The sequence below is a fragment of the Plecotus auritus genome (assembly GCF_963455305.1).
Source record: "Plecotus auritus genome assembly, chromosome: 1".
Classification (NCBI taxonomy): domain Eukaryota; kingdom Metazoa; phylum Chordata; class Mammalia; order Chiroptera; family Vespertilionidae; genus Plecotus; species Plecotus auritus.
Genome location: NC_137770.1, coordinates 165,393,307 through 166,536,524, shown reverse-complemented (window position 1 = coordinate 166,536,524; position 1,143,218 = coordinate 165,393,307). Strand labels below are relative to the sequence as shown.

Here is a 1,143,218-nt window from a genome sequence, read left to right as displayed (position 1 = left end):
TGTTCTAGACTATAATAGAGGATATGATTTTCAGAAGGCCAGAAAAGAGAGGGAGAAGTGAAAAGATAAAAATAGGGACCAGACAGTTCTTAATCACTCACCAAGAAGTGAGCTTGAGTGGGAAACATAGACTTCATGTGGATTTAAGCAAAGATTTCATTATCAAAACTAGGGAAAGCTGAAGAGATATATCCTGATCAAAAAGCCCTTTCCAAGGTAAGTAAATTTTGGATTGTCTACTTGGTACCCGTGTGATTGTCTTGGTAGAAATTAAATACTCCACACTGCCGGAAGGATTATGTCCAATAGGAAGGGCCTGAGTATGTGTTGCTGATACTATGAGGAGAAATGAGCAAAGAAAGAGCTATATTTATACTGCTATAGAATCCCCCAAATCCTCAGAGGAGCCAATGGGGGAAGCTGCAACCATAGCCCCTTTAGCCTTGTTCTTTCCAATATTTTCTACTTAGGCCCACAGGTTTAAGTTAGCAGGCTCTTGTTTTTAAGGCCTGAAAAAAATAGGAAGTATATCAATTTAGGGCAAATTTTATAAGATCCATCAAATGGCTATATCTGTGGCCATGGCCCTAGGCAGTGCTTCTGAACATGTGAACCTCATATATAAGACATATGCCCAAACACAACCTCTAACACTAGATGTACTGCATGCACTTCACTCCTAAAAGGCATATAAACATGGGAAAGTGAGAGTGATGTTATCATAGAGATAACCTTGAGACTATTCTAAATATATTTTTATTATTTTTTAAATATATCCTTATTGATTTCAGAGAGGAAGGAAGAGGGAGAGAGAGAGAGAAGCATCAATGATGAGAGAGAATCATGGATTGGCTGCCTCCTGCACACCCCCTACTGGGGATCAAGCTCGCAACCCGGGCATGTGTCCTTGACCTGAATCGAACTCAGGACCCTTTAGTCTGCAGGCCAACGCTCTATCCACTGAGCCAAACCAGCTAGGGCCTAAATATATTTTTAAATGTTAATTATTTGCAAGCATCAGTACTTTAACTGGGTTTGGTAACAAACACAACAGCCTCATTTCCAATCTGAGTCACAGCACTTTGATTGAGTAGTACTGTTTCATGACACTTCCCAAGAACAAAATTTTCCCAAAGTATACAAGTCCATTTAATATTGACTATGGCCACAATACTATTAACCACCCCCAAGAATACTTTGATAAAGGTGGGGTATTTTGTTTATAATTATTTTACTTTATTTTTTCCATCACCTTTTATCCCCTCTATGCCCTCCTCTACCTCCACCCATCCGACTGCATTCCCCCGCAATCACCACACTGCTGTCTGTGTCCATGAGTTACCTTACTTTTTTTTTTCTAGCTCAATCCCTACACACACACAGATACACACACACACATACACCAATTCCCTCTGAGCTCTCTGCCTGCTCTCTATCTATGAGTCTGTCTCTATTTTGCTGGCAGAGAACTGCATTTTTAAGGTTGATTTGTGTTCATGACATATGTTGTTGTACTTCCCAGGCTTATACTCTGAGCTGACCAAGACACTCATCAGTTTATTCAGCAGTTCATTCCTTCTCAAAATATGAAGCTCACATGATGAGAACCACTGGCCTAGTCTAACAGACCACAATTACAGACTTCCACTGCATTTCAGTCAACCAATAAGAAATAAGATCCCGCTCTTTGCCAGGTGCAGCTTTCAGGGTAAAGATGAACAGGCAAAGCCCTGGCCCTCTTGGAGCTCACAGTTGGTGGGGACAACAGACAAATAAAATAATTTCAATGTATTTTATATATATATATATATATATATATATATATATATATATATATATATATATATTGAGAGAGAGAGAGAGAGAGAGAGAGAGAGAGAGAGAGAGAGAGACAGAGAGAGAATATGCAAATTAGCCAGGACGCCATAACAGTCACGACCACTCAGGAGGAGGCTGCGCATGCCTTTGGGCGGGAGGGGACTGCTGGGTGGCAAGCAGGCCCACAGAGAGCAGGGCAGAGCAGGGCCCGCAGAGAGCAGGGAGCAGGGCCTGCCTGCCAGCTGCCGCCGCAGCGAGCGGGCCCACAGAGAACAGGGCCTGCCAGCCAGGGCACACCAGCAGACTTGCCTCTGTGTGTGAGCTGCAGAGGAAACACCTTTTCTGACGGCTCATTGGCTAAGCTCCCAGTACACCACTTGCAGTGTTCTTGATAACTTGCATAATAAGAATCCAAGAAGGTGATCTAGGGTTTTTCCACCTCACTCCTGGAGGAAAAAAAGAAGGTCTGCTGCTGGAGGGGCTGAAAAATGTCATATTCTTCCCTAGCCAGTTTTGCTCAGTGGATAGAGCCTCAGCCTGCCAACCGCAGGGTCCAGGTTTGATTCTGGTCAAGGGCATATACCTAGGTTCCAGGCTCCTCCCTGGTTGGGGCCCAGGTCAGGGCTCATGCAGGAGGCAACCAACCAAAGTGTCCCTCTCACATTGATGTTTCTCTCTGTCTTTCAGTCTCTCTTCCACACTCTCTAAAAATCAATGGAAAAATATCCTTAGGTGAGGATTAAAAAACAGAAAGAAATGTCATATCTTATGAAAGAGACATCTTGAAAATGCCTGAAGAAAGTTGTCATTTTTTCATGGTGAAGGGACTGGACTCCATGTTGATGAAAACACCTTGGCAGCTGCTGCGGCCAGCTGTGGCAGCAGCAGCGGAGTGATGGGGGCAGCACCTTCCCCTGATCAGCCTGGTCGCCTCCTGCAGAGGGAGGCCAGACTGCGGCTTAGGCCCACTCCCCATATTAACAGCAATACCCTATGAAGAATGACCACAAACTCTTGTCCCACGGAGACTCACACTCTTGTCATGTGTTGCTTATTGGACTTCCTTTAGTTCTATAAGAACCTCCTCAGTTTCCCTCCGCTTAGGCTGGCCAGAGTCAGATCTTATCCTTCACATATGTCACCTGTCCATGTAGTCACTCAAGTCCTGTACTTAGTCTAGTTGTATGTCACTCTGAAGAAACAATTTGCTGAGAGATTAGTAGCCCATAAAGCTTAATATGTTATCTACCCTCCAGAGAGGTAGTAGTTCGGGGGGACTTGTGGAGATACAATGTTGTAATCAGAGAATTTACTCTACTGCAGGGATGGGAGGTTGAGAACCTACTGAACAATAATAACCCATCAAAGGAGATATTTGGGCATGTGGACAATTATCATTAATACCCCTCAGATTCCACTTCCCAAGAACAAAATTTGGAACCTAAGATATGGTTCCAAATCTTAGGTCTGTCTTTCTGTAACCAAGCTAGTAAATGACAGAGCTAAAATTTGAAATCTAGCCTGGCTATTTAAAAACCTCACACAATTTTCATACCACAGATGTATTTATTAATGCCTCTTTTTATTTTTTCATTAAATCAATTGTTCTCAATTTGGAGCAATTCTCCCTATACACCTCCCTGCCCCCCTCCCCCCTCCCCCAGAAGACTTTGGGCAATGTTGACCAATTCTCACACCAACTCTGCTAGTCAGTTCTAAAGTTTCCCTTCCAGTTCTAGCCATGGGCAATCCTAAATTCCAACAAAATCAAAATTAGGTGGTGATGGGTATGAGAAAATTGTTTGACATCAGATTTTTGTTCAATGATGAATTACTTTCTATCATAAGCAACAGTTTGTCTAATATGCTACTCCTCAAGCTACAGCTTATATTTCTTAACTACTCTTCTATCTCTGAAATTATATCTTACTCATGTTATCTATCCATTGATGTCCACAGGCTTAAGTTTAAAGCTATTTTTCCCCTAGGTGGACAAGCATGTCGTCTGTAACGAAGACTCGTAGGGTGTCTTTGCAGACATTCTGTCTGCCGCATTTCTCATCGCAGATGTCCATTCTGTAATAGGTCCTCCTGACAATCCCTGTTGACAGAGTATGAACCCTTGATGAAATTAAGTTATCACTCCATGCACAAGAATCTCTGGCTGTAACTCTGGAAACCAAATCATGGAACACTAAAAATGAAAACAAAAATCATTTCACATGCTGTACATGACATGCAAAATAGAGCATTTATTTCTAGTTGAAATAAAAAATTTCCCTTCACTTAGTCAATGCCAATTAGTTATGGTTAAGTCATAGTCTTTTGTGGCATGGCACATGTCTCTCAAGAAAAAGAAAATCATATCATAAAGCCTACATCTCAACTGTGGCATGATGTCTAGGCTCTGATATGCCTCAAGATGGCAAATACACCTCTCCCTAAACAAAGAGTAATGCCACATGCCACAAAGGTCATAGACCCTGAGGGCTTGCTTACTCACAGTTTTCTGAAACTAAAAATTACCATTATCAAAGTTATCTATACTAATAAAAGGGTAATATGCTAATTAGACTGGGAGACCCTCCGGACATCCTTCCAGACAAAGCCATAGTGGAGGGCCAAGGCAGAGGTGGTTAGGGGTGATCAGGCCAGGAGGGCAGGGCAGTTGGGGGTAAGCAGGCCGGCAGAGGGGGTCAATTGGGGTCGAGCAGGTCAGCAGGGGGGGCAGTTGGGGGCAATCAGGCTGGCAGGGGGGAAGTTGGGAGCGAGCAGGCCGGCAAGGGGGGGACAGTTGGGGGCAAGAAGACTGGCAGGGAAGCAGTTGGGTACAAGCAGGCTGGCAGGCAGAGTGGTTAGGTGCAATCAGGCAGGCAGGCAGGCAGGTGAGCAGTTAGGAGCCAGTGGTCCTGGATTGCAAGAGGGATGTCCGACTGCCGGTTGTGGGATCGGGCCTAAACCGGCAGTTGGACATCTCCCGAGGAGTCCCAGATTGGAGAGGGTGCAGGCCGGGCTGAGGGACACCACCCCCCTCCACCCCCCATGCACGAATTTCATTCACTGGGCCACTAGTATGTTATAAAAATGTATCTTTATTTAATTTTTAAAAAGGCATTCATAGCAACTTATTCAACACAGGAAAAATTCAAAACAACTGCTATTCCTTCAACTACTGTGACATTTTTATTTTTAAACCTCAGGTAACATGTCCCTGATGTAAAATGCTGCAGCTACCCAGATATCTTCAGGCTTTAGACTAAATGTCTACAGAAGTGATCCTCAAATTTGTCTTCACATTGGAATCACCTGGGAGCTTCTAGAACTCCTGATACCTACATTCCATCCCAGAGATTGCAAATTAATTGGTCCTGGTGTGGCCTGAGCTTTGGAATTTATCCAATTTTTAATATACCTTCAGGTGATTCTAATATGCAGTCAAGTTTGGAAACCACTGGTCTACAGAAATATTAATTAATATACCACCATGTGGGCATTAGATAAATATTTACTAGCATGCCATTGTTACCTGACAAGGTCAGAAAATGGTATTCAGACCAAGTAACCTTACTAGTAATTGTTACCAGATATTTAAAATGCTAAACTCTGCACCAACATTATATATAATTCTCACAATATTCTTTCAAGGTAGGTATCATTATTTGCACTTCATATATAGGGAAACTAGAGGTCAGGAGTCTAGATTGTTTACCCAAAGTTGCCAAATAATAAATGGTGAAGCTGATATTCAAACCCAAGTCTGTTTAATGGTAAAATACCTTTTCATCCAACCTCCCATTCATTTTCTTCCTTTTTCTACATTTGCCAACCTATTTATTTTTTAATTGAATGTATTGGGTGACATTGGTTAATAAAATCATATAGGTTTTAGGTGTGCAATTCCATAATACAACATATGTACATTGTATTGTGTGTTCACCACCCAAGGTCAAGTCACCTGCCATCTCCATTTATGGTCCCTTTACCCTCTTCTACCTCCACCCAACCCCCTTTTTCTCTGGTAATCACCATACTGCTGTCTGTGTCTATGAGAGGTTGTTGGTGGGTTTGGGGGATTTTTTTTTTTTTTTTTTGCTTAATCTTTTCACCTTATTTACCCAGCTCCCTAGCTCCCTTCTCCTCTCACAGCTGTCAGTCTGTTCTTTGTATCTGTGAGTCTCTTTCAATTTTGTTTGTTAATTTATTTTGTTCACTAAATTGCACATATAAGTGAAATCATGTGGTAATTATCTTTCTAGGACTGGCTTATTACACTTAGCATAATACTCTCTGGGTCTATCCATGCTGTCACAAGAACCCCAAAGATTCTACCAAAAACTTTTTCTAGAACTGATAAACAAATTCAGTAAAGTAACAGGATATAAAATGAATATCCAGAATCAGTTGCATTTTTATATATCAGTAATGAACTATCATAAAGGGAAACTAAGAAAACAATTTCTTTACAATGTCATAAAAAACACGTAGGAATAAATGTAACCTAGGATGTAGAAGACCTATACGTGGAAAATTATAAGACACTGAAGAAAGAAACTGAAGAGGACACAAATAAGTGGAAGCATACACTGTGTTCATGGATAGGAAGAATTAACATCATTAAAATATCCATACTCCCCAAAGCAATCTATAGATTCAATGCAATTTCTGTCAATATACCAATGGTGTATTTCACAGAAGTAGAACAAATATTCCAAAAATTTCTATGGAACCTCAAAAGACCCTGAATAGCTACAGCAACCTTGAGAGAGAAGAACACAATTGGAAGAATCATGCCACCTGATATCAAACTATACTACAATGCCTTGTATACATCATATATATGAGTCTTATTTTCTGATCCATTCAGCTACCCTATGTCTTTTGATTGGAGTATTTGAGCCATTTACATTTAAAGTGATTATTAATATGTATATATTTATTGCCATTTTATTCTTTTAACTATGAACCTCTTTCTTTTATTCTTTTTAATATCTTTCTTCTTCTCAATAGTGATTGATTTTAGAGGGAGAGAGAAAAGGAGGGGGAGAGAGAGAGAAACATTGGTTTGTTGTTCCAGTTATTTATGCATTCATTGGTTGATTCTTGTATGTGTTATGACCAGAGATCAAACCCGCAACTTTGGCATATCAAAACAGTACCTTAACCAACTGAGCTACCTGGCCAGGTCTTTATTCTTCCTTTTCTTAAAGAAGGCCCTTTAACATTTTTAGTAATAATGGCCTGGTGGTAACGAACTCCTTCAGTCTTTTCTTATTTGGGGAGCTTTTATTTTTATTTCCATTTTAAATGATAACCTTGCTGAGTAAAGTATTCTTGGTTGTACATTCTGCCTTTACATCACTTTGAATATTTTGTGCCAATCTCTTTTGACCTGGAATGTTTATGTTGATAAATCAGCCATCAGTCTTATGGGAGCTCCATTGTAAATAACTGTCTTCCTCTTGCTGCTTTTAAGGTTCTCTCTTAGTCTTTAACTTTTGCCATTTTAATTAGAATATGTCTTGTTGTAGGCCTCTTTGGGTTCATCTTGTTTGGGACTTTCTGCACTTCTTGGATTTGTGTGTCTTTTTTCTTCACCAGGTTAGGAAAGTTTTCAGTCATTATTTCTTTTTTTTTTTTTATTAATCTTTTTTCTCTTTTCTTTTTAATTCTCATCCAAGGTTATTTTTCCATTGATTTTTAGAGAAAGACAGAGGGAAATATCAATGTGAGAGAAACACATTGATTGGTTGCCTCCTGCATGTGCCCCCACCAGGGCCCAGGTAAGGGAGGAACCTACAACCAAGGTACATGCCCTTGACCAGAATTGAACCTTGGACCCTTTGGTCCATGGGCCAATGCTCTATCCACTGAACCACACTGGCTAGGGCTTCAGTCATTATTTCTTCAAATTGATTCTCAATCCCTTGCTCTCTGTTTTCTCTTTCTGATAACTCTGTGACTTGTATGTTGTTATGCTTCATGTTATCTCTTAAACTATCTTCTTTTCTTTTTTCTTTTTAAATTGTTTTTGCTGCCGTGATTGGGTATTTTTTCTACCTTATCTTCCAAATTGCTAATTGGATCCCCTGCTTCATCCAACCTACTGTTTATTCCTCCCAGCATATTCTTCTTTTCAGTTATTGTGCTCTTCATTTCTGACTGGTCCTTTTATAGGGTTTCTATGTCCTTTTTCATGCTGCTGTAATTCTAACTAAGTTCCTTATAATTCTCACTAAGTTCCTTGGGTATCCTTAAACCATTTCTTTGAACTCTATATCTAATTAATTGCTTGCATCAATTTTATTTAGCTCTTTTTCTGGATATAGCTCCTGTTCTTTTATTTGAGGCATGTTTCTTTGACTCCCCATTTTGGCTGCCTATTTGTGTTTGTTTCCATGTAATAGATAGATTTGCTATGACTCCAAGTCTTCATGGGGTGACCTTATGTAGTCTGGTGAGGGTCTAGTGGCATGGTCTCCTTGATCACCTAAAATGGGTGCTCCAGGAATGTATCTTGTACGGGTTATGTGGACCTTCCTGTTGCAATTCAGTACTGATTGCTATTGGCCTGTTCATATGTGGTGTCAACCCTCAGGATGGCTGACTGTGAGAATCAACCCCTACCACAGTGTATAAACTCCTGTGTAGGTGCTGAGCATACAAAGCAAAATTCACTTCAGCAGGGTTTGGTGCCTGCCAAAATCTTCCTTTGGATATGCCACTTGTGAAGCTAATTGAATCCTTCTCTGATGTTGTCTGAAGTTGGCTTCTGGGAATGTTGGTTCTGGAGCCCCTTAGGAGGGACTCTGGTGCAGGCCAATGCCAGTCGCTGCTTGTGACTGGCCATGGGCAACGTGTTTGGAGCTACAAAGAGATACACTTTTTGTGGCTGCCTCTGCTGAGCCTTGGTGTGCACAGGAAAGACCAAGCTTCACATTAAGGCTGGCTTACCCACACCAGACCCAGAGACAGGTCAGCAAAAGTCCCAAGGCACTCCAAAATCCACCTCTGCCTGCTTCCACCTGCCAGCTGCTTGTTAGGCTCAGTCACCGAAAAAGCCTCTGCCAGTACTTGAGTTGCATGACGTAGATTCTCAGTGAGTCACTAGGTTGGGACAAGTGGTGTTCACCAGATTGATACAGACTTGGTGCCAGTGCTGGGTCTAAGAAGGCCACTCAGCAAATGTTCCAAGTCTAACTGTCACCTGCTGGGTGCTTGCACACCTTTGTGTTGGGGCTGGGGTATCAGGGAGTTGACAGGGTGAGGCCAGCAGAGTTTATCAGGCCCAAACAGACCGAGATTTGGGTGTGTGAAAGGAGGGCTCTGCACCGGTTGAGCATGCAAGAGAAGAATGTCCTTTGTCCTAGAGCCACACAACTCAGTCTGTCCCAGAGTCTGCCCAGATCCTGATCTCAACAGTGCAGAGCTGCCGAAAATTTGGAGGGTGGGGCTAGTGGATCTCCCATGAGAGGGAGATGCCCATCAAGTTTGGGAAACAATGGGGAGTTGCCCCCACCCCTGAGCCATACAACTCAGTCTGTCCCAGATCCTTCCTAGACCTTGGCAGTGAATAACCACAGGAATTGGGAGGGTGGGGTTGCTGGTAGCCCAGAGTATGGAGCTAACATATCTCCAGTGAGGGACAGGCACCTGTCAGGTTCACAGGAAAGTGGTGGAATGGCCCCCACCCACAGCTACACAACTCAGTCACTGACATCTCATGAGTCTGTCAAGATCTCTACACCCCAACCCAGGCAGCTGACTCCTCAGCAGGGAGAAAGCTCTATAGGGTGGGGTGACAGGGAAATCATCAGGCGGTGCTTTTGGATTCCCCCAGGCTGATGCTGCACAGAGGGGAGTGCTCCACCTGGGAAAGATGGTGTCTGTGGTGTGGAAGAATGACGCAGCACAGGAATCCTGGCAGCGCTCCCTTCAGTTCTCTCCTCAGCATCACAAACCTCAGTCTCCCCTTCTGTGACCCTAGTTTGCTCCACCCTTTCTCTTTCTCCCAGGGTGAGTGACTGTGAATGAAATTTTGTGTGTTGACCCTTTAAGAAGGTGACTGTTTCTCTAACAGACTCTTGTCTGTCTGTCCCTGGCAGAAAAAAATCCCTGCTTATCTTCACAGCCAGATATTAGTTGGGCTCCTCTTCCTGGCTCTGGCAGTCTAGGCTGGGGAGCCTGGTTTGGGGTTGAGACCCCACTCTTCTCAGAGGGACTGTTTGGAGCTAAGATATCCCTCCGGAATCTCAGCTGCCGCCCATGGGAGTGGGCCAACCCTTTTCACATCTCTACCCTTCCTGCCAGTCTCAATGTGGCTTCTTCGTAAACCCTTAGTTATAGGATTTCTCTTCAGCTAGTCTTCAGATGGTTATTCAGGGTGATTGTTCTACACTTTAATTTGGTCCTGGGAAGAGGTATGTGTAACATCCACCTACTTCCCCGCCATCTTGGATCTCTCTGTCATACATTTTCAATGAGGGCCATATTACCTCCAAGTGAAAATTAGTTCTGCAAGATCAAAAAATTATTATCTATTACAATGGTTTGTGGCCTCAAAAGTTCAACCCTGCTGACAAAATCTTATTCTTTAAATATTTAATTTATCTCATTGGAGAAAATTTAAGTTTAATTTTATTTTTCTACTTAGGAAAACAGTTTGAGAACACTGCACTATATCATGTTCTGTTGTTTCTATCTACTTGGTTAATAATGAATTAACATACATACTACTTGCACACCACATACATATTATCTATTATGCAGAATACCTGCACAGAAAATGGCTCTCTTCTCAATTTTATAATTCCCAAGTTTTACTTAGAGTTGTAAATAATTACAGTATAAATACAACTCTTTATGTCAAAGGTCTTGAGAATTCTAATGATAGGAGAAGTAGTAAGGCCAAAGAGTATTATCAAAATGTGTTTATGAATGTCTATTGTATTGCTACTAAAGCATCATAGCAGGAGGTAGGTTCACCAACTCAGAAGTTTCCCAGGAGCTCTCTGATACTGGCCCCCATACACAGACAACAATCATAGAGCAAAGAAAGAAGCATAGCATGCCAGTGGTGGTTTAATAAAGCAATGGACCATACATGGGAGGCTTGTCTTAGGCACCATAGGTCTCCACACTCACCTGCTAGATCTTAAAAGTTTACATAGAGGCCTTAACGAGGTTCAGCCACGTATAATGTCCAGATGGTCTCAGGAACACATTACTACCTCAAGGCTGTGTCTTTGAGGCAACTTGTAGTTTAAGGAAGGCAGGTGGATCGCGCATTCCAAGAACAAAGAAAGGGTAAGGAGCCTCCAATTACCTGGGACCAGCTCATGGGTCAACTGGGGGCCATGTCCTCTCAATAACTTCCTCCAACTTAAGTAAATACTAGAGCAAGCTTTCAGTGATCTGACAAAGTTATATGTCAAAATATCTCAAAGTTTTAAACATCTGGAGACAAGAATCAAGTCATTCAACTTTTAATCTTTTACAGCACTGGGCCTCCTATAACCTAGGCAGTCAATAAATGTGTGGGAAATAAAAATTTAAAAAAAAAGAATTTCCATTACCATATAGAGGTTATCATTTGCATAATCAAATACACACAATAATAATATAATTCTATGCAAATTTTAATTAAGCATTGATTCAAAAGATGTTTTTCTATTTTTAGAATATTTTAAACAGTTTTTATTCTATAACAGAGGAAAGTACAGCACAAAATAAGCATCAATTTTAACCTAATGTCTTCTCTAGAAAACCGCTCATTTGATTTACCAAGATGCTACTACCACTGTCCTCTGAAGGAACACATGAAGAGGCATTTGGGTTACTGACAAGTGTTCAAATGCCTGAGCTCAGACTTGGGCTGAAGGCAGTGATAAAGCCCACCCACAGCAGCCTGAGAGGACAGCAAGAAAACCTAGAAACAAACGGAAGTGATAATCACAAACATAGTGTCACAAAGTGTATGTGCCCAAGGCAAGACTAGAGGGTTTTAAACAATTTCCTCAAAGAAGTTGTTGCTTTGAAAAGTTTGACAATCCAACAAACAAGAATTCTATTGTGAGCAGCATTCCAGAAAAAGAAAACAAAAACCTGAGGTTTCTAGCTACTGTACAAATCATTGAAAATGTTCCTGAGGGCCAATGACACAGAGAGAGGAGTCATTGTAAGCTGTGCTGGGCATTGCTACCCATATGTGGGACAGTGAGCTCCACAGAGGTAGAGAGGTGACCTAGAAGAGGAGCATGCAAGAGGAGCTGCCACTCTTGAAGGTGACTGCCATGGGAGTTGCAATAGTGTCTATGGGGAAGAAACGTCATTGCATGGAGGACTCTGCTACTTTCCCAGGGGTCCTCAAACTATGGCCCGCCGAGGACATTTATCAGGCCCACCAGGTGCCGCTGCCTGTCCTGCTTAGCAGCCGACTCATCCCGGGCCTGCAGTGCACATAGGAATTTGTTCATAGTTTTTTTTTTAAACTATAGTTCGGCCCTCCAACGGTCTGAGGGACAGTGAACTGGCCCCTGTTTATAAAGTTTGAGGACCCCTGCTAGCCTTTCCATGCACCTAGAGTACCTACCCCGACTAAGTTCCTTTTGTTTTTCTCACTGAGGAGAAATTTAGGTCCACCAGAAAAAAACTAGTTCAGTTTGCATTGCAGAACTTAAGTCCATATTGAGACTCAGAAGGGTAGAGTGGACAATGCCCTCCGTGGTCCCAGATCTGTCTCTTCTTCAACAGTGTTTGGACGGAACAGACCCAGGGACGCCCCTTCTTCCAGCCTCCGACCACTCTCCTGCGTCTTAACCAGTCACCACCTTCAGAAACACCTCCGGGACCAGCCAACACACCATTTTTGGTGGGTTTTTTTCCTACCTTAACTCCTTTTTGCTGAACAACCATGAGCTCCCAAATTTGTCAGAATTATTCCACAGAGGTGGAGGCTGCTGTCAACCGCCTGGCCAACCTGCATCTGTGGGCCTCCCACACCTGCCTCTCTCTGGGCTACTATTTTGATGACAATAATGTGGCTCTCGAGGGTGTGGGCCACTTCTTCCAAGAGTTGGCGGAGAAGAAGCACAAGGACACTGAGCATCTCTTAAAGTTGTAAAACAAGCGTGGCAGCTGCATTCTCTTCCAAGGATGTGCTGAAACCTTCCCAAGATGAGTGGACAAAACTCAGGATGCCGGGGAAGCCGCCCTGGCCTTGGAGAGGAACCTGAACCAGGCCCTTTTGGAGCTGCATGCCCTGGGTTCTACCCGCACAGACCTTCATCTTTGTGACTTTCTGGAGAACCACTTCCTGGATGAGGAGGTAAAACTGATCAAGAAGATGGGTGACCACCTGACTAACATCCGCAGGCCGGCCGGCCCCCAGGCTGTGCTGGGCGAGTGTCTCTTCGAAAGGCTCACCCTCAAGCACGACTAGGAGCCTTTGGAGCCCAGAGGCCTTTCAGAGGCGCCTCCGCATCCCCCTGGTGTCTCTGGCTTTTACCTGAGCCTCTTCCCGAAACTACCAGTCATTCTTTTCACCGCCCTGGAGCCCTCTCCCATGCATTGGACCAAATGAAACAATAAAGATTTTTGCAGCAAAAAAAAAAAAAGAAGAAGAAGAAGGGTAAGGTATCTAGGTTACTGGCCTAGAGGGAGTCTGCCTTCAAAGAACCTGTATGAGGCAGTAATAATAATAATGATGATATAGCAACAACAACAATAGCAAATATTTATTGAACATTTGCTACATGTCAGTCACCATGTTAGGTGTTTCATATTCATTCTGTCATGTGAAGCTTTCAAAAATCTTACAAGAATTTTTTTCTTATACTAGTATACAAAGAAAGCTAGAGAGTTTGGGTGAGTAGAACGGAATGTGGACAGAAAAAAAAGGCCACATGCTGACCTGACAAGCTCATGGGAGGCCTGCATGACAGTTTTGCAAACTCAGAGACCTAAAGTAACCACAAAGGATGGTCTGAAATTAAACTTTAACTAAAGCAGTTTATAGTGGGTAGTTATGTTCTAGACCAGTATCTTCCCTGATAAAGGCAATCTTTACCTTTACTGAGCCTATTGTCTTTTTTCATCTAAGATAACATCCTTGTGAAATGGCAGGGTAACTTGTAACTTCCCATTTTCCGGACCCCTCAGGACACAACCAAATGTGCCTGGGCACCAGGACAGAGACCATAAATTCCTTCATTGTTATTGTTATCATGTTGATTGGTTACTAACCGCACCCACCTAAGTAAAAGAAGCATGTATCTATCATTTTACTTTTTATCCCAGAGGTTCCCCCCCTTTGCTTTCTCCCGCCTACCTAGTCTATCACCAGTGGATTTCATGTAACCCACTTCCGTCTCCTTCTTTGATTATAATGTGTAAAACAAGGTGAAGAACTGCCACTCTCCGGAGCATTGTCCCAACCCGCTGAGATTCTGCTTCCCGGCAATTGCCAACAGTTTGGCTCAAATAAACTGACCAAACTTCTTTATAGGTTTGAATGTTTTTACGTTAACAGGAAAATGACAGAATTTACTCTGATTTTCTTACGTTATAAGCTAGTATTTGAACTTATAAGCAACCCTCCTTTTCTTACATCTGTTGGTGTCCTGCGGGATCTTCACTTCCTTGGTGAGAGGTGGGCACTTAACTCAAACCTAGCAAAGCAGAAAGCACATTTTATGAGCTCATATCACCAAAACCACATGCAGGTTCAGGCACTGGATCTCTCTCTTGCCTTTCCTCCTCTTTGAGCACTAATGACTTTCCTCCGCATCGTGTGCAGGTGTCCTCCACTCGGTGGGAAAATAGCCATTGACGATTGCAAGTTTTCCTCTTTCCAGGTTCATGACTTCAGAGGCAAAAACGACTTCTCCTTCCAACTTCAGAGTAAAGAAGCACAGGGGAAGACCAAGGTAGATCCCATGTGGCCCCCTGACCTATCATGGTGGCTTGAATGTCCAGACCTGAATTAACTGCTCATCTCTATAGCCAAAAAGCCAGGTCTCTGCAATAGCAGCCCCACCAGAAACACCATTAAAGGCTGAAAGGAACGGTTATTTTAAGATGGGGGTGGGAAGCATTGTTAGTGGATTAAGGAATACAGAGCAGACAAAATAGCAGGTGTCCACTTCACCAATGACATGTATGCAAATAATTGAGCTTGTTAAAATGTGGATTGTGGTTCAGAAGGCCTGGGGCAGGTCCTATACATCTAAACATTTGCTTTCCAATGCCACAGCCCCTGCGCTAAGTAGCAAGGCACTAACCTTTCCATGCATTGCCCACAACTATCTAATGTGGTCGATGCTCTAAAGCCCCGGGCTCACCAACAGGGACAGACGCAATCTCACATGCTTGTCTGAGTGCGGTGCCCTCTCAGGGCCGGCTGTGTCCCGTCACAACACTGAAATAGCAGAGGTGTTGCACGTCAGGATCGAGACATAATGGCAGAACTTTGTGATAAAAACACTTTACAATTTCATAGCACCTTCCATTCCAAAGTGTTTCAGAAGCTATATACATTCAGCACCACAGAAAGATGATAGAGGCAGGTTTGGGAGGGGGAGGGAGAAGGAGGTGATGAGGGATGGAGTGGGGGTGGAGGCATATAAGCCAAGGATAGTGGGGCATTTCTCTGTTAACGACAACACAACACTAAAAGTATTTTTAAAAAGAAAAGAAAGGAAAGAGAACTAAAATCTTTAAGGTTCGTGCTTAAACAAAGATACTGCATAGTTGGATGTTCAGAACTGTTTTTTCAGTAAGTTGCCACTGGTTATAGGTACTCTGAGCACAGAGAAAAAGGAAAGAGAATCCGAAATGAGCTAAACAAACAAAAAGATTAAAAATATTACCAGGAAATTTATAAAGCCTGAATCTACTAGTAGTAACTCCAGCTTATACAGGCTATGTCGGTCTTCTTAATTAAACAATTAAGTCTTAAAACCTTAAAGGGCCGCTTTCCATCACATGCTCTCTGGCATGGGAAATAGCTTTTTGTTTGCAAAGCATTTAGCAAAAGAACTGACTTTTCTAAGCATGACAGAATGTGAACATCTAACTTAACCTTACTACACCTGATGACAGTATGGGTAGTTCATATATATTCTGAGGTGGGGGAAAAAGTTACTTTATGACAGAGCTTAGAAATGGAAACTTATCATGACTCCTAGAGTGTTTGCCTTTTTTTAAAAAAAAAAAATCCATTTTCTAGCGTTGCTGTTTCCCATTTGTTACCAGGGACTCCTGGGAGCTTCCATGAACTTGGAAGGAGTTCTAAGTTCACTTCTTCTGACTCCATGCAGCTGATAAATGAAGACCCACGAGCTCCCACAAGACAGTTTCAAAGAGTCCGTGCTCCAGGCAGTATGTGGCCACCTGCCAGGGAAGCACATACCAAATTAAAAGGGCAAGGAGAGAAATCTTTTGGCTATTTCATATCTCTTGGGCTTTCCAATGAACTCATTGCATTTGTCTCCTTTGTGAAATGTTTTAGTAAATGAGCTTATTTATGAACATTCACAAAACCCTCAAGATAACAAGGAAAAAGAGAGCAGGGATTCTTAGACCAGAAATCCATCTTTCCGCTTCTTTTTATTCACTATCCTGGTGTTTCTCCTCCCACTTTCACTTGAGACAGGGTGGTGAGAACTTCCTCAGCCAGCAGATAACTGGCTACTCCATCAGGAGCATGTAATCTTCAACCACGTTATTACTGCTTTATCAGAGAGGAAATCGTGCTACTCATAAAGCCCACAAAGGTGTTTCCCAGAGTACATATTTTCTTTATAATGGAAATCCTCATTTTCATGAGAAAATACATTCGAATGACCTGTCACTCTTGTGCCTTTACTCTGTAATTTTGGGCTCCTGGCAAAGTTTTGCTCAAAAGCCTATTTTTATAAATGGTGGGAAGTAACCGATGCACCTGGTTATCTCTCAGGATTCTGTCAGTTTCACAACTGGAAATGCTGCTGCCACGATCACTCCAAAGGAAGGTGGTGGTGACGTGTAGGCTTCAGATAAGGATTTTCACCGAGAGGCCAGCTCCAGAGACAACGCAAAAGATTATGGGCAGGAAACAGGCAAGGGGAAGGTACAGTCATAAAATTAGAGTTATTGCAATCTTGAAGATAAATGACTATGTTCCATTTTAGTCTGCTGCACATTCAATAATAGCACGGGAACAAGACTGAATATATACCTTGTGAATGGTAATAATCTAATATGCTAGCTTGGAATGAACAACATAAAAAGAAAGGAAAGCTACTAGTTAAATGGAGTATTTTAAGCAATGGAGTGTTTGGAATTCTACCTTCCTTTGACTCATCATTTGAATTACTGATAGTTTGTTTGCTTCTCAAAAGATATGAGGTGGCTCAACATTTAACTAATGTCAACCACATAAATATGAATCTGGGCACAGTTCTGGGAATCAGGGATTCGGAGTAATCAAAACAAGTATGCCTCTACTTCTTGACCTTACTGTCTAACACCATTCTCTAGTGTAACATGGAGAACAGACTATTGAAACTAGAATAGTACTATTCAGACCTGTATGGCCATTGCATCATCAACCACCTTGTAAACACTATTTATTGAGTGGAGGTGATTCACTTTAATACAAAAGTTACCACGCCCATCTTTCTATTCTAACAAGTTTACTTCTGCTGTCTGAGTCCACATTCTTCAAAGACACTTTAACACAAATAATAAAATATTTTAAGAGCTCAGATGAACAGTAACTGCAAGTCAATTTAACCTGATAAACATACACTGATTGTCCTGGAGTGTAAAGCACATCTTGTTGTTCCCCAAAGCTGATGAAGACATAGCACCCACTCTTGGGTTGTTTGTAATTGCATTCAAGAGATATTGACAGAAGAACAAGAATAGAAGCAGAGTTCTGGCCAGTTTTTCTCAGGGGTTAGAGCATTGGTCCTGGGACCGCAGGGTCACAGGTTCGATTCCCAGTCAAGGGCATGTACCTCAGGTGCAGACTTGATCTTCAGCCCTGGTCGGGGTGTGAATGGGAGGCAACTAATCAATATGTCTCTCTCAAATAGGTGTTTCTCTCTTCTCCCCCGCCCCTTTCTCTAAGAAAAATCAATGAAAAAAATATCCTAAGGTGAGGATTAATTTTTTTAAAATAGAAAGCAGAATAAGGTAGACAGTGCATAGAGGTTTAAACTTAGCTCTAGGTGCATGTGGGTTCAAAAGGCTAACTTTAGCAGGACAGCTGGAGAACATACCTGCACAAGTTGAAGTTTCAAGAATGCCATGAAGAATGAATGGATCTTATCAGTCGTGTTGGGTGAGGGCAGAAGAGTGCAACAGTTAACTGACAATACAAAATGATGGTCAGAATTCTGGCACTCTCTCTTACTAACTGCAAAACTATGAGTGAATAACAAAAGTTTCTCATTTGTGAGTGGGACTAATAAGAGTACATCATAGAGATGCTATGAGTATTAAATAATTCATGTGAAGTATTTTACTGTGCCTGTTACATAGTATTCAATAAGTATTAGTTTCTATTATTATTATGCAGTAAGAGTGGAGGAAGGAAAGCTGGGAAGCCTATATTATGTTCAAGGAATAGCTGAAGGAGTGCACAGGGCTTATTGAAAAGGGAGGTTAAAGGATAGACTGTTAAGAGCCTCAAAATACAAGAAATGTAATATAGTCTTTATTATATAAGAAACAAGAGTCTTGGCCAGTGTGACTCAATTGGTTGGAGCATCATCCTATATATCAAAAGATCACGGGTTCAATTCCCAGTCAGGGCACATACCCAGGTTGCAGTTTCGATCTCTGGTCAGAGTGCCTATCTGGGTGCATTCGAGAGGCAGCCAACTGATGCTTCTCTCTCACATTGATGTTTCTCTCTCTCTCTCTCTCTCTCTCTCTCTCTCTCTCTCTCTCTCTCTCTCTCTCTCTCTCTCTCCCCCTCTCTCCCTCTCCCTTCCTCCTCTCTGTAAAATCGATTTTAAAAAACATCCTTGGATAAAGATTTAAAAAATTGTTTTTAATTTTTAAAAAAAGAAAGCATTCAAGGGTTTGAAATAAGGGAGCAAGTGACCTAACCGGGTCATAATTAAACTGTTTCTCCCTTACCAGTTTTAAGAGAGCAAAGTAAAATACATGTCACTTTTCAATGCCCATTTTCTGTTTACTTTTAAAAAAATAATATTATATCAGATTATGAAAAAATTAAATTACCATCTAAGGAAATATTATATGTTCCCAATAACTGATAAAATGGACAGTGAGGGTATCTTAATCAGAGTATATTATAAAAATAAAAAACTATTAAGAGTAAACATTTATTAAGTACTATTGTGAGCTGGGCTCAGCTATAACAGTTTTATATGTACTAAGTTCTATAGCACTCAAACAACCCTATGTAGTAGGTATTTCATTATCATATTTTACAGAAAAGGAAACTAAAGCACAGGAAGATTAAGTAATTTGCTCAAAATCACAAAGCTGATACGTGGGAGAGGTGAGACTTGAAAACCCAGGAAACATGGTTCCAGAACCACCTACCATAATATATCTCCAAAATTTAATAACACCAACTTTTTATCATATTATATTTTATACCAGATTTATTACCTATTCCCTTTATGTGAACATATTCTAAATTTTTAGCATTTTTCAAGTGAGCAAGCCTTAAACTAAACACAAGCTCCAGACTGTCAGCTATCATGCATTAAATTTGTGTAGCATCCATTGCCATTTTTCCTTTTCCTAATGTTGCTCCAATTTTCCTTCACGCATACATCTCATCCTCCCCACAGCCCATATACATAAAAGGGTATGAATCACATCAGGCTAATCTGATTGGTTTAAAGGAAATCCCAACATGCATGCCATCAAGATTGGGTCAGGAATACAGGCATAAGCCAATCAGCACAGGGCATTACAAGGATTAATTCAAGAATGGACATGTGATCTAATTTAGACCAATAAAATGTGAAGAAAGATTTACAAAGAACTCCTGGGAAATAATTTTCTCACTCTCAATAAAAATCCACCAGAAAAAAAAAAAAAAGTTCTCATTTCTTTTGAAAGTCATGAAACAGGACTAGGAAGCCTAAAATAATCAGTCACTTTGCCTCCATGAAGAAGTCGGTCTGAAAATGAAACCAATACAAAGAGGAGGGACAGCTGGGCAAACAGAGAACCAGCCAGGGTGGCTGGCCCAAGCCAGGCTGCAGCTCGCCTCCTCTCGGTTTTTGAGCATCGGAGGTAATACTTATTTGTTTGTTCAGGCTAGTTTAATTTTGTTTTCTGTCACAAACACATAAAATCAGACTCCCGCTAGTGATTTGTTCTGTTTTGTCCCTTCAACAAACACCTGCACAAAAAACATACTCTCTTGATACATATAGGACGTTCCTTATTCATGTGGAGTGGGACATCAATAACTTTTCTCTGAGATTTGTGGTTGTCAGTCTGTATTTTTCATTTGCAGAAATATTAACTGCCTTACTTCATTATTTTTCATCATAGTTCATCCCAGGCTTTCTCACAGTTTCTTCCTGGGTATCATGTCATAACAGAGATTGGTAGAAGGCAGTTCATAACAACCTGGAGATTGTTTTGAGTGTTTCATTACTATACTCCCTGAGTCATCACTCACATTGGACTCTCGGGCAATGACTGAGGTTCACTCAGAAAGTCACTGAAGGATGAAATAAAGTTGGACAAGTTGAGCATTTAGAGCAGGGAAATCTCACATATTAAAAAACAGGGAGTATCCAACAATTGGCAAATGAATTAATAAATTATACTCGAGGCACACGAAGAAATATGCAGTTATGCAGTTTTTTTTAAATTATGATTTTAGAGACTATGAAAAAACTTAGCTATTATCCTAAGTAGAAAAAAAGATACTAAATTATATACAAAATAGGTGCAACTACATAATAATCACAAATCAAAAAGGAAAAAAAAGAACAGAATTTTTAAAAAATCTGAAACAACTGGAAAAAAATATAAACAAAATAAACACCAAAACTGTATTAACAATGGTTTCACTGGGGACTATAGAAAATTTTCCTATTTTTTTCTTTTACTATTTTTAATAAGCATAGATTATGTCATAAAGGAAATTTTTAATGTTTTAACATAGGAACATTAACATATGTAATTTCCATTAACTACATCTCTAAATCGACAGATTTGTTTGAGCCATACAAAGTTAAGAAAGTTACGAAGGGGCCCAGCCAGCATGGCTCAGTGGTTGGGCGTCCGTCCATGAACCAGGAGGTTGGGATTCCAGGTCACGGCATGTGCCCAGGGTGCCACCTGGATCCCCAGTAGGGGGTGTGCAGGAGGCAGCCAATCTATGGTTCTCTCTCATCATTGATGTTTCCATCTCTGTCCCTCCTCCTCCCTCTCTCAAATCAATAAAAACATTTTTTTTAAAAAAAAGGAAGTTATGAAGGGAACATTTAGATTTGCATAGCTTGATGATCACAGTGTCCACTTTCCCAAAGAGGTTTTCTAGGTCAAAGGAGAGGCATAGTATCCAAAGTAAGACCTCACACTACATAAAATTTAAATACTTTCCCTTAGGTGGTAAGAAACAAAAGACCATCAGCCAGATCTTCTGGGTCACTCCTCCAAAACAGTAATACCATTCAAGAAATAGTGTAGCTGGGGAGGAGCAGAAGGAGGGAAGGCAAGAGTTGTGAATCAGTTCAGCTTAGTCAGACTCTGCACAGGGAAAGAGTGGGAGAGGCCAGGGACTAGATAACACCAGACTGAAATCTGTATACATCATTACCTTCCAAAAGTGAAGCTCAGAGTAAGAAGTTTAAATGAAAAAGAGACATGAGGAAGATAAGGTGAAAGGAGAAAGAACTGGAAAGATAGATGCCAGACATATGTGTATAGAAGGACACACAATAAACGCAGAATTGTGGAAAGAGATACAGGAGTTAATAGAAAGGACAGAGAGAAAGTGAACAGGCAACCACAGGCGAAAGGATAGTCCCAGTGGTGTCAGACTCTGACGGTGGAGATTCCGGCGAGGCCCTGGGAAGGGAAGGTGGGGGTGAATGACAAATGTTGAGCATCAAAATAAATCATCTTTTCTAGATCTTCTGCAGAACAAATTTTCCAGAGATTTGGATTTGGTAAACAGACCAAGCTGGATCACAGCGAGGAACTTACAGGGGATTTGAGATGTCAAACACACAGAAGCCAAGGTTTGCCTGCAATGTTGAGACTAACACCACGTGTGGCCTTTCAGTATCGGGTCCCTTTCAAATAACTGTGGCTCAGAGAGACTGACAATATATTAGCTTTTCTTTAGCTGTAAGATATAGAAATAATCACTTTTACTCAATTTATATAGCTGGTTAGTTTTCCTCAGACTTGAAAACTATGTATTGTATCCGTGCCATATTTTGTATTATGTAACACTAGAGGCCCAATGCACAAAATTCGTGCAAGAGTAGGCCTTCCTTCCCCGGCTGCTGGCACCAGCTTCCCTCTGGCACCCGGGACCCGGGCTTCCCTCACAGCCCCGGCTTCATCCAGAAGGTCGTCCAGAAGGATGTCTGGTCTAATTAGCATATTATGCTTTTATTATTATAGATGCCTATGTTTAGTATTTGAGATCAAATCATTATTTATTAGTTACAATGTGATAGAATTGTCACACTGAAAGGAAAGGACATTTAAAAATAATCTATATTTTCTGATTTTTAAAATTAACTTCTTCAAGCATAAACTGTTAACTGAGAGAGAACTTTGTGCTTGAAGTTGCTTTATTAATTTTCAGACCCAGACAGACCTTAATTAAATGGTGACTAAGTAAATGAGCTTTAGAGTGAGAGAGACCAAATAGGTCCAGGATCTACAATTTGTCAACATGTTAAACCAGTTTCCCAGCTCTCCGATTTTGAATCTCCTTGTCTTTGGGATGGCGATATCAGTACCTGCCTCATATGGTTATTTGGAGGATAAAATAATACATATGATTGTTGGGAGCGACCTCAGTTGACAAAGTCCTGAGAGGGCAGGTTTCACAAAGTGGCCTGCCTGTTCCCAAGGTTAGTCATGCATCCTGCCCCCTCTTAGGCTTAGAGACCCTTTAGCACAATAGTTTAGTAATCACACATTCTGCCCCCTAGAGCTTAGTTAATCTTCAAGCACAGTTGATTTATAAGCGTAATTATCCTTAAGCAAGAAGCATAGCTAGACTATCTCATGGAAAGGAACTTAGGTGGCGCCGGAGGTGTATGTGCAGGTATAGCCATTGGAATCTTAGCCAAGATAAGGAGCTTTGTGTAAAGGTCAGTAGGAAACCTGAAACAAAGGGGTATAATTATGTTTACCACATAATAGGAATGATGTATTGTATGGAATGTAACTGACCCTGTATAAATGTATGGTGAGAAATAAACTCGGGACTGTAAGCGGGAAGTGCTACAGTCCTCCCGATCCCATTCTGTTTTCTGTCTGTCTTTTCTCATCCTCTCCCCCCCTTGCAGGTACTGTTCGACTGATGCCGGCAGGCTCCGGCATTTTCTGGCGCCCGAACAGGAGACCTGATATAGGGGGAAACGGAGAAGGACACTGCAATTTAAGAAGAAGGTGCACCGAGTAAGGTAAGTGGAGCAGTGAGTTTATAGTCGGGAGAGATAAATTATGGGACAAAGTAATAGTAAAGAGTTGTTTGTACATGTGCTTAAAAATATGCTTCGCGCTCGGGGAACTAGGGTAGGGCATAAACAGCTTGAGCGCTTTCTGGTTTTTGTGGTAGAAGTTTGTCCTTGGTTTCCAGAAGAAGGGACTGTGAATCTTGAGACTTGGATTAGGGTTGGAAAAAGGATACAAGATTATTATTCTGCTCATGGCCCGAAGAAGGTGCCTGTGGATACATTTTCTTTGTGGAATCTTATTCGGGATTGTCTTGACCCCCGCCATGAAGGGAAAAGGTGGAATGAGGGAATGAGGCAAAGAAGTCCATCATGTCCTAGTCTAGAGAGGCTGTCTTTAAAAGACAAGAACCTTTCATGCCCCAGCCTAGAAAAGTTATCCCTTCCTGAGGGGTTTAATAAATCTCCTGAGCCTTCAGCACCGCTAGAACGGCCGCTGTCTGAAAACCCTCACTTAAAATCAGAGAATAAAGAGCAGGAAGTGCTGCTAGCACAGAAAGAGGAAAACCCGTATGAGGACGAGCCTTGGGATCTTCTTCCTCCTGAGGAAGAAGAGGCTTTAGAAGATGCAGCCGCTCATTATCATGATAATGATAACGGTTGGCTCTTCATTCAGAGGGTGTTGGCAACAGTAACTGAACCAGCCCCCAGTCGTATGGAGAAAATGGAGGAGGAATTAGCTGAGATAAAAAGGGAATTAACACGGCTAAACTGTTCAGAGAAATTGGGAGAAGAGGTAGAAATGAAAGAGGGACTTAGAGGAATTAAGGAAGAACTGTTACGACTGGCCTCCAAGCTAAAGAATTGTGAGCTAATGTCACCACCTGAGGAAAAAACAATTAAGCTGCATAGTAGATGTTTTATGCCTTCCTCTGGCAGAGGAACGCCTCAGGAGCCCTCCATCCTAAAAGTAGAAAAACTGGATGAAGGGGAACCGCGCCCAATACGGGTCCCTCCGTCAGAAAATAAAGAGCTATCCTGGGGACCTAGCAAGCTAGGTTTAAATTCCCCTCTGCAGCAGACGTTGCAGAGAGCAGCAGAAAAGGATGAGGACACAGGAGGATTTCATATGGCGTTTCCCATACTGGAACGGCCAGATGATCAGGGACAAATGCAGAGATATCACTCTCCCATTCCATTTAAACAACTAAAAGAACTTAAAGTAGCTTGTTCCCAGTATGGGCCAACAGCACCTTTTACTGAGGCGCTGCTGGACACTTTAGCTACGGATGCTCTGCCTCCTAATGATTGGAAGAACATGGCAAGAGCTTGCTTGGGAGGAGGAGATTATCTGTTGTGGAAATCAGAATTTATAGAACAGTGTCAAGCTACAGCAGAAATAAACAGAGGCCAAAATATTCCTTTTACTTTTGAGATGCTAGCAGGAGAAGGACCTTATGGAGGACTGAACAACCAACTTCAGTATCCTCCTGGGGCTTATGCTCAGGTCAATACAGCTGCCACTAAGGCATGGAGAAAATTGCCTTCCACAGGAAGGCAAACAGAAGATTTATCTAAAATCAGGCAAGGACCTGATGAGCCTTTTCAGGATTTTGTATCCCGCCTGCTGCAAACAGCAGGACGGCTCATTGGTGATGGAGAATCAGGAATGTTACTGGTAAAACAACTGGCATTTGAGAATGCTAACACGGCCTGCCAGGCTGCGATAAGACCTTTTAGGAAGAAAGGGAATTTATCAGATTACATCCGGTTGTGCTCAGACATAGGACCATCCTATGTTCAAGGCTTAACTATAGCCGCAGCACTCCAAGGAAAAACTTTAAAGGATGTCCTCTTCCAACAAGGAAAGGCAGGGAGTCGTAATGCTCCCGGTAAAAAGGGAAGTTGTTTTGGATGTGGACAAATGGGCCATCAAGTTAAACAGTGCCCTCAGAGGCAAGGGAATTTCAGACAGCCAGGTTTATGTCCCAGGTGTAAAAGAGGAAATCATTGGGCCAAGGAATGCAAATCTATTCAAGGGAACATGCTGCCTCCCCAGCAGGGAAACGGGAGGTGGGGCCAGCCCCAGGCCCCTCAACAATGCTTTGGGGCACTGCAGAGCGGACCCAACCAACAACAGGGAAATCCGTTCAGGACTTATACAGAGCAACCTCAGGGAGCGCAGGACTGGACCTCTGTGCCGCCTCCTACACAGTATTAACACCTGAAATGGGAGTACAGGCTCTGCCTACAGGGGTTCATGGGCCTTTACCTCCGGGTACTATGGGACTAATTCTGGGACGCAGTAGCTCTACTATAACGGGTTTATTCATAGCACCTGGAGTCATAGATGAAGACTATACAGGAGAAATAAAAATCATGACTCATTCACCATCTACTATTTCTGTGATACAATCTGGACAAAGGATTGCTCAATTAATTCTATTGCCCTATGTCAGGACAGGTCATACAGCCACTAGCACCCAGAGAGGAACAAAGGGTTTCGGATCCTCTGACTTATACTGGGTTCAAGCTATTAAAGCTCAACGCCCAGAGTTAACACTTACAGTAAATGGAAGAAAATTAACAGGGGTACTGGATACCGGAGCAGATGTTTCGGTTATTACTCAAGAACAATGGCCTTTATCCTGGCCAAAGCAGCCTGCTCTTACACAACTTCAAGGCATTGGCCAAGCTACTAGTCCAGAACAAAGTAGTAATCAATTACATTGGCAGGATAATGAAGGTCACAAGGGAATATTTCAACCATATGTTATTCCTAAGCTCCCTGTGAACTTATGGGGTAGAGATGTTATGCAAGAAATGGGAGTTTATATTTATAGTCCCAGCGCCCCAGTAACTAAGCAAATGTTTAATCAAGGACTGCTGCCAGGCCAGGGGTTAGGAAAAGAGGGCCAAGGAAGAATAGAACCAATCATGCCAGAGCCCAGACCTCTTAGAGCAGGGTTAGGGTATTTCTAGGGGGGGCCTTTGATTATCCTGCAACCCATGCAGATCCAATTCAATGGAAATCAGATAATCCAGTATGGGTTGATCAATGGCCCCTAGCATCTGAAAAGATACAGGCCGCCAAGCAGCTGGTGCAGGAACAGCTGGACAAAGGCCATATAGCACCCTCTAACTCCCCCTGGAATTCTCCTATATTTGTCATCAAGAAAAAATCAGGAAAGTGGAGATTACTACAGGACTTAAGAAAGGTTAATGAGACAATGGAACTTATGGGAGCCTTACAACCAGGACTTCCCTCACCTTCTGCCATTCCAGCAGGTACTTACAAAATAATTCTTGATCTTAAGGACTGTTTTTATACTATTCCCCTAGCACCTCAAGATTGTAAAAGATTTGCTTTTAGTATACCATCCACTAATTTTCAGGAACCTATGAGGAGATATCATTGGCTAGTTCTCCCTCAAGGGATGGCCAATAGTCCCATGTTATGTCAAAAGTTTGTTGCTCAAGCTCTTATTAGTACTAGAAAGAAATTTCCTCAAGTTTATATTATACATTATATGGATGATATTCTGTTAGCTTATCAGAATGAAGGCATATTGCTAGCTGCATATGCTCAACTACAAGAAGGGCTTAAAGAAAAGGGACTGGTCATTGCCCCTGAGAAAGTACAGGGACAGTCTCCTTTCTCTTACTTAGGATATACTTTATATCAGAATTGTATTACCCCTCAGAAAATACAGCTAAGAAAGGATGGGTTAAAAACACTTAATGATTTTCAGAAACTGCTAGGAGACATTAATTGGCTAAGACCTTATCTTAAAATCACCACAGGACAACTTAAGCCTCTTTTTGAAGTCCTCAAGGGAGATTCTAATCCTAACTCTCCCAGAGAGCTATCAGAAGAAGCCAGACAGGCTTTACAGATAGTAGAAACAGCTATTGGTCAACAGCAGGTTTCATATTTAGACTATTCTCAGCCATGGGGAGCTTACATTCTTGCTACTCAACACACCCCCACGGCAGTATTATGGCAGGAAGGTCCTTTATTATGGATTCACCTGCCTGTATCGCCTGCAAAAGTACTTACACCTTACTATGATCAAGTAGCTACTCTTATCCACATGGTAAGGACTGAAGCTTGCAAATTAATTGGACGTGAGCCGCCTTATATCTGTCTTCCTTACTCTAAACAGCAAGTAGATTGGTTGTTACAACATAGTGACAACTGGGGAGCGGCTATGGCTAATTACCCTGGTCAAACAGATAATCATTACCCTCACAATAAACTTTTGCAGTTTGCAAGCCAGCATGCTTTTGTATTTCCCAAAATAGTACAAAAAGAACCTATTACAGAGGCTTTGTTAATTTTTACTGATGGTTCATCTAATGGTAATACAGCCTACAGTATTCAGGGTAAAGTAAGAACTTTTCAAACTACCTATACATCTGCGCAGGTAGTAGAACTGTGTGCCATCTTAGCAGTATTACAATGTGTTCCAAATCAAGCATTTAACCTGTATTCAGACAGTCAGTATGTAATAAAAGCAATGGAAGTAATTGAAACTGTTCCCTTTATTGGGACAACTAATTCCATAGTACAAAGTATGTTTAGAGACATACAACGCGCCCTACAGCAGCGCATCCAGCCATGTTTCTTTGGTCATCTCAGAGCTCATACTGGACTGCCTGGACCATTATCAAAAGGGAATGAACAGGTAGACATTGCAACTAGAATAATATTATATACCCAGGAACAATTGGCTGAGCAATCTCACGCGCTGCATCATCAAAATAGTAATAGTCTCAGGCAGCAATTTAAAATTACCAGGGAAGCTACCAGACAAATAGTAAAACAATGTACAAATTGTCCTACTACTCAATCAGTGCCTCATTATGGGGTTAACCCAAGGGGACTAAAAGCTAATCATTTGTGGCAAATGGATGTGACTCATATCTCCAGTTTTGGGCAGGTAAAGTATGTACATGTCACTATAGATACTTTTCTGGCTTTATTATGGCTACAGCTCAGACTGGTGAAGCAAGTAAGCACTGTATAGCCCACTGTTTAAAGTGTTTTGCAGTTATGGGACAGCCAAAATGTATTAAAACTGACAATGGCACAGGCTATACTGGAAAAAGTTTTCAACAGTTTTGCCAGAAGCTAAATATTACCCATAAAACAGGAATTCCATACAATCCCCAAGGACAGGGGATAGTAGAAAGAGCTCATAGCACTCTAAAGCTACAATTACAAAAAATAAAAAGGGGGGAGTTATATCCCCTGACACCACAGAACTTATTACATCATACTCTATTTATTCTTAATTTTTTAATTTTGGATGTGCATGGGCGATCAGCTGCACAGCGTTTCTGGAATACAGGAACTGCATCCACCTATGCTCAGGTCAGGTGGAAGGACCCTTTAACCGGACAATGGCATGGACCAGACCCCGTGCTCATTTGGGGACGAGGGCATGTTTGTGTTTTTCCTCAGGATGCCGAAAGTGCGAGGTGGCTTCCGGAGAGGCTTGTGCGCTTCGCAGGAGATGGGCGAGCTGGTCAAGGGAGTTCGACAACTGACTCTCCAAGAGCAACCCTACAACCTGGCTCAGACAACGCGGACAGCAGCGGTGCCCACCTGGGGACAGATGAAGAAGTTGGCGGTTGAAGCAGAACAGACGCTGATACAGACTTCTACTCCAAAGACAGGAGTCTCAATGTTCCTGGCAATGATGGCTGTCCTAAGCTGCCAAGTACCGAGCGTCCGAGGAGACATCCACTGGGCCTACGTTCCTGACCCTCCTTTACTTCATCCAGCTGAATGGGGCGGACCGTCAGTTCCGGTATATGTGAATGACACTCACACCCTGGGGATACCTTCTAATGGACATATAAGACCAGAACTACATATGGGTTTTGACTATTTTGGACAAGGGAATGGAATGCCTATTTGTTTGTCACTAGAGGGTGATGTAACGGGATGTCTACAAATGGACTCTGTAGCAATGGCATCTCCCGGCTGGACAGTGTTTCTTAAAGGACTGAGCGGGAAAGAAGGGAAAGGTAATCAACATCACTCCACCCCAGGACTTGCCCCCTTGTGAAAAAGAATCCCTGACTGCCACGTACGCTGTGCCATGGAAACGCTGTCATGGTACTCAGGCAGGACAGTATGTACTCCCAGGAACTAATTTTTCCATTTATGACTGGTCTCAACCCAATAGGACAGACTCCTTAGAACTGGGAATGTATAAGGGAATATGGGGATTAAGTAATGGGAAATTCCAATATGGGTTATGGAAATTAGGAGCAAGTATGGGTACTCCTCTGGTTCAGAAAGATAATAAGGACATCTCTCGCCTTGGACCAGAGTCATTACTTTATACTAATCTGCCTGAAAAAAGACCTGTCATTGCCTGTGTGCCTGAACCTTATGCTCTATTAGTAGGAAGGATTAATGTCACATTTTCTGGAGATAGATACCAGTTACAGTGTGTCCAATGCAATTTGACCAACTGTGTCAAGAATTTAAAAAATGGGAAACAAGTTGCTGTGGTACACCAACCATCCTTTGTAATGGTGCCTGTCAATCTTACGGGCCCCTGGTATTCAGACAAGGGGTTACAGGTTTGGCATGAGATCACAGGGGCACTATCCAGGCCAAGGAGATTCATTGGCTTACTGATAGCAGGTATCACAGCCCTCATCACCTTGATTGCCTCTGCTACTGCAGCGGCAGTGGCATTAACTCAGCAAGTACAAACAGCGCATTTTGTTAATAACTTGTCAAAAAATGTCTCCCAGGCATTGGGCACTCAGGAAAATATTGATAGGAAAATAGAGGAGAAACTGAATGCTTTACATGACATGGTACTGTACCTAGGAGAAAAGGTACAGAGTCTCCAAATAAGATCTAGATTGGACTGTCACGCAGATTATAGTTGGATCTGTGTTACTTCTAAGAAATATAATAAGAGTGTGCATACCTGGAATAGAGTGAAGAACCACTTAGAAGGCATATGGCATAGTGCGGATGATTCTTTAGACTTATTAGCTTTGCATAAAGAGATTCAAGTTTTGCAAGAAGCAGGACCCTTGCGTTTTGATGCCAGTGATACTGCTAGAAATTTTCTTGATCAATTTCTTAAGATTGTTCCCTCTGTAGGAGATTTTCAGCATTTAGCTCTAGGAATTTCTGGATTAGGAGGTTTAGTTCTGATACTGTTTTGTTTATTTCCTATCTTAATGCGTAGAGTAGGTAAAGGCATTCTTGCACTGCGCACTAGGCTACATGAACTAAAATTAAAAGCCCAACCTACTTAATTTTTAAGGAGGGGGGAATTGTTGGGAGCGACCTCAGTTGACAAAGTCCTGAGAGGGCAGGTTTCACAAAGTGGCCTGCCTGTTCCCAAGGTTAGTCATGCATCCTGCCCCCTCTTAGGCTTAGAGACCCTTTAGCACAATAGTTTAGTAATCACACATTCTGCCCCCTAGAGCTTAGTTAATCTTCAAGCACAGTTGATTTATAAGCGTAATTATCCTTAAGCAAGAAGCATAGCTAGACTATCTCATGGAAAGGAACTTAGGTGGCGCCGGAGGTGTATGTGCAGGTATAGCCATTGGAATCTTAGCCAAGATAAGGAGCTTTGTGTAAAGGTCAGTAGGAAACCTGAAACAAAGGGGTATAATTATGTTTACCACATAATAGGAATGATGTATTGTATGGAATGTAACTGACCCTGTATAAATGTATGGTGAGAAATAAACTCGGGACTGTAAGCGGGAAGTGCTACAGTCCTCCCGATCCCATTCTGTTTTCTGTCTGTCTTTTCTCATCCTCTCCCCCCCTTGCAGGTACTGTTCGACTGATGCCGGCAGGCTCCGGCATATGATGTACTTAGCACAACACCTGGCACATAATACATATTCAGAAAATGCTGTCCATTCTAAAAGTCACCATAATTGTTGTCAATTTCATTGTCAATATTATTGCCAATATTGTTGTAAATGAGAGTGGAAATTTTATTAGGAGAGAAAACAGCATTTCTGACTTAGTTGTGCACTATATGTCAGACATTTTGAGGTCCCTGATCTTGTGTGTATGATTTCCTCTGCCTGAATCATAGTCCCTGCCTCGTCCGCCATCCCTGCCTCCTCCATACCCTCCTTGACTGGCTACTCCCACCCATCCTGACTTTCCACTGAAACATAGCCCCTCCTAGAAGTTGCCCTTCTCTGACACTGGAGGATGGAGTTGGTAGCTAGCAGCCTGCTCTCCCACTATGCTCTTTTCATCACATCACACTGTAATTCAATGTTTATTTTATTGATCTGTGTTTCCCCTCATATTTTACACACACACACACACACACACACACACACACACACACACACACACACAATATTAAGCTCCATGAAAATATACAAATCTATCTGGTTGCCTTCATTTCTAACTCAAACACATAGTCAAAGTGTGCTTGCCATATACTAAGTTCCTAATAAATGTACTTTTTTAATAAATAAAAGACACTAAGCAAATAGATATTAAGAAGTTTTACAAACACCATGTGTTAGGCTGAATCATAAACTATCTACTAACCAGAAGCATCCCATAACTACTGAACTACTAACTTCATTAATTACTTGCCAAGAGTCTTCTAACTAAAGTAACTTGACAATAAATAAAGTACCTTGATACATCTGTGTAGATCTTTGAAATAGTCAGCTAAAGAAAGCAATTCAAATAATATGCCCTCAAGCAAGTTTTTACAAAATTGCCCAGCTATTTTAGTAGCTCCTTGAATAGAAATTATATTTATATGAAGTCTTAAAAAAATAGCTATCAGAATGCATAAAAAATTTAACTAGTAAATATTTATGAGTACCTCCTTTCCTTTCAATAGGTTGAAAGTCTAAGTGACATCAATAACAGAGAATATTTGCCCTGGCCAGTTTGGCTTAGTGGATAGAGCATCAGCCTGCAGACCAAAGGATCCCTGGTTCGATTTTAGTACAAGGGCATGTACCTTGATTGCAGGCTTCTGCCTGGCCTGGGCCCTGGTCAGGGCTCATGCAGGAAGCAACCAATCAATGTGTTTTTCTCACATCAATGTTTCTCCCTGTCTTTCCCTCTCTCTTCCACTCTCCCTAAGAATCAATGGAAAAATATCCTTGGGTGGGGATTAACAAAAAAAATAATAATAACAGAATTTTTGTCTGACCAGTGTTGCTCAATGGTTAAGCATCAGCCCATGAACCAGAAGGTCATGGTCCCATTCCCTGTCAGGGCACATGCCCCAGTTGCAGGCTCAATCCCCAGTGGGGGAGGAGTGGGTGCAGGAGCAGCTGATCGATGTTTCTCTCTCATCAATGTTTCTATTTCTCTCCCTCTCCCTGCCTTTCTCTAAAATTAATAAAAATATTTTTTAATAATAGAGAATTTTTCCTCCCGCCAAATTTATTAGTAAATTACACTTATTTGTAGATTCTATACATTTATTTCATTTTTAATCTAATAAAGATCATTATTAAACATACATATGTACATTTATTTCCTTTGTAAATGATATGAATTGGTATTTTTGAGATAAATTAAGCATGCCTGGTGATATCACAACTTCATGATTAATTCAGTCTTTTGAAAATAAACCAATTTCTCCAAGAGCACATGTTCATAACATCCATCAAATAGACAAGATGATTTGTATATAGCTTCTGAAATTTTACCCACAGCATCTAATTATTTTTCCTTTTGGCGAAAGCTTCTGAACACCTGTTGAAGTCATTACTGTACTGTCCTTTGGGGGCAATAGGAGATCAGCTCCCTCACACACTCCATTTTTCTCAAGATTCACTTCATAGACTTGCTGCAGCACAAACCATTTAACAGGTGGCTGGGCCTGCTTCTCCTCCCCACCATTTTCACCCCAAGAATGATATACTAAATTATTTTTTCATTTCTTTCCCCTTATGCAAATATCCCAAGTAGTAGGGACATTCTCAAGAGCAGACAGAATTTAATTCAGATTAATTTCAAGAACCCGCATGGAACAATAGTTTTGCTTATGAAACAAGAGGTGGGTGGGTCTTTTCCTTTCCTCAAACCTAAGAAAAATAGATGAGAACTGTAAAGGTGTGAGTCCTTCTATAATATGATAGGTCAATAAAGAAAAAAATCATCTCAAAAAATGTCTACTAAAAGGTTTACTAGAAAGACACTGTGATATCTTAATTTGTTCTTACACATTTGCTTCCTCTCAAAAAAACAAACAAAAAAAAAAACAGTGGCACTTAGGCTGTTTATGTGTATAAGGAAAGCTTTTGTTTTGATGTGTTAAGGGACTAGGGTGAAGGGGTTCCCATCCAGCTATTGAGTATTGCCATTCTTCCTTCCTGCAATGCAGTTCATTCTCAATTAGTGACAGTCTTATTTCAAATTCTGAGACTGTGGTACTATTTTCCATAATCCTAAAACCTGTTATTGTATCCTTCAGTATCCTGGTAGGAAACAGATTCACTCCAAATCATCTAATCAAGAGACTCCAATAAAGCCAGCCAAAGACTTCAACAGTGAGAAGCCATTACCACCAGGAGTGTTGAAGGAAAAGGAGAGAAACGTGCTCCAGGAGCCCAGAGAGATTGGACACTGAGGAGGAGAGACCGTGTGGTAGGAGCTACAGCCCTAGGAAACATAATGGGAGGGAGAGGAAGTAAATACTCTGGCCTGTCTCTCATCTCATCCTCCCATTGATCTCCTATTGCCCAAATCCAACTGGAGGTTAGAAATTAGCCACAGGAATCCAGGAGACAGAATCTTTAGGGAAGAGCCTCATGTAAATACAACACAGGATAGAGAAAGACAAAGAATAGATCTTAGATTAAAACAATATATAAAGAAAAAAAAAGTACAGACACAACCAGATGGAACTTATTGACAAGTTACCAAACTAGTTCAGCCATGTTTACCCCTAGTGGTCTAAATAAGGGAAATGCTGAGAGTTCTCCAGGGGAAGACTTTGTGTGTAAATAGCACTGCCTCATTCCCCACCTCCTGATCTCTTCTCAAGCTAAATAAAGGATCCTCAAGAAAACTACTCAGAAAGATTAAAAAGATGCTCTCCAGAAGGGCAGACTCTCTGGCAATATTCTTGCTGAAGGACCAAAAGCTCATAGGCCAACTCTATATTAAAGTGTGAGCCTTTGTCCTCAAGAGTTTGGGGGCATAGATCCCGATATCTGACATCATTTGAAGAAATAAAGACAGGCTGCTGGCTTCAGAACATCCACAATAGCCGGTTAAAGAGAGAGAAAATTGGTGGGATCATGCCAAGTTCTCATGGATTAGGATGACATTGAGGAAGATGAATGAGCATGAAGCAAGGAGGAAAACATTGCCCAAGATGGCTACTTTCCAGGACCATGGGATACCAGCACATAAAGGCTCTATGAGGCGGTGAGGAGGCAGGCACTGAAGAGGGGTGGTGTAGTGTCAAAGTCTCTGCAAAGGGAGCTCCAAAGCACCCATAAAATTGGCTCCCAAGACAGAGCAAGCACTTGGACTCCTGCCAGGACAAGTGCAGGACAGCCAAGATAGAACTCCTAACATCCATGTTAAATTACAAGGGCCTTTCCTCTCATCCTTGATTCCTCTCTCCTTTTTCCCCCACCTTAAACAAACCTGAAGCAAGAGGAGAGGCAGGAGCAAGAAGAATAGGACAATATTTCACCAGATCCCACTAGCCCACTGCTGGTCACTGAGCCACTGGACAGAGAAAGGGGAGAAGCTTTGCTCTGGATGAGAGATTGAGAAGAGTTTTCCTTTGGATTGTACTGGGTCATTGAATACCTAAAAGACTGGAATCATATGCCTGAAAATGACTATACAGAAGACAGCATGATCTCAGAAAGACGCAGAAATTGAGAAATCAGGTTCCTCTAAATTGTAAGGTGACGTTTGGGGATGAAAACAGTTATATGAAAAGTCTCTATAATAAAAAGTCAGATCTCCAGATTTCTTTCATATATTCTGTCCAAGTCAGTGACTTCTCCCTGATCCCAGGAGAAGACTGAGTAACAGCCCTCATAGAGAGTCTTTTAAGATAACACAGCTACGAGTGGGAGTGAGGTATCATAGTGAACAGAGGGAATTAAATAACAGTTGGCTTACCTAACACTGGAAACCTTTAGCCCCTTTGCCCACCTGGGTCCCAGACTCTGGCAACCAGATTTATACACTTCCCAGCAGGAGACTAGGATTCTTGTAGAGGATACTTACCTGTCCAAAAGAGAAGACCTTGGTGCTGAGAAATTGGATGGCAGGTGTCAAGCGAGGAAGGAAGGCTCACTTTTCACTGAATATCTTTTTATTGTTTGAATGGTTTGCCATGTGCATGTATTGTCTATTACAAATAATAAATGCATGAATATTTACACATGGACATTCTAATATATAAACAATTAAACTGTGATGAATGTCTCAAAGAAACATAAAAAGATATTGAGTTGCCCAGCCCACATGGCTGGGTGGTTGAATGTTGACATATGAACCAGGAGTTTACAGTTCAATTCCTGGTCAGGACATATGCCAGGGTTACCAGCTCGATCTCCAGTAGGGGGCGTGCAGAAGGTAGCCAATCAGTGATTCTCTCTTATCATTGATGTTTCTATCTCTCTCTCCCTCCCTATCCCTTCCTTTCTGAAATCAATAAAAATGTATTTTTTAAAAAGATATTGAGTCTGTGAAACAAGAAAGGGATGCTACTACAAAAGAAAAATTCTAAGACCAAAAGGAGCTGTTGAAGATAAAAGCATGATCACAGAAGTAAGATGTAATAAGATAAAAGTTTTCAGAGAGAAAAAGCAAATGAGAGTAGAAATCAAGAAAAAGACATGATTCAAGAAAACAGGAGCCCCAACATAGGAGAAAGATAAGGCCTCTCTAATGGTGTTGATAAAGGGCAATTTGAACCTAGAAAGCAATTAGTCAAGTGTGAAGCAAGAGGACGGAAGGCTCCATAAAGGATGTACCCATGGGGAAAAAAAGGAAAACAGAAAGACATACAGGAAGGAAGGAAGGAAGGAAGGAAGGAAAGAAGGAAAGAATGAAAGAAGGAAGGGAGAGAGGGAGAGAGGAAGGGAGGGAGGAAGGGAGGGAGGGAGGGAGGGAGGGAGGGAGGGAGGGAGGGAGGGAGGGAGAAAGAGAAAGAGAAAAGAAGGGGAGGAGGGAGCAAAACAGAAAGGAAAGATATATTTGACTAAATTGAAAGGAAATTTATGATTTTCAGAAAATTGGAAAATAAATTAGTAAAAGTCTCTAAAAATCATAAGAAAGTGAGAGGCAGTTATTAACTCCAAGAAACAATGTAATTAGAGTAAACAACATGGCTCAACTGTGAAAAATAATTTCTTAGTTGTAACACTGGACATTAATTTAACCAAAACCTATACTGGGAGATGGGTGAGGGTGGGGGATAGGTGGACAGGGAATAAGAATGTTTCAGGTTAAAAGCTAAATCCTCATCTTCTGCAATAGTTAATCTAAAACTTCAAGGAATAGGATTCTAAGGATGTGGTTTTCAAATATAAAGGAAAATAGGAGAACAATTAGCTAAAAGAACTAGAAGTGATATCTTTAAGAGTGGGAATTGGGGAATAGTTGGGGTAGGGACTGGTCAGAAATTTTTGTTATTATAAGCTTAATGGTATTATTTCAAATCAAACTATACATATAATGATATTATATATAATTATATATATATATATAATTATATAGCATATAATTATATATTATATACTAGAGGCCTGGTGCATGAAAATTCATGCATTGGAGGGGTGTCCCTCAGCCCAGCCTGCCCCCTCTCAGTCTGGAAGCCCTCAGGGGCAGGAGGCAACCCGGCGATCAGGGGAAGGCGATGCTCCATCACACCTCTGCTGCTGCCACTGCTGGCAGCGCAAGCCTCAGTCAGCCCTAGTTACCTGAGCCTTGGCTGGCCCTGGGAGGCTTGGCAGCCACCATCCGAGGCTTGTCTAAGCCTCAGACCAGCCCTGGGTGGCTGGGGGGGCTGAGGGGACTGGGCGCCACCATCTTTGAGGGCAGGGCAGTCAATTAGCATATTCCCTCCTTATTGGCTGTGGGCGCTGCCATCTTTGAAGGCTTGGCAGTCAATTAGCATATTCCCTCCTTATTGGCTATGGGTGTCACCATCTTTATGATGGTGTGAGGGTCAATTAGCATACTCCCTCTTTATTAGATAGGATATATAGCTTTGAGAGATTGAAATTTAAATTAAAAATTAAAGGATCAGCAGTAAGTACACGTTTACACTTTACAAGAGTAAAGAGACCAGTTGAACAATGCAGAGTAGTCAGAACTCCACATGTGGGTCTAATAGAAGACCATTTAACCCACAAAGGAAAGGAAATCCCCAAAGGTCACTACTAGAAACAATGTCAGGTATAAAAACAATGTAATACCAGTGAGAGAGTTTCCATCTCTGGCTGGAGTGCTTAACTGTGCCTCAAATCAGATACACTCTGGAATACTTATAGTTTCAATCAATCAACTTTCACATAATACTTTGGCCCTTCCTTATGCATGAGAAGGGTTAAACACCATTGACTTATCATTTGTACAGAAAACGGAATGCAAAATCAATGAAGTCTCTATAGCTCTTTGAAGATGTGATGTAAATTAAGGATATAGGGTTTTTGTTGTTTTTATTGTTTAAAGTATTACAAATAGTAGTACATATGTCTCCTTTTTTTTTCCCCATTGACCTTCCCCCGGCCTCCCCTACCCCCCAGTACATGCCTTTACCTGCCACCCCCCAGTGTCTTGTATCCTTATATGCTTATATGCATGTGTACAAGTCCTTCGGTTGATCTCTTACAGCCCCCACCCCCCAAACCTCCCCTGCCTTCCCGCTGTAGTTTGACAGTCTGTTCAATGCTTCTTTGCCTCTGTATCTATTTTTTCCCCATTTCTTTCCTTTAAAAAATCTTGCCTCTGCAGACTAGAAATAGACATATAATAACAAAAAATGTTTGAGTCCCAATTTCAATGTCCAACAGTTCTGAGTCCCCGTTTCAATGTCAAACAGTTTCTTATGTGTACATGTCAGCAATGATATCTAGATGGTGGGCACATGGTGGCAATGCAGGTCCGACCCTCTCTGGTTTGGTCCTAGGCAACCTGCTGCGATGCACAGCTGCTGACTGCTAGCGTGGCAAGGCGTCATCAGCGTCTTCCATCTCTGGACTGTTTCTCCTCTTGTCTTCGTGGTTGGAGCAGACCTGTCAATTCCTCTCTGTTGTAGGAATCCACATGGTCTTGGAGTTGTTTTCTGAAAATATACAAACATATTCTCGACCAAAAGTTAATAAAGGAATATTTTCTATATAATTGATTTGGGATCCTTTTTATTTTTGCCCAAACAATTTTCCTTTGTCTTATTTAGACACCATGTGTGTTTTTCATGGGAGTCTTGCTGTTAGCATTAAAAATGAAAATTAATTTTGTAAAGTAAAAATTTTCTAGATGTAATTTACTTATAGGATATTTTTACTTACATGGTATTACCCTACTATCCACCCTTTTTTGATTAATGGAGGCTTTTTAATATGCTCCCAAAGGTATAAGCCAACCAACCAGGACAGAGTCAAGGTGATTGGAGGTAGAGGAGTAGCTAGTCACAGCAAAGGCATGGAACAGAGCCGCCCCTTCCAGTATCCAGATGGGAAGACTAGAAAGACAATATAAATTTTCCTATTCTTTTGCTACATATCAGAAATGTCCCAGAATGTGTTTTAAACTATGCACATTTTTTTCCTAGTTGCAAATAGTTTTGTCAACTGTAGTTAACAAAATAGAGAATGTTGAAAAGTATTCAAGACAAAACAGATCTGTGTTTACTTAAGCTTTATGGAGTGCTAGAATTATAAGCAGCCTTTTCTAGGATTTTTTAAGTACTGGCACTTGTTTCAATTATATTCTGATAAATCTCTAAGGCAAAATAAAGGGGACATTTCTGCAACAAGTTCAGAGACACTTTATTTTCCAAACTAGTTATTAGCAAAAAGAACATAGAATTTGTCCCCACAAGCGTGGCTCAGTAGTTGAGCATTGACCTATGAACTAGGAGGTCATGGTTTGATTCCCAGTAAAGGCACATGCCTGGGTTGTGGGCTCGATCCCCAATGGGGGACATGCAGGAGGCAGCCAATCAATGATTCTCTCTCATCATTGATGTTTCTATCTCTCCCTTCCTCTCTGAAAACAATAAAAATATATATTTTAACTTTAATATTGTTAATATTGTGCTAATATTACAAACTTCAAAAGATTCTTAATAATTAGAGATAATTTATGTGAACAGTCCAGCATGTAATATATACATAATGTTTTTATTATCATTATCCCTAAAATAGCTTAGATTTTGCTCAGATGTTGCATACACAATTTCTATCAAGCTGTTTCACAGATAAGGAACAATAGTGGAGAAGAAAAAGTGTTAAATATTTTATGGCTACATTAATGCCAAGAATTAGACAAGAACAGGACCCTTGTCCTAAGGTATGGTAGCAATTGGTGCTATTTACCAGTTATTACCCATTTTGGGCCCCTTCTAAGCATATTGTTGGGAGAGAGGGCTTTAAATTATTTTTGGACCATGTGTTGTAAGTAGGAAATTGAGTGAATCATCTGGGCCAAGTATTTAATTGCAAAGAAAGATGATCCAAAGCTCTCTTTTGCACCTGGCCTGGTGACCAGCAATGCTCAAAGTAGCGGCCTCTCTCAGCCCAGGTCCCTGAGTGACTACATTGTACAGAGCCTCCCTGTGACCCGTAATTAACATGTAGTGTTACCAAGAAATAAAACTTGCTGTAGATTTTTTAGCTTCTTTGGTACTAGCCTAACCTAAATGATAAGTAAAGGAAATTTTTAAAGTAGCAACCTATCAGATTCAATCTCTCTGTGTCTCTCACCCACCCCCTCTAGCTTTCTTACTCCTTCCTTCTCACTATTTTCTATTTGATCTAAAATAAATAATAATTATATGGCACCAGGTGCTCAACTGAAAGCATGGCATCAGGAATGGTCCTGTGTATGCTAATGAGTCCATATAGAAAGACAGTCTACAGAGAAAATCAGAATAAACTGTGTGTCTGTTCACATAGAGATAACACCCTCATGGAGGTGAGCCAAAGGTGACTAAATGGCAATTCTATGGTTCCTCTGAGCGGGAATGTAGTTCCTATATTTTATTTCTAAGAGAAGCCATTATTTTCTCTCAGCAAAGACTAAAAAAAGCAAGAATTTTTATTGGTTAAGCTAGTTTGAATAGGTTTTTGGTCCTTGCAATAAAGAGGACACATTAAAACTGGGCCTTGGACCAGGGCAAGGCACAAAGTGCCCGGTACCAGTACAGGAAGCATGTGCCTACGAAGGGGAACAGGTAACGATTAAAGCGATCATCACTTGCTCCCTAGCCCAGCCATTAAGTCAAACAGTGCAGTTGCCAATGGCACACTCAGCAAGCCCACAGATAAGCCTCCATGAGGATGTGATATCATAAGGAATGTTCATTGCCTGCTTGATCACATAGGAAAGAAACTCATCCTCCAAATTAAACATATACTTGTAGTCTATGGAGAAAATGTCTATATAAAGTATGTCATCAATGAAAAATGTACATGCAGAGATCTTAACTCAAGGAAACCATTAGGCCCAATTGTAGTTCATCTGGTAGGAACCAGTGCTGCAGGGAAAACTGAAGCACCTGCATGAGCATTTGATTACTTAACCAGGCCTTTTGTCTAGCACAGTGGTCGGCAAACTCATTAGTCAACAGAGCCAAATATCAACAGTACAACGATTTAAATTTCTTTTGAGAGCCGAAAACCGACTTCTGCGCATGGGCCAGGAAGTTTCAATCGCACTGTACGTGTGTGCCCGTACGTGGTATTTTGTGGAAGAGCCACACTCAAGGGGGCCAAAGAGCCGCATGTGGTTTGCCGACCACTGGTCTCGTCTGTCAAATCCCTCTGTTAGAGAGCCCTCTTTCTGACACAATAACAGGAGAAGCGGTTTGCCCCTGCAACTTTCACTGATTTGTTTAACTAGCAGTGAAATGTGATTTACATGGCTGCCTCCTAAGGTGGTCTTCTCTAAAAACCACAGCAGAACGATCATCTCTGCAAGCTGAGCCTGTGGTAAATGAAACCAGCTCCCTTCTTGTTTAAAGTGGAAGGTCTAATCCTACCGTCTTGATTGCTCTACTAATCACAGACTCCAACCATTGCCACACTGCTCGTTGGGGGCAAGAAGTGTGTAACCGGTCACATAGCTTATCCTCATCATGAACCTCCTCATTTAAATCCAATACAGAGCAAACTCAAATCCACATGGTTGCAGGTATTGAAAACTTCATTCAATTCCCCTTTCCATTTGTTTTTCTTTCTCCCCACTATACCTTTATCTTTCTCGGTATTGTGTCACCAGAAAAATATGGTTGTTTCTTTCAATTAATTTTTTTAAAAAAAAGAGCCCTAGCTGGTTTGGCTCAGTGGATAGAGCATCAGCCTGCAGACTGAAGTGTCCCAGGTTTGATTCCAGTCAAGGGTACATGCCTGGGCTTCAGGCTCGATCCCCTGTGTGGGGTGAGCAGGAAGCAGCCGATCAATTATTCTCTCTCATCACTGATGTTTCTATCCTCTCTTCCTCTCTGAAATCAATAAAAATATATTTAAAAGAAAAGAAAACCTAGTCCAACAGACTAGTATCATGACCTTGAATAGAATATTGAGGAACAGCAAAACAACCTGGGTCCTAAAATCACAAGAGACTTAATCTTCTCAGCTCATTTCTCAAATATAGGATTAAAGACAAGGAAGGTATGCATCACAAGCAGATTCCCCCAATTTGGCTGGAGAGTAGACAGATACAATTCTACCAAGAATATGAGTCTTATAATAAAATGAGAGATGCAGGCAACTCTTCCCAGAAGAAAAAAATCACAGAAAAACGTAAGTATATCCCAGAAGACCTCATCTTAAGGAAACACTGGCTTCCATCTGCCCACACTCTTCCTCCTGACCATATGAAAAACTCACATTCCCATGCAGATACGCCTTGATCCAAGGCACTACAGCAACTCAAATCTAAGAGGAAGAACAGGGGGGAAAGTTAACTGAAACCTAGATATTTAATTTAGTACTTTGTATTTCACTAACACCTCTTATTCAATATGTTTAAAGTGCTTTGCAAGTATGAAGTTTTATTATTCTCCTTTTCAGAAAACAGAAAAGCAAATTGAGGTAGAAGAATGGACCTAAGTCTAAACTCAGCCAGCAAGGCAGTAAGAAGTAGAGGGAGAAGCTCATGAGCCCTTACTCTGAACTGGGCCACATGCTGTGTGTCACCTAGCTCTGAACACATCCCAACCTCAAGGAACAAGGAGATACAGCTACTTCTGCAGAGGATTACGAAGGTGACAGCACGGGTCTCAGCAGTGAAGAGGTCATGATCCACCAGCCCACCTTGGAGATTAAGGAAGCAGGGAGGGAGAAGCCCTATCAGCTCCCTGCCCAGCCCACTCCCATCCTTGCCCCCACAGAAGGCCTATTGTTTCTCTGAATAGCAATAGCAACATTATGATGCTAACTCAGCTGGTCTAGACAAAGAAGTCATCTTTTGGGGCTAAATAGTGAGGTTTAATTTCTGTAATTACTAACTCTGGCAAGAAATTATCCACATACCCATTTTTTTCTCCAAAAAGGGGAGTGCAAATAAAGTAAACAGTTATAATTTTATTTCTATTCTCTCCAACTACCTCTACAGTTGGTTATTATATATTCAAGGTATTTTCAATGACAAAAAAAATACTGTAAACAAGGGACACATATTTTAAGATAGAGAAATTATAAAATGTCAACAGTAATAATAATGGTTAAGTTATTCCTCTCTTCATCCTGGCAGGTTTCTCACTCTCTGTCCCAACAAAGTGCACTAAACTGTTCGGTGCATGGAGCCTTAATGAAGCCACACAGAAGCAGGAACTCAGTAGCACCCACTTTCAGAGAATATATCTATTTATCTTACATCCTAGCTAATTTGCTAGGAAAAACTTTTATTTTTGAGAACCAGTAATTGGCTAATCTACCCAATATCAGTCATGATCAAATTTCACCTGATGGGACATATTAGAAAGATCAGGCATATTTGACTGATTTATTTTCAAAGTCTTTATTGTCCAAATCATTACCCACTTTCATATCCTATCTAATAAAAGAGTAATATGCAAATTAACCGTCACTCAGTGACAAAAATGGCGGCGCCCATAGACACAAGTTGGCGGCGCCCAGTCCTCTCAGGCCCGCCGGAGTTCCCCAGTCCCAGGGAGGGCTGCCACTGAGAGCAGGCAGCTTGCGGCCCGGGCTGTCAGCCTGGGAGGCGCCTGTGCACCCCCAGTGCGATCTGCTCCCAGCTGTGACCCGGGCCCTTGGCCTGGGAGGCGGCCACCCCCTCCACCCCACCCCCACCCCACCCCCCCGGCATGATCCATTCCCAGCCGCGGCCTGGGCTGTGGGCCTGGGAGGTGCCCACACGGCCTATCCCCCCCCCCCCAAGCAATCAGCTCCCATCTGCAGCCAGGGGGTATAGGCCTGGGAGGCAGCTGCACCCCCAGAGCTATCCCCTCCCAGTGGCAGCCTGGGGTGTCAACCTCCAAAGGGCCTGTGCCCCCATGGAGTGATCCCCCACAACCACACTTATAGCCTTGGAACTTCCCTTGTTCCCAGCCAAGTGATTGGAGATGGGGGGTGATATCTGGGCGATGCTGCCCAGCAAACCTCTCCCATTGGGTAGAAACTTCTGACCAGGTTAGGGAGGTAAATGGGTTTTGTTTAAAATCTTTAGAAACCGCAAAGGAAATGTCTGAGGTAAGGTTTCACATTGGAAGTAACTTACAACTAATTTCTGAAGGCAAAAGGGGACATTGCAGTTACATTACTGGAGAGTACCCCGAGGTCCGGAGGTTGGCTCCTCAAGGGCGGTGGCGGGTGCTCCCCACCCTGGTTCCTCAGCACCTTGGGAGCTTGAGCCCACCCAGGAAGGCCTTTTTCCCTACAGTTTTCACCAAGGCAGGGAGGTTTTGTAGACATGAATAAGAAGTGCCCACGCACAAGTCCTGAAGATGCCGGGGCCGGCAGAAATGACAAACTGGGAAAAGAGCAAAACCAGAAACACCACCAATCCCAACATAGATCATCTTTTTCTCCAGATGACGGTGTGTTTCCCTCTTCTTCTTCTTCTGGAAGCAAGACAGATTCAAGTGCTGACGAGTCTACCAATGGAAAAGTTAAGAGAAAGAGAGGACAGAAAAGGAATAAAAGGAGAAAAGAAAGGACAAAAGATGAAACATCAAGAAAAAGAAAGAGAAGGAAGAAATGAAGAAACAACCACATGATATCACCTTTCCAAGGTCTCATGCAATTCCTGTTTAAGGAGTTTATTTTATGACACTTTTAGTTTGAGTTTACATTTTTACTGGTTTGTCAAGACCACGGCAGGCACAGTGTCCAATATGCTAAAGAAAAAACCCTATCTAATAAAGAGGGAGTATCCAGGGGAGGGCATTTGGGGGTGACCGGGCTGTCAGGGGAGGGCAGTTGGGGACAATCGGGCCAGCAGGGGAACAGTTAGGTGTCGATCAGGCTGGCAGGGGAGTGGTTAGGGGGTGATCAGGCTGGCAGGCAGAAGCGGTTAGGGGCAATCAGGCAGGCAGGTGAGCAGTTGGGAGCCAGCAGTCCCGGATTGTGAAAGGGATGTCCCGGATTGTGAAAGGGATGTCCGACTGCCTGTTTAGGCCCGATCCCTGGGATCAGGCCTAAACAGGCAGTCGGACATCCTCCAAGGGGCCCCAGATTGGATAGGGTGCAGGTTGGGCTGAGGGACACCCCCCCCCAGTGCACAAATTTCATGCACCGGGCCTCTAGTATATATCTATATATATATCTATATCTATATATCTATATCTATCTATCTATCTATCTATCTAAATATATATATATATGTATGTATGTGTGTATATATATATATACACACACATACACATATATATATATATTATGAACAAGAGACTATACAGGAGTATATAATTTAATCTTATTATCAAGACATTCTAAAATGTTTATATTGTACCACTTTTTAATTAAACATTTCATAGTTCTGAGCATCACACACATTCATTTAAGTTGAGCTACTAATATGATTTCCAGGAAACTGAGTCAACAAAAGACAGGTTAGATTGTCCTTCACAGTTAAGAGACTACTGTTGACAGTATTAAGAGAGACGAGACAACAGAGCAAGTCAGTTACTGTGCTGGATTAAACCTCAAGTTCTCCTAGCTTTATGCTTAATCAAGGAACTACCTTGTCATTCCCTTAAGGTCATAGAAATGTTTAAATTTTTTATAACATCACTGACTTTAAAGGAGTCCTATCTTTATTCAGTTGACCCTTTATCTTGGTCCTTCCTATTTCAGATCAGCTGTCTGCATATTTCCATGTTTTGAGTATACTCAAGAGCAAGATTGTAAAGAATACAAAAATAAAACAGTCCACAAAGATTATCAGCCCGAATGCCACTAGGAGACAAAAGAAACTGCCACAAGGAACAAGGGAAATTAACATTCTTTCCTGTCCACCTGGCAAGAATTGACATCAAACTGAACTTGTCGGCAAGCTCTGTTGACATGGAAGCATTAGGAGAGGAGAGGTTCCCGTAAAATATTCTGGAGCTACTAATACTGAGGCTTCCAAGGGCCTTTTCATCATTCTCCCCCACTAGCAGCATGTTTTGTGAGATGCTCCTTGTCAGACTGCTTCGAATTATTTCTGAAAAAAATAAGAAATAAATTAATGGTTGGATGAATAGTATAAAATGTAAAAGTTTTATAATCAGACAGACCTTGGCATTGAATACCACCTTTGACATTTAGCATTAGGTGAGTGACATTGAATAAGTTACTTAGTCTCTCAGAACCACAATGTTCTCATTTTAAAATGGATAATAATGCCTTCTCTTATTATAATTAAAAGAGAATGTATGTATAGCACTTATAAAGCACTTGACACATTTAGTAATTGGTCACTATTAATTAAACCTTCTATTCATCCTGAATTACCATAAAACCATTCTGTATCAAGAGAGAGAGAGAGAGAGAGAGAGAGAGAGAGAGAGAGAGAGACTACCTTTATCACATACAAATAATTTCTATTTAGATATTTTGGAATTGTTTGCAAGTCCCTACTTATTGCTTCTAAAATTAAATGGGCCTGAAGGGACTACCAATAGATCAAATCAATGTTGATATTCTTTACCTCTCTGTGCAAAGAACAATGCATTTCATCAATGTCTTTGGAAAAGAATAATGAAGTTCAAAATTTCCTTAATCTGATGCTCAGAGCCTACTCTGCTATTTAATGTAATATTTAATCTTAAATTTTAGTTACTGTGAAGTTTTTAGAAAATAATTTAAAATTCCTCTATTAGAATGTGATTTTCTAGATTCAGCCACTGAAGTTATGTGACAAGCATGCCATAGAAGAGCTTTGAGCTATCATTACTCACATGTCTAATGAAAAAGTTGAAGTGGGTTTCTAGTTGAATTGTTTCCTTTTACCACATCATACATTTTGTGCATTAAAGATGGGCAGCAGTGGATAGGGAAAACTATTGAAGTGGAAGAGAAAAACAGGAAAAAAAACCCTGTTATTGTCCATCAAAATTGAAATATGGTATCGAGGTCATGCATTTAGGTTTTAAAATTCTATCGTTTTCAGATGACAAGGATAGTATCATATGTGTCTTTTTATCTCTTTCTCACTCCATTTCAACGTAATACTTTCCTTATACTAAATATTGGATAATATGTGTCAATGAAGAGACAAACACATAAACTTTGTTTTACACTTAAGTATCATCATCTAATGCTCAAGGAATTATCCAGGGCTGTGCTCTTCTTCCATACTTCAATTCAAAAGCAAGCACATCTGACAACCATGATTCATCCCTGGAAACATCCGCAGGGTCACCTCATGAGAATAGAGGACTCTAGAGTGAGTGGAGCAGCATGCAGTGTGAGAGGACCTCCAGGTCTCTCCCCTTGAAGTTACTACAAGCGGCGCAGCCATTCAGCAAAGGGTTCCCTGCTCAACACATAAATCAGAGACATCAGGCACTGAGACCCGAAGGTGGGCGTGTCTGAGCCAGCAGCAGAGATGGGGTAGGGAGGGGAAGGACAGAGACAAAGCCCAGGGCAGTCCTGCACCGCCCCAGGACCCTGCATATGTGATAGCAGTGAAGGGTTAAATTGCAATCCCCACGGGGTGGACCAATGGGGCAGAGACAGCAATGGGGCCTGGGTGGCTGGCACACATTGATAATGGGTCCGGGGCAGGGGCAGAGAAGTAGCACATAAAAAAATCACAGCACTCCACAGCCTGCCAGCACCAGACAAAGAATTCCACAGATGCAGGAATCCTCCCACCCCATCCCCCTGTGTCCTGCCAGGCAGAAAAATCTTCACTTAGCAGATCTCAAAAGAGCTGAAAAAAACTTTCCACCCTAAGTGGTCTGTGCTTATTATGGCTAAACCCACAAGGAAAAGCAGAATCACACACCCACAAACCCGCTTCCTCCTGCCCATCACTCCCCCATCCATTATAGCACAGCCTGGTAGAGACAGCTGGGTCAACCCAGACAGAGCAGCTGTGCCAGCAGCTTCTGGCTATGGGAAGTTGGCACCAGAAACATACAAAAGACACATAATATATATTAAAAATAAAAATAGGAAATGGAGGGGGGAAATCATTTACAAAACTAAAATAACAGACAAAAACACAAGGGAAAAGAAACAATAGAGATACAGAACTACCATAAAAAAATGACAAAATGAATATAGAGAATCCTCTTATATCAATAATAACCCTAAATGTAAATGGAATGAATTCACCAATTAAAAGGCACCAAAGTAGAAGGTTGGAACAAAAAATAAAATAAAATTATATGCTGCCTTCTGGAGACACAGCTAAGCTTCAAGGACAAACATAGACTCAAAGTGAAGGAGTAGAAAATGATACTCCAAGCAAATGGCATCCAGAAAAAAAAAATGGATGTAGCCATATTTATATCTGACAGAACAGATTTCAAGATAACAAAGGTAACAAGAGAGAAAAATGGACATTTTATAAGAATAAAATGAATAATACATCAAGAAGACATAATACTTATTAACACATATGCATCCAACCAGGGAGATCACAATATATAAACTAGTAATAGGCTTAAAGGGTGAAATTCACAAAAATACCCCATTGATAGCAATGGATAGATTACTCAAACAAAAAACTAATAAGGAAATATTGGTGTTAAATAACACAATAGACTAATAATGGACATAATCAATATTTACACAGCTTTTCATTTCAGAACATTAGAATACCCATTCTTCTCTAGTGCAATAGAACATTCTCAAGAATAGACCATATTTTGGGACACAAATTAGTCTCAACAAATTTAGGAAAATTTAAATAATACCAAGCATATTCTTCAACTACAGTGCTTTGAAATTAAAAATCAACTACAAAAAGAAAGCAGGAAAAACCACAAATATGTGGAGATTAAGCAACATGCTAATAAACAACAAGTGGGTTGCAGAAGAAATAAAAGACAAGATCAAAATATATGTAGACACAAATGAGAACAATAATACAACATATCAAAATTTTGGAGATGCAGCAAAAGGGATAAGAGGGAAGTTTATAGCATTACAGGCCTACCTCAAAAAAGAAAGAAAAGAAAAATCTCAAATAAACAACCTAACATTTCATCTTAAATAACTAGAAAGAGGAGAATAAACGAAGCCCAAAGTTGGTAGAAAAAAGGGAATAATAAAAAATAAGAGCAGAATTAAACAAAATAGAGATCAAAAAGACAATAAAAATAAGTAATGCAACAAAGAGATGGTTCTTTGAAAAGCTTAATGAAATCAGCAATCCTCTGGCTGATATCACTAAAGAAAAAAGCAGAAAAGACTCAAATAGACAAAATCAGAAATTAAAGAGGAGAGGCTGCCCTGGCTGGTTTGGCTCAGTGGATAGAGCATCAACCTGCAGACTGAAGGATCCCAGTTCGATTCTGGTCAAAAGCACATGCCTTGGTTTGATCCCTAGCAGGGGGCGTGCAGGAGGCAGCCGATCAATGATTCTCTCTCATCATTGATGTTTCTATCTCTCTCTCTCTCCCTCTCTCTTCCACTCTGAAATCAATAATTTTTTTTTAAGAGGATAGGCTAAAAGGAACACCACAGAAATACAAAGGACTGTACAAGGATACTATGAACAGCTATATGCTACCCAATTTTATAACCTAGAAGAAAAAGACAAGTTCTTAGAAATATATAACTTTCCTAGGCTGAATCATAAAGAACTGGAAAATCTAAATAGACAAACCAACATTAAGGAAATTGAAACAGTCTTAAAACCTCTCAAGAAGTAAAAGTTCAGGACAGATGACTTCACTAATGAATTCTGCCAAACATTTTTAAAAGATTTAATATCAATCCTTCTCAAACTTTTCCAAAAAATTGAAGAGTCATAATCCCTAACTTAATTTATGAGGCCAACATTACCCTGACACCATTGGCAAGTACAATGACAACACACACAAAAAAAGTAACATACCTATATCTCTGATAAATATAGATGCAAAAATACAAAACAAAATATTAGCAAATCAAATACAACAATATGTTAAAGAGATAATGGATGACAAGTTGAGTTCATTCCAGGAGCACACGGATGGTTTTACAAACACAAATTGACCAATGTGATACACCACATTAACAAGTAAAGGGTAAAAATCATATGAACATATCAATAGATGCAGGAAAAGCATTTCACAAGATACAACATGCATTTATGATTAAAACACTCAATAAAATGGGCACAGAAGAAAAGTATCTTTTTTTTTTTAATATATTTTATTGATTTTTTTACAGAGAGGAAGGGAGAGGGATAGAGAGTTAGAAACATCGATGAGAGAGAAACATCGATCAGCTGCCTCCTGCACACCCCCCACTGGGGACATGCCCGCAACCAAGGTACATGCCCTTGACCGGAATCGAACCTGGGACCCTTCAGTCCGCAGGCCGACGCTCTACCACTGAGCCAAACCGGTTTCGGCAAGAAAAGTATCTTGAGAGAGGGAATAATGGCGGCGGAACAGACAGACGTGTTCCGAGCCTTGTCCCGGAGCAGAAAGAAAGAACAGCTGAGGGTCGCACAAGGAGTGTTTGTTGGCTGGTTGGGAGACAGCTGAATTCCAGAAGGAGGTGGGGGACTGCTGAACGGGGTTCCCCTGACCTGGCAGCACCAACTGTGGCTGGGTCCCCTCCCGGAGCTGCGGGGTTGGACGCGGAGTCTGCGCCATCTTGATCCGGAAAGTGGAGCTTATCTGAAGCCTGAGAATCCACAACGGCGGCACCCCAGGAACAGCTGGGAGCCCCAGAACAACGCTCCCCAACTGGCGCAAGCACACGGGTTCAGAGGAGCTCTACACTCCACCACGGAAAGGTCAGATTTCGCCTGGGATAAGGTGAGGTCTCTGGTCCCGGCGGGAGAGAGGAACGCGCGTTTTGCGGGAGCTGGAGGACCAGGGAAGTCTGTGCCTAGAAAAATCCGTGGCTGTAGGGGCTGGCGTGATCTGTGAATGTGGAAAGGGGTCCTCAGAGCTGCTAAGAGAAGGGCACTCTAAAAAGCAACCCATTTTGATCTGAAGTGCAGGGACACCCTAAGAATTTCAGGCAGTCCAGACTTACGCGCAGCCCCTGCGTTCCCTGGGTGCCTGGGCTTACGCGGAGTCCCGGAGTACGCACAACTGGGCTTTTTCCTCTTGAAATTCTTGCTTCTGATTACTAAGCCCAATACATAGGATCACCCAGTTGGGGACACCCTGGGAGACTGCAGGGGAAGGTTGTTTTTCTGGAACCTGGGGATCGGAGCGGGGAGTGACCATCAGAGAGTCAGCTCTGAAGCAGACCACTCCCACAGGCTGGTGACGAGTGCCACAGAGAAAGAAGGCTCTAACACTGCCTAGAGAGGCCATAGATAGACCCGGAAGTTAATCCAGAAACACTGCCACCCAGGGGCTGAATCACAAATCGACTCTTGTGTAATCAAAAATAAAGGAATATGAGAAATTAAGACACACCGCCTGCTTAAAATCAGGACTGGCTTACAACACTGAAGAGCAGTGGATCGCAGGGAACTGCAATACTGTCTGGACTGAGAAACAGGCGTGCCAAACAGAAAAACAGAGGAAGTGAATGACCTTCACTACTTCACATTTTATTTTTACCTTTTATTTTTTAATTTTTTTAATTTTTTTTTATTTTCATTTTTTGCATCTTTTAATCAAGAAACTTTTTTTTTCTTTTTTCATCACTTGATTTTACCTTTTTAATGATTACATTTTTATTTTCAATCCGTATTATTACTACTGCTATTTTATCTTTTTTTTTTTTTTTAAGTGTCATTTTATTTTCTCTTCATTTTATTTTGGGATTAGGGTTCTACATTCTATTTTTATCTTTCCTTTAGCATCGTTTTACTCTATCTCAACTCTACCTTTAGGCCATCACTCTCTTCCTAACCTCCCCCTTTTCAGTGTCCTGTTTATATTACCCTTTTACTGCTTTAGATTTTCCCTATTCTTTCTGTTTACCCCTTGTTAAAATTTCACCCTACTTACATATCTAATCTCCAATCCTCTGCTCCAAGTCCACATACACCTCTCCCTTTGCTGTCTGAGCTATCCATAAACTTGTCCTTCTCTCTGTCCTTTTGTTGTTGTTTGCTTGAATGTAGATTATATCCAATTTTTATGCTTTTTTGTGAGATTGTTTTGCTTATTCTTCTTTTGTTTTTTTTTTGTTTTGTTTTGTGCTTCAGCTTTCCCTTGCCTCACTCCATATTAGTTGGTGTGGTAGTTTGTACTAATCCCCAGGCACTTGTTGCTGGCATTTTCTGGGATTAGTGATTGTTCTATTGGAGTTTTATCCCCAATATATATAGTCTGTTCCCCTTTCTCTCTTAGTCACTTTCTTGTCTCTCTTACTTTTTTTTTTCTCTTTACTTTCCCTTTTCCCAATTTCATATTCACACTCCTTTTTTCTTTCTTTCTTTCTTTCTTTCTTTCTTTCTTTCTTTCTTTCTTTCTTTCCTTTTTCCTCTTCTTCTTTCTCTCCTATCACCTAATTTGCCTTTCTCTGGTGGTCACCTTTATTGGAGGTTATTAATATCGTGAATACATTCCTGTTCAGTGCCTTGTGAGTTGTACCTGGTAGTGCTGTATTTTGTGCCTTTAAATCAACCCAGGAGAGAGAGAACTACATAACCAGACACCCAGAGAAGAGAGACCATGGGGAGACAAAGAAGCAGCCCGCATATGAAAGAAAAGCAGGCATCACCAGAAAAGGAAGTAAACGAAATGGAGGCAAGCAACCTTCCAGAAAAAGAATTCAGAGAAATGGTCATAAGGTGGCTGAAAAGAATGGAAGACAAATTCGACAATATGAGCAAGAACCAAGAGGAAATGAAGAAGAACCAAGAAGAAATGAAAAATGACATCGCTGCTGTAAAAAACTCAATAGAAAGCATCAAGAGTAGACTAGAAGAAGCAGAGGACCGCATCAGTGAGCTAGAAGACAAGATGGAAAAAAATACCCAAGAAAAGCAACTTCTAGAAAAAAAAATTAAAAGGCAGGAGGAGAGTCTAAGGGAACTTTGGGACAACACGAAACAAAACAACATCTGCATAATAGGGGTTCCAGAAGGAAAGGAAGCTGAGCAAGGAATAGAAAACCTCTTTGAAGAAATAATGACAGAAAATTTCCCAGATATAGGGAAGAAAAAACACACACAAATCCAAGAAGCTCACAGAGTCCCAAGCAAAATGAACCCCAAAAGACCGACACCAAGGCACATTATAATTAAATTGGCAAACACCAATGACAAAGTAAGAATCTTAAAAGCAGCAAGAGAGAGACAGAAAGTTACATACAAAGGAACCCCCATCAGACTAGCAACTGATTTCTCAACAGAAACTCATCAGGCCAGAAGGGAATGGAATGAAATATACAAAGTCATGCAAAGGAAGGGTCTGAATCCAAGAATACTGTACCCAGCAAGGCTGTCAATCAAAATTGAAGGTGAAATCAGGAGCTTCACAGACAAAAAAGGACTAAGGGAATTTATTACCACCAAACCAGCAATGCAAGAAATGCTAAAGGGTCTGCTGTAAAAAAAAAAAAGAGAAAGAAAGAAAGAAACAGGAAGCGAAGAAGTAACACAGGGGTAAAGAATAGGAATGGCGACAAATAAGTACCTATCAATAATAACTTTAAATGTAAATGGATTAAATGCCCCAATCAAAAGACATAGGGTAACGGATTGGATAAGAAAACACGACCCATATATCTGCTGTCTACAAGAAACCCACCTCAGAAAAAAAGACGCACACAGACTGAGGGTGAAGGGATGGAAAAAGGTTTTCCAGGCAAATGGAACTGAAAAAAAAGCTGGGGTAGCAATACTTATTTCTGACAAATTAGATCTCAAACTGAAGGACATAACAAGAGATAAGGAAGGCCATTTCATAATACTAAAGGGAGCAATCCAACAAGAAGAAATAACTCTGGTAAACATATATGCACCCAATACAGGAGCACCCAAATACATAAAAAAACTCCTGGAGGATATCAAGGGAGAGATTGACAGCAATACAATCATAGTAGGGGACTTTAATACCCCACTATCACCACTGGACAAATCCTCTAAACAAAACATCAGCAAAGAAACATCAATCCTAAATGACTCACTAGACCAGATGGAATTAATTGACATCTTCAGAACATTTCACCCCAAAGCCACAGAATATACATTCTTCTCAAGTGCACATGGGTCATTTTCAAAGATAGACCATATGTTGGGACATAGGCAAAGTCTCTTCAAATTCAAGAAGATAGAAATCATATCAAGCATCTTCTCAGACCACAGTGGCATAAAACTGGAAATCAACTACAATAAAAACAACCCAAAGAAATCAAACACATGGAGACTAAACAGCATGCTATTAAACCATGACTGGGTTACCAGAGAGATCAAAGAAGAAATAAAAAACATCATGACAACAAATGACAATGAAAACACTACAATCCAAAATCTATGGGACACAGCGAAAGCAGTCCTGAGAGGGAAGTTCATAGCTCTACAAGCCTACTGCAAAAAACAAGAAACAGGGGTAATAAATTACCTAACCCAACAACTCAAAGAGTTAGAAAAAGAGCAACAAGAAAAGCCCAGTGTAAGCAGAAGGAAGGAAATAATAAAGATCAGAGCACAGATAAACGACATAGAGACCAAAGAAACAATACAAAAGATCAACAAAACCAAGAGCTGGTTCTTTGAAAGGATAAACAAGATTGATGAACCTCTAGCCAGGCTCACCAAGAAGCAAAGAGAGAGGACCCAAATAAACAAGATCAAAAATGAAAGAGGTGAAATAACAACAGATCCCGCCGAAATACAAAGGATTGTTAAAAAATACTACGAACAACTCTATTCCAACAAACTGGACAACCTGGAGGAAATGGACATATTCCTAGAAAAATATAACCTTCCAAAACTCAATCAGGAAGAATCTAAACATCTCAACATGCCAGTAACTATGGAAGAAATTGAAGCAGTCATCAAAGAGCTTCCAGCAAACAAAAGCCCGGGGCCAGACGGCTTCACAGGAGAGTTCTACCAAACATTCAAGGAAGAACTAAAACCTATCCTCCTCAGACTATTCCAAAAAATTCAAGAGGAAGGAACACTTCCAAGCTCCTTCTATGAAGCCAGCATCACCCTAATACCAAAACCAGATAAAGACAACACAATGAAGGAGAATTACAGGCCAATATCCCTCATGAATGTAGATGCCAAAATCCTCAATAAAATTCTAGCAAATAGGATCCAGCAGTACATCAGAAAGATCATACACCATGACCAAGTAGGATTTATCCCAGGAATGCAAGGATGGTTCAATATCCGCAAATCAATAAATGTGATACATCACATAAACAAATTGAGAGATAAAAATCACATAGTCATATCAATTGATGCAGAAAAAGCATTTGACAAAATCCAACACCCTTTCTTGATAAAAACTCTCAACAAGGTGGGAATAGAAGGATCATACCTCAACATAATAAAAGCTATATATGATAAACCCACAGCTAACATCATACTCAATGGGCAAAAAATAAAACCATTTCCCCTAAGAACAGGAACAAGACAGGGATGCCCACTCTCACCACTCCTGTTTGACATAGTACTGGAAGTATTAGCCATTGCAATTAGACAAGAAGAAGAAATAAAAGGCATCCAAATTGGAAAAGAAGAAGTAAAGCTGTCCTTATTTGCAGATGACATGATATTGTACATAAAAAACCCGAAAGACTCCATCAAAAAACTAACAGACTTAATAAATGAATTCGGCAATGTAGCAGGATACAAAATTAACACCAAGAAATCTATGGCATTTCTATACACCAACAGTGAACTTACAGAAAGAGAGACTAAAAAAGCAATCCCATTTTCCATCGCACCAAAAAAATTAAGATACTTAGGAATAAACCTAACCAAGGAGGTAAAAGACCTATATGCGGAAAACTACAGGACACTGAAAAAAGAGATAGAGGAAGATGTAAACAGATGGAAGAACATACCATGTTCATGGATTGGTAGAATCAACATCATTAAAATGTCCATACTACCCAAAGCAATCTATAGATTCAATGCACTCCCCATTAAAATACCAACGGCGTATTTCACAGACCTAGAAAGAACTCTCCAAAAATTCATCTGGAATAAAAAAAGACCCCGAATAGCCACAGCAATCCTGAGAAAGAAGAATAAAGTAGGAGGGATCTCAATACCAGATTTCAAGCTGTATTACAAAGCCACTGTCCTCAAAACAGCCTGGTACTGGCACAAGAACAGACATATAGATCAATGGAACAGAATAGAGAATCCAGATATCGACCCAAACCAATATGCACATTTAATATTTGACAAAGGAGGCATGAGCATACAATGGAGTCAAGAAAGTCTCTTTAATAAATGGTGTTGGGAAAATTGGACAGATACATGCAAAAAAATGAAACTAGATCACCAACTTACACCATACACAAAAATAAACTCAAAATGGGTACAGGACTTAAATATAAGACGGGAAACCATAAAAATACTAGAGGAATCCACAGGCAGCAAAATCTCAGACATATGCCAAAAGAACTTTTTCAGTGATACTGCCCCTAGGGCAATGGAAGCCAAACAGAAAATAAACAAATGGGACTACATCAAAATAAAAAGCTTTTGCACAGCAAAAGAAACCATCAACAAAACAACAAGAAACCCCACTGTATGGGAGAACATATTTGCAAATGGTATCACTGATAAAGGTTTAATTTCCAACATCTACAGGCAGCTTATACAACTTAATAAAAGGAAGATAAAGGATCCAATAAAAAAATGGGCAACGGACCTAAATAGAATCTTTTCGAAAGAAGACAGAAGGAAGGCCAAGAAACACATGAAAACATGCTCAAAGTCACTAATTATCCGAGAGATGCAAATCAAAACAACAATGCGATACCATCTCACACCTGTCAGAATGGCTATCATCAACAAATCAACAAACGACAAGTGTTGGCGAGGATGCGGAGAAAAAGGAACCCTCGTGCACTGCTGGTGGGAATGCAGACTGGTGCAGCCACTGTGGAGAACAGTATGGAGTTTCCTCAAAAAACTGAAAATGGAACTCCCATTTGACCCAGTAATCCCACTCCTAGGAATATATCCTAAGAAACCAGAAACACCAATCAGAACGGATATATGCACCCCTATGTTCATAGCAGCACAATTTACAATAGCTAAGATTTGGAAACAGCCTAGGTGCCCATCAGCAGATGACTGGATCAGAAAACTATGGTACATCTACACAATGGAATACTATGCTGCCGTAAAAAAGAAGGAATTACTACCATTTGTAGGCACTTGGATGGAATTAGAGAACATTATGCTAAGTGAAATAAGCCAGTCAATGAAAGAAAAATACCACATGATCCCACTCATTTGGGGATAATGAAAAACATTATAAACTGATGAACAAAAAGATAGTTACAGAGGCAGTAAAGCATCAAACAGACTGTCAAATTACAGGGGTAAGGTTAGGGAGAGGTGGGGGAAATAAGAGATCAACTGAAGGACTTATATGCATGTATATAAGAGTAACCAACGGATGCAAAACATTGGGGTGTGAGGGCATGTATGGGAGTGGGGTGGGGGTGGGGGGCAATGGTAAGATATGTACACATATAATACCTTAATAAAAATTTGAAAAGAAAAAAAAAAATAAGATTCAGTGCCAAAAAAAAAAAAAAAGAAAAGAAAAGTATCTTGATATAATAAAGGCCAGATATGGTATAAATAAATAAATAAATAAATAAATAAATAAATAAATAAGAGCTTTTCTTCTAAAATCAGGTGCAAGACCAGGGTGCACACTCTCACCACTGCTATTCAACATAGTACTGGAAGTCCTTACCAGAGCCATCACACAAGAAAAAAATATAAAGGCATCCAAATTGGTAATGAAGAAGTAAAATAGTCACTATTTGTAGGTGATATTATTCTACATATTGAAAATAGAAAAATAAATACAATAAAGTTGTAGGATGCAAAATCAATGCACAAAAATCTATTGTGTTCCTATATGCTAACAATGAAAAAGAAATGAAGAAAGCAATCCTATTTACAATTGCAACAAAAAGGATAAAAATATGTAGAAATAAACTTAACAAAGAAAGTAAAGAATCAGTACAATGAACATTACAAGACACTGTTGAAGGAAATAGAAAGATATTTGATGTTCATGGGTTGGAAGAATTAACATTGTTAAAATGGTCATATTAAAGCAATATACATATTTAATGCAATCCCAATGGCATTTTTCACACAAATAGAACCAAATATCAACAGGTTTGTATGGAACCACAAAAGACACCAAATTGCCAAAATAATCCTGAGGAAAAAAAGAACAAAGCTAGAAGTATTATACTTCCTGACTTCAAATTACACTACAAAGCTGCAATAATCAAAACAATATGGTACTGGCAGAAAAACAGACACATAAACTGACGGTCCCAAAATAAACCTACATATATATGGGCAACTCATTTTTTATAAAGGAGGCAAAACATTCAATGGAAAACAGAATGCCTCTGCAATAATGGTGCTGGGAAAATTGGAAAGCCACAAGCTATCTGACACCATCCACAAAAATTAACTCTAAATGAATCAAACACCTAAATATAAGACCTGAAACAATGAAATACATGCAAGAAAACAGATACTAAACTTATAGAGAGGATTGTACTAATTTGACCCCAAAGACAAGGGAATAAAAGCAAAAATAAATGAATGGGACTATTTCAAACTAAAGAGCTTCTGCACAGCAAAAGAAATTATCAGCAACAATGACAACAAAAGACAACCAACCAATGGGAGAAGATTTTTGTAAACAATATCTCCACTAAGTGGCTAATAGCAAAAATATATAAAGAACTAATGCAACTCAATATCAAAACAACAAACAATCCTATTAAAAAATTGACAGAGCCCTAGCTGGTTTGGCTCAGTGGATAGAGTGTCAGCCTGTGGACTGAAGGGTCCCAGGTTCGATTCTGGTCAAGGGCACATGCCCGGGTTGCAGGCTCAATCCCCAGTAGGGGGCTTGCAAGAGACATGATTCTCTCTCATCATTGGTGTTTCTATCTCTCTCTTCCTCTCCCTTCCTCTCTGAGATCAATAAAAATATATTTTTTTTAAAAAATGGACAGAGGACCAGAATGCACACTTTTCTCAAGAAGACATACAAATGACCAACAGATATATGAAAAGATTCTCAACTTCACTAGCTAAAGGGAAAATGCAAATCAAAATCATAAGGACATACCACCTCTCACCTGTTAGAATGAATATATATATATATATATATATATATATATATATATATATATATATATATATATATTAAAGGCATCCAAATTGGTAATGAAGCGATCAGAACAGCGTAATGACTGGAACAACTGGAACAACCAGAATGACCAGAACGACAGGTTGCTATAATGTGCTCTGCAGCGGCCAACCAGCCCAATCAGGACCCCAATCCCCCCCCCCCCCCCGCAACCTCCTGCACTCCCTCCCCCTGGCCAGCCCTGCCCCTGATTGCCCCCCCACCCTGATCATGGATGGGGCCAGCCTACCAACTGCCTGCGGCCCCTCCCCCAGCTGGCCCCACCCCGATCAGAACCCCTCACCCTGGACCCCACCTGTGCACGAATTCATGCACCGGGCCTCTAGTTATTAATAAGACAAGAGATAACAGTGCTAGAGAGGATGTGGAGAAAAAGAAACCCTCATACACTGCTGGTAGGAATAAAATTGCTACAGCCACTATACATAACAGTACGGAGGTTTGCCGGAGGCCAATCATTCTACCGCTGATGGAAGGATGTGGACAGGAAACTGGGAAGGCTGGTCAACAACCTTAATTGTTTTGATCACTCACTGTTTAGTTGAAACATTGTTAGCTGAAGCAGCCTCCACCTATTTCTCCTATGTAAATTTCTGTTATTGGAATTTCCTGCCTAAAGGTTATGGGCGTATCCCATAGTCTCAATAAAAGGGATTGCAAGGCCAGAGCAAAGGGTAGTCCTTCCACTAGAGTTGGGCTCCCGCCTGGCCCCCAATATTTCCAAATTAATACTTTTCTAAGTCTCTTTTCATTTGTGTGCGGCCTTCTCCAGAACCCGAACCCTGAACCGGAACCCTGAACCACGCGGGACGTGAAAAGGGGTTCCCACAGAGGTTCCTCAAAAATTTAAAAATAGAGCTACCAAATGACCCAGAAACCCATTTTCTGGGTATCTAACCAAAAAACTTGAAAACATTTATTCCTAAGAATAGGTGTACCACTATGTTCATTGCAGCATTATTTACAATAGCCAAGACATGGAAACAACCTATATGTCCTTCGATGGATGATTAACTAACAAAGATGTGATACAGATCTACAATGGAATACTACTCAACCATAAGCAAAGATAAAATATTGGATGAATCTTGAGAGTATCATGCTAAGTAAAATAAGTAAGATGAAAAAGAACAAGAACCATACAATTTCATTCATATGTGTGATATAAAACAGGAAGTAACAAATGAACAAACAAATCAAACAAAAAAAAATGCTTATAGACACAGACAACAGTATAATGGTGACCAGAGGGCTAAACGGGTGAAGGCAGGTTAAACAGGGTAAAGGGTTTCAAATCTATAGTGATGAAAGGAGACTAGACTTTGGGTGGTGAGCACATAATGCAATATGCAGATGATGTATTACAGAAATGTACACTTGAAGTATGTAATCTTATTGACTGTCAGCCCAATAAATTTAATTTTCAAAAAAAAAGCACTTTTATATCTTCTCTCTGACTTCCACCATGTTAAAAAGTTTACACAACATTCCAGGTTATGAAAGTCTTGAGATTTTTTTTTTCTCATGAAAAGCTTAATTTGAAATTCTTAAATTTCCTCTACCAGTTTGTTGATCAAATAAATTAACATAACTTTAAGTTTATAAAATTGCAAAATTATGTGTTCAACTAAATTACTTTGATCATATGTAATGTTATTATAGAAAGATTAACTTTTATAACATAATAAATGGCTTAATGTGTCAACTCAAATTGTAATTTTTAGATCCTTAGTTAATTTTTAGACCTTAGGCTAGTATAAATTTGAGTTAATTAATAAATAATCTTGAACAATATTTAAAAAAGAAAATAGTGGTTATGCTGTTTGAGCACAAAATGAAAGAAATGCTAAAATTTATTATAAAAAGAAAGCAAATGACATTTTATGAGTATCTATTTCAAATGAAAAGGCAGTGGAACAATCAGCAAAATGCCAAGGAAATTAATTCAATATGATGGAAGATAGAACACCAATCAGCTTCAGAAATCCATGTAAGCCATGTGGTAGGAACTCAACTAGTAAAAAAAAACAGGGACTTCTGTTTTAGTTTTACACCTACTTCAAGTAAAGCCACAAACTTTGCAAACCATGTGATAGATACTCTCTGCTAGATGTTTTTAATTTGATTGAATTGTTCTTGACAGTTCCTTTACCACATCATGCATTATGCACATTAATGATGGGCAGTGGATAGGCAAAACTATTCCAGTGGGAAAGAGAAACAAAAAATATATATATAATTCCTTTAGAATTGAAATAAGCTATTCAGATTATGCTAGGCTGTATGATTTTACATACAAAAAAAGAAATAAAGTTGGCAAAAATTATATTTAGTGTTGAGAGTGCTAGCTTAATTATCTTTTGAATAATTCAAGAGATCATCACACCTACACTGAATATAAACTTTTAAAGTATGTTAAATTAGTATTCAAATTTTACTTAGAAATTAAGGTAATGCTTTACTGAAGACTTCATTTAAGTAAGCTACATTTCACTGTGGGATTGGAATGAGGTTTATTAACATGTTTATACTTCACAATTCTGTCACCTTTCCCACCTCCTCACTCTCTACCTCTAAGGAAAGTATTGTCTTGCCCCACTCAGATTCATCTTCTCTCCTACTTCTAAGGAGAGTTTCATCTTCCAATTCAATGTCACTGCTCATCTTTTCTGGGATTCTCTCAGAGTTACCTGAATATCCCCTGGGCCCCATTAGCTAGGGGTACCAGGGAATATGAATATCTCACTAGTTGACCCTAGGAGGATAGAGACCATTGACCAATGACATAATAATCAAACCAGCTGCTTGCAGTTCTGAATACATCCATTAACTTATCTAGTATGCTCTCTTGAATAGGCCAACATGTGCTGTAAGTGGCCCATCTAAGTCTTGACTCTAACCCTAATAATACCTCCTGTTAAAATAGATAGGATATCAAGGCAAGCTAGGATTCTAAACCCAAAATATGTTACTAGAGTTGACCAGTAAATAATCCTATATAATAAAAGAGTAATATGCAAATTAACCATCACTCTGCTACACCCACAAGCCATGCCCACAAGCCACGCCCACCAGCCAATCAGGAACGAATATGCAAATAAACCCAACCAAGATGGCTACGGCCACAGAGAGCAGGAGGGAGGATTGCGTTTCCCCAGCAATGGAGGAAGCCAAGCTTTCCGCCTGCCATTGCCGGCCTAGGCCTCTACTCAAGGCTACAAAGTTTCAATGATAGAAGGTACATAAACCCAAACAGAAATGGCGGCAGCCATGGAGCTGGAAAGAGCAGGAGGCTATGGTTGCCCCTGATGATGGAGGAAGCCAAGCTTTCTGCACACTCTGGCCGGCCCAGGCCTCAGCTTAAGGCTACAAAGTTTCAATTATAGAAGATACATAAATCCAAAAAAAATGGCTGCCGCCACAGAGCAAGCAGAAGGCTTGGCTCCGCTCCAGGCTACAAATTTTCAATTGTAGAAGATAAATAAACCCCAGATACCAGGGCCTCCCCTTGGGTCGCCAGGGGGTGTGGCCAGCCTGCAAACCACCACAGGCCCCTCGCCCAGGCCGCTCTACGCCCCAAGGGAACCCCCACCCTGATCTGGGACACCCTTCAGGGCAAACCAGCTGGCGCCCACCCATGCACTAGGCCTCTATCCTATCTAATAAAAGAGTAATATACAGATTGACCATCACTCCAACACACAAGATGGCTGCCCCCATGTGGTCAAAGATCCTGCCCCCATGTGGACACAAGATGGCCACCACAATATGGCCAGCAGGGGAAGGCAGTTGGGAGGGACCAGGCCTGCAAGGGAGGGCAGTTGGGGGCGATCAAAGCCGTCAGAGAAGGGAAGTTGGGGGTGACCAGGCCTGCAGGGAAAGGCAGTTGGGAGGGACCCAGGCCTGCAGGGGAGAGCAGTTGGGGGAGACCAGGCCTGCAGGGGAGGGCAGTTGGGGGGGGACCAGTTCTGCAGGGGAGGGCAGTTAGGGGTGACTAGGCTGGCAGGGGAGGGCAGTTAGACTGGCAGAAGAGCAGTTAGGCGTCGATCAGATGGCAGGGGAGTGGTTAGGGGGTGATCAGGATGGCAAGCAAAAGCAGTTAGGAGCAATCAGGCAGGCAGGCAGGCGAGCAGTTGGGAGCCAGCAGTCCTGGATTGTGAGAGGGATCTCCGACTGCCTGTTTAGGCCCGATCCCACCAGAATCGGGCCTAAAGGGGCAGTCAAACATCCCTCGAGGGGTCCCAGATTGGAGAGGGTGCAGGCTGGGCTGAGGGACACACACCCCCCTGTACACAAATTTCATGCACCAGGCCTCTAGTCTCTATAATAAAGAGCCAGGGTGTAACACCCTTACAACCAGAGCTCAACCAGACTGCTTTTGCTGCAGGTGCAGTGCCCCAGCACTGACTGCTGAGGGGGCTGCGAATCAGGGCCAGATAGAGGTCTGAAGAGAGAAGCAGGGACTGATCCATTGCCTCTGTAGCAGCTTTTTACCAGCACTTGCCTCTCTCTTTCTCTCCCAGTCTGGCCAGCAGCCATGCCTCCATTTCTCTCTAAGACTCCACCGGGGCTGCTGATCAGCCCACCTTTCTGATCAGGCCCTGTTGATAGGCCCAAAGACGCTGACTGGCATAGAAACTGACCAATCAGAACCAAATCTGGTGGCTTAGTGGTGTTTCTGTCCAAGGAGAGCTGTCAATCCCGAGGCTGGCTCCAGCAATGGCCTAGCAAATCTACAGAAAGTGCCCATCAGTGACAGCCTAGACCAGCTGTGGGCAAACTATGGCCCGCGGGCCGGATCCAGCCCGTTCGGCTGTTATATCCGGCCCGCGGTGCCGAAAGAGCGGAGGGTTCTCTTGCTCTCCCCTCCGCTCCTTTACTTTGAATTTATATTAGTTCACACAAACACTCCATCCATGCTTTTGTTCCGGCCCTCCGGTCCAGTTTAAGAACCCATTGTGGCCCTCGAGTCAAAAAGTTTGCCCACCCCTGGCCTAGACCCTTGCTGCCAGAAGATCCTACAAGATGGAGGGCTGCAGGTGGTGGAGAAGCAGAACCTGAACAAAGAGGAGTTGATAGCTGAGCTGCAGGACTGCAAAGGCCTTATCCTCCCTCGGCCACCAAGGTGACCACGGATGTCATCAACACAGCAGAGAAGCTCCAGATGGTGGGCAGGGCAGGCACCGGCATGGACAATGAGGTCTCCATGAGGAAGGGCATCCTGGTCATGAACACTCCCAATGGGAACAGTCTTAGTGCTGCAGAGCTCACCTGTGGGATGATCATGTGTCTGGCCAGGCAGGTTCCCCAGGTGAGGGCTTCGATGAAGGATGGCAAATGGGACCCGAAAGAAGTTCATGGGAACCGAGTTGAATGGAAAGACCCTGGGAATTCTTGGCCTGGGGAAGATCGGGAGAGAGGTGGCAGTCTGGATGCAGTCTTTCAGGTTGAAGACTGTAGGGTATGACCCCATCATCTCACCAGAGGTCTCGGCCTCCTTCAGCATTCAACAGCTGCTCCTGGAGGAGATCTGGCCCCTCTGTGACTTCATCACTGTGCACAACCCTCTCCTGCCCTCCACGACAGGCCTGCTGAATGACAGCACCTTTGCCCTGTGCAAGAAGGGCGTGTGGGTGGTGAACTGTGCCCACAGAGAGATCGTGGACGAGGGCACCCTGCTCTGGGCCCTGCAGTTGGGGCAGTGTGCGGGTGCAGTGCTGGACATGTTCATGGAGGACCCACCTCGAGACCATGCCTTGGTGGACCAAGAGAACATCATCAGCTGCCCCCACCTGGGCACCAGCACCAAGGAGGCCCAGAGCCGCTGCAGGGAGGAGATCACTGTCCAGTTCGTGGACATGGTGAAGGAGAGAGCCCTCACGGGGGTCATGAATGCCCAGGCCCTTACCAGCACCTTCTCTCCACACACCAAACCTTGGATCGGTCTGGCAAAAGCTCTGGGGACTCTGATACGAGCCTGGGCAGGGTCCCCCAAAGGGACCATCCAGGTGGTAACACAGAACTTATCCCTGAAGAATGCTGGGAACTGCCTGAGCCCTGCAGTCATTGTCGGCCCCCTCAAAGACACTTCTAATCATGCAGATGTGAACTTGGTGAACACCAAGCTGCTGGTGAAGGAGGCCAGCCTCACTGTAACCACCTCCCATAACCACACTGTGCCAGGAGAGCAAGGATGAGGGGAAGGCCTCCTGAGCGTTGCCCTGGCAGGTGCCCCCTACCAGGCTGTGGGCTTTGTCCAGGGCACCACACCCATGCTGTAGGCACTCAACAGAGCTGCCTTCATACAAAAAGTGCCTCTCCACAGGGGTCTGTCCCTGCTCCTGTTCTAGGCTCAGCCCTCCAACCCTGCCATGCTGCCTACTATGATTGGGCTCCTGGCAGAGGCAGGCATGCAGCTGCTGTCCTACCAGACCTTGGTGATGTCCAATGGGGAGACCTGGCATGTCATGGGCATCTCCTCCCTGCTGCCCAGCCTAGACGCCTGGAAGCAGCAAGTGACTGAGGCCTTTCAGTTTCATTTCTGACCTTGGGGCTCACCAGGACCAGGTTTGGGGGCTTTGTGATCAACATTGACAGGTCACATTCCTGGGGCTGACACCACTTATCTGGTCTGACCCCTGTAATAACCACTTAATAAACAGCCCACCCTCCCCCCCAAAAAAATAAAACAAAATAAAGAAAAAAGAACCAAATCTGGGTCAACTGTGAGGAGCCAATGGCTGCCTAGGAGGCAGAGCTTTTGATGCTGACTGGCATAGAAACCAACCGATCAGAACCAAATTGGCCAGCAGAGGAGGGCAGTTGGGGGCAACCAGGCCTGCAGGGGAGGGCAGTTGGGGGCGAGATCAGGCCAGCAGGGGAGGTCAGTTGGGGGCAAGATCAGGCTGGCAGGGGAGGGCAGTTGGAGGCGAGATCAGGCCGGCAGGGGAGGGCAGTTAGGGGTGAGATCAGGCCAGCAGGGGAGGGCAGTTAGGGGTGATCAGGTAGGCAGAGGGGTTAGGGGCAATCAGGCAGGCAGGCAGAGCCAGTTAGGGGTGATCAGGCAGGCATGCAGGTGAGCGGTTAGGAGCCAGCAGTCCCAGATTGTGGGATCAGGCCTAAACCGGCAGTCAGACATCCCCTAAGGGGTCCCCAGTTGAAGCTGGGCTGAGGGAATGCCCCACCCATGCACGAAGTTTGTGCACTAGTACTCAATAAAAGTTTGGGCCACTAGTACTCAATAAAAGTTGTTTGAAAATTGGACAGATACTTGCAAAAGAAATGAAACTACACCACTTTCTTAGACCATACAAAAGAATGAACTCAAAATGGATTAAAGGTTTAAATGTTAGACTTGAAACTATAAAATCCTATAAGAAAACAGAAGTAGTAAAATCACAGACATTTCTCATACCAATATTTTTTCTGATAAATTTCCTCAGTCAAGGGAAACAAAAGAGGGAAAAAAAACTTATAACTAAAAAATTCTTGCACAGCAAAGAAAACTATGAACAAAATGAAAAGACAACACATTGAATGGAAGAACATACTCAACAATTATAGATCTGACTAGAGGGCCAGTGCACGAAATTCGTGCACGGGGTGTGTGTCCCTCAGCCCAGCCTGCACCCTCTCCAATCTGGGACCCCTCGAGGGATGTCCAACTGCCCATTTAGGCCCGATCCCAGTACAATCGGGCCTAAACAGGCAGACGGACATCCCTCTCACAATCCAGGACTGCTGGCTCCCAACTGCTCGCCTGCCTGCCTTCCTGATTGCCCCTAACCACTTCTGCCTGCCAGCCTGATCACACCCCAACCACTCCCCTGACAGCCTGATTGATGCCTAACTGCTCCCCTGCCAGCCTGATTGCCCCTAACTGCCCTCCCCTGCAGGCCTGGTCCTCCCCAACTGCCCTTCCCTGCAGGCCTGGTCGCCCCCAGCTTCCCTCCTCTGCCAGCCTGGTCACCCCTAACTGCCCTCCCCTGCAGGCCTGATCACCCGCAACTGCCCTCCCTTGCAGGCCTGGTCCCTCCCAACTGCCCTCCCCTGCTGGCCATCTTGTGGCAACCATCTTGTGTCCACATGGGGGCAGACATCTTGTGTGTTGGAGTGATGGTCAATTTGCATATTACTCTTTCATTATATAGGATAGAGGCCTGGTGCATGCATGGGGGCCAGCTGGTTTGCCCTGAAGGGTGTCCCAGATCAGGGTGGGGGTTCCCTTGGGGCATGGAGCGGCCTGGGCGAGGGGCCTGTGGTGGTTTGCAGGTTGGCCATGCCCCCCGGCAACCCAAACGGAGGCCCTGGTATCTGGGATTTATTTATCTTCTATAATTGAAACTTTGTAGCCTTGAGCAGAGCCAAGCCTCCTGCTTTCTCCAACTCCGTGGCCGCAGCCATTTTTGTTGGGATTTATTTATCTCCTATAATTGAAACTTTGTAGCCTTGAGTGGAGGCCTGAGCCTGCCAGGGTGTGCGGAAAGCTTGGCTTCCTCCTTTGCCGGGGAAACCCAAGCCTCCTGCTCTCTCCGCGGCCGCAGCCATCTTGGTTGGATTAATTTGCATACTTGCTCATAATTGGCTGGTAGGCATGGCTTGTGGGTGTAGCAGAGTGATGGTTAATTTGCATATTACTGTTTTATTAGATAGGATACTTATAAAGAACTTATAAAACTCAACAATAAAAAAAACCGACAATCCAATTGAAAAATGAGCAAAGGACCTGAATAGACACTTCTCTAAAGAGGACATACACATGACCAGTAGACATATGAAAATGAAAAAGCAATACCACTTTCCTCCTCTATAGTTATTTTTCATTAAAAATATGTTCTATGTGTTAGCATGTAATGAATTTATTCTTATTTTTAATGAAGTAACAAATAAACATGCCAAAATTATCTTCAGTTAAATTTCTACAGTGGTAAATATCAATCAGTATACCACATGTTAAAAAAAAATGTTCTTTAGGAACCTCAGTGCTTTTTAAAAGTATAAACAGGCCCTGATACCAACAGTTTGATAACTACTATCTTACAGACCTTTTCCTCCTTATCCCCCTTCCCCTCCCCATACTCCTTCCCTTACCTTTTATCTCCTTCTTCTTCACCATAATTAAACTCTGTCTGATAATTTCTAACCGTCCCTGACTGACAATAATAAGAATTTATAAGATAACTCTGAATTCTTATAGAAAGTGATCCGTAGCCCCATAGGTATGGGTCAGTGGTTGAGCTTGGACCTGTGAACCAGGAGGTCACTGTTCAATTCCCCAGGTTTCAGGCTTGATCCCCAGTAGGGGGTGTGCAAGAGGAAGCCAATCTATGATTGTCTCTCATCATTGATGTTTCTATCTCTCTCTCCCTTCCTCTCTGAAATCAATAAAATATCTTTTTTTTAAATAAAAGAAATTGAACCATAACTTCAAAAAGCTATCAAGGTCATTCATTTTATAAAATCACCTTTACAGTTACTGCTTTGTCAAAACTAATATTTCCATTGAAAAAAATATTCAGAGATATTTTCTAATTAGTTTTTGGAGTATATTTCCTTGAAAGCCATCTCCTTTTTAGCTATGCTAAATCTGTCCTCTCTTCACTTAGGTTTCACAAATACTGGGGAGTGTTATCAGACCCACTTCATCTTCACTTAACTGAACACATTAGCTGCCTTCACCTCTGCTAACAAATCAATTATTTAGTGTCTTGATCACTATTATTTCTCATTTCTGGATCTCCGCCAATGTTTTTTTCTAAAAGTTTACAAAACAGCACATTGAATTCCAGGTATGATCTCTCCGTCACCTACGGATGGAGTGATATGTTTCCTGCTCTCCTCACGCAAAGTCCAAAATAGTTCTGGATTTCTCAGCCATCACTGCCAGACTTTATCTTCACACTCCCCCCCGCCTCCAACCCCAGTTACCTTGAGATGTCATTAGTTTCCAGATTATTCTTTCCTACTGACTTTCTGAACTGCAGATCAATTTCCCACATTTTAAGTGAAGTACCTGTAAAAATGATCTTACTGACACGTTCAGTTCCATCAGATTACAAGAGGGGCTGTGATGAAAAGAAAGTTTAGTATAAACAAGAATAGCACTCAACCACAATGCAGGTATACCTAGTTTTATTGCACTTTACAAATGTTGCATTTTTCTACAAATTAAAGGCAAGACCCTCCATCAGCAGAAAGATTACAACTTGCTTTATTACGATACTTTACTCTAGTAGTCTGGAACCAAATACACAATATCTCTGAAATATGCCTATAATTATATGCATACTAGAGGCCCGATGCATGAAAATTCATGCAAGAGTAGGCCTTCCTTCCCCCAGCTACCAGCACCATCTTCCCTCTGTGACCTGGGACCCGGGCTTCCCTCCTCCGGCCGCCCATTGGCACCTGGGACCTGGGCTGCTTCCCTTTTTTGGCCGCCCGCAGGCACCCAGGATCCAGGATCCGGGCTGGCTTCCCTCCAGCCTTGGCTTCATCAGGAAGATGTCAGAATGACGTCCAGACAATGTCTGGTCTAATTAGCATATTATCCTTTTATTATTATAGATGTCTGGATACAGGTTAAGAGTTATAAAAGATAATTATTTTTGTCACATAGATTTGACCATCAAAAAATAACCTATAACTTTGTTCAAATACCTGAGTTTCCTGACATTAGGGGCATATCAAAGTCTTTCCAGAATTTCATTATATTCCTTTATCATTCATTGCTAATGTGTTTTCTTAGCAAAGCAGGGGGAAAAAAACACATATTTTAGAAATTCTTTTATAGGAAAATATCACTTATGCTATGTGAATTTTTTTCTTTCACATAGTAGGGACTCAGAATATATCCTTATATGCTTAGCACTTTTCCATCTACTAGGCAGTGAGATTTAAAAATTCTCAGCCTCTTGGGAGAAGCAATAACTATTAAGCAGAAATAAGCCAGATTAAAAAAACTACTGGGTAATTGATGGAATAGGATATGCATTTATAGACCTTTTCTGAAGACACCATTCAAGAAAATACTATAGGAGAAAATTTAGTGTAAGTGTAACCAGTATTCCTCTAATTATTTGGGGGATGCAGATTTTAAAATGCTTGTTTGAGAAGAAATAAACTGGAAATTAGAATGGAAAGATTACAAATAAACATTGTATTTGATGTTGATGTTCTCCTCAACAAAGAAAAATTACTCCAACTGTAGTTGATATATATTTCTGTTTTCCAACACCAGTCAGTCAAATGCATTGGGTTCATTATGATCTGCACACTTTTCTAAGTTCCATGAAAAATAAAGTTATTTTTTAAAAGCTATTATTTATATATTTACCTTGTAAAGTTAATGTTGTTAAAAATTAGAAGCAAAATAAAATATAATTTTTATGTATTCTAAATTCCTTTTTAAGGAACTAGGACACAAGAAAATTAAAGAGATTCTGATTTTAAATATTCACTATTCATATTGAAAATTCTAAGAAATTATGCTTTTATTTTTAAGCAACTACCTTTACTAGTAAAGAGTTGTAAAAATCCATTTCTTTAAAAAAAATTGATGGCTGTTATTTAGTGAAGTTATTAGTCTTTAAGTTTTTTGTTTGTAGGAAAAAATCAATCTTTCTAACCTTGGTTTTGAGCCAAGTCTCAATGAGTATGGGGAAACTGCTCAAATAAGCATAATTTAGCTCCTCTTAACTTTTAAAATAAAAATAATACTATACAACTTTGATATTTTCTTAGTCAAACAAACCGAAGATTTTTGTAGTTTATTATAAAAAATTCCATTTAGAAAATTCATAGAGCAAAATAATTTGTTCCTTTACCAGAGTTGATCCATAACATCAAATTTCTAATGACATTTTCAACATAACAATCAAAAATGATCTCACTATCTTTGCACAATATTTCCATCAAGTTCCTCTATCCAAAATAAGTAGGTGTTGCTTTTTTACTGTGGTTAATCCACAAAGTTTTCCTAGCAATTTTTTGTTTTGCCTGGATCTGAGTCCTATTGTCAAATCCCTACAATGCAACATATATTTAATGAGATCTTCAAGTGTGCAAAGCTCTGGGTTTAGCTCTATTAAATCCCTGAGTCCTACTATAAAATCCTGTTTGCCTGCATCAATGATTCCATTTGAGAGGGTAAATAACTCCAATAACCTTCTAACTGGTCTCCATACTTCAATTTATCCCTCCTTTAATACCATCTGAAAATTACAGCCAGATGAATTGTAAAATAGAAATTTAATGCTTTTGGAAAAAGCACAAAATGCTTCACCTTTCTAAAGAAAGTTCGCATATTGTTTTTAGCTGTTAAACTCTCAAACAAAAGATTTGAAAAAGCCCAACACACCAAAGATATGAAGGCAGAGATTCTTGGGTTAAGGTAGAGAAGGGGGATCAAAGACCACAGGTTCAAAGAGTAATGTTTAGACTTCTTGCCTTATATTGAAGGTGTTCCACAAAATAACTTGTGTTCTTTCATCACTGTCTTCCTCACACCATATCCATTCCTGAAACTTCTGGATCAAGCAAACATTTTGATCGTTTTCTCTCAAATACACTCTAACCAATGCTACCTCTGTCACCTTAGTTTATGCTATTTATTCTACCTGAAATTCACCTTCCTCCCACCACTTAGAGCACACGTAAGCAGTTTCTAACCATTATTCAAGGCTTAGTAAAAGCCTGCCTGCTTTCATACATTCTCTAATGCCATGAAAAGTAGTGAAAATTTCCTCCTATGTGTATCACACTGCCATTTAGCCTTGTGAGGTAATTACTAGTATGTTACAGTAGCTTTTATATTGTTTAAGGTGGTTTTCCCAAGTTTTCCTCATTGATTTATAAATATCCTTCCAGTTACATGACTTCTAGGCAAACATTCTTACAATCCAGATTTCCTGTGAAGATTGGTCAACCATCACCAATAGCTATGTCTTAGTCTCTTAGTATTTATTACTATGTAACGATTTACCACAAACCTAGCAACTTAAAACAGCACACACTTATTATTTCACAATTTCTATAGATCAACTTAGCTCAGTCCTCTATTCAGGGTCTCACACGGTTGCTATACGGCATTGGCCAGGGCTGTAGTCTCATCTGAAGCTTGGCTGATGAAGAATCTGCTTCCAAGCTCACATGGTTATTTTCAGTTGTTGGACCAAAGGCCCTCATTTCATGCAGGCTCTGAGTCAGAGGCCACACTAGCTTCCTGCCACATGTCCTCTACAAGGCAGTTTGCTTCATCAAAACCAGCAAGGGAGAGTCTCCTTGCAAGACATTATAATATCATGTAACATAATCACATATACATAATCATGAACATCCTGTCACCTTTGCCACAGTAGACTTGGCTGAAAGCAAGTCACAGGTCCTGCTCACACTTCAGTGTAATCCTGAAGGAGACAAGGTTTATTCGTGTCTGTTATTTTACTTCATCTTTGACTAAATGCTGTATAATCAGTATTAGTAGCCATCACTTAGCAGATAGAAAAACAGACTCAGAAAAGTAAAGTTACATGTCCAAAGTAACACAAATGGAAGTGGAGTTACTAGTTAGTTTGTTCCATTCGTTGCAATTTTATGTGCTTGGCATCATTTTAAGTACCCATATGATAAAGATCGCCTGTACCCATTTCATGTCAGCCTGAATCCCCTTCTCTTGGATTTTTATCAAATGTCCCCTTTGCAGGTAAAAGCAGGGCGAGCCAAGAAACACTGAGCAACATCAGAGCCACAAATTTTCTGGAAAGGCTGGCAGTGCTCTGTCAAACCACTCAACATTGGCAAGAGCGCCTGCCCTCCGTTAATGAAGATTCTGGGAAAGACCTCACTGTGATAGTCCACGTTATCCCAGCTTCTAATTAGCACATTGTCGATCTAAAGAAGAAAGACTAATTGTTTGTTAAGCACTGCTTACATGTGAAGACCTCAAACCTAAGGCAAGAATGAAGAAAGAGTTAAAGTGTTTTCACAGTGACTGCAAGATAGTCAACAATTAATGTTATCTTAATGAATTAGTTAAATAATTGTCAACTTAGTCAAATATAGGTTTTCTCAAAGGCTAATTTTACTAATAGTATTCTTCTTTCACCTTTATCATAAATTTAGGTGTGTTTTTTGGAACACGGATCAAAGGGGAAAAGAACAAACTTCTTTTTAAACTGTGGCAATAACTGGAAACTAAAAAGAACTAAGATTCGTTCAAATGTAACCCAGGATGTCCCAAGTTCTCTCAATTCTTATGTCAGCCTGCTCTTTCTTTCTTTCTTTCTTTCTTTCTTTCTTTCTTTCTTTCTTTCTTCCTTCTTTCCTTCCTTCCTTTCATTCTTCCTTCCTTCCTTCCTTCCTTCCTTTCTTTCTTTCTTTCTTTTTTTAATATATTTTTATTGCTTTCATAGAGAAAGGGAGAGGGAGAGGGAGAGAGAGAGAGAAATTTCAATGATGAGAGATAGTCATTGATTAGCTGCCTCCTGCACACACCCCTGCTGGGGATTGAGCCCACAACCCAGTAACCGGGGCATGTTACCTTGACCAGAATCGAACCCGGGACCCTTCGGTCTGCAGGCTGACGCTCTATCCACTGAGCCAAACCAGCTAGGGCAGCCTGCTCTTTCTTTGAATGTTTCTTCCACTTAGGATAAGAAATTCAGAGTCCATCCTTCTATTTCTCTTCAGGCTGAGAGAGTGTATTATGTTGATTCTAATCACCTCTGTTTCCCAGTTACTGCTTTGTCATAATTCTCTAACTTTAATACATGTAAGTTTTTCCTAATTTTTGCCCTTTCGAGAAATACCCTGGTCCAAATACCCTGGTACCAACAAAATTCAAACAAGGCTTTATTGAAGGTTTAGGGTAAACGAACACAGCACAGCAACATTAAAAACTAAACATTAAAGACCTTATTATTTGGGGTTTTGTTGAGCTTTATAAAAATGCTATCATTTAGTATGTAATCCTCTGAAGTTTGCTTTTCTTCATGTTTCTAAAATGCACCCATACAATTTTGCGGTTTCAACAAAATGAATGTTCTGCTTCTCTGGCTGGGTGGTGAGTGCCCAAGTATTTATTTCATTATGATGCTTCAAAAATTAAAAAGCACTGTATATTTCTGTTATATGTATCAAGTATTACATTTTAAAGACATTTTAACTAAGTATTAGCCACCTCAATTCTGACAGCTCTTAGCACCTCCTGGAACCCCTCCTGATCATTCATCCTATGGTGCTCATTCGAAGACCACTGGACTCCAACTCCTTCCTTTCTCCCTCCTCTCCATGGCTTTCTTCTAATTGCAGCTCTTGATCCTTGGATTCCTGATCCTGACTTTTCTAACCATATTATTCAACATGAATTTCTAATAAGCAACCCCAACCCCAATATCACAGTGGCTTAACATAATAATACATATTCTTGGTCACGTAAATACCAGAGCTGAAGTTGCCAGCTGGGAGATCTCCTGGGAAGCTCTTCCAAGTGGTCACTCAGGAGTCAGGCTATTTCCATCGTGTGTTCCCTCATCTCAAAGTCCTTTCCTTTCTGCTGTGTGGTTGGGAGGAAAGAGCAAAAAAGATCACACAGAAATTTTTTATGGTAGGGCCTGGAAGTGGCATGCATCGCTTCTATTCACTTTCCATTCATAGAACTCAGGGACAAGGTCAACCTAGACACAAGGGGCTGTGGGGAAATATATATCTTCCTTTGTACCCAGGAGAAAAATAAAAACGTCTGGTAAACTCATAATATTGTCTCTGGTTTTCTTTTGCTTCAGGCCATTATGGAAGATAGGGAGGCAAAGGATAGAAAGTGGTTGTGTGAGTATATATATATATATATATATATACTAGAGGCCTGGTGCACAAAATTTGTGCATGGGGGGAGGGGGGGGTGTCCCTCAGCCCAGCCTGCACCATCTCCAATCTAGGACCCTTCGAGGAATGTCCGACTGCCCATTTAGGCCCGATCCCAGTAGGATCGGGCCTAAATGGGCAGTCAGACATCCCTCTCACAATCCAGGACTGCTGGCTCCCACTGCTTGCCTGCCTGCCTTCCTGATTGCCCCTAACTGCCTCTGCCTTCCAGCCTGATCACCCCCTAACCACTCCCCTGCCAGCCTGTTTACCCCTAACTGCCCTCTCCTGCAGGCCCGGTCACCACTAGCTGCCCTCTCCTGCAGGCCTGGTCACCCCTAACTGCCCTCCCCTGCAGGCCTGGTCCCCCCCAACTGCTCTCCACTGCAAGCCTGGGTCCCCCCCAACTGCCCTTCCCTGCAGGCCCCGTCGCCCCCAACTTCCCTCCTCTGTTGACCTGGTCACCCCTAACTGCCCTCCCCTGCAGACTTGATCGCCCCCAACTGCCCTCCCTTGCAGGCCTGGTCCCTCCCAACTGCTTTCCCCTACGTCTTGTGTCCACATGGGGGCAGCCATCTTTGACCACATGGAGGCAGCCATCTTGTGTATTGGAGTGATGGTCAATTTGCATATTACTCTTTTATTAGATAGGATAGAGGCCTGATGCATGGGTGGGGGCCAGCTGGTTTGCCCTGAAGCATGTCCCAGATCAGGGTGGAGGTTCCCTTGGGGCATGGGGCAGCCTGGACGATGGGCCTGTGGTGGTTTGCAGGCCGGCAACGTCCCCTGGTGACCCAAGCGGAGGCCCTGGTATCTGAGATTTATTTATCTTCTATAATTGAAACTTTGTAGCCTGGAGTGGAGCCAAGCCTCCTGCTTTCTCTGTGGCCACAGCCATTTTTGTTGGGATTTATTTATCTTCTATAATTGAAACTTTGTAGTGGAGGCCAAGGCAGGCCAGGGCTGCAGAAGCTTGGCTTCCTCCATCGTTGGGGGCAAATCAAGCCTCCTGCTCTCTCCAGCTCTGTGGCTGCCACCATTTTTGTTGGGATTTATGTATCTTCTACCATTGAAACTTTGTAGCCTTGAGTGGAGGCCTGGGGTGGCCAGAGTGTGCGGAAAGCTTGGCTTCCTCCATTGCCAGGGAAACCCAAGCCTCCTGCTCTCTCCGTGGCTGCAGCCATCTTGGTTGGGTTAATTTGCATACTCACTCCTGATTGGCTGGGGACGTGGCTTGTGTATAGCAGAGTGATGGTTAATTTACATATTACTTTTTCATTAGATAGGATATCTTTATACACAGATAAAATACCAGGCTTTTTTTTTCTGAATGAAACCAGACTCTTCATATTTATGGATCAGCTACAACCATATAATGGGGATGGAGGGCATTTTGAGATAATAACAGGAGATTTCCTTAACAACACTTTTTTGTTAACAACATTCTTTGTCATAAGAAAGGAGAAGATCATGCCTGGCTGGTGTGGCTCAGTGTTTGAGTGTCAACCTATAAACCAGGAGGTCACAGATCACGGTTCGATTCCCAGTCAGGGTACTTGCCCTGGTTGTGGGCTCCATCCCCAATGTGGGGTATGCAAGAGGCAGCCGATTGATGATTCTCTCTCATTATTGATGTTTCCATCTTTCTCTCCCTCTCCTTTCCTCTCTAAAATCAATAAAAATATTTTTTTGAAAAAAAGAAAGGAGAAGATCAGAATGAAGAAATCAACAGAAGTTCTAAATCCACTTATTTTTCAATTTGTCTCAGAATTAGTTGTCTTGAAAACCAAGAGAGAAGGGTATCTTGAATTGCAAAAAGGTTGGTTTTGCACATAAAGAGTCACAGCCTGGAGGACTAGTATCATGGAGTTTATGCCATAAATCTTAGAATAGGGAAAATTTAATCATGAAGGCAAAGAAGTTTCCCCATCTCAAAAGGAGATTATATACCAGCCAGTGGGTGGGAAAGGAGAAATTGAAAATGACTTACTGTCATTTAAATACTGGTAGCTACTTGAGAAAATGTCTAATGTTCCATCTCCTTAGGCTAGATAATGGTTGATAAGAATGACAGAAGGGAAGGAGGCATCTCTGAATATACTTATCTATCTGAGATAAGTTTTAAGAGATCCCAGAACAGAAGGATTATTGCCTGGCTATAAAGAGTATAACCAGGAGCCACATAGAGAAATCCTCCATCCAATCCTTCATGCAAATTGGGCATGTTACCTAGGCAACTGGATCTGAAATAGCAGTGGCTGAGGGGGGATGCCCAGGAGGATGGGCCCGAGAGCTTCCCCATAAAAGCCTTCACACTCCATAACAATGTGGATGCAGCAGCCAAGAGTTCCCTAGCGATCTTAGCAGAGTATAGACAAGATTAAAAGTCCATAGTCCAAATAAGGCCTTGCAATGAGGTGTGATTTCAGCATCAGAGGCAACACCCAAAACCAGGATAAAAGAATGACACCTTAGTGGGGGCCATAGGGAATACAGGATGTCCAGCAGACCAGTTGGCTGGCTTCTAATGCCAGAAAGAAGCATAAGATTACCACCATCAGCACCCCCAAAGGGGCCAGATTACAGAATCATAATTAAGTTGTTACCTAGAAGAGACTTAAAGTTTAACTGAAAGTGCTAATTACTTTTTTTTAAATATATTTTATTGACTTCAGAGAGGAAGGGAAAGGGAGAGAGAGAGATAAACATCAATGATGAGAGAAAATCATTGATTGGCTGCCTCCTGCACACCCCCTACTGGGGATCGAGCCCACAACCCAGGCATGTGTCCTTGATCAGAATCGAACTTGGGACCCTTCAGTCTGCAGTCGGACGCTCTATCCACTGAGCCAAGCCAGCTAGGGTGCTAATTATTTTAAATTGGCAATAATGAATAAGTTGGCCATGTCATCCAAAGGTCAACATTACCAATTCAACATCAACAGGAGTCCTCAATTTGGAATGCAGTGAGAGAAAAACTATTTAGTATGAAACAGCTTGGCTGTGAGTCATCTCAATCATGAAAGAGTGCAGCTGTGGAACAACACAGCTATGAGCCAGCCCAGGTGAGGTGTCCTGGCCTAGGAGACCCCAGTGTTACAGCTCAGCTTTGATGTGACAGCTCCAGCTGGGGAAATGCAATTTTTAATGGAAACTGAAAGTTCACTTCACTGTGAAGCTGGCTTATATAGAGAAGAGCTCCCACCCTGGTCCCTGATTGGTACATTCTCATGTAATTGAGGACTCCAAAACACAGTTTGATTCATCCAAAACGCACTATCCTGACTGGTTGAAATGGAGTTGCTCTGATTGGTCACTAAAAATGCAAATGAGGATGTAGCTGCACAAACTTTCCCCAGTGAAATGGGGAAAGTCTCAATCCTACTGGTCAAATTTCAGTCCAAGGAGCTCTCGAATACGGGTCAACTCAGACAGCAGGAGCACAGTGCAGGAGGCAGGCAGCTCAGTGCAGCTTTTCCCTGAGCACAAAGAGCAGGAGAGGCCCCTGTTCAGCAATGATTACTAGACTCTGTTTATAAATTTAAGCCCAGTTAGTCATCAGGAGTTCATCTTCACAGGCACTTTCATTTTGGGGTCAACAACCCTCATCAACAAAAATGGGGACTTGAATAAGCTTATCCTATATAATAAAAGGCCAGCGACCATAAGCATAACAACCGGAAACGACTGCTTGACCAGTCACCATGAGGTGCATTGACCACCTCTTGGTCCCTCCCCAACACCCCCCGGCCTGCAGGCTCCAATCAATTGCAGCATGGCAAACGGGGAACCACAGTGAACTGAGGTGAGTGGCGGTGGGGCAGGACTGGCAAGTGGGTGGGATGGCCAACCTCTTGGTCCCTCCCCTGGCCCTCAGGCTCCTGGGAACTGGAGCCATGCTACGATCGGAGAACCACAGCAAACCGGGGGTGGCATGGGGCAGAACTGGGAACTGGTGAGCGGGCAGGCCTAAGGACCCTACCCGTGCACGATTTTGTGCGCTGGGCCTCTAGTGTTGATTATAAGAACACAAAAAATATTGCTGTTTTTGCAAATAAGTTGTAACTTGTATTCATTTACAACTTTATCACTTCTCTAAACAATATTTTATTGATGGCATGTTGTGCTTTAGGTGTTAAGTTTGCAAATATTAATAACTCTAAGCTCCAGAACTCTTTTTATAGTCTTCTAGTGGAGTTGGCTTATTACCAAGGCAATAGGACCTGGTGTATCTGAGTATTTGTATTAGTCTGTAAATATCGTAAACAATGAAGAAGTTTACCTTTTGAACACAACAGTCTGATGTAAGCATTCAGAGTGATATGGCAGCTCCACAGTGTCAGGGACACAGGCCTCTTCTGCCTATTGCTCTGCCATCCCAGGGCATTGCCCATATCTGCATAGTCAAAAATAGTTCACTATACCCATGTTGCAGTCAGTGGATAGGATGGCAAAAGGGGTAAGGGAAGGGTATATCTTTTACTTTAAAGAGCTTGTCTCAGAAGTTGCACACACCATTCTGTACACAAAGCATTGGAAAAGACCCCAGTCACATGGCCACACATACTGCAAGGGAGGCTGGGTACTTTAGTTCTCATTTGAGCAGCCATATGCCTGATTACATCATTTTAATGCATACGGACACACCAGAAACTGCAGCATCTGCTTTAGACTGCTCCTCTGCTTTCTCAAATATGCACAATATGTGCTTCGACAAAGGAAAGAAACTAACTTCTGGAAGAAAGATAGAGGAAAGTACAAAGGGAAGAGACAGCATGCTGATCAAGGAGGCCTTCAGAGAAGAACTGAAGCTCATACAGTAAGCAGAAGTTCATGAAGATGACTGAGCTCCACAAAGGCATTTGGGGTGAAGAAAATGAAAGCATGTTCAGTTTCATGGAAGTGTAAGCTTTGCTGTTGCAGTTAGGGAATTGCAAATGGTTCTGTGAAGCCAAAGCACATGGAGGAATCGACGGAGATGAAATTGGCTAGTTAGGAAAAAAAGCAGATCATAAACAACCTTCTATGGCCAGCTAGAAATTTGATCATTGTTCTGCAGGTAAAAAGGAAATGGCTGATTAATTTTAAGTAGGAAAGTGACATAACTGTATTCAGAGAATAAATGAGCGTGAAGACAGATAAGACTTAGGAGGCTATTGCAATTTACAAAAACAGGATTACAAGGCTATTGCTTATAACAATACCCATAAGAAATAGAGCTTCAGGTGACAGATTCTGTAGGACTTGGAATTAACTGACAGTAAAAATCAAGGGACAGAAAGGTTATTGAATATCTGAGAAGTATGAGAGATACTAAGAAACACCTGAGTGAAAGTGACCAATATTCACATAAAATAAGGATCTGAGATTCAAGAGCAGGTCTAAAATGGAAATGTATATTTGGAAGTCATCAGTGTGTGATGTGGTGGTTAAACCATTTGACATTAATCACTGAAAATATATAGCTTGAGAAGAGAAGACATCTGAGAATGAAACATTGCTTAGCATGCAGTGCCAAGTAATATCACAGACTTCCAAATGTAAAGCATTTTGGAAGTCCAATTTCAAAGTTCTGATCCACTTAGGCAGTTATTGTATTCAAATACATCAAAAGTCACTGTAATTGGGAGCTGACAGGGAATCAATAAGAAGAAGGGATTCTGTTGCTTTCAGTAGAACAAGAGGTGCAGAACTTTAAAATAACTGCTATAATAGAGTGTAAATTAAAAGATGGATGCAAATCCCAGGTCTGTCTCTTATTGACCTTGGGCACAGAAGAAACAGATCTTCAAAGAGAAAGAAAAATAATGTGCAGAGAGAAGCAAGGACAGGAAATTGAAAGAAAATGCTGCCTATATTTCCATGATTTCTGATCTCCTTGAAATTCTTCCTTCCTACCTTTGAGTTCCATAAAACGCCATTGTAATTTATAATAGTTTTCCTTATTTTCCTCTAGTCCAGAGTAAATTGATTTGTTTCTTACAGCAGTAAGGTCCTAATATGAAGATGCAACATCCTTTTAGAAGGAGAAATGTTATCCTCTCCAAATTGGAATGTGTGGGGGTTTTTTAGTTCGAGGCTGACCTTTTGGATTCAAGGCAAGAGAAAAGGAAATATGAGGAGGAAAGAGAGTAGGAAAAAGTAACTCTAACTCTAGCAGAGATGGTTAGTTACCATCCCATATACATTACCCTCTTTCCTCCATAAGAGAAATGACATTTTAATTGATAATTGGTGAAAAGCACTTTGGAATCTCCCTTATAGCCAGGCATGACATGTGACAAAATTCTGGATGAGATGTAAGTGTAAAATGATATGAAACTTCCTAGAAGACTGCTGAAAAAAAACACTAACTCGTTTAGAAAATATATGGTTGTCCTTTCTCCCTTCCTCCCTCCAGCATTCCGGACAGCTGACACGAGGGCAGGAGTGCCAGCATACATCTTGGACCAAGAGGTGACCTTGAGAATGACAGCCATCCACAGGATGATGGAATCAGATGGCAGAAGGAACCTGAGTTTCTGATGACCATAGAGCCACCAGGAGAGCCTGTACTCTCTTCTTTGTTCCTTTCATATGAAAGAGAAATAAACTTTTAACTTATTTAAGACATTTAATATGGATTTGCTGGTATATGAAGCTAAACCTAATTGTAGCACATACTTTTAAATATCAATATGCCTTTGAAATAATTATTACAACTTAAATTCCTAATATTACTACTACATTTATCATAGTATTTCTTAATTTAAAAAATATTTATGAACTCTTCTTTTTTACATTTTTTAAAGATTTTTTGTTGACTTTTAGAGTGAGAACAAATGGGAGAGAAAGAAACATCACTTTACTGATCGCACACCCCTTGCCAGCAACCTGGGCATGTGCCCTGACCAGGAATCAGACCAGCAACCTTTTGGTGCACAGGACAATACCCAAACAACTAAGCCACACAGGCCAGGGCCCTTTCTTACATTTATTTGTAGGAATTCTGCAGGGAGGAAACAGCCGTAAAATTAAGAAACCTGTTTTCAGATGCCAGTTATAACACTTTATGAAGTACTAGAACTTCAGGGACTTTTTTTATATCTTAAAATGAAGGATTTGAACTAAATGATCTCTAAGGTCTCTTTCAACTGCAAAATCTTCTCTTATCCTGTATGTCTTGTTTTCATCACATGGTTATTGAAAAGATCAAACCTGGAACTATTAGTTAGCAAACACATAACACTGAGCCAGGCACTTATTAATTTAACCATCATAAAGACCTATGAGATAGGTGTCACCCATTTTACAAATAAAAAAACTGAGGTGTACAGAGGTTAAATAATTTGCCTAAGTCACACAGCTTATACTTGGCAGAACCTGGATTCAAACCTAGGAAGTCTGACTGGGTCTCTGATCTTAACCAGTACCCTGTCCTGCCTCAATAAACAGAGCAGTAAATTAGCTCCCCTTAACCAGAGGCTCTAGTCACTCCAGTACAAATGACTCAAAGAGCCTAACAGGATCCATTAATTTTATTTATAATATATTTGTAGCCCTAGCCAGTTTGGCTCAGTGAATAGAGCGTTGGCCTGTGGACTGAATGGTCCTGGGTTCGATTCCAGTCAAGGGCACATGCCTGGGTTGTAGGCACGATCTCCAGTAGGGGGTGTGCAGGAAGCAGCAGCCGATAATGATTTTCTCTCATCATTGATGTTTCTATCTTTATCCCTCTCCCTTCCACTCTGAAATCAATATATATACTAGAGGCCGGGTGCACTAAAATTCATGCACTCGGGGCTGGGGGGTTCCTCAGCTCGGCCTGCACCCTCTCACTGTCCAGGAGTCCTCAGGGGTTGTCCTACTGACAGCTTAGGCCCACAACCGGACGGGCAATCAGGGGCCGGCACCGCCCCCATCACCCCATTACCATCCCCTCCCTCTGCTCATTGGCATACGCCTTGGCTGGCCTGATGCCTTCTGCTCCCTGGCCCCGCCCCCCGCTGACTGGTCGTTCCGCTGTTCGGTGGATTTCCATATTATGCTTTTATTATATAGGATATTTCTAAAGGTGATTTCTCCCAACCCTTTAACTCAGCATTGGTGGGAATCTCGTAGTGCAAAGGAGCTTCGGAAAGGCACCTGTGCTGTGCTGTGGGCTAGATGGATGCAGTTTCCCTGAGAAGCAGGACTGAAGAAATTTTTTCAGAATAGTTTGGGGAAGGAAGCTATTTCTAATTTTTGAATAATTAGGTAAATGAATAGATAAACCATTGCCCATCCTTTCTCAGGCTGGGTGCACCAGTGATCTCGCCACTGCCCTGCTGCAACGGGCTAAGCTCTGGCATGCCTGATGTTGAACTTCCGCATCACAGCTCTGGCTGCTGTTCCTCCTCACTTCCCTGGCATGTGGCTATTGGGTTTTACATAGAAATGCGGAAAATGCCTTTTAGCTAATTTCTACATGAAATACAATATATTTGCCAGATAAGCTGGACCCTCATAGTATCCATAAATCAATTATGTTTATCCTTAGCCAAGAATGTACTAAAATGCTCTTTCCTCATTTTGAAACCCAATCCGATATTCACAGTAATTATGCTGCCCTTCATATGAATCATTGTCTCATACCTTAGTTGTTAGTGCTGTGGCTGATTCATTTTCTGCTTTATAGTATTTGAAATGATCATTTCACTTGTGGTAGGATTTGGGGAGTTATTGAAATAAATCCTTTTATTCACTAGACTTTTCTCTTTTTTTATCTCATCTTCAGTCTTTTGTTCAGATTTTATACCAAAGTTTTCTGAAAGCTGTAGCAAGTAGGGAAAGGACAAACTGTTAAATCCCACTGAAGCCAGCAAAGCCATACAAATGGATGGCGAAGCCTCTCTCGCCACGACTATTCCTTGACCTTGCCTTTCTTAACAGAGTCACACCACACCTGTCCTATTATTTCCCCCTTTCATCCCTCTGAAATACATGCATGTTCATATTATGTGCTAAAACACTTTTAAAATATCAAAGTCTTTATTGCTGGTCACTATCCAGATACACACAAAAAAAATATGAGTTATTTTTTAGGTATCATATATATACATCATCATTTTGGAAGAGCCACATTTAAAGACAGATGGCTGCTGCCCTCATACCTCCAATATCATATTATTTTGTGCATATGAAGACGGTGTCATTGGATCATCTCTGGCTTAGACGCTTTGGAATGTTTAGTTTGGGGATTATGACCTGCTGCTCTGTCCACATTAAATGCTCCACTGTCAGAATTAGTGGAAATAGGTGGCCAGCAGAAGGAAGGCCATCTGACTCGGACTGCCAAAGCCCAAGTGGAATGTAAGGAGATGGAAAAGCAGGAGTCTTTTGGACACTGTCATCACTATAAGAAAATGTAATAATAAAAGGGGGGATGTGCCACTGCAGATATTGATGAGGATCACTTCAGCAAGAAATTCCTTTCGTGACCACAGTCACAAGTAAATTCTACTTCAACATCCATGATAGCTTTACTTTAGGAAGAGATGTTTATATTATATTCTGGTTATGGGGCTATTTCTTGCCTTAAAAACTGACAAAGGCCTATTCTCTCTTTACATTTAAGGTATTGAGCTTTTCATTTTAAAATTTTAGGCATGAAATTCCATCTTCATAATGACTTTCTGAATGCTTGCAATGTGCAGTACACTGTGCTAAGACCTTTTTGTCAAAATCCTATCTGAACCTTAAAACAATCCTTTGTTGTATTACCAACTCTTCCTTATACATGAAGATATAAAACATCACATAACTATTAAAGGCAAGATCACGTCAAATCCCAGGCTTTGGATACTTCAAAACCCATGTTTTTAACTACTAACTCATGCTTTATTGTCTTTGCTCTCAGACATAGAGTGCCCAAGAGCTATGCTGTTTTACCCCCCAGCTTTCCATTAGCCACTATGTCTTGCTGAAATCAGTTGGTTTTTAGAAACTTCCTTTTTGCTTCCCATTTTCAATGCTCACAGGATCATGTGTTAGAGTGAACACAGAACAATGACATTATCCAAAAGCAGAATTTGTTTTAAATGGTTTCAACCATTTTCTTCTCTATCAGCAAATTTATTCTAAAAACTACATTTAAAAGGGCCAGAACTAGCTGCATTTTTATATTGGCTGAAGATGATTCTGCATTTTGTAAAATGACTGGTTTTATAAGACATAGGATGACACACCTCTCTGCAAGAGCAGCTGGTCTTACAATGGGCAATTCAGCCGGCAACCCTTCTTCACCCTGGGCTTCTCATATGGAGCTGCCGAGACATCTAGTGGCCAAAGGTTAGGGAAGACATTCTTTATCCATAAAGCATACAGGAGTTCGGATTTAGAAGCATATTTACAAGCTTATGCAGCTAATGAAATTTGAAATTTACACAGTACTTTATCATTTATAACTCACTTTTGTATCAATTATTGATATGTGGACTTGAAGACAATATCTTTCCTATTTTGTTCATATTTTTTAAATATTTATTATCATTGTTACACCAAAGTAATGGTTTGTTCTGAGTTTATTCTACAAGAATAAAATGTAGGCCTTAGCCAGTTCTGCTCAGTGGTTAGAGTTGTCAGCCCTTGGACTGAAGGGTCCCAGGTTCTATTCCCGTCTAGGGCACACAGCTCAGTTGCAGTCTCAATCCCAGGCCCTGGTTGGGGCACATGCAGAAGACAACCAATCATTGTGTTTCTCTTATCTCACTCTATGTTTCTCTCTTTCTGTCTCTCTCCCTCCCTTCCACACTCTAAAAAAAAAAGAGTGAAATGTAGGATTTGATTCTTTGTGTTTCACTTCTACAAGAGTAACAAATCTTTACATGAAATGCAGATGATCAAACTTACATTCTTAGCAGTCTAAGCAAACAAGTAATGAATTTGTATTAACTCAATTAAATTACAGTTAAATAATAATTAATATACATATAAATTTTCTATGTCTGTTGCTGAGTTAATTGAATGGTAACTTTTGCTAAATTTTTAAAAAATATTTAATGCTTTTAGAGGAAGTAATAGATGACCAGAAATTGGTTTTTAAAAATCAAAAACAATAATTAAAAATTAACAGCTTGGGATCTTTTTCAGCAGATTTTTAATTTTAAAAGTCTATTCTCTAGTAATTAAGTTTTCTGTAATTTAAGCTCAAATAAATCACCATATGCAAATGACCAGGAAAAAGTTTTTAAATGTTTTTTTTCTGATGTAATGTCTCAGCTTATGAAACTCCAAAAGCGGAGTCTGAGAGAATGTCTGGTGCATATGTTATTTATTTAAAATTCCAATTGCAAGAGCAAGAGTGAGGGACAGGACGGACCAGGAAGGATAAGAGAAGATACAGTGGAGAGGATCCAAGATGGCGGCATAGGTAAACACCTAAACTGCTGCCTCACACAACAATTTCAAAACTACAACTAAAAGACAAAACGTCTATCACCCAGAACCACGGGAAAGCTGGCTGAGTGGAAGTTCTACAACTAGAAGGAAAGAGAAAACAGCAGTGAGACATGCACAAGCACTGGAAAGCTGAGGTACGGAGGAGCGCGTATTGGGCTGGCGGCGGGCGACTGGGAGCACTGCTTTTTTCAGCCCGAAGGGAGACAAGCTCCCGATTACTCTGAACTCCAGTTTCTGGGGAGACGCGGGGGACCCAAATTCCTACGGGGAGAAGCTGGACTGTCTGCCATCGGGTCGGGAAGTGAGGGAGGCTTGCTTGCAGGGCTGCGCGCAGGAATAATTGTTTACTGTGCTGGGGCGTGGAACGCGGGGACGCAGTCAGAGACGCAGAGCCAGCTAACTGGCAGCCATCGCTGTTTGCCATGCCCTAGCCTAGTGAGGCCCTGAGACCCCACCCCGCACAATCTACAAATCCACCCAAGCTCCAAGCAGCGGCTTTAGCATATGAATGGCCTGCCCTATCGCACCTTAACCTAGCAAACTTGCAGCCCAGGTCAGACAGCTCCAAAACCTCCAAACCCTAAGCAAAGAGGAGAAAACTGTAGTTCTCGCTGTAGCTCCTGCTGGGTGGCCTCAGACAGTAGCTGACCTGCACCCCATTCGAGATCCAGAAGCCAGTGTACCTAGTGGTCAGTGTGAGACAACAGATTTCAACTCCTCACATCCATAAGTGACACATTCAAGAGGCAGACTCAGTGAGCACCAAAGCCCCACTGAAACAAGTCCTGCACCATAAGCGTGTCTCCAGCACAGCAGTTCTTCCATTATAGACACAGCGGGTCCTCACAGCCAATTGGCCTGGAGGTCAATTCCTCCCAGTGTACCAACAGCAATCAAGGCTTAACTACACCAAGACTTTGCACTCAGCCCACAAGGGGGTGTACCAAGAGCGTCCATCTCAGGTGATTGGGGAGGCTGAGCTACTTGCCCCTATAGGTCACCTATCACACAAAGCCACTCCATCAACACAGGGAAGCAGCAAAATGTGGAGACAAAGAAACATGTCACAAATGAAAGAAATGGAGGAAAGCAAACTACTGGACGACATAGAGTTCAGAAGAACCACATTTATAAGGTTACTCAAGAATCTTCTAAAAACCACCGAGAAACTTGATGAGACCTCCGAGGAGCTTAGTGAGACCTTCAAGGACCTTAATGAGAATGCCAAAAAAATGGAAAAGGAGCAGTCAGAAATTAAGCATACACTGTCTGAAATAAAGAATATACAGAAACTCAACTGTAGATCAACGTACCCCAAGAATCAAACCAAAGATCTGAAATATGAGAAAACAAAAAACACCCAACCAGAAAAACAAAAAGAAAAAAAGAATCCAAAAATATGAAGATAATGTAAGGAGCCTCTGGGACAACTTTAAGCGTACCAACATCCGAATTTTTGGGGTGCCAGAAGAAGAGAGAGAGCAAAATATTGAAAACCTATTAGAAGAAATAATGACAGAAAACTTTCCCTACCTGGTGAAAGAAATAGACTTACAAGTTCAGGAAGTGCACAGAACCCCGTACAAGAGGAATCCAAAGAGGACCACACCAAGACACATCATAATTAAAATGCCAAGAGCAAAAGACAAAGAGAGAATCTTGAAAGCAGCAAGAGAAAAACTGTTAGTTACCTACAAGGGAGCACCCATACGACTGTCAGCTGATTTCTCGGCAGAAACTATGCAGGCCAGAAGGGAGTGGCAAGAAATATTCAAAGTGATGCATAGCAAGAACCTACAACCAAGATTACTCTACCCAGCAAAGCTATCATTCAGAGTTGAAGGTCAGATAAAGAGCTTCACAGACAAGAAAAAGCTAAAGGAGTTCATCACCACCAAACCAGGATTACATGAAATGCTGAAGGGTATTCTTTAAGAAGAGGAAGAAGAAGAAAAAGGTAAAGGTAAAAATTATGAACAACAAAATGACATCAAATACATACCTACCAACAAGTGAATCTAAAAATCAAGTGAATAAAAAATCTGAAGAACAGAATGGACTGGTGAATATAATAGAATCAGGGACATAGAAAAGGAGCAGACTGACAATTCTCATGGAGAAGGAGGTGTGAGGGGTGCGGGAAGAGATTGGACAAAAATCTTACACCTATGGATGAAGACAGTGTTGGGGGGGGAGGGGTAAGGGCATGGGGTGGGGGGTGGAATCAGGTGGAGGAGAGCTATGGGGGGGGGGGGGAAAGAGGAACACCTGTAATAATCTGAACAATAAAGATTTATTTTTTTTTAAAAAAAAAGAGTAGATACAGTGGGAGGAAGAGCTAATATAAAAGTAGAATATGGAATTGGCTACTCTTGGGTACAGGTGGGTGCTAGATCTGAGGGACCTTCTGAAAAGACTTACTGAATGTACTATACCTCTAAATCATCCACTGGAAGGATGAAAGTATAGAGCATTTATCTGTCAGCTCACATTCCCATTGGTCAAGATTTGTCACATGGGTCACAAATTCTCCCACATTTCCATGTATGTTCAAGCATCCCAGGCTGCAGATGTCAAAGAAGGCTCATATTGGACTGAGGCAAGGCCATTCTGCTTGCACTTATATAAAACAGGTCAACATGTGTGCAGACCTGTTCTCTGCAATCATGATTAGAAAGAAAATGAGGCCAAGTGGATCTACAGTGGTAAGTAAAAGAGATGTCCACTACCTGTGTATATTACCTGTGTTATCTTCATAATAAATAGGTCACTTAAGTTCATTAATAGGGGTACTTTTATATTTTATGGACATTACTAAATATATTGATTGATTGATGTAATCATCACTCTGTCCAATACATAATAGAGGACAAAATTCAAAAGAGATCTTGAATCAGCAGTGAAATTCATTCATCTTGAATGGCAATTATTTTGTCAGTGTTAGTCCAAATAATGTTCACAATAGAAATTATGTGGAAATATTCACTGTTGTAAAAATTCAACATTTAAAACCAATTATCTCTATATGAAATCCTGATATGGTAGAAATAGCAGGCTGCTAATTACAAAATAGAATATGGACAATGCTTTTCAACTTTTTGCTGTCATAGATCATGAGAGGTTTTATACAGTCCACAATAAATGTGGCTCAGTGAGTCACTGATTCTCATAGGTGAGGGAAAGCATAGTTCCCAATTATGAACCATTGATATAGGATATAAAGACATACATAAAGATATATATAAATAAAAATATACACACATGTATATATATGTGCATATGTACATATACAGGGTAGGGCAAAAGTAGGTTAAAGTTGCTGATATGGAAAAGAATACAGTAATTAATAATACAAGAATAACCTCTGTGGTTCACATACTCACAACCGTAAACCCTTGTCTCACCCTGGATACATATGTATGTGTATATGTGTGCATATTTGCCAAAGATATCTAAATGCATCTCCACAAAAGCTTGAATAATTAATATTGGCCTGGATAATAGTACTGAGAACTACTTATAGTTCCCTCTTTGTATTTTCTATTTTATTTGAATTTTCTATATCGTTATATATTGTCTATCAAACTAGAAAATAAAATAAAGCTATTTTTATCTGGAAAAAGAATGAATGCCTTTGATATGTTATTCTTAAGCTGATAAAAACAATCTTTCTGTTTCCTTGCAGGTAATGTAAGTTGTGAACACCTATGACCAGATTTCATTTATTTCATCTGCTATGTTACTGCCATATTTGTGGACCATTAAACAAGGACCAATATATATAAAGTCCATGCTTTCTTTATAGATGACACTCTTAAATATTAAGATAGAAGGAAGAAATGTTAACCTGCTTTGTGAATTTCAAAGAGCCCACTTCCTCCTCCCGCAAGAGGTAACTCCTCACATTCCTTGAGGCTTTAGCAGATCCCTATTCCCTGGGGGAGAAGCAGAGTGCACCAAACTTCAGGAGCCAATGCCTCCCTTATACATTAAGAAGTCAATAACTCACTTCTACCAGGATTAGATCATTGATTCCAACATGATCTTAACAGAAGTATTTAATGCCAGCTCCCTCCCTGCTAAACCTCTTAGAATAGTTTGTTCTTAGGACATATCCTCCCAAGAGAGCAGCCGGGTAGATTCAAGCTAAGAAAGCTAAATCAACTCATCTTGGCCAGTAGCTTAGCTATATTGCTACTGAAAAAAAGTCTGTTACAAAATGGGAAATCCTGTACCCTGAACCATTCACCACTTCCTACTGAGCCTAATAGAAGCTGTAAAGCTCCTGGTGTTCGATTAGGAATTAGCAATCATGTACCATATAAATACACTTCATGCTATAATAAATTCAATGAAAATCCAAAGCAGATTGTTCTTAAAAATCATCTAGTTTTTCTCTTAAAAATATGCAGTTTACACACACACAAACATACATTGATAAAATAACAATGGCAAATAAATGTGAAAGTAAAATACTTCTAAAATTAAGGACAATCTCCTTTACAGAAAGCTATACATAGCCCAGCCTATGTGGCTCAGTGGTTGAGTGTCGACTTATGAACCAGAAGGTCACGGTTTGATTCCCAGTCAGGGCTCAATCCCCAAAGTGGGGCATGCAGGAGGCAGCCAATCAATAATTCTCTCTCATCATTGATGTTTCTATCTCTCTCTCCCTCTCCCTTCCTCTCTGAAATCATTAAAAATATAATTTTTTTTAAAAAGTCAGTTGGGGTTTTAAAAAAAACCAGAAAGTTATACATAATTCAACAGAGTTTAGTAAGGATAGAAATATTAATTAAATAATTTATCCTCATGTAGACAAAAGTTCAATTGCAACATAACTACTTATTAAACATACTTATACTCTACACATAAATATATCATTTAGTGTTTAAAATGAATGATTTAGAAATAAGTGTGACTGAAGAGATTTAATTTTAAATCCAGGTCAGATTTTAGGTGTGACTTCATGATGTACAGCTATTCTGGGTAACAGGTATTATTCATAGCAATTTTGTAGATAAAGAAATTAAGGCCAATACATATTAATTCTGTTGCTCAGAGTCAAATAGTACTAGTATGTAAATGGAAGGACTGGGATAGTGCCTAGATCTTAACTTGTAAGTCCAAAATATGTGTTTTTTTCTGCATCATGCTTCCTCCTTGACATTACAAAGAGAAATTTATTGTTCAGGGTAGCTGAGAAAGAGTCAGTTATTCTTTTAACTTAAAAATCTATAAAAACACAATGTATAATTTATTTAAGAGAGAAATAATATGAGTAGGTTGGGAATATATTTCATTAATAGGATGTTGTTGATGCCCTTTGAATGAGTTTAATTACTAAAGTAGTAAAAAGACCTTTATGAGTTGATTCATCTACATAAATCCTGAGGATAGCAAAGCAGCTACCTGGCTCAGGTTCCCGATTGGAGCATTAGCTGAAGATGAAGAATGGCACAGGCCCTAGCTGGTTTGGCTCAATGGATAGAGTGTCAGCTTGCGGATTGAAGGGTCCCGGGTTTGATTTCGTTCAAGGGCACAGGCCCGGGGTTGTGGGCTCGATTCCCAGAAGGGGGCATGCGTGAGGCAGCCAATCAATGATTCTCTCTCATCATTGATGTCTCTATTTCACTCTCCCTCTCCCTTTCTCTCTGAAATCAATAAAAATATATATTTAAAAAAAAAAAAGAAGAATGGCACAGGACTACCAGTCTTACCTCAGGGAGGTCCCAAGTTAACTAAAGATAGAGTGAATGTGTGAGTCAAATACAAGCTTTCTAACACATCTGCCTTTTAAAGGAGAGGGGAGTGTGATCTGTCTATTAAAATTATTGGGGGGGGGATAAAATAAAATAAAATAAAATCATTGGAAGGATGGTGGGAAAGGAGCCTACTCAGTAACCATAAAGAACAATGCTTGGGAAAGAAATGAGGACCACTCAGGCTTGTAGGAGAGATATTGCAATATCCACCGGCCTCAGAGCTACATCAAGTCCTATAAATGGAAGACATGGCAGAACATCAGAACTAAAGCCAGAGCAAAAAGACTGACTCAGACCCCTGCAAAGGAGAGATTACAGTGGCAACTGAGAAGAGTTGTGAGACATCCTTAGATCTGCTGAGGAGAGAGCGCGACTTGAACAAATAAGAAGTCTAATAATTAAGCTGCTGGTACTCATAGCCAAAGCTTAGAGTGAAGGTTATATGATGTAAGAACCAAGTCTAAAATCATGGTACTCAAGGTTGACATGTGTGTGTAATCCACATGGTCCAGGAACCATGTTTCTCCCACCCACCCTGCTACTTCACTGTCCTCTAAGGCAGTGGTCAGCAAACTCATTAGTCAACAGAGCGGCAAACCGCAGCTCGCGAGCCGCATGTGGCTCGCGAGCGGCGGTTTGCCAACCACTACTCTAGGGCACTTTCCTCTTCTGCCTTGGGTGCAACTGGCCTACAGACACATGTTTTCAGCTCATTAGACATGTTTTAAGACCCAGATCCAGAAGTGTTACACCTAATTTCTCACATATATTTGGTAAGAATTTAAGCACATGGAAACTCCTAGCTCTAAGGAAGACTTGGACATGCCATCCCTAACTTATCTAGTGTTGTATAGTCTTTAACTTACCTTAGCTATAATTCTATAATTATGGAGGGAGAGAACAAATATCTGTGAACAACCAACACTCTTTCCCTATCAATAGTAATCTATCCTCTGTCTTAATTTTTATTCACTTGCCATTGATTGTACCCCTCCCTCCAGAAAGCTAGACATTTAGAAAGGGGTGTAATTCTTTATATGTATGTTTATGATTCCTACAGCCTTTATGTAGGTAGTATATAATCCACAGTGCAAGTTCATTTTTTCCCTCAATAAATTGCTTTGTTATATTTATAAAATTCCAAGTTAGAAGAAATCCATAAGATATTATTTGGATGAAGTGTCTGAACCAATGCCCAGAACAGCAAGAAGCACCCCTCACATAACAGAATCTAAACTTTAACATAAAACATATTGCTGCAGTGTATCTTTTAAGTTTCTTACCTTTAGTAATTAGCTTTTATGTATCTATAAAAATCTGTGGGAACACATTAAAAGCACAGATTATCTTGATAACTGGGCTTTTCTTTTTATATAAGAAAGAGATTCAAAGAATCCCTAATTATACAGAATATCTGGTTGAAAAGTTTCAGTAAATCTGGCATGTAGCTGCATTACTAAATTCAACCATTAGAATATTATTAAACTCATTCAAATAAGTTATGTGTACAGTATATCATAGAAAAATAAATATTTATAGATCCTGTTAATGGCCTACAAATTGGAATTTTGATGCTTAAAGTTTCACATTTTTAATACTTAAATTTGACATCATTTAATTAATTAAATTTATTAAAATAATTTTAAATTATTGCTTAACATTAAAGGATTTCATTTTTCAACCAGTTAATTACAGTAACATTAAAATTACATTTTAATGAAATAATTTTAATCAACATGATTAAATAATTTTGAGGTTATGTTAGGTAAAGAAACAAATCTGAACAGACAGGGATTCTAATAATTAAGCTGCAGGTACTCAGAGCCAAAGATAGGATAGAGTGAAGGTTTCCCAGTTTGTTTTCTCGAGAAAAGCAAACATATGATAATAAAAGAATGTCTGTCTCAACCCACAAGCAAAATACCAAGTACATAAAATGGAAAACAATCTTTAGAAGTCAATGAAGTATCTGAATATAATACTAAGCATCTACTTCAATTATCATTGAATGTAAGATTTTTTTTTAATTGTTTTAGAGTTTTATATTTCTGAAAGGTGTTTCCACATGCAAAACAGACCAGTTTGGTGAATTACATATACTTCTATTTATCCACAGAAAAAGATAATCATCAGGCCAGCAGCAAGACAGGCTCAAAGCACACAGTGCCAGCAAATCATTGATCTCAAATTTAAGGAGAGAAGAAACAGACTCAGAGACGGTTGTTAAGGCATTCTGGCAGAAATTCTTCAAAGAGAAAAGTTAATAGCAGTAATAAATGACCCAGGGCACTGGTAGGAACAAATTATATAAATAAACTTAAGAAGAAGTTACACAAAAAACTTGGGCCCAAACAAATGTGAACCTGTAATTTACCAGTGCAAACTCAGGATGGCAAGGACTGTAAAAAGCCATCTGACCTGCCGCTCCTCTGCTGTTTTATCAGTTATAGGAGCATCCTCTTAAGCTGTCACTTTTACAAATGTAAGCAAAATAATTTTATAAAGAGATGTGTCTTTTTTTTAAAACCCCAATTGACTTTTTTTAAAAAACTTATTAAACACTGTCTCCAATACACAGTCTAGATTTCCCTCTTAGCTTGAAGGAAAAGTGAGTGAATATTGGAGCATAAGGTTTATTTTAGAGTTCTTTTTTCTTTTCTTTTCTTTTTAATATTGGGCAAGTTGCAAGACAATCGTGTGATGTCATTTTTTTTAATTTTTATTGAATTTATTGGGGTGACCTTGGTGAATAAAATTATATAGGTTTCAGGTGTACAATTCTATAATATATCATCTGTATATTACATTGTGTATTCATCACCCCAAGTCAAGTCTCCTTCCATCCCTTGTTTATGCCCCCTTTATCCTCTTCTACCTCCACCCAATCCCTTTTTTCTCTGGTAATCACCATACTGTTGTTTGTGTCTATGAGGGGTTGTTGGGGGTTTTTTGCCTAATCTTTTCACCTTTTTCATGCAGCCACCCCAACTCGCTTCTTCTCTGAAAGCTATCAGTCTATTCTCTGGATCTATGAGTCTATTTCTATGTTGTTAGTTTATTTTGTTCATTAGATTGCACATATAAGTGAAATCATATGGCACTGTCTTTCTCCTGCTGGCTTATTTCACTTAGCACAATACTCTCCAGATCTATCCATGCTGTCACAAAAGGTAAAATTTTCTTCATTTTTATGGCCAAGTAGAATTCTATTATGTAAATACTAGAGGCCCAGTGTGCAAAATCGTGTGAGACCCAGACCCCCTGCGCCACGGGACCCCAGACTCCCACCATGGCCGCTGTGGGACCCAGAAGTCTTGCCCTCCTCAGCTGCTGTGGGACCCATCAATGCACCTCCTGGTGAGTCTGGTTGTTGGTTGTTACAGTGTTACGACCACTGGGTTTTTATTATATAGATGTACCACAGCTTTTGTATCCACTCATCTACTGATAGGCATTTGCGCTATTGTAAATAACATTGCAATTAACATAAAGGTGCATATATTCTTTCAAATTAGTATTTCAGGTTTCTTCAGATATATTCCCAGCAATGGAATCACTGAGTCACAAGGAAGTTCCATTTTTAATTTTTTGAGATAACTCCATACTGCTTTCCACAGTGGCTGCACCAATCTGCATTCCCACCAACAGTGCACGAGGGTTCTTTTTCTCCACATCCATACTGACAGGTGTGAGGTGATATCTCATTGTGGTTTTAATTCACATTTCTCTGATGATTAGTGATGTTGAGCATCTTTTCAAATGTCTATTGGCCATCTATATGTCCTCTTTGGAGAAGTGTCTATTCAAGTTCTTTGCCCATTTCTTAATTAGGTTGTTTGTTTTTTTTGAGTTTTATAAGATCTTTATAAATTTTGGATAGTAATTCCTTATCTGATGCATCATTGATGAGTATCTTCTCCCATTCAGTGTATTATCTTTTCATTTTGTTGATGGTTTCCTTTGCTGTGCAAAAATTTTAGTTTGATTTTTTTTCTTTTGTTTCCCTTGCTCAAGGAGATATAGCAGGAAAAAAATATTGCTATGAGAAATGTCTGAGATTTTTCTGCCTATGTTTTTTTCTATGATTTTTATGGTTTTAAGTCTAACATTTAAGTCTTTAATTCAATTTGAGCTCATTCTTGTGTATGGTGTAAGGAGGTGGTCTAGTTTTACTTTTTGCATGCATCTTTCCAATTTTCCCAACACTATTTATTGAGTAGACTATCTTTATCCCGTTGTATGATCTTGCCTCCTTTGTCACATATTAATTAACCTAAAAGCATGGGTTTATTTCTGGTCTCTCTAGTCTGTTCCATTGATCTACATGTCTGTTTTTATTATAGAGTTTTTATTTAAATTATCATACCATGGGCTGTTAAATTACCCAATGATTAGTTTGCTTTGCAAACCTAAAACAGAACTTTTTAAGATAAACTTTAACTCACTACAAATCATAAAATTATTTCCATGAAAAAGTCTGTTTATTAAATGTGTTAAACTGTTTTTATAGTCCCTTTAAATTTATGGAAAAACAAAGAATTACCTGGCAGGAATACCTGCAAAGGCAATATACATCTTTCCAAAAAAATCACTTCTCTACTCTAAAATAGACAGGACACAAGGAATATCTGAAATATCCAAGACTAGGAATTGAATTACTAAGTCTAACATGAGCCAAGATGATCTCATTTTATGTGGAGCCATCCTTAAGACAGAGATTACAGTCCTAAATTTTGTCTAGTAGGCTTTCAGTATTTTGGCTAATTCTGAGAGGAAACCTTTCAGACTTCTTCATCTCCTGATTGCAAGAAATGTGATAACTGATCGGGAGTTCCCCATTTTTGGATGCAAACAAATTCCTGAAAAAGATATGGTTACAAATTACTATAGCTCCCAGCAAAAAAGCATAAGGTTAATATTTTAGCACCTCTGGAATATACCTGTTAATTGTCGAGACTTTAGTTGTAGACACAATCATAGCCCTCCCTGAAAGAAACTATATCCAGTTTAGTTTTGTAATGCCTCACAACTGGCACAGTTAGCTATTAGGAAAATTATTAGCAACAAATATCCTGCTTCTGTCCAACCACAAAGATTTCCTGAACTATAAAGTTGCACTACTGAATCAACAACTAGACTTTTTTTTTTTTCCTATGATAAGCTCAGTAGGAATTAACAACAGTAGAAACTCTGTGAAGCATCAGGGCTCCAAGGGGAAGCTGGCCAATTCTAGAAAGGCTTCTTCCTGAATGACTATCTGTAACCTCTATTCACTCTTTGGTTACCATACAGATAAACCATTTGTGCATTTCTCCATGACTCCACTTTATTGGAGCACATCAGCGGGCTACCCAGTTTCAAAGAAAATATTACATCAGAATATTTTGATGTTAGCCTGTGAATCTGTGGTGATTAGGCATTGATTTTCTTTCCTTATTTTCATAAGCACTAGTGAAAGTAAAATTGTTCTGAACCCCGTGCTACTCCCCAAGCGAAATGCCCATGAACATACACAACTCAGAGAACCAGCAGTCTAGCCATCTAAAATGCTTTCTTGCAAACAGATTTGCCACCTTAATTTCTTAGGAAGTTGTGGTCAAAATTAAGCTCTTATACGTCTCTAAAGAATCCTTATCATTTGGGATCCAAAAATGACCCAACATGTGATATATCTAAAATATCTCCCGTTTGAGTCATACAAGTTACATAGGAGAGAAAGACAACATTACACATGACTGTTTTGAGGCAGAGATTGGTTCCTTCATTGCCAGTGAGGAACGAGGCAAATATATTTGTAACGGTCTTTCACCTGGAGTTTACAGGGCCTACGGTCTATTATTCTGAACAAAACTTCTCATGGAAGCAGTTAGATTTCTCTCATCGCTTTCACTTTCACAGGTGTGGCATGATACTGCTAAAATATATATTTAAGTGAAGTAAAGCAAGAATATATATTTAAGTGAAGTAATACAAGAAAAATCATGAGGTATATAGTTTGTATTTTACAAACCCAAATTCATTTGAAATGTATGTGCTCTTACCATCAAGACCCTAAAAGGAGAATAAAATGCAATGTAAAGCTTATTAAATTAACACACTTTCATTTGTTCTATAATTTAATCCCCAGAAATAATTATCTGATATAGGTATTATTATCCTTATTCTCCAGTAGGTTGACTGAAACTCAGATGTTGGGTGATTTGTGCACGGTTATAAAGCTAGTAAGTGATGGAATCTGATTTTGAATCCAAGATTTAAGAGAGCAAATCCAATCTTTTTTTCATTCGGCCATGTTGCATCCTTACGAAGAACTCAATATTCTTTTTGGCTGAAGGACAATACTGAGAAAAGCTCAGCATATGACTCAACATACGATTCGGAGGTACCTGTGTAGATTTCCAACTTATGAGGTTCTCTGAGAGATAAGGAAGCAGCCAGAAGAACAGCAATAAATTCCTGTGTCTTTCAACAGATAACACCCAGAGCATTCATTTTAACCTTGGCAAAGGTACACTGACTTTTAGGTTATTTTCTTTTTCTGGATTTCATTAAGGTGGTGCATGTGTAAATCAAATATAGAAGGATGAAAATTGGTAAAAGAAAAATAACTCAGTGTATAAAGAAGACCAGTATTTATTTTATAAATATAATACTCTATAAAACAGATTATCTCTAACACTTTTTATTTAATTTATGTAAATTAAATTTTGTTTTAAGTTTCTTGAAGGAAATAATTACTCAAAAGAACACTTTAATATAAATTTAATATAAATTAAGCAAACATTAATCTTGAACATATCTGTCTGTAAGTAACACAGCACAATGCCTATCAGGAGGGACTTGAGAGCCAGACTTCCCCAGGATTTAATTCTGACTCCTCCATTTAACAGCCCTGTAGCCTTGAGCAAGTTACTTAACTTCTTAGCATATCAACTTTATCCTTTGTAAAATAGGAGGCTCATAAAAATAATGTCCTCCTCAAGAGTTATTGTAGGAGTTAAATAAAATATATATATTAAGTACTTGGAGCTGTTACAAATTGCTGCTTATTTGGGATCTAAATAAACATGATGATGATGATGATGATGATGATGATGATGATGATGATGATGATGATATAAAATTACCATAACTACATTAACTATATTATTGACCTCTATAGTGTATAGTACTTTGGTTATAAGCCAAATCTCTACAACTAAAAACACTGTTAAGCCAGTTCTCAGATGCATGGGAAAGAGTTATTGAGTAATCAGAACTATGAACTTAAATAGATAGGTGACAATAGATAATGATAGATAGATAGATAGATGATAGATAGATAGATAGATAGATAGGTAGATATTATATACTTACAGAGATAAAGATACATACAATAGGTACACACACCCAAATATGACAATCATATAGAAACAAACTTGATCAGTGAAGTGAAATGACAGTTTACTTACCTTAACATATAAAGATTTTTATCATTATTATTGATTTGAGAGAGAGAAACATCAATTTGCTGTTCCATTTATTTATGCATTCATTGGTTGATTCTTGTATGTTCCCTGACTGGGGATCGAAATTGCAACCTCAGTGTATTGGGATGATGCTATAACCAACTTAGCTACCCAACCAGGGTACACAAGATCTTGATGCTTTAAAAATTGTTCTGGCCCAGATGCCAAAAAGTCTGAAGTTCTGCTATTAAATGACTCACTTTATTAAATGAACTTTCCTCTTTTTTTTTTTTTTAACAAAATTGCTCCTAAGAGGGCTTAGTCACACATAATAAATTTAATCAAGTATGTGATCTATAAGATTCTCTCTCCCAGAAAAATGAAGAAGCACAGGGAAGAAGAGTTCAATCTTAAGTATTCTTCTTGGGAGAGGAAGAAAGGACAGACATAGAAAGGAATAAAATGTGTTGGGGATCCACTAAAAAAGCATAGAACTAGCTTGATTTTCTTCATTTCATATCCTCTAGACTCTGCATGGTGAACTTTTTCTGTTAAGGGTCAGAGACTAAATATTTTAAGCTCTGCAGGCTTTACATTCTCTGTCACAACTACTCAACTCTATCACTAAAGCACAAAAGCAGCACCAGATAACACTTAAACAAATGAGAGTGGTCTGTGCTCCGATAGAACTCTATTTGCAAATACAGTCCTGGGTCCAGATTTGGCCTCGAGATGTAAGTCCCCTGCTCTAGACCAGTAGCCACTTGAGTTTCCTGATAAAACCCTTGCCATATTGCCCCACAATAAATATAATTAGTAATAATTAGTAATAAAACTTATGAAAAAAGTATTTAAGAAAAAAAGAGTAAACAAATACATTCACATGTTTAAACTTTTAGTCCAAGTAAAATGCAAAGTAAACCCAAAGCTCCATTATATATATTTATTTAATGCTGATGTAAGAATACCCAAACCTATAGAGAACTTTTATAACAATTTATTTGTGAAAACAGAGGATATGCTGGAAGGCAAGATCTCAACAGCCTGAGAAAGATGCTTCAGGAAATAACAGTTTGCAGTTGCTTTTATGCATTTGAGATTAAGGAGGTAATGAACCAAGATTGCCTGAAGGTGGAAGAGAGCAAGGTGCTGATTGGATTACAGATTAGTTGAGATTATGTACTCTTGACAGTGGTCAGGCTTTAGGAGGGGTTTGAAAAAGTGGTCATGTATTACAAGGAAGGGTCATGCACCGGGCCTCTAGTCTATATATATAAAAGCCTAAGTGACTGTTACAGTGGAACGACCATAATCTCTCCAACCGCATCAGAAGGGACCTTATCAGGTATTACTAACTAATCCATGTGCAGTTAAACATAAAGAATTTAACTCATGGATTAACATTTCTCATCTAAAAAAGGCACCTATCCACAAATGAACATCTACTCAGTCTCTGACACTTGCCTGTGTCTACAATGTTGGTTCACTGTTTCAACCTCACAGGGTGACCTGATCATAAATTCCTAACTGGGCAAGTCATGGGAGATAGTCACATCCCCAACATACAACATTTTTAGTAAAAGGCTTATCTTTGTCTCTAGCAAGCCTGTCCATTGTTTCTGTGCATGTAGGCTAACAAACCTTGAAATGCCCCTTTCAGACCCTTCCTTGTAATGCATGATCAACCCTTTCAAACCACTCATTCTAAAGCATGATCACCTTCAAGAAAACACATAGCCTTAACTATCCTGTAATTTGATCCCTGCATAACCACCCTCAAGAGAGCACATAGTGCCCTGGCTGGGTAGCTCAATTGGTTAGAGAAAGCATGTGCTGATACCCCAGGGTTGTGGGTTTGATTCCCGGTCAGGGCACATGCAAGAATCAACCAATGAATGAATAAATAAGTGAAACAACAAAAGTGCCTTTTTTCCCTTTCTCCCTCTCTCTCCCTCTCTCTAAAGTTAATAAATAAGTAGGAGAAACCAAGATGGCGGCATAGGTAAGCACCTAAACTGCTGCCTCGCACAACAATTTCAAAACTACAACTAAAAGACAGAACGGACACCATCCAGAACCACAGGAAAGCTGGCTGAGTGAAAATTCTACAACTAGAAGGAAAGAGAAAAGCTCACAGAGAATTGGAGGTACGGCAAAGGGTCTTTGTGCGCGCAGAGAGGAAGGGTGGCTGAAGGCCTGGCTGACTTTCTCTGGCGGAAGGGGGAAGGAAGTCCCCGACCGCACTGAACCCCAGTTCTGACTGCACTGAACCCCAGTTCCGGGCGAGCCCCTGGGGACCCACGCTCTTACGGGGGGAGTCTGGACTCTCGGGCGGAGACTCGGGAGCCGGGGAAGGCAGAGGACTGAAAGCGCGCGCGCGCCAGTGCGCACAAAGGCTGCGGAGGTTGCCACAGGCTTTCCCTAGTGGAAGGGAGTCGGAGGTTCCTGACTGCACTGGGCCCCAGTTCTGACTGCACTGAACCCCGGTTCCAGGCGAGCCCCTGGGGACCCACACTCTTGTGGGGGGAGTCTGGACTCTCGGGCGGAGACTCAGGAGCCAGGGAAGGCGGAGGTCTGAAGGCGCGCACGTGCGTGCAAGGGTAAGGCTGACGGGAAGCCAAGACTGAGACTCCACCCCATCCAAGCTGAGCACAGAGGCTATTGCAATTTGGCAAGTCTAATCCTATAAGGCTGTCTCCAGCACTGAACTTCTCCCAGCATAGACACAGCTGATCCTTACAGCCAACTGGCCTGGAGGTCAATTCTTCCCAGTGATACCAACAACAATCAAGACTTAATTACAACAAGGCTGTACACACAGTCCACAAAGGGGTGCACCAAGAGTGTCCACCTCAGGTTAACTGGGGAGGCAGACCCACTGGGCCATATTGGAAACCTAGCACACAAATCTACCTTACCAACTCAGGGAAGCAGTGAAAATGCGGCGTCAAAGAATCAGATCACAAACGAAAGAAATGGAGGAAAACAAACGACTGGATATAGAATTCAAAACCACGGTTATAAGGCTTTTCAAGAATATCCTAGAAAAGGCCGGTAAATATAATGAGACCCTCGAAGATATGAAAAAGGACCAACTAGAAATTAAACATACACTGACTGAAATAAAAAATATTATACAGAGACCCAAAAACAGACAAGAGGAACACAAAAATCAAGTCAAAGAATTGAAATACAAAGAAGCAAGAAACACTCAACCGAAAAAGCAAAAAGCAAAAAAAAAAATCCAAAAAGTTGAAGATAGTGTAAGAAGACTCTGGGACAACTTCAAGCATACCAACATCAGAATTATGGGGGTGCCAGAAGAAGAGAGAGAGCAAGATACTGAAAACCTATTGGAAGAAATAATGACTGAAAACTTCCACCACCTGGTGAAAGAAATAGACTTACAAGTCCAGGAAGCGCACAGAACCCCAAACAAAGGAATCCAAAGAGGACCACACCAAGACACATCATAATTAAAATGCCAAGAGCAAAAGACAAAGAGAGAATATTAAAAGCAGCAAGAGAAAAACAGTTAATTACCTACAAGGGAGCACCCATACGACTGTCAGCTGATTTCTCAACAGAAACTATGCAGGCCAGACGGGAGTGGCAAGAAATTTTCAATGTGATGAATAGCAAGAACCTACAACCAAGATTACTCTACCCAGCAAAGCTATCATTCAGAATGGAAGGGCAGATAAAGAGCTTCACAGATAAGAAAAAGCTGAAGGAGTTCATCACCACCAAACCAGTATTATATGAAATGCTGAAAGGTATTCTTAAAGAAGAGGAAGAAGAAAAAAGTAAAGAGAAAAATTATGAACAACAAATACATATCTATCAACAAGTGAACCTAAAAATCAAGTGAATTAAAAACCCGAGGAACAGAATAATCTGGTGAATATAATAGAATCAGGGGCATAGAAAGGGAGTGGACTGATAATTCTCAGGGGGAAAGGGGTATGGGGGGGTTCATGAAGTTACTGGACAAAAATCATACATCTATGGATGAGGACAGTGGGGGGGAGGTAAGGGCAGAGGTGGGGTTGGAACTGGGTGGAGGGGAGCTAAGGGGGGGGAAAGGAGAAATAATTGTAATAATCTGAATAAAGATTTATTTAAAAAAATAAAAAAAATAAAAAAATAAAAAATAAATAAAGTTAATAAATAAGTAAATAAAATTTTAATTTTTTAAAAAGAGTATGTAGTCTTGCCCTAACCAGTTTGGCTCAGTGGATAGGGCGTCGGCCTGTGGACTCAAGGGTCCCAGGTTCAATTCCAGTCAAGGGCATGTACCTTGGTTGTGGGCACATCCCCAGTAGGGGGTGTGCAGGAGGCAGCTGATTGATGTTTCTCTCTCATCTATGTTTCTAACTCTCTATTCCTCTCCCTGCCTCTCTGTAAAAAAATCAATAAAATATATATATTTTTAAAAAGAGTACGTAGTCCTAGCTATCCTATAATCTGATTCCCCCTGCCCTGATTCATGTTATCTTGTGCTCCCTCCTTAATCTCAAATGGATAAAAGAAACTGCAAATTTTTATTTCCCAAAGCATTTATCTTAGTCCATTGAGGTTTTGCTTCCAGGTGTATCCTCTGTTTGACTCAAATAAATTTTTATTAAAAATCCCTACCAGAAAAAATGGGTTTGGACATTCTTATATCAACAAAACAAACTTAAAAGTGTTAAGGAACCCCAAGTTAGGATGGCAAATGGCAGAACCTGCATTGAAACCCAGATTGTCTGACTCCAAAGCCCATGATGAAAAAGAACTGACATTTCCATCACTGGAAAGTGGTCTTCCCTAGAGCCCATAAGGGACACTGACAGCATAAGAACCAGTTGCAGGGAAAGCAGGGTTATTGCAGCAGAGTGTTCTTTCACGCTGGAGGTTCTTGATAAGCATTCTATAATAGTTACTGCTGGGCATTTCAAGAAAATGTAGACTATATATACTCCACCTAAATTTTTGTTACTCTCTATCAAGGGTGGGGAAACTTTTTTATGCCAAGGACCATTTGAATATTTATAACATCATTTGCTTAATGTAATTTACTTAATATAAATTTATGTTGCCATGAAAAAAGTTTTTAGATTTATTGAACTACTCATCCCACCTGCGGTCTCCTTGGTGAAGCCAGACCAAATTATTTTGCGGGCCTTATACAGCCCACTGGCCAGATGTTCCCCACCCCTGCTCCATATAATTCCATTTCTTTGGAAGTCCTCAGGCATAACTTGACTGCTTTTCAGAGTAAGATATGTTAACATTTATTTTAAAGCTATACATTAATAAATATGTGTCCTAGAAGACGAAGGAAAAAAATGTATTAGAAAGAATAAAAAAAAAGAGAGAAAAATTTTTATTTAAATTTTGCTAAAGACGGGGGGGGGGCTGGAAGGGGGGAGTGATTGATAAATCTAATTCAAAGCACTTATTGGTCTCTTACTCAAATAACATTACACATGTATATAAATAAAATGTTTGGGAAATTTTTATAATGGAAATTTTAAAAGAATAATCAGGAAAGACAGATGGGCTTCAAAGTAAAGAACTGGTTCTCACAAAAGAGCCACTTGTGATAATTCACGCAGTGAAACATATGACATCACAGTGTACATTTTATTTATAAGGGATTAGTTGGTTCTATCCTGAGAATAAGAGCAATGCACTCCAGATTTTCCTTAGGCTGCTGAGATTATATTATGACATTGATTTCTGTATCTGTCATCATATTGAAACCTTAAAATGTATTTCTGAGCGAGGATAGACTACCTCAGGTCTTTGAGTAGGGCTATTGTATCACTAAGATTCCAAAAGGATCATGACCGAAAAAAGCGCAATTTATTATTACCGTAATTCTGAAAAACAATTTCAATTTTATATCATTTCTCCTGTGATTTTCAGGTAGCATCTAATGACTATATCAAGCACACTCTAAAAACATCATTGTAGGAATCCAGTGATGACAAAGGAGGCAATTTGGACAAATGCTCAGCTAGAAAAGCTTAACAAAATATTAAAAACATATTCTCCAAAGCATCAGAAGGCCAAAAGATAGTAAGGAATTACAGACCAAGATCTGGGGAGGTTGAGGATCGAGGAGATGGGCCTGGCGTTTGAAACTTCTTACTCTCTTGGGGGATTTGACAAACACAGAAGGGGCGACTCCGTGGCTAAAAAGCTAAATAGTGCTGCTGACAGTATCATCCAGCTATAAGGAAAGGGGTTGGAGTCCATGGGTTTTTCTTTCGGTTAGTGTGGGTATGGCATAACTGGGTTTAACCCCAAATTAACTAGTATTTACATTAAGTGAAAAACAAACTCAATCCTAATTAAGAGAAAAAGCTTGTCAGCATGAATTTTTTAAAAACATTATATTGCCTGGCAGGTGTGGCTCAGTTGGTTATGCATTATCCCATGTACCAGGAGATCACAGGTTCCATTCCTAGTCAGGGCACATGCCCAGGTTTCAGGCTTGATCTCCATCAGGGGGCATGCAGGAGACAGCCATTTGATGTTTCTCTTTCATCAATGTTTTTAGCTCTCTCTTCTTCTCCCTTCCTCTCTCTGAAATCAATAAAAACATATTTTTTAAATATTATATTCTATAATAGACACACCTAAAGCGAAATGATACAGAAAGTTGAAAGTAAAAGAATGATAAATGTTATGTCATATAACTCTAACAAAAGAAGCATAGTGTGACTATATTAATATAAAACACAGACAATAGGGTGGTGAAGGCCTGGGGCAGGGTAGGAACTGGTTGGAGGTGGGCAATGGGAGAAAAAAGGGGAATATCTGTAATATTTTCAACAGCAAAGATTTAAAATGAAAATAAATAAATAGATAGATAGATAGATAGATAGATAGATAGATAGATAAAACACAGTAGATTTCAAGGCAAAGTCATATTTTGTAATAATAAAAGTTCAATTCACCAGGATATAATAATAAATTTGTATACAATTTACAGCATAGTGTCAAATATATAAAACAAAAGTTGGCAGTACTACAAGAACTAGATAAATCTATAATCATAATGGAAGATTCTAATATCTCTTTCAGTAAATATTATAATAAACAAACTATCAATGATAATTTAGAAAATTTGAACAGTATAATTAACAAGTTTGAACTAATTGACAGGCACAGAACACTGCACTAAACAAGTGTAGAATATTCATCCTTTTTAAGCACATACAACTCATTTATAAAAATTGACCTTCTTTTAAATCATAAAGCGAATTTCAATAAACTTTAACAGACTAAAATCTACAATATGTTTTCTGACCAATTAAGTTACAATAAATATTAAATTTTTAGATAAACATCCTACATTGGAAATTAATTAGTACAGTCCCAAACCATTTATAGATTTGATGCAATCCCAATAAAAAAATCTTAGCAGATATTTTGTGTTATTGAATTTGACAACATGATTCTACATGTATATGAAAATAATGAAGCCCAAAATTATCCTGACATCAAGATCTATATAAAACCACAGTAATTAAAACAATATGGCATTGTCACAAGGATGGATAAATAGACCTACGGAATAAAGCATAGATTCAAGAAACATTCACCAACCTGTGGGCAGTTGACAAATAAGGCACTGCAGAAGAGCAAGAAAAGGATGAACTTTTCCACAATTTGTGCTAAGACAATTGGATGCCTATGTGGGGACAAAGTAAAAATTGACCTTTACCTCCTGCCATGGACAAAAATATGAAAAGCAAGTTATGATAGCTTGTAGAAGGTAATATTAGAGAATATATTTATGACCTTGGGATAGGGAAAGACTTCTTTAACAGAACAGAAAAATCATTTTTAAAAAGGTGAATTAAGTGGACTACATTAAATCCTATCTAATCATAGAAGGTTATGAAAAAAAGTGTTCAAAATTGGACTACATTCTTTTTTTCCCATTGATTTTTTTTATTGATTAGGGTATTACATATGAGTCCTTATCCCCCTATTGCCCCGCACCCATTGATTTTTATTTTTTTAAAATAAATCTTTATTCAGATTATTACAATTGTTTCTCCTTTCCCCCTCCCCATAGCTCCCCTCCACCCGGTTCCCACCCCACCTTCTACCCTTACCTCCCCCCCACTGTCCTCATCCATGGGTGTGTGATTTTTGTCCAGTCTCTTCCTGAACCCCCCCATACCCCTTTCCCCCTGAGAATTATCAGTCCACTCCCTTTCTATGCCCCTGATTCTATTATATTCACCAGATTATTCTGTTCCTCAGGTTTTTAATTCACTTGATTTTTAGGTTCACTTGTTGATAGATATGTATTTGTTGTTCATAATTTTTCTCTTTACTTTTTTCTTCTTCCTCTTCTTTAAGAATACCTTTCAGCATTTCATATAAAACTGGTTTGGTGGTGATGAACTCTAGCTTTTTCTTATCTGTGAAGCTCTTTATCTGCCCTTCAATTCTGAATGATAGCTTTGCTGGGTAGAGTGATCTTGGTTGTAGGTTCTTGCTATTCATCACTTTGAATATTTCTTGCCACTCCCATCTGGCCTGCATAGTTTCTGTTGAGAAATCAGCTGACAATCGTATGGGTGCTCCCTTGTAGGTAATTAACTGTTTTTCTCTTGCTGCTTTTAATATTCTCTCTTTGTCTTTTGTCCTTGACATTTTAATTATGATGTGTCTTGGTGTGGTCCTCTTTGGATTCCTTTTGTTTGGGGTTCTGTGCACTTCCTGGACTTGTAAGTCTATTTCTTTCACCAGGTGGGGGAAGTTTTCGGTCATTATTTCTTCCAATAGGTTTTCAGTATCTTGCTCTCTCTCTTCTTCTGGCACCCCCATAATTCTGATGTTGGTACGCTTGAAGTTGTCCCAGAGGCTTCTTACACTATCTTCAACTTTTTGGATTTTTTTTTCTTTTTGCTTTTTCGGTTGAGTGTTTTTTGCTTCTTTGTATTTCAATTCTTTGACTTGATTCTTGTGTTCCTCTAGTCTGTTTTTGGGTCTCTGTATAATATTTTTTATTTCAGTCAGTGTATGTTTAATTTCTAGTTGGTCCCTTTTCATATCTTCGAGGGTCTCATTATACTTATCGGCCTTTTCTAGGATATTCTTGAAAAGCCTTATAACCGTGGTTTTGAATTCTATATCCAGTCGTTTGTTTTCCTCCATTTCTTTTGTTTGTGATCTGTTTCTTTGACGCCGCATTTTCACTGCTTCCCTGAGTTGGTAGGGTAGATTTGTGTGCTAGGTTTCCGATATGGCCCAGTGGGTCAGCCTCCCCAGTTAACCTGAGGTGGACACTCTTGGTGCACCCCTTTGTGGACTGTGTGTACAGCCTTGTTGTAGTTAAGTCTTGATTGTTGTTGGTATCACTGAGAGGAATTGACCTCCAGGCCAGTTGGCTGTAAGGATCAGCTGTGTCTACGCTGAGAGTTCGGTGCTGGAGACAGCCTTATAGGATTAGACTTGCCAAATTGCAATAGCCTCTGTGCTCAGCTTGGATGGGGTGGAGTCTCAGGGCGGAGCAGACAGTCTTGGCTTCCAGTCAGCCTTGCCCTTGCGTGCGCGCGCCTCCAGACCTCTGCCTTCCCGGGCTCCCGAGTCTCCGCCCGAGAGTCCAGATTCCACCCCTCCCCCCGTAAGAGCATGGGTCCCAGGGGCTCGCCTGGAACTGGGGTTCAGTGCAGTCAGAACTGGGGTTCAGTGCAGTCAGGAGCTTCTGACTCCCTTTTGCTAGGGAAAGCCTGTGGCAACCTCCGCAGCCTTTGTGCACACTGGCCCGCGCGCCTCCAGACCCCTGCCTGCCAGGGCTCCCCCAGGTCTCCCCCAGGTCTCCGAGTCTCCGGGTGCCTTTCTCTCTACCTGACAGTCCAGACTCCCCCTGTATGAGCCTGGGTCCACAAGGTTTCGCCCCGGACTGGGGTTTAGTGCAGTCAGAACTGGAGTTCAGTGCAGTCAGGGGCTTCCTTCCCCCTTCCGCCAGAGAAAGTCGGCCAGGCTCTCAGCCACCCTTCCTCTCTGCGTGCACAAAGACCCTTTGCCGTACCTCCAATTCTCTGTGAGCTTTTCTCTTTCCTTCTAGTTGTAGAATTTTCACTCAGCCAGCTTTCCTGTGGTTCTGGATGGTGTCCGTTCTGTCTTTTAGTTGTAGTTTTGAAATTGTTGTGCAAGGCAGCAGTTTAGGTGCTTACCTATGCCGCCATCTTGGTTTCTCAAAATTGGACTACATTAAAGTTCAAAACTTCTGTTTTCCAAAAGTCATCATGAAGAGAGTTAAAATCAAGCCACAAATTGGAGAAGATAATCCTATCTAATAAAGAGGGAATATGTAAATTGACCGTCACACTGTCACAAAGATGGCTGCGCACATGGCCACAAGATGGCGGCGCCCAGTCCCCTCAGCCCCACCGGAGTCCCCCAGTCCTTACAGCCCAGCCTTTGACGCGGGGGGGGGGGGGTGGTGGCAGGCACACGTTGCGGCCGGACCTGCCCTCAGCCCCCCAGCTGCCCAGGGCCAGCCCAAGGCTCAGGTAACCAGGGCCAGCCAAGGCTTGCGCTGCCGGCAGTGGCAGCAGCAGAGGTGTGATGGGGGCGTTGCCTTCCCCTGATTGCTGGGTCACCTCCCACCCCTGAGGGGTCCCGGACTGTGAGAGGGGTTAGGCCAGGCTGACGGACCCCCCCCCTCCACTGCATGAATTTTCATGCACCAGGCCTCTAGTTAACTATAATATTGAAACAAGCAGTAGACTCAGATCCTCAACAAATTAGTGAGAAGTCAATGCAATCGTCATATCAGAAAGAAACTTGAACAAGTGCTTTACAAAAAAAATATCTAAATGGCCCATAAATGTGAACAGTATTCAACATCATCTATATATATAAAAGCCTAAGCAACCGAACAACCAGAACAACCGGTCACTATGATGCGCACTGACCATCATGGGGCAGATGCTCAATGTAGGAGCTAGCCCCTGGTGGTCAGTGCACTCTCACAGCCACTCAGCTGACTGACCCATCCCGGCGGCCCAGCCTGGCGGCAGCCACTCACTCCCCCAGTAGTCCTGCAGGCCCAGTCTCCAGAGAATGGGTCAGGCACCAATGGACCGGCATTGCCAGCACGATCCCAACAGCACCACCAGCCTCCTCGGGCACTGTGGCTGCTTCCCCTCCCTAGGTGCTCCACAAGGAAGAAACAATATAAAAGTGGCCACCAGGTGGCTCCCAACAACCAGTGCGAATGTCAGCAGAATGGATCCAGATCCCGGGCTGGCAAGGGCATCCTGCCGCCAGCCCAGAGGGCCGATTGCATCCTGCCCCCCCTCCTCAGGACCCCACCCATGCACAAATTCATGCACCAGGCTTCTAGTAAATAATAAGGGGAATGAAAATTAAAGCCACCATGATATAGCACAATATCCCACCAGAATGGCCAGAATAAAAATATCTGATAATATTAGTACTTGAAAACGTGTGGAACAGTGGGAATTCTAATACTGATGGCACGAGTAACATTAACAATACTATGGAAAACAGTTTAGAACTATCTTTTAAATTTAAAGATAAATATGACCTAACATTTCCATTCTTGGTATGTAACTAGCAATAAATATGTGCACATGTGCTTCAAGAGACATGTTCAAGAATGTTCATGGCAATCTATATATATAAAAGCCTAAGCGACCGTTACTACAGGACAACCAGACAACCAGCCAGTAGCTATGACGTGCACTAACCACCCGGGGGCAGATGCTCAATGCAGGAGCTGTCCCAAGGTGGTCAGTGCACTCCCACATCCAACCTCCTGTGGCCAGCCAACCTCCCACAGTCCTTCCCCACAGCCAGCCAGCCCCGATCAGCCTCAATCGCCAGCCAGGCCAAGGGACCCCACCTCAACACAAATTCATGCATTGGTTATCTAGTATCATTTATAATATCAAAAAGTTGGAGACAGTGCAAGTGCCAATCAATGGATATGATAAATTATGGTATATTCATGTAATGGAACTCTATGCAACAATGAAAATGAATGAACTACACACAGACAACAGCACGGATGATTCTTATGAACAAATCCATTGAGATAAAGTCAGATACAGAAGAATGTAGGTCAGTTTAATTTACATAAAGCTTTTTAAATAGACAAAACTAAACTACAGGGATTATGGATATGTGCTTGAGTACATCTATAAAGAAAAGTAAAGAAATAATTATAATTTTAGTCAATATATTAACTAACTTTAGGAGAGATAAAGGGGGTAATGATTGGGTGGGAGTGTGGAAGGGAGCTTCTGTGGAGATGACAATGTACCTTTTTTTTTTTTTTTAGGTGTAGAAATGGAATATATTTTCTTTAAATTAAAAACTGAGAAGAAAATGCCACTTAACCTTGGTATGTCAGTGTAGGCCAGCAGGAAAAAACACTGTATAAGCTTGTCTCTTTGATATCAAGAAGATATTCTAGTCCGAGCTTTAATATGTTTCCATGTTTCCTACTAAATGCTTCTTTTCTGCTGCTTTTCATTCTTTTCCATATTTCATAGCAGAGGTTTGGTACCACCTTTAAAACTTCATTATCAGGAACAAATCCAGTATCCACAGATTTCTTCTCAAAAGGCACGCTAACCCATCAGATAGCCCGGCAGTTTCATTCTCATGAATACTCTAGCCATGAAAAAACTCAATAGGACACAAATGAATCCAATGAATAGAAGAAGAAATCCATTGAGTTTTGGAATGTTTGGAGCATTGGATCGGTCTAGGATTATGAAACCTAAACCTCTCATTGTAAACAGGAAGCTGGATGCGAGTCCTTCCATAAGATATTGTCCATTTACTCTGTATGCCAAGAAAGCTACTGGTCTTTGGTGCCCATGTTCATCGGTCATGGAGCCGACATTTGGAGTTTCAACAATAACATCATAAATTATTCCTCCGGTGATGGGGAAGTAAGACACCACCACCAGAGCGTACACCGTCATGGCCGAGGGCATGTGCACCCAGGGCGGCTTCTTCAGCTTCAGGTTGGGGCATTCCAGCACTAAGAATGGGACTCGGTACAAACTCTCCATGTTGGTGGTGGCGAGAGCAGCTCTGTCTCAAGCCCCACACGCCACCCGGAAACGGACCAGTCCCTGTACTGTGTCTTGACCTGAATGGGTTACTAGTATATAGGTATTCACTTTGCAATAAGTCATTAAGCTGTATTTTTATTTTGCATGGTATTCTGCATGTGTCTTATTTGTCACAATTTAAAAGTATTTTTTAATTACCTTCCGGCCCTGGCTGGTGTGGCTCAGTTGGTTGAGCATTGTCCCATGCGTCAAAAGGTCATCATCAGTTTGATTCCCAGTCAGGACACATGCCCAGGTTGCAGGCTCTATCCCCAATGGGGACGTGGGAGGCAGCCAATTGATGTTTCTCTCTCCCTCTCCATTCCTCTCTCTCTAAAATCAATGAAACTATATTTTTTTAAAATGTCTTAATTACCTTCTCCATTAGGACTGAAATTAAAATTCAAAATGTTATTTTGATATCTATCTCATATTGTAATGATATACTTGAAAATGAGTAAAATATACTGACATTGCAGAAAAATATTCACCAATGATTGAGCCAAGCTAATAATAGAAATAACAACAAATTTAATATTGATAATGGCTGAGAAATACAGCACTTAGTATGTGTCAGGCACTATTCTAAGCACTTATGTATATTAAATCACTTGATCTGGCAAGCACTATAAAACATATAGAACAGACATATCTGAATATATATCCTCCCTTCTAATCTGAATCATAGTAATACTATTTGTGAAGAAATGCACAACACAAGGAAAACAGCTCTGGGTATTATAGCCACCACTGTTCCCATGGTGTATCCTTTTCCAAAGTCACAGGTTATAGCAAACAAAATCACTTGTCAAGGAGTTTATCTCAGTAGTCAAGAGATTAGAACCACCTTCTTACACCATATACAAGAATAAGCTCAAGCGGATTAAAGACTTAACTGTAAGACTTGAAACCGTTAAAACTCCTAGAAGAAAACATAAGTATTAAACTCACTGACATTTCTTTTAGCAATATTTTTTTCTAATATGGTATCTCCTTGGGCAAAGGAAACAGAAGAAAAAATAAATAAATGGGACTACATCAAACTAAAAAGTTTTGGGGCAGCAAAAGAAACCATCAACAAATGAAAAGACAATCTACTGAATGGAAGAAAATATTTGCCAATGATACATCTGATAAGGATATTAATAATATCCAAAATGTACCTCACACCTGTCAGAATGACTATCATCAATATATCAAAAACAAACAAGTGTTGGCAAGGATGTGGAGAAAAGTGAACCCTTGGACACTGTTGGTGAAAATGAAAATTGGTGTAACCACGATGGAAAATAATATAGAGGTTCCTCAAAAAATAAAAATAAAAATGGGATTGCCTATGACCCAGCAATTCCACTTCTGGCTATATATCTGAAACCCAAAACACTAATTTGAAAATATATATGTACCTAGAGAGTATTATGCTACATGAAATAAGTTAGACAGTGAAAGACAAATACCACCTGATTTCACTTATATGTGGACTCTAAAGAACAAACAAAAAAATGAACAAACCAAACAGAAATAAACCCATAGATATAGAAAACAAACTGATAATTATCAGAGGGGAGGAGGGTTAGAGGGCTGGTTGAACAAGGTGAAGGAATTAAGAAATACAACTTGGTAGTTACAAAACAGTCACAGGGATAAAAAGTACAGCATAGGGAATATAGTCAATAATCTATAATAATAAAAGGGTAATATGCTAGTTAGACAGAACGTCCTTCTGGGCGTCATTCTGGATGAAGCTGGGGCTGTAGCGAAGCCTGGGTCCCGGGTGCCTAGCTGCGGCGGCCAAAGGGAAGCAACCCGGGTCCTGGGTGCCTACCGGTGGCAGCCGAAGCGAAGCCCCAGCCCCAGGTGCCAGAGGGAAGCTGGTGCCAGCAGCCAGGGGAAGGAAGGCCTACTCTTGCATGAATTTTCGTGCATCGGGCCTCTAGTATTGTAATAACTATGTATGGTACCAGGTAGGTACTTAAAATATCGGGGGGATTACTTTGTAAATTATGTAATTGTCCAACCACTGTTCTGTACACCTGAAGCTAATATAAAATATAAAGTTGACTGAATGTCAACTTTAATTGAAAAATAATTTTTTTAAAAAAAAGAAGAGAGTAGATATTTTTAAAAAGATCAAGTCTGTCCATTAGCTATGGTTGGAGCCAGTTGGAAAGCATCTATAATAATAAAAGTATAATATGCTAATTAGACAGGACATCCTTCTGGACGGCCTTCCTTCCAGACAAAGCCACAGCAGGCGGGGGCCACAGCAGAGGTGACAGAGGCCCCCGGCCACAGCAGTGGGGCTGGGGCCAAGGCACTTGCACAAGTTTTGTGCATCGGGCCTCTAGTTGTAAATAAATGAGTGAATTTAGCAGAAGATTTTTTAAATCCAGGTTGTCTAACTAATTCAGCCATTTTTAGACATCTCTTCTCTTGCCTTCAAATCCTCCTCAATAGAAGACTATGATAAGAAATATTTCTCTATTTAATTTTTAATATACAAATATAATGTTGAAATAACTTTTTCTTATATCAGCTAATTTCCCAAATAAAATTAAGCTGACCTCACAGGGTAGTAATGAGAAACAGCCACCAAATGCACCATGGTTGGAAGGATGTATTCGACCAAGTAGAACACAGTTAAATATGTAAACACTACAGTATCTTTGAGGTGTTATGAATATATTTTGATCCTTTTTTAATTCTGAGATTAAAAGCTAACTGAGGATTGTGTTTTAGCTTATGAAAACTTAGATAGCCAGTCTACTATTTGGTGAAATAAAATCAGTTTCTTTAGATACACAGAATGGCATGGCCAACTAACTTGGTGTTGAATATTTTACTTTCAGTTCTCCATTTATATTTGGTATAGATACACTGATTGTTTGAGCTCCTTTGCTCTCTCATTAATACCCTATAAGGTCAGCTTAATTTTACATAAAATAGCTGCAGATGTAAAAAAAATCATTCTTCCTATAACTTTGATCAAAAAATATCATTGTGGGCCTTTGGCATGGTGATGACACTTGTAGAGCAGAATACTACATAGCTATCAATATATGGAAAAGGCTGTTCTGATAGCTTTAAAAGTTCAGTGGAGAACAGTCTGTTTTACCTGGACTTACTGAAACATTAACGCAATATTATCAAGCTGTGATGATGAACATACATACAAGATAAAATCTTGTTGTTTTTTTAATTTACATTAGGAAGTACTAATTTTCTTTCTGTTGTTGTTCCCTTTACAAATAGTCACCCCTATAAATTTAATTTTTTAAAAAGAATGTTTGTGCTGGGCTGTGTGGCTTGGTTGGTTGGAGCATCGACTCATGCACCAATACGTGGCGGTACAATTCCTGGTCAGGGCACATACCCAGGGTGCAGGTTCAGTCCCCAGTTGTGATGCATATGGGAGGCAATCAATAAAAATAAAGAATGTTCAACTATGCAAATATAAAATATAGTAATACAACCATTTCACAATATAAATATTACAGAGATATGGTAAAAACCATTTTTAAGGCTACCAAGGTATAAAACTGTATCTCTGTCACAATCAGGATGCTGTAAAGTATGATGCGGATTTTTAGTAATAATAGACTTAATTTTTTAAATTAAATTTATTGGGGTGACATCAGTCAATAGAATCATATCGGTTTCAGGTGTAGATTTATATGATACAAAAACTGTGTTATTTCACTGTGTGTCTGCCACCCAAAGTCAAATCTTCAGTCACCATCTATTAATTAGACTTAAATAGGAAGGTTTAATATACAATCCTGAGTGTGCATTCATTAATTCAGCACTGAGATACCTTTTGTAACCCTTATTATATTTTTGATTAATCTTTTATTTTATCTCAAAATAATTATAGATCGCATGCAGTTGTAAGAAATAATATAGAGAGGTCGGATATTTAACTCACCTTGTGATTGCTCAAGACAAGCCTTATTAATAAGTTCTTTTGCTTATTAAACCTCCACCTACTTAAAAATAATACTAATAATAGGGAGATATCTCATATAACACTTACATACCTTCCCCCAATGGAAATATCTTGCAAATATCACAACCAGGATAGTGACATTAATATAGTGAAAATACAGGCAATTTCTATCACCACAGGTATTTCTTGAGTTGCCCTTGTATAGCCACACCCACCTCTCCTCTGATCTTCCTTTATCCCACATCAGTGACAACTAATATATTCATCTCTACCATTTTGTCAATCAGAATATATATAATTGTAGTACATAGCATTTCAGGATGGGCTTTTTATTATTATTATTCAGCATAATTCTCTGAAGATTCATCTAAGTTGTTGGCTGTAACAATAGTTTGTTCTTATTGTTGAGTAGTGTGGTATGGATGTATTGTGGTTTGTTTAACCATTTACCTGTTGAAGGACGTCTGATTTGTCACTAGTTTGGGGCTATTCTACACAAAGCTGCTATAAACATTTCGTACAGGTTTTTGTGGGAACATACTTCTTTTGTTTTTTCTTTTTTTATTGACCAATTCATTTGGTGCTCTGACCGAGAATCAAACCCACATACACAAGAGACAACACTCCAACCAACTGAGCCACACAGGCCAGGGCAAACATAAGTTTTTATTTCTCTGGAATAAATGCCAGAAGTGTAATCACTGGGTCATATTACAGCTGGGTGGGGTTTTAAACTGTTTTCCAAAGTGGCTGTACCATTTTCACATTACCACCAGCAATGTGTAAGTGCTCCAGGTTTTTTACATCCTGACCAGCATTTGGTGAACCCTTCTATAATTTTTTTATTGATTGATTTTAGAGAGAGAAGAAGAGGAGAAAGAGAGAGAGAAAAAGAGAGAGAGACATCGAGTTGTTGTTCCACTTATTAATGTATTCATTAGTTGGGATTGAAGCCATAATCTTGGCTATTGGGTCAATGCTCTAACCAACTGAGCTACCTGGCCAGGGCAACCGTACTGTAATTTTTTATGTCAGCATATTCCTGGGACATAAATATTAAGACAATGTATTTGTATAAGTAATTCCATTTTCTTGTGAAATGATTTGTTCAATTACATATAAATGAAAGATGGCCAGTTAAAAAGAATTAAGAATAAAAGTTGAAACCAATAAACTAGGCAACAACTACATATTGTATTTTACTTCATAAGTTTCTCTAATATAATTTTTATAAGCCAATGACTTATCCTCCATAAGAATAAGCTCTTGACAAGCTCAACTTTACCAATCGCCTCTTAAGTTTACAGCTTTAGCAACAATTTGTTGTGTTTGGGGAGTTTTTTTGGTCAAAATTCAGTAAAGAAAAAAATAACTTATCAGCATAAATAAATAACCTAAAAACAGAGTATTATCACATGTATTCACTTCATTTTCTATTCTTTCATTTTCTATTTCTTTTTTTTTTCAGATTTACTTTCCTCTTTCTTCATATTATTTATCTAAGCCAATTGCTACCTCTCAAACACAATTGTCCACAGAAGTATTGCTAATCATTTGAAGAGACTCAGAAAACAAAGTCATAATCCATCTAGACTCAACTCACCACCTCAAGAAATCCACAGGATTATATACCTATTCAGTTATTCAGGGAGTTAAACCCAGGCTTAGGTATAATAAAAGCTTGCTAAAATGTCTTTTGTCCTTTTACTGGAATACACAGTCTCACATGCAAAACAGAGAAGCAGGAAGCGATCACAGGAAGAGGAAAGATAGCACTACAGACTGAGAATAACCAGAACATGTTCTCTTGTGTTTTAAGTTAGCCTCTGCTTTCCATACCTTGAGAAGCATCAAATTAAAAGAATGTGACTTGAGAGGGCAAAAAAAGAGAGAGAGAGAGTAACCACATAGATTTACAGGCATGCTCATAAGTCCATGTAGTTGCACAGCTCCAGGCAGAAGGTTTATGTTCATTGGAGAGTGGAAAATGTTTAAGTTTTTCCAGAAGCACCATCTGTTTCTACGGCTGGTCTGGGTTTGAATTATTTATTACAATAATCTCAGATTTATCAGGTTAACCTTTGGATTGCCTCTTAAAAATAACTATGGAATATTTAGAATTTTTTGAGTAATGTGGTAGAATACAGGAATTAATTTTACCATTTTATTGAGAGGACTTTAAAGTCTTTATCATAACAAAATTGGCCAAAAAAAATTGTGCTGTTTATGACATTTAATAGGTTTGCTTTTTACAGATATACAGAATAAGTCCACAAGATGGCGCTAAGGTAATTAAAAATTTTAAAGGATTATGGGTTGTGCAACTTCAAATAACTAAAAAAACAAACAAAAAAAATTTCCCACCATGGTTATCATAAGATAGCTGCCTTATTGGTCTCTTAATGAAAAATGGAGACGAGGAAAAGAAAACAGTTTCCAAAATCAAAGCCAGGGTTTTAAAAGCTGACAAATGGCTTTCTATGAATCTTTATGATCTGGTAAGTCTCAGTATCTTAAGAAAAATATAAGTGACTTCCTATAAGCAAAGTTAAAGATAAATGGAATGCTATGAAAGGATTAAATATAGAAACATTGAGGGAAAAATGCATTTCCAAAAGACAGCATAGCTTTCCTCAGTGCAAAATTACATTAATCTCAATGAGAGTTATTTTTACGAAATGGAGGGAGAAAATAACAATTTTTCACATATTTGTTGATGTAAGAAACATCCAAAACTATAGAGAATTTTCTTAAGAGTTTATTTGAGCCAAACTGACAACAATTGCCAGGAGGCAAGATCTCAAATGCTCTAGAACAGCGATTTTCAACCAGTGTGCCGCAAGAATTTTTAACATATGCAATACCTGACTATTTAGTCAGGGGCACTGACCTCTTTTCCCTTAGACTGTCAAATAAAATAAAAATTACAACAGCCAACACAACAATAGCCATCTGGTATGAATGAACCAACATTATACCTATTTTTTGTCAGATCAGCAAAAAATATATTTTTGTGTGTGCCGCAGAATTTTAGTAATTAGTTCATGTGAGCCATGAGATGAAAAAAGTTGAAAATAACTGCTCTCCGAAGACAGTTTTTCAGTTTCTTTTATGCATTAAATTAAGGAGGAAACATAAGGAAAATTACATGAAGGTGGGAGAAAGTAAGGCAGAGACCTAATTATAGGATAGTTAAGATTATGTGCTCTCTTGCTTTAGAAGGAGGGGTCTGAAAAGAGGCATTTCAAGGGTGTCTTAATATAGATGTGCTGAAACAATGGACAAGGCTTGCTAAAGGCAAAGATAAGCTTTTTACTAAAGAAGTTATATGCCTCGGACATGACTATTCACCATGACCTACTCAGTTAACAACTTATGATTAGGTACCCTTGTGAGGTTACTTTCCATGGAACCCCTTTTTTGTCCACATATTTAAGAACTCCACTTATAGCTTCTTGGGTTTTGTAGACTGGGACAACAAATGTTCAGTTAAAAATAGACAAATTTTTAAAAATCAGTTAAGAGCCTAATTACCACACCAAATTGACCAGTCCATTTCCATTCTCTTGAACTAAGTCATGAAGCTTGCAGACCATTAACATAGTTGGTCTAATTCAACTGCATTTTCCCAAGGTTTGGCTTCAAGACAGCATCTAACTGGTTGATAGCATTGGAAAGCACTAGAGGGTACAGGCTACAATTCCTTCTATATGAAAGTATCAGCCTTCTTTTCTGTGTTTCTTTTGGTTTTGTTGATGCTGTATTATTTTTTTGGCTTAACATTTTCCCTCACTCATACCTAATTCATTTTTACTCTTTGGGACCAGGAAGAACTGAGAAGCAATTATTCCTCGTTTTTCTTGCTTTAAAAGTGTCATTTTATTGATTATTAGCCATTTTTGAATAGTGTGGATAAATTTTTAAGTTTGTTAGCACAAAGTTACACATGAAAAAATAAAATATAAAAGCTGGGGTCCTGGTGGTTTTTGAAAGCATAAAACACAACTTAGAAAAGAAGTTCTAGTCCCATAAGATCAATGTTTTTCTTAATGAAAAACATTTCAGACTATGAGTCATGTGTAACTTAGCTAGGAGTTTTAAATCTTTAAATCTTAATCCTTTGAAGCTTTATGGAGGCAAGCTCTTAAATGGAAAGCATCCCATACCTAACTTCTAAATGGCCTCTTTAAGATTAAAGTATAGCATCAATTATGCATGGCCATACTGAAATCCTGTTACTGAGCAAATTTTTCAAAATTCATTTCTTAATTATCAAATTAATAGTCAATGGAGGAAAAAAATATATCCTCTTCCTGGGTTCACCTTCAGTTTAGTGGCTATTCAGTGATATTCATAGCCAAAGGGAAGAGGAAATAATTGCAGTGTAGCCTTTCCATTATTATCTCTTTGTTTACTAAACACTATCGAGTCCCTAGGATATGTTGATAACAAATGAACCCAGACAGAAAACAGAAGCCCAGAGTTCACTGCCCCAACATCCATGGCTGAAGAAAAACCCTGCCAAGAACATTAGCTCGGGAAGACAGAAAGCATGACATGGACAAGAACACGCAAACGCAGTTAAATGTGACAGACACTGTGAATTTTAGTCACTGTGTATTCAAGGATGAATAAGACACCATTCTTGTCCTCATAGACTTCATAGCCCAGTTAAGAGACAGGCATTTATACAAATAATCACAATAGCTGCTGTCACTGTACAGATCATCACACCACTAGGAGGCAGGTTTGAGTTGCATTGGCTGTAAGACCCTACACCCAGAGGAGACCTGTTTAGAACAGCTTCCTGAGCATTGCCTGAATGCAATGTGTAGCACCAAAATGGCATGAGATCCTTACAATGTCCTTATACTCAAGTTGTTACCTTTCTAGCTTAGGCAAGAAAATTAATATACAAAAAAAAACTGAACACAGCTCTAACAAAGATGTAAATCCAACTAATATTGCAGTCTAGCAACTGTAAAGTCTATATTTGTGTTTCCTTTCCAACATTCTCAACCCTGCCTGACTTTAAATCATAGATGCTCAAAGGGTAAGAATCTGTTTGAACAGCAGTGATCTAAAAAGGAAGTTTGGAAAGAGGCAATTTGACTTCTATTCTCCCTACTCTATAGAAGCTGCACTTTTCAGGGTTTACAATGAATTCTTAGTTGAAGGTTCAAACATTATTGTAGAATCATATCATGGTTTATGTGTTCCGTCATTCTTTTTCCATCTCCCTCACCATACCCAGCCAGTTGCCAAACCTTGTAGTTACCACCAATGTCTCTCACATCCATCCCCTTTCCCATTCACACTAACTGTATTAATCCTAGTCCCCTCTCCCCGCAGCCCCGACAAATCTCATGCACACTTAAAGAATTAACTGAAGAACATTGAATAAAGGGACTATTTACAGAGGTGTAAAAGGTAGTGAAGCTCCCAGGGACTTATAACAGCTGGAAGCCATCACCACCTTGAGTCCTGAAGGAGCAAGATGAGGAAGTTGTGTTACTGAAACCCAAAGAGAGCTGTACTTCTAAGAAAGGGGCCACCTGTTAGAGAATGTGGCTTCAAGGAAAAGGAAGGCAACATCATGGCCCAGAGCTGTAGGGAATTTGCAGTAAGGAGTAAATACTCCAGCCTCTTTCTCCTCTGACACCCCAATCTCCTGTTTTTTGTCTCCAATTGGCCAAGCCTAGTTAAAAGCCAGATGCAAAGGAGTCCCGGTGACTAGTCCACAAGGCTCATAAGGGCAGAAACTAGACCTCCAGGGACAAAGAAAGAACAGCGCACTCTCCTCAGGAAGCTCAAAGCCCAGGATATCTCACCTAGACTTTGTAACTACCTAACTGTTCTCTCCCTTCTGTGGTTCCATGTATTGGTTCCATAAATAGTTTTTAAATTTTTTTAGTTGGAGTTACACATCACAAAAGCATTCTCTACCTTCTACTTCCTTTCTAGCTCTGTTTCGTTATTTTCTCAGCAGTTATATTTCTCTGAAATTATTATGTTCATTTTTTATGTTCATCGCTCCTCGTCTGCTTCCCCAAATAGAATTAAGCTGCCTGAGAGCATTGGACTGTGCCTAGTACAGAGTGGGCACTCATTTATTAAGGAATAAAGGCATACACATGAATGACCACGGTATGTTGAACAATATGACTGATGCAAAATGAATCAGTTACAAAACCTGAACCCAAGGACGTAGAAATTAATTCATCTTTTTAATGCCCAGCATCTTTGAGTGCAGTTCCCGAAGACATATATTATTGTCAGGATGCACAATCCTCATCTTTTATTACAAGAGCAAAAGGGTAGAAATCACCTGTTTCTCTGCCCAATGGCAGCCAAGACATGGGCATATGACCCATACCTTGCCAATCAAATGCTCCACTTTGAACATTGGAGGAGTGGCAAACAGAAATATGTTCCAATTATATCACTTCTTGTCTTAAGAATTCATCAGTGATGCTGTTTCAAGTATTTCCAGTTAAGTATAAATTTCTTGGGCTGATTTACAGATTTTCCAGGTCCTTCTTATGTACCATTAGATTAATTAAAAGCTAGAATTAGAGTTCAAGATCAGGTCTGTCCAACAACAACAACAAAAAACCATGTACTGTCTTTTCAAATGTTACCTCTGGCATCAAATGAATGAATCAGTCAGAAAAGAATTAGTGAGTTGGGCAGATGTGTTTTTATTTTACCTTACAAATCACAGAACTTTATAGTTAGAAGATGTAACTTTTAAATTTTCTAAACATTCCTTTCAAATGAGAATTTATTCTCATTCATTGTGAAGGAGTCATGGCCACTTTTAACATTAAGAAGCTGTTTCTTTTCGTCTCTTACAAAGAAAGCAACTAGAAAAATCAACTGCAATAAAGAAGTCATGTACTTGTCTAAACTGTTTCATGAAATTGATTTTGGTTTTTATCAAAGTCTTAAAATCACAAAGTATAAAGAGTATATATAAATGTCAAATGTTTTATTTGAACTGTTTTCTTGAAAATTCACCACTAATTCATTAAAGGAGAAGAAAGAAAGCCTAAAATCAGAATTTAAAAGGGTGTTTAGAGAATGGTAACAATTATTTCTAACCCAAAACCACAGTTCAATTCAATCAGGTAAATATAAAAATATACATTACTATTGGCTGGTCAGTCCTTCAATGTACATCTGACCTCAGACACCATTCTTGCAAATAGAAGAGAACAATGAAGCTACAGAGGGAAAGAATACTGAGAGGGAAAGCTTATATTTTGGTGAGCTATATCTTACATTAATGATGGTATAAATAAAATAATAATTATAACTCACCATTTATAGGTCCTGTTAGTCTTATATTAGCCTTTGGTTAAGAGCCTGATTCTAGGTCCAATATTGGCAATTAAGGGATTAATTATTTAGTAGATGATTTTAAAGATATTTTTTTCTTGATAGAGAGTGATTACAGAAGTTAGATAGATTGTGGATAGAAAGAGATAAATGATAGATATAGATAGATGATAGGTAGGTAGATAGATAGATAGATAGATAGATAGATAGATAGATAGACAGCTGATAGGTGATATTCAGATAAATTGAAAGCTTTCTGATATGATATTGAAAATAACAATTTTCCTGGATGTAGTTATCAGTATATAAACACTGGTTAAAGTTGAGACATATTTCAATATACAATTTTGCAATTTCACTCAAGGCAACAGGAAACCACTGAATAGTCCCCAGTATTAGGAGAGCTTAAGTCATGTCATTACTTATTAAGGTTATATAAAGCACATGTCAACTACACCAGTAATACTGGTATTGGTTTATGACACTCCAGGATTTCTCTACTTATCTTGAAGAGTGGTATAAAATTATCAAAACAAAATTAACATTCTTAATTTTTTTAAATATGTCTTAAGAGTCTGCAAAAGAACTCAATGAATATAACCAAATAAGTAATAAAATATTTCACTTCAAAGTTGCAGGAAATCAACAGTCTTTACCTAATAAGCTAAGCAAGATTATGGCTAAAAGTCAGAGAAATTACTCAGATCTGTGGAAACATTATTTGCCTGATGCTATACCTCCACCCAGTGGCAGTTAATGCTAACTGGACTAGGGGGACTCCAGCCAGAGAAGAGCAAAGGAAAGAACAAAGATGCTCACGGCTGTAAAGAGCTTCTGCAAAAGGCCAGGTTCCAACAACACTAGAACTGCCTTATACAAACCACATCCATTATTTCAAAGCATTCAGAGTCTCAAAGCTGCAAGACCATTTAGAATGAGGAAACTAAATCATTCGACACCACAGTTATGCCTACAATATGAAAAACAAACAAACAAACAAAAAAACATGAAAAGTGGAAAATTAGGTCAATTGTCCAGGTATTTGATGCTACATAATTAATAACCCTAGGGCTGACTTTTCCACTGTATATTCTTAGGTAACATTTGTATACTCTGACATTAGAATTTGAGCATTTTGCCTTCATTGGGTTTTCTCTGATTTCCACGACATTTCTTGTGAAATGCTATTCCCTTCAGCATGTAAATTCAATGAAAGAACAATCTGTCTGGTTCATAGCTGAAGCCCAACCTTAAAACAATGCCTGTCCCATATTATGTTCTCAATACATATTTATCGATTTAATGAAGAAATATGATTCCTCCTATAATAATTGAGATATGTAGTCTTTTATTCTCAAATTCCTTTGAGAATCTGAAAAAAAGCAATAAATCCTTTCTCCCAAGATATACATATATAATTATGCACACAGTTTCATTGGACTCAATCACTCATGTTTATGGACTAAAGATGAAAAGTTCTACTCTAAAAATAACATTAAGACCAAACTTCAAAATTGGGAAATTGAGATGATTAATTGCATACATTATTTTTGCCCACCTTGCTTCAGCCGTTATTATCTCAGATCATGACCTGACAATAAAATGAAAACTAATGGAGGGAAAAATCAGTTATATTTGAAAATCATGCAAAATATCAAAAAATATATATATATGAGAAGAACACAAGAAAAAAAGATTAATCTGAGAACACCAAACACTCGGTCTACTATTGTTCCCATTCTCTTCTTTACAGGGTTGTGCCCAGAGTGGTCATAGTGATCAGCAGTCTGAGAAGAATGAGATTCGCCAGGTCCAAATGCCCCCAAAGAAGGCACGCCTGGGGTTTTACCCCTATTCTGCAATAAGGGCCAAGCCAGTGCTCAGAAGTTTTCCCATAAGTCCATAAATCTATTGCTCAAAATGAATTTGACACCAGGCAATAAATCTATTGCTCAAAATAATTTGACACTAAGATAGTGTCCTAGCTCTGGGCTCTGAAATCCTTGTTGCACCAGTAGTTGTACAACCACCCTTTTTTATGTCAGGTTTTGCAACCTTTCCTTTCCTGCATTTTTACAGTAGAACATAAGACTTTTTCAACTGTTCTCCAAGAGCATTTCTATGGGGACATCTGGTGCTGGTTTGTAATTTCTTGGTTTGCAACCTCGGGAGTTCCCCAGGTGTAATTTGGCACTGGCCCCATACATGAAAGGCAGGGAGATACTAAAAAAAGAGGCAAACCATTCCAGATTGGTAGGTGACAGGTTTAATAAACAAGAAAATGTAATATATATGAGACTTGTCTTGGGCAGTGATAAGACAGTATCTCTGCACCCTCACACCAGAATCTTAAAAGTTTATATAGAGGCCTTATTTTTAAATATTTTCCATGATTACAGTCCAGATGGTCTCAACAACACAGTGCTCTCTCAAGGCTGCATCCTTGAAGTGACTGTCTGTATGAGAATAGTAGGCAGAACCTGCATTCTAAGGACAGGGGAAAGGGGAGGAGCCTCTGATTGCCCAGGTTCAGCTCTCAAGTCAGCAGGTAGTCACATCCTCTTAATGACTTCCTCCAACAACTGGCCATAACCCATGACAGCCATCTACTTTAATTTAATTGAACTATTATTTGCTGATAACTCCTACGTCCCAGACTCTCTATCAAACATTGTGGGGATGGAAAAACAAAACAAAAACAAAAACAGCAATTCCACTCCTATGAATGCTCCTGAGAGAATTAAAAACATATGCTTATACAAAAGTTGTCCATAGCAGTATTATTCATAATACCCAAAAAGTGGAAACAACCCAGATGGTCATCAAGTGATGACAAGCTAAATAAAATGTGGTATATTTATACAACGCAATACTTATTAAGTCATCAATAGAATTAAAGTCGTGAGGCATGCTCCAACATGATTGAATCTTAAAAACATGCTAAGTGAAAGAAGCAAAACACAGAGGACCACATAATGTTTGATAATATTTATATGAAATGTCTAGAATGGACAAATCCACAGAGACAGAAAGGAGAGCAGTGGTTGCCAAATAGTGTGGGATTGTAGGAATTGAGATTAACTGCTAATATATACAAAGAATTTTTTTGGTCCAGGGAGATGGAAAAGTTCTGGAATTAGATAGTGATGATGGTTACACATCATAGTAAACATACTAAAAAGAACTGAAGTGTACACTTTAAAGTGGTGACTATTACGCTGTGTGAAATATATCGCAGCAACAGAAAATACTAATAAAAAAAGTCAAGAGCGTCCATATTTCTGGAAAGGATAGTAATTAGCAAGGGGCACACAAGGACTTTGGGGGAGCTAGCAGCATTTTATTTCTTGATTTGGTTGGTAGTTACAGAAGTGTTTGCTTTAACTTATTAAGCCATATATTTATGTTTTATGCACAATTCTGAATGTATGTTTCACAGTAGAAATTTTTTAAGAGAAAGAAGGTGTGAGATAGTACATTAATATCAATATGGTATTGTTTCCAAAAAGAAACTAAAGTAACACAATTAACAAGGAATCTCAATTTTTTGGAAATGAGACAAATGAATATACATTTAAGGCAATAAAATTTTTACATATTATATGTGTTGGTATCGTTACATATTCTTATATCTCAAATCAGTATCTTAAAAGATGTGCATTTGGGGGGGAAAGAATTACTGTATTTAAAACTGAAGCAAAATCAGAAAAATAAAGATCACATACAAATAGGAAACACTGAGCTTAAAAATTTACAAATGATAAAAAGGTAATTATATTTTTCCATAAAAAGTCAATGACAAATTAATCTATAACTAAAACAAGTTTGGTGAACTGAAAAAATCCAAAATCTAGATACTTTTTTAAAAAAAATAAACACTTAGAAATTACCTGTAATATATGCAACTTGTGTTCTTTGCCCATTCACCTCTCTTCTTTCCTCCTCTTTTTCCTCCTCCTTCTCTTTTTCCACTTCCTCTTCCTCCTTTTCCTTTCACCATTTCATACTAAATGGGTTTTAAAAAGAGAAGCAAAATAATGTTGAATAAAGAAAACTCTTGTAAATCAAATAACTTTTAAATATTTTGGAAAAGTAGCAACATAAGAACATTTAAAAATGATATGTATGATATGTCACCCTAGCCCAGGGGTGGGCAAACTTTTTGACTCGAGGGCCACAATGGGTTCTTAAACTGGACCAGAGGGCCGGAACAAAAGCATGGATGGAGTGTTTGTGTGAACTAATATAAATTCAAAGTAAAGGAGCGGAGGGGAGAGCAAGAGAACCCTTCGCTCTTTCGGCTCCGCGGGCCGGATAGAACAGCCAAACAGGCCGGATCCGGCCCGCGGGCTGTAGTTTGCCCACGGCTGCCCTAGCCTGTTTGGCTCAGTGAATAGAGTGTCGACCTGAGGACTGAAGAGTCACAGGTTCCATTCTGGTTAAGGGCACATTCCTGGGTTGTGGCTCGGTCCCCAGTGGGGAATGTGCAGGAGGCAGCCAATCAATGATTCCCTCTCATCATTGATGTTTCTATCTCTCCCTCTCTCTCTTCCTCTCTAAAAACAATAAAAATATATATTTTTTAAAAATGATGTGTCTCCCTCTCTGCAGAGAGAGTTTTACATAATAAAATTTCAGCACATGCTCAGTAGAGGTAATAATATATATTAATTGATATATTATAAATCTTTCTCTAGGAAGTCTACCATTTCTACAAATGTATTTTAAAAAAATTCTTTCTACCTAAGATCCTCCTTCCAAACAAAAAAACAAACCAAGAAAAAAATGTCATTTAAATCCAAACCCATTTACTTAGGTTTTACGGTACCAATATACACTGAATGGCCAGATTATTATGATCTCTGAACGCATAATAACCTGGTCACTCAGTGTGTATATGAATATATAAGAGGCCTGGTGCATGAATTTGTGCATGGGTGGGGTCCGGCCAGCCTGGCCAGGGGGAGGGGATATGGGTGGTTGTGCCTGCTGGTCGAACTCCTGGTTGAGGGGACAATTTGCATATTAGCCTTTTATTATATAGGATATACACTGAGTAGCCAGATTATTATGCGTTCAGAGATCATAATAACCTGGCCACTCAGTATATTAGAAGCTATAAATATGCCAGGCTTTGTCCATGCAGAACATCATATTTTATCTGTCAGCTACTGACATTGATAGAACTGCAAAAAAAGGAAGTGGAAATTACTCCTTTTACTCCTGCATGGTAACAAAAGCATTCTTTCTCCCTCCTCACTTCTATACCCAACTCTTTTGTATGCCTCCTACTCATCATCCTTCAAACCTCAGTTTCAATATCTCTTCCTCAGGGAACAAGTTACAGCCTCACATTATTGCCTCATAGTCTATTCTTCTCCTTCACAGCACTTGGCACAATTGAAGTTAATGATTTGCACAGTGTTTGTTTGATTCTTCTTACACCCACTAGCTTGTAAGCCCCATGAAAATAGAAAGCATAAATATCTGAGTTGCTATTGTATCCCAGCATCTAACCTGGTATATGGCAATAAATAAATAAACAGGAATTTTATATTTTTATTCCCTTGAATTCCCTTAAGTTAAAATTCAAAAAAAAGTATGATGAATTTAAATATCAAATAAGACACGTGATATACATACTTAGCCTAGGACAGTGCCAAACTCCATTTAAATTTATTGTTTAATAAATATTGAACATTATTATGAGTCAATACCAGGCCATAAAGTCAGACATTTACTATAAATTGATATGATTCTTAATCTCTCCTGAAATCTTCCTATTAAATTTCTATAAATAAAAGGGAAACTTAAATGTAAGTTCTCTATTTTAATATCTGTGGCATTTAATTAAAACATAAATCTGTATAGCCCATATTACTGGTTTGGAATATATGTTTGGTCTCATCTTGTATTTTCTACTGTATATCTCTTTCCACCTACCTGGCTTTATTAATAGAAGGTTGATTATCTCTCTCTTCTGACCTACCCTTTTTCTTTCTGAGCCCAAAGGCTTATTCATTCAAAATGCCTGGCTGATGGTGAAAACAAGAAAGGTTCCTTGCCTCGCACAGCTGTTGTTTCTTTCACTGTCACAAGATGTCACTGCTGAAAACCAGCCTTCGCAATCTAACAGACACATACATGTCTTCTCTAATCTGCAGCAAAATCCTTTCTAATCCCAGTTCCTGCAAAACTCTACCCTTGAATGTAAGTTTATAGCTCTTTAATTTTCTACACAGATGCTCAGTCTTTTATTTATTTTATTTTTTTCTAAAGCATCACACTTAGGCCAGAGTGGCTGAGTCCACAGGAGTTTACAGCCTGCTTCATACTGTGCCAGAACTTGCAAGTCAGGGGCCCCTGGTTTAAAAATTTCTCTTTGATATGTTTTGTTTATCCACACTCTTAAAAGTCACATAAAGTTTTTGCAGAAAATAACTGAATTTCTAGTTTCTCTCGAATAATGTTGCAATACTAAATTTGTATCTGACAACAGCAACAACCTTCTGGAGCTGAGTTGCAGGCACTTCCTTCTGCCTCCTACATCAGATCGCACAAGGCAGGCACTTCTCTACAGTCTTCTTCCACTCCACACGCTTTAATGTTGGCTGCTACTTGACTTTAAGCAATTGAGTGTATGTTCATTCTAGGCCCTAATGCTTATCCAAGGTCAAGAATCCAGAGTCTGTCTTTTTTCACAAACTTTCCTGTGTGGACCCAGGGGTCCTCACCTGCCATGAAACATTAATCAAGGCCACTTATGTTCATTAGAGAGGTCTCTGGGACCTCTCCTCCCAAAGACTCATTGACCCCCAACCAACCAGTAACAGGTTCTACAGACAAGGCCAACCATATAATTTGCAAGGCACAGTACAAAATGAAAATGTGGGAATCTCTTATTCAAAAAGCCAAAGAAGTGTCAGTGACAGTACTACAATATAAAACTTTTCCTTTTTTATGGTCCCTCTCTCTAAACATGTCAAGATGGTGTTTTTATTTACTATTTAATAAAGTAGTGGAAACCGCTCATGTATAGCTGGTTGGTCAGAAGTACAGGTAACAACCTGGGATTTTCATTGGCATCTGAGGTAGAGGATAGCCTTGTAGCACTAAACCCTTAACCTGTGGAATCTGACATTATCTCCAGGTAGATAGTGTTGAGTTGAATTGGAGGACACCAGCTGATGTCAAAGAACTGCCACACATTATTATTGGTGACCAGAATTGTTACAAAGCATGTTTTACTATAAGAAGTTATCAAATCATAGTAGCCAAAGTTCTGAAGATCACCAAGTAACAAATATTAAAGCAATCATTAATGAGGATGCTCAGCTTTCCCTTCTCAATTAAATACAACTTAGTAAGGAGCAGAGAGAATTATTTTGTTTCCTTTGCCTCATCTCCTTTTCCTTTCCATCTATGTACATTACATCGTGTACTATGTAATAGATCATACTTCCACAGTGACCTTTATTCCTGAATATAATTTCTTATACTATGTCACAGAAAAAGTTTTCTTTACCAGAAGAAAGCTTAGCCAGCCCAATTTCAATTGCACATTAAAATGCGGACTTCAATAATTTAATTTAATTTCTCTGATAAAAGGATGATAAATATGTTGTAAAAATATGATGATAGTGCCCATTTCTAGTGGGGAATTTTAACAATCTATTAATAATCAATTTTCCATGCATTTTTTGTTTTTCTTTTTCCCAGAAGATATGGTTTTAGTTTTTTCCCACAGAAATTTAAATATTTGTCTCTTTCAGTACTCTTCTAATCCCATCATACATCTTCCATCAAACTGTCTGCCTTGGGTTTGTCTAAAATAAAGGATAAGAAAATTAAAAACTAACACTTAAAAATATTTTACTTCAAGTTTACCAAAATGAAATCCCCATCAAAAATAATATATACCTCTCCCTCTCTTATTTACTTTTTTCTTATATGAGTACTAAGTTGTAGGCCTGGTTGGCCCTCCAAAAATTCTACCATAGAACAAATTTAAATTAAATTCCTAAGATTCAGTTAAATTCATCTGATATTCTCATTTCTAAAAATGCCACTATGTGGAAAGATGCTCTAAACTGATAATAATGTAAACCTGAAGGAAAACATTCAGTTGAACATTTGTAACTGGATTTTAGACAAAGTGTTGAATTATGCTTTATGAAAGTAATGCTACTAAGCAAAAAATACAGAGCCCTCTTTCAAGTCTTCTTACTTCTTCTCTCAAGAGACCATGTTAGGTGTCATGTCCAGACTGATAAGGCTTCCTAATGACATTTAGCAAGGATGCTGACTATAAGAAAAGAGACATACCTCACTCAGCAAACTGTTTAGGTTGTAAATGTTTAGGGAATTAAACAGATTATAAAGGTTATTAAGATAAAGAGATGCATAGCTAAGGAAATGGAAAATAAAACAGGAGCTGTTGATGTTTTTCAAAGTATATAGGGTGTCCTAAAAAATGTATACATACATTTTGAATAACTATAAAGGCAGTGTTTATTAAAATACATTTCATTTTCAAAATTGAACTATCAGCTGTTATATACACACTTTGGCATATAGAGTGTGTATACATTTTGGGGGGACACTCTGTATATGCCAAAGAATGTTGTTTGTGAGAAACCAAGATGGTGGCATAGGTAAACACCTAAACTGCTGCCTCGCACAACAATATCAAAACTACAACTAAAAGACAAAACGGACACCATCCAGAACCACAGGAAAGCTGACTGAGTGGAAATTCTACAACTAGAAGGAAAACGGAAAGCACATTGAGAATCAAAGGAGCTGCAAAAGGCTGAGGTACGGAGACGCATGAATGCACAGAGAGGATGGGCGCCTGAATGCACAGGAGGCTGAGTGCATGGCTGGCTTTCTAAAGCGGGAGGGAGACGGAAGCTCCCAACTGTGCTGAACTCCAGTTCCGGGTGAGTTTCTGGGAACCCAGACTCATTCGGGGAGAAACTGGACTATCAAGAAAAGAGAAAGAACACTGAGACTCAGGGAAGCTGCGGAGGCAGAGGTCTGGAGGCACACGCACCCAGAGAGGACGGGCGGCTGAGTGCACAGGCGGCTGAGTGCGTGCCTAGCTTTCTAAAGCGTGAGGAAGACGGAAGCTCCTGCCTGCACTGAACTCCAGTTTCAGGCAAGTTTCTGGGAACCCAGACTCATTCGGGGAGAAACTGGACTGTCTGGCAGCGGGCAAAACTCAAGGGTGGCTATCTCTCAGAGGTGCTTACAGTGATTACTGAGGGACACTGAGACCCAGGGGCCTCATAGAGCAGGGCTGATGGGAAGCCAAGGCTGTCTGCTCCGCCCTGAGACTCCGCCCCATCCAAGCTGAGCACAGAGGCTTTTGCAATTTTGCAAGTCTTGTCTCATAAGAGTGTCTCCAGCACAGAAGTTCTCCCGGCGTAGACACAGCTGATCCTCACAGACAACTGGCCTGGAGGTCAATTCCTCCCAGTGATACCAACAACAATCAAGACTTAAATACAACAAGGCTGTACACACAGTCCACAAAGGGGTGCACAAAGAGTGTCCACCTCAGGTAACTGGGGAGGCTGAGCCACTGGGCCCTATAGGACACCTAGCACACAAAGCTACTCTACCAACTCAGGGAAGCAGCAAAAATGCGGAGACAAAGAAAAAAGTCACAAATGAAAGAAATGGAGGAAAGCAAATGACTGGATATAGAGTTCAAAACCACAGTTATAAGGTTTTTCAAGAATATCCTAGAAAAGGCCAATAAATTTAGCGATACCCTTGAGGATATGAAAAAGGACGAACTAGAAATTAAGCATACACTGACTGAAATAAAAAATATTATACAGAGACCCAACAGCAGACTAGAGGACCTCAAGAATCAAGTCAAAGATTTGAAATACAAAGAAGCAAAAAACACTCAACGGAAAAAGGAAAAAGAAAAAAAAATCCAAAAATTTGAAGATAGTGTAAGGAGCCTCTGGGACAACTTCAAGCGTACCAACATCAGAATTATTGGGGTCCCAGAAGAAGAGAGAGAGCAAGATACTGAAAACCTATTGGAAGAAATAATGACTGAAAACTTCCCCCACCTGGTGAAAGAAATAGACTTACAAGTCCAGGAAGTGCACAGAACCCCAAACAAAAGGAATCCAAAGAGGACCACACCAAGACACATCATAATTAAAATGCCAAGAGCAAAAGACAAAGAGAGAATATTAAAAGCAGCAAGAGAAAAACAGTTAATTACCTATAAGGGAGCACCCATACGATTGTCAGCTGATTTCTCAACAGAAACTATGCAGGCCAGATGGGAGTGGCAACAAATATTCAAAGTGATGAAAAGCAAGAACCTACAACCAAGATTACTCTACCCAGCAAAGCTATCATTCAGAATTGAAGGTCAGATAAATAGCTTCACAGATAAGAAAAAGCTAAAGGAGTTCATCAACACCAAGCCAGTATTACATGAAATACTGAAAGGTAGAAGAGGAAGAAGAAGAAAAAGGTAAATATAAAAATTATGAACAACAAATACATATCTATCAACATGTGAATCTACCGTGTTTCCCCGAAAATAAAACATCCTCCGAAAATAAGACCTACTTACAGGTTTCCTTCTGAGTGAAATATAAGGCATCCCCCGAAAATAAGGCCCCCGGGCTCTGTCTCAGAATGAAAATTAATTTACCGTAAACTGGTCGCTAGGGCCGCCCTGACTGGCGTCTAGCTACCAGTGACGTTACGCGTAGTCCTGACGTCACTGCTGTGTGGAGGCGGAACGGAGGTTGGAGTGAGCAGTGAGTACGGGGCGGGAGAGAGGAGGAGACTTTCGCAGATGCGTGTAGAAGAACAGGAGGATTAGAGCTGACGGGACGCGGCGAAGGTGGTGAGTGCTGGTCTGTCTCTGGTGACACTACCTGATGCTCGCGGCCGCCTTCATGATGACTGAAGGTTCTCGGTCAGTGGCAGACCCTGCTCCAGCCCAGATCCAGGCCCCAGCAAGCCCAGTGACAGTTCCCAGGCAGGCCCCAGGTGGTAAATGTCTGATAAAGGGGTAGGGGGGATGTCTGGTGAAGGTGTTCAGTGGCACAGGGGTGGGGGGAGGGGGATCACTTAAAATGACACAGGAGGATCAGAAGGGGCAATCAAAATGACACAGGAGGATCAGAGGGGACAATCAAAATGACACAGGAGGATCAAAAGGGATTACTAAACTGGTAATCCCACCTCTGATTCTCCTGTGCCATTTTTGTTTTGTTTGTTTCTTTGTTTGTTTTTTTCATGACCATATATTTTATTTTATTAAGGTATTATATGTGTACATATCTTACCATTGCCCCCCCACACCCCACTCCCATACCTGCCCTCACCCCCCAATGTTTTGCATCCGTTGGTTACTCTTATATGCATGCATATAAGTCCTTCAGTTGATCTCTTATTTCCCCCACCTCTCCCTAAACTTACCGCCGTAGTCTGACAGTCTGTTTGATGCTTTACTGCCTCTGTATCTATCTTTTTGTTCATCAGTTTATAATGTTTTTCATTATCCCCAAATGAGTGAGATCATGTGGTATTTTTCTTTCATTAACTGGCTTATTTCACTTAGCATAATGTTCTCTGATTCCATACAGGTGCCTACAAATGGTAGTAATTCCTTCTTTTTTATGGCAGCATAGTATTCCATTGTATAGATGTACCATAGTTTTCTGATCCAGTCATCTGCTGACAGGCACTTAGGCTGTTTCCAAATCTTAGCTATTGTAAATTGTGCTGCTATAAACATAGGGGTGCATATCTCCTTTCTGATTGGTGTTTCTAGTTTCTTAGGATATATTCCTAGGAGTGGGATTACTGGGTCAAATGGGAGTTCCATTTTCAGTTTTTTGAGGAAACTCCATACTGTTCTCCACAGTGGCTGCACCAGTCTGCATTCCCACCAGCAGTGCACGAGGGTTCCTTTTTCTCCACATCCTCGCCAACACTTGTCGTTTCTTGATTTGTTGATGATAGCCATTCTGACAGGTGTGAGATGGTATCGCATTGTCGTTTTGATTTGCATCTCTCGGATAATTAGTGACTTTGAGCATGTTTTCATGTGTCTCTTGGCCTTCTTTCTGTCTTCTTTCGAAAAGATTCTATTTAGGTCCGTTGCCCATTTTTTTATTGGATCATTTATCTTCCTTTTATTAAGTTGTATAAGCTGCCTGTTGATGTTGGAGATTAAACCTTTATCAGTGATAACATTTGCAAATATGTTCTCCCATACAGTGGGGTTTCTTGTTGTTTTGTTGATGGTTTCTTTTGCTGTGCAAAAGCTATTTATTTTGATGTAGTCCCATTTGTTTATTTTCTCTTTGGCTTCCATTGCCCTAGGGGCAGTATCACTGAAAAAATTTTTTTGGCATATGTCTGAGATTTTGCTGCCTGTGGATTCCTCTAGTATTTTTATGGTTTCCTGTCTTATATTTAAGTCCTGTAACCATTTTGAGTTTATTTTTGTGTATGGTGTAAGTTGGTGATCTAGTTTCATTTTTTTGCATGTATCTGTCCAATTTTCCCAACACCATTTATTGAAGAGACTGTCTTGACTCCATTGTATGCTCATGCCTCCTTTGTCAAATATTAATTGCGCATATTGGTTTGGGTCGATATCTGGATTCTCTATTCTATTCCATTGATCTATGTGTCTGTTCTTGTGCCAGTACAAAGCTGTTTTGAGAACAGTGGCTTTGTAATACAGCTTGAAATCTGGTATTGAGATCCCTCCTACTTTATTCTTTTTTCTCAGGATTGCTGTGGCTATTCGGGGTCTTTTTTTATTCTAGATGAATTTTTGGAGAGTTCTTTCTAGGTCTGTGAAATATGCCGTTGGTATTTTAATGGGGAGTGCATTGAATCTATAGATTGCTTTGGGTAGTATGGACATTTTAATGATGTTGATTCTACCAATCCATGAACATGGTATGTTCTTCCATCTGTTTACATCTTCCTCTATCTCTTTATTCAGTGTCCTGTAGTTTTCCGCGTATAGGTCTTTTACCTCCTTGGTTAGGTTTATTCCTAAATATCTTAATTTTTTTGGTGCGATGGAAAATGGGATTGCTTTTTTAGTCTCTCTTTCTGTAAGTTCACTGTTGGTGTATAGAAATGCCATAGATTTCTTGGCATTAATTTTGTATCCTGCTACATTGCCAAATTCATTTATTAAGTCTGTTAGTTTTTTGATGGAGTCCTTCGGGTTTTTTATGTACAATATCATGTCATCTGCAAATAAGGACAGCTTTACTTCTTCTTTTCCAATTTGGATGCCTTTTATTTCTTCTTCTTGTCTAATTGCAGTGGCTAATACTTCCAGTACTATGTCAAACAGGAGTGGTGAGAGTGGGCATCCCTGTTTTGTTCCTGTTCTTAGGGGAAATTGTTTTATTTTTTGCCCATTGAGTATGATGTTAGCTGTGGGTTTATCATATATAGCTTTTATTATGTTGAGATATGATCCTTCTATTCCCACCTTGTTGAGAGTTTTTATAAAGAAAGGGTGTTGGATTTTGTCAAATGCTTTTTCTGCATCAATTGATATGACTATGTGATTTTTATCTCTCAATTTGTTTATGTGATGTATCACATTTATTGATTTGCGATATTGTACCATCATTGCATTCCTAGGATAAACCCTACTTGGTCATGGTGTATGATCTTTCTGATGTACTGCTGGATCCGATTTGCTAGAATTTTGTTGAGGATTTGGCATCTACATTCATGAGGGATATTGGCCTGTAATTCTCCTTCATTGTGTTGTCTTTATCTGGATTTGGTCTTAGGGTGATGCTGGCTTCATAGAAGGAGCTTGGAAGTGTTCCTTCCTCTTGAATTTTTTGGAATAGTCTGAGGAGGATAGGTTTTAGTTCTTCCTTGAATATTTGGTAAAACTCTCCTGTGAAGCCGTCTGGCCCCAGGCTTTTGTTTGCCAGAAGCTTTTTGATGACTGCTTCAATTTATTCCATAGTTACTGGCATGTTGAGCTGTTTAGAATCTTCCTGATTGAGTTTTGGAAGGTTATATTTTTCTAGGAATATGTCCATTTCCTCCAGGTTGTCCAGTTTGTTGGAATAGAGTAGTTCGTAGTATTTTTTAACAATCCTTTGTATTTCAGCAGGATCTGTTGTTATTTCACCTCTTTCATTTCTGATTTTGTTTATTTGGGTCCTCTCTCTTTGCTTCTTGGTGAGCCTGGCTAGAGGTTCATCAATCTTGTTTATCCTTTCAAAGAACCAGCTCTTGGTTTTGTTGATCTTTTGTATTGTTTCTTTGGTCTCTATGTCGTTTATCTCTGCTCTGATCTTTATTATTTCCTTCCTTCTGCTTACACTGGGCTTTTCTTGTTGCTCTTTTTCTAACTCTTTGAGTTGTTGGGTTAGGTAATTTATTACCATTGTTTCTTCTTTTTTGCAGTAGGCTTGTAGAGCTATGAACTTCCCTCTCAAGACTGCTTTCGCTGTGTCCCATAGATTTTGGATTGTAGTGTTTTCATTGTCATTTGCTGCCAGGATGTTTTTTATTTCTTCTTTGATCTCTCTGGTAACCCAGTCATGGTTTAATAGCATGCTGTTTAGTCTCCATGTGTTTGATTTCTTTGGGTTGTTTTTATTGTAGTTGATTTCCAGTTTTATGCCACTGTGGTCTGAGAAGATGCTTGATATGATTTCTATCTTCTTGAATTTGAAGAGACTTTGCCTATGTCCCAACATATGGTCTATCTTTGAAAATGACCCATGTGCACTTGAGAAGAATGTATATTCTGTGGCTTTGGGGTGAAATGTTCTGAAGATGTCAATTAATTCCATCTGGTCTAGTGAGTCATTTAGGATTGATGTTTCTTTGCTGATTTTTTGTTTAGAGGATTTGTCCAATGGTGATAGTGGGGTATTAAAGTCTCCTACTATGATTGTATTGCTGTCAATCTCTCCCTTGATATCCTCCAGGAGTTTTTTATGTATTTGGGTGCTCCTGTATTGGGTGCATATATGTTTACCAGAGTTATTTCTTCTTGTTGGATTGCTCCCTTTAGTATTATGAAGTGGCCTTCCTTATCTCTTGTTATGTCCTTCACTTTGAGATCTAATTTGTCAGATACAAGTATTGCTACCCTAGCTTTTTTTTTCATTTCCATTCGCCTGGAAGACCTTTTTCCATCCCTTCACCCCCAGTATGTGTGTACCTCTTTTTCTGAGGTGGGTTTCTTGTAGACAGCAGATATATGGGTCTTGTTTTCTTATCCAATCCGTTACCCTATGTCTTTTGATTGGGGCATTTAATCAATTTACAATTAAAGTTATTATTGACAGGTACTTATTTGTCGCCATTCCTATTCTTTACCCCTGTGTTTTTTCTTCACTTCCTATTTCTTTTTTTTTTTACAGCAGACCCTTTAGCATTTCTTGCATTGCTGGTTTGGTGGTAATAAATTCACTTAGTGCTTTTTTGTTTGTGAAGCTCCTGATTTCACCTTCAATTTTGATTGATAGCCTTGCTGGTTACAGTATTCTTGGATTCAGACCCTTCCTTTGCATGGCTTTGTATGTTTCATTCCATTCCCTTCTGGCCTGATGAGTTTCTGTTGAGAAATCAGTTGCTAGTCTGATGGGGGTTCCTTTGTATGTAACTTTCTGTCTCTCTCTTGCCGCTTTTAAGATTCTTACTTTGTCGTTGGTGTTTGCCAATTTAATTATAATGTGCCTTGGCATCGGTCTTTTGGGGTTCATTTTGCTTGGGACTCTGTGAGCTTCTTGGATTTGTGTGGGTTTTTTCTTCCCTATATCAGGGAAATTTTCTGTCATTATTTCTTCAAACAGGTTTTCTATTCCTTGCTCAGCTTCCTTTCCTTCTGGAACCCCTATTATGCGGATGTTGTTTTGTTTCGTGTTGTCCCAAAGTTCCCTTAGGCTCTCCTCCTGCCTTTTAATTTGTTTTCTAGAAGTTGCTCTACTTGGGTATTTTTTCCCATCTAGTCTTCTAGCTCACTGATGCGGTCCTCTGCTTCTTCTAGTCTACTCTTGATCCTTTCTATTAAGTCCTTTACAGCAGCGATGTCATTTTTCATTTCTTCTTGGTTCTTCTTCATTTCCTCTTGGTTCTTGCTCATATTGTCAAATTTGTCTTCCATTCTTTTCAGCCACCTTATGACCATTTCTCTGAATTCTTTTTCTGGAAGGTTGCTTGCCTCCATTTCTTTTACTTCCTTTTCTGGTGATGCCTGCTTTTCTTTCTTATGCAGGCTGTTTCTTTGTCTCCCCATGGTCTCTCTTCTCTGGGTGTCTGGTTATGTAGTTCTCTCTCTCCTGCGTTGATTTAAAGGCACAAAATACAGCACTACCAGGTACAACACACAAGGCACTGAACAGAAATGTATTCACGGTATTAATAACCTCCAATAAAGGTGACCACCAGAGAAATGCAAATTAGGGGATAGGAGATAAAGAAGAAGAGGAAAAAGAAAGAAAGAAGAAGAAGAAGAAAAAAGGAGTGTCAAAATGAAATTGGGAAAAGGGGAAAAAAATGTAAGAGAGACAAGAAAGAGACTAAGAGAGAAAGGGGAACAGACTATATATATTGGGGATAAAACTCCAATAGAACAATCACTAATCCCAGCAAATGCCAGCAACAGGTTCCTGGGGATTAATACAAACTACAACACCAACTAATATTGAGTGAGGCAAGGGAAAGCTGAAGCACAAAACAAACAAAAAAATAAACAAAAGAAGAATAAGCAAAACAATCTCACAAAAAAGCATAAAAATTCGATATAATCTATATTCAAGCGAACAACAACAAAAGGACAGAGAGAAAAACAATTTTTTGGATAGTTAAGACAGCAAAGAGAGAGGTGTGTATGGACTTGGAGCAGGGGATTGGAGATCAGATATGTAAGTAGGGTGAAATTTTAACAAGGGGTAAACAGAAAGAATAGGGAAAATCTAAAGCAGGAAAGGGGTAAGATAAACAGGACACCGAAAAGAGGAAGGTTAGGAAGAGAGTGATGGCATAAAGGTAAGAGTTGACATAGAGTAAAACGATGCTAGAGGAAAGATAAAAATAGAATGTAGAACACTAATCCCAAAATAAAATGAAGAGAAAATAAAATGACACTTTAAAAAAAAAAGATAAAATAGCAGTAGTAATAATACAGTTTGAAAATAAAAATGTAATAATTAAAAAGGTAAAATCAAGTGATGAAAAAAGAAAAAAAAAGTTAGTTTCTTGAGTAAAAGATGCAAAAAATGAAAATAAAAAAATAAAAAGTAAAAATAAAATGTGGAGTAGTGAAGGTCATTCACTTCCTCTGTTGTTCTGTTTCTCAGTCCGGACAGTATTGCAGTTCCCTGCGTTCCACTGCTCTTCAGTGTTGTAAGCCAGTCCTGATTTTAAGCAGGTGGTGTGTCTTAATTTCTCATATTCCTTTATTTTTGATTACACAAGAGTCAATTTGTGATTCAGCCCCTGGGTGGCAGTGTTTCTGGATTGACTTCCGGGTCTATCTATGGCCTCTCTAAGCAGTGTTAGAGCCTTCTTTCCCTGTGGCACTCACTACCGGTTTGTGGGAGTGGGCTGCATCAGAGCTGGCTCTCTGATGGTCACTCCCCACTCCGATCCCCAGGTTCCAGAAAAACAACTTTCCCCTGCAGTCTCCCAGGGTGTCCCCAACTGGGTGATCCTATGTATTGGGCTTAGTAATCAGAAGCAAGAATTTCAAGAGGAAAAAGCCCAAGTGTGCGAACTCCCGGGCTGCATGTAAGTCTAGGCACCCTGCGAACTCCGGGGCTGCGCGTAAGTCTAGGCAGCCTGAAATTCTTAGGGTGTCCCTGCACTTCAGATCAAAATGGTTTGCTTTTTAGAGAGCCCTTCTGTTAGCAGCTCTGAGGACCCCTTTCCACATTCACAGATAACTCCAGCCCCAACAGCCACGGATTTTTCTAAGCAGACTTCCCTGGTCCTCCAGCTCCTGCAAGACGCGCGTTCCTCTCTCCCGCCGGGACCAGAGACCTCACCTTATCCCAGGCGAAATCTGACCTTTCCGTGGTGGAGTGTAGAGCTCCTCTGAACCCGTGTGTTTGCGTCAATTGGGGAGCTTTGTTCTGGGGCTCGCAGCTGTTCCGTGGGTGCCACAGTTGTGGATTCTCAGGCTTCCGATAAGCTCCACTTTCCGGTTCAAAATGGTGCAGACTCCGCATCCAAGCCGGCAGCTCCAGGAGGGGACCCAGCCGCAGTTGGGGCTGCCCGGTCAGGGGAATCCATCTAGCAGTCCCCCACCTTCTTCTGGAGTTCAGCTGTCCCCCAACTTGCCAACAAACACTCCTCGTGCGACCCTCAGCTGTTCTTTCTTTCTGCTCCGGGACAAGGCTCGGACTCCTGTGCCATTTTGATTCCCCCCTCTGATCCCCCCCTGTGTCATTTTGAGTGATCCCCCTCCCCCCACCTTGATACCCCAATTTCTTTTTTTTTACCCCTAGAAATGAGCACAAAAAGAAAAAGCTACTCCGTGGAGTACAAGAAAGGAATCGTGGAAGACTCTTGGGGCCAAAATCTTACTGCTTTCTGCAAAGAGAAGATGTTGAGTATCTGATTGGTCCGAAAATGACAAGCAGAGTATGGTAACCTCATTGAACAAGTGGACAAGGGAAATGCTAAAAAGTGCAAGTGTGGATCAGGTCGGCAACCATTATATTCCGAGCTGGAAGATCTGATCTGTGAATGGGTTGTTGACAGGAGAGCAAAGGCTTTGGTTGTGAATAGGGCTCAGATTCAAGAATTTGCCCTTGCAATGGCACCACAGTTTGACATAGCCCCTGAAGACTTCAAAGCATCACAACACTGGCTGGATAATTTCCTTCAGCGAAGTGAATTGTCTTTAAGAAGATCTACAACATTGTTTAGGTTGGAAGATACTCAAGTTATTAAGCGAGCACTTGCATTCAAGTCCTTTATTGATGATGCTGACTTCTCTAAATACAATCTTTCCAACATGATTGCTATGGATGAAACTGCAGTGTTTATTTTATTTTTTTTTTAAATAAATATTTATTGTTCAGATTATTACAGGTGTTCCTCTTTTTTTCCCCCATAGCTTCCCTCCACCTGATTCCCAACCCCACCCCATGCCCTTACCCCCCTCCACTGTCTTCATCCATAGGTGTAAGCTTTTTGTCCAATCTCTTCCCACACCCCTCACACCCCCTCCCCCCTGAGAATTGTCAGTCCACTCCCTTTCTATGTCCCTGATTCTATTATATTCACCAGTCCATTCTGTTCTTCAGATTTTTTATTCACTTGATTTTTAGATTCACTTGTTGGTAGGTATGTATTTGATGTCATTTTGTTGTTCATAATTTTTATCTTTACCTTTTTCTTCTTCTTCCTCTTCTTAAAGAACACCCTTCAGCATTTCATGTAATCCTGGTTTGGTGGTGATGAACTCCTTTAGCTTTTTCTTGTCTGTGAAGCTCTTTATCTGACCTTCAACTCTGAATGATAGCTTTGCTGGGTAGAGTAATCTTGGTTGTAGGTTCTTGCTGTTCATCACTTTGAATATTTGTTGCCACTCCCTTCTGGCCTGCATAGTTTCTGCCGAGAAATCAGCTGACAGTCGTATGGGTGCTCCCTTGTAGGTAACTAACTGTTTTTCTCTTGCTGCTTTCAAGATTCTCTCTTTGTCTTTTGCCCTTGGCATTTTAATTATGATGTGTCTTGGTGTGGTCCTCTTTGGATTCCTCTTGTATGGGGTTCTGTGTGCTTCCTGAACTTGTAAGTCTATTTCTTTCACCAGGTAGGGAAAGTTTTCTGTCATTATTTCTTCTAATAGGTTTTCAATATTTTGCTCTTTCTCTTCTTCTGGCACCCCAAAAATTCGGATGTTGGTACGCTTAAAGTTGTCCCAGAGGCTCCTTACACTATCTTCATATTTTTGGATTTTTTCTTTTTGTTTTTCTGGTTGGGTGTTTTTTGTTTCCTCATATTTCAGATCTTTGGTTTGATTCTTGGGGTACGTTGATCTACAGTTGAGTTTCTGTATATTCTTTATTTCAGACAGTGTATGCTTAATTTCTGACTGGTCCTTTTCCATTTTTTTGGTATTCTCATTAAGATCCTTAAAGGTCTCACTAAGATCCTCAGCGGTTTTTAGAAGATTCTTGAGTAACCTTATAAATGTGGTTCTGAACTCTATGTCGTCGAGTAGTTTGCTTTCTTCCATTTCTCTCATTCGTGACATGTTTCTTGGTCTCCGCATTTTGCTGCTTCCTTGTGTTGATGGAGTGGCTTTGTGTGATAGGTGACCTATAGGGGCCAGTAGCTCAGCCTCCACAATCACTTGAGGTGGACGCCTTTGGTACACCCCTTTGTGGGCTGAGTGCAAAGTCTTGGTGTAGTTAAGCCTTGATTGCTGTTGGTACACTGGGAGGAATTGACCTCCAGGCCAATTGGCTGTGAGGATCCGCTGTGTCTATAATGGAAGAACTGCTGCGCTGGAGACACGCTTATGGTGCAGGACTTGTTTCAGTGGGGCTTTGGTGCTCACTGAGTCTGCCTCTTGAATGTGTCACTTATGGATGTGAGGAGTTGAAATCTGGTGTCTCACACTGACCACTAGGTACACTGGCTTCTGGATCTCCAATGGGGTGCAGGTCAGCTACTGTCCGAGGCCACCCAGCAGGCGCTACAGCGAGAACTGCAGTTTTCTCCTCTTTGCTTGGGGTTTGGAGGTTTTGGAGCTCTCTGACCTGGGCTGCAAGTTTGCTAGGTTAAGCTGCAATAGGGCAGACCATTCATATGCTAAAGCCGCTGCTTGGAGCTTGGGTGGGTTCGTAGGTTGTGCAGGGCGGGGTCTCAGGGTGTGACTAGGCTAGGGCGTGGCAAACAGCGATGGCTGCCGGTAAGCTGGCTCTGTGGCTCTGAGTCTCCGACCGTGTCCCTGCGTCCCGCGCCCAGCACAGTAAACAATTATTCCTGCATACAGCCCTGCAAGCAAGCCTCCCTCACTTTCCGACCCCACGGCAGACAGTCCAGCTTCTCCCCGTAGGAGTTTGGGTCCCCACGTTTCCCCAGAAACTGGAGTTCGGAGTAATCGGGAGCTTATCTCCCTTCGGGTTGAAAACAGCAGTGCTCCTGATTGGCGCGTCTCCGTACCTCAGCTTTTCCGCGCTTGTGCACCCCTCAATGCTGTTTGCTCTTTCCTTCTAGTTGTAGAACTTCCACTCAGCCAGCTTTCCCGTGGTTCTGGGTGATAGACGTTTTGTCTTTTAGTTGTAGTTTTGAAATTGTTGTGCGAGGCAGCAGTTTAGGTGTTTACCTACGCCGCCATCTTGGCTCCTCCCGAAACTGCAGTGTTTATGGGCCAATCATCTCAAACAACAATTGAACAGCGGGGTGCCTCCTGAGCGTACATTCCCTCCACTGCTTACGAAAGTGCACGTGTTTCCTGTATTTTGGCAATTCGTCTGGATGGCACTAAAATCCCACCTTTAATCATTTCAAAGGGCAGGAAGGAAAAGATTGAACGTGTTTTGGGCATTTTTATTCTTGAAACTGAAAAAGCCTGGGCCACACAAGCAGTTATAAGGAAGTGGGTCGATTTAATGCTGCCGCTTGTTATGCGAGGGAGCCAAAAAGGTCTGCTAGTCTGGGATGCAGCCAGCACTCACCGCGCTAAAGACATGAAGACATTTCTTCACGAAAGAAAAATAGATCAGATAATGATTCCCGCAGGAATGACGGCCTATCTCCAGACTCTTGATATTGCAATAAACAAGCCATTCAAAGACAGTTTGCGCATGGAAATTAATGACTACATTGAAAATAGAATGGAGAGAAATCAGCGTGGAAACTTTGTGAAACCTAAACTGCAAGAAGTTGTGACTTGGGTGAAGAATTCATGGGAGAAAATCACTGACAGTTGCATTGCAAATGCACTGCGAGCAGGCTACCTTGACAAGAAGTACTCATTTAAAGACAGTGTTATTGCTAAACATGAGAGATTTGGTCCACTGATTCTGAAAGAAATGGAGTCACAAGAAATTCACCAGGAAATTCAGGGATTGGATTGTTATGATGATGTTCCAGAAGATGATGACATGATTGTCATTGAATAAATGAGTAAATTCTTGATACTGTAGGATTCACAGTTTGTCTGGTTTGTGTTGACAACGTACCATATACAGGTAATAAATTTCCTTTATTTTCATTTAACAATAAATGTGTACCATATTCTTCTTCATGGAAAAATAAGACATCCCCTGAAAATAAGACCTAGCGTGTCTTTGGGGGCAAAAATTAATATAAGACACTGTCTTATTTTCGGGGAAACGCGGTAAAAATCAAGTGAATAAAAAAATCTGATGAACAGAATAAACTGGTGAATATAATAGAATCAGGGGCATAGAAAGGGAGTGGACTGACAATTGTCAGAGGGAAAGGGGAGTGGGGGGTGTGGGAAGAGACTGGACAAAAATCGTACACCTATGGATGAGGACAGTAGAGGGGGAGGTAAGGGCAGAGGGTGGGGTAGGAACCGGGTGGAGGGGAGCTATGGGGGGAAAAAAGAGGAACAATTGTAATAATCTGAACAATAAAGCTTTATTAAATTTTTTTAAAAAGGCAAAAAACAAACAAAACAGAATGTTGTTTGTGGTGAGGCCAACATTAAAATAAGCTCAGAGTGTTGGAACAAACACTTTTCAAGGGTAGCTATACACCACTAAGCTACTAATAAAGGCACTAACCTCGACTTGTATTGGGACTTACTTTTGCCCCACCTTGTATATTCTTTAGAATTAGTGTCTTGGATTTCTTTGGATAAATACCCAGAAGTGTAATCACTGGGTCATAAGGCAGTTCTATTTTAAATTTTTCCCTTCGTAGTGTTTTCAGTAATGGCTGCACCAATCTGCATATTCATCAACAGTGCACAAGGATTCCCTTTTCTCCACATTCTCACCCACACTTGTTGTTTGTGGATTTATTGATGATAGCCATTCTGATAGTGAGAGGTGATATCTCATTGTGGTTTTAATTTGCATTTCTCAGCTGATTAGTGATGTTGAGCATCTTTTCACATATCTATTGGCCATCTGTATGTCCTCTTTGGAAAAATGTTTATTCAAATCCTTTACGCATATCTTAATTGGATGGTTTGGTGTTTCTTGGTGCTAAGATGTATGACTTCTTTATAAATTTTGAATATTAACCCCTTATGGGATATATCATTGGTGAGTATCTTCTTCCCTTCAGTAGACAGTGTTTTATTGATAGTTTCCTTTTGCTATGCAAAAAAAAAAATTTTATTTCAATGTAGTCCCATTTGTTTATTTTTTCTTTTGTGTCTCTTGACAGAGAAGATATATCAGGAAAAAAAGCAGCACTACTAAGAGCAATGTCAGAGTTTACTGCCTATGCTTTCTAAGAGTTTTATGAAAATTTCTTCTTAAACTTAGGATTCTGACATTTCCTAAGGCTGGGGAATTTTCAGGTTTTTTAAGGAGATCTATGGTTTAATAAGTAAATAAGATGTTGCTCATAGCATATTTTCTTTTACCTAATTTTTTTCATTGGGAAATCTGATTAAGAACAAATCAATGTTACAAAAAAGGTAAGCACTAGTACCACTACTATTAATTGCAACATATAACTGAAGCCAACCCCTAGGTCTGGGTGCTGATAAAGTTGTGAATACTCTGACCTCCTGGCATATGTCTTACTGATTAATGTAGTTCATAGAGAGACTGCCACTTCAGGTGATGTCTTGAATTTCTGCTATTGATAGAGCAAGGATTCTCAAACTTTAATGGACAGAAGAGATTCACTCACATTGTTTTACCAATTACAAACAGTATTCCCCAGTTTATGATTCAATACATCTGGGAAAGAAATCTTTCATTGATCACACACCGAAGATGATTCTGAGGCAGGACCATGGACCATGTTTTAAATATCATTTGCTACCTAAGTTTCCTCTGTCATAAATATCTGGATTCAGGCTGTGAATCTAACAATGTGATAATGGGCTCTTACTGATGTATAGTGGCACAGATGAGAAACTAATTTTGCTCAATGAAAAGGGAAGGCAGAGAGAGTTAAAGAGATTCCCAAAGAATAGGTATATTTAATCTGGGATTTTAAAGATGAGAAGAAATTTTCTAGCTAGGGCTACCTTATGCAGAGCGTTGTATCCTCAGAGGAGCATAGTTTATCTGTGGATTGGTTGTTTCCAAACACAACAGCTGCACCAGAAAGCTCCTGAGCTACTTATTAAAATGTAGATTCCCAAGCCCTCCACCACATTGAACTGAATCAAAGCCCATGGAGAGACCTGGGTATCTGTACTCTTAATTAACAAGGGTCCCGGGGATTCTGATAAGCAGCCAGTATGGGAACTGCTGGTAGACCAAGGGTTGTCCATCCTGAGAGTCTAGGTCCTTAAGAAGATACAGATATGAGAGGGGGTCTCCAGGCCATATCTGATGGTGTGGCCTGGTGTCAGCGTTAATAACCCTCCCTCTGGGCAGTGCACTGTCCACAGCCCAATGGCCTCTGTAACCGGTTCTGCAAGACCAGTATCTGGGAAAGAGGTAATGACTTAATTATAGGTTATCAGGAATGTACACTGAGCTTGCTGGCTTGGATTCAGATCACTAGCCTCCAAATATCAGGGTTACATTGGAATTAGTCTTTTTAGCCTTCTCAGACCCATATCTGAAGGCTTATTTATTGTGCAAATAAATATTACTCAGAATTTTATGCTCTACATTAGTTTTAACTTATGACCAATAAATTGCATAACCCAGCCAGGAATGAAACGGATCACCAAACCCACAAACATAAAAACTCTGAAGCATTTCTAATATGGTTATCAGTTAAGAAGTGTTTTTTTCCTGTAAAGCTAACTACTTTCAGTGTGTTATAACTTTTGTGGGCTTGGGGCACTTTTCTTTTCATAGGCTCCTTCCCTCATAAAATACTGTATATATACATATAAATTGTTTTTTATTACTGCTTTGGCATAACAACAAATGTACTCCAGGCCTGATTAATTATAAAATGTTATTGTTATATTCAGTTTTTCCTCTTAATTTAAAATAATTCTGTGGCCCCCTAAAAGTATCATGGGCCCTATACACTGTGCCTATTATGCTTAATAGACAAGTCCATCCTGGCTACATAAGGTTATCCTAAGAAATGAAACATAAATAGAAAGTAAAACTAGAGAGAGAATGAGGATGAAGAAGACTGTAGCCCAAGTTGTCCATGGCAAACGTAAAATTCCTTGGAACCTGCATGCATTATCTTAAGATTATATTCAAATATTGCCAAAAAAAATGTTTCAAATTACTTCTCATGACGACTTGGGCTTTATCTTTTAAAGGAGTTATAGAAAGCATGAGAGGAGAATTATACAAGTAGGTTTTCATTTTCGAATGGCTCCTTCACCACACAGCAGAGTAAATTAGAGCAAACAGGTGAGCATTTGGATTATAAAGATCACCCACCACGCCTCTCACCGTTTCTTCTTACAAACTTCTCTCAAAATGTCATGCAACCTCCATTGGCTTTGAAATACTTCTGAAAATCCTTCCTCTAAACTTGGGTAAGCCAAAACACAGCTCTGGGGAAGTGGCATTTCTGCTTGATTAATCTTGGCTGAAGGGTAGCAAGATATTAATTAAGACTTTTTGTCTTGGAGTTTCACCAGTGACCCCAAAGTCTAAGGACAATGTCTAAATTGAGTTGCTAGCCCACTGAAGCAATACATCCTAAGGACTGCGAAACTGATTCTATCAACATCGCTCAGTCTCCCACCTCCATTTCCATGAATGTTAAAACCAAGGAATGTCTTTGGAAAGAATTCTGGGAACTATAGAAGGGATGGGACCCAGTAAGGAAGGTAAAATATTCTCCACACCTTAATCCAGGAGAGAAGGGCTTTTATGAGTTTCTCAAAGAACTTGGCCTACAGCCTCTGAAGATTGGGAGACCAAGGTTGGACTCTCTATCGCTGCTGCAAGAAGTCTAAAGATGCAAAGGTGTGACTAGGGTTGGTTGCACTGGACAAGATCTACACTTCCAGCGATGGTGTACAAAGGTGTTTGTCTCCTAGGGGGATGTGAGAGGTCAACCAGAAGAAGCCAAAGACCCAGAGTGAGAGGTATATTGTCAGAAACTTGTGGCTAAAGGGGGACTCAAAGGCAGCCAGATATGTGAGCATTACTTGCTTAATGCAGTCATAGCTCCTTTTGCAGAAGGATCTCCCAGGAGAAAAAAGCACCCCCAGAAGGAAAAAAGAGCCAATAATTGTATATATGTCATCATTCAGACACCTGTCTTTGTCACCTGCCCTTGACCGGTATGGGTGTGAGTCTCTTTTAATCAGTAAAATGAGGAAGAAGTGACATTGCAAGACTTTGAGGCTAGGTCAGAAAATGCAATGTAGCTCTCACTTTGTTGCCAGATACAACTAAATCAGTCAAATAAAACCTTTCTTATGTCTTACCATTCTTCTTCAGAGAAACGGGAAATTATACTGAGGAGTGGAAGAGGAGGTAGAATTAGGAAATCATGAAAAGGCAAAGCATTCCTAGGCAGGCCTAAACTGAAGGACTATAGAATCCTAAATTAGATTATAATCCTAAATTTTTATATTAAACTAGAGACCCAGTGCACGAAATTCATGCACTGGAGGGGGGAGGGGGTTCAGGCCTAAGCCAGCAGTCGGACATTCCTCTTGCAGTTTGAGACCCCTCACTCCTTACTGCCTGCCTGCTCACTGTTCCTTACCACTCAGCTTGCTGCTCCTTAGCTCTGCCATGGAGGCAGGAGAGGGTCCTGCCACCACCGCTGTGCTTGCCAGCCATGAGCCCGGCTTCTGGCCGAGTGGCGCTCCCTCAGTGGGAGCACACTGACCACCAGGGGGCAGCTCCTGCATTGAGCATCTGCCCCCTGGTGGTCAGTGCGCATCATAGCGACCCGTCATTCTGGTTCCACCTTAATGGTCACTTAGGCTTTTATTATATAGATTTGGTAAGAATTTTTTTTTCCTGAAATGAGACTTTTTTGTGATCAAAGAAACCAGAATGCTATTTAACCTGCCAATTATTTTTTCAGGGCAGAAAAGAGTACGTCCAAAAGCAAGTTTGAAAGAAAAGAATAAAAAATAATTCACATCTGGCCAGGCGTGGCTCAGTGGTTGAGCATCGACTTATGAACCAGGAGGTCATGATTTGATTTCCAATCAGGGCACATGCCTGGGTTGTGGGTTCAATCCCCAGTGGGGGACATGCAGGAGGCAGCTGATCAATGATTCTCCCTCATCATTGATGTTTCTGTCTCTCTCTTTCTCCCTTCCTCCCTAAAACCAATAAAAACATATTTTTAAAAATAATTACATAGTATAGTTTAATTTGTTTGATAAATTATTACACAATTTATAATGTATTTTGATGCAGATATAAGAATCAACAGAGAGCTGGAATTATATAGAAAGTGGCGGTCATCTAGTGATTATAACCAGGCCAGTTAAAACCCTGGCCTACTGAGGGTTAGGATTTTATATAAAATAAATAAACTAGCTAGTGCAATCATAAGATGAGCAAAAAAAAAAGACAGAACAAGGAATAACTGGGTTATACTTGCCCAACTTTATTTTATGCTGGACTCAGTATAAAGGTGACCCTGCTAGCGGTTCTCAACCTGTGGGTCAAAATTACAGTTATGAAGTAGCAACGAAAATCATTTTATGGTTGGGGGTCACCACAACATGAAGAACTGTATTAAAGGGTCGCGGCATTAGAAAGGTTGAGAACCACTGCACCAGGCGACTGCCGCTGTAAGAAAGTCTCCCATGGAAGGATAAACTGGTGCTGGGTTGGATTAGAGCATTAGGCTTCGGCCAGTTGCAAGTCAAAGCCCAGCCATTGACTAAATGAGTTCTTGGGTCCCTGCCCAGCTCCGAAGATCAAAGAGGCAATTTTCCCTTCGGTCCGGGATTCTCAGATGTTCTTATGTGAGTAAGAGCCACAGCGGAGGTGCTAGGAGAGAATCTCTCCATGGCTTCAATAGGGTTTTAACAACACATGTAATTAAATTCTGACCTGTCCAGGGGATGCATGCAAGAGTTGGTCACCCAGCATCCTGGGTCCTGGTGGCTGTCTTAGACAGCTGGGAGAGAAACTGAGACACAGTTCCAAGAACAGCACATATCTGACCCATTACATATGTCCACTCCCCTGGCCCAGATCCCAAGCAGGTTTTATTTGGAGAATCATCTGCCTTTTATTCTGCTTTCTTTCTCAGTCAGATCAAATAGTATCCAGCCAAGACCGCTGCCTCTGCGGTCCAGGACCCACTAAGTTTAAGATCCTAAGTCATCATTTGTGTAGGCCTTTATGGTAAGGGTCCTGGGAAAAATTTGCTAGGCAAGAGTTAAGAAAGGAAGAGCCAGCTAACTGTTTTCCACCCCTGTAGAAGTTTTGGCCTTTCAGAGAATTCAGCATTAAAGCCAGACATAGCTGTTTAGTTATCTCATTAATTACTGGGTAATTCGCCTCTCACCTTCATTGTGATTCTGTAAAATGGTCACACACTCTCAAGAGCATTCTTAAAAGTCTGATTTTTGCCACGTTTTACTTCCCAGTCCATTTGAAATTTGGAAAGGTGATGCATTCCTCATATATTACGGGATGCTTCTGGGACTTTTCTATATCCGTGTAGAGCAGCCGTGGGCAAACTACGGCCCGCGGGCCGGATCCGGCCCGTTCAGCTGTTCTATCCGGCCCGCGGAGCCGAAAGAGTGGAGGGTTCTCCTGCTCTCCCCTCCGCTCCTTCACCAGCAGCAGTGTTAACATGGCAACGTCGGGAAACACGGCCGCAGCTCCTTCTTCTGAGTGGGCGGATTTATATCCGCCCATTCAGTAGAAGGAACAACCTCTCAATCTTCCAGAGGCTCCTTGTAATGCCCGCAGACGCGTCCCCCGACATCACCCTGGGAATGCATAGACACGTTATCGTGGTGATGTAGGGAGACACGCCCCTGGAAAGCACAGTATCAGAGCATTAGCTAAAAAGGAGACCAACAACACTGTTCCCACTGAAGTTGATGTTTTAAAGACCAAAAACCTTTCAACCCAGTCTACATTGCCATCTACATCTACGTCCCGGGCATAATTTGGAAGTTGCACTAAAGAAAATGTTTAATTTACTGTTTACACATTTTGTTCTTTTCTATTTGTTTTAGTTTTAAATTATTTTATTATATTTAAGTTTAATTTGAAAGGCTTTTGTACCTTTCCTTTGTTAGGCAATTTTATTTTGCCTTTGCCATCTTCAATATAAGGTATGTTATTGTGCTATGATTCCTCCATTTTTTGAAGTTTCAAATTATAATAGTGTTTACATTCTTCTTGTTATGTTTGAAATGAATAAAACTATTGAAATAAAAAAAAAGACCGTACCCTTTTATGTAATGATGTTTACTTTGAATTTATATTAGTTCACACAAACACTCCATCCATGCTTTTGTTCCGGCCCTCCGGTCCAGTTTAAGAACCCATTTGTAACGGAGCGCGTCCCCCGGAGATAGACCACCGAGACCAATTGGATCAAACAGGGAAAAGTTTATTGCAGATTCGAATCTGGGCCCCGTCGTAGCTGACGCAGCAGCAGGCAAGTGCCGTGGCGAGAGCGCCGTTGAAAGGGGCAGTCCCTTCCTTTATACCCCTTCCCTCTATAACCGTTGGCCTGGCATTCCCTGATTGGCCCCTTTGAATGACCCGCGAATGTGGGACCCCTTTGTCCTGGACTTTTCCTAATATGGTTCGCTCGCGCAGTGAGGAAGTTCTACACCGGACCTTTCCCTATATGGGTTGTTTGTTACAGAGACAGCTCTGTAATGCCTCTGGCAGGTAGGGGAGTGGTGGTCAGGCAGAAACTATTTCTTTTATTTATGGAACGGGGAGTTCTATAGTGCCTGCGGGGGGGTGACCTTTCCAAGTGGTTGTTTTAAATTTTTCTACTCTGACTCTAGACCCTGAGGTCTAGTCCCTTCCTGCCCTCCACACCATTGTGGCCCTCAAGTCAAAAAGTTTGCCCACCCCTGGTCTAGAGAAAAGGCTAGTTCAAGGGGAGGCGCCCCACCTGACTTTAGCTGGCCCTTGGCCTAAGCCCACCTCTTCATGGATGCTGTAGAATATCTCTGAGATGGTTTTTCTTTGAAAAATGACAAAAGGAGAATGCAAGACAATCGGGCGAGCCACATGGCCAAAATGGTCCATTGGAAAATGCTAAGGTTCTGGGGAGGGCCAGTCCCAAACCCAGGACGAGAGACATTGCTTTTAATGGAGTGCTTTGTGAAGTGTCTGTGGATTGTGCACACTTGTAAATATTGTGTCTGAGAGTGTTTATGTTAATGTTTCCTGTTGATGTATGATTAAGTCTGTTTGAAGATAGGGAACGTCCCAATTTGCCAGGACTCAGCTGCTTGTGGACAGGAGGAACACGTGGCCGGGTTTGAATCTTGAGAGTCTCTGTCTGTGATAGTACCTAGGTTACTGATTGCTCGCTTGGTTTGCTCTTCGCCGTCTTTGTGAAGATAGAAGGCACTCTGTCTCTGTCCTGTGTAGGCTTTGTGTGTCACTCAGAACCAGAGGTTGTTCTGCTAGGTTAAGATTTTAAGATTCTGAAGCTAATTTTAAAGTGTAAATTTGTGAAGGTTACATATATGTTAACCCAGGGAAGTTTACATAAAGACCACTAGCTAAAGTTGTATGATTGTCTTTCCCACCTGGGGCGAAGCAGGAAATGGAAAAAAAAGACCTTTTACTCAGACAAGCAGCCCAATTCAGAGTAAAATGTGTTAAATCTTGGTCTATAGGACAACCTATTCTACCACTACCACCAACCAAAACCACTTCCTCAGGCATTGGTTTATACTGTTTTATTATTACTCGTCTTTAACCATTGCTTGTTATAGTCTCCCATTTAGAAGCCCTAAAGCTGCAACTGGTCCTCTGCATGGAACAGCAAATGGAGGCCACTACATCCATCTTCCGTGGACCCTTAGACCACCCACTTCTGACAGGACTCTGACTGCCGCCCCAAACCACGACCCCTTCGCCAGCAGGAAGCAGCCAGAAAGACGCAGCGTCCATTGTCCCCCACGGCAGTTGGGGTTTCCTAATGGGAGGGAGGACTGAAGTAGGAAGTTTAGGGGGACATAGGCAGGCTTAGGGTTTTTTTAGAATTGGGGTCCATGAAAAAAACAGAGCCACAGACTGGGAGAAGGTACATTTCCATAACACAAGGAAGCCAGGTGCAGCAACGGGTATATTTCCATAAGACAAGGGAACTGGAAGTAGCCAAGAAAGGTCCATATTTACAAAATAAAGAGAAGGAAACCCTTCATTCAGAAGGAGAGGAAGAAAGCCCAAAGGGAATAGGGAAACAATAAGGAAGGAGTGGTAGGGGGGGGGCGGGTGGAAAGAACCTCACACGTCCCTTGTGAGGTTCAACCTTTGAGCCTAGGAGTTACTATAGTAACCAACTTGAAGGGGATATTGACCAATCGGAGGGGATATCAGGCACCAGGATCTGCAGCCTTTATAAGCCATGGGGAAAAATAACCCAGTGGGACTCTTTTCCCCCTCCCCATGTGGGAGTCAGTTCTGTGGGACTCTTCCCTTTTCCCACGTGGGAGTCTGTACTTGTTCTTCAATAAATCTCCATCTTTGCCATACCACTTTCTGTCCGTGAATTCATTCTTTGATTCCGGCAGACAAAGAATCTGAGTTCCAGTCCTAAAATTCGGTATCATAATCAAATACCTGTAACCTTGGATGAACAAACACTTGGCAGAATATGTGAATTAATATAGTGTATCAGCCCCTTTAGATGGCTAGCTTGCAAGGTCAGACAGTTAAGTTTATCTTTTCTATTATTCAAGCTAAAAAACAAAGTTATAGAATAAGACTCTAAAAATAACAGAGTAGTTCAAACAGGAGTTTTAAACAGCAGTTTTCCAAAGGAGGGACCACCATGCTTCAATGCCATACGAAGGGGATTACATGAGGTTGCCATATTTTTAGGAAGCCCAGGCAACATGGAGAGGCCATGTGGAAGTGTTCCATTGACACCGCTATTGACTTAACTGACAAATGAAGGAAGACGCCTGCAAATGATACCAGCCTCTAGTCTTTGAGTCAACCCAGCCCTCATGTCTTCCCAACCGAGGACCCCAACTATGAGCAGAGACAAACCATTTGAACTATGCCTCATCCAAATCCCTGGTTCACAGAATCTTTGGGCATAATAAGTGATTATTTTAAAGCACCAATTTTGGGTGAATTTGTTGCACAAATAACATCAGATTCCACAGGTTGAGTTCAGCCCTATATAAGACTTCCTTCTGCCAACACATACACTCTTCAAATGCCAGCCACAAACCCAGACTATGCTTCTGATCAACTGACTACAAATTGGACGTTCCAACAACTCCCTTCAACTCAGAATGCCATTGTTGTTACCTATACTTCTAACTGACTGGCTGTAAATCAGAAGTTTCCCCAACCCCTTCCTTGGGTTCAATTAATTTGCCAGAATGGCTCACAGAAAACAGAGAAACATGTTACTTACTAGATCACTGATTTATTGTGAAAGGTTTATTGGTTTATTGTATTCAGGAACAGCCAGGATGGGGAAGAGCTGCATAGGGTGAGTTATGTGGAGAGAGGAATGACACTTCCAGCCCTCCCCAGGCAAGCCAGGCTCCCAGATTCTCCATGAGTTCCCCAACCCAGAAGTTCTCTGCACCCCATCCTCTTGGGTCTTTATGGAAAATTCACTACATAGGCATAATTGATTAAATCACTGGACATTGATAATTGATTTCAATCTCCAAACCCTCTCCCCACCCTGGGAAGTGATTGTTTTGGAGTGAGACTAATAGTTCCAACCCTCTAGTCACAAGGTTGGGTCTCTTGGCAATCAGTTCCCACTGAGGTGCTTTCCAAAAGTCACTTCATTAACATGATAAAAGATACCATTTTCACTCTCTTCACTTAGGAAATTTCAAGAGACTGGGAGCTGGAAGCCAGGAATTGTGTACTAAGACTAAACATATTTCTTCTAAGTCACAATGGTTCCATGTCCCGTCACCACCATGACTATTCTTCCATGAATTTGAGTCCATTTATGCCCAAACAAGAAACTTCCTATAATAAAAAATATTCAATAATGCCACAGACTATCTTATAAGGTGAGTTTACTGTCACTGAGAGACTAGCTTTAAAGACTCACTCAGGGATGTTGTAGAGAGATTACTAAATCAGAGTGTAACAGAATGAAATGCTCAGTCTCTCTTTGACTCAATCTTGTTCAAGGCTGCTTTGTTCCCATAACCTTCAGGCTAATAGTTGAGTCTTGCATATAGACATGCTAATCATGAGTGGAATTTGGCTTGAGTTTTACAAAAACAGCCCCTTCCCATTTCCCCTACCCCTGACCTAAAAGAAGCCTGAACTCTGTACTTTCTTAACATGGATTTAAGGCACCACCAGGGCTCCCATCTTCTCCTTTGGTGCCTTCTCCATCAGTAAACCTTTCCTCACTTCAAACTCTGCCATGTTGAGTTTTGGCTTCCAAAGAATCAGGAACGTGGACTTTGGACCAGTGACAAGAGAAAATACCAGACTGTCTGTCCTCAAGGAAACTTTTTTATTTTAGATTTTACAACATATTTGGGACCTCAGATTCTCTCATAAACAGAGTAATAAATGAAGTACAGAGGGGGCACATAATAAAAATTCTGATGATAGTATTGAAATAGGAAATTTAGGGGGATATAGGCAGGTTTAGGAAATTTTTAAAAAATGAAAGAGGTCCATGGAAAAAACACAAGGTTACAGACTGGGAGAAGTTACATTTCCTTAAGATCAGGGAGCAGAAAGCCAGTAGAAGTTACATTTCCATAAGATAAGGAAACTGGGAGTAACAAAAGGTCTATATTTACAAAATAAAGGAGGAGAAAGCCCAGAGGGAATAGGAGAACAATGAGGGAGGAGGGCCTCACAGGTCCCTGTGAGATTTGACCTTTGAGCTCAGGAGTAGCTATAGTGACCAAATCAAAAGGGGGATAGTGGCCAATCAGAGGGGATATCAGGACATACACGGACTTGCAGCCTTTATAAACTGTGGAAGAAGGGACTAGGTGGGACTCTTTCCCCCACCCCACGTGGGAGTCTGTGCTGTGAGATTCCTTCCCCTTCCCCATGTGGGAGTTTGTACTTCTTCAATAAATTTCCACCTTTGCTATCCCACCTTCCATTCTTCTACTCCAACGGACAAAGAATCTGGGGAACCATCCTGCCCAGGAGGACACCACATGTTCCAGTCCAAAAGTCCCATATCAAAATACTTTAGTAAGTCTTCACAAAGGAAGAAAACTGCAAAAAAGAAAAGAGCCTTTTGAGTAATAAACAACAAACTAGTTACTTGTCATAGTATCTCATTTACCTTCCCTTTGGGTAAACTAGGATTTAATCCTTCTACCACAGATGCTCACGGGAACATTTTTACAAAAGCAAGTCTTATGGAATTCGATCTAATTGCATGATTTTTTAAATCTGCATTGAAATAAAAAGGCTAGGAGGAAGATTTCTTCACGTGGTTAGCCCTATGGCATTTCGTACAAATTTATCTACAGATCAATCTCTGAAATATGGTTCATTTTAGTAAAACATATTTGAACAAAACTTCCATCTTTGAATAAATAATTAAAAGGTTAAAAGGGAATTTTTTGACCCTGACCCAATGCACAGTGAGGTTGTATTTCTAAGCTGTCCAGCTAGTTTCTTTAACTGAGATGCTGACCAAGAGAACTTATCTACAGACTGAAAATGCCTAGTCTTATTCTACTCATAGACTTAAAAGGAGCTTCAACTATGACACTTGTGATAAAACAACAAATACAGAATATCAAACCCTCAGGAGACCGAAATTTCAGTCATGGTCTTATCCTCACTCTGGAGATAGGGGCACTTCCTAATGTGTAAGATCTTCACTCTGAAATTCTACAGAGAGGAGCAGGGTTGCCTAAGGGCAGCGAAGGGGACTTTGGTCCCCTGTTGAATTACCCCAAAAAAGTGGCTTTACCCTTTACCCCAAAATAAATTTAGGTTTAAGACCAAAGATTTAAATGAAACAAAACAAACCAAAAACCGAAAAATATCCAGAAAAACATGAGGGATTATTTTTTAATCTTGAAAGGAGAATAGCTGTTATAAATGTTATGCCCAGATTTTGTGATCCCCAAAGACCACCAGGGAGCCGAGTCCGATGCAAAAGCAAAGAGCCTTTAATCGAGCTAGCTCGAGCTCAGTCACACACACACACACACACACACACACACACACACACACACACACACACACACGTTATGCCCAGATTTAGTGTGGCCTCCGCTGATTGGTCGGGGTCAGGTTGCACATGGGGGCAGGGCGCGGCTTACTTTCCTCTTGCATTTCTATTGGCTAATTCAAAAGTGTGGGTTGGGCTCTTGGAGAGGTTCTAGGGCAGGAACCTGACTCCACGAGGTGGAGGACATGGAACAAAGGGAACATGGAGTCGGTCTCTCCCCGCCCTTTCAATAAACATAACCTCAAACATGAAAGCTATAAAAGTGAACTAAGTCTAACTTCATAAAATGTTAAACTCTCTTAGTGGTGTTAAATAAACAAACAAACAAAGCAAAACCATTGACAACAGGATAAGAACAGACCATTCACAGAAATAAATATGAACAACAAACATGAAAAATGCTTAATTTCCTTCAAAAGTTAAAAATGGAAATCAAAGTGAGGAAACTGCATATTTTACCTATCAGATTAGCATTCCTTTAAAAAATAAAGCCAAGCATGAGTGGAAGAAAATAGGCCTTCTCATACACTGTAAACAAAAGAGTAAGTTGCTAAAACTTTTTAAATTGACTTTTTAGAGGAAGAGAGAGGCAGGGAGAGAGGGAGAGAGGGAGGGAGGGAGGGAGGGGGGGAGAGAGAGAGAGAGAGAGAGAGAGAGAGAGAGAGAGAGAGAGAGAGAGAGAAAGGGATTTGCTCTTCCATTTATTTATGCATTCATTGGTTGATTCTTGTATGTGCCTTAACCAGAGATTGAACCCACAACCTTGGAGTGTTGGGTGTTGCTTTAACAACTGAGCAACGCAGCCAGGGCACAACATTTTTAAGGGTTCATTGTGGAGAGACCATGGCTAGATTGGCCCCTTCACTAGGTTTTAATTTAACTTTTTTTTTATTGGCAAGAGTGAGGCCACTGCCTGGACTCCATTTAATCCCCAGGATCTTAGACTAAAATAATGCCTAAATTGAAACCTCAAAGAAGAAAGCTAAAAGCAAAAGCAAAAAAGATCTTTAAAATAAAAGAAAAAAGAAAGCCTCCCACTTTCAGTCCAAGCTAATCACACCTCCCCCTGCACCACCCTCAGAAGAAAGAGTGGTTATTTCTTCAATAGATACACCACTTGGCAGACGCTGGCTAAGGTCATCCTGGAACTGCAATGTCCCAGCATCAAGGATGCAATAAGGCTAGCTCTCCACATCAGCCGGCGTCTTTCCCTTCCTCCTCCTATCCTCCCAGGCACATCACCCTCGCCTTTCTCACTCCCAGGCTCCGAGGGCCCTTCTTTTGCTTCTGTAACTTGTTTCATGAGCCTATGCAGCCCAGGCTCACTTCTATCTCTGTAACTTTCTAAATAAACTTCCTCGTAATTTGGGGGAGGGCGGGAGGTACAGTAAAACTTTGGACAGAAGATGGTCTACCTGCAACCGGTGCCAGCACTGCATAGCCCAGAGTTTAGAAATATTGAAAGATACCATCTTTCCATCCCATTTCTGCCACCAAGAACTTTATAGTCTTTAAAAAACAACAACAAAAAAAAACGGTTTGCATTTATAAAATGAATTATGCAAGCTCCAGAAAGTGCTGAAGACCTACTCAGAAAATTCTTCCTGTGCAACCTGTGGTCAAACCTGTTACACGACTGGTAAACTTACAAGTGTGCCTTCCTGTGCTCTAACCACCCCTGGAGAATCCTGAGCTGCACTTCCTCCCACGCAGCCACAGCCAGCCTGCCCCACCCCCTCCACCTTCTCCTCTGCCTCACCTCCACCACCCATTGCACCTTTGCTGCTCAGAAAACCCAACCTCACTAAAGCACTTAGTCTGGATCGTTAAAAAAAAAAAGATGCTCATGCAGAAAACAGTTAAAGATCTGCTGACTGTAAAATTTTAAAAATACAATTTTGAGGAAAGGATAAAGCTTGTTCCATCACCAAAGGTATGGAATTCATTAGTTGCGTCTCTGACCTACAACAGGTTACCCTGAAGCCCAACTCCTAAGTGTTATCAACTCGAGTTACAAATGCCTTCATTCCTCCTGGTAAAAGGCAGATCGATCTGCAGAAACTGCTTAGAAAAGTCGATGCAGAGAAGAGGCCGGTGGAACTCCAATTCCCAATAAAGAAAATATGGAAACAGAAACTGGACGGACTCCAGCAATGAGCCGGGTCTTCAGGAGAAAGTTTCAGCCGGCTCACCCACTCCGCAAGCAGCTTTGATGAACAAAACTGGTGCCAACTCTGCCCGACTCTACGTGATGATTCATAAAATATATAGATATCACCGCAATCCTTTCTTTTAAACGTAATAGTTATGTACTAGTATATAGTAGATAATTATTCTAATATATAATTTTATTTAAATAATTAAAGTACAGTATGTACGGAGCCCATAAATACTGTGGGTATCTGGATAACTTCTAGTTTGCATGATCAATAAGAGAACAAACGGAAAATGCAAATCCCAACATGATGTTTATCCTGTAATTACTCAATTGGAGAAGTTTTTCAAATTTAACTAGATAACTCTAATTTGTATTCTATAGGTGCAGTTATGACATTAAGATAATAACCTAGTTTCCATTCATCTGGGGTAATTGAAAAGAAAAGTATTTCAGCCTGCAAAGCTCAATCATTCATTAAGTGCTACAAACTAGATCAATAAAAGGCACTCTTTAGATTTCATTTCTGTTCACTATAAACAGTCAAGAAGTAAACCCGTCCTCATCCAAACCCAACTGCTTTCCAAAAGGACTGGAAACAAAATATCCAGTGTGGCCTTAAAAATAAGAATGTATCATTTCTAGCATCTTTTGTAGGTAGGTAGTTACATCCAGCTCACTGAAGTCTGAGATATTCGTTCTTTGACGTCTGCTGTCCTCATTCATACAGCTAAATATAAATCTCATGAAGTCTTCAACACGAACCTTTTATATTCTGCAGTGCCCTGCGAAGGATGCTCTGAGATCCTCCGCAGATTCACTGTAAGACCTGATTCCTAGTCCTCAACAGCCTGTTGATTCAATAACAGTACATGCACACCTAACTGGATTTTTGTTCTTTCCTGCCAGTCCAGGGCTGCCAGATCCGGCAAATATAAATGTGATGCCCAGTAAGATTTGAATTTCAGATAAACAACAAATAACTCTTTAAAAGTTGTTTTTTCCTTTTTTAAATTTTTGAGTATAAAAATGTCCCATTAAACAGTAACATTTTTTAGTATAACTATGTACCAACTATTGCATGGGACATATTTATACTGAAACAAAAATGCATTGTTTGCCTGAAGTTCAAATTTAACTGAGCATCCTATATTTTATTTGGCAACCCTATCAGTCAGTCTCCTACAAAGTTGCCAAGTATTTCTGGGAGCCCACAGTTTGTAAGACATGGGTACTTAGCAGTGGACACTAGTATAGCTCCAACAAGGATCCTCATCACTAATGTTCTAAGAATCATGGAGGAAGGGACATTCTCATTAGGTGAGTGTGACTGAAGGTGCAGGATGAGCTTAGATGCTGAAACATCCACTGCAGTTCCAGAAATAAGGAGAGCAGTTCTTCATGGATAGGAACCCAGGGGTTTCACATCTTCCCTGTACTTTTTAGCCTGAGAGGAAGCAGCTACATAGATGATATTCTTGAAATGTCCCCTGGTTAGCTTAGGCCAGTGGTCGGCAAACTCATTAGTCAACAGAGCCAAATATCAACAGTACAACGATTGAAATTTCTTTTGAGAGCCAAATTTTTTAAACTTAAACTTCTTCTAACGCCACTTCTTCAAAATAGACTCGCCCAGGCCTTGGTATTTTGTGGAAGAGCCACACTCAAGGGGCCAAAGAGCCGCAGTTTGCAGACCACGGGCTTAGGCTAAAAAGATACTTTAGCATTTTCCCAGAAATGCCTGTATTTCCACAGATAAATAGTGCTTTGAGGTGCCAAATAGTGTTGTGAAAGTCGCCAGACTAGACAGCAGACTTAAGAACCTTTTGTTTTCATGAGATCCACATTTATGTTTACAGCACATTTATGGATAAAAATTCAACAGATAATGAAGTTAAGAAACTTAGGTGCTTCTAATAAAAGTCCTTTTTTAACTTGCTAACTACATTTTTTTTATATTACGCTTGAATAAAGGGAATAATCCCTGAGAATAAAGCAGTTGAGTGTTTGTTTCATGAGGCATTTATGACGTTTCTAATATTAATAAACCACTGTGTATTATATCAAATTAATGTAAATGATTTGATGATTCTCATGGAATAAAAGTTCATAAAAATATTATAGAAAGTCTATAATACATATAGCAAAAGTGACCCTGAAGTGCAGTGAGAAAATGATATTCCTTTCAATGATTTACTGGGTCCATTTGATTTTTTTTTTAATTTAATTTTTTAAATTGATTTCAGAGAGGAATAGAGAGATAGAAATGTCAATGATGAGAGAGAATCGTTGATTGGCTGCCTCCTGCACATCCTCCACTGGGGATGGAGCCCGCAACCCGGGCATGTTCCCTTGACCAGAATCGAACCTGGGACCTTCTGTCCACAGGCCAACACTCTATTCCCTGAACCAAACCAGCTAGGGCTGATTTCTTTCTTTCTTTCTTTTTTTTTTTTTTAATGTGTTTTGACCACTATTTCATACCATATACAAAATAAATTCCAGATGGATTGCCAATTTGAATGTTAAACTAGTAAGGGGGCGGGAGGGTTGTTACAGAAAAACATGGGAGAATATCTTTGTAACCTTTTTTCCCCAGCTTTATTGAGGTATGATTGACAAGTGAAAGTTATATGTGTTTAAGTTGTACAACATGATTTTTTAAGCTGTACAACATAATGATTTAATATATACTGTGAACTGATTACCACAATCAAGTTATTAACATATCCATCACATAACATAGTTATCAATTTTTGATGTGCTTAAGATGTACTCTTTTAGCAAAGTTCAAATAATACAATACAAAATTAATAACTATAGTCACCATACTGTGCATTCAGTCCCCAAAACACATACATCTTATAACTTAAGATTTGACCAACATTCTCCATTTCCCCCACCACTCTAGCAGTCACTATTCTACTCTCTGGTTCTATGAGTTCAGCTTTTTTAAATTGTACATATAGGCCTAGCAGGTGTGGCTCAGTGGTTGAGGGTCAACCTATGAAGTAGGAGGTCACGGTTCCATTACCAGTCAGGGCACATGCCCAGATTTAGGACTCTATCCCCAGTAGGGAGCATGCAGGAGGCATCTGATGGATGATTCTCATCACTGATGTTTCATCTCTCTCTCTCTCTCTCTCTCTCTCTCTCTCTCCCTTTCTCTCTGAAATCTGAAGCCATTACATATGTCCCCTTCTTTCCCCCATTGACCTCTGAACTTATTATCTTTCTATCACCTTAATGCCCCCTTTTGTATTTTCAGTCCTCAAATGCCTAATCCACCATTTCTTTATCTTAAATTCTCTCCTTTGAAATAACTAATATTTTGATAGTCCATCAAAATATTAGTTACTAGTGGCCTGGTACACGAAATCTTGCACTGGGGGGGGGGGGGGGGGGTAGGGCGGATGTCCCTCAGCCTGGCCTGTGCCCTCTTGCAGTCCGGGAGCCAGCTGGAAATAGCAGGAGATACCCTGCCACAGAGGCGGGAGAGGCTCCCACCACCGCCGCTGTGCTCGCCAGCCATGAGCCTGGCTTCTGGCTGAGTGCGCTCCCCCTGTGGGAGCGCACTGACCACCAGGGGGCAGCTCCTGTGTTGAGCATCTGCCCTCTGTGGGCAGTGTTCGTCATAACGACGGTCGTTTCGCCATTGGGCCGAAACCAGCTCTCTGACATCCCCCGAGGGATCCCAGATTGGGAGAGGGTGCAGGCCAGGCTGAGGGACCCCACCAGTGCACAATCAGGGCCAGGGAGGGATGTGGGAGGTTGGCCAGCCACGGAGGGACCGCGGGAGGGCTCCAGGGCATGTACAGCCCATCTTGCTCAATCCCGATTGGTCGGACTCCAGCAGCAAGCTAAGCTACTGGTCGAAGTGTCTGCCCCCTGGTGGTCAGTGCACATCGTAGAGAGCAGTTGAGCAGCTTTAGCATATCATTAGCATATTACGCTTTAATTGGTTGAATGGCCAACTGGACAACTGGTCACTTAGCATAGTAGGCTTTTATTATATAGGATTGTGGTGGTGTTGGCTAGTGGTTTGGGAGCATAAGAAGGACTTCTGCTGTGCTGGTAATGTTGTGCCTTGAGCTAAGGTTCTTGGCACAGCAGTGTTTAGTTTATGAAAATTCACTGAGTTTTACAATTATAATATGGCCACTTTTCTGTATGCTTATCATACATCCAGAGAATATCCAACCAATAATGTAGCAATCATTGTAAGCTAGTATTTGCCGTCCAAATGGGCACTGTCAGCAACTTTCTTTATGTCATAAAAATATTTTATATAGTCAAAAATGTGGTAAAATCATGAGCAATTCATATTTTTTAAATTAAAATATACAAAAGCAGAAACAGTACTTTTTCTTAATAGATTTTTTATATAATGTATCACATTTGTTTTTGTACTCTTGTCCCATTTCTTTTATAAAATGTAGTTTAGTATTAGTCACTTCTTTAGCACACTCAAGCTAGTTTTATCAACATGGTTTTATAAGGATAAGAAAAACTGGAAATGATTTTTTAAGTGAATCATAAATTTATTCTTAAAAACCTGACAACACTTGAGATCTTGGTTTTTATTTCCTTTTCAGGGTATAGACCCTAATAGCTACTAAAAATCTACAACTGCTTTTTATCTGCTTCAGTTCTAGCTTTTTATATTCCTTTCCCACACTCCATCTGCTTGACAATACATAGTACATCTTTAATCTCCCTGATGCAACTCACAATATTGATCTGGACTGTTTGTCTTCTGTATACCGCGATCCTATTGCTGGCCACACTTTCCCACAGCATTCCTGAAGACTTATCCATTCAATTTATTCCCCATCCCTATCCCTATTGCCAAGTCCTGACCCTTCCTGAGGTTCCAGGTCCTGACCTCTCATAAGAAACATCCAAAAATAGAATTTTCACAAACTGAACATACCTATAAAATGAAAGCCCAAAGAAAGACACAGAACATTATGAGCATGCCTCATGGTGGAGTTTGCTCAAAGTCTAGATGAGAAGCTGTTAAAATCATTTATTCATTCTATTGATATTTATAGCACATCTACAATGCCAGTCCACTTCCAGCTACCCTGGAAATTTATGAGGCCACATTTTTAGTGCCATTTTCTAGCTATTTCATCTTAAATGCATTACTTAATATTTCTAAGCCTCAATTTCTTTACATGTATAAATGTATTCAAATATTTCTAAGGTTTCATAATTATCTAAAGATAAGCCTTACTGGAAAAATATGGGTTAAAAGGGGAAAGGCATAGATTTCCAGTTTACTAGAGTTAACTGAGCATGCTTCTATTTCCTCTCTCTCATAAATTCCACAAAAATTAACAAAACAAAAAAAGAGAAGAACTAAAAGGAGATAAAGTACAAGAAGAAGAAAAAAAGAATGGACAACAGCAAACGAGAAATATTTCAAGAAATTTAGTGGAAAAGGAGGTGGAGCAGGGTAACTAATGTAGCAGTGTAACTAACCTATATGTCTTTAGAGAGGCATACCAGTAAACAAGCCAGTTCTTTTCTAGAGGCTCTGGGCTAAGATATAAGTTCCATGGAAAAGGGGTAGGGATGACTTCTGCTAAAACCAGGACCCAGTTGAAAATCTGTATGTTTGCATGTGAAGCAGCTAGAAGTCTAGGTCCCCATCCCACCTCACCTGTGGTGGGCGAGAAACTGACTCAGAGAAGTACTTGACTGATGAAACTGAAGAGTATGGGGATGGAAAATGAAAATAGGATTAAGTGAACATTTGAATACTGAAAACTGAGACTTTCTGTCCCTTTCTTCTACCCTATTTTCAGAACAGCAGCCAGACATTCACACCAACCTGTCACATTTACTCCTCCCCCCATTCATGGTGCATTAAATAGTCAAAATACTATTGTCAGGTGTGTGGCAAAGACATAATATTTGTAAAAAAAAAAAAAAAAAAAAAAAAAGGAAGAGAATCTTAGCAAACCCAGCAAATGAAAAGATGAGAGAATTATTAACTGCAGAAAAAAGTATAGGAGAAAAAGGTGGGATGTGGCACACTGTGTGGCTTGGGGGTAACATTTGCACAGGCATAATAATGGAAACACTGAGAAGTGATTTAGCCTGAAATAGTCATGTAGCTACATTGGGGGGTGAGAGTGTGTTAGATATGATTGTTGGGTCTTACCCCTTCTATGTACTCCTTAATCACCAGTGCTGGGGAGCTAAAAATGGCCACATTTCCCAAAAGGTCTTGAAGCTACAGCTCTGGATACACTTTAAGTTATGTCATAAAATTCAGTGGCTTATGAAAGGCAGAAGTGAGACAAAGGCCATTTCCTTGTGGCTGTGGCTGCTGGGGAATAGGTTGGGCCGATAAGAGTGTTTACAGTGGGCAGATTTCACATTCCACTGCCTATTCAGGCCTCTAGGGGTGTGCCATTCGCTCTGCACGGGTTGCCACAGAATACAATTGTCCTGCAGTGGCCCTCGCCTCTCACCCTGTTGTTGCCTTCTCCACTCCCACAGTTTGGTAATTGCCTCATTCCCTGCTCTGAATCCCTAGAATGGTTGCCAAGAAAAACAAATCTAAAAGAACAAATTGAGAAACAGCAGTATGAGCACATTATTTAGAAATCTAGAATTTCTTACCATGAGTGTCATATCAGAGCGAGAGTGCGTATCCTTGGAGAGCAGGCCTGGGGATACATAGAAGTGAGTATAATTTATAAATTATACTCAGGTGTCCTAGGAATATGATCTGGATCTGGCCTCATTTATCTAATATTGTTGTTCCAAGAGTAAAGGTATTATTACTGTAGAGTAGTTTTAAACACCTACACATATGCCAATTTTATTCTCTCAAGTTTCTTGTGTCAAGTTTATAGTATTCATACAGCCAAAGGAAGAAATAGCAATCCACAATTTGTCTCACCATTACGTCTCTTAGGATCAGACCCATAGAGAGCAGGCAGACAGCTCTGGGGTGTGTGTATTGGGGGTGGGGTGGGGGTCAGGGGTAAGGTAGCAGGAAAGGGATTAAGAAAAAAAAGGGGAGTGAAAACTCATGGACACTGGACAACAATGTGGTGATTGCCGGGGGCAGGGGAGTAGGTTTATGTTAGTTTTTTATTATCTTTTTGTGGTTGTGTGATACATCTTCACTCATTGCCTCTCTCAGGAGTACATAAAATATGATTAGGTAAAGACCTCCAAAGTTATCCTTGAAAATAAATTCCTGTGTGTGTTTAATTGTTTTAATTTCTGTCTTTATATCACTAAACTTTTTTCTGCTTTGGCAAACATGCCATCATCAATATCAATTTTTTTGTGATATTTAACTTCCACATAAGGAGTCATTGGATTATAACATAACTTGAAAACATTTTTATTCAGTAGATAGTTTCTGAAACTGCAGACCGGTAAATATATTTTTCTTTAGAAAAGTACACGTATTCAATGTTTCTTTTCCTCACTAAATATGGAAGCCAGGGAGAAACCAAGATGGTGGCATAGGTAAACACCTGAACTTGCCGCCTCACACAACAACTTCAAAACTACAACTAAAAGACAAAACGGACATCATCCAGAACCACAGGAAGACTGGCTGAGTGGAAATTCTACAACTAGAAGGAAAGAGAAAAGCACACTGAGACTCAGAGGAGCTGCAGAAGGCAGAGGTACTGAGACGCGCGCACGGAGAGGACTGGCAACTGAGTGCACGGCTGGCTTTTTCAAGCCGGAGGGAGACACAAGCTCCCGACTGCTCTGAATTCCAGTTCTGGGTGAGACTCTGGGGACCCAGACTCATACGGGGAGAAACGGGACTGTCTGGCAGCGGGTGGAACTCAAGGGCAGCTTTCTCTCAGCGATCACCACAGGACACTGAGACACAGGGGCCTCTTAGGGCAGGGCTGACGGGAAGCCGTTGCTGATTGCTCCACCCTGAGACTCTGCCCCATCCAAGCTGTGCGCAGAGGCTTTTGCATATGAATGGCCTGGTCCTTTGAAATCTAAACTTACCTATCAAACTGAAGCTGAGTTAGAGAGACCCAGAACATCCAAAAGAAGGCCCAAGGCCCCACAGTAGCTTGCATTGTTTCACAGCTGGGCCTCATCTGGGCACCTCCAAAACCCAAACAAAGAAGAGGAATCTGCAGATCTCTCCGTAGCTCCTGCTGGGTGGCCTCAGGCAGAGGCTAAATTAGCACCTCCTTGGAGATCCAAAAGCCAGTGTACCCAGGGGTCAGAGTAGGACTATCCAGATTACAACTCCTCAGATCCATAAGGGACACACTCAGGGGGCAGACTCAGTGAGCATCAAAGCCCCAATGAAGCAAGTCTTGTCTCATAAGGGTGTCTCCAGCACAGAAGTTCTCCCAGCGTAGACATAGCTGATCCTCACAGCCAATTGGCCTGGAGGTCAATTCCTCCCAGTGATACCAACAGCAATCAAGGCTTAACTACAACAAGACTGTGCACACAGCCCACAAAGGGTTGCACCAAGAGTGTTCACCTCAGATAACTAAGGAGGCTGAGCCACTGGGCCCTATAGGACACCTAGCACACAAAGCCACTCTGTCAACTCAGGAAAGCAGCCAAAATGCGGAGACAAAGAAATAGGTCACAAATGAAAGAAATGGAGGAAAGCAAACGACTGGATATAGAGTTCAAAACCACGGTTATAAGGTTTTTCAAGAATTTCCTAGAAAAGGCCGATAAATTTAGCGAGACCCTCAAGGATATGAAAAAGGACCAACTAGAAATTAAGCATACACTGACTGAAATAAAATATAATATACAGAGATCCAACAGCAGACTAGAGGAACGCAAGAATCAAGTCAAAGATTTGAAATACAAAGAAGCAAAAAACAATCAACCAGAAAAGCAAAAAGAAAAAAGAATCCAAAAAGTTGAATATAGTGTAAGGAGCCTCTGGGAAAACTTCAAGCGTACCAACATCCGAATTATTGGGGTGCCAGAAGAAGAGAGAGAGCAAGATACTGAAAACCTATTTGAAGAAATAATGACTGAAAACTTCCCCCACCTGGTGAAAGAAATAGACTTACAAGTCCAGGAAGTGCACAGAACCCCAAACAAAAGGAATCCAAAGAGGACCACACCAAGACACATCATAATTAAAATGCCAAAAGCAAAAGACAATGAGAGAATATTAAAAGCAGCAAGAGAAAAACAGGTAATTACCTACAAGAAAGCACCCATACGATTGTCAGCTGATTTCTCAACATAAACTATGCAGGCTAGATGGGAGTGGCAAGAAATATTCAAAGTGATGAATAGCAAGAACCTACAACCAAGATTACTCTACCCAGCAAAGCTATCATTCAGAATGGAAGGTCAGATAAAGAGCTTCACAGATACGAAAAAGTTAAAGGAGTTCATCAACACCAAACCAGTATTATATGAAATGCTGAAAGGTATTCTTTAAGAAGAGGAAGAAGAAGAAAAAGGTAAAGATAAAAATTATGAACAACAAATACATATCTATCAACAAGTGAATCTAAAAATCAAGTGAATAATAAAATCTGCTGAACAGAATAAACTGGTGAATATAATAGAATCAGGGGCATAGAAAGGGAGTGGACTGACAATTCTCAGGGGGAAAGGGGTGTGGGGGATACGGGAAGAGACTGGACAAAAATCGTACACCTATGGATGAGGATAGTGGGGGGTGGGGTAAGGGCATGGGGTGGAGTGGGGTGGGAACCAGGTGGAGAAGAGCAATGAGGGGGAAAAGAGGAACAATTGTAATAATCTGAACAATTTATTTTAACTTTAATTTATTAAATTAAAAAAAAGAATTATTACATTATGATAACTGAGTGTGTATAAACAAGTATAAGGAAACTACATGGTATCCTCTGGATGAGGGAGAGTAGCCAAGGGAGAACAAAGTTGCAAGGGGGTCCCCTCCCCAAGGCTGGGGTTCAGACCTCAGGAAAGAATATAGTTCAGCTCCCTGGAAAACAAAATAGCTTACTGGTTTGTTCTTGTGAGAGCTGATTGGAGTTGCTGGGAGAGCAGGGTTCTCCCCTCTAGAATGCAGCATAAAGAAAACTGATCAGCAACAAGAGGTTTGGGTGTGCATAAGGGCTGGGGCTCCTGGGAGCAGGCAGGCCGCGGAGGCTGGAAGAGGAAATAATGGCTCTTGAAAACCCTCCAGGCTTCTTGCAGTCTACATGTGAGCCTGCACAGGGAATGAGGGCAGTGACATGGACAGCAAGCCTTCAGGACACCAGTTGCTGTGTGGAGGAGGGGTTGCGTGGGAAGCTTACTGCCAGGCTAGGTTGAGGCTGCAAGGTCACCTAGTGACCACACATTTCGAGCATGTGGCTGAAGCAGAGCTCCAGCAAATGTTCTAACACCCACTCCACCAGCTGGAAATAGCAGGAGATTCCCTTCCAACAGCCTCTTCTGAGAGAATTTGGCATCATCCTCACTGTAAAGAGGAGGTACTTAAAAGAGTTCTGTCCATTATCAAAGAGCATACTTGAAGATCAAATTTGGAGTTGAGAGGCAATAAGTTGATAATTGACACATTTGTGTTATTCCTAGACTGTTTTCTTTTAAGATTAAGGAGTGGGCTTCATCTTTGTAGTCTCTGTGTTATCTAGTTGTTTTTTGTTTTGTTTTGTTATATATATTTCAGAGAGGAATGGAGAGGGAGAGAGAGATAGAAACATCAATGATGAGAATCATCAAGCGGCTACCTCCTGCATGCCCCTCGCTGGGGATCGAGCCTACAACCCGGCACGTCCCCTGACTGGGAATCAACTGTGACTTATTGGTTCATAGGTCCACGCTCAACCACTGAGCCATGATAGCTGCACTGTGGTGTCTAGTTTTTATAACAAACTATTGCTTCAATAAATATTGAGAATTCCTAGCTGTCTTTTTCTTTTTTTCAGAAGTTGACAGGTTGATCTTAAAATTTATATGAAGCCCTAGCCGGTTTGGCTCAGTAGATAGAGTGTCGGCCTGCTGACTAAAGGGTCCCAGGTCTGATTCCGGCCAAGGGCACGCCTGGGTTGCAGGCTTGATCCCTGCCTCCCCCAGTAGGTGGCATGCAGGAGGCAACCAATCAATGATTCTCTCTGATCATTGATGTTTCTATCTCTCTATCTCTCTCCTTTCCTCTCTGAAATCAATAAAAAATATATTTAAAAATTCATATGGAAATATGAAAGACCCAAGAACAGACCAAACACTCTTGAAAACAAAAAATTGAAGGACTTACAATTCCTAATTTCAAAATTTACTATAAAGCTATAGTAATCAATACAATGTGGTATTACCATATATAAACTAATGGAAAAAATTGAGAGTCCAGAAATAAACCATTAAATTTATGGTCAATTGATTTTTTATATAGGTGCTCAGATTATTCAATTGAGAAGAATATCTTTTCAATAAATCATACGGAGCAACTGAATATTCACAGGCAAAAGAATAAATTTGAAATCCTACGTTATATACAAAAATTCACTCTAAATAAATAATAGATCTAAATGTAAAACTTTTAGAAGAAAAGATAGGAGTAAATCTTCATGACTTTGGATTAGGCGATGATTTCTTAGAGATGACAACAAAAGCACATGACAAAATAAAAAATAAATTGGATCTCATCAAAATCCAAAACCTTTGTACTTCAAAGGACATCATTAAGAAAGTAAAAGACAGCCCACAAAATGGGAGAATATTTTGCAACTCATATATATGATAACGGACTTGTATCCGGATTATATAAAAAACTTTTATAAATCAACAACAATAACAAAATAATGCAATATTAAAACTAGGCAAAGGATTCAAATAGACATTTCTCCAAAGGAGATATACAAATGTCCAATAAGCATAAGAAAAAAGGTTCAATATCATTAGTCATTAAAGAAATGCATATCAAAATAACAATGATCTACCACCTCACACCTACTAGGATGGTAATAATAAAAATGGCAAGTGCTGGGGAAGACATGAAGAACTTGGAATGCTCATGCATTGCTGATAGGAATGTAAAATAGTGCAGTCACATTGGAAAGTAGTCTGATAGTTTCTCAACATGTTATACATAGAGCACCATATGACCATCAGTTCCATTCCTACACCAAGAAAAATGAAAACATATATCCTCACCAAAAAAAACAGTACACAAATGTTTATAGTAGCATTATTCACAATAGCCAAGAAATGGAAACAATTCAAATGTCCATTAACTGATGACTAGCTAAAATAATATGCTATAACTATCCAATGTAATACTTACGCTGCCATTAAAAGGAATAAAGTATTGATACATGCTAAAACCTGGATAAACCTTGAAAACATTATTCTAAATAAAAGAAGCCACAATCAAAAGGTTATGTGTGATTTTTCTCTACAGTGACAGAGAGTAGATTAGTGGTTGTCAGGGACTTGGGGGGGAGGGAGAAAGGGGAATGACTGCTAATGGGTATGAATGAGATTTTGCTTGGGAGAGATGAAAATGTTCTAGAATTAGATAGCAATGATATATTCACAATATAGTGCACATAATGAAAACCATTAAACTGTACACTTTAGAATGAACTTTATGCTATGTAAGCCATATCTTAATAAACCGTATCTCAATATTTATTTTGAAAACTAAGATTTTAATATTTACTTCCATCTTCTTCTTTCATTACCATGTACAGAAATATATCCAAAGAACCTGAATTGAAAAACATTTTTTTCTTTCCCTTTTCTGGAATAATTAAGATATATGGAAAATTGGGATGTAATAATCAATGATTTCAATTTCATACATTCTTATAAAACTGTCTAATTACAACTATTGGTTGCCATGAATTTTGAAAACAAGTGTGATGGTGGAAAGGCTATGGGGTTAAATAACCAATGGAAGAGAAGACTTGTGGCAAGCCACCTAGTCTCTCTTGGAACCCAAATTCCTCAACTGTGCAATAGGAAAGCTGGGATAGGCAACCTCCAGCATCTGCATGCTGCCATCATTTGCCCTAGAGAATTAGCTTTAGAATCAAGTTTTCAAATGCCTTTAATGTTTAATAAATTAAATAGTAATAAGAATTCTTTTCTAACAAAAATGATTATTAAATGGGGGTAGAAGTATATGCTTTCCTTTTTCTCTTGATGGGGCCTGTGTCTTTTTATCACAAGGCTAAAAAAATATGTAATTCTAACCCTCTGTGTATTTATTTAATACTATTTAAATTTTTATGTATTCTTTGAAGGAGTCTATCCACTTAACAACGTAGGCCTTCTAACTGGTTACATAGATTTCATTTTTCTCTGTGCAGAGTTAAAATACAGGCAGCTAATAAGAAGCATAAGCTATTTCTGCCAGCCCTCTCCAGGGACTCTGTTCCCAAGTTAGGCAGCTATTTAAAACTGAGCAGTTGTACTTTCTGTTTCTCTAATGGTTATCATTTTTAAAAATCATGGCACTTAAAACAAACAAACAACAACAACCAAGAATAAAGCAAAACTTCAACTGGTCAGTGTGCTCCCTTGAAACACAGCAATACTCTTTTATCTATATTTGGATTTTAAAATATATTTAGACTCTTTATCCTAGGGGGCTGAGTGCTTTGCACTCTGAAAGCATGTGCTCATCTTAAGAAACCACTTTTCCCCTTCCTACTTAAAAAAAAAAAGTATGAGGCTGGGGAGAAAAATAATTTGATCAAGAGCTGGAGGGAGAATAACCAGTAAGAAAAAACTAGGGCAAATAAAATTCCTCAAGGCTATGTCCACCCACAGAGATCACTACATGCTTACCACACTCTTTTTGGTGCCTGCAGTCACAATTTTCCCTGCCTTTTCTCTGTGTACCCACAGAGTGTTACTTGAGACTATGCTTAATGCTTATTTTATTCTGTTGCGCATTATATTAAATATGCCTCCCCCATCAGAATCATATTTTTTTAGTATTGTGTCAGAATACCACTAAGTCACATTGGATAAAAACCTAGTCATTTCCCAATTAAAGCTACTCCAAATTCTTCTAAAATGGAGAAGGATGCCTAATTGATATTTATATTTCTTTACTAGCTCCTTAAAAAGTGGATTCTTAACACAGTTCATTGAATTGAACTTACTTGAGATACCATTTAGTTAAAACATATGAAATGTCCATTTTCTCAGGTCAAAAGTTGATAAGAATTCCATCACCCTAGCTCAGATGAATTTCAGAAACCCAGACTTTAGTGTTAGCTTCTTCCCTCCCCGTAAATGGGCTCTCCTATCAGGCACTTCATATTCAAGTGATTTTGTCAACATTTCATATGGCTCAATTTAATAATTTTCTCTAAAGAATTTTTAATTTATAGAAGTGTATTAATTATAAAAGCATTATATCAACTTAATTTCCTCCTGTCTGTTAAAAATTTTATATTTAAACACTATAGCAAGGCATCAAGGGCCAGTAACTTGTAAGTGAAATGTTGGAGTAATGATTCTTATGCCTTTGAGGTATTATAGAAACTTTGAGAATCTGACAGAAAATATGGACACCCTTCCTAGAAAAATGTGTATGTAAACACACACACACACACCGTTTTGCATATAGTTCCAACAAGGCAATAGATCTCTTTATTCCTACTAAGCTATTAACTCCTCTTCCAGAGGACAACACTCAGAAGATGAAGAAAGTGTTGTCCAATAATTCCAGCCATTTTCCAATTTTTTTTTTTTTTTTTTTTTTTTTTTTTTTTTTTTTAGAATTCAAAACCACGGTTATAAGACTTTTTTTTTTTTTTTTTTTTTTTTTTTTTTTTTTCATTTTCCAATTTTTGAACCAAAAAAAAATGTTGTCTATTTTATGATCTATCCAGTTCACAAATTACCAGATGGTTGCTACTGTTACCATTAGATCACCATCACCAATTCAATGCCAATAGGAGGCCCAACTTGAGGTGTGGTGGTGGGGAGAGATTTTATTCACTGAAAACATCTCAATTGTGATATAGCTCAGTTGTGGAAAAACATGGCTTCCAGCTCATTCCTGAAACAGCACAGTTCTGAAGTGACTCAGGAGAAGCAGCCTACCGAGGAAGTCTTGATTTTACAGCCCAGGAAATACAGTCTTCAATGGAAACTGAAAGTGTGCTCCACTGAGACAGAAGTGAGTTGGCTTATATAGAGGAGTTTGCACTCCTGGTCCCTGATTGGTCCATTCTCATGTAAATGAGGGCTCCAAATCCTCACCTTTGATTGGTCTAAAAAGCACTGTCCTGCTAGGATTGGTTGGCAAAGATGCAAATGAGGATATAACTGTGAAGCTATGATTGGACAGGGAAAGTCTCAGTCCTATTGGTCCAATTTTGATCCTGGGAGCTCTCTTTATAAGGCTCTACTCAGCTGACAGGAACACAGCGCAGGAGGCTTGGCAGCCCATTCTGTAGTCTTTCACCGAAATGCAGTGTGCATTAGAGACCTCTGTAAACAATGGCTGTGAGACTCTGGTTATGAATTTGAGCCCAATTAACCATGAGGAGTCCTTTTTGGCAGGTATATTCCTTTCATAGTCCACATTCCTCTGCCTGTATTAAAACAATTAAACTGGAAAAGCATCTTACCTAATAACAGACAAGCATGTAAATTGACCGTACCTCCGCTATGCCAGAAGCCAATCAGGAGTGATATGCAAATTAACCCAACAAAGATGGCTGTTAATTTGCATACATAGGCACCGAGTGAGGGGGCAAGATGCAGGCGTTCTGCCCCACCCCCGGTTTCTCAGGGCCTCTGGGAAGCGTGGGAAGGTAGGGCCGGAGCGGAAAGAGGCAGCTCCTGGAGTGGAAAGAGGCAGCTCCGGGGCCTGAGTGGAAAGGGGCTGGGCTGGAGTGGAAAGGCACCGGCAAAGGTGGTGCCGGCAGCCAGGGAAAGGAAAGCCCATTCTAGCACGAATCTTCATGCATCGGGCTTCTAGTAAAATATATTGTCTAAACTGAGACACTTTTGAGGGTGAAAGGGGCATTAATAATTACACCAAGACAACAGAACCATGATCTATTAAAAAGAAAATATCTTCATTGAATATTTGTAGCATTTATTTTTTTAAATGTATCAGACTTCTATTGTCCAGATGACCATCCCATTTCTCTGCTTTCCATAAGGGACTAATGTCCATGACCATAAAAAAACCAACAGCCAAATTTACAGCTTTTTCTTCCTCTTACATTTCAATTAGAGTAAGTCAGTTAAATTCTATAGGACTCAGTCTCCTCACCAATAAATTCATAGGTGGAATATAAGGTTTTTAAAAAGTTTCAAGCTCCATCATCCTACAAATCCAATTCAAACATGATTTTTATCAGAAATGCTTCCAAGTAAAAATTTCCTAAGCCTCCTGCTTAGAAAAAAAACAGAGTTTTAAAATCAAAGTATATTTGTAAAAGACGAATAAACTTAATTGATTAAAAATCACTAATAGGGGACCCTTCCCCCCCCCCACATGGGAGTCCATTCTGTGGGACTCTTCCCCTCTCCCCACATGGGAGTCTGTAATTGTTCTTCAATAAATCTCCCCCATTGCTATGCAACCCTCTGTCCGTGGATTCCTTCTTCGACTTTGGTGGACAAAGAGTCTGGGTTCCAATCCAAAAATTCCGCTTCACTACCCTGGTGTCTTCCACCTGGTTTGCATCCCTGCTCACCCACCCCTACCACCTCTCCACACTCTGCTTGCCTACAAGCCATCCAGCAGGAGGTGGGAGTTCTGGGAAGATGGAGAACCTGGAGACCCTCTTACAGAGCTGATATGCAGAGAGGCTGCCCTGCGAGCCCAGAGCTGGGATGGAGCATCCTGAGGAGCAGCCAGCCAAAGACTGGGGAGCCCAGGGACCAATTGACTAGATTGGTTTATAGCTCTCTGCTCATTGGTGTAGACTGTGGGGAGAAATGACAATCTTTGCTGCTTCAAATGACTTGGCTATAAACAGTCCTGGGGACTGAGCCCTCTAAAAGCAGCTACCCTTGCTCTGCTGGTGCCTGTGACATTGTCGGATGCCCTCAGCCCCCTGTGACCTCACCACCTGGACAGCTCAGCCCAGCAGGGCCACCACTACTCCCTCAAGCAGCACACGTAACGGAAGGCCTAGATGACCACTGCCCCCTCGGGAGAGGCCGGCATCCCCACGCACAGTGACGGCAGGTCTTCAGACAGCCCTGCAGTGGGATCCCAAAGTCAGGTCTCCCTCCCTGCAGATGGCCCCGTGGCTAGCGGTGCAGCGTCAACTGAACAGCAGGATATAGATCAGGCCTCCATCAAGCCAGCTGCCTCCAAGGCCATGGCAGTGTCTGGGGATGAGAACCATCATGAAGATGAAGCTGATGCAGGGCACAGGCAGGAGCCCAAGGAGGCCACGGCCCAGCTGGCCCACCCGGCCCCAGATGCCCTGCAAACATCCTTGAGTCTCCAGAACCTAGTGTGGGCTGGGCCGGTGCAAGATTCGAGGAGGACACAGAGTCTTCGGATTTCCCAAAGTGACTCCCGGGTTAAGGAAGAGACACCACAAACAGCGGGTGTCCCAGATAGGGAGCAAGACTTAGACCCATCTACCCCTAGGGCTGAAGTACAGTTCCCCCCACATGTGCCTGCCGTGGGCACTGCAGATGCAGAAAGCCAGCTTGACACCATTGAAGCTGTTGAGAAATCTGAGGGTCTGGAGGCCGTGAACCCTGACACTGAAGCTTTGCCATTGGCTGAGTCCCAGGCAGTGACCGAGGGGGATTTGATAGACTGACTGCTCAAGAGACCTGCAGGCTCCACCGGTCCCTCCCTCCTCAGGAAGCAATGTGCCCTGCTTGCCTGGCGCCCCCACAGTGGCCCTGGGGAGAAGGCCTCTGGATTCCAGTCTGTACATAGTCTGTGAGGAGAACTACATGCGCTCCATGACCAGCTTGCTGGGAGGGGCCGAGGGGTCCATCAGCTCCTTGGCAGACATCCTGGTCTGGTCTGAGGCCACCATGAACATGGCCACTGGCCTCCTGGCCTCGGGACACAGCTCCGTGACAGACCTGCTGCACAGCTGCACAGCCTAGGGCCCAGCCTCTGCTCGGTCTCCAGCATCCTGGGGAATACGCTAGGTCAGCCATCTCCTCCTGGCTGGTAGCTGGGACCCGCTCGGTCCTTTGCTCTGTATCACATGCTGGAGAGGATGGAGCTGAGGACTGTAGAAGGCATCCGCTCAGCCGTGCATATTACATGACCAGCCAACTCACACCTCTCTGGTCCCAACTATGACTAGACCCTGCACCGCAAGCCCCAAAGGACTGGCTCAGCAGCCTCCTGAGACTCTGGGACACTCATGCCCTACCCTCTTGCCCCTGCCAGCCTGGGATGGCTCTCCCCAGACCAAGCAATAAATCCCCAGCAGCATTTATTTTCTAAAAAAAAAAAAGGCACTACTAGCTTACAATATATCATATAATCAGTGTGTAATTTTGAAGTGTAAATTGATAAAATGTATTATTATTGATAAACATATAACTAACTTTTATAGAATATTCTCTATGTGACAAGCAATGCTAACTAAGCACATCGTGTATTTTCTCACGTAATTATCACAATGAGGTTGGTACCTTAGTCCCACTCTACAGACAAGGAAAACAGAACTTAGATACTTAACTGAGATTACATGGCTAGTCAATGAGAGAATCAAGGTTAAAACAGTCTGCTGAGCCTAAGTTCCTCACTGCTGAACTCAGCTAATGAATTTACCAAATAATGTCCCTGCTTTGAACTTAGCTGTCATTCTACTTATAGCCCTGACATAAAAAAATACCACATTTTCTAGATGTCATAACAGATATCTCTTGCATAATCACTTAATTGCTTATTATCACAATAAGTGGTAATAGTCACTCTCATCGTCTTTGAGACCAACTATCTAAGGAATATTTCATAAGAGACTATGTCCTTGAACATGAAATAGCTGCAATTGTGAGGGATATGACCCCACCTGAAAGATGTTTTTAAATATATTTTATTGATTTTTTACAGAGAGGAAGGGAGAGGGATAGAGAGTTAGAAACATTGATGAGAGGGAAACATCGATCAGCCACCTCCTGCACACCCCCTACTGGGGATGTGCCCGCAAACAAGGTACATGGCCTTGACCAGAATTGAACCTGCGACCCTTCAGTCTGCAGGCCAACGCTCTATCCACTGAGCCAAACCGGTTAGGGCCTGGAAGAATTTTTAAATGACAAACCAAAAACTACGCTGCATTTGTTACATGTGGTACTTAAAACCAACTTCCATAAAGTTTTTTTTTAATCTTAATATATGATTTAAATATATATAATACATATTTATATAAAATTGTCCATTTCCTTCAGAATTGAGAAAATACATCAGCACAATATATACTACTATTATTTTAAAACATAAAACTACTACCACTTTAAAAGACACCACCTTATATTACCTAAATACTATCTTGGAGAAAGTCACAGGCCTTTATGGATTTCTAAACCTAACGAATGATAAGTTTAATTGTCTTAATCTTGAAACCTAATATTGTAAGTTAACATGCACGATTACAATGCACATTTTCCTGGAGATATAATGAAAAGCCAAGCAAAATTTGCAATTAACAAATGTAAACTATCATAGAGTATCCACCTGTAGTTGCCTTCCTGTCCTTACATGAATCAACCAATTGTGGTGTAAGAAAAGGCAGAGAGAAGATTCTGGTGTTGTTGTTGGTTGTTGTTTTTTTCCAGAATCGAAATCTTCGAAGACCCTACAAATGTTCCATTGACTTTTTTAAAAATATATATTTGTTAATGATTTCAGAGAGAGGAAGGGAGATGGAGAGATAGAAACATCAATGATGAGAGAATCATTGATGGGCTGCCTCCTCCACACACCCCCAACTGGGGATCGAGCCAGCAACCCGAGCATGTACCCTGACTGGGAATCGAACTATGACCTCCTGGTTCATAAGTCGACGCTCAACCACTGAGCCACCACGGCCAGGCTCCACTGACTTATTTTGACATTTTCTCAACTCCAGAACATGTATTCTTAGTTGTGTAAATGCTCTGTATCCCCTATTAGATTTTAAGCACTCAACAATATGGAGAATCTGTTAAGCAAATATGTGCTGCTATCTACCAAAACAACAAAAATAATAGTAACATCAGATGTCCATGTTAAATTAGTCTGTTTTCTTGGTGACCTGAAAGCTATAAATTTTAGGAAATATTTTAGAAAAAAAAACAAGTATTTTGTGCCTTTCACCTAGAATGTAACTTAAGTTCACATAAATCTTAAATATTCACATAAATTATAACCAATTTGTTATACAATTAAGCTGAAAGTAATATAAACTTCCCTTAAGAGAACACTAGATTTGTACCAAATTACATAATTAAAACTAAAAATAATAAATATTTGCATAAAGTGTACCTAATAGAAAACCAAAACTGGGAATAAACTATCTCATAAAATACATCAAAATATAAGTACAAAACCAAGGACAATCTTTAAATACAGGCCAGAAACCCTATTAAATCAAAGGCAAAACTTGCAGATTGTTTTCGCTCTATTATCTAGGAACTTAAAGCCAGCTGGATAAAAACAGAAGGAGGTTTCTTCCAAGCTACCCACACAGTAGCTGTTTTTCTGCTCCCAGATCTGCCCATGACGATCAGCTTCCTGCTCCAGCATGGGGAGCACACGTGTATGTGGAAAACTGTGGAGCCAAATTCCCACCAATATCAGTTCCTCTCCTGGAGAAGGGAGCAAAATATATTTAAAAATAGTCACACAAAGAAAACTGAGAAATTAAATCCATTTCAAAGGGGTTATGAAAGCAAGAAAATAAATTGCTTCATATAAATAAAAATTAAAACTTTGTCTCTCTAGAAACATTAGTGAATGAACTGTGATATGCAGAGTTTTCTGGAGAGCTGGAAATTTTAACTAAGACACTTTTAAAACAAAGCCTTCTTGAATGCAAATCTTTCTAAAAATGTGATACATTATTTTGATTCTTAAATGTGATTATTTTTTAAGGCTCATGATAAGACACATTGTCCAATGATTTACTAGCCCTAGCCTGATGTTAGGTGCTAGGTTGATGCATGAATCACCTGGGGCCTGGCTGGCATGGCTCAATGGTTGAGCAGTGACCTATGAACCAGGAGGTCACGGTTCAATTCCCAGTCAGGGCACATGCCCGGGTTGTGGGCTCAGGTGTGGGGCATGCAAGAGGCAGCCCATCAATGATTCTGTCTCATCATTGATATTTCTCTCTCTCTCTCTCCCTCTCCCTTCCTCTCTTAAATCAATAAAAACGTACTTTTTTAAAAAAGAATTACATGGGAAACCTCACAAAAATATAGAGAATAGATTCTGATTTACTATAGCAGAAGTGAAGCCCAGAAATCTATGATTTCAAAAAATTTCCCAGGGGATGCTCATTCATGGCCAGTTTTATGAACCAGGAGTATAAGAGGAAGAACATTTGCCTGACCATTAGTATTCAGGTAGCTTTATTTCCTACTAGAGGCCTGGTGCACAAAATTATTGCAGTGGGGGAGAGGGGGTCCTCAGCCTGGCCTGCACCCTCTCACAGTCCGGGACCCTTCGGAGGATGTCCGACTGCAGGCTTAGGCCCAGTCCCCACAGGGAGAGGGCCTAAGCTGTCAGTTGGACATCCTTAGCGCTGCCACAATGGCAGGAGAGGCTCCCACCACGGCCGCTGCACTCGCCAGCCATGAGCCCAGCTTCTGGCTGAGCAGCACTCCCCCTGTGGGAGCGCACTGACCACCAGGGGGCAGCTCCTGCTTTGAGTGTCTGCCTCCTGATGATCAGTGCACATCACAGTGAGCAGTTGAGTGGCCTTAACATATCATTAGCATATTACACTTTGATTGGTTGAACGGCCAACTGGCCAACTGGACACTTAGCATGTTAGTCTTTTATTATATAGGATAGTACAATGAGTCAATTCAATAGAATGCAGTGAAAATCTATCACTGGACAGTAAAAGACCTCCTTTCTTAGCCTGGGCTTCCTGAAGGAGATGGCATTTGAGGTGAATCCTAAAGGTTGAGATACTAGCTAAGTGAATTTGAATAAGTTATAATAAGAGGGAAGGAGGCAATATGCCAAGCCCCACCCCCCCAACATTATTCATACAGTATCAGGAGTTCATGGTATGAAGCGGGGAAGGAAGGGCTGGATAGGGGTTCAAAGTTCATCTTGCAAGCAATGGAAAGCTGTTACAGCATAAAGTCAGTGAGTGTCACTATCAGATTTGCATTTCAGCCAGGTGTTTCTGGCTGGATAAGTGGCACATAGATTTAAGAGTAATAAGAAATGGAAAGAGAAAGATGAGTTAGAAATCCAGGGAAGAATTTCCAGGCAGGAGATCTTGAAGGTCTGACATAAGGCAGTAAAAAATTGAGACTTAAAAAAGGGAATATAAATTTGAGGAAAATAAAAGAAAAATATAAGGTAATTGATTACTTGGGATGGCAATTTGGGAGGATGGAAAAGGTAAAGGAAAGAGAAAAAAGAAGTCAGAGATGACCCCCCAGACTGTCCAAAGCAAGTGACTTACCCTTTCCAAATGTCATTAATAAAATTCACAGCCTAGCTGGCATTTAAGAGAACTTTGAATTCTAAAAGTCTATGACTCGGAGGGAGAAACCAAGATGGCGGCATAGGTAAGCACCTAAACTGCTGCCTCGCACAACAATTTCAAAACTACAACTAAAAGACAGAATGGACATCATCCAGAACCACAGGAAGGCTGGCTGAGTGGAAATTCTACAACCAGAAGGAAAGAGGAAAGCTCACAGAGAATCAGAGGAGCAGCAAAGGAGGGCTGAGGTACGGAGACATGCGCAGAGAGGAAGGGCGACTAAGTGCCTGGCTGACTTTCTCTGGCAGGAGTGGGGAAGGAAGCCCCCGACTGCACTGAACCCCAGTTCCAACTGCACTGAAACCCAGTTCCAGGTGAAACCTCGTGGACCCAGACTCATACAGGTGGAGTCTGGACTGTCAGGTAGAGAGAAAGGCACAGGGAGACTCGGAGACCCAGGGGAGTCGCGGTGGGTCTGGAGGTGCGCGCCCGCATGTGAGTGCTCGCAGAGAAAGCTGAATGGAGAGGTTGCCGCAGGCATTCCCTAGCAGAAGGGAGTCGGAAGCTCCTGACTGCACTGAACCCTAGTTCCAACTGCACTGAACCCCAGTTCCAGGCGAGCCCCTGGGGACCCACGCTCTTACAGAGGGAATCTGGACTATCAGGCGGAAACTCAGGGGAGTCACAGAAGGCAGAGGTCTGGAGGTGCGTGCGCAAGGGCAGGGCTGACAGGAAGCCAAAACTGTCTGCTCCCCCCTGAGACTTTGCCCCATCCAAGCTGAGCGCAGAGGCTTATGCAATTTTGCAAGTCTAATCCTATAAGGCTGTCCCCAGCACCGAAGTTCTCCCATTGTAGACAGAGCTGATCCTCACAGCCAACTGGCCTGGAGGTCTATTCCTCCCAGTGATACCAACAACAATCAAGACTTACTATAACAAGGCTGTACACACAGTCCACAAAGGGGTGCACCAAGAGTGTCCACCTCAGGTTAACTGGGGAGGCCAACCCACTGGGCCATATAGGACACCTAGCACACAAAGCTACCATACCAACTCAGGGAAGCAGCAAAAATGCGGAGGCAAAGAAACAGATCACAAACAAAAGAAATGGAGGAAAACAAACAACTGGATATAGAATTCAAAACCACAGTTATAAGGCTTTTCAAGAATATCCTAGAAAAGGCCGATAAATTTAGCGAGACCCTCAAGGATATGAAAAAGGACCAACTAGAAATTAAACATACACTGACTGAAATAAAAAATATTATACAGAGACCCAACAGCAGACTAGAGGATTGCAAGAATCAAATCAAATATTTGAAAAACAAAGAAGCAAAAAACACTCAACCAGAAAAGCAAAAAAAAAAAAAAAAAGAATCCAAAAAGTTGAAGATAGTGTAAGAAGCCTCTGGGACAACTTCAAGCATACCAACATCAGAATTATGGGGGTGCCAGAAGAAGAGAGAGAGCAAGATACTGAAAACCTATTTGAAGAAATAATGACTGAAAACTTCCCCTACCTGGTGAAAGAAATAGACTTACAAGTCCAGGAAGTGCACAGAACCCCAAACAAAAGGAATCCAAAGAGGACCACACCAAGACACATCATAATTAAAATGCCAAGGGCAAAAGACAAAGAGAGAATATTAAAAGCAGCAAGAGAAAAACAGGTAATTACCTACAAGGGAGCACCCATACGATTGTCAGCTGATTTCTCAACAGAAACTATGCAGGCCAGATGGGAGTGGCAAGAAATATTCAAAGTGATGAATAGCAAGAACCTACAACCAAGATTACTCTACCCAGCAAAGCTATCATTCAGAATTGAAGGGCAGATAAAGAGCTTCACAGATAAGAAAAAGCTAAAGGAGTTCATCAACACCAAACCAGTATTATATGAAATGCTGAAGGTATTCTTTAAGAAGAGGAAGAAGAAAAAAGTAAAGATAAAAATTATGAACAACAACATATCTATCAACAAGTGAACCTAAAAATCAAGTGAATTAAAAATCTGAGGAACAAAATAAACTGGTGAATTTAATAGAATTAGGGGCATAGAAAGGGATTGGACTGATAATTCTCATGGGGAAAGGGTATGGGGGGTGCAGGAAGAGACTGGACAAAAATCGTACACGTATGGATGAGGACAGTGCGGGGGAGGTAAGGGCAGAGGGTGTGGTGGGAACCGGGTGGAGGGGAGCTATGGGGGGAAAAAGGAGAAACAATTGTAATAATCTGAACAATAAAGATTTATTAAATTAAAAAATAAAATAAAAGTCTATGACTCATTATAATACTGATTACTGTATTATTCAATGATGTCCTCAAAACCTATTAAAGTTGACCTTACACTAAGTGACTCCTGGATATTTTAAGTTCACAATACCGGCTTTCTAAAATATTGCTAAATTCTCTGTTGGTGTTAACTATCAGCTGTAATAGTAGCTGCCTACTTGTAGCCGTTCTTCCCTCTTCTAAATTTGCTATTTCAGATGAATACTGTAGGTATAGAAGTTAGGTAACTATGTAATCTCCCCCTCTTCTGAACTACATAGCACTTCATTTTTAATTCCCTATGACACTCTCCTCATTCTACATGTCTTTACTCTAAGCTGTGTAAATGCTTTATAGTGCCTTATTAAGGTTTAAGTGCCTGAGAATAAGAAGGAACTCAATATTCTTTGTGTCTCTTGACATTAATCTCCCCATACACAATCATCTTGCTTACAGAACTTAAACAATACATAGGTGTCTTTTTGCACCAAGATTGTTAGAATTGTGAATAGAGTATGAATAAATGGACTCTGAATGAGGACTCAAACAGCATTTGTGTTTTCTGAGTGGAGGAACTATAAGGCTCGGCTGGTTTCACAGTTTTTCAGAAGGCTTTTTGCTCAGTTTCTTATTCTTATTTATGTTCTAGATAGATACGGTTATTAAAAGGCAGAGACACAAAATAGCAAGACATCATTAAACCAGAAAAAACTGAAGATACTCAGGTACAATTTGAGAAAAGCGGCAACTATTGAAGAAAATAAATAGAGGTAGTCCCCTACTTTTACATAGAATGGATTTCTGAAAATCTATGTGAGGGCTGAATGTACTTTCTCAGAAGGCTAAAAACTATTTGAAAATCCTTTAAAGGATTTGAAGCTATATGAAGATATAAACTATTTGAAGATATATCTCTAGCAATTTGTGTCAACTCTATTTTATTTTTCCTGACAATTAAATTTCTCAGATGAACTGAACAAGTTAAATCTAAATAGTGTATTTATGATGCCAAAATTATTCCATTAGGGGTATGCCTAATGGTTTTTACCTTTGTTCACTGCAATTACATTTAAAATTTCAGCAGAACTTTTCTTTTTCAAGCACACTGCCTCTTGTAACTATAAAAATGTTATGTCAAAATTCAATTGAGTAGCTGAATGGTCACTTTTGTTCAGAAAAAGAAGGCTGTGGGGTCAAAACTGAGCTCTTGACCCTCTTCCTCTCATGGCTCAGAATAATCACTCTCCAGCCTCCGAATCCAACAGAAAACATTTCATTTATGAGAGTCAGTTAATGTGCAAACTGCAAGTTGGACAAAATCTCCGGAATTATGATTAAGGACAGCCTTTAACTTAAATTTTATAGATAAGGAATCATAGAATTTTTATTTTGTTCTTGAGGTCTTAATAAATACTTTGTCTAATGAGTTTCAGAAGCGGAAAGGATTGGTTAGTATTCACAGAAGGCCTAAAATTTGCTTCTCTGGGGTCTCCCAAGTCTCCATTTCCTACCTGAATTCTGTCCTACGTGAACTCTTTGGAAAGGTTTTGCAATCAGGGGTTTATTGCTACTTTTATACAACAATTGAAGTTTGGTAAACATATTTTTGCTCTTAGTTTACTTAACACAAGATGATAACTTATAAAGGATATTTTAATAGAAAACTAAGCAAAGAAGAGACCTCAAAATAAGCATAAAAATGCGGTGAGTTTCATAGGGTAAGGACTTTCAACTCAAACCTCATCAAAATTTAGATATAGCTCAATCAGCTCAAACACTGATTATGCACCTACTGTGCAAAGCACAAAGGATAATAGTGGATCTTCCCTCTGGAAACTTACAGGCCCCATTGGAGAGAGGAACACATAAACAAAGAAGTTACTACCATGTGGTAAATGTGGGGACAGATATAGACACATTATTGGTTTACTAACAGGTCTGATGGAATACTTCATTTCCATCTACAATTTCTTTTTTTCTCTGCTCAGTCTTAACAGTATTTACTAGCCAGTTGTCAAGTTCACTCCCCGTCCCTGAAATTTGCTTTCTTTGTCTTTCACATCTAGATCAGAAATAACAAATACATGGCATTTGTGCTATTGCTCAGCTCTCCCAGGCCATAGCAGCCATTCTTTCCCCAAAGTTCGCACAAGGTATTTTATACAGTGTACCAGGCAGCCACTGAGAGTAACTGGCGCATGAGATGAAACCATCTGCTTCTCTTACCTATGTTTCGTTGCAGGAGCACCGTAGTGGCAGATGCTATTTGAAACTTTCAGCATGGGGTCTGATCTCTTGCACAGCCAAAAACACATATCTTTAAATTTCACTTCAGATTTCTGCATTCTCTTTTGGTCCAAGCACTAATTTGTTTCCTATGTGAGAAAACTCAAGATCCAAGCTCATTTGCAGAGCAGAGATAACTAAAGCTTCCCATATGCAATGACAAATCACACATTTCATGTGAGCTCCACTCACATAATATTAACACTAAGTAGCATGTTTTGAGTCTGAAATTAAGTGCCAATAATACCCATATTTTGCAAATATGAAAACTGAAGATAAGAGTGAGTCAGGATTAGAATTCAGGGGAAGTTAACACTCTAGATTGTTAACCTCTACCCTGTACTATCTCCATTTCTCTAGGTCCTTCTAAATGTTCCCAGGTAAGGGTAGCCTCCTCTGAGCAGTCTTTAGTTTTCTTAATATAAGCTCTCTTAACACATTGAGAGTAATAGACTTACTCAGGAAAAGATACACAGGAAAGCAAGTACAACAAAATATTAACAACTGGCCAATCTAGGTGAAAGCTCTGTTGGTGTACTATTTCTGAAACCTTTCTGAAGGTTTCAAATCTTTCGAATAAAAAGTTGGAGCCCTGGCGGGTGTTGCTAAGTGGTTAGAGTGTCGAACTGCAAACCAAAGGGTCGTAGGTTGCGGGTTCACTCCCTGGCCCTGGTCAGGGTGCATGCAGGAGGCAACCAGTCTGTGTGTCTCTCTCATATCAATGTTCCTTCCCCACTCCTGCCTGCCCCCCGCCCCCGCAACCCTTCCACACTCTCTCTCAATGGAAAAAAAATATCCTTGGGTGAGGATTAACAAAAAAACAAAAAAGAAAAAAGTTGGAGACAAAAGAGTAAAAGACCTAATTTTCACCGACTAAAATGGGTTATTTCATGCCATAGTCTTAAAATTATAGATGCCTTGTAATTATAATAGGACAGTTTATATGTTCATTAGAATATTTTTGGATTGGAGTGGTCAAAAAGGAAAATGCAGCATAGGAAAATTGCTTCCATCCTTTTGCTTTGGGGAATTAATCTGTCCAATAAGAACAACTTGGCCAATTGGAATAAAAGGAAAGGACAGCAGTCAAGACAGTTAGGTTAGAACTGAAGGTAAAGTCATATAGAAATCATAGAATTTTAAAGCAGGAACAGTTTTCTGTAATTGTCTACCTCACCCTGCTCTTTTTACTAATGATGAAATTCAATACCAAAGACTTTAATGACCTTCTCAAATTTTTTTATTCTGACACTAGCAGAATAACTCATTTCTTCTGCACTAATTCAGAACTTGTACCATTCTAACTCCTTAGATATAATCGAATCAGCTATAAATGAACATATAAATTGTCCTATCCTATCTAATAAAGAGGGAATATGCTAATTGACCCTCGCGTCATCGCAAAGAAGGCGGTGCCCACAGCCAATAAGGAGAGAATATGCTAATTGACTGCCCCACCCTCAAAGATGGCGGCACCCACAGCCAATAAGGAGGAAATATGCTAATTGACTGCCACGCCCTCAAAGATGGTGGTGCCAACAGCCACAACGTGGCAGCGCCCAGTCCCCTCAGGCCTACTGGGATGGCAGGCGTGCAGCAAGGCTGGGCCACTCTGTGCGCCTGCCTCTGGAGTCCCCCAGTCCTCTCAGCCCCCCAGCTGCCCAGGGCCAGCCCAAGGCACAGGCAAGCCTCGGATGGAGGCTGCCCAGCTGCCCAGGGCCACCTGAGGCTCAGGTAACCAGGGCCAGCTGAGGCTTGCGCTGCCAGCAGTGGCAGCAGCAGAGGTGTGATGGGGCGTCACCTTCCCCTGATTGCCAGGCCGCCTCCTGCCCCTGAGGGCTCCTGGACTGTGAGAAGGGGCAGGCCAGGCTGAGGGACCCCCCCCTCCAGTGCATGAAAATTCATGCACCAGGCCTCTAAAGAGAAATATGCAAATTAACCATCACTCCACCACACCCACTAGCCACGCCCACTAGCCAATCAGGAGCGAGTATGCAAATTAACCTAACCAAGATGGCAGCCAGCCATGGAGTTGGAGAGAGCAGGAGGTTTGGGTTGCCCCGGGCGATGGAGGAAGCCAAGCTTCCCACCCACCCTGGCCGACCCTGGCCTCCGCTCAAGGCTACAAAGTTTCAATTATAGCAGATAAATAAATCCTAGATACTTGCTTCCAGCCGGCCCTGGCCTCTGCTCAAGGAGGCGCTGGGAAAAAAAAAAAAAGAAAGAAAAAAAGAAGGGTTTGGGACCTTGGGTTGCTGATGGGTGATCAGGCCAGGATGGGATGGCAGGAGCTGTTGGGGGTAAGCAGACCAGCAGGGGGGCCAGTTGGGGGTGAGCAGGCCATCAGTGGGGGTCAGTTGGCGGTGATCAGGACAGCGGAGGGGGCAGTTTGGAGTGAGCAGGCCAGCAGGGGGGCAGTTGGGGGTGAGCAGGCCAGTGGGGAGGGAAAGTGGGGGTGAGCAGGCCAGGAGGGGAGGCAGTTGGGGGTGAGCAGGTCAGCAGCGGGGGGCAGTTGGGGGCGAGCAGGCCGGCAGGCAAAGTGGTTAGGGGCAATCAGGCAGGCAGGCAGGCAGGTGAGTGGCTGGAGCCAGCAGTCCTGGATTGTGAGAGGGATGTCCGACTGCCGGTTTAGGCCCGATCCCTGTAAACCGGAAGTAGGACAACCTTTGAGGGGTCCCAGATTGGAGAGGGTACAGGCCGGGCTGAGGAACACCCCCCACCCCATGCACGAATTTCGTGCACCAGGCCACTAGTCCTATATAATAAAAGAGAAACATGTAAATTGACCATATCTCTGCTACGCTCACCAGCCAATCAGGAGTGAGTATGCAAATTAACCCAACAAAGTTGGCGGGTTAATTTGCATACACAGGTTCTGGGAGGAGAGCAGAGCGGGAGAGCCGGTGGAGAGTGGAGCAGCTTGGGGAACTTGACTCCCCAAGCCGCCAGATGGAGAACAGAGAGGGAGAGCTGGCAGCTTAGAGGACTTGGCAGAGCAGGAGGCCTTGGGGTGGAGACAGAGCAGGAAGGGAAAACCAAGAGTGCGGGGAGCACCAGGAATTCTGGGAATAGTAGTTCTGGTGGCAGACGGATCTCCCAGACACTAAAGCAAAGTGAGCCTGGAGCAAGTTACTGTTGAGGTGGGGGATGGAGGGAAAGCAAAGGTGAGAGACGTAAGTAAAATCAGAGTGTCTAAGAAAAATTAAAGGGAAGATATACTAAAATTTCCAGGAAATCTCTACCAATGAAGCAAAGAAAAAAAATGCTTCTATTATTCTGTGAGCAACAAACCAAACAGGGTTGGGGTCTCAGACAATTTGCTCATATGATTGCAAAGACAGACAGAAACTCCTGGATTGGAGAGTGCTCCCCTGAGGGCTCCCAGATTGGAGAGGGTGCAGGTCAGGCTGAGGGACCCACCCCCTGTGCATGAATCTTCATGCACCAGGGCCCTAGCTATAACTATAAGTGATTAAAAACCAACCCAACGTGGCTTATGAGGAGAAAGAGAGGAGTGGGGTAGAGAAGAGACAGGATTATGGTGATATACTAAAAAAGGACACACAGGGTAGCTTAACTTTTGGAGTAGTTGGCTAAAAAAGTTCATCTCTCTGTCATGTATTCTTCTGGGTTTTCATTCTTAGACCCTATAAGGTGGTTCTCCTGTAGTTAGTTCCAAGCTCATATCACACACCAATTCTATAGACAAGACTTTGCTTTTCCTATAATACAAACAAAAGTCACACAACTGAGTTTTATTGGCCCTGATTGGCCTGACCTGGGTCATGTGCCCATCCTTGAATCAATCACTATGGCCCACTGAGAGAGGTAGAGAAGGTAAAATGCATTTGATTTACTTAATAAAGGTCATATCCTTTCCTCCTGGACTCAGGAATAGTTATCTCCACTGAAATCACAGACTGAGAGTGGGAGAGAGTTGGATCAATAACAAAAAGCTGGGATACTGTTAACACAAGATGTTGACACAGATAACAAATGGCAAAATCCACAAATTCTACAACATCTATCCATAAATAACAGTTGAAAGAATAAAAGTTAATAAAAAAAGACAAAAAATTGCTTTGTAAAAAATATCCAAAAAGACTGTCTTGCGGGAGAAAAAGATTAATCTGTTTTCTTGTACTTCAGAAAAGAATGAGGACCAATAGGCAGAGGAGATAAGGATAAAGATTCAATCCAGTAGATGCAAAGAACTTTCTAACCATTAGAAATATCCAGTCATTGAACAGGTGGCATCATGAAGTAATGAGTTTCCCATAGTTGGAAGCCTTCAAGCAGAAGGAGGGTGATCATCTGTCAGGAATGTCATACAAAAGATCCCTACAATGGTTGGAAGGTTGCTTTAAACTGACTCTCAGATTCTAAATTATTTTGAACAGCATGGATAAAAGATACAAATCCTGCCCTAGCCAGTTTGGCTCAGTGGATGGAGCATCGGCCTGTGGACTGAAGGGTCCCAGATTCGATTCTGGTGAAGGTCACACGCCCAGGTTGAGGGCTCGATTCCCGGTAGGGGGAATGCAGGAGGCAGCGATCAATGATTCTCTCTCATCGTTGATGTTTCTATCTTTCTCTCCCTCTCCCTTCCTCTCTGAAATCAATAAAAAATAAAATAAAAAGACCCAAATCCTGTCAAGAACTAAATTATTCAATGAAAGGTTATAGAACTTTATCTATGAAGTTGAATCAACCAGACTTTGTTTGCCAGCTGTCTAGTTTTTACAAGGAAAACAGATATAAGTATTTAAAATCATTATTTTTAAGTTATAACATTAAAATTAATTTTACAAGGAAATACAGCATCCAGACATTTTTAAACATACATTCTGAATTTGTTCAATATGTTCACATAATTTTACTTTTGTCACACTTATACCCAAATAAGTCTGTATTACTCTTTTTATCTTCCTAGTTCCTAGGATACAGGATAACTAAGTGACTCTGTTGACTCTGCTACTATCAAGCTGTATTTTTTCTCACTTAAAATTAAATGTTTATCACATCCATACATAATCTTCATCATTACCATTTATGTACTTACACGTTTAATTGCATTGGTATACCATAGTTTACTCAGCCATTTCCTCCTGGAGGGCATTTAAGCTTCTTTCAACTTTTCACCATAGTTTTGCCTTGAACATCTTTATACAAACAGCTTTTCCTCCTAGGTCTGGGGTTACTGGGCCAAAGGGTATGAATATTTTGGGTATGATTTTCTAAATATGTACTGACAGAAGAATGTCATCAGTTTGCAGCGCTACTGGCAATAACTGACTTTAACCATTTCTCTAAGGCATTGTCCAAGTTGGGTTTTATTCAACATTTTAAAAATTGCTAACATATATTAAGTGGTACTTTATAATTGTTTACATTTCTACATTCTCTCTCTCTCTCTCACTCTCTCTCTCCCCCCACCACCCCCAAGTGAGTCAGAATCATCTGTGTAACTCTTTTTTTTTCTTTTTTTTTTTTTTTTTTAACTAAAACACAACTCAATCTACATTCCTACCAGAGGAAGCGAACTCAGCAGTGCATAAGGATACAAGGAAGTCACACCAGAGAGAAAGGGAATAAAACAGTGTTAAAGTGACTGGACGAGGCTCAAAATGGAGTCACTCATGGTAAACCCCACGTTAACAACTCAAAACTTAACGAAGTTTCTATGCTAGCTCTCCCAAAAAGGGATGGCCCGAGTCAACCAATCAGTGCTTGCCTAAATGAACACAAGTTACCCAGCTCCAAGACTTCCCTTGCTCCATATAAGGGATGTAACCCTGCTTTAACCAATCAGCAAATATCCAGTAAAACTTACTTCTTCCTGCTGACTTTGGCCTAAAAAAAAACACACTTGGAATTATATAATTCTTTGGCGCTCCTTTCTGTTAGATTGCATCCTGCTCACTTCATGAATTGCTTACTAAAGCCAATAAGATCCTTATAATTTACTCACAGAGAGGACAGAAATTAACTCCAAGAAGGCAGGCAAATTTCTACTTCTCTGAATCGGAATGGACTCTCCGGAAAGGCCAGAGAACACTGAGCAAGTATTGGTTCAACATCTCTCTGATATAGCTTCTTGAAACAGAAGGAATGCTAAAGGAAGTAAAGGTTCTCCAATTAAGTTCCTTTTCCTTTAGAAATCACGTTATTCAGAAACCATACTTTTTCCTGGGATTTTTATTAAGATTCTAAATATCTCAAAAAATAATGTTCCATACCAACAGCTCTGCTAAACAGATAAGACAAAAAGATTTTTAAAAATCCCATTGATACGGGATTTTTTTACTGAAACACGAGGTGTTCCCCTCGGCAGGATGGTTCCCAGGCTCTTTGTCCGTCGGAGTCCAGGAGTCCAAGAATGAATACACGGATGGAAGATGGGATAGCAAAAGTGGAAATTTATTGAAGAACAAGTACAGACTCCACGTGGGGGGTTGAGAGGAAGAGTCCCATCAAGTTCCTTTTTTCCAGATTTATAAAGGTGCAGTTTTTTTTGTGCCTCGATATCCCCTCTGATTGGCCGATATTCCCGATTTGGTCACTATAGCAACTCCTGAGCTCAAAGGTCAAATCTCACATGGGACGTGTGAGGCCCTCCTTCTTTATTTCGTAAATATAGACCTTTGGCTATTCCCAGTTCTCTTACCTTATGGAAATGTAACTGCTGCCTCCCCCAACTTTCTTGTCTTATGGAAATGTAACTTCTGCTGGCTCCCTGCTCCCTGTCTTATGGAAATGTAACCTTTTCCAACTCTGTAGCCCTGTGTTTTTTTCATGGACCCCCTTAATTTTAAAAATTCCCTAAACCTGCCTTTTTCATCCCTAAAAATTCCTATTTCACCATAAGAAGCAAAAATTAAAGCACAGGAATCATATAATAAAATAACATCATAATATGTCAAAAAGCAAACTGAAAAAATGAAGTTTGACATAGTTCCCACAAATAACTGCATTTGTTTTTCTAAGATTATATTACTAAATAAGCACAGATCACTCTGATTTGTTCATTTTTTTCCCTCTGGGAAGATCCTATATAATAAAAGGCTAATATGCAAGTAGACCAAACGGCAGAACAACCGAACAACTGGTTGCGATAACATGCGCTGACCACTAGGGGGAGCACGTGGAACATGGTGGGCATCAGCAGCAGGCTGCAGAGCACGGAACACAGTGGGCGTCAACTGCGGTGGGACGGTGGAGCAGGTGAGCGGGGGTGCCAGACCAAGCCAGACACTGTCATTGGGATGAGCCTCTGGTGGTTACTGAAAATTCTTTGTTCCTGCATGCCGTGGTACCGCCCAGCGCTTGCACCTGCTGCCGGTGTCAGCCCCACTCGCACCCGCTGCTGGCACCCAGCTCAGGCTCCGCTTGCCCCTCAGGGCTTCTCCACCTCCCTCTGCTCCTAAGGGGCGATCAGGGCAGCAGCTGTCCTTCGCACCCGCTGACGGTGCCAGCCCAGCTCGCACCCGCTGCTGGTGCCGGCCCCAATCTCTGTGCAGTCAGTGGGTGCCAGCGGGGCCGGTGCTGTCAGCACGTAGGAGCCATGGCGGCAGGAGTGGGGCTGCCAGCAGACAGGGGACCAGGGGCTGCGGCGGGAGGGGCCGGGCCAGGGTGCAGAGGATGGGCTAGGACCCACCCCTGTGCCCACCATAGCCTCACAGCCCACAGTTCAAGGTGCACGAATTTATGCACTGGGACCCCAGTGTACAAATAAAAGTGGTTGAAATTTAAAATAAGATATTAAAGGTGTAAAAATGAAAGATTAAAAGTCTTGGTTCTCACAGCTACTGCAAATGAGCCATTTGCATTCAAAGACCACTCCTTATATTTTCATCTGTTTCTTGCCCCTTATTATTCCTGGGAAAACACAAGGCAAATATACTAATAAAATTACAACTAAACAACACACAGTTTGATACCAATGTGTTACAGTTGCCTAGGTAATAACAATCCTATATTTCCCATAGGAAACTGGCAGTAATAGCTTTATGTGTATATTATTCATATTGTGCAGCAGAGTGAAAACAGCCCTCTCCTCCCTTAAGGTGTGCTTGAAATTGTGTTACCTGGCATATAAATAATGGTGTGGTTTTTTTTGTGCAGAGTGCTGCAGTTAGATTTTTTTAAAGAGGTGATTCCCTAAATCTCCAGGAAAGACCAAAGTTCTGTGAACAAAAGAATAACAATTCAAAGAGAAACTTATTCACGAAATAAAAGGTAGATAATACTAAGAAAACGAAAAGGCTCTGACATTTGCCCTAGGATGGGATCAAAGGATTCTGGTCACTCTTGGGTGAAAGTTTTTGGTTTTTGCCAAGAGAAGCAAAACAAAATTCAATAGAGAATGAAATGGAAGCTTCATGAGACTAGGGACCTAGATCTAGGTCAGATGCCTACTGCTGTTCAATAATTACGTACCTGCTAAATAACTGAATAAATACACTTCTCACACTATCAGGAGGAAGCCTGAATTGCCAAAAGGCCATACAGTGTAGACAAAAGAACTTCTGAAAGATTTGTCCCCTAAGTTGAAGAAAGCTAAGGTCTATATACTCCTTCTACCTGCTCGCTCATATATATTCTGTGTCTTCTGAGTTCTTATGTACACAAGGAGTTTCTGTTTACTCTCTAGCCTGACTGAAGAGTGCACAGCTTCTTGATTACCAAGTTATCACACACAAGCCAAAAGAGGGAGAACTTCAAATGTGCCTTAAAAAAAAAAAAAGAAAAACAAACAAATGGGACTATATCAACCTAAAAATTTTTGCTACATCAAACTTAAAAGTTTTTGCACAGCAAAGGAAACCATCAGCAAAACAAAAAGACAGTCTACTAAATGGAAGACAATATTTCCTAATGATACATCCTATAAGGGGTTAATATCCAAAATTTATAAAGAAGTCACACATCTTAACACCAAATATATATATATATATATATATATATATATATATCTCCAATTAAAAAAATAGGCAGAGGACCTGAATACACACTTCTCCAAAGAGGACATACAGATGGCCAATAGACAAATGAAAAGATGCTCAATGTCACTAATCATCTGAGAAATGCAAATTAAAACCACAATGAGCTATCACCTCACATCTGTCAGAATGGCTATCATCAATAAATCCACAAACAAGTGTTGGTGAAGATATGAAAAAAAAGGGGGCCCTTGATACTGTACACAACAGGTCTGAGGTTGCCTGTCACTCCTTGAGCCAAATTACACAGAGGCAGGGTTGAATCATATATGAGTGTTTATTCCAATCATGTCAGCAGAATGGGGAGAGCAGGGGTCACCTTGGAAAGCCTGCTCTGACCCCCTGCCAATTGGCTGATTATATATGGCAAGGGAGAAGATAACTACATGCAGCTGTGAGCTCCAAGTGTAACATGGAAAGGGGAGGGGAGGGTCTGTAGTCCAGCCTCAGGAGCTCCAAGTCCCATAACAAGGTGGCTAATCTTCTGTGATGTTACTAACAGCTCAGCCCATTCCTGGGACCGGAAAATGGTCAGCGTTCTGAGGCAAACTCCCAGAGGGGGTCAGGGTCTGGACACAGCAACCAAATCAAAGAGTGTCCTTCCTTGGTCTGTTCTCAAAATGTAATAAACTCAGAGAAACATTTACTTACTTTTACCAGTTTATTCTAAAGGCTATGATAAACAACGCAGATGAACAGCCAGATGAAGAGGTAGAGGGTGAGGTATGTGGAATGGGGCACAGCTTCTTGGGTGTCTCTGGGAGTGCCAGTCTCCCCACATCTCCACGTGTTCACCAACCCATGAGTTCTCCAAACCCAGGTCCTTTGGCTTTCTATGGAGTCGTCATTACACAGACATGATTGATTGAATCATTGCCTATAGGTGATTGATTCAACTGCCAGCTCCTCTCTCCCACTCCCCAGAGGTCAGGAGGTGGGACTGAAAGTTTCAACCCTCTAATCGGGTGGTTGGTTCTCCCATCCTTATATTGCCGAGGGGCTTTTCAAAAGTCACCTCATTAATATAACAAAAAGCGCCTTTACCACTCTCCTCACTTAGGAAATTCCAAGGTTTCTGTGCCAGAAATGGGGATGAAGAGCAAATATATACTTATTATAAACCACAATATCACAGGTAGTAAGAAAAGGAATTATAAATTGGTTGTATCCCCCTTATCACCCACTGAGCGATACATATTCTTACCCTTTCATAAAAATACACACAAAGGCAGACAGCTACACCGCCACATGCTCCCAAGGCTCCAACAACCAACAAACCCTAGGGAAGCACGCAAAAGAGAAACAAAAAGATACTGGAGAGGAGACAAAAGGAACAAAACAGAGAAAAGTATTACTTGGAAAGGTTGGGACAGCTACTCCGCCTGTCAGCCAGCAGCACATCCCCCTCTCGGACCCTCCCACCCCCAGTCCCGGTGGGGACCCCACTGGATTGTAACTGTGTTTCTCTCTCTCTCACACTCACACACACACACACACACACACACGTGATCTCTCAGTCTCTTACACAATCTCTCACACTTTTTTATGTACAGGCAGCCTCTTATCATACACTCTCACACACAGTCTTCTAATGTAGACAGTCGCTCTCACAAACGCGCGAAAACACGCACCCTAGCTCTGCTCTCCCACTCGCCCCGTGGACCCCGCCCCCGCGTGGCCACACCCCCGGGGCTCCGCCTGGCGGCCGGGGGCGGGGCCCCGGGCGGTGAAGCGGGGGCGGGGCGGGCAGGCGGTGAAGCACGGGCGGGACAGAGCTGCTACTCCCCGCTCGGGCCGGCGGCCGCAGGGGGGACACCGCTGTCAGCAGCGAGCACTTTGGGTGTCGGCGGGTCCCCTCCGGTGGTGGCGCCGCCTCGCGCTTCGCTGCCTGGCCCCTCCGGCGGCCGTCCTGGCGGCGGGATGTGCTCGGCCCGGCAGCTCCTCGGAGGTGGCAGCGACTGCAGCGGTGACGGTGGGGCGCGCGGCGAGGACGGAGACGCGCTGGCCGAGCAGGCGGCGGCGGGGACCGAAGGGGAGCCCGGGGCGAGCCCGCGGCGGAGCGGGCGGCGGCCGCAGGAGGAGCGCGGGCAGGTGAGCGGGCGGCGGGGCCGGTTCCGAGCGCCCCCGACGGAGGGCGTGGCCGGCGGGCGCGTGGCCCGGAAAAGCGGTTGGACCGACGCGGGGCCGAGTGCGAGGCCTGGTGCGGGCAGGTCCGCACGGCCCTTCGCCGGCCCGGGCTCCGTGGGGGTGCCCTTCTCAGTGCTCACTGCCCCGAAGCCTCCTCGTAAACACTTCTTTTTCAACTTGGTGCGAGTCGGTCCCCTGCGCTGGTCTCAGGGCCGCACCCACCCCTCCCCCCCCATCCTGGCGTCGGGCGCACACCTAGGTCGCCGGGAGGTGTGGGCGGGTTTCTCCAGACGCTCAGCCGGTGTCTGAGGCGCGGGTAGGAGCGATATTACTGTCAAGGTTTTGACAGGGACTTTCCGAGAGCAAGACCTTCACGTGAACACGAGCTAAACTTCATTTTAAAAGTAAAAGAACCAGGAAATTTGCTTCCAGTGGGTACCAAAGGCATTATAACACATCAGATATGTTCAACATTAGGCCAGGAATTTAATCAAAGAAATTGAATTACATGTGTGGGATGAATTTTCACCAGCAAATACAATTAGACGTTCACAAATATGAGAAATAAGCCAACCTTCAGAATCGCATTAAGGAACAGGAATTCAAATCATTATTTGCCTTTACTGCAGCCTATACTGTTGGGAGAATCCACACCTGTCTCCTCTCATTTTCCTTCTCCATCTGTCCTTTTCGTAACGTTTCAAAAACTCCAGTATCATTAAATACACTAAGAGATTAAGTATAACTTCCAGTATGTCAATATTTTACTTAGGAAACAAATAACAGTGCGTGGCACACACAGAATATGTCTTAGCATTAGGCTTGCCATACGGAAGTGTAAGTTTTCATCTTTATGACAATACTAGAGGCCCGGTGCACGAATTCATACACGGGTGGGGTCCCTCGGCCTGGCCAGCGATGGGCAGATTGGGGCCAGTTGGCTGGGGGGGAGGGACTAGGGGAGGTTGTCTGGCTGCCCCAATTGGGAAGTTGGCCAGCCCTAGGAGGTTGGCTGTGGGAGCACACTGACCACCAGGGAGCAGCTCCTGCATTAAGTGTCTTCCCCCTGGTGGTCAGTGCGCGTCATAGCTACTGGCTGGTCGTCCAGTTGTCTGGTCCTAACCGTCACTTAGGCTTTTATATATATAGATAAGAGATGGTGACTAAAGCAAAACATTGGTAGCCAGATCTTCCTGAGTCTCTCCCTGGTAGTTTTCCCCATTAATTGCACCATAACTCAGTAGCAAAAGGGCTTAGTTTCCCCTTACCTCAGTTGTTGAACTGGAAAAGTGAAGAAAAGGGCCACAGGAAGGTAGGGGAAGGGGAGTGGGGGAAGTAGGGGTTTGTGGTGCATTTGAGCTGAGGTTCCCAAAGTAAATTTTAAAATGCTTGTAAGAGAGCATGTAAAATACTTCATTTAGGCCAGCCAGTGTGGCTCAGTGATTGAGTGTCAACCTATGAACCAGGAGGTCACGGTTTGATCCCGGGTCAGGCCCATGCCTGGGTTGCTGGCTCAATCCCCAGTAAGGGGTAGCCGATCAATGATTTTCTCTCATCATTAATGTTTCTATCTTTCTCTCCCTCTCCCTTCCTCTCTCTGAAATCAATAAAAATAAAAATACGTGATGTAAGCTTTTGTGGATATAACATTATCAGTTGCTCTGGTCTTGCCAGAGCTGCTTATGGTACAAAGAGAAAGAATGAAACATATATTCTAGAAAACATATATCACTTGGCATACCTGCTTCTTTCGTTGCATGTCATGGAAATTCATTTTCCTGTACTCCTTCGAAAATGTTATTTTTATTTTTATCACAGAATTGATTTATGTATTCTAAGCCTACATACACGGTAATTGAAAATAATGCCTGAGATATGCATTTCCTCCTCTATTAGCACCAAAGAAGAATTTCTTATCAAGAAGTCAAAAATAACAACAAACTTGGTTTAACCCAACCCACTGGTGCAAGGAGTAAGCTTTTGTGATAAGTCATTTTTGGTAATATTATTACAAAGACTTATTTTCTAGCTTTATTTTAGCTCCTGTAAATGAAATTTAAAATTTTGTATGCACTGCCTTGCATTAATGATAGAGGTAGCTACAAATATGAAGATATTTGAGGGAAAGAGAAATGAAATTAACAACTATAAAACATACCCTAGGGCAGTGTTCGGCAAACTGCGGCTCGCGAGCCACATGCGGCTCTTTGGCCCCTTGAGTGTGGCTCTTCCACAAAATACCACGGCCTGGGCGAGTCTATTTTGAAGAAGTGGAGTTAGAAGAAGTTTAAGTTTAAAAAAATTGGCTCTCAAAAGAAATTTCAATCGTTGTACTGTTGATATTTGGCTCTGTTGACTAACGAGTTTGCCGACCACTGCCCTAGGGAGTTGTTTTATTTAGCTTTTATTTAGGGAGATGATGTGTGTGTTTTTGATTTAAGGACACACTGACTTTATATTACAAATGGAATATCTTTGAAAACTTGGTTTGTAAACTAGTTATTTAGAACTTAAGTGAACTTTTCCATAGAAACAATGATATAAACAGAAACAGAATCACAACTAATTAGCTGGAAATGAGGCAGAGACGGTTTTCTTCCTGTCCTTTCTGCTTAGCTCAATCACTTGGCATCCCAGAGTCTTTGTGGCCCCGTGGACATTGGGAGAGAACTGGCTGCAGTGGTGGCAGCAGCAGGAGCAGCAGCAGTGGCAGCTCCTTTATATCTGGGTCAGGGCTATGCTGGGGTGCGCTTTACCGCAGTGGCTCCGGAAGGCACCTGCCTTTTGCCCCTCCAGCTCTTCAGTGGTTTTTGTCAGCCCCTTCACAGAGTTTTGCTTTTATCTGATAATTTGATGAAGTGGGTTTCTTCTCCAGGCTGAAGGCTCCTCTACATACATCCTTTCCTTCACTGATTTTTCTTTCCTTTTTTTTCTGAAAGGCTCATACCCTTCCCTCAACCTGGAAGCCTCTTGGATCATATTTGACTACACAAAGTCCATCTTTGGCTTATTGTTATTATGATACCAGATTGAAGTGTCTATGTAGTTTGGTGTTTACTTCATGTAATACGGAAATGTTGGTATTAATATAGGTGTTTTAGTAACTGAGATATTGTCAGCTTCGGTTTTTTTACAATTTGTCATTAGATGCCACTCCATCTGAGAGAAATCTAAGGCTCCTCTGCCCTTTTGGCCTAGGTCTTTCCAGGTAGGATGGTTGACAAAGGAAGCCTGATTAAAATCAAGTATCCTAGGAAAGAAGGACTTTAAAGAATGGACCAAGACTCTAGATGAAGTAGGAGTCAGGCCTCTCGGAGAAGTAAGCTAGGGAGAGGGGCAAAATGCCCAAGGAACTGAAGGGACAGGGCACAGTTATCCTACATGTGTGTTGGTAATTGTGTGCATGAGAGATGACCTAAATATGTTTATAACTGAGAGAGCCATGTTGTACAAGAGTCTCTGCCCTGTTGCACAGCTGGAAGGCTAACCTTCTCCAGTCCACTTATTATACGTCTGTAATGTGAGTGGCATCTACTTAGATGCAGCAGTTCACAGCCTGAAAAACCTAAGACAGCCTTGCTTACCTAGAACATAGAGAGGTCCCATTATCCTTAGATTGATCTTTAGCTTTAAGGTCTTTATGATTAGAAAAGTAATGTGTACTTCAGAAAATGTAAAAATATAGAAAGATCTAAAGAAGAAAACAAAAGCATTTGAAATCCCACACTGAGGAATATTTTGTTGTAAAATATAAAAATTTGGTACTACTACATTAATATATCTTTATATATGTGCATATGTGTATATATACACAGAGATATATTTTTAACGTTTTGATGTAGTGTTTGAATTTGGTATCTTGTTTTATCTACTTAGCATATTTTGTCATTTTTTCCATGTTATCAAAAATTCTTTTTAAAAATTATATCTAGGGCTGCCTAATAGTTTATTCCTCCAATACTGCACACTGAAGTTGCTTTAAATTTCCTTTTATAAATAACTAGTGACCTGGTGCACGAAATTTGTGCACATTAAAAGGGGATTAATTAGAGGGAATAATTTAATATTGCTATTTGCCCTTTCTCTATAATAGAAGTGTCAGAGAGGAAAGAAAATTAGTAAAATGTATATGAAAACCTTCCTCCTGTCAGAGTCTGGGGCTCACCATGGGACCCAGAGTCAAGTCCCCACCCACCCACATGCACCTCAAAATTGCATGAAACCCAAACCCAGCAGCTCCCATCCCCCCATTGGGCTAGATCCAGACCCGGCCAGTCCCACCCTTGTCAAACCCTGCCGGGCAGGGGGCATAGCCTCAGGTCCCCTGGCCTGGCGCCAGGACGGGGGGGCGTGGCCTGAGGTCTCCCAGCCCAGACCGGGGCGGGGGGCGTGCCTTGAGTCCTTCGTCAACCCCCGCCAGGTGGGGACACGGCCTGAGGTCCCCTGTCAAGCCCAGCTAGGCAGGGGGGGCGCAGCCTCAGGTCCCCTGGCCCCGTGCTGGGGCGGGGGGCGCAGCCTGAGTTCCCCTGTCAAGCCCTGCTGGGCGGGGGGTGCGATCTGAGGTCCCCCAGCCTGGTGCCGGGGTGGAGGGCACAGCCTGGAGTCCCCTGTCAAGCCCCACATGGTGGGGGGCACAGTCTGAGGTCCCCGGCCTGGCGGGAAGCGTACCTTGAGGTCCCCGGTCAAGCCCTGCCGGGTGGGGGGCATGGCCTTAAGTCCCCTGGCCTGGCACTGGGGCTGGGTGCGTGGCCTGAGGTCCCCCAGCCTGACACCGGGGCAGGGGGCACGGCCTGAGTTCCCCTGTCAAGCCCCACGGGGGCGGGGGAGGGCATAGCCTCAGGTCCCTGCTGATTGCTCGTTAAGGCTCCTTATGGGAACTTGGCCTCAGCTGTGGGTGCAGCCATCTTTGTGACAGAATGATGGTCAATTAGCATACTCCCTCTTTATTAGATAGGATGCTGTCATGAAAGTCTTTGCTTGTAAATCCTCACAGTTCTACTTCAGAATAGATTCCTAGAAGTGGAAGAACTAGGTCAATGAGTCAAACTCTGAAGCCTCTCAAAACATCCTAAAACATTGCATTCAAGAAAGGTTACAGCAATGTATACTTCTTTCATTGCCATATTTGAGTGCTGATTGGAAACCATCCATGCCAGCAAAGAACAGTATAATTTATAAATTAATCTTTGCCAATTTACTAGGCAAAAATTATCTTACTGTTGTAAGACATTGCTGCAGAGGTTTTCTAAACCATGTACAGTGATGGTCATAAGTAGGATTACAGTTTATATAGAAAAAGACAAATACAAAAACAATAATACAATAATAAATAAATAATAAGATAACTCACAACTATAAACCTACTTTTGCCCACCCCTGTGTGTGTATATACACACATTTGTATTTCATATATACATATAAACATTTGTATTTCCTTTTTTATATGTTTTTATTGATTTTAGAGACAGGAAGGGAGAGGAAGAGAGAGAGATAGAAGCATTGATGAAAAACACTAATCATCCGCCTCCCACATGCCCTCCCATACATCCTCCCACATGCTCTCCTCCCTCCTCCCCAACTCCTGCTGTCCGTCCCCCCTCCCTAGGATAGAATGCACAACCTGGCCATGTGCGCTGATTGGGAATCAAACCAGTGACCTCTTGTTATATAGGTCGATGCTCAACCACTGAGCCACACTGATAATATTCTTTGACCATTTTCCTTTTAGCATTATATTTATCCCTTATTTCACATTGATTATAAATATTTTTCCTGCTTGCTGTTTACTTGATAACTTTGTTTATGTTGTTTTGGATTTAGATATCCTATACACTTTTATTAGCTAAAGGAATTTTTTTGGTAATTTCATACACATCACCCACATTCACATCTAAACACAGTACTCTCCATTTATATACAAGGTATCTATACTAATAAAAGGGTAATATGCTAATTAGACTGGATCAACCGGCCATCTTCCAGACATCCGACTTCCTTCCGCACAAAGCCATGGTCGTGGGGGCTGAGGCAGAGGCAGTTAGGGGCGATCAGGCCAGCAGGGGAGGGCAGTTGGGGGTGATATCAGGCTGGCAAGGGAGGGCAGTTGGGGGCGACCAGGCCCGCAGGGATTGGGCCTAAACCGGCAGTCGGACATCCCCCGAGGGGTCCCAGATTGGAGAGGTTGTAGGCCAGGCTGAGGGACACCACCCACCTCGTGCATGAATTTCATGCACCAGGCCTCTAGTCTATATATATTTGTTTAGAGCTGCGGTTTGCCACTCTGTTGACTAATGAGTTTGCCGACCACTGACCTAGACTCTCGATTCCAATAATTACAGGCTGTTGTTGTTCCTTGTGATTAAGCCCCTATCCCAGTGGTCAGCAAACTCATTAGTCAACAGAGTAGCAAACCATGGCTCACGAGCCGCATGTGGCTCACGAGCCGCAGTTTGCCAACCACTGGTTTAGAGCATTCTTTTTAATTCTACAGTTAGTTAAATATCCACTAATTTTCTCTGTGTGTGTGTGTGTTTATGTTTTTTTGTTTTCTTTTACCCTATGCATATAATCATTTTAGAATGATTAATGTATAATGTGAGGTATGGAGCTAATCTATTTTTTTTCCTAATCATTGAATAATCCACTTTCTCCCTGGCTTTCTAATCCTTTAAAATAATTATGAATACTAAAGTCTGTATTAAATTTTTATATTTTTGTTGATATTATGAAAGGGATTTTTTTCCCCACATGATGATTTTGCTCCTGGTTTCTAGCTATTGGTTCTCATATAGTTTTTAACTAGCTACCTTTCTGAATTCTTTTATTAATTTTAATGCTAATAAATACTATTAGCTCTTAGATTTGACTTTTTGCATCTTCTAGGTATATAATCATCCAGTGTATAAACAAGGTTGATTTTGTTTCCTTTCAAATGATAATGCTTCATTTCTGTGTTTTTTTGTTTGTTTGTTTGTTTGTTTGTTTGTTTTGCTTTTTACAATGCCTGGAACTCTCAGATCAATGCTGGCTCATAAATATTTAAGCAAGTTAACATTTCAGCCTTCAATTTCTTCATCTATACAAAGGGACTCATAGTTGTATGAACATCAGGATTGTTGGGAGAATTACATGAGTTAATAATATATGTAAAATGCTTACAGCAGCCCCTAACACATAATTAGCATGTAAATTAGCTTTTGGACCCAATTTTCAACCAGAACTCCAGCTGAAAGAAACCTGAAAACCCTCTTAGGTTTTGCAGACTCTGCAGTTAGAAAGTCACCCTAGCAGGAAGGTGGAATAGAACAGTTCTCCTCAGCTTTAATTTGCATACAAATCATCTCTTGTTAAATGCAGATTGTGATTTCATTGGTCTGGGGTGAGGCCTTAGATTTTGCATCTCTAACAAGCTCCTAAGGATGGTGATGCTGTTTATGCCTATGGACCACACTTAATGGCAAGGGACTAAAGGACAAGCAAGACAAGCCACTGTGTTCATCGTACTATCTGTAAAGATATATAGATATAAGTGATATAGATACAGAGATAGAGATAGAGGTAGAGGCAGAGATAGAGGTAGTACAGATAGAGATAGAAACAGAGATAGAGATCTACTATAGACTTGTTCTAGGTTCTACAGCTAAGTGGTACTAAAGCAGACAAGAATGCAGGTCTCCAATCTCCAAAGACAGTGTTTTTTCATATATAGAAAGAGCCCTCCTACATGATGGGTGAACAGTCACTGACAAATCTCCTGCTCTCCCTTAAAATGTGTAGTTCAAAACTAGATACCCTTCCTTTTAATGCAGCTTGCAAGCAATACTGTACCAAGAGCTATGAATTTAGATGAATTCGGCCCTAAACTTAATCTCATATTGTTCTCAAGGATGTCCAATCACTAGAGTAATTTTGCATATGGTAGGCATTTTTTGTTCATTTTTTTAATCATTATATCCGTGGTTCTTAACTGGGGCAATTTAGCTCATAGGGGACATTTGGCAATGTCTGAAGCAGTTTTTGATTGTTAAGACTGCTGGGGTGGCACTGGCATCTAATAGGTAAGGTAGGGATACTGCTAAACATCCTATAATGCACACAACATTCCCTTCAACAAAGCATTATCTAGCTCAAAATGTTAATAATGCCAAAGTTGAGAAACCCTGTTCAAAGTGTACTAGGGTTACAGTGCTTTCACTTGTCAAGAATAATTACTCTGCTAATAGATATTCCAATGCATATGTAAAAATTGTGTATTTTCTTGAAGCCTACATTCCAAAGACGTAGTCTCCCAAGTGATCTTTTTTCGCATCCCATCTTCTAGCAGCTCCTCACACGCAACGTTCTCTATTTTACTCTCTCTCAAATCTTTTTCTGCCCCTTTCTTGCTGCTCATCTCCTTTTTATCTCTATTGAGTGTCTCATTCTCTCTTTGTCTTTTATTCTTCTCAGCCACTTTCTCTTTTTCTCCATGCATCTCCTCCTCCCCACTACATCCTCTCCTCTGAAGAAGCGGAGAATTATGGGACAATGAAAAAGGTTATGGAGTATGACAATTTCAAGTTTGAATCCTGGCTTTACTATTTTATTAGCCTTGTCATACTAATTACTTAATCCCTTTGAGCAGTAATTTTCAATCTTTTCCATCTCATGGCACATGTAAACTAATTACTAAAATTCTGCAACCAAAAAAAGTTTTTTTTGGCCCATCTGTCAAAAAAAAAAAAAAAATAGGTATGATTTGACAAAGGGAAAAGAGATCAGTGCCCCTGGCTAAATAGTCAGGTATTGCATATTTTAAAAATTCTTGTGTCATACCAGTTGAAAATCACTGCCTTAGAGACTCAATGTTATCATTGTAATAGGTATAATGCTACTCGCTTCTTAAAGTTCTTATGCGAATTCAGTGACATTTTGTATACAAAATGCCAGCATATAGTAGGCCCTCAATGAATATGAGACATACTGTATTTTTCCATGTATAAGACGCTATTTTTTCCCCCTAAAATCATTAGACTGAAAATCAAAGAGCATTTTATATACGGAAGTCAGCGGAGGAGGGAGCAGTGCTGGTGCATAGCTGCCCATACCTTGTCAAACAGGCTTCCTCCAATCATGAGCCTTATTGTTACTGACTTCAGCTGATGCCGTAATTGGAGGTGGAGGTGGAGAATATGCAGATGCAACAGGGACCCGAGCATTCTGAGCCATAAAGCTGTCAAAAAATAAAAAGGTAAATACTGATAAGCAGTTGTCTTACTCTGCAAAATTCAAACTGAATGTAATCAGCTATGCAAAAGAGCATGGAAGTTGAGCTGCAGAGAGACAATTTGGACCTCCTCCCACTGAGTATATGATCAGGCAGTGGGGAAAACAGGAAGAACAACTCCTTACGATGCCAAAAGAGAAGGCCTTAAGAGGAAAACCAGAAAAATGTTGAAAATATTGATTTTTTTAAAATATATTTTATTGATATTTTACAGAGAGGAAGGGAGAGGGATAGAGAGCTAGAAACATCGATGAGAGAGAAACATCGATCAGCTGCCTCCTGCACACCCCCCACTGGGGATGTGCCCGCAACCACAGTACATGCCCTTGACCGGAATCGAACCTGGGACCCTTGAGTCCGCAGGCCGACGCTCTATCCACTGAGCCAAACCGGTTTCGGCTAAAATATTGATTTCTTAATTTGGGGTTGGAAAAGTGGGGGGGGGCGTCTTATACATGGGGGCATCTTATACACAGAAAAATATGGTATTTCACCCTCATCTTATCCCCTGGTTCCCTTCTTATTCCTATCAACCAACCACATGATAGTACTGAATTTTGTAGATGTAACACTATCCAAACTGGTAGAGAATTTTTATAGTAACTTATTTGAGCCAAACAGAGAATATACCTAGAAGCAAGATCTTAACAGAAAAAAACGCTTCTGAGAAAAAGTTTGCAGTTTCTTTTTTGTTTTTTTTTAAATATATTTTATTGATATTTTACAGAGAGGAAGGGAGAGGGACAGAGAGCTAGAAACATCGATGAGAGAGAAACATCGATCAGCTGCCTCCTGCACACCTCCCACTGGGGATGTGCCCGCAACCAAGGTACATGCCCTTGACCGGAATCGAACCCGGGACCCTTCAGTCCGCAGGCTGACGCTCTATCCACTGAGCCAAACCAGTTTTGGCTGCAGTTTCTTTTATGCATTTGAGATTAAGGAGGAAATGTAAAACATGAAGATGGAAGAAAGGCAGGGATCAAATTACAGAATAGCTAAACTCTTGAGTGTGTTCACACATGGATTGGATTGCAGGTTCTCTCTTTCAGTGGTCATTGCTTTAGAAGGAGGGGTCTAAAAAGGTGGTCATGTATTAGAAGGAGGGATCTGAAAGTGGGTATTCCAAAGGTGTGATAACCTAGATGCACAAAAACTGGACAGGGCTTGCTTTAGGCAAAAATAAAGAAGTTATATGCCTGGGGCATGACTACCCACCATGACCTTCCCAGTTAGGAATTTATGATGAGATCACCCTGTGAGATTGTTTTTCATTGAACCCCCTTTTTTGTCCATAATTTTAATATATGTAATTTTCAGATTTCAAGAATGAATATTTATTTACTAAAAAATACATTAAGATTTCCTAATCTAAAAATTATATGATATTTTAAATTTATCTAAAAAAATTTAACCTGCCTTGGCCAGGTGGCTCAGTTGGTTGGAGCATCACTCCATACACTAAAAGGTTGTGGGTTCAACACCCAGTCAGGGCACATATATAGATTGCAGGTTTGATCCTGGTTGGGGCTCATATAGGAGGCAGCCAATCGATGTTTCTCTCTCTCAAAATCAATTAAAAAAATAAAAACATACCCTCAAGTGAGAAAAAATTAAAAATTAACAATTAACCTGCCAACCTACATTACGTTGCTTTTTGTGTAGATTTTCAGTTGATTTTTTTTGTTGTAGGTCACTGATCCTTGCTAGGAAAAAGAATACCCACCCTCTGTCCAATTTATTTTTAATTTCTTATTCAAAATAAGTGTGAAAGCAATGTTAAAGGGAAAACTAAATGTACCATGACATTAGCTTTGCCCTAAGAGGCCTAAGTAGAAACTCTATATCCTTATTCAAGTCTTCTTTAAGCCTTTGCCACAGTGTCTTTAGTTTCTGTCTTCTCTGTAGTTACAGTCTTATCTTGCAGTAGCAGCCACATATCTTCAAAAACCTTGAGTCCCAACTAGTCATGTTTTGGTTCATTAAGTGTGTGTGTGTGTGTGTGTGTGTGTGTGTGTGTGTGTGTGTGTGTGTAAGGGAATTGATAAGACAAGGATTAGTTTTATTTGAGCAGAGAAATTGAATTTCTAATAAACTTGAAACAAAAGATACTTTCTCTAATCTAATCTTTTCCCATATCCAGTGTTTTTTTCCATTTAACCTCATTGGTAGCTTTGCCTTATCTTGGCATAGAAAGAAGTGATTGGCTTTATTTGTTGTTGCTAGTCTCTTATGGCAACAACTATAGTTTATCAAAATTCTGAGCAAAGAGAAATCATGGTGAATATGTTTTGAACTTTTTGGAAAATAAAGGATAAAATTATTAAGACAATATGTGAACAGATGTTAAAATTAAATTTCATTTGTGATTTTTTTACTATACTGCCTTTGGTATAATTTTTCTCTAACATCTGTGTTTCACATTTTTTATTCCCTTTTCTAGTTAATGTGAAATAAATTTTTCTTTTTTATTCTCTTGATCAAAATTTTACTTAGATACATGCAGATCATCTACAGAGGCAGGGAATTTAAGTTCGATTTTTCGTGACTGGCAAATTTCATCAGGCTGATTGCAATCAGAGTTCCCTATTCCATGATTTTCAGAGGTAATTACATACAAAAGAGGCTCTTGTCACTGCTAGAAGATGAAAATTGAGAAGGAGAGTTATTTTTCAGGAAAGATGTTTGATTTGACTACTTTCAATAGACAAGCTATTCCATCTTTAGGTAGCTTACAGTAGTTCCCCCTTATCCATGGTTTCAGTTATCTTCAGTCAAGTGCAGTCCAAAAATATTAAATGGAAAATTCCAGAAATAAACAATTCATAGGTTTTAAGTGGCACACTGTTGTGAGTAGTAGTATGAAATATCTCGAAGACTTGCTTCCTTTCTGCCTGGGACATAAATCATCCCTTTGACCGGCGTCCCCACACTGTACAAACTACCTGCCATTAGTCATGTTGTAGCTATCTGGGACATCAGATCCACTGTCAAGGTATCACAGTGCTTGTGTTCAAGTTTCCCTATACGTAGTCTTAACACTTTGTCACAGTGCCCAAGTCATTCACCTCAGTTCATCTCATCACATAGGCATTGTATCATGTCACATCACAGAAAAAGGAGTGAGTATAGTACAATAAGATACTTTAAGAGACTGATCATATTCACATAACTTTTATTACAGTATGTTGTTCAATTATTATTAGTTATTGTTCATCTCTTACTGCATCTAATTTATAAATTAAATTTTATCACAGGTATGTATGTATAGGAAAAAACATGGTATATATAGGGTACTATCCCTGGTTTCCAGCATCCATTGGGGATCTTGGCACATAATCCTCCTCAGATAAGGGGGGATTGCTGTACTGCCCTGTATTATCCGAGGCACTTGATAATGTCACCAGAGGCTTAATTTCTTAAAAACAAGTAGTATGTTGTTCAAGTATGTGTGTGTGTGTGTGTATATATGTGTGTGTGTGTGTGTGTGTGTGTGTGTGTGTGTGTGTATATATATATATATATATATATATATATATATATATATATATGGCTAATATGCAAAGTTTCCCCTTGGGAGTTCAACCGGGAGACTGGGAGTTTGATCGCTTGCTATGACGTCCACTGACCACCAGGGGGGCAGCACGGAATGATGGAAGGCCCTGGCCAGCAGACAGGGAAGGAATGCCCTGGCCGGCAGCCGGAAGGCCCCGATCGGCCCTGATCACCAGTCAGGCCTAGGGATCCTAACCATGCAAGAATTTCATGCACTGAGCCTCCAGTATAATTAAAAACTAGAGGCCCAGTGCACAAATTCATGCACCAGTGGGGTCCCTCGGCCTGGCCTGTGCCCTCTTGCAATCCAGGACCCCTTAGAGGTTTCTGTCCTATCCCCGCAGGCCAGGCTGAGGGACCCCACCAGTGCACAAATCCATGCATCGGGCCTCTAGTAAGCATATAAGATCTTTGGTTAATCTCTTCCTGCTCTCCCCCCAGCAGCAACCTAACCTATGGCCACTTCCTTGAGGAATCTGGCTCCCTCCTCCCTCCTTTCTGAGTCCGGGGTGCGGGTGAAGCAGATTCAGGGCCGACAGTGCCCCAGCAGCAACCTAACCCACAGTCAATTCCGCGAGGAATCGGGCTCCCTCCTCTACTGGTTGAAGCGTCTGCCCCCTGGTGATCATTGTGCCTCATAGCTGCCAGGCAAACGGTCGGACAGTCACTTAGGCTTTTATATATATAGATGGCATAGTCTTCCACTACAATAGGCAACTCTTTTAATATGTTTGATAGATACGGCTGATATTGGATGTATCTTTTTGAAAACTTGGTTGTTTCATTTGTCTATATTTGCAACTATGATTTAAAGTATTGAATCCTTTTAGTTAAAATGAAAATGAATACAAATTTTAATATTGTTTGGTTTATACTAATTTCAAAGACTAATTCAAGAACTAGCTGATATTCTCATTAATTTTTTATCCATCTCCTCAAAAAGTTCTTTTTTTTTCTTTATTGGTTCTATGTAGTTTAATGGGAAATAGTATAAATGGATGCTATAACTTTGCATTGAAACAAGTTCTAAATGTAATAGTAAACATGTTATAAATTATGTAATATATAATGCTGTGGTTAGGTGAAGATTTATATAATTATAAATTTTTATTTAACATATTTTTGCACATTGTGTTGTAAATGAAACTGCAACTACATTTAGTATCCAATAAGCAGGAAAACATGTCAGTCTCACTAGAAATAAAAAAAATGCAAATTAAAACTATTAGGAATGATTTTTCACCTACCAAGTTGTTAAAGATTAAAAAGATGAATAGTGTGGGTTTAGAGAAACAGTATATGAAATAAGAATACACTAAAGTTAGAAGTATAAATTGGTTTAGTCTTTCTGAAGGGAAATCAGATGTCAAACCTCATGAGTAGATACTTTATTGCCCCACTTTAACGATGTAAAAACTATAGCACAGCAAGGTTATATAACACTGAAAGTATCACAGCTAGTAAATTGCAGAGTTTAGATTTAAACCCTTGCTTAAAGCCTGAGTTCTTAACCACCAAGCTAGTGTTGGGGCATGAAATCAACATAGTAGATTGTGGATAGCATAGGAGAGGATAGAAATTGTTCAAATGTATCACAGATGGTATGAGTGTCGTGCCATGGAACTTTAGTTTATATGGGTCCAGAAATAAAATATATCTAATTGTGGATCACAATCACTGCACAAGGCAAGCCAGCTCAGTTCTGTCTCAGGACTTCTTCCCCATATTTTTCCTATGCAGCACATCAGATCATCAGCTTCCTCTCTTCTACTACTCTGTTTTATTTTCCTTATAGCTCTCACACTATTTGAAATTATTTATTTGTTAACATGTTTATTCTCTGCCACTTCTCATTCACCCCTTCACAGGTTCACACTAAACCACAATCTCCATGAAAGTAGAGATCACATTATGCTCTCCAGACAATTAATCTGGTATCTCTGAGGTAGTACAGAGCCTGTAAAAACTTCTATCCAAAGTGATATTGTTGGTAAAAACTCAATTGATGTTTTTGCTGAAGCAATGTGGCAAAAAATGATTATGACAGAAATTAGAGAGTGGACTTTATATAAAACAGGAGCATATTCTATTATCAGAATCAACAACAAAGAAACTAGTGGTTTTAGTTGCCATTGAACTAATGAGCCCTGTAAGACATTTGTAAGAATTTAGGCAAGGATTGTGTTCCTAGATATGTTGCATTTAAAAACCACCATAATATCAAGAAGGTGAAATGCTAATGAACAGGGTTGTGGAATACTGTTAATAATTTACGTAATTACTCTAAATTTGCAGTTTTGTTTTCAACTGTTCTTGAAGTGAATATAGGAAGATAATAAATGAAACCCAGAGATAACATAAGTTAAAATGCAGATTAGCCATTTTTAATAATGGCGATTATAAAGGATTATTTGCAAAAAGAGGTAATGTTATAGCTCTTATTACATGTAAAATGAACATGCATTAAGGATTTTATTTAACTCATTATTAATGAGGGACCCAGCAAATATTACATCTGATTCAAAGAAAAAAATCAAAGAAACAAAAACAAGTATATGGAGAAAATATATGTTGAAATGAACTTACACGTGGACATGAAACTTACTGGCTCTTTCCATAGGCAGGGGAGAGAACCTTCCCTGGAACAGAATTTGTTTACATGTGGATAGATAAGAATTATTTTGCATTGCTGTCAGTTTTCTACAGACCTGCAAAATAGCTCAAAAGCCATGAAGGCTATATAATATTCTAAACAATGCATCATTGTTCATGAGACACCCCATATTTTTTATTTTTTGCTTATTCTTAATTTCCTTATAGTAATAAAGAAGGTAATTTATAAAAATCACCACACAAAGTAGATTAATTTGTGGATAGAGGGTACTCCGTTTCTTACTTTATAATGTCTCATGCTACTAGAAAATATTAACTCTATTCCAATCTCCTTTCATGGTAATATTGTACATATACGTTTAATGTGTATGTGACTTATATGCATGTGAAAAGCAAGGATTGATTTCTATTGAAGTTCTTTCTGATGAGTTATAGATCTAAAATTAACCTGATACTAAAAGAACTACCAAAAAACAAAGCATTGCTGCTCCAAGGATTCCATAGCTATGTCTACTTTTTATTAGCACACAAATCCCAATTTCTTGTTCATATAATTCTAGCATATTTTATCCATATGTTGAATGGTTATTGGTTTCAGAGACAACTTCATCTATTCAAGAGTTTCACAGAAGTGAAGAAGCACTTTAGTTTAAGCTTTTAAATTTAAAGTAGGTTGAGAATGAAGTGATTTCTTCATAGAGAATTTAACTATTTTAGCATGACCAACTGTGTAGAACAATTGATAATAAATATATGAAGAAAATTTAAAGAAAATACCATACTTATTTCTTCATTATTCAGTATGTATGCATACATAGTTTAATAGTAATATAATGAAAAGGCTATAATGATTCAGCCATATTTGGATGATAATATTTTCCCTTTGGAGTTTAAATTATTAACTATTTGGAAATCAGTATTTGTGTATTCTATCCTTGGCTACTAATTTTAGAATTCATTTGTGCTAACCATCGGGCCATATGCTGAAGATATTTTCTTTCTCCATTTGTATTATATTGAATATGAATTGCTTTAACAACTAATTATAGTCATTGTATTATAGACATTTTCTATATTAATTATTTGTTCCTTATTTTTTGTATAGCATCTACATATACCCTTGATAGCTTCTCATTCATGCATTGAAAAATGTTATTGAGGGGTAAGGGGGTTGGGGGAGGATGAAGAGAGTAAAGGAAGTCAAATATATCTTTGATGGAGGAAGACTAGACTTTGGGTGGTGAGCACAGAATGCAATATGTAGATGATTATATAATTGTATACTTGAATCTTATGTTATTAAACAATGCCACCCCAATAAATTTAATTTATAAAAAATTTATTGAGCTCCTACTGTTTTCCAGGCACTGCTCTAGGCAGCGGGGACACAAAGACACAAACAGAAACAGGCACAAATCTCTCCCCTCATTAATCTTGCACTGTACTAGGGAGAAGAGAAACAGTGAATAAATGAGCAAAACATCCATGGGTTATTTTTTTTGGAAAAAGAATAAAAGTAGGCAAGGTAGATAGGGAGTATGGGTATGGGGTAGGATTGTTGTTTTAAACAAGGCAGTCATGAAAGGCTCGCTGAGCTGATACTTGCACAGGCCTAAAGGAAGTGAGAAGTACTTACTTGCCTGTGTTTCTCCTTTTGCTTTGACTCCCTAGGAAGGGAGAGCCAAATGTAAGGCTCAGTCTTAGTAACTGTGTTAACAACGTATCTTTCCCCAGTCAAGTTTTTCAGTTCTTTCTCACCTATCCCCTCTTCCAGTTGTTTATTTTTTATTACTATTTTATTTATTTGTTCCTACTGCAAGGAAATTCAAATCCTTTGTGGAAAGATGAGAGGAAAAAATAAATTGAATTATGGACTTACTTCCGTTAGCAAATTTATCATTTACATTTCTTAAGGAGTATCTATCATGTATCACACCTCATAAGGAATTTGTTTAAATATATTGCTTTCTTTTTAATACCTGGTTCATTTCCTTTGCACTAAGGGATTTACGGGTTTGAAGAGCAGTTTATTGGAAAGAGCTTAGAATTTATAGTCAGAAGATTCCTGAGTTCAAATCCTGGCTGGATGACTGATTTTGGGAAATTGCTTCACCCCCAGAGTATAATAACATCTGCCTTACGGCGTTTTTGTGATGAGCAAATGCTTGGAATGTGTGTGTTTAATAAGTTTATTTGAATAAATGGAATAGTCTGGGGGATTTCACTTAAAAATGGGGGGGAATAAAATTAAAACTATAGGGATATTTTTTCTAAGGAGATTAAATATATTTCACCAATAATGTTTTTCTTGGCCAGAGTGGGATTTAAAAAATGAAAGTCTAACCCTGCGCATGTGGTTCAGGGGTTGAGCGTCGACCCATGAACCAGAGATCACGGTTCAATTCCTGGTTAGGGCAGGTGCCCAGGTTGCAGGTTCAATCTCCAGTAGAGGATGTGCGGGAGGCAACCAATCCGTGATTCTTTCTCATTGGTGTTTCTATCTCTCTCACTCTCCCTCTCCCTTCCTCTCTGAAATCAATAAAAACATAAAAATTTATTAATTAAAAATGAAAGTCTTCAGCATATAAATCATAGAAACACTAATAAAATCTCCATCAGGAGAGATATAAAGAAGAAAAGCTGGCCTACAGATAAGTCCCTGAGGAGTTCCAACACAAACTCAGAGGGAAATGAGCTAGCAAAAGTTGAGCCAAAAGGACAAAGGTGATAAAGACATATAGAGTGACTAGCAGGCTTCTCGCTTGCACTTCTGGGTCATGCCATTCACTGAGGTAGGGGACCCTGAAGGAAGAGCAAGTTTAGGGTAAATGATTATGAGTTTGGTACAGAGCATGTTGAGTTTGAGGTTCCTGTAAGACATCTCTGAGGAAATGCTGAATAAACAGTTGACCGTACAAGTCTAGAAATCTGAAAGGTTTCCTGAGCTGAGAAGTAATGCTCAGGAAGATAAAACTATGAATCTTGTATAAAAGTACAGATGATTTTTACTAGTAAGGGAGTGTGCAGACATGTTTTAATATAGTGATTTGAGTACATACTAGTATCTTTTCCTATATATTAAGCAACTTTCCTATATATTAAGCAACTCAGGGAGTATGGATTATTTATTTTGCATGCCCCACAGCACCTACCTTGCTCATGGTATGCATTCAATTATTATTTATTGAATTGAACTAAGTTAACTAAAGGGTTTACTTTGCAAGCCAGACTGTTCTGTGAGTCAAGAACTGTGAATTCTTAGAGTTGGAGTTTTCAGTAATCAAGGATCAGTGGTTCTCTGAGAGGACACAACACATACTAAGAACCAGAGGGTGGTTTCCTGGAAGTAAGCAGCTGTCAGTCTGGCAAACCAGTCAGGACTGAGCAGGCTTGCCACAGGTAGTGCACAACACATTTTGGATAAAATGCAGGTGCAAACATGCTGAGAGGAGAGAATAATGTAACTACAGGCTATTACAATAGGCAGAATATTTGTAGTCATTTTCACTGTATCACCATTCACCTAAAATTAAAAAAAACTAATATACTTCATTATAAAACAAGGTGGCTTTATATAGATACTAGAGGCCCGGTACACGAAATTCATGCACGGGGAGGGCGGGGGTGGTATCCCTCAGCCCAGCCTGCACCCTCTCCAATCTGGGACCCCTCGAGGGATGTCCGACTGCCTGTTTAGGCCCGATCCCACCTGGCAGCCGGACATCCCTCTCACAATCCAGGACTGCTGGCTCCCAACTGCTCGCCTGCCAGCCTTCCTGATTGCCCCTAACTGCTTCTGCCTGCCAGCCTGATCACCCCCTAACCACTCCCCTGCCAGCCTGATAGATGCCTCACTGCTCCCCTGCCAGCCTGTTTGCCCCCAACTGCCCTCCCCTGCCGGCCTGGTCACCCCTAACTGTCCTCCCCTACAGGCCTGGTTGCCCCCAACTGCCCTCCCTTGCAGGCCTGGTCCCCCCTAACTGCCCCCTCCCTGCCAGCCTGGTTGCTCCTAACTGCCCCCCCCCCCCCGCTGGCCTGGTCGCCCCCAACTACCCACCTCTGCCAGCCTAGTCACCCCTCATTGCCCCCCCCCGCCAGCCTAATCGCCCCCAACTGCCCCCCCCCACCGGCCTGGTTGCCTCTTACTGCCCCCCCTGCTGGCCTGGTCACCCCCAACTGCCCTCCCCTGCAGGCCTGGTTCCCCCCAACTGCCCTCCCTTTCAGGCCTGATCACCCCCAACTGCCCTCCCATGCTGGCCATCTTGTGGTGGCCATTTTGTGTCCACATGGGGGCGGCCATCTTTGACCACATGGGGGCAGCCATCTTGTGTGTTGGAGTGATGGTCAATTTGCATATCACCTCTTTATTATATAGGATTATACTGTACTTTTTTTATCATTTAGAGTGTATTCTTTATACTTATATAAAAAAAATAGTATGCCTGTGTTACACCGGCAGCAGCCTCATATATCTTGTGTTTGCTATATCTCTTGCATGCATCATTTTCTCTCGTGCTTGATATAATCTCATGTTGTTTTGTTCATCATGGGTCCTAATCCTACAAAATCCACTGCTAATGTTGCCACTAAGAAGCCATGTCCAGTGATTGACCTGGAAACGAAATTGAAAGTGATTATAGACTACGATGGTAGAAAGTCCATGATGGGCCAAAGCTGGTTTGGCTCAGTGGATAGAGCGTCAGCCTGCGGACTGAAGGGTCCCAGGTTCAATTCCGGTCAAGGGCATGTACCTTGGTTGCGGGCACATCCCCAGTAGGGGGTGTGCAAGAGGCAGCTGATCGATGTTTCTAACTCTCTATCCCTCTTCCTTTCTCTCTGTAAAAAATCAATCACTAAAAATTAAAAAAAAAAAAAAGTCCATGATGGTTATTGCTCACAAGTCAGGCATGTTCCTTTCACCACAACTGTGATTTTAAAGAACAAGAACTAAGTGGCTTAAGCTGTTAAAGTATCAGCTTCTTTGAAGACAAGGAGACTAACAAAAAGTCAAGCAGAGAAACTTCTAATGACATGGATTAAAGGGCAAACATAGAAGCTATCCCACTCAGTCCCGTGGCAATCACAGCCAAAGCAAAAAGTTTGTGGTGTTGAAAGAAAGGGCTGTCATTCAATACAATGTTGAATTTTTACTAGCTGTGGGTGATTTAAACAATTCAAGAATCGTTATACATTGCATAATGTGAAAGTCGTAAATCTGCAAGTGTCGGTAAGAAGGCAGCTGGATAATTTTTGGGTATCTCAGAATTTTTCTCTTGTCATGTATAATTGGGTACAAATGGACATTTTCTGCGGAACGGACTTGACTTCTAGGTGAACTTTTGGGCTTATCGTACAAAATTATTTCAATTTGTAAACTATGTATTTCTCTCTATGAGTTTAATAAGAGGCATTTAAGACATTTGTAGAATTTAGACAGGGAACTATGCAAGGGCCTATGCTGAAGTCTCCTTAGTTGAGAGGCAAAGGCTGGAAGATCATAGCAGTAATGACTAAGGATTGCTCAATAGTAGCAGCAAGACATGCTCCAATCATCTGAGGCTAGGTTCAAAGTCTCAGTGTCAAAGGAACACACTAAAAAAAAAGCTTACTTACAAATCCAGGGCCCTGCCTCAAAAAAGAAGATTGCTGGGAAAGGACTGTTCTGAAATCATGGCCACTGATAAGAGCAGTACAAACACGGCTCTTCATGTAAGCAGCTAGCTGTCTTTGTGCAATTCCAGGAAACTAGAGAATGAATGGAAATTAATCAGGTCCTTCCTTCATCTTGTGAATCAGTGTTCTGGTAGTCGAAGGTCCAGTCAATGCTGATTTTCACAGAAAATAAATCAGTGCTTTCTACATTCTTAAAAGGTGAGCACAGACACAGTTCTATATGTCAATCAAAAGGAACATTCCAAGTATTTATTGAATGATTATCAGAAGTATAATTCTTACTTCCAGTACTTTCGAAGATAAAGAAGAATTATGAGGTAGCCTTTATTCTTAAAAACCTTCACCTATTTCTCATTTTCATGTTTATGTTTTGTTTTGTCTGTTTGTCTTTAAAGAATTGTGAAGAGTCACAGAACCACGCTGGCGATCCTGTTGGAGATGACTACAAAAAGATGGGAACACTTTTTGGTGAGCTGAACAAAAACCTCATCAACATGGGCTTTACGAGGATGTACCTTGGAGAACGGATTGTGGAACCAGTGATCATCATTTTCTTTTGGGTTATGCTGTGGTTCCTTGGCCTACAAGCCTTTGGACTAGTTGCTGTTCTTTGCCTTGTCATTATTTATGTACAACATTAAAATATGGCCGAATGAGCTATTGATTGATATTTGGTAGCCATCTATATATAATTAGTGAAGTTATATATTTCACTACATGAAAGCCAAAAAGCTTGCCTTGTTTCAAATTGTGTGCTGTTTTATAATATAATTATAAGTGAATATTGTTTAAAATAAAACTCAACTCTTGATTATAACAGGGTTCAATATACATCTTGTAGCTTATTCAAAATTCTTGTGTTAATACTATAATCTGTGCCCATTTTTAAATATCCCTATTCCCATGCCAAATCTTAACACCACCAAGTGAGCAGGGAAAATAACAGGATATGCAGTTCAAATTGGGCAATATAAGTCTTATAAAGAGCTCCAGTAAAATGTTTTAGAAGAAAAATGATGAAACAATACGCTAAAAATAAGTTGTACTTGAATTTCTCCCCACCCACTCCCACCAAATAACCCCATATTATTTAGGAAATAATTTGGACTTTTATTGCCCCTGCTCAGCCCAAACCATTGTATATGATAATTACTATACACTACCTTAACGTTTTGTTGAAAATCAGTAAAGTTAGCACATCTTCTACAGATTGACAATAGTATATTTATTATTGCTTGGGAAACTTCCCAAGGTAAATATAACTTTTTTATAATGAAACATGTGGGCCTGGAATCATTTCAGTATATCATTTGGAGTTTTAGATAATTTTGGTGCTAATTACTTTTTGTGAGTTTTTAAAGTCTCATAAGCCAGATCCATAGTTAGTAGTTGTACCCCATAGTAATGCTATATTTTCTTGTACCTAACAAGTTGTATATTTTTTCCAAGAGAGACATTTGCAGTGTTGTTTTTCAAAATTTATATTTTATAGTTCTTTTATAAAAATTATTCTAAGACTTTAAAAATCACTTTATCTTGGAATGAATTACTTTTTCCCCCAAAATTTGATTTGTATTATAGCTGAAATATTTACCTATTGTTTTGAGGGAGGGAGGTCAGTTCATTTCTTTGATATATGTATTAGAAATTACAGTATTACAGGATAAAAAAACAAATGCTTAAATGGAATTTAACAGCCAATTGTAATAATATTCCTCTAAGGCTAAAGTAGAATTATTAATGTGTCTTCCTTCAGCACTTTGGGATTTTATATTGAAATAAACATTTCTTTAAATACACTTTGAAAATGGAAAATGGCTTAGTGACATTTTGGATTTTTGTCAGAGAACCTAAAATTTTCACACTTTTGTCTCAAAGAGTTTCTATATATACAAAGGAGAGGTAGTTAAGATGATTATCTAAAAATTCAAGTTAAATAAGAGAAAAGTGGAACATTGGGGCATTTTTACCTTTGGCAGGGCAATAACTAAAGCATGTAAAGTGTTTACTAGTCCACTTGGTGAAGTTTTTGCCCAATCCTGTTTTTTAAATTTACTCTATAAGTTCTCGATGTTTTCTATTCTGAAGCAGAAAATTAATGAAAAATATTCAAGCTAGATTTCTAAAATCAGATAATCCTGAACAAAATACCAGTCATAGGGTACTAAAACATATTGTACATTTGTATAAATATAGGCCTTTTAAAGTTTGACTTTAAAAAAGACTTTATACTATACCATTGTGTTTTTATTGGGCTTGCAGTATTTTTATGGTCACTTTTATAAACTCGGCAAAGTGTAAGTTATTTGAAAAGTTGTCTTCATTTGTGCACAGTGGAATTGTGAAGTTTCTAATAGAAGCCATGAGATTTTTATACCTGCATTAAATATTAAAAAATGCGTTCTCCTCTATGCGACCAGAAATTTTAATTTCCCTTTGGAATGTGAAAAAGACATAGTATGCATAATAACAGCTCTGGTTCCACCAGTGCCTGATGTTGAAAGTATTTTAAAAGTAAGTTTTAATAGTAATTATTTAGTATACTAACAATACTATGTTTCTGCACAATGTGTTAATAGTGTATATGTAAAATTATATAAAGAAATTAGATATTTTGCTGCTATTTTTTCTGCATATATTATTCGTTACATCATTATACAAGTGTTTGCTTTGATAGGGAAAAGGCAAACTTTGCTTATTTGATGGAAATAAAATATTTTCTTTTATTAAATATATTAGAATGCAAAGTATTCTGATACCCCAAAATGAAAAGAAACCAGTCATTTCTTTGGTTCATGGTATAAAGAAGTAGATTGAAAATGATTCTCAATAGATTCTATTTCATATACAAATCAATTTTAAAAACTTAACATTTATAAAAAATATATATAAGTTGACAAATGCTAAGTTATTGATACATTACTCATACCACCAGCTTTCAATTCAAAGGCAAAAGATCTACAAATAAACTGAATATAGGTGAATGAATCAATTTTCATTAGAATAAAAATTCAGTATTAGAATTTATTCCTCTCATATCTTAAACTGTTACTAGGTGTATCAGTTAATACAGATTTTGTAATCAAAGAAAACACGATAATTTCAAGAGAAACATCAAAAGTGCTTTATTCAAAGTATTGTCCATTGCTAGCTACACATTTCCCCCATCTTTCAGGTAATTTGTGGATAATGTCCCAATAGAACTTTCCTTGTTTTGAGACAAACCATTCAGAGACCCAATTTTCCACTTCTTCATATGTTTTTAAGTGCTGCTCAGAAAGTGGGTGTACCATCGATCGGAACAAGCGGTAATATGAAGGAGCAAGGTCTGGTGAATACAGCGGGTGGGTTAATATTTCCCAGGCAATAACGTGTTTTTTAACGTGTCTTCAACTGGTTTTGAAGTGTGTGATGGTGCATCATCATGAAGCAAAAGTATTGCCGTGTCTTCTGGCACATTCTGGTCGTTTCACGATCAAAGTGTGGTTCAAATTGATTATTTGTTGTCAGTAGCGATCAGTATTAACAGTTTCACCTGGTTTTGGAAGCTCATGATACACCACACATTCCTGATCCCACCAAACGCAGAGCATTGTCTTCTTTCCAAAGTGATTTGGCCTTGCAGTTGATGTTGATGGTTGACCTGGATCAACCCATGATTTTGTGCATTTGGGATTCTCAAAATAAATCCACTTTTCATCACCAGTCACAATTTGATGCAAAAAAGACTTTCTTTTGTGCCATTGAAGCAACATTTTACTGATGACTTCGGTTTTCCATTTGTCTTTTATTCAATTGATGTGGCACCCATTTTCCTTCCTTTAAAATCTTTCCCATTGCTTGAAAACGATCAGAAATTGTTTGCTGAGCAACGTTTAATCTTTCTGCAAGTTGTTTTTGAGTTTGACACGCATCTTCATCCAATAATGCTTGTAATTGTTGGTCTTCAAACTTTTTCAGTTGACCTGGACGTTTTTTGTCTTTCACATCGAAATCATCACTTTTAAAGCATTTAAACCAGCGTTCACATAAGAGAGATGGAGCACATTCACCATATGCTTCCCGAAGTATACAATAACTTTTTCTTTAAAATAAAGTAATGAATTAAAACTTCCCGTAAATGCTCTTTTTTTGCCACGAAATTCAACATTTTTAAGTGTAAAAATATCTATGATGTTAACACCTTCAGAAAATTTGACATATGAAGTTTTGAAGCTTATCAATACAACAAAATAGCATACATATCAAATCGCATATATATCAACATATGTGTAACTCCATCTATTGAAAAAAATCCTCATTATTAACCGGTACACCTAGTATATACAAGGTAATTTCCCATTCCTGGCCACCAATCAGATCATTTCTTGGTCCAGTAATGTGCTGGAGCTAGCTCACACTGGCTTGCCAAAGCTAACTGTGTACATTTCCCCCTACTCTGTTTTCAGTGACATTGATTGCCGGTGGTGGTGGTGGTGTTTATACTTTAAAAATTGGCAAACACAACAAATCAGGGTTCTCTTTTCCTGGCTAGCCAATTGTTAAACATATCCGCACACCAGTGATTCGCCACTCTGGAGGCCACATTCCCATTTCTACTCCCACAGATATAAAAGGAAGGATATTGAGGCAAATCCCCCTGGGCCCATCCAAAAATGTATTTGGATCTTTTCCATGTGGAAATTATGGACCAGGGTCATCTCTTGACAGACATATTTCTGTTTACTCAGACGTTTTGATCAGAGAAAATCTCTCCTGTCACTGAGCTGCAAATCCATTAAAGATACTCAGGAAATAAGAAACAGTCACAGAACTGATGGAGGGCAAATTGCAGCATGAGTAAAGGTTTGTTGTAGAGTAGATGGTTCAGCATAGCCAAACTAGGTATTGAGCAACCAAGGGATGTTTGTTTGGCTTATAGATTAAGTTTAAATGTTTTCATTGCCAATTTATGGTTTTGCAAGGTAAAAGAAGGGCAAAAATCAAATAAGACTTTCATAGCTGTTAGTACTTCTGGTAATAGAGTTGGCCAAGGAGAATATAAAATAATGTACAAATTATGGCTTCAAAATTATTGCTGGACTGAGAGCTCCTATTTCTCTCCTTAACTTTGGTGCTCCTTAGGGTTTCTTCCAACAGCCTGTTCTCTCATCACTGCACGTTGCCTTGGACAACATCACCACTCCCATGGCTTTAGTTACCATTTCTTACTGAGAACTCTCCAGTGTGCATCTCCAGTAAAGAGCATTGCACAGAGTATCAGATCTAAACATTCTCTTGCTTACCCAACATTTGTACTTGCTTTTCCCTTAGTACCTCAAATTCAGTATGTTCAAAAAAGGAACTTAGTATCCTTCTCCTAAACCCTTTCTTCTTTCTGTTTCCAATCTCAGCAAATGACAGAATCCCCTCCCACCCTGTCCATATATAAAATCAGTTACCAAGTCCTGCCTATTTTACTTCCTAAAATGGTACTCTTTTCACTTCTCACCATTCCCACTATACGATCATCATCACATCACCTAGATTGCTGTCTCAGAATTCTCTATGGTCTCTCTGCCTTCATTTTTTCAGTTGATAGAATAATCTTTCAAACAATAACTTTGATCTCCATGGCCTAAATCTTTTCAATGGCTTCCTATTGCCGTATGATAAAGTCCTTACTCCTTAATATGTTTTACAAGGCCCTTCGTGAACTGGTTCTTTCATATTTCCTCTCCTTATATTACCACACTTCCTTTCCAAGACTCAGCAATACTGAATTTATTTTTCAGTTCCATGAGCGAGAATGCTTTCTCACTCAGAATTCTATACATGCTTTACCTGTATAGAATTTTAACCCCTCCCCAGCAACAGGTCCACAGCTTTAATGTCTCCACAAGACATCATGTCCTCCAGGAGAGTGACTCTGACTCCTTCAGATCCAGAGAGCCCTGCACTTTCCCATGAGCATTTGTCATGCTATGTTGCAGTAGCTTATGTGGCAGCTGCTTCTATTAAACAGTCGGCTTCACAAGGGCAGAAAGCATGTCTGTCTTGTTCATAATGGCATTGCCTAACACAATGCCTAGCATAGAATATGTGTTCAAATTATCTGTCAAGTAAACAAATCAACTTCATGTATTCTTGCTCTCCCTATAGTGCATCAGCAAAGAAGATCTAGAGCTGGTTGTACATTAGTGTTATTTGACTCCAAAAATATACATATTGTGCATAAAGAAAATGAATAAATGCATATGTTACCATTTATAATGTTTATTCATTTTGATGGAAGAATATTGCTGTTATTTGCATATATGCATATATGCTACTATACACTTAAATTTTTTAGGAGAAAATGTATTCTCTTTTGAAAAAAATTTTCTAATTTTCCACTTACAGTTAATGTACAATATTGTATTAGTTTCAGGTGTTCAAAATATGGATTAGACATTTACATACTTATGGAGTGATCACCTTGATACCCATTTGGCACCATACATAGTTATTACAATATAATTGACTTTATATCCCCGTGACTGTTTTTATAACTGCTAGTTTGTGCTTCTTAATCCCTTCTCCTTGATAAAATGTATTTTCAATGTTGTACTTGATGGAATCACTATTTCTCCAGAAAGGGATCATTTAGAATTCTTATGGTCACTGATGCTACCTAAATTTCATATTTTTCCAGTATTTTTAATAGACCTTTATCTACTAAATTTTAATATTTTAAAAAACTTAGAAGTTGTGAGCAAGGATTCTCAAATAAGTTTGCTATTTTAGTATCCAGAATAAACTCACTACTACAATGTGTTAGTAGCCCAGATAATATATGCTAAATAACATGTACATAAAGTACTTTGTTATTCTCTCTAATAAATAATATTCTTTCAGAACTCTGCATTCTGAGTCTCTCTTCTGACTGCATATATCATATTCTACTTATCAGTTAATTGCTGCCACATCAAATTTGGAAATTGCCAGAGCAGCAACACACCTTGAGAGTGAACAGAGCTTATTTATTTTCCTCATCCCTGCTGCTGGAGCAGAAAGCCAAGGCTGATGTGTGGGTGGCTTCCCAGGCAATAGTGTAGTAGGAACAGCCAGACTGAAATCAAACTCTGAATCCAAGCTGCATTTCTTCTCGACTGCTGTGTGAGTTAGAATTATTAAGTGAGCTCTTCAGGAGCCTGCTAAAATCCAGAACATGAGCTAAATCTTATCGTTTAACCTTTTCACAACTTAGTGAGTTGGAAATTTCCTTGCTAGTACAGAATACAGTAGCTTTTATCATAAGACCATTAACCTTTTTTGTTATTGGCTTACCTTTGTATTACAAGAGGCTAGTTAATTGATGGTATATTTTTAAATGTAAGAACTTTTAAAACAGAGGAATGAAAACTCTATATACAATTTATTTATTTATTTATGCCCTAGTCAGTGGTCTGCAAACTGCGGCTCTGTTGACTAATGAGTTGCCAACCACTCAGATAGGGGCTTAATCACAGGAACAACAACAGCCTGTAATTATTGGAATCGAGAGTCTAGGTCAGTGGTCGGCAAACTCATTAGTCAACAGAGCGGCAAACAGCGGCTCACGAGCCACATGTGGCTCGTGAGCCGCAGTTTGCCGACCACTGCCCTAGTTAGTTTAAGACAAACTCTTGAGAAGAATTTGGGGGCGCAGATCAGGTAGGATTGAATAAAATATTTGAGAATATGTGCCATTTACTGAAGGCCCTTCTCTGGTCTGTCATGATTGCTTCTGTCATATATGTTACTGGTTTCACTTATGTAATATCAAAAATACTCGTGCCTGGCCGGTATGGCTCCATAGTTGAGCATCTGCCTATGAACCAGGAGGTCATGGTTCGATTCCCAGTCAGGGCACATACCTAGGTTGTGGGCTCAATCCCCAGTGTGGGGCATGCAGGAGGCAGCCAATCAATGATTCTCTCCCATCATTAATGTTTCTATCTCTCCCTCTCCCTTCCTCTCTGAAATCAATAAAAATATTTTTAAACATACTCTTGAGTTTATTATTTAATGGATTTCATCTTTAAAAATCACATGAGTATATGTGTAAACACAAACAAAAGGGCTAAGAAGAAACAATTGCATAGAAAGAACACACTCCTTAGGTGTTGATTTGGAACAATTAACTTAAATAAATTGGCCATGCACAAAACCATAATAATAATTTTTCATATTGTGAGACCAGTGACTTTCAAAGTTTAATTTGCTTTAAGTATAATCTTACATGACTGTCCAATATGTATGAAAGATAAAAGCAGCCCTAGCTGGTTGGGCTCAGTGGATAGAGTGTCAGCCTGCGGACCAAAGGTCCCGGGTTTGATTCCGGTCAAGGGCACGTACCACGGTTGCAGGCTCCTCCCCGGTCTGAGCCCTGATGGGGTTGTGTGCAGGAGGCTACCAATCGATGTGTTTCTCTCACCTCGATGTTTCTCTCTGTGTTCCCCTCTCTCTTCCACTCTCTCTTAAAGATCAATGGAAAAATACCCTCGGGTGAGGATTAACCAAAAATAGATGATGATAGATATGAGATAGATAGATGATAGATAGATAGATAGATGATAGGTAGAAGCATGGATGGATGGATGGATGGATAGATAGATAGATAGATAGATAGATAGATAGATAGATAGATAGATAGAATAAAAGGTAAAAGAGCGGCTATGATTTTGCTTTAGGTCCAGTTCCCTGGGGTTGAATCTGAGAAAATATTAGCATGCAGGACGTTCATTAGGGAGAGCTGTGGAATCAGCACCTGTGAAGGAAGTAAAAGAAGCAAGATTGGGCATCGGGAGTTATGCAAACAGTCACAGCAAGGCCTCAGTGACTCTATCCCAAACTCACATGGGACCTATAGTGGGACAAGGGTGCTCTCCCGCCATAAGTTCCCAAGAGGGCTGACAGGTGGGGAGCAGCACTCTGAATAAATCCTTTCATTCTCAGGGGATCTGAGCGCACAACACAGCATCCACTATATTCTCTATTCTTTTTTCTCCTGAGTCACCTCCATAAAATCCACTTCAGAGTACAGTTGAAGAAGACTAATTTAAATCATAAACTCATTTGTTAAGATGGATTTAAAAATTAGGGTACAGCATTTAGTCATATTGCCTGCTTCTATTATGAGTCTTCAATTATGATAAAGCTTTAGTTGACTAAACAGTATGCCCAGGGTTTAACAAAGGCTTGGAGGTATTAGGAACAGGTGACAGAAAATACCATTATTTAAAATGAGGAGTAGGAAATTCATGAGACCTATATAAGTAAACTGCTTAGTCCAACATTTAACCAGTTAACTGCCACGATATTTTGAATTTAATTGAAAAAGGTCCTCCAGTTGCGTCTATAGACACTTATGGCGTACAAATAGTTTTAAGCTAATAAGTCCCTCAAATAGCACCCCAAAGGACATCAGGGCAAACCATCGTCATGGTGTGTCTGAGAAGCTGAGTAAGTTTAAGTGGAGCTGTAGGTAAGTCTGCTTCCTGCTCTCTTGCCCCTTTCCCAAGTTCCAAAGCAGCTGGAATCCTCAAACTTTTGGAGCGTGTTTAAAATAAAATTTTTAATGGGAGAGCTGAATTCACTTGGACAATTGCAACTGATTTATGATTTGGAGATTTGGCCCTAATTGTGACTTTCCCATTGTTAATATAAGAAATGTTCAAACATGTAGAGAATTTTTGTGAGTCTATGTGAGTCAAACTTGACAACAGTTGCCGGGAAGTAAAACCTCAACAAATTGAGAAAATGCTCAAGAAAATGGCAGTTCTTAAAAATAGATACAGAGGCAAAGAAGCATCGAACAGACTGTCAAACTATAGCGGGAAGGCACGGGAGGGTGGCGGTGGGGGGTGGTAAGAGACCAACTGAAGGACTTGTATGCATGCATATAAGCATAACCAATGGACACAAGACACTGGAGAGGGGGTGAGGGCATGTGCAGTGGCGGGGGGGGGGGGGAGGAAGGGAGGTAGGGGGGAGGTAAATGGGGGGGAAAAAAGGAGACATATGTACCACTATTTGTAATACTTTAAACAATTAAATAAATAAATAAAACAAATTATTACAAAAAGAAAGAAAATGGCAGTTCTGCACCCTGCTTTATACCTTACAATCAAAAGGGAAGACATAAGCTGGTTACATGAAATCTATTGGTGATAGATTAGGGAGGTGGGAGAAAGCAACGTGAGGGTCTCTCTGGGATTGGATAAAAAGTAAAATGATGGCCCCATACCTCTTTTACATAGGTAGGCATAGGATAGTTAACAGTCAGCAAGTAACATGATAACAGTGATAATGAGGTGATTTGTAGTCTCTGCTGTTTGAGGGGTCGGAAAAGGGGAAATTTATTTATTTTTTACAAAGGCAAGTATGTTACCCTAGATGCAAAAAGACAACAGACAGGCTTAATTAAGGTAAAGATTGACCTTTGTTAGGGAAAAAAATAACTGCCTTAGGACATGACAACCACCATGGACCATATTTTTTTTTAAGTTTTAATTTCAGACCATCCTATGTGTTTGTTTGGTCTCTGAGTTTGTAAGGCTGCCACGTAGGCCTCCCTGAACTTGTCAAGTTTAGTATGTTGCCCCTTTTTGTCCACACCATTTCTTTTTAGCACAAAAGATCTTAAAGGCCAGATTTGGTAATTCAGTAGGACGATGGGCCTGGTACAGAAACTCACCAGGATGGAAAGCCCCAGATGCCTAGCAAGGGGCAAAACTGGGAAAATAAAGGATAGGTCACCCCAGGGTAACCTATCCTTCCCTAACATCGCTGGTCATGCCGTTTGGGCCCCCTGACTTTTTATTTGGCTAGTCATATGGCTTAGACTCCCCCTGACCTTTCCCTCCCTAAAGGTAACATCTAGGTCCCAGTTGTAGTTCAGCTCCAGGCACAGAAAAGCAGCAAAACCAGACAAGTGATGCCATGTCTACCTCAGGACCAGCTACATTGACTAACAACTCCAGCTCTGGCACCAACCAATCAGTGGAGACCACGACCCTGAAAGAGCACACCTGGAAAGATGATGCATATTCTGTTGAGACATTCTCCTGAGACCTTTCCTATGACTTCCACCTGCAAGAGAGAGATAAATACACTCAGGATGAAGGATCTAGGTACGCCCTCCCGCAGAGGAGCACGCCCGCACCATTCCCTTCCTCCCCAGGAGACTTGCAACTAGGGGAGCAATGGGCAGCAGCAACTTGTCCTGGGCAAACCCCCTGAACCTGTCTCCAAGGCCCCCTTTTCTCTGACGTAGTGAACTAAAGCAGCCCCACCTAGGCTACCCTGTTGCTTCTTCTATGCCCTTCCTTGTGTCACTGTCCTAAGTATATTTTTGCTGTGGCCAATAAATTCTTACTTAACTTTGCTATACTTTGTCTCTTGTGAAATCTTTCCTTCAAGAAGACAAGAATCAAGGTTGCATTGTCTCCCCAGTAACACTTTGCCTTGGTAAGCTTAGGTGCAGAATTATAATCACCAATGTATACAGAATTCTGCTATGGGTTTGAACAATTTACTACATAAAATCAACAATGAAAAAATTTTCTAAGTTTCAATCCATTGAATTGACCAAGAGTATTATGTTATATTTATAGAATTGCAAACAGTCTCTGGCTTTGATTCCAAAGTGAAATTTCAGACTAATCTGTTGGTCTATGTATATTACATTTTTAGTATACACCAACATGAATGTAATAGTACACTTGTACTCTCACACAAAAAAATCCAGTACATGCTAATACATTGGATCCATTCTGTAAACAGGTAGATAGTATAAGCCAATAGAGATTATTAATTTGTTGTGTTTAGTGTTTAAAGAGTATTATTAATACACTAGAGGCCCAGTGCACAAAATTTATGCACTGGGGGTGGAGGGTTGTCCCTCAGCCCAGCCTGCATCCTCTCCAATCTGGGACCCCTCAGGGGATGTCCAACTGCCGGTTTAGGCCCAATCCCTCGGGCAGTCGGACATCCCTCTCACAATCTGGGACTGCTGGCTCCCAACCACTCACCTGGCTGCCAGCTGGATCATCCCCTAACCACTCCCCTGCCAGCCTTATCGACGCCTAACTGCCCCCCTGCTGGTCCAGTCACCCCCAACTGCCCTCCCCTGCTGGCCCAGTCACCCCAACTGCCCTCCCCTGCTGACCTGGTCTCCCCCAACTACCCTCCCCTGCTGGCCTGATCGCCCACAACTACCCTCCCCTGTTGGCTGTCTTGTGCGACGGCATGAGGGTCCATTCACACATTACCTCTTTATTATATAGGATTCATAATACATTCAAGATCTGTGAAAACATGCCAAAGGCATATTGTGATAAAGAAACATTGTTATCACAGAGTTGCGAACCATTTCACTAAACATTGCAGAATGGGCATCAGTTCCATTCAAGGAAAGAATACTGTGCTGAACGTAATTTGCAAGTAGCTTATTAGAAACATCTTTTTCTTTTAAAAAATGTTTTTTATTGGTTTTAGGGAGAGAGGAAGGGAAAGGGAGAGAGAGAAACAGTGATGTGAGAGATCATTGGTCGGCTGCTTCCTACATGACCCTTACTGGAGATGGAGCCTGCAACCTGGGCATGGATCCGCGGTGGAGATTTCACCCCCAGGTCTCTACTCCGTCTTTCCTCAGGAAGCCCTCTGCCCCTCACAAGCTGGCTGGAGCCAGAAATCATCTCCAGGACTCACCTCGCCCACCTTTTCCCAGGACCACCTCTGCCAAGGGTGGCACAGGCATGCATAGGTAAGAGCCAGGCAAGACGGGAGTTGATGGTGGGGCAAGCTCTGCATCAGGGTTCACCTTGAGAACTCCACGTTCCGGTGGGCAGCTTCCAGGGCACAGCTGATCATATCTGTGGCACGGCCCTAAATCACATTTCTTCCTCATGGGCTCAGAAGCGTTTGGAAAGAAAAGTGTTTTTCCTGGTGACCTCCACTCAGTTGTTATTCATAAGATGCACACTAGATGGCAGCAGTGACCTTTGATGTTATTCCCAAAATGACCACTAGATGACAACAGAGAAGATCTTTTCCTAGTGACTTCCACTTCGGTGTTATTCCCAAGATGCACACAAGATGGCAGCAGAGAAGAGCATTTCCTTGCCTTAGTGTGCTCTGCCCATTCTGCATTAAAATGAGAACCCAGGGCATGGGCGGGCTAGCCGGGGTCAATGGAGAGGGGGCGGAGGTTGGGGGGAGCATTAGTAAGACTTTCAACAATAAAGATTTTTTTAAAATAAAGTTAGAATCCAGACCCCTGATACTAAGCTCATTTTGAGATAAATCTTGTTTTAGGCCCTTCACCTACTGCTCCCATTTGCCAGATAAAGTAGGGACAATTATTACCTCCATTTTACAGGTATTTATACTGAAGACTGATTCTAACAGAGTTCTCAGTACAGAACACTGGCCTAAATGGGCCAAGATGGGCCAGAAAAGCATGCACACATAGAATCCTGGACAAATAGAGTAATCCAAATAATTCTTGCAGCTTTGGTCATTCAATTTAAAGAAAATCTGCACATAACCTAATGGTTGAGCTTTTATATACTCATCCAAACTGCTTTTTGGGGTGGGACTTGGGAAAGCAGCTGGGGATGAGAACAGGTGGGGAGGCAGGAGGTGGCCTGGCCCTTCACAGTACAACCAGCACCAGATCCTTATAACAATGACTGCCCTGCTTCTACAACCTGCCTGTCCTCTGTCCTTTTAAAAATCTCTTCTTCTTCAGTCCAGGCCAGCGGTGTACTTCTGCCCATGCTCCCTTCCTCTGAGGTCTCAACTGACAAAAGCTTCGTAGCTGCCCAGAATGAAGTCCAGGGGGGAGTTTCCTTTGGGGGAATGCCTGAGCCTCAGACAAGCAGAGAGCTTACTTCTGGCCCCACCACCTGCTAGCTGTATGACTTCAAGCAAAGAAATGAAAATTCAGTCTCCTCATCTCTCAGATGGAGATAACCACTCCCTCCCAGGATGGCTGTGAGAATTCCGTGAACTAGTGCATGTTAGCTTCTGCCCAACAAGTGATCAGCACTCACTCTCCCTCCCTCTTTCCTTCTTAGTCCTTGCTTTACCTTCCATGGGCCAGATAAATGAATGAGCAGATATATTCCTGTCTCTTCCTATGCATAAGAACCTCCAACAGCTTCCCCCAATCCTACAGAATAAAGTTTCTATCATCATCACAGTGTCCAAACTCCTGTATTAATGTTTTAAATAATTTTTTATTTTTAAATTACAGTTGATGTTCAATATTATGTTTCAGGTGTACAGTCCAAATTATATAACTTAGTAGAGGCCCAATGCACGAAATTCGTGCAAGGGGCTCAGCCCCTACCACCGTGGCTTCATCGGAGGGACGTCCAGTCTAATTAGCATACTATACTTTTTATTATTATAGACTAGTGACCCAGTGCACGAAATTCATGCATATTAAAAGGGGATTAATTAGAGGAAATAATTTACTATTGCTATTTGCCCTCTCCCTATAATAGAAGTGTCAGAGATGAAAGAAAATTAGTAAAATGTATATGAAAACCTTCCTCCTGTCAGAGTCTGGGGCTCACCATGGGACCCAGAGTCAATTCCCCGCCCATCCACATGCACCTCAAAATCGCATGAGACCCACACCTGGCCGGCCCGCCTCATTGGGCTAGATCCAGACCCTGCCCGTCCCACCCTTGTCAAACCCTGCCGGGCAGGGGGTGTAGCCTCAGGTCTCCTGACCCGGTGCCAGGACAGGGGGTGTGGCCTGAGGTCCCCCAGCCCAGACCGGGGCGGGGTGTGTGCCTTGAGGTCCTCCATCAAGCCCCGCCAGGTGGGGGACACGGCCTGAGATCCCCTGTCAAGCCCCACTGGGTGGGGGGCGCAGCCTCAGGTCCCCCTGGCCCAGCACCGGGAGGGGGGCGCAGCCTCAGGTTCCCCATCCAGCCCCACCAGGAGGGGGGTGCAGCCTGAGGTCCCCTGTCAAGCCCTGCTGGGCTGGGGCGCGACCTGAGTTCCCCCGACCCAGCACTGGGGGTGCACCTTGAGGTCTCCCATCAAGCCCCGCTGGGTGGGGGGCACAGCCTGAGGTCCCCCGTCAAGCCCAGCCAGGCAGGGGGGCACAGCGCCAGGTCCCCTGGCCCAGTGCTGGGGCAGGGGGCGTGGCCTGAGGTCCCCTGTCAAGCCCCACCTGGTGGGGGGCGTGGCCTGAGGTCCCCCGGCCTGGCACTGGGGCAGGGGGAGCAGCCTGAGGTCCCTTATCCCAGTACCAGGACGGGAAGCGCACCTTGAGGTCCCCCATCAAGCCCTGTCGGGTGGGGGGTGCGGCCTGAGGTCCCCTGTCAAGCCCTGCCAGGTGGGGGGCACAGCCTGAGGTCCCCTGGCCTGGCGCTGGGGTAGGGGGAGCAGCCTGAGGTCCCCTAGCCCAGCACCAGGACAGGAAGCGCACCTTGACGTCCCCTGTCAAACCCTGCTGGTTGCAGGGTGCAGTCTGAGATCCCCTGTCAAGTCCTGCTGGGTGGGGGACACAGCCTGAGGTCCCTTGTCAAGCCCCACAGCGGCATGGGAGGGCGTAGCCTCAGGTCCCTGCTGATTGCTCGTTAAGACTCCTTATGGGAACTTGGCCTCAGCTGTGGGTACAGCCATCTTTGTGATGGAGTGATGGTCAATTAGCATATTCCCTCTTTATTAGATAGGATTAAGTGACAGCCCCAATAAGTCTACTACCCACCTGATACCATACATAGTTATTAAAATACTTTTGTCTTTTCCTTATGCTGTACTCCATTCCTGTGACTATTTTGTAAATACCAATGTATGCTTCTTAATCCCTTCACCTTTTTCATCCAGCCCTCTAACCTGCCTCCCCTCTGGCAATGGTCAAAATGTTCTCTGTATCTATGAGAAATGTTCTGTTTTGTTTGTTCCTTTATTTTGTTTTTTAGATTTGACATATAAATGAAATCACATGGTATTTGTCTTTCTCTGTCTGACTTATTTCACTTAGTATACCCTCTAGATCAGCCTTGGGCAAACTACGGCCCGTGGGCCGGATCCGGCTATTCTATCCGGTTCTCTTGCTCTCCCCTCCGCTCCTTTACTTTGAATTTATATTAGTTTACACAAACACTCCATCCATGCTTTTGTTCCGGCCCTCCAGTCCAGTTTAAGAACCCATTGTGGTCCTTGAGTCAAAAAGTTTGCCGACCCCTGCTCTAGATCCATCCATGTGGTTGCAAATGGCAACATTTTTTTTCTTTTTTATGGCCCAGTAATATTTCATTGTATATATGTACCACTTCTTCTTTATCCATTTGTCTATTGATGGGTACTTAGGTTGCTTCTGTATCTTGGCTATTGTAAATAATGCTACAATGAACATATGGATGGATACATCTTTTTGATTTAGTGTTTTGGGTTTCTTCAGATAAATACACAGAAGTGGAATTGCTGGATCCTGCTTTGTCTTTTGTTATAGCCTTCTTTTTAAAAAAAATTTTTTAAATTTCTTTATTGATTAAGGTGTTACATATGTGTTCTTATTCCCCCATTACCCCCCTAATCCCCCACTCATGCCCTGACCCTCCCCCCTGTTGTCTGTGTCCATTGGTTAGGCCCATATGCATGCATACAAGTCCTTTGGCTGATCTCTCCCCCTTATCCCCACCCTCTCCTACCTTCCCTCTGAGGTTTGATGGTCTGATCGATGTTTCTCTGTCTCTGGATCTGTTTTTGTTCATCAGTTTATGTTGTCCATTACATTCCATAAATGAGTGAGATCATGTGATATTTACCTTTCTCTAACTGAGTTATTTCACTTAGCATAATGCTCTCCAGTTCCATCCATGCTGTTGCAAATGGTAAGAACTCCTTCTGATTTACCGCAGCATAGTATTCCATTGTGTAGACATACCACAGTTTTCTGATTCACTCATCTGCTGATGGGCACTTAGGCTGTTTCCAAATCTTAGCTATTGTAAATTGTGCTGCTATGAACATAGGGGTGCATATATCCTTTCTGATTGGTGTTTCTAGTTTCTTGGGATATATTCCAAGAAGTGAGATCACTGGGTCAAATGCGAGTTCCATTTTTAGTTTTTTGAGGAAACTCCATACTGTTCTCCACAGTGGCTGCACCAGTCTGCATTCCCACCAGCAGTGCATGTGGGTTCCTTTTTCTCCACATCCTCTCCAGCACTTGTCCTTTGTTGATTTGTTGATTATAGCCATTCTGACAGGTGTGAGATGGTACCGCATTGTTGTTTTGATTTGCATCTCTCGGATGATTAGTGACTTTGAGCATGTTTTCATATGTCTCTTGACCTTCCTTCTGTCTTCTTTCAAAAAGTATCTATTTAGGTCCATTGCCCATTTTTTGATTGGGTTGTTTATCTTCCTTTTGTTGAGTTGTATGAATTCCCTGTAAATGTTAGAGATTAAACCCTTATCAGTGATAACATTGGCAAATATGTTCTCCTGTGCAGTGGGCTTTCTTGTTGTTTTGTTGATGGTTTCCTTTGCTGTGCAAAAGCTTTTTATTTTTATGTAGTCCCATTTGTTTATTTTCTCTTTAGTTTCCATTGCCCTAGGAGCAGTATCAGTGAAGATATTGCTTCAGCATATGTCTGAGATTTCTCTGCCTGTGGATTCCTCTAGTATTTTTATGGTTTCCCGTCTTATGTTTAAGTCCTGTATCCATTTTGAGTTTATTTTTGTGTATGGTGTAAGTTGGTGGTCTACTTTCATTTTTTTGCATGTGTCTGTCCAATTTTCCCAACACCATTTATTGAAGAGACTGTTTTGACTCCATTGTATGTTCATGCCTCCTTTGTCAAATATTAATTGAGCATAGTGGCTTGGGTCAATTTCTGGGTTCTCTATTCTATTCCATTGATCTATATGTCTGTTCTTGTGCCAGTACCAGGCTGTTTTGAGAACAGTGGCTTTGTAATACAGCTTGAAATCTGGTATTGAGATCCCACCTACTTTGTTCTTCTTTCTCAGGATTGCTGCAGCTATTCAGGGTCTTTTTTCATTCCAGATGAATTTTTGGAAAGTTTGTTCTAGGTCTGCAAAAGATGCCATTGGTATTTTAATGGGGAGTGCATTGAATCTATAGATTGTTTTGGGTAGAATGGACATTTTGATGATGTTGATTCTACCAGTCCATGAACATGATATGTTCTTCCACCTGTTTATGTCTTCCTCTATCTCTTTTTTCAGTGTCCTGCAGTTTTCTGTGTATGTTATAGCCTTTTTTAAGTCTATTTTGTGTAGCATAAGTACTACCACAGCTTTTTTTTTTTTTTCATGATATACTATTCTCCATTCCTTTACTATCAGTCTGTGTATGTCTTCCATCTGAAGTGAGTCTCTTCTGGACAACATATATAAAGGTCTTGTTTTCTTACCCATTCAGCCACCCTGTGTGTTTTGATTGAGCATTTAATCCATTTGCATTTAAAGTAATTGTTGATAGATTTGTATTTATTGCCATTTTATTATTCATATTTATGATCTTTTTTCTAGTTCTTCTTAAAGAACACTCTTTAACAAACCTTTTTGTAATACTGGTTTGGTGGTGATGAACTTATTTAGCTTTTTCTTGTCTGGGAAGATCTTTATCTGTCTTCTGCTATAAATGATAGCTTTACTGGTAAGAGTATTCTTAGTTGTAGGTCCTTGCTTTTCATCACTTTGAATATTTCTTGCCACTCCTTTCTGGCCTGTGGAGTTTCTGTTGAGAAATCAGCTGACTGTCTTATGGGAGGTCCCTTTTAGGTAACTTTTCTTTTGCTGCTTTTAAGAGTTTGTCTTTCATCTTTGGCATTTTCATTATGATATGTCTTGGTATGGGTCTCTTTGGGTTTGAAACTCTCTGAACTTTCTGGGCTTATTATTCTATTTTCTTCACCAGTTTAGGGAAGTTTTCAGTCATTATTTCTTCATATAGGTTTTCAATTTGTTGCTCTCTCTCTTCTTCTTCTGGCACCCCCATGATGTGAATGTTAGTATGCTTGAAGTTGTCCCAGAGTCTCCTTACACTATCCTTTTTTTTTTTTTTTCCTGTTCTAATTGGATGTTTTCTGCTTTCTTATTCTCTAAATTGCTGATTGGATCTACTGATTTTTCTAATCTACTATTGATTCCCTGTAATGTATTCTTTATTTGAGTTATTGTATTCTTTGTTTCTGACTGGTCCATTTTAGTTTTCAATTTTCATTTTTATGTTTTCTACCTTTTTGTTGAAGTTCTCACTAAGTCATTTACTCTTCCCATAAGTCCATTGAACATCCCTATAACCAGTGTTTTGAAATCTGCATCTGGTAGATTGCTTGTCTTCATTTTATTTAGTTATTTTTCTGGAGGTTTGTTCTGTTCTTTCATTTCGGACACATTTCTTTGTCTCCTCATTTTGGCTACCTCCCTGTGTTTCTTTCTATTTATTAAGTAGAGCTTCTATGTCTCCTGAGCTTGGTAGAGTGGCCTTATGTAGCAGGTCTCCTGTGGGTCCCAGTGGCACAGCCTCCCTGGTCACCCAAGCTGGGCATTCCAGGTGCACCCTCCATGTGGGCTGTGTGCACCCTTCTGTTGTAGTTGAGCCTTGATTGCTGTTGGCATGTTAATGGGAGGGTTGACCCCCAGGCCAGTTGGCTGGTCATCCCACAAAGTAAGACTTGCTTCAGCATGCCTCTACTACACTGAGTCTGTCCCTTGAGTGTGTTGCTTGTGGAGATGGTTGGATGATACTTTGACTAGTCTGAAGCTGTCCACTGGGTGTACTGGCTCCTGGACTCCTGGGAGGTGCAGGCAAAGGTCAGCCACTGCCTGTGCCCTATTCAGTGCAACTGAGCATCAGCCACAAAGCAATCTGCTTATGACTGCTACTTGTGGTAAGCCTGGAGGTCCCCGGGAGAGATCAAGCCATTACATTAACTGAGGCTGACTGCTGTTACCACTGGGCTTGGGCTGCTTAGTAAGAAGTGCCAGGCATGCGGAGGCCAGATGCTGCTTATTTGAGGTTTGTGGACCTTTGAGAGATTTTAGAAAGTCCACAGCATTAGCCAAGACAGACGATTGTATGGAAAAGCCATGGAAATGGCTTGGGTGAACCTATAAGTTGGTTGGGGAGGGAAATTGGGGAATTGCCAGGGCAGGGCAAATAGTGTTAGCCAGGTTGATGGAGACTCAGATATGGCAATCATCTGCTGGCTCTGTGAGGGAGGGCTCAGCAAAGAAACAATGGCCTGTGCCAGCACTTTTGTCTGAGAGAAAGCTGTCCCTCCAGCCCTCACTCTGAAGCGAGACAACTCAGTTCTTCCCAGATGCCCCTAGTGCCTTTTAAACTGCTGCTCCAGCACTGGAACTCAGAGTGAGTGAGTCTGAGTAAGTCTGTGTGTGGGCCCTTTAAGAGGAATGCCTGGGTCTTTAGCAGCGCTTTGTCTCACTCAGCAGACATTTCTACTGGTTTCACAGCCAGAAGTTACAGGAACTTCTCTTCCCTGCACTGGACACCTGGGCTGGAGTGCTTGAGGGAGTGCTGAGACCCCTCACTCCTCCAGCGGAGGACCTCTGCAGCCAAGATATCCCTCCCAATGTTATCTGCCACACATGAGAACGGAATCAGCTCATTCCACGTCTTTGTCCTTCCTACCAGTCTTGATGGCTTCTGTATATCCTTAGTTATAGGACTTCTGTTCAGCTAAACTGGGTCATTCTCAATGATGGTTGTTTTATAGTTTAATTGTAATTTTGATGTGAGTATCACATTTATCTATGCTGCCACCTTTACCACGAGCCTTGACACTTTATCAGGCCCCAATTTCTTCACCTGGTCTCATTTCCTATCATGCCAACCCAATCCAGCTGCCAGGCACCCCAGCTGTCAGCACTAACCTCTCTGATTGGATGATCTGTGAGGGCTTTAGCAGATCGAGGCACTGGAACTAAAACAGAACCTTGACTGTGGGAACCTGAATAAAATATAGACTTTATCCTATCTAATAAAAGAGTAATATGCAAATTGACCATCACTCCAACACACAAGTGGCTGCCTCCATGTAGACACAAGATGGCCACCACAAGATGGCCAGCAGGGGAGGGCAGATGGGAGGGACCAGGTCTGCAAGGGAGGGCAGTGTGGGCGATCAGGCCAGCAGGGGAGGGCAGTTGGGAGGGACCAGGCCTGCAAGGGAGGGCAGTTGGGGGTGATCAAGCCTGCAGGGGAGGGCAGTTAGGGGTGACCAGGCTGGCAGAGGAGAGAAGTTGGGGGCGACCGGGCCTGCAGGGAAGGGCAGTTGGGGGGAACCCAGGCCTGCAGGGGAGAGCAGTTAGGCATCAATCTGGATGGCAGGGGAGTGGTTAGGGGGTGATCAGGCTGGCAGGCAGAAGTGGTTAGGGGCAATCAGGAAGGCAGGCAGGCGAGCAATTGGTAGCCAGCAGTCCTGGATTGTGAGAGGGATGTCCGACTGCCCATTTAGGCCTGATCCTACCGGGATCGGGTCTAAACTGGCAGTTGGACATCCCTCGAGGGGTCCCAGATTGGAGAGGGTGCAGGCTGGGCTGAGTGACACTCCCCCCCCCCACCCCCCGTGCACAAATTTCGTGCACCGGGCCTCTAGTTTCATAATAATGAATCAATATTTACTCATTCATTATAACAATTCTGTAAACACCTGAGAAAGAGAGGGAAAATGAAAGTAAAATAACAGAAACCTATTGCATCAAAATTGAAGCCTAGAGGAAATGGGTAATCTCCTAGTAAAAATAAGCATTAATAAAATAGACCCTAAAAGTAAGGAAAATATAAACAGATAAATTACCCATCCAAGGACCTCTCCCCCCTGCTGGTTTTCCTCTCCTTGTTCTGAGGTTTTTCTCTCCCAGAACAGACAAGGAACAGGGACAGAGCTGATTTGCAGCTGCCCTAAGATCTGACCCCACCTTGTGTCTTCATCTCCCCAGCTAAGTCCTGCCCAGTAAGGACACCATGCAGAGGGAGTCTTGGGGATTATTGATTCTGATGTGTCAGCCAGGACTTATTTGATTGCAAGAGACTGGACACACTTACTAAAGTAAAATAAATTGGTTAAATGGTAGGGATAAATTAACAGGCAAGCTAAAGGATGGGTTTGGACCTGGCAGGTCCAGGTTCTCCCACTTGCAGTGGGACCTGGTCCCTCTCCAACCTTTTGTCCTGCCAAGTGTCTTTGGGCTGCTCCATTCACAGGCACAATCTCGCTCCTTTATCAGGTGCCATCAACAGTGCCAGGCTGACCCCCTTCACCATCCATTTTATTCATTTATTTATTTAAATACATTTCTTTTTAATACACACAACACACACACACACACACACACACACACACACACACACACACACACACTGAGTAGCCAGATTATTATGTGTTCAGAGAACATAATAATCTGGCCACTCAGTATATATATACTATATGCATATATATATATATATATATATATATATATATATATGTTATTGATTTCAGAGAGGAAGGGAGAGGGAGAAAGAGATAGAAATATCAATGTTGAGAGAGGATCATTGATTGGCTGCCTCCTACAAGACCCCCTGCTGGGGATCAAGCCCGCAACCAGGGCATGTGCCCTGATGGGGAATCGAACCATGACCTTCTGGTTCATAGGTCAACACTCAACCACTGAGCCACGCCGGCCGGGCTCACCATCCACTTTAATGGGAAAAGTCTTCTTCCCTTAGGTTCCATGAAAAGTCACAGGTTTAAATGCCTTGACCTGGATTAAGTCACTTCCTCATTCTAGATCTCCTCAGAGCACCCAGAAGATGGAACATGGATTTGGTTAGACGTGGCATCAGCCCTCAAGACTGTTTGGACTGGAAGCAGGGAGGGTGAGTTCCCAACAGAGAGCTGAGGTGCTGGGCTTTGGCAGAACAGATTCTGGTTGGGGAGAGCGGCAGATTCCACGCCCCTGACGGCCCACTGCACAGCTGTGGGAGGGTTTCCCCTAGGGTCCGGGGCTGCAGCCACCATCCAGTGCTCTTGCTATCTTCCCACAATGGCAGGAAGCAATTCCACTTACTTAAAAAATCATTTCTACTTGTGGTAAACTCCAGGCTCCTGTCTTGGGCATCAGGGTCCTCACGTCCTTTGGAAGGTACACAGACCTCAGCGTGCCTGGGAGGTAGGGACACAGGAGGATGGAAAAGAAAGTATTGGGGAAAAATGGGAGCTATCTGTAATACTATCAACTATAAAACATATATTTAAAGAAAGAAAAAATAAAAATTATTTGCACACAACTCCAGGGAATTAAAAGAATTAAAAAGGAGAGGAAATTGTTCTAATTATTTATTTAATGTTGTGGCATAATATTTTCAAAACAACTTTTACAGTTATCATCAGTTATCTACACTACCTACTTTTCCAAACTTTCAGGAAAATGTTAATTTTTAGAAGCCTGCTTTTGAGGTTAATTCCTCATAGCACAAACATGTTTTCTATTCACACAGTATTTCTAAGCATCCATGGCCACACAACCCTGTAACTCTCTCATTCCGGGTCCTCCAAGTTTCCAAGAACGGCCCTTCTAGACACATGGTATCAGATGAAATCTTATCTCTGGTCTCTGCCCTCTTTCCTAAACTTGGCAATCGTGTGTTTACTGTAAACATTCTCTCCATAAAACTTCAAGTGGGTAATGAATTTCTTATTTTGTCTGTGGAAATATTTTCCTTTTTATGCCTTGAAAAATTGAATCTGAAGAAGCACTTTATCTTGAACCACACATTTAGGAGAGAGTGGCAGTTTTAAACTAAGGTTTACATGAAGACATAAATAGTTACAGTGGCTTCACATTAAGTGATAGATACCTCAAAGTGATTGTTCGATGTGCAATGCACAAATAGGTGGTCCTTCAATACCACTGCTCTTTGTATTGTGTGCACGTCATACAGCAAGTACTGATGCTGACCTGCGGCACTTGACAGAAAGTACATCAATAGCTGCTTTCCTGGAGCTTCAGTCCCCACATCATTTACAAAGACCATCACTGTTTCATGGCCTAATGGTCTTACTCAAAACATGTTGGCTATGTTTAGGTGCTCTATCTAAATAAGAAATTCTGTACACACTATATACTAAACATCCATCTTTTCACTCCTTTATTCACGGAGACATAAATTTGGTATTTACTGTTTGCCAGACAAAAAAGAGAAGACTAGGATAACGTCTTTGTCTTGAGATCATAGACTCAACATAGAGACAGGCATATAAATGAATAAATTTTTTAATTTAATAAATCTTTATTGTTCAGATTATTACAATTGTTTCTCCTTTTTCCCCCCATAGCTCCCCTCCACCCGGTTCCCACCCCACCCTCTGCCCTTATCTCCCCCGCACTGTCCTCATCCATAGGTGTACGATTTTTGTCCAGTCTCTTCCTGCACCCCCCATACCCTTTCCCCCTGAGAATTATCAGTCCACTCCCTTTCTATGCCCCTAATTCTATTATATTCACCAGTTTATTCTGTTCCTCAGATTTTTAATTCACTTGATTTTTAGGTTCACTTGTTGATAGATATGTATTTGTTGTTCATAATTTTTATCTTTACTTTTTTCTTCTTCCTCTTCTTAAAGAATACCTTTCAGCATTTCATATAATACTGGTTTGGTGGTGATGAACTCCTTTACCTTTTTCTTATCTGTGAAGCTCTTTATCTGACCTTCAATTCTGAATGATAACTTTGCTGGGTAGAGTAATCTTGGTTGTAGGTTCTTGATATTCATCACTTTGAATATTTCTTGCCACTCCTGTCTGGCCTGCATAGTTTCTGTTGAGAAATCAGCTGACAATCATATAGGTGCTCCCTTGTAGGTAATTAACTGTTTTTCTCTTGTTGCTTTTAATGTTCTCTCTTTGTCTTTTGCCCTTGGCATTTTAATTATGATGTGTCTTGGTGTGGTCCTCTTTGGATTCCTTTTGTTTGGGGTTCTGTGTGCTTCCTAGACTTGTATTCTATTTCTTTCACCAGGTGGGGGAAGTTTTCAGTCATTATTTCTTCCAATAGGTTTTCAGTATCTTGCTCTCTCTCTTCTTCTGGCACCCCCATAATTCTGATGTTGGTACGCTTGAAGTTGTCCCAGAGGTTCCTTACACTATCTTCAACTTTTTGGATTCTTTTTTCTTTTTGCTTTTCTGGTTGAGTATTTTTTGCTTCTTTGTATTTCAAATCTTTGACTTGATTCTTGCGTTCCTCTAGTCTGCTGTTGGGTCTCTGTATAATATTTTTTATTTCAGTCAGTGTATGTTTAATTTCTAGTTGGTCCTTTTTCATATCCTCGAGGGTCTCGCTAAATTTATCGGCCTTTTCTAGGAAATTCTTGAAAAACCTTATAACCGTGGTTTTGAATTCTATATCCAGTCATTTGTTTTCCTCCATTTCTTTCGTTTGTGATCTGTTTCTTTGTCTCCGCATTTTCGCTGCTTCCCTGAGTTGGTAGGGTAGTTTTGTGTGCTAGGTTTCTTATATGGCCCAGTGGGTCGGCCTCCCCAGTTACCTGAGGTGGACACTCTTGGTGCACCCCTTTGCAGACTGTGTGTACAGCCTTGTTGTAGTTAAGTCTTGATTGTTGTTGGTGTCACTGGGAGGAATTGACCTCCAGGCCAATTGGCTGTGAGTATCAGCTGTGTCTACGCTGGGAGACCTTCTGTGCTGGAGACAGCATTATAGGACCAGACTTGCAAAATTGCAAAAGCCTCTGTGCTCAGCTTGGATGGGGCGGAGTCTCAGGGCTGAGCAGACAGTCTTGGCTTCCCGTCAGCCCTGCCCTTGCACGCGCGCCTCCAGACTTCTGCCTTCCGCGGCTCCCCTGAGTTTCTGCCTGACAGTCCAGATTCCCCCCGTAAGAGCATGGGTCCCCAGGGGCTCGCCCAGAACTGGGGTTCAGTGCAGTCAGGAGCTTCCAACTCCCTTCTGCTAGGGAAAGCCTGTGGCAACTTCCGCAGTCAGTCTTCTCTGCATGCACTCACGCCTCCAGACCCCTGCCCGCCGCAGCTCCCCTAGTCTCTGAGTCTCCGTGTGCCTTTCTCTCTACCTGACAGTCCAGACTTCCCCTGTATGAGCCTGGGTCCACGGAGTTTTGCCTGGAATTGGGGTTCAGTGCAGTCGGAACTGGGATTCAGTGCAGTCGGGGGCTTCCTTTCCCCTCCTGCCAGAGAAAGCCAGCCAGGCACTCAGCCGCCCTTCCTCTCTGAGCGCGTCTCCGTACCTCAGCCCTTTGCCACTCCTCTGATTCTCCGTGAGCTTTTCTCTTTCATTCTAGTTGTAGAATTTCCACTCATCCAGCTTTCCTGTGGTTCTGGATGATGTCCGTTCTGTCTTTTAGTTGTAGTTTTGAAATTGTTGTGTGAGGCAGCTGTTTAGGTGCTTACCTATGCTGCCATCTTGGTTTCTCCTAAATAAATAATCTTAAGACAATAATTAAAGTTGTGTCCTGGGCTCATAAAATGTATCTTCTACCTGAACTGATTGAGTCAGCTCACTGTTTTGTGATTTCACAGGTGTTTCTTGTCATCCATCCTTCTCAAACATCTCATTCAATTGTATTGTATTACAAAAAGAACCCATTAATTGACAGATTAATTCAACAAACATGTTACATGGCATCTATAAGTTCCTTGGTTTAGGGAGTTTTGAATAATACAGTATTTGATTATAGTCACCATAAACTTCTAATAACAAATGCTATCCAAAATGCTCCAAGGACAGGCCAACTGCACCATTTTCTTTTCTTCCAGGTGTTCTATAGCCAAGAAAACATTGAATTTCTTAGTATTATTCTGTCATATTAAATACTCAGTAACTGATCTTACTATAGTTGCAAAAACATACCTGCCTGAGGAATCAGAACTCTTTTTTCCCGGAAAACAATGTGGCAACTTAAGGAGAAACATGGATTCAAAATGCTTTTGATTTCTCAGAGAATTGTTAATGGATAGTTTATAATGTAGTACTGTAACATAAATATTACATACATATTTGGATGTATAGACCATATATTATGCCACAAAATAAGTTTCAATAGATTTAAAAATATAGATATGATGCAAAGTATCTTTTCTGTCCATAATGAGATAAAGTAGAAATAAAAAACAAAAGTTTAAAAAAAGATATTTTGTGGAAATTATGCAATATACTTTTAACCACCTAATGGATCAAAACAAGGCACAAGGAAAAAATATTTAGAGAATAGTGAAGCAAAAAACAACTTATGAGACACAGTGAAAATGGTGCTGGGAAAAATGTATAGCTATAAACATTTACATTAAGAAACAAGAAAAAAAATCTCAAACAATCTAACTTCACAACCTAAGAAACTCAAAAAAGAACTAAACCCAAAGCTACCAAAAGGAAGGAAATAATAAAGATTACAAAAGATAAACATAAAATAGAGAATAGAAAAGGCAATAGAGAAAATAAATGAAACCAAAGGGTGGTTCTTAGAAAAGCTAAAAAAAAAAAAAAAAAAAAAAGACAATGGACTAAGAAAAAAGGAGAAGACTCAAATTACTAAAATCTTTTTTTTAAAATATATTTTATTGATTTTTTTACAGAGAGGAAGGAAGAGGGATAGAGAGTTAGAAACATCGATGAGAGAAAAACATCGATCAGCTGCCTCCTGCACACCTCCCACTGGGGATGTGCCCGCAACCAAGGTACATGCCCTTGACCGGAATCGAACCCAGGACCCCTCAGTCCGCAGGCCAACGCTCTATCCACTGAGCCAAACCGGTCTCGGCCAAATTACTAAAATCTTAAATGAGAGTGAAGACATTACAATGGATTCTACAGAAATAAAAAGGATTATAAGATTGTATGCCAAGAAATTGGATAACCTAGATGAAATGAAGAAATTGAACAAATTCCTAGAATCACAAAATCTATGAAGAAAAGTCATGCCTGGCCAGTGTGGCTAAGTGGTTGAGCTTCAACCTGTGAAACAGAAGATCATGGTTTGATTCCTGATTAGGGCACATATGAGCTTCATTCCCAGTATGGGGCATGCAGGAAGCAGCCAATCAACAATTTTTTCTCATCATTGATGTTTCTATCTCTTGCTCTCTCTCCCTTCCTCTCTGAAATCAATAAAAAGATATATATTTTTTAAAAAACACCATAAAAAAAGAAAAAATGAATCAACCTATAACTAGTCAGGAGATTGAATCAATAATCAAAATCTCCCAACAACAAAAAGCCCTGGACATGATGACTTCATGGGTAAATTCTACCAAACTTTGAAAGAACTGATACCAAATCTTCTCAAACCTTTCCAAAATATTGAAGAGGAAGAAATACTTCCCAACTAATTCAATGAGACCAGTGTAACTTTCATACCAAAGAAAACCATATTATTGATTATATTCCTGTGCTGCACAATACATCCCTGCAGCTTATTTTATAACTGAAGGTTTTTACCTGTTATGTTAACTAGATTATTGAGGTGATCATATCATAAGGTATATAAATGTCATACCACTTTGTTTTACACCTAAACTAAAATAATGTTGTATGCCAATTATACTTTAATAAAATTTTTTAAATGGAAAAAAGCAAAGAAAACTATAGACCAACATCCCTTATGAACATCAATGCAAAATTGATCAACATAATACACCACCTTAACAAAATGAAGTGAAAAAAAACCCACATGATCATCTCAATTGATGCAGAAAAGAACTGACAAAATTCAAAGCCTTTCATGATAAAAACACTCAATAAAATAAGAATTAAAGAAAACTAGTTACATATGATAAAATCATATATGAAAAATCAACAACATGAACATTATACTCAGTGGTGAAAGACTGTAGCTTTTCCGATGTAATAAATGATTTCTCTATAGGACAACAGCTGAATATAATTAGTAAGATTGACAATACCTAGTAGGTCTTTAAAAAAAGAAACTCATTTCAAATGATAAGAGCAAATGATAAAATCTGTTAACTCATGAAGAATTGATGGAGTATGAAATATATGCATGTCTTACCAAACTGCTAAGCTAGCAACTTCTAAAAGTCATATCCTATCTAATAAAAGAGTAATATGCAAATTGACTGTACCTCCGCTACACACATAAGCCACGCCCACCAGCCAATCAGGAGCAAGTATGCAAATTAACCCAACCATGATGGCTGCAGCCACGGAGAGAGCAGGAGGCTTGGGTTTCCCCGGCAATAGAGGAAGCCAAGCCTTCCACACACCCTGGCTGGCCCTGGACTCCACTCAAGGCTACAAAGTTTCAGATTATAGAAGATAAATAAATCACAACAAAAATGGTGGCAGCCACAGAGCTGGAGAGAGCAGGATGCTTGAGTTGCCCCCGGCGATGGAGGAAGCCAAGCTTCTGCAGCCCTGGCCAGCCCAGGCCTCCACTCAAGTCTACAAAGTTTCAATTATAGAAGATAAATAAATCCCAACAAAAATGGCTGCGGCCACGGAGCAAGCAGGAGGCTTGGCTCCGCTCAAGGCTACAAAGTTTCAATTATAGAAGATAAATAAATCCCAGAAACCAGGGCCTCCATTTGGGTCGCTGGAGGGCGTGGTTGGCCTGCAAACCACCACAGGCCCCTTGCCCAGGCCGCCCCACGCCCCAAGGGAACCCCCACCCTGATCCAGGACACCTTCAGGGCAAACCAGCTGGCCACCACCCATGCACCAGGCCTCTATACTATCTAATAAAAGAGTAATATGCAAATTGACCGTCACTCCAACACACAAAATGGCTGCCCCCATGTGGACACAAGATGGGAGGGCAGTTCGGAGGGACCGGGTCTGCAATGGAGGGCAGTTGGGGGCGATCAAGCCTGCAGGGGAGGGCAGTTAGGGGTGACCAGGCCAGCAGAAGAGGGAAATTTGGGGCAACCGGGTCTGCAGGAAAGGGCAGTTGAGGGGGACCCACCCTGCAGGGGAGAGCAGTTGGGGGGGACCAGGCCTGCAGGGGAGGGCAGTTAGGGGCAAACAGGCTGGCAGGAAAGCAGTTAGGCATCAATCAGGCTGGCAGGGGAGTGGTCAGGGGGTGATCAGGCTGGCAGGCAGAAGTGGTTAGGGGCAATCAGGAAGGCAGGCAGGTGAGCAGTTGGGAGCCAGCAGTCCTGGATTGTGAGAGGGATGTCTGACTGACCGTTAAGGCCCAATCCTACTGGGATCGGGCCTAAAGGGGCAGTCGGACATCCCTCGAGGGGCCCCAGGTTGGAGAGGGTGCAGGCTGGGCTGAGGGACACCCCCCTGGTGCATGAATTTTGTGCACTGGGCCTCTAGTGTAAAATAAATAACAGCAGGTTAGCTAGACAGATTACTTTTTATTTATAATAAATATCAGGAATATAAAGATACATCATTCTATTATAACATAATAATGATTAAATCACTTGTATCGCAAGGTATATTCTATGGAGTATATGTTTGCTTAAAATTTTTCTATTCCGGGTGGGGTGGGGGGCAATGGTAAGATATGTACACATATAATACCTTAATAAAAAAATTTTTTTCTATTCCTATCATACTTAGGTACAAGAAGTTTTTAAGTTTACATCAAGTTATCTATATATATAAAGAGGTAATATGCAAATTAGCTGGGATGCCTTAAGGCATCACAACTGGCTCAGGAGGAGCTGTGTGCATAGATGGGCGAGAGGGGACTGCGTGCCATCCCCGTTCCCAGCGGCCACAGTGAGGCTGGGTCTGGGGGTGGGCCGGAGCAGAGACACAACACCAGGGGTGGAGGTGTGCTCTGAGTGGCATGGCTTGGAGCATGCCCCCACCCCAGCAGACACACACCAGGGGGCCCTCTGCATGTGAGCTGCAGAGGAAACACCTTTTCTGACCTCTCATTGGCTAAGCTCCCAGTATGCCACCCCTCACAGCGTTCTTGGTAACTTGGGTAATAAGAATCCAAGAAGGTGATCTAAGGTTTTTCCACCTCACTCCTGGAGGAAAAAACAAAGGTCCACTGCTGGAAGGGCTAAGAAATGTCATATCCTGCCCTAGCAATTTGGCTCAGTGGATAGAGCCTCCCTCGGCCTGCAGACTGCAGGTCCGGGTTCAATTCTGATCAAGGGCATGTACCTAGGTTGCAGGCTCTTCCCTGGCTGGGGCCCAGGTCAGGGCTCATGCAGAAGGCAACCAATCAAAGTGTTCCTCTCACTTTGATGTTTCTCTCTGTCTTTCCCTCTCTCTTCCCCACTCTCTAAAAATCAATGGAAACATATCCTCAGGTGAGGATAAAAAAAAGAAAGAAATGTCATATCTTATGAAAGACACATCTTGAAAATGCCTAAAGAAAGTTGTCATTTTTTCGTGGTGAAGGGACTGGAGTCCGTGTTGATGAAAACACCTTGGCAGCTGCGGCAGCCAGCAGTTGCAACAGCAGCGGGGTGATGGGGGTGATCAGTCCAGTCACCTCCCAGAGAGGGAGGGCAGATTGTGGCTTAGACCTGCTCCCCCCAGACATCCCCTGAGGGCTCCCAGACTGTGAGAGGGGGCAGGCTGGGCTGAGGGACCCCCCCCCCCAGTGCACGAATTTCATGCACCAGGCCTCTAGTCCTATATAATAAAGAGCTAATATGCAAATGGTCATCACACCCTCACACCGTCACATGGTAACGGCTCAGACACTCAACACTGGGGAGAGAGGATTGGGGACCAGCCAGGCACAAATGCACTCACGAGAGAGGAATGGGGACCAGCCAGGCTGCGGCCCAGGAGAGGGACAAGCTGCACACCCCGTGGTCCCAGGGACCAGCGGCTGCTCCTGCACCTGTGGCCTGGCCCAGAAGAGGGACAAGCAGCCTGCCCCGCGATCCCGGGCGCCAGTTCCTGCAGCAGTGGCCTGGGAGAAGCCAACCACCCATGGTGCCCTGTGGCTGCGGCCGGCCCAGGTAAAGCTGGCCTGGGTCCTGGGTGCCTGCAGCCAGCCAAAGGGAAGGAAGGCCAGGTCCTGGGTGCCTGCGACCAGCCAAAGGAGGGAATCCTAGGTCCTGGATGCAGGGCAAGGCAGAGGCGGTTAGGGGCGATCAGGCCAGCAGGGGAGTGGATAAGGGCAATCAGGCCAGTAGGGGAACAATTAGGGGCAATCAGGCCAGCAGGGGAGTGGTTACGGGCAATCACGCCCATAGGGGAGCAGTTAGGGGCCATCAGGCAGGTAGCCAGGTGAGCAGTTAGGAGCCAGCAGTCCTGGATTGCGAGAGGCAGTCGGACATCCCCTGAGAGGTCCCGGCTTGGAGATGGTGCAGGCCAGGCTGAGGGATTCCACCCCCCCCCCCAGCCCCCGTGCATGAATTTCATGCACCCGGGCCTCTAGTTAAACTATATAAATATTAAGGAAAAATTTGTTACATTTTAATAACTGCTTAAATTACCCTTCTTCATTTTGGGACAAGAATTATAATCTCTTAAAAAAAAACTGTTTCTGAGGAGAACAATATTTCCTTAACTGGCCAGAGGTAAGCAACTATAAGAGTATATTATCCAAATGGCAACCACTAATCCTTTAAATTAAATGAAATAAAGATTCAGTCCATCAATTGCTCTTGGCCATATGTCAAGTGCTTGACAGCCACATGTGGCTGGTGGCTACCACACCAAATGGCACAGACACAGGACATTTCCATCACTGCAGAGAGTTCTTTTGGCCTTTGCTGCTGTGAGGAGAAGCCTCCAAACATAGAGGAAGATAGGTAGATTTAAAACCAGTTTTTTGGCACTATTGGGGAAGAACTAGATGAATGGTTTTCTCTCTTTCAGAGTTTGAAAGAAGTGTTGCTTGCCCTGTGCTGAGCTCAATCCAAAAAATTGGATTATGCTGCCTGACTCTCACATTTCAGTTGTAGTCCCATAAGCCTCAAACAGATACAGTTTTCAGTTATCTCAAATAACTAATTCTAAACTAACAAGGGTAAAAGGAATCTAGTTGTAAGAGAAAACTATGCCCTTGACAACCTGGGAGAAGTCTAATTTAACATTTTAGTGGTCTCTTAAATATCTATGGCCCTTCTAACAAAAAGCATCAATGAACTCTATGAGCCTTCTAAGGCCTCTGCATGACAGATGTGGCTGTTTTTAAACTGCTGCTCTGCAAGTTCAAATAGGCACAAAAATTTTGAAAAAGAGAGGGGGAGGGTTGTTTCAGTTGAAAACTTTAGTACCTAAAGGAGACAAATGTATTTGCGCTAAAATATAGCCGGAACAGAGAGAGAAAAACACCTGTTGCAGAGGAATTGATGTAGAACCTTTAATAATTTTATGCAGAAGGATTTGTACTTTGGCCAGAAGATTGATTTTATTTTTCTACAATTGCTAGATAAACAGGGATGTGTGTTTTCATCACAAAAGTACTTTGCTTGAATTTTAAAAAAGTTACTCAAATCATTTAGTGAAGTATAAAATTCCCTTGAGAGCTTGTGTTTGTATAGATGGATGGGTACATTTTTATATGTGAATGATAGTGCCAAGAGAAGGCAAACATCAGTGGGAATCTGCAGATTTCTTAATAAATGCTCCACCCTGTATCACCTCATCTCTTGAAGAGATTCAACAGCAAAGCAAAAAATCATAGAGCCACAAAGAAGTGAGAGAACAAAATAACAAAATTTAAAAAACAGAAAGCAACCGCATAAAACTGGAGCGCAGTCAAGAAAAGAACAGATGCATATAGTAAGAAAAAAGCAAAAATCGTATTTCTGGGTGGAAAAGAAAAATAAAGATGAAATTAAATTTCCACCCCTTTTCCTCTTAATAATAATCTATACTAATAAAAGCCTAGGTGGCCCTCATGCGATGCCCTCACGTCATCACAAGATGGCTGTCCCCACGTCATCACAAGATTGCCGCCCCCCATGTCACCATAAGATGGCTGCCACAAAATGGCCACCACAAGATGGCTGGCAGGGGAGGACAGTTGGGGGCCATCAGATCTGTAGGGGAGGGCAGTTGGGGGCCATCAGGCCAACAGGGGAGGGGAGTTGGGAGAGACCAGGCCAGCAGGGAGGGCAGTTGGGGGCCATCAGGTTAGCAGGGGAGGGCAGTTGGGGGCCATCAGGCTGGCAGGGAGGGCAGTTGGGGACGATCGGTCCTGCAGGGGAGCAGTTAGGTGTTGATCAGGCTGGCAGGGGAGCAGTTAGGGGCATCAGGCAGGCAGGCAGGTGAGTAGTTAGGAGCCAGCAGTCCCGGATTGTGAGAGGGATGTCCCAGATTGGAGAGGGTCCAGGCTGGGCTGAGGGACACCCCCCACCTCCAGTGCACAAATTTCATGCAATGATCCTTTCCATGCCCACTGGGAAATGACATAGTTCTTGTACATAAATATATAATTAGTTTTCTTGCTTATTTGGTATAACCAGTATAGTACATATTGAATTAAATATATACCCTCCTTTAGCTAAAGAAAAGGCATCTACCCCCACTATCCGTCAATATCTCTGAAAATCAGCATCCAGCAGCAAGGGCACTGATTAGAGTACCTCTTTACCAGAATTAGTACTGTGGACATTTTAAGGATGTCGGCTATTAATTTTCCTTGATCATTTTTAACTTTCCTTCTAATTTACCAGAAGCATATTGTCTTGAGAGAGATCTGATTCAAGCGTATTTTCTGACCAGACCACGTTGGAGACTCCTTCCCCACAGGTTATGTGGACCCACGCCTGAGTGGGACTGACTCCATCCCTCCCGCGTACCCTTCCCCTGCCTGTTAGCCCTGCACTTCTGCTGGCCCCAGATTTGTTCAGACAATGTGCTCATTTCTACTGGAGAAAGCTCCAGGGCAGTCAAGGGGGCAGAGAGGCTTCAGGCAAATACTTTACTCAGGAGTAATATTTCAGCACAAAATTCAGGGCCAGGTCTCACTGATTCATGTAAACTGGTTGGTTTGACTTTCCTGGAAATGTGATCGGAACAGAACAACATAAAGCCTTGTGGATGTGCTCCTATATTCTTCTCTTCTTTCAAAAGATAGGAAGAGCCCTAACCGGTTTGGCTCAGTGGATAGAGCGTCAGCCTGCAGACTGAACAGTCCTGGGTTAGATTCCGGTCAAGGGCACATTTTTCAGTATCTCTGTTGAAGGCGCATGTGGGAGTCAACCCATCCATGTTTCTTCTCTCTGTCTTTCCCCCTCCCTTCCACTGTCTCTAAAAATCAATGGGAACATATCCTGGAGTAAGGATTTAAAAAAAAAAAAAAAAAGATAGAAGGAGGAAAGGAAGTAAGAAAGGCAGGCAGGCAAAGCTGCTGTGAGTGCTGTCCCTGCGACTGTGCATTTGTGATAACTGAAGCTTGGCCCCATAGGAATACAGGGTGTTTGTAAGGGCGAGCTACCAGTTCTGTACATGTGACACCTAAGAAACTATTTTGGCCACATGGCTTGCCAAGGGGTATATTCATTCAAAACCAAAACAGGCATAGCTAATCCACTCTCCCAGCAACCACACAGCAGGCCACAGTGACTATGGGGCCATTATATCCTCCAGCCAGGCATAAAAATACAGGCTGAGTACACAAGGAGGTTTGTTTAATGGTCACAATTGGAGCCCACGTAACCAAGACCCACAGAGAATCAAAAGAGGGAATTCTTTACGGCATGTGGAGATAGTGCCTTCTGGGAGAGAAAACTCCTAATGTGCTGTCAATATATGCAGAGATTTTACTACTGAGTTCATTTCCAGGGTTAAGCAGATCTGCTAAACACTCTTTGATGAGGACTTAAAATGTAACTTTACCCAAGTATATCAGCAGACATGATAAGCACATTTACTTATTTCTAAAACACATTTATTGACAAGAATATGTTTCAGTAGAGAAACGCTTCCCAGTTCTCTTTGGCAAACATTGCACTCTGCTTCCCTGTCCAGGAGCTGTGGGGGAGGGGTCTCGCTGGCCCTAAAGAAATGGAACTGAGCCATACACTGATAAAAGGACAGTAATCTATCAAACTCTTACAGAAGGTGTGAAGGAAAACACCGGATGAAGTGGACAAAGAACAATCACAAACAGCTTTGAAAGGGCAGCTTCTAATTTGATCTCTTCTGACAGAAGAATAAGAAAAAACTTCTTTATCAGAATAGAGTTCGTTTAAATACGGGGATTTATTTCTATTTCATGTTGTTACATTGTCAAATTCTTAGAAAATAGTCCCTAGACCTGAACAAAGACTGTCTCTGTGTTTCATAACCACTGGACTTCTAGCACCAGTGCTTCCTCTAGAGAAATGGCACAAGTGAAATGTTCCTCAATTGAAATAGGTTTGTGGGTGAATGTTGGATGGAGGAAGTGCTTTACCTTTCTGAAATTAGTAAAATATACTGCATAACCTTAGGTTAGTTTTGATACTTCGTCAGTCATGCTATGCTAACCTATTTCTAAGTAATCTAAGTTCAGTTATTAGAATTATTACTTTATAGAATAATGTTATTTTAGTTTTAAACCTATAGAGAATTACGTAACTTTATATATCAAATTTTAAAAATTTTGTGATAATGTCCGCTAATGCCATTTTTGCTATTATTATTCCAATGAAAATAATTGAAATTCTACATTGTCTGTGGAAGAAACAAGCACTACAATATTTCACTGACTTTAGTGATCATGCAAACTAGGGATTATACTGTTTTTAAAGTACTTTTAAAAATATATATTTTTTTATTGATTTCAGAGAGAAAGGGAGAGGGAGAGAGGGATAGAAACATCAATGGTGAGAGAGAATCACTGATCAGCCGTCTTCTGCACTCCCCACACTGGGGATCAAGCCTTTCACCCAGGCATGTGCCCTGACCGGGAATCGAACCATTATCTCCTGGTTCACAGGTCAACCACTGAGCCCCGTCAGCCGGGCTAAAGTACTTTTTAAATACTTCCTATCACACTATCATATAGATTTAAATAGTGGTACTTTAAATTTTAAATCACCAATAAATTGCCTTGGTAAAAATTAATAGACATTAACCTCATGTCTGAATATGGGTTTTATTTTGTGAGATATCTTCCGATCCAAATGAGGACAAGATTGCTGACACTGTGAAGAAAGCCCGCCCTTGCTGGGAGTAGCAACATTTTTCTCAGTGGACTGTCTCTTCATCCATGGGGATGTGGTCATCAGTCTCATTTCTCTGGGAAACTCAGTGTGAAGGAAGGACTAAAAGGAGGATGAACATTTTATAAAACCCAGTCCTTCAGAGGACAAATGCAGAGGGTGCATTAATGACCATGGAACTAAATAACTGTCTCACTCCTGGTCAGATTCTGTAATTTTTACATCTATAGCATAATCCTGAGGCCTTTAAGAAAGTGCAATGTCTTATGAAAGTGGGATTATAGGTGTGAGCAGTTTCAGTTACAGTGAGGGAAAGATAGTTTAAAGAAAAAAATATTTTCTCCTCTCATTTTACATGAAGGATGCAATATGGAATTTTATTAATTTTCTTAGATTTTAATAGGCACTTTGTGTACTTCCTAAGATTGAGGTTGAGGAAACTTGATAAGTGAATAGGGTGCTCTGAGCGAGCATCCCTGGAAGTGGTATCCAGGGACCCTGCTCATGGCTGTGTGCTGGGTACAGCATGGAATCATGGGCACATCTCTTGTGACCCAGTAAATCTCCTTGGACATTCACACACCCTCTCTGCACACCCTGCTCACCCTCATTAGACAAGTCCTTCACAGATCCCCCTTGTCCCCAGCATCCCAGATCTTGTGCTGAAGGCCAACAGCCATGGAATCAAATTGAATACAAAAATAAATTGTCTATTAAACTTCACTATTGTTTTTTAAAAATTACAAATTATTACACACATATTCTAAACAATTTATCTTTTAGAAACTTTAACTATATTACATAAATTCTACAAAGACTTACTACTTTCTCATTGGTGTTCTCACCAAAATCAAAGCATACTTTGTAGGTTGACACACAAAGTGGTAGAAATTTTTGAAGTAATTAATAATAGGCACTTAAGAATTTAAAGTATTTAAAAGGCAAATAAATTCCATGAGGTCAGTCATTGAAAGATGACATGTTACTAATTTGAAATGCAAAGAAATGAAAGAGTAATTCCATATGAAAATAAACCCTAAAAATTGGAGAGGAATTCCCTTATTAACAGACTCCAATAATGAAATGCAGCATTATCAGAATAAAATCTCTAAAACAAGTATCAGAAGTAATGGGACACTAGAAAACAACCCTTCATCAAACGTCATGACCAATGCACCACCACCACCTGCGTTATAAACTGAGTGGATACGAGTGAGCACATTTTTAGCATTTCTCTTGATACTTAGAGGATAGAATAGTCAGCATGCAACCCTCTATACTGGTAAAGTTTCCAAAATCATTGTTTTTATTTTTTAGGTCAATTTAACGCACTGAAATGAAACTCTAAAGTTTAGGAGATTCTCCCACATAATTTGAATGAAGTCGTTGTGAGTTTAGAGTTACTAAACTATTAGGTAAGTATCTCTCTGCAGTTGTAGTACTAGGCACATCCATTTTATGTGTTTTAGTTTTATTGAGACATAGGAGGCATTAACCAACTATGTTAAGAATTTTAATCAGAAATCCGGAAAGAAAAATGCCAGGCTTAGAGCAGCTGGAAAACGACACCCGTAGGCATTTTGTTTAATTTAGCAGAAATGTGGCTCCTGTGTCTTATGAAGTGCTTTTGTGGGTTTTTTTTTTTGTTTTTGTTTTTTAACATGAGGGCAAAAGCACCTTGGGAACGATGCTCCTCAAGGGAAGAAGCATTAAACACTGAAAACTCCTTCCTCGTGCTCTCTCATTTTCAACAAGTCAAACCACTAGCAATCCCTGCTGAGTGCTCTTTTTGCAAAGGATGGGAAAAAATCACTTATGTTGTATTTTGAATTAATTTAAGCAAGGTGAAAATTGCATTTTGCTGTGTCTGGTATGCTAATGTTTAACCTGACTTCGCCTTAAGAGGTTTGCCTCTGTATTAATTACAGAGTGACATGGAATTTAATGCAAAGAAATCTCCTTTCCTCCCAGTCTTTCCCACGTCCCATAAAAGTGGTTGCAGCTAAAGACCTTCGTTATTTCAGAAATTTATAGATATTAATAATGAAATATCATTTGTCTATCATTTTTAAATGAATAAATTTTTATTAAGCACTTATTATTTACCCAGTAATCCCAAAAGTTTCTGTTTATTGGGTACCTAGTTTGTGTCAGTACATACACCAAATACAAGTTATATATTCAAGTTATCCATATAGTTATGTCATACCAGGAGTGTGTACTTTACTCCCACATACATAATAATATGACATGGTATGTTTTGAATTATAATTTGAATGACACTTCTTCAGATTAGTGCCTAAATCGAACTTGGATATTGATTTCTCAAAGTCTGTACAAGCTCAAATTGGCATTTCAAAAAGAAATGTCAGGAAATATTTTAAAATATTTTGAAATAGATGAGAATAAAAAGACAACTTATCAAAATTTGTGGGTTGCAGCAAAAGCAGAGCTTAAAGGGAAATTGATAGTGTTGGGTACATAAATTACAAAAGATGTTCTAAAATCAATCATCTAAGTCAGGGGTCCTCAAACTTTTTAAACAGGGGGCCAGTTCACTGTCCCTCCGACTGTTGGAGGGCTGGACTATAGTTTAAAAAAACAACTATGGCCTAAACCGGTTTGGCTCAGTGGATAGAGCGTTGGCCTGCGGACTGAAGGGTCCCGGGTTCGATTCCGGTCAAGGGCATGTACCTTGGTTGCGGGCACATCCCCAGTGGGAGGTGTGCAGGAGGCAGCTGATCGATGTTTCTCTCTCATCGATGTTTCTAGCTCTCTATCCCTCTCCCTTCCTCTCTGTAAAATATCAATAAAATATATTTAAAACAAACAAACAAACAAACAAACAAAAACAACTATGAACAAATTCCTATACGCACTGCAGGCCCGGGACAAGTCGGCTGCTAAGCAGGACAGGCAGCGGCACCCAGCGGGCCGGATAAAAGTCCTCGGCGGGCTGCACGTGGCCCATGGGCCGCAGTTTGAGGATGCCTGATCTAAGTTTTTATCTTAGGAAACTAAACTCATGAATACAAAAACACAAATTTTATGTTGGTTTTGAGATCTAAGTGTTATATATACAGATCCTGTGAAGAAATAATATATACTTCTCTATAAATGTATTATTGATATATATTAAATACCAGAGGCCCGGTGCACGAATTCGTGCATCAGTGGCGTCCCTCGGCCTGGCCTGTGGGATCGGGCTGAAACTGGTTCTCTGACATCCGCTGAGGGGTCCAGGATTGTGAGAGGGTGCAGGCCAGGCCAAGGGACTCCACTGGTGCACGATCGGGCCTGGGAGGGATGCGAGAGGTTGGCCAGCTAGGGAGGGACCACGGGATGGCTCCAGGGCATGTCCAGCCCGTTTCATTCAGTCCTCATCAGCAGGACCCCAGAAGCAAGCTAACCTACCAGTGGCCCCTGGTGGTCAGTGCATGTCATAGCAACTGGTTGACCAGTCGATGCCTGCCCCCTGGTGGTCAGTGCACGCCATAGGGAGTGGTTGAGCAGCTTTAGCATATCATTAGCATATTACGCTTTGATTGGTTGAACAGATGACCGGACGACAGACACTTAGCACATTAGGCTTTTATTATATAGTATATTTTTATATAATTGCTATCTCAATTATACTTCAGTGAATGGCAAGAGATATTATTTTCTATTGTTTCCAATAATGGAGGAGAGCAGACATATGAATAAAACAAAATTGGATATTAGAAGTAATGGTAAAATAAATGGAATGTTACTTTCTTTTAACTGTGGTTTTATTTGCAGAATATAAAAATATTAACTTGAAACAGCTCAGGAACAGAGTCCTGAGTCCCCTGGACAAAAACATTTCTCTATAATTTAGTAGCCCTGTTGACAATAAATTACTCACAAATATATTGACCTTTTTCTCTCAAATTTCATTTCTGAAGTAAGGAACATAATAATAATTACTGAACTCACACCAAATTGACTTCACTCACTCCAACAGTGAAAATGTTTGCATGAAGGTCACCAATAAACTCTAAATGTTCCATCTGCTTCTCACCAACTTTTAGCCAACGACATCATGCTCTATGATCAAAACATTTTCTTCTTTTGCTTCTATGACACCACACTGAACTGTTTCCTCCTACACGAACCAACTTCTTGGTTTCCTTTGGTGACTCTTCCTATAGCTCTAACAGGACTTTTATTTGGGCATCTTTCTTTTCCCTTATTGCCTCAATTCAAGACAATAAGAAAGCTGGTCAGTTCAACTTTGTAAATATATTTCAAAACAGTTGATTCCCATCCTGCTCCAGCTTCTGAGCAACTCCAGGGATGGGTATTTCAGACTCTGTGATGTCATCAAAGACCCCATTTTCTTTAATCCTTCCAGGGGTCAAAGGACAGAGTTCTGGACCAATAGATGTTTACCTCTATTGTGCATGATGTTAATTGCCAGATTGTATGTTTCTGACTTGTATTTTAGAAATACTTATTATGGGAAGATCACAATGGTCTAGCTAGTTTAAAGGGAGTATGAACTCCACAGACAGGAAGAAGGAATAGATTCACATGAGGTAAAAGGAAGAAAGAGAAAGAGGAAGGGAAGTAAGAAAGGAGGTAGAGTAGACAAATCTATATAGTTTTAGCATATTTTGTAAAATCCAAATATCAAGTGGAAGTACCCTTCATATTTTGCTACGTGAGTAGGAGCAGTACACTTATACAACTTGTAAGAATACTGTAAGATTCTTGTAAGAATCTAGTACCATAAGATAAAGTTTAAAAGATGAAGAAAATGTGATATTGATGAATTTCCTTAGTTAGGTTATGTATGATGTGTACTAAGTTGTTTCTGACTTCATATTTAATTTTAAAATTAGCTTCTTTTATTGCTTTTTTTTGTCATTGATTTTAGAAAGAGAGGAAGGGAGAGGGATAGAAACATCAATGATGAGAGAGAAACTTTGATCAGTTGCCTCCTGCATGTCCCTTACTGAGGATTAAGCCTGCAACCCAAGCATGTGCCCTGACCAGGAATCGAACCATTAACCTCTTGGTTCATGGGCTGATGCTCAACCACTGAGCCACACCAGCTGGGTGCTTTTATTCCCAAATTTAACAAATCTTTTCATTATATATAGCATAGTGAAAGCAATTGGCAAACTGTAGAGTTAAATCTGAACCAAATTGTCTAGCATGTAAATGAGATTGCCACAGAGTCACACACAAAGGTGAATGTGATTTTATAAAAGAACAATAATAAAATATTTCAATTTAAATTTCAATTTAAAACTTTTCATCCAGGCTAAATTTTTACTGTTTTGGTAAAAGTATTATTATCATTAAAAGAACATAATAGCTATAATTCTCACACCTGACCTTAACTTTGAAATTCCTTCTCTTTATCTGTCATCATCAACCTAATCTTGCCAGAGGAGAATTTGAGCATGTTAAATGTCTTAAAGGAAATAAACAAAATAACCAAGATGGACCCAATGGCAAAGTCTATGGTTCTAAACTGTAAGTGATCAGAGGGAAAGGTTTTTTTCCACCTTGGGTGACTCACTTAAATTCAATATTTTGGGTTTCTTTTGCTTTGTTTGTTTTAGAGTTTTTCACGTAGCCTTTGTTTAGTGAACGTGCATCTTTTATTTCATTTTAAAATGTCATTATTTTGTTCTAATTAAAAGAATGGAAATTTTAGTACAAGACAGGGAGGTTTCTTGTGTGTGTGTGTCAATATATGTGAATTATCTTAGCTATCAGGAATAGCCCAGACTTCAGATTCTGTCAGTAGGTAATCTTGGATTCAAGTCTGAGTTCGGTCACTTGCCAGCTCAGAACCTAGGCAAGATATTTCATCTTTCTAAATCTCAGTTTCCTTACGAGTAAAATATGAGTAAAGAAGTTCTAAGTTGTTAAGGATGAAATGAACTCCTGTCATGGAGGGCAGCTCCCTCCCTACCACAGGGAGCTCCAAACATTTTATTATGAATAAAGGTCTTTATTGTGAAGGGGTTTAATGATTGAAAGTACATTTATAGAAAAAATGAACTGTCTAACTACAACTCCTCACTATATCATTCAGAGAATTTTTTACCTTCATGAGCTGTATCAGTTCAACATCACTATGATTTTCAATTAAGTGAACTATTGTATTGATTTCTAGAAGATAAGTTTGAGGGGAAACTTACATGAAATGCTATGAGCACTTCCTTTCGTTGGAATCCAGCTTATTCTATTGGATTACCATTTTCCTAAAGAACAAACAAACATGTCTGGCTTCACTTTTACTTTTATTTTTCAAAACATCCCACTCAGCCCTAGCCAGTGTGACTTGGTTGGTTCCATGCACCAAGAGGTCGAGCAAAATTTCATTCAAGGTCAGGGCACTTGCCTGGGTTGTAGGCTCAATCCCCAGTAGGGGGTGTGCTGGAGGCAGCCAATCCAATCTATGTTTCTCCCTCTCCCTCCCTCTCTCTAAAATGAATTTTTAAAAAACCCAACATATTAAGCCCAGCCAAAGTGACTCAGTGGTTGAGCGTCGAACTATGAACCCGGAGGTCACGGTTCAGTTCCTGGTAAGGGCACATGCCTGGGTTGCAGGCTTGATCCCCAGTAGAGGGGGCATGCAGGAAACAGCCAATGATTCTCTCTCATCATTCAAGTTTCTATCTCTCCCTCTTCCTTCCTCTCTGAAATCAATTAAAAAATATATATTTTAAAAGGATTTGTGATTAAAAAAAAAAAAAATCCCACTAGTGGAATCTGAAGATCAATACTGGTAAGTTGAACAATATGAAAGTGTCAATATTCAATTTATTTGACTTAAAAACTGGCTTTAATTAAATACTACTATGAACAGTAGATTTGTTTCTCATTTAACAGAGTACGTAAATGTTTTCATAGATATTTTAACTGAAAATAAAATTTCTAATAACTGTATTGTATGCTGCTTTTGAGGCATAGTCTCATTACTATTGAATACCAATATTTTATTTTAAGAATAACTTTTATAATCATAAAATGAATATAAGATCAAAAAATAATATAAAAAAGGAAAAATAAATCACACATGGTTTTATTTGCCAGACATAAATATATTTAATATTTTATCATATTTCCTTTTTGTCTTATTTCTATTAATATGTATGGTTATTTTTATATATGATCATTTCTCTAATGCATATTGTAGTTTTTTTACTTAACAGAAAAATAACCATCAACAACTTATTTGTTACATAAATCATAATTTTTAAAAAATATATTTTTGATTTCAGAGAGGAAGAGAGAAGGAGAGACAGACAGAAACATCAATGATGAGAGAGCCTCATTGATCGGCTGCTTCCTGCATGACCCCTACTGGGGATCAAGCCCACAACCAAGGCATGTGCCCTTGACTGGAATCTAACCTGTGACCCTTCAGTCCACAAGCTAATGCTCTATCCACTGAACCAAACCGGTTAGGACACATAAATCATAACTTACTTAGCCATGTTGCTATTGTGTGTGTGAGTGGGGGGGGGGGGGGCGCAGGGGGAGGGGAAGAGGTGGGAGTGTAAGAACTTGCTGACATAATGGGCAGTTTATATAAAGGATTCCAAAATGTGTTTAATTTATAACAACCAAGCACCTCTAATAGAAACTCTTGGTTAAATAGTAAATAGAAATAAATACATATGCATTTAAAATAAATAGCAAGAGTTTATTTTAGTTATAAACTTACCTAGAATGGAGGCACACACTAAAACAGTTTTATAATTAGCATTTGGTATATTCGTAAATATATAAGAAATTCTATACTTACTCCTAAATCTTATAATCTATAGATTCAACTACTTTCTCTTTCAGTAACAGTCCTTAAAAAAATATATTGATTTTTAAAAAAGTGTCCTAAGATTCACTTTTTCTTTTACCTTTCCCCTATTCTGGAATAATTTTCAAAATAGAAATAACAAAATGAGAAATGAATGCAAACAAGAAAGGACATCCACCCTGAATGGCATTGTGTGTGAAAGTTAACTAGCTTACCCAATGAGGAGGGAGGCAGAAAAAGTCTCAGCTACAAGAGGCAGCAAACCAACCAGGGTCAGAAACAAAAAAATGCATTCATTGCTTTTTATATATAGCTGTTGAGGAAGCAGAACTTCCTGTTTGAAATTTGTAGTATACTTAAATAAAAAGAAAAAGGAAGTTATGCTTTCAGCCTAGAGTGCCCAGCTCAGATGATTGGGGAGGCTGAGTAACTGGGCCCTACAGGAAACCTACTACACAAGGACACTCTACCAATTCCAATAGCAGCTCTACCTAATACATAGAAACAAACAAAGGGAAGCAGCCAAAATGCAGAGACAAAGAAACATGTCACAAATGAAAGAAATGGAAGCAAGAAAACTACAGGATACAGAGTTCAAGACAATGGGTATAAGGTTACTCAAGGATCTTGATTAGAGGTTAAAGGGACTCAAAGAGAGCTTCAAGGAACTTAGTGAGACTTTCAAGGATCTTAGAGAAAATGTCAAATACATGAAAAAGGACCAGTCAGAAATTAAGCATATACTAACTAAAATAAAGAATCATTTACAGGGATTGAACAGTAAAGTAGAGGATTCTAAGAATCAAATTAGTGATTTGGAATATGAGGAAGCAAAAACAAAAACAAACAAACAAAAAAAACCGCACACACACACACACACACAAAACAATCAGAAGAGCAAAAAGTAAAAAGAATCCAAAAATATGAAGATAGTGTAAGGAGCCTCTGGGACAACTTTAAGCATATAAACATTTGCATTATGGGGGTGCCAGAAGAAAAAGAAAGAGAGCAAGATATTGAAAACCTATTTGAAGAAATAATGACAGAAAACTTCCCCTCCCTGGTGAAAGAAATAGACTTACAAGTCCAGGAAGTACAGAGAACCCCAAACATGAGGAACCCAAAGAGGACCACACCAAGACACATCATAATTAAAATGCCAAGGGTTAAAGACAAAGAGAGAATATTAAAAGCAGTAAGAGAAAAGCAGTTAGTTACCTACAAGGAAGCACCCATACGACTGTCAGCTGATTTCTCAACAGAAAACTTTGCAGGCCAGAAAGGAGTGGCAAGAAATATTCAAAGTGATGAATAGCAAGGACCTACAATTAAGTTTACTCTACCCAGCAAAGGTCTTTATCTGACCTTCAATTCTATCACTTAGAAAAAGATAAAGAAGTTCATCACCACCAAACCAGTTTTACATGGAATGTTGAAGGTTGTTCTTTAAGAAGAAGAAGAAGGAAAAAAATATAGAAAATATAAACATTAAAATGGCAATAAATACATATCTATCAACAATTGAATCTATAAATCAAATGAACAAGAAATCTAATGAACAAAATAAACTGGTGAGTAAAATAGAATCAGAGGCATGGGAACATGGAACAGATTGATGAATCTCAGAGGGAAGAAAGAGATTAGCCAAAGATCTTACATGCATATATGCATTACCTATGGACACAGACAGTAGGGTGAAGGCCTGGGGCAGGGTGGGAACCAGGTGGAGGGAAGCAATGGGGGGAAAAAGAGGACATCTGTAATACCCTCAACAATAAAGATGAATAAAATAAAATGTTTTATATCTTTTTTTAGCTATTTCACTGGGCAATTCAGTGAGATAAATGTATTTCCTTCAAACAGAGAGAAAGTAAGAATACAAAAAGATATTTTATATTTACTTCTGTAAGGCAATTTTCTCACAAACTATTTATTTAGAACTGTTACCTGTAATGTTCCTGTCCCCTAAGGCTTTTTAAAATTTCTCTCAACTCTATTGGTATTACAAACCTGAAACTCACATAAAGAATGTTACCTTTAATTTTATGTCAATTATCCAAATCTGGAAGAAATCTTCTCTAAATATTTGAAAATAGAGGATCTTTTAAAAAATACATTTTTTTTATTGATTTCAGAGAGTAAGAGAGAGAGAAAAAAAATATCAATGAAGAAAGAGAACCATTGATCGGCTGCCTCCTGCACACCCCCTACTGGGGATCGAGCTTGAAACCCGGGCATGTGCCCTTGACTGGAATCAAACCTGGGGCCCTGTATTTCGTACCCACTGAGTCAAACCAGCTAGGGCAGAAGATAGAGGATCTTTCAGAACAAGAGTCAATTCCAAGGTCACTGGTAGAAGATTGATGTTTTTGTAAATATGAACTTGTGCAGGAAGGAACATAACCAATCATGAAGCTGAAGGAGGAGAATAAAAAAAAAATCTTAAATACCATATTCCACAGTACTGGATTTGAAAGAAGCTCAGAATGTTTACCACAGGTTCTCATTTGTTACTACACTAGGTGGCAATGAGAGAAAAGAATTTCTGTAAAACGTAGCATGGAGAAGGGCCTCTCTCTGTTAACAGTGGCATGTGATCAGACGTGTTCATCGCCATCACTGAGAGAGTAAACCTTAGTAACAAGTGGTAATGCTGGTGTCTCCTCTATTGATATAAACTTCCTACATGAAATCCTTCATAAGATTGTCCTGTGTGTAGAATGTGACTAAATTTTGTCCTCCCTAAAAAGTGACAATATGTTGAAAAGGTATCCCAGATGAGAGGTTGGGGGATGTATATAAAAAGGAAAACGTGCATTTTCTGGTGTTTTAAATCTTTAAATGAAGACGAGGGCGAGAGGAATCTACCCTCAGCCAATCAGTCTGAGGATGCCTTCGCAGAGGCCAGGAGTTATTTAAACCCAAGCAAACAAACCACCAGAAAGGGAAAAGAAAGAAGAAAAACTAGGGGTACAGAAAAATAAGGGTGAATGAAGCAGAAAGAATATCTGATAAGAGTTTTCACAGAGGACCTTAGGACAGGTTAAGTCAGAACAGGCAGAGACAACAGGATTCCAGGAACAGGTGTGAGAACAGCCCTGGAGTTCCTACTACTTGAGCGCTCAGGGAGCCTTAAAGCGCAGTTAGTAAACCTCCCTCACGTACAAAAGAGAAAACTGAAGCCTGGAGAGGTTGCCTTTTGCCAAAAGTTGTATGACTAGTTAGAAGCAGTGTTTGGGAAAGTGGCTGCTGGGGTCCACACAGACGGATATTTAAATTTCTTCTGTCCAGGATGGTAATTAGGTCAGAGTTGGATGCGAAACAGCTGTAACCCCTGGATCTGTCCTGGGGCTTGGTTGTTGGACCTGAAAGGATGAAGAGGGATGCGGAGGTGAGTGACTCACCTACACATCCTTTTTTCTTCAGGTTTCCTGCTTTTATTGTCTTGTGCACTGGGCTTGAGGTTGTGGTGAAAAGGGAGCACATTTTACAGTCTTCAGCTCACTTAATACTTATGTTCAACAATAACATAACAAAATGGGTATTATTGTCCCCATTTTACAGATGATAATAGCAACTGGAGCTGTTAATTATTGAACAGTTATTTCGGTCAGGCATTATTATGAGAATTATACATGCATTTTGTCATTTAATCTTAACAATGACTATGAAATAGGTCATTCCTACTTTAAAGATGAAGAAACTGAGACAAATTGGTAAATAACTTGTTCAAGGTCAAGCTAGAGAATGTTGGAGTTGGATTTCTAATCCAAGCAGTCTGATGTCAAAAATCCATGCTCTTGACAGTTGGGGAAGTTGAGGCTCATAAGGTGCAATCACTTACTCAAGGTCTCACAGTGAGCTGGAGTTTGAACTCAGATGCTCTATGCCAAAGCCCCTGCTCTTTCTGCTGTGTTGTGCTACAGAAGAGAGACAGAGAGAAGAGCAGGATCCCATTTTGGAGGGAAAAAGACACACATGCACCAACACCCTTTTCGTCTTGTACAACGAGTCTCTTTCCTTTCAATGTTCTGAAGCATATTACCAGGTGTGGTAGGTCCTCCTTCCCGTAGGTACTGTACATTCACAGACAACACTAGGAGCGAGTTGAAGGAGTCACAGACAACACCAGGAGCGAGTTGAAGGAGTCCCAGGCAGGGAGAGCTAAAGAAACGCCTGGTCTGGGCAGGAGGAGCAGGCCTGCCTCATGAGCACTGTCCAAAGGAGCCACGCAGGCAGTGGGGGAGTGGCGCCTGCCTCCTGTGCCTCCTGCCCAGGCCCAGGCATTTCTCCAGCACTCCCTTAAAAGAGAGCTCCTACTTTATACTGGAAGCTTTTTTTAAATTAAAATATGCCACAGTGCATGCTTCAGGCTTAGCCACAAAGGATCGCAGCTTCGGTGAATGGTAATTGACATTACAAGGTTTGGTCCACAACTTTCTTCAACACATGATTTTTCATCATCCACAGGTGACTTGACACTTGGAAACTAAGCAACACTAGCTAAACTCATTAATAGCAATTTAATACCAGAATAGCAATTTATCTTTAGGGAAAATAGGGGGGAACTATATTCATATCTAAAATACCGATATCTAATACAAAAGATTATGGGAAATCCAATCAGAAGTCAAAAAGGTATGGAATAAAATCAAAGGAAATTTGTAAAACAGAAGTGCAGTCCTGGGAAACATTTTATCGACCCCTGAGGCATTAACACTCTGCACTCTGTAGTGACTGCTCACTTCAGTCTCTTTCTTTTATTAAATAGGGGTTTTTATTCTGTGTGTGTGTGTGTGCATGTGTGTGTGTAAGGGGGGGGGCTGTCACATAAGTAAGAGAGGACATTCACACTAGGCCACACATCCCCATGGATATGAGTTTTGATTCCCTCCTGCTCTCTCACATCAGGAAACACCTTTGAAAGTGAATGAGTGAAGAAGATGCCCCTGAATGTGAGTGTAAATCCACAGGGGCACCTTTGGATTTACACTCACCTACAGTCATTTGCAACAGCCTGCTGCACTTACTAGTAACTAAGTGCTTGTGGTAATATCTTACAGCACAAAACTATGTGTTTTATAGTATTGCACACAGACACATCTTTACTTCTTGATCCTCCTGTTTTGGAATGGTGAATTCCAGAGTGGGTGCTACGGAGCCCTGGGTTTCTCCGAGATCACAGGCGCTGTCTCTGAAGGACACTCCTTTGATCTTTATCTGTTTTGTACAAGGAGTATACAGATAAGATTTTGTTGCTTGTTTTTGTGACAATATAGTGAATGTAAGGTAATAATTACTTAAATTCACTTTACATGACAGTAGTTTATCCTTATTGATAAGTAATACATTTGTAAACTGTGTGTGTGTGTGTGTGTGTGTGTGTGTGTGTTGAGCTGCTTCTATGACAACTACCCACATATAGCTTACATTTATTTTTATTAGCTTTGATTGCCCAAAAGTTATATTTTGGGGCTTTTTATATAAATTTTGGGATGTGAACTATTTATAGATTGCAGTCATAAATCTCTATATATATCAAATAAAGAAATCATTGGAAAATAAGATTCTATATAACTTAATTTTATAGTTATATATTCCTTCAAGAAAGGGATACCTACCTGGTACCATTCTGTATACGGGGAACAACCAGTCTTGTAGGCTAGTTACTAGTAATCTTTTACCTGATTATGAACAAAGATTTTTTTTTTTTAAAAATATATTTTATTGATATTTTACAGAGAGGAAGGGAGAGGGATAGAGAGCTAGAAACATCGATGAGAGAGAAACATCGATCAGCTGCCTCCTACACACCCCCCACTGGGGATGTGCCCGCAACCAAGGTACATGCCCCTGACCGGAATCGAACCTGGGACCCTTCAGTCCGCAGGCCGACGCTCTATCCACTGAGCCAAACCGGTTTCGGCTGAACAAAGATTTTTTAAAAAAAGAAAATGCCTGTAACCCAAAGAAATATACATTGTTGTCGTTTTCTTCCTTCTAATATTTAACAAAATGGAAATCATATGCATATGTAATTTAATATTCCTTTTCAACTGTCAGTCTCTAATGTTGGATTTTTATCTTATTTTCATTTGATTTTATTGATATTACATAAAATTGTGATGAGCAGCATTCGTTAATTCATCAACTAGTTCTGAATGCCAAATATTTCTGAGTTCCAAGTATTTGGCAAAAGTGCCTAACCATGGGTAGTTACATACCCCACTACCAGCTTTCTGCCTCCTTTCTTCCTTAATTTCATCCCCAGTCCTGATCCTGGGTGCTGAAGTTCAGTGGTCTGCTTCACCAGACCTGTTTCTAAATATGTTGAAAATGAAAAAGAAAATAATTTAGAGAATTGTGTTATCTCTCAACAAAGCCATGTTTGCAATCCAATTGTCTTGCAGATTAAAATTTCCTATTCGGAGTGTCAGCACCTTAATATTAACTTTCCTTCTATGTACATTCTTGCTCTGACCATCCTAATGCCCTCCAAGGTACATGAATGCCTTAGGGACTTCATGCATGGATATGCAAAGGAGAAAAGTGTACTAATGTGCTTCAAAACGCTCAGGTATATATACCTCTTCTGTTTTATGAACACACCCACACACATGCACCCAGTGAGCAGGAAGAACATTACATGGCTTCTCCCAGGGTTTGGGGGAACTGCATTTATAAGATCCTTTACTCCAAAGTCTTGAACTATTAGCCTAACTATAACATCATCTAATTAACATGTGGTTTTAATTAATATGCATTTAGAAGGACTACAATGCTTGAGTGACAGAACTACGGGTATTAAGTTATTTAAGAGCAAAACACTAATATCTAGAGACAGTGCTCTGTCAAGTACAATGAGACCACCAATTTTATCTGTGGCATTTAACACATTTATTGGAAGCCTGGATATGCTATGCAGAACAAACCCTCCCATCAGTTTCTAAACACTAAAGTAAACATATCATTACAAACAATTTTGTGTTATGGAGAAAAATAGAGGGCCAATTTACATTGGGGGCTCACAAAGGTCCTTTTTGGAAAAAAGTAACAATTGACAGAAACTGAAGAATGAGTAGGGGAAATGTGTGCTGGAAGGAGGGGACAAACTTTGCATCTTCCTGAGATAGTTATGCAGTCACTTCTTTCCTAAAAGGTAAGCTTTCTTTTATACATATATGATGTTGCCACAGTGAAATAATGTGGAGCCATACAGTCTTGTTTTATAGATGACTTTAAAAAAGGGTGATGTGCTTAAAGCTGTTTATTGTTAGAATTCCTGGTCCAGCACTCAAACTAGGTCTGGCTTGATTTTATGTGAAACCCTTTAACCCATCTGCTGCATTTTATTTATCTGAAAAAATAAAATAAGTTAAAATTATTTTGTGATGTTCCTTGAGATAACCAAAAACTCTTTGTGATGTATCAGAACTAGGGCTATCGATGGCTGAATAATTGCTCTTTTGACTGGTGTACATCATGGAACACCTATTCAAATATCACCCATTTATTTCTAATTTCTGAGTCTTAGAGACCAGTGTTAAAAAAAACACAACAGATCGATAAACTGGATTATAATCCCAAAATTACTTGGACAGACTCTTCCCAATGATTTTCAGGTACCTATGTCCAATGAGAATCAGAGCAAGAAATTTTGGTTGATAGGCTTTCCATCCAAACTCCTAGTGGAGAAAGAAAGGTTTTGTTGTTTTTTTTTGGAAAATATGTAGAACCTGTAAAAGTAGGCTTATCTTTGAGACTTTCTTAAACCATATATTGGGATCTTCTCTGGTTAGATCTAGAATGACAAACTAAGAAAGATAACCTCGTTCTCTTTGCACAAATTTGTAGTGTTTTTGTCTAATTGACAATGGGTGGTCCTGTTCTTTTTCGAAGTCCTATGTGTGTATGTATAGAATGAGGAATTAGCATAGCCCTGCAATTCTCTTTGAGGACAGAATTAAAAAGATACTAAAACCACTTTCCCAATTTGGTTAACGTAAAAATGAACGCTTCGCAAAGGCTCTGCAATTTGCCTCGCTGCACGCGATAAAATAAGTCCCTCGGACCGGAGACGGACGCGGGCGGGCGGGCGCCAGCCCCGCGGGCCGCGCGCGGAACAATGCGGGCCGGGACCTTTGTGCGCCGCTCCGCGCCCGCGCGCCGGCACGTACGTCGCTTCCACGTGTGGGGCTGCGAAGTGCATGTGCGGCGATGTGAGAATATGCTGGAACAAATTCGGGTAGAGGCGCCGCGGACAGGACGGAGGGAAGGTGGGTGTGGGCGTGCACCGCGCCGGCCGCCGGGAGGGAGCCCGAGCCCAGCGCGCTGCGCGGCCGGCGCCGCACAATAAAGTCCGGGGGCGGGCGGAGGTGGAGGAGGCGGCCCGCGAGCGGCCGCCCGCGCACACACCGCCATGTGAACAGCGCCGCGTCCTCGCAGGACGGAAACTTTCCCGGCGGCGGCGCCCCAACTTCCCGCCCCGCCCGGGCCCGCCGCTCGGCAAAGAGACCCCGTAAGTCCTGCGGCGGGGCCTCCGCGTCCCTGGCCTTGCCGGCCCCCCGGCCGCCGTGCTTTCCTGGCCGGGCTCGCGCTCGCCGAGGTGCGGGCTGTAAACATGGCGCCCTGAAGCGCTGAGCGGCCGGGGGCGGCGGGAGACGCCGGGGAGAGCGTGCGGCCCGGCCCAGGGAACCGAGGAGGAGGGCGGCGGGGAGACTCCAGGGAGGCCTGGCCCGTGGAGCCAGGGAGACACCGTGGAGAGGGGAAGGCCGGGCGCGCGGAAAGAGGGCGGCGGGGAGAGCCGGAGGATGGGCCTGCGGAGCCGGAGAGGAGGGTGGTGGAGAGCCGGGAGGGCGAGCCCGCGGGGGCGGAGGCTGAGGCCGGCGCCCCCCCCCCCCCTCGCCCGCGGCCCAGACCCGGGGGGAGGCGGCGCGGCGGCGGGGCCGGGCGCGGAGGGGAGGGCGGGCACCGCGGCGGAGGCCAGGACCGGAGCATAATGGTAGGAAGGCTGTGCGGCAGGCATGGGGGCGCGGGCGGGGGCGTCGTGGCTGGCGCGTCCGTGGCGTTGGCGCCGAGCTTTGTGGAACCCGGGCTGGGCTGCAACCTCTCAGGGCTCCGAGCGGGTGTGACCGCCGCTCGCCCTCTCGCGAATGGCCCTGAGTTGCTCGCGGAGCTTTGTGTGCGGCGGGCCCGGGCTTGCGGGGGTCCCGTCGGCGCCCCCTCGCCTGCGGTGGGCCGGGAGGGAAGGCCCGGAGGGGGGAGACGGCTCGGGGCCTACTCGGGCGGGGAAGCCGGGGTGTCGCGTGAGCATCGCACGCCAGGTCCGCCCTCCTCGCGCGGCCAGGCCTTGGGGCCCGCGGACGCGCTTTGAGGTCCTCCGGAACGCGGCCCTGTGAGTGTGAGGAGGGCGGGAGGGGGCGTTTGCAGTCGCGGTTCGTTTTTTGGGAGCCATGACCGAGGCTGGGCTGGCGGTCCCCAGAGATCCAGGCGAGGCTGGGTCCGCGTCCCCCGCGGTTGGGGTCAGCGCGGCTTTCGCCTCCTCAGCAGGCCCTTCAGGCCCCGGGACTGCTTGCGGGGGCCACCACTTCCACGGGGCGTCCAGAGAGCCTCTGCCGGGCGGGGGGCTCCTGGAGCGTCCCGGGGACCCAAGTTCCACGTGGACTGCCCCTCACGCCTCTCCTGGGCCAGCTGTGAAGGCGCTTTACGGTGTGGGCCTGGTTCCGGGGGTGTGCCTGGTGTTTATGCGTGTGGGCATGAACTCAGTGTCCCCGATTGTGCATGGCGCTTGGTGTTATATACACGCCTTGCTCGTGATACCCGGTGTGTCCAGGGTGCCCGCTGTTATGTATGCTGTGTTCATGATACTTGGTGTGGACATGGTGCCCAGTGTGCACGTGGTACCATGGTGCCCTGTGTTATGTATGGTGTCTGAATAGTACCTGTTGTGGGCATGTGATACCCTGTGTTACATACGGTATGTCCATGATGCCGGGTCTGCATATATACATAGTGTGTCTGTGAGCTTAAAGCAGGTGCCCAGATAGCCTGTGCAAGGGACCAGTGCCTGATGGTGGAGAGGCCCACCTGACTCTCTGAGGTGTCCGTACTGGGTCCTCTGGTCTGCCTCACCCAGGTGTTCTGCATCCTGTAGTAGGCCCTGTCCATGGAGGCAAGAGCTTGCTTAAAAATAATTTAATCTGTCGGTTGAAAGGCACAAAGTACAACATTTACTTACTTTCTTTTAAACTGAAAAAATGTAGTTGTAGCATAGTAATTATGGGATGCATACATAACCTTTTGGGGGTTTTGGGTCATTGATTCATATTAATCGTTGGAAGTTATCAGGGTATCAGATAGTCTTGGTTGTACTTGAGGAATTTGAGTGCTTTCTGGTTAGCAAAGTCACCTTTGATTATTTGGAATTCTAATTTGTACACAAAGCAGGAGATAAAATACGAGTTTTGGCCCTGGCCGGGTGGCTCAGTTGGTTGGAGTGTCCTCCCATAAACCAAAAGGTTTTAGTTTGGATTCCCAGTTCAGGGCACATATCTAAGTTTTGGGTTTGATCCCGGTCCAGGTGCTTACGGGAGGCAACCGACTGATGTTTCTCTTCCTCTCTCTCTAAAAACAATAAACATATCATCGGATGAGGATTAAAAAGAAATACGAGTTTTGTACAGGTGTGTAATTTTTCTTGTCTTTGGCTAACTAGTGCTGGGTACAGTCATTATTTTGTTGGACTCTTTATAAGATGGTCAGGTTAGAGAATAAAGGATTAGAAAATATGGGATGTGATTATGACAGTCAATAAAATTTTTTCTTGCTTAACTCTACCGGTGATTAACTGGATTTTTATTTTTTGCATGCACTTTTTTGTCCTAGTTGTTTTTCATATGAAAACTGAATCTCCCTTTTACATTCTGTAATTGGGTGACTTATTTTTGCAGTTACCTGTTACAAGGTGTTTAAAAAATGCATGAAAGTGCCTCCAGCTTTACAAAAAAAAAATCAATATAAATTTAAATGTTAAAATTTAGCTCCTTAGTTCAAACTAAATATTCCTAGGATATCATTACCTTGGTACTTTAAGTGGATGTCATCTTGCATGTTTCTATGAATTGACATGTGTTTATTTGAACTCTCACCCTTTTGTAACCCTATCCCCTTTTCCTTTAAGGGTTGTTCAGATAGTGTATAATAGAAACATTCATACCCTTTGGCATACCTTAACTGAGACAACTAAATGAAGTTAATTAAGAATTTTAACATTTGTAATGGAAGTATCAAATGCAGTCTAATACTACTGAGAGCCCTAAACCTCTGGCTTCAGATTTTCTTTACTTACTATATCTTTCAGTTGAATTCCACATGGAAAAACAAGCAAAGAGTATATCTAGAAAAAAACATTAAGGAGAAAATGGATAGTCAGACTTAAGATAGTTAAAAACTTTTCACTGTTTGAAAACCTTAATTTGGACTTCACATTGAATACTTTTAGAGGGTAGATTTTTTTTTGACATTAGAGAAGTAGCATAAGTGGAGGCTAGATGGCTTGGGTTTGAATCTCACCTCTGTTATTTACTAGCAAAGTGATCTTGGACAAATTACTTAAACTTGTCATGCCTGGTGTCAGTTTCCTCATCTGGAAAATAATAGTAATTGTACTATAGGGTTATTGACTTATAAATGACTATAGACTAATTCAGTTCATTTGAGACAAATTCAGTGTTACTGAGACTTTAATGTGGAAAGGTGTGAAGCTCTGAAATTATTTTATTGCCTTACTAATTTGAGTTTGACTGTCGTAGCATACCTCTGAATCTTTTTCCTTTTTAGTTATCTCAGAAGGTTAGAAAATAAACATGTTATATTTCTTGGGTCTCATTTACTTGAAACAATTTTAAGGATATTTCTGTGATTACTTTAACTTTTTTAAATTCGTAAAATATGCATAACATAAAATTTGCCATCTTAACCATATTCAAATTCAGCGATAATTAAATACATTAACATTGTTGTGCAGCCATAACCACCATTCATCTCCATAGCTCTTCTCATCTTGTAAAACTGAAACTCCATATCCATTCAACACTTAACTCCCCATCTCCTCTCTCCAGCCCCGGCAACTGCCTAGCATTACTTCTTAATATTTGATGAAGAATATAGGTAATTGAAGTACATAGTGTGAACATTCTTATTTTAACCATTGGTTTTAAATGAATATTTTTGTCTTTTCCCGTATCTGTCACCCTATCTGTAACTGCTTCAGGTTGTATGTTTTATATTTGCTTGAAGCAGATGGACTTTCTAAATAAAGAAACACTGCTTGGCACCTCTTCATTTGATCATTGTGAAACTAATCCCTCACCAACATTTTTACTAGTACTAGGAATTTTGAGAAGTAAAAAACAACTGATGTGAGTTTAATTTTTGCCTGTATCTCTTGCATGATAACTTTTTTGTTGTTTTTGTTAATCCTTATCTGAGGATATTTTTTCCTTTGCCTTTCAGAGAGTGAGGGAGGGAGGGAGGAGGAGAAAAGAGAAAGAGAGAGAGAGAAACATCAACTGGTTACTTCCAGCACACCCCCCTACCCCGGGCAGGAGTGAACCACAACCCAGGTATATGTCCTTGACCAGGAATCGAACCAGAGAACCTTCAGTGCTTGGGCTGATGGTCTTTCCACTCAGCAACACAGGCCAAGACTTAGATAACTTTGTTACTTCCTTGCACTAGTGTTGTCAACTTTTCAAAACAGTTTAAATCTGCTTTGGTGCAGTGATTCTGTAAAGATCACTAGTGATCTGAAGGTTCTTCACACGTCCTTCTTTGGCCTTGATTTTAGAAATGTTTTGTTATTCACAGGTTTATTATACAAAATAAGTATATGATGATAATATGCATCACATATTGTACATTTACCATGTCTCAGCCACTGTGCAAATTTCTTTACAAACACTGTCCCACATGATCATCTTAAAACATCAGTCTTCCTTTTAATTATGGAAGGTTCCACCTCCTGATAACACACCCCCATTCTAGCGCACACACTCTCTAATGAGAAGTGAATGAACTAGGAGTTTTGTGAGAGAATGTGATTCATATAACAAAATCCCTGTAACAAGAAGTAAAATCATAAAAATGATGATAATGAGAGGGAGGGAGAGAAAAATAAAAATATCCAGTAGTATAGTCTTTGAATAATCATGTCTTAACTAATATTTTATTTATTTTTTTATAGTTTTTTTAATTTTATTTTATTGATTTCTTAGAGAGGAAAGGGAGAGGATAGATAGTTAGAAACATGGATGAGAGAGAAAGATCGATCAGCTGCCTCCTGCACACCTTCCACTGGGGATGTGCCTGCAACCCAGGTACATGCCCTTGACCAGAATCAAACCCGGGACCCTTCAGTCCGCACGCCGATGCTCTATCCACTGAGCCAAACCGGTCAGGGCTCTTAACTAATATTTTAAACATATATGTACTGCCTTAAGGGAAGATCTTTTTGCATGTGTGTGTGCTTGCTATTACTGATTTTTCTACTTAGAAAACTCTTTATTTAGTTTCTATTGTGAAAATGCTGTACAATGTTTAACATCAAAATTACTTACAAATGCAAGTAAATAGTCTGTAAAATAAAAAAAATTATTTGGAAAATAAAAAATATTCGTGTATACATTATGTGCTTAGTAGGGAAATTTCTAGATATTTAATTCAGTTTTATAAACAATATGATTTATATGGATCTGGTAACTATTTATACATTTAGTTAATCTTCCATTTTATTTTTTGGGGTATATTTTCTGTTCAATAAATGGCTAAGTGTTTGCCTAACTTTATGTGAAATTAAAGAAAAATGCAAAGGCAATGGAATACTGTTATATGAGCATTTATAAGGGATCATATTGACTCATGTCTATTCAGTGATGAGAAGTTCCCATTATGTGCTGGTATACATTAGTTGGAAAATGTCTGTTCCTGAAAATGTTTACAGTTTTTTTATTTTTTTGTGTGAATTGAGTAATATTTAAGTACTAGAGGCCCAGTGCATGAAATTTGTGCACTTGGCAGGGGCGGGGGGCGGTCCCTGAGTCCAGCCTGCGCCCTATTGCAGTCCAGGAGCCCTCTGGGGATGTCTGGCTGACGGCTTAGGAGCTGGCCTAAGCCGTCAGTTGGACATCCTTAGCGCTGCCGCAGAGGTGGGAGAGGCTCCTGCCACCGCTTCTGCACTCGCCAGTATTGAGCCCGGCTCAGGGCTTCTGGCTGAATGGCGCTCCCCCTGTGGGAGTGCACTGACCACTAGGGGGCAGCTCCTGCATCCCACTAGGGGGTTAGTGTGCGTCATAGTGACTGGTCATTCCACCATTTAGTCAGTTTGCATATTACCCTTTTATTATATAGGATAATAGGTAAACTAGTTTTGTTTTAAATAAATACTTTATAGTTCAAGTTACTTCATAATTGATCCGATTCATAAGATCACATTAAAATGTTATGTTTTTACAATGGGTAGAATATGTTTTAAGATGTTATTCATTTATTAAACAGTTATTTATTGAAACTGTACTATGTACTAGAGTTTTGCTAGGTAGCATCATTATTGAAACAAGTGCAATGCAATGTGACAGAAGAAAGTGTATGATGTATGTGAGTTAAGATACATTGTATTTGAATGAAAAATATTTTTGAGGTCTTAACGATGATGATTTTGAACTTTGTGATTTCACTATATTAACTACCTGAGGATTAAAAAAAAAAACCTTAGTTATGATTAGTAATTTTTATGTTCTCCATATATTTTCTAAGCATTTAAGTGAAATGTGGACCCACTTAATATTTTTGATTTTTTTTTTTTCTAGTTTGATCAGATATGCTAAGTAAATAGATCAACTGAGTTGTAGCATTCACATATTCACATCATGCTGATACTCATCAATGGGGATGTTACATAGTAAATATGACCTCATTAAATAGCTCTGGAAAGATTTTAAAACATATTCTATTAATGAAGGCTAGCATGGGGAATGCTCTTGCATGGGGAAACTGAACTTGAAAGCCATTATGAACTTTTTAGTTTTTTTATAGACTGATTTGTCTGCTTGTTGATTCTTTCTTTTCTCCTCTCAAAACTGTGTCTGAAAAATGCTGTTTAGGAGATCAAGTCTTTAATTTTGATTTTTAACATGGAGTCCTTCTTGAATTAATATAAAATATACCTAGTTTGTTTGACCAGTTCTTTCAGTAGAAATAAGTGAGACGAATTTTGGAGGTAGGAGAGTTCCATTAATATATTTAAAATATTTTATAATTTGAAGAAAGATGATTCTTTCCTAGTTCAAACATTTATCCAAACACTAAAAGGTGTGTGTGTGTATGTATGTATATTTTAATGGATTTGTATTGAGATTGGAATATTTTACAGTTGGGATTAAAATGCTGTTTTTTAAGATGGCATAAATACATTTTAATTTGACTGTGTAAGCACATTAGTTCCCATTAGAAATCTATATAAGCAGTTTTTAGAAAGCTGTGTGTCATTATAAATGTTGCTTGTGGCAGCACCATTTTTTTTTTTAAAAAAGGTGACTCTTAATGAGCACCTACTATAGTAGGCAATTTACGTACTCTATTTCTTTCTCACAACAGCATGAGGGAAGTAGTATTAGTGTGAGTATATGATAAATTCCAATATTACAGTATAATCATAACTGTCCTATAACTTATATTAAGAGAACAGACTTAGGAGGGTGAAGTCTGAGGGTCACTCAGAATACATGATCAAGTGAATATTTGAATTCAAGTGTATGACTACCAAAACCTATGGCTGCTCTGTCTCCTAAGATTCTCTAAGTCCTTGAATCTTTGTACTGATACCACCTTCATCTCCCAAATGTGCTTTTATTTACAAGTCTGCCAAACGGGGATAATAAAAAGTAAAACTAAGCTCACTCTTTATACAAAAGTAGGAGGTGGAAAGAAAAGGAATATTAGAAATCTCCTGGTAATCAGAATGTTCCATACATACATAAAGTTCTGCTTAATTCCAGTTTCACTGGCAATCTAAGAACAAGTGTCTATAATTGGCTTACTTTATTCTTGTCACTTTTTGCAGCTAGTATTATGAAGATACTTGGCATGGGGTAGAAGGGGAGGAACCTACAACTTTATTTTAATATGTATAGGAGAGAAATGTTGGAAAATATTCGGAATTAACTCCAACACTAAAGTGTTTTTGCTGTAGGAGAAGGGGGGTCATATAGCAAGAACACTTTAGCATTCCCTCTGTTGGATAAGTTCAGTTTGTATTGAAATAACTAATTACTTGAAAGTTGCTCTAAGTGTGAAGACTTCAGAGTTTTGTAGGTGTTTACCATCTAAAATATGAGAAGCATATGGTGAAGAGAGAAATAGATCAACTGAGTTGTAGCATTCACATATTCACATCATGCTGATACTCATCAATGGGGATGTTACATAGTAAATATGACCTCATTAAATAGCTCTGGAAAGATTTTAAAACATATTCTATTAATGAAGGCTAGCATGGGGAATGCTCTTGCATGGGGAAACTGAACTTGAAAGCCATTATGAACTTTTTAGTTTTTTTATAGACTGATTTGTCTGCTTGTTGATTCTTTCTTTCCCCCTCTCAAAACTGTGTCTGAAAAATGCTGTTTAGGAGATCAAGTCTTTAATTTTGATTTTTAACATGGAGTCCTTCTTGAATTAATATAAAATATACCTAGTTTGTTTGACCAGTTCTTTCAGTAGAAATAAGTGAGACGAATTTTGGAGGTGGGAAAGTTCCATTAATATATTTAAAATATTTTTGGATCATTAGAAATTTTGTTTTTTTAAATTGTAGAGGACATATAATTTAAGGTGACCTATTTTCCTACTGTACTTAACAGTGTTTAAAAATAATCACATTAAGCCCTGGCCGGTTTGGCCTAGTGCAGTGGTCGGCAAACTCATTAGTCAACAGAGCCAAATATCAACAGTACAACGATTGAAATTTCTTTTGAGAGCCGAAAACCGACTTCTGCGCATGGGCTACGAAGTTTCAATCACACTGTACGTGCGTGCCCGCACGTGGTATTTGTGGAAGAGCCACACTCAAGGGGCCAAAGAGCCGCATGTGGCTCGTGAGCCACAGTTTGCCGACCACTGGCCTAGTGGATAGAATGTCAGCCTGTGAACTGAGGGGTTCCAGGTTCGATTCTGGTCAAGGGCACATGCCCGGGTTGTGGGCTGGATCCCCAGTGGGGGACTTGCAGGAGGCAGCTGATCCATGATTCTCTCTCATCATGGATGTTTCTCTCTCTCCCTCTTCCTTCCTTTCTGAAATCAATAAAAATATATTTTAAAAAATCACATTGAGTATTATGTCAAAATACCTGGTATGTTTTATTTTTGAAATACTGTACCCAGTTATTTTACTACTAGAGGCCCAGTGCATGAATTTATGCATGGGTGGGGTCCCTCCGGGTGGCCTGTGCAGATCGGGCCCCAGCTTGCGCCCCCAGCCTTGCAGCCCTGCAGCCCTGCCTTGGCCTGAGGCAGCACCCTCACCTGCTCCACCATCTGCCTGTGGGGGGATTGATCGGGGCTGGGCCCCCCACCTGGCTCCTTCAGCGCCTGGGAGCTGGGTGGTGGCCCCGCCCCCCGCTGCCACCACTGGTCGCCGTTTGCGGGGCGATTGGCGAGGCGTTTGGGCCCCCGCTTGCACCGCCTTGGCCTGGCGCTGTCCGCTTACCTGTTCCACCATCCCACTGCGGTCCCGCTCTTGTCGGGGCGGGCAGCGCCTCCACTGCTGTCTGCTGCCAGAGCTGCGTCGCCGATGCCCACCATGTTCCGTGCCACCCCCTGGTGGTCAGCACACATCATAGTGAGCGGTCGAACTCCCAGTCTCCTGGTCAAACAACCATCTGAGGGGGCAATTGGCATATTAGGCTTTTATGATATAGCATAGGATTCTGAACACAGATATTCTACACACATAATGTTAAGAAGCCTCTTGCTTGTGATCAGTATTCATGTTGGATTGTTTCAGGTAAGAAACTTTCATTTGAATAATTTGAAAGTTAAATTTTATTTTAGGATTGCTAACTTTAGTCTCAGTGATTTTCAAGTGAATTAAAAGCTAAACAACACCAATCTAATTTAAAATTAGACTTTCTCAGTTCATTTGTATATTTTAAACAAATCCTAATGAAAAATACACTGTTGTAAGCCTTAGCTGCAGTAGTTGTATTTTTTTTTTTTATTTCAGAGAGGAAGGGAGAGGGAGAAAGAGACAGAAACATCAATGATGAGAGAGAATCATTGGTCAGCTGCCTCCCACATGCCCCACACTGGGGATCAAGTCCACAACCCAGGCATGTGCCCTTGACTGGAATCGAACCCATGACCCTTAAGTCCGCAGGCCGATGCTCTATCCACTGAGCCAAACCAGATAGGGCTTCATGAAGTTTCTTTAGAGGGTTAACAGCCTGAAAAATAAATGCTTGTTAGAGGAAAACCTTGAGTCTTTTTTTGTTTCTCTAAAATGCTCCTATATTGTTGCTCTACTGGTCATGGAAAGTGGATATCAGAGGTAGGGTTGGTTGGGGTTTCCTGATAGTCCTACATCAGGTCTGAGGTGAACGATATTCAGGAGATAAACTGCCACTCAGTTTCATTGTCTCTGGGCTTTTCTGTAATTTGAGCAGTGGCCTAAATTTCCTGCTGGTGCTGGAGTAAGCTTTCGACGCTGACAGGTTTCAGAAGAACTTGGATGTCTTTCCCTAGACAGTCATGCCAACCATCATGGGTTGTGTCTGCAGGCAGGCTTGAGACCACACGCGAAAGTTTTTCAGGCCCTTATTAGTCTGGCTAACCCTGGCCTTTGTCTGGATTTCAGGTGATCCTTGGTATTCTTCCAGATTGAGGGTGTCATTTCCACTTTCAGGTGGTTCCCCAGAGACATGAGCATTGCAGGGACAGACTCATTGTCTTAGCTGAGTACCAGAAGAGTATGAGGGAAGAAGCCCTGTCACTTTGATGACCAATGTCTACACCTTTCCATGCTGAGCCATCACAGTGGCTCTGGATACCTGTGGAGTGCCTGATAATGACCACGGTTTCTCTTCATCTCTGATGCACTGTCCATCAGTTTTACATAGCAGATGGGATGTCGAGGAGGGAGTGGCTCAGGGAGGCCTCAGCTGGAGTCTCTAACAAAGTCTCAGCCGTATTTCATTTGCTCTTCTGAGCATACGACACAGGCTATCCACAGCTGATTTCCAACTGATGTCTTTATACTGTTCTTTCTAGTTATACTCAGGTGACTAAACAAAGTTTTATCTGTTTTTAAATTGTGTTAAGTCAGATTTTTTTCTGAAATATACATAATTTCCTCAGTTTTAGATTACCAGATACATTCAATAATTATATCAATTGGTGCTGTTAGGGTTGCATTTTAAATGGAATATTTTGTAAAATTTTACCTTGAGGAATAGAGTGGAAATGTTAAAAGGTTTGCTATTATGAGTCAGTATTTGTTCTTAACTAGAGGTACCATTTCATAGAATAATCCTGAATATCATAAGTAATAGGGAGGGAAGAGGATCTGAAGTCTGATTCATAGAACTTAAAAGTTTAGGGTCTACAAAACTGGCCACTAGTCTCTGATCTTTTTTTAAAATTTAATAAATCTTTATTGTTCAGATTATTAAAATTGTTCCTCTTTTTTCCCCCATAGCTCCTCTCCACCCGGTTCCCACCCCACCCTCTGTCCTTACCCCCCATCCTCATCCATAGGTGTAGGATTTTTGTCCAGTCTCTTCCTGCATCCCCCACACCCCTTCCCCTCCCCCCCCCCGAGAATTGTCAGTCCACTCCCTTTCTATGCCCCTGATTCTATTATATTCACCAGTTTATTCTGTTCCTCAGATTTTTTATTCACTTGATTTTTAGATTCACTTGTTGATAGATACGTATTTGTTGTTCATAATTTTTATCTTTACCTTTTTCTTCTTCTTCCTCTTCTTAAAGAATACCTTTCAGCATTTCATATAATACTGGTTTGGTGGTGATGAACTCCTTTAGCTTTTTCTTATCTGTGAAGCTCTTTATCTGCCCTTCAATTCTGAATGATAGCTTTGCTGGGTAGAGTAATCTTGGTTGTAGGTTCTTGCTATTCATCACTTTGAATATTTCTTGCCACTCCCATCTGGCCTGCATAGTTTCTGTTGAGAAATCAGCTGACAGTCATACGGGTGCTCCCTTGTAGTCTCTGCTCAGTCTCCTCAACTCAGGAGGCGACAGGCTTCGTTCAGGCTCTTCCTGCACTGCGGCCTGGAATTTGCTACTAGGTAGTAAGATGTAATTGTAAATCTCTCTTCATGCACTCCCCCTTCCTCTCCCCCCCAATGGATTTTAATTCTGTCATTCGTGATATATATATTTTAAAGTTTTTTAAAATTGATTTTGAGAGAGAAACATCAATGTGAGCGTGGAGCATCAGTCATCTGTCTCCTCCACACCCCCTATGGAGGATTGAGCCCCCAACCTGGGCATTTGCCCTGACTGGGAATCAGACCAGCAACCACCTGTGCACAGGACAATGCCCAGCCAACTAAGCCACACCAGCCAGGTCTCATAATATTTTGAATGGTTTTAGTCTAACATCTGTCCTAAAAGTAGCTCTATCACACTTTTCCTTCATTGAGGCATACAGCAGGTGCTGAGTTTGATATCAGGTGATCAGAAAGATGGAATTACCATGGGTAGTACAGACTAAATTTCTAAGCTTAAATAGCTGTTGGGAGTATAATCCCTCTGACCTGCTGAATTCTTCAGTGACTTCCCATTGCCATTAGGTTAAAGTCTCAAGTCCTTTATAATGGTGTATGAAACTTCACATAAACTGGCCTCTTGTTTCCTGTACTACCTTTATCTAATCTTTCTTTGCTTCTACCTTGCTGACTAATTCTATATATCCTAGAGGCCTCAGGTTAAATGTCAGTTCTTCAGGGAAATTATAACGATCCTACAAGTTGAGGTAAAGGAACACAACCTTTTCTTTACCTTTCTGCACTCCCACAGCATATGTACTCCTAACAACCAAAATTGTTGTTTAATGTAAATAAATGCTGACTGATTAAATGGCCTGGGTAGTAGAGCATAGAATAATGAAAGAGTTGATGGGTAGGGAGCTATGAGATACCCTTGACTGTCTCTTAATTATGGTTAAAACTAGTGTTGGATGTGCTTAAATAGCATTTGTATTAGCTTGTTAAGTTACTATTTTTAAAATATAAATATTTATAGAGTTTAATAAGAACACACATATATTGTTAGTTTACCATTGTTAATATTTCTACATGAAAGTTATGTTTTGATATATTTAGGGATGAATTTTATACTTTACCAAGTATTACACGTTATATATTACTTAGGAGGAGGGCAGTTATTCTATGAGAGGAAAAAGGCTGAAGCAGAATCTTATCAAGTGAATTATTTTCGCTCTTTTCTCTCTCCCTTTTTATGGAAACCTGCTCCTCAGACTAGAGAGTAACACGTATTATCCTGCCCACCCCACCTTCAGAAACAAAGGGAGAAAGTTGAGAAATGTAGTCATAAGTGAAGGAAGTTATTCGCCAGCTGTATCAAGGTTAGCCAAGGAGGCATGATGAATGTGAGCTCTCTCGGTGCTATTCTGGCTACTTTCAGAGTTGAGCCATGTCTTAGGCTGTGGCCATTTTAAATGCTGATGAGATGGGATTATTTTAGAAAACAATATGCCTTTATTAATCATTGTTAATACTTATTTATTTATTTATTTTTTAGTTTTCTGGAGACTCAGTCTCTTGCCCCTTCCCCAATAATCTGTAAGTTTACTCCTTGACCTTAAAATTCTTAACACATTGCCCTAAGCAGTCAGTACAAACTAATTAGGAATGTGAAATGAAACTAAACTTTATGACACCCCTTTCTGAGATTATGGGAAACATTTTACCCAAATTAAAACTCTAAAGTACTTTAGAAACAGACATTTTATTAAAATAAGAAGTATTTGACAATTTAGCTATAGAGAGTGCCAGATTTACTGGCAGATATTGTCAGTGTCTGCTGTTGCTTGTGTCCACTGTTGCCATACACTTTACATGTGTAAGATAATTGTAAGATTTCAGATTTTTTTTGCATGTTTAATAAAATATACCTTTTCAAAGATATCATAAACTTTGAGATGTATATCAGTTCAATACTATAGCATGGAGAATAAAATAACCAAATCCTACCCTGGCTGGTGTGGCTCGGTTAAGCTTCGTCCCATGCACTGAGAGGTCACTGGTTCCATTCTGGGTCAGAGCCATATGCCCAGGTTGTGGGTTCGATCCCCAGTAGGGGGCATGTAGGATGCAACCAGTTCATGTTTCTCTCTCTCTCTCTCTCTCTCTCTCTCTCTCTCTCTCTCTCTCTCTCTCTCACACACACACACACACACACACACACCAGTAAACATATTTAAAATAACCAAATCCTTCTCAGATGTGGAATGTCAGTCTAAATGCATGCTGTTCTGGATGACATTTGCATTGGTGCAGAGCACGTACCAGGACCCTAAGAGCCATGTACTTGTTCTCACCCTGTGCATGGACTTGCCATCTTTGATCTAGAATATGGTCCTGTAATTTCTTAGTTGTTTTTTCTATTGCTTTTTCATTGTAGCAAAATACACATAGTAAAATAAGATTTGCTCCATTGTTATCTTTTATATGTACTGCTAAATAATTGAGGGTTTTAAAAAATTATAGTTAACTTTCATTTAATCAGAATCCAAGGAAAAGTTCAGTTGTAAACTGGTCTAATTTCATGAATTAAAGAGATGATAATTTTAAAGGTAAATGTATTAGGAAAGAAGAGGTCAGTATAGATCAAGATATCACCTAGATCTTGTCTTTTAGAAGTATGCTGTAACTATTAATGTGCATGAAAGTATAAACCATTATTTGAGTAGACACTTTTTAAATCCACTCAAACATTTAATAAGCAAGATGTGTTGTTACTTTTAGTATAAACTAATAACATTAGATAAAATTGACTTATTTACTTTTGTCTCTCTGCCCTTGAATACCTTCAACATGGTGCTATTGTATACTCTCAAGTATTTCATATTTTATCAGTTCTGAAATCCAGATTTTCTATTTGTCATTTTCTTCAGATTTGAAATTTGCCGTTCTACAAATTATGACAAACTTCTTTTGAAAAAAATATTTGAGAAATGAAGTAGTCTGGTTAACTTAGCATAGGCTAGTATGATTGCTATGTAATAAACGAATGGCTGATTAAAAATAATTTTAATATAAACTATATATATGATTTTGTAGATTTTTAAGTTCTTGGAAGACAGTGGTTGTGTTATTTTAACTGATGTGTTAGGAAATAATGTTATGAGCAAATTATAGGATCACAATAATCCCTGTTCTACCATACTGACATTTATCATCAAAGTTGGCTATCTCTTAACTGGAAATATCATAAAAGCTTTAGTTGAAATTTTCCATCTCCCTACTTAAATGGTTTTCAGGAGCTCTTTAAAATAATGTTATAAAAATAGCTGTTCAAACCATTTAAAAAGTAAGGCACATTTTGTTATAATCAGTTAATTCTTGTTATTTGCTGTAGATACGTTCCATAAAGTCACCACAAACACTGAATTAGCCATTACTGACTCTTTTCCCCTTAGGGAATGCAGAGGTCTGTGAGCCTCTGGTCACAAAACATTTTTTGTAAACCAAAATGGCATTTCCATTATATAGATTGATTTGCCAACATCCTTGTAAAAAGAGCCACTCTCAGCATCGAAAACCTGTTATTCTACATAACCATTTTCCTGTACTAACATTTGCCTGCAGTTTTTCCCCCATATCAGTGGTTGGCAAACTGTGGCTCACAAGCCACATGCGGCTCGTGAGCCGCGGTTTGCCGCTCTGTTGACTAATGAGTTTGCCGACCGCTGCCCCATACTATCTATCACCTTTTAAAACATGCCAGCCAGCTCTACCTGAGGAGGAATTAGTTTTTTCCTGACCCTTGATAATCCTATCTAATAAAGAGGGAATATGCTAATTGGCCCTCACACCTTCTCAAAGATGGCAGCGCCCACAGCCAATGAGGAAATATGCTAATTGACTGTCCCGCCCTTAAAGATGGTGGCGCCCACAGCCAATAAGGAGGGAATATGCTAATTGACTACCCTGCCCTCAAAGATGGCGGTGCCCACAGCCATAAGATGGAGGCGCCCAGTCCTCTCAGCTCCCCCGGGGTGGCAGGTGCACGGCAAGGCCTGGCCCGCACCCAGGCGGGCCCAGCTGCTCCGCGCGTCTGCCTCCAGAGTTCCCCAGTCCCCTCAGCCCCCCAGCCACCCAGGGCCAGCCCAAGGCACAGGCAAGCCTCAGATGTCGGCTGCCCAGCTGCCCAGGGCCGCCTGAGGCTCAGGTAACCAGGGCCGGCCAAGGCTTACACTGCTGGCAGTGGCAGCAGCAGAGGTGTGATGGGGTGTCGCCTTACTCTGATTGCCGGGTCGCTTCCCGCCCCTGAGGGCTCCCGGACTCTGAGAGGTGGCAGGCCGGGATGAGGGACCCCCCGCCCCCCTGCTCCAGTGCATGAATTTTCATGCACTGGGCCTCTACTATGACTATAAATTTCTTTGGCTTTCAACCTCCAACCTTCTGTTCCACTTTTTATTGGTTGTCATCTCATGGATCCATGAATTTAGCCACTTTTTTTTTTTTTTTGTAGCTCCCTCACATGTTCTAAATGTTATTTAGCATTTCCAAAATACCCTTGGGCACAGATGGCACACTCCTCTTCTTTGTTTTGGGTGTACCTGATAGCTATTTGCACCATAACTTGTACCGAAATAAAGCTCATCTGACATATCACAGCCTATCTGTGCTCAGGAACACTGGACAGCATCATACCTAGGGCCATTTTAAATGGCAGAAGCAACAAAAATACAAAAAACGTGGCACTAGATTGCAAAAAGGACACTATTTGTAGACTAAGCTGGAAGGAGAAGGCACAGTGTTGCCTGCTCCACAGACTCTGCTGGGAGCATGTGCATAACTGCAGAAGGCTAAAAGTATTCAATGTGGGGTTACAAATAATATTAGCAAGTTAGTGAATTTACAAATATGAAATCTGGGAATAATAAGAATTGACTGTAGCTGCAGTAGCTAAAGATTTGTGTTGTTAGGGTTTTTATGGTGATTTTTATGTCTTATTATTTTATTTTATAAAATAAGTTTTCTGAAATTTCATGGCTACAAATGCAACATAAGAAAATTCCTCTTATTTTGAGTTCTATTAATTGGACTTTTTTTTTTCTCTGTAAGTTTTAGCTCTTTTTCCCAACCCAGATAGAGCTTAATATACACTAGGCCAATGGTCGGCAAACCGCGGCTCGCGAGCCACGGTTTGCTGCTCTGTTGACTAATGAGTTTGCTGACCGCTGTCATATACTACCCTTTACCTCTTTGCACACAATATGCCACAATTGCCTAATCCTCACAGCTTCCAACTACACAGTAACATTTAGTCTAGTCCAGTGGTCGGCAAACTCATTAGTCCACAGAGCGGCAACCGTGGTTTGCTGACCACTGCACAAGGCTCTTGGTAAATTTGGCTTTAAAGAAAGGATCTGGATTTCTTTTTTCAGAAAGCATGTCATATTATTAAACAAATCAGATGTACTTTAAAGAAGTTGAGATTGTTTTGGTGGGAAAGTGGACAGTGTTTAGAAGTTTTTTTAAATTTTAAGTTTAGAAAGGTGATTGATACCAAAGGTAAAAATCTTACCTTGACAAATTTGAGTACATAAAAATTTAAACTGGAAAAAAAGCCCATTATAAACAAAAAGGAAACTAAGACAATTTTGGCAACATCAATGGTAACGCAAAGGGTACTATTCTTCAGGTGTATAAAGAATTTTGGAAAATCATTAAGAAAATGGTAAATAACACACAGAGAACACAAACAAGCATCTTTCTAAGGAAGAGCTGCTAATGAAGCTCATCTGACATATGGCCTTCCTGTGCTCAGGAACACTGGACAGTATCATACCTAGGGCCATTTTAAATAGCAAAAGCAACAAATATGCAAAAAACGGCACTAGATTGCAAAAAAAAAAAAATTACTTGAAAAGTTGTTTGGTCTTAATAGCAATCGTAAAAGCAAATTAAAACAGGATGCCATTTTTGTACTTTTGGTGAAAATTGAAACAAGAACAAATAATCTACCCGACCAGTGTGGCTCAGTGATTGAGCATCAACCTATGAACCAGGAGGTCATGGTTCAATTCCCGGTCAGCACATGCCTGGGTTGTGGGCTCAATCCCCATTGGGGGGCATGCAGGAGGCAGCCAATCAATGATTCTCATCAATGATGTTTCTATCTCTCCCTCTCCTTTCCTCTCTGAAATCAATAAAAATTTATTTTTTTAAAAAAGAACAAATAATCTGAAATGGTTAAATGTCTGTAATAGTCATGATCTAAAAACTCATACCCTGTATTCAGAGGAGAGTTCCACTCTCTTCAACTATGACCAAAGAGGTGTTCTGATATTTTGGTGGACAACACGTTTAAAATAATTTTAAAAGGAAAAGGGAATTCTTGGAGAAACATGCATACTTAAAAGCGGTTACTGTGCCATTGAGAGGTAAACACTGAGGGAGGAGAAAGAAAATTACAAAAATCAAATACTCGTAAAAAGCACGACCATTTGGTTTGCAGCCAGTGAGTTTGACCCCACTCTCTCCCAAGGGACATTTGGCAATGTCTCTAGACATTTTTTGTCATGCCTTGGGGAATACTATTGGCACCTGGTGGTCAGAGGCCAGGAATGCTGCTAGCAACTTACAGTGCATAGGACAGCCCACAGCAAAGTTACCTGGCCCATGAGAGCCCTGAGGTTGAGAATCTTGGTGTAGGGACTGACAGCTCCTGTGTATCTCACTGAAGAGTTGATGTACCACTGCATATGATGATGGCCCAGAGTTATTAAGAAAATGTGTTAAGCAGGTATGGGTGTGCCTATTATATGTTACATTTCCAATAACATTATTTAAAGACATTTTTAATGCTTAAAGAAATGATACATTTGGAAAATTTTATACATCCTATTTTTGAAAAGGATAATCTAGGCATTACTGTATTTTATTGTTTTATTTACATGAGTCATGTAACTAACTTAATTGGAAAATGTTTTTACCTTTTCATGTGATTAATTTAACACTAATCACAAATTTCTTATGCTAATCACAGATATGATACACACTTTAGCTTAAAGGCCCTTATGTAGGTTAAACAAAAACAACTAGTTCACATGAACCTTCAGGTAATGTGAAAACCATACATTTGGAAGTAGACTGGTGGATTACACTTGAAAGGGATATTTGTGATTATTTTGTCTGAGTTTTCATAAATATCCAGGATATGATTATTTATTAAAAGCACAGAATGATTAGAGTAAAATTAAAAATGCAAACACATGCCTGGCCAGTGTGGTTCAGTTGGTTAGAGCATCATCCTGTATACTGAAGGGTCTCAGGTTTGATTCCCATTCAGGAAACATACCCAAGTTACAGGTTGGATTCCTGGCTGGAGACAACCAATTGACGGGAGACAACCAATTGATGGTTTCTATCATTTCTTTGATACCTTTTGGTAATAGATGGGAGGGAAGGATATTATAAAGAGTTGTTTGAGGCTTTTGGTCAAGAAGGCAGTGTAGGTAAATGGGGTCCTTGCATCCTCTGACAACCACTTCAAAATTACAACTTAACTACAGAACAACCATCATTCAGAACCGCCTGAAATTTAGCTGAAAAGAATTTCTACAGCTAGGGATTTAAAGAAGCCACTTTGAGACTGGTAGGAGGGGTAGAGAATGGGATAGCCCCACACCTACATGTGGCAGATAAAATTAGGGAGGGATATCTTGGCTGCAGAGGTCCCACCTGAGGAGTGAGGGGTCCTAGGCCCCCCCAACCCAGTGTTCCAGTACCAGGAAGAGAAGTCCCCATAATTTCTGGCTGTTAAAAAGCAATGGGTATTGCCCTGACCGGTTTGGCTCAGTGGATAGAGTGTCGGCCTGCGGACTGAAGGGTCCTAGGTTCAATTCCGGTCAAGGGCATGTACCTTGGTTGCGGGCACATCCCCAGTCGGGGGTGTGCAGGAGGCAGCTGATCGATGTTTCTCATCGATGTTTCTCTCTATCCCTCTCCCTTCCTCTCTGTAAAAAATAAATAAAAATATATTTAAAGGTGGCTCTCCATGATCTCATGCTTTACAACAAAAACAAAAACAAACAAACAAAAAACAACCCCAAAAACAATGGGTATTGAGGCTGAGGGAGATGGAGGGTTGCTGGAGTCCCAGGCATTCCTCTTAAAGCAGTGGTTGCCAATCGGTGGTCCGTGAGGTCTGAAAGGTTGGCGACCGCTGGTTTAAGGAAACCTTTGGAGCAGAGGTCGCCAACCAGTGGTTCGCCGACCACTGGTGGTCCATGAGGTCTGAATGATTGGTGACTGCTGTCTTAAAAGGCTAACACACGGACTTATTTGGACTGACTCCCTCTGAGCTCCAGTACTGGGGCAGCAGCTGAAAAGGCACCAGAGGCATATGGGTAGGAACAGAATTGTCTGGTGAGAGCTGGAGGGGCAGCTTTCTTCCAGGCAAAAGTGCTGGAAGAGACCATTTTTCCTTTTCTGAGAACCACCTCCACAAAGCTGGAAGGTGGGTGCTCATATCTGAGTCTTCACCAACCTGACTCACACTGTTTGCCCCATGTGGTGATTCCCTGAGACCCCACCCCACCCCACCCCACCCCAGCCAACTTATAGGCCCACCCATCCTGTTTCTAGTGGCTTTTCCATATGAATGGACTCTCTTGGCTCATGCTTCAGACTTTTCTAAAATCTCTCAAACGAGCAGTATCTGGCCTCAGCGTGCTTTGTACCTCTTGCTCAGTGAACCCCAGCACCAGGTGTGGCACTTATAACAGCCAACCTTGGTTCACAGTTTGAGCGCTTGTGGGCACCTCCAAGCCAGCACAAGTAGCAGCCATCTTCAAATTGCTTTGTAGCTCATGCGAGATGGCCCTGGGCAAAACACAGTTGGCAAGTAACCTTGGCCTGTACCTCTTAGGAGGCACCAGAGCCAGCACACCTGGTGGATAGCTTCAGTCTATGTCAAAGCACCAACCAACCATCTCTACAGGTGATACACTCAAGGGGAGGACTCAGTGGGCATCAGGGCCCCATTGAAGTAAGTTCTGCTCTATGGGGTGGGCTCTGTACAGCTGATCCTCCATGGTGGTTGGTGATCTCTGCCAGTCCTTGCAGCTGATCAGCCTTAGGGTAAATCCCTCCCATTGACGTGCCAACAGCAGTCAAGATTACCTATCCATCAGGGCTTAACTACAACAGAAGGGTGCACACAGCCCACATGGAGGGTGCACCTGGAATGTCCAGCTTGGGTGACCAGGGAGGCTGTGCCACTGGGACCCACAGGACACCTGCTACATAAGGCCACTCTAACAAGCTCAGGAGACATATAGAAGCTCTACTTAATAAATAGAAAGAAACACAGGGTGGTAGCCAAAATGAGGAGACAAACGTGTCCGAAATGAAAGAACAGAACAAACCTTCAGAAAAATAACTAAATAAAATGGAGACAATTTATCAGATGCAGAGTTCAAAACACTTTTTATAAGTATGCTCAATGAACTTAGAACTTCAATAGCATACAAAAGGACATGGAAACAATAAAAAACCTATCAGAAATGAAGAATACACAACTAAAATGAAGAATTTACAAGGAATCAACAGTAGAACAGATGAAAACAAGAACCACATCAGTAATTTGGAATATAAAGAAGCAAAAAAGAATCAGAACAGGAAAAAGAAAAAATCCAATAAAATGAGGTTAGTAATGTAAGGAGCCTCTGAGACAACTTCAATTGTACTAACAGCATGGGGGTGCTGGCAGGAGAAAAGAGAGAGCAAGAAATTGAAAACCTATTTGAAAAAATGATAGAAAACTTCCCTAATTGGTGAAGGAAATAGACATACAGTCCAGGAAGTGCAGAGAGTCCCAAACAATATGAACCCAAAAAGGTCACACCAAGCACATCATAATTAAAATGCCAAAGGTTAAAGCAAAGAATCTTAAAAGCATCAAGAGAAAGCACTTAGTAGTAGTTACCTACAAAGGAGCACCCATAAGACAGCTTATTTCTCAATAGAAACTTTGCAGGCCAGAAGGGAGTGGCAAGAAATATTCAAGGTGATAAAAAGTCTCATTGACAAGAAAAAGCTAAAGGAATTTACAATCGCCAAACCAGTACTAAAATTTTTTTAAAGGATCTTTTTTTTATGAAGAATGAACAAAAAGATTGTAAATATGAGCAATAAAATAGCAGTAAAAACGTATCTATTAATAAGTCTAAAAAAACAGTAAATGACCAAGAACAGAAACATACAGAGAACATTTTGATGGTTGCCTGATAGGAAAGGAGTTGGAGGGATGGTTAAAAAAGATGAAGGGATTGAGAAGTACTAATTGGCACTGGCCAGGTAGCTAAGATGGTTATTGGTAGAGCATTGCCAAAGTTGCAGGTTCAATTCCAGGGCCCATACAAGAAGGATCCCTACAATGCATAAATAAATGGAACAATATATTGATGTTTCTCTCGCCCCTCCCTTTCTCTCTTTCTAAAATCAATTAAAAAAGAAGTACTAATTGGTTGTTACAAGTAGTCATGGAGATGTCAAGTAGTACAGCATGGGGAATTTAGTCAATATTCTAGTAACTGTATGGTGTCAGGTGAGTACAAGATTTATTGGGATGATCACTTAGTAAGCTGTATAATTTCTAATCAGTGATGTGTACACCTGAAACTAATGTATGTCAACTGTAATTGAAAAATAAAAAATGATTAAGAAAATAATGAAGTTTTTGATTTTATAATTTAGTCGTTTTCTAAGGATAAATTGCTGTGTGTAATAGTGAACATTTGCTAGCTAGGTCTTGGGGATTTTTAGGAAAATAATTTATACTTAAAAGTATATTGCAAAATGTTAATTATTTGAAGCACAAACGGTTCATATAATTCTACTTTTGTATATGTTTGACTTTTTTCATAGTGTTTTAAAAAGTTAACAAAAGCAGATACTTTCTAGAGGATAGGTAGCCTGTCTCGTGGAACATTACTGCATTCTCTCTGACTCAGCTGTAGAGCTCCTGGTTCAGGAATTCCCTTTGCCTCCTTCCTTGTGTTCGGTCCTGTTTCCTGGACTACACAGGATCTCATATTCATTTACTCCTGAGAAAGAGTGCAAAGGGCATAAATTTTGGTGTTATCTATGTGACTGAAAAATCTCTTTATTCAGTGTTCACTAGTTGATAATTTGAATAGTTACAGAAATTTAGGTTGAAATAATTTACAAGGCACTTACTCATCTTTTCCTGGCTTCCACGTTGCTGTTGAGAAATCCAATACATCTTGGTTTATGACCTCTCCCACCACTGCAGAAGCCTGGGAGCTCTTCTTTTTCATACTGGTGTTTTGACATTCTAAGTTGGTGTGCTTTGTGCCTTCTTCCATTCACAAGCTGGGCCCTTGACAGGTCCTTTCTCTCTGCAAATGCCTATATTCAGTGCTAGTTACTTTTCTTGAATTTTTCTTGGATAATACTCTCCCCTCCAAATTTTTTCTGAAGCTTTTATTATTCAGATACTGTATCACATGAAGTTTTCTCCTCTGGTCTCCGATTGTGTGTTTCTTGTATTTTTTATTCTTCTCTAGGGGAGAGTGCCTTAACTTTATTACATTTAAAATTTTTCTGACTATTCCTGTGTATAGTATCCTATTTATGGTTTCATAGATGCAATATTTTTTCTTACATGTTGATATCTTTACTGTTTCTATTTTATTTGAGTACTCCCCCCTTTTTTGTTTGCTTGATATGACCTCTTTTTCACTGAGAAGCTGTTTTCAAATGTCTGGTGCACCTTGTCTGTCTGTGCACACTGAAAAACTAATTGAAAATTCTGTGGATGGACTTTACTGTAGGGATTTCAGGAGGCCATTTGGCTGGTTTTTTGTTGTTGTTTGTTTGTTTGATTTTAGGTTCCCTCAAATGTCAGTGTCTAAAAGTCCTTTCTCTGGCATAATTTAATTTCTCCAGGAAGGTCTCATTTGGTCTCTTGCCTGAGCCTAAGGTCAGGCCCCTGGAATTTGTCAGTACAAAGGTATTACCAGCTATTTACAATTTATGTTGTAGTTTTCCCTAACCCCCTGTTCTAGTCTGTTTATCACCACTACCCTTCTCTGTTGGTGGGTCCAGTCTCTCTGGCTCAGCTTATTCATAGCTTTTATCTTCTGTTCCCTCGGGGCTAAGAATGGGTAGCTGTCTGACTGAATCTGATGGCACTGCAGATCCAGAACTCCTAATTGCTTATTGAGGCTATTAAATTATAACCTTTATTCAACATATCTAATTACTCCTATATCTGGTGCATCCTGTTCCCAAATCTTTCTCAAATTCTGTGCATGTGGCTTGCTTTTCATCACCTTTTCTGTGTATAAATTTGATTTTCCTCTGTTTGGCCAAAACATTTAAAATTGCTATATCCATCTATTATCTTCATTTTTTTGTAGAATATTTTTTAAAAAAATCAAAGATGTTTTTTGTTTGTTACTTTTAGAGAAGGGGGTAGCAAGGTTTTTACTCTGTCATCTTAAAATCTGTAAGGATAACCTTCAATCAGATTATGTTACTCCTTCCCCACTGAAGTTTAAAATTCTCTCACTTGCTGCCTGTTGAAATTATGAGGAAATATAAGCCAGTTACTCTGGCCTTTGGATCCTGCCTGGCCTGATCATAATTTACCTCTCTGCCCCTTGTCACACTACAGCTGTCCTTGCTCTCTACATTCTATCTAGCCAGTGTCCTGTCTGCCCCTTAAATCAAATTCTTTCTTACTGTGGCCTTTTGCATGGCTAGGTCTTTTTCATTGTTCGAGTTTTAACTCAATAGGATCTCCTTAACTTTCTGTGACAGTATCAGTTAGATTTTGCTGGGATGACATGTGAACTCCATGTCTCAGTGGCTAAAAGGAACTCTTGCTCATTGATATGTCCCTCATGGATTGGCTGGGACCTACGGATGACAGCCACCATCTGCAGCATCCCCATTGCCTATGGCATAAATAAAAAGAAAGCAGACCAAATCATAGAGTTTCTAAATCTTCCAAAATAGAGTGATATAAATCCCTTTTACTCAGATTCCATGTGCCAGGTCTAGTCACATGGCCAAATCTAATTTTAGGGCAATGGGGGAAAGTGCAGTCCTGCCAGTGCCTGGAACAAGAATTAGAAATATTTGGTGAAAAACACTGACTACCATAGCAACTTTGACCAACTTAGTGTAAAGTAGCTGTATTAGTTAGGGTTCTTCAGAGACTTAAAACCAGTAGGGGACACACATTTGCTATGTGGTTATAGAGGCTAAGAGGTCCCATAATTTGCAAGCTGGAGACTTGGGAGAGCTAGTGGTGAAGTTCCTGTTCAAGTCTGAAGACTTGAAAGCCAGAGGAGCTGATGGTGTAAACCCCAGTCTGAGGTTAGGAGAAGATGGGATGAGATGTCCCAGCCCAGTAGTGAGGGAAAAAAAATCAGGGCAAATTCCTCCTTCCATGTTTTCTTATATTCAGGCTGTGGGGGAAATCTACTTTATTGAATCCACTGATTCAAATATTAATCTCATCCAGAAACACCCCTACAGGTATTGTTTTTTCATTGTTTTTGTAGTTCTTCTCTGTTCCTTTCTTATTCTCTTGTATGGTGATGACTTTCTCTACTGCTTGTATATTTCTTGTAGATTTTTGGTTGGTGGTTACCATGTGGTTCATACATACCAAGTTATGTTTATACCAGTCTAAGTTGATGGTTGCTTAAGTTTAAACACATCCTAAAGTCACTACAATATTTACTCATTCTCTTTATGTTTTTGTTAATATTTTTGACTTTTGTGTATGTTTGTGGGTATCCCCTCATTTTTTGTTGTAATTACATGGTCTTCCTACTTTTGTCTTTTGTTTTTTATCTTTATCACTTTAATGCTTAAATATGTCTTTGTTTTTAAAACTGTAATAAGAATTAAAGCAATACATTCTTGCAAAAGACTTTCAAAAAAGATTTTAGATATATTATGGCATTTGAATCAGCATCCCTGGTGTCCCCATTGCCCAAACCTAATCAGAAGCCAGCAGTGTGGAAAACTTGAGTGCACTTCTCAGGTCGGACTTCAGGGGATGGCGCCAGCAGATAAGTTCCACAGAGGCAAACAAGCCACTGTCCTTGAGCGAAGATGTTTTATTTCTCATCAAGTCTAAAATTACTCTTGTAGAGCATCTCTAGGATCCACCATTTCCTCTCCATTTCCATGGCCAAAATTTCAATCCACACTCTAATCACATTAGCAACTCTCTGCTGAGCTCATGCATTAAATACCCCAACTATTTTTGTTTACTGAACATAGTGAAAATATGGATTTGTGGGCTCTGATGTAGACAAGCTTGTTTGACTAACAATGAAATAGCAATGCTCTGTAGATAGTAAGAATCATTAGACTGTTTATTGGGCAGGAGGTCAGGGTAGAAGTTTTGATAAATGAGGCATATACAACTGCCTATTGAAGCCATTTGAATAGATGTTTTCCCCAGTGGTTACTAGAGTTAATATTTTCTGCAATGTAACTTTAAAAAAAATTATTTATTGTTTAAAGTATTACATAAGTCTTCTTTCCCCTCCATGACCTCTCCCCAGCTGCCACCACCCCCCAGAACATGCGTACCCACTCCCCCATACCCCCAGTCTGTGTCCATTGGTTATGCTCATATGCATGCATACAAGTCCTTTGGTTGATCCCTTACCCCCTCAGGTTGGACAGTCTGTTCCATGCTTCAATGACTCTTTCTATTTTTGTTCACCAGTTTATGTTGTTCATTATATTCCACTAATGAGTGAGATCATGTGATATTTATCTTTCTCTGAGTTATTTCACTTAGCATAATGCTCTCCAGTTCCATCCATGTTGTTGCAAATGGTAAGAATTCCTTCTTTTTTACAGCAGAGTAGTATTCCATTGTGTAGATGTGAGTAGTTTTCTAATCCACTCATCTGCTGATGGGCACTTAGGCTGTTTCCAAATCTTAGCTATTGTAAATTGTGCTGCTATGAACATAGGGGTGCACATATCCTTTCTGATTGTTGTTTCTGATTTCTTGGGATATATTCCTAGAAGTGGGATTACTGGGTCAAATGGAAGTTCCATTTTTAATTTTTTGAGGAAACACCATACTGGTTTCCACAGTGGCTGCACCAGTCTGCATTCCTACCAGCAGTGTAAGAGGGTTCCTTTTTCTCTGCATCCTCTCCAGCACTTGTCCTTTGTTGATTTGTTGTTGATAGCCATTCTGACAGGTGTGAGATGGTACCTCATTGTTGTTTTGATTTGCATCTCTCGGATGATTAGTGACTTTGAGCATGTTTTCATATGTCTATTGGCCTTCTGTATGTCCTCTTTCGAAAGGTGTCTGTTTAGGTCCTTTGGCCATTTTTTGATTGGATTGTTTATCTTTTTTTTTGTTTTGTTGAGTTGTATGAGTTCCCTGTACTAGTAAATGTTGGAGATTAAACCCTTATCGGAAATAACAATGGCAAATATGTTCTCGCATGCAGTGGGCTTTCTTGTTGTCTTGTTGATGGTTTCTTTGGCTGTGCAGAAGCTTTTAATTTTGATGTAGTCCCATTTGTTTATTTTCTCTTTAGTTTCCATTGCCCTAGGAACTGTATCAAGTAAAGATATTGCTATGACATATGTCTGCTATTTTGCTGCCCATGGCTTCTTCTAAGATTATTATGGTTTCCCGTCTTATATTTAAGTCCTTTAGCCATTTTGAATTTATTTTTGTGAATGGTGTAAGTTGTTATTCTAATTTCATTGTTTTTGGCATGTATCTGTCCATTTTCCCCAACGCCATTTATTGAAAAGACTGTCTTGACTGTCTTGACTCCATTGTATGCTTTTGCCTCCTTTGTCAAATATTAATTGAGCATAATGGCTTGGGTCAATCTCTGGGTTCTCTGTTATGTTCCATTGGTCTATATGTCTGTTCTTGTAACAGTACCAGGCAGTTTTGAGAAGATTGGCTTTATAGTATAGCTTGATATTTGGTATTGTGATCCCTCTAATTTTGTCCGTTCTCAACATTGCTGCAGCTATTTGGGATCTTTTTTTATTCCAGGTGAATTTTTGGAGAGTTTGTTCTAGGTCTTTGAAGTATGCCATTGATATCTTAATGGAGATTGCATTGAATCTATAGATTGCTTTGGGTAGTATGGACATTTTAATGATGTTGATTCTACCAATCCATGAGCATGGTATATTCTTCATTTGTTTATGTTTTTTTCTATCTCTTATTTCAGTGTCCTGTAATTTTCTGAGCACAGGTCCTTTATCTCCTTGGTTAAATTTATCCCTAGGTACCTTAATTTTTTGTTGCAATGGTAAATGGGATTTTTTTTTAGTTTCTGTGAGTTCATTATTGGTGTATATAAAAAAGCCATAGATTTCTGGGTGTTAATTTTGTATCCTGCTACATTGATAAATTAATTTATTCTAGTAGTTTTTTTATGGAGTCTTTAGGGTTTTCTATGCACAATATAATGTCATCTGTGAATAATGAATTTTACTTCTTTTCCAATTTGGATGCCTTTTAATTTTCTTTGTCTGATTGCTATGTCTGGAACTTCCAGGACTATATTGAACAGGAGTGGTGAAAGTGGGTATCCCTGTCTTGTTCCTGTTTTTAGGGGAAATGGTTTTAGTTTTTGCCCATTGAGTTGATGTTGGCTGTAGGTTTGTCATATAAGTCTTTTATTATGTTGAGGTATGATCCCTCTATTCCCACTTTGCTGAGAGTCTTTATCAGGAAAGGGTATTGGATTTTTTCAAATGCCTTTTCTGCATCAATTGATACGACTATGTGATTTTTATCTCTCAATTTGTTTATGTGATGTATCACATTTATTGATTTGCGGATAATGCACCTGCCTTGCTATCCATGGAATATATTCCACTTGGTCATGGTGTATGATCTTTCTAAAGTAATGCTGGATCCGATTTGCCAGAATTTTGTTGAGGATTTTAGCATCTATGTTCACCAGGGATATTGGCCTATACTTCTCTTTCTATGTAGTGTCTTTATCTGGTTTTGGGATTAGGTCAGGGGTGGGCAAACTTTTTGACTCGAGGGCCACAATGGGTTCTTAAACTGGACTGGAGGGCCGGAACAAAAGCATGGATGGAGTGTTTGTATGAACTAATATAAATTCAAAGTAAACATCATTACATAAAAGGGTACGGTCTTTTTTTATTATTTCAATAGTTTTATTCATTTCAAACATTTTAACAAGAAGAATGTAAACACTAATTATTATAATTTGAAACTTCAAAAAATGGAGGAATCATAGCACAATAACATACCTTATATTGAAGATGGCAAAGGCAAAATAAAATTGCCTAACAAAGGAAAGGTACAAAAGCCTTTCAAATAAAACTTAAATATAATAAAATAATTTAAAACTAAAACAAATAGAAAAGAACAAAATGTGTAAACAGTAAATTAAACATTTTCTTTAGTGCAACTTCCAAATTATGCCCGGGACGTAGATGTAGATGGCAGTGTAGACTGGGTTGAAAGGTTTTTGGTCTTTAAAACATCAACTTCAGTGGGAACAGTGTTGTTGGTCTTTTTTAGCTAATGCATCAAAGTCTGGAGTTAGTTTTGTTGTGGCTATTCTCAGGATAGATCTGAGGTGTTCGTCAGTTAAGCTGGGTCTGTGAGGGGCTTTGTTGATGTTCATGACGCTAAATGTCTGCTCACAAACATAGGTTGACCCAAACAGCTCCAGTATCTTCTGTGCCATCCTCCGGATGTTTGGAAAAGTGGCTTCATTAAATGAAGCATAAAAGTCTCTTAGTTCAAGAGAGCTGAATTTCTCCTTTAGGACAGAGTCAGACTGAAGATCGATGAGTTCCAGTTGCACCTCTTCTGGTGCTGTTTCAGGGTTTTGTGACAAAGGACAGGCCACCATTTGAAGTGACTGGTCAATATTTTCAACATCAGAAAACCGACGACAGAATTCTGCATGCAGGTCATCCAGTGATTTGCTGTATTTCTTCACATTTTGGATGGTCTCCTTCTGTGTGGCTAGTGTGGCAAAATGAGTGAAGACTTTGTCTGAAATTTGTCTGGAAAAGAAAATCAGCTTCGATTTAAAGGCTTTCACATTAGTGTGCATGTCATGTACATACTGATCTTTCCCTGTAGCTTCACATTTAGCTCATTCAAATGTGAAAATATATCTACAGCAAATGCAAAGTCACACAGCCAATTCTTGTCACTCAGCTCAGTAAATTCGTCAGACTTCCCCTTTAATTTCAAATATGCACCAATCTCTTCTTTGAGCTTCCACACTCGTTGGAAAACTTTGCCCAAACTCAACCAGCGGACACGAGAGTGGTAAAGTAAGTCGTGGTGATCTGCATCAGTTTCCTCCAGAAACTTAATAAACTGACGGTGCTGAAGTCCCTTTGCTCGAATGAAATTAACAAGCTTTACGACTGGATTAACAACATGATTAAGTTGTAATATAGACTTGCACAATGATTCCTGGTGAATAATACAGTGAAGAAAAATAACATCTTGGTTAGGGTTCTCCTCTTTCACTTTATCCTGAATTCTTTTTAGCAGTCCAACATTTTTTCCAGTTAAATTTGGAGATCCATCTGTCGTGACATTAGCAAGTTTACTCCATGGTAGCTTCATTTTCTTGATGACAGTAGACACCCGGTCATACAAGTCCTCTACCCATGTTTTTCCTTTCAGTGGCTCCATGGCTAAAAACTCCTCCGTAATTTCAAAATTGTCACTAATCCCTCGGATAAAAATTAAGAGCTGAGCAGTGTCCTTTACGTCATTACTTTCATCCAATGTTAGTGAATAAAACTTAAAGAACTCTGCTTCACTATTTAACTTGCTGGCCAAGTCTTCATCAATCAGTTCCACTCGACGAGTCACTGTTCTGCGCGATAAGCTGAGTTTTTCAAGCTTGCCTTTGCTCTCTGGACACAAGAGACCTGCTGTCTCTATCATACATTCTTTCAAAAACTCGCCTTCAGAGAGAGGTTTGCTAGCTTTTGCTAATTTGAATGATAGCATAAAACTTGCTTTGGTAGTTGTCTCTTGAATTGCAGTTTGTCTGTGAAAGACATTTTGCTGAGCCTGTAATTTAGCCATCAACCTCTGTGCAGTAGCCTCCCGTTCTTGAGGTGACTGCTTGCTAGCATAGTTGCCATGCTTTGTGGCAAAGTGACAGCTGAGATTGTACTCTTTGAAGACTGCAAGTGTTTCCTGGCATATCAGACATACCGGCATTGATGGGACTTCGGTGAAAAAATATTTTGTTGTCCACTCCATCTTAAACACTCGGCGTTCACTGTCCACTTTCCTTTCCTTTGGTCCACTCATGTTTAATATTGGGCTAAAACCAACAGTACCGTTCTCTTATTAAATTCTTTACTAAAATAAGACAGTAAAGTATAAAAACAAGTGATTAAATTTGCTCTACTATAACATTTTTGGTCTTCTAAAAAAAAATATATATATATAACAAAATCATCTGAAAAAGTTCAGACATGGGACAGAGGCACACCCTGACCATAGAGAACAACCCCTTTCCTCCATAGGAAACCTGTGTATCTTTCACACAGGCCCTTTGTTTATGGTAACACACATAGCTGCACATTGCTGTGTCTTCCAGACACACTTGTATGGGAGGTGCTAGGGCAGTGCAAAACATGGGTAACCAGTAGTTACCACTAGCACTTCCGTTACTGGCAAAAAACAGCCGCAGTGCACATAGTGTGAAAGAGCCCATTATCAATGTCAGATTGCATCCACTGGACTCTATAAAAACAACCAAGTGCCACTTTTAAATGCTTATTGCAACAGTTTTTCTTATTAAAAGCTGGAAATGGCAGGATATTTATATATATACCCCTACTGTGACAGCCTGGCAGAGCATTACAAAGGAGAAAACCCTGAAATTAAGCGATTTTGTAATAAAGTCTTTAGTTCATCACATTTCTATACAATCTTTTTGTTCAACCCACTGAATTAGGGTTCGTTCACACTAGCCGTGCTGCTGTTGCAGTGTGGTGCAGTACTGCAATGCAGCGCAGCTAGGGTTAATGCAGGGTACACAGGTTTCCATCATGTTTGCGTTGATGCTAATGTGCAGTGGTGCATGTTAACACAAATGCCCTGTAGCACGCATTTTTACAGGCGCAAGGGGGAGAAGCAAACGTAGCGCAAAATGCATTTCTTTTGCTGCTAACACATGCGGTTAGTGGCCACGGTAGCGTTACTGATACCGCATCCGTATCAGCAAAAAAATGCAGCCGCAGCATGGCTAGTGTGACATGTCCTCTGTGTGTCTTTTTTTCTGCTGCGCGCGTCCTCAGTGGGAAAAAAAAACTGCAGTGGATACAAGCCCTAAAAGCTGAAAGTCTTTGTTGTTTTATTAACAAGTCATTGTGATGTACAGAATGTGGGAACAGGAAAAAATTGTGTTTGAGTAGAGCTCTTAATCTTACCTCAGAAAGGCTCTGATACTGTGCTCTCTCAGGGGCGTGTCTCCCTACATCACCACGATAACGTGTCTACGCATTCCCAGGGTGATGTCGGGGGATGCGTCCGCGGGCATTACAAGGAGCCTCTGGAAGATTGAGAGGTTGTTCCTTCTACTGAATGGGCGGATATAAATCCGGATTCTCGGTTTGTTATTAACGTTTTCCCTTGTAATTATGACGTGTCTTGGTGTGGGAATTTTGGGGTTCATCTTGTTTGGGCCTCTCTGTGCTTCTGTAATTTTTTTCATCCTTAAATCAGGGAATTTTCCTGACATTCTTTCCTTTTTTTTTTTTTTAAATAAATCTTTATTGTTCAGATTATTACAGTTGTCCCCCTTTTTTTCTCCCATAGCTCCCCTCCACCGAATTCCCACCCCAACCTCTGCCCTTACCCCCCCATCCTCATCCATAGGTGTAGGATTTTTGTCCAGTCTCTTCCCGCACCCCACACCTCTTTTCCCCCTGAGAATTGTCAGTCCACTCCCTTTCTATGCCCCTGATTCTATTATATTCACCAGTTTATTCTGTTCCTCAGATTTTTAATTCACTTGATTTTTAGGTTCACTTGTTGGTAGATATGTATTTGTTGTTCATAGTTTTTGTTTTTACCTTTTTCTTCTTCTTCCTGTTCTTAAAGAATACCTTTCAGCATTTCATATAATACTGGTTTGGTGGTGATGAACTCCTTTAGCTTTTTCTTATCTGTGAAGCTCTTTATCTGCCCTTCAATTCTGAATGATAGCTTTGCTGGGTAGAGTAATCTTGGTTGTAGGTTCTTGCTATTCATCATTTTGAATATGTCTTGCCACTCCCTTCTGGCCTGCATAGTTTCTGTTGAGAAATCAGCTGACAGTCATATGGGTATTCTCTTGTAGGTAACTAACTGTTTTTTTCTTGCTGCTTTTAATATTCTCTCTTTGTCTTTTGCTCAAGGCATTTTAATTATGATGTGTCTTGGTGTGGTCCTCTTTGGATTCCTTTTGTTTGGGGTTCTCTACACTTCCTGGACTTGTAAGTCTATTTCTTTCACCAGGTGGGGGACATTTTCTGTCATTATTTCTTCAAATAGGTTTTCAGTATCTTGCTCTCTTTTTTTCTTCTGGCACCCCCATAAATCTGATGTTGGTATGCTTGAAGTTGTCCCAGGGGCTCCTTACACTATCTTCATATTTTTGGGTTTTTTCTTTTTGCTTTTCCTGTTGGGTGTTTTTTGCTTCTTTGTATTTCAAATCTTTGACTTGATTCTTGCGATCCTCTAGTCTGCTGTTGGATCTCTGTATGTTATTCTTTATTTCAGTCAGTGTATACTTAATTTCTAGTTGGTCCTTTTTCATATCCTCGAGGTTCTCACTAAATTTAATCGGCGGTTTCTAGAAAATTCTTGAAAAACCTTATAACGGTGGTTTTGAACTCTATATCCAGTAGTTTGCTTTCCTCCATTTATTTCATTTGTGACCTGTTTCTTTGTCTCCGCATTTTGATTGCTTCCCTGAGTTGATAGAGTGGCTTTGTGTGCTAGGTGTCCTATAGGGCCCAGTGGCTCAGTCTCCCCAGTTACCTGAGGTGGACACTCTTGGTGCACCCCTTTGTGGGCTGTGTGCACAGTCTCGTTGTAGTTAAGCCTTGATTGTAGTTAAGCCAATTGGCTGTGAGAATCAGCTGTGTCTATGATGGGATAACTTCTGTGCTGGAGACACCATTATGGGGCAAGACTTGCTTCAGTGGGGCTTTGGTGCTCACTGAATCTGCCCCCTGAGTGTGTACCTTATGGATCTGAGGAGTTGTAATCTGGATGGTCCCACTCTGACCCCTGGGTACACTGCCTCTTGGATCTCTAAGGAAGTGCTAATTTAGTCTCGGCCTGAGGCCACCCAGCAGGAGTTACGGAGAGAACTGCAGATTCCTCCTCTTTGTTTGGGTTTTGGAGGTGCGCAGATGAGGCCCAGCTGTGAAGCAATGAAAGCTGCTGTGGGGTCTTGGGCCTTCTTTTGGACGTTCTGGGCTCTGTGACCCAGCTGCAGTTTGTTAGGTAATTTTAGATTGCAAAGGGCCAGGCCATAGTGGGGGCTGCCCGGTCAGGGGAGCCCCATCCAGCAGTCCCCCACCTTCTCCTGGAGTTTAGCTGTCCCTTAACTCACCAACAGACACTCCCCATCCGACCCTCAGCTGTTCTTTCTATCTGCTCCGGGACAAGGCTCTGTCTATTCCGTAGCCATTCCCCCCCCCCCCCCCCCCCCACCGATGATATGTTTATTAATTGACTTTCGAGAAGGAGAAACATTGATTGGTTACTTCCTGTACATGCCCTGACCGGGGATCAAACTTGCAACTTAGGTATGTGCTCTGACTGGGAATCAAACCCTTAAACTTTTTGCTTTATGGGATGACACTCCAACCTATTTAGTGTTTGTATGTATCCTGTATAAGCAGTTTTTCCCTGTTTCCAGCTCATGAAAGTAGTGTGCTATATTCTCTTCAAGAAGCTTGCATGTTTATAATGTACAGGTAATTAATTTTGTTGTGTGTGATAAAGGTTGTTTGATACCCCCTACCTCTCACCCCCCATATGGATATCTAATTGACCCATTATTCTTTATGGAATTATCTTAAATTCATTGCTTTGCAAGTGCCATCTTTGTCACATAAATCAAGTATCCATATATGCATAAGTCTGTTTCTGGATTGGTCCTTTCCATGAATTTATATGACTTGTTCTCTTTGACACTGTCTTAATCACTGTAGCTTTACAATATGTCTTGATGTATGCTATCATATCTTCCAGTTATATCTGTTATGGTCTTGTTTGTTACTTGTTATTTATATCTTATTTGTTTACTGGCTATTCTTAGCTGTTTACATTTCCATATAAATTTTAGAATCAGTTTGTTACTCTAAAAAAATTCCAATATAATATTGGTTGGAATTGCACTGAATTTGTAAATCATTTTGGGGAATTAGCATGTTTCACAATATTAATTTTACCTATGAATATGACTTTTACCCCTCTGTTATTTAGGTCATTTAAGTTTTTCTCAATAAAGTTTCTTGGCTTTCTGGTTAGAAAGTTTGCATATCTTTTATTAGATTTTCCTAGATGATTTTTTGGGGGTGACATTGTAAATAATATTTAAAAAATTTTTATTTACTCATTTTTTTTCTAGTATATAGAAATAAATAATTTTCTGTGTAGACTTTGTGTCCACTAACATTGAAGTCACTTACTAATTTTAGTAATTCATCTGTAGATTTTTTTGAACATTTTCTATGGAAAGACATCATTTCTGAATAATGAGTTTTAATACTTCTTTTCCAATCATATGTATCATTTATTTTCCTTGCCTTATTGCACTGATTGGGTCCTTCAGTACAGTGTTTAATAGAAGTCATGAGTATCGTCATTTTAGTTCATTGCCATTTGCAGAGAGAAAGCTTTTAGCATTTAATTGAGAATGAATTTTCTGCTATTGGTTTTATATGGTATCCTTTTTCACATTTAGAAGTTTTTCTTGTATGTATTTCTATTTTGCTTTGAGTTTTTGCTTTGAATGGATGAATAATTTTATCTAGTGTTTTTTTTGCATTTATTGAGCTGATTATATGAGTATCTTCCTTTATTCCCTTAGTGGGGTGAGTTGTTAGGATTGTAGTAAACTTGATTGGGCTGTATTATTCTTTATGTATTGCTGGATTTGATTTGCTGGTACTTGTTTAGAATTTTTGCATTCATGATCATGAATAAGATAGGCCTGTAACTTTACTTTCTCCCAGTGTTCTTTGTTAGGTTTTGATATCAAGGCTAGTTGATATCAAATAACAAGGTAGGACGTATTTCCTTTTTTTTCTATTCGTGGAACGAGTTTGTATAAGATTGGTGTTTTTCCTTGAAATTTTTTGTAGCATCTAAGGTGAAGAACCCTGGTTCTAGAGTTTCTGTTTGTGGAAAATATTTCAATCATCCAGCCTTTTTAATAGTTACAGGTTTATTCATGTTTTTTATTTGTGTCTGTTTTGATAGCTGTTAGAGTTTTACTAGTGTTTTACCAATTTTGTTTGTCTTTTGAAAGAATTGACTTTTTCTCTTATTGTATCTCTTTTTGTATGTTTGTTTTCTGATTATATATACACATACGTATATGTAATTTACTTCTACTTTTTTTGCTTAATATTTAATTTTGTAATTTCTTGAGATGGATGTTTAGATTATTGTTTTTTAGCCTCTCCCCCTTTTCTTACACAGTTGACCCTTGAATAACATGGGTTTGAATTGTACATGGATTTTTTCTCATAAATATACAGTCAGCCCTCCCATCTGACTGAGTTTTGTATCTAAGGATACAAAATAGTATTTTTGATTCACAGATGCAGAGGGCCCTCTATGTGCATTGTTCTATGCCATTTTATATAAGGACTTGAATATCTGCGGATTTTGGTTGGGGCCAGGTGTTCTGGAACCAATCTTCTGCAGATATCAAGGGACAACAAGGGAATCAAAATTTATACTTGGATTTTCCACAGCGCAGGGGTCAGTACCTCTAATCCTGCTGTTCAGGGGTCAACCATATAAATATTTAACGCTGTAAATTTCCTTTTAAGCACATATCAGAACTTTTGATAACCAGTATTTCTATTTGCATTTCTTTCATTTTATTTTTCTGATTTTTATTGTGACTTTTTCATCAACACATAGTTTATTTAGAAGTACATATGCTTTTTAGCTTCCAAAACTGCAGGAATTATTTTTGGTTATCTTTTGTTACTGATAGAACTGATCAATAGAACTGATTTCTTCTTCAGTTCTATTGTAGAAAGAGAGAGAGCAGACTGTATAATTTTAATCCTTTTAAATTTGTTGACATTTGCTATGTGATCACTGTGTAAACATTACATGTGCATTTGAAAAGAATGTGCATTCTGCACTTATTGGCTACAGAGATTTATATATATATCAGGGCAAGGTTATTAAACGTTTTTGTAAAACTTCTGTATACCTAGTAATTTTTCTCTTTCTCTTATCAGTTATTGAAAACGATATTAAATCTACTATGAAGGGATTTGTCTATTTTTTCCTTTCAATTTTGTCAGTTTTTATGTTTTGAGATTATGTTAAGTACATAAATTTTAGAATATTTCCTAATAAGTTGAATCTTTTTATTACAATGATATGACCCTTTTTTTCCTTAATAAGATTTTATATTATTGTACTTTTGCCAGCTTTCTTTTTGATAATTTTTGCATGGTACTGCTTTTTACCTTTTTCTTCACAGACTTTTTGTGGCCTTTGCATTGAAGATGTATCTTTTGGCCCTAGCTGGTTTGGTTCAGTGGATAGAGGGTCGGCCTGCGGAATGAAAGGTCCCGGGTTAGATTCCAGTCAAGGGCACATGCCCTGGTTACAGGCTCGGTCCCCAGTAGGGATCGTGCAGGAGGCAGCCGATCAATGATTCTCTCTCATCATTGATGTTTCTATCTCTCCCTCTCCCTTCCTCTCTGAAATCAATAAAATATACACACACACACACACACACACTCTAGTGGCCCGGTGCATGAAATTCATGCACATTAAAAGGGGATTAATTAGAGGAAATAATTTAATATTGCTATTTCCCCTTTCTCTATGATAGAAGTGTCAGAGATGAAAGAAAGTTAGTAAAATGTATATGAAAACCTTCCTCCTGTCAGAGTCTGGGGCACACCACGGGACCCAGAGTCAAGTCCCCCTCAAAATCGCGTGAGACCCAGACCTGCCCAGTCCCCCTCCCCATTGGGCTAGATCCAGACCCGGCCAGTCCCACCCTTCTTTTTTGGTGGTAGGAGAGTGTTGATAAAGCTCTTTTTACCCCTGCTAGTAGCTTGGTTGTTATTTATTCTTTTACTATCCATTTACTCTAGAACAGTGATTTTCAGTCTTTTTCATCTCACGGCACACATAAGGTAATTACCAAAATTCTGTAGTACACCCCCCCAAAATTTTTATTTTTTGCCTATTTGATAAAAGAAAAAAAAAGGTATAATTTTGATTGATTCATACCGGGTGGCTATTGTAGTATTGGCTGTTTTTATTTGACAGTCTAAGGCAGTGGCCTGCAAACCGCGGCTCGCGAGCCTCATGAGTTTGTCACTCTGTTGACTAATGAGTTTGCCAACCACTGTCATATACTACCCTTTACCTCTTTGCACACAATATGCCACGATTGCCTATTCCTTACAGCTTCCAACTATACGGTAACATTTAGTAAGTCAGTGCCCCTGACTAAATAGTCAGGTATTCAATGTTTTAAAATTTGTTGCACACCATTTAAAGAGTGCTGCTCTAGAGGTAATAAACTGTGTTTTTGATGTATCAAGGTCTAATGTAAATTCTGTTCTTCCCAGATAACGCAAGGAACTTAAAACCCTTAACTCTATACTTTAGGGCAGTGGTCGGCAAACTCATTTATCAACAGAGCCAAATATCAACAGTACAACGATTGAAATTTCTTTTGAGAACCACATTTTTTAAACTTAAACTTCTTCTAACACCACTTCTTCAAAATAGACTCGCCCAGGCCATGGTATTTTGTGGAAGAGACACACTCAAGGGGCCAAAGAGCCGCATATGGCTCGAGAGCCGCAGTTTGCCAACCACGGCTTTAGGCTATTGTGGTGCTGACTCAACAGGCATTGGAAAATCCCTGTCAGTCCTCTGCATACACAGATTCCCAACCATGGATTGAAAATACAGTTGACCCTGAACAATGTGGGTTTAAGCTACACAGGGTTTAAACTCATGTTGTTTAAAAATCAACTGTATTTTAAACGTAGGCCCTAGCTGGTTTGGCTCAGTGGATAGAGCATCGACCTGCGGACTGAAGGGTCCTTGGTTTGATTCCGGTCAAGGGCACATGTCCAGGTTTCTGGCTTGATCCCCAGTGTGGGGTGTGCGGGAGGCAGCTGTTCCATGATTCTCTCACATCATTAATGATTCTATCGCTCTCTCCCTCTCCCTTCCTCTCTGAACTCAATAAAAAAAAATTAAAAAAAAAGAAAAATAGAAGACATTATTATTGTTTTAATACAATCAGTATTTTCTTAGATTTACCCACATATGTACCCTTCTCGTTGCTTTTCCTTGCTTTTTTCATTTTCTTAGTTTTCATCTGAGGTTCCCCCCCTCACCACCCCCTCTTCTGCCTGAGGAATATCTTTAGTTTTTGTATCATGGGACTGCTCTTGATGAATTCTTGGTTTACTTAAACTATATGTTAAGTAGCTTTTAATTTTTGTAGGCATATAATTTTTTGATTGGCAGTTTTTGTGTTTTTTTTTTTTTTAGCTCTTTAAAGAGATTTCATTATCTTCTAACTTTTATTTCTTGATTAAGAAGTCAGCCTGCAGTTATATTATTGCTCTTTGAAGGTAATATGAGTTCCTCTGGTTCTTTAAATATTTTTTGTTTTTATCTTTGGTTTTCAACCAGTTTACTTTGATGTGCTTAGATGAAGTTATCTTTGTATTTATCTGGCTTTGCTTTCTAGTAATGATTCTTGAATCTCTGGCTTGATGTCTTTCATCAGTTTTGGAAGATCATCTGACACTGTTTAATTGAAAGTTAGTTATGCTCCATTCTTTTTTTCCCCCTCTGTTTATGGGATTGCCGAAGATTATTATCGCATCTGTAGATCTTATGCTCTTATTTCTTTATGCTTTCTTCTTGATATTTTCGAAGATAATCCTTAGGTTCACTAATTGCTGTTTCATTTTATCTAATCTGATCTTTCATTTATTTTTAAAATTAAAATTTTATTGACTTTATTGGGGTGACAGTGCTTAATATTACACAGGTTTCAGGTGTACAATTCTAGAATACATCATCTGTATATTGTATTGTGTGTTCACCACAGCAAATCCAGTCTCCTTCCATCACCATTTATCCGCACTATATCCTCTTCTACCTGTCCCACCTCCCTTTTTTCTGGTTATCACCAAGCTGTTGTCTGTGTCTGTTTTGTTTTGTTTTTCTCTCCTTAATTCCTTTACCTAGGCCTGCAGCCTGGTTCCCTCCCCTCTGACAGCTGTCAGTCTATTCTCTATGAGTCTCTTTCAATTTTGTTTGTTAGTTTATTTTGTTCATTTGATTTTATTTAGCATAATGCTCTCCAGGTCCATCCATGCTGTCACAAAGGGTAAGATTTCCTTCTTTTTACCTAAACTGATTTTAAACCCATTCAATGAATACTCTAGTTATTGTAGATTTTCAATTCTGTCCTTCGTATATAGCTTCTCTTTATTGTTATTTTTGTTCTCTGATGGAGTTACCAAGCTTTTATTTTAACTTCTTGGCCATATCAGCCATAGTTATTTTAAAGACTTTGTCTAATAACTGCATCCTCTGGAACTCCTTTGATAAGTTCATTTGAATGTCTTTTGTTTGTTTTACTCTTCTTGCCTTTCGGTGATACTGCCTTGCCTATTTGTTTATTTGCTTATTTTCCAGATACTGTATAAGAAAAATTATACAAATAAACTGAGATTCAGGATGATGTTACCCAGAGGTGATTTGTGTTGACTTCTAATAGATGGCCAGGAGCACTGTTTGTGTTTACTTCTAATAGGAGCACTATTAATTACATTAATCCCATCAGCAATTGAGGTGATTCAAAGTTTCTAAGAATAATGGGAGTTTATTCATTTTGTAGTTAATTAGGTACTTTAATTTATTACTAGGTAATTATTTTAATACATGAAGATTGAACTCTTTTGAGTTCTCTCATATTTCTGGGGTGTGGATGTTTGATATTTAAACTGAAAATTTAGAAGGATTATAATATCCTCCTCCTCCCAGAGTAGGCACTCAATTCTAGTTTTTTAAATCCTATTAGCCTTGTATCTGAGAAAGGTTTGCTCATGTTCTTAGCTGTCTCTTACAGAATTGCAAGGTGCCTATCTGAGAGAAATGTAACCCCAAATACAAGGTTTACCTCTTTGTTTCTTGTATTCTCTATTTTAAGCCCTGTTCTTTGATGTCTTCAAATGGGTTTTTAAAAATAATTTTTTATTTTCAATTACAGTTGATATACAATATTATATTAGTGTCAGGTGTACAACCCAATGAATAGATATTTGTGTAATTTACGAAGTGATCACCCCGATAAATCCAGTACCCACCTGACACCACCATACTTAGTACAGTATTGTTAACTATATTCCCTGTACTTGACTATACATACCCATGACAATTCTATAACTACCGATTTGTACTTCTTTATCCTTTTTCACCCATCTTTCCAACTCTTTCCCATCTGACAACCATCAAAATGTTCTCTGTATCTGTGAGTCTGTTCTACTTTGTTTTTTAGATTCCACGTGTAAGTGAAATTATATGACATTTGTCTTTCTCTGTCTGACTTATTCAGCACAATACCCTCTAGGTCCATCCATGTTGTTGCAGATGGCAAGATTTCATTCATTTTTTTTTCAATGGCTCAATCATATTCCATTATGTATATGCACTACTTCTTCTTTATCCATTCATTGATTGATGGACACAGATTGTTTCTGTATCTTGGCTATTGTAAGTAATACTGCAATGAACATATGGATGCATTGTCTTTTCAATTTATTGTTTTGTGTTTCTTTGGATAAATACCAAGAGGTGGAATTACTGAGTTCTTCTTTGTCTCTTATTTAAAAGTCCATTTTGTCTGGCATAAGAATTGCTACCCCAACTTTTTAAAATTTTGTTTCCATTTCCATGAAATAATCTTTTTACATCCTTTTACTTCTGTGTGCATCTTTCCATCTGAAGTGAGTCTCTTGTTGATAGCATATGTAAGGGTCTTGTTTTCTTATCCATTCAGTTTTGATTGGAGCATTTAATCCATTTGCATGTAAAGTAGTAGGTTTAAAATTTTTTTATTTTATTGATATTAGAGAGAGAGAGAGATGAAGGGGGAAAGAGAGAGAGGCATCTATTTGTTGTTCCACTTATTTATGCAATCACTGGTTGAATCTTTAAAAAAAATATATATATATATTTATTTACTTCAAAGAGGAAGGGGGAAGGAGAGAGAGATAGAAACATCAATGATGAGAGAGAATCATTGATAGGCTGTCTCCTGCATGCCCTGTACTGGGGATCAAGTCTACAACCTGGTCATGTGCCCTGACTGGGAATCGAACCTTGACCTCCTGGTTCATAGGTTGACGTTCAATCACTGAGCCGCACTGGCCAGGCTAATTGGTTGCTTCTTGTATGTGCCCTTACCATTATTGAACCCACAACCTTGATGTATTGCGATGACCCTCTAACCGACTGAGCTACCTGACTAGCGCATGTAATTATTGATAGAGATGTGTTTATTGCCATTTTATTATTCATATTTAGGATCTTTTTTCCCTTCTTAATGGAGACCCTTGAACTTTTTTGTAATCCTGGTTTGGTGGTGATGAACTCCTTTAGCTTTTTGTTGTCTAGGAAGTTCTTTATCTTTCCTTTGATTCTAAATGATATCTTTGCTGGATAGAGTAATCTTGGTTGTAAGTCCTTGCTCTTCATCACTTTGAATATTTCATGCCTGTAAAGTTTCGGTTGCGATAGTTAACAGTCTTATGGGAACTCCTTTATAGGTAACCAAGTGCTTTTTTCTTGCTGCTTTTAAGATTTTTTTTTTCTCTGTCTTTAACCTTTGGCATTTTATGTTATTTTATTTATTTTTCTTTATTTACTCATTTTATTTTATTTTACTTTATTTTATTTTATTTTTTTCTAGAGGACCAGTGCATGACAATCGTGCACTGGAGGCAGGGGGGCCCTCAGCCCGGCCTGCGCCCTCTCCCAGTCCAGGACCCCTCGGGGGATGTCTGCTTGCCGCAGAGACAAGAGAGGTTCCCTGCCACTGCTGCTGCCCACACTGGGGATCAAGCCTGAAACCCGGGCATGTGCCCTGATCAGGAATTGAACCGTGACCTCCTGGTTCATAAAGTCGACACAACTACTGAGTCATGCCGGCTGGGCTAACCTTTGGCATTTTAATTATGATGTGTCTTGATGGGGACTTTTAGGGTTCATCTTGTTTGGGACTCTCTGTGCTTCCTGGACTAGTGTCTTTTTCCTTCACCAGGTTAGGGTAGTTTCAGTCATTATTTCTTCATATAGGTTTTTAATTTCTTGCTCTCTGTCTTCCCGTTCTGGCACCCTCATGATGTGCATGTTGGTATGCTTGAAGTTGTTCCAAAGGCTCCTTAATCCTCTTTTTTTTTTTTTTAATGTTCTGATTAGATGTTTTCTGCTTTCTTATCAACATTAAGAAAATTAACAACTTGCTTTAAAAATATGAGCAAAAGACTTGAGCTGACACTTCAACAAAAGTAGTATATAGTTAGAAAGTAAGCATATGAAAATCTGTTTAATATCATATATCATTAGAGAATTGCATTTACAACTATATTTATTAGAATGACTAAAACCAAAATACTGACAACAGCAACAGCTGGTGAGGACATGGAGCAGCAGGAACTTTAATCCATTCCTGCTGGAAATGCATAATGGTGCAGCTACTCTGGTAGACAGTTTGGTGGTTTCTTACAAAACTAAGTATAGTTTTAATATATAGGGGTCCTCAAACTTTTTAAACAGGGGGCAGTTCACTGTCCCTCATACCGTTGGAGGGCTGGACTATAGTTTTAAAAAAAAACTATGAACAAATTCCTATGCGCACTGCGGGCCCGGGATGAGTCGGCTGCTAAGCAGGACAGGCAGCGGCACCCAGCGGGCCGGATAAATGTCCTCGGCGGGCCGCATGTGGCCCGCGGGCCGTAGTTTGAGGACCCCTGCACTATACAGTATGGCAGTCGCACTTCTTGGTATTTACCCATAGGAATTGAAAACTTTACACACAAAAACCTGCATGGGGATTTTTATAACAGCTTTATTTAAAATTGTCAAAACATGAAAGCAACCAGTGTAGTCTTTATTTGTGAATGGATAAACTGTGGTTCATCCAGACCAGTGATCAGCAAACTCATTAGTTAACAGAGTGGCAAACTGCGGCTCACGAGCCGCATGTGGCTCGCGAGCCGCGATTTGCAGACCACTGATCCAAACAATGGAATATTATTCAGCAATGAAAATAAATGCTCTGTCAAGCCACAAAAAGTCATGGGGCAACCTTAAATGCATATGAAAATGCAAGTGAAAGAAGCCAATTTGAAAGGCTATATACATCTTATGTGGGAAAGGCAGAATGATGGAGACAGTGAAAAGATCAATGGTTGCCACAGATTAGGGGGAGGGAAGAGTGAATAGGTGGAGCACTGAGGACTTTTAGGACAAGGAAACTATATAATACCTTAATGGTGTATACTTGTCTTTATAAATATGTGAAAACCCATAGAATGTGTAACACCAAGAGTGGAATACTATGGATTTTGGGTAATAATGGTATGTCAGTGTAGGTTTTTTGGTTATAACAGATACTGGAGGCCCGGTGCACGAAATTCATGCATGGGGCGGGGGGTTGTTCCTCAGCTCAGCCTGCACCCTCTCCAGTCTGGGACCCCTCGACGGATGTCTGACCACCCTCTCACAATCCAGGACTGCTGGTTCCCAACCACTCGCCTGCCACTCGCCTGCCTCCACCTTATTGCCCCTAACCACTTCTGCCTGCCAGCCTGATCGCCCCCTAAGCACTCCCCTGCCAGCCTGATCGATGCCTAACTGCTCCCCGGCCGGCCCGATTGCCCCTAACTGCCCTCCCCTGCCCTCCCCTGCTGGCCTGATCACCCCTAACTGTCCTCCTCTGCTGGCCCAGTCACCCCTAACTGCCCTCCCTGCTGGCCTGGTACCCCCCAACTGCCCTCCCCTGCAGGCCTGGGTCCCCCCAACTGTCCTCCCCTGCAGTCCTGGTTCCCCCCAACTGCCCTCCCCTGCTGACCTGGTCTCCCCCAACTGCCCTCTGCTGGCCCGGTCACCCCTAACTGCCCTCCCTGCTTGCCTGATTGCCCACAACTGCTCTCCCCGGCAGGCCTAGGTCCTGCCCAGCTGCCCTCCCTTGCTGGCCTGGTCTCCCCCAACTGCCCTCCTCTGACGGCCTGATCACCCCTAACTGCCCACAACTGCCCTCCCCTACAGGCCATCTTGTGGCGGCCATCTTGTGGCGGCCATCTTGTGGCGGCCATCTTGTGGCGGCCATCTTGTGGCGGCCATCTTGTGTCCACATGGGGGCAGCCATCTTTGACCACATGGGGGCAGCCATCTTGTGTCTTGGAGTGATGGTCAATTTGCATATTACTCTTATTAGATAGGATGTTCTCTGGTTTGGGATGTTGATAATGGGTGAAGTTGTGGGTGCATGGGAACATGGAACTCTTTGTATTTTCTGCTTAGAACCTAAAACTGCTGTAAAAAAAAAAGTTTATTAATATGGATACTTTTTAAAACATTTTTCCTAGATGGATTAGGATGTCAATATTTTTTTAAAGTTATAAAACACCAGAGGAACATGCAATTCACTATTTTTCTGATCTGGTTGTGGAAGGACTTCTAATCATAAAAGATACCTAGTTAGAATTTAGTGTATAATGTTTACTAAAAGACAAACAGAAAAGTATTTTATGAGTAACCTGAATATATAAAGAAATTAATACATAAATGGGAAAATGGTATGAATTGACTATCAATAAAAAATAAAGTTGCCAATAGATATTGAGAAATTTCAACCTAACGTTAGTAACAAAGAAATGCACATTATACAGTGAGGTTAACTTTTAAATTTTATGTGATATGTGATATAAACTCTTCCAAATTTATTTGTTAGACAGTATAATAACAACTTGAACTTAACACCAAGAAGTAGAAATCAAAACATATTTGATCTTATGTATCCACCCAATGTGTTTCTCCTTTATGCAATATCTTCCCTGCCTAGAAGTAGTTTCTTATTCTCCTGCCATTATTTCCTTGCAATAAAAAGTTTCCCACTACATATTTATCATCAAGTAATGCATTGTTTAATTTTGCTTATTTTTAAGTTATTTGCTTAAAAATTGATTGATTGAATTAACTCTGGGTTTATAGGGAAAGAGAATATCAGTATCACCTGGGGCCTTGATAAAGTTACTTGGACAACCTCACACCCATTTGGAGGGCTACTATTTAAAAAAAAAAACCCAATTGAAAGTGTTGATAGCAATGTGGAGAAATTAGAACCCTTGTGCCCGATTGTGGCAATATGAAATGGTGCAGATGCTGTGCAAACATATAGTGGTTCCTCAAAAATTTAAATATAGAATTACCATATGATTCAGCAATCTCACTTCTGGGTACGTATCCAAAAGGATTGAGAGGACAGTCTTGAAAAGTTACTCGTACACATATGTTCATAGCAGCATTATTCACAGCTAATATGTGGAAGTAATTCAGGCCCATTGGATAACAACAATGTGGTGTGTACATGCAAAGGAATATTATTCAGCCTTAGGAAGAAAATCCTGCAATATGCTACAGTATGGATGCACCTGGAGGATATTATGCTGAGTGAAATATGGCATTCACAAGCGGACAAATACTATACTAACCCACTTTTGTGAGGTACTTAGAGTAGAAAAGTCATAGATTCAGAAAGAATGGTGGTTGCCAAGGGATGAAGGGAGGGGAGAACCAGTAGTTATTCATTGTATAACAGTATAGAGTTTCAAATTCACAAGAGGAAATGAGTTATATGGGGATGGATGGTGGTAATGGTTGTACAACAGTGTGAATATATTTAATTCCACTGAAAAATGGTTATGATGGCGCTCCAGCTGCGTGTCTCGGTTGGAGTGTTGTCCCGTGCACCAAAATTACAGGTTTGATTCCTAGACAGGGCACATATGGGAGGCAACCAAGCCATGTTTCTCTCTTCTTCTCTCTCTCCCTTCCTCTCTCTCTAAAATCGGTAAACATATCCTCAGGCGAGGATTGAATAAAATAGTTATGATGGCAATTTATGTTTGTTGTATTTTACTACAATAAAAGAAAACGGAAAAACTTTACTGGAATTTTTGAGTTTTGTATTTTTATTTTTTGAACTGTAGGCCTCTTGAGAATTATTGCCCAAAGGAGGTACTCCTCCTGAGGGGAGTCTGTCATTGAGGACTGTATTATATACCTCTACAATTTTTCTCATCTTTGTTTTTGGTGTTTTAATCTTTGATCTAATTTAAATGAAGGCTTACTCTGGGACTTTGTTATTTATATAGCATAGTTGGAAAAGTTTAATTTATTAATTTCATACTAAAAGATTATCATGTTTATAATTATGCTAGGCACCTTTAAAGACAGATGAAAAAATAAACAGTATATAGTCTTTCTTACTTTAATTAATGGATTCTTTGGGGAGGAACTTATAATTTTTGTACATTGCAATAAATTTGAAGAGATACATAAACAAATTACACTATAATACACAAGAGAATTGAGTTTGATTCAGTTTGTTGGTCAGGAACAATCGCATTAGAGTAACTTCTAAAAAGAAGGAAGATTTTAATAATTAGTAAAGGGGCAGGGTTAAACATTCTAGGTAGAGAGAACTATTAAGCAAAGGGATAAAGCTGTGAAGTTTCTGGACATATTTAGAAATTTTGAGGAGTTCAGTTTCGTAGTAATGTATTATACATTAAGGAAAGATGGATTGAAAAGTTTGGTTTGTCACATTAATGAAGACTTAAAATGACAAACTGTGTACATAGGATATAAGAAACTCATTTTCCGAGGTTTTTGTTTTATTGATGAACACTTGAATTTCAAATTATATTTATATATGATAGAAAGATTTGTTTTGCTATTGCTATATTCCCAGAGCATACAGAAGAGTTAAATGAATGAATGATTTTAGATTTCATTAAGAAAGGAGAATTTCAGCAATTGTATGTTAAAGAGACCTTGCTCTACTGGGTCATATTGTTTTTGGTACTATTATATGGTTCAGGTATTATTGTTTTCACCTTACTTGGGTTGCATTCTTTGCAATGTTCTCTTTGGGCTCCTAAAACTATGAGCATCTTCCTTATGGTGTACCTTCATTAATAGGGCATATGTGTTCACCTGTGTGAGTTGGTTCAGGTAGATCCCAGAATTCTTTGGTTTTCACTTTACCTCTGTTTTCCTGAAGCTTGGCATTGATTAATTCTTTAGTCTTGATTTTAACTATTTGTAGGAATTGACATCACTTTTAGGGTTTCTGCTACTTTCCCTCATTGTATTCTTTTGGTTGTTAGATTATGTTATATAAAATTATTTATTTAGGTACTATTTCTTCAATGTTAACTTTGCTGTTATATATTTTCTATAGTTTTGAATAAGTTATTCTTAATTTTACACATATTTTGAAAAAACGTTTTATAAGTTGAATTAAAGTTAACTGTTCCTGTTTGTATTCTTTAGTGCTTGCTCTAGGGATTATAATATGCATCCTCAATTTACCATAGTCCCCCTTGAATTACTATAAAACCACTTCACATAAAGTGTAAGAATTTACATGATGGTAATTATTACTGTCTCTTCCCCATTTGTGGTGGTATTGTAACCTATTTTATGTCTACATATGTTATAAATCTAATCATAACAATTATTTTTATCTTTGCTTTAAACAGCCAATCATCTTTTAAAAGCAAAGATAAATAGGTCCCTTCATGCCCTGCTGAGAGTCCAGGGATGCCTCTTTCTGTGGTAATAGCACAGGCATTCAGGCTGCAACCCCATTCCCCCCCATCTTGCCAGGATACATTAATGGCCATTTTTCTTAGTTCACTCAGAATGCTGAAATTTGAATAAAATAGCAATGTTGTTTCCAAATAATGTAATGAACAACCAACACTAATCCAAGCACATGAACATTTGTGTATCTGCCCCAGCCTTTCACACCTCAGCCAGAAATAACTACCTTATATTCTCTGTTTATGGTTTTACTTTAAAGAAAGAGAATGTTGTTTTCATTTATCAATAAGACTATATAAAATTGAAAATTTAAACCATGAGTATAATAAACTGAAGAACCAAAGAATTAGGGCATTTAAATTTCATTTTGTATCAATCTGTAAGATGAGGCACAATGTAATGTCAAAAAATGAAATTTTATGTTGTAATATTTTTATTTTAAAATAAAATTAAATACGTATATTTTGATATTGGAATGAGGTGACCATTTGTCATTGGGACGATGTTTTTTAACTTTTGGGTCTTAAAATTTCATTCTTTATGAAGTAATGAAGTGAATGATAATTTTTATGAAAGTAATTGATGATGTGTATTGTAGAAAATAAAAAGTTGGTCATATTACATACTACATTTGTGTACTCAACAGTATTCAAGAGGTGCTGTAGTGTTAATTATAATTCATTTTGTAATCCATGCTTTTTGTCCTTATATTTTTGTATATTCCTACAGCTAAAGCAGTTAACAGGTCATGGCACGTTTAACAAAAAGACGACAGGCGGATACAAAAGCTATCCAGCATCTTTGGGCAGCCATTGAGATTATACGGAACCAGAAGCAAATTGCCAACATTGACCGTATTACAAAGTAAGTAAATTTAAACAAAAATATCTCTGTAAAATTTCATATAAGACTTTGGGATAAAAGGTCCAAAAATACTTATTTATTATGATAACATATATTACAAAGTACTAGTCACTTTTTGCCTTGCAGGAGTATACAGTTGTTAGAAAAACAAATACAGAAACATACACAAGCAACTTGTGTTTAGAGGTTTTATAAATAAATGTTATTATTCACTATTTGTAATAGTTCTTTAGTTATCAAAAATTTAACTCTTGAAACAAGTCTTTATATGTTTTTTGTTAAAAAGGCTTTTAATTAATCACTTTTATTTAAACTATCTAAAAACTGTTCATTATTGATTTTAATATAGGATAAGCATGGTACCTATAGTAAATAACATCCTTTTAGTTCATAGCCCACTAACCAAGAATGTTTAATATTTTATTTGAATGTTTAACAATATTCTATAGTTTAAAAATATAGTAAATAAATCTTAAAAAAAAAGTTCTTTTTCCCTCTAGTTTCCAATGCTATTATTTATCTTGATAGACCAAGATTTAGTATAGAAAAAATCCGACTGCTTTATGAATATTCAATTTTCATGTTAAATATTAGTTATAAGGGAGTCTTCAAATAGAACTTGATTTTATTATATTTGTTTTCCTGGGTATTTTTAAAGGAACAAAGCTAAAAAATTTTTTTTTAATGTTTAAATATTTTTTTGGTAAGTTAGAATTTCTTTATACTTATTCCTCCCACACATTTTTAAATGTTATCTGTAAAAAAATGGAAAACATGATTTATATAAAAGCTCATTTAATTAAATACTTATGTTGGCCTTTATTAATAAGCAACAAAAGTGAGTACCATATATTTTTGTCCCTTACCTATATTCTGGTGGAGAAGATTATAAAGGTTAGCTAAGAGAGAAGCAACAGGAGAAGGTGAAAGGGATGTTATATATTGTTTTCAATCTGTATTTACACTTCGAATATTTTAAAGTTTCCTATGTACAAGTTCTAACTCCTATAAGCTAATGGAAGAAAAAAGGTGGGTAACACCTATGTGGAAAATAAAAATAAGTAGCATATAATAATTAAATTTACAGTACTTTATGTTTTTAAATAAAGCAACTAATTTGAGGCATGTAACTAAATGCAAGTTACAGTGAAATAATATTGGTATAAAAACATTTTTTAAAACATCTCAAAGAATTAATAGCCGAAAGTATTTTTCCATGATTGGGAATTTTTTATTAAAAAAAAACCACATGTAGTTTATGTATATCAAAATTGTTTATAGAAGAAAGTAGAAATGAAATACTATTCTTTGGATTTAATTTTTAAAATTAAAGTCATTTAAGGCTGAATGAACTATTTTTTCAGGCTATTCTTTCTAAGCTATGGCATCTTTCTCTAAAAGCTTTAAAAGAACGGTCTCTGGGAATCTCCCAGTGTGAGATGTATACCATTTGGCCTTCAAGATTGCTATTAGGCTATATAACCTGCTGATCTGGGAGTCAGAGAATTAATCCTACAGAAGTGGATGTAGATGTCTTTGGATGATCATAACATCTTGTGTGTACACACATATGTACACATGTTAAATTATAATAAAAGATACAGAGGTTGTTAACATAATTGTACACATCTTCTCATTTTGCATTATGGATTGTTGATAAACATTTTCTGTGCTCCTTTCTTCATCGGTATAGCGTTAGGGATGCCACGGCTTATTTTTCTTCATATCTTAAAGTCCATAGATCTTAAGATAAATACGAATAAACTACAGGCCTGGTGCATGAAAATTCATGCACTGGAGGCAGGAGGGGGAGGTCCCCTCAGCCCAGTTTGCCCCCTCTCACAGTCCGGAGCCCTCAGGAGCGGGAAGCGACCTGGCAATCAGGGGAAGGCGACGCCCCCATCACACCTCTGCTGCTGCCACTGCTGGCAGCTCAAGCCTCGGCGGGCCCTGGTTACCTGAGCCTCAGGCAGCCCTGGGCAGCTGGGCAGCCACCCTTCGAGGCTTGCCTGTGCCTCGGGCCGGCCATGGGCGGCTGGGCAGCCACCATCCGAGGCTTGCTTGTGCCTCGAGCTGGCCCTGGGCGGCTGGGCAGCCACCATCTGAGGCTTGCCTGCACCTTGGGCTGGCTGGGCATCTGGGCAGCTGCCATCTGAGGCTTGCCTGCGCCTTGGGTGTTGGCTGGGCAGCCACCATCCGAGGCTTGCCTGCGCCTCGGGCTGGCCCTGGGCGGCTGGGCAGCCGCCATCCAAGGCTTGCCTGCACCTTGGGCCGATCTTGGGCAGCTGGGGGGCTGAGGGGACTGGGGGACTCTGGAGCAGGTACGCGGAGTGACTGGACCCTCCTGGGGGTGGGCCTGGCCATGCCACGCACCTGCCACCCCAGCGGGGCTGAGGGGACTGGGCGCTGCCATCTTTGAGGGTGTGGCAGCCAATTAGCATATTCCCTCCTTATTGGCTATGGGTGCCGCCATCTTTGTGAGGGTGTGATGGTCAGTTAGCATATTCCCTCTTTATTAAGTAGGATTAATTTACCTACCAAATAGTCATTGTTTTATTAGACTTATCCAAAGGTGAAAAGTACTTAAGTAAACCAGAGGGTAAGTGTTTAAGAGTGGTTCCCAGTGTTTTTTCTGCTTCATCTCATCTGAGAGTATACTATTTTCCTTTTTATTAGGGGGGCATGCTTCATAGCATGCTGTACTTTTTTTTTTTTATAACAGTCACATGTGTAATTACCTCCCTGCCAGACCATCAGCCCCAGGAAGGAGCTATCTAGCTAACTGCCTAGCCCAGTGGTCGGCAAACAGCGGCTCGCGAGCCACGTGGGGCTCGCGAGCCACGGTTTGCCACTCTGTTGACTAATGAGTTTGCTGACCACTGGGATAGGGGCTTAATCACAAGGAACAACAACAGCCTGCATTGGAATCAAGAGTCTAGGTCAGTGGTCGGCAAACTCATTAGTCAACAGAGTGGCAAACCGCAGCTCGCGAGCCGCATGTGGCTCACAAGCCGCAGTTTGCCGACCACTGGCCTAGCCTAATGCCTTGCCTTGCTCATTATCATTATACTTGCCAAGGTAAGTTAGGAAGAAACATTGGACCATGACAAGAAGTCAAGTCTTTTGCTTTAAAGCCTAAATATTCCTGTTCTATATTCTAAATTTAGGTACTTTTCCAGCATTAGACTAATTTTAAATCAAGTTGCTCTGCTTATTTATAGCCAATTCTGAACACACAGGTATCTTAATCTCTACAAATAATCTTAAATTACTGAAGGCTGTAGTAGAGTAATAGAATGCATATGTAGTCATTATGTTTCATTCTGTATTATGATTAGTGAGTGACTCCATTATAAAAATAAAAGCTACATAACTTTAAAATGATGCTTTAAAAGTTTTAGGCTTTGGGGTCATGGCTCTTAATAATATTTGGAAGCCTGGCACACCTGAAACACTGTAGTTTACTTATGTATAGTGTTTTAGTTCTTGTTTGGTTTAGGTTTGGTATGACTTTTAAGCTACTTTTAATCTATAGGTTTCTTGCTCATCTTTTTTGTTGTTGTCTTCCTTTGCAATTTATTTATTGAAGAAACTGATTCATTTGTTATTTGGTTTCCTATAGTCTGACTTTTGCTTATTGCATCCATGGGGACGACTTTAACCTTTTTCTCATTCCTCTGAATTTCATGGAAATTGATATTTATCTATAGAATTGGGGGTGGGACGAGTCTCCTTCATAGGTGGAACTCTTGTTTTCCTCTCAGGAGGCCTTAATACCTGTTGTTTCTCATATGTGAGGTTAGTAGCTTTGATACAAAGGAATAAGGATTGCAAAATGATGGTAGTCTAATTTTATTCTTCCTTTTTTTTTTTTTAAACTGGAATACTTCTACTTAAGGACGTAAACTTCCCATTACTTACTGTTTGATTCATGATTCTTTTCCTTTATTTACCAGTTTTCAACATCGTATCCTCTAATGGTAACCAATTAGTTTTTTTAAAGTGTTATTTGGAATTTATGCATTTGATATATTTCAGTGCATTTCTGATGTAATCTTTATTGATGCTCAAAATTTCCCATCTTTGACCAGTTGGAGCTTATTCACATTCCTGAAGTTACTCTGCTTTCCGATACAACAGGATTTTACATACACCCTTCCCCTATATTTCTCCAGGGGCCTTTGGTTTATTTCAGTTAGAAATAGTATTTCAAGAGCACTTTCTGGCCCTCATTGTGCTCATTAATGCTAAGTCAGTCTCTCTAGAAATCTAATGGACAGAGTTTTGGAAATAAGTATAATTGTAAAAGAAAAAAACTATCTCATGAATTCATACTGTTATTTTCCACTTGAATTTATGTATGTTGGGTTTTACTTAACTCTTTTATCTAAAATCTTTATGTCCTTTCTTACACAATAAGGGTCATATTCGCAAGGACATCATGAATGATAACATTTTGGAATATCATGTAATAATCACTCAGTTTTTTTTATCCAACATTATGTACCAAGCTATTTGAGTATAATAACAACACTATAACAAATAATAGTTTCGTGGAAACCATATAAATTGCTTTTTAGAATCAGTTGTACTGATTCTAAATTATCAGAGAATATAGCAATTACATATTATACTTTCTTCCTAATAACCACCATTTAGTCTTCTATAAGTATCTATTTCATGCTTATCACTAGCCCTATGTTGATGTTTAAAGTTCATTCTCTAGTAGATTCTTTTCCCCCAATTTCATTGAGATATAATCCACGCTGTGTTAGTTTAAATTGTATAACATAATGATTTGTTACATGTTTATATTGCAAAATCATCACCTCAGTAAGTTCAGTTAACATGCATCATTTCATATAGTTATATTTTTTCTTTGTGATAACATTTAAGACTTATTCTTATAGCAATTTTAAAAATATACAGTACAGTATTATTAATAAGTAGAGGCCTGGTGCAAAGATTCGTGCACTGGTGGGGTCTTTCCACCTGGCCTGTGGGGATAGGGCCGAAACCGGCTCTCCAACATCTTCCGAGGGGTCCCGGATTGTGTGATGGTGGTTCTTGGGTGACACACCCTGGAATTGGGCTCCCTCCTCTCTTGTTCTGGAGAACTGCAGCTGCCAAGTCACCGCAGCTTGGTGGCTCCTGTGTTGAGCGTTATTTATCTTATGCTAGAAGTTTGTACCTTTTGTCCACCCCAAACCCTGCCTCTGGCAACCACTAATCTGTTCTCTATATATCTATGAGTTTGGTTTTTTTAAAAATATATTTTATTGGTATTTTACAGAGAGGAAGGGAGAGGGATAGAAAGCTAGAAACATCGATGAGAGAGAAACATCGATCAGCTGCCTCCTGCACACCTCCCACTGGGGATGTGCCCGCAACCAAGGTACATGCCCTTGACCGGAATCGAACCTGGGACCCTTCAGTCCGCAGGCCGACGCTCTATCCACTGAGCCAAACCGGTTTCGGCTATGAGTTTGGTTTTTATAGATTCCACATATAAGTGAGGTTGCACAGTATTTATCCCGCCCCCAAATCCCTCAATTTATTTCACATAGCATACTGCTCTCGAGGTCCATTTACATTGTCACAAAATGATAGAATTTCCTTTTTTTTTTAAATGGCTGAATAATAATTCCATATAATTTTTTTATCCAGTCATCCGTCGTTGGACACTCAGGTTGTTTCCATGTTTGTGTTATTAATAACTAGAGTCCCGGTATACAAAATTCTTGCACGGTGGGGCGTGTCCCTCAGCCCAGCCTGCATCCTCTCCAATCTGGGACCCCTCGAGGGATGTCCGACTGCCTGTTTAGGCCCGATCCCACCTAAATGGGCAGTTGGACATCCCTCTCACAATCCAGGACTGCTGGCTCCCAACTACTCGCCTGCCTGCCTTCCTGATTGCCCCTCACTGCTTCTGCCTGCCAGCCTGATCACCCCCTAACCACTCCCCTGCCAGCCTGATTGATGCCTAACTGCTCCCCTGCCAGCCTGTTTGCCCCTAACTGCCCTCCCCTGCAGGCCTGGTCCCCCACAACTGTCCTTCCCTGCAGGCCCGGTCGCCCCCAACTTCCCTCTGCCGGCCTGGTCACCCCTAACTGCCCTCCCCTGCAGGCTTGATCGCCCCCAACTGCCCTCCCTTGCAAGCCTGGTCCCTCCCAACTGCCCTCCCCTGCTGGCCTGATCGCTCACAACTGCCCTCTCTTGCAGGCCTGGTCCCTCCCAACTGCCCTCTCCTGCTGGCCATCTTGTGGCGGCCATCTTGTGTCCACATGGGGGCAGCCATCTTGTGTGTTGGAGTGATGGTCAATTTGTACATTATTCTTTTATTAGATAGGATAGAGGCCTGGTGCATGGGTGGGGGCCAGCTGGTTTGCCCTGAAGGGTGTCCCGGATCAGGGTGGGGGTTCCCTTGGGGTGTGGGGCAGCCTGGGCGAGAGTCCTGTGGTGGTTTGCAGGTCGGCCACGCCCCCCAGTGACCCAAGTGGAGGCCCTGGTGTCTGGGATTTATTTATCTTCTATAATTGAAACTTTGTAGTGGAGTCCAAGGCAGACCAGGGCTGCAGGAGCTTGGCTTCCTCCATCGCCAAGGGCAACCCAAGCCTCCTGCTCTCTCCAGCTCCATGGCTGCTGCCATTTTTGTTGGGATTTATTTATCTTCTATAATTGAAACTTCGTAGCCTTGAGTGGAGGCCTGGGCCTGCCAAGGTGTGCAGAAAGCTTGGCTTCCTCCATTGCCGGGGAAACCCAAGCCTCCTGCTTGCTCTGTGGCTGCAGTCATCTTGTTTGGGTTAATTTGCATACTCGCTCCTGATTGGCTGGTGGGTGTGGCTTGTGGGTGTAGCAGAGTGATGATTAATTTGCATATTACTCTTTTATTAGATAGGATGCTGCTATGAACATGGGGAGCAGATATCTTTTTGATACAGTGATTTCATTTCCTTTGGATAAATATGCAAAAGTGAAATTGTTGGATCATATGCTAATTCTATTTTGATTTTTTTGAGGAACCTCCATACTGTTTTCCATATTGGCAGTACTATCTAATAGTAGATTCCTTTTTTGTTGTTAATACTCACCCAAGAATATTTTTTCCATTTTTTTTTTTTAAGAGAATGGAATGGGGGAGAGAGAGAGAAATACTAATGTGAGAGAGACCCATCAATTGGTTGCCTCCAGCATGTGCCCAGACTGTGCCCAGGATTGAACCTGGAACCCAGCTATGTGCACTTGACCAGAACAAACCTGCAACCTTTTGGTGTATGGGCCAATGCTCTAACCAGTTAGCCACACCGGCCAGGGCTAATTGTAGATTCTTTTTCTTTTTTTAACAAAATCTATATTATTTATAAATGCTTAACAAATATAGTGAATTCCAGTTTGTTGGGAGAGGCAGTCTGCTGTGGACCCTGAGTACTTGCACATTTTGCTGATAGTGACTTTCTTCAATGCCTATCTGTGCTCTGACCATGAACAGCTTCTATAGCTAGTCATATAGGCAGTTAAGCAGGTCAAGGAGACACATTGCGACTACTGTAATCATTCTGTGGAGGCGAGGGACTGGTTAGTTTACTGCGTGCTATAAAAGTGCAGAGCCTTTAACCTTGGGTTCTCAACTGTAGCAAAACCCATTGCACATGTAGCTGACATTTGGTCCACTGCATTACCCCAGGAGACTTGAATTTAGGGGAACCAGTAGTGCCATTCTATTGCTCCTGATGTTTGATGTGCTGTGAGCAATAAATTTTCTTGCTCTGAGCTACTGAGTCTTATTGCCTATTTCTGGAGCCTGTGACAAACTAATCTGCTTTTTTAATAATCTCTTTTGGAGTCTTGTTACTTCTTGCCATGTTCTATGAGGTTGGGGTTCTTTCCTGAACAAACCGACTTGCTGAATTCCAAATATAGGCAGAAGGGCATGCCTGAGGTTTAAAAGAAAGATGTTCTGGATGATTAAAGTAGGTGTCACTTCATGGAGAAGGAAGGAGAGCATTGGAAGTAATCAGTTATTGAAGAATTATAAAAAGGGGAAAAAAAAGGAATTTCCCTCCCTGATATATGAGGTTGACATAAGTATAAGCAACATGACATCACACAGTTCTTAGTGACTCCTCAGACTTAACAATTTGGAAGTCATCCATTGTTGTCATTTTAAGTACAACATCGCTTTTTCCTTAATATCTTGTCCTTATAAGTCTATAGACATTTCTATAAGGTAGGTAAATGCAGTGTTCTTTCCTCAAACTTCACGTCTAGTAAATAACCTTGCTTGGCTGTTTTTGATTCTATTTGTGGTAATGTTCTGAGTTATTTTCCAGCTGCAATGATTGTTCTTTTAGTGTCTCCTTCCAGGGCTCCATTTTATCCTTCCACCCTGATGTACTCTGATCCCTTTCCCTCAAAGTAGCCTTCAATCTCAGTTTTCACTTTTCTTCCATATTCCCAAATCAATTTCTAGTTTCATCTCTTATATCATTAGCATGGCATCTACTTTTTTTAAATTTAAATACTTTATTGTTGAAAATATTACCTATGTGTCCCGTCCCCCCTCATTGACCTTTCCCCGGCTGTCCCCCTCCCCCAGCACATGTCCCATCCCCCTACAGTCTGTATCCTTCAGTTATGCTTATATACATGCATGCAAGTCCTTTGCCTGTTCTCTTACCCCTTCTCCCCACCCCTCGCTGTTCCCCTCCCCACCTTCTCTCCAAGGCTCAACGGTCTGTTTAATGCTTCCATGTCTCTGGATCTATTTTAACTCATCAGTTTATATTGTTCATTATATTCAACAAATGAGTGAGATCATGTGATATTTATCTTTCTCCAACTGGCTGTTGCAAATGGTAAGAGTTCTTTCTTTTTTACAGCAGCATAGTATTCAATTGTGTAGTACCACAGTTTTTTAATCCACTCATCTGCTGGTGGGCACTTAGGCTGTTTCCAGATTTTAGCTATTGTAAATTGTGCTGCTATGAACGTAGGGGTGCATATATCCTTTCTGATTGGTGTTTCTGATTTCTTGGGATATATTCCTAAAAGTGGGATTACTGGGTCAAATGGGAATTTCATTTTTAATTTTTTGAGGAAACTCCACACTGTTTTCCACAGTGGCTGCACCAGTCTGCATTCCCACCAGCAGTGCACGAGGGTTCCTTTATCTCCACATCCTCGCCAGCACTTGTCATTTGTTGATGACAGCCATTCTGACAAGTGTGAGATGGTACCTCATTGTCATTTTGATTTGCATCTCTTGGATGATTAGTGACTTTGAGCATGTTTTCATATGTCTCATGGTCTTCTGTATGTCCACTTTCAAAGAGTGTCTGTCTGTTTAGGTCCTTTGCCCATTTTTTGATTGGGTTGTTTATCTTCCTTTTGTTAAGTTGTATGAGTTCCCTAAAAATTTTGGAGATTAAACCCTTATCGGATATAACATTGCCAAATATGTTCTCCTATGTAGTGGGCTCTCTTTTTGTTTTATTAATGGTTTCTTTTGCTGTGCAGAAGCTTTTAATTTTGATATAGTCCCATTTGTTTATTTTCTCCTTAGTTGCCATTGTCCTAGGATATGTATTGGTAAAGCTGTTGTTCCGACATATGTCTGATATTTTGCTGCCTATGGATTCTTCTAAGATTTTTATGGTTTCCTGTCTTACATTTAAGTCCTTTATCCATTTTGAGTTTATTTTTGTGTATCGTGTTAAGTTGGTGGTCTAGTTTTATTTTTTTGCATGTATCCAATTTAGTCGTATATTCTTTTTTTTATATATATATTTTATTGCTTTTTTACAGAGAGGAAGGGAGAGGGGCAGAGAGTTAGAAACATAGATGAGAGAGAAACATTGATCAGCTGCCTCCTGCACACCTCCTACTGTGGATGTGCCCGCAACCCAGGTACATGCCCTTGATCGGAATCGAACCCGGGACCCTTCAGTCCACAGGCCGACGCTTTATCCACTGAGTCAAACCGACTAGGGCTAGTCGTATATTCTTAATCAAGACTTCATGGGAACAAGTTTTTTAGTTCTTGCATATTAATAATTTTTACTTGAGGATCAATTTGACTCGATATAGAATCCATAGCTTATATTTTTCCTTTGAGTTTCTTATACAGGGTGGGGCAAAAGTAGGTTTACAATTGTAAGTATGCTAAACAGTTTATTCTTGCATTATTATTTACTTATTGTTTTCCATATGAACAACTGTAAACATACTTTTGCTGCACCCTGTATGTTATATATTCTCACAAGGCATTGCTGTCAAAAAATCTGATAACTTGATTTCCTTTTTGTTGTGATTGTCATTTTGCCTAGATACACAAAGATTTTTTTCTTTTTTTTTTGAAGTGTAATAATTTGATTATATGCCTCAATGTTGATCATTCTAGGTTGTTTTTCTTGGGTACAGAGTGTCCCATTAATGTATACTTGGAAATCTTGAAAATTGTACTTAAAAATTATGTATATATCATCAAATTTTATTATATACACACTTATTTAGTATTTTTTAATTGGGACCTTCTCTTATACTGTATTGGATCTTTTTTTTTTTCATCTTTTATATTTGTAATTTTCTATTGAGGTTTTTTTTTTTTTTTTCATCTTTTAGACTATTTGTTAAAGAGCAGTTTTAGGTTTACAATAAAATTGAGAAAATATAGAGGTTTCCCATATATTCCCTACCTCCACACATACATAGCTTCCCCTACTACCAGCATCCTCACCAGACAGTACATTTTTTTTTTTTTTTTTTTTTTTTTTTTTTACAAAGGATGAACTATACTGACACATCATCACCCAAAGTCCATAGTTTACATTAGGGTTTACTCTTGGTGGTGTACATTCTTTGGGTTTGGATAAATGTATAACAACATGTATCCACCATTATAGTATCACAGGGAGTAATCACTATCCTAAAAATCCTCTGTGTTCCATGTATTCATCCTCTCCTCCCAATCTCTAGCAACCTTTGATCTTTTACTGTTTCCATTGTTTTTCCTTTCCAGAATGTTATAGAGTTGGAGTCATATAGGTTGTTGTAGCCTTTTCAGATTGTCTTTTTTTACTTAGTAACTAGAGGCCTGGTGCATGAAATTCGTGCACTCGGGGGAGTCCCTCAGCCCACTCACATTCTGGGAGCCCTTGGGGGATGTCCGACGGATGGCTTAGGCCTGCTCCCTGGAGCGGACCTAAGTCGTCAGTCGGATATCCTTAGCGCTGCCTTGGAGGCAGGAGAGGCTCCCGCTACTGCTGCTATGCTTGTCAGCCATGAGCCTGGCTTTTGGCTGAGCGGCGCTCCCATTGACCACCAAGGGGCAGCTTCTACATTGAGTTTCTGCCCCTGGTGGTCAGTGCACGTCATAGTGACCGATAGTTCTGCCATTCGGTCGATTTGCATATTAGCCTTTTATTATATAGGATGTTTATTTAGGGTTTCCTCTATGTTTATTTATGGCTTGACTGCTCATTTCTTTTCAGTGCTGGAAATATTCAATTGTGTAGATGGACTTCAGTTTATTTATCCACCCACCTTGAAGGATATCAGGGTTCCTTCCAAGTTCTGGCAATTATGGGTAAAGCTGCAATATAGTTTTGATTTTTAACATTTTCTTCCTTTGCAACTTCTATTCATGACATTTTTTTCTGCTGTATATTCACTCTTGTGTATCTTCTAGTTTAGACTTCACAGCTGAAGTAATTTTAAAAATTTACTTTTAATGTTTAACTCATTTCTAAGTTTTTCTAATTCTGATGTATATTTTCTCTATATCTTGCATAATTTTCGTGTCTCTTTTCATGATTAGAATAGTAGTTATAGTTTTCATCTGTCTTGTTGGCACATCTCTCGGACCTGCTTTCATTGTAAGGATGTTATTCTGCTCCTTCAATCAGTCTTCATGCTGGTCATTTTTTTTTTTTTAAATATATTTTATTGATTTTTTTTAAAATATATTTTATTGATTTTTTTTTTAAATATATTTTATTGATTTTTTTACAGAGAGGAAGAGAGAGGGATAGAAAGTTAGAAACATTGATGAGAGAGAGACATCGATCAGCTGCCTCCTGCACGCCCCCTACTGGGAATGTGCCCGCAACCCAGGTACATGCCCTTGACCGGAATCGAACCTGGGACCCTTCAGTCCGCAGGCCGACGCTCTATCCACTGAGCCAAACCAGTTAGGGCTTTATTGATTTTTTACAGAGAGGAAGGGAGAGGGATAGAGAGTTAGAAACATCGATGAGAGAGAAACATCGATCAGCTGCCTCCTGCACACCTCCCACTGAGGATGTGCCTGCAACCAAGGTACATGCCCTTGACCGGAATCGAACCCAGGACCTTTCAGTCCGCAGGCCGACGCTCTATCCACTGAGCCAAACCGGTTTCGGCCATGCTGGTCATTTTGATATGAAATCAGTTTTTCTGAACTTGTATCAGAGAAAGGTGGTTAGAATAGTTTTTTGAGAGTTATGGTTTTAAAGTTCCCTTTTCTATAATTTTTATGGTCAATCAAATGATTTCCTGCTTCTCCTTCACTTTCTTTCCCACTGCTTTTTTCTGGAACCACCCTTTATTTTGTTCCCATTATCCTTACATTGAAGATCTTTTTGACCTGAGCTAGTAGAGTTTGATATTTTTACCGTTATTGCTCACAATTACTTTATAATAGGGGGCTTCATCTTTGGAAGGCAGCTTTGGCTGATTAAGTTTGAATGTTCAGGGGGCCCATTATGCTCCAGCCCCTTAGACACTACCATGAATTCATGAATTACCATGATTCACCTGCAAATGGGAGTGTGTAAAACCCTATCTGGTTTCAACTGCTATTCTCAAATTGGCCCACTGTACTTTTTAGTGACTATCAGTTGCTTCTTTTATTCTCTATACTCTTTTCATTAAATACTCTTGTTGTGCCCCTCTGTTTTCTCCTACATTGGTGTCAATACGAATTGTGATTATAGTTCTTGGAGATTTACCCTCACCTGCTCAAATTTTGGGATTCATGGGGATTTTTCACCTCTTAATTCTGTTGTTAATGTTACCTAAGGGTAGGGTTTTTTTGCTTGCTTGTTTGTTTTTAGCAAAACAACCACTCTTGTTTACAGGTTTGGGAGAGATTAAAAACTATGCTACCTTCACTGTCTTCCCAGTTCACATCAGTCTTGTGATTTTTCTTAAAAGAAAAGATAAGATAGTTGGTAAAGGCACTGGATATTTTCTGAAGCAGAGCTAAAAATCATAAAAGTTTCTTCTGGCAGAAGCAAATCCAAGGGACATTCTACATGTTTGTATATAACACTAAACACATCAGACCCTATAGCAATATTATCTTCAAACACAGGACAGTTAAAATACTAAGATTCATGTTGAAATTTACAAAAAGCCCTAGCCGGTTTGGCTCAGTGGTTAGAGCGTTGGCCCGAGGACTGAAGTGTCTCGGGTTCTTTTCTAGTCAAGGGCCCGTACCTTGGTTTCAGGCTTGCGCTGGTGTGATGTGTTTCTCTCACATCAATGTTTTTCTCTCTCTTTCTCTGTCTCTCCCCCTCCCTTCCAGTTTCTCTAAAATTCAATGGAAAAATACCCTCAGGTGAGGATTAACAAAAAATAAATAAAATAAAGTCATTTACAAAGTAATTCCATGAGTCGAAGCCTCAGATTCTCAAAATTATTTGAACAATTGGGGACTGATAATTTCCTTACCTTTGTAACAAAATAGAATTTTTTTGTTGCAAATGTTTCTTCCACCTAATTAGATAATATCCAACTTTAGGGTTTATAGCTGTAGTCTCCTAATTGGGCGTCACTATATCTCTTTTTGTTGTTTGTTTGTTAATCCTCACTTGAATGTATTTTTTTCCTTTGAAATTTTTTAGAGAGAGTGGGAGGGAGGGAGGGAGGGAGGGAGAGGGAGAAGGGAGAGAAAGAGAAACATTGATGTGAGAGAGACACATCAATGATTACCTCCCACACACACCCCGACTGGGGCCTGGGATTGAGCCTGCAATCCAGGTACTGGCCCTTTACTGGGAATCCAACCCTCAACCCTTTGGTGCTTGGGTGTATGCTCTAACCATTGAGAAACACTGGCCAGGGTATAGCACCTCTTTAGTAAACAGTCTTGAGTCCTTTTTACCATTTTCTTTGAATTTTCCTTTAAAAAAACTGGTGTTTTGTTAAAAAATAGTAGAAAAGTACTATAAATTAGAGAATTACTGTTGAGATTTGAATATTTCAAATATTTAAAATTATAACTAAGAGAAACTTCTTTAACAAATTCTCTTTGGGAATGGAAAGTATTTTTACAAAAGGGTTGGTCTGAAATCAAAATACATATATGGGATTAAGTTTGACATTTAGTTATGGGTAAGTTGTCCCTTTGATTTAAAAACTTTTTTTCTTTTTAACTCTCACCTAAAGATGTGATTTTTTTATTTAAAGAGAGCAAGGGGAGAGAAACATCAATCAGTTGCCTCTGGTACACATCCTGACACTAGGAATGAAACCCTTAACTTGGGTATGTTCCCTGATGGGAATCAAACCCACAACCTTTTGGTCTATGGGATGACACTTCAACCAACTGAGCCACCCAGCCATGGCCTAAAGGCTCATTTTTGTAAGTTGATTTACTGATAATATAAAATTACATAGATGTCTTCATTAGTATAAAATTAAATGTCTTCATTTTGGAGCTAAATAAGCAAAAATTTCGGTCTCAGTAAAAACATTTTACATTCTTAGAAACTGAAGGATGTTCTGTGGTGTTTATTTATCAAAATGGAAACAAATGAGTCATTTTATCATAAGAAAGACCCTGATAGTAGTCAGTTTAGATGAAGATAAGCATAGGCTTATATCTTGTGAGAGCAGCTTCTCTTTTAGTTTAAAAGTCTGTAAATGCTAAATTATAATTAGCAGATAGGAATTGATCAATTTTATGATGTTTTGATAGGCATCATGCAATTAAAGTTTTGAAATATTTGATTACTTAGCGTTTATATAAAGCAAATATTCATAGCACATTTTTATGCTTAAAATCATGATATTAGCCTTTGTTTTACAGTTTTTAAATCAAGGAGCAAAGAGATAAAGCATTATATAACAACAAAATCAGAAACAAAAATGTAATTTACTTTTGATCCCTAAGATTCCCAATATGATTTATAACTCCTTGTCGTGTTACTTTTCTAAACATTACCTATATTTTAATATACAATAAAAATAAGTTACATACATCATTTACTCTTTCTCTTTAATTCAAACAAATTATTCACATCTAATTTGGATAATTATAATACGGTATTTGAGTTTCATAAGTATTTGTACTAGTTATAAGGTTATTTAAAGACAGACATTGAAATAAGTATGGGTTTTATATTATCTCTACCAGCATTATTGGCTCGTTTCCGTCATTGGAAGAGGTCATTTTATTTTTTTGTCAGCTATTGCAAAAAGCAATTGAACCTTTGTTTTTTTTCCTGTCTTGAGTAACTTTGATTTTATTTCTAGAGGTGATCACATTTGTGATAGTGTGATTAGACTAACATTGGATCAGTAGACTAGCCCCGTTCAAGTTCATGTTTCAGATTAGGGCATCTATTAATTACATGTATTGCTTACTTTAGGGTCAAAACCCAATTAGAAAATGTGACCTCTGACCTCTTGTGACATGTTTGGCATTGAGATTTCTGAGTTCTCCTGGAGTTCTTCCTGTCGCTACAGACAGACATAAGCCCAAACTGTAAGTCCTCTTTGTGTGTAGGTTGCAACCAGGTACCCATTATTTATTTGTTTATTACGATTTAATCTTATGAAACCCACAGTTTCTAGGAGCTGTTTACTAAAGTTATAATTTTGCTTTGTCTTTGTCAGTTTCTGTTCCTTCATTAGATTTTATTTACTCTAGAGGAGGAAAATGGCCATTGTCTAAATTACCTTCTTGGAAATAAATTAGTTTTAAAAAAGTACCAGTTAATATGCTATATATGTAATCCTAAGAATTCTTCACAGCATTACGAAGTACAGTCTCACTTCAGTCTACATGGATTTTGTACATATCTTTTTATGGTCGCCGATTGGTAGGTACACTACCATTGTTACCATTATTATTTTATTTTACATAATAGCTTTGTGGAAGAACTGATTCTGAATGACCATAATTCACAATTCCACAGTGAGTGTTTTCTTTTACTTCAGTATGCCATATTCTTATGACACTCCTCTTGGTTTAGTTTGTTGTGTAGCTGTTTTTATGTTTGATATTTCTCTGCAGATCTGTGAAGGAAACATACAGACAAGGCATAGATTTGAATGGGGTCAGTGTGGGAATTAGTCCTTGGAAGTTGGATGGGTTTTGGTGAGGCAGAGAGTCGAAGCAAAGGACTGTAGGGTTTTAAGGAAAAGGGGATGGAAGGGCGAGGGCCAGACTAGAAGAGCCTGTGTACCAGCTTTAATTTTTATCCTGTAGATAGAAGGGAATAGTGAATGTGTTTGAAATGGTGAAAGTAAAACAGACTCATTTTTTCCTCCCCAGGTACATTGAATAGCCCTCTTAGATGTCTCTTGAGTTTGCCTGCTCTTCCCTCTCTTGGCCTGGGTTTTCCTGCCTCTGCAGTGGCTGCAGGTTTCTAATTGGACTTCCAGCTTTCTGGTCTTGCTAGTCTGTTTTTCCCCCTATCATTGGTGTCAGAGATATTTTTCAAAACACCATCTTATCAACTGTTCCACTATAAAAGCCTTTTTCTAGCCCAGCTGGGTGTAGCTCAGCGGTTGAGCGTTGACCCTGGAACCAAGAGGTCACCGGTTCGATTCCCAGTTCAGGGCATATGCCCAGGTTGCGGGCTCGATCCCCAGTGGGGGGTGTGCAGGAGGCAGCCGATCAATGATTCTCTCTCATCATTGATGTTTCTATCTCTCTCTCCCTCTCCCTTCCTCTCTGAAATCAATAAAACTATATATATTTTAAAAAAAAGCCTTTTTCTATTGCCCATGAAGGCCAGATTCCTGTACAGGTGTTAATGCCTTGCCTTTCTCTTCTGCATTCTCCTGCTGCTTCCCACTCAAGGTGCTGCACTCTGGATGCACTGGGCTCTCTTGTTTCCACACTCTGCCTGGGATGCCTGTCCTCCTGGACCCGTCTGTCAGGCAGGCTCCTCTTTCAATTCAAATCTCCTAGGACAGTGGTTGGCAAGCTGCGCTTTGCCGCTCTGTTGACTAATGAGTTTGCCGATCACTGTCCTAGGAAGTTGTTCCTGACACCTTTAAATCAACCGAAGCCTCACATTTTATCAGCTATTTTTCTAGATTTTAGTTTTGTGTTCTTCTTAAAATCCTCTTGATTTCCCCATTGAGCATAAAGTGTACATACCTGAACAGGGCATTTTGTGCAGAGCCTTTCACCATTAGATCCCCATATTTTTTTTTTCCTTTTCATGCCCTGTGTCTGCCCACTTATAGCTCCATATGATTCTCAATTACCCGAGTGCTCTATGATTTATTTTATGTTCTTCCTTCATTAATGGACATAATAAACATACCCTTTCTTTAAGATCCAACTCAAATATCTCCTTTGATATACTGATTCATTTCTCACTATAATCAATATCAGTACCGTTGCTTTTTGCTCACATATTAATATGTATAAAATTCAATTTTATTTTCATTACAGTGTCTTGCAAATTATAAAAAAATATTTCTGCTTCCTTTGCTGGTTATAAACTTCTCAAGGGCAGGGCATACATCTTTTCCTATCTTTGGATCTTAGCATGAAGCTGGGACAAGCCATGGAGAAAATGTTTCTTAATAGTCAGTTGCATTAACTGAAGGAGCTGTTTGAGAACACTGAGTAGTTATTTTGTGACAAGCACTGTGCTTTACATGACTTAACTCATTTAATTTTCACAGCAACTCCCTGAGGACTATTGTCATTATCTTCATTTTCCTGATCTAAGATGATAAAGCTTGGACAGGTGAAATAAATTATCTAAGGCCACACAGGTTTTCAGCAGAATATAGAGCTGTCTGATGTGTTAGTCCAAGCTCTTAACCATTAAATGTTTTCTTTTGATATTTAATGAATTTATGTTTGTATCCTTGCACACTTTGACTCTTGTTTTCTACATGGTACTTCCATATTATCTCATTTCACCATAGCAGCAACTCTCCCACATTAAAATTACCACCACTTTATAGGTGAAGAATTTGAGGCCGTTTGAGTAAATTATTTGTCCCAGGTTAAGTATTAGAATTAAAAAGAACCTAGTTCTTCAGAGTATATTCTAAATTTTTAAATAAATTCATTAGTGAAGCGTTCACAGAGATGCTATTTAGGTTTTGAAGTTTATTAATTTATGTTCAACACAATTTTTAAATAAAATATTTGTTGTATACCTATCCATCTGTAAAGCACCTAGTGGCAAATCATTATTACTTTAATTTTTTATAGTAAAATACACAGCATGAAACTTACCATTTTAACCTGGTTTAAGTGCACAGCCTCATTGGTGTTAAATACATTTAATTGTGCAGCCATGACCACCATTCATTTCTAGGACTTTTTCAATCTTGTAAAACTGAAACTTATTACCTATCCTATCTAATAAAAGAGTAATATGCAAATTAACCACTACTCTGCTACACCCACAAGCCACGCCCACCAGCCAATCAGGAGTGAGTATGCAAATTAACCAAGATGGCTGCAGCCTCGGAGCGAGCAGGAGGCTTGTGTTTCCCCGGCAATGGAGGAAGCCAAGCTTTCCGCAAACCCTGGCGAGCCCAGGCCTCCACTCAAGGCTACAACGTTTCAATTATAGAAGATAAATAAATCCCAACAAAAATGGCTGCGGCCACGGAGCAAGCAGGAGGCTTGACTCCGCTCAAGGCTACAAAGTTTCAATTATAGAAGATAAATAAATCCCAGATACCAGGGCCTCCACTTGGGTCGCTGGGGGGGCGTGGCCGGCCTGCAAACCACCACAGGACCCTCACCCAGGCCACCCCACGCCCCTAGGGAAATCCCACCCTGATCCAGGACATGTTTCAGGGCAAACCAGCTGGCCCCCACCCATGCACCAGGCCTCTATCCTATCTAATAAAAGAGTAATATGCAGATTGACCATCACTCCAACACACAAGATGGCTTCCCCTATGTGGACAAAGATCCTGCCCCCATGTGGAGACAAGATGGCTGCCACAAGATGGCCAGCAGGTGAGGGCAGTTGGGAGGGACCAGGCCTGCAAGGGAGGGCAGTTGTGAGCGATCAGGCCAGCAGGGGAGGGTAGTTGGGAGGGACCAGGCCTGCAAGGGAGGGCAGTTGGGGGCGATCAAGCCTGCAGGGGAGGGCAGTTAGGGGTGACCAGGCCAGCAGAGGAGGGAAGTTGGGGGGTACCAGGCCAGCAGAGGAGGGAAGTTGGGGGGGACCCAGGCCTGCAGGGGAGAGCAGTTTGGGGGGACCCAGGCCTGCAGGGGAGAGCAGTTGGGGGAGACTAGGCCTGCAGGGGAGGGCAGTTAGGGGTGACCAGGCCCACAGGGGAGAGCAGTTTGGGGGGACCCAGGCCTGCAGGGGAGAGCAGTTGGGGGAGACTAGGCCTGCAGGGGAGGGCAGTTAGGGGTGACCAGGCCCACAGGGGAGGGCAGTTAGGGGCAAGCAGGCTGGCAGGGGAGCAGTTAGGCATCAATCAGGCTGGCAGGGGAGTGGTTAGGGGGTGATCAGGCTGGCAGGCAGAAGCGGTGAGGGGCAATCAGGAAGGCAGGCAGGTGATCAGTTGGGAGCCAGCAGTCCAGAATTGTGAGAAGGATGTCCGACTGCCCGTTTTGGGCCTAAACGGGCAGTCAGACATCCCTCGAGGGGTCCCAGATTGGAGAGGATGCAGCAGGCTTGGCTGAGGGACCCCCCCCCCCAACCCCGTGCACGAATTTCGTGCACCGGGCCTCTAGTTAAATAATAACTCCCCCACCCCTGGCAACCACAACCACCATTCTACTTTCTGTCTTTATAATTGTGACTCAGCACCACATAGAAGTGGAATTGTACAGTATTAGTCTTCTTGTGACTAGCTTATTTCACTTAGCATAATGCCCTCAAGCTTTATCCACATTGTGGCATATTCCAGAATTTTCTTTGCATATATACCACATTTTGCTTATCAATTTATCTGTCAGTAGACACCTGAGTTACTCCCCATTTTTAGCTTTTGTGAATAATGCTGCTATGAACATGGTGTACAAGTATATCTTTAAGACCCTGCCTTCAATCCTTTTGGGTCAATACCCAGAAGTGGAATTGCTGGATTATATGGCAATTCTATTTTTAATTTGTTGAGGAGTCACTATACTGTTTTCCACACTGTGCCATTTTACCTTTTCACCAGCATTGCACAAAGGTTCCAATTTTTCATTATCCTCATCAACACTGTTTTCTGTTATTTTGATAGCAGCCATCCTAGTGGGTGGGCGGTGGTATCTCACTTTAGTTTTGATTTGCATTACCTTAATAGTGATGTTGAGTATATTTTCATGTGTTTATTTGCCTTTTATGTATCTTTTTTGGAGAAATGTCTATAAAAGTCCTTTGCACAATCGGGTTGTCCATTGTTGGGTTTTGGGAGTTCTCTATATGTTCTGGACAATAATCACTTATCAAATAGACAATTTGCAAATATTTTCTCCCACTTAAAGATTGCTTTTTGACTATGTGGTTAATATCTCCTATACAAAATTTTTAATTTCCAAAGTCCAATTTGTCTATTTTTCTTTTGCCTATTCCTTTGGTGTCATAGCCAAGAAATCATTGCCAAATCCTATGTTGTGAGCTTTAGTTTCTTCTAAGAGTTTTATTTTTTTAGGTCTGACATTTAGTTCTTTGATCAATTTTGCGTTATTTTTGTATATTGTGTTAGGTAAGGGCCTAACTCTATTCCACTGCTCTTAGATATCCAGTTTTCCCAGCACCATTTTAAAAAATAAATTCAAAGTTTGCATTATTTTTTAAAATATATTTTTATTAATTTCAGAGAGGAAGGGAGAGAGAGATAGAAACATCAATGATGAGAGAGAATCATTTATCAACTGCCTCCTACTGGGGATGGAGCCTGCAACCCGCGGATGTGCTCTGACTGGGAATCGAACTGTGACCTCTTGGTTCATAGGTCAACGCGCAACCATTGATCCACACTGGCCAGGCACCCAGCACCATTTGTTGAAAAGACTGTTCCCCATTGCGTGGTCTTGGCACCCTTGTCAAAAATCATTTGAATATATGTATATGTGAGGTTTTATTTCTGGGATCTCTATTCCATTCCATTCTTCTACATATTTGTCTTAATGCCAGTACCACTTAGTTTTGATTACTGTGGCTTTGTAGTAAGTTTTGAAGTTAGGAAGTGGGATCCTCCAGGTTTTCTTTTTCTTTTTTCAAGATGGTTTATACTGTTTTGGGATACCTTTAGATTAACATATGAATGTTTGGGTGGGTTTTTCTATGTCTGATAAAAAATGTCATTGGGGCCCTAACTGGTTTGGCTCAGTGGATAGAGCGTTGGCCTGCGGACTGAAGGGTCCCAGGTTCGAATCTGGTCAAGGGCATATACCTTGGTTGTGGGCACATCCCCAGTGGGGAGTGTGCAGAAGGCAGCTGATTGATGTTTCTAACTCTCTATCCCTCTCCCTTCCTCTCTGTAAAAAAATCAATAAAATATATTTTAAAAAATGTCATTGGGATTTTAATGGGGATTACATTTATGTAGTTTGCTTTGGGTAATAATTGACATTTTAACAGTATTAAGTTTTCTAATCCATGAACATGTGATGTTTCCATTTACTTACATCTTTAATTTCTTTTAACAACGTTCTATAGTTTTGATTGTATACATTTTCATCTTTTTAATTTCTAGGTATTTTATACTTTTTGATGCTATTGCAAATGAAATTATTTTAATAATTTTTTTTAGATTGTTGATTGTTCATCTATAAAAATGGAACTGATTTTTGTGTATTGACTTTGTATCGTACTACTTTGCTGGATCCATTTATTAGTAACCATAGCTTTTTTTGTGAAGTCTTTAGAATTTTCTACATATATGATAATATCATTTGCAAAGACAATTTTACTACTTCTCCAATTTGGATGCCTTTTATATCATTTTCTTGCCTAATTGCTCTGGCTAGAACTTCTAATACTGTGTTTAATAGGAGTGGTGAAAGTTGCCTTTTTTCTGAGCTTATTATCTTTAAGTATGTTGTTCACTGTGCGTATTTCATACATGGCTTATAGTGTGGTGAAGTAGTTTCCTTCTATATCCAATTTATTGATTTTATTTTTTATCCTGAAAGGGTGTTGAATCTTGTCAAAGGCTTTTTTGCATCTATTGAGATGATTTTTATGTTTGGTACACATTAATAAAATGTGGTGTATCACATTTATTGATTTGTATATATTGAATCATCCTTGTATCTATAAAGCACCCAGTGACAAAGCATTTGGTTTAAAAAAATTTTTTTTCTAGAAGTAATATAACCATATTGCAGGCTACTTGAAAAATAGAAAACAGAAATAATATAATCATATTGCAGGCTACTTGAAAAATAGAAAACAGAAAAATAATCACCTATAATTCCTCTATCCAAACTCACATAAGGGACCCATTTTATTTCTAGTCATGTTTCATGCTTGTTTTTTGTGCTTCACATTATTTAGCCTTTTTTGTTGTTATATGATCACCTTAAATTATCATTGGTAATGGCTGCATGATAGTCTGTTGAAACTGTTCATTAATATACTGTGGGAGAAAGGAGGGATGAAACGCAAGATATTTATTGTAAGATTTGCATTACATTATCTTTTTACCTTCAAAACAACCACGTGTGTTAACACTATGAATTTTACTTTATAAAAATGCACATTGGGATGCAGAGAGGTTAAGTAAGTTGTCCAGGGTCTTGCAGCTGGTAAGTTGTAGAGCCGGTGTTTGAACTGAGATCTGTGTGACTTCAAAGGCCTTGCTTTTTCCACTGTACTTTTATATTGTCCATATGTCATATATTGAATTCTTATAATACCTCTGTATTCTTATTATACAAATATCCAGTAATGAGATAAATACAAATAATGAGGTAAAAACTTATAAGAATAAATGATAATTAGTGCAGGAACCATTTACTTAGAACATATTAAGTGCTGGGCACTGGGCTGAGTACTTTGCATTTATCACCTTGTTTAGCTTTTATTATGACCCTGTGGTACCTATTATCATCTGCTTTTTTAAAATCACCATTCTGCCATTGTTATATTTTTAGATAACTTGCGTGTTTTCATTTTTTTTTTCACTGTGTTCAATAATCGTCTTGCATTATAGCCTTTCCCCATGCTTTGAATTATTTCCTTACAATGGATACTCGGGTTATCTTCAGTTTTCCCTCTATCACAAATAACCATTCTTTACTACCACAGTAATAGTTTCCTTTTTGACCTAAATGAGGAATTCATTAATGTGTATATCCAGAGAACAGATTCCTCAGAGTATAGATTATCTACACTTAATTTGACTTGGCTCTCAAGAGAGTATGTCTCACTCTACATGTTCATTAGCAGTGAACAAGGATTCGGTTTCCCCTGTCTTTCTGTATGATCAGTCTGTTATGATTGGCCCCTCGCCTTAGGAAATCACTAATTTGCTTTCCGTCACAATGATTAGTTCTGCTAGTTCTAGAATTTTATATAAATGGAATCATATATTATGTTCTTTTTAATGATTAGCTTTTCTTAGTCATCATGTTTTAAGATTCATTTGCTGCATATATTGTAGTTTATTCTTTTTCGTTGCTAGGTAGTATTGCATCATATGGATATACCACAGTTTTTAAAATTCATTTATCTGCCGAGGGACATTTGGGATGTTTCCACTTGGGGGCTGTTAGGATAAAAGCTACACTGTGTTTTCATGTACACATGTAGGTGATGTATATTCAGATAAATATACAATATAAGATAAATATAAGAATACCTGTAACTGGGGTAAGAGTGAAGGGGCACTACTAGTAGTTATACAGGTACAACATGTGGAACAGACAGTTCAGGAAAAAGGGTGAAAGGTGGATGGGTTTTAATTGTGTGTATGTGTACATTGTATTCATATATGTTTATCAAATAAATATACACAGTATATTTTATTACACCTTCATTTGTTCCAAAAATATTTTAACGACAATTAGAAAAAAATGTAAGTAAATAGAGTAAAGTAATATATATTAGAAGGGGATGAGAAGAAGGGGGAAAAGAAAAAAGAAAGTATAGGACGTAAAATTGAGTCAGGAATAAAGTTCTGGCAGACCCTACAACTTGCTAAGGATGCTACAGATCTGGCTTTCCGTTTTCTAGTAGGTAATACAAAGGGAAGCCTCACTTGCATAATAATGTATAAAGGAATTAATTGCTGAGTTGAAATACAACTATTTGTAATAGTTCTGAAACCAGAAAGAAATTTATTCCTAGGATTTTAATAAAGTTAACCACTTTATATTTGTTTCAAGCTCATGTCAGATGGCAGTGTCTGTCTACTTCTGTGTCTGAGTAGTTAGGCTGAGGTTTCAGGCAGTTTTAGTGAGAACATTACAGTTAAGAAAAGTATGCCAAAATGCTACTCTGCCATTGCTTGTGCTCTTTTTTTTTTCCAATTACAAAGGAAATTGAAACATGAAACTTTCAGTATACTCTGAAATTATGGGGCAGTACTAACCTTATCCAAATCATTCAGAACACACTTAAGTTTGTTAAATTTCCATCACAGTGAATGCCTCTGGACTTCTTGATAGTGTGAAGCTACTTGTATTGACAAGAGGACAGTACAAGTGTTCGTATGTTTTCTAGTTAGTAGAAAACATATCAGTACATTTTGTGGTGGTTTCTTCTCCCCCAGGACTTGCTCATACTTAACAGTGTCTCGTTGGTATGCTCACCTCCCAGAATGTCCCTCAAACAATGGTAATACATAGTTCTGAGAATGAATCATTATTAGAAGGGTTAATGGTAGATAATTACTTTTAGGAAATTATGGCTCATGAGATTTCTTACCTTTGTAAAAATGTTAAATCTGTAATGGTTGTCACCATTAGCTATATATTTTTTGTCTTGGAACATGCTCAGTTATCTCAGGAGAGATTAAACAAATTAGGATTTTGCAGTCTGTTGCTTGGATACACTTCAGTGCTCAGCAGCAGTTGGGAAGTGGTGTCCTGGGGGAAATGTGGGGAAGAGAATTACAGGAAAGGAAATGGATGGAATGGGAGAAAATTAAAAAGTTACTGAAAAAGTTCAGAGACATTAAGTATAACATTTCAGTATTAGACATTTACATACTATTCATCATTTACGCTAAGTGAAATTAAAATAGATTATATGGTCACTGTAAATGCATCTCAAATACTAATTGCTATTTTTGCCTCTTTATTTGATGGATAAGCAGCCTGTAAAAAAAATAAATAAATAAATAAGAACTATGGAGTGACCATAACCTGATTTATTAGCATAAGTATTTTCACTTGCAGTAAACCTGCCTGGGTACTTGATGATCTTAGAAGAGAAATAATGGATTGGGATCTTTCTCTGTGTTCAAGGTTTATCACATAAATCACTTAGTCCTTCAGAATTTATTTGTGATTCACTGAGACATATTTAGCCTGCAGTGCTCAGGAAGAGAACATTAATTACTCTTCATTAACATCTAGAGCACTCTAGCTCAATTCTACTTTTTAAGAAAAGGTGAGAATCAATATATTTTCCAAAAGAATAGAAGAGTAGGGGAAAAATAGGAATTCCTCAAATTTAGGCATTACTTTATTAAGCTTGTGTTTGTTAATACTTGACACAACTGGTATTTCTGTCATAATAAATATCAAACCAAACATCTTACATTGCTCATATAAGGTTTGGATTCATAGCATAGATCATGCACATGAACCTCTGACAGATCAGCTGTGTTGATAGGTATGTTTATAATCTTTCGTTATGTCTTTTTGCTAATTATTCCCTGTTTTAATTTTCTTACTCTTACAATTTGTAATCTTAATTTTGTGTTTAAATCTATCTTTTACTTGTTTCTTCCATTGTTATGATTTATAATTTTCCCCCAAACAGCTGATAAATAATTTTGTCCTAATTCTTATTTTCTCTTATATTTAAATATTTAATCATTCAAAATTTAAATGATATATTTTTAAATGAATTATTTTTATCCAGATTGACATTTAGTTATTCCACTATCACTTGCTAAATATTGTTACATTTTCCTTTTTTTAAGAAAGTTTCTATATACACTTTTATTGTCTTTCCTGGCCTCCCCTTTTACTAAACTCTTGAAAAGTTCAAATCTCCCTGGCACTTGCTTGGCTCCCAAACATAGCGTGAGGGCACTCAGAGTTCAGTCAGCTATAGCCCCCAAGCTTCCTGCCATACACCATGTCGCTGTCTGCCATGGAGCCACCTACGTCTACATTTTCCCTTCTTTTATAATGCTTACCTTTTACGTTTAGATTCTTGTATATTTGGACCTATTTCTAGATATTCTTATCTTTTGTATTGTTCTTTTGTTTGAATTTTTTTAGTCTGGAGCCGAACATGCAACATCTTCAAGGTATGCCAGTGTACCAGAGTTAATAAATTAAGGAATGTTTGGATGTTAACTAGACTTACTGTGGTGATCATTTTGCAATATATACAAATACTGAATAATTATGCTGTACAGTTGAAATTAATATGTCAATTATATCTCAAAAAATAAGTTTGAAAAAAAGAAATTAAGCAATTTTGATAATTGTACTATTTTATGTAAGATAATAAAATTAGGAGAAGCTGGTAAAGGATATATAGGAACTTTATTATTTTTGCAACTCTTCTGCAAGTCTAGAATTAATTTAAAATAAAAGATTATATAAAATGGCATTGAGATTTTCTGTTACTCATGAATATATTCGAGCATTTATCGATTACAAATATTATGCAAGGCACTGTCTAATATAATTTGCCATCTGCTCCCAGTGGTGGCACGTTTCCTGGCTGCAACTGCAAATAGGTCAGTAAATTGGTCCTGTGATTGGAAGGCCTTAAAGGGAAGTAAATAATACCTATTTGAAAAACATTTAAATGCAAATGTAACAACTATTTAAAATAATGTATACATGTTCTTAGCCTTTTAGGCGACAATTTTTAATGGATGTTAGATCACTTACTCTTTATTCTAATTTTCCTAAACCCAGACTTTTTATTCAGAAAACAAAACCCCTTAATTGGCCCTTAATTCAGAGCTGTTACATTCCCAGACAGCAACGATACTAGGAGGAGCCACTTTTTGGTGTTGATGGAGTTTTCATGTTTTGTAGAACTAATCCTTCATCCATACCCTCTCCTGATATATCCTGTCCTTGTGAAAAGGGCTCCCTGAGTCCATCCTTAATCGTTCCTCATGAACATCTTTGTGGTTGTTCATGGGCCAAGGGCTAGAGTAAATGGGTTTAGCTGACTTCCGTTCTCTTTGAACTAAGGGAAGTTGAGCCCAACATGCTATCACTAAAGAGCAAGTAAAACTCTTTTTTAATTGTCTTTACTCCATGCTGTACAGATGTTGGAGTGCATTGTAGATACGAAGACCCATCTGTATGGTGAAATTCAGTGAATTAAAATATAACAAGGAATAATAGAATGTATTGCCATTTTTCTTTAAAAAACAGACAGACAGCCCGGCCATTGTGGCTCACTGGTTGAGCATCGACCTATGAACCAGGGGTCACAGTTTGTTCCCAGTCAGAGCACATGCCCGGGTTGTGGGCTCCATCCCCAGTAGGAGGCAGCTAATCAATGATTCCCTCTCATCATTGATGTTTCTATCTTTCTTTCTCCCTCTCTAAATCAGGAGTGGGGAACCTTTTTACTGTCAAGGCCATTTGGATATTTATAACATCATTCACTTAATATAAATTTATGTTGATATGAAAACTCTTAGATTTATTGAATTTTGAGTTCCACCTGCAGTTGGCTTGGCAGGGCTAGATCTAATTATTGCATGGGCCTTGTACGGCCCACAGGGCAGACATTCCCCACCTCTGCTCTAAATCAATCAAAATATATTCTTGGGTGAGGATAAAAAAAAAAAAAAAAAGGAAGGACAATTTTAATAGACTCACTTAAACAGACAATAGACTTAACTTAGACAAATTTAAAACCAATAAGAGAGTTTAACAGGTTTTCTGAATATATACCAGCAACCACCAACCAGAAAATATTATATAAAATAAAATCCCCCTTTCAAAGGAATAAAAAATAAGCAATATCTAGAAAAACCCAAAAGATAGGCAAGAATTTTATGGAGAAAAAAATTTTTTTATGGAGAAAAAATTTAAAAAATTATTAAGGACATAAAAGAAAATACAAATAAATGAACAAATATACCAAGTTTATCAGTGGAAAGACTTAATATTGTAATGATATTTATTCTCTGACTTATCCATTTTAACAAACTGATGCTAAAATAATTATGGATGAGTAAAAGACCAAGAAGAGTCAAAGGTGAGTTTGAAAAAATTGGCAAGCATATGTGAGAGAAAGGAACTTTAATACTTTGCTGGTGGGATGGTGTAAATGGTACTTACTTTTGAAAAGTAAAACTAATTTTTATCTAATAGATACACAAACAAAATCCTTAAAGGCATACCATGAAAAAATGTTTTCTTCCTACATGTCTGCTGAGCTACTCAGTTCTCCTCGGACAGTTCCTGGAATATACCTCTTGAACTCTTTTGCATATAGAGAGGTAATTACAGAATGCTTGTCAGAAATTGTGCCCTTTTATATACAACTAGAGGCCCAGTGCACGACATTTGTGCACGGGGCCGGGGCAGGGGCAGGGGAGATCCCTCAGCCCAGCCTGTGCCCTTTAGCAGTCGGGGAGCCCTCAGGGGATGTCCTGCTGACTGACATCCTTAGCGCTGCTGAGGAGGTGGGAGAGGCTCCCGCTGCTGTGCTCGCCAGCCGTCAGCCATTTTGTGGCTGAGCAGCACTCCCCCTGTGGGAGTGCACTGACCACCAGGGGGCAGCACCTGCATTGAGTGTCTGCCCCCTGGTGGTCAGTGCGTGTCATAGTGACTAGTCGTTCCGCCATTCGGTCGATTGGCATATTACCCTTTTATTATATAGGATGATATTTTTTCACTGATTTTTTTAAAATTGAAGTATAATTGACAAATAACTTCGTATTAGTTTCAGGTGTACAACATAATGATTCAGTATTTGTATATATTGCAAAATCATCATCACCATAAGTTGATAACATTTGTCACCATACATCGTGTTTGTGATGAGGAATTTTAATCTATTCTCCTACCAACTTTGAAATATGCAATATGGGATTATTAGCTATAGTCAACATGCTGTACATTACATCCCTATGAGTTACTTTATAGCTGAAAATTTGTACCTTTTGACACTCTTCATTCGTTTTACCTCTTCTACCTTCCCTACCTCTGGCAACCACCAATCTTTTCTCTATATCTTTGAGCTTTAGTTTTCTTCTTTCCTTCCTTCTCCACTTCCTTCCTCAAGATTCCACATATGTATAAGTGAGAACATGGTATTTGTCTTTCTCTAACTTATTATAATTCCCTCTAGGTCATTCATGTTGTTGCAAATGGCAAGGTTTCCTTCATTTTTATGGATGAGTAATGTTCCATTATACAGACACTACATTTTCTTTATTCATTTATCAATCAGTGGACACTTCTGTTGTTTTCTTATCTTGGCTTTTGTAAGTAATGCCACAATGAACATGGGGTGCATGTTTCTTTTTAAATTAGTATTCTCTCTCTCTCTCTCTCTCTCTCTCTCTCTCTCTCTCTCTCTCTCTCTCTCTCTCTCTCTCTCTCTCTCTCTCTCATGAATACCTGGAAGTGGAATTGCTGGGTCATATGGTAGTCCTATTTTTAATTTTTTGAGGATCCTCCATACTCTTTCCATAGTGGCTGCACCAGTTTGCATTCCCATGTAACAGTGTACAAGAGCTCCCTTTTCTCCACATCCTTGCCAAGACTTAATGTCTTGTCTTTTTGATGATAGATGTTTGAATAGGTGTGAGGTAATAGTGTGGTTTTGATTTGCATTTCCCTGATGATTTGTGATGTTGAAAATTTTTTCATGTACCTATTAGCCATTTGTATGTCGTCTTTGGGAAAATATCTATTCAGATCTTCTGCCCTTTCTAAAACCAGATTGTTATTTTTGCTATCAAGTTGTATGAATTCTCTTTATATATCTATAATAGTAAAAGTGTAATATGCTAATTAGACTGGACAGCTGAACAACCTTCCGGATGTCATTCCAGATGTCCTTCCAGATGTAGCCACCATGGTAGGGGCTGAGGCAGAGGTGGTTAGGGGCGATCAGGCAGGCAGGTGAGTGGTTAGGAGCAATCAGGCAGGCAGGTAAGCGGTTAGGGGCGATGAGTCAGGCAGGCAAGCAGTTAGGGGTGATCAGGTAGGCAGGTAGGCGAGCAGTCAGGAGCCAGTGGTCCCAGATTGCGAGAGGGATGATCCTGTGGGATTGGGCCTAAACCGGCAGTCGCACATCCCCCGAAGGGTCCCTGATTGCGAGAGGGTGCAGGCTGGGCTGAGGGATACCTTACCCGCCCCCCCCCCCCCCATGCACGGATTTCATGCACCAGACCTCTAGTTTTGAATATTAGCCCTGGTGCCATGATTTTTTCAACATAATGTACCTTGGACTTTTGTCATAACATTTATAATACTGCTCCATTTCTTGAATGATTATGTAATCCCTAGTATGGTTATATTATAAATTAGCCAGTCCCCTAAGATACATATTTAGATTGTTTCTAATCTTTTCTTGCTAGCAACAATGTTAAAATGAATTTCCTACTTTGTCTATTATTTTACACATATCTAAGTATATCTATAGGATGAATATCTAAGAGAGGAATTGTGATACTACCACACTTGCCTCTATAGGAATAGTACTAAATTACATCTCACGAGTGATGTAGTTCCAGTCAAGCGCAATCCTCCAGTAAATCTGACATTTATTTGTGGGTACAGACTAGGGTAGGGTTCCATCTCTATTTTTTTCAAGTTAGCGAGCTCGATGTCCCAATTCCCATGAGTTGATTAATCAGTCTTTTCACCCACAATTTGAAATTCCACTTTTATTATAATTGAAATGTATATTTGGGTCTTTTCCTGAATTTTATGTTTTGTTCCATTGGTCTGTTCTCCATGCACTAGTTCCACAATATTTTAATTACTTCGGTACTATAATGTTTTCCAATATGATATTACGCATAAAGAATTGTCTTGGGAAGTTCTTGTTGAATTCTCTATAAAACTTTAGAATCAACTTGCCTACTTAGTGGTGGTATTTACTTAATCTTACAGGCAATTGAATTTTGTTGTTTTTCATCCAAATACAGGTATGTCTTTCCATTTGTTTATCTTCTTTTGTGTCAGAATTTCAGATTTTCTTCACACAGATCATGTCATTCTATTTTTTACTGGGTATTTTATTTTTCTTACTGCTTTTGTAAATGATTGGGGTCTTGTCTTATTTTAAACCTCCTAACTAGTTTTTTTATTTGTATACATGCATGTTGTTAATTTTTACTGTTAGCTTGTACCCATACAAATAATTGACTAAATTATTTGATTATTTAAAATAGCACATCAGCTGATTTTCTTGGGTTTTCTTGATATGTGATCTGCAAATAATAATTTTAACCTCTAAACAAATTTTATGTCCCATTTCTTTCTCTATTTTACCTATGTTGGTTACCTTTGGCAAAGTGTTAAAAGACATCTTTGAATATTCTTGATCAGTTAAGTATTGTTTACTCATTCCTATTTGTTAGAGGCTGGATGTTGAATTTTACTAAATACCTGTATAGAAATCTTTTACTAAATCCACATGTATAGAAATCTTCATGATTTCTCACTTCTGATGGATTAATGGGATGAATTATATTACTAGATTTTTTAAATAAGTATTCCTAGAAATCCTGAAACAAAACATTCGGTTATGGTATATTCTTTAGATATTTGAATGTGTTAACATTTATTAATTTATGTTAATACTTAACATTGTACTGTAAATTTAAATACTTCATTTGGTATTTTTTATACCAGTATTCCTATAGGACACTAGTTTTCTTTGTGCCTTTTTTGTGGGGTTTTCTTACCACTATCATGCTAGATCCCTTGCTTTCCTTCTTTACTATGTATTGGAAGAGTTTAAATCACATTGGAGTTGTCTGGTCATTAAAAGTTGGATAGAATTACCTTGTGAATATGTTCCTACCTTTTGTTTTTCTGGCAAAGCTCTTTGTCAACATCCTCTGTTTCTTTGGAAATTTGTCTTTTTTAAGTATTCCATTTTTTTCTGTGGGCAAGATTTGGTCATTTATTTTTTACTAGAAATTCTATTTCTGCACAGAATTTAACATAGTAGTTGCTTATGACTAGTATTTTAATTTCCTTTTTACATATGGTGTGTTATACATTTCTTAGTTTGTATGTTTTTGTGCTTTGTTTCTTCATCGTTGATTAGCTAATGATATCTCTAAATCTTCCCTAAGAAGGACCTCTTGGATTAATATTGTTAGTTCCATAATTTTTGCTCTTAAACTGGCACCGCTTTAGCTTTTTAATTATTGTTTTTGTAATTTTAAAAAATCTCTTTGATTCAGTGGTTTATGAAAGTTTTCAAGTTTTGCTATTAATATCTGGTTTTATTTCATGGTGACTAGCAAATGTCTATTTTGAAATCTATTAAGGTTGTTTTGTGGCTGATTTTATGCCCCGTTTTAATGATTGTTTCTTGGATTTATTGAAGATACTTTTGGGGTTTTAGAATAAATTCAACTAGATCTGTTTTGTTAATTAATAAACTTAATTAAAGGTCTCCTGTATCCATACTTAATTTTGTTCACTTAATGTTTTTGTGAACTGAAGGAAGTGAATTAAAGTCTCATAATCCTGTATTCCTGTCAGTATTCTCTTTATTTATTACAGGTTTTGCTTTAAAACTGTCTGTGCCCTATTGCCCAATTGCAGTGTTGATCCCTGATTCATTTGGGTTGTATTTTTATGATATGCCTTTGCCTATTATTTTTCAGTATTTCTGTCACTATAAGTGTGTCTCTGGTAGACAGTGAAATTTTTGTTTTGTGATTTAGTATGTTTTTAATTATTGAGTTTGACCAATTTTTATTTATTAAAAGGACAAATTTACTTGGTTTTGGTCCTCTCATATTTAATACGCTGCTTGTTTTTAATGTTTCTTTTTTGGTTTTAATTTTACTGCATAATGTGTTTTTTTGTGGGTTTCTTCAGATAATTTGGAAGGTTTGAATTTTTGTTCTAAAGGCTGTCTTTATAAGTTTGTATAGTATACTTAATTCCTATGATAATGTCTAAGAGCTCCCTATGGTGAACAGGGAGGACATTTGCACAATTTCTTTCTCCACATTCAAAACTACAGTTGATTCTTTTTGTTAGTGTTGATCTTTTATCAAAATATACACGTGATTTATCACCTTAGACTGTTAGTCAGCAAAGGTGACAATCAGTATTTGTGGATTAACTTTACCTTCATCATCTTGTGGTCCCATTTGTTATTACTGCAAATCTGATTTGTCAGGGCCACTGTTGGGTTCACCATGATTCCATGTCTCTTCTCAGCCCTTCAGTTAACTGCATTTGTAGAGAAATCAGATACTTTGTTATCTATATATATAAAAGGCTAATATGCAAAGTGTCCCTCGGGAGTTTGACCAGGAGACCAGGAGTTTGATTGCTAACTATGACATGCGCTGACCACCAGGGGGCGGCACGGAACAAAGGAAGGCCCTGGCTGGCAGCTGGAAGGCCCCGATCGTCCCTGATGGTTGGCCAGGCCTAGGGACCCTACCCACGCACGAATTTCATGCACTGGGCCTCTAGGCTTCTATAAACTGCAAACACAATGCTTACCATTGATGGGGCTTACTGCTTTTTTGTTGTTGAAATTTGTCCTCTTGTTGAGTTTAAAAGGTTCTTCAGTGATGATTTGTTTGGAATGCTAATATTTAAATGACAGATAAATTGATAACAGATTATTGCCTTACTTAATTTTCTTAAAACGTGTGGGCATTGGCCTCGGGTCTTCCAACTTGGAATGTTTCTCTGGCCTGATTTGTGTCATGATGTTTTTGTTTCTGGATCCCCAACAGACTCTGATGTCCAGTAGTTTACTGGTAGAGGATTTGATTGCCGGGGAATGGAATATGGTACAAATTTTACCAGCATCTATAACATTTTATTTCCTTAAAAAATACAAAAAAAAGAAAGATATGAAGCAAATATGTCAAAATGTTAACATGAGTTTAATATAATTGGTGAATACAAGGGAATCTCCAGTATTATTCTCTGTGTTCTGAGGTATATTTGAAATATTACATTTTTTTACATTTTAAAAAATGGCACGTAACTGTAAATCAGGGAGAGCTTATATGCTTTAGTGATCCAGTCCAGAGTATAATTTATTGAAAATTAGTTTTTGCTTTATTAATCACAACATGCATTGTTGTTTTCTTTAGATGTTGAGAACCACTCATGTGATTTCTATGTTTTGTTTGGCATCATTTCCTAAGTTTTGTGTAAAAGCATTTTATATTCTAAAGTTTTATGGCTGGAGATTATAAAATTCTAAATTTAGACTCTGTCCAGTCAAAGTTAGTGGTAATTGCTCCAGAGACTAAAACTACATGGGATGTATGACTAAAATCTGTTAAGTGATTTATATTGCTGGTTTGGTATTATTTTGAACAGATATTCCTCTAACTATACAAAAATAAAATTGAGGTTTAAAATACCATGATAATTGAAAGAGTTAAGTATTCAGGACTCCTTCTGTCCTTCTTTCAGCAGGGCTCTGATAAGTACAAGTAATAATAAAAAAGAAATAAATTATCTCTATTTTCTTATTGCTGTGCATTTTTATGTTTTATACTAAAAGATTTTTAAGTTTGTTTTTTTCTCTGTGTTCAGGTACATGTCTCGAGTCCACGGCATGCATCCAAAAGAGACCACCCGTCAGCTGAGCTTGGCTGTGAAAGATGGTCTTATTGTTGAAACTCTCACTGTGGGCTGCAAAGGTTCAAAAGCTGGTATTGAACAAGAAGGATATTGGTTGCCAGGAGATGAAATTGTAAGTATGTTTTATTTGATAAATTTGGATAAGCTGACTTTTAACTTTTGAACAGTATTTAACTACAACCTTTAGAAACTCATTTTCAGCAGTTTAGTAATGTTTCTCTTTAATATTTTTTCCTAACATTAAGGACCAACATTGGTAGGGTAGATACTTCCCTCTGTGTTTCTTTAGTAGGAGAAAACTCACTTTTATAAAGAGCCTGCCTTTTCTGTGTAGTTTACCTTGAATCTGAAACATTTAAACAAAACAAGCAAAACCCTTTTATTGTACACACAATTCATAGTATTTCTAAATATTTTCTTTAATAAATATTAGTAAAAATGTTTCAGTGCAGGATAATGTTGATGCCGTATTGACAGATTGGAAGGAACAGATGGCTTCTCAGGGACATACCTTACTCAGGTTGGATGATGTCAGAGCCCAGAGCCATGGTTCAGGAGGGTTTGCAGGTGATAAGGTTCCAGATGTTAGACGCCTCTGGCTAGTGTCTTCATTGATTTCTGTGAGTTGAGTGTGTTTTGTGGCACTTGACAGAAATCATAGTAAAGATAGTTAATTTTCTTTATATTTTTACTTAGTTCTTATTAAGTTATATTTTAATATTTTTCCTTGTAATATATAATTTTATATTCAGGGTCATGTAAGAAGTACAATTTTTTTCTTATGTAATGACTGATTTGATGTAAAATTTCCATCTTCCTACCTCATTTGTTTTTTATATTTCTAACACCTTGATTTTAAAGGTCTACTTTTTGCAACAATATCATTTAAGACAATATGTTTCAAATTTAATAGAAGTGAGTTATTTTAGTTTCTGAAAGGAATGGATTTCATAATTATTTTGAGTGTTTTTATCATGAATTTTCTAAAATCTAATGTTATAAAAAATGACACAAGATCTTAAAATTGCTTCTTTGTGGAAACATTTCCCAAAACCTTTGAGTTGTGTTTTCCTTTCTGGCTATACATCAGGTGAGCCAGCAACACATTTCTCAGTAGTCAGCTCTGTGCAGTAAACTCATAACACATCCCCTGTGGAGGGCTGGGCCACAGAGGCAGCTACGAGTTACAAACTTGTTCAGTTTTAACATTGTTTTTGTCATTTTAATTTATGCCTTCAAAGTTTCAGGAAATAAAATTCATGTTTTCTACAAATAAAACTTAGAAGAAAAAAGTGTTTAATTTCTCTGGTATCATTTAATTTGCACACTAGAAGTGTTCTTATAAACTTAAGTAAAAAAATGTTTATAATAGAATAATTTTTCTGTTGACTTCCATATAGAAAAGTACAGTTTTGTTGCCAGTAAAGAAACTCCAGTCATAATAATAATATTTGTTTACATCATGGATTAACAGGAGGGCCATTGATAATTGATAGCTTATTATATACTCAGAATAATCCAGTTAATATAAAATTTCTAATCCCCAAATAGTTGGAAATGTACAGATTTAGTATAGAAGGCTATCCTGATAATTTCTGAGATTTATATAGTAATTAACCAGTAGTAATTACAACTTAATCCACAGGATTTTGGTTTGTGGATCATGTACATTTTTTTCATAAAAATGAAAAAGTGATTTTAGTTCTTACTTTTTAGATTTGTGCTTTTCCCACATGCATTCTTCCTCTTCAATTTGAAGTTTCCATGTTCAATTTAATTAAATGAGCAGTTAATGAGTTATGCTTACCACTTCATTAGGTTATATATTCTTCTTTTTTTTTATTTTTACATGTACTTACTGCATATATTTATAGTACCATCCTTTTCTTTTTTTCTAGATGAAATCTTATATGTAAATCAACCAACCAGTATACAGATTTTATTAATTCATGTTGGTTCTTATTCACATTTTTATACTGAGTATGCATGTATGATGTAAGTATAAATGAGTATATAAAAGTTGTGCCTAGTTTATAAAAATATGCAAATATTAAAAATTCAGAGGTAGCAAAGAGGTAAGGTCTTATATGTACTAGTATTAAAGACAGTCACTGGATCTATATTTAAGGCTTAGCTATAAAGTGATGAGGTTAATTATATTTGTATCTCATAACTGTGGCTGGTATACCACCTGGCTACCCAGGGGCTGTCATGTGCTGCAGTTGTCATACCCTAGTATACTCTAGAAGGACACATTACTGTGTCACACTTGGCACAACACAATCAGCTCACACTTGCCAGCTCTTTGTTTATGGGTTGTGGGGCCCATGCATGTGAGCTACTGTGTATGGGGCCAGTTGTCAAACACACAACTTAGGAAGTCACACTCAGTTCTCAGACATCATATGCTTGTATGTTTATTCAGCAGTTTTCTAGTTTATGGCAGGTAAGTGTCTTATTCTAGCAAAACCTGTCTTAGGGAAGGGTCACCTTTTCTGATTTGCACAAAGGATCTCTGTGGGCTAGTGACAGCCCTGTAGGCTGGCATTTGAGTCTAGGACCTTCCTTTATAGTTTCTCTCCCTTATATATAATACGTTGCCTTTAAAAACTTGACTTTTTAATTTGAAAGGTTTACATTATTATTCATCTTGTCAACTTCTGACTCATTATCAAAAGAAAAAAGTCAAGTAGATATTTATATATATCTCTATATATCTGTCTCTATATATGTGAGCTGTATAGAATGTTTTGGTTATTCATTTTTAATTCAAAGTTGCAAATATTCTTCATCCAGGGAAGTTCTGTTATTGGAAAAATGGGTATAAAGCACTTCTTTTCCTTCTATATATAGCCTCTAAAAATAGTATCTCAGAGATGTGGAAAAAGTTGATTTCTCTTGATAAGTCCCACAAGTTACATCCTCAAGAGATACTTGTATTAGCAAAGAGGCTATATTCTCCTTGTCCTTTCTTTCACAATTATGGTAAGAAAGACCAGGTAGGCAAGAGTGCAGTTTTCTTTATGCCACTCAACTATAGTTGAGCAAAGAGTTTGTTGGTGTCACATTTTTATTTCACCTCTGCTACCTCCCCCGCCACAATGCTTATTTTTAAAACTTGGTTCAATTGAAAAAATATCCATAGCTTGAGCAAAATTGTTTTTATTAAATCCAGCAATGTTATAATATAAGTTTAATTCTAATAATAGGTCAGGTTATAATTATATATAATCTGTTCAAGAGGAAGACACCTGTATAAGTCAAAGATGGTGGCTTTAATTGTACTGAGATTCCTATTAGACTGCAATGCTTTTTAGACAAGTTGAGATGCTAGTCTCAACTACCATTTGTAGCCCTATTGAAGTGATAGTTCTTTTGTAGGAACTGATAAAATTAGGCAAGAGATAAGCATCTTTATGGTGATATTTTGAATATGTTTGTTGGAGATAGTAGAATGAAAATGTAATTATTAAAAATGAAGGCACTCTCAATTTAAATAGTTTGCTTAAATATTAATCAATAAACAAGGAAAAGTATATGTACCAATTAATTTTTAAAATGACAAACGTGCTGAACCTGGGACCTCTTGTAAATTTTCTGTGGTCATCTTAGACTTCTAGATTTGTATGTTATTAATATTCACTAATCAGATCCAAATAATTATTTCAGAGATGGTTTTCATAACGTTTGAAATTATGTTAGTAAAAGGCCAGTAGACCAGGGCACAGAAGGAAACTTTCTGATATCTGACCATTTAATATTTTATTATATCAAGGTTTTTTTTCTTTTGATTTTTAATAAAGAATTACAAGTTCTGATAGATTGTTTCACTATCTGCTTTCTCTAAAGAAATAAATATACATGAATGGCTATATTTAATCCACATTTGATCACAGTATTAAATGTCCTTTAGTCTAACAACTTAAGAAATACATTTCTTGGGCAGAATTTTACCATTTGCTGGGCTCAATTAAGTTTGGTATTTAGTAACTCCTTTTATAATAAACACAATTTCTTATGAGTTAAGGGCTCACTAAAGATAGAACGGTCTTACAAAGGTATTTAATGTTACATGTCAAATATGTATTTTGAATTAGAGGCAGTTAATACTAATATGATGATTTCCAAATGTATTCACGGTTCCTGGCACAAAGCTATGACTCTACCCTATTATTTGACAAATACTTTTGATCTGACATTAAATAATTTGGTCACCAGTATAGAGGATGATTTAAAAGTCTAAAAAAATGATGTTTGCTATGAAACTACTTCTCCCTTTATTTAACCTGTCAAATCCCAACTCAGGGTCTCATATCTTTTCTCATACTTAATACTACTTCAAAAACAACGTATCGTTGTAGGAACCACACCTTGCATTTTCAGTTAGAAGCCTTCTACCAGTTTCCTTTTGTAAGATGCAAGAGCAACTGCAAACATGAGCTCATAATAGTCTTGACTAAAGTTTGAGTACTTACTTTTCATATAATCAAGCTTGTCCCACCAATAAGTAGGACCTCAGACTACTTTTAAAGTAGGCCTAAAAGAAAAGGTAGATTTCAATCTATATTTTTGCTTTTTATTTTCATTAAGGTTTTGACCTTTTAAGAAACATAGTTAATGAAAATACATATTTTGTGGTTTCTTGAAGAGATTAACATCTTATATTGGGCGTAAATGGATTTAGTTTAACTTACTCAGGGGCAAGATAGATACTTTTTTCCTGTTATCATCTGCTTATCTTGATTCAGAATGACCAATCTAAAAGAAACTGTGGCTTGTGTACCTATTGAAACTTAGCTAAACTCTCGTCTTTTAGATAAGAGGTAGGATGGACTTATGTCTTATTCTTCAGAAATCACACCATTAAACAGTCATGCAGGGAGTAGTGCCCCTTGCTTTGTTCTTGAAAAAACATTGAGAGCCTGCTGAATTCAAAACAGCTTGACTCTCTTAGCCCACTTCATAAATATAGTATAGTGAAGTAAGATTTTTTAAAAAATTAGGTCTTTACATTTTCCTTGTTATAAATTATAGTTGTCATAAATTAATCATGTTTTTAATACCCTAAGTATAAAAAGCTGGATGCCCCTTGGGATACCTTTGATTTTTTTTTAAGTGAAATATGTTTTGTTACATTTATGTTAATTATGTGCAGAACTATACATTTCTTCCAAAGGTCTATTACCTGTCTCAGACAAATATAAATTATTGTTTATTTACTAAGTATTAAGTATTTGGTGATTTTTAATTAACGAGAAACCAGTTATGCTGTGGTTCTATGTATATTCAAACTTTAATGTACTTACATCTAGAAATTATTATTGCTGTGGTAAAGAATGTCCCTTTTATTCAGTAGAATATTTTGGGTCATGCTATTCTGTTTTATTCTTTTCAGCTTATTGATTGTGTGTGTATGTGTGCGCGCGTGCGTGCGCGTGTGTGCACGTGCGTGTGTGTGTGTGTGTGTGTGTGTGTGTGAGAGAGAGAGAGAGATTGAGAGAGAGCTTTTTTCCTCCTGTCTAAATTCTTTTTCTCTAAGCAGTGTTGTAATATTTTTATTTAAAATTATTGTAAATATTTAATCATTACATTCTTACCTCTCAGTGATTAACTAAATTAATTAACAGCATTAAACTAAACCTTGAATTGTAGAGAATTAATTTTATGTCATATTTATGTTAAAACACATCAAACAAATATTTGATAATTTAAGATTTATTTGCTCATTGCATATAAATAGGGAATCACTTTAAAAGTTAGAACCTCTAGAATATGATGAGCATGGATTATAGTTTAGGAGGCCCTTGTTACAGACACAGTTCTCCCATGAACTCTCTTCCTTTAGTGTTCTCTCTAAACTGACTTAATATTTCTTGGTCCATCTAGCTTACAGAAATTTTGTGAGAGTCAGCTGTCATAATGAGCTTACAGTCCTGAAGAAGTCCACACATGTATAATTACACATCATTTGTGACTTGTCAATTCGATTCCTGTTTTGTGCACTATAGCAAGCAGATCATCTTAATAACTCATTGAGTATAGTAACTCAGTTGATCCTTATGAAACATCTGTATACCAGGCATTATTTTTTTGTTCATTTTACAGATAGAAAATAATACACAGAGAAGCTAAGTATTCTGCCCTAGATGACACAACCTGTGAGTGCTAGAGCCAGGATTTGAGCCAGTCTTGACTCCAGAGTCTTAATCAAATGCTATAAATGGTGACAGAGATGTAGGGCAGCAGGCTGCTTCTAGATGTTAGAATGTTTTCTAGTAGGTTCTGAAGACATTCTGTGTGTATTTCACACCATGGTTAAGTATGGAGTTTACCATGTTTACATTCATCACTCCCAACTTAAAAAAGTTGATCAGTTTCAGATAAAAAAGACACACATTCATGGTCTTAATGAAATTTATAATGGCACTGAGTTTATTTGTTACTAAAATGTTTCTAACATCATGATGGCTTTCCTGGCACATGACTTTCTAATAGAAGATTTTCTCTGTCCATTTGTAGCTTTTGTGTTAGTATCCAAAGTTTCTTCTTAAGCTAGTAATGACTCTTGAGTTTGCATGCTGCTGTCTTTTTATTCATGATTAGTACATTCATAGATTATCAGTTGATATCTGCAAAATAATGTAAATCATATAGCAAATAATAAACAGTTTGACCCTCTATGAAATCCCTTTAGCTCTGTGTATTGCCTGATATTGAGCAACGTTATAGTAGAGAGACCAAGATTATTTTGTTTTTATTTTGAAAGGCCTACAGTATGCAGCCTTTCTCCAGGACAGCAACCCCAAACAAGGTGAACTAATTTTGCACTGTTATTTTACTTTAAATCTGCTTTTAAAAAATGCTACATTTCTATCTTTCTTTAGGCTAGCTTAGTTAACTCTTGTTAGAATTGTTCACTAACACCATATTGTCTTTACTTTGCTTCTAGTTGGGGATTTTTTGCTAATAGGTTTGCTTTTTAAAAATTTTCTTCAAGTATTGAAGTGGCTTTACACATATTATGCTGCTAATCAGGCTGTATGAGAATAGTTGCTGACATCTGGTGCAATCCAAGAAAATGCAGGCTTAGTTTTTGGGCATACATTATTATTAGAGCACTATGTAAATTAATTCTATTTACTAAAAGAGAAATTGTAGGCAACTCTGTCTATCTTAAACATGCTTATATAATTTATACCTCAGAAAAGTGTGCCCTGCGTTTAGAATGTAATAACTTTTGAACTTGACTTCTGCGTGTTTTGTATATTCTAAACAGCTATTGCTATGATTAAAAGAATGAACAGCACGTATGTTCCCAGACCATACCTCTTATATCCGATAATGGAGTTAGTCATATGCCATTATGTAAATAGTGTATCAAAATGTTTCTCTACTTTTACTTCATTTGAATTATATTTTTATTTCTGTAATTGTTATGAAAATTAGGTCTGCTACTAAACACCCCATGAAGAAAGATCCATTTTCATCTCATTTTATGGGTGGATGGGAGAGAATAGGAACAGAAAAGGGGCGGAGGTAAAGTGGGGAGGCTAGAGCTTTAGAGCTGCGCACCAAAGTTATACTCTTGCTTTCTTCTCTTAATTTATTTAGTAACCACCATTTTAAGAATTGCAGGAAGATGAATTAATGTAAAAAATTTCAAATGATGAAGGTTGGCACTTTCTTTTGTTAATAATGAGTTAAACATAAGCCCCAAAAATCCTTTAAGATGTTTCTGAACAACTATGAAAAAGTATTCTAAAATATTTTGTTTTAAACTTGGCAAGAGTTCTGTTAGTTCAGAATAGAGCAAAGTATCTTATCTCCACTCAAACCTAATTTATCAATGATTTTTTATATAAATATTAAAATAGCTAAAATGCAGCTTACATATGAACATTGTGAAATGGGTACACAATGACTATTATTTAGTACAGCCAAGCACTACATATATTGTGTCTTTGCAGTGCCTCTACGTCAAACTTGGTGAGATAGGTTTTTTTCCCTACCATGCGCACATCAGGGTTTTATGTCTCATCAGTCAGTATCTTACAATTTTTTTAGCAGTTTGATTAAAATTACTCTAGTGTAAGTTTACAGAGTATATACATCTGCAGCAAATAACTAGAAATGGTTATGTTTTTCTTTATTGCTTTGGTCAATCAAGACCATGATTTCTGAACAAAAAGTAAACTAAAAAGTTTACATTTTGCTGAGTTTACTAATGTGCTGTAGCCGTGACTCTGAAAGTGAATTTTGGAACATTAGTGACTCTCTTCCCTTTTGAAGGTGTTGGTAGTAGCCCTGTCATATGTTCAGGCAATAATTAATACATTTCAGCCTTAAACGCTAAAGGTGTTACTGCCTGCTAACCAAGTGCTGTATTTGAAGCCCATTTATTGGGGGAGTAACTGACATATAAGAAAACGGTTCAGTTTCAGAAACAACAGTGATTTATAAAAAAGACAAATGATGGCAGAACCCAAGTTTGGAATTCAGGACCCTCATTGGCAGTGGCCTTGATTACACTGTTGTGAGTTAAACCATTGTTCACTTAGTTACCACATCTACAAAAGAAAGCTGAGAATGAATCCATCACTCTTAACAGGTATTTTTTGACAGAAGCTAAGAGTGGCATTTATGAAGAATGAATTCTAAATTAAGAGAATTTATAACATCTTCCTGTTTATGTTTAAATGGTATTGGCTGTACAAGAAAGAGTGTAACAAAAAAGAAAATGTTGAAGAAAACCCACTGCAGTTATGTTCTTTTATTTCCAGGAATAGTCCAAGTAAGAAAATAAGCCTACTTCCTTTTAAGTTTTTTTATGGCAATGTCCTTTGGAGAATGTGATTAAACCTTTAGTTTCACATTTTCAATTTATTTTTCCAAATTCAACAGACCCTGAAAATTTGGCAACCTATCAGAACATGGACATTCTGATTAATGGTTATTTTCAATAAAGCATCCAATACCATGGATGAGAAGATAAGAATAGTGAGCATCACCATTTATTACTATTTTCTCTGTTCCCACAGTGAGCTAATTAATTAACTACTTACTATATTTTTCTAAAAAAGCAGAACAAAACAGAGGTTTGTTTATTTGAAATACTAAGGTATAGATGTTTATTTGGGATATTCAGTTTACTGAAGAAATCATTCCATAGATTATGTTTTTAAAATTGAAGATAATGTTAGACTGCGATTGGCTTTGGACTTATTTTTGAACTGGTTTTGTTATCAAATCACCTTAAGATATTTTGAATATTAATACTGTTTAGGAAAGAATTTAAAATTTAAAGAAGCAAATTTGTAGATATTTTTCCCTCTTGTTTTAAAATGTCTAAAATTGTTTATGATGCCTAACTTCTGATGGACTTTAGTTTCAATTTTGTTCTTAGTCATTGCAGATATTGACAAAATGTCATACGAAATTATTTTGTATTTTTTGTAGGACTGGGAAACAGAAAATCATGACTGGTATTGTTTTGAATGCCATTTGCCTGGAGAGGTGTTGATATGTGACCTGTGTTTTCGTGTGTATCATTCCAAGTGTTTGTCTGATGAGTACAGGCTTAGAGACAGCAGTAGTCACTGGCAGTGCCCAGTTTGCAGGGTGAGTACCTATATGAGCTTTAATGTGCTGGTCAGAGGGTTGGAGTTCATTGACAATAGCTGCACAAAGATACCCCAGGTGGTCGTGCCAGGTTGATGGATAAAGTACTGGAGGGTGGGGGTTATCTGCTGAAATGATGATATATAAACATAGAGCATTCATAAATGGATATCACAGAACACATGACATATTCAGGGTTCGGATTTTAGAAAGTTGTAATCATATAAAAATATACTCTCTTCCCTTACTTTACACTTGCCTCTGGATTGTATGACTCGTTCAATGAATAGTCTTTGGAAATTAAGAAACACTCTTCCATACCAAGGTCTGTTCAGTTGTGTCCTCTTCGCTACTCAGAAAACAAAGCAAAAAGGCACATTGTTGGAGACATTCTGTATCTGCTTCCCATTTATATTCATGTAACATTACCCCCCGCCCCCTTTATTTTTTGTCACATCATGGGTTAGTTTCTTTCTTGCTTATAACTCATTTGGAGGGTGGATGGATGGGACAGTTGTATGTATATAAAGCATTCTAATTTAAAGCAAAATGAAATAGGCTGGTAGGTAAAATAGGTACTTTCCACAATTATTTTCATTCATATTATTTCGCCATTGAAAAGTATACATGCTGTGCTTGTTGGTTGCAGGATGTGGTATGTGTGTGTATACGAGTGATGTGTGATACCTAAATACTGCATTACATGTGGCAGTGATAGTGATTAGCAGTGATTTACTTGATTGTAATCTCTATTATTTTGTACTTAAAATTATTAATATACTTATTTGGAACTATGCAGATTACCTAGATTACTGAGTTGTTTGTGAATATACTTTGTAATAGTGGAGTAACTTAGATATTCATTTATTCTTCCAAAAAAATATTTGTCTTCATAATTTTTCTTCTCTTTGTTTTCAGCCAAACATGTTCTTGCCAGTATGATGAGCAAAAGATAGTGTACATTCTAGTCTTTTCTTAGTACCTATGGTTTTGTATTACTTTAAGTGTACCGCATCCTACCAGCATACTGTACATATTCCATAGGCAGACAAAAGACCATTGAGATAGCATTAAAAAATAATGTGTGATGATGATGTAATAAAATGCCTAAATGCTACATGAGTAGTGATAAATCCCTAGAACTGAATATATTAGTATCAAGCCTCAAGTTATAGACTACCTTCTTTTTAAGTTCTTCCAAGAATTTATGTATCTGCAAAAAATTATCGTAATTGGGGGATGGGAACTGCATTTAATACTCATATTTTATTTTGATTTGTGCATTTTATAAACAAATATATTTCCTATTTTCTGGTAACAATTTAAAGTAAGTAAAGAACAATGATATCTTAAGAACAAAAAGTATTACAGTATAAAAATATAAAGAAGAGGGGTTCACTTACCAAATACTGACTCAGGAATTTAGGAAGTACAATGCTGAACATACCTGTGTCTTTATAGCTGTAGCTTTTTAATATTTAATATTTTGTTCTTATTTTCATAGTTAAGAATTTAAACAGTAACACTAGGATTTTTAAGGATGGATTAAACTTTATTGTGGGTGTTTTATATCCCTTATATGAAGAATGGAAATTGAATAGTTACACTTCTGAAGAAAATGTAAAATATTTCTTCCATTAGAATTCACCATCAAGTTGTCAGATTCCATTTTCTATGTGTTTGCTGTACTCTTTACTGATTAGATGATTAAAAAAAATTTTTTCAGAGAGTTTTACTGGCTCACACAGAAACATGATAACCAAAATGGAATTCAGCTTACCCCATCCTATTTTTCTTTTCTTCCCTCTGGGTTTCTACTTGTCTTTGTTAGTCTAGATATTCTCATATTGTGATATAATTACACTTACTGAAAAGGAAGCTGTGAGTCAACAAAAAATTGTTAACACTTTTGTTTCATAAACTGTGAGCTACTCTTTGGTTAGGCTCAAAAGGCCTTTTTCTGGGTTGGGGGTGGTGAGTTTTTAACTTCAGCTTTAAACTTTCCAAAGAAGTAGTTTTTTCTATGTTAGAATTATTGTACGTTAATTGTTAATTGTTACTTTCAAGAAAAAGATTAGTGTTACCTACCTTTCCTGGGAGAAGAGGTAAGATTTTTGTTGTTGTTTAACAAAGTGTCAAAACTTTAAGTAAAGCCATTTTTTTAATAATCTAACATGAGAGTGACTAACCAGATTTAAATATTCGTGGACTAAGAGAACTGAGAGACTGTAATTTAAGGACTGTGGTTCCAAACCAGAAAAACAATCTTTTCTGCTTTTCTTTTTAATTAATGTTTGTGAAAAATGTAGACTAATTAGATATGCTAATGAGGAATTTTGAAGATAGATGCCCAGAACAAAATTTCAGTGAAGTCTTAGCAAATAGATGGAACCCCAACCATTATTACCTAAAATTCAAATTTAAAACATTTCTAATATTTTATGGCAATCAGAAGGCTATTTTATTTTTACATAACTTCTGCCCCTCAATATTGAAAAAGTCACTGAACATGTCAATTCTAATTAAAAATAAATTTTAGCCCTAACTGGTTTGGCTCAGTGGATAGAGCGTCGGCCTGCGGACTGCAGGGTCTCGGGTTCGATTCCGGTCAAGGGCATGTACCTGGGTTGCAGGCACATCCCCAGTAGGGGGCGTGCAGGAGGCAGTTGATCGATGTCTCTCTCTCATCGATGTTTCTAACTTTCTGTCCCTCTCTCTTCCTCTCTGTAAAAAATCAATAAAATATATTAAAAAATTTTTTTTAAAATAATAAGATTACATGTAAGGATTCATTTTAAAAGTCACTTAGAATAGGTTTTCTCTCCTTCAGCTCAAGCAGCTTTATCTCAAATATCTGACTATTTATGAAATATTTTAAGAGGGTAAATGGTAGGAATTTTTCTCAATTTAAAATAATTTTATCAGTTTTCGTAATCTCAAGAATCTCAACTCAGGATATTTCTTTGGAATGTTTGCCTTTCTAAAATAAAATTAAGCTGTTACTTTATACATGTAGTAGATTGTTACTGAAAAATAGTCTATGAATATCGGATTAGCATTTTGCTTTGAAGAAAATTTGAGTCATGTTCTTTTTCACACTTTTCAAAAATGTTTTTATATGTTTTTATTGATTTCAGAGAAAGGAGGGCAGAGGGAGAGACAGAAACATAATTTATGAGAGAGAATCATTGATTAGCTGCTGCCTCCTGTACACCTCCTACTGGGGATTGAGCTGGAAACCTGGGCATGTGCCGGATCTCGAACCATCACCTCTGGGTTCATGGGTTGACACTCAGAGCCACACTGTTTCACATTCTTGTTACTGAAAACTGTCATTAGTTTAAAAAAAAAAAAAAAAAGGAGGGGGGGACTTAAAATACTTATTTTAACTTGGTTGTAAAAAATTCAAATAATTTAGAGGATAAAGAAAAAATAAAATTTCTGGAAATGTTGTCACATAATAGGTGAATGTTCTCATAGATATCCGTTGTGCCCCTCCCTCCGAGCTCACCCATTTGTATCTTATCTATATAATTTTATGTACATCGCTAGATGGAATCAGTTTGTTTCTATTCAGCAATGTCCCAATCTTTTATATAAGTATCATAATGTGCCATAATTTATTTAACCAGTGCCCTACTGGTGCTTATTATATTGCTTCCATTGGCCTGTCCCATCAGTAACATCGCACTGAAACTTAGCTGTCAAAGGGGACATTCATGTTGCTATATTCAGAATCGTCCCTCACTTTCCACTCTGAAGAGCAGTCTTCTCATTATATTTGGATGTATTTGAATTTTAGATTCTTGAAACAGCCATGAATTTTCTAGGGGGAAAAATAGAAAACCTTAATTTTTAAGTCAAAATTGCTTTTAAGATTTTATTTGCCTAAAGAATATATCTTTAAAACACAGTGTAATCAATTTTATTTTTTAAAAAGAGATAAAATAAATTCACTTCTACCTATGTAATTCTGTCTGATCTCTTTCATAGGATAGAAGTAAATTTATTCTTCAGAGGACAAATTCATTGAAGTGAAATTCTTAAATTAAGGGATAGGCACATGTAAATTTGTGATAAAAATCACTAAATTGTCCTGCAGAAAATTACACCCATCTATGCCAACATGAAAGTATTTTCCAATTTTTTTTACTAATTTGATACAGTACAAGTGTCTGTATTATTTTAATGTTGCTTCCTTTCATAAATGTATTTTCCAAACTATAAAGTCATTTTATCCTTCGATGCTGTGGTTATAGAAGACAGGCCTGGGTGTGTACACAAGCCTATGTGCACGTGTGTGTGTGTGTATGTCTGTTGTGTCTGTATGAGCACACGTGCATGCATGCATAGCTGTTGTGTGTGTGTACCTTTGTGGTGCATGTCTGTGCAAGCATGGGTATGTTTGTGGAGGGTGGGGGCACGTGTGTACACCTTGTTGTGTATGCATGGATGTCTGTTGTGCGTTCAAGTGTACATGTGTGCATGTTTTGCACTTTTGCCGGCCTCCAATCTTGCTGGTGAACATTATGATACTGTTTGAGTAATGACTACTTGAAATTTTTTTAATATACAGGCAGGTTAATGTGTTATAAGAAACCCTAGGACCATCTGTGAGACTGGAGCACCATGTTGCTTTTCAGAGCAGCACTTTCTGGGAGACCTTTCTGTGGGGATGGAAGTGCTCTATCTGTGTTGTCCAGTAGGAACTACCAGCTATGTATGTTTATTGTGAGACCCAGAAATTGGAATTCAACTTGGCAAATGTGGCTGTGGCTACTACCTATTGTATCATACAGTGCTGTTTCAGAACTGCATGTTCTAAATGCCCGTACTACTCCCAGAGAAGCATCTTTGGTACAGAATGTCTGCTTCATGACTGGCCTGGCATTTGTTCTTCCTATGAAGCCATAGTTAGGATTTAGAGGAATTCTAAAGGAGGCATATAGATCAGCACTGCCCCTCCTTTCCCTCATGTACACAGCAAATTGTACAGCAAACACAGCGTTGTGCCTATAAAAGACTGTGTAGTGCATAGGTTGATGGCTGTAATATCGGATAGTGCTGCATATGCTCTGAATCTGGTACCTCATAAAAAGTCAAAAGTTAACTTTGGAGGAAAATAAACTGTATATATAGCCAAACAAAATAATTGGCGCTTTCCTGCTTAATAATTTTGAGATGTATTTTGTACCTGGGCCCCTATTTCCTCTATCCTCTTTTAACATGTTCATGTTTCTTACATAAATGATTTTTGTTTTCATAACTTAGACTTATATTACTGCTCCTTTAGGTTCAGATATATGGAAATTTTATATGTGGACTAAAATATGTCATTAGGGAGCAAAATTTTGTGTATTGTGTGCCTTTACAGTGAGCACATAGAAAGGGCTAGAATGGGAAGACCACAGCGACTTATAGTACTTTTCTCCTTTTCCATATTTGGGTATCTAAAATGCAATATTGCTCCAGTGAAATCCATCCAGAGGTTTTTATCTTAGGCTCTTATAACATAAAATTTTTATATTACAATTTCTTATATCCTGTAGCAAACTTTGGTTTACTTTACATCCCATTTATGACATACTTATTGTGACTCTTATATGAATGAGTCAATGTAAGTCATATTCCTCCCCCTGCCCCCACATGCACATTTCAGATGGCATTTTTTTGTTTAAGGATCACAAAATTTTAAATTGTGTTAATATACAAATTGTATTGTGAATCAGCCTAGCCCATTAATAAAATGGGGGAACAAGAAAATGTAGATAAGGAAATGAAGACGAATCTATGTGGAAAAATTTTATTAATAATTAAAAAATGTATATGTTGATCTTACATCTAATCCAAAAAGGTCTCCCAACTTATACCACCTGGTTCTCTGATCAGGCATCTGCAGAGATTTGAGGAAGAGTGCCCCTTAGTGCTACTTTCACATTAATTGGAATTATTCCAAGCATTTCCTACTACAGTTTCTCTTTAAAATATTTGAAATGAAGATATATATTTTACAGGAAACAATAATTTAAAAATTTATATGCAGAAGGAAGTCTATAGAAAGCATTTCAAATTAACTTTTAAATTGGATGTTAAGACCCAGATACTGTATTTTTTTCACACGGGTTATAGTATACTCATTAGGCAACTGAAAATGAAGGAATTTAACTGGTCTACTAAAACCAAGGCTGAATCGCCATCAGAAAGCCACCTAGAGTTTTATCAAGTGGGTACTTATCAATGTTAGTGACTTGCTAATGTTAACTTAGTTCTGGGTAAAGTTATATTTTGAGTCATTTGCACCATGACTTTTGTTCAGATAGCTAAAGAAAAAGTCATGATGAAAGCTATTTCTTGAAACTGGTGATAGAAATTTACTTCGGAATCCATTTTTCATTCTGTTGATTAGGTAGGCAATATAGTTGTTTTTAAATTCCAAAATCAGGAGAATGCCCATTTAATGTTCAGAATGAAATAGGATAAAGTGCTAAATGAAAATATTTTGAACATGAATTCCTTATTATGTATTTATTTTGAAACTGTAACTGTTCTTACTTTCTGGTCAGTCTTCCTTTGTTAATACGGGAAATTTATTCATGTTTTCACCTTGAAAGTAAGTACCTTTACCTTCAAGATACATGTTAACAAATCAGGAATGGAGATTTGATTTTTAAATAAAATAGAAGTAGAAGCCATGTTTGAGGGGATGTGTACCTTTTTTTTTAACTGGTGGGCAATAATAGTATTGAAAATGAATGAACAATAAATATTTTTGTAATTTTTAGAGCCAACTGAATCATCATCTTTGTACTAGCAAAATAGAAAATTTTAAGATCTTTGTCTAAATCAAGTAATTTATAAAACAGTTTTACTATTTATTACTACCTTGACTAGAGGAAAAAGTAATGGGAACATTGATAAATGCAGAGGGTTTTAAAATTTGATCTGGGTTATAAAACTGTAAAATCTTATGTATTGTTTTCTAGTCTCTTTATAAAACTACTTGGACCCAAGCAAGCAAGAAAAAAAAAAGTCCATGTCTTCTACATTGTCTTCCTGTGATGAATTTAGCAAAATTATGGTCAGAAAGGCTTGGGTATGAGTGAAATGTTTTAGGTGCTGGTGTATTTGGTCTTTGTGATATATGTATTTGGTGGCTTGTTTAGAATCTTAATAGAATTTTGTTTTTAACTCTAAGGGATTAAGGAAATAATACTCTCTATATTGGGATGGTTACAACTTAATCTAGATAAATAGAAAGCTTATTTAGTGTTTCCAGTATTGATGAACTGAAAATAGTACAAAGGGTGCAATTTCCTTTTACTGTCTGCAAATGGATTAGGTGGTAGGGAAAGGTGTGGACAGGTGGGCAGTTAGTATTCCCATTAGCTGGTAGAAGTCTTATTCCACTGAGGATGCCTCTCTGTCTCTGCTTTTTAAATCTTGTTCTTTCTTTAAAGATTAGTATTGTGTAGAAGGGAAGGAACAAGTAGATACAAAACCTGGTTCCATAAAGTTTTCCTGAATGTCCCTTTTCTATTCTCTAGTCCCTGTAATATGCCACAAAGGAGCTTAAAATTATCCCCTAAGTCCATTTAATAATGAATGGTAAAATTTCTGACATAATGACACCTATGTAGCAATTTTTTTGTGGATATGTGAATATAGTAGATCTAGAAATAATACATATTTTTACAGTACCAGTTGGTTTTGTGGCCTGTACAATTAAAGATGTTTTAATAGTTTGTAAATCACCCTAGACTGGCTGCTATAAAGCTGAAAGCTGGTTTTATCATATGAACTTAGTCATAACTTAGTTCAGTCAGAGCAAAGAGTTGACTTTGTAAAAATTAATAAATACATATAGAGCTGGAGTAGTATTCAGTGCTGTTTGTAAATCTGGACAAACAAGTCTGGAAACACCTTATTAGTGGAGCTGCATTTGCTAGCATGCTCCAAGTGTCCACCTCAGGACACTATTAGTAGTTGGCGTTATCCTTAGAGTTCCAACTTTTAGTTGTAAGGAGACATATTTATGACAGGTTAAGGGAGGCTTAACAACTTAAATTTACATCCTTTAACTTAAATTAAAAAACAAAAAAACAAAAAACAACTATTGCCAGAAACTTGAGTGCAAATGGCTGTTGCTGGATTGTTTGTGGGAGATTTGGGATGGAGCTAAAGGGACTCCTTGTGGTTAAATGTGTTGTGCACCCCACATGCAGAAGTGAGTAAGCCAAGTTTTCCACCATTAAAACTGGCAGTAGGTGTGGTGGTCTGATCTTTAGGTCTTATGTTGGAGAGTTAATTTTAATGTCAGTGCTGGGAGTAAAAAAGACTGAATGTAGGTATATTTTTAGAAAACTGTCCTAGAATATGATTGACATTGATGGGGCTGCTTGGGTCCCAGTGATACTGGAGGAGAAATGGTAGGCCTTTGGGGTACTTCCATCAGACCAGCTCTACCCTTAAAGTCTCAAACATTGAGGTTTGTTATACATACTTTGTATTCAATCATTACAAATGGTTGTAGATAATACTTTAGAGCCTCTAATTTCAGTAACAACATATGTAATTTATGTGCAGATAAAATTTATTGTGATTCTTTTCTGTGATTACAGATAGTTAGAGGAGAGCTTGGAGTTTCTTGATTCTTCAAACAATGTAGGTAATTTAAATGCAGATTCGTGTTTCTCCACCAACTTACAGGGCCACCTATACCAGAATCACTTGGTGTACTTGTTTAGAACACAGCCTCTGGGCTGAGGCTCAGGAATCTGTTTTTCAGCAAGTGCTCCAGATTTATGAATTTATTAATATTTAAATGAGCCTTTGGTTGTTAGAGCCAACGGTGATATTTGGTCCACTGGCAATGAAATGGTTCGCACATCAGAAATAAATAAAATGGTTTACAGTGGCCAGAATATGCAAACAGAGCTTGGGTGTGTGATTAACTCTTTCACATTTTGGATGGGTCTTGTTAGTTCAATGGCATGGAATATTTTTGTAGTAAAGCAGTGAAGTTAGTTACTAATGACTATCATCACTTCAGTTCACCTAGCACTTACCATGTGCTACATAGTGTACAGGCCCCTGGCTAAAGAACACTGAACTAGGTAAATTATTATGGATCCTGTTTTCCAGAACTTGTCTAGTCAAGGGCTGGCAAACCACAGCCCATGGGCCAAATCAAGCTCTCTACCTGTTTTGTACTAGTATTGCTCATGAGCTAAGAATGGGGCTTACATTTTTAAATTGTTGAAGAAAAATCAAAAGAGGGATAATATTTTGTGATGTGAAAATGATAAGTTCCAATTTTAGTTCCACAAGTTTTGTTAGAATGAATGTACCATTATTTACGACTGCTTCTCCACTATGGCAATTGAGTAGTTGACGCACTGTGTGTGTCCTCAAACCCTAAAATATTTTCTGTCTGGCCCTCCACAGAGAAAGTTTGCCAACCCTGTTGAGCCTGCTGCCAAAGGACATTCTGGATATTGGGAATCCCCCCAAAGTGTGAGGCACTTGTCTTTCTTTAGTCACAGACTTGGGGACTTGGATTTGAATTGAACTCCAGCAGCACAAATATATTATCTAAGGAGAAGATACCTTGATTTCTAATTTCACAGTATTTTTTTTCTTTTGGATATTTGATGTACTGAAATAATACTTCCACAACTTCACCCTCTGCTAAAATATGTTTCTACAGTTTAAAGCAAGGTCTCTAGAAAATATAAAAAATTCTAGACCATTTAATCCTGAGTGTCCCTTTGATTAGTGATGCTTAGGCATTGTAATCGATGATCAGTTGTGGATCAAAAGTTGCTTATACCTTCTTCCAGCCAGAAACATCATAAGTCACTGAGTGTGATACTTTATTCATGATTTGTCTGAGGTATCTAACTAGACTCTTTGGATTTGCTGTTTCCCAGCAATGGTTTATAACTGGCCTAAGAATCCCTTACTCATGAAGATGCTCAAGATTTTCTGTTATTTTTTTCCCACAAAGTAGAGGAAAGCAGCCCCTCAGTTGTCTATAATATACTTAAGAGCATCTCACTTTAGTGGATGTCTTAAGCACATTTGTAACACAACTTCAGCAATGTGATTATTGTCCCTTTAAAATGGTTGCAACAACTTTGGCCATGAAATGGAAAGTTTGTTTCTTGATAATTTGCAGATGTTGCCCAAATCACTCCTGTATGCTGCTGGGTGTTATGAACAGTTATCAGAACTTTATTGGGCTTTACTAGGTCTGAGCTGCATGCTGTTACAGAGAGGCCTTTACTGATGAGTTCTGAAGTCTGTAAGTAGACAGTAGGTACAGTTCTTCGAAGCCTGAGAAAGGATTGGGTCTGAAACAGTCTGCAAATATTACACAGCATTACTTTTACGTTTTCCAAACTTGTGAAGAGCTGCCTGCTTAGTTATGTTACAGACAGAATAGCATTTAACCTTAGAAGCGAACTGTTTACTTTTCTGTTAGCGTAGCTTTTTCTCAAGCTACTGTAAGTGGCTTGGTTTGGCTGACAGGCATTACCTGAGACACTCTGTTGTGAATGTCACATAAGGCAGCTCACATATATTACCTAAGAAATCCCCAGAAGTCTTATAGTGCAGCTCTGGGGCAGAAGCTGCAATGCTTTGTTGATTTCTTGTGTGAAATACTAAATCTCTAAATTGTAACTGGAAACTCTAGAAAGAAAGCCCACACAAGTTTAGCAAATGTTTTATCCTTACACATTGTTGGGAGAGGTTTTGCATCTGTTCAGGGTCTTCTCTTTTGTTTGCTTCAGTTTGCTGAGGAAGCTCCCTGGGCCCCCGAGTCTGGGAAGCAGGCTCCTGGGCAGAGAGCTCTGTGCCCCAGGGCAGCTGTTCACTTACCAACGGAGTGCTTGTATGCATTTCAGTTCTTGTCCTGTATCTGCAATAGAATCCCATATTTGTCACCAGAAAAGTGGATTAGGCAGCAGTTCAAAATAAACAAGTAGGAGAGGTTTTCAACAAAATAATTTTTTGGATGTGAAACTCCTTTTGGTGAATCCTTCTCTCCAACCCAAATCACTAAAGTTTTTAGTACAGTATCTGCAAAGTGAACAAATATAGGAGAGAAGCATTTCTGTCTGTTTTAGCAAGTAGATGGAGAAAGTTACTAGGTCTGGCATCCCTTTAAAAGGACTTTTGAAGATTACCACTTGACACTTCTCAGTGTAGCAGCCAAGGTTACAGTTGGAACCACTGCACCTGTTTGTGTAAATACATAGCCTCTTTAATAATGCCAGGCGGTGGTTCTCAGTCAGGGTCACTTGTTAGAAACACCTGGGGTACTGGCACAGTGAGTGCCCAGGCCCCTCCCTAAGCAGTGTTAGCTGACTCTGGGATGGCACCTTGACTTTGTGGGGCTTTTTCTTTGAGGTAAAATTTACTTTGCAGGGGTTTGCAAAAGTCTTGAATGTACATTTCATGAACAGACAAATGCACACGTACCTGTACACCCAGGTCCCACCAAGGCAGAGAACATGATCATTGTATCCTACTCCGCACAGCCATTGTTCTCATTACTTTTTGTTTGTTTGTTAATCCTTTGCCGAGGATATTTTTCCATTGATTTTTGGAGAGAGTGGAAGGAAAAAGGAGAGAGAGAGAGGGAGGGAGAGAGAGAGACATCGATTGGTCACCTCCTGCACACACTCTGACCAGGCTGGGAACCTGCAACCAAGGTACATGGCCTTGACCGGAATTGAAGCTAGGACCCTTCAGTCTGTGGGCCAACGCTCTATCCACTGAGCGAAACTGGCTAGGGCCTCATTACTTTCCATCACAGATATGTTGTGCCTGTTCCACAACTTCATATAAGTGGATATTGGTGTTTTTCCCAGTGATTCAACAGCCACAGTTGATCAACATTGAAGTGGGATAGATAAGTCTGGGTAGCACTTCATTAAGTGGGGTAGAAGATCTCCTGAAGTAATATTTTGAAGCAGTTGGAGCTGTGAAGGATGGTGTAGGTCATATCAATTCAGCCATGGAAGTCACATGTCCCCCTTGTGTTTCCTTTTACATTTTGTATGAAATAGTCCTTTTTCCAAGCTCATATCACCACTTTTAATTGCACATAGTAGAAAAGAGATACTCTAGCTACTTGACTCTAAGCAAACTTAAACATGACACAAAACCAGATTATCATCCTACATTTATCATTTAGATTTGTGAAATTAAGGCCCTCAGTCTGAACACTTTATTTGCAGTCTTCCCAACAAGAAAGAAATATTGCTGCACATGGTTGCACTAATTTTGCAGTTCATTTAAGAGTGTTTAAACAGGTGAAACCAAAGCATTGTGAGATAATGGCACCCATATTTTGTGTAAATTCTCTGTGGGAAGGAAGTAGGAATTGAAAATGGACCTTTATTTAAACAAGAACAATTTAGTGCACAAGTTACCTAAAGTTAAGCAAAGTAGAATAAGGTTTTCCATACCGATTCAAAGTGTTTTCAGTGTTTTTGTTACAAAGAAAGACCAATGTCGTTAGGATGTTTTGGCTATAGTGATGTTCTTATTCTAGCACTGCATCAATTTTGCCCATAGGGAAATATTGAGTTGGTTTGTTTTTTAAGGTTCCAAAAACAAAAGAGGTCAGCCTCCTACTAACAGTGAAGTTTCATAGATTGGTGTTTGGAGCACAGGAAGGAGAAAAACATATTTCTGTGTACACGTGAAATACACAGCAACCCACGACACAGGGCTGAGTTGTGGTAGATGCAGTGAGGAACTCATCCCCATCATCACTGCTCAGGTGACTGTAGACAATATTTAGGGAACATTACTCTTCAGCACTATATAAAGTGGTGGCTGTATATTTCCCCTAAAGAGTATGTTATCTATCAAAAGAACCATAGCCCCACAGATATTACAAGACTTCTAACCTGTGTACATTGCTATTATATCTGAATTTATACAAATTTATGATTTAATGATCAGATATTTGAGATTAACAGTTTTAGTACTGTACCCAAAATATTTGGCATGATAGAGCATGTAGCTAGAAGCATTGTTTTTACTCTTTCTTTTTAAGGGAATGTATATTTTCCAAGAGGTAAGAAAAACAGCTTTCTTGGCCTTATTTTTTTCTCTTCCCTATATCCAAAAGTTTAACAAACTGTTTAGTATAAAAAGCAGTTTGTGGGAGGATGTCCATGCTGCAAAAACATTTGTCGGAAGTGCTAATAGCTGATTGTGTATCAGACCCACTGAGAACTCCCTCTACACTACTGTGAGATTTGCAGAATGCAGGAACTGAGCTTAGTTCTCTGTTGTGTCTGGCTATGGAAGGGGCTAATTAGTAGTTCTCACATGTTTGTGTGTGTGAGAATCACTGGGGATTTTGTTAAAAATGAGACTTCACAAGCTACATCAAAGCCCTTCTTCCCCCAAAATTATAAACTTGGGGTCCAAGAAACGTCATTACCTTTTAAACTCCACATCTACACCCTTGGTGCTTGGTCTTGGTCATGTCACAAACACCTGAGGAATTAACAAATGGAAGAGTGAACAAGCAGATACAGAGCACAGGACCTTCCCCCAGAAATTCCAGCTCAGAGGTAAAGCCCAACTGCATTTTAAGAAGTTCCATTTAGAAGATGTGTGCACAAGTCATACCATAAAGCTGGGTAATGAAGGAACCATTGACTGTGTCTGTGCATTTTGCCAAAGAATTCAGGCAAAAAGTGGAGGGAGCAAGTCACTTTAAATGTGATTTTTAAATGTGAAGCCCATGAAACAGTCTCCATCCAGCTAAGAAAATGTTTTTCTATGTTTTATTTATATACTAGAGGCCCAGTGCACGAGATTTGTGCACTGATGGGGGCTTGGCCTGTGGGGATCTGACCACTGCGGGAGCAGCCACTCATCCCTGGTGGTCAGTGTGCGTCATAGCGACTGGTTGACCAGTCGTTCTGGTGGTTCCGCCATTCAGTCGCTGGCTTTTATTATATACTAGAGGCCCGGTGCATGACATTCGTGCACTCGGGAGGGGGGTGTGTCCCTCAGCCTGGCATGCGCCCTTTAGCAGTCTGGGAGCCCTTGGGGGATGTCTGACTGACGGACATCTTTAGCGCTGCCACGGAGGCGTGAGAGGCTCCTACTACTACTGCTGCTGCGCTTGCCAGCCGTGAGCCCGAGCTTGGCTTGGGGCTGAGCGACGCTCCCCCTGTGGGAGCACACTGACCACCAGGGGGCAGTTCCTCCGTTGAGCATCTGCCCCTTGGTGGTCAGTGTGCGTCATAGCGACCATTTGTTCCGCCGTTCGGTTGATTTGCATATTACCCCTTTATTATATAGGATAGGATTTTAATAATTGTGTGTATAATCAGTTCACTTAAGCTCTGGCTAAGATTTCTCAGTTACATGAGAAATTTAACTGTATTAAGCATATTAAGATGATTTCCTGCATTTACGTTTCTTTGGGAGTTATAATATAGTGGCCTGAAAAAGTTAAAGCATCTGTTAGTAGGTAGCCCAGACCTACTTGGTCCTCTGCTGTGCCATATGCTTATGACCCAGTGTCTGCTGTGGTTTCTTAACCTTGGCTAAAGAAATGGGAATGTTTGTCTTTGTTTCTTTGCTGTCTAGAAAGGACATTAGAGAAATAGAATCCTGGATTTTTTCTTCTTCATGTGAAGTTAGATTTTCTGAGAGATAAATTGAAGAACCTAATTAGCTTTTAGGCCAGACTAACAGAAATTGGATTTATACTGATTAGATCAATAGCACTTTAAAACAGATATGTAGGTGTGTGTCACTGCACTACTGCACATATTTCATAAGTGACAGAGATTTTTAATAATGTTATTTTGAAAGTCACCATGCACGATTGGTAATTTAAAATGCACCCTAAAGGACTTCAGCCATTGGTTATTAAGATATATGAATATATATCAAAATAAGTGATTCTATATTATGTCATTATTATGTTATTATTATCATTATTATCATTATTGTCATTTCTTTTAATCTGAAAATTGGTTTAAGTTTCAAAATATCAAGAAACAAATGCATAACTCTCTAAGGTATTATTTCAAGTACATCATGCTATTTTCCAATTCTTATTACAGTACATGTTATTTTTGCTATGCAAATTTCAAATATTCTCTGTATCAGATATTTTGGAAATAGTGCATTTTTTAAATGAAATCTTAGCAGACTATAATCTTTTATATATAGAAGTCTTTTACATGAATATAGACATATAAATGATCAGATTTTATATCTGGCCTTTTCTGTTTTTAACAGAGCATCAAGAAGAAAAATACAAACAAACAAGAGATGAGCACATACCTGAGGTTCATTGTCTCCCGCATGAAGGAGAGGGTGAGTCCTGCCCCTGGGGTCTTCCCAATTAGATTTCACTCTGCTTCACTCTTTAAAAGTTAATGACTGACAAGTAAATATGTATAGAGCAGTTTTGTCATAATTCTTTTGTACAGTAAATAGTTCTATAATAAGCTTTTAGTTTTTTTTGTTTTGTCTTTGTTTTAGAACAGACATTTCTTTAGCTGCATTGGATTAGAAACATTTACATTTAAAAAATTGGTTTATCAGAACATTTTCATTGATAATTAGTGTTTAAAATGAAATGGAATGTTCCAAAATAACTGTTCTGTCAAAACCTTAAGGAATGCCATGTTAAACTATATAGTGCATGTACATTTCTCTATTAAGTTCTAAAGTACACTTCTTTAGAAATTGATGCTTTACCTGTCTCTCTCTAGCCACATTTAAACTGGTGTATTTAATGACCTTTCAGGCTATAGACCTTAATAAAAAGGGAAAGGACAGCAAACACCCGATGTACCGGAGGCTGGTGCATTCAGCGGTCGACGTCCCCACCATACAAGAGGTAAAGCCAGGCCTTCCGTACTGCTTCCCATTTACCTCGTGGCTCCCAGGTGAATGAGAGATCACAGCCAAGCATGATCTTGGGTGTCATTCCTTCTTGAGGAGGATGTGCCTGCCCGGTGTCTTACTAAAACCAGCAAGGTGTGGCCACCTTGCTGGTTTTAGTATGCCTGTTGTTTTAAATTTTGTGTGATCACTCTGGTACAACCAGACCTTTTAACAGGGCTGGTTTTAGGCGACCTGTAAATTCTTGATACTTGTTTGTTAAAGCAAATGGATGGGACCCTGGTCAATTTAATATTTCAGATGTAGAGAATTTACATCTGGACACAGGTCCCTAGTTTTAGCAGTAGCACTTGGGGGTTTCTCTCAAGGAAAAATTAGAGCATAGAACTAATCTATAGAGTCTTGGGAAACAATGAAATGAACTTGAACCAAATAATTCTCAAAGTTCTTAATGTTATCAATGCCAGCTGAGGATTGTTGGATTTGTTAATATTTCATTACTAATTGCAATAAAATTCCCTAGAACAGTTAAGATGTTTTCATTTAGGGTTGTTGAATTACTAATTTTGTAATTTATGTGTCATTTTGAAATTTTAAAATCTTATGGTTGGCTATATAATAGCTTATAGGAAGACCGTAGGAATTATTTGAAATTATCTTACCGGTTTCCTAATCCCTTAACAGCTGAGAAAGACTAAAGGTGTGTTATTTCTATGGAAGGAAAGGGTAAATAATGGTTGTTCCCTTCAAGTTCTGGCAAATCCTAGAATAAAAACAATTTAAATTTTACCTACTACTGGCAGATTTCATAGCCTCAGACATAGCCTCTTTTCTAAACTCTGAGGCCTCTGAAAGAATGTTGAACCTAGTTGCCCTTCCTGCTCCTGCCTATGCTTCTGCAGCTTCCTCTCCCTGCATGGCACCATCCCAGATCCCCAGTTTGATCCTGTTGGCTCCATAGAAAACACTAGGTGGGTGAATGCTGTCTTGGTTCTGTGCTTGGCAACTGCTGGTCATGAGCAAAAGCACTGTAAGAAAAGTGGAAGAAGACAGGATTTTTATGTTTCTAGGAGCTTAACTACAATCCAGATCAAAATGCAAGCCTCGGTGCATACCTCACAAATCACAAAGTGGGTATGAGCATCCCGGAACCCAATATAGTAAACCCTGAGGCACATGACAGGAGGCAACTACCTTCAGCTGGGGAATGTGGGGGGAAGCCTTCTGAAAAAGGGCAACTGAATTGGGTTTTGGAGGATTTCAACAAAAAGGTCGGTTCGTAACTATTTTTTTTTTTTTACAATCTCAATTTTTTAAATTGATTTTTAGGGAGAGAGAATGAAACATTGATCAGCTGCCTCCTGCACACCCCCTCCTGGGGATCAAGCTGATCAAGCCCAGAACCTGGGTATGTGCCTTGAGCTGGAATCGAACACTACAACCTTTCAGTGCGCTGGACTACGCCCAGCCAACTGAGTCACACCTGTCAGGGCGGATCTTAATTATTCTTTAGAGGCCTTAACATTTTAGTATTCAGAAGCCAAGCAATTTTCAAACCTATTTCCTAAAAATATCACCAGGATAAGAAAATGCCTTCTTGTTGTTGAATTAATTTGTCATACCCCCTTCTAAAAATTTTGTCTTATTCCAGAAACCCCTCAGATTTCCCACCTAACCTTTCTCTTTGGCAGCTAAAGGCAAAGCTTTAGAGAATTCAGTTATGGAAATCCTTGACATATAGCACTCTAATGTAGGACAAATCCTGATATTGCCTTGGTGCCTAAAGAAACACCTGGGCCGCCCTAACCGGTTTGGCTCAGTGGATAGAGCATTAGCCTGTGGACTGAAGGGTCCTCGGTTCGATTCCGGTCAAAGGCATGTACCTTGGTAGTGGGCACATCCCCAGTAGGGGGTGTGCAGGAGGCAGCTGATCGATGTTTCTCTCTCATCGATGTTTCTAACTTTCTCTCCCTCTCCCTTCCTCTCTGTAAAAAAATCAATAAAATATATTAAAAACAAAAACAAAATAACACCTGGGCCTTTATTTTTTAACTAGAGGCGGGGTGCATGAAATTCATGCATGGGGGGTGTCCCTCAGCCCAGCCTGCACCCTCTCCAATTTGGGATCCCTCTCACAATTCAGGACTGCTGATTCGCAACAGCTTGCCTGCCTGCCTGCCTGCCTGATTGCCCCTAACCACTCTGCCTGCCAGCCTAATCACCCCTAACCACTCCCCTGCCAGCCTGATCGATGCCTAACTGCTCCCCTGCCGGCCCGATTGCCCCTAACTGTCCTCACCTGCAGGCCTGATCGCCCCCAACTGCCCTCCACTGCAGGCCTGGGTTCCCCCCCCCCCAGCTGCTTTCTTCTGCTGGCCTGGGTCCCCCCCAACTGCCCTCCCCTGTAGGCCTGGGTCCCCCCCTCAACTGCCCTCTCCTGCTGGCCTGGGTCCCCCCCAACTGCCCTCCCCTGCAGGCCTGGGTCCCCCGCCTCAACTGCCCTCTCCTGCTGGCCTGGGTCCCCCCCAACTGCCCTCCCCTGCAGGCCTGATCGCCCCCAACTGCCCTCTCCTGCAGGCCTGGGTCCCCCCCCCCCTCAACTGCCCTCTCCTGCTGGCCTGGGTCCCCCCCAACTGCCCTCCCCTGGAGGCCTGGTCCACCGCAACTGCCCTTCCCTGCAGGCCTGGTCCACCGTAACTGCCCTCCCCTGCAGGCCTGGTCTCCCGCAACTGCCCTTCCCTGCAGGCCTGGTCCACCGTAACTGCCCTCCCCTGCAGGCCTGATCTCCCCCAACTGCCCTCTCCTGCAGGCCTGGGGTCCCCCCCCCCACTCAACTGCCCTCTCCTGCTGGCCTGGGTCCCCCCCAACTGCCCTCCCCTGCAGGCCTGGTCCACCGCAACTGCCCTCCCCTGCAGGCCTGTTCTCCCGCAACTGCCCTCCCCTGCAGGCCTGGTCGCCCCCAACTGCCCCCCCTTGCAGGCCTGGTCCTTCCCAACTGCCCTCCTCTGCTGGCCTGATCACCCACAACTGCCCTTCCCTGCAGACCTGGTCACCCCCAACTGCCCTCTGCCGGCCATCTTGTGTCCACATGGGGGCGGCCATCTTGTGTGTTGTAGTGATGGTCAATTTGCATAGTACCTCTTTATTATATAGGACTAGTGGCCCGGTGCACGAAATTCGTGCACTGGGGGCGGGTGTCCGCACAGCCTGGCCTGTATGTACACTTTCGTAGTGCGGGAGCCCCGTGATTGATCGCCCCAAAAAGGTAGGCCCCACCCACCCATCTGGAGCTCCTCGATGGATTGCCCCAAAGAGGTAGCCCGGAGCCATGGACCCCCAGGCCTCCACACCGTGTGGGGACCTGCTGGCCCCACCTTCCCTGTGCAGTGCAGAGGAGGCCGAGCCCCCTAGGCCTGGCCGCACGTGAAGCTGGGAGGAGGCAGGACTCCCAGCAGGCTCCGTGCAGCACACACAGTGTCAAGCCCAGCCCCACCCACCTGTGCACGCCCGCTGTGTGTGCAGCCATCATGTGATGGCATGAGGGCATGATGGCATGAGGATCACCTAGGCTTTTATTAGGAAGATTGTTTGTAAATTAGTGCTTAGTCCCAATTCAGAATTACAAATGTGTCTTCTTTAGTTATGTTAAACTCACAGAGGCTAACAGCTTTTTTTTTTCTTCAGTCTTTATTCTCCCGTGTTATAATATGTAGTTAAGTTCTCATCAGTGACACTGGCCAAAGCTTTAACTGTTTACAAAGCTTAGCAGTACCTTTTATCATCATTACAGAAGGAGATGTTCAGGCTGCCAAGTTCACTCTAGTACAGCCGTGGGCAAACTACGGCCCGTTGGGCTGTTCTATCCGGTCCGCGGAGCCGAAAGAGCGGAGGGTTCTCTTGCTCTCCCCTCCGCTCCTTTACTTTGAATTTATATTAGTTCACACAAACACTCCATCCATGCTTTTGTTCCGGCCCTCCGGTCCAGTTTAAGAACCCATTGTGGCCCTCAAGTCAAAAAGTTTGCCCACCCCTGCTCTAGTACATCAGTAGAAAGGACAGTGGTGGCTATAGGACAGCAGATCTGCCACACTTCACCATACTGTCACATTCTAACTGCACTGGAGTTGCGGGTTTCTCTTACATATGGTGTGTCAACACTGTGGGACACAGGAGTAGTCATGATGTTATTCTGAAAAATTCTGCCGCGTCCCATACTCTAACTATGTTAGCATATTGCAGACAAATATTTTTACTAGTAACTCTTACCATTTTGTTTTTTAATCACTGCAGAAAGTGAATGAAGGGAAATACCGAAGTTATGAAGAGTTCAAAGCTGATGCTCAGCTACTTCTCCACAACACAGTGATTTTCTATGGAGGTTGAATATTTTCTGCTTTTTCTTTTGCATTTTTTTCATACCATTTATATTCCATGTTGAGAAATAGCTCTTATAAAATACTATATTAAAATTAATATTTTAATGATGTGTAAGTAATAATGTTATGGTTTAATCTTAAAAATATTTGGTAATGTAGTTATAGCTTATAGAATTAACTGTCCAAAAGCAAAACACTAGTACACTAAATGATCAAAGTATTGCTTTTTATTGTTTTAGTTATAAACTTAGTTTTGAATGGCTTTTTATAAGCACTGTGATTAATTCTGGTTGATTTCCCATTAATATTCTATCATTTAAAGGTAAAGAAAGAGGCCACTCTATACCTAGAGAATTAGTGTTGGATGTGTAATTAAAGCTGCCTGTAGGATTTTATTTCGCTGTCGGAACTTTTAAAAACAATACACATTTTGTTTTAAATGGTATATATCCACTTTTGTCAAAATGAAAGAAAATTTAAATGAGTGTATTAATTTTGGTAGTCTGTATTTTAGATTACTGGTAATGGATATCTGTCTTTAATTACAGCAGACAGTGAGCAAGCTGACATAGCAAGGATGCTGTATAAAGATACCTGTCATGAGGTACTGTCTATACCTAATAATTAAACTCTTACTATATTCCAAATTAATTTATTTCACAATTCCACTCGTCTTACATATTTTAATTTTGCAGTTTCCTTTAAATATCAATTTATTTCCACTTTTTATATCCATGGGAAATAATGCAAATAGAGGCAAAAAATTCTGGCATACTATTCTCAGAGACATCCTAGGAGATTTAGTTACTAAGTAACTTCTACAGAGAAATTTTGTTTGCTCTTTTTTAATTACCCTTAAGTTATTAGTTACCTAATGCATGTACATGTTTTGTTTGGGGCAGAGACACCCAACAAATGTTACCTTCTTTGGATGAAGGATACTACACAGGCAAAAAAACAACAACAACCAAACAACACAGTTCATATTTATATAGTTAAATGAAATACTATTTTGGGAAGGTTTTTTTGTGTATATGGTCTTTCTTATTTGAAACACCTGTAACCATATTGTTTTTGCAAAAGTGTCTGAATTATATAAAAGTTTTGTTTCTTAAATTCATTTCAAATTTGACTTTTTAAAATTCATTCAGTATATATTTACTGAGTGTCTATTGTGTGCTGGGCAGTGTGTTAGGAGGAATGAAATGGTGATCAAGGTGCTGGCTTCCTGCTCATGGAGCTGTATGCTGAAGAGGAATACTTAAATAAGAAACAGACAAAATATGTTTATAAGTTGTAAAAGAATGTTATGAAAGAAAACAAATACTAAAATGGAGAGTGAGTCAAAGTAAGGACTGCTGTTATTGGTAGTGGATATTTTGTATGGGTAGATGAGGAAGACCTTGCTGAGGAAGTTGGATTAATCCAAGTGCTAAAGAGCCAAAGGCACCAGTGGGACTGGAACACAGAGGTCAGACATGCCAGGCCTTGTAAGGAATTTGTCTTCTCTTTTAAATGCAGTCTGAGACCATGGGGGTAGTTTGAACAGGAAAGTGGCAGGCTTTTCCAATATTACTGAAAACTTTTAAGCTTAGGAACAAAATTCAAGGCTATTTGTGTACATGAACAAGAATGTTAATTTACGTGGATCAATTTTATATAGTTTAATCCAGCTCTTTATTTTTTGTAGGCTAAAATAGTTGCTTTTCTTTTTCAGCTGGATGAATTACAGCTTTGCAAGAACTGCTTCTATTTGTCAAATGCTCGTCCTGACAATTGGTTCTGCTATCCTTGCGTATGTGACATTTCGTGATTTTTGTGTTCTACCTCTTAAGTATATGATGATCTAAGGCAGTTTATTTCCAGTTTGCTTAAAGTTTATAATCCTTCCTAAATATGTTTCTTTATATCATAGGACATATGGTTTTAATGAGTGTAAAAACTGAGACATGGGAAAAACAACTTGGGATTGTTATCCAATTTTGACTTTAAAACAGGGAACTTAAGACTAAACATTGAGTCCCTTAATATATGTAATAGATTTTTGCTTTTCTTCTCATTCTTTCAAAAGAAATCGAAGGCTTTATATATGTTAATAGCTGTATAATTTCCCCTAAAATGAGATGATTTCAGGAAGGGTGTAAACCTGTGAGTGTTCTGGGGGCCCCAAAGGCACAGATGTAAAAGGCCACCTGAGAGCACTGTCTTCCAGACGTTACGTGCTTCTCAGTCATTTGAAAGTTTTTTAAAATTTGATTGTCTGATTAGTTAGGTTTGAATCAGGGCCTAAAATCCTCCCATTTCAAACAGGCTCATGAAACACAGTGAGGGCCTTCTGTTTGCCCCCACTGCCTCATTTCATAGTGCTACAGGATAGTAAGTATTTTTCTTGTCTCTTCTCAGAAATGAAGGTCCATATTCCTACTTGAACGCGCATTTTAGTTTTTCGTGTTTTTCTTGGAGGCAAAGTCAGTCAATCCCAGAAAAAAGAAAACAAGTTCTATGTGTTTAGTAATGTTTTCAAAATAATGAGTTATACTTAACTTAATTCAATATTAATGACATACTTAATACTTTATAAAAGTAATATGACAAGGTAGAACATTTTATTTGCAGATACCTAATCATGAACTGGTTTGGGCTAAGATGAAAGGTTTTGGATTCTGGCCAGCCAAGGTCATGCAGAAGGAGGACAATCAGGTTGACGTCCGCTTCTTCGGTCACCACCATCAAAGGTAATCACGACCCACATGCAACCGTAGTAGCTGAGCTCTCAGTTCTCAAGACTCAGTCTGGCCATTATTAGTGTTCTGGTGGCTTTATCAGAAACAGCATGAAGTTTCTTAAGAAACAATCAGCACATAACTTGACTAGGCAACTAACAATGATTTCTGTAAATTGTGTCTTTACATATATTTCAGATATTGTTTACTAATACATAGTTTCAGTAACTAACACTGTTGAACTCAGATGCATGTTAATGCTGGGACTGAATTCCTGATGGCAGTGAAGGGGGGAAGGGTTCTCAAGATGTGTCCATTTCATAGTATTCTAATGACATTATGGTTGTTTCAACCATCTTTCAAAAGCCATAGACAAAAATAAGCAACTCAGTAGTAGAATAGAATTTCAATCTTGTGGTCTAAGTATATATAAGAATTATATGCATAGAATTACCAGACATTGTTTCCAATCCAGATTTTAAAGTTTCTGTTGCTAGGGATATGTATACAGCAACGCATAAAATTTGCATTTTCATAATATAATAATATATGTATCCCAAGGGTAAAAACTTTTTATTACTATAAAGTTATTTTTGTATAGTTATAGTTATTTGACACACAAAATCATAGCTAACTCCTTTATTGTGATATTAAGGCCTTAAATTTTGCTGCATATTGAACATAGAAAGTCTAAGATAGTGTCCTAAATCATGTGTCATAAAAGTATTGACTCTAAAAGTGAATTCAAGTACTGTGAACTGTCATAGGACTCAGAGATTAATGAGTCTATAACTAACCAAGCCACAATAGGAAAAGTAATTCACATGAAATTTATGGGGGGTTCATTTAACAGAGATATTAAATTAAAGGGAGAAAGTGCCAAAAGTCAGCTACATGATCTAAAAGTGTTACTGTCCAAGGATTTAAATTTATATTTCATGAAGTGTCTGTCTCTTATCATGCCTGGAGGGTAAGTGTCCTATATAGTTGTTATTACTATAAGAGAAGCTACAGAATGAGAGACTTTATTCCTCCCGTAGTGAATTTTTACCTAGTCTCCATTTAATTTAAGTTGAAGTTCTAGGAAACCTGTGAATAGTGTAAATTTCCAAAAAAGTTTTGTTCTTTCATAGATAGATGCACACTTAGCTGACACTGCTTTAATGGCAAGAAACATTAAATAATAATACCATAATTCAGTACAAAATGAATGTTTGAATTGTATGATTATTAAATGGTAATTTTTAATGTTACATGCTCATACTCAGTTTGTTTCAGCTTTCCATCAAAACCAGCAGGGAAGCAATGCATACGTCACAAGTGAGTTAGGGCAGCCTTTCTGTAGAAACACTAATCTATAGAAATCTCTAAGTTGATACCAGAGAAGGTCCAGTGGTTAGATTTGTGTCCTTGCACCATCGTTTTCTACTCTAGTCTTGGGCAAACTATTTTAGTCTCTCTCAGCCTTGTTTCCTCACTTGTAAAATAGGGGCCTCAATAGTACCTATCCTATACGAGTTTATAAGGTTTAAAGAAATTTTTATACATAAAGATCTCATTATATATAAAATTTATTTTCAGAAGTTTTTTCCCCAAAAAAAACTTTGTGTAAGATTTTTATGTAATGATTTTGGGCAGATGGGATTCGAAAGCTTTTATTTTAGAAAATAAAATATCTACAATTTTACTATCAATATAGTCTTTTTCCTTTCCTGGTTACAGTGTGACCAATACAAAGTGAAGGATTGATGAAGGAACACCTTGAAAATGATTCTCTATCATTATTAGAATATTTGACTTACTGGAAAACAAGCTTTATAAATATTATGATCATTAGTTTTAATTACTTAAGCAACATATTATACAACAAGAACAGATGGCTAATAAGGGTTACCAGCTGCAAGTTTTCATTAATACTTTTTTAAGTGTACAAGTTTAATGGTATTTAAATACATTCTCATTGTTATATAGTGATCCAGTAAATATTCTTCTGTCAGTTCATCATATCTTCACATGTAGGTAGGAGAAAAAAATAAATTTTAAATAAGTAAATGGTTTCAGACTAGTCCCATCTGTACACTCAGAATGTGCTACTTTGTCACTTGACCTTGGTAAGCTGTAATGTTCTATGAAAGAAAGGTGACTGTGATCCCTTAGAGCAGTGGTCGGCAAACTCATTAGTCAACAGAGCCAAATATCAACAGTACAACAATTGAAATTTCTTTTGAGAGCCAAATTTTTTAAACAAACTTCTTCTAATGCCACTTCTTCAAAATAGACTCGCCCAGGCCGTGCTATTTTGTGGAAGAGCCACACTCAAGGGGCCAAACACCCGCATGTGGCTTGTGAGCCGTGGTTTGCCGACCACTGCCTTAGAGTATAGGTGGGATTTGCAAGGTTTTGCCTGCAAGAGGATTAAAACGTAGCTGATAAGGTCTTCTGGTCAAGGCTAACTCTGCTGCATGTAGTTGGAGGGTGGGGTGACACAGCCAGGAAATCAGGTCCTACAAGAAAAAATAGAATGGTTTACGTTCATTTGCCTTCAGATCCCTGAGCCATTTTATTCTGCATATATTCAAAGAATCAGGTTTTACAGATGTATAGATATAGCCAAATTAGATTATACCTCTGTTTATTAACACTTTAAATTGTGGAGTGTTTGTTTGCCATTTCAGTTATTTTTTTGTAGATCAGATCACATACCCACTGATACCTTTAAAAGTGAAATCTGATTACCTACAATAATGGAGTTGATTAAAGAGGACATTTATATGCATAGCCCATGGACACGGGCAATAGGGTAGTGAAGACCTCGGGGGGTGTGTAGGGGCTGGAATGAGGGGGGTAAAAGGGGGAGGGGGAACGAGAGAGATCTGTAATACTATCAACAATAAAAATATATTTTAAAAAGAATGTATTATGAACGACATTGAGAATTAAGTCCCATGTTAAGAATAGATATTAATTTTATTATATCCAGGGCACAAGTAGAGAATTTAAGGGGAAAATACTCTCACAGTTCAGTAGTTTGTTACAGATAGTCAGCATTGTTCACAACAGAAATCTCTATAAAAACCCACAGCTTTTAACAGTGAACCAAAATACCTTTGTTGGTGGCAGTAATACTCAAGATCAAATGGGCCTCACTCACTGTTGTATGCTTTGTGGTGCCTTCACCAGCACACAGTAAACAGCATTCTCAATATTATTTCAGTCCAATCTAATGATTAGTGCCCAGGAAAATTGTCAGCATTTTTTCCAATAGAACCAAATACATTTTTTCATTCTGTAGTTCTAGATCAATATTACACATAATTCGGAGACACTTGAAGTTGTGTTCATAGCTGTGTACTTGATTGCCAAATGAGTCAGACACTTCTCTATTCATTAAATATGGTTCAGCTAATGAGTAGGGATGTGATATAAATATAACTCTAATATTTTTTAGAAGCCCTCGTATGTATGAATCTCATGAAAATATCTGGGCATTTTCAAATGATTCTGTACTAATCTGCAAATAGCTAGATTTTAAGTAACTTACAGTATTTAGATCAATAAGAGATAACATTTTAAAAAGGACTTATGCAAAACGTATACATAAACCCTGACAGTGTTAAGCTGATTAAAGAAAATAGTTCTGAGATATTTGAGACACTTCAGTGATTGGTAAGAGTTTTTATTCAAACCATAGCTAACAGGTCAGTAAATTGGAATTGCCACAAACCATACTTTACAATGGATGGAGTCCACCACCATTTTGGAAATTTCTAACTATACCTTTAAATATTGCTAGGGCTTGGATTCCTTCTGAAAACATACAGGACATCACAGTCAATGTCCATCGGCTGCATGTTAAACGCAGTATGGGTTGGAAAAAGGCTTGTGATGAGCTGGAACTGCATCAGCGTTTCCTTCGTGAAGGAAGATTTTGGAAGTCTAAGAATGAGGACCGTGGGGAGGAGGAGGCAGAATCCAGTATCTCCTCTACCAGCAATGAGCAAGTGAGTGGTGTCCACATAGAAACTACACATCAGTTATTATTTTAAATGTGAACATTGTTAATGCACACTCCTTACTGCAAAGACTGCTCTGACATTTCTCCTTTTTTTCGTGTAAACATTTATAAAGTGCTCTGCAAAAGAAATTGAACCCAATTCAAATAGCCACCCACACCCTGATCAGATACTACCTGTTTGAAGAGTTAAGTGCACTGCTGCTCTTCCAAAGGCACGTTAGCCTCTTTCAAGCCCTGCACATCAGAGCAGTAATGAGTAAGATGTGACTTCGTGAAATGGAATGAGTTACTTCTTACCTGTGGGTCCATAGCTAGTATTTTCAGCAGAGAAGTGTTTCAGTGTCTGGAATAATATGCTGTTACTTTTATGATGCCCACAGCTAAAGGTCACTCAGGAACCAAGAGCAAAGAAAGGGCGACGTAATCAAAGTGTGGAACCCAAAAAAGAAGTAAGTTGTGCACCTTGCAGTTTCCTGGTGGCATTGGCACAGAAAATGTTTTCAAAGTTACAGTCAAGACAATTGCTCGTGATGTGTACTTGTGAAAGGCATTGCCATCAGTCAGATAATATCAACTAAGTTTGAACCCAGTCTTCTGACCTTTCTGTCATGTACTATCACTGGAAAAACATACATATGCCGGGCCTCTGCCTCAATTAAACAATTACTGACCAAATCTGGCTAAGTGGGAGTGCACGTTTTGGCATTTCCTGGAACTCTGATATGTTCTCATAGCATTATTAAATAAACTAGAGACCCAGTGCATGAAATTCGTGCATGGTGTGTGTGTGTGTGTGTGTGTGTCCCTCAGCCCAGCCTGCACCCTCTCCAATCTGGAACCCCTCGAGGGATGTCCAACTGCCCTCTCACAATCCAGGACTGCTGGCTCCCAACCGCTCGCCTGCCTGCCTGTCTGAATTGCCCCTAGCCATTTCTGCCTGCCAGCCTGATCACCCTCTAACCACTCCCCTGCCAGCCTGGTCGATGCCTAACTGCGCCCCTGCCGGCCCGATTGCCCCTAACTTCCTTCCCCTGCTAGGCCTGGTTCCCCCCAACTGCCCTCCCCTGCAGGCCTGGTCCCCCCCAACTGCCCTCCCCTGTAGGCCTGTTTGCCAACTGCCCTTCCCTGCTGGCCTGGTTGCCCCCAACTGCCCTCCCCTGCTGGCCTGGTCGCCCCCAACTGCCCTCCCCTGCTGGCCTGGTCGCCCCCAACTGCCCTCCGCTGCTGGCCTGGTCGCCCCCAACTGCCCTCCCCTGCAGGCCTGGTCGCCCCTAACTGCTCTCCCCTTCCGGCATGGTCCCTCCCAACTGCCCTACCCTGCTGGCCTGATCGCCCACAACTGCCCTCCCCTGCCGGCCATCTTATGTCCACATGGGGGTGGCCATCTTGTGTGTTGGAGTGATGGTCATTTTGCATATTACCTCTTTATTATATAGGATTGTGTGTATCTAGTACATCAGACCAGCATTTTAAAACTGGAGGAAACTGGTTAAGCTCAACCTTTTAAAGTATGTAATTCATGCATGTTTTAAATCCAGGTGTATATTTGGGTTTAGGCCAAACACATGCTTATTCAAAAGTGGTTTAGGATTTTAAGAAATTTGTTAATAAATATAGTCCAAAGTGACTATAAATTGATAATGATTTAAAATGATAAATGTTTTTATTTAGTCTTTTAAAATCAAATGAGTATTAACATGTATTGAAATTGTAGATGAAGTTATTGTTTAGAACCACTGTAGCTACTAATTGATGGGTTTTTAGTTTTTTTTCCATTTTTTAATATTTAATTATGGCAAAATTTATCTAATAGCATGTACTTTCTGTTAATTACATGTGTTTTTTTAAAAACAATTTCTTATATGGCTATTTATGTGGATCACTGTTTTATCCTGATAGAGCTTATTCTTGAACTAGTGAGTTAATGGTGTAGTTTTACACTGAAGGACTTTCCTTACCCTTTAGGAACCAGAGCCTGAAACTGAAGCAGTCAGTTCCAGCCAGGAAATCCCCACATTGCCTCAGCCAATCGAAAAAGTTTCAGTGTCAACTCAGACCAAGAAGTTAAGTGCCTCTTCACCAAGAATGCTGCATCGAAGCACCCAGACCACCAGTGATGGAGTGTGTCAGAGCATGTGCCACGACAAATACACCAAAATTTTCAATGACTTTAAAGACCGAATGAAGTCTGATCACAAGCGAGAAACTGAAAGAGTTGTACGAGAAGCTCTAGAAAAGGTAAGGAGCCCACACAGTGTGTCTTGTCCTCTTACTCCTGGGCATAGTGAGTCTTTCCCTGTAGCAGTTTAGCTTCTTTCACTCATGTCTCAGCCAGACAGCTGCTTTTTAAAACTAAAAATAATACTAAAAATCCTATCTAATAAAGAGAGAATATGCTAATTGACCATCACTCCGTCACAAAGATGGCTACACTCACAGCTGAGGCCAAGCAAGTTCCCATAAGGAGCCTTACAGCAGGGACCTGAGGCTATGCCCTCCCCTGCCTCCGTGGGGCTTGACAGGGGACCTCAGGCTTCATCCCCCACCTGGCAGGGCTTGACAGGGGCCCTCATGCCACGATCCCTGCCCTGGCGCCAGGCCAGGGGACCAGAGGCCGCACCCCCCACCAGGCGGGGCTTGACGGGACTTCAGGCCGCGTCCCCCAACCCAGCACCAGGCCGGGGGACCTCAGACTGCACCCCCCGTCTGGCAGGGCTTGATGGGGGACCTCAGGCCATGCCCACCACCCAGCGGGGCTTGACAGGGGACCTCAAGGTGCACCCCCAGTGCTGGGTTGGGGGAACTAAGGCTGTGCCCCCCTGCGGGTGGAGCTTGATGGGGGACCTGTGGCTGTGCCCCCCTGCCTGGCAGGGCTTGATGGGGGACTTCAGGCCATGCCCCCCACCCAGAGGGGCTTGACAGGGGATCTCAAGGCACGGCCCCTGCTCTGGTCTGGGCTGGGGGACCTCAGGCCACGCCCCCTGTCCTGGCGCTGGGCCCAGGGACCTGAGGCTACGCCCCCGGCCCGGCAGGGCTTGACAAGGATGGGACTGGCCGGGTCTGGATCTAGCCCAATGTGGGGGGGCCGACCGGGTCTGGATCTCATGTGATTTTGAGGCGCATGTGGGTGGGCAGGGACTTGACTCTGGGTCCTGTGGTGTGCCCCAGACTCTGACAGGAGGAAGGTTTTCATATACATTTTACTAATTTTCTTTCATCTCTGACACTTCTATTATAGAGAAAGGGCAAATAGCAACATTAAATTATTTCCTCTAATTAATCCCCTTTTAATGTTGCACAAATTTCGTGCACTGGGCCACTAGTAGGAATATAATAAAATATCTTTTATGCTATTTCAATCAACAATACCTAAATATTTCTCACCTAAATATTCACAGCTCTGCGTGAAATAAAGGGAAGAGGTACATCATTTAAGTAGAAACTATGTATTAAGGCCTTTGTAAATTATGACCTGACATATTGTGGGTTAACTTGTTTTTCATTTCAGCTGCGTTCTGAAATGGAAGAAGAAAAAAGACAAGCTGTAAATAAGGCTGTTGCCAATATGCAGGGTGAGATGGACAGAAAATGTAAACAAGTAAAGGAAAAGTGTAAAGAAGAGTTTGTAGAGGAAATCAAGAAGCTAGCAACACAGCACAAACAACTAATTTCTCAGACCAAGAAGAAGCAGTGGGTAAATACAAATATATTTTTTAAGCATCTGATTATTGAAAATATACCACAGGTATGATGAAAATCAATTCAGAATGATATATGTAGCATATGCAAATATTATCCGTGAAATTGTCAGCTTTAATTTTCTAATCCTCACCCAAGGATATGTTGTTGTTTTTTAAATGATTTTTTAGAAAGAAAGAGAGAGAAACATCGATTGATTGCCTCCCATTTCCACCCCGAGCAGGGATCAAACCCACAACCTAGGTATGTGTCCTGACCAGGAATAGAACCTACCACCTTTTGGTGTATGCAATGTTGCTTCAACCAGCTGAGACACCTGACCAGGGCTAATTAATTTTTAAATTTTACTTAAAGTCCTTTAATTTCTCAACTCCAGACCCCACAGTTTTGTTTAGGATTATTTTGCTAAATTGAGATTATGATATAATATATTTAGTACAATTAATTTATATAACCTTCCCATGTGTGCAAGTATTTTATTGGGATAAATTGGCTGGCCCTGACTTTTGCCTGTTAACTCCTGATAGGTAATACCTAAATTGTGAAATTAGAAATGTAATTATCACAATAGCAAATAAAGGATTTTCAGAATTTAGCACTTAACATTTATATATTAGGTTATATTAAAGAAATTGATTACTTTTACTTTATGATGGTAACATCTCACTGGTCTCTAACTCCAGTTAGAATCTGAGAAATAGTTCATTTTTCATTGTATCCTGTTTGTGACTCTTGTCTCCCACTTATATTAGAAACTTCCGAGCACACACATTCTCCACAGATCTCAGGTAATTGTAGGGGGAGGCGTGGAGAGGGGGATTTTTTTTTCCCAAACATTTGTAACTTCGTTTTAATTTTAATGAATTATTGTAGGAAGTTTAGTGATTCTTCATTTGATCCAGACTATGTTCTGAAAAGAGTCTTTAAATACATGTAAAGTAAATGTTTTATGAGGGAAGTAAACATAAAAATTATTACAAAAATTGGGCAAGAAAAGGGAAAGTTAGCATATAATAAAGTCTTTGTAAATAAGTTGGTAGGAAAAAGAGATGAATAATGGAATAATGTCACTATATGGAAATTAAGGTGTGCTCAAGGACAATACCCTTACACCATGTCTGTAATTCTACCTTCATGCAAAGACAAGAGAAAGCCAGAAAGTAGACACAGATTTAAGAGAAAAGAAATCCCCGTAAGTTTACCAAACAATCAAGGAAATGGGAAGAGGAGGCTGTAATAAAGAATTATAATACTGCCTTTTATAGCACTTATATTTGTGAATTTGGTCCTATTATACCTATTCATTTGATTCCATATATAAGTGATAGATACCATGCATATTTGTCTTTCTCTGATTTGTTTTACTTAGCATAACACTGTTCTCTAGCTCCATCCATGTTGTCACAAATGGCAGGAATTCCTTCTTTCTTTGAATAATATTCCATTGTGTGTGTGTGTGTAGGTGTGTGTGGGGATGTGTGTATCATCCTCTATTCATTCATCCATTGACAGACACTTTCAAGTTTTGTCAAAATGTTGTCTATAGTGAATATGCCACAGTGAACACTATACCAGTATAAGATATTGGTCCAGATTCCTCCCCCCCCACCCCCTGCCCCTTTGGATAAATACCCACAATGGGATTCTGGATCCATATGGCAGTTCTTTCTATATATATAAAAAGCCAGTGACCAGAATGCCATAACGACTGATTGCTATGACGCCCACTGCGGCCAGCGAACCTGCCCGATCAGGGGGTGGGGCTGGCTGGCCAACCTCCCACAGTCTCTGCCCCCGGCTGGCCCCACCCCACCCTGATTGGCCCACAGCCCTCCCCACGGTCAGCCCCATCCTTGATCAGTTCCCACCACCCCAATCAGCCCACAGCCCCTCCAGCCAGGTCCACCCCGATCGGCACCCCCCCCACACACACACACCAATCGGGTGGGGCTGGCCAGCCAACCTCCCCCGGCCACTGACCCCCCCCTCCGCTTGGTCCCCCTGACCCCATTCAGGGGCGGGGCCATCCAGCCCACAGCCCCTCCCCATGGCTGGCCCCACCCCCAATTGGCCCCTCCACCCTAATCGGAGGCGGGACCAACCAGCCAATGTCCCATGGCCCCTCCCTCCAGCTGGCCCGGCCCTGACCAGGCCCTGATCGGGGCAGGCCAGCCCAGCTGGCCAATCTACCGTTGTCTCCTCCTCCCGAGAGGCCTGACCCCAGACAGGCCCCACCCGTACACGAATTTGTGCACTGGGCCTCTAGTTTTTAAATATTCCATACTGTTTTCCAAAATGGCTGCACTGTTTTACATTCCTACCAACAGTGCACCAAGTGTTCCCTTTTTTCCACATTCTTACCAGCACTTAATCTCTTTTTGGTACTGGCCCTTCTAAAAATTGTAAAGTGATAATCTCGTTGTTTTGAGTAGGATTTCTCTGATTATTAGAGATGTGGAGCACATTTTCATGGACCTGTTGGCCATCAGTATGTCTTTGGAGAAATGTTTATTCAAGTCCTTTCCCCATGCTTTAATTGGATTGTTTATTTGTTTTCTGTTGAGTTGTATGGTTTCTTTATTTATTTTGGATATTAACCCTTTATCAGATACATGATTTGCAAATATTTTTTCCATTCCACAGGTTACCTTTTCATTTTGTTGATGGTTTTGTTCACTGTACAGAAGGTTTTTAGTTTAATATGCCCAACTTGTTTATTTTTGTTTCCTTTGCTTTGGTGTGAAATAAATTTTTTTTTAAGATCATCAAGACTGATAACTAGGAGCTCTTACTCCTATTTCCTTGTAGGAAGTTTATGGTTTCAGGTCTTACATTTTATTTTAGTCTTTAATCTATTTTGAGTTGATTTTTGTATATGGTATAAGATAGTGGTTTATTTTTTGGCGTGTGTTTTTTTCATGTGGCTGCCCAGTCCCCTGATACTATTTATTGAAGAAGCTATATTCTTGGTTTATTAGTGTTAAGTTAGTTGATCATCTGTGTATGGGTTTATTTCTGGACTCTCAATCTGTTCCACTGATCTATGTGTCTGTTTTTATGCCAATACCATATTGCTTTGACTTATACCCATTTTTATAGGTGAGGAATTTGAGGCTTATGAGCTTGAACAGTAAAAACTTGGTTGGTAGAGCTGGAACTCACCTTCTAAGCTGCTTCAGCTCATGTCATTTCAAGTAGACTGGTAAAATATTTAGAATTGTTACTGTATTTTAATTAAATCTTACATTATTGTAAGAAAGACTACAGTGTTGTAGGACAGAATGTAGGTATGTCAGATGCCAAAAAATGGATGTTAAAATGAGATATAAGAAAGAGATGTCAATATATCCACAAAGAAAGGGAAAGATATAAAATGAGTGCATAAATAAGGTAATAGGGTACTTAGGAGAAAGGATGGTGCTGCTTAAAATATTATTTAAAGATTGGGAAACTGCCAAAACCGGTTTGGCTCAGTGGATAGAGCGTCAGCCTGCGGACTGAAAGGTCCCAGGTTCGATTCCGGTCAAGGGCATGTACCTTGGTTGTGGGCACGTCCCCAGTGGGGGGTGTGCAGGAGGCAGCTGATCGATGTTTCTCTCTCATCGATGTTTCTAACTCTCTATCCCTCTCCCTTCCTCTCTGTAAAAAATCAATAAAATATATATTAAAAAAAAAAAGATTGGGAAACTAAGATAGAAGTTAAATAAACTTGGTTCCAAACTCACATGACTAATTAACACCAGGCCCAAGATTAAAACACAGATCTGACTCATTACAACTATTTCCAAAAATTAAAACAGCTGTCCATATTTTTCTAATAGTAGGCTATTCTCCCTGGGTCCTGCCCTAAGACTCTTACTATCAACTGTCAAATCTATATATCTGTAGGTCTATCAGTCTGTATATCTGTCCAGCTGTCTTTTCATAGAACTTACATATCTATATGGATGTATTTTCAAGTATCTATTTCCAAACCCAGTCTCATCTTCCTTGCCATTACCTGTTCATCCTCCTTATGGGTATCTATTAATGATACCACCATTTTTTTTATCATCTCAGCTTGAAATCTTAATTTTTACTCTTGCACCATTTTCTTCTCCCAGGTCCAAACAGTCTTAATTACATAGATTCCTTCCTTCCCTTTGGTTAGACCAGATTTTCAACCTCAGTACTATTAACATTTGGACCAAAAATTCATGGAAGAGAGCTATCCTGTATATTACAGGATGTTTAACTACCTGTACCCATTGGATGCCAGTAACTCCTCCTCCTCTCTGTCCCCCAAAGTTGTGACGATCAAAATATCTCCCAACAGTGCCAAATAAGATGAGGGCTGAGAACTGACCACTAGTTTTGGGTCATAAATAACCTTGATAATAATAGCATATTCAGTGGTAAAGGGCAATCATATGATATTTGTCCTTTTTCATGTAATGTCCTTAAGGTTCATCCATGTTGTAGCATATTGCAGAATTTTCCTTTTTTTTAAGCTGAAAAATATTTCATTTATGTGTATATACCATATTCAGCTTATTTATTCACATGTTGATGTTCACTATTGTGAACAATGCTGCTATAAACATGGGTATATACCTCTCTCTTTGAGACACTGCTTTTAATTCTTTTGGGTGTGATTGTTGGATCATATAGTAATTCTGTCTTTAATTTTTTGAGGCAACTCCATACTGTTTCCACAGGAGCTGCACCATTTTACATCACCAACATTTTTTTTCCCCTTTGATGCTAGCCATCCAAATGGTTAGAAAGTGGTATCTCATTGTAGTTTTGCTTTGCATTTCCCTGATGATTAGTTACGTTGAGCATCTTTTCATGTACTTATTGACATTCCTGTATCTTTTTTTATAAATGTCTATTCAAGTCCCTTGCCCATTTCTGAATTGAGGTTTTAGTTGTTGAGTTTCAGGAGCTCTCTAAATATTCTATTAATTTCTTATCAGATACATGATTCACAGATATTTTCTTCCAGTCTGTGGGTCATTTTCATGAAATCCAAATTGTCTATTTTCTCTTTGTTTATCTGTGCCTTTGGTGTCATATCCAAGAAATCATTGCTAAATCTGGGGTTGTGAAGCTTCTATGTTTTATTCTTTTTGTTGTCTTAGGTCTTATATTTACGTTCTTGATACATTACAAGTTAAATTTTTTTTTATGTTAGATAAAGATTCAGTTTCTTTCCAGCACCATTTGTTAAAAGACTTATCCCCATTAAATGGTCTTGGCACCCTCATCAAAAATCATTTGATCAAAAATGTAAGGGTTTATTTCTGGGCTATTTCCACTGGTCTGTGTCTATCTTTATGCCAATACCACATAGTTTTGATTAGTGTAACTTTGTAATAAGTATTGAAATTAGGAAGTGGTAGTCCTCCAGATTATTATTATTTTTTTTTCATGATTGTTTTGGCTTCTCAAGGTCCCTTGAGATTCCACATGAAAATTAGAATGGGCGTTTCTATTTCTACTAAAAATGTCATTGTGCCCGGCTGACATGACTCAGTGGCTGAGCATTGACCTATGAATCAGGAGGTGGCAGTTCAATTCCTGGTCAGGGCATATGCCTGGGTTGAGGACTCAATCCCCAGTGTGGGATGTGCAGGAGGCAGCTTATCAATGATTCTCATCATTGATGTTTCTATCTCTCCCCCTCCCTTCTTCTCTGAAATCAATTAAAATACATTTTTAAAAAATGTCTTTGGGATTTTGATAGGAATTGGCATTGAATACATAGATTACTCTCAATAGTATTGACATCTTAATAATGTTAAGTCTTTGTGTTTCCATTTATTTATGTCTTCTTTAATGTCAGCAATATTTTTTTAGTTTTCATTGTCCAAATCTTTCACCTCCTTGTTAATTTCCAAGTCTTTGAGCAATTTTCATTATCTATGTATATAAAAGTCAAATGACTGGAACGACCAGAACGATGGGTTGTTATGACACACACTGCGGTGGACAACCGGCCTGATCTGAGCCCTGATCACCGCCCCAACCTCCCAAAGCCCCTCCCCCAGCCAGCCCTGTCCCTGATCGTGGCAGGGGTGGCCAGCCAAAGTCCCACGGCCCTTCCCCCCACTGGCCCAGCCCCAATTGGCCCCCATCAGGGCGGGCTGGCCAGACCCCACCCATGCATGAATTCGTGCACTGGGCCTCTAGTTTCCTTATTAGGTTATTTATTGTTTGTGAATAGAAATATAACTGACTTTAGTAAATTGACTTAGTATCCTGCTACTTTGCTGAATTCATTTATTAGATCTGATACTTCATTCTGAAATCTTTGGCGTTTTCTACATCCTAGATCATATCATATGTAAACATATAACTGTACTTTTTCCTTTTAAATTTGTATGGATTTTATGTCTTATTTGCTGAATTGCTCTGGCTAGAATGTTCAGTACTCTATTGAACAGAAGTGAAAAGCAGGCCTCGTTGTCTTGTTCCTGTTCTAAAGGAAAAACTTTTACCATTGAGGATGATGTTTGCAGTGGGTTTTTCATATGTGGCTTTTATGTGGAGGTAGTTTCCTTCTGTTCCTGTTTTGTTGAGTGTTTTTTTCAGGAAAGATGTTGAATTTTGTCAGATGCTTTTTCTTTTGATCATCAATTGAAATGATTATTTGCTGTTTTTTCCCTTCATTATGTTGATGTGGTATATTACATTAATTGATTTTTATTTCAACCATCCATGATTAAAATTTGAGAAGAATTGGTATTCTTCTCCAACTAAGAATTTGGTGAATTAGAAGACATCAGGTACAGAGTTCTTTTGTATTGGGAGATTTTTTTTTATTAATAATTCAAGCCCCTTACTAGTTATGGGTCTCCTCAGATTTTCTGCTTGTGATTTAGTCTTGGTAGGTTTTGTTTCTAGGAATTTGTGTATTTTATCTAGGTTATCCAATTGGTTTGTATAATTGGATTATTGTTAACATTTTTTTTATTTCTATGGAATCAGTAAGCTCCCCACTTCTATTTCTGATTTTATTAATTTGAGTCCTCTTTTTTATTAGTCCATCTAGCTATAGGTTTGTTAATTTTATTGACCTTTTTGAAGAACCAACTTTCAGTTTGATTTTTTTTCTCTGTTTTTCTATTCCCATTTAGATCTGCTCTAATCTTTATTTCCTTCCTTTTGCTAGCTTTGGGTTTAGTTTGTTTTTCCCAGTTCCTTAAAGTGGACTTTTAGGTTATTGATTTGCGATCTTTTTGTAAGGTAGGTATTTGCAACTAATAATTTCCTTCTGAGCATTGTCTTGCTGCGTCTCTTAAATTTTGGTATATTGTGTTTTCTAATTTCCCTTGTGATGTCTTCTTTGATACATTAGTTGTTTAAAAATGTATATTTAATTTGCACAGTTTTGTGACTTTTCAAGTTTTGTTTTTGATTGCTTACTTGATCTATTGTGGTCTGAGAAGATACTTTGTATGATATGAGACTTAATTGGTAAGAGGACGTATGGTCTATCCTGGAAAATGTCCTACGTGCACTTGAGAAGAATGTGGGCTCTAGCTGGGGATACTTCTGTAAAAGTCTTTTAGACCTGGTTTATTGTGTTCAGTCCCCTTATCTCCTTATTTTCTGTCCGGTTGTTTTATCCATTATTGTGAGGGGGGTGTTGAAGTCTCAGCTATTTATTATGGCAGAACTGTCTGTTTCTCCCTTCAGTTCTGTCAGTTTTTGCTTCATATATCTTGATGGTCTTTGATTAGGTACATAAAAGTTTATATTAATAATAGACTCAATACAGCAAAAAAATACAATTATATAGTGTCTATCTCTTTTGTAAGCTTTTTAAATATTTAAAGTCTATTTTGCTTGCTATTAGTATAGCCACCTGCTCTCTTGATTACTATTTGCATGGAACATTTTTTTTCCCCTCCTTTCTTTTTCAGCCTGTTTGTGTCTTTCTGTCTCAAGTGAGTCTCCTTTAGATGGCATATAGCTGGATCCTGTGTTTTTATCCATTCTGCCAATCTGTGCCTTTTGATTAGAGAGTTGAATCCATGTAACTCAAAGTGATTACTGATAGGGGAATGTCTGTCAATTGTGTTTATTTTCAATACACCCTATACCTTTTTATCCCTGATTTCCTGTCTTTTGTTGATTTTTTTTTTTTTTGCAGTGAAATGTTTAAATTTCTTTCCTTTGTGTATATTCTATAGCTCTTTGTGGTTGCATTACTATGGGGATTACACATAACATCCTAAAGTTATAACTCTGTAATATGAATTTATTCAGCTTCACTTCAATCACACATAAAAAATGCTCCTATATAGCTCTGTTTCCACCCTTCGGGTTGTTAATGTCACAGAATTACATCTCTGTACATTGTGTCCCCAAAACATAGCTCTTTTAACTGCATTAATCTCCTTAATTATGTAGAAAACAAGATTTGGAGTTACAAACAAAATGTACAGTAATACTTTTAAAAATGTATTAGTCTTTTAATCATCTAGAAAACAAAATGTACAGTTACAAGCCATTGTTGCAATAGCACTAGCTTTTACACTTGTCCAGGATTAACCCTCACCAAGATCTTTGGAACTCCCTCAGCTTTTGTCTATCTGGGAATTTAAAAATTTCTTTAACTTTGAAGGACAATTTTGCTGAATATATGATTCTCTGTTTACAGTTTTATCTTTTAGCACCCTGATTATATCAGTCCACTATCTTATGGCCTCCAAAGTCCCTAGTGAGAAATCTGATTATATTGATGATCCTTTACATGTGCCCGTTTTCTTCTCTAGCTGCTTTCATGATGCTTTTTAATTTTTATTTATTGATTTTAGAAAGAGAGAAACATTGATTTGTTGCTTCACTTATTTATGCATTCATTGGTTGACTCTTGTAGGTGCCCTGACCGGGGATTGAACCCATAACCTTAGCTTATCAGAATGACTCTCCAACCGAGCCACCTGGCTAGGGCAATTCATGATTCTCTTTTAACTTTGGCCTTTGAAAGTGTTGTTATAATGTGTATTGATGTGGGTCTCTTGGAGTTCATTGAGTTTTTTGAATGTTTATGTTAATATCTTACATTGGGAAGCTCTCAGCCATTATTTCCTCAAATATTCTCCCTGCCCTTTTCTCTTTCTTCTTCTGGGAACCCAAAAATGCGTATCTTAGTACCCCACGGATCCCATAGGCTCTATTTGATTTTCTTCAATCTTTTCCTTATACTTATTTGTAAATTATTTTTATTTTAGAAGGCAGAAGCATAGATAGATAGAAACATTGATGACAGTGCAAGACTTCAATTGGCTGCCTTCTGCATGCCCCCATACTGGGGATTGAACCCACAACCCAAGCATGTGCCCTGATTGGGAATTCCAACTGGGGACCTCCTGGTTCTTGGGTTGATGCTCAACCACTGGGCTTCCTTAGACTTTTTTTTCATTACTTAATTTTATTGTGTTTAATCCTCAGCCAAGGACATATTTAGAAAGAGGGAGCAGGAGAGAGGGAAACATGGATTAGTTACCTTCCCTACACTCACCAATTAGGAATCAAATGCGCAACCCAGGTATGTACCCTGACCAGGAATCAAACCTTTCCGTGCACAGATGACGTTCAACCATCTGAGCCACTCTAGCTGGGCCTTCCTTATACTTTTTAACTTCCATTGTCCTGTCTTGTGCCTGCTCAGATCTGCTTTTGAATTTCTCTAGTGAATTTTTCCACTCAGTTCATAGACTTTTCAGCTCCAGATTTTTTTTTTAATTGATAGTTCCATTTTGTTCACACATCTTGACTTTCTCCACATGTTCCTTTAGTTCTGTGAGCATCTTTAATAAAGTATTTGACTAGTATATCTGCCATTAGGCCCTTTTTATGGACAGTTTCTGTTGATTTTTTTCCTTTGAATGGTCATACATTTCTGTTCCTTTGTACGCCTTGTAATTCTTATTGAACACTGGGCATTTGAATCTAATAATATGGTAACTCTATAATTCTTTTTCTCCCTCTTTTCAGGGTCTGTTGTTGGCTGTGCCAAGAATCAGCCTGATGTGTAAACTAAATATCTTTTCTGAGCCTCTCTTAGGGCATGCACATCATTAATATTCACTGTCTATGCAGTTGGTTTTGAATGTCCTAATCTTTAATTTCTGGCTGCCCAAAAGGGGAAATTAAAGGGTACTGTGCCTTTAACTTAACTGGGAGTTACTTCAGTTGGAGAGAGGGGGCTTGTGACAATGAGAGAAACATCATCGACCTCCCCTCTGTCTGTACCTCTATGGTCAGAAGTAGCAGTCAGCATAGATCTCTGCTGTTTGAAGGACAGGCCATTTTTATCCACCCTGGCTCGCACAAGCTGCTCCAGGAACACCTACACAGCTGCCTGCGTCATGGTGGGTAGCTGCTACTCTGCTAGGAGCTGAAATTGGGTCAAAATTAACCACAACTTGCGTCCAAATCTTCCCCTGGAAGTTGTAAGCCTTCAATAAACTCCAGAGTTCCACAATAGTCAACTTCCGACAGATTCTGCCAGTGCAGTTGTTGTCCAGGTGGGGAGACAGATTCTTGTTCTTTCATCTGCTCAGAGTCCTCTCAAGACCTTTGTAAGGAAATATAAATGTTTGTGTGCTGATGGTAATGACCCAGTAAAGAGAAGTTGTTGTGCCAGGTAAGCTTGAATTTGTTAATAACAGTCATTGTTTCCTGCCATTCTGATCAGTACATAAAACATATTCTGATATTCTTGGCAATGATGTTAGTTTAAGGTTGAGCCAAATAGATCTTTAAAATCACAACTTCAAAAGTCTATAATATTAACCAGTTTCCTGTGTATTGAACCTCAAGTTTAAACTCTGGTCATGATTTCTCCTCTAGTGCTACAACTGTGAGGAGGAGGCCATGTACCACTGCTGCTGGAACACATCCTACTGCTCCATCAAGTGCCAGCAGGAGCACTGGCACGCCGAGCACAAGCGCACCTGCCGCCGGAAAAGATGAAGACGGTTCTTGCTGGAGAGTCACCGACGACTGCTCTTCTCAGACACAACGGTTTTTGTTTCCAAGAAGCCAAACTTGTTTAGAATTTGCTTCCCATTTGCACCAGCCTTTAAACACTTTTCGTGAAGAGATTTTGCACAGTAGTTTAAATCTTTTGTTAATGTCCCTCTGGAATTTTTCAAGGGTAAAAGTAACATCAGTGGAGGGTATTATTTTAAATAAAATTTAATTGAGAATTTGTTGCATTTACAGCAAATTTTAAAACATTTTTAGGTTTTACAGAGATTTTAACCTTGAAACAACAGATCTTTAAAAAAACAACTGGTGAACACAAGTGAGTTTAACAAACCTTTAAAATAGATCTGAATGTTAAGAACTACAGGACTGTTTCAGAAATAAAACATACTACCTTGATGTGAAATTTATTTCTTAACCTTGTTGAGCTGGTTTTGTTCAGCTTAATTTACTGTTTAAAGGCATTATCTATTGGTTATGCCAGTGGGTATATGATTGAATTTAGGGAACAGGGTTGACACAGCAGGTGCTAGTCCTGCATATTTTTTCTTAAATATTTCCCAATTGTGTTTTTCATTTTCTTTTCAATATATAACTTTTATAACAAATTATTAGCTTTGATCTCGTAGTTTAAAATTGCAGGGAACTGGGTAATCTTTTACTGAGCTGGATCTTAGAGAAAATGAATATTTAAATTTTAAAGTTTGCACATTTCATCTTTATCCTAACGTGAGTGCTTGTAACAAAATAAACAAAAATAAGCCAAAAACTACCTTAATCCATACATGAAATTATAGATGGGGCATACAAATTTATTTACTGCTTCCCTTCCCTCCCCAAATATCGATTGCCTATTATCTGGTGTCACCTCATATATTATAAGTTAATGCTAAAAGGAAAGAAAGCACTTAAGTTTCACAGAAGCCGTTATGTTTGTGGTAATGGGTCATTGCCTACTAATGAACCCCATCACTGTACACAGAATGAAGAATAATGCATGTTAATTTTCTTGTATTAAAGATGCCGTGGTTTGTAAAAAGTCTGTATTTTGCGGAATGTCTGGATGAAGAAGCATTACCAATAGGAATGGATCGATAGTTGAACAATGATTTTTTTTTATACATAGATATATAAAATACAGCCAGAAAAACTGAAATTACTTTTTTTTTAAAGAAAAATCTCACAATTTATGTTTTTTCAAAGACTGATCTTAGACCAAGTCAAATTCCCATTTATCATTTAGTTATTTTTAAGGTTAGAGAAATAATTTGTAAATATTTATTTAGACCTTTGATATTTATTAAAGCAATTACACACAATGGAAGTGAAAGAATCAGGAGAAAAACCTTTTAAAAAGTTTTCTCTAGGTTTGTCAGGGTCACTCTAAAGTTAAAAATGTAACCAAGTCGTCTGTGAAATAATCCTCACCCAGTCCTGGTGCTGCTGCAAATGGCAGTGACACAAATTAATGGACAAGCTGCTGCCCAGTGGTGCCCATGGCTCATAGGAACTGCCGAGCACCGTTTCAGCGCCACCCGAACTGTGCAGTGGCTCGCATCTCGTCCTTCCTTGTTACTGTGTGATTAGTCAGTGTTGCCACGTGCCGTGGTCTGGTTGAGACATCGTAACCAAGAACACTTACCTTCTCTTGATCATTTTTCAAGTTTTAAAACTTCGATCCACCCCTATGAGAGCAAGTTATTGTGGAAATACTTTCAGTGTAAAACCATTCCAGAGTGTGTACTATTTACTGATAGCTGCATGAACGTAAGATTCGTGTTACTTTGGCTTTTTTGTCTCCGTTGACACGGTTGCACATTTCCAAGTTACTACAGCGTGAAAACTGTGTGTTAAAAAAAAAAAATTAAAAAGAGATTGTGGCCTGGTTTTGTAAAAGTTTTAGGTAAAATTACAATTGATTGTTTTAGGAATCATTATTAAAATATTTCTGCAAATCATAAAGCTATATCAAGATGTTGAGCTTAGCCACTATGCACATTGTAATTATTCATTGTGGCTGTCCAGTTCTATGATGCATTCTGGCATTTTGTAAGCTGCTCTGACTAGCAATATATAGATTCATTTAATGTGTTAACATTGGTTAATAAATAAATGTATTTAAAAAAAACTGGTTTTAATACATTGGTGATTTAGTCCAACTCGCTTTACCAAACCAAACACTGTTATCACATGGTGGTCATGCACAGTGGGCTATCCATTGGTGACTGTTTAACTTTATATGAAAACAGTGTATGGAAAATCATTCATTCACTTAAACATTTAAGTTGAACTTAACTTTTTTCAGCTTTCAGAAAGACTCAAAATACTTTAACCAGTTCTCAAAAAATTCAGGTTGATTAACTACAAAGCCTGATTTCTTAATCCTTACACTAGGCTGAACAAACAGAAAATTATTCCATAAACACGAAGTTTGTCAGTAGCATCAGTTTCAATACATCTAGAATCTAATCCATTGTCACTCCACTTCTCCAACCAGTTTACGTGAACCAGTCTCAGCTCATGTCGGCATCACCCTCCTTCACCCTCCTCATCATGCAAGAAGTGGCTTGGCCCTCTCTTTTGCCTCCAGTATCTAATTCAATGGTTCTCAAACTTCTGAAGCAGGACCACAGGAGAGATTGTTAATCATTGCTGGCCTGATGCATGCTTTTGCATTCTAACAAGTTCCCAGTGTTGCTGATGGACCCAACCCTTTCACAACGACTACTTTACTCAGGAGAATCAATACACCATTTCATGAAAAATCCACATACACATGCACAAAATACATTGCACAAAATGGTTTGGTTTTTTTTAACAGATTCCTAGGTCTCATCTATAGACTCCCCAACCCCAGGACTCTGGTCCCTCAGGTTAATCCCTGATCCAGTAGGATTGGAGAAGCAAAAATGTGAGGGGTAAGGAGACCAATGGCGTCCTGTACTGTGCTCTATATCAGACCTCAAACTCGCGCTAACATGATCCCTGGGGGATCTCCTTAAAGTGCAGAATCTGACTCAGTAGGTCTGGGGTCAGTGGAGCAGGTGATTCTGCTCTTTCTCATAAGCCTCCATGTGACTGATTCTGCTGGCCACGGAACACCCCCAGAGGCCAGGTGTTAGAGGGTACGTACATTCACAAAACTGCTAAGCTGAAATACAAGCTGCATAAAACTGTCAAATGAAAATGTGTAATATGGGACACCTGTGCAATTCTAAGTTATTTAATAAAGGGTGAAAACTTTAATAATATAGCCAAAACATTTCAGTGTTTAACAACGAATGAATTAGTTTACATTCTTGTTTTGTACTAAGTCTTCAAAATCCAGTGTGTGTCATGCTCTCAGCACCTCTACTTGGACTAGCCATATTCAATCGTAGGTGGCTGGTGACCACTCCACACTGGACAGCAGCTTTGTTTTACCAAGTGTGTGTCCTCATCAGCACCTTATTTGTAGTCAATACTCAACCAGCAAATGTGTATTAGAGGACCTCCTTGATATCTAGAAGCCGATAAAAAAATCAGTCTTTGTCAGAATTTGAGCTCTGAGGGTAGGCTCATGCATGGTCTGTTTCAGAGTCGGATTTGAGAGGTTAGCAATCATCTAGTCAACAAGTTCTAAGTTGGCATTTCAATTAGGCAGCCCTGAAAAAGCTTCCTAAGATTCCGTTTGGCTCAACAGGGCAATCTGAAAACCTGTATCTCGTCCAATTTCTTAACCTCATACTGGAGAGGAAGCTGAGACCCAGAGCTGCTCAAAGTCAACGTCCATACTCCTAACATCATGTTTCTTCTTACAGCCCCTTGAAGACTACAGGTGACTTTATAACGACTTGCAAAGACAAGAAATAGCTCCTGCTATCTAGAAATAAGGCACAGTATAACTGAAGGTGGAGAATACTAAGGAAATTTAGGAGACAGTATAGACATTTTTAGTTCATTCATTTAACAAATACTTGAGCCCTAGCTGATTTGGCTCAGGATTGAGTCTGTGGACTGAAGGGTCTCGGGTTCGATTCCGGTCAAGGGCAGATGCCCAGGTTGCAGGCTCAATCCCGTGCACGAGGCAGCTGATCAATGATTTTCTCTCATCATTGATACTTCTCTCCTTCTCCCTCTCTGAAATCAATAAAAATATATTAAAGCACGCACACACAAACACAAATACTTGAGCTATAGCATCTGTGTTCAATGCTGATCATATGATGATGAGCAAAATAGACATACTTGCTATCCCTATAGAGTTGCCATTCTAGTGAGGGCATCAATTAAATAACAGCAACATTCTTCCAAAATATCAGAGGTAGGTGCGAGCAAGAATAAATACAAGACTACCGGATACAGAGAAAGTATAACACAGGAGGGGAAAGAATGAGGAAAGGCTTAAAAATTATATGTAAGCTAAAGCTTGAAAGGTGAACAGACGTTAGCTGGAGAAGAATGTCATTTGAGGACCTAATATTGATTTGGGGTGAACCATTTCCCCCCACATTTGTATTCTGAACATTTTAAAATTAAAATTAGAAAAATAAGTCTTGCCCTGGACAGGTGACTCAGTAGGGTTGGAGCATTGTCCAGGGCACCAAAGTGTCTGGGTTAGATTCCTGGTCAGGGCAATCGATCAATGTTTCTCTCTCTCACTGATCTCCCCCTTCCTCTCTAAAATAAATAACGTCAGGTGAGGATTAAAAAGGAAAAAAGAAAAAAGTAAGTCTTCTCTAGAGAAATCAACAGGGCTAAGGGTTACAGGAAAGTAATTTTTTCCCCAAGTAATGAGAGATCTGACAAGGTTAAGGAGCCAGCAGACTGGAAGAGGGATTGAGGGCAATGCCATGGTGATAAAAGGCTCAAGTGACTACCGAAGGCAAAGGATAAAGAAGTGAATGTTTGGGAAGACTACTCTTGAGAAGTTTGTTATTGATCGGGAGAAGAAAAATAGACTGAGGGAAATTGTATTTAGGACAAGAAGAAAATAGGAGTGACAGGATCTTGGCAGCAAAAGATATTCCTCCTGGTCCTCTTTTTTAAACAACAAATTAGACATCCATTTGTGGGCAAAAGCGCCTTGGTAGTAGGCCAGATTAGGTTTGGACAAAATGAATAAATTGTATTTTCTCTGTTTATAAAAGAATGGGAATCCATTCTTTTCTAGCTCGTTTAAAGAGAATCATCAGGATTCGAAAAGATTAAGCTACAATTCTTATGACCTTTTAGTAATTCTGGAAACTGAGTATCTACTAATGGGAGGGCCAGACAGATGGGATTGTGGACCACACGTTTTTTGGTTTGTCTCCAGTATAAATCTTGTGATTTGTGTTCAGTGTCTTCCTGCTGTTGATCCTCAAGCCAAAATGTGGGGGCTCTGCTTACAAATAAATCACTCTGACATTTCAATTTGGATCTTTCAATGGTTTAAAAGGGAGTCGGTCAGAGGCACAAAGAATGGTCTCAGGCAGTGTCCCGAGGGTCCCTGTACAGCTGCCTCCTGGGGAGCTCCTCACCCTGGGCCTGGGGGCTGAGAGACACAGGTATTCGCTGCTTGTCCTTATTCCTGGCTGCCCTGAGCCTGGGCCTGAACAGGAAATAGAAAATTAAAGAGTTCAAAGACAGAATGACAGAAGGTGGCAGAAGCCTTCCTGTTGGAACTTTCAAGGAAGAAGGTGCCCGTGTAAGGAAAGTCTCCCAGCGCCTGCCATCAGCACGAGCCCCCAGTGCTCCTGGGCTTCAGCAGGTCCCTTATCTGCTTGGAAGCGATCTTTTTTTGCACCATTCATTCCTGTCTCTCGAAACAAGAGAAACCAAAGCCAGTGGCTCTGAAACCCACAGTGCAGCTCAGGGGTGACAGCTGCCTCCCAGCCCTATCGGGCCAAACCAGCTTTTAAAAAAAAACATCCAACTCAGATCCATATTGAACTTTTCTTTGCAAATCCATCCTTTCCCTGGACTGATGTAGCAATGATGACTGGTTCCTTCATTTGCTTACACATACTTACTTGGTCTCTCAGACATTTGCTAGTTCCTTCAGTTCAGGAGCCATGTTCCAAGGGTCTCAATCTGAGATACACATCCTTCTCTCTTTCCTCCACCTCCTTTTCCCTAAAAAACAAACAAACAAACAAAACCCTCAACTCTCATAGTATATTCTCAAACAGAATTCTTTTTTGTTTAATTGACTTTAGAGAGGCGGGGGGTGGGGAAGAGGCAGAGAGAGAGAGAGAGAGAGAGAGAGAGAGAGAGAGAGAAACATCAATGTGAGAGAGAAACATCATTGGTTGTTTCCCATAGGCCCGTGGTCGGCAAACTGCGGCTCACGAGCCACATGAGGCTCTTTGGCCCCTTGAGTGTGGCTCTTCCACAAAATACCACGGCCTAGGCGAGTCTATTTTGAAGAAGTGGCATTAGAAGAAGTTTAAGTTTAAAAAGTTTGGCTCTCAAAAGAAATTTCAATCCTTGTACTGTTGATATTTGGCTCTGTTGACTAATGAGTTTGCCGACCACTGCATAGGCGCCCTGACCAGGGATTGAACTGGGAACCTGGGTGTGTGCCCTGATCGGGAATCAAACCCATGACCCTTTGGTTCACGGGCTGACGCTCACAGCATAGCCACCTGGCCTGGGCGGGAAGAAAGCATTTTCAACTCATCCCAGACGAAGGGCTGATGTCTCTAATTAACAGAGCTCTCAGCAGCGAGGGGAATGATTTGAAAGGAGCTATGGGATAGCAACCACGGAGGAAGATGTCCTTAGTTCACTAATGAGGAAGCAAGTAGTAGGTTCCAACTGGTTCAGCCAGAGGTTCCAAGAACAGCACCTGGACGGAAAACAGGGATTCTGAAGTGAATTTCCAAACTGATGTGAATCAGGTCTATTCACAGGGCAATAACGAATTGTGTTCCTGGGACTAAAGTAATGACTATTATCCGTTTTCTATAATTTAAAAACTGTAGAGTAGCTCAAAGACAATAAAAGGCAGAGAGAGCCTGGTCAGGTGAGCTGGGTAGGACAGACACTAATCCTTCCCCCCCATCCCCCATTTAAAACCTTTCACAACAGTTCCTGACAAGCTGAACAACCCAGTAGTTGAAGGGACATGAACAGTTTGCAGAAAGAGAAATACAAATGGCTTTCTAAAATACTGTTAAAATACTTGATCCTACTTATCCTATATAATAAAAGCATAGAATGCAAATTGTACCCTTGAACGGGAGTTGTCCAAGAGTTCCAGCAGGCGGCCGAGGGGAGGGAGGGAGTACCTGGCCGGCAGCCGGCAGCCACTAGGGACCCTACCAGTGCACATTCTGTACACTGGGCCTCTAGTAATAACAGAAATGCAAATTAAAGCAAACGTTTTCTGTTGGTGAGGGGTTGCTGTTGAAAGTGAAAAGTGGCAGTGAAACCCCCTGAAGCATCTGTCCAAGTCACAGCACTCACCCCGACTCACCATGGCGCCCCCCTGCCCCCCCGCCAGAAACCCACCCATGAGAAACACTTGCCCACAATGAAATGACCGACTTTTGTCAGGACAGAAGCTGGTTGCTGACAATAGTGCGACACTGGGAAGGCTGTGTCCGAGGATGGGAGCAGACAGGTGCACCCGAGGCAGGAGGCCGTGCTGCTGTGAGAGCATGGAGAACCTAAGGTGAGCTTTAAAGAACACAGGTAGAGAATGGAGTGTCCCGCGTACCTCCTCGTGGGTGAGAATGGAGGCAGGAGCATGGGCTCAGAGCTGGCCTGCATTCCCGTAAAGAAACCCAGACAGGACTGGCAGGAAACTGGTGTGCATGGTTACTGCCATGGGCTCTGGGGAACCGGACGGGCCAAGATTAAACACGACTTCACAGTGGACACGCCTTTATACAGTTTCCGCATTTGGACCATGTAACTGGATTACCTACTCAAAAACTTCCTTTTTAAAAAAATGGTGATTTGGATTTTCCCAGTAGGGCAGGTGGCTAACGGGGAAGCTCCTTCCCCCGACTGAATCCACCCTGACTCAGAGGTCCCGCTGCCTTCCCACCCCATGTGCCCGCCCACTTGTGGCTTCCAGCTTCCCCCCTTAACCAAGAGGTTGCCCCCCACAACCTTGCACCCCTGGCACTTGCCTGTCCCCAGCTCAGTGCTATAAATGCAGAAGCTCTTAAGCTCCCTGAGACGAATCCTCATCTGAGCATCGGAGCTGCCAGGCCCTGGGTCTGGTTAGAGGAGCATTTACACAATGTGGGGAGGGGGCAGGGCGGGGAGGAGCTTGCCGCAGAAAATTAGCCCCACAGGTCAACCTTGTACACAATCAAACAAAGTATTTAACATGGTAATACCTGAACATCGACTTGATGTTTAAACAGACCACACGTGAGGCTTGATTATTCAGGTTACAAAGGACCACAGCGTCTCTTTAAGTAGCTTTACCTCCAGTGCTTCTCCACCCCCTCCTTCTCCAGGGCCCAGCGCGCACACTTGCTTCCTGCTCCGGTCCGTGAACCTGCAAGTGATGGCCTAGGTTGGGCTGACCTCATGTCGCCCCTCATACACCCTCAGCAGCTGGGAGCTGCTCTGGACGTTGAGGACATTTGTCCTCAGAATTCATGTTTGTTTTACACTCGGCCGGCACTTCAGGTTCTGTCTCGGAACCGTCTGAGGCTACCTACCCCCACAGGGGCCTGAGTCCTCAGCAGGAGAGCTGGTCTGATAACGGTCAGGGCGGGTCCACCGGCCCCCACACAGGGGGTCTGAGGAAAAGCAGCCCAGACATGGGTCAGGGACTCACCGATGATGGCTCAGCAAGGTGAGTGGGTGCGCCGGCCCCTTTGCCTCCGCATCACACGTTCCTTCCGTCTTCAGCGGCAGAGCAGCCCTGGGCAGCCCGGCGAGGCCCAGGGCAGTCATGGGACCGCCGCAGTGCTTGACCCCATGGCGCCCTCCTGAGGATGAGCTGGGCAGCGGTGCCCGGGTCCCCCAGCCTTGGTGGCCGGCCATCTACCTGCGGCTCTTCACATTCCTCCACCCTGTCCTGTCCTGGGCACGTGACGGGCGTGCATGGAGGCTCCAATCTCTGTTCACTAACCACATCAGTCACTTCCAGTTCCTCCCATCTCTGTCAGCCCTGACCCTCTTGATGGCATTTCAGTCATTTGTCAAATAGCAGGGATGGCTGGGCCCCAACATGAGTTACTAGAATCAGTACCTCTGGCATCAGGCCTGCGTGACTACTGGGATGCACTGGCATCTTCTGGATTATGAAGAAAAGCATGTTCATCCCATTCCCAGAAATTCCTATCATCTATCCGTTCTCTCCTCCTCCTCTCTGGGGGGCTGCGAGCCCCTGGTGCCACTTACCCATGAGGAGGTCCTTCATCCAGCAAGTGTTACTGAATGCCTGCCCCGTGCCAGGTGCTCAGGTAGGTGTGCTTGCAGAAAACACACCCTGTTCTCCTGCAGGAAGGCTAATGGGTGAGGAGATAGTTAACACACATGAGTACAAGGTGAGGAAACAAAGCAAAATGAGGAGACACTGGGAGGATGACTACGACACTGGATGATAATCGACCAGCCAACAAAACTACTGCTGACTGTGTCCCAAGGACTCAGCACCGAGCTGGGGGGTGCAGAGCATGCCACACCGAAGAACACTCTCACTCACACCCACCCAGGTGCACGTGTGTGTGTGTGTGTGTGTGCGCGCGCGCACGCGCACATGCTCACACTCACTCACACACACACACACACACACACACACACACATGCGTGCGCAGGAAGGTCTGTGCAGGGCCTCTCTTGGTCATCTTGTCTGTATTTGACTCATCACTGTTTGGCCACCATCTGAGACACTGGGACCTTCCTGGCAGTAGTCTGTGTAATTCAATGCAGCCGGCTGGTCTGCAGCCCCCCACTTCTATACACCCAAAGCATCACCCCCCAACTAGTACAGGATTGTCTTGAACAATAGCTGTGAGTTGGGGGGACAAGTGGATTTCTAATGTGAGGGGTTAAGCCTGGTGATCTGTGTGCAGATTTGAATTCTACTGATTTGTACGTGTATAAAACTTACCTTTTATAACCTTTAGATGGAAAGTCAGTTAACTTGCTACTGCTTTCCAAAAGACAAAGACATAAGAATTCTCAGATCTTGGGCAACAGATAGGGCTTTCACTTGTCAAATGAACAAAGATAATTTGGGTTGAACTAGCCAGCTAGACCTTCCTCCTGACATGCAGAGGGTCCCTGCAATACAGCTGATGGACATGTGTGCACACAGGACTCATGCTTGCTCTTTACCCCAGAAGTTAACCAATAATCTGTACACTTGCAGCAAAATGTGAACAAATATATTTAGATATATTTAAAAGAATTTAAAAAAACATTTCACAAAACATTTGTTGCCATAGGAATTTTTTTTTAGCAATAAATGCCCACATCGAAATTTAAACATTGTTCAAAGTATGATTATCTGTACTAAGAAGTAATGCAACACATTATGTAAACAGAGTCAGATACAGTTCCCATTTCCCATAGGAGTCACTTCCTTCCTGGACGGAAGCTGTCCGGGCAGTTTTCCAGGGGACCAATTAAGAAACTGCTATTTTCAGAGCAACAAAAATAAAAGCTTTTATTTGTTCATTTGAATATAAAACAGGCGTTATCACAGATGTACAAAGCTTACTGGTGGTTTAACATACGAGAAGGTTGCCGTCCTTTGCACATAAAAATTGTTTGAAACCGTGATTGGCTGAGTACATGAACTTCTCTAACCAGTCATCACACTCTATGAAATAACGCTGCTAACATTCAACTGATAAAAGGGACGGTTTCCCCGGGGTAAAGTGTCAAGCAGGGTTAAATATATATAATAAACAAGCACCATGAGGAAGCCGCCCTGGTGGGTTAGGTCTGTGTTTCAATGTTCACTGTGTACCCTCCTTTGTGCAAGTTGATCACACGGTTTTGTCTGACTTCGAAAGCACAAGGTCACAAGACAAACACCTGTAACATTCCCATGAGTGGTTTATCTACAGTACAATTGCTAATGCAGAACAACCTTCGTTATTGCTGAAACGGTGGTGCCGAGTGTCTCCTTTCCTTTTTCTTGCACAACAGAGCTGCCACCCAAGCCCCCCACCCTCTGGACCTCAACTCTGACACGGAGGTGACAGGATGTCGCTAACGCTTCACACCTGCACCACCGGGCCTGGAAGCTGACATGGGCAGGCGAGGGTCATGTTTGGAGAGACACCTGACTTGCCCCTCCTGACCTCCGCTGGAACTCATGAGTTATCCTGCAGCTGTGTGTCCTACTCAGTGTCTTTCCCGAAACCTTAAACCCCCTTCCTAACCAGGTGGGTGAGTGTACGAAATGTCTTGTTTCTGTGTGTGATGAGTTCTCCCTGTAGGAAGCAGAGACTGTAGGAATGTGTATCTGAAGCATGTGGAGAAATACTCACACACAGCAATGAAGTCAAACAATATCGTAAAAGCCAAATGATTTGTGGCGATGGAAGGATGCATCCCACATGCAGACAAATTAAAAAAAATATGCCACTTAAATTTAAAAAAAAACAATTAGCCTTGGATCTCAGAAGTCAAACAAAACTGTCTTTTAGCAAAGGGCTGACTTGCTGGCGCGTACAGCAAGGGCAGATAAAGACATTGCCTACGATAAAATGAAAAGAGAATCTAAATTTTGCCCAGCAACAATCTTAGTCATGCACATCTAGCAACGAGAGCCACTGCAGGGCCATCCGGGGCCAATGACCAAGTCAGTCACGCTTGGGTAGCTGACACCTCCTCCTGGCTGGACACAGACGGGCCGGCTCAATGAGGAGTGTAAGATGAGCCCTGGGAATGAGAAGACCTGGGAGGCAGCAGCGAGACGAGAACCAGAAACGTGGGATCCACAGGTGGCAGCATGAAGGCAGCTGTGCGGCTTTTGCTCCAGCCAGGGGCGCTGGGGGCGTCGCGGGCAGCTTGTGCGGGGTCCCTGTGGGTTCTGCTCATGCGGGCTGGGGAGCCCTGGAGAGCTGGCTGAATGACGCTCTATGTGAATCTTTCCCCTCATGCTGTTCTGAACACCCTGTCCACTCCCCAGTGGCCATCTGAGGGCAATCAATGCAGCCGGGTGCCAATGACCACAGAGCATCATTCCTGTTCATACCAAGGACCAAAAAAGGGACACTAACAAAAATGATGAAAAACATTGTGCAACGAATTCCTGCAGCTCAGAGAACAGTGCTGTCGGCCGCCTGCCTCCCCGTGCGCACCGGGCCGTGAGCACACGCTGACCACACTGTCCAGTGTTGCTCTCGCAGCAAAGGAGAGCAGGCCCGGCTCGCCTCACAGTCCTTCACCGCCTTTGAGATCGTCTCCAAGCATTTCACCTGCTGGTCTCTGGTTCTAGAAGAAACGCCTGGCGGGGCTCCTGGCAACCTGGCTGCTCCCATCAGCAGCGCGGAAGTGAGAGCAGCTCTCTTCTCTACACACCGTGGAGGGGACACCATGCAATGGCAGGTTCTGCGTTTTAAACTTTAAAATCTCCTCTGCTCATTAGTGAATTTATATCTCATATATATATATATTTGTTGTGATACTATCCACGCAAGATAATACAACACTTTTTTATATTAGCAAACATTACAAGACTTTAATATTCTTGAATGTTTTTTCTCTTTTATACTTCTAAAGAGATCAAAATAAATTAAACGTTTTGTACATAATTACATCTGAAGAAGTTAACTTATTTTATCTTTTTAGTTTAGTACAAAGATATCTGCAAGGTAATTGCTGAAATACACCTTATTTATAATTTCTTCTCGTTCTATGCTAACGCCAAAGGCCGTGTGTTAGCCTCCGTGTCAGCACATTTCTGACAAGGAAAGCTGCTAAAATTTAACGGGAAGGTGCTATTTGGAAGGTCTTCTCGTACCTCAACAGACTGTCCTAAAAGGATGAGAGCTAGCAATGGCTTAAATTAGTAACAGGTCCATGTCATTAAGATTTCATGACACATTAAAACAGAGAAAACAATGCTTTGTCACACTACATAGATTGTTTAGAAGAACCCATCTGGAGGGCAGAATATTTTTTTAATTGCTATTTTGGCTTAACGAAATACCACATTTACGAAAAAAGCACTTATCCAATAACAAAAGAAAAAGAAGAAAAATGTTTTGAAATGGGCTTTTCCAACAAACTGAAGGCATAATGCGAGGTCCTTCTGAGCAAACCTCGGTGATAACTCACGTGTCCATTCCACCCACGCCAACCGGGCCGCCGAGGGCAGTCTCCTCCCACCACCGTGAGACAGCTCCCTCCGTGAACGCCGCCTGCTGCTGCTCGCTCAGCGACACTCAGGACGATGCGTCCATCTCCAGAAACGCCTGCGGAGCTGGAGGCAAGGCTACATGTTGTAGGCCACGTAGATGGGGTCCAGCTGGTCTGCCAAAAACCCGTCGCGCAGGTGCATCCGCTGCTTCTCTCCCCGCGAGTTGATGGGGATGACGCCGATGTCCACGACCACCACCACGCCCACCACCAGGTAGTGCTCCTCCAGCACCACGTTGGTCACCAAGGGGACCAGGTCCAGGGCTTCTTGCTCTGACCCATCAAGCTCAACCACCACCACCAGCAAATTTGTCCAGGTGAACACAGCGCTGGAAGAAAGAGAAAGCCATCACTGCACAGAGAGGTTTCCTTTAACGTTCTCTTTCTAAGAAGTGCCACTGGTTCTCTGTGAACCTGCCTGAGCCCTTAGAGTCCGGGTGGGGCTGAGCTCATGAACTGCCTCAAGCTCCTGTCATTAGCCTCTCCTGCCGGCCCATCCCCATCATCTCTGTGCCTGGCAGCTCCTTCTCTCCCCCACCCCACCCCCCCACTGCGCTGAGGGGTGCGGGTGCAGCAGAGGCTCCTCCCTCCGTGGGCACACTGTGGCCCTAAGGGCAGGGTCTGTGTCCTGCCCTTGACCTTGGGCCACATTAACCTGGACAGTGAGATGTAGCCAAGGCTGGAGGGCCCTGGGTGTTTGGGCTGGTGCTGACCTGCCTCTGCATGGCAGAGAGGAACATCTGAGGACCTGAGCCGGCAGCTGCACCCAGCCGACCCGCAGGCCCCCAGCTCAGATCAAATACTTCAGAGGTCAACTGCAGATGTGGGGGCACAATAACAAGAGCCGACCCGTTTGGGGGGTAATTCCTCGACAATGTCAAAGATTCACTCAGAAGTGTTTTATCTGGGATCTTCCAAAGGGGGTCACCCGGAGCAGTCAGTCTCCCCATTTGTGGGAGCCAAGTCTGTGATTTACACTTTAAGGCACATTAACCTTATATGGTTGGGCTTTTACAAAGTGTTTACGAACCTTAAAAGTCATTGCCCCTGTGCCCACGGTCTGCTTGGCTATAGAGGCCACGAGGGTCCCAGGGTCGGGGTGCGTGGGGACAGCCTCAGGCCCAGGAGGGTCCCAGGGTGGGGGTGCGTGGGGACAGCCCCAGGCCCAGGAGGGTCCCAGGGTGGGGGTGCGTGGGGACAGCCTCAGGCCCAGGAGGGTCCCAGGGTGGGGGTGCGTGGGGACAGCCCCAGGCCCAGGAGGGTCCCGGGGTGGGGGTGCGTGGGGACAGCACCAGGCCCAGGAGGGTCCCGGGGTGGGGGTGCGTGGGGACAGCCCCAGGCCCAGGAGGGTCTCAGGGTGGGGGTGCACGGGGGGGGGGGGGGGGGCAGCACCAGGCCCAGGGCCCTGCAGTGGGCAGCTGGTAGCTGCTTTTTCATGCCAGACACACTGAAGATTCTAACTCAGCTGTGAGGCAGGAAGTATCTGGGAAAACTTACTGTTTTATTAACAGTGAATGTATGTCTGTTAGGAAAAATGTGTGTTTCGTTTAGAATGACCAACGTACATGTAACAATGAAAGGGAACAGCACCGCGTCCTCCTGGGTCTGCATGGAGAGTGTTAACCCCAGAAGGTGGGCTGGTGTGGGCCCCCATCTGATCTGTGACAAAACACTGCTCTGCACAGCCCGGTGAGCCCACTGGTGCGGTGGTGATGCCCAGATGGCACCGTTACGTGTCCCTTGGTGTCGTGTCATTATGGCATTTGGAACTGGTGACACAGCATCAGAATCGGGCCGGTTTCCATATTGAATGGAGGCGGGGGTCTACCAGGAAGCTGGGACTGGGGCTGTCACTGGCTAGGGGCCCAGCCTCTGAGGAAGGGAGAGACTTGGTCGCTGGATACATAATGTGACGTGGGCGTCACGTCCTCCTCCTCAGGCCAGGGGTGAACTGGAGAAGCAGCAGGAAAGGGAGGCTGGGGGAGAGGACACGACAGGTGGCTGCCAGGTGGTCCCCGGGGCCTGAGGCCCGCCAGCATGGAGCCACATGTGAACCCGGCCGTCCGCAGGTCATTCCCAGGGAACGTGTGAGACACCAGCTTGACCTGCCATGGAATTAGCCCCGAACGGTAAAGGGTTACGACCCGAAGCTCAGACAGGACCCGTGTTTCCAATGCCGCACATTCCTCCGCTCTGGTGCCCAGACGCCCAGGGCACTCACCATTCCGTGACGCTCTTGTGGGCTCGGATGACAGAGGTCTCGATGTCTATGGGGTGGTACCTCATGCCGCGCAGCTCCATGGCCTCATCCAGGGCTCCCACCACGTACAGGGCATCGTGGCGCTCTGTGCAGGGAACCAAGTATGTGTGAGCGTCACCGAAAAGCCGCTCAAGCCACTTAGAAAGGAAGATTAAAACGGCTCCTGAATGAGCAAGAGCTGCAAGGAAAGGGTGGCCGAGCTGGGGACAGCTGCCCTCTGCGGGGAGACTCTCAGCCCGCGCCCTCGGGAAAGCGCCGGGGCAGGCGCGCTGCTTCTGCCTGGCCCTCGGGAGGGCGCTTCCCAGGCGGCTTCCACTCCGGGTGCCACGTGTGGGATGCGGCTTCCTCGCTGCACCTGGTCCCGTGGGCGGCGTTGCGCCGCCCTCCTCACTGTGCTGTGCCCGGGGACCTGGTGAGGACCCGGCACGGCAGGTACACCCAGTTCCCTCTGATGCCGTCTCCGGAGGTCTTAGTGCTGCTGCTATTCCGCACCTGAGTTTCTGACCATGTTCAGGACAAAGACTTCCTCGGCCCTGTGATGACACGTGTCCTCGTCAGCCCTGCACACCCGGGTGAGGACAACACGCAGGTGGCCCCTCTTGCCTCACAGATAAGAGACACATCCTCCACCTTCAGGGCAGTAAGAACATCAGGGCGAATCTGAAGAAGTGATCCATGTAGAAAAACACCAGGGCAGAGATCTTTCCCGATTTAGGTCCGATGCAATGAGACACTGACTGTGGCTTCTGACCAAGACTATGGGGGCAGGACAGGAGGCTCCAGGGAGGTCGGGATCACCACCCACCTCAAAGCTCAAAGCTCTAAGCTGAGCTCTTCCCAGAGAGTACCCTCAAGGAAAACAGCCTCTGGGTTTCTTACAATCAAACGTGATGCCAAAACGTTTCTGTACTTTTCCCCTAAACGTATGCCAGTTTGGCTACATGAACACAGCTCCCGGGTGTGAGAGGCAGGGGTGTCAGGAAGCCTCAGCGACCCCTAGAAACTCATGGGAATTCCAAACCCGACAGGTCCTCAGTGTTTGGGGGGCCTGGCCCTTCACCCACCTGTCTGGACTCTCACCTCCATTTGCGTCTGTGAGCTCAGTTCTCCGCAGGAACCCCAAGTAGCCTGTCCGTGCCCAGATGGTCTGGGTGTCTCCAAAACTTAATCTCGAGCTAAAGTGATCTGATTGGAGGGACTCGTCTCCATAGATAGTGAAGTAACCGCTGGCGTTGTGGGCACTGTGGACCCAGATCTGTGAGGGGAGAACAGGCCGGGGTGAGTCAACCTGAGGAAGTGTCCTTGAACGGCAAAGGCAAGGCGACGGTGACCTCACTCGGTTTCTGGGGAGACAGATGCTAGCAGTTCACTGACACAGAGGCCCCGCGGCGCAAGCTTGCAGCTACACGAACCACACCATCCACCTGAGACTTCCACCAAAGCAGGTTGATGGAGGGATTTCTAAATAAATACAACCAGGGAGCAAAGTTGTACCAGTTTCCTCATGCATATTCAAATTTAATGATGGTTTCCAAAAAGCAACCTGGAGAAATATTAAAAAGCTTTTTGATTTATTTTTCCCCTTTCATCCGTTTTGCATACTGCTGGAAATATATTGCAGGAAACAACACAGAACAAAACAAACTCTAAGAGGGAAAAACTCTAACTTCAGGAAACAGGAAAGAAAAACACCATGTGCCATTTGGGAAAACGGAAAACGACGTGTTGACTCACCGTGGAGACCATGCGGGGGATGCAGAGCCATGGAAACCACTGGAGGAAGTTCCTAAAACGCTCACACAGCTGTGTGCCGTGAGGTCTGGACAATGTCCCGAATTGGGGTAGCCGGGTGTGTTCTGGGCCTAGCTGCTCTGTTATCTTATTTACACGGAAAAACAGTCACGTTCCTGGGAGCCAGAAGCACCACCCTGTGCACGTGGCACCCCAGCTCCAGGACAGGGCCTGGCACAGCCGGCCTGTGAGCGACTGTTGCCTGCTGAACAGAGAAGGAAGGCAGCCGTCTAAGGCGGGGAATGGAAACTGCTCCGCTTCTAACAAGGTTTCCTCCCTAGACACGTCGCACTAAGACAGCCAGACTGCCATGGGCTCCCCCTGGCACGGGAGAGACATCAGCCTCTACAACCCAATCTTCTTCCAACGAATGGAGTAAAAGGTGTAGAACTGTCATCTCAGTTCTCATCTTTGCATGATTCTGGGGTTCGAGTGAGGGCCGCAAAGCAGCCCAGGAAGAGGAGCTGGGGGAATGAGCTGTGGCTGGGGACCCGCCCATGATCATCTGTTTGCTCATCTGCAATGTGTAAATGTCCCTGTGTCCTCCAGGGACAGTGCTGATCGTGGCATTTCTAGTAAGGCATTGGCTACAGCGGCAGGCTAGGGAGCACCGGGGCATGCAGGTGGCGCTGCAGCGGGATGTCCGCTGGTAGGAGGGAGCTGGCCAAGTGGGGAGCAGGCTTGCCTCGCAGTGGGAACCCCGGAAGGGAGTTCGTCTGTGTGACGCAGGGAGGCCCTTTCCTGAAGCCCCAACGTCCTCCCTGGAGGAAGGTGGCCATGCAATCGAAGAAGCAGAGTGTCACACGGACACCCAGGTGGGAAGAAGCCGCTGTCCTCCTTGCGCCCGCAGGCACCTGCGGATGCTGCTACGCCCCAAAGCTGTAGATGATGCCCTCTGTATGCTTCTCTATCGACTCCCTGACCAAGGGGGGCCGTGGGAAACAAGCACAAGAGCTGAGAAATGAGGAAACACAGCCCACAGAGTTTCCTCTTCTAAATTCTTTGAAGAGAAACTAGCCCACTTCCTTAGGGAAGTCCCACTTTGTAATCCTGAACTGTCATGGACTCCTTCAAGCAATAAAGCTCATCTCACCTTATTTCCCAGCCGGTCAGGGGTGACTTCCCCAGCGCGACCGGATGGGCACTGTGGTCAGGGGGTGGGAGTGCTGCTTTCTGGGGGACAGGCTGTAGGTAGCAGAAGGACAAACTGGTCTCGGAGGCTATGTCTCCTAGAGGAAGCCACGCACTCACCTCACCCAGGTGTGAGTCTCCCAGCGGTCCTTTTGTTTCTGGGTTGGCGATTATGATCCGAACGCCTGGAAGTATCTATGTGGGAAGAACATCCCTGTCAGTAAACAGGCAGATCCTACACTGCAACCAACCCGGATCTTGCCTTCATTCCAAATGCCTGCTTTCCTTTCTAAAAGAATCTGGAAAGTGGTATGGCTTTAAATAAAAATTATGTACCACGGCATTATGTAATTACAGCATAATAGTTGCATTTCATTGTAATTGTTACTACAATGTCAGAGCCTGTGTAAAAGTGATCTTAAGATTTTAAAAACAGAAACATGATAAAGCATATAATTTAACACAACCCGATGCTTGCAAATGTGGAGGATGAAAATGTGCTTCTCCAGATGTAACCTCACAGGGTGATTCGATCATAAACTCCTAACTGGGCAGGGTAGTTACTATATGTTCTTCAGTAAAAGGTCTGTCTTTGCCTTGAGCAAGCCCTGTCCATTGTTCTTGGGCATCTAGGTTAACACACCTTTGAAATAAGTGTAACCGCCCTCACGGAGCACATCATCTAGAATCATCCTGCAATCCAGCCCCCACCTTGCTTTCTCTCACCCGTGTGATGCTCCTTCGTTCCCCCCCGAGTCCCAAATGGCTAAAAGCAGTTGCGAGCTGCCATTCTCTGGAGCATTTGAGATTTTACTTTCCAGAAACTGTCATCAGTTTTGGCTCAAATAATCGCTTACAAAAATTCTCTACAAGTTTGGATGCTTCTTACGTGGACGCAAAACAGGAAGTTTTATTTATTTCAATTATTTTTTTCAAATATACTTAATATTATACTTCACATTGTGGCACGTGAGCATGAAGGACAATGCTTGCAGTAGACACTGAACTAAGGAAGTCAGGGACAAAGTTTCCAGAAATGCGGCAGCCACTGCCTGTGCAGGCTGGGGCAGTGTGACGAGAACACCTGTGTGGCCCCCATCTCTGTTCCATATGCCTTCCGTTTCCTCCTGCAGGCAAGCATCTTTTATCAAAACGTTGGTATTAAGCATCTCCTTCTTAATAGAAGTTTAGCTTAGAAATGTTTTGAATTCCACTGAAACCACAAAAGTGAGGAAGCAAAAGCTAATTCTGCAATTTTAGAACACAGCTTGCCTCGGTTCAGCTACTTAACATCATATGACTGAAATCAGGTAGATCTGTGGTAAAAAGCTCTCGGAACAGCTGTCCTGCACCTGAAGTCTCCACTGTGACATGCGGCTCAGGTCTGTAATGGTCCACCAGGCTGCGGTGGGCTGGTGGGGGGGGGGGGGCGGTGTTACTGCTTCCTGTGGTTAGAAACAACTTATAAAAAGTGCAGAAGCAAGTAAGATGCCTTTAAAATTAGGTGGAGAAGAGATCTGACAATTGCAGCCAAAAAGAAAAAAAGATCTCCATTTCGGTTTACATGTTCCTTGTTCTTTATTTCTATAAGAAACATAACCACAGTGGCAGGAACTACTAGATGTCTCCTGCTAACTATTCTTTGTCTACGTCCATAGTAACCAACACCCAATTGTTAGCCAGGCCCAGAGACATTCAGAACCAGGACAGTGCTCCCAGCCTTCCTTCAGCTGGTGTGCCTGTGACCCCGTGCCCGCCACTGGCATGTAAGAGTGAGGCAGCCCAGGGAGCTGCCCTCAGGCCTGCACATTGGTCTTCTCCTTGTCCTGTGTCTCCTTCTCATGAAATGTGGACACCGTGGCTGGAGGTGCAGCAGCCACTGTAGGCCCCAAGGCCCCCGGACAGGTAGCCCATGCAGAGCAGAACAAGACAAAAGTGCCGGGACCCCTGGTGGCTTCAGGGTTTCTTTTATGTGAGAGGGGAAAAACTCTAGCTCCTTGAAAACACTGTTATTTTGAGTTTCTGTACTCATGGCCAAACCTAGCCCTGATATATACCACATTCAAGAAAACATTTTGGAAACAATATTCTAGAAAATAACATTCAAATTTCAAAGCCCATCCACAGAGGCTCATACTTACATAGAAATGCATATTTCTTCCGTGAATACTTACTTTCCCTGACTCCATAAGTGGCAAGCTGTGAGGGGATCCTCGTTCTACTAAGCGGACTCTACAAAGAGAAACGGAGGGGTTACTGAGTCTTTCCCGGACCCTGGCTCCCTCGGTCCTCATGCAGCCAGTGTCTGGCAGGCAGCGGGGAACACTGTCCAATGCAAAGGGAGGTTAGAAGTCCAAGAAAAAGTGGTCCGAGGGCAGAGCGCCACTGTGCGCCGTGGGAAGTGGTACAAGCCGCCCATCCAGGCCACAGAGAAGGCAGATGAAGCCCCATTTCCCAAACCTGTAAAATGACTGGGAAAACGCTCCTGCATGAAACCAGGCGTCAACTCAGCACTTGCAGGAAACGGAAAGAATAAGGACTCCCTGCATCCCTGAGGGAGCTGCTCTGCCCACGCCAGGCCCCACAGGCCCCGGGGCAGCAGCACACAGCACGGTGCACACAGGTGCATCTGAGCCAGGAGGGGACTGGCCAGGTCAGGCGGCCAAACCTCCCTTCAGGAAAGAAACTCTTTTCAACGTAAAGGCTACTTGATGGTAATTTAACGGTAAGCCCTGCAGAGGACACAGGTGCCTGTCACAACCAGAGCGGGCTAAGTCCTTCTCAGCGGCATTGTTTTTAATGTTCTCCGGTCTCTGTGACTGGTTTCACATTCCTACCACAGGACGACCAGACTGAGATGCTGCCCATTCACCTAGAAGACAATTCTTAGAGAAGATGAAGCGAAGGAGAAGGTGCTCGAGTCCTTGGAAACTACAGAGAAATGCTGTCAGCAGAAGGTTGGTGCACAGGGATGTGGGAAGGTGAGATGTTAAATTCAGCAGCACAGCCTATTCTTTGCATTAACATAGCTCCTTCTCCTGAGTGATAAGTGTTGAAAACAGGGAAGTGTGGGGGAGTTGGGGGTACCATCAGAGCACCACTGAGAACTGTGGAACTTCAGCTGGCAGCAGACACACAGAAGCAGCACTTTTAGCTACACGTGAGGCCTGCAGGAAAGAGCACCGCTGTCGATGACTATTGAAGCCTGTAGCCCAGGAGGCCATTCAGGTCTGTGAATGGGCCTGTCTAGTGGCTGGCTGGCCAGCCGTGGGTTCTGTGTGTTGGCGATTTGCTGCCGATGGAGAAGGGATGGGACAGGAGGCCTGTCCTGGCTGGGAGAACTATGTGTGGGTAGGGGCAGGGGTGAGGAAAGCGGGACAGAAGGAATGGGAGAGGGCCAGAGAGAACAGCCTGGCCTCTGTGTAGGCTGCTGCCATGGGCGGGGCCAGCTGGCCAGCGGCTGGGCTGGATGTCCTACAAAGTCCAGGTGATCAGGCCGGGGAGCAAACTCTTAGCTCAAAATGAGGGCTGTTCTGTACAAGCTTCTCCTCTGCCGCTGTCCACCCGTGGCCACCAGTACTGGAGGGTGTTAGAAACCCTGCCAGGCATTGGGGCATGCCAAGCAGCTCCGGCAGCGGCATTATGACTGAGATGCCTTCAGAGAGGGCACCTGATGCAATGAGGCTGCTCGAGACAAACGTCCGTGGACCCCGGGATTGGTGCCCCGGACGCTCATGGCTGTTCCTTCTCTCCCTCCCGCAGGCTCTGCCTGGCCTGGGCCTGGCCTGGCCAATACCGGGGAATAAGACAAAGGCCCGATTCTCCTTAAGCGAGTGGGCTCCTGGCCACGCCCCACTGCACGTCTGCCTCTCTGACCAGCAGGCCTCCTCTGCCTTCTTCCTGCCTTCAGAATTTATCTCGGATCCTGTCCTTCCCTGTGTGACCTTCAGCCTCCAAGAAAGGAAGAGAGGTGGGGTCTAAGCTGAAATGTGGGCAAGAGGACCACGTTAGGAACTTCTCTGGTCAGTAAGAAAGGGGTTGGGACGGGTGCCGGAATCACTCAGGGCTGGTCCTGAATGGAAGAGCTACAGACCCTGGCAGCACATGGTGGACTGCCCTTCACCCACAGGAAAAGAAACAGCACAAAGAAAAGAAGCACCCCTTACAGAAAAAGACAAAGATGTGCCTCCTAAAAGGGCTGGGGGTTACACCTGCCACACACACAGGGAACGGCTGGAGCGGGAAGGCAGCACACGGTGACAGGTGGCCGAGTGAAGCCCTGCTGGTCCACTGACCTCCTCGGGCCGGGGCAGCGCTGCTCACAGGCTGGGCTGCCGCCAAGTCCAAGCAGCTCCGAGCAGAGATCCACATGTGTCTCAGCCCGGTGAGCTGGAGGGGTGTGGCACTGCCACTAGCATGACTCGGTCCCAGTAGTTTGGGAGATTAGAAACAAGTTGCCTGCACAGATGGGAGGCTGCAGAGGCAGGCGGCCTGCGCCCCGGCCAGAGTGTGGGAACAGAAGGGCTACAGGAGGGAGGGAGAAGAACAGAGAGGGGACAGGTGTCATGAGGGGCTGGCTTCGTCCTGCAGTGAAGGCGATTTGAACTACCGAGTGGGCTTGAACAAAGCACTAAAAGAAACTGTTCTGAGCGGTTACGGCCACGACTGAGCTGGGAGCAGAGCCCCGCTCTCGAGACTCAGGCTAACCGGACAGAGTCTGCTTCTGACGATTCAGTCCTGTGGCTGGGCTCCTGCAGCCCGACGCCCCGGTGCTGGCCCAGCAGGCTCCAGGAGGACCCTCCCCAGGCTGAAGTCGGGTCACCCAGTACACTGCTTCTTCCAGCAGCCTCCTGCTGGCTGTGCCAGCGTCTGAATGAAGCCTCAGGCCTGGCCCTGTCTGTCCCACATCCCTGCCATTATCAACTCAAGTACAAACCCTGGATGTCACACGTTTTCCATGTGGGCTGTTACCTAGACTCGACGTGCAGGCTTTCACTAGACTGGACAGTGAGATGGAAAGTTGGCTATGGGGGAGATTTGCCATCTGCTACACAGCCCCTCACTGTGCTGTCCCTGAAGGGCTGTGGCTGCCATAGCAACGCCGAGGGGTGTGAGGACGGATCATCACAGCAAGAGTCTTTCTGCAAGGTGTCCTTCACCACCAGTGCCTCTCTGGCCTCGCAGGTGGGGGTGTCGCCAGAATCTCCTTCTCTCCAACACCCAACACCCATCTGCCCACCAGGGCTTTCGCCTTCCTGGGACAGGCCCGCTTTCTGACGCTGCCCATGTGGCCTGGTGGCACCCACTGGCTCTGGAGGCACTTAACAACTGGGAATCACTCCGTCTGTCCCAACAGGAGTGATGGGGTCCCACAGCTGCTGCCAGAGCCGGTCACTTCAGAATCCTGGACAACAAACCTTGTGTGACATGTCCCGGTGGACACGTTCAGGAGGGCAAAGAGGGGTGCTGGTCCCTGCTGGCCAGGCTGCTGCCCAGGCATGGGTGCCCCCAGGTCTCTCCCAATCTGAGGACCAGCACCATCTGTGCCCTTAATCACCACAACCCACATGGTCACCCAGATGCACACTTGGCTTCACACTTGGGACAGTACCCAGAGCAATCTGCTTGTGCAGAATCAAGCTTCTGTGTGGCCCAGCATGCCATGGACATGCTGCTGGAAAACCAGCCAGACTTTTAATTAAACATTTAAGTACATCTTCCTCCAAAAACAATCTGAGGCATTTAACAGACTCAATATCTATACTAATAAAAGGGTAATATGCAAATTGGTCACGATGCCCTCACAGTAACAACCAAACAGCAGGCTGTGTGGGGTGACCAGGCTGGCAAGGGGGTTAGCGAGCGACGACCAAACGATTGACCAGTAGGCTGCATGGGGCGACCAGGCCGGCAGGGGGGTTAGCGAGGGATGACCAAATGACTGACCGGCAGGCTGCGTGGGGCGACCAGGCAGGCAGGGGGGACAGTGAGGGGTGACCAGGCTGGTAGAGGGGGGCAGTGAGGGGTGACCAGGCCAGTAGAGGGGGGCAGTGAGGGGCAACCAGGCCAGCAGGGGTGGCAGTTGGGAGAGACCAGGTCAGCAGGGGGGGCACTGAGGGGCGACCAGGCCGGCAGGGGGGCAGTTGGGGGCAACCAGGCCAGTGGGGTGGGGGCAGTTAGGGGCGATCAGGCAGGTAGGCAGGTGAGCAATTAGGAGCCAGTGGTCCCAGATTGTGAGAGGGATGTCCAACTTCTGGTTTCGGCCCGATCCCTGGGACAACAAACCTTGTGTGACATGTCCCAGTGGATTGGGCCGAAACCGGCCGTTGGACATCCCCCAAGGGGTCCCGGATTGGAGAGGGTCCAGGCTGGGCTGAGGTAACTCCCCTACACCTCCCGTGCATGAAGTTCATGCACCATGCCTCTAGTAATATTATAATAAGACCATTTGAAAAAGTTTTTTAGAATCCCAAAAGATAGGATGCAGTTGAATATTCAAAAAGCTTAGGTTTGTTCATGTAGGTTCTGTGATTGGATTTAGTGACTGCTCAGCTTCCTGGGCAAAGAGAATGAGGTTTTACTGTCAGAGTTTGAATTTTAACATCTTGCTATTTCCTTGCTGCTAGTGAAGCATATGAGAGAGGGTCATTAGAAGCATATGCAAAAATATTAGTGCTTACGTATAACAGACATCACATTCGCATACCCACAACAGTGGCATACCCACAACAAAATACAAAAAAGGACCACTGTTTTGGCCTCAAGACCACTGGGGATAAGAGAGTTGCCAAGCCCTAACCGGTTTGGCTCAGTGGATAGAGCATCGGCCTATGGACTGAAAGGTCCCAGGTTCGATTCTGGTCAAGGGCATGTACCTTGGTTGCGGGCACATCCCCAGTGGGAGAGGGCTGGTCCCTGCTGGCCATGCTGCTGCCCAGGCATGGGTATCCCCAGGTCTCTCTCAGTCTGAGGACCAGCACCATCTGTGCCCTTAATCACCACAACCCACATGGTCACCCAGATGCACACTTGGCTTCACACTCGGGACAGTACCCAGAGCAATCTGCTGGTCCCTGCTGGCCATGCTGCTGGACAGGACCCAGAACAATCTGCTGGTCCCTGCTGGCCATGCTGCTGGACAGGACCCAGAACAATCTGCTGGTCCCTGCTGGCCATAAGCAGGAGGCAGCTGATCGATGTTTCTCTCTCATCAATGTTTCTAACTCTCTATCCCTCTCCCTTCCTCTCTGTAAAAAATCAATAAAATATATTAAAAAAAAAAAGTTGCCAAAGTTGAACAAGCTGATGGATATGAGCCCCTAGTCCAAGAATGTGTTTAAAATTCATACACTTAATGGTGTCAAATAAAACATTTTAGTTATGATTAAACACACACACACAAATAGGACCATTGTTGCTGAAGGAGGGTCTCCCCTGAATCAGCACTGAGTGAAGGCTTCAGGGTCCATGGGGGCGAGCCCAGGGCACTGCCACAAAGCTGCCAGTGGCAGGTGTGTCATGAAAGCCCCAAGCCAGGTAAAATCACCTTAAAATGAGTGATGACAGAAAAGAATATCTAACACAACAGCACTGTCCAAACAAAATACCTAAGCACGTTGGGTGACTTTTCTCTTATAAGATCACAACGCTAATATATATGCCCTGCCTTCCACCTGCCCTACCTCCCCAAATGCAGACTTTGGTAAGTCTTCCTTGTCCTTCCCCCGGGATGGAGTTCTGCATCTTTTTCTTGCTGTTGAGGTCTGTTTGTGGACCCCTTGACTGGGGGTGTGGGCTGAGTGCTGTGAGGGGCGGGTTTCTGTCTTCTACGTGCACCCACAGGGCTCCACTCCACAGCCAGCTGCCCAATGGGTTTCAGATTCTACCAACGCTCAGACTTCTGAAAGCTAGTCCTGTGCAAAGGAACCATCTCACCTGAGGTCCTCATCAAACTCACTAGTATTTTTACAGCAACGGTGAGATAAATTGGTTAAGCTTCATGTCCATTCATAAGGTTTTTTAAACAAATATTTTTATTTATTTCAGAGAGGAAGGGAGAGGGAGAGAAAGAAACATCAATGATGAGAAAAATCATTGATTGGCTGCCTCCTGCATGCCCCACACTGGGGATTGAGCAGGCAACCTGGGCATGTGCCCTGACCGGGAATCTAACCGTGACCTCCTGGCTCATAGGTCAATGTTCAACCACTAAGCCATGCTGGCTGGGCCCATTCATTAGTTTTTGATGGCAAATTCATTTGTATTAAATTTAGAAATAACCTTTTTCAGGCCTCCTTGGCTTTTTCTTAATGAACCTTATCTTTAGAGAAGTTTTAAACTCATAAAAACCTTGATGGACATACTTCCCATGTCTCCAGCAATAGCCACTACCTTACGACACACACACGCCTTACATTAGGAGAATGTGTTTGTTGTAATTAGTGAGTCAAAACTGATACTATATTGCTAACTCACACTTCCTCAGCTCTTTTTTTTTTATTAAGGTATTATATGTGTACATATCTTACCATTGCCTGCCCCCGCCACCCCACTCCCATACATGCCCTCACCCCCCAATGTTTTGCATCCGTTGGTTATTCTTATATGCATGCATATAAGTCCTTCAGTTGATCTCTTATTTCCCCCACCTCTCCCTAACCTTCCCGCTGTAATTTGACAGTCTGTTTGATGCTTTACTGCCTCTGTATCTATCTTTTTGTTCATCAGTTTATAATGTTTTTTATTATCCACAAATAAGTGAGATCATGTGGTATTTTTCTTTCATTGACTGGCTTATTTCACTTAGCATAATGTTCTCCAATTCCATCCAGGTGCCTACAAATGGTAATAATTCCTTCTTTTTTATGGCAGCATAGTATTCCATTGTGTAGATGTACCATAGTTTTCTGATCCAGACATCTGCTGACGGGCATCTAGGCTGTTTCCAAATCTTAGCTATTGTAAATTGTGCTGCAATGAACATAGGGGTGCATATATCCTTTCTGATTGGTGTTTCTAGTTTCTTGGGATATATTCCTAGGAGTGGGATTACTGGGTCAAATGGGAGTTCCATTTTCAGTTTTTTGAGGAAACTCCATACTGTTCTCCACAGTGGCTGCAGCAGTCTGACTTCCTCAGCTTTTGCCCAAAGACCTTCTTGCGGGTCACACATGACATTTGGTCATCGTGTCTCCTTAGCTCCTCTGGGCTGTGCCAGTTTCTGACTTTCCCTACTTTTCACAACCTGTCAGTTTGGGATCTGGTGAGGTGTTTTGTGGGATGTCCCTCAGGTGAGATTATGTGATGCTTTTCCTGTGGTTAGATTTGCATTTTGGGTTTTGGAAGGAAGACCACATCTTAAACAGGGTACATACTCAATGTGACTCATGACTGCCCATGCTGACCTTGCTCTGCGTGAAGGCCATCTGTTTGTCCGGTGTCTCACCTGGTGTCACTCCCCACCTCCTGCCCACATTGTCTTCTTGGGAAGGAGGTCGCTGTGCACACCTGTGAGGGCCTCACGGAGGGTCAAGTCTCCGGCAAGGAGACACTAGTCCTGTGTGGGCTGCCCTTCTAACAGAGGTGGAAGAGTAGCAGGGCTGTGGCCTGAATTCCTCTATGGAGAAATCTGGGCAGAGAGAGTGCACAGAGGGCAGGGGTGACATGGAGAGTTCCTCAACATCTGGGTTTGCTTCTAGTCCCTTCCTGACACCGCGCTCTTTTCTCCCCTTAGGTCCCACCAGACACAGCTCTTCTGTCTACTACACCAACCCGTGTCTGCCACAGCAGTTCTAACTCATTCCTGTTACCACCCCTCTGGCAAGGTCTTACTGAGGGGACCTCTTTTCCCTTTCTGAGAATAGAAGACCTGAAAATAATTTCCAGATTTGATGTTTATGTGCATTGTTTTTAAAAGAAATTTTCTACTTTAAAATGATTTTAAAATTATAGAACACTTACAAAAAATTAAAACAATCCAAAGAACACCTGTAATATTCCTTACCCACATTCACCTATTGTTAATATTTTACTCCATTTGCCTTATCTTTGGCTCTCGTTCTCTTACACACACACACACACACACACACACACACACACACACACACACACACATTGGGGGAGCATTTGAAGATAAGCTGAATACATGGTGGCTCTTCACTCCTAAGTATTTCTTTTCTTTTGAAGTTTTACTTGGAGAGCACATTTATTAAAGCTGGGGACAGTGAAATAAGGGAGGGCACTCGGAGAGCCCAGGTGGGGCTGCTTTGGCTCTAGAAACTTCACAGGAAAGAAGTGAGCCGCGGCAGGGCTGTCAGCTCCCTGAAACGTCAGAGCAAAGGGGGCCTTAGAGACAGGATCAGGGGTTAGCTGCTGCCCCTTGCTCCCCTGCTTGTAAGTCTCATGGGGACCCTTAGAGCTTAGGAGATGCAGGCCTATGGGGGAGGAGAAAGGGGTGGGTGTACTAGGGGTGGGGGGCGTGCTACTCCTAAGTATTTCAGTGTTCGTTTCCTAAGAGGAGGGACATTTTCTTACATAAGCACAAAAGTTATCAACTTCACTGACTTAGCATTGATCCAAAGCTTTAATCTGCAGACTACATTCCCAGTGTGTCCATCAGTCCAACAGTAGCCTTCACAGCATTTTCCCCTCGAGTACAGGACCTAGCAGAGCATCAGGTTTTGCATTTGGTTGTCATGTCCACTTATCTTCCATTAAAGAGGAACATTCCCAAAGCCTTTGGCCTTTATGATATTGACATTTTTGAGGAATGCAGTCCCTGCCTTATAAAGATACCATTTAAAATCAAAATCAACCGGCTGGTGTGGCTCAGTGGTTGAGCGTCGACCCATGAACCAAAAGGTCACTGGTTCAGTTGCTGGTCAGGGCACATGCCCAGATGCAGGCTCAATCCCCAGTAGTGGGCATGCATGAGACAGCCAATCAATGATTGGCTCATCACTGATGTTTCTATCTCTCTCTCACTCTCCCTTCTTCTCTGAAATCAATAAAAATGTATTTTAAAAAGAGAATACTTTAAAAACGAACAGTCACCTCCAAATAGTCTCAAAATAGTTTCATCGTTTTCCCCTGGTGCCCAAAGGAACTAAATTTAGTCCAGAAGCAGAACAAATGTCCTCATATGTGAGGCAGAAATGTCCTCCGTGGCAACCTGCAGATAACTGGGAAAAAATAAACCCCACTGACTCCAAGAAAAAAAAAAAAAAAAAAGAGGGTATATAAACAAAGGCAGAAAATCAGGTAGAAATCAAGCCAATTTGGAAAACCTATTTGACACAGGCAGGCATTGACAAGAGCGGTTCTCCTGTCCCCTCCTACTGTCTGTCTCTCACACACCATCTTTTCCTCTCAGGGAAACTGCACACGTACTGACAAGCTAACCTTGTCTACATTAAGTGGTAATTGGGCAGGTGCCCTGGGCTCCCAGGTGAATGGACTAAAGCAACAGGAAAAGTAATTAACCCTGTGACTGAAGATTACAGGCAGACACTGGAGACGTGGGGGTCCAGGTCCAAACCCACCACAATAAGGTAAGTGTCACAGTAAAGAGAATCCCAATGTTTTTGTTGGTGGAGGGTCTTGCCTTCAATGTGTAAAAAAACAAAACATCTGTGAAGTGCAATAAAAAGAGGCGTGCCTATACAGCTCAACTTACAAAGACAAAAGCCCCGTTTTTTATTTTATTTTTTATTTTTTTTAAATAAATCTTTATTCAGATTATTACAATTGTTTCTCCTTTTTCCCCCCATAGCTCCCCTCCACCCGGTTCCCACCCCACCCTCTGCCCTTACCTCCCCCCCACTGTCCTCATCCATAGGTGTGTGATTTTTGTCCAGTCTCTTCCTGAACCCTCCCATACCCCTTTCCCCCTGAGAATTATCAGTCCACTCCCTTTCTATGCCCCTGATTCTATTATATTCACCAGATTATTCTGTTCCTCAGGTTTTTAATTCACTTGATTTTTAGGTTCACTTGTTGATAGATATGTATTTGTTGTTCATAATTTTTATCTTTACTTTTTTCTTCTTCCTCTTCTTTAAGAATACCTTTCAGCATTTCATATAAAACTGGTTTGGTGGTGATGAACTCCTTTAGCTTTTTCTTATCTGTGAAGCTCTTTATCTGCCCTTCAATTCTGAATGATAGCTTTGCTGGGTAGAGTAATCTTGGTTGTAGGTTCTTGCTATTCATCACTTTGAATATTTCTTGCCACTCCCGTCTGGCCTGCATAGTTTCTGTTGAGAAATCAGCTGACAGTCGTATGGGTGCTCCCTTGTAGGTAATTAACTGTTTTTCTCTTGCTGCTTTTAATATTCTCTCTTTGTCTTTTCTCTTGGCATTTTAATGATGATGTGTCTTGGTGTGGTCCTCTTTGGATTCCTTTTGTTTGGGGTTCTGTGGGCTTCCTGGACTTGTAAGTCTATTTCTTTCACCAGGTGGGGGAAGTTTTCGGTCATTATTTCTTCCAATAGGTTTTCAGTATCTTGCTCTCTTTCTTCTTCTGGCACCCCCATAATTCTGATGTTGGTACGCTTGAAGTTGTCCCAGAGTCTTCTTACACTATCTTCAACTTTTTGGATTTTTTTTTTCTTTTTGTTTTTTCGGTTGAGTGTTTTTTGCTTCTTTGTATTTCACTTCTTTGACTTGATTCTTGTGTTCCTCTAGTCTGTTGTTGGGTCTCTGTATAATATTTTTTATTTCAGTCAGTGTATGTTTAATTTCTAGTTGGTCCTTTTTCATATCTTTGAGGGTCTCGTTATATTTATCGGCCTTTTCTAGGATATTCTTGAAAAGCCTTATAACCGTGATTTTGAATTCTATATCCAGTCGTTTGTGATCTGTTTCTTTGACGCCGCATTTTCACTGCTTCCCTGAGTTGGTAGGGTAGATTTGTGTGCTAGGTTTCCTATATGGCCCAGTGGGTCGGCCTCCCCAGTTAACCTGAGGTGGACACTCTTGGTGCACCCCTTTGTGGACTGTGTGTACAGCCTTGTTGTAGTTAAGTCTTGATTGTTGTTGGTATCACTGGGAGGAATTGACCTCCAGGCCAGTTGGCTGTAAGGATCAGCTGTGTCTACAATGGGAGAACTTTGGTGCTGGAGACAGCCTTATAGGATTAGACTTGCCAAATTGCAATAGCCTCTGTGCTCAGCTTGGATGGGGTGGAGTCTCAGGGCGGAGCAGACAGTCTTGGCTTCCAGTCAGCCTTGCCTTTGCGCGCATGCGCGCCTGCAGACCTCTGCCTTCCCCGGCTCCCCAGTCTCCGCCTAAGAGTCCAGATTCCCCCCACAAGAGCGTGGGTCCCCAGGGGCTCGCCTGGAACTGGGGTTCAGTGCAGTCAGAACTGGGGCTCAGTGCAGTCAGGAGCCTCTGACTCCCTTCCACTAGGAAAAGCCTGTGGCAACCTCTGCAGCCTTTGTGCGCACTGGCATGCATGCGCCTGCAGACCTCTGCCTTCCCTGGCTCCCGAGTCTCTGCCCGAGAGTCCAGATTCCCCCCACAAGAGTGTGGGTCCCCAGGGGCTCGCCTGGAACTGGGGTTCAGTGCAGTCAGAACTGGGGTTCAGTGCAGTCAGGAGCTTCGGACTCCCTTCTGCTAGGGAAAGCCTGAGGCAACCTCCACAGCCTTTGTGCACACTGGCGCGCACGCCTCCGGAACCCTGCCTGCCGGGGCTCCCCTGGGTCTCCCCCGGGTGTCCGAGTCTCCGGGTGCCTTTCTCTCTACCTGACAGTCCAGACTCCCCCTGTATGAGCCTGGGTCCATGGGGTTTCGCCCGGGACTGGGGTTCAGTGCAGTCAGAACTGGGGTTCAGTGCGGTCGGGGGCTTCCTTCCCCCTTCCGCCAGAGAAAGTCAGCCAGGCTCTCAGCCGCCCTTCCTCTCTGTGCGCACAAAGACCCTTTGCCGTACCTCCAATTCTCTGTGAGCCTTTCTCTTTCCTTCTAGTTGTAGAATTTTCACTCAGCCAGCTTTCCTGTGGTTCTGGATGGTGTCCATTCTGTCTTTTAGTTGTAGTTTTTAAATTGTTGTGCGAGGCAGCAGTTTAGGTGCTTACCTATGCCGCCATCTTGGTTTCTCCAAAAGCCCCGTTTTTTAAATGAGAATAGTGATGAGAGAGTGATAGGGTCCCTATCTTAAAAGGCTCTCCTGGTTTACCTCATTCCCGCTGGGGCCTGAGAGAGGGCGAGCTCCCTTTTGTTCCCGTGGAAACCTGGTTTGGATAGAGAGGCAAGTTCTCCATGGGGAAGACATATCGTGGGGAGCACAGCCCTCCTTGCCTACTGGGCTCCCGGGACAGCTCCTATCCCTGCTGGCACCTCCTGGGTCCCTGGTTTTACTGGGCCACTCTGAGCACGAGGACGCGGAGGTTACAGAGCTTGTCCAAAAACTGCAGGAGAGGGGAGAGCTGAACTCTGAGTGATCAGTCCCGCCTACAGCACAAGGCGCACCTGATGCATGTTCATTCGGTCAGAAGTGATGCTGAAGATGTGAAGCTAGATGATACTTTCACGGGGGAACATCAGAGGAGTCAGTATTTGAGCTGTGCTTGAAAGAACGAGGAATATTTCAACAGTGTGGAGGCAGGTGCAGAAACGGGAGAGGCGTGGGCAAGGCTCCCGACACGGGAGGCCTGGGCTGTGGTGTCTAACAGGTGAGGGAAAGCGCCATTCTGAGGTTTCCTGCTGCCTTCAGAAGAAGGGGCCAGCAGGACAGGGCAGGACGCTGAGCCCAGCCCTGCCGCCGAGAGCAACACCAGGGCCAGCGCCTGAGACAGAAATACCTGGTCAGTAGGTCCAAATCCGAACCTCCAATCGCAGGCTGTCAGGGAAAAGAGTGAAAGGAAGAGGGCGAGGGTGAGGGCGAGGGCGAGAGGCAGCACCGAGAGGTGGCGCCGGGCCCTGTGCAGGCACCGGGAAGAAGGCAGTGGAGGAAGCTGTTGCCTCTGGGAGCCCCTGGGGAATGTGCTCTGGGACGGGAAGCACAGAAGTTGTTGTCACGTCTGCTCCAGGGATTGGGGTGCTCTGGTTTCTCTGAGTCAAGCACTGAAGAAGATGAAGACGAGAAGCCCACTGCAAACATCTTTGGCGTCTGACAGCCCCTCAGCTCCCAGACGCTCGCTCTCCGCTATGAGCCAGAAGGCTGGGGGAGGGGTGCTGGTGGAAGATGCCTGAGCCTCTGAGGACACAGGAGCAGGTGGGTTCAGAAAGCTGCCTCGGGAGTGGCCTGGATGGCGGAGGGGGCCGTCTGACCTGGCTGGAGCTGGGCTGCTTGTTGAATCAGCACTACCACTAACTGCAATGGCCGCTGCTGTTCCTAATGGTTATCTTTTATAACACACAGCTGCACAGCAACTCCCCGTTCACAAAGCACTGTCACTCCTATTTGGGTGACCTCGTTAGGGAGAAGCATGCCTTGGAGATTATTTACAGATTAGGAAAAAACTGTCACTTCAGAGGATTATGGACTTGCCAGGCTCAAAGAATTAGTGAGTCACCAAGACGCTTGCCCTAGGAAAGAGAAATTCCCTAAGTCCCTGCTCTCGACCATCCTGATATTCCAGGACAGTCAGTCATAATTCAGAATGAAACACCTGCCCTTCATGATAACCATTCTCGTAGATAAATGGATTTGAACCTGCAGTCTGCTCTCCAAGTCCCGAAGGTGAGCAGTTCTCATCTCCATGGTCTTACATGTTTGTGCCTGTGTACTGAGGGCCAGGCCACACACAACTGCCTGACTGTCACCCACACAGGGTCTTTCAGGAGCTACTGCTCACCTTGTGAAGTTATCAAGTTATTTTCAAATGGTTTTTATAAGGAGTAAAGTAGGTTTGTTTTAAAGCAGCGGTTCTCAACCTGTGGGTCCCGACCCCTTTGGGGGTCGAACGATCCTTTCACAGGGGTCGCCTAAGACCATCGGAAAACACAGATATTTACATTACGATTCGTAACAGTAGCAAAATTGCAGTTATGAAGTAGCAACGAAAATAATTTTATGGTTGTGGGTCACCACAACATGAGGAACTGTATTAAAGGGTCGCGGCATTAGAAAGGTTGAGAACCACTGTTTTAAAGCCTAGATGTTACATTTGGAAATTTATATGCATTAGATACTTGATCTAGTCCAAGCTAAGTTTCTGAATTTTGAAAATGTCTCAGATGGGATTCTGCTGCAATGCAGCTGGTGCCTCTGAGTGGGCCCTCAGCCCCCGAGGGAGCTTTCACAGATGGCCTCCAACCTCTTTGATTCTCCTCACACAGTAGGACCTAAAACAAGGGCTACAGGCCAAGGCAGGCAACTGGTATTTCCCTGGGCACTATCAAGTTCCTTGAGGGTCACTAACATTATCCACCACCCTTCATTCTTGCTCAAGGCTGCTTAGGAAGCTGCACAGAATGGTAACTTCACTTGTGTTATTTTTAAAGCATATACATATATATATATTTTTAATTGATTTTAGAGAGGAAGGGAGAGGGAGAGAGAGATAGAAACATCAATGATGAGAGAGAATCATTGATTAACTGCCTCCTGCATGCTCCGTACTGGAGATTGAGCCCACAACCCAGGCATGTGCCCTGACTGGGAATTGAACTGTGACCTCCTGGTTCACAGGTAGACGACGCTCAACCACTGAGACACACTGGCCGCGTTTGATTTATACTTTTGTTTTTCATGGCAACTCTGTTACAAAAAATTTCAATTCATGTAAAGAAATGTTATTTTATGAGGTGCAAAACGGTGCCTGACTGAAATGGTTGAAGAAAAGAATCAAGTGCTCTGGTTAAACTTAGAAAAAGCAACTCTGATCATACCTGGCTATGGTGCAGCAGTTTCTGTGTGTGTGTGTGTGTGTGTGTGCGCGCGCGCGCGTGTGTGTGTGTGTGTGTGTGTGTGTGTGTGTGTGCGCGAAGATATTTTTTTCCATTTTCAGAGAGTGGAAGGGAGGGAAAAAAGGGGGAGAGAGAAACATCTATGTGAGAGAGACACATTGATTGGTTGCCTCCTGAACGTGCCCCAACAGGGGCCAGGGATTGAAACTGCAACCCAGGTACATGTCCTTGACTGGGAATCGAATCCGTGACCCTCAGTCCTTGGGCCGACACACTAACCATTGAGCACCACCGGCCAGGGCTACATGTGCATTTTAAGACAAAAAGTCATTGGGTATGTTAACAAAACAGAGTGTGGAGAGGGTTTGACTTCAAGCCAACTTGCCCACCTCCACTGCTTTATTCATAAGACACTTGTAGTTGGGGCAGATAAACATTGCTGTCCCTCCTTTTCTAGATGGGGATTGGCACGCCTAGAAACCAAGAAAACATCACAAGTGCATCATACCTGTCGTGCCTCAGCGCTCTCATGTCAACATAGACGGTGGTTGGATCAGGTCCTGAGGTCCCCTGCAAGCAAGGACACAGTGAGGTTAACACGTGTATGTGTGGGAGGAATCTGGGTCTGTGTCCTACAAGCTAGTAAGCATATTTTCGGTGACATCTGAAACTGAACAAAATCTAAAAGCACTGAAACCACCACTCTCTAAAATACCTGTTAACTTTCAGTTTGGTAACCTCAGTTCCGAAAGGAACTTATTAGAATAACACTGGGCGTTCACACAGCTTGACTGCCAATCACATTTATCAAGGTAAGAAAAGAGGCACGCCACACATCTTTCCGAAGAAAAGACGCCTGAAACTGTTGAGACGTCTGCCTGACAAAGCAGGCTGTCAGGATATGAAGATTCATTTGCTGAGATACTTGACCAGGTGCACCCAAAAATATCTACAGCTCAAGATACTGAAGGAGAACATGTACAGGAGTGGACAGATTAAGGAAGAAGAGACAAGAGATAATTATCTTTTCCTTTTAGTCCTACTTGTGTCTTGGTTTCCCTCCATCTGCGGGAGATTACTGTCCTCTGTGACGTAGGCCAAGGAGGTGGTGTGTTTACCGCTGGTCAGCTGGGTAGCACTCGGTGGTCTGTGCTCTGAGCTATCTGACTGCTTATTTAATGCAGGGGTCCAGAAACCTTACCTTGCACCACAACTCCCTTCAAAACATGTGCTGAGTTGACCTCTAACCAGTGAGCTCTGTCCATGTAAGAGCAATGTCACTAAAGCTACATGACAAGCCAAACATCTACGTACATTTCTTGGGAAGGCAATGCAATACCCTGAATAGAAAAAGATGGAACCTAAAACAAATCTGCCCAGAAATGAGGGCACCCTCAGAATTTATTTGAAGAACTAATATTCTTCAGGAGAGAATGTAAATCTTGTACCAAAGGCATGTTTTTAAAAAGACAGAAATAAAGACACCCTCAAAAAGACACACTGTCCTACTGAACAGTCCCGGTCACTGGGATCTCACCAAGGACAGAGAGCTCTAGCTGGAAGCTTACTACAGTGCAAGCCAAGAGCATTCTTTCTAACCTGTGACCATTCAGTGGAGCTGTGTCACAGACCAGCACTGAGCGGAGAAGTGGTTTAATGCTCTAAGTAATGCAAAACACGTAACCATAGAGGGCCAATTAATAAGTGAACAAATCAGAAAACAGGTCACTAAAAATAGAAAGTGAAGTAAAACGGAGATGCCTCCAAATGGCAAAGCAATCACTAATGGTGTACAATGAATGAAAGTACAGCACTCATCACACAATGTTTGGACAGATCTGAGGAATGACGTCGCCCTGGGCATCAGTCTTCTTGCCCGGGTGGTCTGTGAACCCCAGTCAGACTGCACTCAACTCCTAGTCTGTCCCATTGCAGGAAGCTGACAGGTCAGTGTGGGTGGTAGGCACTGGCGTGGATGAAGAGGAAATCCCTACCTGCTCGGCCAGCTTCCACAGCCTGTGGGGCTACAGCAGCAGAAGGTGGGGAACAAAAGAAAGGAGAGAACACCAGGCCAACAGAAACCAAAAACAAACGACACACAACAGACACAGAAACAAAACAACCCAATAATAAAAAATGGGATGAAGAAGAGGAAGGGGTAGGGAGGAGAATGCAACAAGCAGGGAACAAAGTAAAAAGAAGATCAAAATCAATGTCAAGTATGGAAATTGTTAAAATCTATCACTATACCATTAAAGGCTAAAAAAAATCTTAAAAAGATGTCAACATATCCACAAAGCAACAGAATAAAGTAATAGATGACTGGCTATGGACACACAGACGTAAGTTCCTTCTTCCTTTCCTTTCCTTTCCTTTCCTTTCCTTTCCTTTCCTTTCCTTTCCTTTCCTTTCCTTTCCTTTCCTTTCCTCTCCTCCTTTCCTTCCTTCCTTTCCTCCTTTCCTTTCCTTTCCTTTCCTTTCCTCTCCTCTCCTCCTTTCCTTTCCTTTCCTTTCCTTCTTTCCTTTCCTCTCCTTTCCTTCTTTCCTTTCCTCATTTCCTTTCCTTTCCTCCTTTCCTTTCCTTCTCTCCCCTCCCCTCCCCTCTCCCTTCCCCTCTCCCCTCCCCTCCCCTCCCCTCCCCTCCCCTCCCCTCTCCTCTCCTCTCCTCTCCTTTCCTTTTCCTTTTCCTTTCCTTTCCTCCCTTCCCATATAAGGTTCAGTGGTATTACTGGGTAGTTCAATTTCCTGGTACCTTTTTAAAGTTTCTTTTCTTTTCAGAGAGAAGGAGTATGAATTATAAAGGTGAGTGTTCCTCACTGAAACAGTTCCAAGTTTCCTATCACAGTAATGAAGGGAACCTGGAAGCTTTTACATCTAAACTTCTCACCTACAAGATTAGGTACAAGAAAGAGGCCAAAGGATGTCTGCAGCATGAAGGGACCAAACACCAGGACACCAGGCTCACAGGTGATCTACTCAGCATCCTGTGCCAGCCCTCATGGCTGCTGACCCAAAGACACCTCCTTCCGTTTTCTTTTCACCTTCCGTGATTTTGGTACCCATCTCTACCCCTATTAAATTACCATACTGGCATGGTGGTAAAACTCCAGAAAGCAACAATTCAGGCAAACTCCTTTGATACAATCTGTTTTTTCCAGAAATGCAGGAGGGGTGCAAGTCATCCCGTGGCCCCTGGACTGACGCAGCTACTGTCTGTACGGCCCCACTGAGCCCTCTCCCTACAGTCACAGTACCAGGTGGACTCCAGAGGTGACAAGAGCAGCAATACAACAGGAGTCTTAACTTGGTGATAAACACAGCCAGATGGAGAAACTACCACCACTCAACTTGGAGGTGGGTCTATAAAAAAACCAATGGTTCCAGAGGTAAAATGATGATCTGACCCTCTCTCTGTTCCTCCCTTTGTGACAGTTAACTACAGTGACTGCTTTCTCTCAGCACCTTTATGTTTAGGAAACGGGCAGGCCTCAAAGATGGAGAACAGGGCCAGCGAAGGTGCATGCACTTGGAAGGCAAGGAGGGCTTTTACTGGATCTCTTCATGATAAATGCAGTGGTTTAAATAGTGTCCTTTGTGATTCCTCGAGCTCTAAATATTAACTGGAACAAAAGTCAATATTCTCTCTATATTATCTAATTCATAACTTTCGTTATAATGGCTCAGGTTGTATCTTGAAAAAATACACGTTTAGGAACTAATTTCCTAACTTCCAGATGTGTAGAGGACACCCACACAGCCACTGGAGCAAGACCATCTACTCCATTGTCAAGGGCACATGGAGAAGGAGACAGGGAGTTAACATGTAGGTGTTTCCAAATTTCAAAAACCCCAAGATACAAGAAAGATCGCAAGATACATATTAAGAGTGCTTATTTAGCAAAATCTTTGCTAAAGAACGCAAGCCAGGTTTTCTTTAAATGAGGAGATCACTAATGCATAGAACTGCTGCCAAGTACTTAAAGATTATCAAATACTTGAAGAAAGGATCGGAAGGAAAGTAAAGACAAAGAAAATGAGTAACAGCCCATGGAAGAAAAACAAATGGTCAATAAATACATTGATATTTTTTTTTAGAGAATGGAAGGGAGGAGGAGGAAAGAAGTGAGAGAAAGAAGGAGGGAAAGAGGGAGAGAGAGAGACATCGATGTGAGAGAGAGAGAGATATCAATTGGATGCCTCCTGAACGCATCCCCACCAGGGATTGAACCCACAACCCAGGTATGTGCCCTGATCGGGAATCAAACCCACAACCTTCTTGATATACTGTATAGGACAACACTCCAACCAACTGAGCCAGAGTTGTATCTTTATTTTTAAATTCAGTTTGTTGAAAAAAAAAAAAAAGATAAACTCAGTTTGTTGTAGACTATGTATAGTTGGGTATTGCTTTTTAAAATCCAACCTCATGGAGTGGATTACTGATGTATCTTTTGTAATTTTTAAAAATTCATTCCACCTATTTTTCCTCCTTTTATTTCAGTCTTCTTTTGTATTGAATATATTTTAATAGGTCCATTTTATGTCCTCTGTAGGTGTGTTAGCTTTAATTTTTAAAGAAGTTTAAGTTAAGTGGTTATTATGACATATATCGATTTATCACAGTCTATATGGTATAAGAACCTTACAATAGTATAGATAGTATACTTCTACTTCTCCCCTCTCAACCTCTGGGAAGTTTTCATACAGTTGACTTTTACACGTTATAAATCCCACAATATATTCCAGATTTTATGAAAGTAGTCCACTACCTTCTAAAGAGATTTAAATAGCAAGAAAAAAATATTGCAAGTTGACCTATGCAGTTGCCATTTCCAGCATTACTTGTGCAGACCTAGATTTCAATTTAGTATCATTGCCCTTTTGCCTAAAGGATTTCTGTTCATATTTCTCACTGTGTGGGTCTGCTGGCAGTAAATTCACAGCGTTTGTGAAGCTAAAAAGTTTTTATTTAGCCTTTGCCCTTCAAAAATATTTCCCCTGAATATAAAGTTCTAGGTTGCAAATATTCTTCTCTCAGTATTTAAAGAAAGTTCTCTGCTTGCTTCTTTCTTAGATCTTTTGTGATAAAGAACTTTAAGTCATCCTTATCTTTGTTCCTGTATAACTTGATTTTTTTCCTGGCTGTTTTTAAGACTTTCCTTGTATCATTTGTTTTGAGCAATTTAATTGATCAGTTTTCTTCATGTTATATTAGAGGTAGCTGAGCTCTGGGATTTGTAGGTTTACAGTTTGATCAAATTTAAATATTTCTTCATGTACTTTTTCTGAAACCCCCTTGTTCCTTTTTTTTGGGGGGGGGGACTCCAATTATATGTATATTAAGTCTCTTGTGGTTTTCCATTTCCTAAAATTATTTTTCTGTTTTATTTTAGAAAGTTTCTATTGCTATATGTTCAAGTTCACTAATCTTTTCTTCTGTTGTTGATTTCATCTGTTTTATTTTTCATCTCACATATTATAGTTTTCACTTCTAGAAGTTTAATTTCAGCTTTTTTCCTTTTCAACATTCTATGTTTCTTCTTAACTTTTGAATATTTGAAATATGGTTATAATAACTCTTTTATTGTCTTTGGACCTAAAATCCCTATCTGTGTCAGTTTTGTTCAGTTTTGATTGGTATGTACCGGCTTCTTGGTATGCCTGGTAATTTTTGATAGGATGTCAGGCATTGTAATTTGACTTTGTTGGGTGCTGGATATATTTGCATTCCTATAAATTCTTTAAAAATGTCTTATTTATTGGTTTTAGAGAGAGAAAGGAAGGGAAGGATGGAGGGAGAGAGAGAAGAAGGGAAAGGGAGGAAAGGAGAGAGGAAAGGGAGGGAGGGAGGAAGGAAGGGAGAGAGAGATTTGTTATTCCATTTATTTATGCATTCATTGGTTGATTCTTTTTTTTGGGGGGGGGGTTCTGGTTACCTCACAATTTCTTTTTTGTTTATTATTTTTATTATTTTTTTACATGTGTCCATTACCCCCTACCCCCCACTCAGGCCCCACACCCCTGTTGTCTGTGTCCATTGATGAGGCTCATATGCATGCACACAAGTCCCTTGGTTGATCTCTCCCACTTACTCCCACCGACCCCCTCCTTCCCTGAGGTATGAGGTTCTGATCGACGTTTCTCAGTCTCTGGATCTGTTCTTGTTCATCAGTCTATGCCGTTCATTATATTCCACAAATGAGTGAGATCATGTGATATTTATCTTTTTCTGCCTGGCTTATTTCACTTAGCATAATGCTCTCCATCTCCATCCATGTTGTTGCAAATGGTAGGAACTCCTTCTTTTTTACCGCAGCATAGTATTCCATTGTGTAGATGTACCACAGTTTTTTAATCCACTCATCTGCTGATGGGCATTTAGGCTGTTTCCAAATCTTAGCTATGGTGAATTGTGCTGCTATGAACATAGGGGTGCATATATCCTTTCTGACTGGTGTTTCTAGTTTCTTGGGATATATTCCTAGAAGTGGAATCACTGGGTCAAATGGGAGTTGCATTTTTAGTTTTTTGAGGAAACTCCATACTGTTCTCCACAGTGGCTGCACCAGTCTGCATTCCCACCAGCAGTGCAGGAGGGTTCCTTTTTCTCCACATCCTCACCAGCACTTGTCATTTGTTAATTTGTTGGTGATAGCCATTCTGACTGGTGGAAGATGGTACCGCATTGTTGTTTTGATTTGCATCTCTGATGATTAGTGACTTTGAGCATGTTTTCATATGTCTCTTGGCCTTCCTTCTGTCTTCTTTCGAAAAGTGTCTATTTAGATCAGTTGCCCATTTTTTGATTGGGTTGTTTATCTTCTTTTTGTTAAGTTGTATGAGTTCTCTCTAAATGTTGGAGATTAAACCCTTATCTTTGATATCATTGGCAAATATGTTCTTCCATGCAGTGGGCTTTCTTGTTGTTTTATTGATGCTTTCCTTTGCTGTGCAAAAGCATTTTATTTTGATGTAGTCCCATGTTTATTTTCTCTTTAGTTTCCATTGCCCTAGGAGCAGTATCAGTGAAGAAGTTCCTTCGGCATATGTCTGAGATTTTTCTGCCTGTGGATTCCTCTAGTATTTTGATGGTTTCCCGTCTTATGTTTAAGTCCTTTATCCATTTTGAGTTTATTTTTGTGTATGGTGTAAGCTGGTGATGTAGTTTCATTTTTTGGCATGTGTCTGTCCAATTTTCCCAACACCATTTGTTGAAGAGACTGTCTTGACTCCATTGTATGTTCCTGCCTCCTTTGTCAAATATTAATTGGGCATAGTGATTTGGGTCAATTTCTGGGTTCTCTATTCTATTCCATTGATCTATATGTCTGTTCTTGTGCCAGTACCAGGCTGTTTTAAGAACAGTGGCTTTGTAATACAGCTTGATATCTGGTATTGAGATCCCCCCAACTTTGTTCTTCTTTCTCAGGATTGCTTCAGCTATTCGGGGTCTTTTTTTATTCCAGATGAATTTTTTGAAGTTTCGTTCTAGGTCTGTGAAATATGCCGTTGGTATTTTAATGGGAAGTGCATTGAATGTATAGATTGCTTTGGGTAGTATGGATATTTTGATGATGTTTATTCTACCAATCCATGAACATGGTATGTTCTTCCATCTGTTTATGTCTTCCTCTATCTCTTTTTTTCAGTGTCATGTAGTTTTCCACGTATAGGTCTTTTACCTCCTTAGTTAAGTATATTCCTAGGCATCTTAATTTTTTTGGTGCGATGGTAAATGGGATTGCTTTTTTAGTATCTCTTTCTGTAAGTTCATTATTGGTGTATAGAAATGCCATAGATTTCTTGGCGTTAATTTTGTATTCTGCTACACTGCCGAATTCATTTATTAAGTCTATTAGTTTTTTTTTTTTAATATATTTTATTGATTTTTTTTTTTTACAGAGAGGAAGGAAGAGGGATAGATAGTCAGAAACATCGATGAGAGAGAAACATCGATCAGCTGCCTCCTGCACACCTCCTACTGGGGATGTGCCCGCAACCAAGTTACATGCCCTTGACCGGAATCGAACCTGGGACCTTTCAGTCCACAGGCTGACGCTCTATCCACTGAGCCAAACCAGTTTTGGCGAGTCTATTAGTTTTTTGATGGAGTCTTTAGGGTTTTCTATGTACAGTATCATGTCATCTGCGAATAAGGACAGTTTTACTTCTTCTTTTCCAATTTGGATGCCTTTTATTACTTCTTCTTGTCTGATCACAATGGCTAGTACTTCCAGCACTATGTTGAATAGGAGTGGTGAGAGTGGGCATCCCTGTCTTGTTCCTGTTCTTAGGGGAAATGGTTTTAGTTTTTGCCCATTGAGTTGATGTTGGCTGTAGGTTTGTCATATATGGCTTTTATTATGTTGAGGTATGATCCTTCTATTCCCACCTTGCTGAGAGTTTTTATCAAGAAAGTGTGTTGGATTTTGTCAAATGCTTTTTCTGCATCAATTGATATGACTATATGATTTTTATCTCTCAATTTGTTTATGTGATGTATCACGTTTATTGATTTGCGAATATTGTACCATCCTTGCATCCCCGGGATAAATCCTACTTGGTCATGGTGTATGATCTTTCTGATGTACTGCTGGATTCGATTTGCCAGAATTTCGTTGAGGATTTTGGCATCTATGCTCATGAGGGATATTGACCTGTAATTCTCTTCCATTGTGTTATCTTTATCTGGTTTTGGTATTAGGGTGATGCTGGCTTCATAGGAGGAGCTTGGAAGTGTTCCTTCCTCTTGAATTTTCTGGAATAGTCTGAGGAGGATAGGTTTTAGTTCTTCCTTGAATGTTTGGTAAAACTCCCCTGTGAAGCCGTCTGGCCCCGGGCTTTTGTTTGCTGGAAGCCTTTTGATGACTGCTTCAATTTCTTCCATAGTTATTGGCCTATTGAGATTTTTAGTATCTTCCTAAGTTTTGGAATGTTGTATTTTTCTAGGAATGTGTCCATTTCCTCCAGGTTGTCTAGTTTGTTAGAATAGAGTTGTTCATAGTATTTTTTAACAATCCTTTGTATTTCTGTGGGGTCTGTTGTTATTTCGCCTCTTTCATTTCTGATTTTATTTGGGTCCTCTCTCTTTGCTTCTTGGTGAGCCTGGCTAGAGGTTCATCAATCTTGTTTATCCTTTCGAAGAACCAGCTCTTGGTTTTGTTGATCTTTTGTATTGTTTTTTTTTTTGGTCTCTATGTCATTCATTTCTGCTCTGATCTTTATTATTTCCTTCCTTCTGCTGTGGGCTCTTCTTGTTGCTCTGTTTCTAATTCTTTGAGTTGTTGAGTTAGATGATTTATTACCATTTTTTCTTGTTTTTTTTGAGGTAGGCCTGTAGAGCTATAAACTTACCTCTCAGGACTGCTTTCATTGTGTCCCATAGGATTTGCAATGTTGTGTTTCTATTGTCATTAGTCTCCAGGATGTTTTTAATTTCTTCTTTGATCTCATTGATAACCCAATCATTGTTTAGTAGCATGCTATTCAGCTTACAAGTGTTTGAATTTTTTGGAATGTTTTTATTGTAGTTTATTTCTAATATTATGCCACTGTAGTCTGAGAAAATGCTTGATATGATTTCAATCTTTTTGAATTTGGGGAGACTTTGCTTGTGACCCAATATGTGGTCTATTTTTGAAAATGTCCCATGTGCACTTGAGAAGAACGTATATTCCGTGGCTTTGGGGTGAAATGCTCTGAAGATGTCAATTAGGTCCATCTGACCTAGTGTGTCATTTAGAATTGCTGTTTCTTTGCTGATTTTTTGTCTAGAGGATTTATCCAGTGATGTCAGTGGTGTATTAAAGTCTCCTACTATGATTGTATTGTTATCGATCTCTCCCTTGATATCTTCCAGGAGATTTTTTATGTATTTGGGTGCTCCTGCATTGGGTGCATATATGTTTACCAGAGTTATATCTTCTCGTTGAATTGCTCCCTTTAGTATTATGTATTGGCCTTCCTTATCTCTTATTATGGCCTTCACTTTGAGGTCTATTTTATCAGATATAAGTATCGCAACCCCAGCTTTTTTCTCATTTCCATTTGCCTGAAAAATGTTTTTCCATCCCTTCGCTCTCAGTCTGTGTGAATCCTTTGCTCTGAGATGGGTCTCTTGTAGACAGCAAATATATGGGTCATGTTTTCTTATGCATTCAGCTACCCTATGTCTTTTGATTGGTGCATTTAATCCATTTACGTTTAATGTTATTATTGACAAGTACATGTTTGTTGTCATATTTTTCCTTAGTGTTTGTGTTTCTTCTTGCCTTTCTCTTTCTTCTTTTTACAGCAGTCCCTTTAGCATTTCTTGCATTGCTGGCTTGGTAGTAATAAACTTTCTTAGCCCTTTTTTGTCTGTGAAGCTCCTGATTCCACCTTCAATTTTGAATGATAGCCTTGCTGGGTATAGTATTCTTGGATTCAGTCCCTTGCTTTGCATCACTTTGTATATTTCATTCCATTCCCTTCTGGCCTGGTGTGTTTCTGTTGAGAAATCAGTTGATATTCTAATAGGAGATCCCTTGTAAGCAACTTTCTGTCTCTCTTTGGCAGCCATTAAGATTCTTACTTTGTCGTTGGTGTTTGCCAGTTTAATTATGATGTGTCTTGGTGTCGGTCTTTTGGGGATCAACTTGTTTGGGACTCTATGTACTTCTTGGACTTGCATAGTTTTTTTCTTGCCAATATCAGGGAAGTTTTCTGTCATTATTTCTTCAAACAGGTTTTCCATTCCTTGCTTCTCTTCCTCTCCTTCTGGTATCCCTATTAAGCGAATGTTGTTTCGTTTTGTGTTGTCCCAAAGCTCCCTTAGGCTCTCCTCTTGCTTTTTAAGTCTTCTTTCCAGTTGCTGCTGTGTTTGTGTGTTTTTTCCTACCTTGTCTTCTAATTTGCTGATGCAGTCCTCAGCCTCTTCTAGTCTACTGTTTAGGCCTTCCATTGTGTTCTTTATTGCAGGTATGTTGTTCTTCATCTCCTCTTGGTTTCTTTTCATGTTGGTGACTTTCTCATTCAGATCCTTATAGTTCTCATTGAGTTGTGTGTATTTGTCATTGAGTTGTGTGTATTTGTCGTCCATCCATTTAAACATCCTTATAACCATTACTCTGAATTCTATCTCTGATAAGCTGCTAGCCTTGAATTCATTTAACTCCCTTTCTGGTGGTTCCTCTTTTTCTTTCCTTTGGGGATTGCTTTTTTGTCTTCCCATGTTTTCCTGTAATGTTTTAATTATAGATCCAATTACTTTGCTACCCAGGTTCTTTTGGGGATGGTGCTACTGGTGTAATCTCTCAGTTCTCCTGGGCTTGTTAATCTAGTGTAGCTCCCTACTTGAGCTATTTGGGTTCTCTTGATGTAGGCCTGCGAGCTTGAGAGGCACAACTGCGGTGTCTAGAAGTCAGCCGCAAGGAGGGGAGTATCCCAATTTTTTCTGTCTTGCACCCTTAATTGAAATCACGTGTGCCCAGCAGGGACTCACAGTGGCACTCAGGAACCGTCTGTTGGGGTGATGAGGCTCAGGGGGCCCACTCTCTGGAAAAGCGTTACTGGGGTACCCAGAGTTTTGCAGTATTGGGGTGGGCAGACCCAGCTTTTGCTGTTTCACCTGTGGTGGATAGGCGCTTACTCCTAGTGGCAGCTCACAGGAGCACCCGTGGTACGTTTGCCAGCAAGGCACACTGAAGGACTCTGAAGGGCCCTGGCAGTGTAGCCGCACAACTGAAGCACCTGTGGGCCAGTATCCAGGATGAGTGAATTCAAAACTTTTACTGCTGGGGGGGAGTGTGCCCCCGCTTGTTCAAGATCGCACCCAGGGAGAGCTCACAGTGGCTCCCACTAGCGCCCTGTGGGTAGATGGGCTCAGGGTGCCTGCCTGTTGGAACTTCGCCTCTTTGGAGGTGCACTTGCCGGGTGCAGAGTTCTGATGCACTCTGAGGGGTCCTGGCACCGAGGTTGAGCCGCTGGGTGAATGTGGGCAGTTATCCAGGAAGAAGAAATTCAGAATTTCTACTGCGGGGTTGCGCGCCCTTGTCTGTGCAGAATCACACCCTAGGGGGCTTTCAGCGGCTCCCAAGCGCTGCCTAAGGAGTGGAGTGCCCTGCGCAGCTGGAAATGCGTGAATCCACCTGCGGGGCTGGATACTCGCAAATCCGGAGTTCTGCCGCTGGGGAGGGGGAGGATGCACTTACTGCTGCCAAGCGGTGCACCTTTGGAGGTGGAGGTCTCAGGGTTCGCGGGTCTGCACCTGGGGCAGCAGGATTTTGGCTGGAGTGACTGCTGGGTCGCAGGGCAGTTCCAAGGCCTGTCTGGTTGGTGGTGTTGATGAGTTCCTAAAAAAGGCTGTTCTCCCCTTCAAGATGGCGTGGGCTCCGTGCTGGAGTCCCGCCGTCTGGGGAGTGCCCACAGCAGTGGTAGTCTCCTTGTCAAGGAGAGCCTGTCTGCAAGCCCCTGCTGCTCCTGCGAGATTTAACTTTCTCTCACTCACACACACAGCATGCACATCCACACACTTTCCTTTCATACCTTCACTCACTCCCTCTCCCTCACCTCCATCCTGCCAGTCGCCATCTTTCACTCCACTGGTTGATTCTTGTATGTGCCCTGACTGGGGATGGAACCTGCAACCCTGGTATATCAGGGTGATGCGCTAACCAACTGAGCTACCACGTCAAGGCATTCCTGTAAATTCTTGAGCTTTTTCCACATCAAATTATTTGAAAAGAGCTTGATCCTCAAGGCTCTTCCTTTTTTTAAAAATTCTTTATTGTTGAAAGTATTACATATGTTGCCTTTTCCCCCATTGACCTATCCCAGCCCACTCCCACTGCCCATGTAGTGTTTCCTTTTAAGATTGGTGAGGTGGGCCCAGAGCAGTGCTCTCGTGAATGATGAGATTTTCAATCTGACTGGTAGGAAGAAGCACTACTCCCTTGAATCCTTTTGGCTAGTTCTGTTCCTGGCTTTGGTTAGTTTCTTATATAAAACTAGAGGCCTGGTGCATGAAATTCGTGCATGGGGGGGTGTCCCTCAGCCCAGCCTGCACCCTCTCCAATCTGGGGCCCTTCGAGGGATGTCCAACTGCCCGTTTAGGCCCGAAACGGGCAGTCGGACATCCCTCTCACAATCCAGGACTGCTGGCTCCCAACTGCTCACCTGCCTGCCAGCCTGATCACCCCCTAACCACTCCCCTGCCAGCCTGATTGATGCCTAACTGCTCCTCTGCCAGCCCAATTGCCCCTAACTGCCCTCCCCTGCTGGCCTGTTCACCCCTAACTGCCATCCCCTGCCAGCCTGGTCACCCCTAACTGCCCTGCCCTGCCCACCCCCAACTGCCCTCCCCTGCCGACCCGGTCACCCCTTACTGCCCACCCCTGCCAGCCTCATCGACCCTAACTGCTCTCCCCTGCTGGTCTGGTCCCCCCCAACTACCCTCCCCTGCAGTCCTGGTCCCCCCCAACAGCTCTCCCCTGCAGGCCTGGGTCCCCCCCAACTGCTCTTCCCTGCAGGCCCGGTTGCCCCCAACTTCCCTCCCCTGCAGGCCTGGTCACCTCCAACTTACCTCTCCTGCAGGCCTGGTCCCCCACAACTTCTCTCCCCTGCAGGCCTGGTCACCCCCAACTGCTCTCTCCTGCAGGCGTGGGTCCCCCCCCCCTCGCAACTGCCCTTCCCTGCAGGCTCAGTCACCCCCAACTTCCCTCCTCTGCTGGCCTGGTCACCCCTAACTGCCCTCCCCTGTAGGCTTGATTGCCCCCAACTGCCCTCCCTTGCAGGCCTGGTCCCTCCCAACTGCCCTCCCCTGCTGGCCATCTTGTGGTGGCCATCTTGTGTCCACATGGGGGCAGCCATCTTGTGTGTTGGAACGACAGTCAATTTGCATATTACTCTTTTATTAGATAGGATAGAGGCCTGGTACACAGGTGGGGGCTGGCTGGTTTGCCCTGAAGGATGTCCCAGATCAGGGTGGGGGTTCCCTAGGGGCATGGGGCGGCATGGGCAAGGGTCCTGTGGTGGTTTGCAGGCCAGCCACGCCCCCCCCCCCCCCCCCCCGGCGACCCAAGCGGAGGCCAGGGCCGGCTGGAAGCAGGTATCTGGGATTTATTTATCTTCTATAATTGAAACTTTGTAGCCTTGAGCAGAGGCCAGGGCTGGCTGGTAGCCTGGGTTGCCCCAGACAATCCAAGCTCCAAGCCCCTCCTTGAGTGGAGGCCGAGGCAGGCCAGGGCAGGTGGGAAGCTTGGCTTCCTCCATCACCCGGACAGCCCAAGCTTCCTGCTCGCTCCAGCTCCATGGCTGCCACTACCTTTGTTGGGATTTATTTATCTTCAATAATTGAAACTTTGTAGCCTTGAGCGGAGGCCAGGGCCGGCCAGGGCAGGCAGGAAGCTTGGCTTCCTCCAACGCCGGGGGCAACCCAAGCCTCCTACTTGCTCCAGCTCTGTGGCCGCCGCCATCTTAGTTGGGTTAATTTGCATACTCACTCTGATTAGCTGGTGGGCATAGTGGAGTGATGGTCAATTTGCATGTTTCTCTTTTATTAGATAGGATGATGCTTTAATCAGGGTATGCTGACTGGTGTTTACCTGGATATGTGGGGAGGGTCCTCTGTGGACACTCGGGGAGGATCTCTCTGGGACCCTGTTCTGTGAGCTGTAGCAGCCCTCAGCTCCATCTCCTCTACTCAAGGAGCACACTGGGCTCTGCCTTAGTTCGACTCCCTGCACCGTAGTTCAAACACTCTCTCAAGGCAGCAATCTAAGGAAATCACAGGTTAAGCTTGTCTCTCAAGGATCTCTGTTTTGTGCTGCCAGGGGTCCAGTGTCTTCTTTATATATTTGTCTACTCTTTGCTTGTTTCAGAAGAGAGAGCAAATCTGGTCCCTGCTGCTTCATCTTGGCTAATCAGGAATCTCTATTTCTAATACCTGTAACTTGTTTCCTCCCTCCTTATCTGTCAGATGTCTCTAGGTATAATTTGCATGCAATAAAATTTATCCTTAAGTGTAAAAGTTGATTTTGACAAGTGTATACAGTATCATAGTCAAGACGGAAAATTTTCATCACTCCAAAGTCCTGTACTGCCACTTTGCAGTAAACCGACTCATGTGCCTACAGTTTTGCCTTAGGAAACTTATATGGTATGCAGACTTCTGTGTCTGGCTTCCTTCACTCAGCAAACTGTTCCTGAGAGACTTCCACGCTGCTCCATGTAGGAGCAGTCTACTCCTTGCCATGACTAAATAGCATTCCACTGCACGAGCAGACTACTCCTGCCCTTCCAGTCTCAGTTAGTGGACTCCAAGTTGTTCCTAACCCTTGATGATTATGAACAAGGCTGCTATAAACCTGTGTAGGCCCCTGGGAGAACACAACTTTTCATCAAGTGGATAAACATCCTGAAATGGAATTGCTAAGTCACAGAGTAAGTCCATGTTTAACTGCACAAGAAACTAACACACTGCTCTCCAAAGCAGCTGTGCCAATCCAACAGCGAAGTCCAAGGCTCCCAAAACTGCCCCCATCCTCACCAGCCCTTGACATCATTAGTCTGTCTCTTCTTTTCCTAACGGTCAGTATTGCTAGAAGTTTATCAAACTTACTAATTTTGATGAAGACTCAACTTTTAACCTTCTTGATTTCCCCCATTCATCTATTTTCTATTTCATTCATTCATACATTTTTATTTTTTCTTCAAGGGTAGTGAAAACTCAACTTGTTTGCTGGGTCACTTTCACAGGGGTCAGCAAATCCTGAGCAAAAAAAAAAAAAGGCCCTTCTGTTGCTGCAATCTTCCAGGAACACAGCCCCGCCCATTCATTCACATTTCATGTTTCTGCTTCCAGCTCTGCTAGCAGAGCCAGGTCTGTGTGAAAAGACCCTGTGGTTGCAGGCCCAAGCTCTTTACTCTCTGCCCTTTCAGGGACTGCTGGTCCACAGAACGACATGAAATCACGGCTGTTTCTGTGGATGCTGCTGAGGTTAAAGAACAAAGGAGAAGCTCGGACACTTCTATTCTTGGTTCAAGGCTGAAAACTTTCTATGACTGATAAGGAATCACTTGGTCATGTGACAAGAGATAACCCAAACCAAAGTGAACATGTGGTTGTAAAGCTTGTGAGTTCAACATGTGCTGGACATCTGATCATAGCCTACTAGGACCCTAAACTCTCCCTGGGCCAGTGGTCGGCAAACTCATTAGTCAAAAGAGCCAAATATCAACAGTACAACGACTGAAATTTCTTTTGAGAGCCAAATTTTTTAAACTTAAACTTCTTCTAACGCCACTTCTTCAAAATAGACTCGCCCAGGCCGTGGTATTTTGTGGAAGAGCCACACTCAAGAGGCCAAAGAGTCGCATGTGGCTCGCGAGCCGCAGTTTGTAGACCACTGCCCTGGGCTATTTCCAAAGTTTCTGAATATTCAGATGGAAAGGCATACTTAGCACCTGGCTGAGCCAGCCAAGTGCTTGCAAGTGGTAATGGTCAGTGCCCAGCACACATTAGACATCCAAAATGTACAGAGGAATGAGTGAATATGCCCCTTCTTTCCTCTCCCTTCTGTCCATGGTGGTGAACTTTCAATCTAGTCTACAGCTTACAGAATATCCGTGGTAAAAAGGTCATTACCCGAAACCCTGGACCTGGAAACTGGTCTCAGTAACTGCTGAGGCTTCAGTTGTTCTCTTTGAACAGAGGGTGAATGTACTAGTATTATTGGTTAGTAAAAGTTACATTATCATGGTTTTTTTTGGGGGGTTTTTTTTGGGGGGGGCAATGATGGTTAAGAATGGGATGAAGAGTCCAACCAGTGTGGCTTGGTGGTTGAGTGTTGACCTATGAACCTGGAGGTCATGGTTTGACTACCAGTCAGGGCATATGCCTGGGTTGCAGGCTCAATCCCCAGTAGGGTACGTGCAGGAGGCAGCCAATCAATGATTCTCTCTCATCACTGATGTTTCTATCTCTCTCCCTCTCTCTCTGAAATCAATAAGAACATATTTTTTTAAAAAAAAGAATGTCATGAGGAGTGTGTGTTAATGTTGGGAAGCCAACAGGATGAGCTGAAGTAACCACTGGTCATTCATTTCTGGTCACCAAGCATCTGAACCCTCTTTCTGTATTTGGGGAACTCCACCACTTTTGGAACCTGGCTGCATACGAGAGCCTCTGTCCCTCTATAGCAACTAAAAATATCCAGTGCTCTCCGTCCCAGCTTTCCTGGAAGCCAGCATGTGGATAGGTAACCAAGCCTGCCGATTAGTCACATCCACTCATGGCACAAGGGAGCACGCTCTCGGTCCTTGGCAGTGGAGGTGTCTGTGACATGGGCCAGGCTGCAGATGTGCTCATGGTGGAACTTGGCCAGCTGGTTGGTGGTACAAATCCCCAGCTGCACAGTCCTAAATCTGGTCCTTAGTGCCTCAGTGCTTCTGAGGGCACACCAATGACATCCTAACAGATTCCTGCTCATTTAAGTTGCCAGAAAGGTTCCTGCTGCCTACCAGGTAGAATGACTGACACTCGGGGTAATTGAGAATAGGGGGCCCATGGTCTCCAGTGTCAATTTTCATGATCTGGGACAACATGCACCAGTGGGAGAAGATGTGGAAGTTTCAGCTGAATGTGCCCAATCCCCTGGAGCATAAACACCCCAGTAGCACCTGGTTTACTTTCACTTCCCTCTGCCAAAAGCAGCGGAGGGGAAAATGAATTGAGAGCTCAACTTAATGGAAGTCTTATTGAGATTATTCATTTTATTTTGAGAATTACTAAAGATTTACATCGCCCTCTGAGCCTCCAATTTTTTCAACAATCAATGAGTCTACCTCACCTCATCAGAATGGCTGTATTTCTCTTTCATTGTATGAGTTTCAAGATTTAAGGTTGACTGTTACTATTGATTTATTTCTACACAGCTACTCACCATAAAACTTTCCTTTCAGATAGACGAATCATTATTTTTCTACAAAATAACAAAGTTTCTGTGTCAGGTGGCTTAAAGTTTTTTCCTAATAAAGCAAAAAATGAAATCTGTTTTGGAAAATAGAAGACCTCATTTTCCCCTCCCTTCCACTGGTGAGCAGGATGCTAATTTTTTGGTTACAATGAAGTAAATTTCTAAATCTAATAGAACCAAAGACCTTTCAGCTTATACTCTGAGAAGAGTAATTGTGGCTATAGGCAGAGGTTAATAAACAAGTGACACTTCTTAAGAGTAATAAGGGAAATTTATGTTAAAGCCAATTAAACTCAGAAGTTATTAATTTGTCTTTCTAATGTCCACTTTTGCCATAAATCCAACCAATCGAAATCGTTTTAAATTAAAGCCATTTTTAACAGCTAAAGATTCTGGGAAATGTCATTCCTACGTTTAACAAATGGCTCATACTTTACATTTTTCTTCTGCAGAGTCTACAATATACCAATAGTTCATGTAAAGTCAAAGTCATCCACACTGTTTTAGGAGTCCATTCCTAAAGCTCTGACATGGAACTCCACGTCAAAATAATTGATGTGCCATTCCTGTCTCAAAATGATAAATGGGCAAACAAGTCACTCAGTTCCCAAGATTCAAGAGCTGAAAAAACAGATTCACAGACATTCCCACCACTTTGTATTTTTCTATCGTTAAGAGTGTCTAATTTAAATTTTTATACTTGCCCACTTGTGTACCTGGCAATGATATATTTGTCATTTTTCATGAATTTTGCTTATTTGAAACACACACCACGGTTTCACATAACAGCACGAGAGCAGGTGCCATGAAGTCATGGCCACACTGCTCTGGGCTTGGGCACAAAGTCGTTCCTGGTGGGTGTCCCCTGCACCCCCACACCCCACTCCGCGCCAACAGTGTCAGCAGAGGGAAGCCCGCCTTTCACAGCACATCCCGCACAGAGATGTGTGTCTTTTCAACTATTCCATTTAGGTCACACAGAACAGGAGTTTTGATTTAAAATGTTAGAGGAAAGGAAACAGAAACAGAAGACAGGCTACTCTGCCTGCACACAGTTCAATTTTGCAAAAAATTAAGTTTACAAAGCTGCTATTTCATTGGATACTCACAATGTAGAACTGGCACCTAACAAAGTTGCGAAATGCTGGATTTGTTGAAAGCACTGCGCTGCCTGGATTCCATAGTCTGCAAGCAGGGAGACTGTGTTCTATGGCTGCTTAGCTCCTCTTTGTCCATCAGGAAAGTTCACTTCGCTTCTCGGAGCCTGTTTCTCTCATTGTACCATGAAATGACTGAACTCCCCCTCCGTGAGCTGTGGGGACAGATACTAGATGCTGCCTAGAACTGAAGGGTCCAGTACACTTGTTACAGAACAGTGCTGCTTTTTTTTTGGCTGAGCGTGAAGGCCTTTTTTTTTAATGGTGCAGCCTGGACCTGCTGTCTGAGATGCCAATGCTGCGGGAAGCTTCAAGAGCACTACACCCTGATTTCTGCTCACAAGGAAGTGTGAAAATGGCACTGTGGACTTCCATTTGCTGAGATTCACACTGTGCTTCATTCCTGAGAAAATTCAGTGCTGCCATGAGCTCCCTTCACACAGGAGGCCTGTCGGAAGGGTTATTTCTCTCCTGTGAGTCAGGTTTGTAGGTGCAGGGATTGCACTCAGGACTTCCAAGAAATGGATTCACTTCAAGAAGTGACTGGCTCTGGGAGACACTGAGTTCTCTAACAGCTTTTCACAGAGCACAGGGCCGGAAGTTGGTTATAGAAGTATTTATAAAATGTGCTAGAAAGTATAAAATGGGAGAGACAAAGGGCCACAGGAAGTCGAAGGAAGAAAATACTTCCAGCTGCAGGGATCAGAAAGGAGACCTGGAAAAGAAGCTGTGTCCGTCACATGACAATGGCGGCAGCCCATTTCAGGCCCAGAACAGCGGAGTCGGGGTGTCAGGAAGTGAAAGCATGAATGACTCTACGGTATACACTGTCATTTCTGTCAGATTATAAGTGGGGGGGAAGAGAAGCTTGAGGTTGAATCATGAAAGGTTCAGGTGCCATCAATGAAGACTATTCTTCAAAGCAAAAAAAAATCACCCTAATTTATCTCTGTATAGCTTTACATTCTCACGTGTCAGATAGGTTTCATTCTCAGTCATGAAAACATGTCAGTGGTTCACTCAGCCTTTCCCGACCAGGGAACCTCTGGAAGGTGGTACCCATGGACCTCACAAAACACCGCGGGAGACCACAGCCTGTAAACTCCAATCGCCTGACACAGCTCCGTTCCTCATTTGGACAGAGGTCGAGACTCCTCCCTTCTAACAGGGCGGCTTCTACTAAAACACCTGGAGCCAAATGCAGGCCCATTGAGTAAGGATGACAAACAATCCCACTGAGAAAACAATACTGTCATAAAACAACAAATGCACGGAAAACAAATACATCCATTCACCAATTTCACATATACTAGGTCAGTGGTCGGCAAACTCATTAGTCAACAGAGCGGCAAACCGCGGCTTGTGAGCCCCATGTGGCTCACAAGCCGCAGTTTGCTGACCACTGTGCTAGGTGTACCAGTTAATCATGCGGACTTTTTTCAATAGATGTAGTAACACATATGTTGATATATAGGAGATTCGATATGCATGCTATTTTGTTGTATTGACAGCAAGCTTCAAAACTTCATATGTCAAATTTGCTGAAGGTGTTAACATCATAGATATTTTTAATGCTTAAAAATGTCAAATTTCATGCCAAAAAAAGAGCATTTGAGGGAAGTTTTAATTCATTACTTTATTTTGAAGAAAAGTGCTGCTGAAAGTTATATACTTCAGGAAACGTATGGTGAACATACTCCATCTCAAGATACTTGTGAACGCTGGTTTAAACGCTTTAAAAGTGATGATTTCGATGTGAAAGAAAGAACGTCCAGGTCAACTGAAAAACTTTGAAGACCAACAACTACAAGCATTATTAGATGAAGATGCGTGTCAAACTCCAAAACAACTTGCAGAAAGATTAAATGTTGCTCAGCAAACAATGTCCGATCGTTTACAAGCAATGGGAAATATTTTAAAGGAAGGAAAATGGGTGCCACATTAACTGAACGAAAGACAAATGGAAAACCGAAAAGTCATCAGTAAAATGTTGCTTCAATGGCATGAAAGAAAGTCTTTTTTGCATCGAATTGTGACTGGCGATGAAAAGTGGATTTATTTTGAGAATCCCAAATGCACAAAATCATGGGTTGATCCAGGTCAACCATCAACATCGACTGCAAGGCCAAATTGCTTCAGAAAGAAGACAATGCTCTGTGTTTGGTGGGATCAGGAAGGTGTGGTGTATTATGAGCTTCTAAAACCAGGTGAAACCGTTAATACTGATCGCTACCCAACAAATAATCAATATCAGGCATGCTTTGATAGTAAAATGACCAGAATGTGTCAGAAGACAGGGCAAAGTCATTTTGCTTCATGATAACGCACCATCACACACTTCAAAACCAGTTAAAGACACGTTAAAAGATCTTGCCTGGGAAGTATTAACCCACCCGCTGTATTCACCAGACCTTGCTCCTTCAGATTACCACTTATTCTGATCGATGGCACATGCACTTTCGGAGCAGCACTTCAAAACATACGAAGAAGTGGAAAATTGGGTCTTTGAATGGTTTGCCTCAAAACAAGGAAAGGTCTATTGGGATGGTATCCACAAATTACCTGACAGATGGGGGAAATGTGTAGCTAGCGATGGAAATTACTGTGAATAAAGCACTTCTGATGTTTCTCTTGAAATTATCGTGTTTTCTTTTATTACAAAACCTGCCATTATTAACTGGTACACCTAGGATTAGTAGCTGGTGCTTCAAAGGGAAAACCGTGTATATTTTTCAATGGCTTTAAATATTTAGGTACAGAGTTTGGAATATTTTAGTCTTTTAATATTATTATTATTATTTTACATCAAGGGATTAATGATGATCTCTGAGTAGATGAAATTATGGGTATTATTTGTTGATTGGCTAACCTGTATTTTTGGCATTGCTTTCTAAAACATTTATTATGCACCAGGCCCCATAGAAGTACACGAGGAGCAGGAGACATGGGGATTTCTGCCCTCAGACCAGGGCTATGCCTGAGATTGTTCTTTTAATATCCATTCAGCAGAGGTAGTTTTTCCGTTATTTTTATTTCTTCCTGCTTCCTTGAGGCTTCTAATTGGAGCAGACACAGTAGCTACTAAGAACGGCTCTAATTCAGTCACACCAGCTGTAGGGTGCAGGCTGATTCTGTAACCCTGTGTGGCGGGTGACAGAGTAGGACTGAATGACAGTGGCCACCCACAGGAGCAAAACAAAATAACAGCTGGCTCTGTGTGTGTGGTGCCATCATCACACATTTCTACCTTCGGAAAGATTGGAATAGAAAGCGGACGTTTCACTGACCAGCATCAAGGCTTTGCACTCGCTGCCACCTGTGCCTGAATTCTGGACTTGGTTCAGTCACAGGGCACTCGGCTGCCACGTCACCTCCTAGAGAAGCCTCCTTGACCACCCTTCCTAAAACTGCCTCCTGTGTGTCCCAGCCATTCTTCACCCTCTCACTCTGTTTATTTTGACTAAGATATTTTCCTTACTTACTCAAAAAGAGTTATCTGTGTTTTTCCTGCCCTTCTCACTGATCACAGGGAAATGTTCGATGAGGACAAGAACGTGGTTGTGAGCAACCACCTCTGGGGATTTAGAGAGAGTGGGTGGGCGGGGCGTAGGGACCAGGGTGACTTGTGTCAACTGGTCTTCATTCCAGTACCTGCTGTGAGTCAAGCTTCCATTGTTTTAATATGTTTGACGAACAAACTGTGCAACTGAGCTTGTCCTGGGTGAAGTTATGGGAAGGGCCCAGGGGAGAACATTCCTACACCGCTTTCCCTTCCTTTCTTTCAGGCCTCCCGACCTGGCAGAGTGATCGCCATGGACTGGACCTCACGTTAGTTCAGAAAGAGAAAGGAGGAGTGAAGGTACTCAGCAGCGGACTAATACAGAAAGAAAATAAGTACATATTTTTTTTTTAGCGGTGGTTAATGCAAGGCCTCACACTATGCCACAGAAATGCAGTTGTAATTGTTAGTTCTAAATTGCCACCACAGCAGCAAACTGGCAAACCTGCTTCATGTTTGGAATTCTTCCTGCAGAATCACTGTCTACATACACAAGACCAAGTACTTCAGAAGACAAGGATTCTTGCCCCAATGAAACATTTGTCTAGGCCTAACCTTTAGAAAGCCCAACCGCAGACAAACAGTGCGCCTGTTATGAAAATTAAAATGTCCCAGGGATGCTAATTATGAACAATGATTACTGACAAATACAGAATTAAAAAAATAAGAAGGAAGAAACACTGTGCACCAATCACATCTTCTAAATGCAGTTAAGCGTCGGCCAAGGAAAGTAGGGTGAGCCTGAGCGTGTGCTGCACACCTGTCATCAATAGTGACTCTATCACCCCAGCACTGTTGGTATCAACAAAACTCACCTGCAAGCAAATGGCCAGGTTCACTCTACAGCCAAACGAGGTGCTAACCGCCCGCGGATGGAGGCCCAGGTCTTTGAACAGTTTTGAGAAGGACTGGGTGAGTGCTATTCGAGGTCGTTCTTCTGCCACCACCACACACGTCCGCACGCGGGATAGGTCCAGTCCTCGTGCCTAGAAACAACAGCAGCAGTAAGAGATCAGCCTTCTTAGGTGTGTGACCTCCAGAACCAGGCCCATCCACACAGCAGATATCCATTTCCAGGGTCAAAAGGTTCCATGCTATTAATTGAAACAGCCTAGGATGTGTAAAAAAATCAATCACACAGATAACAGATAACAAGTATGTAGTTACAAAGATGCTTTAAATAACAGCAAGAAGCAACAGCAAGAATGAGGAGGAGAAAGGTTGAGGAGAAGCCAGGTCCTGGACAAAATAAAGGGCAGGGTTTGGGGAATAAAGGAAGCATTTGTAAAGATTTCTATAGACATGGATGCATAGGAACTGGAGAGAAATGAGAAAACTTTTTTTAAAAATTGGCTATAGAGAGAGAGGAAGGGGAGGGAGGGAGTGAGGGAGGGAGGGAGAGAGAGAGAAACATGGATGAGAGAAAGAAACATGGATGTGAGAAACATCAATTGGTTGCCTCCTGTACGCTCCCTGATTGGGGATCGAACCCAAAACCTGGGTTTGTGCCCTGACAGAGAACTGAACCCTTGACCCTTAGGTGCACAGGTAGATGCTCCAACCAATTGAGCCACACTGGCCAGGGTGAGAAAACCTATTTTAACACAGGAGTGGAAAGCTAAAATGTTTGGGCAAAAGACATTTTATGTCCCATGAGACTTCAAAGGTCACAGATAAATTCTCATATCAAGGGCATCTCTGTTTCTTAGGTCTGCACACCTCTATTCTGTACCAAATTCAGTCAGCTGAGCAAAACAGTGAAGCTCAGAGGAGGAGGAATCTAGTGAGTCCACACACACTGGGGCCTGGTGAGAGTTAGGGGCTGTGTGTGCCATGAGGCGAGTGATGTGTCTGAAGAACAATCGCCATAAGCAGACCCATCGGTCCTTCAAAGTTCTGCAAGGATGTAGTTACAGGAAGAGTGAGAGCGAGAGAGCGAGAGAGAGAGAACTGACATGGCTCCCGAACCGAAGAGGGAAACACACAAGATAGCGCTGACACTGACATTTAGTATACAGACATGATTTTATACACATACAGTTACACAGGAGACATTAAAATATCAGTAATACAAATGATTTACTTGTGTATGGATTGGGAGACAATGCAGCCTGGGGTTTGAAATGGTGGACCTGGAGTCACAGATTCAAAATTTAGCTCCATTTTTTTGTTTTGCAGAGCGGATACTATTACGTTGTTCAAAATTTATCTGTCACTTAAGTTTCTTCATTTTTAAAATGAAGTCAAGAATGGTTTTTATTTCCGAGAGCTGTTGTAAAGGTTAAATGAATCAATATGTAAAGTGCTTAGAAATCATTCAATTATGACATTATTTCACTTTGGTTATTTATGCCCCTACAGAGAAATTTGATGAAGTGCACTCATTCATTTCATAATGTAATACAGGTGGACATGAGTAATAATTATGTTTTATAAATTTATTTTCCTGCATAAATAACTTCAAGTAATTATACATTTATTTATGTAACTTAATATAAAAATTATCTTGCATTTTATTTTCCTGTTCAATTCTAATACATTAAGTCTAAAAAAGAAAACAAAATTCAGGAAAAACAATTGTATTGCTTTACTATTTGTAGTGCACACACGCACACATGCACAAAGGATAATCTGGATTTATACATAGCAACCCACACATCTGGGCATATCAGCAGTAAATAGTAGTTGGAAGGAATATAAATTAAAACTAGTTACTTGGATAAAGGCTACTTAATTTATTATGAAATGTTTGTTGAAATGTCCTTGGTTTAAATAGAGGGAAATACTATTATTGTCACACACACACACACACACACACATACACACACACACCACTGTTCACTTAATTGTGAAAATAGATTTTGGTTAGGATCGATTGAGATCTATAAATCAGGGTCTTCAAGGGAAATAAAACTAGTGGCACAATTCAAACCTATGACTTGAATACCAGGGTCAGAATAAAATGAACTGGACTGAAGAACTGAATTCACCAACAAATAAGAAAGCTATTCAGGACCTTCAAGAAGACCTAATGAAATTAATGACGTCAGTAACACACTCTCCCACTCTTTGTGGCAGTGCCAAAATAGTCATGTTATAAAACAAGGTTTGCACGTGAAAACAAATTTGTGAGCCTTGACTTCTGAGAAGGGTTATTTTAACTTCCCTAACCCCTTCCACGCCCTTGGACACTGATTTCCTAGGACACGGGACATGCTCTCCAGGCCCCGAGAGGTCGGTGAGGGCTGCTTACCTTGAGGGATTCTGTCTGTGAGCCCAGCCCCTTGGTACAGAGTTCCATCACTGAATAGGAGCAAAACGTATCGCGGACTTTGTACTGACTGACAGCAAGAAGCCACAAGGCGGGGTTGGTTTCCAGCTCTGAAGGCGGGATGAGGATGGACTGGTGCCCAGAGTACACACTGCAAAGAGAAATGGAGAGGTCAGCGCGGATGCAGAAGAGGGGCCAACCTGTGCCTGAGAAATGCCCTAGTCCACGTGCCGAGGGGGACAGTCACAGCCACTCATTTAAGCATAAAATGAAAGCCTGCTCATGAACACACTCTGAAAAGCACAAAGAACCCGAGAGTTATGATCCAGAGTTACTGCCATGCTGAGCACGCATTGGAAACACCCAAGCCGTGATGCTGTGAAGTTTCTCAAAGCTGGCACAAAGACAAGTGGGGGTTTCTTTCATGGCAGGAAGCACAGAATTGGATTTTGGTAAAAGGCCTGGAAGTTGAGAATAGGAGTTAGCAAACCACAAGTGCTGCCTGTTTTTGTAAATGACGTCGTACTGGGACTCGGCCACCCGCTGTATAACACGGCCCACAGCGGCTTTGCACCAACCGGCCCAGATATTACTAAAGGGCCGTGAGAAAAAGCACGCCTACCGCTGGTTTAGGAAACTGACACCCAGAGTAAATGAAAGGAAATCAACACAATTGGACAAAGTTTGTCAGCCAGTTTTTAAGGTTTGAAATTTTGCTTCAGAATAAACCAAACAAATCACCAAACATAACAAAGGAAAACCATGTCTTCTTTAATTTTACCTTTAGATTAGAGAGTATATTTAGGGAAATGAGGGAAATGCTAGATTACATATTTTGATCTGTCATCAATTGGTGGGCAAGTGTGGCTTTAAAATACTGAGGTATTTGTCAAAACTACATTTTTAATGGTTTTACTTTTTTGGTTTATGACTATAAATCAACGTGAATAGATGTCATGCACTATAATAAAATGTCCTAGATAAATCATCTTCTAAGATTTAAGTAAAAGGGATTTTCTATGTACAAAATTCTGATAGATAAAAGAGCACATTAATCCTCAACTGCTATGTCATGATCTAAAGCCAATTCTTCTTGAATGAAGCCAATCTGACATTAAAATTTTCAAAATTGTTTACAATAGAATCAAAGTAGTTTTAAAAAAAAGTAAGGAAATTAAGTTGGTTTGCAAAATCTACTTTAAACAGGGCCCTTAGAAGAAAAACTATTCTTCAGGGCAGTTGGGGGCAAGTTTCTTTTCTTTCTTTGTTTCTCTATTCCAAAGTTTCATTTACTTTTGTCAAAAGGAAAGACAACAAATGACCTTTCCTGTGATCTTTTCAAAGGATTTAATAATCTGAGAGTTGTCCTTGGGAAATTAATTTAGGTCATTCAAGATCACTTTATATTAAGGGTATTTAAGAGCTCAAATAACAATCCAACAAATACATCGACATCACAAAATACTGACATAAGCCAGCAAGTCTTGTTTCTTACTTTTCGGTCATACCGTATTATTCTTAAAATAACCTTCCAAGAATTTTATACTTGGGTCTGAAGACAGACATTTCCTTATCTCCAGGGGCCAACAGATGTTGTCCCCCACTCACCCCACTCACAGAGGTCTCAGGGCTATCTTTGAAGACTTACCGTCTTTTTTTCCAGGGGGCTGTAAGAGCTAAGAGACACAGCAACACTCTCCTCTCTCCCATTAAGACCCTGTTCCCAGAGGCGGGATGCCGCTGAGAACACTGACGATAAGCAGAAGGGAATTCCCACAACTGACTGTTGGAAGCTGTTATTTTGTTTTGCTCCTGTGGGTGGGCACCGTCATTCAGTCCTACTCTGTCACCTGCCACACAGGGTTGCAGAATCAGCCTGCACCCTACAGCTGGTGTGACTGAATTAGAGCCGTTCTTAGTAGCTACTGTGTCAACTCCAATTAGAAGCCTCAAGGAAGCATGAAGCAGGAAGAAATAAAAATAACGGAAAAATTACCTCTGCTGAATGGATATTAAAAGAACACTCTCAGGGCCCAAAGTGGGATCATATACCAGGTCAAAGATCTAAAGTGTAAGATCTAACGGGCAGGCCTAAATCTAACAAGCCCGCACATTATGCATCTCCTGAATCATAATTATCCACCAGGAAGCACGCATCTTATCTCTTTGAGAGATGATGCGGCAAATTTTTGTTAACACCAAATGTTGTTCAACCCACCACCCCACCTTAGATTACCCTGTGTGATTTTATCGCAGCTGCTCCTTCACAACTAGGACTTTTTCATCTTCAGTGCTGGCACCAAACATGTTTGATGGCACTTGAGCCTCATGTCTTAGGGAAGTAAGATGTAAGGGAAATCTTAGGATGATATTCCTATTATAACAATCTATCATTTCCATATTGTTCCCAGCATCTTATTTTGTAAATGCCAGAGCATAAGGAGATCCAAAATGAAGAAAATTAAATACAAATCACCTACTACCTTTCTCAAGAATTTCTACCAGGAGAAATGATTGGCTTGATCAGAAGCATTCGCATATGAAAGGGTGATCAGTGTGGTGTGTGATACTATGCTTGGCTAGAGAATGTCAAGTATACTTGTGAAAATTAATGGGACAGAAGTCAACATAAATAGAACAGAAGTCAACACTCAGAAGAAAACAAAGGACAAGCAGAAAACTTGAATCATGAATATTCTACTTGCCCTTTCCTTGCCCAGTCCAAAAAATGTTGTTTCATTTATTAACCAATGTTGATTTCTTGGCACTGGCTATAAACACCTCCGTGGGAAAAAACAAACATTACAAGATTGCTTATAATGAATATTTTCTGAGAATTTCTGGAACCTGAACTATTTTAGTTTAGATCTTAACTTCAAAAAGAACAAAATGATTAAAAAGACAGTTTGGGGCTATTTCTCCCTGTCTGTGGCCCATCTTTTCATTCTCCTGTTTTTTTGTTTTGTCTTGGTTTTGCAGAACAGATACTATTAATTTTAATGAATCCCAGCCTATCAATTCTTTCTTTCATGATTTGTATCTTTGGTGTCATATCTAAAAATTCATCACCAAACCCCAGGTTATCTAGGTTTTCTCTAGGAGTTTTATAATTTTATCTTTCACATTTAGGTCTCTGATCCACTTTGAGCTAATTTTTGTGAAGGCTGTGAGTTCTGTGTCTAGGTCCATGTTTTTACATGTGGATGTCCAGTTGTTCCTGCACCATTTGGGGAAAAGACTATGTTTGCTCCACTGTGTTGCCTTGCTCCTGTGTTAAAGATTGGTTGATGATATTTATGTGGGTCTATTTCTGGGTTCTCGACACCACCAAGCATGAACCCTAAGGTAAATGGTGGGCTCTGGGTGATGATGGTCAACACAGGTTCCTAGGTTGCAAAAAATGTACCACCTGGTGGGAGATGTTGATAATGAAGGAGGCTGTGCACATGTGGGCTAGGGGATAGAGGGACTCTCTCTGTACCTTACACTCAATTTTGCTGTGAACCTACCTAATAAAGTCTATTTAAGAAAATATAAATAAAAACATGGCTGACCAGGAGAGAAAAGAAGACATTTTGGTAACTAATATAAATTTGTAATTAAATGATTTCAGATTATTAACCTGAAAAGACATACAAACAATTGAAAACTATCACGACTTGGGCACTATGAGCAAGGCAGCCTCTCAGCTCACTGGGACCCACATCACCTTTGTGTCACATGGCGAGCCTCCTTACTGACAGGTTCGTGTCTGTCCTATGCAAGCCAGTCAATCCAATAGGTGGCTGTTTTCTGTTTGCTTGTTTGTTTTTTAAAGACAGCTTTGTGCCAGGCCAGTGTGGCTCAGTGGTTGAGTATCGACCTATGAACCAGGAGATCATGATTTGATTCCTGGTTAGGGCACATGCCTGGGTTGTGGGCTCGATCCCCAGTAGAGGGCATGCAGGAGGCAGCTAATCAATGATTCTCTCTCATCACTGATGTTTCTCTCTCTCTCCCTCTCTCTGAAATGCATAAAAAATATTTAAAATAAAAATAAGACACTCTTGTTTAGCTAGAATTTGCATACCATGAAGCCCACCCATTTTAAGCATAGCCTTAAATGAAGTGTAGTAAATTGCAGAGTTGCATAATTATCACTACGATGCAGTTCTAGGACATTCCATCACCCATTTGTAGTCAATCCTGTTTCAAACCCTCGCCACAGTCAATCATCGTTCTCCTTTCTGTCTCTATAGATTTGCCTTTTCTGAACACTTCATGTAAGTGGAATCATGACACAATCACATCACGTGTGGCCGTTGGGGTCTGGCTGTCTTCACTCAGCACACTGTGTGTGAAGTTCATCCGTGTGGCAGCTGTACTCCATGGTATGACTGTGACAAATACTGCTTACACACTCGCCAGTCAGTGGGCATTTGGATTGTTGGCCTCTTCTACTTTAAACAAAGCCTGCTGTGAACGCTTCACGTATCAAGTCTGTGTGTGGACATGGTTTCCTCTCTCTCCCGTAGATGCCTAGGAGCGGAACTGCTGGGTCATATGGTACATTTATGTTTAATTTTTAAGACTATGCAAACTGTGGTTTCATCATTTTACATTCCCATCAATGATGTAGGAGAATCCCATTTCTGGACATCCTTGGTTACCTTTGCTTTACAGTATAGTTTTGAAATCAGGAAATATAAGTCTCCCACTTTTTTTTGTCTTTCAGGTTATAGCTCCTCTAATGGGTGCGAAGCAATATCTCAAAGGTTTTCATTTGCATTTCCCTAATATATGTGAAGCATATTTTCATGTGCTTATTGGTCATTTGTGTATTTTGGTGAAATGTCTGTTCAAATCTGTTGCCCATTTTTAAATCATGTTGCATATTAATGAGTTTTAGGAATTTGTATGTATTTTGTTAGAAGGACTTTATCAGATAGGTGATTTGCAAATATTTTTCCCCAGTCTGTAGCTTGTCTTTTCACTTTCTTTCTCTCTCTTTTTTTAAAAGGTTTTTAACTTTTTTTTATTACTGATTTTAGAGAGAGGAAGAGGGGAGGAAGGGGGGAGAGAAAGTAGAGGGAGAGAAACATTGATGAGAGAGAAAAAACACTGATCGGCTCCGGGGATGGACTCCACAACCTGGGTACATATCCAATGGTGTACGGGACAATGCTCCAGCCAACTGAGCCACAACAGCCAGGGCTTTTTCACTTTCCCAATGGTGTTTTTTCATGTGCAAAAGTTTAAAATTTTGTTGGAGTCTAATTTAGCAATATTTTTTTAATGTATTGTACCTTTGATATCCGACCTAAGAACCCTTTGCCTAACCTAGTATTATAAATATTTACTTACATGTTTTCTTAAAGTTTTATAGTTTTGCCCCAGCATTAAGGTCTATGATCCCCTTGGAGCTGATTTATGTATATGATGTTAGGTGTACGTTTAATCTTTTTGCATGTGGATGTCCACTTTTCCCAGCATCATTCGTTAAAAAGACAATCCTTTCCCCATTGAGTTGCCTTGGCTCCTTTGCTGGAAAATCAAATGACCACACTTATTTTCTGAACTCCCAATTCTATTTCATTGATTATTTTATATAGCTACATCTATATTTTTATGCCAGTACCACACTGTCATGGTTACAACAGTAAGTGTTGAAATTGGGAAGTCTGAGTTTTCCAACTTTGTTATTCTATTCCAAAATTGTTTTGGGTCCTTTATTTATATTTTAAGATCCTGTCGTTTTTGGCAAACCCCCCCCCACCCCCCAAAAAAAAACCCCACAAAAAACCAACAACAACAATAACAAAAACCTGCTACGATTTTTGACAGGTGTTACAATGAATCTTTTGACCAATTTGGGGCAAATTTCCAGTTTAACAATATTGAATCTTCTAATCAGTGAATATCAAATCTCTGACATGTTTTTTTAAAACATGTATGATCTTATAAAATATTTTCAAACAAGTCTATTATGTCAGTGATTTTCAGATAAACCACCTTCTAGCTGAAGGTAACTTTTGGATAAAGATATACAAAAAACTATTTGTATCAAATTAAAAACAATTCTGAAACAATCACAATGTTAAAGTTTCAAGTAAAGTAAAAATAACTTTTTCTCCCTTGAATCGTTTGAGAGTGAGCCACTGACCTGATGCCCCCCAAGCCCCAAATACTTTAGGGGGTATTTCCAACAAACGAGTGTATTTTCCTCCATAAGCCAATTAAGGCATCAAAATCTAACTGATAAATTTCTTCCACCTAAGCCCCAGACCCTATTCCCGTTCTGCCTGTTGTCCCACTGATATCTGACAACAAAGGGTGCAGTGAAGCTATAGGCCCTGTCCAGACGGGACCTTCCATGCTTCCCGACCCTGTGACAGAGGCATTCATGAAGCTGACAGGCCACTGTGCTGCTGTGTGTCCCTCAGTTTGAGTGCCTGATGTCTCCATGATTAGCTTCAGGTGAAGCACCTTCGATGGAGTTTTCCTCACTGCAAGTCTCCCAGTGACACACAGGTGCTGGTCCCACTGCGGACGAGGTTCACCTTGTTCTCTTGGTTCAGGCTTCTCCACTGTGAAGTTCTCTCCTCTCCTTTATAATTGAGCCCTGACTGGTTTGGCTCAGTGGACAGAGTGTCGGCCTGCGGACTGAAGGGTCCCAGGTTTGATTCCAGCCAAGGGCATGTACCTTAGTTGCAGGCACATCCCCACCCAGTAGGGGGTGTGCAGGAGGCAGCTGATTGATGTTTCTCTCTCATCGATGTTTCTATCCCTCTCCCTTCCTCTCTGCAAAAAATCAATAAAATATATTGAAAAATATATAATTGATAGCTGTCTGATGGACAGCTACCATGTAAATCCTTATTCCTCATTGAGCTTTCAATCTGTTCATCTATTTATACCTGAACTAGTGGCCTGGTGCACGAAATTTGTGCACGGGGGTGGGGGGGGGGAGTGTGTGTCCCTCAGCCCTGCACCCTCTCCAATCTGGGACCCCTCAGGGGATGTCCAACTGCCAGTTTAGGCCCCCGCTGGCCTTCTTGCCCCCAACTGCCCCCCTTGCCAGCCTGATCGCCCCCAACTGACCCCCTGCTGGCCTTCTCACCCCCAATTGCCCCCCCCGCCAACCTGCTTCCCCCCAACTGCACCCCCCCAGCCTGCTCTCCCCCAACTGCCCCCCCAAGGGCCTGCTTGCCCTCAACTGCCCCCCCACACCGGCCTGCTCACCCCCAACTGCCTCCCCTGCCAGCCTTCTCACCCTCAACTGCCCCCACTGCCAGCCTGCTTGCCCCAACTGCCCCACCCTGCCAGCCTGCTCATCCCAACTGCCCCTCCTGCTGGCCTGCTTGCCCCCAACTGCCTCCCCTGCTGGCCTGCTCGCCCCCAACTGCTTACCTGCCGGCCTGCTCACCCCAACTGCCACCCCTGCCAGCCTTCTCGCCCCCAACTGTCTCCCACTGCCGGCCTGCTCGCCCCCAACTGACTCCTGCCAACATGCTCACCCCCAAATGCTCACCCTTGCTGGCCTGCTCGCCCCCAACCGCCCTCTCCTCCTGGCCTGATCACCCCTAACTGCCCCACTGCCGGCCTGCTTGCCCCCAACTGCCTACCTGCCCGCCTGCTCACCCCCAACTGCCCTCTCCTCCTGGCCTGATCACCCCACCCCTAACTGCCTCTGCCTCACCACCATGGCTTTGTCCAGAACGTCTGGAAGTTCTCTTGGAAGGTCTCCCGGTCTAATTAGCATATTGCCCTTTTATTAGTATAGATTTTCAGATAATTTCCCATTTTATTTGAAGTGTTATAATCTATTACAATCTTTATTTAGATGCTCAGATTGCCCAGTTTGGCCAGTGGGAACCCCTTTAAGCTGGCTCCTTGGTCCCTTTGGCATTTCCCCCTTGTTCTGTGAGCACTTCCTTCCTGTCCCAGTCTTGAAATCAGCCATTTCTCAAAGGAGCCCTAGCTTCTTTCAGAGGAAAATGGTACATACAACATTTATGGATGTTGTGCATTCTCACTGCTGTTCAGTGGCTGTTCTCAGGTGCAGTTTTTAAAGCAAGTCCACTGGGATCTGTTTCTACAGAGGATTTCAGAATGAAGAGGTTCATAGCTGGTATGCATTTATTTCTCATGTTGCAGAGGCAATCAACAAACAGAACACTGATTTCATGACTTCTGAGTGAATTTGCAGGGAAGATGTTAAGAAAAGATTTGTTGTAACCCTCTATGCACAATTCTTTTAAAGACACTCCCACCCCTGCTATTTGTGATGCCCATCAAGAACTTTCCCTTCAAAAGCATCTTCTCTGTTGCTTTGATGGAATTTAGGCTTGGTGACCCTGCAAGACCAAGAAGCACTCCACTCACAGGCTTCAGCTTAACATTTGCCTAGTGGCATACAGACAGCTGTCCTAAAAGGTCAGTAGAACAAGCTTCCTAATATGTCCTAATATGTTGGCCTAATATGTCCTAATATGTTGGCCTAATATGTCTAAGGTCACCTTGGCCCTGCTGTTGGGATGGTATATTCTGAACTATATCCCAAGAAAAAAGTTACCCACAATGCTACTGCATTTGAGATGGTGGCAAAAATCATTAACATATTTTTTATTGTTTAATTCTATATGCTCCCTCAAAAAAGTTTAATTGTTCTAATTAGAATGTCAGTGTTTTTAAAAAACACAGGATTGGATTTTAATCCAACATATTACTATTAAATATTATGAAGGCACTAAGAGCATTGTTTTAGAAGATGTTTAAAAACATGAAAAAAATGTCTACTATAGACTATTAAGAAAAAACGAAAATTATGACTGATTTCATACAGTAGCATCTCAGTTTTATAGATATGTTGATGTACATTTACAAAATTGTACATGTAACTTAAAAGGTTATGGGCGAAATCACGTGGTGTTTGGTGTTTGCTTTAAAATATCCCACGTGAAAAAGGGACGGTAGAAAGGGAAGATGGATGAAGCAACATGGATGACAAGCTGATCCATGGCAGCTGGATGGTGGGCACTGGCGTTTACTACAGTATTCTTTATATATTCACGGATGTTAATAATAAAAGGTGCTCTGCTGCATTAGAAAATAAGCTCTGAGAGGCTATATGCCAAGTGCTAATTGTGGCTATTTCTTGGTACCAGTAGGTGGTATGATTATCGGTAGCTTTATTTTCTTCTTTATAGTATTCTGTATTTTTTAAAGTTTCTACAAGGAACATATATGTATAATCTGTAAATACCTGGCACGAGCCTGGGCTCGGGCTGTCCCTTAGTGGCAGGTTCCCTGCCCCCCTCCCCTCCGCGACCCCCCGCCACCTGCATCGGGGAGGAGCCTGAAGGAGGAGAGCAACTGCCACACCAGCTGATTTAATCCAAATTCCAGGCCAGGGATTTTGCTGGAATTTAAGAGCAAAAGAAGCAAGCCTGAGGCCTGGGAGTGCTCGGCTTAGGAAACCATGGGTCCCTGACAAACAGCTCTCAGAATGTCCCCAGAGGCCACCGTCTCTGTTTCAGCAAACTTCATGGAGACTGATTGGTTCAGACACCTCAGAATGACACCATGACAGCCTGGCTGAGCAGGGGCAGAACAGGGACCGAGTGCAAGAGAAGGTGTATGATTTATTTATTATTTTAAAGATATTAAAGGGACACTCACCTGCAGAGGCACCAGAGGACAAACCCAAGTCCACAGTAAGGGTCCAAGCAGATGGCCACTTCTCTAGAGGGGTAGAGCTCACACTGTAGCTTAATGGATCGGCAGAAGGCACTGGTGGCTGCGTGACACATCTGCAAGACAGCAGGGCCCACTGAGTGCACAGAGCCCGACACCAGTGCCCAGAGTGATTCAGGGCAAGGGACAATGGTGACCAAGCTTTGGCTTTGTTAGGAGGGAGTGGGCTGCTATCTTCTTATTGGTCTTCCCATTTTTAATGAGAAAATCACACACACATGACTTTCTTGTCCCCAGGACCTAGTAACTCTAGCAATTGAAATTGCCATGTCTTACATTTGAATAGCAAGTTAGTCCACAAAGGGTTCCTCGGCAACCCCATGTGGGCCTGTGAACTTGGTAGGGAGAGGTCACCACTCATTCCCTTCTCTGGGCAGGGGCAGGGACTACACCTTATTCACATCCATTTCAGGCCCAACAGAGCACTGCTAGGGGACATGGGCCAGCAGAGCACGTGGGGTGAACAAGCCCCAACTCGGGAGGCTCAGAGAAGGTGCATTTGCTGCAGGGCACAGACCTGAGCTGGAATCAGAGACCTGTGCAGTGAGACACGGCTGCTGTACCATGTGACAGCAGCCAACATTCACTCTCAGCCCACTGTCGAGGGACAGGAACGAGCTCCTCCAATCCCGGGAGCAGTCCCACTGTGGTCAGTATAGAATGTGAATTATTTTAAAATATTGTAAAATATATCTAATAAATAGACTGTCTCACAGAAGCTTTCTAGATAACCGAAGAGGCCTCAAGATGACGGGAGGTGCTGTGTTCCCCAGAGTGGGACTGTGAGGGCATCACAATAAGGCAGGAAACCCAGGGAAATGCTATGACAGAAGCCAGGCCCGGGGGCTCCTTCCACTGTGACCTTATGGGGAGAAGCCCTGCCCGGAAGGTTTCACTGTGGGCATTTTACTGAATTCATACAAGGTAACACAGATTACTCTAGAACCTAACACATAAGTAGTTCTTTTTTGCATGCTTTTAAAGCCACAATATTTGTTTAAGAAAAAACAAGGCTGAATTTACGAAACATTCCTCAACCTCCTGCCTCCTGGATCAGGAGTTAGTGAAATCCTAACTAGCAAACTTCCTCCCATTCTCAGATTGCCAACTGAAACAAACCTTTGCGGAACCCCTCCTGTGCAGGTACCATCTGTAGCTGGAGAACCAAGTTCTTCAGCTCAGCGCAGCAAATACCAACATGTTAACTGAGCACTTGTTATGTATCAGGCATTGTATTAGGTACTTGAGATGTAAAAAAAGAATACAACATGCCTCAGGAGCTTGCAATCTAGTGGCAAATTTAAAGACAAAACCTGAGAGCAGTATCTGTGAGTACACAGATGCACAGAGAGCAGAGAAAGGGTCCTCCATCACCCTGGAGGCTTGCAGAGGGCTCTGTGATATTAAGGATGAGTGAGCATTGACAGATTTCAACAGAGTGACAGAAAAACACACAGATTAAGAAAATACAGTTAGAAAAGTTGAATGCTCAATCTCGAAACTCATCCCAATCTTGGACCTGCCAACATCACAAACCAAGAGCCCAAGGTGAAATGCTTCTTTAGAACCTTGTCTTACGAAAAACTCCTAATTCTTATGAAGGTGTACTTGTACTTGGATGAAGAATTAGCCTTCCCAATGCCAAGAACAACAAACTCTAATGCTCCTCTCAAAGACACACTGAGAGTGGATTAATGAACATGGAGGAATCGGGGATGAGGTCACCTGTGCTTACTGTCAGGATGCATCTGTGACTGATCTCAGGCAGGACTGACTGAAGTTACAGTAAGTGTCCACGCCCTGGGCACACACCAACTGAAAGTGATCAGGAAAGTGTAGGAGAGCACACTCCATGAAGGAAGAGCACCATGAGTGCTAACCTATCCTGTGCAGAGGCCAGGGGTGATTCATCTAAAGGAAACTGTAGGTGCTATATGGGAGTCCTCCATCTGACTGACTGCCTTGATGACACTGAGCAAGTGTGTATCTAGGATCTATTAGGACCTGCAGAGTTTAAAGTACACTTTTGAACAGGCAGTAATAAAAACTTAAGTTGAACATATAAACAAATACTCATGAGTTTTGTACTCAGTCAGGCATTCCATAGTGCCCATTATGGGGAAAAGAGTTTACTGGATAAGCTTGTGTCTCTCTCTCTCTCGCTCTCTCTCTCTTTTTTTTTTAAGCTTGTCTCTCTAAACTTTTGCTATCTAATTGAATACTCAAAGACATTCTTGTACAAAACCTGAAATTGAGTGAAAATTTCTTCCTGAAAACATGGTGACCTGTGCAACCAGAGGTAGAAAGGCTTTGTTTCTGGAGGAGACTATAAGCCAGATGATTTCAACTCTATTTATGCCCCTCAGTATTTAAAGCATATGGGTTTTTCATTAAATGATATCACAAATATATTTCATTTCAAGTACTCATCAAACACATTTAGCAGTCAAAAGTTAAAAAAAGCTTTTATAAATTTGAGAAAAAGTTTAGTTATTCATTTCTCTCTGAGATTTCCTAGGGTCTATACTTACATGAAATGGCATAACCATCTATATATATAAAAGCCTAAGCACCGGTTACAACCAGTCAACCAAACGACAGGTCTACTGGTCACTATGATGCGCACTGACCACCAGGGGGCAGACGCTCAATGCTGAGGCAGGCTGGCCAACCTCCCACTGTCCCTCCCCCAAGCCAGCCGGCCCCGATTGGCCCCGATTGATGGCCAGGCTGAGGGACCCCACCCGTGCACGAATTCGTGCAACGGGCCTCTAGTGAAGTAATAATGTAGATCCTTTTATCTGTTTCAAGCAGAAATAGCTTCATTGAATAAAGATTTAATATTATAGCTTCCATTTCTGTAGATCATGAAAATGTACGATCAAAAGTGTGTTTCTCTTTTGGCTATGACAGTAGAAGGCTAATTTCAGTACTACCATAACTACTTTAAATGGTCTGAAAATGAATCTTTACTTTTAAAAGCTTCTGAGTAATTGTTTTATTTTATATTGCAAATCCTACTAAAAAGCAGAGGAAAGGATTCTGGGAAGATAGAGCAGGAACTTATATTCCTACCTGGGCAACAACCGCAGGGAAGAATATCATATAACCAGTTTGGAACTCTGGGATTTATTAAAGGCTTACAACTTCTAGGGGAGACTTGGATGGTAACTGCAATCAATTTTGGAGAATTAAGATATTCCTAGGTTTAAAAAAGTTGAAGGACTTTATTACACTTAAATCTGAGTGAAGGAAACTCTCTCAAGAGATCTCTACAGGTTGAAATAGGACACTAGACATAATTCAAAATCATTTGAATAAAAATTTTAGTAAACCTATCTAAAGGGCAATTATAAAAACTAGTATAATTTCAACAAGTTTGTGACTCCATTTTTTTCCTACATGATTTAAGAGACTAATACACTAAAACCAAATAACTATTAGTTTAAAAACTATCATTATTGTAACTTCAGGTTTAAATTCCACAATTTTTCCCTACATAATTTAAGAGACCAATGCATTTAAAACATTATAACCATATGTTTGGGGCCACACAATGTATAAAGATAAAAGTTTGTGACATTGACAACTGAAGAAGGTGGGGGTAAAGCTGTACAGGAACAATTTTGTATGTTACTGAAGTTAAGCTGCTATAAACTCAAAATGGGATGTTATAACTTTAGGATGTTAAATGGAAGTCCCATGGTAACCTAAAAAAAATAGCTATAGAATATACACAAAAGGAAATGAGAAAGGAATTCAAATGTTTCACTAGAAAAAATCAACTAAACACAAAACAAGAAAGTAATGCGGGGAATGAGGAACAGAAAAGCTATTAAGACATATGGAAAATTGCAAGATGAAAGAAGTCTCTTCTTATCAGTAATCACTTTAAATATAAATGGATTAACTCTCTAGCTAGAAGAAATTGGCAGAATGGATAAAAACTATGATCCAACCATATGCTGCCTACAAGAGATTCATTGTAGAGTAAAAGACACCAATAGTTAGAAAGTAAAAGGATGGATAAAGATATTTCATACAAATAGTAAGCAAAAGAGAACAGAGGTAGCTATATCAGAAAAATAGGCTTTAAATAAAAAAAGGTTACAAGAGACAAAAAAGGGCATTACATATTAATAAAAGGATTAATACAGCAAGAAGATATAACAATTATAAACATCTATATACCTGGTAAGAAACCATCAAAGTATATAAAACAAAAATAGAACTGAAGGGAGAAATAGAAAACTTTACAATAATAAGAGACTTCAATGCACCACTATCAATAATGGACAGACCAACCAGACATAAGGTAAGTAAAGAAATAGAGGACTTAACACAGTACCATAGTACAACACCAAAACATAAAGACACGGAGGGTAAATAACATATTACAAAACAATGAATGGGTCAACAATGAGATCAAGAAAGAAATTAAAAGATACCTTAAAACTAATGAAAATGAGAACACAACAACCCAAAATCTATGGGACACAGCAAAAGCAGTCTTGAGAAGGAAATTCATAAACAAATTGGACAACCTGGACGAACTCGACAAATTCCTAGAAACATACAATCTTCCAAAACTGAATCAGGAAGAATCAGAGAGTCTGAATAAACTAATTACAACTAGTGAAATTTAAGTAGTTTTTAAAAAAATTCCAACAAACCAAAGTCATGAACTGGATGGCTTCACAGGTGAATTTTACCAAACATTCAAAGAAGAACTAACACCTATCCTTCTCAAACTATTCCAAAAAAAATCAAGAGGCCAGCATTATCTCAATTCCAAAATCAGATAAAGATACCATAAGAAACAAAATTATGAATATAGATGCGGAAATCCTCAACACAATATTATCAAACTGGATCTAGTATTACATTGAAAAGATTATACATCATAATCAAATGGGATTTAATCCAGGAATGTAAGGTTGGTACAATATATGCAAATCAATAAACATGATACACCACATAAACAAAATGGAAAAAAACCACATGATCATATCAATAGATGCAAAAAAAAACATGTGATAAAATCCTGCACTCATTTACAATATAAACTCTCAGAAAAGTGGGAATACAAAGAAAATACCCCAATGTAATAAAGGCCATTATGACAAATCCACAGCCAATAACATACTTACTGGGCAAAAACTACAAATGTTGCCTTTAAGATAGGGCACATGACAGGGATGTTTGCTTTCACCACTCTTATTCAACATAGTAAGCTGGAAGTCTAAGTTACAGCAATCAGGCAAGAAGAGGAAATGAAAGGGCATCCAAATTGGAAAGGAAGAAGTAAAACTGCCATTATTTGCAGATGACATGATACTGTATATAAATGAATTCAGTAAAGTAGCAGGACACAAAATAAATATCCAGATATAAGTTGTATTTTTATATATCAACTAGAGGCCTGGTGCACGAAATTCATGCATGGGTAGAATCCCTAGGCCTGTCTGGCAATCAGGGCTGATCTGTGGGGCAACCAGAGGGGTGATCGGGGCCCCCACTCGCACCCACCTTGGCTGGCCTGGTGCCACTCGCTCGCCAGCCCCGCTCCCCCCGCCACCAGTCAGGGCCTGCAGGGTGGGGGCAGCTCCTGTGTTGAGCGTCTGCCCCCTGGTGGTGAGTGCATGTCATAGCAACCGGTCTTTCTGTCATTTGGTTGATTTGCATATTAGGGTTTTATATAGATAGATAATGAAATATGAGAAAGGGATACTAAGAAAACAATCCCGCTCACAATTGCTTCAAAAGAATAAAATACCTAGGAATAAATGTAACCAAAGATGTAAAAGACCTGTACTCAGAAAATTATAAGGCATTGAAGAAAAAAATTGAAGATGATACAGATAAATGGAAGCATATACTGTATTCATGAATAGGAAGAATTAATATAATTACAATGCCCACTCTACCTAAAACAATCTATACATTCAACACAATTCCTATCAAGGTACCAATGGCATATTTTATATAACAAATGTTCCAATAATTTACATGGAACCACAAAAGACCCAGAATAGTTACAATGATTTTGTGAAAGAACAGAGGTAGAGGAATTACACTACCTGATATAAAGCTATACTACAAGGCCATAGTAATCAAAACAGCATGATATTGACATAAAACCAGAATATAGATAAATGGAGAACAGAATAGAGAGCCCAGAAGTAAACCCATGCCTTTAAAGCGAACTAGAGGCCTGGTTCATGAAAATTCATGCACTGGAGGGGGGTCCCTCAGCCCGGCCTGCCCCCTCTCATAGTTTGGGAGCCCTCAGGGGCAGGAGGCGACCCGGTTATCAGGGGAAGGTGACGCCCCGTCACACCTCTGCTGCTGCCACTGCCAGCAGCGCAAGCCTCAGCCGGCCCTGGTTACCTGAGCCTCGGGTGGCCCTGGGCAGCTGCCATCCGAGGCTTGCCTGGCACCTCGGGCTGGCCCTGGGCAGGTGGGGAGCTGAGGGGACTGGAGGACTCCGGAGGCAGGCGTGCAGAGTGGCTGGACCCGCCTGGGGGCAGGCCTGGCCTTGCTGCATGCCTGACGCCCTGGCAGGGCTGAGTGGACTGGGTGCCTCCATCTTGTGGCTGTGGGCACTGCCATCTTTGAGGGCATGACAGTTAATTAGCATATTCCCTCATTGGCTGTGGGCGCCACCATCTTTGAGGGTGGGGCAGTCAATTAGCATATTCCCTCCTTATTGGCTGTGGGCACCGCGATCTTTGCGATGGTGCGAGGGTCAATTAGCATATTCCCTCTTTATTAGATAGGATTAATATTTGATGAAGGAGGCAAAAACATACAATAGCCTAAAGATAGTCTATTCAATATACAGGGTTGGGCATATCAGACAGACACATGCAAAAATATAAAACACTTTCTTGCACCATACACAAGAACAAACTCAAAATGGGTTAAAGACTTAAATGTTAGACTTGAAACCAAAAAAACATGGGCAGTAAAATCTCAGAGACTTCTCATAGCAATATTTTTTTCTGATACATCTCCTTGGGCAAGGGAAAGAAACTAACAAAATAAACAAATGGGACTACATCAAACTAAAAAGTTTTTGCACAGCAAAGGAAACCATCAACAAAATGAAAAGACAACCCACAAAATGGCAGAACTTGTTTGCCGATACATCTAATAAGGGACTAATATCCAAAATTTATAAACTGATAAAACAACACCAAAATACCAAACAATCCAATTTAAAAATGGGCACAGGGCCTGAATAGACACTTTTCCAAAGATGACATACAGATAGCCAAGAGACATATGAAAAGATGCTCAAAGTCACTAATCATCAGAGAAATATAAATTAAAACCACAATGAGAAATGAGATATCACCTTACACCTGTCAGAATAGCTATCCTCAATAAATTAACAAACAAGTGTTGGCAAGAATGTGGATAAGAGGGAACCCTTGTGCACTGTTGCTGGGAATGCAGGTTGGTGCAACCACTGTGGAAAGCAGTATGAAGTCACCTGAAAAAATTAAAAATGTAACTACCTTATGACTCCACAATTCCACTTCTGGAAATATATCCAAAGAAACCCAAAACACTAATTCGAAAGAATATATGTACCTCTATGTTCATTGCAGTGTTATTTACAATAGTCAAAATTTGGAAGCCGCCCAAGTGTCCATCAGTAGATGAGTAGATAAAAAAGTTGTGGTATATTTACAGAATGGAATACTACTCGGCCGTAAAAAAGAAGAAAATCTTATCCTTTACAACAGCATGGATGGACCTGGAGTGCATTATGCTAAGTGAAACAAGCCAGTCAGAGAAAGACAAGTACCACATGATTTCACTCATATGGGGAATCTAATGAACAAAATGAACTATCAAGTAAAACACAAACAGACCCATAGATAGCGAGCAGGCTGACAGCTGTTGGGGGATAGGGAGTTGTGGGGTGTGAAAGGTGAGGGGAAAAAAACTCATGGACACAGACAATAGTGTGGGGACTTTCAGGGAGAGGTGAGGTGGGGGGAGGTGGAGGAGGGTATAGGGGCTATAAATGGTACTTGACTTGGGGTGGTGAACACACAATATAGTGTACAGATGATGTGTTGTGGAATTGTACACCTGAAACCTGTATAATTTTGTTAACCAGTGTCACCCAAATAAATTTTTTTAAAAAAGGAAAAAACTTAAACACACAGAAAACCCCAACCAACCACAACAGAATACACATTCTTCTCCAGAGTCTTTGGGTTATTTTCTAGGATGAACCATATGTTAGGCCACAAAGTAAGCCTCAATCAATAGCTTTAAAAAATAGATAAAGTATCTTCTCTATTCACAACAGGATAAAGTTAGGAACTGGTAACAGGAGGAAAACTGCCCACAAATTTGTGGAATTCAAACAATGCACTCAGAAAACAACCAATGGATCTAAGAAGAAACCACAAGGAAAATCATGAAATAATTAAACACAAATAAAAATGAAAACACAATACTAAAACTTATGGGATACTGGAAAAGCAGTGTTAAGACAGAAATTTATAGCTATACACAATTATATTAAAAAAGAAGAAAGACCTCACATCAACAACCTAACTTTACAACTTTAGGAATAAGAAAAAGAAGAACCCAAAGCTAGCAGAGCAAAGAAATAATAAAGATTAGAGCAGGATTAACAAATAAAGAATAAAAAAATAGTAGAGATAATCAATAAAACTAAAAGTTAGTTCTTTGAAAAACTCAACAAAATTGACAAATGTCTAGCTAGATGGGCTAAGAAAAAGAGAGAAGATTCACATTGCTAAAATCGGGAATGAAATTTGAGACATTTACTGCTGATTCTACAGAAAAAGAATTATGAGAGAGTACTATAGATAGATAATCATACACCAATAAATTATACAATCCTACATGAAATAAAGAAATCCCATTTCATGAAATTTGAAACACAAACTATCAAGAAGGAATACAAACCCAGCTAGTGTGGCTCAGTTGGTTAAGCATTGTCCCCTGCACCAGGAGGTTGCAGGTTTGATTCCTGGTCAGGGCACATGCTCAGTTTGCAGGCGTGCAGGAGGCAGCCAATCAATGTTTCTATTTCTCTCTCCCTCTCCTTTCTTCTCTCTGAAACAACAAAACATTTTTTTTAAAAAAAAGAAGAAACACCAAACTTACCAAGAGTAAATCACGAGTAATGCGAAATCTGAATGAACCTCTAACTTGTAAAAAGATCAAATCAGAAAAAAAAAATTCCAACAAAGAAATGCCCTGTACCTGATGGCTTCACTGGTGATCCTACCAAACATTAAAGAAAAACTCATACCAATTTTTCCCAAACTTTTCCAAAAATACTGAAGAGAAGGGAACATTTCCTAACTCATTCTAAGAGGTGAACATTACTCTGGTACCAAAACTGGACAAAGACACTTCAAGAAAACTATAGATCAAAATGCCTTATGAACACTGGGATAAAATCCTCAACATATAATTGAGCATAGGAGCAAATGGAATTCAGAAGCACAATAAAAGGCTTATCCTATCCTATCTACTAAAGAGGGAATATGCTAATTGACCATCACTCCATCACAAAGATGGCTGCACCCACAGCTGAGGCCAAGTTCCCATAAGGAGCCTTAATGAGCAATCAGCAGGGACCTGAGGCTACGCCCACCCCCATGGGGCTTGACAGGGGACTTCAGGATGAGTCCCCCACCCAGCAGGGCTTGACAGGGGACCTCAGGCTGTGCCCCCCGCCCTGGCATCAGGCTGGGGGACCTCAGGCCGCACCCCCAGCCCCAGTGCCAGGCCAGGGGACCTGAGGCCATGCCCCCCGCCTGGCGGGGCTTGACGGGGGATCTCAAAGTACGCTTCCTGTCCTGGTGCTGGGTTAGGGGACCTCAGGCTGCTCCCCCGACCAGGTGGGGCTTGACAGGGGACTTCAGGCCGCGCCCACCCCCCCACCCAGCGGGGCTTGACGGCGGACCTCAAGGTGCACCCCCAGTGCTGGGTCGGGGGAACTCAGGCCGCGCACCCGCCCAGCGGGGCTTGATAGGGGACCTGAGGCTGCGCCCCCCTGCCGGGTGAGGCTTGACGGGGGACCTCAGGCCATGCCTCCCACCCAGGGGGCTTGACAGGGGATCTCAGGCCATGTCCCCCACCTGGCAGGGCTTGACAGAGGACCTCAAGGCATGTCCCCCGCCCTGGTCTGGGCTGGGGGACCTCAGGCCACGCCCCCCATCCTGGCGCCAGGCCAGGGGACCTGAGGCTATGCCCCCTGCCCGGCAGGGCTTGACAAGGGTGGGACTGGCCGGGTCTGGATCTATCCCAATGGGGGGCAGGGGCCGGCCGGGTCTGGGTCTCACGCGATTTTGAGGTGCATGTGGATGGGCGGGGATTTGACTCTGGGTCCCATGGTGAGCCCCAGACTCTGACAGGAGGAAGGTTTTCATATACATTTTACTAATTTTCTTTCATCTCTGACACTTCTATTATAGAGAAAGGGCAAATAGCAATATTAAATTATTTCCTCTAATTCATCTTCTTTTAATGTGCACGAATTTTGTGCACCGGGTCACTAGTACATTATGACCAAGTGGGCTTTATTCCTAGAATGCAAGGATGGCTCAACATATGACAGTCAATGAATGTAATACTTCATATTAAGAGTATGAAGGGAAAAAAAAATATGATCATCTCATTTGATGCAGAAAAGTATCTGAAGAAATTTAACATCCTTTCATGATAAAAATACTCAATAGACTAGGAATAGAAGAAAAGTACCTCAATATAATAAATGCAATATATGAAAACCCACAGCAAATATCATACTCAACTGTGAAAGACTGAACTTTTCCTCTAAGATGAGAAACAAAACAAGTCTGCCCACCTTTACCCTTTCCATTCAACATAGTACTGGAAGTTTTAGCCAAAGCAATTAGGTAAGAAAAAATAAATAAAAGGCATCCAAATTGGAAAGGAAGAAATAAAAATACCTCTGTTCATAGATGATATGATCTTATATGTAAAAAGCCCTAAAGATGTCACAAAATAATTGTCACAAATAATAACTGAATTCAGCAAATTACCAGGAAAAAAGTCAACATGCAAAAGTCAGTTGCATTTCTATAAACTAAATGAAAAATCTGAAAAATTAATTAAAACAGTTCTCATTACAATAGCATAAAGAATAAAATACTTAGGAATTAACTTAATCAATGAAGTGAAAGACTTATACAATGCACACTATAGCTCATTCCTGAAACAAATTAAAGAATACATAAATAAATAGAAACATATCCTATAGTCACAGATACTACCCAGTACTTCCTCAAAACAATACCAATTCAATGCAATTTCTATAAAAAAAATCTCAATGATATTTTTTGCAGAAATAAAAAAAAAAGCTCATTGTAAAATTTATATAGAATCTCAGTAAAACTTGAATAGCCAAAACAATCTTGAAAAAGAACAAAGCTGGAGGTTCCATAACTCCTGATTTCAAAACTTACTACAAAGCTACAATAATCAAAACAGTGTGGTACTGGCATAAAGACAGACACATAAAGCAATGGGATAAAATAGCCCCCAAACAGACCCTTTTATATATGGTCAAACAATTTCCACAAGTGTGCCAAGACCACTCATTGGGTAAAGGACAGTTTCTTTAACAAATGGTTCTGGGACAACTGGATATCCACATGTAAAAAAATAAAACTGGATTCTTACCTATACTGGATACAAAATTAACACAAAACGGATCAAAAAGACATAAATGTAAGACACCCAAAACAGTAAAATTCTTAGACAAAAGAATGGGACAAAATCTTTCTGACATTGGATTTGACAATGTTTTCTTTGATATTACACCAAAGACACAAGCACCACCAACAACAAAAAAATAGACGTTGAACTTGATAAAAATTTAAAATTTTGTGCATCAAAAGACACTGTCTACAGAGTAAAAAAAAAGTCAACCCAAAGAACAGAAGAAAATATTTTAAATATCATACCAGATAAGGGATTAATATCCAAAATATATAGAGAACTTCTAAAACTCAACCAAAAAACAACTTATTTCAATGGGCAAAGGACTTGACTAGACATCTCTGCAAAGAAGATACACAAATGGCCAATAATTGCATAAAAAGATGCTCACTGTCACTAATCATTAGGAAAATACAAATAAAAAATATAACCAGATATAACCTCACCCATTAAGATGCCCACTTTTAAAATAAACAAGTGTTTGTGAGGATGCTGAGAATATGGAACCTTTGTGCACTGCTGGTGAGAAGGTAAAATGGTACAGACAGTGTGGAAAACAGTATGGTCGTTCCTCAAACAATTAATTACACATGGAATTACCATATGATCCAGCAATTCTTACTTCTGGGTACATACCAAAAGAACTGAAAGTAGTGTCTCAAACAGATATATACACATTCATATCCACAGCAGCATTAGTTACAACAGCTAAAACACACAAGCACGGCAACTGTCCACCGATGTATGAGTGGATAAGCAAAATGTGGTATAAACGTGCAATGGAATAATATTCAGCCTTAAAGTGGAATTCTGACAGCCCTGACTGGTATGGCTCAGTGGTTGGAGCGTCGTCTCACGCATCGAAGGGTCATGGGGTCAATTCCCAGTCAGGGCACATACTCAAGTTGTGGGTTCGATCCCTGGTTGGAGCATGTACAAGAGGCAACCGATAAACGTTCCTCTCTCTCTCTTTCTTCCTTCCTCTCTCTCTATAATCAATGAAAAAAACATATCCTTGGGTGAGGATTGAAAAAAAAAAAAAGGAATTCTGACACATACTATTATAAGGATGAGGACAGTATGTTGAGTGAAATAATCCAGACACATACTATATGCTTCCACTTATATGAGGTATCTATATCTATATATATATATAAAAGCCTAAGCAATTGTTACAACCGGACTACCAGCCAGTAGCTATGACGCACACTGACCACCAGGGGCAGAAGTTCAACGCAGGAGCTGCCCCCTGGTGGTCAGTGTGCTCCCAAAGCCAACCTCCTGCAGCCGGCCAACCTCCCTAGGTCCCTCCCTGCAGCCAGCTGGCCCCGACTGGGGCCGATCGCTGGCCAGGCCGAGGGACCCCACCCGTGCATAAATTCGTGCACCGGGCCTCTGGTGTAGAGTATAAAAATCACAGAGAGAGAAAGGAGAATGGTGGTTTCTGGGGTTTGAGAGAGGGTGGTGGGGAGTCAGTGTTTAATGAGGAGAGAATTTCAGTTTTACAAGAAGAAAAGAGCTAGGGGGATGTGCAGGGGTGATGGCAACACAGCTTTTTAATGTATTTAATACCACTGGACTATGCACTTAAATTGCCTAAGATGGTAAACTTATGTTATGTGTATTTTACTACAGTAAGAAAAACTGGAGTGTAAATTGTGCAAACTCAGCAGTCAGACCCCAGAGGCAGCTAAGAGGGAAAGGGCTTCCTGAGGCTACAGGGAATTTAACAGCTCCTTGCTAAGGGCGTCCCTGAGCCTGGAGGGCCCTAATTCAGAGGGCACAACATAGGCAAAGGAGTCGGCAGCTGCAGTGAGCAGCCCTCTGGCAAGCGGTAACTGATCCCTTAAAAAGCAAGAAGCTCTTGTGCAGTTTTATAACAAATATATTTGGATTTGAGAACCAGCAGGAAAGAAAAACCTACGCAGTTTTTCAGTAGGGACTAGTCAGGCTGTGTTTACATTTTTAAAAAGTTGGAACATTTGGAAAGAACCAGTCAGCTTAGGTTACTACTGAAGTGTCCACACATTTTATAGCTCACTGCACACTGGGCAGACCGCACCCTCACCTTCACTCCAGCAAGCATTCCAGTCGTGGACACACTGAAATCCAGGTAAGCCAGTGTGTCCGGGTTGGAGGGTTTGTAGATCTGGGCTGGCCGCTTCTTTGGCAAATCATCTGGAGAGCAAAGCGAAGCTATTAGCACATCTGACCTAAAGGGAAAGCGGAGAAGGAACTGCACCTAGCTAGTTCAAGGACTGACCTGTGTCCAGTATGGGGGGCCATGCCCTGACATCGACGGCTGCAGCTGCCTCCCTGGACCGTAATAATTTACAGATCAGTTGTGTTGTCATTAAACAGGCCGAGCGACTCACCTGAGAGTCAGAGAACAGAACGGATAAAGGAAGGTAAACCACAGGTGAATCCTCACTGCACACGTGTCTGCTCTGTATGTTGAGGCTGTGTGGCTTTCAGAGCAGGTTGTACTACCAGGGACACAGCTCCTTGTGAGGAGGAGCTAGCATTGGCCAGCAGAGGTACAAGAGAGCCAGGAGTCCGACCACAAAGCGCCACACAGAGCTCGCGGACACTGAGGTCCCTGAAAATGTCTATAGCTGAGTGGGATCCAGTGTTAAGATCAGACTCAGAAAGGAGCTTCTAACCTCACTACTGACACCACTGGATGTTCTACTGGAAATGCCACATATGTCCACAAAAAAACCCTATTTTCTAACAGGAATAATGACCATGAAAGTACTCCAATATAACAACAAAAAAGTATTTGTGGGGTCCCCAAACTAACGTCCCCTGTGGTTCCTCCTCCAAAGGGAAAAAACTTTCCCAGTCCTCTTAAACTCCCCCAGACACAAAAGTTAAAATAAACCTATGCTTTCAAATAGGACATTTATAAACCATGACAAAAGAACGATAAAAAATGGGCGAGTTTTTCACCGGATCTGGCTTGCTGGGGCAGGGCCTGTAGGGACACCCTCTCTGGGGAGCTGCTTTCTCTAGGTATCAGGCAAGGCTGTCCTCTAGCCCCTAATTCCACACAAAGTTGTGCTCTTGCTTCCAGCACTCGATGGTGGCTCCCTGAGGGAAGAGGCCACATGCTGCCCCATCGCTTGGGTTGAAGACTCCCACATAATCCTACAGCCAGCCCCTCCCCCGAAGGCCCAGCTCTGGTGTAGAGCTGGACACTCAGGTCCAGGGCAGAAGGAAGCGCCCAGACACTCCAGGCGGTGTTACCTCCACAATCATCTTCACGGTAGGCAGCGTCGTTGCTATGTTCTGTGGGTGTGGGGGGCGGACGGTAATTGGCACACAGCCTGCGTACAGGCAACCGTAAAATGCTGCGATAAGGTCTATTCCTACACAAGAAGAAAATAAGAAGTTTTTGCTTGAAACAAATCAAACCATTTAATGGCTGTCATCCCTATCAGCAGAAATACTAGCCTGGAAAAGTCGGAAGGTTAAGTGGACAACAAACACCTTAAACACATTCTTTCCTCTTCCCGGGGGTTAACTGTCAGCACTTACTTCCATTTGGCCTGTTCTTTTAGGCACGAGATGCCAAAGCAGCCCATAAGTTTAATTCCTGTAATTTCTCTAAGGAACTTCTCAACTTAACTACTATTGATTAAATAAATGCCGCAGATATCTAATAAACAAGTTTAGATATGAGAGTCTTTGTGAAATATCGCTACATTTATGCCCCTAAAAGCCCTACAGCATGCAGTGTAGTCCCCGCAAGTGGCAGGGACTAGACGAGTAAGCAATTCTCGGTGACAATACAGCAACTCCAGACATCAAGCCCCCACAGGTGCCACAAGCTGTCTCATGCCGCTGCTGGTCCTGCCTTTTTACCTGGTGGGTAGACGAGAGCCACGTGGTCCCCATCTTGCAGGCGCCCTCTCTCCATCAGCATCACGGCTATCTTCTCCGCTCGCTTATGCAGCTGGACACATGTCAGCGAGTTTGCTATTGTACCCTGAGTGGGGAAGCTTTAGTGAGATACAGCTTATATACCATACAATTCATTTATGTAAAATGTACAATTAAGTATTTGTTAGTATATTCACCGTTGTGCCACCACCACAGTTAGTTTTAGAATGTGTTCATCACCCCCTCAAGTCCCAGAACCAGCAGCAATCACTCTCCTCCCTTCCTACTAGCCAGGAAGTACAGCACCTAAGTAGCATCTGGATATACTTGTGCTCACAAGAAATATTTAAAAAAATAATTACTTGACCTAACATAGGTAAACCTTTAAAAAAAAATCAACCTAGTGATTCTGGGTCTTAAGAGTAACTGCCATGGGCAGTAAGATTAATAGACAACACATCTCAGTGTCAATAATGGCATATCTGCCACTATTTTAATGTTTTACATTAAATTAAATAACACCTGAAAATATTGAAGAAACAGCCAAATAGGATTAATAGTTTAAAATTTTAAAGAAGCTGCTATAAGTAAAAAGAAAAATTAAGAGTTGGCTTATGGCCCTGACTGGTTTGGCTCAATGGATAGAGCGTAGGCCTGCGGACTGAAGCGTCCCGGGTTCGATTCTGGTCAAGGGCATGTACCTTGGTTGCGGGCACATCTCCAGTGGGAGGTGTGCAGGAGGCAGCTGATCGATGTTTCTGACTCTCTATCCCTCTCCCTTCCTCCCTGTAAAAAATCAATAAAATATATTTTTTTAAAAAAAGAGTTGGCTTATGTTTCCATTAAAAAAAATAAAATAACAGCGCTGGCCAGTTTTGCTCAGTGGTTAGAGCGTCGGCCTGCAGACCAAAGGGTTGTGGGTTTGATTCTGGTCAGGGGCACATGCCTTGCTTAGTAGCAGGTCCGATCCCCGGTCCTGGTTGGGGCAGTGTGGGAGGCAACCAATCAATGTGTCTCTCTCACATGGATGGTCTCTCTCTCCCCCACTTCCACTCTCTCTGAAGATCAATGGAAAAAATCTCCTCCTCCTCCTCCAGTGAAGATTAAAAAAAAAAAAAGAATAAATTTTAAAAAATAACAGATGGTCTTTTGCATGTAAACAAGGTCCAAGAATGTGAATGTAACTTTTCCGTGATTTGCAATGAACTGCGTCCTCACTTCCTACTATAAATCTTGTAAATGACTCTACCCTGTCCAGGACACTGCCGTGTAGGACAAAGAAGCAGCCGACAGGAAGCCTCACTCAGTCAGGAACCAATGGTTCCCCATCTCAAATGAGCCATGATCAAGGAGCAGAGTTCTCAGTTAACAAACTACGACACCATGGGGGGTGAGGGGGGTGCGGGGAGGAGGCAAGAGCTGGCGATGTGGTGGGCCATGGGTTGGAATGACAATGTTTTGGATATATTAAGCAAAATTCTTAAAATAAATTTCATCAGTTTCTTTTATCCTTTTTAAGTGTTACCTTTAGAAAATATAAAATTATATGTGAGGCTTGCATTATATTTCTATTGGACAGTGTTGAACTAGCAGGTTGACGTAAGTGGAAATTACACTGATAACAATGACAGCAATGATGTTTCTGACCTTTGGGCAGGTTGAGTGTCATGGTAAGTGTGCCTATGTGTTGGGGAGGGTGGGATGGACGCAGATGCTTGAGCCGATTCCACCCCGTGAATGGTCAGGATGTAGCTGCGTCCACATCAGAGCCTCAGCAAACAGCGGGCTGTGTCTCAAGGAACTCTGCCCGAGGCCCACCCTTTCTCCATGCTCATGGCTTTGACCTCCAGCTCACCTATCTGACTTTCTGTTATTTCTAATAACTCCTGTTAGGGTCCGAGGCATTCCCAGTGAACACATTTTCCCAAAAGACCCAGTGTCTAGCTTCAGCAAGTGATTAAACTTGGGATCAGGGGATGGGAACACACATCACAAAATTTAAAATAAATTAAGTTAAAATTCAATTTTACTTTAAAAGTTAAAGTAAAATTAAAACTTTAATTTAATTAAAGTATTTTCATTATAAAATAGAAATGGTTTTCATTCCTAAGAATGAAAGTCTATAATTAAAACAAACTTACAAAAAAGTAGCTCAGTATTAAAATAAGGATGTAAATACCCCATAGATCTGTAATTGTTCTTGGTTGCAGAAATCATTCATTATTCATTTTACTTATTTTGGGGAGAAATATTGCAAAAAATTGATAGAGAGAGAGAGAGAGAGAGAGAGAGAGAGAGAGAGAGAGAGAGAGGCGCGCATAAACCCTTATATTTTAAAGCAATCCTTCTCCCCCCAAAAATAAAAATAAATCAGAAAAACAAAACAAAATAAAAAAAGAAATCCTTCTTAATTGAAAAAGTCTCAGTCAAAATTGCAACAAATAACTGAAGGACTTCATGTAAGACTGAAGGGACAGGATGGGGTCAGCAAGATGAGGAAGAGCAGAGGGCGCGGCCCCCAGGGAGCAGCGGCAGCAGCTCACCCTGCAGTTGAGCAGCGTGTACAGGACGTGGTCGGGCGTGGTCTGGGCCCTCCACTGCAGGACCTCTGACAGGAACAGGAACTAGAACAAAGCATAGACGTTAGGACCGGTCCCCTGGACTGGGGGTTCATCTGAACATTTAAATGGGTCTAGTCTGTCTGAGTGCTTTTGGGGTGTGTCTCCACAGAGGAATGAGGACGCCCTGACAGATATGGTGGACAGAACACGCAGGTGCTCAGTGTTCTGCCATGACTGGGTTCAGACATGGAGACGTTTTCCGACACCTGCCCAAGGCAGGAGAACTGCACCCTTGTCGCCACAGATGAAGCAGCTGACACAGACACCTCTCCTGGGGCGTCTTGAAGATACCACGTGGCTTCTGGGTTGCAGGGCGGTCAGCTATGTCTTGTGGTATCATGGGCTCTCTTAGGTCTGTTGTTTAGAATGGCCACGCCTATGTCATCCAAAAGCACCACAAATCCCAGACAATGCGTATCGTGCTGACTCAGATCTCAGGTCAGGGTCCAGGAAGCACCAGGTCTACACTCAGTCCACGTCACTAACAGGTGTGCCGGAAGGAGAAACACAACGGCCACTGCTTTCAATATCACTCTATACGTTACCAAAGTCCCAGTATTTCAAATGGTTGATTTTGTCAGATTTCCTGATAGCTATACAGAGTGGGACCACATTTGGGTGACTCTTAAGAGTTATCAAGGCTGCCCCGGCCAGGTGGCTAGGCTGGTTGGAGTGTCGTCCTGTACACCAAAAAGGTTTCTGTTGCATACAGGAAGGCAACCAATGAATGTTCCCCTCTCTCTTTTCTCTCTCTCTCTCTGTCTCTCTCTCTTTCTCTCATCAATTAACACATTCTTCGGTGAGGATTAAAAAAGAAAGCTCTCCAGGCTGAAGAGTCATAATGGGACTTGAAGCCACATGTGACAGATCGTAAGGTGTCAGTGATGGAGTGGGCCGAAGGCTCCTGCTCCGTTCTTAAGGCTGCACTAAGGAGGTCTGGCTCCCAAATCTGGGTTTGAACTGATGTTTTCTTGCTTTTGTACAATCAAAGAGCTAAAGCTTTGCTATAAGGTCACTGTGCGGCAGTTTAGTGCCCAATCAGAGCTGGTGGGAAACTAGGAACAAGTGCTCGGGGCTCTAAGACCAAACAGGGCTACCCAGACCCTGGCCCCGGGCCCGCCAGTCCTGGGACTGTCATCCACCCTTCTGTGCCACTGGGGCATGTTCTACAACACTGCATCCCCTAAGAAATACATTTCCTTCTCTTTTTTTATTTGTTTGTTAATCTTCACCCAAGGGTATTTTTCTCACTGTTTTTTTTTTTTTAGAGAGAGTGGATAGGAGGGGTGGAAGAAGAGAGAGAGAGGGGAACATTGACATGAGAGAGCAATCAATTGGTTGCTTCCCGCATGGGTTCTGATCAGGGCGAAGGATAGAACCTGCAACCCTGGTATGTGCCCTTAACGGGGAATTGAACCTGCGACCTTTTGGTGCTTGGACCAACACTCTACTGAGTCACACTGGCCAGGGCATAAGCACATTTTCTTATAAAATTATATGGGTGTTTCTTGCAGAATCGAGGTGAAGAGGAAGCAGAGCCAGTGCTCCTGTAATTCAGCATCAGGGTGACGGGCGGGGACCCAGCGAAGGCAGCCCCTCTGCTCTCACCTTCCGGGCCTGGTCATTGTCCTCTATCTGACCCAGGTCTCTTCCGCTGGCCTGCGCAATCCTCTTCCCAGAGACCAGGTTCCCCACCATCACGGAGGCAGGGCCGATTTCTGGAAAGAAACATGCGTGAGGAAAACATGTGAAATTCCCACAAACATGACTGCCCACCTTGGTAAAGAGCTTACTCCGGGGAAATCCTTTCAAAGACGTGGCTTTGAAAACCAACTTTATTACAGTAGGGTTTCAGAGAGGTCATGAGGATGATGATGATGGCAAGTCTAACCTTGATGAAGGGTCGACAGAAATGACGTGATCACAAATCCCCCAGTGCCGCCCAGCCCACGGCCTTTACTTTCCAGTTAGGGGGATGCTTCCGTGTCAAGTCTCCTCACATTAGTGATGATAAAAAACAGTGCACAAGACAAATACGGAATTTGAAGCATGGCATATTTCACTGCTGAAGAGTGAGACTCCTGGCTTGTGAGTCTGGTTCCAGGTGTGATTACACACCTTGAGAGCTGACTGAACAAACCTTGTTTTTAATAAATGCCTCTTGGGATAGACTTGGGTGTAATCCTGTTGAAGGATGTGACACAGTCACTTGTCCATGTATGTCATCAATGGAAAGGGTTAAGTTCTGTCAGGCCCACGGACACGTGGAGTAAAGCAAAGGCTCCCGTGCAGTCCCTGTTCCCTTCACGCCCCTGTTACCAACGTCATCACCAGGCTCTTTTCATGGCTTATGACACATTTCAGAAAAGAAATGCAGAAACAATCTTTTCTGGCAGCTTTTCTTTTATTTAATGAAAAAAAAGGTTTCTTAAAGAACTCGAGTACCGCGTTCACATTTTCTGACTTCAAGAAACCCTCAATGACCTCCGTCTTCTGAAAATGCTACTGTTCACGGTTTATTTTCATTAAACACGTGCATATAAATCACGACACATACACTTACTAGAAAAAGGTTAAGAGTTCCAGGGGCACATGCCAGTGTGAGAGTGTACCAGTATGTGCCTGTGTGTGAGCAAGTGTGACAGTGCATGAGTGTGAGCATGCAAGTGTGTGAGAGAGTGTGAGGAAGGAGGAGGAAGGAGAGGAAAGTGAGAAAGAAAAGGTGAGAGATATTTATCAAAATAAGTTTGGTAAAGGAGTTTAAAGTAACAAAGATGGCATTAGCGTTTAATCCTTATTTTGATAAAATTCAGGTTGAAGGCTACTGCTGAGTCCTAATCTTGCTAAACTTTTGATGAAGGCCAAGCTACAGGCTTAGAAATCTGGGTATATGTTGCATCATTTATTGCACATGAACAGCTGTTAGTCTGAAGCTAAGACACAAGTTTTAAGATTTAGGCTGAGGGGTGTGAGCATACTGAACGTGGTCTATAACATGCATTGTTTCCATGGCCACCACCCCAGCAGTCATCCTGGCGTTCACTGGAGTGAAGAGGAATGCAGGGGGTGAATAACTACTATCCGTAGACCAGCGGTCGCAAACCGGTGGTCCGTGAGGTCCGAAAGGCTGGCGACCGCTGCTTTAGATGGCTGTCCAACTGGAACACTCTAACCACTGAACAACACTCTGCAGATGCGTGGCTGTCCAGAATTGGGTTTGTCATGAAACAGTCACCTTTCCGCAGCGGTGTGGGAGATGTCAGGATGTTACAAGGCAGGACTGAACTGTGGGGAAGAGCCTATGACACAGATTTCTGCAATTTGTAAGAGCCTTGGTGCTGGTTCCCATGTAATCATAGAGCATGACTTACATACTCAGCTAAATCGTGTTTGCATTTTTATGTGTGGTAGTTTGGGACCAAATACATTACTTTTCTTAGCTCTTAATGAAATACTACTCATCCGTAAAAAGGGAAGGAAATCTTACCCTTTGCGACAGTGTGGATAGATGTGGAGAGTATTATGCTAAGTGAAATAAGCTAGTCAGAGAAAGACAAGTACCAATGATGTTATAGGTGGAATCTAACAAACAAAATAAACTAACAAACAAAATAGAAAGAGATGCACAGAAACAGAGAACAGACAGCTGTCAGAGGGAAGGGGGTTGGGAGGCTGGTGAAAAAGGTAAAGGGATTAAGCAAAACAAAACACACAAACACCTCACAGACACAGACAACAGTATGACGATTCCCAGAGGGAAGGGGGGTGATGGAGGTAGGAGGAGGTAAAGGGGGTAAATGGTGATGGAAGGAGACCTGACGCTGGGTGGTGAGCACACAATACAGTACCCAGATGATGCATTACAGAATTGTACCCCAATACGTTCAATAAAAGAAACTCTGAAGAAGAACGTCAGGCTGTGTGGCGCGTGTTGGAAGGACGGCACTGCTGAGTGGCTGGAGTGAGGTAGCTGCTGCGCAGAGACAAGCGCCTCGTCCACAGCCTTGCTGCTCTAAAGCTGTCACCGGTTTCCCAGCTTTAGAACCGGCGGCACAGTGCCCAGCGTTCTTCCTGGCTGTGGAGACTGGGCAGGACAGTTCTCCTAAGAAGCCAACTTGGAAACTGGCCTAAACAGAAGGCTTCTCCACAATTTTTGAAGAATCCCAACTACTGTTGGAAAAGCACTGTTCTGCGGGGCAGCACGATTCCAAGGTGCCTATTTAGGGCTTCTCTGTCTCTGAGTCCGGTCTCGCCTCGCTGAGAATTTACTTCTCCGGCTGCAAAGCTTGGACTTTACGTGTCTCATTCCCCACACAGACTTTCGAGGTTCTATGTTCCTAATGTTGCGGGGAGACAGGTAGCTCTCCTGCTGCTTTTATTTGCAAAATTCATCCTTTACGGAGAATGGAGGCTCTCTCCCTTGTTGACTGGAGAGGGCGTGTGCAAAACACTCCTACATCCTTACCTCACCCCTCAGAATGCAAACATATAAGATTGAGATGAACCCAAACTTGCTCTCTTCCCACGCTCCCACTTACAGATTTACAAATCTACAAGCCAGCAACTCCAGCTCTGTGTTGGTACCTGTGAACTCCTGCCTGGCCGGTTTGTGCGGGGACAGGGCAGGTGCATGCGAGGACAGCGTTTCTCCCCCTGGCCATTCCTCTGGTCTCCTCCAGCTGTCCTGATAAAATACATCCAGGGAACTGCAGAGCTGGAAGCTGCTTTTATCATTTTGTTGCTAGCCTAACTGATGGGCTAAAGGTCTTTTAACAGTTTTGTACTCAAGATACTGTTGCAGCAATAGTGCTGTTAGCTGAGTAAATACAAATTCATCCAGTTAAAGGGCAATTAGGTTGTCTACAAATGATCTACATCTTAGGGCAGTGGTCGGCAAACTGCGGCTCGCGAGCCGCGGTTTGCCACCTGTTGACTAATGAGTTTGCCGACCACTGTCTTAGGGGCTCTGTTTCAAGCATCTAGCAAAACCCTCACCCATAAAGGGCCTCACTAAATGTGCACTTTGGCTGCCAAGTACTCGTTTGGAATCATAAATGTTTATTCCAAGGGCACCGTGGAAATCAGAGTCCATTTTCCTCCCTGAATTCATGGAAACGGAGGCCTCAGGGAAATGTCACCTGTCTAAGGGACACCACAGATCATCAACGGAGCAAGGAATGGCGACAGGCACCTCACAGCTGCCATTTAGTGTTTGCTAAAAAACTGCTTTTTTAAAGAGACGGACTTACCTAACCTCTCAATATTTAACAAGTGGGATACCAAATATCAATACAAAATTCTTTCCCTACATTTATCAGTGCCCGTAAGCATGCTGTATGTACCATGCTGTAGTGTTAGAGCAGACCCAAATCTCCTGGTCACCTTTACCGCGCTCTCCCCAACCCCTCCCCGCCCTCGAGGAAAGGCGGCCTTCCCCCTTGGCCACGTTTCTCCTTTCGGGTTTCTTGACATCTGGCAGGTGAGCTGCACCCCGTACTTCCGGAATCACATGCACTTGCAAGTGATCCCCATCCATAGACATCTGTCCTACACGGTTGACCTGGGGGCTCCACCACCTCCTCCACACTTGCATGCCTGGGGACACTAGGTCGAGGGTGTCTGATGATGAGTAAAGGTGTGCAGGACAGAGACGTGCCAGTCACCTTGGAGTGCACAAGGACCCTGGAGAGCCCAACACCCTCAACACCCAAACAACCAGCCCAGACAGAGCGTCCCCAGGGCAGGCCATGCCTGAGACAACAGGAGACAAAGAGGAGCTGTGCACACCCCACGTGAAGCCAGAGCACCCACAGAATTTAAAGTAGAAAGACTTCAGTCAGCGCAACTCTATGCTTGGTTGCAGCAATCACATATACCAGGAACTGAGAGGAGAAATGAAGGTGAGGGGGGAAAATAGGAAGGAATATCAGTTAAGGAAATCTAGAATATGAGAAAATAATTAACAAGACAGAAGTAGGACAAAAACAAGAGAGTAGTGATGCCTGCAAACTGACTTTCTAGGCTGTGTAAGAGAATTCTCTTACCCTAGGAGAGACCAAAATCCCAAGGGGGGAAGCTGCATTCTGACTGCTCCACAGACGTCTGCTGCAGGGACCCCGGGGGCAGTCACAGACCTGGACTCAAGTCCTGACCCCTTTCCTCGTGGCAAGGACCCTCTCCTCACATTAAACGAGGGACCACCTGCCCCACCAAACTCATCCAATCTCACTCTTGGGGTGTAAGCCTTGAGTATAGATGGTCCCTGCAGCTAACATGGGCATGCGGCCAAGATGACTCAACGGGCCTGTGGCTGCCTCGCTGTAAAGTCTGCCCGATTGCCACTCCATAGGTGGGCAAATGGCCATTGGTTCGAGGTCTGTCTCCACCGCACGCTGGTGCCACAGCTGTGGGTGAAGCATTTTCCTCATTTGTGAAAGGAGAGGAGAGCGCCCCCTCCTAGTGCTCCCCGAGATGAAGGAGTTAGTATGTGAAACAGGCTACACGCTCCATCACCCCAACATCCTCTGACATCTGTCTGCACGTCCCAGCCAGAGGCCGGGACCTTCTGACTACACTGGTGGATCTGCTTCCTCACGAGGCACCATCTTGAGATAAATTCCCTTTCAATGGTACCTGTGCAACCCTGAAGAGCATGATCCATTCCACTGCCAGGAGGAGCAAGTCAGATGACAAATAACTATGTGTCCCCTACACCGCCAAGCACTAGGCAAACGCTCACTCTCATAACAACGTCACAAACCGGTTTGCACAATTCTTCACAGAATTCCAAATGCTTTCCCACGTGTTAGCTGCTCTGATCCCTAAACGAACCCATGAAACACGCAAGGAAGCGTTATTCTCATTTGTGTGTGAGGAAACCGTGACTAGAAATTCTGTGCGTCCCTGAGGCCCCAGCAGATGGAGGTCTGATGCCCCAGGAAGGAGGCCCACGACACGGGCACCCCCTCACTCCAGATGTCCTGCACCCCTGCCCGCCCTGAGTGGATCTGCAGCCCAGCAGAGCCCTGTACTCCACCACCCGCCTGCAGAAAACACTGCTGGTGGAGAACAAGCCCACTCCTCCAGGGCTGAGAATCCCCTCCGTTCACGAGGCCCAGTGGGCGTGGCACCACCACCACCACCACCATGGGCTGCAGAGGCCCACCTGAGACTCCACACAAGCCCTCCCAGCCCCCAGGCATACCTGGCTGCTTTTGTCGAGGTTTAGGCAGGTTTGTGACACAAGTGTGGGGGCACATCAGGACATTGCAGGGGTGAAGCGAGCCCTCCAGGAAAAGCTGCTTTGTTTCTGACAAATGGATCCCACCGAGCGGGGTTTTGGGGAGGGTGTTTGCAGGAACCAAGGCCAAGCAATAAACCCCGACTTGATGGATGCTGTCGATCGCCTGGAAGTCACAAGAGGAGACCGTGTTTGAACAGGTACTGTGAAGAGACATCAGGCACCTGTGCAAAACACTGTCCACAGCCCAGGAAGCACATGCAGCCCTGTGGAGCAGCCCGTGGGAGGTGCCAAGGTCAGAGAGGGGTTGCCGGGCTGAATCTCGCCGAGCTGCATCATTATGGAGGGATTGTGGGATACCACACACACTGAGAAAGGAAATCTGGAGAAAAAAATATACTCCCAAGATATACACTCTCGACCTCCCCATGTGAATAGCAGGAGCCAGTTTTGCAAACCCTGATTACCAATCTTGGTCTAACAGCTATTCTCCCACAAATATATCAGGGTTGATGCAATTTCTGACCAAATGGAGTGACAGTCAGGGACAGAAGCACAGTCAATGAGGGTTGGCCACAACCTAAAAAATGCTACAAAAGCTGCCCTGAGCCTGGGAGAGGGCAGGAGAAGGGCTACCTGGAGCACGCGGCTCATCCACTGGAAGCTGTCCTCCTCCGTGGAGTCGGGCCGCTGCTCGGCCACGATTACTATCCTCTCGTCATGCAGCACGGTCACCGAGAACACAGCTATTCTGCAGGGACAGAGGGGAGGCACAGTGAGCACAGGCCGGAGATGCTTGTAGGAGGACCAGTCTGCAATCAGGAGCTTCACAGCCACTGACTATAGGCCGAGGGGGTCCTAGCACCGAGGGCTGCCTCGGAAAAGCCATCACAAGAGCAGAGTCCCAGGCACTTACTACCGAGAGTGCAGCTCTGGGCGGAGGAGCCTGACCAAGCTTGAGCTAGAAGTGCCTGCATTCCCCAAGGCCATTCCTCAGGTTTGGTGACAAGCCTCTGAGCACCGGCAGAAGGAGTTCGGTGCGTTTATTGGAACTGCTGAAGTTTAGAAAACCATTCAATTCACAGCTTGTGTTTGCACCTGTGAAGCAATAGTCTCCAAATGAGTAGAAATTTTGCGTTTGTGAAATAAGTTTTCTACTAGATATGCAGTCTCCTGCATAAGCATGGGAGAGTGGCGACACGAACACCAGCGCCACTTTTCAGAGGTTTAAGAATAATCCAAAAGTGGTGATGCCTCATCCAGTGTCTATTTCTCCGATTCCCTTAGCTTGCAGCACTGAAAGTTCTAACGCAGTTGATGACTTTCTTCAAATTAGCAAAACACAGGGCTGTAGTCACCAACACTGCCCCTGTGCCCAGCAAGGCAGGGGCACAGTCAGGGGGAGGGAGTGGGAGCCAGTGCTCCGTGTAAACTGGTCACTCACCTATCATCATTGGGTCTTTTGGAAGGACCTGAACCAAGATGAATATTTGACTCTCTGAATATTTTTTTTTTTTTTTTTTTACTAAAAATAACGTTTCTCAAATGGATATTTTTATTTAACTTAGAGGAGAAGTTAATGAAAATATATTTATGGGGCTCAGAAAATTTCTATAAAACTGGACATTTCAGAACTCGATGGCATCTCAAAGGTCACTGAGTCCAGTTGCTTCCTTTTACATAAGAGTACACTGAGTCCCATCAGTTTAAGGCAGTGGTCGGCAAACTCATTAGTCAACAGAGCGGCAAACCGAGCCGCAGTTTGCCGACCACTGGTTTAAGGAATTTATGCCATTTTATATAAAAAGTGTAACTGTGCTCACTGCACAGAAGGTGCACTCACCTTCCCCTGTAGACAAACTTCATGGGCTCCACGGCCAGGGCTGTGGCTACGATGTCATCGGCGTTGTGTCTGCGCCCACTGACCACCATAAGCCCATCCATCTTGCCCACCACAAAGACGAGTCCCCCGGGACCGACGAAGCCCAGCAGGCCTGTCCTCACAAAGGGATACTCGCTGACCGGGGCCCCCGAGCTCGTCACAGGGAATACCTGGGGAAGCATGCTCTGTGAGTGTCCAGCCATGCCTGCTTCCTCCCTCCTCCTCGGAGCCCATGGGTCTGCTTCTCTTCAGCTGTGTCTCCTAACCTGGGCCCTGGCTGGGAAAGCCAGGCCTGGCAGCTGCCGCCAGCAGACACCACAAACCTGGAAGGCACCTCCCCTACCCACCCAGCACCCTACAATTTGGTCCTGCTGGCCCACAGGCAGGGCCCTTGGCAGGTTTCTTACCACGGCTTCTGAGCCTCTTAAGAGGTGACACGTAGAGGTCATGAACAATAGTCTAATAAACACTAATTCTGCTTATAAAGTCACAGCATAAAAGTGATAAATGGGGCCCGCTGGTGTGGCTCAGTGGTGGAGCGTAGACCCATGAACCAGGAGGTCACAGTTTGATTTCCAGTCAGGGCACATGCCTGGTTGTGGGCTCGATCCCCAGTGTGCGGCGTGCAGGAGGCAGCCTACCAATGAGTCTCTCTCATCATGGATGTTTCTCTCTCTCTCTCTCTCTTTTTTCCTCTCTGAAATCAATAAAAACATATATTTTTAAAAACGAGAAGAATCAAGGGGCATTTTAAATAACATCTTTTAGTTGTGAAATGTTCACAATTCATTAAAATAGTTTTCCTTATTGGAACTACACTTAAAAAATATAAAGGACGTAAATCATGTGTTCAGATTCTACACCTGTCCACAAACCTGGCAGGTGAATTGCACAGAAAAGGAGATGGGGATTTTATTTAGATGTGTCTTGAAAAATGTGAATCTGCATTCATTCGACAACCACAGTTCTAAACATTAAGCAACTTATCCCCAAACAACTCAGGCTTTCCCCTGACCACTTCATCAGAGGTGTGCTCCTCCTGGGTCGGCATCACTGGGCAATGGTAGAAACTCTGAGGACATGGAGGTGCAGCTGAGCTCCCGACTGCTGAGTGCACCCACCCTCTCACTCACAAGGCCAACGTGTGTGTGTGCCTGTGCTAACGCTACACATGTGTGCACATAACACACACATCACCTGTGTGCACACACCACCCATGTATACGCTGCACACCCCACACACGTGCACACATAGCATAATACACTCACCACACACACACACACACACCCCACATATGCCTGCCTGCTCATGCTGTGGAGATAGTTATTTAGCGTGCACACTTGTTCACGCCTGGCCAAGTGTGGCCTGGGCTGACAAGCCATGAAGGGGGACCTTAACTCCCCCGCCAGCGAGGCTGTGCCCATATGCTCTCGTCCCTCCACCCACCCACTGTCCCTGGTGCTCTTATTAAACAGGCAAAGATGAGAACAGTAATATATTAAAAAGGCTCATTTTTAAGAAACTGTATTTGCCCTTTTTTGACACTAGCAGGAGAAAGTGCAGCCATTTTAATGACTATAAAAATGTTTGTTTTTTAAATTATCAACTTATCTTTCACATCTGTGCACCTGGCAATGGCGCTCCTAGACCTACCTCGAAGGTGTTCTTGGTCATGCCCGAGAGGCCATAGTAGGACGTGCCCGTAGCAATCGCGCACACACAGAGCTCCCCGATCTCGTCTGTTCTGCACAGCTGCGGGATCCCGTCTGGCTTCACGGAGCACATGATGGCTGGACGCAGAATAAGGAGTGCAGGAAACATTAGAGGGAGAGAGGGGCAGTGAGTTACAGAGAGAGATACATGGAGACAGAGAGATGAATACGAATGGAACCACCAATAAATAGGAATAAAGTTGCAACTTTGACATGACAGGGAGGTAATGAGCCAGCTGGTCATTTTCCCTAAAGTGAGTCATGACTTTTCATGTTGCAGCAAAATGTCAAGTTTCACAATTGTGGTGTCAGTAGATCATTCCAATTGCTTTAATTTTAATGTGCAAATCATATGAAAGGGGAGTAGCCCTTTCTGCATAGACATTAGGATGACACTCAGATAAACCACAGCCACACCACCAGCAAGACGCACGCAGCCTCCAGGACGCAACCTCGACTTCACCAACTGAGGAGCACAAAACACTTGCCCGAGTCTTTTGAGCTCTTCTGGGTGGAGGCTGCATGCTTCCTGTGGAAACTGTAATCTTTGATCTCAGATTCCCTGTCAAGCCGGGGCCCTTCACAGAATATTGGTTGAGAACTTCCAAACTGACCATTTCAGCAGGAAATTCAGTGATGCTAGTTTTCTCGTCTGTGGCATGCATGCCTGGCGCTGCCATGACACTCACACCATGATTGGCCACCAGACTGTGGGTCTGATTAGGGAGCTGGCGGCTCAGCGAGGTGGACGCGTGTCAGCCCAGCCACCCTGTACTGGAGTTAAGGTGACAGGAAGTGCCACGTCTAAGAAACTGAGTCAACAAAATGCAGGAGACATTCAGCTCATTCATGGGAAGAAAATTTCAGAACAAAATTATACCCAACATTCTTCACCCATCAGATTAAAAAAGTGTGGTAACACAATAGGGAGGAGGGAGTGGAGAGAGAGGGACATCCCCTCCCACTCCTCCCGAGTGGTAGAATGCTAATCTTCACGGCTTTCCCAAAGGACCCAATGTTATCAGTTATGTGGGCATCTGCCCTGGGAACAAATCCAGTTTCTAGGACTTTCCCATTTGACCATCCTCACATCTGTGCAGATGAAGCACTGACGAGTCATCCAGGGCACACAGTTCAGCAGCACAAGTGAGACAATCACCGGGGTTGGGGGATGATTGAATAAATTACATGTATTCCAACACCGTACCCTGCCCGCCTGGGAAGGAAGGAGAGCTCCTTACGTACTGACAAACGAGCTCTAAGATACAAGACGGGGTGCCGTAAACCAGGTGACACTGAACAGAGGAAAAACCCACATTATTCTCTCTTTACGTGAAATAGAAAAAAACAGAAAAAACAAATTTGTGTGTCCATCAGTGTGTGTGTGTGTGTGGGGGGGGTGGGGAGGTGTCCCATTGTACAACCTGAATCTTTTGAAGCTAAACCACGGGATCTATATTTCAAAAATAATTTTTTTTAAAGGCAGAAAGAAAAGGAGACAGGAAGCCTGGCTAAGGCTGGCAGTGTGCAGCGGGCCTGAGACATACAGCATGTGGACGGTTGGAGGGTGTAAGCAAGGGTTCTGTGACACCAGGGCCCCGGGAGAAGGAGACTTTATGTGCAGGCAAGGACCTCCAGGAAGCCCGGCCGGCTCACAGCCCCGTGCAGAGGGGCCCTGGGGGTGCTCCCGCGAGGGTCCACACAGGCCTCACACCAACAGTGCAGGGGTGCGTGCGCCTCCGACTTGTGGCGCGTGCTGGTTGTGAGGAAGCTACGTCCGCATTTCCAGTGCTGTGCACGCATGTGTCTGAGGGGCCGTGTTGTCCCTGGATGTGACTGTCCCCCTACAAGGTGAGACTGCACTCCCACGTGCGGAGGGCTCGTGAGGAGAAGGTCCAAACTCAAGGGGGACCTGCACCTGAAAAAGAAGCCCGCTCCACTACGAGGGCCTAAGTGCCCACGAGGGTCCCGAGAGAGGGGACGCATGTGAGAAGCAGGACCAGGTGAGGGTATTCTGCAAATCAGAGGGTGGGCTCCCCTCTCCTGCCAGCAGCCAGTCTCCCTGTGCTTCCTGGAGCCCCACAGAGTCACAGGAGCAGCCCAAGTGCAGGGCCCGGTGGGCCCTTCAACCTGGGGCCTCTCTGCTCATTTGTGGAAATGGTTTCTGTGGCTTTTCAAAGGGGCTCTACTGCTAAAACAAGTTTCACTAAATAACCAGACCCCCATCCCTCAGTCTTCATGCAGCTGCTACAAACCTAGCTAGCACCCAGTTCTGCACAGTGTGTCGCGGGGGTGACCCGCAAGAGCCTGACCCTCAGAGAAGCCACCAGGGCCGTGGGGGTACAGAGCAGCCGCACCCCCCACCCCCCAGGGGAAGGGAACCCCGGTTCCAGTGCACAAGGAGGCATAGAAGCCTTTTGTCAGCTTCTTGAACATTTTGGGTTTCCAGGAGGAGCAGCATTACCACCAACTGTGAAGTTTAACAAACATGTGAGGAGACTGGAATTAAGCATCGTTGTGAGCACTCCTGCCAGAGGGGCCGGGGATGCGACTGATCCCTCCACCGCCCACATCTGGGGTCCTGACTGGACTCCCGCACTGTCTGTGGCCCGGGGCCCCCTCTCACCTCCGGGCATCACGAGGCCGACGTCCTGCACGGTGAGTACAGACAGCTTTTCTTCTGAGTCCACCCGGATGACCCCATATGTCAGCCCGTGCATGGAGAGAACGCCCCGGCCGGGGGGCTGGTTGCTGTCATCCGTGGGCCTGTAAGAGCAGTTTTGTCTGAATACACAGAGGCAATGACGTCATCATAAGCACACGAGGATCCATGCACACCACAGGCAGCCACTCTGGGCCCCTCAGGACTCCTGAATGCAGGCGTGGCTGCCACATTTCCAGGGTTCGTAGTTTGTAAGGGCCCTGTTATTGATAGGGTCTATTAATTCTACTTCTGGGTTTCCAGACAATTTTAAAAGGACCTCGGAAGCATGAAGACACCACAGCATTCACATCTGCCCCTCCCATATACACCCACCATAGACTAGTTCAGTTCTCTCTCTCCAACCCTGTCTCTGCAAGATTACATGTTCCAGTTTTGGACATGGTTAAAAAGGTAGAGCAACGATTCTAAGAACATGATGATAACATGGAATGTAAATGAGAGGATTCTGCTTGTCCAGCCCAAGCTCTGCGTGACCGGTGTAGGCTCAAATGCAACTCGACGTGTGAGAACCGGAAATGAGGTTGATGCTATGCCACTCTGGTCAGCGGGTTCTTAGGCACACTGTTCAGATGAACGACATGCTGTGACATGCTTTATGGTCACAGGATATGGGGTTTTGGATAAAGTACGGTTTCTCTGCATCCACGGTCCATCTTGCCCAGGCCCCTGGGCTCCATGGTTGCCCCCACCCCTTCCTGGCCTCATCTCCACTCTCACTCTCCTCCAGTGCCCAGCCCACCCCGCCCCACCTGGGGGCTTCTGCACTCCTCCTGGCCTCTTCCTGGAAGTTCCCGCAGATGTCTTCATGACTTTCCCCTTCCCTGTCTTCTGTGCTGGCTTAAATATGCACCTGCTCCTAGCTCCCAGCTCCCCAGAGGGTGTCCTCTGACTCTCTTGTGTTGCCTCCTCCAGTCTGCACCTCCTGGTCACTGCTGTTCCCTGCTTCTGCAGTAGTGTCAGCAGTTAGTGTCTGACTGAACTATCAAACAAATGAAATCTTTCCAAGATCATGGACTTTATCCCTGCAAACTAAAGATTCTTCCATAAACATCACATTATTTTTATAATTTTCCATCTACAAATGTTTAATGTAGTTTTAGGATCTAAAAACTGGACTATAAAAATAGAAGTTTGCTATTTAGCTTCCAAATATCACGAACCTAAAAGTATGAATGAGGAAACATGAAAGTTCAATTTGCAAAAGGAGATCTCATTTGAATCAAGTAATAGTATATTTTTAAAAGAAGTATATGTTATATGTCAATTATCTGATCTAATACAGAGGGAATATGTTAATTGACCATCATATCCTCACAAGATGGCGGCGCCCACAGCCAATAAAGAGGGAATATGCTAATTGACTGCCATGCCCTCACAAGATGGCAGTGCCCACAGCCACAAGATGGTGGCGCCCAGTCCCCTCAGGCCCGCCAGGGGGTGGCAGGCGCCGCACGCCTCATCCAGCTGGAGTCCCCCAGTCCCCTCAGCCCCGCCTCACCCAGTCCCTGCAGCATCCAGCCTCAGATCCCCGGTGACCTCAGCCCCGTCTCATTCAGCCGGAGTCCCCCAGTCCCCTCAGCCCTGCAGGGGAAGGCAGTGGGGGGCAATCGGGCTGGCAGGGGAGGGCAGTTGGGGATGATCATGCTGGCAGGGGAGCAGTTAGGCATTAACAGGCTGGCAGGGGAGCAGTTAGGGGGCTATCAGGCTGGCAGTCTTAGACTGTGAACAGTTGCAGGGATCGGGCCTAAACTGGTAGTCGGACATCCCCCAAGGGGTCCCAGATTGGAGAAGGTGCAGGCTGGGCTGAGGGACACTCTTCCTCCCCCCAAACAAATTTCATGCTCCAGGCCTCTAGGCTCTCAATAAAAAGAGAAGCATAAAAGACCCTGGAAATAGAATTTTTGTGTAGCAATCATAAAGGGCAGAGCCGCCCTGGCCAAGTGGCTCAGTTGGTTGGAGCATCATCTTGTACACCAAAAGGTGTGGGCTCAATTCCTGGTCAGGGCACATACCCAGGTTGTGGGTGTTCAATCCAGGATTGAGGCATGTGTGGGAGGCAACAAACAGATCGATGTTTCTCTCACATCAATGTTTCCCTCTTTCTCCAAAAATCAATAAAATAAAATCCTTGCATAAGAATTAAAAAAAAAAAAAGTCTGCCCAAATAATAAGAGCCAAATAATAAGAAACTACATGGGATCTATATGGTTTCCTTGGCTTTTCCTTTTCCAAAGACCCTGACACATCAGAAGTTTGAAATACAAGAGAGCAACCTGCCTGCAGCCAGGACTTCCTCACCTGCAACTGTACTTGGCAAAGGCCCAGGTGAGAGTCAGAAATCATGAGCCTGAGTACCTGCTGTGGGTTGAATTGTGTCCCCACAGAGATATGTCCAAGTTCTAATGCCCAGAACTGTGGATGTGACTTTAGTGGGAAACAGGAGCTTGGCAGATACAATCAGTTAAGACGAGGCCTTCCTGGAGTAGGGTGATGGGCCCTTAATCCAACGACCAGTGTCCTTCTAAGAAGAGAAAAAGGAAACCCAGACATAGGGGGGAGGCCCTGTGATGACAGAGGCCATGACGAGGGTGACACGCCTACAAGCCAAGAAACACCAAGGTGGTGCCGGCAGGTTTCTGCAAGACCTGCCGGCACCACCACAAGCTGGAGAGAGGCCTGGAACCCATTATCCCTCCGAGCCCCCAGAAGAAACCCACCTGCTGACACGCTGAGCCAAGCCTTCTGCACCCTAGAACTGAGAGAGAACCGACTGTTGTGTGCACAGGCACCCAGTGGGAGGTAATGTGTTAAGAGAGCCCTGGAAAACTCATACGCTGTATTAAAAAGTCACATGAAAGTAAAGTGCAGGCTGTATGTGCCATGGCACAGCCCAAGTTCGGACGGTTCGAGAATACTGATGTTTAGTAATCAAGAAGCCAGGAGGGAAAGGTTTCCTTAAGATCCAACAGCATGCAGTCTGTTGTCTTAATTACCAGACCCACTTTCCTATGTTTAATAGTGACTGAGAAGCAACATTCTAAAATGTACTAAACACCTTAAATTAGAGCTGCATTTGTTAAAGGAAATGTTCACTTACCTCTATAAAATGATAATTACAAAAGACTGAGAATCCTCACTTAAAATGTCAACCAATGACACTAATCTTACAATACTTCAACCCCTATCACCATCCTATATAATAAAAGGCTAATATGCAAATTGTCCCCTCGACCAGGAGTTAGACCAGGGGGTGGGCCGGCCAGCCAACCACCCCAGCCCCTCCCCCCAGCCTGCCTTGCCCCCTTCTCCTGATCCTTCTCCTCTCCCCCCTCCCCCATCAGGGGTGGGGCCAGCCAGCCAATTGCCTTCAGCCCCTCCCCCTGATTGGCCCCACCCCCAATCAGCCCCTCCCACCCCAATTGGGGGTGGGCCAGCCCACCAATTACCTGTGGCCCCTCCCCCTGGCCAGCTGGGCCCAATCGGCTGATCCAGGCAGGCTGGCAGGACCCCACCCGTGCATGAATTCATGCACCAAGCCTCTAGTGAATTCATATTTACCAGAGTCCCTGCTAGTCAGAGACAACTAGACCCTGACTCAAATCTTGGCAGATTTGCAAAAAGGCAGAACAGAAGCACGTGAATTCCTACACTCAGTGCTCGGCCTCATCACTCCGCCTTGCCACAGACGTTTCTGCAAGACCTGGAGGCCACAGCACCTCCTGCCTGATGACACGGTCTTGCTCGGTTGATACTTGTATTTCTGAGTTGTCCTGAGCCCTCACACATGGTGACTCCCTTAATTCACAAACCTACGGGGCACCACTCTTCCCCCACGTCACAGGTCAGAAATGGTGACCTAGTTGCTGAGTGAGTGGTAGGCTTGGTGAGATCCAGACCCGGGCCCAGACCTGGACTCTATCCCGTGTCCTTTCCTGGCACTTTCCTGGCCTCTGGCTTAGAAGACTGAGTGCCTCTTTGTTCACTGTGAAGTTTTCTTTCCATGAAATTTTAAAACAAATGACATGAGCGCACCCGTGTATGAGCAGGTCCAACATTGCACAAGAACACACGGCAAAAGGTGCAAGTTCCTGCTGACCCTCCCCTGCCCGCAGGCAGCCACCACCAACACCTCAATGTGAAGTTCCAGTCTCTATAATGTGCATTTACATATAAAATATGTGGACACACAAGATATTTACATTAAAAGAAAAGCAGGGCCACAGTATGTATATTCTTCTGCAACTTGCTTTTTTACTAAATGCACCACCTTGCAGATCTTTCCATGTAAGTATGCATATGTGTACAGATGATCATGTGTAATATGTGAACTGCATACACAATAAACTGACCTCTCTTAATTGTTAGATGGTATTCAGTAATGTAAATATATGATCAGTTACTTCATTCCACTTAATTTTTATATGGCTGCAAAGAGATCTCTAAGATAGATCATTAAGAAGGGAATAGAATAATAAAAAAAAAGTGCATTTAAAATTTTAATAAAGCCTGAATACCTTCCAAAAAAGCCTGTATCACTGTGCACCCACACTAACAGTGTGTATTACTTTTCCATTCACTAGACATGTGCACTGCACTGGCTGCCTGCAGTATGCTGTTCTCAGCATCTTAGGTATGCTAACCAGTCTATTCTGTGGCGACTCAGTGGACAGGCACGGCTAGCCCCCAGTTACAGGCAGGAGGGGCGGTGAGGAGAGGTGTGTACGGCAACAAGTGAGGGGCAGACCTGGGCAGCAAGCTCGGGCCGGTCTCACATCTGTGCTCAGCAGCATCCATCTCTGCACCCTTGTGACAACCCGGCTATTCAACCTTAAAACTGTCCCCAATTTGATGAGTAAAGTACCATTCCTTGGTTAATTGTTGTTTCAATTAACCAAGTAAACTTTTTATTTCCATTAACACCTTCCTAGGAAATAAAACATCCAAGCAGATAAACTGGGTGAGAAAGTGAAAAAAATAATCCCAATAAGCAGAATTCCTAGGGATTTCAGTGACTTTCATAATCAAAAACAATAAATTAAATCATGGCTACAAGAGCTACAGTCCCATCTGTCACCTTCCGGGTTCGGCCCAGGGTGAAACTGTGAGTCCAACTGCACAGCTCCGTGTCCACAGGGCTGTGACTTAGGGGGTGATCCCAGTGATTTTCAGGACTGCACAGAGGTGACCCGTACACACAGAGAAGGAAGAGGGTGTGTAGCTATGTGTGGCCAATGCTGCAGTGACAGCAAAGGGACAAAGAGCAGAATTAAAGACGCTGGAAGAGGAAGGGGCACGCCAGCCTTAGCATGTGCCTCAGAAGCAACGTGCTCAAGGGTAAATGACTTCAATCAGACAGTCTGCATCCCTGTTTACTTGTCACGCCACTTCCAGCCTCTAAAATATTAGATCTGCCTCTGCTACTTGTGGTTGTGGAACACCTGAATGACAGCTGCTCTCAATCTCAATGAACACATCTCCAGTGTGCTGCTACTGACAGCAAACACCTGGCCGGGCTCAAACACGCATTAAGGGCACATAAACAGTTAAGGGAACAACAGGCAGTTGTCAAGATTTCCATCCCAGGACTAATCCAGTAACGGCAGCCACATCTGCAAATGCCAATGACACCGCCATTCACTGAGCCCTCTGCCAGCAGGAAAACAAAAATCCTCCTCCTCTCATCTTACATGGGCAACCTCTAATTTAGGAGTTCCCATCCGAGGAACATGTAGAGAGCAAAGGAGCTAAGTCTCGGGTAGCTGCACGTTCCTTCTCCTCCAACAACAGTATTTATCTAGCAGGCGTCCTCAAACTGCGGCCCACGGGCCACATGCGGCCCGCTGAGGACATTTATCCGGCCCGCCGGGTGCCGCTGCCTGTCCTGCTTAGCAGCCGACTCGTCCCGGGCCCGCAGTGCGCATAGGAATTTGTTCATAGTTTTTTTTTTTTTAAACTATAGTCCGGCCCTCCAACGGTCTGAGGGACAGTGAACTGGCCCCCTGTTTAAAAAGTTTGAGGACCCCTGTATTAGAGCATCGCTGTAACATAGAGCATTACAGAACAATACACACACCTGGGCATATACACGTGTACATAAATACATATATTATATACATAATATTCCCACAGAAATACTACTAGCATTGATAACACCGTTAATGCCTGCTGAATTCTCACTGTGTGCCAGGCATACCTCAGGGCTCTGTGTATTCCGACACTATCGATGCTCACGTGACCCTGTGGTGCAGGCACTGCTATTCTCCTCCTTTTATGGATGAAACTCTGAGGCCTGAAGGTTAAGGCTGTGCCAAGTTACCAAGCCAGCAAGTGGCAAAGCAAAGCAAGTGGAGGGCCGGACACAGTCCAGGCCACCGGACCCGTGACTTGCTGGGCCAGGCTCCAGGACACGGAGGACAGGAGGGGGACATGTGTCTGGAGTCCAGGAGTTCTTCCCATGGCACCTAAGTGCCTGCTTCCCTGGGAAATACATCTGAGCGCCAAACCAACCACTGAAAAGCAGCAGGACCATCAATCTACTTGAGGGGAGAGTCCTCCTTTCTGCCTTTAGCAGCCTGGTCTTCCCTTCTGAACTCAGGGCGCGTCTTATAGGATCAGCCCTGCTGCTCCTGTCTGGAGAGTCCTTCTTATGAACAAATGTCAACTAGCCCCAGGAAGGAGCCAAATGCACAAACATGGACTGGAGCCTATCTCTGCTTATTTCCTTTCACAGCCTTTTCCACTGTGGCAAGACAGCCGCTAATTACGAGTGCTAATAAAAGTGCCCTTTAGCCCTGGCTGGTGTGGCTCAGTTGGTTGAGCATCGTCCCATGCACCCAAAGGTTGCGGGTTTGATCCCCAGTCAGGGTGCATGCAGGAGGCAAGTGATCTATGTTTCACTCTCACATCAATGTTTCTCTCTTTATCCCTCTCCCTTCCTCTCTAAAAAAAAAAAAAAAAAAAAAAAAAAAAAAAAAAAATCAATGAAAATATAAAATAGTGCCCTTTAAAAGATGGGGAGCAGCTGAGGCTGTGTCCTTGTTTTAACAGAAAATGTATTTCAGTGAACACTCCTACAACACAAATTTCAGGAGAAATCCAGTCAAATCCATGGATATAACCATATTCAATGTTTAGTGTGACAGAGACTTTCAAAATGTAATAGAGAGCTAAGGTCAGGGAAAGACACAAGTCAAAAACAGCATATCCCCAACTTTTGAGCTAATTTCATGTAATTTCCTCCATTTTCTCTGATGAGAGCAATTCATGCCTTTTAAGAAAAAAGAGCTGAATAAAACAGAAAAAGAATATTAACCCTGCATCCTGTTCTCACCTGTCCAGTTGAGTATGTACCTTTTAGATTTTTTTTCTTACTAAATATACCATTTAGAAAGACTTTTTTTTTTCAGCCAGAAAAGGGATCATACCATACAAGTTGTTTGCAATCATGCTTCCATTTGCCCTGGCTATTCTTCCACTTCCAAGAACAAGCTCTGGGTGGAACTGGCTGGGAACTGCCAGCCTGTAGTCAGGGATGGGGCTACTTCCCCAGCTGTCTGCTCTCAGTTCAGCTCCCGTCTCCACCAAGTATTTCCGTGCACAATTCAAACACAAAACAAAGCAGAACTCACTCTTAAATGCAAGCAGACAGGAGAACTTCATTTAAACAGGGTAACACAGTTACTTTGCTCATCAAAGCTACTTAATTGAGTCATATTTTCATTTATAGGATTATCGTCTCCAAACTGTTTTGAGGTTAGAGAAGTTTTCAACTTTTATCAAAAGTTTTAGATAAAATTACAAACAATGTATTTTATCTTCCTGTGTTTTAAAAAGTAAGATTATAAGTCTCCACGTCTGACTTTTTGAGAGATCAAAAACATTCTTGAAAATTCCACTTCAAGTCTGTGGCTTGCGTTAACTTTTTCTTATTCTGGACCACTGGTTGTGGTGCCCCTGGCAGAACTGTCATGTTCCAGTGTCCCGTGGGATTGCATGGCATAGAACTGCCCTTGGGGTGTCCTTTCTCAGGGTTTTCTCCCAGCTTTCTAAATACTAGGTTAGACGTTTCAAAATGGAAAATGGTGAAACGGGATACATCTTTATTATTCTTTGGAATTACTGTTTTAATTACATATTAAAATGTACATGTTTTATATAATTATTACCTATTCATTGCTAAAGCATTAAGGTATTGAAATAATACCTTGTACGTAGGCCACAAATTGACTCTATCATCTCTATTTACAGACTGAAACAGAACCAGACAGCAATCTAGGAGATACTTGGAGCCAAAAAAATACTTTGCTGGTGTTCATTTTGAAATTTGCCCTCTTTTTTTGGCGGGGGGGAGGGGGGGGTTCTACTGAAGAAGTTAGGCACCATGGATCCATATTTCTCCAATGTTTTTTGTTCTACAACAAGTCTTCAGAGGAAAAAGGAAATACAAAACATTGACCTGACTGAGAACAGGTTTAGAAAGAAGAAAGCAGATTAAACACCTGGGGAACAATGCGGTTTCCTGCCACCGCCTGGCTGACACTCATGTAGACACCCATGAAGAGGACGGGTATGAAGACAGGCATGTCTCCTGCCCTTATTTCTTCAAGTTCTCCACCTCATGTTCTTAAAATTCCTCAACCATCCTACAATGAACAGCACTTATTCTCTGGCCCAGTGGTCGGCAAACTCATTAGTCAATAGAGCGGCAAACCGCGGCTCGCGAGCCGCTTGTGGCTCACGAGCCGCGGTTTGCCGACCACTGCTCTGGCCTGACCTCACTTCCCCCTGGAAGGCAGCCTTCCCCTGAGGGGGATGTTGACAGGGGCCAGGCCTGGCAGTCAGACGCAGCCTTGGCAGCACATCTGAGGGGCACATTGCCCTGGAAGCCTGGGTGCCAGCTGACTGCTCCCCAGATCACGTCCAGGTTCCTGCTGCCGACTCTCCAGAGCACCTGGGCATCCTGCCCACTTTCCAGGGGGACACCTGAAGTGCCCATTGACTCTGTGTACCCCACAACCTTCCAATATGCTCCCTGCTGTGTAAGCGAGAGGCATTCTTATAAGAGGAGTGGCATCAAGTGGCTGTAACCATGGGCACCAACCCATCAGCCTGGCCATCTGCTCTGGAAGAAACCCAAGCACCCCGAGAAGCTAGACTGATGCACACAGCCGTCTCCACACAGCCGTCTGGCTGCCTGAGCAGCTTTCCCGTAACCAATCAACTTGATTTACGTATTTTTTTACAGAAAAGAATCGAGTAATACATATTCCAGAAAAGGCCAAAAGTCCTACAAGTCATGAGCAATGGAAATGCATTAGCAGTTTTATCTTCACCGATGACCACAGACATTAACTGCGTATCATTTTCTAATTTAGAGCACAAAAAGCAAGCAACCAGCTGCTCCTGACTCTTTACGGGAAGTTCACCATCAGCATAGAACAGGCCACCCCGGGAAGATAGGCAAGCACGGGACACTAGGACATAAACGCTCACACAACTGCGTGGAGGAAAATGTCCCTCTGCAGACTCGCTTTAACGAGGGGTAATTATTCCCTGACAGGCCTTTCTTTGCAACAAAATAAGACAACATAGCAGCCAAATAGTTGTTTTAAATTATCCTATGGGCAGTAAACAAAATGTGAGATTGCAATGCTTCCAACATGAGACTTTATGGTGATATTTAAGAAAGTGTCAATTTAGTCCTCACATCAAAATCCTTGAGGAGCAATGAATGACGAGGCTTCCTGGTCGCCACTCAAAACGGTATGAAAGCAATGAATCAAAACTATGTTTCCTTAATAGCCTGGTGTCTGCCCTCTTTATGTGGAAAATTCCCTTCAATTCTTCTATGTGTTTCAGGGGAGAAAGTAATAAGCCCTTAGCACAAAGTGCTGCGTGAGTTTAAATGCTTGATTCCCAAGACAAGAGTCTGCCCTAAACCTTTCAGCGGACAATATGTGAAACACCAGGAATGGGGAATTTTAACCTAAATTCACATGTTATGGAAAGCAGCCTAGAGAGGTGTATATTGCTAAAAATCAATTGTGAATGCTGTTTTCATCAAATGTGCTTGAAAATAACTTAAATATAAACATGTAAGAAACAAGGACAATGATTCTAAATGGGAGCCTAGCATTCATTTCCCTCCTAAAGATATTTGTCACTGAAATTCAGTCCCCATCACCTAAATGAACCTCCACACAGAGTCGAAGAGCAATAGCTAATTATAAAGATTACTCTTTCATAGCATTGCCAGCATTCAGTGGTTCCAACATGCATCACCTGCATAATAATGAGATGACGACTGTCTTGGGAAGGCTGAGGCACATGATCAAGGTAAGGGAACAAATGTAAAATAAGATGTGACCAGGGGCCTATTTTTAGTTTGACTGTTATAATCCTAATTCTCCTTAGCATACTAAAATTGTACCTTTTCATCCTATATCCTGTACATTTTATGGACCCTGCTTGTTTTACGCAGGAGCAGCATGAAAGGGGTCACACGTCACCAACTATTCCCCAGAGGGACCATCTGGAGAGTCCTCAGTCAGTGGACCAAGTTAGTGGAAAGATCCTGGCTGAAGGCGCCACACGTGGGATGGCTCCCAAGGAGGTGTGGTCATTGCATCCACTGCCCTGTCCCCATTCGGACTTTTCCCACCAGCCACTTGGGAAACAATAGAGCAGAACTCAGAAGTGTGATGATGCCAGGGTTGTGGTCAGGGGGTGAGAAGCTGATGCAAATGTGCACTCAGGTCAGCTCAGAGCAAGACCGCCACCGTGTGTCAAGTCACTGTCTCTGTAAGTGCAGTGACTGTCACCACATGCCAGGGGAACAGAGCCTGCAAGGGGCAGGTGACGAAAGGAGGCGTCTGAACCACAGATGAGGGAGTGGCTTGGATGAGGGGCCCATACAAGAGCACTCTGACATGAACCACGTCTTTCTGTCTGACGTCTGACTGAGCCCCACTGACAGTGTGGGCAACACTTCCTGGGCCACACGAGGTACACTCAGTCAATAGCAGCCACTTACTTTGACTACTTTTGGTACCGAATTTTTTCATCTTCTTAAAGAAATAATTTTTAGAAATACTTTTTTAAATGCTAAAGATTTACAGAGAAATGACTTAAAATCATTTGTTTACCTCTTCTCCCTCTGCCAATTAACTATGGCATAATCCAGGCTGCTTATCTTAATGGCACAGAGAATGCATTTTTTAGGAAAAGGCAAAGAAGTAAATCATCCTATCTAATAAAAGAGTAATATGCAAATTAACTGTCACTCCGCCACAAAATGGTGGTGCCCATAGCCACAAGATGGCGGCGCCCAGTGCTCTCAGCCCCGCTCGAGTCCCCCAGTCCAGCCCCGCCGGAGTCCCACAGTCTGGCTGGGAGGCACTCGCGCCCCCATGCACCAATCCCCGCCACCAGCAGAGGCAGCCCCGGGGTGTGCGGCTGGGAGGCGGCCAGGCCCCCACGCACTGATCCCCGCCGCCAGCGGAAGCAGCCTGGGGTGTCTGGCTGGGAGGTGGCCAGGCCCCCACGCACCGATCCCCGCCACCAGTGGAGGCAGCCCGGGGTGTGTGGCTGGGAGGCGCCTGGGGTGTCCAGCCAGGGGTCACAATGGGATGTGCCCACTCAGGTAGCGGATCAAGCCTGGCTGCTCTGCTGCCTCTGGAGTGTCTGGGGCTGAGCAGCAAGGCTGGATTGTTTGGGCCTGTTGGCCCGGCCAGGAGTCATGGGGACCAAGTGGACAGGCGGGATCCGCCCACTCCAGTGGCAGATCCAGCCTCACGGCTCCCCAGCCTCTGGCATGTCTGGGCCTGTCAGCCCCTCCATGAGGCTGGATGTTGTGTCCAGGGGAAACACAAGTGGGTGGGGAGTTGACTCTGGGTCTTCTAGCACAGGGGGACTTGATGCTGTGTCCCAGTTTGTGCTGGCCCAGACTCTGACAGCAGGGAGGAGGAAGTCCCACCCCCACAGAATCAGCCAGAATCAGCCACTGGTCAGACAGCTCTCAGTGGCCTGACAGCCATCTGACAGCAGAGAGGAGGAAGTCCCAACCCACATAATCAGCCAGAATCAGCCATTGGTCAGACAGCTCTCAGTGGCCTGACAGCCATCTGACAGCAGGGAGGAGGAAGTCCCACCCCTAGAGAACTGGCCATTGGTCAGACAGCTCCCTGCCACCTGACAGCCAGGACTCTCATTCACCTGACAGCAGGGAAGTGGGACTATGTCTAAACATCTACTATTGATTTACAAGGTAGCTCTGCAGCCGAAAGAAGCCAGCATTATCAACAGAAAATGTCTGAAGAGCAACGTGCTTCTGATCTTGAAAGAAGGCGGCACCTGCGACAGAATGTATCTGAAGAGCAGCTATTGGAAAAACGTCGCTCTGAAGCTGAAAGAAGCCGGCGTCATCGACAGAAAATGTCTAAAGATCAACGTGCCTCTGAACTTGAAAGAAGGTGGCAGTGTTGACAGAATATGTCCAAAGAACAGTCACCAACAAGTACTACCAATACTGGTAGGAACTGCCTTCACATCGAAAATGGAGTACATGAGGATGCAATTCTCGAACATAGTTGTGGTGGAATGACTGTTAGATGTCAATTTTGCCTATCACTAAATTTCTCCAATGAAAAACCATCTGATGGAAAATTTCCTCGATGTTGTAGCAAAGGTAAAGTCTGTCCAAATGATACACATTTTCCAGAATACCCAGCATCCTATTTAATAAAAGAGTAATATGCAAATTGACCATCATTCCAACACACAAGATGGCTGCCCCCATGTGGACACAAGATGGCCACCACAAGATGGCCAGCAAGGGAGGGCAGGTGGGAGGGACCAGGCCTGCAAGGGAGGGCAGTTGGGGGTGATCAGGCTGGCAGAGGAGGGAAGTTGGGGGTGCCCGGCCTGCAGGGAAGGGCAGTTGGGGGGGACCCAGGCCTGCAGGGGAGAGCAGTTGGGGGGGACCCAGGCCTGCAGGGGAGGGCAGTTAGGGGTGACCAGGCCTGCAGGGGAGGGCAGTTAGGGGCAAACAGGCTGGCAGGGGAGCAGTTAGGCATCAATCAGGCTGGCAGGGGAGTGGTTAGGGGGTGATCAGGCTGGCAGGCAGAAGTGGTTAGGGGCAATCAGGAAGGCAGGCAGGCTAGCAGTTGGGAGGGATGGGAGAGGGATGTCCGACTGCCCGTTTAGGCCCGATCCTACCAGGAGCCCTCGAGGGATGTCCGACTGCCCATTTAGGCCCAATCCTGGTACCCCAGTAGGATCGGGCCTAAACGGGCAGTCGGACATCCCTCAAGGGGTCCCAAATTGGAGACAGTGCAGGCTGGGCTGAGGGACACACCCCCCCATGCACGAATTTCGTGCACTGGACCTCTAGTTTTATTATAACTGCACTAGTGGCCTGGTGCATGAAATTTGTGTACATTAAAAGGGAATTAATTGGAGGAAATGTTTTAATATTGCTATTTGCCCTTTCTCTATAATAAAAGTGTCAGACATGAAAGAAAATTAGTAACATGTATATGAAAATCTCCCTCCTGTCAGTCTCAGGTGTGCCGCAGGACCCAGAGTCAAGTCCCTGCCCACCCACACGTGCCTCAAAATCACATGAAACCCAGACCCAGCTGGCCCCACCCCCGTCAAGCCCCACTAGGCAGGGGATGCAGCCTCAGGTCCCCCATCAAGCCCGGCTGGGCAGGGGATGAAGCTAATCGCATGTAACGACCATTTGCATATTAGCCTTTTATTATTAAGATTTTTCTACAGGTGTGAATCATTCATTTAGTGAATTATCTGTGGCAATGGTGCTATGTCACAGAACTGTAGATAGAACCCTAAAAGTTTATGGGTGGAAGGAAATTAAGAGATTACTGAGCCCAATGCCCCCATTTTTTGGTGATGGAAACTGAGGCCCCGGATTACATGGCAGGGCTGGGCCTCTGCTGGGACTAATGCCCAAAAGTCTCCCTGGAACCCATCTTAGGTTCAAATGCGACAGACATTCTAATATGTGGACAACATGTGAAGAACATTGTGGAGGTAAATCTGCTACGACAACCCTGAAGTTTCCTGTACTCCAAGGTCAGACAGAAATGAGTGGTTTGTGGGGATACTCCTGTGATTAGGGCGACAGAGTCATCCTTTAAAAAGGAATACTGAAGTCTGCTTATGGTGCCATGTTTCCTCATCGATTTAAATGTTAGAGACTTTTCATTTTTGGCTCAGTCAAAATTGAAAGTTGCTTCTGATACTTTAAAGATTTTAGATTTTTTATCCCAATTGTCAGGTGGTCCCGTTAATTTTACATTAACAAACACCTAAAGCACCTGGTTTCTCATTTAAGGACACTCTCCCAGTGAGTATTTTTGGGAAGTCAACCTTTCAGTAATCAAGGGCAGACTCACGTGCTTCGTGCCCTGAGAGCTCTGTCATCCCTTCTTACAAGGGAGCACATCTGTATGACAGGAAATGAAACCTAACTTGAGACGGAACCCAAAGACAATGAAAAGTCAGTCATGGTACAAGCTGCCAATACCTAGAGGATGCTCTCCCTGCCTTTTCTCCTGTTAGTGTGGATAATGGAGGGCTGACGACCATCGTGCGCCTTCCTGGTAGCGCTCATCGTGGGAGGACAAGCTTTCACCGGCCCACACCCCCCCCCCCCCCAGCGCTGCTCAAGGCAGTGGTGCTGCTGCAGTGACCTACACCCACAACCCAGGGCACCGAGCAATGAGGCTGGGCAAGAGCACCCACCACCCACACCCACCACAGACTCAAGAGCTCAGATATACCGCCAAGTGGCTCCAAACCTCAGAAAACCAGTGTTTTAAAAGTGCAGTATGTGTAATATTGCAGAGAGAAGAAAAATGAAGATGACACAGAAACTGCATGTCAGCCCTGGCTGGTTTGGCTCAGTGGATAGAGCGTCGGCCTGTAAACTGAAAAGTCCCAGGTTCGATTCCGGTCAAGGGCACAGACCTGGGTTGTGGGCTCGATCCCCAGTGGGGGGCTTGCAGGAGGCAGCCAATCAATGATTCTCTCTCTTCATTGCTGTTTCTATCTCTCTCCTTTCCCTTCCTCTCTGAAATAAATAAAAATATATTAAAAAAAAAAAAAAACAGCACAGGTGACAAAAATTCCACTTCACTCAACACTGACTCTGTTCCACCCCAAATTAAAGCTGGGTCTAGTGTGAGCAAATGAAAAAGTGAGCAATGTGCAAGGACAAGAGGTCAGTGTGCCCCCAGTGGGTTTCCACTCACACGGGAATGACAGTGACTTGCCAGAAGGAGGGCTATTTCCCTGGCTACTGAATCTAAACATCTTAAAGAATCCATTCCAGCGTCCTCACTAAGATTAACTGCTATGATCCCAGGTCTCCCTCCGGTGGCGTGGTCTGACCTTCCCCAGGCTGGCTGCGTGAAGTGTGTGCAGTACCTCCGGATGGCCACAGTGAGCGCCTCTGGCGAGCTGGCACAGGGACAGATGACCTCCTGGCGCAGGCCTTTACTTTGGAAGACATTGAGAAATGCATCGCAGGAAGAAATAGACCCTGGAGCGAAAGAGGGAATGGAGATCAGGCAGCAGCAGCTATGCCATTGATTGAAAATATCCCATCCTAGAAAATGCTTTTGTTAGGGTTTAGGCACACGTGGAATTAGGCAGCATGGCAAAGACCCTTAATACAATTTCTCACACTTACGGAACTCAAGAATTTACACAACTTCTGTGCTGTATCAAAACATTTGCTGACGGAAGAACTTAACTTTTTTGAGACTTGTTCTACCATTTTCAATATGCATGTTCTAAAGGGTGGGTTAATCTAATCTTAACTCAGCAATTTTCAACCTTTTTCATCTCATGGTACACATAAACTAATTACTAAAATTCTGTGGCACATCAAAAAATATATTTTTTTACCCATCTGGCAAAAAAAAAAAAAAGTATCATTTTGGTTCATTTACACTGGACGGCTATTGTTGTGTTGGCTATTGTCATGAGGTCAGTGTCCATGACTAAATAGTCAGGTTAACATATTTTTAAAATTCTTGTGGCACACCAGCTGAAAATCTCTGCCTTAACTAACAGAAGAAAACTTCAAATTAACTTGAATGATGAGACCCGAGTATAATTACTAGGGACCTATCAGCTAAATAATTTCCTAGAACAAGTTTACCTTGCTCTATATAAGACATGTTGCTCTGTTGAGTAACGGGTAAAATCAACTGTGTGTTCAGAGGGAAGGTGGAGGTGAGTGCGTGGGAGGGGAGACATTAACCAAATAACTTATACACATATATGCATAACACATGGGCACAGACAATAGTTTGGTGAAGACCTGGGGGAGGGGAAGGGAATTGGAAATGGGTGCGGGGTAGAGAGAGTCAATGGGGAAAAAGAGGGGACGACTGTAACACTTTCAACAATAAAGTTTTTAAAAAAGAAAGAAAAATATAGCTCACAATTTATGGAGTTATTTTGTAAATGGAAGAATCATTTGTAAAACTAGTACTAAAAATTGTTTGCCAGTTCACTTTTGCATATCAGATAGTCTTTAAGAAAGTATATGCTGCTTTAATTTACAGATATATACACCGCATGGTTTACAAAGGTAGTCAGAACTTTCTTACATTCAATTCACTTTCCCTGACTTTGCTTCTGGCTTACATATTCCTCTCACACAAAAAAACAAGCTAGCTGGGATTTATTGCTACTGACTGAACTATTTCTCAAGGTATATTAACAGTATCCTGTGAAACTGCTTATTACCTTTACCTAGATACTTTTTGCTATAGGATTTGATAATGAAATTTCATTAAAAATGACAAATTAATTTCCTGATCAATAAAACTACTATGGACCATAAAACAATAGTAGTTAACATTTGAGAATTTATTACATCCCGAGGAACTGTATAGAGGGATTACTTCATTAATCCTCAGAAAATCTTATAACTTATATAACATTTTCAAGCTAAAGAAAGAGAAGGATTTTTAGGTAAAAAGCAATGTTCTCTACAGAAGTGAGAAGTGGAGGCCACAGGGCCACGTCTGAAAGCTCCATGCTCTCCACTGGCACATCATGTGCCTGTAGTCGGTGCATAGTTCTGTTGGTTATTATTTTGAGACAACTTCTTAATTAAGGTAGAGACTAGGAAAAGAACTCAAAGTGCAGAGAATGAACCCTGGCGATGAGGATCCTGCTGCCTGCCTTTCCTCGCCTGAGCAGCAGCCGGTGCTTACAGGGGTTTGCGCCATCGGCCACGATCAGCATCCGCAGAGAGGAGAGGTTGATGTCTCTTTGATCCCTGTGTGCTACCAGCGCCCAGTGCATGTCCCTGGACTTTACACAGGCCACTTTTGCTGAAGTAGAAGCAGAAGAAAAGGGAGTTACTATGTGCACCCAGACCATGAGATGTTAAAAGAAGTACTCATGATAATGGGAGCGGGGAGGGCACCATGAGGCCACCCTGGAACGTACCTTTGTACTGGCAGACCTTCTGAATCCAGGAGAGCGGGTTCACCTTCATCAGTGAGTATGGGATGCTGATCACGTGCATCATGTTCATGACGCTCTGAAGGCAAGGACACAGTGAGACAGAGAGGCCTACCCACGGACACCAGGCTCCAGATGGGGGCACGACAGGACAGGCTGCGGCTCATCCCAATGCCAGGGCTGCGGAGTGTGAGCAGGCAGCTGATCCCAGTGCATCTCAGAATAATCCGAGAAGTGACTATCTCAAAGGCTATCTAGTCCTATTAGCTCCTGCTTTTCCTGATACAGTTAAAGAATCTAAGTCTAAATACTTTTCTTAGAAAACCTTTAGTTGGATGATAATTTTTTAAGGTCCTCTCATAGTCTGGAAGCTTAATTTTTTCTAGTGTATTATACTAACTTTTCTTTCAAAAAATGTATTTCCTTTATTAAATGTTACCCTGAAATGTCAAGGAGCAGTGGAACGTGTCTGCATCACCCTCAGTCTGCCATGTAGCCTTGCTAACGTAATCAGGAGCCCTAAAGAATTCATTTCTTTAAAACAAGTAACCAAAACTAACTTTTAAAATACCAGACTTATTGGGGGGGGGGGGTCACTTTGTATAATATATAAATGTCTAACCATTATACATATACTTCAAACTAACATAAAATAGTATTAAATGTCAACTGTAACTGGAAAAAAAAAAGTAAAAGCAAATTAAAAAAATAAAAGTTAGTCCCTACATGCTTTACACATGTAGGCCTCACACACCTGCTGGACGTCATTCAGTCTAATGCACTCAGAAGCTGGCAGCTAAGGGACTGCAAAGGGGAACGCCGGTAGAGCCCCCTGCAGGCTCTGCCATATCAGGGTTCTCTCTGCTCCTGCAGGTGGAGGGGGAGGGAGAGGGCACGGACACTCTGGAAAGCGCTGGCCTAATTCTGGAAGCTCAGACGGAAAATGACCACCTACACCTTCCCCGGGAAAAGTGAGTCGGCCGGCCCCTCTCGCTGCAGTTGCTCCCCACTCCATGCTGGGGGTGAGAGCTCTTCCACACATAGAAGATGCCACAGAAAAGTGCGTGTGGCTATCCAGCCAGACCTGCCTTGCTCTAAAAAAGGTGGCAGCCAGAGTTGGAGAAACCACTGATTCCTGGGCAGTAATCCAGAGAAACAGTAAGCAGGTGGAAGACTATCAACAAGACCTACTCCAGACCTGTCGCAGGGCTCTCGAAACTGAGATTGTTAGGAGAAACTCTGATGGCACAGTAACAGCCGCTCTGTCACATTATCAAACAGGTGCTCACTCAACATCAGGCCTACTATTCTCACACAGCATCATCATTCCCATTGGACAAATAGGAAAACAGAGGTTCCAGTGACTCAGGCAACAAAAGATTTTTTGGCTCAGGTGACTGTCCTGGAGTCACAAAGCTATAGAAGGAAGGGCAGCAGGGCAGTGAGGCACCTGGGGAGTCACGCAATGAACCATCTCGATCGCAGAAAGATGCTGCTGATCTGGAGCTGTAAACTTTGTCTTATAACTGCTTTTGTTCGAATAAATTCTGATTTATGAAGAAATTATTAATTCTCCTTTCTGTACTGATGTTTCTATCAAATGTGCAAAAAGAACTAAATTTTTCTACTTAAGAAAAGATATAAAGTTTCAGCATAAGAAACTTAAGAAGAAAAAATGGGTGATTAAAAATGACCACATATAAAACAGACACGGTGAGGGTCTAAGCCAGGGGTGGGCAAACTTTTTGACTCGAGGGCCACAATGGGTTCTTAAACTGGACCAGAGGGCCGGAACAAAAGCATGGATGGAGTGTTTGTGTGAACTAATATAAATTCAAAGTAAAGGAGCGGAGGGGAGAGCAAGAGAACCCTCCGCTCTTTCGGCTCCGCGGGCCGGATAGAACAGCCGAACGGGCCGGATCCGGCCCGTGGGCCGTAGTTTGCCCACGGCTGGTCTAAGCAGTTATGCTGCACACTAAGTGCCAAACATATATCTCTCTATATAAAAGCCTAAGCGACCAAACGACTGGTCGACTGGTTGCTATGATGTGCACTGACCACCAGGGAGCAGACGCTTAACACAGGAGCTGCCCCCTGGTGGTCAGTGTGCTCCTGTAATTGGCCGACCAACTTCCCATGGCCCATCCCCTCAGCTGGCCCACCAACCTCCCTCAATCCCTCCCCCCACACCAGCTTCCCCAATTGGCCCCAGACCCTGATCCGGGCGGGAGACAGCCCTGATCATCCCCGATCACCAGCCAGGCCGAGGGACCCCACCCGTGCACAAATTTGTGCACCAGGCCTCTAGTTAAATAATAAGTTTTATGTCTCTATAAATGTGCCAACAGCTTTGAACTGCCATCACTTATCAGGAAGCAGCAACAATAAAGAGATGCATTCTCTATGATGCGTGCTGAATTTTCCTCAAGGGGAGGTCTGTAAAGGAGTTTCCCCATAGCATAATGAAACAGGAGATCACCTCAAGAGTTATAAACAGACTCAGAAAGAAAAATAACTAGAATGTTGTAGCCAAATCAGATGTACGGGCAAGTGGCCCAAACAAAAGACACCGATAACAATGCTGTGTAATCCTACGTGCTGACTGTGGGGAGGGAGATCCCAAGAAAGACTGGAGCCTCAGTTTGTGGTTCAGTGACTCAAGCAAGCAGCTGCAGAGACCCAGTGGGTTTGCCAGGCTCTTGGAAGTTACTTTACCTGACAACTCAAGATACCTAGGAGAGAAACCAAGATGGCGGCATAGGTAAACACCTAAACTGCTGCCTCGCACAACAATTTCAAAACTACAACTAAAAGACAGAACGGACACCATCCAGAACCACAAGAAAGCTGGCTGAGTGAAAATTCTACAACTAGAAGGAAAGAGAAAAGCTCACAGAGAATTGGAGGTATGGCAAAGGGGCTTTGTGCGCGCAGAGAGGAAGGGCGGCTGAGAGCCTGGCTGACTTTCTCTGGCGGAAGGGGGAAGGAAGCCCCCAACCGCACTGAACCCCAGTTCTGACTGCACTGAACCCCAGTTCCGGGCGAACCCCTGGGGACCCATGCTCTTACGGGGGGAGTCTGGACTCTCGGGCGGAGACTCGAGCTGGGAAAGGCAGAAGTCTGAAGGCGCACGCGGGCCAGTGCGCACAAAGGCTGCGGAGGTTGCCACAGGCTTTCCCTAGTGGAAGGGAGTCAGAGGATCCTGACTGCACTGAGCCCCAGTTCTGACTGCACTGAACCCCAGTTCCAGGCGAGCCCCTGGGGACCCACGCTCTTGTGGGGGGAGTCTGGACTCTCAGGCGGAGACTCGAGCTGGGGAAGGCGGAGGACTGAAAGCGCACATGCGCGCAAGGGCAAGGCTGACAGGAAGCCAAGACTGAGACTCCACCCCATCCAAGCTGAGCACAAAGGCTATTGCAATTTGGCAAGTCTAATCCTATAAGGCTGTCTCCAGCACCGAACTTCTCCCAGCATAGACACAGCTGATCCTTAGAGCCAACTGGCCCGGAGGTCAATTCTTCCCAGTGATACCAACAACAATAAAGACTTAATTACAACAAGGCTGTACACACAGTCCACAAAGGGGTGCACCAAGAGTGTCCACCTCAGGTTAACTGGGGAAGCAGACCCACTGGGCCATATTGGAAACCTAGCACAAATATCTACCTTACCAACTCAGGGAATCAGTGAAAATGCGGGGTCAAAGAATCAGATCACAAACGAAAGAAATGGAGGAAAACAAATGACTGGATATAGAATTCAAAACCACGGTTATAAGACTTTTTAAGAATATCCTAGAAAAGGCCGATAAATATAACGAGACCCTCGAAGATATGAAAAAGGACCAACTAGAAATTAAACATACACTGACTGAAATAAAAAATACTATACAGAGACCCAGAAACAGAATAGAGGAACACAAGAATCAAGTCAAAGAATTGAAATACAAAGAAGCAAAAAACACTCAACCGAAAAAGCAAAAAGCAAAAAAAAAAAAAATCCAAAAAGTTGAAGATAATGTAAGAAGACTCTGGGACAACTTCAAGCGTACCAACATCAGAATTATGGGGGTGCCAGAAGAAGAGAGAGAGCAAGATACTGAAAACCTATTTGAAGAAATAATGACCGAAAACTTCCCCCACCTGGTGAAAGAAATAGACTTACAAGTCCAGGAAGCCCACAGAACCCCAAACAAAAGGAATCCAAAGAGGACCACACCAAGACACATCATCATTAAAATGCCAAGAGCAAAAGACAAAGAGAGAATATTAAAAGCAGCAAGAGAAAAACAGTTAATTACCTACAAGGGAGCACCCATACGACTGTCAGCTGACTTCTCAACAGAAACTATGCAGGCCAGACGGGAGTGGCAAGAAATTTTCAATGTGATGAATAGCAAGAACCTACAACCAAGATTACTCTACCCAGCAAAGCTATCATTCAGAATTGAAGGGCAGATAAAGAGCTTCACAGATAAGAAAAAGCTAAAGGAGTTCATCACCACCAAACCAGTATTATATGAAATGCTGAAAGGTATTCTTAAAGAAGAGGAAGAAGAAAAAAGTAAAGAGAAAAATTATGAACAACAAATACATATCTATCAACAAGCGAATCTAAAAATCAAGTGAATTAAAAACCTGAGGAACAGAATAATCTGGTGAATATAATAGAATCAGGGGCATAGAAAGGGAGTGGACTGATAATTCTCAGGGGGAAAGGGGTATGGGGGGTTCATGAAGAGAATGGACAAAAATCATACACCTATGGATGAGGACAGTGGGGGGAGGTAAGGGCAGAAGGTGGGGTGGGAAATGGGTGGAGGGGAGCTATGGGGGGAAAAAGGAGAAATAATTGTAATAATCTGAATAAAGATTTATTTAAAAAAAAAAAAGATACCTAACAATGGCAACTTTTCCTTATAACTGGGAAGAACATTTCCTTATAGCTGATAAGTATAAAGATCCCAACTCTAACTCTGACATGAGGACATTCAAATGTAACGAGGACACAGCAGGGCCCAGCTTCACACTTACTGTTAGGATTCCATGCCAGAGCCCAACGTCTTTCTTGAAATCCAACACATTCACAATTGTTTCAGCTGTGCAAATAAAAAGGGTAGAAAGATTCTTACTTATAAAAAAACAGGTACAGAACAAAGGGCAAAGAAAACCTAGTGTCTCATCAGGGGTAGCAACGGATGTTGGAATATGATCATTTCACAGTATCTTTGCAGAAAGTCTGCAGCTTGCAAACCCATTTAAAAAGGCTAGCCTGCCAGGAAACTGTTCTAGACAGTATTCTAACATGCACATTTACAGCAATAGCTCCTCACACCATCACTTACAGCACCTTATTCCTTCCCTTTTTATATACAGATTTCCCCCTTCCCTGCCTTTTTCCTTTTTTAAAAAGGATTCTTTTCATTTCCGTCACGTGTTCTCCCAGGGAATCCGGAGGACCAGGCAGTTTCCAGCAAACACCGTATGCTGCACCAAAGAAGTCTCAGGGGTGGGGCTGGGTGATAAAGCAGGGGCTTTGGAAGAGTAGGATGGGGGAGCAGTCAAGAGTTATGGGGGGCTTTTTAAAGGCGGGAGTAAGAAAAAGGAGCTAAAAAGATATGGCTGGAACAACTACTACATGGAACATGGAAGTCAAGCTGGAGAGCCAGCTGCCTGCGACACCATGAACATTCCTCTTGAAGTCACATCTGTCTATTGGCCAGGGCAGGGGCCCAGCTGCCTACACCTCTGCCCAAGGCCGCCCAGTGCTGAGCCCCAGGCACTGACTGATACCCCGTCTCCCATTTCTAGGTATTTGCTCTGGAGATGCTTGCCAAAGATTCCTCACTCTGTGTCTGACCCCCTTTCAGAGAGGATGGGCAAAGGGGCTTTCAAAATAAAGATGCTCAAAGAAACAGTCTCTATTCCATGTTATACAAGTATTTTTCACATCGAGAAATAAGGAGCAAATATATCAATATATTATTTCCTCTCTCCAAACCCACAACAGTGACAACCTCGGGCCTCTGCTTAGGGCAAGGAAATGGGTCAGGAGGTTGTAAGGAATGTTGAAATTAAAATGGAAAACTCTGGCAAGTAGGCTGGTAATAATTAGAGACAATGTGTGAAAATGTCCTGGAAACTAGTTCAGGGACAAAAATCAGCAGAACATCTCACGAGCTGAGTGAATTGTTTTTTAAAAAGGAGACTACCAGAAGAAAAGCAGGGGGAGAGAGAAACAACAAGAAAAACAGAAAAAGTAAAGCATTTCAGGTTAGAGTGGTGCAACGGTGCCACCAGCCTCCTCGGGCACATCCCCACCACAGGGCCCTGTCACAGAGGCTCCAGCCAGATGGTTAACTGGTATCTGGTCTGACCTTCTAGGATCCCAGGTCAGGACTGATACCAGTTTCCTTTGGTCACCCTACCTCTTGCCTCCATGACCATCCCGTCTGGTACATCATAAAAACAACTGGTCTCAACTGTGTAGCCCACCCCTGGAGCACATCAAACCCACGCCCAGAAACTCGATTCAGTTGGTAGGGGTGAGCCAAACATGGGACATTTTTAATGCTTTCAGAGAGATTCTGAAGTGCATCCAGAGATGAATACATTTGGTATTAATGATCTGTTACGGCCTTAGTAGGGTCCCCTCAAGTTCATAGGTGGAAACCCTAACCCCAGAGTGACTGAATTTGGAGATGGGACCTCTAAGGGTCAAAGGGTAGAACCTGATCCAATAGGGTTGGTGTCCTTGTGAGAAGAGGAAGAGACACCACATCTCTCTCTCTCTCTCTCTCTCCACATGCACAGAGGAAAGGCCATGTGAGGACACAGAGATGGTGTTGCCTGCAAGCCAGGAAGAGGTGCTCACCATCAGGAACCAACCTTGACGGCGCCCTCATCTCAGACTTCCAGCCAGCACTGTGACAAACAAACGTCTGCTGTTCAAGCCCCAGGATGTGGGATTTGTTATGGCAGCCAGAGCTGAGACACTACCTAATCCAAGTTAACCTGCACTTGAGTTAGGTGCAAACTTAACACGTCTCTTATGCTTACAACACAGTCCCTTGACTGGTCAACACGCATCTCACAGGCCAAGGTCTGGAGTCAGGGTCCTGCAGGGAGGGTCCCAGAGGGGGCCCCCCCACGTACCTTCTGTGTAGCCACATGCCTGTGTCAGAGCCTGGCAATGGGTCAGCAGTGCAATCCTTGTCACCGTCACCCCGAGCACGCTTCCATCCTTGCACGTCTTATACTGAAACAAGATGACAACATGGGGATGAGTGGGACCAAAGAACAAAGCAGGAACCACATCCATCAGCTCTTCTGGGTAAGGAAGAGGCTGCAGGTCCTGATCCTGGAGCTGTGTAACTATGGGAACCGCGGGGACTTAGTCCCGAAGCCCCACGCCCAGTGACTTACCTCGATATATGCGGTGTCGTTATTTGCATCTTTGATGTGTGGGAACCAGTCTCGAGGAGGTTTAGAGAGATGTTTTGACTCTGTGACAAACCATAATAGCTTTGGCCAACCTTGGAAATAAAGGACAAATTCTTTTTAGGCAAGCATTTCCCAGAAAAGTGTGTGGCATCACCTCCCCATTCATGGCTATGCTTCACACCATCACATGCTAGGGGGAACCTCTGGTGTTTCTGTCAAGTCAAGGACCACATCCACAGTGCAAAAGCCACTACCAGTCAAATCATGCCACAGGGGAGGCTGAGAACATGTGATGTGTTGCCTGAGACATGTGCGTGTGGAAATCGTATACTCTGGAACTGATTCCATGTTGTACCATCTTTCCCAGTGAAGAGCTCGCCTCCCAACACGGCACTCAGCACTTTCTTACCTTTGAACTGCGGGATCTCCCCTGTAGGGCTCTTCGGCAGTCCTTTGTGGCAGGCATCGCTGGTCAAGGCAACAGTAACCCCACAGCTGCCAAGCAGAAAGCCGATCTGCTGGCTTCCTGCGTCCTGGGAGAGGGTGACAGAAGAGGCACAGAGACGAGATGACAGTGGCACTCCTGGCAAAACAAGGCCTCACCCTGGGTTCTGGGATGGAATGAACCTCCCTGGACAGCCCACGGTTTCGGCATAGACTGGGCTCTGCAGAACTGGGGTTAGAGCACAAGCTGCTGCTTGCTAGCTGCGTGGCTTTGAATGGGGTAGCTAGCCTGCCTAGCCGTGGGGCGAAAGGCAGAGCCATCTCACAGGTCTGCTGCGAGCGATAAACCAGGAGAGCACAAATAAGTACTCAATGTGGGGCTGGCACTAACGACCCTCAGTCTGTGGACCACGACTGTAGGGCATAAGTATTGGGGGGAACAGAAAGCGTCCAAGACAATGTCTTATACTGAATAATTACCGACTGCCTGATTTTAAGCACTCAGAGCAAAGGGCTCTGCCATATTTGATTACATCTACCAAAGAAATGGAGACCTGGTCGCCTTTCCCCACCATGAGCACCACCGTCTCAAGAAATAAGAACATGCATTAAACATGTATGACATCGACTCTGGTGACACTGAGCATTGGGAGCCTCCAAATGACCAGCACTGATGGAGGAACACGGCGTCTGAGGAGCTGCTGCCGGTGGGGCGGCCACAGGAACCGCCAGCTGTGTGGGTTTTGTTGCTTATTGTGTCAGCTGCCCTGTGAGAAGTCAGGTCACTTGGAGTTCTTTCCTCCCACCTGCCACACCAGCTGTGACTCACACTGTGCAGGAGCTGCATTGCTAGAGTCAAAACTGCATGACTGTGGTGAGCCAGCACCTCTGTTCATTCCCACTGGACTCTGCCTAAACCCCGGACAACCAGCAAGCCTGTCAGTGGGCCAGACGCCTGGCTACCTGTCACGCTGCCTGTCTGCGCCTTGCTAAGAAAAATGTGAGAGACCATGTGGTGTTTTCTCCCGAGTAAAATCAACAGAGTTGACATCTTAAAACTGTAGTCTTTCAAGTGAACAGTTTCTACTTTTCTTATTGTAGATGTAACCCCCCAGGGAAAAGCACCTCTCTTCATGGGATTGTGCACAGACAATCCCCGACACCTGTGCAGCCCTGAGAGGGGACAGGTTTGGCACCCAGGGACAGTGACGGTCCCTTTCGGGGGTGCTCACAGTACGTTTCCTTCAAGCAATGCTATTTCAAGCACAATTATAATCAGTCACTTCAATGTGAATTTGGATATCCTATTGCCAAACACCATGATCTCACAGCAGGGAGGGGAGGCAGATTCCAAGATCAGAATCAGTAGCAGGAAGGCGTTCCTTTGTGAGTGTGAGTTTGCTACTCTGTCTACAGCAAGAGGGACTGGGAGCGAGTGTGCCAGCGGGTACCTGCCCTGACCTGCCAAGGGCGGGTACCCATGCTGAGGGCACACATGCTGATCCTGGCACTCCCAGCGAGGCATGATGTTTCCTGAACCCTGTCTTTCCAACATCTGCTCATGATTTGATTTCAAAAATAATGGATTCACAAAAATGAAAAGACACCTAAAATACAGAAGAAGAGACGAGAGACCACGTGGGAAGGAGTAACTGGGATCAGGATGCCACAGTTCAGCACAAAATTCAGACTTCATGTCTGCTCCCTCTTTGTTCGGAAGGACCTTCTTGTCCTCGTCATCTGGGCCATTCCTACTGAGAGCTCCGATCAAATGTCAACTTCACGGAACAGCTCTGCCAGCAGCATCCCAGTGTACTGAAATGAGACCCCATCACCGGCTCTCAGGGCAGCCTGGGCATCTCCTTCATGCACCAAGACCCCTGAACAAACACACGCTTGAACTCAGAGCCTAGAGCAGAGCCTCACATGTAGAGACACTCAACACACAATGTCAAAGCTGTGTCTCTACCTGAACTCTTGAGGACAAGGACAAGAAGGTTGGACGTGCCCTGCGCAGCCGCCACATGGTGCTCTCACACCGGGCCTTGCAAACTGCCTCCTGGCCTGATGTGCCATCAGCAGACTCAGGAAGAATGTGACGATACCCCTCCCAGTGTGCCCTCCTGCCGTGACATGTTCTCTGTGCCTTTTCCCTGGGAGTGAAGGTACGCTGGTCTGTGGGCGACCACTTGGCTAGGGCCCTTCCTCTGAAGAGCCATGCTGTCAAGGATGGTCAGCTCTCCCATCACAAAACCTCAGTAATGATTCTTTAGTTGCCAAGGAAAAAAAATGGACTTCACCTGAATTCAAACCTTCCTCTTGCTTTCAATTTTTCTCCAATATGTAGAGAGTTGACTAATTATGTCACTTCCTAGAAGTCTCGCCTCACCACTGCCTCTCTGACAAGTAACTCCTCAAGCATCAGACAGGCCACGTGGACATGTCACTTGACCATCATCTACCCCAGTCCCATCTCAGTCTCCTTGACAGCAACCATCAATCACACCCATAAAAAGGATTCTCTCTCTAATAAAGAGGTAAGTTCATGGTAAGCCTCTCTCTTGAATTCATTTTTATTTGTGGCCCCACAACAACTAGTTAGTTAGTTTGTCCAATTCCATTCTTGCCCACCCAAATCGTCAACTAATGGCTGGTTAGCTCTCAGGAAGTGAAAAAGACAATAATAAAAGATATGATGGAGAGATGGACACAAGGCCTAGTCAACACAAAATGCTGCAGACCCACGTGCTTTAAGATGATCCATGGCCATGGAACCACATGGAGCAAAGAAATTGGACACAAGACATTTTACTTATCAAAACTAAGATGAACTTGTCAATAATATATATGTATATTTTTTCCAATTAGTTTCTAACTTTTTATTTATAATGGAAATTTCCAAGCACACATATAAATATAGAGAAAAGGAAAAAGAAAGCCCATGAACCTATTCATTCAGCTCCAATAACTATCAACGTTTGACAAATCCAGTCTCACCCCAAACACACACACACACACACACACACACACGCACACGCACACGAACAAGCACATGCACCCTGCGCAGACCCCCTTGTGGGTGACATCCATTCATGCACTTATACTTTGGCTGGCTGATGGTTGCCCTGGGCAGCCAATGTCCCTCCCAACAAGGCCTGGTTCTCATGGTATCCTTACTACTTCTGATTTCCTGAGAAAGAGATTCTGAGACTGATCATAGGAAGTTGTAAAAATGTGACAAGTCGTTGATGTTACCCCTCCCACAGATATTTCATTTTAATGGGGTATTTGAAAACCTTTACAAAGGCAAACAAAAGGCTGGTGTGTTAGAATTCCAAGGGGAGGAAGTGAATGCTGAGTGGCTGGCCCTGGTGGGCTGACTCCTGCGGCCCACAGAGCCTATCCTACTTAGAATATTCACATTTGACCCCCATCCTGAAGGCCTTGCTATTTTCCTGTCAAACTCACATGCCCGTGGCAGAGCCTGTGTCCACGAAGGAGAAATTCTGGCTCAGCCTAAATCACCAGCCGACAGATTTGTGCTGACAGCTGGCCTTACCAGACCAGCTCAGCCACCTCGAGAGGGTACTGGTGGCAGGCTTTTCCAGATCTGCTGCGACCACTCGAGGCCTGTCCTGGCACAGACATATGGACACTCCTCTCCATGTCAAACATCGTAAGAACACTGGCCCCAAGTATTAGAACAGAGGATAAATAAAGGTACATGGGACTAAACTGTTCGGTCAGGTTCAATAAGCAACATTCAGGATTCAGAAAATTTGGTTCACATTAGGCCCATTATTTTAAGACGAGTCCAGTGGGAACAGAACATGTCATCACCTATACTCATATGTACATCCTACCCTCTTCTCAGCTGTACCTGAGCCAATGTTTCTTTTATTTAAAATGAAGAGTTCTCTAAGATAACAAACGTCATGTTCTGAAGTCACAGAGCCTGAGCATCAGAGGGGACCACTCTATGGCTGCCAGCTGTGACTCCTTGGACAACATCAGACCATCTGTCAACACTGTAGGGTTTCCTCCCTTTATCTTTCTCCCTCCAGTTACCATAGCTCTGGAGTATGGAGAGCAAGTCATTCACATGGATGAAAAAATATACACCACTGTGCAGGACAGCACAATGTTCCTTCTTATACTGGACACTATCACTATAAGAGTGAGATTAGCTACTTATTCTAATTATGGAATAAGATCTCATAAACTGTAGCTGAACCTGGGACTTGATAATGTCCAAACATCTGAATGAAAGCAACAACTGCGACCCCTCGAAATAAAAATAAAAAAAATCTGTCATTTACCCTATTTCCAGTGTAATGATGCTGAGGAACAAGACACTCAGAAACTTGCTTTACTAACAAATTACTCGGCTCAGTGGTGTTACAATGCATAGAGCTCTGCCTCAAAGACACTGCTCCTGCTAACCCGTGCAGCTGAGCCGAGTGTGAGGTTACTATCCCCTCCACTGAGCTAATTGCTGAAAACCTGACAGCCTCAGAAACAAGGAAAACCTCTCGTGCCTCTTGATCCACACCCTGCTGAGATGAAAAGCACATTCTGACCTCATGAGAGAATGTTCCAGTGTAGCCGAGCCTGCCATTCCCATTAGCAGGCTTTAATGAAACAACACGTGCCTTACCTTTCTCGTGAGTGGTACTTCTATGGGCACAGGAACGACCTCAGCCAGCAGGCAGCCATAGAAGGCCACCATGGATGCAGCAGGGTCGTTGTTGGGGAACACCAGCGCCACCTGGGCAGACACGGGGGGAGGGAGGAAGGACTTACTGTTAACATGGCTTTGAAGATATCATGAAAGGATGTAACCCGTCACAGATACGGGGGTTCACGTTCCCACTAAGAACAAATGCTGGAACAAAAACTAGGTGCCATACTTAAAAATGCATTTTAGGCAGACACATTTTACTAAGTATTATATACTTTTCCTTTAATTCATGTGAAACACATATTACCAAGTCATCTATAATACTGTACCAGAATACAACTATCATGTTTTAATCTTATCTTCCATGTTAACATATTTTTACGTAGAAGAAACTACAGTGCACACACTGTTCTGTTTTCCACTGGCTTTATGAAAAACTCCTCGGAGTCTTCACAATCACTGCTGAACACGGGTGCTTCCTCACCAGCGTGCTGGGCTGGCAGCTGGACCCTCACGGGACTCTATTCAGACCAGGGTCAGGTTTAGCTCTGGGATCTCGGGCACAATTTTAGCTCCTCTAAGCCTTAGTTGTCTCATCTGAAAAACGAGAACACTAGAACCTACGTCTTAGCTTTGTGGTAAATGTTCTAAAAGCCAGGTTAATTTAAATTACCATCCAAATAACCAAATAATGGATAGTATGACTGCAATATGTTTTCTTATAGTCCTTAGAGTATCTTAGTGATGAGCCATTTTTCATGGGATAGCTTGTAAGTCCATGTCCTCAGACGAACTGCTTGTCATTTCCCTTGCCTACTTACCTGTTAGTGTTTTGACAATACCCCTAAACATATTAGATAGTATTAACTCTTATATTTGGTACAAAGACTTCTTCAGATAATTGTTTTATTTTTATTGGTGCATTTAATGTTTTATGTAAAGTTGTCAAACTTTTTCCTTTACCACCTATCATTTAAAAAATATTTCATCTGATTTAAATTCATCTGGAGCTCACCCTAGTGTCTGCAGTGTAGCTAATTGAACTTAGCCTTAACTTGCTCTCCAGCCACCCCAATGGTCCTTCTGGAGTAGCCTGTCCTAGCCTCTTGCATTAGAAGTCTGCTTTACGACCTCAAGTTGTAACAGACCAAGTCCTGTTTCTGGATTCTCCACTATGCTCTCCAGGACTTTGCTTTGTTTTAACATAAGTCCCTCTCACATGCTGCCGTAGCATCGGCGATATTCTTCCTTATAAGTCTGGTGTGTTTTCAAAGCACATACATCCCATGACTGAGCACATGCATATCATTTTTGCACTAGCATACTCTAAAACTTAAAACAATTTTTTCTTTAAAAAATGTCCTAACTAGAAGTTAGTAGTTTTGTCATAAACAGTTGTATAAAATACTCTATTTTAATATCTAGAGACAGCACCACATAAAAGGATTCGGATGCAGCTGCAAACTGATAAAGCTGTGTCTTAAATTTGATCATGTTGGCAGTTTAGTAACACAGGACGGCCGGTGGGAACAAAATTAAGTTTGGGAACATTTTCTTTCTCTATGAAATTCCTGAAGTTTACTAAAATCATCTAAACGAGAGGCCAGTAAAAGCCATCTGCACTACTAATAGAATTTTGAGAAATCCTGTGAAATAATTAATTAAATAGTAATCCTTTCTCTTAGCAGGCTACCAGCAATAGGATTTTCAAGGAGGAATGTGTGTCTATGCACACAAAGTACAACCAGTTATTTTTAAAATCTATCTGAGGTGTGCATCAGTCTCCGGTGTTCTGCCCTCAGCTGGTAGGCTGAGAGTTGATCTGTCTTTAGATCTGGATCTCGCAAAGCAAGAATATTCTATTAAATGTTTGCAAATCTTCCAGGCTACCATTGCCACATGACTTCTTTCCCTGATGCAGATCAAAATGTTTAAGGAAGCTGATCAAACTGCAATAAAAAAGCAGAACACGTTGAAGTTCCATCTGAAATGAATGGTCTCACCCATTCATAAGGGACCCGTTACGCACTGACTTGTTCTCCCTGAAATCTACCTGTTCTGCAGGTGGAAGTCGTCATCACAAGCAGAGAACAGAGAAAGAAGGTGCCACCCTTCTGAGCTGGACTGTGCAGCAATTATGTTTCCGAGATTTGAGTTTAGCTGCCATCCCAGCTCTACTCAAAGGAAGGTCAACTTGATGTAGGATTTAAAATCCCCCGCTCTATCACTAAAAGTTATGCTAATAATGCCATTTATATAACCTTGCAGAGTTGTGTTAAGATAGGAAGAAATGTATTAATGTAAAATAAAAGAATATAAAACTGTACATTATAAGCTCTCAATCATATTAAAATAATGGATAGAAAAGGGTCAAATACCCAAAGGCTCTTTTAGAATAAAAAAATGATATATATATTTTTTCAATTTTTTTTAAGGAAGGGAAGTTTGTACTTTCATCATTCTCATTGTTTTCCTTTAATATCTGATCAGTCACAAGCCCTGTTTTGTGGTCTCTTCACAGTGATTCCAAAGATATCATAAACCCACATGGTTTCCATTAATTTGATTCTCTATGTATTCCTTTGAGATTTCATTGAACCTAATTATCCACAGACTCAGAATAGACATCAATAAAGCAAGAGGCGGTAGCCCATCCTAGTGTTTGCTAAGATTTAAATTTTGTTAAGCTGATTCCATCTTGTTCCCAAACTCAACCCTACATTGTGCGTGCCTAGATTGTCTTCTTTGGCACAACACATACTGTTCCCCCACCCCCAGCTCTTTCACATGCTCTTCCTTGGAGCTCACTGCCTTACTTCTTTTCACCGAAAAAACTTCTCAGATCCCAAATGAAGGAGATCTCTCTCTCCTTCCCAAACAGTTCACAGGTGTATCAATCACTATCTCTTTTGGGGACCTGTATCCCTTTCCAATTTATAGAAAAGCTAATGATCAATATGTCTGTTTTTTTTTAAAGACTGCAAGCTCCTTAAAGACAGGCTTCTCATGTGATAAGTCTTGTATCTTCCACAGCTCCTCCTACAACATTCTCAACCTATTCAGCTTAGTTACTTCAATGCCCCTTTCAAAGCCCAAGAAGGTACTCCCCAAACTGCATTAATAGGATCATCCACATGAAAAGTACCTATAATTTTTATGCTAAGGACTGAATGTTCATCCAAAAATGATTTCCCAAGAATCCTGTTTATTGCAACAGAAGGTTATTATCGAATACTTTGCTCCTGTATGCTTATTTAATAAATATTTATACACACATGCCAGATACTAGCCACATAAATACAATTTGAAATCCAAGTAGGCTTTAATTTTTTAATAAAAAAATATTTATTAAAGAATATTTAACAGAAAAATTGTTACAGCTAGAAGTTAAAGGCACACTGAGCGAGAGTCCTTTTTGTAATGCAATTTAAAGGAATTCATTTTACACATAAATAAAATAAAGTTCAAGAAAGTTATTTTGAAGTTTTTCATTACTGACAATTTCCAGAAAACATACAGTTGATTATATTTCCCCATACAGAAGCATTGTTGACATATAGGATTATATTTCTGTACTAGAACTCAGCAAACAAATCACTGGTCTAACCATCAATATGTCATAAATGTAAAAAAATTACTCTAAAGTCTAATTTAAAATACTGTTCCCAGTTCTATTAAATAAGCATAAATATATGGCACATGTTAATTACAAAAGGTATTTCATGCACTATTAAGTGCACACAGTATGAAAATGTAATAGGGGACCTGAAATTAGAGTACTTACTATAGTTAACATTAAGTAATGTTGTCATCTTAGAATTTAGGGTGTTGCTACGGAAAGAGATGGCACAAGACTAAAAAGTCATCCAAATATTTAAAATTTTTCTTTTGATACTTTAAAAACAAACAGACAAAATAAGCAGAGGCATTCAGCCACCTTATTAATTGTAAAGGTATTTCTTCACAGAAAAATACTTCAAAAGAGTTGAGGTAATATATGTCCCCTCTATCTTCCCATTTCAATTTACTGTAAGTTAAAACTGTAAGGGCTGCCTCAGATAAAAGGTCATTCTGCCTAGCGTTTATTGATCTTGATGTTATAAGAATACCTTCTCACTCATGAGCAAACTATAGAAGGGGCTACCTGGTCATTGGCACAAATTTCTTTTAAAAATATTTTAAAACATTTTGCCTTTGTGTTGAATTGGCCAAAAGGAAATAGAGGGTAAACTGATGTTGGTTGGTTAAAGAGCAGAAAGCACAATATAAAGTCAATCTGAGATGCTATCCTTAAACGTGCTTTATAAAGAAATCTGCTTCAGCTAGATGACATAAATCACACAACTGTTTTCCTTTCACTTCCTCAAGGTGGTTTCCTCAACTTCTTTTCATGTATGTGTGTTTGGCAAAAGGTGTTAGGTTATCTGAAGACTTGAGAAACATCCTGTTTACTAACCGGAGCTAATTAAAGAAAATCCTAATTAAGGGAAGCTGATAGCACAAATATCTAGCAGTTCAGCTGTAAAAAAGCACCTAGTCCTTCACACTAACACATCATGATGGATATTTTACAGTGGCAATGAGGTCTAAAAACCTTCTTAACCAGGCTTATGCAGCACCTAGGAATACTTGCTCCAGTCCTTACTGAATCTGTGACAGTTTTGAAACTAATGTGGACTGAGTGGATTCGGTGGCTAGGGAAGAACTTCTTCTTCTGTTTCTTGGAGCAACCTGTGGTAGTCCTGGAGCAACCTGTGGTAGTTCTGGAGCAACCTGTGATGGTCCTGGAGCAACATGGTGCAGTTCTTGCCTCTCTGGTATGCGCTTCGTAGACCAATGTTTCTGCAGATGCTGCTTCTTAAGCTTTAACCAGCTCTGGGGGGTCTTTTCCACCAGGGACTGCTGGGGCTGCTGTTCTAACTCCTGGTGTGATTCCTCCTCCTCTGTTTGGAGGCGGTGCAACTCAGAAGCACGCCTCTCTGCTGCCACTTCTAAGGCCTGGACCTTCCTTTTTAGTTCCTTTTCTTCTCTCTTTCCCAACATGCCCATGGCTGGTTCATTCAGTTGTTTCTCCAGTAATGCTTTTTCCTGAAGGTACCGGGCCTGAGCCTTTGCAGCTGTCTTAGCTCGGGCTTTCTTTAGCTTCTCCTGTAATGTCTGCAATTCTTTCTGCTGTTTCTCCCTTACCTGCGACATGTCCCTCATTGCCTCCAACTGCTGCTTCAAACTGTATTCCAGCTTTTCCTTCCCCAAGAGCTGTGTTGTTTTAAGCTCTGAAGTTTGTTTTGCATATTTGGAGGCTAATTCTTGTTTTGTTGATAAGATCTCACCACTTTCTTGTGCATAGCTGTGCCACTGATTTTCAATTTCCTTTCTGTACTCCTTGGCTTTGTTGGTCAGGTTTGCTAGCATGACTGTAGTGCCAGCCTGGACAGGTAACTTTTCATTGAGTAGGAATGCAGCTTCCTCCATTACCATTTTTTGCTGGATTTTAGTTTCTCTTATTTGGTGGTCGAACTTCATCACTTCCACTGTCTTTTTTATAAGCCCCATTGCTGCCTTTGTTGGTTTCTCTGGCTTCAAAAAATCATTTACTAAACGAAAATAGGATGGAGGGGGACTACTGGAGTCCTCCCTTGTGGGAAGTATTCCTGGTTCCTGGGGTCTGAGCTTAGTACTAGTGTCCATTGTCCAGAACCCCCGTGGGTCCCAGCTCACCTGGATACTGACTGGGTCGGTCTTGAGCGGCACTGGCGCCTCGGCCCGGGTGGGCGTGGCCGACCTCAGCAGGGCGGTCCTGATGGCCTCTCCGGGTCTCTGCGTCACGGAGGCCCTACTTGGCGCTTTGGCCCTCAGCAGCATTGTGGTCCTGGAGCAGGCAGCACTGCAATCCTGGCTCCTGGGGTATGTGGCTTCCTCTTCATTGGCTTCCAGGGAAAACTGAATGGTTTTTCTCTTGCCATTGGAGCCCGGCTTCAGCTTCCGGGATCTCAGCACTTCAGGCAGCTGCAGGATTCGGGGCCTCCGTGTCCCCTGGTTCATTTCCATTACACTGAAGTCGTTCTCCCTCAGCCAGGAGTCCTGTTCCTCGCGATGCCAGATCCTCACCACCGTTTCCGGTAAGCTCCCACGCCAGTTTAGCACCGGATGCTGCTTCCTCATCCCTTCCCTTCCTTCTCCAGCCGGATAGAGCTGGAACCTTGCTCTTTCACAGCTGGCAATGTGGAATGTGGAGTGTGGAATGCAGGCATCTCCCTAGCCACGTTTCCATGGTGACCCTGTGGAGGGGGCGGGGCCAGCTAAGCTCCTAAGAGGGACTTTGACCCCAGTGTGTCTGTTGGTATTGGGAACAATTTTTTGAAACAAAAAAAATTTCTTCAATTTCCTATGGTGGGCTTAGAGCAGTCACCCATTCACCACAGGTAGCATTTCGAGTAATCCCACAGCCCTGAATCCCTGGGTGTGGTGGAGAGGACGCTTTTGTTTCTAGCGTTAGTGGTACACCTTGCCGTCCAGGGACCGACACCTTTGCCACACTTTACTGTGCACTCTGACCACACTCCTGCCTCCCACAGGGTCATGCAGTCCTGGCCCTTGCAGCACTGGGCAGAGGCCGGCGAGAGCCCAACGCAGTCCCTCTGGGGTCCTAATCAGGGCTCCAGTGCTCAGTTGTTGGGTACATGTCACTTTCTGCTCTGCATTCCTCTTTCACAGGTTCGTGAACATGGGGTCCATTCTGTCATCACCCATGAAGTTTGGCATGCCTGCTCATTGCACTTGCAAATCTGTGGGTCTGCTTGGTTAAGTATTTGTATTTCTTACTGCCCACAATGCTGACATTTTTGTTCATGGCTTTTGTGCAAGACACTGCTGTCTTCCTTTCTTCTGTGCGGTTGCTGTGGTCCTGCGTGCCAGGGTCAGGATGGGCACCCAACAGCCCTCCTGGGCCGCCCGCTCCTGCCCCAGCCTCCCCACACTGCAGGACCTCCAGCCCGCGGGCTCAGGTCCAAGATCTCGAACTCTTCTCCGGCTTCCACCCCCGGCCAGCCTGATGGGGAGCCATCTCCCCATCTAACATCTTGGCCATGTCACCACCACATAAATAATTTTCAAAGAATACTTAGAAAAGTAGTCCCCCTCATACAACACAAACCAGCCACTAACAAAAAAAAAAAAATTCCTTTACATATTTTATTCTATCAAATTGTGCTCTCCTTCTCCCATATTTCTATAAGCTTCTTAGCTGAACAGATGTGGTTTATTTTTTAATTATAAGGGACCTTCAAGAATCTGCAGGCAATACTACAAAAAAAGTTTTTTAAAATACTAAGGGTATTAGTATAACCAAGTTATAGATAAGGGAGACATATTACAACTGACATTTTTATTGTGGTAAAATATACACACTGTAACAGCTGATAGCTCAATTTTGAAAATTAAATGTATTTTAATAAACACTGCCTTTATAATTATTCAAAGCGTGTGTACGGGTTTTTTTTTTTTTGTCGGGGGGGGGGGGGGACACCCTATATATAACATAGTTCATCTCTACTACTTTCAAGTGTACAATTCTGTAGATTTAAATACATTCACATTGTTGTGTAACCATCACCATCATCCATCTCCCGAACTTTTTGCTCTTCTCTATCCCCATTAAATAATAATTCTCCATGCTCCTCCCCCAGCCCCTGATAACCATCATTCTTCTATCTCTATAAATTTAACTACTCTAAGTACTTCATATATGTAGAAGCATATAATATCTATCCTTTATTAACTGCTGTGAGTGTAACACTGAAATGGAAATACCAATATCTGTCCTCCTTAACTTATCAGATTGCAGTAAGAATAAAAATTTGCTTTTCAGTGAAACACAGCCAATATCAAGAAATTTAACAGTGGGGAAGGAATGGTACTAGCAGTTTGCTGCCAAGATTGTTGATCTCACTGACTAATGTAAAAAAAAGGTTTTAAATATAATTGTCCTGTATGCTCAAGTAGATGGCACAGTGTTTTTCAAAATAGGAAACAATATATGACACAGCTTTGGGGTCAGACAGAAATGGATATGAGCGCTGACTATGTCACTTACTAGTTCTGTGCCTGCATCTGATTTTTTTATTATTATTTTTATTGATTTTTTACAGAGAGGAAGGGAGAGGGATAGAGAGGGATGAGAGAGAAATATCGATCAGCTGCCTCCCGCACACCTCCCACTGGGGATGTGCTCGCAACCAAGGCACATGCCCTTGACTGGAATCGAACCTGGTACCTTTCAGTCCGCAGGCCGACGCTCTGTCCACTGAGCCAAACCGGTTAGGGTTGCATCTGATTTTGAGACTTAACTTCTCAAGTCCATGTGAACTCATGGATAGAACGTGAGAAGTACTCTAGTTAAGCCCATTGAGTTGTTCAAGATTAAATTACTTGTTACATAATTGCTCCTTGTTCAGAGTAAATGTTAAGAAAGTCTTATTGCTCGGCCGGCATGGTTCAGTGGTTGAGCATCAACCTGTGATCTGGGAGGTCAGGGTTTGATTCCCAGTCAAGGAACATGCATGGTTTGTGGGCTCCATCCCCAGTGTGGGGCATGCAGGAGGCAGTCAATCAGTGATTCTCTCTCATTGATGTTTCTATCTCTATCTCCCCCTCCCTTCCCCTCTGAAATCAATAAAAATATGTTGTGTGTGTTTTGTTTTTTTAAAGAAAGTCTTACTTAGTAGTGCCAGTTTTAGGTGACACTGGACTCTCCAACTTTACTACAGTGGGCATCTTTTCCACATAAGACAATGTGTTTTGGAGATGTAATAAATTAAATTGCACTTACCCTATCTCCAGGTCGCACCATCGGTTCTTGCTTTGTACCTAATTTATGCAGAATGTTGTAAGCAACCTTCATACTTCTTGTCCAGAGTTTGCCTATCAACACAAATTATAAAGCCACAAATAATTGGACAAACGACTTTTCAGCTGTGTATAATGTGCACATTAAATTATATAGAAAATATTACTTTTTCATGTTAAGTCTTCCAGTAAGTTATATAGAGTCCCTGGAATCAAAATGGGAAGTAAAAGCTAGTAACTCTGACCCAGCAAAGCTGAGAAACCTGAACACTGGAATACATTGCAAATACAAATACTCTTAGAGTGCAAAGTGCCAACAGCAAAGCCACTGAGAATTTTAATTATCACAGAAGCTGTGGGGAAAATTTCTGGGGAGCAAAGCAGGGCAAAGACCACGGCAACAGTGTGTTACTGCTAATTTATGTTGTGCAAAAATGACACACATTTCCTCTGTTAATGAGTCCTGTCTTGTGTGATGTAATGAATGTAAAGGGTATGTAAGACAGGGTCTGACCCCTCTCCCTCCTCAAAGTCCTGTGTCTCTCAACTTCAAATATTTCTAGCTTTCAGGTTTTAGGAGAGTAATCACTGAACTTAGATACAGATACTGGTAAATATTTTGTATTATTTTAAAGATTTGAACTCCAAAAAAATGAACACAAAGCAGGATTAATAAAACACTTCTAAAAGAATGACCAGCTTTGAAGAACTTGCAGATTTTAAATCCCTTCATCCCAGTTCCAGACTTTCCTGCAGCATCATCCAGGCAATAGTAAATGGTCTGAGATGTAATAAATATGACTTTAAAAATCTAACATGACCTCTTGGACACATAGAGGTCTTTTAAAGCCCTGGCTGATGAGGCTCAGTTGGTTTTAGCATTGTCCCATATACCAAAGGTGGTGGGTTCACATACCCAGGTTGCAGGTTTGGTTCCCAGTTGGGGCCCGTGTGGGAGGCAGCTGATCAACATTTCTCTCTCATATTGATGTTTCTCTCTCTCTCTCTCATCAATTAAAAAAATTTTTTTTAAAAAAATCTTTTACAACAACTTCAGCATCTAGGAGCTTTCAGAAGTAAAGTGTTAGAAGTTCTATTAATTCAATAACAGTATAATAAAGTTAAGGGCAATTTCAACTGTTTTCTATAAATGAAATAGCTGTTTTAATCTTTTTCCTACTTTATATGTAAAAGCTAAATTAAAAAGTTTTTTTTTACAATATATATTTTGAATTAAAAATCTGAATTTATTTATTTCACATTGGATTTTGCAACAACTCAATTAAGGTTATTAAAACTGTTTGCCTGCCACAGGATTTAGCAGATTGTCTCACCCTAGTGAGACAAAGAGAATGGTTTCATCATCTTCGATTCTTCTAATTCCTAGAACATTTCTGGTTTACAGTATGTACTCAACAAATGTTTCTTTGTTTTATTAATGTCATGAGGAAGCTATACATTTTAGCATGCTTCTTGAGCACTTGAAGTAATTACTCGGTATGATGTTTTATTCATGCCCCGTCCTCCATCCTCCCTAAATCCTTCTCATCAAGACTGGCTACTTCACAATTATTTGGTATTTTCTTTGGTTATTATATCCCCCCCACCACTCAAAATATATAATTACTAGCCATTAGAAATCACTCACGGGCCCTGGCCAGTGTGGCTCAGTGGCAGAATACTGGCCCTTCCACTGAAGGGTTGCGGGTTTGATTCCTGGTCAAGGGCATGTACCTGGGTTCCAGGTCAATCCCAGGCCCTGGATGGGGCACGTGCAGGAGGCAACTGATCGATCTGTCTCTCTCACATATGTTTCTCTCTCTCTCCCTCCCTCCCATTCTCTCTAAAAATCAATGGAAAAAATATTCTCAGGCGAGGATTAACCAAAAAAAAAAAAAAAAAAGAAATAAAAAAAGATAAATCATGCAGGGAATAATTTTTTGTGCCTCAACTCTCTTTAATGTGTACAATAATAGCGATTATAGTTGAATAAACAATTATAATCAGTTTCTTTGTAATGGAAAAATGTGTTGTAAATGAACAAATCTATTACAATCTGCACCAACTTCATCCTCAACTTGGAACAGTGACGTTGATATCACCATAAATTCATTTAAGGCCAGATTATAATAGAGAGTTTGAAAAGGGCAATACACTTTTGGCAAAATTTAAGAAATATACTTGATGTTTTTCAAAGAGAAAAAAAAAAGTTGCTTCTGGCCATGTGGCTCAATGGTTAAGCGTCGATGCAGGAACCAAGAGGTCACTGGTTCAATTCCCCGTCAGGGCATATGCCTGGGTTGCTGGCTCAATCCCAGTAAGGAGTGTGTAGGAGGCAGCTGATCGATGAAGTTTCTCTCTCATTGATGTTTCTATCTGTTTATGCCTCTCCCTTCCTCTTTCTCTAAAAATCAATAAAAACATTAAAAATAAAAAGTTGCTGATTTCAGTTAAAGAAGATAACCGTTCTTGACTTGTTTATAAAAAAGAAAACAAACTTCTGATCAAGAATGCTCTACCCAGTAAACTTATCATTTAGAATTGAAGGACTCAAAGTTTACCAGACAAGAAAAAGCTCAAAGAGTTTATCAGCACTAAACCATCCTTACAAAAAAATGTTAATGGGACTGCTTTAAGCTAAAAACAAACGGGGGGGGGGGGGTACTCATTAGTAACATCAAAACCTATGAAACTATAAACCTCACTGGTAAAGGTAAATATATAATAAAGGTTGTACATTAATCACTTACAAAGCTAGTGTGGAGGTTAAAAGACAAAAGTAGTAAAAATAACTGTTACTACAATAATAAGTTAAGGGATATATAAAAGATGAAAAGATGTAAAGTGTGGCATCAAAATTATAAAATGTGGGAGTGGGGGAATAAAAATGTAGAGCTTCAGAATGCATTCAAACTTAAGTTATTATCAACTTAAAGCAACCTAACTTTAAAATAGAGTATCATAAATATAAGGTGTTACATGTAAGCCTTATGGTAACCAGCAAGCAAAAACCCACAGGAGATAAGTAAAAAATAATGAGAAAGGAATCTAAGCATAACAATAAAGAAAGTTATCAAATCACAAAGGAAGAGAGTAAGAGAAGAAAAGAACAGAATAACAAAACAGCCAAAAAACAATGAACAAAATGGCAATAAGTACATGCCTATCAATAATTCCCTAAAATGAAATGGACTAAATCCTCCAATGAAAAGACAGAGTGGCTGAATGGATAAAAACAAACAAGACCCATCTATATGCTTCCTACAAGAGAGTTACTTCAGATAGATGTAAGGACATACACTACTGAAAGTAAAAGGATAGAAAAAAGAATATTTCATGCAATTAGAAACCAAAAAAAAGTTGGAGTAGCAATACCTATATCAGACAAAATTGATTATTAAAAAAAACTGCAATAAGAGACGAGGAGTATGTTACATAATGATAAAGGGGTCAAGCCAATAAGAGAATACATTTGCAAATATTTATGCACCCAACATAGTAGCACCTAAATACATAAAGAAAATGTTAATAGACCTAAAGGGAGAAATACACAGCAATATAATAATATTAGGAAACTTTAATACTCTATTTACATCAATGAATAGATCATTCAGACATGTTAAGGAAATATCAACCTTAAAGACACATTAGACAAGATGAACTTAAGATATATATAGAACATTTCATCCAAAAAAAAATAGCACTCACTTTTTTCTCAAATGCACATGGCACATTCTCCAGGGTAGACCACATCTTAGGCCACAAAACAAGTCTTAACAAATTTAAGAAGACTGATATCACATCAAGTATCTTTTCTGATCACAATGGTATATATGTGGAGATTAAACAATATGCTACGGATCAACCAATGGGTCAACAAAGAAATTAAAAAAATACCTTGAGACTAATGAAAATGGAAATAAAACATACTAAAACTTATGGGATGCAGCAAAAGCAGTGTTAAGAGGGAAATTAATAGCAATAAATGCCTACCTTCAATAAATGCCCTGTTCCTTCAAGAAATAAGAAAAATTTCAGGAGCTTCAGGTTGGTGAACACATGGAGATTTGGGGAAAGTGATGTGTTAGGAGAGGGCATGGAAGCTCCGCAATGCCCTTTCCTCATACCTTGCACTCCGCACCTCTTCCATTTGACTGTTCCTGAGTTACCTCCGTTTTTCCGGCTAATGAAAAGAAAATAGGATTCCACCGAGTTTCCTATCTACCTACTCCAGGACTTCTGTGAGGATCAAATTAGATGAGGCACGGGAAAATGCTCCACAGACGTTTAGTTACACTGCAAAGTGTTTCCACCTGGCTAAAGTGTTCCTGGGCTGAAGAAACTGCAAGGAGGCTAGTCATTGCTAGGGAGAGGAAGCTAGATGTTGCTACGTGACATTATTACCAGGATGGAGGGAAGGACACTTAGCATATTAGCCTTTTATACATATATAAATTCAAAACGGATATCATCCAGAACCACAGGAAGGCTGGCTGAGTGGAAATTCTACAACCAGAAGGAAAGAGAAAAGCAAACTGAGACTAAGAGGAGCTGCAGGAGGCAGAGGTACTGAGACGTAATTTATATATTTAATTTAATTTATATATATAAATTAAAATAATAATGAAGAAATAATCTGAACCTATTAAGACTATTTAAAATCAAGTCAAATCTCATATGCTGGCAAAACTGTAGGAAAATAGTAACACCCACATATTACTGATGTTACTGGCAATTTTTTTTAAATTTAATAAATCTTTATTGTTCAGATTATTACAATTGTTCCTCTTTTTTCCCCCATAGCTCCCCTCCACCTGGTTCCCACCCCACCCTCTGCTCCCCCGTCCTCATCCATAGGTGTACGATTTTTGTCCAGTCTCTTCCCGCACCCCCCACACCGCTTTCCCCCCGAGAATTGTCAGTCCACTCCCTTTCTATGCCCCTGATTCTATTATATTCACCAGATTATTCTGTTCAGCAGATTTTATTATTCACTTGATTTTTAGATTCACTTGTTGATAGATATGTATATGTTGTTCATAATTATTATCTTTACCTTTTTCTTCTTCTTCCTCTTCTTAAAGAATACCTTTCAGCATTTCATATAATACTGGTTTGGTGGTGATGAACTCCTTTAGCTTTTTCTTATCTGTGAAGCTCTTTATCTGCCCTTCAATTCTGAATGATAGCTTTGCTGGGTAGAGTAATCTTGGTTGTAGGTTCTTGCTATTCATCACTTAGAATATTTCTTGCCACTCCCGTCTGGCCTGCATAGTTTCTGTTGAGAAATCAGCTGACAGTCGTATGGGTACTCCCTTGTAGGTAACTGTTTTTCTCGTGCTGCTTTTAATATTCTTTGTCTTTTGCTTTTGGCATTTTAATTATGATGTGTCTTGGTGTGGTCCTCTTTGAGTTCCTTTTGTTTGGGGTTCTGTGTGCTTCCTGGACTTGTAAATCTATTTCTTTCACCAGGTGGGGGAAGTTTTCGGTCATTATTTCTTCAAATAGGTTTTCAGTATCTTGCTCTCCCTCTTCTTCTGGCACCCCCATAATTCTGATGTTGGTACGCTTGAAGTTGTCCCAGAGGCTCCTTACACTATCTTCATATTTTTGGATTCTTTTTTCTTTTCTGGTTGGCTGTTTTTTTGCTTCTTTGTATTTCAAATCTTTGACTTGATTCTTGTGATTCTCTAGTCTGCTGTTAGATCTCTGTATAATATTTTTTATTTCAGTCAGTGTATGCTTAATTTCTAGTTGGTCCTTTTTCATATCCTCAAGGGTCTCGCTAAATTTATTGGCTTTTTCTAGAAAATTCTTGAAAAACCTTATAACCATGGTTTTGAACTCTATATCCAGTCGTTTGCTTTCCTCCATTTCTTTCATTTGTAATCTGTTTCTTTGTCTCCGCATTTTGGCTGCTTCCCTGAGTTGATAGAGTGGCTTTGTGTGCTAGGTGTCCTATAGGGCCCAGTGGCTCAGCCTCCCCAGTTACCTGAGGTGGACACTCTTGGTGCACCCCTTTGTGGGCTGTGTGCACAGTGTTGTTGTAGTTATGCCTTGATTGTTGTTGGTATCAATGGGAGGAATTGACCTCCAGGCCTATTAGCTGTGAGGATCAGCTGTGTCTACGCTGGGAGAACTTCTGTGCTGGAGACACCCTTATGAGATAAGACTTGCAAAAGCCTCTGTGCTCAGCTTGGATGGGGTGGAGTCTCAGGGTGAAGCAGACAGCATTGGTTTCCTGTCAGCCCTGCCCTAATAGGCCCCTGTGTCTCAGTGTCCCATGGTAATCACTGCAAGCACCTCTGAGAGAAAGCCACCCTTGAGTGCCGCTTGCTGCCAGACAGTCCAGTTTCTCCCCGAATGAGTCTGGGTCCCCAGAGTCTCGCCTGGAACTGGAGTTCAGAGCAGTCGGGAGTTTTTGTCTCCCTCCCGCTTGAGAAAGCCAGCCGCGTACTCAGTTGCCCGCCCTCTCCGTGCGCGCGCCTTGGTACCTCTGCCTTCCGCAGTTCCTCTGTGTCTCATGGTGCTTTTCTCTTTCCTGACAGTCCAGTTTCACCCCGTATGAGTCTGGGTCCCCAGAGTCTCACCCAGAACTGGAGTTCAGAGCAGTTGGGAGCTTGTGTCTCCCTCCGGCTTGAGAAAGCCAGCCGCGCACTCAGTTGCCAGTCCTCTCCGCGCGCGAGTTTCAGTACCTCTGCCTCCTGCAGCTCCTCTGAGTCTCAGTGTGCTTTTCTCTTTCCTTCTGGTTGTAGAATTTCCACTCAGCCAGCCTTCCTGTGGTTCTGCATGATATCCGTTTTGTCTTTTAGTTGTAGTTTTGAAATTGTTGTGCGAGGCAGCAGTTTAAGTGTTTACCTATGCCACCATCTTGGTTTCCCCCTGACAAAATTTTTTAGAAGACATTTTGATACACATATCAAGTATCATAAACCTGCTTTGACTCAGTAAACCCCTATTCTGAATTTATGTTATGGAATTATTGTATTTCTCTAATTCTAATACAGTATGAATTTTAAGATGCAACATCGGTTTAATAATAACTTTTTAAAGGGAAAAAAAGAAATACTAAAATGTACCCTGATATATACTGAGGAAAGAATGAAGATACGTTACACAGAACTTCTATCTTATTCATTTCATCCTCAGCAGACTTCTAAGGTTTGTCTGACAACCCAGATCATACAGATAAAGGAACTAAGTTTCAGGGAAGTTAAATGACTTAGTAAAAGTCACTCAACTAGAAAATATCAGTACTACTCTAATCTGGAGAGAAAGGAGCGGTGATAGGGAATACATACAATGGAGTCACTTTTAAACAAGCTGCTAAAATTACTAACATTATGAAGGTTGAGGCAGGAGGAAAGTCTGTGTTCTTGTTCTAACTTGCCTGGGGGCTTAAACTTTGAACTTTCCCGTCCTGTGTCAATGCCTGGGCATAGATCTGAACCTCCAGGTAGCTCTCTGATTCCCACTGAAGGACTTTCGTATCCAGGTCACTGAAACCCGCTGAAGGACTCACTCACTCACACCCAGACCAGATCTGACCCAACCTCCTGGCATCCATCATCCTGGCTGTTAACCATCCCGGGACTAAGGATGCAGGACTGATAATTCAAAAAAATGTGCTTTTTACTGAGAGCTTTTAACTTTCTTCGTTGGAACACTTTTGGTTGTTTTCCTAGCTGTGTTTCCTATTTGAAAAATCTAAGATTTATTTTGAATAAATCTCTATTTTTTATTTAAAAAAATAAAATTTCAAATAAACAACCTACCTTTTATACCTCAAGGAACAAGAAAAAGATCAAATGAAGCCCAAAGTTAGTAGAAGGAAGGAAATGACAAAGATTAGAGTAGAAATAAATGAAATACAGACTAAAAAGACAATTGAATATATCAAAACCAAAATTTGGTTTATCGAAAATATAAACACCATCAAGAAAAAAAAGGGAGGATTCAAATAAATAAAATTAGAAATGAAAGAGACATTAAAATTGATCACACAGAAACACAAAAGATCATAAGAGACTACTATGAACAATTATAAGCCAACTAATTATAAACCTACTAGAGGCCTGGTGCAGGGTGGGGGTGTCCCTCAGCCCGGCCTGCACCCTCTCGCAATCCGGGACTGCTGACTCCTAACCACTTGCCTGCCTACCGGCTTGATCGCCACCTAACCACTCTCCGGCCGGCCTCATAGCCCCCAACTGCCCTCCCCTGCTGGCCTGATCGCCCCTAACCGCCTCTGCCTCAGCCCCCACCACTGCGGCTTTGTCCAGAAAGAAGTCGGACGGTAAGAAGATGTCCAGTCTCCTGGTCTAATTAGCATATTACCCTTTTATTAGTATAGATAAGAAATGGAAAAATTCCTAGATACATACAACCTTCCAAGCCTAAATCATGAAGAAATACAAAATCTAAACAGACCAATTACTAGTAAGGAGAATGAATCAGTAATCAAAAATCTCCCAAATAACGAAGTCCAGGACAAGGCAGTTTCACTGGTGAATTCTATCAAATATTCAAAGACAAATAATCACAATCCTTCTTACACTCTTCCAAAAAATAGGAGAAGAGAAAACACTTTCAAATTTATTTTATGAGGCTACATTACCCTGAACCAAAATCAGGTTGCCACAAGAAAATAAAATTTTAGGGCAATGTCCCTGGTGAACATAGCTGTAAAAATCCTTTACAAAATATTAACAAACCAAATTCAACAATACATTAAAAGGATCATACACTATAACCAATGCATTTATTCTAAGGATGGTTCAACATTCACAAATTAATCAATGTGATTCACCACATTAACAAAATAAATGATAAAAATATATGATCATCTCAATACATGCAGAAAAAAATATGACAAAATTCAATATCCATTTAAGATAAAAACTCTCAACAAAGTGGATATAAGAGAATATAACTCAATATAATAAAGGCCATATATGGCTAACATCATACTCAATGGTGAAAAGTTAAAAGCTTTTCCTCTAAGATTAAGAACAAGACAATGCCCACTCCAACCAGAATTAGAAGACCTAGCCAGAATCATTTAGGCAAGAAAAATAAATAAAAGGCATCCAAATTGGAAAGGAAGAAGTAAAATTGTCATTAACTGCAGATGACATGATACTACTAGTATATGTAGAAAACTCTAAAGATTCCACCAAAAACCCTTTTAGAACTAATAAATGAATTCAGTAAAGTTGCTTGATACAAAGTCAATATACAGAAATCTGTTGTGTTTCTATACATTAATAATGAACTATCAAAAGAGAAATTAAGAAAATCCCACTTAAAATAGCTTTAAAAATAATAAAATACCAGGAAAAAATTAACCAAAGAGGTGAAAGACCTATACACTGAAAACTATAGACAATGATGGAAAAGACTGAAGATACAAATAAATTAAAAGGTATTCTGTACTTATGGATTGTAAGAATACAGGCACTTCCCAGATACTGTGCTTTCATCAGCATTGACCCTCTATCAGCAAAAAGATTATGACTTGCTGAAGGCTCAGGTGATGGTTAGCACTTTTTAGAAATAAAGTATGTATATTTAAGGTATGCACATTGTGTTTTTTTAAACGATATTATGTCACACTTATTAGACTACAGTATAGTGTAAATATAACTTACATTGGAAAAATAAAAAATTCATGTGACTCACTTTATTTCAATGGTCACTCTATTGCAGTGGTTTGGGATTAAACCTACAATATCTCCAAGGGTTGTTTGTATTGCTAAAATGTCCATGCTATCCAAATCAATCTACAGATTCAGTGAACTCCCTATCAAAAATCCAATAGGATTTTTTCATAGAAATAGAACAACTCCCCTGGTCCAGATGGCTTCACAGGGCAGTTTTATCAAACATTCAAAGAAGAACTAAAACCTACCCTCCTCAGACTATTCTAAAAAATTCAAGAGGAAGGCACACTTCCAAGCTTTTTCTATAAAGCCAGCATTACCCTAATCCCAAAACCAGATAAAGACACCACAAAGAAAGAGAATTATAGGCCAATATCCCTGATCAATACAGATGCTAAAATCCTCAACAAAATTCTAGCAAATTGGATCCAGCATTACATTAGAAAGACATACATCATAACCAAGTTGGATTTATTCCAGGGATCCAAGGATGGTACAATATCCGCAAATCAATAAATATGATACACCACATAAACAAATTGAGAGACAAAAATCACATAATATCAATTGATGCAGAAAATGCATTCGACAAAATCCAAATCCCTTTCTTGATAAAAACTCACAGCAAATTGGGAATAGAGGGATCATACCTCAACATAATAAAAGCCTTATATGACAAACCTACAGCCAACATCATAGTCAATGGGCAAAAACTAAAACCATTTCCCCTAAGAACAGGAACAAGACAGGGATGCCCATTCTTACCACTCATGTTTGACATAGTACTGGAAGTGCTATCCATAGCAATCAGACAAGAAGAAGAAATAAAAGGCATCCAAATTGGAAAAGAAGAAGTAAACTGTCATTATTCACAGATGACATGGTATTGTACATAGAAATCCCTAAAAACTCCATAAAAACAATCCAATCAAAAAATGGGCTAAGGACCTAAATAGACACTTTTCGAAAGAGGACATACAGAAGGCCAAGAGACATATGAAAACATGCTCAAAGTCACTAATCATTCGAGAGATGCAAATCAAAACGACAATGAGGTACCATCTCACACCTGTCAGAATGGCTATCATCAACAAATCAACAAACGACAAGTGCTGGCAAGGATGTGGAGAAAAAGGAACCCTAGTACACTGCTGGTGGGAATGCAGACTGGTGCAGCCACTATGGAAAACAGTATGAGTTTCCTCAAAAAATTAAAAATAGAACTCCCACTTATAGGAATTTATCCCAAGAAATTAGAAACACCAATCAGAAAGGATATATGCACCCCTATGTTCACAGCAGCACAATTTACCATAGCTAAGATTTGGAAACAGCCTAGGTGCCCATCAGCAGATGAGTGGATTAAAAAAGGCTAGTACATATACAATGGAATACTACGCTGCTGTAAAAAAGAAGGAACTCTTACCATTTGCAACCTAATGGATGGACCTGGAGAGCATTATGCTAAGCGAAATAAGCCAGTCAGAGAAAGGTAAATATCACATGATCTCACTCATTTGTGGAATATAATGAACAACATAAACTGATGAACAAAAATACATCCAGGGACACAGAAGCATCGAATAGACTGTCCAACCTTGGGAGAGAGGGAGAGATCAACCAAAAGACTTGTATGCATGCATATAAGCATAACCCATGGACACAGATAGGGGGGTGAGGGCATGTGCTAGGAGGTGGGAACGGCTGGAGATAGGTCAATGCGGGGGTGGGGGGGGGGGGAAGGAGACATATGTAATACTTTAAACAATAAAGAATTTTAAAAAACCAGAACAACTCAATATCACTAGTCATCAGGGTAATGCAAATCAAAACCACAATAACTATCACCTCACACCTGTTAGAATGGCTATTATAACACAAGAGCTAACAAATGATGGCAAGGATGTGGATATAAGAGAACTCTTGTGCACTGTTGGTAGGGATGTATTTGGTGCAACCACAATGGGAAACAGTATGGAAGTTTCTAAAAAAGTTAAAAATGGAACTACCACATGATCTAGCAATTCCACTCTGGGTATTTATCCAAAGAAAACAAAAACACTAACTCAAAGAGACATATGCACCCCCATGTTCACTGCAGCATTATTTATAATAGCCAAGGTATGGAAACAATCTAAATATTCAATGACAAATGAATGGATAAAGAAAATGTGGTACATATAAACAATGGAATATTACTCAGCCATAAGAAAGAATGGAATCTTGCCATTTGCAACAACATGGATGGACCTAGAGGGTATTATGCTAGGTGAAATAAGTCAAAGAGGGATATACAAATAGCACATGTTTTCACTTATATGTGGAATCTAAAAAACAAACAAACCCTAAGCTTATAGAGTCAGACAACCGATTGGTGGTTGCCAGAGATGGGGGTGGGAGGTAGGCAAAATGAGTGGAGGCAGACAAAAGGTACAAACTTCCAATTGTAAAATAAATAAGTCACAGGGATGTAATGTACAGAATGGCAACTACAGTTAATAATACTTTATTGCATATTTAAAAATTGGGAGTTAAGACATGAAATTCTCCCAGATTTAAGGCAAGTTAAATAGATATTTTAACTGGGGAAACAGATATTGAGGCTTTGAAACAGCAATGTGCATGTTCGGGTGGAAAAGAGATGTTGAAATGATGTTAAACTATCTTATAACGTATAAATTTTAACTTTACTTTGATTTGAGGGAGGATTAAGCACTGTGCGGGGAGTGTAACTCTGATGGGGAGGCAGGTAAGTGAGGAAGGGTGATCAAAGGTCATGAGGAGCACAGTGGCTATTTAACGTGGAAACAGGTGGTAGCTTGAGAAGCACATCAACAATGCAAAACATCAAAAACATATAGAGAGGTTGCTCACTTTATAGCTCAAGCACCTAAATCCCTTGAAATATTTGGGACAAAGGTCAAGTCATAACCTGGAGAGAGAGAGAGAAAGAGAGGGTGGGGAGGGAGGCACTAAACCAAAGCAAAATGAATGAGCAGAGCTCTCACTAAGACCAGGAAGAAGGTAGAGAAGAAGATGGAGAAGTTTTCGAAGTGAGGCATGATAGAAGGAAGTTAGTTGCTTAGCATGATTTACTTTTATTAATTTAGCATGATAGAATGCCATGTGTTCTCTTCATATGCTCTTTTATTTATATTGGTAAATGGAAAGCATAAGATTTTTAAAAGTTTGCTTACAACCTTCACCTACCATCTATATTTTCTATTGAAGATCCTGTTTCTCAGCTGGGAATTCTGCTACCCAAGGGCTGTGGGGAAGCTACATTTTAGAGCTGAATGTAAACTACATACAGTAAATGACCTAGCCCTTCGATTATACCAAGTTACTTGGTATTAAAACAATTCTATTCAAGAAACTTTTCTCAGCATCTTTTCAACAACATCGATCTTTAATGTTAATCTATTTAGTGTTTCTACTCGTTTTCCAGTTTTCATCGTAGTAATTAACATTTCCTTTCTTTTTAATTTCTTGTAATACTTTCAACAATAAGGATTTAAAAGAAAAATATTTAGTTTATAAACAAATGAAAAACCAATTTGAGAAATTACTTCCGTTGAATGAGTGTTTAAATGTCAGCATTTTGTAGTCTCAAAACAAATACATTATTTTAAACTAGAGGCCTGGTGCATAAAATTCGTGCACAGGGGGGTGTGAGTCCCTCAGCCCAGCCTGCACCCTCTCCAATTTGGGACTCTGAGAGGGATGCCCGATCCCTAAACGGAGAGTCAGACATCTTTCTCACAATCCAGGACTGCTGGCTCCCAACTGCTTGCCTGCCTGATTGCCCCCAACCACTTCTGCCTGCCAGCCTGATCACCCCCTAACCACTCCCCTGCCAGCCTGACTAACACCTAATTGCTCCCCTGCTGGCCCGATTGCCCCTAACTGCCCTCCCCTGCTGGCCTGGTTGCCCCCAACTGCCCTCCCCTGCCAGCCTGGTCACCCTTTAACTGTCCTCCCCTGCAGGCCTGGTTGCCCCTAACTTCCCTCCCCTGAAAGCCTGGTTGCCCCCAACTGCCCTTCCCTGCAGGCCTGGTCCCTCCCAACTGCCCTCCCTTGCAGGCCTGGTCCCTCCCAAGTGCCCTTCCCTTCAGGTCTGGTCACCCACAACTGCCCTCCTCTGCCAGCCTGGTCACCCCTAACTGCCCTCCCCTGCAGGCCTGGTCACCCACAACTGCCCTCCCCAGCTGGCCATCTTGTGGGGCCATCTTGTGCCCACATGGGGGCAGCCAATTTGTGTGCTGGAGTGATGGTCAATTTGCATATTACCTCTTCATTATGTAGGATTATATAGGATAAAGCCTTTCTTTTCCAAAGGAAAACACTTTCATTTTATATCCTGATAAAATTACAATCTTACATTTGGAAATAAATTTCTTTTTTTATGTGTTTTTTTTTTTTACCAAAGTAAAAACAAAGATTGACTCATAACATATGTCTCATAGAGATGATTAAAATACAGTAAAGTACAGGTGATTGGAAAGCAGCGTTGAGATGCTTGGTGTTGACGTATGCACTCCACATTTTCACAGATAACATCGGTCTGTATCTGACACCTCAAATCCATCTGAGGAAAGTCAGCCCTACTCTGTTCTCCCTATCATCTGGAAGTGGGCCGTGCTTCCAAGGCTGACTGCCACCCCAGAACCGAGTCTCACTCATCCATGGCCCCCAAGACCTAGGGCTGTGCCAGTGCAGTCAGTGCTTCAGACACCGTAAGCAGTGCCTGTGGCTGACGGGTGAGTGCTGCGCTCATGCATGCATACAGTGGGCCCTACAGTCCCCAGTATGTGGGCAGATAAGCCCAGAAGAGCCAGCTAAGGAGCAGTGTCTAAGGACACAGTCGGCTCCACAGCTGAAGCTGGCCAGAGGCGAGGCTCACACAGGAGAGTATTCTATCTTTTTGCCTGGATGAAAACAAGAGCATAATTTTTTTTAAAAATCAAGCTTATGTCTCATCCTGGGTGAAATGCTCTTTTTCCACTTAGAATTACCCAACAAAGTCATAAAAAGGAGGCTAAGAAACATCTGTCCTAAATTGCCCACCCCATATCTGGCCATGAGATGCATAGAACAGTAGTGACTGTTGGGCAAATAAAACTCAAAGTTAAAAAAAAAGATACTCTATCCTTATGCATGCAGATACAATAAGAGCCATTTGATCTTTGAGTTATGAAGCTGGTTTCTTTGCAAAGCTGCAGCAGACAGTGTGCAAATAACTGACAACCTGCTTTGCCACAGCCCCTTATCTATGGAACACAGAGAGGGGGGTCCCCCGGTACACTTGTTTCCAAAAATTTATAGACTGCGTTAATTGTACTGAATGAAGAATTAAGAAATAGCTTGTTTCTCTTGTTTTCTGCAAAAGCACTTTGCAAACAGATTTTGTTTCTTCTAAATTATATATGTCAAAGAGCTTAGATACACATTAACTACCAATCCCCTCTAAAACCATTAATATCAAGAATTTCACACACATTCCAACATCTTGTTAGAGTGATGATCACTAAGTTTTTGGATCCATTTCTGGATTTTACTAAAAAAATATTAATAAATAATTTTCATATTTAAACCAAATAATTTTCCTAAAATATCTCATTTCAGATTCCATTTATTTCAGGACCAGAAACATAAAAGCAGCACAAACATAAACTAGCCACTCTGAAAGGGGCAGGTGTGTGCATAAGCAAACAGAAGGAAGATGAGCCTTAAAGGATTACCGTAAGTGAGGATGTACAAGGGTTTCCCATTTGTGTCCATCGTGGTCAAGCACGGGGCCTTTGGTGAGATGGTTCCCCATCGCTGTAATGCAGCTTCTAAAGATGGGGGCCAATTCGTAACCACACCAAGCTGCTCCCCTCGCATGGCTAACATCTGTGCTCCTTCTGGCTTTGGCTGGTTCGGATCTGGTTGTTGAACTAAACACAAGTGGACACAAAAGGTTTGTTTAAAAAAATACACTCATATTGGCACAATCACGATTTTTTCATTTTTAAAGGAGCTAGGAGACTTATACTTAAGGTAAAAACTTATTAATGCACAGAAAACATGTTTTCCTAGAATCAGGGCTATGACCTACATATTAGCCTCATGAATGTAAAGGAGATACTAATTCTTACAATTTCCTAGGCGATTTGGGTGAGGTGCTTAAGGAGACCCGAGTGCATTTATAAACTGACAGCAAGTAAAGCTGTGTATCTGAACATGCCTAGAGTCTAGGATTGCAACAACAACTATGTTAAAAATATCAATTATTGCCCGGCTGGTGTGGCTCAGTGATTGAGCGTCAACCTGTGATCCAGGAGGTCATGGTTCCTTCCATTCCCGGTCAGGGCTCATGCCCGGATTGCAGGCTTAATCCCCTGTCAAGGCCTGAGGGAGGCAGCCAATCAATGATTTCCTCTCATCACTGATGTTTTTCTCTCTCTCTCCCTCTCCCTTCCTCTCTGAAATCAATAAAAAAATTTTTTAAATATTAATTATCAACATAGACTAGTAATTCTGGACTCAAACAATAAAAAAAGAGCTCAAATCTTTTGAGCTGAATTATATTTTGCCTTTAAATACTGAGGTGTGAATTTAAATTTGCTACAACTACAACAATGAGCACAGACCATATTTTCTTGAGTAAAACAAAAATAAATGCTTCCCAATAAAATACAACTTGCCCAACAGTTTGGAAAGGTGAGAAGTTGAGTTTGTTTTTTTCTCACTTCTGTAAGAGGTTTTTCTCTCCCAGTGTATGATTGATCGTTTCCACCTGCTGGGCAGAAAATCAACTATATCTTACTTGTGATGTAAAGAACAAGAACACACAGTTTGCATTTGATATAAGTATTTTTCTTTGACTTTAAGTGGTTTGTGTTAAAAGGCTTGTGAGCACTTGGGGGTTAAGATACCGACTCCTGGGTTTCTATGGAGCGACAGCGAATGGGACTTGCTGCACGCTCACTGCATTCCTCTTAAACTTATTCAGAGGGTACTGTGTCACTGTTGGCAAGGTTTTCTATGATTTACTTGCATTTCTGGAAGCCAACAGTGTCCTTAGAAAGAAGCCTGGCTTGTGGGATGTACTTGAGTACTTTACAGGACCCCGCACGAACAGTACCTACGGTCTCTAGGTAAGATTACCGTCTTGTTCTTAAAAAGGAAAATAGCCTTGGTAGAAAAAATATCATTATAGTTTATGGGATCACAGGGACATTGGAACAAATGGGGGTAAGAAAGGGTTCTTTTACCTTCTAACAATTCTTCAAAGTCGTCAACAAAGAATTCTCGTAATGGTGGTCGTTTTGGTCGTTTGAGGGTATTGACAAGCTGTTGAATTTTTGCTGATACCCGGCTACTTACCGGCACTCCTAAAAAACAGAACCACATGCAGACGGGCTTTAAATCCAAGCACCACAGTGAAATGGCCAAGACACCCACACCCACTGCCCCATCTCAGGGCTGAGAGAAGCAGGGATGGGCTTGAGACTCAGTGTCCCTCAAAGTGTCACCTCGGTGATGTGCAGAGTGGAGACATTCTACTGGGTGGACAGTCACAGCACACTGACCCTGCTGGGAACCCGCAAGAGGGTAGAGACTCAGCAGAAACAATTCTCATTTACAACTCCGTGAGCCATCCTGATCTGGTGATGTCAGGAAGTGCTCCAACCACAGGTTGGGCTTGGTCCCACCTCTAATTCCTAACAGGGCTTGTCACCTTCTCACTAACACTGTCTCTGGCCCCCTCTTTCTAAGGGGGTGAGAGAGCTGATGAAGCAGAGAGACCCTCCCTGAGTCCCCGACTCTCCTGAGATCCCTGGTGCTTGGCCTCACTGGGTGAAGAGAACATTTTGCTGGAGACAATGAATTTGGGTGCCCTGCAGCATCTGCATGGCCAGCTCCCGCACCGACCTCCTAACCAAAGCAAGGGGACTGCTTCCTACAAGCGCCTTGGCAGGCCCTGCCACGCAGGTGACCACCGAGTCCCTCCCGAGTGTTTCAGTTACTATCTCCTGAGTAAGCATTCAGGCAATACATTCTAGAAGCACAGCAATTAGTCTCTAATTCAATTTCTGTGTAACGCAGAACACTAGCATATATTTATCTACATGTACTGAGAAACATTTACCCCATGTTATAATAATATACTTCTTACAATGAATAACATTTTGAAAACTGAGTAAGTGAAATGATCAATGAAAAAGACAAGTAGTTTTAAAATTTAAAATAAATAACCCAAATTCTGAATAAAAGGAGTGCCAAGATGTTGGCATCCTCAACTGTTCAAATGCACTCCCTGCAGGCAAACCTCATTCCCACTTACGGGTGCTTGGAAACCCGCACCTGGTGACCATGGTGTGGAAGCCTCACTGATCTCATGTTCTAAGAACCACAGCTGAAGGGGGTCTCCCCATAGTGACTGAGGCAGAGCCCTCCTTCTCCATTGCAGGTGTCATAAAAACAGACCTCAGCTTTTGACATGAATATGACAGAATTCAAGAAAACTTTTCTATCAAATCAGAAACATTTTCATAGGTAATCTCAAACTACACTATGGGCACCTTCAGAATTGAGACATTAAATATTTTATAGTTTTGAAAATATGTAAAAATACACAACCCAGATTTCTCAGTCTCTAAACAGGATATTTCTCATTAAATAGTTCCTCTTAATTTGGTTCAGATGAATCTGAGATCATTGCACAAGGCCACTGGTTCCCCAGCTCAGTTTAGAACGTGTAAGAATCATCCTAGGACTTGTGTAGCCCAGCCCAGAGTTTCTGATGTCATAGGTTTTGGAGATGGCCCAGAACCTGCTTTTTAACAAGTGCCCCAAGTAATTCTGAGAGGAGAGGTCATCACACGCTGAAAAATCTGGGCTGGACAATAGGTGACTCAAATGGACAACATATGAACTTACCTGGGAGAGCAGGTAAGGATTATGGACATCAAAACAACAGTTATTAAGTTGATAATGACTAGAACAACAGCAATGACCCATTTAATATAGAGTGAATTTAGCAGAGAACTAAGGCAAACACTGAGACTGAAAGTGTCCCAGGGAAGCCGATCCCATGGGAAGTGGAGTGACTTCCAATGCACTACTGGGAGCTCCTGAACCACACTGACTTTGGGCTCTGGCCATGCTGAGAGGCGTGCTGCCTATCAGGGACTGGGTCCAGGCCTTCCCCATCACCTCTGCATCACGCCGCGGCACAGGACATGAGCACAGTTGGATGGATGGCACACCGACGCTACTTTGGCCATCTTCCACAGAAACACCATTTCATGTCCCCACTGGGTTCCATGCTAACCTTTGTGAGCCTGGGAAGGACTGGGACTGCAGGAAAGCAAATCATGCATGCAGTGCATGTTTGAGTGTGCTGCTTCAGACGGGGTCATAGAAACAGCTGCTCTGTATACAAGATCCATGATATGAGGAATAAAGAAGAACCCCACTGCTGAAGTTAATCAAATCACTAATATTTTTTCCCAGTACGAAGGAAAAAAAGCCCCACTTTCTTCCAAATTCCAAAGCATTCCATTGGCCCATAGCTGTCAATTAATTTGTTTACATGTAACTTCATCCTGCCCTTCTAAGTAACCATTCATAGTCTTAACACTTGCACATTTATTTGTTAATTGCTGAGCCGACTTTAGTTATTCGTTAACAAATACACTGGAATCTTATAAAATTTCCTTTTCTTCTCATGACTAAATTCTTACAACATCATCATTTTTTTTCCTACAAGGAGTAATTCTTGGCCAACTTGAAGATAGTTTGCATTTTCTGTGACTATGCCACCATCCATGGGTGGTGTGTAAAGAACTTCATAAATTAGATTCAGTGAGTTGACCTTATGGTTTAAAAGGTAAGTTAGTAAAAACAGAGTTTACTAAAGGAGGGAAGAAAATGCCGGAGACCTACCATCGCCAGTCTCCATGAGCTCAGCATTGCCGTACTTTGGTGCAGTCCGTGATGTCGTTGAGCCTTGTGGCCTTTCTATTTGTATTGAGTGTTCTGAGGTGTACGTGGTTACATCAGGAGGTGCAGAGTGATTTTCTGTAAAGAAGCAAATGATAAATTCTCAGATGATCATGATAGAGTTATTCTGAAGGCTAAGTAAGCAACAGGGTTTCAAAAAAGGCCACATCCTGAGAAAAGACTATAATTCTGAATCCAAGCCTACTATAAAAATCTAGGCATAAAGATGCTCTTTAAAATAATTTGTATTGCTCAAATTGAAACAAAGTTAGGTAAAATTTCAGACATGTCATAACAGGAGCCACATCAATGAATCACTATAGCATTTTAACACATTGCGGACCAGTAGTTTAATTGCTAGCTTTACCCAGTGGCCAGATAAGTTTCTATTGAACGAATACAAAAAACGTTTTACATAAATGTTAAAGGCACGCTTTAAAATTAAATACCCATTGCATTTTGAAGTTATTTATTACATATTCTTACAAGCTAATAGCTTTTTAAAGAATTCTCGTGATTGGCCACAAGCCTTAGAACAGAAAACACAAGAATTCTTGTGATCCGCCCGCAATGTGTTAAGAATAATGCTCTTAAGCAGCAAGTAGAAAAAGAGTTATTGAAAGTTACATGTTTTTTCACAAAGAGTAATTTTCTTGTCTATCATGGTAGTGGCAGTTAAGAGCTCAAGCTTTGGAGGCAGAGAGCCTGGGGTTTGAATCCCAGCTCTGCCAATTCCTCCAGATCTTGGGAAGTGTCTTAACTTCTCTGTGCCTCAGTCTCCTCACCTATCAAATGGGAATAATAATGCTGACTTCCACCCTAGCTGGTTTGGCTCAGTGGATAGAGCGCCGGCTTGCAGACCAAAGGGTTCCGGGTTCAATTCCAGTCAAGGGCACGTACCTCGGTTGCAGGCTCCTCCCCGGCCCAGGCCCTGGTCGGGGCTTGTGCAGGAGGCAACCAATCGATGGGTTTCTCTCACATTGATATTTCTGTCTTTTCTTCTTTCTTCCACTCTCTCTAAAAAAACAATGGAAAAATATCCTCGGATGAGGATTAAAAAAAAATAATAATAATGCTGATTTCCTTGTAGGGGAGATGAGTTAACATATGTAAAGTTCTTATGATATATATATATATATATATATATATATATATATATATATATATATATATATTTGTTTTTTTTAATTGATTTTTTACAGAGAGGAAGGGAGAAGGAGAGAGTTAGAAACATCAATGAGAGAGAAACATCGATCAGCTGCCTCCTGCACACCTCCTACTGGGGATGTGCCCACAACCAAGGTACATGCCCTTGACCGGAATCGAACCTGGGACCCTTCAGTCCACAGGCCAGACACTCTATCCACTGAGCCAAACCAGTTAGGGCTCTTAGGACATTTCTTGATAGAGGCTGAGCACTTAAGAAATATTAGCTATTTTGTTTGTTTCAGCATGAATAATACTGGACAGTCATTCAAAAAGCCCTGGCTGGGTGGCTCAGTTGGTTGGAGCGTCATCCAGTACACCAAAAGGTTGCAGGTGCAATTCCCAGTCAGGGCACATACATAGGTTGTAGGTTTGATCCCTGATGGGGGGGAATACAGGAGGCAACAGATTGATGTTTCTCTCTCCCTTTGATGCCTGCCCCTCTCTCTCTCTCTCTCTCTCTCTCTCTCTGTCTGTCAAAATCAATGAAAACATATCCTAGGTGAGGATTTTTTTTAAAAAAAATCATGTGTTTACAATCTCTCGTGCATTGGTGATGGTTACGCAGTGAGCTGTGCAGCAGGCCTTCCCCACAGCATTCATCGATGGTGTCATCAAGCACTTAAATGGTTCAGTTGGGAAAGCACAGTTCTTGTATTTATTTATTTTATTTTTTAATTTTGCTTTACACTCAATATTATTTTGTATTAGTTTCAGGTGCACAGCATAGTGGTTAGACCATCATATACTTTACAAAATGTTCCCCCAATATTTATTATATAAGGCATTCAGGAAAACACGTCAAATGAGACTACCAATGACATTTTCTATATCCTGAATAATGGGTATTACGCTATTAATTTTGAGTCGTTAATCCTTATTAGGTCCCATGCAATGGAAGCTATTTCCTTGTGCTGTATGTAAAAAGGGGAGCCAGCATTGGAAAGCCTCCTCCTTCAGATACTCCCTCTTCAGCACCACAAGTGGGGGTGAGGGCTGCATAAACAGTGACATCACCAACAAAAAGCAAAAGAGGAAACACAGGCCACCAAACAGCCCCTGTAAAGGGCACTGCTCACAGTCTGAGGGCTGGAACAAGAAGGCAGAACGTCACCCTCTGCTGGGAACATGCGTGTCAGGGACTCAAAGTTTTGCTGCTCTGCTAACTTTTGTACATCCTCGAGGAGGCCGCGCGCACTGCTTTGGGGTTACAAATAATTTTAACAACTAGGTGGATCACTGAGGGGAAGTAGGAGGGAGAAAAGAGGATCATTCAAATTGCCTCTTCAATGATTCAGAGACAGTTCATCCTTTCATCACCCCTACCCGTGCTTTTGCCAAATAGACCTTATTTCGTGTTGCAAAATGCTCTAACTCTCCACAGCCAAGTAGTACACTCACTGGGGTCTCATATTTCAGATGAAAATACAATAGATGCTGATGTATGCTGAACAGACTTTCAAATTAGCACCTAAAACGGAAGTAGCTATAATATGCATTCACTGCATTTCGATTTTATCCAGATTCACTGGTGCTTCAGTGACACTGTAGCCTCATCACTGATGATGGATGGCCAATCCGTCTGCTGGGTGCAGGAATACTGTCGTGTTCCACTATGAAGTTGGGAAAAATAATGATTCCAATACATCTGGTGATTATAAAGTCAGAACAGTGACAGCCGGGTGACTTCAAAGTGCTTTCCAAACTTATTTAGTTGTCACCTCCCCTCCTGTTCCCTTCCCCATTCCTAGGGGGTGCTATCACCCTGGGATCACCAGCCCAGCAGCTGCTCCTGTGAGGAGCCAGAGGACGTGCTGATGTTGCAGTGACACACTGTACCCTGCTTTATTTTGATAAAGATCAGGACGGCAAGTTTTTGATGAGGCTACCTATCTTTGGGGGAGTATTAGAAAAGCCCTGTACATGACAGATGCTCAGGAAACACTTGTCGGTGGGTAAGCAAAAGTGGAGCTGGGTGGATGCTGCAGGTTTGAAGGTCTAAGATGCTCGCCAGCTCCAGGCACAAGGCCACTGGAGTCCATGTGTCAGAAGCGCTGTGTAGATTAAGAACCCTCATTAGAGCAGGGTTGTATCTTTTGAGCAAGAGGGCCCACTGTTCCTGTGATTGGTTCCTGCAGTACTTTAAATCAAGAGAACGGCAGCCATCCTTCCTGCCACCTGTCAAGTGTCACCTGAGCGCCCAGAGAGCTATCTGTGACACCTTCTCATCTGCCCGCCACGGGGTGGGTTCGGCTTCATCTGCCCTTGCGTGATGTTTGTTGTCAGCAGCTGACATGGGTTCCCCGTGAATCAGGAGTTGAGCTGGGCACACGAGGAGGCAGGAGGGAAGTGCAATTCCACCATCTTTCATGGCAGGATCTGCACGCTGCTCTGGCGCCATCTGTACCAGGGTTGCCACCTCGGTCCTTGACACCCACCCCCACCCCACACAGGGTTTTAGTCTGTTACTTGCCAGCAACCCCATTGCACAGCTGTTTTTGGCCATGACCATTTCAGGGTCCTGGCTGGTCTCCCTGCTGAACCCAACCTTGGAAATCGCTGCTTCCTCCACTTCTCCTAATGACACTGGCTCAGTCGGGCTCCCTGTGTCCTACTCAGGGGTTGACATTACCTACACCCAGCCCACACTGTCTGTTCAGCAAATGCTGCAGGAATAGTTCAAAGAATGAATTAAAGAGCACTTGACAACTTGATAAAATGCCTCCAGTTCTAATACCCGCTGTAAAGAATTGTTCTTTAATTCTAACTGTACGAACTGGAATCTGCAGGGTCATGATGATAAACCCCACTTTTAAGGCATGTTAATTATTTTTATGTCCCCAAATAACTTCAGCCCCCAAATAAAGAGAAGAAAAGTAGAAAATCTGGTTTTCATATGTAAAAAGCAACATGCTCATGGTTCACTAATTGGCGATGCGTGGTGAGTAACATGTTCCAAGGAACCCAAGTTTCCGTACACTAAGAATGCCCTATCCCAGGTTTCCTCAACTCAACCACTGCTGTCACTGAGAAGGTACCTGTGACCCAGGCCCTCAGACCACCTGGCCTGCCCAGCTGCCCCAGCTTCCTAAGATGACGTGACCACGCCCTCCACATGGTGGTGGAAAGCCAGCCCCCTGGATGAAAATGTGAAAGTGAACAAAGTTTAACCACAAGCCATGATCTGACAAAATACAACACGTGATAAAAGGAACATGCAGAGAGGATGAGGGGAAGAGCCAGCCCTTGTGGGAGTCGAGCATCAGCCCTGCTGCTGGGGACTCGGCTGGACCGCTCGCTGCTCCGACCCATCTCCCATTTGCAACCAATTGGAAGAAAAGCCTTTCCTCCTCCATTTCACCAGTAACTTCCACTTTCACTGGGTCTCATGGAAGGCACCTCACAGGGAAGCTCTAACTAGTGTCTTGACCAAAAGTGGCACATGACATTATAGCATGCGAGGACTTATCCTCTTATTCCTTTAATAACCACTCAGGAACAGAACAATATACTGTTTACCTTGATTCACCTTTCCTACGTGTGTGAGCATATGTGTGAATGTGTGCGTGATGTTTGTGAGTGTGAACTCATGAGGGTGTGTGTGAGCGTGTGATTGTGTGTGTGATGTGTGTAAGCTTGTGAGCATGTGTGTGTATGACTTTGAGTGTATGTGTGAGCATGTGAGTGTGATACTGATAATGGAGATTCACAGCTGCTTCTCAAATGTTCAGGCAAATCACCCACAGACTAAATCTGCAGATGGTTAGGAAAGGACTCAGAGGCCCTGGGCCAGCAGCTCAGGTGGTTAGAGGTTCGCCTGACATACCAAGGTTGCGGGTTCCATCCCTGGTCAGGGCACATACGAGAATCAACCAATGAATGCGTAAATAAGTGGAACAACAAATCTCTCTCTCTCATCAATAAATGAGAAGGACTTAAGATGTTCTGTGTTGAAACTTCCCTTTCAGCAGTGTCCTGAGAGTCAGAGTTGAGCTCAGGATTACAGAGGTTCTCACACCTGGAACTGCCTGCCTCTCATATTTATGCCATGAAAATCTCATAGAGACGTGAATGCAACTGAGACACATTTTAGAATTATAGGATATATGTTCTAATGTCAGAATAGAAACTTTCAACTTCAGACAACAGCTTCCTGACTTTTGTCCAAAAACTCAAATTCATGACAAAATGCTCTGTCACAAAACCCACAGAGGGGTTGTGACGGGGACACCAAAATCTTTATTGTTTATGCAAAGTTTCATTGCATTTTATCTGAGAAGAACTCCACTTCCACTTGTAACAAGCAATGGAACAAGAAGCTGAGGAGAAAGTGAGACTGCAGAGTGTCACACTGTCTCTGCCACCCGGCAGATTTGAGTCTGACTCCTCAGCTGGCTGCTGGGCATCCTGTCAATTGTCCAAGCCTCAGTCTTCCAACCAATGAATCAACCAATGAATGCAAAACAAGAACGCTACTCCTCTCTGTGGCAGATGGAGCTAAGTAACAAACAAGGCACCTTACATCCTGCAGTGACAGTCAGGCCCTGGTCCCAGACCTGAAGGCTTCTTCTCTGTGGTTTCTCCCCTTGTGGGGGGACCCTTTCCTCTCAAGAAAGAATCTTTGAAACTCACATGCAGAAAAGTGTAAATGGCCGTGTTACCACTTTCTGAGTTAAATGCATTTAAACAGTGGAAAAGCAGAGCTAAACAGATGGGTCTTCCCATGTATACCAAGGTGTGAGCAGGTCAGTGAGACATTCCTGCAAAATGGGGCACACAGTGGGTGAAGGGTTAGGTTACTTGTGGGTCCCCAAGTCATTACTTGGATTTTTAAGTATAAAATCCATATAAACAAAATCAATTTTGAGAGATGAAAATCCCTAAAGCCACTTTTTGGAAAAAGAGACAGGATCAGAACTGTGCTCTAACACCATCAACAGGGCTGCAAGACACAGGACAGTGAGAAAGAAGGGACATGGGGCGGAAGGGGCTGCAGTGGTCCAGACGGGAGTGCAGGCACCTGGACCTAGGGGCCTGGGAACAGGGGGGTGAGACGGGGGGAGAGAAATAAGGCTTGAAAGGCCATGAGCAGCCAAGCGCCCAGGATGTGGACAGAGAAGGTATGGGGGAGAGAGGAGCCAAGCACAGCTGAGGTCCTGAGCCCGCTCCTGGGTACAGGGTGGGGCCGATGAGCAGTGTTGGGAGGCACTCTGGGATGTGGACTGGTGAAGGACTTCACAGTGGAAAATGCAGATGTGTGAGTTAGGCAGGAGCAGGGAGCCTTGAAAGAGTTAGGCAGGAGCAGGGAGCCTTGAAAACTGGGAGAGGATGAAATGTAGAGACAAGGTGGGAAGAGGAGCCACCAGAAGGAGGAAGGAGAACCAGGTGTAGGGCATTCTGGAAAGGTGGAGATGACTGGTCACTAACATCCAAAGCTAGGGCTCACCCATGGGTGAGCAAAGATGCAAAAGAGCACAGCACTGAGCTAGCAGGTTTGGGAGGAACTGGAATCCATAATGAAGGTGAAAGGGTAAACTTCGGAAACAGGGAGCCTTCTTCCCCAGAAAAAAAATAAAAAAGGAGAAAGATATGGAGACAGATGCTTCCTAACTCCTTGTTTTCCTCCTACTGGGGGCAAAAAGGTGTCTGCAGACATTGTCCCAGCCCCTCACCATATGGGTTAGAAGTACAAAGTGGTGGTTTATTTTACCTCAAATTCCTTAAAACACACACCCACAATATTTTCCTATTTGTAGGCTTTTGATGCTGCCAATTCTCTGACTTTTACCTTCTTTTGTTTTGCCACAGGAATAAAAACTTTTCATTTTCATTTTACTATTTTGCTACTGCTTTCTTTCTAAAATGCTTTTCATATTTACAGAAAAGTCCCAGATATTCTAGGAACTTATCTTTGTGCCAATATAAAAATTACTTAAATGTCATACACTCACAAGCTATATTTAGGTTACATTGAACTTATGTACATGAATCACGCACCCTTTTATAATCTGGGTAAATTTAATTCTCCACACTATCATTTCCTCCAGCACTTCACACATAGATTCACAAAAAGAAATGAAATACAGTGATTAATTTGTTCAAAAGTATGTGTTGCTCTTGGTAAGATTCTGACACCTCATTGGAGGGGAAATGGGTCAGAGCACACACATCTGCAGGATTGCAGTGAGGGGCAGAGGTACAGGAATTCCACGTCTGACCCCGTGCAGGTGCGATAAAGCTCCAAGGCAGGACCTCGGCCACCTCTCAGGTTCCAAAACACACAGGAAGCCATTTTATTATCTAAAAATATTTAATGGTCACACATTTCTGTTTAATGTTTAAGTTGACTTCAAATAGAGATTCATAGTGCACATTAACCAGTGGCCATGTTACTGCAAATATCCGACACTGAAATTGAATAACACCACTTTGCATTTGAGTGTTACTTTAAAATATTTGGAAGAACTTTTCTATTTTCTCCTTTTTATTCACAACAGTTCTGAGAGATACAAAGGAAAGAAAGTATTACTCTTCCCCCCCCCACTACAAAACTAAGCCAGGGAGAAGTGACTTCTGAAGATGCCAGCCCGTTCACCTGAGAGGCCAGGCCAGACCCACACTCCTACAGGTCCTGCCTGTAGATACATGGTCTCATTTCTAATACCACTGAAATGTTTAAAAATCAAAATCCACAGCTGAAAATGGATCAGAACAGATCTGGGCATCATACTTGTCCCTTCTACATTAGGCAAGGACTCATTTCCCTGGCAAATGAGTGACATGCATACATGGGGGGGCGGGGAGAGCAAGAAAACGTGTACCTCACTGACCGATGACTGAAAGCCACACTGCTCAGACAATCCCTCTCTTTTCCTCTAATAATTCTTATTTAATCTCCTTTTCCACACTATTTCCAAACATCTCAGGCAATGCTTCCTAACTCTGTGCTTTTTCCAATATAGAGGATCTTACTCACCATAGAACCTACATGCAAAATGGCCCTGGCTGGTGTGGCTCAGTGGATAGAGTGTCGGCCACACACTGAAGGGTCGCAGGTTCGATTCCCAATCAGGGGCACATACCTGGGTTTTGGGTTCATCCCTGGCCTCTGTAGAAGCACATGTGGGAGCAACTGATCAATGTGTCTCTCTCACATCGATGTTTCTCTCTCTCTCCTCCTCCTCCTCCCTCCATCCCTCTCTCCCTTCCACTTTCTCTAAAAATCAATGGAAAAAGTATCTTTGAGTGATGATTAACAACAACAACAACAAAGTGACATGAACCACCAGAGAAATCTAAATACATACAGCAGAAAACCATAGTGATTAAAGACCTAGGATTCCTTAAATGGTTTCCGAAATCATGACAAACACACTTTAAAATTCCCTGTTTATTAGCACTATTAAAAATTTCATTTAGAAGCATATTTTAGCATAAATGAGAAGAAAACATGTAAACAGATACGGCTGCAAGTTTTCCCTAATGAACGAGTGCACTCCTTTATGAGCAGCAAGCTCTTGAATTCTAGCTGTAGGAGACATCTGAGATGGTGAGAAATACCGTATTTTTCTGTGTATAAGACACTCGCCCACTTTTTTCAATCAAAATTAAGAAATCAATAATTTAAACAGTTTGCTGGTTTTCCTCTTAAGGCCTTCTTCTTTTTTGGCATCTTAAGGAGTTGTTCTTCCTGTTTTCCCCACTGCCTGATCATATACTCAGTGGGAGGAGGTCCAAATTGTCTCTCTGCAGCTCTATTTCTATGCTCTTTTGCATAGCTGATTACATTCAGTCTGAATTCTGCAGAGTAAGACAATAGCTTACCAGTATTTATCTTTTTATTTTTTGACATCTTTATGGGCTCAGAATGCTCAGGTCTCTGTTGCATCCACGCACTCGCCACCTCCACCTCCAATTATGGCATCAGCTGATATCAGTAACAATAAGGCTCATGATTGGAGGAAGCCTGTCTGACAAGGTATGGGCAGCTACACACCTGCACAGCTCCCTCCTCGGCTGACTTCAGTGTATAAGATGCCCTTCGATTTTTCAGTCTAACTATTTAAAAAAAACATAGCGTCTTACACATGGAAAAATATGGTAATAAAACCAATGGTTTCACAAAACAGTAAAACCAGAGCACAAAGCAGACCAGGAGCCAGAGTGAGACTCTGTGGAATCCCAGGGCAGGGATTCTAATGCCGTGATGCCCAGATAGACAAACTTCTACTCTGGGCCACTTACACACAACAACGAGAATCACACAGTGATAGGCACTCACCTATGTGCGTCTGGGCCATGACATCGGCTAGCCTGTGGGCGGCACCGCTGCCCCCACTTTGGGTGGATGAGGAAGAGGTTGTGGAGGTGGTGGAGCCATGGATGGCCTGGCTGATCCAGTGCTCCATGTTGATGCTGCCCTGGCTGGAGGTGGGTGTCCCCTGGGAGTCACCCTGCACGGAGCCTTCATCTTCCGAACCAGAGGAGGTATCTGTGTGACAGGTGAGTTAATATGCAGAGAATTAAAGAAACACATCCCAATCAAACACCACTAACACAGATTTATTGCACACATGAACAGTTTAAGGACTTTTGCTTTGAACACTCTTGAACTTATACCACTTCTTGGATGAAGCCAAACATATTTGAATACACACATCTAGTGAGGTGGCTGAGGGCAGCATTTTCTCCGAGATGTTGAACCTTCATGGATTCCAAGTGAGATGTATGTAGCCCTCTAGGCCCGAGGTGGTTCTCTGAGCTATAATTTACTTTTAAGTTTAGTCTGAGTGCAAGACAACCATGCACCTCCCCAACGGGTGAGATATCAGTGAAGAAAATGGTGGAGGAGGAAGAACACACCTCACAAAGTATGCCTCCTACCTTCTCTAACAACCCATATGCTCAAAACCTTGCCCGCTTTGGTGAGAACAATAAATCATCACATTACACTTTATGATCAAACTAAACTTATTTATTTTTACATTCATTTTTAAATCGTTTTAATTTTTCAATTACAGTTGACATATTAACTTAATTCCAAGTGTTACTGAATTGGACATTACATAATTTACTAAGTGATCACCCCGATAAATCTCGTACCCATCTGACCCCATAGTTATTAGAATAAAATTGACTATATTCCCTATGCTGAACTTCATATCCTCATGACTACCCTGTAACAACCAATCTGTACTTCTTAGCCCTTTCCCATTTTTTCACCCATCCCCCAACCTCCCTCCCACCTGGTCAAAATGTTCTCTTTATGAGTCTCTTTCAGCTCTACTAGTTCATTTATTTTGTTGTTTAGATTCAGCTGTTGATAGAAATGTATTTATTGCCATTTTAATGTTCATATTCTTATCTTTTTTCCTTCTTCTTAGAGAATACCCTTTAACATTTCATTTAATACTAGTTTGATGGTGATGAACTCTTTTAGCTTGTTCTTGTCTGGAAAGCTCTTTATCTGTTAATTCAAAATAATGCTTTTGCTGGGTAATCTTGATTGTAGGTCCTTGCTTTTCATCACTTTGAATATTTCGTGCCAATTCCTTCTGGCCTGCAAAGTTTCTGTTGAGAAATCAGGTGAAGTCTTATGGGAGCTCCCTTGTAGATAACTGCTTTTCTCTTGCTGCTTTTAAGATTCTCTCTTCGTCCTTAACCTTTTGCATTTTAATTATAATGTGTCTTGGTGTGGGCCTCTTTGGGTTCATCTTGTTTGGTACTCTCTGCATTTCCTAGACTTGTATATCCATTTCCTTCACCAAGTTAGGGTTCTTTTCTTTTTTTCTTTTTTTTTTTTTTTTTGCAAATAGGTTTTCAATTTCTTGCTCTCTCTCTTCTTCCAGCACCAAATGTTGGTATGCTTGAAGCTGTCCCAGAGGCTCTTTATATTATCCTCATTTCTGGGATTCTTTTTTTCTTTTTGCTGTTCTAATGGGGTGTTTTTTGCTTCCTTATATTCCAACTCACTAATTTGATTCTGACTTCATTTACTCTGTTGATTCCCTGTAAATTATTCTTTATTTGTTAGTGTATCCTTCATTTCTGACTAGTCCTTTTTTATGCTGTTGAAGGTCTCATTAAGTTCACTGAGTATCCTTTTAACCAGTATTTTGAAATCTGCATAATGTCCAGATTACCTGTCTCCCTTTTGTTTAGTTCTTTTTCTGGAGGTTTGTTCTGTCCTTTCATTTGGGACATGTTTGTCTCCTCATTTTGGCAGCCTCCTTGTGTTTGTTTCTATGTATTAGATAGAGCTACTACATCTCCCAGTCTTGGTAGAGGGGCCTTATATAGTAGGCGTTCCGTAGGGCCCAGTGGGGCAGCCTCTTTGGTCATGGGCCTTCGCGTGGGCTGTGTGCACCTTCCTACTGTAGTTTAGCCTTGATTGCTGTTAGCACATAAATGGAAGGGATTTACCCCCAGGCTGATCAGCTGAAAGGACTGAAACCACTGACCTCTAACGAATGTGGAGGGTCATCTTGTGCAGGGACCCACCCCACAGAGCAGGACTTACTTCAATGGGGCTCTGGTGCCCACTGAGTCCATCCTTTGAGTGTGTTGCCTATGGAGGTGGTTGGATGGTGATGCTTCGATATAGTCTTTAGCTGTTCACTGGGTGTATTGGTCCTAAGGACTCCTAGGGGTTGCAGGCAAGGTCAGCTGCCGACTGTGTTCTGTCCGGGGACCACCCAGCATGCTTTGTAAAGTAACCTGCAGGTGGCTGCTATTTGTGCTGGGCTTACAGGTGCCCAGGAGCAGCCAAGCTGCGAATCAAGGGAGGCTACTGCTAATGCTGGGCGTAGGGTCACTTAGTGAGAGGTAGGGGAGATGCAGAGGCCAGATGCTGCTTGTTTGAGAGTTTTCAGGAAAATCTGAGCATGAGCCAAGACAGGCCATTCCTAAGAAGCCACTGGAAACTACTTGGGTGGCTCTAAAAAAGTCGGGTGGGATGGGGTCTCAGAGAATCACCAGACAGGGCAAACAGTATGAGCCAGGTTGATGGAGTCTCAGATATGGAGCCTGCCTGCCTGCCAGCTCTGTGGGTGGAGGGCTCATCAAAAGACAATGGCCTCGCCAAAACCGGTTTGGCTCAGTGGATAGAGCGTCAGCCTGCGGACTGAAAGGTCCCAGGTTCGATTCCGGTCAAGGGCATGTAACTTGGTTGCGGGCACATCCCCAGTAGGAGGTGTGCAAGAGGCAGCTGATCGATGTTTCTCTCTCATCGATGTTTCTGACTATCTATCACTCTTCCTTCCTCTCTGTAAAAAATCAATAAAATATATTCAAAAAAAAAAAAAAAAAAAAAGACAATGGCCTCTGCCAGCACTTTTGTCTGGCAGAAAACTAACCCCCTACCCCTCACCCTGATGCCAGGCAATTCAGTTCCTACCTGTATGTCTCTGGTGCCTTTTAAGCTACTGACCCAGTGGTGGAGCTCAGAGGGAGTGATTCCAAGTCTGTGCCCAGACCCTTTAAGAGGGACTGCCTGGGACTTCAGCAGCCCTCTGTCTTCCTCAGCCTCAATCCTCATTGGTTTTTATAGCCAGAAGTTATGCAGAATTCTCTTCCTGGCACTAGAATCCTGGGCTGGGAGGTCTGGTGTGGGGCTGCAAACCCTCGCTCCCAAGGGGGGACCTCTGTAGCCGAGATATCCTTCCCAATTTTTATCTACCATTCATGGGTGTGGGACCAGCTTTCCATGTCTCTGCCCCTCCTACAGTCTTGATGTGGCTTCTTCTTTATTTCCCTAGTTGCAGGACTTCCATTCAGCCAGATTTCAGGTGATGGTTGTTATGTAGCTTAGTCATAATTTTGATGTGGTTGTGGGAGGAGGCAAGCACCACATTTACCTACACCACCATCTTGACCAGAAGTCTACATTCATTTCTTATAATATTTTTAATCATGTATTTTTCTATCTGTGAAAATTGTATATATTAGATTGACATAAAAATCACTTTTTCATTAAAATTATTAAAAACTTTTTATTTAATAACTTTCACTTAGTAACAAGGTTTTAAAGAATGATTTACTGGTGAGCTTATTAAACTTCCATGTAATCATGACATCTAGAATCCTAACTATAGGTGAGTAATGTGAGATGCCAGGAGGGAAAAATGGCTGAGTTGATCTAGAACATTTAATGAGAATAAGAGAAGTGAGAGTTTATCTTAAATCAAGACATAAGACTTTTTTTTAACACAACAATATTTGTAAAGGAATTTATGCTAATATTTTATTATCATCATAACAGAACCTCAGAACCTTTTTAAAGACTTTTGAGAAATGTATCCACACCAGACATTACCATCTCCCAAGAGAGATTTTTATGCCCTTTTACAGCCAGTTTTTCATTCCACATCCTATCTTTTTACACACAAACCTACAGGATATTCATGACACAAAAATCCTCAAAAAATATTAGCAAACAGAAACAAGCAATGATAGTACATTATGACCAAGTGGTGACCAGGATTATACATATAAATGTGAATTAAAGTTGATTTGACATTCAAAAGTGAAGTACTGTTATATACCATATTAGTTTAATAAAGGGAGAAAAATCCCAAGTTAAACTTAAGCATCATAGAAAAAGTACTTCACAAAAGCTAATACCCACTCATGAGAAAACCTTTCAGCAAAGCAAAAAATACGAGGCGTTTTCCTCAACCTGATATAAAGCATCCATGAAAACCAACAGCTAGCACTGAATTTAATGGTAAAAGACTAAATACATTCTCCTAAGTTCAAAAGTCAGGCAAAGATGTCCCTTCTTGCCACTTCTATTCAATGTTCTCTGTAAGGTTCTAGACAGTGAAATAAAGCAAAACGAATAAATTAAAGGCATCCATATTGGAAAGCTAGCAGTAAAACTATCTTTATTCACAGATGACATGATCTTTGTATGTAGAAAATCCCAAGGAACATACCATAAAATTCTTGAATTAAGAAATGATTTTAGGAGGGTCACAGGATACAAAATAAAGACACAAAATATCTTTATATATCCATATACTAGCACTGAACAATATGGGAATTAGATTTTTAAAATTCCATTCACAAAAGCATCAAAAAAGATAAAACCTTTAGCAATATATCTAACAAAAAATTCAAGGTAATATCTAATAAAATCCTAGAGGCTTTTTTTTTTTTTTGAGAATTGACCGCTTATTCTAAAATTCATTTGAAAATACAAAAGATCTAGAAAAGCCAAAATAATTTGAGAATGAAGGAAGACTCCACTATCTAATTTCAAAACTTACTATGAAGTTACAGTTATCAAGTCAGTGATATTAGCACAAGAGTAGGCATATACTAGTATATGAACAAAACAGAACTAAACCCAAAATAAACTCTTACATTTGTAGTCAATTTATTTTTGACAAAGTTCTCAAGGTAATTTAAAGAGAAAAAGATAATCTTTTCAACAACTGTTGCTGGTCAACTGGGTATTCTCATATCAAAGCAAACAAATAAACAGAAAACAATACCTCATAGATCTTGCCTCACAACATAAACAAAAATGAATTCAAAATGAACCAGAGACCCAGGAAGAACAAAAACTATGAAATTTCTAAAACTTCCAAAAGCACAATTCATAAAACAATAATCAGTAAATTGAACTTTGTCCAAATAAAAACCCTTAAGCTTAAAAGGGCACTATTGTCTTCCTATGAGTAATGTAACAAATCACCACAATGTCAGTGGCTTACAACAACACGCATTTATTATCTTACAGCTCTGGAAGTCAGAACTCTAAAATCCAGGTGTTGGCATGGCTACATCCCTTGGAGACCTTAGGGGAGACTCTCTATTCCTTTGCCTTTTCTAGAGGCACCTGCGTCACCTGCACCCTTGGCTCTTGCCCCTTCATTTATCTGGTCCTACTGTTTGTTTTTCCTGATTTTGACACTCTTCCCTCTCTTATGAGGACCTCCTCTGCCCAGTTTTATTGATATTTTGGTAATTGATAAATTTATATAAGTTTAAAGTATGGCCTAATTGTTCAACTTATATTGTGAAATGATTACTATAATTAACTTTAGCTGGCATCCGTCATTTTACAGATACAATAAAAAGGCAAAAAAAATTTTTTTTCTTGTGATGAGAACTCTTAGAATTTACTCTCTTAATTTTCATATGTATTTCCTATAACAGTGTTAATTATAGTCATCACATTGTACATTACATGCCTAATAGTTTATCTTATAACTGGAAGCTGGTACCTTTGGGCCACCTTTCTCCAATTCCCTGTCCTCCTACAGCTGGCCTCTGGAAACCACAAATCTATCTCTTTTTCTATGAGGTTTATCCTTTGCGTGTTTTGTTTTGTTTTGTTTTTTAGATACCACATATAAGTGAGAGCAAATAGTATTTATCTTTCTCTGTCTGAATAAGGACCTTTTTGATTACAGTTGGTGCACCCTGTTAGTCCAGGATAATTGCCCATCTTAGGACCTTAATCATATCTACAAAGTGCCCTTTGAGATGTAAGGTAATATACACATTGAGGAATTAGAACATGGATATCTCAGGGGGTGAGGGTGAGGGGCATAATTCTGTTTACCACAGACACCACTAAAAAAAAGAAAGGCAAATCATAGTTTGCAAATTGTATATCTCATAGAGGACTTGTATTCAGTATATAAAGAATTCTTAACCAGTGAGAAGACAAAAAAACATTTTAAAAATGGGCAAAAATTTGAAGAGACATTTCACCAATAAATATCCTAAATAATAAAAGCCTAATATGCAAATTGACCGAACAGCAGAATGACCAGTAGAACAACCGGTCACTATGATGCACACTGACCACCAGGGGGCAGATGCTCAACACAGAAGCTGACCCCAGACTGCAGGCCCCAGGCCAGCCATGGGTAAGTGCCAGTGGGGGCCCCCTGATCGCCCCGCTGCTCACCCCGCAGATCAGCCCTGATTGCCGGCCAGGCCTAGGGAACCCTACCCATGCATGATTTCATGCACTGGGCTCTAGTATACAAATAAGCACATAAAAAGATGCTTAGCATTATTTGGCAAATGAAAATTAAACCACAATGAGATACCATTTCACATCCACTAGAATGACTATAATAAAAAATACAGACAATATTGAGTTGGTAAGAAACTGAAATCTTCATACATTTCTGCTGGGAATGTAAAATGGTGTAACAATTATGGAAATAATTTTGCAGCTCTTAAAAGTTAAAGTTACCATAACTCATTAATTTTACTCCCAGGAATCTACCCAAGATAAATGAAATTGTAAGTATACACAAAGACATGTACATAAATGTTGATAGCATTATTCATAATAGCCAAAGACTGGAAACAAGCTAAATATTCATCAATAAGTGAATGAATTAACAAAATGTGGCATATCTATTTAAGAGGAAACAGTTCAGCAATGAGAAGGAATGCATTCTACAACTCAAGAATGCTACAACATGAAAGATGCTCAAAAACATTATGCTGAAGAAGCAAAATGCAAAAGAATCTATTTCATGATTTCATTGTGAAATGTTTAGAATATTTATAGAGGCATATAAATCAGATCAATGGGCTGGAGTGAGAATGGGAATTAACTGAAAATGGGTATAAGGAAACTTTTTTAGGAGATGGAAATGTTCTAAAACTGGATTATGGCAATTATTGAACAATCTGGATACTTTTTAAACATCAATGAATGACACACTTACAATGGGTTAATATTATGGGACCTAAATTATACATCAAAAAAGGTATTAAAAATAATACATTTTTTGAGGAATTACCATGTCCTACAAGAGTTGGGCATAATATTCTGCAAATATTAACTGTATAAAATTGGTAGATAGTGTTAGTTTGACAACTTTCTTATGATTATTTAAGAAGTATATTTTTTAAATCTCCAATAATTATTCTTAATTTTTCTACTTTTCCCTTCCTTATGTGCTCTGCTTTTTAAGTTATAATGCTCTGTTTTTAGGTTCATTCTTATGTCTTCCTGGTGAATTGCTCATTTCCCATTATGCAATATCCCTCTTTATATCTTACTAGAGGTCCGGTGCACGAAATTCATGCACGGGGGGGTGTGTCCCTCAGCCCAGCCTGCACCCTCTCCAATCCGGGACCCCTTGAGGGATGTCCAACTGCCCATTTAGGCCCGATTCCAATAGGATCGGGCCTAACCGGGCAGTCAGACATCCCTCTCACAATCCAGGACTGCTGGCTCCCAACTGCTTGCCTGCCTGCCTTCCTGATTGCCCCTAATTGCTTCTGCCTGCCAGCCTGATCACCCCCTAACCACTCCCCTGCCAGCCTGATTGATGCCTAACTGCTCCCCTGCCAGCCTGATTGCCCCTAACTGCCTTCCCCTGCAAGCCTGGTAACCCCTAACTGCCCTCCCCTGCAGACCTGGTTCCCCCCCCCCCCCGCAACTGCTCTCCCCTGCAGGCCCAGTAGCCCCCAACTTCCCTCCTCTGCTGGCCTGGTCACCCCCAACTTCCCTCCCCTGCAGGCTTGATCACCCCCAACTGCCCTCCCTTGCAGACCTGGTCCCCCAACTGTCCCCTCCTGCTGGCCATCTTGTGGAGGCCATCTTGTGTCCACATGGGGGCAGCCATCTTTGACCACATGGGGGCAGCCATCTTGTGTGTTGGAGTGATGGTCAATTTGCATATTACTATTTTATTAGATAGGATACTACTTGGTCTCGTTGTCTATCTTGTCAGATACTAATAATATAGACTTGTTCACCATCTCATGCTTAAAATTGCATTTATACTTTTTCATTATTTCATTTTTAACTATCCTTATTCTTATATTTAAATGTGTCTCATAGACAATATATAGATGTACTTATTTTTTCCTTTTTACCTAGTCTGACGATCTGTATCTTTTAATTGGGTGTTTGGTCCATTTACATCTATAATAATCTATAATAATAAAAGCATAATATGCAAATCGACCAAACAACCGAACAGCAGAATGACTGTCTGGACGACCACACTATGATTCCCACTGGTGCCAGGCCAACCAAGGAGGGTGCGATGTGATTGGTCAGGGGCCCGGCCATCGCCCTACAGAGTGAGGCCCAGGCCACTGGCCAGCGAGGCAATCGATCAATCGGGGGGGCTCCATGATTGCCCCAAAGAGGGAGGCCCAGGCCACCGACCAGTGGGCTGCAGCAGGTGGGCGAGGCCTCCCTCTGTGGGGTGCGCTCAATTACATGATCACCCTGCAAAGGGAGGCTCAGGTCACTGGCCAGCAGGCTGTGGCGGGTGGGCAGGGTCTCCCTCTGCAAGGGCAATCCATCGCAGGGCTCCCAGACTGTGAGAGGGCACAGTCCGGGCTGAGGGACCCCCTGCCCCAAGTGCTCGAATTTCATGCACCAAGCCTCTAGTCCAGCCGTGGGCAAACTACAGCCTGCGGGCCGGATCCGGCCTGTTCGGCTGTTCTATCCGGCCCGTGGAGCCGAAAGAGCAGAGGGTTCTCTTGCTCTCCCCTCCGCTCCTTTACTTTGAATTTATATTAGTTCACACAAACACTCCATCCATGCTTTTGTTCCGGCCCTCCGGTCCAGTTTAAGAACCCATTGTGGCCCTCGAGTCAAAAAGTTTGCCCACCCCTGCTCTAGTCTATTCTAATCATTGGTATAAGTGTATTTAAAGTTAACATTTTACTACTTGTTTTCCTATTTATTCCTCTTATTTCTTATCTCTGTTGATTTTCCCTGACATTTTTTCTATTAACAACTTTTAAAGAGTTTCATTTTATTCCCTATATTCTCACATGTATCTCTTCCCATGCTTTAGTGATTGCTCTGGGGCTAACAATATGCATCCTTGATGGCTCTACATTGGGTCAATATTGTAACTACTCTTCAAACCTGACACTACAAACTTCTTCCTACTTCAGAAATATAATAACCATACAACACTGTAATTAGATTTACCTGTCCTTGTCTTTTGTGTAACTATTCTTTTTAAGCAAATTATAAGGGGGAAAAATAGTATTTCATGTTTGTTCAGCTATTCATTGTTTCCAGTGTTCTTTCCGCTTTGCAGATGTAAGTTTTCATCTCATATCCTTCCCCATCAGCTCATATGCCATTGCTGGCATGTTTGCAGAGCAGTTCTGCTGGCACCATGCTCTCTCAGTTTTCAAGGTCTCATTATGGCTTTATTTCCTTTAACATCCTTGCTTACAAAGGATATTTTCACTGGATAGGAGTTGACAGTTTTCCCCCTTCCTTTTAGGACATTAAAGGTGTCTTTCCATTGTTTTATGGCTTGTTGTATCTTCATAATCTTGTAATATTATCTCATACTAGAGACCTGGTGCATGAATTCATGCACAGGTGGGGTCCCTCAGCGTGGCCTGTGGGGATTGGACCAAAACCGGCAGCCCAATGCCGCATGCCACTCCTGCCTCCTGCTCCCACTCATCCCAGCCCCACTGCGCCTGCCGCGGGCTCGCACCCAGTCAGTCCCAATGGGGAGAGGCTCGCGCTGCCGTAGCGGCACTCGCCAGCAATGAACCCTGCATCTGGCACCCGTCCTGAGGGGGACAGGGGGGCTGAGATGCAATCGGCCCTCCCGGCAGGTGGTGGGATCCAGATCAGTCCCGCTGACGTTCACGCTGGTTGTCAGGAGCCATCTGGTGGCCGCTTTTATATCATTTCTTCCTTGCAGAGCATCTAGGGAGGGGAAGCAGCTGCGGTGCCCAAGGCCGACTTCCAGGAGGCTGGTGGCACTGTCAGGATTGTGCTGGCAGTGCCGGTCCATCAGTGCCTGGCCTGTTCTCTGGAGATTGGACCTGCAGGACTACTGAGGGAGTAAGTAGCTGCCGCCGGTCTGGTGGGCCACTGGGAAGGGTCTGTCACCTGAGCAGCACTCCCGCTGTGGGAGCACACTGACCATCAGGGGGCAGCTCCTGCATTGAGTGTCTGCCCCTTGGTGGCCAGTGCACATCATAGCAACAGGTCGACCAGTCGTTCAGTCGCTTAGGCTTTTATATATATAGATAACTCATAATCATATATCTCATATGAAGATATGAGCAATTATTCATAATTGTTCTCCAGTCTATAATTACCTGTTTTCCTCTGATGACTTTTTAGATTTCCTCTTACTCTTTGGATTTCATAGCACTCTGATTTCTATGAATTTTAGGTTTAATTCTTTTTAGACTTATCTTGCTTGGGGTTCGTTGAATTTCTGAATCTGTATGTGGTAATTACATCAATCTGAGAAGTTTTTGACCCTCATTTCTTCAGTTTTCCTGCCCTTTTCTCACACTCTCTTCCTTCTTGGATTCCAATTACAAGTATGTTAACACTGTTCCACAGATACTTGAGGTTCTATTAACTTTACTTTAACCTTCTGTTTTTCTGTTCATAAGTTTGGTTCACTTCTCTTGATCTCAAAGTTCAAAGACTAGCTTTTTATCCATCTGATGTTAAACTAATCCAGTGCAATTCTATTTCAGTATTATACTGTTCAGTTTCTTAGAGTTTCCATTAATTTTAAAAATATTTCCCTTTCTCTGCTCAACTTAAGTAATAAGACAATATTTTTCTTTACTTCTTTGACATATTTTCACTTGATTCCCTGGATAAATCTTTTACAATTATATTTAAAAACCCCATCTTCCTCTATATCAAACACATACCCAAGTGCTTTCCAAAAGAAATGTAATGGGAGCCTCAGACATAATTTTAAACCTTCTGGCAGCCACATTTTAAAATACATGAACAGGTACAACTAACTTAAATAATATATTTAACATAAAATATACAAAATATTGTTTCAACATGTAATAAATATAAAAGTTAATGAAATATATTCCAGTCATATTTTCAATATAAACTCTTCAAAATCTGTATTTCATGCTTATAGCAAATACAATTAAGACCAGCAATACTCTGTGTTCTTGACAGTGGATCAGTGGCTACAAAGAGCAAACTGGAGCCATATCGTGTTGGTTTTCTATTGATTCCTTTTTCCATGGCCACAGCTCACACCTCCTATTTCTTTGCATACCTAGTGATTATTTATTGAATACCAGATACTGTGGGTGGTATGTTGAGGAGACTCTGAATTCTATCTTACTGTGAAGCCTTGGCTTTTTACTTTAGCATTTACTTCGATTACTGGTTGATTCTCTTGACCTTGAACAGACATGGAGCTATTTTTTGCTAGCGTGGATCTGTGGAAAGCTTCAGCCCCTTGATATCCCATGAACTTGGATCTCAACTTAGCAGGATGGCCATAGAGATTGCTCAGACTCCCATCTCTGTGTCAGTCTAAAAATTTTCCCCAGGCAGAGAACTGGGACTCGTGGGGCCCACCTCATGGGTTTCTCTGCTCTCAGTTCAGTCCTGTGCTGCTTGAGATCCACAAAGTGTAATGATCCTAATAAGATCTTTTCCAGACACTATGACATTTGTCAGCAACCACTCATTTCATGCAGAGAATATAAACTTCAGGAATATTCCTTGCAGAGCAGTTGTCATGAAATGAGTTCTAACCAGTTACCAGCAACCAAAAAGAGAGAAAATGAGCCGAGATTCTGTTCAATCAAGTATGGTTATAAATAGGCATTTATGACTGTACACAATTATTTCATGTGACATTATCACTGGAACTCCTGAATGACAGTTTACAAAATGTATTATACGGTGTACATGAAAATCCTAGTCAAATAATTAAATGCAAATGTTACACCCAAAACAACGTGACTGATAATGTTCTTTATATTTTGCAAAGGCATTTCTACAAGATTTGTTTTCTGAAAGTTCTGGCTTTCATCATGTATGACACTAACATTTCTGAAGATGGATTTAAAATGGAGAAAAGCACATACATGAATAATCACATAACTTCTCGCATTTTAAACTCAATATTTCTCATAAAAAGTAGTTCAGAAATATGTCCATTTTCCAGAATACTGCCTAGTTCCAAACATTTGGTAAAAAATATTTTAACCTGGAAAAAACATATTTTAAGTTGGTTTGTTGGTAAACCCATTCTGTTTGTTGCACAAATAACATATAAAACTAAAAATTTCCACTCCATTGTAAATTTTTGGCAAATTATAATGAACTAAATAAACAGAATTGAACATGTTAATTATGCTGATTTTTAAATAGTCCCAAATTACACTGAGGCTCGGCATAAAGAAACAAAGGAAAGTAAGTAAATTGGCCAAAAAAATTTTGCCAAGGATACTGTGTTGTTAGATGAAGAACATTTGTTGGACTATTTTTAAAACAATGACTAAGGAATACACTATTTATATGTTTTGTCTTATAAAGCTCAAGACTTTCACCTTTAACTGCAAGCAAAGTTGAATACTTAAGAGTTGTTTGGAGAATTACTGAAGATACTTGATCACATCTCTGAGTTGAAGTGGGAGCTTCATTACCCTCACTGCTTGTAAACATTCAGGGTTAAACCTCAAAGACCCTCAGAAGTGTTGTATATGTTCAGCTATTCTTATTGCACTTTAAGTTTCTCTTGTGAACAAAAATAGTGGCATTCAAAACTGTACGAAAAAGTGTGCAAGGTAACTTAGGTGTGTAGAAAAGAAACTTAGGTTTGGCAGCAATGACATGAATAATGCTAGAACCAAAATCACAGAAAAACAAACATCAAGTAGATTAGGTTCAATTCTTCATGCTTGTAATAGATAACCTGGATGATTTAACTGTGTCTCACTTTGGTTTTATAGCTCATGAGCTATAGACTATAATTATTTGAGTAGAGTGAAACAGAGAACTTAAGTAGTTACATAAAATTCAAGACTAAATAAAAACAGTATTAAAATCATAAATGTAAATGGGATATAACCTTCAACCATTTAGATCAGGGATCAGCAGACTATGGACCAAACCAGCCCTCTGCCCATTTTTATAAATAAAGTTTTATTGGCACACAACCATACCCATTCATTAGGGCCCACAAAGACCAAAATACTGTCTGCAGTTTAAGGAAAAGTTTGATGACCCCCAAGAGAAGTTCAAGAGCCTACATTTTTCAATTCATTTGGTTTCTTAATACAAAATTACAACATACTTATGTTTTAAAGACTTGAGAATATGTACATATCAGTCTAAACAAGAAAAGTGCATGTTCAGTTACAACTACGGACACTTTTGCTATATCAAGTATTAAATAAAATTTTATAAGACTAAGTTTTTCATACTTATAAGTCTTGATGAAAAGTTTAAAATACATATTTATATAGATACACACAAAATGATGGTAACTTTCCCTCCAAATTTAATTTAGAACATATATGCTGTTTCTGGACCTGTGGGTCACAAAATCTGAATTAGAGCACCATTATTTTGAAAGCTAGAAAGACTGTGATTGCAAGGCTGGCAGTGAATTAATTCTAAGGCATGCTCGCCATTCTAAGCCAAAGGTGGGCCTGCCACTCACCTGGAGGTGTGTAGGCATCCATCGAGGTCTGCACAACCAAGGACCTGCGTTTGGAAGGCATAGGCACTGCCATCTTCCTTTCTTTGTGTTTCGCAAGCGCTGCCTGAACAGCTTCTGTGTGGACGTCTAAAACAAAAAAAGAGCTCAATTACTCCATTGTTCGGGACGTCCTGAAAGCCCATGCTTTTTCTCCTCTCTGGTCCTGTGGAGTAGTTTATGAATGGGTGGGGAAGAAAGGGAAAATGTGAACCTGCCAGCTTAAAAGCTCCAGTAAGAAGACATGCAAATTCATTTGCAGACTTTTAATTATTCATTTTATTACCCTGGCTTCTGTATAAATAAACAAGAGCTGGCTGCAAATTTATGTGTGATTTTTATTTTCTTATGGTGAGTGGACTTGACCTTCAGATATTTCTTCACATTTTCAAGCCTCGTAATTTATTTCACTGTTAAGGGAAGTACGTACACCCTACTGGCAGTCAGTAATGATTTAGCTAACACGTACCAAGAACTCAGAACTGTGTCGGGTGTTTTGTGTATGTTAACTCACTATATTAACTCCACAAATATTTACTGGCTGCCTGCTTTAGAAGGTCATGTCCTCGGGGCAGGAGTGGTGGAGAATCAGGTAGATGAGGTGCTATGAATCACGCAGCTTACGTTCTTTCTTTTTTTTTTTTTAAATTCTAACCCAGGATATGTTTTTTATTGATTTTAGAGAGAGAGAAAGGGAGAGAGACAGAGACAGAGGCAGAGGCAGAGAAACATCGATGAGAAGAGAGAAACACTGATCAGTTGCCTTCCATATGTGTCCTGACCAGGATTGAACCCACAACCATTTGTTGTAGGGGATGACACTCCAACCAACTGAGCCACTCTGCCAGGGCCAGACTAGCTTACTTTCCTTCGGGTGAAACAGACCATTGACAAGTGGTCAGAGAATTAAAACAGGGAAAACAAACTGACTGAATCGCTACTTCACTGTGAGGCCAGGGAAGAGCACTTTCACTGTGAAATCTGAATGGTAAGAACGAACCAGCCACTCTGTCAGGACGAGAAGGTCCAGGAAGAAGGGAAACCCACTGAAAGGCCCTAAACTGAGAGTGAGCGTGGTGCTGGCAGAACAAATAGGATCCTGGGAGAGGGGTGCATAAGGTCAGGGCTCCTATCCTACATCTGACAGGGAGCACCGGGGGATCCTGAGGCATGACATGATCTGGTTCCATTTTGATGGGATCATTCTGGCTGCTGTGAAGAAGGCTGCAGGAGAGTGACATGAAGGCAGCAGTCAGGTGAGACACAACCACAGTCACAACATACACGATGATACAGAGGAGGGGCTCTCAATATTTCCATGTCACAGAGGAGCAAGTGGAAGTAAGCAGCTCTCCCAGATTATCAAAATGGTGAGTGGCACTGCCAGGATTTGAACCCAGGTGTGAGTACCCCGGGGCCCAGGCCCTTCACCAGGGACCACAATGTATTCCTGCAGTTCCTATGAAAACTCCACCCTGTAAAACATGCTAGATAGAGCAGGGGTCAGCCAACCACAACCTGTGGGACACGCAGCCTGCTTCCCCTTTGTGTAAATAATGTTTTATTGGAACAAAGCATACCCTTCTTATACGTACACACACTGTCTGCTTCCACACTGTATGTGACAGACATAATGGTCCAGAAAGCTGAAAATACCCATTATGTGGCCCTTTACCGAAACCATTTGCCAGCCCCGTCTTGGAGTACATCAGGTACCAAACACAATGAATGTGTTCTGCTATACTTTGTTCAGCTTGTGTGTACACCACTCTTTTCTCCTCAACCAGACTCCAAGTACTTGGAGGCAAAAACTGAGTTTCTGATCACTCTTTCTTAAACTCTCAGATTAAAAACTGATGAATGAATGACTTGGATTCATGACCTAAACCTAAAGAGCTCATCTATGAGGAGGAGAGAGTACATGAATTCTTCACACATCAAACACTTTCAGTTTCATATGACCCCTCTTTTAAACTTTTTGGGTATAATTAAAAATTTACAAAAAATATGCAAGAACAGTACAGAGAACTCCCTAAAGTTTTACCCACATTCACAATTGTTTACATTTACCTCATCACTTTCTCTCTCTGTATGTGTTGTTTTTGCTAATCATTTGAAAATAAATTTCAGATACCATTCTCCCCATACCTAAATATTTTAATGTACTTCCTAAGGACAAAGACATTCTCTTGTAAATTCTCAAAATCAAGAGACTGAACAAATATAGTACTACATATAGTACTATTATCTAATCCAAAGTCCACGTTAAAATGGTGCCAGTGGTCCCAGGAACTGCCTCCATAGTTGTTTTGTCTGTTGGTCTCCTGGAGGTACACACAGTTCCAGGGTTTCCCGATAATCTGAATGGAATTTATACACAGACATGGGGGCTCCCTGCATTGTGGCTCACTCTTATCTAGATTCCCCTTTTAATGCCCAGCTGTTCTGACAGCCCCAAAGTCTTTCTTCTGACACAGTAAGCCAGTAACACCACGGCTTGCAGCTTGGGTTTGAAAAGTTCCACACGAAGGCATTTGGAGAGTACCTTCTTGGCAAAAAGCCAAATAAATATGAACCTCCTTCTGCTCTGCCCTGCCTTTATACGGTCCTTCCACTTCTGCCTACGTTTAGGAGTTGCTCTCCAGTGCATTAAACTCATTATTGTTAACATTGTGTCTTAGGGTTATTATTGTACTACTAGTGGCCTGGTGCACGAAATTCATGCATGGGGGGCGGGGTATCCCTTAGCCCAGCCTGCAACCTCTCCAATCTGGGACTCCTTGGGGGATGTCCGACTGCCGGTTTAGGCCCAATCATGGGACTGCTGGCTCCCAACCGCTCGCCTGCCTGCCTGCCTGCCTGCCTAATCACCTCTAACCACTCTGCCTGCCGGCCTGCTTGCCCCCAAGTGCCCCCCCGCCAGCCTGCTCGCCCCCAACTGTCCCCCCCTGCCAGCCTGATCGCCCCCAACTGCCCACCCTTGCCAGCCTGCTTGCCCCCAACTGCCCCCCTGCTGGCCTGATCACCCCCAACTGCCCCCTACTCGCCCCCAACTATCCCCCCAACCGGCCTGCTTGCCCCACTGGCCCCTCCTGCTGGCCTGCTTGCCCCCAACTGCCCCCCCACTGACCTAATCACTCCCAACTGCCCTCCCCTCCTGGCCTGATCACCCCTAACCTCCTCTGCCTCGGCCCCGCCAACATGGCTTTGTCTGGAAGGACGTCCAGACAGTCTCCTGGTCTAATTAGCATATTACCTTTTTATTAGTATAGATGTGGGAGGGTTGGTCTGATACCAACTTCAGAACCAGATCCTACAATCCTACATCAGTTTTTTTAAATTACAGAATTTAGTAAGATTATTCAAGTCAAGTAAAATATAACTTCTAAACCCACTTTAAAGTGACTTATAACCATCTTAATGGAAGAGTCTCACCTAAACTAAATCATCCATAAAACGAATTTTTAAATTTGTGACATTAGTAAAAAACATGATAGGGTCAACTGAGAACATCTAAAGCTAAGAGGGGAGAATAGCTCGCACCATCACTTGACCATTCCCACCAAAAGAAAATTATTTTAAAAAAACTCACTTCCAAAATTTGGAGTAAATGTCACAAATTTCAGGATTGTGTTGCTGTTGTGCTTTATTACAACTGTTTTAAGTTAAACTGTTTATGAAGTGGTTAAAACTGAAGTTTCCCTACAGACATTCACTATGACTCCAAGTCTCAGCTCAGTTGCTTTAAGAAAATATTTTCAGTTATATAAGTTTTCTAAGTTACACTTAAGGGAAAAAAATAATATAAGATTATATTTGATTGATCCAGTTTTTACACAAAATGTCTTCCTCTGGTTAGTTAATAGCCAATGAGATGCAAATCAGCCAACAACTACTCAGCTGATGTCCCATGGATCTGGGATGAGTTCACCTGAGTTACAAACAAAATGAAGAATCAGTGATGAGAAGTGAGAGGGAAGATGCAGCCTCATTATTTTTACTTTTAGACAGCTTTTGGCACTACTAGCAATTTCTGTTTTGGAAAAAAGGTCAGCATACACACTAATCTTAGGCAAATCATTCAACTTCTGGAGAAACATCCATAAAATAAAGGAGTTATATTTAATGATCAAACTAACTCTTTTCAAAAAGGCAACTCTCTATTCTTTTTTTAATCACAGCAGAGATTTTGTAAAAATTCTACAGGGTTCTAAAAACTCCAGGGAAATGTAATCAGATTTCTACAGCAAAAACAAAGGGCAACTACTAAACAGAGCCAGTGACCTGCTCAACCCTGGGAGGGGTCTTGTTCCCGTCTCTGCAGCCCTGAGAGGCATCTGCACCCACCCCTTCCCCGATGGGGGCAAATGAAAGCCACTCGCTGCCCCTCTCCTTGTTCTCCCTATCATGTTAGGAGCAGGGACACACCCAGAAGAGAGAAATTCCCTTCCAGCCAAATTCATCATTCCAGTCGCATCAGATTTACCTCCTAAACTCCCTTCAGCATTTTCCTCCAAACACCAGTTTTTAGGAAAGTAACCAAAACAGCAGCAACAACCCTGAAACCCATGCTTTTACTAAGAGGAAGGATGTGCACCTGGGGTTTACATGGCATCGAAACACCAACCACACACATTCACCTTTGTCCTCAGTGCCCAGAACAGTAATTTGACCTCTCCGCTTAAAACAAAATAAACATGACCACTGCAACTGATACCCACTCTTTCTTCAATAAAATTTTAAGAAGTTTTGCATCCTCTTTACATATGGTTTTTCTTCTTTTGCCTCAAACTTGGTATTCTCTTTTCCTTATTTCCTAACCATCATGATTTGGTCCTTATAATTAAAACTAGAGGCCCGGTGCATGAAATTTGTGCATGGGGGGGGGGGGTCCCCTCAGCCCAGCCTGCACCCTCTGCAATCCAGGACCCCTTGGGGGACATCCCTCTTACAATCCTGGACTGCTGGCTCCTAATTGCTCACCTGCCTGCTGCCTGGTCACCCTTAACTGCCCTCCCCCTGCTGGCCTGATCGCCCCTCACTGCTGCTGCATGCTGCCCTGATTGCCCCTAACTGCCCCCCCCTGTTCTCCTGGTACCCCTAACTGCCCCCCCTCTGCCAGCCTGGTCACCCCCAACTGGCCCCCCCTGCCAGCCTAGTCGCCCTTCACTGCCCCCCTGCCATGCAACTGTCCCTCCCCGCCGCCAGCCTGGTCACCCCTAACTGCCCCCACTGCTGGCCTGGTCACCTCTTACTGGCCCCCCTGCCAGCCTGGTTGCCCCCAACTTCCCCCCTCTGCCGGCCTGGTAGCCCCTAACTACCCCCCCCGCCGCTGGCCTGGTCACCCCTAACTGCCCCCCTGCTGGCCTGGTTGCCACCAACTGTCCCACCATGCCAGCCTGGTCACCCCTCATAGCCCCCCAGATGGCCTGGTTGCCCCACACAGCCTGCTGTTCAGTCATTTGGTCATCCCTCACTAACCCCCTGCCGGCCTGGTCGTAGGCAGCCCTCTTTGTGAGGGCTTGATGGTCAATTTGCATATTACCTCTTTATTATATAGGATGCTTGTGTTAATTTTATTTTAAAAAACTGAATGATGCCAAAAATGTACCAAAAGGTGAATGTACCCTATTCTGACTTCTGAAAATTTCTCCACCTACTATTCCCTCAAAGAAACTTGCAAAGTTTTTCTTCCCATTTAGTTCTGCGAGCTGAGATTGTCTTTCTGTCAGGAAGCTACAAGGGACATAGAAACTTAAGATGTTCCCATAGTTCTGGGGTAACTACAGATTACTGAAGAGTCAGAATCCTGGCTCTGCCATTTATTAACTGTAAGACATGCGAGAAATATTTTAATCCATCTAAGTCTCACTTTGATCATCTGTAAAATGGGAACAAAATCAGTCACTATGAGAGTGATATAAAATATCCAAGCAAGGCTCTAGCTTCCTGCCCCAATAGGCACTCATTAATGACAGCAGCTTTGGGACTATTCTGAAACAGTGGGTTTGGTGCTGAAGGAATCAGATTGCTGGTGGTTTCCAACTCGTCCTCACGCACCATAGCCTGAGTTCTGGGAATGACACTTCCTACAATTCACACAGCACAGACCACAGTTTAACCTGTGAATGGGGCCCTGTACATGGAAGACAGATGCTCATGCTGATGACCCTGTGCATGGACCAGGCCACCCACATGCAGCCTCTGGTCTGCACCTTGAAAATAAATCCCAAAGGACAGTCACTGAGCCATCAGTCCTTTCTCTTCCCAAGACCCTCGTTTTTGGCTCCTGTGTCAAAAGTCTCCATAAGCTCCTTGAACAGATATAAGTTCTTAAATACTGAACAGAAAACTCTACTTTCCTTTTGGTTTCTTTAAATGTGTAGCTCTTTCATTCATTCTGAAAGAAACTAGTATCCTGCAATACAATAAGCAATGGGGTATTTGGAAAATAAAAGTAATCAGAACACCTTTAGCTCCTCAGAGAAAGTGTGTATCTTTGTATAACTACGTTTAAATTTAAGAAAAATTGATGCTTGCCCCTTCGCTTCTCCCTTCTGATGTCAAAAACCGCAATCCATTTCCTAGAGCTCACAACATCATAAATTAATAACATGTATGCTGACAGTCGTCCAACTTCAAAAACAACAGTGGATCAATAAAAGAGACTTTTTTCCTGAGGAAGCTTACCTTGTGTCATCACAGCAAAGCAGTTAAGGCCACGGTTCTAGAGCCAGACTGCCGGGTTCAAATCCCAGTTCTTCCAGGTGCCTTTACACACAACACTTAACCTATATATGTGCCTCAGTTTCCTTATGTGCACAAAAAGGAATACTGAGAGTACCTGCCCCCTGGGGTGGCTACGAAGGTTCAATGAGTCCATGTGCTACAGGGCTCTGGGCAGAGCTGAGACGTGGCAACCTGAACACCATGTACTGTGCTGTGGCTACCTACTATGATGCTGCTCATTGTTAATGTCGCCACAAGCCTGACAGAGAAGACGAAGAGAAGAAAGCCAAGAATGGAAGGAACCAAAACTGCGGAAGAGCTAGGTGGGGACCCACTTCCTATGTCCTGACGGTTGCACTGTGCCCTCTCCCCACCCAGGCTCCCTTCCACCAGGGCCTCTCCTGTGGCTGCTCCGCTTTTTGTTCTTTGGGTAGAATATGCACACAGATACAGAGGTGTGGGGAGCTGTGTCAAACAGTGAGGACAGAGAAAAGGAAGGGAATGCCAAGTGCCTTTCCCAGGAGCGCTCTTATAAGCAGTGGGGCATCAGGAGCCATGCCAGTCGCTTATTTTTCACCTTCTGTTGCTTTAGTTCAATTACCTCCACCTCTCAATCTCCAGGAAAAGTGCGCAGTGACGTGAATGCGCAGGGTCTGGGAGGGGCAGTACATGGACAGGGGCTCTGGTCACAACTGCACTCATCCACTGAGCACCTACTGCTTACCCAGTCACCCCCTTGCACAGAACTCTGTTTGGGATATAGACCAGAAAACCAACAAGATAATAGGATGTGATGAGTATTACATGTGAGGAGTTTGTGACCTGTGAGGACACTGATGGGCAAGTCTGGGGCAGAGCCATCAGAAGAGGCCTCCACAAGAAGTGACATGTAGCTGACATCTAACACCGAGGATGAACTTCTAGACACACATACACATTTTATACTTTCTAATAACTTCTCCTTCCCCTCCTCCTCCTCTCTTCCTTCTCCTTCTCCTTCTTCCCCCACTCCTTCTCCCACCTCTCCATCCCCTCCTCCTCCTCCTTCTCTCTCTCTCTCTCATCACTGGTAGCTGCACAGACACACCACCTCTCTCAGGGTCACTGCTTGGTCTCTGGCCTTTAGAGCTGTTGCCATGAAGGAAGAATAATGTCACTATTCAACCAGTAAATGAATATGTATCCAATGTCCTCTGTGCCAGGCTCTGCTCTAGGCATAAATTATCTCCACTTTCTTTTTCACCATAAACTCATTCCATGTTTAACTAACACTTTTAACTCATAATTTTGTCCTTAATGAACTATACTGGGGATAACATTTTATAACAGGTATAAACTACACAGAAAAAAACACCAGAAGCTGATTACAAACCAAAGGCCAATGATTTTGTTCACCTATGAAATGAAGTAGTGAGACACTCTTGAATCCTGGGACAGAGAGATTACATAAATTAGATAAAAAGCATTTAGAACATGCCTGTGCAAAGTAAATGCTCAACAAACATTGGCTTACTTTATGGCAATACAATGGTGACATGAATAATGGCTTATAGGTGTTAGGATTATGACTCCTTAAAACAAACATCAGCTTTTGCTGAGTGTTTGGAGGTCATATTAAATACCAATGTGTTGCCTGTTGCTACTGCTCCACATTTTCTAGAATTTCACATGAATGGAACTGTGTAAGATTCGTCTGCCAGTCTGCTTCTTTCTAATGCTTTCAGTTTCAGCTGTGGTACATCTGACGTCTGCACTAGCTCCTTTCTCTTTAATGCATCTTGCCCATCCTCAGCCCTCTGTTTTCACATCAATTCTACAATCGGTTTCAGCTTCCCAGAGAACCAGGTGGAGGTTTTTATTTTAACTGAATGTACATTAGGAGAGTCAGTATCTCAACAGGATTATTCCCAGTTCAATACCACACGAATCCATTTTTTGTGGCCTTCTTTCATGTAAAATTTTATAATTTTCATTTGTTGCTTGTGTACAGAAATGTGATTAATTTTTATTCAGATTATATCAAGCCATTATACTAAACCCTCGTTTCTCATAAATCTGTAGATTGTTTGGGGGTTCCTATGCAGATAATGTCTGGGACTTTTCCTTTCTTGGTACTTCCTATCTTTTATTGACACAGGCCTCTGCCTAGAATGAACTGGTAAGATTACCTTTTTTCTTTCCATTCTCTAAAATTGTTCATATAGAATCAGACCAGTTAATTTCTTGAAAGTTTGGCATAACTTAAATATAAAACCTTCTGAGTCTGGTATATTCTTTATGAGAAAGTTTGTTTCAACTATTGTTTCCATTTACTTATTTACTAGTAGTCCTGCGCACGAATCTGTGCAACAGTAGGTCGCTGCCGCCCTCCTGTATCTCTCCACCCGCTGTCCTGCCCTCCTGTAGCTCTCCCCTCCCCCCTCACTCCCTATAGCTTGCTGCCCTGCCCCCTCCTGTAGCTCTCCACTGCCCATTTGTAGTTCGCTGCCCCACCCTCCTGCAGATCCGTGATCCGGTCATTATGTGGTAGGTCGTTACGCCTCAGGGCATAACGGGTAATTAGCATATTCCTCTCTTATTATATAGGATTTTTATTGATTTCAGAGAGGAAGGGAGTGGAAGAGAGAGATAGAAACATCGGTGATGAGAGGAAATCATTGATTGGCTGCTTCCTGAACATCCCCTATTGGGGACCAAGCCTGCAACCCAGGCATGTGCCCTTGACAGGAATGGAAACTGGGACCCTTCAGTCCACAGGCGACACTCTATCCACTAAGCCAAACCAGCTAGGGCTATTGTTTCCATTTATTTAATGGCCATAGGATTACTCAAACTTTCCATTTCTTAAGTTTTTAAATTAGAAATTTCTCCATTTACTTAAGTTTTCAAATTACTGTCATATGGTTATTCACAGGATTCTGATTATCTTCTTACCCTCTGGTATATTGTGATCATGTCCATTCCTTAGATCAGTGGTCAGCAAACTGCGGCTCTGTTGACTAATGAGTTTGCCGACCACTGTCTTAGATAATTCATTTCTATCTTCTTGCTTCACTATTCTCACTGGAGATTTTTCAATATTATTACTATTTCCCAAGAAACACTTTTATCTTTGTTGATACTCTACATTTGATCACTGTCCTTTATTCCATTTTTATATTAATAGACTTTATTTTTTAGGGCAATTTTAGGTTTACAGAAAAATTGAGTGGAAACTATAGCATGTTCCCATATACCTCATCCCAGCCTTCACACATATACAGTTTCATCCATTAACATTTTACACTAGTGTGGTACATTTGTTACGATTAATTGGGGTAATATCGATATTCTTAAAGCCTGTAGTTTACATTAGGGGTCAGTCTTGGTGTTGTACATTCTATGGTTTTGATAAATGTATAATGATCTATCCCACGATTACAAGGTCATATTGAATAGGTTCACTGCCCTAAAAATCTTCTGGGCTCCACCTACTTATCCCTCCTTTCCCTGGAACACTTGGTAACCACCAATCTTCTCAGTGTCTCCACAGTTTCACCTTTTCCAGAATGTTTTAGAATTGAAATTATACAATATGTAGCCTTTTCAGACTGGATTCTTTCACTGAGTAATATGTATTTTAGGATCTTCTATGTCTTTTCATGGCTTGATAGCTCATTTCTTTTTATAACTGAACAATATTCCATCGTCTAAATGAACTACAGTTTATCCATCCACCTTGAAGGACATCTTAGTTGCTTCAAAATTCTAGCAATTATGGGCAAAGCTGCTACAAACATTTGTGTGAACATTTTTAGATATATATATATATTTCCAACCCCTTTGGGTAAATACCAAGGAGTGCAGCTGCTGGATCCTTCCGTAAGAGTATGTCTAGTTTTTGGTTTTGTTTTGTTTTGTTTGCCATTCATACATTATATGTTTATTGAACACACAATATGTTTTAAACAATGCTGCCGAATAACACAACAAGAAGAAACTTTAAGAGAAAATATTGCTTTCTAAGGAACTAGCTCCCTCTATCAAAGAAATAAGAATCACAGTAAATGTCTCGGTAATACAGGATGAGATAGGATTTTACACCAAAATCGGCAGTGCAAACAGTAAATGCCTTTGAAGGTAAACAGTGAGTCCTAAATGCCTGGTATTATTATTATTTTATAATGCTTTCCACATTTAGTTTTAAAAAGTTTTTAAATTGATTTAAGAGAGAGCAAGGGAGAAAGAGAGATAGAAACAACAATGATGAGAGAGTGAGTCATTGAGTGGTTGCCTCCTGTATGCCCCATAGTGGGGATCAAGCTCCCAACCCAGGCATGTGCCCTAATTGGGAATTGAACTGTGACCTTCTGGTTCATGTGTTGACACTCAACCACTGAGCAATACCAACCAGGCTTTAATTTTTCAATTACAGTTTACATTAAAATTAGTCTGTACTAGTTTCAGGTGTACAGCAGAGGCCAGACAATCATATACTCCACAGAGTAGACCCTCAAGTACTTCAGAGTATGTTTAATTTTATAAGAAACCACTGAACTGCCTTCCTAAGTTGCTGTGCCTGCAAACATGAGGTACTAGTGTTCTGGATTTCTGCCATTCTGACAGTGGTATCTCACTGCAGTTTTAATTTGCAGTTCTCTAAAGACATATGATGTGGAGCATCTCTCCTGTGCTTACTTGCCATTTGTGGTCTTTTCTGGTGAGCTATCTGTTCAGGTCTTCTGCTCACCTCTTAACTGGATTGCTTGTTTCCTTACTCTGAGGTTTAAGAGTTCTTTGTATATTTTGGATACCAGTCCTTAATAAAAAATGAGTTTTGCAAAGATTGTTCTCCCAATTTATGGTTTGTCTTTCCATTCTCTTTACTGTGTCTTTCATAGGACAGAAGTTTCTAATTTTATTGAAGTCCAACTTACCAAATTTTTTCTTGAATGGATTGTGCTTTTGGTGTTGTATTAACAAGTCATCACCAAACCCAAGTTCACCTAGATATTCTCCTATATTATCTTCTAAAATGTTTATAATTTTTTGTTTTACATTTAGGTCTATGATCCACTGTGACTTAATATGCATGAAAGCTCTAAGATCTGTTCTAGATTCATTGTTTTTTTGTTAATCCTCACTCCAGGATATTTTTCCATTGATTTTTAGAGAGTAAAAGAGTGGGGGGAGGAGGGGGAAAAGAAAGAGAAACATGGATGTGAGATGTTTGCCTCTCACCTTCAACTGAGGTACATGCCCTTAACTGGAATCAAACCTGGGACCTGTCAGTCTGCAGGCCAATACTCTATCCACTGAGCCAAACTGGCTAGGGGTATATTCATTTTTTAACATGTGGATGTCCAGTTGTTCCAGTGCTATGTATTGAAAAGATTATCATTTCTCCATTGAATTGCTTTGTTTCTTTGTCAAGTATCAGTTGACTATATCTATGTGGGTCCATTTCTGGGCTAATATGATCCAATGATCTATTAGTCTATTATTTCACCAATACCTCGCTGTCCTGTCTACTTGTAGTTTTTAGTAGGTCTTCAAGTTGAGTAGTGTCAGTCTTCCAATTTTATTGTTCTATATTGTGTTACCTATTTTGGGTCTTTTACCTTTCCATATGAACTTTAGTTTGTTGATATTTACAAAATAACTTGCTGGAATTTTGGCTGGGATTGCATTGAATCTATAGATCAAATTGGGAAGAACTGACATCTTGAAATTATTGAGACTTCCTATCCACGCATACAGAATTTTTCTCCATTTATTTAGAACTATAATTTCTTTCATTATTTTTATAGTTTTAAGAGCTCTACTTAAGTATTTCATTCTTTGATGGTAATGTAAATGACACTGTGTTTTTAATTTCAAGTTCCAATTGTTTGTTACTGGTATATAAGAAAGTGAATTTTTTTCATATATTAACTTTATATCTTGCAAGCTTGCCATAACTGCTTATTAGTTTCAGATTTTTTTCTTGATTCTTTAGGATTTTCTACAAAGACAATCATGTTGTCTGTAAATAAAGACAATTTTATTTCTTCCTTCCCAATGTGTATACCCTTTTTTCCTTTTCTCTTCTTGTCCTATTGCATTAGCTAGGACTTCTAGTATACTAGTAATGCTGAATAGTAGTAGGGAGAGAGGACATTCTTGCCATGTTCCTGGTCTTAGTGGGAAATAATTTAGTTTCTCACCAGTAAGTATAATGTTAACAGGTTTTTTTGTAGATGCTCTTTATCAAATTGAGGAATTTCCCTTTTATTCCCAATTTTCTGAGAGATTTTTATCACAATGGATGTTAGATTTTGTCAAATGTTTTTGGGTTTTGTTTTTTTTTTTGGTATATATTGATGGGGCAGTGGTTCTCAACCTTTTTAAGAATCTCATGCTCTACCGACTGAGCTAGCCGGGCACTTCTTCTCAACCTTTCCAATGCCGCGACCCTTTAATACAGTTCCTCATGTTGTGGTGACCCCCAACCATAAAATTACTTTCGTTGCTACTTCATAACTGTAATTTTGCTAGTTATGAATCGTAATGTAAATATCTGTGTAATGTAATCGTAATGTAAATATCTGTGACCCTGCCAGCAGTTCTCAACCTGTGGGTCACAACCCACAGGTTGAGAACTGCTGCTGTAGAGCCTAAGACCATCAGAAAACACAGATATTTACATTACAATTCATTAACAGTAGCAAAATTACAGTTATGAAGTAGCAACAAAAATAATTTTATGGATGGGGGTCACCACAACATGAGGAACTGTATTAAAGGGTCGCGGCATTAAAAAGATTGAGAACTACTCTGATGGGGTCATGTGGTTTTTCTTTTTAGTTTGTTGATGTGATGGATTATATTAATTTTTAAATGTGAAACCAGCCTTGCATACTTAGAATAAATCCCACTTGGTAGTAGTACATAATTATTTGTATACAATATTGGATCTCATTTACTAATACTTTGTTGAGGAATTTTATATCTATGTATAAATATTATTGTTAATGAGAGATACTAGTCTGTAGTTTCCCTTTATTGTAATGTCTTTGTCTAGTTTTGGTTTTAGGTTAATGCTAGCCTCACAGAATAAATCAGAAGTATTCCCTTTGCTTTTATATGTAGGAAGAATACATAAAGAATGGGTATAATGTCTTACTTAGCTGTATGATAGAATTTGCAAGTGAACCCATCTAGGCCTGGTGTGTTGTTCTGGAAGCTTATTATTTACTAGAGGCCAGGTGCATGAAATTCGTGCACGGGAGGGGAGTGTGCCTCAGCCCAGCCTGCACCCTCTCCAATCTGGGACCCCTCAAAGGATGTCCCAGTAGGATCGGGCCTAAACGGGCAGTCGGACATCCCTCTCACAATCCAGGACTGCTGGCTCCCAACTGCTTGCCTGCCTGCCTTCCTGATTGCCTCTAACAGCTTCTGCCTGCCAGCCTGATCACCCCCTAACCACTCCCCTGCCAGCCTGATTGATTCCTAACTGCTCCCCTGCCAGCCTGATTGCCCCTATCAGCCCTCCCCTGCAGGCCTGGTCCCCTCCAACTGCTCTCCCCTGCAGGCCCAGTCACCCCCAACTTCCCTCCTCTGCTGGCCTGGTCACCCCTAACTGCCCTCCCCTGCAGGCTTGATCGCCCTGAACTGACCTCCCTTCCAAGCCTGGTACCTCCCAACTGCCCTCCCCTGCTGGCCTGATCACCCACAACTGCCCTACCTTGCAGACCTGGTCCCTCCCAACTGCCCTCCCCTGCTGGCCATCTTGTGGTGGCCATCTTGTGTCCACATGGGGGCAGGATCTTTGACCACATGGGGGCAGCCATCTTGTGCGTTGGAGTGATGGTCAATCTGCATATTACTCTTTTATTAGATAGGATAGAGGCCTGGTGCACGAGTGGGGGCCAGCTGGTTTGCCCTGAAGGGTGTCCTGGATCAGGGTGGGGGTTCCCTTGGGGCGTGGGGTGGCCTGGGTGAGGGGCCTGTGGTGGTTTGCAGGCCGGCCATGACCCTGGTGACCCAAGCGGAGGCCCTGGTATCTGGGGTTTATTTATCTTCTATAATTGAAACTTTGTAGCCTTGAGCGGAGCCAAGCCTCCTGCTCACTCTGTGGCCACAGCCATTTTTGTTGGGATTTATTTATCTTCTATAATTGAAACTTTGTAGCCTTGAGTGTAGACCTGGACTGGCCAGGGCGGCCAGGAAACTTGGCTTCCTCCATTGCCCGGGGCAACTCAAGCCTCCTGCTTGCTGCAGCTCTGTGGCCGCAGTCATCTTGGTTGGGTTAATTTGCATACTCGCTCCTGATTGGCTGGTGGGCGTGGCTTGTGGGTATAGCTGAGGTACGGTCTATTTGCATATTACTCTTTTATTAGATAGGATTGATTTTGTGTGTGTTTTTTATTTTTTATTTTTTATTTTTTTTTTAAATAAATCTTTACTGTTCAGATTATTACAGGTGTTCTGTTTTTCCCCCTAGCTCCCCTCCACCTGATTCCCCACCCCACCCCATGCCCTTACCCCCCCCCCACTGTCTTCATCCATAGGTGTAAGATTTTTGTCCAGTCTCTTCCCGCACCCCTCACACCCCCTCCCCCCTGAGAATTGTCAGTCCACTCCCTTTCTATGTCCCTGATTCTATTATAAATTCACCAGTCCATTCTGTTCTTCAGATTTTTTATTCACTTGATTTTTAGATTCACTTGTTGGTAGGTATGTATTTGATGTCATTTTGTTGTTCATAATTTTTATCTTTACCTTTTTCTTCTTCTTCCTCTTCTTAAAGAACACCCTTCAGCATTTCATGTAATCCTGGTTTGGTGGTGATGAACTCCTTTAGCTTTTTCTTGTCTGTGAAGCTCTTTATCTGACCTTCAACTCTGAATGATAGCTTTGCTGGGTAGAGTAATCTTGGTTGTAGGTTCTTGCTGTTCATCACTTTGAATATTTCTTGCCACTCCTGTCTGGCCTGCATAGTTTCTGTTGAGAAATCAGCTGACAGTCATATGGGTACTCCCTTGTAGGTAACTAACCATTTTTCTCTTGCTGCTTTCAAGATTCTGTCTTTTGCCCTTGGCATTTTAATTATGATGTGTATTGGTGTGGTCCTCTTTGGATTCCTCTTGTATGGGGTTCTGTGTGCTTCCTGAACTTGTAAGTCTATTTCTTTCACCAGGTAGGGAAAGTTTTCTGTCATTATTTCTTCTAATAGGTTTTCAATATTTTGCTCTTTCTCTTCTTCTGGCACCCCCAAAATTCGGATGTTGGAACACTTAAAGTTGTCCCAGAGGCTCCTTACACTATCTTCATATTTTTGGATTTTTTCTTTTTGTTTTTCTGGTTGGGTGTTTTTTGTTTCCTCATATTTCAGATCTTTGGTTTGATTCTTGGGGTACGTTGATCTACAGTTGAGTTTCTGTATATTCTTTATTTCAGACAGTGTATGCTTAATTTCTGACTGGTCCTTTTCCATTTTTTTGGCATTCTCATTAAGGTCCTTGAAGGTCTCACTAAGCTCCTCGGAGGTCTCATCAAGTTTCTCGGCAGTTTTTAGAAGATTCTTGAGTAACCTTATAAATGTGGTTCCGAACTCTATGTCGTCCATTAGTTTGCTTTCCTCCATTTCTCTCATTCGTGACATGTTTCTTTGTCTCCGCATTTTGTTGCTTCCTTATGTTGATGGAGTGGCTTTGTGTGGTAGGTGACCTATAGGGGCCAGTAGCTCAGCCTTCCCAATCACCTGAGGTGGACGCCTTTGGTACACCACTTTGTGGGCTGAGTGCAAAGTCTTGGTGAAGTTAAGCCTTGATTGCTGTTGGTACACTGGGAGGAATTGACCTCCAGGCCAATTGGCTGTGAGGACCCGCTGTGTCTATAATGGAAGAACTGCTGTGCTGGAGACACGCTTATGGTGCAGGACTTGTTTCAATGGGGCTTTGGTGCTCACTGAGTCTGCCTCTTGAATGTATCACTTATGGATGTGAGGAGTTGAAATCTGGTGTCTCACACTGACCACTAGGTACACTGGCTTCTGGATCTCCAATGGGGTGCAGGTCAGCTACTGTCTGAGGCCACCCAGCAGGAGCTACAGCAAGAACTACAGTTTTCTCCTCTTTGCTAGGGGATTGGAGGTTTTGGAACTGTCTGACCCGGGCTGCAAGTTTGCTAGGTTAAGCTGCGATAGGGCAGGCCATTCATATGCTAAAGCAGCTGCTTGGAGCTTGGGTGGGTTCGTAGATTGTGCAGGGCGGGGTCTCAGGTCGTGACTAGGCTAGGGCATGGCAAACAGCGATGGCTGCCAGTAAGCCAGCTCTGCGGCTCTGCGTCTCCGACAGTCCCAGCACAATAAACAATTGTTCCTGCGCGCAGCCCTGCAAGCAAGCCTCCCTCACTTTCCGACCCTACGGCAGACAGTCCAGCTTCTCCCCGTAGGAGTTTGGGTCCCCCGAGTCTCCCCAGAAACGAGTTCGGAGTAATCGGGAGCTTATCTCCCTTCAGGTTGAAAACAGCAGCGCTCCCAGTCGCCCATCACCAGCCCAATTCGCGCGTCTCCGTACCTCAGCTTTTCAGCGCTTGTGCACCCCTCAATGCTGTTTGCTCTTTCCTTCTAGTTGTAGAACTTCCACTCAGCCAGCTTTCCCGTGGTTCTGGGTGATAGACGTTTTGTCTTTTAGTTGTAGTTTTGAAATTGTTGTGCGAGGCAGCAGTTTAGGTGTTTACCTACGCTGCCATCTTGGATCTCCTGTACCTTGTGTGTGTTTTTTAAATAGACATAGGCCTATTCAGATTGTCTATTCTTGTGTGTTTTGGTCAATTGTGTCTTTCAAGGAATTGGGGTCCATTTCATCTAGGTTATCAAATTTGTGGGCATACAGTTATTTGTAATATTCCTTTATCATCCTTTTATGGTCTAAGAAACCAGTAGTGATGGTTGCTTTTCATTTCTGGTATTAGTAATTTGTGTCATCTCTACTGTTTTATTACTTAACCTGGTTAGAAGTTTATCAATTATATTGACCTTTTCAAAGAACCAGCATTTGGATTCTTCCATTTTTACTAGATTTCGCATTTTCAATTTCATTTGTTCTCCTCCAACTTTTATTTCTTTTCTTCTTTGGATTTAATTTCTTCTTACTTTCCTAGTTTCTTAAGGTTGAAGCTTTGATTACAGATTTTAGAACTTTCTTCTTTTCTAACATATGCATTCGATGTTATACATTTGCCTTTAAGCATTGCTTTTGCTGCATCTCACATTTTGATCACTTGTATTTTTCCTTTTAAAAAATATTTCCTTTCCAAGATGTTTTAAATTTTTCTGACTTTTTGATTCATGTGTTCTTTAAAGTATATTGTTTAATCTCCAAGTATTCTTTTTTTAAAAAAATATATTTTATTGATTTTTTACAGAGAGGAAGGGAGAGGGATAGAAAGTTAGAAACATCGATGAGAGAGAAACATCGATCAGCTGCCTCCTGCACACTCCCTACTGGGTATGTGCCCGCAACCACAGTACATGCCCTTGACCGGAATTGAACCTGGGACCCTTCAGTCTACAGGCCGACGCTCTATCCACTGAGCCAAACCGGTTAAGTCTCCAAGTATTCTTTATGTAGATCTGAGTATCTGACCTACCCACCTTCTGTCTATTGATGAGCCATTCTTCATATCTGTCATGATGTTTTTGATTTCTAGCACTGCCTTTAGATTTTTGTCTTAAAGATTCCACCTCTGCTTACATTACCCATCCCCATTTTGGGGTGGCAGTTTGCACAATGACCTCAGTTCTTTGATAGATCAAAGGAAGGTTGTTGACTTCCCATTTGTTAAGAGTTTCTCTTGTGATGAGGATGGGTGTGATGACTTCCATGCTTCCACTACATGCTGGAGTAGAAAACAAGTCTGTATCCTCTACTCCATTTTATTCTCTTTATTAATTCTTCTTCTTTCTACAAATTTATTGATTTTCCTTTTCTACCTTTCTAAGTTAAATCCTTATTTTTTCAATGTCCAAGATCTCTGCTTACTTAATATAAACATTTTAGGCTATCAACTTCTTTCTAAGTACCATTTTGGTACATCACACAAATTTTGATGAATATTTTTTTCACCTAGAATACAACAGCCTCACCCTGGCCAGTGTGTCTCAGTTGGTTGAGCTTCGTCCTGTGCACTGAAATACTGCTGGTTCAATTCCCAGTCAGGGCACATGCCTGGGTTGTGGGCTCAATCCCTTGGGGAGAGGGGGACAGAGCATGCATGATGCAGCTGATTGGTGCTTCTCTCTCACATTGATGTTTCTCTCCCTCTCCCTTCCTCTCTCTCTAAAAATCAATAAAAATAAAATACAACAGCCCCTTTAACATGTCCTTGATTTCAGCCAGGAACGCATCCCAACCCAACCAATCTATCCTATATATTCCTGCTCTACTACACTGACATTTCTAAAATGCAAATCTGACTGTGCTGTTTCTGTTTAAGTGACTAGATACGGATATCAAGATTTAGTTTGTTTTATTAGTTCTGGACAAACAGGTCTTTTGATCTTAAGTGCATCCCCTGCTGTCACCCCTACTCTTACACAACCTTGGCCCTAGAACAGCACTGCAAAGGAGAGCTTTCTGTTTTGCTGGTGACTCCCATATCTGCCCTGCCCAGTCTAGTAGCCACTTGCCAAAAAAGAAAAAAAAAAGTGGTTAGTGAAGCAAAAGAAACAAACCATAAATTTTACCTAATTTTAATTAGTTTAAATTTTGAAAAGTTCCATGTGGATTTGGCCATCATATTAAACAGTGTAGCTCTAGTCAGGAGTCTATCCTTCACAATGAATCTTTAGTTGAGTGTGTAGTCTGATTTAGTGCATCCTTCTCTCATATGCTAATGTAAGAAAATGTTACATTACATTTTCCTAATTTACACCAGAATAAATAAATTTATGAAAACTGAGTTGTTCAGAGAGAACACAGGTTACAGAGTTAGGAACTACATTAAAATCAGTAAGTTCAAGTTGACTAGAGAAAGAAAAATCTCAATCTAGAAAATGAAACTACAGCATTAAGGAAGAAATTACTATAGGATAAATAAGCTCTTTAAAAGCAAACACATGTTTTTTATATCACTCTCTTACCTATAGTGCATAGCAGAGGACTCAGTACACAAAATTATTTGCACATTTGTTGAATGAGTGAATATGAGGACACAGGTCCTTATTCCCAGAAACTGAGCATTGCCATGAATCAGACTTTAAACTGATGGCAGCATAAAACCAGTCTTGGTGTGGTTTCAGATGTAGAAGTTTCTAGTTCATATTATCTCTCAATTTTTAAGGAATAAATTACATTTTTACAAGCCTCACAGCAATGGTTCTCAAACTCTTTGACTCAAAGAATGCTTTAAACTCTTAATGCCAAAAGCCCTTAAAAGCATTTGCTTGTGGGATTAATATTTACATATTTACTATATTAGAAAGTAAACTTTTAAAACACAGGACTTCACAATCACAGATTCCACTAGCTATTAGAATCATAACATCACCATATGTCATGCAGCCTCTGGAAAAATCCAATGTGCATTCTTTAAAAAATGAGAGTAAAAAGGCAAACAATGTGTTAGTGTTATTCTGAATAGTTTGACCTCACAGACATTCTTAAAGGGTAGTGAGATCCCTGGAACTACTTCAGTTTGCCGTCTTAGCCTAAGACAGGGCTCCTTGAAATTCTCCCAGGAATGAACATGAGGATGGGTCAGGGTGGCTGTCCACTGAGAGGCAGCTGCCTTGACCATGTGCACACACAAAATATGAGGTGTGGTTTTTAAACCATTTCTTAGTTCATAAAAGGACAAAAGAATCATTTTTAACATATTAGGAGATTGTATGCTACATTTTAGTTTTAATTTTCTTCCGTATCATAGTTGGTCTTGGTTGGAATAGACACAACACAAACATCAAAGTTTTCTTTTCTAGGGTGTTTGGTGGGGAGAAAAGGGATGTTTAAAATACCTAGAATTTTTAAAGCTCTAATTTAGACTTTATCGAGTGAAAGTAAGAAAAGTGCCTAAAATATAGACACCTGTTCATCATTCATTCACTTTCAAAAACAAATTTAAGTTTCCAAAGAAAGTCATTTATCAAGAATTCCAGTAGGAGTTCATCATGATGTAAGGCCATGGGTTTAGAAGTGAAATGGAAAAATGTTGCCAGGAGAGATTAAATTTGAGGCTATACGGTTGACTAGATTGACTGTTAATTAAGTCAATTAACTAAAAGATAATAGAATCACTTCTTGGGTGATATAATTTGGTCATTGAAGCAATCAAAGGAATGCTATAGTAAGTTAAGTAGTCAAAGAAATTCAAAGAGCAAAAATCTCCTGAGGGCCACAAAACTTTCCCTTTTGAATGTCTTAAATCTTCCATGCTGGCTCAGAAGAAAATAAACCGGAAAGTCCTGAAACATGTACACTGGCAATAGACTGAAATCAGTTAAGATTTCATACTGCAATTTTTAAAATGATGTAAGAGCACATACTGTAAGAGAAAGTAACATGTCAGTGAAATGTCTAAAATAAGAACACTCATGACTAGATTATTTTAACAACAGGAGATAGAAGAGAATAAAATGGTAAGTGAGACTATCAAGTGAGCCAGCATAATGATCTATGGGTCCTCCTTAGCTTTTCTTTAGGGTGGTTGCCATGATACATAGTAGATTGGGGGAGCTTGGTATTGATTATAGAAAATGAGATCCCCAGCTGAGATTTCACAAGTACATGGAAAGATTCTCTGGATAGGCCTATCCAATATATAAATTAAGCAGTTAATATTCAAAAATGTTTACAATTAAAATAGTATATATCTACACTAATAAAAGAGAAACATGCAAATTAACCATCACTCCGCTTCACCAAGCCAAGCCCACCAGCCAATCAGGAGTGAGTATGCAAATTAACCCAACCAAGATGGCGGCTGGCCACGGAGCTGGAGCAAGCAGGAGGCTTGGGTTGCCCCCGGCAATGAAGGAAGCCAAGCTTCCCACCCGTCCTGGCCAGCCCTGGCCTCTGCTCAAGGCTACAAAGTTTCAATTATAGAAGATAAATAAATCCTAGATACTTGCTTCCAGCTGGCCTTGGACTCTGCTCAAGAGGCACTAAAAAAAAAAAAAGAAAAAGAAAAAAAAGAGGGGCTGGGACCTTGGGTTGCCGGGGGTTGATCAGGCCAGAATAGGATGGCAGGGGCCGCTGGGGGTAAGCAGACCAGCAGGGGGGCCAGTTGGGGGTGAGCAAGTCGTCAGTGGGCGTAAGTTGGAGGTGATCAGGACAGCAGGGGGGGCAGTTGGAGGTGAACAGGCCAGTGGGAGGGGAAGGTGGGGGTGAGCAGGCCAGCAGGGGGGGCAGTTGGGGGTGATCAGGCTGGTGGGGGGGCATTTGGGGGTGATCAGGCTGGTGGGGGGGGCATTTGGGGGTGAGCAGGCTGGCCGCAAGGGGCAGTTGGGGGCAAGCAGGCCGGCAGGCAGAGTGGTTGGGGCAATCAGGCAGGCAGGCAGGTGAGTGGCTGTAGCCAGCAGTCCTGGATTGTGAGAGGGATGTCCAACTGCCGGTTTAGGCCCGATCCCTGTAAACCGGCAGTAGAACGTCCTTCGAGGGGTCCCAGATTGGAGAGGGTGCAGGCTGGGCTGAGGAACAGCGCCTCCCCCCGGGCACGAATTTCGTGCACCGGGCCACTAGTCTACACTAATAAAAGAGAAACATGCAAATTGACCGTACCTCTGCTACGCCCACAAGCCAATCAGGTGCGAGTATGCAAATTAACCCAACCAAGATGGCTGCAGCCACAGAGCGAGCAGGAGGCTTGGATTGCCCAGGCAATGGAGGAAGCCAAGCTTCCCGCATGCTCTGGCCTGCCCTGGCCTCTGCTCAAGGCTACAAAGTTTCAATTATAGAAGATAAATAAATCCCAGATAACAGGGCCTCAACTTGGGTCGCCGGGGGGGCATGGTTGGCCTGCAAACCACCAAAGGCCCCTTGCCCAGGCTGCCCCATGCCCCAAGGGAACCCCCACCCTGATCCAGGACACCCTTCAGGGCAAACCAGCTGGCCCCCACCCGTGTACCAGGCCTCTATCCTATCTAATAAAAGAGTAATATGCAGATTGACCATCTCTCCAACACATAAGATGGCTGCCCCCATGTGGACACAAAATGGCCACCACAAGATGGCCAGCAGGGGAAAGCAGTTGGGAGGGACCAGGCCTGCAAGGGAGGGCAGTTGTGGGGGATCAGGCCAGCAGGGGAGGTACCAGGCTTGGAAGGGAGGGCAGTTGGGGGCGATGAAACCTGCAGGAGAGGGCAGTTAGGGGTGACCAGGCCTGCAGAGGAGGGAAGTTGGGGGCGACCGGGCCTGCAGGGAAGGGCAGTTGGTGGGGACCAGGCCTGCAGGGGAGGTCAGTTAGGGGCAATCAGGCTGGCAGGGGAGCAGTTAGGCATCAGGCTGGCAGGGGAGTGGTTAGGGCAGGGGTGGGCAAACTTTTTGACTAGAGGGCCACAATGAGTTCTTAAACTGGACCGGAGGGCCGGAACAAAAGCATGGATGGAGTGTTTGTGTGAGCTAATATAAATTCAAAGTAAAGGAGCAGAGGGGAGAGCAGGAGAACCCACTGCTCTTTCGGCTACGCGGGCCAGATAGAACAGCCGAACGGGCCGGATCTGGCCAACGGGCCGTAGTTTGCCCAGGGATGGGTTAGGGGGTGACCAGGCTGGCAGGCAGAAGCAGTTAGGGGCAATCAGGAAGGCAGGCAGGCGAGCAGTTGGGAGCCAGCAGTCCAGGATTGTGAGAGGGATGTCCAACTGCCCGTTTAGGCCCAATCCTACCGGGATCAGGCCTAAACGGGCAGTTGGACATCCCTCAAGGGGTCCTGGATTGGAGAGGGTGCAGGCTGGGCTGAGGGACACCCCCCCCCATGCATGAATTTCGTGCACCAGGCCTCTAGTGTAATAATATTTTCCATGCTTTACATGACACTTTAAGAAATGTCTACACAATTTTTCAAGGTATTCTTTACAACTGCATTGTAAGTAAATAGCTGAGGCAAATTCCACCATCTCTAATCTATGAATGAAAGGATTAATTCTCTAAAGGCAGACCCAGAGACCATCATCTATGCAGGTGTATCACCTGGACATCTAGAGTCACCCCTTGTTCCCTCTCTCACACACTCTTACATTAATTCAGCCTTAGGGTCCTATTGCTATTATCTTCTAAACATATCTCAAACCTTACCAGCACTGACTCACCTCCTAGACATGCATCAATATCAGACTTTCAGGGTCTTCACAATTCCTCCACTTCAAATCCATATTCCACAGTGCTACCCAAGTAATGTTCAAATGCTGAGACTGCTCCTGTCATGTCTTTGCCTAAAATCTTCAAGTGGCACCCTACCATCTTCAGGATCAAGTTCAAATTCCCAAGCATGGTATACAAGATACCTTAAAATCTGGAATCTCTGTATGTGATTTCTTACTTCCCCCCAAATGTGCTATGGTCCCTCATCTCCCTTCCTTTCAAAACTGTTACCTAGGCAACATTTTATGTGACTGGCATACATGAATTAACAGAACAAAGATCTTGTCTTTGTAGATCTTACATTCTTATGGTAGGCAGGTAGATGGTTGATAGATCAGAGAAATAAAATTAATTGGTAGACAAGTAGGTAGATGATTAATACAAGCATACAGATGACTGATATAGGTAAGTAGGTAGATGATAGATGGATGACAGATTACTGACAGAGATGTTTGATAGACATGGGGGTGAGCTGATAGATGGATGACCGATAGAGTGCTAGGGTGATGGCAGCAATGGATACAAATGAATCAGAATGGGGAAGCATAGGGATCGTGTGTGAGGTGCTATGAAATCGTGTCAGAGAATGCCTCACAAAAGCAGTTGCACCTGAGCAGAGACCTGACGAAGGTAAGGAAACCAACGGTGTGTATGTATGAGCAAAGACCACTGGGGCAGACAGTGTAGTAGCCCTATAGCAGTTAGGTGTCTGTGTGCTCAAAACCACCCAGGAAACCAGTGAGGCTGCAGAGCAGGGATAACGTGAAAGACAAGACCATGGAGAAATGGGAGTGAAACCACACACACGGTGGGTCATTATGGGGACGTGATTCTTACCCTGAGAGCAATGGGAGCTGCTGGGGTGCTTGAGCAGGTGTGTCACCAGCTGTGTATTTAGGAGCTAAGCATGAGGGGAACAGCCCCCTCAGAGACCACACTGCACAGGAACATTTACCCTTTACACATTATAACCTTCAGTCCACTGGTCTGGTTCCCCTTAGACCAGTGGTCGGCAAACTCATTAGTCAACAGAGCGGCAAACCGCAGCTCACGAGCCGCATGTGGCTTGCAAGCCGCAGTTTGCTGACCACTGCCCTAGACTCTGAACTCCTAGGGAGGAGGAGGCTGTGTCTTATTCTCTGTTGCTCTCTAGCACCAAGCAGATCAGGAAGGACACTTCCTCACACTCCTCGGGTGCTGGGCGCTGAGATGGAGCTCCAGGACCGCACCGGCCATTGGAGGGGTTGCACTAGTCTTTGACCTTAGGCCTAGAGCCCCAAATTCCCAATGACTGGGCAGAAAGAGCAACCAAGGGAGAAAATCAGAACTAAACAGAGGATATGGGAAAAGGGTGCCTTGAGAGACACCTACAGGAGACAAAGCTACAAGGTCAGAAGCCTGTTAGAATCTGAGGCCAGAGATGGGGGTCATGGGGGTAGTATCAAATGCTCACATCCAAGTCTGGAGCTCTAACTGGAAAGGACTAACGCTAGCTGCAGCTGCAGCTTTTGTTCACAGCTCCTCCCGCTCACAGTGACGTGGGTGAGGAGTTAACAGTAATTCTAAAGTAGGGCTGGAGGTGGGCTGAACCCAGATGGGTCTATTTCCTTTGCAGAGGACTACTGGTATGCTGGCCATGTTTCTACTGACTAGTAAAAATAACTCCTGAAGTTGCCCTCGATTCCCCTCCGTAGCCCTCCCCCTCCCCCTCCCCCAGTGCGCTGCTCTCCCATATCTCCTCTTCCATCCTCAAAGATGGAAGTAATGTGCACAGGTGAGTTGACAGGTACCTGAGGATAAGGAATTACCATCCCTGCTGTGCTAACCTCTCTCAGACTTTTACTATCTGACCACCCATCCTATCCACCCGCTAAGTAACTAGGAGGGTCTGCAAAACACAGTGCACCTTATCAAAGGCTGTGTGAACACTGGGGTCTGTCAGTCCCACCCTCCATCATCAGGAAAGACAAATCATAGACTTGGGAAATAGACTTGTTGGGATTTAATTTCCATGTAAATTATAAAAATTAACACAGTTAAAGGTTAGAAATGGACATGAGATAAAATCTTTGTGGCAAGTAGTCATCTGACAGGAAAGACAAAGCTAGATTTGTGACCTCTTTTGATGATTTACTCACTGCAGTAGCATTAATAACCACATTCCTGCCTAAACTTCTATTTTCTTATCTATAGAATGGAAATAAGAGCACGGGACTAGCTTCTGTGAGAACTAAAGATACTAAAAATTATAAACATGCCATCATATGTGGTCTACAGGTGTGGCTACTGTATGCAGGACTATGTGTGTATCTACAGGTGTGGTTACTGTATGCAGAACTGTGTGTGTGTCTACGTATGTGTCTACATGTGTATGCGCATGTATAAAATACTAGCAGCAGTATCAAGACAAAGGAGTTAATGGAAACATTTTACAGTAAGCTGACAGCATACAAGTGCATGCCTCTACTCTCCTAATTATCTGAAAGGGGCCTCTGAGATGCTGGAATGGCTAAGATGGGTTCTTGATGTGTGCTGGGTGTTAAATACCTCTGAAAAACAGAAGGTGGATTTAGGAACAAATTCCTGCCTTCATTCCATCCCCAGGTATTGACCAGGCATCAAGGCCTCCTGAGAGGGACTGAGAAGGCAGGGAGAGCAGCAGTGAGGCTGCGCTTGGCATTTCCATGTTTCTCAGTCCATTCTTCTTGCTTGTGCAGATGACTACTCCTGACGCCATCAAATCTGTCTTACCCCTACATCCAGGAAGTCAGTCAGACAGCTCCTTAGAGGAAATGGTGGTGGTTTATCTTATAAGCCCCCATTAACAGAAAGATTCAAGAAACATGGACCCACCCAACCCTGGTATGAACTAGCTGAGCTACCACATTTGCCACAGCCTCAGCTTCCTCTTTTGTAACATGAAACAGTAATAAGCACTTCACCTGTTTGTTATGAAAACTAAGGGAGATGATGTCTGTGAAACTACCTTGCCAAATATAAAGCGATAGACAATGTTATCATTCGGATCAGTATCTTCAGCAATCCACATGTGCCCTGTACTGGTGTCCAGCAACAACACTTACCAGGAATTTTCTTTTAAAAATTATAGGTAGGAAAGCGGGTAAAAGCAACTTTAATCTAGATGTTGGGGAAAAAAATGTCTCAAAAGTAATTAAAATATTAATTGCAAATTTTCTGATGCTAAATAAATGAAATAAATTCAAGCCAGACAAGCTCAGGTGATGATTACAATGAAATGGAATTACCAAGATAGCACTCTTGTAGAGAGCACCACAAACCACAAAGGCAACAATAGAGTACAAAAAAAAATATTTTTTTTTTAGTCAGAGGTATTTATTTACTTTCACATGTCATCTTACAATGTAAATATTTACGAGGTTCTTATCCCAACTCATGCACAAGCGCCTGTATTTTTTTAATTTCTTTATTAAGTTATTACATATGTGTCCTTATCCCCCCATTACCCCCACTTCCCCCCCACTCATGCCCTCACCCCCCTGTTGTCTGTGTCCATTGGTTAGGCCTATATGCATGCATACAGTCCTTTGGTTGATCTCTCCCCCTTAACGCCCGCCCCCCCTACCTTCCCTCTGAGGTTTGACGGTCTGATGGATGTTTCATACAAAAATTTAAGGATTTGTTTCTTTTTTGAAAATTGTACTTGAAAAATTATTGAGGTTGAAAGAGAATAAAAACCATACTAGCAACCAACATTATAAAAATTAAAACCAAATTGAACTGTAAAACCTAAAAAATAAAATTTGGTTCATGAGAAGTTACTATTTTTATTTTTATCAAATTCTATCAAACACTGTCTTTTAAAATGTGAAAATCATTACCATTTACTGGATGTTAACTTGTACCCTGGAGAGAATATCTGCATATGAGGAAGGATGCAGTCATCTGTGGACCACAACCAATCACAAAAACATTCAAAGACACATACTTCCGCCTCATCTACACACAGCTGCTGCAGATCTCTCGCCGCATTGGTGCCTTACCTGACCTATAGCGTTCATCTCTTGACCCTGAGGACCTTCGGCGGTGATAGCGAGATGAGGAGGAAGGAGTAACGGGAGCCCGGCGCTCTGGCGGCAAAGCTTGATCCACCCCTGGGTTAAGGGAAATAGCAAAGTAAGGTAAGGCTTTCCTTGGCAGCTGGAGCAAATTTACTTTGCGGAGCAAATCATTTTGGTAGAGTACAGCCCTGACTCACTGCATTCCCACAGCCGAGCTAGAGCTCACATGGGAGTGGGCACAGGCCGGGATGTCATGGACGGTGACCAGGAAAGGGAGAAGCATCCAGGGCAGGACAAGACTCACACCCAACACAACAGCCTTTAGAAACAGCACAGGCTCCTGCACATCACAAATGTCTAATATGTCATGGGGAAAAATGCAAACTAAGCCACAAGCAACATCTGCAATCTTTAGGGTTTGGATTAAAAAAAAGAAAATGGAGTCCAAAGCACAGAATCAAGTAATGATCTTCTTTATATAATAAACATATAGAAAGTGGTAAGGAAATATTTGAGAAAATTACATATATCATTAAAGATAATTTAAAAATAAATCTTACAGGATATCTTAACAATATAATTCAGATAACTAAGATTGAGAATAAGCTTCCATCTTTGTTCATTCCAAATTTCTAACTCTGGAATCTTGCCCCATTTGAAGCTTAACGATTGAACAAATTATATTTCACTACAGCTTTGAGAATTAGCAAAAATGTTAACATGGTCAGATAAAAATGATTCAATGGGTACTGGTCAAATGCTGACCTAAATCTGGCAATCATCATACCTATCACACTTCAGAACTAGAGTAGTAAAGGCACAATCTAGATAAACGTTAAGTACGGGAAAGATTAATCATTACAGTTCAGAAATGAAGAAATTCCCACTACTGACCATTAAACATTAATTGCTACTTCTTCAGAAAAGGACCCGTAATACTTGACAGAAAGGAAAGCAGAGACAGCAATTTAACAAAACAGAATTCAGTCCCTGGTTTTCTGTGATGGCTCCAGGGGAGCTATCTGTTCCTGGTATTTAATATTTCTCTTAGGGTGATTTCTGCACCTCAATTTTTTTATGCTCACCTGAGACGTTTTTTATTGATTTTACAGAGGAAGGAAGGGAAAGAGGGAGGGTGGGATGGAGGAAAGGAGGGGGAGAAAGAGGGAGAAAAAGAAAAAGAGAGAGAGAGAGAAACACGTCAATGTGAGAGAGAAACATCCATCAGTTGCCTCCAGTACACACCCCAACGAGGGTGACAGCAAGCTAGCGATGTGCCTGGCCAGGAATCAAATCCACAACCTTTTGGTGTACAGATGGCTCTCCAACCAACTGAGCCATCTGGCCAGAGCTGCACCTCAATTTTTCATGGCATGGTTATGGGTCCCACATAAACAGGTTACTATATTAGAATTGTGAAAAAGATACCTACACTGTAAACTTTTCATCTAGCAAGCACATTTAACATCATTAACAGTTATTAATGACTGCATTTATAGCCATCAAAATTCTTCCACTAATTATCTACAAAGAATCTTTTTAAAATTATCTTTTAAAAAATTACTTTGTATTTTTATCAAGTAGATGCACAGAAATCAAGAGTGCTATTAAGTCTTATGATGAAAAATAATTATTTGCATTTACATTCATACTTATAAATATGGATTTATAATCCTACTCAATTGACCATTTTAAACAGTATATGGACTTCTCCCTTACACCACTGTGGCCATCACTATACCATATTCTCTCTTCTCCTCTGTCAACTTTTGCAATTTCTTCTTTATTTCCATTACAGGAGCTGCAAGCAGTGCTTACTTCCTTTGGTGGTGGCATCACCAGATCTATTTTCAGAAGATTCTTTTATCTGGGCTGTTCCATTTGCCCAAAGATTAGACTTCTGGTCTCCCGTCTTATGACCAAACACAGGAGCACCCATCATTCACGGCTGGAGCCCTTCTCCCTCCAGCATGCGCGTTCTCATTTAGCGCCTCTGGGGTCAGTATCGCTTGGTGTCCCTGAATCTAGAGGCTCTTAGTCCATTTCTCCAGAGAACAAACCTCTCTGGAGAGTGAGAAGGGAATGGATCACCCCATGCCTCCCCACACCCTGAGGTTTCATTCACCTTCGTCTTCTATCTCAGCCCCAACCCCCCAAGCTTAGGGAGGCACCTTACAAATCACATAAACGTGTCACTGTTTCTTCCCTTCCCCTGTCTGGTGGCTTTACACTTTACCAGTTTACTGACATCTTAGTACAGTTCTGAAAGAACAGCTAAATGGACAGTTTGGAATGGTCCAGATTCCAAATGGTCCACAGTGACCGATTCATATATACACTTAATGTTTCGCTTTCATTCTCAGTACTGTTATCTTTCTAGTTCATTCAAACATGCTTCCTGGAACTACTTTCAACCTTGACCTCTTCTGGGTCCCTAGGTGGTCGTGAACTTCCTCTGAGATGTGCACAGTCCTAACACTCACACACTCGTCCCCGCAATGCAAACTGGCAGGTCAGTGCTCGCCTGTGCATGGATCCTACATGTCTGTCCTCAGAAAGCTAATATTCAACAAACACTGTCAATATTTATTTTCATAAGCTGAAATACAGGTTTAAAAACACAAGTTTTAAGAGCAAATAAATTTGACAAAACAAGAATAGCTTTAACAGGTCACTAGCAACAGGATATTAAAAGAAACTAAAGTATTAGTGTGGATATTTCATTCACTAATTTTTGTCTGACTTCATTGTGAATGAAATCTGAGGTGGCTAAAAAAGGTATGTTCTAACAAGAAAAAGTCAACAGTCAAATATGCAACTCCAGCCCAGCAAGTGTGGCTCAGTAGTTGAGCGTTGACCTATGAACCAGAAGGCCATGGTTCGATTCCCCATCAGGGAAGATGCCTGGGTTGTGGGCTTGATCCCTAGTATAGGGCATGCAGGAGGCAGCCAATCAATGATGCTCATCATTGGTGTCTCTCTCTCTCCTTCTCCCTTCCTCTCTGAAATCAATAAAAATTTATTTAAAAAAAAATACAGCTCCAAAGCAGAATTCAACCTGTCACCACAGGAGGACCCAGGGGCGGTAATGGAGGGGTCCCTCTCGTTACCTATCATAGGATCTCATGTTCATACCACATTTGAGAACCAACTCTCAGGAAAGCTGCAGGCTGCCCAGTGTCTACAACAGAGACAGACCAAGAGAGGTCCCTGGGAGGGGATGTGTCCCAAAGGAGGTGGGGTAACTGTCCAAAATGGGAAGCCACGGAGACAAAAAATAGTTCCCCTCAGATGATAACGTGATAAAAATCCCCTGAGCGCTACGTGCCAGGCACTGACCTAGCTTCAGATCCTACGTGGACTGAGGGGAAAGGCACCAGCGACAACATCATGCTCTGGAGATGGGTGTCCCAGCTGGCTCCTGTCACCATCTGTGTCCCTGGGCCTCGGTTTACCATCTTCACACAGAACGGAGAAGAACTGCCAACACTTGACTGCACGGGTCTAAGTACTATACATTCATGAAACCCTGAACCATGCCCAGTGGGAATGGGATGGGCACAAGGTCCATGGAGCAGCGTGCCCAGGCAGGCTCTCTCTTCCTCACATTTCAGTCAGGTGTGTGAGACTCCCGTCACTGTGAGAAGGACCTCACAGCTAACACCCGACTCCACCAACCACTCACCAAAGCCTCCATTCCTCCTGCAAGGACACTCATCTTATATCTGTCAGCAAGCAGCTCAGAGGGGACCAACAGAAGCCGCAGTGGGGTAACCAGGCCTTGGGGCCAATTGTAATATTAAGCTTTCTCTCTTTATTATGTGTGCATGATTTTCAAACAATGCCTTTTATTCAGAGGCAAAACCCCGAAGACAAGCCTAAAACTTACAAATGTTTATCTTCTTATTCTACTAAAAGTTTCATTAAACTCACCTTTTTGGGCTTCTTGTGTTCAAACTATCAACCACTAACACAGTTTTGACCTCTGAGGATCATTACCTTGAAGAATACATTCTGTCAGTAATCGGTTTCATTTGTCTATCAAACCCCATACACTGCCCTTCGGGCATAGGAGTGGTGAAGGCCTGTAGCTCTCACTCCCCTCAGCAGGTCTCAGGGGCCAGGACCACTAGTTCTTCCTCTGCTGAGGTGTTTGGCTAGGAGACAAAGGTCAGCAGCAGACCAATAATTTTAAGAAGACTTTTAGAATTTGTCATACAGTCTTCTTTCTCAACTATTTTGTAAGCGGTGTCCCAACTATAAAAATAGCGTTGTTGAAACAGCATATTCTATTCTAATTGGCCCTGGGTCAGTGGAACAGTCATAGTTCCAGGTTCTATAACAACTTTACAACCAAGGGGTACTATGGCCCCCTGAAAACTTGTGTGACCTCATCTGGAGAATGAGGGCTCACACACAGGACTCCCAATGCTAGGGTCCCCCAACGCTAAGCCTTGCACTTCTGTTTAGAATGGTGCTGAGTGATAGTCCCTTTCAAATATGGGGTCTCTCTCTCTCTCAGAAAAGTGCGCTCACCGAAACGAAAGTAAAACAGAGGCCGGTTTCCCGCGGTGCTGGCCACCCGCTCCCTGCCAGCGGCTTCTCTGATGTCACACACCCCGATGTGGCCGGAGTGTGGCGTTCTCCTCGGGGCGCCTTCACTGTGCTGCAGTCTACACCGGGCCACCGCAGCTCCGTTCGCTGCTGTAACAAGTCGAAAAAAAACTAATTAATTCAAACTTTAGTTTTTTTTAAATTTGTTACAGCGCTGAGCAGAGCTGCCGACCCCATGCAGAAGAGCACAAAGAACACCAAAGGGACCACGCAACATGGGTGCCACCCTGAGCGCCCAGCCCACACAGCCAGCCAAGCTCTGGGCACGGGGGCTGGAGAACCATCGTCTGGGCACTGCTTCTGTTTCACTCTTGTTTGGTAAGGCACAGAAATAAGAACCCGGCAATGGTAAGAGCCTAGAGTCAGCCAACCAGCCTTCCTCCAAGATGAGGAGGGGCCACTTGCTGAAAGGGACTCACCATCAAGGCCACGAAGATGGCCATCACCACGCAGTACTGCTAGAGGAGGAGAGAAGGGAAAAGGGGGAGACCACCAGCTACTCGTCTGCCCACACCTACTCCTAAAGCCTTTCACACATGGGCATCAGCCAACCAAAGAACTGGTTTATTTTTCACTTACTCATTCAGGCTATACAACAGGTCCATCTTTATATTAACTCTCTTAAGAATCAAGGAAAGAAAGTAAGCACACAAAATCAAAACAAAGCTACAAACACAGCAGAAGCTCAACACACAAATTAAGCTTCCTGGAATGTAACACTGTTAACCATGCTAACAGGCCACAACTGGGTGTGTCACAGCCTGGAGATCAGGAGGGGCAGAGGGGGATCTGTGAGCTATGTGCCCCCACAGACTTAACCCTTTTCTAGCAGAATCATCGGAGCAGCTTTAAAAATTGTTTTAACAGTGAAAACTGTAGAGTTCAGGCACCACCTTCAAAATTTATACTGCTTTCATTTCTCCTTGAGTACAGCGTTAACTGCATCAGCTTTAAGCCATTCCCAAAGCCTAGCCATCTCACGGTCACCCTCAAACCAAACTGAGCTTCACTAGAACTGAGCTGTGGGAACTCCAGCCTGGCATCCTTTTCTGTTTCTTGAAATGGACAGAACCTGGCTCAAGTGCAAAGCGATTCTATAAACCTGGACATGGAGTGAAACAGACTTTGTGCTTTGGGGAAGAATCCATAATGTCTTACAATCACATTTCTAAGCAAAACAAACCTTCAAGATTTCATAATCCCAGGCAGGATATTATATCATTTCCTAGGTTTCTAGATTTGGCCTGTTCCCCAACTACTTCAACAAAACCTTGGATTAATTAAACTATAAGCAACAGCAATAATTTTTAACTTCCCAAACTAAAAATCATGTTTAAATCATAACTTCTCTCGTCTTTTTATCATTTTAGCATGTTGAAGTAATCAACCATAGAACTGCCCTCTATAGATGAAATACTTACTAAACATATTAAGCACACTTATAGAATATCATGTGCTTTTTCTATATTCACAAAATATACATACAATAGTCATACAAAGGACTTAGATGTGACTAGTGCCATGTCAGGAGCGCAGTCTTCATGCAAATCAGGGACTAAGAAAGGATCTGCGCTATTCTCTCTTGCATGTTGCAGTTAACTCTCTAAACTAGATGACATATCATCAAAGTGTACGTACTCGGAGGCTGGGGCAGGTAGGCGCCAATTAATTTCGATCTCTTCTTTTCATATCCTTTTTGTGTGATGTCACCTATAAGAGAAGGAAAGAAAGATTCAGAATCTTCCCCACGGTTCGGCTGATCCCCCAAAAGAGTCCAAGAAGACTAACAGTCACAACTGTGTTTTCTGTTTGCCTTATAACTTAAAAAGAAAGCACTTTAGTCATTCTCCTTGCCCTCAAACAAACAAAAATGCTTGCCCAGGCCCTGCGCTCAAGGTTTTGGCTCTGACAGGACCCAGAAGTAGATTCTCCACACCGTATTCACATCTGCCAGAGCAGGAACCTCCCAGTCCCATGGCTCTCATTAACCTAGTCAACCATGGCTTGTGCAGGCCCATGCCAGTGACAGCAGCCTAAAACCATTACTGATTAGCACCTTCCTCCATTAGTGAGGTTTTTTCTAATCAGACATGTCAGTTCCAAGGACTTGAAACTGCTAGGGTATTTTTGAAAATAAGTGACTTAGACCAAATGGAACATTAAGTTAAAAAAAAAAAAAAAAAAAAAGAACACGGAACCTATGGAAATCCAAATATGTGAGAAAGGTGCTTATTGGCTTATCGGTAAAATAAGAATTAAAATGTTAAAGACAGAGTTTCCCATGCAGAAGAGCAGGCGCCATCATCACCACGCTGACACTCTTCCTCAGTGCTGAGCACATGGGACAAAATAACCTTTATGACTCGCAGCAGCCTTTCCAAATATAAGTGTAAAGCACACAAAACACTGATGTTCCCCTTGAATTTTTTAGAATCTGCTAATTTTTCCCTAATAGTCTGAGCAAACCATCATTCCCAAAAGAGCCAAAAACCTGCGTTTGAATAAAAATAGAGCAAGCAAATAAAAAGTTATTATGTCTCAGCCACAAATTGGTGTATTTGCTTTTTCTAGTGAGGTATGCTCATTAATTTGATCAGACCATAAAGCGCCCTCAGGGCTTAATGTCTGACAGGTAATTCACAGCCCAGTGTAGAGTCTTATCCACTCCACAGAACACATGACTCCTTTTTAAACATGGAGCCATAAACAACAGAGATACAGAAAACACATCCTGCTCTCGGATGATGAGCACCTCAGTGGCCGTCAGTGGGCTGACTGGGCTAGAGTGAAACATGGCCCCCATCACGGGTCTACCATGCTCTGCACCTGCACCCCTTTGCCAATCAGCGCTTGGACTGTTCAGTTCTTTTGGAAAGACCCCATCAAACCTACTTGTTTAAAATGTCCAAAATATCAACACCCAAATACCCACATGAATGTGCACACTGTACTAGCTTTGCGATTAAGATAAGGCAGTCAGTGAACACACGGAGACGGTGGCTGAGGAGTGGCTCTCACACCTTGCTCCGACCCCCACCACAGGCTTCTCACTAGCCTAGCGACTTTCAACTGGTGTGCCACACGAATTTTTAAAACATGCCAATACCTGACTAGTTAGTCAGGGATACTGACCTCTTTTCCCTTAGATTGTCAAATAAAAAAAAGGACAACATCCAACACAATAGCTGTCCAGTGTGAATGAATCTAAATTCTACCTTTTTGTCAGAGCAGGAAAAAATACATTTTTCAGTGTGCCGCAGAATTGTAGTAATTAGTTTAGGTGTGCCATGAGATGAAAAAGGTTGAAAATCGCTGCTTTAGCTGACTGCTCGTCGTGTCGCATCGCTAGAAAGAGGCAAACACCCGGCTTTGAGAAAACCTGATAAAATAACCTGCAGGAGGAGGAACTTTCTGCTCTAGAACAACCTCCCAAGTCGGGGTCTGTCCTCTCAGCCCCCGGGGGCTCCTGGGAAGGCAGCTGCCCCATCTCCCCAGTAGATTCGCCGTCCTTCACCACATGTTCTTCCCTGACCAGTTTTTGAAATAATAAAACTATCAGAAAGCTGGTTTCCATGCGAACTGTACTCCTGATTAACTCACTTTGGCTCACGCTCAGCATTTTACAAATTCAAAACCAGTGTGCTCCCTGCATTCGAGGGACACCTGGACAAAACCAAGCAGGGACCAGGTAAAGGAACATGTGAGTGAGAGTATGTCAGTGGGACATGAACTAGTACACACTAGCCTCCTAAGAGGCTCCCTGCACACTAGGTAGACACCTACTATTTACCCATTCCCAGACAATCCCACTGGCCATTCAGGATTTGTCGTCACACAGCATCTGTGCACCATTCCACCAGCAAATCCGAGCCCTGGCAAACCAGCCCCATTTCAGTTCATTCTACACCCAAAACTCAGCTCAAATTTTAAAAATCTCTCAGATGAAATTTTAAGCATGAGGGGGTTCCCCCCTTAATTTTCAGAGTATGCCAACTTCACAGGAAACTCACTTTGAACTCTTTGAAGTCTTACTTTGGAAAACTCCAATTGTTAAAACCTTAGGCGTATAGGAAAATAAATGCTTTCCCCAAGAAACCATGATCCCTTTCAAAAAGGAAGATGTCAGCATGGCCCTGTCCTACATGTCCCATTCCTAAATAATCTCTTTTCATTTTTACAACTGATTTAACAGGTGAGAAACTGAGGCACAAATAGCACTTATGTTTCTCACTCAGAGCCCTAGAGCTAAAAAGAAAACAAAGCTTGTCCAAATCCAAAACTGTCCCCATTGAAACCACACTTAGAATCTGCCACTCCAGCCAACACAATGTGGTCAGCCTTCTCTGGATGTCCTGCCCAGCTCCAGCCGCCCAGGACATCCTGCTCTCAGGGACAACCTTGAACCCACTGCCTGCTGTCACCCCCTCCCCTCTGGCTTGGCCCAGCGACACCCCAGCGTCTAGGTTCCTGTGGCACAGAATTCTGCACAAGACCCAGTGCTGCTCTCCCCAGGAGGCCTCAATGGCTGCCGATGGCTTATTTTTGTAACATATGCATAGTTCATCCTCAAAACCACATTGTGCCACCTTCATGGGTCAGTGTCCTCCAGACCAAACCCTGCTGTTTCACACACTAGGGTGCAGTCACACAGTGAGCATCAGACACAAGCGTCACAGAGTGACTTCAAGTAAATAGCTGGACAGAAGCTGCATTCGTAATCACGGCAAACACAGGGTGACTGTCTCACTACTTAATAAACACCCGAGAAAGGGCAGAGGGGGAAATGGGTAACAATTACATTACCTTATCTAATAAAGAGGGAATATGCTAATTGACCATCACTCCATCACAAAGATGGCTACACCCACAGCTGAGGCCAAGTTCCCATAAGGAGCCTTAATGAGCAATCAGCAGGGACCTGAGGCTATGCCCTCCCCCACCCCCATGGGGCTTGACAGGGGATCTAGGCCGCGCCCCCCACCCTGGCGTCAGGTTGGGGGACCTCAGGCCACACCCCCAGCCCCAATGCCAGGCCAGGGGACCTGAGGCCATGCCCCCTGCCTGGCAGGGCTTGACGGAGGACTTCAAGGTGCGCTTCCCGTCCTAGTGCTGGGCTAGGGGCCCTCAGGCTGCTACCCCCGCCCCAGCACCAGGCCAGGGGACCTCAGGCCACGCCCCCAACCAGGTGGGGCTTGACAGGGGGCTTCAGGCCGCACCCCCCCCACCCGGCGGGGCTTGATGGGGGACCTCAGGTGCACTTCCCATCCTGGTGCTGGGGGACCTCAGGATGCTCCCCCTGCCCCAGCACCAGGCCGGGGGACCTCAGACCGCACCCCCGGCCCTCGCACTGGGCCAGGGGACCTGAGGCTGTGCCCCCGCCTGGCTGGGCTTGACAGGGAACCTCAGGCCATGCCCCCCACCCAGCGGGACTTGACAGGGGACCTGAGGCTGCGCCCCCCTCCTGGTGCTGGGCCGGGGGACCTGAGGCTGTGCCCCCCCCCGCCACCAGGCAGGGCTTGACGGGGGACCTCAGGCCATGCCCCCCACCCAGGGGGTTTGACAGGGTATCTCAGGCCGTGTCCCCCACCTGGCAGGGCTTGACAGAGGACCTCAAGGCATGCTCCCTGACCCGGTCTGGGCTGGGGGACCTCAGGCCATGCCCTCCGTCCTGGCGCCAGGCCAGGGGACCTGAGGCTACGCCCCCTGCCCAGCAGGACTTGACAAGGGTGGGACTGGCCAGGTCTGGATCTATCCCAATGGGGGGGGAGGGGGCAGCCGGGTCTGGGTCTCACGCGATTTTGAGGTGCATGTGGGTGGGCGGGGACTTGAATCTGGGTCCCATGGTGAGCCCCAGACTCTGATAGGAGGAAGGTTTTCATATACATTTTACTAATTTTCTTTCATCTCTGACACTTCTATTATAGAGAAAGGGCAAATAGCAATATTAAATTACTTCCTCTAATTAATCCCCTTTTAATGTGCATGAATTTCATGCACCGGGTCACTAGTCTATATATATATATATATATATATATACATATATATATATATATATATATATATATATAAAAACCTAAGCGACCATCCAACCATTCAACTGATAGCTATGACGCACAATGACCACCAGGGGGCAGACACTCAACGCAGGAGCTGCCGAGCTGCAGTGACTTGGCAGCTGTGGTTCTTAGGTGATGCACCCAGAACCAGAGAGGAGGGAGCCCAATTCCGGGGTGCATCACCCAAGAACCGCCCTCTTGCAATCTGGGACCCCTCGAGGGATGTCGGAGAGCCGGTTTTGGCCTGATCCCCGCAGGCCAGACCGAGGGACCTCACTGGTGCACAAACCAGGCCTCTAGTTAAAGTATTAATTACAACAGCTTGGTGTGTGTTATCCAAAAGGATCCAGCCCCTGTGACAAGGGGCCAGGTTCACTCAGGTGCCCTGAGCATCAGGGCTAAACATGCCCTTGCTACACATTGTCTTTTTCAAGGAAAAAGTCCAGGTATTGTTTAACTATGGAACCACATTTGCATCTGGTAGCCAGAGAGCCAAAAGATTCTCTTACAAACTCACTGCAAATTCTAGAAGCAAACTTTCTAGTGGGGGCGCTTATGCTCTGCTCATTGTTCTGAGGCAACTGATAAGGTTTTCGTGCTAAAACAATAAAGATAGATAAGATATAGATGACAGCTCTAGTCAGATAATAGGTAAATAATAGATGACTGACTGATGCAAAGAATGGATGATTGATAGATGAATATAGATGGGTGATAGGTAAACAACAGATAGCTATAGATAGGTAAATAAGATAGATATGATAGAAACAGATAATGGATAGATACACAGACAGACAGAAGTCGGCTGGCTTTACACATAATTCCGTCCACCCAGAATGCATCCCTGGTTTCTGTCTGAGGATGACCTACAACCAATGCCATGGCATCACTTGGCATCAGTTCAGGCAGAAACATCCTTTGGCTACACCTTCTCTCTCCTCCTCGCCTTGGATCTGTAGCAAGCACCGCCTTCAGAGTAAAACTCTGGAAAACGGAGGAAGAAAGGCTACGAAAGAGGACCCACTGCTCCATGCCACATCTCTAAGCATTTGACATCTCTCATCCTACAAGGAAAAGTCCAGGATTTACAGCAGGTTAATTAGTGTTCTCTCAATCTGAGCTAAAAGATCACCATCAACGAGAGGTAGCCCCCCACTCCCCCACCCCCATGTCACAGCTACAGAATTTTGCTTCTTGAAAAGTAGCTGCTAATGTCTAAAGGCACGGACAACAGGATCCACACTCAATTATTTTCCATATAAAATTCCAAAGAGCATATTTTCCATGCTTGAATACTTAAGACACCCATTTAAGTCCCTTTTCATTTTAGAAGTAAGAATGTATAACAGAAACTAAATTTAAAAATTGTTGATAACCTCAGTGAGGAGAAAATAAAAGTGATCTTTTGAAGCACTTTCTTTCCACTTTATGAAAAGTGTAACTTATGTTATCCTCAAAGAAGTTCCATTCCAGCAGTAGAAATAGAGTTGCCATGTGTTCTGTTACAAAGAAAAGACAGAGTTACAGACAAGTCATAAATTTAAAATAAAAATGCAGTGCTAGCTGGCTTGGCTCAGCCAGTGGATCAAAGGGTCCTGGGTTTGATTCCCATCAAGGGCACATACCTCGGTTGCACACCCCTCCCCAGCCTGGGCCCTGGTCGAGACTCATGCAGGAGGCAACCAATCAACGTGTTTCTCTCACATCGATATTTCTCTCTGTCTTTCCCTTTCTCTTCCACTCTCTCTAAAAATCAATGGAAACATATCCTTGGGTAAGGATTAAAAATAATAAAATGAAATGAAAATGCAATAAACGGAAACCATCAGTAGATAGATGGTTAAATCATACTCTGAGACAGAAAAGATCATTCTTATTTCCCTCCCCAAATAAAATTATTTTTCTTACTTATGTTGTAGTCCAGAGTTTCAGCGTAAAGCCTGAGTCAGAGAAAAGTGAAGGGAAAGCCGGCCCAACGAATACAAGAGTGAAAGTGACACCACGCTCCCCGTTTTTCCATCTCAGCCGCCTTCTGGCAATTCAGCCCCATGGGGTTTGTGCAGAGCCACCAGGCTGCACAGGTCTGGCCAGGACAGGAGCACCCAGAGCCCCGTGTCTCCAGGCAATGAAGAGTGCCCCCCTCTCCACCCGCCCCCCAATAACGTGTGAGCCCCAGCCATGCCAGGATCAGTTCAGAGTAAACAGAGCAGCTTAACGGTGATGGTTTCCATTCTGGTGTCAGGAGTTTATTTTATAATTATTTAATGCTGGAACAAATGTTTCATATAACAAAGCAATCATTTCCATGTTTGGAATTTTATGGCCGTCAGGAACCTTCATGGCATTTCTTTCCTACACCGATGGCTTTATAAGGTGTAGGGACACCCTTGGAGGCGTGGTCCCTCTCCCCCTGCTGGCAGCACAATCCTCAGCTCTGCACAAGCTTCTCTTTGGTGCAGAAAGGAGACTGATATCCAGGCAGTCTGTCCAGGGGAGTAGGAGCAGGCAGACCAGGCCTTTCTCCCCGAGCACAGGCTGGGCAACCCCACAAGGGCGGGCGGCTGACTTCTCAGGGGCTCACATTTCTCATTGATAAAAATATTAATAACACACCTATAACCTTGTACTAGAATTGAAAAAAAATCACACACACACAAAGTGAAATGTCTCAGGAAGCATGAAACAGGTTTAACAACCCAAGTACCGCCAGCATCGACTATATGTTCAAGCATGTCATGAACACTAAGGGGCGCTCGGGTGAGGCTTGGGCCCCCGAGCTGGGTGGGAAGACACATGAAAGCAGCCTTGCTTGTATGCAGCAAGTTGTGTGCAGCTAGAAGCCAGAAGGGATGACGGCGAAGGCCCCTTAGAGAGGAGAGGCCAGAGGCAGCTTACAGAAATGTCACTAATCCTGAGAAGTCCTCCATCTGCTTCTCTTTCATCCTGTCACTGATGCCAGAGGCCAACAGCTCTCCCTGCATGATCCAAACAGCCGTTCCAACCTAGCGCCCCAGTCCCAACCACTGACCTCTCCCACACGCGCCCTCTGAGCTCTCACGGAGGACAGCTGGCCTCCTGCCTGGAGCTGTCAGAGGCTGCTCAGTGCTTTTAGGACTGAGCGCAAACTCACCCGCAGGGCCACCAGTCCCTCCGGAGCCCGGCCCTCTCGTGCCAGTGTTCACATCACTTCACAGGGACGACGCTTCCCTTTGCTGCTATCTGCACTGCTATATTCATCGCGCATGAGTTTACGTCCTATTTCTAATGTAAAATTTAGAAATTTATGTTCCGTAAGAATATTTTTAGTAAGGTGACCAGGATAAACATATAACCTTGGATTGTAAAATCACCAAGGTTTATTCCAATACTTGGTATGAAGGGGAAAATTTCTTAAGAACTACATATTCACATGAATGGGATTTTTAAAAAAAATACATTTTATTGATTTTTTTACAGAGAGGAAGGGAGAAGGATAGAGAATTAGAAACGTTGATGAGAGAAACATCCATCAGCTGCCTCCTACACACCTCCTACTGTGGATGTGCCCGCAACCAAGGTACATGCCCTTGACCGGAATCGAACCTGGGACCCTTCAGTCCGCAAGCTGATGCTCTATCCACTGAGCCAAACTGATTAGGGTATGACTAGGATTTTTATGTTTCTGTGAATGACCAAAAAGTTCCTTAAAACATTTAGTTAATGGCATCACCAGAAGAAAAAAAATATTTTAAACGCGCCATCAAGTTAAAATTGTAATTCTAGCCAGTAAATTCCTGGATACTATCACTTAAGGCTTTATCTTTAAATTTTATTTTAAATGTCCCCTGTAGCTTTTCACTTTGGTATATCAAGAACTCCCATTGTGGAAGGCATTAAAGAAAACAGCCTGTCTGGAGTCGTTCTATTCTAAGCCACGAGAGAGAAAGAGCCAACGCTGTCCGCCCACAGCGGACTTGAAAACACGCTCGTTGAGGGGGAAGGGAAGACACGCCCAGCACAGGAGTCCTGGGGCCCGAACTGCCTGAAGATCTTAAAAAGGAGACTCCAACAGAGCTCTCTGAAATTTCAAAATGCTGGAGAGTGTGCTGTGTAGGTGGAGAGAGGGGTCTGAAAGTTCTCCTGCTGCCGCCCTCCCCTCCCAGGGGCCCTACATGATCAGACCCAGCAGGCGGTGCCCACGCGGGCTGCCCCCCAACAGCCACCTAGAGACCCCGCCAGCAGTCAGCCTTGCTCACCAGTCTAGAAAATTTAAACAGGCAAGTTTCAGGCAAAACTGCTATAATCACTTGCTAAAAACTCTTCAACAAGCAAGTATAACTATTTCCTGGGATTCAAGATATCCCTCCTTTTGTCAAAAAGAAAAAGAAAAAAGAAACAATCTTAGGAAGATAGTTTTTGAGAAGTCCACATACTAGTAAATACGAAACAAAGCTACTTCTGTGATGTGCTCTCCACTGAGCAGGTCCGCCCTGTGAGCGAGTGGGTGTTACTGGATGTGTCTGTCCCTCAGTGGGAAGGGGTGATGGACAGAATCTTATTATTTCTAGCTAGAAATCCAAAGGCTGAGATGGGACCAGGGTCCCGGCAGGCTCACCCCCTCCCTGAAAGCGCCCCTGTGCAGACAGATAGGGAGCGACCATCAGACTTTGTACTTTGCCCTGGGAGGGGCCAGGAGCACAAAATGTAAGAGGGGAAAGGAAGGAGCACCAATGACCTACAGTGAGCCGGGATCTTCTGGGCTCCTTACACATAAATAGGTCATTTAAACTTTAGAGATCCCTCATCATCATGTCCCTCATTTTCCAGAGCAGGTGACAGTCCCAGCAAGACAACACTTGCCCACAGGCCCAGCTAAAGGCGCCCCTCAGACCTGCTGGTACCAGCACTGCGGCTTTCCTGCTATCCCACAATGGGAACGTCTACATGTCACATGCAGGAAGGTCACAGCCATTTGTGGAAGAGGCAGAACAAATTGCACACAAAAGGTGTCCATGCCACTCCTGGGATCCGGACGGTCTTATGGAGCAGCCTACGGCAAGCAGACAGGATGTCTCCACTGGCGCAGGGAGAGGAAGGGTGTGAGGGCGAGCCACATGTGACAATTACGAAGCCACTTCTCTTCTGAGCAGGGCTGCAAGGGGGAGCAGAGGGAGGAAGGAGAAACTGGCAGAGTTTATCAAAGGCTTAATCACTCTGATGTCAGAGGAAGTGGGCATCAGAGTAAGCAGGAGTTCCATCCAGTGCAAATACCTAAACATGAGAAAACCTGTCCCTGTAAACAGAGCTGGAGAGTGACAATAGACACGTGTCATCTTTAGGGAGGGGCTACCTGCAAACACCCAAGCCAAGAAAGCCCTGATTTTCCACAAGCACGAGCTTCCTGTGTTAGAAGCACACTCTCTCTCACTAAGAGATTGTCTTCAGAGTCACCTAGTTGAATCCTATGAGCTAGAAATATACTTTCAAAGTCAGCAGCTGTGGCCCTTTGTTTGGGTGTTTCTAGTCCAGCACTAGTGAGTCAAAGGATTCAAGAGTCTGCCAGGACACAGCTTGGCCAGGGAAGGTGGGCGAGGGAAGCTCAGAGAGACTCCATGGCCCATGGGCCACCTATGCCTGGGAATCCCAGGGCTTTGCAGGAACAGACATTCCTAGCAAAGTCCCCGAGGATGGACATTTTCCCTGCATTCCCACCAGCACCTGATGTTATTTCTATTTTTCACTTTAGCCAGTCCAATAGGTGAGAAGTGGTATCTCAAAATTGTTTTTTAAACTTATTTTTCTCTAATCTATACGAATAAAAGGGTAATATGCTAATTAGACTGGGTCGACCGGACATCTTCTGGTCATCCGGTCCTCCTTCAGGACAAAGCCACAGTGGCGGGGGCCGAGGCAGAGGCGGTTAGGGGCAATCAGGCTGGCAGACAGGGGTTAGAGGTGATCAGGCAGGCAGGCAGAGGTGGTTAGGGGCAATCAGGCTGGCAGGCAGAGGGGTTAGAGGCGATCAGGCAGGCAGGCAGAGGGGTTGGGGCGATCAGGCAGGCAGGCAGAGTGGTTAGGGACAATCAGGCAGGCAGGCAGGTGAGCGGTTAGGAGCCAGCAGTCCCGGATTGCAAGAGGGGATCGGGCCTAAACCGGCAGTCGGACATCCCCCGAGGGGTCTCAGATTAGAGAGGGTGCAGGCCAGGCTGAGGGGACACACCCCCCCCCCCGCGCACAAATTTCATGCACCGGGCCTCTAGTCTATACATATAAAAGCCTAATACGCATTGTCCCCTTGAGAGTTCAACCGACCAGGAGTTCAATCGCTCGCTATGACATGCGCTGACCACCAGGGGTTGGCGCAGAACAAAGGAAGGCCCCAGCTGGCAGCTGGGGAAGGGACACCCTGGCCAGCAGCCAGCAGCCACTAGGGACCCTACCCGAGCACAAAATTCGTGCACTGGGCCTCTAGTTTCTAATAATGCTGAATCAGCTTACCTTGAGACTTATGGTGCTACCCCCCTCCCCATTTGCACTGGATGGAACTCCTGCTTACTCTGATGCCCACTTCCTCTGACGTCAGAGTGATTAAGCCTTTGATAAACTCTGCCAGCAAAAAAAATAATGCTATTTTTTTTGTTTATTTTTTCTTTATTAAGGTATTACATATGTGTCTTTATCCCCCCATTGTCCCTCCCCCCTGCTCGTGCCCTTATCCCCCTCGTGTCTGTGTCCATTGGTTAGGCTTATATGCATGCATACAAGTCCTTTGGTTGATCTCTTCCCCTTCCCCCCACCCTCTCTTGCCTTCCCTCTGAGGTTTGATGGTCTGATCGATGATTCTCTGTCTCTGGATCTGCTTTTGTTCATCAGTTTATGTTGTTCATTATATTCCACAAATGAGTGAGATCATGTGATATTTATCTTTCTCTGACTGACTATTTTGCTTAGCATAATGCTCTCCAGGTCCATCGATGCATTTGCAAATGGTAAGAGTTCCTTCCTTTTTACAGCAGCGTAGTATTCCATTGTATAGATGTACCACAGTTTTTTAATCCACTCATCTGCTGATGGGCACTTAGGCTGTTTCCAAATCTTAGCTATTGTAAATTGTGCTGCTGTGAACATAGGGGTGCATATATCCTTTCTGGTTGGTGTTTCTAGTTTCTTGGGATATATTCCTAGAAGTGGGATCACTGGGTCAAATGGGAGTTCCATTTTTAGTTTTCTGATGAACCTATTTTCATATGCTTATTTTCTGTTCACATTCTCTTTGGTGAAATGTCCATACATGTCCTTAGCCTATTTTCCAATTGGATTGTTGGTAACTTCATTGAGTTCTGGGCATTCTTTATATATTGTGGGCATATTCCTTCGTTGGATATGTGAGTTGCAAATATATGCTCCCAGTGTGTAGTTTGTCTTGCTTTCACAGGTTATTTCACAAAGCAAAAGTTTTTAATTTTGATGAAATCCAAATTATCCATTTTTCCTTCTATAGATGGTTACTTGGGACCCTGGGCCAGACTCGGCCCCTCACATATAAACAGCGCAGACACTGTCATCCTGCTTCCACAGCTCCCCAGGCAGCTTTCGTTAGTGGGCTTGTTAGGAATATACTTTCTGTCCACCAATGACTGCTTGACTTACATTTTATTAACAGAAATTCAATTTCTGCCCATTCTGTCTCAGCTAAATAAAATTCTTCAGGGAAGAAATCAGCTTACCTTGAGACTTATGGTGCTACCCCCCTCCCCATTTCTACCACACTGAATCTCCTGTCAGCACTCAATGTTAACTCACGCTTTACCCCAGGTGACAGTGAAGCCTGAGAAGCTCCTACGAATAATTAACAAATTTTAAAATCTGCTTAAGTTTCTATCTATGGTATTACTGATTTGCAAACTGATATTTCTTACCAAAGCTATTCTAGCTCACCAAGGGACTGTTCACTGTATTGAGAATCACTTTCTGCTTTTATTTTTTATTAGAGGCCTGGTGCATGAATTCATGCACAATGAAAGGAAATTAATTAGAAGAAATATTTTAGAGGCCGGAGAGGGTTGGCTCCAGGGCATGTCCGGCCTGTTGTGCCCAGTCCTGATAGGGGCCGATCGGAGCCAGCCAGCCGGGAAGGGACTGTGGGAGGTTGGCCAGCTGGGGAGGGAACGTGGGAGGGCTCCAGGGCGTGTCTGGCCCATCTCGCCCAGTCACAATCAGCCCAACCCCAGCATCAAGCTAACCTACCGGTTGGAGCATCTGCCCCCTGGTGGTCAGTGTGCGTCATAGCAAATGATTGAGTGGTCACCGACCAGTCGACTGATCAGTCTGGACACTTAGCATATTAGGATTTTATATATATAAATTATCCTCAACCACTGTTTTCAGGGAAGGCACCAATTCTGAAAAATTTCGTCTGAATTAATTTTTCTTCTAAGCAGATCCTCCTAAACATTCTTGATTCCTTCTGAATGGACTAAAATGGCTTACTCAGAAGAAACACTAACTGATCCCCCCTTGACGACTAGAGTGACAGACAAACCCTTACATGTATTTCATTGCTTAGTTGCTTGCTGCTGGCACTGATACCATGAACCAAAGTGTTCACATCCATCATCGGTGTCCCTTTTTAAACTGTTGATCTGTACCAGTAACTTCTCCAAAGGATGCCTGGAATGTCCAGTTGTCATTTGTCAAATTGTTAATGTTCTCCTCACGAAACTGTTGATACATTAACCCCTCAAACTTTAAAATAACGTAAGAACTGACTCAGGAACCTGGTAACACCATGGTTGGAGAAGAGTGTATGGGCCCAATCCAAGCTGGTCAGCTCTCACTCAGGTGGGTTCCTAGGGCAAAAAGGACTACTGAGCCTAAGTTTACACCCAGGGAATAAAATTGGGGATCCCTAGGCAAGTGTAGACCACTTACAATCTTTACACAAGATTTGGGCTGTGTCAGGCCCTCCAGCGTCTCCACACACTGGTGACACCTTGGGTAGCACATGCTAACTCCCCTCAAAAAAACAACAACAAAAAATACCTCCCTGCCCTAGCCAGTTTGGCTCAGTGGATAGAGCGTTGGACTGTAGAATGAAGGGTCCTGGGTTTGATTCTGGTCAAGGGCACATACCTTGGTTGCAGGTTCCCTGGCCCTGGTCGTGGTGTGTGCAGGAGGCAACCAATCGATGTCTCTCTCTCACATAGATGTTTCCCTCTGTCTCTCCCTCTCCTTTCCACTCTCTCTAAAAAGCAATTGGAAAATATCACTGGGTGAGGATTAACAACAAAAAACAACAACAACAACAAAAAACCCACCTCCCTGAGGGTAGGTCAAAGGTGAACTCACAGATCACTCCCTGCACTAGCCATGCCTGTCCCACCAGCAGGGTCCAGGGATGCTGGTGAGCTCCCAGCCTGCCACAGGCATGGTGACATGGGCCAGTGTTTCTCCCTTGAAGCAAGGAGCCACCACTACTTCTTCTATCAGAAGGAATAAGACCCTGCACCACAGGGTGCTCTGCCCACCTAGAATCCAGAATCTCAAGAGGACACTGTGGCTCAACACTGATCAATTCTGAAATGGCCAGAGTGACCCTCAGCTCTCACCGGCCTAGCCCTGTGGAATAAATTTTATCTAGACCTAAACTTAACCTCAAATTTTCCAAATGCCACGGAAGTGATCCTAAATTTATTTTCTGATTTATTCATTCATCCAACAAGTATTTATTATTACCTACTATGTGCCAGGCAATTGGTAGACGGTATTAAATGAAATGGACACATTACATGCTTTCTGAATGAAAGGTTAAATAAAAGCTATAGTTTTACTTTTGAAAGGTAGACATAAACTGGTGTTAAGTTAATGATTCCATGACTTTTTTAAACAAATTGTCCCATCTGGGTCAGCAATGGAAAATAAAAATGGAAACAGACAAGGGTCTTATTATGAAAATAAGAATGACTGAATATTGTCTCCCTTTTATAGGTTTCACGAGACAGAATATGCCAGAAATCAGTGGCATTTTTATACACTAATAATTAACTAATAGGAAAGGAAAACTAAGACAATTATCCCATTTACAATTGCATCAAAAAATAAAACACCTAGAGATAAATTTAACCAAGGAGGTAAAAGACCTGTACTCAAAAAAATTATAAGACACTGAAGAAAGAAATTGAAGATACAAATAAGTGGAAGCATATTCTATTTTGATGGGTTGGAAGAACTGTTATCATTAAAATGTCCATACTACCTAAAGCAATCTATATATTCAATGCAATTCCTATCAAGATACCAATGGTGTTTTTCCTAGAACAAGAACAAATATTCCAAAAATTTATATGGAACCGTGAAAGACCTCAAATAGCCAGAGCAATCCTGAGAAAACAGAACAGAGTTGAAGGTAACATGGTAGCTGATATCAAACTATACTCCAATGCAAAGTAATCGAAACAACATGGTACTGGCATAAAAACAGATATACAGATCAATGGAACCCAACAGAGCCCAGACACAAACCTACACCTCAATGGTCAATTAACATATGCAAAGGAGGTAAGAATATACAATGGAATAAAGACAATCAACTCATAAATGTGTTGGGAAAATTGGACAGATACATGCAAAAAAACTAAACTAGATCACTTTGTTATACCATCCTATATAATAAAAGGCTAATATGCAAATCGACCGGTCGCCATGATGCTCACTGACCACCAGGGGGCAGATGTTCAATGCAGAAACTGCCCCCTCATGGTCAATGCAGAAGTGTGCCCCCACGGGGGGAGCGCTGCTCAGCCAGAAGCCGGGCTCACGGCTGGCGAGCGCAGCGGCAGTGGCAGGAGCCTCTCCCGCCTCCACAGCAGTGCTAAGGATGTCCTGCGGGGAGCAGGCCGAAGGCATCAGTCGGACATCTCCCGAAGGGTTCCAGACTGCGAGAGGGCACAGGCTGGGCTGAGGGACTCCCTCCCCCAAGTGCACGAATGTCATGCACTGGGCCTCTAGTATACAAGAACTAAAAATGGATTAACGACCTAAATATCAGACCATAAAATTCCTAAAATGAAATCAGTAAAATCTCTGACATCTCTCATAGCAATATTTTTTCTGATATATCTCCTCGGGCAAGGGAAAACAAAATAAAAAAGGTGGCTACATCAAACTAAAAAAAAATTGCAAGGCAAAAGAAAGCATCAACAAAATGAAAAGACAATCTACTGAATAGAAGGAGATATTTGCCAATGAAATATTCAGTAAGAGGTTAATATCCAAAATTCATAAAGAACTCATACAACTCAACACCAAAAAACCCAAACAGTTCAATTTAAAAATGGGCAGAGGAACCGAATAGACAATTCTCCAAAGAGGATATACCAAGATAACCAATGAACATACGAAAAGATGTAAAATGTTACTAGTCATCATAGAAATGCAAATTAGATGTCATCTCACAGCTGTCAGAATGACTATTATCAATAAATCCACAAATGACAAGCGTTGGCAAGGACGTAGAGAAAAGAAAACCCTGCCTTAGCTGCTTTGGCTCAGTGGATGGAGCGTCGGCCTGTGGACTGAAGGGTCCTGGGGTCAATTCCAATTCCAGTCAAGGGCACATGCCTTGGTTGCAGGCTCAATCCCCAGTGGGGGGCGTGCAGGAGGCCGCTGATCAATGATTCTCTCTCATCATTGATGTTTCTATCAAAATATATTTTAAAAAGAAAAAGGAACCCTTATGAACTACTGGTGGGAATGCAGATTGGTGCAGCCACTATGAAAAACAGCATGAATGGTCCTCAAAAAACTAAAAACAGAACTTATGAATCTAGCAATTTTACATCTGGGAATATATCCGAAGAAACCCAAAACATTAATTTGAAAGAATATATGCAACCCTATGTTCATTGCAGCGTTGTTTACAACACCCAGGATGTAGAAGCAACCCAAGTGTCCACTGAAAGATGACTGGGCAGCCCTAACCCAGTGGTCGGCAAACTGCAGCTCACGAGCCACATGCGGCTTGCGAGCCGCCGTTTGCCACTCTGTTGACTAATGAGTTTGCCGACCACTGCCCTAACCCATTTGGCTCAGTGGATAGAGCGTCAGCATGCGGACTGAAAGGTCCCAGGTTCGGTTCCGGTTAAGGGCATGTACCTTGGTTGTGGGCACATCCCCAGTAGGAGGTGTGCAGGAGGCAGCTGATCAATGTTTTTCTCTCATTAATGTTTCTAAGTCTCTATCTCTCTCCCTTCCTCTCTGTAAAAAATCAATAAAATATATATTTTTTAAAAAAGGAAAGATGATTGGGCAAAGATGATGTGCTACATATATACAATGGAATATTACTCGGCCATAAAAAAAGAATGAAATGTTACCATTTGTGAAAACATAGATGGACCTAGAGGGTATTATGCTCAGTGAAATAAGTCAGTTAGAGAAAGACAAATACTATATGATTTCACTGATATGTGGAATCTAAAGAGCAAAATAAATGAACAAACATATAAAAACAGACTCATAGGTACAGAGAACAAACTGATGGTTGTTACCAGAGGGAAGGGAGATAGGGTGACTGGGTAAAAAGGGTGAAGGGATTAAGAAGTACAAATTGGTAATTTAAAGAGTCACGGGGATGTAAGTACAGCATAGGGGATACAGTCAATAATACTGTAATAACTATGTATGGTGCCAGGTGGGCACCAGAAATATCAGGAACACACTGTAAAGTATATGATTGTCTAGCCAGCCGTGGGCAAACTACGGCCCGCGGGCCGGATCCTGCCCGTTAGGCTGTTCTATCCGGCCCGCGGAGCCGAAAGAGCGGAGGGTTCTCTTGCTCTCCCCTCCGCTCCTTTACTTTGAATTTATATTAGTTCACACAAACACTCCATCCATGCTTTTGTTCCGGCCCTCCGGTCCAGTTTAAGAACCCATTGTGGCCCTCGAGTCAAAAAGTTTGCCCACCCCTGGTCTAGCCACTATGTTGTATGCCTGACACTAATACAAAGTAATATGGAATGTAAACTGCAACTGAAAAATAAAAAATTTAAAAATAAAAGAAGATTCTCTCTAAAGACAAAATCCTTAATATTAAAAAAGATATAGATGCTAAAATTTTTATATCTTTTTATCTTCAAATTACACACACACACAAATCCTGCTTTCTAAAACAATAACTCAGTTCTGAAAAGGCTTCCAGTTAATTTAAAGGACTTTGGGATTTTGGGGGGGTGGGAGTAGGGGAAAAAAGAAGAGCAAATTGCAGAAGACATGTGCAATAAGGTCATTCTGGATAAGTTTCTATAATTGGTACTTCTTTCTGTGAGATCGATGAGCTGCAGACATTCCTCCAGTGAACACTCTGAAGCTTCTGTGCACAAACTTACTTGTGAGGTTAAACAAACCCTGAACTGCCAGGAACAAAACAGCTGGACGACCTGGCACCTCATGTCTGTGTGATGAAATGTTGATGAATCCACACAATTAAAGAATAAAAACCACAACAGTACAGTCAAACTTATAACTTATGGAAACAAGCTTTCTAAACATTTTGCTCAACTATGATAAAGTGGCAATTATTAATAATACACTCTATTCAAGAGGCAAAAAATAAAGCATAACATATACAATCATAACGTATACAATCCTACACCCATTGATTCACACTTAGAGAAGGAAGGAACCGGAAGCAAAAACGTTGGCTTTATGGTTGAAATTAATGGATCACTGCTGGATGCTCAAGGACACATGCATTTACAGGTAATTTCTAATTTCTACAAGGTAACAATGTATTGGAACTGTATCCCAGAGGGGAGTTGAGTGCATACAAACAGAAATAGGAAAAAAACTTTCATTTTAAAATAAGAAAAAATGAGTAATCGAAGCCTAAATCACTGTGAAAAGAAAAATGATTGAAAACATGGTCATGTTGTAAACTAGCTTGCAGAACAAAGCAGTTCAGATAGGCCAAGAGACCAGGGTGCAAAAGCACAAATGAGAGTGAACCTATCCTTAATTCAGCACGCACAGCACGTATCATTCAACAGATCTTCTCGCCTCCTGCATACCAAGCACTGCTCTAGGGACTTGGCTACAGCACAATACAAATCCTAAAGCCCTGTCCTCAGGGCACTTAAATTTGAATTACCACCTTAATAATTTTCATATCATCAATAAACCATGTGTAACCATCTCTCTGGCAAGCTCAGCTACTGTGATTTAAGGTCTAGGCACACAGCATGAAAATATTATGAAGCAAATGCAGGATTATGAACCTGCAGGAATTTTCATCTTGATCACTAGTTAAAACAAGGTTTGTATGAACTACACAAAACTACTGTGAGTTCTCAAAGTAAAAAGTATTGTCAACTGAACAAAAATGAGGCATTAAAGGTTTATATCTGAAAAAGAGAGGTCTCAAGACAATAATCTAAGCTTTAACTTTGAGAAAATAGAGAAAGGAAAGTAAAATAAATCCATACCAAGTGAAAGGGGGGGGGGTGGTGGGGAGGACAAACAGCAAAGAAAATGAAAACAGGAAAAAACCAGCCAATTCAAAAAACTACACAGAAAATCCCAAGGGAAATAAATATAAAATTAACTCCTAGATCTAATAACTGACTCTAGGTAGCTTACAACATACAAAGTCAAATCACTAACATATTCTAGCAATGAATATTTGGAACTAAAATTTTAAAAGCAGTATCATTTAAAGTAGTTATAAGAAAAAAGAAATACTTGAGCATAAATCTAACAAGACATGCAAACGTGTTGGATCATGTAGAATCTGCATGCTGAAAAACCACAAAATGCTGATGAAAAAAATCAAAGATCCATACAAATTAAGAGATGTCATTTACATGGAATGAAAAACAACGTAAGATGTCAAGTCTCTGCAAATTAGAGATCTAGCACAACTCCAATTAAAATCATAGCAGAATTTTTTGTAGAGATAAGCTAATTCTAAAAGTTATGTGAAAAGGCAAAGGAACCAGAATAGCTACAGAAATCTGATAAAGAAGAATAAAGTTGGAGCATTGTCCCGTACACCAAAGACTGCAGTTTCCATTTCCAGTCAGGGCACATACCTACGTTGTGGGTTCAGTCGGGGTGTGGGGTATGTGCAGGAGGCAACAGATTGATATTTCTCTCTCTTGTCAATGTCGATATCTCTCTCTCTCTCTCTCTCTCTCTCTCTCTCTCTCTCTCTCTCTCTCCCCCCCTTCCCTCCCTCCCTCTCTCCTTCCCTCCCCCCTTCTTCTCTCTAAAAATAAATAAATAAATAAATAAATAAATAAATAAATAAATAAATAAAAAGTTGGAGGAATCAAATTACTTCATTTATTTATTTATTTATTTAAGCCTCACCCAAGGATATGTTTTTCATTGATTTTGGAGAGAGGTGAATGGGGGAGGGGAGAAGAGGGGAGGAGAAAGAGAGAGAGAGAGAGAGAGAGAGAGAGAGCGAGAGCGAGAGCGAGAGCGAGGCAGAGAGACACAGAGAAACCAATGTGAGAGAGAAACATCGATCTGTTGCCTCCTGGAGGCGTCCCAACCGGGACTGAACCCAAAACATAGTTATGTGCCCTGACTGGGAATCGAACAAACCACCTTTTGGTGTATGGGACTACGCTCCAACCAAATGAGTCACCCTATCAGGGCACACTGACTGACAAAGATTTACCACTAAGTTATAATAATCAAAACAACGTGGTACTGGTGAAGGTACAGATGAATAGAGTCCAGAAATAGACCTATATAAATAGGGCTAATTGTTCTTCACAAAGGTACAAAATGAATTCAATAGAGAAAGGACAGTCTTTTCAATAACGTGCTGAAATAACTGGACATCTCTTTGGGGGAAAAAAGACCTCAACATAAAACTACACAACTTTTAGAAGAAAATAATACACGGGGTAAAATCCTCAAGACTTGGGTTAGATAAGGAATTCTTAGACACAGCACTACAAGCATAAGGCATTAAAAATTATAATAAAATGGACTTAACAAAATTTAAAAATCTGTTCTGAAAAAGGCACTCTTAAAAAACTAAGCTAATCACTGGGGAAAATATTTTCAAATCCTTATTTAACAAAGGACAGACAGCATCCCAATTAAAAGATTGGCCAAGACCTGAACAGACACTGCAACAAAGTGGATACACAGCTTGCAAAGCAGCATAATAAAATTCACAGAACACCAAAAAGAAAGTCAGTTTCACTAGGTGCTAATTTTAAAAATAAAATGAAACTACTATCATGGAGAAACATAAGTGGCATCACGGGTGACAAAGTCACATATTTAACAAGTTGGCAAAAACCATGGAAGGATCAGGTCCTCTTCACTCACAGCATCACCTGTGTGCTCAGCAGGAGACAGTGCCCGTGGCCAGTGCCTAGAGAAACAATGGTTCATATATAACAGGGGGAAAACAACTTGAATGAAATTCCGTTCTCCAGCTCTGACGCTACTCTTAAACTGAAAATTGGGTTACCTTTCGAAGGACCTCTGCACATAAAATTTAGGTTGCATTTCTAACACACTTTCTATTTCAAAAAAAAAAGTCTTTCTGTCTGTTCTTACCCCTATCCTATATAAAAAAGTCTAATATGAAAATTGTCCCCTCGGACGGTCGTTCAACCAGGAGTTCGACCGCTGGCTATGATGTGCACTGACCACCAGGGGGTGGTGCAGAACATAGCGGGTTTGGCGACGCAGCTCTGGCAGCGGGTGGCAGTGTAGACACTGCTGGCTCTGATGGGCCCTGACGAGAGTGGGACCGCGGTGGGATGGTGGAGCAGGTGAGCGGGCCGCACCAGGCCAAAGCGGGTGCAAATGGACCTGATCTCCCCACTGATTGTCCCACAGACGGCCAGGCGCTGAGGGAGCTGGGCAGGGGGCCCGGCCCTGACCAGCTGCCCCGCAGATGGTGACCAGCAGCCGGCAGGCCCTGATCGCCTTATTGGGGCTGGGCCGCAGGCTGGGCCAGGGAACTGGGGGTGGGTGGTGGCGACCAACCTCCCGCAGCACCCAGGCGGGGGGCTGTGACTTCTCGCCAGCTACCTGGGGGCGGGGGTGATGGGGACGAAGGTGCAGTGAAAATGTGGGGCATCTACTGACCTCGCTCTCACTCCCCCTGCTACCCTCCCTCGGGACGCCAGGACTCGCGCACCAGGAAAGCCCCCATGCTCAGGTGCTGGGTGCCCACGAGGAGCCCCGCCCCGAACTTGTGTGGCCTCTTCCAGGTGAGCTGGGATGCAGCTGTCAGGACCAGACCACAGGGGCTGGTGGGGCTCCCCGTGGGTTCACACAGGAGGTGGTCTGTGAGGCCGGAGAGCGCACTGCTGGGCAGCCCAGAGGCCCACGCTGCACCCCGGTCCGCGGTGTCCAGCCTTGCTCACCGCATCTCTGCATGGGGACTCGGGCACCATGACTCAAGTGGAGGGGGGCTTGTGGGGGGATCGGGGGCCCAGGAGCTGTCCAGGGCCCAGAGGTCAGCTGGGACCTGCCTTCCACACCAGACCCTCATGCTTTGATCGTTGGCCAGGCCTAGGGACTACACCTGTGCCCAAATTTTGTGCACCGGGCCTCTAGTGGTGTTTATAAAGGTTCTCACACACCTGAGGAACCCTGCAGCCTGCCTGTCACAAACTCTGTCTAAACCCATACGGGACTTACCCTGGCTCCGCATCACTCTGATTTCAATTCCAAGTCAAAAGGCACATTCTCATCATGGTTCCTTCACCCAGGAATTAAACTCCAGTTTCCTGATTGAACTTAACTGAGAAAGTCAACTCAAGTCAATTTTCTGGTAACAGATAAAACTGGTTTAACTGTGTGAACAGAAAGGCAGTCACCCGGGAGGTCCCCTCACCTCCTGGAAGTGTGCAGACGACCCACCCCAGCCGCCCCCCAAAGCTGGCCTCCCCCCAAAGCCGGCCTCCCCCCAAAGCCAGCCTCCACCCAAAGCTGGCCTAGGCAGAATAAGAAAGAGCAAGAGAGAACACTGACCCCAGGCCCACACGCATAAATCATTGTCAAGTCACTGATGGGCATAAATCTGTTCAAAAGCTCCATGGAAAAACAAAGCCACCCACTCAAACAGGGTAAGGGCAAGCAGTCGTCAGGAGGTCTTTGCTCCCATAAACAAGATGACCTATTCTCTGAGGTCAGAGCTGCTTTCAAATGCTCCCAGACGCAGAGCAGCATCTTGTTACGGCGAAGCAGTCCCAGGCATGAGCCTCCTTGAGGCTCTGGGCAAGAATACAGAACGTGACCCTGCATCAGACCTCGACATCCCATCACTAGCACTTACTGCAGGGATGAGTTAGTAAAAGATTCAGAGGAAAACACCCTGAAAACTCTGTGATCTGAATTATGGATAATGGGAGTGAGATTTTTCTTCCCTGGCATTTTGTGTCCTTTCACTCTGCAACTAAATAATTTAGTACATCTTTCTTTTTTTAGGAGAGAGCTTATATAAGGACTGAGTAACAGAAAGTGACAGCTAACCTGGTTCTTTTCAGCTTCATAGTAAAAGTATCAAAGAAATCAAAATTACTACAGTATCACAGCTTATATTTGCATCGTCCCTTTTATTTATTTATTGCATTCTTAACACTCAGAGCCACTTTTACACAGTAAGTTCTCACTTAATGTTGTTGACAGGTTCTTGGACACTGCAACCTTAAGAGAATCGACATATAAGGAATCCCTAGGAGAACTGCTGTAATTCTGTGTTTATCCTGGAGAAACATGAGTGAAGCTCCTATCGCATATTTCTGGTCACAGAAACATCACTCAACTTCTGAAGACCCAAAACACTTCTACTATTAAACACTGAAATGAATGTGAGCTATATATTCATTTAAGAACAAGTAAGGTAACGATTTTCCAGCCTGTTTACTCCAGTTCAGGGTCAGAGAGGCTGGAGCCTCTCCTGGCAGCTCAGGGCACAAGGCGGGACCCACCCTCACAGGACACCCCTCACACCCACACTCAGATGGGGACACTGTGGACACGATATCCGCCTCGCGTGCGCAGCTTTGGGACGTGAGAGGAAATCAAGGTCCCTGGAAAAACCCTCATGGGGAGAACATGCACACACCACACACACAGTGGCCCTGCCAGGAAGCAATTTTTTTTTTTTCTCATCAACATTATAACAAAACATTGAACGAAATGACCTACTGTACATTCTTTAGTGAGCTCTGTGAATGACTGGTGCTAGGTTTCATTCGCTCATTCATCCATCATTTAATGAGTGATTTGAGAGGCCCTGAGGATTAACACGGCCCTTTCTGCCTCAGGAGAGGGGTTCTGATGGGACAGGCACCAGGGCCTCCCTGAACCTGTGTTGATCCTGGAGAAACAAGAGACTGTGCTGAACAGAGGACCCGTGAATTGGTTAGGAGTGTTTTTAAGGAGCGATTCCAATTAGAAACTTTTAAAAGAAATGACTAATAGTTGGCGCCTCATAAATAAGGTGTTAGTGACACACCATCAATCCTCCATCCCTTCTGAGGAATATGGCACCACACACACAGGAGCTGTCTCGGGACCCAGAGAGGAACAAAACCTGAACATCTGGGGTGTGGCAGCTCTGTCCCATGGGGGTGATCAGGGACCTGCTCCTGCCTCTCCCTCCTGCCCCTCCCCCTGACCACTCTGCAGCACACCCTCAGCCCAGAATACACGTGTCACGCTTCCCTGTGTGTGCTGGGCACCGTGACAGCGGTAAGTGTGCCCCATACACTCCCTCTCGTGACTCCCAGCCCACGGAGGACCTAGGCCTGTCCTCTCTGCCCACCACACACACAGCTGTGGGAACCACTTGAAAGAGTAACAAGGACTGAGGGGCACTTCTTTCAAGGAAAATCGAAGATGCTGAGAAAATCCCAGAGATTTGAAGTAGCACCTGCAACAGTGAGTGTGTGGGCGCGAGGAAATTGAGAACACCGGTGAGAAATCTCGAAAAGGGGCCGTGGCAGCACAACATCGTTCTTGGGGTGAGCACGCCTGGATTATTACTCTTAATCCTAGAGCTAACACTGCACACGTTTCAGTGCACCACACATGCCACCTTAGGAAGATACATTTGCATAAAGTCATGAAATGCCATGACTCCCTGGGACATAGGCCGAAGCTCAAGGAAACCAGAGCAGAAACTGTTCTACTGTCCCCACGTTCAGGTACAAGGGAGTCCTATAAAGTTTGCTACTACAATTAAAAGGCGTTTAAAATCCGGGACAGGTGGCGAGTGTGTGTGCCTGTCTGTGCATGAGTGTGTTTGTGCATGTTTGTGTGTCTCTGCAGTGTTCATGTAAGTGCATGTGTGTCTATGCCTGCCAGTGTGTGTGTGCAATTACATTAAAAAAACCGTTCTAAAAAGTGTTTCTCTTTTGATTGTGTATATTTACTAACCTCTTGGCACCTTAAAGAAAAGACACTAACGGAATACAGGAACCATTTTTAAATCCGCTAATAAAACATCTATTACAAACTCAGTCTCACAGGAAAACCAGCTGACACTTCCCCAGCTTGGCCGCAGTACCCAGGAGCCAGTAACTCCATGAGAAAAGGGAGAAGACAGTGACAATCTTAACTCCCACTCTAAAAGCATTACGATACCTCATTAACCCAGCCCACGATGACTGTCTATAAACCACAGGTAACGGGAAAATGGTGCTTCAGGACATGAGAAAGAAAAGCTCTCCTGACACCAGGGTGGTCGTCTCCACACCCACTTGGTCACTGAGGCCCCTGCGGGCATCTGCAGAGGCTCAGCTCACCAAGCCCCTGGCGGAACTCATAAGCTAGAGACATCCCTCTTTAAAAACACCTCCGCAGGCACAATATGAAGAAGTAAATTCAAAACAAGTTCAAGAAGAACATGGTGACACTAAATTCTGGACGGCTGGTCATGAAATGCACTCACGAGTTCGGCAGTGCTCAGCACGAGGACCTCTCATCACGTCTCTAGGGTCAAACTTCAATTAGAGTCATTTGTGCTTCTGAGGGGAAAGCAAGGTGCCCATGCAATCAATGGATGATGAGAAATTGTAAGTGGCGAGACCCAGAAAAAGAAAACAAATGGAGGAAAGAAAAGTGCCCATAGCAGCCGAAACCGGTTTGGCTCAGTGGATAGAGCGTCGGCCTGCGGACTGAAGGGTCCCGGGTTCGATTCCGGTCAAGGGCACGTACCTTGGTTGCGGGCACATCCCCAGTGGAAGGTGTGCAGGAGGCAGCTGATCGATGTTTCTCTCTCATCGATGTTTCTAGCTCTCTGTCCCTCTCCCTTCCTCTCTGTAAAATATCAATAAAATATATTAAAAAAAAAAAAAAAAAGAAAAGTGCCCATAGCAAAGAACTGTCTGTGAAAATATTTAAAATGTCCAAAAAATAAATAAGCAATAAAGTGGCAAAAGACAAGCAATCGAGAAGATACCAGAGGAATGCAGAAACGGAGAAGCAACGCTGGACCAGGAAGGGTGGTTGTGAATCTCAGGTGTCTGCTTGCTGCCGGTTTTAGGAAAACCTTGTCATGGAGTTCTTGGTCCTTCTCCTGAGAAGTGGACAGCAGGGGCACGAAAGAAACAACAGGAGGGAAATACAGCTTCCCACTCCAGAAAGGCACCTAGTGTACGGAAAACAGACCCCGAGGGTCAGTGCCCCCTGAGGGCACAAATGCAGAAAGTGAAGGAATCTCGGCTCCTTTTGAAACCCTAATAGTCACCACAGTGACAGTGATAGAGCCAGGAAGTGTCCTCTCCATCTTCCCTTCTGTGGACCATTTACAGAGCCATCAAATCTCCCTGGTGACCGGCCGTCACAAACCTGATTGCTCTTCTTCCCGCACAGCTTCAGTTATGGCTGTGAGACAAGTGAACATCGTGGGACAGGTGGTAATGTCTTCATGCCGGCCCCATCCTGTCCCTCTGGTGCTGGCTGAACGCAGAGACCCCAGGAGGATAGAGCAGTGGTCGGCAAACTGCGGCTCGCGAGCCACATGCGGCTCGTGAGCTGCAGTTTGCCGCTCTGTTGACTAATGAGTTTGCCGACCAGTGGGATAGGGGCTTAATCACAAGGAACAACAAACAGCCTGTAATTATTGGAATCGAGAGTCTAGGTCAGTAGTCGACAAACTCATTAGTCAACAGAGCGGCAAACCGCGGCTCGCGAGCCGCATGTGGTTCGCGAGCCGCAGTTTGCCGACCACTGGGATAGAGGATGAAACACAGGCCTCCAGCACCTGCTCCTCACACACGCCTAAAGGCACTGCTGTCTAGGAGTCCCACAGGAGTTTGAGTTAGCCCATTAAAATCTTGGGATTTGTCCCAACAGCTAGAGTTATAAAAATCTATCCAAAAAGCAACCGTCTTTAACTAAATCTCGATCATCTGAGATTATTTTACTTTTTATTTATTTATTTTTTAATCCTCACCTGAGGATATTTTTTCCATTGATTTTTTTAAAGAGAGAATAGAAGGGAGGGAGAGATGGAAGATAGAAACATTAAGGTGATAGAGACACATCGATTGGTTGCCTCCTGCACGCTCCCTGACCAGGGCTGGGAATCGAATCTGGCCGGGACTCTTCAGTGTGCAGGCTGACGCTCTAATCACTGAACACCACCAGCCAGGACTGAGATTATTTTAGACTTCCTGGGACTTCAGATCAAAACATACCTGACTGAGCGCCTTATAGCCATAAGCCAGAACCCTACACTCCACCACGCTCCTTCCCTGACAGATTCTATACACACGAAATATAAAGACAGCAATCTGAGAGCGCCTAATGTGCCGTTTTCACTGACCGTCACAACAATCCCAATGATAATTGTTAGTATTCTTACTTCACAGGACAAAGAGAGAGGAAGGTAACATAATGAGTGTGGGACGGAGGGTCAGATCCCGCTTGTCAACCCCAAACTCAGCCTCGAGGAAGGAAAGCTTTACCCTGAAGTGCCTGGTGAAACTCAGTTTTGTTTTAATCATTTGCAAAGGAAAGGCACCCTACGTCAGGGAAATACATTAACTTTAAAAAGTGTCCGTGTGTTACCAAGCTTTTAACACACTGCAGCCTATGTCAGTGATGAAGTCACCACCACACACGAATCTCACTTTAAATGGGTTAACACACCTATCTTCCCAGCAGCTCTGCGTGAAAGGTACCACTACTATCCTCATGTTATAGACAAGAAAACTAGGGCCAGCGAGGTTGAGGACAGGACTCATTCACCAGCGTGTTCCCACAACGAACACTAGATAAGTGCTGAATAAACGAATAGGTGCTGGACGTGGGCAACAATTAACCTCAACATTTGTTGAGCATTTTGGTGGTAATCACTACAGTCCCGGACCGAGAGGTAGGCACCCCACACTTGCTCCCACTAACCCAACAATACCCTGCCTGGTCAGAGTTGCTGCCCAACTCCTGGGACACTGAGACTCAGAGTGCAGATCTGGTCTGACCAATGGCCAGTGAGGGTCTCCCTCCACAGCTCAGCTCCCTGCAGGTGCGGGGAGACCCGACTTGGCTATTTATGCATCTGCTCAGAGCTACACTCAACAAGAAGTGGTCCCTAAAACAGCAGGGTGATACACTGAAATAAACCATCTTCGTAAAACACCAACAGTACGTTACTTCTCTATTCGCTCTCCAGATGAACGCCATCCTCATGGTGCCTGCAGCCCCACTACGTGCAAAGCCCCACCCCCACCCAGACCTCAGTGAGCGTCCCTCACTTCCCAATGTCCCCCAAAAAAGAGCACTTGGAAGGTCCTACTTAATTCACACCCAACATTTCCTTTATTGATTCTCAAGCCGTTCTGTGAATGACTTCACGGCTCCAAGGTTGACAGGGCAGTGTAAGAAGGGCAGCGGGAAATGGAACTGAGCCTCATCCCGGGCTGGCCCTGCTCAGTGACTATGATCTGCTCCCTGTTCCTTCTCCTCGCCCACAGGCTGGTCACCAAACTCCATCCCCAGGTTGGGGGACCTCTCCAGCATCAACTGTGCTGATTCCCAGTCCTCCATGACTCTGCCGCCGCGGCCAGGCCTGTGCCTAGAGCACTGCCCTCGTGTGCCTTCGTACAGCTGGATGACACACTCATGCACGTTCTGCCACTCCATCCATCAGGAAAACTGTGATTCCTGAGCAGTGTTTTCATGAATCCCGAATTCCTATTTACAGAAAAAACAAACTTCCTCCTGCTGGCCCTACACATGGCCGCCTGTGTGAACAGACACGCATCCAACGTGCTCTTCCTCAGCAGTACTTGGTGTCCCGCTGTCCCACAACCACACACTCAGACGCAAGTGTGTGGGACACTGGCCCCGGGAACGAATGACAAGATTAGGCTCCTATGCATCATGCTTTCACCAAACCAGCTGCACTGAAACAAGCTGCGTCAAACTGAGGAACAGGATCGATCCTTGTTTTAAAGAAGTGACAGATAAGGAGTTTAATTTTTTTTAAATATAATGTTAGCTATCAGAATGTCCAAGTAAAGATAAAGGCTTATAGGAGTGAGACAAGACAGGGTTGCCAGGGATTATCAGAGCAGCCCATGGCCCTTTCCTGGGACAACACGAGTCTTTGGGAAACAGATAATGAAAGACTTTATTATTTTAATCTGAGCTTAATATTAACTCATATTCCAAAAGCCACATGCCTTTACAAAATTGCCATCAACTTGTTATCACTGTTCATAATGTAACTCTAGCGTCTTCCATCCTTGACAGCTGTCCTCATGCTCAAACACAGGTAAAGCTCATAAAACAGTGACATGAAAGGCCACTTTAATTTTTTTTATTTTTTGTTTTTTTTTAAATTGATTGAGGAGATATTGGTGAAGATGAACATATAGGTTTCAGGTGTGGGTTTCTATGTTACAAGATCTGTCTACTGCACCACATGCCCACCACCCAAAGTCAAATCTTCTGTCACCTCATATTAGAACCCCCTTCTCCCCCTACTCCCTCCCCTCTGGCAACCACCACAACGCTATCTGTGTTCACGAGTTTCAGTTTTATATCACATATTATGAGTGAAATGATATGGTTCTTAGCTTTTTCTGACTGACTTCTTTCACTTAGCACAGTGGTCAGCAAACTCATTAGTCAACAGAGCCAAATATCAACAGTACGATTGAAATTTCTTTTGAGAGCCAAATTTTTTAAACAAACTTCTTCTAACGCCACTTCTTCAAAATAGACTCACCCAGGCCGTGGTATTTTGTGGAAGAACCACACTCAAGGGGCCAAAGAGCCACATGTGGCTCGCGAGCCGCAGTTTGCCGACCACTGACTTAGCATAACATTCTCAAGGCCCATCCATGTTGTTGCAAATGGCGCTATTTAATCCTTTTTATGGCTAAGTAGTGTTCCATTATGTATATGTACCACACGTTCTTTATCCAGTCTTCAATTGCAGGATACTTTGGTTGTTTCCATGTCTTGGCCACAGTGAATAATGCTGCATTGGACATAGGAATGCATAAATCTTTGCAAACACATGATTTCGAAGTTTTCTGGTATATACCCAGGAGAGGGATTGCTGGGTTGTATGGTAGCTCTAGTCTCAATTTTGAGGAATTGCCAGAGTACATGGCTATACAAGTCTACATTCCCACCAGCAGTGAATGAGGGTTCCCTTTTCTCCACAACCTCTCCAACACTTGTTATTGCTTGTCTTGTTGAAAATGGCCACTCTAACGGGTATGAGGTGATACCTCATTGTAGTTTTGATTTGCATTTCCCTAATTGCCAGTGAAGGTGAACATCTTTTCATACACCTATTGGCTATTTGTACTAGTATGTCTTGAGAGAGGTGTATTTTCAGGTCCTCTGCCCACCTTTTTGATTGGGTTGTTTGGTGTTGAGTTTTATGAGTTCTTTACATATTTTGGAAATAAAACCTTTGTCGGAGCCACTGTTTGCAATTATCATCTCCCATCGGGTTGGCTGCCTCTTTGTTTGGTTGTCAGTTTCTCTCACTGTGCAGAAGCGTTTTAGTTTGATCTAGTCCCCATTCATTTATTTTTGGGAAGACCATTTTTAAAGAACAGAGAAGCACTGAATCTATTTATATCCCCTATAGTTGTACCCTTCCTTGAATGTCACATCATTGTGATCACAAAGTAAGTGTCCTTTTCAGACAGGCTTCCTTCATTTAGCAGCATGCACTGACCCACCATCCTGCTTCTGTGTGGTTATGACGCTCACTCTGCCTCACTGAACAGTCTCCTGTTCTTGGTGGGGTGGCTCCTTCATTCACTCACTCGCAGAGGATCCTCGGCTAGTGTTTGCTGTTCATGAATACAGCTGTGTCTGCTGTTCACAAATACAGCTGCTGCAAACATTCACGGCAGTCAGCATGTGGACAATAGTCTGCAGGTCAGCTGGGGAGACACCTCGGGGCTCACCTGCTGGATCTTACAATAAAACTGCTCTCAACTTTGTAAGAAGGAGGAACTAAGTGGAGAAATCGGCAAGCACGACCTCCACTGATCAAGGCCAACATCACTAGTCAGGAGCCATGGGCTCCAGCCACACCCTTGACATGATGTCCCCAACAGGGCTTCACCCATGACCTTCCTCCCACACCCACAACCCTGTCGAGTCACGAGAGAAACTTCAGACAAATCCCAATTGTGGAATGTTCTAGAACACACCAGTTATCCTCAAAACTGTCAAAGCCACCAAAAGAAAAGTCTGCAGGAGCTAAGGAGACATGACCACTAAATGCCACGTGGCATCCTGGGTGGGCTCCTGAGACAGAAAAAAGGTCATTAGGGAAATGAGGCTCAGAAACAGTACAGTCCTTACTTAATAATGAGCACCTGTTTGCATTTATCGTTTGTGACAAATGTGCCAGGGTGATGTGAGATGTTAGCAAGAGCAGCGGGTGGGGCCTGTGGGAACTCTGTGCCATTGTCACAACTTTTCTAAACTGTTGTAAAATTAAAAGTTTTAATATGGAAATGCATTCATTTGAAAAGTATTCCCATGAATTCTTTATGCTTTTGAACTAAAGACTGACCCTAGATTTAGCTGTAAAGGTAACAAAAAGCAAGAAACGCAACTTACAGAGTCTGCTCTATGAGGCCCAGAAACAGGGACCTTTGCAAATCACAAGCCTGGAGCCGTTACATACGAGCTACTGGACAGTCCAGGGACACCCAGGGCCATGCTGCTGGGCACAGGGAACGGAAGGTCAGGGCTAAGATCCAGTCTCCTGCTGCTACCCTGACAACACAGAGTCCTCCTGCCGCTCTAAGAGCACGATCGATAGATTGATCAATTGAGTTAAACAATTCTTAAGCGGCTTGTGGGCCTCTGTCATGCGGAGGGCTGCCGGTGGACTCGACTGCCTGTCACATCACTTGATTTCCCAACCATGGCCTCCCTCCGCCTCCCCCTGCCTGGCACACATCCCCGGGCGGTTGAAGCAGCACCACCATTTACTACCTTCCTCTCAGGGCACCTGCTCCATTGTCCTGACATGATGATTACCCCACAGAAGTGCCCTCCTGGGTTTAGGCTCCAGATCATGATGACCAGGGTCCCCTGGGTCCCCAGGTCTGGTGGCCCCACTATCCACATGCCTTCTACCCGAAGTCTGACAAGGTCGTGGCTCAAAGAGAACCACTCACCCTGCAGGCTCTAGCGACCACCAGACTCATTGAAAAACACTCTCCCAGAGCTTGTTTCATCTTTATCCGATGGAGGAGGTAGAGTGATAGGCTGATGATGAACCAGAAGAGATCATCACCTTAGAACCCTGGGGAGAAGCGTAATTCCTTCTCTGAGTGAAGGTATAAGCCCGAAACAGTAAAACTCAGACAATTTACTACTGGGTGGGGGCGGGGGGAGTCAGATTAACCTGTGAGTGGCCATTAGCATGTTATCACAGTCCATCAAGCTTATTAGTAATCAGTGATTTAAGACAAGGGGACAGGAGAGTAGACCTATGAGGAGAAAGCAGTACCCAGCACAAGGATAAACTGGGGGGATGGGGATGGGGCCACGTTTTCAGGAGGAGGCTCTGAAGAATGGCAGAGTGATGTGACTGGATTCCAGCAAACTCCACAATTTTATCCCCAATTTAGAGTGGTCTTGGATGGAGGCACTCTCCCAGCCCAGGGCTCAGCGGGCCTGGCATCTCATGCTCCTCACCAGCACATCTACAGGAAAGATGTTTCCTGGGGCAAAAACTCTCAATTCACAGCAAACAGGAAGAGAAGAAACAGCCAATGCGAAACAGCCAATGCAAAGCATCCTTGCTAACCCAGCGCCAAGGAGCGGAGAGATTGAGGATGAGTGAGCAAACGTGTGGAACAAATCAAAAGCCAAATTACCACTCTAACATTCAGTAGCATAACTAACATTGTGGTCGGCAAACTCATTAGTCAACAGATTCATCTTCAGCAATCATTTTCCAGGATCTTTAAAACATTAGTAATAACTAATATTTGCTAAATTCTTAACTAGGCTCCACTCACAACAGTGAAATCCATGAGGGAAGCTACCAAGTTAGAGATGAGGAAAACAGGCTTGGAAAGGCCAAGTGATAAACCAGAATGAGTCCCACATCCCTCATCTCCTACACCCCTACCCTACTCTGAGTTCTGGGGTCTCAAAAGGACTGGCTTTGTTTGCTTTTTGGACTCAATTTTCTTCTTTCCTAGACTTTCTATCTTCCCTGAATACACATGTACTGCTTAACCACAGGTGCACAGCCACATGCCCATCAACAATGCTGTTTCCCTCTCAAATCTGTTTTCTGTTCTCTGCTCCGCTCCGGGACCCTGAGGCAGGCCTGGGGATACAGCAAAGATAAGAAGTGGCTAGTATTTTAAACATTAGAGCCACTTGAGCAATAAAGATAAACTGAACAAATTCTCTTCTACTAAATACAGACAAAAGTCTAGAAGGAAAAGGAGAAAACACCAATGAGAAAGCAAGCAAGCACACCTTAATATGGTATAAAAATAGCTGAAGGTTTCAGATGCCTCTGTGTGTCAGTGGGTTTAAATTCAGCATTATTAGCTGTTTGCTCTGAGGCTGCCTGAGTAAACCTTTGTCAAGAGCGATGGTGGCATAGAAAGACAGGATGTCCTTGGTCCTGCAGAGGCACGAAACACAAACCCCTCTTTCCATCCCTGCTTTCTTCATCAAAACCAATATTTTCTCCTGGATACTAAGCACAGCATAGTTAAATCTATTATTTTCCAAGACACATGTGCAACAACTTGCTCGCCCAAGAAGTTTAAGATGCACTTAAGTCTGTATTGCTATTCTCAACACACGTGCACAGCTGTTCCAGGAGCCCAGTGTCTTCAGAACAGCATGTGCCCTTTTGTGGGCGGCTGTGGCTCCACCTGCCACCAGGGGGCAGTGAGAGCCACAGGGAGCCTTAGCCATAGGCCATCCTTAGGAGCAACCATGACAGTGTGAGGAATCCCCAGGGAGCCTTACTGCCTGCAAGCACTTACAGGCAAACCTGTGACCTCTTCAGCTGCTGCACAATGAATTTTCAATGGCTCAGCTAATGTGGGGCTGGCAGATTGAACAGTAACATGTGAGAAAAATTCTGTGCCGTTGCTTTTTTGTTGTTTTTATGCAAAACTTCTTTTACCAAACAACCCTAATCTTAGATTCAACATAAAATAATTAACAACACTGTTGCTACTATTGCACACTCCATACAGAAAAGTAAAGAGAAAAATCATTTAATTTATGACACTACCATTTACACCTCTCTGCACAGAGTGTACACACACACACACACACACACACTTGCTCTAAAAATTATCAAATGTAACACATTTAAAGACATAAGTCATTCACTATAAGGACAATTAAAACTGGTTCTGCCCAGTCAGCATGGCTCAATGGTTCAACGTTGACCTATGAACCAAGAGGTCACTGTTAGATTCCCGGTCAGGGCACATGCCTGGGTTGCAGGCTCGATCCTCAGTAGGGGGCGTGCAGGAGACAGCCAATCAATGATTCTCTCTTATCACTGATGTTTCTATCTCCCTCTCCCTTCCTCTCAGAAATCATTAAAAAAAAAAAATTTTTTTTTTAAAAATGCTGGTTCTAACCTTTGTGCCACAACAAACAGGGTCAGAACACAGCGACACCTTGTCTTTGCCTCATGTGGGCAGGAATAATATGAATATTGTCCACATTAGCAAGAGCAATGGTTCAGTTAGTCGCATTCCCTTTAAGTGTGCATACTTGACTCCTCCACCAAAACCTGCCCAGGCTGAGGAACTACAGCTTGTTACATTTTATTCTCTTCAGATATTCCAACCAGGAATACACACTTTATTCCTTTCACCAAGTTACTCCCTCGGCAGGCTCACTAAATCTGAGTTTTCATTGGACGTGTCCAGTGTTTAAGGCAACAGACCCTGTCCCAGGTAAGGACACTGAGTGGTCAAGGGTCCCCACATGCTGGTACTCATTAGTTACCAGAAGTCACTACCAGCACAGTCCTACGCTTCTTTCCCATCTCTGTCTATTGAAGCTTCACAACCTCCCTGAGGGGCAGTTTCTGCTAACATCTGATCACGGACCAAATTCACAAGCTCTGGGGGTCAAGCCAGAGTGCCCGGGGCCCACACACTCCCTGTCCTGGACCTACCAACTGTGGCTTCTTCCAGGGACTGACTCAAAGGCGCCAGCTCCCCTTTCTGTCTCAAGTGTCTGGGACTACCACCCTCAGGGGCACTGCTGCTGCTTTGTCGCCAGCGCTTTCTGGGCAATGTGAGTTCCAGGACCTCTTGGCCCAACATCCCTATTCCTAGCAGCCGCATCTGGGTAAGGACTCCCACATAATAAAGGCCAATGCTCTCAGACATTAGCATCTATTCCACTGGACCTGATATTTGGGAGCCTAAATATCGGAATTTCAGACGGCTGTGCTTGCTTAAGAGAATGTCTTCCAACTGTGGAAGTAAAAGAGATAAGATTCTAAGTGCCTGAAATGACCTCATTTCTGTAGCTAAGCAACCACTGTGGTGGCAAAAAAGCAAAAAGCGTTTTTTAACATCTTCCTTCTCTACAAACTGAATGCAATTTAATTTTTTCATGTCCACATTTTCAACAGTTCCCACCTGGTGAGCATGCAAATACTAATTTCCAAAAAAGAAAAAAAACACAACCCTAGTTGTTCCGTAATTTTAACATTCAGTAGTATCACTGTTAAGCAAGAATTATCCCCAAAAATACAAGACAGTCTTATCCTCATATTCACAGATTAATTGCCACATAGTTAAATATCATCTAATGCAAAGAAATGTTTCATTTCAGGTTTCTGATCTGGGGAAAAGAAATGAACTGATTTCTGGCAAAGAGATAAACATTAATTATGTGACTATGCAAAATGCCTCAAGAAAAGTTAAATGATGTAATCCAATTAGTTCTTTAAAGTGTTATAAATGCAGCTGGGTTTTAACAGTAATTTGTCTATAATTAAAGTTATCACAAAACCTTTAGAATTTTTGATACTGAAAGAATAACCATAAATGGATATAAAAATGCTAAACAGAAGAGTTAACACTCAGAGTAATTCAGGGTGATAATTTTAACATATGCATAGTTATTTACACCCCTGAAGCACATCCCTCTCCATGCCAAGACTGATTTTCAAACATCCGCTGATTCCTGGTAAGTGAAGGCAGCTTCAAACGATGTCGAAATATCTAAAAATAAGAACTTAGCTCTCAAAAAAGCTGTAAGCGCCCTCCCAGGGATCACACAGCAATTTTCTCATCTGGTTTCAGCACAGCAGATAGAGGTTCCCGCCGTCTCTACACAGGGCAACAAACCCTGACCATTGATACAGGAAAACTCCTGGATTTACTACACTGCACTAGCACAGAATTGACTGATGGGCTCACATGCAGAGTTCAGCCACAAAAGCTATTGCATTAAGAACATACGATGCTCAAAACTAAATTCCTTTGATTTGGGGGCGGGGAGGCATCTCAGAAAAAAGCTAACCCCACAGAATAGCTCCACTTCTGAACTCAGACAAAACTGGGCGGTTTTCTTAAACCTCTGTGGAAGTGGGTCTATTCCCCCTGCTGCAGGGGCTCGCCCACTACAGGACGATGGGGTGAGCAGCAGTTGCCAGAGGGTGAAGGTGGGCTCCCCAGACCTCCCAGTGATGTCAGGACTTGGCGACAGGTAGGAGAGGGAGCTTAATAACCTGACCCACTTTCCTTGGAAACCAGTGAAGACATCATTTACTCTGCCCAGTTTAGCGACAACACAGCAGATGGAGGAATTTTTGAACATCAGACTCTATTTTCTGTGTTTGAACGTGCCAGGCAGAACTCAAAGCTGTCCCTTATCCCTACTTAAAATCAGCTACAGATCCTCAAGCTGTTCATGAGTCAGGCTTGGGCTTAAAGTACACCTTCAAGCACAGAACAAGGGTGCCACCCTCCTCACGACTGTGGAAGGGAAAAGCAGATTTGAGGAACAGGACGTGCACTCGGAGTGACACAGGGGACGCTGGCCTTGGTCACTCTACATGCATGCCTCTGAATATATTACATTCTGCCAAATCTATCAGCACACCCTCAGCTTGCAGGGTAAACAGTAATACAAGCTTATCAATGTACTTATTTCCCCCCAAATCAGGGGAAAATTCAGATTTGAAGTTAATACAAGTTACTTTAACTCGGGGGCTCAACAGAAGAGAAACACAGGAATCAGAGGAAGAGGCGCACCGGAGACAGGCGATTCCTCCAACGGGGCAGTGACTATGGTGTGATAGGTTTTCTTGGCAACTCAGACACAAAGAACACACAAGCCACCAGCTATTTTCTGCCAATAGAAAGTATGCCCACTGGCCCACAAGGACACGCCTTTTCTAGGAAATAACCCCAGGAGGCAAGCACCGTGGGTCTCCAATAAGCAAGTGCATGAAGTCTTCAATGCGCCCTATGCATGGCACAAGCCGCACTGTGACTCCCACATTTCAGTTAGAATCGGTGAGGACGACACACACAGGGCCTCTGGAGGGCACCACAGGACAAGGCCACACCCAGTCTGTCCTTGACAAGGTTTGGATCCCAGGTCATCTACACTGAGCTCCCGAACCCTCCATGCAAACCAACATACAAATTCCTGCTCTGCAAGACACTATCACCAACCTAGAAATGAGCTGTCCACACCCTTGTCAGGAAAGGAGTAATTCACCCCCACCAGAGTATTTCCTCACCTGGGGGATTTTCAAAGAAGAATGAAGAATCCAGGTGAGGTGGGGCATTCAAATTCCTGGGCCGATTGATTCCACTGACACATTCTAATGCTGAACTCTGCCATCCCACTGGTCCACATGGCTCTCTCAGCGACAGCTTGGAGCTAGCTCCTTTCTCGCTCCCATGGCCATGTCCCCACCTTGCTGGCCCATTCTCTTTCCCTGGAATACCTCTCCCTTTGTCTCCATGTATCTGTTGTATCAACAAATCTAATGTCACCAACCAAGGCAAATGTACCATTAATTTACCTCCAAGACCAAAAACATACCTCTTAACCTGGGATATCCCTCCGTGATATAATGTGATATAATGTGTCCTATGTCATATATGCTAAATAAAAATAATTAATTAATTAAAAAGGAAGAGAGGCTGAGGAGGCCTAGGATCACTGGGTTTTTCTCTGAGAAGATTTCTTCCCACCACAACAACCCTGTGCTCCTTCTCCATGGCCCTCCACTCCCCGACCACACCCTCTTCACACCTGGTCTGAGCCCAAGGGCAGAGAGGTCACTTCTGCCTGTTTACAGCACGCAACCAGGGAAACAGGTAGTCAATATAAGCTTCTTGTTGGTGATGGTGACAAAAAAATTCCTCCTTATACCCAGACTGCGAGGGACAAAAACAGACAAACCAACTATAGCCTTTTGAAAGGTGCCAACAAATGCCCATCATCACTGTCCATCAGAGTTGGGACAAAGTCAGTAGTCCAACAAATTTGTCACTAATGGAGAGGCAGCCGTTTCTTTGATTGACAGCTTACAAATACACCTAATATTACACTGAATTTATCTCAAGGCACCCCCATTTGTGCTGATATAAAAGGTCACCTTATTAATAACCAGTAGCCATCTCACAGATGCTTGTCGACAATAAACCTGCATGTTCTGCAACACTGGGTGACGTCTAAAAGTCAAAAGGAAACCTAGAAACCTCATCAGTGCAATTTTACTGAAAAGAAATATAACATCATGACATGAGTGAAGTTATGCTGCTCCTATATCCTGTAAGAAATTCAAACCCAACACCAAGACCTCCATGATCTTTGCCAAGTTTGGGGGTGGAGGAAGGGAATTTTACCAGTCAAGGAAATCATGCATGTCCACTGGCTCCCAAATCAGGCCACCCATACAACTCGAGGTGATCCTAAGGGGCTGCAGCGCTGGGACAGGCTGGGGCCCTAGGTGACGGTAAACAGTGGTCCTCCTTTCACCCCCAGGACCAAGCTCCCGGCAATGCTGTGACCGCCCCAGACCAGTGATGGTGTCAGAGACCTGACAACTGTATGTGCCCCAACAGTACTTCCGTCTGACCCTGAAGCCCAGTGTCTGGGGCATGAGGGCACTGCCCTCCAAGCCTAGGCAAGGTGCCTGCGTCTGCAGCTCCCACCTTTTCAAGTGTTCGGTGACACTTTGGCCAGAAGCAGTCTGTCCCCTCGAGGACTGAGTTTGGTGGGAAACTAAATATCCAGTAAGTTAGGGATCTATAAACTGTCCTAGAGACAGTGATGACTGCTTCTCTTGTCCAGAAGAGGCCTCCCAAGGTGGTCTAAAATCCCTGTTCTCCTCTCCTTTGATAAAAAATGTCTGATTCCTACAACCTGTCCCTCATCCCCCCCGCCCTTGCCCTTCAAGCGAGCAGTTATTACTATTTTTAAAAAGGTTCATTTTAGCCCTAACCGGTTTGGCTCAGTGGATAGAGCGTCGGCCTGTGGACTGAAGGGTCCCAGGTTCGATTCTGGTCAAGGGCATGTACCAGTAGGGGGTGTGCACGGGCAGCTCATCGATGTTTCTGTCTCATCGATGTTTCTAACTTTCTATCCCTCTCCCTTCCTCTCTGTAAAAAATCAATAAAAATATATTTTAAAAAAAGGTTCGTTTTAGATGGGCCCACTCTAAGTTTGTCTAAAGCCTATTTCATTGTTTTTCCCATGTCAAATCTTTTTCCCAGAAAATCCACATGGATCTGTGAGCCCAGGTTCTGCACACAGAGCTAGTTGTGGACTTTTCAAGCTGCTTAACCAGCACCACTTCCTTGTCTGCTTTGCTAATAACAGGCAGATTTTTCCTTGTCAGCCATTCTCCCCTGCAGCCCCATCCTCTGATGCAGCCCCTGCCATGGTCCCTGGCCCAGGTAACCTAGGCCTGCAGTGACCAGCACTGGACACACTCGTGGCCATGGGGTCTGGCCTGGTCCTGAGGTATCACTCTGCCTTCCCCACAGCCAGCTGTCCGGGGCCTGGCTGGATGTTAAGAAGGACGTTCCAGTGCTGCTGCAGCTGTGTGGTGACATGGAGGGGGAGGGGCAGCACCATGGATGGCAAACCAGAGAAAAAGCTGGGGCTGGGTGGTAGCACTGAGCCACTTAATAGAGTCAAACCCAAAATCTGAACCACTTCTGAACATTCAATCACAGATACACCCTGTGAGTGTCTCCTGAGTGCAGCCCCTGCCACAGGGACTGGCTGTGCCAATTAACAAAATAGGTGTGTCCCTCCCACCCAGAGCCACACTGGGTGGGAAGACAGACAAGCCACTCGGACCACTACGTACATCACAGGACAGTGACAGGGTCTCTCAGGGGCCCATCACATCTCCTTCACGGTCAAAGCCAGTCTCAATCGAGACATCACCCAAAGAAATCTAACCCTCCCAGGACTGAGTGCAGAGAGGACCAAATGGTCTCTTACTGTGTTTAACACTCTTTCTCTGCCTGCACCCAGTTACAAAGGCCTGGGGCTGGTCTCTCCTCTCCTGGTCCTCACACCCAGCTGTGACTCTGGGACACTGGAAGCCCCGCCCTCTCTCCAGTCTTTAATTTCCATGTTGAGGCTCTTGAAGGAGTAGCTTGTACCCCAGTGAGGCTGGACCGCAGACACCCCTGGGACCCATCTGGTGCTATTCTGAGCCACCAACTGCTACCAGAAGTGGCTGGAGATGAACTTCTGTTTCCAAAAACTTAAAATGTGCTGTATAAAACCAAGAATGTGGGAGGAGGCGATGCAGAGTCCAGAATCAGATTTGAAAGAGGGGCTGAAAAGTCAGTATGAGACCACAGAAAATCTCGCAATTACCCTCATCATTATAAAGTAAAATCAATGTAACTCATATGTGTATCTGACTTGATGTAGAAGAAATGTTATAAAAACAAATAACATAGAAAATAAACCATAACAAGTACGTTTTTAAAATCTGATAGTCACATTAATCTCACTGACAACAGATCTCCGAAGGAGATTACTATCCTCCAATTTTACACGAAGATTAAAAATTTAAGTTCTAACAAACACAGTTCTCTGAAGTGTCAACATTCATTTTTAAAACTCAGGCTGCATTACCTCTTTCCCTTCTAAATGTCTATTAAAACAATTACTTTTACTCAGAAATTCTAAAAGCTGCCAATTTGATATTCAACATTAACTATTTCTATTTGCAGATGTGATATTTTATAGAGAAACCCTAACAACCCAACAAAAAATTGCTAGAATAAATGAATCCAGTAAGTTGCAAAATATAAAATATAGAAAAATAACTTATATTTTACACACTAATAAGAACCTATCACAGAAATTACGAAAACAATCCCATTTACACTATATCAAAAATAATAAAATACCTAGGAATAAATTTAACCAATGAGGTAAAAGACCTGTACACTGAAAACCATAAGACACTGAAGAAATTGAAGAAGACACAAACAAGTGAAAGATACTCTGTGTTCATGGATTGCAAGAACTGTATAGTTAAAATGTCTCTACCACACAAAGCAATCTACAGACTCAATGCAGCCCCAATAAAAATTCCAATGGCATTTTTTAAAGAAACAGAACAATCAGAAAATTGGTATAAAATCACAAAGACCCTGAATAATAAACAAAGCAATTTTGAGAAAGAAGAGCAAAGCCAAAGGCATCAAGCTATCTGATCTCAAGCTATGTTACAAGGCTACAGCAATCAAACATCTGGTATTGGCAGAAAAACAGACACACAGATCAGTGGAACAGAACAGAAAGCCCAGAAATAAACTCATGCCTAATATGGCTAATTAACTTACGACAAAGGAACTAAGACTATACAATGGAGAAAGGAAAGGCCCGTCAATGAATGTTAAGAGAACTGGACAGCCACATGCAAAAGAATAAAGCTAGCCGCCTATCTTGCACCAGAAACAAAAATCAACTAAAAATGATTAAAGGTTTAAACTAAGACCTGAACGCATAGAAGTCCTATAGAAGAAAACATAGGAGGTAAGCGTGTGGACATCAGTTGTGGTGACGATTTTTTGAATTTGGCACCCAGAGCAAAGGTAACAAAAGCAAAAATAAACAAGTAGGACTAAATTAAAACAAAAGGCTTCTGCACAGCAAAGGAAACCATCAACAAAATAAAAAGGCGACCTACAGAGTGAAAGAAAAGATTTATAAATCATATATCTGGTAAGTGGTTAATATCCAAAATCTATAAGAAACTCATACAACTCAGCAGCAAAACAAAACAATCCAATTACAATTGTGGCAGAGGATCTGAATAGACATTATTCAAAAAAAGACATATAAATGGCCAACACATACATGATGCTCAACATCACTAAACACACATTGAGGTTGCCTCACGCCTGTTAGAATGACTATTATAAAAAAGATAAGAAATAACACGTGTTGGTGAGGATGTGAAGAAAACTGTGCACTGTTAGTGGGAATATAAACTGAGGTAGCCACTATGGTAAACACTATGGAGGTTGCTAGAAAAAATATAAAATAGAACTACCTGTTGCCAGTAACCATTCTGACAGGTGTGAGGTGATGCCTCATTGTTAATTTCCATCTCTCTGATGATTAGTGATTTTGAGCATTTTTTTTTCATGTCTCTTGGCCATCTGTATGTCAACCTTGGAGAAGTGTCTATTTACACCTTTGTCCATTTTTAGTCGGATTGCCTTCCTTTTGTTGAGTTGTGAGTTCCTTATATATTTTGGATATTAACTCTTTATCAGATGTATCATTGGCAAATATGTTCTCCTACACAGTGTGTTCCCTTTTCAATTTGTTGATAGTTCCTATAGCTGTACAGAAGCAAGTGCTGGCGAGGATGTGCAAAAAGGAACCCTAGTACACTGCTGGTGCGAATGCAGACTGGTGCAGCCATTATGGAAAACAATATGGGGTTTCCTCAAAAAATTAAATATGGAACTGCCATTTGACCCAGTGATCCCACTTCTAGGAATATATTCTATGAAACTCAAAACACCCATCAGGAAGAATATATGTACCCCTATGTTCATAGCAGCACAATTTACAATGGCTAAGGCCTGGAAACAGCCCAAGTGCCCATCAGTAGGTCAGTGGATAAAAAAGCTGTGGTACGTTTATACCATGGAATACTATGCAGCAGAATAAAGAAGGATCTCTTGCCCTTTGAGACAGCATGGGGGGACCTGATAGTATTATGCTAAGCGAAATAAGCCAGTCAGAGGAAAATAAGTATTACACAATCTCACTCATATGTGTAATCTAATGAACAAAATAGATCCAGAGACACAGAAGTATAGAACAGACTGTCAAATCTCAGAGGGAAGCTGGGGAGGGTGGGTGGCTGGGAAGGGATTAACCAAAGAACTTGCATAACCAATGGACACAGACAATAGTGTGGTGAAGGCCTGGTGTAGGGGGTGGGTATAAGCTAGAAGGGGTCAATGGGGGGGGGCGGGAAGAAGGGGGATATAAGTAATACTTCCAACAAAGATTAAAAAATAGAACTATCATAGGATCCAGCAATTCCATTTCTGAGTTTATATATGAAATAAAACTGGTATATTGAAAAGATATCTGAAACCCCATGTTCACTGTAGCATTATTTACAATAGCCAAGACAGAAATAAAATAAGTGTCCATCAATGGATAAACGGATAAGTGAAATGTAATATATAGGAATATGTACACATAAGCGTACACACACACACACACACACACACAGGAATATTACTCAGCCATAAAAAGAAGAAAATCCTGCTATTTGCAACAATATAAACAGACCTTTGAGGGCATTATGCTAAGTGAAATAAGTCAGACAGAGAAAGACAAGTACCATATGATCTAACTTATGTGTGGGATCTAAAAAAAAATCCAAATTCAGAAACAGAACAAACTGGTGGTTGCCAGAGGCATGGGATGGGTGAAATGGGTGAAGGGGGTTCAAAGTACAAATTTCCAGTTATAAAATAAATAAGTCCTGGAATTTAATGTACATCCCTGTGACTCTAGTTAATACTGTGTTGTATATTTGAAAAATGCCTAGAGAATAAATCCTAAAAGTTCTCAACACAAGAAAAAAAAAAGTAACTATGTATAGTGAAAGGTGTTAACGAGACTGATTGGGGTGACCATTTTGCAACATACACATACATTGAATTATATTGTACACCTGAAATTAATATATGTCAATTTATCTCAATAAAAAATAATTTTTAAATAATAAGAAGGTGGACTTGCAGATTAGTTTGAAGCAATCCAGGTGGTCCACATAGAAAACTTAAGACAATCACATTTCAGAAGCACAAGAATAAATCTGGGATATTGTGAATAAGATCACTTGGCACTGACGTATTAAAAATATTTCACAAACCTGTGATTTGGTGTCATAAACAAGACATCCTCATGAAAGATGATAGTCTAAAATACATAAAACCATTCTTAATAAAACCAAAGCATAATATTTCTGATGAAAGATCATTTTATATCAAATTTAAAATAGATATTAAGATATTACATTTTTATTTTATATTTTCAATTTCTAAGGCTCCTAAAATCTCAAACAGAAAAAGAGTTTGACTGAGACACATGCAGCTGTTCAGATGCAGTTTTTGATGGAAATGTAGACAGAATTCCCCAGGGCTACAAAAGCTGATGTAGCCTATAATAGATGGAAAATAAGTGGCTCTAGACCTGGCCATGTAATTGGTTGGACTGTCGTCCCGATACGCTAAGGTTGTGGGTTGGATACCTGGTCAGGGCACATACAAGAGAGAGCCAATAAATGCATGGATAAGTGGAACATTGAACCAATCTCTCTCTCTCTCTTTCATCAATAAAAATAAGTAAGTGGGTTCTGATGAACAACAGTAGAAACAGTGCAGGTGAGATACCAATTACTGAAGAAAATGGCATATGAGAGGTCTTTCCAACTACAAGAAGATGAGTTGACAGAATGAGACAGGACACTGTGAAGGAGATCATGGCCGCCACACAGGCCTTCCGACGTTTCTCCACCTGTACAGGAAAATGGACATCTTGCTTGCCTACCTAGAAGAGGTAAGTAAAAGTAGGAGAAGAGGCCTTAAAAGGGCTTCAGAGGTTGAAAATGGAAAATGGAATGAACCCTAAACACCCGTTATAAACTAGGCGACTCACATATTTAATTCTTACAACCATCTGATGTCAAGTATTTATTCCAGGAATCCAGACTCAAGGGTTGGCACGACTTGTGCAGATCAGTGGTTCTCGAACTCAGGCTGGATGGACCCCGATTCTAATTCAGCAGGGCTGAGCCCAGGAACCTGCACTTTCAAGGTGGTGCGGGTAAGCCACTGCCCAGTCACTATGGCCAAAGGGGAATGTGCCTGCTCCACACCTCGTTTCTCTGTAACACCTGGAGCTCTGAATTTCTTTAATTGCTGACACCAGACATCTTACATTTTTTTAACTTAGAGATTGAGTGAAAGACAAATGACAGAGAGGGGACTGTAGAGCTTATGGAAGCCTATGAGAGAAGGAGTTTCCCTGAAATAGGAATAAACTGGGGTGTGACTTGTCAAAAACATAAAGAAAATTCAAGAGAATATAGAATAAGGTAAACTCCTATCATGGAAGGTGCACTGTGCAAATAGCCCCTGTGGTCGCCAAAAACCCAAAGCAGTTTCTACTTATAAAGTTGTTTGGAGAAGTTGTTTAGCCATACTTCAATGCTAAATGCATAATCCAGATGTTTATATTTATACCACTGTGAAATGCGTTTCATACAATTGCACCTGCCCATCTATAGCTCAGGACCAACATGTGACACCTACATTAAAATGTACATTATTCTTCATTCATATACGCAGTTCCACTCACTGAGAAACTAAAAAGCCATTTCTTAATTCAAAATTAAGTTTAATAAAATTAGTTTTAGGACATTTTTAGAGATAAAATTGTTTTCCCCCTAAGTTTGCCAAATATAATGGATTTCACAATAAAAGCACATTCTCTCTCTCTCTCCCTTAAAGAATATCTTTATTGATTTCAAAGAGGAAGGGAAAAGGAAAGAGAGATAGAAACATCAATGATGAGAATCATTGACCAGCTGCCTCCTACACACCCCACACTGGGGATCAAGCCTGCAACCTGGGCATGTGCCCTGACCAGGCATCTAACCATGACCTCCTGGTTCATAGGTCGATGCTCAACCACTGAGTCACACTGGCCAGGCCTCTCTCAATTCTCTGCTTTCAATAATGCACCTACACTCATGGCTTTAACTATTTCTACATGGATAACTTCCAAAAGACACATCAAAACACCAAAATCTACACTCTAAAAGCAAACTGGCATTTACTCTCCAAAGTTGTGTGCCTCTTCCTCTCCATTCTGTGGGCACCTTTTGAGTTACTGCTCTGAGGTGGGATCCATCCCACACCTGTCCCCCAAATCAATGTTTGCACTTCTGGTGTGACTTTTGGGAGCAAGAAATTAAAAAAAAAAAAAGAATAAAAATACTTGGTGTTTATCCTCTTCTTTCTATTCACAGCAAGGGTGTGTTGGCAGTAACTTCTACAGGACAGAATTCTATGAGAAACCTTCCACAAAATAGCAAACAACTACATGGATATAAATACAGATGTAGACACCAGTATAAAAGGCAAGGCTAAACCAGAGTGAGAAAAGCGTGCCAACTGGTGGCATTTCTGAAATCAGCAGGAGTGTTGGCTGAGGGGTAGGAAATGTTATGAGTTCAATACAATGGTCAGCCTGGAACCACAGGTTCTCTCATGTTTACAGTAGCAAGTCAGTAAGAAAATTACGTCCACTTTTGAAGAAAAAGATGAAGTGTAAGAGTGTACTCAATCTTTTCCTTCTCATTCCACGCACTCTGCCAGCTGTGAGGCTGCTCCTGCAGAGCTATGGCTGCACCACACTCCTCGCCTGCTGAGCAAGTTAAGCAGGAGATGCCACAGGAATGCGCTCTTGCAGTGAGTGGGATGAGAGCGTAAGCGCTGTGTGCCACTCTGGTCCAGATCCTCAGGACAACGGGCGTGCCAGCCCCCCACCTTCAATCGCACAGAGGAGGAGGGGCCTGAGGACATGCAGAGTTTGGAACCTGGGCCCCTGGATAACCATGCAGCAGAGTCACCAGCCCCATGTGAGAGAGAACTTCTTTATTCTTTAGGCTGCTGTATCACAGAGCTTCTCTGTTTCAACACCTTACTTTACCTTAACATACCAGGTATCTACACATTTACTTTACAGTGCCATAATTAAATAAGAACACAATGGAATTCATGCATATTATGAATTTATCCACATAAAAATCCATCGTATGTGATCCAGCAATTCCACTTGTGTGTACATACACAAAAGAATTGAGAGCAGGGTCCCAAAGAGATATTTGTATATACCCATGTTCATAGCAGCATTATTCACAGTAGCAAATACGTGGAAGTAATCTAAGTGTCCATCAATGGATGAATGGATAACAGAATGTGGTGTGTACAAGCAGTGCAATTATCATTCAGCCTTAGGAAGGAAGGAAATTCTGACACATGCTACAACATGGATGAACCTTGAGGTGACTACGCTGAGAGAAATTAGACAGTCACAAAAAGACAAATACTGTATGATTCTACTTGTATAAGTTATGCAGAGCAGTAAAAATCAGAGACAGAAAATAGGGTGGTGGTTGCCAGGGGCTGAGGGATGGGGAATGAGGATTTATTGTTTAATGGGTATTGAGTTTCAGTTTTACAAGATTAAATAAGTTATATGGGGATGGATGAGACATGGTTGCACACAGTGTGAATGTATTCAATATCACTGAAGCATACATTTGATGTTAGGTATATTTACCACAATAAAAATATAAGAAATCCACTGTTGACCTTAATTTTACTCACATCAAAACCCACTGTGGTTCATATTTTAGATTCAGGTGTTGTTTTAGATACACACTGTGAGCTGGGGATGCTGCACAGATGGAGACTGGATATTAACGGCGTATCACAGCTAAGGCACGGCCACCATTTCCAGGTGCAGGATGGTTCTCTGTCACATGCCCCATTCCTCACCCAGCTGACACCCAACTTCAGCCTCCCAGAGTCCTCTCCTGTCCATGCATGTGACTCCACTCCCTGCTCACGGACCCACAACAAGGCTTCATGAATATCCCAGGTCGGGAAGTACAACGCTGACACTTTCCTGTGGTGGGGCTGGGTGAGAAACAATGCTCAGCTGCAAAAATGTCACTGGGGGTCTCATATGTGACACTGCCACACGACCCCCTGATGCGGTCCTCCCACACAGTCTGCACCACGTCCTGCACAGATGCTACTCAGCTGTGGTCCGCTTGCCGCACATCCTATGTTTCAGAATGAACAGGGAACCTGATTAAAATACTGGAAACCCAGTCACAAACGTGGTTCACAGCTTCCGAAGTGTGCACACCTGTCATGGGACACCTCTGTGAAGACCAGCAGGAAGGAGTCGCACTGCCCTGAGGCGGGTCAGATCAGATTCTAAGCTCTCTAGCAGCGGGGGCAGGAAGACTCAATGCAAGTGTCTCTGTGGCCTGCAACCTCTCTTCTGTCATCACAGAAAGGCACTGCCCCATTGCCCAGGCCCAGGCACCCTCACTCCCTACCTCTGCTCCCTGTCCTCCACAGCGCACCCTCAGGTCTGCTAAGCACCCTCAGTGTCTACATACAATGCTGCTTCACTAAAACTTCATTTCTTACTAATCTTAATTTTTAATTCCAACTTACAGAGCAGGACGACGATTTTATCCCAGAAGGAGGCAGAAATGAAGGAGAGGGGAGAAAGAGGAAATCCTGCCAATGCTTAGAGTTGGTCCAAAGACCTGTCACTGTCACAACAAATCAGTGTTCTCATTGTTTCGGTGTCTGCCCACTTGTTTTGTTTTCTTTAAAAGACACACAAGTTATTTCTCAACACAGACGGACGATTACACTGTACTTTACTCATGCTTAGGTATCAAGTAGCTGACTACATACTCCAAAAGGGGAATAATAGAAAAAGAGGGGGAAAATATGAGAAATGTAAACACTGACGAAAGGGGAAATGTTGAGAAGTGTGTGGGTGGGGAAGAGCATTAAAGAGGCAACAGCCGGCCACTTAATTTCTTCCATTACCTAGTCCTGTAGCCCGGGCACGTTGCTTAGTCTCCTCAGTTAAATCTTTTAAGATTTTTGTTGCTCTTCCTTTAAATTGGAAAGTTCTCGCTGAGAGGGTGAGAACGGGTTAGCCACATTTCCTTGCTAAGAAGTTCTTATTTACCACTCACTGCAGGGCTGGCCAGTTGTTATCCTGACACCCTGCCCTCACCAACTATTCATTCTCTGTGATACATGTGACACTTCAGTATTGGGAAAGCTTTGCAAACGATGCCAGGCCATTTGGTTCTTACCTTCAGAGACCCCTGTGGCTGAGGCTGGCATATCTGCCAGGCCACGCGATAGCCACATATAAATGAGAGCCCAGAAATTCCTGACCTGCTCCTGTGGCATTTCATTCCATGGTGAAACTGCTGCCTGTGATTAGATACGACTTGTCACAATGGATTAGAAGGTGTTGGAAACTAATGCATTTCTCAGATATCAAGTGGGGTGTGAGATGAGCTTATTAGGTCCTTGGCTATTTGCTACAGGATGGATTCAAAACAGCTTTCGGACTCCTGGGGACAAACACCTAGCGATTCTGGCTTTATTTATAGAAGAATCACAAAGTGCCCATTTCACAATTATTGTTCTTACCATAACCTGAGGCCAAAGAAAAGGAAAAAATAACAGGGTGGCAGAAACGTGACTCTGCAGTTGGAGTGGGGCTGACCATTGTGCTTGAGGGGGCGGGAGAGGCAGAGAGTCCCTGTGGGTTCAAAATCATGGTAATAAATAAGTAAATTAATAAAATGAGTGGCTTTTACTATAATTGCACAGAAACAGCACTGTGCGTACTGGAAACTGAGCAATGGCCCCATGTTCCGGAGCCCCATCCGAGGAAGCTACCGTCCCGAGAGCATGTCCGGGGTCAGGTGGCAGCAGCAGTGCCAGCTGACAGCAGAGAGGCTGCTCCCACCAGCAGGCCTGGACCAAAGGAAGCCGGGCATCGTGGGAAGGACATCCTGATCTGACGAGCGGTTTCTGAGAGATCAGGATGCAACCAGGTTACATCCTCTGTTAGGACCACAAGGTCTGTGAACTTCAGGGGTACAGAAGGTGCCGCAGGACCCAAGGTTCCGGAGGTCTCAGTGGCGAAGCCTCGGCTACCCTCCAATGTCAAGACGGAGTGTTTGGGAGGAAGCAGCCCATCATGCGACCATCCCTGATAACTATGAGGGGTCACCCAAGTTTGTGGGTTCAACCACAAGTCTGTGCTCAGACTGGCACTCAACCACAAGTGCCAAACGCTGTGACATGATTTAAAGAATGGACTGTAACTAGTTATAATTCTGTAACTTATTTTACAGACAAATTGGGTGAACACAGGGTTCCCCAAGACTCCAAAGGAGCAGCCTAGAACCTACAGGCTGGAATGCAGGTTATCATCAATTACTCTTAGTGCTGTAATTTCAGGGCTAAGTGATGAAATGCACTTTTTAAAACAGAAGGCAACCTGAGGCCATCTAGTGCATCTGCTTGTAGAAATAGAGTCTCTTTTGAAACATTCTTGTCCAAGGGCCAGTTCCCTACCTGCTCTCAGATCGAGAGCCTGGGATCCCACTGCTGGACAGACACTGCCTGCTGGCACCTTCCTGGGTCATGGCAGTCCTTTTCTGGCGAGCACAGCATGTCCACCCCTTCTCAGAGGAAGCCCCGGGCACCCCCCTCCTCAGGCCAAATCAGCCAGACTAGACAATTCACTTCTGCTCGGGTGACCCACCACTGCACATTCTAACTGGCTAACAAGTCAAAAGTCACTAAATTACATAGAGCAACCAATACAGTCAGTTCTTTCCTACTTAAAAGATCTCCCCATCTTTGCCCACTCAGCACCGGTATTTCTTAACTAAGATGACTGAATGTGTCACGTGAACTTCACCATGTAGATCTCCATGGGCTCCGACAGCTCAGAGAGATCTTTCTGATTAACTGTCGCTTCCATGTCAATAGCTAAGAAAGGGTCAGAACTGACCATCTCCCTCATATATGCTAGTGGTAAATGCAGTACAATCCATGGCAGCAGAGGAGAGGGAGAGGTTTGAAAGGGTGGTGAAATAAAAAATGTAGTGAAATTCTGATATTTAAGTCATATCATTGAAAATTTTAAGCAGCGATATAGTTGCTTCCCTGAACAGCCACTACATCAATTGCAGGTGAAGTTACCAGATTCCACAGGCCAAGCCTGCCCGCTTCTAGCAGACTCCAGAGGTCTCCAGTGAGTCGATACAGCAATTGGCTGCAGGCAACTTTATTGAGTCACAGGGTTAATATTAAATAAAGGAAGTATTCAAGTCCTTCAAAATATACTCTTTCCCACAGGTTAGACAGACTCTTAAAACACTGTTTATGCCACTGTGTTCAACATACATTCCCTTCTGCACCAGACCAGAGATGCAACCATGTAGAATTGCAAAATGCCACACTGGAGAAGCCCAGAGAAACTGCAGTCTTGATAAACACTTTAAATCCTTTCTAAGAGTTAATACACCATGAAGTACAAACTCACTTTTTTTTTAGTAATTTTTAGAGAGAGAGGAAGGGAGAGGGAAAGCAAGAAACATCGATGTGAGAGTGAAACATCAATTGGCTGCCTCCTACATGCCCCCCTTCTGGGGATCTAGCCAGCAACCCGGGCATGTGCCCCTACTGGGAATCAAACCAGCAACCTTTCAGTGCACAAGACAATGCCCAACCAACTGAGCCACACTAGCCAGGGCCAAACCCACTTCTTTAGTAATCAATATGAAGAAAGAAGAGACCTATAACACTGACACGTTGCAGGAGAGATGGTAGACACCTCTCTCCAGTACCATTCTCCTCTCTTGGGAGTAACAAAAACTTCACAATTTCACTGGGCACACGCTTCCCATAGACATTTAAACAATCCAGTGAGGCCCATGATCAGGAATAAACATGGGATCGTGAGAACTGCAGGCACAGCTCTGATGTCAACCCCTCATGGGGACAGGCACGTCCCACCCCCTTCCTCTTTCCTGTGGCTGGGCCTGGGGCTGGTGGCAGAGCAGTAAATGAGGGGAACCTGGACCCTGAGACACCCCAGTGACCCTGACCAGCCTCACACCTACTGGACCTTCATGTTCAGAGAGAGACCCCTACTTAGGGTCTCAATTACAAAACAAAGCAAAAAAACAACAGCAAAGAAAGCTTCCATTCATTGCTCTGAAAAGCTCAAGAGAGAAATATGACATGGGTGTTTTGCTCATTGACAGCATCTCAGCTATTTGGGAGTTTTGCCCTAACAAAGGCAACAGAAACCTGTCATTTAGGAGACGGACTCCTGGCCCAATCTACCACTGAAGCACCATGTGGCTGCAGAGTTACTTCATGTCACAGGGTTTCTCACTGGCTGGATGATTTTAAGTTATAATCCTTCTTACAAAACAGGTAAGAAACCCATTCCTGGCAGTGGGGAAGTGGAAGCCATGCCCACTATTCCACCTGAAGCCCTTCAGAGTCTACACAAGAGATTACCCAGCAATGCAGTGACTCTACAAGTGACTACCAACATACCTTCACTGCCACTTCAAACTCAAGGCAGGCAGCTACCTACTGCCAGCTCATCACTCAAGCCTTCCTTCCATCGTAGTGGGTTCCTGAGAACACGATCCACTGCCTGAGGTCTGCACGCCATGAGCAGCCTAGCCCCTGGTAAAGCATTTTGCCCCAGAATCACCCCACCCCTGGTCGGAGCCAGGACTGAAGAGAAGGCAAGCAAGGCCATGAGAAATGAGCTGAGAAGATGTGATGTGATGGGCACCATCCCCTACATGATGGGCACTGCCAAACCGAATTTCTAGCCATCATTTGACCTAAATTCCTGGAGGGTCTTTAAGTTAATAAACACTGAGTCCGTGTGTGGGGTTCCCCATAGAATAGAAGAAACTCACCATGAGGCCATCACTTGGTGACAGCACTCTAATGACAGGCACCTCCTTGCATGCCCCATGGGTTCTCTTACGTATTTTACCTTGAGTTAACGATTTGAGGGACATGGGACATCTAAACACAAATGGTAACAGAATAACCCACCACAGGACTTTACAGCTGATCACAATTCTCATTAATGCTTTTATTCCTGTTAACTTATTAGCATTTTTAACTACAAGGTAAACCGGTTTAGTCTGATAACAGAGACACTGGTGGCCAGTGTGGGCTCTGGTCACATGACTCACACCTCACTCTCACCTAGTAAGTTAGCTACTGACCAGAGCACCTGGGTTGGCTCAAGGACTCACTGGTGTTCACTCAGGAGGTGTGACATCTTGGGTCACACTTGCTACAGTGGTATGTTCTTAGAATTAAAGTCTTTACTCAAAATACAAACTGTGTGAATATGTATTTTTTGTTTGTGCCATATTTTCAACATTTATCTCACATTCCTCAAAGAATACTTTCAGATGAATGCTATATTAGTTTCCTAGGGTCACCATAAAAATTACCACAAACTGAGTGGCTTAAGTAACAGAAATCTAGTCTCTCATAGTTCTGGAGGCCAGAAGTCAAAAACCAAGATGTTGCCCTAACCTTTTGGCTCAGTGGATAGAGCGTCGGCCTGTGGACTGAAGGGTCCCAGGTTCGATTCTGGTCAAGGGCATGTACCTTGGCTGTGGGCACATCCCCAGTAGGGGGTGTTGCAGGAGGCAGCTGATCGATGTTTCCCTCTCATCTATGTTTCTAACTCTCTATCCCTCTCCCTTCCTCTCTGTAAAAAATCAATAAAATATATTAAAAAAACAAAAAACAGGATGTTGGCAAAGCCATACTCCCTTCAGAGGCATTGGGCACTGTCCTTCTTCCTTCTTCCAACATCTGGTGGCCCCTGGCATTCCTTGGCTTGTGACTGCATCACTCAAATCTCTGCCTCCTCTTCCCACGGCCTTTTTCTCTGTGTTTCTGTGTCTCAAATTTCCCTCTTCTTTCTTATTTTTTTAAACCAGAACATTCATTGCATGAATAATTACTGAAATCCTTAAGATGAACTGGATGCTGCAACAACTGCCCTCTTGGGTTTAGGTGTTGTTCCTTGGTGGAATCCATGCCTGAATCAGTGGTACACCATTTTTAGCTGCCTCTTCCAACCAGTCCCAGTGGTGTTTTGTCGATTAGCCTTGGCAGCCTCTAGTCACACTTCCTGTCCAGCTTGGTGGGGTAGCCACACTTGCCACAGGTGGATTTCTGAAGGTGGGAGGCTTTCAGGCCACAGCAGCAGCATCTCGCTGGTTGTGGCACTATCTGAATGATGTCATTCCCTCAGTCATTTTGCTTCTGTGACCAAGGTCAAAGAGGCCCTCTTCTTCCTTTAACAAGGACACCAAAAATTGGATTTAGGACCCACCCTAAATCTAGGATGATCATCGGCAAAAACCCTACTTCTCAGTAAGGTAACATTCACAGATGCCAAGACCTGAATTTATGTTTTGGGAGGACACAATTTAACCCTGACAGATGCTGACATAGCTCATGAATGACGGATTCTGTAATTCTAACCCTGGGGAGCTGTGAAAGCCCTATGAGAGGCGCTGTGGCAGAGGCAGCCATGCACTATTTGTGGAGGTCTAATCCATGACTCAGGTTTTACGAATTAACCATCCTCCCAGCATGTAGCTACTACAGGGAGAGAAAAGGGAAAGAGTGTGAAATCTGAAGCAGGAAGGTGAAGATCTGAAACTACTATCTTCTCCGTGAGTGACCAGGGTCCTATTTTCAATTCTCAAGTATTTCAAAGGCCCCATTTAAAAATCTTTAGTTAATGCATATCAATTTTTCATTCTTTGTTTTTCCCAGGATATATTACACATGCCATTATTAAACCACTCATTTTGTAATAAGAGGAGATAATTTTCAGTATCTAGGTATCAACACGGAATCTTATTCAGCCTTTCATCCTGGGCACCAAGCATAACAGGCTTAGTCAGCCTTTATTAAACACCAGCCAGATGGCCTAGAAGAGCTCACCCCCTTGTTTCAGTATGACTGACCTCGATGGGGGTTCAGGGGAGGGCGAGTGAGGAGGGAGCTTGATCACCTGAATATCTCTCTCTCTCTCTCTCTCTCTCTCTCTCTCTCTCTCACACACACACACACACACACACACACACACACACACACGTGTAACTTAAGAACCTCAAATGTAAGTCTAGGAACCCTAGGATACCCAGAAAGGGATATAAACATATAAAATTCTGATTTATAAAAAAAGAAATTTTTCCAAAAGGTATGTGTACCAATACTTCTACCAACAGCTATATCAATATAGCACTGGGTAATATTTTGAAATTTTTGTTATTTAGAGATGCAGAAAGTAGCAAGTTGCTGTTCACTTAAGTCTATGTGATTGCTAATAAGAAAAGTTCTCCTGTCTGTTAATCATCTATATTTACCTCAGTTGTGGAGTGTTTCTTCATGGCATCTCTGAGCATCTATTAGAGTTTTATAGCATTTCTTGCCAATTGGAATAAACCTTTCAGTAATCAATCATATTCACATTTTAATCTCTCTTTGTATTTGACTTTTAAAAATTTTGTTTAGATATGGAACTATAGAGGTTTTCAAAAACTTTCTGTGTAACAAATCTAGCTATTCTTTATTAACAAATACTTTCCATCACTTTCACTATTTGGAAGCTCTTCCCCATCTAGACACTCAGTGGGTGCTTGCTTTCCTATAAGTGTTATGTGTTTATTTTGAAGTAAACTATAATGTGAACATTTTGAAGTAAACTATAATGTGCACTAATCATGTCACTGTACTTAATACACATCAATTTTTGAAACTAAATTCTTACAGAAATTATATTTATGCTCTAAGAGAGCTATTTTGTTTTTAAAATGAAATAACCAATAGTTTTTAAATATAGCAATATCATAGATTAACAGGATAAAGCAAACCAGCAATATGAAAAATATCATTTCAAAGCTAATCACAATGTAAAACATATTACAAAAACCATGAACCTTAAAATGCTTAACAACATATATTTCAGAATATCCCTTCCCTGTCATTTTTCAGTGTTTCAGGAGCTTGAGTTTTAGAAATAACCACGAGTCAAACAGAAGCAGCAGCCACTGCAACACAGAACTTTTAACAAAACAGAGGAGGAAACATTTCAATTTTAGGAGGACAAGTAGAGAGTGATAAAAATGATGTGTATGTTCAGATTCTCAGTCTTCCTTAAACATTAGAAATTCATCACCAAACCACATGCACTAGGAAAGGGAACTTGCATGGAGAGCAAGTCCAAAAGCTTCGGCCTCACCCCCACACAATGAGCCTGGGTGCACGTTTGACGACACGTGGTTCCCTCAGGAAAACAAACCCTGAGGCCCAGGGATCTGCCATCACATGCTCACCCCTTCCCTCCACCTCCTGGAAACAGGAGAAAACCTAAAGTGCTTCCTCAGACCTAAAGTCTCCCGAGTCCTCCCTCCTCTGCCTTCTCTCACTGAAAAGCTTATTAATACTCTGGCAGGTGTGAGAGGCTGTGGTGGGCGTGGAGTTCATGTTTAATGGAGACAGAGCTTCAGTCTGGGAAGTTGAGAAAGTGCTGGGGATGGATGGTGATGATAGTAGCCCAACAACATGAATGTGCTTAGTGTTGCTAAACTGTACACTTAAAAATGGCTAAAACTATAAAGTTTATGTTCTGTAAATTTTACCACAATTAAAAAATATATGTTTAAAAAGGTAATCTATAGACTACCATTTCCAATTTCTTGCCTTCTGTAAGGCGTCTGAAAATATTTGCTTCTATTATGATAAATGGATATGCTTGTGGCTTGCAAAACACAGGTAAAACCTCTGAAGGTGTTTTAGGTATAAATAGCTAAATAGCACAGGTCTGTTAGACATGGACAGAAGGCACAGGACCAATACATGTAGTGAGTAGAATGTGACCGGTAGGTGGAAAGACCAGAAGGGGCCAACACTCACCAGGCACCTGGATATACACAGAACACAAACGATCACTTAATATGCATGCGGTCACCATTGCTGACACCCAAGGCTGTTCATTAGGCTAACTGGCGACGACAGCTGTGGCCCTGAACCCCAACTGCTCAGAAAGACAGCAAAACAATCCACACCCCAGGATACAAGCAGAGCAAGACTCTGACTGTACCCCACCCGAGGTGCGTGAACCTAGCCCACCCCTGCCCTTGCTTTCTTGATGGGTGCTCCACATTGATTATAAATTGTGAGACTGATGCAGTGAGAGTCTAGTCTGTGCTCCTGGGTCTGTGACCTCGGGACAGCTGACCTGGAAAGACATTGGGAGACAACCCATGCAGGGAGCTACATTCCTGAAGGACGCACACGTTCTTCCATCTGTGTGAGCAGTGCCTGCCCCACTGCACCAATGAATCTGCTCCCAGAGAAGGGAACGCTTCCCTAAAGCCTACACCTCCACTCTCTTCTGCTCCTACCAGTCCTCCCTCAGAGGCTCCCCATCTCTCAACAACGGATCTTTCTCCCTTTCTTCTCCTGGGAGCACAGCATAAACAGCAGCCAATTCCTCAGGATCTACCTCTAATACTGGCAAGCAAACCCCCAAACCAACAGCATCATCAGGAGCAGCTCATCCCACCATCAGCCACCAAAGTCACCTCAACATTTCGGTAATTCCCAAACTACCCACTGCCAACAACCAGGCTAGGGAAATGCAATTCTAATATTTTATTTAAAAGCAATAAAAAAAAGTAGTGAAAATCCTCCAAGGCCAAAGAACATTTTAAAACAATCTATGTGGGGTGTTCAAATCCTGTCCCTCTCAATAGCACAGATAACCAAATACTGCTTATTTTTAAAATTGGAATTTTTCTGCAAACCATTTAAAAACGGTTGTGTTTTAAGGTTAACTATATTACAGACAATTACTAGGATGTGTCCTTATTTCTAAAAACAGAAAAAAATTTCTGTGCCACAAAATGCCCAAAAAGAAAAGAAATCCTGTGCTGACAGTCTGCAGGAAGAGGCTGGTTATTTCGGCAAGGCTTCCCCACGAATATGCAAAATTAAGCTATAATTAAACTATAGCTTAACATAATTCACTTTCATCCTAATTTATCTGAAAAGCAGCGGGGACAGATTTGAAGGGACATGCAAGGAGGAAGAAGTCAAAAAGGGAGTTCATACCAATTCGAGAGTTTTCAAAAAGCCACCGCTGCCTCCTCACCAACAGGAGAGACGATTTTTCCAGGTGACAGGAAGGAAACCAGTGAACACGGTTTCCCTGAAAAAGCCCTTGTTGCAGTGCCCTCGGCAGTCCCTGATCTGTCTCCTGCTTCAATAGTGCTTGCATGGAACAGACCCAGGGACGGCTCTTCTTCCAGCCTCTGACCACCCTCCAACCTCTTTTCCAGTCACCACCTTCGGAACCACCTCAGCCATCCTCAGCCTCCGTGACCAGCCAACACCGTTTTTTTGTTTTGTTTTGTTTTTTCACCTTAACTCTTTATTGCCGAACAACTATAAGCTCCCAAATTCGTCAGAATTATTCCACCGAGATGGAGGCTGCCATCAACCGCCTGGCCAACCTGCATCTGCAGGCCTCCTACACCTACCTCTCTCTCGGCTTCTATTTCGACCACAATGATGTGGCTCTGGAGGGCGTGAGCCAGATAGTCCACAAGTTGGCCAAGGAGGAGCACATGGGCTCTGAGCATCTCTTAAAGATGCAAAACCAGCAAGGTGGCCACCGTCTCTTCCAGGACATGCTGAAGCCTTCCCAAGGTAAGTGGGGCAAAACTCAGACGGAAGCTGCTGTAGCCTTGGTTGGAGAGGAACCGGAACCAGGCCCTTTTGGATCTGCGTGCCCTGGGTTCTACCCAGACCCTCATCTCTGTGACTTCCTAGAGAACCATTTCCTGGATGAGGAGGTGAAACTCATCACAAAGATGGGCAACACCTGACTCACCTTCACAGGCTGGCGGGCCCTCAGGGTGGACTGTGTATCTCTTCGAAAGGCTCACCCTCAAACACGACAGGAGCCTTTGGAGCCCAGAGGCCTTTGAGGGGCTCCGCTGCATTCTCCTGGTGTCTGGCTTTTGCCTGAGCTTCTCCCCAAAACCACCAGCCACCCTTTTAACCACCCTGGAGCCTTCTCGCATGCATTGGACCAAATGGAAAGAACACGTCTTTTTTAAGAGAGAAAAGAGTCGTTGTCCTCCAGTGGCCAGGGCCACTCCCACCTGGGTTCTCAGCCATGTCAGCCCAGGGTGGTGTTAGTTCGTCTTCAAACCCCACCAGCGAGCTCACTGGCCCTGCGGGTCAGAGCAGGTCCGTACTGTTAGGAGGGCCGGGACTGGGACTGGGCCTGTGAAAAGCACAGCTGTCCCTGGGGATCAGGTTGTAGAAAGGCCATGAAGACAGTTCCGGCAGCAGCCAGGGTTGGAAAGCTCTGGAAGGGAGCTCCAGCTCCATGACGCAGACAGGTCATCGCCCCGCATTCCCGGCTGAAGCAGGCGGGCACGGGGCGCTGAGGCCTGTACTTCTCTGAAGACCTGCGTGTCCTGACAAACTAAGCGCTGGTCCTAACGGAGCTCAGAAACACCTGTGGCCGCCCTCACCGCGCCCCGCCGAGAGCATGCAGCTGCCCAAACGCCGCACCCCCAGCACCAGGTGCCGCAGGCCCTGCTGCCCAGTCTGCACGTGCGCCCAGCGCGCACTGTCCGCAGCAGGAGCTCGTTCAGGTGCTCACTAACCGCCAGGAAGGGCGGGACGCACGCCCTACGCACGCCCTACGCACGCCCTAGCGGCCACAGTAACTAACTGCACGTGCACAAGTAACACGTGCCCAGGTTCCTGGTCACGCTTCTGCGCACACAGCGCAAGCTGCTACAAATAAAAACCTACCCCCAAGCTTCTCGGGGGTCACGTTTCCCACGCGTCCGGGCTGTCAGTACATCTGCCTTCACCAGCTCTGCGCTCCTTCCGTAATGAATACTGTGTAGGTGTACTTATTTCCGTGGGGAGGTCGATACAGAGTGCTGCAAGATGGGCAACCCCGGTGGTAACTTTTCAGGAAAGACCAAGGGTTAAATCAAAGTGCAACCCATGCTGCCATGCAGAGGAAACGAATGCACTATGGCTGCATTTCCTGCCGCTCTGCTAAAGACCATTTGGGAAAAAGAAATTTTCTTTCGCATGGTAGTCAGCTCATGTTTATGTGTCCTTTCCCTCTGCATGAAGAATAGCAGTAAACTGTACCTAAGGCAGAAATTAACGATATGGGCTATAACATAATGTGGCTTGCTGCATCTAAGAGGCTCAAATATACTAGTACAGTGTAAGCTGCTATGAGGACAGAGCGATTTTCATGATGTTTTGGATGTTACATGGTAAACAAGTTTTAGATGCAATATCTTCCACATTCTAAAATATCAATATTAAAAGAAGTTAATTCATGTATTTTTTAATTGACACAACTGACAAAACACAATGGCCCTCCTTTTAAAGTGCACATTTCAGTGGTTTTCAGTATACTCTCAATGAGCTAATTTTTTGCACATTTCTAACATCTGGGTTAATAAAACATAGCAGGATTCTCAAATCTGCTTCTATATCAGTCTGATGCAATAACTGTGTAGATTTGGTTGAAATATGTGAAGAAAGTCTAGCCTCAACTGATACAGAATTGGAAAAGGAAGAAGTATTTAAGTTTTTTGTGTGTGTTTTTTCAGATGTTTGGTATTCTCCTTTGATCTTATGCCGGATTTAGTAACTGGTACTTCCTTAAAGGTTGTTTGGAATTTGCAATCTTATCAGTCAACCTTTCGTGTTAAATTCCTTTTAAATTCATTGGTCGTCTTGCAACTTTGAGTGGCTCTTATCAACATGTAGAAAATGCTGGCTCACTAAGCTATGCGTGTCTTTCAAGGGCTGACACAGTTCATCACATAACATCCAAAAAAAGCACATGTAGTAGAAACAGCACTGATCACAACAGAAATGGTGATAAATGCAAGATTTCCAAAATTTTTATATTCACTTGAAAACTCAAATGTTATCACTGTGGACAAGTAATATAAATTAATTTTTCTTAAAACGTAAGTCAATTCGATTTTGAGAAAACATCTACAAATACCTAAGTCTGAATAGCCACAGTTTTCAAGTCGCCCCTTTACATAAAAGTAGGCTGCTCCCTGGAAAAAGTGGTTAGTGGAGCTCATCAGAGTGCTTTTGTGTGAGACACCCTCACACTCAGTGTGTGTCAGAACACCTTACACATCCTTCCCACTTCACAGCTCAGAATATTAAAGAGAAGGTACCTGGGTGTTAAGATTTAGTACAACAAAAATGTTTACTGATGCATCAAGTACATTTCCAAGTGAAACTGGTCTCCCTCTCTCCCCCACCCCCCTAGGGGTATGTGAAGATAATGCAGTAACAACCATCAGAGGGTGGTGCCACCACCCTGATTCAGGCCAAGATGCCTGCTGCTTGCTCACCATTCCTTATATATCATCAGTGTAAACATCCACAAAGTGAGAAAGACAAGTAACCTCTTAGAATTATTGTCATGTTATGATGTCAAAGATCCTGCTTCCTTATTAGCCAAATCTTTGTCACATGGTCGTAGTAGGTGGGACAGGGAAACAGCTATTTTGTGGCTGGACTGCAGACCCCAACAAAGATCAGGGTTCTTGTCACTAAGGAAGAGAGGATGTTGAAAGCAGAGAGTGGTCTTGGCCCACGACCTGCCACCAAGCACCTCCACGCAGATTATCCAATCTGAGCCTCATAATATCTCACTAGGTAACCTGAGGCATTATTATTTTCACCATTTTAAATATATGGAAACTGAGATCCAGAGAATAGAAAATGAACATATGCTTCTCCCAGAAAAACTTTCTTTTTTATTTGTTGATTGATTTGAGAGAGAGAGGAAAAGGCGGGGGGAAGGGGGGGCCGGGGGGGAGAGCGGGAAGAGAGAGAAAGAGAGAGAGACATTGATTTGTTGTTCCACTTACTATGTATTGGTAGATTCTTGTATGTGCCCTTGAAGCATAGTAACTTCCATCTTGTATAGAAAACTGCTGTTTAAAATTCTCTGCTATTGTTAGATAATCCCTTGTTCTGTAAACTCTGTCATTATAAACTCACTTTAAGACAGTCTGTTGTTCTGTAAAATGACTTTGTTTTTTAGTTTAAATAATAGAAAAAGATAAACTTAACTGTATGACCATGCAAGCTAGCCATCCAATGTAATAGACTAATATAGACTAATACTGATAATAATTATGCCAAGTACAAACTCATTATGTATTCAAGGTTACAACTGTCTGTAACAATAACTCACACAGAGCCCTTTGTAATATCTGCAAACAAAGAGGCTCAAAAAGTATAAATACGAGACACTCCCTCCTGTGTTTGTTCAGAATTTGACAGAGGTAATCTGCTTTGAACCTGCGTGCAATAGAGATGATTCCTAACTAATTGGCTCATTAGGCGTCTTGTCCAGCTCACTGATTTGCAAATCAACACCCTGACTGGGGATAAAAGCCACAACTTTGGCATATTGGGGCGATGCTCTAACCAACTGACCTACCCGGCCGGGGCTGAGAAATGCTTTCAACGTTATAAAAATTTCACATTTACATGACATCTAAAATATGTATATATGGCCCATGTAAAATATACGTACTTACACAGGCCACTCTGTTCTGCAGGGATGTCCATATCCCGCCCGGTTCCTCCCCTTTTCTCTCTCCGTCCCCTTGTTCCTCTCCTTCCCCAACTGAACCGCACCCCCACTCCCTGAAGAACCCCACACCTGGTACCTGCCTGCTTTGCTGCGGCAGCTCCCCAGACCTGGCACAGCCCTGCCTTTCATTTCCACCTGCAGATACCTGCTCTCCCTTCAAACTGAGCTCCAAGCCGCCCCTGGCGGGAAGCCTCTCTCCCCCAGAACTGTCAATGCATCGCCAGCATCTGCAGAATGCTTGGCGACTGTTAAGTTACAAAGTGCTATCACACCTGCTTCTGCGAGCGACCATGCCCAGGGCCCACCCATGAGGAACAGAAGGTGGTGAGTGGTCCCTTCTCCCCGCTGCACCCCATGTGCTTCCATGATTCCTGGAGCAGCTTTCACTCCAGGGCACATGTGTGAGTCCCTGCTCCCCACTGGCTGCACAGACTCAGGGACTCTGAGCATGACTTACGGATGACACGTTAATTAAAATGTTATATCCAACTTGAAAGAAACGTAGCAATTTAGACCTTTGTGTACATTAAAGCACAGGACAAATATAGCACTTCCGGGACCAGGGCACAGCAAGCTGGCGGGAGAAAACACAGCTCCTCTCATCCCCCAGAATGTGAGCAGGAAAAAATCATTTAAAATTAGAAAGAGAGGTCCTTACGGTTCAGTGGCCCAATCCCCACCCAGCTGTGAATGGGGAACAAAGGAGTGTATATTCTACATCATCAGAGTTAACAACAAAAACTGTTCGCAATGCCCTTCTACTTGATAGAAGACAAGACACTCATCAAGGACCCTGCAAGCAAAGGCTTTAGCAACCCCCACATCAAAAGTCCATCTTTGTCCAATTAAATCATTATGTAAGGTTGTTACTTTTTCAGTATTGCCCCCATTCCCTACGAGCCTTCTTAGACTTCCTAATTGTCCCACCCCCTGGGAATGTGGACACCACATAAGCTGTGTATCGGTCAGCTCCCGAGGCCGTTTGGAGGGGCACAAACCAGTGCCGATCTGGGATGCCCAGGCCAAGTCCCCTGTTGAGAATGCATGATACACACATATGGAGAAAAACCCTGCCTAAAAAAGGAACTATCTGTGCTTGTAGGCAGGCAAGATGTGGCACATGAAAAGGAAAAGGAAAGAGTAAAAGATACCCAACACCAAAGGAAAGGCAATGTGTGCCCAGTGATCCCGCCAGGGACTGTCCCAGGGCGCAGTGGAGGCAGCCCTGCCCGCACTCACGGGCATCACCATTCACTCTGTTCCTATCCCTGGCCCCGAGGATCACAGCCGGTGCAGACATTTACCCAGAAAACTAAATATCTGTGAGTGACACATCACGGATACACACTCTGGGTGGGTGAACACCAACCGGAGTGCATGCTGCTTAAAAAGGGGGTCCACGCTGTCAGATTACTATTGTGGCATTATCCACACAAAAGGTTTGTCTTCCAGAACCGTGCTGTCCCATTCCATAGCCACGAACAACAGGGGGCTACTTAATGTTCATTGGAACTAATAAGATTAAAAGTCTGGTTCCTCCTCAGAGGGAAGGTGGGGGGGGGGGGGAGGTAAGGGGGAGAGATCAACCAAAGGACTGTATGCATGCATATAAGCCTAACCAATGGACACAGACACCAGGGCGGGTGAGGGCATGAGTGGGGGGGATGGAGGGAAATAAGGACACATATGTAACACCTTAATCAAGAAAGAAATTAAAAAAATAAAAACATTAAAATATAAAAAAATAAAAATTAAAAAAAAAAAAAAAGTCTGGTTCCTCATCCCATTTCAACTGCTCAGGAGCCACCTGGGGATAGGCCAGCTACAGCGGTGGAACGTTCTAGGAAACAGGGCAGTCCTGGATCTTCTAATAGTGAAGCTACTGATACTTTGTTTCCTATAGATGTTACCTCCTTTCCATTTTAAATAATCAGGCTCTTAAACAATGAGATCTGTATCGACTTTGTCTCCTGAAAGTCTCTGCTCTTTGCTTATAACAAATAGAGGCAGAAAGTCTCCACTCCCAGCGGAGGGATGAAATCCCAGTCCCTTCCCTTAAGTTTAAAGATCCCCTTGAAATTCAGGGGAATCGCCAGAGTAGCAACAGACATCCACAGGGCATCTGGCGACAGGGAAGGAAGACAACCCAGGTCCTGGCCTTCAACTCACCCCTGGCTTCTCCCGTCCCTGGTGACAGTCATGGCTCAGGGGTCCTCTTCCCTCTGTCCTATGGACACACAGCTCACCTCCACCCCTCCCACCTTTTCAAAAACCCACCGCCACCACCATCACTGCCACCAGCACTATCACTGCCACCAGCACCAATGCCACTGGGGGGCTCCCGCCAGGAGTCAGGGCTCGCATTACTTAAGGAGTTCTTCAAGGGAAGGGACCTTGGTTCCCAGCCCCATCCCCAGAGCTCCGCCTCCTGTAGGGTCCTGCCCCAGTGCAGGTTCAGTTTAAGGAAACCCTCCTGCCTCCCGGAGAGAACACTCTCAGGTCACAAGGGATCAGCCCGACATGCACCCACAGTATCTGCTGAGCCCACAGCCCGTTCCAAAGGGAATGGAGCCCCTGCCGAGCACGCCCTGCCGACTTCCGTCTTTTCCAGAACATTCCACGTGTTACCTGACGAGTTCAGTCCCCACGGATCAGGAGCATCCCCTGGGAAACATGCGCGTGCCTGCTTGTGTGGGCGACAGAGAAACGTCAGTGCAGACTCACCCAACAGTCGCTGCCACGAGTGTGGACAGACTCCAGATCCTGGCAGCCGTCCAGAATCGTCCTCCCTCCTTCCAGAATCATCCCCTCTCCGTCCGTCCCGCAACAGAGTCAATATGAACACAGAGCCACGTTCATGCAGGAGCAGAATCAAGCCCAAAGCGCTCTCAGCGGAGCAATGATGGGTCACCTCTGGTTTCTCCAGCCCAGGGTTCGGGCTCCCCTCACAGACCACCCGACGATGCGCAGGTCTCCGCACCTCTGCCCCTTCACCCAGACACCCCCTCCCAGGAAGGGTGTCCCCTCCAGGTCCCTCAAAGTTGCTGCTGAGCTGCCTCTGCCCGAGAACAGCCGCACATGGGAATGAGGAGAGGGCCTCTCATCTCTTTGGAGAATGGCTATGCCTACAACGTGGGGAACAGTGCTCTGAGTCTGGGTGACCCCGCTCCGTTGCTATGGAGATACACATTCTGTATCATTGACAAATGGCAGCTCTATAAAGACCAAGAACTAAAACTAACGATAACTAACTTTAACATGCTATCCGTACTTCCTATTCAGTATTTAGAAAGAAAGCATCGTGAAGTTCTAGTTGAAAAAATTTTTCTACAATCTGTCACATGGAGGGAGTAGAAATTTAGCTGGGACTTTAATAAGATCTGTGCAGCGGAACAGATGGGCTGTTTTTTTTAGGGCAGCGCTTGCTGGCTTTTCAGAAACATAGTAAAGACACTGCCAAGTGGAAGGGTTGTTTATGCTTTTGCTTCTGAAACGGAGGGGAAAGTCCTTCCTTATTATTCTGACACATATTAAGTAACTGGATATACTGATATTAAGTATTCAAAAAATAAATTACCGCATGTGGCCTACTTCATTCCTAAATGCGACTTCGAAAGAGGTGACAAGACATCCTGAATCAGCCGGCCTCCCGCTGGTCTGGGGACAGAGGTCATGGGGATGTCGTGCAGAATCATCCGCAGGTCTGGCCCGGACCCAGGCGAGAAGCCACACGCACTGCCATCACAGGGGAAGCCCGCGTTTGCTGCCGTACCGATGGTGTTTGCCTCCGACACAGAGCGAGGGCCATTTCCCAGCAGAGGGCTCGGTGCTACTCAGTGAACCTTCCCACCATGTTTCCTTGGCCCCAACCCCTGGAGCCGGGGGCCCAGGAAGGCCTGGCCAGGGGCCTCCCTCACAGGCACGTCCAGGGCTGCCAGAGCCCCTCTGAGGACTGTGGGCTGGGGACCGGGAGCTGGGAACCGCTGCCTCTCTTCTCCCCTCGCCCTGCTCCAGCTCCTCGTGGAGCCTGCAAGGCCAGCAGGATACTCGGCCCTGTGAGGCCACGGCCCAGAGCCGTGTACGAAGCAGCGCTTGTGTTTCTGGTTGGACTGGGACGCGCACAGAAACCGCACCACGCAGGTGCTGCTACATGGCTTCCTCCAATAATTGCTTAGTGAGCCCCAAACCACAAAACCGCCCACTTCAGTCGTGCAATCAATTACTTAACCCCCCTGTGCGGAGGCCCCGTTTATCCAGAGGAAGGCAAAAGTTCAAAGTGCGGCATAAAATGTATCCCTCACGTAGGTTTCAGGTCACCACTTCCACTCCTCACATGTTCACTAAACCAGCATCTCCTGACCACGTGCACTGAATGCTGTGCAAGTGATGAGCAGGATTCATCCCCAGCCAGACAAACACACAGACGCCTGTCCTCCTGCCCGTCCCCCTGCTGCCAGGTGGTCTGGACAAGCCTCCCACTGGAGAAATGATCTCGCAGACGTGCAGAGCTGGCCGGGGGCAGTGGCAGGAGCAAGAAGACAGAGAGGGTGGAGGAGGCAGACTCAGGAGATTCAGGCGACTCAAAGGCTGTGTTTTTCCTGAGCCGTCTTACATAGACCTCCTGGACACGGGTTAGGACGCAGACCCCTGGGACCTGCTCAGACCTGCCAAGTGCTCGTGTCTGAAGCGGGGCCCTGAGCTCCACAGAAATCCCTCATCCTCGTTAAACAGACCACTGCACAGGCACTGGCCCGAGGGCTCGGAGCGGGCCCCTCACACTGAGAGGGGTCAGCCGCTGGGTAAGGAGAGGACAGCCTTCCCACGTGACGGGAACGGCCAGTGGGCCAGGAACTCAGGCTGAAACCCCCATGCCCTCCTCGTCCTCAGATGTGGTTTCGCCTTCCTCCCAGCCCAGGGCTGGAGGTCAATGAATCCTCTGTTATCTTTCATAATGAATGCTGCTCCTGAGCTGTATTTTTTTTAATATTTTTTAACTGATTTCAGAGAGGAAGGGAGAGGGAGAGAGCGATAGAAATATCAATGAGGAGAGAGAATCATTGATTGGCTGCCTCCTGCACACCCCACACTGGGGACTGAGCCTGCAACCCAGGCATGTGCCCTGACCAGGAATCGACCTGTGACCTTCTGGTTCATAGGTCGACACTCAACCACTGAGCCACACAGGCTGAGCTCATAAGCTGTATTTGAGTAACCGTTATGCCTCGTTTTGCCAATGAGATCCAGTGACTGCAGCACTTCGATGCCTCACGGAGATGAACCAGTCACAGCCAGGACCTCGTGATCCTGAGGGCACGTGGTGACAAGGACCTATGGGCAGGTCACTGGTGTTTACACGATGCATGACAGATTTGATTTATCAGGCTTTCATTCACAGAGAATTAATCCCACCCCGGAGTACAACGCGGAATTCACCACTGTGGAACTTGTAAGAGGAGCATCACCCACACATTTCTCTAAAGGACTGAGAATGCCTTCTAAGGAGGTGAGGACATGTGACTGGATGCATAGGGTTTGAACATGGGTGGCACAATGCCAGCCCTGCAGATCCCTCCCTCAACTCTCATCACCAGGGAGGAGGGGACAGAGGCACCGGCCCGCCATGCTGGCGAGCGTGTCATGCCAGACACATCCAAATGGGCCTCCTGAAGCTTGGCCGGACCGTCCTCTCCTGAGCAGAGGCATGGCCACTGGGTCACTGGAGGGAAGTAAACTGATGGGGCCTGACGGCCTTTTCCCAGAACTAGGTGTGCACAATGCACTCTCCTGTGTGCTAGTCAGTGAGCACGAACAGACTGAGCATTTACACTACTGCCCAGCCTCAAAGACAACCCCAGGCACTATAGCTCCCTGCAGTCGGTCCTGTCTACTGTTTAAGGGTGGCCACCACATTTTGCCCATTTTTTTAAATTCTTGATCCTCTGAGTTCTCAGTAACAGCAATGTCCAGAGACAGCTAGGGGGCAAAGCAACACAAACAAATCTTCAGGAATGCTAAGCAAATGTTAGGGAACTGGGCTTATCTGGACACATCCAGCTATTTGAAAAGCTCGAAACTGTCCAACAATGGAGCTGGCTTTTCTACTTCAGGTTTCTGTCCTGTCCTAGGGTTTCTCCCTGTGCTCCTGTAAGCTCTGTCCTTACAAACAGCCCAGTGATCTGATCTTCGCTGCTGGGCCGCAGCCCGATGTGGGGAGTATCTCCCGCACTCACACCGGCAATTGGAAAATGTTTACAGTGAAAAAAAGAAAGACAAACAAGGAGGAACTTTATTCTGCGCTTCACAGGCATGAACTCGGAGGACCCTGGCTTTGGAGACGATGGGTTTGGCAATGCCTGCACGTGGCCTTTCCTGAAATCCAGCGTGTGTCAGGCCTCTACGCAGGTCCCTGCATCATCCCAGCGGCCCTGTGAGGCAGGCGCCATCAGTGACCCCCTGCACGGACGAGGACGCAGGCTCCCACACACAGGTGCGGAGCTGAGGTTCGTAGCCAGCAGTTGGCTCAGAAGTCCATGCTCTTTGCTGCTCTCCATCAGGGCCATCAATGGCCTTCTAACAAAAAAGAAAATGGATGTTGAACATGGGGTATCTTACTCGTATAGGTATCTTAATTTTCAGTGATCACGTCTTGCAGGAACCGTGCCCGAAGAGGGACTGAGGACGAAAAGTGTGGGAATCCGTGTTGCGTACTAAATGGCTGAGGACTGTCTCAGTGTGGAGAAGGAAGGCTGGAGAGATGTCCCATTCCCTGACGTGCCACCGGGAAGGAAGAGCAGATGGGCTCTGAGCCGCTCAGCAGGGAAAGCAGAGACGTCCAGGGAGCAGTGTGAGGTGGCCTGGGAGGCAGAACTCTGAGACGCGCGCCTTGTAAGACAGGGAAGGAGCCCGAGGACCAGCAGGACCCTAACACCCTGGCTCAGAGGGAAGCCAAGACGGCAACACGCGGGGCCTGGAGGAGGCCACCCGGTGGGCACAGCTCTGGCCCCAGACAGCCTCACCATGGGGATCCCTGGGTACGGAGAGGACAGCCTTCCCACACGATGGAAACGGCCAGCGGACACAGGAACTCAGGCTGAAACCCCTGTGCCCTCCTCGTCCTCAGATATGGTTTCGCCTTCCTCCAGCCCAGGGCTGGAGGTCAGTGAATCCTCTGTTATCTTTTATAATGAATGCTGCTCATGAGCTGTATTTTTTTTTTTTTTAATAATTTTAAACTGATTTCGCAGAGGAAGGGAGAGCTTAGAGAGAGATAGACACCGCCCTAAGGGGACTCCCATGGAGACAGGGCCCGGGCCTCGTCTGGGTGCAGCCCCAGGTCCAGGTCCACAGGACGGGAGTGCCCGGCAGCACCGAGCTATAAGACGGCATTTACACCATTTCGGAGAGTTTCCATTTCACAAATATTCTTGTCATTAAATCTTTTCTTAATTATGCTTATTCTAAGATTCTACACGATGTCAGCCTTATAACTCACCCAGGCCAGCAAGAGCTGAGAAAATTGCTTGATAATCATCTCAACAAATTCTGTTATTATTTCCGTTGCTGTCTCTTTCTTTCAATTCTGGCTCGTTCCCTCCACCGTCCCACCTTCCCCACGGGAACGAGGCACTCTCTGTGGGACGTGCCAGGAAACCGCAGGGACACACACAACTTGCAGATGCCAGAAGAACCCAGAGCCACGGCTCCCCCAGCCGGGCTGACAGACAGCGGCCCTCCCTGACGTCCTGAAGGGGACGCCGCGCCTTTCACGGGCTGGTGCTTCTCCGTCCTGCCCCGGGCTTCTCAGGTTCCCCCCAGGACAGCGAGACAGGTGCGGGGAAACAAGACGGGGGCGCTCCCCAGGAGAAAGGAGTGTGAAAACATGGGGCTGATGTAATTACATGCCTGATGGAGTCCCTGCATGTCCTCATCACCCCAAATATTCCCTGCACGGTCTTGAGGACCACAGCAGGTTACAAAGGTCAGACTCCACTTGGAGCAGCACTCAAGAGACGATGGAAAACACCACCCCTCCGCACGGCCCCCGGTGCTCCTGGATCGAGGGTGTGGCTCAGATGGCACATGGAAAGGTGAAGTTCCCCGGGCAGTCCCCGCTCAGTCTCACCCCTGCCCAGGTCTCACATGCCTTGGGCTCGGGGTAAGCCAGGAGGGGACCTGTTCGGCTCGCTCTGGAAAGCCTGCTCTGCAGGAGCATGGGATGTACTCCATCTATAGGGTTACGGACGTCTATAGGGTCACAGACGAGAAACAGGCGGATGTGTCAGTGCAGGAAGCAGAGCAGGGAGGGCGGACAGGGATATCAGCTCACGGAGGAGGGGTCTTGCTTCAGGGAGAAGGAACAGCGCAGCCCGAGGCGATGCCAATGGCAGGGAGGCATGGGCCCAAGGGGATCTGGGAGTGGGGTTGGAGGTCACCCCCAGGCAGTGTGAAAACACCCTTTTTCCTCCAGCTCCACAGCTTATGGTGTCACATCTGTGGATTCACTTCAGTTTTACAAACTGAAGCTTCCAGGCCTGCGAACCCACTTCCAGCTGAGGAAACCTGCCAGGGATGCATATGACATGTCTTATGAGGGGCGAAGGCTGGAGGAACACCCAGGGCTTGTCCCCAGACGGAGGGCACGGAAGGAGGACGCGGCTCACAACTCCAGCTCTGTGTGGGAGCCGGGCCAACTCTGCTCAGACATCCTCGCCCTCCCCTGTTCCTGAGGCCGGAAGGACCCTGCTCTCAGCTCTGCCTGCCCTCAGCCAGCTCCAGAGGCCTCCCCAGGCCGGCCTCTCCCAGCGAGAACCCGGAGCAGCAAGCCTGCCCTTTCCTGAGAGCATCGCATGTTACGTTCTCAAATGTAAGCAAGCCCATTGCCTCTGTGTGGTGTATGTCCTCCCCTAATGCTGTCTTGCACGACCAAAATTCTTTACTAATGAAAATAAAATGGGGAATCAGGAAGGCAGCACGGATTAAAGCAGGGAGCTGTCCCCTCGCTTTCTGACATCTGCTCCAGGCCTGATTCGTGTCATATGTGGACTCAAGCTCCTCCAAAATAAGCGGCAATTCCTATCAAAACAAACCACCACCCGGAACCCACAAGCCCTAAGTGATTAACAAGAATTAGAATCTCACTTCCCTCGGAGCAGTGCATCCCCCACATCCACGTCATTTCTGCCACGTCCGCACCTGCCATGCATTTGTTCACGTCACCGTTGCATCTGTGGTTCCCATGTGGCAGGTCACGACGCGCTGAAGAGGGTCACTTCCTGTTTCCCTGGGTTGTCTGAGAGCAGCTTTCCAGGCTGTGCCTCCTAAGACCTCAAGATTCTCGTGTAACAAGTCCTGGGCCCGAGTCATTGCTCCTCTTCCGAAGCAGCCCGGGGAGTCTGCAGGCTGGCCCAGACCCACAGCTCCTCACGGCATCACATCTGCCACGCACTGTCTGCAGCCTCCTTCCACCTAGGGCAGGGGTGGGCAAACTTTTTGACTCGAGGGCCACAATGGGTTCTTAAACTGGACCGGAGGGCCAGAACAAAAGCATGGATGGAGTGTTTGTGTGAATTAATATAAATTCAAAGTAAAAGAGCGGAGGGGAGAGCAAGAGAACCCTCCGCTCTTTCGGCTCCGCGGGCCGGATAGAACAGCCAAACGGGCCGGATCCAGCCCGCGGGCCGTAGTTTGCCCATGGCTGACTAGGGCCACGAGGCGCCCCTCCTCCCCGTGGTTCACCACACACTCGTGCCTCCCTTGTTGTAGAGAAAGCTCGCAAAGGAAAAGAACTAGGATACTGCCTCCCATTCACACGAGGGGCAGCGCTATGCAAAGTGGACACCAAATACAATTATTAGCAAATACCCTGAGAAAATATCTGTGACCTTGCTCCATTAGCAAACAATAAATCCTGATGGAGTCATTCATTCATTCACTCACTCACTCAGCCATCACTGCCGGCACTGCACCCTCTACGTGGGGGGGGGGGGGAGGGTGTCTCTGGAATGCATTAGGATTCAAAGGCAAAACAACAAGACTCTTGGTCTCTAACTGTTAAGTCTGCGAAAGGACAACTATTTATTTGGCACCACCACCACCCGCCTCAAAAAAACTTCCCCCACGCCTTGCAGCGTGCCCACTGCTCCAGCGGAAGCAGGGACTGGCGGTGGGATGAGGGACCAGCACCTGCAGGCTCCAGCACAGGGCGGGCATCGAGATGCACCCGGAAAGTAATGCAGAGAAGGCGCACATGTGGAGCAGGACTGCTCCCCATGCACGGCCAAGGGGGAGTGCTGTGAGCTGCCTTCTAGAAGCTTCCGTGGGAATCCAGCGGAGGGCGGTGAGTCCACACTCTCGCCTTTCCCTCTATCTTTAGGCCCTTTATCTCCCACATTCTCCTGAGACCACGTTCACAGTCTAACTTGAGAACATTGATCCTTAAGCACAACGTTCTCTGTTTTAGGTTTCACCCATGTCTTCCATCCCATTCTCCCCTTATCGAGCTCGCTGAAAGGCATGTTTCCCAGTCGGCATCACAAACTTTCTTCCCGTCCTCATGATGTTTTTCATTAAGATTCTGGAACATTTTGTACCTAAAACCAGTTAACAGCTCAGTGACTGCTTAGGGCTGGCCCACCTGAAAAAGCCGGCAGGGAGGGCAGGCCGGAGGGGTCTCTCTGGAGCTCAGGAGGCAAATGCAGCCTCAGGAGGCCTGGGGCACAAACAGGCCGAGAGGAAAGGTGGTTTCCAAAGCGGCCAAAGCTCCATCTAACGGGGTCCCGGGGTCAGTAAGCATGAGGAGCGTGTGCGGAGGAGCGGGACTGGCCCCCACACCCGGCCCAGGGGGTGCTGCAGAGAGGTGCACCGGGGAGTCGGGCACACCCACAGCTGAGCGTCAGGACCAGCTCATTCCAGTGCCGGGGCCACACACGCCTGCCACACGCCCCCTTCTCACAGGCCTGTTCTGCACCTTTAAGTCCCTTTCCAAAAATGGGTCTTTCATCCTTTATGCACCCGGCCCACCTGCTTTCCCGTTCTTACCTTCACTATTACATCCATTTTCAATGGCCAACCATTTTTATCAGATATGCAAAGTAATTAAAGAAACAAGCATAACTGGAAGATATAGATAGCGCACTGCCTCTTTGCAGTCACTTTCATGACCACCCCCCATTCCTCTTAGAAGTTCTCACACGTCCCACTCCCCTGGCTGCCCCCACACAAAGAGGAACTGAGGCCTCGTGAGGGGAGGGTGCATCCTGGACACACCATCCCGGACAGGAACCTAGCCCCAGTCGAGCCTTTGGGTGAGTGCAGCCTGGCGGTGTCTTCACCTCAAGGAGAGACCCTGAGCCAAGACTTTCAGCAAAGCTGCCCCTGAACCTGCAACCATAGAGACTGTACAGTGATAAATATTCAGTGATTTAGGCCACCAGGCGAGGGTAATCTGCCAGCAATAGTAGAAAATAACCCAGCTGCCAGGCCTTCAGGACCTACCTCTGCCTACCTCTCAGGTCTCACCAAAGACACTCAGTGGTGTTCTCTCTCTCTCTCTCATATATTTTATTGATTTTTTACAGAGAGGAGGGGAGAGGGATAGAGAGTTAGAAAGATCGATGAGAGAGAAACATCGATCAGCTGCCTCCTGTACACCTCCTACTGGGGATGTGCCTGCAACCAAGGTACATGCCCTTGACCGGAATCGAATCTGGGACCTTTCAGTTCGCAGGCCGACACTCTATCCACTGAGCCAAATCGGTTAGAGCTCAGCAGTTCTCTACAAACCAGCAGCACTGACCCCTGTCAGTACTGCAAAGAATGCCAGAGTTTTTTCACAGAATATTTTTTAAATGAGTAAATGTTCACAATATAATGTAAAGTGAAAAACAACAACATGCAAAGTATGGTCCAGTATAGGGAGGTACACCTAGTTGTGTGCATGAATTCACCAAATGTTGGCAGGTATATTTGGGTGTCCCCTCTACCAGGATGGGGTTGAGCCCCCCACACACACACATACCTGCCTCTCAGGACCCTGGCTGCTCTCATCAGAGAGGCTGTGCCTTCTCCCCATCACGTTTCCAGCACCCAACAGAAAATGGTGATAAAAATTCTTTAAACCGAGCCTTGCTAGTGCTTAAATTTGAAAAATTGTTACTCAACATGATTCTGGCATTTTTATCAGGGAGCTTCCGATTAAGTGGGTCCTTTGTTCATCCTGCAGTACTTCTTAATGTTTGGTAGAAAAGTCGCCAACGTTCCCAGTGGGTTCAGGCCAAGATACTTGAAACCATTGGAGCTCTGACAGGAGGCACCAACCTCCAGACGAGGTGTATTTCAAACTCCAGATTGAAACACCATACAACACGCAAGAGTAGCTCACGTTCTATTTCAATTCCCTGCATTTCTGTAGTAACCAGGCCCTTTCCCTCTGTTTTCCCATCCAAGTGTTGGAAAGGGCCAGCTGGAAAAGTGCCAAAACTGGGCCCCTGTTGCAGTGTGAGGGATGGGGAGAGACACAAGCAAGACAGAGAGACGGAGGCATACAGAGAGAGAGAAGAGAAACAGAGACAGGGAAAGTCCTAGGGGTGGGGTACAGTGGGACCCTCCCCAGTGACACTGTGGCGACTGACAGGTGGCATCCCAGCACAGCTGTATTACTGTGCTGACACGTGACAGAGCCAAAGCAACAAAAATGCCTAGAGAGAGGAGGTGAAGTGCCGAAGGTGTGCAGACTAGGGTGGTTTCCTCATGTCGTTTTCTATAATTTGTAAAGGTCGTGCATTTTGTTGCCAGGCACAGCTACCAAATACTACATGGAACAGACACAAGACTGCATGTGAGAATTCAGTGCTGGCCAGCACAGTCACTGTGCTCACCTCACAGTAGAAATTCCTGTCCCTCGTCACCTCAGGAAAGAAACAGGTCCAGAGGAGTTCCTAAAAGCCCGCACCCTCCTCTTACTCTTCACTTGCAAAGAGACCTCAGCCATCTGCATAAGTAATTTAACCAGTTATCCTCTCAGAATTTTAGACAGTCAACTCCAAATCTAAAAATCTGACTATCCAGAAAAACATACAAAGGAAGATATAATTACATGACCATAAACGACCAAACTAAATGCTATACTGATTTGCATGAGATGTTTCGTTTGTTTGTTTTTTACCGTTTCAGGTGTCTATAACTTCAAGGACCTGAACTGTGGCAGCCTTCTTATAAGAAATCCCATTTTTTGTCCAAGGAGACCTTTGGCCCTCTGCCAAGGGCCACACTGCCAGGGTGGGGGGTGAAGGGTGGCAGCACCTGGGTCGACCGGGTTCAGGACCAGGACCATGCGGCAACGTGACAGTAAGAAGGGAGGGAACACCGATCCGTATCCTCAGGCCAATAACATCTGTCACTAGGTACAGGGAAGAGAGGAATTGCATCGGATGCTACAAACCAGACGAAGAAATCTTTCTTGCTCTCTCAAAGCAAGACTCCATCATCAGGGTTCCATCAACCATCTGTCTGCATCCACCCCAGGGCCAGACCAACCGGCATGACAGTTTCCACCACAAATTATGAAGGTGGTCACTCAAGTGTAAAGTGTGGACCCGGACCTGCCTGACGTGGGGACTGTTGGCATGTTCCAACCTACGGTAAGATCTGAAGATACCAAATGTCTGCGTGCACATCACACCCATCACTGGATGACAATGGCAAGTGGCAAATGCTAACATCCCGAAATAAATTAGCTCTTCAGCGTGACGTTCAAGAGAATCTCATTCTCCAACTATTTAGAACTTTGGGGTAAACAATTAATGTTTTGTGAAATGTCTCTTGTGTGAACTTTTTATTTATACTTAATTTCAAAGTTCTCAGGAGTTACTCCGGCTTTTTACAAAAACCTGTGTGGAGTGTTTCTTTATAGACCCTTTACAGAGGGTCTCCAAGGCAGTATTTTCCTATGAAACATAGTTTTCCCCCCATCCTTCTATTAATTACAGTATTCCAAAAGTGAGTGTTCTTCACACACAACACAACATACATAAAGCACACTAAGACACACACGTGCATTTAGAAATCCTCGATTCATCATCAGTCATGATCGCAAGCCAACAAAAGCAGGACAGCCTCATAAAACACAGCCCGCGTGCACAGAGGTCCCAGAAAACACACAATTTCTTCTTTCTCTTCTTAAAATAACCAGGTCATTCACTAATTCCTTTGTCAATATTTACTGACACCGCCATGAACTGGGCAATGTTTACAGGGCAGAGAGGCAAGCTCCCCAGGTGGAAGGAAAGATGCGGAAGAGGGAGAAGACACGGCAGACAATAAGAGATCAACACTGACAACTGCTAGGAATTAAGGTAAGTGGCGCCCCGGGAGAGACCCCCTTAGAACAAGTAGCGCAAGGACACTCAGAGTTGCAGAAATTTTCATGAAAAGCGCCCCGAGATTCAGACGCGGGGCAGAGGCGATGCAGGAGCCAAGGTGAGGCTGGCATCAGTCTGGCCTGGGCATGAGGCCAGCACACTGCTGTTAACCTGTCACCAGGCCACTCGGACTCTCCGTCACTGGGTAAGGAAAGGTCACGTCCCTGCAACGTGAATCTAATACCTGAAAGTGTGGTCCTGATAAGGCGGGTACCAACTAATGTTTCAGAAGTCGGTGTATCATCAGATCCCTATCTGTATGACAAGAATACTGTTACCTCGTTTCCAGCTCTGAAACTATGAAATATTTCTCTACGGACCAGGGATGCCTTCTACAGAACGCATTTCCGAATAAAGAATTCCGTTGGAATGCAAAGATTTAGGGCCCTAAATCTATCTGTTTCTGTAAATATTTTCTAAGTTAATTGAGGCAACACTGGAACAAAATAATGAAAAATCTCACTTAGTCCACTCAGCCAGGGAGCAGTTGAGGCTCTTGTCAATGACGTACCGGGAAGACTCTGAGAAGGAGGCAGAGGCCCAGGTCTGTGACCCTGAAGCCGTCACTTACCTGTCTTCAATTTCCTCCTTGCAAGAAGGAGAGCCAAGCAGTGGGACAAGACCAGTGATTTCCAACTAAATCTGAAAGAGACTCTCAGATTTTTTTTTTTAAATATATTTTATTGATTTTTTTTACAGAGAGGAAAGGAGAGGAAGGGAGAGGGATAGAGAGTTAGAAACATCGATGAGAGAGAAACATCGATCAGCTGCCTCCTGCACACCTCCTACTGGGGATGTGCCCGCAACCAAGGTACATGCCCTTGACCGGAATCGAACCCGGGACCCTTCAGTCCGCAGGCCGACGCTCTATCCACTGAGCCAAACCGGTTTCGGCAAGAGACTCTCAAGATTTTGACAGTCAATGTGAACTGTAGATTTGCATCTAGGCTACCACACAGCTCATGAACAGTGAAATGTCTCTTTTCTTTAGAACTGTATCAACATGGTGTAGTAACACTGGCTGCATTCCGTGCTGATCAGAAGTTCCGAGGCAGACATGTGTCTTAGGTGAATGATTTTAATCAAGAGAGAAGTGCCTGAGCTCTTGGTCCTGGACCAAGAGAAACATTGGGATGATGTGTAACTGGGAAAACAGCCGGGCCTAGAATGCCTGGTCTTTATGGAGAACCTTGGAGGAAAGGACAGGGAAAGGCATCAGGAAACCCAAAGCAAGTACGGCATCTCCTGCTTAAAGGTAGTCGGCATTGGAGTGCAGAAGAGCATGCCACCCCAAAACACAACTGCAGAAGTTCAGGACACGCCACCCCAAAACACAACTGCAGAAGTTCAGGACACGCCACCCCAAAACACAACTGCAGAAGTTCAGGACACGCCACCCCAAAACACAACTTCAGGGGTTCAGGACAAGTCACCCCAAAATGTGTACTTACGCCACTTTGGTGTATTCATTATTTTGAGCTGAAGGCATCCGAAAAACAGCAGACCCAAAGAAAGGCTTTCTCTGAACTCCCCTCATCTGCCTAAACACAGACACACCCAAAGCAACTCAGGTGTCCATCCCAGAAGTTTCACCAACCAGGATCGCTTGCTGTCACGGGAGAGGAGGCTCGGCGTGGACACCACACCCAGCAGCCTGTCACGAACAATCATACCTCCCATCTGTTCTTCTGAGGACCCAGTCATCTCTGCTAAACCACGGACTCCCCTGGGAGGCCCACGCCCCTCTCCCTTCCCATGCAGGCTGGTATTTCAGCCTGAGTTCTTAGCCCCGCCAGGAGTCAGTCAGTCAGCTTTCCCCGGGCATCTCCCATGTGCACGGGAGGCACACATGTTAATAAACTTCTGTTTGTTTTTCTCTCGTTAAATCTGTCTTTTATTACAGGGGTCTCAGCTAAGTACTCAGCAGGGTTGAGGTAAAATTACAGAGTCAACCACAAGAATTTTTATATTTTTAACTCAAGAAGGAACATGTTCGACCAAAACAAGTGCTACTGCCCCACAGCCCCAAATTCTTCAACCCTCGGACAGGCCGGGTGAACTGGCGTCATTCTTTGTGTTAACAGCAAAGACTACAAACCCGACACTAGCCCCTGCATGTGTCCCAGCGGCAGGGGAACCGATTCCTCCCTGCAGTTTGGGGACAGTCCCGACTGGGAAAGCCAAGGTGACTCAGGACTGCCCGGGAAGAGGCTCACAGGCCTCCTCCCCACATCCCTGCGCCTCCTGCGTGCCTGCACTCAGCTCACGCCTTCTACAGGAGACCGAGTGTGGCCACGGTCCCTGCGCAGCTAGGAGCCAGGCGGGCCACATGGAAATCTGCCCATACCAGGGGAAATAACAACTCCTTCAACCAATGAGTCTGTGAACCTGAGTCACGGGAAACTGGAGTCTGTCCTTTCCGCCTTTGACCCCCCAGCACTCAGGGCTGCCCCGGAGCCTGATGCAAAGTTTCCCTGGGAAACTTTGATTTTAGAAGCTGGCAGTTACCACTAAAAGGAGCCATACAAACCACATGGTTACGGAGCTCCTACTGTATCCGTGGCACAGGCAAGGGCTTCCTTAAGACTCACAGCGGTGGGGAAAGGACCCGGGGGCACAAGAAAGCATGGCCACAGAGGGAGCCAGGAGGGCGCGGAATTCAGGGGAGGCAGGGATGACGGGAGGACACAGCCTTCAGCGGCAGAAACTGGCAACAAACAGAAACAAAAAACCCCCAGGGACATGCGAGGCCTGTAAGCACTGATCTGTAAAGGAGAATACCGCACTGTTAATTAAGAGTCAATCAAGATGGAAGTTCTCGAGCCACTTCAGAGATCAGCACGCAGGCTTCTCAGGTGTCCCCGTCCCTGGCAGCACACCCGTGAATCAGTCTTCCTGAAGACGTCTCTGAAATGCCACTGGCTGACTTCAAAGTACACTTTTCCCCTTGGGTGTAGACTCCGTAACTGACATGCTTGAAAACCCACTGACTTCCAAAGTGAGCAGCTAATTTAAGAAAATATTAATTACCACATGGTACTGACAACAACAAGTCACTTTCTAGTGTTTTCTCATGCGTGTTCTTTTTCTTGGAGGTGGGGGAGCCTCAAAATGGATAGGGGGAGTCAATGATCCCACTGAACAAAGCCTCATGGAATAGAACCAGTAGTCAGCCATGGTGGGGGATACCCCCAACAAGATGTTCTCACATATGCGCGCAAGTGTGTACCTTCTCTCTCTCTCTCTCTCTCTCTCTCTCTCTCTCTCTCTCTCTCTCTCTCTCACACACACACACACACACACACACACACACACACATACACACAGTGGTCTACTGGTAGACCTGCACCTGGTAGGGCTTTTCTTTCCAAAATCTCAGGAAAACAGCTCCCAGACTCATTCAACATCATAGCATATTTGTCCAGGTGTGTTTTGTTCTTTTTTTCTTTGCTCCTGCAGTTTATTCCTCCAACAATCGCAACGGGAGTCTCCGATGCAGGGAAGACAAGTTGGTGGTCCGGCTTCTACTTTCAGCTCCCTGGCTCCAGGCCCCCAAGCGTCAGCTCAGCTCCTGAGTCCTTGGACTCATGCCAGACTGGAAGGCCACCTCCCCAGTCATGTGACCACACACCTGCCTTTGGTCCCTTCTACAGACTATCTGCTGGGAAGTGGGACTTGTGTTCCAGGGATAAGAAGAGGTTCCCCCTAAGACAGGTTCCTAGCCACTGTGAAAGCAAGTACTTCCGGAAGTGAACAAACACTCTTCCTCCTCAAAGACGATCTCCTTTGTTCCAGTCTAGACGTAGTCAAGACTTTTCAGCACAACATCCCCAACATGGGAGCCACTTCCGGCTCAGCAGCCACCATGACTGAGGCCTCGGCGGTGCCCCTTGCTGCCAGGTGCCCACCTGCTCAGCTGCAGGTCCTGTGCTGTTTCTAACAACTGCTTTTAATGGACTGCAGACCGAGGAACCAGATCATCAAGGTTGCTATAATCCTATCTAATAAAAGAATAATATGCAAATTAACCACCCACAAGCCACGCCCACCAGCCAATCAGTAGCAAGTATGCAAATTAACCCAACCAAGATGGCTACGGCCACGGAGAGAGCAGGAGGCTTGGGTTTCCCCGGCAATGGAGGAAGCCAAGCTTTCCGAACAACTGCCCAGGCCTCCACTCAAGGCTACAAAGTTTCAATTATAGAAGATAAATAAATCCCAGATACCAGGGCCTCCACTTGGGTTGCCAGGGGGCGTGGCTGGCCTGCAAACCACCACACCCTCGCCCAGGCTGCCCCATGCCCCAAGGGAACCCTCACCCTGATCCGGGACACCCTTCAGGGCAAACCAGCTGGCCCCACACATGCATCAGGCCTCTATCCTATCTAATAAAAGAGTAATATGCAAATTGACTGTCACTCCAACACACAAGATGGCTGGCCCCATGTGGTCAAAGATCCTGCCCCCATGTGGACACAAGATGGCCACCAGGGGAGGGCAGTTGGTAGGGACCAGGCCTGCAAGGGAGGGCAGTTGTAGGTGATCAGGCCTGCAGGGGAGGGCAGTTAGGGGTGACCAGGCTGGCAGAGGAGGGAAGTTGGGGGCAACTGGGCCTGCAGGGAAAGGCAGTTGTGGGAGACCCAGGCCTGCAGGGGAGGGCAGTTGGGGGGGACCAGGTCTGCATGGGAGGGCAGTTAGGGGTGACCATGCCTGCAGGGGAGGGCAGTGAGGGGCAAACAGGCTGGCAGGGGAGCAGTTAGGGGCCATCAGGAAGACAGGCAGGCGAGCAGTTGGGAGCCAGCAGTCCTGGATTGTGAGAGGGATGTCCGACTGCCCATTTAGACCCAATCCTACCGGGATCGGGCCTAAACGGGCAGTCGGACATCCCTCGAGGGGTCCCAGATTGGAGAGGGTGCAGGCTGGGCTGAGGTACACACACACACACACACACACACACACACACACCCATGCACGAATTTCGTGCACCGGGCCTCTAGTTCTAAAATAATTAATAAGCTGAAAGTATGGTTCAAAAGGACATCTCTTTCATCAAAAGCATTAGGTTGTACTGTATGAAACGGGATTCATCTTTTGTTACGCTAAAGCCTTTTTTGCTTTCCCAAGGTTTTCAATAATGATTCTAACAGATATGATCCCCAAGCACAAAAAGACTACTTCCACATGTTAAAACATGTATACTGAAGCATCCACATGAAATAATTTCCCTGCTCACCAACAAGATAAACTTCAAAATTAATAATTTTCCTGCCCAGAAAATTGAGCTCACTTGAGAACTCATGCAACGAATGTGCTCTTGACGAAGTTGCAAAGGAATATTGTTGTTAAGTGAATCATTATTTTAAGAACAAATGCTCACTTTTTAAAGAAAGAAATCATGTGATTTATCTTTTTTATCACTTCAGTTTCATATATCTGAAACATTAGGAGACTAGTGAGGAGACTAGCTGGTAACTTACAAAATCTCTACCTGCCCAGCCGGCATGGCTCAGTGGTTGAGTGTCAACCTATGAACCAGGAGGTACTAGTAATGGTTCGATTCCTGATCAGGGCACATGCCCAGGTTGTGGGCTCGATCCCCAGCTGCAGGAGGCAGCTGACCAATGATACTCTCTCATCATTGATGTTTCTCTCTCTCTCTCTCTCTCTCTCTCTCTCTCTCTCTCTCTCTCTCTCCCTCCCCCCCCCCCGCTTCTTCTCTGAAATCAATAAAAATGTTTTTTTTTAAATCTCTACCTAATAGATAAAATTCCATTTTTTGACAAATCGTCATGAATACCTCCTCTGTGCTGACTGTGCCAGGGCATGTACACTTCTGTAGTATACAAAGAGCACTGTCCTCCAACAGTTTTAATTCACCTGAGGAAACGTCACTCCTAAAACTACAAAACAGTAACCTGTTAAAGTCACTATTTGGACTCTCCAAAAAAATACATTTCACATGAGGTGAAACTGTCTTCAAGTAGAATCAGCCCAAAGGTTTCTTTTCCATCTTGGTTCTGCTTTTGAAACAATGCTTATGAGGATTAACATTTTTCCAATTTTAAAAGAAGGCATTTTCCACAGACTACATCCCAATTACACCTAGAACTGAAAACCACAGAATCCACATGTGCTAAAGTAATAAGATAAAAAATTGTGCATTTTCTTCAACTTGCTCCATGCAAGTCCAGTTTCTAACAGCATCTCATCAAATGCACTTACATTTCACACTCACGGAGTCGTTCTAAACCTAAGATGGAGGCATGGCTATAAACACAGGGGTGTAACCTGACGACATCACAGCAAATAAACACGTGAATGACACACACTTCAATTCGGCGCACTGCCAGTGTAATGACTTAATAAAAATATTGCTGAATCTGAAGGAACAAAGAAACTATCGATTCGTACTTATATCCGGGAAACGGACACTCATTCAGCAGAGCCTGACTCTGAGGTGCTGTAGCTGCACGTTCCTGCACTTACCTCGTCTCCTGCACGGGGGATGGCCTCTCACTCCTGCACGGGAAGACCTGCTTCCTGAGGCCTTTGCAATTTTACAGTGAAGAAAAGAAGATTCTAAACCACATCAGAAAAAAAAGTCTATTTCAAAATTGTAACACATTTTAAGGAATAAAAAGTTTTAAATTCGGTATCTTTTAGGGGAATTTTTTTATATTAAAATCCTCAGTCCAAAAAAGGACTTACCTAAAGAGCTATAAAGTAATTTTTGCCTATTTTAAAGCTATAATAATAACTACCATTTATTAAAAGCCTACTTTGTCAGGAATCTTACAGATACACTTTTTTACGCGTTTATAGTTTAAATGTGTACATTTTTCTTTAGAAGACTGCACTATTATTAATCTCTTCTTGTGATACACACACTACTAGCCAACAGGACATACAACTAGGTCCTTCACTTCCCTGCTTGCCTTTTTCTTTGAAAAAGCATTCTAAAAATAAACAGTGCTAGCACACACAGCTGCTATTTTTTTTAATTCACCTAGATTTCGAAGCTTACACATTCAGAAAAAGCAAGAACAGAGCCAGTGTGGAGGGGTCAGGACGGCAGGGACCTCTCCTGCCCGTGTCCACGGCCAGGCTCCCAGGCCAGCGCCAACAGACAATGCGACCCTTTCTTTGTAGCAACTCAGATCCCTGACTATCTCTCCACAGAGGCATTGCTTTTGAAGATACCAGCAGCACCTCACGACTCAAACAGGAATATAGCCGTGGCCTATAACTTTCGATCTCTCCTCTGAAGAAACACGGATTCGCCAGACAACCCAGGATGATAGTGACACCAAAATTAGTGTGCTGCCTACATGAGAAAGCTCGGTGGGTCCTGTGATACTGTGGTCATTAACTAGTTATTAATAACAGGAAAGGAGCAAAGCGAAAGCCAGGCATTTATAGGCATGTTCCCTGCAAAACCCTGGGGGAGGGGGACTGGACCAAGGAAAGACAGGCACAGGCCCAGTGAGGCGGGCATGACTAGGGAAGGTGCTTTCTGTCGGCCACCCCTGGGCGCAGAGGTCATTGGCCAGAATGGGTGTGGCCACTGCAAGTGCATGACAATGTGGGGTACTGAATGCCCTGAACAAAGAAGCTTGCTCTCGTGTGCTCTTGGCTCTCTCAGCATGTGGCCCTTGATTCTGGGCTGGTGGGGCTCTTTCGCTCCAGCTCCCCTGCATTTGCCCAGCCATGTGGACCCCCCACACAATGGACTAATGGACCTCAATGATCCTGATGCTGAACGGGACCAGGAAACTCTAGACACTGGCTTGCTTTTAGCGTTCCTGAAACCCCAGCTACACTTCTATGACTGGCCTAAGGACAATGGGGCTTTGGAAACCCAAGGACGTAATTCCATGCAAATATAAATCACTCATCTTCCCATGTGAGTTTCAGAAAACTCTTTTTCTCGGGATATCGTCAGAATTCCACCCAAGCAGCATCCAGTGGGGAAGAGGACTCCTCCCCTTCGTCTGCTATCATCTGCATGCGGCAGGGTCCCATCAGATGATCTGTTTCTGGATGGAGACTCAGATCAGAGGGCTCTGAATTCCTTCCCAGACAGAACTCAAGGACCGAGGTTGCTGAACCCAAGTCCAGTCCAAACCCACCAGTCTAACACCTGGTGCTTGCCAGTGTCTAACAAAGCTCAACTTCAAGAAATATTAGTGTGAGATCATTTGAAAGCTATATAGTGCATTTTTTTTTTTTAATTCTCACCTGAGGATATTTTTTCCATTGATTTATAGAGAGAGTGGGACGGAGGGAGGAGGGGAGAAAGAGAGAGAGAGAAAGAGAGAGAGAGAGATCAACTGGTAGCCTCCTGCACTGGTCTTTACCAGGGCTGGGGAACCTGCAACTAAGGCATGTGCCCTTAATGGAGAATCAATCCCAAGACCCTTTGGTCCGAGGGCCAATGCTCTAACCCAGCCTTGGGAAAACTACGGCCCGCGGGCCGGATCCGGCTGTTCTATCTGGTTCTCTTGCTCTCCCCTCTGCTCCTTTACTTTGAATTTATATTAGTTCACACAAACACTCCATCCATGCTTTTGTTCCGGCCCTCAGGTCCAGTTTAAGAATCCATTGTGGCCCTCAAGTCAAAAAGTTTGCCCACCCCTGCTCTAACCACTAAGCAAACAAGCCAGGTTCATTTATTGTTTTAGGCTGTAAACAATATACTCCTGAAGTAAGCCAGGCCATCAGAAAGCATGCTAATCTACTTATAAAATGGCATTTACTGAATTGGGTCTTGGTAGAAAGGCATGGGACTAAAGTATGATTAAAAAAAAAAAAAATGAAGTTCTTAGTGTTGCTGACTTTGTGGTAAATGACCCTGTTTGTTGCATAATCATATGACGTGTCCTTATAAATACTGAAGGGGTTCAGAGCAGGCCTGCCCGAGAAATGCCCCTTTGACATGTAGATTATTTGGGGCTGAAGGCAATCGAGACCCTGCAGGCTCACAAGCGACTTTTACCTCTGGGCCTTGCCCCTGATAAGAGTTATCACCTACCTAAAAGGGAGAGCACACTTACAATGACTGAACATCTGCTCTTCCTGGGAAATGACACTCTTCTCTTCTGAGCCTCAGGACATCCTGCCTCATTCCTTGGCTCAGGGTGTCTTGTCTATCTCCTTTTACTTTTCTGTCTCTAAACCTTCCATGCATGTGGGGATCCTGTATATACACATGCAATTAAATCTGGTTATATTCTCTTACTAATATGTCTCATGTCAATTAATTATTAGAAACGACAAAGGAACCTAGAAGTGTTATAGGCAGTTAGACAGAAAAGAGCAGAGCACTGACGATGGGCCAGGCACGGAAACTCACCAGGGAAGAAAACCTGGATGCCTAGCAAGGGGCAAAACTGGGAAAACAAGAACCTCACTCCCAGGGTAACCTTTCCTCCGCTAGCTTATTGCTCCTCCTGGGGTTTAGTGTTCATATTGCTAGCCATTCCGTTTAGACACCCCAGACCTTAAGATAACATCTCCCTGAAGATAACATCTAGGCCTCCTTTGTATTTCAGCTCCAGGCCCAGACAAGCAATAAAACCAGACAAGGGACACCTTGGCTGCCTCAGGACCAGCTGCAGTGACTAATGACCCCAGCTCTGGCTCCAATCAATCAATGAAGACCACAACCCTGAAAGAGCACACCTGGAGAGCTGATGCATATTCTATTAAGACCTTCCCCGAAACCTCCCCTAAGATTTCCACTTGCAAGAGAGAGAGAAATATGCTCAGCGTGAAGGACCCAGGGCAAGCTCTCCCCCAGGGGAGCACACTGGTGCCATTCTCATCCCCCTTCTTCCCTCTAAGGGACCCCAAAAGACTTGCAACCAGGGGAGCAATGGGCAGTGGGAGCTTGTCCTGGGCTAACCCCCTGAACCTGTCCCCAAGGCTCCCTTTTCTCTGACTTCCCTGTAAGCCACAGCAGCCCAGCCTAGGCAGTCCTGTTGCTTCTTCTATGCCCTATCCTACCAATATTTTTTTTAAAATATATTTTATTGATATTTTACAGAGAGGAAGAGAGAGGGATAGAGAGCCAGAAACATCGATGAGAGAGAAACATCGATCAGCTGCCTCCTGCACACCTCCCACTGGGGATGTGCCCGCAACCAAGGTAAATGCCCCTGAGCGGAATCGAACCCGGGACCCTCCAGTCCGCAGGCCGACGCTCTATCCACTGAGCCAAACCGGTTTTGGCAATTTTTGCTCAGCCAATAAATTCTTACTTACTTTGCAAAAAAAAAAAAAAAAAAAACTCAGATTAGAGAAACCCTATTCCGTAAACCATGACGTGATATCTGATCTTCCAGTGGTTTAAATCTCTGTGTGAGATAACTGACCTATTCAAGACAATTCTAAGTGGAATTTCTGTTCAACTCTAACACATGCCAGGCTGCACGGAGCCCAGAACAGTGTTTCTAAGGGAGGCCTGGGAACCTGTTAGGAATGCACATACACGGGCTCATCCCAGACCCACCAAAGAAGACACTCAAAACTCTGGCCCAAGTCCTGACCAGCCCTCCAGGGACAGTTACCAGGTTGTCAGCAGACAATTAAGAAACAGGTTGCTGCCCTAACCGGTTTGGCTTAGTGGATAGAGCATCAGCCTGCAGACTGAAGGGTCCCAGGTTCGATTCTGGTCAAGGGCATGTACTTGGTTGCGGGCACATCCCCAGTGGGGGGTGTGCAGGAAGCAGCTGATCGATGTTTCTCTCTCATCGATGTTTCTCTCTATCCCTCTCCCTTCCTCTCTTTAAAAAATCAATAAAATATATATTTTTTAAAAAGAAAAGAAACAGGTTGCTGTTTCTCCCCAAGTGCTTCTTCCTACCTCATCTGAATGTTCTGGGAAGATTGTTTTCAGCTGGGCTAACAGGTCTTTCGCATCAACGTGATGTGGGGGAGAGAGGTTGTGATCGAGGCTCAGGCGTGGGGCTGGGGCCAGCTCCGCACCACTCCTGGGGCCCCAGGGCGGTGGGTCACCTCCCTGCGCTTCAGGGTTTACTGAGGACGGGAGATATCAGCAGTGACAGCGCTCTATATGGGACGCCCCATCGCTACCCTATGCCCTCCGAGGTGAGGGGAGAGGATGGGTGTCGGAAACAAGACGCTCCCAGGGCCCAAGAGGGAGGGCACGGTCAGCCCCGTGCAGGTCAGCGGCATGCCACAGAGGTCGGGAGGAAGCACAGAGGACCGGTTGACATTGCTGTTTTTTTAGTGTTGATGGGGGCCTTTTTTAGCTCTCTCAAGAAGAGTAAGAATAATCACCTGCTTGTGAAACCAGGGCTGAAATTCTAAATTAGGAGGGAAAAGTGTATTTTTCAGCCTCTCGCAGATCCACAAGGCAGCAGGAAGATAAGCCCATCACACAGGATTAGTGGGTGGAAAGGGATGAGAAATGACATCCTGGCGACATGCGTTTAGGAAAAAATTCTCGACATCGATTCTGGATCTACTAGGAGTTCCTGCAAATGTCTCAGAGCTGTTCTCCAGGAAGTGATGAAACAGAAATACCCAGGCGCCTTCTGCATTTCCCTGGACCTGCGACAGCATGGAGTTGGCAGCTGCATCTCCTGAGAGACACTGGGAAGCGAGAGCTTTAAAAAAAACCTGTAACGTTAAGTTTCGGCATCCAGGTGAGAGCCTCTTCGCGGGAGTACTGAAATCGTGATGAGGGCTCCTGCCCAGGGTGCAATTCACAACTGATTCCTGAGGACAGTGCAGTCGAGGGTCTGCAAACCATGGCCCCTGAACAAAATTCAGTGAGCGAAGAGGGATTTTTACATTTTTAAAGGGTTTAAAAATAACAACAAGGAAGAACATGTATGAGAGGCCACTACACTGGCAAAGCTAAAACACATGTGCTCTCTGGCCCTTTACAGAAAGTTGCCGGCCCAGCCCCAGCTCCAGCCACAGAGCAGTTCCATACAATAATGTCACTGATTCTTTAGAATGCACACGCCGAAACAGTCAGGGCTGGGGTAGATGTTTTTGAACACCCTCAATGGAGACACACTGTCACGTGCTTAGAACAGACTTCATCTTTGTAAAAGCCAAAACAAGGGAAGCAATTCAGATGAGAAGTAATACAATTTGAGATACATAATGAGGTGTGACGGGTGAATAGCTCACTGGCATTCCCGTGTGAAAATAAACTAGCTCGAAGGTCAAGTTCAAAACAACCACCACCCGAGGATGGTGTGGGCTCTCCCAGTGACCACTTAATCAGCTCCAGGATAGATCCAAGGTTGAATACTTTCACTCCGCAAATTTGGGTATCGCTGCAACACAGTGACGTGTCATTTGAGGCTAAGTAAGCCACCGTCTCCAAATGGCCTGCCACAAGCCAACATAAGGACAGGAGGTGAGCCCACAGGCCTCGCCCTGGGGCCCACCGGGACTGGGAAGGAGAGAGGACTCCCAGAAAGAACTGACTAGGTAACCTAGACTTAACAATGTCATCACAGCACAATCTTCTGCACTTAACATTATGGAGCAATCTGAGCTGTTTCTCCATCACCATCTTCCCATATACATGTCAACAATCTTGGCAGCCAGAAGTCCCAATGTTTCCAGGATTCAGACCTTCTCTGCATATCCTCTACCTTAACCTATATTTTCACATCTGATCAAGTAGTCCCTGGATTATTTCAGGAGCCTCTTAGCTCCAACTGACCATGCACACCCCAGACCAGGGGGTACCGAGTGCCCCTGCGAGGCTGTCCCTCCGATGAACAGAGACCCCATACCAGGTAAAGCGCCTCCAGTCTGCATGGCTCCATGGCCAGTCCAGCCTGGTGTTGCCACCAATGGCTGGTGCTTTTTCTGCGTTTATGTGCCAGGGAGGGAAACAGTTACAATCATCATCTGAATTAACCTTCCTGCTCTTAAGGTGTGTTTTATTTATGCCCATTTTGTAGATTTTAAAAAAAATGAGTTTTGAAGCAGCTAAGTACACTGTCCCGAGTGACACACACGTAAGTCCAGCTGATGCCCTTCTGGCTCCCAACGCCTGGGACCCTCCCCAGCCGTAAGTCCACTGCTCTCCACGCTGAGCCAGTCCTCACGCAAGTCTGAATCACTGCCACTCCCAGACACACCCTGCATCTCCCTCAGCCCACGTCCGCAAACGTCACCATCTGTCAATGCGGATAAAACACCACTTCATGCAGAAGGCTTCTCTAAACCGAGAAGCGACGCCCTCCCGTCTAATGGTATTCACCACTTCATCCAGAAGGCACCCTCCAGCTGCTTCCAGTCTGTGGAGGCTGGGACCTGTCTCTATAAATCCACCTCCCACCCACCCTCACATAAGCAACCAACTCATTGTTGATTTAACATCAGCAAAATACTTCCATTCAAAGACAAAAGATCACAAGGGATTCAGTAAATAATCTAAGTTTCATTATTCGGTTAAAATTATGTTTACTGCATTCTAATAAAGACATATTATTCCCTGTTTAGCTTTATTTGATAAAGGCTATTGTTTTTTCAATACAAAACATTTATGAAAACTCCTGTATGACAAAAGGCCTCACAAATCACCTCAGTTTGTCCACAATGGATCTGCCTTCACCCAACAAGCACAGAGGACTTTCTCCACCAAGTCAAGAATCTGAAGCTGGCCCAGCCAGCCTGGCTCAGTGGTTGAGCATCGACCTATGAATCAGGAGGTCACAGTTTGATTCCCGATTCCCAGTCAGGACACATGCCCGGGTTACAGGTTTGATCCCTAGTAGGTGGCATGCAGGAGGCAGCCAATCAATGATTCTCTCTCATCATTGATGTTTCTATTTCTATCTCTCTCTCCCTCTCCTTTCCTCTCTGAAATTACTAAAAACATTTTTTTTAAATTTGCATCCAGGCGATCACTCTGGAGAGTAACAGAGACATCACTACTATCCCACACATTCTCATGGAAAAACCACTTGACCCAACCATGATGAGTATCATAGAATAAAAAGACCGAAAGGGAGGAGCGCTTTTCTCTCCAGCTGGACATAACAAATGACAACTGTGATGACAAGAGTCTGTCTAATGGAGCAGATTTATCCTCGCTGAAAATCCCTCATCGGCTTCCACTGACAAAGGCGAGAGCATAACCAGGAAGCCTGCCTCCACCTCTCCGAGGCTGTAGTCCCGCAACACCCCCTGAGGGAGCTGGGCACCAAGGCCTGCTGCGCGTGGAGGTGGAGCCGAGGGCACGCGGTCATCTGCAGCCATCAGCACTGGTCGCTCCAACAGAAGAAGCGCTCCCCCCACACCCCCACCCCACCCTCCTTTTCTTTGCCTTCCCAATGTCTCTCGTCTTCCTCTTTCTCACTGGTCTGGGGTTGGTTTCTCAGTCCCAATTAGCCAGCTTATTTTCAGGTTCACTGAGGAATTTTTTTCATTCTCCTTACAATGCAATAATTATTCTTAGTATCACTAAGTTCCAGCCCACCTGATGGCCACCTCGGAACCACATGTGCCCTAGGATTTCCACGTTGCATGTGCACGTCTGCACAGCAGCACGGCCTTGCCCGCTAAGGCTGGTGGTGAGGGAGACGCGGGGACACCAGTCATGCATCCCACCACCAGCAAGATGAAGCAGCTTTTGTTTGCACAAAAGATTATTTAAACTGACATTCATTTCAGTTTCACAGCTTACACAGTTTTGTTATTGAACTTGTAAATTGCTTCCGAGCTCAAGTTACAGAAGAGCTACAAGCATTATGGAGTGTAGGTCTGGTTCCCTGTTTACAATCTATAAGCAACATTATCATTAAAATCACTGAAATCAACCCTGAGGCTCTAAGGTTTTCCTCTTCAAAGGAGCCCCTACGAGCTTTCGATCATGGTCACTCCAGTGGCAATAATGGGGACTCGGGCTTTACAGGGAGCGGGAGCCCCGACACACCAAGGTTCTAAGGATGCAAAGGGTGTCCAGGTACCAGAGAGCTGTGGCGATTTTGTTAAAGGCCCAAAATATTTCACTCACACTTGTTAACTTTCCTTTCTCTCACCTTCCACAGCACATCAAGCTCTGCCTCTGCGTCAGTGTTACCTGTGCCTCCTTCCTTCCACAAACTTCCTCCTGCACTCTGTCCGGCAGGACACGGCGACCTGTGGGCCCCACTGCAGCCAGCACAGGGCTGGGCGTGGAGTGGGCGCTAGGGGGTGACCACTTCAGGTAGCGCCTTGGCCCAGCTTTCACTCTGGGATCAACTCTTTTCAGAGTTCAGCCTTCCAGTGACCATAGTGGCTGCTGCCACACCTTTGTGAAGCCAGACACCATCTGTAGGTGTAGATCCAGGTGAGCAAACAGCTCCCTGGGGCTCCACAGGTCAACACCTACACCAAGTGAGGAGCCATGACACAGGTCTCTCAGAGCAAAAGTCCCATCTTCCTGGATTTCCCACAAATAACCAGGGCATTCCACTCAAATACTGAATAAGGTGGAAAGATTAAAATATTTTCAGAGAACAATGTCGTCAAGCCACAAATAACGGTACCATTTTCATTCTACGAGAAAAATGCACATAAATTTTAATAGCAGAGAACACTCATATCATCAAATGTGCATATCCTTTCAAAAGTCAAAGTCACATAACTCACACCCAGGAAATGGAAAATTGTTCTAGCTTTTAGCAGTCAAATCAGAACCCTGCTCAGGAGTCCCTGGTTGCAGACTTTGAGCAACAATGTACTGAAGGAATTGGAATAACTATTAAGAAAATTTTAATATTAATAAGAGGCTAAAACATAATTAAATTTACACAATTCTCGTTTAGATTGGTAGAGCATGTGATCGATCAGTTCATCCACGTGTGAATATTACATGTTTATGATCAAGTGCTTCAGTCTTGTAGGCCATTCAAATACCTTTTTCTGAATGAAGCAAAGTAAATCTATAAGAGACAGACACCATTAACAGAATTTTCACCCATCACAAAATCACAACGATAATGCAAGGGATAAAATATTGTATTTTATTCATGAAAACATCTCTCTGAACTTCCTACCAAAGTAATGCTGTGGACCTGCCGGTATAAAAAACTCAAAAGTAACTGGACTCCATTTCTGGAAAACTGGCCCATGCTCTGGATTTTTGAAATCAAATGCACAGCCGTCCTGGTAGACGATTTCCCTCCATGGAGACATTTATTCTGTTTTTCATATATCTTGCAGAGGCATGTAAGAAAATTTCACAGCAGATAAACAAAAAAGTAATCTTCTTATACTAAGTCATATAATACCTTTTACTGACTACATGGGTCAATAACAAGTTTAAATCTTTATTAACATCAATAAAGAGAACTACTCCCTTTAGCCATAAGACATTCTGTTTTACATATGAATATCTATGACCATAGCTAATAAACTGATCATTTTACATAAGGATCTGCACAATTCCTAGCACAGATTTTACTAAAATAAACACCACTACTATCTTTCTTCAACTAAGTAACCAAGAATAAATAGGAAACCGCATATTGTTTGTAGAAAATAATTATTCTGTTGTTTTATGGACACATAAATTAAAATGAAAAATACAGTAGAGTATGCTTGCGGGGGGGGGGGGGGGGGGAAGGGGAGGGGCGGGGATCAGATAATGTAAGAGTGAAACAAAAACAACTCCTCGGGCGACAGCCTCACATGACCTGTGGCAAGCTAAAGCACCCAGTCCCAAACCCAAGCCTGACACCGGAAACAGGAAAAACAGGCATGAGTAGCACGGTGGGCCATCCCAAAGGCTATAGTCCAAGAAAGAACAGCTGACATGTATTTCATCTTCTTTTTAAATTTTCATTTATGTGAGAGCGAGAGAGAAACATCAGTGTGAGAGAGAAACATGAATCGGTTGCCTAACACCTGCACCCTGACGGGGATCAAACCCACCACCATTTGGTGTACAGGACGACACTCCAACCAACTGAGCCACACAGGCAGGGCTTGGTTAATCTTCTTGACAGGAAAGGCAACACATATTCTTTTTAAAAGATGCTAACTACAAAGACAGACTCTGCCCCAATATAAATATTATTAAGCTCTATTAACAAACACACACACAAACACGGCATAACCGCAGAGGTGTTTATGCCAGCGCTCAAAAATCACAGAAAGTGGTATACACACCATTGTTTCAAGCACTCTAAGCCAGATACGCTGAAGTTCCTATGATAACCAAAGGTTTCATGCAAGCAAAGTAGAAGCCTCATTGCTCAGTTTCCTCTCTCTGCAGCCAATGCTTTACTTGTGCGAAGTCTGCCATTAAAACTTATTTGGTTTAATATGATTCTATTTGTCACAGAAAAGACTTACTAAATTCAACATGCAAACTGTTTGTTTTCCCCATCATGGCGGGAATGGCTTCCATACATGAAACAAAGGAGAAAGGTTCAAGATGCTAGCTGCTCAGAAGCTAATATTATCTATCCGTTTGCCTGGCTTATCGAAAAATATCCTTTTATGTTAAAACTTATCATCAAAGTGGGCACAGAGAGAACATGACAAGCCCACAGCTAACACTGTACTCAATGGTGAAAAGCTGAAAATTTTCCTTCTAAAATCAGGAACAGGACAAGGTGTCCACGTTCACAACTTTTATTCAGCAGAGTAGTGAAAGTCCTAACCATAGCAATTAGGCATGAAGAGAAATAAAAGGCATCAAAATTCGAAAGGAACAAGTAAAACTGTCACTATTTACAGATGATATGGTATTATATATAGAAAATACTACAGATGCCACCAAAAAAACTTAGAACTAATAAATTAATTCAGTAAAGTCACAGTATACAAAATTAATATTCAGAAATCAGTTGCTTTTCCATACACTAATAATAAACTATCAGAAAGAGAAATTACGAAAATCCCATTTACAGTTGCATCAAGAGGAATAAAACACCTAGGAATAAATTTAACCAAGGAGATAAAAGAACTGTACTAGTATTCTGAAAACTGTAGGATATTGATAGAAGAAACTAAAGAGACAAATAAATGGAAGGGGATTTCGTGCTCATAGATTACAAGAATTAATATGGCTAAAATATCCATACTGCATAAACAAATCTATATATTCAGTGCAATACCTATAAGAATTCTTCCCAGAAGTAGAACAATCAATTCTAAAATTTGTATGGAACCACAAAAAATCCCAAATAGTCAAAGCAATATTGAGAAAGAAGAACAAAGCTGAGGCATCATGCTCTCTGATTTCAAACCATACAGTAAAGCTGTCCTAATCAAAATAGTATGGTACTGGCATAAAACAGACTCATTGATCAGTGGAACATAATAGAGAGCTGAAAAATAAACCCACTTTTATATGGTCAACTAATTTACGACAAAGGAGCCAAGACTATACAATGGAGAAAGGATAGTCTCAGTAAATAGTGTTGAGAAAACAAACTGGACAGCCACAATCACAAGAATGAAACTGGATAACTATCTTACACCATGACAAAAATTAACTCAAAATTACACCATGACAAAAATTAACTCAAAATTACACCATGACAAAAATCAACTCAAAATGAAAAATGAATTGAATTGAAGACTTAATTGTAATCCCAATGCATTAAGCTCCTTGAAGAAAGTATTGGTGATTTGGTCCTTGACATCAAACTTGGCAATGACTTTTTGAATTTGAAACCAAAAGCAGAGGCAAAAATAAGAAAGTGGGACTACATCAAACTAAAAATTTTCTGCATAGCAAAAGAAATAATCAACAAAATGAAAAGGCTTATAGGAGGAAATATTTGCACATCATATATCTGATAAGGAGTTAGTATCCAAAATCCATAAAGGGCTCACACAACTTAAAAGCAAAAAGAAAAAATCCAATAAAAAATGGCAAAGAATCTGAATAGACATTTTCCCAAAGAAGACACAGATGGCCAACAGGTACACGAAAAGATGCTCAACACCACTAATCGTCAAGGAAATGCAAAGCAAAACCACAATGAGGTATCACCTCACACCTGTTAGAATGGCTATTCTCAAGCAGATAAGCAATAAGTGCTGTCGGAGATGTAGAGAAAAGGGAACCCTGTGCGCGGTTGGAGGGAGTGTAAGTTGGTGCAGCCACTCTGAAAAACACATGGAGGGTCCTTAAAAAACTTAAAAATGGAACTACCGTGGGGTCCAGCAATCCCACTTCTTGGTATTTCTCCAAAGCAGTGGTTCTCAACCTTTCTAATGCCGCGACCCTTTAATACAGTTCCTCATGTTGTGGTGACCCCCAACCATAAAATGATTTTCGTTGCTACTTCATAACTATAATTTTGTTACTGTTATGAATCGTAATGTAAATATCTGTGTTTTCCGATGGTCTTAGGGTCGCCCACGGGTTGAGAACCGCTGCTGTAGAGCCTAAGACCATCGGATGATCTCACTTATATGTGGAATCAAAACAAAATCACCAAACTCATATACTAGCAGATACAGAGAACAGATTGGTGCTGCCGGGGTGAGGTGGTGGGGGGAGGGTGGGTTGAGGGATTGAAACAGGTGAAGGGGTCAAAAGGTACAATCCTCCAGCTATAAAATATGTCATCACAGTATGGTGACTATAGTGAACTATTTGCAGATTGGAAGTTGCTACTAGAGTAAATCTTAAAAGTTCTCATCAAAAGCAAAAATAAATATTCTTTAATTATGAATGGTGATGGATGTTAACTAAGCTTATTGTGGTGATCAACTCACAATATATACAAATATAAAATCAGTATGTTGTATACCTAAAACTAATATAATATTGTATGTCAATTATATCTCGATTTTTTTTAAATAGAAATGTGTGGTCTAAAGGGACTCACTCCAATACTGTAACCTTTTCAACTTTACCTTGAAAAATTGTAGAGCATAATGTTGTAAACACTAATTTAGAACTCAGAGAATTACTCAGTAGATGATATCTAAGTGTATTATGAGTATAATTTATTAATTACATGTAAAACACTTAATTAGCAAGACCCTTTGTGATGCTTTTATAAAATAAATAAAATTCTGACTTAAGGGTCATATATTAACTGATGTTTGCAAATACCAAACCACTAACTATAACAGCAGAAATTTTTGGCTGGTCAAGGCAACTTTGTTTGAAAAAGAGAAGAGAATGGTAAATTTTTCGATATATCTTCTTTGCCCCACCCCTCCACCCCTCCAAAAAGAGGCAGACATGTAACTAATTGTGCTTAGGAGCCTTCTAGGGCTGAAAGTAGGTCCATCAGAGAGAGAGACAGAGATTTATTGATTGATTATGGCAGTTTAAGCAGTGAGCTCCCCTGGAGAGAGACCCAGGTTTTCCAGTAGCGAAGGATCTCAGTAGGTCAAGGCTCCTTCCTATGGGCACAAGCACTCATCAAAATGAGAAAACAGCACATGCCTCACAGACCTGAAACCTGAGATGAGAAGGAAGGAGGGTCCAGGCTTGAACAGCATACAGTCCCCGAGGAATGATGCACACAGGACAGTCCACGGGGGTGGTGTGTGCGGGAAAGAGCAGCTGTCACAGCACTGGTACATGCACACCTTATCATTTCAGACCTGTAGCACTGCCACGAGGAGGTCACGCCTTCTCCGGGCTCAGGGGAGGCTCGGGGAGACCCGTGGGGCACATTTCCCTCCAACCTGACTACAGAGGCAGGAATGTGGCACCAGCAGGTCCCCAGTGCAGGGAGAATTCAATTTAGGGCACCGGCTCCTGGTGCCATTTTCAGAACATGCAACAATGAAATGCAATCTTCTCTTACCCATTACTGCTCTACTGCAGTAAGAGTCGAGTTAGCATTTTTATTAGCCGCACTTTAGAATTTTAATGATTTTGCATTTTCCTCAGGTCGAGCATTCCCCTCCCGGAACTCAGTTGCTATTTCTGGAAGAGGGGTATCATTCCCAACACTGCTCTCAAGCCATGTGCCCTGCTGCCATCAGCTGTGATGACTTAAGAACTCAAATTTTTGAATAAAAAATTAACGGAGATTTTTTAAATTACTATACACGTTTGTTGGCAAAGATTCCACCCAACTCTGCTCTTCTATTCCATATGTGCCAGCACCTCGTTACAGCCCATAAGTGTCTGTGAATGGACTCCCTTCTGACACTTCCATACACGATACAAAGAAGGTAGCTTTTATTCATAATTACGGTCTAATGACCGTGCTGTAAAGTAAATGCTGATTCACCACAGATTAAGTCACACTTTAGTATTAACTGTATTTCATCATAATTGTCTTTTGACAATTGTTTGTGTGTTGGAAAGCAATGTTAAGGATGGGTTTGGCTATGACTGTCCACAAATCCCTACCCTCTCTAACCTGTCTTTTCATCCACAGTTTCTTCAATAACAAGCCTCCCTCACAAGGCTGAGTGAGAATTAAATAAGCTGGCATGAAAATTACCCAGCACAACGCCGGCCCCCAGTAACTACTGGACAAATGTTCATTTCAGTTTACTCTTTTCTCCCCAGTTTAGCAAAACTAAATACTTATATTAAGACTAAATAATAACGAACAGTTTAGAACAGCCTTGGGCAAACTACGGCCGGATCCGGCTGTTCTATCCGGTTCTCTTGCTCTCCCCTCCGGTCCTTTACTTTGAATTTATATTAGTTCACACAAACACTCCATCCATGCTTTTGTTCAGGCCCTCCGGTCCAGTTTAAGAACCCATTGTGGCCCTCGAGTCAAAAAGTTTGCCCACCCCTGGTTTAGAATGTCACAAATAGAGACTGACCGCCACAAATATTTAAGATATTTAATTCACTAACTGGGGTATATATATATTTTCATTTATTATGATCTTTGTGTTTCTGACATTGCTCAAAATGTTTAAAATTGGCCCTGCCAGGTGGATCGGTTGGTTGGAGCACTGTCCCATACACCAAAAGGTTTTGGGTTCCATTGCCGATCAGGGCACATACCTAGGTTGTGGGTTCAATCCGTGGTCGGGAGGCAACCGATCGATGTTTCTTTCTTTCTCCTCTCTCTCTCTATCTATCTCTCTCTTCCTCTCTAAAAAAATCAACAGAAACATATCCTCGGGTGAGGATTAAAAAAAAAGGTTTAAATTTGAACTAATCACACCTGCACCTTGAGTGTGCCTATCAGCAGGAGATAAAAAGCTTATACTTCATGAATGAGCAAAATCCAGTAGGATGCACCCTGTGGTGGTTATTAATCCTTTGACACAGTAAAACTGACCCATCTTTTGACATATTACTGGCACTTAACAAGGGATCAGCCTCCAGCTGAATGAAGAAATCATGATTTAAAAGACATAAATATAGTTTATCACCAATTCACCAGTGATTAGCAATGACTTTTTTTTAAGAAAAAAAAAAAAGCATCAGGATTGTAAGTAGGTTTAATAAAGGCAAAAGTAAATTTCAAATCAATCCCGTTTTCTATGTCCCCATAACAGTCTATACACATTTTTTTACACATTGCCACACCAAGTCTTAACACATTTTTTACACATTGTCACACTAACTCGTCAGTGTGCTCACTCCCTGATTGTGGCAAGAGCTTCCCAAATTAACTGTGGATTCATCTTTGTACCTAAGCAGCTAGCACCATTCCTGGCACATAGGAAGGACTCCATGTCTTTCCAAGGCATATGTAAATGGCCAGATGAAGGGTTGGCAGCCCTATCACTAGCCCAGTAGTTTGTGAAAAATATAAAATAACTTTCAGCCTTCGAGGAACTTTAACTGTTATAAGATTTCCCTAAGTGAAAATTAAATAACCATGAATGAAAAAAGTCTAAAAACATGATAAATTCATGGTAAAATACCACGGTGAACTTGGATGAGACTAAGCACAAAGATTTTTTTTTAATTGTTGAAGAGGGAAGAACTGAAAAAGTATTGTTTAAAAGGTTGCAAGCAACTTGTTTCTCCAAAAGTAGAACCTGAAATTTACCTTTGAGACAGCCTGACCTTTTGTCCTGAAAAAGGAAAACAACAAAACAGACTATTCTAGCAGCAGTGCATCAAAAGGGAAATTCCCAAATAAATGGCAAACTCAAAGCACTTATTTGAAAATCCAAAACTACAGACAAATAAGCTCAGGTTTGAGTCATCCTACCCTCAATTCCCAAATTTGGAGAAGTGCACAAAGTCCTTATTTTCCCTGTTTATGTAAACACTCTCTATTCTTCCATCCTAGATGTCTTTCTTATCCTCCCATAATAGAACTTATGTATCATTTTCAATTTTGACATAGAGGATGCTGTGTTTATTTTGAACTGTTTGTACTGGCAACGTTAGAAGGATTCTGCTACAGCGTGACGAAGAACACACTGTAGTCAGGACTCAGAGTAAAGTTAAATAGTAGGAAGATGGATATTTCCTGACTGGTGGCAACTCCCCATTTATTTAGTGAAGTGGTAATAAACAACGGTTGTGATAAGTAAAGGAAAACAAAATAATTGATATGATGCTAATATACTGTAAAGTTTCTTTTGCTTATACAAGTCACCCAGACACTATTAAATTTCAGTGTTCTCCTCTAGAGAAAAACTGACTTCATAGAGCGATTGTGATGATTAAATGACGCACACAATGCCAGTGAAATGATTGGTTCCTTCACTATCGGAAAGGTCTAACAACTTGCCAAATTTCATGTACTGCATAGCAAAGAACAACCGTTTTCACCCTATTCTCTATTCATGCAAGACAGACGGTACTGCACTAGACCTGCTAGAGCCCTATTCCTGGTACCACATGATATACACACATACATTCATATAGTGTATATGTCTAGTATGCATACATACATAGTGTATAAACAGTGCCCACACATATATGCATTCAGCGTGCATGCACACAGTGTCCACACACACATATGCATATGGTTCATATATACATAGTGTACATACATATATCCATGTAGTGCATATGCATATCATATACTACATATATACCTATAGTGTAGGTAAGTATCATCTCTATCTATAATAATAAAAGCATAATATGCTAATTAGACCAGATGAAGCCAGGGCTGCGAGGGAAGCCCGGGTCCTGGGTACCAGAGGAAAGCCGGTGCTGGCAGCCAGGGGAAGGTAGGCCTACTCTTGCATGAATTTCATGCATCAGGCCTCTAGTCCAGTGGTCGGCAAACTGCGGCTCGCGAGCTGCAGTTTGCCACTCTTTTGAGTAATGAGTTTGCCGACCACTGAACTAGACTCTAGATTCCAATAATTACAGGCTGTTGTTGTTCCTTGGATTAAGCCCCTATCCCAGTGGTCGGCACTCATTAGTCAACAGAGTGGCAAACCGTGGCTCACGAGCCACTGTTTGCCGACCACTGCTCTAGTCTATATAATAAAAGCCTAAACAACCATTACGGCGGAACAACCAGAACGACCAGTCGCTATGATGCACACTGACCACCGGGGGGCAGACGCTCAACATAGGAGCTGCCCCCTGGTGGTCACTGCGCTCCCACATGGGGAGCGCCGCTTAGCCAGAAGCTGGGCTCATGGCTGGTGAGCGCAACAGTGGTGGCGGGAGCCTCTCCCACCTCTGCAGCAGTGCTAAGGAGCAGTGAGCTGAGTGGTAGGGAACAGCAAGCAGGCAGGAGATAAGGAGCAAGGGATCCTGGATTGTGAGAGGGATGTCTGACTGCGAGAGGGCCCAGGCCGGGCTGAGGAACACCCCCCCCCCCAGTGCAGGAATTTCATGCACCGGGCCTCTAGTCCTATATAATAAAGGGCTAATATGCAAATTGTCACTACAGGCAGGAGTTTGACTGCCCAGGAGTTAGATGTGCGCTGACCACCAGGGGGCAGCGCAGAACATGGCGGGGAAAGGGAGGCCCCAGCCGGCAGCAGCAGCAGGCAGCCGGCAGCCACTAGGGACCCTATCTGTGCATGAATTTCATGCACTAGGCCTCTAGTAGATATGTAATAAATATGCACATATACAGTGTAAACACATATAAGAAGTTACACACATATAATGTATGTATGTGTATATATAAACAATGTACACATATGGTATAAATACAAACATATGTACAATGTACATACAATAGTGTACAGACAATAGTGTACATACAATCGAGACCCTGAAAGGGCCCTGAATACTATCAACCTTTACCACACCTTTAGAACTGCTGCTAGTTCTCTATAAAATTTTTTTCAAACTAGAACTCAGACAGGATTTTTAAAAACAAATTCCGACGACTACAGCTAGTGACACAAACACAGTGAGAACCGCAGCCCGTTCCTCGGAGGCCTGGCTTGACAGAAGTGCAGCTCTTTCCTCCTCCAGAGTGTGCATGCAGGCTGATCAGTGATGAAGTCAGTGTTCTTTTGGGAAATCAGAAAAGAAACTTGTCCTCATGTTTCGGCCTTTGAGACAAAGTAACTAATGAACTTCTTGAGTCAGATGGTTCTTAACTTCCTGGAGAAGCAGGCAAACATCCCAGGAAGAGACACAGCGTGGCCCTTCCGTCAGCCTCCCCAGCAGCCATGTCAGTGGGCACAACCCTATGCCGCTGAAATGTACCTGCCACCCAGCCACTCACCCAATCTGACCTTTCTGATACAATACTGGCGCCTCTCTACTTATGTTTTTTCTTTTATTGAAATAAGCTAATAAAGAGATAAATAGCCCATGCATTTATATTTTTTTTTAAATTAAAACACAACTTTCTAAATGAGAGACTGCTATATGTCAACAGTATATATAAATACAATAGTCACTAAAACAGCAGCCATTGTAGAAAAAAATAAAGGCATGAACTCTTCTCCAAATAAATAAAAACAGGCTTCTGGAAATACAAAAACAAACAAACAAACAAAAAAACAAGGAAACTTATCTAAGGAAAACTGTCCATGGACTGTTAATCAAAGCTGTATTCAAAAATGTACTTTCAGATTTTTTTTTAAATCTTAATTGCAATACTTAGATACCCATGGGGGGAAAAAAAACAAACAGAATGTACACATAAGGTATAAACACAAACATGTACAATGAGAATACAGCTATCTGGAAGAATCACACAAAACAATTATAATGTCTTTTCGATAAAGTTAAATAAAACTATGTCACTTTAGTGGCTTCCTCTGTTCTTTATTTGAAGCTGTGGATGGAATGAGCACCGAGAGGGAGTAAGCGAACAAACAGTGAGGCCGTGTAGACAGGCTGTGCGCAGTGAGCAGTGGCTGAAGCTGTGGTATTGAGCTCTGGGTCGGTCAGCGCTGCCCCGGCCCCCAACCACCCCCCCCACACACACACACCCACTGCAAGAGAGATGGAACCTGTCTTCAGAAGCCCTCAACCTCCCACCTGCCCTATTCAATCCTCCCCAATCCAGCTGCTTCAGTGCAGGCTAAGCCCAAAATCTCATAACATCTTGGGTATTCATAGTGTGTAACAGGCACTTGGTTATTAGAGTGCCCATGGTTACATGACAACCTGGGGGTAGGGGGGCGTGGTCCAGACTTGATTTTCTGAGGAGATAGAAACAAGCCAACAAATCCCAGCCCAGCACCCACGAGGCCACATCCCAGGAGGAAATCTGAGGAAGAGCTCCCTGTCCTGGTAATTCTCTTTGGAACTGTTCCCATGCAAACAAATACAGAAAATTCTCCTTGTAAAAACCCAGTTCATTCGCTACAAACACAGAAGGAAACCTGGTGACTTGGGATGGGAGGCAAACCAACAATTATATAATTTACATTAGGAAGAACGTGTTTCCAAACTGAGTCTTCACGTCCACCTGGCCATGAACATGTCTGTCCTAGACTCACTGACTAGGACACATGTTCACCTGTTCTTGTGTTTAATAAAATGGAGCCAAACACTATAATGACACAAAAGAGCTATGAGGAGAGTCTTTTTAGGCCCTAGCCGGTTTGGCTCAGTGGATAGAGCATCTGTGGGCAGACTGAAGGGTCCCAGGTTTGATTCCAGTCAAGGGCACATGCCTGGCTTGCGGGCTCGATCCCCAGTAAGGGACATGCAGGAGGCAGCCAATCAATGATTCTCTCTCATCATTGATGTTTCTCTCTCTCTCTCTCCCCTCTCCGTTCATCTCTGAAATAAATAAAAATATTTTAAAAAGAAAAAGGCCTTTTTAGGTGCTCAGAATTTCTATAGAAAGAAGAAGAAATCATTGTATATAGGAGTTCCTACAATTTAGTTGCAAAGCAATGAAAGCAAGTTTCCATTTCCTGATGAGAAAACTTCTGATGTACATCACAGCTACCATTTTCAGAAACAGTATGGTTTTTCTTTGTAAAAAACCAATATAGATTTAAGATCATTTTGCCACATATTTTAAAAAGGCACTTAACCATGTTTTATCAGTCATCATAATATTCTCACAGACATCACCACAGGCAACTTGTAGATGTATTAGATCTTGTGATTTACAAAACTGTGTGACCACTTTTACCCCCACAAAACATGACATACACAGAAATGCATGATATTTCCTCCAAAGGTACATATACTGTCATGTAAATGTTAGAAAAAATGCCATTGTTGCTGGTGTGATTCCGTCCTGCGCGTCTCTGCTGCAGCTCAGAAGCCGTTTATCTCCGTCTGCCTTCTCTCTCACCTAAATGCGCGCTGACCCTCCCCCCCTCCCATGGAAGATTCTATGGACATGGGCATGAGCCCTCTGAGGCCCCAGAACTATCTTTTCGGTTGTGAACTAAAGGCCGGCAAAGATGATCACTTCAACATGGATAATGATGAAAATGAGCACCAATTATCTTTACGAACGGTCAGTTTAGGGGCTGGTGCAAAGGATGAACTGCACATGGTTGGAGCAGAGGCAATGAATTACAAAGGCAGTCCAATTAAAGGAACACTGGCAACTTTGAAAACGTCTGCACAGCAACAGTTTCCCTTGGTGGCTTTGAAATCACACCACTGTGGTCTTAGGGCTGACGAGTGGTTCAGGGCCTGTGCGTAGCAGTGGGCAGCACTGAGTAGCTGTGGAGGAAGGGGCAGAGTCAGAAGATGAGGAGGAGGAGGATGTGAAACTCCTGAGTATGTCTGGAAAGTGTTCTGCCCCGGCAGGTGGTTGCAAGGCTCCACAGAAAAAAGTAAACCTTGCTGATGAAGAGAATGAGGGTGACAAGGATGATGATGATGATAAAGATGAAGATGATGAGAAAGATGATAAGGAAGCTGAAGAAAAAGTTCCAGTAAAGAAATCCAAAAGAGATACTCCAATCAAAAATGCACAAAAATCGAACCAGAATGTTAAAGACTCGAAACCATCAACACCAAGATCAGAAGGTCAAGAATCCTTAAAAAAAAAAAGGAAAAAATCTCCTAAGACACAAGAAGGACCTAGTTCTGTAGAAGACATTAAAGCAAAAATGCAAGCAAGTGTAGAAAAGGTTCTGTGTGGTTTCAGTAGGTTTCCTTTCCTTGTACAGTAATGAGTCAGGTCCATTGGAAAAATAAAATTTTAGAACCAGAAAGTAAAAGAAGTGCCATTGTATTAACAGTGTATCCTTTATTCCTGAAAAACCCAGTGTGTGCAGAGCAAACCCTTTCTCCACAAACCTTTCACACCCTTGTAGAGGCTGTTCACACACCCAGCGATGACACCAGGGGCCATACGGATCCGTTAGGAACACGTGGAGCCCGAGGCGCGGAGTAAAAATGCATGCACCTCATGCTGGGGGAAGAAAGTCAGTGTTTATACCAAGAGACTTGAAAATCGCCCTAACCGGTTTGGCTCAGTGGGTAGAGCGTCGGCCTGCGGACTGAAGGGTCCCAGGTTCAATTCCGTCTAAGGACGTGTACCTTGGTTGAGGGCACATCCCCAGTAGGGGGTGCACAGGAGGCAGCTCATCTATGTTTCTCTCTCATCGATGTTTCTCTCTATCCCTCTCCCTTCCTCTCTGTAAAAAAATCAATAAAATATATTAAAAACATAAAATACTTTAAAAAAAAGAGAGACTTGAAAATCTGCACACTTTCCTGGCCAGTAATTATTCTCTCATTTTTGTCATAAAGAAATCTTCTACAATATAGAGGGAACGCCTATTTTATTGCACGTGGTTAACATAAGCAAAATGTTTGCTGCAATTTTGGGAAGTGTTGTTATTTATGTGACAGCGGAGAGGTGGGCAAGAAGAAAACCATGTGCTTCCATAAACGATGTGTAAGACTTTAACTTCAGAGAAAGGAGGGAACTTCAGGAAATTATTTAATACTTATATTAAATACAATGAATGCCTTCATATTTTTATTACAAGTGTTCAAATCACTCCTCTGGGATGTAATCACAAGCATTAGCTTAGATACCAAGTAAGGCAGCTTCTGCATCGGCACGGTCGCTTGCGTGGCATGCCACTAACAGCACACAGGGCGTGGCAGCCCTCGCTCTCCGTAGTACTTACAGGTTATCTATCTGGGAATAAGATTCAGGAAGAGTTTAGGTGGAATGAATGATTGCTTAGGACCAACAGAGAGGATAAAAGACCATTATTTACACATGGACTCATTACCAAACTTTTACACTAAGATCCTTTTAAATAGCAAACCCCCTAGAGCGTTTTGCATATTCATATTTCAGTATATACACAGTGTTGTAAGAAGTTCGAAAAGGAACAGCTGGAAGGGGAGGTTGTGCTGCAGAGCAGCAAGCAGAGACAGGCTGGAAGGCCCGCTCCCCCTCAGCTGGGCTGCCTGGTCCTGGACACACTTGTTCATCTCTCTCTAAGCCCCACCTTCCACAAGAGTAATATGGGGACAGCACTGCCTACTTCACTGCTTTCTCTTCCGGTTAACGGTATGCAAATGCTTAGCTCCCATTGAGCTCTTAATTAATGGAAGGAATTTCTATGACTATTATCATCATGATTGTAATTAATAGAGAAGCATCTAATGCAGAAACATACTAAATGCACAACATGAAGGTTGAAAAGCCAAATTCCATCCTATTTATCACCCAAATTTAAAAAAAAAAAAAATCACTGACAATTTTGTCATGGACCAAAAACTGAAATCTCGAGGGCCCACGCTGATGGCCGCAGCCAGATGCTCCTTCCAGAGAACACGTGTAACTTTCCAATATGACCCACGAAGTAAGCCACGGAAGCCGGGCGCTGGGTTGGTTGCTGTCTTCATTGGTGACCTTGTAAAACCGCCAGCCTCAGCCTGGGTGACGCTGGAGTGCAGGAGCGGAGCAGCAGGGCCCGCTCCACACGTCAGCTTCCACTGGACGCGGCTTTTAACTCCTCCTTTTAACTCCACCCCCAGCAACAACAACAACAAATCTAATATTCAGACAGGAAAAGGGAAAAGTGCGTGAACCTCACCCTCGTCCCCAGGCCATTTACTCATAAAGCAACAGGAAACTTACAATAACCTTTACAACAACAGCAACCACCATTTAACATGTCTTTTTGAAATGTTTTTGCTCATCAGGAAAGTCTCCACTGGGCATGTTTTTTAGGAAATCGGTGGACGGATTCCCTATAATTTCCTGCACCCTGACCCTTGCTCAGTCACACCGTTTCTAGGGAAATGAGTCTGGTCCTCTATTCAGGGACTGGTTCTCTCTTCACATTACAAAACAGGTGCCCCTCCTAAATCCAAAACACAGGTTTGTGTTTTATGTTTCCCACTGATTTTGTGAAAATAAACAAATGTACTATTCTGTGCTACTGTGCACTTCACTGTCCTCTTGCCACAGTAGTCAGCTCCCCCAAAACTGTGGGCTCAGAGTGGACGACAAAGCCCACACAAGGCCCCTTAACTGTCCACCAAATCCATCCCAGAGGAGCCAGCTGTGTGCGGCCTGAGAATCCTCAGGTGGCAAATAGACAAGTATAAAAGGACATGTTTCCTTAAAGAGAAACTCAATTCCTGATTTCCCTTATTTAAAAAATGTCAGGACTAGAATATAAAAGAATGTTCAGGAAAACAGCAGGATGGGGAAGAAACCATTCTGCCCTGGGTTCAGATCCCAGCACCTCTCAAACCTGCTTCCTCCCCAAGGCTCCAGGGAGGAAAGTGCCCTGGGCCAGCGATGTGGCTGCCCTTGTGCGTGGGGACAAGAGCGTGTGCACCAACAGGAAGGTGGGGTGGAGGCCCTGTCCTGGGCTCTGCGTCTCAGAGCCTTCCCAGGGAAGGAAAGTGGGGATAGGAGATGACCCGCCTGGATCTCAGCATCCACTGACCAGCCCGCTAGACATGCACCACTGCTGGCCAGAGAGGAGCCGCCTGGGGAGCAGCCATCCAGTGGCCATCCTGCGAGACAGCCAGGCACCACCAGCTGCTGCCTCCACTGCCTGGCCCTTTGCAAGTCTCTCTATAGGACACAGACAGGTCTCATTCCAGGCCTGCAGGTCTGCAGTGACTGCTATGGAGCTCTGATTCTAGTTTTACAAAATCGAGAATACCCAACCATCAAGAAGCCAGGATGGCAGGAGCAGGGCGAGTGCAAGAGATAGGCTGAGTGAGGGAAGAAAGCTGTCACCCGGCCCTGCGGACAACAACGTGCCAAGGTGCCTGGTCAGAGCCACCATGGGCAGTCACGTGTGTGATTCAGAAAGATATCTGGGGGGCTCCTGCACATACATGCACAAACGCACATCTCACACGTGCACATACCTTCATATTTATGCATCCCAGACCACACACCACACGTGCACACCCTCTTATGTACACATCCCAGACCACACACCACACGTGCACACCCTCTTATGTACACATCCCAGACCACACACCACACGTGCACACCCTCTTATGTACACATACCAGACCACACACTGCAACACACAAAACCGCTCCCCTTGCCTCACTGGTGTGGCTCAGTGGTTGAATGTCAACCTATGAACCAGGAGGTCATGGTTCAATTTCCAGTCAGGGCACATGCCCAGGTTGCGGGCTCCATCCCCAGTGAGGGGCATGCAGGAGGCAGCCAATCAATGATTCTCTCATCGTTGATGTTTCTATCTCTCTCTGCCTCTCCCTTCCTCTCTGAAATCAATAAAAAATAAAAATAAATTTAAAAAAACAACACTCCCCTAGTCTATTTCCACCTGAATCAGCTCCTGACTGACCTCCAGCTGGAAGGCCCTTCAGGACACTTCCTGTCCCCAGCACACCAGGGTCTGGGAACACAAGGTCAGTGACGACATTCCTGGCCACCTTGGAACCAGAAAGACATGCCCACTGGGCACTGAACTCAGGGGAAGGGGCAGCAGGGGCTCGGGGGGCTGAGCAGGCCAGTCATCCCTCACGTCCAGCTCCCCAGGGGAGAGGAGGGAGAGATAGCATGAGGGCCCCAGGGCAGGGTTTTCCTGTTTGCCGCACACACCCCAGGCCCACAGGCCCAACGCGGCTCTCTGGTGGTCTCCCTGCCTGTGTGAAAGGCTCTCGAATTCACCTCAGATCTTCAGAATGGGCCTGCATCCCGTTCTCTCCCTTAAAATGCTGCCTCTTGAATGGGAAAAAGAAAAATCAATCGGGAAGGAAATCAAATAAAGGTCATAAAACACAGCCATCAATTTAAACATTAAAATTTAATAACACACTTTAAATTGAAGATGAGTTAAGTGACATTTCCAAACCTTTAAAAGCAGGCAGCCTCTGGTGGGAGAGGGTGCCCCACATAAGGCTGTTTCCGTAACTGCCCAGATCGGCCAATGGCCAAACTCTCCACGTGGCCGGAGGAGGTCTGGACCGAACGCTTCCCTGGCAGCCATCCCTGTCCCAAAGCGGCTGGTTAACATGTAAGGAGGTGGGAGGACAGATGCCTCCAGCCTGGGCACAGGAGAAATAAGGCCCCAGGCTGTCCTTAACCACACCCAGCGCCACAGCCCAGCCAATGGCAGCCGGAACTCGGCGGTGCTTCCCAAAGGAGGAAGGGTGGTGAGCTTGCCAGCCTCACCAGTGGCGGTACCCGCTGCCGCCAGGGGAGAAGCCAGGAAAGAAATGTCTACTCTTATTCACAGGATAATCACAGGCGGACTCGTCTCTCCATCCACTCTGATTTCTCTCTCGCTCGCTAAACAGCAGGAATCGGAAACTACAGCTGCCGAAACAGGATCCCGGCACAATTTACCTGCAGAGTGTGTGTGTGTGTGTATGTGTGTGTGTGTGTCCTTAAAAAGAAGGCTCAGATTCCGAGGGCCGGATCCGACTCCTCAGTCCATTGCCCCCCATCCCCCTCCCACACACACACACGAATATTATTCAGCCACGAAAAAGAAAGAAACCCTGTCACTTGTGACAGCAGGGATGGACCAACCTTGAGGGTATTATACTAAGTGAAATAAGTCAGACAGAGGAAGGCAAAAATTTTATGTTCTCACTTATATGTAGAATCTAAAAAAAGCTAAGCTCACAGAAATAGAGAGTAGAGGTGCCTCCCGCAACCACTGATCTGTCCTCCACTCCTATGGTGTTCTTTTCCAGAATGTCCCATAAGTGGAATTTTATGGAATGGAATGTTTGAGACTGGCTTCTTTTACTCAGCACAGGGCCTTTGAGGAGCATCTAAGCTGCCGTGGAGAGCTCACAGAAATTTGTTTGTTTTCACTTCTAAGCAGTATTCCATGGTATGGATGTACCACCATTTGCTCATTTATTCACCTGTGTGGGGCAACTCTGAAGAGAGCTGCTGTAAACACTGAGTACAGATTTCTGTTGAACATCAGAAGCTCTCACTTCTCTAGAGCTAATACCCAGAGCCCGACTGCTGAGTCAAATGCTAAGTGTGTGTTGACTTTAAGAAACTGCCGAGCTGATTCCCAGAGTGGCTGCTGGTTTCTGATTTCCCACCAGTGATGTTCCAGTTGCTCCCATCCTCGCCAGCACGTGGTATCGTCAGTGTTTTTTCTGTCAACCATTCTAATCGATGTTAAAAGCATCTCATCATGATTGAAACTTGCATTTCAAGGAGGACTGGTCGTGTTGAATATTTCATGTATTTATTTGCCATCCTTATATCCTTTTCAACAAAGTATATGTTCAAATATTTTGCCCACTTTTAAATTAGGGAGTTTGTTTCCTTAGTATTGGATTTTGGAGATAGATAGATAGATAGATAGATAGATAGATAGATAGATAGATAGATATTCCAGAATTGATAGACAAGTATTCCAGAATCGATGGATCAATCAATTGCTCAGTTGACACATTCATAGATTCCGGATACAACTCCTTTCTAGGAGATGTGGTTCATAAGTTTTTTCCCCAGGGTGTACTGTGTCTCTGCATTTTCCTTAACAGTGCCTCTTGCAAAGCAGACGTTTTTAATTTAGATGAACTCCACTTATTTTTTTCTTTTATGAATCGAGGTATCATATCTAAGAACAGCTTGCCTAACTTCATGTCCAGAAGAGTTTCTCCTATGTTTTCTTCTAGAAGTTTAATAGTTTTACATTTTACACTTAATATACGATCCAGTTAGAGTTAACTTTTGTATAAGGCATTTTTTCTTTTTTGCATATGGATGCACAATCCTTCCAGCACCATTTGTTGAAAAGACTATCCATTTTCCACTGAATTGCTTTTCACCTCGTCAAAAATCAATGGCCATATTTGTGTGGACCTATTTCTGGACTCTCTATTCTGTCTATTGATCCATGTTCTATCCTGAGCAGAGTATAATTTACTACTTACTTTAGTAAATGTCTCTTCGTGGGAAAAAGAAATAATTCCGTCTGGAAGCAAAAGCAAACTAGTAATGTTCTATATGATACTACGCTTCTTGGAAGGAGGTGTGAGCAGCACAGTCCTAAAGCAGAGAAATGCTGTAATGGCTCCCGGGCAAATGCATCCGTGACACCTGAACATGTTTAGGGGGAAAGCAGCACATCTCGAAAGAGTTTCCAAAGCAAACTCCAACAATTTGACAACAGAATCAAATTCCTTAAGAACTCCTGAAAACCGCTGAATTAAAATTATAACATAAACTATCCTCAGATTAAGAGAGTTGGACTAACACTAACTAAACGATAAATACCTTGAAGGTGCAATTCAACCAAAGGACTTGTATGCATGCATCTAAGCATAACCAATGGACACAGACACTACCAGGCGTCCTCAAACTATGGCCCGCGGGCCACATGCGGCCCGCCAAGGACATTTATCCGGCCCGCCGGGTGCCGCTGCCTGTCCTGCTTAGCAGCCGACTCGTCCCAGGCCCGCAGTGTGCATAGGAATTTGTTCATAGTTTTTTTTTAAAACTATAGTCCGGCCCTCCAACGGTCTGAGGGACAATGAACTGGCCCCCTGTTTTAAAAGTTTGAGGACCCCTGCCTAGGCGGGTGAGGGCATGTGCTGGGGGGTGGGAGTGGCCGGGAGAGGTCAATGGGGGGAAAAGGAGACATATGTAATACTTCAACAATAAAGAATTTTTTTTAAAAAGTGAGTGAGAGTGGTTTCCCTACTGGGAATGACCCTGATGAGCTATCTGATCTGCAGGAAAAGCAGACACTCCCTGAAGGGTAGATCCTGAGGATGACTTCATAAGCCACACTGAGAGACGCTAACCTGGACACCGGGAGGCGGCCACAGGAAGCCCTCACCCCAGATGGCCTCTCGAGTCCATCAACAAGAAAACTCAAATATTGGGACAAGAACAAAAAAAGGTACTAAATTGGGGTGTCCATAAAACTAGCGCACGGTACAAAAAAGGCTCCTAAATAGTACGGTGTCTCAAGCGGGATAAACTGCGACTCAAAATGCAAGATTCTTAGAAGCACACAGCTCTGTTAGTCACGCCTGCAAAGGCTGGAGCTGTTAACGCCCACACTGATCTTCCCTTGGTGGTGACCCCCAGGTGACCAAAGGCCCCGCCGCTCCTTTTAACCAAGGCTGTCCAGAAGAGCTTTGATGCTGACTCCGCAGCATAGGGTGCATCGAACAATACACTTGCCAGCTTTGATTCACTCACATTTAAGTTAAACAAGAGAGCTTGCCCTGACTGACCAAGAGAAGAGTTTACTACCATCTTGAAACAAACACAGAGCCAGAGTTCATCGTCTATTCCTACTGCAAAATTCAGCCCCTCTGAGTTAGACGGGTTTTCTTCCACATCCTTGCCTTTAGAGTACTATTAATCAAACTAAAAACAGAAGGAACCTGGAAATTCTACTAACAGATGAGAATAAAATCTGGCAGCATTTATTTGAGAGGAAATAGTCCCACCTTAGGACAGGAATACAGATGCACATCAACACGCACCAACTAACACTATCATTCTGCACCACTTTATGACGGTGAGATAAAGAGAATTTAGCAGACTAACCTGCTGACCACTCTGGGAAAAACCCATATGGCGTGGCCACATTTTGGTAACAATCATACCAGAATGTATATATTCAGAGTGTCATCCCTTTCAAAAGGACCACCACAGGAAATCATACATTCATCCCAATGAGCTCATGGCACAGCACCCCCCATTTCTAGAAATGTTCCTTATGCAACCTTTTCCTTCCTGCTCAAGCGGCCTAAATAAAATTCATGAAATTCTTTGAGCTGGGAAAGACTTCAGCTATCTCCTTATTTAACCATAAATCTTTACAGCTCAGGTCCAAATAACATGGTTCCCAAACCAATGGTATTTTCACAGGTTGTATCTTGTGTCCAATATGACACATCCTCATTGTATAAAGAATTAACTTTGCAAATAGTTGAGAGAGAGAGACAGAACTATTTCTGGTGCAATCAACATCAGGTATGAATACAAAGACTGTGCCTGGCTTTTCACATGTGGTTGACAAACTGGCCAAAGGGATGACAACCTCACAAAATTCAAGAATTTGACCCCTATAAGAGGATGGACTTAAAAATGGAGAAAAGCACCTGGCTGGTGTGGCTCAGTGGTTGAGTGTCGACCTATAAACCAGGAGGTTGTGATTTGATTCCCAGTCAGGGCACAGGCCTGGGTTGCCGGCTTGATCCCCAGTTGGGGGCATGCAGGAGGCAGCCGATCAATGATTCTCTCATTGATGTTTCTATCTCTCTCTCCCTCTCCCTTCCTCTCTGAAATCAATAAGAAATATGTATTTTTTTAAATGGAGAAAAGCTTCAGTGTCACAGAAGGGGCAGGACTTGGTCAGCACTGCTCCGGAGTCCTTCTCAGAGCTGGTGCCCAGGGGACCACCTCTGAGCCAGCAGGGGCTCCTCACCTCCCTGGATCCTGGAGGAGGGGGTGGGGGGAAACAGGCCATCTTTCCCTTCCTCCTGCTCAACCTTGTCTGGACAGAGCAATCTTCCAGAAACTCCCCATTCCCAGCCCTCGGCAGTTCCATTCCAGGGGCTCGGGGACCAGAACTGGACCCTGCTTTCTGCCCTGCAGGCCAGCCCACCCCTGTTCACCCTCGAGCACCTGAGGAAAGTCAGATTCCATGGTCACAACGCCCAGGCAGAACCCCAGGAGCTCAAAGGAAACAGCTCTGGACCTTCCGGATCTGCCAGGACCATCGACCTTCTTCCTTCTTCACTGCAGGTTAATGACACCTTAGTCACCTTAGAATCCCTCCTCGGTGCTTCCAAAGGCATTCACAAAGACAGTCTAAGAATGGCGAGGCTGGAGCTGAACCGCTGTGACGGTCAACACCGCAGCATGGGTTCCATGCATTTCATCACGAAAACCAAAATCACAGCGACACAGGCACCTTCCCATGCCTGTATAATCTGCAAGCTCACCTCTCACACCCACCGCTGCACCTTTTAACACTGGTTTCATGGCTGGGGGCGGGGTGGGGGTTTCTCCGCAGAACGACCAGGCACCCATTTTTCAGGGCATATAACACTCGAACCATTTTAAAAACAAAGAACACGATCACTGTGTACAGAAGCTGCCACGTCCCCATTGATTTGAGCCTTGCACGTAAAGTCAGGCTGGTGACTAAATAAAATTTCCCTTTTCATCTATTTACCTTATAAATTAGATAAAAGCACTAAGCCCATGAAATAGAAACATGAGAAATATCAAGGCAAAAAAATTCAAATATAAATTCTAGGGCTTAAGAAAACACAACTACAGTACCCTGCATATTCCTCGCCCACCTCCCCCAACACTTAAGGACGTCGAGACGATGAAACCGGGACCTCTGTCAGCAACCCACTCAGTGTTTAATAAGCCCTCCTTGCTGACGGGGCCTTGAGTGAAAGGTCACTAAGTCATTCCACAGGAAGCCTCTACGGTGGATCTACAGCAACGTGGTCAGAGTAAAACTACGTCCCACAAATGGTGAGTCTTCTCATGCAATACATTTCCACATTTCATTGAAGAACTATGTGCATATCTAAAAGTAGAGATGGAAAAAGATATTCAAATATGTCACAAAACCTATCCTCCTCAGACTATTCCAGAAAATTCAAGAGAAAGGAACACTTCCAAATTCCTTCTATGAAGCCAGCATCACCCTAATACCAAAACCAGATAAAGATAACACAATGAAAGAGAATTATAGGCCAATATCCCTCATGAACATAGATGCCAAAATCATCAACAAAACTCCAGCAAATCGGATCCAGGACTACATCAGAAAGATCATACACCATGACGAAGTAGGATTTATCCCGGGGATGCAAGGATGGTACAATATTTGCAAATCAATAAACGAGATACATCACATAAACAAATTGAGAGAGAAAAATCACATAGTCATATCAATTGATGCAGAAAAAGCATTTGACAAAATCCAACACCCTTTCTTGATAAAAACTCTCAATAAGATGGGACTAGAAGGATCATACCTCAACACAATAAAAGCCATATATGACAAACCCACAGCCAACATCATATACAATGGGCAAAAACTAAAACCATTTCCCCTAAGAACAGGAACAAGACAGGGATGACCACTCTCACCACTCCTGTTTGACATAGTACTGGAAGTATTAGCCATTGCAATTAGACAAGAAGAAATAAAAGGCATCCAAATTGGAAAAGAAGAAGTAAAGCTGTCCTTATTTGCAGATGACATGATACTGTACACAGAAAACCCTAAAGACTCCATCAAAAAATTATTAGACTTAATAAATGAATTCGGCAATGTAGCAGGATACAAAATTAACGCCAAGAAATCTATAGCATTTCTATACACCAATAGTGAACTTACAGAAAGAGAGACTAAAAAAGCAATCCCATTTACCACTGCACCAAAAAAATTAAGATACCTAGGAATAAACCTAACCAAGGAGGTAAAAGACCTATACGCGGAAAACTACAGGACACTGAAAAAAGAGATAGAGAAAGACATAAACACATGGAAGAACATACCATGTTCATGGATTGGTAGAATCAACATCATCAAAATGTCCATACTGCCCAAAGCAATCTATAAATTCAATGTACTTCCCATTAAAATACCAATGGCATATTTCACAGACCTAGAAATAACTCTCCAAAAATTCATCTGGAATAAAAAAAGACCCCGAATAGCTGCAGCAATCCTGACAAAGAAGAGCAAAGTAGGTGGGATCTCAATACCAGATTTCAAGCTGTATTACAAATCCACTGTTCTCAAAACAGCCTGGTACTAGCACAAGAACAGACATATAGACCAATGGAATAGAATAGAGAACCCAGAAATCGACCCAAACCACTATGCTCAATTAATATTTGACAAAGGAGGCATGAACATACAATGGAATCAAGACGGTCTCTTCAATAAATGGTGTTGGGAAAATTGGACAGATACATGCAAAAAAATAAAACTAGACCACCAACTTACACCATACACAAAAATAAACTCAAAATGCTTAAACATAAGATGGGAAACCATAAAAATACTAGAGGAATCCACAGGCAGAAAAATCTCAGACATATGCCGAAGGAACTTCTTCACTGATACTGCCCCTAGGGCAATGGAAGCTAAAGAGAAAATAAACAAATGGGACTACATGAAAATAAAAAGCTTTTGCACAGCAAAGGAGACCATCAATAAAACAACAAGAAAGCCCACTGCATAGGAGAACATATTTGCCAATGATATCAACGATAAGGGTTTAATCTCCAACATTTATAGGAAACTCATACAACTTAACAAAAAGAAGATAAACAACCCAATCAAAAAATGAGCAACTGACTTAAATAGATACTTTTAGAAAGAAGACAGAAGGAAGGCCAAGAGACATATGAAAACATGCTCAAAGTCACTAATCATCCAAGAGATGCAAATCAAAACAACAATGTTGTACCATCTCACACCTGTCAGAATGGCTATCATCAACAAATCAACAAATGACAAGTGCTGGTGAGGATGTGGAGAAAAAGGAACCCTAGTGCACTGCTGGTGGTAATGCAGACTGGTGCAGCCACTGTGGAGAACAATATTGAGTTTCCTCAAAAAACTAAAAATGGAACTCCCATTTGACCCAGTGATCCCACTTCTAGGAATATATCCCAAGAAACTAGAAACACGAATCAGAAAGGATATATGCACCCCTATGTTCATAGCAGCACAATTTACCATAGCTAAGATTTGGAAACAGCCTAAATGCCCATCAGCACATGAGTGGATTAAAAAACTGTGGTACATCTACACAATGGAATACTACGGTGCGGTAAAAAAGGAGTTCTTACCATTTGCAACAACATGGATGGAGCTGGAGAGCTAAGTGAAATAAGCCAGGCAGAGAAAGATAAATATCACATGATCTCACTCATTTGTGGAATATAATGAACAACACACACTGATGAACAAAAACAGATCCAGAGACAGAGAAACATCGATCAGAACGTCAAACCTCAGGAAAGGTAGGGGACGGAGGGGGTAAGGGGGAGAGATCAACCAAAGGGCTTATATGCATGCCTATAAGCTTAATCAATGGACACAGACAACAGGGGGGTAAGGGCATGAATGGGGAGTGAGGGGTAATGGGGGAATAAGGACACATATATAATACCTTAATCAATAAAGAAATTTAAAATATATATATATGTATATAATGTCATATTTGAAGTTATATACACAGTGGTCATATAAGAAGAAAAAAACAATCATAGCCATATATTTGGGGTCATTAATAAAATGCTGTTTCTTTCTGTTCTAAATGTGTAACTTCAAATTCTCATATTTCTGTATAACTTACTGAATTGGCAGAAACATTAACAAAATATATTACAAATTTAAGATCTGAAGGAGCATTTGGATGATTTTAGGTTCTATATTTGTGGGTATCCGAATACAAGAAAATGGTTCTATGTATTTTATTACTAACACATGTCTTTCTGTATGGCCATAATCAGAGTTCAATGGCAGATAAGGTTATCATAATCAGAGTTCAATGGCAGATAAGGTTATCATATTACAACATGCTTATCTTCTAAAAGGAAATCCTGAAAATTGAAGCCTTGAATACACACACACAACCAAATAATTCTAATCCCATCAATATAAAAACAGATGAATTACAGTATGTTCACATGTGGAATACGCTACAGCAGTAAAAAAAAAAAAACACACACACACACACACAAATAAACCAGAGCTACTGGTATCAACTGGTTCAGAGCCAATCATATTTCACATTCATTAAGGAAACTCACTAGACAGAATTCATCTATCACAGATGTTTGCTTGAAAAGGGGACTGTTAATCCAGCAATTTAAAAAGCATAATTAGCAGCGCTGTTAGGAACACAGCTGGAAAAAAAGCAGAACAATGACTGTATGTAATTCAAAGTTTCTTCCTAAGTTCTAACTACTACAATGAAAATTCTGAAGTTTTTCAGCTTTTTTCACCAACTCCTGCTTTGACAAGCTTCAGAATAAATGCTATGGAGAAATAGCTCCGATTAAGCTTTGTGGAACTGAGACAGGCTGAGCCGCTCTGACCCTTGCAATTGCAGACTACAGCTTTATGACATACGGAGCTTCAAAGGCATGAGGCCACCCGGTTGGAAGGAATGTGCCCTGGCAATTCAAGTCTGACCTCAGAAACCATTAAAGGTTACCTGCCCTACCCTGGCCATGCTCAGTGGTCTCGGGTTCGATTCCCGGTCAAGGGCACGTACCTAGGTTGCAGGTTCTACCCCAGTACTCCTGTCGGGGGCTGTGTGGGAGGCGGCCACTCAATGTGTCTCTCTCACCTGTCCCTATTTACTCACCCATTTATTCTACAGATATTTATTCAACTCTCACAAATACTTCTCTCTAGGCGATACAAAGGCGAATGAGACAGTTTCTCCTTGGGAGAAGATTAAACCCTGGGTGGAAAGAAAAATCTCACTCTGAACTGAACCAACACAAGGGACTCAACGGAGGTGTGAGTGGCACCACACAGCCCTCTGAGGGCCTTTTGGTCGCCTCCACCTGCATGGGTGCCAGCTCTTGCCCAGGCCCTAAATGCAGGCACCATCACCACCGGCATTTGATGAAGATACAAAGAAACCACCCAGGACAAGGTCACAAAGTAACAGAGGACATGAGCAATGTGTGCAGACAAACATGCAGACAGCACATACAAGCAAACACACGTGGTTATTTCCCTGAAGTGACCTGCAGGTTTCTTGGTGGCCTTGCGGTCCAGTGCGCTCTCCCTCCCGGGCTACGCACAACGTTCAGGCAGGAGACACCCAGTGAACAGGAGGCACAGAGGCAAACAGCATCAGCTACACATTCTCACCAGGTATCGACCAATAACCAATGTTTGCCAGAAGTGAGAGGAGTAAAGGTATTTTAAACTAGTTAAATGAATTTGTTTCCTGATATGTTCTTAATACATGAGACAGCATAAAACTAGGCCTATTCACGATTATGTAAGCCTTTAAATGCCCTTGAACTATTTATGTCTCTTTGTATTTTTATACCAAATAAGCCTAAGGTTAGAGGAGTATAAATAAAATTACTGACAACAGCTGGGATGACATTAGGGTAGGACTTACACCCATAAGGTACTGATTGACCCCAATTCCTCCCCTTTCTATACATAAACACAGGGAAGAAACAAGGAGTTAGGACTGATGCAGACCCACCCCATGTCCCGTAGGGTGACTGCTCCCTTCCCCACACAACCATCTACAAGGTGCTCTCCCTCCAGCTCCACCCCCGAGGGTCGGCAGAGCTCCCTCACTCACCGAAGCCCCACAATTAATGTTCCCCCACTCAGGCCAGGGGCGTCCTCCTCTGGACACTGTCCCCACCCACAGTCAAGTCCAGGCTAAATGAAGCTGATCTGATGACCAGTCACCCCGAGGAAAACTCCACCATAACCTTCCAGACAAGGCCCCGTGAATCAACTTAAAAGAGTAAAGAGTTTTGCCCTGGCCAGTGTTGTTCAGCAGTTAGAGCATCAGCCGCACACCGAAGGGTCGAGGGTTTGATTCCTGGTCAAGGTCACCTGGGCTGCAAGTTCAATTCCCGCCCGTGAAGGAGGCAACCAATTGACGCATCTCTCTCACATTGTCAATGTTTCTCCCTTTCCTTCTATCTCTCTCTCTCCCTCCCTCCTTTCCTCCCTCCCTTACAGTATCTCTAAAAATCAATGGGAAAAAATCCTCAGATGAGGATTAACAAAAAAACAAACCAAAAAAAAAAAAAAGAGTGAAGAGCTTAGTTCTTACATTAAAAAATAAAAAAGGGGGGAGACATCAAAGCAGCGTTACTCCAGGAGGTCCATGCTGGCACCAGCCTCTGCCCCACGTCTTCCCTTCACCCCCCAGGACAGCTGAAGCCAACTGTCCTACCTTCCCTCAAGACCCCTAAATTGAGAACAAGACCCCAAAACCAAGCACTAACCTTTTGGTTCAAGTTTTATATCAATAAAGGACCACAATAGGACTCTGTCTCCCTGAATCCGAATGGCCACCCTCACACAGTAGGCACATTCCTTGTGAGAAACAACTCGAAATCCCACGCAGGCCGTGGGGAGCCAGGGTCAGTAGAACAGCAGCCCTGGGGTCCCCTGCCCCCTCCCGCCCCCATTCTCCAAGCTGGGAGACCACTCGTGTCCAGCACCCCTGGGCCCACTGGGGTCACACATCCTCCTTGATAAAGCCACTCATTTCTCAAATCCAAAGCAATAAAGGGTGAGGAAGCCCATGCTACGGCTTGCTTGGGTTTTTCATTCTCTCCACTGTGAGAATAACAATGTAAGCGTCTTCATTTGATGTCTCCACGTGGCGGCATTGAAGCTGAGCAAATGTCTGATGCCATGCCAGGTTGGACTGTAGGCATCTTCAACTTCCTGAGTGAATTCACAGTTATTGTAAACCACTGCTGGGAAAATAAAAGCCAGTGAGTATTTGCCTTTCCATCAAAAATAGAGAAAACCCCACTACGGGCCACCCCAGGGCACCTTTCAATGCCATGGAAGTTTCTGCATCAAACGTGGATCCCTCACCTTTGCTTCCCAAACTGAAGAGACCAAGGCCATGTGACACCAGGACCCAGAAATAAAATAAGCGAAGAAGGAACAAATCAGCCCTAATGGGCTCCGCAAACCACAAGCTCTCGTGGTTGTGAATTGAGTACCGAGAGCCAGAATAACTGACTCCTCTCCGTCGGAGGACAGAGTAAATGCCATCTCCCCCTAGTTTGGGGGAGGCAACATCCTCTCATTTCCTCGGAGCCCAAAGAAATGACACTTCACTAAAATGGTTAGAATTAGCCAACCAGGCACATGGAATGGGTGAAGGGCTTACTAAGGCCTCCCAATTGAACACAATACCCAGCAAAATCAGAAGTTAAAGGAGTTCAAAGACACATCAACTCATCCAAGTGCAATTCTCTTATTATCTGGTGAGCCACCTCTTCCGACTCATAAGTCAAATTCAAAACTGCAGAATGATTAAGATCAGGGTGAAACTACAGGGAACAGTAACAGGTCAAGAACAGACCAAATCGCATCAATGGCTTTACAGTAAAGAGACGAACCGTGCACCTGCTGGTCAGTCATCACCAACCAACTAGCCAGCGGGCTGTGAATCAGTAGGTCAGTAAATAGAGCATTCAAGGGCAAAGTGAAATGTGGACCTGAAAGGGGTTGCAGGAACCTCCCAAGTCATCTGATCCAGGCCCTCATTTGACAACTGTGGGCCCTAAGGCACGCACCCAAAGTTCAATGTCAACTAAGGGCAAACCAAGGACTCTAACGCACGTGCCCTGCTCCCCTCACCACTCACCTCCCATCTGTCTTCTCATATCACGAGTTTACAAATACTAAAGAAAAATAAAAGTCACAAGTTCCAAAACAGATTTAGATTCTGAGCATCAAATGCAAGTGAAAATTGTAATAAAGAAATGGCCTAGCGCTGTGGCTCAGTGTTTGAGCATCAACCCATGAACCAAGAGGTCACTGTTTGATTCCTGGTCAGGGCACATGCCCAGGTTTCGGGCTCCATCCCCAGTAGGGGGTGTGCAGGAGGCAGCCAATCAATGCTTCTCTCTCATCATTGATGTTTCTATCCCTCTCTTCCTCTCCCTGAAATCAATAAAAGCATATCATTTTTTTAAAAAATAAAGAAATGGTTAAAAAAAAAAAAAAACTCTTGGAAACTAATCTAAATATAGTTTACTGAAAACCCACACTCAAAGCTAATCTTCCAAAAGGACATCAGATGAATTCAGCCTCAACCATTTTTTTTTTATTTTCACTTGTATATATAGAGTGATCTACTTCCTTTTTCCCTTAAAACACATGAATAATCCAACAAATAATTACCTATTTCATTTCAGGGAAAAGGCTAAGATCATTTTTAAAGTCCCTACCACAAAACACTTGTTATCCATTTCTTCCTGCTGGATAATAAAAGGGGTATTCAGCTTCAAGCATCGACAGTACAGTTCTTGTTAAATAGCATTTATGAGAACGGACAAGAGATCATCAAGAAGCACTTCGTCTGAGCTTTCAGAACCCACAGAACACATGTTTTACAGCAAAGGGAAAATATACCAGAGGCTGGGTCACTGGAACATCTGTCTTGGCCTTCACCCAGGAAAAAAGCCAAGAAAATGCCCAGTGTCCACCAAAAACAAGAAAAAGTACTCTTCAGACAAGAGGTTATTTCTAACCATGTCCCTCTTATCACTGTCACCAAACAAATCTGCGAGATAATTTCTGTATTTTTAGTTTTTCATCCCACTGGAATCAGGCTGAGGCGTTTACGGACAGAGAATGGTTTGCCTATCTTTAGAATCCAAATATGGGACTCTAATAAAAATAAACTTTCATTACTGTAAGTACTCTAAACTTTTCAGTTTCTTGAGGAGAAAAATCCATACACTTTCTGTCCATTAATTCTAACCATAAATTTTCATTCATGATCATGGAGCCCTGAGATTGGGCAGAGGGGCACCCCCCGTACACTAACCACACACTCGGCCAAGTTCTCCTCCCCCAGAGATGAGCCTTTCGTTAAGAGTCCATTGTGAGGATGGTTGTTGTCTGGTCTTTGAGATGAAAGGGGGCTGGTGTTTTTAAGCATGATTAAACATTTTTCATGCAAAAACACTTCATACAAGGACACAGCACCATGATTTGCCTCACCAGCCATGTTCCCCCACCCCTCCCAGCTCAGTCAGGGACACGGTGGGAAGCTCCAGGTCACTGCCCATCCGCCAAAACACTTTCTCAGTGGAGGTACTTCCCTAAGACCTGCTGAAGGATGCTACAAGGGTGCCGCCATATGCATTTGGGCGAAGGGGCAGCCAAGAATGGCCGCGATCCAGTCTGTGTTCCACTCCCAGGGAGAGAGATGTCCCCTGCATGGGGCTACAAAGGGGGCACGGCCTCTTTGCTAACAAAGGGGTGTTTATGGGCTACAGAGAACCTCAGAGCACACAGGGTGCAGAACTAGAGGCAGGCAGCAGAAACGAAAGGGAACTAACTGCACAGTTCAAAGGACTAACGTAACCATTGCTGAAGCCTGAATGGGCTTCCTTGGGAAGGCGAAGGAACCATCACTGTATCATTAACAGAAAAGCTGCAGACCCACCCTCCTCTGCAAATCTCCCAGACACACAGCGGAGCCCAGCTGGAACCCCACGCATGACGCTCCGATTCCGCTGTTTAGTGGCTGCATGGCCTTGCTTAAGGCACTTCAGCTCATTGGGCTTCCTTTCCTCACTTGAAAAACAGCAGCAGTGCTGGTCCCCAGTCTGGCAAGGCGGTAAGATTACATGAAAAGACATGGATGCAGGGAAGAGGGAAGTGCCTAGAGCACCGTGAGCATCTTCAGTGCCGTCTGTGTACCAGCTGGGCGTGAGCCCTTATCGTTGCATCCCAACCTGAGTGCCCACAACTTGCCTCAACGAAACCTGCTTGTCTCAGATGTGCATCCACCCCAACTCCAGGAGTAAGAGCTGAACTAGGAAAACGACGTTCTGTGAGGTCAGCGCTGGAGAGGATGGTTTCAGTCAGAGCAAGGAGTCCAGGGGAGATGGGCCAGAGCGAGCCAGTGCCCACGTGGGAACCGGGGATTGTTGTCTGGGGGTGGGGAACAGGAGAAAACCTGGAAGGAATTCCCAAATTGGCATCCACTGAGCGTCACATCAATCGGCATCCACATGGATACTGAAGGTCAATCCGTGATACCAACTCCAAAGCTTTGGCCATCTGACTACTTTTACTCTGGCATTTGGGTTCCTTAGGAAAACACAGCTCAGACGAACCTGGGGATGCTGCCTTCAGACCACACTGCAGGTGGGCTCCACGTGTGAGTAACTGCACACTGACCAGAACATTCCAATTTGATGACATGCACAGGAATGTCAAACACTTGAGAATTTGAGTAGGAATATCACGCTGAGACTTTTTCAGGGATGTCATTTCTGCCAGGCGCGTGGTGACATCGAGAGGGTCCAGTGGACAAATCCGGTCTAACTCTCAGTGTGTGTCGGCTGCAACTGAGACAGACCCCAGGTTCCTCAAAGGTGAGAGGTGGACCCGCAGCTGTCCAAAGATGAGGGGGAGGCATGAGGAGAAGTGGGAGGAGCTCGGGCCAAGGTTTCCAAAGGTTTCCAGTGTCTGTGTACACACCCAGGGCAGCTGGGCCAAGGCAAGCTGTGGGCATGAGTCAGGAGACCTGTCAAGCCCCACTGGACCACGTGTGGATCCTGTACCGCCTGAGGATCCTGTACCCCCTGTGGATCCTGTACCGCCTGTGGATCCTGTACGGCATGAGGATCTCGGACATGTAGCTCAGTGCTGTCCATGAGAATGCTCTGCAGTGGTGGGGACACCCTCCACCTGCAACATCTAAGGACAGCCGCAGCTGTGGGGCTGCTGCTCCTGACCGCTGACCCACCTCCCCCGACCTCTCTGAGGTCGTTTGTCACCTGTAAAAGGGGGTGAATGCAGCAGCCTCCTGTGTCTCCAGGGCTGTGTGAGGATCAAGACACATGGATGAGCCAGTGGTCACAGCAGAAATGTATTGCCTGTGTTGATCTCGGGTCCAGGGTCAACCCACCTCCTGCCCCGCCCACCTCCTGCCCCTCCCCTCTGCTATGGGCCAGACCCAACACTGCCCTCCAGGACACCAGGAAGTCTCATTCCTCTTGACCCAAGGATTCAAAACGATGCAAAGGAGTAACACTTGAAAGGAACAGCAGCCATGAAAAGCAGTAAAAGCCCATGAATTCTGTCCCTGAAGTGCTGCAAGTTTGGGGAGAAACTGGTGTCACCTGAGGGGCTGACAGAGCAGAGGCCACAAGGCATTTGTCCCTGCTCAGGCCCCAGGGGGCAAATGAATGTGTGTGTCCCCCAAACTCATGTGTGGAAGCCTAACCCCCAGGGTGATTGATGGTATGAGGAGGTGGGTCCTTGGGGGTGATGAGGTCATGAAGTGGAGCCCCCATGATGCAATTAGTCTCCTTATAAAAGAGGCCCCAGAGCTCCCTCGCCCCTCCTCCATGTGAGGACGCAGCGAGAAGACACCACCGATGAGCCTGGATCCCAATGGTGCTGAAACCTGACCTCAGACTTCCAGCCTTTAGAGCCTGAGAAAGGAATGTCTGTTGTTTAGGGCCCAGTCGGGGTATTTTGTTATGAAGCCTGAGCTGACAGAGACACCTGGTCGGGCCCTCTGTGTATGGAGGCCGCCTGGCCCCAGGGGCCCTTCCTCACCCAGCCTGCCACAGGACTCCACACCCAGGGCCCTCGCTAAGCACACTTCTCCTGGATTCTCTCCCCGCCTTCTCAGGCTACACTTTCATCAGAACAGGAAGATGATTTCATAGGTGACTTTTGGCACAATCTCCAGCCTGCTTCCTTTCCAGCCTCGGAGAAGTGCTTAAGGCAGCCATGGGCAAACTACGGCCCGCGGGCCAGATCCGGCTGTTCTATCTGGTTCTCTTGCTCTCCCCTCCGCTCCTTTACTTTGAATTTATATTAGTTCACACAAACACTCCATCCATGCTTTTGTTCCGGCCCTCCGGTCCAGTTTAAGAACCCATTGTGGCCCTCGAGTCAAAAAGTTTGCCCACCCCTGTAGAGAAATGGCCTCGAGCTGCAAGATGGCTCGTCAGAGAGGACAGGCTGGTCATAGCCAAGGCAGCAGCCTCAGCTCCTTCCACCGGAAAGTGCTTTCACACGGAGGACCCCCAGTGAGCGTGACAAATCCTCAGTCAGGTCCGCAAAGTAAATGCCATTACTGACAAGCCCCCACCTCCGCAGTCCGGCAGCTCTGTAACGAGGCAGGTTCCCGTGGGAGCCAGGTGTGGACTCCCGTCAAAGCCTTTTCTATAGCAGAGGTGGTCACTAAACTGAGCTAGTGTTTTCCCAGGCTCATTCATTAAAAACAAGCTCTCTCCCGGCACGCGTGGTTCAACGGTTGAGTGTTGACCTATGAACCAGGAGGTCACGGTCAGGGCATATGCCTGGGTTTCGGCCTCCGTCCCCAATGTGGGGTGTGCAGGAAGAAGCCAATCAATGACTCTCTCGCATCATTGATGTTTCTCTCTCTCTCTCCCTCTCCCTTCCTCTCTGAAACCAATAAAAATATATTTTTAAAAAAATGAACTCTGGCACTCAGTGAGACTCTCTGCACTATGAACCATGTACCGGTGGCGGGCTTTGCCAAAATTTCCAACGCGTACACGTCAACCTAGGCAACTGCACGGCTCGGGGGCAAGTCGACCTGCAGGTGTGTCCTGGGCACCGAAAGCGTTTACCAGTTTGGTTTTGTCTTTCCACCACAGTGAGGTGAGTGTTAGACAAACAGCTGGCTTTGTTTTTGGTTTTTGTTTTTTTCCCAGCTTATCACCTGCTTTACCCAACTGCATGAGTTTTAAATGACAATGCTTTGGTCGCTTCACAGAAAACAGCCATGCAAACTAGTGTCATTATTACCACTGCAAAGACTCGGTAAATTCCTAGCTAATCAGGCAAACATTGAAAATGAAGCTGCACTAAGGTTTAGAACACTCAACCATTAGTTTTTTTTTGTTTTGTTTTGTTTTTGTTTTTTTTTAAATGTATTTTATTGATTTTTTACAGAGAGGAAGGGAGAGGAATAGATAGTTAGAAACATTGATGAGAGAGAAACATCGATCAGCTGCCTCCTGCACACCTCCCACTGGGGATGTGCCCACAACCAAGGTACGTGCCCTTGACCGGAATCGAACCTGGGACCTCTCAGTCCGCAGGCTGACGCTCTATCCACTGAGCCAAACCGGTTTCGGCTCAACCATTAGTTTTTTTTTTGTTTTGTTTTGTTTTAAATATATTTTATTGATTTTTTACAGAGAGGAAGGGAGAGGGATAGAGAGTTAGAAACATCGATGAGAGAGAAACATCGATCAGCTGCCTCCTGCACACCTCCCACTGGGATGTGCCCGCAACCAAGGTACATGCCCCTGACCGGAATCGAACCCGGGACCCTTCAGTCCCCAGGCCGACGCTCTATCCACTGAGCCAAACCGGCCAGGGCTCAACCATTAGTTTTAAACGACAACCAAGCTTCAAAAAACACCATTCCTGCTTTAGATGTAGAAAACACATGAAAAAAACAGAAACTCCCACTTCTAGACTTACAACACTTTTATTTCAAGCCCACCTAGAGGAAGCCGGAGAACTAAAGCCACGCTGCCAGACCAGGTGGCGCGAGGGTCCCCACGGGGCGCAGGTGTGGGCGAGGGCGCCTTCCTGGCTGGCACCCGGCTGTTCTCTGTGGACACCGCACAGCACGTAAAAACCTATCTACGCTGCGTAAGGACAGACTTCATTCACAGGACAGACCTCATTGCTGCGGCTGCGGGAAAAGACAGCCACAAAGGAAGAAAGAACACTGTGCCCCAAAGTCTGCCCACATGGGGGAGGAGAAGGGGGGCGAGGCAGAGACTGTGTCACAGGCAGGAGTGAGCAAGCCTGGCGGGGCCTGGTGTGGGGAGTGGGGCAGAGGCGGCCTGGCCAGATGCAGGTCAGAGGTTTACTGAGGGGGCAGCCGGTTCTGGGAGGGCCCTGACAAGGGCTGCTTGCTGGCTCTGACTTCAGAGTCTGGGAAAGAGACATGCTGGACCCATTAGCTTACCAAGCATTTTGCTCCCACTGGTCAGTGGGGAAGCAGCTCATCACTCACTTACGAGGCAGAGACGGGAATTGGGGGGTCTGTCTGGGCTTGTCCTGGGTGCACAGGGCACCGGGCATCTTAACTGGGTCCTATGGGAAGGCGAGTTCTTTGTGGCAAGCGAAGGGGTGGGGGACTTCTCGGCCATCCTGTCTGCCAGGACACAGGCTCGGCAGAGCTCCCTGGTGTCAGGCGTCAGGTTTGTGTAGTCTGGCCCCATCCCCACGGGCTCCCAAAGCTGTCCAAGCTCTCAAGGCCTCGTGTCACATTCCTTGTGCACAAGTTCCCAACAGGAGTCTGCATCTCACACCAACTTCACATCATAAAATCACTGCTGTTTCTGCAACAGTGGCACCACAGCACCCGAATCCTGCAGCACGGGACCCATCCCCCAGGAACCACCGTTTCTCAGTGGGCCAGAGCACTGCAGGGAACACGAGAAGACTCAAGTGAATTCCCTGGAGGGGGGACCGGGGCTCGGGAAAGACAACTCCCCCAAGGGCCTCAGTGCCGGGCCTCTCCTGCAGGGAGGGGCAGCTGGGCGTGGCGCACCCAGTCACCTGTCCAAGCTCCGCTGCCCGCAGTGCTGACGAGACCCACCACACAGGCTGTGCGAGAGGGAACAGTCCTGATGTGTAGAGACCGTTAGCTCAGCAGCAACCAGCCCTACGCACTGCCACGGAACAAAACAAAACCTGCCCAGGAAAGCCTGTCCCCATCAGTTGGCTTGGCAAAGGTCTGTTGGCCACACTTAAGCTGTGACATGTTAAGTAACATGTGAAATCTACATGAACACTATTTATTACCAAAGTACAGTAAATAGGAAAATAAGAACATTCAGCAAATTACGAAATAGTACTGTTCCAAGCAGTAAAGTAAGTGAATTCTGTATCCCAATCCTCAAACATGAGTTCACGTAGATTCGGGACTTCGATCTCTGCTACGTTTTGATTTTTTCATTTTAACACACAATGCATAGCAGCCTAGCCTCCTGGAGAGATCAGAACACGTGTTTCCAATAGGCTATTAACAAGATCAGACTGTGGGACCGAGATGCCTTTTCTGAAAGGCCCAAATAATACATCCAAAGAAGATTCATTATTTCTGTCCAATTCTCTTTTCCACCACAGTTTAAAGGCCTCTCCTCCCAGCACCGCTCATTGTAACTTAGGGCACTTGAAAGGTTGTTACAACATAACCATTTTTAAAAGACTCAGAGGAAAAGACTACAAATGCTGTATCCATTGCTGCTGTGACACATTACCAATGTGGTGGCTTCCCACCCCACACATTTATTCTCTTTTCACCCTGGAGCTCAGAAGTCTCCCTGGGCTAAGCTCAGGGTTGAGCAGGGCTGCTTCCTCCTGAGGCTCCCGGGAGCCCTCCCCTTATCCTTTCCAGCTTCTCAAGGTGCCTGCATCCCTGGCCCTCTGCTCATGTCACGTCTCCTTCTCTGACTCTGACCCTCCGCCTCCCCCCTCTCCTCGGGGCCCTGTGATGACACTGGGCCACAGAACAATCCCAGGGTCTCCCCTTCTCAAGATCCTTAATTTAGTCACAGCTGCAAAATCCCTTCTTCCATGTACGGTGACATTTATAGGTTCTGGGGATCAGGGCATAGACATCTTTGGGGGGCATTATTCTACTGACAACTAACACTAAGTAAAAATTATGTCTGTGGTAAATTTCTACTTAAATTCAGAACCCAAATATCACATCACATGACTACTATATTAATCACTAACAAAACAGTCATGAAAATGTCAACCAATATGACTTTAAAAAATCAGCCAACCAGCGATAGCCTGTTTGACTCAGTGGATAGAGTGTCAGATTGAAGGGTCCCAGGTTCAATTCCGGTCAAGGGCACATACCTGGGTTGCAGGCTCAATTCCCGGCCCTGGTCAGGGTGTGTGTGGGAGGCAACCAATCGATGTGTGTCTCTCAGATCAATGTTTCTCTCTCTCTCTGTCTCTCTCCTTCCCTTCCACTCTCTCTAAAAATTAATAGAAAAATATTCTCAGGGAGGATTAACAAAAAAAATCAGCCAATCAATAAGTACTGAGTGCACAACATATTTCCAGAGCTGTGGCGTTTTGAAGAACATGCATGTGCACACACATACATGTACATGCACACACACTGACACATACACACATACATAGGTACACACAGACACGTGCACACAGACATCTGTGTAGAAGCAACACCCGCACATGAAAATGCACATCCTCCAAAATTTTAAATCAAATATAAAGAGCTTTCAACATTAATACTCTAAAGCTTCACATACAATCAAACAGCCATCATATAAAATCTTATCTTTTGGGGTTTCTTTTTCTTTTTAAAGTAACTATTCATAAAAAACTATTTCCCCATAATTACAGAGATGAATTTCCTTCACATTTTTCTCAATTCTATTGTCCCATATAAACAAAAACAGTGCATTTTTATTTTTTTTAAGGCAAGAACTATGACTTGGCCAAGCATGATTTACTCCTGGCCAGTTAGGGACCAGCAATACCAAAATTTGGGGGGAAAAAAAACATAAATTTGCACTTATGACCAGGTCATATACTCTGAGTTTTCTCAATCAAATGGTTGGCTTGCTACTTTCCCTACACATTCTCAAAACCAGTGTCTTACAAAAGCAAGGGTTCAAAGATGCTGATCAGGGTGGTTTAGATCATCAGTATCTGAATGAACTACAAAGCCCAGGTAAGTCAGGAGCCACAGACCACTGCACACTGAGGCGTCTAGAACTGGGGACACCTGGCGTGTGTGCACGTGTGCATGTGTGTGTGTGTGTATACGTGTGTGTGTATATACGTGTGTGTGTGTGTGTGTGTGTGTGTGTGTGTGTGTGTGTGTGTGAAGAGGGGGTCAGTTCTCTCTTCTCGCAGGGGTCCCTCCCATCGCTGATGTTACCTGAGAACCACAACCTCCTCTCTTTGGTGCAGAGGATGAGAACTTGTGTCATCCGTCATTAGGACTTAAACATGGGCATCTTACATCCAAGCCAAGTTTTCCTCTTAAAATGGAAAACTGGGGCAGCACAATTGGTTTTCTAAACTATCTCAACTACTGGCTTTGGAGGGAATCTGAGAAAAATCATGAGACTCCAAATCTAATTTCACCAGATCCCAGAATTTCCATTCTTTCAGTTTGCTACTCAGGATTTCCTGGCAAATCTCCTCAAGTCCAAATTCCTCACCAAAAATCACAGAACATCAACACAGATAACGAGATCGACTGATGCCCTGCCTTTAGCATTGGTCTCAATACATAAAGTGTTATTTATACAAGACTGCCCCTTTTATAAGCCCCCTTTTATAAGCCCCCCATGAAAAGTTAATCACTCTGCTTCCCGTTCCCACAACTCTCCTCAGTGTCCCCATCTCTGTCGTGTTAGACAGGACCACCTTCCCACAGGGTACCCCGGAGCCTGCTGCAGTGTTTGGCAACAGGAAGCATCAATAAATGTCGAGTGAATATATATAAACCGACATCTAAGCTGTCCCTTCAGAATGAGTTCTGTGTAAATAAGGAAGGAAGTGTGGTCAGACCCTCCTATTGCAGATCAGCTGGAGGAAGATTATCAGCCAACAAAGAGCCATTGATCAGCTGGCGAGCTCCATCACTCAGCAGGGCCCTGAGACCAGCAGGCTCTGCCCGGGCCCCTGGGTGGACTGGCTGCCACCAGCCTTAGGCAGGGATCGCTCCACTGCCCGCCATGCTTCTCCTCTGGGATTTTAAATTCTCATTCATTCGGACCAGTGTCCCACCAATCAGGGACTCCTTGCTATCCCCCACCCCAAAATAACAAAGCCCCAAAACTGCTCTTGAACAGTGTTTCTGTAATCTCAGAAGCCAGACCCACCCTAATACAGGGGAGATACACGCACATCCCTGGATCGCTGACCTGGATCGCTGACTTGTCGAATCATTAGGTTTGCCTCCATCTGGGTGCATAAAGCTGAGAGCTGTATCACAGTGAATCAGACTGGAGACCCAAGAGGTTTTTCAAGCAGTTATTTGACAGGCCACCAGAACACATTAAAAAAAAAAAAAAAAAAAAAAAAACCTGCTTGGTGGGTGTGGCTCAGTGGTTGAACATCGATCCATAAACCAGGAGATCACAGTTTGATTCCCTGGTGAGGGCACATGCCAGGGTTGTGGGCTCGATCCCCAGTAGAGGGTGTACAGGAGGCAGCCACCCAATGATCCTCTCATTGATGTTTCTATCTCTCTATCCCTCTCCCTTCCTCTATCTCTAAAAATCAATAAAAACATACTTTAAAAAACTTTTTTAAAAAAACACTACCACATTCCTATGCTCTCAACCAGCCGGAACTACTACCATAGTCTTCCCCCACACATGAGAGCTGCACCGAGAGGTAACAATTTATGACAGATTTGTTTTATGAGACTGTCGCCGGGCTTGGTGAAGGCTGACCAAGCACAGAGCAGGCCACACAATATCCCATTTACTCCACCTGGGCCCTTCTGTCGGAGGGAAGAGGCGCTTGGGTCTGTCCTTGCAGTTTATGAAGCTCCAGAATGTCCTCCCCTCTGTTCCTTCCTGGAGGCCTTGAAGGCAGCGTAGTCAGTATCGTCCTGCACAACTCAAACCTAGAAAGGTTTCTCCTCTAACCGGCTGGGCCTTCAGAAAGGACCTAATAATTCACTGAGCTAAGAGAAAGACATAGGTGGGACTACTGCCAGACACAGTCTAAGAGTCAGCAGTGTGTGCAAGTGTCCCGGGAGCTGACCACACCAAGCCCCAGTCAGGGTCCTGTTCAGATGTGAAGATGACCTTTCACAATCGCATACCCCTCTGATACCCTGTACCAACATCTCCACTTTCATGCATAACACTATGGCCACTGTCTTTATCAACAGAGACTCCGGGACCTCCTCTCTGACAAGAATCACAACTTATAATCCACAAAATGCATAAGGAAAAACCTAAATCTAAGATCCTTAGCAATACTGGGCAACCATTCTGACAAAGCCAAAATGGTTTTTTTGGGCCATTCTCACTAAGATATGTGACTCTACGGTAGTGATAATGACTCTCACTACAGTCCCATAGGGTGAGTCCAGAAAAGGATGCTGGGCTCACAGCTGACGGACGCTGTGGCGATGAACCCCAAGTCCTCAGGGTATGACCAGAATATACACACATGCTCACCAGCAAATGTGATGTAAGCCTCCTACGTCTCCTTCCCATGACCTGAAAAAGAAGTCACCACATATACACACCTCAAAAATATATTAGTACTTTCAATTCTGGGTGTCAGAAAAGACTTTCTGGAAATAAACACACTGCGTATCTATAATAATAAAAGCATAATATGCTAATTAGACCGGACGTCCTTCCTGTCCTTCTCAAAGAAGCTGGGGCTGCAAGGGAAGCCCAGGTCCCGGGTGCCTGCTGGCAGCCAGAGGAAGCCCAGGTCCTGGGTGCTAGAGGGAAGCTGGTGCCAGCAGCTGGGGGAAGGAAGGCCTACTCTTGCACGAATTTCGTGCATTGGGCCTCTAGTTTTTATATAACAACACAAATAGGTCCAACATATGTACGATCTTGTATAAAAACATAATAGTTTCATATGGTTATCATTACAGTGACACAATTAATATGCAGCACTATATTTGTTAAAAGTATGATTAACATCTTCCCCTAAAAATCTTAACACATTCAAAATCGAAAACTAACCTCATATCATGAACATAATTCCTCCATCATCTCTCTTTGCTGTTCGACTCATATAAACCAAAGTAATGTTGCTTCAAAAAGGGAACGGTAAGGACACATTTAGCTGTTATGACTCACCGCTCTAAATTTAGTAGAAAACGGCTAAAAATACCATGAGACAAATACGATTAGAACATATTTAGCATTTTCCACCTAAATTAAAGTCACTACTCAAGCACCGTGTCCTTTTCTCTCCTTACATGAACTTTCCAAAGGTAAACGCCAGAATTAGCAAGAGGACAACGTTTTCTGGTAATGGAATCAGGAGGAAGTTGGTGGAAGGTTGTTCCCTCAGCCATGGGAACTTTTATAAAGCAACACAGATGGGGGAGGATCCAGTTCATCCTTACATTCACTTACGCTCCAGCAAGCAACAGTGAAGCTGACTGTGAATACTGGGCAACATACTGTATCAAGGCCAATTTTCTAAATCAAGACAAAAAGACTTTGTAGCACCCACTGTGTCTTTTCAAAACTTAACCCGTGTAATAATTAACTCAATTCAGAAAAATGTCATCCTTTTTTATCTTTAAAATAAGTTAAATTTTCCCTAAAATAGCTTTTCTTTCTTTCAAATGATTTCATTAAATTTTCATTTACAGTTGACAGTACTTAACATGATACTCTCTATGTTCCTTGACTTTTAGAAAATAAAACATATTACCTCTTAAATGTAAGAAATGCTGATAATCCCATAGGATACAGACAGGTTTAAGAGCATAAGAGTAGAAATCCAACGGCAGATTTGGGTCTCACCTAAAGCCCTGTGCAATTCTCACCTAAACTGCCACCTGGTCGAATCCTGCTGGTGCACAGATTATAGACAGAAACCAGTCTGCTCGTCCGTCAGCTGCTCCCTCGGCATTCCTACAAGTGCAAATCTGTAGAGAGAAACCCAGCATTCCCTGGGGGGCTCTAGCTTGAGCTAATATTAAAGTGGCCAACATTTCCCGAACAGAAAACTGATAGAACCAGCTGACATGCAGGTATTGGTGAGACAAAGGTCCCAGGACCAGCAATGCTTTTCTTCTGTCCAACAAACATCAAGTCACTAGGGTTCACCTATTGTGAGGAGCCTTTTGCCAGACTTCCCAAGGCCGTTCTATCTACTTTTCCCACCTCTCAGGCAAACTGGGTCTGTCTGTCTTGCTCACTTCAAGACAACTGTTTCCAAAGGAGCCCTGTGCGTCTGCACCCGCCCTGCCAAGAGCCCTCTCTCTCGCCAGCAGTTCCTAATATTTCCCTCCATGAAGCCTGTTTGGCTTTAGCAATAGCAAAGCTGGACATTTCCTTTCACCTCACTTTTTCTGAACGAGAAAACATTTTATGCTTCCTGTTTACGTTAAAAAACAACAACGGGGAAAGAAGTAAGCCCAATACGGGCAAGACTATTCCTTTTTTTGTTTTGTTTTTTTCAATTTATTGGGGTAACATGGGTAAATAATAGGTTTCAAGTGTACCGTTCTATAGTGCATCATCTGTATATTGCATTGTGTGCTCACCACCCATTCATTCTCTAGTCTCCTTCCATCACCTTCTATTTGACCTCCTTTACCCTCTGTATCCTTCCCCCACTCCTTTTCCCTCTGGTAACCACCATCCTGTTGTCTGTGTCTATGAGTTTTTCTGTTTATTTGTTTTCTTTGTGTATCTGTTGCTCTCCGTTTTGTATTCCACACTAGAGGCCCAGTGCACGGGATTCATGCACTGGTGGGGGGCGTGACCTGTGGGGATCGGCCCACTGTGGGAGCGCACTGACCACCAGGGGGCAGCTCCTGCATTGAGCCTTTTCCCCGTGGTGGTCAGTGCACATCATAGCGACTGGTCGACCGGTCGTTCTGGTCATTCCGCTGTTCAGTCACTGGGCTTTTATTAGACAGGATGAGTGAAATCATATGCTTCTTGTCCTTTTCCGACTTATTTCACTTAATATGATATTCTCAAGATCCACCCATGCTGTCACAAATGGCAGTTATTTCAGCCTTCTTATGACTGAGTAGTATTCCATTGTATTCATGTACCACATCTTTTTTTAAATATATTTTTTATTGATTTCAGAGAGGAAGGGAGAGGGAGAGAGAGATAGAAACATCAATGATGAGAGAGAATCACTGACCAGCTGCCTCCTGCACGCCCCACACTAGGGATCGAGCCCACAACCCAGGCATGTGCTCTGACCGGGAATCTAACGGTGACCTCCTGTTTCATAGGTCAGTGCTCAACCACTGAGCCACGATGGCTGGGCTGTACCACATCTTTATTCAGTCAACCATCAAAGGGCTGTTTCTTATTCACAACTGATCCCCATCTCCTGGAACAGGGCGTGGCCACTGGCACTCAACAGTATGGGTTGAATTAACATTATTAATATTATGTCCTGAGGTGAAACTACAGACTTCTCTATGACTTCCCAAGCACCCTGGATCCACGTGACTGGAATTTGTACTGGGGTCATTTTAAACTGGCATCCAAATGATTCTTTTAATTTCAGGAGTTTTCAGCAGCTTTTTCTTTGAAGGTGGGGGGAAAAGAAAGTTATTTTATATTTTAAGGAATCTATTATATCAGTTACAACCAAGAATAAATCAATTCACCCAATTAATTTTTTACAAGTAAATTGTCAAATATATCAGTTCAAAGCAGATGAAAAGTAAAATGGAAAGGTATTTTTAAATCCATTTGGCTTAGCTATATCTTTAAATGAAGATATAAATATGGGAAGTCCTCCAAGGATTTGGGGGAGGGGGGACTTCAGTAATAAGATAATCTTAAAAACCTCAAGGAAAGCCAAATATGAGGAAAGACCTCAAGGCAAAACTTTTTCTTAGACTTTTGATTGCAAAAAAGAGACCTGAAATATGAACTCTCCCACTCATACCCTATATGCTCTATGTCCTGTGAAAAACTTTCAGACAATGACATCTTTCTATGCCTTATTTATTCACATCAGTGACCCTATAGAGAGAGATCACCACCCCCTCCACCCCGTCCCCGATAGAAAGGATTGCAATTTATTTATTTTTTTTTAAATATATTTTTATTGATTTCAGAGAGGAAGGAAGAGGGAGAGAGAGAAACAGCAATGATGAGAGAATCATTGCTCAGCTGTCTCCTGCAGGCCCCTTCCTGGGGACCGAGCCCACAACCCAGGCACGGGCCCTTGACCGGAATCGAACCCTGGACCCTTCAGTCTGCAGGCTGGCGCTCTGTCCACTGAGCCAAACCAGCTAGGGCAAAAAGATCACAATTTACATATATCTGCTCCTCGCTTTGGGCACAGGCAAAACCGGAAATGAGAAGAATGATGTCCCACAAGCGAAGTGCACGCTACTTCCAAATCAGAAAGAGTCAGGTCTCACACGAGACACGCAATTCAGTTACTGAAAGAACTTGCTTACTTGCTGGTTTAAAACTTTAAATTCAGAATTTCAAACAACTGCCTGACCCTTCCCAGGAGATGTGCACATTTAGTTGGCAGCAGTAGTGATGTTCTAGCCACATGTTCTCCCCTGGTCTTGTTTGAGGGAAACACACCTGTGTAACGGGACAAAGGGCAGGCATGTCGGGCTTAGAAAGGTGAAAATGAGTTGTGCGCTGTCTCATCTATGAAAGAATATGAGCTTTACACAGAAATGGGTGTAAAAAAATATGACAAGTGAGCTTCAAAAGTTCGCAAGAGTTCTAAATCCATTCCATAGGAACTTTTAAAGAACAGGTGTGCAGAAAACTAAGCAACCTGCTCCTGGCAAGTGGTGAGAGATGGGTCTGGACAGGTCTGAGGAAGGAGGGCAGGGCATCGGCTGGTTAAATTAGCAGCCGCTCAGGCCCCTCCCACACCCAGGGACCTAGAACCTTTGAGGGTGGGCCCACAGGGGCTTCTCAACCCCAGTACAGTTTAGAGCTGACAAGCATGGGGTCTATGGAGTCCCAGAAGCTAACTAAGAGAAAACACACATTCCCATTTCTGCTCCTATTTAGCCAGGAATGCACCCCCAATTCTGTAAAGCCCTATTCCTGAGCAGGGCAGATCTCAGTGGGACCTGCTGAAAAAAACATCCAGAAATTTCAGCTCACCTAACGAGTATGCTTATGAAATGACTCCTGGAAAGGATGCTAGTGGTCCCCCAGATCGCCCATGCCTCCAGTGCTGGCACCCGCCTCAAGTAAAAGAAACCATGTCAGGCAAAAGCATCAGTGGTGTGGGCGAAAAGGGGGCCACATACTACGCCTGACAAGCTCAGGGGAGGCCTGCATGGTGGGCCTTACACACTCAGAGACTAAAAGCAAGCACACAGGATGGTGTGAACATAAATCCCTCAGAACAGTGGATGATAGCAGATAGTCACATCCTAGGCCTGGAGCTTCCCTGGCAAAGGTCAACCTTTACCTTAAGGGGCCTGTCTACTGCCTTTTTGCACCTCAGATAACATACCTTTCAAATGCCAGAGCCCTGGCCGGTGTGGCTCAGTTGGTTGGGCATCATCCCCTGCACTAACAGGTTTCCAGAGTGATTCCCGGGCAGGGCACACACCCAGGTTGTGGGCTTGGTCCCCGGTAGGGAGGCGTGCAGGAGGCAGCCGATCGACGTTTCACTCTCACATTGCTTTTCTCTATCCTTAACCCTTCCTCTCTCCCTAAAAATCAATAAAATGTTTCTTTTTAAAATTTTTTAATTTTTAAAATGTCAGAATAATCTTCTTTTCCAGACCCCTCAAAGGCACAACCACCACATCAGAATATGTTATCTTGTTCCCCGAATACCATCTCTGAGTGCTTAAAGTGTTCATTACTAACTATCTTGTACCTACCAATGTAAAATACACTGAGTGGCCAGCTTATTATGAACTCTGAACGCATAATAATCTGGCCACTCAGTATATATATATATTAGAGGCCCAGTGCATGAATTCGTGCATGGGTGGGGTCTGGCCAGCCTGGCCAGGGGGAGGGGACATGGGAGTTTGGCCAGCCTGCCTGCTGGTCGAACTCCTGGTCGAGGGGACAATTTGCATATTAGCCTTTTATTATATAGGATATACACTGAGTGGCCAGATTATTATGCGTTCAGAGATCATAATAATCTGGCCACTCAGTGTATATTTCTCTCTGTATTACTTTTTACCCCCTATCAGAGGCTTTGCTTTCTCCCACCTCCCTAATCTACCACCAGTGGATTCATATAACCCTCCTTATATTTCCTCCTTTGGAAATATAATGTATAAAATAAGCTGCAAAACTATCATACTCCAGAGCATTTTCTCAGGTCAGTTAAATCTTGCTTCCTGGAAACTGCCATCCGTTTAGCCCAAATAAACTCATAAAAAGTTTCTATAGGTCGGGCATATCTTGCATCAACAGTGGGAATATGTAAGCTCCTTATTCACCTCTTCTCCTGGCAAGGCCCCAGGTCAGCCCAGCAGGAGCTGTGGCCTCGTCCCGCTGATTCTGCCATCTACTTCTGTGCATGCCTCTCCTAGGGAAGTTATTTACCACTAAAATGAGGTTAAAAACAATGGAAAGGTATAACTTCCCCCAGCCTCAGTGTCCACACCAAAACACCAGAACAAACAGATGAAATAAAGTGGTGTTACTCCTATAAATAACCAGCCCGCCCTGGCATCCGGGTTGAGTGTGAACGGCTGGAATGCACCCGCCAGGCCCGGGAGGGGCTGGCACAGCTGCGGATGCCAGCCGGCTGGGAGGCAAGGCAAGCACTAAAACTGGTTCCACTGGCTTCAGATTCTTGGCAAGGATGGACCAAGCAAACAACTGCGTCAGTTCCCACCCCTGGCTAGCTTTGTCCTTCCCACTTTTAATAATCATCACTGTTTCTAGCACATAATTGAAATGGGAACTTCACAGCAGGTAATTAGAGCAATTGCACCATTTGCTCCTGAATTACAATGGCACACATTCCTAGTAAGCGTGGACTTCACACCAGGAACTGTTCCCTGGAAATGGGACCAACAGGCTCCTCCTGGCAAACACCCCTTTGGGCCCCAGCGCTTTCCCAGGGGAGAGGCCCGGGCACTGGCCCAGTGAGGCCTTTGCACCTGACCTTCACCCATCCCAAACCAAACACATTACCCACACTATCCCCCAACCCCGCCTTCCTCTGGCCTAAGCTACACAGAGACCCTCCTCCCCCGCCCCCCATATAAAAGGCCTGAAAGCCTGGGTTATAACCAAAACCAGCGATTGCATTCCCAGTCGCCAACCCCTGGCACTCCAACATTACTGAGGACCAGGAAAGCTAGCTCAGCAATGGTCCCAGGATCTCATCTCACAACGCACAACATAGAAATTCAACTCAGCGTTGCACCATCACTGTGAACAGAGAGCTGGGCTGGGCTGCGTCCTGTAAGCTGGATGGAGGAAGACCATCTGCTCTGCAAGCAGCGAGGAGCTCACAGGCCCAGAGGGAGGCTGGCAGTGCCCACCAGGTCCGAGGACACAGCACACACACACACACACATACATACACATACACACACACACACACACACACACACACACACACACACACCCAGCACAGAGCCAAGGCCACCCGAGCAGAGCTTCCACAGGTGAGCCCCTCGCAAGCCACTGAAACCATCTACAACTTGCATATTGTACGTTATTTATAGCCACAAGGACTCCACGCTGAACTTCAGTTGGACAGACAAAAGGAGAGGGTGACGGGAAGAGTGGATATCAGCTGGGGGCTGCCTTCCACAGAGGAGAGCGAGGGCTGAAGAGACACCGGCTGCTCATTGTCCCAGGGTCACGCTGACTGAAAAGTCTCCTCAGACAATAGGCTCTGCAGCCTCCAGGGCTGAGCTCCATGCAGAGGCCAGCGCCCCTGGACTGCCCGAGAGACCCCGTGAGCCCTGGCTGCGGGCACTTCTGTCGCTCCTGCATCCCACAGCGCTGGGAAGAGCTATGGGACATCTGCCCCCGTGCTGTCCGCCGCCACCACCACAGCCCACAGGAACTTCAGGAGGAACGCCCAGGCATGTCACATGGCTAATACTGTTCAGCGGCTTTCCATCACGAGAAGCCACCAGAAACGGCAGGAAGAGAAACCCTGTGTGTTCTGACCCTGTTCTGAGAGAGGAACCTGGAGCTCTCGTGTCCCCAATGCAGGGTGTCTCCTTGGACCACCAGGATCACCCCTGATGCCCACTGAGCTGCTGCAGGAGGAAACACCAAAGCTATGTTGAGCCACTGAGGGCACAGGTTGAAGATGCTGAAACAGGGTATTGAAAACTTTGCAAGTGAGGAGAAAGATGGAGAATCGGAAGACCGATTACACTGTGAACGTGGAGACCATGGATGCTCCTTGAGAATAAAGCAGACTGCACGTCACTACAGGCTTCTTCTGGAAGAGAAGGATGCTGAAAAAGACAAACTATAGGCCAGGTGTCCACTAAGAACTCTGCTGCATAAGACAGCAGAGACGGATTTGCAGACAGACCTGGATGTACCGACAGGTACCGAAAGTATCCCCAGCAGGTACGAACACCTGAAACGCTAGGGGTCTTTTCATGTGGATTAAATGAAGAGCTACAGGCTCCTCTCACAGGACTTTAGCCCTCAAAAACGATCAGCACACTTCAGGTAGATTGACCATGAGATCCTGAAACTGCCCACTGAAATCATATTACCTCAAAATAGAAAATCTGTGCTATTTAGGACAATGACACTAAAACTGTCTTCATAATCGCAGGCATTTACGTCTGGTCCACCTGTCCTGAGTTCCCAGGGACCTGACACTGACAGTCTGAAGAGGTACAGGTGAGGGTCCTTAGGGGTGTATTAGAAATAGTTCCCCAGAAATACCCTTATAACACATTACCTCACATTGATGCTGGCGATGCCACCAGTGTGCCAGAACGTGTGGCACGTGCCCTACAGTGTAAGTTGTGAGACTGGCATTTTTCTGGACTATAAGCTGGGAGAGGTTTCATTTTATAATTTGAATAACAGGTCATATTTCTTTAGATTCACGCATATGCCTTATTTCCCTATTGGACCTTCTTTAAGATCTCTTACTACCAGTACCGTCAGACATGAATGATGAACTCCTCAGAGGATGATTTTGTATGTGGTAATTTTTTCCCTTGTCATTGGAAGGAATACTTGTAACAAAGATTCTGATTAAAAAACAAACAACAACAACAAAAATAGTGACAACACATTCTTTTTGTCATACAAACAATAGAGATGACTATTTAGGTTCTGCACTTGGCCAGGAATCAAAGCTGAGTACCACTGGTGTGTCATCAACCCATGAACCAGGAGGTCATGGATCAATTCCCAGTCAGGGCACATATCCTGTTGCAGGCTCAATCTCCAATAGGGGGCATGCAAGAGGCAGCCCATCAATGATTCTTTCTCATCATTGATGATGTTTCTATCTCTGTCTCCCTCTCCCTTACTCTCTGAAATTAATAAAGACATATATATATATATGTGTGTGTGTGTGTGTGTGTGTGTGTGTGTGTGTGTGTGTGTATATATATAAAGTTGATAGAGCTTTGGCCTGCAGACTGAAGAGTCCCGGGTTCGATCCCCGTCAAGGGCACATATCTCGGTTGCAGGCTCCTCCCTGGTCAGAGCACATGCAGGAGGCAACCAATCAATGTGTTTCTCTCACATCAATATTCTCTCTGTCTTTCCCTCTCTCTTCCACTCTCTCTGAAAATCAATGGAAAAATATCCTTGAGAGGACTAACCAAAAAAAAAAAAAAGTTGAGTCCCACCTGTGTTCACAATTCGAGCTCAGTACAACAAGGACCTGCCCTTTCAACGGTGGGGCCAGGGTTCCCTGCCAACACAGAACTGGAGACTCGCAGAGACTGGCCTGGCCAGAGAAGCACAGGAGCTGCCTGGGTCCCCCACCTGGCTCGCACGTCGCCCTGATATCAACGCCCGCACGTCGCCCTGATATCAACATGCGGGCCCAACACCAAGAAAGCACTTGGGGCAGCAGGAAGCCATCTCAACCTGCACGTGCCTTCTGGTGTCAGGTGCAGACCCCCGCAGCAGAGCTACAGACACCACCATGTCCGGGCCTTTTCACAGCCAACAATGAGCGGGGGGTGCCCCACTTGGCTCCTCTGCCCCATTTAGGAGAACTTCCCGAGATGGGCACATCCCACATTTGCCCTCTCCAAACAGAAGCCAATGGTCCCCTGGGGCTGCCAAGGACCTGAACGATGGCTAGTGTGACTGAAGGACTAAACTTTTCATTAATAAACTCATTTTTCAAATTATAGTTGACCCTTGAATAATGTGGCAATTAGGGGCCCCAACCCCTGTGCAGTTGGAAATTTGCCTATAACTTTGACTCCCCAAAAACGTAACTAATAGCCTACTGCTAACCACATATTTTGTCTATTCTTACAACAAAGTAAGATAGAGAAAACAAAATGTAATTAAGAAAATCATAAGGAAAAGTACACTTAGAGTATTACTTGAAAAAAATCCACATATAAGTGGACCCATGCAGTTTACACCCATGTTGTTCAAGGGCGACTGTATTTAATTCATGTAATTAAATTTTAATTTCAATTGAATTTAAATAGCCATGTCTACAGGCTACACAGAGGACATCACAGCTCAAGAGGCTAAACATGGGAAGACGTGAAGCTCAGAAGCTCTTCTGTTCTTCAAAGTAAGTCAGCACATGATCACAGGGAAAGTTACCGCAGTGCCACGCAACAGGGGCCATGAGAAGAGCCCAGTCAGACCTAGCTTTGTCTCCAGCTCTAATGCGTGTGACCTCCGGTGGCTCAGTGTCCCAGCAGGGAGTGGCGAGTACACCCACCTGGGCAGGTAGCAGGACAGGGATAACAGAACCAAGACATGGGGTGCATGCCTGGCCCACAGACAATCAGCTGTCACCCTCTGCAAAACAGGCAGGCAACGCTGTTCCAGGCTCTCACAAAGAGGAACAATTAAGGAGATGATTTTTACGACATCTCGTGCTTCTTGGTGAACTATAAATAGGAGTTTCACAGTGACATAGTGCAGAATTTGAGCAGCTCCTAGGTGGGCCCCTTCATGCCCCTGCCCCTGTCAATATTCAAGTGACAAAAAGAGGAATCTATGTGCGCCATTTGCCTTCTTCTTCCAGGAGAAATCATTTACATGGTGTTAAAAAGACATTATCAAGTGGTTTATGCCTTCAATCTAATCACCACGCACCACCGTGGCTACTTCTGCAAAACCTGAAACTTTGCAGATACTGTCGTAGAGGCCACGCTGTATACAACAAAGAAACAGGTGACTGTGCTAAGAGTGTTGTCTCCTCAGAAACATTTAATTCATCGAACTTACCCCAGCGGCATCTTACCACAATTACAGAGGAGCGGGAATACTGCGGTACCACAGTAAGTTCTGCAGGACACCCCCATCAAATTCATAATTGTTTATAAAATGTCAGTGTACTTGGGATGCTAGGCCAGGTGGAGCCAAGAACAGGGTTTCCTTAGTCCTTTCTTCAATAGAACTTTTGATTCGGCTACAATAATGTCACCAACGGATTTTACCTATGGAGGAAACATTCAGGCACAGCACACAATCCACACTGAAGAGTTCCGGGCATTGGTGTCAAAAATTCGCATCTTACACATCAGGTTCCAGCACCCTCCATGCAAGAACCATGACTCACATCCTGTTATCCAAGAGGGCTCTTGGAAGGAATGCTACCTGGGGGCCAAAGGTCACCCGCTGCTTTATTTCTAAGTTCATTGCTTTTTGCCTGCAGGTAGGCTGCACTGAGTCAGCTTAGTCATGTTCTGTGGCCACATGAGAGCTCAGGGTGCAGGGAAAGAAGCTCACGGTGAGATTCTTCCACATTCAGCACCCCTTTTTGTCCGTGTTCTCCAGAACACTGCTGAGAAACAGCACAGGGACTTCTCCTATTCCCGTACAATACCTGAGCCTGTGACCCCTCACCAACCAGTTTACCCCTAAGGTTATAGACACTTTGGGGTGGGGGATCAGTTCTCTCTACTTTAGGCTCCAAAACAAGTACCAATTTCATCAATTAAATTATCAAGCAGTAGTTTGTAATCTGGACCACAATCTGATGCAAACTTCACAGATAATTTGGGTTGCTGTTTACATTACAGATGAACACAGATGAAAACTTCAGCTCAACTGTATATATTGTTCACGGGACCCATTCCTAAACAAACCGACTATCCAAGCAATGAGTGTCTTCAGTCAAATGCAAATTAATTTCCTTCCCTTACAAAAGATTTTTTTTCTTTTCTAGTATTAATTTTTAAATCTATGGTCTTAGCGGGGAAAATCTCATAAATCTGTATTTCTCCTGAGTACGCCTTTCTCTCTACCCTCTTGCTGTTGGCAAGCACAGGGAGATTTCCCTAAGTGTCCCACTGGAATCTATGTGCGCCATTGAATTTAAAATAGCCATGACTACAGGCTACACAGTGGACACTGGGGGGCATCTACTGAGGGGCTGGGGTAAGTGGGGGCCATGGAGAGACAAAGCAGCACAGCAGACCACACACTGGACCAGCGATGGGCCTGCAATCAAGCCTCCTCTCCCCACTAATGCGGGGGCTCCTCAATGTCACTGTCAGAATCACTTCCCTGCATTCTTTGGAACACATAGGCCCAGGCATAGAGATGCTGTGGGGCTGCCTAGGCATCTGCATTTCACTATGATTCTATGGATATGAAAGTGGGATCTCACCTACACTAAGTGACAAAGTGCTGAAGGCCAGGGGTGGGCGGCCTGAGGGCACCAAAGTCCTCAGACCCTTGGCACCTCTCTCCTGACCTCACAGAACCATCTCAGGAGGGCAGCTGCCCTGTGGGCCCCAGGGAACTAAACTGGCAGGACCCACTGCCTCCCGGAAGAAGAGAAAGAAAAACACCTCTGCCCAGGGGGGAGGGGCAGGAAATGTCTCCTGCCACTGATACCAGGTGGAGGCTGGCTGCCATGAGGAATTGGCCAAATCACCAAAAAGCCCCACTTCACCCTACACCCTAGGGCAGAGGGTGAGCCAGGACAGGTGGGATAGCCTCTCCTCCCCCCACGACCACTAGCAAGAAGCACCAAATAGCAAACAACTAGGGCGCATCTACTGGGGGGCTGGGGTGGGTGGGGGCCATGGAGAGACAATGAGTTACCTGTAACTCCTTTTCTCCCCTGAATGACTTCTGTCGTATACTAACCACCAACGAGCCATCTTTGCTGAGAGAGCCCTGGTTCCTCAAACTCAGCACGTCCACAAAAAAGCACACCCATAATCCCTCCCTCCTTGCTCTTGTTCCCTCTTGTCCAAACCAAATATCTGTATTTCATCCTAGACTCCCTGACTGTCCTCATTTCTCACTCTATGCTGCCATCAAGTGTGGTCCATTTTGCCTTCCTAATGCCTCATCAGTGTTTTGTTTCATGCATCCTCACTACTCCTGACTCTTTCAGTTACTTGCCTGTTCTCTGACGTGCATAAGGACCCTCCTCACTATTTGTCCACGCCCAGACTGAGTAACTACCAACAGCAGATCAGGCCATGGGCTCTGGGATCATCACCTCATCTGAGATACCAGTTCTATCACTAACGAGCTGCGTGGCCTTAAAGACCTGCTGTAAACTCTCCTCAGGTGGGTTTCTCAAACGTAAAATGGGGACCACAATTGAGCCTACCTCAGAGGGTTTGGGGAAGACAGAATGAGATCAGGTGCAGCCCTAGCATGCGCTGAAACTCAAGTGCAAATCTGCCACTTCTCTGATGGAAATGCTCCCGTTGACTCCTGAGCACCATCAAAATACAATCTGAACCACAAGGTCTATAGGACAATGTTCTCCATGATCCACGCCTTCTACACAGACCCACCACCACCACCTGCCACAACCGCTCCCCCATCCTACTCCCAACAGCCCACACTCTTTCACCCTCTGCTCTGGTGCATAAAGCACGCTCCCTTCCTCTGTGGGACACTCTGCAACTCGGGTCTCCTAAAGGAAACAGCCTTTCCCGGAAGACCTCCCTTCCCAAGGAGGCTTGCCTGCTCATCCTACAGCACTAACCCCACTTTTTTAAAGACTTTATTTTTTAGAGCAGTTTAGTTTTGTAAGAAACCCCAAACCATCTTCCAAAGTGGCTGTCCCATTTTGAACGAGAGTTCCTATTGCTACACATCCTCGTCAGCATTTAGTGGTGTCAGTGTTTTGGATTTTAGCCTTTCTAGTGGTAGTAACCCCACTTTTGAAGACATTCCCCTTGCTTTCAAGCATAGCGCTCCTTATAATGTAAGAGCAGCGGGTCCTCGCTTGCCAGCTTCGGGACCAGGGACTGCGCCTCCCTCCCCGGCACTCATCCAGGCCCAGCACCACGTCTCATCAGCGAGTCTAAGTGTTTTCAAAAATCCAAAATACTTGACTTTAAAATGCTGTTGACATTTACTTTGTTCATAAAATGCTAAAAAATAATAATAATAATAATAATCGGTAAAACAAATGCCCTCAACTATTTAATCTCAATGTATAAATTATAAATTTGCCAAATAGTCAAGTTTTTATGTCTTTTTTTTAAGTTGGTAACATTGTTTTATATATATTCTGAGTACTCGAATGTTTCATGTCTATAAATTACAAGGACCCTTTAAGAAATGAGTTTTCTCTGGCCCGAGACGAGGAAAGGAGGACCTCTGAGCTGAGCTCTGGCTGACGTGTGGGTTCGTGAAGTCAGACGGTACATGTACTGAGCCAATTCCTTGCCACTGGCGTGGCTTCATCCCAGACCCCTTGCCTAGGCACGTCGGCCGGCTGGGTAGCTGACTGCCCACATTTCTCACATGCCCTGTGCACAGCTGCTGCTCCCATTTCAAACAGACCCTGGGATGTGTGACTCCCACCCAACATTAAAAATACCGTCAGCCAGCGCTCTGTGTCACAGGCCACATGGGTTTAAGCTACAATGCAGCTGATTCTACATCCATAGCCATAAATTATATGTATTTATAGCCATGACTACTGAATAATAATTTTTAAACCATCATTACAGGTTCTATTTATTTGGGGGTTTTCCCAGCTAAGTTAAAAGACTACCACTTTGTTACAGGATAGTAGTTTTACCACTGGAACAACTCATGGAATAACTCATGATTCAGGAACAGAACTGTTTGGATAACTACTAGCCCCTAGAGCACACGGCCCAACAGTTTCCCTGGGCACAAAACACACTCCATCTGTGCCCATCCGGAGACACACCCCAGAGGTCTTTCCTGGGCACACGGCCTGCAGGTGGGCACACCCACAGAAGCCGCACTCTGCCCAGGAGCCCGGGCCATCACGCATCACATCCAAAGGGCACTCGGTAGACACACCTCTGTCTGACAGCTGCGTTCAGGATGGCCTCCATCTCTACAGGCAACACAACCCGACACTGCACAGCAGAGCCCTTCCGAGGAACCCTCAGGTTGACACGCCCCGGGAGACTCTCGCCATGGGAAGGACACTGCGTGTGTGGCCCAGCAGCGAGGGCCACGTCAGAGCTGATGGGGGAAGGACAGCAGCAGGTGACAGCACTGGCAGTCCGTGGATCTGACGCTCACCAGGTTCCTGGGGAAGACCAAAAGGTCTTCCCTGGGGCAGCCAGTGCCTGTGCCCCGGCCCCACGAGACAAGGAGGCTGGGGATCCTCCATGACTTTCAGGGACAGCAAACAAAGGTCATGGCACGTGCCTAGCAGGAAGCCTCGGATGCTCACACGCCACCTACTCTGAGATCTGGCGTGAACCCTGAGCCACAGCCCCTGCAGGGGGAGGGCTCGCCACCGGTGCACCGAAGGGCTCCACTGGGCGGCGGGCTCTGCAGCAGCTGACACTGGATGAAAGGGGCACCTTCAGGATCAGCAGTCACCCCCTCCCTGACAGACCACTGTGCCTTCACCAGAGCGGGGATGAGCGGCACCAAGATCATCTCTGACAGTGATAATCTGCCCTCGCCTTTGCAGTGTGGCTCCTTCCCGACAGCCCGGGTACTACTGCTGTAAATAAATCACCCCAGTTGTGCCCATTAAATATACTGGCATGCAAAACCTGAATGCAGATCCGGTAAAAACATTTAGAAGCAAAATTACATAGCAGCCTTTTTTCTTACTTTTTTATAATTTATTTTTTCAATTACAGTTTATATTTAATATTATTTTATACTAGAGGCCCAGTGCACGAAATCTGTGCATGGAGGACGGCAGGATCCCTCAGCCCGGCCTGCACCCTCTCACAATCCGGGACCCCTTGGGAGATGTCCGACTGCCGGTTTAGGCCCAATCCCTCTCACAATCTGGGACCGCTGGCTCCTAACTGCTCACCTGCCTGCCAGCCTGATCACCTCTAACTGCCCCCCCCCTCGCATGCCTGGTCGCCCCCAACTGCCCCTCCTGCTGGCCTGGTCGCCCCTCACTGCCCCATCTGCTCGCCTGGTTACCCCTCACTGCCCCATCTGCTGGCCTGGTCACCCCTCACTGCCCTCCTCTGCTGGCCTGGTTGCCTCTCACTGACCCCCCTGCCGGCCTGGTCAGTCATTTGGTCATCCCTCGCTAACCCCCCTGCCAGCCTGGTCAACCCTTGCAGCCTGCTGGTCAGTTGTTTGGTTGTCCCTCGCTAACCCCCCTGCCAGCCTTGTGGCCCCACACAGCCTGCTGTTTGGTTGTTACTGTGAGGGCGTCGGGACCAATTTGCATATTACCCTTTTATTAGTATAGATTCCGTACACCTCTTCTTATCCAATCATCTATATCGTACATCTTCACCAACAGTTGTTGTTTGTTGATTTATTGATGATAGCCATTTTAACAGGTGTTAGGTGATATCGCATTGTGGTTCTTATTTGCATTTCTCTGATGATTACTGATGTTGAGCATATTTTTCATTTATCTACTGGCCATCTACTAGTATATGTCCTCTTTGGAGAAGTGTCTATTCAGGTCTTCTGGCCATTTTTTAACTGGACTGTTTTTTTGGTGATGACTTGTATGAGTTCTCTACAAATTTTGGATATTAACCCCTTTCAGATATTTCATTGGAGATTATGTTCTCCCATTATGTTCTGTCTTTCCGTTTTGTTGATGGTTTCCTTTGTTGTGCAAAAATGTTTTAGTCTGACACAGTCCATTATATCAGCATTCTTTATTACCAAGGTCACGCGTGGCTAAGAGTTATTTACATAGGAATTCTAAGTCGACCTGGACTTCGGGCCGAATGTATTCTCCACAGCATATTTTTATAACACCAAACATTTTATTTGTGCTTATTAAGTTTGTTTAGCTTTTTTCTACTACCTACTTTTTGGGAGCATTTCTTACTTTTAAACTATAATGATATTTTTACTACAAGCATGCATTTATAAAATTAGTTTGTAAGTGCATTTCATCATTAAATACTTCACAAGAAAACAGTAAAAAGGCAAAGAGGTGGTCCATTTTCTCCTATACCAAACCTATATTAAACTTTTTTTTAAAGCCATACAGAATGTCTCAATTCCCAAAAGCCTGTGTACAAGGGTCCTATTGGGTGGACCACAATATATAGAGAAAGGAGCACTGGGTCTACAGCATCCTTTCACTTTAAGAAAAGACCATGTAGGTAAATTTGGGCCGCAGATTAAAAGATGAACTGAACCATTAAAAGAAAAACCACTAACCAGTTTCTCCAAAACCAGTTTCTCCAGTTTCTTTAGTCTGAATAAATAACTGGAAGTGATGAGCAGAATATGAAAAGAAGGAAAAAAAAGAATATGAACATGTGGAGGGAAAAAAATTACCTATTACATTTTACTCTTATGATGAGTCTCACGTCATAGAACCAAATTTAGAGGTTTCACTGTTTTTGACTGGTAGTGACCTCAACCCTGATTTTTAAGCAAAAAAGAGTAAAAAGTGTCAGTTATGTCCAAGTTTAGCAATAAACTACTGTGAGTCTCAAAACAATTCCAGTTTGTTTGAATTTGGAAATGAATGTGTTTTGTGTTGATTTGTATTCTCCGGCTTATCTAATAATTTGCTGACTGGTTATCTAATGGCTAATTCTTCAGTCATGTTGGCAAACTGTTCCAGCTTTTGTTTTTGTCTTTTTCCCACTTGGGACGCACGTGAACGTTCCTGTAACTGCCGGTAACTGCTCCTGGTGTTCAGTCCTGAGGAGCCGAGGCTAAGGAGATGAGGAATCAGGTTCGGGTAGATGGGCACACGCAGGCCTGAGGGCCATCGATGGATCCAATGCCAGAGAGCAACCATCCTGACGAAACATCCTCTATTAACAGTTTATGAAACAGGGCACACATGCACACACATCAGTGCACACCCCCACACCCATGCCCGTGTGCACACCAGCCTGTACACATGCACATACACACACATGCTCACACACATACACCTACACACACACATGCACACACACCCCAGGATACCCCTCATGCCGTGCACAGTAGCAAATGGGAAAAGGATGGGCAAGTAAATCAGACATGGGGTTGGCATCAGTCCCATGCAGGTCCCAGCTCCACGCTCCCACAGGGCGAGCCAGGTCCACTTGGGCACATTATCTATGCTCCATTGGCCTCAATTTTCTTTGCATAAAATGTGAATAATGATGAAACTAGCTTCACAGCATTGTTAGACGCTTCACTGAAGCTCCGCACAAGCTGCTCGGCAAAGAGCACCTGTGACCTTACACACAGTAACAGGCTGACGCGCCCCAGAAAGGAAGTCATTAGCCTAAAACAGGACTTGGGATCCTGCTCAGAAAGTGCAGGTCTCAGAACAAACAAACTGTGTTGTTGTGTTTGTTTGTTTTTTAAAAAATACCATATTCTGGTTGCTTTTAAAAATGATCTACCTCCTTAGCATAATTTAGTATGTGTTTTTTCTTTTGATCAAAAAAGTCCAATGAATATACAAAATCAAAGAACTTCATAAGTGCCAATATCCCATTTCAGTTCATGCTCTTTAAGAAGACACTGTTTTAGGGTTTCTGTCCGCGATGCCTTCCTGAGACACCTGTCCGTCCAGATAGGGAAAGCAGCTGCACTTCTGGCTCTAGGATGAGCCTACCAAGACATGAGTCCCCCCTCCTTCTCCTACCATCACCCACCCCTCTTCCTCACTCCTCACCCCGCAAGAGAAAAAAAAATGCCTTCCCACCAGCCAAAAAGTACAATGCTGCTCTCACTGCTCCAACAGCAGCTCTGGATTTGAGGTCCATCTGATGAAACGGCCAATATTGACTTGGAATTACAATGCCTTACTGTATCCAGACAAAACTCAAGTCCTAAGAGTAGTTCGTTGGGTGACTGGCCTTCAGCTAGGGAGGCCTAATAGCGGACCCACACACCTTAACCTTACACAGTGTTATATGTCAAAGGAAGTGCAGTGGCTTCCATTCCAATGACGATCTTACCGTTTTCTTACACATCAGGGGTGGTGGGTAATGTCAAACCATATCTGCTGGGATACTCTAAGGCTGGAGATAAGGGACAGGAGAGAGATGGCCGCATACACTGGAGAGAGGATGCCAGACACACAGGGCAGCGGGGGTCCTGCCCCCCGACCTCCCTCTACACCACAATCAGCTTCAAGAGAAGAAAGTTCAAGTACACAACCCTGATGGGCCCAGACTGTGCTTCCAGGGTGTGTTTTAAATTAATAGATTAGAAAATCATTAAAAATTCTCCCTGTGCTTTCGTTTTTGTTTACTATTGCACAATATCCAAAGAAAAAATCTAGAAGACCAAGCCAAAACAGCACTCAAACCCCCACTCTGCCACCCGACTCGCTACTCATTGCACACATGGCCCTGCATGGGTAAGGAAGATGTCACACACATCCCCTCCCAGCGTTCTCCAGCTCCCAGGAGGCTGGTGCTGCATCAGGATGTGAACTGCCTGTAAGTCACAACGTAACAAATAGATGGAATTATCTGTATCAGCGTGAATCCGGGCCTCAGAATCATATCTGAAGCTCTCGCTTCCTCCCTGTCACAGATCACTGAAGAAACGCTATAAACTAAGTGGGTGATGAGACCAACGACAAGACAGCTCTGCTTCCTGCACAGCAGCCACAGTCCTGGACCTGCAGCCCCTGTGAGTCAGTGTCCAGCAGTTTAAGCCACATGTCAAACCCAGGTGCCTCGGAACCTGCAGGTGGGCAGACAGGGTGAGGCTGTGGCTGGGAACCTGGAACCCGGGAGCCATCCTCAAGACAATTCAAAAGAGTTTTTTTCCAGCTTTATGGAGACATTTATTGAGACACAGCTGACATATTATTGAGACAATTATTGAGACATAATCCTATCTAATAAAAGAGTAATATGCAAATTGACCATCACTCCAACACACAAGATGGCTGCCCCCATGTGGTCAAAGATGGCTGCCACAAGATGGCCAGCAGGGGAGGGCAGTTGGAAGGGACCAGGCCTGCAAGGGAGGGCAGTTGGGGGCGATCAAGCCTGCAGGGGAGGGCAGTTAGGGGTGACCAGGCCGGCAGAGGAGGGAAGTTGGGGGCGATCAAGCCTGCAGGGAAGGGCAGTTGGGTGGTACCCAGGCCTACAGGGGAGAGCAGTTGTGGGGGGACCAGGTCTGCAGGGGAGGGCAGTTAGGAGTGACCAGGCCTGCAGGGGAGGGCAGTTAGGGGCAAACAGGCTGGCAGGGGAGCAGTTAGGCATCAATCAGGCTGGCAGGGGAGTGGTTAGGGGCAATCAGGAAGGCAGGCAGGTGAGCAGTTGGGAGCCAGCAGTCCTGGATTGTGAGAGGGATGTCTGACTGCCCGTTTAGGCACGATCGTACCAGGATCGGGCCTAAACGGGCAATCAGACATCCCTCGAGGGGTCCCAGATTGGAGGGGGTGCAGGCTGGGCTGAGGGACACACACCCCCGTGCACGAATTTTGTGCACCGAGCCTCTAGTTGACATATAAGAATGTGTACTGTTAAGTTGTATGATGTGTTGATTTTATACACAAACTAGAGGCCCGGTGCATGAAATTCGTGCACAAGGGCGAGGGTGTGTATCCCTCAGCCCAGCCTGCACCCTCTCCAATATGGGAGCCCTCAAGGGATGTGTGACTGCCCGTTTAGGTCCAATCCCAGTGGAATCGGGCCTAAACGGGCAGTTGGACATCCCTCTCACAATCCAGGACTGCTGGCTCCCAACTGCTCGCCTGCCTACCTGGCCAGATTGCCCCTAATCACTTCTGCCTGCCAGCCTGATCACCCCCTAACCACTCCCCTGCCAGCCTGATTGATGCCTAACTGCTCCCCTGCTGGCCCAATTGCCCCAACTGCCCTCCCCTGCTGGCCTGGTCACCCCCAACTGCCCTCCCCTGCTGGCCCAGTAACCCCTAACTGCCCTCCCTTGCCAGTCTGGTCGCCCCTAACTGCTCTCCCCTGCCGGCCTGGTTGCCCCTAACTTCCCTCCCCTGAAGGCCTGGTCGCCCCTAACTGTCCTCCCCTGCAGGCCTGGTTGCCCCTAACTGCCCTCCCCTGCAAGCCTGGTCACCCCCAACTGCTCTCCCCTGCCAGCCTGGTCACCCCTAACTGCCCTCCCCTACTGGCCTGGTCGCCCCTAACTGCCCTCCCCTACTGGCCTGGTCGCCCCTAACTGCCCTCCCCTACCAGCCTGGTCGCCCCTAACTGCCCTCCCCTACCAGCCTGGTTGCCCCTAACTGCCCTCCCCTACTGGCCTGGTCGCCCCTAACTGTCTTCCCCTGCAGGCCTGGTCACCCCCAACTGCCCTCCCCTACTGGCCTGGTCGCCCCTAACTGCCCTCCCCTACCGGCCTGGTCGCCCCTAACTGCCCTCCCCTACTGGCTGGTCGCCCCTAACTGTCCTCCCCTGCAGGCCTGGTCACCCCCAACTGCCCTCCCCTACTGGCCTGGTCGCCCCTAACTGTCCTCCCCTGCAGGCCTGGTCGCCCCCAACTGCTGGCCCGGTCACCCCTAACTGCCCTCCCCTACCGGCCTGGTCACCCCTAACTTTCCTCCCCTGCAGGCCTGGTCACCCCCAACTGCCCTCCCCTGCTGGCCCGGTCACCCCTAACTGCCCTCCCTTGCCAGCCTGGTTGCCCCTAACTACCCTACTCTGAAGGCCTGGTTGCCCCCAACTACCCTCCCCTGAAGGCCTGGTCACTCCCAACTGCCCTCCCTACAGGCCTGGTTGCCCCCAACTGCCCTCCCCTCCCAGCCTGGTCACCCCTAACTGCCCTCCCCTGCAGTCCTGGTCACCCCTAACTGCTCTCCCCTGCTGGCCTGGTCACCCCCAACTGCTCTCCCCTGCAGGCCTAGTCCCCCCCAACTGCCCTCCCCTGCAGGCCTGATCCCCCAAATTGCTCTCCCCTGCAGGCCTGATCGCCCACAACTGCCCTCCCCTACAGGCCTGGTCCCCCCAACTGCCCTCCTCTGCTGGCCCAGTCACCCCTAACTGCCCTCCCCTGCAGGCTGGTCCCCCCCCCAAATGCCCTCCCCTGCCAGCCATCTTGTGGTGGCCATCTTGTGTCCACATGGGGGCGGCCATCTTTGACCACATGGGGGCGGCCAACTTGTGTGTTTGAGTAACGGTCAATTTGCATATTACTCTTTTATTATACAGGACTAGTGGCCAGGTGCATGAAATTCATGCATGCCGGTCTGTTCCCTCTCCAATCTGGGATCCCTCTCACAATCCAAGACCGCTGGCTCCTAACCACTCACCTGCCTACCTGCCTGGTCTCCCCTAACCACTCTGCATGCCGGCCTTCTTGCCCCCAACTGCCCCCCCGTTGCTGGCCTGATCACCCTCAACTACCCCCCCATAGGCCTGCTTGCCCCGAACTGTCCCCCCCTGCCAGCCTGCTCATCCCCAATTGCCACCCCCCTGCCTGCCTTCTCGCCCCCAACTGCCCCCCTGCTGACCTGCTCGCCCCCAATGCCCACCCCCCGCCGGCCTGATCACCCCCAACTGCCCTCCCCTCCTGGCCTGATTGCCCCTAACCACCTCTGCCTCGGCCCTGCCACCATGGCTTTGTCCAGAAGAACGTCCGGAAGGTCTCCCTGTCTAATTAGCATATTACCCTTTTATTAGTATAGATATAGGATACGTCACAGAATAATTACCACGGTAGGGTTAGTTCACACCTCCATCCTCACACACTTAACTTTTTTTTTTTTTTTTGCAGTGAGGACATTTAAGTTCTACTCTCTTAGCAAATGTCAAATACACGATACAGTATTAATCATGGTCACCATACTGTACATTAGATCCCCATAACTTCTCTCTGCTTCCCTGCATTTGGCTTTTTTTACATCCACATATAAGTCTTTCTCTGACTGACTTATCTCACTTAGCATTCTGTCCTTCAGGTTCTCTCAAGTTGTCACAATAGCAAGATTTCCTTCTTTTTATGGCTGAGTAATATTCCATCGCAGAAACATAACACATCTTCTTTATCCACTCACTTATCAGTGGACACTTGGGTGGTTTCCACAGCGTGGCTTTTGTGAGTAGTGCTGCAATGAACATGGGGGTGCAGATATCTCGTCAAGGTACTGATTGCATTTCCTTTAGGTATAAATTCAGAAGTGGTATTGCTAGAGCATATGGTAGCTCTATTTTAATTTTTTTGAGCAACCTCCATACTATTTTCCATAGTGACTGCACCATTTTACATTCCCACCAACAGCGCACTAGGGTTCCCTTTTCTCCACATCCTTGCCAACACTTGCTGTTTGTTGATTTATTGATGATAGCCATTCTGACAGGTGTGAGGTGATAATTAATTGTGGTTTTAATTTGCATTTCTCTGATGATTAGTGACTTTTGAGCATCTTTTCATATGTCTATTGGCCATCTGTATGTTTTCTTTGAAGTGTTCTACCCATTTTTTAATTGGACTGTTTGTTTGATACTGAGTTGTATGAGCTCCTTATATATTCAGAGACTTTTAAATCCTTTGCTGATCCCACAGAACCCAGGACTAACTCCAGGTGTGAAGCCCAGGATTCATATTTGGCTGCCAAGCTGAATGAGTAAAAGGACGCAGCCACTCCATAAAAGGGCAAATCTCTCACATCACCGGCTGACATCATATTTAATCCCAAAATGTTTGGTGAAGTAGCTCCTGACAAGGAAATAGCTCAAGCTTACACATTCTTTTTTAAGTATTAAACCCTTAAATTATCCACTCATTAAATTATTTTAATCCAAAACTCTACCATAGTGCCTGCTACCTAGCAAGCAGCAATTAAATCATGGGTTGCTTGGATGGATGGATGGATGGATGGATGGATCTGGACCTAAAGCCCCTACGTCCTCTTGCTGAACATCTGGCCTTGCTGCTTTGTATAGTTCTCCACCTGCCTGGATTTATGCCCTACCTTTCCAACTTTCCCAGCCACACAGCTAGTGCAGATACAGCAAGGTTCCTACCACCTCTGACCCCATTCTCTGGGGGGTCTGAACCTGATTGGCCTATCCCACAACAGTGGTTCTCAAATGTTACCCTGCATCAGAGCCCCTTGTGAAACACAGGTTTCTAGGGTTCCCTCCCGGTTTCTGAGTCTGTAGGGCTGGGTGCGGCCCAAGCACCTGCACTTCTGACAAGTTCGCAGGTGAGGGTTCAGGGACCTGCAGCAAGAACAGCCACCCTGAGCGAGCAGACCCTCCTTGGCTCCACTACATCAAGGAACGACCGAGATTTTAACTCAACCACTTCCTACTCTTCCTCGTGTCCTCCCAACTCTGCACAGGTTGCACCGGCTGTGATGATGACTTCCCGTTACTTTCAACAACAGCAGCTCCACCTGCCTCATGTGAAATAGATGCTCTCCTAACTCAGAGATTTGTTACTATTATACAGCCATTAAAAATGACATTCGGTAAGAACATTTATTAACATGGAAATTCTGCATGGTATACTACTGGCTAGAAAAGTAGCAAGTAATGAAACTATGCGTCATCACACAGCGGTACTGGTTAAAAGCATAGATGGGTGGATGGGAAGAGGAGTGGGTGGGTAGAATAGTAGGTGGATGAATGCACGGATGGATACTGAAGAACCTGGGGGAAATATACATCTCTATATATAAAAGTCTAATATGCAAATTGTCCCCGCGGGAGTTCGACTGGGAGACCGATCACTTGCTATGACATGCACTGACCACCAGGGGGCGGCGCAGAATGAAGGGAGGCCCCGGCCGGCAGCCAGAAGGCCCCCGATCAGCCCTGATCACCAGCCGTGCCTAGAGACCCTACCACTGCACGAATCTTGTGCATGGGGCCTCTGGTTATGTAATATTAACAGAGGTTATTGCTGGATTTTGCCAAATAATTTTCAATTAACACTACTTGGCAATAGGAAAAAATAAGTTGCTTTTAATTTGTTTGAAAATGTCTTAGGGAAAGTATGCTTTCTTAAAAGTTCTTGATAAAATTGATTTTATTGGTTATGGTCATTCTCACTTATCCCAGCGTCACTGTGATGCAGCAGGTTCTTCTGAGCCCAAGAACCCAGTGGTTCCTTCACATCTGCAGTGGAGAAAGTGCCTGCCCATTTCCTCCAAAGGGGCGTGCGGAGAGATGAGATCGTCAGCGTGAAGGAGCTCCTGAGAGCCTCAGAGCTCTAACACGAGGCAGAAACAGAGGGATCGATGGGGCTACTCAGCTCTATTTGAAAACGGCTCTTTCCACTTAGTGGGCACAAAGAACGCCGTATTAAATTTTAACATGATTGCATTTTTACAGCACACGGAGGCAAAAGGCGAGCATCCCTGAGTGAGTTGGAACCCACTCCGGCTGAAGCCCGTCCTGCCAGCAGAAGACAGGAACACCCACCCAGCACACCCTCCCCGCTCTGCGCACAAGTGTTAAAGGGCCTCCAGCGTTCACCGTAGAGCCTCAATAAAGCCCATTTATAAATATTTCAAACATAAAGATAAGTAACTAAGTAACTTATTCAAAAAGGATTTACTGATTAAACCCTTAGCAAGCATTCCCTTCAGTGGGCACCAAGGAGAAAGAACAGACAATGCTAACAGAGCTGAGATGGAGGTAAACATGGGTTGCCAAGACAATACAGAGCCAGAAACAACCGTATTTGGGCAGGAGCGCTGGGTCCCCATCCTATATTATAAAAGGCCTATGGTCGTGATGCCTGACAGCTTCTCAACCAAACAACCAGTCAGAGCCGCATGGCGCGGAGGCAGGGCCCGCAGCTCCGTGCAGTGAGGCGTGGGGTCCCACCGGCACGGCGGGTCTGGGTCTCGAGCGATTTCACACTCTGGGTCTCTAGAGAGCAAATAAAACCCCAAGGCCCCGCCAGCATCCTGGAAATTTCTCTGAAGTGCACCCGGCAGACCTGCATCCCCGTGGCCTGGCCAGCAACCCACCTTTGCCCACACGAGGTTTCCAGGAGCACAACCAACGGCAGTAAAACTCCAGCTCCACCTCCAGGCACACACCCAGGGAGGGCGGCCTCAGGTGGCACTTTTGCTCGGTAAGTCTCCTGCATTTAAGATCCAGGTTCCTGATGCCAACTATGAAAATAAAAATATGTCCATCTAAATTACAGCCGCTTCTTAGCTGGTCACTATTTACACTAACAATTACAAAACAACGTGAACTCCACTGTAGCCGGCAGACAACAAACCCTCCTTTGTCCACAGGCCAAGCAGCCGGTGGAATTGCTTGGCGAGGACTCAGGACGGCATTCCCACATCTGCCAGTTCCAGTCAAATTGACAGTAAGTCCCATGACGATGACTAAGAACCGCAGCCACACACTAGCTTCAGCACAGAGGAAAAAGTATGTCAAAATTTAAATACATCCTAAAAACGGGCCCTTGGTAGTAGCCGATTCCTAGATTAAACATTGCTCAGAGGGCTTTCTAGCTTGCCTGGCTCTCAAGGGGGGTTCGTGCTCACCGCTCCGCTGGGAAGGCAATTTTGAGGCTGGGCTCTGCCTGGACCTGTGGGCTAAGCTACATGAGCCTGTTGTGTGGCCTCAGCTGCCAGCACCAGATAAGACATCCTAGCATTGTCAAACATTTCTGGCACAGTTTCCAAATGCTGGGAAAGGACAGAGGAGGAATGAACAAGGATGGGAAGGCTTGGGAAGAACAGGAAAAAAATTACTCCTAAATCTGCAAAAGATTTTAAGCCAGGCAAGGCCTCATGCACCCCTGCCACGCACACTGCTATTTCCATTAGGGTGCCCGCAATCACAAGCTCTTAAGAGGTCTGAGTAAATACAGGCAACACCTATAAAACTGTACTGAATCTCTTTAATTACCTATAAATGGGAAACAGCTGCCTAAAATCTTTTAAAAAGAAAATTAACCTGAAATTGTATATAATAATAAAAATTTTAATGACAAACTTTCAATTTAAAAGAATTAACTATTGAAGGATACTGCATTACACAGTAATAAAATAAAACAGTGAAGATTACCCCTGAAGTTCTTTGAAAAGGGTCAATTAAAGACATGTCAAAAGAGATGTTCATAAACTGGAAAACTGGAAGAAATGCATCTAATAAAATATATTTCAAAACAAAACATTACTTAAAAATTATTTTCAAAAGGCTAATAAACTGTGGGTAAGTGAAACAATAAAACAAATTAGGAACCACAAATTTCCATTCTGTTAACCAAGCATGTCAAACTCGCAGCCCGTTTGACATGCTTGCTATTAACCCTCAGTCACGTCCACTAAACATTCGTAACTGCTAACACTTTCTGAATGCCCGTGGGGTGCTAATAAGCACTGTTAGAAGTAACCTGTGACCTTCATAACCACCTTGTGACTGACATACTGACTAGGATCCCCATTTTGCAGATGGGAAAATTGAGGCAGGGAAAGGCCCAGGAACCCCCCAAGGCCACAAAGCTGGTGAAGAGCAGCTGGTGCCAGAATCCCACCAGGACCTACAGCTGGGCCATCAGTCCAGGGCCCCGGGCGTCACCTGGAACCGCCCCTCCTGATGGAACTCTTTTAAGTGCACCTGCAACAGGTGCCACCCACAGAATGGGGTCAGTGCAGGAGAGGGGCACCCATCCCATTCGGCAGCACCTGGAGAAGCGGTTACTGCTCATCGTCCTCTCTCTCCTCATCTCAGCTCCGTTTCTGGGTTCCTTTTTCCTTCCCGCACATTTGATTTTCCCTTTCCCTTTCACCTGGAGCCCATCAAGTGGCTCCACCAGCTTAACGAGGCTCAGCACCGCACCCAAAGTCTCAGTGCTGTGCCCTGGCCTGTTCAGGACGCGATACAAGAGATGGAGCAAGTGCCACAGCAAACAGGAGCTCTCAGAAAGGCTAGCTGAGCCAGACTGGGGGACGCTGAACCCCACAAAGGACAGGGCAGCCCAAGGTCACACAGACAGTGAGTCGGGATCAAAGCCCCATTTTAGTTCTTTCACTAGAACTCTCATTTGGAGCCATTCCTAAGAAATCAGTTAATTACCAGGGCCCATTCGTGCTTATTCTGTAGTTACAGACACCATTCACCTCTGAGGTATGCAGAGGAAATAAGATCAATAGCAAACTCACGTCCTTCCTCTGGCTTTGTCCTCCTGTCATGAAGGCAGACCTAATTATGCCTCTCATTGTACCAGGAGTGCTCCAAGCCACTCGCAATTTTCTCTCACAGCTGGGAGATGTCCTCAGACATGGCCCCGTGCCCCCAGCCCTGGCATCAACATTGCTGCAGCTGGAACAGCAGAGCCACAGGCAGACGAGGCGGACCCATGGAACGTGGGCTCGGAGGGCTGTGAACAGCTTAAGGAGAAATCTGTTTTCTGTGTCTGTGGGTGCTGGGGCTCTCCTTGGGAGGCCTGATGGGACACCCACCATGCAGCACAGATTAGATACGAGGCTGACGAGACGCACCAGATGCTCATCGCTGGAAAGGGACATAGAGGTTTGGCATATGGGGCAGTAGAAAGACGGGGAAGAATGGGCTGTAGGAGACGCCCGGCGGTACTACAGAGACCCGCGGGGCCAAGGCCCTCCGGTCAGCTGCATGCTGGGTGCTCTCCCAGCGGTCCCCTGAAGCAGAATTCTTACAATGACCCTAAGAAGGGGCTGTGACTGTCCCCTTCTCCACGGGAAGAAGCAAAACCTAGGTCCCTCCCGGGATCAGAGCCTCAAAGACGCAGAACCACCCTCAGGGCTGCAAGAACGGAGCGTGTAGCCCAAGACAGGGGCACTGAGAGCAGCCTCCTTGCCCTTAAGCCCAGGTGGAGGGGGCTGCCCTGCACAGAAACCTGCAGAACAGGCCCCGCTGGAACCTGTGCTTCAAGGATGAAGCCTGACAATGGGCTCCCATTTCTGTGACATCAGCCCCACTGCACGGGTACCACACTGCCCCTCAGGCTTAACCTCGCCACTGGGTTACAGCCTGAAGGTTACATGAATCACCAAGGCTCTTGTTTAAGACCCACCGGAAGGGGACTGACTACTGGTCAAGAGCCATTTGCTAAGACAGAATACTTTACAGAAAGCTAACCACCTCTCTGTTCTCCGGTGCTATTTCCAGTCTAGTCCACTTGAACTAGATTTGGACTAAATTCTTCCCAATTTACGGTGTAACAGGAAGAGAGCTGCTCAGAGAGGAGGAGACTGCCCCTGTGCCAGCTGAGCTACCCTCTGGAGCTGATCCCTGGCACGTACGTTCCTCACAGCAACCCCAGGGGGCCTCGCGAATGCCCATCTGCCTTCTCATCCACAAAACAACGCTGGACGAAACCATCGCTGCACTCCAGGAAGGTGTGTTACAAAATCAAAGATGCTCACAGATGCCAACCACATCGCTAACCCAGAGGTAAAATATGAGGCTAATGAAACTGCACACCTCTCACCAATCAGAACATTACTGCCCACTTTGCTTTCCTGCCTTGTTTGCCTTTCTTGTTAAAATAATAAAGATACTTGCAGACAAGAAAAAATCTCACTATGGGCCTGCTGGGGGGAGGGGGGACCATTTTCTTTCTAATTAAAGATTTTTAAATTCTTCCATATGCTTTTTTTAATAGTTGTAATTATAGCCCTACTTAATGTTAAGTACTTCAACTCAATAAAAGGTTAATTATACAGACTCTGGTAATTATAAAGAGTAAAATAACATGTAAAATGTCATAATGAATAATTAATAAGAACTCTTTGATCTGCTTCAGACCCAGAATACAGTGCTGACAGGCTATTTCTCCATCTTATGGGGATGATGTTACTGGGAAAAAATGTAATATCTGATATCAAAAGCAGAAGTTCAAAATAAGTATTTAACCCTGCCTTAAAAATAAGGTGAGATGCTCCCATTAGTTTCATGCTTAAACATATACCCAAAAAGTGAGGCACGGTGGGTCATCTACCTTGCAGCTTAAGGTGGAGATGACGGTTTTGTGGCAAAGGTTCCAGATGTTCTAGCTCCTGCAGGACTGTGCTGTAGGGTCATCGCAGCACATGGAAACCTCCAGGAAAAGGCGCCGCGGAGAATGCAGAAGCACCAGGAGGGGCTCCTGCCCTCAAAGAATGTCCAGTCTTCTTAGGGGGGCAAAATAATTCATTCAAAGAATTCAGATCAACAATTAAATTTATTTGCTATATTATTAATTAAAATGAATTACTTCAATTCACATAATTAAATCTCAAGTATTACAAAATTAATCAAAATAATTAAAACTAATGCAAATAAATTATTTACATTATTTTAATTAATGTATTAAAATAACAAATACTTTTTTAAAGTGTCGTATCTTGGATACTTTCTATTTACTGCTTTTCCCCTCTTTTTTTTTAATATATTTTTATTGATTTTAGAGAGGAAGGGAGAGGGAGAGAGAGAAACATCAGTGATGAGAGAGAATCATTGCTTGGCTGCCTCCTGCATGTCCCACTCTAGGGATTGAGCCCGAAACCCTGTCATGTGCCCTGACCGCAAATCGAACGATGATCTCCTGGTTCATAGGTCGACAGTCAACCACTGAGCCACGCCGGCCACGCATGCTTTTCCCCTTTTTTAGAGGGAGCATAGAGAGTATCCTGGACTTGTATTTTACCAGACTTTTATCTGTCTTTTGGGGTGTTTATAGTTTCGTAGCAATCTCCATTTAATTAAATCTACATAAGAATATGTCATCTGTAGGGACTCAATTTTGCTTCAAAAAGAGTGAAACTTGAGCCCTGGCTGGTGTGTCTCAATGGTTAGAGCATCATGGCCCATGCACCAAAGGGTCGTGGGTTCAATTCCCAGTCATGGGCACGTACCTGGGTTGCAGATTCGCTCCCCACCGGTCAATGTGTCTCTCTCACATCCAAGTTTCTCTTTCTCTCTCTCCCACTCCTTCCCTCCCACTCTTTGAAAAGCAATGGGAAAAAATATCCTCTGTGAGGATTAACGAAACAAAACAAGAAAAGAGTGGCACTGGAGGTCACATGTGACACATAGTTATTAATACCGCCTAAATGTGTCACGTTGTAACAACTAATAACTGCAGCAGGAGCAGGACAGTTAGCACTTAGCACCTCCAGGTGTTAAAGCTCTTAAAACATTTTTACTAGAGCATTGCTTAACAAGTAGACCTTTACAGGGAACTCTGAAGACTCTTTAAAACTAATTTTACATTGAGAGAAATCTTCATCGAACATTCACTCCACACAAAGCCCACTCTCCAGCCCACCCCTTAAGAGATACCTAAAACTTAGGGGAGCAGTTACGCGTGCTTTCAAATGTGTTCTTCATCGATGCATTCCTGTGTAGTGTCCACAAAGGAGCTTGGGGCTTCTACACTTTCTTTTCCTTTTTTAAATTTTACTTTCATTTACGGTTTACATTCAATATCATTTTGTATTTGTTTCAGATGTACAGCCTAGTAATTAGACAATCATATACAGACATTTTAATTTTTATATGGATCCATATAAAATTAAAGCATCATTTCCACTTCAGTGTTCTATTTAAAATGTAATTTTCCAGTAAGCAAACTACCAATATTCAATAACCAATGTTCCAATATTTTTGAAATCTTTAGAAACTGTTATGTATGATCAAAGATTATTGGTAAGTTTTGAGTTGGGAAGAACCTGCATCATGGAACGGAATAGAGAGTGAGGTATATGGAAGCACAGGATTTCAAGAGTAACAACTCATTAAAGAGACAAAGTCACGCTATAAAGCAGCACAGAAACAGTTTTCAGGAAAGGCGGGGGTGGGTAATTAAAAACACATAGCAGCGCAACGCTTCTACCGGGTCTGACATGAGATGACGATGCAAATGAAGAACTGGCAATGGATGGGGTGAGTTATAATTCTCACCTTCTGAGCAGGGTGGTGCGCCCAGCACTGAGACTTGGGAACAGCATCGGAACTCGTGTTCCAGATGATGTCCAGCCCGTATTTCTCTCTCAGCACCCACCTGACCTTCGCACACAGACCTGGGACCCCACGGTTCAGCTGAACTTGAACTGCTTCCGCAGAAGTGCCTTCCAGGGGACACGCACTCACTCTGTTTCAATGTGAGCTATGTTACAGGTGGTTCCGTTTCTTAGGGCACTTTAAATACCGTCCTTTATTCTAAAATCCCATGGATTGCAGTTGCCTCCACGTTCATTCTCTCTCAAGTGCAGTGGAATTAAAGGAGATGAGTCCTGGCCGACAGCCCAGCCCATGTAACACCGGGAGCCCCAGGACTCATGTTTCCACGTCCACTCGCACGCACGGCGGGCCCTTCCTCACTGGTGCCGAGTCCTTCCTCCCCGGCACAGCTAACCTTCTGAGCCCATTTCTGCCCCATAATCCAGACTGGCTCGCTCCTGACCTGCCTGAAAGGCACCTGTGTCCCTTGCTGGCTCCTCAGAACCCAGGGAGAGGCACCTCCCACACATAGCTGGAGGAGGAGGGAGGGAAATCAGTCCCTGGCCACTTCCCCACAAGCTCACCTTCCTGCGTGGTTGTGAGAGGATGTATGTTTGTCTATTAAAGGAATTTGACTAATATTTCCCAACACAGAAGCCCAAGGGTGGAACAAATGCCATTCCTCATGCCACACAACCGCCGTCCCCAACACTGCCACTGCAGAAGCTCCGAGAAGTTAAGATTACAATCCCGATGGCCTGCAAGCTAGCCAGGGTCTGGTACCGGCAGCTGAGGGAACAACAGGAACCCTCTGAGTTTTACTAAAATGCCTGTTTACTGCCCAGAAGAATACCCCATCTGGAGTGGCCACAACTGCCCACCCTGAGCCAGCTCCAGAACTGACCCCGCTGACACCGGGCCACTCTACGTGCAGCCAGGGCTGACCTCCGGCTGGGACCTGTGGGCTTGCCAGGTGCTCCGCGCTTTTCCATCTGCTTCAGCGCTGCTCTCCTTCCAGCGAGGCCAGGACAACCTTTCCTCCATTTTCTCCGCCCACGGAGAGTCTTTCTACGAACAACTGGACAGGACACAAGCCCCAGGGGTCACATTCCACAAGATCTTGTTCACTGAAGCGTCATCACAATCGCCAAGATACGGAAGCGACCTAAGAGCCCATCAGTTGGCATCGTGGGTAAAGAAGAGGTGGTACCTATAAACAATGAAATACTATGCGGCCATCAGAAAAGAATGAAACTTACCATTTGTAACAACATGAATGGACCTAGAGGGTATTATGCTAAGTGAAATAAGTCAGAGAGGGAAAGAAAAATGCCATACGACTTCACTTATACGTGGAATCTAAAAATCAAAGTACAGCACAGGGAGTGTAGTCAGTATTATAGTAGTAAGGATGTATGGTGTCAGGTGAGTGCTAGACGTACAGGAGTGATCCCTTATAAAGCATATACCTGTCTAATCACTATGCTGTACACCTGGAACTAATATAATACTGTATGTCAAGTATAATTGGAAAAAAATTTTTTTTAATTTAATCTTTTAAAGAAACAAACAAGCTTTTACCGGCCTCGCTCTGTGCTCCCTGGGCTAAAACAACATACAGCTGCATGTGCAGATGAACTGGGCCCCGGCACAAGCCCCTCTGCCCGAAGGAGATGTGCTCCAAACCCTCTTCCTTCATACATGTCCCATACGTGAGACTATCAAGCAAGGCATCTGCCATTCCTTGCCAGCAGTGGGCCCCCTTTTCCCAAACTGAACCCCCAGGGGTGCCTGTAGCTGGTGCACCTGGTGCTCCTCCCACCTTGCTCACGCCCGGCCTCCTGGAGGAGACGAGCCTCGGGCCAACCACCTGCCCAAAGCCTGTCCGGCCCCGTGGCCCCACAGACCCATCTCGGGAGTGGGCGCAGGGGACACAGTGCTCCCCACACAGAACACACAGGCTCATTTAGGAACTCCTGAGCTCTGGCACTTACCCTGGGCATGGGGTGGAGTGAGCAAACTGACCTCCTGGCACTATGAAGAAGAACTTGCTATACCCACGGGGCCTGACACATGGCGGAGGCCCTGCGGGTGGCCGGGGGCTGGCACTCCGCGACAAAGAATGTCTCTCAGTCGATGTGGGGAAACTCTTTCAAGGCCTAAAGCAGAGGCAGAAACAGCTCTTGCCCTCAAATGTCTTTTTAAATTAAAGGTGCTCTCTCCAGGCTTCATCTACTGAGTGAGTGGATGGCCGTACAGGCCCAGTGGTCAGGCCTCCTTCCAGGGAGCCTCCTAGAAAGTCTTCCCACCGCGGGTCCCTCGGGGGCCTGGCCACAGCTTTACTGGGGACGGGCACTTACAGGCGAACCCCGGTGCTCAAGAGAGCAGGAGGCCTCCGACCTGGGCGGCCTTGTTGCTGGTGGCCACAGGAGTAGCGTTTTATTAGGGGAAATGCTACTAAAAAGATCAGGCTCTACTATCTGTCTTTTAGATAGTCCCACTTCACACGGATAGCAAATAACGCCTCCTCTCCTACTTGCCTTCGCCTCGCCTGACATTGTATCAGTCTGAGATTTACGCCGGCTTGTTATTTTTAACCCGCCTTATGCAATAGCTGCACGGTGCCATGTGCCTTGGCAGGCTCTGCGTACAGAGAGAGCAGCTTGAGAAAGTTCAAAGTGACACTGGAGATAAGGTTTTCGGTGGAAACGCTCCCCTTCCTCGCTTCCTGCGATGCCGGGTCAGCTTCTGCAGCCGTGAGGACGCCGGGACCAAGCGAACGTCGGTTCCCGTGCAGACCACGGCTTAGCAGTTGTGAAGACAGGACAAAACACTAGACTTCCTTAATAAGAGGTTCTCACGACACCTCCACCTGCCAATTCTTCTGGAGGGCAGCATAAGAGTATTGCTCATAATGCAAACAAATTCTATCAAAATTCCGTCCTCGGCGACCCACCTACTGAAATCTGTATCAAACTGGCACCAACTTCCTGAGGATGGAAGCAGACGGAGGCCGTTTTCCAGGAACAGCCAGCGCACACGTGACGGAGGCACCGGGCAGTGTCTCTGAGGCTGCCCAGGAATTCACTCTGGTAACAGTGCTTGAACACAACGTACAGACCGTGGCAGGCACCAACCTTCCAGCCTCAGCTACGCAGCGCCAATCACAGCTCGCCATTGTCACTAACGCTGAAGGAACAGACATTGGCTGACTCGTCCTGATTTAAGGTAATAAAAAGAGGTTAGCCGAAAAAAAAAAAAAGAACGTATGCACACATCTGGAATACAGAGGACCCGAGCTCCCAGCTGTCTCCACAGGCCCTTAAAGCAAAGGAATCCCAGCCGTCAGACCTGTTTTCTGTAGGTCCAGGAAGCTCGTCTCAGTGTACCTACCACCCAGGTTGCTACACAAACTCTGCTCTTCTCTGACAGACAGAAACCACCGGACAGCGTCAAGAACGGTCAGACAGATGTCCATGTAGGACCACAAGCAGAGACCAGGGCCCACGCAGAGGCTGAGGGGCTGGGGGTCCCCCCCCAGACAGAACGAGCAGGAGCCAGGCTGCCCGTCCTCGGAGCTGAATCGCAAAGCCGGTCAGGCCAGTCTTTGGGGGACTCGTGGCACCCAGGAGCTGAGCTAGCATGGAGGTGTCCGTCCTGTGCATCTTCTGTCCTCCCGCCGAGGTGGGAGATGAGCCCACAACACGGGCCTGCCGCCGTCAGGAGAACGGCAGCGACGTGTCAGGAGCTGGACGGACCAGCCTCTGCCTCGCAGGAGTCCGGAGTCAAGGCCAGCGTGGGTGCTGCCCAAACCGAGAGTCCCTGCGAGGCACAGTCCTCACAGGGGCCAGAGCAGGGCAGCGACCGGACGGTCTTTCAGTCACGGCCCAGGGCACAGTCAGGGGACACCCCCGGGGCCAGCACTCCAGCTGGGTGAGCAGGTGACCCCAACGCTGACCAACCTGAGGAACATACAGTCTGGCGGGGTATGTGGGGCGGGATGCCACTGGATGCGGTTAAGGGAAGGCGTTCTAAGAAAGAGCAGCAAGGGCCTGCGTCAGTCCCAGGTGGTGGCACTCATCTGCTCAGAGAGTGGCCAGCGACACCGACCCTCAACCCCAGCTCTCAGTGTCTGCACCCTGGGGATTGTTATTACAGAAACAAAACAGGCAGGTTTACCTTGAGTTTTTGTAACATTGAAACCCAGTGTCCACTTTTGTAAGGCATTCCACTGCTGATATTTTTTGTATGACCTACACTCTTAACCAAGTATAAAGTAACAACTTGATTAGAAGGAAAACTTTGTGGGAGACCCCAGGGGAATAAAACCCTGACAATTTACAAAAAAATGTCATGAACACATCAACTCTGCCTTAATCCAAAAAAAAGTGCAAACTGATACTAAATTCTTTTAATTCCCCCATTTTTATCATGAAAATATTCAAACATACTAACAAGTGGAAACAATGCTACAATGAAAGTATGCAAACTCTCTCCGCATAGATCTACAATGGTTAACCTTTCGTCATCTTTACTTCCTCTGTCAATCATCTACTCCTCCCACCCCCACCACCAGTCTCCCCACCCCTCTCTGAGGATACCACGCTCCATGTGCACCAACCGAAGCTCTCTACACCCCCTCAGTTAGGTTTCTATGGAGGCTGCATCACACAGGCAGGATTGATGAAGCCATTAGCCATTGGCAAATGATTCAACCTCCAGCCCACCCCTCTCCCGAAGCCTGCTCATAAATCACCTCATTCACATAACAACACCTTTGCCACTCTTAACACTTAGGAAATTCCAAGAGTTCTGGGACCTGTGAGACAGGAATTGTGGATGAAGAGCAAATATACACTTAGTGGCCAGATTATTATGATCTCTGAATGCATAATAATCTGGCCACTCAGTGTATATCCTATATAATAAAAGGATAATATGCAAATTGTCCCCTCAACCAGGAGTATGACAAGCATGCAGGCCAGCCAACCGCCCATGTCCCCTCCCCCTGGCCAGGCTGGCCGGACCCCACCCATGCACGAATTCATGCACTGGGCCTCTAATACACACACACACACACACACACACACACACACACACACACACACTGAGTGGCATTCAGAGATCATAATAATCTGGCCACTCAGTGTATATTTCCTATAAATCACAGTATCACAGGAAGGCATGCAGATCCCTCCTGGGTGCTTGAGGCAACAAGACTTGGTAAGAAAAGGTCAGCAATGACCCAAAAGGCCATCATTTCACCACAGACATGCTGCCTATGCTTCTAAGAGGACCCGGAGTCCATGGAAGAAAGAGGCTCTAGAGAGGTAAACCCTGTTCCCCAAAGGGCAACGGCCACACCCACCACCTTGACCACCACAAGACTTGCTGCAGGTCCCTATTCAGACAGCCCATTAGAAATGCCTGGGTTCTCATGCTTTCACTGCTCAGAAGGACAGAATCGCTGTCCCACTCACTTTCTCTCTCTGTTCCAAAGCTGAACAAGGGAGCTTTAACTAAAAGAGGTAACTAATCTAATAGGAGATCACCCACTCTTGCCCAAGGATGACTCCCTCCACAAGGGAAACGTGAAAAGGCAGATAGCGCGTGACCTTCCCTTCACTCTGTGCACTGTGGGGACACAGCCCTGAGTCCAGCGGGCAGAACTGGTGTGCATCCGCCAAGGGCCTGACCTCACCTGTGTGCCAAGGCTGAGGACACAAAATACAAGTAAAAACATAGCTGATGTGTAAACGCATCGTGCGTAATTATTCCTAAGCCAAAGTCTAAATGCATTCTCATTACCGAGCCAATGGAAGAAAACTCTTTAAAAATATATGTGAACAGTGACTAGGGAACCAGGAGAGAAGCATTCAATCCATGCTGGATGAACAAATGAATTTCAAAAATTTATGAGGGAGCGTGCACCACGTAGGAGAATGCTGTATAATTTGACATCCTAACTATACAACGGCTTCTTCATACCGACAGCGGTAAGCCCGAGAGAAGGGAAATAAATAATACTAATGGGAAACCAAAAGGCTTTACAACGAGTAACATTCTAGTGCCAATTCAATCGTACACCACAATTTGGCCTAAATATTTAAAATCCAAAGCACAACACTTGCAAAAACAAGACATCACGGGAATAAATATATCACCTGAAGCAAAACATTCAAGACTCCCTTCTCCTAGGAGGGGTGGCGCATTGATTGCAAGTCACAAGAAAGGGTCATTCCAGGTGGAGGAATTACTTCCTCTCTCCCCTTACATCCCATTTTGGTAATAAAATGTACACAGTGAGATCAGAGTTTCGGGTGTAAGGGCATTTGGGTGTTTCCAGCACTTATTCACCCAGGTAACTAGGAAGCTGGAGGTCTCCAGGGTACACACATTTAATGTCAACTGAGCACTCAGTGGGAAGTGCTGCCAACCAAGGCATCGCCTCTTACAGTGCAGATTCTGACTCAACCTTGAGGTTATTCTGCAAAATGTCTCCCGTACAGACCCTGGCCACTGGAAGGGAACAGAGACGTCCAGTGCTCTCCTGGCCTCTTGGGCTGTCTCGAAGTTGCACTGTGATGCCCACGTCTTATTCTGAGCTCTCCTCCCTGCGTTCAGGGAAACGCCTAAGCGAGAAGGCTCCCATGTCCCAAAAAATATGAGGTGGAAGACACAGCACCCATCTCATTTCTGCTGTAAAATAAACAGTTCTTCTCGCCCTGGCCGGTGTGGTTCAGTGGTTGGAGCATCGTCCGTACACTGAATGTTGGCAGGTTCAATTCCCATTCAGGGCACACACCCAGGTTTTAGATTCGATCCCTATCGAGGCGGGTGCGGGAGGCAACCAATCAGTCTCTCTCTCCTCCTCCCCCCCCCTTTCTCCCCCTCCCTCTCTCTAAAATCAATGGAAGTATGTCCTTGGGTGAGGATTGAAAAATAAAATAAATAAATAAGCAATTCTTCTCATGCCACTCAAGTCACAACGGGATCTAACATGGTTTGGCTTCCACTGTAGAAATGCTCTTGTTTCCTCAAGCTTCACTCTGCTGGGAAACCGTGACAACAGAGAGATGCCACAGGCAATTGCATGCTGGGCTGTGGCTACCGCTGCTATCTATTGCAACACAGTATGAGAAATTTAGCCTAACCTCATTCTTATTTTTCCAAGTCATAATTATGTTGCAAGTCCAACATGTACCCAGGACCATAACAAACACAATGGAATTTGACTGAACAGCAAAAATGACCCCAGGATGTTAAGAGCACAGGAGTGGTCACTATGGAAACCAGGGCAGGAGGTGGTGGGAAGGCTTCCTGGCAGGTTTATGTCACTCACGTCCACTGTCACCCGCCTTGGGGGTTCGCTCGTTAATGACAACTGGACGTCACCACAGCACTAAACAGCTGGCCGCATGCTTTCTCGTCCAATGTCTCTTCGAAATAGCCACATTGTGCCTGTTTTACAGACTAGATCGAGGCCTAGTAAGTCCAGACACTTGTCCAAGGTCACATGCAAGTAAGCGGCATCGCAGGAATTCATCTGGGGCAATGGCAGGAAGCTGTCCCAGGCTGACATCGAGGTGTGCACAGGGAACACTGCCCTGCCTGGCTTGGCACATGGCTCCAGCAGCCTCACCGCCCCCAAGGGTCATGCCCCTGACCACCCAGCAGTCAGGGGCACCCAGGAAACGCGGTGAACTTGCTTGGTGAAGAGACACCAAGGGTGCAGTCTTGCCCCAAAGCCTCTGAGACCCACCCCACCACACCTCAGCCCACGAACTCCCAGGGAGAGAACACCTTGACACTGAAATCCCAGCACCTTTAAACCAGGCCGCCATGCACATGAAACCCCATAACGACAGAGAGAGGGGATAACAAGTAACTACGAAGATAAGCAGGTCAACTACCAAGATCAACTTGGACGCTGCCCCAGCAGCCACAGGGCGGCACGGACCTCAGAGGCGTTCCCAACCCTGAAGGGCCCACCAGGGCAACGGGGAGCATATACACACCACGTGCCCTGACTTACTGTGCCAACACAGGTGGGCACGTGTGAATGTGTATATTCCAACTGAAATGCAGCATCACAGAATCATATAACACGGTTCTCATCGCTGCTTCCCTCCCACCAGCACAGTGAGACTAGTTAACATATGGTATTCTCCCACCTTTCCTCTCAAAAAAGGGGGAAATGGCTCCAAGGTCATTCATGATCAATTATTGGGGGAAATGGAAAAACCTCTCCTAACCTGAAAGGATCTCAAGGTCATTCCTCCTTCATCCGGTCACAGTGGAGAGACTGCATTCACTGCTTCCCTGGCTCCGTGAAACCACACAGAATCCTGTTAAGGACAGTCAGCGGGACAAGCAACCCGAGGCTCATCCGTACTCAGGGCTGGGCTGGGTCGTTGTGACCTGTCCCCAAACTCAGGCAGACAGAAGACGGAACACGGAACCAGCGGCCCGTGCAGCCAAGTCCACAAGACGATGTGCTCTATAAGAAGAGACTGCCAGTGGGGACCCTACTTACACTCTGGACTTCGTTAAGTTCCCAGATACCAAATGGATTGTACTACCTCCTACCAGCACGTCCAGAAGAAAACCCATGATGCCGTTCTCGCTCGCTGCTGAGAGAGAGAGAGACACTCAGAGTAAAACAGAGCTACATTCTGACTTGGTTTTCTACTAGTCAGCGGCAGCCAGCGGCACCGTGCTGTCCAGTTAGGTTCCCTGTGCAAACAACCTGCACTCAGGCTGACTGCGGGGAGGGGTTTTATACCCCTGCTCCAATGCCCACACACAAGAAATCGGGAGTCCCTTTCATTCCTTTGAAGTCTTTCTGAATCTGATGAAGGAGGTCATGCTCCTGACCGTGCCCACCTTAAGGAAAGACTTCTGTTTTTCTGCGGCGCAGTGTTGTAACCAGCTACTTCAGACCCTGGCCTCTGGGTGGGAGAGTCAGCAAGCGCAGCTCCCGGGAGCCAGGGCACCAGCAGATCTGGAACCTGGGCCTCCTGAGACCCCCCTGGAGGCGGTGAAAGTCTCACAGGCCATGGGGGGGGAAGGTGGGGGGAAGGTGGGGGGGAGGGGTTTTCACTTCTGACGAGAACCCCGAACCATGCAGTAAACTACGCACATCCACAGGGCAAGCTCCAAACACCATGACCATCAGGTGCCGATTTAAACACGAAAATAACTCAGCAGGTTTCACGGAATAGATTTATGTTCCCGGTGACAGGTTGGCCAACTGTAATATCGTTCTTACTTTGGACCTTCCGCTGGCTCTAACTTTATCCGGAAGAATGGCTTCACGTGTCATAGCTCTGGGCCCCTCACAGACCCCACACCCCCCAATGCCGCACGATGGGGCGTGCACGCCTACACCACGGCACGCAGAAAGCCTCTGTGCTCTTCCACTGAGACATGGCCCTCATGCCAGGCCTCACTCTCCTGTGAGCTCAAGAGCGGCTAATTTAGAAAAGGAACGCGGCACAAATACGTGTGAGCCCCGCTCTCTCCACCCCTCGTGGTTCTCAGTGGGAGGAGAGATTTAAAGGGGATTTAAAGAGGATTTCACAGCCCCGCGTAGGAGCCTCCGGGATAAACACGGCCCTGCCCCACACGCTACCCTGCATGTCACACAGCAACGTGCGGACACGGGCGGTCTTTAACCTAAATTACCAAAACTATTTCAAGGTTTGCCTTGTTCGTTAGCCTTCCATTAAGCCTATTCCATCCCATACATATGCATGAGGCAGTGAGGGGGCCTGGACAGCCCTTTCAGCCACCCATTGCTATCCACTTAGTACATCAGGTAGGGACTGAATTCTGGCTGGTTTGTCATGTCACATGTGTCAACACCTCCACTGTTAAAAGAACTTTCCCTGGGTGCATGTGCTTTATTAAATCTCAGTGCACGCTCCTAAATGAGGGGGAAACATATGCAGGAGAAGGTTCTCCTGGTGGAACGAGGTCACAGAACTGGGAGGAGGAGAAGCAGCCCGGCGGTGCCCTCACGGGAAAGCAGCAGGGAGAGACGGACCATGGAAACGGCCACGCCTGTCTCCTCACTACCATGGATCCACCCCATGGTCCCCGCTCCACTCACAGCAAACAAGGGCAGCAACTCACACGCGTAGAGGCACGACAGCTCGGGAAGCTGTGTCTTAGAGGACAAAGCCGCTTACAGTCTAAGCTTCCTCGTTATTTAAGGAGAAAGGAGGCGGTCTCGAAGAAGCCTCGGTGCACCTCAGCAGACAGAGGATGAGCCACACTCGACGGGGACAGGGACGTCTAGGCCGGCACCGGGAGAATGCAGCAGGCGCAGGAGGAAGGCTGCAAAAGGTTTTCTAGGGGGGTCATCCCATCAGCTCTCCCCAGAAATTCCCAACAACTGGACACTGACAGCAAGTCTGTTTTAACAAGTTCATGTGTCCTGGTCTCCAAAGACAGTGACACTTGCTGGAGAAAAACCCCACACCCTCTGGGGAGCCATCCAGATGTGTTCTGAAGAAGGACACAACCCTCATTACCATCTCCCCACCTGCCCATAGGCGGCACACACGTCTCCCGTGCTGGGGAGCTGGGGACACAGCTTCCGGCTTCATCAACCCACCTTGAGGAGCCCCAGAATGTCCGCCCGACACCCACCCCCACTTCAGACAGCCTGGGGGGGGGGTCACTTCAAACTGCATCTGGTTGGCAGCCTGATATAAGCTCCCCCACTTCCCAAAAATTCTTACGGAAACACACAGAGAGTTAAACACTGCCACCAAAGCTTCAGACACGCAGGCAAGCTGCGAACACTCCACATCACACAACCTGGTAGCCCACGTAACGACAGCAGAACGTGCATGGAGAGGCCAGTCTGAAACGCAAAATAACGGGGCGCTTAAAATGGGATAGAGAAGAACAAGAACGGCAAGACGCTAAGCGAGGGGTGGATGACCCGAATAAGCATGTGGGCAGGGCCGTAATTCCAGATAAAACAATGAGACAAGACCACATCAAGATGAGCCAAACACATCTTTCATTAAGAAGACAACGGGGAGGAAATCCTAAACACGTTCAGGAGGAAGATACACGTTTCCTCCCATGAAGCCAAAGTCTAGCCGGCCTCTGGTTTCTCCTCCACACACCGAATTCCAAGAGGCGCTGAAGCGGCACGGGTGGTGTTTTGAAGGAAACCCTGGCACCTGGTCCGATGTGAGAGCAGCGGAAAGACAGCCTCAGGTGCCTGGGGGCTGGAACCTCCCGGGTTCACACTCTAATCAGAGCTGAGGGCTGCCTGAGGGAGGCGTGGGCAGTGATTCCCCGGGGAGGGGGGGTGGGGGGGACCCCAGACTCAGGATCAGCTCGGAGGACTGCTGTCCAGCGCAGTGTGGCTTCCCTGCAAGCCCTGCTCCTCGGTCTCTCCATCCCCAACACCAAGAAGTGATGTCCTTACCATTTGTAAAATGTATATTTTAAGTACCTAAGACCAAGAAATTTTATCAAACGTATGAGTGACCTGGTGGGATTATGAGTCATTTTTAAACAAAAAAGCGGTCTCAGCTTTCCGCAGTGGACATACTATTTTTAACAGTGGACGTGCCCTTCCAGGCCTGGCCAGCAGCTACATGTCTGTGATCTGATTGTCACACAACAAAAACCCAGCAGTGAAAACACCAACAGGAAGGGCGTCTGCATATCGATCAGGGTTCTCTCGCAAGGGCGGGTTGAGGACTGTCTTCCCCTCTCTTTTCCTATGTTTCACAAATGCTTTGTTTTTGACAGGAGAAAGCAAATGCCATAGTTTAGGAAACACTGCCAGTCACTAGCACATAAGCCCATCCGTCACTCTGATTTTATTTTTTAAATCAACTGGGTTTTTTCCTAGAACGTAGCACATAGTATAATTACGTGTCGAATTACAGCGAATTAACATTCATGCTGACTCAGATACACCGTGGAAGGGGACATGTAAAGTTTTAAGTAATATTCACTTCCTCCAGGAAACATGTGCCGTGTGTGGGTTCAACGCTCATCAGGAGAAACCAGCTACCACCACCTCCCATCCTCCCCCAGTCCCAGCTGGAACCCCGGAATAGCACTGAGGACACCCCAGAGTCACTGGGACCAGCCACTCCCACTCACTTCCTTGCATCTCTTAGTAAGTGTGAGGACATCAGATCTCCTCCCACCTGTCTCTGTGCCCAAGTAGGGAGTGGGACCTCCACAACTCTACCACAGCCCAGAACACAATGCCACCCGAGACCCAGCAGGAAGGGTGGAGAATCTACCTCAAAGTACCGGTAGATGTTCTAAGAAAAGGCAAGCCTCATTATAAAAGAAATACGTGCAATTTATCTTTACTTGGCTGTTAATTTTGTGATACATGGTTAAAACACATTAATTTTTATAGCAATCTATATATATAAAAGCCTAAGCGACCGAATGACCAAACAACTGAACGGCAGGTTGACCGGTTGCTATGATGCGCACTGACCACCAGGGGGCAGATGCTCAATGCAGGAGCTGCCCCCTGGTGGTCAGTGTGCTCCTACAGCCAACCTCCTGCGGCCAGTCCCTCCCCCCAGCTGGCCGGCCCCCATTGGCCTCGATTGGAACTGGGCAAGACAGCCCCAATCAGCCCCAATCGCCAGCCAGGTCGAGGGACCCCACCTGTGTACAAATTTGTGCACCAAGCCTCTAGTTACTAAAATAATTCATGATGCATTTATCATAAGCCAAGCAGCTGAAAAATACAAAACAAACACATAAGCAGAATTTTATAGGGTTGTAAGAGTTTGTTAAACTGTCAAATTATTTTAAATTGGAAATTAAGCTAATTAAATCCTATTCTCAAAGCGGGGGAACTCAGAGAAGGAGGAGTTTAAAATATTTTTTCTTCCAAACTTTGCACAGACCCACTCAGTTGAAAATTTCCATTGCTGAAATGACATCCTATTCCTTAGGTTGAAAACCACTGTATTGAAAGTTTATGAATGATAATATTTATTTTTTTCATAAGCAAACTTGAACATGAACAATGGTGGCGGGGGTGGGGAAGGACAGAGGAGAAAGAAAATATTGAACATGGTAACTTAATGCTTGTTCATTAAAACAGATGCATCTCCAGGTGTGTCACTTTTATTTTTATTGAGTTTCAGATAAGTTTATATCTGATAAGGAAACAATTTTTCTTATTAAAAAAAAGAAAAAATTAAATAAATGTAAAATGATGCAACTCCCTTAAAGAAAAACAGAACCCACGTTCCCTTTCCCACGTGACCCAGAAATTCTCAGATTTAGAGTTTGTCATGTTTTAGCAAATGCCATGAATTAGAGGGAAATCAGAGTCAGAACACAGCACGCTGTTATTCGACTTCTCAATGAATAGCTCACTCCGATGTCGCGCTCACAGTGCTATAAGAGGAAGTTAATGTATTTTTAGTTTAAACCAAAATCCCAAGTCACTTGCCAAATGATCCTCTACTTGCTTTAAATAAAGGATAGGCTCTTCCTGGCAGAACGGCGTTCAACTTGCCATCTGACGTAAGATGACACGCCACACACTCGCTCACGGCGCCCTTGCAGGTGACCGTCCAGAGTCACCGACATGCACGTGTTTCATTGCTTTAACACACTACCAACACCTCAAGAGGGAAATGGAAATCCAGACAGAATTTATCGTCCCAAGTTCCCACTAACTCTAGCCGTCTGGCGAGGCCCGGGCCTTCCTAATCGGGGAGAGCACTTCCGGGGGGAAGAGGAGGAGGAGAGGGAAGGGCCAGGCCTCCAGGTGCTGCTCAGAGACCCTCTCCTTTGGTGCTACACCCCCTGCCCCCAAGGGAGAAGTGCTCTCAGAACAACCCACACAGCCTGGAGGCCACACTGTGCCCGCCTCCTTTCAGGGTGGCAGGAGCCTGGCTGACGACAGCGCCTACAGTGGCTTCAGGGCTGGGCTGGGTCCACACTTACAGAACAGAGACAACGCACAGTTGCAGCCTCTGTGCATGCACTGGGCACGGCTGTCACCGCAGCCAGTTCTGGGCATGCCTCCCAGGGCGCGAACCTGACTCAAGGGGGCTCCTGAGAGGCCCTTCCCTGGAAACGTGCTCAGAGCCGCACAGGGAATCGCTGGGGCTGCCCACCTGCAGACCGGACTCGGCTCCGTCACAGTTCAGGTTCCCAGGTGCTCCCACCTGCTCATGCAAGACCATGCAAACCCCCAACCCTCTGGGCCCACTCGGGGTCAAACCTGAGGTCAGGTGTCTCATCCCAGTTTACCTGCAGAGGACGGACACCGGGCTGCTCTCTGCTGCTCTTGGCTCTGTTTCTCTGCCCTGGGGGTGGAGGCACAAGCCCCCTTGCTCAGGCTCAGCTCGAGGGAAGGCTAGCCCCCGCCTCCCTACACCTCCTCTCCCTGCCCCTCCTGCCAGTCAACTCACCCTTTCCACACCTGCCACTTGTCCAGGGTCTGCCCTCTGCCCGGCCAGGCTCTGAGCCTCAGCCCCGCACATACTACCAGCCCCTCTCACCACCAGCAACGTGTCATTACTCACTAGCCAGCCTCTCCCACTAGACAGGGACTGTGTCTGTCTCTCATTTCTTCTCTGTGCCCCAGCATCTCGGCCCAGAACCTGGGCCTGAGGCACGGACCAATTCTGAAGGGACCAAATGACAGACAGAATAAGTAAAAATGTAAAAGATTCCACACAATGTCTGTGAAGCAGGTAAAATTATACAATAGTAAGTAACCATGTGAAAGCTATTATGCAAAAAAAGTTTTTCTGTAACTTTGTTTCAATGCTTTTCTAATCAAATATGTTTTTAACAAGTATTTCCTCAGAAAAGTATATCTTTTAAACTCTAAGAACATAAGCCACTGGGAAAAAATGTTAAACATTGATTTAAACAAAATCACGGCCTTAAAACTTTCCTTATCCTAAAATCTGGGGGTTTTCCAAATACCATCGTTGGCACAGAAAAAGAGCCTCTCTGTATAAGCAGCCCTGGGCACGCAGTGCCAGACTAGCGAGACGCCACCCCTATCCCAGCGATTCGTCCCCACGGGTAGAGAGAACGAGTGAAGACTAACGTGGGAAGAAAACTGCCTACAGGAAGCAACCTTTAGGACCCTTGGGGTGTGGAACAAAAGAGAGCAATACATGCTTGAGGAATACTATATTAGCAGTACTGAAATGCGCAATTAACACTCATGCCAATCTAGGAATCCTAAGAGCTGGCACATTAAGTAAAATAAACAAAATTCAAAACCTGGATCAGTGTGGATTTCAAGAGTTAGCAAACGTCCCCACGGTGAAGACCTTAGCTGGGTAGCTGGCTGCTGGTCTAAACCCACTTCCTTCTCCATCCCAGACCACACAGCCAGCCTCCTCCTCCCGGGCATAGCTGAGCTCCAGGCAGAGCCAAGGGAGCCGCACCCCTTGGGCCTGGCCCTCGACCCTCCCAAAGCACCTGCCTCCTCAGCTGAGGTCACTGCTGGAGATGACCGGGCTGCCACGCTGAGCCGCCATGTTGGGCTGCCACACCAGGGTGGTGTGGGATGCAGACATGGGGAGCCTCAGCCACTCCCAGCCCAAGACCCGGGACCCCCAAATTCTTTGTGATCAAGAAACAAACCGCTGTCGTTTGAAACCATTACATGTTTGCATCTACTTGTCACCACAGCCAGGCCGACCTACTGCTCAAATTGAACTTTATCATTTACTTTGAAAAATAAACTCATGGCCCTAGCCGACTTGGCTCAGTGGATAGAGCGTCAGCCTGCCGACTGAAGGGTCCCAGGTTCGATTCCTGCCAAGGGCACATGCCTGGGTTGCGGGCTCCATCCCCAGAAGGGGGCGTGCAGGAGGCAGCCGATCAATGATTCTCTCTCATCATTGATGTTTCTATCTCTCTCTCCCTCTCCCTTCCTCTCTGAAATCAATAAAGAAATACATTTTTAAAACAGAAAAAGAAAAATGAACTCATGAAAAAGTAACACATGCGCACCCCTTCCCACCCACTCCCAACGCCATCCCACTCCCCGGTGTGAACACCGTGGAATCTCAGCATTCCTGTGCATCCTGTCTATACACAAGCAAAGGACCCTCACCAAGTTCATCTTTTTTTTTTTTTTTTAACAAAAATGGTACCAAAAGGATGTGATCCTTTTTTGTGTGCGTCCTGTTTTTTTACTTTCTTGGGCACTTTTCTGCTATGCAAACATAGATCCTGCCCTTTCTGTCTTAACAGCCCCACCGTGGTCCTACTGTGCGCTACACCGTAACGTCTGCACACAATTCTCTAGGTGCCTCACATCCTTGATGAGGTAACAGAGGTGGTGGCCGCTGAGTGGGGCGACTCCCCATGCTTAGTGCACGGCAGGAGGAGAGCCGCGGGAGCCCCTGCGACAAGCCAGGGCAGCCCAGCCTCCCTCAGCCACGCTGGCAATCCTGACGCCCATCGTGCCCTGTATGCCCGAGCAGGGGGGAGCGGTAGTGTGGGGCATTCTGCTGGTCTTTCCTTAGAAGGGGGAGAAAAAAAAAGGCAGATAGTCCATGTCCTATTAACAACTTTCATGGCAAGGATGAAACCTCGAGGGAACCAGAACGGTCCTTGTTGGATAGCGTCACCTTTCCTAACAATTCAAGACAGCCCATCCCCCTGGGAGATGCTTGCCCAGATCAACGTTGCCCTAGGCCTCCACAGGGTCACCTTCCCCCAGCCTCCAGCTTCCCGGCCTCCACCTCCTCTGCCTGAGACAGTGCCTTTGTCCCTCACTGACATCTGTGGACAGCAGGCAGCGTGGAGCCCTGAGGGGGAGCTCAGTGTCTGCTATGCTGGCCTGGGGTTGTGAAAAAAAATCTACTCCCTCACCACAGACGGTAAAACCCACAAGGAGACGGATATAGGGGCCCATGAAAACCCTGGGTGGGGGCTTTGCCAGCAGCACTGACAATCAATCATGTACATGTTGTCGCCATGCAATTCTTCCCTCCTGATACAAACGATGAACCGTACCCTCCTGCGAGGGGGTGAGCTGACTTTCCAACACCGTGCCCTCGAACCTTCCGTTCCAGCCGCAGGGGTGTCCCCCAGGGTGGGCGGGGACACCGCCTGGGCATCTCCCTTCGAAGCTGAACGTTTCCAGATCCGTGATGTGAGTACTTGGTTGCACATCACTAGGAACCATCATTCATGTTTCCTCATATTGAAACCACTCATTTATGGTTAGAAGACAACATCTGGATGTCTAGAGACTAACATTTTCCAACAAAAATGTGAAGATCCAAAATGCTGACACCCGCTGCCCACTAGGCAGGGTGCACACCCTTGTCACTTTGTGAAGCAGCCGCTGAACGGACACCGCGTTAAGTGTTCTGTGAAGAGTTTCTCCGGTTGTGGCCCAGATGGCTCGGCCAGGACGGCGCTGGCCCCTTAAGGGCATCTGTCTCCTGATGGCTGGGAGGCCAGGACATAAAAAATGAGAGTGACATGAGGACAGAGTGCTGCCGGGCAGGGAGGGGCGCCTCTGTGTCGATGCAAATCAGAGCCCACGTTCCACTCCAACTCGCAGAGGACACAGAATCTGGAGCTGCTGTGCCTCTGGACCTCGTTTTATTAAACAAAGAACAAGAGATGCAAAGGCCCTTGCTCACCAGCCCATCCCTCATGCCTCTTCCCACGTCCAATGGGAGGCCCAAGGCCACCCAGCTCTGGGAGCTCGGGGGTCTGTCCCTCCACTCTGGATGCAGCCCTGACTGCCCCCCAGCCACGGCGGCAGCTGCGCTCACGGCCACGGTCCAGATGCTCACCCTGGGAGCCCTTGGAATGCAGGTGCCTTTCCCCACAGAACCAACATCTCAGAGAGTGGTCTGCTGAGCAGGGACCTGGCAGAGCCGCGAGGGGGAAGGCAGAGCAGACAGCAGGTGGTATTTGTGCCGAAGGACCACTGCCCTCAGCCATACACAAGGTGCTGACGGGGCCACCAGCTTTCCGGCAGTACTCACACCCTACAAAGCCCTAATGGAGAAAAAAAATCCCCAGTGTACTTGGCAAATACGTAACCTCTTTAAGTTTTTTTTTAAACATATTTTATTGATATTTTACAGAGAGGAAGGGAGAGGGATAGAGAGCTAGAAACATCGATGAGAGAGAAACATCGATCAGCTGCTTCCTGCACACCCCCCACTGGGGATGTGCCCGCAACCCAGGTACATGCCCTTGACTGGAATCAAACCCAGGACCCCTCAGTCCGCAGGCCGACGCTCTATCCACTGAGCCAAACAGGTTTTGGCAATACGTAACCTCTTTAAAGGTTCACTAATAATCCTCGACGTCCTAAGAGCAGCCGGCCCAGGCCCCGCCTCCCTTTGCACCAAGGACTGTGTTTCCACAACGCTGAGAGCTGCTCCCAGAAAAACAGGCTTTTTCAAATGCACTATTTTGGCTCTAAAGTTTTGCAAGAATAAGCTTAAGAATCATGTTATCTGACCATCTCGAGCCTTATGCATGAGTCTCCCTACTAACTAGTCAACCAAGTCCTGAGCCAATAGAAACGCCAGGTGACGAGTAAAATGTGTAAGTGCCAGCTAATCAAAGTGAGAGGAAGGAAACTGCATTAAACATTTTATGGGGGCGGGGGGGGGGGGTGCGGAGGGCAGACCAATTTGGGGATGCTGAGCTCTTAACTGATGAACATCCCGGAAGCCTAAGACCTCTGAGAAATTCCAAGTACCCGGCCACTCCCTCCCCGGATTCCCATTCCAGGCCCCCTGCAGAAAGCAGCAGTGGGCTTCCCACAAAGACAGCTGCACTGGGACAGGAGGAAGAGTAGTCCTCAGAACCCGACAGAAATCCCAAAGTCAGCAAGCGTATTCTGAGTGCCTACAACTGCCCCGGACACAAGGCAGGATGCAACAGGAAGAGGTAAATTCCTGACTTCTGGGGGTTCCACCTCTTCATGCATCAAGATCTAAACTGCATAACAACAATTAGAGCGTGGGGATCCGAGAGGACTTCTTGAGCCAGGTGGGCCTTTAATGGACAAGTGAGGTTTAAGGCAAAGTATAGCCATTCCCCAGTCCTTTGGAACCATGCAAGGGGCTAACCACCTTACATCCTTACAACCAACCTGACTGGAGTCTGCCAGAGTAATCATCTGTTACAAATTAAAATAAGAGCCCTGGCTGGTGTTGCTCAATGGTTGGGGCGTCGGCCCACAATCTGAAGGATCATGGGTTCGAGTCCCAGTCAAGGGCATGTACCTCGGTTGCAGGTTCCCTCCCTGCCCACGGTTGGGGCTTGTGTAGGAGGCAATCAATCGATGTGTCTCTCTCACATCAATGTTTTTCTCTCTCTCTCTTACTCTCCCTCCCTCCCTTCCACTCTCTCTCTCTCTCTCTCTGAAGAGCAATGGAAAAAATGTCCTCTGGTGAGGATTAACAAAAAATAAAAATAAGAGTCATGATTCTATGACTAAAATTTCCCAATTCAGAAATGCACTATACTATACAATACTATACAGCGCTGTGCCACACTGCACTGTGCTACACTACACAGCGCTGTGCCACACTGCACTGTGCTACACTACACAGCGCTGTGCCACACTGCACTGTGCTACACTACACAGCGCTGTACTACACTGCACTAGCTATTGTACACAGCACTGGCTGTACTACACTATCAGTCTCTTATATAATACTAGTGGCCCGGTGCACAAAATTCGTGCACAGGGCGGGGGGGGGGGGGCGGTTGTTCCTCAGCCCGGCCTGCACCCTCTCTAATCTGGGACTTCTCGGGGGATGTCCGACTGTCAGTTACCAGCAGTCGGACATCCCTCTCGCAATCCGGGACCGCTGGCTCCTAACTGCTCACCTGCCTGCCTGCTTTATCGCCCCTTACCACTATGCCTACCAACCTGCTTGCCCCCAACTGCCCCCCCCCGCCAGCCTGCTCGCCCCCAACTGCCCCTCCCACCCCCTGCTGGCCTGATCACCCCCAACTGCCCTCCCCTCCTGGCCTGATCACCCCTAACTGCCTCTGCTTCGGCCCCACCACCATGGCTTTGTCTGGAAGGTCTCCCAGAAGGTCTCCCGGTTTAATTAGCATATTATCCTTTTATTAGTATAGATGTGCTCTATGCTATACCGTACTGTTATCTGCCCTGCTCTACTACAATACACTGGAGTATGGCCAGTTATATTTTCACTAGGAGCCCGATGCACGAAGATTCGTGCTAGAATGGGCTTTCTTTTCCCTGGCTGCCGGCACCGCCTTTCCACTCCGGCCCAGCCCTTTTCCACTCAGGCCCCAGAGCCGCCACTTTCCGCTCCAGCCCCCCCTTCCCATGCTGCCCAGAGGCCCTGAGAGACCGGGGGTGGGGCAGAATGCCTGCATCGGCGACACAAGCGTCCCGCCCCTGTCACTAGGCGCCTGTGTATGCAAATTAACCGCCATCTTTGTTGTGTTAATTTGCATATCACTCCTGATTGGCTGGTGGCATAGCGGAGGTACGGTCAATTTACATGTTTGTCTATTATTAGGCAAGATAATACCTGAGTTGTTTTTAAGTACAATACTCAAATGTGACTCTTACCTTTTAAGAAATAATGTTTATTATGATGTAAATTCACACGTCACTATGATCTGTACCATTACCTATCTCATCTAAGTAACCATTTCTTACAGCCAGGCTTCTCTGGACTGTTCACAAGGCGTTTGGAGGGTCTGGTTCTCAGTGAGGAAAGGGGTGAGGCCCGCATTAGTAGCCTAGAAAAGCAGCATCAGCACAGCATCGTCGCCTCGCATCCAGGACCCGCATGCCCACCCTGTTGAGGGTATAACAGGATAACCAGACTCTTCCCAGTGGACACCAGGCATTAGCACACAGCGACTCAACAGCAAAGCAAGCCAAAGCTAGACTGCCTTACCGAGACCAAGGGGAACGCAGCGGAGGTGCTCCTGACCTACTGACCTCCGCTGCTCTACGAAGGGAGAGGCCAGGTTTTCACGCAGGCCGGGAAAGTGATGCACACGCTCTGGGTGTACAGAGAGAAAGTAAAATGGACCTGAGAGCCCTGCCCCAGCGCTGGCCCCGTCAGTAGGAGAAGGAGGAAGAAATCAAAACCAGGAGTCATTAGCCTGGCAGAGTGTGAGTGCTGCATCGAGCCCCCGAAAGTTCACACCGTGTTTTGGACAAAACACCAATCATTAACTGTCCCGCCAAACAAACATCACCATTAACCACCTGCATGGTAAGCAGCAGCATCTATCACGTGTCCAGGAATCATTCACAAAGCTTATAACAAGGGGGCATTGGTGTCACTTTTATTAAGACGTCTGTGACGCCTCTACGCCCACTTTAAACAATAACTCCCACGACGCAGGCAGATGTATTTTATACCTTCGGGCACTTCTACCCCACGGTGGGCCGTTTACAATTCCCTCCCCGAGAGAAAGACTGGCAGATTCAGGCAGAGGCTGTTCAGCGACGTGCCTTCCACAGAGGACTTCACAAACGTAATGCACACTTGCACACACTGTCACACACATGTACCCAGAAACAGCATGGGAGGGGGGGCTGGAGCGGAAAGTGGCGGCTCTGGGGCCTGAGTGGAAAGGGGCTGGGCCGGAGTGGAAAGGCGGTGCCGGCAGCCAGGGAAAAGAAAGCCCATTCTAGCACGAATCTTCGTGCATCGGGCTCCTAGTGAAAATATAACTGGCCATACTCCAGTGTATTATAGTAGAGCAGGGCAGATAACAGTACGGTATAGCATAGAGCACATCTATACTAATAAAAGGATAATATGCTAATTAAACCGGGAGACTTTCCAGACAAAGCCATGGTGGTGGGGCTGAAGCAGAGGCAGTTCGGGGTGATCAGGCCAGGAGGAGAGGGCAGACAATCACACACACACAATCACATCCACAGACACGCACACACTCACATAGGCACACACACTCAGAGGAGCCCAATCATGCAATTCTATAAAAAGGGACACATCCCCCCAAATGAACCTCCTTGAAATCAGTGAGCCCACTTTGCTGGGCTCATCTCTCAATTTCGAATAATGAAGCCTCATCCAGACCCTCTTACCCCAAATTCTTCAACTAATTCTGCTCATTACAGTCCATGTCACCAAAGATGTGTGGTTTGAACTCAGACTGAATGTTCTCATTCTCTTCGTTGCCCCAGTAACAACGATCATGCAAAAGGGGGCTGTGTGACATGGGGCCACTTATTCAGTGTAACTTCCTGGGGTCCGAGAATGTTTTCCCCGTCTGAGAAATTTCCTCCTGACTAAAATCATGAGATAATCCTTCCCTTCCTGCTTGTTCTTTCCATGCCCTTTCACTGCCCTTCCATCATCCCAGAAACTAAACCACAGTTGTTCAAAACTGGAGGAAAAGAAAGAGCCCTCAGACGTAATCCCACCGCAGAGCGAACCAGAGGGGCCGAGTGTTCTGTGGGAGGATGCACAGAACTGGACGCCAAGATGTCCCTCTCAAGCCAGAAACACACCAGTGTCAGGCACATTAGTGAGCCGGCCCATCCTCCGTGTCCAAAACAAAGACTGTGTTTCCTTCGTCTCTGTTTCACGAAGTTGCCATGAAGGAAAAAGAAAGACACAGCGTTGTAAACAAGAGAAAGAAAGGACAACGTTTTTAAATGTGTGTCTGCTTTGCAAAGGACATGAGGGCAAGAACACTCATGAGAGAGCCATAAGGATGCTAAGCCATCTTCAGACTTTAAAGAAATGCACATCTTACAACCTCAAAAGCCAGATGTCCCACACACACCAGGAACAGCCACAGGGCCGAGTGTCACTAACAGGTGCTCAGTTGTCACCTGTGCAGCGAGACCAGGAGGTCCCACCACTAACTTCTAGGAATCTAATTGCAACATCTTCACAGCTAACCTATCACAAGAACACAAGGTTGCAAATGCGCAGCCCACGCGCTAAGAAACACCTAACCAGAAGTAGAAAACATCACCCGGGGTCAGAACACACAAGCCATAGCCCCGAAGTTCTTCCCAGCCTTTCTCTTTCCTTTCTTCAGCTCCACTCATCCCCGACTCCCGTACCATGGTGACGACAATGATCTAGGCATAATAATTCAATGATTTCACGACGATTCCAAGATTTTATTTCCCATGAGGACTTACCACTGTTCGTTTGTAAAAATTCTACATTTCTCTCCCTTAGCCCAGCCACCCAGTAAGAGCTTGCCCGCAACCCCAGGGGTCAAGCGCCCCATCCAGGGCGGCTCTCCCTCCCCTCCCTGGATCACCTTCTCTCTTTTTCACCTGGAGCACCGAGCGTGAAGTGACGCCTGCTCTGTAGGTGTGACTGCTAACATATCTGTTATTTATTAGCAGAGATGAAAGGACACGTGCAGAACTGAAGAAAGGCAGGAGCTAAATGCAGACACAACGCGGACGAAGGTGCAGGTCGTTCCCCGCTGGATGCTGCTGGCTCAGGCGTAAATCACCATCCCCTCACGGAAGTAGGCAACTCAGGACTCACACTCCGAACTGCACTCAGAATCTCAGCGGCAGGTGCCTCCTTCCAAACGCTGGGCAGGGGGGAGACACCGTGGGGACCCTGACGCTGGCAGGCTGCTCTGCAGACGTCCACAGGAGACGCGCTAAGAGTTAGTCATCCATAATAAGCCAGAATCAAAGCACACGGCGTTCTGAAATGCACAAGGCACATTCCAGCTTTAAGGGCCCTTCAGAACGTTCCTTTGTTCTGAATGAACTTAGAATAACAGCAATTCATGGATACGATGGGTAAGTGCATCCGAGGGGACCTGGCTCCGCTGGTCCCCACTCTTCTATGTATTCCGGCCTCTCCCTCCACCAGCTCTGTCCTGGTCTGCAGGAATGCTCACCTCCACCACACACACACACACACACACACACACACACACACACACTTCCTTCTCTTTCCCCCTCCCACCTGCACTCGGACATTCACCATCCACGGGTGCCACACTGGGGAACAGCCCTTGGGCTCGTCCGGGCCTCTCCTGGACCCCCCCACCCCCACCCCCACCCCGCAGCATACTATTCCTCAGAAGCACTGCCTGGATCAGCTCATGATCCCCTCCAAAAACTCTCATGGCTCCCCAACAACCCGACGGTTGAAGACATCCACGTCCAGGCCTCAGTTATGTTCACACATATTTTATCACCCACAGAGCTTATAAGTGACTTACCTGCATTCTTTCTCGGCCCCCAGTTCCTCCTACAGGAGCTGTATGGAATATCCACATACTTTTAAATTACGTGAATGTACATTCTTTAAAACAAACTTTCCTGATAATCGTGGCATTGCCACAAAAGTGAACTCCTGAAAAACGAGAGCTCGTGAGCATGCAGCGTCCATAGGATGGGCGGCCGCCTCCCCCAAGCAGCGTCCAGCCCCTCCCTGCAGGCTCAGCCATACCGCCGCCGCAGCCGCTGAATTCTCCCGCGCACGCTCTGGGCCGCTGCTCTGTCTCAGCAGCCGAGCCCCATCTGATCAGGAAACAGGTGTGTTTGCTCCTAAACCTGTTTGTGCCAGGTGTACCTGTAACAAACTATTGAAGTCAATTAAATGTGACTCCAAAAAGTGTCACTGACTCCATGAAAACAAAGTGGGATGTTTTGCAGCAAGTTGATATAGGAAAAAATTAATTTTTAATTAAACTTAATTTTGCTTTCAAATTAGGTGTGGGCAAAACAATGAAAATAGTATGGGAGATAATAATACACGTTTCAAATCTAAGACTCTAAACTCAGTGACAGTGTCCGTCACCCTCTCCTCCAATAGACGGAGAACAAAAGGACGTGAAAATAGCTCCCTAAGTAAAAGGGTTTTTTGAGGGGTGGGGAGGTCACAAGAGTCTTTATAAAGGGACCTCAGAGTCTCCTTCCCTGGAGTATTCTTCATGGGACATAGCCCCGCACCCCCGCGGCAGGCCAGAGGGCCCTCGGACACACAGACTGCAGATGCCTTGTGGCCCGTGTGCCGCACAGCTACGCACACACTTCAGGGCGTGTGCACCCAAAGGGTTTCATGTCTGTAAAACCAAGATTGCACCATTTTCCGCCTGGACAGGTTGAATGCAGATGCCCAGAGGAGAGCTGCTCACCCAAACATCGACACTCAGCCATGTTTCAATCACACGACTAGATCTGCAAAAATTAGCAACGGCTATTAATCAGGTGATGCCAACATGCACGTCCCACTGTGCCACAGAAAGCAGCAGCTCTCCGCCAGGGGCAATTCTGAGGGAGTGAGGACACCAATGGCACCTAACAGGTGGAAGCACGATGCCACTCAAGGTCTTAGGATGCATAGGACGGCCCCTCCCGCCCCCCCTGCTCCCCCCTCCACTCCCACACACACAAAGGGTCCCGGAGCCTGAGTCTGAGAAACCAGACCTAAAGGACTAAGTGGCTTTTCCCCCAGTTTCATTGAGGTGAGACCGAGAAATATAGTCCTAATATATAAAAAGCCAGGGGCCGTCAGGCGAACGAACAGCAGGCTGCGTGGGGCAACCAGACCGGCAGGAGGGGTCAGTGAGGGATGACCAAATGACCGAACAGCAGGCTGCATGGAGTGACCAGGCCGGCAGGAGGGGTCAGTGAGGGACGACCAAATGACTGAACAGCAGGCTGTGTGAGGCAACCAGGCCAGCAGGAGGGGTCAGTGAGGGACGACCAAACGACCAAACAGCAGGCTACGTAGGGAGACCAGACCGTCAGGAGGGGTCAGTGAGGGACGACCAAATGACCGAACAGCAGGCTGCATGGGGCAACCAGACCGGCAGGAGGGGTCAGTGAGGGATGACCAAATGACCGAACAGCAGGCTGCATGGAGTGACCAGGCCGGCAGGAGGGGTCAGTGAGGGACGACCAAATGACTGAACAGCAGGCTGTGTGAGGCAACCAGGCCAGCAGGAGGGGTCAGTGAGGGACGACCAAACGACCAAACAGCAGGCTACGTAGGGAGACCAGACCGTCAGGAGGGGTCAGTGAGGGACGACCAAACGACCGAACAGCAGGCTGCGTGGGGCGACCAGGCCGGCAGGAGGGGTCAGTGAGGGACGACCAAATGATCGAACAGCAGGCTGCATGGGGCAACCAGGCCGGCAGGAGGGGTCAGTGAGGGACAACCAAACGACTGAACAGCAGGCTGCGTGGGGCAACCAGGCCGGCAGGGGGAGCAGTGAAGGGCAATCAGGCTGGCAGGCGGGTGAGCAGTTAGGAGCCAGCAGTCCAGGATTGTGAGAGGGATGTCCCCCGAGGGGTCCCGGATTACTGAGGGGACCCTCCCCCCATGCACGAATTTCGTATATCGAGCCTCTAGTTGTATATGTTTACATTGCATGCCCTGATGATTCTTGTTATACATCTACATTGTGAAATGACCCCCAAGATCAAGATAAATACGTGGGACAATGGACATGTTAATTAACTCCCTGTGTTGAGAATGCCTAATATTTACTCTGAGTAACTTTAAGTACATATAATACTGAATTAGAACTGTAGTCGCCACACTGTACATTCCCAGCAGTTACCATCTTACAACTGCAAGTCTGTGCCCTTTGACCAACGTCTCCCCCTCCCCCAGCTGCTGGGGGCCACCAGGTTGGATGCTGACCTTGGGAAAAAAAACAAAGCTTCGAAGATGCAGGTTTCCCGGACACAAAAGAAATAAACACAACATTTCTGAACCACTAGTTCCTCTCAATTTTTATTTTTATCTCCTATCACTCTGGATGACTTACAACGTATACATACATATTTTAACTGTATAAATGTTATATATTTGTGCCTTGGTTTCATTTCTAGCTTCATTCTATAAATAAAACATACCTTTTTTAACCAAAAGAAAAAAGGGAAGGGGTAAATAAATAACAATGCAATCTAAAGCAAGATTTGTAAATGTACAAGTCCAATAATGATATCTTCTAGTTAGGAAAATATTTTTACCAATTCCAGACTTCATATAGAAACACTAAATAAACTCTAATATATGAGTTAGCTTTTCAAAAGAAAACACCACATACACAGTTGCTGGGGAGATTCAGAGTCCCCACTAACAGAAGTCCTAGACCAGGGGTCCTCAAACTTTTTAAACAGGGGGCCAGTTCACTGTCCCTCAGACCGTTGGAGGGCCGGACTATAGTTTAAAAAAAAAACTATGAACAAATTCCTATGCGCACTGCGGGCCCAGGACGAGTCGGCTGCTAAGCAGGACAGGCAGCGGCACCGGGCAGGCCGGATAAATGTCCTCGGCGGCCGCATGTGGCCCGCGGGCCGTAGTTTGAGGACGCCTGTTAGAGAGTGCATTCTTACCGCACGGGAAACGCTGCCTGGTTGACACCACGGCCCGAGCAGGGGCCTGACCTGCTTCCCTCTACTGTAGCTTTCACCAAACCATCGGTCACGGGAACCAGGCAACATGTAGGCAATTAAGTCAAAAACAAGAGCTGAGCTCCCCTCTTGCAGGACCCAATGCCAGGAACACGCCATGGATCTCACCAGTATATGGAACTCACACAACCCTGAGCACAATCTGCGGCCACAGGTAAACCCCCAGGTGGGCGCCGCCCACAGGGACCTTTTCCCCCCTCCTCAGAAAACCCACGTCTTCACTTGGCACCTGTACGGTGCTTGCGCTCCAAGGACTCGCAGTCACTACGGGAGGCAGACCGTGGTAAAGGGGACCACGACTGCAGTGCGCACTGCCTGGCTGGGATGGAGGCGGCCAGCTCCGGGGTCCTCTGCGGTAATGGGTGGGCAGGGGTGTATTTCAAATAAAAGGAGTTCACATAACGTAATTCTGAATTTCAGCTTCCTTCAAACTGGCCTTCCAGGAACAATCATTCCTTCAGCACCTACTGGGAAAGCTGAAAATAAAGCACAGGACACCATTACCTACCCCCAAATGCCGCTAACAGCCAAGCGCAGGGAGCCAGTGAGTCAGGGCTAAACCAGAATTCCCTGCCTCCTACTGCTCTTCCACCAGAAATGAATGATTAACTTCAAAGGAGTGGGAGGAGCCGCTGGCTCCCAAAGGCTGGCCCACAGCACTGGAATCGCCCAAGGACATCCCCTGCCCCCACTGCAGGCTGCGATTCTGAAGGCGGCCTTGGGGACGGAGAATCCCCAAGGATTCTCTCCAGGAGGACTCCGCGAAGGCTCAGTCCGCCCTCCACGCACAGCCCACCTTCTGCTGACAGACGTGGGATTATAGTGCACGGTGTTCTGTAATAAGCAGGTTTCTCACAAAGAACGCTGTCCCGTTCTCAGAGTTATACGTGTGACAAAATGAGTCTCTGCAGTGGGAGGCCGGTGACTGATATTTGCGCTTTTACTAGTCTCGGCTGATAAATCCCAGGTATTCCGGAAGACAGGCCCAGCACGGAGCGGCAGCGTTCTCGGGAGGTGAGCCCACGCGTGGGCCAGGCTGCGGCAGAGCAGGGGGCTGCAGGCAGGGGCCCAGAGAAGGCCGGAGAGGCAGGAGGAGGCCGTGACCATGGTCACGGTTCAGTGGTGCTCTGAGGAAAGGCCTAAGCCACTTACTGCCCTTTTTCACTTTACAGACTTAAAAATATCTATCAACTATGACGACGCTAAATGCCTCACCTCCAGGCCCGCACGAGCCCTGCCGGCGGCTGGGTCCTCACTCTCACAGGGGACCCCTCGGCCTTCTCACCTGAAAAGCAGGCACCCACTCTGCCAACACCACAGCAAGTGCACAGCACACCACGAGGAAGACTCAGTCTCTCCTGGAAAAGGGGAAACTCAAAACGTACAGCCTGCTGATCCTCGCTGGAAGGCAGGCAGACAGAGGTGCTCTCTGATCTCAAAAAACGGGTCTTTCTTTCACAGCCTGGATAACGGGAGGTTTCCGCCTCTTGGGGTCACAGCACATCCTGCCACCCCAGGGTCACAGTGACTGAGGAGTGAGGAGGGGGAGGTGGGGAGGGGGTGCTGGGGAGGGAAACTGGCCCCCTAGGGGACAGGACCCTCCCTGGCACCTTCCTCAGAGGGAGCCTGGAGGATGATCATCCCTGAGGCCAGACGACCAGCTCTCTGCACCATGTGACCATCACTGGTCAGTTTAAACCAGCCTGAGGAGGTTTAAACGTCCGTCCGCTGAGCCCCAGCGCGGAAGAGAAAGAAGAAGGGTCCTCAGCATGGGTCCTCAGCAAGAAGAGGAAACTGGGAGGGAAGGTAAACGCAAGCTCCATAGGTATCTGAAGAGGAGGGGCCACAGGGGGCAGGCAGGGTGGTTGAGGGGGGGAGGGGGGGGTCAGAGCTCAGGGCAGGAGCCTCGCAGGGTGCATGTCACCCCAACTCAGCCAACACCCCCACACCGCCGCTTCCTGACCTGAACCGCACAGGACAGGACACGGGCACTGTGCACACCCTCATACCACACACAACTTGCACACATACAGCACACACAACACGCACCTAATACACACAACACGCATGCAGCACACACACTGAAAACCTGGGGAGCAGACGCTCTGTGTCAATGATCCCCCCGCTGCCCACCTTGTAGCGCCTGCAAGCAAGCAAAGTCTTGCTGGGAGAGGACCTGCAGCGAGAAGAGACTGTTCCCCGGCTCTGCTGCTGACAGGTGACCTCTGACTGGTGACCTTTGGTAAGTCCCTGCACCTCCCACTTCCATAAGCTTGCTCAGAAGTGAAGAGATTCAATAAAGTCATCTCCAAGGTTACAGCCTCATATTCAGGGCTTAACTTTCCACTCAAAATCATAGCGTCAAAGTTTATTGTCAACCCTTATACAGTCGCTCCATTGGATGGGATGGACATAGAGGTGAAAACAAAGAAAAGCCCCAATCACACGTGTCTCTGAAAACTAGGAAAGGCCCAGATGCCATCCCATCGTCCCACTCAACTCAGTGCCCGAGACCCCAGGCCCCATGCCTCAGCCCAAAGCCAGCCAGGCAGCCAGGAAGACGAGGGTCAGAACTCTCACCCATAACACAAGAGCCACAGACAGCACTGCCGGGCCTCACTGAGTGACAGGCCACACCCAGCACAGCTGGCCTCTGCCCCTCTGCACAGGCCCCAGGCCCGTCTCCCAGCCCTCAAGGCCCAGAGCCCTGCGGCCTCCCAAGCACACTGAGGGCCTCTGTCACCCAGCCACTCCTTCTTCTAAACTCGGAGCTCTCCGAGCTGAGGTCATGCATCTGGCATTCAGTTCCACATGGAGTTGTGGTGAGTCCTCGCCGTAAGTTGTCTCTTCCATCTGTGCTGAATTCCCCACGGCGGCGTATGTCCTATCTTCCTCTGATTACAGAAGCGACGGTCACCACTCCCACAGCGTGGAATACGGAACCTCACTCAAAAACTGCGCATGAAGTAAGTGCTTAAGGAAGAAGACAGTTCGAAAGCTCTCAGAGGGCAAAAGCAACCTCTGCCTCACAGGGTGGGCCATTCAGCCATGTACACATCAACTCTACTTAGTATTAAATAGTAAACAACAAACTATATGGCAAACTTACTCCATTTAAATCTCCAGGGAGCGTTTTTTATTGCTAAAGTAGTTTACCCCCTTCAAATCAGCAAGTACCTCCCTTTAGGAGCTGTAGAGATTCTAAGTATACAACAGAAAACAGGGCAAGCACAGCTTTCAAGGTATGACAAGAGCCAGCTGCTCTGTCAAAAGGTCACCCACCCCCAAACCTGATGTGTTCTCGGGTCAGCTGCTGTTCAGATGGAAGCATCTTTGTCACCTGCTCCGTGCGTTACAATCATACGCAAATCGATATCCCATTTTATACCACTTCAATGGGAGGCATTCCCAAAGTCCAGGATCCTCAGGGTCATCCACAGGAACAAAACACAATCCACACTCAAATGCCAGGGAAGGGTGCTTATGCGGCGACGTGTGACTTATTTAACCACTCTACGTGATGAAGCAGGCGCTCAGAGCATAGGCCACACGGGCAGGTGGAGTCCTGAGGAGGGCAAGACAAGGTCAGCCAAAACCCCACCGAAAAAGGGTTAAAACTGTCCACAGACGGTCCACAAAACAGGTGATACTCGGGCAACTAAAATGGGTTTGGAGCTGTCTTGCTCAAAAGAAAAAGTCCTTTCCACGGTGACGAAAAGTTCACAGCAACCAGGACCCACCACACACCACAGGCTGAGGGCCTCTGGGTCTGAGAGAAGACAAAACAGCAGAACGGGTGGAGAGATAAGAAGGAAAGAACATGGGAGAAACGGTGACCCAAGAAGGACCAATGGGAGAAATGGAAATTAAATTCACCATTATGGCTATCAGCTCATAAAAATCAAGAGTTAGTCTAAGCCCTAACCGGTTTGGCTCAGTGGATAGAGCGTCGGCCTGCAGACTGAAGGGTCCCAGGTTCGATTCTGGTCAAGGGCATGTACCCTGGTTGCGGGCACATCCCCAGTAGGGGGTGTGCAGGAGGCAGCTGATTGATGTTTCTCTCTCATTGATGTTTCTAACTCTCTATCCCTCTCTCTTCCTCTCTGTAAAAAAATCAATAAAATATATTAAAAAAAAAAAAAAAGAGTTAGTCTAAGTTACAAGTAACAGTGTTAACGCTTTCCTCTGGAACACTCTGTATTATGAGGGTAAATCCAAAAATAAAAGTAATTCACAACGCAGTATAATGATCCAGCCATGGATAACCGAATTCATACAATCCACTTAAAGTCAAATTGTATCTTTCTTTAAAATTGGGTTATGATGCAGACAAGGGGAAGCCTGCGATTTAAAATACTGAAACTGGCAAATGATCTTGTTTCCATGAATTGGGACTACCATGGCCCTGGCGAGGCCAAGAGGGAGTGGCTTTCGCAGCGTACAGAACAGGTGCAGTCGCAAATATGCAAAACGACAGAATTGAAGCCCCATGTTTTCTGTTTAAGCGGGTCACATGGTTTCCAGGATGTAGGTAGGGAAGCACTGGCTCCACTTTTGCAACAACGTTCATGGTAAATGCAGAGTACACAAAACGAGCTTTGTTCTGAAATCTATTTACTTGATATAACAGGAAAAGTCCTCAGGTTCCTGATGCCGGAACATCTGTCTTCATTGGGAGGAGCTGCATGCTTTCTGGATGAGCACATGGGAAACTGTACTGTCCAAAAGCAATATTCAAAAGGCCCCTGTTGTAGGAAAAGACGTCACATGCGCACGTGTGTAACTACCATCTTGGATACGTAGGTTAAAAAATCGGGTGCAAACATGAATAATCAGGGAATAGGAAGGGTACACACTTGTAAAGGTGGATGTTCTAGAATATTCTACAGACACTATCCCAGGATGGCCACATGTCACACAAAAATTTTTATCTGTTTTAAAAACAAGTTATTCCTGCTAACATTGTCCTGGATTGAGATGTTTTTATTTACTTAAAGGAAAGAAAGCTATCAGATTTATCCAATGAGATTCTCTAATCACTAGATTATCTTCACAATTCTGAATAATCACGAAATTGCTTCCTCTCGAGGATCTAAAAATAAAAAAACAAGATGACAAAAGACAGCCACAATCCCAACCACTTTATTAAGCAGATTATGGTTATAAAAATAGGAGATCTCTTCTGAGACTACAGGTTCCCAAAATGTCCTTCACAGAATTTTGTAAGGTAGACCTTGGAGCCATCGTGGGTCCAGCTTCAGACCACCGCCATAAAGCAAGTGTCGCGATAAAGTGAGTCATCTTTTTGCTGGTGGAGGGTCTTGCCTTCAATTTGCAAAAAAAAATGCAGCACCTGTGATGTGCGATAAAACAAGGAGTGCTTGTGCCAGTAACGGCTCATAATCAAGGGAACTGTTCTATCAGGTGGGAGAACTCTGTCATTTAGGGTATATGGAAGTAAATACACACCAAAATAAACACACAGATAACTTGCCATCCTATATAATGAAGAGGTAATATGCAAATTGACCATCATGCCCTCACAAGATGGCTGCCTATAACCAGGTCGGCAGGGGGGTTAGTGAGGGACGACCAAATGACTGAACAAGCAGGCTGCATGGGGCAACCAGGCTGGTAGGGGGGGCAGTTGGGAGCGATTGGGCTGGCGGGGGGCGGGGGGCAGTGAGGGGCGACTAGGCTGCCAGGGGGGGGCAGTTAGGGGTGACCAGACAGGCAGGCAGGTGAGCAATTAGGAGCCAGCAGCCCAGGATTGTGAGAGGGATGTCCGACTGCCGGTTTAGGCCCGATCTCTGGGATTGGGCCTAAACCAGCAGTCAGACATCCCCCAAGGGGTCCCGGATTGGAGAGGGTGCAGGCTGGGCTGAAGGGACCCCCACCCCAATGCACGAATTTCGTGCACCAGGCCTCTAGTCTTTTAAAAATTGTATTTCCACCCTAGCTGGTTTGGCTCAGTGGCTAGAGCACTGGCCTGCAGACCAAAGGGTCCCGGGTTCGATTCCGGTCAAGGGCACATACCTTGGTTGCAGGCTCCTTCCCAGCCCAGGCCCTGGTTGGGGCTCGCGCAGGAGGCAACCAATTGATGTGTTTCTCTCACATCAATGTTTCTTTCGGTCTTTCCCTCTCTCTTCCACTCTCCCTAAAAATCAATGGGAAAATATCCTCAGATGAGGATTTTAAAAAAAGAAAAGAAAAAGAAAAATTCTATTTCCTACTTGGGATCTGCCTAACTTACTGCAGGAGTGTGGGCCTCCCCGGGGAAAGCTATCATGTGACAAGCAGGTGACAGCAGCGTCAGAAAGAGTTCCAAGGGCAAAGCAGACGACTGGGCAAGCTCTCTGAACACTTCCCTTTGTTGTGAGACCAAGGTACTTTCGTTCAGGCTATCAGGGCTAAACGGTAATATCTGTCATACACTTAATGCAATCAGTGAGTGGTGGCTACGAAAATACATAAGCGTCCTCCACCGCCATAGAGAGAACAGACTTTGTTCACAGATGTCTACTTGCAGCGTCTGATTCAGAAGTCCACGATAGACACCACACATTCCTACAGACACCAGGCCAATTCTCTGGGGACCAGAGATGAGCATGGTTCACGTGCATCAGATGTGGGCCCGTCCCTTCAGGAGCTAGAGAAGATCAGAAGGGGCACTTCGCTTATAAAAGCGCTCTATGTCCACATAAAAAATTGATTGCCTATGAGTGATGAGTGGCTGCTTAAAGGTGATCACCACCATCCTGGTTAGCGTAACAGGGAAGCTTTGAGAAAGGCCACTCTTTTCTGGGAGAGACGCTGAAGAGGTTATTCCTGGAAATTCACTTAGAATATTTTTCCCAGAAACAACACAACCAAGAATTAACAGCACTGTCTCTTGACCAAAACGATCAAGATTTCTGATAAAACCGTACCATATCCAGCTTCCTGATTCTAAAGATTGCCATCCAGAAAAAGTTAGCTCAAGGGGTTGCATTTCTTATGTTTTATCTTCCAGGAGAAGCATAGGAAATTTTGAAGCATTCAGAAAAAACGTGAAGAGTGGTACAGTGAACACCATGGACCCACCCCTAGAGGACAGACTAGGTTTTAAATGCGAAGTCCTAGAGGCAGCCAGCTAAGAAAATGTGCCGCAGAAGCCTCCATCCCTTTACAACCAAGTAGAAATAAAAAGCCAGCATTTTCCTCGCTGACTTGCTGCTCGAGCTGGGGACAGACTGCTGAGGAGGGGCCTGCCACTGCTTCCCCTTCCCAGGGTGCCCACAACTGGCACAGAGCTCTGGGGGCTGGTCTCAGAGGAGAAGCCTGGACCCCCCAATCCTTGATCGAAAAAAAACAGGCCTCTCACAAGCCCTAGGGTCGGCCAGCTCACCCAGGACACGGAAACCACAGTTCTAATGCTCATGATGGCTTTCTACCCATTTGAAATTCAGCCTCCTTGTCTGCACAGAGAAGAGAACATCATTTCCTTAGAAAATACTTTTAGAGGACTAAAAAAAGATCAACAGGAAAGCTACAAGGCACCATGCAATTGTAAGGTTCATTTTATATCTCAGTGTCACGTAATGCTGGTGTTCCAGGTATCACTCCCCATCCCACATTTCTTAAGAATAAATCACAGTTATCAAAACTGCCCTGTGGTCCCACTGATGCAGTCAGCCCTGTGTGTGAGCTTCCTATCCCTGGTGAGTGTTCTCAACCAGCAACCTCCATCAGCCACCAAATGGCAGGGCCACCAAAGGGCCCCCTCCCCTGCCACCCTCCGCCCACCTTCCTTCCCCAAGGCCTCGCTCTTCGATAGTCACAGGACACAGAACACTTTCTGAAAGCCCCCGTGTTATTTACACACTTTCTAACAAGAGTGCATTTCATCCAGAATCCTATTTGTGTCAAACCCTAAACAAGTCATCAAGGAAACAAACAAAATCAAGGCTGCTTCCTGCCCTGTGTCCAGGGCCAGACCTTCCTAATAACAGGGAATTCTAAAATACCAGCAGGCAACAGCAAGACACCCATGAAAAACACACATGGTGTCTAAATAAGACAAAGGAAAATTGTTTGGGCAAAAATAAAAAGGATCCCAAATCAATTATATAGAAAAGATTCCTTTATTAACTTTTGGTCAAGAATATGTTTGTATATTTTCAGAAAACAACTCCAAGACCATGTGGATTCCTGCAACAGAGAGGAATTGACAGGTCTGCTCCAACCACCAAGACAAGAAGAGAAACAGTCCAGAGATGGAAGACGCTGACGACGCCTTGCCACGCTAGCAGTCAGCAGCTGTGCGACGCAGCAGGTTGCCTAGGACCAAACCAGAGAGGGTCGGACCTGCATTGCCACCATGTGCCCACCATCCAGATATCATTGCTGACATGTACACTTAAGGAACTGTTTGACATTGAAATGGGGACTCAGAACTGTTGGACATTGAAATTGGGACTCAAACATTTTTTGTTATTATACGTTTATTTCTAGTCTGCAGAGGCAAGATTTTTTAAAGGAAAGAAAAGGGGAAAAAATAGATACAGAGGCAAAGAAGCATTGAACAGACTGTCAAACTACGATGGGAAGGCAGGGGAGGATGGGGGGGGGGGCTGTAAGAGATCAACCGAAGGACTTGTATGCATGCATATAAGCATAACCAATGGACAAAAGACACTGGGGGGGCGGGGGGCAGGTAAAGGCATGTACTGGGGGGAAGGGGAGGCCGGGGGGAGGTCAATGGGGAAAAAAAAAAGGAGACATATGTACTACTATTTGTAATACTTCAAACAATTAAAAAATTAATTAATTAATTAATTAATTAATTAATTTAATTAAATACCAGCAGGCATTATAAATCCCTCTCTAGCTTGAGATCTAAATAATAACTCACACCATCTACAGAGGGAGGGGAAAAGAAAAACGCATTCTACTTCCTTTTCACGTGAATTTGTGTACAAGCAACTAAGAGAGAAGGATGCTCTAAGTCTGAACTCTGGTATGAGAGGTAAAACAGCCCCAGGTGCTGTTCCCCATTCGGCCCTGTTAATGTCAATGTTGTGGTCGGTGGAGGAAGCCCAGCCACTGCAATAAGATTATGTTCACTGGAACTGAGCAAAATGAAATAATAAGACCCACCCACCACGTGTCTTACTTTTACAGCATTGATACAGCCCTGCCACGGGAACTTGTCGGCAGAGGAACCATTACAGTGCACATTAGTAATACTAGTAACAGTTTCAACCCTGGCAAGGTGGTAGTTATTTCCTTGGCTTTAAAGGGGTACATATTAATGACTTAAGTTTAATGGAATCACACCGTTGCTTAAATAGATCCTTAAAGATTACTGTATATTACTAAATCTCAACAGCTTTTAAGCATCCATTATATTTGCCCAAATAAGAACAAAGTATGTTTCTGAAGCCTGATAATGCTCACTTAAGAATCTAGCATAAAGTCCAGCTCCACTTTATTACTTCATGTTACTCTTAAATTGTCAGTTATTATACACTAGAGGCCCGGTGCACAAGATCCGTGCACTGAGGGGGGGTGGTGTCCCTCAGCCCGGCCTGCACCCTCTCGCAGTCCGGGACCCCTCACTCCTTAATGCCCTCCTGCAGCAGAGGCAGGAGAGGCTCCAGCCACACTGCCACGGCTGCTGCACTAGCCAGCCATGAGCCCAGCTTCTGGCTGAGCGGCGCTCCCCCTGTGGGAGCGCAATGACCACCAAAGGGCAGCTCCTGCGTTGAGCGTCTGGCCCTGGTGGTCATTGCGCATCACAGCGACTTGTCATTCCACCATTCGGTCAATTTGCATATTATACTTTTATTATATAGGATAATTGAAGCCATAATTTCTGCAATACCATTAAGTTCACATGGGGGCAGGCTTAAAACTCTATCTCTGGTCTTTATTTTAAAAGAAGAAGCTTATGAGAGTTGATCCCACTCCCAGTCACAAACCCAAAGATGCTTAAGGCAGAAGACTGCCAGAGGGATGGTAAGGATAAAGCCCCAGGACATCCGAGGTGTTTGGCAAGCTGGGGACAGAGCCTCTGGCCACGCTGCCAGGTCACGCCCCCGCCCCTGCCCACTTCGGAAGGAAGTAGCCTGGCCTCTCAGAACTGCTGCAGGCTCCAGTCATTCCACCTGTGGCTGGCAGCTCATATCCATGTGCAGGCGTCATCAGACATGATGAGAAGAGGTGGCAGCCTAGCCTCCCTCCACACACACTGATGCCACATGCCACGCACGTCTAGGGGGAGATGTGTCAGAGTCACAGCTGGTGGTGTTCTGTGCTTCCTCGTCAGTCAGCAGAGAGAGGAGGGGGACTGCAGGAGAAGCTACCCAGGCAGCTCCTCCAGCAACTCTCACTGGAGATCCAAGGTGGTCTGCAGCTGAACCTAATAGGACACCCTTCCCAGATGCACCTGGAGCAGACCCTAACAGGACACCTTCCCAGATGCACCTGGAACAGACCCTAATAGGACACCTTCCCAGATGCACCTGGAGCAGACCCTAACAGGACACCTTCCCAGATGCACCTGGAGCAGACCCTAACAGGACACCTTCCCAGATGCACCTGGAGCAGACCCTAATAGGACACCTTCCCAGATGCACCTGGACCAGACCCTAATAGGACACCTTCCCAGATGCACCTGGAACAGACCCTAATAGGACACCTTCCCAGATGCACCTGGAGCAGACCCTAATAGGACACCCTCCTAGATGCACCTGGAGCAGACCCTAATAGGACACCTTCCCAGATGCACCTGGAACAGACCCTAATAGAACATCCTCCCAGATGCACCTGGACTAGAAGCTGAGCTAGGACATCCCCTACTTTTCTCTTGAAAAGCAAAGGAGCTAAAAATGTGGTTGGGGGGTGGGAGTTAACAGGCTTATTGACTCAAAAAGGCCACCAGGAAGCAGCAAGTTTTATCTTAAAAAAGGCATCGCAGCTCTGAAATTATCCCCGTGCAGGGTAAGTGGCCAGGCAATTGTTAAGAAGTGCAGTGAGTCCTCTCAGAATAAGTAAAAGTGCTTCCCACACCCTGCCGGCACCTTCCCACTTCCTTTCTCCTAAGGCCACTCTTACAGTCACTGTAACCCCAAATCCTGTGAATAAAACTGGGGGGGGGAGGTGAGCACTAGGAGTGGGAAGTACAAAGAGCTCATCCCAGCACCTGGGAGGAGACTCAGAGCAGACGTGGTATTTCCCAGGCAGGCACTGTGACACTCATTGCCCTCGGGTCCTCTTGACAACCCGTCTGAAAACTCAGGAAACTGAGGAGGGAGGGACGAGCTCCCTTACTAAGACAATGCTGTAGGTCAGTGATCGGCAAACTCATTCATCAACAGAGCGGCAAACCATGGCGCAGTTTGCCGACCTCTGCGGTAGGTGGCGCGGCCAACAGGGCCCTAGACACACCCTCTGGTGTAGGAAAAGCAGGAAGACTTCTCAGCAGATCAGACCTTTGGCCCAGAGAAATCTCAATATCCTCCCACACATCCCTGCAAATAGGAAGCAGGAAGGCTCAGAGATGCAAGAAGCACAGAAGAAAGTCACCCACAAGTGAAAAGTGTATTTTGGAGCTTAAATTCCTAGTGTAATAGAATCCAGCCCCTCAAACTGACAGCTCCTGAGTGAACCTGTCCTTCCTAAGCATTTGGCTAACTAAGAGGTTTCATCTGTTCCTTTCCCGTGACCGTATCAGGCTTTGCAACTGCTCTGAGATACACTTGACATCCTTATATGATGACTTCTAAGCTTCATCTTTGTCAGCATATGGGTAATTGTAACACTGCATAAATGGCCACGCTCTATTCCCTTACTCATGAAGACCCAGAAACGTCCACTAAGGTGAATTAATAACAGTTTCCATTTCCGTTTTCATTTCAGGAAACTGACCTACAACATCTATCTGCCCAGGAAGAGTCTCTTGGTCCTTCCTTGGAGGGTGGTCAGGGTGGATCCATGCCACCTTCATCTTTATGGGGAAGTGAATCTCAGCTTGGGGAGAAAGGGGAACAGGAAATAAAACCAGGATTCAAAGTAGATGCTCATGTTTCCCTGAGAGTGTTCAAGTCAAGAAACGAGACTCCTTGTGCATGCAAGGGAACAAGCAGAGCAAATCCACAAGCGTGCCTCGGATAGTTAAGATAGTTCATGAAGGGCCTCTTCCCTCCCTAAAGCTTTATTTGTTTCATGAACTCTTGAAACATGGCAAGCAACATTTATAAGACGTTTGGTCAGACCACAAGCAGAATCACTCCTGAGACTTTAGAATAAAGTTTCCTCTGGGCGGGACCAAGTGTCCAGAAGCGAGTCAGACAGTGGAGGCCTGCCTCCTCCTTTCCCAGGCATAGGTGGAGGCCTGAGGCTGCGCATCTGAAGTGGCCTGTATGGAAGAGGTGAGATGTTCACAGGCAGTTTTTTATTTTATAATTTTAAATGTTATAAATTTTCTCTAATAAATAGAGAAATATATGACTTGACTAAACAATTCAGTGAAAATATAATAATAATTGGGCATGACTGTGGATGGGTGTGCAAGGAATCCCTGGATCTGGTGCTGACACAACTAGCTAGATCTGCCCATGGTCTTCAATCTCTTCATTAGAGATAAGTGTATCTGTAATCTTGGGCCCAAGAGCACAGAAACAGTTCCAACCTAAGAAGCAAAAGGAAAAAAGATTTAAAACCAGCAGCCCAGAAGAGAAAGACCTAGTTTACCTACTATCAATCAGAAACCCTCCATTCCTCACAAGCTTGCATAGTTTTTCCCGTTTTCCGTACCTACTGTGCAAAGCACGTTAGTAAAGAACTCTCTCAATTTGTAATTCACACAGCACAGAGAGTCCATGTTACTATGCAAGGGTATCAAGAGAATATTCGAAAGACAGAATTCAATGGAATTGCAAAAAACTAAATATCAAACCCTCCCTTCCCCCCCCAAAAAAGTCTGCTTGTTGTCATTTTGACTTTTACAACTCATTATCTCAGCATTTTCCCACTCCATTTGTCTCAAAGGCTTATTAAAATGAATACCTACGGGGGAAGGTCAATGGGGAAAATAAGGAGATATATGTACTAATATGTTATACTTTAAACAAAAAAAAAAAACAGTTATGTACTGACATGAGAAAAAAAAATTGGTTTGTTATGTATTTGGTATATTATTAAAAGCATGTGTAAAGTTAAAAAAATAAATAAAAATAAATTAAGTTTTAAAAAAATAATACCCAGCCCAGCTGGTGTGCCTCAGTGGTTGAGCGTCAACCTATGAACCAGGAGGTCTCAGTTCAATTCCCGATCAGAGCACATGCCTGGGTTGTGCACTCAGTCCCCAGTAGGGGGTGTGCAGGAGGTGCCAATCAATGATTCCTTCTCATCACTGATGTTTCTATCTCTCTCTCCCTCTCCCTTCCTCTCTGAAATCAATAAAAATATATTTTAAAAAATGAATACCCCAACTGGGACCAGAAGACAGAAGGACAGTGCCCATATGCTCAGAAGTGAGAAACCCCATTCCTTGTCACACTGGCTACTGCACCCCAGCCCCTACCTGGGAACCCCAGGTTGCCTCGCCTCTCTAAGATCCCTATTTATTATCATCAGGAACAAACTGGTGCAATTACTTCTTTTGAGATGTGACAAGTTTTTGACGCTCTTAGCAGAAAGAACAGAGCACTGGCAACACGAGTAGGCAACCTTTGTATGGGACACCAAAAAAATCACAAAAGAAAGATAAAGTCAGCAACCTTGAAAGGAGAGGTGTACAGAGAGAGAAACTGGATGCGAGGAGAGCACCAACTCAATGAAAAGTGGCCGGAAACCAATCACATCACACGAGACACTGTCCACGCTATAGCTGATGACATGTCCCTGATTCCCAGGATAAATACTGATGCGCAAAACTAAATCGAGTCACTGCACCAAGAATCTGCTTTTTTTTTTTTTTTTTTTTTTTTTAAGGTGCCTGAGTAAGCATCAGGAGAATTAGAAATGATCTTGTTAATATGACTAGGAGTTGGACTGGTGAGTCAGGCCATATACATGACATCAAAACTAAGATGATCCGATACATTCTCTTTGCAATTCAGAAGAATGCTACTACTCATCCCCTAAATCACTGCTTTTTAAAAAATCAACTCTAAAAAAAGAGACAGCCGTTTGAAGAAGGCTGGGAGGAGGAAGACAAGAAGTGACTCATAGCATCCAACAGCTTGTAGCCTCAAACCATAACAAGAATATAAAACCCGTGGGCCCAGTCTAAAACAAAATAGAGTTGTTGTTACGGCTTTAACCTCATAAAGTTCAGATCTAAGCATGAGCAAAAGCACTGCAAATATCTTATAAGCATTTGGAGCAATGTTACAGATCTATGCCTTAATGTGTGTGTATGTTTACTTTCCTGGCTTCCTGGCTAAATTTGACACCTTTATTAATTCTTAGAGAAAAGAACTTTCAAATGGAACGATTTTCATAACTCTGAAAAACTCTTAGAATTCAAGTCCACCCACTTCAAATCCCACACATATTAATGCTTTCATTTCATAAATATTTTTAATGCAGGTAACAATATTTTACATTTATCAGGCCGAGTACGCCACTTCATTCACCATGATACCTATGGCTGGCTATGGGTGAGATGGATATAACAGAGTAAACACAATTTGTAACTATCCTGAGATCTGATTCCAGCTGGAGTGGCTCAGGGTGCCCCACAGCTTCTATTTCCCTCCCTCTGCTGACCCCTTCCCTTCTTCCTCGCCCACATACAACAAATTATCAATGAGACTCTGGGAAAAAATTTTTTTACACACTTGTTTTCCAGAATCAACACTTCCTTTCAATGAGGAGAATATACACAAAGTTTGGGTGGCATTAGAGACAGCTGGGTCTTTGCTTACTGACCTCGGAAGGTGGTCCTCCGCCTTAAGCCTCCACAGAGCTGTTAGCTCTGTAGTAGCATCAGGGACCCCCAAGGAAAGAACAGGGGCTGGAAAGTGGGTGGGGGGGACAGAACTCGAGTTTAGAGCTAAGTGTATCTGTTATCTTGGGCCCAAAAGCCCTGAAAATGCCACCCCCTACATCAGGGGTGAGGAACCTTTTTTCTGCCAAGGCCATTTGGATATTTATAACATCATTTGAGGGCCATACAAAATTATCAACTTAAAAATTACCCTAATGTATTTGGTCAAACATTAAATGAACTCAGCCCTAATGCCTTGGCAGGGCCACACCAAACGACTTCTCGAGCCTTACACGTTCCCCACACCTGCCCTAAGTCCACACACCTTCCAAATGCCATCTCGTGAAGGTCTTACGCTTTGGTGACAGGAATGTGCAAACTGCTTGTGTGCTGCTCATCGGCTATTTTTTTTTTTTTTTAATTATTGGTTCCTTGACCAGCACAAAAGGCTGACATTTCAGTTAGAATTCACCTCCTTCCTCAAGCAGATTCATACGTACTAAGAAAATGATCAAATTGGACTCTATGATGGAATAAAATGAACAGTTAAAGTAATTTGGCATATTAATCAGCAAAGGAGAGCATGAGCTGAGTAACCCCCATAAGCAGAAGGTAGGAAGTAAGTAGTTATACTAACAACTAAAAAGCCACAGAGGGTTTGACATGCCATATATTTTTTTAAAGACGTCTCTTGTGCAAACAACAAATTTTTCGCAGGCTGTATCACAAGGCAACATCCCTAGTTCTACCAACAGAAGAACCCAGCCACTCCTGAAAGAGTGGTGCAAGTGCCTTCTGCGGCTACAAGTCCAGGGCATGCAGAGCCCCAGAAACAAGCATCATCAGTTCACAGAGAAACTTACTGCTCAATCTCAATCAACAAACGAGTGTTTTAAATAAGACAAGTCTATCTTTGAGAAGTTTTCTGTTTCCTCTCTACTTTGGTATTCCCACTTAAAGTTATTCCTAAGCCAAATGTTTATTCACTTATTAATGAACTTATTTGGGAGGCCCTCTTAAAGCCAAGAAGAAAAATGCAAGATCCAAAGAGCCAAAAGAAGGGAAGAAAGAATGATCTGGTAAAAGGGGTGTCGGCCACTCCACCTGGCATCCTGCAGCCGCCAGCGCACTGGCTGGCTTCCTCCCCGTCTCACATTCAGTCCGAAGTATTTGAGCAGACCCACAATCCCTGGCCCCACAGGAACGACTGTAGCTGCTAGTGCCCACAGGAGGGGCTGCCGGCCACATCTCCCTGGAAAGCTCCTGTTCTCTGCTGACGAGGCTGTTCTAAGGGAGAGGAGCTGGCTTTCCCCAGTGAGGGGGGCACTGGGTAGTAACACAGCAGAGTGAAACACGGAGGCAACCAGCAGAGCAGGAATGTAAAACCCTGAGTTCTGCAGGCAATGGCCCCCCAAAATAAAATAGAATTAGCATCTATAACAATACCCAGCAGACAGTGCAACCTAAACAGGGCCACTGTCTGCAAATCCCAAAAATGAGCAACCATTCACCGCCCACGGGCCACATAAAAACTTTGAGAGAAGAGTCCACTCTGCTTTTTCACCCGATGTGATGTGCTTAAAACGGAATTGTTTTTTCCATCCTCCTCTGTAGGAACTGAGCACTGAAAATTCCACATGTTTCCACAATATTTTCCGATATTTCCATGAAAACTAATTTAAAGAATCCTCTCCTCATGAGTCCTGGTTGAAGAGAAAATGTGAAAGCAATATACTTAAGTAATTCAGCATTAAGGCTTGTTTTAACTTTTCACTTTGGAAGTGGGTATGGTGGGGCATTTTTTAAGTTCCAAAATGTAAAGTGATACAGATTTCTGATCCTTCCACTCATTGGTTTCTCCTAAGCAATACTGGGAAACAAATTGGTTCATCTCATTTAATCCAGTAAAACCACTTATGTGTTTCTAAGACCTGAAATTCCAAATGACCTTAAAGAGCAACTCTATCAACGCAGTAGGGACAAAGCAAGACAAGGAGGTGGGGGTGGCACAGAGGGGCTGAGGCTACACCAGCCGATGCCACAAACCTCTGATTCTTTCATTCTTCAGGCCAGGCCTAGCAAGGTTTACGTAGAAAGAAAAACAATAATGCGCTTCCTGAATGCAAACACACATCCCTTTCTCTGCCCAGACACTCAGTAAGAAATTCATTAAGCCCTTTTATAAAATCTGTTCAGAGAATGGGGCTGAGCGCACGTTGTTCTAAAGTGGCTTTGCCATCCTCTGGGCAGCAGGAACATATTCCTCACCCTCAGAGAGCGACAGCTGGTGGCAGGTGAGTGTCATCTAGCAGGTGAGTGTGCCCCATGTACACGTTCATAAGGGACCATAAGTGACCACTCCGGGCACAGGAGGGGGCCAGGACGCACATTCGGAGCACTGTCCCAGATTCAGAGAGACAAGTATGAGCTTATTTCCAGGCTGACAGGGGGAGGTAAGCCGTGCTGTGGAGTTCAGGGGCTCCCTTTTGCTAACAGAGATAGGGTGCTGACCCTTGACCTTCCTAGGATGCAGACAGAGCAGAACTGCTTGTGTGGCGATGATGCATGAGTGATGGGTGCTGTGAATCATACAACAGCGGTGAGGATGAGAGACTAGAGCTCTGAGGGGCTGATGAGTGAGGGAGAAAACCCATCTGAGCATCCACACAATCAAATAACTCCAGCAAATGTTTTCTAATACAGACTTCATCCCCTCGAGCACTGTCCCCAGCACACACTTTATCCACCACTGCACATCTCAACAGTGTTCCCCCTACCTCTGGACCCTCTGGGGTACTAGCGACGCCCTCACATCTTCAACCAGGTGGAACAGTGTCTGCTCAGCACAGAGTCCAGGAAGCAGCGTCCTTCTGCTACGGGACTGTTTAACATTACAGATCACTGGGATACCCTGCAGAACCCCAGATTTGATATAGAGACATAGTCCGTGGACAACCCCCTCCTTTATTCCCTTCTGCGCCCTGCAAGTGTTAAAAAGGAAAGCATAAAGTCAACATCGGCTCCTCCCTGCTGATGAAATTGGCACGAATGAATTTACTTTCTGGCTGCCGGCCCTCACAAAACCGTTACACACACACACACACACACACACACACACACACACAAAGTTCACCACGCTGCACTGCTCCAAATATAAATCCGAGACAGCCGGCCCCTCCCCACCCCACCACAGCACGTTAGTGGCCTTCTCAGGGTGAGCCGGGTGAATACTGAACAGATATTAAACATTAACATTTTGGAACTTTAGTGGCTTTTTTTTTTAAGGCATAGCAAAACCCGATCTAAACTTATGACAGTTGAGCACATGATCCCATCATTAAGAGCAAATAAGAACCGTACATAACACTCCGTGCAATCACGGCAGCAAATCTGTCACCAATTCCAAATCCGAGGGATGAGCGCCAGGCAGAGAACCTGGCCTGAGGTAGGAGGTTTCAGAGTCTCCCACCCTTCGCATCACAACACACACGAACAATAGTAGCACAACCTTCCCCGAGCCGAGCCGTAGTAAAACCAGGATGGCTGGCACATCGGGGTTCAAACCCTCAAGTCCAACGACAAGTTTCGCATTAGAACAAGGCCAGGGCACCGCAGGCCGAGCGGCGCGAGACGTCCCCAGCCTGGGCCGCGGGGGCAGCGCGCGGACGCGCACAAGGACACGGGCCCGCCAGGCCGGCCGCTCCATCCCGTGCCCCAGGCCCCGCCGCAGCGCAGCCCGGCGGCGACACGCAGTGGCCCGGGTGGGGGCCGTGACACGCACCGCGGGGACCCAGCGCCCCTGAGACCACGCGCCCGCCCGCCCGCCCACCCCGCAGCGGCCTCCCGGCGACAGCGCGGCGCGGCCCGGCCGGGCCTGTTACCTTCCGACAGCTCCAGCTCCAGCTCAGCCAGCCGCGCCCGCACCTCCAGCGGCAGCGCCATGCCCTCCAGGCTGCGGTCCGCCATCGCGCCGCGCCCGCCTCTTTGTTTCAGGCCGCGGCTTGGCCGCTCCAGCGATCCCGGACCCGCACAGAGCGGCGGCACCGGCGGGCAGCGCTCCTCCTACGGCACCTCCTCCGCGCGGCCCCGCAGGGCGGCCTCGCGCCCGCGCCCCCGCGTTCTCGCGCGCCCCCGGCCCGGCGCGGTCCCGCCGCGGTCCCGCCGCGGCTCGGCTGTTCCAACGGGTGCTCCCCGGTGCGCGCGGTGGCAAGGTCGCAAACAGGGCGGGGGCTACGGGCTGGGGCGCGCACCGGAGGCGGGGTATGGGGAGGGCGGGAGCGCAGTGACGGGGGCGCGCATCAGGACGGAGGCTGCTGGCGGGGGCTTGTGGAGTGCGCTGGGGGATATGGGAATGGGGGCGTGCGGATGTTGTGCGGTGCGGGGCACGCGCCAGGACAGGGGCGCGCACCGGGATGGGGACGCGCACAAGGGCGGGGATGGGCGGGCCAGCTCAGCGCGCGTTCCTGGAGCACACGCACGGGTCCCGCGGGCCCTCCCCGCCCAGCCCAGGACCTGGCTTCCCTCTGGCTTAAGGCAAAAAATACCTGCTGGGTCCCTTCCACCCTCCCGGGTTGAAACTTCAAGTATCCTGGGTCTTCAAGGGCTGAATTTTTTTTTTTATATGAATAGTTTGTTTGGGGGGGTTGGACATAACAGTGTGGGCCATGAAGCGAGTACCCGGCAGAAAGTTCCTAGAGCCCGCCAGCCCGTGCTCTTGCCTAATCAGAGCATCTGCCGGGCCTCTGCCAGGCCTTGTTCCCCACCTGCGAAAAGGAGGCTCGAGGAGAGAGGAAGTCTACTGTCCACATCCAGGTCAACCTGAAAGGCGGTGGCCCAATGGCACGGTCCCCAGCAGCCACCTTTCGCCGGCTGGGGGCTCCTGTCGTCCTCAGCAGGTCCTCTTCCCTGGGCTTCTCCATCACTGCCCTGGATTCCATCCCTTTTCTCTTCCATTCCTGCCCTGGATTCCATCCCTTTTCTCTCCCATTCCTGTGCGTCCTCCCTCGCGATTACCAGATCTGTGCCTCTGGGCATGATCGTTTGGGGGAGGCAATCTCATGCCTCCAGCTGCCCAACTGAATCGCCTCACTGAGATGCCCAGACACCTCTCTAGCCAGCGCCTTCTGACTTCTAACAATCCGCACCAGTTTCCTAATTCTCTTGGCCAGAGAGTCCTCGAAGACTTTTGTTTTCCTCAGTCTTCCTGATCCTCTCTGGACAAAGTCTTGGGCATCTGACCTAATTTCATTCCTGTATCCACTCTTCCCGCTTGAGCCACCGCCACGCACCAGGCACGTGCCACCGACTTCCTGGTCAGTTCCCCACCACCAGTTACTTGACCCTGCAGCAGAGTCAGCGCCCAGAAGCTCCGTGGCATTCTTTCCCCTTTCAAAAGTAGGCAGTTGTGCCCGGCGGGTGGCTGAGCTGATTGGAGTGTCATCCTGAGGGTTCGATCCCCAGTCAGTGGCGTACAGGGAGGCAACCAATCGATGTTTCTTTCTGACATCAACCTGCAGTCCCACTGCATCTCCCATGAGCTCCCAAAAGACCTCCTGGAGGCCTTTCGCACTTTCTTTCAGGGTGCGCCCTCATCCAGGGTGCCCACCTGCCCACACCCCTTCCATCCACCCCTAAAGTCAACTCCAGAAAATTCTCTCCTCTTGCCAGCTGTGCTCCCACTGCTTACTGCCCTTGTCCTGCCTGATAATTTTTTATCATCCTCATCAGCCTAAGCGTAAGCTCCTGGAAGACAAAGACTAAGCCTTCTTCATCTCCGTACTTCCCAGTGACTTGACCGTTGTGGCAACTTAGAGAGTTGTAGGCATTTCTCATACCGATCTGACCTTTTGGTGGGGACATAGGAGAGGAGTGAGCAACTGACAGTGACAAGCTTGAAAAAGGTGGACATGCAGTCAATGGGCACTGCTGGCCCCACCACCGTCTCTGACCTTTTCACGATAAACAGACGCTGGTATAGAGAGCCTTCGAGGGGCTCTAGTCCTTCATGCTACAGTTGAAAAGCCTTAGAGAAATAAAATGCAGCAGAACCAGGATTCAAACCCCCGTCTGCAGAGCAAAGCGCGGGGTTCCTTACAACAAAGTGGGACTGCACACTCCACTCAGCAAGCAGATCAAGCCGCTGTGGGGCAGGATGATGCCAAAATGAAAACATATTCCCTTTTCAATGCACAGATGGGCCTTGATCGTTTATAGAAGATGCTATAACTGAGGCTGGTTCCAAAGAAGACTACTATTTTGCATTAAATAGCACATTGATAGCGGGCTGAGATTCTGAGCTGCCGGTTCATTTTAACAGGTCTTTGGGTAACTGCAGAGTGCCGATTGGATAGTGTACTTGTGGAATTCCAATGGCCTGAAAGATGTCTTTATCTGGAAATTCTGCCAGGTCCTGAAAACATGTCCAAATCAGAAATCAGAATCTTCATACCCCACCAGTCATCAGTCTCTGCTCATTCTCCCTGGTGGTACCCTCCCTTGCTCCTTGTTACCCATGTTTGAGCCATGCCTGTTATCAAGCTTCAGTAACTTCTATCTACAACTGTTCTCTGACGCTCTCTCTCCTCACCTCTGCCCACGGCCACTGCCTAATTCAGACCTTCAGAGCACACCCCCCACTCCCCACCCCCCACCCCTAAGTTTTTGTCCTTGTAATCTTTCCTGCATGGCCGCCAGATCACTTGTTCTAAAGTGCCACTTTGCGTAGGGGACAGTCGGGCTCTGCATTATACAGTGGTCCTCTGCCTACAAACCCGAGAACTCCTTGCTGTGACCCTGAAGGCTTTACAGGCCCTGGCACAAAGCTTTCTTCTCTACTTCCTGTTTTGCAGCCCCCTGCCATGCACCTGCATTTTCAAGAATTCTCGGTTGTCCGTGGAGAGTCCGCCACTTCTTGTGTCTGTTGTTTGTGGACATGTTCCTTCTTCGTGTCATCCTGTCTCCCTTATTCCCCAGCCTGAGTCACAGTCACATGCCAAATGTTATACATTTGAGTTTCAGTTCAAATGCTGCTTCTCCCAGGAAGCCTTCCTTCCTGATCTGGTTGGAAAGATGCTCTCCCACCTCTGGGATCACACACCTCTTTGCTGCCTGGTGTACCTGGATTCGTAAGTCATCTGTGCATCTCATATGGCAGCTAGTTTATCTACAATTCTTCCGCAGCGTTGAGGGACCTATACTAGTGAACAGCATCTTGTTTCCCAAAGTGCAGTCCAGGACTGGAACAAGAGCAAGACTGTTCCCCTCATCTCTTCTGCTGCAGTCAGGCAGCCTCAAGGAACGTAGGGCTTAGTGAAAACCCTGACTTATAGTCGGGTGTGTCTATTTGTATAAAAACCTGGTTCTAATGTGTGACTAGGTTGGACATAATACCCAGGAGAAGTTTATTAGAATGGAGTCAATGGGCGCTAAGGGCTATTTGCCTCAAAATCTCACCAAAGCCTTGGACACTCCATCATCGCAGTTACATCTTTTTCTTCTTCTTTTTTTAATCCTCACCGGAGGATATTTTTCCATAGCTTTTTAGGGAGAGTGGAAGAGAGAGGGAAAGACAGAGAGAAATATCGATGTGAGAGAAACACATCGATTGGTTGTCTCCTGCACGAGCCTGGACCAGGGCCCAGGCTGGGGAGGAGCCTGCAACCACGGTATGTGCCCTTGACCGCAATCTAACTAGGGACCCTTTGGTCCGCAGGCTGATGCTCTATCCACTGAGCAAACCATCTAGGGCCACAGTTACATCTTTGAAGTGTGGTCAGTTGTTTTCAGAAAGCTGCAGTAGAATCTCATGGCTGCTGCTTGGGAAGGGTCACACATCCTTAGCATTTGTTAACACTGGAGCATAGTTTAATTTGTCAAATAAGCCAGCTTTGCATAACAAAACCCAAAGGGTCTGAGACACAGTAAAAACATTCAGGTGTCCAGGAGACAAAGGCCACCCTGTGAGGATCCTGGCCCACCAGGGGGTGGCCAGCCCGAGGCCAGTGGATGGAAGAAATGCTAACATGAGACCTTGAAAGCTACCTCTGCCCCTCTATCCTTTCACCCAGACAAGCTCTGAAATCAATTGTTTTGAGTTCTCAGAGGGGCAGCTACCTAAAGCTAATTAATCAACCAATCATCATGCAAATTAGGATTTGGGACCTCTGTCTATATCTTGCTTTACTGTCTGCTCTGGGTAACTTGTCACCATTATGTACCTACCTACCAGACCTCACCGCTATCTTTCCTGTTTCACTGAATTCCAAGCCAATTCTGAGTGAAAACTTAGTAACTCACATTAACTGGGCCTTAGATTTCAGAAACCTGGTTAGGATGGAAGAGAGTAGTAAAGGACTGGATTCAACCAGTGGACTCTGAAGGCATCCTCGTAGCCCGGCTGATTCATTAATGAGCCCAGGGGAGGGAAACACGATGCTCCTCAGCTGAGCGCCCTCACCCTCAGATAGTATCTCCCAGGCACACCTTCACTTCCTGAGTCTTACTGCTGTTAAGAGTTGATTATTTCACTCCTCATCAGATTTATGTAGAATTTATTCATGCTGTGATCTCTCCCGTGCATTACAGTTTTGTGAAATTTTTTTACCTTTTCCAAAGTCACCAGGAAGAGTTGTTGCAAAATTCTGTAGTGGGAGTTAAGTTCTTATATCCTAAGTCCTGGAGGGAAAGGTGCATACAACCCTATTATGACACTGTCTTCTATTTTCTTTTCTTTTTTAATTCTCACCCAAGGATATATTTTTATCCATTCTAAAGAGAGAGGAAGGGAGAGAGAAACATCTATCGGTTGCCTTCTCCTACGAGACCCAACTGGGGATCAAACCCAAAACCTAGGTAAGTGCCCTGACCAGGAATTGAACCTGCAACCTTTTGGTGCACGGGACAACGCTCCAACCAACTGAGCCACAGGCCAGGGCCTGACACCTTCTTCGTAAGCTGCAGTCTCCCTACAGAACTATGCCTGGCAATTTATGCTTTTGGTTATGTTTCGTTTTGGTCTCCCCAGATTATCAGAAATGCAGGTTGGGTAGAGTGATGGTTTTAAAGCAAGTTTAAAAGTGAATAACCCAAAGAAAGTTTGGGTTTAATAACTTATAGCTTAGAAAGCAGCTTGAACCTTTGAATGAAACTGCTCTGTGCATGCAGGAGATGGTTAACGTTTCTGTAATGTTTTTAGCATTATTATAGAATGAATGTGAACGTGACTAAGTCCAGTGAACATGTGTGCATCTGTCTTGCTGCTATGTTACTATCCTCTGGAAGTAAAGAACTTTCCAACCTATTTAGCTAACCAAGACCCATCTACCAGCAAAAGAGAAGCAGGAAGGAATCCCACAGCATGTTAAAACAATACCCATACATCTCCTGGAAGTGCTGTGAGGCAAAGACGTCTCAATGGAAACACCGTGTGTGAGTCTGTCTTGGACAAACAGCCTAAGTATTTTCTTAATTATAAGAAAATTATTGTAAGTCCATATGCAATTACCAATAATGTAATTATTTATGGTAGTTTTTGTGAACTTTTATTAGCACAGATCAAATTCTCATCCAAAAATTAATCCTGTTTGGTCTTAGACTGCATCATATTTTTATAATATATTTCTTTTGCCAATTATGATTGACTAATGTCTGGCATAATTAAGCTAATGTTAAAATGAATTGTCATTCCCAGAACTCATATCAATTAAGTGGCTGAAACAAATGATACATATGCTTTTTTCTTCTTCAAGTTTTACAAAGTGTTTTAAGATACAAGACTTTATTGAGTGTTTAAAACAGGAGTTTTTAAAGCAGAAGAGAAAGGAGTGGTTGAGGACTAAAATTTCACCATCCAAAATCCACAAAGTGGAACAGAATCATCAAAGAAAACTTTTAAACTAGACTCATCTCTTCAAAATAGAAACACACACACACACACACACACACACACACACACACACACACACACAGAGTCAAGTACATTCCTAAATGGCTTCTACTATGCCAAGTAAAACTCCATCGTGTTCATAAGTGGAGTCTAAAAAATTTAATTGTGTAAAATGCAGAATCTCATTATTGTGAAGATAATTAAAACCAGTGTTTTCGAGTCCGTCTGTCCTAGCTCACCCACACTGGATGAAAGTAAATAAAAATAAAGGTTGTGAAGTTTGCACTGTCCGCAGCTGACCATACTGGTTTCAGGGAGATCCAGGGACTCCGGGGCCTTGGCTGCGGGGCCATCACCCTCCCGAATCAGGAGCTAAAGTTAATGCTTTGAGAATGGGACCGGGCAGGAACAGGAGAGGATGGGCCATCGGGGACATCCCCATCCTGGTTGCAGTGGAAGCCTTACTGTAGTCATTTCCGGTGCCTCAACTTCCTACCATGCTCATGGTCATGCACATGGACTGAGGAGATCTAAGGTGGGTCTCCAGGTGAGGGTTCAGGGTCTGTGCTTCATTGAGGCCAGGCTCTTATAAAAAAGAACCTGTAGGGAGTGAACACATCGGGGGAGGCGGGAAGGAGCACCCCACAGTCCACAGATGGATGGGGCACAGCCAACCTTTGTAACTCTGGGTTGCTCAGTTGTTGACCTGCCACGGGGGGCCTCTATCCGTCGATCCCGAGAGGAAAGTGGGTCACTGTGGTCCGTTAGCACCAACACTAGCAGCGAAGGGATGGAGCACCGCCTGTAAAGGGCTCCGGCCGGGCTCTCCATGTCAGTGGAGCAAAAACTTGGCCCACCCCTCATTTGGCCATAGGTGCTCACATCCACCATGAAGCCACCATGAAGCTGGTTTGTACGGACAGATCATGGAAAGTCAGGAACCTACCACATCAGGGTGGGGGTGGACTTAGGTGATTGAGTGTTTTGGGTTTATTTTGTACATGAATATTATTTTTTGTTCTCTATTTTTATCTTTTAATAAGCCAAATAATTGTTCAAAATTACTTTAATTGTGCCCTGGCACATGATTCAGTTGGTTGGAGCATCATCCCATACACCAAAAGGTTGTGGGTTCAATTCCTGGTCAGGGCACCTACAGGAGGCAAATGATCCATGTTTCTCTCTCACATCTCTGTCTCTCTGTCTCTCTCCCCCCCCCCCCCCCCTGCTTCCTTCCTCTCTCTCTCAAATCAATAAGCATATCCTCGGGTGAGAATTTAGAAAGAGAATTACTTTGCTTGCTTTGCATGAGCTCATGAAGAATTTCAATGTTTCCCAATCATTCATGTAATTTTCACAAAGCAATTGTGCAAAACGAATACCTAGAAATAGCCCAAGTGCCCATCAGTAAATGAATGGATAAAAAAAAAAACTGTGTTACAGTGTTACATTTACACAATGGAATACTGTGCAGCTGTAAAAAAGAAGGACAGCATGAAGGGACCTGGAGAGTATTATGCTAAGTGAAATAAGCCAGTCAGAGAAAGACAAGTATGACATGATCTCACTTATATGTGGAATCTAATGAACAAAATAAACAAACAAAATATATCCATAGACCTTGAAGCATGTGACAGACTGACATATTTCAGAGGGAAGGGGTGGGGGAAGCAGGAAGAGATTAACCAATGAACTTATATGCACACTAGAGGCCCGGCACACGAAATTCGTGCACAGGTACAGTCCCTAGGCCTGGTTTGCGATCAGGACCATCTTCCCTGGCTGCCCGCAGCCGGCCCCGCCCCCCACTGCCACCTCCCCAATTCCCCATTTGCCATCGGGCAATCAGAGCCTGATGGCTGGGGAAGGGACCGAGAGTTCAGCCATTCCTGCTCACTGGCCAGCCCGCCCCTGCTGCAGGTCGCCCTCTGTGTGTGGAGTGACTGGCGGGGCAGGGGCCTTGGCCTGGTGCCACCTGCGTTTCCTGCCACTCACCCCTGGTTCCCCCCACCCATCGGGCAATCGGAGCCTGCTGGACAGGGAAAGGGACCAAGAGGTGGTCAGTGCACCTCATAGTGACTGGTCGAGCAGTAGTTCTGGTTGTTCTGCCGTTAGGGTCAATTTGCATATTACCCTTTTATTATATAGGACTAGACGTCCGGTGCATGAAATTCATGCATGGGGGGGTGTCCCTCAGCCCAGCCTGCACCCTCTCCAATCTGGGACTCCTCAAGGGATGTCTGACTTTCTGGAATCTCTAGGATTATATAGGATAGAGGCCCAGTGCACAGGTGGGGACTGGCCGGCCTGCCCTGATGGGGGCCCTGGATCCAGGTGGGGGTCCCTGCTGGGGGGTAGGGCTGGCAGGGGCAAGGGGCCACAGTCATTCTGGTCTCTGGTTGTCCTGGTCGTTCTGCCGTTTCAGTCACTGGGCTTTCATTATATAGGATATGCATAATGCATGACCAGACAATAATGTGGTGAAGGGCTAGGGAAAAGGTGGGAGCAGGGTGGAGGGAGTCAATGGGGGTGGGGGAGGAGAGATGAGAGGGACATCTGTAATACTTTCAACAATAAATTTTAAATAAATAAATAGTAAACTAAAACAAAAGCAATGAAAGAAATTAGTTCTATTTCTAACACATGAGAAATGGATAGTGCTCAGTAATTGCTCTCTTCATGTCTTAATTTTTTCAGTATTTTTCTTTCTATTTCTCAGATTGAATGGCTCTTTGAGCCCTACTTCTAACCTTTCCAATCCACTGTTAAGCTCTTACAATTAAATTTTTATTTCATATGTTACACTTTTTCAATTCTTTAATTTCCGTTTGTTTTTGTTTTTTATAAATGACTTTTTTCTGTTGAGGTTCCTCATTTGCTCATTTATAAACATGTATAACTGTAATAGTTGTTTGAGAGTTATTGCTTATTAATTCCAACATCTGGGCAACCAGGAACCAGTTTTCAAAAACTGTGTTTTTCTATTGACTATGACTCATGTTTTCCCATTTCTTTTCATATCTAGCGATGTGCTGAACACTGTGTATGGCATGTGGTAGAAAGAGAAAATCACATCTTCCCCATACACAAGTGTTGAACTTGTTCAGAAACTGAAACTATTGGCAATTACTTTTGGTCTTGTCGGCCTTGGTTTTATTCTTTGTTGGATGGGTCTGTTTTTGTTTGGACCTCGTTTTTAGGATATGTCCCTTACTGTGGAGTGTTGACTTTCCTCTTAGGTTTGGCCTTTCTGGAATCTCTATTACATTCCAAATTTTTCAGTGAGGCCTCTCTGCTGCCTGGGCTGGAACCCCAATGTCACCTGGCACTACATGGTGTCAGCATTGGGCTTTCCGACTTCAGCAGGTGATCTCTATTCAGTCACGGAGTTTCACCTTTTCCCCCCGTGCAGCCTGGTCTTACCAAAGCCCCACAGAGAGTAGAATGCAGACCTCTTGGTACTGCTCTCCGGGCAGCTCCCCCTTCTCAGACACCCTGACAACAAATCCCAACCACTTCAAAAGCCTGACCTTCAGTCTCTTCCTGCTCAGAGCAGAAAGAGCACCTCCAGGCTGAAAGCCGGAACAATGTCGGGGCGACACTGGGCTCATGAGATTCTCTTCTGTGATGCTCATTTTTCAATGCCTGAAAAGAGTTGTTTCATATATTGTCCAATTTTGTAGTTTTTTTCAGTGGACAGCAAATCTGGTATCACTTACTGAGTCATGGATGGTAGAAGTCTTTGAAAAATATTTTATAAGCATGCTAATGTAAACTCTGGTCCAAACTGGGGGAAAAGAATGAGGAATTCTGGAGGGATATCTCTAGGAAAAAAAGAAAAACAAAGGAAAGCTAATAGAACACATTGATAGAAGTTTAGGTTGAATTATTTTGGTTATAAATAATATTTACATAGTCATAATAACAGATGCCAAATAATGTTTTAAATCAACACAAGCGAAAAGTGATATAGTTGGGGAGGAAGAGAATAGGAAAACAGTGCGTGTGAGCCTAGAGAAAACAAGGTGGATAAGAAAGCCAAGTCCCACTTATGGATTTAGACAGTCCATAATCCTATCTAATAAAAGAGTAATATGCAAATTGACCATCACTGTAACACACAAGATGGCTGCCCCCATGTGGTCAAAGATCCTGCCCCCATGTGGACACAAGATGGCCACCACAAGATGGCCAGCAGGGGAGGGCGGTTGGGAGGGACCAGGCCTGCAAGGGAGGGCAGTTGGGGGTGATCAAGCCTTCAGGGGAGTGCACTTAGGGGTGACCAGGCCAGCAGAGGAGGGAAGTTGGGGGCGACAGGGCCTACAGGGAACGGCAGTTGGGAGGGACACAGGCCTGCAGGGGAGAGCAGTTGGAGGGGACCAAGCCTGCAGGAGAGGGCAGTTGTGGGCGATCAGGCCAGCGGGGAGGGCAGTAAGGGGTGACCAGGCCAGCAGAGGAGGGCAGTTAGGGGCAATCAGGCCGGCAGGGGAGCAGTTAGGCATCAATCAGGCTGGCAGGGGAGTGGTTAGGGGGTGATCAGGCTGGCAGGCAGAAGCAGTTAGGGGTAATCAGGAAAGCAGGCAGGCGAGCAGTTGGGAGCCAGCAGTCCTGGATTGTGAGAGGGATGTCCGACTGCCCTATCAGGATCAACCTAAACAGGCAGTCGGACATCCCTCGAGGGGTCCCAGATTGGAGAGGGTGCAGGCTGGGCTGAGGAACCCCCCCACCCCTGTGCACAAATTTCATGCACCGGGCCTCTAGTAGTCCATAATATATGAAAGTGAAAAATAAAGACACAGCACTTTAAGCTTATTTAGAAATAGTGAGGTACACACACACAAAAACAACAACAACAACAGGAAAAATGACCGTCTTGGATTGGACATGTATGAACAGCTAAATGCAGGGCAAACAGAAAATCTGTCTCTAGGAAGTAAGATGGTCTGGTGATTGCTGTTTTTCATTACTAGTCTAATTATACAATTATATATTTTTATTGTGAAAGATAACATACAGCCCAGCCGGTGTTGCTCAGTGGTTGAACATCCATCTATGAACCAGGAGGTCACCATTCAGTTCCCATCAGGACACTTCCCCCAGATTACAAGCTTGATCCCCAGTGTGGGGCATGCAGGAGGCAGCCGATGAATGATTCTCTCTCATCATTGATGTTCCTATCTCTCTCTCCTTCTCCCTTCCTCTCTGAAATAAAAAGATTTTTTTTAAAAAAAAGATAAGATGCATAACTGTTTGGCATTTAACAAATAAGTAGAAAGCTAATTCTCAATCATGTCAGAAAATTTATTTCCTTGGGAAGTCTAATTGTATTAATTTTTAAAGATTTATATTGCAAAATATAAGTAAATGTTCATAAATGTTACAGGTTAACACTTAACAAATGGTTAGAGAGCCAAGTAACTATAAACCAAGACCAGAAATTGAACATTATTTACGTCCCAGAAGGCTCTTCCTGGCTACAAAGCCCTCATTCCAACCGAAGACACACCATTCTCCTGTCTGTATGGTAATTACACCCTTGCTTTTTCTTCACCACCCTTGCAGGCATCCCTATAAAATGTAGTTTAATTTTGCTTCCTTTTGAACTTGATATAAATAGCATTATACTGTAACCATAACTTTTATGTTTTGTTTTTCATTCATTCAACTTTAGGTTTATAGATTTGTCCATTTTGTTTCATGTAGCCTACTTTTTTTTTTTTAAGTAAATATTTTTCGGAGAGAAAAATGGCAGCTGAATCAGCAGGCCTGTCGTGTACCTCATCCCAAGGCCAGACTGAAAATACTACAACTAAGTTGGAAAACATTCACCTGGAATTACCAACTGAGGAGGAGGCATATCAAGGATGGACAGAAAACTCCTGGAGATCAGAAGGAAGGGCAAGGTCTCGAGAGGAGCTGACCCAGGTCTCAGAGGCGGCAGGCCCGCAGGCTGAGAGAGGAGGGAGCGCCTGGCCAGGCTCCACAGCCAGAGCACCAGAGCCGAGACCTGCGGCCCACATAACACCCAGCCGGGCGGCTGGCCAAGGCAGAGTCTGGAGCCTGTTGGAGAGAAAGCGCAGTTTTGGGGTTTAAATTTTTTTTTTCTAAACCCAGGGCACAGGAGCTTTCATTTGCAACTACTCACCCGAGGCTTTGGTGCAGGGAGGGAGGCACGGACTTGAGGTACCTGAGGAGAGGCTGGGGTGGGAAGCAGGCCAGGGAGACATGTAAAAGCCATGGCCAGGAGACCCGCATTTAGCTGTTCATACACGTAGAAACCAAAAAGGCCATTTTTCCTGAAAGGAGATAGCTGCTCCAGTAGCCTCAGGGCAGCTGATACAGCTTGTTCCACCCTCACGAGAGCTGCATACCACACCCTGCATTCTGAGCTTTCCAGAGGAAATGAAAGCCGAGGCCAAGCTCAGGGGTCTGAGCAGTTTCAAGGAGCCCTCAGAGACTGGATTGCAGGAGGGTCCGCGCACCCCACTATTCTGGGAACCAGACTGATAAAAACTCCAGGTTTCCAGCTGACCCTGTTGGACCCCATACAAGGATCTCTGTCCAGCCAAGGGCAGAGTAATATTTTGGGCCACTCGCAGAGGAGTAGCTGTGGGTCAGGAAAACACACCCACCATATTCCCTGAAAGCTTAACAGAACCTCCCTCACCTAAGGCCCTTTCAGAGACCGACTTTTGAGTGATTAAGATTGACAGCTGACTAGCAGGCAAAGGCAGGCAGAGACGGAGTCTGGGGAATCAGGGGAAGTTTGCTGACCCAGCCCTGGGCCCCATGAGGCTAACAAACCTACTTTAGAGGGTAGATTGGCCCCTCCTGCTTGCAGCCCCAAGGCCTGTGGAGAGAAACAAAAGTGGTGGATCAGTGGATCACTTAGAGCTTGAAGCAGGTTGTGAAAGCCAAAACACGGTGCCTGACAGTGGTTAGCACCTAAATACCTAACAGAAAACCTAGAATTGGTAGACAGAACAAAAGTGTGGGGTGCAAAGCAAGCTCCCGGTGGGCATTAAACTTGGCTTAAATGAACACCACTTCACTTTTTTTCATCTTTTCTATTTTTCCTCCTTTTTTTACTCCTTTCTTCTTTTTTAGTTTTTCTCTTACCTTTTTTTTCCATTTTAAAATTTTCTTTATCTATCTGCTTTATTGATTTGTTATTATTCTAGTCTCTGCTGTCCCCTTCATATATCCAATTTTCCTCTTCCCTTCTCTTTCTCAACTTTTCTTCTTTTTTTCACTACTCAAGTTTTTTCTCTCACTTTTCTTTCCTCTTCTTTTTTGCCTGCTTTCTTAACTTTTTTCTTTTTCTTATTTTAGGCCTATCTACTTTCTCTTCTATTTTTCTTTTCATATGTTTTTTTTTCTTGTCTTTTCATTTCTTTTCTCCCTCCTTAATTCTAAACCATTTTCCTTCCTCTATTCCTCTAATTCTTTATTCTTATTTTCTTTATTTCGGCTCTACATCTACATATTCTGCCCCTCCCCTTTCTTGTTCTTTTTTGTTTGTGCTTTTTTTGTTTGTTTGTTTTGTTTTGTTTTGTTTTCTCCCCATATTTTTTCTTTCTTTTTTCTATCATTCTTGATCTCTTTTCTCTTTCATAATTATCTCTTTTCCAGTGGTTGCTTTTGTTGATTCTGTAGGGGTCTTGTGCACATTCTTGTTTTGTTTCTTCTGTTTCATGTTTTATGTTGTTGTATTTCATTCTGTTCTGTCAGCACCTCCACAACCGCTTGCATGACGTGGTCAAGGGTGAGCCACATAGTCATCCAGCCTGAGAGGAGACTCCATCCATGATTGGGACAATAACATTCAAGACCCAACTACAACAGGAGAACCTAAATAACTCGAGTAAGGGGCTCTCCTAGAGCACCCAGCTCAGGAGATCTAAGAGAGTGTGCCACTGGGTCTCACAAAACACCTACTACATAAGACCACCCCAAAAAATCTGGGAGGCATAGCAGTTTGATCTAATGCATAGAAACAAAAACAAAGAAACAGCAAAAATGGGGAGACAAAGAAACAACCCCCAAATGAAAGGAAAAAAGGAATCTCCAGAAAATGAACTAAATGAAATGGAGGGAAACAATTTGTCAGATAAAGAATTGAAAGTAATTATAATAAGGGTGCTCAAACAATTCAGTGAGAACTACAAGCAACTTAAAGACAATTATAAGGTTCTTAATGAGAGTTACACCAGCATGAAAAGAGAGCTTGAAACAATAAATAAGAATCAATTGGAGATGAGGAATGACATAGCTGAAATAAAAAATACCCTGGAAGGATTCAAGAGTAGACTAGAACAGTGGTCGGCAAACTCATTAGTCAACAGAGCCAAACATCAACAGTACAATGATTGAAATTTCTTTTGAGAGCCAAATTTTTTAAACTTAAACTTCTTCTAATGCCACTTCTTCAAAATAGACTCTGCCAGGCCGTGGTATTTTGTGGAAGAGCCACACTCAAGGGGCCAAAGAGCCGCATGTGGCTCACGAGCCACAGTTTGCCGACCATGGGACTAGAAGAAGGTGAGGACCAAATCACTGAATTAGACAACAAGGTAGAAAAAAACATCCACTCAGAGCAGAAAATGGAAAAAAAAAAAAAAAAAGCAAAAGGAGAGTTTAAGGGAGCTTTGGGACAACATGAAATGGAACAACATCTTCATAACAGGGATGCCAGGAGGAGAAGAGGCTGAGTAAGGAATAGAAAACCTGTTTGAAGAAGTAATGACAGAAAACTTCCCTGACTTAGGGAAGAAAAAAGTCACACAAGTCCAGAAGCAGAGTCCCAATCAAGATGAACCCAAAAAACCCACACCAAGATACATCATAATTAAAATGGCAAACATTAGAGACAAAGAAAGAATCTTAAAGGCTGCAAAAGAGAGACAGAAAGTTACCTACAAGGGAACTTCCATTAGACTATCAGCTGGTTTCTCAGGCCAGAAGGGAGTGGCACGAAGTATACAAAGTAATGAAAAGCCAGGGACTAAATCCAAGACTACTCTATCCAGCAAGGCTATCATTTAAAATTGAAGGTGAAGCTGCTGCCCCCTGGCTGGCAAGCCACCTGGAGAAAGGGCAAATAGCAATATTAAAATATTTCCTCTAGATTAAGGAGAAACCAAAATGGCGGCATAGGTAAACACCTAAACTGCTGCGTCGCACAACAATTTCAAAACTACAACTAAAAGACAGAACAGACATCATCCAGAACCACAGGAAGGCTGGCTGAGTGGAAATTCTACAACTAGAAGGAAAGAGAAAAGCACACTGAGACTCAGAGGAACTGCGGAAGGCAGAGGTACTGAGGCGCGCGCAGAGAGGGTGGGCAACTGAGTACGCAGCTGGCTTTCTCAAGCAGGAAGGAGAGAAAAGCTCCCAACTGCACTGAACTCCAGTTCTGGGCGAGACTCTGGGGACCCAGACTCATTTGGGGAGAAATTGGACTGTCTGGCAGTGGGCAGAACTTGAGGGCGGCTTTCTCTCAGAGGTGCTTGCAGCGATTACCATGGGACACTGAGACACAGGGGCCTATTAGGGCAGGGCTGACAGGAAACCAATGCTGTCTGCTCCACCCTGAGACTCCACCCCATCCAGGCTGAGCACAGAGGCTTTTGCAAGTCTTGTCTCATAAGGGTGTCTCCAGCACAGAAGTTCTCCCAGCGTAGACACAGCTGATCCTCACAGCCAATTGGCCCGGAGGTCAATTCCTCCCAGTGATACCAACAACAATCAAGGCTTAACTACAACAAGACTGTGCACACAGCCCACAAAGGGGTGCACCAAGAGTGTCCACCTCAGGTAACTGGGGAGGCTGAGCCACTGGGGCCTATAGGACACCTAGCACACAAAGCCACTCTATCAACCCAGGGAAGCAGCCAAAATGCGGAGACAAAGAAACAGATCATGAATTAAAGAAATGGAGGAAAGCAAACAACTGGATATAGAGTTCAAAACCATGGTTATAAGGTTTTTCAAGAATTTTCTAGAAAAGGCTGATAAATTTAGCAAGACCCTCGAGGATATGAAAAAGGACCAACTAGAAATTAAGCATACACTGACTGAAATAAAGAATAACATACAGAGATCCAACAGCAGACTAGAGGATCGCAAGAATCAAGTCAAAGATTTGAAATACAAAGAAGCAAAAAACACTCAACTGGAAAAGCAAAAAGAAAAAAGAATCCAAAAATATGAAGATAGTGTAAGGAGCCTCTGGGACAACTTCAAGCGTACCAATATCTGAATTATGGGGGTGCCAGAAGAAAAGAGAGAGCAAGATACTGAAAACCTATTTGAAGAAATAATGACCGAAAACTTCCCCCACCTGGTGAAAGAAATAGACTTACAAGTCCAGGAAGCACAGAGAACCCCAAACAAAAGGAATCCAAAGAGGACCACACCAAGACACATCATAATTAAAATGCCAAGAGCAAAAGACAAAGAGAGAATATTAAAAGCAGCAATAGAAAAACAGTTAGTTACCTACAAGGGAGCTCCCATATGACTGTCAGCTGATTTCTCAACAGAAACTATGCAGGCCAGACGGGAGTGCCAGAATATTCAAAGAGATGAATAGCAAGAACCTACAACCAAGATTACTCTACCCAGCAAAGCTATCATTCAGAATTGAAGGTCAGATAAAGAGGTTCACAGATAAGAAAAAACTAAAGGAGTTCATCACCACCAAACCAGTGTTATATGAAATGCTGAAAGGTATTCTTTAAGAAGAGGAAGAAGAAGAAAAAGGTAAAGATAAAAATTATGAACCACAAATACGTATCTATCAACAAGTGAATCTAAAAATCAAGTGAATAAAAAATCTGATGAACAGAATAAACTGGTGAATATAATAGAATCAGGGGCATAGAAAGGGAGTGGACTGACAATTCTCGGGGGGAAAGGGGTGTAGGGGGTGCAGGAAGAGACTGGACAAAAAGCATACACCTATGGATGAGGACAGTGAGGGGAGGGATAAGGGCAGAGGGTGGGGTGGGAACCGGGTGGAGGGGAGCTATGGGGGGAAAAAGAGGAACAATTGTAATAATCTGAACAATAAAGATTTATTAAATTTTAAAAAAATAAAAATAAAGTAAAATTGAAGGTGAAATTAGGAGCTTTGCAGACAAATAGCTAAAGGAGTTTATTGCCACATGGGATATTTTCAAAGATAGACCACATATTAGAACACAAGCTAAGTCTCTACAAGTTCAAAAGATTGAAATCATATCAAGCATCCTCTCAGTTCACAATGGCATGAAATTAGAAATCAGCTACAAGAAAAACAATCAAAAACATTCAAACACATAGAGCTAAATAGCATGCTATTGGACAAAGAATAGGTTACCAAAGAGATCAAAGAAGAAGTAAAAAACATCCTGGAAACAAATGAAAATTAATACACAATAACCCAAAATCTATGGGACACAGTGAAAGCAGTCCTGAGAGGAAAGTTCATAGCACTACAGGCCTACCTCAAAAAACAAGAAAAACTTTTAATAAATTATTTAAGCCTACAACTTAAAGAATTGGAAAGAGAACAACAAGAAAAGCCCAGCATAATTAGAAGGAAGGAAATAATAAAAATCAGAGTGGAAATACCAAAAAACAATACAAAAGATCAATAAAACCAAGAGCTAGTTCTTTGAAAGGATAAACAAGATTGATGAACCTCTAAAAGACTCATCAAGAAACAAAAAGATAGAACCCAAATAAATAAAATCAGAAACAAAAGACATGAAGTAACAATTAACCCCACAGAAATACAAAGGATTGTAAAAAAGAAATATTATGAACAACTTTATTTCAACAAAATGGACACCCTGAATGAAATGGACATATTCCTAGAAAAGTACAATTTTCAAAAACTCAATCAGAAAGAATTAAAAAACCTGAATAGGCTGATAACTACTGAAATTGAAGCAGTAATAAAAAATACTTCCAACAAACAAAAGCCCAGCTCCAGATGGCTTCACAGGAGAGTTTTACCAAACGATTCCAAAAAATTCAAGAGGAAGGAACACTTCCAAGCTCTTTCTATGAGGCCAGTATAATCCTAATTCTAAAACAAGATAAAGATAATACAAAGAAAGAGAATTATAGACCAATATCCCTGATGAACATAGATGCTAAAATCCTCAACAAGATATTAGCAAAATGGATCCAGCAATATATTTAAAAAATCATACACCATGACCAAGTGGGATTCATGCCAGGATGCAAGGCTGGTACAATATTTATAAACCAATAAACTTGATACAGCACATAAACAAATTGAAAGACAAAAATCACATGATCATATCAATAGACACAGAAAAAGCATTCTACAAAATCCAACACCCATTTTTGATAAAAACTTGCAACCAAGTGGGAATAGAGGGAGCATATCTCAACATGATAAAGGCCATATATGACAAACCTACAGCCAACATCATACTCAATGGGCAAAAACTAAAAGCATTTCCCCTAAGAACAGGAACAAGTCAGGGATTTCCGCTTTCAACACTCTTATTCAACATAGTACTGGATGGAAGTCCTAGCCACAGTAATCAGACAAGAAAAGAAATAAAAGGCATCCAAATTGGAAAGGAGGAAGTAAAACTCTCATTATTCGCAGATCACATGATACTGTACATAGAAAACCCTGAAACTCCACCAAAAAACTACTAGGTTTAATAAATGAATTTGGCAATGTAGCAGAATACAAAATCAACACCCAAAAATCAATGTCTTTTTTATACACCAATAATGAATTCTCAGAAAGAGAAGCTAAACAAACAATCCCATTTACCATTGCAACAAAAAAATTAAGATACTTAGGGATAAACTTAACCAAGGTGGCAAAAGACCTGTACTTGGAAAACTATAGGATGTTGAAAAAAGAGTTAGAAGAAGATATAAACAAGTGGAAGAATATACTGTGTTTATGAATTGGTAAAATCAATATCATCAAAATGTCCATACTACCCAAGGCAATCTATAGATTCAATGTACTCTCTATTAAAATACCAACAACATATTTTACCGAGCTAGAACAAATACTCCAAAAATTTATATGAAATTAAAAAAGACCCCGAATAGCTGCAGCAATTTTGAGAAAGAAAAACAAAGTTGGAGGAATCACAATACCAGATTTCAAATTATACTACAAAGCCACAGTAATCAAAACAGCCTGGTACTGGCACAAGAACAGGCATATAGATCAATGGAACAGAACAGAGAACCAGAAATAGACCCAATTAATATTTGACAAAGGAAGCAAGAGCATACAATGGAATCAAGACAGTCTCTTCAATAAATGGTGTTGGGAAAATTGGACAGATACATGCAAAAAAAAAGTGAAACTAGACCACCATGCACAAGAATAAACTCAAAATGGGTAAAAGACTTAAATGTAAAGTCGGGAAACCATAAAAATCCTAGAAGAAGCCATAGGCAGCAAAATCTCAGACATCTCTCATAGCAGTATGTTTACAGATACATCTCCTAGGGCTAAGAAAACAAATGAGAAAATAAACAAATGAAACTATATCAAAATAAAAAGCTTCTGCACAGCAAAAGAAACCATCAACAAAATGAAAATGGAGCCCACTGTATGGAAGAACATATTTGGCAATGATACATCTGATAAAGGGTTAATATTAAAAATATATAAGAAACTCGGCCGAAACCGGTTTGGCTCAGTGGATAGAGCGTCGGTCTGCGGACTGAAGGGTCCCAGGTTCGATTCCAGTCAAGGGCATGTACCTTGGTTGCGGGCACATCCCCAGTAGGGGGTGAGCAAGAGGCAGCTGATCGATGTTTCTCTCTCATCGATGTTTCTGACTCTCTGTCCCTCTCCCTTCCTCTCTGTAAAAAAATCAATAAAATATATTAATATATATATATATAAGAAACTCATACAACTTAACAAAAGGAAGACAAGCAATCTAGTTAAAAATGGGCAAAGGACCTAAATAGACACTTCTCCAAAGAGGACATTTGGGTTGTTTCCAGATTTGGGTAAATACAGGAAAAAGATAATAATATTTATATATCTGATATAGTTCAGGTATAATATATGATATCTATATATCATAGAATGCATATCAGATATATATATATATATATATATATATATATATATATATATATATATTCAATATATTGTATCCTGGTGAACATAAGTGCAGCTTTGCCACCACTGCTCTGAATTCAACAAGGCAAGCCTCATTTATTAATTCTAGTAACTTATGTAATAGATTGCCTTGGTTTTTCTATGTGTACAGTCATCTGTGAATAATGAGATTCTTATTTATTCCTTTACAATCTTTATAACTTTTATTTCTTTCCAGTACTTATTGCACTGGCTGAGACCTCAAATACGAGTTGGGTAGAAGTGGTGTTAGCTGACATCCTTGTCTTGTTGTTTCTCAGGCAAGTTTTCTACATTTCACCACTGAGTGATGTTTATCAGTCTTCTGTAGCTACCCTTTGTTAGATTAAGGAGGGTCCTGTCTATTCTCAGTTTACTAAGAGTTGTTTGAGTTGTTGGTTCTTGTTTTCTTTAATTGAGTGCAGGCTGAACTCTACCAAATGCCTTTTATAAGTCTACAGAGATGATCATATTATTTTTCTAATTTAATGTATCAATATGATGAACTATATGATTGATTTTCTAAGACCAATCTATTCCTACAATACATCCAACTTGGTGGTGAGGTATTTTTTTCTTTTATTGCTTTCAATTTGCTGATATTTTGTTTAGGATTTCTGCATCCACATTCATGAGAGACTGGCCTGTCATTTCCTTTCTGGTGACGTCCTGATCTGGTTTGCACATCAAGGTGGTGCCCATCTCACACCAGAAGTTGGGATGTGTTTCTCCTCTTTCTGTTTCCTGAAATCATTTATGTGAGATCAAAGATCATGCTAGTTATTCCTGAAAGGCTTCCTAGCGCTCACCTGTCGCCACTGCACTGGGGGAGGTTCTCTGGCAGGCCTGTCTTCTGTCTGCTCTGCTTCACTGAGGCTGAGACCTCTTCCCGGGGTCCCCCAGGGGTTCAGCAGGAGAGGGTTGGTCTTAATGTGGACATGTTCTCCACAGAATTTTCACTCTGGGTGGGCCTGCCCTCGCTGTCCCCCAGACAGGGTCAGTGGGCAGCACCCTCGGAACCGAGTGGCTGTGTTGCTCTGGTTCTCCAGTACCTTTCTGTTTCCATCCAGTAATGACCGCACAGTTCCCTACTGCCTCAGACCCTGGGTGCTTCATGCAGCCTTTCCCATTCATTTCACTTCAGCCGAAGGTTTAGCCTAATTCCACCACCAGACAGCAGCAGCAGCAGCAGCCCTTGCTGTCCCGTCAGATGCTGTCTGCCAAAGCCACGCCAACTCCTTTCATCCTGTGACATGACAGACAGATGCTGGGATGCTACCTTTCTTCTTCACATTATAACATCAGCAATACCCTAGGGAGGTAAGACTTCACAGCCAATCACAAATTCCAACCAAATGGGCCACAGCTGTAAAACAAACACAAGCTCATACTTAAACATTTTTTTTTTGAGTTAGCAAGTGTCTCAGTGTCATTGTTTCAATGAATAAAGATGGAAACCTTAGTTTTCATCTGTGTTATCCAAGAAAAAGTCTTACAATAAATATCTTCAAGATGCACAACCCAGAGGAACAATAGAGGAGTCAGGAACCCTGCTGAATAAAGCAGAGGCTGCAGCAAACCCTGTGATTGCACGCATGCTTACGCACTCGCCAGGAGGAAGGAAATTCCAGTCATGCGGGCTCTCATCGGTATGCCAGCAAATCCCATCTCTTTCCATTTTCCGGGGCTTAGTGTCTGTAATATTCCCAATTTTCAATGTTCTTTGGATAAAGAAAAACATGGTGATGTTTCTGAAGCTTTGTTCCATTTGCTGTGAGAGCCCTGTGCATATTTAGCAACATGAGGTAGTCTGCTTTGTCCTCTAACAAGAATATGGCCTTTCTTCGGGCTGGATCCAAAGTCACTGTTACCTCAAACAAACAAAAAGAGTCAGGAAAGGGATTCTCTAAAGAGTGTGCAAAGTATTTTGCAAATCACAATCCATTCCTACCATGTGTTGGTGCGGAGTGGGTGGTCATGTGTGCTCTTTGGGTGTGTGAACCACTCACACGGAGATTAGGTCGCCAAGTAGCATCTGCAGAAAGCCTTCTCCATTTGGTGGATGCTTCTTATAAGTAAGTTAAAGGAAAGAGTTGTCTAGGAAAAAGGTAACTTGTAAACATTAAGTAATTGGGAATTATGGAAAAGAACCTTCCAGAGAACAGGCCATTAACCATCAGAGCACACTGGCTGCATCGATCTTGTCCCCTGCTCCGCTCACCCCCACCGCCCACCCCCGACCCGCGCACCAGCAATCAGCAAGGGCCGGGCACACAGTGAGAGATGGGCTGAGTCACACGATCAAAGGAATAACAGCCAAAAGGGATGTTCAAGACCATCTGGTCCTAAAGAGAGGCACCCACATCCAGGAGATTTGCCGCTGGATTCGCTCGAGTCCAGCCCAAACCTTCATTTCAGTCTCAGCATCCTGGGAAGTGGACGCTCTAGGATTCTAGATTAGCGTCTCTGGGAGAGTCCTGGCAGCTTTAACTCTCCCCGTAACTGTTAGTTACACGTCTGAGCATCCGGAAGCTGCTGCGAAGGGTGCACAGGTCACTTTCTCCGTCCCCATTAGTGACCTGGGAAGCAAAGAACACAAGGACCAGGGAGCAGGAGTGAGATTCGGACGTTACCTTTCATCACCGCTTGTCCGTGGTTCTTCCTCCCAACCGGCTGGAGTAAACTGGCAGGTCTGCGCGGAGAACGCGTCAGGTTGCCCGGGCAACGGGCCTGGCTGGCAGCGAAGACACTCTCTCGCGGATCGGATCGTTCTGTACATGGCACCAGTGTCGCTGACACAGATTATCTTGACTGATAAACTTTACAGAGTCCTGAACTCAATCTCTGAACTTCCACACGAGGATAATCATCATCTTAATACACGCATAAAAGGACAAAAGCCTTTTCAGTGTGGCCAGGAATAAATTTAAGTATGTCATTCTCAGTGCCATTTAAGTGATAAGATGGCATTTTGTGTAAATAAAAAGAGGTAGAGAGAAAAATACCAAGAATGCCAGAGCCGTGAAAGCGTCTGCTTTACACTGAGGTTCCACTGACAATTCCCAGGGCTGCAGACAGGATTCCAGAGCACAGTCACCAGACGGCTTCCTGCAACAATGCCCAGATGTCACTGGCGCCCCAGAAATGGTGATGAAGGAAAAGGGAGCAGAACTATTGGTTTTTCATCTTCCACCACCATTAATCTTATCTCTGTCCTCTTCCATCTCCCCCCACCCCTTCCCCCCACCCCCTAATCACCACACTGTAGTCAGTGTCCAGGTCTTTTTTGCGCCACCCCTCCACACACACACACACCCCCCAACACACACACTCCCTCCTCTCCCTCCCCCGCTAGAGCTGTCGGAGAACTATTTTTGTTCATCAGCAAAACTGCATTCCAGGTTACAATAAACAACACATAACAGAGAGAAAAACTCATGTTTCCCCAAATGTTTCTTAAAGTGTTTTTCACACATTGAACACTTCCATTGACTCCTTTCTAATGTGACAGGAGTTTAGTAAATATCTTTAAATGTTCAAATATATAATCCATGAACTATACAAATGCAATGTTCTTCCTTCTGATTGCCACCTTATATTTTCCAAAATAAAATTTAAGAAACAATTTTATCAAGACATTTTAAAGATGATCACCCCTCAGACCACACCTGCATCCCAGCTGGCCCGGCTTTATCTGCAACAAGTTATGTCTGCACCGGAACAGGGGTTGATTATAGCCGACCCTTCACTTTCAAATTTGCATGATTTTGAAAATTACTTAAAATTTACAACAATGTACTAATTTTACCAACTAATATAAAAATATTTCTATTCTGTGGAAAAAGCGAGCTTGCATTATTAAGCAAATAACAACATTTAAATACACAAAACCCAAATAAAGCCAAAATTACATATTGTGAATATTTGTTGGTGTTATTACCTAGTTTTGTGCAACACATGATTTCTTTAAAAAGTTTCAGCTCTTTTAGGTTTAACTGACATATAAAATTGTAAGACATTTAGAGTATGCCTCGTGGTGATTTGATATCCACATACATTGTGAAAGGATTACCCCATTGAGTTAATTAAGACATCCATCACCTCACATATTTACCTTTTTATTTGTGATGAAAACAGTTAAGTTCTACTCCCTTAGCTAATTTCAGTTACACAGCACAGTTACCAACCGTAGTCATCATGTTATACATCAGATCCTCAGACCTTATTCATCTTATAGCTGGCAGTTTGTTGTCTTTTACCAACCTCTCCCTACTTGCCCCACCTCCTAACCCCTGGCAACCACTTTTCAACCGTGTCTATAGTTTGACTTTTCTTTTTAGATTCCACATGTAAGTTATACCATGCAGTATTTGTCCTTCTCTGACTTATCTCACTTAGCATAATGTCCTCAAGGTCCATCCATGTTGTCACAAAAGGCAGAATTTCCTTATTTTTCATGACTGCATAACATTCCAGTGTGTGTGTGTGTGTGTGTGTGTGTGTGTGTGTGTGTAATATTTTCTTTATCCAGTCATCCATCAACAGACTTAGATTATTTCCGTGTCTTGGCTATTGTAAATAATGCTGCAGAGAATATGGGGTGCAGGGATCTCTTTGAGAAAATAATTTCATTTCCTTTGAATAAGTACCCAGAAGTGGAATTCCTGGATTGTATGGCAGCTCTAGTCTTAATTTTTTGAGGAGCCTCAATATTGTTTTCCATAGTGGCTGCACCAACTTACAATCCCACCAGTGCAGGAAGGTTCCCTTTTCTCTACATCCTCCAACATTTGTTCTCTTATGTTTTTGATAATAGCCATTCCAACAAGTAGGAGGCAATATCTCATTGTGGTTTTAATTTGCATTTACCTGATGATTAGTGATGTTACAACACATAATTTTTAATGGCCACACAGAAATTCATTTTTCTTTGCTTCAATATTTTTGCATTATAAATAAGCCCATGATGAACATCCTTATACGTTATACTTTTTTACTACTTCTGATTATTTTCTGAAAATAGAGTTCTGGAAATGGGAAGTTGTCGCTCCATGAAATGGGAAAGCCTAGGAGTTGTGTGAGCTTCCAGGGATGTGGGACTCAGGATCTCAAAGACAACATCAAAACCTGGTTTATCTCCACTTATAATTTCTACATTTGTGGGTTGGCCTTCACTCTGATCCAGAAGGAGAGCATGCTCTGTCCTCAGCACTTTTCTGTCAATGTCCATTTCCTTCTCGAATGCTTTGACTGGACCTGAACCAATCACGCAGCACAGATACAGCGAGGTCCACGAGGACAATGACACAGGTGCAGTGAGGTCCACGGGGACAATGACACAGGTGCAGTGAGGTCCACAGGGACAATGACACAAGATGCAGTGAGGTCCACGGGGACAATGACACAAGGTGCAGTGAGGTCCACGGGGACAATGACACAGATACAGTGAAGTCCACGGCGACCATGACAGAGATACAGCAAGGTCCACAGGGACAATGACACAGATACAGCAAGGTCCAATGGGGACAATGACACAAGGTGCAGTGAGGTCCACGGGGACAATGACACAAGGTGCAGTGAGGTCCACGGGGACAATGACACAGATACAGCGAGGTCCAATGGGGACAATGACACAAGGTGCAGTGAGGTCCACGGGGACAATGACACAAATACAGCGAGGTCCATAGGGACAATGACATGGTACAGTGAGGTCCACGGGGACAATGACACAGATACAGCGAGGTCCATGGGGACAATGACACAGATACTGCGAGGTCCACGGGAACAATGACACAGATACAACAAGGTCCACAGGGACAATGACACAGGTGCAGTGAGGTCCACAGGGACAATGACACAGATACAGCGAGGTCCACGGGGACAATGACACAAGATGCAGTGAGGTCCACGGGGACAATGACACAAGGTGCAGTGAGGTCCACGGGGACAATGACACAAGGTGCAGTGAGGTCCACGGGGACAATGACACAAGGTGCAGTGAGGTTCACGGGGACAATGACACAGATACAGCGAGGTCCACGGGGACAATGACACAAGGTGCAGTGAGGTTCACGGGGACAATGACACAGATACAGCGAGGTCCACGGGGACAATGACACAAGGTGCAGTGAGGTCCACGGGGACAATGACACAGATACAGTGAAGTCCACGGCGACCATGACAGAGATACAGCAAGGTCCACAGGGACAATGACACAGATACAGCAAGGTCCACGGGGACAATGACACAAGGTGCAGTGAGGTCCACGGGGACAATGACACAGATACAGCGAGGTCCATGGGGACAATGACACAAGGTGCAGTAAGGTCCACGGGGACAATGACACAGATACAGTGAAGTCCACGGCGACCATGACAGAGATACAGCAAGGTCCACAGGGACAATGACACAGATACAGCAAGGTCCATAGGGACAATGACACAAGGTGCAGTGAGGTCCACGGGGACAATGACGCAGATACAGCGAGGTCCACGGGGACAATGACACAAGGTGCAGTGAGGTCCACGGGGACAATGACGCAGATACAGCAAGGTCCACGGGGACAATGACACAAGGTGCAGTGAGGTCCACAGGGACAATGACACAGATACAGCGAGGTCCACGGGGACAATGACACAAGATGCAGTGAGGTCCACAGGGACAATGACACAAGGTGCAGTGAGGTCCACGGGGACAATGGCACAGATACAGTGAAGTCCACGGCGACCATGACAGAGATACAGCAAGGTCCACAGGGACAATGACACAGATACAGCAAGGTCCATAGGGACAGTGACACATGGTGCAGTGAGGTCCACGGGGACAATGACACAGATACAGCGAGGTCCAATGGGGACAATGACACAAGGTGCAGTGAGGTCCACGGGGACAATGACACAGATACAGCGAGGTCCATGGGGACAATGACACAGATACAACAAGGTCCACAGGGACAATGACACAGATACAACAAGGTCCACAGGGACAATGACACAGGTGCAGTGAGGTCCACAGGGACAATGACACAGATACAGCGAGGTCCACAGGGACAATGACACAAGATGCAGTGAGGTCCACGGGGACAATGACACAAGGTGCAGTGAGGTCCACGGGGACAATGACACAGATACAGTGAAGTCCACGGCGACCATGACAGAGATACAGCAAGGTCCACAGGGACAATGACACAGATACAGCAAGGTCCATAGGGACAATGACACAAGGTGCAGTGAGGTCCACGGGGACAATGACACAAGGTGCAGTGAGGTCCACGGGGACAATGACACAAGGTGCAGTGAGGTTCACGGGGACAATGACACAGATACAGCGAGGTCCACGGGGACAATGACACAAGGTGCAGTGAGGTCCACGGGTACAATGACACAGATACAGTGAAGTCCACGGCGACCATGACAGAGATACAGCAAGGTCCACAGGGACAATGACACAGATACAGCAAGGTCCACGGGGACAATGACACAAGGTGCAGTGAGGTCCACGGGGACAATGACGCAGATACAGCGAGGTCCACGGGGACAATGACACAAGGTGCAATGAGGTCCACGGGGACAATGACACAGATACAGCAAGGTCCACGGGGACAATGACACAAGGTGCAGTGAGGTCCACGGGGACAATGACACAGATACAGCGAGGTCCACGGGGACAATGACACAAGGTGCAGTGAGGTTCACGGGGACAATGACACAGATACAGCGAGGTCCACAGGGACAATGACACAAGGTGCAGCGAGGTCCACGGGGACAATGACACAGATACAGCGAGGTCCACAGGGACAATGACACAAGGTGCAGTGAGGTCCACGGGGACAATGAAACAGATACAGTGAAGTCCACGGCGACCATGACAGAGATACAGCAAGGTCCACAGGGACAATGACACAGATACAGCGAGGTCCACGGGGACAATGACACAAGGTGCAGTGAGGTTCACGGGTACAATGACACAGATACCTCGAGGCCCAATGGGGACAATGACACAAGGTGCAGCGAGGTCCACGGGGACAATGACACAGATACAGCAAGGTCCACGGGGACAATGACACAAGGTGCAGTGAGGTCCACGGGGACAATGACACAGATACAGCGAGGTCCACGGGGACAATGACACAAGGTGCAGTGAGGTCCACGGGGACAATGACGCAGATACAGCGAGGTCCACGGGGACAATGACACAGATACAGCGAGGTCCACGGGGACAATGACACAGGTGCAGTGAGGTCCACGGGGACAATGACGCAGATACAGCGAGGTCCACGGGGACAATGACACAGATACAGCGAGGTCCATGGGGACAATGACACAGGTGCAGCGAGGTCCACGGGGACAATGACACGGTACAGTGTGCTGTCACTGGCAAGATTTGCAGCACAGACACCCCTCTCCCCCTGGGCCCCCAGGAGCTGTGGGGAAGTCAACTCCACTACTCTATTCAGTCTGCATGTGGTAAGTGTGGCTCCCTGTAAGTTTAAGGGTAAGTAAACTTACCCTTAAAAAGTTTCGTGGCATAAAGGACTAAAGGCTGAGCAGTAAAAACAGCAAACGACAGGCTAGGGTCACATTTGCACACGGAAGGTGAAAAAAAATATGGTTCAACCAGACTGATTGAAGTGACCATTTATACAAGGAACCAGAAAATGGGATCCAAGAAGATGGACATTGCTTCCTATGTTTATGTAATGTTTCTATTGTAAATTTGGTAATCTTTTTCAGTGTCCATTTCTGTCTTTTTTTTTTTTTTTGACACTCTACTATCATTATTAACTCAGGATATTGCTATTTACTTAAGATTTATTCTCAACCTCATAGCAGCCATCTAGAAGACAGGTGCAGGCATGAAAACTAAGGCAAAAAGGAACTAGGGGAAATGAGAAGATTCACTCATTTTATTCATTCACCAAATATTTCCAGGCGCCTTCCACATGCCAGGTGGCACCTCAGGCCTCATGATTCAGAAATGAAGTAGACAGAGTTGCTTCCCTAATGGAGCTAAATTCTAATGCTGAGAGACGGACAACAGGAAATGGACTTGTGCACTTACAGGGCCTCAGGGGAGGTGAGTGTTGGCAGTTCTTTCTGTGTTACATAACATGTATCCACATGTGCAATATGTCAGGTGACCCTCACCGCCTTGGAATGAAGGTCAGGCAGCCAGAAGCTAGAACCAAGGACGTGGACTTCGCAGCCCAGTTGTCATTTATTCATGCTCATGAACTCATTTGCATGTTCAGCAAATATTTACTGAGCACCTACTCTTTGTTAGAAGCCACTGTGCTCAGCTCCGGGAATGCACACATGAAAAGTCAGAGCCCCACCATTCATGGGGCTCCTGACCCCAAAACACTCATCTCTCTCCTTTTTTAAAAAAAAATATATATTTTATTGATTTTTTACAGAGAGGAAAGGAGAGGGATAGAGAGTCAGAAACATCAATGAGAGAGAAACATCCATCAGCCGCCTCCTGCACACCCCCCACTGGAGATGTGCCCGCAACCAAGGCACATGCCTTTGACCAGAACCAAATCTGGGACCCTTCAGTCTGCAGGCTGACGCTCCACTGAGCCAAACTGGTTAGGGCTGTCTCCTCTTCCTTAGGGTGAAAATGTCCAACATTTTGCTATAAAACCAATGGTGCAGTGACTGCAACAATCAACTCAACGGGGCCCAGGCTGGGACTCTGGACAAAGCTCAGAGGAACAGGCAGGCTATTTCAGGCCCAGTAAGGGCCACTCCTAGTGAAAACAGCCACCTCTCATCAACCCAGGACATTTAGTCCAATGCATGGTGTGTTGTTGTTTTTCTAAAAGACAAGGCATATCAAAATCTTGTACATGAAATTCTATCTTAATAAAAGCTCTCTATATAAATCCTGGGTTAAGTAAAGAGAATTATTACCCTTAAACTTACTGGTTTTTGAAATCTAGGTTTCAGGAGCTTTAAGAGAAACACGCTGGCGCATTTCCCCATGTTGAGAAATCTACAGCATCATCGGAGAAAGAGAAGCACCTGTTTCTCTTGGAAACTCCTGCAGGTCAGGGCCATTCGGGGGAGCGGGGAGGGCAGGCACATTATAATGGACTGACTGTGGATAGCACCAAATAAAAGCATAAACTGACCTGTGTCACTGAAACGAGGCCTTCCTGACACTCACTCTGATCTGTTTTCTCTACAGCTTGGGGCAGCCTGGCTAAGAGCAGTCTTTTCACCATCCCACCACACTCAGGTGCTTCCTCCCCTCGGTCCAGGTCATGGTATTTAACAGTAGTGCATGGGCTCCAGGAGTCCCTGGGGCTGCTTCGGCCCTCGAGCCCACCAGGGTCTGTGCCCAGAGCCCTCACAAGCAGCTGCCACTTGGGGACACAAGTGCTCTGCATGCAGGTTATCGGGAAAGGGCCCATCTCCTACTGGGGACATTTGCTTGTTCATAGAACATTCTTGACAGCCTCTTACCCCAAAGGAAAAATGCTAGCAAAGAGATCTGAGGCATGATGGGCAGCGGCACTGACCCTGTCTTTGCCCACAGGTGCTGCCCTGTGTCCTCACCAGCCCCACGCCTTGCCGGTCCCTCCTGGAACCCCCTTTGGCCACATTGCTTCCCTGACTGTGCCTTTGTTTCCCTGCCTTTGCTATGAGATGCTCGGCCTTTATCTCACTTCTGCTGCTGCAGTGGAAACCTTGACTCAGGATGATCTTCTAGTCAAAATGGCATGTTTCAATTTATCTTGGAAGGAAAAGGCAGTGTCATACATGGGAAGGGTGTGCCCAGTCAACACTAATGTAAGTGTGCACATTTCATCAACGACCAACATGTAACAGCGACCGTAGCCCGCACTTCTGCCCAAGCCTTGTGCTCTGGGAGGGCACTGGGAAGAGACAGACCAGAGCAGAGCCTGAAGCTGCCACGCCAGCGAGATGCGCAGGGGGGCACAGACCCTGCCGCGCTCCTGCTTGCTCCTGAGAAGGGCGCCACTGTTGCCAGCAGTGCCTTCAGAAGTAGAAGTTGGGGACTGAAAGCCCCAAAGGGGAACCACCAACTCAACCGGGAAAGAACTGACACTGAGACAAGTTACTATACGCACTGGAGCAGGAAGTTTTTAAAAATATGGTTAATATCCTCAAAGGAACAAAGGTGTATGTCTGATGCTTCATGTTCAGCTACGAAACAAAAACTGGTGGATTTGAAATATTTAACTGTTTGGAGAAATTTTTAAAATATGTTTATTTATTTATTTTTTAATTTAAATTCTTTATTGTTTAAAGTATTACATATGTCTTCTTTTTCCCCATTGGCCTCTCCGTGGCCACTCCCACCCCCGATTTTTTATTTATTTTAATAAATCTTTATTCAGATTATTACAATTGTTTCTCCTTTTTCCCCCCCATAGCTCCCCTCCACCCAGTTCCCACCCCACCTTCTGCCCTTACCTCCCCCGCACTGTCCTCATCCATGGGTGTATGATTTTTGTCCAGTCTCTTCATGAACCCCCCATACCCCTTTCCCCCTGAGAATTATCAGTCCACTCCCTTTCTATGCCCCTGATTCTATTATATTCACCAGATTATTCTGTTCCTCAGGTTTTTAATTCACTTGATTTTTAGGTTCACTTGTTGATAGATATGTATTTGTTGTTCATAATTTTTATCTTTACTTTTTTCTTCTTCCTCTTCTTTAAGAATACCTTTCAGCATTTCATATAATACTGGTTTGGTGGTGATGAACTCCTTCAGCTTTTTCTTATCTGTGAAGCTCTTTATCTGCCCTTCAATTCTGAATGATAGCTTTGCTGGGTAGAGTAATCTTGGTTGTAGGTTCTTGCTATTCATCACTTTGAATATTTCTGGCACTCCCGTCTGGCCTGCATAGTGTCTGTTGAGAAATCAGCTGACAGTCGTATGGGTGCTCCCTTGTAGGTAACTAACTGTTTTTCTCTTGCTGCTTTTAATATTCTCTCTTTGTCTTTTGCTCTTGGCATTTTAATTATGATGTGTCTTGGTGTGGTCCTCTTTGGATTCCTTTTGTTTGGGGTTCTGTGGGCTTCCTGAACTTGTAAGTCTATTTCTTTCACCAGGTGGGGGAAGTTTTCGGTCATTATTTCTTCAAATAGGTTTTCAGTATCTTGCTCTCTCTCTTCTTCTGGCACCCCCATAATTCTGATGTTGGTATGCTTGAAGTTGTCCCAGAGTCTTCTTACACTATCTTCAACTTTTTGGATTTTTTTTTTTCCTTTTTGCTTTTTCGGTTGAGTGTTTTTTGCTTCTTTGTATTTCAATTCTTTGACTTGATTTTTGTGTTCCTCTAGTCTGTTTTTGGGTCTCTGTATAATATTTTTTATTTCAGTCAGTGTATGTTTAATTTCTAGTTGGTCCTTTTTCATATCTTCGAGGGTCTCGTTATATTTATCGGCCTTTTCTAGGATATTCTTGAAAAGCCTTATAACCATGGTTTTGAATTCTATATCCAGTTGTTTGTTTTCCTCCATTTCTTTCGTTTGTGATCTGATTCTTTGACGCCACATTTTCACTGCTTCCATGAGTTGGTAAGGTAGATTTGTGTGCTAGGTTTCTAATATGGCCCAGTGGGTCTGCCTCCCCAGTTAACCTGAGGTGGACACTCTTGGTGCACCCCTTTGTGGACTGTGTGTACAGCCTTGTTGTAATTAAGTCTTTATTGTTGTTGGTATCACTGGGAAGAATTGACCTCCAGGCCATTTGGCTGTAAGGATCAGCTGTGTCTATGCTGGGAGAAGTTCGGTGCTGGAGACAGCCTTATAGGATTAGACTTGCCAAATTGCAATAGCCTCTGTGCTGAGCTTGGATGGGGTGGAGTCTCAGTCTTGGCTTCCCATCAGCCTTGCCCTTGCGCGCACGTGCGCGCCTTCAGACCTCTGCCTTCCCCAGCTCCCGAGTCTCCGCCCGAGAGTCCAGACTCCCCCCACAAGAGCGTGGGTCCCCAGGGGCTCGCCTGGAACTGGGGTTCACCGCAGTCAGAACTGGGGCTCAGTGCAGTCAGGAGCCTCTGACTCCCTTCCACTAGGGAAAGCCTGTGACAACCTCTGCAGCCTTTGTGCGCACTGGCACGTGCGCGCCTTCAGACTTCTGCCTTCCCCGGCTCCCGAGTCTCCACCTGAGAGTCCAGACTCCCCCCACAAGAGCGTGGGTCCCCAGGGGCTTGCCCGGAACTGGGGTTCAGTGCAGTCAGAACTGGGGTTCAGTGCGGTCGGGGGTGTCCTTCCCCCTTCCGCCAGAGAAAGTCAGCCAGGCTCTCAGCCGCCCTTCCTCTCTGAGCGCACAAAGACCCTTTGCCGTACCTCCAATTCTCTGTGAGCTTTTCTCTTTCCTTCTAGTTGTAGAATTTTCACTCAGCCAGCTTTCCTGTGGTTCTGGATGGTGTCCGTTCTGTCTTTTAGTTGTAGTTTTGAAATTGTTGTGCGAGGCAGCAGTTTAGGTGCTTACCTATGCCGCCATCTTGGTTTCTCCTATTTATTTATTTTAAATTATATTTTTATTGATTCAGAGAGAGGAAAGGAAAGGAGAGAGGGATAAAAACATCAATGATGAGAGAGAATCATTGATCAGCTGCCACCTGCACGACCTCTACTGAGTATCGAGCCCGCAACCGCATATGTGCCCTGACTGGGAATCGAACCGGTGACCTCCTGGTTCATGGGTCAATGCTCAACTACTGAGCCACACAGGCCAGGCATTGGGAGAAAAGTTTTAAAGGATACCAAAAAAAAAAAATGTACTCAATCTAGAATGAAAAAATTTAAAGAGCCAATTAGTGAACCAGAAGATCAAATAATCATGCCTGAACGTATTACATCGAGCCAAAGAATGTGTTAGTATGCTACCAGTACTGTATATTTTACTGTATTTTAATATTATAAAGTCTCAATTTCCCCCAAAAATTGATCATTTTTATTTATGCTAGAAATGTCAGTTAAGCAAAACATTTAGCCAGAACATGTTCCAAAAATATTTTTAGCTGCAAAATTTTTATTTAAAGGGCTCTTAAGTGGTAGCCCTATCTACATATTCCCTGCTAGCCCAATTAGTGCCTTTGTACAAATTAGAAAAAGATACCCAAATCTCTATCTAGTGCCACATAGCAACTGCCCCAAATTACCCCAAATCATGAGCTTACTTATTTGCTCATGATTCCATGACCAGTAATTTGGACATCTGGGCACAGATGTGGCTGCATGATCCCTGATGGCCTCGTTCCCATGTCTGAAGTGGGCTCTGGCTGTCTCCAGAAGGCTCCCCAGGCTTCTCCCCACAGGGCCTGGAGCCCCAGCCTGTGTCAGCTGTGGTTCTGTCTCACTGGCTGTGTGTCCAGGTCGGGGGAAGGGGCTCACAGGGCACAGACACAGGGAGGGACGGCTGATCTCTGGGTGGGGCCTTTTCCTAGAGACACTGCCTGTGTGTGCAGGGAAGGGTTGCAATGTACTGCTTTGGTTAGAACCATGGTCGGCAAACTGCGGCTCACGAGCCTCATGCGGCTCTTTGGCCCCTTGAGTGTGTCTCTTCCACAAAATACCACGGCCTGGGCAAGTCTATTTTGAAGAAGTGGCATTAGAAGAAGTTTAAGTTTAAAAAATTTGGCTCTCAAAAGAAATTTCAATTGTTGTACTGTTGGTATTTGGCTCTGTTGACTAATGAGTTTGCCGACCACTGGATTAGAACAAGGCTCTTCACTATCATATTCTAGGAAACGGTCATACAATGAGCCCTGGCCTGTGATATCCTTCAGGGGCTGGCACCATGGGACTGACACGCACAGCTGCACAACCTGTTCTGACTGAGGACCCAGCTTTGCAGCCTCATCTTGCAGACCATCCTGAGAAACAGACCAAAAACCCTGTAAGTCTCTGTGGGATGCAATTTGAAAACCACTGAATTAGGGACTTCTCAACCAGGTCTAAGACTAGTTATAACCTTTTCTGGCTGCTTTGCACACCAACCAAATGATGAGTATTCCTGGCGCCCACCACACACCCAGCAGCACGCAGGTGCTGTTCCTCGGAGAACACGCGGTCCACATGGTGAGAAGCTCCTCCGTGTCTGAGCAGGGACAGGAACACGGGGACACCTGCCAACCACACCAGGGGCCTTGCCTGGAGACGGGACCCTCTCAGGCCCTAAATAAATACTTGACATGTATTCCTTCTAGAGTTCCTTCCCCGTGTGCAGACGGAGCTTTAGAAATGACTCCCATCAGAGCAGCATCACTGATTCTGTAACTGAGGCTCCCTCTGCCTCTCTCTACTGCAGCCCCTGGTTTCCTCCTGTGGCTACATCACACACGTGCCAACCCCAAAACCCACTCCTTGGAATTCAGCAGCTCAAATGCTCTCTGTCCCAAGAAACCTGGCAGATGCATTACGTTCAAAGCTGAGTTTGAATCTTCTTTTCTGAAGCCACGCCAAATGAAACCCTCGGTGGATACTATTTCCTTTATCGTTAAGTAAATAGGAGCGGCAGGCTTTACAGGTTTTCCCCCTTCTTCCTCTTTCATTCAGTAGCACCAGGCAAGGAATGCTTTGGTTCAGATTTGTCAGATATCTGTGTTCACGTGCTGTCAGGACTAAAATGACTCCTTGTGAAACGCCTTACCAGTCTGATGAGAAGCAGTTACGTAATTTAACTGAGACAATCTAAAAAGATCATCATGCCTCGCTCTTCAAATAATTTTCCATTGGAAACTTACGAAGAGTTCTACGAGTTTTTCTTAAGCAACCGTATTTCTTTATCTGATATGAAATCCTCTGGCACTTTCCTGCCTTCGCACTATTTTGGAAGACAGTCACACGCCACTTAAAGACAGGCCTGTGTTCTGAGAAATGCGTCGTCAGGCAATTTCGTCATTGTGCGAATGCCACGTGCCCTTGCACAAACCTAGAGCGACCCCGGGGCTGCTTGGTGGAGCCTGTCGCTCCTGGACGAGCAGCGTGCACAGCACGGGACTGTACTGAACAGGCAGGCAATGGTAAGGCCCCGGCCGCGTGGCCTCCCGCCAGCCCTGCCCTCCCACGCAGAGCTTCCCTAACCAAAGCTCCTCCGTGCCCGCTCGTCCTTCCGCCTGGGATGGCCTCTCCCAGACGCCCATCAGAGCACACCCTCATTTCTCCCCCATCACCAGAGGCCCTGCCTCCCACCCCCGATAGCGACCCTGTCCCCCTTTCCATCCCCCTCACCCCGCACCTTCAACATGCTCCCCTGCACGAACAGCATTCTGTATGGTTACATGCCTGCAGCCTGTGTTGCTTTGCTTGGGCAGCTGGGACAAAGTACCTCCAACCGGGCTGCCTAAACAACTGAACCGTGTTTGCTCCCAGCTCTGGGGGCCGGGAGGCTGCGGTCGGGTGCTGGCAGGGCTGTCCTCCGGGGCTCTGAGGGGAAGCTGTTCCGGGCCCGCTCCCACTTACCGGGCCTCTTGGCGTCCCTTGGCTCGTCACCCCATCTCGGCCTCCGTTCTCACATTGCCTCTCCCGCTGAGTGGCTGTGTTGGAAAGGTCATCTTTTCTCTCCATGGTACCAGTCTTACAGGACCACCACCCTGTGTGACCCATTGTGGATGGAAGGGTGGTGATGCAGAGCGTGACTTTGGGAGAAAGGCTGTTTTTAAACTTACTGCCGGTCAGACAGGTTCCGGACATTGGAGCTTAGTTTGCACAGTCCCCATGTCACCGCATTTAGAGGACGCGCATTAGGATTCTCCGCTTCCACCGGCCACTTGTCCTGATCCTGCTGGACACAGGCACTTGGTGGTGGGCTCCCCGGGGAGGACGGGCCTCGCGGTGACAGCATGGACCCTGGATGCTGCCACTTGGCGTGGAGCTGCCCACCTGCAGGCGATTTCTAGAAGCTCGGGGTGTGGCTGGACACCTGGGCGGTAGGCCAGCTGACTGGAACCCCAAAGCCACCTGCTCGATATTCCGGGACAGGCTCACTTCACCCCTTTGGGCTCCCCCTCCCCCCCTAGCTTAAATCCAAGGGCTACGTCTCCTTGCCATCGCCTCAAATGCAGATAGACCGGGCCTGGGAGGGCAGAGGTCCTCGAATAGTTGTTTTATTCCATGCCATTTCGTTAGGACACTGATGAGATGCTGTAGGAACTTAACTCTTGTCTGTATCAATTAACCTGTGGTAAGGTTGGTTTCCTTGTCATTTTTGCTGCAGTTCCAAGAAGCTTTGGTTGAGGTAAGTGTGGACTTACTGTATGAGAATGAACCACGCAAGTCCAGCTCGCCAGGAGCGCGGCCTCTGGGGTGCCAGCCAATAAAACCCTCTAAGGTGGCCCTAACCGGTTTGGCTCAGTGGGTGAAGTGTCAGCCTGCAGACTAAAGTGTCCCAGGTTCAATTCCGGTCAAGGGCACATGCTCAGGTTGTGGGCTCGATCCCCTGTAGGGGGCGTGCAGGAGGCAGCCGATCAATGATTCTCTCTCATCATTGATGTTTCTATCTCTCTCTCCCGCTCCCTTCCTCTGTAATCAATAAAAAATATATTAAAAACAAAACAAAAAAAGACCCCTCCAAGGTGGCCTGTGCAGCTACAAGTACAGAAAGCACAGGGGCGGGGAGCGCCTGGCACACTGCACGCACAGCGACCTCTGAGCCACCCAGGAGCTCAGGAGGGTCAAGCCAGGGTTAATTTGATGCGGCATCTTGCCGCACTGGGGCAGGCCCAGGCCTGGAGCTATCAGCCACACCCTCCAAGTAGTATAAGCTAATTACAGTCATCCCAATGTCAGACACAAATATTTATTTCACTGCAGGCTATACTATCCAATTTTTTAAATTTTGCTAACTAGTAGGCCAAGAAATCATACTAATCATTGCTTTAATTTCTATGTCCCACACTACTAGTGAGTTATATCTTACTTCCACAGCTACATCGGCCATTTGTACTCTTCAGTGAATGACCTCTTCAGATACTTTTTCTAATTCTCTATTGGTTTCTTTTTAAAAAGATGTTTAAACTTTTTATTGAAAAAAGCAAGACTAAATTTTCCTTCCTTAGACCACTGTTTTATTTACGAGGGTGAAATGGAAGATAAAAACAATTTTTCAGGTAATTTAAGCAGATAAAATCTTCACATTTGTCCTCAATTACCTGGTTATTCCAAGGGCAATTTTTTTAAAAAAATATATTTTATTGATTTTTTTTTTTTTTTATAGAGAGGAAGGAAGAGTGACAGATAGTCAGAAACATCGATGAGAGAGAAACATCGATCAGCTGCTTCCTGCACACCTCCTACTGGGGATGTGCCCGCAACCAAGTTACATGCCCTGACCGGAATCGAACCTGGGACCTTTCAGTCCACAGGCTGACGCTCTATCCACTGAGCCAAACCGGTTTTGGCTCCAAGGGCAATTTTTATATGATTTATCTCTGTAATTTCTTTAGTTCTCTGCTTAACTTTGTAGCGTCAGCCAAGAGAAATTAGAGTATTTCCATTGTACTCTGAAGAATCTCTCTATATAAAAAGCCTAATAAGCAAATTGTCCCCTCAGGAGTTCTACCAAGAGACCGGGAGTTTGATTGTTCACTATGATGTGCGCTGACCACCAGGGGGTGGCATGGAACGAAGAAAGGCCCCGGCCAACAGCCGGCAACAAGGGAAGGAAAGCCCTGGCTAGCAGCCAGAAGCCCTGATCTGCCCTGATCACCAGCCAGGCCTAGGGACCCTACCTGTGCATGAATTTCATGCACTAGGCCTCTATTTTAGAAATAAAATACCACTCCACTTTGTCCCTAACAAAACCGAAATCTAATTAATTCCACCTTCCTATTTTCATTGGTTGTTTCTAGCAAGCCTTTCTTAACTGTTTGTGCTCAAAATATTCCAAGGCTTTGTATTAGGAATATTCTTTTTGGCTATTTGTGCTGAACTAGGGAGTCAAGTGGAGCAGGGAGAAAGGATCTCAGGTGACTGCCCAGGATGGCTGCTCCGCACTGTCCTCCTTCCCTGAGGTCAGGCACAGCCCCGGGAGCAGAATGTGGAGCCAAAAGGGAGATAGCAGTGAATGGTAAGAAGCAAAAAATAGTGATTCCAATAAGAGAGGAAATAAAAATAATAAAAGATACAATCATTATTTACAGAGGCTATAATTTTTTCCCTAGAAAAGAAAAAGAAATCAAATTAAAATAAATTTGGGGGGAAAATGATTGCATGTAAAATTGATTTTTAAATTCAATAGCCTGCCTATATACTAGCAACAATGACTAATTAGAAAATATGGAACGAGAGAGGAAGCATGCACACGCATGTATTATTCTAGACACGGCCTAAAAAACATAAAGCATCTTGGAAAAATTCAAAGAAAAAGGTGAACAGCTATGTGACAGAAACTACAAAGCATTTTTATGAGATAAGGAAGGCCTCTGTCTCTAATAATCCTATATAATAAAAAGCTCATATGCTAATTAGACCGAACAGCAGAACAACCGTCTGGACGACCTTCTGGACCAAGCTGGGGCTGTGAGGGCCGAGCCCCTTGCACGAATTTTCTGCATCGGGCCTCTAGTGATTAATAAGATCCTAGCAGACCACAAACCTGCAGGAAACAAATATAACATCAGACAGCAAATAAAAGCAGCTGCCGGGGACCCGAGATGATAAGCATGTCTAGTCTGGAGGCGTCCACACTGGAGACACCTGTACGGGCCAGTGCGGTCTCTGCAGCCTTTAGGAAGGGCCAGATAGGATGAGCGTGGCGCACAGGCTCTGAGGGTGCGGGCGGGAAGAAGCCTCTCTTCATGGCTTGGGGAAGGAGACAGCAGAACCAGGAAACCACCCCTCAGCAGAGAGAAAGAATCTCAGAAGGGAACCGCGCGAGAGAGTCCTAATTCCTGACTGTGTGTCTCTGAACTACATGTGTGTGGGACTGACTAAGGATATCTGCTGCAAAGAGAAGACCTGAACTGAGACCACTTCTGCAGACCAGCAAATGATTACCTGCTAAAACCAAGAAATGACACCTACCAGAGAAAAAGAGCAGAATCCTGAGTCTTGACGGCTTCACATTTCAAATCTCCAGGATGCGCCCAATTAACTCCCATCCAAACAAACCCATCCCAGGGATGCGGAACCCATCCTCCAGAGAAAAGAAAACAAACTGACCAAAAGCCTGAGATGGCCCAGGTGTGGGAACTCACAGGCAGAGATTTTAAAGTGGCCATGCTAGCTATCCGCAGTGAAATGAAACAAAATGTGTTCACAGGAAATAGAAATGACAAAAAACCCAAAGTTTCTAAAACCAAAAATATTTGATATCTGAAATAAACAATTTACTTGATAAACTTAATAGCCAAATGAAATGACAGAAAAAAGATTTAAAAAACTTGAAGATTAATGAATAGGCCGTGGCTGGTGTGGCTCAGTTGGTTGGAGTATCGTCCCATGCACTGAAAGGTTGTGGGTTCAACTCCCAGTCAGGGCAGGACATATACCTAGGTTGCAGGTTCAATCCCTGGTCAGGGTACATGTATGGAAAGCAACCAATCAATGTTGTCTCTCACATCAGTGCCTCTCTCTCTCTTTCCCTCTCCCTCTCTCTAATATCAATAAGCATATCCTCAGGTTAGGATTTTTAAAAAGATTAATAAATAGAAGTGACATAATGAGAAGTACAGAGAACATAAGGTAAGAAAAGATCAAATCCTGAGGGACCTATTGGGTAACAGCAAACAATCTTTACATATGTGTAATTGAAGACCAAGAAGGGGAAGAGAAAGAATAGGACAAAAAAGTGTTTGAAGAAATACTGGTTGATAAATGCAAGCTGTGACACCATAAAAATCCTAGAAGAAACCATAGGCAGCAAAATCTCAGACATCTCTCATACCAGAGTATTTACAGATACAGCCTCTAAGACAAAGGAAACTAAGGAGAAAATAAACAAATGGGACTATATCAAAATAAAAAGCTTCTGCACAGCAAAAGAAACCATCAACAAAACAATAAGACAGCCCACTACACGGGAGAACATATTTACCAATGTTATTTCCGATAAGGGTTTAATCTCCAAAATATATAGGGAACTCATACAACTTAACAAAAGAAGACAAACAATTCAATTAAAAAAAGGGCAAAGAACCTAAAATAAGCACTTCTCCAAAGAGGACATATAGAAGGCCGAGAGACATATGAAGAAATGCTCAAAGTCACTAATCATCCGAGAGATGCAAATCAAAATGACAATGAGGTACCATCTCACACCTGTCCGAATGGCTACCATCAACAAATCAACAAACGACAAGTGCTGGCAAGAATGTGGAGAAAAGGGAACCCTCTTACACTGCTAGTGGGGATGCAGACGGGTGCAACCACTGTGGAAGACAGTATAGAGTTTCGTCAAAAAATTAAATATGAAACTGCCATTTGTCTCAGTGATTCCACTTCTAGAAATATATCCTAAGAAACCCGAAGCACCAATCAGAAAGAATGTGTGCACCCCTATGCTCATGCAGTACCATTTACGTACAATAGCTAAGATCTGGAAACAGCCCAAGTGCCCATCAGTAGATGAGTGGATAAAAAAGCTGTGGTACATTTATACCATGGAATACTATGCAGCAGTAAAAAAGAAGGATCTCTTACCCTTTGAGACAGCATGGAGGGACCTGGAGAGTATCATGCTAAGTGAAATAAGTCACTCAGAGAAAGACAAGTATCTCATGATTGCACTCATATGTGGAATCTAATTAACAAAATAAACTGATGAACAGAGTGGATCCAGAGTCATGGAAGCATGGTACAGAGTCAGGAATCTCAGAGGGAAGGTTGGGGAGGGTGGGTGGGTGGGAAGTAACCAACCAAAGACCTTATATACATATATGCATGGCCCATGGACACAGACAATAGGGTGCTGAATGCCTGGGGCAGGGGCGGGGGCTGAAGAGGGCCAATGTGGGGAAAGGGGACATACTAGTATATAATACTTTCAACAATAAAGAATTATTTTAAAAAAAATACTGGTTGAAATTCTTCATCTTATGAAAGATAACTTGATAGACTCAAGATGCTCAATAAACACTGAACTGGATGGATACAAAGAAGGCACACATCATAGCCAAACTTCCAAAAGCCAAACAGAAGACGATACTTGAGAATAACAAGAGAAATGCATTAAAAGCTTATATTTAAAAAAATTATCTAATGAATAATCAAAGTTTACACCTTAAGAAATAAAAAAAAATAGCAAAAATAACCCAAAGGCTGTAGAAGAAAGAAAATAAAAGGGTAATAGCAGAAATCAATGAACTGAAAATAGAAAGTAAATGTGGAATATCAATAAAATCAAAAGCTATTCTTTGAAATGATCAATAAAATTCATAAACCTCCAGCATAAGGACAAAGATAACAGAGAGAAAGCACATATTATGCCCTAACAACCTACTTGCTGGGTGAAGAAAGTGTGCATAAAGTACATAATAACCATAATTACTTATAATTGGGATTGGGGTGCCCACTGGCCACTGCACAGCTTCCTGAACCACGGAATTAGACTGAGTACCACCACCCTCATTTTCTGTTCCACATTGATTTCCACATGCTTTTGGTCAGAACCTCCATGTTTAAACCAGCATAATAGAGATGTGTCACTGATAGGAGTACAGTATAACCTAATGTTGAAACCATGACCTACTTCAGTTAGAAGTGTGTGCAGCGGCTGACGGATGTCAGATCTCAATGCATGTCCTTCTTGAATAGTCTTGCTGCACCCGCTGACTTTACTGCAGCACACCAGGGAGTCTTGAAAACCCCAGGGTTAATCAATAAACAAATACTAGTAGAACCAACTGTTAAAAAATTGTCTCACAAAGTAAACATCACAAAGTTCTATCAACAGATTCTACTAAACATGCAAGGAACACTTCATTCTAACCTTATATACACTCTTTCAGGAAATAGAAAAAAAAAGGAATATTCCCAACTTATTTTATGAAGCTAATTTAATTTTAATACAAAAAACAACAAACAAAAACAGTGTTTAGGTTTAATATTGATCCATACAAACTATTCCAGAACTTAATGGCTTCAAAACCAACATTTACTCTCTTCCATTCATCTGTAGTTGACAAGACTCACATGGTGGCTCTTCTCCATGTAAGGTTATAGGGCTCAGCTAGGCTGGCATGTCCCGGGTGCCTTCACCGCAGATATGGTGCCTGCGAGGAGACAGCTGGAAAGTGGCACTCAGTGAGGATACACAGATGACTGGGCCTCTCTCTCAAATGGTCTCAGAACTTCTGCTGGACCATGTGGCCTCGCTATGTGGTTTCACCAGCATGGTTAGCAAAACTTATTATATGGCACCCAAGGGCTCTCCAAAGTGAGAACGTTGAACCTGCCAGGCATTTCTTAGATGTATGCCCAGAGCCAGCACAGCGGTAATTCTGCAGCGTTCCATTGTTTGAACTGAGTTGCAGGACCCATCCAGAGCTGGAGGGGAAGGGCCCACACAAGGAAGGGAATTCCAGGAGGCATGGCTGGGCTTTGAGGACCAGCAACCTCATCACTTACGAACACAGAGGCAAAATCCTGACCATAATTGTAGCAACAGAACCCAGTATTATAAAAGAAAGGTACTCTATCATGAATAAGTTAGATTTACCCTAGGATTGCAAGTTGGTCTTACATAGAAAATCAATTAATGTAATTTACCACCATTAAAGTTAAATGAGAGAAATGTCATATGATTACCTCAATAAATGCAAAAAGAGTTTTCAAAATCTCAACACCCACTTATAAGAAAAACTCTTAGCAAGCTTGGACTACGCAAGAGCTTTCTTCACATGATAAAGAATATAATTAGAGCCTGTCCCATGTGCTCTTAAGAACTGAATCTGTACAAGTTATCAATTTATTTCAATCCAGCTTGAAGTGAGAAAGCCAGGCAAAGGTCTTGAAACTTTGTCATTATTAAAAGGCTTGACAAATTTCCTTAAAGATAAGAGAGGTTACAGAAAATGCAGTTTGTCCAAATAAGCAATTAGTGTATATAGCATCAAGGTTATTACATTCCACAGAAGATTATTAAGTATCTGAAAATAAGTATTTGGAATCTAGATGACACAAAAAGGAACTTCTAGAAAATAAATTATCCAAGTCACTAGCATAAGATCTTGAACAGGCATAAATGTTAACTCAAAAGGGCCTTGACACCAACTTGAATTAAGATTTACTTTATCTTACAGATTCAATGCAATCAATGTCAAAATCTCAATGATGCTTTTGCAAAAATAGAAAAATCCATCCTAAAATGTATGTATAGGGCATGTCAAGGAATCCCAAATAGCCAAAACAATCTTGAAAAAGCAGAATAAAGTTGAGAGTCTCACATTTCCTAATTTCAAAACTTACTACAAAGTTCTAGTAATCAAAACAGTGTGGCACTGGCAAAAACGTAGATGAAACAATGGAATAGAATAGAGATCCCCCAATTAGATCCATATATATATATATATATACACACACACACACACACACACACACATACATACATACTGGAGGCCTGGTGCACGAAATTCGTGCACGGGAAGGGGGTGTCCCTCAGCCCAGCCTGCACCCTCTCCAATCTGGGACCCCTCGGGGGATGTCGGACATCCCTCTCACAATCCGGGACTGCTGGTTCCTAACCACTCACCTGCCTGCCTGCCTGATTGCCCCTAACCACTCTGCCTGCCAGCCTGATAGCCCCCTAACCACTCCCCTGCCAGCCTGATTGATGCGTAACTGCTCCCCTGCCAGCATGATTGTCCTCAACTGCCCTCCCCTGCCAGCCTGATTGCCCCCAACTGCCTTCCCCTGAGGGTCTGAGGGGACTGGGGGACTGAGGCTGGATGAGGTGGGGCTGAGGAGACTGGGGGACTGAGGCTGGATGAGGCAGGGCTGAGGGGACTGGGCACCACCATTTTGTGGCTGTGGGTGCCGCCATCTTGTGAGGGCATGGCAGTCAATTCACATATTCCCTCTTTGTTATATAGAATATATATATATATATATATATATATATATATATATATATATATACACACACACACACACACACACACACACACACACACACATATATATATATTAGAGGCCTGGTGCACGAAATTCGTGCACTGGGGGGGGGGTTGTTCCTCAACCCAGCCTGCACCCTCTCCAATCTGGGACCCCTCAGGGGATGTCAGACATTACTCTCACAATCCGGGACTGCTGGCTCCTAACCACTCACCTGCCTGCCTGCCTGATTGCCCCTAACCACTCTGCCTGCCAGCCTGATAGCCCCCTAACCACTCCCCTGCCAGCCTGATTGCCCCTAATTGCCCTCCCCTGCAGGCCTGGTCACCTCTAACTGTCCTCCCCTGCAGGCCTGGTACCCCCCAACTGCTCTCCCCTGCAGGCCTGGGTGCCCCCAACTGCCCTTCCCTGCAGACCCAGTCACCCCCAACTTCCCTCCTCTGCTGGCCAGGTCACCCCTAACTGCCCTCCCCAGCAGGCTTGATCGTCCCCAACTGCCCTCCCTTGCAGGCCTGGTCCCTCCCAACTGCCCTCCCCTGCTGGCCATCTTGTGGTGGCCATCTTGTGTCCACATGGGGGCAGGATCTTTGACCACATGGGGGCAGCCATCTTGTGTGTTGGAGTGATGGTCAATCTGCATATTACTCTTTTATTAGATAGGATAGAGGCCTGGTGCATGGGTGGGGGCCAGCTGGTTTGCCCTGAAGGGTGTCCCAGATCAGGGTGGGGGTTCCCTTGGGGTGTGGAGCGGCCTGGGCGAGGGGCTTATGGTGTTTGCAGGCCGGCCACACCCCCCGGTGACCCAAGCAGAGGCCCTGGGATCTGGGGTTTATTTATCTTCTACAATTGAAACTTTGTAGCCTGGAGCAGAGCCAAGCCTTCTGCTCGCTCCATGGCAGCAGCCATTTCTGTTGGGATTTATGTATCTTCTATAATTGAAACTTTGTAGCTTTAAGCAGAGGCCAAAGCAGGCCAGGGCTGCAGAAGCTTGGCTTCCTCCATCGCCATGGGCAACCCTAGCCTCCTGCTCTCTCCAGCTCCGTGGCTGCTGCCATTTCTATTCGGATTTATTTATCTTCTATAATTGAAACTTTGTAGCATTGAGTGGAGGCCTGGGCCGGCAAGGGCAGGTGGAAAGCTTGGCTTCCTCCATTGCCAGGGAAACCCAAGCCTCCCTCCTGCTCTCTGTGACTGCAGCCATCTTGGTTGGGTTTATTTGCATATTCCCTCCTGATTGGCTAGTGGGTGTGGCTGGTGGGCGTGGCTGGTGGGTGTAATGGAGGTATGGCCAATTTGCATATTACTCTTTTATTAGTGGCCTGGGGAGGTTCCCTCAGCCCAGCCTGCACCTTCTCCAATCGGGGACCCCTTGGGGGATGTCTGACTGCCGGTTTAGGCCCGATCCCACACGTTATAGGTTATAGGGCTCAGCTAGGCTGGCATGTCCCTATAACCTCCCCACAGGGATCAGGCCTAAACAGGCAATTGGACACACCTCTCACAATCTGGGACTGCTGGCTCCTAACCACTCACCTTCCTGCCTGCCTGATTGTCCCTAACTGCCTCTGCCTGCCTGCCTGATTGCCCCTAACCCCTCTGCCTGACTGCCTGATTGCCCCTAACCCCTCTGCCTGCCTGCCTGATCTCCCCTAACTGCCTCTGCCTGCCTGATCGCCCCTAACTGCCCTCCCCTGCAGGCCTTATCTTGCCCCCAACTGTCCTCCCCTGTCGGCCTGATCTCGCCCCCAACTGCCCTCCCCAGATGCTCTTGGCAGACAAAATTACATAATCCCTATATCTGGACTGATAGCCAGCCATATGCACTATACTGCCAAACTGGTCATTAAAAAATTGAACTGCTTTCTTACACTTTACACCAAACAGCTGTTGCCCTTAAAATCCCTCCTCAGCCCCCACCTTAGGTTCTGCCTTCGCAGTTCACCCAGATTAGGTTCTGATTGGTCGGTTTCTATGCCAGTCAGCATCAAAAGCTCCGCCTCATAGGCAGCTATTGGTTCTTCGCAGTTCACCCAGATTTGGTTCTGATTGGTCAGTTTCTATGCCAGTCAGCATCAAAAGCTCCACCTCATAGGCAGCCATTGGCTCCTCGCAGTTCACCCAGATTTGGTTCTGATTGGTCAGTTTCTATGCCAGTCAGCATCTCCAGGCCTATCTCTGGGCCTGATTAGAGAGGCAGGGCTGATCAACAGCCACCCCAGGCTGCTGGCGAGCAGGCTGAACTGCTGATATCTTGGAGAGAGAGAGAGAGGCGCGGCTGCTGGCGAGGCCCAGAGAGAGACCCTGCTTCTTTCTCTCTCTGGGCCTCACTAGCAGCCATGGTAGCTGCTGATCAGCCCCGCCTCTCTCTCTCCCCGAGAGATCAGCAGTTCAGCCCGCTTGCCAGTCCCTGCCCACCAGAACCTGCTGCGCATGCAGCCTGGCATTTGCTTGAGCCTTTGGTCGTTTTGGACGTTACAGACCCTGGGTTTTTATATATTAGGATATGGTTGAATGATGTCAACAAGGGTGTCAGACCATTGAATGGAGGAAAGAACAGTTTTTTCAACAAATGGTGCTGGGACAACTGGTTATCTACAAACAAAAGAATAAAGTAGGGCCCTGACATATACAAAAATTAACTCAAAATGGGCCAAAAAGCTAAACTATAAAACTCAGAATAAACATAGGGGGAAAGGTCGATAATATTGGATATGGCAATGATTTCTTGGATATGGTAAACTTTATGTTATGTGTATTTCACCACAATTTTTTAAAAAATAAAAAATAAAAATTTACATTCTTGGCATCTTCAAATGTTTCACAAATATTTGCAAAGTTTATCTGTGTTTCTTCTCCTACTGAGCCAATAGTCCTAATCTTCTAAAGGTTCCTTCTAATCAATGCTATAAGAGCCTCCTAATCTCTGGCATACCCTTGCTTTTCTTGAGCCAGGCTGAATCTAAGAATATGGGACTTGTTGAAAATGTGACTTGTTGAATGAAAAGACATGGAGTTTCCAATTTTGTTTCCATAGTATCTCTGAAAAACTCAGCTCACTTCGTAATGAATGAGGTAATGTTGAAAGCATTCTCTTTAAAAGTCAGAAACAAGACAGATGACTGCTAGCTCTGCTTCTATCCAACATTGTTGAGGCCCTCACACTAACGAAAAAGCAATGCAAAGAAAACCATTATAAAAGAATGACAAATTGTCATTTTTCACAGCTGCTATGGTGGTCTTCACCCAGATTAGGTTCTGATTGGTCGGTTTCTATCCCAGTAGCATTAAAATAAGAGACACTATTAAAATTTAGGAGAAATTTTTGCAACAGTGCTAGATATAAAATCAATATGCAAAACTCACTTCCTGCATACTAATAATATGTAGAAAATGTAATTTATTTATCATAGCAATTAAGGAAAAGCTATCTAGCACCTAGCACTGATGTTGATCTTCAACCTCTGTGTTTGGGCCAAGTTTTGGCTTGGATGTGGAAAGGTCAAATGCCTACATTAATGTCATTTCTTGTATCCCTGAATCTGCGTATAAGCATACAACTGTCAGTTACCATTAGTAACACAAACAAAGCAAGTCATTAGATTTTATTGCTAATATCTAAATATTTGCTTTATGAATACTGGTATAGGTTCACATTTTATATGTAACTTGGAGGGAAAGTCAGGTTCTTTTTATGTTGATTGTAGTATAACTGCATATTATTTCAGAAATGAAATTTTGCAATGATTAATGAAGATTGTGAAAGCAGTTGATTTTAGCAGACAAACAATGCTTAAGAGCTTCCAAATAGCTGAATAAATAAGGAAAAAGACTTCAAGTTAATATGAATGTTAAGAGACTGTATTAGCTAGGTAAATATAGGAAGCACATTGTCATTTTTGAACCAAGAAACATTCCTAAAACTTTATGTAATTATACAGGCACAATACTAAGAATTAGATTATGTAATTATTTTAGTCATCATAGAATTGTTTGGCATACTAAGCACTCATTACACTAAACAAAATAATCTTCAACCTGCATTTAATTTTCAGTTAATTTCATTTAAATCATGAGATCTTAGAGAAAAACTATTGTTTGGGAATCCTTCATATCTCACAAAGATGTATTTAAAGTATATTGTTCTGTTGGCCACTTCAAAATTTCTCTGGGAAGAAAAGATCTAGTCAGTAAATACATTAAAAAATATGCAGATGAAAGTTTCAGAGAAGAAAATTATATACCTCAAAAGTATCTGGCTTGCCCTGGACAGTGTGGCTTAGTCGGTAGGTACATCATGCTGTGCACTGAAACGTGGTGGGTTTGATTCCTGGTCAGGCACATACCTAGGTTGTGTTTCAATCACTGACACAGGCTGCCAGCATGTGGGTGTTTCTCTCTCTCTCACGTCATTGTTTCTCTCTCTTACTCTCTCTCTCTCTCTCTCTCTCTCTCTCTCTCTCTCTCTCTCCCTTCCTTCCTCCCTCCCCTTCCCCTCTCTCTAAAAATCAGTGAAAATGTCCTCAGGTGAGGATTTAAAAAAAAGTCTCTGGCTTTTCCCTTCACCTCATTGCAAATGTAAAATTTACCAGCTGCAGGAACACTAACAGCCATCAGCTCTGAGAATCTATTGTTCTGCATTAGAATATCAAACTTAAAATTTTGTTACTAAAAATTTTAGTGTAAAAATTAAAATTTTCTAATGCATTTTTATATCTATGTGTGTGTGTTTCGGGCATATCTATACTAATAAAAGGGTAATATGCTAATTAGACTGGGTGGACTGGACATATTTCAGTCATCCAGTCCTCCTTCCGGACAAAGCCACGGTGGCAGGGGCCAAGGCAGAGGGGTTAGGGGCCATCAGGCTGGCAGGCAGAGGGGTTGGGGCAATCAGGCAGGCAGGCAGAGGTATTAGGGGCGATCAGGCAGGCAGGCAGAGTGGTGAAGGGCAATCAGGCAGGCAGATGAGTGGTTAGGAGCCAGCAGTCCCGGATTGTGAGAGGGATGTCTGACTGCCGGTTTAGGCCCTATCTCAGGGATTGGGCCTCAACCAGCAGTCGGACATCCCCTGAGAGGTTCCAGATTAAAGAGGGTGCAGGGTGGACTGATGGACCATCCCCTGCCCCCCCATGCATGAATTTTGTGCACTGGGCCTTCAGTATTATATATTTAGTTTTCTGAGAGTCACCGTTGGCCACAACATTGGCTAGATATCTGTTTTGACACTGGTTATTTGGTATTTGGCAAAAATGTATTTGATGCATCACTAGTAACTCCAAATACATATCAATATTATTTGTTAGACCATTATGGAGAACATTTTGAAACTTATTTGAAAACCATTATATAATACCTTAAAATAGAGCAGTACATTCAAGACTAGTAATACTCAAGATCATAAAGATATTATTTCCCCAAAATTGATATATTGGTTCAATATGATTTTAATCAAAATCCCAAGATGGACTTTTGTGGAATCTGATGAGTTAATTATAAAATTTCTGTGGAGGGCAAAGAGCCAAGAATAGCAAAGACACTCCTGAAGGAAGACACAGTGGAAGACTTGGCCAATATCAAGACTTATAAGGTTATAATAATTAATCCCATGCTGTGGTACTGCTCCATGGCTGAACCAGTTGAACAGGAAAGAGAGCTCAGAAACAGACCTATTTATATTTATAAATTTAATTTTCATAATTTTTGTACTTTGTAAATGTGAATACCTATTGATGGGTGAGATTAAAATGTGAAATTATTTAGCATAAAAATATAGAAATTTAATTTAATCAGCATATTAAAGAAATTTCCCAAGAAAGAAAGATGTCTAAATATTAGCCCTTCATCTTACTTTACCTTCTACATAATTGAGAGGTTGATTTTTATTATAGTTAATTTACCCCCTGTGATTATCATCCCATAAGTAAAAGGCTCTCATTCACATTTTTAGAAATCCTAATAATTGTGTGTAATCAAAATACTATAACTTACAGAACAGACTGTGTCTGCCTTGTGTTTTAAGTGGACAAATTATTAGTATATGGATTTATTTGGGCTATCCTTAGCAACAGGATCTTGGCAGCTCAAGCTAAGCTCAAGCTAGGCACAGCCATCTTTTCTAAGAAGAGAGAGAAAAACTATTCAGCAAACTAGTCAAAGTTTTAAGTATCCCACAAAAATGATGACTCACTCTATGACTCCAACTGTAAAATCTCTAAGGAGGTGAATTTTGAGAGATCTCAGAGTGAATTATTTTATTTTATTTTTGGTCTGTGACTCTGTTTTTTAAATAAGCCTTTCCATTTCCATATCCACTCTACGCTTATAGAGTCAACCCCACTTTACAAGTATTTGTCTCCACATTTTCTGTCATTGTTCTCCAATGAGCATAGCATTTATGCCTCTCTTCCTAATGTGATATTAAATTTCACAAGCGCAGAAACCATGACCTCTATTTTCTCTGTGTACATTGCAATGTTTAGGATGGCATTAGGGGTGGAATAGACTCTACAGAGAAGTTTTGAGGACGGATTACAGTAGTAGGAAAGGGCAGAAGTAGGGAAGGAAGGTAGATGGAGAGGATTATATGTAAGTAAAGAGGTCAGAGAGATGGTCTCAAGACTTTAATAACATGGAAATCTATTTATGATATAGTATTAAATTAAAAATCAGATTATAAAATAGTATGTGCAATATTCTATTTTGTTTAGAAATCACACACACTCAGACGCATATACATAATACCCACAGAGACTCTGTCAGAAAGATATACACCACAATGTTAGTGCTTATTTTTATATTATGTGTAATTTTTATTGTGTGTATATCTACTTGTATTTTCTAAATTTTCTAAAACAAACGTGTCATTTTTGTAATTAAGAAAAAATATTTTAAAAAATAAAACTGAGTTTCCATTTCTAGTTGTAAGAGAATAAGTGTCCAGAACTGTCTTTCTGCCGTAACAGAAAATTAGACGACGTTTTAAACAAACAATGCACACAGAATAACAGCAATGATGTTGAGAAACAATGGAGATGAGTCTTTTAAGCAACCTAGATTCAGCCTGAAGGCAGTTTGTGATCTTGGCACAAAACAGCACCAGGGGGTTTCATTGAGTTGAGGAGGTAGGATTAGAGCCTGGGGAAGCTTAGGCAACTAAAATTTGTGAGGCAGAGTAGAGAACAGGAAGAAGTCATATAAGCAAAGAGCTCAAAAATCTGCATATGGGTTCTCTTGAGTCTTCAGTTAGAAACCATTTGCTCATGATCAAGGTAAAATGCCTTAGTCTGCAAAGAGCCTATTCCAGGGAAAAAAGAAGTAGTGGGGAACTGTAAACAGAGCAATTTTTAGAGTTCATACAGGGATAGGAAGTGTTCAAATTCTCTACAGTCAGGCTAGAGAGACCTTGTTGAATACATAGACAATCAGTGGATTGCCTTAGCAGTGAAACTAAACTAGTCCCATAGGCAAGACTACCCAGACCTGCCTTAAAATAGCTTTAAGACAATAGCTTTCTAGTGAAAGAGTCAAACAAGACTACAAATAGCTTCAATATTTTAAAAACATTTTTAAAATATATTTTTATTGATTTCAGAGAGAGGAAGGGAGAGGGAGAGAGAGATAAAACATCAATTATGAGAGAGAATCATTGATTAGCTGCTTCCTGCACGCCCCCTACTGGAGATCAAGCCGCAACCCGAGCATGTGCCCTTGATGGATTTGAACCCAGGACCCTTTGGTCTGCAGGCTGACACTCTATCTATGGAGCCAAACCAGCTAGGGCTTCAACATTTTTAAAGTAATAAAGCACAATCTAGTAAACGGTTATCTAAAATTCACAATGGCTGGCAATCAATAAAAACAATTATTAGACATGCACTAAGGCAAGAAAATGGGAAACATAATTTTTTAAAAATCAGTCAGTAGAAATAGACCTAGAAATGACGGAGATGATGAATTTATCACACAAAAGCATGAGTTATTATATGTTCGATATGCTCAAGAATGTAGTGGAACACATGACCCTAATGAAGAGAGAAATGGAAGATATAAAAGATAAAGGACCAGCCCTGGCTGGGTAGCTCAGTTGGTTAGAGAGCATCATCTTGATACACCAAGGTTGAGGGTTTGATTCCTGGTTAGGGTACATACAAGAAGAAACCAATGAATGCATAAATAAGAGGAACAACAAATCAATGTTTCTCTCTTCCTCTCTTTTCCTTCTTCTCTCTCTCTCTCTTTCTCTCTCTAAAATCAGTCAATAAATAAACAAGAATTTAATCTTAAAAGAAAAGAACCAAATGGAAATTCTAGAAATGAAAAATACAATAACTAAAATAAAATTTTATTAGATGTTATTAACAGCATATTAGACACTGAAGATAATAAGGTCAATGAACTTGAAGATATGACAAAAGAAAACTATCCAAAATAAAGCACAGAGAGAAAAATAGTGAAAAACAATGAGCAGAAGCTTAGTGCATCAAGGGGCAAAATCCAGTGGTCCAACAGATGTGTAGTTGGAAGCTTGGCAAAAAGTTTGTGTGTGGGGGAGTGGTGCAGAAAAATAGTTAATGATACAATTTTCTAAATTTGATAAAATGTATAAACCTGCAGCTCTAAAAAATTCAATAAACTCCCAAGAAGAGTTAATACAAAACCACAAGACCTATAATAATGAATATTACTTAAAACCAGTAATAAGAAATAAAATCTTAAAACTAATCAAAGGAAATAGATATTAAAAGCACAATTTAAAAATGAAAAAAGGTAAATTGACTCAAATAAAAACATCTGTACTCCATGGAGAAAATGAGAAAGCAAGTCTCAGATTTGGAAAAAAGATGTCTCATACATATAGCTGACAGTGGACTTGGACCTAGAATACATAAACAACTCAGTAAAGGGACAACTCAACTTTTTTAAATGGGAAAGATATTTGGACAAACATTTCATAAAATAAAGTATGCAACTTTCCAATAAGTACCAGAAAATATGCTTAACTTTATGCAAACTATAGACATGCACATCAAAACCACAGTGAGATACTACTACATGCCCTCTAAGTGGCTAAAATTAGAAAGGCTGACAATACCAAGTGTCGATGAGAACGTGGAATAACTGGAAGCTCATATATTGCTGGTGGAGAAATTAAATGCACCAGAGACTTTGAAAATCATTTGACACTTTTGTGTGAAGGTAAACTTATGAGACCAGAGGAGGCCCTGGAGCTGTCACAGCATGTGGCCTTAGCTGTGCTCCTCTACTATTCTCTGAAGACCCTCCTTTCTCTGTAATTTCAAAGTCCTCAGAAAGCTGCCTTCCAAAGAGCAGCTGTGAGGAAACTGCTCTTTGGAAAGCTGAAACCTGGAGGCAGGTCTTTTCCCCAGGCCCTTTGGGAAACGCATACTTGCACCTCCTGTGTGAATGAGAATGTCTGGTGCTCATGTTTCAAATACCCACAATTATGGGCGTTTTCCTCACATGGTGACTCCAGCCACATTGCAGGAAGGAGACTCTCCTGTAGGGACAGCATCTCCAGCAGCCCCAGCACCCTGCCTGGGACCCCGGGGGCCAAGGAAGGCTGATGGTTTGTGTTCTGTGGAGTCCAGGACCTTGGCTTTTTCAGGCAGGACCTGGGGTGTCAGACGTAAGTGTGCCAGCGTGGGCCCTTCCGAACACCTTTCTGCCCAGAGCTTCTCCTGGTGTCTGCTTTTCGTTTTTGCAATGAGTATGTGTCACTGTTTTTTATAATGCTAAAATACACATGCCAGAAAATTTACCATCTTAAGCACTGTAAGTGTGTGGTTCAGTAGCATTAAGCACATTTATTGTTGTATAACCATCACCACCATCCATCCACAGAACTTTCTATCTCAAACTCTGTCCTCATTGAACACTAACTCCCATTGCCCCCTCCGCCGGCTGCCACCATTCCACTTTCTATCCCTGTGAACTTGACGATCTCATGTAAGTGCATCAGCATTTGTCCTTCTGTGACTGGCTTATTTCACTCAGCATAATGCCTTCCACGCTCATCCATGCTGCAGACATTTTAAGGCTAAATAACATTCCATTGCTAGACTAGCTTGTGTTTGTTCATCTAAGCTTCAATGGACACTTGGTTTGTGTTACTTCTGTTAGTAAATAAAAATTCTTTTCACTTGGAAAGCAACATTGCGTGAAGCTCGTCTCTCAGAAGCTCCTTTCGCAGGGACTGTGGTTCAGGTCGTGCTGGCTCTGCCGTGCTCTGGATCCTCAGATTGGCGCCGGGACATTTAAAGTGGCACCTGCAGAGCGTGAGTAGGGAATCTGCAGCTCTGGAAAGCAAGCTTCAGTCCCTTTCTCGTGTGCACATGAGTGTGTGCTGTGGGTGTGTCTCCCTCCACGGGCCAGGACCCTAAGGAATAATGTCTTCATCCAGTGGGAAAATACAGCCCTTCCTTCAAAGGCAGAAAAAAAATGTGAAAGCTACATTTCATGCTTTTCTTTCTTTCATTGTTCTTTCTCAACTAGCCATATTTTTATTTGCAATTTATAACTGTAAGAAAAGCTAAAAATTTCAATGATTAGTGTGGATTTTACTATTCACCTTCATATTGTGCAATGCCGTTTTAAATGCAAATATCAGAGCATTTAATTTGTATGCAGAATCACTGAAACGACACAATCGTTTGCTGGCTCCCCCTGGATAATGCCTCCAGCAGGGAAGAGGGGTGGGCGCAGACACCTGCTGCATTGGACTTTACAAACACAGAGAGGGAGACAGATGCGTTGGGGATGTGGAGATGGCAACTCCGGCTGGGGCCCTGCAGCCTGAGTCCAGGCTCAGTGATGCTGCAGCTAGTGAGTGGCCAGGCTTCATGCAGACAGCTCCTCCTCCACGCCCCTGCTTGCCTGGAGGCCTCTGCCCAACAGCAGGGCTCATGCCCTTGACCCAGACCTCTCTCCCAGACCTCATCCAGACCCCTGGGGGTCACTGCCTCTCCCAGCTCTCTGCTCCATCTGTACACGGACTCCAGGACCACCTGCCTGTACAGCTCCCACCTCTACCAACCAGTAGACCACAGGGGGCAGCCCGCAAGTCTTCATCACGATCAACAGAGAAATGCCAGGACCAAGCAAGATTGGTTGAGCTCTGGCTCCAATCAGTCCAAGTTCCCTTTCATCTGTGGCTGCCCTATGCGTGTCCTATGCTTCCTATATTTATCCTCTGCCTCCTTCCAAAAAAGGAGTCGAGGCAGCTGCTTGCCCTGGGTACCTGGAACCATCCCAGAACTGTCTTCTCATTCCAAGTTTAAACAGTAATCTCTCCAAAAATATGGCAAAAGGGAAACTGCTTTCTGTACAATGTCAATCCTCTCTGTTTGCACTGATAGCTGCAGCAACTGCGCTAACCATTTGGTAGAGTCTACGGTGAAACGACCTTGGTGGCTTATAGGGCACATCGACCTCTAACATGTTCCCTACTTTTACACCTAGAAGTTCACTTTCACTTTAATTTGCTGTCTTTTTGTGTTTATATATTTTACATGTCACATTGTGTTTGTATGTGAGTGAGACAGTGAACAAACTGACCTGAGCAGTTCCGATGCTGTTGCTCCACGCTGTCCCCCCGCCCTCACCCTCAGACAGTGGGCATCGGAAGGGACGTGCTTACCCCTCAAAAGCTCACAGTACCATCAAATAAACAGACATTTCTCTGCTCTGCTGTGAGAGAAGGTGGGGTGGCTGTCACTCCTCTTCTCGCCACTCACTGCACCCAGGCAGGTAGAGGAGTGACACCTCACACCTGCAGGGCTATTCTTATGAGAGACAGAGCAGATCACCACCCTGCCCAGGGTGTCCACTGGGCCACAGGTGCACCAGCGGTTTGGGAAGGACAGAGAGGAGAGAGCAGAGCTGAGCGGACAGGCTCGAAAGAGCGCCCAGCTGCACAGACCTCTGTTTAAGTCATCTGCTTGGTTCTGCTTCCAAAATTTAGGAGATGGGAGTTGGAATATTTATTTTTATTTTTTGGTTAATCCTTACCCTAGGATATTTTTTCTAGTGATTTTTCAGAGAGAGTAGAAGGGAGGAAGAGAGGGAAAGAAGGAGAGAGGGAGGGCGAGAAGGGGGAGAGAGAGAGAGAGAGAGAGAGAGAGAGAGAGAGAGAGAGAGAGAGAGAGAAACATCAATGTGAGAGAGACACATCGATTGGCTGCCTCCTACATGCACCCCAACCAGGGCCAGGGATCAAACCTGCAACCCAGGTTCATGTTGAGACCCTTTGGTGCATGCTCTAACCACTGAGAAACCGGCCAGGACAAAATTTTGATTTTTTAAAAAAAGCATGTTCACCACAGAAGAAGTGAAAGGCCAATTAAGTCGGCTGAGGGGTGGGTGCTGAGCTTGGTGACGAGGAGGCCAGGCTGGCATTGTGTTGCCCAGGGACCTCCACTCCCAGACAAACGTGTTATTGATGAGGTGACTTGGGGAGACAGGGCAAATGGGGGCCTTTGGTGGCATGACATGGAGTTCGAACTTTCTTTATAATTACATAGTCATGATAACAAGAACACTGATTTCACATACTTCCAAATGAAATCTTTTCAAAAAATCTTACTGTGGCCCTAACCAGTTTGGCTCAGTGGATAGAGCGTTGGCCTGTGGACTGAAAGGTCCTGGGTTCCATTCTGGTCAAGGGCACATGCCCAGGTTGCAGGCTCAATCTCCAGTAGGGGGCGTGCAGGAGGCAGCCAATCAATGATGCTCTCTCATTGATGTTTCTATCTCTCCCTCTCCCTTCCTCTCTGAAATCAATAAAAATATATTTTAAGAAAAAACACCTTACTGTGAAACTTGCTTTAGCAAACATAACCTCTGTACACCTGGATTTATCCTTGAAGTGGCCACACATAACTCATTCCCAAGACTTTCTAAGCATTCGTGTGCTTCCTATGCACTTTCAAAACCCATCTAGCAGTGAAAAAGTGCACCAAGAGGCAACAGGAAAAATTAAGAGCCATTTTTACAACCATTTAAAAGTTAACATTGGGCCCTGACTGGTTTGGCTCAGTGGATAATGCGTCGGTCTGTGGACTGAAGGGTCCCAGGTTCGATTCCAGTCAAGGGCATGTACCTCAGTTGTGGGCACATCCCCAGTAGGGGGTGTGCAGGAGGCAGCTGATCGATGTTTCTCTCTCATTGATGTTTCTTGCTCTCTATTCCTCTCTGTGAAAAATCAATAAAATACATTTAAAAAAAATAAAAAAATAAAAGTTAACATTGGGATTTTATCTAAGACTAGAGGCCCGGTGCACGAAATTCATGCACGATGGGGGGTGTCCCTCAGCCCAGCCTGCACCCTCTCCAATCTGGGACCCCTCGAGGGATGTCCGACTGCCCAGTGGGATCGGGCCTAAACGGGCAGTCGGACATCCTTCTCACAATCCAGGACTGCTGGCTCCCAACTGCTCGCCTGTCTGCCTGCCTGATTACCCCTAATCACTTCTGCCTGCCAGCCTGATCACCCCCTAACCACTCCCCTGCCAGCCTGATTGCCCCAACTGCCCTCCCCTGCCAGCCTGGTCACCCCTAACTGTCCTCCCCTACAGGCCTGGTTGCCCCCAACTGCTCTCCCCTGCTGGCCCGGTCACCCCTAACTGCCCTACCTTGCCAGCCTGGTTGCCCCTAACTGCCCCCCCGATGCCGGCCTTCTTGCCCCCAACTGCCCTCCCCTACAGGTCTGGTTCCCTCCAACTGCCCTCCCCTGCAGGCCTGGGTTCCCTCCAACTTCCCTCCCCTGCAGGCCTGATCCCTCCCAACTGCTCCCCCCACCCCCCCCCACCCCCGCCAGCCTGATAGCCCACAACTGCCCTCCCCTGCTGGCCATCTTGTGGTGGCCATCTTTGACCACATGGGAGTGGCCATCTTGTGTGTTGGAGTGATGGTCAATTTGAATATTACCTCTTTATTATATAGGATTTTTATTTCTCCCTTCCTTTTCCTGTAGTGTGGACATTTCTTTTTAATTTAAAAATATTTTATTATGGTAAGAACACTCACCATGAGATCTGCCCTCTGCACAGATTTGAACTGCATGACTGCCATATTGTCGTCTGCATGTACAGCATGTGGAGAAACTGGAGCCCTACACACTGTGGGAATGCAAACTGTTGGCATTACTTAGGATAATTTGAATGGATTTGAAAACCAAACTTTTTTTCCATGTGGAAGGCATCCGTATTTGCAATGTGCCTGTGCATTTTAAATAGCCACTGATAGCTGGCTGGGGTACCAAGGCCCCATCCACTGCAGAAGGGAGGTGTGGAGGTGAAGATGCTGCCTGGCCTCCTGATCCTGCCACAGCGCCCTGGGCATGTGGGAGCTCCTGGCAGCTCCATGGGCCTTCTCCGTGCTCCGGCCAGGTGCCAGGTGACTAGTAGCCCCGGGCTGTGCTGCTCACAGGAACAGACAAAGCCACTGTCACTCAGAGACCCACTGCTTGCCAGGCTGGGTCCCCATCAGACCGCACCTCTCAGGGGCTCTGGCAGTCTCACCTGGCACCTGTCCACACACACAGGGAGGTAGAGCAAGACCTGCTGGGCGACGCACTGGGGGTGAGGACAGAAGTAAGGATGGGAAAGGAGGGTGCCTGGGGAGACAGACTCTGGGACCAGAGGCAGGGGATAGTTACGGCTAAGATGGCAGGGGTAGGCTGGTCGTGCAACTTCTTCACCTCCACGCCTTCCTTTTTGCAGCGATGGGCCCTGAGTAGCCGAGCCAGCTGGACATACAAGGGCCCTGGAGCATAAAATATGGTGATCCTAAGTGAGATTGCTGTCAGCATGAAACACCAGGTTTCCACGACTTTGAATGAAAACGACATGCACGTCTCATTGATAATCTTACGTTGCTTCCATGCTGAGATGATATCATGGATGTGGTGTTTAAATAAAATATTTTATTAGAGTTACTTTTACCTGTTTCTTTGTACTCCCTAAGTGTGGCCACCAAGAAATTTAAAATTGCCTGAGGCGTGCACATTCTGTCTATATCCGCTCACCAGAGGACAGGGCTGACTGGCAGGCTGGCTGTTAATTAAAGGCTGCAGTCAGCTCAGGCGGCCTGGGCCTCTCGCCAGGTGCACTCAGGTAACTGTGTGAGCCAGGTGACAAGGGAACCTCCCCTGGAGCCCTCAGGGCGGAAACTGAGGCGGTGTCAGATGGCTGAGGTTGACACAATGTCTGAAAAGCTCCTCGAGGGCTGAAGAGACTTAACGAGATTTAACTTAAAGAGATGCAGGTGAGTTTCTGCACTGAGCTGCCCTCGACTGCATAGATGTGGGGTGACAGAGGTGTGCCTCCAGGGGGCAGATAAGACCTGGGGGTTCTTATTAAGTGGAAGCTCATTTGGAATCCAGAGTCCAGTTGCCTTAGGAGTAACTGAAATGTAATATTTGCTCTCCATCCACTCACGAGACCACTAACGGCAGAGTGCCCGCCGTGTGCCTGGGGAATTCAGGGGTGACTGAGGGGCCCCTGGCACACACATAGACACGGTAAGTGGGAGAGGCGGGAGGGGACCCGGAGGAATGTTGGGGCAGGGGCATTTTCAGGGGTGACATCTGAAGTGGGGGAGGAGCTGTGGGAGAGCTAGGGCCAGGGCTGTGCTGGGAGGACAGAGGAGGAGGGGACCACGGGTGGGGGAGGTCCCAGGGACCCAGGGAACCGGCTGTCGAGAACCTTCTAGACACACTGAGAGCTTGGGGTTTGATCTCAGTGTTACAAGGTGATGTGGTTGATTCACATTCTGAAGAAAATCTCTCTGGCTGCCCTGGGGACCCAGGGTTTGAAGCGGCAGAGAGAGAGCTGGATGCAGGCAAAGCTGCCAGAGATGACCACCTGCTCCATCCAGGTCGGACCACACCAGGCACCAGCCCAGGGCAACGGGTCAGAACATAGGGGAGCCTGTCAGCACGGTAGGGGGAGCTGTCGTCTCTGACCTGGGCTCACCTTTACTTCGGTGCCCGATGGTCCCCTGCGCCCAGAATATTCTTCAGCCAAAAAAAAGACAAACCTTGACATTTGCAACAACATGGATGGACCTACAGGGTATTAACTTAGTGAAATAACACAGAAAGACAAATACCACATGGTTTCACTTAAGGAATCTTATATAAATAAATAAGCAAACAAAACAGAAACAGACTCATAAAAACAGAGACCAAAGGGATGGTAATCAGAGGGGAGGGGTGAAAAGGAAAAGAGAAATATAGTCAACAATGTAATAATATTGGGATAGGCTTGCACAGAGACAGAGATTACTAGAATTAGTGGGGTTATCACACTGTAAGTTATAAAATTGCCAAATCACTATATAGGATACCTGAAACTAACATAACACGGTATACCAATTATATTTAAATTTCAAAAAGAAAAGAAAGTAGGGAAACGGGGACAGTTCAAGATCAGGAGAGTGTGAGGAGCAGAGGTGAGCCGGGGACTCTTGGGGAGAGGGACGCCTGGTTGCGGGGGTCGGGGGGGGGGTGGGTGTCCTCCGGCTTTGAGCTGCTCACTAGTGGAAGGAGCTGGTAGGGAGTGAGCGCAGAGGCACCGGCAGGCCCTTCGTGACCCTCCCAACCCCGAAAGTCTGTGTTTCTGAGAAGAGGGGCCAGCTTGTGAAGAGGCCTCAACCCAATCTGGGTTCTTGTCTCGGAACAAGAGGAATTGGAGAGTGTCAGAAAGACTTCACCAAGCATAGTAACTGTATTAAAGCCACAGCACTCTCGGGAAGTGAGAGAGGGCAGCCTCAGAGAACGAGACACGTCAGTGGGGTCTGGGTAGAAGGTTTTTATTAAACACGGGGAGGGGGTGGCATAGGGTGTTCCTCAGCCTCTGACACGGGTAGGGTGACTGTCACAGGGCTCGTCCTTGTCCCTGCACTCCAGATAGCAATTTCTCTCTTCTTTTGGTCTCAAGTACTGGAAACTGGGGAGGGGGAAGCAGGGAACAGGTGGTCAGTGAAGGTCATGGCTGCCATGTTCCAGCCAAGACAGAAAAGGGAAGGGGTAGAGCAGAGGCCCTTGTCCCTGATTCGAACTTCCTGCCTCACTTGGAGAAGAGTATTGACCAGGAGTGTGAGGGGCTGCGCAGCCCCTCACACTCCTGGTCTCTGAGCACAGAAAGAGCCGGTCCCTTTCCAGGGGCCCAGGTAGGACAGGGCATCAGATAATCTCCCTTTTGGTGAGTAACCTCACCCCGGAGTGAGTCCACCCCAGACATGGCTCTGCCCACACTCGGGCATCAGTGATGGGTGTGGATCGTCTAAGGTGTGGGGCCCTGTGGGGCTTCCAGGTGGTGGGCAGCAGGGGGCTCTGAGATCTGAGCCCTGAGCCTGCCCCAGTGCCCTCTGGACTGATCGCAGACTGATGAGTGACTTCCACCAGAGGAGGCGGAGACACAGCGAGGCTGGTCCTGTCCCTGGGGCCCAGTCGCGGGTCTGCAGATAAGCTGGCCTTGGACCTTCAGGGAGGCCACACTGGCGGGTGGCACCTGGCTGGCACTCGGGGGAGTCTGCAGAGAAGCAACAGAGACCCTGTCGCGACCTTCACTCATGACCGTTGCTCCCTTTGCCTGTGGCCACAGGGGCAGGAAGCACCTCTGGTTTCAGGCTCAGAGGGTTTCTTCAGTGGACAAACGCCCATCTGCCATCCCTTCCTTTAAGAAGATTGCCATTTCCTCCGGGGCTCAATTATTTGTTTGTTAAAAGTAGATCAGGGATTGCCCCATGGCATCAGCGTGTGAAATGCCCAAGTACTGAGAACGAGGAAAACAAGAAATGTGAGAGAAAACACTACCCGAGTAGCTCCTGGTGCAGAAGGCAAGGCAGTGCGTGAGGAGGCTGTTAGGGGATGTGGGTTCTTTTACCTAAAATAGAAGGCAGAGCCCAAGGCTGCTCAGATTCGAGAGAGGAGAGAAAGAGGAGGGATGGGGGAAGGGTTTAGGACAAAAGAGGGGTGAGAGGGAGGAGGAGAGGAGAGAGGAGCCAGCCCTGCCCACAGCACTCCTTCCCCATCACTGTGTTTGTGAAGCACTGGCACACCTGGCCACACTGCAGACTCTTACCTGGTCATGGTGGCCCCAGGGCGGTGGGGCCTGGGTGTCGGCATTTCTCACAGCTCCCAGGTGATGTGGGCGCTGCGGAGTGGATCACACCCTAAGCACTGAAGACCTAACGCTGGCTCTGTGGCCTCTGGCTGCCATGAACATTTGTGAACAGCGAGGAGGCTAGAAATTCTGCACAATCTTTTAAGATGGTTATTATTCTTCCTCTCAGGATGCTTTGGTGCCCTGAGGCAGACCCTGGGCACCTACCCTAGCCCTGGCTCCATAGGAGGTTTGGGTGGAAGCTCTTTCTTAAATGTTGGCCCAAATTCAAATTTACATCACAGCTGGGGAGGGTGGCAGGAGTGGACCAGGGATGAACAGTGCCACATTCCCGGCTGGCATCTCATCACTGTGCTGCTTTCCCACAACCCTGAGACCAACCCACAGGCAAGAACAATTCCCTGAGTAAAGTTAATAAGAAACGCGATTCACATACCGTATTTAGTCTCTTGAACTTCTTCATTTGCAAAAATATCGATAGAAATCAAGTCGTGAGCTTCACTCAGGAGGCGTGAACTCAGAGACCAAAGTCAGAAGAGCCTGGCATCAGTGGTGAGGCCTGCAGATCTGCCTGCCCAGCTGGGCTCCCCCCACCCCCGCCCGCCACGGAGCCCCGCCCCCGCCACAGAGCCCCGCCCCCGCCACGGAGCCCCGCCCCCGCCACGGAGCCCCGCCCCACACACAGACGGCGTGCCCATGGGGTCTCTCATCCCGTGGGATGTAAGTGGCCTGACTTTGAAAACCTGTGCAAATCCCACTCTCAAACGGACTTCCATCTCAAAGTCATAATAAAACACGACCCCGACAGGTTCCGCTGGAAGATTTGTCAAGAAAGAGATTATGAGGGACCTGGTGAAAGCGCAGGAAAGAAACCCTGGGCAGCACTTTCAGGATGGAGAGCGACCTTTGCCATTCCAGGGCCCTCTGTCCATCGTCATCTCTAGCCGTGCGCATCGGCGGTGGGATCCTAACTGCTAACTTGTCCTCTAAACTCAATTTCCCTGGTATCCGCACTGGCCAACGGAGTGTGGGCCTGACACCAGATTCCACGGAAACACGAGCGAAGTCAGATCACATCAGGTACATAGCTACTACCAGCCGTGGGCAAACTACGGCCCGTGGGCCGGATCCGGCTGTTCTATCCGGTTCTCTTGCTCTCCCCTCCGCTCCTTTACTTTGAATTTATATTAGTTCACACAAACACTCCATCCATGCTTTTGTTCCGGCCCTCCGGTCCAGTTTAAGAACCCATTGTGGCCCTCGAGTCAAAAAGTTTGCCCACCCCTGTAACTCATCTTCCTTCTCCAGCAGTTTACCATCATGTCATCTGCGTGTTCGTTTCCTCATGAGTGCAGCCTGTATCTTGAGTGTCTTTGACACAGCAGACGTGGGCAGGGCTCTGGCGGCCGCTGGTGTGTGGAGCGGGGCCAGCAGCCAGCCTGGGCGGGCAGGCAGTGCCGCTGCTCTGTGCACCCCTCCCATCCCCAGCCCTCCCTGTCTGAGTAGCCCAGTGGGTGTGAAGGCTCCAGCATTGGGAAGTAAACCCTTCTCGGTCCTTGAGAGCCTGTGGGAGGTGAGGTGATGCTACAGGTGTGGTGCTGGGGCAGGGGGGAACAAAGTCCACCTGTGAGGCCCCCCCAAGAGCGGGGCCGGGGCACAGGGCACATCCTTCCAGCTCTGACAAGGCCCTGACTTCTGAATGTGAACCCTGTCTTTGATCTTTGGCCCCTTCCTCGTGCAGCTCCTCTGGTTTAAAGATGCCATTTGTATTTTGCTTCTCAGAGGATGACTGCTGCTCATCCGCAGAGCGGGCCTTTCGAAAGCGGCCCAGGAACCTGCATTTCACTGAGCACCCCAGGATTTAATGTGGTGTCATGAGAAGGCCTGAGCACAACTTTTTGCCTTTGACTTAATTCCAAGCCAGCAGCTGTCGATCCTAGACACAGGCACAAAACTCGTCCAGGTATCCCACAGCCTGGAAGGTTCAGAAAGATTTGCCCTCTTCCCTGAGAAATCAAAGCTCACAGACCAAGCCGAGTTCGCCAGAGTCCCTGGGCCAGGCCCGAGGCAGGCCATCCCGGAGAGACAGCTCAGCCCTGGGTTACTGATGAGTTAGGTGTGGCCTGGCCCACCTCAGCCATCAGCAGCTCTTTCCGGGCCTGGCAAACAGCCAGGGATGCACTCAGAGCCCGCTCCGTCCACCGGCCTGGGCTCCAGGAGGCAGGCGCCAAGCAGCTCTTCCTTGTTGTGGGAGATGGTGTCAGGCTGGGCACTTTGTGCCCTGGGGAGCCCACCGCCCAGCCCCCACATGCAGACCTGTGTCACGGGGACGGTTCCAATCACACTCTCTTCCTACCATTCATGGTCCCTTGACATGTGGCCCTTTTACTTATCCTCACAGTGACGCCCAGGCATCCCGAGCACTGCGGCCTCTGTGTGCTCAGCAGACAGCTGCAGTGCACACCCCCTTCCTGTGGCCCGGACGGGAAAGGACGCTGGTCTGGCCTGAGGCTGTTGAGATGGCTGAATGGCGCAGACTGGCCGCCTGTGGCCACCTGAATTGTGCCTGCACCAGCATCTCCCTCTGGTCACCTGAGATTAGGCCCAGGGCTGCAGGGGTACCCCTGCATGGATTGTGGGGAATACCCCAGATTCCTCTCCCAGGCAACCCCTGGGCCTGCCTACACTGTCCAGTGCTGGACAAGGCTCCGGGGGCCTGGTGTGTCCCTCCCTGCCCCTCTTTGACGGGCTGTTCCAGGTCCACCTCCCAAATCAACTACTTGCACTCAACGCCGGCCTCAGCTCTGCGTGGAGGGAAGCCCAGCGCACACCACGCCTCCCGAGGGCCCCAATGAAAGCGAGTTGTCTCAAGAGCCCAGGTTTTGCTCTGACTCTTTGGTTGAAGGCAGGGTGTCCTCTCGGCGTCGAAGAAGAGGCTGCCCCCAGCGAAAGGCAGGCGAGGGCAAGCAGCCTCACAGACCCCTGACCACCCCTAGACATACACTCCTCCCTGGGGGTAGGTGAGCAGACCACCCCCTGCTGAGAGGCAGGACACTCCTACACTGGCCGGCCGGGTCTGCAGTGGGATTTCCTCTCCCAGGGCCCCTGGGTGGAGCAGCCCAGATGTGGCATCAGGCTCCAGGCGTTCAATCCAAAACCTTTCCAGCCCCCAGGAGGATGAGTCATTCCTTCCTCCACGGCAGGAGCGAACTTACCAAATGCTCCTAACCACTGAGTCAGTCCCTGAAATGCCATTTTTAGAGCTTCGCTGAGGGCTCAGTGCCAGTGAATCAGAAATTCCGCTATTGAAATCAGTTTGCAGAAGTCCTATTTCCCAGGAGGCAGAAAGGAAAGGAAGGCACCCACACGGTGGGACGAGCCTTCCACACAACCGGCAGCCCGCCCCTCCGAGAGCGGGCCACGCTGCGGCCTGAGGCTGCCCTGGGGGCTGCGCAAACAGCCTTCAGGACTCTGTCTCTGTCTCTCTTTGTTTCTTCCTCTCTCTGTCTCTCCCTCTCTGTCTCTGCCTTTCTTGCTCTGCTCTCTATTTCTCTGTTTCTCCCTCTCTCTCTGCCTCAGGTGACACGTAATCCAACGTGGCCCGTTTGGCGCAGCCTGAGAGGTGGGGGTGGGGGCAGTGCTCAGAGAAGAAGAGGGTGTGCTTGGTGGACTGACGGCATCTTCCCCTCAGAGACGGTCCCTGTGTGGGCTGGGGGGGCTGACACTCTTGGGATGGGGCTGAGGCTGGAGCTGCTCCCGGGCTCTGAGGCTTCCCTCCCTGCGTTGGCAGAGAGGAGGCCGATCCCCTCACAGCCTCGGGCTGTCCTGCAAGGAGCTGCCTCCCTTCTCGCAAGCCCAAGCCCAGGTCTGAGCATCACAGTAGTTTGACATTAAACCACAGAGAGTAAAGGCGTCTCACTGCCCAGATGGAGCAACAGGGATCCTCAAGCATGAAGTGCACAGGTGCCCTGGGCATTACTAGTCACTGCAGTGCGCTGTCCCCCAAAGTAGCTTCATGCAGTGCAATGCCTTTTCCCAATATTGTTTGGTTGGAGAAATAAATAGAAAATACTATAAATGTGGATTCCCTTCACATTTCATCTCTTTCTCTCTCACACGCCTCCACACACGTGCACAAACATGCACTTACACACATACGCACACACACACGCACGCGCACACACATGCAAACACTTGCACATATGCATGTACACCTAAACATGTGCCTGTAGATGCATGTGTGCATGCACATGCACAAACATGCACACACGTGCATGCAGTATACACACCTACATTTGCATGCTCACACTTGAACATGCACACATGTATATGCATACACATGTAGGCGCACTGCTTTCCTACAGAAACAACTATTTCTGCTCCTAAATCACATCTCCCCTGCACACAGTTGCTCTTTATTTCCTACGTGCGTATCTCCAAGCAGTTTGGTCCTGCCTGTGGCCCCACACTGCCTCAGCCCCGCTCCCAGTGGGGCCACGCTTTGCTTGGTGAGGGGACAGCTCTGTTAGCTGTGGGCTGTGGTTTTAGACAATCTAGGACCATCGAGAGCAACGTGGACAATATGGGCTCAGCCAAGACCTGCACTGCACGGGGAGGCGGTGACCCTGGCCCTGCGCTGCAGGCTCCTGAGAAAATGAGAGGTGCTGTAGGCGTGAAGCACTGGCTCTCTAAGGTGAGCGTGAAAAAAAATAACAGATTGCATTGATGATTTTTATATTCATTACCTGTTGAAGTGGCAGTATTTGGGATGTATTGGTTAATTAAAATTAGTGTAGCCTGTTTCGTTTTACTTTTTTAAAAATGTGGCTATTAGGACATTTGAAATTATATCAGTGCCTCACATTACATTTCAAGGGGACAGTGCTGGTGTAGATTTCGGGGAAGTAAAATCCACTCCTCTCCACATGGCCTGGGCGCTGACAGGAGGGCAGAGTTGGCAGGAGCTTTGGGCAGGAACCGGGCTGGGGTGGGGCAGCTCATAAACTGTTGGGCCCTCCCTGCCCATGCTCTGCACAAACCCACAGTGGGCACCACCCACTGCCCTTGGTATTCCCCACAGAGGAGATGACAGGCCCCACGCTGGGTTAGCCCATCCCTGATTCTCAGACTCACAGTGTTACAGTTGATGCTGAAACCAGGCCAGTGGGTCCCACCCACTTTACACAGAATCACTGAGAGAAACACTGGTGGAGGTGCCCAGGAGCAAGTGGGGAGGCGGTGCTGCTGCCCTCACCACCCCTGAGAGCCAGCCCACGCTCCTCCTCCATCACCAGGTGCTGAGCTGAGCCCTGTGCGCACAGGTGTGCGTCACGCCGAGGATGCTGCACCTAGCAGCAAACGCCTTCTGGGCCAGATGCCGAAGGGAAGGAGCTGAATCATCCCGGCTCCCTGCTGACTTCCGTGGTTCAGCATCACCCCCATTAGTCACTCATCCCTGCAGCCCACGTTGCAGAGAAAGGGCTGGAGCACAGGGAGGCCGGAAGCAGCCACAGTGTCAGAGCACCTGCCCCTGCTGCCGCCGCAGCTCCTGCAGTGAGGGAGAATCCAGCCCCGTCTCCTTCCAGCTCCCCATGAGCGCCACTCTGCCTCCTTCCTGGGGCCTGTGTTCACAGGAGTGCGTGTCTGAGTTTTATTTGCCAGTTACTGGTGCGGGGCCGGCCAGAAAGGAAATTGCTGGCATTCAGTTCTGACTGCAACTTCTCCGCTCACCACACAACACTGTATACAGTGTGTTTCTTATATTTATTTAAAAATATTTTTATTGATTTCAGAGAGAAAGGGAAAGGGAGAGGGAGATAGAAATATCAACGGTGAGAGAGAATCATTGATTGGCTTCCTCCTACTGGGGATTGAGCCCGCAACCCAAGCATGTGCCCTTGACCTGAATTGAACCTGGGACCCTTCAGTCCACAGGCCGATACTCTATTCACTGAGCCAAGCTGGCTAGGGCCAGTATGTTTCTTTTCATCTTTTGGAAATCGATCTTTTCTATTGCAATTGTTTGACTTGCAGAATGAAGGTGTTTTCTCCCCCCAGAGCTCAAGTGTGAAGAGTGAAGAACCCGATTATAACAGGGCACCAAAGAGGTTTTCTTAGTATTTTACTGTTTATCCCTTTTGTTTTCATTCTATATTATTTACTCAGCTGATTAGCTTTAATGAGCCCCCAGAGAGAGATTGGCAAAACGTTAGAGGAATTCATAGCTCGATAAATTGGGAAAAGGTACTGTTTGTGCTTGAAAGCTCTCCTCCAGGAAATGCACCTGATGCTCGGAGCACACCGAGCACTGGAGGAGCCGGATGGAATGTGCACGCCTGTCATTCTAACGGCAGTGTGTTTCCTATCAGCTCTGCTTCCTTCCAATTATAGAAATCCATGAGGAGGCTGCTGCAGAGCGAGGCCTGCATTTGCTCTCATCGCTGGAGCACCTGCCTGGGCCATTATTTCTGCCAGCAAAAGTGCCCATCGGAGCCCATTTGAAGAGCGTTTCCAGACTCTCGAGAGCCCAGCCCATGTTGCATATTGAGAGGCAGGAGTGTGGTCATTTCCATTCCCCCGTCCCTCCCTCCTTCCCCACCTTGAGCATCATTTCTGAGCTATCACGGTCTTGAGACGCCAGACGCAAAAGCCACGGTGTGCTGTCAGGCTGGGCCCGGTGGTGTTGAACCTTTCCCTCCCTTCCCACATAAAACAAGACTGCACCCCTGCCTGATCTCTGTCGAGGCTGATCCAGGAACCCCAAGGCCACAGCAGTGACCCAGCTTATAAGGATGCCTCCCCTTCCCCCGCCTCCACGGCCTCCCCTGACCCATGCATGTGATTTTATGTGTGGGCTTTGAAATCTTAGCAAATGGAGAACAAAACATAGATGGCAGAGCAGTGAGCAGCCTGGGCATCAGCATTCCAGTGGCTGGACCGTGGGTGTGTGCTCTGTGAAATGTGGGTGCTGACCTAGGTTTCAGACGGCAGGTGCCGAGGAGAGAGAAAAGGGGGCGAGGAAAAGAGGTGTCTGTGCTAACTCAGCTGGCATCTCCTGCTGCTCTGGGCAGTCTCCACATGCCCTGCCCCTCCTTCCCGAGGCTGTACTCCCCACCTCCCACGCTGCAGGCCCAGACCAGCACTCAGTTGCCTTGTCCCCACTGTGCCTGGGGGTTGAGGGCCCACAGACTGAGCCATGGGGCCTGGGAGGAAGACCCCAAGTCAGTCCGCTTTGAGGGGGACAATAGGAAGAGGAGGCTGACTGGAGTGTGGGCTGGACTAACCCCTAGTCACTAGTGGTTATATATATATAAAAAAAAGAAGCATTTGTTTTAGGAATGGAAACTGTAAGAGAAAAGGTTTAAACAAAATCGTGTTGCCAACATTTCTAGGCAAACTGCAGGTTTGGCCAGCTGAGACAGGGAGAGTCTGGATGCCTACAGGCCCGGCCCTCCAGGATGTCCCCAGTCCCAGCACTGACCACAGCTGCTCCCCTGGGGCCACCTGGGGACCTGCGGTAGCAGGACCAGTAGTGATTAGAAACCCAGAAGTTGGCCTCAAAACAAGACAGGGAGCTGCCAACGAGCCCCTGGGCCAGAGCACAGAAACACTGAGAGGCCTCCGCACAGCACAGCGACCTGAGCACTCACAGAGCCCCGCCTGGTCCCTTAAGGACAAAGCTGAGACTTGATTTTGTCTCCTTGGGAACAGTTGGCTGCATCCGTCGGAGTCTCTCTGCTGCCCTCTGGTGACAGAACTAGGGTGAGGACTGGGGCAAACACTTTCCCTTTTATGGAGTGAAAACCAACAGGCTTGGCTGGGTCCAGCAGGTGCTGCTGTCATAAGGGGTAAGAGCAGGATGGACTGAGCCTGGGAAGAGAGTGTGGGCACAACCCAGGAGCAAACATTTCTTTTTTATTGTTGACACTATTACAGATGTTCCCCATTTCTCCCTTTTTGTCCCTCTCCACCCCGCCCCCCACTCCACCCCAGGCCTTCATCACACAATTGTCTGTGTCCAAGGGCTATGCATATCCTATCTAATAAAAGAGTAATATGCAAATTAACCATCACTCCGCTACACCCACAAGCCACACCCACCAGCCAATCAGGAGCGAATATGCAAATAAACCCAACCAAGATGGCTACGGCCACAGAGAGCAGAAGGAAGGCTTGGGTTTCCCCGGCAATGGAGGAAGCCAAGCTTTCTGCCTGCCCTTGCCAGCCTAGGCCTCCACTCAAGGCTACAAAGTTTCAATGATAGAAGATACATAAATCCAAACAGAAATGGCGGCAGCCAAGGAGCTGGAAAGAGCAGGAGGCTAGGGTTGCCCCCGGTGATGGAGGAAGCCAAGCTTTCCACACACCCTGGCCGGCCCAGGCCTCCGCTTAAGGCAGCCATGGGCAAACTATGGCCCGCGGGCCGGATCCAGCCCGTTCGGCTGTTCTATCCGGCCTGCGGAGCTGAAAGAGCAGAGGGTTCTCTTGCTCTCCCCTCCACTCCTTTACTTTGAATTTATATTAGTTCACACAAACACTCCATCCATGCTTTTGTTCCGGCCCTCCGGTCCAGTTTAAGAACCCATTGTGGCCCTCAAGTCAAAAAGTTTGCCCACCCCTGGCTTAAGGCTACAAAGTTTCAATGATAGAAGATACATAAATCCCCCAAAAAATGGCTGCCGCCACGGAGCAAGCAGAAGGCTTGGCTCCGCTACAGGCTACAAAGTTTCAATTGTATAAGATAAATAAACCCCAGATACCAGGGCCTCCGCTTGGGTCGCCAGGGGGTGTGGCTGGCCTGCAAACCACCACAGGCCCCTCGCCCAGGCCGCCCACGCCCCAAGGAAACCCCACCCTGATCCAGGACACCCTTCAGGGCAAACCAGCTGGCCCCCACCCGTGCACTAGGCCTCTATCCTATCTAATAAAAGAGTAATATGCAGATTGACCATCACTCCAACACACAAGATGGCTGCCCCCATGTGGTCAAAGATGGCGGCCACAAGATGGCCAGCAGGGGAGGGCAGTTAGGCGTGACCAGGCCTGCAGGGGAGGGCAGTTGGGGGGTGACCAGGCCTGCAGGGGAGAGCAGTTGGGTGGGGGGGACCCAGGCCTGCAGGGGAGGGCAGTTAGGGGTGACCAGGCCTGTAGGGGAGGGCAGTTAGGAGTGACCAGGCCTTCAGGGGAGGGCAGTTAGGGGAAAACAGGCTGGCAGGGGAACAGTTAGGCATCAATCAGGCTGGCAGGGAAGTGGTTAGGGGGTGATCAGGCTGGCAGGCAGAAGCGGTTAGGGGCAATCAGGAAGGCAGGCAGGCGAGCAGTTGGGAGCCAGCAGTCCTGGATTGTGAGAGGGATCCCAGATTGGAGAGGGTGCAGGCTGGGCTGAGGGGCACCCCCTCCCCTGTGCACGAATTTCGTGCACCGGGCCTCTAGTATGCATATAAGTTCTTTGGTTAATCTCCCCGCCTCCCCCCAACCCTTCTCCCCTCTGAGATCTGTCTGGCTGTTCCATGTATCCATGTCTCTGGACCTATTTTGTTTGTCAGTTTATTTTGTTCATTAGATTCTACATATAAGTGAGATCATGGATACTTCTTTTCTCTGACTGGCTTATTTCATTGAGCATAATAATCTCCAGGTCCATCCATGCTGTCTCAAAGGGTAAAAACTCCTTCTTTTTTGAATATTTTTAATTGATTTCAGAGAGGAAGGGAGAGGGAGAGAGGGATAGAAATGTCGATGAGAGAGAATCATTGGCTGCCTCCTGCACACCCCCTACTAGGGATCAAGCCCATAACTTGGGCATGTGCCCTGACTGGGAATTAAACCATTACATCCTGGTTCATAGGTTGATGCTTAACCAGCTGAGCCACACAGGCCAGGCAAGAGCTCCTTTTTTTTTTACAGCTGAAGAGTATTCCATTGTGTAAATGTACCACAGGCTTATTATCCACTCATCTACTAATGGGCACTCAGGCTATTTCTAGATCTTAGCTACTGTAAGTAACACTGCTTTGAACATAGGGGTGCATATATTCTTTTTTTGCAGAGCAATCAACTCACAGTGTTTATAGAATATACAAGATAAAACATGTTTTACAGGTGCATTCACAAGTATACAAACACTCAAAGTTCTAGAAGGACACAAGTTATGCTGTGACACCAGCGGTGGTGGGGGGAAAGATTTCCACATTTCCAGATCACCTGAGATTTTTTCCTTTGGTTTTTTACAAAATACATTAAAACTATGAAAAAAGACCCCTGAGACTCTCCTAACTCCCTCCCAAACCTCACTGCTACTCCCACAGGATCAGTTGCCCAAAGGGACCTTTGCTCAGCCCCACTCTAGGGCTTGAACCCCAGCAAGTCCCCGTGGGGGAATCTGGCTAGCTAGAGCTTGGTCACCATCGGCAATAGGGAGCTCACTCATGTTCTGCGGTCAAGTTCTTCCCCAAGGAAGTGAAAACCTTGCTTGGCCTAAGCCAGTGGTCGGCAAACTCTTTAGTCAACAGAGCCAAACATCAACAGTACAACGATTGAAATTTCTTTTGAGAGCCAAACTTTTCAAACTCAAACTTCTTCTAACGCCACTTCCTCAAAATAGACTTGCCCAGGCCGTGGTACCCTGTGGAAGAGCCACACCCAAGGGGCCAAACAGTCGCATGTGGCTCGCGAGCCGCAGTTTGCCAACCACAGGCCTAAGCCATTCCCAGATGTCTTAAGGCTCCTGGGTGTCCATCCAGCCTGATTCAAGCTTCAGCAGTCCCCTCATTTGCCCACGCAGAAGTCCCGGGAGATGATGTCCAGGATCTCCTCAGTGCCCCCTCCACCGTGGAGGCGGGCCAGGTGTCCCCGGGCGATGCGCAGTGCCTCGGCTGCCAGGGCTACATCTGTAGCTTGCTTGTAGTGACCAAGGGCATCCAGGCAACCGTGGAGGTGATGTTGGTGCCTTGCCCGCGTCAGAAGTGGTGGGCCAGTGGATGGGTTCCCACACACTGCAGCCAGCTCCTTCCTCAGTGCCTCCAGGAGGCCATCCAGCCCTGCCCCAGTCAGGCAGGACAGCAGCAGGTGGGTGGCGGGGGTGGGGGGGTGGGGGGGGCAGTTCAGGGCTGAGGTCTGGACCCCCAGAGGGCAGCAGATCCGACTTGTTCAGCACCAGCAAGAGGCGCTGGCTGTTCCCATTGGGGCTCCGAGCTATTGTGGGGGTGACAACCGTGTCCAGGAAGTTGCAGCTGGATGGAGAGGCCAGGTCAGAGGCGTCCAGCACAGCCAGGATGAGGTCAGCCTGCTCCAGCCTCTCTCGGGCGCGTCGCACACCCTCCTGCTCCACCGGCCCCTGACCCTCCCGCAACCCTGCCGTGTCGCTCAGGAGCGCTGGGAACTCAGCCAGGTCTACAGGGGTCTCCAGCACGTCACGGGTGGTCCCCGGCTCTGGGGACATAATGGACACTGGCTTCCGGCTGAGTAGGTTTACTAGGCTGCCCTTGCCCGCATTGGGGGGTCCCATGACCACTACGTGCGCCCCTGAGCGCAGCCTCTGCCCGCGCCTAGCATCTCGAAGATGTGTGTCCAGTGCCACCTCCAGCTCTCGCACTTGACTGTCAGCTTGCTCCAGGATGCCCTCCTCCAGGTTGTCATCCTCCCCAAAGTCGATATAGGCCTCCACATGGGCCAGAGCCTTCGTGAGCGTCTCTGCCCAGCCACAGCAGAGCTGACCCAGCTCCCCGTCCAGCTGCCTCAGGGCCTGCCGCAGCGCCTCAGTTTCTGCATGCATCAGATCCGCCAGCCCCTCCACCTCAGTCAAGCTCAGCTTCCCGTGGGCAAAGGCCCGTCTGGTGAACTCACCCGCCTCCGCAGGCCACAGCCCTGGCACCCTGCCCAGGGCCTGCAGGACGCCACTCACCACTGCCAGGCCTTCATGCACGTGGAACTCCGCAGAGTCCTCACCCGTGAAACTGTGGGGACCTGGGAACCAGAGCACTAAGGCGTGGTCCAGAGGCTCCCCGGAGCCGGGGTCGGTGAACAGGCGCAGGCTGGCGCTGCGGGAGCGGGGCAACTCCCGGGGTGCAGTCAAGCTCCGGAGGGCGTGCCCGCTGGCAGGACCGCTGGTCCGGATCATCGCGATGCCACAGCGGCCTTGGCCAGAGCTCAGCGCGAAAATGGTGGCCCCGGACCCAGGAGCCTGGCGCCGCTGCCCTGGCGCGCGCCCGGTCTGCAAAGCCCACGTGCTGCCTGGGCTACCAGGGTCCAGAGCCCCCGCCACATGGATTCCCAGTCGGGGTGCATATATTCTTTCTGGTTGGTGTTTCTGGATTCTTAGGATATATTCCCTGAGGTGGGATTGCTGGGTCAAAAGGAAGTTCCATTTTTAATATTTTTAGGAAACTCCATACTGTTTCCCATAGTGGCTGCATTCCCACCAGCAGTGTACTAGGGTTCCCTTCTCTCCATATCCTTGCCAGCACTTACTATTTTTTTATGATAGCCATTCTGGCAGGTGTGAGGGATACCTCATTATTGTTTTAATTTGCATCTTTCTGATGATTAATGACACTGAGCATCTTTTTCATTTATCTATTGGCCATCTGTATGTCCTCTTTGGAGAAGTGTCTATTCGGTCCTCTGTCCAGTTTTTAATTGGCTTGTCTTTCTTTTGTTGATTTCTATGAGTTCTTTATATATTTTGGATATTAACCCCTTATCAGATGTATCTCTGGTAAATGTGTTCTCCCATACAGTGGGGTCCCTTTTCATTTTGATGCTGGTTTCTTTTACTGTGCAGAACCTTTTTAGTTTGATGTAGTCCCATTTGTTTATGTTTTCCTTTGTTTCTCTTGCCCTAGGAGATGTATCAGTGAAAATTCTGCTACATGAGATGTCTAAGATTTTACAGTTTTCATTGTATGCTCTTGCCTTCCTTGTCAAATATTAATTGACCATAATAGCATGGGTCAATTTCTGGCGTCTGTTCTGTTCCACTGACCTATGTGACTGTTCTTGTGCCAATACCAGGCTGTTTTGATTACAATGGCTTTGTAGTGTAGTTTGATATCCAGTTTTGTGATCCTCCAACTTTGTTCTTCTTTCTCAAGATTGCTGGAGCTATTCAAGGTCCTTTTTGGTTTCATATAAATTTTTGGGATATATTTTTTAGATCTCAAATAAGTGATCTAACCCTACAACTAAAAGAACTAGAAAGAGGTAGGTCTGTAATGCTGTGAACTTCCAAGGACTGCTTTTGCTGTGTTCCATAAATTTTGGGTTGTTGTGTGTTCATTTTCATTTGTTTCTAGGAAGTTTTTTATTTCATCCTTGATCTCATTGGTAACCCATTCATTGTGAAATGGGAGCAAATATGGATTATTCCATGTGCCAGGAATGAATGTGAACTTGAGTCTATAGTCACTGACTGTAGGTCCAGTAGGCATCCAGGCAGGTAAACCACTGTGAAGGTGATGAGTCCTGCTGGCCCTCCTTTTATGGGACTTTCCTTCCATGTGATATTATCCTTCCTTTTACAAAGACTAAATTAGGCTGCCTGCCCACCTGGCATCTTTCTCGGATCCCTCTTCCCAGCACACTGCTCAGTCCTCAAGAGATCATTGCACCAGCCTCCAAACCTCCTTCCAACAGTCGCAGACCCAAGACCTAGAGGGACCTGACTCAGAGTCCACAGAGGAATTAGAGCCACTGGCTTTGAAAACTACAGATAATCGTAGACTGTCAGTATGTGTGTGTACCTTAAAAATCATTTAAAGGACAAACATAAATAAACAGAAAATCTGAACAGACTAATTAGTAGTAAGGAGATTGAAGCAGTAACCAAAAAACTCCCAACAGTCCTGGCAGGTTGCTCAGTTGGTTGGATCATTGTCCCATACACCAAAAGGTTGTGGGTTCAATTCCTAGTCAGGTCACATACTTAGATTGTGGGTTCAATCCCCAGTCAGGGCATGTACGAGAGGCAGCCAATGATGTTTCTTTCATTTCTTTCTCACACTGATATCTCTCTCTCTCTCTCTCTCTCTCTCTCCTTCCCTCCCTCCCTCCCTCTCTCCCTCCCCCTCTCCCTCCTTCCCTCCCCTTACTTGCTCTCTAAAAATCAATAAACATATCCTTGGGTGAGGATTTAAAAAAAAAAATCTCCCAACAAACAAAAATCCAGGATCAGATGGCTTTACTAATAAATTCTACCAAACATTTAAAGAACTTCATATGACAACTATGCTTTCATAAAAAGTAAGATTAAAACATTTAAAGAAGAAATAACACCAATCCTTTTCAAACTCCCCCAAATAATTGAAGAGAAAGGAGCACTTAAAAACTCATTTGACAAGGCCAGCATTACCCTGATACCCAAACCAGTCAGGAATACAAGAGAATCAGAAGCCAATATCCCTAATGATTTCATATGCAAAGTTCCTCAACAAAATATTAGCAAACTGAATTCAGCAATATACTAAAAAGATTATAAACCATGATCAAGTGGGATTTGCTTCTGGGATGCAAAAATGTTTCAACATACGCAAATCAATAAATGTGATACACCACATTAACAGAATGAAGGATAAAAATGATATGGCCATCTCAATAGATGCAAAAGAAGCATTTGACAAAATACAGTATCTATTCATGATAAAAACTCTCAGCAAAGTGGGCATAGAGGAAATGTACCTCAACATAATAAAGGCCATATGTGACAAGCCCACAGCCAACATTATACTCAACAATGAAAAGCTGAGAGCTTTTCCTCTAAAATTAGGAAAAAGACAAGTATGTTCACTTTTACCCAAACAGTACTGGAAGTCCTGGCCACAGCAATCAGAGAAGAAAAAGAACGAAAAGGCATCCAATTGGAAAAGAAGTATAACTGTTTTTATTTACACATAACATGATACTATATATAGAAAACCTTAAAGACTACACCAAAAAAAACTGTTAGAATTAATAAATGAATTCAGTAAAGTTGCAGGACACAAAATCAATATACAAATATCAGTTTTGTTTCTATACACTAACAAAAACTATCATAAAGAGAAACTAAGGAGAAAAATCTCATTTATAAATGCATCGAATAAAATAACTAGGAACAAATTTAACAAAAGAGGTATAATACCTGGTACACTGAAAATTACATGACATTGATGAGAAGAAATGAAGATACAAATAAGTGAAAAGACATTTCATATTCATTGATGGGAATAATTAATATTGTTTAAATGTCCATACTATCCAAAGCAATCTACAGATTCATTACAATCCCTATCAAAATTCCAATGGAGTTTTTCAAAGAAATAGAACAAATAGTCCTAAAATTTGTATGATACCACAAAGACTCCAAATTGCCAAAGCAATGTTGAGAAAGAAGAACAAAGTTGTAGGCATCACACTCCCTGATTTAAAACTTTATTACAAAGTTAGAGTAATTAAAACAAATACACAGATCAATGGAACAGAATAGAGAGCCCAGAGCCAAGAATATACAACAGGGAAAGAAGGGTGATTTTAATAAAAGGTGTTGGGACACTGGAGAGCCAAATGTATAAGAATGAAAGTGGGCCCTAACCGGTTTGGCTCAGTGGGTAGAGCGTCGGCCTGCGGACTGAAGGGTCCCAGGTTCGATTCCGGTCAAGGGCATGTACCTTGGTTGCGGGCACATCCCCAGTAGGGTGTGTGCAGGAGGCAGCTGATCGATGTTTCTAACTCTCTATCCCTCTCCCTTCCTCTCGTAAAAAATCAATAAAATATATTAAAAAAAAAAAAAGAATGAAAGTGGACCACTATCTGATACAGTACACAAAATTAACTCAGAATGGATCAAGGACTTGAAAGTAAGACCTGAAACCATAAAATTTCTAGAAGAAAACATAAACAGTAAGTTCACTGACATTGCTTTTGGCAATGATTTTTTGTATTTGATGCCAACGGTAAAGGCAACAAAACCAAAAATAAACAAATGGGACTACAGAAAACTAAAAAGCTTCTACACAGCAAATGAAACCATCAAGGAACTGAAAAGGTGACCTAGGGAATGGGAGAAAATATTTGCAAATTATATATCTGATAAGGGCTTAATGTACAAAATATAGAAAGAACTCAGACAGCAAGAAAAAATTATTTAAAATGGGTAGAGAAACTAAATAGATATTATTTTTTCAAAGAAGAAAAATGGCCAACAGGTACATGACAAGATACTCAATATCACTAATCTAGTCATCAGGAAATGAAAGTTCACACCACATTGAGGTATCACCTCATACCTGACAGAATGCCTATTATAAAAAAGACAAGAAATAACAAATGTTGGTGAGGATGTGAATAAAAGGGAACTGTTGTGCACTGTTGGTGGAATTGCAAATTGGTGCAGCCATTATGGAAACAGTATGGAGGTTACACTGAATTACCATGTGACCCAGCAATTCCACTTCTGGGTATTTATCTGAAGAAATCCAAAACATTAATTCAAAAAGATATATGCATCTCTATGTTCATTGCAGCATTATTTACAACAGCCAAAATATGGAAATAACCTAGGTATCTATCAATGGATGAATGGATAAAGAATTTGTGATATATAATCATAATGGAAAATTATTTAGCTATATAAAAAAAGGAAATCTTGCCATTTGTGACAATATGAATGGAGCTTGAGGGTAATATGCTAAGTGAAATAAGTCAGGCAGAGGAAGACAGAGATGCTGTGTGGTCTCACTTATATGTGGACTCTAAAAAAAAACTAAACTCATAGATATAGAGAACAGATTGGTGGTTGCCAGAGGTAGGGATAGAGGTGGGTAAAAAGGGTGAAGGTGATAAAAATAAAGTAACTTCTAGAGATGTGATGTCCAACACGGTGACTATACTGTAGTTAACAATACTATATAGTAGTCCCCCATTATCCACATTCTCAGACCCCCAGTGAATGCCTGAAATCACGACAGTACTGAACTCCATAGATACTGCTTTTTCCTGCACATGCATACACTTCATTGGCCTCTCTGTGGCATATCCGAGTTGCCAGCATCACTAGACTTGTGCTTTGGGGCCTTTACTAAGTGAAATCAGGTTTACTTGAACTCGAGCACTGTGACAACGTGACAATCGATTTCATGACTGAGGCGGCTACTAAATGACTAAGGGGCAGGGAATGTATGCAGTGTGGATATACTAGACACAAGAATGATTCACGTCCGTGAGAGATGAAGCAGGAAGGTGCAAGAATTCATCAAGCTACTCAGAACAATGCACAATTTAAAACTTATGAATTGGTTATTTCTAGAATTTTCCGTTTAACATTTTTGGACTACAGTTGACCATGGTAACTAAAGCCACAGAGGTTGAAATCTCCCATAAGGGGCACTACTGTATTGAATACAGTAAGTCTTCACTTAATTGAAGTAGGTTCTTGGAAACTGACTTTAAGTGAAACGACTTGTTAGGAAACCAGTTTTGCCCTATAAAAGCGATTTTAAACCTTTTTCATTTCATGGCACATATAAACTAATTACTACAATTTTGTGGCACACTAAAATATCTATAATAATAAAAGCGCAATATGCTAATTAGACTGGATGTCCTTCCGGACGAAGTCAGGGCTGAGAGGGAAGCCCGGGTCCCGGGTGCCAGAAGGAAGCCGGTGCCAGCCGCTGAGAGAAGGAAGGCCTACTCTTGCATGAATTTCGTGCATCAGGCCTCTAGTATATTTTTGGCCAATCTGACAAAAAAAAATAGGTATATTTTGATTCATTCACACCAGATGGCTATTGTTTGCTACTGTCAATTTTTTTATTTGACAATCTAATGGAAAAGAGGTCAGTGCCCCTAATAGTCAGGTATTGCATGTTTTAAAAATTCTCATGAGCCGAAACCGGTTTGGCTCAGTGGATAGAGCGTCGGCCTGAGGACTGAAGGGTCCCGGGTTCGATTCCGGTCGAGGGCACGTACCTTGGTTGCGGGCACATCCCCAGTGGGAGGTGTGCAGGAGGCAGCTGGTCGATGTTTCTCTCTCATCGATGTTTCTGGCTCTCTATCCCTCTCTCTTCCGCTCTGTAAAAAATCAATAAAATATATTAAAAAAAAAAAATTCTCATGATACACTGGTTGAAAATTGCTGCCCTGGGAGAATTGATATAAACAAGTTAAGCTCCTACCTATGACATATTTCTGATCACAAAAATTTCTCATCAAATTTCTGAATGAAGACTCTCAAAACTTCTAATATTAAACATTGAAGGAAATGTAGCTGCACATACATTTAAGAAAAATGAATTAAAACAAGTTAGATTATTTTCCACCCCACTTACCCCAGTTCAGGGTCAGGGAGGCTGGAGCCTCTCCTGGCAGCTCAGGGCACAAGGAGGGACCCACTCTCACAGAACACCCTGCAAGGCAGAGCCACTCACACACACACTCAGATGGGAACACTGTGGACACGACATTCGCCTCACGTGCGCATCTTTGGGACGTGAGAGGAAATCGGGGTCCCCAGAGAAACCCTGCAGACATGGGGAGAATCTGCAAACTGCATAGACAGCGGCCCCACCAGGAAGCAATATTTTTCCCTCATCAGTGTTACAATAAAACATTGAACAAAACAATGTTATTTAAGGTTCTGCTGTATTTGAAAGTTGCTAAGAGAGTAAATCTTAATTATCACACACAAAATTTGTTAACTGTGATATGATGGAAGTTACCTAGACTTATTATGGTGACTGTTTCACAATATACACAAATACCAATGTTGATGTCAATTATATCTCAACTTGAAGAAAGGAACCCTTTAGTTCCCCCTTAGGAAATGTGGTCTCAGGGGTCACCCTCACATGACAGTCATACAGCCACCTCAAGTAGGGAAATAAACTGTTATTTTCCTCTTTAATTCTCCCTTTCCAGGCTGACTCACCAAGCCTTGCACTGACGTCTGAGGATCTGGGGCTGGACCTCCCCCAGCTGCCCTCAACCCTAGATTTCCCAGGATCATGCCACCCTGTGCCCCTTATCCCTGAGGCCAGGCCACCACTGGGGATGCTCCAGAGCCATTGTGGCCGGCCAGGGTGTGATTCACCAAGTCCTCAGAAGTACTGTTTGCCCAGAGATGGCCCCTTACCTGCTGGCAGTGGCGTCTGTGTCACTGGGAGCCAGGACTCCAGTTCTCACAAGACACTGGCCAGGCTCAGGAACAGACAGGGAGGCTGATAGCCCTGGGTCCACCAGTCCGTGGGGAGCTGTTTTTCTCATTGACGGTTCAACCCAGCTGGTCTGGGACCTCCAGGATCCTAGGAAGCTAGCCCAGGGAGCTGCTGTGAGAGGCCTGCACGTGGGGTGAGCCTACTGAACTGTCAGCGGACCTGCAGGCACAGAGCGAGCAGCCTGCCAAGGAGCCTGCAGGATCCCCTGCACCAGACTGAGTGCACCAGGCTCCTGGGCAATTCAGTGCCTGGTGATCCTGGTGCTTCCAGCGTGGAGCTCCTCTGTAATAGGCAACACTGCAGAGGGCACAGGAAGCCTGTGCGTGTGTAAAGGTGTGTATGTGCATGTGTGTACGTGTGTGTGCATGCATGTGCAGGCACCACAGCTGTCTCAGACAGACGTGGGTGGGTCACATACACCATTAATGACACGGTGCTAGACAATAAACCTGAATGCCTGTCTCAGGCCGGAGCCACTATCTCAGCGTCAGGACCAGGTGAGGTTCAGGAACCTGAGCTGCCACAAGAGCTCTGGGTGATCCCATGAGGCTGAAGGTGAAGAACGCAGGGTGGGAACCTCAAACGATGACACCCAGCACTACACATAACCCTATTGAGAAAGTGGGAGCATCTGTGGTCCTTGGGCTGGGCGGAGCCAGACCCAGGCTGGACAGGGCAGAAATGAGGCAGGATGACTCCTTGGAAGGTGGCTGTGGCTACAACAGCTTGGCTTCATGGTCCCTCCCACCCACTGGCATAACAAGTATGAAAAATAGAAAGTATGTTTTAAATACTTAAACATTAATTTTTAAAAGTGGATTTTTTTTTTCATTTAAGGGCTTTTTAAACATTTTCAGGCTCTGGAGAAACAGCACTAAACAAAACAGACACTTCTTCCCTCTCCCACCCCCAAATTCACTGGGTGGCCTAAAGAAGTGTGTATTTGCAGGGAGGCCAGCAGACAGCAAACAAGACCCAGAAACCTTCTATTTGATAGTGATGGGGACTATGAGGAAAACAGCAGGAAGGGCAGGCAGGTAGAAGTTAATCAGTGGTCAGGAGGCTGGATGCACACAGATCACCAGAAGCCAGTGTGAGGGACGCAGGGCCCACTGAGTCTGAGGACTCTTCAGGTCATCCAGGTCACGCCAGGAGGTGGGCTGTGGTGCCCTATGAGAAAGGACAGGAGGGCCAAGCATAAAAGTGGCACTTACTGCATTGATCCAAAGGAGGCAGCTCATGTCCTGATTTCCTGATGTGGGACGGCAGAGAGAGCAGTGAAGGGTGAGTCCTAGGTTTGAGTCCAAGGAGTGGACTGATAGGGCTGTCACCGCCTGAAGGGAGATTGTTGAGGGAGCGTCAGAAATTCAGCCATGTTGCCTTTTAGGCACCCAGTTACGGTAAGCTGACAGTTGAAAGGTCTTGGGCACCTGAAACTTTGGTGGCCTTAAGCCTGCAGGTGTCAGTGTGTGGGACAACACGTCTTGTCACTGGACTGCTCAATATTTGAATGGATTTATGAGACACCCATAGTGGGCAGAGCCACTCTCCAGACATTGGGGAGACAGGGAATTTGGGCCAAAAACAAGTAAACAAATTAGATGAGATGCAAATAAGATAGGAATAAGATAGAGGTGCCTTGGGATGGGCTCAGAGACAGGCTCTGTGAAGGGCCAACATGTGAACAGAACTCATGTGATAGGAAGAGCAGTCAAGCCAGAGGAGGGAGAAGGGTTCCAAGGTAGGGAAACACTGAGGTGGAGCAGCTGGGTGTGATGAGCAGCTGGAGACAAAGTGCAGGGATTAAGGGCCAACCAGCGGCAGACCCGAAATTGGGCAGCTCACTGGCGAGTGACCTAGAGCCTATGCTGTTTGAACTTCATTTTGCATCATGGGATCAGTCATAGGGTTTATGTCAGGGAACACTTAAGGAGGACCCCTCTGGTTGAAGGGGGCTGGGGGTGTCAATGGACTGGAGGCCAGTTAAGAGGCTTTCAAGAGGCGATGATAGCTAAATAGGACAATGGGAGGCTCAGGGTGTCGTGTCTTGTGAACGTAGAGGTGGTGACAGGAGTGTTGGATTAGATATAGGGAGGAAGAAATGGTTACTCCAGCTGTTGAGTGGATAACTGGTACCAGCTGAGATGGTGTGTTGTGCAGGAAACAAAGGATCTACCTTGAATGTGGAAAGTTTGAGATACTGACTAAATTCAGGTGGCCACACCACACAATTGTGATACACAAGCCTGGAGTCTGAGGGGCTGCTTTCAGTGGGCAGGTTGGCGGCTGCCTCCTCTTTCCTAGCAGAGTGAGTCCCAACCTGTCTGTCTGGGGCCCCGCCCTCCCTGGCCTACCCCAGACCTAAATGGTCTGAAAGCAATCACTGGTTCAAGAATACACAGGTTCCCACTCTGGCCAATGAAATGTGCAATTTACTATTGGTTTGGCATAATTCCTAAATGCCAAAGAATATCCTTTTCCTCCCTAGATATTAACATGGCTCCTGCAGCATCCTGTTCTGAGGACAAAGCTGACCCTGAGGTGGCAGGACAGAGCGACGGAAAGGGCACAGGTCCCTGGGGACATCTTGAGCTTCCTCTTCTGTGACATGATTGTTGCTGACCCCCAGGTAGGCTCAGATTTCAGGTGCTGTGGAATCACCCACATTCCATGAAGTGTCGAGTTATGGACCTGCAGGAGACCGCCCTATAAGGTGCAGATATAGACAAGAGGACATGCCTCCCTGCTGGCCCAAAGATGAAATGCAGAGGTGAACAGCAGAGTGTGAGCCCCCAACCCCACAAAAAGGCCCAGAGCAGCCCAGGCACAGACCTGTGAGCAAGTGCAGTCTTACCAAGCCCGTATCAGCCAAATTCCCATGTATGACTGTCATTTTAAGCCACTGAGTTTTGGTGTGGCTATGCTGAAATAGCAATTAACACATCACCCTATTTCTTCCGAATTTCCTAGGCCAGTGCTGCGCATGGAGAATACATACTCAATAAATATTTAATTAATTCGACAAATATTTATTGAGCATCTACTATGTCACAGTGTACAAAGGACAGGGGACACAATGGTGATCCAGATGGGCCTAATTCCTGCCTTCACAGAGCACATTTTGTTATCATTGTGATGAGTTCTACAAAGGAAATACTTATGAACACAGAATAATGGGTGAATGGTATTCTATGGTGTCAGCAAGGAAACAGAACATAGAATGAGAGCCAAGTAAAGATACATGCATATGTGGGAACTCTGTAACAAGAGTGGCTTTACACATCAGTGGAGAAATAAGAAACTAATTAGTGATACAGGAAAAAGAAACTTTCCATATGATGGAAAAGTGAAGTTGGGTTCTTACCTCAGACCATACACACACACACAGATCAATGAACTCCAGATGGACTAAAGACATAAATATATATATAAAAAGACTGACTCTGAAGTGAGGAAAGATTTCATAAACAAGACCAAGATGCTTGAACCTAAAGGAGAAGATTGATACATTTACATAATTAAAAAAACTGTAAAATAAGAAATACTCTAAATAAAGTTAAGACAACTGGTACAGACTGAGAACATATTTATAACACATATAAATAGACAAAGAATAGCCAGAACAGATAAAAAATACCAAGTCAATAAGAAAAAGATAACCTAGTAGAAAAATGAAAAAGAATATGAACAGGCAATTCATGAAAGAAAATTGGTCAATTAACATCTAATCAACTGTCTGTCCACTAAAGTAATAATATACTTAGAATTTTCATCTACCTTCAGCCTTTTACTAGTGTTGGTATCACCACTGTTTAAGCATAGACCAATTACTTTGTTTTTGAGGCTCACTTATAGTTTGAAAACCACACAACCACAACATGAACTCTGAGTGACTTTATGAACACAACTCATGAGACATGGCCCTTTAACACAAGAAACAAAAGATCCTGACACAGGGATATTTACTTTTGTGGTAAATCTTGGGCTTAATGAACAGTTTCCTCATGAATACTTGATTTCAATGCTAGCTCTGAATAACTTCAAACATTAAGCCGACTGGAGAACCCTCATGCTGCAGATCACTCACACGTGTGCTAAGAAGCCTTTATAATTAAAACACCAAGTTGGAAGAAACTTGTATTTCATTCTCATGTACACAGATGGGAATTCAGAAAAAGTTATTTTTAAAAATATACACTCTTAAAGAATATTTTAATTTTTAAAAAAATCAAAAGAAAAATTGAACAGTGCCTAAATCTTTATTTTTCATAACCTACATTTTTTTTCAAATTAGACAGTTTTACACTGAATGACACAAAAGGAAACTTAAATTACCAATAGTTACACATAAGCTTGATTCCAGTCTTAATGAAAATAGAACAAAAATAAAAATCCTCAAGAAAGCTCCTGTTTTGTGAACTGGCAGCTGTTGGCTCTCCTTTAGTCTTCGATTGTCTGCTGCTTTCTGTGTAACCCCTACTGACAGCTCACACCCTCCTCACCTGCTTACCTTGTGAGAAATATAACCTGCAGTGCTCCTGACTACAGCTAGTGACAGCTGGTGATGAGCTTTCAGGGGAGGGCCTGATCAGAAACATCATGACACTAACTCTTTAAGAAGCAACTACAATACTTGAAATTCATGTCTGCAGAAACGGGGCCAGATTCCTGTATTTCCAAAGTATCATCATCACACGATTGTACAAGTTAAAATGTCATTTGTGATCGCTGTATTTCTGATTCTATACCTCAAAATACTGCTGGGGAAAAACAGTTACATTTTTTAAAATGTACAAAGCCATATACTACTAGCCATTTGCATCACAGCTTCCTGTTGTGCCAACTCTCATTTTTTTCTGTGTAGAAAATCTAAAGGATAGTATCAGGAAGGTTTTTAGGACATTATATAGTTATTTGGCATATCACTTTGCTTAATTAAAAGGGATGTTATAAAAATCCATCAGAGCAACGTTTCAATTCTGAACGCCACAGACTGGCTGTGGGAGCAGTTGCTGCAGCGCATGCCTCACCATGGCGTGACTGGTCAGTGACCGCCTTCATCCTGCATGCAGCTGCTGAGCTCTCCACTCACCAGCAGGCACTGCCTCACAGAAAGGCTTTGTCATTATATCATTTGGGGATGACCGTGGTTCCCTCCTCCAGCAAAGATCACAACACTAAGAATTCCTAAGCTTGGAGCTTGCTTTTCCAACGCTCTTTATGGGACTCATTAGTTCAGGCAGAAGAGGTCAGTTATTTCTGATTTTTTTCATCAGTTATCTGGCAACCACAAAGAAATAATTTCCATGTTCCTTTTACAGGCATTTGCACAATATTAGCACTGCTGTGTACTTCCAGGTGTATAAAGGATGCTGGCTGCTCTGAGGAAGGTGTTTTCCTCCAGCAAGGTAATCAGGCTGGGCTATCTGTGATTTTCAGTAGTAGATTATTTTTCACTTCCCTTGAAGATACTGCCAGTTTTTGCTTTCTACAATACACTTCAAAAACCCTTTCACACCAACTATGATTAACACATATTTACATACTTTTAGGAAGAGCATGGACACATCCAAAGGCTTTCATGAGACTGTCCACTTCCCTCTGCAGTAGCAAAGCGGCAGAATCAGCTCAACACACCAGTTTAAAAGGGAAGAAAAACCTCAACAAATTAAAATAATATTCAAACCACAACATTTAGTTTATCTACATCCAGCTCAATAGCAACATTTATAATATATCAATAATTTTTATCAGATTTTTCTCTTTAGGGTACCTTTTTAATATGTTCTGATTATTTACAACTGTACAAGCAAAGCACACACTCCCAAGTGCACATATTTAATACAGTATCGACTATTTGCATTTACAGAATTTTTTAACAATCTGAAAAAAGATCAACTGTGTAAGATCTTCAAGGTATATTACAAACATGACGGCTAGTTCTCGTACTCCAGTACGTTTATTCAGTAAAACTAGCGCCAGTAGATCCCACATCACTGAGTAACTGCAATCCACTCACGCCAACCCAGGGGCCGGTCTCCAGGAATTCTACGCTGTCTTATACAAAAGTTAAGGCAAAGTCATTTTCAAGTTTAAATAAAATTCAAGTCTTTAAATATTGGATGGAAATAACTTTAAAAAAAAAAACAAAAACCCTCAGTCTTGTTAAATAACATTTTGTGGAATAAACTTGTATGGTTACATTTAGCAGGCAAGACTCTTAGTTTACTGCCTGCTGCTTAGAATACTTAAAGAAAAAATTTAGGCATTTTAAAAGAAAATAATTTATATTTAACTTTATTATAAACTGCTAGCTTTAGTGCATGCGGGTTCAGAGTGCAGCACTTCCAGAAGGGAATCAGTGAGACCCTCATCTTGGAGGTAAAGAGAGCGGGAATTCTTATCCTCCACCACCACAGGGCACCACAAACACATTCTCTCACGATTAAGTAATGTTCAGTCTGTGTGCCGATGCGGAGGTACAGGGAGAAGCCCATGGAAGCTGGCTAACGTGTGGGAGACTTGGGAGCCCTATGGGCTTCCAGCCCTCCCGCCAGCTCATGGGAACAAAACACCACCAGGGTACAATGTCATGGTAACATGTCAGTGGGCAACAAAGTTTATGTTTTCATTTAAGTTCTATTCACAATGTGCTTTGAATTTATCTTACATTAACAGCCACTGAGACTGGAGTGAGGAGCTGGTTACTTGCTTGCAGTGCATTGAAACTCAAGGTTTTAGGCTCTCAGGGGTTCTCTGCAGATTCATTCTGCCCAGTAGATAAAAGATGGACTGTACTTTTTACAAAAAGCTAGGATCACTTGTTAGAGTTCTGAATGAGTACACGGCCCAGGCCAGTGTGCGGTACCCTCTGACCCATCCCTCCTCCAGGCTACACCCACAGCCCTCAGCTTCGCCCGTTTTCCTGTTGGTCTGACATCCTTAGAGATATGTACTTGCTAACCAGTTATTTTAAAAAATAAAGTAGCACAGTTCCGCTTAATTTAGAAAAACTCACTATTTATAGCTTGCATTCATAGCCACATGGAGGCTTAATAAAAAATATCAATTTGTTAGGATAAATGCATTTTCTATCCTGAAAAAAATCAGACTTATGCATCACCTCCAATTAAGCACCAACCTAAAATAAGGTTTATATTAATTAAATCCTGAAAAATAGATTTTTTTCAAGAGGGGGGAACATCTGACTGAGAAGAAAAATAACTTGCAGGCATCTCATGGGCCTTGTCTACACTGCAAGCTCCTAACCAGCAGCTCATTCTCGGTACCAAGTGGGACAGTGCTTAGTTGTGGCGACCTCAGCTCCTCACAGCCCTCCCTGACCTCGGCACTCACTGAGGGGACCTGGGAGGGGAGCTCTGTTCTCTGTGTGAATGCTTCCCTGCAGGCGGGGGTGAGGGCCGGCAGCCTGGTGGCCTTCTCTGGTCACTGGGTAGTCCTTGGTTGGACTTGGGGGCAGGGAGCTCTCTCTCCACCAGCTTCTTTTCTTCCTTCCCACAACCAACAGTGTTTGGCTTTTGTTCTTTTGGGGGTGGCAATGGGGAGGACGAAGGCTCTCTACTTGTCCTCTGGCAAATCTCGGCGTAGCTGGGTTTTCGCAGTTCCTGGGAAAAGACACAGCTCTGGGATTAATTATATGCAGAACATGACATCTCATCTCCAGGGGCAACAGGTGAAATACTGTTCTTCCAAGGTAAAAAAACATTTTTTTTTTTGTTCTGGTCGGTGTTACTAAGTGATTAGAGCATTGGCCTGTGGACTGATGGGCCACAGGCTCAATTCCCAGTCAAAGCCACATACCTGGGTTTCGGGTTTGAACTCTGGCCCCAGATGGGGTGGCAACCAATCAATATGTCTCTCTTATATCAATGTTTCTCTCTCCCCAACCCTCCCTCTGAAAGTCAATGGAAAAAACATCCTTAGGTGAGGATTAAAAAAAAAAAAAAAAAAAAAAAAAAAAAAGAACAAAAATGTTTTCAACTGTAACCAATTCCCACATTCAAAAATATTTTTATTTTTAAAGATGCCATAAATGTAAAAAATGTAGTTTCCCCCGCAGCACAACTTTTCCACTAAGAAACTCTAGAAATATCTTATAAAAATAGGCAAAACTAGGAAAGGCATTGATGTGTAAAGTGCTGACTGAACTCCTTCCAACTTGAAGCATTCTTGAGCCACATGAGGCCTCAAAGGAGGCCTAAGAAAACCAGGTGCCCCAAGAAGACATGAACAGCACCAGCTTTCTCTGCCCTTGCTTTCTATAAATAGTCCAGCTTACAAATGAACGTCAGAATTGTCTTTAAAATTTTTTGCATTCATTTTTAACTATAGAAGACTGGTGGTGTGGGTTTAGGAAAGAAGAGTTAAAAACTTGGAAAAAAAGTTAGCAGGTTTTCAGGTAAGTAGAAGCATTAAGGCTAAGTAACCAAAGAACAGTTAAAATTATTTGTTAAATAAATCATTTGTTAACTTGAAAATAATTTTAACCTAAAAAAAGTCTTTTCTTTAAAGAGTCAAAATAGTGGACAGTAAGGGTTTAACTCCTTAATCTAAATGACAAAGCTCACCAAGACCAAACTGAGGAAACACAAAACCGAACAGAATATGCTGGATCCACCTGGAGGGGAGGGAAGGGAAGGGAAGGAGGGGGTGGGCTGGGCGTGATGGGCAGGGCGAGGTGCCTCTGTGTTCTCAATACCAGTGAGCAACAGCTACACTCAGACAGAGCATGTATCCTATGGGGAACAGGAGCTGGAGTTTTGAGACTACTCAAAAGGACAAGCCCCCTCAACTGACACTAGAGAGCCCAGGGCAATGGTGACAAGAAATAAGCAATTAGCACATATCCAAGGTATCCTGCAAAGGAAGCACACTGCACACAGCAGTAAAAGCCCACCAAATTAGACTGCTGACAATGAGCTGATCTGAGAAGGAGCTGCTTTCCTCCGGCCCCGTGCCCCTGGCACCTACCGTGGTGGTGCCGTTCACCTGCACCGATTTACTGGCGGTGGTGGAAGTAAGTCTGTCTGCGCTCGGGGCTTCCCTCGGCTTCTCCACCACCTTGGGGTCCCTGTGAAAAGAGCACCCAACAAGTGAGTCACACATAACAGCAATCCCAGTGGGTAAGGAGGAGGCAGCAGGATTATACTTACTCGGGCAGGTGGGCGGGGGAAGGGGTTCGTTCATGGGCCACGGACAAGGTGCAAGGGACTGGCCCTGAGGGCTCTCTGGAGGTTGCTGTGGGAAGAGTGCTCGTGCCTGCATCTGCGCTGAGGCTCTGAAAACCAGTGGAGTTAGAGTTTACAGTCAGGTAGAGAAGCATGGGTCGCATCTCTCATCTACAACACACCAACAGGTACCAGCCCGACTGACTCAGACAGCTGCCCCCCCTCATTCCTGTGGCACCAGGTGGGTATTGTGGTGCGGGGTGGGCAGTCAGAAAAGGAAACAGAGACCAAATCTGTCCTCCTAGTTGTTTTATCTGCCAGCTTGTTTTTCCAAATGAACAAATATCAAAAACACCTATTCATCTCCAACACCATCATTCATTCAGAACCACCTGAAAGCTGGATGAATGGAAGTCCTACAACTGGAGAAGTAAAGAAGAAAGCACACTGAGACTGGTAGGAGGGGAGAAGGTGAGGACCGGGTAGGTGACACCCAAGTGTGTGGTTTATGTAATAGGGAGGGCCTGTGGAGGCTGCCCATAAGGAGCAAGGGGTCCCAGCCCCAAACCAGACCTCCAGTCCAGGTTTCCAGAGCTGGGAAGAGAAGTCCCCCTAACTTTCGGCTGTAAAAATCAACGGGGATTGTGACTGAGGGACATGGAGGCTGCTGGACACACAGGTCCAGCACATGAACTTACTCAAGACTCTGAACTCCAGCATCAGGCAGCTTTGGGGAATCCAGACACATACAGGGAGAACTGGATTATCTGGCATCGGGGCAGGAACTGGGGGCAGCTTTCTCCCAGACAAGGGTGCTCACAGGGGTCATGGTTCCTGTGCTGGGACCTCCCCTATCACAGAGCTGACTGGCAGCCATATCTGAGTCTCCATCAGCCTGGCTCACAATGTTCAGTCCACCCTGGTGATTCCCTGAGATCCCGCCCCATCCAATTTGCAGCCCCACCCAAGCTTGTTTGCAGCTGCTTTTCCATATGAATGGCCTGTCCTGGCTCAGGCTTCAGACTTCCATAAAATCCCTCAAACAAGCTGCAGCTGGTGTCAGCATATCTTGAAGTATCAATAGAAGGCCCAAGACCCAGCACTAGCATCAGCCTGACTTACTTCACAGCTGGGCCTTGCCTTGGCACTTCTAAACCCAATACAATTAGCAGCCATCTGCAGATCTCTCTGTAGCTCCTGTGAGATAGCCCCAGAGCCAGTGCACCTGCTGGAAAGCTTCAGACCACACCAGATTACAACTCTACACATCCACAAGCAAAACACTCAAGGGGAAGACTTGCTTCATAGCGGTTTCTCCTGCACAGCAGCTCTCCCACTGTAGATGCAGCTGGTCCTCACAGCCAATTGGCCTGGAGGTCAATTCCTCCCAGTGATGCCAAAAACAATTAAGGCTCAACTTCAAGACTGTGCACACAGCCCACACAAAGGCGCACCTAGAGTGCTCAGCTCAGGTGACTGGAGAGGCTGAGCTACTGGGCCCTACAGGACACCCACTATATAAGGCCACTCCACCAATTCTAGGAGACATAGCAGCTCTACCTAATACACAGAAACAAATACAGGGAAGCAGCCAAAATGCAGAGACAAAGAAACAGGTCACAAATGAAAGAAATGGAAGAAAGCAAACTACTAGATTCAGAGTTCAAAACCATGGTTATAATGTTACTCAAAGATCTACTTAGAGCTTCAAAGGGCTTAGTGAGACTTTCAAGGTTCTTATGAGAATGTCAAAGACATGAAAAAGGACCAGTCAGAAATTAAGTATACACTAACTGAAATAAAAAATAATTTACAGGGATTAAATAGTAAAGATTCCGAGAATCAAATCAATGATTTGAAATATGAGGAACCAAAAACATCCAATTAGAAAAGAAAAAAGAATCAAAAAATATGAAGATAGTCTCTGGGACAACTTCAAGCATAGCAACATTCGCATTATGGGGTAGTCAGAAGAAGAAGAGAGAGAGCAAAATACTGAAAACCTATTTGAAGAAATAATGACAGAAAACTTTCTCTACCTGGTGAAAGAAACAAATTTATAAGCCCAGGAAGTGCAGAGTCCCAAACAAGAGGAACCCAAAGAAGCCCATACCAAGACAAATCATAATTAAAATGACAAGGGTTAAACACAAAGAGAGAATCTTAAAAGTAGCAAGAGAAATGCAGTTAGTTACCTACAAGGGAGCACCCATAGGATTGTCAGGCAGGCCAGAAGGGAGTGGCAAGAAATATTCAAAGTGATGAATAGCAAGGACATATAACCAAAATTATTCTACCCAGCAAAGCTGTCATTTAGAATTGAAGGCCAGATAAAGAGCTTCACAGACAAGAAAAAGCTAAAGGAGTTCATCGCCACCAAACCAGTATTACATAAAATGTTGCAGAGTATTCTTTAAGAAGAAGAAGATAAAAAATATGAATAAAATGGCAATAAATGCGTATCTATCAACAATGGAATCCGAAAACCAAAATAAATGAACAAGAAACCCAATGAACAAAATAAACTTGTGAGAAAAATAGAATCAGCGGCATGGAAACATGGAACAGACTGATGAATCTCAGAGGGAAGAGGGGAGGGAAGGCAGGAAGAGATTAACCAAAGATCTTATATGCATATATACATTACCTATGGACACAGACAATAGGGTGGTGAAGGCCTGGGACAGGGCAGGAACAAGGTGGAGGGGGGGCAATGGCGGGAAAGAAGAGGAACATCTGTAATACTCTCAACAATAAAGATTTAAAAAGTAAGAAAAAAAATATGAAATTAAAAAAAAATAATAACACAAAAACAATCCCAGGGAGTGATGTGTTAACTTTCTCAATTAACAGGGGAATAAACTGAACTCAGAACTTTTAAATTAATCATCCATGGTCATAAGGCAAAGCCTGATACCAGATCTCCAACCACTGACAACCACCCCACCCCTGTACACAGTGACAGCTCATACATGCTGTCTTCTTCATGATGTGCAATTAATAAAGGCAGGAGAGTAAATAAATATTTGGAAGGGCGATTAAGTGTAAAAAGACATTTCCTAAAATTGTACTTGTCAAAGTAGACAAAAGGTTCAGAAGTAAACTAAACAGAAAAGTGCTAAGGGAGATGAATAGAACAGCAACATCTATATCCCTTTGTCCCCAGCAGAGTGAGCAGACACGTGCAGCATCCCTGAGAACCATCATCTTTTATTACTTTGTATTCAAGGTTGGTGGAAATGTGGGAAAGGGAAATACCTCCTTTTTTGGAAAATCTGTTACCAAGGATCTTTTGATCCTGACACACTGGAATGTAAGGAGTCAGAATGTGACCAGCACCTCAAATGTGAGGCCTTCCCCAAGCTCCTGCACTGTTGCTAAATCCCCTCCCCACCAGCTCTGAATCTCAAGTGTCACAGAGACAGAAAAGACTATTGTAGGTGCTCCCAAAAGAAGCAGGGATGCAGGCTCTCACCTGGCCATGGAATCAGGCTCTGACTTTTTTAAAGTAGCAATTCTTTCTTCCAAAGAAATCTTACACAGAAATTTAAATATAAGAAGTAATAATTGCCCTAACTGGTTTGGCTCAGTGGGTAGAGCAGCGGACTCAAGGGTCCCAGGTTCGATTTCGGTCAAGGGCATGTACCTTGGTTGCGGGCACATTCCCAGTAGGGAGTGGGCAGGAGGCAGCTGATCGATGTTTCTCTCTCATCGATGTTTCTAACTCTCTATCCCTCTCCCTTCCTCTCTGTAAAAAAATCAATAAAATATATTTTTTTAAAAAAGAAGTAATAATTGATAGGCCAGCTTGCTCTGTCCACCACTGGGGGGAATAAAGTCAGTCTGAAACTAGACCACAATCTTTAAAATGCACTTAGATCTATGAGGCACTTAGAACTCAGAAATGACTATTTAAAAGTTTAGAATAATGCGTCTGGCTAGTGTGGCACAGTGGACTGAGCATTGTCCCATGGACCAAGAGGTCCCGGGCTCGATTCCTGGTGGGCTCGTTCCCAGTAGGGGGGCATGCAAGAGACAGCTGTTCAATGTGCCTCTTTCATCAATGTTTCTACCTCTCTTTCTCTTCCTCTCTATCCAAAAATCAATAAAAACATATATTTTTTAAAAGTTTAGAATAATGCACAAGACATGCCAAGTTTAATATGTGATTGATATTATAACCTTGAAGGTTAAAAACAGGAGCAGTAATCACATGCCAGCGTAAAGAGGACTAAAAACTGGCTATAAATCCCATGTAAGCCTCAGCTTGGTGACTGATGGGCTTCAAAGTTGCATTTAGATAGTCTAGATGCGGCCTTCTCCAATCCGGGGTGGGGGGTGGGGGGTGGGGGGGTGGGTAGGGGGTAGGGTGTTCTGATGCCTGACATCTGGGAGTGATATGGAATGGGTTTCCATTGGAAAAATACATAGGGGGATTACTCCTGGCAGCAGCACAAATATCTCTGTACCTCATTAACTATAGCAGATCCCAGAAGGAGTGCTGGAAAAGAATTCCCTGTGACTTCAGTAGCGCAAGCTTATTCCTGGGATTGTAATCACATAGGACTGAAAGCAGCCTGTCTGGAGCCTACAGAGCTCATCAAAAGCCACCAGTATTAAAGTTATTTCAGGCTTCTTGTTATTCGTGTAGTTTACTAAAAATTATATTACTTCTGGTATAATCCAGGTTTTTCTGTTTTATTCTTCTGACTGGTAAATAAAGGCAGGTCCTGAATAGCAATAATAAATAAATGCAATCTGAGTTTCTAGGTGAGAGAAAGCATCTAAACTGCACACTATGGCACAGGTTTCTCCCTTGAATCTTGGAAGACTGGGAATTAAGAGGCAGGCTCCAGTTCTGGGTTCAGCTTTGACTCTACCATTCAAAATTTGTGTGGCCTCTGAAAACCCTTTACCCTCTCTGGACCTCCTCTGTCTGTGAAAAAAATTGTGTGTGTAAAGAGCTTAGCCCAGTGCCTATTAGGAAATGAATGCTTAGTAAATGCTAGCAACAATTAAGCTTGTGACATGTATCTTACCCTTTCCTTTGATCCTAGCAGCAAGCTAGACAGCCTGTTTTCAAACAAGTCCTCAGTCTTCAAGTGGCCTGCTGCCCCAGGCAGTGGGGGAAAATTAGACAGTCCCAATTCAAAGCTCGGGGATGGAGGTTTTGGTGGAGTTGGAGATTGGGTCTGACTCCTCTGAAAGAGAACAACACCACAAAGTCGCACAAGTGTAGACAGTACAGTGCTAAGAAACACACCAGAATAGTAAGGCAATAATCTGTTCTCTAATCTTCTGATTTCCACTTCTGTCTAAAAACACAAACATAATCTGACCACAACACTTTGTCACCTAATCAAAGGTCACTTAGTAGGTCAAGTCACTTAGAAGGCAACTTCCATCATCGAGAGCATAGCTGTAAATCTGAGCCCTCAGAGGCAACTGCTGTGCGGAGCTGCTTCTCTATGACCAAGACCCTTTGGTCCCTGGTGCAAGACACAGGTAAGCTGCAAAGTGATAGCTATGAACAAGGAAGATGCTGTGGAACAAGTGGACCCCACTTTCAAAAATCAGAGTAGCCTGAGTCTAGACATTAACCTATTCATCTCCAGACAAATTTTGTGTTATTATGAAATAGTGTGTAATTTAGGTCATAAAGGATAGCAAAAAAAAACACAAACCCCCGAAAAACAAAGAAGGCCACTCTTCCAACTATCTACAACTTATGTATGAAAGATTTCCATTACAGTAAAAAAACGGTTTAACAAAAAAATAAATAAATAATAATAAGGGGGGGGGGGTTCAGTTATCCTACATAATAAAAGGCTAATATGCAAATTGACTGAACAGTGGAACGACTGGTTGCTATGATGCACACTGACCACCAGGGGGCAGACACTCAATGCAGGAGCTGCCCCCTGGTGGTCAGTGCGCTCCCAAAGAGGGAGCGCCACTCAGCCAGAAGCCAGGCTCACACCTGGTGAGCACAGGGGCGGTGGCAGGAGCCTCTCCCATCTCCAAGGCAGCGCTAAGGATGTCCCACTGACAGCTCCCAGACTGTGAGAGGATGCAGGCCAGGCTGAGGGACCCCGCCCCCCACCCAAGTGCACGAATTTCCACTGGGCCTCTAGTCTGAAAATAAACTTATGGAAACATTATATTTTTAAATCCCTAAGTAAAAATATGGTATTAAGAGATTATCACATTCCTGACTTCAAGAAAGTAAATTCAGCAGAATAATATCCAAGTGTAAATCATCAGCCCAAGCTCTTAGGAAAAAGGCAGTGATATAATTTTATTGAAAAACTACAATCAACCTGTTTTAATAAGCTAGAAGTAATTTTGTAGGTGTTCAAGTCCTTGGCTGAAGGCAAAAAGGAACAGAAAGGAAACGAAGTTTCTACTTAGGTGGTATTTTTGTTGAATGTTAGCCACTTTGAGTGGATGCACTGCTCTCATGGGGCTCACTTAACTTTGAAGGGCTAATACTCCCCAGAAACTTATACTAACAGGAAGATCATTCCCTCCAGAAGCAGAATCTGGAGAAAGTCTGTTAGAACTCAAGTGAGAGCAGGTTAAGGATGACATGGATATGAGGTGGCAGCAATCCCATGCCTCCTCTGGGCAGCCTGCCAGCCACTCTCCTTCATTACAGTGCAGGCAGTGAGTAGAGCCTCACTCTGCTCAGTCATGAGCCCTCGGAGTAGAGCTTGCACTAACTAACAGGAGCCATGATGGTCTCTGTAATTCAACAAATCTAGAAGGCTATGCATAGACACCATGATCTCAAAGCAATTTTCAGGTTTTATTTTATAGATTTTCGTGTTTTCAGAAGATAAGCATTTCTAAGGAGAAAGAGTTCACAAAAATTTACTACATCTCGATTTTTAGGGACAAAAGAGGCAGGCAACAACTGCCCAGGCACAAGAGGTACACAATGACAGGACTTACTGATGGGATTTGCTCTTGAAGGTAAGTGTCTAACATTTTTTAGCATCTGATGGGCTTTAGGTGAGGTATGAATGCTGCCCCAGTCCTATGGGTTTGGTCGGGCCAACGCTTACCTATATGTTATGTTTCTAGATTTCTGAAATCATCAGACTGTGCAAAAACAGGTGCAATCTCTTTAATAAGTATAACTGTGTTACGTACCTGGGCTTCTAAGTGGTTCCCAAGTATGAACATGTGAATGAGGAACATGGAACAAAATGAAACAGAAATGGCAACGAGAGAAAATTACACCTTTTTAGGTGATATAATGAGTGAGCAATGGGAGTAACTCATATAAGATAACTAGACTCTGAAGAGATTCAGATGGTAGTCTTGCTAAACATTACAGCAGGGGTGGGGAACCTTTTTCTGCCAAGTGCCATTTGGATATTTATAACATCACTAGAGGCCTGGCGCACAAAATTCATGCACAGGTACGGTCCCTAGACCTGGCCTGCAATCAGGGCCATCTTCCCTGGCTGCCGGCAGTCAGCCCCCCAACCCTTGGTTCCCCGTTCACCATTGGGCAATCAGAGCCTGTCAACAGGGGGGACAAACCGAGAGGTTGGCCGTTCCCACCCGCTTGCCGGCCCTGTCCCCTGCCGTGGGTTGCCCTGTGTGGGGCAACCAGCAGGGCAGGGGCCTTGGCCTGGTGCCACCAGTGTCCACCGCAACCCATCCCTGGTTCCCGATGGCGACAGAGCCTGCCATGCAGGGGAAGGGACCAAGAGTTTGTCCAGCAGGTCCCAACTGGGCAATCAGGGCCTGTGGACAGCTCCTGTGTTGAGTGTCTGCCCCCTGGTGGTCAGTGAACATCATAGCAACCGGTTGTTCCAACATTCGGTTGGTTTGCATATTACCCTTTTATTATATAGGATTTGAAGGCCATACAACATGATAAACTTAAAAATTAGTCTGCTATATTTGGTAAAACATTTTATTAACTCACCCCTAATGCCTTGGCAGAGACAGGCCAAATGATTTTGAGGGCCTTATATATTCCCCACCCCTGCATTACAGGAATCATTAATTCCAACTGAAATCAACTGATATAAATTGCCTCACCAAAGGGTTCACTAAAAACTAGACTAAATCAGCTATAACATAGAATTATGGAAATTATGACTAATTTGCACTTTCTAAGTTCCAAAGAAAACACATCTTCTGTAATGGGAAAGTACATACTTGATGACTCAGGGGACTGGACCAATAATTTTCCTATCTTTGCCAACTGTGGAGTTTATTCTACACCTGCAAGTCCAGGAAACACTGTTCCTTCCCTCATGTCTTCCTGCAAACTGCCAGAATGTTCTCCAATGATGTGTGTGGAAACGGACCATATTAGCACTCGACAAAGCTCAGTAGAGAACTACGCATAGGCTGAACTGTCATCACCCAAGAAAACAGGACCCTGCCTCACATGCCCAACACTCACATAAACCCACCACCATAAGTTACAGCAGAGGCAATGATTTGAAGGCAATGTTTTGAAGGAAAAAGATGGGTGAAGTATTTTCTACATGGGAAAAGTTTATTCTGTTTGCCAAACTGAATAAGCCCAGTTATTTTAAATTATAATATACTAGTGGCCTGATGCACAAAATCGTGCACGGTGTGTGTGTGTGTGTGTGTGTGTGTGTGTGTGTGTGTGTGTGTGTGTGTGTGTGTATGTGTGTATGTGTGTGTGTGTGTGTTCCTCAGCCCGGCCTGCACCCTCTCCAATCTGGGACCCCTCGAAGGATGTCCTACTGCTGGTTTACAGGGATCGGGCCTAAACCCGCAGTTGGACATCCCTCTCACAATCCGGGACTGCTGGCTCCTAACCGCTCGCCTGCCTGCCTGATTACCCCTAACCACTCTGCCTGCTGGCCTGCTCACCCCCAAATGCCCCCGCCCCCGCCAACCTGATCACCCCCAACTGCCCCCCGTGCCAGTGTGCTCATCCCCAACTGCCCCCCCCCCTGCAGGCCTGCTCACCCCCAACTGCCCCCCCACCCCCCCGCTGGCCAGCTTGCCCCTACCTTCCCTCCCCACTGGCCTGCTCGCCCCCAACTGCACCCCTACTGGCCTGATCACCTCCAACTGACCCCCACTGACGGCCAGCTTGCCCCAACAGGCCCCCCTGCTGGTCTGCTTACCCCCAATGGCCCCGCCCCCCACCAGCCTGATCACCCACAACTGCCGTCCCATCCTGGCCTGATCACCCACCACGGCCCTCCCCTCTTGGCCTCTAACTGCCTCTACCTCGGCCCCGCCACCATAGCTTTGTCCAGAAGAATGCCGGAAGGTCTCCTGGAAGGTCTCCTAGTCTAATTAGCATATTACTCTTTTATTAGTATAGATAGAGGCCTGGTGCACGGGTCGGGGCCGGCTGGTTTGCCCTGGAGGGTGTCCCGGATCAGAGTGGGGGTCCCGGCCAGCCGAAGGGCTGAGGGACGTTTTCAGGCTGGCCACACCCCCTTCAGGGTGGGGGGTCCCGCTGGGGTGCCTGGCCAGCCTGGGTGAGGGGCTGATGGCTGTTTGCAGGCTGGCCAAGCCCCCCAGTGGAACCCTCACCCCATGGGGTTGTGGCCAGCCTGGGTGAGGGGCTGATGGCTGTTTGCAGGCTGGCCATGGCCCCCAGCGACCCAAATTCCCAGCCCCTCCTTTTTTTTCCTTTCTTTTTTTTCAGTGCCTCCTTGAGCAGAGGCCAGGGTCAGCTGGAAGCAGGTATCTGGGATTTATTTACCTATAATTGAAACTTTGTAGCCTTGAGCGGGGGCCAGGGTCGGCTGGTAGGGCAACCCAGGCTCCCAGCCCCTCCTTGAGTGGAGGCCAGGGCCAGCTGAAAGCAGGTATCTGGGATTTATTCATCTTCTATAATTGAAACTTTGTAGCCTTGAGTGGAGGCCAGGGCCAGCCAGGGCAGGCGGGAAGCTTGGCTTCCTCCATGGCCGGGGGCAAACCAAGCCTCCTGCTCGCTCCAGCTCTGTGGCCGCCGCCATCTTGGTTGGGTTGATTTGCATACTTGCTCTGATTGGCTGGTGGGCATAGCGGAGGTACGGTCAATTTGCATGTTTCTCTTTTACTAGATAGTATAGTTAACCACATGCAAAGACTCATGTGGACACCAGCAGATAGACTACATCATGTGCATAATATGTTCTGGCTATACCTACTGCATAACACATATGTGCACCATGTACTATCTCAGAAAACTAGTCACCACCTTCTCCCGATTAAAGCATCAAAAATATCAGCTATCACTTCATGGATATCACATAAAAAGAAAATTTCTTTTAAAATGCTCCTTATTACATCTTAACGTTATTCTTAATGTAACTGTAATTACATTTCATGCTTGCTTAATATAGATTTAAATGTCTTGCAAAAATAACACAAGCTTGATGTACTCACTGTAAACTTCTCCTCCCTTTTTTTCCGGTAACCAAAGGAATTTTTCCTAGAGGAGAGAAAAGCAAAACAGTTAATTTTTTCCCACTTGGAGCTTTTTATATTGTTGACACTATTACACATGTCCCCCATTCCCCACTCCATGTTGCCCACCTGCATCCCCCTCTCCCTTGGCCTTCATCACTGTTGTCTGTATCTATGGACTATGAATGTATGTTCTTTGGCTAATCTCTACCTTCTTTTATCCAATACCTCCCACCTCCCTCCCCTCTGACATTTGTCAGTCTGTTCCATGTATCCATGCCTTTGTTCATCAGTTTGTTTTGTTTATTAGATGCCACATATTAGTGAGATTATATGTTATTTGTCTTTCTGACTGGCTTATTTTGCTTAACTCAATAATCTCCAGGTCCATCCATGCTGTTGCAAGGAGTTAAGAGTTCCTTTTTTTTAATAGCCACATACTATTCCACTGTCTAAATGTACCACAGTCTTTTTATCCACTCATCTACTGATGGGCACTTGCGCTGTTTCCAGATCTTGGCTATTATAAATAACGCTGCTATAAACATAGGCGTGAATATATTCTTTTTGATTGGTGTTTTGGGATTCTTAGGATATATTTTCAATAGTGTGATCGCTAGGCCAAATGGCAGTTCCATTTTTAATTTTTTTTAAATATATTTTTATTGACTTTTTACAGAGAGGAAGGGAGAGGGATAGAGAGAAACATGGATGAGAGAGAAACATCGATCAGCTGCCTCCTGCACGCCCCCTACTGGGGATCGAGCCTGCAACCAAGGTATGCCCTCGACCAGAATCGAACCTGGGACCTTTCAGTACACAGCCCAACGCTCTATCCACTGAGCCAAACCAGTCAGGGCCATTTTTAATTTTTTGAGGAAACGCCATACTCTTTTCCACAGTGGCTGCATCAGTCTGCATTCCCACCAACAGTGCATTAGGGTTCCCTTCTCTTCACATCCTCATCAGCACTTGTTTGTTGATTTATTGATGGTAGCCATTCTGGTAAGGTATGAGGTGATACCTTATTGTAAGTTTTTTTATTTAAAAATAAATTTTAAAAAATTTGATTTTAGAGAGAAAGGGAGAGAGAAAAAGATAAAGAGAGAGTAATAGAGAGAGGAACATTGATGCAAGAGCAGAACATTAATCGGCTGCCTCCTGCATGCCCCATATCAGGGAGTGAGCCCTCAACCCCGGCACGTGCCGCACGCAGAAATTGAACCGGTGACTTTTTGGTGCACAAGACAACGCTCAACCATCTGAGCCACAATGGCCAGGGCTCACTGTAGTTTTAATTTGCATCTCTCTGATGATTCCCATTTGGAACATTTTTCATTGGGCACATGTAAGAGCACACATATTTAATCTTAATGATTTTCTATTCTTTTACAATGACTTTTGATTCAAAATCCCAACCTTAAGAAGTGTAAGCAAAAGAAACAAAAACTGTATAGTAAAGGACTAAAAATGATGTCTAGATAGGAAAATAAAAATATTAAAAGAATATTCCTAGTGGCTATTTCAAATTTTTGTTATATCTATCTTGAACATCCATTCAGTTGGATGACAGGATGTGTAAAATCTGACACTGAACTACACAAGTGAATTGTGAGAGGATGATGATAAAATGTATTGGATTTATCATCAAAATGCAACTGGCTCCTAGTAGAGCCTAAATGCCTGACTGTAGCCTGGCTGGTGTGGCTCAGTAGTTGAGCACTGACCTATGAACCAGGAGGCCACAGTTCAATCCCCAGTCAGGGCACATGCCCAGGTTTCAGGCTTTATCAACAGTAGGAGGTGTGCAGGAAGCAGCTGATCACTGATTCTCTCTCATGATTGATATTTCTCTCTCTCTCCCCCTCTCCTCTTCCTCTCTGAAGTCAATAAAAATGTATTTAAAATAAAATAAAAGCCTGACTGTAGACATCAGTGACCATGGTCTTGAGCCACCCATCATGACGGGGCACTGAGCCACGGAGATAGGCACAAGCACTAGCACCCACCAGCAGCAGAAGCAGCACATCAGAACCAGGGCTCCAGTTCTGTGCATCACTCCCTTGTGGGGAGTCCCTCAGCACAGGGACAAGGGGGGAGGAGTTCCAGACCTGGATTACTTATGGCCATGCAGTGTCAGATCACCTCAGGAGTGCCTCCAAAAGCTAGGGTGCAGGAAGATCACTCCGGAGGGCAGAACTTCAAGCAACATATTTGTTATCCACTGTGTCTGGTTACAGAAATGTCTGAAAATACAGATGTTTATTGGTTCTCGAGCAGAGGAGCTAAGGATCTGGCTGTGTGCTAGACCCACAAAGTCCAAGACTCAAAGTCTGGTGACAGAAGACCTTGGCAGTCTTATGGAAGGAACTGTGAAGGCATCTGTGTTGAAATTATCCACTTTAGCAGAGTCCTCTGACAGCTAGGAGAAAAAAGGTGGTGACCAGCCAGCCTCTTCCTGGTCACCCTAGGTGCAAAATAGTCACACTTGGGATCCCGGTGCCGAGGCTAGCCTGTTTATCATCACCTTAGAGTGGTGCCAGCCCTGTCCCATCCTGGAGGAGGCAGCATTTCTGCCTGCCACCGCCCCATCAGTACCACTCAGTGGACCTAAGGAGATGCCACTTTCACCCAATAGTGCCCATGCAGTGCTGGTCAGACCCAGAGGCCCATCTCACAGCAACAGAAGTGGTGTGTGCCCCACTATGGGGAGCAGGCTGGTTAAGTGAACACTCAGCTGCAAGACTAGGGGCCAGCAGCACCCTCAGACTAGCGGCCATGTCGCTAACTCAGGAGAGCAGCATATGCTTTGCATATGACCAAACTTGGGCCATGGCAGCACATAGGTCCAGCCACCATGGAGCACAGCCAATATTCTACCAGCACAATTTCTACTTCCTGTGCCCACAACTTTGAATTCTGGTGGTTTGGCTGTCTTGGTCAAGAGCAGAATGCTCTCACCGGTGACATAATAGTTAGCGTCTGCTCAGCTGGGATTCTTCCTGCCACTGCACTTGACTGGGTGACTGCTCTGCAGGCTGCTGCTACAAAGGGAGTTGGAGAACCATGTGTGGTCCAAGGGGATTCCTTGGGATGCCTTGCATTGCTCCTTAAGCCCAACACATGAAGTTAATGGAAAACAAAACAAAAACCAGAAAAAGGAGAGTGCTAGTGGGAGACACAGCCACCGTGGCTCAGGAACTATGGTATCACGCTCCAGCCGAAGCACTGAGTGCTGGAAGCCTTGTCTAGAGACAAAGGAAATGTTGAGGAAGAGGAGGGAGCCACCTATCAGTATAACCAGGGCTTCCTGACTGGCTTTTCCTTGTGCATCATGTGTAATGCTGCACGCCAGCTCAACTCCTCTCTCCTAATGTCTTGCTAGTGGTAGTCGCAGTCCTCAGGGTACAGAGGATTTGTGTGGGAGTCTCTAATTGTTGAGCAAAGGCATTAACTCATCACTGCTATAGTCTGGAAGTTCCAATGCTGTTGGAGGATTATACATATCCGTGTAGCCACAGTTGGATAACGCTGGTCAACCAGATCTTCTCAGCTTCAGGTACCTTTAAACTTGTGTGTGACCCGGGGCAGGTGTTTCTCGGGCCCTGTCTTTCCATTGCCAGGAGCTTTTCTCAACAGCAAACATTACAAGTAGACAGAGAAGGAGAGGAGCTGGGAACCTGTCTACCTGGTGGCATTTTATTCACACTGTCCCTCTAGCAACATGATAGGCCCCTCATTAGGGTCTGGCCTCAGCTCCACAAGTCCTGCTCCAAGCTTCTCAGTCTGGTAAGTCCAAACACACCCAATGTCCCCCTGCCCTATGGTTAGCAGCTGCTTCCTGAAGTCTGTATTTCTTCAGTGTCCCCCTTTGCCTTTCAGCCCTCCAATACCTGTTGAACTAACTTTATATCAAATTTCTTGAAGATATGCAGTTCCACGACAGTTCTCCTGCAGCGTGCTGTCTTCAGCCATTCTAACTCTTATCCTACAACCCCTCCAAGGCCTAGCCATAGGATTAACCACCATGAATACAATGGACTGCCTCTGGTCCCTCACACCCTGAACCTGCACTGGAAGCACCTGTTGAGTCAAGAAAAAAGGAATCAATGTCACTGGAGTCTTTGCATGTCAGACACTGCACTGTACATGCTGTATGAAACACTTAGAAATATGTTAACCTAAAGTATTCAAAGTAGTTTAAAAAAACACCTTTGGTAAGTTGAGCTAGTTATCTGTAAGAGGGGGTTTCCTTTCTGACATCCTGTATCAAATAAACCATTGAGAGAACAAACTGGATAAAGCCAGCTTCAATCTATCAGTCTCAGGCAAGAGAGCAGTGACTGAACAAACGCCCAGGACTCACTTCCATCTTTTTAATCTCACCTCTCTAATGGAGTGCAAGTGGCAGAAGGTAAGACAGCAAGCAGTGGCAAGCTGCATCAAAGGAAAGGAGAAAAGAGAGTGGACACAGTCCACTGTTAGGATGCGGTAATGATCCAGATAATAAACACAGACATTGCGGGACCAACGTTATCTGACTGAACACCCAGGGATGGAAATCACCCCTACATATGACCAACAGGCAAATAAACTTAGTACTAATGGAATTTAAACTCTTGTCTGCCTGCTATACAACTCATTACCTGTCTATTGTGTGATCCTGTTGGCTGGAAAAGGAGCAATACTGGAACAGAAAATGTGGGCCCTCTGAATGGGCAGGAATGGGAGAAGACTAGAGGCTCACATATTGTGGAGTCTGGTATCTACTCGGCTTGAACATCTCCAAAATAATAACTGTAACCTAACATGGTTCCATTCTATCCATAGTTTATATTACAACAAAGATGTGACCAGTTAGGTCTCTGCTCTAAAAGTAACCCCTCTGGCCCTAGCTCGTTTGGCTCAGTGGATACAGCCTTGGCCTTGACTGGAATCAAACCCAGGAGCCTTCGGTTTAAAACAAAACAAAACAAAACAAAACAAAACAAAACAAAACAAAACAAAACAAAACAAAACACCTTAGGCAAGTTCAGCTAGTTATCTGTAAGAGGGGGTTTCCTTCCTGACATCCTGTATCGAATAAACCATTGAGAGAACAAACTAGTTCCCCAGTGGGAGGCCTGCAGGAGGCAGCAAATTAATGATTCTCTCATTATTAATGTTTCTATCTTCCCCTTCCTCTATGAAATCAATAAAAATATATATATTTTTTAAAAGTAACCCCTCTGAGTAACTATATAAAACCTTTGATGGTTAGAGCCTTCAATTTAATTTTCTGTGATGTATTTGAAAGTAATGATTATAAAAAACACATCTTAATTAACAAAACTTAAAAATATTAACAGTTTATCATTACATAGTACCCATCCAACAACAGTTCTGAGTAACTCACCTGCCTCTACCTAAGCCAGGAGAGGATTCGAGGCTGCTTTGCTCCACCCGCCCGGTTCCTGTATCTCTCTTGGCATAAGCTGGAGGGTTCTGTATGCGGGTTCTAGGTTGGCCTGTCTGCCTTGCTTGTGGGCTCCGCACACCGTTAATTAACCGATCCGCGGTGAAGTTAAATATTGATGGACTTTCTAACAGCCCAGGTCCTCTCTCTGCACTAGGAATGGCGTGGCGCAGATGGGATTTACTAGGATTCCTGCAAATGAAATGTTTATAAAGGTTCAATTATGAAGGATCACAGCATGATGAAATAAGCATGCTCACACAGAAATGTCTAAGGTAAAATGTGCTCTCTATTTAGAAAAAATATTGAAGTGGTAAGAATAGTTGAAACATGATATGTCTGATAGTGCAAACCTATAACTACAATATCAATTTTCAAATGAAAAGCAGGCTCACACGGTTGCACGCTGCCCCAGAAGACTTTGTCTAAAGAGAATCCCCTGTATGTAGGCACTACAGCATCATTTTCGTTAATCATATGTTTCAAGTAGTTTTATCTCGGATGAACATTACTAGTGGTCAAGTATATCATTAGCAATCATCAGGAAGAGCCTCTTTACTTAGTTAAATAGGAGTCGTACACATGGTTAGAACGACCAAGGTTTAACACATTTTATTTTGCTTTGCTTTTAAAATATACAGTGGCAGTGGCCTGTTATTACAAATGGTAGAAAAACAGCATTTTAGTGAGTCACGCAACTTGCCTGCTTCTTGGAGGGTATTGTCTGAGTGAAGCCAGAGGAGTTGCTGCAGGTTTGAAGGTTGGAGACGTAAATCCATTTATAAATCCAGTATTTGGAAATGGAGTTACCTAGATTCATTAAAAACAAACAAGTCAACAAACCATAACCAGACTTCGAGTTGGTTAACACTGCCTAAGATGATAACCAATGTCATTCCTTGATGTGTCAAGGAGTCTATGTTCCATTTTATACTTAAAATATCCCTTTAGGAAAAGCACTGTGTAAGATTATTGCTAACTAGAGGCCCGGTGCACGAAATTCGTGGGGGGGGGGGGATGTCCCTCAGCCCAGCCTGCACCCTCTCCAATCTGGGACCCCTTGAGGGATGTCCGACTGCCCGTTTAGACCTAATCCAGGGCAGTCAGACATCCCTCTCACAATCCAGGACTGCTGGCTCCCAACTGCTCGCCTGCCTGCCTTCCTGATTACCCCTAACCACTTATGCCTGCCAGCCTGATCACCCCCTTACCACTCCCCTGCAGGCCTGGTCACCCCTAACTGCCCTCCCCTGCAGGCCTGGTCACCCCTAACTGCCCTCCCCTGCAGGCCTGGTCACCCCTAACTGCTCTCCCCTGCAGGCCTGGGTCCCCTACAACTGCCCTTCCCTGCAGGCCCTGTTGCCCCCAACTTCCCTCCTCTGCTGGCCTGGTCCCCCCTAACTGCCCTCCCCTGCAGGCTTCATCGCCCCCAACTGCCCTCCCTTGCAGGCCTGGTCCCCCCCAACTGCCCTCCCCTGCTGGCCATCTTGTGGCAGCCATCTTGTGTGTTGGAGTGACAATTTGCATATTACTCTTTTATTAGATAGGAGGATAGAGGCCTGGTGCACGGGTGGGGGCCGGCTGGTTTGCCCTGAAGGGTGTCCCGGATTAGGGTGGGGGTTCCCTTGGGGCATGGGCGGCCTGGGCGAGGGGCCTGTGGTGGTTTGCAGGCCGGCCACGCCCCCCGGAGACCCAAGCGGAGGCCCTGATACCTGGGATTTATTTATCTTCTATAATTGAAACTTTGTAGCTTTGAGTGGAGCCAAGCCTCCTGCTTGCTCCATGGCCACAGCCATTTTTGTTGGGATTTATTTATCTTCTATAATTGAAACTTTGTAGCCTTGAGTGGAGGCCTGGGCCCGCCAGGGTGTGCAGAAAACTTGGCTTCCTCCATTGCTGGGGAAACCCAAGCCTCCTGCTCACTCCATGGCTGTAGCCATCTTGGTTGGGTTAATTTGCATACTCGCTCCTGATTGGTGTGGCTTGCAGGTGTAGCGGGGTGATGGTTAATTTGCATATCACTCTTTTATTAGATAGGATGGCCAAAGTCAGGCTGGGGCTAAGACCTTTTCCAATGCTGTTTCAGATGATCCTCCCAGCAAGCCTCCAGGAAGCGGATCCCCACATATGGAAATTGACAAGAGAGGGAAGCACCTGCCAAGACCCCACATGCTTGTCTGGAAAGCCCAAGTGCTCAACCTAATGAATTGCAACACTACCTCCAGGCTGATAAGTCAGCAAATTTCTCCTTAACCCCAATGACTTTAATGGAATTCCTCAAAAACGCTGGTGGAGACAGACTTGAAACTTTGGCAGAATCCCCAATGCAATAATGAGAAATTCCATAATTTGAAAGAGTCAGACTATTTAGAAATATGTCAATTACCCCAGAACTAGATTCTGACGATTGTTTTTCACAGGAAGACTCATCAAGAAGAATCCTTTCACGTATGAACTTTTACATGTAGAACTCTGGTATTTAAACAATTTTGCTCAAGAGTTAAAAAATAAATTGGTTGCTAACAATAATTTAACATTCTGAGAATTAATAAGCATCATCTCTTCACTTCTGCTCAAAAATGCAGTGTGTTTTAGAGCAAGCAAAGAGCCTCACATATCAGACCAGAAGCCATCCCAAATGGCCAGACAACTGATCTAGGGTCCCAAAGCACCCCACTCTGGACGGAGATACGTATTATTATAGAAAGCAGAAACATAATCTAACTCAACAACTAAACAGCACAAGCATGGAAGAAGCGTCTTTTGGAGAAATTATTCAACGCAAGAAGTTACGGACTTTCTTTCTTTTTACAGGTCTCCCATGACATATTAACTACATGGCTAGCAGTACACTTGTACAGAATATAGTAAATACTTCAAAAAAGTAGTACATTTTTATAACATGAGGATTCATTCAGAGGCAGACACAACTCTGCACGTTAGCACTTGTCTGCTACTGTCTTTCACTGAGTGGTTCTAGACTTTAGGGGCTCGGTGCCCATGAGGACCTCTCCTGACTCATCTCTCTATCCATCTGTCCTGCTCATGTCCCACACACCACAGATGCAGTCCACACACTTCAAAACACATTTAAGAGCCTGTATATGTAGAGCTTACCAACCTCATCTACCCAGTCCCCATCTCAGCTCAGAAACACTCACCACACCACAGGAACCTCTGCACATGCCATTCGCATGCAGCTTCCTTCCCTTCCAGCCATTCTGATATGCTCCACTTAGAGGATGACATTATATCTGATAAACCCCTAATTATAAGTTTCACACAATTCTGTCTATGTTCCATTTTGGCAATAATCACCTGCTTTACACATTTGATTTTTCCAGACTATTCCTTCATGGTCACACATCTTTACATTCTAGTAGGTAACAGGCACCCACCATCCAGCTGAGTCAACCCTCCTCTCAGGCTCACCCTTTTCAGTTACCACCTTCCTTCCATCCATCAATCAGTGGTAACAAGCCTCAGGTGATATCCCCATATGATTGGGCCTCGCTCACATCCTTCATTTCCCACACAGCTGATAGATCATTGCAATTTTCCTGGATGTGGTCCACAGCCATATCCTTGAAATTTTAAATTCAATTCTTGCTTCTGACCACAGCCTTCCACACGCTCTACCCTTCCATCGCTATGGTTCCAACAAAACCTGCTGGCAACCTGATGCAAACCTCCCTCCAACCAACCCATTCCACCTCCCAAGCAGGGGGCCAAAAGGCCACTTCTTCTCCTGCCGTAGATTAGCCCTGACACATCCACTACATCAAACTCATGCCCAGGGCCTACCCAATCTTTCTAACATCTGCCACCAGCACAGCTTAAGAAAAAAGACTGGATCCATTACCAATCTATGAATTCTAACCACAGGCTTTAACAGAGCTCAAAATATGTAAAAATTAATTATGCCAAGTGACTAGTATAGGGCTGATGTGAGAAGTAACACTTATAAGATGGCCTGTCTTCTATGTGCCCCTGACTGTTAGAAACCTTTGAGAACACTGTTATCCTTAAAGGCATCCCCCCAGACTACCCCATGCTCATAGCTCCCCTGCTACCCACCCCAGAGCTTGCCTCATACTTTTACTAGGTATAAATTTCCTTACATTTAGAAAAAGAAATGCTAGACAGGAGGGCAAGCAAACTGGGCCAAGGATTGAGTATGTTTGAAGGTTTTTAAATACACATGGCTCCTTATTTATCTCCCAATTAAATTTAAAACCCACCCCAGAACCAGAAGGTCTGTTTTTCTATAGCAAGCTGTAGATGTATCTGGTTTACTTATCGGACAAAGCTCTTTATCCTTCAAAGCATCTAGTGCAGTGTCCACAACACAACTTTCTGTCACATAAGGGACAAAAAAAGACAGGACTCACCAAGGGTGGATCGAGATAGCTGTGTGTTGCTGACCACGTCTGGGGAGCAATCAGGCTATAGAGAGGGAACTGCTGCTGGGGGCTATAGATGGGAGGTAAGTAAAAGGACGCTGTGTAACGGTGCTGCGTGTAAAGGCTCATGTCCAGGGGCCTAAATCCATTCTTTGGCAAAAATGTGTTTATAGCTATTGCCTTTGCTTTTATCCGTGCCTGTGTGAAAATATAATAAGTGTCTATTAGAATACTTTAGAATATTGGTTTACAAATGAAGTATAACCAGTGGTCTTGCTTACCTTAATTGGTTTTCCTTGAAAAGTTTTGACTTCTTCTCGCAGGTATTTGTAAGCCTAAGGATAAAATCATCCAAAATACCATTGTGTTAATCTTACAAATAAGATGAATTGACAGTTAATACCTCAGATAAGGAATTATATTGTTAAAATACAGTGGGCAAGACCTAGAACTGTGATTCTTAATCTTCTTTGGGCCACAGATTCCTTTTAAAAAAACAACCTGACAAGATCTATGGAATCTCTACCCAAAATTCTCACAAACAACATCTGTATACATTTTTTAAGTATTAATAGATAGCATGAAAGGCTCCCAGAGACCACAGGCTAGAATCCTGACCCAGGGAAACAACGAACGGGTGCTGAATTCCTAATAATAACCAGAATTTAAAACTGGGATTACAGTTTGGGAAAGGAAAAAAACTAGGACTGCAATATTCACAAGTCCTTATAAGAATAAGGACTGGTGTGGCTCAATGGTTGAGGTCATAGACCTATGAACCAGGAGGTCATGGTTCCATTTCCTAGCCAGGGTACAGGCCCAGGTTGTGGGCTTGATCCCCAGTATGGGGGTGTGCAGGAGTCAGCTGATCAATGATTCTCTCTCATCATTGATATATCTATCTCTCTCTCCCTCTCCCTTCCTCTCTGAAATCAATTTAAAAAATGTATTTTTTTAAAGTCTTTATTCTTTTCCAAATCCCACTCCGTAACACTGAAGGCTCTGACCCACTTGCTACCTGCTCCTCCTAGTAACCTCCCCCCCCCCCCACAATCCAATTAAAGTCCACCTTTCAGATGCTTCTTTCTGTCCTCTGAACCCCCTGCATTCAAACCATTTAACACTGAGAGCTTCCTTTATACATGCTGTTTCCCCAGAGAAAAGTCTTCCTTTCAGGGCAGGGAGACCATCCTAACTCCTGTGTCTCCTCCCAGAGCCTTGTGCTCTTTCAAGTATCTTGTAACACATGTGATGCCAAGTGAAAGATAAGGTCAAGTTCAAATTTCCCAAAACACTTGCCAAATAATAAGACATGTCTCTGCCCAGATACAAGAACAGAATTGTTCTAGGCTGCTTGTCTTATATATCCTTAGACTATAGTGTCACTTGCTTTTCATATTTCTACAAAAACTGTCTACAAACACACACCTATTTAAGTTTCTACAACTTGATTTCCTCTGCACTTTATATTCAAACTTAACCCCGAAATGTGACAGCAGTATCACTGCCCAAATTTAGTCCCAGTATGTACTTAATTGTTAAGTATTGGTAAACTTTGTACTTCTTGAGGGAGAGAAGTTTACCTGTTGGGCATCAGCTTCTGTTTCAAATGTAATAAACCAATTATCATTATAGGCAAATTCACAGTTTATAAATTTTGGTAAATTATCTCCTTTAAATAGTGCTTCTACTTCCTATGGGAAATAGAAAGGTTAGAAATTAATTTTCAACCATGCCACCTTTTTCCGCATGAAATACAAATGATACACGCTCTCAAGACAGATCCTTAGACAGAGTCTAACACACTGATATCCAGTGAATTGCTCCTTCAAAATGGCTCAGAAGGTTCAGTGTGGCTTCCAGGATTGGGGTCCCATTGCTATAGGAACGTAAGTCCACAACTTACTTACAGCTTTCTCTACTCCCAAGATACCATTAAGCTAAATTAATGTGAAAATATAATTTAATTTTACCAGTAGGCTGGGGGTGGGAATGGGGGATTTAAGAAATTTGAAAATTAGCTGGACTTTTGCTTCTGGCCAAGATAAGCCAGATTTAGCCTCCCACATAAAACAAAAACAAAAACAAAAGACAAAAGACATGGAATAACAGTTTTCAGACAACGGACCTCAGGCCATGCAACACAGGTAAGCTTGGGAGAACCTAGCTCACACCTGGAGTTAACAGGCCGCAGTGCTAGGAGGGTGAGCCGAGCTGAGCACAGCCTAGCCAGGGGTCCTCAAACTATGGCCCTCGGGCCACATGCAGCCCGCCGAGGACATTTATCCGGCCCGCCGGGTGCCGCTGCCTGTCCTGCTTAGCAGCCGACTCATCCCGGGCCTGCAGTGCGCATAGGAATTTGTTCATAGTTTTTTTTTTTTAAACTATAGTCCGGCCCTCCAACGGTCTGAGGGACAGTGAACTGGCCCCCTGTTTAAAAAGTTTGAGGACCCCTGGTCAGTCCAGCCCCTCCACGGCCCTCTTCAGGGCACACAGAGGGTGCTGCCTCAGACAGCACAGGGAAATCAGCTCTAGAGGAAAGGCAGCTTTGCTCCCACCTAACCACTGCCCCTAAGGACGAAACTGCTTCCAAGTCAGACAACTGAATCTCAAAACAAAGCTCAAGAATATTCAAGAGGAAGGACTATAAAACATTACAGTCCAAAATGCCTGGCATCCATTCAAAGTTTACCAGGTATGAAAAAAAAAAAAAAATGATGTGACCTATAATGAGAAAACTCCCATCAAATAAAAAATATTCTTAATGCTCTATAGGAAGACTTTCCTTCATTCTCTCAAGGCACGACCATCAGTATGTTTTACTACATACTTGCAACTCAGTTTAAACATTCAGATATGTCACAGATTATACATGCAACTCAGTTTAAACATTCGGATATGTCACTGATTTTATAGTAATTCTGTAACAGATTACTTTTCACAACTCAAAACAATCAAATGCTGTGGGGTGTTTTTTTTTCTAAAATTATTGCCTAAGTTAGAACTTCTCAAATTATGATCTCTACTCCATTTACATAAAAAAGATGCCTTTGAGCCCTAACCGGTTTGGCTCAGTGGATAGAGCGTCGGTCTGCAGACTCAAGGGTCCCAGGTTCGATTCCGGTCAAGGGCATGTACCTTGGTTGTGGGCACATCCCCAGTGGGGGGTGTGCAGGAGGCAGCTGATCGATGTTTCTCTCTCATCGATGTTTCTGGCTCTCTATCCCTCTCCCTTCCTCTCTGTAAAAAATCAATGAAAATATTTAAAAAAAAAAAAAATGCCTTTGTGCCCTAGCCAGTTTGGCTCAGTGGATAGAGCATCGCCTGAGGACTGAAGGGTCCCAGATTAGATTCCAGGCAAGGGCATGTATGCTGGTTGCAGGCTCGATCCCTGGCCCTAATCGGGGTGCATGTGGGAGGCAACCAATCGATGTGTCTCTTTCATATTGATGTTGTTCCCTCTCTTCCCCACCCCATCCCCTTCTTCCACTCTAAAAATCACAGGGAAAATATCATCAGGTGAGAATTAAAAAATTTTTTTATTATTTTTTTAAAAGATGCCTTTGCCTTTTTACTAAGACAACATCTGCACATGTGGGCCCATCAGCTGGAATGAAGCACAAGCTACTCCTGCTCACTGCACTCTTTGCAGTGTATCCTTGTTGTGAAAATATTTGTTTTGAAAAGTGATGGTCTTTATCTTAACTTGTGGGTTTATTATTATTACTTTAAAGTAAATAAATATTTAAACCTTTTCTTTTAATTTCTGAATACTTAAGTCACCATTAATTACTTTTTAAAATGTAAAGTTTGCAGTGAAGTCCTGAGACCAAAAAGTTTGAGAGCCACTCGCACATATGAATCACATTGAAATCATCAGTGTATAAATTCTGGGAAAAGTGTTACTGTACATATGCATTATTTAAAATACACTCTTCAAAAAACACAGTAGTAAACAAAATCTACACAAAAAAACTTCAAAGTAGCCTTGTGAGGAGAAATGACTTACTTCTATAGGGGTGGATTCAGAAATTTCACGTAATATTACTATGCAACGATTTTGATTTGGCCTTACTTTTTCTCCCTTCTCATCCACTTGGACTAAAGGTAAAGCTATAAAGAGAAGAAAAGTGAGTGATAAAACAAAATATTAAAACACACCAGTCATTTACATTCCATTATGATATAATATAGATACTCCAGTAGGATGTTACACTATGGAACTAAAGACATTGAAAAACACCTGTATATACTGTAAATTAGCTAAAAGTTCTAAACTAATCTTGCATATTACATTTCTCAGAACTATAGAACATGATTTAAAAGTCCTATAAGAGCTATAATCAATGTTACCACTATGAGACAAAGGTTCTAAACAGCTCAAATAACTAACAATTACAATTCAGGGTTAATGGCTTTTGCTTTCTACAAGTCCCACCAAATAAAATAATTTTCTGTCTTATTATGACTTTTCATTTTGAATTCACAAGAAGTAAAGATTAAGAAAGCTGCTGATGCCCAGCTGGCTTGGCTCAGTGATTGAGCATTGACCTATGAACCAGGAGGTCACGTTTCGATTCCCAGTCAGGGTTGTGAGCTCAATCCAGTGTGGGGCGTGCAGGAGACCAATCAATGATTTCCTCTCATCACTCATGTTTCTATCTCTCTCCCTCTCCCTTCCTCTCTGAAGTCAATACAAAAATATATTAAAAAAAGAACAAAAAGGAAAGCTGCTAGCCTTTACAAGTGGGTCAGGTGGAACCAATCTCAACTAATATGTAAAATAGGTTCCTGTTCTAAATGAACATTCCAAAAAAAGCAACACTGGAAAGCACAACACTAGTTTTCAGAATTCAAACTTCATGAATTATGTTTTTGCCAGTTTCTTCATTATTTGTTTCAATAATTCAATAACCTCATGACATTTGCCTAGGAACAGAAAATAGAGGAAAACCTTCATTTGTGAATAGAAAATGCAACTATGTTTGTAAGGTAAGATGTTTCTCTTTTTTTTCTACTACTAAATGGACACAGGAAAAAAAAAATCTTCACTGACTGCCCAAAGTACAACTAAGCCAGGGAGAATATGTAAACACTTTTGCATAAGAGTCAGATGGATAGTCATGGCAGTAACTCAGAGAAATGTGGCTTTAATTCAGGCACAGTGATTACCCATCATTTAGAAATATTTGGGTGGGGTGGGGGACACGCATCATACTGTGTTCTTTGGGAACGCCCATCAGAGCTACTCAGTAAAGCAGTCCTGAGGAGGGAGACTATAGAAATTATTCACCCAGTATTTGTAAACAATATTATAAAATAAATTTTTATAATTAAAAATAATCCCATTTTTTTAAAAAAGTCAAACATCATACATTTAATATAAAACTAATTCCCACTGAAGCCATTCTGGGTAGGAGTGGAGTGACAGAAATATTACAAAGGGCACCAGGAAACTTTGGGCAGTGGTGGACATGTTTGTAATCTTGATCACGGTGAAGATTTCACTGATGCATAGTTATGTCCAAACTGATTCAACTGCACACTTTAAATATGCACAGTTCACTATATGTCAATTACACTGAGTGGCCAGATTATTATGATCTCTGAACACATAATAATCTGGCCACTCAGTGTATATCCTATATAATAAAAGGCTAATATGCAAATTGCCCCCTCGACCAGGAGTTCGACCAGCAGGCAGGCCGGCCAACCGCCCATGTCCCCTCCCCCTGGCCAGGCTGGCTGGACCCTACCCATGCACGAATTCATGCACTGGGCCTCTAATATATATACATACATACATACACACACACACACACACACACACACACACACACACTGAGTGGCCAGATTATTATGCGTTCAGAGATCATAATAATGTGGCCACTCAGTGTATACCTCGATAAAGTGGTTTTAAAAAAATAAATAAAATGGTTAGGTTGCAGAAAACTCAATCTACAAAGCAAACCAGGGCACCAGCAAACTATACTTTATTTTATCCTCACCCGAGATTCTTTTTTCAATGATTTCTAGAGAGGGTAGGAGGGAGGGAGGGAACAGGAGGGGGGAAGAAAGAAAGAAATATCAACACAAGACACACACATCGATTGGTTGCCTCCCCCACGGGGCCAGTGCCATGGAATCTGCAACAGAGGTGTGACCTTGACCAGGAATCAAACCTGAGACCCTTCGGATGCACATGGCAGGTTAACTATTTTTATTCACATTTCCAGAATCACTGTGGGCCTCTGATATACCCATTTAAACCTTCCTTTGATGTTGCCAAATATCTAAGAAACAACCTCATTCACAAAATCCTATAAGGAAAAACAATTTCACCAAACTTCAGTAGGAAGGTGAAATTTGAAAGAAACTACTTTAGTGACTAGAATGCTAATTAAAATGTATTTTACTTTAAACAAAAATATCACTATTTATTTTACTTTTCCTTCATGTCACAGCTTCTTTTCATTTCTCCATGGGCCTTTTCCACTCCCTAGATCTATGATCAATTATGGAGCCCATCAACGCCCAGTGCCATGAGCACTTCACCACAACAGGGGCTGGTCAGAAAGGCCCAGATTTCAGGGAAGACTCCAATTGCCATGAAGGCCCTTAGCATTGAATGGCTGTAGATCTAACAGTCATACTGGTTAAAAAAAAAAAAAAAAAAAAAAAAATTGTGTCAACTCCAGGTACAATGAAGCCTAGACTGTCATTCACTTACATCTGAGCACTTCGACAATCAAGTCCAAATCGGTGCTGAGCTTCTTGATGTGGTCCAGATTAGCCACTGTGGTAATTGGCACGTACTGATCACTATCCATCTGCGATATAAGGTACATGTCACTAGCAAGATTCTCCCTGCAGAAAGAAAACAATCTCTCTTAATTAACACTTCTTTAAGAGGAAGCCTTGCAAGGATATGAGTGTGGTGTGATGTCACTTCAGAGGTAGTTTAGACCCAACCCCACCTGTTATTTGCCTTAGGTAAATTTTTTTCAAAGACATTTGGGAAGCAGAGAGAATAAAAGTAAAAGTATACTGCATTTTATACAATCAAAACTAATCTTTACAAAATGTATCTTATAGCTATCTGTTTTAAAGAGTGTTTTAAATAGCTTATTAAAAGCACAAACACAATTTTTTAAAGTAAGGAAATACAATTGAAAGAACAAGAAAATAAGAAAAATATGAAAAGACCAGGAAAGGTTAGTGAGCAAAGTGCTTGCTGTTCAGTCTGAAACACTTCCCAGCACTTTCAGCAACCAGGATTAAAAAGAAGGAAACCTGATCATAACATGACTTACAGGATCACAAGCTAAGTCACAGATAATCAGTCTGGGTGAATATGAGCTACTTCCTGGTATTTTGGCCTATGATGAGAACATTCTCAAGTATTAAGGCAGGCCCAGATAAAAAACTGAAAAATCACTAATACTGATAAAATTTTACACATGCCAAATGGTTATCTTTTCACTCAAAAAAAATACATTTAACTCAATTCCATCTTCTTGTTTGTTCCGTTCTTCCATTTGAACTTTAAATGTTCTACCCTACTTTTCAATAGAAAAAATATTTGGGGGGGGGGGGCAGGGGGAGGACACACCTAAAAATATGAATGCTGCATGAGTAAAACAACCTACTATTGCAATGTTTGGCATATTTTAAAAACCAGCGCAGGAAATTTGTTCTCAATCGTTAGTGTGCTGAAAAATGTCTTTGTAATATAGACAAAGAAAAATGTCTTTGTAATATAGACAACCTAACTCAGAGTCCGGGTATGGAGGGGGCCCAGGAATCAAAATTTCAAAAAACAACCCAGATAACAATCATTAAGATGAATTTGTGGACAACTATGGAGGACTCTGGCCTAGAGTTCTCCAACATGTCAGAGGTTACTTACTCACTATTACAGATTTCCTGTTAATAGACGTATACAGACATAGATATTAACAGATATACACTCCTTCTATGTAAAGCGTCACATCTATCCTATATAATAAAGAAGTAATATGCAAATTGACCATCACTCCAACACACAAGATGGCTGCCCCCATGTGGACACAAGATGGCCACCACAAGATGGCCAGCAGTGGAGGGCAGTTGTGGGTGATCAGGCCAGTAGGAGAGGGCAGTTGGGGGCAATCAGGCCTGCAGGGGAGGGCAGTTGGGGGGGACCAGGCCTGTAGGGGAGGGCAGTTGGGGGTAACCAGGCCTACAGGGGAGGGCAGTTGGAGGGAACCAGGCCTGCAGGGGAGGGTAGTTGGGGGCAACAAGGCCTGCAGGGAATGACAGTTAGGGGCGACCAGGATGGCAGGGGAGGGCAGTTAGGGGAAATCAGGCCGGCAGGGGAGCAGTTAGGCATCAATCAGGGTAGCAGGGGAGTGGTTAGGGAGTGATCAAGCTGGCAGGCAAAAGCAGTTAGTGGCAATCAGGCAGGCAGGCAGACGAGCAGTTGGGAGCCAGCAGTCCTAGATTGTGAGAGGGATGTCCGAATGCCCCTTTATATCGCTGATGGGTCTTGATCCAGCATCTAGAAGGGTTCTGGAATCTGGAGAAGGGGCTGTGCATAAATAAAGTAAGAGTCCAGAGACAAAACATAATTTTGAAAGGCATTAAGGGGGGGGGGGGGGGTCAAAGGAGCTTGGCTGAAGAAACCAAGTTCTCTCTCTCTCTCTCTCTCTCTCTCTCTCTCTCTCTCTCTCTCTATATATATATATATATATATATATATAAAAGCCTAATATGCAAAGCGTCCCCTCAGGAGTTCGACCGACTGGGAGTTGGATAGCTCACTATGATGTGCACTGACCACCAGAGGGTGGCACGGAACGAAGGAAGGCCCTGGCCAGCAGCCTCTAGGGACCTTAACCGTGCACGAATTCGTGCACTGGGCCTTTAGTCTGTATATAATAGCCAGTGCACAATACCACAAGTTTTAGGTACTAGAAACACTACTACCATCCTTACCTGGATAAGCAGAATTCCAATGTTTTTTTAAGTACTTCTCGGGGGTCCTCTTGGCTTTCTGATTGAGACTCATTTCCTCCTATACAAAATAATCAACTCAGGAAAAATGGCTTAAAATTTATCAAGCAGATGTCAGTATAGCAATTCTAATGTTTTCAATATACATATTAATTCATTTAGTATATAGAGAATATAAGAAAAATGCTGTTGTACCCACTAAAAAAGGAAAGCAGAAGCACAAAAAGAAAAAAAATCCCCTCACCCCCAAAGAAAAACACAGTTTCAAAAAATAATCTGATTATCAGATTTATTACCAAAGTTTAGCAGGTGCTTTTTATCACATAATATGTACAAGTTTATGATTTGTCTAAATTCTAAAAAAAAAAAAATTTCAGACAGCCTAAAAGAACACAGATAATAAAGCAATAATAAAATATGAAGGAAATAATCAAAACAAGGAAAAGATAAATACAGGCCAAAAAATCAAGGATGAGGATAATAAACACACAGGCTGTAAGGACCACACAATTCCGACACAAGAGCCTTATAAATGCGCCTTTAAAGTTTGAGATAGTCAAAGTCACAAGTGAGAAATTGTGGAGTCACAGGGATGCTACTGAGAACACTAAATAAACAGATCCTTAAGAGGAAACTTTAAGATTGAGAAAACTAATAAGCCCACCTCAGGCAGGTGGTCACGGTTAATATCACGGTGATAAATCATACTGACACTAAGTACTCTGAACATGATGGGACAAAAATGGCACTTGATCTCTGTGGTCTTTTTATCCTCCAAACCCATGACTCTGGTATGATCATGGGAAAAAAAAAATCAAACAAATTCCAACAGGAATAGAAGCGCACCATACAAAATAATTCAGCCCTAGCTGGTTTGGATCAGTGGATAGAGCATCAGCCTGTGTACGGAATGGTCCCAGGTTCAATTCCATTAAAGGGCAAATGCCCGGGTTGCGGGCTCGATCCCCAGTAGGGAACGTGCAGGAGGCAGCTAACCAGTGATTCTCATTATTGATGTTTCTATCTCTCTCTCCCTTTCCCTTCCTCTCTGAAATCAATAAAGAAACAAAGTAATTTACCAGTCCTCCTTAAGACTATCAAGGCCATCAAAGGCAAGCAAAGTCTAAGAAATTGTTACAGCCTAGAGGAGCCTAAGAAGACATAACAACTAACTATAATTTGGTATCCTGGAATAGGTAAAACGTACCAATATTGCATTAGAATTTGTGGCAGATACATCATACTAATAATGTAAAATGTTAAGGATAGAAGGAACTGTCCCACAGGTGTGGCTTAGTTGGTTGGAGTTTTGTCCAGTAAACCAAAAGGTCTCAAGGGTTTGATTCCCAATCAGGGCATATACCTGGGTTACAGGTTCGATTCCCAGAGAGGCAAACAATCCAGGTCGGTCTGTCTGTCTGTCTGTCTGTCTCTGTCTCTCTCTCTCAAAAGAAAAAAAAAATCAATAAACACATGTACTTAGGTGAGGGTTTTAAAAAATAGAAGGAACTGAGAACTCTCTGTACTCAATCTTCTCAATTTGTCTGTAAGTCTAAAACTGTTCTGAAACAAATGGCAAGAGAGAAACCAAGATGGCGGCATAGGTAAACACCTAAACTGCTGCCTCGCACAACTATTTCAAAACTACAACTAAAAGACAAAACGTCTATCACCCAGAACCACGGGAAAGTTGGCTGAGTGGAAGTTCTACAACTAGAAGGAAAGAGAAAAGAGCACTGAGACGTGCACAAGTGCTGAAAAGCTGAGGTACGAAGGTGCGTGAATCGGGCTGGTGGCGGGTGTCTGGGTGCGCTGCTTCTTTCAACCCGAAGGGAGACAAGTCCCCGATTACTCTGAACTCGTTTCTGGGGAGACGCTGGAGACCCAAACTCCTATGGGGAGAAGCTGGACTGTCTGCCATCGGGTTGGAAAGTGAGGGTGACTTCCTTGCAGAGGTGCGCCCAGCAATCATTGTTTACTGCGCTGGGGCGCGGGAAGCTGGGACTTGGAAACGCGGAAACACAGAAATGGCTGACTGGCAGCCCATCGCTGTTTGCCACGCCCTAGCCTAGTGACTCCCTGAGACCCCACCCCGCACAATCTACAAACCCACCCAAGCTCCTCGCAGTGGCTTTTGCATATAAATGGCCTCCCCTATCGCAGCTTAACCAAACAAACTGCAGCTCTGGTCAGACAGCTCCAAAACCTCCAAACCCCAAGCAAAGAGGAGAAAACTGTAGTTCTCGCCGTACCTCCGGCTGGGTGGCCTCAGACAGTAGCTGACCAGCACCCCATTGGAGATCTAGAAGCCAGTGTATCTAGTGGTCAGTGTGAGACGACACCAGATTTCAACTCCTCACATCCATAAATGACACATTCAAGAGGCAGACTCAGTGAGCACCAAAGCCCCACTGAGGCAAGTCCTGCCCCCTAAGCGTGTCTCCAGCGCAGCAGTTCTTCCATTATAGACACAGCGGGTTCTCACAGCCAACTGGCCTGAAGGTCAATTCCTCCCAGTGATACCAACAATAATCAAGACTTAACTACAGCAAGGCTGTACACACAGTCCACAAAAGGGTGCATCAAGAGTGTCCACCTCAGGTAACTGGGAGGCTGAGACACTGGCCCATATAGGGACTCCTAGCACACAAAGCCACCCTACCAACTCAGGGAAGCAGCAAAAATGCGGAGACAAAGAAAGATATCACAAACGAAAGAAATGGAGGAAAACAAATGACTGGACATACAGTTCAAAACCACGGTTAAAAGGTTTTTCAAGTGTTTCCTAGAAAAGGCCGATAAATTTAGCGAGACCCTTGAGGATATGAAAAAGGACCAACTAGAAATTAAACATACACTGACTGAAATAAAAAATATTATACAGAGATCTAACAGCAGACTAGAGGAACGCAAGAATCAAGTCAAAGATTTGAAATACAAAGAAGCAAAAAACACTCAACCGAAAAAGCAAAAAGAAAAAAGCATCCAAAAATTTGAAAATAGTGTAAGAAGCCTCTGGGACAACTTAAAGCGTACCAATATCAGAATTATGGGGGTGCCAGAAGAAGAGAGAAAGCAAGATACTGAAAACCTATTTGAAGAAATAATGACTGAAATCTTCCCCCACCTGGTGAAAGAAATAGACTTACAAGTCCAGGAAGCACACAGAACCCCAAACAAAAGGAATCCAAAGAGGACCACACCAAGACACATCATAATTAAAATGCCAAGAGCAAAAGACAAAGAGAGAATATTAAAAGGAGCAAGAGAAAAACAGTTAGTTACCTACCAGTGAGCACCCATACAACTGTCAGCTGACTTTTCAACAGAAACTATGCAGGCCAGACGGGAGTGGCAAGAAATTTTCAATGTGATGAATAGCAAGAACCTACAACCAAGATTACTCTACCCAGCAAAGCTATCATTCAGAATTGAAGGGCAGATAAAGAGCTTCACAGATAATAAAAGGCTAGAGGAGTTCATCACCACCAAACCAGTATTATATGAAATGCTGAAAGGTATTCTTTAAGAAGAGGAAGAAGAAGAAAGATAAAAATTATGAACAACAAATACATATCTATCAACAAGTGAATCTGAAAATCAAGTGAATAAAAAAATTTGATGAACAGAATAAACTGGTGGATATAATAGAATCAGGGGCATAGAATGGGAATGGATTAATAATTCTCAGGGGGAAGTGGTATGGGGGATACGGGAAGAGACTGGACAAAAATCGTACACCTATGGATGAGGACAATGGGAGGGAGGTAAGGGCAGAGGGTGGGGTGGGAACCAGGTGGAGGGGAGCTATGGGGGCGGGGGGAAGGAGAAACAATTGTAATAATCTGAACAATAAAGATTTATTAAATTAAAAAACAAAAAACAAACAAATGGCAAGGCAAGAGACTCAAAGCTAACCATATCAATTACCACAGAAAATGTAAATGTTCTAAACATTTGAATTTAAAGCAGAGATCATTAAGACTTGACTTTCTGTAAAAACAAACAAAACTCAACTGTTATGTTATCTATAAGAAATGTACTTTAGTAAATATAAGTACCCAAATAAGTTAAAAGTAAAAGGATGCTAGCTAGCACCAGTCAAAATAAAGCTAAGGGACTATATTATTAGACAGAGTAAATTCAGACCAAAGACAATTAATTACCAGGGATAAAGAAAGTCATTTCATAATGACAGAGGAGTCAATTCATCAAGAGGTCATAGCAATCCTAATACAGGTCTCCAAAAAATGCATGAAGCAAAAACTGGTAGAGCTAAAAGGAAAACAGACAAATCCAATACTGATAGAATACCTCTCTTAATAACTGACAGAACAAGTAGGCAGAAACCAGGAATATAGTAGATTTGAATAAGACCTGACTGATATTTATAGAACACCACTATACCAACAGCAAAATATACATTCTTCTTTAGTGCAAAGGCAACATTTACTAAGACTGCCAATAATTTGGGCCAAAGAGATTCATGTCATACAAAGTATGTCCCTTGACCACAGAGATTAAATTAGAAGTCAATAAAAGAAAGTTCCCTGGAAAATCCCCCAAATATTTAGAAACTAAGTTAAATACTTCTAAATCACGTTTGGATTTTTAAAATAATGTAGGAATGAAATTAGAAAAAATTTGAAACTGAATTTAAAAGGAAGACACAACAATTTTTGAGATTGTGCTAAAGCAGTACTTAGGAGGAAATTTATAGAACTAAATGGCTATATTAAAAAAGAAGAAATGGCCCCATATCAATAAGTTCAGCTTCTGTCAAGACACTAGAAAAAGAACAAATTAAACCCAAAGTAACAAGAAGAGAGTATATTATGGAAATTAGATTTAAAGCAATGAAACAAGAAAAAAAATATAGAGGAAATTCAATGAAACCAAATACTATTTTTTTGAGATCAATAAAATGGACAAATGTCTACCAAATTTGATTGGAGGGCGGGGGGAGACACAAGTTACCAACAGAAATGAGTGATGTGACAGATTCTGTAGATTAAAAAGATAAATAAAATAATATAAGCAACTCTATCCAATAACTTTGACAATTAATGAACTGGTCCAAATCTTTGGAAGACATAAGTAACTAAAGCTTCCTCAAGAAGAAATAGATAACCTGAGAAGCCCTATATATTGAAAAATACACACACACACACACACACACACACACACACACACGCACACACACACGCACACATATATATATATATATATATATACATATATATATATATATATATATATATATATATATATATATATGAGGTAATATGCAAATTAACCAGGACGCTATAACAGGTCACGACCAGACAGGAGGAGGTTGCATGCATAGGTGAGGCCCAGAGTGGAGATAGACAGAGACAGGGGGGCCTGCTTGAGCCGGTGCAGCAGCTCAGGCGGCTCCGGAGCAGACACAGGCAGGGTGGCCAGGGGACACTGCAAGTCAGGCGCGGGTCCCAGCCCACCGCGGCACTGGTTCAGCCTGACTTCCGCGGCAGCCGGCACTGTGTGAGTCAGGCACAGGTCCTGGCCCCCTGCGGGATGCCTCCTTGCATGGTGGTAGGCGGGGCGCCACTAGCCCTCTAGTAAAAGATAAAAACATGTAGATGAAAACTTTCCCACAACAAAATTGTAGGCCTGGATGACTTCATTTCTTAATTTAAGGAAGAAATAATAAACTCATCCAAAAATTGAATGGGAAGGAATACATCAAAAAGAAAACTACAAAAAAACACGCGGATTCAGAGGAGCTCTACACTCTACCACGGAAAGGAGAGAGAGAATTACATAACCAGACATCCGGAGAAGAGAGACCATGGGGAGACAAAGAAACAGCCCGCATATGAAAGAAAAGCAGGCATCACCAGAAAAGGAAGTAAATGAAATGGAGGCAAGCAACCTTCCAGAGAAAGAATTCAGAGAAATGGTCTTAAGTTGGCTGAAAAGAATGGAAGACAAATTTGACAATATGAGTAAGAACCAAAAGGAAATGAAGAAGAACCAAGAAGAAATGAAAAATGACATCGCCGCTGTAAAGAACTCAATAAAAAGCATCAAGAGTAGAAGAAGCAGAGGACTGCATCAGTGAGCTAGAAGACAAGATGGGAAAAAATACCCAAGTAGAGCAGCTTCTAGAAAAAAAATTAAAAAGGAGGAGAGCTTAAGGGAACTTTGGGACACCACGAAACAAAACAACGTCCGCATAATAGGGGTTCCAGAAGGAAAGGAAACTGAGCAAGGAATAGAAAACCTGTTTGAAGAAATAATGACAGAAAACTTACCTGATATAGGGAAGAAAAAATCCACACAAATCCAAGAAGCTCACAGTCCCAAGCAAAATGAACCCCAAAAGACTGACGCCAAGGCACATTCTAATTAAACTGGCAAACACCAACGACAAAATTAAGAATCTTAAAAGCGGCAAGAGAGAGACAGAAAGTTACATACGTATAAAGGAACCCCCATCAGACTAGCAACTGATTTCTCAATAGAAACTCATCAGACCAGAAGGGAATGGAATGAAATATACAAAGTCATGCAAAGGAAGGGTCTGAATCCAAGAATACTGTACCCAGCAAGGCTGTCAATCAAAATTGAAGGTGAAATCAGGAGCTTCACAGACAAAAAAGAACTAAGGGAATTTATTACCACCAAACCAGCAATGCAAGAAATGCTAAAGGGTCTGCTGTAAAAAAAGAAGAAAAAGAAATAGGAAGCAAAGAAGGAACACAGGGGTAAAGAATAAAAATGGTGACAAACAAGTACTTATCAATAATAACTTTAAATGTAAATGGATTAAATGCCCCAATCAAAAGATATAGGGTAACGGATTGGATAAGAAAACAAGACCCATATATCTGCTGTCTACAAGAAACCTACCTCAGAAAACAAGATGCACACAGACTGAGGGTGAAGGGATGGAAAAAGGTTTTCTAGGCAAATGGAAATGAAAAAAAAGCTGGGGTAGCAATACTTACATCTGACAAATTAGATCTCAAAGTGAAGGACATAACAAAAGAAAAGGAAGGCCACTTGATAATACTAAAGGGAGCAATCCAACAAGAAGAAATAACTCTGGTAAACATATACGCACCCAATACAGGAGCACCCAAATACATAAAAAAACTCCTGGAGGATATCAAGGGAGAGATTGACAGCAATACAATCATAGTAGGAGACTTTAATACCGCACTATCACCATTGGACAAATCCTCTAAACAAAAAATCAGCAAAGAAACATCAATCCTAAATGACTCACTAGACCAGATGGAATTAATTGACATTTTCAGAACATTTCACCCCAAAGCCACAGAATATACATTCTTCTCAAGTGCACACGGGTCATTTTCAAAGACAGACCATACAGAAAAGTTCCTAAAACTAGTAAATGAGCTTAATAGCAAGTTTACAGGGTATAATGTCAATTTATAAAAATTAATTATATTTCTATCTACTGATAAACAATTGCTTAACAACTGCTTAATTTGTTTAATAAACAAATTTTTAAAAAATCACTTACACTAGAATAGCACCAAAAAATACAAAAAACTTAAGGATAAGTTGAACAAAAGATGTGAAAGACCACTACACTGAAAAAAAAAAAAACAACACAAAAAACCACAAAGCCAAGACAAATCAAAGACCTAAACACGTGGAAACATATATCTTGTTCATGAATTCTGCCTTAAGATGTCAATTTTCTCCAACTGATCTATAGATTCAATGTAATTTCAATAAAAAAACTCAGCATTTTATAGCTAATAACCATCTTATTCTAATTTGTATGAAAATGGAAATTAGAAAATCCAAAATAACTCTGAAAAAGAACAAAATGAGAGGGCTAACACTACCTGTTTTTAAGAATTACTTACAGTAATCAAAACAGTGTGGCACAGCTGTCAAAACAGACTAACAGATCCCCAATGAATAGGAGAACATCTATACTTGTAAAAGCCTAAGAGACCGTTCAACCGGTAACTATGATGCGCACTAACCACCAGGGGGCAGATGCTCAATCCACAGGCATGAAAACATGGAACAGACTGATGAATCTCAGAGGGAAGGGGGCAGGGGGAGGGCAGGAAGAGATTAATTAAAGATCTTATATGCATACTAGAGGCCCAATGCATGGATTTGTGCACTGGTGGGGTCCCTTGGCCTGACCTGAAGGGATTGGGCCAAAACCGGCTCTCCGACATCCCCCAAGGGGTCCCAGATTGCAAGAGGGCACAGGCCAAGGTGAGGGACCCCACCAGTGCATGAATCTGTGCACTGGGCCTCTAGTATTTGATAATGAGACATCTGATAAGGGGTTAATTTCCAAAATATATAAGGAACTTATAGAATTCAACATGAGAAAGACAAACAACCCAATTAAAAAATGGGCAAACAACCTGAATAGATACTTCTCCAAAGAGGACATGCAGATGGCCAACAGACATATGAAAAAATGCTCAACATCACTAATAAACAGAGAGATACAAATTAAAAGCACAATGAAATATCACCTCATACCTGTCAGAATGGCTATCATCAATAAATCAACAAACAACAAGTGCTGGTGAGAAAAGGGAACCTTCTGCACTGTTGGTGGGAATGTAGACTGGTGTAGCCACTGTGGAAAAATATGGAGTTTCCTCAAAAAATTCAAAATGGAAACTGCCTTTTGACCCAGCAATCCCACTTCTGGGAATATAGCCTAACAAACCTGAAACACTAATTTGAAAGAATAGATGCACTCCTATGTTTATAGCAGCATTATTTACAACTAGAGGCCTGGTGCACGAATTCGTGCATGGGTGGGGTCTGGCCAGCTCGCCCCGATGGGGGCCCATCGGGCTGGGCTGGCGGGGGTGCGAGTGTGGGGGAGGGGCCGAGGGCAGTTGACTGGCCGGCCCTGCCCCTGATTGTGGTGTTGGGGGCTGATCGGGAGTGGGCCGGCCATGGGGGCGGGGGCGATCCGGGCCAGAACAGGCTGTTTGGCTGCCACAGTACGCATCATAGCCACCAGTCATTCTGGTCATTCTGGTTGTTCCACCATTCCAGTCACTGGGCTTTTATATATATAGATAGCTAAGATCTGGAAACAGCCCAAGTACCCATCAGTAGCTGAGTGGATAAAAAAAGCTGTGGTACATTTATACAATGGAATACTACTTGGCAGTTTAAAAAAAAAAAAAAGGGAAATCTTACCTTTTGCAACAGCATGGATGGACCTGGAGATTATTATGCTAAGTGAAATAAGCCAGTCAGAGAAAAACAAGTATGATCTCACTTACATGTGGAATCTAATGAAATCAACTGATGAACAAACAGAAACAGAGCATGGATACAAAGAATAGATTGACAGCTGTCAGAGGGGAGGGAGGTTGGAGGACTGGATGAAAGAAGGTGAAGAGATTAACAAAAAAACATACATACATAACACACAGACACAGAAAACAGTATGATGATAGCCAGGGGAAAAGGGGGTTGAGGTGGAGGTGGGCAAAAGAGGGGGAAAATTAGGACTGAAAGAGACTTTGCTTGGGGTGATGAGTGCACGATACAGTGTGCAGATGATGTTTTATTGAGTTGTACACTTGAAACCTCCATGGTTTTGCGAACCAATGTCACCCCAATAAATTCAATAAAAACAAAATTATGGCAATAGTTTCCACAGCTCTAGACTCATATCAAACCTTACAAAATTGTACACTTTTAGTATTTTCTACTTCAATAAAATGTAGAGACAGAGATAAACCCACAAATGTATAAACAGATGGTTTTGACAATGGTACAAAGGCAGTGCAATGGAGAAAGGAGAGTCTTTCCAGCAAATTTCCACATGTGGGGGGAAAAAAGAACTTTGCTCCACACTTCACAACATATTCAAAAATTAACTTGAAATTGTACACAGGCCTAAAAAATGCAAAAATTAAAACCATACAAATTCTAGGGGAAAAAAATGCAAAAATTAAAACCATACAAATTCTAGGAAAAAAACCTTTGTGACTAGCATTAAGTAAAGAGAATATATTTGCAAACCACATATCTGATAAGAACTTGTATCCAAAACATATAAGGAACTCTCAAAACATATTACTAAAGCAGCCATTAAGAGAATGGGCAAAAGACTTAAACAGACCCCCTTCACTAAAAAATACATGCATATGAAAAGATGCTTGACACCATTAGTCATTAGGGAAATAAAAATTAAAAACACAGTAAGACTCCATTACCTACCTTTTAGAATGGCTAAAATTAAAAAGACTGACCATTATCGGTGTTGGTGAGGGGATGGGGCAGCTAGATCTCTGATCCACTGCTGATGGGCACACAAAGGGAGCCACTATGTGACAAAACTTCACCATTTCTTTAGCAGATTAATATATGCCTACAAGATGATTGTTTATTCTGTATCTATGAATTTATCCAAGAGAAACAAAAGCGTGTCTATACAAAGTCTTGCTTATAAATGTGCATGGCAGTATTATTTGGAAACCAACCAAATATTCATCAATAGGTGAATGGAAAAACATACTGGTATATAATGGAATACTATTCAGCAACAAAAAGGACAACCTGTGAATGTTACAACATGAATGAACCTCAAAATTTGTAAGCCAACTAAAAGAAGTAGTGATCTTGATTGTGGTGATGGTTTTATAGGTACACACATCATATCACATTTGGGAGAGAAATCAATGAGGAATGGAAGTCAGAAAATCAATTTTATAATGCAACTAGAAGCCCGATGCACGAAGATTCGTGCTAGAATGGGCTTTCCTATCCTTGGCTGCCGGCACTGCCTTTCCACTCCAGCCCAGCCCCTTTCTGCTCAGGCCCGGGAGCCACCTCTTTCTGCTCCGGCCCTGCCTTCCCACATTGCCCAGAGGCCCTGAGAGACCGGGGGTGGGGCAGAACGCCTGCATCGTCGCCATGGCGACGACGCAAGCATCCCGCCCCCGGCACTCGGTGCCTGTGTATGCAAATTAACCACCATCTTTGTTGGGTTAATTTGCATATCACTCCTGATTGGCTGGTGGCATAGCGGAGGTACCGTCAATTTACATGCTTGTCTATTATTAGGTAAGATGAATACTGTGCTATAAGCCAGGAAAAATAAAACTTATAGAAAAGCTGGGATATACTTGAAATAGGTGATGTTTATTGTACATCAATTATGCTTCAAGAGGCTCTACATCCAAAAATAATGAAGAGGAGAATGCTGGTTCTGAAGGCAGAACAAAAGTTGTGAAACAGTTGTCCAGAAGAATGACTTCCCTGGGCCACTGTGGGCCATGCTAAGGGCCCACTGGAAGTTTGTGATCATGAACTTAAAGCAAAACTATATTTCTATGTAGTTTTGTTCAGCCACATGTATCTATCCGCTCAGGAATAGGCACATAATAGGTAGATAATTATATTTAAACAAGTTTAAAGCATTTGCTAAGCAACTATGAAGGAAGTAATGAAATGAAGGTGAAAGGCAGGTCATAGGAGATTACAGAGGTCAGTGGAGACATTCAACAAGTGCTAGCCAAATTAGCAACAGTGCAGACAAGGTCTTCAAGGATGTTACCCTTTAAGGGGAAAAATAACCAAATATACAATGCCAAACACTTACCGTACATGGTGCTGTGTGTTTACCTCTTGTATGTAACAACATTTGGAAGTGAGAACATAACACATAAAGGGAGGGTGTGATTTCTCACTCATGTACCTTGTCTAACTCAAGTGTATCTCTAGAAGAGAGACCGAGCACACTTCACCTGCATCAGCTCTGCTAGCCAACTTAGGGTAGTTATTCCTTCCACTCAAGGTGCCCCATTCAACTGTCAATGAAAGTGCAGCCTACCTCTTAGGTCTCTGGGGTCTTAAATTATGTCAGAAACAAACTTGGAGGTGAGTTTTGATGTCCCATAACCTTTAGGCACTTTTATATCCACCCATATCCAGGCCCCCCAAAAAGAACTGCTCCCTTTTCCTTTTCTTTTCTTCTTCTGAAAATAGCTTTAAATACCTCTTTAAAAAGACCCAACTTCTTTTGGACTTGACTCTCAATTTCACACTAATGTTCCCTGACTGTGCTCTCACACTTTGGCCCATGGTAGATCTTCTGCTTCTCTCAGCCCAATGGGACTTGCTTTGCAGGAAGTGCTCAGGTCTCACACTCTTTCCGTGATGCCTTCCCAGACCAGAAAGCCTCATCTCTGTCCACACAGGAGTGAGTTTAAAATAGATGCAAAGGAAGCAATATCAGGCACATTGTGCAGGGAAAGATTTAAAAAGCTAAATTTCAAAAAGCAACATAAAAAAGCCTGTACTCTATATGAAAATGAATTCATAAAGCAGCTTTACCTGTTTCGCTGTTTTCAGGCAGAGACTCATATTCAGAGTGATCCAGAGCCAAAGTATTCATGGCTGTTTGGTCCAACTCCTGTAACTCTGACAGTGCTGCATTTTCATGACTTTTGTCACCATCTCCATTGGCATCCAATTCTGTAATTAGGAATTTTATCACAGAAGATAGAGTTAGAAGAATAACTTTCTCTTAAAACAAAACAAAACAAAACAAAAGCTTATGTATATAGTTAGTTCGATTTTTTAAAGTTGATGGTGAAAGATGGCATGGCTCTTAAATAGTATCACAAACCAGGACACAAATTTTAATTAACAATTTCTTAAAGACAATTTAAAAGGAAACAAAGACCAAGCCTGGAGAGCAAAGATGCTCCTCATGGCATTGAGCTCACCACTCACCCTCCTGGCTGTAGTCGGGGCGCTGGCAGGGGGTGTCCTCCCAGGCTGCACTCACACCACTGTCTGATGCACTACCTGCCTCCAAATGTAACACAGGTGTCCCCCATACTTTTGCATTGGGGTTTAGCTCCGAAACCTTGGCTGTTGGTACCTAAGAAAAATTTTGATAACATGAATTTGTATCCAAATTCTAATCAAATGCAATTATACTTAATCAGAGTTAAAATGCAGAGAATTTATGCTAAAAGGGCTGAGCCTATGTACACATACTTTGGGGGTGAAATCAAGGGCAACAGTAACAAAAGTGGATGCATTCAGAACTCAACTTAATTTGCCATTAGAATCTAAGTTCCTACTGAGTACAAGGCTCTCTAGAGACAGTAACTGATAATATGGATCCAATTATCATCAATGCTCTAGACTACCCAACAAAATTTGCAGAATTGCAAACTGAATAGAACACAGATGGAGAAAATCTACACTAATAAAAGAAATATGCAAATTGACCATACCTCTGTGACGCCCATTAGCCAATCAGGAGTGAGTATGCAAATTAACCCAACAAAGATGGCGGGTTAATTTGCATACGCAGGCGCAGAGTGGCCGGGATGCCTGCTATGAGGGGAATGGCAGGGGGGCGGAGGGAGCTACAGGAGCGGTGCTCCGGCTGGAGTGGAGAAGACTGAATGCTCCGGCCAGAGCAAAGACAGAAGGTGGCGGCCAGAGCGAAGGCCTGGGTCCCGGGTGCCAGAGAAAAACCCGTGCCGGCAGCCAGGGGAAGGAAGGCTTATCGCACGAATCTTTGTGCAACAGGCCTCTAGTTTGAAAATAAACCTCAAACACTCATATAAGCAAAGGATGTAGAAAATGAAAATTCTTCCAGAAAAAAGGTCTCTAACAGCTCTGTCAGAGGGTGCTAGATAGGGCACTTCTGGGACCATGCTCATTTCAGGATCACTAGCCTCTTGCTGTCCAGACATACCAGATGCTTCTGTTCTGTTTGTTCCAGGTACTCACATGCTACCACCTTCACCTTCTTTAGGGATTGGGGAGGTCTTTTCCAGTGAACTTTATTCAACTGACAACCACCCCAATTTTTCTTCTGCTCACTTGAACGGCTCCACAAGTCTAAAGAAAAGTTAATGTCAAAAATGCTGCTCAAAAAATAAAATGCTGCTCCTCAAATTAACTCCAGTTCTGCTGCTGTAATCTTTCAGCAAACCCCGCCAAATTATTCACCTTTTTCCAGGTACCAGAGCCTTGACCCCACTCTATAGGGGTCACAGCTTCTGAAGGAAGGGACCAGAGTCCTGGTCCCAGGAGCCCTTGAGCAGTGCCAAGCAGGAATTCTGAACTTGGTGTAGCCTCATTGCATTAACCCAGAAAGGTGCACTTATTACCCGATGCTCTCCTAATGTAAACAGGGACAGGATAAGTCGTCAAAGAAACCACAACCTTAAAAAAGACAAAATACACCAACTTACAACATACATAAAAATAAACTCAAAATGGATAAAGGACTTAAACTAAGACAGGAAACCATAAAAATATTAGAGGAATCCACAGGCAGCAAAATTTCAGACATATGCCAAAGCAATATCTTCAACAATACAGCTACTAGGGCAATGGAACCTAAAGAGAAAACAAACAAATGGGACTACATCAAAATAAAAAGCTTCTGTACAGCAAAAGAAACCATCAACAAAACAAGAAAGCCCACTGCATGGGAGAACATATTTGCCATGTTAACTCTGATAAGGGTTTAATCTCCAACATTTACAGGGAACTCATACAACAAAAGAAAGATAAACAACCCAATCAAAAAAATGAGCAACAGACCTAAATAGGTACTTTTCGAAAGAGGATATAGGAAGGCCAAGAGACATACGAAAACATGCTCAAAGTCACTAATCATCCAAGAATTGCATATCAAAACGACAATGCAGTACCATCGCACACCTGTCAGAATGGCTATCATCAACAAATCAACAAACAACAAGTGCTGGCCAGGATGCGGAGAAAAAGGAACCCTCGTGCACTGCTGGTGGGAATGCAGACTGGTGCAGCCACTGTGGAGAACAGTATGGAATTTCCTCAAAAAACTAAAAATGGAACTCCCATTTGACCCAGTGATCCCACTTCTAGGAATATATCCCAAGAAACTAGAAACACCAATCAGAAAGGATATATGCACCCATATGTTCACAGCAGCACAATTCACCATAGCTAAGATCTGGAAACAGCCTAAGTGCCCATCAGCAGATGAGTGGATTAAAAAACGGTGGTACATATACACAATGGAATACTATGCTGTGGTAAAAAAAGAAGGAATTCTTACCATTTGCAACAGCATGGATGGAACTGGAAAGCATTATACTAAGTGAAATAAGCCAGTCAGAGAAAAATAAATATCCCATGATCTCACTCATTTGTGGAATATAATGAACAACATAAACTGATGAACCAAAACAGATCCAGAGACAGAGAAGCATCGATCAGATCATCAAACCTCAGAGGGAAGGTAGTGGAGGGTGGGGATAAGGGGGAGAGATCAACCAAAGGACTGTATGCATGCTTATAAGCCTAACCAATGGACACAGACACCAGGGGGGTGAGGGCATGAGTGGGGGGTTGGGGGGCAGTGGGTGGATAAGGACACATATGTAATACCTTAATCAATAAAGAAAAAAAAGAGACAAAATAAATTCACTCTAGTTGGGGTGATTAAAGTTTCAAGTAAAAAACAACTATTTCTAAAATCAACAGTAGAAGCCGATGTGGTTAAAACTATCATATCTACTTTATTCATATTCAGGAGGCAAGGCAATAAATATCATGTCCACAGAATGGGATGTCTCAGTGAATGCCTACCTGGAAGTTTCCTCATTGTTAAGGTATTGGTGAATGGGCAAAAAAACAGGGTTCCCCTTCCCCTTCAAGAAAACTAGACTCAAGCCCTGGCTATTGCGTTCAGTGGTTAGAGCATCAGCCTGCGCACAATGAGGTCACAGGTTCCATTTCCTGTCAAGGGCACAAACCTGGGCCCAGCTTACGTGGCTCAGTGGCTGACCAATAACCTATGAACCAAGGGCACAAACCTGGGTTGCAGGTTCGATCCCAGCCCTGGTCGGGGCATGTGTAGGAGACAACCAATCAATGTGTCTCTCTGACATTGATGTTTCCCCCTCGACTCCCCCCCCTTTCTTCCACTCTGTCTAAAAATCAATGGGAAAAATAACCTACCTCGGGTGAGGATTAGCAAAAAATAAATAAATTAATAATAATAATTATTATAATAATAATAAAAGAATACTATACTCAAGAAGTACTGTGTCTTGAATCCCTCTTTGTATATGGTGCCTACAGTTCCAGTTCATTTTGGCCTTTGCTTCTGCACAAGGTGTTTCTCTATTTGTCTCTCATCCCCCTGCCCGCATGTCCCCAATAAATACTCCCCAAATGCTCAGTAAGTGCCAGGCACAGCACTAAGCCATCAGGATAGAACAATGCAGATACAACCCTCGTGAACAAAGAGCAATGAAAAAGGTACTCTGCATCTAATATACCACTACTACCTTCCTCAGCATTCACACCTGTACCATCTGCTTTTTTTCCCCCCCTCTTAAATCATGTCTCTATTCTCTTTCTTTTCCCTAACACTTGTGTAAACCACTATTTCTAATTATATTGGAACCTTGGTTCTCGAACCAAATTCATTATGGAAGGCTCTTTCAAGAAGTGATTTGTTTGAAAACTGAATCATTTCTTTCCCATTAGAAATAATGTAAATTGAATTAATCCATTCCAGACCCTCCCCACAAAATGATTCCGTTTTAACCTTTCTTATATACAGTATATTCCTAATGTACTGCTTAATCTATAAATAAACACTTCTTAAATTTTTGGAACCACCCGCTACAGCCTTATATGAATTTTTCATATAGCACTGCCTCCAAAATGCTCCCACCAGCTAACTGCTTTTTGCTGATCCAATCAACAACGGTTTTGCTAACTATTCAAGTGCCTTGGATTGTTGTTTTGTGAGCACTTTAACACCCTTAGCAACATTAGTACTCTTGATGGCTTCAATATGTGTTATTTTTTTTAATCTTAGCAACTCTTTTTTAAAAAAATCGTTATTGTTGGAAAGTATTACATATGTCCCCCATTTCCTCCCATTGACTCCTAGCCCGCCCCCACTCTCCAGGCCTTCACCACCTTATTGTCTGTGTCCATGGGTTATGCATATATGCATACAAATTTTTTGGTTGATCTCTTCCTACCCACCCAATCTCGGCCTTCCCTGAGATCTCACAGTCTGTTCCATGCTTCTATGTCACCAGATCTATTTTGTTCACCAGTTTATTCTGTTCACTAGATTCCATATATGAGTGAGATTATGTGATACTTGTTTTTCTCTGACTGGCTTATTTCGCTTAGCATAATACTCTCCAGGTTCCTCCATGCTATTTCAAAGGGTCAGAGATTCTTCTGTTTTTACTGCTGCATAGTATTCCATGGTGTAAATGTACACCATGGAATACTATGCAGCTTTTTTATCCACTCATCTACTGATGGGCACTTGGGCTGTTTCCAGATCTTAACTATTGTAAATTGCGCTGCTATGAACACAGGGGTACATACTGTATATCCTTTCTGATGGGTGTGTCTGATTTCTTAGTATATATTCTTAGAAGTGGGATGACTGGGTCAAATGGAAGTCCCATTTTTTATTTTTTGATACTGTTTTCCATAATGGCTGCACCAGTCTGCATTCTCACCAGCAGTGTACTAGGGTTCCCTTTTCTCTACATCCTTGCCAGCAAAATTAACACCCAGAAATTGATGGCATTTTTATACACCAATAATGAACTCTCATAAAGAGAAACTAAAAAAAAATCCCATTTACCATTGCAACAAAAAATTAAGATGCTTAGGAATAAACTTCACCGAGGATGTAAAAGACCTTCACTTGGAAAACTAAAGGATGTTGAAAAAAAGAGGAAGAGGTAAATATAAAGTGGAAGAATATACCATGTTCATGGATTGCTAGAATCAACAACATCAAAATGTCCATACCACCCAAAATGTCAACACAATCCCTATTAAAATTTCACAGGTCTAGAACAAACACTCCAAAAATTTATATGGAACGAAAAAAGACCGTGAATACCTGAGCTGGTTTGGCTCAGTGGATAGAGTGTCGGCCTGCAGATTGAAGGGTCCCGGGTTTGATTCTGGTCAAGGGCACATGCCCGAGTTGTGGGCCCGATCCCAAGTAGGGGGCATTTAGGAGGCAGCCGATTAATTATTCTCATCACTGATGCTTCTATCTCTCCCTTTCTCCCCTTCCTCTCTGAAATCAATAAAAATATTTTTAAAAAACCACAAAAGTGAAGAGCCACAGCAATCTTGAGAAAGAAGAACAAAGTTGGAGGGATCACAATACCAGATATCATGTTATACTACAAAGCCACTGTACTCAAAACAACTTGATACTGGCACAAGAACAGGCATATAGATCAATGAAATAGAACAGAGAATCTAGAAATCAATTCAAACCATTATGCTCAATATTTGACAAAGGAGCCAAGAACATACGATGTAGTAAAGACAGTCTCCTCAATACATGGTGTTGGGAAAATCGGACAGATGCATGCAAAAAAAAGGAAGCTAGACCACCAACTTACACCATATACAAGAATAAACTCAAAATGCATAAAAGACTTAAATGTAAGTTGTGAAACTATAAAAATCCTAGAAGAAAACATAGGCAGTAAAAGCTTGGACATTTCTCTTAGCAATGTTTGTCGATACATCTCCTAAAAGGGACACAAAGGAGAAAATAAACAAATGGGACTACATCAAAATAAAAAGCTTCTGTATGGCAAAAGAAACCATCAACAAAATGAAAAGGGAGTCCATTGTATGAGAGAACATATTTGGCAATGATATATCTGATAAAGAAAATGATATATCTGATATATCCAAAATATATAAGGAACTTATACAACTTAAAGGAAGACAAACAATCCAATAAAAAAATGAGCAAAGGACCTGAATAGACACTTCTCCAAAGTGAAAATACAGATGGCCAAGAGACATAAAAAAACGCTCAAAGTCACTGATTATCAGAGATACAAATTAAAGCGATAATGAGGTATCACTTCACACCTGTCAGAAATGGCTACCATCAACAAATGGCTTCTCTATGTTTTTACCTTTATGTAATTTACTACTTCGTAAGTAGTAGATACTCAAATCCAAATCGACTATTAGGGACTTCATGATTTAAAGCAATTAAGCAGTATTAAAAAGATACTCTGAGATGTAACAAGGATGAAAAACAGGTAACATAACTAAGTCCTAATGGCATGACAACCAAATAACACTGGAGAGTTGGCTAGGTGCCAGAATATTCTATGTACTTACCTGTATTTAATCATGACAAGCCTGTCAGGTAGTAGTAATCACTGCCTCCATTTCAGAAATAAGAAAACCAAGATAGAGACAGGTTATGAAATTACCCTCCTCCCCCCGAAAATGATGGTAATAAGAAAAAGTGCTCTAATGTCAGCAAAAACAACATTTCAGTGGTTCATTAACTTCTGCCGAAACCGGTTTGGCTTAGTGGATAGAGCATCAGCCTGTGGACTGAAGGGTCCCAGGTTCGATTCCGGTCAAGGGCATGTACCTTGGTTGCGGGCACATCCCCAGTAGAGGTTGTGCAGGAGGCGGCTGATCGATGTTTCTCTCTCATCGATGTTTCTAACTCTCTATCCCTCTCCCTTCCTCTAAGAAATCAATAAAAATATATATATATATATATAAAAAAGAGTTCATTAACTTCTTGTAAGCCCCGCCCCCTATTGGGGTGGGAGAGGCCTATCAGGGCGGGGCTGGCTAGGGAGAGGGGCCCGAGGGAGGTTGGCTGGCCGGCCCCACCCCCTGATCGGCCGGTTTGCTGGCCGCAGCGGGTGTCGTAGTGACCAGTCATTCCGCCGTTCTGGTCGCTGGCTTTTTATATATATAGATGGAACTTCCAACTGATTATCAACAACTTGGCCTGCTTGGCCACCCAAGTCTTATTTTTCCACTGAAAATCATAACTAAGCAATGATCATTAGAACCAGAAATGAAGTGACCTTAAAAAACACGTTTTGCCCCAGCTGGGTGGCTTAGTTGTTTGGAACACCATCCAGTACACCAAAAGGTTGCAAGTTCAATTCTTGGTCTGAGTACGTTATCTAGGCTGTGGTTCAATCCCTGTTCGAAGCACATATGAGAGGCAACCATTCACTGTTTCTCTCTCACACTGATGTTTCTCTCTCTCTCTCTCTCTCTCTCTTTTTCTCTCTCTCTCCTCCACCCCCTTCCTCTCTCTCTAAAAATCAATCAACATATCCTCAGGTGACAATAAAAAAAAAGTTCTGAATCAATATTGCATAAATGACCAATATTACTCTTTGAAGAGTACAGCAGCCCCAAATTCTGACGCTCTAAAAAATTCTTCTGCTCAGCTGGTGTGACTCAGTGGTTGATTGTCCACCTATGAACCAGGAGGTCATTGTTCCATTCCTGGTCAGGACAGATGCCCAGGTGTGGTTGCTGGCTCAGTCCCCAGTTGGGGGCATGCAGGAGGCAGCTGATCAATGATTCTCTCTCATCATTAATGTTTCTCTCCCTCCCTCTCCTTTCCTCTCTGAAATCAATAATATATATATATATATATATATATGTATATATATATATATATATATATATATATATATATATATATATATATTTTTTTTTTTTAAAGAAACTCTTGCCCTAGCCGGTTTGGCTCAGTGAATAGAGCGTTGGCCTGCAGACTGAAGGGTCCCAGGTTTGATTCCAGTCTGGGGCACATACCTAGGTTGCATGTTGGGGGCATGCAGGAGGCAGCCAATCAATTATTCTCATCATTGATGTTTCTATGTCTCTCTCCCTCTCCCTTCCTCTCTGAAATCAATAAAAATATTTTTTAAAAATAAAAAAATAAACTCTTCTACCCGCCCCAAATACAATGCACCATTTAAAAAAATTTACCCCTAGCAATTCATAAATTCGTGTTTTTCAAAACATGAGATAGAATGGTCCTACTGACAAGTTACTGAATAGAAACTAGAGTAACTAATATCAGAGGAAGGGAAAGGCAGGTGAAGAAAATAAAACAGTTAAGGGGGGAAGAGATACACTTACACATTTCTTATTTCAAGTTAGCACAAACTTCCTGGATTTGTCCCTAAGTAAGTTTAATAATTCAGAACAATTCACTGGCTTTAGAGCAGCCGTGGACAAACTATGGCCCGCGGGCCGAATCCGGCCCGTTCGGCTGTTCTATCCGGCCCACGGAGCCGAAAGAGCGGAGGGTTCTCCTGCTTTCCCCTCCGCTCCTTCACCAGCAGCAGTGTTAACATGGCAACATCGGGAAACACGGCCGCAGCTCCTTCTTCTGAGTGGGCGGATTTATATCCGCCCATTCAGTAGAAGGAACAACCTCTCAATCTTCCAGAGGCTCCTTGTAATGCCTGCGGACGCGTCCCCCGACATCACCCTGGGAATGCGTAGACACGTTATCGTGGTGATGTAGGGAGACACGCCCCTGGAGAGCACAGTATCAGAGCATTAGCTAAAAAGGAGACCAACAACACTGTTCCCACTGAAGTTGATGTTTTAAAGACCAAAAACCTTTCAACCCAGTCTACATTGCCATCTACATCTATGTCCCGGACATAATTTGCAAGTTGCACTAAAGAAAATGTTTAATTTACTGTTTACACATTTTGTTCTTTTCTATTTGTTTTAGTTTTAAATTATTTTATTATATTTAAGTTTAATTTGAAAGGCTTTTGTACCTTTCCTTTGTTGGGCAATTTTATTTTGCCTTTGCCATCTTCAATATAAGGTATGTTATTGTGCTATGATTCCTCCATTTTTTGAAGTTTCAAATTATAATAATTAGTGTTTACATTCTTCTTGTTAAAATGTTTGAAATGAATAAAACTATTGAAATAAAAAAAAAAAAGACCGTACCCTTTTATGTAATGATGTTTACTTTGAATTTATATTAGTTCACACAAACACTCCATCCATGCTTTTGTTCCGGCCCTCCGGTCCAGTTTAAGAACCCATTGTAGCCCTCGAGTCAAAAAGTTTGCCCACCCCTGCTTTAGAGTCATGAAGTCTCATACTTCTGGTTCTTGATCTGTAACATGGAGTAACAGCTGCTATTTATAAGATTACTATAAAAAAAAGATATCTGTACAAATACTGTGAAAACTAGAGTTGTGAAAAGCAAAGTACTATCCTAAATATAGTATGTCGAATTAGAATGCTGTTTGGACGTATCTCATCATTGAAAAGCTAATTCAAAACAGTACACAAGTACACAAGTATCTCTTAGAGGCAGAAGAGCAGGACAGCAACAGAACCCATGTGCACTCTACATTATTGCACCAAGCACTGAAATTAGCAGTCAATTGTATGCATATGATTAAAAAGGCTAATTTTATAGTGTTTGCCTTTACAATAATTTAAGAAACAAAACTGATTAACTTGAACATAACTCTGGTAAAACTCCCAAATGTGGGCATGGAAAGGAAAGAAGTTAACGGATGATTCCCTAAATTATAGAATTTCTACTTATTTATTTCCATATAATAGGCATTAATTAACATTTACTCTACATCTATCTCCTTACTATTACCATTTTTATTGCCTAATGCAACAAAAATTTCACTACTAAAAGTATGCCCTTTCAATCATACATGTCCAAAAGGACTGCTTTAAGAGAAGACTAACTATCCTGTTTGTGGAATATTTACATTTATTACAGAATTTCTAGTAAGATGCCCAAATTAGCTGCCCACTGCACAATCATCTGCGAAGGTTCTTCCAAATGAGCAGGACTGTGGTCTGAAAAGCTCTGCAGATGTTTCTGACAGAAAGGAGACAGCAAAATTTCAGAGAGTTAAAAGCAGCAAATTTTACCTGCCTTAGACGGTTACCATACAATGAAGCGGAAAGCACAGATTTAATTCATATACACACTGCAAGTGTAAGTAACCTTTTAGAAAGGACTTGAAACATCCAATGGGTCAAATGCTTGTTCTGCTCCAGCAAGCTGGTGCTAAGAAAGTCAGGACTGGCATGTCAGCCTGCATGAGCACATGCATAAGAAGTCCACAAACATAAGATGGTCTGCACAAAGCTGAATCTGACCACCTGAGCAATACAGGTTTAGTGCTAACAAGAGTTGACAAACACTCTGGCTAAAATACACCAAGCAATAAAGTGAATTCATAGTCACCAATTTGGAAATGGTTAAATCAATGCTACATAACTCATAGCTTTACATAAAGATTCAAACAACTGCCCATTGTTTAGAATAAGCCTTTGTTAATTTCAACTTAAGAGCAATCAAAATTAAAGATTCGTATATCACAGCACAATAAAAACTGATAAAAAAACACTTACTAACTGTGCACTACTATTCTGCCATCCCCAAATAACACCATCTTCTGCGACTGGTAGCTGATAATGGAGCTTTTCCATCCAAAAGGGAGTGATCTTGAAGTCCTGTGGCTGACTGTGCAGGTCCCCCATAAGTATTTGTTCATCCTCTAGTTCACCTTTCACAACTGTGTTAGTCCACAGACAGCCCACGGGATATCGACAACCACCACCTGCCAGGCTTTCAGAAAACATCTGACCTGCGAACCCTCCCACTGGATAATAGGAAAGTTCATTCAAATACAATTCCTCTGGGAAGCTCTGCAAATCCTCTTTTGAGGGGTTTTCAGATGTATTTATAGTGTCTTCTGAGAGTAATAAAACATGGTCCTCACTACTTGGTACTACCATTTCTTTGCTGCCACCTGAGATGACAGGAACTGCCTGCAGCACGTCGTGAGGAACAGCTGTGTGTTTGTCCACTCGGGCAGGATCCACACCAGCCAAACAGGAATACTCATCAAGAGTGTCACAATACTCTATTTCTCCAAAATTCACCTTTGAACTTCCCACAAAACCCACTTCATTTAAAGCAGGCTCTTTAACTGTGGCTCTGGCATTTCTTTGTGTGAAGTGGTGTGCAAGTCTGCTTGTCCCACATGGACCTCTGCAATAGCTGCCATTGGAGCCACTGTCTTTCTCCCAGGAAAGTCCCTCTTCCCCTATCAGTTCTGTTTTGTGTCCTGCCACCGCAGTGTCTAAGGTATCAGAGACGTCAGTGGATGTGCAGGAAACCTGCTCCCGTCTTGGATCTCCACCACAGTTAAAAGAGCAGGTCTCCTGTGCTTCTGCCATCTGCACAGCTGAACTCACAGGTGGTACAAGATGAAGATCTTTGTGTTTGCTGTCATTCACTCTGCAGGTTTCATCACATTTTTCTATTTGATTTATTTCAAAATCAGGGACTTTTGTTATACTAGAACTAGCACAAGCCAATACATCCTGACCGGGCACTGTCTTGCATTTTTCTGTATTTGTTTCCCAATGGAAGATTGTTTTAGAGTCTAACTTGAAATTTTCTATGTCATTTTTACTTGTCTCTCTGTGATTAGCCTTTAGTGATTGTTTTTTGGCATTTTCTCGTCTGTGAGGGCCACTCACTGAACTCTTCACACACAGTTCATCTTCTACTTTACGATTCTGGCCTGTGTCACTTTTTTCTTCTTCAGTGCAGGTGAAAATAAATGCAGAGGACATAAAGTTATTCTGAACACACCTGGGTCCACCAGGAGACTCATCCTTCTGGGGCACTTCCTGCAAACTCCTGAGATCCTGCGTATCTGTTTTTTTACATAAGCCCTCCACATTTTTTGCCCGCATTGCATGAGTTAAATCACAGATTTGGGCCTGGGCTATGATGGCTCCAGTATCTGCACTCAAAGATCTTTCAAAAGTCCTCTTATCATGACTTTCATCTTCAAAAATGCTCATTTCATCCTCACCTTGATAAGACAAAGTATTTTCAGGTTGCAAAGCCAATTCTCCTTTGCTCGCAAGCTGGATGCTCCCAGTTCCCAGGCTGCAATCACCACTGTATTGCCCCTCTGTCATTGCTGGCCCCAGGTATTCAGATCTGGGGTCATCACTTCTTTTAGGGGCTGCTCCTCGGAAATTAGCATGAACAAGAAGACACTCATTTCCAAAGCTTGCTGAAGTGATACATCTTTTTGATCTGTCCAATTTGTTAACATCTAAATTGGAGCAATCACTGTCTTTTAGAAATTTTATAAAGTTCTTTCCTCCTCCCTTTTCAGAGTTTAAACTCTGATCTACATTAGCAAAGGCCTCTGTTTCACCACTTTGTTCAATTAGATCAACACCTGAGTCACCCATCGGACTTAATAGTACTGAACTATGGCTCTCTCCTTCTTTAGGGATGGCACACATGTATTCTAGTGAGTCAGTGTCTATGTTAATATTTGATTCAGGTATTATGCCAACATTATGTAATGCATCACTTTCTGTGTAATCTGTAGGGAACCCAGTGTAAGTGTTTGCCCTTAAAGACTGAGCCTGCATGTCACCAGTGTTTCTTTTACAAGATGGGTCACTGTCAGTCAAAACTTGGAGACTAGGTTCAGTTTTTTCATTAGAGACTTCCTTCACTTCACTTGGACCTAGCAGGCCATATGGGTATAGTTCTTCCTGTGGTGCCTCTAAGTCCAGTGGACCTCCAGCAGTGTTATCTGGTGGCCAGGCCCCTCTGCAAACCCCCTCAAAAGTGACAGCTGAGGGGCTCTCTTCTGTGGCAGCTGTTCCACACCTGTGCACACATGGTTCGTCGTCACTGTCCAGGCTTCCAGGATCTACAACACAGATACTGTAAAACTTGCTCTCTCTTGAATTCCAGCATTGTTTTTGATCCACACAAATGGAGTTTGCACCCTTGGTCTCCCTACCAGACACACCTAAAGCATTTTTCTCATTACCACAACTGATGTGAACATTTACCGAGATTTCTTTTTCTACTACAGCATTTTTACATGTGACAGAGTGATGGTACAGACGGTTATTTAAAAGGGCTCCTTCCTGCATGCCCTGGTCAGAAGGCCCCGGGACATGTGAAAGACACTCGTCCTCTTCAGAGCCAATACCTACAGAGAAACTCTGTGTGCTGTCAATGTCCACACACAGAGTCTCACAAACACTCTCACAGGCCTGCTCAACAGCAGCAGTACCTGAATTCTTGTCAGTCTCATCCAAATTTTTATACCTAGCTAGGAACTTACACATTAAAGAGGAAAAGTAGTTAACCGATGGCCTTGATCTGTGCGCCCATTTGTGCCCAGACCTCACAAACATCCTTGGCCATATATCAGTCCCAGCAGCTGCCCTGCTGGCTCCATATTCAACATTGTGAAGCTCTTCACCTTCCAGTGTATCAAATAATACAGAAAAAGTTTTACTTATCTTGTTCTCCGGGTCCTTCTTCTCCACAGATTTTTGTAACAGGCCAGTTTTTTCATTGTCATTGTCACCACTTAATTCTTTGCTGAAGCAACAACCCATGTTAAAAAGTTCAAACACATCACAATGCCTGTCGGCACTGTCTAAGCTCCAAGTGCACCTCACACTAATTCTCTATGGTTTCTGACAAGAAGCCGACACCCAGACACCAAAAATAGCCCTTTGCACAACAGTCACATGTCCCCGCCACTCAAATCCAAAATCCTAATTACAACAGCCCCTGTTCACGCACTAAAACCCAAACAACACATGGAACCCAATGACTCAGAATAGCAACAAAATTTTTCATATTATTCTTATTCTCACAAACTCAATTAAAAAGTAACTAAAATTAATATACCAGCCAGAGAAGGAATTTCCAACCTCTTATTTTTCTACAGTGTTTCAACATTCTCTGAACTATATTTCATGGAATGATGACAACCAAAGAAGTTACCTTGTATAGTCTCCAAAGAGAAATAACAAAAATTTGATCTTTAAAATTTATAGGTATTTATAGTTATATCTAATTTTCTGAAAGAAATAACACTCTTGGAGTTTAGAAATAACAATGCTAGGCACAAAATTAGAATGGTGCTGGTTAGAGAAACATGTTGAAGCTTTATTTAAAGAAGTAAATACATAACTTATTTTTGAAGTGTCCTTGTAGAGGGGATGAAAAGATGAAACAAAGTAACAAGACATACAGAATAGTAGTTTTAATAGTCTTTTCTATATAGAAAATATAGTAAAACGTCTATTTATTTATTTCAAATTTATATTTTAGGCTGTAACTTCTCTACTGAGGTCCAACCAGCCCCACCTGTCCACTTCACTGCTCACTTGAATTTCTGCCAGGTAGATTTTCCTTCCACAAACCTTTACTTCTCCAGTTTTTTCCACCCTAAAATAAATGAAACCAATTGCTCAACTATCCTTGATTTATCTTTCCCTCACCCCAACATCTACATACAGGGGTCCTCAAACTTTTTAAACAGGGGGGCCAGTTCACTGTCCCTCAGACCGTTGGAGGGCCGGACTATAGTTTAAAAAAAAACTATGAACAAATTCCTATGCGCACTGCGGGCCCGGGACGAGTCGGCTGCTAAGCAGGACAGGCAGCGGCACCCGGCGGGCCAGATAAATGTCCTCGGCGGGCCGCATGTGGCCCACGGGCCGTAGTTTGAGGATGCCTGATACAACATCCAATCCACAGAGTTGTGTGATTGAATCTACCTCCAAAATAAATTTGCAATACATTTACTCCAAGTCTAAGCCACCATAATTTCTCACCTTCATTGCTTAATAGTTTTTTTATATGGTTTCCTTGCTTGCATTCTTGACTCACTAAAATCCATTCTGTTAATATAATGAGATCAAAATAATATTCATATATGTCACACTATTCCCCACCTAAAATCCTCCAGGTTTATTCCAAATTAATTTCATCTGCTCAGAGACGATGCAAAGAGTTGCCAAATGGCTGACAAGAGCTGGGTTTTGTTTTTCGTACTATTTTCCACTTGTTGTTTCTGCTTTTAAATGCAATAACAGATACCAATGAGGAAGTATCTCATCTTGAGAGTTTGGATTCTGAAGCCAGGATGCCTGGTTTCAAACCCTGGTTCTGCCATGTTTTAGTTGAGTAATCTTAGGGAAATTACTTAATCCTTTCCAGGTCTCAGTTCCTCTAGATAGGATCACTTTTTGGTGCTCACTGGTTGGCTAGGCTTGTAGCTACTACTCAAAAAATTTGGGGGATAGGGAACATAGGGATGTATGATAAATATGATTGATATTTTGACTGGATAAATGCAAATCTGCTCCTGAATTACTCAGACATTTATTTGGTCATCATTATGGCAATTCTCCTTTAACTCACACTGTGTCCAACTGGGGGAAAGACTAAACCTTAAAGAGATGGTTCCTAAATCAAACTGCTAAGCATACTCACTGTCAATCATAACTGCAGACTACTGAGCATCAACACTCAGAGCCACAACATCAAGTAAGATGTCTACACACTTAAGTGTGCCATAAGCAGTGTCAGTTAGAAAAAATGGTTAGAGCAATGCCACTGATAATGATAGGAAAAAATGAACAATGCAAATGCCCCCCCTCCCCAAAAACCAAATGGCTAAAGAAATGATGGCTTATCGACATAAAGAAAACATTGGGGGGGGAGGGGGAGAGGGAGGAGGATAATAAAAATCAATGAGAAAAATATCCTCGGGTGAGGATTAACCACAAAAAAAAGTTCCTTCCGCCCTAACTGGTTTGGCTCAGTGGATAGAGCGTTGGCCTGCGGACTCAAGGGTCCCAGGTTCGATTCTGGTCAAGGGCATGTACCTTGGTTGCGGGCACACATCCAGTAGGGGGTGTGCAGGAGGCAACTGATCGATGTTTCTCTCTCATCGATGTTTCTAACTCTCTATCCCTCTCCCTTCTTCTCTGTAAAAAATTAATTAAATACATTTTTTTTTAAAAAGTTCCTTTAAATAAAGTATAGTAATTTTAAAAGAAAACACTGAACGATAAGTACAAGGGAATATATAGATGAACTCATACTATACGGGAAAAAGTGTGGTGAAATATGTATCTACTTATTGTACCATTCTTTAAAAATAGGTGTAGTCTCTAATAAGATTTATTTTTTCTATGAAGATGCTTAAGTTTATAAATTAAGTTTTAAAGGACACACATGCGAGTCAAGATGGTCACTTATGGTAACTTCCAGCTCAAGTATTTAACGAGAGAGAGAGATCAATGGAACAGAATACAGCAGGTCCTCGGGTTACGTCAGAGATCCCTTCCTATGGCGCAACATAACGCAATTTTCACCGTAAGTCGGAACCCACCTACATAAGCACCTATGTTACTCACATGGAGCACATACACAGCAGTAATGGAAGTGAAACAGTAAAAAAAAATTTAAAAGAGAGGTAACAATTCCTGACCTTTTCTTGTGGTAAATAAATAATAAAAAACATAAAACACATGCACATACGTCAAAATGACGGAACTTTTTTTTTTTTTTTAATAAATCAATGTGAGATGGTGACATAACCACAAAACAACGTATGTCAAGTCCGCCGTAACCCAAGGACTGCCTGTAGAGATCCCAGAAATAAGCCCATACTGTTACAGTTAACTAGAGGCCCGGTGCACAAAATTCGTGCATGGATAGGGTCCCTAGGCCTGGCCAACTATCAGGGCTGATCAGGGCCTTCTGGCTGCTGGCCAGGGCTGCCAGCTGCCGGCCAGGGCCTTCCTTCCCCGGCTGCCAACCAGGATCTTCCTTTGTTCCGCACCGCCCCCTGGTGGTCAGTGCACGTCATAGTGAGTGATCGAACTCCCAAGGGGACATTTTGCATATTAGCTATATATATATATATATATATATATGATTAATATTTGACAAAGGAGGCAAAAACATACAGTGGACTAAAGATAGTCTACTCAATAAATGGTGTTGAAAAAATTGGACAGATATGTGCAAGAAAAATGAAACTAGACCACCTTTTCACACCATACACAAGAATAAACTCAAAATGGATTAAAGACTTAAATGTTAGACTCAAAACCATAAAAGTCCTAGGAAAAAAACATAGGTAGTAAAATTTTGAACATTTCTCATAGGAATATTTTTTCTGAACCAATTTTCTTATACTGAAAGTTTACTATGACTTGTGTGCTTTAAAAAGTACAGGATATCAATATGTAAAGTTAATTACCAATCCTATCTAATAAAGAGGGAATATACTAATTGACCGTCACACCCTCACAAGATGGCAGCACCCACAGTCAATAAAAAGGGAATATGCTAATTGACTGCCATGCCCTCACAAGATGGCAGCGCCCAGTCCCCTCAGCCCCGCCTCATCCAGCCCGAGTCCCCCAGTCCCCTCAGCCCAAGTCCCCCAGTCCCCTCAGCCCCGCCTCACCCAGCCCAAGTCCCCCCATCCCCTCATCCAGCCTGAGTCCCCCAGTCTCCTCAGCCCCGCCAGGGGGCAGCAGGCACCACGCGCCTCATCCAGCCAGTCTCCCAGTCCCCTCAGCCCCGCCTCATCCAGCCTCAGTCCCCCAGTCCCTTCAGCCCCGCCTCATCCAGCTGAAGTCCCCCAGTCCCCTCAGCCCCCACTCATCCAGCCAGAGTCCCCCAGTCCCCTCAGCCCAAGTCCCCCAGTCCCCTCAGCCCCGCCTCACCCAGCCCAAGTCCCCCCATCCCCTCAGCCTCACCTCATCCAGCCTGAGTCCCCCAGTCTCCTCAGCCCCGCCAGGGGGCAGCAGGCACCGCACGCCTCATCCAGCCAGTCTCCCAGTCCCCTCAGCCCCGCCTCATCCAGCCTCAGTCCCCCAGTCCCTTCAGCCCCGCCTCATCCAGCTGAAGTCCCCCAGTCCCCTCAGCCCCCACTCATCCAGCCAGAGTCCCCCAGTCCCCTCAGTCCCGCCTCATCCAGCCAGAGTCCCCCAGTCCCGCCTCATCTAGCCTCAGTCCCCCAGTCCTCTCAACCCCGCCTCACCCAGTCCCCGCAGCATCCAGCCTCAGTCCCCCAGTCCCCTCAGCCCCACCACATCCAGCTGGAGTCCCCCAATCCCCTCAGCCCCGCCTCAGTCCCCCAGTCCCCTCACCCCCACCTCACCTAGTCCCCACAGCATCCAGCCTCAGTCCCCTAGTCCCCTCAGCCCCGCCTCATCCAGCCAGAGTCCCTCAGTCCCCTCAGACCCGCAGGGGAAGGCAGTTGCGGGGGGGATTGGGCCGGCAGGGGAGGACAGTTGGAGGCAATTGGGCTGGCAGGGGAGGGCAGCTGGGGACAATCATGCTGGCAGGGGAGCAATTACGCATCAATCAGGCCGGCAGGGGAGTGGCTAGGGGGCTATGAGGATGGCAGGCAGAGTGGCTAGGGGCAATCAGGCAGGCGAGTGGTTAGGAGCCAGCAGTCCTGGATTGTGAGAGGGATGTCCGACTGCCGGTTTAGGCCCGATCTCGCAGGGATCGGGCTTAAACCAGCAGTGGGACATCCCCCGAGGGGTCCTAGATTGGAGAGGGTGCAGGCTGGGCTAAGGGACACACTCCCCCATGCACAAATTTCATGCACCGGGCCTCTAGTATATATAAAAAGGCAGTGACCGTAATGGCCGAAGGCTCGACCGAACACTAGAAGTCAGTCCTGCAGTCAGTGCTGGGTTGCTGTGGCGACCCAGCACTGACTGCTGTCGCTGCGGGCATGACAACCCAGCAATGACTGCTGAGGGGGCTGTGGATCAGGCCCAGAGAGAGGCCTGGAGAGAGAAGCAAGGTCTGATCCATAGCCTCCGGGGTAGCTGTAGATCAGCCCTTGCCTCTCTCTTTCTGTCTAGGCCTGGCCAGCAGCGTGCCTCTCTTTCTCTCCAGGCCTCCGCAGGGGCTGCTGATCAGCCCCGCCTCTCTGATTAGGCCAGGGGATAGGCCCGGAGATGCTGACTGGCATAGAAACTGACCAATCAGAACCAAATCTGGGTGAACTGCGAGGAGCCAATGGCTGCATAGGAGGCAGAGCTTTAATGCTGACTGGCATAGAAACCGACCAATCAGAACCTAATCTGGGTGAACTGTGAAGGCAGAACCTAAGGTGGGGGCTGAGGAGGGGTTTTAAGGCAGATGGGGGCGAGATCAGGCTGGCAGGGGAGGGCAGTTTGGGGCAAGATCAGGCCGGCAGGGGAGGACAGTTGGGGGCGAGATCAGGCAGGCATGGGAGGGCAGTTAGGAGTGATCAGGCAGGCAGGGGAGAGCAGTTGGGGGCAAAATCAAGCCAGCAGGGGAGGGCAGTTAGAGGTGATCAGGCAGGCAGGCAGAGGCAGTTAGGGGCAATCAGGCAGGCAGGTGAGCAGTTAGGAGCCAGCGGTCCCAGATTGCAAGAGGGATGTCCGATTGGAGAGGGTGCAGGCTGGGCTGAGGGACTGCCCCCCCCCCGCAACCCATGTACGAATCTAGTATACACCTAACAGATGATCAGTGAACCTTTAAAAACACCTTAATGAATATAAGACATCAAATTAATACACAAGGCACTGGGTCCCCCTACCCCATTGAGAAACATCAACATTTTCTAATTAGTTTACAATAAATATTTGTTATAAGGCAGTATCTGTGAGCCTCCAACGTGATATATCTCAGGACTAAATTACCTGACTCAAAGCTGGGATGGAGCTTGTCTGAGAAGTGGTTTGAGATATGGGACCATTCATCTGTAAAATTGAAAACATCAAACATACCATCACTAGAATGTGAAGAAACATATTTTCAAACCACAGTAATTGAGCACAACAAAACCCATGAGAAAAGCACATTTTTATATGACAAAGGAAATTCAGGGAGATATTCAGAGCAATACAGGAGCCTTAAAATTTAAAATGTTGAAATTCTGACTGTACATAATAAAGTAAAATTCCTTTACTTTACTAAAGTAGTTTCAATAGGGAAAATTAAAAAAAACTACTTTTCCCAAAGCCATTTAGAAACTTTAAATATTACTGTTTGACATGATCAAATCTTACAAATTAACAAAAACAGTCAAAATAAAAAATTTATGTTATAATTCTAATTAATTCTTTAACTACATACCACTGCAATGGCTATAACGTTATAATAGTATTTATAAATCACTGTGTTTTCTTGGTGATTTCATATCCAAGGCTTTGGCCTGGCCAGGTAGCTCAGTCGGTTAGAGTGTCCTCCTGATAATGTCAAGGTTGTGGGTTCCATCCTTAGTCAGGACACACAAGAATCAACCAATGAATGCATAAATAAGTGGAACAACAAATTGATATTTCTTTCTCTCTAAAAATCAATAATTTTTCTTAAAAAGTTAAAATCCAAGGCTTTAATATCTAGACCTACTAGTTGCCATTTGTTTTCTCTATCTCCTAGTACTTAAGTTTCCTCTACTAAGCTACCTATAAATTTATTGCATCTAAAAATCTGTTATCAGAAGAAAGGGAGATGCACAGGCCCATCCTGGCCTCAGGCATGCACTCACCAGATGATCGCAGTCTTTCCCTTCCTGGACTCGCTGGCCCTGCGGTTCAGCCACAACCTTAGCGTCCTGATCAGAAGTCATGAGCTGTTTACTTTGTGGCTCCACCGGGAGAAGTTTAATGTTAACTGTAGGATGCTGTAAAATGACAAAGACAGTAAATTGGTAACTTGAAGTACAGAGTATAACTGATTCTGAAGTCTTAAAATCCTCAAGTTTTCCAGGATATGTTTATCCCTCTGGAGTTCAAATAGTTTAGAGCAGTGGTCGGCAAACTGAGGCTCTCGAGCCGCGGTTTGCCGCTCTGTTGACTAATGAGTTTGCCGACCACTGGGATAGGGGCTTAATCACAAGGAACAACAGCCTGTAATTATTGGAATCGAGAGTCTAGTCCAGTGGTCGGCAAACTCATTAGTCAACAGAGCCGCAGTTTGCCGACCACTGGTTTAGAGAAACCTGCCCATAATTTATACCTTACTTACTCAAGAAATACCTTGGTTTTTTTTTTAATAAGTTTCTTCTTCACAATAATTTGGTGACCGTGATAATGTTTTAAGACTTAGAAACTATGTGTCAAAACATATAAACCCACTCATACCCAGAACTCACATTTTTAAAACAGAAAATTACAAAATTAATAGAACTCCAACTTGGAATTTGATGACTCCCCAATTTATATATATCGTTTTTGACCAGCCCCTTTAATTTCCTTTCTTCCAGGACCAGTTGTCAGGAGAAATAAACAATAATTGGTTAAAAGGAACCCCTTCACACTCTGAACCACAGTGTAAAGGGGCCTCTACTACAAAGTACTGGCTCAACTTCACACATAACACCTCCTGATTTTCCCACATCTTACAAAGTTAACTCTGGTTTTGAAGGGATGGTGGTTTTTAGGCCTTCGTATTATAAGTGTCAGACCCAAGATTCTTGGACACACAGGTCTGATTGAAGGCTACTCTGCTTTACAACAAGATAAAGACCTTGATTTAATCCACGTATCTTTTCAGACTCTTCTGAGTGCTTGATAAAGAAATCTAAGAGCTAACTATTTTGTCTCCTGGATAACCATGAAGCTTATTAGTTTCTATAATGATGCTCCTTATTCTCAATAACCTGTTCATGTTAATGCTCAAAACCCTTGTTAATGAAATAATCTAATGATCAAAGATGGTCTCATCCAATTATCATTGTGTATCATCAATCACAAAGGTACAAAATCCCTTAAATGCTGTAAGATAGATATATAAATGTAAACTACTCATAAAGAAGAAATGCTTGAAACAAGTTAAATCTGTTTCAAGAGGTCAGTGTTTTCCAAAATGTAGGATAAAGGACAAATACATTAAATTGTAATAGAGACCGACATCAATTCTCACAAAACTGTTGAATCCAGAAAATAAAGACATAAATTGGTATCCAGACTGGTAAGTCACAGAAGGTAGTACTGTAGATGCTTTTCATCACTATTAACTTCTACACTTTTAAGATTCTCAAAAAAATGTTTGGATAAACATGATATATGATAGCCAAAAGGGGGGTAGAGGGGACACAACTACAAGATATATCTATCTATATAAAAGCCTAAGTGACCATCGCAACCAAACGGACAACCGAACAGGCTGTGTGGGGCGACCAGGCTGGCAGGGGGGTTCGTGAGGGGTGACCAAACGACCGAGCAGCAGGCTGCATGGGGCGACCCAGCCGGCAGGGGGGTTTGTGAGGGGCGACCAAATGACCGAGCAGCAGGCTGTGTGGGGCAACCAGGCCACCAGGGCGGCAGTGAGGGGTGACCAAACAACCGAACAACAGGCTGTGTGGGGCAACCAGGCCGGCAGGGGGGGCAGTGAGGGGTGATCAGCCCAGAGGCAGAGGCGGTTAGGGGCAATCAGGCAGGCAGGCGAGTGGTTAGGAGGCAGAGGTCCAGGATTGTGAGAGGGATGTCCTGGATTGGAGAGGGTGCAGGCTAGGCTGAAGGGACCCTCCCCCCTCCCCATGCACGAATTTTGTGCACTGGGCCTCTAGTGTGTGTGTGTGTGTGTGTGTGTGTGTGTGTGTGTGTGTGTGTGTATCCTATATTTTTTCAGGCAGTCAGAAATCATGTCCTGCTGATGGAAACAGCAACACACCAGACAGGAAGTAGTCTTGCAAAACAAACAACAAGCCAGGATATGAACTTGTTACAAACTTACAGTAAACACAAGCAGAGTTCTGCAAAGTGGGCAATTACTAGACAAGCAGCCTGGCTTTTTTTCACATGAAAGACAACACGAGATGCACAAAGGCCAAACTTTGGCTTTGATTAAAACAACAATCAGGGAAATAATACTGATAGAATATTTGATGGCATTAAGGAATTACTGTATTTTCTTAGATGTTATAATGATATTATGATTATGTTTAATAATAAGAGACCCTGGCTTGTAGAATCGCATGTTGAAATATTTACAGGGCAAATAACACAATGTCTAAAATTTTCCTCATAGTAGTACACTGGGCAGAGATGTGGGACTTCACCATTCCTCCTCCTGGAGAAGGATATAGAGATCATTATATGGTCCTGTCTACTTCGGTATGTTTCAAAATTCTTTAATACAAGGTTACAAAGGTAACCAGGCCAGAATATCAGCCCAACAGAAAGAGTGGTCCTGATCTGACCTGTGTATCCTGTCCATAAACAAGGAAGGTTCACATCACACCACTATGTCTCTTAATTACTAACCTACATGCAAACGGGTTTTCAAAAGAGTCCTACAACTACCAAGTCTGACAACAGAAAAAGTTATTAATAGTCCCCTCTTGTAAACAGTACAACAGATACAAAGCATTAAAATTAGACTTTATTATCAAATGTCTGAATCTAGAATAAGATTTAAAGTACAATGATGATGCCCTAGCCCAGTGGTCGGCAAACTCATTAGTCAACAGAGTGGCAAACCGCGGCTTGCAAGCCGCATGTGGCTCACGAGCCGCAGTTTGCCGACCACTGCCCTAGCTGGTTTGGCTCAGTGGATAGAGCTTTGGCCTGTGGACCAAACAAAGGGTCCCAGGTTCGATTCCAGTCAAGGGCATGTAGCTTCGTTGCAAGCTCTTCCCTGGCCCGGGCCCTGGTCAGTGCTCATGCAGGAGACAACCAATTGATGTGTTTCTCTCACATTGATGTTTCTGTCTGTCTTTCCCTCTCTCTTCCACTCTCCCTAAAAATCAATGGAAAAATATACTTGGGCAAGGATTAACAACAACAAAAAAGTACGATGATAATGATGCAATTACTGACAATCCTTCCAATAAGTAACTTTTTCATTACTTGTTCAAGAGACCAAAACTATTTTGAGACTTAAAACTATAAACTATTGCTTCCTGGCATGGCCAAAAAGCAGGTCTCTGGGTTACAAAGCAAAATACGCAAGAGGGAAAACTTACCACCAAAGTAAAGTCCTTTCTGGCCTAAAACCCAGTTTGGAAACTTGACTGTTCAGAGGCAGCCTCAACACACCTTTAATGAGCTGATCAAGAGAGGTCATTTCCCTGATTTGATTTCATCGCTCTTTAGAGGAAAAAAGCAGAGAGATTAAATTAAGCCCTCTTCCCGTGTGATGGAATCCTCCTGTTTGGTGGACTCTATCCTAGCAATTCATTTTCCATCTCAATGTCAAAGCTATACTGAAAAAGCTTTACCAAGCTTATTAAATACTTGGAAGAATATAGTTCTCTTAGCTCTGTTTCTAAATAATTCTTTTCACATATATCAGAAATGTTTCATAATTAAATATTTATTAAGGTCTTTTTAAAACACTCAAAGCAATCCTTAAAAATGTAAATCAATCTCAAACTTAATTATATATTAAGTTAGTGGTGTAACTATTCAGAGAATTATTCTAAGTGATTTTAAGACAGTGTCTGCAGGGTGGTCCGGGAAGCATCTACCTAAGTTTGGAATGGGAGCCCTGGACACTAGCCATAGAGGGATCTAGCAAGCCACTGCAGGATAAGGCCAACTTCTAGATTTTCAGTGGAAACTGGGTTTGGCTATGAGCTCAGACAGTTGCACATCACTTAAGTATCCTTATGTTGCAGTCATGCTAAAATGGCAGATCATTTAGGCCAAGAAAAGAAGAAGTCTTCTGAAATGACAATTCCACAGTTTCAGAATTTCTACAGTTCAAGGAAATTGCTACAATTATTGAAACTGTTTGAAAACTGATTATTTCATTGATAGAATTGCTATCATCATTCTAAAATCATAGACTCTACTTTCTGCAACAGTATAGTATAAGAATCAGATATTTATTGAATGAAAATTACTATTTTTCCATTTTTTTAAATAATAAAATAATCAGACAAACAGGAATTAAGTAAGTGGTGATTGAGGCACAACTTTGTGAATGTAGTAAAAGCCACTGAATTGCATACTTAAAAAGGGTGAACTCAGTGGCATGTGAATTACATCTCAATAAAAACTTGCACACAAGAGCCTAAAAATTCACCAAGAAATCTTAAAAAGTTCACCAGGCCTGTTCTTTGAGGTAAATGTTGGTATTATTTTTAAACTATTTTGTTTTATATATTTACACTATCATAGGATAAAGTACAAATTACATTCATTTTAAGTACTCAGATTTTCAGCATTAAAGTGAGATACAAACTTAAAATCAAATAAGCTAGTAAAATACATATCATCTGTTTTCTTAAAACAGGACATGTAACTTTTTAAATTAAGTTATATCTTTTCTTTGGCTTTCACCAGTTTTTCCACTGATGTCCTCTTTGTACTCCAAAATCCAATTTAAGCTCCCACACTGCATATTACGTTGTCACTTCTCTTTTGTCCCCTCCAAATTGTGACAGTGCCTCAATCTTCCCTCACCTTTCATCTACACTTTACACTTTACAAAAATTCTGGCTATTTATAGAATGTTGCTCAATTTGCGATGGACACATGGAACACATGAGACACCTTACCATGAAAGCAAGGAAGCTATCAAAGACTCCTGTGGACATGTCACAGGACCAAACAATAAAGAAAGGGGAACTCCAGATGGGCAATGTGAGGATCAGAAAGAATCAATGGATACAAACTTTATAAAAATTCATATGGTTCAAAGCACCACCATCACCTTTGGAGGCTGTTATGACACCAACTCATTTTTCTGAAGATTACAAAAGGGAAACAATGATTAGCCTGGACTATTTTAGCATAACCACATAGCTCATCAGGATAAGTTGTTTCCTATACAGGAACCACAATTAATAAGTGGAGAGTGAATGACAGAATTAGAAAATCAAAGCACTGCAACATCTAATGAAATTAACAAAGGCAGCGATCAATGACATCTGCTAAAATTAAGTGAGAAGCCGTCAGGGAACTTTATAATGGTTGATCGGATGAATGTTGACTGAAGCTACTTTTCAATCTTATAGCTAAAAGTCGAATGAAGTATTACATTCTTCTTGATGTTGTGAAAGAGCACCACCTATCAAGTATTCTTGGGGGGAAAAAGCCTTATTTAATCAAATAACTGACTCCCAATTTAAAGTAAATTCTGGGACAACGCATCTATACTAATAAGTGGGTAATATGCTAATTAGACCGGGTCAACTGGCCATCTTCTGTACATCCGACTTCCTTCCAGACAATGCCATGGTGGTGGGGGCCGAGGCAGAGGCAGTTAGGGGCGAGATCAGGCTGGCAGGGGGTTAGAGGCGATCAGGCCGGCAAGGGAAGGCATTTGGGGGCGACCAGGCCAGCAGAGAAGGGCCGTTGGGGGCGACCAGGCCAGCAGGGGAGAGCCATGAGGGACGACCAGGCTGGCAGGGGAAGGCAGTTGGGGGCATTAGGCAGGCAGGCAGGTGAGTGGTTAGGAGCCAGGACATTGAATGTTGCCTAGGTAATAAAGGGTCATGGGTTCTTTTTACCTTAGTTGCAAGCTTGTCCCCAGCCCCAGTCGGGGCACATGCAGGAGGCAACCAAGTTGGTGTCTCTCTCACATGAACGTTTCTCTCTCTGTGTCTTTCCCCCACCCTTCCACTCTCTCTAAAAATCAATGGAAAATATTCTTGGGTCAGGATTAAAAAAAAACAAAAAAAACTAAACTAAAAGGTATTACCTGGCATGGGCAGGTTTGGTTCAATGGTTAGAGCTTTTGCCCAATGACCAAGGGGTCTTAGGTTCAACTCCCAGTCAAGGGCACATACCTCAGTTGCAGGTTTCCCAGTCCCAGTAGGGGCACATGCAGGAGGCAAACAATCAATGTGTCTCTCTCACATCAATGTTTCTCTCTCACTCCCCCTCTTCCTTCCCTTCCACTCTCTCTAGCAGTCAATGGAAAAGATATCTTCAGGTGAGGATTAAATTTTTAAAAAGTCTTACCTGTAAGAGATATAAATTAAAAGACTATGGATAAAATTATGTATCTGGAATTTGCTTTCAAATATGCTAATAATTTTTTGATAAGTTTAAGGAGAGAGAACAAACAAAAATATCAGAATGGAGCAAGTTGATGGTAGCTGAAACTAAATGATGGGTGCATTGAAGATTGCTATACTAACCTCTCTACTTTTGTCATTAAAACCATCCATAATAATAGTAAAAATATCTCTAAGATATAGTATCAATATAAATATAAAACTTCATATACTTACTTCTATTTAAAATCTGTACTATTGAAATGATGAAAAACTATGTAAACCATTTTATGAACAATGTTCATGATAGCTCTAGCACACAAAAAAGGAAAAAGCTATAGAAAAGCAGAAACTAATGCATTATATTAAACCAGTGGCCCGATGCATGAATTCATGCTCATTGAAAAGAAATGAATTAGAAGAAATATTTTAATATCGCTATTTGCCCTTTCTCTATAATAGAAATGTCAACCAAATTCATGATCAACAATGACAGATGGAAACACACGTGTGTAATTGGCACCAGCGAGAGCTTTATATGTATCCCGCATGAGTCAACGTAGCCTTTTATAGATATAGAATAAACTTGCTTATTAGACCTGCTTTCTGATTTAGCTAAACTTTTTCCAGCCCAGTGAAGCACCCCAATTTCTCTTTCAGTTAATTGTCAGCAACACAGCAGTAAATATCAACACGAAGGTGATTATTATTGTAGATCACACAGGGAGAACAAAGGATAAAATACTTAACTACAGCAGTGTTTGACTATATTCTGCGCAGTGAGAAAACTTGAAGTCATTTTCAAGGTTCACCATTTCTTGCTCTGGGTCCCCAGAGTCTCACCCGGAACTGGAGTTCAGTGCAGTCGGGAGCTTCTGTCTCCCTCCCACTTGAGAAAGCCAACCACATACTCAGTTTCCCGCCCTCTCCACGCTCACGCCTCGGTACCTCTGCCTTCCGCAGAGTCTCAGTGTGCTTTTCTATTTCCTGACAGTCTAGTTTCAACCCGTATGAGTCTGGATCCCCAGTCTCGCCCAGAACTGGAGTTCAGTGCAGTCAGGAGCTTTGGTCTCCCTCCTGCTTGAGAAAGCCAGCCGCGCACTCAGTTGCCAGTCCTCTCCGCACGTGCGTCTCAGTACCTCTGCCTCCTAGAGCTCCTCTGAGTCTCAGTGTGCTTTTCTCTTTCTTCTAGTTGTAGAATATCCACTCAGCCAGCCTTCCTGTGGTTCTGGATGATGTCTGTTTTGACCTTTAGTTGTAGTTTTGAAATTGTTGTGCGAGGCAGCAGTTTAGGTGTTTACCTATGCCGCCATCTTGGTTTCTCTCCGGATTTGTTAATATTATTAAAGAGAAATATATTTTTAAAATTTCTTAACCTTAATTTTTAGAGATATGGATCTTCAATGTTTAAAAGTGTAAAGAGGTCCTGAGATTAAAATGTTTGAGAACCACTTACATAAGATAGTGATTCTGGTGGACAGAAACCTTGTGTTCATGGATGTGAGATATTCCCATGTTCACAGATGAGAAAACATGCTATTCTTATGACAGCAACACTCTCCAAAGTGATCTACAGAGTCAAGGCAATCCCTAGCAAAATCCCACATGCCCTTTTTGCAAAATTGATGAAAATTGATCCAAAAAAACCTAGGAAAATGCAAGGTACCCAGAACAGCCAAAATAATCTTGGAAAAAACAAAATTGGGAGAGTCATATTTCCTGAATTCAAAACTTACCACAAAACCACAGCAATCAATATTGTGTGGTTATGGCATCGACATACAAATCGATGGAATAGAACTGAGAATCCAGAAATACTTTACCTTTATGTAAATACTTTACAATTTATTTTCAAAAGGGTGCCAAGACCATTTGATGGGGAAAGAATACTCTTTTCAACAATTGGTGCCAGGACAAGTGGACATCCACATGCAAAAAAAAGAAGCTGGATACCTATCTGATTCTATATAAAAATTAACTCACACCTTAGCCGGTATGACCCAGTGGATAAAGCGTCGGCCTGTGGACTGAGGGTCCCAAGTTCAATTCCGGTCAAGGGCACATGCCCAGGTTGGGCTCGATCCCCAGTGTGGGGTGTACAGGAGGCAGCTGATCAATGATTCTGTCCCATCATTGACGTTTCTATCTCTCTCCCCCTCTCCCTTCTCTTTGAAATCAATAAAAAATATATTTAAAAAATAAAATCAATAAAAACATATTTTAAAAAAATTACCTCAAAATGGACCAAACACCTCAACGTAAGAGCCAAAACTACAAAACTCAGAAGAAAACATTGCAGTAAATCTTTGTGAGCTTGCATTAGGAAATGACTTCTTAGGACACCAAAAGCACAAGTAGCAAAAAGAAAAATGATTTTGTCTTCATCAAAATTAGTTAACTTTTGTGCTTCAAAGCACACCATCAAGAAAGTAAAAAAATAATGAACAAAATGGTCAAAAATATCTGCAAATCATCTATCTGACAAGGAACATATATCTAGAATAAATAATTCCTGAAACTCAGTATAAGAAGCAGATTCTGAATTGGCATTTACCCGAAGATACAGAAATGGATGATAAGCACATGAAAAGATATTCATCATCATCAGGGAAATGCTAATCAAAACAAAAGATACCACTTCCCACTCACTGGGATGGCCATAATAAAAAAGACAATAATAATAAGTGTTGGCAAGGATGTGGAGAAATTGGAACCTTCCTACATTGCTGGTGGAAATGTAAAATGGCACAGCCACTCTGGTAAACAGTTTTAAAATGTTAAACATAAAAGTATCATATGACCCAGCAATTCCACCCCTAGGCATATATCCCATTCCCAGATATATCCCCAAGAGAAATGAAAACATATATCCCCACCAAATCTTGTACATGGATAGTCATAGTAACATTATTCAGCCAGAAAGTGGAAACAACCCAAATAGTACAGTCATGCACCACCCAGCCTAAAGATATTTCAGTCAACCACAGAGGTCCCAAAAGATTATAATCAATTTTAAGCAAAAAGTTTGTGACCATTTAAAGAAAAGGCTGGACCTGACTAAGAGGATGAATTCGCCGTTAGCTCTGGTTGATTTATATAGTCAAGGAGGCTAAGCAGGTCATCCTCACCCTGTGCCCACCCACTGACTGGGGTCCACAGTTGTCAAGGGAGCCAGGGCAGAACGCTGGCTGGGTAGAAGGGGAACCGAGGAGCCCACCCACGCCTGCTCCTGAACACACACACTCTCTTGTACACCAGCTTGCTTCTCTTCCCTCAGTTACTCTTTATCTTTCCTCATAGTCCAACTCTCCTCTCTCTCTCTCCTTGTCCCTCTCTCCTTTCCCTCCCCCTCATCTCAAGATTTATCTCTCTGGGTCTCTTTATGTCAGGAATCCTTTTTCATCCCCTTCTCTTCCTTCCCTCACTCCTCCTGACATCTACTCTCCCTCCAAGGTGCCCACCTCTATAGCCCTGTCCCTCTAATTCAAACACACACACACTTTATCTTTTATGCTGTATTTTCACTGTATCTTTTCTATGTTTACATACACAAATACTTATTGTGTTATAATTACCTACAGTATTCAGTATAACCACAGACTATGCCATACAATGTAGGTATGTAGTAGGCTATACCTTCTATTCTATGTTTGCACAATGCCACACTTCTCAGAATAACGTATCCCTGTCATACAGGACCGTAAACTATTAAAGGTTAAGAGCCTCATTTTCATACATGTGCCTGGTATACTTCAGTGGATTTTCAAGTAACAGTGATAGAATCATAGTTTGAGAATTTGATGATTTCTAAAACCAAAAGGTATCATTCTCCTAAAGAGCATGACATTATTTTTCTTGGTACAAACGGGTGATGTGGGAACATGATTTGTTTCTGGATCAGAAGAGATCAAAATTAGAACTCTGTGTTATAGGACAGAGCATGAGCAAAGATACATAAGACACTTATACACAGACATGTGTTCTAAGAACAGCAGCATAACTATTAGGATCATTTTACAAAAAAACAGTGAATGAACAGTAAACTAGATAAACACAATTTGACTATAGATGGAAAATGGGCTTAGGAACTTTAGAGACTGCCCTAATTAAGTACTGCAGGATCCCCTTTGAAAATCCATTAGAAAAGTCAAAATTTGTTACTTTCAATGTCTAAACATAACTTTGTAGAAAGGTAGTTTACCTTCCAGACCTTTGAAACTAAATAAACCCTTTAAAAAAACCAAAATGATCAAAGAAGCTATATCTACTCATTAAAGCACAATCATAGCCATTTGGAGGTTGAAAGGACACTCGTTAATATGTAATAGTAACTTTCTTTAATGAACTCAATATGCCCATCGCTAAAGAGGTGTAAAAAAATAAAATACCATAATAGCAATTATAGTTCCTTATTCATTTGCCTTGTGCTGCTGGATAGATTATACTGTGTACCTCACAGCTGTTGACATCAGATTATAAACTGCATATTCCTGTTTTACGACAGAATTTGTATCTTAGGTGCTGCACCTTCCATAGTACCTTACACATATACAGTTGACCCTTGAACAATGCTGGAGGTAAGGGCACCAACCCCTGCTCTTAAATCCAAGTGTAACTCTTGATTCTACAGTCAGTCCTTCACACCTGCAAATTCAACCATGAATCAAAGACAATGTTTTTCATCTGAGATTGGGAATCACAGTTGGGAATGTAAAAACAGGATGTTCGTTCTGAGGATGTTTAAACCTACAGATACAAAGAGCCGACTGTATTTATTAAAAAATTCTGTGCATAAGTGGACCTGTGCAGTTCAAACCTGCATTGTTCAAGAGTCACCTGAGCTGTTCAAGCGTCACCTATACACTCAACTGAATTTGTAGGCTTGAATAGGGGGGATATTTACACAGCACAGATGGCTGTTTCCAAGAGAAATGTTATTATAGTTCTTTGTGTTTTCTTTAAGTTCATTATCTCTATGACTAGAGGCCCAGTGCATGAATTCGTTCATGGGTAGGGTCCAGCTGGCCCAGCCCCAATTGGCAGATTGGGGCTGGGCCTGTTGGGAGGAGGAGACGGTGGGAGGTTGGCTGGCTGGCCTGCCTCAATTAGGGCCTGATCAGGGCTGGGCGGAGAGCGATCGGCCAGCAGGTCCCACCCCCGATTGGGGTGAGGGAGTTGATTGGGGGTGGGGCCAGCCATGTGGAGGGGCTGTGGGCAGTGAGCTGGCCAGCCTGGCACCCAAATGGGGTGGGGGGGCTGATCAGAGGAGGAGCTGGCTGGGGGAGGGGTCGAGAGCCAATTGGGGTGGTGGGGGATGATCAGGGGTGGGGCCGGCCATGGGGAGGGGCTGTGAGTGGTGGGCTGACCACCTCTCCCCTGAATGGGGCTGGGGGGGGGGGTGATCTGGGACCAGCGGCCTGGGGCTGGGGGAGGGGCCATGGGTGGTTGGCCAGCCGGCCCTGCCCCTGATCAGAGTGAGAGGGCTGATTGGGGGTGGAGCTGGCTAGGGGGAGGGGCTGCAGTTGGCTGGCGGCCCTGCCCCTGATTGGGATGGCGGGGGTGATCTGGAGTGGGGCCAGGCAGGGAGAGGGATTGCAGGAGGTTGGCCATCCGGCCCTGCCCCCCTATTGTGGTAGGGGGGCAATAAGGGGCGGGGCTGGCTGGGGGAGGGGCTGTGGGCCCATGGGGTGGTGGGGGCCGATCTGGGTCGGTTCTCTGGCCACAGTGGGCATCATAGCGACCAGTCATTCTGGTCGTTATGGTGTTCTGGTCGCTGGCTTTTTATATATATAGTCCATTCTTTCCACTGAGTATTCTCACAGTAAATGTGTCACTCAAAGACACGGACAAATGAAAGAAATCCAATCTCAGTAGTCATTTAATTACACATTTAACTGGCACCCAGTATAGAAATATTCCTAAGTAGATGCTGCCAATCAACTTCAAGATTAAAATTTTAAATTACCTTTTATACATACTCATCTGTGCTTCTACTGGAAAAGATAGTAGTGGGAAAAGGGAATTTATTTTTATACCTTTATCTGCTTCTGCTCCTAGGGAGAGCATAAGTCAGACACTAGATGCAAAAATTTACTTTTTAGCCAAATATGATTGGAAAAGTATCTACACGAGAAGCAGACCAAAAAAAATTCCACTTAAAGAATTTTCCACTAATTGCTTTTAATTCAGAACTTATCTAGTAACTAGAGGCCTGGTGCACGGGGGGGGGGGGGGTGTCCCTCAGCCCAGCCTGTACCCTCTCCAATCTGGGACCCCTTGAGGGATGTCCGACTGCCCGTGGGATTGGGCCTGAACAGGCAGTCGGACATCCCTCTCACAATCCAGGACTGCTGGCTCCCAACTGCTCGCCTGCCTGCCTTCCTGACTGCCCCTAACCACTTCCGCTTGCCAGCCTGATCGCCCCCTAACCACTCCCCTGCCAGTCTGATTGATGCCTAACTGCTCCCCTGCCAGCCTGTTTGGCCCTAACTGCCCTCCCCTGCAGGCTTGATCGCCCCCAACTGCCCTCCCTTGTAGGCCTGGTCCCTCCCATCTGCCCTCCCCTGCTGGCCTGATTGCCCACAACTGCCCTCCCTTGCAGGCCTGGTCCCTCCCAACTCCCCTCCCCTGCTGGCCATCTTGTGGCGGCCATCTTGCATCCACATGGGGGCAGGATCTTTGACCACATAGGGGCAGCCATCTTGCATGTTGGAGTGATGGTCAATTTGCATATTACTCTTTTATTAGATAGGATTTCACACACAAAAATGAAAAAGGTCCCTTCCAGCTTTAAGCCTTATAATTGGTTTATAACATATCTTGCCTTCAAGAGGACAATTTGGAAAGATCATTTTAGCTACGATTCTTACTAAGATTCCAAACCAAACAAAGAATTTAGATCATCTCATTAACCTTCTGCTAGGAAAGAAGTATCTCATCCATTAAATGTCTGACAAACTCCAACAACCACTGCAATTCTTGATAATAAAGAAGCCTAAAAAGCCCTGGCCGAGTAGCTCAGTTGGTTAGAATGTCATCTCAATATGCCAAAGTTGTAGGTTTGACCCCCAGTTAGGGAACATATAAGAGTCAATCAAGCCGAAACCGGTTTGGCTCAGTGGATAGAGCGTCGGCCTGTGGACTGAAGGGTCCCGGGTTCAATTCCGGTCAAGGGCATGTACCTTGGTTGCAGGCACATCCCCAGTGGGAGGTGTGCAGGAGGCAGCTGATCGATGTTTCTCTCTCATCGATGTTTCTAGCTCTCTATCCCTCTCCCTTCCTCTCTGTAGAATATCAATAAAATATATTTTAAAAAAAAAAGTCAATCAATGAATGTATGAATAGGTGAAAAAACAAATCAATGTTTCTCTTTCCTTTCCTCTCTTTCTTTAAATTTCAATAAAAAAATTTGTTTTAAGCCTAAATAAAATGTTATGTGAAACAATATGAAGACTAAAACTCCTACCTCTTAACTTCGCGTGTGGTTGTAATGGTTATTTTGTAAAACTAAGTGCAAAGTTGATGTAGGTAATCATATCCTTAGAGACACAGCCTTTCTGCTCTCAAAGTATAATTTCTTGCTCTTATTGGGAGTCATTCATTTTCCAGGAGAAGAGCACCTCCTGAAGCACCTACACTTTTCCACCAAAGGGAGAAAGAAGCAAATAGAAAGGATAATGACTAATGACCTCCTTAGGTGGATTTTCACAGGGTGCACACCTTTCTGAACACTCCCAGGAAGTGCTAGGCCCAAACATGGAAACTGCATGGGATACAACGCAGCATGTCTATTTCATTTAATCTAAAATGGAAGAAGTCAAATATAATAAATATTTTTTACATATGTTTTTATTTATTTTAGAGAGGAAGGGAGAGGGAGAAACATTGATATGAGAAACACTGATTGGCTGCCTCTTGCACCCCCTTCCCCCACTGGGGATTGAGCCCACAACCTGAGCATGTGCCCTGACTGGGAATTGAACTAGTGACTTTTTGGTTCACAAGAGGATGCCCAAACAACTGAGCCACACTGGCCAAGATATATAAGAAATATTTTTAACAAAAATGTTCAATTCCATAGCTGAAAAGCTAACTGCTCTCTTCCAGTCTGTTTAGGATATATTCTGACCTCTATTAGTCTATCAACATTCAGCACATTAAGAACTACTACTTCTTATGTTGAAAATGATAGCCCCTGCCAGGCCAGATTCGAAGCATCTCACTCAGCAGCATGTCACCCTGAGAGGCCCATCTTTCTTGCCTTATTCAGATCCCCTCACTCCTACCCCCAAGTCTTCTCATTTGTTGCAAAGGTACTTTCCACTGAACAACTGTTTCTCTTATTTTTGTCATCTCTTTCTTAGCCACACACTAACCTCCCTCAATGGCAAACAAAATGTATCTAGAGTCTAGTGTAGGGTAAAAAACAACTTACTGCTGATATTTCAGATGTAATATCACCTTCTGGACAAATAGCAGAAGTGTCTGGTTCAGTATCTTCACTTTCTCTCATTTACATTTAAAAACAAAAATGCTAATGGCCAAATGTAGCATTAGTATACCTGTACCAAAGAAAAGTCAGAATACCATAAAAGTCTTAAGAGACCCAGAAGTTGCCCTAACTGGTTTGGCTCAGTGGATAGAGCATCGGCCTACGGACTCAAGGGTCACAGGTTCGATTCCGGTCAAGGGCAAGTACCTTGGTTGCCCGCACATCCCCAGTAGGGGGTGTGCAGGAGGCAGCTGGTTGATGTTTCTCTCTCATCAATGTTTCTAACTCTCCCTCTCCCTTCCTCTCTGTAAAAAAACAATAAAATATTTTTTTTAAAAAAGAGAGACCCAGAAGTCCTCTTCAAAAATGAACTATGGGTAGTGCATTGTCCAACACTTCAATGGAAAAACTCATTCATCTCACCCTTCCAATAATCCAGCTTTTCTTCAAGGATTGCCAATCAAATTCTACTACACGTTTCAATTTATTATCATGTAACTATCAGTTTTTCAATTGAAAGCACATAATACTTAAAGAGTAAGATGTGCGTGGTAGTAAGCCAACTTAGAACACAACATTTTAAAGAATGACAGACAGTCTGAGCTGGAAAGCAGCTTAAAGCTGCTTTAACCCCGTGCTGCTGAGATTGGGACATGCTTATCCCTAGGAGGTGCTAAAGAACCAGAAGTGGAGGTAGTAAAATGGTCCTGGAGCTATACATAATTGATTTAGTAAAAAAAAAAAAAAAAAAAGACAAAAAAAACTGGGCCCACCTGACACTAATAGAATATTTTCACTTCATCTTGTAACAAACCAATTTCTTAAAGTACAACCAAGATATAGTTTTCACATATATTAAAAACTTTGCTGTGGCTCTGGCCAGTTTGCTCAGTGGTTACAGTCGGCAGACCAAAGGATCGTGGTTTCGATTCCTGGTCAAGGGCATGTACCTTGGTTGCAGGTTTCCCAGCCCTGGTTGGAGCACATGTGGGTGGTATGGGTAGCATGAGAGGCAACCAATCGATGTGTCTCTGTCACATCAATGTTTCTCTCTCTCTCTCTCTCTCTACTCCTCTCTTCCCTCCCTTCCATTCTCTCTAGAAATCAATGAAAAAAATACACTCAAGTGAGGATTAAAAAGAAAATATAAAAAACAACAACTTTGCTGTGGGGGAAAAGGTACTTCTGATCAATATTAATCGAACAGCAAGAATATCTCAAATGTGTAATGTTTCTCCAAATGAAGGACAATGAAATTCAGCAAGTCATGAAGAAATTGTGAAGGGTCTGCAGAGTAAATGGCTGTGTGATGCAACAGATGGTTGTGAAATGTGCAACCTGTCTTCCTCATGTCCTGACCAAAGCTCCACAGGGCTCTTAAGGTCTTGTTAATCAATAAGCAAACCACCTTCCTTAAAAATTCAAAGCCACTGATGCCCTGGCCAGGTGACTCAGTTGATTGGAGTGTTGCCCCATACATCAAAAGTTTGCAGGTTCTATTCCCGTTCAGGGTACATACCTCCATTGTGGGTTTGATCCCCAGTCGGGATATTTATGGGAGGCAACCGATCAATGTTTCTCTCTCACATTAATGTCTCTCTTTCTCTCTCTTTCTCAAAAATCAATAAATAGCCCTATCTGGTTTGGCTCAGTGGATAGAGTGTCAGCCTGCGAACTGAAGGGCCCTGGGTTCAATTCCAATCAAGGGCACATGCCCGGGTTGCTGGCTCAATCCCCGGTTGGGGGCATGCAGGAGGCAGCCGATCAATGATTCTCTCTCTTCATTGATGTTTCTTTCTATCTCCCTTTCTGAAATCAATAAAAAAATATATTTTTTAAAAATCAATAAACATATCCTCAGGTGACAGCTTTATAAGTAATAATTAAAATATGCCTCATTTTTAAGATCTATATGAATGTGCATCATTCCTTTCTTTAATTTAGTATTCCAACAGATACATATTTCTTAGCACTTTGGAGAAAGAAAGGGAAACATCCCATAACAATTATAATCCCATACAGCTCTAGAAAATCAGACCTCAGAAGTCAAGGTAAGATACCTTAAATACAGCCTGGACACATAAGACAACTTGAAAAGATTTCATGAAAATGAATTATTTTTCTCAGGAGTTTCTATGTCAAAGAAGGTTTGCAGAGGGGGTAAAAAACAAACAAACAGCTGTTAATTGAAGAAATACTGGTCCTTCATCTGTAGTGTGGATCCCATACCCTCCTCTTGTCTGGTACCATCAACCTCTTTCTCTCTGTCACTGTTTAAACATGCCCCAGCCTCTGCTGTCTCCAAAGACAGAGCCACAAGGTAGGGAGAAGGGAGGTGTGGGAAAAAGGAACACAGAAGGACAATGCAGCTCCTTTGAAGGGGGCCAATGGCCTCCTTGCTGCTAGATCTATGGGGTGGGTGGGCCTCTACAAGTACTATCTTCTTCCTCCAACTTAGGGTCTGAGCCTTGGGTGATGCTTACTCTGCCCTGCCTGCTTTTGTCCTCCTCCTTTCTCACCTCTCCCTACCTTTATGCTCTCCTCCTTTGCCCTGCCTGATTGGAAGTTACTGCAAACAATAGGCAATTCTACAAATTGACACTCAAATCCTTACCCACTTTAACTGTATGTGCTCCTTCTCTTGTGTCTTTTTCTTAAATCGAGTCAGTCTATTATTATGCGTTCTTATTTCTTTTTCACAAAGATTTTCACTTTGTTCTTTGAAGTACAACTTAGATACTCAACAAATATGAATGGCACAATGCTTCTAAAATGATTATTCCCTATTTTTTATTGGAATTAATTTATTCTTTTTTTTAAATAATAAATTTTTATTGATTTCAGAGAGGAAGGAAGAGGGAGAGAGAGATAGAAACATCCATGATAAGAGAATCATGGATCGGCTGCCTCCTGCAAGTCCCCCAGTGGGGATCGAGCCCACAACCCAGGCATGTGCCATTGACCGGAATTGAACCTGGGACCTTTCAGTTTACAGGCCAACGCTCTGTCCGCTGAGCCAAACCAGCTAGAGCAGTGGTCGGCAAACTCATTAGTCAACAGAGCGGCAAACCGCAGCTCGCGAGCCGCAATTTGCCGACCACTGAGCTAGGGCAATAATTTATTATTCTAACAAAAGTACAAAATATGGAAAATAAGTGTATTTGAATCATTTTAGAGTAAAGTTGCACACCAGCAGATTTGAATTTTTAGCACCTTTGAAAAGAAATATTCAGAGTTAAGACAAGTGGCAATACAGGCTCTGACCAACTAATTCCTCTGAGTGTGTGCAATTCCTAAAACAATGTAGTCATTTGTTTTTTCCTATATGCCTGAGACACAAAGATAATGAGAAAGGTGTTCACTGAATTCACGTCTGGTGGCTAGAAGGTGGAAGAGAAATGTTGAGAGAAAAGGAGAAAGATGACAAGCTGGACAAGGAGATCACATAGCTAGACCACAGGCACTGCTAATGCAGTACGTGGTCTTATTCCCCATTAGAAGAGTTGTCCCAGAAGCAAGAACTTGACGGGTATAATCCCACTCTATTCTTCTGCATAATTACAAAGGTCACAGTGTATTTAAATATTTTTCCCATCTTGGAGAGGTGGCCTAAAGTTTGTTCTACTGCAATTTGTGACCACTGATTCACTCTGCTGTGTGGACAGGCTTTGCCACTGGTTGCACTTTCTATAGCCTCTTTTACAAAGTTACAATGCAAACCGATTATCTCCCATCTTTCCTCCTACAGGTCGCCTCTGCCTCCCCCATTCCCTGATTTTTCATAGTCTTATCCATATACCTCATTTAATAGCAGTTTTCTTAGTAATTTTCTTGTTATCAAGACACTCGAAAGTTGTCAGATAACTTTTCCTAAGTAACTGCTTTTGTAATACTTTTATCAGTTTATATTAGTTAAATCGTGTAATTGCACTAAGGCAGTGGTCGGCAAACTGCGGCTTGCGAGCCGCGGTTTGCCACTCTGTTGACTAATGAGTTTGCCGACCACTAGGATAGGGGCTTAATCACAAGGAACAACAACAGCCTGTAATTATTGGAATCGAGAGTCTAGTCCAGTGGTCGGCAAACTCATTAGTCGAGCCACCGCAGTTTGCCGACCACTGCACTAAGGAGTACAACAGCTCTGAACAAGTTTAGGGACAAGAAAACTGGCTTTTCTAAGCACAACTCAACTTGGTAGAAAGAGAAAAAGAAACAAAGCAGAGAGTGGCCACCAGTCCCAGCACTTCACTGCCCACAGGTAAATAAGACTTACCAGAAGAGAGTCTACCTGCCTCACTGTGCCCCAGTTCTGCTCTTCTACTCTTGGCTTTTTATGGCTGCAGTTAATACCATATGCTGAATTTCAATGCAAATTTCTGATGAACATTTTTTTTTACCTACAGATTCCTCAAATTCATCTCTCCTTCCCATTTAAAACAAATAAACAAGCAAAAACTGATGATCGATCCCTCAATCTCAAGGAAAGACAGCAGATCGTCTACCCAGTTGCCCAAACCAAAAACCTGCAAATACATTTCTAACCTCTTCCTCTCAATTAAACTCGTATCTTCCCTCCCACCTCTCAGCTTACATTTTCAACAAGCAAGGCCAGCTGAGATGTCACTCCATCTTTCCTACAGAGCCGGAGTCCAAAATCCTTTACTAATATACCCAGTGACACAGTATGTCAAATGAGTCCTGTTGCTCCAGTATGTATATCTTCTTCGCCACTATATTCCTGACACATACTTAACAGAACAGAATCTCAGGAAATAGATGTTTAGTAACTTGGTCTTTTGTGCAATAAACATGTGGGGAAAGACTCCTAGTATTTAAACTATAAAGCTCAGAAAATGAGATGAATACAAGTGAAAGCCTCTGCTGCTACATATTCCAAATGATGTGACAATGGGGAGGGCAGTACTTTTAGATTAGGGTAAAATTAGAATTACTTTGAGTTCAGGTTCATCTTATTTTAGACATTCTCTAGATTTTGTTTATCTATACATGTGTGCATATATGTAAGTGTGCACTTGGGGTCTAAACATACAGAATAGTTAAATACAAGGTAGGGGAACAGTAAAGAACTACGTTTAATTATCAAAATAACAAATCACTGAAGAAGTTCCTATGTGGCAAACACACTAAAACTGTTATTTGTATTGAAGGGAGAGGTCAAAGATCCTTTTGAAATATGCTGCAAGCTATAAAACCCTTTCACTAGAAAAACAGACCCATACTAGAAATGTTAAACACAGATTAACAAGTCCAAGGACACTCTCCCCCTCCCCCACCTATGAATAACAGGCAGAGTCTGAGGAGAAAGTTAACCAAAACTCCCCACTCTCCAAGTGGTGACCCTGGGCACTCCCATTTTACCTGCTGTGAGCATTTTTAGGGGAAGCACAGCACAGAGTATATAATCTAAAAAAAATTTCAGTCATTACTGTTACTAAAGAGCCAGACGCCAGACCAGGGCAGCTAATGAAATACCACACTGTGCTCAGGAAGCCACTGCATCTAAGCACAGAATCCCATCCCAATCTTCAAATATTAGAAGGGACAATTGAACATGCCTTCATTTTTCTAAGATGACAGTGCAAAACAGTTAATATTAAAATACACGAACACCCTCTAACAGAAGATGTTGCTTTCAAGTGATACTATTTTTAAAAAAGAATTTAAGTTCTGAAGTAATAAATTCAAAAATATATACAAATTTGGAAAATCTGTTTGATATTCCAAAGGCGTAATGCATTTCCACTTTATAAATAACTGGATCACAATTCCTATGCCAATTAGTGATATAGTTCAATAGACAATGGACCTAATAACATCACCATAAAAGTTCAAAGCTAACTATCAGAATCAGCTCCAATAATGTTAAACTACTGTTTGGCCTTATGGTGTGGGATACCCCTGACCTCAATGATCATCACTATAAAAACTACTATTAAAACTTTCTATTCAAAGCCAACATATCTGACCCTTAGCTATGCTGTGTGGCTAGTCCTCACCTCTATCATGTTACTTGGGCCCAAGGTGGGTGCTACACAGGACACCCACGCTTTTCCAATGATGCAATCTGCAGTAGTCTTGGAAGCAAGAAGCTAGACAGATCCCATATTCTGCTCTTCCCTCATTCTGCGAACTGTTTCCAGGTCTCAGTTTCCCATACAGCAAAACAGGTGTTCTGAAGAAAAACAAAAAAAGAAAGCAAGGGCTTTGAGTCCTCTGAATTATATGCCAAATATACTGTTTGGGTGGGAACTACAGCAATCTGCATTCATTCCTCAATTCTGTAGTAGAACTGCAGGCTGTTAAATCTGAAATTAGCAGGTATTGAGTAACAACAGTTGTTGAGGATGGTAAACTAAAGACAAAAGAGGTGTCACAGTGCTCACAAGTCACTTCTCTCCTTACAGAAAGGCAAAGAGTATGGATGGAGGTGCTGACACTGTCAAGGCCTGAACACAGAGTTCTGCACCAACAGCATAGACATGAAGGTGTACAACTGTCTGAATGCTTCAGGAAGGAAACCACTGAATTTAATTTCTCTGAGACTATTTCTCAAAGAAAACATGTAAAATGCAGTCTGAATATGAGACAAACTGGAAGGCCTGTTAGCACCTTTATAAATAGATTAACGTTAAAAATTAAATTATCTTAAATGACATAGAAACCCTTTATTTTCCTGGAATATATAATTTATTTCCATGTTTTAAAAAGCACAGTTTAATAGGTGCTTTAAGAATTTGCTTTAAAAAAAATGCCAACCTAAAATCAATAGCCTATATAGAATTAACACTTTAATCAATTTCAATTTTTCTTTTGAAATACCACTGTTAAGACTTTACCTAGAGAACCAAGATGGTGACATAGATAAACACTGGTATTCAGCGCCACCCACAACCACATCAAAATTACAACTAAAATACAGAACAATCATCATTCAGAATGGCCTGAAATCCACTGAGCCCTACAGGACAAAGCCACTCTTAACCAATTCCAGGAGACATAGCAGCTCTACCTAATACATAAAAATAAACACAGGGAAGCAGCCAAAATACAAAGACAAAGAAATAAGACACAAATGAAAGAAATGGAAGCAAACTACTGGATACAAAATTCAAAACAATGGTTATAAGGTTGCTCAAGGATCTTAATGAGAGCTTCAACGGACTTAGAGAGTTTGAGAATTTCAAAGACATGAGAAAGGACCAGTCAGAAATTAAGCATACACTAACTGAAATAAAGAATAATTTACAGGGATTCAACAGAGTCAAGTAAGGATTCCAAGAATCAATCAATGATTTGGAATATGAGGAAGCAAAAAACACCCAATCAGAAGAAAAAGAAAAAGAATCCAAAAATATGAAGCTAGTGTAGGAGCCTCTGGGACAACTTCAAGCATACCAACATTCACATTATGGGGGTGCCAGAAGAAGGAGAGAGAGAGCAAAATACTGAAAACCTATTTGAAGAAAATAACAACAGAAAACTTCCCTTACCTGGTGAAAAGAAATAGATTTACAAGTCCAGGAAGCTCAAAGAGTCCCAAACAAGAGGAACCCAAAGAGGCCCATACCAAGACACATCATAATTAAAATGTCAAGGGTTAAAGACAAAGACAGAATCTTAAAAGCCACAAGTAAAAAGCAGTTAATTACCTACAAGGAAGTGCCCATAGGACTGTCAGCTGATTTCTCAACAGAAACTTTGCAGGCCAGAAGGGAGTGGCAAGAAATATTCAAAGTAATGAATAGCAAGGACATATAACCAAGATTACTCTACCCAGCAAAGCTATCATTTAGAATTGAAGGTCAGATAAAGAGCTACACAGATGAGAAAAAAGCTAAAGGAGTTCATCACCACTAAACCAGTATTACATGAAATGTTGCAGAGTATTCTTTAAGAAGATCAAAAATATGAATAAAATGGCAATAAATACGTATCTATCAACAACTGAATCTAAAAATCAAAATAAACAAGAAATCTAATGAACAAAATAAAATGATGAATAAAATAGAATCAGAGGCATGGAAACATGGAACAAACTGGCGAATCTCAGAGGGAAGGGCGGGCTGGAAGAAATTAACTGAAGATCTTATACGTATACTAGAGGCCCGGTGCACAGATTGGTGCACCAGTGGGGTCCCTCAGCCTGACCTGTGGGGATTGGGCCAAAACCGGCTTTCCAACATCCCTTGAGGGGTCCCAGATTGTGAGAGGGTGCAGGCCAGGCCGAGGGACCCCACCGATGCACAGACCAGGCCAAGGGACCCCACCGGGCCGGGGAGGGACCATGGGAGAGCTCTAGGACGTGTCTGGCTCATCTCACCCAGTCCCAATTGGCCAGACCCCAGCAGCAAGCTAACCTACTGGTCGGAGCCTCTGCCCCCTGGTGGTCAGTGCGCATCATAGCACCTGGTCAAACGGTCACTTAGCATATTAGGCTTTTATTATTTAGGATATGCATTACTATGGACACAGACAATAGGGTGGTGAAGGCCTGGGATGGAGCAGGAACCTGGTGGAGGAGGGCAATGGAGGAAGGGGAGGAAGGGGAACATCTGCAATACCCTAACAATAAAAATTAAAAATTTTTTTAAAATATTACCTAGCCTTGCCTGGTGTGGCTCAGTTGGTTGGAATGTCGTCCCCATTCCTGGTAGGACACATACCTAGGTTACTGGTTCAATCCCCGGTGGGGGTGCATACATGAGGCAGCCAATTGATGTTTCTCTCATACATTGTTGTTTCTTTCTTTCTCCCCACTCCTTCCTTCCCCACTCTCTAAAATCAGTAAAAACATATCCTCAGGTGGGAATTAAAAAATAAAAATTTTAAGACTATACCTGGATAAGTACCTTATGTGAGTTCCATAACTAGAGTGCAATGGAAAACTGAACTCAGAGAAGACACCAATGTTATAGTCTTCACTCTGCCACCAACTAACATATTTTTCTAATTAATTTTACCTCTGTGAGCTTCAGTTTCTGAGTCTTTAGAGATCTAAAATCCTAAGACTGCAACTGCAATATTACACTATTTCCTGGCCATTATTTTCAGAAACTATCAAATCTAAGTTATAATATAGACCAAAACTCGAAGTCTTAGAAAACGACTGTCTTACTTCAAATTGTTGTTTCGTTCACACCAAACACTACTTGAATAGCAAAAAGAATGAAAAGTTTCCCTCCCACATGCGGCTCGCGAGCCGCGGTTTGCCGCTCTGTTGACTAATGAGTTTGCCGACCACTGACCCAGACTCTCAATTCCAATAATTACAGGCTGTTGTTGTTCCTTGTTATTAAGTCCCTATCCCAGTGGTCGGCAAACTCATTGATCAACAGAGGGGCAAACCGCGGCTCGCGAGCCCCATTTGGCTCACGAGCCGCAGTTTGCCGACCACTGTTCTAGACAGATTACAATGGCACTGATAAAAACAAAATACTCCATGCTACTGGATTAAGGCTGATTAAATGTATTGCTAGTTATTAAACATTTAGTAAGCATATTCTTCACAAATTATCAATAACCTCCACACAGCAAACTGTAAACTGGAAGTTAATAATCTAGCTTTTATTTGCCCACTCATAAAATTACCTAGTAATACAATTTGTGACAAAATAATGACTTTGGGAAAGCATCTGATCTGTTTTTTTATCTTGAACTGTAAAATCGTGATTTCATAAAAACTTACAATTAGTTACAGATTAAAAACCTCTAATATGACAAACATACTAGCAATCTAAATATTCTGAACTTGAAAGGCATAGTATGCTCGGTGTTGTGGGCTTGACTTCAATACTAAAACTCATGGTCATTTAGGACCTCAAAACACTCTGCCAGAAAACATTTCACTCCGTGACTGGAGTTCCACCAATCACAGAGACTTAAATGCTATGTGCCTGAATGCTCTGCAGTTTTACTTGGGGACTCTACTTTCTCCCTCTAAAGCATAAAATAAGCGGGAGGAGCCGTAAAAAAAAAAAAGGGGGGGGTAGAGAGAGCAACTTCTGTCAACTGCCTTATTCATTTTGTCCTTTGGTCTTCACTGATTGCCAATCCCCTCCTCCCTAGCTATGTAAGGTGTGAAGAAGCAAACATTGCTGATTCATCAGTTACTCATTTGCACAATGGCCTGTACTCCAAGTGACCCACTGAAGGGAAACCGGGAACAGATTCTAGTCTGATAACAAGTACCACTAAAGATTCAGATATTAATCAAAAAGGAACACTGACCTTCCAGAGAAAGTGTCAGCCATAAAGGTTTTCAAATTACGCTTCCGCATTACATGACAACCAATATATAGTACCAATTGTTTGAATGTTTTTATTTACCTGCTAAAAACACAAGAGAAAATGCTTTTGACTTTCAAAGGTCTACATTTTTAAAAGGTAACTTTCCACAGGGACTTCAATTCTACTTTTAAAAGATCCTGGTATTCTCTGACTATGCTAAATTGTAATAAGCCAGGCAGCAATGGATTACAGTACTATATACAGTTTGTGTGGAGATGATGTGTACATGGCAAGGCAGAAATTATACAGATAATAAAATTTCAACAATGAAACACAGATACTATAATGTAATCAACAAAAAGAAAAATCATGTTCAGAAAGTATAGTCATTTTTTAAAATGTTTTTATTGATTTTCAGAACAAGCAATAGAAACATCAATGAGAGAGGAACATCAACACTGATCGTCTGCCTCCTGCACGTCCCCTTGCCAGGGAATCGTCCGCAACTTGGGCATGTGCCCTAACTGGGAATCGAACCATTGACCTCTTGTTCATGGATGGATGCTCAACCCTGAGCCACACCAGTGGGCAAATATAAAGTCTTTAAAGAACAGACATTAAAGGGCTTGACATTTTCAGAAGAAAACATTTGAAGAGGGAATGTTTAACATGTTCAGAGAAAGATGCAACTTGTAAATCTTTATCAAATTGGTCACTATGTTTTTATCCCCATATCTTAAGCTTTGACAATAAAACAAAGCTTTTTGAATCCTGAAAACAGAATGTTCTCGTTTTTCAAAGATGTTTCTAAAAAAGGAATCTTGTTAATTAGTCTGCCTTAATAAAAGCTGAAACAACAAATATACTTTAAAAAACTGACAAATGCTAGCAAATTTAAGGCATAATTTTAAGGCATTTTTTTAAACATACATTATTATGTGTAATACAAATGAAAAGGGTTCTGAGCAAGCTATTCTTCAATTAAATCCTTTTCCACTGTGATAAACACAGTTGAAACAAGAGGGCTCTCCACGTTGGGGCCAAGTAATACCCATCTGTATGTGCCCATTCCTCCCCCTCCATGCTTCTCTCCAGAAAGCAGAATGATCACTTTAAAAAGGCAATTCTGGTTTTGAAATCCTCCAACTGTTTTTGAATATAGAACAAAATTTTCATCTATGCTGGGACCTTCCAGACTCAGTAGGATGTAGCTGCTACCTCTCCCAGCCTCAGTCTCATTCAAATTAGTTCCTCCAAATCGCTCTGCCCCTCCTCAGCTCAGTTTTTGCAGTTATCCTTTTTGCCTAGAAAGCCCTCTTTCCCCCCATAACCCTTCCTTAGGGAAGGAGGCCTACAGATCCCTAGGGTCTACTGGATGATCTCAGCACTGCCTACTCTCGTATCTGATTATTTGACTGCCTGCCTCAGGCAATCAAAAGGGGGACAATATATCCCTTTTGTTCATAATTATAACCCTGGGATTTATTCATAAATTATTTCATTTACACTGTGTACCATTCTAAGATCTGGGATCATATCAATAAATAAAATAGGCAGAAACCCTCGATCTCATAAAGTTTACATTCAAGTATGAGAAGGCAGATCGATCATACATAAAAATATGGAAATTATAAAGGATGTTATAATGTAGCAAGTACTACAACAAAAAAATAAAGCAGGGAAGGGAGATGAGGGGTGCCTGCCACCAGGTATGCTATAATAAATGCGCCTGTCATAACAGAGATGCTCAAGGAAGTGTGGAGTTGAGAGTGATCAAGAAGTTTCATTGCAAGGAAGCTTTGAGAATGCAAAGACCAGTCTTTTAAATAAAACAATTCACTCTAATTTCTTCTAGACCACAGCCTTAGAAAAAAGTTTGGTACCATTCATCACTGTATTGCTAGTGTGATTGAACAAAAACATCTGCTCAAGCCCCACCAGCTAGGCTCAGTGACCTATGAACCAGAAGGTCACAGTTCAATTCCCCGTCAGGGCACATGCCCAGGCTGCGTGCTTGATCCCCAGTGGGGGGCATGCAGGAGGCAGCCGATCAAAGGTTCTCTCTCATCATTGATGTTTCTCACTCTCTCCCTTCCTCTCTAAAATCAATAAAAATACATTTTCACTATTGCAATTGCTTTGTTTTGGGTTAATAAAATGTGTTTTAATCTTAAAGCAAAATAAAGTTAAAAAATATTTATTAAAATGGCACATTTTTTAAAGACTGAAAAAGTGTAATCTAGGTCATGTAAATTACTCCATCTGAAACAGTACTGTAAGCACTAGATGCAGCTATCAAGTCAGTTAACATTTCATAAATATAATTTTTTAATTTTTTGTTAATCATCATTTGAGGATACTTTTTCCATTGATTTTGAGAGAGAGTGGAGGGGAGCGGGAGAGAAACAGCCAGGTGAGAGAGACATAGATTGACTGCTTCCCACACCATGCCCCACCAGGCCAGGGATGGAACCTGCAACCTAGATACACCAGGAATCAAACTAGACACCCTTTAGTGAGAAGGCTGTCGTTCTAACTGCTGAGCTACACAAGCCAGGGCTATAAATATAATTTATATGCACTTTCTATTGCACCCTTTTCTAGTTAAGAACTCCATGCTTGTTTATTTCTCTAAAACTGAGGAGGGAGTTGTCTTTTAGGTATGCCTTTATCCCTCTAGTTCAGTGGTTCTCAACCTTTCTAATGCCGCGCCCCTTTGATACAGTTCCTCATGTTGTGGTGACCCCCAACCATAAAATGATTTTCGTTGCTACTTCATAACTGTAATTTTGCTACTGTTATGAATCATAATGTAAATATCTGTGTTTTCCGATGGTCTTAGGCTCTACAGCAGCAGTTGTCAACCTGTGGGTCACCTAAGACCATCGGAAAACACAGATATTTACATTATGATTCATAATAGTAGCAAAATTACAGTTATGAAGTAGCAACGAAAATAATTTTATGGTTGGGGGTCACCACAACATGAGGAACTGTATCAAAGGGTCGCGGCATTAGAAAGGTTGAGAACCGCTGCTCTAGTTGAACTAAGTTTACTAAACATCTATAGTGTACCTGGCCCTGGGCTGAGCAAAGAAATTACAAACATAATCTGTCCCACAAGGAACTTCCATTAATTAATTAGGTGCCATGCCTAGGGTACTATGAAAATGGGAAAGCACTCAGCACCACTTTAGAAATCAAGGCAGGGATTTCTGAAGGCCTCCTAAAATAACTTTGTAAGGATAGGTTAAAGGAAGACATTCAACCTCAGGCAAAGAAACTACGAAGAGCAAAGGCAACAACAGCATGGTTTTAGGGGTTTGGTGGGGGTGGGGGGTGGGGGGAGGCAGTGATCAGTGAGGCTGACCACAGGTGGCCCTGTCAGCAAGGAGAAGGCAGAGAAGAAAGGCTCCAGGGGGGGCCAGGCCTGCTGTGCTCAGGGGCCTGGGCACTTCTTTTTTTTTTTTTTTTTAATACATTGTATTGATTTCAGAGAGGAAGGGAGAGAGAGAGAGAAATATCAACGATGAGATAGAATCATGATCAGCTGCCTCCTGCACACTCCCTACTGGGGATAGAGGCAGTATCCCCAGCATGTGCCCTGACTGGGAATTGAGCTCTGACCTCCTGGTTCATGGGTTGATGCTCAACCACTGAGCCACACTGGCCGGGCTGAATTTTTTGTTTTTTAAAAATATTTTTTTCATTGACTTCAGAGAGGAAGGGAGAGGAAGAGATAGAAACATCAATGATGAGAGAGAATCACTGACCGGCTGCCTCCTACACGCCCCCTACTGGGGATCGAGCCCGCATGTGCCCTTGACCAGAATCAAACCCAGGACCCTTCAGTCTGCAGGCTGACACTCTATCCACTGAGCAAAACCAGTAGGGCAGCACTTCTTATTTAGGCAGGGGACAGTCACTAAGGAGTTTTTTAAAGGTCCTAATAATCAGGATACACCTCTTTTTATTTGAATGATTGATTGATTCACTGGTTCTGGGGGGGGGGGGGGAGAAAAAGAGAAAGATTAATTCGTTGTTCCACTTATTTATGCATTCATTGGTTGCTTCTTGTATGTGCCCTGACCAGTGATCGAACCTGCAACCCTGGCATGTCAGGAAGACACTCTAGCCCAGCAGCTGCCAACCTTTTGGACCTCACGGACTACCAGTGGTCTGCAGACCACCAGTTGTCGACAGCTGCTCTAACCAACTGAACTACGTGACCAGGGCAGGATATACCTTTTAAAGCAACCTCTGGCTGTAGTGTGACTAACATGGTGTGTATAAATAAGAGAGCATTTTATCTTTATCATGCAAATAAATACCATCATTATTCAGATTTCATAAAGAACTGTCAAGTAAAGACTATCCTACCTAATGATTATCAAACTCCCCCTAAAACTTAAGTTGCATGCTTTCAAATTCGAGTAAATATCAAATGTCCTCCATGTTACACAATGCACTCTGTGGCCTCGGTCTCACTAGCAGGGAAGTAGGGCTGACACTAAAGAAGGAACCAGACCCTGACAAAGGCACAAAAGTGGTGGCATCATTCACCTGTAGCCCTTCATGATTAAACAGAAACCATGACAACTTCACCATAAAAATTGTGAAAAGACAGTGTTTATAAAGGCATTGAAGGGATAAAAGGTATGGAGCTTGAGTGAGGGTTGGAAAGGAAACATAAGCTAAGTAAATGTCTTCCTGTTTCTAAGGAAGACATTCATACTCAAAAAATAAATTGTTAGAACACTAGGAATTATCATCCTTCTTCTAATAAGAGAACCTAATGGTTTCTACCTTAGAATTCCATATGCCAATAAAGAAATTCACTTTCTAATCATGATAATTCCAGAAGTAGAGTAGTTCCAAAAACATCAGCCAGTGCAACAATTAAGAGCAAAAGGTTTAAAATGAACTAAGCTAAAATCTCATCTTTTGAGTTTAACCCTTTTAGAAGGCAGTGCCTCATTCACTGTGTACTCTAAAATTAGCTTTCACAGAAAAAGGAGAACTCTTTACAGGAATAAAGTTTTACAAAAGAGCATAAACAAAAAAATTCCTGCAGCGGTGTCTGTTTTTTAACAATGTATTTCCATAAACACAACATCACTGTTTTCTTTTCTCCATTAGTAAAAGGTTGAGTAAGTAGTCTTACAGAAAGAATTACAAGAATATACTCTGAGACTTTCTTGTATTTACCAATCTGAAAAAGAAAGTCCTTAAGCATGAGAACTCTGCAAGAGTACAAGCATGTGTTAATGAAAGCATATTTAAAACTTGTGCCTTTAACATTAGGACAACAGCAAATAGATTTAAACTAATATATCTATACAGCTTTTTGCAATCTCAAGGAAGCATCATAAAGACAACACATGTTACTAAAATTAGGCCTAGATTATAATCTTAGTTATCATACAAAAGTATGAAGTCCACCATGACACTGAAATAAGGAGTTTCTCAGCCACTTCTTGGTTAGCAACACCAACCACACAGGTCTATCACAACAAAAACTTGTAAATATTGTTGCAAATCCATGTAGAGTAAGTAGTGAGGCTATTTGCAGGCACTGCTTATTGTTATTAGCATTAACAACATGATGTTCCAACTTGCACTTAAATATTTTAGAATTGTTTTATGATATATGAAGATTGCTTCAAAAAAAAACACAAATGACTGAGTAAAATATTTGTTTCCACAGTTGAACTATGTATTTGTCAAAATGTGCTCATTTGTGGAAATCATATTAAGTTCAACAAAATCTCCAAATCTCAGTATTTTTTAAAAACTCAATCCCTAGGAACATTACAAAAAATCAAATTTCTCCCTGAATGTGCTGTCATTTAATTTCAGCTACTCTTCTACAAAACATGTTAAAATGAGTGCTAAAAACTTTTGTACCCACATTATCGCCTATTTTCTCTTTGGCTCCTACTCAAATACTACTATAGTCTGACTATGACTCCTTTCTCCAAATATACATTCTGTCCTCAGAACCTGATTTCTCTGCCCAGATACATGTGATTAATTTTTTAAAAATCTGTTAATAAGTTAAAATTGTCAATCACAGAAAGAATATTGAAAATAGTAATAAGGTAAGCACCATTTTCAAATTTCTTAATAACAATCTCAATAATTTTAAAAAATAGCCCTAGCTGGTTTGGCTCAGTGGATAGAGCATTGGCCTGCGGACTAAAGGGTCCCAGGTTCAAGTCCTGTCAAGGGCAAAAGTCTAGGCTGCGGGCTCATCCCCAGGAGGGGGCGTGCAGGAGGCAGCTGATCAATGATTCTCTCTCATCATTGACGTTTCTATCTCTCTCTCCCTCTCCCTTCCTCTCTGAAATCAATAAAAAAAATGTATTTTTTAAAAAAACAACTGGTACATGCCTTAAAAAAAATAGTAAAATCAGCCAACATCAATGTGTTCCAACAGCCATATGAGGCTGATATTGTCATCCACTCCCTTTAGAGATTAAAAAAGTGAAGCCCCAAGAGGGTAACTTCTAATCAACAAGAAGCCATGCCATTATTTCGTGTAAATAAGGCATCTCACATTAACTTTTCAAAATACAGGATGAAACTTACTTCTAACTAAACACAAGTTTCAAAGGGAAGTACACAAGTCAAATTTATGGTTGAATAATAATAAACTTGCTAATCTGATGCCTTTCAGAAATTATTTCACTTTAAGCAACTCAAGCAAACTTCAGTCAACCGATTTCTTTATAGCTTAAACTGCCTTTCAGTATATTAAATACAGAGGAAAGTCGAAAAGCCATAACCATTTCAACTTCTGTAAATTACTGGGATTGTAAATTAGAGGGAGCCAGGCAGGTGGGGAAGCTTGGAAATTGCACCTTGCGCATACTATCTGACCACCCCAGAGAAGTGAACATCACTCCTTCTCAACTCCTCCCCTTGATCTTTGCAAACTATAACTCAGCACCTATTTCAAGTGTGTTTTAAATACTTAATGCAACTTAAGAGACGAACTAAATATCGAGAGAAAAAACTTTCTAAAAGGAAAATAACTTGTACGCTTAACAATATTCGTCTTCAAGTTGGCATTATCTTTTTTAAAACCTCTCACACTTAAAATCTAATTTCCCTGCACAGTCCAGGAAAATACTTCCATTCTTTCAGCTATCCAAAACTTCAAACTTTCACTTAAGATTAGGGCAAGTTACATTACAGCCGGGAGTGGCTCTCGAAATCGTAAGAGCTACCCTACAGATAATTTCCTCAAGTTTCATGTCAGCCAACATTAAAGACCATTTCACAAAAGAAAAAAAAAAAGAGGGGGAAAGTAATATTAACTGCACAAAGAATTGCAATACAAAGTTACACTTAAGTCTTAACTCTTCCAAGTTTACATTCTGATTGGACAAGACGGAGAAGCAGGTGGGTAAGAGATTCCTGACCTCTCCCTTTCTCCACCGTGTCTCCTGGCCCTATTTCGAACACCGGATATATTACGATTTTATTTTATTTTTCTAATTCCTTCACAATCTGCCTCTGCTCAACCCTATCGAGAGAACCGGAGTTTCCCAAACACACACCGAGCAACAGGATCCCCACTTCCTGGTCCGAATGACCCTGCCCCCTCCCGGCCCGGCCAGCCGCGGCCCCGGCCTCCGGGGCGGAGGCCGGGGCGAGGCCGTCGCAGTGCGGGCCGGACCCGCGGTGGGGCCCAGACCCTGCCCTGTCCTGCCCGGACTCCAGGCCACGCTCCTGCCGGAATCCCAGACCTGCCCGGACCCCGGACTGCTACCCGGACCCTGACCTGCGACACAGTCCCCGCCCCTGCCCGACCCCAGACCCTGCCGGACCCCGTCTGTATCTTACCGGGCACCAGGCCCTACACAGACCCCCGCCCTGCCTGGACCCTGCCCAGACCCCGACCCCAGCCTGTACTCTGGCCCTGCAAGGCAACGCCACCCTGTCCGCCGCCCGACCCTGTCCGGCCCGGTCCTGCCCGCCGCCCAGCCAGCCGCGTCCTCCGGGAAGATGGCGGCCTGTGACAGGCGGGCTCGGCGAGGGTCCGAGGCGGCGGGGAGAGAGCGAAGGGAGAAAAAGGGGGCCCTGGACCTGCCCGCCCGCCGCGCTCACCTGTCAGCGCCTCCGCCGCCCGGCCGCCGACCGCCGCAGCCCCGGTGCCCGGCGACCGCGCCACACGCGGACGGGCCGTGAGGGAGGGGCGGGAGCAGGGGCGCGGCCGGCCCGGGCGAGCGGCGGGGGACGGCGCGGGGCGGGGTGACGGCGGGCGGCAGCAGCTCCTTCCCGTTTCGGGCCAGAAAATGTCCCAACCTCGCGACTCCGGGCCCCAACGCTCCTTCCCGTTCGCATGAGAACACACAGCTCCCGCTTCCGGGACTCGGCGGAAGTCCCGCCCGCGCGCCCGCGCGCCCGTCGACTGGCGCTCACAGCCCGGGAGAGCCTTACGTCATGAAGGTGCGGCGGCTCGATTGGCCGCACGGGGCGTCCAGCCCGCCCTCTCCTCCCGGGCTATCCGCGCGCGCGCGCGCACTCCCCCCTCCCTTTTTCCCGGCGCCCGCGATTGGCGCGGGCGCGCACGTAGCCAGCCCCCGCCCCGCGCACACCGCCCCGTCCCGCCCCGCCCCGTCCACGCTTCCCGGCCCCACCCCGCCTTCCCCAGCGCCCCACCGCGACCTGGAGAAACGCTGAGATGCGGCAGACCACAACCCCCCGCCCCCTCATCCCGGGACCGCGTTCCCCAGGCCTCTCCTCTGGCGGTCGGCATCCCAAGTGGAGGTCCGGGAACCCCCTGAGCGGGCTGAGGAGAAGGCGGTCAGGTCGCAGGTGCCTTCATTCTCTCCTCGCTCTTCGGCCTGTCAGCTATTTTCTCAAAGGTTTCAGGGGGAGTGCTGAAAATTCGGGTGTCTTCCCAAACACGAACTTGTCACCCACCTCTGACCATTTTGTGGGAAGAAAGAAAAAAGAAAAACATGTACACCTTTTTTAAACTTGCTGCCTGATTTCCTGTATACCTGCTCTAATTGATTATTGATGGTGTAGACATATATATGAATTAGGCCAAATTACAGGATTTGACCCCTGTTATAATGGCTTTCTGGGTCACTCTGTCCAGACTTTCGGTGCACCCATGCTTCTTATTGGTTCTTCCTGATGTATTCTAAATTCTGGACTTACAGGAATCTATTGATAGGGTCACAATATTGTCATCAGTGTGGGATGCTTCCTGCTCTGTGATGTGTTTTCACATCCTAGCTCTAAGACACTTCTAAGTTAAATAATAATATTCATAATACTGTCTTTAAGGAGAATAATCACCTAAGGCTGATATTTCTTCTACCACTGGAATCATGTACAGATTTTAGAGGGGGAAAAACAACGTTGAAAGCTCACTTTCCAAGAGAACCTGCCTGTTGGATACGTTGCAGAGCCCTTCTTGGTTGCCTCCTCTATGCTTATGTCCACTTGTAACCTTTGAGACTAAGGCCTCTGCTCTTCCTAGTGACATCATCCCTGGGCCCAGTGATGTGGTCTGCCTGTGAGAGACCAGGAATAATTCTCTAAAGTTGGTAAGTTAGATTTTCATCTTGCTATACAGTCAAATTCCTCAATTACAAAAAAAAGACTACAAACCTAAATAATAGGAGAAAACACTATATTTAAATGGCATCTCTTACTTTCTGTTCATGTCATGTGACCCTTCCTGAACAATCAACACTGCGTTTTTTTGTTCCCCTATGATTGTTTGTGTGTATTTTTTTGACACATGATTCAAATGAAACAACCATTTTCACCTTGGGATGTGAGGTTGTAACATAAAACACATGTTTGTAGCATTTCTACTTTAAAAAGTAAGATCCACTTTTTTTTAAAGCAAGCAAGAAGTTATTAAGCACAGCAAAAATATACTTAGGAGCGTGAAACAAGGAAGCACATAGAAGAAGTAACAGGAGATCCTAGGCAGGGCTACCATGGCTCACTGGGAAGTCAGAGAAAGTGGGGGGAAAGGGGACCTTGGAGACAGGCTCAGGAGGTTAGCCCAGGACAAGCTGGCCCTGCCCATTGCTCCCCTGGTTGCAAGTCTCATGGGGTCCCTTACAGGTTAGAAGGAGGTCCCTTAAAGGTGGGTGGGGGAAGAAGAGTGAGGGGAGGGAGAGCCCCAAGATCAACTTTTAAAAACCATTTTAACAAAAGTTTCTCAAATCATGTCAAGCAGTTACAAGTCCTACCTATCCTACCTAAAAACCCTTTCCTTCTCCCTCTAAGGATGGTTTTACTCCTCTCCCAATTGTTTTCAGAGCATGGAGGCTGGTCTCTGCTTCCAGGTCTCCTTACCCCATCACTCATTATGGCAACAGACATTTCCTTAAAAAGCCTCCTCCCCACAAGACTTTTTGTCCACCCCAGAGAGTGAAGTCCACATCCTGTTCCATGGACTAGAAGGCCCTAGCCTGCTTCAGTCTGTCCCGTCCATCTCCTTTCCAGCCCTAGGTCAGACGCCCTAACTTTTCAATCACACGCAAGTAGCAAGTATTTCAAAATCACTGCAGTACTTCCTGGGTGTAGTGGGAATAATACATAGGCTTTACACTATAGGACCTTATTGGTTACTGAAAGGCAAATCAACTGACAGTAGCCATAGTGTGTGGTGAGTCCTGTTAAAGGGTTCCCAGATGTTTGCTGTTCCTGAAGTTGAATGTGGGTCGTATTTTCATTCCTGAGCACTTTGCTATTTTAGTGTCCTTTTATCTGTGCTTTTTCCTCTGCTGGAAGTGTCCTTCCTCTGCTTCCACTTATGTTAAAATCTGGCTAATTACTCAAACTACAGCTCAAATGTCAACCATAAATCTTATCCAACTAGAGGCCCGATGCATGAAATTCGTGCAAGGGGAAGGGGGGTGTCCCTCAGCCCAGCCTGCACCCTCTCCAATCTGGAACCCCTCGAGGGATGTCCAAGTACCCGTTTAAGCCCAATCCCGGTCGGACATCCCTCTCACAATCCAGGACTGCTGGCTCCCAACTGCTCGCCTGCCTGCCTTCCTGATTACCCCTAACCGCTTCTGCCTGCCAGCCTGATCACCCCCTAACCACTCCCCTGACAGCCTGATTGATGCCTAACTGCTCCCCTGCCAGCCTGTTTGCCCCTAACTGCCCTCCCCTGCAGGCCTGGTCACCCCTAACTGCCCTCCCCTGCAGGCCTGGTCCCCCCCAACTGCTCTCCCCTGCAGGCGTGGGTCCCTCCCAACTGCCTTTCCCTGCAGGCCTGGTCGCCCCCAACTTCCCTCCTCTGCCAGCTAGGTCACCCCTAACTGCCCTCCCCTGCAGGCTTGATCACCCTCAACTGCCCTCCCTTGCAGGCCTGGTCCCTCCCACCAGCCCTCCCTTGCTGGCCATCTTGTGGTGGCCATCTTGTGTCCACATGGGGGCAGGATCTTTGACCACATGGGGGCGGCCATCTTGTGTGTTGGAGTGATGGTCAATCTGCATATTACTCTTTTAGTAGATAGGATAGAGGTCTGGTGCACGGGTGGGGGCCAGCTGGTTTGCCCTGAAGGGTGTCCCGGATCAGGGTGGAGGTTCCCTTGGGGCGTGGGGCGGCCTGGGCGAGGGGCCTGTGGTGGTTTGCAGGCCAGCCACTCCCCCTGGAGACCCAAGCGGAGGCCCTGGTATCTGGGGTTTATTTATCTTCTACAATTGAAACTTTGTAGCCTGGAGCGGAGCCAAGCCTTCTGCTTGCTCCATGGCGGCAGCCATTTCTGTTGGGATTTATGTATCTTCTATAATTGAAACTTTGTAGCCTTAAGCGGAGGCCTGGGCCGGCCAGGGTGTGCGGAAAGCTTGGCTTCCTCCATCACCGGGGACAACCCTAGCCTCCTGCTCTTTCCAGCTCCTTGGCTGCCGCCATTTCTGTTTGGGTTTATGTATCTTCTATCATTGAAACTTTGTAGCCTTGAGTGGAGGCCTAGGCCGGCAAGGGCAGACGGAAAGCTTGGCTTCTTCCATTGCCAGGGAAACCCAAGCCTCCCTCCGGCTCTCTGTGACTGCAGCCATCTTGGTTGGGTTTATTTGCATATTCGCTCCTGATTGGCTTGTGGGCGTGGCTTGTGGGCGTGGCTTGTGGGTGTAGCGTAGTGATGGTTAATTTACATATTACTCTTTTATTAGATAGGATTCATTCTGGGTCCTCTTAGCAGTCTGTTCATAGCTCTGTTAAAGCTGCTATAATGATATTTACATGACTGTCCGCCAAACAAGGGAGAAGGCTCATAAGAGTGATATCTAGCACCATGTCGGGGGTGGAGGGTGGGGACATAGGACAATGTCTGTTGCCGAAACTGGTCTGGCTCAGTGGATAGAGCGTCGGCCTGCGGACTGAAGGGTCCCAGGTTCGATTCCGGTCAAGGGCATGTACCTTGGTTGGGGGCACATCCCCAGTGGGAGGTGTGCAGGAGGCAGCTGATTGATGTTTCTCTCTCATCGATGTTTCTAACTCTCTATCCCTCTCCCTTCCTCTCTGTAAAAAATCAATAAAAAAACATATTTTAAAAAAAATGTCTGTTGATTTAACCAATGAGAAAAGCAAGACATTTTCTCTTAGTAAAAGCCTAAATTTCAGCTAATATATGGGAACATCATTTTCTTTTTTTTTAAAGGAAATTTTAATAATGCCTCTTTTTAAGAAAAATATTTTTATTGATTTCAGAGAGGATGGGAGAGGGAAAGAGAGATAGAAACATCAATGATGAGATCCTCAGGGGAGAAAAAAAAATGGCAGCGGAATAGACAGACGTGTCCCAAGCCTTGTCCCAGAGCAGATAGAAAGAACAGCTGAGGGTCGCACGGGGAGTGTCTGTTGGTGAGTTAAGGGACAGCTATACTCCAGGAGAAGGTGGGGGACTGCTGGACGGGGCTCCCCTGACCAGGCAGCCCCCACTACTGCTGGGTTCCCTCCTGGAGCCACCAGCTCGGACGCGGAGACCGTGCCATCTTGAAGGGGAAAGTGGATGTTATCGGAAGCCTGAAAATCTACAACTATGGCACCCACCGAACAGCTGAGAACCCCAGAGCACTGGTCCCCAATTGGCGCAAACATGCGGATCCAGAGGAGCTCTACACTCTACCACAGAAAGGTCAGATTTCGCCTGGGATAAGGTGAGGTCTCTGGTCCCCGTAGGACAGAGAAACGCACGCACTGCGGGAGCTGAAGGACCGGGGGAAGTCTGTGCCTAGAAAAATCCGTGGCTGTTGGGGCTGGCGTGATCCGTGAATGTGGAAGGGGGTCCTCAGAGCTGCTAACAGAGTGGATCTCTAAAAAGCAACCCATTTTGAACTGACGCAGAAGGACAGCCTAAAAATATTTAAAGTGTGCCGGCTGCTTGGACACGGGGGGAGGGGGGTTAGGGGGGGAGAAGGAAGGACTGCGCAGGCTTGTGCATACAATGAGAAACCATAAAAATACTAAAGGAATCCACAGCCAGAAAAATATCTGACATATGCCGAAGCAATTTCTTCACTGATACTGCTCCTAGGGCAATGCAATTAGACAAAAGAGAAACTAAAGAGAAAATAAACAAATGGGACTACATCAAAATAAAAAGCTTTTGCACAGCAAAGGAGACCATCAATAAAACAACAAGAAAGCCCACTGCATGGGAGAACATATTTGCCAATGATATCAATGATAGAAGTTTAATCTCCAACATTTACAGGGAACTCATGCAGCTTAACAAAAAGAAGATAAATAACCCAATCAACAAATGGGCAACTGATCTAAACAGACACTTTTCGAAAGAAGACAGAAGGAAGGCCAAGAGACATATGAAAACCTACTCAAAGTCACTAATCATCAGAGAGATGCAAATCAAAACAACAATGCGGTACCATCTCCCACCTGTCAGAATGGCTATTATCAACAAATCAACAAATGACAAGTGCTGGCGAGGATGCGGAGAAAAAGGAACCCTCGTGCACTGCTGGTGGGAATGCAGACTGGTGCAGCCACTGTGGAGAACAGTATGGAGTTTCCTCAAAAAACTAAAAATGGAACTCCCATTTGACCCAGTGATCCCACTTCTAGGAATATATCCCAAGAAACTAGAGACACGAATCAGAAAGGATATATGCACCCCTATGTTCATAGCAGCACAATTCACCATAGCTAAGATTTGGAAACAGCCTAAGTGCCCATCAGCAGATGAGTGGATTAAAAAACTGTGGTACATCTACACAATGGAATACTATGCTGGGGTAAAAAAGAAGGAGTTCTTACCATTTGCAACAACATGGATGGAGAGCATTATGCTAAGTGAAATAAGCCAGGCAGAGAAAGATAAATATCACATGATCTCACTCATTTGAGGAATATAATGAACAACATAAACTGATGAACAAAAATAGATCCAGAGACAGAGAAACATCAATCAGAACGTCAAACCTCAGGGAAGGTAGGGGAGGATGGGGGTAAGGGAGAGAGATCAACCAAAGGACTTATATGCATGCATATAAGCCTAACCAGTGGACACAGACAACAGGGGGGTGAGGGCATGAATGGGAGGTGGGGGGTAATGGGGGGATAAGGACACATATGTAATACCTTAATCAATAAATAAATTTAATAAAAATATCCTCGGGTGAGGATTAACAAAAAAGATTTCAAAATGGAAAAAAAAGAAACATCAATGATGAGAGGGAATCATTGATCAGCTGCCTCCTGTATGCCCCACACTGAGGATCCTGCCTGCAACCCAGGCTTGTGCCCTGACCAGGAATCAAACCATCAACTCCTGGTTCATAGGTGGACACTCAACCACTGACCCACACCAACAGGGCCTTTTCTTTGCTGTGAAAAAAAAACAAAAACACCTTTATCCATGGTTTATTTTTCATTATTGAAAATTATCTTACTTGTATGTTAGCAAACTCATTTGCTATGCTCAAATTTTATTTCTAATAGTTTAGAACTACTCATTTACTAATTAATTAAATACTCAGCAAGTCCCTACTCTACCTTGGAGAGCTGTACTAACTTCTGGGGAGGCACACAGCACAGACCATAAGTCAGGTGAGCAGTGAGGGATAAAGAGAAATAAGGATGACTATGGAGTATGCACAGAGTGCCCGGGTAGCAAGCATATGGCAGGGGCTGCAGCCAGCTTGGGAAGGAATCAGAGAAAGTGAGAACTAAGCCAAGGCCAGAGAGACAGGACGGGGCGGAGGGTGCGGTGGGGGGGGGGGGGGGGGCCTGCCAGCAAACCCCCAGCAGGGAGGGAGAGACCAATTATGGTCAGAGAACAGAAGTGTTTGAACACGGCAAAGCATAAAGCCAAGTTAACAAGGAGGAAGTGGACACAGGAGCCCAAGAGGGGTAAGCAAGGCAAGAACCCCAAGGGTCTTGTGAGCCACTTAAAATGTTTGAATTTGATAGTCAAGATTTTAAATAATAAAAAAAAGAGAAGATTTTATGATGAGGCAAGAGGGGGTATGTAAAAGGTTTTAAGTTCTGGAGGCTCTCTGGCCCCCAAAAGCCACGCAAATAGAAATACAATAAGGAACTGGCTTGGGTAGAAATATCAAAATGGATAATGACAGTAATACATTAGAACACATTGGGGAAAAAAGAGTGCATGAGTTTATACTAAGAATATAAATAAAAGTGTAAATGACACAAGTATAAGTTATCAACCTTCTATTTCTATTTTCTATTCTATGTTTTTATTGACTTTAGAGAGAGAGAGAGGAAGAGAGAAATAGAAACATCAATGATGAGAGAAAATCATTGATTGGCTGCCTCCTGCACGCCCCCCAACTGGGGATTGAGCCTGCATTCCAGGTATGTGTCCTGACAGTGAATCGAACCTCCTGGTTCATAGATCTACACTCAAACACTGAGCCACCCCAGCTGGGCGCCATTTCCATTTTATACATAAGGAAAGTGAACCTCAGAGACATAAAATAATCTGCCCAAAATTCCCTTGCTAGTGAGTAGAAAGCCAGACTAGAACTCCAGATTCAGTGTGTTTCCCACTACACCAGAATGTGTTCCATGTTCTGTTAGCGGAATGGAAGTCTGTTTGGGGAAACTTCACATTTCATTCAGTGGAAATGTTTTTTGCTATACCTTGCTTAACATAGCAAAGTGGAAGACAAATAGCTTTCTATATAAAGACTTAACCAGACTTAATCTATTGCTCACTGATAATATACAGTCAGACTGTGACATCTGTGCCCAGAAAAGAACAGCTTCAATTCCTCCTGAAGACATTAGAGTGTTGTATGGATCCAGCTCTGGTTATATAACATTTGTGAATGAAGATATGAGTTATTTTAAGTCTACTTGAAATTAGAATTTTTTTAGTCTTAAAGTCTTGATCCAATCACCAGACCTTAGTGTGTTTGCTGAAATGCAGGTGAATGTGGCTCTTCTTGATATGCTTCCATAACCCCCCCCTAAAAACAAGACTATTCAGTGAATGCCTATAAAGAAATTTGTTGGTTTTTTTTCTTTTAATATATTTTTATTGATTTCAGAGAGGAAGGGAGAGGGAGAGAGAGACAGAAACATCAACGATGAGAGGGAATCATTGATCAACTGCCTCCTGCATGCCCCACACTGGGGAGAGAGCCCGCAACCCAGCATGTGCCCCTGACTGGAATTGAACCTGGGAGCCTTCAGTCTGCAGGCTGATGCTCTTATCCACTGAGCCAAACCAGCCAGGGTTAAAGAACCTGTTTTGACCTTAAGCACAATGTTATTTGTTAAGGGGTATACAACAAGCTGTTTATTTTTGTAAGTATACAAAAGAAATGCTACAGCCAAAACCGGTTTGGCTCAGTGGATAGAGCGTCGGCCTGCGGACTGAAAGGTCCCGGGTTCGATTCTGGTCAAGGGCATGTACCTTGGTTGCGGGCACATCCCCAGTGGGAGGTGTGCAGGAGGCAGCTGATCGATGTTTCTCTCTCATCGATGTTTCTAGCTCTCTATCCCTCTCCCTTCCTCTCTGTGAAATATCAATAAAATACATTTAAAAAAACAAAACAAAAACAAAACAAAAGAAATGCTACATATGATATAGGCTGTGTTCTCAAAAATATTACAATGTTTTGGGGGAGATGAGACATTTATGAACAAGACAATGTATAACAAAATACTAACTCAGAAGACAAAATGTGTTATTCTAAAAATAAGTGCTATAGACACCAAGGGTAGGGAGAAGACTTAGCTTGCAGTGTTGGGACTTCAAGGACTGATCTGGAACAGGAAGACAGCATAAGTTTGGTGTGTATGGAGTACAGTGAGAAAACTGAGTATAGATCAAAGAGTGCATAATGGGGAAGCAGTGAGAGGTAATATGAGAAATGAGAAATTTAGGATAGTCCCAGGTTGTAACTGTCAGCACCAAACCAAGTTTTGACTGCATCCTGAGGGCAACTGGAAGACTTTGAAAACATCAAGTTTCAAAGTTTCACTTAGAAGTCGTTGAGTTTAGTTGGCAACTAGAGGTCAATCTAAATAACTACAGAGAAAGTATTGAATGTTGGGTGGAAAGTTGGGCCTTAATATCTTGAATGGACAAAATCATTGGCTCAAGCCTAGTTGGTGTGGCTCAGTGGTTGAGCGTCAAACCAGGAACCAAGAGATCACCAGTTTGAGTCCCTGTCAGGCACATGCCTGGTTGTGGGCTTAAACTCTGTGCAGGCAGGAGGCAACCAATTGATGATTTTCCTTTCTCATCAATGTTTCTGTTTCTCTATCCCTCTCCCTTCCTCTCTCTCTAAAAATCAGTAAAAATACTTTTTTTTTTTTAAATCGTTTGTTGGGTTGGGTGGTGAGGTTATTGGTGGCAGAGAAGTGGAACCCTGGTTCTCTGTGGTGAAAGGAGCTCAGACCCCGGACTTTCAGGTCAGTTCATTTGCTGAAAACGAGGTTAACTAGCAGGTTGGAGAAGTGATGAGGTCTGTAAAAGTTGTGAGGAATGTGCTTGGGAGAAAATGAATGTTGAAGATCTCCTCTTTACTACTAAGTCACTTTTACAGATTTTAGGAACTTACCAGTAGCCTGTTTTTCTCTCCTGTCTAAGATTGTTACATATCTTATTGATGGAACTCCTTCTCCTGCCCCAACCTGAGAATAGATGAGCTGAGAGAGCCCCATTTCCCCATGGACCTTGCTATTACTTTTAAGTGATTGCAGTTCCAGTTGGTGTTATAGTAATCCAGTATTGCATGATACCTATTTTTGCCTTACTTTATATTCCTTATGTTAACTACTGTGTTTGAGCACCTTCGCATATGTTTCTTGTCATATCTATTTTCCCTTGGCTAATTTAGATCCAGATTTATTACAAGAAGTATCTGTTGGAGACAGCTTAGAAATGGAATGAGGTCGGGGGGGGGGTGGTAATTATGTTAAAGAAAATAGGAGGTTATAGAAGAGGAAACAGGGAGACAACGGTAAAGAAGGGGAGGAGACTTCTCAGATCAAACTCCTAGACCCTCCTAGGAGCCTGACCCCTCTCATTTTTCCAGGATCAGATTCCATAGGCATCACCCCACCCCCTTTTCTTCTCTCTGAACCAGATCCATTTCCCTAGGTCCCAATTCCTTCCAAATAACTTATTTAACAAGATCTTCTTTCCCAAACATCATATTTGTACACACTTAAACCAGAGGCCAAAAAGAGACTTTGGCCCTAACCAGTTTGTCTCAGTGGATAGTGCGTCGGCCTGCGGACTGAAGGGTCCCAGGTTCAATTCCAGTCAAGGGCATGTACCTTGGTTGCGGACACATCCCCAGCAGGGGGTGTGCAGGAGGCAGCTGATCGATGTTTCCAACTCTCTATCCCTCTCCCTTCCTCTCTGTAAAAAAATCAATAAGATATATTTTTTTTTTAAAGAGAGAGAGAGAAACTTTGTCCTGGAAGTTAATTTTCTTTCAGATGGAACCATCTCTACAAAGTATAGAAGGTAGTGGGTTACCAAATCTATAGTGGGAGTATTACTAATATTCAGCTTTGAGTGAGTAATCATAAATGATCATCACAAATATGGGAAGTTCTTTTAATTTCATGATCTAATGACATTTTTGGAACCATGGCCCCCTGTCTTGGGTTATCACATTGAGGGAAGCCAGCTGACATGGCGTAAGGACATCCCAGCAGCTCTAGAGAGGTACCTGTGGCAGAACGGAGACTCCTGCCAAAAGCCATAGAGGCTCCCTGGGAAGTGGGTCCTCCAGCTCCAGCGCAGCCTTCAGATGAGATCACACACAGCCCAAGCTGCTTCTTGACTGAGCCTTGCATGAGAACTAACCAGCCGTGCCATTCTGAGTTCCTAACTCCTTTTTGAAATGATAAGCTGGACCTTTGCTTGTGGTGTATTTATTCTGCGGGTTGGGCTCAGCCAGCCTCCCTCCTGTAATTCGTCTAACTGTGAGATGCACGTTGGTGCCTTTTCCCAAGAGAGCATTTTGAACATACATGAGAATGTGAATCAGAAGCTAGTTTTCAGCCTTAATTCTAAATGAGAGTGATTTCTGTCAAGTGTTCTTTTTAATGAGAGTTGATTGGATGAGCTAAGATTGACATTAGAGAATATAATGTTTCTTTTTTTCCTTCACAAAGTTGTTGCAGGAGAAGTGGGCAGTGAGAGTGATAGATATTGAGAATTAGTACATAAGACGCTGCAGGAAAATCAGGAAAGCAATGGGAGAGAACACCATTTGTGTAGTAATTGTAGTTGTTTCTGATCTTGCCAAACTGTAAGCCCACGATTCCAGAGACTGTTATCTCTAGCACCTGCAAATGCTTAGCATCTCAACTTCCATGCCCTGAGGGATGTGTGTGGCTGGGTCCTAGGAAAACTTAGCTCTTCAACATTCTTGCTGACGGAGGAAAGCATCCTGAGTAGGAGAGTGGGGCACAGAGAGGAAAGAGGAAATACGGGGTGAGAAGGCATGCACACAGCTGACTCCAGTGCCCAAGAAAACAAGGGAGAATGTTAATAGCATGACCAAATCAGTCTTACTGCCATATAACGGGTGTAAATTAGAAAAATATGAACCAAAGGACAAGAATTCTGAAGTTCGACTTCTCCACCAGCACGGTTGTATTTCTTGAGGATTATCAATAAGCTTCTGCACATTGGGAACTCTAATTATTCACACACTTAACACCGTGTCGCTAAAGACTAAAACTTCCAAATTCACCTGAAGATGGGCATATGTATTGATCAATGGTTGCCTCACTGCAAGTAGGGAAATCTAGCCTGGCATGGCTCTCTCTCATCATTGATGTTTCTATCTATCTGTCCCTCTCCCTTCCTCTCTGAAATCAATAAAAATATATAGTTTTTTAAAAGTAGGGAAATCTAAATAGTCTAATTAATACAATTATATCAGTTTGTCCATCACACTTCCTTTGGTAGGTGGTTGTTTAGTTTTCACAACAAAGAGAATGTGGAAATCTTGTTTAGCATCATCGGCCTGAGGTTACAACCCTTAGAAAATATTGGGAGGGGACATGGGCCTTGGAGTGAGCAGATTTGGATTCGAACCTCAACTTCCACAGTGGCCCCCTCCCAGTCTGATGGACCAGTGCCTGTCATTTGTGTTGAGGTGGAGAGGGGGAGAGAAACAAGTTTCCCTTCCTGCCAACACTGTAGCTTTGGATTTTTATTCCTGGCCTCTAGAGGTGCTGACCCTGCCCTGCCCCGTCCCTGGAGTTGGCTTCCTGGGCATGGCTGACCCTGCACCTGACTCTGACTCTCTGTGTCTCATGTTGAAGTGCTTCTGGTGCTCTTTAGTTTCTTATTAAAACCAGTCCATAAACAGTTCGTTAAAAGCTAGTGTCTGAATTTATCTTTTCTTCTGCAATCTCTAATCTTCCCTTAGTCCCATCCAATGTATGTTTTACCTTAGACATTGTAGTTTTTATCTTTAGAAATTTGACTTGGGCCTTTCTTTTTATTTTTCAGATCTCTATTTAACATGATTTACTTTTAACCTACTTGTGACTTAATATTTAAAGTGGATTTCTAGCCCTGCTGGCATAGCTCAGTGGTTGAGCGTCGACCTATGAACCAGGTTATGGTTTAATTCCAGGTCAGGGCACATGCCTGGGGGTTGTAGACTCGATCCCCAATGTGGGGCATGCAGGAGGCAGCTTATCAATGATTCTCTCTCATCATTGATATTTCTATCTCCCTCTGCTTTCCTCTCTGAAATCAATAAAAATATGTATTTTAAAAAATAAAGTTGGTTTCTAGTAGGCTCTATATAGTTGGGCGTTTTTAGTTGTATTCAGTTCATTTATATTTAATGTGAGAATTAATGTGATTAGGTTTAAATTAATAACGTGTTCTATGCTCACCTTTTCCTCTTTTTCTACCTTCTTTTGTAGTAACTGAGTATGTTTTATGATTATCTCCTTTGTTAGCTTATTAGCTATAACTTTGTTATTTAAGTGGTTTCTTGAGTTTACATCATTAGCTTATCAGCATAAGTTCAAGTGTTATTATACCTCTTTATGTATACCAACAGAATGTTATAATAGTATACTTCTATTTTCTGTAACAAGATCAGCATATAATTAAATTTGTCTGATCCAAAATTAGATTCCTTCTACTATGATCCTGAAAATCTTTCTCAAGTTTCTATTAAACACATAAGCAACATATAAAAAAGATAAATACTTCATGGCTACATTGGATTTATCCAAAGAATGCAAAGTAGGTTAAAATGTGTCTAATTTTCTATGTGATATAATTTACCAGTATATCTGGGTGCCATAACAAATACCATAGAGTGGATCATTTAAATAACAGAATTATTTAAACTAGAGGCTAGAAGTCCAAGATCAAGGTTTCAAGCAGATTCGGTTTCTGGTGAGATCCTATTTATGGCTTGTAGTCAGTTGCCTTCTGCCTATGTCATCACTTGGCCTTTCCTTAGTTTGTTTGCATCTTAATTGACCATTCCCACTTAGCTTCTCTCTAGCCTTAGGCTCAAAGGCCTTAAGGTTGGAACCATCTCTGCCCATCCTGAGGGGAGATATGGCACGCTTGAGATTCTCAGTAGCGAAACAGTTTGTGTAGAACCCCTGGAGAATGTTGCACAGTCGGGGCTCAGTGGTTTAAATGGCTTGGAAATGGGGTGACACGGGCGTTTTCAGTAGCTATTGAGCCTTCCTGGGAAAAGTGGGAAAAGGCATATTACCCCTGCGGTAAAGCAGTAGGTTGGAAAATGGCTACTTGGGGTAAAAATCCCCTCAATTTGTTGAATCAAAAGATTGAAGTAGAAACTATACTATGACCAAAGCGAGCAGATGTATAGACAAAAATAAATTTTAAAAACACCCTCAAAAATATTATCTTTAAAAAGAAAAACATTCCGGGATAAAGACTTGGGTCAAAGCTACTGGAAATAAGAACTGTCATAACTTTGACTAAATAGTTTTATCTACCAGTATTGAGCTCTAGAAGTAAACCTACTCCAGGGTAAAAAGGAAGCAACAGCCAGCATTTCATCACAAAACTGGTAGACCTTGCCAAAAAACAAATAAATAAACGGGGAAAAAAAATACACGTTCTGTTCTGCTTCTTTCAATATGGAAAAAATATGACTCAGTTCAGTCCAGTAGTAAAAATCCAGAGGTGCTGTGGATTTTCTGGGCAGTGAGTGATGTACACATTCCAGTTCAGAGGACATCAGTCCTGTCACAGTGTAACAGTGGAACTGTTAGGGTCGCAGAATGAGGTATGTATGAGGCCGAAAGGAGTAAAGAGTAATGAAATTACTAGAGGCCCTTTGCCCGATATTCGTGCAAGAATAGGCCTTCTTTCCCCTGGCTTCACTCCCAACCGCCCGGGAACCGGCATGTCCTCACTCCCGGCCCACCCGGGAGCCGGCAAGTCCCAACTTCCGGGCAGCCAGGGAGCCGGCATGTCCCCGATCCCGGCCCACCCAGAGCCAGCAAGTCCGGGGAAGCCAGCAAGTCCTCGCTTCTGTCCGAAGCACAGCTCCAGTAGTTCCCTCCGCTGCCCCCCTTCCCCTCATAGCAGGCGTCACGCCCCTCCCGTGACTGCATATGCAAATTAACCTCCATCTTTGTTGGGTTAATTTGCATACTCAATCTGATTGGCTGTGGGCGTAGCGGGGTGATGGTTAATTTGCATGTTTCTCTTTTATTGGGTAAGATTATTAGGTAAGATTAGGTCATCTGGAAAACCAGATGGGCTGAGCCCCAAAATGGCGTCAGCACCCAGGGACGGGGCGTCCAGAGATATTAAAGGACTCTAGGCGGCTTTTTTGGCGGGGAATTCTATGGGCAGGTCCAGATCCTAGGCAAGTCCAGAGGGGAAAGTTACTGGTCTTTGCAAATGGAATGTGGTCTAAGCAAAAGGGAATGTCAGTTGTGAAATGATCAGTTTCCCAGGGCAGGGGATATCGATTTGATTATTTGATCAGACCTACCAGGAACGAGGGAAAGAAGTTTTTAACCTGTTAAAAACCCAGAAGGAGATACTCTGTGGCCCTAAAAAAGGAGGTTAAGAAGTCTCAGATTTTCTTGATTGACTAATGAATAGTTGTTTCTTCTTTAAATTTTAAAAGCTCTCCAGATCATTAAATTAATTACACAGTTTCTGAAAATTAATAAACCAGCCCTGGCCTGTGTGGCTCAGTTGGTTAGAGCATCATCCCTGCACCTCCAAAGGGTCATGGGTTCGATTCCTGGTAAGGGTGGGGTACATACAGGAGGCAATGTTACTCTCTCACATCTATGTTTCTCTCTCTCTCTATCCCCCCCTCTTCCTTTCTCTCTCATAATCTGAAAAACATATCCTCTGCTAAAGATTAAAAAAACAAATAAACCAAACCAAGTGGTTTAAAACTTGACATGGTTAAACTTCTGGCAGTGTGAGAGTAGACTTGAGTAGGGCAGGAAGACACATCACCTGGGCAAGGACCATCCAGCACATGGTTTCAACAGGCAGTTCTCTCCTCTGCACATGGGGTGTACAATAATACAGTGTGGAAAACACGCCTCCAAATACAGAAGGCTTGTAGGTAAACACCTAAACTGCTGCCTCTCACAACAATTTCAAAACTACAACTAAAAGACAAAAAGTCTATCACCCAGAACCACGGGAAAGCTGGCTGAGTGGAAGTTCTACAACTAGAAGGAAAGAGCAAACAGCATTGAGGGGTGCACAAGCGCTGAAAAGCTGAGGTACGGAGACGCACGAATCGGGCTGGCGACGGGTGACGGGGAGCGCTGCTGTTTTCAACCCGAAGGGAGATAAGCTCCCGATTACTCTGAACTCCAGTTTCTGGGGAGACGCGGGGGACCCAAACTCCTACGGGGAGAAGCTGGACTGTCGGCCGTGGGGTCGGAAAGTGAGGGAGGCTTGCTTGCAGGGCTGCACAGGAACAATTGTTTATTGTGCTGGGGCGCGGGACGCGGGGACACGGTCAGAGCCGCAGAGCCGAAGAGCTGGCTTACTGGCAGCCATCGCTGTTTGCCACGCCCTAGCCTAGTCACGCCCTGGGACCCCGCCCTGCACAATCTACGAACCCACCCAAGCTCCAAGAAGTGGCTTTAGCATATAAATGGTCTGCCCTATCGCAGCTTAACCTAGCAAACTTGCAGCCCGGGTCAGACAGCTCCAAAACCTCCAAACCCCAAGCAAAGAAGAGAAAACTGTAGTTCTTGCTGTAGCTCCTGCTGGGTGGCCTCAGACAGTAGCTGACCTGCACCCCATTGGAGATCCAGAAGCCAGTGTACCTAGTGGTCAGTGTGAGACACCAGATTTCAACTCCTCACATCCATAAGTGACACATTCAAGAGGCAGACTCAGTGAGCACCAAAGCCCCACTGAAACAAGTCCTGCACCATAAGCGTGTCTCCAGCGCAGCAGTTCTTCCATTATAGACACAGCGGGTCCTCACAGCCAATTGGCCTGGAGGTCAATTCCTCCCAGTGTACCAACAGCAATCAAGGCTTAACTACACCAAGACTTTGCACTCAGCCCACAAAGGGGTGTACCAAAGGCGTCCACCTCAGGTGATTGGGGAGGCTGAGCTACTGGCCCCTATAGGTCACCTACCACACAAAGCCACTCCATCAACACAAGGAAGCAACAAAATGCGGAGACAAAGAAACATGTCACGAATGAGAGAAATGGAGGAAAGCAAACTAATGGATGACATAGAGTTCAGAACCACATTTATAAGGTTACTCAAGAATCTTCTAAAAACCGCCGAGAAACTTGATGAGACCTCCGAGGAGCTTAGTGAGACCTTCAAGGACCTTAATGAGAATGCCAAAAAAATGGAAAAGGACCAGTCAGAAATTAAGCATACACTGTCTGAAATAAAGAATATACAGAAACTCAACTGTAGATCAACGTACCCCAAGAATCAAACCAAAGATCTGAAATATGAGAAAACAAAAAACACACAACCAGAAAAACAAAAAGAAAAAATCCAAAAATATGAAGATAGTGTAAGGAGCCTCTGGGACAACTTTAAGCATACCAACATCCGAATTTTGGGGGTGCCAGAAGAAGAGAAAGAGCAAAATATTGAAAACCTATTAGAAGAAATAATGACAGAAAACTTTCCTTACCTGGTGAAAGAAATAGACTTACAAGTTCAGGAAGCACACAGAACCCCATACAAGAGGAATCCAAAAAGGACCACACCAAGACACATCATAATTAAAATGCCAAGGGCAAAAGACAAAGAGAGAATCTTGAAAGCAGCAAGAGAAAAACGGTTAGTTACCTACAAGGGAGCACCCATACGACTGTCAGCTGATTTCTCGGCAGAAACTATGCAGGCCAGAAGGGAGTGGCAAGAAATATTCAAAGTGATGAACAGCAAGAACCTACAACCAAGATTACTCTACCCAGCAAAGCTATCATTCAGAGTTGAAGGTCAGATAAAGAGCTTCACAGATAAGAAAAAGCTAAAGGAGTTCATCACTACCAAACCAGGATTACATGAAATGCTGAGGGGTGTTCTTTAAGAAGAGGAAGAAGAAGAAAAAGGTAAAGATAAAAATTATGAACAACAAAATGACATCAAATACATACCTACCAACAAGTGAATCTAAAAATACAAGTGAATAAAAAATCTGAAGAACAGAATGGACTGGTGAATATAATAGAATCAGGGACATAGAAAGGGAGTGGACTGACAATTCTCAGCGGGGAGGGCGTGTGAGGGGTGCGGGAAGAGACTGGACAAAAAGCTTACACCTATGGATGAAGACAGTGGCGGGGGGTAAGGACATGGGGTGGGGTGGGGAATCAGGTGGAGGGGAGCTATGGGGGAAAAAAAGAGGAACACCTGTAATAATCTGAACAATAAAGATTTATTTAAAAAAAAAAACAAATACAGAAGGCAAACTGCCTTTTTGAAAATTGATTTTTAGAGAGAGAAACATGGATGTGAGAGAGAAACATTGATCCGTTGCCTCCCATACACACCCCAACCGGGGATCAAATCCACAACCTAGGTATGTGCCCTGACTGGGAATCAAACCCAAAACCTTTTGGTGTATGGGACGATGCTCCAACCAACTGAGCCACCCCACCAGGGCTGCCTTGTTTTTTAATTAAACTTTTAATTTTGAGGTAATTATGCCTTCATATGCATTTATGAAAAATAATACATAGGGCCACAGGTTCCCTCTCCCCTTTTTCCCAGTAATGGCATTGTACACAATGGTAGTGCAACATCACAACCAGGACACTGCTCTCCCTTCTCCCCCAGCACACAATGGGTTCCTGACATTCTTATGGCAGGGGAGCACATCCCTGCACCCACGTAGTTTATGGCCATGTTGGACTCTACACATGGACTAGTTGACTTTAATTCACATGGATGCTCTCAATAAACTTTGATTCCGCTAAAAAACAAACAAACAAAAACAACCAGGACACTGACACTGATACATTCATGACATAGAACACCCACTTCTGCCTTATTTCTGGCAACCACTAATCTGTTTACCATTTCTGATTGTCATTTCAGGAATGTTCTATAAATGAAATCATAGAGTATGTAACCTTTTGGCTTTGGCTTCTTTCCCTTAGCATAATTCTCTGAAGAGTCACTCAGGTTGTGCTTGTGTATTGATATTTTGTTCCTTTTTATTGCAGAGTGCTGTTCTGTGGTGTGCATGGACCACAGCTTAGCCATTCACTGGTGGAAGACATCTGGGTTGTTTCCACTGTGAGCTGTTACGAGCATTTGTGTACAGGTTTTTGTGTGAACATAAGTCTTCAAAGAAGTACAATTACTGCCCAGGCAGCATGGCTCAGTGGTTGAGCATTGATCTATGAACCAGGAGATCACAGTTCAATTCCCAGTCAAAACACATGCCCAGGTTGTGGGCTCAGTTCCCATTGGGCGGTGTGCAGGAGGCAGCCCATCAATGATTCTCTCTCATCATTAATGTTTCTATCTCTCTCTCCCTCTCCCTTCCTCTCTGAAATCAATAATTATATATATATATGCAATTACTGAGTTATATGGCAATTGCATGTTTAATTTGTTAAAAAAAAACACACACACACAAAAAAAACTGCCCAACTGCTTTTCAGAATGACTGCAGCATTTTTCCCCACCCTCCCCGGCATTGGATGTTGTCCTGGTTTTATTGTTACTGTTGTTTTTTAAAGCCATACTGATGGGTGTATAGTAATATCTCACAGAGGTTTTAATTTGCATTTCCCTGATGGCTTATTCTGTTTAATATCATTATGTTGGAGATCTTTTCATGTGCTTATTTGGCATCTGAATATCCTCTTTGGCGAAATGTCTTTACATATCTTTTTTCCAGGTTTTACTTGGATTGTTTGGTTTATTTTATTATTGAGTTGAGTTTTGAAAGTTCTTTATATAGTTGAGATACTAGTCCTTTGTTGGAAATGTGCTTTGTGAACATTTTCTTTCAGTTTGTAGTTTGTCTTTCCATCTTCCTAACATGGTCTTTTGCAAAACCATGCAAAAGGTTTTATTTTTGATGAAAACTTATTTATCTGTTTTTTTCTTTTAGATATCATGTTAATGGTATCTAATTAGCCGTAGATCTTGAATACTTTCTGTGTGTTTTTTTCTAAAAGTTTTATAATTTTGTATTTACATTTAAGTCTGTGATCCATCTTGAAATGGGGTAGACTGATTCCATCACTTTAGTCTTCTTTTTCAAAATTGGTTTAGCTATTCTAGTTCCTTTGTCTTTCTATATATATTCTAAAATTTTCTATATCTACAAAATATCTTGCTGGCATTTTGACAAGAATTACATTAAATCTGTATTATATCTATGTGGGGAGAATTGGGATTTTTACTATGTTTATTCTTCCAATTTATGAACTCCCTATATTTTTCCATTTATTTAGATCCTTTTGATATCTTTCATTGCATTTTATAATTTTCAACATACATACAAATTCTATACATGTTTTGTTAGATTCACATCTAAGTATTTAATTTTTTTTCAGTGATTGTAAAATTACATTGTATTTTTAATTTTGGTGTCTATTCATTATTAGTATATGCAAATACAGTTAATTTTATACGTTTACTTGTGGATCCTGTGATCCTGCTACTCATTCTAGGGCTTTTTTGGTTGATTCCTTTGGCTTTTCTCTGTAGAGAAGCCTGTCATCTACAAATGACAGTTTTCTTTCTCTCCTTCTTATAAATAGGCCTTTTATTTCCTTTTCTTTGCTTATTATATTGGCTAGGACTTCCAGCACCATGTTGAAAAGAACGGTGAGAGCAGACCTCTTCACCTTGTTCCTAGTCTAAGGGGGAAAGCACTGTCTTTTCCAATAAGTATACTGTTATCTGTAGGTTCATGTGTTTCATTAAGTTGAGGAAGGGCCACTATATTCCTATTTGAAGTTCACTTTTTAAATCATGAATGCATGTTAATTTTATTGATAAGCTTTTTCTTCTTTAACTTGTTAATGTGGTAGATTACACTGATTGACAGTTGAAAATTGGGCCAGGCTTCCATCCCTAGAATAAACTTGATCATGGTATAGAATTCTTTTTATATATGCTGAATTCTATTTGCTATTTTGTTATAAAGTTTTGTATCTGTATTTATGAGGATATTGGTCTGTAGGTTTCCTTTTTGGTACTGTCTTTGTCTGGATTTGTTATCAGAGTCATACTAGCTTCATGAAATAAATTAAGAAGTGTTCTCTCCCTTTCTGCTTCCTGGAAGATTATGGAGAATTAGAGTTAATTCTTTAAAATGTTTGGTAGCATGCTGCAGTGAAATTATCTGGGCCTAGAGGTTTTAATATTTTGGGCAAAGTACTTGCTTTCTACATATGGTTTGATGGTATGTCAGTGCAAGTCACTCAAAGAAAATGTAAGTTGGTACATACTAACTTGCTGAAACTTTAATGATTTTTCATATTTCATACAGTGATTTAGTAATTATGCATATTTATTCCCTTTGATCATCATACCCATGTTGTGAAATCAATGGGGCAGGATTAGTCTCATCTTTCAATTTTATTTCAGTTAAAGAAACAGGCTCAAAGGTTGAGTGACTCAGCCAAGTTCACTTAATAAGCTGGGAAGGAGCAAAAACAAGCTTGTCATTCAGATTTTCTGATTCACTTTTTTTTTTTCCATGATGGGAAATGTGAGATTATATTTGCTTAGTGTTTTAAAAAAATTAAGCTATCCTAGAAAAGACAGGTGAACATAAAGTGTGTTTTTGAAAACTGATTGCCCCTATTTATTACTTCATAGAAGCATGAGTTCTCAAAGCACTTATGCTCCCACAAGCATTTTTAAAAATATATATTGTGAAAGGAGTTCTGGGGGAGTTTTTAAGCCCAGTAACAGAGAGACTCTTAAAGACACGGGTCTATATTATGGTCTTATAGTTTTGTTCGCATATCATCTTTTTGAGACTAAAGGACCAGACCAGTCTACTCCCTATGAAGTATGTCATTAGGTTAACTCCGCCTGTAACTCCGCATTCTACCATGTCTAATAAGCAGAGAGGGCAGTTGGAGGTGGGCAGGAAGTAGGAGGACAGAGCAGCAGGCTTTCCATTTGTTCCCCCACAGACAGCCTCTCTTCACCCTGGTATCTGCGTCCCTTGCCAATGCTCAGAGGTAATGAGATAATTAAGAAGAAAGGCAAATAGTCAGTAGTTATATTTATACTTCACAAAATGAATACACACACACACACACACACACACACACACACACACACACGCTCAGAAAGCTCTGCTTTCTCCTTTCAGATTATCCAAATCTTACACATCCTTCACAGTATTACTCACATATCATCTCTTCTCGAAGCCTTGTACAAATGGGGTTTCTCCTGCCATCAGCATTTTTACACACTTCTTTTTCTTTTTCATTTTTTTTTTTTACATATTTCTTTGCAGTGTTGCATGCATGTTCACTCTCTGAATAAACAATAAGCTCTTAATTTCTGGGATCAGATTCTGTATGAGTTTATTCACTGCCCAACTCAGGATATTGGATACAGGTGTGCAGGCCACCATTTGGTCAACTGGTCTACCTGCTACACCCTAGGTGTGCCTAGTGCTTTCCCCATTCGTTCCTAACCGGGCTCTTTCCTCTACTTAGAATGTCCTTCTCAGTTCTATGAGCTTTGTCCCTGGGCTGTTCTAATGAGGGCAAGTCTGTTAAGGAGCAGCAGCGGTTGTGCTTAAAAAAGGTGTGTGTGTGGGGGGGGATTTATTTCCTCCCCACCATTTCATATGCACATTTCATACAAGCTGAAATGCTAAAGAAATCGTATCAATGACATCCATATAGCCACCACTCTTGTTCAACTATTTTTATTGTATACTAGAGGCCTGGTGCATGAAATTCATGTACGGGGTGGGGGGTGTCCCTCAGACCAGCCTGCACCCTCTCCAATATGGGACTCCTTGAGGATGTCCGACTGGAATTGGGCCTAAACAGGCAGTCAGACATCCTTCTCACAATCCAGGACTGCTGGCTCCCAACCGCTCACCTGCCTGCCTGCCTGGTTGCCCCTAACCGCTCTGCCTGCCAGCCTGATCACCCCCTAACCACTTTCCTGCCAGCCTGATCGATGTCTAACTGCTCCCCTGCTGACCTGATTGCCCCTAACTGCCCTCCCCTGCCAGCGTGGTCACCCCTAACTGCCCTCCCCTGCCGGCCTGGTCCCCCACAACTGCCCTCCCCTGCCGGCCTGGTCCCCCACAACTGCCCTCCTCTGCAGGCCTGGTCCCCCACAACTGCCCTCCCCTGCAGGCCTTGTCCCCCCTAACTGTCCTTCCCTGCAGGCCTGGTCCCCTTACAATTGCCCTCCCCTGCAGGCCTGGTCCCCCCCCAACTGCCCTCCCCTGCAGGCCTGGTCCCCCCTAACTGCCCTCCCTTGCAGGCTTGGTCCCCCCCAATTGTCCTCCCCTGCAGGCCTGATCCCCCATAACTGCCCTCCCCTGCAGGCCTGGTCCCCCCAACTGTCCTCCCCTGCAGGCCTGGTCACCCCCAACTGCCCTCCCCTGCTGGCCTGGTACCCTCCAACTGCCCTCCCCTGCAGGCCTGGTCACCCCCAACTGCCCTCCACTGCCAGCCCTGTCACCCCTAACTGCCCTCCCCTGCAGGCCTGGTCCCTCCCAACTGCCCTCCCCTGCTGGCCATCTTGTGGCAGCCATCTTGTGTCCACATGTGGACGGCCATCTTTGACCACATGGGGGTGGCCATCTTGTGTGTTGGAGTGATGGTCAATTTTCATATTACCTCTTCATTATATAGGATTGTTTTGAATGGTTTGTACTTACTTTACCTTACAATTATTTTTCAATTAATAAAGTAGCAAAAATGAAAGTACTTATAGAAAAAGCCATTAGGTCCAGGGTCTGGGCCCAGACCTGGCAGCTCTGGGTGGATGCGTGAGAGCTCCCTTCCACTCCTGTGTGCTGGCTCACCTTTGGACCAGCTTCTCTCTTAGCTTCCTGCTGAAATCAGTCTTGCCCAGAAACCTGGCCTATTTGGCTAAACTCTTGACACTCTTTGCCAGTCTTCCTTCCTCTCCCCCTTATCCTTCCTCTCCTTTCTTTCTGTTCCTGGAACTATGCAGGTGCCTCCCTGCAACTCTGAGTATCATCCACTGTTTATTTTTGCTGCCATGATCCATCTTCTTATTGCATTCTTCCAGGAAGTGAGTTTCTGTCCAGGTCAAGTCTGAATACTGCATATTGGATTGTAGGGCCAGCCTGGTCCTCTGGGTTAGCACCCTCCTCCTCAACCCTGGTTTCCCCTCCTCCCTTTCCCAAGGTCCATAACCCTGTGGTCTTAATATGGGATGTGGTGGGTGAAAGTCGCCTCATTCCTCTAAGTGGCTGTAAGCATCATTAATGTGTCCCATGCTCTGTCTTCTTAAATTGTAGTTATTTAAAAACATCTGATTTTCCTTACCAAATTTTAATCTCTAAGTGGGATAAACAATTTCTCACATGCTTTTTCTCAGCCATAGTGTCTCTATAAGAAAAAGTGTTCATGTATTTCCTAAATATTGAATGAATTTACTGATATAAGAAAGGAATAATTGTGGTAGAGTAGACTTAGAAAGGTTTGAAAGCACCATGGTGATCTGGATTTAAAATAAGGGACGGTCCTAATGGGGAGGAGGAAGGTGGGAGGCTCTGAGCAAAAGCACAAGGAGAGAGGCACCTCCTGCAGACAGAGGAATGCACATGTCAACACACTGGTAAATACAGGTGTGCATGTTGGGGACCAGGGCAGTGCCTGGTGGAGCAGAGGGTCAGCTGGGGAAAGCTGAAGTGTTAGGATAGGTAATGGAGTGTGTGAAGAGGAGGCTAAGGGGTACTTCAGGAAGAGCTTTGAGCTGCAGGCGAGCATAGCATGATGACTGCTTCTCTGGATAGCAACGTGCAGGATATAGGAAGGTAAGGAGGCTGAGGTAAGGAAGGAAAATGACTTATGACAAATAGTATTTCACCTTAGACCCTTGTTGTTTTGTTTTTGTTTTTTTTCCATCTTGGACTCTTTGTTCCTTTGGGCAAAGGGGACACCCTCTCCTCACATTGGCTTGGAAGATGGCAAACTTCAACTTTTAGTTTTGCAAAGAGAAGCCAGTTTTTTTAAGTCAGAAGTTTGGTATGTACTAAATGTGTTCACAAAGGTAATCAGGAAAGAAATAAAAATAGAACATCTGATTAGGAAGGTGTTGAGTAAGACCACTATTTGTTATGAGATTCCTTCCTAGAAGTCAAATTGTTCCAGCAAGGTAGATGAATGGGCCAGTGCCACTATTCTTTCCACATTCCAGAAAGTTTAAGAATGTTCTTACTTAGAAAATCACTGGAAAATCTGACAGAAGAAGTACATGGCCTGAATAATTTCCAGGGATTTTATTAGTGTGTGCTTTTTGCAGGAATCCAGAGTAAAGCCTTTCCTCTGGTTCCACTAGATTGCATCAGTGTTCTTGCTATACTGCATACCGAGGGCGATAAACACTCTTAATTCCTGTCACTCCCTTCTTACAACCGCTTATGCTTCTCGACTTGAAAACATCTCTCTTCCTATATACTATTGCCCGAAGTCCGGGGTAATCTTTAGTTACATATTCTCGAACTTCTTTCCTAACCTTCAAAGAAAATACTCATATTCGGTTCTTCTGGCAAATCCACAGACAGACTGTCAGAAACTATAGGGTTTGAACTCCACAGTTATCCCAGAGCCTGACACCAAGGCCCAGCTCCGTGACTGTGACCTCCACAGTCTGCTGCTCTGAGGGCACATGGATGCCGCTGACAGTTCCTTTGGTCTGTTGGGTCGCAATTACAGTGAGTGTGAGCCTGAAGAACACACTTTAACACAGAGGAACTGCAACCTCCTGTCATGTGAGCAACATTTAGATGGCAGGTAATGTACTTCATGCTCAGGGATGTGCCTGCATTGGTGGGTCTCAGCATGTCTGAGGGGGCTCAGTCCTCTTTCAGAATCTGAGATGTCCATCAATTTTTGTCGTTTAGGGCTGCACAGACAGACCAAAGGCCCTTCCATTGATCCACAGTGTGAATCCCGCCTTAGGGCTTGAACTGTGGCCTCTCCAGATCCACACCCCGAAAGAGCCTGTGACACTGAACATTCAACACCCACTCAGCAATAGCAGAGCAAACAAGGAGCTTAGTCATTGTCTTATCCAAATAACATTGAAAATCCCAGGAATATTTTTTTCTCCCACTTATTTGTCATACTTTGATTTTAGTTCAGGGGGACAGGTTTATGTTACACACTGGAGCAGGCGAACATGGGGCCCCTGGGTCCAGTTGGGGGAGGTGATTGGTTCTGGCACTGTGTTCAGAGTCTGCACACAGCAGTCTACACTACCCCTGCCTCCCTCTGTGCCCTCACTGACTCCTTGCTACCACAGACCTCCTCTGCCTCTCAGACCACCGGGCTTTCTCCTGTGTTGGGGCTTCTGTGTATGCTGTCATCTCTTCTGAAATACCCTTTCCTGTCATTTTGTACCCAGCGAAAACCAGAGAGCCAGGGCTTGCCCTGAGAGAGAAAATAGAAAGGGGCTGAGGAAGAATAAAATGGGGCAGTTTGGGTGGCCAGAGATGGACTTCCCTGAGGTGGTAATATTTATGCCGAAACTTGAAGGGTTTCAGGCAGACGGCATAGCATGCTCAAAGGCCCTGCATGAGAAGGGTTGGGCAGGGTCCCAAGAGTGAAAGAAGGCTATACTACTGGTCTCAGTCAACCTGGGCTGCCCAACAGAATACACAGACTAGGGGCTTAGACAGACATTCATTTCTCAGTCTAGAGGCTGGAAGTCCAGGGTCAAGGCAATAGCAGATCTGGTGTCTGATGAGAACCCACTTCTTGGTTCATAGATGGTGTCTTCTTGCTGTGTCCTCACATGGTGGAAGAGGCAATGGAACTCCCTGGTGTCTCCTTTATAAGGACACTTATCTCATCATGAGGGCTCCACCCTCATGACCTAGGTCACTCCTGGTCAGTTCCATTGTTACCTTGGGGCAGGCGTCCTCAAACTATGGTCCGCGGGCCACATGTGGCCCACTGAGGACATTTATTGGGCTCGCTGGGTGCCGCTGCCTGTCCTGCTTAGCAGCCAACTCGTCCCGGGCCCGCAGTGCGCATAGGAATTTGTTCATAGTTGTTTTTTTTTAAACTATAGTCCGGTCCTCCAACAGTCTGAGGGACAGTGAACTGGCCCCTTGTTTAAACAGTTTGAGGACCCCTGCCTTGGGGGTTAGGATTCAGCACATGAATTTGGGGAACTCAGACATTTATCCCATGTCACTAGCTGAAGGTATGAGTGAAGGGAGAGGTTGGGGCTGTAAGAGGTGTGCGGCCATACAAGGAGTTGAGCATCTCATGGTAAAGATTTTGGAGTTTATTCCAATAGGGGATCATTGAGCATTTTAAATCAAGATGGTGAGATTATCTGATTAGGATTTAGGAACATCATTGCTCATATTTTTTCTGGGCACAAAATGGGTTAGAAGAGAGCATTGGTTTTCAACTTGTGAAGATTTTGACCCAGGGCATATTTGGCAATACCTGGAGATGTTTTGGACATCAGAGTGGGTAGGGGGTGGCGGGAGCAGGAGCCATAGGCATTGAATGAGTGGGGGCCAGGAATGCTGCTCAACACCCTACAATGCATAGGTCGGCACTTACCCACACCCCACCCCCACGACAAAGTGTCATCCAGCCCCAAATGTCAACAGTGCTGCTGCTGAGAACCAGAGTGAGGGTGGCAGCTGGCCAGGTGGACTTGAACCAAGCCGGCAGCCACACAGCTAGGGTGGTGGACAGCTTCCAATAGATCGCAAAGATGGAAAGCAGGATTTGCTGACTGATTGCAAGTATGGGGACAGGAGGCAGAAATCAGCAGGAGCCTCATGTTTCTGAGCAACCATGCTAAGAGTGGTTTTACTCGTATGGGGGATACTAGGAGACTGTGGGGATGAAAGAAGCCAAGATTTCTGTTTGGATGTGTTTGGTTGGAAGTAAGCACAAGACATCCAAGGGCTGAAAGACAAAGGAAACATGAGGACTAATGTAAAACTGTTAGAGTTTTCAATATATGAGTCTAGGAACCTTTGAAACTGATGTGATTGCTTAGGGACGTGAGAAAAGAGAACTGGAAACGCAAGGTACAGCCCTGGGGTTCACTAATGTCCACTAGCTGTGCCTTTATGAATTGGTCCTAACCAGAAAAACTCTCCACACTTTGAAATCCTCAAAGTTGATGAAAACTGATATTTGCTACATTACATTCTAACCTTCATTTTTATTTTAAAACGGTATCCTCCTTTTTAAAAGCTGTACGATGATCTTCACCAAATTTCTAATATTGGAGATGTTGACGTTGTTTATTATCAGAATAACCAAGGACACCCACTCCAGGAGCCTGTAGGATATGTGGCTCCGGTGGAATGTGGATGAGGGTGAGGTGAGGTTGGCAGGATTGATGGAAAATTTCTGAGTCAACACATGGGCTCTGATGCTGCAGGGCCTCAGCAGAGCAACTGCGGTCCCGAAGGGGCTCTGCTGTTGCTACGGCCATTGACGCCATCTGCATGCATTCGGCACTCTGCAGAATCTGGAGCACAGTGGGTTTACCACTGCTCTTGTTGAGACACACAGACATTCATTCTGAATTATCAGGTATACCGACATCCCATGTGAACATGTAGTTTTACAACGTTGGTCTGAATATCCTAGCTCTGAACCTCAGACTCTAACTTTAGGCCTAAAGAAAACAACAACAAACAGGTTTGCATGGTAATGAAAGCGAGATGTTCTGTCACAGCACAGTGCAGCCACTAAGAAATAACTGTCATCTAAAAAGACGAGGATAGATGATAAAGAACAACCAGCACCAAGTGGAGCCAAGAAACCCCTAAGTAGGAAGTAGAGCCATTTGCCTTGAATTGGGGTGCTCACAACATTACACAGCTTGGTTTAGAAATGCTGGGTTCTCTATTCACAACAACGTCTCACTAGACTCTGAATTTGTGTCCTCCCAGGGGCCCTGTTTGTCCAGCTCCTGGAAAGGGCAGGATCCAGTATTTTCCATGACCATTGATAGGCAGCCCCTGGCTTGTGAACCAGCTTAAAGAGTGGTGCCTGCACTGCCTCAGATCCGGCCACCATCGTGGGCCAATGTGGAACATTAAAAGGACCTGTAGTTTCTGAGAAAACACCAGCAAAGTAACTCTTCCTCCACTGATTCCTGTTCCACCTCGCCTGGGTGCACTGCCAGCTATTGCAAAGGATCAGAGACCTGGTTCACTCGTGGCCACACTTCTAGGAAGGTTCAATCCACTCCCGCTGGGGAAAAGAGATGGTTATTGAGAGGGAAACAGAGCACTTGGGGGTGGGGATGAGCACGGCCAGTGTGGAAGGGGTTTGGCACAGTGGCCGTGATGCGTCCCGTGAAAGACGTGCACGGAAGGAGGGTCTGGGTCAGACATTGTGACCAAGCTCAGCTCTGCCCAAAGCAGGGCAGGAACTTCTCTCCCATGGCCCCTTTTCTTTCTGGAGCTGCACAGCCCTGTCTGCAGGACCCCAGAACCAGGCTGGACCTATTTACAGACATCACATACAGCTGAGTGGCAAGGATGACAGGGAGGGCCTGTCTTGGCAGCCTGACCTCCACTGTGAACTCAACTGAATTGCTTACCCTTTCCAAACCTCAGTTTACTGATCTGTAACATGGGGAGCATGCCATCAGAGTTAGGTCATTCAGGAAATAGGGGCTCTTATTTATTCACCCAAAAAGCCACTATTACTGTCAAATTCACCAGTCCTAATTCATTATCACTATATGTTAGGTGTTTGGTGTGATTTAATGCATATAGAAATACTTTGAAAAGACATAGGATTCACCCTCAGTTGTATTTGGTGAGTCAGCTGGGAATTGAAATACCATGGGTGACATTATTCCAAATGTCAGACATGGATTAGCTTTGGGACTATGACTTATTTATAGCCTGAGGATCCCCTGAACCACCTTCAGAGATAATTAGTAGAAAGCCTCAAAGAATAATTAATGTAGGTCCCTCATGTTTATCAGAAGCTGTATTCAGCACCACTGAAAACCCCTCTGTGTGAAATGACCAAGCAGTCTGCCCTGGGCTGTGTTTGCGTTTATTTCTGGAGAATAGTGACTCACCAAATGCTGCAAATATTGCTCCTGGGATTTTTGTGATGGCTACTCTAGGTTTCCCTTCCTGCAGTGCCATTTCACTTAATTATAGCATAATCGTAACCTGCAGTGTTTCGGCATATTCACACTGAGAAGGTGCATTTATATTTCTGTTGTCAGTGGGCACTTCTTGAAGAAAATACGTGGTATTTGCTCCTTGGGTTCTTGCAGCTATAGACAAACAACACTGCTATTTAAAGGCCCAAAGTACACTCCTTTGGGACAGCCTTCTGTCTTTCCTCTGCCAAGTACTCTAGTTAGCACATTCCCTCTATCCAGGACACGAGTGTGCCCAGTCTGCAGTCCAGCCAGGAACAGGCTACATAAATTGTGATTAAGAGTCTCTTCCTGCCCTGGCCAATGTGGCTCAGTGGTAGAGCGTCAGCTGAGCAGCGAAGGGTCCCGGGTTTGATTCCAGGTCAAGGGCACGTACCTGGATTGCAGGCTCATTCCCCACCCTGGCCAGGGTGCGTGGGGAGGCAACCCATCAATGTGTCTCTCTCTCTTTCTCTCTCCCTCCCCCTCCTTTCCACTTTCTCTAAGAATCAATGGAAAAATATAGGGTGAGCATTAACAACAACAACAAAAAAGAGTCTATTCCTTCTTCATACTTACACTTGCAAGCTATGGCTGTTTTTTGTGGATTTCCTAAAGAGAAGATGAAGTTAGCCCAGTCAGAGAGAATACAGAATGAAAATGTAAACACTGACTCATTCATGATCCAGAAACACTTACCTCATCAGTACACTGAACTCTTATTTTATCTTTGGGTTTTTTGGGTTCCTTTTTTTTTTTTTTTTTTTTTGGTCTATTTATGTTTTTATCTCTGCTTTTTGTTTATCTGAAGGATCAATGGAAAGTGACCCTCCAGATGAAGATGAGATACCAGATCTGGAATGAGACTGGAATGAGGGAAAATGGAGATAGCAGATGCGACAGAGTCATACAACTGTGGAGGACTCCTACGCCAGCTCCAAATATTCATAAACTTTGTTCTTCATTTACAAACCTGCATAGCCCTCCAGGTACCTCGGGGTCCTCAGACAGGTCAGAATAGAAGGACCACAGGTAGGACTAAAACAATCAGCCCAGATGTGATGGTACTAATTCAGAAACAGGCAAGAACTTTAAGAAATATGAAACTAACAGAGCCATCGGAGACATTCAGGACAATATTATATCCCCAAAATAATACTAGACTGTTCATGGGAGCACCCGTACAAGAAAAGTCTGTAGGGAACTTAAAATGTAATTTTTTTTACAGAAATGAATTACAGAATTCAAAGGCCCAGCTGAGTAACAGGATGGACCAAGCATCTAATCCACAGGATGTGTTTGAGGAAATCTGAACACACACTAAGAACACAGGGGCAGGATGAGGGGTTTCTGCCTCCGTAGTGCTGGGCAGGGTAATTCTGACCAGAAACACCAAAAGGCGCAGCATATTAAAACCTCCTGGAAAATGTGCAAGGACTGAACAAGATCCCAGGGAAAGATGGGAATCTACTTTAGCTCAAAAGGTATTTGCCATTGGGGAAGGACTGAGAAGATTGAGCTGGCTTTGACCCAGGAGCCTGCAAGGGGGAGCCACTCAGTGACCATGGCTAAACCCCAAATTCCTGGTGAGCTCAGAGTAATCAGCCTCACAGAGACTGTATCCTGGCTGTGCAGCCTTGGGGGACCCAGAGGCTGGAGGACTGGTTTCGGGTGCTGCTGCCCTCCAGAACATGGCTCCTTTGCTTTGTCATTTGTGGTCACTTTGCATGTAGAGAAATAATTGGGAGGCTGGAGCATAAGTATCTCCTTTGCAATATATCTTATTTTTGTTTTGTCCTGCATTTGGTAACTATACATGAAGGACTGATTACACCTGTTCAAAGTGAAAATAGAATGCAGATGAATTCAGCTGCTAAAGAAACTGCTCCCAGAATAGTGTGGTGGGATATGAGCAGGTTCACTACTGATTGTCATGGTGGTTTTAGTCCTTTCACTGTGAATTAAATATTTACCATGTGCCGACATTTAAAGGGTGGCAGATAACTGGTAACCCAGCAGCCAGTTATCACCTGCACGTCAGAAGCTGAAGAAGAACATCCCACCTCAGTCTATCAGAGCCCTGCTGAGCATGCCTGCCCCATCGTAATCACTCCTTTTTTTCCCAAATAAAAATTATATGTATTTAAGGTGAACAATGTAATGCTTTGATATATGTTCACACTGTGAAATAATCATCATATCAACCTAATTAATACCTCCATTGCCTTAAATAATTACGTGTGTTTGTGTGTGTGTGTGTGAGTGTGTGTGTGTGTGTGTGTGTGTGTGTGTGTGTGTGTTGAGCACACTTAAGATTCACCAAATGTCAAGTACACAATATAGTTTTGTTAACTCTAGTTGTATTGTCATATATTGGCTCTCTAGGACTTATTCATCCTGCATAACTGAAACTTTGTACCCTTTGACCATAATCTCCCCATTTCCCCTTCCCTCTATCCCCTAGCAACCACCATTCTATTTTCTGATACTGTAAGTCTGACTTTTTTAGATTCTATAAGTAAGTGAGATCATGCTGTATATGTCTGACTTATTTCACTTAGCATAATTTCCTCCAGGTACATTCATGTTGTTTCAAATGGCCATATTCCTTCATTTTGTTTATTTTTTGTTGAAAGTATTACATATGTCCCTTCCCCCCCCCCCGCCCCATTAATCCCATCCAGCCCACCCCCCAGCCCCCACCCCCTACCCCAGGCTTTCAGCACCTAATTGTCCGTGTCCATGGGTTATACATATATACATACAAGGACTTTGGTTGATTACCTCCCACCCACCCACCCTCCCCTACCTTCCTTCATTTTTAAGGCTGAATAATATTTTATCATATGTATATAACATACTACATTTTCTTTATCCATTTGTGTCTCAGTGGACATTTAGGTTTTTTCCATGTCTTGGCTATTGTGAATAAAGCTACCATGAACATGGGAGTGTGGATATCTCTTCAACATACTGATTTTATCTCCATTGGATATATACCCAGAAGTGGATTTGCTGGATCATGTGGTAGCTCTTTTTAAAAAAATTTTAAGAACCTCCATACTACTTTCCAAAATAGTTATACCCATTTACTTTTCCACCAACAGTGCACAAAGGTTCCCTTTCTTCACATCCTCACCATCACTTGTTGTCTTTTGTCTTTTTGGTAAAAGCCATCCTAACAGGTGTAATGTGATATCTTATTGTGGTGTGGATTTCAATTCCTTCATGACTATTAATGTTGGACATTTTTTCATGTACCTGTTGGCATTTGTTTATCAACTTTTGTGAAATGTCTCTTCAGATCCTTTGCCCATTAAAATTTTTTCTAGATTTTTTTAAAAATAATTTTTAGAGGCAGAAGAAGGGAGAGGGGAAGAGAGAGTGAAACATCCATCAGCTGCCTCCTGCACACTCCCTACCAGGAATCAAGCTGTCTGGGAATCAAACCACCTTTCCTTTCCTTTCCTTTCCTTTCCTTTCCTTTCCTTTCCTTTCCTTTCCTTTCCTTTCCTTTCCTTTCCTTTCCTTTCCTTTCCTTTCCTTTCCTTTCCTTTCCTTTCCTTTCCTTTCCTTTCCTTTCCTTTCCTTTCCTTTCCTTTCCTTTCCTTTCCTTTCCTTTCCTTTCCTTTCCTTTCCTTTCCTTTCCTTTCCTTTCCTTTCCTTTCCTTTCCTTTCCTTTCCTTTCCTTTCCTTTCCTTTCCTTTCCTTTCCTTTCCTTTCCTTTCCTTTCCTTTTCCTTTCCTTTCCTTTCCTTTCCTTTCCTTTCCTTTCCTTTCCTTTCCTTTCCTTTCCTTTCCTTTCCTTTCCTTTCCTTTCCTTTCCTTTCCTTTCCTTTCTTCTTTCTTTCTTTCTCAGCTGAGGATATTTTCCCATTGATTTTTAGAGAGAGTGGAAGAGAGAAAGAAAGACAAAGAGAAATACTGATGTGAGAGAAACACATTGATTGGTTGCCTCCTGCACGCGCCCCAACAGGGTAGGGCTGGGAAAGAGCTTGCAACGGAGATGCGTGCCCTTGAACAGCCTGAAATGAACCCGGGCCCCTTCAGTCCGCAGGCCGACGTTCTATCCATTGAACCAAACCTGCTAGGCCCTTTCTTCTTTCCTTCCCTTCCTTCCTTCCTTCCTTCCTTCCTTCCTTCCTTCCTTCCTTCCTTCCTTCCTTCCTTCCTTCTTTAAATATGTTTTATTGATTTTTTTAGAGAGAGAGGAAGGGAGAGGGATAAAGAGATAGAAACATTGATGAGAGAGGAACATCATCTATAGTCTGCCTCCTGCAAACCCCCCAACAGGGGTCAAGCTTACAACCTGGGCATGTGCCCTGACCAGGAATTGAACTGTGACCTCTTGGTTTCTGGGTCAACGCTTAACCATTGAGCCACACCAGTTAGCCATACGGGCTAACCAGTAACCTCAGTGCATGGGGCAATGCCCAACCAACTGACCTACACCAGCCAGGGTGATCTTTTGCCATTTTAAAATTAGATTATTTTGTGTCCTGCAACTTTACTGAATTTGTTTGTCAGTTCTAACAATTTTTTGGGAAGCCAAGTTTTTCTACCTATATGATCATGTCGTCTACAAACAGATCATTTTACTTCTTCCTTTCCAATTTGGATGCCTTTTATTTCTTTTTCTTATCTGATTGCTCTGGCTAGAACTTCTAGTGCTATATTGAATAGAAGTAGTGAGAGTGGGCATCCTTGTCTGGTATCAAATCTTCAAGGAAAAGCTTTTTCTTCACAGATGATGTTAGCTGTGGTGTGGGCTCCAGATGTGTCTGGCAGCTGGAGTTTGTGTCAGTCGAGACAGTGGGGTCCTTGGCAGTCCAAGGGCTGCAGGATCCTCAGTGATAAGGCTGCTACAGTCCTCCTCCCCTCCCTTTCCCTGTAGGGGACTCACAGTAGAGGGGATTCCTTTTGGCACGGAGATGTTCCGTCTGGGGGTCAGTGACATAGGTGAAATGATTCTATGATTTTTCTATGTGGTTATCCTCAGTTTTTCAGTTTTTGCTGCAGTGTCTTAATTGTACCCCAGAGCTTTCCCAGAACTATTATCATCTATGGGTAGTTGTTAAATTGTTTTTTTGTGTTTTTTTTTTTGGGGGGGGGGAGCGCGTGGGTAGGGGTAACAAAGGCACTAAGGAGAATAGTCTAATGTCGAAAATCTTCAACTTATCATTTTGTTCAACCTGAAAGTCCACCATCCTGCTGATAACACCTGCATCTCAACTCCCAGATCAACCTGCCAGTGGTGTAGCCAGCTGGGAGTCCCACACCACAGGCTGCAGGTGTGCTCCATGATGGACGATTAGGCAGGTGCTGAGCATACCACTCTTATGACTAAATAAGAGCTTTGGCTTAGGTCATGGCCTTTTCAATAAAATATTTTACTGCCTAGGCAGCATGTGTCTTTGCCTGTTGCCTAGGACGTGCGGCTTATGTTTTCTACTCCATGGATTTAAACGAGCTTTTCTAGCCTGCCTGACGTACTGCAAAACCCGGAGAGCTTAATACTCTTTCTGCTTTAAGTTCTAGCAGGAAATAAGCAAAGTAAACACTATCCTGTAAACTTGAATAACTCGAAACTGCACTATTTTTTAAAATATAATCCTTTGAAAACCCTGGCAAGGAGGAAACCATGTGAGGGTGTTTAGAACCTTGGGTCTTAATTTCTCCCTCTTAATCCGTCCTGACTCAGCGTGTTTCTGGCTGGCTGAGAAATCTCGCTCTGCACTCTGGTCCCCACAATATGCCTTTCATGCTTCACATACACATGGTGCCTGCCAGCAGCCTGGCAGTGAAGGGGCTCTCATACACACCACTCTGCAGGAGAAGAGGCCCAAGTCATGTTTCTGGTTTACCCACCAAGCCAGAGCCTTCTTGGTACAGCTGCCCTAGGAGCTGGCTCAGACCAATTGTCTGCTCCCAAATTTCTGACCCCATGAGCCCTGACAGGTGAATGAAATTGTGTTTGCACCAGTCCCCACAACAAAGTGTAATGACAGCTAGGAACTTGATTTGCATCACAAGCTACAAACTATGTAGTTACATTACCTGAGTACTGACAGGGCTTCCATCTACATGCCCAAGGCTACACCTACTTCCAAAAGGCACTAAGGAGCATAGTCTAATGTAGAAACTGTTTAACTTATCCTTTTGTTCAACCTAAAAAGACAAGAACCAGTTTGGTTCTAACTGGACTGCTTCCCTATTGACGGTGGGCTGAGGGCTGCCTCCCAGGGCTGCTGGTAGAACTGTGACCCCTAGTAGCCAACATGAAAGTCCCTCCTGGGCCTGGGGAGTGTGGCTTGGAGTTAGACATTGAGGGTAAATAGAAAACTTTAAGATGCTCTTTATCAGGGGGAGGGATTACGGAAGGTGCTGGAATGGGACTACCATGTAGACAAATATTGAAAGGAGAGCTTGGCATTTTCAAGATCTTGGTATTTACTTCTGCCTCGTTTACAGCCTGAGCTGTTGTCTGTTGTCCACGTTTTGTTCCTTTCGAGTCTCTTTTTGTGAAGAGAATAAACTCCAAAACAAATACAACTAAGCCTAAAATCCCAAGCCTAACAACACTTCAGACTGTAAACATTTTGACAATGGAAGAGAAGTTGGTCCCTTCTGTTGAATCCAAAAATGTTTCTTCCCCCAACTGTTATCTAGTCCTGTCCTCGTTCCTCTCTCAGCCACAAATCAACCCTCTGGATCTTCAGCATAAATCAATACGTTTCCTCTCTTTTCTGGAAATTATTTTTATTGGATTTTTCTGGTTACAAAAGCTGTACACATTTATTACCGTGCATATGGAAAATCTAGAAAAGCCCAACACAGAAAATAAAAACTTCCTACATCCCACCACCAAAAAATAAGCACTCTTTAATAATGGAGATAAGCCCTTTAATGATGTGTGTGTTTATAAAAGTGGCACTTACTGTACATATAATGCTCAGAACGTGACTTTCCCACTGTTATAACCAAAGGTATAAGTTGTGTGGAATTTTTTATTTTATTTTTTTAAAATGTATTTCTTTATTGATTTCAGAGAGGAAGGGAGAGGGAGAGAGAAATAGAAACATCAATGATGAGAGAGAATCATTGATCGGCTGCCTCCTCCACACCCCCTACTGGGGATTGAGCCCTCAACTTGGGCATGTGCTTTTGGCCGGAATCGAACTTGGGACCCTTCAGTCCACAGGCCAACACTCTATCCACTGAGCCAAACCGGCTAGAGCTGGAGTTTTTTAGAAGTCCAGCTTGGACCAGGAGGCCGAGGTTACTGAATAAGGATGGAGGGCCATCAAGAGAACCTGGTCCCATCAGCCTAAACTGCCCACCTCCCTGCTCTGGGTGACTGTTCTGCATTTCTTTCATCACACCTAATCCTAACTCTGCTATACTTACACTCAGGAACAGCCACCTGCCCCCAACCCCTCAATTTCTGTTAGCCCCTTCTTTTTATTTATCCAGGACTTCCTTTGCACATAGATGACTTTGCCCTCCTCCTGTATAATCCCCTTCCATTGCGTGTGGGTGGAACCTGTGCTATAACGCCTATGATCATGCTACATTATATGGTAAAAGGAATTTTATAGATGTGTACAAGGCTCTGAATCACTTGCCTTTGAGCTAATCAAAAGAAAGATTGCCTTGGGTGAGGAGGAGCTGACCTAATTGGGTGAGCTCTTTAAGAGCAGAGGGCCTGGGAGAAAGAAAGCAAAGACGTGAGGAGAGAGGTGTCTGCCTGTGGAGGGGGGTCTCTTCTAGGAGGCGATAGTGATCTAACAGCCAGCAAAACTCAGGGACCTCAGAGAGACCATCACAAGCAACCTGAATGAGCTCAGAAGAGGGTCCCGAGCTCCAGGTGAGATCACAGGCGCTGCCCACAGCTTGACTGCAGCTTTGTGAGACTGAGGAAAGGGCCCAGCTAAGCTAGACTCAGACTTCTGCCTTATCACAGCCGAATGGATTTTGTTTTCAACACTGGTTAGAGGTAAATTGTTCTGCAGTGATAGAAAACTAACGCACATCCTCCCTACCAAAGTCATATTACAAGCTACATTATTTCAGCTCTTCTTACAGCATCTTCTACTGCTCCGCCCTTGCATCCCTGTATCATCGCTGCCTGGAGAGAAGCCAGTCCAGGAATAACCCCACTACTTCCTGCCCCTGTCCCACTCCAGGGCTCTGGAGGGTGTTGCTGGTGGAAGCCGGTGACCTCAGAGACACAAGGGTACACTCAGCCGTGCTCTGCATCCTGTCACTTCCCCCTCCTTCTCCAGGATGCTGGTTCAGACCTCCCCCGTTCCTCCTCAAACCACTAAGCTCCCCCAACTCCACCACTCCTCAATTTCACAGAGAAAAATAAAGGCCACTGCACAACAACTCCCTTTGTTCCCTGACACAGACATCTGTGCCTCCTGATTCCTAGGAATAGGCGAGATCTTCCTGGCTCAGGCTGATCACACTCGGGAAAGAATTTTCTACACTTGTCACCCCGTCTCCCCTCTCCCTAGTCACCCTCTTAGCCCTCCACCTGGCCCACACCTCCCTCTGTCCATACAGACGGCACCTGCTGAGTAGCGGACAGCCTCCCAAAGAACAGCCTTCAGTGTTGACGCTCTGCCTCAGGTGTCTCAGCCTCCTTTCTGAGCAGGGTCTTCCCTTGGCTTCTGGCCTCTTCTCTCTCTCTGGCAGCCTTCTCTGTTTCTTTCGTAGGTTCCTCTTCCTCTCTTTTCTAACTTCTGGTGCCTCTGGGTTTCTGCTGTGTGTCCTCACTCTGCCCACTCTCACTGGGTGACTATCCATCATCATCTCTGCTTCAATTACTCCCAAAGCAGCCTTCATGTACATCAAGCATGTCAAACTCAAAGGCTAACAGGGGCCAAATAAACGAGGTTTAAGTTTATGTGGGCCGCAAAAAAACCAAAAGCTTCAATTTTCATAAAAACATATGTTTATTTCAATAGAGATATGCTGAATACAAAGGGCTGAAATAATGAGTAATTGTTAACATAAAACAATAGAACATTTTAATAAAAATTAATATTTTTTTCTTGAAAATTAACTTACCAGACACTGAATAACTGCACAAATTAATAAGCGTAACGCAAATAAACCTATTTTTCTTGTTCTCCAAAAGCAAAATATTTCCTGTTGTCTACACCAAACAAGTCAGTCCAAGATTAATTACATGGCAATTGGTTGCTGACATATTCACTGCTAGTATTAGGGGAGAGAAATGGTGTGCCTGCTCGTAAGGCGCATAAGGGAAATGAATGCAACACAATTATAGTAATCAGTCATTAGCAAACATTGTAGTTTGTTATTAATAACTAGAGGCCCGGTGCATGAAAATTCATGCACTGGAGGGGGGGTCCCTCAGCCCAGCCTGCCCCCTCTCACAGTCCAGGAGCCCTCAGGGGCGGGAGGCGACCGGGCGGTCAGGGAAAGGCAACGCCCCATCTCACCTCTGCTGCTGCCACTGCCGGCAGCGCAAGCCTCGGCCGGGCCTGATTACCTGAGCCTCGGGTGGTCCTGGGTGGCTGGGCAGCCGCCATCCAAGCCTTGCCTGTGCGTCGGTCGGCTGGGCAGCTGCCATCTGAGGCTTCCCTGTGCCTTGGGCCAGCCCTGGGCGGCTGGGGGGCTGAGGGGACTGGGGGACTCCAGAGGCAGGCCCGGCCTTGCCACGCGCCTGCCGCCCCAGCGGGACTGAGAGGACTGGGCACTGCCATCTTGTGGCTGTGGGTGCCGCCATCTTTGAGGGCGGGCAGTCAATTAGCATATTCCCTCCTTATTGGCTGTGGGCACCACCATCTTTGTGATGGTTTGAGGGTCAATTAGCATATTCCCTCTTTATTAGATAGGATTATGTGTAACAGGATATTGCAAAAATTAAGTTACAAAATTCTTATTAAAATGTTTCTTACAGGCTGTTATATTGGCTGGGCTGCAAAAATATTTGTTGTGGGCCGCATGCAGCCCGCAGGCCGCAAGTTTGACATGCTTGGTGTACATATACCCTGAACTTAAATTATGTGTCCCCGACTGTCTACTCAACACTTCCCAGAGGGATGAAGATGAGCTCACATCAAGTTAACCCAACTGAATTCTGCCTCTCCCCTGCTGCCTTTCCCCTCCCCTCTTCAGCCCAGTGCCCAAACCAGTTGCCCTATTTTGTAAGCAGTCTCCGTGAGAGGCACTAGTGACCAGTTCTGCTCCTGATGACCACTCATTCCCTCCATGTCCCTCCACTGGACACCACTAGTTACTAGTCCACCTTCCTCCCCGATCTGATCACAACAGTGATCTATTTGTTCCCTCAACATCCATTCTTACCATACACAAATCTGCTTACAACGCCTGCACCAAACCCTGCCCAGGTACCCAAACCCCTTTCTTATCTGGCTCCTTTTCTTTCTTACCCTCCTCCTTCTCCCCCACCTCCTCAAATGTTACACTCCATCCATACTGGGTGCTAACCATTTCCTAAGTGTCGTGCCATAGCTCAACTTCAGACTTTCACCTGTGCTTTCCCTTCACCGATGATGCAATTTTGCACCTGGAGCTCAAACAGGAGCCAATGAGGGCCGATCAGAGCCTCTCAGGCCTGACCCGACAATGGGTGGGGTGGAGAAGAAAGAATAGAGTCAGAAGAGCCGAGGGCTACAGGGAAGGCAGAAGGCTGCTATGAGGAGAACAAGAACAATGTCATGGACAGATCGGATGATGCCATCCATGCTAAGCGTCGGTCTTGACAGGTGAACATTAGAAAGAAGGGCAATCATTCATCAGTAGTGATGTAAAGAGGAGGGGTTGCCACATGAGAAAGAGAGCAGAGACCACACTGGGAACCTGATTGATCACTCTGGCAAGCAGTCATCTTTCCTCTTGAACCCGCCTCCGTTGCGTCTCTCTGTCTGTGGCATAAATGACACTGACTGCTTTTTTCCCACATGAAGCTTTCTTCTGTAGGAAACAGCACTTGTACTCCAAATCAGAAAATACAGCCTTAAATTGTATTTTTTGTTCTGTGATTCTTCCATATTTCTTAGTCTAAATCCTCAAACTTCAATCATTCAACAAGTAATTTTTGAGTATCTACAATGTGCCAAACTATGCCTGGTGAGGTTCAATAAGGAGGGTATGGTCCAAGGTGCTGTGTGTGAGTCAGCGAGGAAGACAGAGACAGAAACGTGCTCTGGATTAAGCAACCACAGGTTCTTGGTGCTGCTGATTGATTGGTGGAGTGATGTCAGATAAGCAATGAGAAAAACAAAAACAAAAACCCACTCTAACTGGTTTGGCACAGAGGATAGAGCATCAGCCTGAGAACTGAAGGGTCCCAGGTTTGATTCTGGTCAGATCCCCAGTGGGGAGTGTGCAGGAGGCAGCCAGTCAATAATTCTCTCTCATCATTGATGTTTCTATCTCTCTCTTCCTCTCCCTTCCTCTCTGAAAATCAACAAAAATATATTTTTTAAAAACTATGAGCTTGAAATTCATGTTTCTAGGCCTGCCTCAGACATACAGACAGAATTGCCTGCCAAGGGTCCTGGGGGTTGCATGTTTTATACTAAAAAACAGGGGTGGGGAATGTCCAGCTGCATGCAGTATTACTTGGTCTGGCCCTGCCAAGGCAATCGCAGGCGGCACTCGAAATTCAATAAATCCAGGAGCTTTTTTCATAGCAACATATATATATTTTTTAATATATATTTTATTGATTTTTTTACAGAGAGGAAGGGAGAGGGATAGAGAGCTAGAAATATCGATGAGAGAGAAACATGGTTCAGCTGCCTCCTGCACACCCCCTACCGGGGATGTGCCTGCAACCAAGGTACATGCCCTTGACCGGAATCGAACCTGGGACCCTTCAGTCCACAGGCCGATGCTCTATCCACTGAGCCAAAGCGGTCAGGGCCATAGCAACATATTTTTTAAGTTGATAATTTTGTATGGAAAGTTCAGATCTTGGAGAGGAATGGGAAGGAGGGATGACTATAGTAGGAGAGGGAGCGTTGGAAATGAGGGTTGTGGAAGATGGACATGCACTTGGGGTGGACGTCCTGACCAGGAGAGGACACCAAGCAGACCTTCCACCCCTGGTCCCTGCCTTCCACGCTGAGCCTCTAAGAGGGCTGCTGCTGTAGAGTCAGAAGAGAAGAGGACGCCAGGCATGGTGAGTGGACGTTTGTGTGACTGTGTACCCCCATCCCCCACTCTGCACCCACTGGCTTCTGTGGGAGAATCACTTCCTTGGTCTTGTCTTGGTGAGTGCCAGGGCAGTGTACACACTGTGACCGAGGAGCACAGGAGACCCACGCTCGCTGCCTCTCGAGTCGGTGGGAACCTCTCAGGGACAGAAGACGGTGGTGCCGAGGAATTTCTGTGGCGAATGAAAGGCCCGGTCCCGTCTGGACTCTTGAGCCGGATGGTCTGGTCTCTGTCTTTTCTCTGACCTCCTTTTCTACAACCTCCATCTTCTTCACGTGGCTCATGCTACATGGGCCTCAAGGATGACCTCAAAGATGCTCTGAGTGCTCTCCCCACTTCAAATTATGTAGTTCTGAGACAGTCCATATCTTCAAACAGCTGATGATCCATCCAGAGCCCAAAAATGCAACAGAAGATATGAGGGAACTAGTGAAGTACAGATATTTGTATGTAAGTAAAACAAGCTAAACAAGAAAAAGGAAGAAATATGTCCTTTTGAGTCATTTCTACATGAATCAGTTATTAAGTAGTCAAATAATTGATGAGGCCATTGCTTATTCACCAAGTTGTTCAGCAGACGTTTGTCAAACACCCGCCAGAGGCTGAACCCTAAAGATAAAAAGGAAATATAGGAAACGTTACTGTGTTGAGGCATGACTCTCCTTTGGAAGAGATATTTATGTCCACTATTAATGTAATAAAGTGTTACAGGAGTGTGACAGATGAAATTTCAGCTAAGTCTTTCAGAACTGCCCCACTACCTTACACCATATCACCAACAGAAGGAATTAATGCAGACACTCCAGCCCCTCCCATCTGTTGAGGAAAAAGGCTCCCTGGTGGGTCCATTTGTTATTTTCATTTGTCCCTAAGTTTGGGGCGTGATGTTTAAGAAAAGGAAGAACTCTTACCATTTGCAATAGCATGGAGGGGCCTGGAGGGTATCATGCTAAGTGAAATAAGCCAGTCAGAGAAAGACAAGTATCACATGATCTCACTCATATGTGGAATCTAATGAACAAAATAAACTAATCAACAAAATAGATCCAGAGACATATAAGCATGGAACACACTTTTGAACCTAGAGGGTAGGCAGATGGGTGGGTTGGGTGGGAAGAGATCAACCAAAGAACTTGTATATATATATGCATAACCCATAAACACAGACAATAAGGTGGTGAAGGCCTGGAGTGGGGGTAGGGGTGGGCTAGAAGTGGTTAATGGAAAAAAGAGGGAAAGGGGTTAATGGGGGGAAAGTATGTAATACTTTCAATAATGACGATTTTTTTTAAGTAATCACTAATCATCTGAGTGATGCAAATCAAAATGACAATGAGATATCACCTCATACCTGTCAGAATCGCTATCATCAACAAATCAACCAATGACAAGTGTTGGTGAGGTTGTGGAGAAAAGGGAACCCTAGTACACTGCTGGTGGGAATGCAGACTGGTGCAGCCACTGTGGAAAACAGTATGGTGTTTCCTCAAAAAATTAAAAATGGAACTCCCATTTGATCCAGTCATCCCACTTCTAGGACTATATCCTAAGAAACCCGAAACACTAGTGGACGAAAGGGGCCACATGCTGACCTGACAAGCTCAGGGGAGGTCTTGCAAACTCAGAGACCTAAAGTAACCACAAAGGATGGTCTGAAATTAAACTTTAACTAAAGCAGTTATGGTGGGTAGTTACATCCTAGGCCAGTATCTTCACTGACAAGGTCAACCTTTACCTTAACTGAGCCTATCTGTCTTTTTGCATCTATGATAACATACCCTTGAAATGTCTGGGTAACTTGTAACTTCTCTTTTTCTGGAGTCCCTGGGGCACAACCAAATGTGGTGGGCACCAGGACAGGTGCCACAAATTCCTTCATTATCATGTTAATTGTTCCTGCATCCACCTAAGTATGTGTCCATCATTTTACTTTTTATCCAATCCCAGGGATTTCCCACTGCTTTGCTTTATCCCATCTCCTTAATCCATCACCAATGAATTTCATGTAACCCACCTATGTCCCTCCTTTGATTGCAATGTATAAATACAAATGTAACCCGCCATTTTCCAGAGCATTATCTCAATTTGTTGAGGTTCTGCTTCCCGGCATAGGTCGACAGTTTGGCTCAAATAAATTCACAAAAATTCTTTACAGGTTTCAATGTGTTTGTTTTTTTTTTATGTTAACACACTCATCAGAAAGAATATATGCACCCCTATGTTCAGAGCAGTGCAATTTACAATAGCTAAGACTTGGAAAGTGCTTAAGTGCCTATCAGCAGATGAGTGGATTAAAAAACTATGGTACATCTACACCGTGGAATACTATGAAGCAATAAAAAAGAACTCTTACCATTTGCAATAGCATAGATGGACCTGGAGAATATTATGCTGTGAGAAATGAGCCAGTGTGAGAAAGATAAGTATCACATGATCTCACTCATATGTGGAATCTAATGAACCAAATAAACTGATCAAAAATAGACCCAGAGTCATAGAAGCATGAACAGACTGTGGAACCTCAGAGGGAAGACAGGGGAAGGTGGGTGGGAAGAGATCAACCAATGAACTTGTATGCATATAAGCCTAACCTGTGAACACAGACAATGGAGTAGCGAGGGCCTGGAGCGGGGGAGGACAGGAGTGGGCTGGAAGAGGTTAAGGGAGGAGGGCGGGGGGAGGACCTATGTAATACTTTAAACAATAAAGATTTAAAATAGTAATAATAATTTAAAAAGTAGAAAGGAGCTTAGGGGGCTTAGTGAATTGAATATACAGTTTTTCCTTTGTTCCCACCTGAAATCTCTCTGAAATGCCCAGAGAAGTGGAGAAGAAAGAGAAGAAAATGAAGGAGGACATGGGGAGGGAAGAGTGAGAAGATTGTGGGAGCTGGAAAGGGTGGATGTGGCATCATCACGCTGAGGACATGGAACCCAGGAGACAGCCCAGCCCAGAGGGAAGCCCACTGGCAGCTCTGTGCCTGAAACACCTCAGGCGGCACAGAGACAGGAAATAGCAGGGACCCGTGAATGACGGAGAAGATGGTCCTGAAAACCAAAGGCTTGTTGGAAGCTTGAAAAGAAGCCCCTCCCTCCACTGCTCACAATAAGGCCACTTGGAAAAGGGTTGGTCTCTGGACGGGGTCAGAGAGAGGGTCTCTGTTGAGTGGTTTAAATGAGCGACCACACATTGAGGGGTTAGGCCACCCCACACCCCTTTCTTTCCCCGGTGAGTCTTGTAGCACTGGCGGCTACAGGACAGCATCTTCCAGACAAGGTGAGGACACTCTTTTTTTATAGAATCTCATTAGTCTTTGAGAGAAGCCCCTTACATCTTCTCTCATAGGAAGCCATAGGAAGCACCCCGATGACACCCTCCTGCCTCACCACTCTACGCAGCACATACACAGCGACCATCACCCTGTTAGAGACCTGCTCCTCCGGGTGGATGGCCCCAACCCACCTGACTCTGGAGGAAAGCAGCCCGTGTTGAATTCACACCAGAACAAACAGAAAGTCATTCAGAGGAAATGGACACAATAACACTAGGGATTTGCACCCTCAGAGAGAGGAGAGGAGAGGAGAGGAGAGGAGAGGAGAGGAGAGGAGAGGAGATACTGCACCCAAGAAACAAGAACCAAGTTATATCTTTGGTTTGGCTGGTTGATGAAACATTTGAGGGTGCAGTTGTGGAATGAGGGGTGACCCAGACCTGTCACAGTATTCCAGACCAAGGGGGTAAGGGATGGTCCTGAGAGCCACAGGCACAGGGGGAGAGCACTGCCATGCACAGAATTGGGAACAAATGCCACTGATGACTGGAAGGCAACGTTGGACTACAGGAGGTGATAGGACAAGGACCCCCTCCCCTCCACTCTAAGGGCAGATCACCTCCCAGGAGAGTTCTTCTCTAGCCCAATTATTGGACCTGGTCATGGGATAGCCGAGATTCTCAGGCATTCAGGAATCTCAGGAAGTTAGTGGAGATGTGTTCCTATCAAATGAGGGAGTAGACAAAAACACAAGAACACAGGGTCCAGAAAGAAACTCCAGCACAGGAGAGAGGGGAAAAGTCCCCAGAGTCCCTTGGTGGACCCTGAGCAAACCCAGCACAGACTAGAGAGGAAGACTGAGGCCTCAGGAGCTCAGCACCGGGAGATGGGACAGACTGGACAGGGATGCGATGCACATGTCGGGAAGAGGTGTATGTCCAGAGCCAAGAGGGTGGTGGCAGCGGGGGGGGGGGATTTATTATAAGTGTATAGAAAGGTAAACAGTAGGAAGACCAAGTTATTCACTTTGAGGGGAAAGTGTAGAAGAAAGGAAATGGAATCATAGTTTTTTATAGGAACAGTGTTTACATGGATACAAGTCAAATAACCCAGTGTTACAATAGAGCATATTAAGAATATAAAGGCTGGGGGAGGTGTGCGTGTATGCACACGTGTGTGTGCACGTGTGTGTGCATATATGTGTGCACGTATGTGCTTGGTGGTGAGCAGCAGCCAGCAGTGAATAGGTAACACCTTGCCACACAAGATGGGAGTGAATGGATGACCCTAGAATAAAAGGAGTAGGAGACAGCATTATGCACACTTTCCGAGATAAATCTGTGAGCTGGACTTATTGGTCCTGGTGTGGCCTGGCATCACATGATTTAGTGTGCAGCTAAGATTAAGATCCTGTGAGCAGAGATTTCTGGGGGGCCCATGATGCCCGTGAAGATGGCTGCAGTCAGTCTGGGCCATTGTTTCTGGGATGCACCTGCTTCTCCCTTAAACTCCTTCATTGAGAAGCAGAACGTCGGGATCTTGGGTGTGGGCATCCCTTTGTCCTTTGTGTTGGCTGGGAAAAGAAGGGGCAGAGAAAATCAATGATTTTTAATCTCCTTTATTGTGTCAAGCATTGTGTCAGCTATATTGGACACTTAAGAGACATACAGATAAGGAAGTAAGGGATGGGGCTGCCTAGAGACTGGTTCAAGGACAACCTGGTACTCACCTTGCCACAGTGCTCTGTGAGCGTTGTGCGCCCTGTGAGTGAGGTGCCACTATATAGTGGGTTAGGGAGAGGGAGTGGGCAGACAGATCTGGGGCCCTATCCCTGTTCAGGTTACTAGTGTTATTTAGCCTGCAACAAAATATCATCAGAAGAGATGGTTTGTTTTAGAAAGCTAATCTAAAACAGGGGAGGTGGAAATTAACCAGAGGATTTTGGCTCAATTAGAAAAATTCTCTCTGCCCAGGCAGTGTGGTTCAGTGGTTGAGTGTCGACCTATGAACCAGGAGGTCATATTCAATGCCCAATCAGGGCACATATGCCCAGCTTTCGGGCTCGATCCCCAGGAGGGGGCGTGCAGGAGGCAGCTGATCAATGATTCTCATCATTGATGTTTCTATCTCTCTCTTCCTCTCTCTTCCTCTCTGAAATCAATAAAAATATTTTTAAATAAAATCAAAGCAAATTCTCTCTCCAGATATTGTATAATATTACTATTATATTAATTATATAATTATATGTTACATAACCCATGCTCAGGAGACATACTCAAGCGGAGGTTTTCAGCAATGGATGGAAATTTATAGCCAATATCCACCGAGGTTCTGTCTCTAAGACTCTATAATCGTTATGGCATGAAACCCTCATTAAGTTGAAACCTGGTAATTTGCAATAGTCATCCAGGGCTCAAGCTATAGTATACCTTTGAGCTAATAAAAGGGCTTTTTAAAGCAAGTCATGCTTCTTGAGAGAATGTTGAGGTTAAACATGATAGATATGCCACACAATTTATAGGTTTATTATAAGAATTTTTAGAGATAGGTCCCAAAGAATTTTCAAATGTACTTGACTTTTCACTAATTCCATTGGCCTTTCCTCCAATCAGCCTACATTGATAGGGTTTTGCTCCATGTGGGCATCTAAACTACACACGCCAAAGGAAGGTGTTTTTTTTGTTTGTTTGTTTTTGAGTGTTTTTTAAAAATACATTTTATTGATTTTTTGCAGAGAGGAAGGGAGAGGGAGAGAGAGTTAGAAACATTGATGAAAGAGAAGCATCGATCAGCTGCCTCCTGCACGCCCCCCACTGGGGATGTGCCCACAACCAAGGTACATGCTCTTGACCAGAATCGAACCCGGGACCCTTGAGTCCGCAGGCCGACGCACTATCCACTGAGCCAAACCAGTTAGGGCCAAAGGAAGGTTTTAATGCTGTTCCTCTAATCTAGTGAACATAACAGAGAGGACACTAGGGACGGACACGTCCACTTCCCAGCTGGCTGATGTGAAGGGACTCTCCTGAAGGCTCAGCACCTGTTTCCTTTGCTTTGCTGGTGCTCTCTCCACAAGCTGAAGTTCCTTTGAACCACAAAGAAGAGCTTGGCTATGAACTGAAAGCACTGGGAGAAAGAGACTTCTCTCAGAAACCATGGCAGCAAAGGTGAGCTCCTGTCCGCACAGCAGTTCCTGGGTCAGCAGCGTGCTCTGGAGAAGGTGCTAGAAAGAGACTGAGATTCTGTCTTGGCTGCAATTCAATGTGGGTCCACAATGTGGTGTTTGGGGAGAAAACTGATATTACCTTAAGATTTTTGTGCATTGTCTGGACCAAGGGCAGTTCTGGCACTATGATCCTCTGCTGAGGTCAGACCACACCTGGACACCGTGTTTAGGTCTCAGCTCTTTTAGAAAGACTTGGGCAAACAACAGCAGGCTGGGGGTGAGGATTTTTTAAAACCCTGAAAACGATGTTTTATGGTGAATAATTAAATGAAATGGGGATAGTTTCTGAATTGAATAGGGTTTTGAGCAAACATCATAGATATTTTCAAATATTTGGAAGGAAATTAAGAAAATGATTCATTTTCACTAGGTGTGGCTGGAAAACTTGCAGTTGGTCTTCCCATATTTATCTTCCCTGTTTGTCTTTCCTGCCACCCCACCCCACTGCAGGTAAGGGTTCAGACTAAATTGTATTGCCTGGGGTGTTTGCAGGGAAGTTTGGTGACAAGGGCTCCTCTTGGCTTACAAAAGCTTGTGAGAAAGTAAAGATTTCCAGTGGTAGGCTAGAGACAGGAGTGGTACTTTTATTAGTAGAAAAAGATATTCTGGGAGTTAGGGAATCGAAGTGGAGTGACTTGCTCCAGGATTAGAGGCAACCTGATCCCCTTCCTATGAAGGTGCCCCTAGAAGGTGTGTCACGGGGCTGCACACCCCACAACAACCCCAACAGGACAGGAAGTAAAGTGGCCATGAGCATTCCAGCATGATCAGCCCATGCTCGTTACCACTGGAATGCCCCTGATATTTGGCTCTGCTTGGGCCCCAGTTATTGATTAGTGACTGGGAACTTTATCAACACTCAGATTAAATACTGCCATCAATACCACCAGAGGCCCAGTTGTGGATGAAAGTTGATTTAAAGAAATTGTAATTTTCTGTGCATCTGTATTTATGGATTGACTAGTGGCCTAGAGCACGGATTTGTGCACATTGAAAGGAAATTAATTAGAATGTGACCAGTGGGGCAGGACTGGGCGAGACAGGGCCAGACACTCCCAGGAGCCAACCTCCCATGGTCCCTCCCTGGCCAGCCACACCTGGGGCAGCACTGCGGCTCAAAGGGCGTCTGTGGAGTGAGCAGGGGAAACCGGCTCTCTGACATCCCCCAAGGGTCCTGGAGTGCGAGAGGTCACTCTGCAAAGTTGCTGTAGTACAGGGTGTGGAACGCAAATGCAAGTGTGCAGTAAAACCAGATTTGAGCTGACAGTGCCCCAGCAACAACATAACCCACAGCCGAAGATGGAATCGCACAGCCCCATGAGGAATCGGGCTCCCTCCTCTCTGGTTCTGGGGTGCATCACCCGAGAACCGCCACTGCCAAGTCACCGCAGCTCGGCAGCTCCTGCGTTGAGCATCTGCCCTCTGGTCGTCAGTGCACAGCATACTCACTGGCCAGTCGTGTGATCGGAAGGTCAGACAGTCGCTTAGCCTTGTATATATATAGATAACTATACTCAATGACAGAGAAAGGATTAAGTGTAGAGGGTTCTGGAAGGATATTTTAGTTAACACAAGAAAGAACTTTATAGGTATTGGCACTACCCAGCAATGGGATGGACTGACAGGAGAAACCATGAGCTCTGGTCACAGGTGAAAGCTAGTGTCTTATCCCTCAGGAGTGTTTTACAGGAAAATCTCATGATAGGTGGTACAAATTGGGTTAACTGGTCTCTTCCAGCCCTTCCAAATCTGGGATTTCCTGGTTTTCTGAGTCATTGGAATCCCTGGCTCAAAAGTGGGAGTAGGGCTGAGAGTCTAAGCTGTGTATACCTGTTTACACAGGAGGCCTGTGAAAGCAGTGATCACAGCCTGTGTGTAGCATGGTCAGGGACTCTGCACTGCAAACAACTGGGGTGTTTATTTTACTCTGGCACCTAGAATGAGTGATGGAACTCCTTTTCAAAGAGAGAAAAGACAGCTGCATCAGCTTTGACTGTTCTCAAAGTTGGGGGTGTGTTTTTTCTTCCTTGATGTCTATTGTGATAACGATAAGACATCCAGAGAGAAGAGGGTGAAGTAAAGACTGGAAGTACAACTGGAAGACTTAGGGACAAAAAAAAAAATGACAGATTGAGAAGGAAGAATGGAGACATTGCAAATGCCATTTCCAAGCCACGTTAAAGATTTATGACAGGATGTGCTGGCGCTCCCAGTGTTGGGCTTGGCTCCACTGTCCTCCAGAGATCACTCTGCTGTGTGTCAGATGAAGTTGTTGGTGTTTGCAAAACCAATTAAAGTGGCATTAGTGTGTGTGTGTGTGTGTGTGTGTGTTTGCGCGCACACACACGCTAAGCGGCCTGCGCAGTGTTTGTGCCCAGATCCTTGGCAGTTGTTCAGGCCCAGATATCATTTTAGAAAAGAGTTCTTTGGGTAAACTTTTGGAATGCAAATTTGTTCTTTAATTTTAATTACTTTTCATTTTACTCAAAAATTCCATCAGTTTAAATATTGGTTCAAGTAGCAAAGTATTTTTGACAAGGTTATGACAATTAACCTTGTCAAAGTGAACTATCAGCACGTTCTATGTAAATGCCATGTACATTAAACAGGGGCAAAGGGAGGCTGTAAAAGAGGAAGAAACTACTCTAGTTTATTGCTCTTTAAATATAGAATGTGTCAACTAAATTTACAGCTGTTTGTATTACATAATTTAAGGATACTAAAAAGTTGAGGTGACCAAAGTTATTTTGTAATAACAGTGGGAAAATAATTTTGTCTCAATTTATCAGGATTCCTGATCTCAGTTCCACATTATTTGACTATCTGAACACACCTGGCCATCAAGAAAATACTTGGGAAAATCTGTGTTAGGCCACAGCAAGTTGCTTTTATTGTACTAACTCTCCTGATAATAAACTCTGTATTAAATATTAAGAGCAGTAGTTTGAAGGCATCATAGATGAACAAAAGCAGATGGAAACTGGAAACACAATTCTGGAAGTAGGGTAAGCAAACTAGTGAGTGTAGCTTAGCCACATCCATCTGACTTTTCCCCTTCGAAAACATTTCCTGTTCTGTCGGGACACCTGAGAACAGAGTTCAAGCAAAAACCTCAGGAGGAGCAGGACTGCTAAGGGCTAGCCAGCTGCACCCCTTGGTCAGTCAGAGCTGGGGGTGGACTCAGGGGAAGGAGCTCTAAACACCAGGCAAGGGGTTACCCTTGGCCCTCATGGGCCGAGTGAAGCAGTGTGTCTGGATGAATCTAAGCATCTTTATTTGCAATATTTTCCACGAGATGCCAATGGTGTGGACCTGGTTTAAGAGCCACTGGTCTCTCTAACCTCATACCCCAGCCTGTGGACAGTGAGTTAGTTCCCTGTTCCAGGAGGCAGGCAAAGTAAGAATGGCTAGAAATGCTCATTGGTTCCTCAAGGGTCATAACACATGGTCATCCTCCTCCTGCCTATAGACCTTGCCAATGAGGAGACAACACAGTGATGAAAGTGAAACCATTGCTGTCATTCAGAGCACTGTGGATGCTCAATCACAATGACAACACTTATGTAAAAGAGTCATGTGATACAGAACTCTGTATCACATTTCCCCTATTGAAGAAGGAGTCCAGAGAAACCAAGATGGCGGCATAGGTAAACACCTAAACTGCTGCCTCACACAACAATTTCAAAACTACAACTAAAAGACAAAATTGACATCATCCAGAACCACAGGAAGGCTGGCTGAGTGGAAATTCTACAACTAGAAGGAAACAGAAAAGCACACTGAGACTCAGAGGAGCTGCAGGAGGCAAAGGTACTGAGCTGTGCGTGCACGTGCGCGCGGAGAGGACTGGCAACTGAGTGCGTGGCTGGCTTTCTCAAGTGGGAGGGAGACAAAAGCTCCCAACTGCACTGAACTCCAGTTCTGGGTGAGACTCTGGGGACCCAGACTCATACTGGGTGAAACTGGACTGTCAGGAAAGAGAAAAGCACACTGAGACTCAAAGGAACTGCGGAAGGCAGCGGTACCGAGGCTCACACGTGGAGAGGGCGGGCAACTGAGTACGCGGCTGGCTTTCTCAAGCGGGATGGAGACAAAAGCTCCCGACTGCACTGAACTCCAGTTCCAGGTGAGATTCTGGGGACCCAGACTCATTCGGGGAGAAACTGGACTTTCTGGCAGCAGGCGGAACTTGAGGGCGGCTTTCTCTCAGAGGTGCTTGCAGCGATTACCACGGGACACTGAGACACAGGGGCCTATTAGAGCAGGGCTGACAGGAAACCAATGCTGTCTGCTCCGCCCTGAGACTCCGCCCCATCCAAGCTGAGCACAGAGGCTTTTGTAAGTCTTGTCTCATAAGGGTGTCTCCAGCACAGAAGTTCTCCAAGCGTAGACACAGCTGGTCCTCACAGCCAATTGGCCTGGAGGTCAATTCCTCCCAGTGATACCAACAAAAATCAAGGCTTAACTACAACAAGACTGTGCACACAGTCCACAAAGGGGTGCACCAAGAGTGTCCACCTCAGGTAACTGGGGAGGCTGAGCCACTGTGCCCTATAGGACACCTAGCACACAAAGCCACTCTATCAACTCAGGGAAGCAGCCTAAATGCAGAGACAAAGAAACAGATCACAAATGAAAGAAATGGAGGAAAGCAAATGACTGGATATAGAGTTCAAAACCACGGTTATAAGGTTTTTCAAGAATTTTCTAGAAAAGTTTGATAAATTTAGTGAGACCCTCAAGAATATGAAAAAGGACCAATTAGAAATTAAGCAAACACTGACTGAAATAAAAAATATTATACAGAGATCTAACAGCAGACTAGAGCAGTGGTCGGCAAACCGTGGCTTGCGAGCCACATGCGGCTCACGAGCCGCAGTTTGCCGCTCTGTTGACTAATGAGTTTGCCGACCACTGTACTAGACTAAATGTTACCATGTAGTTAGAAGCTGGGAGGATTAGGCAATTGTGGCATATTGTGTGCAAAGAGGTAAAGGGTAGTATATGACAGTGGTCAGCAAACTCATTAGTCAACAGAGCGGCAAACCACAGCTCACGAGGCAAATGTGGCTTGTGAGCTGCAGTTTGCCAACCACTGGACTAGAGAATCACAAGAATCAAGTCAAAGATTTGAAATACAAGGAAGCAAAAAACACTCAACTGGAAAAGCAAAAAGAAAAAAGAATCCAAAAAGTTGAAGATAGTGTAAGAAGCCTCTGGGATGCCCTAATCGGTTTGGCTCAGTGGATAGAGCGTCGGCCTGCGGACTCAAGGGTCCCAGGTTCGATTCCGGTCAAGGGAATGTACCTTGGTTGCGGGCACATCCCCGGTAGGGGGTGTGCAGGAGGCAGCGGATTGATGTTTCTCTCTCATCGATGTTTCTAACTCTCTTTCCCTCTCCCTTCCTCTCTATAAAAAAATCAATACAATATATTAAAAAAAAAAAAGAAGCCTCTGGGACAACTTCAAGCATACCAACATCAGAATTATGGGGGTGCCAGAAGAAGAGAGAAAGCAAGATACTGAAAACCTATTTGAAGAAATAATGACTGAAAACTTCCCCCACCTGGTGAAAGAAATAGACTTACAAGTCCAGGAAGCACACAGAACCCCAAACAAAAGGAATCCAAAGAGGACTACACCAAGACACATCATAATTAAAATGCCAAGAGCAAAAGACAAAGAGAGACTATGAAAAGCAGCAAGAGAAAAATGGTTGTTACCTACAAGGGAGTACCCATATGACTGTCAGCTGATTTCTCAACAGAAACTATGCAGGCCAGAAGGGAGTGGCAAGAAATATTCAAAGTGATGAATAGCAAGAACCTACAACCAAGATTACTCTACCCTGCAAATCTATCATTCAGAATTGAAGGGCAGATAAAGAGCTTCACAGATAAGAAAAAGCTAAAGGAGTTCATCATCACCAAACCAGTATTATATGAAATGCTGAAAAATATTCTTTAAGAAAAGGAAGAAGAAGAAAAAGTTAAAGATAAAAATTATGCCCCCCCAACTTGCAGGGGCCTGAACCCTCACCCCTTCTAAGGGAGGTCTCCTGCCCCCATGACTGCTTCGCTTCCCATGCCCAGCTCAATTCGGGACCCAGGTAACAGACAGAGACTTGGCCGACAGCATCTGCCCTCTCACTGCAACAAGACTTGTTTGAGTTTTCTTGTACCCATGGCGTGGGGAAGTGGATTTTTTATATCTAAATCCAGCCTAGCACCAGGAATGCTCAGGGCCTACTCAAGAAAGCAAATAATCCTTTCCACTAATATTTACAGGGTAAAATAAGATTGTTGATAGAGTATTAAATTTGACAGTAAAATAGTAGTCAAGTTCTCAGACTAATTTAAATTGGCTAATTGAAATAAGCGAATATTCTAGAAAAATTAATGGTACTGGACAAAAAGCTGTTCCTAAAGTGTTAACTAAAATTTTTATTGGTAGTTCATCTCATGGTAAAATTGCATAACATGTAATGAACCTAAAGCAGTTATATTTTAGTGCAAAAAATTAAAATTTAAAAGCTATCAAGACTACATTATAAAATTTCCAAAAGCCTCCTAATATTTAAATCAAAAAAGGGGGGACAGTAGAAGAATATCATGTAAGGAAAAATATCCTGTAAGTAACTTACATCTAGAAAATTTTTACTTTAAAAAATTAACTTACATTTGTAATGCTAACAGCAAGACACCTATGAAAAACACACATGGTGTCAAAACAAGCCAAAGGAAAATCGTCTGGGCAAAAAAATGAAAAAGGATCCCAAGTCAAATTTATAGAAAAGATTCCTTTATTAACTTTTGGTCGAGAATATGTTTGTATATTTTCAGAAAACAACTCCAAGACCATGTGGATTCCTGCAACAGAGAGGAATTGACAGGACTACTCCAGCCATGAAGACAGAAGAGAAACAGTCCAGAGATCAGGCGTCCTCAAACTACAGCCCGCGGGCCACATGCGGCCCGCCGGGTGCCGCTGCCTGTCCTGCTTAGCAGCTGACTCGTCCCGGGCCCGCAGTGCGCATAGGAATTTGTTCATAGTTTTGTTTTGTTTTTTTAACTATAGTCCGGCCCTCCAACAGTCTGAGGGACAGTGAACTGGCCCCCTGTTTAAAAAGTTTGAGCACCCCTGCCAGAGATGGAAGACGCTGACAACGCCTTGCCATTCTAGCAGTCAGCAGCTGTGCATCGCTGCAGGTTGCCCAGGACCAAACCAGAGAGGGTCAGACCTGCATTACCACCATTTGTCCACCATCCAGAACTAAAATATCATTGCTGACATGTACACATAAGGAACTGTTTGACATTGAAATTGTGACTCAAAAGAACTGTTGGCCCAAAAAGAAACTCACTACAGACTGATTCATTTGCCTCTCAGCATAACCATTATTGCTTGTCCCATTTTCAGTTCTTATAAGCGTATTTCTAGTATCACATGATCTCACTCATCTAGGGGAAATAATGAACAACATAAACTGATGAACAAAAACAGACCCGGAGACAGGGAAGCATCAATCAGACTGTCAAACCTCAGGGAAGGTAGGGGAGGGTGGGGATAAGGGGGAGAAATCAACCAAAGGACTTGTATGCATGCATATAAGCCTAACCAGTGGTCACGGAAAACAGGGGGGTGGGGGCATGCATGGGGAAGGGTTCGTGAGGGGAATGGGGGGATGAGCACAAATATGTGATACCTTAATCAATAAAGAAATTTAAAAAAATACAAGGCAAAAAAAAAGATAAAAATTATGAACAACAAATACATATCTATCAACAAGTGAATCTAAAAATCAAGTGAATAAAAAAATCTGATGAAAAGAAAAGAAAAGAAAAGAAAAGAAAAGAAAAGAAAAGAAAAGAAAAGAAAAAGGAGTCCAAGTGTAAATGACACTGGCTAGCCAACTAGCTAATGGTTAGATGCCCGTCAACCCTTTAAGGAGAGAATTTAATCCGGCTGGAGATGGCGTCTGTGAACCACCACACCAGTGTCTCCAGCACTGTGGTTTCTTTCAGCACCAATGGAACAAAGTCGCCAGGACTACTCTTGGTGACACTCTAAATTCCTGCCTTTGTTAGGGTGGGCCAGGTGGATAAAAGGGCTCCATTCTCCTGGAAAGCAGTGAGGGAAGAGGAGGCCCAGGCAACCCTCGCCACCCCCCCCCCCCGCCCTTCCCCGGGACAGGAGGAGTCCCACATCAAGGCCAGGCTGACGTGGCCTAAATCAAGACAGTGCCTCAGTCAATACCACACTGCCCACTCAGACACAGATAAATAGCACAGGCTTGATTTAGGGTTGGTCTTGTGTTGCTTGTTTTATATAATTTTACTGAAAAGTGCTAAATTCTGTCAGCTCGTCTTCTCTCTGCAACATTGGCCATGGATTCAGTAACATCCCTGTTCCTTGCAACTCACAGGATAAGGATGCTTAGCCACCCTGGCATGGGGTGATGTTCTCCATGGCTGGAGCGTGAGTGTTGCTCAATGGATTGGATGTTGACTTTGGATTATAAATTGAGAGCTGGCACCCATGTTCCAAATAAGGAAGAAGCAGCCTTTGACGTAGAAGAATAATGAGGGAGAAGCATGTCCCAAAGCTCGGTGATCATAAGACGTGTTTGAGCATTTTTGCCAAAAAAATTAGGGCACTTAACTACATAATTGACTGATTAGAGAGAAGGAAGGAACAAACCTTAAGGTGCTTTAGGCTCAATGGTGTTGTCATAAAATAGCAACACTTCAGAGTTTCTTGACAAGGAAATATGGAGATGAGTTAGACAAGTTAAATGTAAATAGAATTTATATTCTATTTACAATATAAACTCTCCTCACAAAGTAATGAACATTTACATTTGTCAATCTAACTCCTTAAAAGGGGCACTTCTCCCGAGTAGATGTCCCTGCTGCCTGGTGCCATCCTTCAGGGAAGGGCGTGGTCCAATCCTCCCGTGGCCTGAAGTCACAGGCCATGCTGGCTGGTGGTGACAGTGGTCAATTTACTTCACAGTAGAAGGCGGGCATTTTTTAGACTCCATTTGTTCTGGGCAGACTCCTGTGACTGTGCCCCAATGCATCCTCTCTAGGATGTCGAGCCCGATGGAAGGCTCTTGTGTGAATCCGACATACATCGAGAGGTTGTGAACATTTCACAGCTGGTAAATTCTCACTCACAGTCTTGTGCAGAAGAAAATAAACCACACCAACAAACCGGTGGGCAGGGGTGGGTAAGACCCCTGACCACCGATCCTATTAACACAATTGATCCCTCTGCTGAAAACCAGGGAAACTGCTGAGCAAAATGGTAACTGGTCAACAAGAGGGGAAAAATGACTAGAATTGTCAAGTGATAGAGAGTAAGATATAAGTAAGATTTTAGCAATCGTTGCCTGTAGGTGTTGACATGATGAATGATTTCAGTTTTCTTAATCATTTTCTGTATTTCTATAATAAGTGCATGTATTTCATTTTCAGAAAAAGTAAATGATGTTACTAAATTATCTATCAGACTATGAGCTCTTCAAATGCACAGTAAATTTTTTACACCTGTTTGTATTCCTGATGCCAAGGAGGTCCTAGAATATGGTGGGTGCACCGCAGGGTCTGCTTAGTGCCTGAAGTGTGGGCAGTTCCTGCAAGGAATCTGAACTTGTTTCGGCCTCCCTGACCATGCACAGGTGGTGGGAGCTGAGCAGGTAGGACCAGCAGCCTGTGGACATTTGGCAGGCTGGCCACAGATCTCCCACTGGGTGGGGGTTGAGGCTCTGTCGGGGCTCTCTAAGGGGAGTCAGCACTCGAGGCCAGTTAGCTAGCAAGCAGAAGAAGAGGATCCTGGGAGAGAAATCCAGCCGGGGTTTTTAAGAAGTGCCGACAGCTCTTCACATTTTATGGTGATGCATCGTGCCAACAATAAAGTAGGGTGCCTTTCTGATGGGACCCATGAGCATGAGAAGCTTTGGTTTTTGGAGGCCTGGAGGACCTTGTTTCTAGGGAAAGAGGCATTGGCCTCCTTGCCCCTCTGTTCCCATCACCTAGACCCCCGCAGTGTGAAATGCAAGTCACAGACGATGAGCCTGCAATCGTCTGTGACATGCATTTCACACTTTATTTCCTTGCACTGAAAAAGGCAAACTGTTCCGATTTCCCTGGAATACAAGAATTTTAGGGGATAAAGACTTGCCATGGGGTTGGAGACACTGGCAAACTCTCAGGGATGAGGCTCAGGACAAAATCATCTCACCTCCATGGGCTTCGGTTCCTTATTTTCCCTTTCACTGTCAGAAGGGATTTTGAGCATTTTAAAATAGAATCAATACCGGTGGACTTGCCATCCACTCTGAGAAGTAAAATACGGCAGGGGCACAGAAACACCCTCCCTTCCTGCCGCAGCCACCGGCTCATCATCCACGCCTGCTCCCTTTGCTGCACATCTGCGGAGCTGTGGTTCGTAGGTGGGACAGACATGATACCCCACATGGGTCACGGTGTCTAGCTGAGCTCTGGGCTTCCACCTACCTCTCCTCTCAACATGGCAATCAGAGGTCTCCCTGTGAAATAAGGGCCAGGTCGGGTCACTTTTCCTGACCCCTACAGGGTTTCTCATCTCACTGTGGTTGCCATTGTTCCAGCTGCAGGTCTGCCCAGTTCACAGGCATGTGCCTCACTCGCACTATTGGTCGAAACCAGGCCCTGGTATCCATGTGGTTTCGTTCCCTCCTTCCTGTCAGGTCATTGCTTAAATATCACTTGTCCATGGCGCCCTCCTTGACCTCCCCTTCCTGCTCTGTATTTCCTCTCCACAGCAGGGATGACTGACATGCCCTCCACTGGAATGCGGCTCTGTGAGGTGAGGGTTCTGTATGTTTTGCTCACTCTTGTATCCCCAGAGCCTGCAATGGTGCCCGATATGTTGGAGTTAAATGAATGTGTTGAATGAAGCTCAGTTGGGAGCTTTAGCTCTGAGCCACCTGCCCCCATCATTGGGCTCCGTTGAAAGTCAGGAATGGAAATCCTGTTTCATGACCCCAGAGGAGCCAGTTCTGACACCAAAGCCTAGGCGAGAAATACGGCCACAGCAAGCTCATCCAGTGGCCGGACTATAAATGGAACAGGAAGCTTGAATCACACAGATGATGCCAATGAACCAGAAGGAGACTCTTCAGATACCCAGGGACAGGAAGCCATGCGGCCCAGTGAGTCACCACTGCCCTCTGGCCTCATTCCTCAGGCTCCCCTGCACCAGGAGAGGATAAGCACCCACTCTGGAATATCTTAAGTTGAAAAAGCGCTGGCCTGGCTATAAAGAGACATGGATTCCAGTTGCAGTTTGCCTTTAACTAGCTATGTGTCACATCCCGTGTCAACTCTGGGGTTCAGATTTCTCCATCATAAACATGGAAACTGATCAAATACAATACCTGCTTTTAAAATAATCCTATATAATAAAAGGGTAATATGCAAATTGACCCTAACAGCAGAACGAACAGTCGCTATGATGCGCACTGACTACCAGACGGCAGATGCTCAATGCAGGAGCTGCCCCCTGGTGGTCAGTGTGCTTCCACAGGGGGAGCTCCACTCAGCCAGAAGCCGGGCTGATGGCTGTGAGTGCAGTGGTGGTGGTGGCAGCCTCTCCCGCTTCCGCAGCAGAGTAAGGATGTCCGACTAATGGCTTAGGCCCGCTCCCCATTAGTCAGATGTGACATCTCCTGAGGGCTTCCAGGCTGCCAGAGGGATATCTGACTGCCAGCTTAGGCCCAATCCCCTGGGGAGTGGGCCTAAGCTGGCAGGTGGACATCCCCTGAGGGATCCCAAACTGCGAGAGGGCCCAGGCCGTGTTGAGGCACCCCCCCCCAGTGCATGAATTTTTGTGCACCAGGCCTCTAGTATTTAAAAAAAAAGTTAAAAGAGAACATCACTGTGCATTTATTTTTACTTGGTTTTGGTGCCTTTATTTAGTGACTCCATTTATTGTTCTTGCAAATGTCTACTGTGTGGCCTCACATGTAATACAGGGGTTCAAATGTCTACTCTATGTCCTTGCATGTAATCCAAGTGTTCAATAGAAATGTTTGCTGATTTCTCACATTCAAGCCTATATTATTTCTTCCACCTTCACTTCTAGAGTAGCTGTAGCCGAATTCCTATTCCCACAGTGAAAATACTAATTAATTAGTTCATTAACTTGGCAAATATTCATTTGGTAGATAGTTGCACCCACACGGATGATGCAAGCCTACAGCAGGCTACAGGGGGTCCCTGTCTATGGGGGTGGTGATGGACTTGTGGGAGGCCTAGACATAGAACTCTTTTTAAAAATTGTGCTTTCTGAGGAAGGCACTATTTACAGTGATGCTCCAGGGGAATTATTGCAATACGTCTCTCAACCTGAGAGTTAATATAGATCCAATTGAGGGATAGGGAAGAGTGGGACCGGAGGACTGGTGACAACACAAACGTAACAGAAATTGGGAGAATCAGATTGTTTGGTTCTCTTCTACTTCTGTATTAACAATTCCATTTCCACTCTTTTGAGAATCCTTGCCACTTTGTATTTTAAGGACAATATTTCTATCATTGTTCCTTTCAGTATATTAAGGCTGTGAATTAGTCCTGAACCACCCAAAATTTCTCAATCCCCCATCCTGTTGTCACCATCATTCGGTTCAACAGAAGAGAATAGGTGAATCTCTGCTGCACCGGGAATGCTGTGGAATTCCCACCACACTCCCCTTTGGGGGTCTGGATGGACCTGTGCAATCCTGGGCTGTGCTGGTGAGATACTTAATCAGCTCAAAGGATACACAATATAATGGAGTTTTATGTATTGACCCCTTAGATGTCCTGGCCTCATACCACACAGAGATCTCAAACATCAATGTTCAACTCAGATGGGACCTCTGTTAAGTTTAGAATTATAGAAAACTTTTCTATTATCTATTAGAGGCCCAGTGCACAAAAGTCGTGCATGTGGGGGGTGTCCCTCAGCCTGGCCTGCACCATCTCCAATTTGGGAGCCCTCAGGGGATGTCCAACTGCCCGTTTAAGCCTGATCCTGATCCCGACAGTCGAACAGCCCTCTCACAATCCAGGACCGCTGGCTCCTAACCACTCGCCTGCCTGACTGCCTGATCGCCCCCTAACCACGCCCCTGACAGCCTGATTAACGCCTAACTGCTCCCCTGCCAGCCTGATCACCCACAACTGCCCTCCCCTGCCGGCCTGATGACACCCAACTGCCCTCCCCTTCCAGCCTGATCGCCCACAACTGCCCTCCTCTGTTGCGACCCGCCTCCTCCGCTGGGACCTGCCTCCTCTGCACACAAGGTAGCAGAGACGCCAGGACTGGCCTCCTCCGAGCTGCGCGGCACCACAGGACCCCCAGGCCTCACTGCGCAGAGTGGTTGCTAGGCCCCGCCTCCACTGTGCACACAGCCATCTTGTGGTGGCCATCTTGTGGCGGCCATCTTGTGATGACATTGCACACAAGGATGTGAGGGCCACCTAGGCTTTTATTAGTATAGATGGCTTGTACACAGAGAGGAGGAGAAGAGAGAGAGACAAACAGAGAGAGAGACTGAACTCTAATGAAAGAACTGAAATTATAAATTAAGAAATCACACAAATATTTCTAAACCTCATTTTGGCCTCTTAGATATCTTATTCATCCATTTATCCATTAGTCCATCCATCCATCTTACTCACACCCCCACCCATATATCCACCCATCAACCTGCCCATCCATTCATCAACCATCCATCTATCCACCCACCTGCCAATCTACCCATCCTTACATCCAACCACCTGCCCATTTATCATCCATTCATCCATCCATCCATCCACACACCCACCCTTTCATCCAATATCTGGTGATTGTTTATCACAGTAGATCTTTCTATCATCAGAAAGATCCTTTCTAGCTCCTGCATCCTATTATTTTATGGACCCAGCACTGTTCTAGGTACTGTGAGGTATACAGGAATACAAAGCATGGATAGTGTCCCTGGATTTATAATTGGACTTGGAAGTCACAATCTAGTTTGCAGCCAGATAATGGTTCACATTACTGAATTTGGTAAATGCACAATTGCATTTATAATTGTGAACACGCTCCGACACTTTTTTATTTAAATCATGATTTAACTAGCAAAGGAAATTATATCACCAAGCACAGTGTCTGGCACGTTGTTGGTATAATAAACAACAACAATAGCTGACATACGTATTAGTTGTTCTCAGCTGTGGGTGACTTTGCCTGCCAGGGGACAGTTTTGGTTGCCACACCTGGAGTGGAGAGGCTAGTGCTATTGGTATCTAGTGGGTAGGACCATGGATGCTGCCAAGCACCCTGCAATGCACAGGACAGCCCCCAGCAAGGAGGTGTCGGTCCAGAATGTCAGCAGGGCCAAGACTGAGGAACCCATGTGTGTCCACAAGTGCAAGTGTGTGTACACTTACTTTTAGTTGGCACATGTGATCTCATCTAACACAACAGTCCTATGAGGAAGATGTACACATTTCCTGTGGCTGCTACAACACATTACCATGAACTTAGTAACTTAAAAGGACTCAAATTTCTTATATTACAGTTCTGCAGGTTAGCAGCCTGAAATGAGTATCACTGGGCTAAAATCCAGGTGTTGGCAGGGCTGGTTCCTTCTACAGGCTCTAGGGAAGATCTGTTCCTTGCCTTTTCCAGCTTCTAGAACCATCCCCATTACTTGGCCCATGGCCTCTCCCTCCATCCTCACACTAGCAACATCTCCTCTCTCAGACCCTACTTTCATGGTCACATTTCTCTCTCTGAACAGCCGGGGATGTTTCCCCTGTTTTTAAGGACTCATGTAATTAGACAGGGCACAGATAATCGGGAATAATCTCCCCATCTCAAAATTCTATATAATCGTAATCATATCTGCAAAGCCCTTGTGCGTTTTTTTTTCTTTTCTTTATTGATTAAGGTATTACATGTGTCCTTATCTCCCCATTGCCCCCCAACTCCCCTATTCATGCCCTCACACCCCCGCCCCCCGTTGTCTGTGTCCATTGGTTAGGCTCATATGCATGCATGCATACAAGTCCTTTGATTGATCTCTCCCCCTTACCCCCACCCTCCCCTACCTTCACTCTGAGGTTTGAAGATCTGAAAGATGCTTCTCTGTCTCTGGGCAAAGCCCATTTTGCCATGGAAGAGAACATTCCCGGGTTCCAAGATTTAGGATGTGGACATCTTTGGGCACCATTATGCTTCCTTCCATGATAGATGCTACTATTATGTCCAATTTCATGAAGAGAAAAATTGAGGTACAGATAAGCAAACAACTCATCTAAGGCTCTACGGAGCAGGGACCTGGGTCCAAATCCAGCCCTTTGGCTCCAGAAGGGCTCCTGTCCCTAAGTCAGAACGTCAGATGAACAGATGGACAGACAAAACAAAGGGAACGCTAGAGTTTCACTTACCCTGAGTTTTCTCAAGCACTTCCTAGATAGAAACACCAGTAAAAAGGTAACCAGTCACAGGTAGGCAGAAGGAGAGGAGAAGGAATAGGGTCTGAGTGATTCACCACTAGTTTCAAAGTTTGCCCTAATGTCTCCAGCCTGCCTTTCTGCCCCGGGCTGCTCCCTTCCACCTCGCCCATCCTGAAGGTTCCAGTGTCCTGAGATTCATGCTTCCTCTTTAACAGAAGTGATCACGGCACATGTGTTAATTGCATAAGGAGAAGCACCGTGGCCTGTGTATATAGGAATGGTGTGGTGGGAGGTGATGACCTGCTGGGCCTGAAGCTCGATCTCCTCTAGGCAGGGTTAGAGCACTATTTCTAGGGTAGCTGCAGGGTTAGAAGAGTGCAGACTCTCCTCTGTACCCTCAGCCCTTCCCCTGTTGCTGACAGCGATATTAGGACCTCCAGCTCCTTTTCTTCCCAATGAGCAAACACACTGAGCTTTCTGTCCCACCCAGCAAGTGTGTGGCCTGCAGCCTGATTGCCAGTTTCTGCTCCAAGTACCTACCAAGGCCCTGGGACCGAGTGGGGGCCCTGAGTGGTGAGGAACAGCACTGCGTCTCTGGGTGATGGGCACCTGCATGATAAATGAAGCAGGGAAAGACAGCTGATGAGACTGGTACTATCTACGCATAATCATCATCCAGCACAGTAACAGCTGATTAATGCTGGCATGAATATCAGAATACGTCAACTCTTGACACGCTGCCTTCTTTGTTGTGTCATCATTCATTCCCTTGCTCCTTCTGTTAATGAACAGTTTTTGATTGATACAAACCACAAAGCTGGATGTTGTGAGTCAGGTGCTGTCCCTGCCTCCAAGGAGCAAATGTGGGTGCGGGAAGACAACAAACCGACAAACCGTCCCAATCCTGTGTGTGATCAGAGGAGGCCAGGCAGACAGATGCCTGGCTCCTGGGGTGAGGGGAGGACATGGCAAGGAGCGGGGAGGGCAGTAAAAAAATCAATTGGAGCTCCAACCAACAAACAGGGGCGGGCACTCCCTCTGCAGCCGCAGCAGGTTGCTCACTGCTGGGCCGGTGAGGTGGGAGGCAGGCAGGCGCAGTTACCAACACAACCGTCCCTGCCCAGAGGAGCAGCCTAGGCGAGGTGACAGGGAGGCGGAAACCCATGGAGAACGTCATGCCAGCCCATCTGGGTCTCACTGTCACACAGGAACGCGACACGAGTGACGCCTGTAATTTTAGTGAGCTGGTAACCACTTTTTTAAACAGTAGAGAGACAGGTGCAAATTAATTTTAATAACCCCACATAACTAAAATGTTCAGTGTGTGAGCAATACAAAAACTATGAATAAGCCCAGCCAGCGTGGCTCAGTGGTTGAGCATTGATCTGCGAACCAGGAGGTCATGGTTCGATTCCCAGTCAGGGCACATGCCCGGGTTTTGGGCTTGATCCCCAGTGTGGGGCATGCAGGAGGCAGCCAATCAATGATTCTCTCTCATCATTGATGTTTCTCTCTCTCTCTACCTCTCCTTTCCTCTCTGAAATCAATAAAAACTATACGTTTTATTAAAAAGGACTTGTATACCCTGTACTCTAACTCTTCGTGTGAGGTGGGTTTGTACCCTGGCATCAGGCCTCGAGTCCCCAGGGCAGACAGTCTAGACAGGGTGGGATCCCAGGGCTACAGAGGAAGGAAAGGCACCTTCACCTACTGAGGGACTGATTAGGTGGAGGCAGGGGGGTGATGGCAAGGGAGGAGCGGGTGTGAGAGACAGTGATGGTCCTTTAGTGCAGGCGGCAGGCCCTGACCTCCCACCCTCCCCTGGATGCACACTCCTTGACCTCTGCAGTTTCTCACCCTGGGTTGCATGGGGGCCCCTGTTGATGAAAGAAATTCCAAACCTGAAGAAAGGTTTTAAAGAGTTTTCTTAAAAATATTTTTATTGATTTCAGAGAGGAAGGGAGAGGAATATAGAGATAGAAACATTAATGAGAGAAAATCATTGATTGGCTGCCTCCTGCCCGCCCCCTACGGGGGGGTGGGGTGGGGATCGAGCCCACAACCCAAGCATGTGTCCTTGGCTGGAATTGAACACCTGGGACCCTTTGTCCACAGGCCGATGCTCTATCCACTGAGTCAAACCAGCTAGGGCTTAAAGAGTTTTTTTTTTTTTAAATAAATGAATAGGTGAATGGAAATGAGACAGGAAAGGAAAAAACAATTTTAAGTTAAAAACAATCCTAAAGGTGTATAACAATGCTAAATGTTATTTGTAGCAAAATAAATAGAAATTTGAAATAATATTATTAAAAATACTTAAATTATTAATAATGATCTAAAAGTGACAATACACAGTGTTGCTGAGGGTCTGATGAGGCAGGGACTGTCATTTCCTGCTGATGGGAGTGTCTTATTCCATTCTTTAAAAAGTAATAAAAAGCCTTAAAAATGTGCTTACCCTTTCTGAACTAATAATTACACTTCTGGTGAAATTTTTAAAGGAAATAACTTGAAATACCAAATGTAGTATTTATAGTAGTAGAAAAATGAGAAAAAAAACTAAATGTTCAAAAATGCTTGAATGGTTATGCTGGAAGCCAATTCCAGCATGTCATAATTGCAAGAGTTTCATCGAAAGGTTGATGGAACTTGAGGACTCAACAAGGGCTGAGTCACATATGTTATCCCCTGTTGAGAATGGCTAAAGGCATTTCCCCAAACCTGAAAAGGATGATTGCTTGCTGCCAGACAGCTCATGGCATCTTAATCTACATGTTATTGCCTCCTGTTGGCCAAACATCTGAACAGCCGAAGGCAGTTCCCCAATCTGACAATGCTTCTGTTCGAAACCCTACTCTATGATGTGTATATCTCTACCTCGCCTTAGGACTAATTGTGTTAATAAAAAGCAAGGGGTCCTGAGATAAGAAGAACTTGGTTTCTTCAGCCAAGCTCCTCTGCCCCCCCAAATGCCTTTCAAAATTATGTTTCATCTCTGGACTCTTATTTAATTTATGCACAGCCCCTTCTCCAGGTTTCCTGAACCCTTCTAGATGCCAGATCAAGACCCCCGGCGATATGGTTACTACATCAATTATAATATATCCCTTTAATGAACTATTTTGCAGCCATTGAAAATAACACTTGTGAGAGGAGAAACCAAGATGGTGGCATAGGTAAGCACCTAAACTGCTGCCTCGCACAACAATTTCAAAACTACAACTAAAAGACCGAACGGACACCATCCAGAACCACAGGAAAGCTGGCTGAGTGAAAATTCTACAACTACAAGGAAAGAGAAAAGCTCACAGAGAATTGGAGGTACGGCAAAGGGTCTCTGTGTGTGCAGAGAGGAAGGGTGGCTGAGAGCCTGGCTGACTTTCTCTGGTGGAAGGAGGAAGGAAGCCCCCAACCACACTGAACCCCAGTTCTGACTGCACTGAACCCCAGTCCCGGGCGAAACCCCGTGGACCCAGGCTCATACAGGAGGCGTCTGGACTGTCAGGTAGAGAGAAAGGCACCCGGAGACTCGGAGACCCGGGGGAGACCCGGGGGAGCCCCAGTGGGCAGGGGTCTGGAGACGCGCGCGCCAGTGTGCACAAAGGCTGCGGAGGTTGCCACAGGCTTTCCCTAGTGGAAGGGAGTCAGAAGCTCCTGACTGCACTGAACCCCAGTTCTGACTGCACTGAACCCCAGTTCCAGGCGAGCCCCTGGGGACCCACGCTCTTGTGGGGGGAATCTGGACTCTCGGGCGGAGACTCGGGAGCCGGGGAAGGCAGAGGTCTGAAGGCGCGTGCGCGCAAGGGCAAGGCTGACTGGAAGCCAAGACTGTCTGCTCCGCCCTGAGACTCCACCCCATCCAAACTGAGCACAGAAGCTATTGCAATTTGGCAAGTCTAATCCTATAAGGCTGTCTCCAACACCGAACTTCTCCCAGCGTAGACACAGCTGATCCTTACAGCCAACTGGCCTGGAGGTCAATTCCTCCCAGTGATACCAACAACAATCAAGACTTAACTACAACAAGGCTGTACACACAGTCCACAAAGGGGTGCACCAAGAGTGTCCACCTTGGTGCACCCACTGGGCCATATAGGAAACCTAGCACACAAAGCTACCCTACCAACTCAGGGAAGCAGTGAAAATGTGGCGTCAAAGAAACAGATCACAAACGAAAGAAATGGAGGAAAACAAATGACTGGATATAGAATTCAAAACCACAGTTATAAGGCTTTTCAAGAATATCCTAGAAAAGACCGATAAATATAATGAGACCCTTGAAGATATGAAAAAGGACCAACTAGAAATTAAACATACACTGACTGAAATAAAAAATATTATACAGAGACCCAACAACAAACTAGAGGAACACAAGAATCAAGTCAAAGAATTGAAATACAAAGAAGCAAAAAACACTCAACCGAAAAAGCAAAAAGAAAAAAGAATCCAAAAAGTTGAAGATAGTGTAAGAAGCCTCTGGGACAACTTCAAGCGTACCAACATCAGAATTATGGGGGTGCCAGAAGAAGAGAGAGAGCAAGATACTGAAAACCTATTTGAAGAAATAATGACTGAAAACTTCCCCCACCTGGTGAAAGAAATAGACTTACAAGTCCAGGAAGCTCAGAGAACCCCAAAAAAAAGGAATCCAAAGAGGACCACACCAAGACACATCATAATTAAAATGCCAAGAGCAAAAGACAAAGAGAGAATATTAAAAGCAACAAGAGAAAAACAGTTAATTACCTACGAGGGAGCACCCATACGATTGTCAGCTGATTTCTCAACAGAAACTATGCAGGCCAGACGGGAGTGGCAAGAAATATTCAAAGTGATGAATAGCAAGAACCTACAACCAAGATTACTCTACCCCGCAAATCTATCATTCAGAATTGAAGGGCAGATAAAGAGCTTCACAGATAAGAAAAAGCTAACAGAGTTCATCACCACCAAACCAGTATTATATGAAATGCTGAAAGGTATTCTTAAAGAAGAGGAAGAAGAAAAAAGTAAAGATAAAAATTATGAACAAATACATATCAACAAGTGAACCTAAAAATCAAGTGAATTAAAAACCTGAGGAACAGAATAATCTTGTGAATATAATAGAATCAGGGGCATAGAAAGGGAGTGGACTGATAATTCCCAGGGGGAATGGGGGATGGGGGGTTCAGGAAGAGACTGGACAAAAATCATACACCCATGGATGAGGACAGTGGAGGGGAGGTAAGGGCAGAAGGTGGGGTGGGAACCAGGTGGAGGGGAACTATGGGGGGAAAAAGGAGAAACAATTGTAATAATCTGAATAAAGATTTATTTTTTAAAAAAAGAAAAGAAAAGAACACTTGTAACATGTTTAATAGTATGGAAATAGGATTATATTTATAATTTAAATAAAAAAGCATGATTAAAATGTAAAAAAAATACTTTCTTTGAGCCAAGGTTTAGGGGCCAGTCCCAGAAGCAAAATATTAAAGGACTGAGAAAATGCTCCAGAGAATGGCAGTTATGTGATTCCTTTCATGCATTTAGAATCAAAGGAGAAAATGTAAGAAAGGCTACATGAAGTCATTGGTAGCAGATTAAGGAGGAAGGAGAGAATGAATCGGATAAGTCTATAGAATTGGGCAAAGAGCAAAATGGAGAGACATACTTCTTTTACACTGGTGGGTACAGGCGGTTAACATTTCCCAGGCACAGTTTATAGGGATATTTGGGGAAAGTGATGGGAACTGCTGCGGTTGTCCACCCTTACCCTTGCAGGTCTGGAGAAGAGATTGTTCTGACATTTCAAGTATGTTATTCCAGATGCACAAAAACAATGGACAGGGCTGCTCAAGGCAGAGATTAATTTATGATATAGGCCTCAGGGACTTCCCACTGCAACCTGTTCAGTTAGGAATTATGACTGTGTTGTTACTTTCAGTTTGTCAGGCCTGCCAGGTAGCCACTGTTCTGTTCACAACCTCAAGAAGCTTCACAAAACTGCCTAGATCCAATCCAAGACCACCTGATCCGATTTGCGGGGAGCGGGGGCGGGGGGCAATCTGGGTTTAAAATGCTCAGGTGGTGATCACCAGCAGTCCTAGGAACGTCTCTCTACTCCCAGCCAAACCTCCTCCTCCAGAGACCGCCTTTTGCGCTTCGCCTGTAACTTCCCTGTTTAATTTATCATGTTTTCTATTGATTTTTGGACTTAGCTATATGTCTTACCTCATGATACACTTTTATTTAAAAAAAAACTATCTCTTATCTTTTTAAAATATATTTTTATTGATTTCAGAGAGGAAGGGAGAGGGAGAGAGAGAAACATCAATAATGAGAGAATCATTGATCTGCTGCCTCCTGCACACCCCCTACCGGGGATTGAGCTGGCAACATAGGCATGTATCCTTGACCAGAATCAAAGCTGGGACTTTTCAGTCCACAGGCTGACGCTCAATCCACTGAGCCAAAGCAGCTAGGGCGTATCTCTTATTTTAAAAATATAAAATTACTAACAGGTATCAGATGTGCAAAATGACAAGTCCCATTGCTGAGGGCTTTTGCTCTATGTGATCTAGTTGGGGACATTTAAATCTGCGACATGTTAGAAGTGAGTGCATAGTAGATGCTTAACCACCACTGGGTTGGGTAGGCTGGGCACCCCATCCCCCAATCCTCTGGGCTATGTATTGAGGGCTTTGCCTCTAAGCCAACAAACAGAAAAGGTGAGGCACACTCCAGCAGAGCGTGAGTTTCCCGTCCTCTGCTCTGGCCTCCGCTCCTTCCAGGTCATGAAGACGCCTCTGACCCTCAAACATCACAGCTCCACCTACACGGCTCGCGAGTCACATGCGGCTCTTTGGCCCCTTGAGTGTGGCTCTTCCACAAAATACCACGGCCTGGGCGAGTCTATTTTGAAGAAGTGGCGTTAGAAGAAGTTTAAGTTTAAAAAATTTGGCTCTCAAAAGAAATTTCAATCGTTGTACTGTTGATATTTGGCTCTGTTGACTAATGAGTTTGCTGACCACTGGTCTAGTCAAGCGAAGACATGGAAACAGTTAAAAATGCGGTGAAGAATGGAATTCCACTCCGGCCCCAGGAACAACTAAGCCCTAGGAGACTTTCCGTTCCCTGAGCAGTTCAGCCAGTAGACCTGGACCCCCAGGAAGTGTCTGTCTCTGTTCATGCCACCTCCCGGACAAGTGAGCAAGACACACACCCGGACACCACGTGGCTTCTGCAACGAGAACTCTGTCCCCTCGTCATCGTGATCATCAGCGAGAACGTAAATACTCTTCTTCTGGGAAGAGGAGGGCAGGGTAGCCCTCCCACCACAGGGGGAACCTTGGGAGATGCAGAGGAAACCGGCCCAGCCCCTGGCTGAGAGTGGCTTCTACCTACTCTGTCACTACAGCAACTATTTTGGGTCCCAACAGGATTCACAATGAAGAAAAAGAAAACCCACGTTCAGATGGTGCCTTTCACTGCCTTTATGTTTAATGTTTCTCTTCTGCTCAGACAACACATATAAACCTACACACATGTAAACATGTGCAAACTTCTACTGCACAACTGCAATTGGCTGCGAATATGTTTGTCCCTGCAGGCCATAGTCATGTCTTATCTATTTTTTCTTTAGCAAGAAAAGAGTCGGACCAATTTTTAGAGCAGTGGTTCTCAACCTTTCTAATGCCACGATCCTTTAATACAGTTCCTCATGTTGTGGTGACCCCCAACCATAAAATGATTTTCGTTGCTACTTCATAACTGTAATTTTGCTACTGTTACGAATCGTAATGTAAATATCTGTGTTTTCCGATGGTCTTAGGCGACCCTGCTAGCGGTTTTCAACCCACAGGTTTGCTAAGACCATCGGAAAACACAGATATTTACATTACGATTCATTAACAGTAGCAACATTACAGTTATGAAGTAGCAACGAAAATAATTTTATGGTTGGGGGTCACCACAACATGAGGAACTGTATTAAAGGGTCGCGGCATTAGAAAGGTTGAGAACCACTGGATTAGTGGGTGCCTCTGCTTTCTCTTGCTGCTGCAACAAATGAGCACAAAAGTGGTTTAAAACAACACACATTCATTACCTTACAGTTCTTCAGGCTGGAAATCTGCAAAGCGTTTCCCTGGACTGACGTGAACACGTTGGTAGAGCTGAGTTCTTTCTGAGGGCCGAGGGAAGGAGCTCTTTCCTGGACTTTTCCAGCTTCTAGAGGCACCCTCATCCCTGGGCTCGAGGCACTGCCCGCCATCTTCAAAGCCAGCAGTGGTGGTTACTAGTAAGTCCTTGTCACATCGAATGGCACTGTTGCTGATACCCTTCCACCTAAAAGGACCCTGGTGATTACTTGGGCCCATACCACGGATGCAGGATCATTTCCCCACCTTCAGGTCAGCTGGGAGTAAACGTCATTGTCTCTTGATCGCCATGGTGCGTGACACAGTCACAGGTTCCAGGGACTAGGACATAAACGCCTTTGGGAAAAGATTAACCAAAGAACCTATATGCACATATGCATAGCCCATGGACAGACAATAGTGCAGTGAAGGCGCGGGAAGCGGGCAGGAGTAGGGTGGAGGGGGTCAGTGGGATATGAAAAAGGGGATATCTGTAATACTTTCAACAATAAAGATAATTTTTAAAAGAATTTTTCATGAAAGTTTGCTGAATTTTTTACCATATCTTTAAAAAATAAATTTATTTACTTATTTTGTTAATCTTCACCAGAGGATATTTTTCATTGATTTTTTTTTTAGAGAGAGTAGAAGGAAGAGGGAGAGAGAGAGAAACATCAATTGGTTGCCTACTGCATGCACCCAGACCAGGATCAGGGATAGAGCTTGCAGCCGAGGTACGTGCCCTTGACCAGAATTGAACCCAGGACCCTTCAGTCTACAGACTGATGCTCTAACCACTGCTCAAGCTGGCTAGGACTACCACATCCTTTAAATCAGCTGCATCGGCTTGTCAATATTTGCTGAAACAATTTTTTCTATGGCTTCTCCAAGTGTGATTCCAAATGACTTCATATCTCAACATAATGGTCATTTGTCAAACACTGAATGCTTTCCAAATAGAGTATTTACGAAGGCTGTAAGTCTCTATTGGGCCAAAGAATTGCTCAGAGTTCAACGCACTATCAATAGCCTTCAGCTGGCAGAAGCTGCAGGAGCCAAACAAGTGTCATTGATTAAAGAATAGCGTAAAAATGGTGTTTGCCATCATTCCCCGGGTGATTTAATGCCTTCCTTCTTAGGTACCTATATGCCTTTCATGCGTATGTGTGATTCATGCCACCCAGTGCTGGTGAGGTGCTTTCTGCCTCCATTGGGAGTGACATGAGGAGACAGGGTCCCGTCGCAGAAGGTCCTCAGTGCAGTGGGGAGTGAAAAAGGAAGCCCTGCCCTCAGACAGGCTGGGTTCAGCTCTGCCTCCACTGTCAGGCTTGGGGTGGGAGACAAGGTCTCTATGCTCCATTTCTTTATGTGCACAACAGACATAACAATAGTTCCCACCCCCAGGTCGTGGCCTCTCCCCCCAGGTTGTACCCCTCTCCCCAGGACATGGACCTACCTGCAGGCCTTCGTGAGGATCCTATGAGAGGACACAGCTGGTGCTCAGGGAGTGTGAATATTGTTGAGGCCGCAGCAACGACCCTACTTTCGATGCATTTTGTATACAGTGCTTGAAAAAACATTTAACCATCATTTAGTCACCTGCCCAGCATGAGTCAAACGCCTCATCCATTAACCCACACACGGAAGAAAACAGAACCAAGCCAACCTCAGTGAACCATGGTACCATCTGTTCACCCTTTGGAAGAAGCCACTCCCCTCACCTGGCTTGTCCTCTCCCCTATTTGAAATAATACCCACCAAGGGGAAGTCTGAATTTATCTTCCCAGAGACACCTTCCTGGTTCCAATAGCCACCACCCCACCCCACCCCCCTCCTTGCTTTCCTGTAACTTTGACAGGTTGTCTACACACTACTTGTCAACACTCTTTTGCTGTGCTGCACTTCTGTTCAAAACTGTGAGCATGCAGAAATTTCATTTTTCAGACAAATTAAGTAGTCTGTGGGTTATTTATAGTAATTCTTGGAGCACAACCTTTTCTCTCCTGGTCAAGAAGAAATCTCAATAAATGGCATTACAAGGAGAGTTTTCAGTTTGCATTTTTCATTAAGAAAAATGAAATCATTGCAAACTTGAGAACTTTATAAGTAGTAACAAAAATCTCAAAATGACAGTGATGTCATGACACTGAATTTGAGAACCACTGATTTCTATTTCCAATTTGATCGTCAATGTACAGGCAGTTCTCACTGAATTGTGTTATAATAGACTTAAAAGTTAATTTGCCAATTGGCATTTTGTACTTTAAAGTTTGTTTTCCCATAAGCAATGCATTAAAAAAAACACACAGAGGTTCTCAGCATATTCCACCACAGACATGCCATCTGTGTGGTGTGTCTGGACTTAACTCAAAGTACTGAAGTCCACAGTGTCACTGCCTGGTTCACATGGGAGTGTGGAGAAGAAACAAGGTCACTGTGTATGAAGGTATTAAGTAACTAAGGAGGAGACAGAGAGACATCAGGGAGGGGATAGCCATCAGATAGGAGAAAGGTGAGTGTAGGTGGAGCTGTGATGTTTGAGGGTCAGGAGCCCCTGTATCTCTGAAGGAAGAAGGTGGGAAGACCAATTTATGACTATATTGTAAACCAGAGGCGCAGTGCATGAGATTCGTGCATTGGGGAGGGGGTGTCCCTCAGCCCAACCTGCGCCCTCTTGCAGTCCGGGACCCCTTGGGGGATGTATACCTGCGGGCTTACGCCTGATTCCCCCAGGGATCTGGCCTAAGCCGGCAGTCAGACATCCCTCTCACAGTCTGGGGTTCTCAACAGTCTGGAACCCCTCACTCCTTACTGCCCACCTGCAGCAGAGGCAGGAGTGGCTCCCACCACCACCGCTGCTCTCACCAGCTGTGAGCCTGGCTTCTGGCTGAGCGCGCTCTCTCTGTGGGAGCGCACTGACCATCAGGGGGCAGCTCCAGCATTGAGCATCTGCCCCCTGGTGGTTAGTGCACATCATAGCGAGCAGTCATTCAGTCATTCTGTCAATTTGCATTTTAGGGTTTTATTGTATAGGATGGTGCTGGCTTAGACTGTTATATGTTCAATTTTGTCTTTCTGGCTAAAACGAAACAATTATTGAGCACAGAGAAGGTGTCTTTTAGGCTACATTATGTTCCACTCAACACCTTACATGTAATAAAACCTTGAACATAGTAGTTTCCCAGACATGTAAACTGATTGGTGGCATTTCATTATATAGGTGTCCCCAAAACATGTATACACACAGTGTCTGTAGATTCGATTACATTTTGAAAATTAAATGAATTTTAATAAACACTGCCTTTATAATTGGTCAAAGTGTGTATACATTTTTTTTGGATACCCTGTTCTTTATCGATCCCTGGAAAAGTATGCTGATGAATTCTCACCATATTTTGACATAATGTCATCTTCATATGTGTAGCTAATGTTTTTGTTGTTATTTTTCAAAGAACTAACTTGGGTACAACTGTTTAGAGTGACCCATGACTTTTATTTGCTAAGATAAACACTAGTTTTGCTATATAAATTTTTGTTAATTTCCTTATATATGTTTTCTTCCTCTCTTCTTGTTGGTTTGAGTAGTGGATTCATTCAATGGACCAGGGCTTCAAGAACTGGAACATGTAGTTAATACTTTTAAAATTTATTTATTTTTTAACCCGTGTCCCTGCACTTGAGGATAGAACCAGCAGACTGGAAACCATCCAGGATGAAGAGGTGACAAGGAGGGAACTGCCCATTTTTAACAATGATCATCACGGATAATCTTGTTCTCAATTTCAAACAGGACATTCTCCATGTTTTCCCCCTAAAGTGTTTGCTGAGTTTTGTTTTGTTTCCTTTGGTAGAGTCCCTGAAGAAGGATATTCTTATCACTATTCTGCCAGGAGTGTTGTTGTTTTTGTTATGTATGGATGTTGAAGTTTATCAAATACTTTTCTTACATAATCATTTTATTTAAAATTTTTGTGCTGTACTTTACTGGTTTGGGTCGAGTTATGACCCTGTGTGGGTAGGGGGGGGGCGGGGTTGTGGGGGGAGAGATGCAGGAAGCTGGAATTAAGGGTCTCACTGCTTCAGAGGGGACAGCCCAGGGACTGCGCACCCACCTTCTTTGGGAGCACAAGACCCTCGCCCACTACCCCTATTTATTTGCATAAATCCAATAAGATTCTATTTTCCTTATGAGTCTCCAATTGTGGTTTTATTAACCAAGACTTTGTAATGCCATGTGCCTGGACTCTGGGGGTCACCAGAAAGCCTTCTCAAAACTGATCAAAGCCAATCAAAAGCAAGAAATGGCCTGGTAGGTACCTTGCTTGTTTACTTGGTTCACAGCAATCTTTCCAGGTAAGGAATGAAGGTTGCTTTCCTAGGAGATGACAGAGAGAACATCAAGACATTTTGGGGACCTCAAAAACTTGAGGATTACAACCAAACCCTTGCAGGCAAAGAGTCCCTGGAGACATATACCCCGACCCCAAAGGTCCCCAGAATCCTTGGACCCCTGAGTCCCCGGAACCCCCTGAGATCCCCAAACCCCGAGTCCCCGGCAACACTTCCGGGCCCCCAAGACCCCCGATATCCCCAGAGAATCCCGGGCCGCCGAAACCCCAGAGATCTCCGGACTATTGAGTCCCCAAGAACCGCGCATCGCCGAGACCCGGGAGATACCAGGAACCCCGAGACCCCCTGAGACTCCCGGATCCCAAGGCCCACCCGAGACCCTCCGGACGCCAAGATTCCCCAGAACTCCCGGGCCCCTGAGTTTCCGGAGGCCCCTGGATGGCGGAGACACCAGACCCCAAGGGCAGCCTATCAGGACCCTTCCTTTATTCCGCAGGATCTGAACCTCCCGGCCTCTCCATTCCCGAGATCCTCAGTCCCCCGTGCGCCCCTAGCCCACCCGGGCCTGTGACTCCCCTGCCAGGGACCACCGGCCGGGCGGGGGCGCTGTGTGACCCGAGGTCCGTGCAAGGAAGATGCAGGGACGCCCGGAAGTGACGCGAGTCGGCAGAAGTCCCGCCTCTGTCATCCACGAAAGTCCCGCCCCCTTCCTCCGCCTAAGTCCCGCGTGTCGGCCGGCTTCCCTCGTGGCCGACCGCCGATATGGCGCACTACAACTTCAAGAAGATCACGGTGGTGCCGTCCGCCAAGGTAAGCGTCCCGGGACCTTCCGTTCTCGCCTTTTTCCTCGGCGGGTCGCCGGAGGGCCCGGGCCTGCAACGCTCCTCCGCCGGGCCCCGCTACCCAGGCCGCATCCTCGAAATTAGGGGTTCCCTGGGTTAGGCCCGCCCCCACCCCCCCAAAAAAGGGTGCTTTCCTTTCTCAGACCTTATAGTCCTCTACAGCGACGAGGGATTCCTTCCTCAGTGATTGGAGTCTTTTCCCAGAGGGGAGGGTTTTTCTTCAGACGTTTGAATCCTCTTCAGACCCGAGAGGTCCTTCCCCAGGAGTTGGGATTTTTCCTCAGACATTAGGGTTCCACCCCCCCTAGAGGTGAGGGGGTCCTTCCTCAGACGTTTGGGTCCTCCTCCGAGAGGAGGGGTCCTTTCCCAAGAGGAGGGGGGGGAGGCGTAAAGCTTTATGAAGCAGGTAACTTTAGAATTGGCCCCTCGAGTATTCATAAAGGTGGCAGATGGAGGAGGGAGTAGCGATCTGGAATCTGACATCTGTATCCCTCCCTGCTGGTGCTGTAGGCACCTGTCAGCAGGGGAATTCACGCAAAAATCTTTTTTTAAAAAACATATTTTATTGATTTTTTACAGAGAGGAAGGGAGAGATAGAGAGTTAGAAACATCAATGAGAGAAAGCTGCCTCCTGCACACCCCCTACTGGGGATGTGCCCGCAACCAAGGTACATGCCCCTGACCGGTATCGAACCTGGGACCCTTCAGTCCGCAGGCCGACGCTCTACCCACTGAGCCAAACCGGTTAGGGCCACGCAAAAATCTTTTTTTTTTTTTTCAAAAAAAATTTTATAAGTTTTATTTTTTTTTAATATATTTTATTGATATTTTACAGAGAGGAAGGGAGAGGGATAGAGAGCTAGAAACATCGATGAGAGAGAAACATCGATCAGCTGCCTCCTGCACACCTCCCACTGGGGATGTGCCCGCAACCAAGGTACATGCCCTTGACCGGAATCGAACCCGGGACCCTTCAGTCCGCAGGCCGACGCTCTATCCACTGAGCCAAACCGGTTTTGGCCACGCAAAAATCTTTAATGTTCTTGGTCACCTTAACAAGTCCTAGGAAATTATAAACAGTGGATTTTCGTTTTACCCATCATTTTATATACTTTTAAAGTTGTAGGGTTGTTTTGTGTTTTTTAATACTGTGGGTTTTTTTTTTTCTGATTTACACTTGAGTTGTCTGACTACTTAAGTTTCAAAGGTTTTTAGGTGTTTGGGAATTAAGATAAAAGATTTATTTCAGCAGCCATTTGCTAAGTGTTTTTTTAAAGGCCAGAAACTATCAAGATGAACAAAGTTGTATTATAAAAGACTTAGAAAAGGTGTCATTTAAAATATGTACTATTATTAGATATTAGTCTTTTAAGAAGGTTTCAATAAAGTGGATGAAAAGTAATTGCATTTGGTGTAACTCTTTATTATTTTATTTAATTGCAGGACTTTATTGACCTGACATTATCGAAGACACAACGGAAGACTCCAACCGTTATTCATAAACATTACCAAATTCATCGCATTAGACATTTTTACATGAGAAAAGTCAAATTTACTCAACAGAATTACCATGACAGACTCTCACAGATTATAATGGATTTCCCCAAATTGGATGTAAGTGACTCCAGAGGCCACCGATGCTTACGTAAAGGTTAGCTTTCGGGTAATGGGTTTTAACCGGCTTGGTTTACTCACCTGACAGATTATGAAGGAAACAGAAAATAATTGAGTTGTGTAAGTTTCCTCAGTGAGTGAGTGGCAAAGTTGGGAACAGAACATGGTTTGTTATTTGTTTTTTGTTTTAAAATTTCTTAATAATTTTACTTTCTGCCAACCAAACCCCATCTAAGAGGGCCCAGAGCTATTTCCAGGCTGTGTAACTTCGAGGCTCGCAGGGTCCATCCCAGGGTCTCTGAAAGCTGTGACAGAATCTGGAAGCCCAGAGTTGTAGCAGCTCACCAGCTGGTCTGGTTTCCTCTCCTGCCGGTTTCCAAGGTTCTTTTTCCTGGCCTCAAGTTGGGTCCGTGCCCTGAGGTCTGCCACTGTTTGTGATCTTGTTGGTTCATCAGCCAGCGATGGTCAGTTCAGCTCTGGCTTTTTTTCACTAGTGGTAAGAAATTGCATGGGGAAACTGTGATTTTTCATTAAGTCACAAAAGTTGAACTTTTTGTTCATTCTTCTGCATAGTGCAGTTTGCCCATTTATTTAGTTGTAGAAAGGTAAAGCAACACTGCTTATGGAGTCCTCGTGTAGGATCACATGGTAGCAAGGTAATGTGAGATGGTGAAGGATGTGAGAGTGTAAATTTGCCACTGTCCTAAAATAGTCTTTATATTTAAAAAGATAATGAGCCCTAACTGGTTTGGCTCTGGATAGAGCGTCGGCCTGCAGACTGAAGGGTCCCAGGTTCTATTCTGGTCAAGGGCATGTACCTTGGTTATGGGCACATCCCCAGTAGGGGGTGTGCAGGAGGCAGCTGATGGATGTTTCTCTCTCGATGTTTCTAACTATCCCTCTCCCTTCCTTTCTGTAAAACAATAAAAATATATTTTAAAAAAATGAAAAGATAATATAAAAAATGGAATAAAAAGATATTGATGGTCCTAGTCAGTTTGGCTCAGTAATTAGAGCATCGGCCTGCAGACTGAAGGGTCACGGGTTTGATTCCTGTCAAGGGCATGTACCTTGATTTTAGGCTCCATCCCAGGCCCCAGTCAGGGCGCATGCAGGAGGCAACCAATCGCTGTGTCTTTCTCACATCGATGTTTCTCTCTGTCTATACTCCTCCCTTCTACTCTAAAAAGTCACCCTGTCCTTTGATGAGGATTAACAAAAAAAAGAAGGTAATGATGGTTTGTTTTAAATAGTACAGAAATGTTTAAAATAAAATTTAAAGGTTTCTGCTAGAGGAGTGACACTTATATGTCTTTCAATAGATGCTTTTGAATAAATAATTATTTTTTGAGAAAGAGAGGCTTCCCTTTCTTCCCTCTCAGGTGTGCACCCTAACCTCTAAGGAACCCCACAAGACTTGCAGCCAGGGGAGCAATGGGCAGTGGCAGCTTGTCCCGAGCTAACCCCCTGAACCTGTCTCCAAGGCCCCCTTTTCTCTGATTTCTCAGTGAGCCAAAGAAGCCCCTCCTAGGCTCTCTCCTATCCTAAGTCTTTCCTTGTTTCGCTGTCCCCAGCTTTAAAAAAGTGCTCTCAAAATTGAAAAACAAACAGACACATAAGGATGAGATTATTCTAAACTAACTGGATATTAAGAAATACCTGGTTTGAATGAACAAAATACTTTGGTCTAATTAGTACCAGATTTTTGTGGTTGTTTGTAAGAAGTTTTATCTTCTATGGCATCATTTTTTATACATTAGAAGTTCAAATTTATGAACATTGTATTTGTGTGTGTGTGTGTTTAAAACTAGAGTTAGTTATCTGAGAACAGTTTCAGGGTAGAGGGTTAGCGTAAATTACCATTCATTGAATGATTGCTGGGTCTTGGGTACTGTTCTAGACCCTAGGAATACAGCCATAATAAAAGAAGTCCCCGTCCTAACCTGTATGGCTCAGTGGATAGAGCGTTGGCCTGTGGACTGAAGGGTCCCGGGTTCGATTCCAGTCAAGGGCATGTACCTTGGTTGTGGGCACATCCCCAGTGGGGGGAGGGGGGGTGCAGGAGGCAGCTGATCGATGTTTCTCTTTCATTGATGTTTCTATCCCTCTCCCTTCCTCTCTGTAAAAAATCAATAAAGTCCCTTGCCAAAACCGGTTTGGCTCAGTGGATAGAGCGTCAGCCTGCGGACTGAAAGGTCCCAGGTTCGATTCCAGTCAAGGGCATGTAACTTGATTGCGGGCACACCCCCAGTAGGAGGTGTGCAAGAGGCAGCTGATCGATGTTTCTCTCTCATCGATGTTTCTGACTATCACTCTTCCTTCCTCTCTGTAAAAAATCAATAAAATATATTTTAAAAAATTAAAAAAAAAATCAATAAAGTCCCCAACTTGGTCTAGTGGCGGGGAAAGACAGTAAATGTGAAAATACATGCTGTGTCAGATAAATAAGGAGAGTAGGGAGTGCCCCAGCAGGGAGGTTGTAAGGGACCTGAAGGAAGTGAGGTGGTTAACTGTCTGGCTCCCTGGGGAAAGCAAGTGCCAAGGCCCTGAGGTTCAGAGTGTGGTGTCTTCCAGGAAGAGGTGGACCCAGGAGATGGAAGAAAGAACTGGGAGGTGGGTCAGAGAGGTAATGGTGGGGCGAGGTGACTTGGGTAGGACTTGAATTCTGTTAAGGAGGGAATCCTTTGGAGCTGAGCCTGGGACTGGCCATGTTCTGGCTCAGCTCTTAGAGGATGACTGGCCTTTGCAGGTAGGAGACCACTCAGGTCAGCACAGTGACTTAGAGGACATGGTGGCGAAGGAGTTGAGAAGTGGTTTGCTTCAGGGTATCCTTCGAAGGAAAAGCTAATGGATTTGCTCATGGAGTAGGCGTGGGCCATAGCACCTTGGACAGTGGAGTTGCCCTTCACCAAGACATGGAGGGACACTGGTTTGAGGAGGTGGAGAACAGTTTGTACATGTTAACTGTGAGATGTGGGTAAGATGTTCAAGCAGAAATGCCGAGCAGTCTGAAGTTCATAAGTGGTCTGGCCTGGAGATGGCCAGATATGACTTGTGAAAATGTAGATGTGTGAGAACCTATGGAAGGTCACCTAGGAAATGAGTGCAAGAAGAGTGCTTTGGGGAGTGTGAGTGGTTAGCATTGGGGTGGGAGCTTGAGCCAGCAAGGGGGTTGGAGAAGTAGCCAGTGAAAGAGAAGATCCTGGAGACCAGATGAATAAATGCATCAGGAAGTGTGGGAAAGGGTCTGGTGAGATAAAGGAGAACTGGATGTCACTGGTGGTGATGAGCTGTTTTGACGGCCTTAGTAGAGACAGTCCTGACTAGTTTGGGTTGTGGGAATGGGGAGAAAGAAAAGACTCGGTACCTCTCTTCCTAATAGACATTTGCCAAGAAGGGGGAGCAAAGGAAAGGAAGGATGGGAGGGGACCCTAAGGGAGTTTCAAAACTTAAAATTTTGGGGGAGAAATAATATGTTTACAGGCTGAAGGGAATGGCCAGGTAGGTGGAGAGGGAATACTATCTGGAGCTCAGTTCTTGAATTGTAAGGGGCAGGGCCCAGTGCATGGATGGAGCAGGCCTTGGTTGGATCCGAGAACACTTCTCCTACAGGAGTGTGATGAAGGTCAGTGGATGGGCAGAGGTGACTGCCAGACTTACTTCCCTGTAACTTCTGCTCTCTCAGAGAACCGGACAGACGTTAGCCAGGAGAGAGATCTGGGGAGAGATGCTACGGGTGTGGGAAGAGAGGGAAAGGTGGGATGTATTTCCCTAGGAAATTATTCTTCAAGTATTATGTACAATAGGGATGGGAAACTTGTGCCAAACTGCTTTGCTTTTTTTTTGTTACAGGATATCCATCCATTTTATGCTGATTTGATGAACATTCTCTATGATAAAGATCATTACAAGTTGGCTCTGGGGCAAATAAATATTGCCAAGAATTTAGTGGACAAGTAAGGTATTTTCCTAATATATTATCTTTTAAATTGTCAAAAGTGAAAATAACTTACGTGGTTTTTTTTTTATTTCTTTAAGTGTTGCTAAAGATTATGTGCGGCTTATGAAATATGGAGACTCCCTCTACCGTTGCAAGCAGCTGAAGCGTGCTGCCTTGGGGCGAATGTGCACTATTATCAAAAGACAGAAACAGAGTTTGGAGTATTTGGAACAAGGTACTTGTCATACATAAGCAAAAATGGCCTTGAGTGCATTCTATTAAGGTACTTGATCCTTGTCAAAAACTTATTTTTGAAATGTTTTGTTTTATTTTTGTTTTATCTTAGAGATGACAGGGCGAATTATTTTTCCTAGTCTATTCTATAAGAAATTCTAACAGGCCAGTTATTGAGAAATAAACTAGCACTTACAATACTTACAAATTAGTAACACTATTAAGAAAACTTACGTTTCTCCTATTTAGTAGGTAAGACATATACATTATAAATCACGGGAAATACCAAAAATATGTAGGAAAATAAGAAGATTCCTAGGTTTTTTGTTTGTTTTTTGGTATAGCAAAGGTGGAGATTTATTGAAGAACAAGTACAGACTCCCACGTGGGGTGGGGGAAAGAGTCCCACAGAATGGACTCCCATGTGGGGAGGGGGAAGGAGTCCCCTGATTCCTAGTTTTATGTATTATTTACTTTTTTTAAAAAATGCTTTTCTTTGTAACATGATAGCATCAAACTGCTACTTGTTTTGTTACCTGATAATTTCATGTACAAGGACAACATCTGAATTAACATGGTCTGGTTTTTATTGAAACAGTTCTTTGTTTTGTTACGTTCATATAATTTTCATTACAACTGTTTTTAACTCAGGTGGTTTTGTTCCCCCTCTCCCAGCATCCAGCAAATAATCTATACCAATAAAAGGGTAATATGCTAATTAGACTGGGAGACCTTCTGGACAAAGCCATGGTGGCAGGGCTGAAGCAGAAGTGGTTAGGGGCCATCAGGCCATAAGGGGAAGGCAGTTGGGGGCGATCAGGTGGCGAGGGGGGGGCAGTTGGGAGCAAGCAGGCCAGCGGGGGGCGGGGGCAGTTGGGGGCCATCAGGCCAGCAGGGGGGAGCAGGGGGGACATTTGGGGGCCAGCAGGCCGGCAGGCAGAGTGGTTAGGGGCAGTCAGGTGAGCGGTTAGGAGCCAGTGGTCCCGGATTGCAAGAGGGATGTCTGACTGGATCTAAACCGTCAGTCGGGCATCCCCCGAGGAGTCCTAGATTGGAGAGTGTGCAGGCCAGGCTGAGGAACAACCCCCCCACCCATGTGCACAAATTTCATGCACCGGGCCACTAGTTTGCTATAAGATTGCAGTACTTGGCTGCTTTGACAGTGCTTCCAGTAATTGCTTTAACCTTCAGGGTAGCCTAGTGGTGTCAGTGGTGCTATGAGCACTGCAGACCAGGCCCCTGTGTAGTAGTCATTACTTGGAAGCAGCCCTCTGTCTAACCAGAAATGATGGATTGCACACTCACTTCAAAAGCGCTTTTCCAAATATTTTTCAGTTAAGAGTCACCTGGACATTTAGACGTCTTTTTTACCTCAACATGGACCTGTTAGATAGGAATACCAAGCTGGTACAGCCTAGGAATGGGATTCTTGGTGCAGCCAGATTTGGGAAATACTATCCGTTATACCATGGTGCCTCTGCTGATGGTCCCTTTTTTATTCATTTGTATTTTCTTTTTTTTGTTAATCTCCACCTGAGGATATTTTTCCATTGGTTTTTAGAGTGTGGAAAGCAGGAGGAGAGATAGAGAGAGAGAAACATTGATGTGAGAGAGACACATTGATTGGTTGCCGACTAGGGCCAGGGACCAAGCCTGCAACCTAGGTACATGCCCTTGACCAGAATCGAACCCAGGACCCTTCAGTCCACAGGCTGACACTCCAGTGAGCCAAACCGGCTAGGGCTCATTTGTTTTTTCTTCATCTTATAAAAGTTGGAGTGATGTTAATATAATCACAGTATTGGAGTGTAAGTGAAACAGATCTTAAAAACTGAGTTTCTTAATTTTTCTTGTGAAAGTAAGCACATTTAATTTGAACTTCTTACAGTGCGTCAGCACCTGTCCCGTCTGCCAACCATTGACCCGAACACGAGGACCCTGCTTCTATGTGGGTACCCGAATGTCGGCAAGTCCAGCTTCATCAATAAGGTTGGTCTGTCTCTGATAATTATTCCGGTGACTGAGGACCTGAGGCCAAGGGGCTGCCATGTTCTGACTGCATGGGATGGAGGACGGTTAGTTAGTCCTTTAGTTGGTCCTGCCCTGGGTTTAAAACATTGTGTCCTCGAAGGGAGAATTGAGTTTGTCTGATCCTAGATTTATATTGCTGTTACAGAAACCATTTTTTTATTCTTGTGTGCTTCCTACAAATTTTTAAGAGGTTTGAGATGTTAAAGTACATTTTTGTTAACACACAGAGCCTCTCTCAGGACTTGTTGTCTTAGCATGTTCTGGGAACTGGTGCCAGCGGCCTGCTGTTCACTTTGGCAGGCTGCACTTGCTGAATGGGACTTGCAGTCTCTGAAAGTATTTCTTGGGTACTGTCCCCTTAGTTGCTATGTCAGCTTTCACATAAACTATTTGGTCCATGTAATGGGGAGTACTGAGTCTTTCTTATTTGAGTGAGTTTATTATTTGAGGCTCAAGGGCACTATTTACCTAAGTAACTTGGTGCTTCAGGGCAATTTACCTGACTTTGAGGGACCTGAGCAGAGCAGAAACAGCTATTAAAATGTCATTTCATAAGCAGCAATAGCTCATGTACCAATAAACAATTGTTACATTCATATACTTACATGTGGCTGTTTGTTTCCAAAAACACCTTTGCCTTTAAGATTTATAGATTTTGTCCACAAGTTGTGCTGACATAGTGACAAGCCGATTCTCTGCAGTGTCCTAGCTATGTCTCCAACACTCGAAGGCCAGTTCTGTGGTGCAAAGACGGGACCACTTAAATAATTAAAATTAAACAATAGCCCTGGCAAGTTTAGCTCAGTTGATTGGAGCGTTGTCTTGTACAATAAAAGGTAGCGGGTTTGATTCCCAATCATGGCGCATACCAGGTTGAGGGTTCCCTCCCCATTTGGGGTGAGTGCTAGAGGCAGCTGATAGATGTTTCTCTTCTCTCCCCCTCCCTCTCTCTGAGATCAATTAAAAATATATCTTTTCAATTAAATAATTAAAAAATTTAGTTTCTCGGTTGCACTTAACCACATTTCAAGAGTTCATGGGCAGTGTGTGGCTAGCAGGCCCCATATGGACATTGCAGGTGTAGAATGTTTTCTTCGTTAAAGAAAGTTGTTGTGGGCATGGCAGGGGCCGGGGCAGGCAAGGAAAAGCTGGTGGGTGTCCTCCAACTGGGCCTGCCTCGCCTTCCTTATCCTTGATTCAGGCTCTTCTCTCTACTATGGGCGGTGATGAGGAAGTGGAGACCGTCACCCTGTTGAAGCACGGTAGCTCTTGTCCTCAGCAGTTAACCATGGAAGTCTCACTTGAGCTTTATTCCTCCTACCATAACAATCTTGATAACATATCTGGGGTATTTTTACACTGTGCGAGAGGAAATAAAGTGTAGAACACTATGATTGGTTTCAGGTGACAAGAGCAGATGTGGATGTCCAGCCTTATGCATTTACCACCAAATCTCTGTTTGTTGGACACATGGATTATAAGTATCTGCGCTGGCAGGTAAGAGCTCTTATCTTTAAATGGAACAGATGTCCTAGTGGTTTTGTTAATGGAATGATTTTGATTCCTACAGCACAGGGATCGAAGAGTCTTCTTTAGTGCCCTTTTTAGAGGTGGGGAGAATGAGGAGGTTGGAAGTAGACTCTTAGGGTTGCCAGGAGTGCCCTCATTTCTCTACCAGGAGGCTTCTGCATTATGTTAACAATGGTGTTGAGGAAAGTCTCCTTGTCACTGTTTCTGACCTTGTTATTAGAAATGGCACTTACTAATTTAAAAGCGTGAAGCCGTGTATTTCCACAGTTGAATTTGACTTTTATCAATGATGAAGTAGTTCCTCGCACGTGGGCATGTTGGCCAGTTATTCCAGTTCTGTTTCATGGTGTCACTAATAGCAGAGAGGCATTCTCTCAAGGTCATTGCTAGTTCCTAAATGAGCTCTGCAGGTCCTCCATCCCGTTTTCCCCTTACTGCTTTATTTTATCATGATCAGCTGGGAGACCTACGTTTCATTAACTAGTGTTGTCAGTGACCTGTAGGATGTGCTGGACAGCAAGTTTGTGAGCAGTGTGCTTTGGAGTGACGAGTTTGACCGTTAGGTTGTAGATACCCCGGGGATTTTGGACCACCCTTTGGAGGATCGGAACACAATTGAAATGCAGGCTATCACGGCCCTGGCCCATCTGCGTGCCGCAGTGCTGTACGTGATGGACTTGTCTGAGCAGTGTGGGCACGGGCTGCAGGCGCAGCTGGAGCTCTTCCAGAACATCAGGCCTCTCTTTGTCAACAAGGTGAGTGGGTATTTGGATATTTTCTAGTTTGCATGATCAATAAGAGAACACAACAGAAAATAACAATCTCCAAAGTGATGTTTATCCTGGAATTACCCAATTTAGGTTGGGAAGGTTGTTCACATTTAACTAGATCACTCTAATTTGTACTCTGTAGGTGCACTTATGACCTTAAGACAATAACCTAGTTCCCATTCATCTTGGGTATTCTCAGGTAATGAAAAGTATTTCAGCCTGTAAAGCTTATGCATCCATTAAGTGCTACAAACTTGATCAATAAAAAACCCTCTAGATTTGATTTGTGTTCATCATAAACAGTTAAGAGGTAAGAACATCATCTAAACCCAGCTATTTTTCAAAAGGTTCGGGAACAAAGGGTCCAATGTGACCTTAAAAATTAGAATGTATCATCTCTAGCATCTTAGGTAGATAGTTATATCTGGCTCACTGAAGTCTGAGATTTCATTATTTTGATGTCAGTTGTCCACATTCATACAGCTAAATGTAAATTTCATGAAGACTTCAACCTGAACCTTGTATTTTCCGCAGTGCCCTGCGAAGGATTCTTTGAGGTCTATAGCAGGTTCACTATGAGACCTGATACTCTGTCCTCAGTAGCCTAATTCAATAACAGTAAATGCACACCTAACTCGATTTTTGTTCTTTCCTGACAATCTAGGGTTGCCAGATTTAGAAAATATAAATACGTGATACCAATCAAATTTGAATTTTAGGTAAATAACAAATAACTTTTTCAGTATAATTATGTCCCAAATATTGCATGGGACATATGTATACTTAAAAAAAAAATTCTGCCCTGGCTGGTATGGGTCAGTGGTTAGAGCGTTGACCCATGCACTGAAAGGTCATGGGTTCAATTTCTGGTCATGGGCACGTATTTGGGTTGCAGGTTTGATCCCCGGCCCCAGTAGGGGTGTGGGAGGCAACCCATTGATGTGTCTCTCACATCCATGTTTCTCTCTCCCAATCCCTCCCTCTCTCCCACTCTCTAAAAATCAATGGAAAAAATATCCTCAGGTGAGGACTAACAAAAAAAAATTTTTCATTGTTTACCTGAAATTCAAATTCAACTGGGCATTCTGTATTTTTATTTGGTGACCCTACCAGTCAGTCTCCTACAAAGTTGCCGGGTATTTCTGGTAGCCCCCAGTTTGTCAGATACATGTACTTAACAGTGGACACTTATCATAGCTTTGTCAAGGATCCCCATCACTAATGTTCTAAGTATCCTGAGGAAGGGATACTCTCATTAGGTGAGTGTTAAACTTAAACTTCTTCTAACGCCACTTGGTTCAAAATAGACTCGCCCAGGCTGTGGTATTTTGTGGAAGAGCCACACTCAAGGGGCCAAAGAGCCACATGTGGCTCGCGAGCCATAGTTTGCCAACCACAGGCTTAGGCTAAGAAGATACTTTAGCATTTTCCCAGAATGCCTCTATTTCCACAGATAAATAGTGCTTTGAGGTGCCAAATAGTGTTGTGAAAGTCACCAGACTGGAAAGCAGACCTGGGGGTACTGTTTTGTTCATGAGCTTCACATTTATGTTTACAGCACATTTATGGATAAAAAATTCAACCGATAATAGTTAAGAAACATGTGCATCCAGTAAAAGTTTTTTTTAACCAGTTAGCTACATTTATGTGTGAATAAAGGAAATGATCACTGAAAATAGAGTAGTTGAGCATTTGTACAAAATACTTTATGAGGCATTCATTATGTTTCTAATATTAAACCATTGTGTACTATATCAGTTTTAATTTAAATGACTTAGTCATTCTTGTGTAATAAAGGTTTATTAAAAACGTTATAGAAATCCTATAGATAAATATTTGTAAAGCTGCTATTGCCATTGTACCAGTATTAAAAATGTATTCTACCTTGCATCATAATTTTTATGAAAGATTTGTATTGTACCCATTTGAGAATCCTGTAAATGTTATGGCTTCAATAAACTGTTGCTGAGCATATGCTCCCAATGTTTATTTTGAGATTAAATGACAACCAGAGAATATAAACTACCAAGATGCATCTGGTTATGTTTTTAAATAAAGAGCAAAAAACCCCAAATAAACAAGGTGAGTGTGATGACCAGTACTACATTGATGACCTGCAGTTTGAAGGTGGTAATCACCTTGTTATTTCTCTTCTCGCTCTAGCCTCTTATAGTTGTAGCAAACAAATGTGATGTAAAGAGAATAGCTGAGCTTCCAGAAGATGACCAGGTAAGTCACCCTTATACTTTTAATATTTCTTACCGATTCTAAATCTCATCTTAGACTGCCAGAGTTTACAAAGAATTATAGCAATGCTCGTCTGGTTTTTGATTTTACATTGAGATAGTATCCTTGGTAGTTCAGTCAACATGACATTATACAAACCTCTTAGTAACAACTAAACCTGAAATTTCCTGATGGCTGCTCTGTTAGAGGCTGTGGAAGCATCCATGTGTGCAACCGGTCGGCACATTTAACCTCCGGAAGATGTGCTTACATAGGAAGGGACTGTTCTACACCAGGGCCTTAAAGGAAATGTAGCTCAGGCCTCGGCAGCATGTGCACAGGAGCAGCACTTCGCAGAGTATGTTTCTAGGTAGCTGGGTTTCATAGTGTTAGCTTCTCCTGCATGGAGTCTTGATGAAGTGAGTTTGGAAACTGAGTGAATGAAGGAAAATGAGCATCTGGCACTGTAGGACCGGAATCTGTAGTGTCTGCTGAAGTTTTCCAAGAGACAGAATGTGAGCCTTGGTTTGTCAAATGGAACCCTGCAGCCCTCTGTAGTAGCATCTTTCAGGACAGGCGCTGTGAGAAGCTTTGCACTAGAACAATGGTTCTCAGGTTGTGACCGTGACCATTAGCCAACGTTACTTTCTTGTGGTAATATGTTCTGAATGCAAGGCCTCTGAAATCAGAAACGGGGACACCCAGCAGGCTTGGGCTTGAACAGCCCCCTGGTGATGGGTACACACTCGAGGTTTGGGAGCTACTGCAGTAGAATGATGACTGCAGCTGGCCACATGTCTTGGAGCATGCTCCATTGAGTGGGTCTCGAGGAAGGGGCATGCTCCTCTCTTCCCAGTGTCCCTTGTGTCATGTGGACATTTAATGCTTGGTGAGAATTAGAGTTTTTCAAACAGTCATGCTTGTTTCCTTGGGGATCTGTGGTGTATTCTTTAAATTGCTAATTATATTAGTACTAGTATAAACACGCCACCAGGTAATTCACTTATTTTTTTTTAAAGGACCCATGTACCTATTGAATAATCTCAGTTTTTCTGTCTAAAAGCACTGAAGGGTGGAGAAGTAAGGAAAGTTGGGGACACCAGGAAGGTTGGGAGTGAACCTTATACCAGATGCTCAGGCTCTGATGTTACACATGCTTGAGTTCAGCCTCACCACCTAGCAGCCCTGACGTGTGAGACCACCTCTCTAAAGTAACAGTCACACCATTGGTTTTACACCAGTGATATGGTTGGGAAGATTTAGTGAAATCCAGAAGTAGGTGACAGTGGGCACTATTGCAATGCTAATTGGATAACACTATCTTGTGGCCTGTACTCAGCGGTGCTCTGACTCATCAGCAACAGTGTAGGTTACTGTGTGATGGACACTATGTCCACATACTTAGGCAGATGCAGAGTGTCTTACTCAGGTCACATGCTAGTCAGTAGTGAGGTTGGCTCTCTGACCCTGGTATTCCCCTGGACACTGTTCTTTCCAGTAGGGAAGCAGGTCTTATTCACACGAAGCTAACGATTGCTGGATTGGTTGACTGTTTCTCAACGAAATTGTGTATGGGGGAAGGGCACACAAACGAGGTCCTTTCACCTAGAGTCTTGGTGGTTTATAAGGAGCTAGATGCGTCAACATTTTGTGTTGTTTTCTAAGAAATTCTCTTAGGCTGTGGAGGTTAAATATTTTTACTAAAAATAGCTTTGAGCCCCAGCTGGGTGGCTCGGTTGCTTGGAGTGTCATCCTATACACCAAAAAAGGTTGCAGGTTAGATTCCCAGTCAGCATATATCTAGGTGCGTATGGGAGACAACCAATTGATGTTTATCTCTATCTTATCTCTCCCTTCCTCTCTCTCTAGAATAATAAATACATCCTCTGGTGAGGATTTTAAAAAAAAAAACTTTGAAAACATTCTAAAAAAAATCTTGATCTTGCCAAGTTTCTTTTTGGAAGGTAAGATCTCAGAATATTCTAGAAAGCCTCTGGTTTGCTTGCTGTAGTCTAGTTTGATCCTCCTAGTAATTTGTATTTTCTTAATTACAGAATAATGTAGGGAAAAATAAATAATTGTTTTCGGGGGATGTCCTTCAAAAGAGTTAGAACAAACCACAGGTGTTGTGCTAAGCAACATTTATAACACCCAGTTGAGGAACAGTAAAGATTTGTTCATGGGAACTTGAAAATAACATGTCTCTCATTTTTCCTTTATATTCCCAGAAAATATTTATAGATTTGCAGGCTGAAGGATTTCCTGTGATAGAGACCAGCACCCTGACGGAGGAAGGGGTTATCAAAGTGAAAACAGAGGTCAGTGCTTCCTCGTAGGCAGGGGTCGAGCACTTTACTGTCTTTCTCTTGTTTGAGAAAAGTCAGTTGTGGGAAAAGAGTTTTCTTTCCGGGTGAGTGCTTGTGGTGGCTTAGGCAGAAGGCATGAATGCAGGTGCCATCGCTGAAGCCATGGTCCCACCCACCCCAACGAAAGTGGGGCTTTGGGAGATGCTTTCACTCCCAGCTCCGGTAGTTTTAACTTTGTTCACTGCCTGCTGTTTCTCTCAACCTGCCAATATCTCCATGGGAGCTGGACTGAAAAGTACTTCCATGGAACCTGTTCAGAAGTAGAAGGAAAAAAATAATAAAAGTGGGAACAGCTTAAGGAAGCACTTCCTGTTAGATTTCGCATGATTCTAACATTCTTATTTTGTTATTTTTACCTGAAATGAAAAGGGCAACTCTGATACTGTTGATTTTATCCGGGCTCAGTTGCTCTAGTTAGAGTCCTGATGGGGGATGTGGATCAAGTTAGGGAGCTGTCTGGTTAGCACGGAGTCGCTGGTAGTGGAAGAAGGTCCCAGAAAGGGCTGTGGGGTTACTCGGGGCCAGCTGTGTGGTGGTGCTGCCTCCGGGTTCTGCCTCAGTGTGGACCTGGTCTGGAAAGGGAGAAAGAGGAGCCTCCATCCTGGAGAGTAGGGTCTAGCCCAGGGGAGGTACTGGACCTTGATGTGGTCCTGGGAACTTAGCCACCAGATGTCACTACTGAGCAGAAGTGCTTAGCCAGTTCCAAACCTTGGAACATACATAGTCTCTGGTTGCTGGTTCCTCCCTGGAGGCTGCTGCAGGATGCTTTGTGACTTTCATGCCCTGTTTTCACACTTTCTTAGGCTTGTGACAGGCTCTTGGCTCATCGAGTTGAAACCAAAATGAAAGGAAATAAAGTCAATGAGGTGCTGAACAGATTGCATTTGGCTATGCCAAACAAAAGAGATGATAAGGTAAGGTTGCTCTTCCAGAGACACCTTGAGATGGAATTATGGTGTTACTGACACTGGACATGCCACAATGCTTCGTCCAGGGGCCACAGATGCAGTTGCACATACATGCATAAATGGATGTCATGAGCGGGCCTGAGTTCTCTCACTCAGACTAAATCTTGCCATATATATTGAAAAAGACAAAATGAGTGTGAGGTGCCAAATTAAAACCTGCTTCTCATTCCAACAGGCCTATTAATGTTAACTCTGTCTTGTTTATCTTTCCAGAAATATTTTTGGTATAAAAGCATTTTTTTTTTTAATTTTAAACACAAATTTTGTGTTTTTTAAGTTTTTCATTAATTGCTAGTAGACAGTGCTCAAGTGCACATCTTTATATATAGTGTTGTTTTTTAATTTGCAAATCTATCTGTAGAGATTTTAAGGTATGGCATTGAAAATATTGTCCTCCAAAATGCCTTATCCTATCTAATAAAGAGGGAATATGCTAATTGATCCTCATGCAGTCGCAAAGATGGCGGCGCCCATAACCAATAAGGAGGGAATATGCTAATTGGCTGCCACGCCCTCAAAGATGGAGGCACCCACAGCCACAAGATGGCGGCGCCCAGTCCCCTCAGTTCCGCCAGGGCCAGCCCGAGGCACAGGCAAGCCTCGGATGGCAGCTGCCCAGCCACCGAGGGCCGGCTCAAGGCTTGAGCTGCCGGCAGTGGCAGCAGCAGAGATGTGATAAGGCGTCGCCTTCCCCTGATCGCAGGGTGGGCTCCCGAACTGTGAGAGGGGGCAGCCTGGGCTGAGGGCTCCAGTGCATGACTTTTCATGCACCGGGCCTCTAGTGTGTATATATAGTGCTGCTGGTTCCTTGCACCTTTGGTGTTGACAACTGTTAGTCTAGTGCAGGGGTCCTCAAACAACGGCCCGCTGAGGACATTTATCCAGCCCGCCAGGTGCCACTACCTGTCCTGCTTAGCAGCCGACTCGTCCCGGGCCCGCAGTGCACATAGGAATTTGTTCATAGCTGTTGTTTTTTTTTTAACTATAGTCCGGCCCTCCAACCGTCTGAGGGACAGTGAACTGGCCCCCTGTTTAAAAAGTTTGAGGACCCCTGGTCTAGTGGATTACAACTGGTTAAAGATATGGCTGCTATCTGGCTGGACAGTAATGTGACTGTGTCATGTATATAAGTGTCAAATTATGATGGTGCACACCTGAAATACATATAATCTTGTATATTGATTTTACTACAATTTTTTAAGAGATGGTTCCATTGTGATGTATTTCTTTAATGATTAGTGCAGGTGAGCATTTTTGATGGGCTTCTTGGCCTTTTCAGTTCTTTGGGTCATTTATATTTTACTCATTGATTTGTAATTTTTATATTAAGGTAATTAGACTGGTGTATATATATATTTTTTTTAAATTACAGTTAACATTCAGTATTATGTTGTATTAGTTTCGGGTGTACAGCTTAGTGGTTAGACGGTTATATACTTTAAAAGGGTTTTGTACTATAAAACGTCTTTGTTTTGTTTTTTTATTTTGTCATTGGAGGATTTTTTTTTTAATATATTTTTATTGATCTCAGAGGAAAGGAGAGGGAGAGAAAGAAGAGAAAGAAACATCAATGATAAAAAGAATTGATCGACTGCCTCCTGCATGCCCCCTACTGGGGATTGAGCCCACAACCCCGGGCATGTGCCCTGACCAGGAATCAAACCCTGACCTGGTTCATGGTTTGATGCTCAATGACTGAGCCACACATGTAGGCTGGAGGATTTCCTTTTTAAGCTCAGAGAAAGTACATACATTTACACTATTAGCATATAGTAGTATTTTCTCTGTGGTTGCTTGGTTTGATGTCATGCATATCAATACCCACCACCCATTCCAAAAATAGTTCTTATTCTATACTTTGATGGTTTCATTTATTTTTAATTTTACCTGTTTTGAATAAAAGTCTTCACTTAGTTATGCATTTATTTTGTTAGGAAGCAGGTAGAGGTAGTTATCCAGCTCTGCTTTTCAGTAGCTAGTCATTTATCTCACGTTTATATCTAAATTCCTTTTGTTCATGATGTGCTTTATTTCTCATGTTGCTTCCTTTGTTCATAATTGTTCTTTGTAACCTTAATGTTTATTTTTTCTAAATAAACTTTAGAATCGGCTCTTAGGCCTCCTGGCTAACATGTCCAAACTGGCCTTGCACCCTCCCCTCTCCCCATGAATCATCTGTTGGTTTTTAATTGGCCTGGGTGTGGTTTTATATATTTATTGCAGGTGGAGAATTTACTCTTAGTTTTTCATTTGTGTGTTTCTTTCCTGTTCAGCAAGGTGTTTTACATAAATATTTCCCATAATATCTTCTTAGGAGAGACCCCCTTTCATCCCAGAAGGAGTGGTGGCACGCAGGAAGAGAATGGAGATTGGGGAGCCTCAAAGGAAGAGGGTAGGTCACTGTCAACCTTACTGGGTGTACTTGTGAGGATGGGCAGAAAGGCTTTGCAATGAGGGATGGAGACTTAGAGCATGAACAGGCCAATAGCACCATTACACTCTGAGAACATGGCTTTGAAACCCTACACAGGTTCCCACCCTCGTGTATGTGGCACAACAGCTGTCCTACTGGACGTAGGAGCTGAGTACCAGGTGTGGAGAGGATTAGTCCTTAGGTTGGAGAGGAGGTTATTTCACAGGAACAAGGAGGAGGGGCTCAGCTATTCTGGACCTGAAGGGCCATATAGAACTGATCATAATTGTGTGTTTTTTAAAATTGCAGGAACGAGATATTGAACTGGAACTGGGAGATGATTATATTTTGGATCTTCAAAGTAAGGGCCTGCATGTACCAGTTATTTTAAAATGCCAGTTTCGTGTAAAGTGTTTCCGAAAAGTGTGAAAGGGCTTTAATGAGCACAAATCTTCCAACCTTTTGTTAATTTCTTAAACATGAAAGGTTGTATGCTGGCAGGGCTCTGAGATTTCTTCCTTTCTGGTAGTTTTCTGTCATTTAAGGATGAGAGATTAGTTTTGTAACTTTCATAGGTAAATGTGGAGCCAGGTTGATGTTGTCAGTTATCTGTTACTCATGCCTTTTTCCTTTGAGTATATCGTACTTGTTTTATTTTTGTTTTCCTTTATGGTCACTTCATCCTGAGGTACTGATAGACCTTGGGAAATGTTTGGGGGTGAATCTTTAATAAGCAGGTGGCTTTGCTTACATAGTGTCAAATACAAACACTGTTGTCTTTAGAGAGGGGAATGACTTGCCTAAGTTATAACTTATTTTGGGCACATGGTAGTTAAAGATAATTGAAAATTACTGTAAATGTAATTTTTTTTTTTTTTTTTAACTCTAGAATACTGGGACATAATGAATTCATCTGAAAAGTATGATAAGATACCTGAGATCTGGGAAGGCCATAATGTAGCTGATTACATTGATCCTGACATCATGCAGGTTTGTATCACTTGTTAAATCACATTTTTATTCCTTTTTAATACAACCACAAGAAAATACAAACACAACTTTCAGCTGGTCTCATGGTGTAATGGTCTATGACTCATGCACAACTTTGGGCTCACCTGCACCTGTTGCCATCATTACTTCTACACCCAAGAGCCTCCCTGTCCCCAGTCACCCACAGCTTGCTCCTACCCAGTGTCCTGGAGACTCCAGTGCTCTGCCCATTTGCAGGGCCATTCATCCTCTTCCCGCTGAGGCCTTTTCCCTTCTCAGCTCCTGCTCTACTTCCCTTGGCCCATCATAGCAGGTAGCCTGCCTTTGTGAAGAAGGTAGAGCTGCCATGGGTGTGAGTGCACAGGTGCTTCTTGTTGGCAGGTACTTTTGGGTGCAGCACCCCTGGTTCTCAGGCCTGGTTCCTTGTCTTCTCCAGAGTTTTGCTCCATCACCAGTATCTGCCTCCTGTTTCATTCCCCTCCCTGTTTGCTTTTTCTTATCACATGAGTGCCTGCAAATTTCTGTCATCTTTAAAAAGCCAAAGTCCTGTATCCTCCTTTAGTTGCTATCCTGTCTTTTGTCAGTCAGGCTTTTTGAAAAATAAAGCTTTATAAATATTTGCTATCTACATTTCCCCACTTTTTTTTTTTTTAATAAATCTTTATTCAGATTATTACAATTGTTTCTCCTTTTTCCCCCATAGCTCCCCTCCACCCGGTTCCCACCCCACCTTCTATCCTTACCTCCCCCCAACTTTCCTCATCCATAGGTGTATGATTTTTGTCCAGTCTCTTCCTGAACCCCCCATACCCCTTTCCCCCTGAGAATTATCAGTCCACTCCCTTTCTATGCCCCTGATTCTATTATATTCACCAGATTATTCTGTTCCTCAGGTTTTTAATTCACTTGATTTTTAGGTTCACTTGTTGATAGATATGTATTTGTTGTTCATAATTTTTATCTTTACTTTTTTCTTCCTCCTCTTCTTTAAGAATACCTTTCAGCATTTCATATAATACTGGTTTGGTGGTGATGAACTCCTTCAGCTTTTTCTTATCTGTGAAGCTCTTTATCTGCCCTTCAATTCTGAATGATAGCTTTGCTGGGTAGAGTAATCTTGGTTGTAGGTTCTTGCTATTCATCACATTGAAAATTTCTTGCCACTCCCCTCTGGCCTGCATAGTTTCTGTTGAGAAATCAGCTGACAGTCGTATGGGTGCTCCCTCGTAGGTAATTAACCGTTTTTCTCTTGCTGCTTTTAATATTCTCTCTTTGTCTTTTGCTCTTGGCATTTTAATTATGATGTGTCTTGGTGTGGTCCTCTTTGGGTTCCTTTTGTTTGGGGTTCTGTGCACTTCCTGGACTTGTAAGTCTATTTCTTTCACCAGGTGTGGGAAGTTTTCTGTCATTATTTCTTCCAGTAGGTTTTCAGTATCTTGCTCTCTTCTTCTGGCACCCCCATAATTCTGATGTTGGTACGCTTGAAGTTGTCCCAGAGTTTTCTTACACTATCTTCAACTTTTTGGATTTTTTTTTTTGCTTTTTGCTTTTTCGGTTGAGTGTTTTTTGCTTCTTTGTATTTCAATTCTTTGACTTGATTCTTGTGTTCCTCTAGTCTGTTTTTGGGTCTCTGTGTAATATTTTTATTTCAGACAGTGTATGTTTAATTTCTAGTTGGTCCTTTTTCATATCTTCAAGGGTCTCGTTATACTTATCGGCCTTTTCTAGGATATTCTTGAAAAGCCTTATAACTGTGGTTTTGAATTCTATATCCAGTCGTTTGTTTTCCTCCATTTCTTTTGTTTGTGATCTGTTTCTTTGACGCCGCATTTTCACTGCTTCCCTGAGTTGGTAGGGTAGCTTTGTGTGCTAGGTTTCCTATATGGCCCAGTGGGTCGGCCTCCCCAGTTAACCTGAGGTGGACACTCTTGGTGCACCCCTTTGTGGACTGTGTGTACAGACTTGTTGTAATTAAGTCTTTTTTTTTTTTTTTTTTTTTTAAATAAATCTTTATTCAGATTATTACAATTATTTCTCCTTTTTTACCCCATAGCTCCCCTCCACCCCTTTCCCACCCCACCTTCTGCCCTTACCTCCCCCCCACTGTCCTCATCCATAGGTGTATGATTTTTGTCCATTCTCTTCATGAACCCCCCCATACCCCTTTCCCCCTGAGAATTATCAGCCCACTCCCTTTCTATGCCCCTGATTCTATTATATTCACCAGATTATTCTGCTCCTCAGGTTTTTAATTCACTTGATTTTTAGGTTGGCTTGTTGATAGATATGTATTTGTTGTTCATAATTTTTCTCTTTACTTTTTTCTTCTTCCTCTTCTTTAAGAATACCTTTCAGCATTTCATATAATACTGGTTTGGTGGTGATGAACTCCTTTAGCTTTTTCTTATCTGTGAAGCTCTTTATCTGCCCTTCAATTCTGAATGATAGCTTTGCTGGGTAGAGTAATCTTGGTTGTAGGTTCTTGCTATTCATCACATTGAAAATTTCTTGCCACTCCCGTCTGGCCTGCATAGTTTCTGTTGAGAAATCAGCTGACAGTCGTATGGGTGCTCCCTTGTAGGTAATTAACTGTTTTTCTCTTGCTGCTTTTAATATTCTCTCTTTGTCTTTTGCTCTTGGCATTTTAATTATGATGTGTCTTGGTGTGGTCCTCTTTGGATTCCTTTTGTTTGGGGTTCTGTGGGCTTCCTGGACTTGTAAGTCTATTTCTTTCACCAGGTGGGGGAAGTTTTCGGTCATTATTTCTTCAAATAGGTTTTCAGTATCTTGCTCTCTCTCTTCTTCTGGCACCCCCATAATTCTGATGTTGGTACGCTTGAAGTTGTCCCAGAGTCTTCTTACATTATCTTCAACTTTTTGGATTTTTTTTTTTGCTTTTTGCTTTTTCGGTTGAGTGTTTTTTGCTTCTTTGTATTTCAATTCTTTGACTTGATTCTTGTGTTCCTCTATTCTGTTTCTGGGTCTCTGTATAATATTTTTTATTTCAGTCAGTGTATGTTTAATTTCTAGTTGGTCCTTTTTCATATCTTCGAGGGTCTCGTTATATTTATCGGCCTTTTCTAGGATATTCTTAAAAAGTCTTATAACGGTGGTTTTGAATTCTATATCCAGTCGTTTGTTTTCCTCCATTTCTTTCGTTTGTGATCTGATTCTTTGACCCCGCATTTTCACTGAATCCCTGAGTTGGTAAGGTAGATATTTGTGCTAGGTTTCCAATATGGCCCAGTGGGTCTGCTTCCCCAGTTAACCTGAGGTGGACACTCTTGGTGCACCCCTTTGTGGACTGTGTGTACAGCCTTGTTGTAATTAAGTCTTTATTGTTGTTGGTATCACTGGGAAGAATTGACCTCCGGGCCAGTTGGCTGTAAGGATCAGCTGTGTCTATGCTGGGAGAAGCCCGGTGCTGGAGACAGCCTTATAGGATTAGACTTGCCAAATTGCAATAGCCTCTGTGCTCAGCTTGGATGGGGTGGAGTCTCAGTCTTGGCTTCCTGTCAGCCCCGCCCCTGCGCGCATGTGCGCTTTCAGTCCTCCGCCTTCCCCAGCTCGAGTCTCCGCCTGAGAGTCCAGACTCCCCCCACAAGAGTGTGGGTCCCCAGGGGCTCGCCTGGAACTGGGGTTCACTGCAGTCAGAACTGGGGCTCGGTGCAGTCAGAATCCTCTGACTCCCCTCCACTAGGGAAAGCCTGTGGCAACCCCCGCAGCCTTTGTGTGCACCGGCGCGGCGCGTGTGCGCACTTTCAGTCCTCCGCCTTCCCCGGCTCCCGAGTCTCCGCCCGAGAGTCCAGACTCCCCCTACAAGAGCGTGGGTCCCCAGGGGCTCGCCTGGAACCGGGGTTCACTGCAGTCAGAACTGGGGCTCAGTCAGGATCCTCTGACTCCCTTTCACTAGGGAAAGCCTATGGCTACCTCCGCAGCCTTTGTGCGCACTGGCCCGTGTGCGCCTTCAGACTTCTGCCTTTCCCAGCTCGCGGTCCGAGGCTTCCTTCCCCCTTCCTCCAGAGGAAGTCAGCCAAGCTCTCAGCCGCCCTTCCTCTCTGCGCGCACAAAGCCCCTTTGCCGTACCTCCAATTCTCTGTGAGCTTTTCTCCTTCCTTCTAGTTGTAGAATTTTCACTCAGCCTGCTTTCCTGTGGTTCTGGATGGTGTCCGTTCTGTCTTTTAGTTGTAGTTTTGAAATTGTTGTGCGAGGCAGCAGTTTAGGTGTTTACCTATGCCGCCATCTTGGTTTCTCCTCTCTGTAATTAAGTCTTGATTGTTGTTGGTATCACTGGGAAGAATTTACCTCCAGGCCAGTTGGCTGTAAGGATCAGCTGTGTCTACACTGGGAGAAGTTCGGTGCTGGAGACAGCCTTATAGGATTAGACTTGCCAAATTGCAATAGCCTCTGTGCTCAGCTTGGATGGGGTGGAGTATCAGGGCGGAGCAGACAGTCTTGGCTTCTCGTCAGCCTTACCCTTGCGTGCACGCGCGCGCCTTCAGACCTCTGCCTTCCCCGGCTCCCGAGTCTCCGCCCGAGAGTACAGAATCCCCCCACAAGAGCGTGGGTCCCCAGGGGTTCGCCTGGAACTGGGGTTCAGTGCAGTCAGAACTGGGGCTCAGTGCAGTCAGGAGCTTCTGACTCCCTTCCACTAGGGAAAACCTGTGGCAACCTCCGCAGCCTTTGTGCACACTGGCACGCACGCGCCTTCAGACCTCTGCCTTCCCCGGCTCCCAAGTCTCCGCCCAAGAGTCCAGATTCCCCCCACAAGAACGTGGGTCCCCAGGGGCTCGCCTGGAACTGGGGTTCAGTGCAGTCAGGAGCTTCTGACTCCCTTCCACTAGGGAAAGCCTGTGGCAACCTCCGTAGCCTTGGTGCTCACTGGCACGTGCGCGCCTTCAGACCTCTGCCTTCCCCGGCTCCCAAGTCTCCGCCCGAGAGTCCAGATTCCCCCTGTAAGAGCGTGGGTCCCCAGGGGCTCGCCTGGAACTGGGGTTCAGTGCAGTCAGAACTGAGGTTCAGTGCGGTCAGGGGCTTCCTTCCCCCTTCCGCCATAGAAAGTCAGCCAGGCTCTCAGCCGCCCTTCCTCTCTGCACGCATAAAGACCTTTTGCCATACCTCCAATTCTCTGTGAGCTTTTCTCTTTCCTTCTAGTTGTAGAATTTTCACTCAGCCAGCTTTCCTGTGTTTCTGGATGGTGTCCGTTCTGTCTTTTAGTTGTAGTTTTGAAATTGTTGTGTGAGGCAGCAGTTTAGGTGCTTAGCTATGCCGCCATCTTGGTTTCTCCCATTTCCCCACTTTCTTCTCCTCAGTTCCTTAATTTATACTTTCAGTCTTCAGGTATCAAGGGAATGAACCCTAACATAAGCCCCCTTCATACTTTCTGTTTTTTCCACTTCTGAATAGTACTGTTCTCTGTTGTCTGATGTTCATCCTTGCTGCCTTGGCTTTAACTAGTCTGTTTCCCCAGCTCTTCCCCTTCATATTCTGTTGTCCATACTTACACACACAAGAAGTCATGTCACTCTCCTCTAAACTTCCATTGTGCTTCTTGCTTTCATTTCTCATTGCACAGCACCCATTGTCCTCAGTGTGGATTCTGGGTGGCCTGTGATTAATCTGGCCATGCTGTTGTAGTCTCTGCCCCCACCCTGTCACGTAAATAGTGATGTAGGCACATCTGACTGCTGCATTCCTGTGAGTTTACTTATTTGGCTATGATATACGTATATGCATTTAAAAATCTTAACAGTACAGCCTGTGAGGTTGTGTTTGGGGATGACATTAGGATGGATAAATGGACACTATAGTACAAGATCAGTGCAGACTAATGATTTAAGTTCTTCACGAACGGAGGTTCTTCCATGCGTCTGCTGGGAGAGAGGGGATTGAGGGAGGTGCTGTCTGTCTGCACATTTTTAACCTTACTGTGTACACTCATTGTTTTTAAAGGAGAAAAAGATCTGGCACTGAGCAATTAATATGTTGTCAGCTCAGCATTCGTGCAATCTTCATTTTCTTCCCTTAATCTTTGCTAGTAGGTCAGCTCTGACATGTGTGAGGCCCACATGAGACAACCCTAGCATCCATTGCACACTGAAAGGCTTAGGGGAAACCTAATTCCCATAGAAAGGTTCCTACACTTAATTGAGTTTTTCAATGTTCATTTTGTTTATGACCCTTTTTAAAGAAATTGGAAGAATTAGAAAAAGAAGAAGAGCTCAGAACAGCTGCTGGAGAGTATGACAGAGATTCAGAAAGCGAAGATGAAGAAATGGTGGAAATCCGACAGCTGGCTAAAGAAATCAGAGAAAAAAGGAAGTTGAAAATTCTGCAATCCAAAGAGAAGGACACACAGGGACCCAGAATGCCACGAACTGCTAAGAAGGCAAGTTATGTGTCTCCTTAAGGAGGTGTGACCCATTTCTTTCCATACTGGATTCTCGTATAGTCATTGCTAGAGAAAACATTCTCACCTGTGTATAGTAATAACATGCTTTTTTTTGTTGGTATGTATTGACTTTCAAGGTTAGTTGAGTCTTGATCTTTTATTTCTGATTATTACGCCTTTCTTGGTGATTTTCAAAGTTCATAAGATCATAATTTAGTCAGGACTCTTGCAATTTACAGAAACCTAACAAATCTGAGGGTGATTTAGGCTCCTGTGACCTGTTAGTTCAGGCTCAAGTGTGTCAGTAAGGTTGGGGTTCTTTCCAGCTCTCAGCTCCATCTCTGTAGGCATCTTTGTCTACTCAGTTCTCGTCAGGGTGGCAGGTGAGGTTAGATCCTGTGGGTTGTCCCCAAACCACAGGGCATGATAGAAAAGGTGGGGGCAGCTCCCCAAAGAAAGAGGCCGTTAAAGTTTAGTGGGACAGAAGGGAAAATGACAAGAGTGCACACACCTTATGGGTATTCCTGTGCTCGACACTGTTTTCATGTTATAACAAGTGGTTCTTGGCAGACGCAGACATCACTGTATCCACCAGTGGTGCTGCAGGGACACTGGCTGGGGGGGTATGTCACATGACCTGCCTTCATGACCTCATATGCACACAGGAATCCCCTGCAGAATTGTGCAGAATCCAGGGATAAAGTGTACACTGTTCTACACATGGCAAGTGCCCAGGAAATGTTAGTTTTCATGGGATTTAATGAGCTGTCCACAAACATCAGCATGAGCCTAAATCAGTGGTTGGCAAACTGCGGCTCACGAGCCACATGCGGCTCTTTGGCCCCTTGAGTGTGGCTCTTCCATAAAATACCACGGCCTGGGCGAGTCTATTTTGAAGAAGTGGTGTTAGAAGAAGTTTAAGTTAAAAAAATTTTGTTCTCAAAAGAAATTTCAATCGTACTGTTGATATTTGGCTCTGTTGACTAATGAGTTTGCCGACCACTGGCCAAAGTAAAAGATAAAATTTATAAGAGGTGTATCACAGATCATTATAAACGGCTCATTTTCTCCTCAATTTTTTTTTTTAACATCTCATCAAACTGATTTTGCTTAAAAATATACTTTCCCCTCTTTTCAGGTTCAGCGGAAAGTCTTGGAGAATGAGATGCGCAATCTTGGGGTTGACATGGATGATAATGACAACGTGAGTGTGCAGAGATGCTCTCAGATACTTCATAGTTGGTTACAGCTTTGTACTATAAAACCAGGGACTCAGAAACCTGTAGGGTCACAGAGTTCACTAGAAAATAAATTAGATCTTCTTACTGTGGACGTGTTTGATCCTTGTCTTGAACAGTGTCTCAGATCTCTGCTGTTCTTGCTTTGGAGGGGTCGTGTCTACATAGGGAGCTAGGCTGAGCCTTCACTGAGAGGCCCTGGAGTCTCATAGGATGAGAACAATTAACTTATTTGTGTCTTCTGTTAAGCTTGTATCTCTTACATGTAATGACAGTAAAATTCCTTACTACTTTCAAAAAAGAAATTAGAACCTGCAAATTTTCTGTTGAGGAGCTTCACTAGCCTGACATATTGGTTGGAAGTGGTTGGTTGAGGACAGACACAGCGTTATTCACACTATTGTCTATTCCCTTTTGGGGAACAGGTTGGGCATTTGGCTCATCCTGTTGGTACAGGATGGTGTTGCCAGAGTCAGTTCTTGCTGTTCCCATTTGAGAAGAATTTAGGAAGAAGACTTGCCCATGCCATCCTCTGCAGTTAGAACTCATCCTTGTGGGTGGATGGAAGGTTTCCCTGGATGTCATTCTGGTGTCCAGTTTAGTTAATGTCAAGTGTGCGCAGCTACCCTAGAGGCTTTTTATTTACCTTTTTTTCTTTTATCGATGTTTTATTGTATTTGTGTATTCATTTATAAAATTTGGAAAGTTCCTAAAACTAGAAAGAAAACAATTGTGGTTACACTGCACAAAAATGAACGAGGCTACCATGTGGTGCACGCCTTTTTATCCAGTGTTTATGCGGAGAACTTTAAACTTTCTGTTTCTTTTTTTGAAATCTGTTCATACCCACATGCTACATGCTGCATCTACTTTTCATTGTGCAAAAGGCACTTTCTTTTAGGGTAATAAATAGTCTCTTCATTTTAAGCCTTTTTGATTGCTTGCAGTTTAAAATTCATTTGCTGTTGTCTCAAAGAATGAAAGCTAATGTGTAAAAAATGCACAATAAAAACAAGATTTGTGTCAGCGAAAAATATAAATTGGAAATGTTAGAACAAAACAATGTTGTCTGTCCTACACACAGTGTTTTTTTTTTTTTTTTTTTTTTACTGGAACTTTAATTTTGTTGACTAAAGTCTTTACCTGGTGCTTTGATTAGCTTCAGTTATCAAATAACCATGAGGTGCTATTTAGTCTCTCAACGGGAGGGGAACTTAGGCTGCAAATCATCCAAAGCTGTGTTCTGAAATCTTAACGACTAAAGGGCATTTCAGGTACCTGTTAGAATACCAATGTTTTTTGCTTAGTGAGTTATTCCGGTGTATATGCATCTTTGTATAAAAGAACTTTCCCATATTCTGGATTATTTTCTCACAACACATTCCCAGGGGTGGAGTAATGAAATTAAAGGGTAGTGTTTGTTGAAGTTCCTTTCCAAAAGGGTTCGGCTGATTTGGATTTCCATCAGCAATGAGTGAGAATTCCCTGCTCACGTGGAGTTGTAGTTTAATGTGCATATGTAGCTCCTGACTTTTGGGGGCTTATTAAGTTTTGGACTTACTGCTTGCCTACCTTTTTTTTTTTTTTTAAATATATTTTATTGATTTTTTTTTTTTTACAGAGAGGGAGAGAGATAGAGAGTTAGAAACATCGATCAGCTGCCTCCTGCCCACTCCCCACTGGGGATGTGCCCGCAACCAAGATACATGTCCTTGACCAGAATCGAACCTGGGACCCTTGAGTCTGCAGGCCGATGCTCTATCCACTGAGCCAAACCGGTTAGGGCATGCTTGCCTACCTTTTGAGGGAGCTGAATTATCCTTAGATCCAGACAAGTGGGGAGGGTGAGCCCCAAACCTACTGCCAGCGGCAGCAGGGCTGACAACTGGGGGGCTAAAGACAACCCCTCGGTGGCCATCTGCATGGCTTTGCTGAACCCTAAGCCTGAGCTTTCTGATGTTCGTCACAGTGTTGACAGGCTTAATCCAAAATGGAGGAATAAAGGAGATAAATAAATAAAGAAGTGATGCTGAGCTAGGTTAAAGGAAAACGTGGATGAATGGGCAACTCTAATTTTTTTTAATGGAGTAAAATTAGCTTTGTAACCATGAAAAAGAATATTTGACAAATAATTAATGTGAAATTAACTTGGTGTATTTCAAAGATCTCTTTTTAGTTTATTTGATAATGGCTTTGATAAAAGCTCCTGAGTGCCCTCTCCCCTTGTTGGAGTGATTTCATGTTTGTCACTAAGCCTGAAAGCCAGGCTGGGATCCTGAAGTGTGCTCTTTGTGCTTTTCAGGCCCATTATGCAGTCCAAGCCAGAAGGTCTCGGAGTGTCACTAGGAAAAGGAAGCGGGAAGACTCTGTCCCGCCCACATCTCTTGCCCGGAGTCGCAGTTGCTCTCGAACTCCACGTGATGTGTCTGGTCTTCGGGACGTCAAGGTTAGTCTCTGTCATGTGCAATTAATAACACGATGGCCTCTCCTTTTGGCTACCTGAATGTTCAAGGCAAAACCTCCTCATCCCTCAGCTGTCCTTTGGAGCAGGGAATGCAGGTGGGGGTTAGCTGTTTGCTGTACCCCAAGAGCCATGCATGGGCCTGTTCAATTGGGTGTCCCTGGAGCTTTGCCCACAGAACACCATTCTCTCGTGGTGAACAGAAGCATGATGTCATATGGCACCAGGTGGTCTGAGCTTAGGCCCCAGCCATTTAAGGGTGTTCTAGGAAATGGCCCCTGCTGAGCCCCTGGAGGCCTGGGGCTTCACCCACAGTGAGTCATGCTGGGACCCAACCGAGTTTTTTGTTCAGTCTTTTGGGAAAGACACTTTGGATGTACATTGTCTCTTGCTGAAACTTGATTTTATTAAATAAACCCCAAAATACTTAGTTTCAGCATTTTGAAAACTCAGGTAAAGAAGAAAGTCTGAATAAATGGGCAAGCAGTCGACTTCATGGAAACCTGAGGTTTCCATTCCACCATGCCATCTCCATCTTGAAATCTGATTTTAATATCAGTCTTGCCACTTGTTAGTCAAGTGTGAGTAGTACAATTTCATGGGTCCTAATCTGAGTTTTCTTGTTTGTCCAAGAGGGAGTTACAATAGATACACTCTAATCTTCCACATTAAATATATTTGCTCCTTGTAGGTACAAAACTTGTCTGGCTATAATTTTCTTCCTGCCTTCACATGCAGGTGTTGGTTGAGTTCCTGCAGGTACTGCAGTGGGTTCAGAATAGCAGTGAGTGGGGCTTACCTGGGTTTTCCAGTACTGAGCACACCTACATTGTAAAGACAGGCTATTAACCAGTCATGAAAATGCATATGGATATTTGGTCTTTAGTAAGCACCTAATGTGTTCTATGTTTTCTCCTCTTTAGATGGTGAAGAAAGCCAAGACTATGATGAAGAATGCTCAGAAGAAGATGAATCGCTTGGGGAAGAAAGGGGAGGCAGACAGGCATGTGTTTGATATGAAGCCCAAGCACTTACTCTCTGGGAAGAGGAAAGCTGGTAAAAAGGACAGGAGATAGTGTCCTTCTCAGCTGAAGCAGTTTGGTGGGACTGTTGTTTGTTTCTCATTTGATATGGTATGGTTTCACAAAATTGGAGTCATGATCTGTAAACTGGAAATAACAATGAAATAACTAAAACACCCTTTTCCTCAAAATTATGGTTAACCCTTAACAATACAGGTGTGAGAAATTTTTATCACTGCCTAATATTGCAAATACTTTGAGTAGACTGGTTTCTGCTTTTTTTTTTTTTAAATATATATTTTTATTGATTTCAGAGAGGAAGGGAGGGGGAGAGAGAAATAGAAACATCAATGATAAGAGAATCATTGATCAGCTGCCTCCTGCACGCCCCCTACTGGGGATCAAGCCTGCAACCCAGGCATGTGCCCTTGACCGGAATCGAACCTGGGACCCTTCAGTCCGCAGGCTGTCGCTCTATCCACTGAGCCAAACCGGCTAGGGCTGGTTTCTGCTTTTAATGGACTTTTGATTGCATCAGATTTGCAGAACTGGGAAGATTTATTTGTTTGACTGTTGTTTTTGATGGAGAAAAGTCTTATTCTCTTCAGTAAGACGGAACTTTGGTTTGGTTCCCTGCATATAAATAGTCCTTCCTTGCTAAGAAAACCTCTCCACTTGTGGCCATGGGCAGAAGGCTGCCAGTCCTGCTTTGCAGATACAGGTTGTGGGTTTGTCATATGCCAGCACTAAATTATTTTCTAGTCTTTTTGTACAATGTACCATTGTACTCTGTCTTCATTATTTTATCCAAAATAAACTTCTTTTAGTTTTGATTATTTTGTTGGTTTGTATTTTCTTTTTTTTTTTTTTTTTTCTGTGTGTGGAGGGTTTAGTTACAAGTTATTGTCAATTTTGCCAAAAGAAAAGTGAGGGTAGCCAAAACCGGTTTGGCTCAGTGGTTAGACCGTCGGCCTGCAGACTGAAGGGTCCCGGGTTCGATTCCGGTCAAGTGCATGTACCTTGGTTGCGGGCACATCCCCAGTGGGAGGTGTGCAGGAGGCAGCTGATCGATGTTTCTCTCTCATCGATGTTTCTAGCTCTCTATCCCTCTCCCTTCCTCTCTGTAAAATATCAATAAAATACATTTTTTTTAAAAAATAAAAAATCAATTGAAATTTGTAAAAAAACTCAGAGCAGCCCTGACTGGTTTGGCTCAGTGGATAGAGCGTTGGCCTACAGACTGAAAGGTCCCAGGTTTGATTCCAGTCAAGGGCATGTACCTTGGTTGGGGGCAGGAGGCAGCTGATCCGTGTTTCTCTCTCATTGATGTTTCTAACTCTATATTCCTCTCCCTTCCTCTCTGTAAAAAATCAATAAAATATATTTTTAAAAAAAAAGTGAGAGTAGAGACCTTTTTTTTTAAAGCAAAATACTTTTTTTGTGGCATAAAGAGCAATTAAATGTAGTCATGTCCTGTTTCAGTAGTTCATGGCTGAAAATCACATTTTAATTATAACATAAACACTCAAATACTACCACAAAAGCACTTCCTGGGGAGGGATCTGTTTTCAATTTTTGGCTCAGTATAGAGTGTCTGCCTGTGGACTGAAGGGTCCTGGGTTCGATTCTGGACAAAGACACATGCCAGGGTTGCAAGCTTGATCCCCAGTAGGGGATGTGCAGGAGGAGGCCAGTCAATGATTCTCATTACTAACACGTTAAGCGCCCAGCCTGTTTTGTCTTCTGGACAGAAAGTATAATGTCAGTCACAGGTGACTGACAGGGCGCTTAACGTTTTAATGTTTCTATCTCTCCCTCTCCCTTCCTCTCTGAAATCAATAAAAATGTATTTTAAAAAGAGAGAGAGAGACTCATCCTCCAGTGATAGGGAAGATGGTCGAGTAGGAAGCATCAGGAATTCCTTTGTTCTAGATTAAAGTGGCACTAGCAGCCGAAACCGGTTTGGCTCAGTGGATGGAGCGTCGGCCTGTGGACTGAAGGGTCCCAGGTTCGATTCTGGTCAAGGGCATGTACCTTGGTTGTGGGCACATCCCCAGTGGGGGGTGTGCAGGGGGCAGCTGATTGATGTTTCTCTCTCATCGATGTTTCTGGCTCTCTATCCCTCTCCCTTCCTCTCTGTAAAATATCAATAAAATATATTTAAAAAAATAAATAAAAATAAAGTGGCACCAGCAGAACTTGTCTGATGTAACCAGCTTGGAACTCTCGAGTCTCTGATGCCTAACCTCTTTTAGGGAAAGTCTTTGCCAGTAGGTCAGTTAATTTTGGTCAATTTTAGCCTTTACGGGTTAGTATTTTCATACCACCCACTCCCAGCCCTGTTTTTGTGTATGGGAGTGGGTTGCCCAGGACTTTGTCCTCTACACATTGGGATTCTGTGTTTTGATTGCTGATGACTGCTTCTGATAGCAGAGGTTGACGCTCATTCTTGCAGTTCCCTTAAGCTGAATTGGATTCGGGAAATTTAAAGGCTCAGTGCATTTTTTTCCCCTTTGCATTCACCCCCCCTTTTTCAGGGGACCAGAGATTTAAGAATTAAGATTTTAAAGACCAATTTCATGTTCAGGGGCATTTAGAAAGCACCCACGGCCAACGAAAGACACATACTTAAAACTGAGAAGATCTTAAGGGTTTGTTTTTTATCCTCACCCGAGGACATGTTTATTGATTTTATTTTTTGTTGGTTTGTTTGTTTTGTGTGTATTGATTTTAGAGAGGGGGGCAGAAAAACGTTGATGTGAGAGAGAAAAACCCATAGGTTGCCTCCCACACGCTCCTGGACAGATCAACCCTGCCAGCCAGGCATGTGCTCTGACCAGGAATCAAATCCACAACCTTTTAGTGTATGGGACAATGCTCCAACCAACTGAGCCACCTAGCTAGGGCATGATCTAAATTTTTTACCTCATGCTGGCACAGATACCCTACAACCGAAAACAAAAAATTCAGCCACCCAGGTAAAGGGAGATAATCTGATTTATAGAATTAGCACATTATATGACTCAAATACCCAGGTTTTTTTGGTTTTTATTTTATTTTATTTATTGATTTTAGAGGAAGGGAGAGAGATGAGAGAGACATCAATTTGTTGTTCCACTTATTTATGCATTTATTGGTTGCTTATATGTGCCCTGACTGGGAATCGAACCCACAACCTTGGTGTGTTGGGACCAACTGAGCAACCCAGCTAAGGCCTCAGTTTTCAACAACAAAAAAAAACACAAGAAGGCATACAAATAAAGAGGAAGGTATGGCCAAAACAGAAACGATCCCTTAGACAAAGAATTTTAAAGCAATCTTCTTATTTAAACTTACTGGGGTGACAATAGTTAATAAAACTATGTAGGTTTCAAGTATATAATTCTATAATATATCACCTGTATATTTCATTTTACCACCCAAAGTCACATTCCATTATCATGTATTTGACTCCCTTTACTATTTTCCACTACCCTTTTCCTCTAATAATCACCATGCTGTTGTCTGTATCTATGAATTTTTGGTTTTTTGTTTGTTCATTTGTTGCTTTCAGTTTTATATTCCACATGAGTGAAATAAGGTTCTTGACTAACTTATTTAATTTAGCATGATATTCTCAAGATCCATCCATGTTATTGCAATGGCAGTATTTCATCTTTTGGTTGAATAGTATTCCATCTTCCTATCTAATAAAGAGAGAATTTGCTAATTGACCCTCACGCCATCGTAAAGATGGCAGCACCCACAGCCAATAAGGAGGAAATACGTTAATTGACTGCACTGCCCTCAAAGATGGCAGTGTCCACAGCCAATAGGAGGGAATATGCTAATTGGTTGCCATGCCCTCAAAGATGGTGGTGCCCAGTCCCCTCAGCCCCACCAGGTGGCAGGCCCGGCTGCTCCGCGCACCTGCCTCCAGAGTCCCCCAGTCCCCTCACTTCCCCAGCCGCCCAGGGCCTGCCCGAGGCTCAGGTAACCAGGGCCAGCCAAGGCTTGCGTAGCTGGCAGTGGCAGCAGCAGAGGTGTGATGGGGCATTGCCTTCCACTGATCACGAGGTCACCTCCCACCCCTCAGAGCTCCTGGACTGTGAGTGGGGGCAGGTGGGCTGAGGGATCCCCCCTATAGTGCATGGATTTTCATGCACTGGGCCTCTAGTAGGTATATAAAAGGCTAATATACAGTGTCTCCTCAGGAGTTCGACCAGGAGAATGGGAGTTCAATCGCTCACTATGACGTGCACTGACCACCAGGGGGCGGTGCAGAACATGGCAGGTGACCAGTGGTGGTGGCAGGTCGCTGAGAGAGCGAGGGAAGGAGGAAGCGAGGAGGCGGGGAACCTGATCACCAGCCAGGCCTAGGGACCCTAGCCATGCACTAGACCTCTAGTTGTATATATGTACCACTTCTTTATCCAATCATGTATTGAAGGACACTTCATTGTTTCCATATCTTAGCCACCATGAATAATGCTGCAGTGAACTTAGGGGTACATATATCTTTATGAATCAATGTTTTCATGTTTTTTGGCCAGATACCCAGAAGAGGGGTTATTGGCCATTTGTATGTCCTTTTGGGATACTGTTTGTTCAGGTTTTTTGCTCCTTTTCTATTTGGATTTTTTTGATGTTTAGTTGTACTAATTCTTTATATATTTTGAATAAAAACCCCTTATCAGCAGTGTTGTTTTCAAATTTCTCCTTCCATTTGGTTGGTTGGCTTTTTTTTTTTTTAAATAAATCTTTATTCAGATTACAATTATTTCTCCTTTTTCCCCCCATAGCTCCCCTCCACCCAGTTCCCACCCCACCTTCTGCCCTTACCTCCCCCTCACTGTCCTCATCCATAGGTGTATGATTTTTGTCCAGTCACTTCATGAACCCCCCCATACCCTTTTCCCCCTGAGAATTATCAGTCCACTCCCTTTCTATGCCCCTGATTCTATTATAGTCACCAGATTATTCTGTTCCTCAGGTTTTTAATTCACTTGATTTTTAGGTTCACTTGTTGATAGATATGTATTTGTTGTTCGTAATTTTTCTCTTTACTTTTTTCTTCCTCCTCTTCTTTAAGAATACCTTTCAGCATTTCATATAATATTGGTTTGGTGGTGATGAACTCCTTTAGCTTTTTCTTATCTGTGAAGCTCTTTATCTGCCCTTCAATTCTGA

General features: G+C 43.3%; 7 protein-coding genes and 7 pseudogenes across 50 annotated transcripts; 10 read left to right on the top strand and 4 right to left on the bottom strand.

Annotated features, from left to right (window-relative positions):
• The first annotated feature begins 12,727 nt into the window (after nt 1–12,727).
• LOC308243725 (ferritin light chain-like) lies at nt 12,728–13,255 on the top strand (annotated as a pseudogene). The gene has a single exon. The product of its transcript is annotated as a ferritin light chain-like (transcript).
• A 16,480-nt stretch (nt 13,256–29,735) lies between these two features.
• LOC308241608 (D-3-phosphoglycerate dehydrogenase-like) lies at nt 29,736–66,168 on the top strand (annotated as a pseudogene). Its single transcript has 2 exons — nt 29,736–30,627; nt 64,622–66,168. The product of its transcript is annotated as a D-3-phosphoglycerate dehydrogenase-like (transcript).
• Nucleotides 66,169–112,532: 46,364 nt separating this feature from the next.
• LOC308251157 (oligosaccharyltransferase complex subunit OSTC-like) lies at nt 112,533–113,182 on the bottom strand (the record flags this gene model as incomplete). The annotated part of the gene is made up of 1 exon (XM_080674287.1): nt 112,533–113,182. The coding sequence occupies one exon, from the start codon at nt 113,180–113,182 to the stop codon at nt 112,733–112,735; it is 450 nt and encodes a 149-aa protein (XP_080530413.1). The 3' UTR covers nt 112,533–112,732.
• Nucleotides 113,183–119,572: 6,390 nt separating this feature from the next.
• Nucleotides 119,573–162,172, top strand: LOC308241601 (proline-rich protein 11-like; annotated as a pseudogene). Its single transcript has 3 exons — nt 119,573–119,668; nt 126,265–126,397; nt 161,275–162,172. The product of its transcript is annotated as a proline-rich protein 11-like (transcript).
• Nucleotides 162,173–179,216: 17,044 nt separating this feature from the next.
• On the top strand, nt 179,217–180,361 carry LOC308241594 (testis-expressed protein 44-like; annotated as a pseudogene). The gene is made up of 2 exons: nt 179,217–179,778; nt 179,942–180,361. The product of its transcript is annotated as a testis-expressed protein 44-like (transcript).
• A 19,665-nt stretch (nt 180,362–200,026) lies between these two features.
• FAM241A (family with sequence similarity 241 member A) lies at nt 200,027–223,316 on the top strand. The gene is made up of 2 exons (XM_080672493.1): nt 200,027–200,371; nt 221,909–223,316. Exons 1-2 carry the CDS (start codon nt 200,201–200,203, stop codon nt 222,152–222,154), a joined length of 417 nt encoding a protein of 138 aa, XP_080528619.1. The 5' UTR covers nt 200,027–200,200; the 3' UTR covers nt 222,155–223,316.
• A 51,154-nt stretch (nt 223,317–274,470) lies between these two features.
• ZMYND11 (zinc finger MYND-type containing 11) lies at nt 274,471–413,325 on the top strand. Of its 32 annotated transcripts, none has more exons than XM_080647201.1 (17): nt 274,480–274,670; nt 324,613–324,747; nt 359,825–359,984; nt 366,639–366,683; nt 369,329–369,490; nt 378,935–379,003; nt 384,779–384,856; nt 385,293–385,385; nt 389,681–389,768; nt 390,315–390,370; nt 391,484–391,561; nt 392,383–392,501; nt 396,283–396,490; nt 396,885–396,953; nt 398,470–398,742; nt 400,013–400,198; nt 411,052–413,324. In XM_080647201.1, exons 2-17 carry the CDS (start codon nt 324,632–324,634, stop codon nt 411,172–411,174), a joined length of 1,923 nt encoding a protein of 640 aa, XP_080503327.1. In that variant the 5' UTR covers nt 274,480–274,670; nt 324,613–324,631; the 3' UTR covers nt 411,175–413,324. The 32 variants fall into 32 exon arrangements, with proteins under 32 accessions (XP_080503324.1, XP_080503336.1, XP_080503327.1 ...); XM_080647190.1 differs by lacking the exon at nt 274,480–274,670 and adding an exon at nt 274,757–274,912; XM_080647217.1 differs by lacking the exon at nt 274,480–274,670 and adding an exon at nt 274,757–274,912 and having other exon boundaries at nt 390,318–390,370; nt 411,052–413,309.
• An 8,177-nt stretch (nt 413,326–421,502) lies between these two features.
• On the bottom strand, nt 421,503–842,925 carry DIP2C (disco interacting protein 2 homolog C). 4 transcript variants are annotated; one of them, XM_080656658.1, is made up of 39 exons: nt 842,690–842,919; nt 630,608–630,679; nt 628,892–629,059; nt 624,338–624,448; nt 596,230–596,355; nt 582,081–582,290; nt 572,537–572,671; nt 569,860–569,979; nt 568,342–568,539; nt 552,922–553,013; nt 544,071–544,181; nt 539,379–539,502; nt 538,952–539,061; nt 538,682–538,784; nt 536,561–536,625; nt 531,513–531,606; nt 531,275–531,394; nt 529,470–529,584; nt 513,921–514,060; nt 511,236–511,372; nt 509,544–509,752; nt 508,337–508,451; nt 507,665–507,866; nt 502,069–502,178; nt 500,383–500,463; nt 497,822–497,945; nt 497,204–497,325; nt 496,218–496,329; nt 496,023–496,132; nt 482,132–482,262; nt 472,454–472,622; nt 470,016–470,186; nt 448,525–448,554; nt 447,039–447,100; nt 431,857–431,914; nt 429,803–429,877; nt 427,841–428,015; nt 426,722–426,845; nt 421,503–424,829 (listed from the first exon to the last, which is right to left on the bottom strand). In XM_080656658.1, the coding sequence occupies exons 1-39, from the start codon at nt 842,772–842,774 to the stop codon at nt 424,577–424,579; spliced, it is 4,869 nt and encodes a 1,622-aa protein (XP_080512784.1). In that variant the 5' UTR covers nt 842,775–842,919; the 3' UTR covers nt 421,503–424,576. The 4 variants fall into 4 exon arrangements, with proteins under 4 accessions (XP_080512784.1, XP_080512786.1, XP_080512785.1 ...); XM_080656660.1 differs by lacking the exon at nt 628,892–629,059 and having other exon boundaries at nt 842,690–842,925; XM_080656659.1 differs by lacking the exon at nt 448,525–448,554.
• Nucleotides 680,523–689,948, top strand: LOC308255642 (ferritin light chain-like; annotated as a pseudogene). The gene is made up of 2 exons: nt 680,523–680,654; nt 689,084–689,948. The product of its transcript is annotated as a ferritin light chain-like (transcript).
• On the top strand, nt 735,458–755,947 carry LOC308255637 (nucleophosmin-like; annotated as a pseudogene). The gene is made up of 2 exons: nt 735,458–736,228; nt 755,791–755,947. The product of its transcript is annotated as a nucleophosmin-like (transcript).
• A 73,867-nt stretch (nt 842,926–916,792) lies between the features above and the next one.
• LOC308255184 (tRNA modification GTPase GTPBP3, mitochondrial-like) lies at nt 916,793–918,289 on the bottom strand (the record flags this gene model as incomplete). Its single annotated transcript, XM_080682211.1, is given in 3 exon segments — nt 916,793–917,122; nt 917,124–918,217; nt 918,220–918,289. Coding segments are annotated over 3 exon segments (1,494 nt in total).
• Nucleotides 918,290–929,452: 11,163 nt separating this feature from the next.
• LARP4B (La ribonucleoprotein 4B) lies at nt 929,453–1,030,432 on the bottom strand. Of its 2 annotated transcripts, XM_080682189.1 has the most exons (19): nt 1,030,179–1,030,430; nt 1,017,833–1,018,008; nt 996,923–997,057; nt 996,072–996,131; nt 976,422–976,572; nt 976,020–976,160; nt 963,645–963,723; nt 961,399–961,535; nt 958,678–958,781; nt 956,252–956,362; nt 954,950–955,003; nt 954,657–954,866; nt 950,969–951,075; nt 950,206–950,457; nt 944,790–944,835; nt 939,440–939,601; nt 934,386–934,510; nt 934,204–934,303; nt 929,453–932,837 (listed from the first exon to the last, which is right to left on the bottom strand). In XM_080682189.1, the coding sequence occupies exons 2-19, from the start codon at nt 1,017,839–1,017,841 to the stop codon at nt 932,565–932,567; spliced, it is 2,256 nt and encodes a 751-aa protein (XP_080538315.1). In that variant the 5' UTR covers nt 1,017,842–1,018,008; nt 1,030,179–1,030,430; the 3' UTR covers nt 929,453–932,564. The 2 variants fall into 2 exon arrangements, with proteins under 2 accessions (XP_080538315.1, XP_080538316.1); XM_080682190.1 differs by lacking the exon at nt 1,017,833–1,018,008 and having other exon boundaries at nt 1,030,179–1,030,432.
• Nucleotides 999,423–1,001,116, top strand: LOC308255629 (COMM domain-containing protein 6-like; annotated as a pseudogene). Its single transcript has 2 exons — nt 999,423–999,491; nt 1,000,933–1,001,116. The product of its transcript is annotated as a COMM domain-containing protein 6-like (transcript).
• Nucleotides 1,030,433–1,107,692: 77,260 nt separating the features above from the next.
• Nucleotides 1,107,693–1,138,884, top strand: GTPBP4 (GTP binding protein 4). 2 transcript variants are annotated; one of them, XM_080682557.1, is made up of 17 exons: nt 1,107,693–1,107,823; nt 1,109,299–1,109,469; nt 1,113,322–1,113,425; nt 1,113,508–1,113,644; nt 1,115,532–1,115,632; nt 1,117,079–1,117,171; nt 1,117,768–1,117,959; nt 1,120,138–1,120,203; nt 1,122,429–1,122,518; nt 1,123,370–1,123,480; nt 1,125,849–1,125,926; nt 1,126,257–1,126,308; nt 1,126,837–1,126,937; nt 1,133,128–1,133,325; nt 1,134,467–1,134,532; nt 1,136,869–1,137,012; nt 1,137,951–1,138,884. In XM_080682557.1, the coding sequence occupies exons 1-17, from the start codon at nt 1,107,776–1,107,778 to the stop codon at nt 1,138,101–1,138,103; spliced, it is 1,905 nt and encodes a 634-aa protein (XP_080538683.1). In that variant the 5' UTR covers nt 1,107,693–1,107,775; the 3' UTR covers nt 1,138,104–1,138,884. The 2 variants fall into 2 exon arrangements, with proteins under 2 accessions (XP_080538683.1, XP_080538684.1); XM_080682558.1 differs by having other exon boundaries at nt 1,107,728–1,107,823; nt 1,109,299–1,109,506.
• Nucleotides 1,138,885–1,143,218: the final 4,334 nt, after the last annotated feature.

Bases quoted from the DNA above. Each gene is read 5' to 3' on its own strand.
- FAM241A (XM_080672493.1), top strand. From the start codon at position 200,201: ATGTGCTCGGCCCGGCAGCTCCTCGGAGGTGGCAGCGACTGCAGCGGT. The intron at 200,372-221,908 runs GTGAGCGGGCGG...TTGTCTTTAAAG, and splicing joins CGCAGGAGGAGCGCGGGCAG to AATTGTGAAGAGTCACAGAA.
- ZMYND11 (XM_080647201.1), top strand. From the start codon at position 324,632: ATGGCACGTTTAACAAAAAGACGACAGGCGGATACAAAAGCTATCCAG. The intron at 384,857-385,292 runs GTGAGTCCTGCC...ATGACCTTTCAG, and splicing joins TCTCCCGCATGAAGGAGAGG to GCTATAGACCTTAATAAAAA. The intron at 392,502-396,282 runs GTAATCACGACC...AAATATTGCTAG, and splicing joins TTCGGTCACCACCATCAAAG to GGCTTGGATTCCTTCTGAAA.
- DIP2C (XM_080656658.1), bottom strand. From the start codon at position 842,774: ATGGCGGACCGCAGCCTGGAGGGCATGGCGCTGCCGCTGGAGGTGCGG. The intron at 496,330-497,203 runs GTAACACCGCCT...TCTGACTCTCAG, and splicing joins CCGTGAAGATGATTGTGGAG to GTGAGTCGCTCGGCCTGTTT. The intron at 431,915-447,038 runs GTATGATGCACT...TTCTCTTTGTAG, and splicing joins AGAGCGCTGAGGCACGACAG to AGTCCGCTTAGTAGAACGAG.
- LARP4B (XM_080682189.1), bottom strand. The intron at 961,536-963,644 runs GTAAGGATGGTA...TTCTTTCTGCAG, and splicing joins TTGGAATTCTGCTTATCCAG to GGAGAATCTTGCTAGTGACA. The intron at 954,867-954,949 runs GTAAGCAAGACC...ATTTTCACACAG, and splicing joins TTCAAGGAAAACCAATTAAG to GCACGGATAAAAGCAAAGGC.
- GTPBP4 (XM_080682557.1), top strand. From the start codon at position 1,107,776: ATGGCGCACTACAACTTCAAGAAGATCACGGTGGTGCCGTCCGCCAAG. The intron at 1,113,426-1,113,507 runs GTAAGGTATTTT...TATTTCTTTAAG, and splicing joins GCCAAGAATTTAGTGGACAA to TGTTGCTAAAGATTATGTGC. The intron at 1,122,519-1,123,369 runs GTCAGTGCTTCC...ACACTTTCTTAG, and splicing joins TTATCAAAGTGAAAACAGAG to GCTTGTGACAGGCTCTTGGC.